The sequence below is a fragment of the Cavia porcellus genome, unplaced genomic scaffold (genome assembly GCF_034190915.1).
Source record: "Cavia porcellus strain 051 isolate PalLab524CR breed Dunkin Hartley unplaced genomic scaffold, mCavPor4.1 scaffold_16, whole genome shotgun sequence".
NCBI lineage: Eukaryota > Metazoa > Chordata > Mammalia > Rodentia > Caviidae > Cavia > Cavia porcellus.
The window spans coordinates 32,255,631-33,322,855 of NW_026947499.1; the positions used below are offsets into that span (position 1 = coordinate 32,255,631).

Here is a 1,067,225-nt window from a genome sequence, read left to right on the forward strand (position 1 = left end):
CACAGCAGTACCAGAGACAAGGAAGCCTGAGCCTGATTCCTGAGCAGAATCAGGACCAAGCCATCCCAAGAGAAGGCCCTGTCCTGCACCTGTTGTGTGCCTGGAAGGCATACTATATCCTTTGGAAGGGGATTCTGAAGCCTCGGACTGTCCTGCTATCACCTGCGCTGCTGGGCTCCCCAGTCAGCTTGCCTGTTTAAATATTTAATTCAGTTAAATATTAAGCTTCTTCCAAGCCCCAATTACAGCCTGATCAGTACCCCCAGGTGGTTGTGTGGCTGTCATTCCATCTCTTCTTTCCCAACCAGAGCACTGCAGGGTAGGGGTGGGAAGGGAGGAGTGGGGCTCAGAGGAGAGAGGGAAAAAAGAGTAGTCTGGGTGGGGAGGGATTTGGGGAATGTGTAGAAAATGAGGTGCCTGGTGGAGGGTTTCTGCACCCCTCAAAAGGTGACCTTGTTCTGGGGGCTACCTATCCCTCAGCTCTGCCATCCCAAGAAATCTGCCCATAGGAATACAAGAAGACATTGGTTCTGCCCCCATAGGATAGGCCCATCATAATTCTATTTTCCTGGCCCCTTTGGAAGTGACTGAAACTTTCCCTCAGGACTATGTGAGGCCAGAAGGGGACCCGAGAACTGCACCTATTTCTGTTTAAAACTGGATGGAAACTATGAGACGCTTTACACATCCCAAGAAGCAGAGGAAATTGTCCTTTCCTGCCTTCCTCAGTTAGCACTGTTAACATATGTCCTGTGGCTGCAGGTGCTGCAAATTGACACAAATCCCTTTCTCCGCCATAGGCTTTGAGGTGCTGGTTTCACTGCTCAGGGGTGTCAGTCACCCACCAATGCAGGCATGTGCTGATGCTCACAGTGCTTATCAGTGCTACTGCTAAGATAAAAAGCATGCCTTACCAACAGAAAGCAATAAACTATATGACGCTCTTGATTCTAAGTCCCATGTGGACAAATGAGTCTCATGGCCACTGTCCTTGACTTTGGCCCAATTCTAGAAGCCACTGCAGTGACAGTGATTTGAGGGCAGGGCTGTGTACGAACTTCTACTCTTCCATCCTGCCCTCTTGCTGTACTGTGACCCATGGCTTACCTTTCCCCACCTGCTACAGCAGATATCCATCAAACTGGGGATATGCTCCCCTTCCAATACCAACTATAGGTTTACAATTTTAATATTTAGCAATGTGTGTAATAAGTGGGTCACTGATTCCTTGGACATCTGTCTTCTGGTTCCCAGGGGCCACTGTCACCTACTCAGGCACCTACTGCAACTCACTTCATTCCCCTGACCTCTCAGATGTTTCTCAACTCCATCCTGATTCTGCTTTCTAACCCCTGGTGTTTCTGTGAATTCAACCTGACTTTGAGTCTTGGAATCTGGCTGAGGGACCTCCCTTGTTATTCTTTCTTAAAACTGTCCGGGGTACTCTTGGCTCTTTAGTCATCCACATAAACTTTAGTGTCATCTTGTCATGATCCACGAAATACCTATTTGGAGTGTGATGGAAATTGCATTGAATGTGCAAGTTAATTTGCGGAGGATTGCCATCTCACAATGTCAGAGCTCAGCAGTGAATATCACAGTTCCTCAAGCCTTTAGTCTTCTTTGATGTCTTTGAAGAGTGTGTTTATCATTTTCTCTGTAAATGTCATGTGCACTTCCTTCTCACTGAACTACTTTTTGTAACAGGAATTGGAGTGGAAACATCTTGGGTTGTCTGATGCCCCCGTGATGTGTGCAATCTATTGCTAAGCATAGGTCCTGGAGGGCAGCCACTTCCAGTAAGCTTTTTGGTGTTCTGCTGTTTTTTGGCCTGTCTCTGCTATAAAAGAGTCCATTGCAAAAATAAAACAAACAAACAAACAAACAAACAAAAACAAACAAAAAAGAGTCCACTGCATGTACACCTGCCACTATTTGAAGCCCTTGGATTTTCCTTCCCCCATGGTATTGAGATCCAGTTTTCGCTTGGGTTCTGCAGGTCTCTTTGCTGAGCTTGAATGTGAATCAAATTTATTTTTTGTATCTGAGGATTCATATCATTCATCAATTAAAAATTTTTTCAGCTGTAAGACTTGCTTTTCCCTGACCTCCTTCTTTTTATACCTTCTGGAACTTCTCCTAGAGCAGAGCTTACTAAGTTTTCTTGGAAAGGGCCACATAGGAAACTTGGTAGATTTTGTGGGACTGAGGATCTCTGTGTGAAACTGTCCTTGGATTGAGCATCAACAGCTGGTCAGTTCTGTGCCAGTAGTCTGCTCACCTCTCACCTGGATGTGGTTTGATGTCCCTATTGTGAACATGTTTCCCACATGTCTCCATCCTCAAGTCTCCTAAGCTCTTTCTTCCATCTCTCAACTGTGCTATAGGCATTGAGGTGATTTTTCACAACTTTATCTTCTAATTCACTAATTCTCTTATCAGCTGTGTCCAAATTTTATCTCCCTCCCCCATGATATTTTTCCTTAAGGTTCTGATTTCTTTTGTGTTTTTCCTAATCATCAGCATATTTTTTTCCCATGTTTTTTGTTTGGCATAGTATCCACTCAAAATCTGGGATTCATAGCTTAGTTACCTTTTAGTTATAGTGAATGCCTTCCTTGTAAGTTTGGCTCAAACAGAAGAATTCTGGTGGCATGGGCTGCATGATATCCCTCTGAGGAGCTGTGACATCACATCTGCCATGGTCTTGCTGTTTGGCTGGCTTAGGGCCAATTTTTCTATGGATGCCCAGCCAGATGATTTCTAGCCCTACAAGTGAGTCCTAATCTGTGTGAGGTCTAGGCTGACAGCTTTCCAGGGACTCCCTTTCTTCTCACCCATCCCCAGCGGCCAAGTGAAAGGAACCTTTCAGGCTGCTCTACTGTTGAGACTCAGTCTCCGGGGACCTCAATCCAAGCCTTTGACCCCCGTCCTTATGTTTATCCCCCAACCCATCCCCCACTCCTACCATGAGGCAGACTCAGTCACAGACACCAAGTTCTCTGCCCAGATTTGTGCCCCTTTCTTTTCACCTATTAAAGGTTTTTCTTTCCTGTTTGGTGAACACAGCCAAGCATCTAAAGTAGCATTTGAATAGTTTACTCAACATTTCTGGGTATTACTGGAGTTGTATTTTTAAGTTAACCATTTTTGGTGATGGTTGTGGCACTGGGAATTCCTGGGTAGATTCTCATATGTCATTGTAAAAACTCTGTGCCTGACCCAGGTACTTACTGAAGACCTGCAAGGATGAGGACTCTACTGCTACACAGGAGAGCAGGGCCCCCTAGTCAGAATCAAGTATGACCCAGGGACTCAGAAAAGCTTTTCCCTGTGAAGATGTGTCTTGATTACCTTTCTTTTGTTGCTGAGACAAAATACCCAATTGCTCAAAATTAAGGAAGAAAAGGTTTATTTAGCTCATGATTTGTGGAGGTTTCAATTCATAATCTGCTGGGTCCAAAGCAGGGTGGCTCATGGCAGAGGGCAAAACATCAAAAGCAACAAGAGCAAAAAGGGAGAAGTGAAATCTCTTTCCTTTCCTTGTAGTATATGCAAGCTACCTTCTCCAGGGCAGGTGTAGCACTCACACCCATAATCCCAGCATTAGACTATGACTCAAGCACAAACTCGAGACTTAGTAACCTCCAAAAAGCACCCCTTTATGCATGAGGCTTTGAGGAGATTTCCAGATACAAACCATGGCAAAATGTTAAAAACAGGGAGCCTCTGTCTGTGTTCAGGCTAAGGTACAGTCAGAGAGGGAGGGAGAAGATGCCAGTACTGGACATACCAAGAGGTCACTTTTCAGGTGGTTACGGTGGTGGCTTGACACAGCTTTAAGGAAGTGACAACAGAGAAAATCTATACATTGGTGATATCTATACAATTCCAGGTCACAGTGGAGGCCATGTGCTGGGGTTTGTCAGCCACATTGAATCAGGGCTCGATCTCTGTGGAGGATGTTGGCAAAGGAAAGAGGCATCAGGCTGGACACAAAGTTGTTTCCCAACAATTGGAGAGGTGAATAGCCATTTATTTGGGGGCAGGGACCAGAATCCTGGTCTGGGCCTGCAGAACAATATACACACAATTTAATGGGTTTAATGCCACTTTGACACGGGTATATACATCACCTTGTTGAATAAAAGGTCGTAGCAGATGTAATAAAGTTAGAGATCTAGGGGTGGAATCATCCTGGGTCATCTGGAGATTAGAGTCTTTATGAAAGAAGTGAGATAGAGAAAACAGACCCACAGAAGGCGGACCTGGTGAGAAGGAAGGTGGAGGCTGGAGCATGTAGCTCCAGGCTGGGAGACGGTGAGGATACCTGGCCCTATTGGAAGTTGGGAGAATCAGGAAAGGCCCTCACTCTAGAACTGTGAGAGAATAGGTTTTAGTTGTGTTAAGCCACCAAGTTGGTGCACTTTGCTGTGGTAACTGCAGGATGCAGGATGAGCTCTAAAGCTGGTAGGGATTTGGACTCTTGCTTTATGTCCTTTTCCACAAGCCAGAGATCTTTGATGATCACACTACCCCAAGGGTTGAGAGTGGTTCTTGTCTCTATTTCTCCGAAGGGAAAACTGAGGGCTAGAGGCTTGAACCTTACCCCTGGTCACTTGAACCAAGTTAAGGTTTGAACCTGGGCCTTTTTTTTAAAAAACAGAGTCTTGCTATGTAGTTCAGGCTGGCCATGCATCTGTGGTGATCTTCTGTCTCAGCCTCCTGACTCCTGGAATTACAGGAATGCATCATCACATCTGGCTTGAATGTGGGCCTCTTGCTCATCATTATGTATATATCTTACAGTCAGGAGAGGGGACGTGTACCTATAATTTCAGATTATAGTAATGTCTGGCTGCTACGTTATAGTCATCTCACTGGCATGGACACAGGGTCTCTGCTGGCTGAGTGAGGTAAGAGGGTGCAGGAGGGACCTCCGCTCCTGCCCTTAGACAGCATTGCTTTGAGGTCTTCCCCAAATGTAGAAAGAGGAGATCCATGGGCTGTGAATGAAGCCCCTTAGCAAAGAGGGGTCTGCCCAGGTCTCCCTTGGTCATGCTCCCATTGCCCACCACTATCTCACCTGGGCTAGAGGCTTGGGTAAACCAAGTTCTGCCCATACCCTGCTTCCATAGATTCCAGCTGGGCCTGGTGTGTGTGTGTGTGTGTGTGTGTGTGTGTGTGTGTGTGTGTGTAGTGCTGATTTTCATTCTGGTGATAGCTAACAAGGTGACTTTGGTCAGCTCCTTGCTTTCATTAGCCTCAGTGTCCGCATCAGGGAATGTGAGGTTGGTTTAGCACCAAGGGTTGAGCAGGCTGGATAGGCATCAGGGAGGGAGGGAGCCTGCAGGTCAAAGGGCTGGGCTGTTCTAGCAGCAGAGCTGCCCCCTCTGCCTGTGGCCGCCTTGCTAGGATGAACCAGTGGTGGAGCACCCTATGGGGCTCAGACTACCCCGCATATTTGCAGGCACTACATGAACCCAGAGCACACACTAGGGCTACAGGATCCTGTGGGCCAAAAGGCCTCAGAGGTCCTGGTCCAGGAGTCATGGATTCAGAGTTCTGGATTCCACGTGTCTCTTACCTACACTGCTTGCTGCCTAACGCAGGCTGAGACTTTGCTTTCTCCACCTGCAAGAGGAGGATCAAGTCTGGAAAGAAAGACAGATACAGTGTTGTGAGAGGATGTGTGTGGTCTGAAATCAAAGCATCTCTGAGAACTCGCTGTGCTGACTCTGAATCCCTGGCCAAGACAGCCTCAGAACAGGCCCAGGACCAGGCAGGGCAGGTGGATGGGGCCGTCAGGGACTCATTGCTGACTGGAGGCAAGGAATCTGTCAGCTCTCTGAACCTCTATGGGCTGCCAGTATCTGGCACATTCAGATTTATCCCTTTAGGTTCTCTTCATTTATCTAATTATTTTTCTGTTTTCTTTTCTTTTTTTTCCTTTCTTTTCCTTTTCTTTTCAAAGACCTGAACTAGGGTCTTCATACTGAGCTATATTCCCTAGCCATATATATATAATTTGTTTTTTGAGACAGAGTCTCACTAAGTGGCTAAGCTGCCTAGGCTGGACTCAAGCTATCAATCCTCCTGCCTCAGCCCCCAAGGGTGCTGGGATAGACTCTTTAGTATTGAGGACAATTTATAAACACTGAAATGTATAACTATACAATGTCTGATTCACTGAATTTGGGGAGTTATTTTTCAGGATATGTATTTTTAAATAGATTTATTGAGGTATAAGTACTAATCCAGTAAACTGTATACATTTAAATCATAGAAGCATATGCCTTTAAAACCATCACCACAATGAAGACAGTGGAAATATCCCTCCCCCACCTCCTCTCCTCCCAGATAACAGCTCACCTGCATCCCACATTATGGGTTGATTTGCATTCCCTAGAATTGTTATGAGTGGAAGCATACAGTCTATACCCTTTTAGGTCTGGATTCTTTCAATCAGCATAATTGCCTTGCAAGTCACCTGTATTTTGAATCAGTGGTTTGCGCATCCACATGTACAACTGTTGGGTTGAATCCTGTACTGTGTGGTGCAGCCTGTTGGACCACCAGTGGAGGACCAAGGTGCTTTTCTGGTTTGGGGCAGTGGTGAACACTTATGCAAGTCTTTGTGTGACCCATGGTTCTAATTCTCCTGGGGGGAAAAAAACACCCAGTAGAAAAGGGCTGGATCTTATACCTTTAGTGTATTTAACATTTTAAGAACTGCCAAATTGTTTTCCAAACTGGTCACACCATTTTGCAGCCCCATAAATAGTGTATGAGTTCTAGATCCTCCACCTCCTTGCCAATACTCAGTGCCATTAATCTTTTTAATGTTTGCCAGGCAGATAGGTATGAAACGGTGGCTCCTCCTGGGTTTGTTTTTGTTTTTGCAGTAGGATGGATGGAACTCAGGGCTGCTTCATGCATACTAGCCATGGATGGCACTACTGAGCTACATCCCAGCCCTTTTCATTTTATTTTGAAACAGGATTTGCTAAGTTGCCTGTTCTGGCCTCAGATTTTCTAGCCCCTTGCGTAGCTAGTAGAACAGGAATGTGCCACTGAATCCTGGTCTTCCTTGTAGGTTTTTTTTTTTTTTTTTGTCTTTTTCCTTTTTATCAGTACCAGGGATCGAACTCATGACTGCCTGCTTTCAAGGCAGGCACTTATGCCGCTGAGCTAAACCCCCAGCCCCTCCTTGTAGTTTTAATGCACAGTCCCCTAATGACTATCGAAGTTGATCATTTTTTTCTACTTACCATGTGTAGAATCCTTTTTTTTTTTTTTTGGTGCCAGAAATCAAACTCAGTACTTGCACTTGCCAAGCAGGGACTTATACCACTGAGCTCTAACCCCAGTCTTAGACTCCTTGGTGATATTTTCTATTCTGATCTTTTGATCATTTTCAAATTGGTTTTTTTTTTAATATTAATTGTAGCAGTTCTTTAAACTCTCTGAGTGTCCCTGGAGTCAGATTCTCCTTGCTATCTGTTGAAGGTTAACCCTCTAAAAACTGACCAGTCCATTATTTGCTATCCAGGGAAGGATGCAGTCCCCGGCAGGGATTTTTGGCCACCCTGGGTGTGATTGCAGGTTTCCTGCATTAGCTGAAGCATAGATGGCCAATACATGCCCTGCTGGCCATGGCTCCTCATACAATGATCATATGAGTCGACCCTGTTGTATGCTGTTCTCCTGTGTACAAACTGTCTCAGGCAACCCTGGCAAGCCATGCAGAAACCAATACTAAATGGAATCAGCAGAATGATAAACAAAGCATATTATGTAAATGCTGTCTGAGTGGAGGCCCAGGAGCAGGCTTAGTGGTGACCCACCAGGCACACACATTTTCTACCACCATCCACTGAGGCTACAGCTGGAGTGGCCTCTCAGCACTGACCTGTGTTGCAGCTGGGAGGGAGCATCCTGTTGGAAAAGGCACTGTTCAAATATTTGGCAGTTAATGACTTAACGCAGCTAACTGTAAAGATAAAACCATCGTTCTGGGGGTGAATGTATGAAAGGAACATGAGTCAGAGGGGAGACCTTACCTCCCAATGCATACTTGGTCTTTGTAGTCCTGTATCCCTGCTACCACCAACTGCTGATTGCAGCCCCAGTGTCCACTTATTGCGAGGAGCTCAGTCACTTATTGCATGTTTCCCATCAGTCTCCATAATAAAAAAACCAAGTCATAATGCAGAGGCCACCCTAACGGAAGCAGCAAGGCCCATGCTGGGCTCCCACCCCCACTTAGCACCCCTAGTGTCTTTGCACAGCTGTTTCCTGTGATGCTGTCCCCACTTCTGTGTCAGTTGTCCCTCAGATGTTACCAGGCTAGTGGCTGCACCTCTAGGTCAAGTCTCCCTACCGTTTACCCCATGTGGCCATCTGCTGGTCCCTGACCAAACAGCTGAGGTAGGAGGATATAATCTGGGGTCATATTTCAGGGATGCAACTACATGGCCTCTGACAGGCTGGAGAGAGGGAGAACTCCCTCTCTGGCTCTGAGGGCCAGGGGTCCTGGTATTTGCAAGCATCTGACGTGTGACCTGGGGGACTTTCCATGTTGGCCTTTTGGGGATCCCTTTCTAAGAAAGAACTTCTCAAATACCAAAAGGAGCTTCCAAAATGGATCTGACAAGGCTTAGTCTTTTCTGCCAATAGAAGGTGCTGAGTAGAGCTGGGATGAGGACACAAGAAGCCTGGTGTCTGCCTACTGCTTTCTCACGGCCCCTCGCCCTGAGCTCAAGTCTCATGGGTCTGCTCCCTGCCTAGCCTGTCCAGATGTTGCTGCAAAGCAGTCACCACCCCTAGGGCCTCTATGACCCTGAGGCCCCTGAGACAGGCTGAAGGCTCTAGAGTTGTCCAGCTCTGGCTATGTCTCAGAGGTGAAGAGGCCTATTTAAAAAGGCCTCTCTTTTTTTTTTTTGTTTTTTTTTGTTTGTTTTTTTTGTCTTTTTCATTTTTATCGGTACCGGGGATCGAACTCACGACTGCCTGCTTGCAAGGCAGACGCTTATGCCACTGAGCTAAATCCCCAGCCCTTAAAAAGGCCTCTCTGAGCACAGGTCCAACTGGCCCAATCTTGTAGGCGATAGGAATCATTTAGAGAATATAGCTGTAGTTCTGAGAATGGCCAGATTTCCCGTCCACCTCATCGCATACTCTTACAACCTCACAAGAACCTCCTTACCCATCAGCTGTGCCCTTTCAACTATCTCCAAGGTTTCCTATCCTCTAGGGCTTCCACACAAGAAAAATCTCACAGCATTTGTGTTTGTCTCCCTTCTTCCTAGAGGCAGAATGTCTTTAGGTTTATATACACACATGTTGAGCTCCATTCCTCTCTATGGCTGAGTAATAGCCTACTGTGTGCAAAGACCACATTTGTATATCTCCTGGTCTTTTGGACATATGGATCATTTTTACCCTTTGGCTACTGTGACTAGTACCATATTAATGTTTGTGTACACTTTTCTGTGCAGACACACAAGCTCACTTCTCTTGGACTCAGCCCTGTGGTAATTTCTTGTTCAGTTGTTTGAGGAACTGCCAGTTCATCATCACCTTTCATTTACACAAAATTTTTTTCCACAGGAAATTTAATTCTGAGAGAGGTCAAGACAGTTGCCCAAAGCTACATAGCCAGGAAGTGCAAGTTTTGAATTCAGGAATTAGAATTTGAGCCCAGGCCATGGTCTCCTCCTCTTGCTGCCTCCCAGTGACCCAAATACATAGCCTCCGCTGCATGTCTTGGTCAGGGAAGGGCCACCCTTGATGTCAGGGCCAGACTGAGGCCAGAGGGGTATCTATTAAGATGACATCAAAGTGAGGGCTGGGGATTTAGCTCAGTGGCATAAGCGCCTTGCCTGGCAAGCTCAAGGTTGTAAATTTGAGCCTCAGTACCAGAAAAAAAAAAAAAAAAAAAAAGAAAGAAAGAAAGAAAGAAAAAGTGACATCAAAGTGGAAAAAAAAACCCCACATTCCCACAAAGTGATTTTTCAATGTCACTGAAAACCAGTCTTCTCACCTGGCTGTGGTAAGTCAGGTGCTCCTTATTCAGTACTCTTTAATCATTGAATCGTAATTTTAAAAATTGTCATTGCTAGCTTGGGACTCTAGGCAATGAACTGTCATGAGTGCTGGACAAAGTTCCCTGGGAGGAATCAGATCACCCACCAGCTGGCCAGTCACTAGGACCCCTGCTCCCTCCCAGCACAGGTTGGGAGTCATAGGTCCTCCCATTCCTTCAGAATCCCTCCTGTCATATGGGTGGCATGCATTTACCAAGCACCTCCTGTATGCCAGATGCCAAGCAAGGCAATCCTTCCATATCCCGACCCCACTGTGGCATAACAATGTTGCTAAATGCAGGTCTACAGCCTTCTCTGCTTCAGATGGCCTTCGATGTTTCCTCAGGCTCTGTCAAGACTACACTTGCATGCCTGATACACCCTCTCCACAGTGACTGAGGTGGTTAGAGCAGTCAGCCCAGGGTGACACAAACTCACATGCTTCCCCAGGTATTGTCTCCCCAGATAAGTGTCTGCTGAAATCTGCATGTGACTCCTGATAGTTGGTGTTGTGAGGTGCTTTGGTACTGAGGGTGGGCTTCTGTGGCAAGTGAGGAGTCTTTTTTTTTTTTGGAGGCAGGATCTTGCTATGCAATTCAAGCTGGTTTTGAGTTCATTATGTAGCGCAAGGTGGCCCTGAACTTACCATGATCCTCCTGCCTTAGCCTCCCGAGTGCTAGGATTACAAATATGCACCACTATGCCAAGCAAGTGAGGGGGTCTTATAGGAAGAGACCACATGGGGTCACAGTAAAAAGTGTAGACTATGAGGGCCTGTTCTTGCCAGGCACAAGAATGCCAATGCTTTGATGTGGGACTTCTGGACCATGGGAAATTGATGTCTTTTTTCATAAGAGGCTAGTTATGGTACTATGCTGCAGATGGGAAGGTTGGGCACACACTTAACTGGGTACCAGCTTACACTTCACCTCTCCCAGAGATGGCTCGCCTTGAATCTCTGTACCACTGGGGGCCCATGGGGTACTCCTGGACACCTAGTTCATCTGAGACAGCCCTTCCCTGCTCCCCTACTCTCAGTCTCACATAAATCTTTCCTTCCTATTAACCCTTCATAGGTCACCAGGTAAAATATAGGATTCCTGATTAAATTTGTATTTCAGATATAAACAAATTTTTTTAAGTTTAGGTATGTCCCAAATTATCCACGAAATATACTTATACTACAAACTATTCATTGTCTGAAATTTCAGGTTAACTGGACCTATATTTTCATCTACCAAATGGACAGCTCCACTCTAAGGTTTCTGGGGGACAGAGAGTACTGTGTCCATCCTGCAGCTGGAGACTCAGGATGGCTGAGGCTGGCTTAGTCTCTTCCTCTCTCTGGTCCTGCCTTCCCCTGTGGGGACAGGAGGCAAAGAACCAGTCACAGTGGGGGATGGACAGGGATGCAGAAGGGCTGGGCTCAGGGTATCAGGACAGAGAAGACTGATCTTGCAGGATGGCATTAAAGGCAAGCACAGAACTCTTGGGACACCCAGGAGGTGACACAGAGCCTGTTCCCCATGACTGTGTAGAAGAGGCCCTGTAAATTTAAGGAAGAGTAAGCCTGCTGATGAAGTCACTTCTTTCAGCTTCTTGCTTTGTCCTAGGTCTGAAGTCTGGGGAAAGAGAGACAGAAGAGTTCCACTGTCCAATATTATCAGTGGGGTGGTCTTTAGTCTCAGGTGGCCCTTGAGTCGGGTGGTTCCAGACAACATCTGGGTGGAAAGGGGTTTGTGGGCTGAGAGTGAAGCACATGTCACTACCAGGCACAGGTCCAGACTGTGCACAAGGAATACCCCTTTGGGCCTGGCTTCCAGGTGGTAGTGGGATGGTGTGGTCCCTTGGTGACAGAGCTGACCAAGAGATGAGGCCCTTCTGGGTCCAGATGGGAACACCCATGCAGATCTCTGGCATGTGTTTGGAAAAGGGTGTGTCATCCAGCCTGAAGTCCAGTGCATGGCAGTCTAGGTACTGACCAGTGAACCAGCCGTAGCAGGTAGTGGGACCAGCTCAGGGTCATCCAAAACATGCTCTCCCCTTGATGCTATGTTTAAACCTGTTGTTCTGGACATTGTCCTTCATAAGAGGTGCCAGAAAGGCTGGACTACATGGAAATCCATAATGAACTGGGACCTCACCTCATCTTGTGCTCCTTAAAGAAGTCATCAGGGACAGGGCTGGGCTGGGGCCCAGACCTACAACTCCACTCTTGCTCCAAGGGGTACCTGCCTGGAGATGTTCACCTACTAGGCTCCGATGTCACTGTGTTATTGAATTTCCTGACCACCTATATGCAGATAGGCTTTTTCTTTTCTTTTTTTTATTGGTACCTGGGATCAACTGCCTGCTTGCAAGGCAGGTGCTTATGCCACTGAGCTAAATCTCCAGACCCCAGATAGGCTTTTTTATGGGGTCATGGGTATAACACATAGGATAAGGTGGTCACTGCAGAAAACATATGGGGCCTGAGGAGAGAACTGTCCCAGTGAATAATGAGGAGAGAAATGCAGGGCCAGGAAGACAGGCTGAGGTATGGGATCTGAGAAGGACTAAGTACTAGGCCTGCTGAGTTGGGGGATCTGGTCAAATGTTGAGTGGGGCTTGGCAGGGTTGTTTGGGTGGAGGAGGGGGTGGATATGTTGTCCAAAGGGAATAGCTGGGGAGGACAGGCTGGAGATGATGCCAGAGAGGGAGCTGCGGGCTCAGTGAGAAACTCAGATGGACTCACAGAGCATGGTGATCTGTGAGTCCTAGGAAGCACATGAGTATGAGGAGGTGAGGCCTCAGAAGGTCCATGGGGACCACATCCAGCTCAAGATAGGGTGCCCTAAACACAGACCAATGTGCCTGAGTGGGGGTGGGTGCTAGAGGTACCCTCCAAAATGAACAGGTATCATAGGCCTCATGGGGAATGCTGTGATACCCACTGCCCCTTGCTCAGCCTGCCAAGGTGCAGAGGCCCTAGGCCTCTAGCTAACTGCTGACCGTTGCTGACTACTGACACCCAGATCATAGCCTTATGCCTGAGTCTTTCTGCTTCTGGCTGGCTGTACTCCTGCACCCCTCCAAATCTGACAAGCAAAAACTCTACCCTTAGAAGAAAAAAAGAAAAAAGAAAAGCAGAACCAAATTTTCCAGAGGCCTGGAGGATTTAAAAAACACATCTGAACACTCTGTACAGTTTAATTAAACAATTTTAATGCCAATTTCCAAATTGTGCTAATGCTTCATCTCCTAGCATTCTTTGTAGTGACAAGAATGTATGGCACCATTGTTTTTAATGCAATGCTCTCATCTCTTATTTGTCTGCTTCTTATTTTCTTTCCCAGTGGTGTGCCTGTGTCACTGTGGTAGGGGGCTTCCTCCTCTGCAGCGTGAATTCATCCTCCCTACCAGGGCTCAGGTGTAGCCAGTGTGAGATGCCTAGCATAAAGTGAGAGTATTGGCTCAGAGAAATAGGAGCCTGCAAGTATACTTCCAGCTGGCCCTCCCAGGCTTGACTGAGCCAGAAGTGAGGAAGGGAAGGGTAGGATAGGTGGAACCTTCCTCCCCCAGGTGTCTGAGTGGTTGGTGCCCTTGGTGTGTAAATGGGTGATGGGACACCTGCTGTTGTGGATACTGGCAGATTGAGATTCTCTTTAAAACATAATGTTTTAAAACTTTGCGACCCTTTCTGTGAGCACCTGGTGAGCAGAGCATGATGGAAGGTCATGACTGGTCACTGCATTATGAATGTCATGCAGCTCCCTTCCAGGCCCTCTAGGAACCCAGCCGTGTCTTTCCCTCTCTTGTCACTCTACTTTGTGGCCGGATTGCATATGGTTGCCCTGGCTCTCTCTGGGGTATTGCATTCCCCAGCTCTTCTCACCCACCACAGGGCTTTTGCATAAATCCTCTCTGCTGGAGAGCCCAGAAGGGGAGAGCTCCTTCTGGCTGTTTCATTGTCCTCATGGAGGTCTATCCAAGGCCTGTAGCAGGGTGGTAAATGTTTTCTTTCTTTGTCCACCCACTATAGTCTTCCTGCCCACTATGACAAAGCTACTGGGGATAAGGAAAGCATCCTTGGTGTTCATCACAGAAGTCCCACCAACTGCAACGGGAGCCTGGCATACCATCTACCCCCAACCCAGTCATCCAGTAAATCACTCAGGACTCCAGCCAAGATCTTGAGCTTTACCACAGGTTTTTTTTTTTTTTTTTGTCTTTTTCCTTTTTACCGGTACCAGGGATCGAACTCACGACTGCCTGCTTGCAAGGCAGGAGCTTATGCCGCTGAGCTAAATCCCCAGCCCCTACCACAGGTTTTAATGAGAGACTGTTGAGGAAAGGGTGCAGGGTTCTAAGCAACCCCTGCCAGGACCGTGGTTTGGTTCTATGTCTGCCCCACCTGTCTGGGCTTGCCTGGGTCTTTTACTTCTGTGAATTTTAATCTAGTAGTAGTAGCATTAAAATAGTTAATGTTTTCCTTTTCTTGAATAGTTCACCCATGCAAGAGAAGGTGTTACTGAGCTGTACCACAGTTAGCCTGGACCTGTGCTGGTCTTCCAGGACCTTACTGGCAGAATGGGACCCTCTTGGTTGATGTGAGTGGATAAGCCCTGGCAGCCCTGGCAGGACCTCTTCAGGTCTTTGGTCCCCTGGTGCCCCAGGTCTGGGTGCAGACCTGGCCCCTGTAGTGGGGCTCCTTATCTATAGAGTGGAGTCTTCTCCAAAACCGGGGCCCAGGGCTGCAAAAGGAGCCTCTCCTTAGCAGGTATATGGAGGATGCCACGGGGGAGCCGAAGTTTAGCGACTCAAAGTGGTAGTGGGGAAGCACTCAAGTCTGGGCACCAAATTCCCCTTCTGCTCTACTAAGTCCCTCTTGCTCTGCCAGCGTCTGATAGCCGGCCCACCCTTCTCAACTCAGCCAGAGCTTCGGCTCCTCAAGCACGGGCCATCTGCCCACCCCTAGCTCCGGCTAGGGGGGTGGTGCTGCGGTCAGGTACACCAGGGCGCTCCCATCACGCTCGAGGACGCTCGCACTCCTCGACACCCGAACGCACTTAGCACATGCAGGCCCCACGCAGCGGGGGGAAGGGCACTCATCAGGCTCTCACGTCAAGGCGCGCCCCTAACGCCGGCCGGGCCCCACCCCCTCGGCCGACCTTAGCTATGGGGGAAGGGGAGGCGCTCGAGGGGAGCAGGGCTGGGTAGAAGAAGGCTCAGTACCCCCGCAGTTGAGGGCGGGGCGGACACTCCCGCCACTCCCCGCCCGCCCAGCGCCTTCTGCTAGCGCCCCCTGGTGCCAAGAGGGTTGGAGGTGGAGAGAGATCCAGAGGGACAGGCGGGGTCCACCCATCGGGACCTGGGGCCGGCGGTGTGCCGCGTGCCCGGGGTTGGGGCTTTGGCAGAACACGCGCATCCCGGATGGGGGGGCGTGCCTTCCCTTCCTGGTGTCCACAGCCCCTATCCACGGTCGGGGGGCATCGGCCCCGCCCCCATGCTAGTCCTGCCTCCCGCCCCGCCCCCCTATCCCCCACCTCCCCCCGCGCGGCTCACTCCGAAGTTTCCTGCGCTGAGCACGGACGGGCTTGGGCTCTCTGGTCCCCTGGCCCGTCCGGCCGCGCCCCTGGCCCGCCTCAGCTCCCAGCAGTCCCCCGCGCCGGGCTGCCGTCGCCGCTGCTAGGCGAGCCGGAGCCAGAGCCACGGTGGGAGCCGGTGCTGGGTGGGCCGGGGGCGCGGACTGGCACTGGGCTGGGTTTGTGGTGACCGTGCCGCCTGTGCGATGCCCGCGGGGACGTCGCTGGCCGCCAGAGCGAGGTGAGACGCGGCGGAGAGCCGCTCCCGTTGCACGCCGGGACCCTCGCAACTTGGGTTCTGAGAGTCCCGCCGCCCCCCGCCCGGGCGGTGGGGGTGGGGCTACCAGTCCTTGCGGGGGCGGAGGCGGGGGGGGGGCCGCGGGGGGCGCGCTCGCCTCTAATGAGGGAAGACAAAGACATCCTGGCGGCCGCCGCTACACTCGCGGCTCCGCTCCGCTAAGGCGGGGCGGGGGCGTTGTTCCCGACCCGGTCACCGCCCGCTCTCCTTCCGCAGGTGCTGCTCGCTGCCACCATGACCGAGGACGCGCCGGCCGCCGACGAGGTTCGGGTGCCCCTGGGCGCGCCGCCCTCTGGCCTTGCTGCGGGAACGTCCTCCTCAAGCCCTGGGGCGCCGGGGAGCTCTGCAGAGCGGGGTTCCAGGCTCAGCGCGTCGCCCCCCGAGAGCCCGGCTGCGGAGCGCGGCGTGGTGCTGGGCGCCGGCGAGGAACAGCCCGTCCCGTACCCGGCGCTGGCGGCCACCGTCTTCTTCTGTCTCGGGCAGACCACGCGGCCGCGCAGCTGGTGCCTGCGCTTAGTCTGCAGCCCATATCCTTCCTGGTTGGGGGATCTTGGGTTCGGGGCGCAAGCCCCTCCGCGTGCGCTGTCTTGCGCTCTGATTTCTTGCTCTGGGTGCTTGGGGACGTGAGACGGGGGCGCGAGGCAATGCTCCTTCGGGAGAGGTGGGTGGGGGCGCCTCTCGGGACCCGCGCGGGGTGTCCTGGTTCTAAACCCGCTGGGTACTGGAGAGACAGTTGGCCGCGGGCGGGGCGAGGCGGCCACAACTCCTGTGCCTGCGGGTCTGCGGGTGGAGATCAGGGTGGGACCCTAACTCCCCGTTTTGGGACCAGGCTGGGACAGGCTTCTCGCTGTGGACAGGAGGTCAGAAGGGACAGAGTGAGGAAACAAAGTTTTTCCTGCGCTGTGCTCTACTGTGCCAAAGGACCCCCTCCGGGCTGTGCGCCACAGGCTCTTGTAGGCCCTGTTCCTTGGCCACAGTAGACACAGGACACAGTCGGTGATGATGGTGACTGAGAACTTGGTCTTCCTGGCAGAACTCAAGAGCTGGGGCTGATTTAAGTCAGGCAGCTGCGGTTGGGGGCAGGGAGGCCACAGGCACTGCTGGAGAGCCCCTCAACCCCTTCTTTCTTGGCTTGAGAAGAAGGGGCTGCTGCTTTTGGCTAGGAGGGCACAGGCCTCTGAGAAGGTTCCAGAACAGAGTTGAGTCAGGACCAGATGTGTCTTTGGGGTGCAATTTAGAGGTCTTCCTTTTCCCACTATCTGTGAAGGTAGCTTTTGGAGACTGTCTCAGTAGATTCTGAGAGCCTGACCAGCATCTAATGCTAGTTAACTCTCACAGAGCCCTTGGGAGCTGGGCATCAGGGTGGTTGGTGGTCTTTGGGTGCTGAGCTGGGTGAACCACCTTAGGAGAGGGGTTCACTTGGCGCGTATAAACTTTCCCTGTCAGAGTTGAGGCTAGCGAAATGAGCAATGTGTGTATATATTTCCCTACCTTGTGTGTTTAACTGTATAAATATTAAATACAAAAGAGGAATCTGTACCAAAAAAAGTAATAAAGCCCATGTTTCTTTTCTCTCAAATCCAAACACCGAGTGAGTCAGATTTGTCTCTTGCTTGTAAAGGACAGCTCGGTGGTCCCAGGCACAGCGGATTATGGCCAGTGCCTGCCTCCACTCTCTGTAGCCTGAAGGTGGTGTCTGGGGGCTCTAGGGTGCATCCTCTGGTGTTGGGGGTTCAGGCAGGCACAAGAGTGGGTGGGTGTAGGAGATAAGCAGACACCTTTGGTTGGAAGGTGGTATGGGTAGATTTGTGATATGCGACTGAGCAGTGCTGGTGACCTTGGGTGGGGGCAAGTCCAGCCCTATGTGGGTTGTGTGTGAAGACCAGATTGGAGAAGAGCCAGGTGGGCCTTGAGTAGTCTCCTCCTAGCAGTCCTGAAGTGCGGCTTCTCTGTTCCCTTGTAACTGAGGAGCTTTTTGAGCCTGATCCTGGTGTTCTGGGTTGGCTGTGTCCCTGAGAACTTCATCAAGGTTGTTTGTGTTACCTTGTCTCTGAGAAAGGGGCCTGAGACCTTGCAAGTTGAGGGCTTTGAGGCTGGCTGTGCTGCTGTAGGATCTGAGCCTCCTTTGTGGCTTGTGAAGGAAAATACTCTTCTGATCCCAAGAGGGACTCAGGCAATGCCAACCTTCCTAGAGAGGGTTGGAAGGTTCCAGTGAGTTGTCAGCCAGGGAAAAGAGAACAGGCTTATCCCTAAGGGTGAGGCTCCTGGCAGGGAGAGGTGGGTGCTCTGCCTGCTTCCTTTGGTAGTATCCGTGACTTGGAACAACTAGGCTTTCCTCAAAGAGCCCTGCTACACTACTCCCTGCCTTTTTTTTGCTTTAGGTACCTTTCGGCAACTTGATTGACTCTCCCACTTGTAATAATGTGACTCAGATGTCCCCAGTCCCAGGAATACTTCTGAAGAGGAGTGTAGCCCTGAGGTAGTTTTGCTTTTGCCAGACCTTTAGCTACTTTGCATCTGTCTTTTGGGGTGGGCTCATTTGACAGGCTGTGCAGGGACAGGGCTGACCTCCAGCAGATGCCAGTCCCTGGTGGTGTGGGGGGCGGTGTGCCTGGGCCTCAGGGAGATCCTAAAATAAGCCAAAGCGTTGGACAGGTGGGGTATCGGCTTACTTGGGGAAACCCGTGTGGGCTAAAGCTTTCCAAGCCTCTTCAGATTCCTGATAGTTGAGAGGAGGTGGCTTTGTGTGAGGTGGGGGTGGGAGTAGGAGGATGGCTAAGTTTTTCCTTGGACTGTGGTGTGATTTGCAGCCAGAGGGTACTTCCTGGGGCCTCTGTCTCCCTGCAGGTGGATATGGAGTTGGCAGGGCCATTTATGTTTCCAGGGAGGGTGAACTCAAGAGTGGAAAACAGTCTGATTTGCTCAGGGCACACTGTGAAGCGGCTTGTGGCTCTTGGACTGGTGTTCCCAGCAGATGCCCATTGTCTGAGGCTTTGACAGCTGCTGGAACTTGGGAAAGGACCTTCTCTAATTCTCAGTCCTCTCTGGAAGCCCCATTCAGGTGACCTTAGCACCAAGGTCTACGTCTGTTCTGGTCCTACACTGTGAGAGTGACCCAGAGGTGATTTTTAGGATGGTCTGTGTCTATTGATTTACTTTGCTGTGTAAAAATACAATCATGCAAGAACTTTTGGGGCGAGTGCTGTTTCTCCTACACAGACTTATTTATAGAGGAAGGTGGGTGGGCCCCGTGTGTTGGGTTATGTTCTGCCCTGGCTCCCCAGTGCTCCTGACTCCCAGCTCATCTGCAATACAGCTGCTGGTGTCCCAGTGCCTGGTGGGCAGGATCTCCAGGGGATGCTTGGAAACTATGAAGTGGGACCTGAAGTGTGGTGTAAGGTTTAAGTATAGGAGTTAGAAGGTAACCAGGAAGCACCTGGAGCATGGGATCCTTTAGCAGGACTCTCTTTAAGAACCCCCTTAGGGCAAGGCACTAAATGCTCCAGATCACTGGACTCTGAGGAGTAAAGGACACACCAAGGTCACCAGCAGCAGAAAGGCAGAGCTGAGTTTAGCTCATCCTGGCTTGAAAATCCCTGCTTTGACATGTTCCTGGGTAGGCAAGTGTGAGACATCTTTTAAAAGTCAGTATTTTGAATTGTCACAATGTTACTTAGTGACTGCCAGGCCCAGCGCATAGTGGGCATGGCATTCCCAGTGAGACTTGTGGGCACTGGTCTGGAGAAAGTTGGTGCTGTCCTGGTCTCACCTGTTGCCTATGATGTGAGAGCTGTCTGTCTCAGTTGTTGGAAGTCACCTGCCTGGGGTTTCAGAGCTTTCCCAGACCCCTTGGTGTGAGCTGGAAACTTGACACTCAGAAGAGTAGAAAAGCCCAGTTTGGAGTGCTTTTTGCCTCTGGAAACTTAGTTGTCCTTCAGGGATCTCATTGGTTTATTCCGGGATCCCAGGGCTGGAGCTCCTCCCTTCTCAAACCCTTGGGGACCCACTCACTGCAGGGCTGTTTCCCACTGTGCCAAGAGTGTCTGTTGCCCTGGATGCCGGGCCATAGATTGATCCTATGGGGCAGCTACTATGTCCTTTATAGTCCTCCTCTGAGCATAGGCTTTGCCACATAGAAGAAGCCAGGCTGGCCTGAGGAGAGTGATATGGGATGTCAGCAGCTTAGCTTGGCTTCTCTCCCAGGCATATATGCCCAGGGAACCTGGGGGTCCTCCATTGTGGAGGCTGGCCTTCCATAGACCTTGGGCTAATGCTGTACTGAGTGCTGGGTATCTGTCAGGAGGGGACAGGGAGGCCATGTGTCCTTGCACTTCCCAAGCTGCTAGCTGGTATCTTGGTTTTCTAAGGGCCAGTTACCAAGCAGGGAGGGACTCAGATGAATTTTGGTTTTGTGGGTACCTACTGTGCTTGATGAGGCCCAGATGTGTTCCCTGCCTGCTGGGTTCACCTCCCCCTTAAGGGAGAAAGGACACAGTTGGAGGAGGAGGTGGAGGCCTTTGTGGGCATCTCCTGGGCATTCACCTCAGAGCCAGTAGAGCCATTTGCTCTGTGATGTCAGCTTTTCTGGCTGACCCTATCCTTGATACAGATTTGAAGCCACCAAGGCTGAGTGTGCCTTGAAGAGGGGCTTGTGATGCATATGGGCCTCAGAGGCCATGGGAAGGGAGGCCCCAGCGGACACTGTATGCCTCCCAGATCTGTTTCTGCAGCTCAGTGCTGGTCAAGTGACCTTGGCATATTTGGGGAGAATCCGCTGAGGGTCATTGTGCCAGTGTGTGCCATATGGTATTGAGTTACTGCTTTTGGGTAAGGCCTCACTCGGCCTAGGCCCTTGAGGAATGCGTGTAGATGGCCCTCGGAGTCACCACTCATTATGACAGTGGCTAATTTGGCCTCATTCCTGCCTGTTCCTAATTATCCCTTTCTGCTGGTCTGGGACATCCTAGGGGTGGACAGATTCCCTGAGTCTGGGCATTAGCTACATTGGAGCCATGTTAACCCCCACCCCACATGTGTCTTGTCTGTGTGGGCAAGAGACTGTGATATCGAGAGGCCTTCTGTAAAAACCAGACCTTGATGACTTTCTTTAGTAAAGATCTGGCCAGCACCTTGTGGCTCCTTGATACTGCACCCTTCCAGAACTCAACAAACCCTACAGTTGTGGCAGGTAGGGACCTTTTGGGAGGTGGAATGGTTTGAACCCGGAGTCACTGGGTCTGGCAGACAAAGATTTTTATCTGCTTGATGAACACTGAGGCTTGTGTGTGGGGGGACTGGCAAAATGGGAACATCCAGCAGAAGAACACTGTGTGCCATGGTCTTGTGATGGGTGGGAAGTGTAGCTGAGGTGGGGTAGGTGGGCTATGGGGAAAGGGCCAGGAGAGCCTGCGTGCCTGGAGAATGGGGCACAGCCAGCTGGGTGGCTGTGGACCTAGAGCCTGCTTTAGGAGTGTTAGGGGCTGTGTAGAGGTGAGGTAAAGAATTGGGGAGTGCTTGATAGGATGATGGGCTAGCTTAGGGGCTCAGGCTGTGCAGGGTCAGGGCTGATCTCCAGCAGATGCCAAACCCTGGTGGGTGTGGGTGTTGGGGCAATTTCTCAGGGAATAGAAAGCATGGGAATCAGGTGGGGTAGGTGGAATATAGGCACCCAGTAGTACAGTTGGGGAGGTGCAGGTGTTCCGTACTCTCAAAGCCGTGAGGAGCTGATAGGTGACAATCTTTGGCTCTGGGACTCAATACGTGTCCCATTTGGAGCACCTGAACCACATACTGGTAAGGGAGTTACTATAGCAGAGAGTGGGAAGTCAGGCTGATCCAGAATGAGGATGTGGAGAAGCACAGGGGATGGACCAGGTCCAGAGCAGCAAGTCAGGTCTAAACTTGGTCCTGAGCCATCAAAGTCAGGCAAGACGTCTGTTACCTCTGTTTATGCAGATGTGGGCTTTGTATGAAGGGAGCTGAAGCTCTTGAGAATGTCATTCTTCCTCTTGGCAAGAGGGACTAGCACACACTCCTTGGGTTAATTAACCCTCTCCAAGGGTTAATTTTGGCATAGCTTGCAGTAACCCTGAGTCATGGGGATAGAGGTAGGATTTTCAGACCAAAAATTCGAGACCAGGTCTGTGGTCAGAGATTGGGGGAATGAGAGTGCAGATGAGATGCACTAGGGGATGGGACATAGAAAAGCAACCCTGCTGGCGCTCGGACCCTGCCTAACTAGAGAATTGGCAATAGGTCCGGGCACCATCCCCAGAGCACTCTGCCTGCTTAGGATGACAGATGGGCCGCTTGCTCCCTGTGTTGCTCAGTGAGGTCTCCACAGAATAGACTTGAAGGGTGTGTCACTTTTGCCCACCTTGTGAGTGCCCTAGGGCTGATGTCCGCATCCTGTAGGCTCTGAAGTGGGGCAGAGGTAGAGGTGGGCCTTGGGCTGGCAGGAGATGCGGCATGTTGGTGGCACTGTCAGAGCCTGGAAGGGTGATTAGTAGGATAGCTAATGAATGTGCTGAATTAGCGCTGGGTGGCAAGTGCCAGGCCTTCAGATCTCACTGCTGCTTCTGTATCTGCTAGGAACAGTGGGCAGAGGGAGAGCTCTGCTCTCACATATGGCCCCACACAAATTGCTCTCATCTATAGGAGGATTTGGGTTCTCAGAAGATCTTTTTTTCATGTGTGATGCTGACCAGGACTGAGGCAGTGCCCTGAAATGGCCACATGCCAGCCTTTTCTCCCATAGCAGTGAAGTGGCCCCTCTGACCACCCAAGGGATATGGCCTGGACATGGGGTGTTCACAGGCTTCACAATCTTATTCAGCCAGCTCCACCTGAATCCATGTTGTTGCCATGTGGCATGTCTCTGGCCCTTGTTTGGGGCCACCATGTGGGAGCAGCCTGCAGCCTGTGGGTGAGCCATCTAGGTGAAGCAGGGGTCAGTCTCCCATAATCATACCTGGAGTGCAGAGGAGAGGCAGGCCTAGTATGCATGCAGGCCGTATAAAAGGGAGAGGCTGACAGCCAGGTTGAACCCCTGGGTCAGCTTCAAATTGGGGACAGGCCATTCTGAGCAGGCATAGCTCTGGGAGCTGAGCAAATGCTGGCCGGCAGTAGATGGTGTTTGGCAGGTACTCAGCTTGCCTGGTCACTCTGTCCTCTTCCCTCCTGGCTCAGCCAGCTCTGTGCCCCCAGGCTGGGCTGCAGGTACGGTTAGAGGATTGGTACAGAGGGGACACTGGCCCAGGGGTAGGGTTTAAGGCCTATTGTTACTCTCCACGTTTTTGTTCTGGTTCCTTGGCTTTCTGCTACTTACAGAGGGGCTCCTCTCTGAGACTGCTGACGTGAGGATTGAGGGGAAACACCTTGACACCTTGTCAGGGGACAGTGTCCATTAGGACAGACTCAACCTTAGAAGGCCTGGGGACTCCTGGCATTCTGGGGTCTCCATGGCTGCAAGAAGAGGAGCTGACAGTCCCTGTCTGCCAGGTAGTACCTCTATGTGCTTTGTGTTTTACATTGTATCACCTTTAATTGTCCTTCCTGATTATTGGCAGAGTGGGTTCCTGGAGGGGCCTGGGCTCAGAAGACATGGTGCCATCCAGGGACAGGTACTGTTGGCTAGTCAGCAAGGACTCCAGCTGACTGGGCACAGATCCCTCTTGGTCCTACGCAGTGCTCTGACCTGCACTCGGGTATGCAGCATCAGAAGGGACAGGGTAGAGGGTAACATTTCGGGGTAGGTTTCCCAGAAAATGGTAAAGACTTTGGGCTGAGCAGAATTCACTCAAAACTCATGATGTCACCCTGAAGTCAAGGTGGCCTGGAAGGCTGAGGTGGTGCTGAATCTATACTGAGGCCCCCCTGTGCCCAGGACCTGGGGCCTGTTAGGCCCCTGCCCAGGAAGTACAGTGTCTGTGGACAGGTCACCTCCAGGGCTTTCGTTTTCTTACAGCTCTCGTGGTCTCTTGCTGTGTGGCAAGTGGAAGCTGTACATCACTCATACATATGTTAGTTTGCTATTCCAGACTAAGTGCTGTCCCTTTTGAGACTGATGACCATTGTTAACTGTACAGTGTGACCTTGTGTGGAAATGGGGTCTATGTAAGTGTAATCCAGCTGGGCTGAGAATATGTTGGAGTGCGGTTTGCCCTGAATCTAACAACAGGCATCCTTATGAGAAGAGGAGACAGACACACAGAGGAGTGGCCATGGTGATGACAATTGCAGAGACTGGAGCAGTGCTGCCACAGGCCGTTGGCTGGCAAGGATTGCCTCAGATACCAGAAAGTGGGAGAGGCTGGGGACAGGTTCTCTCAGTGTTTTGGGAGGAGTATCTTGTGGATATCTGGATGTGTGCTCCTGTTCTCCAGGTCTGGAAGAGTAATTTTCTGTTGTTTGGAGCCCCTGGGTATGCTTTCTTGTTTTGTGTTTTGAGATAGGTCTTGCTGTACAGATCAGGCTGGTCTTGAACTCACTTAATGTAGTCCAGGCTGGCCTTGAACTTGCAGCGAACTGCCTCAGTGTCTGAACTGCTAGCTAGAATTATAGGCATACACTACCACACCTGGCCCATTTTTTTTGTTACAGCAGCTCCAGGATATCCTGTGATGCAGCTGTGAGTATGGGGCGCTGTTCTATGGCAGCCCCCCCCCACCTTGTGAGCCCCTTCCCCTATGACCTTACCCAGAGAAATCTGTGGCTTGGAGCAGGAGGTGCCTGAGATGCTAATAGAGGCAGGCAGTCTTCTGCGAATAAATCATGATTAGACATGCAGTGTCAGACTCTGAGATGAGGAGTGGGACCACCCATGGAGAGGGGAAAATCAACCATGAAATTGGTCATCTTGAGCATCTCATAAGCATGGGAGGCCCATACAAGTCTCTGTGTCCTTGTCCTGGTTAGAGGCCTCCCTGGGTGTCTTGAAGGTGCCTGGAGTGTGGTGATCAGGAGGGGCTGAGCTCTTCCCAGCACAGAGGCTCCTAAGGGGAGGTATCTACCATGTCAATCTGTGAAGGCAGGTCTCCAGACAAGGTTGAACACCACTTCCCTTTAACTTCTGATCCCAGAAAGAATCATGGAAACCTTACTCAGAAAGGTGTCTACTTTGTGCTGTTGACCTGGGCTGCCAGGGGTTTTTCTGCTGCCTCTGAAGGAGTATAGTATGGGTGCAGAAGCCACAAACAAGAAGCCCTGGCTTTGAAAGCCTGTTCAGCTCTGTCCAGTTGTCACTACCTGAGCCTGAATTTTGTTGGAGGCTTTGTAGGTGTCTACTCCAGCTGCTGTTTGTATATCCAGAGGATTGTCTCCTTTGTAGTTGGAGACTTCAGCTTGAGTCTGAAATCATGCTCCACCCCCAGCCTCAGGCAGGCCTGGGGTTATTTCTTGTGAACCCTAGGTTTCTGAGATACCACTGAGGGGTCTGGGAGCTGTGCTGGGCAAGGATGGGACATTCAGACCCTGGTACTGCCATGGATGACTATCAAAGTTCTATTGAAGCTGGAGGCTGGTCTGCCAGGCAGTGGTGTGCAGGCCAGGAGAGGTGGACATCAGTATGTGGCTGGAAGCTACATGGGCACTGACCCAAGGTCCCTAGAATGTTTTTACATCACCCAGTGGGTGTCTTACCTCACGTAGAGTTGGCCAGAGGCTTCTGCCTGTCCAGGTCTTCAGTGGGCATCTAGTTTTTGAGATTGCTGTGCGTTCCTGGGGTTTTGCCCAGTTTCTTTGTTCTCTACTCTGAGCAGATGAATCAGCCTGCCCTCAGGCCCCCTACCTTGAATCCTGAGAATTTGTGGCCCCCTCTGCCTTGTGACAGGATCTTGGGGTATTTTTCTGAAGGCAGTGTGTGTGAGGGGATATCCCTGCTTAGCCTTCCCCAGCAGGGCCTGATGAGAGCAGTGACCTTGTGTAGGGTGTGGGGAAAAGTAATGTGAGGAGTTTCCACACAGGCCCAGATCCTTTGTGGACTGCACTGCTGTCTACACAGGACAGGGAGGTTTAGCTTGGCTTGGCCAGCATCCTTGGAATAGCCAACCTGAGTCCCAGCTGTGCACAGCCTAGTCTGCTGTGGAGATGGAGAACCTGTGCCCAGGTGCCCAGGGAGTGGCCAGATGGGAAATACAAGAGGATGAGGGTTCTCTGGGCCACCCAAGGGGCATGTGGCTCTGTCCCCACCATGTCCCTTTGTCTCTGGAAGCAGACACTACTCCAGCCATGGCCACTGTCTGGTGAGTCAGCCTGCATTAGCACTTCATTGAAATGGATGGAGCTTTTCCTGGCTGGGGCAAAGCCAAGCAGCCTCCTGCTCTGGCCACAGCCTCATGTCCCTGAGGATGGAGGGTATCCTAGTCTGTCTGGTGACGGCAGCATGGTGCTTACCTTGCCCCAACCCAAGCCTGCTATGGACTTGGCATGCCAAATGCTGTCACAGTCCCTCAGTGGGTAGCAGGGCAAGCAGCCTGGTTGGATATGCCACTTCCCTTCTCTCCCTTCCCTAGCAGGCAAGTATTGTCCCACTATGTCACTGTAGTAACTAGATGGGACCTGTGACTGTCAGTAGCCCATGCCACATTGGGAGTCACAGCTGCTCAGCATCTTCAGGTTTAGGAGAGGGTGAGAACTACGTTTGGTTCACAGTGCCTGTCAGGGACCAAGTTGGGACTGAGATCATGTGGGTCCACTGGGCAGTGTCCAGGATGGGCACAGATGCCGGGCTCCTCCCTCCCATGGAAGCTGACGTGCCTGCTGATGCCATCTGTATGACAGATCCTAGTCCTGGGCCCACAGGACGAGACACCCAATGAAGTTAAGAGTTTATGGTAAACAATAGTGAAGAATATTTTAGCAGTATAGTGATTTATGTGATGTTTGGGACATATAGATAAATCATAAAGATGATTTGTTTTTTCTTCAGATTCATGTGTTTTGTATCATTAAGTGGGCAGTTATACTCCAAGAACAGTAGACATCATTGGAATCCACCCTACTCTGGCTTCTTGCTGGTCTGGACATGGGTTGGCCACTATCCCTGGACATCTTCCTGTGAAATGAAGCCCCTTGACCTTTGTGGGTGTCTTGGACTGGCCCTCCAGGTCTCTAGCCTGGATCATGTGAGAGGTGCTATCATGAGGTTCCCAGCTCTGGGAAGTACTGCTCCCATAGGGTATTGTAGCTCCTCACCAGCATAATAAAAATTCCATAGAGGGCTGCAGCCCTGCCCAGGGTATGTGAATGTAGCCATTCTGCTTGCCCAAGCCTTGGTCCTCCTAACCTTGGGCCTGCTGGTGGACCCTTATCCTACGTGCATTCTCCTTTCCCATCTCTGCAGGAGCCTCAGGAAAGGAAAGTAGGGAGAGGCATTAGAGCCAGGTGCTCTGTGGAACTTCTGTGCCAGTGGGCCCACAGGTCCTAGGTTTTCAGTGGCCACATGATACCATCTCACCTCTGCCCATGAGATTTAGGCTCAGATCTCCTAATAGGACCTTGATTTTGTGTTGAGGTTTGCTTTGGCCACCTATCCTTGTTGGCTGAGACCTAGCATATTGGACCAGGGGAGGCCTTTGGGACCTCGTGTTCACTGGAAGCAAAGAGCAGCCACAAACCCTGTGGGCATTCCTCATGGTGAGCCCATTCACTGGTCCACTCCATCACTTGGTCAGCAACGTCTAGGTATTTAGCATGACACACTAGTTCCCAGATCTGTGGCTCCCAGAGGTAATGCCCTTGGGGGTACTGATCCCAAGGTCATTGGCTTCTGTGGAGGCTGTGGGATGGGAAAGAACCCATATGGGGCAGGGATGGTGTCATTGTCCTGATCAGCAAGGAGGGGCTCACAAAGGCTCCCTTTTGGACAGATGGTACCTGGTGGCAGGCTGGAGATACCAAGAGATGGGCTTCTTCCCAGGAACATCCCCACCTCTGCTAACTGCCATCCAGAGGAATGTTTTGAAAGCCAGACAGTGTCGCAGGAAGAACTTACAGGGCTGGGAACAGCAGCTCACAGATGGCCTAGACCAGATTTTATGTTTCAGAAGCTGGGCCTGCTGATGCTTGGCTCATTCTTCCTGCATGACCTGAAGCCTTGTATTCTTACCTTTTCATTAATCTGGATTGCTGAGAGAGGGGGTAAAGGCTGGATTAGCTGCAACCATGAAGAGAGGCTGGATGAGCATGGGAATGGGTCAGGCCTCCCTCATCAAAGCTGGGTTCAGTGGTGCCGGGCAAAGGGGGTGGCTGGCATTGGGACCTCAATCCTGGGATTCAGAGAACTAGAAGGAAAGATCTGACCTCAGGACCTCATCCCCACTCTTCCAGAGTCCATGTCACCTGAGGTAGCCTCTCTCTCCATCGCCATTTCAAGAGTGCATAGTAAGATGCCTCACCCCATTCCTATACCTGGCCAGTCTCCACTTCTACAGGTCTCCCTCCAGGGCTTACCCCTGCCTATATTTCTTTTCTCTCCAAAAGTTTTAGAACTGGAAGCTGGTCTTTTTTTTCACTATGAAGGGCACACCATGCACTAGTGAGTTTATAGCTCCTAATTGGGAAATTGGCTGTGTCTGCCGCCTGGCCCAGCAGGGCTGCTGTTACCATGCGTGGTGAGGATGGTGGCACACAAGCACTGACTGCAAACAAGCCTGTTTTGTCTACTCACAAATTGTCATGTTGCTGTGACCCACTCCCCTGTCCTATATGCCTATAAGGGACCCATTCTGTGTGTGAATTTGAGGTAATCAGTGGCTGGTGGCTTGGGAGTGGAGAGTGCTTCGTTCTCTGCAAGGTGGATAGGCTCCTGGTGGGAACTATGTGAAGTTGCTGTCCATGTCCCCAAAAGCCATGTTTTTGTTCTTCCTGTGAGGGAGCTGTCTATGGCCCCTGAAGGCTCCTTGGCTTTGGGTCACATTCCTTTCCAAAGTAGAATCTGGGAGTCTACTCCCAGGACAGAGCCCAGGAATTGAGTCCACTCATCTTCCAAGTCACATGCATTCTGTTTGCGAGGACACAGAGGCTCAGAGCAGGCTCCTGCCACATACAGGATCTCGAGCCAGGCAGACGACTCCAGCAATGCCTGCGCCTATTCTTTTCCAAACATCCTTACTGGGATGTGGGCCACATGCCACACAGCACGCTCATAAAGTGTACAATTCAGTCGTTTTTACTGCAGTCAGACTTACAGAGCTATCGCCACAGTAAACATCAGGGCACTGTCATGGTGGGTGGAAGTGCTGTACTCAATACAGTCACACCCCTGTGCTGGTCTATTGTCACCTCTGTGCTTAACTTCTTGAGATGCTTGGAGGATGTGGCTTCACATGCAGTATATGCCTGCTTGTGACGACTGGCTGAGTGTTGTGTTTTCAAGGTTCTTCCATTTGCTAGCATGTCCCCTGCTTTGCTCATACTTAAGAGCAGCACCCATCTGTGAATGAAGCACATTCTGTTCATCCACCAGTCTTTTGGAATGCATGTGTTTCTCACTGTTACTGAAAGTGCTGGTGAGAGAGCTATATGTGTGTTCTAGGTGGAGTTCTGATTTCCGTTCCTTTGAATACATGGGAGGAGGGTTGCTGGGTCAGGTGGAATACTGTTTTGAGTGTTCCAGAGGATTTAGGTGTCTGAGCCACTGGTTCCACTGTGACTCTGCAGGCCGCACCTCCCTGTATGAACAGGACCCAACCCTCCTTTTAGATAATTCATGGCATCTCGCAGGGTTGGCAGCCCCTTCTTGGGGGAGCTCAGTAGACAGTCTTGACTGTAGTAACTGGGTCTGGGTTGTCGTTGGACTCTGCATCTCATTGATGATGTCTGGACAGGCAGGGTGGCTCCTGTACCTTCTGCCCTGGAGAAGCTCAGTGACTTGTACACAGGTTGGGTGAGGACAGGTGTCCTGTATAGTGCTGGCAGGGGTGGAAGTAGCTGGTGTGTGTTCTTGCTCAACATCCGTCTCTCCGTCAGCTCTTGGGAGATTTTCAACACCCACACTTGGAATAAAAAAAAAATTATTAATGAGCTTGGTGCAGTTGCCATGGGAATCTGTTGCTAATGAATCTCTGGGGTTTCCTCTTACCTTTGCTGAGCTGAGAAGGCCAGAGCTCACTCCTGACCAGGACGTATTTCCCACTCATTGTGTTGCTGTGGCAACGCCTGTCACTAATCCCTAGCCAGCTCCTGGTTTACCTGCCAGGCCCCAAGAGCCTGCTGCCCTTGTTACATAAAGCCATTTAGTGTGTTCCAGGCTGCTCTTGGCTACTCAGTGCCCTGGGAGGTTTACCTGTCCTCCAGAGCTACTTGTGGGGTCCTCTAGATGCGAAGAGCAAAAGCAGTGTTTGGGGGCTTTCTGGAGAGAGGACCCTGGGCCACAGCTTTACCTTGAGACCTTTTCCCATAGCAGGCAGTCAGTAAATGCTCAACAGATGAGTGAGCATTCCCTCTGACTTACCTTGGTCAGTAAGCATCTAAGACAGGGCCTGAATTAAGGCTGACCAAGGCAGTGCTCACACCTGCAGTTGCCACCTGCCAAATATGCTGCTTTCTGCTTTCCTTGGCTGCTGAGCTTGATAGGTCCCTAGGCCTTGGGGATGGGCAGGCTGCCCTGTATCCCTAGTGCCTCTGCCTTCCTACTGGATAATATGTGGGGTGGGTTGGGATCTTGAGCTCTGCAGTCCCTTCTACCCTTTAGGAGGGTGCCTGCTCATGGCAAAGTCTTGGGCAGTGCTGTGGGACCTGAGTGCAAGGGTCCTGTGCTCAGTAAACAACTGTGTAGAAAAATGGGGTTGTGGTGGGGAGAAGGAATGTTCTGGATTGCTGCAAGTAGTAGAGCACTCCATCTACACCCTAGGTAGTGACCTTGCAGCCAAGTCTTCCTGGAATCTGGTACCCTCCTTCCTGGACAAGTGTATAGCTGAGTGCAACTTAGGAATCAGGTTGACCATTGTACCTGCCAATCCTTGAAGTTCTTGAGGTCCTTGAGGTCCCCAGCTTGTGGATAATATCTCCCTCCTGCTCTGGGCCCCAACCCAAGCCTTTATCCTGTACCCTACGCTGGCTGAGGTGGTTTTTGGGCCTGTGACTATGGAGAGCTGAGTGGATGGGTGCAGTGGGCCAGGCCAGTCCTGAACTTCGAGTTGACCAGGAGCCCTGCCCGGAGCCAGCAGATATGGGTGTCAGACTGGAGGCATGTGCTTAACCATTCCCATGTGATGTTGCAGGCCTTGTCTAGGCTTAATAGTGCTGTCCTGTTCCCTTCTAGGAGCAGTGGGAGCTTGACCCCATAGATAAGGCAGTTCCACAAGGGGTTTTTCCAGCCTGTGTGTGTATTGGTGGGACTCAGAGTTGAGGGTTTGGGACTATTGATGGTATTCGGGGCCAAGTCCCATGTCCACTCAGTATGTAGATTTTGTAGGTCAGCAGCGCATGCCCAAAACCTCTATGACCAGGCTGTGTGGCCTAATATATGGCCAAGCTTGTGTCTGGAGACTTTTGCTTGGTGTGGGCTTGGATTTGTGGCTAAGGGTGTGTGCATTGGGGGGATGACAGAGAGAAATAGACTCAAAGTACTCCAGATCTGCCAGTGGCTTCTGTGCCCCTACCTTCTCTATGTATTCTCAGAGATGGCTTGTCTGTGGGGACAAGTCCTGGGACACAGTCAAGAATCTCTATGAAATGTCAGCATAGACTGGAATAGTGGCTCTCCACGGTGGCCCAGGTAAAGCAGATCCCCTGACCTAGGAAATATCTTTTTTTGTTTGTTTTTGAGACAGGGTCTCGCTGTATAGTTCAGGTTGGCCTGTATTCACTGTGTAGCCCAGGCCGGCCTCAAACTTGTAGTGACCTCCTGTCCGAACCTCCTCCTGTCCAAACCTCCTGAGTGCTGAGGTTACAGTATTACACCTGGCTAGGAAGCGTGTCTTTGTCCCTCTGGCCTTGGGTGACCCAGAGGGGTCCAGCTTGGGACTTGATGCAGGGGTATTGGGGACTGTTCCCAGCTCTCACTGTGATGAGGACACTGCCCCTGCTTGCCCTCTCAGCCTGCAGGCAACCCTTGGTGGAACTCTTGTGTCTGGCCCGGATCCTTTGTCTCTGATGCCTGTTTTTCACTGTGGTACATCTACCTCTGGGTCCTACTGGAAGAGCATCAGAGACTTTTTGGCTACCTTCTAAAAGTGTAGCCAGGCCACCCCTGGATTTATGTTGGGTGGACATGTACTTGAGGCTGTCTTGTTGCAGAGGCCCTTCCTGCCCTTGGCCTTTTTGTCGCTCTGAGGGCCCACCAGGGCTGCCCTGCAGTAGGACACAGCCCTGTCAGAAAGGTACTCTGTTCCCAGGGCTATATAAAGTGTGGGGAGCTCAGGGAAGCCCTGCGCAGCCTGTGCCAAGAGAGCCTCTGTCTGCCTTGCCCGCGGGCTGCCTCCTGCATGGGGTACACAGCTATCCTTGGTCAGGGTGCTGCCATCACAGCAGAAAGTTTGGGTCTCACAGCTGGTGTTTTCCTGCACATTTGAAATATTGCTGTATGGATGGCTGGGATTGCAGGATGTTTTAATTCCTAATTTAGACTCTTTATGCGTGGAACTGAACCCCTACTCACCTCTCGCAGTGCCTCCCTCCTTGCTGTCTAATCCCAGCTTCCCACGGGTACCCAAGGAGTGTGCTGGAGGTGGAGCTGCCTTGGACCCCTCCCCAGCCATGGGGCATCTTCAGTGGCTGTTCAGGGCCCTGAAGGAGTTGGGCTCTACTCATCTTTGGCATCCACTATAGGACCTCTTGTGAAGGCAGCTTCCATCCTTGTGCACCTCAGTGCCTGCTCTGGGACCAGGTCCTGAGGCCATGTGGCCAGGCCGGCCTTCCCTGGGCGGGGGTTGGGAGCCTAAGGAATCTGTGGCAGCCTGGGCAGGCTCAGCTGTCTGCCTGGGGAAGCAGAGACAAGCGGGAGGGACACCCCAACCCCAGTGGTGCCACCCTTGGCCTTTTCATGAGTTTCAGTGATCCTCTGAGGGCCACTTACTCTTTATCTTTTCACTTTAATTAGAAAGTATATATTTTTTCCTCTTGCAAGGGTTTGAAGCTTCCTGGTCACCATGCACATTAAGCTAGTCTCTCTCCACGTTCCGTCCTTGAGAGGAGTTCTGGGCTTGGAGGAGCTGAACTGTCTTCTCCAGCTTGTTGGGCTACCACAGTGAGAGGGCAGGAGCTGCTTAGAGCCAGGACCCATTCTGCGTGGGGCATATGACCTGATATTGCAGATAAGGGCTGCATCAGGGCCTGGACCATACCATCTGCCACCTGTCATTTGGGGCTGGCTCTTGTCTTTGGTTTATTCTGTCCCAGCTTCTCAGCTTTGCAGCTTTCTGGATGTTTTGAAGAGCCTGGGGAGACCTTGCTGTTGTCAGCTGAGGTGTCCCCAGTCTGGAGCAGACAGGGTGTAGGGTGTAGGAGGCTGTACCCAGTCCCTGAAGCTTCACTTGGTCCACAACCCTCACACAGCACAGGACTGCTCAGTCTCCAGCCTGGGAGGGTGAGTCTCCCTTCTGGGCCTTTACCCCAGTGTATCCTCATCCTAGCCCCTCCTATATATATGCATAACACCTCTCCCTCACATGCTCTGGGGAGTCCCCAAACCCCCCTGTCAAGGGGTGTGCTCCACCCAGCATGTCCCAGACACTTTGTAGAATGGTCCTTCCATAGCCCCATTGGGAATGGGTGCTGGGACAGCTGCCTGCTTATGTCCTTCCTGTGCTACCCCGGGCTTAGCACCAGGGTGGAATGAATCCCCAGAGAGCTTGTTACCTCCAACCCTAGAAGTCCCCACAGGAAGGACATCGGCAGGCAGCTACCCCAAAACTCACAGTACCAGGCCCACCTCCATTCCAAGGCTGTGGGGTCCTACCTGCACTTGAGTGCTGAACCCTAGGGTGTACCTTCTGTGTGGTAGTGGGGGAATCCTGAGACCAGGAACAGCAGGTAATCTTCAACTTTCACCATAGTACTTCAGTTTCTGAGGGGAACCTGGTGATTTCCTGATTAAACAATTGTTAAAGCTTCAACTTCTTGGAGCTGGATTCCTGTAGCCACAGGACAGAATAAAGGCCCCTCTACCTAACAGACAACCCTGCACAAGGGCAGCCAGTGGGTGACATGTGGCCCAACTTCCATGTAGAGCATTCAGTAGTGTAGTGCTCCATTGGCCCAGCATGATCATCTTGGGGCTCATTGGATACCTCAGTGGATAGCAGCTTAGTTCTGAGGTTAGGCAGGTTGGAGTCAGCCTGGCCTGTTTTGAGTTGATCTGCTCAGCATTTAGGTCCAGCCCTGTGGTGGGTCAGACCCAGGGACATTGGGGACATCCTGATGGGCAGGTAACAAGGGGAGGAGCAGCAACTGCCAGGAGGGCTGCTACCTTGCTTGAGCCCAGGGGGACATAGATATGGGGCTGGTGGCCAGCAGGAATCTTGTGAGAACCTCTAGTGTGACAGGTGTGCCCTGGCCTGAGGCTTGGCTCCTGGATGGGGTTGCTGTCATGCCATGGGGTCTCAGGAGCTATCATGTTTGTGCACATAGACACAGGAGCTGCTGTGACATAGTCTTGTCTTACTTACCTTTTTAGTGTTTAAAACTGGGAAATTAAAAAATCCTTGTTTACTGATGCACTTAGAAACACTAATGATGAACATAGTGTTAGCATAATACATTCTGTTATGAAAAATGGCTGTGTTTTCTAAAGTGCAAAGATTGGGAGTGGGTGTTGCTTTGGTCATGTAGGGAGTGTGAGAGAGGGCTCCTTTCTCTATCCTGAGAGCAGCTACCCTTAACCCCAGCCCAAACCCCACTCCCCAGGCTCTTTACAAAGCACCTTACAGGGAATCATGACACCTGGAGCCCTTGCTTCTGAGGTCCCAGTAGGGAATGGGGCAGGGTCTCCACCTATGTTGTCTCTGTGACAGTGGCTGGGCTGCCAGGTGTGGCTGGGTCACGTAGGCCCTGAGGTCACCAGAAGGGTCAAGGGCTGAGCATAGCATCTCCTTCTATCCCTCCTAGAGGTACCACACCTCCTGTGAGGAGCCCAGAACCGTGCAAATGCAAGTAACAGTCCCCAGCAGCCAAATACAAACTTAGCTCACACATGGAGATGTGGGCTCTCTGCCTATACTATCTGGGGATTGGAGGTGGATAGGCAACCCCAGGATTTGTCAACTGTGGGCTCCCAGAGCTATGGCCAGCAAGGTTTGAAAGGGCGAGAGTGGGAGCTGGTCCCATCTGCTCTCACTCTAAAAGAAGGGGTGCTCGTGAATGAAAGACTACACTCTGTGCAGGGCTGTTACCCCGCCCCCACCAGGGCACCCAGCAATTTCTGCAACTGTAGCAGCTGTGTGTGGACAGCCTGGCATGCTGAGAGGGGAGAGGAGTCCCATTAGCTAAAAGAATGACTCAGACATTCATAGAGCCTTCTCCTTTTTGGCGATTTCCAAGAATTCTGCTTCAACATAATGGATGGAGTTATTAGGGGATTAATTGAGACTTTGGAGGGAAGCCAGGGTGGACCACTTGATGTAGCACTTGCCAGGAGACTCCCCAGGGTCCTGGTCTGTGGCCAGCTCCTGTGGCCAACAGGAGGCACCCCCTCACTGGCCTGACCCCAACTCAGCTGTGTATGCATGATCTGTTGAGACTGAGGTCCTACTGTGTGCCTTTGTAACCCCACATCATATAAGGTCATACTCCGTATGGTCATCTCAGTGTCCACCCTCCTCTGTGGGACATCTGCTGTGGGATTAGGTTAGCACAGGATATGGGGCGGTTGGCCCCAACGGTCCCTCCTGCTGTGTCAGTGTCCCATGTTCCCCCTGCACAGCCCTGGCATGGACTGTGCAATGGCTTCAGTGAGTCTCTGTTACGAAAAATAGTGGGACCCTACTCCCACTCTGAGTCTCCCTTTCTCTACTGGTCACTCAGTCCTTCACTCTATGTTCACTTGCTTCCTACAGAATGTGTCACTTGTTCTTCATTGTCCTCCTGTGCCCATCTCAGTGATGGCCAGTTTCCAACACATTGTAGGTATTTACTAATCAACTGGAGGCTGACGGGTGGCCTCCGGCTACTGTTAGGGTGAGTTTTGAAGGTTGAGTAGGATGTTCTAAATGCAGAAAGGTAGTTGAAGTGTTGCAGGTGGTAGGTGAATAAGGGGTGGGCGCAGAGAGGGTACATGAGTGTGCTGTGGCCTATGAAGTCTCCCAAGCATGCCATCCCAAAGCCTAGACTCTGTTCTGGCCTCCTCCTTCCTGGTCCGGAGCTTTTGTACTTCCAGGAAGAGGGAAGGTCACCCTGCTGTGGCTGGGAGAGGCCCAGCGTACCTCTATTCTGCGCATGTGGGGACTTACATGTCTTGGGCTCAATGCACAGTGCTTTCCCCTTTTTCTACAAATGGCCTCGCATAATGGCTCAGCAGGGTTCTGGGCTTAGAGAGTTTCAATCCATTAAACACAAATACCGTGACTCGAAATATTTGTGCTGGAGCCACCTGATTGTTCGTGCTGAGTGGGCTGCCACACAGAGCTCTAATTAGTGCCTGACAAGGAGCCTGCCTTGTCTTGGGGTACATGGCTCTGGGGCACAGCTGTGATGCTTTGGCATCACCCCGCCCACTGTGAAACCTACTCTACCTCGGTCCAGACAAGGCACGGGCCTGCAGGTTAGGAGGATGCCTGTCCTATGTGTGACTCCATTCTGTGGGGTAGTGGGGAGGAGGTGGCTGATAGAGGTTACAGATTCTCAGTGACCTGGCAGACGACGTGCCTCAAACCTTATTTTACCCACCAGGAAAATGGCAGTGCTGGGAGGGGGTGGAACAACATCTCAGCCACCAGATCTCCCCCCTACACACCCACCACTCCCTTAGGTCTCTTGGCCAGCCTGGCTTGGGAACTTGGACTTGGTGGATGTCATGGCCATACCCCCAGGGACGGGTCGAGAGGGAACAGAGAGTTGGGCAGGTCAAACGTTCATCTACCAGGACTGTTCTCCTAAACCTACAGACAGCAATTTCAAAAATAAATTCATTGTCTCACAGTCCTAGGAGTCTGAGGTCAAAGTGTATTTGGTGTGGTTTCTCTTGGACTTGCAGACACTGCCTCCTCCAAGTCCTTACACAGTTATCTCTGCATGTTGGTGCCCTGATCTCTTCTGTAGAGATGCCCATCAGCTTTAGGACCAACTTGGAGGCCTCATTTATCTTGATCACTTCTGTAAAGACACTACAGCTATGAGCAGTCACTTTCTGGGGTCCCTGGGGTTCAATATATGGGTTTTGGGGAGACAACTTAGCATATAACGGAAGGAATAAAGGAATCTGCAAGAGAGGGAGTCCCTCTTTGAGGTGACACCCTGAGCAGCGTGAGCCTGCCACACAAGGACTGAATGCTTGTGTTTCTTAAGTTCAAATGCTGGAGAACCCTCCTGCAGTGGGATGATACTAGGACGTGGAACTTGGGGTAATTTGGATTAAATGAGTTTATGAGGGCAGGACCCTCATGAATGGGCTTTGTCTGCTGAGAAAAGCAATCCTGCGGCTTTTATACCATATGTGGATGCAGGAGAAGTTGGCCATCTACAGCCAGGCATGGACCCTACCCTAGTCCTGGACCTCTGCCTCCAGATTAGGAAACATACACAGCTTCTACCCCTAGGGTGCTGGATTTCTCCAGATCACTTTTTCCCCACAACTGTCTGGTCAGGACAGACTTTTGTCCCTGAGATGGACATGTAGCACACTGAACTGCTGGCCAGACAACCATGTCCAGTAGAATCAGTGCGTGCACAATACCTTTAGCAGCCTTCATCATGGCTTTAGCAGAGCATGGCTGAAGCAAGACCTGAGGCCTTGAACTTTAGACAGTCTTTAAGGATGTAGCAGCCGCAGTGTGTAAATGTCAGGCTAGGGCTGAGGCCCCAGCAGTAGAGGACCTGGCCTTGAAAGGGCAGTGGCCTTGGGGAACCCAAGTCCAGCTAGTTTCAACTTGAAATGGGTTTTCTGAAGGTATAGTCCAGTCTTTGAAAATGTCACCACTATTAATAACATAGCTGGCAGAGCGGGGTTTGGGTCAAGGTTGGACAACATCAAATTCAACCTCCACAGCCAGAGTAGCCTTTGGGATCCAGAGAGAGGGGCAGAGGGAGGCTGCCTAGGATTTGGGGTGCTGGGTCAGAGTCAGCACAGATTTCCCCTAAGTTCTAAGAAGAGGTGCCCAGGAAGACAGATTTGGCCTGGTTCTCAACTTCCACAGGACCGAGAGCTTTCTCCTCGGGACTCTGCATGTCACTCTAGGAGGGACCATCCAGCAGTCCTGTGACAATCCATTCAGGCAGACGAGGGTTTTAGTGGCTGATCTGAACCCAAGAGTGGCAGACATAGAGGGCAAGGGATTCCTTGGCCCCATAGAGGCTTCTGTGGCTTGACACTGGATAGAGGACTCATAGGAAGATAAGTCTAGTTAATGTTTTGTGGCAGCCAGTGGAGTCTGGGGCTGTTAAAGAAGTCAAGCTACAGCCTCATTCCCAGTGCCTGGGATTTATTCTAGTAAGTTTTAGATGCTGCCCATTAGGTGGGAATCTTCCACTGGGCCTGTGATTCTGTGGAGGGGCCCCTTGGCCCTTTAAATGCTACCTAGGCCTGTGGAACTCTCCAGGTAGTGGGGAACAGCCCAGGAGGGATTGGCCTGGTTCTCAGGGTCACTGTTACAATCTAGTCTGCCATGAGGGTTCTGTGGGTAATAGTGAGTGCTCTTAACCTCGCTCTTAACCTCACTCCAAATCTGTGCCTTTACTGTGAGATCATGGCAGGGGTGGGGTATGTGAGGGCCCTGTGTGTGGGAGCTGGACAGCTCACAGTTGGAAGGGTTAGCTGGTGAGGGCTTCCACAAGATTGCTTTCCTTCTAAAACAAAGTTTTTAGGCAGTGCCAGTGGGGAGCAGGCTTTGTGGGGACGTGGGCCCTTGTCAGGGGACAGGGACACTGTCAGGTACCTGACATGTACCTGTGTTAAGCATGAGCTGGGTTTGTGTGCAGAGACTTAAGACCAGAGGTCACCAGCAGTGTGTGGAGAGTTGGGTGCTCAGGGTGCCAGGTGAGGAAGGGCTGGGCCATACTTGTAAGTGCTCTCTGACCCTCAGTGCGCAAGGGGTCAGCAATAGAATGCTAAATGACCAGGCAGGACATGAGAGGGCTGTGGTGGCCACTCTTGACCTTTGCTTGCTTGGATACAAGATTTTCTATGACTGCTACTGTACGGTGTGGGATGGGAAAGTCAGGACAAGGATCAAGTTAGGGACCTGGGCCAGAGTGGGCCAGGCTGTAGGCTGGAAAAGGCTGAGAACTGGAGCAGTGAGAGACCACATGGGCCCTGTGATTTTTCCAATACATCTTGACTGGACTTCTTGGGGCTCTGGCTCAACCTCCAGTCTCAGACACTCCTGGACAGATGCATCTAGATGGCTTACCCAGCTGTCTTGTCAGTTTCCTGGCCAGATTGGAGGGTGAGGCTGGCAGGGGTGCTCCAGGTCCCATTCCCATGGAATGAGCGCCTTGTCCCCTAGGGGCGCTAATTTGGGTGACGGGCAGCTGTGCAGTGGTGCTCAGGCAGTTATTTCTGGCAGCTCCAGCCCCCAGGGCATTTCTATGGGCAAGCAGCCACCTTCCCTAGGGTTCTGCTCTGTTCCATCTGCCCCTATCTTTCCCTCCCAGGACCCTCTGGGGCCTGGGGGTTTGTAGAGCCCACTATGGGCAGGGATGTGGCTGGGAAGGAGATCCTGCCTTCTGCTGCCAAGACAAGCCTGCTGGGAGGGAGCCTTCACTGCACCCTGCAGGCCCTGGGCCAGAGCTGTGACAGAGAGATCAACAACAAGTATCTGGAAATTTGGGAGAGCAACAGGATGGGGACAGGCTCTGCTTTCACGTAGAACATTCCTGGGGAGCTGTGCCCCCCCCCCCCCCGCTGGCATTGCTGCATGCTGCCACCAAGTGGCTGGTGGGGTGTCAGTGCTGCTTCTCCGCCTGTACAGCCTGCCTGCCTGCAGGCATATAACTGGGCATCAGGCACTTTTCCACTCAGTTATGCCTTGAAAAAAATCCCAAATCAAGCACTTTATTAAGAGCTAAGACGAGGCATTAGCACTCTTCTTAATTAGCCTGATTTTAAAAATTGAGCCCAGTTAGAGGAAACCATGGGCATGTGCTGCAGGGTGTTGTTGAGCAAGCCTTGCCTGTCTCCCTGAGGATGGGGTCTACCTTGTGAGAAGATCCCAGATACTGCCATTGTTCCAAGACCGGAACGTGTGTGTATGCACACAGGAACAAAGAGGACACTTGAGGGCTTATCTGGCTGGAGTCTGGGGGCTCCTTACCCTCCCTGCAAACTGCAGCCAGGATGAAGAGTAACTCCAGGCTGGATCAGCATGATGACTTCCCAGGCAGGGCAGGACATTTCTCATATGCTGCTCCAGGTTGAGGTTAGGGTTATAGGTGGCTACACCCCTCAGGAATGCCAGCCTGAGGTGAAGGGAGAAGGACGTGGAGAACAAGTCTCTAGAGGCAGCTGGCATAGGAAAAGCTAGGAAAGAGAATGTTCTGGCAGCTGTGACCAGTCATTGGTGGGGTGATCCTCTGTCCCTCGGCTGGAGGCACTTTCCCACAGCAGCCCAGCCCTTCTTTTTCCTGTGACCCAAGCCTCTGGAGAACAAACAGCTCCATGTTTGGCTGGCTCCCCTCATTCCCCACCCCCACACCCAGCCCTGAGAGCTGAGCATGAGTCATGCAGGCTGGGTGCTGGCTTACAGATCATACTCCCTGGGCCAGGCACAGTATGGGGTGTAGGGTCAGGGACTCCAGAAATGAAGCTCTGAGCAAGGAGCAAGTTTGGCTTAGGGTGGCAGGAGGAGGCAGAGGATGGGACAGGTTATGAGTGCCCCAAACCCCCAGAGCGTGGGGTACTGGCAAGAAAACCGCTAGGGTAAATCCTGGGCTTCATGGAGCATTTCCTTAATGGGCACAGGTAACTGCTGGCATTGCTGAGCCACCAGCCTTAGACCAAGCCTGAAGAGCACTATGTGGGGAACTTGATCATAGGATCCTCATTCAATCAGGCCTGAGTTTGAGCCTTGTATACTTGGACTTCCTGGGTTGATAAAGGCATATGTCATCTTGGGTAGCTGCTAGGCTCTGAGATAGGAGTGATGGGTGAGGCACTGCTGAGCCCCTCAGAGTTAGGTGGGTCTGTACCTTGGTGCCAAGTGATTGGCTTACAGGAAGTTTTGGACTTGTCCAGCTGGCCCAGGGCAGGGTAGGAATGGCACAGTAGAGCAGTGCTGTCCCCAACGTGGGGACAACTAGGGGAACATATAGTTGTCACCCCAGCCAGAGTTCAATGTGCAGAGGTTTCTAGTAAAACGGGGCATGTCTCTTGATGACTCCCACAGAGCCACGTAATTCTGTCCCTCCCAACAACCCATCCCTTTTCAAACATGGGCTGTTCCTCTGCATGCACCTTCCCCCAGTTAAAACCCAGGCATTCTGGCTATGACCCAGCGTGTGTGGGGAATCCCTTCCATCCATCCTCAGCATCCAGGTTCCTCCTCACCTTGTCGCAGATTGTTGTCATGGAAGCAGCCTCCGAATGGAAGAGAAGCTCTTTTCATCTTCACATTCCAATAGGGTGGCCTGCTGTAGGCCTCACAGAGACCAGGACAGATACCCATAGGGCTTTGTGGTCTCAGTGATGGAAGTTCCCTGGGCACTGCCACGTCTTTCAGGTCTGGAGTTTTGGTTACCTCCCCCAAAGCTGGGGCCCACCTTGGATTATGGTAGGACATGGAGGTGGGCCTGGGCCCTTTGACCAGGCCCTGAGATCAGAATGGGCTAGGCCTGGACTAAGGCCAAGACCTGGTCCCAGTCTTGCCCCAATGGCTCAGGCATCTAGAGGGAGAATGTATGGGGCAGGGAGCTGAAGGGACAAGTGGGCATGCTTGGAGCTCCTTCTAGGAGTCCTGATGGACCTGAACCCTCACCCTTTGGAGCCCCTTGTTTCAAGCTAATCTCAGCCATGCTTCTCCATCCTGTCCATATTAAAGGACCCTGTGGCAATGTACACTTAGTCCTCCTGAAAAGATGTCCACTGTTCCCAGGCCAGTTCCTACCCAGCATCCCCTCCTATCCCACTCCACTTAGGAACAACTTGCTTCCCTTTAGGACTACACATCTCCAGGGTCTTCCTGACTGATGTAGTTACTAGGGGCTCCAGTGTTGGCATAGTGGGCCTGTGCCCTGATAGAGGCATGCATGGTTACTTACATGGCCTCAGGCTGCTGGAGTACTGGCAAGAAAACCACTAGGCTTTCCCCTTTTGGCTGCACAGACCACTCTAGGGAAAAGTAGAATCAAGGCTGGATGAGTTTGGACCACAGAGTTTGGCACTTTGGTGTTCAGGTCACTAAGGAGCCATAGAGGGTTTGGGGCAGGAGAGTACCTTAGCTCTTTTATTACAGAGGTGGATGCTGTGGGCAGCTCTTTGACAAGAGTCCTGAGGGACATCATTGCTGGCCTCTGGGTCCTGGCTTTCTTCAAAGTGCTGCTACACCCTTGGCAGGGGCAGGGGCAGGGGCAGGACCTGGTATTATTATCATGGGGCTGCAAGGAGGATCTGAGCGGGTATGTGTTGAGGGAGCCCTACAGGCAGCTTGCCTGAGTTGAGGGAGTGCTGCAGCCTCTGGAGAGCCACATTACAAATGGGAGGGCCCCCATCCCCTGCACCTATCTGAGTGCTGGGTATCTCATTCTTGATCCTCATGGAGCTTGGAGAATGGTGAGTGGCTAGGGCTGCAGCCAAGCAAAGCTATTGTTCAAAAGAAGAAGCTTGATACATAGACTCCAGTACTTGTTAAAGTGTGGTTCACATACCATGAAATTAGCCATTTTAAAGTCAGTGATTCAGTGGTGGTTAGTGTTTGCGGTGTTGTGTAACCCCTATCTCCTCCACATCCACAGTGTTGCTGGCTTCCCAAAGGGAACTCTTCCCAATTAGCACTCACTTGACATCTCTTCAGTCTCTGTGAACCTTCCCCTTCTAAATGGCTCACAGAGGCAGGGTCACAGAATATGACGCCTTTCATGTCTGGTTTCTCATGCAGCTTTATATTCTCGGAGATAGAGAAGGTCAAAGATCTCTTCCTTTTCAAGGCTGAGTAATATTTCATCACATAATGGACCATAAGTCTGTTGATGAACATTTGAACTATCTGAACCTGTGGCTGTTGTGATCAGTGCCACCATGGACATGTGTGGACTATACCAGTTTCCTATTGACTATGACACATTCCTCCACCCGAAACCCTCCACTCACATCTTTATGGATGTGTAGCATCCTTATTTGTCTGTGCCCTGATGTACATGTGTGAGAAGGCACATCCTCAGGAAAGGTTTTGTCTTGTTCTGCATAAAAGGGACTGCACACCTTCCTCAACTTGTCAGCATGCTCCATGTGTTCCGGATATGTCCTTATCTGACCTACTTTAAGTGGCATCATGTGTTCCTGAACAACAGTGTCACACACCATGCTCTGTGGCCACCCATAGGTATCTTGGGAATGACTGCCATTTCAGCTTTTCTCTGTACACTTTGTTCTAGTGCTTGATCATCCCACCAAGCCTCCCTGGCCCCCATGGCTGGGCAGACCTCAAGGGGATCAGTGCCCTTGGTCCCATGGGCTCAGTGACACTTGGGGACTGTCCTAGTCCTAGGTAGGTGGTGGAAAGCTGTGCCAGGAAAGCTGCCAGTAATACCCTGGATAGGTTGACAGGATCCAAAGCTGTCATCCTCTACAGAAGGCATGAGGGTCTGTTCAGGTGTGCTTGGGATGACAGGTTTCCTGGCTTCATGCTGGACAGCTGTCCTCTCTGCAGAATGGAGTTCCCCATGAATAAACATATGCCTTTCTTCTTAAGCAAATTAAAATAGTAAGGTTGAGTGCTCCTGAGAAGGATGGGAGCAAGCACAGTGTGTGGGTGGCATGCAGGATCCAGGCTGCAGAGCAAGCAGGGAGGGACAGCCCCTCCATCCCCCAGGGCAGGCAAGAGTTGGCCTAACCAGGGGCCCATAAGGACAGGGGAGCTACAGAGCTGGGCATGTGACCCTTGTGATGGACAGTATGAGTGTGGGTGTGGTGCGTGATGCATTTGCTGTGGACGCTCCAGCTCTCCCCTACCCTGGCTTTGGTCTCATACACCAAACTGTTGTGGATTTGGCCTAATGGAGTTCAGTTGATGGAGCAGATTGCTCTGGGGCCAGTGGGCAGGAATGAGGTGGCTTGGAACCTTGTGATCCTTAACAGCAGGGCTTTGTGGCATCTGCCCTGATTTCACGATGCAGACTGGCAGGGAGCCCTACCCAGAGTCCCTGGGGCCCACTTTAATCTCAAGGGGCAGAGAATCAGCCACCTTGGGGTTCCCCAACTCTAACCCTCTGGCATTACTGTACTTCCTATTGGCCTGAGGATCTGCAGCTAGCAATGTGGCAGTGTGCTTCCAACCATTTAAGTGAGAGACAGCAGCACCCCCTATTCTGACCTGTGGAGATATCCTTCCTCTGCAAACAATGGCTTAGTGTGAAGGAGTGATAACCTGAACCCATGACAGGAAAATTCAAAGCCCTGTGGGTTGTTGTCTAAAGGGATCTACATGAGCCCCCTCAATGCCTTGGAGAGAAAGTGTCATGACCCTCACTGCATATGGGGAGACTGAGGCTCAGAGAGGCAAAGAGTCTGGTACTGTAGACTCAGAGTTAGACTTCTGTTCCCCAACACCACCATAGAACGTCACTGTCTGCAGCTTGGGAGCTATCGTGAGCTGCGTGTAGATAAGAGACACTGAAGGTCTTAGAGCCATGCAGGCCTGTTCAAGGACTTATGCCCCACTCCATGGGACAGCATGGCCTCTGGGGCCCTTCTGGCTCTGCTACATAGTAAAAGTCCCAACCCACCAGGCCTTAGGTGACCTTGGTATGGGGATGCTGACACCCAGCAGAGGGACATGCAGCTTCTGGGCGCTGGCGCCTGGGCCTAAGACAAGGTATAAATGCCAAGTTCTATCAACAGGCAGGTCTTCTGGAACAACCTGTTGTGGCCTTGTGGGTTATCCTTTAGACTCCCCAAGTGAGAGAGTATAGATGAATGCAGTGTTTTCCTAAAAAGCTACCCTGCTGTACTCAGTGAGAGTAGAGGCCACTGTGGTCCCCAGACACCCATCCCGCTCCACCTCTGCCCCTCCTGCTCCACCCTCCCCCACCCAGACTTGCCTTCATCCCACCCCTGAACTCCAGCAGGACGGCTGCTTCAGCACCACGGACAGCACCCACACGGGGTGCTTCCTGTGGCCTTTGTGAGGCTTTGTGATTCTGGGTTTGGTTTTGCAGTACTGGGAATTAAACCCATGTGAAATCCCCTACTGAGCTACATTCCCAACGCTATCTATCTATCTATCTATCTATCTATCTATCTATCCATCCATCCATCCATCCATAGAATGGGTCTTCCTAAGTTACCCAGGTGGGACTTAAACTCAAGAATTTGCAGTTTTGTTTTGTTTTGTTTTGTTTTTTTTACCTCAGCTTCAGCCTCAGCTTCAGCCTCTGTCAATTCCCTCTGTGTTAGGATTACAGGTGTGTGTTGCTATGCCCAAGTGGGGAGCCACATTTGGACTTTATTTGGGGTACACTGGAGCCGAGCCCCTTGGAAAGTGCCCTGTAATGAACTGAGAGGCCTGCGGACGCTTCCATGGACTTCAGCATAGGCATTTACGGATGATAGGTGGGCTCCCTTCCTGTCAAGAAAGAAAGCTGGGGTATATGTCTGTCTTTCAGCACACCTGAGTTCTGAGAAAAGGTCCCTGCCCCCAGAGAGACTAAAGAGCCAAAGTCGGGGGGGGGGGCGCCTTGGTAGTATGAGGGGGTGTGGATCCCACAGATGAAAGGGAAGCAGAGTAGGGAGGAGGCTCTCCAAGATAACGGGATTTCCTATGAGTTGTGTGGAATATGGGCCAACAAAGTGGGCATTGTACCTAATGGGTTTCCTTACCACAGGGCTATCTGGAACCCCTTTCCAGCCTCTCTCTGGGCTTGTTTCTCAGTTTTTTGCTGCTCATCAGCTTTAAGCCCTAGGGGATTCCATAGAGAAGCCACCTTAGTCTTCCAAAAGGGACCCATGCCTGCAACCCCACTTGACTGAGTACCCTGGCTGTTCCTCTAACACTGTCTCCTGTCTGCACATCAGCCTGGCTTCCACTGACCCATGACTCTGTAATTTGTAAATTTTGGTTTAAAACCTAAAGGAATTTTAATTAAAACCCAGAAATCCCATCTATGTAATTAAACCTTTGAGTGTTGTCAGGCTTTGTGTGATGGGGCTGGTTGGCAGCCCTTGTCCTCAGCTGTCCACAGAACATGAGCAGGACAGTCTCAGGAATAGTTGGGCTGTTCCTTCTAGGTGGATGCTAGGCCCCAAAGCACATGCGTGTTGTAAACTTTGAGGGAGCTTCTTTGAACCCCTAGTCACTCCCAATGACCCTGTCCCTGCTGGACTCCCATTGGTAGGCATAGGAATAAGAGGATGTTCTCTGAAGCAGCTGCTTCTGGTGGGAGTCTCGACTGTAGGATGCTTGGGAAGAGGAGGCTGAGGATTTGCTTTGTAGGCCAACTCTACATTCAGGACTTAGGTAGGCATCCTGACTGACCTTGGGGAGAATATTAATTTCTCTGTGCACTGGTGGCTTCTGGTATCCAGCCAGGGTGGGCTGGAGTCTGAAGCATCATGGGCTACAGATGACTTTTTGTTGCTACCACAGTGGGATGTACCTGCTTGTGAGATGCCTGTGCCTGGGAGTCTGCTGGCAGTGTGCATGTGGAGTGATTCTCAGCTCAAGAACTTGCTGGAGTCTTTAGCCCCTCAGAAGATGCCTGGTCAGGGATACCCCCATCCTCTTGGAACTAGCTGCCAAGGCTGAGGTTTCAGGTGGCATAGCAGAGAAGACTGGAGTGAAGAGCTAGGACTTGGCCCTGGAATCTTGAGCCAGGCTATTTTTGATAGCACTAGCTGGGGAGTGGCCCCAGCCTTGCCATCCATTTTTCACCTGTGGGGAAGATGTAGTCATCTGTCAAGGCACTGGCACAGAGGTGGTTTGCTCCACTGTTAGAGCCAAGGTCCTAGGAAGGTTCCCTCCAAAATTCCCCCAAGACAGGCATACCTATGCCTTTCCTTTCATGCCCCCTACTCAGTCCCTTTCAGCACCAGGGGATGCTACATTGTAGCCTTAGTAATGTCTGGAGGTTGGCAGGTGGCTGATAGCCTTGTGTTGGAGACCCTCATAGCAGGCCAGCCAGGTGAGAGAGAGGACATATACCCATATGTCTCTTAATGGGCGTGGGGCAGGCCTGGGAGAAACAAAGCAGCAGACTGGAGACTTGAGACTAGCCAGTCAGGGTGGGCTGGAGGCCACTGCTGAAGCAGTGTTTGCTGACATGAGAGTTGAGGGAGAGCTTGTTAGGAAGAAGAGGGTCTCAGTCCCCACCCTAAGGAACAGGTAATAACCCTCGGACCCCTCTCTGTGCCTCCCCAAGACCAGAAATGCCTATACTGTCCATTTCTATCTCTCTCTGGTCCTGGACCCACTCAAAATCTCCCTTGCAGGTAGAGCAGTGTCCTGCAAGAATAAGAGTTCAGGCAGCTAGAGCATGGGCTTAGACCAGGGGCAGCTCTCCAGCCCTGTCTTGATTGTTTACCCTGTTGGTTATTGCCCAGGCCTATCCCATACTGCCCCTTTGCCAGTGCTGTCCTTGCCAACAGTCCATGCTCTCACCTCAGCCTGCTGTGTTTAACCCAGAACAGCTCTGGGAGGTGATAGTCCTCATCTTGAGCTACAGAGGGCATGCATAGCAGTTACAGGACAAAGGTGCCCAAGGAGGAGAGCAGAGCCACAGCTTGGCTGCTTGGGGCTGCAATGAGCAAAGAATGGGGAGGCCAAGATGCTGGGGATCCAGCAGGCACAACTGAGCTCTCCATCATGTTGTGAGTGAGCCCAGGCACAGATTGGCATCCTGAGTGGTACTGTCTGGAGCTATAGCCTCCCCTGGATGGGGTGGGAGCAGGTACAGGCAGGAGGGCTCTGCAGTCCAGGGATGAAGATGTGAGCTGCCCTAGTGGGAGGCTGATTTCTGTTTTCTGCAGCCCATTATGGCAGAGGCACTTGTTACTGTTGAACCCATTAAGTATAATTACGATGCACTCGGCAGGAACATGTAATTACAGTGGTGGCTCAGAGCCACCATGCAAAGTGCCACCATGGGCTAGGGGCTTGGCTCCAAAGAATTGAAGGTAAGTTAAGGACTGGCCAGTGGTCCCTTGGAAGAGGGGCATACAGGAGGGTGACCTTGTTTCCTTCCCCCGGTTGGCTCCAGGCCCAGTCTGATGGCCAAGAGGTAGAGAAAGCCTTCTACTTCTTGGAACCTGAACCTCTTGAGACTGAGGGCTGGGATCACAGCCTTGACAATCCACACAGCCCCCATCTTCCTACATGCCTTCTCCAAGCATCACTGGCCTGTGACCCTGTGCAGGATAGGGCTTTGTGTGACTGCTAACCACCATTACCTTGTTGCCCAGAGCAATCTCTGAGGAGAGTGGGGCCTTCAGGGCACTGAGGATCAGAGGTAGGTGACCTTGAACTGAGGATTGAAACCCTGGGCCACAGTCTAGAGCCTGGCTTGGTGTGAGGATGAACCACCCATCTCTGTCACTGCTAGTCCTTATGGCATGGGGTCAGGGTGCGTCAGTCAGGCCTGGACTTCCCATGGCTGGTTCCAAAGGTTTAATTCTCCTTCCTCCTGTAACCCCGTTTTACCCTTTCCCTGCTTCCTTTGTGCACAGATGCATGTGCATGAGAACGTTTTACTAGGGATTTAACTCAGGATCTCCATAGTAAGCTACATCCCCAACCCTTTTTTTTGTGACAAGGTCTTGCTAAGTCATTGTTGCCTAAGTTAGACTTGAATTTGGAATCATCCTGCCTCAGTCTCCCAGAGTGTTGGGATTATCAATGTACACTACCAGAATCTCCTTAAGAAAGGTCACTCTTGGTGGCCAGTGGTCTCTACCCTCTTTTCTCACTCTTGGATACAGGCCAGAGTAGGGTGGTTCTGTGTGGGTTATTGGGTAGGGTGCATGAGTGAGGCCCTAAGTGGTCCCCACTGGGCCTCAGACGTAACAGCCAGGCTGTGGGGTACCGTACCCCCATTCTTGATGGACCACTGGGGTGATCAAGGCAGGCGAGCTCCCCTTTGCCAGCCTTCAGACTGCAAGTAAGCCTGGTGAGAAGGGGGGGGCATGCCATGGTACCACCTGATAGTCACCTTCTGAAGGATGGCATCCTTGCCCTGAGGCCTCCCAGGCATGCCTGGGTAAATGTGCGCCTGGTAGCCTAATAGATACTGGAGTCCAGCCAAGAGGTGGGGCGTTTACTGAATGTGGTCCTTAACATGTACACATGGTTCGAGCACGTCAGCATGCTGGTCATCATGCTCAACTGCGTGACCCTGGGCATGTTCCGGCCCTGTGAGGACGTCGCCTGCCGCTCTGAGCGCTGCAGCATCTTGGAGGTGGGAGGAGACAGGCGGGGTGAGGCTTAGATCTGGTTGAGGCCCTAGGGTAGGGCTGGATGAATCTCTGGTGGGTAGGGTCTTGGGTGGAATGAGGGGCTCCCTTCTACTCTAATTTATGCCCCCCACCTCCCCCTCCCACCAGGCTTTTGACGACTTCATCTTTGCCTTCTTTGCTGTGGAGATGGTTATCAAGATGGTGGCCCTTGGGCTGTTTGGGCAGAAGTGCTACCTAGGTGATACCTGGAACAGGCTGGACTTCTTCATTGTCATGGCAGGGTATGGTGGGGTGCCTAGTTGCACTCAGGAGAGCCCTCCTCCCCCGCCAGTCCCCTCAGAGAGAGAGGAGGCATAGATCTGAGACATAGCTATAAAGAGAGCCAAGGTGCCCAGCTTGGTGTTTGGTGGGCAGGAGGGTGGGAGGAAGGTGTGTGCTGAGTCTGCAAGTGTAGAACATGACAGGAGAGGGATGGGTAATCGGTGGATCAGTATTCATGGGACCCTGAGGTGCGAGCCACGTGGGGGCATAGCCCCTCCTGCGTGCACCTTCCTTGAGCCTCCCCTTTCCCAGCATGATGGAGTACTCCCTGGACGGGCACAATGTGAGCCTCTCAGCCATCCGCACTGTGCGTGTGCTGCGGCCGCTCCGCGCCATCAACCGTGTGCCGAGTAAGTGTCTACCACCCTTGATAGAGGCCAGACATGTGTATCCTTTGGATCCTTGTGTGAGACCCTGGGAGGTGATAGCTCCAGGTTCCTCTGCCCAGTTCAGACCTTGGTACCAGGGGAGAAGCGGACAGGAGATCACATACGCTGTTGGGGCTGGGTCCTGGAGGACTTGGCTCCTTTCCAGGGAGATCGAAACTGAGGGGTGATTGACAAAGTGTAAAAGGTCCAGTGCTGAGTGACAGGAATCATTCTTAATCTCAAGTTTCTCTACACAGCATCTGGGGCAAGGCTGGAAACTGAGCAGGTCACAGGTGGCTTCATTGATTGACAATCCCAGTGTGGTGTGAGTGGAATAAAAACTTGTGTGGGAGTGGCTCACCTGTCATCTGTGCAACCTACCCCTTCTGCAGGCAATGTGAGACAATGAGACTTCTGTCCCAGGACAGGACCCAGTCTGGGGAAGGGAGCTTGGCGTGGTGGCCCAGTAGATCACACCAGAATCACACCTAGTCCTTGTGGCTGAACCTGCCCAAACATCCACACCTGCAGAGAGAACTCCAGGCCTCTGCCAATAGCTATAAAGAGAGCCAAGGGCCGCTCTGCCTGTTGATGCCACATGGAGGACTCACGGGAATCATGTGACTGTGTGTGTGGGCACTGCCTGCCTGGACACTGGCTTTCCACTGAGAATGGTTTGGGGTTTCTCTTCAGAGTGCTCAGTGTTGGAGAGAGGATGACAGACCTCCAGGTAGTGCAGATGTGTGCATACCTGTGTAGGAATGGCTCTCTGGACCTACATGTAGTATGCTCATGCCTTTTGGCTGCCTGACCTAGATCCTGGAAGTCTTACCATCCAAGCTTGTCCATAGCCCCCCAGTTGTCAGGTATACCCAGACCAGATGCCAGCCTTCCATCTTCCTGCCTGGCTCTAATCTCCAGGATCAAGTTGGGCTCAAATGCTGTATGACCTCTGGCAAGTTACTGAACCCCTCAGAGACTCAGTTTCCTGCTTTAACAGTGAACAGCAGTGGTTCTCCCAGGGATGGCAGTAAAGGGATGCACATGTGACTCTTGGCACTGCCGGGTACCCTCTTTATGTTCACTCTTGTCAGCATAGCCAGTGGCGCTTCCATATGCTCCTGTCCATGAGAGCAATGAGGTGACAGATTGAATATATGTGCTTATGCCCCAAACAGGGGACTCCACCAGGCTAGACCCTGGCTCCTATGAGAAGCCTTAGGATAGTTCAAGGCTGCATCCGGCTGTCTGTTGGGTTCACTCTGACTCCTAGAACTGTGGGTTTGGAGTCAGTTGCTCTCAGGCTAGGATAGAGCTTGCTCATTGTTCGTCTCTTGTGACTGGCTTTTGTTCTCTGTGTCTGAGACTTCAATGTTCTTTCTTACTTGTAGCCTGTCAGTCCAGTCTGCCATCACCACTCTCAGGGGCCCTATAAGGCCTTGGAACCTGCTTGTTCCTGGTGCCCTGGTCCTGCCTGAGTTTCAAAGAACAGAGCTTTATCCATCCTGAAACGGGACAGGCAGACCCAGGACAGAGCTAGGGGCACTTGACCATGGCCAACTTGCTTCCTGAATTTGTTCAAGTGTATACATCCCACTGCACAGAGCACAGGCATCAAAACCACCTCAAGAAGCCATAGCCTGCTCTTATATTCCCTTGGCATGGGACCAAGGTTTTGCTCAGCAGAGTTCCCCCTGGGTCTGAGACAGAAAGCCTCATTCCTGCTTCAGAGCCCCACTTGCCGGGGACCTCGAGGCTGCTGCTCCCATTAAGGCCTCAGAGTTGGGAGCCAGTGGTTTCTCGGCTGGTCACACAAGGACCCAGGGATGCTGTGTGGTCAGCCTTGCCCCTCTCTTTCTACTTGTCACCACTCTAGCAGAAGCAGGTGCTTCTCTGCCTTCACTTACTAGGGATATGGCATGTTCCCCTCTAGGTACAGCTCCGACCCAGGAGCATCTCTTGGGCATGTACAGCATCAAGTTGGGGAACATGGTGCAGCCAACCAGAAGGCTCACCTGACCCATGTCCACATGCTGACTGCCTCTCCTCCCTCCACAGGCATGCGGATCCTGGTTACCCTGCTGCTGGACACACTGCCCATGCTCGGGAACGTCCTTCTGCTCTGCTTTTTTGTCTTCTTCATCTTCGGCATTGTGGGTGTGCAGCTCTGGGCCGGCCTGCTGAGGAACCGCTGCTTCCTGGATAGCACTTTTGTCAGGTGTGCGGCCCTACCCCTTTGTGTGGGCCACGCTCCCAGTCACCTCCCTTTAGGATACCATCTGCCAGGCTCCTTCAGGCCAAGCCCACCGTGTAAGGCTTCTGCCCTGCAGACCATACCACCAGAGGCTTTTTGTCAGATGACTAGTCCATAGCGGGAATTGGGTTTGCCTGCTTGGATCTCCTTCCCTATTTCTGTGTCTCTTTTCTCTTTGCATGTATATTTTTATGGACTTCAGCATCAGGGACTGACTTCACAGCATGCACTAGACTGGGCCGCCCCCATCTATTTTCTTGTGGACCTCAGAGGTCTAGGGTGTGCCAAGGGACATGACCAGGAGGGCTTTCTGGGGCTTCTATGTTGGAGTAATCATCCCTGCTGAGGACAAAGCTATAGCAGTGGGGAGTACCTGGAGCCTGTGTGCAATAGTAGGATGGTCCCCAGGAAGGCAGGAGGATGGAAATGTGCATGCAAAGTCAGGACAGGTGCTGGTAGAGCCAGGGCTGGAGGCTGCACCTCCCCGGGGCAGTTTGGTCTATGTGTTGCTCCTACTTTAACTCTAAGAGTTGATGGTTCTGGAAGCCTGCTTAGAGCGGAAGCTGGGGTTTGTCCTACTGTTTCCTTTTATTCCTAAGGAATAATGGACCACAGATACCTATTTCCTGTCTGTCCTTGCTTCCTCACAGCTCTCAGGGTGGGCAACTGGGTTGCACATTGCACTCCTACTTGCTGTTACAGGGAGGAGCTCTTATCCCTTTCATCCTGGATTCATGTGACCTGGGCCTGGTGGCCTGCCAGGGTTACCCTGGAAAGTGACTGCAGTGCTGTTAGCTACCTGCTTCTACCAGATCCTACAGATGATCCATGCTGCCAGGGCCCAGCACTCAGTCAAAGACTTTCATTTGTATTCTGGCTGCCCACTGAGGTGGCATCCGTTCTTTTTGTCCATCGGTTTCAGGGCTTCAGGGGAGTTTGTGGAGGGAGGGTGGGTTGGTGGAGACTGGAAAGGAGGAGCCAGGAGGAGGTGTCAGTGGACCTGAAGCTGTAGAGATCCCCTGGTCCACTCACCAGGCTGTGCTGACTCGGGAGTGGAACTGTCAGGGAGGAGGGTGGGAACCATAAGAGGGCATCAGGACAGGCCCAGGGCTCCTAGGGTTGAAGGAGCTAGGTAGGTCTGCTTCGTGGTTATCCTCATGGGCTCTTTACCCATATCATCTTGTTTTGTTTGCCTGTCCCTGGCAGCCAGGGCTCAGCATGGTGGTCCACTAGGGCGGTCACTTTTAAAGACCTATGTGACAGGGCAGAATCAGACCTATAGGCCCTGAGCCAGTGAAGCTGGGCAGAGGAGGAGTGTGTGGCACCTCACCTGAGCCTCTGCCTTGATGTTCCAGAAATAACAACCTGACCTTCCTGAGACCATACTATCAGCCAGAAGAGGGCGAAGAGAACCCTTTCATCTGCTCCTCGCGTCGTGACAATGGCATGCAGAAGTGCTCACATATCCCTAGCCGCCGTGAACTGCGTATGCAGTGTACACTAGGCTGGGAGGCATATGGGCAGTCACCCACTGAGGCCGCAGGCATTGGCCGCAATGGTTGCATCAACTGGAACCAGTACTACAACGTCTGCCGCTCAGGGGACTCCAACCCCCACAATGGCGCTATCAGCTTTGACAACATCGGCTATGCTTGGATTGCCATCTTCCAGGTAGGCACCAAGCCACTGGGTCCCTGTCACAGTGGGGTACTGAAGACTCGGAACAGGGTCTTGTGAGAGAGGCATCCTAGAGGGCATGGTATCTGCTTCTTTCCTGGAGTCACTGCTTTCCTCTGCAGGTGATCACACTGGAGGGCTGGGTAGACATCATGTACTATGTCATGGACGCCCACTCGTTTTATAACTTCATCTACTTCATCCTGCTCATCATTGTGAGTGTGGGCTAGGCGACAGGCATTCAGCTCCAGGGATACAGTGTGTAACTGGGGAGGATGGGACACTGCATGAGGATCCCTGTGTGCATTGGGGCAGAGGCCGCAGGGACTTAAGGCTGCCTAGGCTGCTGGGCTAGAGGCCAGGGTAGTCAGGGCCTTCTGTCAAGCCTCCAGTGGATGGGGGTGGGGGTGGGGAGAAGCTGGGGAGGGAAAAGCCCATTTTCAAGCTCCAACTGTGACTTTTGTGGTCCTCTCTGTGGCTCTGTGGTGCTCAGGCAGGAATAAGTCATTTTATCAGGCAGCAGAGCTTTGCAGGTCCCTGAGTGCATGGCAGCCACCCGTGGGGACCCAACAGTGGGAGAGACAGATGGATGCATTGTGTGTTCTCAACAGGAGGAATGCTAGAGGGGAGTTGATGGTAGCCTCACCAGAGGACATCAACCCTTAGGGATTGGGAGAGAACAGTAGGGTGTCATGTCATGATGGACCTGAAGAGGTGGGCAGGCTACATGGTGACCTTGAGCAAGGTACTAGGCTGTTCCCTGTCCCACAGGCAACTATGAAGTATCTGCTCTGTATCCCTTGGGGGCCATTCCCACCATAGTGTTGGGGCTGGATCCCAGCCCCCTAGAATGCAGCTAGGGCTCAGTGTGGAGCCAGGCTGGTGGTCATGCCCACTCTGCCACAGGTGGGGTCCTTCTTCATGATCAACCTGTGCCTGGTGGTGATCGCCACTCAATTCTCGGAGACCAAGCAGCGAGAGAACCAGCTGATGCGTGAGCAGCGTGCCCGCTACCTGTCCAATGACAGCACGCTGGCCAGCTTCTCGGAGCCAGGCAGTTGCTACGAGGAGCTGCTCAAGTACATGGGCCATGTCTTCCGCAAGGTCAAGCGCCGTAGCCTGCGCCTCTATGCCCGCTGGCAGAGCCGCTGGCATAAAAAGGCAGACCCCAGTGCCACTCTGCATGGCCAGGGTCCCGGGCAGCGGCAGCGACAGGCAGGCAGGCGTGCAACCTCTGTGCACCATCTGGTCTACCACCACCACCACCACCACCACCACCATTACCACTTCAGCCATGGAGGCCCTCGCAGGCCCAACCCTGACCCCAGTGACACCAGGCTGGTCCCAGCCGGTATGCCTTCCTGCCCACCCTCCCCAGGGCAGGGGCCACCCAACTCTGAATCTGTGCACAGTATCTATCATGCAGACTGCCACGTGGAGGGGCCCCAGGAGAGGGCACGGGTGGCCCATGCTGCAGCCACAGCCAGCCTGAAGCTAGCCTCGGGACTGAGCACCATGAACTACCCCACCATCTTGCCCTCGGGCATGGGCAACAGCAAAAGCAGCTCCAGGCCCAAGGGGAAGCGGAATGCTGGAAACGCTGGGGCCACAGGGCACAGTCCCCTGAGCCTGGGCAGCCCTGATCCCTATGAGAAGATCCAGCATGCAGTGGGGGAACACGGTGAGGACTCTGGCACTACCCTCAGAAGAAGAGGGAAGCCAGGGGAGGGCAAGACTGAGTGTCACCCCTGCCCCAACTCTGTGACCATCAGAAGGGAAAGTGAACGCCACCTCTACTTCCCAACCCCTAACAGTAGACCTAGGCAGGCAACAGCCCAGTGAAGCAGAGTGTGACCAGGCAGATAGCATTCTTGGTCTGTTGAGGACAACCTGTCAAGGTGCCTGGCCCATTTCCCATGGCTAGAGAGGGACCATGTGTCCATGTTTTTGTCCCATCCATACTCCTAAGGACTTGCATAGGCCTTAGCAGCTGCAGAAGGTGGTCCCCTTCTAAGTGTGGAAGAAGAGGCTGGGATGGTATAGTAGAGAAAGTCAATGTCACAGAGTCCTCTGAGGATTGGGAGAGCACTGCCACCCCAGTGCAATGGAGTCCCAGAATCAGTCTTCTTGGGACAGGCAATAGAGGGGAGATGCCAGGATCCTCAGGTAGTGAGATTCTATGCCAACTTGGAGGTGAGGGCCTTCTAGGTCCTGTGCCAGATGCTGGACTGAGGTGTGTGTCCACTGTGGTGGGGATGTATTAGCCCTACCTGCACCAGTACAAGAGGTTATGGGAGTGCCAGAATACTCTGGGCACACGTGCCTCCAGCAAGCACTTCTTATGAGGGTGGTCTCAGAGCCCACAACACAGCATGATGTTGGTGTGAAGCAGGCTGGGGCTCCAGAGTTTCAGTAGGTTCTTGGGGAACAATAGCAGTGTGGCTGTGGCAGGCTAACTTGTTTCCTACAGCTCCCACCAGCAGTCTGTGTTGTTATGTCCTCATAACAGCCCCACAGCAGGCTTCTCTGACTCTGTAGTGTCCATACACACTATGGTAGGAGTGTATAGGGGATGAATGTGTGTGTTTCCACTGTATATGAGACAGTGCAAAGATGTACATATATGTGCTTGGGTGTGAGAGGCAGTGTGCAGGTATGTGTATGTGTAGCCAGGCATGTATGCAAGACTGCTTAGGTAAGAGTGCATGTGTGCATGTCTGAGTGTGTGTGGGACAGTCTGCACGTAAGTATGTGACAGTGTACAAGTGCACACTGTATGCTTGGAAGTGTGAGCCCATGGGTATCCACATTTGCCTGATGAGATATACACAGATGCACATGTATGTGCCCAAGTATGAAACAATGCATGGGTGCATTTATATGTCTGGGTGTGTGACACTACAGGTGGACATGCATGCATCCAGGTATATGAGAGTGCACACAGGTGGGCACATGTGTGCCTGAGTATGTGACAGAACACAGGTATGTGTATGCATGTGTCAATATTTAGACAAACAAGTTGTATGAGACAGTGCACAGATACACTCATGCACCCAGATATGTGCTGGCAAATGTGTCTGTTCCCAAGTTGTCTGGCTGCTGTACAAAGTACCCCAGATTGAGTGGTCTAGAGCAACAGGGATTGACTCAGTTCTGGAGGCAGAAAGTCCAAAGTGGAGGTATTGTAGGGCCCATTCTTTCTGGAGGCTCAGAGAGGGACCCTTCTTCCCCTCAGTCCCGATGGTCGTCATTCTCCTCTCCCTATGTCTTTCCTCCTGGAGAGATACCCATTTAGTTAAGATCCTCCTTGCTCTAGGGTGACATCATCCTAACTGATGGCCTTTGTGAAGGACTTATTTCTGCATGAGGTCCCACTTAAAAGTTCTGGGCTTAGGGTGTGAGTGGGTCGTTCCTTGGGACAGGGTACCCTCACCTATGTGGGCATGGGTTTCTGGGCATTCTGGCTGTGGTATCAGTGTGCAAGCCTGACCCATCTCTGCTCTCCTGCAGGCCTGGGCAGGGCCCCCAGTCACCTGTCAGGCCTGAATGTGCCCTGCTCTCTGCCCAGCCCCCCTGCGGGCACACTCACCTGTGCACTGAAGAGCTGCCCATACTGTGCCAATGCCTTGGAGGACCCTGAGTTCGAATTCAGTGGCTCAGAAAGTGGAGACTCAGATGTCCATGGGGTCTATGAATTCACACAAGATGTGCGTCGTGATGACTGCCGGGACTCCATGCAGCTGCCCTCAGCAGCGGATATGCCTAGTCAGGGCAGTGTGCGGAGATCACAGGGGCAGGCAGCATCTGGTGAGCCAGGTGGGCTGGGTCACCTCTGGGCCTCCTTCAGTGGCAAGCTGCGCCGCATTGTGGACAGCAAGTACTTCAACCGTGGCATCATGGTGGCCATCCTCGTCAACACACTGAGCATGGGTGTCGAGTACCATGAGCAGGTGGGGATTGTTGGGGACTGCTGACCTTGCACACCAGGCCCTCTTCAGCCCTGGAAGCAGGGCCTTGCCAATGCCGGGAGCAGCTAGATCCAGTAGCTGATCAAAGGTTTTTCCTTCACTTTGAAACCCTGTTGTCACAGTCCACTCTTGGCTCCTGGGGCAGTACCTCACCCTGGTCCTCAAGCCCTGTGCCTATGGGGCTTATGGAGAAAGGGTGTTTCTGGAAACCTCCAGCAGCCACTGTGCCTAGTCATGATAGTAGGAGTCAGGCAGGGGGTCAGGATTTGGGGAACCTAGAATGGTAGTCATATCCTGGGACCCTGGTTTCTTCCGCAGGTTTCTGATTCATTGTGTAGGCCTTCTGTCCCCAAGGGCCCTTGATGGCCAGACCTGTTGTAGGTCAGAGTCCAGATGTGGAAGCCATGGGCGGGGCCCTGACCTCTTCTCTCTCCCCTGCAGCCTGATGAGCTGACCAATGCACTGGAGATCAGCAACATCGTGTTCACCAGCATGTTTGCCCTGGAAATGCTGCTGAAGCTGCTGGCCTGTGGCCCACTAGGCTACATCCGGAACCCTTACAACATCTTCGATGGCATCATTGTGGTCATCAGGTGGGTCCCATCCTTGGCTAGCCTTGAAGAAACCACAGAGGACAAAAACCTGTCCTCACAAGGGAGCATTGGTGACAGTGTACAGCAGCCCAGGGGAAGGGGGCACTGGTGGTCTCATTCCTCCCACAGGCACAGTAGGGTATGCACAGGTCACTTATACCCAAGTCAGGTATAAAATGCCACTCCATGCAGGAGCAGAGGTATGGTCATCAGTCTTACGACTTGAGGCCCAACTGTTCAGGGCTCAGTCCTTTGAGAGGCCAGCTTAGATGCCGAGTCATACTGCATCCTGGGGACATGTGCTGCTCAAAAGCACCTCTGTGTAGATGGAAGAATTTGAGAATGACTTTTTCTCCAGAGGAACAACTTTACTAGGGGAGGCCTGGCATCTAGCAGTAAGGGGGTTGAGCACAAGCAGATGAGGTAGGAGTATGCAGGTTGGGACTCAAGAATTTCTCAGTGAAGAAGCATCTCTGATCTGACCAGAGATAGGGTTTCCTGAGGGTCCAGGGAAACTGAGAAACCACCAGTGGTCTTTAAAACTGCTGTTGGGGGGCCAGGGATTTAGCTCAGTGGCGTAAGTGCCTGCATGGCAAATGCAGAGTCTTGAGTTCCATCCCTAGTACACCCCCCAAATAAAAGAAACTGAGAGCATCTATAGCTCCTAGAGCATCTTGATACAGCTGAACCTGCTCCCTACTGCAGATTTTAGCAGAGCCCACTGTGGCTCCAAGCCAGCAATCCCACATCTAGGAAGAGGAAAGTGGGGTCACAAGTCAGGCTGCCCTGACCTTTGCCCTGATGCTGACGTGCAGTGTCTGGGAGATCGTGGGGCAGGCAGACGGTGGGCTGTCGGTGCTGCGTACCTTCCGGCTGCTGAGGGTGCTGAAGCTGGTGCGCTTCCTGCCGGCCCTAAGGCGGCAGCTCGTGGTCCTCATGAAGACCATGGACAATGTGGCCACTTTCTGCATGCTGCTCATGCTGTTCATCTTCATCTTTAGGTGAGTACCACCCATACAGAAGATGTGGAATTGTGTAGACAGCAAAGTGGTGCCTGTCCTGGATGTGAGCCCTGAGGAGGACCTCCCCACTGGGCCTGAGTGCAGTGTCCACAGAAATAGTCACTGCTTCCTGCTTAGACATAGTCAGGAAGCTCCTACTGTGTACTGAAACTGGGAATTGGGGCTCAGGCTGGCTGTGCTCTGCTGGGGCCCCTAGAAAGATGAGGCAGGGGCTGAGAAAGGGCTAGGCTTCTGGCAAGTTGGGCATTCCAGGCAGGGGGTCTCTGCCCCAAAGGGCTCAACGTGGTATCCAGGTCTTGGCCACTTCCCAGAGCCAGAGTAGCCATCCTGCTTCCAGCCTTAGTCTTCTCACTTGCAAAGTAGAGAACTCAGCTCTGGGTTAGGAGGGAACTCCAGGCACTACGCAGGGGACCCCTCCAGCTCAGCTGCCTGCCCTGCCCTAGTATCCTGGGTATGCACCTCTTTGGCTGCAAGTTCAGCCTGAAGACAGACACAGGGGACACCGTACCTGACAGGAAGAATTTCGACTCCCTGCTGTGGGCCATTGTCACCGTGTTTCAGGTACCACAGGGCTAGAGTCCTGAGCAGTGGGGATAGTGGGAGCAGTGAACCATGTCCCCAGGGAGGTTGTGGGTGTCCTTGGGTCCTGAGCCCCCTCAGTGAGAGGACACCCCCCAGATCCTAACGCAGGAGGACTGGAACGTGGTCCTGTACAACGGCATGGCCTCTACCTCCTCCTGGGCTGCCCTCTACTTTGTGGCCCTGATGACCTTCGGGAACTATGTCCTCTTCAACCTGCTGGTGGCCATCCTGGTGGAGGGCTTTCAGGCAGAGGTGAGGAACACGGAGAAGGATGGGAGCCTGGGCAGGTGGCTGGACCCTCTGCACACCGTGCTGGCCCTGGTGGTAACTGCCATCCTGGTCCAGGCACACATGGTCATCCCACAGGGCCTCACATTCACCTTGTGCTTTATGGATGCAGGGAGATGCCAACAGATCAGACACAGATGAGGACAAGACGTCTACTCGCTTTGAGGAAGATTTTGACAAGCTGAGAGACCTGCAAGCCACAGGTATGTGTGTGTGTAAAGTGGGTGGGACTTACTGGGTGGCACTTGAGGAGCAGTTTCCCATTCCTGAGACCCCAGAGGCTCATGGGACTCCTGCTAGCAGAGATGAAGATGTACTCACTGGCAGTGACACCCAATGGGCATCTGGAAGGCAGGGGCAGCCTACCCCCTCCGCTCATCATGCACACGGCTGCCACACCCATGCCCACTCCCCGGAACTCACCACACCTGGATGCAGCCCATGGCCTCCTGGACTCAAGGCGCAGCAGCAGTGGCTCCATGGACCCTCAGTTGGGAGACCAGAAGTCACTGGTAAGGATTGTCTCCTGCCCATAGCTATATAGCTTCCTCCCTACATAGCTTCTTCCCCTGAAGGAAGTGAGAATCCCACTTCTCCTGTGCATAACAGGAAAGGTGCTGTGCTCTCTAGATAGGCTTGGGCCATTACTCACCCTAGCCACATGTGAGACAAGATAATAGCTGGCCCAGCACAGACACATCAGAGGGCAAAACAGAAAAAGGCCAGCAAAAAACTATGCCAAACAGGGCCTGTAGGACAGGATGACAGTGGTTTGGAGGGCCATGGATCCCACTCATAAGCACAGCAGCTCAAGTGTGTTGAAAATAAATTCTAAGGACACCGACCCCATGGATGCTCCTGGATTTTGCTGCTAAGACCCCCCAAGGAGGATTTTGGGAGGGAAAGGCAAAGGGTGGTTAGCTAGGCAAGCTGAGGGACAGCCAGGGGCAGATACACAGTAGGGAGAGGGAGAGGGGAGGTGCCTGTGACCATGCAAACAACACAGGGAGCCCCTAGGAGCCAAGCCACTGCACATTTTATAACAACCAAAGTCAGGGTCCCCAAAAGGTGAGAAGAGACAGGTTTGTGAAAAGCAAAACTTGGCTCCTGCTGGACCCAGGAGTCCAGGATGGTCATAACAGAAGGTCTAAACAGAAACGCTCAGGAAAGAGCCCTGGGTGGATCTGACTTTACTCCTTGAGACAATAGCCAGATTTCTTCCCTGCATGTGTAGAGATAACTGATAAGAAACTGGGCAGCAACCAGCTCTTGCTAGATTCACTCATATCACCCACTGAGCAAGTGCCCAGCATTGTCAGGTGTCTTTTGAAGGTGCAACCTAGACATTGTGTCCTGTAGTGTACTTGCTAGGTGATGGCTATGTACAACGAGTACTCTGTAAACAACCAGCTATGGCTGCTGGCAGGGACCTGTGGGAAAGGGCTTTCTAGCCTCGAAGTGGTTGTCTGGGGAGTCCCAGACCTATAGCTATCCTGTTCACATACTCTTACCCTTTAGGCCAGCCTGCGCAGCTCACCCTGTACCCATTGGGGCCCCAACAGCGCCTGGAGCAGCCGGCGCTCAAGCTGGAACAGCCTGGGCCGTGCACCCAGCCTTAAGCGCCGCAGCCAGTGTGGGGAGCGTGAGTCACTGCTATCTGGTGAGGGCAAGGGCAGCACAGATGATGAGGCCGAGGACAGCAGGCTGGGCATGGTGACCCGCCCACTGAGGCGTGCTGAATCGTTGGACCACCACAGCACTCTGGACCTGCAGTCCCCACGGCTGGCCACTGTCTTGCCTGCCAAGCTCCATGACTGCCCTGGGCAATCAGTGGCCCTGCCCAACGAGTTCTTCCTACGCATTGACAGCCATAGGGAGGAGGCAGCTGACTTCGATGATGATGTGGAGGACGTGAGTGTATGGGTAGTATGGGCCTGACTCCTCTTACCTTGGGACTGGTTCCCCACAGCACAGCCTGGGGCACCATTGATGGGATTTGAAGGAGCAAGAGTGGATTGGGCAGGGAGAGAGTCCAGCATCAGCTGTCATGACCTATGTATCCTACCCTGGGGTCAACCAGGTAGTGGGGGTACCTAAAGGTAGCCAGGTAGTGGTAGGAGAGGCCCGTGGGAACATCCCTGCAGCCTTGTGAACATCCAGCATGGCTCCACATCACCTGGTCGAGAAGGACAAGGCTCATGAAGTAGAGATGGTGAGGATGTGGGTGGAGTGCCCTGAGAAGGAGATGCAGACTCTGAGGACCTCTCTTCCCCCAGAGCTGCTGCTTCCGCCTACACAAGGTGCTGGAGCCCTATACGCCCCAGTGGTGTCGCAATCGAGAGTCCTGGGCCCTATACCTCTTCTCCCCACAGAACAGGTGAGGCATGCCCCCCCACTAGCCTACCTTCACCCTGCCTCCCATGTTTAGCCACAGAGGCCTTGTGAGGCAGCAGCTCGGCAAGGGCTGTCCAGGGACTCCACCTAGGTGTGCTGACTCAGTCATTTCCCCAGGCTGCGCGCCTTCTGCCAGAAGGTCATTGCACACAAGATGTTTGACCATGTGGTCCTCCTCTTCATCTTCCTCAACTGCATCACCATAGCCCTGGAGAGGCCGGACATCGACCCCAACAGCACTGTGAGTTTCTGGGACAGCTGGCCAGGTGGGGAGCAGGTGGTACTGGTGCAGCCTTCCTATCAGCTTCTCCCTACAGGAGCGAGCCTTCCTCAGCGTTTCCAACTACATCTTCACAGCTATCTTCGTGGCCGAGATGATGGTGAAGGTACCAGAGTATCCCTGTTGCCTTCTCTTTTGAGGTTCCCCATCTTGCCCTATGGCCCCTGGCTATATAGACCCTGGACCCTTCTTTGCAGGTGGTGGCCCTGGGTCTGTTGTGGGGAGAGCGTGCCTACCTGCAGAGCAGCTGGAATGTGCTGGATGGGCTGCTGGTCCTGGTGTCCCTGGTTGATATCATAGTGGCCATGGCCTCAGCTGGTGGTGCTAAGATTTTAGGCATCTTGCGTGTGTTGCGCCTGCTTCGGACCCTGCGTCCTCTGAGGTGGGTGGAGCAAAGAGGAACACCGTAGGATCCAGAGAGAACCTGCAGGGCAGTCCTTCTCTGCTACCCATTCAGTTACACCTTGAGGTCATTGCACTTGCCATATTTCTTCTTGAGTGGGACCAACAGCACATCCTCTGTTGGCTCCAGGGTCATCAGCAGGGCTCCAGGCCTCAAACTGGTGGTGGAGACTCTCATATCATCTCTCAGGCCCATCGGGAACATTGTCCTCATTTGCTGTGCCTTCTTCATCATCTTTGGCATCCTGGGCGTGCAGGTGGGCATGATCAGCAGGACTGGGAGAGCTAGCTGGATCTGGCTCAGCCCATGGGTAAGGAAGGGCAGGATGCCTCAGCCTGGGACCTGGGTGACAGCCTTGTTCTCCCAGCTTTTCAAGGGGAAATTCTACTTCTGTGAGGGCGCTGACACCAGGAATATCTCCACCAAGGCCGAGTGCCGGGCTGCCCACTACCGCTGGGTGCGGCGCAAATACAACTTTGATAACCTGGGCCAGGTAGGTAGGGCAGTCATGGGGGGCAGGCAGGTGGTGGTGATGGTGGGGCTTTTGGACCAGGTGGTGACCTCAGTCCTACCAGTGATGTCTGTCCATCCCACAGGCATTGATGTCCCTATTCGTGCTGTCATCTAAGGATGGCTGGGTGAACATCATGTATGATGGGCTGGATGCTGTGGGCATTGACCAACAGGTACGTGGCTGGGGCCCATCATGGTTGACCTTGAACAAAGGCCCAGAGTCTCTGGCTTTGAGATGGGTTACCTCGGAGAGCATCCTCAGAGGCTATATCTAGCCTGAACACTTGGGTGAGGTTCTCTGTGAGCCAGGCCTGGAGGAGGTCCCAGACAGGCAAATAAGCAGGCCAGTGGCCAGATACCTACCACTTTTAATGCTACAGCCTGTGCAGAACCATAACCCCTGGATGCTGCTGTACTTCATCTCCTTCCTGCTCATCGTCAGCTTCTTTGTGCTCAACATGTTCGTGGGTGTCGTGGTAGAGAACTTCCACAAGTGCCGGCAGCATCAGGAGGCTGAGGAGGCTCGGAGACGGGAGGAGAAGCGACTGCGGAGGATGGAGAAGAAGCGCAGGAGTAAGGCGCCTGGGGTGGCAGTGGCGGGTCGGTACCTATGTGCCGGGCCTGAAGTACCTCCTTGAATGGCTCTGCACAGGCACCTTGCATGGGCCAGCCTCACAGAGGGGCTAGCAGGAGGGACAGCAGGGGCCTAAGAGGTAGGCGGGGCATCTCAAGATGCCTCCTGCCTGCCAAGTTTGGTCTGTCCATATCATCTGTGGAGCTAGAGCAGGCTGTGGCTCAGGGGCAGGGGGCTTCCCGCACAGGCCTGAGAGTCCCCTCTGCCTCTCACTGTGGCCACTCAGACATCTCCTTGTCTTTCCAGGCACCTTCCCCAGCCCAGGTACCTGCTGCCTGCATGCCCCGCACACAGGCTCAGCCCGCTTCTGCCAGCCACCGCACGGGGAGGGGCGTGCCACCAGGGGCGCTGGGGTCCACCACAGGGTGGGCACAGTGCTGGGGTGACGGGCACCAGTTGGGGTGGTGGGAGGAATGGCTGAGGCTGTTGGTGTCCTTACTGCTGACTTCGCTCCTGTGTGACCCTCTGCAGCCTGCATGTATGCATGCTCAGGGGAAAAGGGTGGGGACAGGGAAGAATCACCTTCCTGCTGGCTGTGGCTGCTTTGTCTTCTTGCATTGGCCACCAGCTCCTACGGCTGCCCAAGCTGAGCCAAGCTCTAGTGATGCATGCTGGACCGAGGAGCATGAGGGTCCGGGGTGGTGGGTCATTTCCCATTGGCACTGGCTCTCCCTGGTCCTGGGCCTTCAGCCCCTGAGTGCCTGGTTCTGTCTCTTGCCCTAGGGATGGGCAGCCCACATCATCCTCTGCAGGCCTCCCTAGTGGATACTGGGAGCTACCACAGGCAGTGTCTAGTGCAGAAAAACCTAGAGGAGGGGTACACAGTGTCCCAGGAAAGCTCCTGTTTTACTGTCCTGTTGTGACATCAGCTTTGGATGGGCTGGGAGTTGTGGCTCATACACTCATCTCTGTTGAAGTGGGTTCTGCAGGGCCCAGATGAATAAGAAGGCCACCCTGCCTTGTCTCACAGATCTGGGATACAGCATAGACACAGGCCAAGCCCTCCTGCTGTCCATCACAGGCCCCAGGAGGGTAGAGTCTGGGTGGGGATTAGGGGGATATAGGGAGGCTACAGAAGCTTCTGTAATCCTCTTGGGGCCATGTAGACTGTTGGTCTGGGAACTTGACCTGCCTCAGGCACCAGGCATTTTCTGGCCCATAGCCTCACAGGGAACTTACTCTTGGCTAGAGTGAGATCCCATCCTAAAAGACCCCCCTCCTTCAGCTTCACGTGCTGCTGGGCTCCAATCAGGTCCTCCCTGAGCCACCCCGCCCTTGGCCTCCTAGGAGGAATTGGAGACTTCCTGGTGCCATCAGAGCACTGACCCACCCTCTCCCTGCAGAGGCTCAGCGCCGACCCTACTACGCCGACTACTCTCATACACGTCGCTCCATCCACACACTGTGCACCAGCCACTACCTGGACCTCTTCATCACCTTTATCATCGGCCTGAATGTCATCACTATGTCCATGGAGCACTACAACCAGCCCAAGGTGCTGGCAGCCAGGGAGGGGCACTGGAGGGCTGTGGCAACATAGGGGCCCCACTGAGCCCCCATGCTGCGACGGGGGGGTGTGGAGGCACAGTTGGTCTTTTGTAAACGGGGTGGAAACTGCAGTGACCTCCAGCCTAGGGGATCGGGGAGGGATTCTACCCCAGCCTGCACGTCTTACCTCTGGGAACACTGGCTCTGATGTCCAGAGTAAGCTTGGGGTTGCCACAAACCATTTCAGTTTGCTAAATCTGCATCTCCATCCTTCAGTAAGTGTATGTCCTTACCTAGATGAAGGCTGAGGCTGTGGAAGAGCAGAGTTTTTTATTGGGAATATGCTTACCCTTTAAAAAAAAAAAAAAAAAAAAAACACTTTGTGCGAAGCTGGGGGATAGTAGGTCTCCTAGAGTCCTTTCCCAGACTGGAGACACCAGGAGCCTGGGTTCTTCCTGTTCTTGAGGGTTCCCTCTGCAGCCATTAGCCACAGGATGACACTTCCAAGGCCCTGCACCAGCTCCAGATAGTAAGTGCTTAGTGGCAGACCTTGCAAGGCCCACTAGTCAGCAGGGCAGGAGTCTGAAGTGGCCAAGCAGCTGCTGGACTGTGGACCTGGCAGGTACCTTTTCCCAGTTTCACTGCAGCATGGGCTGTGTGTTCCCAGCTGGAGACTGGGACCTGGCTGCCAGCACCCAGGGAGACAGCTGCCAACTAGGCCACTGCTGTGTGACTACAGGAGACCATATGGGGAGGTGACAGGCATGAGGGAAGGGTAGCCTGGCTGAGGCCCTGCCACCAACCTTCCCCTCTGCCCTTAGTCGCTGGATGAAGCCCTCAAATACTGCAACTACGTGTTCACCATCGTCTTTGTCTTTGAGGCTGCGTTAAAGCTGGTGGCCTTTGGGTTCCGGAGGTTCTTCAAGGACAGGTATGGGTGGGCCCCCTGGCAATCAGAGACTCCTGTTCTACCTCCAAGATGGGTTCTGGGGTGGGGCCTAAGGTAATAGTCACGTTGAGGTGTGCTTTTCACTGGCCAGGTGGAACCAGCTGGACCTGGCCATTGTCCTGTTGTCTATCATGGGCATTGCCCTGGAGGAGATCGAGATGAACGCAGCACTTCCCATCAACCCCACCATCATCCGTATCATGCGTGTGCTTCGCATTGCCCGTGGTAAGTGACCTCTGTGCCTGTCACCTCAGGAACCTGTAGGCCAGTGATCACAAACCTTTTAGAGCTTTCAGTGATAACAAGTATCCCACTGTGGCATGCATGCTATAGATTTGCTGCCACTCCCCTAGGCTTTTGGTTGAATCCAGTGGTGGCCTTGAGTCTCAGGCCCAGCAGGACAGATGGGAGATAGACCAGAGAATTTTGCCATCCTCATCTGTGTCTAAGACCTCTGTAGTCTGGAGCTGGGTTGTAGGGGAGGTCCTAGCTACAGTCCAGGTAGGAAGAGAGGATGTGTCCCTGAACAATCAGGGATCAGCCAGGCCTACTAACACTCAGCTCCTGGCCCTAGTGCTGAAGCTACTCAAGATGGCCACGGGCATGCGGGCCCTGCTGGACACCGTGGTGCAAGCCCTGCCCCAGGTAGGTTTGGACCCAGGTACTGCTCAAGGGTGGGTACTACATACGTGTCCTCAAGGATAAGGCCATGGGAAGGGCCTAGCTCATGTTTCTGACTCCTTCCCTTGTGAGCCTGGTCCCACAGCCAACATCATGGTCCATGTGTTCTTCAGCAGAGCTGGAAGAGGTAGATAGGCCATTGACTTGGCTCCAGCCTTTGGGCAAGAACAGTGACCATGATCTGCCCCAGCTTCTGGAGGCAAGGGGCTGCAGAAAGGGGTCAAGGCAGGGGCTGAGGCAGGCTTCCTGTAATAGGGCAGAGGACTGCAGCCTTGCATTTCTGGGGCTCGCGTCCTCATTGTTTGTTTCCTTGGCCCCACCATGGTCTTTCCTGGCCTCAAGTGAAAGACTCTTACTGTGGAGCTTAGTCCCTAAGCAGCCACTTGCCACTGCCCAACCTGCAGTTCATCTACCCTGTCATTTTGCACTCTGCTCTTCAGCTGACAGTCCCCAGCTACCTCTCCAACAGCTGACTTATCACCCACCTCCTTTCTAGCAGCCTGTCCACTGGCACTGGTTTATCTATGCACTCACCCACTGGCCCTCAGTTCCTATCCACATGCGTGCTCCTTAGCAATATGTGGAGTTTCTCCTGAGTGACACTCTCAAGTGCTTCTCAGAGTTTCACTGAGTTCAGATATCCATGAGATGGGAGCAGGGAGAACTGGGGCTAGGTTGCTTTGGGGGCAGCAGGCAGGGCCCCTAGATGATCTTCCTGTCCACTGATCACTGGTGAGGGTCTGTATTCTGAGGTCAAGATGGAGTCGGCTCACACAGGATGGGCCAGGGAATAGCACACTCCAGGCCTGGGAAGTAGCACCTGCTGGACAGAGGTAGAGTGGCTGTGGGGGCAGTGTCTCAGAGGCAGGATGAGGAGGGGCCAGTAGAAAATGACGAAGGCCACAGGTTGGCTGGGACTGGCCACTGGATGCTGGGCAAGGACAGGGAGCTCCAAGGGCCACAAGAGGCTGCAAAGCCTGGGTGGGGTCTGAGCCCATCTCTGGCCCTCTCCTAGCCTCCCTGAGCAGTGGGTGCTGGGCCTGTGCCGAGGGCTGGATGGCGGCCAGGCTGACCCCTTTCTGCTTCTTTTTCATGTAGGTAGGGAACCTTGGCCTTCTTTTCATGCTCCTGTTTTTTATCTATGCTGCCCTGGGAGTGGAGCTGTTCGGGAGGCTTGGTGAGTGTAGCACACAGACATGGAACTGGGGATGTGTGACTGTTGTGCTCAGTGATGAGCACCCAGACCTGTACCCTGGACAGCTCAGCACCCTGGCTCAGACCTGGCCAACCCACCAGCCTCTGGAGGTGCCCCCCACCTATCCAACCTTGTCAAACTTCCTGGAGTCCATTGCTTGCAGCAGGCATGCACAGGCTGCCACATGCAAGGAGGTGCACAGACCAGTGACACAGACATGCCTGCACACAGAGCCATGCCTCTGATGGGCAGGGAAGGCTACACTCAGGGCAGACAAGGTTGTACTTGGAAACATTCGCTCACACTCATGACACACATGCTCACTTAGTTATACACGGTCACACATGCATGCCTCATCCTGACCCCTACATTGTCCTCAGGAGACAGGTGCCAAAAATGTGTATTTTTTAATTTTTACTATTCATGTATTTATTTTTTACAGTACTGGGGGATTGAACCCAGAGGTTTTGCACTGAGCTGCATTCCTAGCTTTTTTTCTTTTTTGTGAGGCAGTGTTTCACTAAGTCACTGAGTTGCTGAGGCGGGACTCAAACTTGCAGTCCTTCTGCCTCAGCCTTCAAAGTGGCCCACAGACTTGCATTACCGTACCCTGCTCTACGTCCTTTTACATTGTCACCAGAGACACTTCTCATTCTGGGATGGGTTAGGTGGGGACCTCCACAGGTAGCCCAATCCCTGTTCACTCTTTTCCAGCTCCCAGGTCATCGTGGGGCCTATGGGCCCCAGATGGTAGGTAGCCACACTAGCTATCAGCCTGGGGTTTGTCTACCTAAAAGAGCTTGGTCCAGGCACAGATGTTTCAACTCCTTCCCAGGACTCTAGGTTCCCCCAGCTGAGTTTGATGACTCACGGACCAGGCCCCACAGCCAGGGCGCCCTGTCACTGCACAGAAGCCAAAAGCATACTGACCATCCACAGCTGTGAGCCAAGAGTCCAGGCCTGTGCAGGAGGGTGAAGCATAGGCAGTGCTGTCAGCTGAGAATGACTTAGGGCAGAGTGCCTGAAAATCTACTTCCCCATCCCCACCCCACAGAGTGCAGCGAGGACAACCCCTGTGAGGGCCTGAGCCGGCACGCCACCTTCTCCAACTTCGGCATGGCCTTCCTCACACTCTTCCGCGTGTCCACTGGTGACAACTGGAATGGGATCATGAAGGTACCAGTGGGACCTGCAGGGGTGGGCGCCTGCTGATGAGGACAGCCAAAGTGTAATCCTGCTGCCTGCTGGCCCAGGACACACTGCGTGAGTGCACCCGTGAGGACAAGCACTGCCTCAGCTACCTGCCAGCACTCTCGCCCATCTACTTTGTCACCTTTGTGCTGGTGGCCCAGTTTGTGCTTGTCAATGTTGTGGTGGCTGTGCTCATGAAACACCTGGAGGAAAGCAACAAGGAGGCCCGTGAAGATGCCGAGATGGATGCAGAGGTTGAGTTACAGCTGGCACAGGAGGCCCCAGCACATCCCCTGCCCAGGGCACCGGTGAGTCCAGCAAGGAAGAGGGGCTAGGGTATAGTATAGGAGTGGCCTTAGGCTGATGAGCATGGCTTCTTTATCCCCAGAACAGCCCAGGCTGTGGGCCAGATACCCCAAACCCGGTCATACGGAAGGTGTCCGTGTCCAGGATGCTGTCACTGCCCAGTGACAGCTACATGTTCCGGCCGGTGGCACCTGCTACAGCTCCCCATCCCCTGCAAGAAGTGGAGATGGAGACCTACTCAAGTGCCCCTTCAGGTATGAGCCCTGGATGGGTGTGGAGTGCAGGACCAGGCAAGGGGGAGAATGGGAGCCAGGAAAAGAGTGGACCAGGGAGAGATGGGGACTGGGTGGGGCGGCATACAGGGACTGAGCAAAACAGTGGATGGGAGTTGGGCTGGGCAGGCTACACTGGGCAGGGTCGGGTGGTGGGAGACAGGGTGGTGGGAGAGAGGGTAGTAGCCACTCAATTCAGATGTATCTCTGCCCCAGGCACAGCCACCTCTGCTCACTCTCCACCCCTGGAGCCCTGTGCCTCCCTCCAAGTTCCACCAGCGATGTCCTCCCCAGCCAAGGGCAGTGATCCCCAGTGTGCTCCACCCCCTCAGGGTGCACCCCGCTCCCCCAGCCTTGGCCGGCTGCTGTGCAGACAGGTAGGGGAGCTCTTGCCCCTCGGGCCTGGGAACTCTGCGCCTTTTCTTCTGTCCATTTGGAGGAGGCACAAGCCTGGGCTGTGTCCTGGGGACTCGGGGTTTCTTGGCTGTTACTTGCTGGTCTCAGAGCATTGTGGGCAGTCTACTATGCAGCTCAGGGAGTGACAGCAAACCTGGTCGCAAGGACCTGAGCCCCTGTCTATTTTAGGTGCCAGCCTCTTTTGGTGCCTGCCATGTAGCAGGCATAGTCTTGTCCCCTGGGCCTCACAAATGGGGCCCCTATCTCTGGCCTTCCAGATCCCAGGTGGGAAGGGGTCCCTGGCCCTGACTGCTGGCTGGGGTCCTTCCTCATTGTAATTCTGGGCTCTTGCAGGAGGCTTTGCATACCGAGTCTCTGGAAGGGCAGGTTGACAACCCTGAAAACAGCGGCCCGGACTCCACGGGGCCTGTAGAGAAGACCCCAGTGAGGCAGGCATCCCTGGGGGCCTCCCTGAAGTCCCCTCCCCGCTCCCCATGGCCTGCCAGTGTTCACACCCGCAAGCACACTTTTGGACAGCGCTGTATCTCCAGCCGGCTCCTGGCCTCAGGTGGAGATGAGGCTGAAGCTGCAGATCCAGCAGATGAGGAAGTCAGGCACATCACCAGCTCCGCCCACCCATGGCCTGCTACTGAGCCCCATAGCCCTGAGGCCTCCCCCATGGCCTCCCCTGCAGCCCGAGGGGTAGGCAGCAGGCGGGACCTGCACAGGCTCTGCAGTCTGGATGCCCAGGGCTTCCTGGACATGCCAGGTCGGGCAGACACACAGAGGTGGCCCTCGGTGGAGCTGAGTGGTGGTGATGGCCATCTGGAGCCTGAGGAAGTAAAGACCCGGGTTCCTGAGCTCGAACCAGCCCTGGGAGCACGCAGAAAGAAGAAGATGAGTCCCCCCTGCATCTCTGTGGAACCCCCAGCAGAGGATGAGGGCTCTACACGGCCCCCAGTGGCAGAGGGCAGCAGCACACTTCGGCGCAGAACCCCATCCTGTGAGGCAGCGCCCCACAAGGACTGCCTGGAGCCCATGGAAGGAACTGGAGGAGACCCTGCTGCCAAGGGCGATCGGTGGGGCCAGGGCCCCTGCCGGGCAGAGCACCTGACTGTCCCCAGCTTTGCCTTTGAGCCGCTGAACATGGGGGGCCCTAGTGAGATCCCTTTCTTGGACAGCAGTCAGAGTATAACCCCAGAACCCAGAGTTTCCTCCTCAGGGGCTACCGTGCCTCTGGATCCCCATGAAACAGAGCTTTCTGTATCCACTGTGGACCCTCCAGAGAGGGGGCGGGGATTGTACCTTATGGTTCCCCAGACCTCCATGAAGAAACTGGGCTCCCCTCCAGCCACCCCTGCCCCAGGTGACACTGCAGAAGAGCCCATGTAGTTCGGGCTCATAGCACCTGGCTTTGGCATGGGGTTAGGGACACCCTATAGGGCATTGGCCTCAGATAGGCCGAGAGTGGACCCTAGCTCAGGCCCCATGGTGGGTTAGAAGGGCCAGAAGGACAGCCCAGGAGAGGCAAGTGGATGCATCCTGTGCACCATGTTGTGGGAGTCATGGCCCAAGACCTCAGTCCGTCCTCTGGGTCAGTTCAGGTCTGAGTTTTACTGCTGCCACCATCTGATGTAGGGTCTATCAGCAGGCCTGTGATGAGATACTGTACCTGTGGGAAAGGGTACCACAGCACTGTCCCCACACTCCACTGTTATACGGAGCACACTTGAGCCTGGGGCCCTCAACAGTAGGCTCAGTCCCCAAGACCACCGTGGCCAGTGTCACCTCTGCTCACAGTCTTGAGTTCTCCATATATCACCCTCCACACTTCCCCCTCCCATGCTATCTTTGTGTCAGCTCGGGGGTTCCAGGCACATCCTGTGACTCTGGGAAGGCCACCTCACCAGGGTGTTGTGACCTGTGCAATAAGATGCCCCGGCCCCATTCTAATGGCACCTCCTATCTATCCATACTTGTGGCCTGGAGATTGAGTTGACATCCCTCCTGTTCTGTTCTGTTCTGTTCTGTTTTGTTCTGTTGTTCTGTTCTGTTCTGTTCTTCTGTTCTATACTGTCCTGTTCCCTTTGTCTTATAAATTCAGGTTACATGTTGCAATAATCTGATGCAGAAAACTCAGCTTCTTAAGAAAAAGGAGGGAAGGGGCAAAGCAGAATAAATACTAACTTATTTAAGAAATGCACTTTGGTTACACCTCAGAGTCAAGCGTCCGAGGTTGGACAAAAATGGGAGCTGAGCCCAGCCGGGTACAACTAGTACTTGGCCACAAGGATGCCCAAGACCAGCAGCAGGAGGCCAAGCAGAAAGAGGGCTCTAGGTGGGGAAGCCTCCACCCCCATGCTGGCGTGTGGTAATAGATCCAGTTTGAATGTGCAAGGGTGCGAGTGTAGACCCCAGGCCTTTGGAGGTAGCCACAGCCTGTTCCCCAGCTGAACACACCAGCTTGCGGCCAGGTCTTCATCCTTCTGGCAGACCACAAACCTCCAGAAGCATTCTGTGGGCACAAAAAAATGGTGAGAACAGGCCACAGAGAAGTCAGAAGACTTCACTGGCTCCCCACTCCCACCCTTACCTGATGGACATCCCCTGAGCCCTGTCCACACAGCATTTCCAGATGAATGGCATTATGTAGGCTGGAATAGTCCCTCTGCAGGTTCACCATGGAGATTTCTGTTCCCACAGGCTGTATGGAAGATACAGAAGCTGTAGGGGAGGTACAGGCTCTTGGGGTGGGGCTGCTGCTGTACTGCTGAGAGTAAGGCTGGGCCATTTCCCTCAGGTACAGACCTTGTGCCATGGTTACCAGTGCTATACTGGTTATGAGTCCTTAGTCTTGGTGGGAACAAATGTGTAGTGGGCTCTAAATGGAGCAACCATGGGGGATGGTGGTGGTCTTTCCCGAGGTGTCACTTGCTTTTTTCCATTCCCTCAGGGTGATGGAAGGGTCCCTTACCCCTCATATTGGTAGCTCCTGCCTGTCACTCAGCACTACATTCTAGAGTGGAAATGAGCCAAGGTCCACTGAGGCAGGCAAGTAGAACCTGTCTGGAGGGGGTCATCACCACTGACTGGCCAGTTGTAAGGCAAGAATCAACACCAGCCACCCAGAGCCTACCTTGGCTAGGCTCCAACTGTCCCTCATCCACTGAGGCCTGAGCCTGTGCTGCAGGACTGTGATGGTACCTTGGGGGATCCCTGCTCCTCCTGACAGGGAGGTCTCAAGCATAATGGAGACCAGTGACATTCTTGAGCCTGAGGGGCTGGTCGGGGCAGATTTCAGATTTTGGCAGTGTGTGTGTTGGGGGGAGAGCTGCCTGGCCTGGGAGGTATGCAAAGGTGCACAGAAGCAGTCTTGTGCCAGTTGGGCCAAGGCCAGCACCAAGCAGTCTAGCAGACAAATGTCTCTCAGCTCTGTAGCTGCACACTTCAGTATCAAGTGGGTAGATGGTAATGTAGTGCACCCTCTTTACTAAAGGGGAAGCTAAAGACCAGTTTCCCTTGCAGTGATGAACATCCACGGGGTGCTCCACATATATCACCCTTGAGAGGCAGAGGCTGGCCTGCCATGACCACACACTAGCTGGGGCTGTATGGTCCTCTGCATCTGAAACCTGGGGCTGGCCACACCCTGAGCAAGGGAGGGTGGTCCTCAGAGCCTGCTTCCCGCCCATGCTCTTTCTCCAGGAAGTCTCCCTCACCACCCCGCCCATCTTGGGGATCTTCTGTGTGTTGGGAGCACTCCAGAAGGAGATTCCCTAGAAGTAAGGAGCATCCTGGCTCCTTGGCCTTTTGATTTCTAATGTAGCAGGACCCTGGGAGATGGGGGACAGGGACAGGCTTCAGAGAGGTAGGCACCTGAAAGATCCCAGAGGCTAGGGGGCTGGGAGTAACTGCTGAGTAGGAATGGGGACTCCTTTTAGGGTGAGAATAGTGATTCTGTCTCAACTCTGCAGATGAGCTAAATGCCACCCCCAGTGAGCACTTTACTGTGGTTAATCTTTTCTAAATTTCAATAAAATTTTTAAAAAGTCAGAATCCAGTTTAAAGGGCTCCCACTGGCCAGATCTGGGTCACTGTGCTCATACAAAATGATAGTTAAATCTGTACAACTAAGTGAAATGAAAAACAGTCCACACAGATCAGTGGGTCTTTTTTTTTTTTTTTTTTAACCCAAAAATGCCAATTGGTACCCAAAACTTTGGCTTGGGGAAGTCACCAAAAGGTGAGAGAAATAGTATTGATTCAGCCAAGAGCCATCAGGTATGATGACAGGAAGAGAGACCACAAAGTTATTTGTGTGGCCTCAAAGTGTCTCCTGAAACTCACAAAGTAACTAAAAGTCAGAGGGACGACTTTCTAGGGGACCTAGCCTGCACCCTTAGCCAGGACTCCCGGGTAGTTTCCTATGATGAGCCAATGACCTCCCAGGGCCTCTAGCTAACCCCCAGAATGGAGAGTGTTCTTTCAGATACTCTTGTTAGGCCTTTACTCCAATTCTATACCCCTTTTCAGGACAGGGACACACCTGGCTGAAGAATCTCATAGAGAACACCTGAGGGATGGAGACAGGGTGGGCAAATGCCTCCAGAGGAACCTCCAACTCAAAGGTCTGGGTTTCAGGGTGACCCTAGGATGGTCCCCTGTCCTAAGCATCTGAACTCAGTATCTAGGCAGACAGGACTGCCACTCACCATTCCAGGCCCAGAGGAGTCATGACAATAAACATCAGCCATAGTGACCAGTCATAAAAAGCAGTTAGGAGGCACAGAGCTTGGCCTTGGCCACCCATACCCTCCGGTACCTGCCCCCTCAACAAGGCCTCACCATGTCTGCATTCTGGGACCCCCTGTCTCCCACCTGGTGCCTCTGTTCCCAGCACTTCACCCAGGGTTGTAGGCTATGCACAAGATATAACAGGTCATACCACAAAGATATTTAGTATTTCTCCCTCTCTTGACCAAGACCCCAGTGTCTGGTGTAGAAGTTCCAGCTCCATGGCTAAGTGGAAATACGGCACTTCATAGGTTGCAGGATTCATCCTACTCCAGCAGGACACAGATGGTCCCCTAGCAACACTCCCATCTCCATCCAGGCTGGTCATCTGCCAGGCACAGCCAGGAACCACAAGAAGTCATGAGCTCATGGACCATGTTATCTGTCCATTGTAGGGCCAGGAGAACAGTCCAACCCTGGGATGCTGGTGTGGCATGTTGTGGGTTGGATAGGGAAGGCTTCACACCTGGTATCTGGGACAAGGAGGGAAGAGCAGGAAAGGATGCTGCTGAGAGGCCCTATCTTGTTCCCTCTGTATACTGCAGCAGGAATTGTCATCTCTCTTTGTCCCTAAGTGGACATTGCAGCACAAGTAGCCAGTAGATGGCTCAGAGAGGATCAAACCACAGCAGGGACAGGATGAGACCCTAGCGTCACTGCAAACCTGGGCATTTCTTGTCCCCAGTGTAGGTCAGATTCAGTGCCCTGCCAGGAAGCCCTTCCTGGTTCCTGCAGGGCACATGGGGCTTCTCAAGGAAATTCCAAGCTGAAGCCCAGACAGCTTGGGGGAGTCAGTTTAGGCTTCCATGATCATATACCCTCTGCAATGCCCCTGTCTTCACATTTGTCCTCTGAAACAGAAATCAGATGGACAGAACCCTCCAGCTGCCCACGTCTTCCTGTATGGCTGAGCCCTGATGGCTAAACTGATTCGAAGTCCGAGGAAGAGTCAGGAACTTTCTCCATCTCCAAATCACAAGCCAGGCTTGGCGGGTCCCACTGAGACCACCCTCTAAGTCAAACATTCCCTTTTAAGTGCAAGGTACTGAGACATGGGGATAACCTGATAATTTATGGAATGCAGCTTCACAGGACACAAACTCCACAGCAGGACCTGTCTAGTGTTGTCTTGGCCGAAAAATATGTGATAAATGTCTGACATATTAAACCAGCTGCCCCCATCCTCCTCCAGATGGCTGCACCTGGGAGGTGCTGCATGGGGAAGGGAAACCTGCATGGTCAGCCAACCCAGGAGCAACAGGGTGGAAGAGCGGGTATCCCCACTTCTATGCTGTCTCTACCTGGGGACTTAAGAGCCCAATGTCACCCAGTGGGGTCAAAATAGGTAGGGAGAGCAGGGTTTTCATGGAATGAAATTCTGAGACCTTCCCCCAGGGTCATTCCAGGTCATCCCAAGAGGGGTCTTTGGGGCCCTCTCCTGTACCAACTTGATTCACCTCCAGCCGAGGAACTTATTACTCCACTTGAATACCATGACCCTGCTCCCTACAGTGCCCTCAACACCACCCAGATGCTAGGCTTGCTGTCAAGAAAGATACTCTGGACCATCCTGTTCTGTCCCCTGGGCAATGCTGTGACAGGTGCCAATTTGTCATCTGCCAGAGAGCATGTGAGGTGAAATGACCTGGCCCTAGTGGTGGCCTCTGGCAGGTCTAAGTTTTAGCACTTAGCAGAGATGGCCTGTCTGCCAAAAGTGAAAGCTAGTGAACGGGTTGGGATGAATGGGCAGGAAAATGAAGGAATGGATTTCCAGGTTTCTCTTGCTTTTTTTTGAATGGCAAATATGTTTGTCATTAAAAATAAAACCAAAGGGACCATGGAGCAGTTTAGCAGTCCTCCCCAATGAATTTCACTTTGGAGAGTGAGGGCACCAGGACTGTGGGGGAACTGTCACTGTGCAAAGCAGGGCCCCCAGAGATGCTCCTGGCATCCTCACCACCTCCCTTCTATGGGATGCAGGCTTGTGTAGAGAGAAGTGGCTCTGGGGATGAGGGGCCAGGCAGGAAGGCTCACATGGCAACAGGCCAACCTCAGGTGATGGGGGCTCCACAGCCACAAAGAAACACCTTGTTCCTATCCAGGACCTGTCTCCCCAGTGACACCCACAACTATAAACCCAAGGACAACCATGAATGTTTTTCATGTATTTTAATGAGACACAGATGCCAGGAGGATTAGCACCAGCTACTGGAACAGAAGAGAGGTAGTGGGGTAGGGAGTTCAAGTTAGAAGGACAGGGAAGGCTCAGGGGGTTCTACCTGGACATGGGCAGCATGCTGGGCACAAGAGTGGCTGCTTCTCTCCTGGTGCAGGGACAGCCCTGCAAACCCAGCTCAGGGGGGTATTCAGGCACATAGTAGTAGAGCCAATCCAGATAGCGTGTCACTCTGGTGTAGATGCCAGGCTGGTTAGGCTGAGCACAGTCGTCGCCCCAGCTGACCACACCTGCCTGCATCCAGGTTCCCCTCACTTTGCAGACCAGGGGCCCTCCGGAGTCACCCTGGGGAAAATAAGGGTCAGTGCTCAGGAGCAAGGCCAGGATGAATAGGAGGGCACAGTGAATGTGGTTGGAGTCTACCCGGCAGAAGTCTCTCTGGCTATTCCCAGCACACAGCATAGTGAGTTGGGGGGAGCGATGGGACCCTGTTCCAGCCTTGTGGACCGCCCTCTCTCACCTGAAGGCCACACCAAAGAGCTGAGCTGAGCTGAGGGTCCCCGTTCCAGCCTTTCGGACCACCCTGTCTCCCCCAAGGATCACACCGAAGTTGCCCACCGGGAAGAGGGAGCTGGGCCGAGGTGTGGGAAACTGCTCCAACCTTGCCTGCGACCTTCTTTTGGCCTGGAGAGCCCCAGCACTACTGCCACTGCCTGGAGGAGGGAGCAGCCCTGCTGAGGAGGTTTGAGGCCTACCTAGGCCATAGGGGGACCCTCTATCAGCCTGGGGAGCTTTGCCATCCAAGGAGCTGGATGGTTACACCACATCCAATCCCTAGGAGAGTATGAGATCCTTGCTTTAAGGGGTTGGGGGCCCTCTGGACTTGAAGCTACACTAGATTGGGCTTAGCGGGATTTGGGATTGCCTGGATCACACCAGGTGGCCTTCTTTCCCTCAGGGAAGCTTTGCTGCCAGAGAGGGGAGCAGTGTAGCTTGAGGAGGCTTTAGGTCTACCTGAGAGGAGCCTGGCAACCTTCTTTTAATCCGGGGGCTTCGCTGCCCAAGGAGAGAGCTACACTACCAGAGGAGTCCCAGGAGTCCAGGATATAAGAGACAATTTCCAACACGCCCAGGGGAAGCTTTGGAAAAGCACTTGAAGCACGGAAATGTAGGAAAATGACAAAATGAAAGACCAAAATGCAATCTCAAACATCCAGCCCATCCCAAGAAAGCCTAGGAGCCATGTACATAGAAAAAAAAATACATGCCATATGCCTGAAATATCTGAAATAATAGTAACTGAAATAAAGAAGCAACTTCGGGAAGCCTTAAAGGAATTCAAACTAGAAATAATCTCTCAGGTAAAAGAAGAAATGATAAAAGAAATGAAGGAGATGCTGAACATATCTAAAGAAGACACAGTTAAAAAATTGGAGGAACTAAACAAAAAGATAGAATCCCTGGATGAACAATATAAGAAACAAACAGAATATATAAAGCAGATGCAAAGAGATATACAGGGAATAAAAAATTCCATTGAAAGTTGTAAAAACCACCTCGATGAATGTGAAGATAGATTTCAGACCTCGAAGACAAAATTGCAGCCAGTGAACAGGAAAGGAAAGATCTTTTAAAAATAACAAGAAATCATGAAATAACAATTCAACACCTGCAAGATGACGCAAAGAAAAACAACATAAGGTTGATAGGGATAAATGAAAAAGAAGGAGACAACATAAAGGATGTCAAGAGGATATTTAGATAAATAATAGCTGAAAATTTCCCAAACACAAAATTGGAAATTGATATCAAGATCAATGAAGCATATAGAATCCAAATGTCCTCTCGAATAATGTGAATGTGATCCCCCGTGGAGAGGCCCATGTGGTACTTGGCATCACAAAGGTGATTCTCCACATGGGGACCTTCACTTGTCTTAGGGGAAATGGTGGAAGTGGCTCTGAGGTGAGAGAAGAAGTAGTCTCAGAGACCAACAGATCAAAGCCCACCTCTGTTCCTCAAAGGGAACCTTGCAGCTGGGGCCATGGCATAACCTAGCCCCACCTTGTCCAAGCCCTCACTGTCCCTGCCACTCACTGCCACTGTTCACATTGCCCAGCCTGTCACCCAGCATGGCATCTCTGAAGGGAAGGTCTCAGAGGCAGGAAGCAGGGATATGTCCAACAGGGCGATGTCCACACCGTCCTGGGCTTCGGAGAAGTCAAGGTGTGTAATGATCTGGCTAATGAGCAGCAAGTGGTCTTGGTAATAGAGGTGTTGCTCATGGAGCTATACCCGCAATAATTCAGGTTCCACAATGTGCCTGGGAAAGGCGAAGTCTTTCTCAGGGAGTCCTGTGATGGGCCAGGTATCCTTGCCCTCAGAGAACCCTTGGGGGAAACTGGCACCATGCCCCACCTACCAGCCCCGTGGTCACTCTCAGTCCCACACAGTGAGCTGCAGCCCCCACTGCGGGTGGATGAGTGATCTGCCACAGCCGTGTTCCCAGAAGTTGTTGCTGAACCTCAGACTCACCTGCCAGGGCCACTTGTTTCGAGAACCTCCTGGCCCCCACGATGCCTGCTTGCTCCAGGGCCAGACGTGGGGTTAGGGCCAGAGTAATCTTAAGACCAGGCCACAGTGCCACCCTGGCTCAACCCTGCCCAGTGCTGGGGAGTCCCTGGGCTTCTCTGAGCCCACCTGTCTCAGCCTGTGGGATGTGAGGCTGCAGGTAGAGAAAGGACCAGGCTGGGCAGGACTCACAAGGGATTGTGTTGACCACACTGACAGGAGGGGCAGTGCCAGCACCAGCAGGCTCAGCAGTGAGTTCAGCACCTTGAAGGAACCAGGAGGGTGAGTTCTCTGGTATAAGCCTGGCCAGAAGTCAGGGCTAGCTGGGGTCAGCAGAAGTTGGGATGGGAAGTTGGTCCACACTGGGGTCTCTGAATAAAGAGAACTTACCCTAGCTAGTATGGCTGCTCTCTACCCAGCCTGCTCTCAATTCTGCATTTATCTCTCCAGAGCAATTCAGATTGGAGGAGGGGTACCCCACCCTCCAATCCAGAAGAGGAGGAAATGATTCAGACCCAGGCCCCCATGTGACATATGCCCCTACTACTGGTATGTCCATCTGGTACCCACCGGTCCTAATGTTGGACAGCAAAGGCCCAGCCACCCTCTCTTTAGGGTCATGGAGTTTCAGGCCCTGGAATGCTGCAATCCCTATTTCAGCTGCAGTGAGTTACAGGAGTGAGAGGGGCTCCAGTCTGCACAGGATCCACTTGTCCCCTCTGTATATTAGGACTCCCAGGTGAGCTGATTGAATTCTAGATGTTTGAGAGTTCCTCTCTCAGCTGCTGGGTCTTTAGCACTGGACTACTACTGGCTTCCAGTTGTTGGGGTCGGAATGCTAGCTCATCAGGAGCAAAGATGACTCACCAGGAAACCTCAGGCACAGTGATAACTGGGGATTACATGTTTCCCACCACTATCAGATTTCTTATAAGACACTCTGAATTCACAGAGTGGGGCTCAGCTCTCTTCACCTTGCTTCAGGGGAAGAGTCATATGAGTTCTCCTTGTCAGAGGAACAGTACCAGGTGATCTGGCCAGGAAGGGGCCCTATTGGCCTCAAGAAACCAAGTTCTGCAGATAGATCTTGCAGCATAGTCTCTGGACCTTATCTGTGCAGCTCCCCTGCCCAGAGGGCAGCTGATTATCTCAGCTCCATCAACAGAGGGGAGGTGCATGGATGTCAGGCAGAGATAAAAAGCCCCCCCCCATCAGTTTCTTCTGGGTTCTCTATCCAAAAATCACCCCTGAGCCCTTCCACATCAGAACCATCCAACCACTATGCCCTTAGCTCTCCTCAGGGCCCCCTCCTCACCTCAGGCTGCTGGATTCCCACTTTGTGTACCTCCACTTGCCCTCTATTCACCATGGAGCATACTGCGCTGGGCTTTACCCAGGCAGCATTGGGCAGGCAAGTGGTATCCCACTCAATGAATCAGCTTCCCAATTGTTTCTCCAGCCTCGTAAGGCCACAGCTGATGAGATGGTCTCTACAGGAGCCCACATGTGGTGAGGGAGTGGTGGCACAGAGGGCTGGATCCTGCAGGAACCCCTGAGTCATAGGCTCCAGATTCCAAGGAATGTTCCAGTTGACTCAGGCCTAGAGGTGGGCCAATCAACAGCTATGAAGATGTAATTGATGTGATTGGTTGGCTCCTGACCAATCGGTGGTTGTGAGGATAAGATTGTTCTGATAAGACTGACATTGGACTAATCAGTGGCTATTTGGAGTGTTAGGATTGGCTGACTCCAGACCAATCAGTGTCTGTGAAAATAAGATTGCTATTATTGGCTTACTTTGAACCAATCAGTGACTATGGGAGGCAGAGCCTTTGCCTTATTGTTTTCCCCAAGTATCCTTCCTAACCTGGAGAAAGCAGGATCATTGTGCAGGGATGTCAAGCCCTTGGAGGTGACCTGAAGTGATGTCCTCTCACAGAGGGATTCTGGCACCCTACACCACCTAGGTTGCTGCTCTGCCCTTCTTTGGGGCCACATCTCCTCCACTTCAGGTGCTTCTCTCTCCTGGCCTCCCACATTTTGAAAAGTGACAAGAGGGTAGAAAGCAAGCAATAGTCTCCAGGACATGTATAAGGATGGGAAATGCAAATAGAAAATAGAGACCTTGCCAAGTGGAAGGGAATAGTCATGTGAACCAGGAGGGGCAGCAACAGCCAGGGGTTGGGAGGCAGAAAGCCCAAGGGAGAGGAAGAGGAATAAATAATATTTGAAGAGAGAATGGTCAAAACTCTTCATGTTTGATGAAACTCTAAGCGAATCTAACAATTCAGAAAAGGCTAGTAGAATAAAACTAAAGAAAAACTTACCAAAGTATGTCATAAATGGCTAACATTCAGTGAAAAGGAGTAACAGAAGAGTTCTCTTCAGAAACTAGAAACCAACAGCCAATGGAGAGCCATCAGTGAAGTACTAAGAAAGAAAGAAAAAAGAGGACTGCCTGTGTTTCAAAAGATACACAAACTTTCTCAGTCACACAAATGTGAATATGCTGCCAGCATCTCTGCTCTACCAGAATTGCCAAAGTTCATCCAGTGAAAAAGAAAATGATAAGAGATTAAGTAAATTTAAAAAGTGTGTAGCTCTACACCAAGGAAAGTTCTGGAAATGGAAGTATCTATAAGTGGAAATGTATGTAAATGCGAGAGACATTTTTCTCTTTCAAAAAACAAAGCCAGTCTTGGTGGTGCATGCCTGTAATTACAGCATTGTGAGAGGCTAAGGCAAGAAGGTGGCAAGTTTAAATCCAACCTGAATGACTTTAGGAGAATTGTCTCAAGTAAGAAAGAACTGTGGTTGTAAATCAGTGCAAAGGTCCTGGGCTTAATCCCCAGTACAGGGAAAGAAAAGATGTAATATAAAACAGCACAATAAATTGTCTTTATGCCTAGTGTTTGATCTTTTTATTCTATAGCCAGTGGTCTCGACTTCTAAGATTACTTTCCAGCCACTGGTACAACGTATCTCTGTGGGTTGGTCCCACAGCCTTGCTGGGCTCACACACCCCATGTCTGCGGAGCCCGCCAAGTGCTCTGTGCCCCTGATCCCATCAGGAAGCGTCTCCGTCCGGAGGCTGCAGTTCTGCACATCTCCACCAGAGGGTGCGGCGCGGCCGGCCACGCTGTGGGACCAGACTGGGCCATCCCACCCACCCCACTTGCCCAGCTTGTCGCCTGGCCGATGCCTGCCCTCCGGCCGGGTGGTACTGAGCATCTGCCAGGGCTACCGTAGACCCTGGGAGACTGGCGAGTGAGAATGAAAAGCACTGAGGTTGGCAGACCTTGATCCCGGTAGACCTTGACAGTAATTGCGTACTCTCGTTCTGTTTACCCCATGGAGAGTGGAGGCAGGAATGACCAGAGCGAGCTAGCGCAATGCAGGACTGTGGCAGGCCCTGAGCAGGTCTAGGATGTGTCCTTTGCCCTCTCTGCTCTGCAGGGAAGAGAGGGTAGGGGGCAAGTAGGTCAGGGTCAAAAGTCAGGCACAGCTTGCACTTGGCTACCAGGGCGCCCAAGACCAGCAGCCACAGGAGACTGGGCAGGAAAACACCTGCCAGAAGGGACAGCCAGGAGACCCCTGGGCTCACTGGAACCAGCACCTTTCACTCTGAGTTGTGGTGGTGGATTCAGTTCACATAGGTAGAGTCGTGAATATAGACCCCAGGCCAACTACAGATCCTCACCCCAGCTGAACACATGGCCAGGCCTATAGCCAGATCTCATCCCTCTGGCAGACCAGAGGCCCCAAAGTTGTTCTTCAGGCAGTGAAAGGTGAGAATAGTCTACCAAGCAATCTGGGTAGAAAGGAGCCTTTGCTGACTCCCCATTCCCTACTTCACCTGATTGATGTCCCCTGAGGCCCATACACAGCAATTCCAGGTGAATGGTGCCATCCGAGTTGGAGTAGTCCTGCATGCAGGTCCACTATGGAGACTTTCCCTCTTGCAGGCTGTAGGGGGACCTAGAAGCTCTAGGGGAGGTGCAGGCTCTTGAAAGGGTAAGGGCTCTGGCCTCTGCACTAGTAGGAGTGTATAAGAACCACAGGATACTATACTGGTCAGTGCAACCAACAGGCCAGGCAAGATGCACACACAAGCAGTCAGATAGGAAGGCTACCTTACAACAAATGTTGCTGAATATGTCTTTTCTGGAGTATCAGCTATCAACTGTTACTCTAGGCACACCCAGGAATTAATTCAAAATGGATCATACACCTGTGTGTAAAAACTAAAATTATATGATGCTTAGAGAGAAAACTACCACCTGTAAGATAGAGGGGACTGAAAAACATTATATAAGAGAAAAAAATCGGAGTAAATTGGACTTTACTAAAATAATGAACTCCTGCTCATTGAATGACACTGTTAGGAAAACAAAAGAGCTACCCAGAGCCCAGGAAAAACAGCTGCACTGTGTGTGTCTGGGCCCATAAGTAAAGAATGGGGGAAGCAGAAGGAGAGGGAATGAAAGGAGGAAGAACATTTACAATGTGACAATAAGAGTTTCCACCTAACCGAAAATACGGCCTGCAGGTCTATGTGGATGCATTCAAGAAGAGCAAAACAAAAACAAAAACAAAAACAAAAACAAAACAAACAAACAAACAAAAAAGAAGAGCACTTTTAATGACCAGACCACCCTGACTGGTCAGCAGGGGAGGGGTTAACCCTCACCCCCAAAGTGGTTGTAGTTGTTGAAACAGGTAAGTTATGCTCTTGTCTCTGCTCTTGTCTCTGCCTCTGTTCTGAGTCTCTGGTGGGCTGGGGCAGGGTGGGTAGCCACAGGGACAAGGGAAAGGTCAACCTGAATGGGGGGGGGTGCATACAGAAGGTTAAGTAAGTCAGAAGAAGAGGACTGGAGCTGGTGTGCCCACTGCTCACAGGGCACAACCCAAAACGGAGAGGGTCAGTCCTGATGAACCCCAGCAGGTAGGATTGCCAACCAGGAACAAGAGAGAGGGAGCTCATGGCTTCCCATGTAAATACACAAATGCACACCCACAGGAGTAAGTTGCTGTGCTCTGGTGCAAAAGTGTGAACGTGTATACACATGCATATACATATACATGTGATATAAGCACATGTGAATACATGTATTCCCTCACTCTGTCCTCTGAGATACCCAAGAGCAATGAGCAGCACCTCTCTCTCCCTCTTGGTTTCTAAACACATTATACCACTGAGAGGAGCTGGGCTTCCTGGAGAAATGTCTGGATCAGGGAAGTCAAAGTGTCTCCGAAATAATCCCAGACAAGGAAAAATTCTAAGAGAGATAGAGACAGAGAAGCTAGCTTCAGGACCCTTACTTAGAGTCCTGCCGGGGGCTAACTCATACATCAGGTAATAATTAGGGAAAATGAAACAAATTAAGTTTAAGTAAAATAGAGGAGCATGTGTCTATACAATTACAAATGAATTAACGAAAGAATTAAAATTTTAATAAGAGAGGCATGATGGCACATGACAGGCTGAGGCAGGAAGATTGCCATAAGGTCAAGCACAGCTTGGGATAAGTGAATGAGTTCAAGGCCAGCCTGCACTGTAGAGCAAGACCTTGTCTGAAAACATAACAAAACAAAACAGAACTCTTAGAATAGTCACATAGTCTCAAGAAAACACCCCACAAAAGGTATACTAATTATTGAAGGGAAAACAGTGCCTTCTCCCAGAGAAGCAGACACATACCCCTGTTCAAACCATGAGAGTGAACGCTAAGAATTAGGAAAGTTTCAGGCACTTGGTAAGAGTTAATCAGTAATACTCAGAGTCACATCTCTGATATTCTTGCCAAAGTTATATAGCCGCAGTCTAAGTATGAGAAAGTATCAGGCAATCAGCTGATGGCAACCAGAAAAATGACAGGCTGAAATCTTCAAAAGCCTCAGGGCCTATAAAAAAGTTCAGGAAAGACCAAAGATCCATTTCAAACTGAACAGGATTGAGAAGACACAATATATGCTGCGGGAATCCAGATTGGCTGCTTCTGTTCCAGAGATCGCACTGGGATGTGCATGGTTTTGGGTGGCATTTGAAAATCCTAGTCAGTCTATGGCTGTCTCAGCACTTGGTTGGTTTTGGGTGCTGCTGTAGGGAAGTATTTCTCCTTTAACAGGAGAGGCAGCTGGAACCCTTGGAGGTAGAGGGGTCTTGTGTTGGCAAAACTTCCAAATGATCCAGAAATGGTGAATGATGTTCTTTGCACTGGACTTGACTCTTCTCTCGAAGCTTGTGATCATACCAAAATTATATATATAAGTTTACATATAATAAATATTATGTATATATTACACCAGACTGACAAGACCAAGCAGCGACTGCTACATGAGAAGGTAATATGTAGAGGGCCAGTGACAGGGATGGTAAGAAGCATCCTTTGGTTAGAATAAGAGAAGAATTTATTTGGGGTGAGAGGTAGGGATTTTATAAGGATGAAGATGTGGGAAAAGGTCTCACTTAGTAAATGTCGCTATCTTGGAAATGTATTGTCCAGGGCATTCTATTCTTCATCGATATTCCAGGAATACCTGCATCATAACTAAAGTTGTATGTCAGAGCTATAAATTGACAAGATCTTTTACTTCAGTTCACAGAAGTCCCTTCTCCCTCGGAGAAGTATTTTTCTTTATCTCATGTTGGTTTTGGTCAGTGTTAGTACGTTATCTTATGACTGCCTAGCTGTTAAAGTCAGGCAGGATGTTTTAACGGAGGAGTCATGCTGCTGAGGGTTATATTCATCTTGTTGTCAGTAGATAATCACCACACAGATGAAATGTGCAACCAAAATGACGGGGGGTGGTGGTGAAATGGCTCAATCTCTAGAAACCGCTTGCCAGCTATTTTTGTACCTGAGTGACCGCTTCACATGTGACATATAATGGCAGGACTAAAATTACTGAAGTTATTTCTTATTTAGTGTTCATCTGAAACTTTTTATTGAGATCAAATTCACAGAGCATGAAATTCATCGTTTCAAAGTAAACAACATGGTAGCATTCAGTCCATTCGCGGCTACTGTCTGCTTCAACACTTTCACCTCAAAGGAGACCCTGAACCCTTAAACAGGCACCCCTGATTCTCTACCTCGCTCAGGCCCTGAAAACCTCCAGTCTGCTTCCTGTATTGTGGATTTGCTGATTCTGAACATTTCATATAAGTGGAATCATAAAATAAATATGTAGCCTTTTGTGCCCAGTTTCTTTGTCTTCCCATGATTCCCGGTTCCCATATGTTCTAGCACGTGGATCAGGGCTCCATTCCCCTGGGGGCTGATCAGCACGCCCTCTGTGGGTGCTCCAGTTTATTTATCTGTTCATCCACTCATGGACATTATTTTCATTATTTCTGACTTTGACTCTTATGAATGGTGCTGCTGTGAATACGTGTGTTCCTCTTTATAAATGCTTGTTTTCAACTCTTTTGAATGGGATTTCTGGGTCCTATGGCATTTCTAAAAACTTTACAAAGAACCACTGAACTGCTTTTCACAGGCACTGCACCATTTTACATTCCTACCAGCAGAGTATAAGGGCTCTAGCTCTGCCAAATTCTCAGCAATGCTTGCTGTTTTCCTTCTAAGTTAATGTCCATTCTAGTAAGGATAAAGTGGTCTTGGTGCTAAATTGCAATATAGCATGCAAGGAAGAGAAAAAGGAGGAAAGTGGGTCCCTTGGACCCAGGATCTGAAGTGAGAACTGAAGCACCTGGGAGAGCAAAGAGAAAAACTTTAATAAAGAGGGAGGTAGAAGTGGCCAAGGGCACCTTCTCTCTGAGTCAGAACTCACCGCATGGGACAAATAGTTCAAACCTGCAGACCCATGAGGACTGCTGACAACCACAGGGACCTCCACAGGGAGATGGAGCAGTACAACAAGGAATGGAGCCATGGACTGTACTGGCTGGTGAATGGAGCAGATTTGGCTGTCCACAAAAGACGATGATTGGCTAGGAGCCATCTTGGAGAGGGCAAACTGAACTTGGAACTCAGAACAACTGTTGGTTTCATTCAGTGGCTCCCAATTGAGGTAAAGCACACAGAAGATGTGCTGATTGCTGCAGGCTGATCCCAGCCTCGTGGCCAGAAACCGGCCTGAACAAAACTTGAAGTGGACTTTTATTCCCTCTCTCTCTCCTTTTTCTTCTTTGTTGTTTGATTTTCTTTTTATATGAGTGTGCATGTTGTTTCTAGTTTTTTATGTTGTTCTGTTCTGTTCTTTTATTTTTTTCCTTCTCTCTTGACCTCCTGTCTTCACCAGTTTCCCAAAGTTTGCACGATCCTCCTTTAGAAGCCTTGCTTTTAATCTCTTCCTTTTCTTCTATTTCTCTATCTTTTAGCCCTAGCCCTTTTTGAATTTTTTCACTTAGGGGTACAATCACTATATTGAGGTCTTACTTATTTATATAATTTTCTAATTTGTTTTAATCTAGTTCATATGATTAAAGGTGGCAAATTAAGTTAACCACAGTGTGTCATTTTCTAGGCTGTTTGATGCTACACTGCTAATTATATTACTTTAGCTCAGGTGACACAATTGTTCTAATCAGTTGTTCTTCCTGGTGGACCAAAACTGATATTGACTAACAATCATAAACAATATTATAGGTCAGTGCCAAAGAACCAGGGGCTGAGCCAAGTAGGCAGCAACTTCTCATCCCAATATATTGAAGAGGCTGGATCTTGGAAGAGAAGCAAAACCTAAAAGCCAGCTATGCCTGGCATTTCTTAAGAGTGCTAAATAGTAGCAATAAAATGCTCACCATAAGCAATTTACAAGCTAATGCTTTAACCCTGCTCTGCACATGCTGAAGATTAAAATTGGACCACATCTTTCATCATGCACTAAACAAAATTTGGAATAGATCAAAAGTCTAAATATTAAAACAAAAACATTAAATCTGCTGGAAGAAAGAATAGATAAAACTCTTAAAAACGTTGATGTAGGCAAAGACTTTATGAATAAAACCCCAGTCATACAGGAGCTATCATAAAGAATCAACAACTGGGATCTCATCTTATGAAAAAGCTTTTGCACAAAAAGAGAATCCATCAACAGAGTGAAAAGACAACCAAAGACTGAGAAAAAGTTTACCAGCTTTCCCTAAAAGGACTACTATCTAGACTATATAAAGAACTCAAAAAAATCAGACCCCCAAAATTTAAAGACCTAGTCCAAAATTGGCACCTGAAATGAATAGACACTTCTCAGATGAAAAAGAAATGGCAAATAAATATATGAAGAAATGTTTGAAATCACTAGTCATTTGAGATATCTAAATTAAAACAACACTGAGATTTCATCTCACTTCAGAAAGAATGGCTATTATTAAGAAATCAATCAGTAACAACCAATAACATGCTGGTAGGGCTGTGAAAAAAAAAGGAACCCTTCACTGCTGGTGGGAGTGTAGTCTGGTGCAACTGCTGTGGAAATCAATGTATTTCTCAAAAAAACTAAAACTAGAGGTTCCTTTTGTCCCAGCTATTCCTCTTCTTGGTATCTTCCCAAAGGAATTAAGAGCTTCATATCACAGCAATATATTCACACCCATGTTTATAGCAGCACTATTTGTCATAGCTAAATCTTGAGAAAAACCCAAATGCCCATCATCCAGTGAAGGGATATAGAATATGTGGCTTGTTTTTTTAAATTTTATTTAAAGAAAGACTAAACAAAACAGAAAATGGGTAGAAATGATACACATTTTCAAAGAAAAAATATAAAGTAAAAAATCATTGGTTGATGTTTACATATTGTTCTCTTACAAATAGTTGTTCAAGATACAAAAGTGGAACTTGTAAAGTAGGAATTCAAACAGCAAGACTGCAAACAGTTCTGTTCAGCTATCCAACAAAAACTTAGTAATATGGTTATCAATCCTATACACTTAAGCATACATGCAGTTATCCATATCTTCATTTATGTTAAGATTAAACAAACGAAAGCAAGCTAAAATCACCCTAAACAAAGAATAATAGTTTTGCTGGATTTCACATCAAGACACTCTGGGATCAGCACTGGGTACTCTGGTGTCTTTTTTCCTTCAAAGTATTTGTTCATTTCATTATGTGTTATAAGATCAGTTCTTGTAAATTGTTTATAGGTTCTACGCATGCATGAGTCTTAACATGTATTTCTATCCTTTCTATATTAGGATAGCAACAAAACATAGCAGGACAAAACAAAACATATTCCTATAAACACATAAAATGAAAAATACATATAAAATCACTATACAAGGAGTTCTACCATAGTTACTGTGTTGTCTCTTATTGTCTTCAATAGAATTGGCTATATCATCAAACATAAGATAATTGAATATATCAGTACATAATAGTATTAATAAAAACACAACTTTGTAGATAGTGTAAAACTACAAAAACAGGTAGCAATCAAACCAAGATGGGTATGGTAGTGAATCTTGTCATCTTCAGTGTAGTTGCCTATATTTTCACACTTAATACTATCAATCATAACAGTTTTGAATAAAATCTGTTGATACCAAACAGCAATCAAACAAACCAGATTTAACTAAGATCAGTCATGATAAAACAGTGTAATTTATACAGGGCTCCAGATTAAGTTAATGGGAAATTAAAGATGATTACTGTGCTATATCTTGTTATTTTTGAGATAGCTGTCTGTACCCTCAGATCTAGTACATGTAGACAAACTGGGACAGAATAAATTCTACCTAAGCAGAGTGAGTAATATGGGTTTTAATTCCTGACACACTATTAATATCTTCTGCAATCTTTTTAAAAGACTATTCCTCCCCTTTCACTCCCCCAGGGTACACTGTGCATTTTTGGGTTTCACCAATACCCTCCATTTTAAACTGTGGGGAAGGGGGCAAACTGCTATTTACCTAAGTGGTTCTGAACCTTCTCCCTCCTGGACTTGACTTCTAGTTGTATTCCTTTGCCTATTAAAGCCTGTCTTTCCAACCTATCCACAAATACTGATCTAGTTGCGCCTAGTACTCTTTGGTTCCCTGTCACATAGAGCATTGTTTTCTCATATTTGATTTTTGGTCCATATACCCTTTTTCAGGTTAATTATATTTCCTATAAAGAGCATCTCTGTGGACCCTACTTCCTGATCTACTCTGTCTATGATTCTCTGTTTTTTAAATTTAGTGTATCAAGATTATCTATATTAGAGATTATAGCCAACCTTCTCTGCCTCATTTCTGTTGTGTTCTTTTTCTGCCATTAGTTATCTGTTTGTCTTCTTCATTTCACTTTCTTCTCCATCCATTGAGGTGTCTCTGCCACTGTTCCTGGAATCCTGGTACTTTTTCCTCTCTCCAGAATGTCCTGCAGTATTCTCTGTAGAGTTGGATTGGTAGTTGTGAAATCCCCCAGTTCCTCTTTATCTTGGAAGCATCTTGGTTCTCCATTAATATCTAGAGACAGGGTGGCTCTGTTTTGGTTGTAGGTGGCTGGAGTTCTGTATGCCTCATACATCTGTGTATCATTTCCTTTTCCTATGTTTGGGAAGTTTTACTTATTTCTGTGAATAGCCTTTTAGTTCCTTTGTTTTTACCCCTGTTTCTTCATTTACATTCTTTATTCTTAAGTTATGGATCCTCTTGTCATCTTCTAGCCTTTGTATTGTTACTTTTTGTTTTCTTGTTATTTTTAAGAAATTTTTCCTTTCATGATCCCACATTGCAATCTGTCCTCTAGTTTGGATAATCTATCCTTAGTTTCTTTCAAGCAGTTTTGCCAGCTTTCAATGGAGTCTTTAATTTCGTGGTAATCTCTTTGAACCTGCTTCATGTATTCTATGTTTTCTTTATATTCTTCATCAAATGATTCTCTCCTTTTTTTAATGTTCCTCCATTCTTCTGTCTGTGTCTTATGAGGTGCTTAGCATTTCTTTTATTAATCTATTTATATCTTGCTTTACTTGGTTAAATATTTCACTTTTGAACTTGTCTATGAGGTCCCAAAGATATTTCATTATGTCCACTGGTAGCGTGTCTGATATTGCATAGTTGCTGTCCTCAATCTCCTTTGTATTTACCTTTCCCGGATCAATGTTCTCAGGGTTGGGGGCTGGGGACTTTTTCTTGTTACTTCCTCTTTTCGTATTTTTTGTTTCTTCCATACAGGCATATATAGGAGGCCCCAGTCTCTTTTTTTGTTGGCTATGGTTTTTCTGGAGCAGGTTGGCTAGGTGGTCCTGTCCCCTCCAGTGTATTATTGTGATGCAAACAGGGGCAACAAATGCTGGCCTCTCTCGTCCAGGTCAGTCAACCTGCTGAGGCCTTCACTGTGTTATTGTGTGTTGTGCATGTAAAGAACCACTTTGGAACAACTTATTGGGTCTCAGACAGGGGCGTGACCCAGGCCAAGTACACTCCACCAATCCCATCTGGGAAGGGAACTACTGACTGAAGCCACTGCTGTTTCTTGTTCTTGCCACTCCTGCCCGGTTCCAAGATGTGGAACCCTTTTCCACGACTTTATTTCCAGCACTCACCACAGGACGATGCAGGTCCCCTGTCAATTCAGCTCTTCATTGGGCCCACTGACCCCTGACCTTGGTACAACTGAGGTTCCAGTGAGTTGAAACGGCGGAAGTCGGGGAGCTTGGTCATGGCCTTGTGAGTTCAGGCACTGCACCGGGAGCACCAAACCTTAGCTGTTCCAATAGTAGCACCGGGATTGTATATTTTTTTAAATTTTTATTTATAAAGGGTAAGATTAAACAGAACAAAACAGATCAGAAGGAAACAATTTTAAGAAACATGGATTTCAAAGCAAGTTCACGGGAGATCTTCATTGTCTTATTGTCTCTAGTTTTCTTCCAAATAGTTGTCCTCATTTTCACACACATTGAATACATATTAACCATTATAGAACTAGTCAAATCATTACAGGATGATGAAGGCTTTTTAGGTCTTCAAGGCCTGACATTGGGGAAGTCAATAATTACCATAATGTCTCTCATTCTCTTTGTAGTAGCTGTCCTTATCTTTACATATGCTGAAATTGAACATAACAGACTAGACTAATATCACTCTGAATAGTGAATAATAGTATTGCTAGATTTTATATCATAATGCTACAGAATTAGCACTGGGTTTCTTACTGTCTCTTCTTCTTCAGAGCATCTGTTCATTATATTGTGCATTATATAATCTGTTCCCAAAAACAGTTTAGAAATTCTCCCCATGTCTGAATCTCTACATGTATATCTATCCTTTCTGTATTATAGGGAAAAACAGATCATAACAAGACAACAAAATAAATTCCTAGAAGAACATGAAATGAAAAAGACATATAAAACCACAACATTAGGTGATCTACAGTAGTTACTGTGCTTTCTCTTATGTTCAATAGAATTGTCCACATCATCAGGCATAATATAATTGAACATAATATTACATAGCTATATTAATAAAAACACAACTTTGGAGACATTGTAGGATTTTGAAAGCAGTTAGTAATCAAACTGGAATGGATATCTTATTATATCTTGTCATCTTCAGAGTAGTTGCGTCTACTCTCAGACTTGATACTATCAAGCATACCAAATTTGAATAAAATCAGTCAAGGCAAAACAGCGGACTAACAAACCAGCTTCAAATAAGATCAGTCATATAAGACAATGTAAGTGACACAGGGCTTCCGTTTAAGTTAATAGAAAATTAAGGATAGTTACCATGGTATAGCCTACTATTTTTGGGATAGCTGTCTGTGCCCTCAAATCTATTATGAGTAGACAGACAAGAACAAAATAAAATCACTAAACCAAGTGATAAGACTACTGTGGCTTTTAAATCCTGATACACTATTAACAATGTCCTCTGCCTTCCTTTTTAGGCAATTCCTCACCTTTCCCCTTCTCAGGATGCTTTGTATATTTTGGGTCCAATAACTCTTTTAATTTTTAGATTAGGGAGTCAACCCATTATCTATCTGAGTGGTGCGGAACCTTTTTACCCCTGAGCTTGATCTTCAGCTGTAATCCTTTACTTACTAAAGCCATAAGGTTTTCCTTCCTTCCAGTTGTGTAGTTCTATACTGCACAAAAGTGTCATAACTTTCCAACCTATATGCAGCTACTGGACGAGTTGTCCCTATTTCTATCTGGTTCCGTGTCACATAGAGCATCATTTTCTCATCTTTGACTTTCAGTTTATTAACCCTTTTTCAGGTTAAGTATATTTCCTATTCAGAGCATCTCAATGGATCCTGCCTCCTAATCTACTCTGCCTGTGTTTCTTTTTGGTAGTGCATTAAGGCTACCTATATTAAAGATTATAGCCTACATTCTCTGCCTCATCTCTGCTATTCTATTTTTTTGCTATTATTTGTCCACTTTTCTCCATTCCACTATCTGCCCCATTCATTGAGGCCTCTCTGCCACTGTTGCTGGAATCCTGGTATTTTTTTTCTCTCTCTCGAAGGTCCTTCAGTATTTTTTGTAGGGTTGGATTGGTGGCCATGAACTCCCACAATTCTTCCTTGTCTTGGAAACATCTTAATTCACCATTAATTTTGAAAGAGAGTTTTTCAGGGCACATCAATCTGGGTTGGAGGTTATTTTCTTTCAGGGCTTAGACTATTTCCCCCCAGGCTCTTATTGATTTGAGAGTTTGTGTTGATAAGTCTGTTGTTATTTTGATGATTTTTCCTTTGTAGGTGATCTGCTTCTTTTCTCTGGCCACTTTTAATATTCTGTCCTTGTGGATTTCTGGGATCTTGATTATTATATGTCTGGGTATAGAACTGTTTTGGTTGTAGTTGGTTGGAGTTCTGTATGCCTCATTTTCTGAATATCATTTCTTTTTCCTATGCTTGGGAAGTTTTCCTTAATTGTATCTGTGAATAGTCTTTGTAATTCATTTGTGGTTACTCCTGCTTCTTTGTTCACATTTTTTATTCTTAAATTATAGATCCTCTTGTTGTCTTCTAGCCTTTGAATTGTTTCTTCTTGGTTCCTTGTTATTTTAAGAGATCTTTTCTTTCAGAATCACACATTATAAATCTCTCTTCAAGTTTTGAAAGGCTAACTTTATGTTTCTGTCAATGTTATTGACAGCTTTCAATGGAGCTTTTAGTTTCCTGGTAATCTCTTTGGATCTGTTCCATGTATTCTAGATTCTGTTTATATTCTTCACCAAAGGTTTCTCTTCTTTTTCTGGGTTCCTCCATTCTTCAATCTATGTTTTTTTGGGAGGGGCTCAGCATTTTTTTAATTAATCTTTTTATATCTTGCCTCACTTGGATTAGAATTTCAGTTTTAAGTTCATCTATGAGGTCACAAAGGTATTTCTTTATGTCTGCTGATGTTATGGCTAATATTGTATGATTGCTATACTGGTTCTCTTCTGTATTTACCTCTCTTAGGCTTATTTTCCCAGGGTCAGTGGCTGGAGGTTTTTTTTTTTTTTCTTATTTCTATGCCTTGTCATGTTTCTGGTTTCTTTCACACAGGTGGTTACTGGAGGTCTCTGGCCCTCTCCATATTGCTTATGGTTTTTCTGAAGCGTGCTGACTGGGGTTTTGCTGCCCTTTCCAATTTGTTATTATCTGAGGTGCATGCAGGGACAATGCAGGCTAGCCCCTTGCCTCTGAGCCAGTCAACTGGCAAGTGCCTTCAGTAACTTAGGCTGTGCTGTGGTGGAGTCATAGGGTCGGAATAGTTTTGTCCCTGGCTATTGGGTCCCAACCAGGGGCATGCCTCAGCCCAAGCAGGTCCCACCAGTCCTCTCTGGGCCAGAGGCAGCTGACTAATGCCACTATGGTGCTGGGCTCTGGTTCACTCCAAGATGTCTCCCAGCTAGTGACATCTGTGGCGGGACCCAATTTCCAGCACTCACTGCGAACTATTACAGTTCTCCACCTTGGCTCCACTCCATGCTGCACTGCATCCTCCTGCCAAGGGCCTGGGACTCACCAATTCCCGTTATTGGGGCCGTGGCTTGAGTGCAACCTTGAATTGCTTGACTCCTCGGTGCTCCCAGCACAGCATGGACTGGTCTCAGTGAGCGCTTTGGGCTCCAGTGCTCCACTCGCGTTTTTCCTTCCTCTTCCTATTTTTCTTTTTCCTTCACTTTCCTCCTGGATTCGTGAGAGTCCCTCTCCACTCACCCGGTCCTCTCCATGTTGTCAAATCCCAGCGTCTGAGCTGGTTTTCCCAGAGAGGCTGTCCACCCAGCTAACTATAAAGTGACCATCTTCCAGGACTGCATGTTTGATTGGTTCTTATCACCTTAGTTTCTTCCTGGGTTGAGAGGATCCATCTCCCTCTTTCGAGGACTCCCCATGCAGTCTTATTTTGGCATCTAGGTTGACTATCTCTGGGAGTTTCTGTAATCTACTCTTATTTATTCACCATCTTTACTGGAACCATATGGCTTGTTTTTTATAAAATGAAGTACTAGTCTACCATAGATAAGGGTAAATTAGGGACATTTTAAGCTAAATTAATGCACCTTGAGACCATACTCTTAAGTGAAATAAACCAGACACACATGTAAATATCACATAGTATCTCTAGTGTGAGAAATCAAAAGTGTAAATAAGTAAATATGTGTAAAATGTATAATAGGTATCAGTAAATAGGAAGAAAATGGTCAAATGTGAGGGGGAACAAGGGATGGGGGAAGAAGAAAAGGGACAAAAAAAAAGAATAGAAAGAAAAAATGGAAATAAAGCTTTTGCAAATGGGGAGAGGCTAAAGGTAGGGGAGGGGAATAAAAAAGAAGCAAGATTTACCAAGTACAGGTACAAATTCCCTATGATGAATGCTGTTATTATATACAACTAAAATGTACCAATAAAGTAAAAAAAACTGCATCAAGTTAAAAAGCTTCTGCATAGTAAATAAAACAATTACTAGAGTGAAGAGACAGCTTATAGAATAAAAGAAAATCTTTGCCAACTATTCTTCCAGCAGATTACTATTCAGAATATATAAAGAACTTTTAAAAAACATAAAAAAATCACAAACAGCATTAAAAAATCAAAAAATGAGTAAATGAGCTGGAGACTTCTTAAGAGAAGATATGCATATGGCTAATAATAACACCACAAGAAAGTGTTCCAAATTTTTAACCATCAGGAAAATGCAAATCATAACTGCTTTGAGATTTTATGTCACCCCAGTTAGAATGGCTATCAACAAGAATGCAAAAAATAATAAAATTTTTCAGAGCTTTAGGAGAGTTTATTGAGAGCAGGTTGTGTGCACAAAAAATGCTGGTGTCCCAGAAGGTGGCCCCTTTAATGCTATTAGTTGGTTGGCCAGACTGCAATGGCCACAATAGCCACAAGCAGCAATAAAATCACCATTATCATCCCACATGAAGTTGACTTTCTGTCCACCAAGGTCATATGCCTGTTTTCTGTGTGAAACTTTTCATCTGTGTTCCCCACAAGATTGACAAGGTCATCAATTATCTTACTTTGTTCATCCAACTCATTTTCAATTTCCTGTCCCATTTGTCTTTGGCAACTTATGATAGGGGAAGGGGAACCAAGGCTTGCGTCTTGTTTTTGGATAATTTTCTGCTGCAATTTCCAGAGTTCATCAAATCCCAAGCCTCTGATCTCCTCCAGCTCCTCAAAGAGCCAAGGGTTGGGGGTTCCTCACTTAGCCTCTTTTCTCATCAGGCTGGGCCTGATTAGATCTGGCTCTGCACACTTGTTCTTGAAGGATGCTAGAAGCAGTCTCTCTTGAGTTACAAGATCATCTAGTAGGTTCTGTCTTTGATCTCCTTCCAGTTGTGTTATTTGATGTGTTGACACCACTCTTAGCAATAAATCCTCCAAAAGGGCAATCTTTTTCTTCAAGTTCAGCAGCAAAGTTCGAATTGCCATGGTAAGCTTGGATGTCTTTTTGCCTTTTCTTTCATACTGATTTCATTGTTGAATTTTCTCAGTAATTTCCTAGGCAATCTGACAGGTGGAATCGTATATGCTGAACCAGAGGTCTGGTGCCATACTGCAGTCTCCGCCAGTTGCTCAAAGCAAAATAATAAATTTTATCAAAGATGTATGGTTGGAGTGAAAAGAAGAAACTTTTTTACACTACTAGTGGGATCAAAAATTAGTAGAGTCACTATGGAAATCTATATAGTGGTTCCTCAAAAAACTAAAAATAGAGGTACTGTATGATGTAGATATACCATATATACTCTATATACTCAAAGGAGTCAGTCAGAGTAGTACCTACATTTATTGTAACACTATTCACAATAATTCAGCCTATGTGCACATCAGCATATGTGCACATCAACAGATGAATTACCAAAACCACTGCAGTGGGTATCAGTCTCCCACCCAGCAATATGGTACATGGATGAAAAAGAAGACAGAGAGAAAAATCTTAGTTGAAGATACTCTGGGATGATCCAGTGCTTGTAGTGGAACAAAGGGTCAAAAGCCAGGACACTTGTGGTTTTTATTAGTACCAATCAGGCAGGTGGTGGGGTCATGGCAGAGTGCATGGAAAGAGAAACTTCGTAGACGTGATATGTAAGGAGAAATAGAGAACTCTTGCCCCAGGCACAGAGGCATTTCCAATTAGTGGTTCAATGAATAACTTGATATATGAAGTGCTGGCACCTTCACTGCCAGAAAGGCATAATTTTTTTGTGTGTGTGTCATAGCCTCAGCTGGGATGTCATCTCATGTCTTAGCCCTGGAATTTCACAAGTTCTTGCTCAAGCCCCCATTTCAGCTGGGGAGGGAGTGGATTCTTACCTGTGTGCTACAATGCAACACATTGGCACCTCAACCAGACTCAATCGAATTCTTCTGACCAATGAAGGGATCGTCTGCTTCTATGTAGCCAGCTCTGTTACCTCAGTGAAGAAAGCTGAAGTACAAGTCAGGTAAAGGAAGCAAGCTTTATTTCTCATGGGAATGTGATTTGGTGGTCCCACACAATGAATGGATAAATAAAATGTGATATATATATATATATATATATATATATATATATATATATATCAATCACATCATGGTTTAGCCATAAAGAAAAATGAAATGAAATTATGTCATTTGCAGGAAAATGGATGGAATTGTATATAATTATATTTTTCTTATATGTGAAATCTAGTGGGATTGACATTAAAGTAAAGGGAAATTATTCAAAAGAGAAAGGAGTTTAGGAAAGAGGAAAGGAGAAGGAAGGTGAGAGTAATGGAAGGAAGATATGATTAAAGCACGTTGTATGTATGTGTGACACCTGGCTGATTGTGTCAGTTTGAGTAAGTATGCACAACTAAGTTGACTCAGCATTACTCTAGGTGTGGAAGACCATTATCAGCAGATTGTTATAGAAAGGGAAACAAAGAAAGGATGACCTCTGTTTTCCTCAGAGGAGATCTCATCCTCACCTTCACCTTGGGTTTCATCTCTTGGCTTCTAGCGCAGACCTTTTGACCTCCCAGCAGAGACTCTTTGGCCTCCTGATACAGAATTAAACAGGATACCACTCACAGCTCCAAGCCTTTGATGGGATCCTTCAGAGCCCCAGTGTGCAAACAGACCTTTTGCATTCTTCCATATCCAACTCTGTGGGCGGACACAGTAAACCAATCTTTTAAATTCTTAAATTTTTATATATTGTATTATAGCTGTTTTTCTAGTAAACACTGACTGATACAGTGTGTACAAGAATGTCACAATGAAATACATTATTTGGCATTGTAAATATGCACCAATAAAATTGTAACCAAAAAATGTGATGTTTAATTTCTACACTTAAAAAAATTCCTATTTCACTATTTGTTCTTACTCCATCCTACTGTAGTCAGAGAAAATATTTTATATGACACATGAGAGGCCCTTTCACTGGGCCCATTCCCATAAGAGGCAGCACAGAGCATAGCCCTACTTTCCCACTGTCCCCTTCAAGTGGCTGGCTCTAGCAGAATGAGGCTCTCCGGGCATCAGTTGGGTACCTTTCCTGAGCCCCAGGAGCTCCTGTCCCTATTTACCTGGGGTCTTTTCTCAGACCGTAGTGCCCATGAGGTCAGGATCTCAGTGTCTGGGCCTGTTTTGAACCTGGTATCTAGGCTCTGCCGTATCCTACCAGGACAACAGCCACCACAGAGCTGGACAAACACAAGGATCTCAAACATACTGGTTCTTCCTCCTGGATCCCTGGGGGCACCAGCCAGGAATCTCTACAGGGTCCACCCTGCATACTGAGAAAACTCCAGTGGCATGCATTCAGCATTCTTTTGTTCCACTTTTCATGACACTTGAACTCACAGTGAAATCAAAGAGGTCACTTTCTTAGTGCCCTTAGTTAATGTCCCTGCCTACAGCTGCTCTTCCCAAGCCTGTGGGTTTATCTATCCCTGAAATGCAGAGTACTGTCTCTCAGAATCTCTATAAATTTGAACCCTGGGCTGAGAATATAGCTCAGCAGCACAATTCGATTCCTGGTAGCAAATAAATAAATAAATAAATTTGAAGCCCAAGAGAATTTTCCAGTTTATTTTGCATTTTCATTAACTAGACTGAATCTTTATAAAATTTACATTAGAAAATAAAAATAAATTCATGTTTGATTAATTGTGAGGTTTTAATTTCATAACTTTGGTTATAGGCTGTGTATGAGAAATTTCAACTCTATTGATGCATGGCAAAAATTAGGACACTGGTTGAGTCTGGTTTCAGATTCCTATAATTCCAGCTACTTGGGAAGCCGAAGCAGGAGGATCACAAGTTCAAGGTCAGCCTGGGCAATTTAGTAAGAACTTGTTTCAAAAAATAAAGAAGTTCAGAGATACAGCTCAATAGTAGAGTGTCCCTGGGTTCAATCCCCAGTACTCCAAAAATCAAAACAAACAATGGAACATTGAAATGATGGAATAAGGGAATCCCCCTGAAAAAGTGTGCTGGGTGGACCCTGTTTGATTTAACTCCTTTCCCTCTTTTTTTTTTTTGGTCTTTTTCACTTTTATTGGTACCGGGGATCAAACTCACAACCGCCTGCTTGCAAGGCAGGCACTTATGCCACTGAGCTAAATCCCCAGCCCACTCCTTTCCCTCTTGACTCTTAGTTGGAATTCCTCTGAGTAAGGGGAGAGCATCCTCAGGCCAGTCCTGACGATCCAAAGTCAACCAATTGTAGCACTCACATCTTTAGAGTTGCTGATTGGTCTACTGCCCAGGCCTGAGCTAACTGTAACATTCCATAGAGGTCCAGAGGTCCTTAGTGACTCAGTGGTGCCTGCAGGATTCAGCCTTCTGTGCTCCACATCACCCCTCTACTACCTGAGGACTCTTGCCAGTCCCATCTCATCAGATTTGGACTTGGATTTGAGAATGAATGGAGAAAAAGGTTCACAGAAATGAGACATCACTTGTTCACCCCAGACTATCTGGGTGGAGCCCAGAAAAGTATGCTCTAGTGATACAGGGATGATATAATACAAATAATGTAAAGGAAATATTGTTATAGGCAGCTGAGTTAGTTAGAAATATTATAGGCAGACAGACAGGGCTAGGTCCTCAAAGGAGCCAGCACAAAGAACCAGATGTCTTGTGACCTCATTGTGGGCCAGATCTCAGGACAAAAGGCAAAACAAATGTAACCACACCCTAAGTATAAACATTAGGGATTGATATTCTAAATAGGTGTGGATCACCTTGTGGAAGCCAGGAACAAAAATCCCAACCTGCTACAGGAAGAGCCACTGCTCTGTAAGAATGCCTGCTTGATACATGACTCATTTCCCCATTTGTCCCTGATTTGGTCAATTTTACCTGAACAATAAAACTTATTGGTTGACCATAGTTCTGTCCCACCTCAAGCCTGTCTGCCTTGCGAGTTCTCAGTTTTTCCCATCTTGGACCCTTCTTACCTCATGGTTTTACTCTATAAAAATCCTTAGAAAAGACAGAGTCCTTGGCAACCCACTCAGGACTCCTGTCCCTTCCTCAGACAGAAGCTTTCTTTACCTCAATAAATATTGAAAGAGTTTTGCCCTAGAATAAATTACAGTACATTATGACAGTGGTCTAATATGGCAGAAGGCCAAATCAGGAATGCTTACCTTGCCACCCACTTCTTCCTTCTTTCCCAATTTTAGCTTCTTCCTTCCTTTCCTCGGTGTACACAAAGAAAATTCCAATCAACTCCTTGCATGTCATAAATGCCCACTCCAAGCACCACATCCAGTCAAAAGTCACATATACCCCCCACACCCACATCCAGTAGAAGGAGAAAACCAAACCCCAAACCACTGTGGGTTGTGGGTTCCTCTCCATGTCCTTTGAATAAAAAGGCCACTTTCACTTTTTCTTATATTCTCCTTCACTATTGGGCCAGAAAACTGTAACAAATATATTCTATGTTGTAGCCTAAAAATGAGACCCCAAAATGCTGTTCAAAAAATGGGGCAAAGTATCTTTAAAAGAAAAGGAAGCAGACATAGTAAATAAATTTGGCAATGTAGCTGAATACAAAATCAATACTCAAAAATCGATAGCATTCCTATACACTAACAACAAAATCACAGAGAGAGAGAAATAAGAGAAGCCACACCGTTCACACTAGCATCCAAAAAAATGAAATATAAAGGAATATATAGGGGAAATTATAATACCCTGAAAAAGAAATCAAAGAGGATATCAGAAAATGCAAAGGCATCCCTTGCTCATGGATAGCAAGAATAAATATTGTGAAAATGGCCATTCTCCCAAAACCCTTATACAGATTCAATGTAATCCCAAAAAAAAAAAAAAAAAAAACACCATCAACATGCCTCATAGATCTAGACAAATCACTCCTAAAATTCATCTGGAGCGAGAAGAGACCTAGAATAGCAAAGACAGTTCTAAGCAGCAAAGGCAAAGCAGGAGGCATCACAATCCCTGACTTGAAGTTATACTACAAAGCAACTATAGTAAAATCAACATGGTACTGGAACCAAAACAGAGCCGAAGATCAATGGAATAGATTAGAAGATACAACCACAACTACAAACATACTCAACCACCTTATCTTTGAAAAGGGGGCCAAACATGTTCACTGGAAGAACAACAGTCTCTTAGTAACTGGTGTTGGAAAAAATGGCTTTCCATATGCCAAAAACTAAAACTAGACCCATGCCTATTACCACGTACTAAATTAAAATCTAAATGGATCAAAGATCCGAACATTAAAACAGAAATACTAAATCTATTGGAAGACAAATTGGGTAAAAGACATAGGGGTAGGTAGAGAATTCATGAAGAGGAATCAAACTGCACAGGAAATACTTCCCAGAATCAATAACTGAAATCATATATTATTAAAAAGTTTCTGCACGTCAAAAGAAATCTCCAACATAGTGAAAAGAAAACTCACAAACTGGGAAAAAATCTTAGTGAACTGTTCCTCACACAAAGGACTTCTGTCTAAAACATAAAAAGAATTAAAAATTCAAAGATCCAATCCAAAAATGGACATCTGAGATGAATACACAGTTCTCAGATGAAGAAATACCAATGGCAAATAAATACAAGAAAAAATGTTCAGCATCATGGGTCATTGGAGAAATGCAAATTAAAACCACAATGAAATTCCATTTCACACCAGAAAGAAGGGCCAGGATAAAACTACCAACAACAAATGCTGGAGAGGATGTGGGGAAAAAGGAACTCTTCTGCACTCTTGGTGCGAGTGTAGACTGGTGCAACCACTGTGGAGGTCAGTCTGGAGGTTCCTCAAAAAGCTGGGATTGGAAGTCCCATTTGACCCACAGTCCCTGACTGTGACCTGGCTATTCCCAGAATTATTGAAAACATCATACCACAGTCATATATGTGCACTCATGTTTATAGCAGCACAATTTTTAATAGCCAGATCTTGGAAACAACCTAAGTGTCCATCAACTGAGGAATGGATAAAAAAGATGTGGTATTTTTATACAATGGAGTACTACTCAGCTATAAAGAATGATCACATTGAGCTATTTATAAATAAATGGACACAGCTTGAGACCATACTCATAAAGTGAAATAAATCAAACTCACATGTATAAATACCAAATAGTTCCCTAGTGTAAGAAATGGTAAGAATACATAAAAGTATGTGGTAATCATGATTCTCCAATATATGGCTTTGAAGCCTTATAATGTTTTCATTCATTAGTTGGAATGGTTTTATTCCGAGTTGTTTGATTTTATTGTCTGTGAGGGTATGAAAAGCTATTTTGAAGAAAACAAGACATTATAATAGCTAGTGCTGATTTAACATCATCTTGTTTTGAAGTACTTCCAAGCTTTGTTCTTCTGTCTCCATTGGTTTTATCATGTTGTGTCTTATTGGATTTTATTATATGTGATAGTATAAACAAAATTTTTTATCAACAAGGAGATAATATAGTAACCATTGTTCATTTTCTGTTAGTTGGTTCTGAATACCCTGTAATACTTTCATTCTCTTGAATGGTTGTATACTATTTTGTTATGTTTGATACAATAGTGTACAAAGGTATACTGAAATATTTCAAGGAAAGAGACACTATGGTAGCTACTGTTATGTCGGGTTGTCTTGTGATGAAACACTATGTTGCTTAAATTGTTCTGTTCTGACCTGTTTTGTTATGTCCTCTTTTATCTTAATTTTTTTTATTTAAAGAAAAGGAAACAAAAAAATACATGGAGATTTTAAAAAAGGGTAGAAATAATACAAAATTACAGAAAAACAAATGGTAAGAAATTGCTGATTGATAAGTTACATATTGTCATCTTAGAAATAGCTGTTCAGGTTATAGAATTAAAGTATTTAGAATGACATTCAAAAAGTGACACTACAAACAGTTCTGCTCAATGATCGAACAAAAGCTCAGTAATATGGTTATCAGTCCTACACATTTGTTTTACATCTCAAAGAGGGTAAGATTAAACATATCAAAACAGAACAAAACAGTTAAAAAAACAATTTAAAGAAATACAGATTTCAAAGCAAGTCCACTGGAGATCTTCACTGTCTATCTAACTATCTCTAGTTTCTTACAAATAGTTGTCCCCATCTTCACCCACTTTATATACTTATTGCATATTATAGAACTAATCAAATCATTACAGGATGATGAAGGCTTTTAAGGTCTTCAAGATCTAACATTAGGGAAGACAATAATAACTACCATCGCATCTCTCATTCTCTTTGTGATAGCTGTCCCCATCTCTACATATGCTGAAATTAACTCAAGAAACCAGTCCAACGTCATTCTAATCAGCAAACAATAGTATTGCTAGAATTTATATCATAATGCTACAAAATTAGCCTCGGGTTTCTTAGTGTCTCTTCTTCAGAGTATCTGTTCATTACATCTTGCATTATATAATCTGTTCCCATAAATAATTTTAAAAAAAACTCATGTGTGAATTTCTACATATATATCTATCCTCTCTGTATTATAGGGAAAACCAAGTCGTAGCAAGACAGCAAAACAAATTCCTAGAAAAACATGCAATGGATAAGACATATAAGACCACAATATAGATGACCTTCCGTAGTTACTATGTTTTCTCTTGTTATTTTCAATAGGTTTGTCCACAACACCGGCTTAATATAAAAACATAGTATTAACTATTTTTATAAAAACTCAACTTTGAAAGCATTGTAGGATTTGAGAGCTGTTAATAGTTAATACCAGTATGGATATCCTTTACATCTTGTCATCTTCAGAGTAGTTGCCTCTACTTTTAGGGTTGATACTAACAAGCATACCAAATTTAAATAAAATCAGCCAAGGCCAACCCATAGTCTTATGATTCAGATTCAATTAAGATCAGTCATAGTAAGACAATGTAAGTAATACAGGATTTCAGTTTAAGTTAATAAGAAAGTAAGGATAGTTACCATGGTATAACCTGCTATTTTTGGGTCAAGATGTCTGTGCCCTCAAATCTGACATGAGTGGGCAGACCTGAACAAATTAAATTCAAACTGAATATGGTGATAAGACTACTGTGTCTTTTAAATCCTTATACACCATTAACAATGACCTCTGTTTTTTTAAATATAGTTTCAGAGCTGTCTATACTAAAGACTATAGCTTACCGTCTCTGCCTCATGTCTGCTACTCCACTTTTCTGCTATAATTTGTCCACCTTATTCCCTCATTTCATTGTCTGCCCCATTCACTGAGGCCTCTCTGCCATGGTTGCTGGAATCCTGGTATCTCTTCCTCTCTTTCTCTGTAATGTCCTTCAGCGCTCTCTGTAGGGTTGGATTGGTGGCCACGAACTCCCACAGTTCCTCCTTGTCTTCAAAGTATCTTATTTCTTCATTAACTTTTAGAGAGAGTTTTGATGGGTATATGAACTTTGGTTGCATATTTTTTTCTTTCAGGACTTGGAATATTTCTCCCCACTCCCTTCTTGACTTAAGAGTTTGTGTTGATAAGTCTGCTGTTATTTTGATAGTTTTCCCGTTGTAGGTAATCTGCATCTTTTCTCTGGCTGCTTTTAATATTCTGTTCTTTTGGTGGATTTCTGGAATCTTGATTATTATATGTCTAGGCGTAGATCTGTTTTGGTTGTAGGTAGCTGGTGTTCTGTATGCCTTTTTTATCTGGATATCATTTCTTTTTTCTATACATGGGAAATTTTGCTTTAATATATCTGTGAATATTCTTTGTATTTCATTTTTGGTTGCTCCTGCTTCCTCACTCACAATCTTTATTCTTAAGTTATGTATCTTTTTGTCAACTTCTAGTCTTTGAATTGTTTCTTTCTGGTTCCTTGTTATTTTTAAGAGGCTTTTTCTTTCACGATCATATGCCCTAAATCTCTCTTGAAGTTTCAGAAGGCTGTCTTTAGTTTCTGTCAAGGCATTTTGCCAGTGTTCAATGGAGTTTTTAGTTTCCTGGTAATCTCTTTGGATCTGTTTCATGTATTCTTTTTTTTTTAATTGCTTTATTTTTTTTATTTTATTTAAGAGGAAAAAGAGAAAAACACAAAACAAAACAAAGCGGTGTAAGGGTACATGTAATACAGAACTACAAAAAAAAAACCATAACAGTAAGAAATCACCTGCTAATAGATTACATATTATCATCTTGAAAATAGTTGCTCAAATCACAGTATCAAAGAATACAAGGTGGACATTCAAACAGGGAGACTGCAAACAGCTGTGTTCAATGATCCAAAAACATTGATATAGTCAGCTATTTAACACCCCTAAATACACTTGCTGTTATATCCGTTAGATCTCTCTTTTTTTTTCCCCCTCTCTTTTTACAACAAAATTTACACATTTTGGATTTTATTACTCCTTAGTGCTTATTACTTTTTTGGGGGGAGAGAATACAGTCAAATATGGCAAGACAGAGCTGTCAGTCAAAACCAAGGATAGACATAGCACATGGTGTAGAACAGAGTACAAGGTTATCAACAATGGTTATCAACGTTGTCTCTTGTTTTCTTAAAAAAAATTGTCTATCTCATTAGATATTATAAAGTTGGACAAAACAGTAGAGAACAAGACCAATAAAACTTAGGCATTGTAAACATTACAGGACTTCCAAAGGAGACAATAGTCAAACCAGAATGGGCATCTTAGTGAATCTTATTGCCTTCAAAGTAGTTGCCTATATCCTCAAACTTGATACTATCATACAGAATGGAATAGAGTCTAATCAGTCAAAACAAGATCGTGGGAGTATTACAGGACTTCGAAACAAGTTAATAGGAAATCAAAAAGAGTTACTATTTATATATCCTAATTTTTTAAATTTTTTCCCTTAATTAAGACAAACATAAGAAATGACTAAATAATTTTTTTAAAAAGAATAAGGGGGAGATTGAGATAAAACAGGGCATAACAATATAACAATAGAGGTCAAAGCATGACTGTTTCAGCAACCTAGTACTTCACCACCATATAACCCAACTTAATAGTAGTTACCATAGTGTCTGTCTTTTTCCTTGAAATATTTGGATAAAACTTCATATACTCTAGCTTCAAATATTTCCATATCAAGAAGCCCAGAATAAAGCCTTTCCAATTAATAAGTGAAAACTTTATAAGGCTTCAAGGCCACCTAATGGGGAATCATGATTACCACATATTTTTATATATTTGAATCATTACTTACATTAGGGAAACTATTCGGTATTCACACATGCGAGACTGATTTATTTCACTTATGAGTATGGTCTCAAGCTGCGCCTATTTATTGATAAATATCTCAATGTGATCCTTCTTTATAGCTGAATAATACCCCATTGTATAGAAATACCACAACTTTTTTATCCATTGCTCAGTTGATGGACACTTGGGTTGTTTCCAAGATCTGGCGATTACAAATTGTGCTGCTATAAACATAGGTGCACATATATCACTGTGGTATGATGCTTTCAGTCCTTCTGGGAATATGCCTAGAAGTGGAATAGCTGGAATAAATGGGATTTCCAATCCCAACTTTTTGAGAAATCTCCAGACAGATCTCCACAAAGGCTGTACCAGTCTACACTCCCACCAGCAGTGCAGGAGAGTTCCTTTTTCCCCACAGCCTCTCCAGCATTTGTTATTGGTTTTCTTGATCCTGGCCATTCTTTCAGGAGTGAGATGGTATCTCAGTGTGGTTTTAATTTGCATTTCTCTAATGACCAATGATGATGAGCATTTTTTCATGTATTTATTTGCCATTTGCATTTCTTCATCTGAGAATTGCGTATTCATCTCAGATGCCCATTTTTGGATTGGATCTTTGAATTTTGGAGGTCTGAGTTTTTTTAATTCTTTATATGTTTTAGACAAGAGTCCCTTGTCTGAGAGAGAGTTCACGAAAATCTTTTCCCAGTTTGTGGGTTTTCTTTTCACTATGCTGGAGATTTCTTTTGACATGCAGGAACTTTTTAATAAGAAATGGTCCCAGTTATTGATTCTGGGAAGTATTTCCTGTACGGTTTGAGTCCTGTTCATGAATTCTTTACCTACTCCTATGTCTCCAAGGTTTCTACCTAATTTGTCTTCCAATAGATTTAGTGTTTCTGTTTTAATATTCAGATCTTTGACCCATTTAGATTTTAATTTAGTACATGGTGATACACATGGGTCTAGCTTTAGTTTTCGGCAAATGGAGAGCCAGTTTTTCCAGCACCATTTATTAAAGAGACTGTCGTTCTTCCAGTGAACCTGCTTGGCTCCTTTATCAAAGATAAGGTGGTTGAGTGTGTTTGTAGTTGTGGTTGTATCTTCTAATCTATTCCATTGATCTGCGGTTCTGTTTTGATTCCAATACCATGTTGATTTTACTACTGTTGCTTTGTAGTATAACTTCAAGTCAGGGATTGTGATGCCTCCTGCTTTGTCTTTGCTGCTTAGAATTGCCTTTGTGATTCTAGGTCTCTTCTGGTTCCAGATGAAATTTAGGAGTGATTTCTCTAGATCTATAAGGTATGTTGATGGTATTTCTATTGGGATTGCATTGAATCTGTATAACAGTTTTGGGAGAATGGCCATTTTCACAATGTTTGTTCTTCCTATCCATGAGCAAGGGATGTCTTTCCATTTTCTGAGATCATCTTCAATTTCCTTTTTCAGTGTATTATAATTTTCACTGTATAAGTCTTTTACTTCTTTCGTAAGAGTAATTCCTAAATATTTCATTTTTTTGGTTGCTACTGTGAATAGTCCAGGTTCTCTTATTTCCCTCTCTGTGATTTTGTTGTTCGTGTATAGGAATGCTATTGATTTCTGAGTACTGATTTTGTATACAGCCACATTACTGAATTTATTTATTGTATCTAAGAGTCTTTCAATGGAGTTTAGGGGGTCTTCTATGTAGAGTATCATGTCATCTGCAAACAATGATAATTTAACTTCTTCTTTTCCTATCTTTACCCCTTTTATTTCTCTTTCTTGCCTAATTGCTCTGGCTAGTACTTCCAGTACTATATTAAATAGGAGTGGTGATAAAGGACATCCTTGTCTTGTGCCCAATTTTAAAGTAAAGGCTTTCAAGTTTTGGCCATTTAGTATGATGATGGCTGTTGGTTTGTCATAAATGGCCTTTATTATATTGAGGTAAAGACCATTTATTCCAATTTTCTGTAAAGTTCTTATCATGAATAAGTGTTGGACCTTATCGAAGGCTTTTTCTGCATCTATACAAATGATCATGTGATTCTTATTTTTGGCTTATTGATATGGTGGATTACATTTATTGATTTGTGTATGTTGAAACATCCTTGCATTCCTGGGATGAATCCCACTTGGTCATGGTGTATAATCTTCTTGATGATTTGCTGCATCCTATTTGCTAATATTTTATTGAGGATTTATCTGTGTTCATTAGGGAATGGTCTATAGTTGTCTTTTATAGTTGGCTCTTTCTCAGGTTTTGGTACTAGAGTAATATTTGCTTCCAGGAATGACTTAGGAAGGATTGCTTCCCTTTCAATTTCATTGAATAGTTTGAGAAGTGTCGGCATTATGTCTTCTTTGTATTTCTTGTAGAATTCTGCAGTGAATCCATCTGGGCCTGGGCTCTTCTTGGTGGGTAAGGACTTAATTACATTTTCAATTTCATTAGCAGAGATTGGGTTATTCAACAGTTTTACATCCTCTTGATCTAGCTTTGGTACTTCATATGTTTCTAAGAATCTGTCTATTTCTTCTGTGTTATCAAACTTTTGAGAGTAGAGGTTTTCGAAATAGGTGTTGAAGATCCTCTGTATTTCTATTGGATCTGTAGTGATTTCACGCTTTTCATTTTATATTGCATGAATTTGAGCTTTTTCTTCCCTTTTTAAAATAAGGTTGGCTAGGGGCTTATCGATTTTATTTATTCTTTCAAAGAACCAACTCTTTGATTCGTTGATTCTTTGGATTGTTTTCTTAGTCTCTATTGCATTGATTTCTGCTCTGATTTTTATAATTTCCTCTCTTCTTTTGGCTTTGGGCTTGATTTGCTCTTCTTTTTCTAGCTGTTTGAGGTGTAGCATCAAGTTATTTATTTGTATTCGTTCTGTTTTCGTGATGTGGGAACTCAGTGCAATAAATTTTCCTCTCAGAACGGCTTTCATTGCATCCCACAGATTCCGGTAAGTTGTATCTGCATTTTCATTTTCTTTTAGGTATTGTTTAATTTCTTCTTTAATTTCTTCTGTTACCCACTGATTGCTCAAGAGTGTGTTATTCATTTTCCATGTGTTTGTGGAATTTTTGCAGTATCTTTTATCATTAATTTCTAATTTCAGAGCACTATGATCCGATAACATGCAAGGGATGATTTCAACTCTTTTGCATTTGCTTAAATATGTCCTGTGAGCTAATATATGGTCTATTTTAGAAAATGATCCATGTAATGCTGAGAAGAATGTGTATTCTGATGTTGTTGGGTGGAACATTCTGTATATGTCTATCAAACCCATTTGTTCACAGGTGTGATTCAGTTCCGTTATTTCTTTGCTCATTTTCTGTCTGGTTGATCTGTCCCTTGGTGTCAATGCCGTATTAAGGTCTCCTGTTACAATTGTGTTACTGATAATTTGAGTTTTCATTTCTGTTAATAATTGTTTTTTATAACTGGGTGCTCTGGAGTTTGGTGCGTATATATTTAAGATAGTTATCTCTTCCTCTTGGAGTTTTCCCCTTACGAGTATGTAGTGACCTTCTTTGTCCTTTATGGTCATTGTTGGTTTAAAGTTCACGTTGTCTGCAAACAGAATGGCTACTCCTGCCTTTTTTTGGATTCCTGCTGCATGAAGAATTGTTTTCCATTCTTTGACTTTCAGTCTGTGTGTATCCTTCTGGGTTAGATGGGTTTCCTGTAAACAGCATATGGTTGGATTTTGTTTCTTGATCCATTCTGCTAGTCTGTTTCTTTTGATTGGTGCATTGAGACCATTTACATTAATGGTTATTACTGTTAAATGCTGGTTAATTGTAGGAATGTTATCTCTCTGCTGTTGCATCTTTATCTTTCGGTTCTGTTTAATTATTTGCTTTGCTTAGTGGTTTTTTCCTTTGTGTATCTAAACTGTCTTTCAATATTTTTTGCAGGGTTGGTTTGGTGTTCATGAAGTTCTTTAGCTGTTCTTTGTCATGGAAGTATCGTATTTCACCATCAATTTTGAATGATAGTTTTGCAGGATACATCAGTCTAGGTTGGAAATCATTTTGCTTTAGGATCTGAAATACTTCACTCCATGGTCTTCTTGACTTTATCGTTTGTGCTGAGAAGTCTGCTGTGATTCTGATAGGTTTTCCTTTATAAGTGATCTGTCTTTTCTCTCTGACAGCTTTTAATAATCTATTCTTGTGTTGGATTTCTGGGATGGTGATTATTATATGTCTGGGTGTAGTTTTATTTTGGTTATGACTATTTGGAGTTCTATATGCTTCACTGATCCTGATGTCAGTTTCTGATCTCATGCTTGGGAAATTTTCAGCTATTACTTCTCTAAATATCCTCCTGACATCCTTCATGTTGTCTCCCTCTCTTTCATTAATCCCTATCATTTTTATGTTATTCTTCTTTGCATTGTCTTGCAGTTGTTGAATTGTTGTTTCCTGATTCCCTGTTATTTTTAAAAGATGTTTCCTTTCCTGTTCACTAGCTGCAATCCTGTCTTCAAGGTCTGAAATTCTATCCTCACTTTCATTAAGGCGGTTTTTACAACTTTCAGTGGAGTTTTTTATTTCCTGTATATCTCTGTGCATCTGCATTATGTATTCTGTTTGTTTCTTATATTGCTCGTCTAGGGATTCTATCTTTTTGTTTAGTTCCTCCAATTTTTTATCTGTGTTTTCTTTAGATATATTTAGAATATCTTTCATTTCTTTTATCATTTCTTCTTTTATCTGGGATATTATTTCGAGTTTGAATTTCTTTAAAGCTTCCTGGAGTTGCTTGTCAATTTCAGTTGCTATTGTGTCCGATATATGAGGTGGGTGGGATATATTTTCTTCTATATACATCGCTCCTAGGGTTTCTTGAGATGGGCTGGAGGTTTGAGGTTGTAATTTGGTCTTTCGTTTTGTCATTTTCCTATATTTCTGTGTTTCAAGTGTTATTTGAAAGCTTCCTCAGGATCTGTTGAAAATCCCCTTCTATTTTTGCAGCTACTGAGACTCTGGCACCACGCTACCCCAAGCCATTGGGTCTACAGAACCAGTGGCCCTCCTCTGCCTGCTCAAAACTCCGCAGTTCCAGACAAGCTGGGGCTTCAGGGACACTGTGTGCCCACCTGCCCCTTGGAAGCTCCACAGTTCTTCAATCGCAGCCGGGTTAGTCTACTCACCACAGGCCGCAGTGCTTCAGGAACCTGTGGTCCCTCCCTGCTTGCATAGATATCCACAATCCTCCAGACACACGGAGAGGCCGATGCAGGCACCCCAAATCTGCCCAGCTCCTCCTCTGTACACTGATGGCTAGGCGTGGCCGCAAAACAGGCTGGGCTTCGGCTGATAGTGTGGGCCTGCCCACCCGTTGGGAGCTCAGCAGTTCTCCAAGCGCAACCGGAATGGGGAGGCTGATGTGGAAGCCTCAAACCCACCTCTCCCCTTCACTGCACCTGGAAGCCTGGGGAGACTCCAACAGTCTGGGCGGAGATATCCAGAGTCCTCCAGACATGCAGAGAGGCCGATGAGGGCACCCCAGATCTGCCCAGCTCCTCCTCTGCACACTGATCACTGTGGACAAGCAAGCAAGGCTTACTTTTCCTTTTTGCTGTCCTCTGCTGTTCCCTTTGCAAACACAGGGCTGTAGAATAAGCTCAGTGACATGAATGCCTGCCTTGCAAGTGCACAGTCATGATTTTGATCCATTGCTCTTTGAATCCCCACCATCAGACGAGCTGAGGTCAACATTCCAGAAGACAGCCAGCTCCAGAAGCCTCCACCATCTTTCATTGGGGATGCACAGTTCCACGGTGGGTTTTATTTTCTGTAATTCTGTTTCATGTATTCTAAGTTATGTTTAAATTCTTCTTCAGAAGTTTCTCTTTCTTTTCTGATTTCCTCAGTTCTTCCATCTGTGTTCTCTTGGGTGAGACTTATCATTTCTTTAATTAATCTCTTTATATCTTGCCTCACTTGGATCAGGAGTACAGCTTTAAATTCATCTATGAGGTCATGAAGGTATTTTTTAATTTCGGCTGATGCTGTGTCGAATATTGGGTGGTTACTGTGCTTGTTCTCTTCAGTGTTTACTTCTCCTGGGCTTATTTTCTCATGTTGGGCAGCTGGAGATTTTTTTAAATTTTTATCTCTTGTCATGTTTCTGGTTTCTTTCAGACTGGAGTGTCCTGGGGGTCCTTGGCCCTCTCCATATTGCTTAGGGTCTTTCAGAAGTGTGCTGACTTGAGTTTTTGCCATCCTCCCCTATTTGCTGTTATCTGGGGTAGGCTGGGATGCAGGGGCGGTACAGGCTAGCCTCCAGCCTCTGTGCCAGTCAATCCGTAAATTAGGCTGTACTTTCTGGATGTCAGAGTTGTGACTATTTTGAATCTGCTTATTGGGCCCCAAGAAGAGGCTTGATTTAGCCTCAGTAGCTCCTGCCAGTTCTCTCTGTACCAGAAGCAGCTGACTAATGTCACTATGGCACAGGTTTCTGCCCAAATCCCAGCTGTTCTCTTCCAGACCTCTCTGTGAGAGGAGCACCAGGACAGCAGGTCTGCCCAAATCCAAGATGTCTTCCACTAGTTCTCTGTATGACGCTGAAGCCAGTACGGCATCAGGCTCTGCCCAATTTCAAGATGTCTTCCACCAGACCTCCCTACAGGGGGACTTGGTGATGTCACCGAGATGTAGGTTCTGCCCAACTCTAAGATGTCTTCCACCAGACTCTCTGTGTTATTGATGTCCCTGTGGTGGTGGGCTCTGCCCAGTTCCAAGATGTTCTCTGGCCAACCCCAGCAGCCGCAGGGTCCCCAGTACTCACCAGGGTTCGGTACAGGTCCTCCTCTTGGGTCTACTGCACACCACGCCGCTCGGCCTCCCTGCGCTCTTGGCACAGCGTGGAATGGTCAGAAAACTGCAAGGTGTTTGGCTTCAGAGCTCCAAAGCCTTTCACAATTTCCTCTGATGCAGTGGGGCAGTCCTGGCTGCTTCTTGGGGTCCCAGGTCTCAGTTTCCAGCAGTCACCCTATCTTAATTTTTTTAAAAATAAAAATTAAAAAAAAGAAAAGGCAGTGCTTTATTTAGGCTGGTACCCAGTGACAGTGTGGGATGGAATTTGCAAAGCCATGCAACTAGGCTAGATTTTTAGGAGGCTTATAAAGGAAAAAACCACAAAGCAAGAGTAGAAGGGGATAAGGATGAGGAAGGCTTTTGTTCCCTTATTTGGCCTGTGGACAGAGTTCCTTGCTTAATCAGTTGCCTTTATGGAAAGTTTTGTTGCTGGTGGTTAGCGAGTTGCTCCTTTACAGGAACTTTGCAACTTGTGGCTGGCGAATTCTAGGAACAACTGACCTTCACAAAGCGGGACAAAGGTTGACACAGAATACAGGGTTACCAGGGTAATGACGCATACAGAACAGAATGGTGTCATTTTTGTTAGAGCACAACATTCTGCTCTTAACCTCTGTTGTTCCTAAAATTCATCCTTCAATTTAGAGAGCATGAACCTGTACTGGACATATAGTAGGTCAGGAGTCTTATTTCCTTATATTGCTATAACTCCCAACCTGCTAGATATTTGATACACTGAGTTTGTGTTCTCTAAAATCAAAGAATGAATTCTAAGGGACAATGGAGATTAAGAACAGGAAATATTTATTGAGGGAAAGAAAGCTTCTGTCTAAGAGGGTCAGAAGGTGACCTGGAAAACAGGTTATCAAGGGGAAGCTTTGTAGAGCAAAACCAGGAGGCCAGGAGTTGAGCATAAGGTGGGACAAAATTATGAGCAACTAATAAGATTACAAATATAGTCACTTAGGTAATATTGATTGGATGGGGCAGCTCAACTCATGCACATAGTGAGTATGTATGGAAACGACAAGGACCCTGGAAAGGAAGGGTCAGGGACTCCCCTATCCCACCCCACCCCCACAGGTGACTGGTGCCTATTTAGAATATCAATAATTGTTATTTATCCTTAGGGAAAGTATGCAGGTAAAGTTATTCCATTTTTTGTCTTGAGGTCTGGTCCTCAACAATGTGCCTCCAACCACAGTTGTAAGGCATCTTTGTCTTCCTCACTACCTCCCTCAAGGGCCCAGCCATATTCAACTGCCCACTCCCACCAACCCAGTCTTCTACAATACTAGGGTGTACAGAGGGCAGAATAGAGAGGTCCTTGGGGAAAACTAGTAAGGTTGAACAAGCAGGCATTGGTTGACTCTGGATGTGAAAGGCTCAGGAAAGGTTTTTGGGGAAGAGTACCCAGAAGAGGCTAGTGTGGCCCTCTTTGCCACCTCACCCTGAAGTCCGTGCACTGTCCACTCAGATGATAGAGTACAGATGCCTAAGATAACCAAGGATGTTCCAGTCAGCAGGGCCACACAGATAAGGCTCAGAGGCCATAGTGTAGGATCTATCTGCAGTGTAGGATCTATCTGGGTCTCTCAGAAGAAGGGGAACTGATCTTATCTTACCTGGAAATCTGGGCTCTGGCTCTGTCATCCACTTCCTCTTCCTCTAGATTGAAGGATGCAGTATCTTTTCTCTGACCCTAGCTACTCTGGGGGGATAAATGGGGAAGGGAGAGTGGACTGGCTAGAGAAAAGCAAGCCTGGCCAGGGTAAATTCTCCTGACTCAGAGACTACAACATCTGAGTGTGTACTTGGAACAGAGTGGCCAAGCACCCCAGAGTTCAGTACGCACCAATCTCCAATCCTGATGGAGAACACCCTTTGCTAATCCCAGCCAGTTCTGGCCTCTGGCCAGGCTTGTACTGTTTCCTCCCGATTCCTCCCAGATGCTGAGCTTACTGGTGCTGGTGCTGTCCCTCTTGCCTGGCCTGGTCCACCTGGTCCCTGATGAGTCTTTCCCAGGTTGGCCTTGCTGCTGTCTATGGCCCTGTTACAGGCAACTGAGCTAGTTAGAAATATTATATTCAGACAGCAATAAGCCATCAAAGAAGCCAGTACAGAGGACCAGATGTCTGATGGACCTCTGTCTTAGAGACACACACCTCTTGCAGTGGGCCAGATCTCAAGACAGACAGCTAAACAAATGCAACCATGCCCTTAAGTGTAATCCTTCGGGATTAAATCTGGTTCACTTTGAGGAGTCAGGAGTCACCATTCCAATCCCTAGGGAGGAGTCACTGCTCTCTAAGAAAGCCTGCTTTCTATGTGATTTGTTTCCCTATTTATTCCCAATTTAATCAATTTTACCTGAACTATTAATCTAATTGACTAAACATAGTTCCCAGTTTTCCCCAATGTTAGATTCGCCTTACCTCATGATTTTACTCTATAAAAATCCAAAGAAAATACATAATCTTTGGGAACCCACTTTGGACCCCTTCTGTCTCTCAGATAGAAGCTTTGTTACTCTCAATAAATATTCCTACTCTTAACCTCCATTGTAAAATTCATTCTTTGATTTTAGAGAACATGAACTCATACCACACATATAATAGGAAGGGGGTTTCATTCCCCTATATTAGCCCCACACCTCACAGGCTGGGTTGGGTTGGCTCAGAGAGGCCCTGGGTTACCCTAACACAAGGCAGGGTTGAGCCAGGGTGGGGTTATTGCCTGGTCTTGAGGTTGCCCATGGCCTCAGCCCTAGGCCTGGACCTGAAACAATCAGGCATTGTGCAGGGCCAGAAGGACCCTAGCAGCAAGTGACTCTAGCAGGTGAGCCTCATGGTAAACACCCCACACTGGATGCATTTTTGTGGGAGCTCACTCATCCACTTCCAGAGGGTACTGACTGCAGCTCAATGTATAAGATCATGAGTGTCCATGGGGTTGGTTTCTCCCACAGAGCCAAGTGTCCTTAGGCTGCTCAAGACCCTGAGAAAGATCTTCCCTTTCCTAGGAATGTCATAGAGCTCACAAAAATCAGGATGTGGCACCTCTATTACCACGACCAGCTGCTGCCTATCAGCTGGATCATCCTGCATCCCCAGTTCTACACCATCCAAGTTTGAGCATACATAGTCCTGGAAGACCCTGTGAACATCTCCAGCTACCACTACCCCTTTTTCCTGGCCCCTTTCTCAGACTTACTCCTCCAGACACTGTGCTGAGTGACATTCTTGGGTGATGTAGACAGCAGTGTGTGGCAGGCATGCAGGAGTTTGGACAGGTGGAAACTAGGTCGTACCATGGCCTTAGCCTTGATTTTTCTTTAGAGTCAAAGGTTTACAAGTTGGCTCAGGGAGTGGGAATTTGGAGACCTGGGAAGGGGATATGGCCAAGGCACCAGGTACAGGAGCAGGGCCTTGGAGTACCCAGGCCTGGGATAAACTGAGTGCCTAAGTCACCTGGCACTTCTGGCCTCAGTCCCTCACTGCTTGAAGGAGACACACTCATGATTTGTGTTTCTTGGATTTGATGTAAGGAGAGAAGGAAATCATACCTGTCAGTGTGTCACATGAGTAAGGAGAGAGGGTTCACAGTCTTGGGTGGAGTGACTGTTATTGCTCTGAGCCATGACCCAGGAACAGAGATTCTGGTAATTTGAGTCTTAGCAGGGGACGTTGAATGAGGCTACACAACGCCCGTTTGACCCTTCAGTACCCACATTTTCACTTCTTCTGGTCTTGTCTTATTTCATCAACCCAGAGCAGAGCTTTGAGGATATTGCCATAAGCCACTCCCCTGGGCTATGACCTCTGATTCCTGTTCTTGGAATCCAACCCTTTGTCACTGGGCTGGTGGTGTCACAGTGCCCCACCAAACCTTCCTGGGGAGGAATAAGATTGGGGAAAAGGCTTCACTATGACTTAGGGGTCTAGATAAGGAAGATATGGGGCTTTGGCTCTACCCTCATGACCCACTGGTTCTCTAGTAACCCTTAGGAACTGCCTTCCTTCTCCAAATGGGCTCAGTAAGGTCAGGAATCCAAGTCCAGCCTTGAGAAAAGGGGCCTCATCAACAGCACTCACTACCTGAATTCCCCAGAGCCTAGCAGGTCTGGCTGATGCCTCTCAGATGACATGATTAGCTGAGTATGTTTCCTCATCTGACCCAATAGTGGACATGCCCCTGCCATTCCCCTGCAGTAGATGAAGGTCTCCATCATGGAAAACCACCTTTGTGACACTGAGTACACACTGGCCTCAACGTGAGGGACAATGTCCACATCATTAGCATCAAGATGCTGTGTGAAGGAAGTGAGGGGCATGACTCTTATCATGTGAGTCCCTCATCCCCAGAATCTACCCACTTTCCTGGGTCTTACCCCCCAGTGCTGATGCTTGTCCTCCCCACCTGGCTGCAGGCAGGTGCAATTAGCTATGATGACAGCTATGCTCAGCCCAACCAGCCTGCCATCTACCACTGCATAAATCACTGTCTGGACTGAATCTGCTCTCCATTCCCAATAACCTCTGAGCTGGGTTGGTAGGGCTTCCCCTTCACCAGGGGAGAAGAACCCCTTCTTGTCCCCAGCATGTTACCTCCTGGCCAGGTGGCACTCACTCCACCTTCCGTGTCCTGCCCTGAGCCACCTCCCCTGTCCTGTACTCCCACCTCTGCTATCTCTCCAACTCTTCCATCCCTCCACTGCCCAGGTAGCTTGTAGCAAGCACTAATCCTCCTGGTCACTGTGTCTCATTAAAGTACATGAAATGTAAGTATTTGTTTTTAGATTAAAATCTTAGTTAGTATGGAATTCTTACACTCTTTAATCACATTATCCTTCCAGAGCTGACTTTGGTGTCAGCCCAGACTCCTAAACAATGGACTTAAAATCTCGATGCTTTTCAAGTCCTTCACCTGCACCCCCTCCATGCTTTTGTTCTTACAACTAGCCCAAGGATGGGGACAGAGGAGCACCAGAAACCAAGCTGTACTCTGTACCAGCAGACCCCCACTCTGATTGGAGTCCAGTGAAAACCAACTCCTGACACATTTAGTACACAGATGTAAAACCTACAAATTCTCTCTCTTCCAACTTTAACCCACTTTCCAGAGGTTCTTACTGCCCACTGTTAGGGTAATGTCTTCCAGAACAGTCCCGTGCCTATTTAATGGTGTGATGGGTGGAGTAGAGGGATAGACACTCCATGGGAAAAGGATTGGACTCCAGAATCCCAGTGCTATAGGTCTAAGCCTCACAGCTGGGCTGGGCTAGGATGCACTGGGGATTCCCTGAAGCACCCAGCCTTTCTAGTCCCAGCTCCATTCACAGGAATAAATGAGTACCAGATTAGACCCTTAGTCCTGTTTGGGACCAAGGGGCACCAATCACAATGTTTCCCAGGGAGCTGAATGGGGTGGTTTTCAGTGTCTTTCTTGACAGCAATTCCTCCTAGGACCAGAAAGTGTCAAGGGCTTTGCAGGGAGCCAGGTAACTGTGCAAGTGGAAAGACAGGGTATCCAGTGCTGCAGGTAAGTAGCTTTGAGGTCCCCCTGCCCATGGGAATATGGGAATGCCCTTGGATGGTGGGATTTAGGATCTGCTCCCACCACTCTATTGGTGATATCATGCTTCTGGGTCCCAGGTAGGGGCAGAATGGGCTGGGGAAAACTGGGGTCTCTCCCCACTGGCTTTGTGCTGAGTAACTGGCTGAGTCCCTCCTTCTCTCAGCAGCACCTCCCAGGGACAATCATCTGAGGGAGGAAGGGCCCTGATTCATACATGTGGAGTCCAGGTCTCACATACGGGGAAAAAGTGTGTGGCATTGGGTGAAAATTTTAGCACATGTGTCTGAGCTACTGTCCAGGTGCTGGCAAGGAGACCAACTCAGTTCCCTGTAAGCTTATCCTGGTGGGTGATCAGGCAACTTTGCTCTGTGCCTTAGTTTCCTCACATATAAAGTAAATCTCTGACCTGAAGGTCGCAATGGGATTCTCCAAGCCCAGACTGTAATTTGAATTGGGGAAAAAACTCAGGCTCTTCCCAGGGCTTCTAATCAGCTTGATTAATAAAGACCCAGAAAACAGGAAGCCTTGACTGCTTAGGGGCCTCTGTCCATCTGACTTGTGTTACAAACCATGTACCCTGAAGACAGATGTGAAGCAGGGACAGTCTTAAAGTCTTAAGTCTTAAGCAGAACATGGGTCATAATGGACTTTTTTTTGGGTCTTTTTTGAGGCAGGGGTTCAATATGCAGTTCAGGCCGGGTTTGAACTCACTTTGTAGCCCAGGCTGACCTCAAACTCGCAGTGATCCTCCAGCCTCAGCCTCCCGAGTGCTGGGATGACAGGCATGTTCCACTATGCCTGGCCCATCACGAACTTTTGAGCTATCTCCTCTAAGCTGTCTGAATCTCACTTTAGGACCCTCCAGAGGAACCCCAAAACATGGGCTCCAGAAGGTGGAGGAGGATGTGCCTCCCTAGGAAACAATGGAAGGGATGGCATAGATCCCAACCTCACCTTGTAGGTAAAAAAGATTTGGGATTGTAGTCAGGGTCCCATGCTGCCTTGCTATGGTCTGTCTTCAAACCAGCCACTGGTCACTTGGGCCTGGTGTCCACAAGAACAAAAGAAGGTAATATTTCCCAGCTAATATGCAGGTGGGGCCCTGGCTTTGCCTCTCCCTCCTGCTCAGATAGTATATATGTGGGTGCCCCTGTACCTCCCAATCCCACCCAGCAGAACCAAGCTCAGAGCAGATAGTCCTGGCCCTACTGTGCAGGCAGACACCATGGCCAGGGGCCTCTTTGTCTCCTGCTGGAATGTTTCCTGAACTAAAAAAATCTGCCTTCTGTCCCATATTCTCCTCCTTCACCTACATCCGCATGTTCTGTGTGTGAGGTCTCAGTTCTTGATGGTACATTGAACTATTTAAAATAGTTTGGTTGGAAGTGCACATTACAGGCAACTTAGGAAGCAATTAAAAGAAAAGATGTGAGTGAAGGGATTTACACATACACCAATGATAATATACAAAGATAAAATACTAACTCATAGTAAGGTGCTCAATGCCGTTAGCCATTACAAAAAAGCAAATTACAAACACAGTGAAATGCTCACATTGCCACTAGAATTCCTGCACCAGGATGATGTGTGAAACCCCACAGGACAGGATCCGGATCTCACTCATCACTGAATCTGATAGTATCACCTTTCACTTTAGCACCGATTTGGAAACTTCTCCTCTACTTAAGCATACTGTAAGACTTTGCATTTCTATTGGTTGTTTATTGAAGAGAAATAAAAATATATGCTTACAAGAGGCTTTATTTATAAGAGTTCAAACTGGGAATGACCAAGGAGTCCATTGATTTGTGAGTGAGTCAGCAAATTGTAGATCCATTCTGTAGAATAATACTCAGCCATGCGTCGAAGAGCCACGGACAGGTGCATGTATGTGAGGTCAGAAGCACAGGGAAAGTCAGAAACGCGACAGAACAAAGAAGAGTGGTGGCCCAGGGCTGGCACTGGCAGAGGGCTGGCCACGAGGCGCCAGAGGCCCCTGCCTGGCCCTCCCTCTCCCCCTCCCCCTCCCCATCCCCTTCCTCCTTCCTCCGGGTCTCCCTGGTCCACGACTGCTGGAAGACTGGAAGGAAAGTGGTGGTGACAGCCCAGTGGGGGCCTGGGCTGCGACTTTGAACACCTAGCCCAAGGCCCTTCATTGTCTCAGGCCTTGACCTGGCAGCGCCACAGGCCACGCCCCTGTAATACCACGAGCCCCACTCTCTTCTCCGTTCCCACCAATCAGTAGTGGCCACCAATGCACATAGTGAGCTTCGAGGGATTAGTAGAGTGGACAGTGGGCTGGGCTGAGTGCTCTGGCTGACAGTGAGCCGCAGGCTTTAAAGTCCTGAGCTCTGAGCTTGCTTGTCAGCCACCTCCCACACTGTCGCGGAATTCTTGGTTTGCGTTTATATAAATGAAGGCCAGCTGACAGTGGGGATGGTACGCGTGGATCCTGGGCATGGATAGTTGCCTTCCTCGTCCACCTTTCTGAGGGAATGAGGGATTCGGGTTTCCCAGCCCAGCCTCTTCAGCCATCGTCCCTGATTCCTCCCCATTAAGCAGGTAATCAGAGCACTGGCTGGACCATTCGCTCTCACACCCAACATACCACTCCAAAGGAGCTAGGCAGGAAAATTGCAAAGAAAAGCTTTTGAAAAGAGCGACCCAAGAGCAATGGAGCACACTTGTAGTACCAATACTCTGGAAGGCTGAGGCAGGAGAATTGCCATTCCATACTACCTGGGCAACTTAGTGTCTTAGGGAGAACAGGTCTCAAATAAATGTTTGTTTGTTTGTTTAAAGGCTTGGGAATGTAGCTCATTGCAAATGATATGGGTGTCACTCCCAGTTTTTCTTATTTTAAAGCAACCACAAAAGAATATAAAGGTCTGCTTCCTGGGTTTTGAAAGAAGGTCTAAGATCCAATGAAATTGAACTTGGTTACTGTCAGCAATACCTGGCTCCCTGAACACCACTGGAAAAAAGGATAGTAAGCTTCATGATTAGAGGGATGTAAAGGAACTTGAGGTGAGAGACTAGAGTACCAGCTCCTGTATCCCAACTAGATAGAGAGGTTGCACTGTTTCACCTGAGGCCCTGGAGAACCCAGCAGATAGAATCTAAGGATTCAGTCCTTTTCTTCCAGGAAGTCAGAGAAGCCCCATCTGGAGGAAGAGAAAAGTCTGGGCACAGGTCAGCCAAAGTATGAAAGGCACACGAGACAGAGCTTATTCCAGTAACCTTAGGTCTTCCTTAACCTTGCCCATGACAGCCACAGCCATCTATCCATAGCCAGTGTAACCAGGGTTGCGAGCCACCTCAAGGCCCTGGCTTTTGATTTCCCATGTCGAGAAGCCCAGGAAGCTTAGAGCAGAAGCTGAAACACTGCCCTTCTAATGGGCTGGGCTGGAGAAGGAAGCCTTCCATGGGGAGGGAAGGTGGTTAAACTGGGGTCTCACTGAAGGTAATGTGCTTTCCTGAGTAACATAGCTAAGTTTGGGTCCAGGCTTTATGTAGGGTTCTCTGTCACTGAGGGAACAGACTGACAGGATCTAAAACTAGTAACTTTTCCTGAGTCTCAGGGTAGAGGACAGGATGTGGGACACAGAGACAAGAGTGGCATTTGCAGGCCTAGGGTTCATGTGAGCCCCAACTGTGAAGGGTAAAGGCCTTAATTCCTCATTTGGAAAGAGGCCTTGAAATGGCTTTTCTACCAAACAAAGCATGACTTTTACTCATACAAAACCATCAACAGAATGTTCATAGCATCTTTATTCAGAAGAGGCAGAAAGCAGAAACATCCCAGGCTTCTTCTGACAGCTGGGTGCTCAGCTAATGCAGGCATCAATGCCACGGAGTTGGAGGCCCTGCGGCACATACCTTGTGCCCTCCCATCAGGGACAGATAGCAAGAGTCAGGCACAAGCCTTCACACTGCCAGTGACTGAGAAAGTCCAGGGCTCTGAGGAGGCCAGAGGAGAAGGTGAGTCTTGGGTCAGGCAGGAGCAGAAGCTAGGAGGAGGGCAGCCAGCTTCTCCTTGGCTGACCAGTGAAGAACAGTAGCCTGGGCTCAGGAGGAACTGTGAATATGCTTCTGGATCCAGGGAACATAGGTATGAACACGAGCAAAGACACTGGGAACAATAGCCCAGCCACAGTGATAGCCCCAGCTGACCACTCCCACCAAGTTCCAGGAATCTGAGTCCTTGCAGACAAGTGGGCCACCGGAGTCACCCTGGGGATGAAAGAAGATGAAGAATCCTGGCCCTGAAGCAAGGATAATGAAGGTAGAAGGGAACAAGGCAGGATGGGACTCACATAGCAAGTCCCGCGGCCCACGTTGCCAGCACACAGCATGTCATCCAGGATCAACCTTCTATCCTTAAAGAAATGCCAAGTGGCATTGTGGTACAACTCCTCACAAACTGAGTTCTTCACCACCTGCACACTCACCTCCTGAAGACGGAAGGGTGGAGGCAGCCATTCTAGGAATAGGGGAGAATAAGAGGTACAGAGGTGTTAGTGCATAGATGTCACTTATCCTGGACCACGAATGGCCTCGTCTTGGGAGCTGTGCAGGTTATGGCCTGAGGACAGTTCCCACCTTAAGGTCACTTCCAGCCCTGACCATTAGCTTCCCCTTGGAAAACACAGTGTGGATGACCTAAAAATGCAATGGCCCATGTCCCCCTGTGATTCATGCCTACCCGTGAATCTCTCCACCTGCAGGTAGAAGGACTAGGGAAGGAAGAGGGGTGTATATCTTCTGGTGCTTCCCAAATGCTTTGTTTTTAATTACAAAAAAATGATAGGTAAGATGTCATCCTTCAAAGAATTGAGTTCTGAATCCAAACTTGCCTCAGCCTCAGCTTCTGAGGCTCTGGGGAGAGCACAATTAACACAATTAAGATGATAGAGAATTCATCAGTCTCTCCTTCTCTCTTTTTGGGACCTATTCTCCTTCATTCATAGTACTTTTCTTGTGGCAAATTTAGTCCCACAATTCATATGCTCCCCAAAACACACCAATACTTACGGTACCCAAGGACAGTGCCCCACCCTGTCACCCAGCACTGATCCTTCTCTGATTCCTCAAGATTTGAGGAGGGGAGCTTGATGGGCTTGACATTATCAGTGCAATCCACTGGTTCTGCCAATTTTAGCAATGCCACGTCCACACCCAGATGAAAAGAAACGTAGTCTGGGTGGACAATGATCTGCTTCACACTCAACAGCTTCTGGTCCCCGTAGAGGTATATGTCCCCAGCCAGGATCCGGTAGGATGACGGGTCATCATTTCTACTGTGGTCAGAAAGAAGCCAAATGACAGCTCATTATAGGGTCCCCACAGAGCACCACTGACAATGCTCAGGACTTCTGAGCAGAACCACGTGCAGTCAGAGCTTGGGTCACCCATACCCAAATTCCCACCCAGACTTCCTCCATTCATCCCATATTGTACCCAGAACTGTATAGTAGTACTCACTGATAAACGCAGTGGGCAGCAGTCAGCACCCACTGAGGGTGGATGAGGGAACCACCGCATATGTGTTCCCAGGCAGAAGAGTGGTAGTTGTACACCTTCAGGCTGACTTGCCAGGGCCACTTCCCCTTGGGGGCATTGTGTCCCCCCACAATGCCCACCAGCTCTTTCTGGGTGGTTGGTGCTAGAAGTAACATGTGGAGCATCAGGGAAGCTTGTCTGAGACAGGTTACCCTCAACCTGCTGCATACACCTAAGGAGCCTGAGGCCAGGGATTGCAGAGGCCTCTGCAATGGCGTAATGTGGGGTCAAGACTCACCTTGGGGCTTAGCAACAGAGCCTGCGACGAGGCAGAGAGTCAGAAACAGCAGGCTCAGCATCTGTGGAGGAGAGAGGCATGGAGGAGCTGTTGTCACATAAGGGATCGAGAAGGTCAGGGCCACCAGGGGAGCAGAAGTGATGGGACCTTACCATGGCAGGACTCCACACTCCTCCTACTTAAGCCTCTTGCTTGGCCTTTTTATCCTGCAGCCACAGGAAGTGGGCAACGGTTTGACCTGTCCTACCCTAGTAAAGAGGCAAGCAGGAAGTGGCACTAGGCCTCAGGTTGAGATGGGTAGTGCCTAGTGATGCAGACAAAAGGCCCTGTGTCATGTTCTGGGTTCCAGGTTAGTCAGACCCAACATCAACAGGCAAAATGTAGTGTCACTGGGAAGGTTGGGCTGTTTGTCCCAGGATGGTTCTCACAAAGTGTCAGCTGATGTCTAGTAGGACCTGCAATCAGAGTCTGGCGATTACAAGGTCAGTACCACCCCAACCCCCACCCAACTGTAGATGTCATCCTGTAAACCAGGGAAACAAACATTCCACTTGGGAACATATATTCAAAATATCCAGATCATGGAAGAGCATGTGTTCCAAAGGCCCCCTTCTGAGACCCATCATCCAGAACTGGGCTCCATGGAACCCCTGCAGACTGTGTCCAGGAACATTTCTCAGACTCATCCTCAAGATCTTACAACCATAGAGGTCATCAGGAAGCTGACAGCCCACCTCAATACAGAATTGGGAATGCAAAATTGGGAGTAGCCCACCACTGGGCACAAATGCACACTGTCTAAGACCCTGGACCACTGTGATTGACCCTGGTGAGAACCATGGCATATTTGATTAACACTTGGGCCCTGGGAGCTCCAAGATGCTCTCTCTCCCTCTCTCTCTCTCTCTCTCTCTCTCTCTCTCTCTCTCTCTCTCTCTGTCTCTGTGTGTGTGTGTGTGTGTGTGTGTGTGTGTGTGGTATGTCTGCTCAGGGCAGATAATTCTCTTCCAAACAGCAGCAGGCTTTGCCTAGGGACCTCCTAGAAGTTCCCATTTTCCTGTACCAGGTCTGAGGGATTTCCTACACAAACACTCAAGGACAGGGCAGAAGACAAGATTCCAGCAGCACTAGCACTGGAATTCAGAGGCATGAATCTTTTCCCTTGAGGGTCCCAGCTGTGATAGTGCTGTAATACTACATGGACACTGAACCCTGTGACCACCACAGACCACCTGACTCTCAGGCTGTAGGAAAACAGAAGGAAGACAAGGCTGTGTCTGAGGAAAAAAAAAGTCATGCCTGGGAGTACAGTTAGTACTTGCCAGACAAGAGAAAACAATTGTACTGGGGGGTCCAGGATGCATCCCCTCCTGGTTCAGCTGCCACAAAAGTAACTTGCAGATCATGTTTGTGAGAGAAACACTCTCCATAGCAATTGGTCACTTTTCTGAACAGGATCAACCTGAGGTTTTGAATGGGACTGCGAAACACCAGGGCCTGGAAACAGGAACCTGGTTGCCCTGATAGGATCTGACCTAGGTCACTATGGGAACTTTCAGTGATAAGATCAGAGAGATCACTCAGAGTAAGTGAGTAACCGTTAAGTTCATGCAACCCTTAAGATTGGAACCAGGGAACTAGCCAATGATAATGTGACAACTAGGATTGTAACAGAGACTCCTGGGTCATGGATATCATTATGCAAATGATGTGGTTGCCCAGGGCCAGTGTTACAGGACAACAGATTAGGAAAGACTAGGCAGAGGAACCAGTCAAAGACACCAGCATCTCAGGACAGAGACTGAGAGCACCCAGGATTGCTGGATCCTGGGGATGTATGGTCCATGATCTTGTTTCTCTCCCAATCACACTGAAATAGGTGGAGTAACATGAGTGATAATTACAGAATCCCTAGCCAGGTACAATGCTTCTACAAGGCCAGCAAAATCCTTCCTGTCTGTTGCTGAGAGTCCTGCAGAAGAATCATGAAGGATCATGAACGATCAAATAGGCTGACTGCCTGGTACCTGCTGTGTTGAAATGACAGTGAGTGAGTCTATGGAGATGGTGGAACACCTTGGGTTCCCCTACTCAAAATACCTGGGTTGCGCCTGGGGCAAGTGACATGTCCGCCTGAAAGACAGGCATCAGTGAGTGGGGTTGAAAGAGAAGCAAGGCTGGAAAGCGTGGCTTCTTGGTTGCCACTGTGCAGGGCTGCCTGGGGCCCATGGAGAGGTCAGTCTTGGCAATTGGTGCCATTTGTTCATGATGAGAACCTGAACTGACCCTCCTGTGTCTGCTTTCCCTAGAGTTGACCCTAATGGGGAAAGAGGAAAAGATGGAGAGTTGACAATTTGCTAACCCACAGCCTGTGTCTGCAAGTATGCAGCCTCAATGAAAATTATGCCCTTCAGTTTTGTCTTGGACAAAGCAGTGAAAGTAGTGCTGTCTCAGGGTAGGGAAGGGATCTACCTGCTGTACTTGGACTGAAACATGCCTCTAGGAAGTATCCAGGGACTGTTGGATATTACTTCCAGGAAGTAAATCTACAAAGAATATTCCAGAATTCATTGTGGTACCAGCAAAATTAAGAAAGATGTATCCACACCAAAATAATGAATATGACAAGTCCGTTGTGTACTCACTTTGCATCTCTTCAGGGGAAGCTATCATGGTAGCTCGGCGATGCTACGGCCATATTGATTGATACTAGTATATTTGTGTGGAAATCAGCATTGAATATGGTTTGGTGGATATCCCTTTTAATTTTCTCTTTAAACAACATGTGATATTTAAAACATTTCTACCCCAGACATAGGGTCCTTTCACACAGACAATAAATATGAACCAGGGCCACACATTTCAAGGGCACATGCTCCTGCCCAGTTAAGGGATTAGAGCTGTCTAGAATGAACAATTGCTTGAGAGAGTGACCTAGCTGATGTTCCCGGTACAAAAGAGAATATCAGATTCCTGTTGATATGCTGGGGTAAGTTGAAATCCAATTATTTCCACTGCCCAGCGGTAAGCTTCCAAAATGTGCTTCTTCTTGTGAAGGACTTGATATCCAAGTAGTCACAGTCAACTTATCTTAGTAGGTGTTTGTTGAATTTCCATCTGGTGTGGTCATCCCATGTAAAGCATCCCAGTTTTATACATGGAGGGCTAACAGGTGGTCAGTTTCATTCAGGAGCCAGTAGGTTGCTGTTTAGAATGATAGCCTCATCCTGAATAAATGTCCTGGCCTTGTGATAGGGTTGAAGGACTTTTAGCGCATGACCTGCTGAAAAAGCACAACCAGCTTTGATGGACAGTATGCCAAGCTGAACCTATATCATAGTCTCCAAAGAAATATTTCTGAATTGATCATCACATCTATGTTCAGAGCTGAGTAGAATCTGACTCAAGGATTAAGGCAGCAAAGGAGACAGAAAAGTATAATGACAGGGATGCCAGCCTGTTTACCCCATCTTAGTCATCCCTTAGATATCCTCAGGAACAAATGAAGACTCAGTGTTATGAGCAAAAGTGGTCTTCAGATTCGTAGGCCATCATTACTGTACTCTCTACATCAAGATGTTATCTACAGCAGTGTTGGGACACTAATATTATATCGCTTAGCTGTATGATCTCTAAAATTAGTGATTTTTAAATTGCTAAAGAGCAAGTGAGTCCAGAAGTACTCTATTAAAGTATTCTTAGTAACAATTCCCCATCCGATGCAAATATTCTGCTTCTGTGGTTTAATCAGGGTTGCATAGCAGGTTTATTGCAACATGGCATGCTACAAATAGTTCACTGTGCCCAGGTGCTTGTTTTATCATCCTCGCAGTTGGTCTAACACAAAGCCATCATGGTCCCTAACTGTCTCAAGCTGATTTAGTACATGGGCAGGGAGGACGGTTCTCCTTTAGGTTATACTAATTTTCCCAAACCCCAGTATCCTTCATAAAATACTTATTCAAAAATCTGCCCTTGTTCTGCTTACGATGTCTCCTGGACTTGGCAAGAGTTTTTTTGAAACACAAAATGGGCATTTCAGGAGCCTGATGCTCCTAACTAACTAACTACACTGATTTTTCTCAGGGGCAACTAACACCTCTTCCTTGGAGTCTATCTACTGAGGTCAACTTTCTGAACTTCAAGGCCAATGCTACTCATTGTAACACTCTATGGTGCCATAGATGCCCTGTGTTTGCCAAGAAGGCAGAGGAACTAGACATATGTAGCCACTAGGTGCTTATAATGTGGGACCAAGCAGCTAATTTTTTTTGTTTGTTTGAGCTTCCAAAGGTGAAAGCAGCTGCCTGTAGTCACTGGTACCTGGGCTGGAGACAGAGGGAGCATTTCTACCCCTTTGCTAGGTGCCAAAGTCATGTCCTTGGTTGCTGCTTTGAAAAGAAGGAGAAAGATTATCACGTGGTTTCAGACATGTAGCAGATAGCAGCAAGCCTTAGGCTCCTTTCTGGTCTGGGTTTCCCTGTGAGCCACACAGAAATATGCTCAAGGGGCAGGACACTGAATGCTATAGAAAGGCACAGAGTAGTCAATGGCCATACTGAGAGCCAAGTGGGCCAGGTTTTGTGCTGAAAGATCCAGCTGTACTGTATGTGATCATTTTCCTCCAGACCTTTCTCTTGGAGATAGTCCTGGAAAATATCCCAGAAAGTTAGGTAATTGTCAGGGCCCAGGAAAAATCTTGGATTCAAGATAATGGGGCCCCCAACCCCATATCCCAGACATGTAGAGGGTCTCCAGGCTCCTTCACTGGAATCCTGTGTGCTCCCTAGGGTTAGGGGCTGAGGACTCGCCCCTTTCTTTCAGGAATTAGAGTCTGAGGGCTGTCAGAAAGATCACCAACTTTGGGAGAAAAAGGGCAGGGGACTACTCAGCCTGACATTCAGGGGTCAGAGATGTGACTTCTACTTGAAACTTTGGGTTTTACATGTCCTTTGCTATGATAGCTGGTGTCACCTTACCCTGCTTCAAGATCAAGCATGTAACCTTGTTTAGAGACTACCGAGGCTCTCCCCCTTGGCTCCCCTATGCTCATCATGAGAGATCTGACGCAGGGGTGAGAAGGAAGGACTGCCCAAGGCCTTCTCATGGGAGGAGCAGTGTGACTGGAATGGGGTCACAGGAATACAGTTTTCAGGACCCTTTCCTATCTCCCTCAGTCCCCCTGCCATACCTCACTGCCATTCCCAGCCTCATACAAGAAAGACTACTCAGTCACTTTATTCTCATTACTGGGACAAAATACTCAACACCCAAAATTAAGAAAAGAAAAGTTTATTTAGCTCATAGTTTGTGGAAGTTTCAGTATGTAATCAGCTGGCTCCAAGATAGAGTGTCATAGCACAGAGGCAACACTTTAAGGACACAGAAGATAGCAAAAGCAAAATAAGAAAAAAAAGGGAAAGCTCAGTCCTCTTCTCCTCCCTTATACTGAAAGCAGGCTAACATTCCCCCGCCTCCACTCAGGGCAGATGAAGCACTCACACACCACCTCTATGCCCTCCTCTTGCACAGGCTGTTGAAGTTTACAAAGTAAGGACCCTGGCTCCTTACTGAATCACTTAGTTAAACTTATAAAGTGCTCAAGTTGACAAAAACCATTTTGCCACCCTTCCATGCCTCAAGTCTCTTAGGCCAGGTCTGCTTTGTGGCTTTTCACTCCCACTCTGCCCCTGTGTGGCACAATTGAGTCCGGGCTCCGGGACTCTTGTACAGTGCTCTGCCCTTGAGGGAACAGAGTAACCAGATCTAAACCTGATAACTGTCCTGTCATATTTGGGCAGGGAGTCAGAGGCAGACTTGGTGTGTTCAGACCTGGGGTTCACGCGAGTGCCCAAATATAGCAAGATCTCACCTTGGTTTCCCCTTTTGGAAATGGTTAATTGCAGAAGCCTGATAGAAAAAGACTAATGGTAGCTCAGGACTATTTGCGAGTACAGAGCTAACCAGAGAGGATGATGGGCACTGCCACCTATACCATCTTCCCTAGTATTCCCCTCAAAGGCTGGACTGGGGGAAGAGCGAAGGAGACAGCCCCGCAGGGAAACAGTCACATCTTGGATCCACAACCCACAGTACTAAGTACCCTAGTACAATGGCAAAGTGGGGGGGGGAGCATTGTGAGCCACACCTCAAGAAGACATTGGTGCCTCTGCTAATAGGGACTGTGACAATCTCAGGAGGCTGGCCAATCAGCAGTGGAGGCTAGTAAGCCTGATGGGCAGCAGGTAGCTGGGCTGAAAGTGCATGGGCATGAGGTGTCCTCTTTCTGGCTGGGCCAAGCATTAAAGGCTGAATTTGTGGAACTGTCTTGGGTCACAGGAGCTGGTAGTAAGTCCCCCCCCCCACTGTCATGGAATTCATGGTCTGTGTTTGTAAGCAGTGACCCTCCAGATCGTTGAGATAGAGTGTATGAATCTCTGGTGTGCGTAGTCATTTACCTCACCTTCCCAGGTGTCTGGGTCCCAAGTTTTACTTGACTCATCTCTGCATTCCTCTTTGCCTGTTCCCTGTCCTCAAAGGTTGGAAGCACAAACTACACATTTCAATTCCCAGTTCTTCCCCTGAGGTGCCCAGAAAGTCTGGAGTAAGGGCTAATGCATTGCTCTTCTGGTGGGCCGGGCTAGTAAACAGGCTTCCAGGGTATGGACAGGTAGATAAGTTGGGGCCTCACCGCAGGTTACCTACTTTCCTGGGCACATAGAGAAGTCTGAGTTCCATACATATGTAGGTTATCCATCATTGAGGGAACAGGATGACTTGATCTAAACCTGATAACAGTTCCTGAGTCCCAGGATAGAGGACAGGATGCGGGACACAGAGATAGGATTGGCATCTGCAGACCTAGGGCTCACATGAGCCCCACCCGTGGAGAGTTAAGACCTTGGTTCCTCATTAGGAAAGAAACATTGAAGTGGCACTCCTGCATTTTTCTACATGAGAAAGAGTGATTTCTGCTCACCCCAAAACATCAGGATTTTTTCATAGCGTCTTTATTCAGGATAGGCAGAAAGCACAAAGATCTCAGGTGTCCTCCGACAGCTGGGTGCTCAGCAAATGTGGGCATCAGTGCCGTGGAGCTCAAGACTCTGCCCCACACACCTTGTGCCCTCCCATGAGGGACAGACAGCAAGAGTCAGGCACAGGCTTTCATCCTGCAAATTTTCATGGAAGTGCTCAGAGGAGGCCACAGGAAAAGAGGAGTCTTGGGTCAGGCAGGGGCAGAAGCAGCAGGCCCAGGCACTGGTAGGAGGACAGCAGGCTCCTCCTTGGCTGACCAGTGGAGGCCAGTAGACTGGGCTCAGGAGGAACTCTGAATATGCTGCCTGATCCAGGACACATAGGACTGAACGCGAGCATAAACTGCAGGAAGCGCATGCGAGCCACAGCCGTAACCCCAGCTGACCACTCCCACCAAGGTCCAGGAACCTGAGTCATTGCAGACAAGTGGGCCACCGGAGTCACCCTGAGGATGAAAGGAGATGAGGAATACTGGTTTTCTGGTATGGATGTTAGCGGTGGGCAAAGATAAGGACAGATGGGACTCACCTGGCAGGAGTCATGTCTCTTACTGCCAGCACACAGCATGTCATCTAGGATGATCTTCCTGTCATTGTGGTGGTGCTTAGTAGCATTCTGGTACAGCTGTTCACAGACAGAGTTCTCAACCACCTGCACATTCACCTGCTGCAGGCGGAAGGGTGGTGGCAGCCATCCTGTGGAAAGGGAAAGCAGATGGTGGCAGAATTGCTGGTGGCACAGGCTCCCACCCAACCCCAAGTGACTATTCCTAGGAGGTACCATAGTCTGGTTTGATGACAGCTGCACCCTCTCCAGGTCACTTTAACTTGTCATCCCCAACTTTCCCTACTGCAAGACAGTGTGGGAGACCCAAAATGTACTGCTCCATGTCCTTTTAGATCCTGAGTTTCTACTCATTAATATCTTACCAACAGGTGAAAGGACCAGGGAAATAAGGGAGCTATGTGTCCTGTTGTGTCAAAAAATGCCTCCTTTTTGTGCAAATAATATGAAGTGTTTCTGCCCTCAGTCCTAAATTCATGTCCCAGTCTTGCCTAAACCTCAGCTGCTAAGGCTCATGGGGAACATATCAAGAGTGCCCTTTACACTTACCATAAAATCTTGTATCACCCCACCCTGTCACCCAGCACTCATCCTTCTGGGTGATCTCATGATTGAGGGAGTTTAGCTTGACAGGCTTCATGTTGGCAGAACTGTCCATGGGTTCTGCCAGTTGTAGCAGTGCTACATCTGCACCCAGTTCAGCACCAATGAAGTCTGGGTGGACAATGATCTGGTTCACACTCAAAAGGTTCTGGTCTCCATAGAGGTATTCGTCCCCAGTCAGGATGCCATAGGTTGACAGGTCGTCATTTCTACTGTGATCAGAAAGAAGTCCCAACAGCATCTCATTATAGGGTCCATGCTTAGCACCATAAGGAAGGCTCAGAACCACCTGGAGTCAGAGCTTGATTCTCCAGTATCAAAACCCTCACTGACACCTCCTTCATTCACACCACTTCCCACCCAGAACTGGACAGCAGAAATACTCACGGGTGAATGCAGTGGGCAGCAGTCAGCACCCACTGTGGGTGAATGAGGGAACCACCACATCTGTGCTCCCAGGAAGCCGATTGGTAACTGTACACCTCCAGACTGACCTGCCAAGGCCACTTCCCCAGGGGGATATTGTGTCCACCAACAATATCTACCAACTCTTTCTCGATGGCCAGCGCTAGAAGTAATATGTAAAGCATCAGGAAGGCTGCACTGACACAGCTAACCTGCACATTTTGGCACATATCTCAGCAGCCTGAATCAGGGCTTGCAGAGGCCTCCAGAGAAGGGATGCCTCCAGAGAAGGGTCAAGACTCACCTTGGGGCTTAGCAAAAGAGCCCCCCAGGAGGCAAAGTGTCCCAAAGAGCAGGCTCAGCATCTGTGGAGGAGAGAGGCATGCAGGGAATGGGATTGCCAGGAAAGGGATAGAGAAGGCCGGAGCCACCAGGAGCGCAGTAGCAATGGGCCCTTACCATGGCAGTCATCTACACTCCTACTCCTTAGGCCTCCACACCTCTTTATCCTGCAGTCACAGGAAGTGGGCAGGGGTTTGACCTTTTCTTGCTTGGAGGAGGGGACACTCAGGAAGTGGCATTAAATTGGCCCTTAAATTATAATAGGTGTTGGCTGTTGATGTTGACAAGAGGCCCTGTTTCATTATCTGGGTTCCAGGGTACCCAGACTCAACATCAACAAGTAAAATGGTTGGAGTGCTTGTACTAGAATGCTGCTCACAAAAGTGTCAGCTGATGTGTGGTAAGATCTGCAGCCAGAGACACAAGCAGGTCAGGACCACCCTAACCGCCACCTAGCTATAGATGTCACATTCAGAAGCAGGGAACATTCCACATGGCAGCATATATTTAAAGTATCCAGATCATGGAAAAGCATGTGCCCCAAGACCCCCTATCTTCCAGAACTTGAGTCCATGATGCCTCTGTAGATTGTGCCCAAGCACACTTCTGGGAGACTCATCCTCAAGGTCGTATAGACACAGAGATCGTTAGGAGCTGATAGCCCACCTCACTACAGAATTGGTAATCCAAAATGGTGGGAATTTCCCCACAAGGTATTGATACCACTGTCTAAGGCCCTGGACTGTTATGACTGAACCCAGTGAAAACCATGGCATATCTGAGTAACCCAGCAAACTCCAAGGTGCTCCAGCTGAGCTCTCTTCTCCTCTCCTCTCCTCTCCTCTCCTCTCCTCTCCTCTCCTCTCCTCTCCTCTCTTCTCTTCTTCTTTCTCTGTTTTGGCTCAGGGTACACAGTTCTCTTCCAAACATAATCACACTTTATCTGAGGACTACCCAGAAAGTCTGTTACCTGAGACAAGGTCTGAGGGGTTTCCCACACAGCCACTCAAGGACTGAGTGGGTGCCAAGATTCCAGGAGCATCAGTACTGGAATTCAGGAGCATGAATCTGTGCCTGCTAAGGCTCTTGCTGTGATAATGCTGTGATACTTCAGGACGGCTGAGCCCTGTGACCACTAGAGACTCCTTGACTCCCAGGCTAGAGGAAGACAGAGGGAGGACAAAGCTGTGTTTGAGAAAAAGCAGGCATGTCTAAAGTGACACCTAACATCTGCCAGACAGGAGTAAACAAATGTACTGGGGAGTCTGGGATGCATCCTGCATGCCCTCCTGGTATAGCTGCCACAGCATAGCTAGCGACATGAAGCCCATCTTTGTGAGAAGCACACTCTGTGTTCTGCTCTCTGTAGCAATCAGTCCCTTATCTTGGCGGGATCAACATAAGGACTCTCACTGGTAATCTTGGATGGAACTGTTAAGCAGCAGAGCCTGTCCACAGGAACCTGGTTGCCCTGATAGGGTCTGGACCAAGCCACCATGGGCATGTTCAGCGATAGTATCGAGAGCACTCAGACTGGGTGAGCAGGGTCATGTAACAGTTAAGATTGAGGACAAGGGACTAGCCAATGATAATGTGGCATCTAAGCCTACAGCACAGATGCCTGGGTAATGTACACCATTAGGTCAAGGATGTGGCTTCCCAGGGCCAGTGTTGCAAGCGAACAGGTTAAGAAAGTCTTTATAGAGGAACCAGTCAGGAACACCAGCATCTCAGGACAGAAGATGAGAGCACTTGAGTTTGCTGGAATCTGGGGATGTGTGATCCATGATCTTGTTTCTCTCTCATGCAAACTGTAACCCGTCCTGTGATATGGGTGGAATCCCATGAGTGATAATCCAGAATCCCTAGCTAGGTACAGTGTTCTTGAAAGACCAGAAAATCCTTCCTGCCTGTTGTGAGCATTCTGCAGAAGCATCTAGCCTTGATGAAAGATCAAATAGACTGGCTCTCTGGTGTCTGCTGTGACTGGGTCTACGGAGATGGTGAAGTATGTTGGTTCCCCCCACCACAGTATTTGAGAATGTCTGAGTTGAGTCTGGGCAAGGAACATATCAGCCTGAGAGACAGGGGTGAGTGAGAAGAGCTGGGAGAGAAGCAGGATTGGAAAGCCTGGAATTCTCGGCTGTCATTGTTCAGGGCAGTCTAGGGCCTATACAGTCTTGCCACACTGGCGCCCTGTGTTCATGGTGAGAGACTCAACTGACCCTGCATTATCTATTTTCATGATTTTTGGTCTAATGGGGAAACAGGAAAATATGGAGTGTTGGCAATTTTGCTGGTCCACAGCCTATATCTGTAAGCATTCAGCCTTGAGGGAAATTATGCCCTTCTCTGTACCTCAGTTTTCTCTTGAACAAACAAGAGAAAATAGTGTTGCCTGAAGGTAAGAAGGTGATCTACTTGCTGTACTTGCACTGAAGCATGACCCTTGGAAGTGTCCAGCAGGCTGTTGGTCATTTCTTCCAGGAAGTAAATTTACAAAGAATATTCCAGAATTCATGATGGTACCAACAAAATTGAAAAAGATATATCCACACCAAAATAACAAATATGACAAGCCAGTTGTACACTCACTCTGCACCACTTCAGGAACACTATTATGGTAGCTTGGCCAGATTATGACCATACTGATTGTAAATTGTTTGTATGGAACTCAGCATTCCATAGGGTTTGGTTGGTTTCTCTTTTAATTTTCTCTTTAAACAGCATGTGCTATTTAAAACATTTCTACCAGAACTATAACAAAGATAAAATACATCTTCTGTGTTTAAGGAAAATGGGCAAGGTGTGGGACATTCCAAAGGGAGAAGCAAGGTTGAAATCGGCCCAGCCTGCAGGCCAGGAAGTCAAGAACACCCCCAGAACTATGTGGTATATACAGTGTCAAATGCACACTGTCTCTCTTCCCCATGAGTCTAAAGTAGAGAGGCCTGCAGCATGGACTTTGCCACTGATGGGGACCACCTGGGGATACAGTGGCACCTGATGTGGCAGCTTCCAGAGGAATCTGGCCCTGTTCTCTGGAGATTCCCCACTGAATGTTCCCAAAGAGACAACCATTGGAGACAAAGCTACTGCCTAGTGGAATCAGGATGAAAACACTGAGTAGCATAGCAAGGCACCCCCAGCCACTTCTGTTTGTTTTGAAACCAGTGCTTCTGTAAGAATAAAAGATCTGGGGCCAGGGATTTGGCTCAGTGGTATAAGCACTTGCCTGGCAAGCACGAGGTCGTGAGTTCACTCCTTGGTGAAAAAAAAAGACCATCAGGCCTAATCCATGGCCCAGTTACAGTGGGCCAGTGGGCCATGATGGCAAAACTGAATTAAGCAGAGTAGGCTTGTAAACAATGAGACTTATTAGGATCTCTCATAATAAGTTAAGGGCAAGGAAGGCTAAGGTTAATTCTAATTTACCAGTGAGGAAGACCCACAATGAGCATGGAAAGGTCCACTGTTGCCATTTGGCAAAATCCCATGAGGGTCACATCCTTATCTATGTTGCTCAGCAAATTCAGGGTAGAGACGAGGAACAGCTCTTCTGATCAGGAGGATACTCAGGAACAGCACCTCTGATCAGGTTGTGTGGTAATGGGCTAGTAATGTGCTCACCACAAAATAGTGCGAGTGTCCAGTGGTGGCCAGCTGGGCCACACAGCCCTCCACAGTGCTCTGTTCCACAGTGCATTACTGCAGAGACGGAGGTTTGTAAAGAACATAGCAGTAACATCACAGGTTTTTTCCATTTCATTGCATGACCAGTCTTTCAAGGAACAGCTTGATATCAGAAAAAAGGGGAGACAATAAAAATGAACAGAAACACAGAAACAGTACAAGTGAGCCAGGGCCACACATTTCAAGTATACATTCTCCTGCTGAGTTAAAACCTTAAAGGGCTTAGGGTGTATTGGGTGAGCATTTACTTGAGAGAATGACCAAGCTGCCGCTCTCAGAACAAATGGGAAAATTAGACTGGGCTAAAGTTCAGTCATTCCCACTGGATAGGGAAAAGCTTCCAAAACATGCTTCTTCTTGTGAAGGACTTGACATCAAAGTGGTCACGGTCAACTTGTTTTAGAGAGTGTTCGTTGAATTTTCATATGTTAGATGTCATCATCCTGTGCAAAGCATCCCAGCTTTGTACTTTGAGGACTAACAGATTCACTCAGGAGACAGTAGGTTGCTCTTTACACTGATGTCCCCATCCTGCATAAATGGCCTGGCCTTGTGATAGGGCTGAAGGACCTTCAGCACATGAACTTCTGAAAAAACACAAGACTGGGCTGGAAGAAACACATACCAGCTTTGTAGGGCAATAGTCCAAGCTAATCCTATGTTAGTCTCAGAAGAAACATTTTTGAACTGATCATCACATGTATGTTCAGAGCAGAGTAGACTCTGATTCAAGGATTAAGGCAGCAAAGGGACAGAAACAGTTTAAAGATATCTGTAGGCACAAATGAAGATTCAGTGCTATGATCAAAAGTGGCCTTCAGGTTCCCAAAAGTAAACAAGACAAACATAACCATAACCTCCACATCAGAAATGCTCTCCACAGCAAAGCTATTGGGAAATTAATAATGTATTGCCCAGTTGTGTTTTGAATTGCCAAAGAACAAAAGAAACTAGATGAATTCTTTAAAGTTTTTTTGGTAACAATTTCCCATCCCATGCAAACATTCTGCTCCTGTGGTTTGAGCAGGATCTTGTGGTAGATTTATAGAGACATGGCATGCTACAAATAGTTTACTGTGCCGAGGGGCTTATTTTGTTATCCCAGCAGTCAGTCCCAGCACCGAGACACCATGGTCTCCAACTGTCTCAAGATGACTTAGTACATGGGCAGAGAGACATTTTCTCCTCTATGTTATTTAACTTTTCCTAAACTCTAGTATCCATCATGTAATACTTGTTCAAAATGTTTTCTCTTTGTTCTGTTTACAAGGTCCTCTGGATTTGGCAAGAGTTTTTAGAACACAAAATGTGTATTTCAGGGGCCTGGTGCTAACTACACTGACTTTTCTAATGCCTCCCCCTCTAGATTCTGTCTGCTGAGGTCAACTTTCTGAACCTCCAGGCCAGTGCAGTTCACTGGAACTTTCTGTGGTTCTGGAGGTGCCATGAGTTTGCCAAGAAGGCAGAGGGACTAGCCATATGTAGCTATTAGGTGCTTATAATGTGAGACCAAGCAGGTAATTTTTTGTTTGAGCTCCCAATGCATTTAGATGACTGTAGTCACTGGTTCCCGGACTGGAGACAGAGGGAGTCTTTCTACCCCCTCACTACGTACCAGAGTCATGTCCCTGTCTGCCATTATGCAGAGAAACATAAATGTTATCATATAGTTCCTGACACATAGTTGTTAGTTGCAAGACATAGACTTCTATCTGGTCTGGGTTTCTTTGTGAGCCACACAGAAGTATGCTCAAAAGGCAGGACTTTGAATGCTTTAGAAGGCACAGAGTAGTCAGTGGCCACCTAAGGACCAAGGGGGCACTGGTTTCATGATCAAAGTTTCAGTTGAACTGCTTGTGATCACTTTCCCCAGATCTGTCTCCTAGGAATAGTGCTTGCAAAGATCTTAGGTAATCTACTGATTATTAGGGCCAAGGAGTATATGGAAAGGGACACCCTATCCTGTATCCCAGATGGGTAGAGATGCTATATATCTTCTTTGCTGGAATTCTGTGTGGTCCAGTGTGCCAGGGACTGAGGACTCAGCACTTTCTTCCAGGAACAGGAGTGTAGGGGCTATCAGAGGGAGCATTGCTTTTGGGAGAATAGGAGCTGGGAACTACTCAGCTCAACATTCAGGGGTCACAGATGTTATTTCCTTCATAAACTCTGTGTTTTCCATATCCGTTGCTATGATATCTGGTGTCACCTAATGCTTCTCAACATACAATCATGTTGAGAGACCACTGAGGCCCTCCCCTTGTCTTTCTATCCTGTATCCTTAGAGAGCTGAAACATGAGACAGGAGAAATCAGCGCCAAGGGCTTTCCCTTGGGCTGAGCAGTGTGGTTGGAATGGTGGTCACAATAATGTAGGCTTTTTTCATGGCCCAGTGGGCAGCCAAGGTGAGTGGGTAATTCTCCATCTCCCTCAGTGCCCTCTACCTACATGCTGTTTCCAGCTACAGACAAGAAAGCCCTCCCTGAAGCAGGTGAGCACCACCGATACCAGAGGCCCGGCGTCCTAGGGTGGGTGTCCCATGTATTTTCCCCCGAGCCCAGCTTGTTCATGATCCTTGAGCCTTCCGGGTGCAGTGGAACAGCTAGGCGGGTCTGGGGCGCCTGCATCTGCCTCCCCATTCTGGCTGTGCTTGGAGAACTGCCACTGGTTCCAGAGGCCCAGCAGCCTGGGGCAACTGAGTGCCAGAGTCCCAGGAACTGCAAGCATAGAAGTGGATTTCCAACAGACCCTGAGGAAGCTTTCAAATAACACTTGAAACACAGAAATATAGGAAAATGACAAAACGAAAAATAAAATTACAATCTCAAACCTCCAACCAATCCCAAGAAGCCTTAGGAGCGATGTATATAGAAGAAAATATATGCCATACACCTCAAATATCAGACATAATAGCAACTAAAATAAACAAGCAACTCCGGGAAGCTTCCTTTAAAGGAATTCAAACTAGAAATAATCTCCCAGGTAAAAGAAGAAATGATAAAAGAAATGAAAGAGATGCTGAACATATCTAAAGAAAACACAGTTTAAAAATTGGAGGAACTAAACAAAAAGATAGAATCCCTAGATGAGCAATATAAGAAACAAACAGAATACATAAAGTAGATGCACAGAGATATACAGGAAATCAAAAATTCCACTGAAAGCTGTAAAAACCACCTCAATGAAAGTAGAGACAGAATTTCAGACCTTGAAGACAAGATTGCAGCCAGTGAACAGGAAAGGAAAGATCTTTTAAAAATAACAAAGAATCAGGAAATAACAATTCAACAACTGCAAAGAAAAAAAGCATAAGATTGATAAGGATTAATGAAAAAGAAGAGGATGACATAAAGGATGTCAAGAGGATATTTAGAGAAGTAATAGCTGAAAATTTCCCAAGCATGAGATTAGAAACTGACATCAGGTTCAATGAAGCACAGAGAACTCCAAATAGTCATAACCAAAATAAAACTACACCCAGACATATAATAATCACCATCCCAGAAATCTAACACAAGAATAGATTATTAAAAGCTGTCAGAGAGAAAAGACAGATCACTTATAAAGGAAAACCTATCACAATCACAGCAGACTTCTCAGCACAAACAATAGTCAAGAAGAGCATGGAGTGAAGTATTCCAGATTCTAAAGGAAAATGATTTCCAACTTAGACTGATGTACCCTGCAAAACTATCATTCAAAATCAATGGTGAAATAAGATACTTCCATGACAAAGAACAGCTGAAGAACTTCATGATCACCAAGCCAACCCTGAAAAAAATATTGAAAGACAGTTTAGATACACAAAGGGAAAAATCACTAAGAAAAGCAGATAATTAAACAGAACAGAAAGATAAAAATGCAACAGCAGAAAGATAACATGTCAACAATAAACCAACATATAACAGTTATAACCATTAATGTAAATGGTCTCAATGCACCAATTAAAAGAAACAGACTGGCAGAATGAATCAAGAAACAAAATCCAACCATATGCTATTTACAGGAAACCCATCTAACCCAGAAGGATACTCACAGACTGAAAGTCAAAGGATGGAAAACAATACTTCATGCAACAGGTATCCAAAAAAAGCAGAAATAGCCATTCTGTTTGCAGACAATGTGAACTTTAAACCAATAATGATCAGAAGAGACAAAGAAGATCACTACATACTCCTTAGGGGAAGAGATAACTACATACTTCCAAGAGGAAGAGATAACTATCTTAATTATATATGCAACAAATTCCAGAGCACCCAGTTATATAAAACAAGTATTAACAGAAATGAAAAATCAAATTATCAGTAACACAATTGTAACAGGAGATCTTAACACACCATTGACACCAAGAGACAGATCAACCAGACAGAAAATCAGCAAAGAAATAACAGAACTGAATCACACCTGTGAACAAATGGACTTGATAGACATATCAGAGTGTTCAATCCAACATAAGAATACACATTCTTCTCAGCAGTACATGGGTCATTCTCTAAAACAGGCTATATATTAGCTCACAGAACACATTTAAATAAATGCAAAAGAGTTGAAATCATCCCTTGCATGTTATTGGATCATAGTTCTTTGAAATTAGAAATTGATGATAGAAGATACTGCAAAAATCCCACAAACACATGGAAACTGAATAACACACTCTTGAGTAATCAGTGGGTCACAGGGGAAATTAAAGAAGAAATTAAACAATACCCACAAGAAAATGAAAACACAGATACAACTTACTGGAATTTGTGGGATGCAATGAAAGCCGTCCTCAGAGGAAAATTTATTGCACTGAGTTCCCACATCAGGAAAACAGAACAAATACAAATAAATAACCCAATGCTACACCTCAAACAGCTAGAAAAAGAAGAGCAAATCAAGCCCAAAGCCAAAAGAAGAGAGGAAATTATAAAAATCAGAGCAGAAATCAATGCAATAGAGACTAAGAAAACAATCCAAAGAATCAATGATTCAAAGAGTTGGTTCTTTGAAAGAATAAATAAAATTGATAAGCCCCTAGCCAACCTTATTTTAAAAAAGGGAAGAAAAAGCTCAAATTCATGCAATAAGAAGTGAAAAAGGTGAAATCACTACAGACTCTACAGAAATACAGAAGATCATTAACACCTATTTCGAAAACCTCTACTCTCAAAGGTTTGATAACACAGAAGAAATAGATCCTTAGAAACATATGAAGTACCAAAGCTAGGTCAAGAGGATGTAAAACTTCTGAATAACACAATCTCTATTAATGAAATTGAAAATGTAATTAAGTCCTTACCTACAAAGAAGATCCCAGGCCAAGATGGATTCACTGCAGAATTCTACAAGAAATACAAAGAAGACCTAATGTTGTGATTCTGGTAGGCTTTCCTTTATAGGTGATCTGTCTTTTCTCTTTTATTTATTTATTTATTTATTTGTCTTTTTTGTTTTTCTCTTTTAATAGTCTGTTTTTATGTTGGATTTCTGTGATGCTAATTATTATATGCTGGGTGTAGTTTTATTTTGGTTATGGCTTTTTGGAGTTCTATATGCTTCATTAATCTGTATGACAGTTTCCATTCTCATGTTTGGAAAAATTTCAGTTATTACTTCTGTAAATAGCATCTTGATATCATTTGTGCTGTCACCTTCTTTTTTGTTTATACCTATCAGTCTTATGTTGTTTGCATCATATTGCAGCTGTTGAATTGTTATTTCCTGATTCCTTGTTACTTTTAAAAGATCTTTCCTTTCCTGTTCACTAGCTGCAATCTTGTCTTTGAGGTCTGAAATTCTATCTTCACTTTCACTAAGGTGGTTTTGCCAACTTCGATGGTCTTTTTTTTTTTTTTTTTTTTTTTTTGGTCTTTTTGAGACAGAGTCTTGCTATGCAGTTCAGGCTGGCCTTGAGCACATTCTATAATCCAGGCTGGCCTCGAATTCACATTGATCCTCCTGCCTCAGTCTCCTGAATTCTGGGATTGCAGGCATTTGTTTCCATGCCCAGCTTGATGGAAGTTTTGATTTCCTATATATCTCTTTGGATCTGCTTCATGCATTCTGTTTGTTTCTTATATTGTTCATTCAAGGTTTCCATCTTTTTGCATTGTTCCTGTAATTTCTTAACTATGTCTTCTTTTTTTTTTTATTTAAGAGGAAAAAGAGAAAAACACAAAACAAACCAAAGCGGCGTAAGGGTACACGCAATACAGAACTACAAAACAAAACAAAACAAAACAAAACAAAAAACCATAACAGTAAGAAATTACCTGCTAGTAGATTACACACTATTTTCTTGAAAATAGTTCCTCAAATCACTTAACTATGTCTTCTTTAGATGTGTTCAGCATTTCTTTCATTGCATTTATCATTTCTTCTTTTTCCTTTTACCTTCTTATCTGAGTTCTTTTATAGCTTCCTAGAGTTTTTCTTTACTTCAGTTGCTATCATTTTAGGTATTTCAGGTGTATGGTGTACATTTTCTTATATGTCCGTATCTCTTAGGCTTTTTTGGGGTGGGCTGGAAGTTTGAGATTTCATTTTGCTCTTTTGCTTTGTCATTTTCCTACATCTAGGCTCTGAGCGATGTTCCAAGGCCTCCCCATGCACTGGAAATCACTTCATGCACTTCAGCTCTGGAGGCAGGATGCAGGCAGCTGTCTGTCCTCTGGGGGTCCCTGGGTATGGCCCAGTTAGGCCCACAGGGACTTCTGGTGTGGCCTCTGATGATTTGGGAGGCTGGGAGGCATCTTACTGGCTCGAATGATGTTCCAAAACTTCCCTGTGTGCTGTTAATCACCTCGCCTCTGTCATTTATATAGTAGGTGTCAAAACTAACTTGTCTCCAGCCTTGGTGCTTTGATTCTTCCATGTTTTGATCCCACAGCTGTGGTCTACTTAATGATACTTAGTTTACTTAGTGATAAAATGGGCATAAGAGCAAACATTCCTTTCATGGTAACATCCCCAAAACTGTTAAAAGGAACTAGGGCTTTCTCAATTTCTTTATAGCTCTAACACTTGATAATTGGATAATAAATGGCTTTGTAGTTCCATTGCTGTGTATTGCCTAAATGGATTTCTCTTTGAAATTATTTCTTAATTTGTTTGAAGGGATGTCTATTAAGTGGAAAGAATTAGGAGTTAGTTATGCTAATTATGTTCTGAAAGAGATTCAGAGCAACAGTCATCTAATGTCTTATTTTCTTTCTTGAGGGAAGAGGCAATATTTGGAATTGAAACTACACTCCCCAGCCTTTTTTTCTTCCTTGTTCATTTCTAATTCATTTAATATATATTCTCCTTGAAACTAAGTTGAACCAATTCCAACATGAAACACACTTCTCAGAGACATACCCAGTTTTAATAGTCTGCTTCTGCATTAAAGTACCAAGCAGAGACCACATCTTTTGTCTTTGCTATACTGTGATACATACTATGTTAACTTTTTTTTTTTTTGTAACTAGGGTTTGAACTCACAAGCTCATGCTTGCAAGGCAAGCACTTTCGCCCTGAGTTAAACCTCTGGCCCCTAATTTTTAAGAAATTAAAATATTATTGAAAGAAAGCTGGTTCAACACAAGTGAATTTTTCTTTTTTTTTATTTTTTATTTAAGGAGAAAAGGAAAAAAAATAGTGAAGGGATACAAGTTATACAGATTTACAGAGGAAAAAAATGCGCAGTAGGAAATCACTAGTTAATGGATTACATATTGCCATCTTAGAAATAATTGTTCAAGTCACAAAATTAAAGCTTGTAGAGTGGACATTCCAACAATGATACTGCAAACAGTTCTGTTCAATGATCCAATAAAACTCTGTGATATCATTTTCTATCTTATACACTTAAATATACATGCAGTTATATAGTTTAGAGCACTTTCTTTTCCTCTCTTTTGTACAATGACTATTACACATTTTGGGTTTCATTGCTTCCACGGTTCTTATTGCTTTTTTGGAAGAGAGTAAAACCAAATGTGACATAACAGAACAGAATTGGTCAAGTCAAAAGGGTGGACATAATAGATAATATAAAAACATAATACAAGGTGATCAACAATGGTTACCATAATGCCTCCCGCTATCTCTAATAGAATTGCCTATATCATTAGTTGTAATACAATTGAACAAAACAGTAAAGAACAAAACCAACAAAACCAAAACATTGGAGACATTGTAGGTCTTCAAAAGTAGATAAAAGTCAACGAGAAACAAGTGAATTTTTCTTTGTGGGAGAAAATATCAAGTGACATAGTTGTTTTTCTCCTGGTTGTCAACTTCCTGACCTGAGTACAAAGCTTGGAAGTCCAGATTTGTGGTCTTAATTCTGCCACTAATTGATAGAGTTCTATAGTAGTGTAAGTTCACTTTCTTGCCCTTAATTTCCTCATGTGTAATAAAGAAATTCTTTATGATAAGATGACAATTTTAAGACACCAGCAACTAGAATACAACCATGATGAGTTCCATTAAGTTTTGTTCTAAGTTAATTCTGTGAAACAGATTTCTAATAAAGTGCTTGGCTTTAAATTTAAAAAATATTGTGGCCAGAGGACTAACCAATGATTGTTATTGGTTAATCTAAGCTTTTCCAAAAAGACCCTGGGGACAAAGCTACTGCCTAGTGGAAACAAGGACCATGGAGCAGCTAAGTGAAGTTCTCCCACCCAGAACAGTTTCTGTGGAAACAGCTACCTTGCAAATGGAATAATGAGAAAAATAAGGAAGATACATGTGCTATTGTTTCCCCAAAAGCCTCTTTTTTGTACAAATGATACAAATTAAGTTTTCTACTCTCAGTTGTAAATTCATGTCTCAGTATTGCCAACACCTCAGCTGTGAGGTTCAAGATGGAATACATCAGGAGTGTCCCCCACATTTATCATAAGTGCTCAGATCACCCCACCTGCCACCCAGCACTTGTCCTAATGATCTCATGATTGAGGAAGGTCAGCTTGAAGGGCTTGACATTCTAGAGTTATACAAGTGTTCTACCAGGTGTAGCAGTGATATATATATATATATCCAGATGAACATAAACAAAGTCTGGAGGGACAATGATCTGATCATACTCAACAGCTTCTAGTTCCCATAGAGGTATAATCTCCAGCCAGGATGCAAGAGGTTGACAGGTCAGCATTACAACTGTCAGCAGAAGGAAACTCCAACAGCAGCTCATCATAGGGGTGCAACTGAGCACTATGAGGAAGGTTCAGAGCTTCTGAGCAGAGTCACCTGTAGTCAGAGCTTCGGTCCCAATCTCTAAATTCTCACTCCCTCCTCTACTCACCCTAAATCACACCAAGAACTGGACTGCAGAAGCAATACTCACTGGTGAATGCAGTGAACAGCAGTTAGTGCCACTGCAGATGGATGAGAGAGCCACCACATCTGTGGACATAAGCAGAGAAGTAGTAGCTGTATATCTTCAGGATGATCTGACAGGGCCAATTCCCTAGGGGAGCTATGACATCCAAAATCTCTTTTCTCAATGTCCAGTGCTAAAAAATAATATGCAAAGCATCAGGAAGACTGGCCTGAGACAGGTAACTCAAGTTGCTACACATATCACAAGAGCCTAAGGGCAGGGCTTGCAGAGGCCTCCAGAGAAGCGATGGCATGGTGTGGGATCAAGGCTCACTTTGGAGTTTAGCAGCTGAGACTCCACACAGCAGAGTGTCACAAACAGCAGGTTCAGCATCTGTGGAGGAGAGAGGCATGGAGGGCAGGGTTTTCCAGGTAGGGAATGAAGGGCCAGAGCCATCAGGAGTGAAGGATAGATAGAAACTTATCCTGGCAGGACTCCTCACTCCTGCTTCCACCCTCGGCCTCTTTATCCTACAAGCGCAAGAAGTGGGAAGGGTTTTAAATTTTCCTGCCCTGAGAAAGGAGGCAAGCAGATAGTGCCACTGGGCATCAGGTTGTGATGGGTAGTGAAAGGTGATGCAGACAAGAGGCCTTCTGTCATATTCTGGGTTCCAAGGAACTCAGAATCATCATTAATAGGTGAAATATACTGTCACAGTGGTGGTTGAGTTACTTGTTCTAGAGTGATGGTCAGCTGATGTGTGGCAGGTCCTGCAACCAGAGTCTGAAAGTACAAGTGGGTCAGCACCATCCCAATGCCCACCTAGTTTAAGGTTACCACCTTCATTAGGAGGAGAAACAAACATTCCAGATGGGAGTATATATACAAAGTATCCAGATCATGGAATGCATATGTCCCTTGCTGAGAGCCATCTTCCACAACTGGGCTCCATAGTGCCCCTGCAGACTGTGCTCAAGCATATTACTGGGAGACACATCTTCAAGGTCTAACGGACCACACAGGTCATCAGGGAGCTGGCAGCCCACTTCACTACAAGAGTAGCAATCTAAAACTGAGGATAACCCCCGCTAACAGGGCATAAATATCCACTGTCTGAGACCCTGGACCACTGTGACTGTCCCTGGTGAAAATCATGGCATATCTGAGTAACGCATGGGCCCAGAGAGCCCCAAGATGCCCCAGCTGACTCTCCCTCTCTCTTTCTGTTTCTTTTCAGAGCAGGCAATTCTCTTCTGAATAGCATCAGGCTCTCTTTGTCTGGGGACCTCCTAGACAGTTTGTTGGCTGGTACTCATTCTGAGGGATTTCTCTCAAAGATAGTGTGACGCCAAGTTTCCAGAAGCACCAGCACTGACATTCAGGGGCATGATCCTGTGTGTAAGAGGGCTCCATCTGTGATAATACTGATACTACAGGGAGGCTGAGCCCTGTGGCCCCGAGACACTTCCTGGCTCCCAAGCTGAAAGGAAAGAGAAGGGACAAGGGAATCTCTGAGAAAAACCAGGCTTTTGAGGAGACAGCCAACACCAACAGACAGGAGTAAACAATGGTACTGGGAGGTCAAGGGATTGTACACTCCATGTCTTTCTGGTATAGCCACCATAATCTTGTAAGTGACATGAAGAACGTCTTCATAAGATACATACTGTGTGCTGCTCTCCATAACAATGGGTCCTATGTCTGGGAAGGATCAACTAGAAGTCCCTCACTGTGGTCTTGGATGGGAGTGTTAAGCATCAGGACCTGGGCACAGGAACCTGGTTTCCTTGATAGAATCTGTACTACGCCACCATGGGCACATTCAGTGATAGAATCAGAGAGAGCACTCAAACTGTGTGAGCAAAGTCATGCCACTGTTAAGATTGGGGCTAGGGGATTATCCAAAGGTAATGTGGCATCTAAGCCTGTGGCAAACACACCTCAGTCATGGACACCTTTGGGCAAAGGACATGGCTGCCTAGAGCCAGTGTTACAAGACAGCAGGTTGGGAAAACTGGGCGGCAGAACCAGTCAGGAACACCAGAATGTCAGGACAGAGGCTGAGTGTGCCCAGGATTGCTGGAATCTGGAGATGCACAATACATTCTTCCCCATCCCCATGTAACCCAGCCTTGGATAATAATCCCAAAATCTGTAGCTGGATATCCAGCTCCTACAAACCTCAAAGTTCTTCCTTCCTGTTGCTGAGAGTCCTGAAGAAAAATCTAGTCTTGATGGAAGATCAAATAGACTGTCTCCCTGGTGTATCTTGTGTTGAGATGAAGGTGAGGGAATCTATGGAGATGGCGGAGCATCTTGAGTCCCTCTAACCTAGTATCTGAAGATGCCTGTGATGAGCCTAGGGCAAATGGCACATTGGACTGGGATACAAGGATGAGTGAATGGGGCTGGGAGAGAAGCAGAATTGGAAAACCTGTAATTCTCAGCTGCCATTGTTCAGGGCAGCCTGGGGCCCATATGAAGTCGGTCTTGCCACACTGGTGCTCTGTGTTCATTGTGAAAACCTGGACTGACCCTGCTCTGCCTTCTTTCATGGGATTTCACCTAACAGGTAATTAGGAAAATATGAAGGAAGATAGTGCTGCCTTGGGATAAGAAAGTGACCTACCTGCTGTACTTTCACCGAGCCATACCTTTAGGAAGTATCCAGGGACTGTGGGTCATTACTTCCAGGAAGTAAATATACAAAGGTTATCCAGAATTCATTGTGATATTGAGAGAGAGGAGGAGGAGGGAGAGAAGATAGTGGCTTGATAGGTAGCTGTGTAGAGAGCCTCTCTGGGAAAAACAGCTCAGACACTGGAATTGGACAACATGGAGAGGGCTGGACGAGTGGAGAGGGACTCTCATGAATCCAGGAAGAAACTGAAGGAAAAAGAAAAATAAAAAGAGGAAGGAAAAACGCGAGTGGAGGGCTGGAGCCTGACGCACTCACTGAGACTGGTCCATTCTGTGCTGGGAGCACCGAGGAGTTGGGCGATTCAAGGTCGCACTGAAGCCACGGCTGCCCATAACAGGGATTGGTGAGTCCTGGGCCCTTGGAAGGAGGACATGGCATAGGAGTGAAGCCAAGGTGGAGAACTGTAATAGTTCACAGTGAGTGCTGGAAATTGGGTCCCGCTGCAGATGTCACTAGCTGGAAGACATCTTGGAGTGAGACAGAGCCCAGCACTACAATGGCGTCAGTCAGCTGCCCCTGGCCCAGAGAGGACTGGTGGGATCTGCTTGGGCTGAGGCACGCTCCTGGTAGGGACCCAATAGCAGGGACAAAACTGTCTCGACCATGTAATGTCTGCAACAGCACAGCCTAAGTTGCTGAAGGTACTTGCCAGTTGACTGGCTCAGAGGCAAGGGGCTAGCCCGCATCATCCCTGCATGCACTTCAGATAATAGCAAATTGGAGAGGGCAGCAAAACCCCAGTCATCACGCTTCAAAGCAATATGGAAATAGCCAGAGACCTCCATTACACACCTGTCTGAAAGAAACCAGAAATGTGACAAGGGATAGAAATAAGAAAAAACCTCCAGCCACTGACCGCAGGAAAATAAGCCTAGGAGAGGTAAATACAGAAGAGAACCAGTGTAGCAATCATGCAATATTAGCCACAACATCAGCAGACATAAAGAAATACCTTCATGACCTCATAGAAGAACTTAAAACTGAAATTCTAATCCAAGTGAGGCAAGATATAAAAAGATTAATTAAAGAAATGCTAAGCCCCTCCCAAGAAAACACAGATGGAAGAATGGAGGAACCCAGAAAAAGAAGAGAAACCTTTGATGAAGAATATAAACAGAATCTAGAATACATGGAACAGATCCAAAGAGATTACCAGGAAACTAAAAACTCCACTGAAAAATGGCAAAATGCCTTGACAGAAACTAAAGTTAGCCTTTTGAAACTTTAAGAGAGATTTATAATATGTGATCATGAAAGAAAAGATCTCTTAAAAATAACAAGGAACCAGGAAGAAACAATTCAAAGGCTAGAACACAACAAGAGGATCTATAACTTGAGAATAAAAAATGTGAGTGAAGAAGCAGGAGTAACCACAAATGAATTACAAAGACTATTCACAGAAATAATTAAGGAAAACTTCCCAAGCATAAGAAAAAGACATGATATCCAGATAAGTGGGGCATACAGAACTCCAACCAACTACAACCAAAACAGATCTACACCCAGACATATAATAATCAATATCCCAGAAATCCACAAGGACAGAATATTAAAAGTGGCCAGAGAAAAGAAGCAGATCACCTACAAAGGAAAAATCATCAAAATAACGACAGACTTATCAATACAAACTCTCAAATCAAGAAGAGCCTGGGGGGAAATAGTCCAAGCCCTGAAAGAAAATAACCTCCAACCCAGATTGATGTACCCTGAAAAACTCTCTCTCAAAATTAATGGTGAAATAAGATGTTTCCAAGACAAGGAAAAACTGTGGGAGTTCATGGCCACCAATCCAGCCCAACAAAAAATACTGAAGGACATTCTAGAGAGAGAAAAAAATACCAGGATTCCAGCAACAGTGGCAGAGAGGCCTCAATGAATGGGGCAGATAGTGGAATGAAGGAGAAAAGTGGATAAATAATAGCAGAAAAATAGAATAGCAGAGATGAGGCAGAAGGTAGGTTATAATCTTCAATGTAGATAGCCTTGATACACTACCAAAAAGAAATGCAGGCAGAGTAGATTAGGAGGGAGGATCCATTGAGATGCGCTGAATAGGAAATATACCTAACCTGAAAGAGTGTTAATAAACTGAAATTCAAAGATGAGAAAATGATGCTCTATGTGACAGGGAACCAGAAAAAAATAGGGACAACTGGTCCAGCAGCCACAGATAGGTTGGAAAGTTATTACACTTATGTGCAGTGTAGAACTACGCAGCTGGAAGAAAGGAAAACCTTGTGGCTTTAGTCAGTAAAGGAATACAGCTCAGCAATAGGTTCAGGGGTAAAAAGGTTCAGCACCACTCAGATAGATAACGGGTTGACCCCCTAATCTAAAAACTAAAGGAGCTAGTCAGACCCAAAATATACAAAGCATCCTGAGAAGGGAAAAGTGAGGAAGTGCCTAAAAAGGAAGGCAGAGGACATTGTTAATAGTGTATCAGGATTTAAAAGCCACAGTAGTCTTATCGCTCGGTTTAGTTTGATTTTATTTTGTTCTGTTCTGTCTACTCATACTAGATTTGAGGGCACAGACAGCTATCCCAAAAATAGTAGACTATACCATGGTAACTATCCTTAATTTTCTATTAACTTAAACGGAAACCCTGTGTCACTTACATTGTCTTATATGACTGATCTTATTTGAAGCTGGTTTGTTAGACTGTTGTTTTGCCTTGACTGATTTTATTCGAGTTTGGTATGCTTGATAGTATCAAGTCTAATAGTAGAGGCAACTACTCTGAAGATGACAAGATACAATGAGATACCCATTTGGTTTGATTATTAACTGCTTTTGAAGTCCTACAATGTCTCTAAAGTTGTGTTTTTAATATAGCTATGTAATATTATGTTCAATTATATTCTGCCTGATGATGTGGACAATTCTATTGAAAATAACAAGAGAAAACATAGTAACTACTGTAGATCACCATATTGTGGTTTTTATATGTCTTTTTCATTTCATGTTTTTCTAGGAATTTGTTTTGTCTTTTTATGATCTGTTTTCCCCTATAATACAGGAAGGATAGATATACACATAGAGATTCACACATGGGAAGAATTTCTAAACTGTTTTCGGGAACAGATTATATGATGCACAATGTAATGAACAGATACTCTGAAGAAGAAGAGACACTAAGAAACCGAGTGCTAGTTCTGTAGCATTATGATATAAAATCTAACAATACTATTATTTGCTGTTCACAGTGATATTAGTCTAGTCTCATGTCAATTTCAGCATATGTAAAGATAAGGACAGCTACTATGAAGAGAATGAGAGACATTGTGGTAGTCATTATTGACTTTCCAATGTCATGCCTTGAAGACCTAAAAAGTCTTCATCATCCTGTAATGATTTGATTAGTTCTATATTGTTTAATGTGTATTCAATGTGTGTGAAGATGGAGACAAAAAAAGAAAACTAGATGGAAGAAAACTAGAGACAATAAGATAGACAGTGAAGATCTCCAGTAGACTCGCTTTGAAATCCTTGTTTCTTAAAATTGTTTCCTTATAATCTGTTTTGTTCTGTTTTGCTGTTTAATCTTACCCTTTTTTAAATAAGAGAGATAGAGAAGGAGAGAAAGAGAGACAGACAGACAGATAGACAGACAGACAGACAGACTTCAACTACGGTGGCAAAACTGAATTAAACAGAGCCAACTTGTGAATAATGAGACTTCTTATGATCTCTCAACAGGTAAGGATAGGGAAGTCTAGGGTTAATTGCAGCTTACTAGTGTGGGAGGCCCCATAATGAGCATAACAGTCCACTGGTGTCACTTGACAAACTCACACGTCACTCAGCAAATCCATAAAGGGGGTTGTGTGCATATTTAAAAAAACTCCTCAAAGCAGTTCATGTGGTGACAGGCTGGAAACGTGCTTTTGCACACAGTTCTCCAGAGTGGTCTGTTCAACACTGCATTCCTGCAGAGACTGAGGTTTTTAAAGTACATGGCAGTGGGGGCTGGGGATTTAGCTCAGCGGCATAAGCACCTGCCTTGCAAGTAGGCAGTCGTGAGTTCGATCCCTGGTACCGATAAAAAGGAAAAAGACAAAAAAATAAAAAATAAAATAAAGTACATGTCAGTGAAATCACAAGTTTTTTCCATTTCATTGCATGACCAGTCTTTCAAAGAACAGCTTGATACCAGACAAATGGGTCCTTTGACACAGAGATAATACAAATGCACCAGGACCACACATTTCAAGTACACACACTACAGTCCACTTAAGGCTTTAAGGGGCTGGGGGGGTCTGGTTGAGTAAATGCTTGAGAAAATGACCAAGCTTCTGCTCACAGAACAGAGGACAAAATCAAATTTCTATTAATATGTGTGGGGATCTAAAGTCCAGTCCTTTCCATTGGTATGGGGCAATCTTCCAAAAGATGCTTCTTCTTGTGAAAGATTTGACCACCAGGTGGTCACAGTCAAAGGGGTTTGTTGAATTTTCATGCATCTGATGTCATCATCCTGAACAAAACATCTCAGTTTTGTACCTGGAAAACTAAGAGGCAGTCCACTTCACTCATGAGCCACTAGGCTACTATTTTTTTTTAAAAAAAATTTTAATAGAGAATAAAACCAAACAAAATAAAACAGAATAGAGCCAATCAAAACAAAACAATGAATACAATACACCACTTCAAAACAAGTTAATAAGAAATCAATAATGGCTACCATAATGCTTCTTATTATCTTCAAAATAGCTGCCTATACTAGAAGACATATTAAAAGCAAACCAGTATAAAATCAATCAAAACAAAGCGATGAAAAAGATACATGGCTTCAAAACAAGATAATAGGAAATAAATAATGGCTACCTTAATGTATCTTGTTATCTTCAAAATATCTGTCCATACCACCAGATATAATAAAATCAAACAAAACAAAACAAAATAAAATCAAACCAAAAAGAAGAATGAAAATGATCCAGAACTTCAAAACAAGATAATTGGAAATTAACAATGGCTACCACCTTTCTTTTTAGACCTTTCCTCTGCTTTCACTTTCACAATATCTATTGTACATTTGAATCCCACTAACTCCTTCAGTTTTTTGTACTAGGGTTTGTGATGAGAAGTCTGTCATGATTCTGATGGGTTTTCCTTTATTGGTAATTTATTTCTTTTCTCTAACAGCTTTTAATATTTTGTTCTTGTGCTGAATTTCTGGGATCTTGTTTATTATATGTCTGGATACAGACTGATTTTGGTTATGCTAGTTGGAGTTCTATATGCTTCACTTGTTTATATGTCAGTTCCTTTTCCCATTCTAGGGAAGCTCTCTGCTATTACTTCTGTAGTCTCTTTATGTCATTTCTGTTGATCCCTGCTTTTTCACTGACACCTATACTCTTAAGTTATTTTTCTTTGTGTTGTCTTGCAGCCATTGAATTGTTATTTCCCTGTTTCTTGTTATTTTTAAGAGATCTTTCCTTTTACGATTGCTAGCTACAATCCTGTCGTCAGTGTCTAAGAGGCTATCTTCAGTTTCTTCCAAGTGGTTTTTCCAGCTTTCAATGGAGGTTTTAATTTCCTGGATATCTCCTTGAGTCTGTTTCATGCACTCCAATTCTTCTCTTTATTGTTCATTCAAGGATTCCCTCATTTTCCTACACTCCTCTTTTTTAAAATCTGTCTTCTTTAGATATACTCAGCAACCCTTTTGTTGTTTGTCATTTCTCCTTTTTGTTATACTAAGGTGCTAAAAATTAAAATACTTGATTAAAAGATAATTAACAAAAATAGTTACTTAAAAAGATGGTTATTAGTAATGTTGTCATTCTGTACTGAGCTCATTACCCTAGGAACCAAGCACAAACAACATAGTTATAAATTAACTGACCACCTCGTTCTGCTGTTCTGTAATGCGTCATCCCCCCCCATCTTAGTGACCTGTGTGCTATGTCAACTTTTGTTCCCCTTGTAAGAGACAAAGATGCTGTGTCAACCATTGTTCCCTTTATGAGAGACAAATGTTCCTGGAATTGGCAGACCAAGGGCTATGAATTGGCTAACCACCCACTGTGAAATGCCTCTTACCTCAAGCAAAGGGGAACAAAGGCCCACCTTATTTCTGTTTCTCATCACTATGTACTTAATGATCAATGAGCTAATCATAAATGAACTACAAAAATCAGTCAAAACTTTAACTCAGTTGCACAGCTTTGCAAATTCCATCTGCACTATGTGGCTGGGCCAGCTAAAATAAAAGCACTTCTTTTAAAAAGATGTCTTGCCCCATTTGTCATCTTGGGTCTTGCCCCGTTTTTCATCATGGGGCCTTGTTTTTTGAGTAGAGTACAACACTTTTACCTGAAATATTATTTCTGATCTGATTTCTTTTACAATCTCATGAAGTAGTTTCTTTACTTCAGTTGCCACCACCCCAGAAATTTCAAGTATACATCTTCTGCTTTCTTCCATGTCCATGTCTCCTGAACTTATTCTGTTTGGACTGGAGGCCAGAGATTGCCTTTTGTTCTTTTGTCTTGACATTTTCCTGGATTCCTCTGGGAAAGTGGGTTGTGAAGGTTCAAGAACTTCTCATGTTGATTACCCATCATCTATTGGGTAGAAGGATGGATCAGGTACCTGGGTTTCTGCTAACCCAGGGAGGTGGTGGGGTGCAGGGAGGGCTTCTCCAGACACTTACACCTTTTCCAAGGTGTGGCTGGCTGGATTTTCTGGTCCATGCTGGCTACAAATCCCTGAAGGCAAGGGTAGCCAGCAGGCTTATATGGGTGTGGTTGGCTTCTTTTTCTCCCCCCTCACGTAGGCCATCCACATGAGAGTCCCATGAAGTAGTTTCTTTACTTCAATTGGCATGATTCAAGGAATGTGAAGTGTGCAACTTCCAATTTCTTCCATGTGTATTTCTCCTGGGCTTGTTCTGTGTGGGATGGAAGTCAGAGATTTCCTTTTTCTCTTTTGTCTTGATATTTTCATGGTTTCCTCTGGGTGAGCCACTAGTGGGGTCCCAGGCACTTCCTGTGTTGGCTACCTGTCCTCAGTGTACAAGAATGGGTCACACACTGGGTTTTCTCCTAACCTAGGTTCCCAGGGAGGTGATGGATGTAGGGTTGGTTTCTCTACACACAAGTAACACCTCCACACACTAGCAGCTTCTCTGAGGTGCATCTGGCTGGTTCTTCCAACCCAAGTTGGCTACAGATCTACAATGCTGGCCATAGGGCTTACAAGCATAAGATGGCTGCTTCTTCTCCTGGCCCAAGCTGGTTAACCACAGGACATTCCAGTTGGTGGTCCACATGAGCACAGTGACAGGGTGGCTGCTGCTCTCCCAGCCTGTGTAGGTTACTTGCAGGTAGCTGGCCACATGCAGCTAGGTTACTCTTTACAATGAAATCATCATCCTGCATAAATGTCCTGGCATTGTGATAGGGCTGAAGGAACTTCAGTGCATGAACACTGAAAAAGCACAAGAGTAGGCTGGAGGTGAGAGGCTGTGAGCATGGCATGCTGTGGCGGCCCAGGATGGGAGCCACTCGCCTTTACTGGGACTCCCCTCCCTGGTGAGTGGCTGTGAGCCTGCTTGCACATGGGCTGAGAATCAAACATCACAAATTGCCCCCTCCCCGTTAGCAAGTGGGAGCCAGTGATCTGGATATCCCTTGAGAGATTGCCATACACAATGTAGCAAATAGGAGGACTTTCCTTCTACCATCTCTTTGAAGGCAAATACTTCTATCACTGTTTTGCTTTGTTCTAATTAATGGTGTTATTTTAGTCTGTTTTGTTTTGTTGAACTTCAATATACACGAAAGTATGGACAACTATTTTGACCAGCACGAGAGACTCTATGACAGCCATTAATGATTTCCCTATTGTCTGGTTTTGAAGACCTAAAATGCCTTTTTCATTTTGTTCAGATCAGTTTTATACTATGTTGTTTTGTATGAATTCTCTGTATGCGAAGACATGGACAACTATGTGGAAGAAAACAAGAGACAATATGATAGTGAAGATCTCTGGTTGTCTAGCTTTGAAATTTATATCTCTTACATTGCTTTCTTATGTCCTATTTTGTTCTGTTTTTTTGTTTAATTTTACCCCCTTTAAAATAAAAAAGAAAAAGAAACACCAGCTTTGATGGGCAATAGGCTAAGGTTAAGCTATGTCATAGACTCTGAAAAAATTTCTTAATTGATCATCACCTCTATGTTCAAAGCTGAGTAAAATCTGACTCAAAGATGAAAGCAGCAAGAGACTGAAACAGTGTGAATACAGGGATGACAATCCCATCTTAGTCATCCCTCATATATCTGTAGGCCCAAATGAAGACTCAGTGTTATTGGCCTCCAGGTTCCCAGAAGTAACCCAGGCCACCATGACTCTGCATCAGAGATGTATTCCACAGCAAAGCTATTGGGACAGTAATAATGAATTGCCTAGCTGTGTGATATCCAACATTAGTGATTTTTATATTATTAAAGAGCAAGTGAAGATGAAAAGATTTGTTAAAGATTGTTTAGTAACAATTTCCCATCCCATGAACACATTCTGTTTCCTATGTTTGATCAGGATTCATGGCAGGTTTCTGGAAACATGTTGTGCTATGAATTTACTGTGCTGGGGCTTATTTTATCAACCTAGCAGTTGATCCTAACACTGAGCCACCATGGCCCCTGTCTCAAGCTGATTTAGTAAACGGGAAGGGAAGCAATTTTTCCTCCAGGTTATAGTAGTTTTCCCAAACCCCACTGTTCCTCAGATGATAGTTCTTCAAATAATCTGCCCCCTGTTCTGCTTACAAGATCCCCTAGACTTGTCCACAGTGTTGGAAAATGAAATCAGCATTCCAAGGGCATGATGATAACTACTCTGATTTTTCTTGGTTACTAACACCTCTCCCTCCAGATTCTATCTGCTGAGATCAACTTTCTGACCTTCAAGGGAAGTGCTTCCCATTGGAACTTTTAATGATGCCAGAGATGCTGTGTATTTGACAAAAAAAACTGAGGCACTAGCCATATGTACCCATGGGGTGCTTATAATGTGGGACCAAACAGCTGAATTCTTTTGTTTGATCTGCCAGTGCATTTAGGTGAAGGGGTTGCCTGTAGTCACTGGTTCCTGCAATGGCTACAAAGGGAACATTTCTATCCCATTGCTAGATGCCAGAGTCCTGTACCAGGTTGCTGTTTGAACAAAAAGAGAAAGGCTTTAACACAATTTCTGTCATGTAACAGATAGTTGCAAGGCAGAGACCCCTTTCTGTTCTGGGATTCCTCTTGAGCCACATAGAAATATGTTCAAAGAGCAGGACTTTGAACACTATGGAAGGCACACAGAAGTCAATGGCACACTGAAGACTCAGTGGGCACAGGTTTCATGATCAAAGTTTCCACTGAAAATCACATGCTCACTTTATCCAGGAACTATGTGCTGGAGAGAGGAGTAGCTAAAATCCCAGGGAGCCTAATGGTTATCAGGACCCAGGAGGAACCTTGGAGTAAAGGAAATGGGGTGCCAAATCCTATATCCCAGGCAGGTAGAGAGGCTATAGCTTCTTCTATTGGAATCCTTTGTGGACCAGCATGTTAAGGGCTGAAGACACATGATTTTCTTCCAACAACAGCACATTATAGGGTCCATGCTGAGCACCATGGGGAAGCATCTAAAATTTTGAGCAGAACCACCTGGAGTCAGAGGTTGAATCTCCAGTCTCTAAACCCTAACTCACACCTCCTCCATTTATCCCATAAAGAACTTAGAAATACATAGTAGCAGCAGTCCTCACTGGTGAAGGCAGTGGGGAGCAGTCAACACCCACTGTGGATGGATGAGGGAGCCACCACATTAGTGCTCCCAGGAACCCAATTGGTAGCTGTCCAACTTCAGGATACCTTCCAGGATCATGTCCACTTTGGGGCATTGTGTTCTCATATGATGCCCACCATTTCTTTCTTGATGGTCAATGTGACAGGTAATATGTGGAACATCAGGGAGCCTGGGCTGAGATAGTTAACCCTCAACCTATTGCACATCTCCCAGGAGACTGAGGCCAGGGTTTGCAGGAGCGTCTGGGGAAGAGATGGTGTGATGTGGAATTGAGACTTGCCTTAGGGCTTAGCAGATGAGCTCCCCAGGAGGAACAGTCACAAACAGAAGTCTTCTCATCTGTGGAGGGGAAGGGCATGGAGAGGTTGGGTAATGGATGGAGAGGGTCAGAGAGACCAAGGGTGAAGGAAGGATGGGCCTTTAATGTGGCAGAACTCCACACTCCTCCTCTAGAGGCTTCTTGGCTTCTTTATCCTGCACTCACAGGAATTGGGCATGGGTTTGTCCTGCATATCTGATTCATTTAGGGGCATGAGTCTACGCCTCTGATGGCACCAGCTATGATAATACCAGGAAACTACAATGTGGCTGAGCCTTATGATGACAAGGGACTGCCTGGCTCCCGGTCTTGGAGATGGAATGTCTCCTGACACACATTCACCTTGTAGCTGGGTGCCAGAAAGAGCCTTAGGTTGTAATGGGTGCTGACTGGTGATACAGACAAAAGGCCCTGTGTTGTGTTCTGGGTTCCAGGGTACCCAAACTCAATATCACTGGGTGAAATATAGTGTCACCGGGGAGGTTGGACTACTCCTGACAGCATGGTGCATGAAAGAGTTACCAGCTGATGTTTGGCTGGACTTGCAACAAGAATATTGAGATACAAGCAGATCGGCACCACCCTGAACCCCGACCAGCTACAAGTGTCACCCTCAAAATCAGGAAGAAACATTACTAATGGGAGCATATATCCAAAATATCTAGATCATGGAAGAGAATTTGTATAAGCGCCCCAGCTAGCCCATCTTCCAGAATTAGGCTCCATAGAGCCACTGCAGACTGTCCCCAAGCACATTACCTGGAGACTCATCCTCAAGTTTTTATAGACCTACAAGTTTTTCTAGAGGTCATCTGGGAACTGACAGGAAACCTCACTACAGGTTTGGCAATCCAAAATTGAGGGAGGCGCAATCCCTACATCACAGATACCCACTGTCTGACAATGATAACTGAGTCTGGTGACACCGGTGGCACATCTGAGTAATACATGGCCTCTGAGATCCCAAGGTGCATTAATGACTCTCTCTCGCTCTCTTTCTCTCTGTTTCTGGAGAGACAATAATCTATTGAACAGCATCAGGCTCTGCCTGGGGACCTCCAAGAAGTCACACAGGATGGTGCCTCTTCTGAGGGATTTCCCTCAAGACACTCCAGGACAGGATGAGTGCCAAGATGCCAGAAGCACCAGCACTGGAATTCAGGACGAGGAGTCTACGTCTTCTAGGATACCAGCTGTGATGCTACAGGGAGGATGAGACTTGTGACCAACAGAGGCTGCCTAGTTCCCAGGCTGCAGGCAAAGAGAGGAGGACAAAGAATTATCTGAGAAATAGCAGGCATGCCTGAGGGGACAGAAAACACCTGAAGACAAGAATGAAAAATGGTACAGGCAGATTAGTGATACAGTCAGCATGCCCTTCTGGTACAGCCAACACAGCCTAGTAAGCAGCACAAAGGCCAGGTTTGTGAGAGACATAGTCTGTATGCTGCTCTCTGTAGCAATGGGTCCCTTATCCAGGTGGGATCAACCTGATTTCTGATCATGGATGGGACTGTTAAGCAGCAGGGCCTGAGCACAGCAAAATGATGGCCCTCACAGGGTCTGAACCAAGCCAACATGAGGATGCTCTGTAATAGGATCAGAGAGAGCACTCACACTGTAAGAGCAGAGTCACACAGCCATTAAGATTGGGACCAGGCCAATTTCTCTGAGGCTACTTCCTCCCTCTGTGCACACACACAGTACACGCATAGGACACGAACTGAAGAATATCTCGGGTCCTGGCTGGGACTGGGCCTGCTTAGGAATGTCTCCTGACACACCGTTGCTCACAATAAAACCCAGGAAGAGTCAGGTGTATGGAAAATAAAAGAAACAGGTGGAGAACACTTACCAGGATACAAATATACAATGTTAAACAGCAATTCAAGTTGGGCGTGTAGTGATTGTTTTGAGGACAAAGAGACAACATGGGCAGCCAAAAACTGAAATCTCCTGGAGACTGAAAGATGATTTACTTAAGGATAAATCCTGAAACAAGAAGTTATATGATTATGAAGCTATGGAGTTATATCCCAAAGAATGTGAAGCAGGCAGTAGTGATCAGCAAGATACTACCAACGGGGGCGGGCAGACTCAGAAAAAATCATCGATCTATGAAAGGCACAAACAAAAAAAGGGAAAGATGTCTCACAAAAAGAGCAGAAAAACATAAAAAAAGAAAGAAAAGAAAAGAAGAAACCACAGATCTAATACCTCTCCACTCACCCCACATTGCACCCAGAACATGACAGCAGCAGAAGTACTCACTTATGAATGCAGTGGGAAGCAGTCAGCACCCACAGCAAGCAGACCAGGGAGCCGCCACATCTGTGCTTCCAGACAGACTTGTGGAAACTGTACATCTTCAGGCTGACTTGCCAGGACTACTTCCCTAGAGGGCATTGTGTCCCCTCACAATGTCCACAAGCTCTACATCACTGACCTGTGCTACAAGTAATACGTAGAACATTAGGAGGCATGTCCTGAGACAGCTAACCCTCAGCATGCTGCACACATCCCAGGAGCCTGAGGTTAGAGTTTGCAGAGTCCTCCAGAGAAGGGCTGGCATCATATGAGATCAAGACTCACCTTGGGCCTTAGCAGCTGAGTCCCCACATGGACAGAGTCAAAGGCAGGAGGTCCATCCTCTGTGGAGGACAGAGGCATGCAAGGGCTAGAGTTGCCAGGTGAGGAATGGAGAGGGCCAGAGAAATCAGGGTGCAGTAGGGAAGGGAACTTGCCGTGATGGGACTCCACAGTCCTCCTCCCTAGGTCTCTTGTCCCTTTATCGTGCAGGAACAGGAAGTGCCCGAGGGCTTAACTTGCCTTGCCCTGGTGATGAGGACAAGCAGGAAATGGCATTGGGCCTCAAGTTGTGATGGGTGGTGACTGGTGATGCAGACAAAAGATCGTATGTCGTGTTCTTGATTCCAGGATACCGAGACTCAACATCAGTAGGCGAAATGTAGTGTCAGCAGGGAGCTTGGACTGCTTGCTCCAGGATGGTGCTCGCAAAAGGGTCAGCTGATGTCTGACAGGACCTGCAACTAGAGGCTGGAGATACAAGCAGGTCAGTACCTCCCCAACCTTGCCCTCACGGTAGAAGTCACACTCAGAACAAGGGAAACAAACATTCTACATGCGGAGCACACATACAAAGTATACAGACCATGGAAGAGCATGTGTCCCAAGGCCTCCAGCTGGACCTCTCTTCGAAAAATGGCCTCCATGCTGTCCCTGCAGACTGTTCCCAAGCACATTACTGGGAGACATATCCTCAAGGTCTTAAAGATCACAGAGTTGATCAGGGAGCTGACAGGCCATCTCAATACAGAACTGGGAATCCACAATTGGAGTGCCCAATCATAGAGAATACATACCCATTATCTGAGACTCTAGACCACTGTGACGGACCATGGTGAGCACCATGGCATATCTGAGTAACACATGGGCTGTAAGAGTTCCAAGGTGACCCAGCTGATTCACCTTTTTTTCCTCCTGTGTTCTGTCTCTGTCTCTCTATGTCTCTCTCTGTCTCTGTCTCTGTCACCGTGTCTCTCTCTTTGTCTCTCTCTGTCTCTCTATGTATGTGTGTCTGTGTGTGTATGTGTGTGTGTGTGTGTGTTGTGTGTGTGTGTGTGTGTGTGTGTGTGTGTGTGTGTGTGTTGTGTCTGTGTGTCCGTGTATGTGTTACCACTAAGGACAAACTATTCTCCTCCAAAGAGCATCAGGCTTTTGCTTTGGGATTTCCTAGAAGTTCCACTGCTGCTGCCGAATCTGAGGGACTTCCCACACAGACATTTAAAGACAGGGTGGGTTGCAAAACTCCAGAAGCACCAACACTGGAATTCAGGACATGAATGTTTTCCTTTGAGGGACACAGCTGTGAAAATGATGGGATACTGCAAGAAGGCTGAGCTCTGTCGTCCCCGGAGTCTTCCTGGCACACACACTGGAGGAAAAGAGAGGGAGCACAAGGCTGTGTCTGTGAAAAAAAAGGTGTGAGATGACAGCCAACATCTTTCAGACAGGGGTTAACAATAGTACTGGGAGGTCAGGCATGCACCTTGCATGCCCTTCTAGTATAGCCTACACAGCCTAGTAAGCCACATGAAGGTCACCTTTGTGGGAGTCACACTGTGTGCTATTCTTTATAGCAATGGGCCTCTTGTCTGAACAGGATCCACAGCTCTAGTGGTGGCCAGCTGGCCCACACAACCGCCCACAGTGCCCAGATGCTTATTGCATTGCTGCAGACCCCAACATTTGAAAAGTGCATAGCAGTGAAATCACAAGTTTTCTCCATTTTATTGCATGACCAGTCTTTCAAGGAATACCTTGATTGACACCTGACTCAAGGATTAAGGCAACAAATGTCCAATTTTTCATGCCATCTTAGTCATCCCTCAGATATGTGCAGGCACACATGCAGACTCAGTGTTGGCAAGCAAAGTAGCATTTGGGTTTCCAGAAGTAACCAAGATCATCACGATCATAACCTCCAAAAGAGAGATGTTCTCTGCAGTAGAGCTACTGCGACAATAGTAATGTATTGCACAGCCCTATAGTCTCCCAATTAGTGCTTCTTAACTTGTAAAGAGCAAGCCAAGCTGGAAAAATTCTTTAAAGAATTTCTGTAGCAGTTTCCCATCCCATGCAAATATTCTTCTTCTGTGCTTTGAGCAACGTCTCCTGGCAGGTTTATTGAACCATGGCTTGCTGCAAACAGTTTACTGTGCCCAATGGCTTATATTGTCATTCCAGCAGTCAGTGCCAACATAGGGTTATCATGACCCCTAACTGTCTCAAGCTGATTTAGTACATGGGCAGGGAGGTAGTTTCTCCTCTCTGTTGCACTACGTTTCCTAAATCACACTATCTTTCAGATAATACTTGTTACAAAGTCTGTACCCTGTTCTGCTTACAAGATCTCTGAATTTATCAAGACTTTTTGGAACACAAAATGTGTATTCCAGGCACCTGGTGCGAACTACACTACTTTTTCTCAGGGACAATTGTTTTGAAGAAATGAGAGGGGGTTCATGTAGTTTCTGACAGCAAATACTGACAAGGTAAACAACCTTTTTTCATCAGAGTTTGTCATGAGCTACACAGAAATATGCTGAAGGCACAGCGCTCTTAATGCTATAGAAGGCACACAGTACTCATTGGTCGCACTGAGGATCCAGTGGGCACAGGTTTCATGATTAAAGTTTCAATTGGAATTCAAGTGAGCACTGTCCCCCGCTGCTAATAGTCCTATCTCCTGGGAGCACTGTTGGCAAAATCCCAGGGAGCCTAGTCATTGTCAGAGCCTAAGAGGAAATTTGCAGTGAAAGGAATGGGGCACCAAATCCTATATCCCAGCCATGTAGAGGGGCTGGAGCCTCTTTCACCAGAATCATGTGTGGTCCAGCATATCAGGAGCTGAGGACTCACCCGTTTCTTTCTGGAGGAGTCGTGTAAGGGTTGTCAGGGGAGGGCATCAGCCATAGAAGAAAAGGGGCAAGGGTCTACTCAGTCAGACATTCAGTGGCCACAGATGTGGCCCTCCTGATGCTATATTTTCCAAGTCCTTTGAAATGATAACTGATGTCACCTGATCGTACTCCAATACTTTCTACTCACCCCTGTTGAGAGACCACTGAGACCCGCCCGTTGTCTATGCACCTCTGTATTCCTAGAGATCCTACAAAGGGGTAAGAAGGGAGCACTGCCCAGGGTTTTCCCATGGACCAAGCAATGTTGCTGAAATGGGGGTCAGCGGGGTAGAAATTTTTCAGAACTCAGTGGGAGGCCAGGATGAGTGGTAACTCCCCATCTCCCTCAATATCCTTCACACCTCCCCACCATTCTCAGCTTCACACAAGAATCACCACCTTCCCATGCCATAGATCACTTAGGCCAGGCCAGATTTGCAGCCTGTCAGCCCCACTCTGCACCTGTATGGCACAATGAGTCTGGGCTCCAGGAAGCTTGTGCAGTGCTCTGCCCTTGAGGGAACAGGGTAACCAGATCTAAACTTGATAATGGTCCTGGCATACCGGCCCTGGGGGACAGAGAGAGTATTATTGTGTGCATATCTCGGGCTCACAATAATACACACACTTAGAGTGACCTCACTTTGCTTTCCTCATTTCGAGACGTGAGTCAGAAAGTGCAGTGCAAAAAAGAAACTAAAGGTACCTGAGGACTGACCATGGGTAGAGAGATGACCAGAAAAGACAATGGGAACTGTTACCTTCTCCCAACTCTCCAGTGATTGCCCCTGGGGAGACTGCAAGAAGAGTGATACAGACAATGCAGCAAGGGAACAGAGCTGCATCTGAGATAAGTGACAATACTGTGTAACCTAGTGAAACTGCAGGCTGGGAGCACCATGCCACACTCCATGACAACACTGGGACTCAGTCTATAGGGAACATCCCCAGCTAGGGAAGCCAGTCAATCAGCAGTGGTGGCTCTTGAGCTTGCTGCATGCCAGCTCACTGGGTGGCATGTCTGGGTCATGAGTGTCCACTCTCTGATTGGGCCAGATGCAGGTATTTGAAAGTGCAGCTCTCTCTGGTCACTAAAGTGACAGCTGATAGTGAGGTGCCCTGTCAAGGATTTGTTGATCTGTGTGTGCAAGTGATGTCCCTCCAGATGGTAGAGACAGGGTATGTGGATTCTGGGCTCACATACTTCCATCCCTTGAATTCTCACCTCCCATTCTGGGAGACCTGGAAGATCTGGAGCAGGGACTGAAGCACGGCCCTTCTGGACTGGGCTGAAGGACTGCGCCTTTCAGGATATGGAAGGTGGTTAAATAGGACCCTCATTCCTGGTCACCTGCTTTCTTGTGCAAGATATTTAAATTCTAGTCCAGGACATAGGTGAGGTTCTCTGTCATTGAGAGAACACCTTGACAAGTGCTAAATCTGATAACTGTCCCTGAGTCCCAAGATACAAGATAGGGTGTGGGACACAGAATAAAGATTGTCATGTGCAGACCTAGGGCTCACATGAGCTCCAACTGTGGAGGTTTAAGGCCTTGGTGTCTCATCTGGAAAGAAGCAATCAAATGGCAATCTTGCTTTTTCAGTAAATGAAAGGACAATTGCTTCTCAGCATGAAATCTCATCATGATTTTTCATAGTATCTTTATTTAGCATAGGCAGAAAGCAGAAAAATTTGAGTTGTCCTCCAACAGCTGGGTGCTTAGCAAATTCCGGTGCCAGGAATTCGGGCCCTTGCCCTGCACACTTTGCAGCATCCCCTCAGGAACAGGCCACAAGAGCCAGGCACAGGCTCTCACCCTGGAGTATTCAGGAAATTCTAGGGCTCCAAGGAGTTTAGGGAAAAAGTTGAATCTGCATCATGTAAGAGAAGCTGCAGGCCCAGCCACTGGTACCAGGGCACCAGGCACCTCCTTTTTGACCAGTGGAGAGCAGTAGACTGGACTTAGGAGGAACTCTGAATATGCTGCTTGATCCAGGGCACATAGAACTCAACGCCAGCAAAGATGCCAGGAACATTACTCCAGCTACAGTCATGGCCCCAGCTGACCACTCCCACCAAGATCCAAGAATCTGAGTCCTTACAGACAAGTGGGCCACCGGAGTCACCCTGGAAATGAAAAGAGAGGATGAATACTGACCCTGAAGTTTAAATGATTGCAGTGGTCTTAGGGAAATCAGAAATGACTTACAAAGCATGGTCCATGTCCCTCAGTGCCAGCACACAGCATGTCATCGAGGATAATCCTCCTGTTATGGTGGCCATATCTATTAGTTTTCTGGTACAGCTGCTCACAGTCAGAGGTCTCAATCACCTGCACGTTCACCTGCTGCAGATGGTAAGGTGGTGGCAGCAAAACTGGGGGTACGGGAGAGCAGATGGAGACAGGATTGTTGCTAGCACAGCTCGGACCGATCCTCAACTAAAACATGACTATCCTGGTGAGCACCACAAACTGGCTTAAGATCACATACACGCAATCCAGTTCTCAAGAACAGTGATCCTGAACTGCCCTTCCCACAGAACATATGGAGAACTCAAAATGCACTGGCCTATGTCCCTCTAGATCCTCAGCTTTGACCTATGAGTATCTCCCCCTATTGATCGAAGAAGCAGAGAAATAAAGGAGTTGGGGTGCTGTTGTTTCGTAAAAGGCCTCTTATTTTGTGCAAATAATACGAAATGTTTCTGCCCTCAGGCCTAAATGCATGTTCTAGATTTGTCTAGGCTTCAGCTGCTGTGGCACTTGATGGAACATATCAGGACTGTTCCCAACACTTACCGTTCTTACTTGTTCGGCCCCACCCAGTCACCCAACACTCAGCATTCTGGGTGACTTCATGATTCAGAGAGGTCAGCTTGATAGGCTTGACATCTGCAGAGCTTTGCACGGGTTCGGCCAGTTGTACCAGTGCTACATCAGCACCCAGTGTAACATCAACAAAGTCCAAGTGAACAATGATCTGTTTCACGCTCAACAGCTTGTGGCCTCCATAGAGGTAAACATCCCCAGCCATGATGCGGTAGGTTGATGGATCCTCATTTTGACTGTGGTCAGAAAGAAGCCCCAAAAGCCCATTACATAGTACTCACTGAGCACGATGGGTTAAGGATCAAAAGTTCTGAGCAGAACCACCCAGAGTCAGGATTTGTGTCTCCAATTCCAATTCTGTCTCCCAAACCACCCTCCTTTACCCCACATTGTACCCAGAACTCAACAGCCCAAGAAATACTCACTTTTTAAAGCAGTGGGCAGCAGTCAGCACCCACTGCGGGTGGATGAGTGAGCCACCACATATGTGTTGCCAGGAAGCCAAGCGATAGTGGTACACCTGCAGGCTGACTTGCCAGGGCCACTTCCCCTTTGGAGCATTGTGTCCTCCGACAATGCCCACCAGCTCTCTTTCGATAGCTGGTGCTAGAAGTAATATGTAAAGCTTGAGGAAAGCTGAGCTGTAAGAGGCAATTCTCAACCTGTTGCACACATCCCAGGACCCAGAGGCCAGGGTTTCTGAGGCCTCCAGTGCACCATGGCATGCTATAGAATCAAGACCTACCTTGAGGCTTAGGAGCAGACCCACCTATGAGGCTTAAAATCACAAACAGCAGGCTCCACATCTGTGGAGAGACAGGCATGGAGGAGCTTCACTGGCCAGGTAAGGAACAGAAAGTGTCAGAGGAGTGCAGTAGGGATGGGAACTTACATTGGCAAGAATCCACACTCCTCCTCCTTAAGCATCTTGGCCTCTTTATCCTGCAGCCACAGGAAGTAGGCAGGGATTTGTCATAAGGGTTTGACTCATATGGGGGCATGACATTTGTCTTTGAGGTCCCCAATTCTGATAAGTTTGAGATACTATAAGGAGGCTGAGCCCTGCTTGAATCTGATCTTTGGAGGAGGGAGTCACACAGGAAGCGGGACTGAGCCTCAGGTTGTGATGGGTGGTGACTGGTGTTGCAGACAAAATGCCCTGTGTAATGTTTCGAGTTTCAGGGTGCCCAAAATCAACACCAAGAGGGGAAATGTAATGTCACCAGGATAATTGGTCTTCTTGATCAAGACTGGTGCTCATGAAAGTAGCAACTGATATGTGGTAGGACCAACAATCAGAGCCTGGAGATACAAACAGGTCAGTACCACTCCAACCTCACCCAGTTATAGATGTCACACTCAGAACCAGGGGAAAAAACGTTCCACATGGGAGCATATATCCAAAGAATCCAGATCATGGAAGAGCATGTGTCCTAAGGCCCCCTTCTGAGACTCATCTTGCAAAATGTGGCTCCAAGGTTCTTCTGCAGACCGTGCTCATGCCCATTTCTGGGAGACACATCCTGAAGGTCTTAAAAACGACAAACTTCATCAAGCAAATAACAGCTGACCCCATTACAGGATTGACAATCTGAATTTGGTGGTAGCCCTCCAATGTGCATGGATATTCACTAGGACACAAATCACTATAATTTACCTGGTAAAAATCACAGCATACATGAGTAACAACAGGCCATGGGAACCCAAGGTACCCCAGATATCTCTTTCTCTTTCTCTGTCTCTGTCTGTCTCTTTCTGTCTCTCTCTGTCTCTCTCTGTCTCTCTGTCTCTCTCTCTGTCTCTCTCTCTGTCTCTCTCGCTGTCTCTCTCGCTGTCTCTCTCTGTCTCTCTCTCTCTGTCTCTCTCTCTGTCTCTCTCTCTGTCTCTCTCGCTGTCTCTCTCGCTGTCTCTCTCTCTCTCTCTCTCTCTCTCTCTCTCTCTCTCTCTCTCTCTCTCTGCTCAGGACACGAAATCTCTTCTGAACAGCATCAGGATTTTCTTTGGGGTTTCCTAGAAACTCCATTTACTGGAGCTGGATCTGAGAGATTTCTCAGACACACACTCAAGGACTGGAGCACACCAACATTCTAAAAGCACAAGCCCTGGACTTCAGGGTTATGAGTCTGTGTTTTCTATGGCTGCAGTTGTGAGAATGAAGTGAGACTACAGGGAGGTTGAGCCTTGTAGCCACCAAAGGTGATTTGGCTCCCAGGCTGGAGTAACAGAGAAGAGGAAAACGCTGTGTCTGAGAGAAACCAGGCAAGTTGAAGTGACAGCCAACACCTGCCAGATAGTAGTGAATAATGGTACTGGATGGTCTGGGATGCAGCCAATGTACCTTCCTGGTGTAGTCATCGAAGTTTCCAAAGTGACACGAAGAACTTCCTTGTAAGTTAAGGGACTCAGTATGTTCTGCTCTCGGTAGCAATGGGCCCCTTATCTAAGCAGGACCACCATGAGGCCTCTCACTGGTGATTTTGAATGAACACAGGAATCTCTTTGCCCTGATAAGGATCTGAACCTAAACACCATAAGCATATTCACTGATAGGATGAGAGAGAGTGCTAGGACTGTGTGAGCAGAGACATAACAACAATTAAGACTGGGTCCAGTGCAGTTTCTCAAACATTGTTTCCTCCCTCCACACATGCATAGGACTGAAAATGTCTAGGGTTCAACTGGGGAGGATTCTCCTTAGCAACGTTACCCAGCAAACAAATACTCACAATATCATTCAGGAACAATCAGAAAAATAAGAGAAGTATAGAAACAGATGAAGGATACTTACCAGGAAACCAAAAGGAAAATGTTACCCAGCAGTTCAAGTCAGATGCATAGTGATGATTTTGAGGAAGAAAGTCAGAGAGAATATTGGAGGCCAAAATCTGAAATTTCCTGAACACTGGAAGAGGGTTTTCTTAAGGCTAAATCCTAGCACAAAAAGTCATATGATTATGAACCTATCATACCAGGCCAATGAGTTCACAGTGGTTATAAGGAGTTTGAAGAATTTGAAACAGACAGTAGTGAGCAGTCGGATATTTCCAATGGGGGAAAAAACATCTCCCCAGATACAATCATCCCACAAACAAAAGAAGTCAAAGTGGTTACACCGCAAAAAAAAAAAAAAAAAGAAGAAGAAGAAAAGATCACGCATAAAAACAGAAGAGAAGCAAGAAAGTAGCCACAGATGTAATAGCAGATTCCTCAAGCAAGTTCTCAGAAGAAACCAGTGCTTCTAGTACCAGGAAAAGGAAGCGACCACATGAGCCCTAGAAAAAAATCCAGGAAAAAGTCTCTCAAAAACCAGTTATATTTTTAGGGGCAGAAAGTCACACTTCCAAATCAGAGGGTTCAGCATGTAGTAGTTCCAAAAAAAGTGAGGAGAGAGACACTAAGAAATCCAAAAGGAAAAGAGAGAAGAAACAGCCCATGTCCCTGCTGTAGCTAACAGTAAAGCACTGAAAAGGAGAAACAAGCGCACAGATAGGAAAGTGGCTACAGATGAAAGATCTGCTGAGAGCTCAGAGGATGACTAAGTGGGAAAGAAACATTCTTGTTTCCCACTCGACTCAGAAAATTACAGCTCCTACAACACCTAGCAGTTTCTGCTAGTGACTCCTTCAACACAGGGGGTCTCAAGTCAGAACTGTTGTGCCATCTGTGCAAGTTTGGCCTATTAAATTTGTCCCCCTATTCTTGTTAACAGGGAATCTGTTATTTTGTTATAAAAGTTTCTTGAAGTGATTCTTTTTTGTAATTAATCACATTTAGTGTAGAGTATATATATAGCAAATTAAAGGACCCAGAAAACTGAGTCCAATATTGACCTGGGTACACGTATTGGAATATTGAAATTAAGGGCTGGCTCAAGAGGAAGCAGTGTTCCATGATGTAGTAGCATGAGGGAACACCGCACTGCTAACTGTCATTTACAGTAGATGTCAACACTAACTTGTCTGCAGCCTTGGTGCTTTGATCCTTCTGTGTTTCCATCCCACAGCTGTAGTCTAGTTTTCTTAGTGAGGGAATGGGCATAAGAACAAACATTTCTTCCATGGTAACATCCACAGACAGCAACAGAAAAGAGACTAGGGTGTTCTCATTTTCTTTGTAGCCCTCACATCTGCTAATTGGATAGTAAAGTGTTTGTAGTGCCAGTGTTGTGTGCTGCACAAATGCAGTTATATTTGAAATGATTTCTTTTTTATTTTGAAGGGAATAAACCCAAATGAAATAAAACAGAATAGAGTCGATCAAAACAAAATAATACACGTGGTACAGGGCCTCAAAACAAGATAAAAGGAAATCAATAATGCCCACCATAATGCCTCTTGTTTATGTTCAAAATAACTGCCTGTGGTGAGAAAAAATGTCGGCTTGCTAGGGGATCGAGGGAAGAGTCTCTCCGGAGAATTCATACTAGAAGCTAGAATATGACAACATGGAGAGGGCCAGACAAATCGATAGCAATTCTTATTAACCAAGACAGTGCAGCTGGAGGATTTAAAGTCGTGCTGAGACCGTGAACGCTGATAATGGGAGGCTGCAAATCCCGCGCCTTTAAATCAACAAACTGACCTGTGGACCCAGCAGGAAAAGCTGTGTTGCTGTTGGTGACTGCGGGAAACTGAGACCCGGGACTCCCAGTAGCAGCCAGGACTGCACCGCTGCACCAGAGGAGATGTACAAGGCTCTGGAGTTTCAAATCTAAAAGGTGTGTAGATATCTGACCATTCCACGCTGTGCGGGGAGCGCACGCTGTGCACCATTTCATGCTGTGCCTGGGAGTGCGGGAAAGGTGGGCCGCTTGGTGTGCGGTGGACCCAGAATGAGGACCTGCGCCGGACTCTGGTGAGTACTGGGAAACCTGCGGCTGCTGGGTTTGGCCAGAGAACAGCTGGCCTGCCACCACGGGGAAATCAATAACACAGAGTCTGGCGGCAGACATTTTAGCCTGGCAGCAGAAACTTCAGCTTGGTGACATCACCAGGTCCCCCTGTAGGGTGGGCTGGTGGAAGACATCTTGAAATCTGGCAGAGCCTGATTAAGTGCTGGCTTCAGCTCCACACAGAGAACTTAGTGGGAGACATCTTGGTTTTGGGCAGATCTGCTATTCTGGTGCTCCTGTCACAGAGAGGTTTGGAAGAGAACGGCTGGGATTTGGGCAGAACCCTGTGCCATAGTGACATTACTCAGCTGCTTCTGGTACAAAGAGAACTGGCAGGAGGTACTGGGGCTAAACCAAGCCTCTGCTTGGGGCCCAATAAGCGGATACAAAATAGTCAAAACTCAGTGACATCCAGAAAGTACAGCCTAATTTATGAATTAACTGGCACAGAGGCTAGAGACTAGCCTATACCACCCCTGCATCCCAGCCTACCCCAGATAACAGTAAATTGGAGAGGACAGCAAAAACTCAAGCCAGCATGCTTTTGAAAGGCCCTAAGCAATTCAGAGAGGGCCAGAGAACCCCAGGACAGTCTGAAAGAAACCAGAAACATGACAAGAGATAAAAATTAAAAAAAAAAATCTCCAGCTGCCCAACAGGGGAAAATAAGCCCAGGAGAACTAAACACTGAAGAGAACAAGCACAGTAACCATCCATTACTCGACACAGCATCAGCCAAAATTAAAAAGTACCTACATGATCTCATAGATGAATATAAAGGTGTACTCCTGATTCAAGTGAGGCAAGATATAAAGAGATTAATTAAAGAAATGACAAGCCCCGCCCAAGAGAACACAGATGGAAGAACTGAGGAAATCAGAAAAGAAAGAGAAACTTCTGAAGAAGAATTTAAACATAACTTAGAATACATGAAACAGATCCAAAGAGAATATCAGGAAACTAAAAACTCCATTGAACACTGGCAAAATGCCTTGACAGTAACTAAAGACAGCCTTCTGAAACTTGAAGAGAGATTTAGGGCATATGATCGTGAAAGAAAAAGCCTCTTAAAAATAATAAGGAACCAGAAAGAAGCAATTCAAAAACTGGAGGATGACAAAAAGATACATAACCTAAGAATAAAGAATGTGAGTGAGGAAGCAGGAGCAACCAAAAATGAAATACAAAAAATATTCACAGATATATTAAAGCAAAATTTCCCACGTATAGCAAAAAGAAATGATATCCAGATAAAAGAGGCATACAGAACACCAGCTACCTACAACCAAAACAGATCTACGCCTAGACATATAATAATCAAGATCCCAGAAATGCACCAAAAGAACAGAATATTAAAAGCAGCCAGAGAAAAGATGCAGATTACCTATAACAGGAAAACTATCAAAATAACAGCAGACTTATCAACACAAACTCTTAAGTCAAGAAAGGAGTGGGGAGAAATATTCCAAGTCCTGAAAGAAAAAAATATGCAACCAAAGTTCATATACCTATCAAAACTCTCTCTAAAAGTTAATGAAGAAATAAGATACTTTGAAGACAAGGAGGAACTGTGGGAGTTCGTGGCCACCAATCCAACCCTACAGAGAGCGCTGAAGGACATTACAGAGAAAGAGAGGAAGAGATACCAGGATTAAAGCAACAGTGGCAGAGAGGCCTCAGTGAATGGGGCAGACAATGGAATGAGGGAATAAGGTGGACAAATTATAGCAGAAAAGTGGAGTAGCAGACATGAGGCAGAGATGGTAAGCTATAGTCTTTAGTATAGACAGCTCTGAAACTATATTTTTAAAAAAAGAAGAGGTCATTGTTAATGGTGTATAACGATTTAAAAGACACAGTAGTCCTAGTGCCATATTTGGATTGAATTTAGTTTGTTCGGGTCTGTCCACTCATGTCAGATTTGAGGGCACAGACCTCTAGAACCAAAAATAGCAGGTTATACCATGGTAACTATCCTTACTTTCCTATTAACTTAAACTGAAATCCTGTATTACTTACATCGTCTTACTATGATGATCTTAATTGAATCTGAATCATAAGACTATTGGTTGGCCTTGGCTGATTCTATTTGAAATTGGTATGCTTGTTAGCATCAACCCTAAAAGTAGAGGCAATTACTCTGAGCATGACAAGATGTAAAGGATATCCATACTGGTATTAATTAGTAACAGCTCTCAAATCCTACAATGCTGTCAAAGTTAAGTTTTTATAAAAATAGGTGATACTATGTTTAACTATAATAAGCCAGTGTTGTGGACAAATCTATTGAAAATAACAAGAGAAAACATAGTAGTTATGGAAGATCATTTATATTGTAGTCTTATATGTCTTATCCATTGCATGTTGTTCTAGGAAATTGTTTTGCTGTCTTGCTATGACTTGGTTTTCCCTATAATACAGAGAGGATGGATATATAGGTAGAAATTCACACATGGGTTTTTTTTTATTTTTAAATTATTTACGGGAACAGATTATGTAATGCAAGATGTAAGGAACAGATACTCTGAGGAAGAGACGCTGAGAAACCCGAGGCTTATTTTGTAGCATTATAATATAAATTCTAGCAATCTATTGTTCGCTGATTAGAATGACATTGGACTGGTTTCTTGAGTTCAACTTCAGCATATGTAGCGATGGGGATGGCTATCACAAAGAGAATGAGAGATGCGATGGTAGTTACTATTGTCTTCCCTAATTTGGAACTTGAGGACCTAAAAAGACTTCATCATCCTGTAATGATTTGATTAGTTCTATAATATGCAATAAGTATATAAAGTGGGTGAAGATAGGGACAACTATTTATAAGAAACTAGAGATAGTTAGATAATGAAGATCTCCAGTGGACTTGCTTTGAAATCTGTATTTCTTTAAATTGTTTTTTTTTTAATGTTCTGTTCTGTTTTGATATGTTTAATCTTACCCTCTTTGAGATGTAAAACAAATGTGTAGGACTGATAATAATATTACTGAGCTTTTGTTCGATCATAGAGCAGAATGGTTTGTAGGGTCACTTTTTGAATGTCATTCTAAATACTTTAATTCTATAACCTGAACAGCTATTTCTAAGATGACAATGTGTAACTTATCAACCGGCAATTTCTTACCTTTTGTTTGTCTGTAATTTTGTATTATTTCTACCCTTTTTTTGTTTTATCTCCATGTATTTTTTTTGTTTCCTTTTCTTTAGATAAAAAAAAAATAACTGCCTGTGTGGTCAGGTATAATAAAAAGAAAAAAAACAGAACAGAACAGAACCGATCAAAAGAAGACAATGAAAGTCATACGGGGCTTCAAAACAAGATAATAGGAAAACAACAGTGACTAACATGATGCAACTTGTCATCTTCAAAGTAGTTGCCTAAGGAGGCATCACAATCCCTAACTTGAAGTTATACTGCAAAGCTACTGTGACAAAATCAGTATTGGAATCAAAGCAGACATGAAGATCAATGGAATAAATTAGAACACACAACTACAACTACAAACACACTCAACCACTTTGTCTTTGATAAAGGGGCCAAACACTTTCACTGGAAGCAAGAAAGTCTCTTTAATAAATGGGGCAGGAAAAACTCGCTCTCCACATGCCAAAAATAAAAACTAGACCTATGCCTATCAACATGTACTAAACCAATCAAAATGAATCAAAGACCTAAATATTAAAACAGAAACACCAAATCTGCTGGAAGTCAAAGTAGGTAGAAATCTTGAAGACATAGGAGTAGGTAGAGAATTCATGAACAAAAATCAAAAAGCACAGGAAATATTTTCCGGATTCAATAAATGGGATCTCATCTTATTAAAAATTTTTTGCATGTCGGAAGAAATCTACAACAGAATAAAAAGGAAACCCATAAATTTTGAAATACATTTTCACGAACTGTCCTTCAGACAAAAAGACTTCTGTCTAGACTATATAAAGAATTTTTAAAATTCAGACCCCTGAAATTCAAAACCCAATTTAAAATGGGCACCTGAGATGAATCCACAGTTCTCAGAGAAAGAAATACAAATGGCAAATAAAAACATGAAAAAATGTTCAGCATCATGGGTCATTAGAGAAATACAAATTAAAACCACAATGACATTCCATCTCACACCAGAAAGAAGGGCCAGGATAAAATTAGCAACAACAAATGCTGCACAGGCTGTGGGGAAAAAGGAACTCTTCTGCACTGTTGGTGCGAGTGTAGACTGGTACAAGCACTGTGGAGGTCAGTCAGAAGCTTCCTAAAAAGCTGGGATTGGATGTCCCATTTGACCCAGCTATTCCCAGAATTATTGAAAACATCATACCACACTGGTAGATGTGCACCCATGTTTATAGCAGCACAGTTTGTAATAGCCAGATCTTAGAAACAACCTAAATGCCCATCAAATGAAGAATGGATAAAAAAGATGTGGTACTTTTATACCATGAGGTACTACTCAGCTGTAAGGATTGATCACGTTGGGATTTTTATAAGTAAATAGATGCAACTGGAGACCATACTCATAAGTGAAATATATCAAACTCACAAGTGTAAATAACGTCTTGTCTCCCTAGTGTAGAAACTGGTAACACTATATATGCCTAATCACATTACTACGAGACTCACCCTCAAATTTTTACAGACCACAGAGGTCATCTGGGAACTGACAGGACATTTCACTACAAGAATGACAAGTCAAAATTGAGGGTAGCCTCACCCACGGCATAGATACCCATTCACTGAGACTGTAGACCATGACAATTGAGTCTGGTGAGAACCATGGCATATCTAAATAATAGATGGCCTCAGGGATTCCCAAGGTGCTCCAATGACTGTTTCTCTGTCTCTCTGTCACAGTTTCTCTGTCCCTGTCTGAGTCTGTGTCTGTGTCTGTGTCTGTCTGTCTGTCTGTGTGTCTGTCTGTCTGTCTGTCTCTCTCTCTCTCTCTCTCTCTCTCTTTCTCTCTCTGTCTCTGTCTCTCTTGCTCTCGCTCTCGCTCTCGCTCTCATTCACTCTGTTTCTGGACAGACAATTCTCTATTGAACAGCATCAGGCTCTGCCTGGGGACCTCCTAGAAGTCGCACAGGATGATGCCTATTCTGAAGGATTTCCCTCAAGACACTCAAGGACAGGATGAATGCCAAGATTCCAGCAACAACAGCACTGGAATTCAGGGCCATGACTCTGTGTCTTCGATTACACCAGCTGTGATAACGCTGTGATGCTACACGGAGGAAGAGCCTTGTGGTCAACAGAGGCTGTGTAGTTCCCAGGTTGGAGGACAACAGAGGAGAATAAAGAACTATCTGAGCAATAGCAGGCATACCTGAGGGGACAGACAACACCAGAAGACAGGAATGAACAATGGGACGGGCAGGTTAGTGATACAGTCAGCATGCCCTTCTGGTATAGCCAACACAGCCTAGTAACCAGCACTAAGCCCACTTTTGTGAGAGACACAGTCTGTATGCTGCTCTCTATAGCAATGGGTCCATTATCTAGGTGGTATCAACCTGACTACTGATCATGGATGGGACTGTTAAGCAGCAGGGCCTGAGCACAGAAAAATAATGGCCCTCACAGGGTCTGAACCAAGCCTTAGGGCCATGTTCCGTAATAGGATCAGAAAGAGCACTCACACTGTAAGAGCAGTCACACAACCATTAAGATTGGGACCAGGGCAATTTCTCTCAGACCACTTCTTCCTCCCATGCACACACAGCACAAGCTTAGGGCACAGAATTGAAGAATGTCCCAGGCCCTGCTGGGACTAGTCCTGCTTAGGAATGTCTCTTAACACACCGTTGCCAGCAATAAAACCCAGGAAGAGTCAGGTGTATGGAAAATAAAAGAAACAGGTGGAGAACACTTACCATGATACCAAATATAAAATGTTAAACAGCAATTCAAGTTGGGTGTGTAGTGATTGTTTTGAGGAACAAAGTCAGAGACAACATGGGCAGCCAAAAACTGAAATCTCCTGGAGACTGAAAGGTGATTTACTTAAGGCTAAATCCTGAAACAAGAAGTTATATGATTTTGAAGCTATGGAGTTATATCCCAAAGAATTTGAAGCAGACAGTTGTGAACAGCAAGGTACTACCAACGGGGGGTGGGGGGACTGAGAAAAAATCATCTACCCATGAACGGCACAAACAAAAAAAAAGGGAAAGTTGTCTCACAAAAATTAGCAGAACAAAAGTTAAAAAAAAAAAAGAAGAAACCGCAGATGTAATACCTCTCCATTCACCCCACATCACAGCCAGAACATGACAGCAGCAGAAGTACTCACTGTTGAATGCAGTCCACTACAGTCAGCACCCACAGAGAGCAGACCAGAGCCACAACATCTGTGCTTCCAGACAGACTTGTGGAAACTGTACATCTTCAGGATGACTTGCCAGGACCACTTCCATAGAGGGCATTGTGTCCCCTCACAATGTCCACAAGCTCTACCTCCATGACCTGTGCTACAAGTAATATGTGGAATATTAAGTGCCATTTCCGGAGACAGCTAACCCTCAACTGGCTCCACACATCCCAGGAGCCTGAGGTTAGAGTTTGCAGAGTCCTCCAGAGAAGGGCTGGCATCATATGGGATCAAGACTCACCTTGGGCGTTAGCAGCTGAGTCCCCGCATGGAACAGAGTCACAGGCAGGAAGTTCATCCTCTGTGGAGGACAGAGGCATGCAAGGGCTGGAGTTGCCAGGTAAGGAATTGACAGGGCCAGAGCAATCAGGGTGCAGTAAGGAAGGGAACTTGCCGTGATGGGACTCCACAGGCCTCCTCCCTATGTCTCTTGTCCCTTTATCGTGCAGGCACAGGAAGTGCCCAAGGGCTTAACTGGCCTTGCCTTGGTGATGAGGACAAACAGGAAATGGCACTGGGCCTCAAGTTGTGATGGGTGGTGACTGGTGATGCAGACAAAAGATCGTATGTCATGTTCTGGGTTCCAGATTACCCAGACTCAACATCAGTAGGCATAATGAAGTGTCAGCAGGGAGCTTGGACTGCTTGCTCCAGGGTGGTGCTCACAAAAGGGTCAGCTGATGTCTGACAGGACCTGCAACTAGAGTCTCAAGATACAAGCAGGTCAGTACCTCCCCAACCTTGCCCTCATGGTAGAAGTCACACTCAGAATAAGGGAAACAAACATTCTACATGCCAAACATACATACAAAGTATACAGACCATGAAAGAACATGGGTCCCAAGGCCTTCTGTTGGACCTCTCTTCGAGAAATGGCCTTCATGCTGTCCCTGCAGACTGTCCCCAAGTACATTACTGGGAGACATATCCTCAAGGTCCTAAAGATCACACAGTTCATCAGGGAGCTGACAGGCCATCTCAATACAGAATTGAGATTTCACAATTGGGGTGCCCACCCACAGGGAATAGATACCCACTATCTGAGACGCTAGACCACTGTGACGGACCCTGGTGAGCACCATGGCATATCTCAGTAACACATGGGCCATAAGAGTTCCAAGGTGACACAGCTGATTCACCTCTTTTTCCTCCTTGTTCTCTTTCTCTCTCTCTCTCTCTCTCTCTCTCTCTCTCTCTCTCTCTCTCTCTCTCTCTCTCTGTGTGTGTGTGTGTGTGTGTGTGAGTGTGTGTGTCTGTCTTCTCTTTGTCTCTGTCTCTATTTCTGTCTGTATGTGTGTGTCTGTCTGTGTGTCTGTCCGTCTATGTGTGTGTATGTGTGTGTCTGTGTACATAGCAGTGTAAATATGCGTTACCACTAAGGGCAAATTATTCCCTTTCAAGAGCATCAGGCTTTTGCTTTGGGATTTCCTAGACCTTCCCCTGCTGCTGTTGAATCTGAGGGACTTCCCACATACACATTCCAGGACAGGGTGAACGCCAAAATTCCAGAAGCACCAACATTGGAATCCAGGACCTGAAGCTTTTCCTTTGAGGGCCACATCTGTGAGAATGCTGGGATACTACAAGGAGGCTGAGCTCTGTCGTCCCCGGAGTCTTCCTGGCACCCATGCTGGAGGAAAAGAGAGGGAGCACAAGGCTGTGTGTGGGAAAAACAAGGTGTGAGATGACAGTCAACATCTGCAGACAGGGATAATCAATGGACCTGGGAGGTCAGGGATGCACCTTGCATGCCCTTCTGGTACAGCCACCACAGCCTAATAAGCGACATGAAAGCCACCTTTAGGACAGTCACACTGACTGTGCTACTCTTTATTACAAGGGAGCTCTTATCTGAGTGGAATCCACAACTCTAGTGGTGGCCAGCTGGCCCACACAACCGCCCACAGTGCCCAGTTGCTGATTGCATTGCTGCAGAGCCCAAGGTTTGAAAAGTGCATAGCAGTGAAATCACAAGTAATCTCCATATCATTGCATGATCAGTCTTTCAAGGAACAGCTTGATACCTGACTCAAGGATTGAGGCAACAAATGTGAAGTTTTATATGGCGTCTTAGTCATCCCTCAGATATGTCTGTGCAGGCACACATGCAGAATCAGTGTTGTCAAGGAAAGTGGCTTTTAGTTTTCCAGAAGCAACCAAGGTCATCATGATCATAAGCTTCAAAAAAGAGATGTTCTCTGTAATAGAGCTACTGAGACAATAATAATGTATTGCACAGCTGTATAATCTCCCCGAATCAGTGCTTTTTAATTTTTCAGGAGCAAGTCAAGTTGCAAAATTCTTCAAAGAATTTCTGTATCAATTTCCCATCCCATGCAAACATTCTGATTCTGTGGTTTGAGCAACGTCTCCTGGCAGTTTTATTGAACCATGGCATGCTGCAAACAGTTTACTGTGCCCAAGAGTTTATTTGGTCATTCCAGCAGTCAGTGCCAACATAGAGCAATCATGATCCCTAACTGTCTCAAGCTGATTTAGTACATGGACAAGGAGGTAGTTTCTCCTCTCGGTCACGCTACTTTTCCTAAATCGCACTATCCTTGACACAATACTTGTTGCAGTCTGTTCCCTGTTCTGCTTACAAGACCCCGGAATTTATAAAGAGTTTTGGACCACAAAATGTGTCTTCCAGTCACATGGTGCTAACTACACTAATTTTTCTCAGGGACAATAGTTTTGAAGAAATGAGAGGGGGTTCATGTAGTTTCTGACAGGAAATACTGGCAAGGTAAAGACCCTTTTCTCATCTGAGTTTGTCATGAGCTATACAGAAATATGTTGAAGGCCCAGCACTTTGAATGCTATAGAAGGCACACAGTACTCATTGGTCACATGAGGACCCAGTGGGCACAGGTTTCATGATTAAAGTTTCAATTGGAATTCAACTAAGCACTGTCCCCCAGTCTTAGCTCCGGGGAGTTCGGCTGGCAAAATCCCAGGGAGCCTTGAAGGAACTTTGCAGTGAAAGGAATGGGGTACCAAATCCTGTATCCCAGGCAGGTAGAGGGGCTGGAGCCTCTTTCAGTGGAATCCTGTGTGGTCCAGCACGTCAGGAGCTGAGGACTCACCCCTTTCTTCCTGGAGGAGTAGTGTAAGGGCTCAGAGGAGGGCATCAGCCATAGAAGAAAAGGAGAAAGTGTCTACTCAGTCAGACATTCAGTGGCCACAGATGTGGCCCTCCTGAAGCTACATTTTCCAAGTCCTTTGAAATGATAATCGGTGTCACGTGATCGTGCTCCAATACTTTCTACTCACCCCTGTTGAGAGACCACTGAGACCCGCCCATTGTCTATGCACCCCTGTATTCCTGGAGATCCTACAAAGGGGTAGGAAGGGAGCACTGCCCAGGGATTTACCATGGGCCAACCAGTGTTGCTGAAATGGGGGTCACCGTGTAGAAATTGTTCAGAACTCAGTGGGAGGCCAGGATGAGTGCTAATTCCCCATCTCCCTCAGTACCCTTCACACCTCCCCACCATTCTCAGCTTCACACAAGAATCACCACCTTCCCATGCCATAGATCACTTAGGCCAGGCCAGATTTGCAGCCTGTCAGCCCCACTCTGCACCTGTATGGCACAATGAGTCTGGGCTCCAGGAAGCTTGTACAGTGCTCTGCCCTTGAGGGAACAGGGTAACCAGATCGAAACCTGATAATAGTCCTGGCATACCCATGGCCGGGGGACAGAGACAGGCTTCTTGTGTGCATAGCTCAGGCTCACAATAGTATATACATTCAGAGTGATCTCACTTTGCTTTCCGCATTTCGAGAAGTCAGTCAATAAGTGCGATTGAAAAGAGACTAAAGGTACCTGAGGACTGACCATGGGTAGAGAGATGACCAAAAAAGACAATGGGAACTGTTACCTTCTCCCAACTCTCCAGTGATTGCCCCCTGGGGAGACTGCAAGAAGAGTGATACAGACAATGCAACAAGGGAACAGAGCTGCATCTGGGATAAGTGACAATACTGTGTAACCTAGTGAAACTGCAGGCTGGAGCACCATGCCACACTCCATGACAACACTGGGGCCTCAGTCTATAGGGAACATCCCCAGCTAGGGCAGCCAGTCAATCAGCAGTAGTGCCTCTTGAGCTTGCTGCATGCCAGCTGACTGGGTGGCAAGTCCTGGGTCATGAGTGTCCACTCTCTAATTGGTCCAGATTCGGAAATTTGAAGTGCAGCTCTCTCTGATCACAGAAGTGACAGCTGGTAGTGAGCTGCTCCCTGCCCTGTCATGGAATTGCTGATCTGTGTGTGCAAGTGATGTCCCTCCAGATGGTAGAGACAGGGTATGTGGATTCTGGGCTCACAAATATGAATTCTCACCTCCTTGAATTCTCACCTCCCATTCTGGGTGGCATGGAAGATCTGGAGCAGGGACTGAAGCACTGCCCTTCTGGACTGAGCTGAAGGACTGCGCCTTCCAGGATATGGGAGCTGGTTAAATAGGACCGTCATTCCCGGTCACCTGCTTTCTTGTGCAACATATTTAAATTCTAGTCCAAGACATAGGTGAGGCTCTCTGTCACTGAGGGAACAGCTTGACAAGTTCTCAATCTGATATCTATCCCTGACTCCCAAGATACAAGATAGGGTGTGGGACACAGAATAAAGATTGGCATGTGCAGACCTAAGGCACACATGAGCTCCAACTGTGGAGGTTTAAGGCCTTGGTGTCTCATCTGGAAAGAGGCATTCAAATGGCAATCTTGCTTTTTTAATAAATGAAAGACAATTGCTTCTCAGCATGAAATCTCATCAGGATTTTTCATAGTATCTTTATTTAGCATAGGCAGAAAGCAGAAATATCTCAGTTGTCCTCCAACAGCTGAGTGCTTAGCAAATTCGGGTGCCAGGAACTCAGGCCCTTGCCCTACACACCTTACAACCTCCGCTCAGGAACAGGCCACAGGAGCCAGGGACAGGCTCTCACCCAGGAGTATTCAGGAAATTCTAGGGCTCCAAGGAGTTTAGGAAAAAAGTTGAATCTGCATCATGCAAGAGAAGCTGCAGGCCCAGGCACTGGTAGGACGGCACCAGGCACCTCCTTGGTTGACCAGTGGAGAGCCGTATTCTGGACTTAGGAGGAACTCTGAATATGCTGCTTGATCCAGGGCACAAAGAACTCAACACGAGCAAAGATGGCAGGAACATTACTCCAGCTACAGTTACGGCCCCCGCTGACCACTCCCACCAAGATCCAAGAATCTGAGTCCTTGCAGACAAGTGGGCCACCAGAGTCACCCTGAAATTAAAGGAGATGATTAATCCTCACCCTGAAGCATAAATCATTGCGGTGAGTTTAGGGAAAACAAAAAGGACTTACGAAGCATGGTCCGTGGCCCTCAGTGCCAGCACACAACATGTCATCGAGAATAATCCTCCTGTTATGGTAGCCAAACCTATTAGTTTTCTGGTACAGCCGCTCACCGTCAGAGGTCTCAATCACCTGCACGTTCACCTGCTGCAGGTGGTAAGGTGGTGGCAGCAAATCTAGGGGTACGGGAGAGCAGATGGTGGCAGGATTGCTGCTAGCACAGCTCCCACGTATCCACAACTAAAACATGACTATTCCTGGCAGGCACCATAAACTGGCTTAAGATCACATACATGCAATCCAGTTCTCAAGAACCCTGATCCTCAACTTCCCTTTCCACAGAACATATGGAGAACTCAAAATGCACTGGGCTGTGTCCCTCTAGATCCTCAGCTTTGACCTATGAGTATCTCCCCCTGTTGTTGGAAGAACTAGAGAGATTAAAGAGCTTGGGTGCTGTTGTTTCTAAAAAAAAAAAAAAAAAAAAAAAAAAAAAAAAAACCTCTTTTCTGTGCAAATGTGAAATGTTTCTGCCCTCAGTCCTAAATGCATGATCTAAATTTGCCTAGGCTTCAGCTGCTGTGGCACCTGATGGAAAATATCAGGACTGTTCCCAACACTTACCATTCAAACTTGTTTGGCCCCACCCAGTCACCCAACACTCATCATTCTGGGTGACCTCATGATTCAGGGAGGTCAGCTTGATAGGCTTGACATCTGCAGAGCTTTGCACGGGTTCTGCCAGTTGTATCAATGCTACATCAGCACCCAGTGTAACATCAACAAAGTCCAAGTGAACAATGATCTGTTTCACGCTCAACAGCTTGTGGCCTCCATAGAGGTATACATCCCTAGTCATGATGCAGTAGGTTGATGGGATCCTCATTTTGACTGTGGTCAGAAAGAAGCCCCAAAGCCCATTAAAGAGTACTCACTGAGCATGATGGGTTAAGGATCAAAAGTTCTGAGCAAAACCACTCAGAGTCAGGATTTGTGTCTCCAATTCCAATGCCGTCTCCCAAACCACACTCCTTTACACCATATTGTACCCAGAACTCAATAGCCCAAGAAATACTCACTTTATAAAGCAGTGGGCAGCAGTCAGCACCCACTGCGGGTGGATGAGGGAGCCACCACATATGTGTTGCCAGGAAGCCAAGTGATAGCGGTATACCTGCAGGCTGACTTGCCAGGGCCACTTCCCCTTTGGAGCATTGTGCCCTCCGACAATGCCCACCAGCTCTCTTTTGATGGCTGGTGCTAAAATTAATATGTAAAGCTTGAGGAAAGCTGAGCTGTAAGAAGCAATTCTCAACCTGTTGCACACATCCCAGGACCCAGAGGCCAGGGTTTCTGAGGCCTCCAGGGCAGGATGGCATGGTATGGGATCAAGACCTATCTTGAGGATTAGGAGCAGACCCTCCTATGAGGCAGAGAGTTACAAACAGCAGGCTCCACATCTGTGGAGAAACAGGCATGGAGGAGCTTCACTGGCCAGGTAAGGAACAGAAAGTGTCAGAGGAGTGCAGTAGGGATGGGAACTTACATTGGCAAGAATCCACACTCCTCCTCCTTAAGCATCTTGGCCTCTTTATCCTGCAGCCACAGGAAGTAGGCAGGGATTTGTCATAAGGGTTTGACTCATATGGGGGCATGACATTTGTCTTTGAGGTCCCCAATTCTGATAAGTTTGTGATACTATAAGGAGGCTGAGCCCTACTTGAATCCGATCTTTGGAAGAGGGAGTCACACAGGAAGCGGCACTGAGCCTCAGGTTGTGATGGGTGGTGACTGGTGTTGCAGACAAAATGCCCTGTGTAATGTTCCGAGTTTTAGGGTACCCAGAATCAGCACCAACAGGTGAAATGTAATGTCACCAGCATAATCGGGCTTTTTGATCAAGATTGGTGCTCATGATAGTGGCAACTGATATGTGGCAGGACCAACAACCAGAACCGGGAGATACAAGCAGGTCAGTACCACTCCAACCTCACCCAGCTATAGATGTCACACTCAGAACCAGGGGAAAAAACGTTCCACATGGGAGCATATATCCAAAGAATCCAGATCATGGAAGAGCATGTGTCCTAAGGCCCCCTTCTGAGACTCATCTTGCAAAATGTGGCTCCAAGGTTCTTCTGTAGACCATGCTCATGCCCATTTCTGGGAGACACATCCTGAAGGTCTTATAAACCACAAACTTCATCAAGGAATGGACAGCTCACCCCATTACAGGATTGACAATCTGAATTTGGTGGTAGCCCCCCAATGTGCATGGATATTCACTAGGACACAAATCACTATAATTTACCTGGTAAAAATCACAGCATATATGAGTAACAATGGGCCATGGGAACTCAAGGTACCCCAGATATCTCTTTCTCTTTCTCTGTCTCTGTCTGTCTCTCTGTCTCTCTCTGTCTCTCTCTGTCTCTCTGTCTCTCTCTCTCTGTCTCTCTCTCTCTAGCTCTCTCTCTCTAGCTCTCTCTCTCTCTCTCTCTCTCTCTCTCTCTCTCTCTCTGTCTCTCTCTGCTCAGGACACGAAATCTCTTCTGAACAGCATCAGGATTTTCTTTGGGATTTCCTAGAAGCTCCATTTACTGGTGCTGGATCTGAGAGATTTCTGAGACACACACTCAACGACTGGATGCACACCAACATTGTAAAAGCACAAGCCCCGGACTTCAGGGTTGAGTCTGTGTTTTCTGTGGCTGCAGTTGTGAGAATGAAGTGAGACTACAGAGAGGTTGAGCCTTGTAGCTACTAAAGGTGACTTGGCTCCCAGGCTGCAGTAACAGAGAAGAGGAAAACGCTGTGTCTGAGAGAAACCAGGCAAGTTGAAGTGACAGCCAACACCTGCCAGATAGTAGTGAATAATGGTACTGGATGGTTAGGGATGCAGCCTATGAAGCTTCCTGGTGTAGTCATCGAAGTTTGCAAAGTGACATGAAGAACTTCCTTGTAAGGTAAGACACTCAGTATGTTCTGCTCTCTGTAGCAATGGGCCCCTTATCTAAGCAGGAACACCATGAGGCCTCTCACTGGTGATTTTCAATGAACACAGGAATCTCTTTGCCCTGATAAGGATCTGAACCTAAACACCATAAGCATATTCACTGATAGGATCAGAGAGAGTGCTAGGACTGTGTGAGCAGAGACATAACAACCATTAAGATTGGGTCCAGCGCAGTCTCTCTAACATTGTTTCCTCCCTCCACACGTGCAAGAATACTGCATAGGACTGAAAATGTCTAGGGTTCAACTGGGGAGGATTCTCCTTAGCAATGTTACCCAGCAAACAAATGCTCACAATATCATTCAGGAACAATCAGAAAAATAAGAGAAGTATAGAAACAGATGAAGGATACTTACCAGGAAACCAAAAGGAAAATGTTACCCAGCAGTTCAAATCAGATGCATAGTGATGATTTTGAGGAAGAAATTCAGAGAGAACATTGAAGGCCAAAATCTGAAATTTCCTGAACACTGGAAGAGGATTTACTTAAGGCTAAATCCTAGCACAAAAAACCATATGATTATGAACCTATCATACCACGCCAATGAGTTCACAGTGGTTATAAGGAGTTTGATGCTGTGCTTGAAACAGACAGTAATGAGCAGTCAGATATTTCCAATGGGGGAAAAAACATCTCCCCAGATACAATCATCCCACAAACAAAAGAAGTCAAAGAAATTATACCACAAAAAAAAAAAAAAGAAGAAGAAGCAAAGATCACGCAAAAACACAGAAGAGAAGCAAAAAAGTAGCCACAGATGTAATAGCAGATTCCTCAAGCAGGTTCTCAGAAGAAACCAGTGCTTCTAGTACCAGGAAAAGGAAGCGACCACATGAGCACTATAAAAAAAATCCAGGAAAAAGTCTCTCAAAAACCAGTTATATTTTTAGGGGCAGAAAGTCACACTTCCAAATCAGAGGGTTCAGCATGTAGTAGTTCTGAAGAAAGTCAGGAGAGAGACACTAAGAAATCCAAAAGGAAAGGAGAGAAGAAACAGCCCATGTCCCTGCTGTAGCTAACAGTAAAGCACCGAAAAGGAGAAATAAGCGCACAGATAGGAAAGTGGCTACAGATGAAAGATCTGCTGAGGGCTCAGAGGATGACTAATTGGGAAAGAAACATTCTTGTTTCCCACTCCACTCAGAAAATTACAGCTCCTACAACACCTAGCAGTTTCTGCTAGTGACTCCTTCAACACAGGGGGTCTCAAGTCAGAACTGTTGTGCCATCTGTGCAAGTTTGGGCTATTAAATTTGTCCTCCTACACTTGTTAATAGGGAATCTGTTATTTTGTTATGAAAGTTTCTTGAAGAGATTCTGTTTTGCAATTAATCACATTTAGTGTAGACTATATATATAGCAAAGTAAAGGACCCAGAAAACTGAGTCCAATATTGACCTGGGTACACGTATTGGAATGTTGAAATTAAGGGCTGGCTCAAGAGGAAGCAGTGTTCCATGATGTAGTAGCATAAGGGAACACCGCACTGCTGTCATTTACAGTAGATGTCAACACTAACTTGTCTGCAGCCTTGGTGCTTTGATCCTTCTGTGTTTCCACAGAAACACAGCTGTAGTCTAGTTTTCTTAGTGAGGGAATGGGCATAAGAACAAACATTTCTTCCATGGTAACATCCACAGACAACAACAGAAAAGAGACCAGGGTGTTCTCATTTTCTTTATAGCCCTCACATCTGCTAATTGGACAGTAAATTGTTTTGTAGTGCCAGTGTTGTATGCTGCACAAATGCCGTTATATTTAAAATTATTTCTTTTTTATTTTGAAGTGAATAAAACCAAATGGAATAAAACAGAATAGAGTCAATCAAAACAAAATAATACACGTGGTACAGGGCCTCAAAACAAGGTAAAAGGAAATCAATAATAGCTACCATAATGCCTCTTGTTATCTTCAAAATAACGGCCCATATGGTCAGGCATAATAAAATCAAACAAAACAGAACAGAACCGATCAAAAGAAGACAATGAAAGCCATACAGGGCTTCAAAACAAGGTAATAGGAAAACAATAGTGACTAACATAATGCATCTTGTCATCTTCAAAGTAGCTGCCTAAGGAGGCATCACAACCCCTAACTTGAAGATATACTACAAAGCTACTGTGATAAAATCAGCATGGTACTGGAATAAAAGTAGACATGAAGATCAATGGAAGAGATTAGATCATACAACTACAACTACAAAAACACTCAGCCACTTTATCTTTGATAAAGATGGCAAACGTGTTCACTGGAAGAAGATAGTCTCTTTAATAAATGGGGCTGGAAAAACTCGCTATCCACATGACAAAAATAAAAACTAGACCTATGCCTATCAACATGTACTAAGCTAATCAAAATAAATCAAAGACCTAAATATTAAAAGAGAAACACCAAATCTGCTGGAAGCCACAGTAAGAATAATCTTGAAGACATAGGATTAGGTAGAGAATTCATGAACAAAAATCAAACTGCCCAGGAAATACTTCCCAGATTCGATAAATGTGATGTCATCTTACTAAAATATTTTGCATGTCAGAAGAAATCTACAACAGAATAAAAAGGAAACCCATGAATTTTGAAAAAATCTTGGCTAACTGTTCCTCAGACCAAGACTTCTGTCTAGACCCTATAAAGAATTTTAAAATTCAGACCCCTGAAATTCAAAACCCAATCTAAATATGGGCATCTGAGATGAATACACAGTTCTCAGAGAAAGAAATACAAATGGCAAATAAATATATGAAAAAAAATGTTCAGCATCCTGTGTCATTAGAGAAATGCAAATCAAAACCACACTGAAATTACATCTCACTCAAGAAAGAAGGGCCCGGATAAAACTACCAACAACAAATGCTGGAGAGGCTGTGGAGTAAGGAACTCCTCTGTATTATTGGTGGGACTGGTGCAACCACTGTGGAGGTCAGTCTGGAGGTTCTTCAGAAAAGCTGGGATTGGAAGTCCTATTTGATCCAGCTATTCCCAAAAGAATTGAAAACATCATACCACAGTGATATATGTGCACCCATGTTTATAGCAGCACAGTATGTTATAGCCAGATCTGAGAAGCAAGCTAAATGCCCATCAAATGAAGAATGGATAAAAAGATGTGGTACTTTTATACAATGGAGTACTACTCAGCTATAAAGAATGATCACGAGTTTCGGGAGAACATGGTGGATAGATAACAGCAGGTACGGAGGCTCTCTGAGATAGTCAGCTTAATTCCTGGAATGGTGAGGTGTGGGGAGTCCTAAGCAGGGCCAGATATACTCTGCCGACCCAGGAAAAAACTAAGCTGAGAGAAACCAACTGGAAATGCAATCCCAGTGCTATGACTAGAACAGCTAAGGTCTCAGTGCCGAAGCTGGAACCTGCATCTCTGGAAACCGTGGCTTGAATTTCCTGCTGCCACTGTTGCATCTGAATCGTTACAGCAGGGATAAAGATGCAAAAGCTCTGAGAGTGGGAATTAGTGAACCAAATTGAGAGCAGAGCAGGCAGGGAGCCCTGCATTGACCTGTGGTGAGTGAGAGGAATGGGGGCTTTTCCATAGACTAGGAGGCTCCAACAGAGGACATTCTGGGACTGGCCAGACTAGCCGGAACAGGATGCTGCAGTGACTTCAGTCACATATTCCCCTCTCAAGCCGGATTGGTGGGGAGTGCTTGACCTGCATGACGCCACAGACTAAGACCCAGTAGGCTAGCCCAAACCAGGTCCCTGTGTCTGAAAGTGCACCCTAATACAGTAAAGCCTTCAGCAGGTTAACTGACCTGGAGGGGCAGGCCCAGCATAGGCTGCCCAGATCTGTATCTCCCTAGTATACTGCAGTGGGTGGGAACACCTAGCCAGCATGATTTGAACAAACTGTAACTGACAAAGAAAGAAACTGGGCCTCCTATACACGCTTGTATGGAAGGAACAAAAAGTATGGGAAGAGGGAGCAACAAGAAAGGGCCCTCAGGCCCCAATACTGAAAAAACAGATACAGGAAAGGTAAAAGCAAAGGAGAATGAGGACAGAAAGCATGCAGTATCAGGCACAGCACCAATAGACATAAAATGATATCTCCAGAACCTCATAGACAAGTTCAAAAGTGAAATATTTAACCAAGTAAAGCAAGATATAAGTAGAATAGTTAAAGAAATGCTAAGCACCTCCCAAGAAAAAACAGATGGAAATTGTTTGATGGAGAAAATAGAGAAAACGTAGAATACATGAAGCAGGTTCAAAGAGATTACCAGCAAACTAAAAACTCTATTGAAAGCTGGCATAACAGCTTGAAAGAAACTAAGGATAGATTATCTGAACTGGAGGGCAGATTTGTAATGTGGGAGCATGAAAGGAAAAACTTCTTTAAAATACCAAGGAAACAAGCAGTAATAATACAAAGGCTAGAAGATGATAAGAGGATCTATAACTTAAGAATTAAGAACATAAAAGAAGAAGTAGGGACTCAAACAAATGAACTACAAAAGCTATTCACAGAAATAATCCAGAGGAATTTCCCTAATTTAGCAAAAGGTAAAGATACTCAGATGTATGAGGCATACAGGACCCCAGCCACCTACAACCCAAACAGAACTACACCCAGGCATATAATAATCAAAATTCCAGAAATCCAATATAAGAACAGAATATTAAAAGCTGTCAGAGACAAGAAACAGATCACTTACAAGGGAACACCCATCAGAATTACAGATACTTCTTGGCACAAACCATCAAATCACCAAGAGCATGGGGCGAAATAATTCAAGTTGTGAAAAACAATAACCTCCAGCCAAGACTGATACAATCCTGCACAACTGTCCCTAGAAATTAATGGAGAAACAAGGTGCTTCCAGGATAAAGAGGAACTAGGGGAATTTGCAATCACCAATTCAAGTCTACAGAGAATACTGCAGGACATTCTAAAAGAGAAAAATACCAAGATTCCAGAAACAGTAGCAGAGAGGCTACAATGAATGGAGCAGAAAGTAAAATGAAGAAGACAAACTGACAACTAATAACAGAAAAAGAGCTCAACAGAAATGAGATGGAAAAGGTTGGATGGTATGAACGGCTATTTTGGAAAAAACAAGACATCATAATAGCTAGTGCTGATTTAATATCCTCTTGTTTTGAAGTCCCATCAAGCTTTTGTTCTTCTGTCTCCATCAGTCTTAACATGTTATATCATATTGGATTTTATTAAATGTGATAATATAAACAAAAACTTTTATAAACAAGAAGATAATACAGAAACCATTGTTCATTTTCTGTTAGTTGGTTCTAAATATCCTATAATATTGTAATTCTCTTGAATGGTTTTACATTGTCTTGATATGTTTGATGCTACACTATACGAAGTTATACTCAAATATTTCAAGGAAAGAGACACTATGGTGAACTACTTTTATGTCGGGATATCTTGTGGTGAAACACTATTTTGCTTAAATGGTTATGTTCTGACCTGTGCTGTTTTGTTGATATGTCCTCTTTTATCTCAATCTCCTTTTTTATTATTTATTTTTTATTTTTATCCTTTTAGTTAAGGGAAAAAATAAATAAAAAATAGCAGCATATATTATAGTAACCTACTTTGATTTCCTATTAACTTGATTTGAAACCCTGTATTGCTCTCACCATCTTGTTTTGACTGATTTTATTCTATTCTGTTTTGCTTGATAGTACAAAGTTTGAGAGTATAGGCAACAACTGTGAAGACAATAGGGTTCACTATGATGCCCATTCTGGTTTGATTATTATCTTCTTTGAAGTCCTGTAATGTCTCCAGTGTTTTGGTTTTACTGGTTTTGTTGTTTACTATTTTGTTCAATTTTATTATAACTGGTGATATAAGCAATTCTTTTTTAAGATACCAAGACGCATTATGGTAACCATTGTTTATCACCTTGATTTGACTGACTCTATTTTCTTATGTCACATTTGGTTTTATTCTCTTTTTTAAAAAAAAGTAATAAGAACTGTAGGAATAATAAAACCCAAAATGTGTAATTGCTATTGTAAAAAAGAAAGGAAAAGGAAGTGCTCTAAAGGATATAACTGCATGTATATTTAAGCGTGTAAGATATATAATCATATTACTGAGTTTTTGTTGGATCATTGAACAGAACTGTTTGCAGTCTCACTGTTTGAATGTCCACTTTACATGCTTTAATTTTGTAACTTGAACAACTATTTCTAAGACAACAATATGCAATCTATTAATTAGTAATTTCTTACTGTTTATTTTTTTGAAATTCTGTATTAGTTGTACCCTTCTTCTGTTTTTTTCTTTTTCTCCTTGAATAAAATTCAAAAAAAAAAAGAATGATCACATTGGGATTCCTATAAGTAAATAGGTGCAACTGGAGACCATACACATAAGTGAAATATATCAAACTCACAAGTGTAAATAATGTATTGTCCCCCTAGCGTAAGAACTAATAACACTCTATATGCCGAGTCACATTACTAGGAGGCTCACCCTGAAATTCTTACAGACCACAGAGGTCATCTGGGAACTGACAGGACATCTCACTAAAGACTGGCAAGCCAAAATTGAGGGTAGCCTCACCCCATGGAACAGATACCCATTGACTGAGACTGGACACCATTATAACTGAGTCTGGTGAGAACCATGGCATATCTGAATAATAGATGGCCTCTGGGATTCCCAAGGTGCTCCAATGACTCGCTGTTTCTCTGTCTCTCTGTCACAGTGTCACTGTCTTTGTCTCTGTCTCTGTCTCTGTCTCTGTCTCTCTCTCTCTCTCTCTCTCTCGCTCTCTTTGTTTCTGGACAGACATTCTCTACTGAACAGCATCAGGCTCTGCCTGGGGACCTCCTAGAAGTCACACAAGATGGTGCCTGTTCTGAGGGGTTTCCTTCAAGACACTCAAGGACAGGATGGATGCCAAGATTCCAGAAACAACAGCACTGGAATTCAGGGCCATGAGTCTATGTTTTCGAGGACACCAGTTGTGATAATGCTGTGATGCTACATGGAGGATGAGCCTTGTGGTCAACAGAAGTTGCCTAGTTCCTGGGTTGGAGGAAAAGAGAGGAGGATAAAGAACTATCTGAGAAATAACAAGAATGCCTGACGTGACAGACAACACCTGAAGACAGGAATAAACAACGGTACGGGCAGGTTAGTGATACAGTCTGCATGCTCTTCTGGTACAGCCAACACAGCCTAGTAAGCAGCACAAAAGCCACCTTTGTGAGAGACACAGTCTGCATGCTGCTCTCTGTAGTAATAGGTCCCTTTTGTAGGTGGTATCAACCTGACTAATGATCATGAGTGGGACTGAGCACAGGAAAATGATGGCCCTCATAGCGTCTGAATCAAACCAACATGGGCATATTCCGTAATAGGATCAGAGAGAGCACTCACGCTGTAAGAGCGGTGTCACACAACCATTAAGATTGGGACCAGGGCAATTTCTCTCAGACCACTTCCTCCCCCCACCCACACACACAGCACAAGCATGGGGCACAGAATTGAAGAATGTCCCAGGTGCTGCTAGGACTGGTCCTGCTTAGGAATGTCTCCTGACAGACAGTTGCTCACAATAAAACTCAGGAAGAATCAGGTGTGTGGAAAATAAAAGTAAATAGGTGGAGAACACTTACCAGAATACCAAATATAAAATGTTAAACAGCAATTCAAGTTGGGCATGTAGTGATTGTTTGAGGAACAAAGTCAAGGACAAAATTGGCAGCCAAAAGCTAAAATTTCCTGGACACTGAAAGATGATTTTCTTAAAGCTAAATCCTGAAACAAGAAGTTATATGATTAAGGGCCTGGGGATTTAGCTCAGCTTCATAAGCGCCTTCCTTGCAAGTATGCGGTCGTTGAGTTCGATCCCTGGCACCGATAAAAATGAAAAAGACAAAAAAAAAGAAGTTATATGACTATCAAGCTATGGAGTTATATCCCGAAGAATTTAAAGCGGACAGTAGTGATCAGCAAGATACTACCAATGGGGGTCGGGGGGGAGGGCTCAGAAAACATCATCTACCCATGAATGGCACAAACAAAAAAGGGAAAGAAGTCTCACAAAAAGAAGCAGAACAAAAGTTAAAAAAAAAGAAAAAAGAAAAGCAAAGAAGAAACTGCAGATGTAATACCTCTGCACTCACACTACATATCACCCAGAACGTGACAGCAGCAGAAGTACTCACTGTTGAATGCAGTGGGGAGCAGTCAGCATCCACTGCAAGCAGATGAGGGAGCCACAAGGTCTGTGCTTCCAGACAGACATGTGGAAACTACATCTTCAGGCTGACTTGCCAGGACAACTTCCCTAGAGGGCATTGCGTCCCCTCACAATGTCCACAAGCTCTATCTTGATGACCTGTGCTGCAATTAATACGTGGAACATTAGGAGGCATGTCCTGAGACAGCTAACCCTCAACCTGCTGCACACATCCCAGGAGCCTGAGGTTAGAGTTTGGAGAGTCCTCTAGAGAAGGGCTGGAATCATGCGGGATCAAGACTCGCCTTGGGCCTTAGCAGCTGAGTCCCCACATGGAACAGAGTCACAAACGGGAGGTTCATCCTCTGTGGAGGACAGAGGCATGCAAGGGCTGGAGTTGCCAGGTGAGAAATGGAGAGGGCCAGAGCAATCAGGGGTGCAGCAGGGAAGGGGACGTACCATGATGGGATGCCACAGTCCTTCTTTCTAGGTCTCTTGTTCCTTTATCCTGCAGCCATAGGAAGTGCCCAAGGGATTAACTTGCTTTGCCCTGGTGATGAGGACAAGCAGGAAGTGCATTGGGCATCAAGTTGTGACGGGTGGTGACTGATGATGCAGACAAAAGATCGTATGTCGTGTTCTTGATTCCAGGATACCGAGACTCAACATCAGTAGGCGAAATGTAGTGTCAGCAGGGAGCTTGGACTGCTTGCTCCAGGATGGTGCTCGCAAAAGGGTCAGCTGATGTCTGACAGGACCTGCAACTAGAGGCTGGAGATACAAGCAGGTCAGTACCTCCCCAACCTTGCCCTCACTGTAGAAGTCACACTCAGAACAAGGGGAACAAACATTCCACATGCGGAGCACACATACAAAGCATACAGACCATGGAAGAGCACGTGTCCCAAGGCCTCCTGCTGGACCTCTCTTTGAGAAATAGCCTCCATGCTGTCCCTGCATACTATTCCCAAGCACATTACTGGGAGACATATTCTCAAGGTCTTACATATCACAGAGCTCATCAGGGAGCTGACAGCTCATCTCAATACAGAATTGGGAATTCACAATTAGGGTGCCCAATCATAGAGAATACATACCCATTATCTGACACTCTAGAGCACTGTGACTGACCATGGTGAGCACCATGGCATATCTCAGTAACACATGGGCCTTAAGAGTTCCAAGGTGACACAGCTGATTCACGTCTTTTTCCTCCTGTGTTCTCTCTCTGTCTCTGTGTGTCTCTCTCCTTCTCTTTGTCTCTGTCTCTGTTTCTGTATCTGTGTATGTGTGTGTGTGTGTCTGTCTGTCTGTCTGTCTGTCTGTCTCTGTGTGTGTATGTGTGTGTCCATGTATGTGTTACCACTAATGGAAAACTATTCCCTTCCCTAGAGCATCAGGCTTTTGCTTTGGGATTTCCTAGAAGTTCCGTTGCTGCCGCCGATTCTGAGGGACTTCCCACATACACATTCCATTACAGGATGAACGCCAAAATTCCAGAAGCACCAACACTGGAATTCAGGACATGAATGTTTTCGTTTGAGAGACACAGCTGTGAGAATGCTGGGATACTACAAGGAGCCTGAGCTCTATAGTCACCAGAGTCTTCCTGGCACCCATGCTGGAGGAAAAGAGAGGGAGCACAAGGCTGTGTGTGGGAAAAACAAGGTGTGAGATGACAGTCAACATCTGCAGACAGGGATAATCAATGGACCTGGGAGTCAGGGATGCACCTTGCATGCCCTTCTGGTACAGCCACCACAGCCTGGTAAGTGACATGAAGACCACGTTTGTCAGAGACACATTCTGTGAGCTTCTCTCTATAGCAATGGGGCTCTTATCTGAGTGGGATCTACCACTCTAGTGGTGGCCCACACAACCACCCACAGTGTCCAGTTGCTTATTGCAGTGCTGCAGATCCCAAAATTTGAAAAGTGCATAGCCTTGAAATCACGTTTTCTCCATTTTATTGTATAACCAGTCTTTCAAGGAACACCTTGATATCTGATTCAAGAATTAAGGCAGCAAAGGGAGGAGAAACAGGGAAAAGACAGTCATGTCAAGTTTTTCATGCTTTCTTAGTCATCCCTCAAACATATGCAGGCACAAATGTAGACTCAGTGTTGTCAAGTAAAGTGGCTTTTAGGTTTCCAGGAGTAACCAAGGCCATCATGATCATAACCTCCAAAAAAGAGATGTTCTCTGCAGTAGAGCTACTGGGACAATAATAATGTATTGCCCAGCTGTATAATCTCCCCACTTAGTGCTTTTTAAGTTGTCAAAGAGCAAGTCAAGCTGGAAAAATTCTTTAAAGAATTTCTATGACAATTTCCCATTCCATTCAAACATTCTGCTTCTGTGGTTTGAACAGGGTATCCTGGCAGGTTTATTGAACCATGGCATACTGCAAACAGTTTACCGTGTTCAAGGTCATATTTTGTCATTCCAGCAATCAGTGCGAACATAGAGCTATCATGACCCCTAACTGTCTCAAGCTGATTTAGTGCATGAGCAGAGAGGTACTTTCTCATCTCGGTTATGCAACTTTTCCCAAACCACACTGTCCCTCAGATAATACTTGTTCTAAAAGTCTGTTCTCTCTTCTGCTTATAAGATCCCTGAATTTATCAAGAGTTTTTAGACCACAAAATGTGTATTCCATGTGCCTGGTGGTAACTACACTGATTTTTCTCGGGGTCAATTGTTTTGAAAGAAGGGAGAAAAGTTTTCATGCAGTTTCTGATACATAAGAAATACTGGCAAGCTAAAGACCCTTTCCTCATCTGAGTTTTATCACGAGCTACAGAAACATGCTGAAGGGACCGCACTTTGAATGCTGTAGAAGGCACACAGTACTCATTGGTCGCACTGAGGATCCAGTGGGCACAGGTTTCACGATTAAAGTTTCAATTGGAATTCAAGTGATCACTGCCCCCCAGTCCTATCTCCTGGGAGTACTACTGGCAAAATCCTGGGGAGCCTAGTCATTGTCAGAGCCTAAGAGGAAATTTGCAGTGAAAGGAATGGGGCACCAAATCCTATATCCCAGGCAGGTAGGGGGGCTGGAGCCTCTTTCACTAGAATCCTGTGTGGTCCAGCATGTGAGAAGCTGAGAACTCACCACTTTCTTCCTGGAGGAGTAGTGTAAGGGCTGTCAGGGGAGGGCATCAGCCATAGAAGAAAAAGGGCCTACTCAATCAGACATTCAGAAGCCACAGATATGGCCCCTCCTGAAACGATGTTTTCCATGTCCTTTGAAATGATAACTGGTGTCACCTGATCGTGCTCCAATATTTTCCACTCACTCCTGTCGAGAGACCACTGAGACCCGCCCACTGTCTATGCACCCCTGTATTCCTAGAGATCCTATAAATTGGTAGGAAGCAAGGGCTCCCCAGGGCTTTTGCCAAGCTGTGTTGCTGAAATGGGAGTAACAGGGGTAGAGATTTTTCAGAACTCAGTGGGAGGCCAGGCTGAGTGCTAATTCCCCATCTCCCTCAATACCCTTCACACCTCCCCAGCATTCTCAGCTTCACACAAGAATCACCACCTTACCATGCCACAGGTCACTTAGGCCAGACCAGCTTTGCTGCCTGTCAACCCCATTCTGCACCTGTGTGGCACAAATGAGTCTGGGCTCCAGGACACTTGTGCAGTGTTCTGCCCTTGAGGGAACAAGGTAACCAGATCTAAACCCGTTAATGGTTCTGGCATACTGGGGCTGGCAGACAGAGACAGGCTTGGTATATATCTACTCAGGCTAGTGCAGACATTCAGAGTAATCTCACCTTCGTTTCCTCATTTGGAGAAAGTCAGTCAGAGAAGTGCGACAGAAAAGAGACTAAAGGTACCTGAGGACTGACCATGGGTAGAGAGATGTCAGAAAAGACAACAGGAACTGTCACTTTCTCCCAACTCTCCAGTGATTGCTTCAGCGGAGACTGGAAAAAGAGCAGTGGACAGAAGCCAGCAAGGGAACAGAGCTGCACCTGAGATCCATAGGTGATAATACTCTGTAATCCAGTGAAACTTCAGTTGAGAGCACCATTCCACACCCCATGACAACACTGGTACCTCAGCGTATATGGACTGCCCCCTTCTAGGGAGGCTGGCCAATCAGCAGAAACAGCTCTTGATCCTGCTGGGTGGCAATTGACAGGGTGACAATTGCTGGGTGATAAGTGTCCATTCTCTGATTGGGGTGCTGAATCTGAAAGTGTGCACTGGCCACAGTGGTAGTGAGCTGCTTCTTGCCCTGTTGTGGAATTTCTGGTCTGTGTTTATAAGTGATGTTCCTTGAGATGGTAGGGGCAGGGTATGTAGATTCTGGACTCACATGTTCACATCCCTTGCCTACCTTCCCCCTACGGTCTGGTTCCTAAGCCCTAACTTCACTCATCACTGCATTTGTCTTTACCTTTTTACTCTGCTGCACTGCTTGAGAGCACAGGCCATCCCTTGAATTCTCATGTCCTCCTGTGGGTGGCCTGGAAAATCTGGAGCAGGGACTGAAGCACTGACCCTCTGGTGGACTAGTCTGGAGAACTGTGCCTTCCTGGGTACAAGGAGGTGGTTAAATAAGACCCTCATTGCTGTTCATCTGCTTTCTTGGGCAACATAGTTAAGTTCTGGTTCAGGACACAGGTGGGGCTCTCTGTCAATGAAGGAACAGCTACACAATATCTAAAGCTGATAACTGTCCCTGAGTTCCAAGATACAAGACAGGATGTGAGACACAGAAAAAGGATTAGCATGTGCAGACCTGGGACTCACATGAGCCCCAACTGAGGAGGGTTAACGCCTTGGTTCCTCACTGGGAAAGAAGCGATCAAATGTCAGTGCTGCTTTTGGTTATAAGAGAAAGGGCAATTTCAACTCAGCACAAAACTTCATCAACATTTTTCATACTATCTTTATTCAGAATAGACAGAAAGCAGAAATATTCCAGGTGTCCTCCAACAGCTGGGTTCTTAGCAAATTCAGATGCCAGTATATGGAACTCAGGCCCTTACCCTGCACACCTTGCAACCTCCCCTCAGGAACAGGCCACAAGAGCCAAGCACAGGCTCTCACCCTGGAGTATTCAGGAAATTCTAGGGCTCCAAGGAGGCTAGGGAAGAAGTTGAATCTTGCATCATGCAAGAGAAGCTGCAGGCCCAGGCACTGTTGGAGGGCAGCAGGCACCTCCTTGGCTGGCCAGTGGAAATCAGTAAACTGGACTTAGGAGGAACTCTGAATATACTGCTTGATCCAGGGTACATAGAACTCAACGCGTGCATATACACCAGGAAGCCAGCCACAGCTTTCCCCCCAGCTGACCACTCCCACCAAGATCCAAGAATCTGAGTCCTTGCAGACAAGTGGGCCTCCAGAGTCACCCTGGGGATGAAAAGAGTCAATGAATATTGGCTCTTAAGCATGGATGTTGTTGGTGGACAGAGATAAGTATAGACGGAACTCACTTGACAGGAATCACGACCCTCACCACCAGCACACAGCATGTCATCAAGGATGATCCTCCTGTTGTTTTGTTCATCCATACTATAATTCTGGTGTAGCTGCTCACAGGCATAGTTTTCAACAATGTGTACATTCACCTGTTGCAGGCGGAAAGGTGGTGGCAGCCAACCTGGGGTAGGAGAGAGCAGAAGGTGGCAATATTCCTGATGTCACAGACTCCCACCCATCCCCTACTGGAACATGACTATTCTTGTGGGGCATCAAAGACTGGCTTAAGAACAGATACACCTAATCCAGGTCTCAGCAACACTGATCCTCAACTTTCCTTCCACAAGACATGTGGAGGATCCAAAATGCACTCGCCTATGTTCCTCTAGATTCTCTGAGCTTTCACCCAAGGATATCTCCACCTGCCATTGAAAGAACCAAAGAAAAAAAAGAAGGTGTGTGTGCTGTTGTTTCCAAAAAAGCCTCTTATATTGTGCAAGTAATATGAAGTGTTTCTGCCCTCAGTCCTAAATTTATGTCCCAGACTTGCCTAGGCCTCAGCTTCTGAGGCTCCCAATGGAATATATCAGGAGTGCGCCCCACACTTACCATTAGAATTCTCGTGGCCCCACCCAGTCACCCAACACTTGTCCTTCTGGGTGACCTCATGATTCAGGGAGGTAAGCTTGATGGGCTTGACATTGGCGGAGCTATTCACAGGTTTGCCCAGTTGTATTAGTGCCACATCAGCACCCAGTTTAACATGAACAAAGTCTGAGTGAACAATGATCTGTTTCACTCTCAACAGCTTGTGGTCTCCATAGATGTATACATCCCCAGCCAGGATGCGGTAGGTTGATGGATCAGCATTTCGACTGTGGTCAGAAAGAAGCCCCAAAAGCCCATTACAGAGTACTCACTGAGCACCATGGGTTAAGGATCAAAAGTTCTGAGTAGAACCACTCAGAGTCAGGATTTGTGTCTCTAATTCCAAAACCACTCCCCAAACCTCGCCCATTCACCCCACATTGCACCCAGAACTCAACAGCAGGAGAAATACTCACTGTCCAATGCAGTGGGCAGCAGTCAGCACCCACTGCGGGTGGATGAGGGAGCCACCGCATGTGTGTTCCCAGAAAGCCAAGCTGTAGTTGTACACCTGCAGGCTGACTTGCCAGGGCCACTTCCCCTTTGGAGCATTGTGTCCCCCGACAATGCCCACCAGCTCTCTTTCGATGGCTGGTGCTAGAAGTAATATGTAAAGCTTCAGGAAAGCTGAGCTGTAAGAGGCAATCCTCAACCTGTTGCACACATCCCAGGACCCAGAGGCCAGGGTTTCTGAGGCCTCCAGGGCAGGATGGCCTCCAGGGAGCCTCCAGGGTAGGATCAAGACCTACCTTGAGGCTTAGGAGCAGACCCTCCTATGAGGCAGAGAGTCACAAACAGCAGGCTCAGCATCTGTGAAGGAGACAGGCATGGAGGAGCTTCAGTAGCCAGGTAAGGGACAGAAAGGGTCAGAGGAGTACAGTAGGAATGGGACCTTACATTGGCAAGACTCCACACTCCTCCTCCCTTAGCATTTTGGCCTCTTTATCCTGCAGCCACAGGAAGTAGGCAGGGGTTTGTCATGTGAGTTTGACTCATTCGGGGGCATGACTCTATGCTCTGATAATTTTGTGATACTATAGGGAGGCTGAGCCCTGCTTGAATCCGATCTTTGGAGGAGGGAGCACACAGGAAGGGGCACTGAAGCTCAGGTTGTGATGGGTGGTGACTGGTGTTGCAGACAAAATTCCCTGTGTCATGTTCTGAGTTTCAAGGTACCCAGAATCAACATCAACAGGTGAAATGTGGTGTCACCAGGAAAACTGAGCTTGTTAACCAAGAGTGGTGCTCATGAAAGTCTCAGTTGATGTGTGGCTGGACCAACAACCAGAGCCTGGAGATACAAGCAGGTCAGCACCACTCCAACCCCACCCAACTATAGATGTCACACTCAGAACCAGGGGAACAAACATTCCACATGGGAGCATATATCCAAAGTATCCAGATCATGGAAGAGCACGTGTCCTAAGTCTGTTTACCAAGACTCATCTTGCCTAATGTGGCTCCAAAGTTCTTCTGCATACTGTGCTCATGCCCATTTCTGGGAGACACATCCTGAAGTTCTTAAAAACCACAGAGGTCATCAAGGAACTGCCAGCTCACTCCATTACAGGATTGACAATCCAAAATTGGGGTAGCCCCCCCCCACAGTGCATGGATATACACTATAGCATTCCTCAGTAACTCATGGGCTATGGAGGCCCCAAGGTGCTCCAGATATTTCTTCTCTCTCTCTCTCTCTCTCTCTCTCTCTCTCTCTCTCTCTCTCTCTCTCTCTTTCTCTCTCCCTCTCTCTCTCTCTCTGTTTCTACTCAGGGAAGGTTTGCTTTGCGATTTCCTAGAAGTCCCATTGATTCATGCTAGGTCTGAGGGATTTCTCAGAAAGACACTGAAAGACAAGGTGCATGCCAAAATTCCAAAAGTATGAACTCTGAAATTCAGGGTTATGATTCTGTGTCTTCTGTGGCTTCAGCTGTGAGAATGCCATGAGACCATAGGGAGGTTGAGCCCTGTAGCCACCAGAGGTTGCCTCGCTCCCAGGCTGGAGGAAAACAGAGGGAAGACAAGGCTGTGTCTGAGAAAAAGCAGGCAAGTTGAGGTCACAGCCAACACCTGCCAGATAGTAGTAAATCATAGTACTGGTTGGTCAGGGATGCAACCTACATGGCCTCCTATTGTAGTCACTACAGTCTACAAAATGACACGAAGGTCTTCCTTGTAAGAAACACACTATATGTTCTGCTCTCTGTAGCAATGGATCCCTTATGTGGGCAGGATCAACATGAGGCCCCTCACTGGTGATTTTGGATGGGACTGTTAAGCACCAGGGCCTGGACACAGGAATCTCTTTGCCCTGATAAGGATCTGTACTAAACTTCCATGAGCATATTCACTAATAGGATCAGAGACAGCACTAAGACTGTGAGTAGAGATAAGCAACCATTAAGACTAGGGCCAGTGCAGTTTCTCTAACATTGTTTCCTCCTTCCACCCATGCAAGGCTACTGCGTAGGACTGAAAAATATCCTAGGTTCAGCTGGGGAAGATTCTCCTTAGCAATGCTATCCAGCACACATATGCTCACAATAAGATCCAGGAACAAACAGATACGTGAAAAATAAGAGAATACAGAAACAGATGAAGGATACTTACCAGGAAACCAAAAGGAAAATGTTACCCAGCTGTTCAAGTCAGATGCATAGTAATGATTTTGAGGAAGAAAGTCAGAGAGAATATTGGAGGCCAAAAACAGTTTTCCTGAACACTGGAAGAGGATTTTCTTAAGGCTAAATTCTGGCACAAAAAGACACATGGTTATGAACCTATCATACTAGGCCAATAAGTTCACAGTGGTTATGAGTTTGAAGACTTTGAAACGGACAGTAGTGATCAGTCAGATATTACCAATGGGGAAAAAAATCCCCCCAGATAAAATCATCCCACAAACATAAGAAGTTCCACCAAAAAAAAGTAAAAGATCACACAAAAAACCAGAAAAGAAGCAAGAAAGAAGCCACATAGAAGTAAAGAAGCCACAAAGAAGTAACAGCAGATTCCTCAAGCAAGTTCTCAGAAGAAACCAGTGCTTCTAGTACCAGGAAAAGGAAGCAACCGCATAAGCACAATAACAAATCCAGGAGCGAAATGCCGCCCTTGGAGAGGCCTTCCTTGTGCTAGGCATGCTTTTCTTGCCCACCCCACACACCAACCCCAATCACCACACTGCCAGCCCACTGCCCTCGAAGACCCTCCCCACCTCCTGGAACAAGTATTGCTGTTGATGTTTGGCTCCCACTTCCCCTCCCAGAACCTTGAACTTCAGAGGATTAACTGCAGTGCTGGGTTGATGGGAGACTCAGTAACCTCTCACCCAAACAGAAGACCTCAGCAGTCAGTGTGGCAAGACAAGATTGCAGCTAGTGAAGAAGAAAGGAAAGATCTTTTAAAAAAAACAAGGAATCAGGAAATAACAATTCAACAGCTGAAAAATGATGCAAAGAAAAACAAGAAGATTAATAGGGATAAATGAAAAAGAAGGGAACAACACAAGTGATATCAAAAAGTTACTCACAAAAGTCATAGCTGAAAATTTCCAAAACATGATATTGGAAACTGACATTAGGATTACTGAATCATATAGAACTCCAAATAGCCATAACCAAAATAAAACTACATCCAGAGATATAATAATCACCATCACAGAAATCCAACATAAGAATAGAATATTAAAAGCTGCCAGAGAGAAAAGACAGATCACCTATAAAGGAAAGCCTATCAAAATCACAGCAGACTTCTCAACACAAACAATGAAGTCAAGAAGAGCATGGAGTGAAGTATTTCAGATCCTAAAGGAAAACAATTTTCAATCTAGACTGATGTACTCTGAAAAACTGTCCTTCAAAATGGATGGAGAAATACTTCCATGACAAAGAACAGCTGAAGAATTTCATGAACACCAAGCCAACCTTGCAAAGAATACTGAAAGACAGTCTAGATACACATTGGAAAAACCACTAAGCAAAGTAGATAACTAAACAGATTGGAAAGATAAAGATGCAACAGAAGAAAGATAATATGTCAACAATAAGCCAATATATAGCAGTCATAACCATCAATGTAACCATCAATGTAAATGGTCTCAATTCACCAATTAAAAGAAACAGACTGGCAGAATGGATCAAGAAACGACAACCAACCATATGCTGTCTGCAAGAAACACATCTAACCCAAAAGGAAGCTCACAGACTGAAAGTCAAACGATGGAAAACAATATTTCATGCAACAGGAACTGAAAAAAAAGCAGGGGTAGCTATTTTGTTTGCAGATAATGTGAACTTCAAACCAAGAATGATCCTAAGAGATAAAGAATGTCACTACATACTGGTTAGGGGAAAACTTCAAGTGGAAGCGATAACTCTCTTAAACATATATGTATCAAATTCCAGAGCACCCAACTCTATTAATAGAAATGAAAATCAAATTAGCAATAACACAATTATAACAGGAGATCTTAACACACCACTGACACCAAGGAACCGATCAACCAGAGAGAAAATAAGCAAAGAAATAACAGAACATAATCACATCTGTGAACAAATGAACGTGGTAGACATACACAGAGTATTCCATCCAACAACATCCGAATATACATTCTTCTCAGCAGCACATGGGACATTCTCTAAAATAGGCCATTTACTAGCTCACAGAAGATATGTAAATCAATACAAAAGAATGGAAATTATCCCATCCATATTATCAGATCATAGTGCCATGAAACTAGATATTAATGATAAAAGAAACTGCAAAAACCCCCAAAACACATAGAAATTGAATAATACACTCTTGAGCAATCAGTGGGTCACAGAGGAAATTAAAGAAGAAATTAAACAATACTTACAAGCAAACAAAAATACAAATACAACCTACCTGAATCAGTGGGATGCAATGAAATCATTCCTCACAGGAAAATTTATTGCACTGAGTTCCCATATCAGGAAAACAGAATGAATACAAATAAACAACCTGTTGCTGCACCTCAAACATCTACAAAAACAAGAGCAAATCAAGCCCAAAGCCAAAAGAAGGGAGGAAATTATGAAAACCAGAGCAGAAATTAATATAATAGAGACTAAGAAAACAATTCAAAAAAAGCAATGAATCAAAGAGTTGGTTCTTTGAAAGAATAAATAAAATTCATAAGCCCCTAGCCAACCTTATTTTAAAAAGGAAAGAAAAAGCTCAAATTAATGCAATAAAGAATGAAAAAAGCAAAATCACTACAGACTCTGTGGAAATACAGAAGATCATCAACATCTATATCAAAAACATCTACTCTCATAGGTTCGATAACACAGAAGAAACGGACAGATTCCTAGAAACATATGAAGTACCCAAGCTGGGTCAACAAGATGTAAAACTGCTGAATAACTCAATTTCTATTAATGAAATCGATAATGTAATTAAATCCTTACCTACAAAGAAGAGGCCAGGCCCAAACAGATTCACTGCAGAATTCTACAAGAAATACAAAGAAGACTTACTGCTGCGACTCCTCACAAACTCTTCAATGAAATTGAAAGGGAAACAATTCTTCTTAAGTCATTCCTGGAAGCAAATATTACTCTAGTACCAAAACCTGAGAAAGACCCAACCAAAAAAGAACTACAGACCAATCTCCCTAATGAACACAGATGCAAAAATCCTCAATAAATTATTGGCAAACAAGATGCAGCAAATCATCAAGAAGATTATACAACACGACCAAGTGGGATTCATCCCAGGCATGCAGGGATGGTTCGATATACATAAGTCAATAAATGTAATCCACCAAAACAATAAAGCCAGAATTAAGAATCACATGATCATCTCTATAGATGCAAAAAAGCTTTTGATAAGGCCCAACATTCATTCATGATAAGAACCCTACAGAAAATTGGAATAGATGGTCTTTACCTCAATATAATAAAGGCCATCTATGATAAACCAACAGCCAGTACCATATTAAATGGCCAAAAACTGAAGGCCTTTACCTTAAAATCAGGCACAAAACAAGGATGTCCCTTATTACTGCTCCTATTTAACATAGTACTGAAAATACCAGCCAGAGCAATAGAACAAGAGAGAGAAATAAAATGGGTAAAGATAGGAAAAGAGGACGTTAAATTATCATTATTTGCAGGTGACATGATACTCTACATAAAAAAGCCCTCAAAACTCCATGAAAGACTCCTAGATATAATAAATAAATTCAGCAATGTAGCTGGATACAAAATCAATACTCAAAAATGAATAGCATTTCTATACACTAACAAAAAAATCACTGAGAAAAAAATAAAAGAAACCACACACTTCACACTAACATCCAAAAAAATGAAATACTTAGGAATTAATCTTATAAAAGTAGTAAAAGATTTACACAGGTAAAATTATAATACCTTGAAAAAAGAAATTGAAGAGGATCTCAGAAAATGAAAAGACATCCCTTGCTCATGGATAGGAAGAATAAATATTGTGAAAATGGCCATTCTCCCAAAACTGTTATACAGACTTGATGCAATCCCAATAAAAATACCATCAACATACCTCACAAATCTAGAGAAATCAATCCTAAAATTCATCTGGAACCAGAAGAGACCTAGAATAGCAAAAGTAATTCTAAGCAGCAAAGACAAGGAAGGAGGCATCACAATCCCTGACTTGAAGTTATACTACAAAGCAAGTGTAACAAAATCAACATGGTACTGGAAAAAAATAGAGCCGAAGATCAATGGAATAGATTAGAAGATACAACCACAACTACCAACACACTCAACCACCTTATCTTTGATAAAGGGGCCAAACATGTTCACTGGAAGAATGACAGTGTCCTTAATAAATGTTGCTTGAAAAACTGGCTCTCCACATGCCGAAAACTAAAACTAGACCCATGCCTATCACCATATACTAAACTAAAATCTAAATGGATCAAAAATTTTAATATTAACACAGAAACACTCAATCTGTTAGAAGACAAATTAGGTAAAAATCTTGAAGACATAGGGGTAGGTAAAGAGTCCATGAACAGGAATCAAACTGCCCAGGAAATACTTCCTAGAATCAATAGCTGGGATCACATCTTATTAAAAAGTTTCTGCATATCAAAACAAATCTCCAGCATAGTGAAAATAAAACCCACAAACTGGGAAAAAATCTTAGTGAACTGCCCCTCACACAAAGGACTTCTGTCTAAAACATATAAAGAATTTTTTAAAAAATCAGACCCCCAAAATTCAAAAATCCAATCAAAAATGGGCATCTGAGATGAATACACACTTCTCAGATGAAGAAATACAAATCGCAAATAAATACATGAAAAAATGTTCATCATCATTACTCATTAGAGAAATGCAAATTGAAACCACACTGAGATTCCATCTCACTGCTGAAAGAATGGCCAGATCAAGAAAACTACCAACAACAAATGCTGGAGAGGCTTTGGGGAAAAAGGAACTCTCTTGCACTGTTGGTGGGAGTGTAGACTGGTGTAGCCACTGTGGTGGTCAGTCTGGAGATTTCTCAGAAAGTTGGGATTGGAAGTCCCATTTGTTTAAGCTATTCCACTTCTAGGCATATTCCCAGAAGAACTGAAAACATCATACCACAGTGATATATGTGCACCCATGTTTATAGTAGTACAATTTGTATTAGCCAGATCTTGGAATCAACAATAGTGCCCATCAACTGAGGGATGAATAAAAAAATCTGTGGTTTTTAAAAATTTATTTAAATAAAGAATAAACAAAACAGAAAATATGTAGAAATAATACATATAATCAGAGAAAAAATAAACAGTAAGAAATCACTAGTTGATGTTTACATATTGCCATTTTACAAATACTTGTTCAAGATATAAAAATGGAACATGCAAAGTGGGAATTCAAACAGTGAGAATACAAACAGTTCTGTTCAACTATCCAACAAAACTTAGTAACATGGTTGTCAATCCAATACACTTAAATATACATGCAGTTATCCATATTTTCATTTATGTTTAAATTAAACAAACTCAAGCAGGTTAAAATCATTCTGAACAAAGAATAATAGTATTGCTGGGTTTCACATTATGACACTCCAGGATCAGCACTGGGTATTTTAGTGTCTCTTTTTATTCAAAGTATCTGTTCATTTCATCATGTGTCATAAGATCAGTTCTCATAAACTGTTTATAGATTTTACACATGCATGAGTCTTAACATGTATTTCTATCCTTTCTATATTAGAGGGAGAAATGAAACAAAGCAAGGCAAAACAAAACATATTCCTATAAACACATGAAATGAAACAAACATATAAGACCGTTGTACAAAGAGTTCTACCATGGTTCCTATGTTGTCTCTTGTTATCTCCAATAGAATTGACTATACCGTCAGACATAGTCATTGAATATATCAGTACTTAACAATATTAATAAAAACACAACTTTGTATATAGTATAGAACTTCAAAAACCGGCAGTTATCAAACCAGAATGTGTATCATAGAGTCTTGTCATCTTCAGTATAGTTGCCTATACTCTCAGACTTGATACTATCAATCATATCAGTTTTGAATAAAATCTTCTCTGCCTCATTTCTGTTATGCTCTTTTTCCCCATCAGTTGTCTGCTTATCTTCTTCATTCTGTTTTCTGCTCCATTCATTGAGGCCTCTCTGCCACTCTTCCTGGAATCCTAGTATTTTCTCTCTCTCTCTCTCTCTCTCTCTCTCTCTCTCTCTCTCTCTCTCTCTCTCTCTCTCTCTCTCTGCCCTGCAGTATTCTCTGTAAAGTTGGATTGGTGGCTGCGAATTTCCCAAGTTCCTCTTTGTCTTAGAAGCATCTTGTTTCTCCATTAATTTCTAGAGACAGTTTAGCAGGGTGTGTCAATCTGGAATGGATGTTATTTTCTTTCAGGACTTGGAATATTTCACTCCAGGCTCTTCTTGACTTGATAGTTTGTGTTGAGAAGTCTGCCATTATTCTGCTGGGCCTTCCTCTATAGGTTATCTGTTTCTTGTCTCTAACAGCTTTTAATATTCTGCTCTTATATTGAATTTCTGGGATTTTGATTATTATATGCCTGGGTGTAGCTCTGTTTTGGTTGTAGGTGACTGGAGTTCTGTATACCTCAGGATATCAGAATATCATTTCGTTTTCTTATATTTGGGAAGTTTTCCTTAATTATTTCTGTGAATAACCTTGTAGTTCCGTTGTTTGTACCCCAGCTTCTTCATTCACATTCTTTATTCTCAAATTATAGATCCTTTTGTCATCTTCTAGACTTTGTATTGCTACTGCTTGTTTCCTTGTTATTTTTAAAAAGCTTTCCCTTTCATATTCCCACGTAGCAAAATTGTTCTCCAGTTTGGATAATCTATCCTTAGTTTCTTTCACGCTGATTCGCCATCTTTCCATAGGTTTTTTAATTTCCTGATAATCTCTTTGAGCCTACTTCATGTATTCTATATTTTTTTATATTCTTCATCAAATGGTTCTCTCCTTTGTTTGAGTTCCTCTCTTCTTCCATCTGTGTCTGCTTGAGGGGTGCGTAGTATCTCTTTTATTAATCTTTTTATATCTTGCTTTATTTGGCTAAATATTTCACTTTTGATCTCATCTGAGGTCCCGGATACATTTCTGGCACTATGTCTGATATTACATGTTTGCTGTTCTCATTCTCCTTTGTATTTACCTGTCCTGGGTCAATGTCCTCAAGGTTGGGACCTGGTGCCTTTTTGTTGTTGCTTCTTCTTCCCATCTTTTTTGCTTCTTCTAGAAAGCTCCGGTTTCATTCTTTGTTGGTTACAATTCTTGTGAAGCATGCTAGCTAGATGACCCTTCCCACTGCAATGTGCTAGTGAGTTGCAGACAGGGACAGCATATGCTGTCCCCACCCCTCTGGATCACTCAAACTGCTGTGACCTGCACTATATTACTTCCCCTCTGGATCAGTCAAACTTCTGAGTCTTCACTGGGTTAGTGTGGTTAGTGTGTGGCACTGCTGTAGGGACTTGATTTCAGATAACCTATTGGGTGTCAGCCAGGTCATGTGATCCAGGCCTCACTCACTCCACCAATCCTGTTTGGGAAGGGAACAGCTGGCTGAAGTCACTGCTGCCCCTTGTACTTACCAGTCCTTCCTGGTCCCAGAATGTCCTCCACCAGAGTGCCCCTATTTATAGAATGGCTCCACTCCTGTCACTCATCACCGGTCAATGTATGTACCCTGCCAACTCAGCTCTCCTTTTGGCTTGCTGACCCCCAAACTCAATGTAACTGTGCCTCCAGTGAGTCAAAGCAGTGGGACCTCAGACAGCTTGGCAAGCCACGCCAGGACCATGGCAAGTCATGCTGGTTTCTTAGCAAGTCGCAGCGGGACCTCAGTTGATCGGCAAGTTGCCTCAATATGAGAGAATCTCCCTCTGTATGGGGCTCCCCACTCTGTATTATGTTGAATTCTAAGTTGACTATCTCAGGGAACCTCTCTAGCCAGTTGTTATCTATCTATCATCTTTGCTCCTCCCCAAAGCTGTGGTATTTTTATACAATGGGGTACTACTCAGCTATAAAGAATGATGACATTGAGGTATTTATAAATAATGGACACAACTTAAGACCATACTCATTAGTGAAATAAATCAAACTCACATGTATAAATACTGAATAGTCCCCCTAGTGTAAAAAATGGTAAGAGTACATAAGAGTTTATAGTAATCATGATTCCCCATTACATTGCTCTGAAGCCTTATAATGTCTGCATTCATTAGTTGGAATGGTTTTATACTAGTTTGTTTGACTGTATTCTTTGTGCTAGTATAAACAGCTATTTTAAAGAAAAGAAGACATTAGAATAACAAGAGCTGATTTAGTATCATCTTACTCTAAAGACCCACTATGCTTTTGGTTTTCTGTTGCCTTTGGTTCTATCCTGTTATATCTTATTGGATATTATTATTTGTGATAATATAAACAAATTTTCTATGGGAAATTAGATAATGCAGTAGCCATTGTTCATTCTCTGCATTTGGTTCTAAAAGCCCTGTAATGCTTTCATTCTCTTGAATGGTTTTATACTGTTTTGTTATGCTTGATACTATCATATATGAAGCTATGCTCAACTATTTAAAAGAAAGAGACACTGAGAGACAGGGGAGAACATGGTGGACAGATAGCAGCAGCTACGGAGGCTCTCTGAGAGACCCAGCTTTGAATCCAGGAATGGTGCAGAGTGAGGAATCCTAAGAAAGAGGAAATATACCCTGCTAACCCAAGAACAAACTGGGCTGAGAGAAACCAACTCGGAATGCAATCCTGGTACTATAACAGGAACAGATAAAGCCTCAGGGTGGAAGCTGGAGCCCATGCCATTAGAAGCTGCGATTTGGGCTTCCTGCTGCTGCTGTAGCATCTGAATCGGCTCGGCAGGGAGAGAGATGCACCAAAGCTCTGAGAACAGGAATCAGTGAAGAGAGTTGAGAGCAGGACAGGCAGGGAGCCGTGCATCGACCTGCGGTAAGTGAGGGAAACTGGGACTCTTCCATGATCTAGGAGGCTCCCACAGAGGACATTCTGGGACCGGGCAGACTTGCCAGAACAGGGCGCTGTAGTGACTTCAGTCACATATCCCCCTCTCAAGCAGGATTGGTGAGCAGTGCTTAACCTACGTGACACTGCTGGCTGAGACCCAGTAGGCTAGCACAGCCCAGGTCCCAGACCTGGAGGTGCACCCTAGTGGTGAAGCCTTCCGTAGATTGACCTGGAGGGGCGGGCCCCACAAGGCTGCCAGGTCCTTAACTCCCTGGTGCACTGCAGTGGGCAGGAACACCTACCCGGTGCAATTCAAACAGACTGTGGCAGATAAGGGAAGGAAGCTGGGCCTCCTATATATGCTTGTATATAAGGAACAAAGAATATGGGAAGAAGGAGTAAGGCTCCTCGGCCCCCAATCCTGAGAAACAGGCAATAGCAGACATGGCACCAATAGACATAAAGCGCTATCCCCAGAGCCTCATAGACGAGTTCAGGAATGAAGTTATTAATGACCTGAAGCAAGACATAAGCAGAATAGTTAGAGAAATGCTAAGCACCACCCAAGAAAAAACAGATGGTGGAATGGAAGAACAGAAAAAAGAGGAGAATTGTTTGATGGAGAAAATAGAGAAAACATAGAATACGTGAAGCAGGTTCAAAGAGATTACCAAAAAACTAAAAACTCTATCGAAAACTGGCATAACACCTTGAAAGAAACTAAGGATAGATTATCTGAACTGGAGGCCAGATTTGTAATATGGGAGCATGAAATGAAAAGCTTCTTAAAAATAAGAAACAAACAGCAATAATACAAAGACTAGAAGATGATAAGAGGATCTATAACTTAAGAATTAAGAATATAAAAGAAGAGGTAGGGACACAAACAAATGAACTACAAAAGCTACTCACAGAAATAATCCAGGAGAATTTTCCTAATTTAGCAAAAGGTAAAGATACTCAGATGTATGAAGCATACAGGACCCCAGCCACCTACAACCCAAACAGAGCTACACCCAGGCATATAATAATCAAAATTCCAGAAATCCAATATAAGAACAGAATATTAAAAGCCATCAGAGACAAGAAACAGATCACTTACAAGGGAACACCCATCAGAATTACAGCAGACTGCTCGGCACAAACCATCAAATCATGAAGAGCATGGGGGAAATAATTCAAGCTTTGAAAGATAATAACCTCCAGCCAAGACTGATATATCCTGCACAACTATCCCTGGAAATTGATGGAAAAACAAGGTGCTTCCAGGATAAAGAGGAACTAGGGGAATATGCAACCACCAATCCAACTCTACAGAGAATACTGCAGGATATTCTAAAAAAGAAAAATATGAAGAATCCAGAAATAGTGGCAGAGAGCCCACAATGAATGGAGCAGAAAACAAAATGAAGAAGACAAACTGACAACTAATGCCAGAAAAAGAGCTCAACAGAAATGAGGCAGAGAAGATTGGATTATAGGAACAGCTATTTTGGAGAAAACGACATCATAATAGGTAATGCTGGTTTAGTATCATCTTGTTTTGAAGTCTCATCAAGCTTTTGCTCTTCTGTCTCCATTGGTCTTAGCATGTTGTATCTTACTGGATTTTATTATATGTGATAGTGTAAACAAAAACTTTTATAGATAAGGAGATTATACAGAAACCATTGTTCATTTTCTGTTAGTTGATTCTAAATACACTGTAATACTGTCATTCTCTTGAATGGTTTTACATTGTTTTAATATATTTGATGCTACAGTATAGGAAGTTATACTCAAAGATTTCAAGGAAAGAGACAATATGGTAACTACTTTTATATTGGGATTATCTTGTGGTGAAACAATATTTTGGTTAAATGGTTACGTTTTGATCTGTGCTGTTTTGTTGTTATGCCCTCTTTTATCTCAATCTCCATTTTATTATTTACTTTTTATTTTTATCCTTTTAATTAAGGGAAAAATAAATAAAAGAAGCAGGATATATTATAGTAACCCACTTTGATTTTCTATTAACTTTATTTGAAGCCCTGTATTGCTCTCACCATCTTGTTTTGACTGATGTTCCTCTATTCTGTTTTGCTTGATAGTATCAGGTTCGAAAGTTTAGGCAACAGCTGTGAAGATAGTGGGATTCATTATGACGCCCATTCTGGTTGACTATTATCTACTTTTGAAGACCTGTAATGTTTCCAATGTTTTGGCTTTGTTGGTTTCGTTCTTTACTGTTTTGTTCAATTTTATTATAACTGATGATATAGGTAATTCTATTTGAGATAGTGGGAGGCATTATAGTAACCATTGTTGATCACCTTGTATTATGTTTTTACATTATCTGTTATGTCCACCCTTTTGATTTGATCAACTCTGTTCTGTTATGTCACATTTGGTTTTACTCTCTTCCAAAAAAGTAATAAGAACCGTGGGAGTAATAAACCCCAAAATATGTAATAGTCATTGTACAAAAGAGGAAAAGAAAGTGCTCTAAACGATATAACTGCATATATATTTAAGTGTATAAGATAGACAATGATATTACTGAGATTTGTTGGATCATTGAACAGAACTGTTTGCAGTCTCACTGTTTGAATGTCCACTTTATATGCTTTAATTTTGTAACTTGAACAAATATTTCTAAGATGTCAATATGTAATCCAGTAACTAGTGATTTTCTACTGTTTATTTTTTTACATATCTCGTAGTTGAACACCATGTTGTCTCCCTAGTATAAAAAACTGAAGGGGTTAGTGAAATACCAAATGTACAATAGGTATTGTGAAAGTGAAAATGAAGGAAATGTCCAACAGGGAAGGTGGTAACTATTTTTAATTCACTATTATTTTGTTTTAAAGTCCTGTATTATTTTCATTGTTTTCTTTTTATTGGTCTCAGTCTGCTTCATTTGATTCTATTTGGCTTGATTTTATTATATCTGATGGTGTGGGCAGCTATTTTGAAAATTACAAGATATTTTATGGTAGCCATTGTTGATTTCCTATTATCTCATTTTGAAATCCTGTATCAGTTTCACTGTTTGTTTTTGATTGCTTTTATTCTGTTCTGTTTTATTTGACCTTATTAGGTCTGATGGTATGAGCAGTTATTTTGAAGACAACAAGAGGCATTATGGTAGTCATTGTTGATTTCCTATTATTTTGTTTTGTATTGCTTTCACTGTTTTGGTTTGATTGGCTTTATTTGATCTGATTTTGTTTTATTTTATTCTCTTAAAAATAAAAAAATAAAAAAGAAGCAGAAAAAAAGTCAAACAAAAACAAGAAAAGCAATAAGGAAGTCACAGATCTAATACCTCCTCCATTCACTCCACCCAGAACTCCACAGCAGGAGCAGTACTCACAGGTGCCTGCAGTGGGCAGTAGGCAGCAATTGCTGCAGGTGGATGAGTGACCCACCACATCTGTGCTTCCAGGTAGTAGAGTGGTAGCTGTACACCTTCAGGCTGACCTGCCCAGGCTACTTTCCGGGGGGGGGGGCATTGTTTCCCCTCACGATGCCATTGGATCTTTCTTGATGGTCAGTGTTAAAAGTCATATGTGGAGCATTCCAATGGCTGACCTGAGACAGGTGTCCCTCAACCTGCTACACACCTCCCCACAGCCTGAGACCAGGGCTTGCACAGGACTCTGGGAAGGGATGGCATGATACAGGATCAAGACTCAATTTGAGACTTAGTTGCAGAGCTTCCTACAAGGCAGGAACAGCAGACTCACCATCTGTGGAGGAGAGAGGCATTCAGGAGCTAGAGTGGTCAGGTAATGGATGGAGAGGGTCAGGGACACCAGGAAAGCAGTAGGGATGGGAACTTACGATGGCAGGACTCCACACTCCTCCTCTTTAGGTCTCTTGGCCTCTTTAACCTGCAACCACAGGCAGGTTATAACTTGTGGGGAGGAAGTTGGGAGGTATATAACTTGTCCTGACCTGAGGAAAGGGGCAAGCAAGAAATGGCATTGTGCCTCATGCTATGATGAGTAGTGACTGGTGATGCATACAAAACACCCTGTGTCGTGTTATGGGCTCCAGGGTACCCAGACTCAACATCAGCAGGTGAAATGTGGTGTCACAGAAATGGATGGACTTCTTGCCCCAGGTTGGTGCTCACAAAAGTCTCAGTAGTTATATATGAGGACCTGCAACCAGAATCTGGGTTTACAAGAAAGTCAGCACCACCCCAACCCCACCAAACTGTAGATGTAACACTCAGAAGCAGAACAAACAATCTAGATGGGAGCATACATTCAAAGGATCCAGATAGAGGAAGAGCATGTTTCCAAGGCCCCCCAACTGGGCCCGTGTTCTACAACTGTGCTCCATAATGCCCCTGAAGACTGCTCAAACATGATTCTGGGAGACTCATTCTCAAGATATTATGACCACAGACATCATCAGGGAGCTGATGGCCCACATCAATGTAGAATTGGGACCCCAAAATTGGAGCAGTCCCCCACAAGGCATAGATACTCACTATCTGAGACCCTGGACAACTGTGACTAACCCAGATGACAACCATGGCATATCTGAGTAATATATGGGCCCTGAGAGCTCCAATTTGACCCTGCTGAGACTCTCTCTCTCTCTCTCTCTCTCTCTCTCTCTCTCTCTCTCTCTCTCTCTGTGTGTGTGTCTCTGTCTCTGTCTCTCTCCCTCTCTTCCTCATTCTTTCTCTCTCTCTCTTTCTCATTCTCTCTCTCTCTCTCTTTCTTTCTCTCTCTCAACTCAGGGCAGACAATTCTCTTAGAACCACATGGCGCTCTGCTTTAGGTGCTTCCTAGAAGTTTCATTGCCTGATGCTAGGTCTGAGGGACTCCCCACATGGACACTGAAGGACAGGGTTCACACCAGGATTCCAAAAGCACCAGCACTGAAATTTGGGGGTATGAATCTGTGACTTTGAGGGCCCCAGCTGTGATAATGCAATGATACTACAAGGAGGCTAAGCACTGTGGTCATCAGAGACTGCCTGACTCCCAGGCTGGAGGAAAAGAGAGCAAGGATAAGACTGTGTCTGAGACAAAGCAGGCGTGCCTGTGGTTATAAGCAACACCTGTCAGACAGGGGTAAACAATGGTACTGGGGGGTCAGGGATGCACTCTCCATGTCTTTCTGGTACAGTCTCATAAGCAACATGAAGACTATGTCTATGTACTGCTCTCTATAGCAGTGGGTCCCTTATCTGGATGGGATCAGCCTGAAGACTCTTACTAACGGTCTTGGATGAGACTTTTAAGCAGCAGGGCTTGTCCACATGAACTTGGTAGCCCTGATAGTGTCCAGACAAACCCACAATAGGCGCATTCACTTGCACTGTGTGAGCAAAGTCATGCAATCATGAAGATTGGGGTGTGGTGACTAGTCAACGCTAATGTGGCGTATAAGGTTGCAGCAAAGATTCCTAGGTGGTAGACACCCTTATTACAAAGATGTGACTACCCAAGGCTAATGATTCAAGAGAGAAGATTGGGAAAAGAGGAGCAGAGGAACCAGTCAGGGACACTAACATCCCAGGACAGAGATTGAGAGCACATAAGATTGCTGAAACATAGGGACGTGTGGCCCATGATCTTGTTTCTCCCCCATTCCCACCATAACCCAGCCTGGGATGCAAGTGGAATTACATGAGTCATAATTTCAGAATGTGTAGTTGAATACCCTACTCCTGCAGATCAGCAAAACTCTCCCTGACTGTTGCTGAGAGTCCTGAAGAAGAAATAGCCCTAGTTAAGGATCAAAAAGGTAGGTTTCCTGGTGTCTTTTGTGTTGAGATGAAGGTGACTTGGTCTATGGAGACGGTAGAGCACACTGAGTTCCCCCACCCCGTATCTAAAGATGCCTAGAGCAATGAGCCTGGAGCAAGTGCACATTGGCCTGGGAGACAAGGGTGAGTGTGTAGGTCTCAGAGAGAAACAGAGATAGAAAGCCTGGAATTCTCAGTTTCCATTGTTCAGGGCAGAATGGAGCCCTTGGGAAGGGTGGACTTGCCACGTCGGTGCCCTGTGTTCATGGTGAGGTCCTTAACTGACCCTGCTCTGTCTATTTTCATGGGATTTGATCCAATGGGAAGAGAAAAAGATGGAGGGGTGGCAATTTTGCTGACCCAGAGCCTGGATCTGCAAATTTGTGCAGGCTTAAGGGAAATTATGCAATTCTCTGTACCTTAATTTTCTCTTAAACAAAACAGGGAAGGTAGTGTTGCCTTGGGATAAGAAAGTGGTCTACCTGCTGTATGTGCACTAAAGAATGACCCCAGGAAGTGTCCAGGGACTGTTGGTCATTATTTCTAAAAGTAATTCTACAAAGAATATTCGAGAACTCATTGTGATACCAGCTAAATTGAAAAAGGTGCATCTACACCAAAATAACAAATATGAAAAACCAGTTGTGCATTCACTCTGCATCTCTTTGGGAAAGCTATTATGGTAGCTTGCCAGATTATGACAATATTGATATTAAATTATTTACATGAAACTCAGATTCAATAGAGTTTGGTGGATTTTGCTTTTAATGTTCTGTTTAAACAGTATGTGTTGTTTAAAACAATTGTACTAGAACAATAATAAGGATAAAAGATATCTTCTGTGTTTAAAGAAAATGGACAGGGTCTGGACCATTCCTAAAAGAGTGGAAAGGTTGAAATCAGCCTATCCTGCAGGTATCAACCTGTGCCAGGAAGTCAAGAATACCCCCAGGCCTGTGTGAAACTGACAGTGTCCCATAGACCCTGGTCATCTTCCTCATGATGCTGAGCTAGAGAGGCCCGCAGCCTGAGCCTCCCCTCAGATGAGGATCACCTGGGGACATGGTGGACAGTACCAATGGCATATAATGTGGCAGCTTTAACAGGAATCTGGCCCTGCTCTCTGCGGATGCCCCTAGATGATCCCAATGACACAAACCTTGGGAACACAGCTACTGCCTAGCAGAGACAGTATAAGGACCATGGAACAGCCAAAGAAGCACCCCCACGAAGTATGGTTTCTTTGGAAATTGGCACCCCTGTAAGAATAAGGTCCCACTTGATCTAATCCATGGCTGAGGTACAGTGGGACAGTGACTACAATGGCAAAACTGAAGTAAAGAGAGCCAGCTTAGCAGCAATGAGACTTAGTATGATCTCTCAGTGGTTAAGGGTAGGAAAGGCTATGGTTAATTGCAGCTTACTAGTGAAAAAGGCCCTCCTTGACCATGCAAATGACTATTGTTTCTACTTGTCAAAATCTCAGGAGGGTCACATCCTCACCTGTGCTGCTCAGCAAATCCATGGGAGTGAGGAGTATGCATACTTAAGAAGAACATCTCTGAGCAGGTCCCATGGTAACAGGCTGGAAATATCCATGCCACAAAGTAGCAAGAGTGTCCAGTGATTGCTTGCTGGCCCACACAATCCTCCAGAGACAGATGTTTGTAAAGTACATAGCAGTGACATCACAAGTTTCACTGCATGACAAGTCTTTCAAGGAACAGCTTGACACCAGACAAAGGGGTCCCTTGGCACAGAGCAGTAAAAATGAACCAGGACTACGCATTTCAAGCACATAAGCTCCTGCCAAGTTAAGGCTTTATGATGCTAGGGGTACCTTGGGAGAGCAATTGCTTGAGAGAATGATCAGCTTCTGCTCCTGGGACAAAACAGAAAGTCAGATTTGTATTGATCTGCTAGGGTGTGCTAACGTTCAGTCATTTCCACTGGCCGGGGCCAAGCTTCCAAAACATGCCACTTCTTGTGAAGGACTTGACCACCACCAGGTAGTAACAGTCAACTTGTCTTAGAGGATATTTTTGAATTTTCATTCATCTGGTGTCATCAACCTGTCAACATTTGTCTCAGGGACAATTGTTTTCAAAAGAAGGAGAAAAGTTTTCACACACAAAATTGAGGTGGCCAATTTTGTTCAGGAGCCACTAGGTTAGTCTTTACAATGATCTCATCATCCTGCATGAATGTCCTAGCCTTGTGATAGGACTGAAGAACCTTCAGTGCATGAACTATAGAAAAAGTACCACAGTGGGCTAGAAGAAACATACACCAGCTTTGACGGACAGCAGCCAAGCTAAAACCTATGTCATAGTACCAGAAGGAGCATTTCTGAGCTGATATCACCTGTATGTTCACAGCTGCATAGAACCTAACTGAAGGATTAAGTAGCATAGGGACAGAAAGAGTATAAAGACAGGGATGCCAAGCTTTTTATCCCATCTTAGTCATCCCTCAGATAAATGCAGGCAAAAGTGAAGCCTTAGTGTAGTCAACAAAGTGGCCTTCAGGTTCCCAGAAGTAACCCAGGCCACCATGACCATAACATCTAGAAAAGAGCTGTCCTCTACAGTAAAGCTATTGAGACACTAATAATGTATTGCCCAGATGTGTGACTTCCAAAATGAGTGATTTTTAAATTATCAAAGAGCAAGAGAAGCTAGAGGAATTCTTTTAAATACTTTTGTAACAATTTCCATTCCATGAAAACATTTTACTTCTGTGGTTTGATCAGAGTTTCACAGCTGGTTTATTGAGACATTGCATGTTATAAATTGTTTACTGTGCCCAGGGGCTTATTTTGTCATCCCAGCAGTCTGTCCAAACACTGAGCCATGATAGTTCCTAACTGATTCAAGATGATTTAGTACATGGACAGGGAGGCAGTTTCTCCTCTAGGTCATACTAATTTTCCCAAACCCCAGTATCCCTCAGATAATACTTGTTCAAAAATTCTGCTCCCTGGGGCTGGGGATTTAGCTCAGTGGCATAAGCACCTGCCTTATAAGTGTGCGGTCATGAGTTCGATCCCTGGTACCAATAAAAATGAAAAAGACAAAAAAATGACAAAAATTCTGCTCCCTACTCTGCTTACAAGGCCCCTGGCCTTGCCAAGTGATTTTGGAGCACAAATAGAGCATTTCAGGAACCTGGTAATAACTACACTGATTTTTCTCAGGGACAATTGTTTTCAAGAGAAAGAGAAAGATTTTCACACTGTGTCTTATACATAGTAGATAATGGCAAACCATCGACTCATTTCTGATCTGGGTTTCCTTGTGGACCACTCAGAAATATGCTCAAGGGGCAGAACTTTAAATGCTATAGAAGGTACAGAGTAGTCAATAACACTCGAGGGACCAAGTGGGCAGAGATTTCATGATCAAAGACTCAATTGGAATGCATGTGATGTCTTTCCCACAGACCTATCTGCTGGAGATAGTGGTGGGAAAAATCTCAGGGAGCCTAATGGTTATCAGGGCCCAGGAGGAATCTTGGTGTGAAGGGAATGGGGCACCAAATCCTGTATCTCAGGTAGGTAAAAGGACTACAGGCTGTTTCACTGGAATCCTGTGTGTTCCAGCATGTCAGGTGCTGAGGACTCACCCCTTTCTTCCTGAAAGAGGAGTGTGAGCGCTGTCAGAAGGAGCATCACCTATAGGAGAAAAGCGGCAGGGAGCTTCTGAGCCCAACATTTAGGGCCCACAGATGTGCCCCCTCTAAAACTCTGGGTTTTTCATGTCCTTTGCTATGACAGCCGGTGTCACTGATTCTGCTGAAATATTGTACTGTACTTCTGTTGAGAGACCACTAAAGCCCTTGCCCTGCCTATGCACCCCTCTATTGTGAGAAAGCCTAAGCATGGATGAGAAGGAAGTGCTGCCCAGGACTTTTTAAGGACCTAGCACTGTGACTGGAGTGGAGGACCACAGGGAAATAGATTTTTCACGATACAGTATGCAGCCAAGGTGGGGGGTAATTCCCCATCTTCGTCAGTGCCTCCCATACCTCACTGCCATTCCCAACAGCAGACAAGAAATGCCATACTTCCATACCTGAGGTCTCTTGGGCCAGGTCAGCTTTATGGCCTCTTAGCCTCACTCTGCCCCTGCATGGCACAATGAGTTTGTGCTGCAGGACTCTTGTTTGGTGCTCTGACTCTCAGGGCACAGGGTAACTAGATCTAAACCCGATAACTGTCCTGATGTACTGGGGCTGGGGGACTGAGACAGATTTGGTGTGTGCAGACCTGGAACTCAGGGGAGCTCCCAGAATTTATAGGAATTTCTCCTTGGTTTCCTCATTTGAAAAAAAGCCAGTCACAGAAATATGATTTAAAAAAAAGATTACTGGTAGTTCAGAACTGGCCACAGGTAGTAGGCTGACCAGACAAGACAATGGGGACAGCCACCTACTCTACTCTCGCCAGGGATTCCTTCCAGCAGAGACTGGAAGAAGTGCAATGGAGACAGCCCAACATAGAAGTGAAGCCTGACCCTAGATCCACAGCCCAAAGTACTCTGTAGCTCAGTGCAACCACAGGTTGTGGAACACTGGGCAACACCCCATGACAACATTGTGGACTCAGCCTATGTGGACGGTTCCCATTGTGGGAGACTGGCCAATCAGCAGCAGTGAAAAGTGAGCCTGCTGGATAGCTGATGACTGAGTGGCAAGTGCCTAGGTCTGTCGTGTCCTGTCCCTGGCCAGGTCAAATGCTGAAGGCTGAAAGTATGCAGCTCTGTTTGGTCACAGGAGCTGACAGGCTGGTAGTCCTCTGCTCCCAAACTGTTGCGGAATTTCTGGTCTGTGTTTGTAAGTGATGTCCCTCCAGATGGTAGAGACAGAGTATGTGATCCTGGACTCCCATGTTCACCTCCCTTGCCTACCTTGCAAGGGAGTCTGTTTCCAAAGCCCTACTTCACTCACTACTGTATTTGTCTTTACATCTTTGTTCAGTTCCACTGGTTGGGAACATAGGCCACCCCTTTGAATTATCAACTCCTCCTCTGAGGGAACTCGAAAATCTGGAGCAGGGACTAAAACACTGCTGCTCTGATGGGCTGGCCTGAAAAACTGAGCCTCTCCACCCAGGGTATGGGCATTTGATTAAATTGGGGCCTCGCTACAGGTCACCTGCTTTCCCTGGGCAACATACCTAAGTCTGGGTCCCAGACATATGTGGTGTTCTCTGTCATTGAGGGAACATGGTGGCAAAATCTAAACCTGAAAACTGTCCTTGAGACCCAAGATACAAGACAGGATGTGAGATACAAAAACAGAATTGACATGTGTAGACCAGGGGCTCACATGAGCCTCAACCATGGTGGGCTAAGGCCTTGGTTCCTCATTTGGAAAGAAGCTTTCAATGGCAGTCCTGCTTTTTATCAATAAGAGAAAGGGTGATTTCTGCTCAGCACAAAACCTCATCAGCATTTTTCATGACATGTTTATTCAGGATAGGTAGAAAGCAAAATATTCCAGGTGTTCTCCAACAGCTGGGTACTTAGCAAATTTGAACACCAGTATATATGGAACTCAGGCCCATGCCCCACACATCTCGTGATCTCCTATCAGGGACAGACAGCAAGAGCCAGGCACAGGCTCTCACCCTGGAGTTTTCATGAAATTCCAGGACCCTGAGGAGGACAGAGAAGAAGATAAGTCTTGGATCATGCAGGAGAAGAAGCCACAGGCCGAGGCACTGAAAGGAGGGCAGCAGACACCTCCTTGGCTGACCAGTGGAGGCCAGTAGACTGGGCTCAGGAGGAATTCTGAATACGTTTCTGGATCCAGGGAACATAGGACTGAACGCGAGCAAAGACTCCAGTAATATGCCAGCCACAGGCTCTGCCAAAGCTGACCACTCCCACCAAGGTCCAGGAATCTGAGACATTGCAGACAAGTGGGCCACCATCGTCAACCTAGGGATGAAAGAAAATGAAGAATACTGGCCCTTAAACATGGATATTGTTGGTGGACAGAGATAAGGGTAGATGGGACTCACCTGACAGAAGTCATGGCCCTCACTGCCAGCACACAGCATGTCACCCAGGATGATCCTCTCTTCATTGTAGGGGTACCGAATATTCTGGAATATCTCTTCACAGACAGAGCTCTCAACCACCTTTACTTTCATCTCCTGCAGGCGAAAAGGTGGCAACAGCAAACCTGGGAGAGTAGGAGATGGCAAAATTGCTGGTGGCACAAGCCCCCAACATCCCCAACTGAAACAGGACTATTCCTGGGGGGAACACAGTCTGGCTTAAGATCAAGTGCACACAATCAACAATGTTGATCCTCAACTTTCTCTCCTCCAAGACAGTATAGAGGACCCAAATTTTACTGGCCCCTGACCTGCAAGATCTTGAGCATCTACCTATCGATATATCCAACTGCAGGTAGAAAGACCAGAGATATAAGGGACCTATGTGTGCTATTCTTTCAAAAAAATAAAACCTTTTTTGTACAAATGATTTAAAGACTTCCTGTGCTCAGTCCTAAATTCATGTCTCAGTCTTGCCGTGGCCTCAGCTACTGAGGCTTCTGATGAAACATATAAGAAGTGTCCCCAATACTTACCATAAAAATTCATTTGACCCCATCCAGTCACCCAACACTCATCCTTCTGAGTGACCTCATGATTAAGGAAGGTCAGCTTGATGGGCTTGACATTGGTAGAGCTATTCACAGGTTTTACCAGTTGCAGGAGTGCTACATCTGCACCCAAATAAGCATTAACAAAGTCTGGATGGATAATGATCTTGTTCACACTCAACAGCTTCTGGTCCCCATAGAGGTATATTTCTCCAGCCAGGATGCGGTAGGTTGATGGGTCAGTATTTCGACTGTGGTCAGAGAGAAGCCCCAACAGCAACTCATTATAGGGTCCCCACTGAGCATCATGGGGGAACATTCAGAACATCAGAATGGAACAACTTGGAGTCAGAACTTGCATCTCCAATCCCCAAACCCTCACCCATATCTCTTCCATTCACCCCTCATTGCACCCAGAACTCCACAGCAGGGGAAGTACTCACTTGTCAATGCAGTGGGCAGCAGTCAGTACCCACTGTGGGTGAATGAGGGAGCCACCACATTTGTGCTCCCAGAAAGCCCACTGGTAGTTGTACACCTTCAGGCTGACCTGCCAGGGCCACTTCCCACTTGCAGCATTGTGTCCCCCCACAATGTCCACCAACTCTTTCTTGATGACTGGTGCTAAAAGTAATATGTGGAGCATTAGAAAGTCTGGACGGACAGATGCAATCCTCAACCTGCTGCACACACTCCAGTAGTCAGACACCAGGGATTGCAGAGGCTTACAGGGAAGGGCTTGTGTGGTGTGGGATCAAGACTCACCTTGGGGCTTAGAAGCAGAGCCTCCCACAAGGCAGAGAGTCACAAACAGCAGGCTCAGCATCTGTGGAGGTAAGAGGCATGCAGGTTCTGGGGCTGCCAGATAAGGGATGGAAGAGGACCAGGAGTGCAGTAGGGATAGGACCTTACCATGGCAAGACTCCGCACTCCTCCTCCCTAGGCTTCTTGGCTCTTTATCCAATGCAGCCACAGGAAGTGGGCAGGAGTTTGTCCTGTGTGCTTGACTCATTCAGGGGCATGAGTCTGTGCCATGAAGATCCCCAGCTCTGATAATTCTGCTTTACTACAAGGAGGCTGAACCCTGTGGCTACTCAAAACTGCTTGGATTCCAGTCTTGGACTAAGGGGCACCCAGAAAGTGGCCCTGAGCATCAGGTTGTGGTGGGTGGTGACTGGTGATGCAGACAAAATGTCCTGTGTCATATTCTGTTCCTGGGCACCTAGACCCAACATCATTGGGTGAATTTTAGTGCCATTGGGAAGTCCAAGATACTTGACCCGCAGTGGTGCTCATGAAAGTGTCAGCTGATGTCTGGTAGGACCTACAGCCAGAGTCTGGAGATAAAAGCAGGTCAGCACCACTTTAAGCCCCATCCAACTGTAGATGTCACATTCAGAACCAGCAGAACAAACATTCCACATGGCAGCATATATTCAAAGTATCCAGATCATGGAAGAGCATGTGTCCTCTCTCCCAGAAATGGACTTCTTGGTGCCCTTGAAGACTGCTTAAGCAAGTTTCTGGAAGACTTATCCTCAAGGTCTTGCAGACCACAGAGGTCATTAGGGAACTGACAACACACCTTACTACAGAATTGGCAATCCAAAATTGGGGATAGCCCCCACAGTGCACAGATACCTAGTGCAGACCACTATGACTAGACCACTATGACTGACCTTGGTGAGAACCATAGCATATCTGAGAAACACATGGGTCTTGACAGCCCCAAGGTGCCCCAGATGACTCTCTCTCTCTCTCTCTCTCTCTCTCTCTCTCTCTGTCTGTCTCTGTGTGTGTGTATGTGTGTGTGTGTCTTTCCTCTCTCCCTCTCTCTCTCCCCCTTCCTCTTTCTTTCTGTGCACCCCTGTGTGACCCCCCTTCTTCCCTCCTCCCCCTCCTCTGTAACCCCCTCTCCTCTCTCTCTCTCTCTCTCTCTCTCTCTCTCTCTCTCTCTCTCTCTTCCTCTGTCTTTTTCCATTTCTGCTCAGGGCAGACAATTCTCTTCTGAACAGCATCAGGCTTTCCTTGGGGAATTCCTAGAAGTTCCATTGGCTGGTACCAGTCCTGAGAGATTTCCCACAAGGACAGGGTGGATACCAAGATTCCAGAAGCACCAGTACTAAAATAATTCAGGAGTGTGATACAGCTGTTAGAATGATGTGATACAATGGGGCGGGGGGTTGAGCCCTGTAGCTACCAGTTACTGCTTGGCTCCGATGTTGGAGGAAAAGAGAAAGAGGGCAAGACTATGTCAAGAAAAAACAGGCATGCCTGAGGTGACAGCCAACACCTACAGACAGGAGTAAACAATGGTAAGGGGTAGGAAGGGGATTAGGGATGCACTCTGTATACTTTCATGGTACATCCAATACAGCCTGGTAAGCAACACGAAGGCCATCTTTATGAGACACACGTTCTGTGTGCAGCACTTTGCAGAAATGAATCCCTTATCTGGACAATATCAAGTTGAGGCCCCTCACTGATGATCTTGGATGAAACTGTTAAGCAGCAGTGCCTGTTCACAGGAACTTGGTAGCCCTGATAGGATCTGGACCAAGCCACAATGGGCACATCCAGTGATAGGATCAGAGAGAGCACTTGGACTCATATGCTGAACAGAGACATGCAACTGATAAGATTGGCATCAGCCCCTGATTGATGTGTTTTGATGTTTTTCACTTTGAAATAAAATGGATTTGGAGCCTGGGAACTAGCCAACAATAACATGGCATCTAAGACTTTAACAAAGATGCCTGGATCATGGACACCCTAGGGCAATGGATGTGGCTTCCCAGGGCCAGAGTTGCAATACAGCAAGTACGGAAAGGCTTGGCAGAGGAACTAGTCAAAGACACCAGCATCCCAGTACAGAGTCTGAGAACACCCAAGATTGCTGGAACATAGGGATATGTAGTCTATGGTCTTGTTTCTCCCCTGTCTCCACTGCACCAGAGCTTGTGATGCAGGTGGAACTACATGAGTTGATAATTCTAGACTCCCAAGCTGCTTGTAGTGCTCCTACAAGACCAGAAAAGTCCTTGCTGCCCATGTTGAGAGTCTTGAAGAAGAACCTAGCACTAGTGAAAGGTCAAATAGGCTTGCTCCCTGTTGTCCCTTGTGTTGTGTAGAGATGTCAGTGAATGAGTTTATGGAGATGATGGAGCACCTTCTGTTCCCTCACCCTAGTATCTGAGCTTAGCCTGAGGCAAGTGGCACATAGGCCTGGGAGACAAGGATGAGTAAGTGGGCCTGAGAGAGAGTAGAGTTCCAAATCCTGGAATTCTCAGTTGCTATTGTCTAGGTACCCATTGTAGTGGGTAGGTCCATCTTGTATCATAGGATTTGGCCTAATGGGGAAACAGGAAAAGATGGAGGGTTGGCAATTTTGCTGGCCCCAGCAAAACTGTGCCCACTGCAAAACTGTGTCTGCAACTGTGTGCAGCCTTGAGGGAAATTATGCCCTTCTCTGTCCCTCAGTTTTGTCTTGGACAAAGCAGGGAAGGTAGTGCTGCCTTGGGATAAGAAAGTGATTTATTTGCTGTACTTGCACCGAACCATGCTCCCAGAAGGTGTCCAGGGATTGTTGGTCATTGCTTCCAAAAAGTAAATCTACAAACAATATTTCAAAACTCCTTGTGATACCACCAAAACTGAGAAAGGTGCATCCACACCAAAATAACAAATATGACAAACTAGTTGTGCACTCTGCTCTGCACCTCTTTGGATGAGTTATAATGGTAGATGTGCCTGATTATTAACAAATTTATTGTAAATTATTTGTGTGAAACTCAGCATTCAATAGAGTTTGGTGAATTTCCCTTTTAATTTCCTCTTTAAAAGCATGGGCTGTTTAAAACATTTCTACTAAAACTATAACAAAAACAAAATGCATCTTCTGTGTTTAAAGAAAACGGGCAGGATCTGGGCCTGCCTAAGGGAGAGGCAAGGTTGAAATCAGTCTAGCCTGTAGGCATCATCACCCTGTGCTAGGAAATCAAGGACACCCATAGAACTGTGTGGAGTGTACAGTGTTCTATAAACCCTTTTACTTTCCCCACAAGGCTGAACTGCAGACTGGGCCTCCCCACAGATGAGGATCACCTGGGGACATGGTGGACAGTACCAATGACATATAATGTGGCAGCTTTAACAGGAATCTGGCCCTGCTCTCTGCGGATGCCCCTAGATGATCCCAATGACACAAACCTTGGGAACAAAGCTACTGCCTAGCAGAGACAGTACAAGGACCATGGAACAGCCAAAGAAGCACCCCCACGAAGTATGGTTTCTTTGGAAATCGGCACCCCTGTAAGAATAAGGTCCCACTTGATCTAATCCATGGCTGAGGTACAGTGGGACAGTGACTACAATGGCAAAACTGACGTAAAGAGAGCCAGCTCAGCAGCAATGAGACTTAGTATGATCTCTCAATGGTTAAGGGTAGGAAAGGCTATGGTTAATTGCAGCTTACTAGTGAAAAAGGCCCACCTTGACCATGCAAATGACTATTGTTTCCACTTATCAAGATGTCACATCCTCTCCTGTGCCGCTCAGCAAATCCATGGGAGTGAGGAGTATGCATACTTAAGAACACCTCTGAGCAGGTCCCATGGTAACAGGCTGGAAATATCCATGCTACAAAGTAGCAAGAGTGTCCAGTGGTTGCCAGCTGGCCCACATAGTCCTCCACAGTGCTCTGTTCCACACTGCATTCCTGCAGAGACAAGGTTTGTAAATTGCCTACCAGTGACATTATAAGTTCTCTCCCTTTCGCTACATGACCAGCCTTTCAAGAAACAGCTTGATACTAGACAAAGGGATCCTTTGACATAGAGACAGTAAAAACGAACCAGGGCCACACATTTTAAGCACAGGATCTCCTGCCCAGTTACAGCCTTAAAGTGCTTGGAGTGCCTTGGAAAGGCAATTGCTTGAAGGAATGACCACGCTACTGTACCCAGAACAAAAGAGAAAATCACGTATCTACTGATATGCTAGGGTGGGCAAACATCCAGTCATTCCCACTGGCCAGGAGCAAAATTCCAAAAGATACCTCTTCTTGTGAAGAACTTGACCACCAGGTAGTCACAGTCAACTTGTATTAGAGGATATTTTGAATTTTTATTCATCTGGTGTCATCAACCTGTACAAAGCATCTCAACTTTATACTTGGAGGATTAAGAGGCAGTCAACTTCACTCAAGAGCCACTAGGATACTCTTTACAATGATCTCATCATCCTGCATAATTGTCCTACCTTCTGATAGGACTAAAGAACCGTTAGTGCATGAATTGTAAAAAAAGCACGAGGGTGGGTTAGAAGAAACATATAGGTGTTTGATGGGCAATAGGTCAAGCTAAACCTATATCATATTCTTCAAAGAAACATTTCTTAACTGATTATTTCATGTATGTTCACAGCTGAGTAGAACCTAACTCAAGGATTAACAAAGCAAAATTGGACAGAGAGAATAGGAAGACCGGGATGCCAAGCTCTTCATCTCATCTTAGTCATTCCTCAGATATATGAAAACACAAATGAAAACTCAGTGTTGTCAACAAAAGTGACCTTTAGGTTCTCAGAAATAATCCAGGCCACCATGACCATAACATCTACAAAAGAGCTATTCTCTTCAGCAATTCTATTGAGACACTAATAATATATTGCCCAACTATGTGATCTCCAAAATTAGTGATTTTTAAACTGATGAACAGCAAGTGAAGCTAGACGAATAATTTAAAGGGTTTTTTTTTGTAACGATTTTCCATCCCATGCAAACATGGTTTGAGTAGGGCCTCATGGGAGATTTATTAAAACATGGCATTATGCATAGTTTACTGTGCTCAGGGGCTCATTTTGTCATCCTAGAAGTCAGTCCCAACCCTTAACCACTATAAACCCTAACTGTCTCAAGTTGATTTAGTAAATGGACAGGGAGGCAGTTTCTCCTCTAGGTTATACTAGTTTTCCCATACCCCAGTATCCCTCAGATAATACTTGTTCAAAAAGTCTCCTCCCTGTTCTGCTTATAAGGCCCCCGGCCTTATAAAGAGATTTTGAAGCACAAAATGGGCATTTCAAGGACCTGGTGATAACTATGCTGATTTTTCTCAGGGACAATTGTTTTCTTTTTTTTTTCAATTTTATTTAAGGAGAAAAAAGAAAAAAAAACAGAAAAAGGGTACAAGTTATACAGAATTTCAGAAAAAGGGGACAATTGTTTTCAAGAAGAGAAAGGTTTTCGTACAGTTTCTGACACATAGCAAGACATAGACCTCTTTCTGATCTGGGTTTCCTCATGAGCAACACAGAAATATGCTCAAGGGACAGGACTTTAAATGCTATAGAAAGCACAGAGTAGTCAATGACCACTCTGAGGACCAAGTGGGCAGAGATTTCATGACCAAAGACTCAATTGGAATGCATGTGATCACTTTTCAGCAGATCTATCTCCTGAAGATAGTGGTGGCAAAAATTCCTAGGGAGCCTAGTGGTTATCAGGGCCCGGGTGGAACCTTGGAATGGGAAGGGAATGGGGCAGCAAACCCTGTATCACAGGCAGGTAGAGGAACTGTAGCCTTTTTTGCTGGAATCCGGGGTGGTCCAGCGTGTCAGGGCCCTCTAATATCCTCTAATACAAGTTGACTGTGACTACCTGGTAGTCAAGTTCTTCACAAGAAGAGGTATCTTTTGGAATTTTGCCCCTGGCCAATGGGAAGACTTATCCCTTTCTTCCTGAAAGAAGAGTGAGAGGGCTGTCAGAAGGAGCGTTACCTATAGAAGAAAAAGGGCAGGGGGCTGCTGAGTCCAACATTCAGGGGCCACAGATGTGGCCCTCTCTGAAACTCTGGGTTTTTCATGTCCTTTGCTATAATAGCTGGTGTCACTGACTCTGCTGTAATATCAACCGTGTACCTCTGATGAGACCACCAAGTGCCTTCTCTTGCCCATGCACCCATGTATTGTGAGAGATTCTAAGCATGAATGGGAAGGGAGCACTGTTCATGGCTTTCAAATGGACCTAGCAGTGTGGTGCCACAGGGAAATAGATTTTTCATGGCCCAGTGGGAAGCCAAGTTGAGAGGGTAATTCCCCATCTCCCTCAATGCTTCCCATACCTTGTTGCTGTTCCTAGCAGCAGACAAGAAAGACCACCTTTCATACCTGAGGTCTCTTAGGCCAGGCTGGCTTTGTAGCCTCTTAGCCCCATTCTGCCCCTGTGTGGCACAACTGACTGTGGGCTGCAGGATTCTTGTGCAGTGCTCTTACCCTGTGCAGAGAACAGGGTAACTAGATGTAAACCTGATAATTGTCCTGATATACTGGGGCTAGAGACAGAGACAGACTTAGTGCAGACCTGGTTCTCTAGCAAGCACCAAATTTAGAGTGATCTTGTCTTAGCTTCTTTATTTGGAAAAGGTCAGTCACAGAAGTGCGATTAAAAAAAAACTACTAGTAGCTCAGGACTAGCCATGGGTAGAGGGCTGATCAAAGAGGAAAATGGGGACTGCTGCCTACTCCCAAATTCTCCAGGGATTCCTCCAGGGGAGACTGGAAGAAGAGTGATAAAGACAGCCCAACATGGAAAGGGAGCCATACCTTAGATCCACACAGCCAGAGTACTCTGTAGCTTAGTGCAGCTGCAGGCTGTGGAGTACCGAGCCACACCCTGTGAACCCTGTAGGCCACACCTACACAGGAGGCTCAGACTATAGAGACTCTATCTTGGGAGGCTGGCCAATCAGCAGCAGGGTAAGTGAGCCTGCTGGGTGGCAGGTGACTGGGTTGCAAGTGCATGGGCCCTTGGTGTCCAGTAGGGGCTAAGCGCTGAAAGTATGCACCTCTGTTTGACCATGGGAGCTGATATGCTGGTAGTTAGTGGCTCCCAAAGCTATCATGGAATTTCTGGTCTGTGTTTGTGAGTGATGTCCTATAGATGGTGGAAACAGGATGTGTGGATCCTGGGCTCACATGTTCACCTCATCTGCCTGCCTTCCAAAAGGGTCTGGTTCCCAAGCCCTACATCACCGATCACTGCATTTGTTTTTGCCTGTTTGCTCCCCTCAACTGGTTGGAAGCATAGGCAGCCTCCTTGAGTTCTTACTTCCTCGGAGGAGCCTTGAAAATCTGGAGCAGGTTCTGAAACACTCCTCATCAGGTGAACTGGGCTGGAGAGCTAATTCTGCCAGGGAATGGGCAGGTGGTTAAATTGGGATGTCACTGAAGGTCATCCACTTTCCTGAGCATCACAACTAAGTCTGGATGCAAGACCTATGTGAGGTTCTCTGTCGTTGAGAGATCAGGTTGCCAATACCTAAACCTGGTAACTGACCCTGAGTCCCCAGGACAGGATGTGAGACACAGAGACTGGATTTGCATGTACAGCACTAGAGCTCACATGAGCCCTAACCATAGAGGGTTAAGGCCTTGTTTCCTCTTTGGGAAGAGGCACTGGAAGGGCAAGACTGTATTTTCTAACAGAGAAAGGGCGATTTGTGCCCAACCCAAAATGTGATCAGGATTTTTCAAAGCATCTTTATTCAGGATAGGCAAAAAACAGAAATATCCTAGGTGTTTTTCAAGCACTGTGTGCTCAACAAACTTGGGCCAGTGCCACAGAGCTCAAGCCCTTGCCAAGAACATGTTGTGCCCTCCCATCAGGGAAAGACTATAGCAAGAGACAGGCACAAGCCATTAATCTTAACTTGTCATGGAATTCCAGGGCTTCAAGTAGGCCAGAATAGAAGGTGAGTCTTGGGTCAAGCAAGAGCAGAAGCAGTAGGCCAAGATGCTGGGAGGAGGATAACAGGCTCCTCCTTGACTGACCAGTGGGGGTCAGTAGATTGGGCTCAGGAGGAACTCTGAATATGCTGCTTGATCCAAGACACATAGGACTGAACCCGAGCAAATACATCAGGAACATCACTGACCACTCCCCCCAGGTTCAGGAATCTGAGTAATTGCAGACAAGTGAGCAACTCTCATCAATCTGGGGATGAAAGATGAAGAATACTGGCTGTGAAGCATAGATGTTGGTGGTGGACAAAGATAAGGACAGATGGGGGTCACCTGGCAGGAGTCGCATCCCTCACTGCTAGCACACAGCATGTCATTGAGAATGATCTTGCTGTCACTGAAGCGTACTCAGTAGCACTCTAGTAGAACTGCTCATAGACAGAGTTCTCAAAACCTGCACTTTCACCTCCTGCAGCCAGAATAATGGTGGCAGCCCTTCTGGGAGTGGGGGAGAGCAGGAGGTGGCAGAATGGCTGGTGACACAGGTTCCCACTCAACCCATCAGGCACATGCCTATTCGTAGGGGCACAATAGACTGGCTGAAAATCACCTACACTCAACTGAGGTTTCAACAATGCCTGCCCTCAACTTTATCTCCTGCAAGACAGGGTGGGAAACCCAAAAGGCAGAGGCCCATGTCCTTCTACATCCTGAGCTTCTACCAATAGATATCTCCACCTGTGTGCTGTTTCCAAGAAAGCCTCCTTTTTGAGCAAATGATAGGAAGAATTTCTGCCACTAGTCCTAATTTTGTGTCCAAGTCTTGCTAAGATCACCAGTCTTGAGGCTCCGATGGAACATCAGGAGTGTTCCCAGTACTTCCCATCAGAGCTTTGACCCACCCATTCACCCAATATGCATCCTTCTGAGTGACCTCATGATTGAGGGAGATCAACTCAATGGATTTCACATTGGCAAGAGCTATTTGCGGGTTCTGCCAGGTGTAGCAGCTACATATGCACACAGTTCAACACTTACACACTCTGGGTGGACAGTTATCTGGATGACACTCAACAGCTTCTGATCCCCTGAGGTGCATGTCCCCAGTCAGGATGCAGTAGGTTGATGGGTCAGCATTTCAACTGCGGTCAAAAAGCCCTAACAGCAACTAGTCATAGGGTCCCCACTGAGCACCATGAGAAAAGCTCAGAAGTTCTGAGCAGAACCACCTGGAGTCAGAGCTTGGGTCTCCAATCCCTAAACCCTCACCCATACCTCCTCCAAATTCACCCTACACTGTACTCAGAACTCAGCAGCAGGAGCAGTACTCACTGTTCAATGCAGTGAGAAGCAGTCAGCACCCCCTGCAGGTAGATGAGGGAACTACCACATCTGTACTTTCAGGAAGTCCAGCAGTGGTTGTACACCTTCAAGCTGACCCGCCGGGGCCACTTCCCTAGGGGCCACTGTGTACACCCACAATGCCCACCAGTTCTTTCTTGACAAAGTAACATATGCAGCATCAGAAAGTCTAGGGTAAAGAGGTAGCCCTTGGCCTGCTGAATACTTCCCCAGAACCTGAGATCAGGGCTTATAGAGCCCTCTGGAAAATGGATAATGTGATATGGAATCAAAACTCACCTTAGCATAAGAGCCCCCCACAAGACAGAGAGCCACAAACAGCAGGCTTAACATCTGTGAAAAACAGAAATACAAGGGCTGGGGTGCAGAGGTAGGGGGTGGAGAGAGACAGCACCACCAGAGGTGCAGTAGGTATGGAAGCTTAACATGGTGAGACTCTACACTCCTCCTCCCTAGGCTCCTTGTCCTCTTTATCCATGCACTCACAGGATATGAGCATGGGTTTGTCCTATGTATTTGACTCATTCAGGGGGGTGAGTCTTATATTCAACATCCCCAGCTCTGCTAATGCTATGATACTACAAGGAGGCTGATCCTGTGTCTGTGAGAGACTGCCTGGCTATCAGCCTTGGAGGAGGGGGCACCCAGGAAGTTGCACTGAGCCTTAGGTTGTGATGAGTGGTGACTGATGATGCACACAAAATGCCCCTTGTCATGTTCTGTGTTCTGAGGTACCCAGACTCAACAACGTGTGGAATGTAATGTCATTGGAAAGATTGGACTGCTTGTCCCAGCATGGTGCACACGAAAGTTGATATGTGGCTGGACCTGTAACCAAAGTCTGGAGGTACAAGCAAGACAGAGCCACCCCATAACCACCAAGGTAGAGATGTCTAGAACCAGGGGAACAAACATTCCAGAAGGGAACATACATCCAAAATGTCTGGATCATGCAAGAGAATTTATAACAAGGCCCTCTGCTGGCCTGTCTTCCAGAAATGGGCTCCATGAGACCCCTATAGACTGTCCCCAAGAATATTAGTGCGAGACATATCCTTGAGGACTTACAGACCATGAGGTCATAGGGGAGCTATCAGCCCAGCTCACTACAGGATTGACAATCCAAAATTGGGTGTAGCCCCCCACAAAGCACACATACTCACTGTCAAAGACACTAGACCACTCTGACACTGGTGAGAACTATAGGATAACTGAGTAACACATGTGTCCTAGCTCTCTGTTTCTTGTTTCTTCTCAGTGCAGACAATTCTCTTCTGAACAGCGTCAGGCTTTGCTTTGGGACATCCTAGAAGTTTCGCTGGCTGGTGCCAGGTCTGAGCGATTTCCCATACAGTCACTCAAGGACAGAATGGACGCCAAACACCAGCAGTGGAATTCAGGAGCATGAATCTGTGCCTTCAGATATGCCCTGGTTCTCACCAGGGTCAGTCACAATGTTGCAAATAGCAGATATATATTCCCTGTGGTGGGCTACTCCGATTTTGGATTGGCAATCCTGTAGCAAGGTGGCCTGTTAGGTCCTTGATGACCTCTGTAAGGTCTTGAGGCTGAATCTCTCAGAAACCTGCTTGGGCACAATCTGCAGAGGCATCATGGAGCCCAGTTCTGGAAGAAGGGCAAAGCATGGGTCCTTGGAGCACATGCTCTACCCATGATCTAGATGTCTTGTATATATGCTCCTATGAGGAATGTTTATTTCCCTGGTTCTGAGGGTGACATCTATAACTGGGTGGGGGTTGAAGTGGTACTGATCTGCTTATACTTCTAGACTCTGGTTGTACTCCTGCCATACATCAGCTGACACTCTGTGAGCACCACCCAGGAACAAGCAGCCCAACTACATTTCACTTGATGATGTTGTGTGGCATGGGTAGGGGGAGGAAGTCATCTAAGAGAAACAGCACTGGCCCCAATCTTAATGGTTGCATGACTCTGCTCACACAGTCTGAGGGCTCTCTCTGATACTATTGGTGAATGTGTCCATGGTGGCTTGGACAAGATCCTATCAGAGCATCCAGGTTCCTGTGCCCAGGCCCTGCTTCTTAACAGTCCCATCCAAAATCACCAGTGAGGGGTCTCAAGTTGATCCCCCCAAAATAAATAAAGGACCCACTGCTTCAGAGAGCAGCACCCAGAATGTGTCTTTCACAAAGATTAACTTTGTGTCACTTACAAGACTGCGGTGATGACTATATTATAAGGGCATGTAGGGTGCATCCTTGAATTGCCAATACCATTGTCTATGCCTTTGTGCAGGTGTTGGCTATCACCTGGGACATGCTTGCTTTTTTTCAGACACAGTGTTGTCCTCCCTCTCATTTTCTCCAGCGTTGGAGCCAGACAGTCTCTGGTGGCCTCAGGGTTCAGCCTCCCTGTAGTATCAGCATTATCATAGCTGGGTCCCTTGAAGGCATTTGGTGGATTTTCCTTTTAATTTTCTCCTTAAAAATATGTGCTATTTAAAACAATTCTGCTAGAACTATAACAAAAATAAAACACATCTTCTGTGTTTAAAGAAAATTGGCAGGATCTGGGCCATGCTTAAGGGAGAGGCAGGACTGAAACCAGATCAGCCTGCAGGTGTCACCACCTTGTGCCAGGAAGTCAAAAACATTCCCAGACCTGTATGAAGAAGACAATGTCCCATAGACCCTTATCCCCAGACCTGTATGAAGTGGACAATGTCCCATAGACTCTTATTCTCTTCCCTATGAGGCTGAGCTAGAGAGGGCTGAGCTGCAGCCTGGGCCTCCCCACAGATGAGAACCACCTGGGGACATGGTAGACTGTACAATATCACCTGATGAGGCAACTTCCAGAGGCATGTGACAGTACCTTCTGGGGATGCCCCACTCAATGTTTCCAAAGATATAAACCTTGGGGACAAAGCTACTGCCTGGTGGGGACTCTTTGAGGATCATGGAACAGCAAAGCAAGGCATCCCCAGCCATGACAGTTTCTTTGGAAAAGCCTATAAGACTATGGGCCAGGAGACTTCCGGGAGAACATGGCGGACAGATAACAGCAACTACCGGAGGCTCTCTGAAAGACTTGGCTCAGAAGCCAGGAGTGGTATGGACTAAGGAGACATAAGCAGGTGGAGATATGTTCTACTGACTCAGGAACGAACTGGGCTGAGAGAAACCAACTTGGAATACAGTCCTGGTGCTAAAACAGGAACAGAAAAGCCTCGGTGTGGAGGCTGGACCCCGCGCCATTGGAAGCCGTGATTTGGGTTTCCCGTCGCGCGGCGGCTGGCTGCCTCTACAGTGGCTCGGCAAGGAGATAGACGCGCGGAAGCTCTGAGAACGGCAATCTGTGAACTGAGTCGAAAACAGGATGGTCAGGGAGGCGTGCACTGACTTGAGGTGAGAGAAACTGACACTCTACCACAGTTTGACTCCAGCGGAGGACTTTCTGGGCCGGAGCAGTCCTGCGGGAGCAGGGCACGGTGGCGACTCCAGCCACACATCCCCCTCTTGGGCGGGATTGGTGAAAAGTGCCTGGCCTGCGTGACGCTGACGGCGAACCCGGTAGGCTGTCCCAACCCAAATCCCAGAGCCTGACGGTAGCTAGGAAGGGAAACGCATAGGCTGCCTGGTCCGTAACTCCCTGGTGCGCAGCGGTGAGCGGAAGCACCTAACTGGCGCAATTCGATCAGGCTGTGGCTGACTGGGAGAGAAGCTGGGCCTCTTATATAAGCTTGCAAATATAAGGAACAGAGAATATGGGAAGAGGCAGCAACAAGACAGGCTCCTCGGCTCCCAATTCTGAGAAACAGGCAATAGCAGACACCGTACCAATAGACATAAAGCACCATATAGAGAGCCTCATAGACCAATTCAGGAATGAAGTTATCAACGACCTGAAGCTAGAAGTATGCAGAATAGTTAGAGAAATGCTAAGCACCACCCAAGAAAAAACAGATGGTGGAATGGAAGAACAGAAAAAGAGGGGAAAATTGTTTGATGGAGAAAACAGAGAAAGCATAGAATACGTGAAGCAGGTTCAAAGGGACTACCAAGATACTAAGAAGTCTATCGAAGACTGGCATAACAGCTTGAAAGAAACTAAGGACAGACTATCTGAACTGGAGGGCAGACTTGTAATATGGGAGAAAGAAATGAAAAACTTCTTAAAAATAACAAAGAAACAAACAGCAATAATACAAAGACAAGAAGATGATAAGAGGAGACATAACTTAAGGATTAAGAACATAAAAGAAGAAGTAGGGACATAAACAAGTGAACTACAAAAGCTACTCACAGAAATAATCCAGGAGAATTTTCCTAATTTAGCAAAAGGTAAAGATACTCAGATGTATGAGGCATACAGGACCCCAGCTACCTACAACCCAAACAGAGCAACACCCAGGCATATAATAATCAAAATTCCAGAAATTCAATACAAGAACAGAATATTAAAAGCTGTCAGAGACAAGAAACAGACCACTTACAAGGGAACACCCATCAGAATTACAGCAGGTTTCTCTGCACAAACCATCAAATCATGAAGAGCGTGGGGGGAAATAATTCAAGCTTTGAAAGACAATAATCCCCAGCCAAGATTGAGATATCCTGCACAACTGTCCCTGGAAATTGATGGAAAAACAAGGTGCTTCCAGGATAAAGAGGAACTGGGGGAATTTGCAACCACCAATTCAACTCTACAGAGAGTATTGCAGGATATTCTAAAAAAAGAAAAATACAAAGAACCCAGAAATAGTGGTGGGGAGGCCACAACGAATGGAGCAGAGAACAAAATGAAGAAGACAGGCTTCCTGAGAACATGGCGGACAGACAGCAGCAGCTACTGAAGGCTCTCTAAAGGCTCGGCTCAGAGGCCAGGAATGATGCGGACTAAGGAGATACGAACCAGTAGAGATATGCTCTGCTGACTCAGGAACGAACTGGGCTGAGAGAATCTAACTTAGAATACAGTCCTGGTGCTAAAATAGGAACAGAAAAATCTCGGTGTGGAGGCTCGACCCCGCGCCATTGGAAACCGCGGTTTGGACTTCCCGCCGCCCAGCGGCTGGCTGCCTCCACAGCGGCTCGGCAAGGAGAGACGCGCCGAGCTCTGGGAACGGGAGTCTGCGAACAGAGTCCCCGCGCCATTGGAAACCGCGGTTTGGATTTCCCGCCGCCCAGCGGCTGGCTGCCTCCACAGCGGCTCGGCAAGGAGAGACGCGCCGAGCTCTGGGAACGGGAGTCTGCGAACGGAGTTGGAAACAGGACGGACAAGGAGGAAAACTGACTGGTGGCGAGGTGAGCAAGAAACTGATCCCCTACCACAGTTTGACTCCAGTGGAGGTTTTTCTGGGCTCGGGCAGTCCTGTAAGAGCAGGGCACGGTGACAACTCCAGCCGCACATTCCCCTCTCGGACGGGATTGGTGAAAGGTGCCTGGCCTGAGTGACGCTGCTGGCGGACTCCCTAGGCTGGCCTAACCCAGATCCCAGAGCCTGACGGTGGCCCGGAGGAGCGACCGACTCCCGCGTAGGCTGCCTCCTCCGCAACTCCCTGGGGCGCAGCGGTGGGTGGGAACAACTAGCCAGCGCAATTTGATCAGGCTGTGGCTGACAGGCAGGGAAGCCAGGCCTCCTATGTAAGATTGCATTTTATAAGGAACAGAAAATATGGGGAAGGGAAGCAACAAAAAAGGCTCCTCGGCCCCCAATCCTGAGAAACAGGCAATAGTGGACACCGCACCAATATACATTAAGCGCCATCTAGAGAGCCTCATAGACCAATTCAGGAATGAAGTTATCAATGACCTGAAGCTAGAAGTATGCAGAATAGTTAGAGAAATGCTAAGCACCACCCAGGAAAAAGCAGATGGTGGAATGGAAGAACAGAAAAAGAGGGGAGAATTGCTTGATGGAGAAAACAGAGAAAGCATTGAGTATGTGAAGCAGGTTCAAAGAGACTATCAAGAAATTAAGAAGTCTATCCAAGACTGGCATAACAGCTTGAAAGAAACTAAGGACAGACTATCTGAATTGGAGGGCAGACTTGAAACATGGGAGAATGAAATGAAAAACTTCTTAAAAATAACAAAGAAACAAACAGCAATAATACAAAGACAAGAAGATGATAAGAGGAGCCATAACTTAAGGATTAAGAACATAAAAGAAGAAGTAGGGACACAAACAAGTGAACTACAAAAGCTACTCACAGAAACAATCCAGGAGAATTTTCCTAATTTAGCAAAAGGTAAAGATACTCAGATGTATGAGGCATACAGGACCCCAGCTACCTACAACCCAAACAGGGCAACACCCAGGCATATAATAATCAAAATTCCAGAAATTCAATACAAGAACAGAATATTAAAAGCTGTCAGAGACAAGAAACAGACCACTTACAAGGGAACACCCATCAGAATTACAGCAGATTTCTCTGCACAAACCATCAAATCACGAAGAGCATGGGGAGAAATAATTCAAGCTTTGAAAGATAATAATCTCCAGCCAAGATTGAGATATCCTGCACAACTGTCCCTGGAAATTGATGGAAAAACGAGGTGCTTCCAGGATAAAGAGGAACTGGGGGAATTTGCAACCACCAATTCAACCCTACAGAAAGTATTGCAGGATATTCTAAAAAAAGAAAAATACAAAGAACCCAGAAATAGTGGCGGGGAGGCCACAACGAATGGAGCAGAGAACAAAATGAAGAAGACAAACTGACAGCTACTGACAGAAAAAGAGCTCAACAGAAATGAGACAGAGAAGATTGGATGATAGGAACAGTTTTTTTGGAGAAAATGACATCTTAATAGGTAATGCTGATTTAGTACCATCTTGTTTTGAAGTCTCATCTAGCTTTTGTTCTTCTGTCTCCAATGGTCTAAACAGGTTGTATCTTATTGGATTTTGTTATGTACGATAGTATAAGCAAAAACCTTTTAAGGACAAGGAGATTATACAGAGACCATTGTTCATTTTCTGTTAGTCGATTCTAAATACTCTATAATGCTGTCATTCTCTTAAATGGTTTTACATTGTTTTGATAAGCTACAGTATATGAAGTTGTACTCAAGGACTTCAGGGAGGGAGTCAATATGGTAACTATTTTTGGGTCAGGATTATCTGGTGGTGAAACACTATTCTGCTTAAATGGTTATGTTTTGATTTGCCCTGTTTCGCTGTTATGCCCTCTTTTTTCTCAATCTCCACTCCATTATTTACTTTTTCATTTTTATCCATTTAATTAAAGGGAAAAATATAGCAGGATATAATATAGTAACCCACTTTGACTTTCTATTATCTCGATTTGAAGCCCTGTATTACTCTCACCATCTTGTTTTTGACTGAGGTTCCTCTATTCTGTTTTGCTGGATAGTATCAGGTTCAAAAGTTTAGGCATCAGCTGTGAAGATAATGAGATTCATTATAACACCCATTCTCATTGACTTTTATCTACTTTTGAAGACCTACAATATCTCCAATGTTTTGGTTTTGTCGGTTTTATTCTTTACGGTTTTGTTCAATTGTATAACAACTAATGATATAGGCAATTCTATTAGAAATAGCGGGAGGCATTATGGTAACCATTGTTGATCACCTTGTATTATGTTTTTATATTATCTATTATGTCCACCCTTTTGACTTGACCGATTCTGTTCTGTTATGTCACATTTGGTTTTACTCTCTTCCAAAAAAGCAATAAGAACCGTGGGAGCAATGAAACCCAAAATGTGTAATAGTCATGGTACAAAAGAGAGGAAAAGAAAGTGCTCTAAACTATATAACTGCATGTATATTTAAATGTATAAGATAGAAAATGATATCACAGAGTTTTATTGGATCATTGAACAGAACTGTTTGCAGTATCATTGTTGGAATGTCCACTCTACAAGCTTTAATTTTGTGACTTGAACAATTATTTCTAAGATGGCAATATGTAATCCATTAACTAGTTATTGCCTACTGCGCATTTTTTTCTCCTGTAAATCTGTATAACTTGTACCCCTTCACTGTTTTTTTTTCTTTCTTTTCTTTTCTCCTTAAATAAAATTTTAAAAAAATGAAGAAGACAAACTGACAGCTACTGACAGAAAAAGAGCTCAACAGAAATGAGGCAGAGAAGATTGGATGACAGGAACAGCTATTTTGGAGAAAATGACATCTTAATAGGTAATACTGATTTAGTATCATCTTGTTTTGAAGTCTCATCTAGCTTTTGTCCTTCTGTCTCCAATGATCTAAATAGGTTGTATCTTATTGGATTTTATTATGTATGATAGTATAAGCAAAAACCTTTTAAAGACAAGGAGATTATACAGAAACCATTGTTCATTTTCTGTTAGTCAATTCTAAATACTCGGTAATGCTGTCATTCTCTTAAATGGTTTTACATTGTTTTGATATACTTAATGCTACAGTATACGAAGTTGTACTCAAGGATTTCAAGGAAAGAGACAATATGGTAACTACTTTTAGGTTAGGATTATCTGGTGGTGAAACACTATTCTGCTTAAATGGTTATGTTTTGATCTGCGGTGTTTTGCTGTTATGCCCTCTTTTATCTCAATCTCCACTCCATTATTTACTTTTTTATCTTTATCCTTTTAACTAAAGGAAAAAAATAGCAGGATATATTATAGTAATCCACTTTGACTTTCCATTACCTCCATTTAAAGCCCTGTATTACTCTCACCATCTGGTTTTTAACTGATGTTCCCCTATTCTGTTTTGCTGGACAGTATCAGGTTCAAAAGTTTAGGCATCAGCTGTGAAGATAATGAGATGCATTATAGCGCCCATTCTCGTTGACTTTTATCTACTTTTGAAGACCTACAATGTCTCCAGTGTTTTGGTTTTGTCGGTTTTGTTCTTTACTGTTTTGTTCAATTGTATTATAACTAATGATATAGGCAATTCTATTAGAGATAGCGGGAGGCATTATGGTAACCATTGTTGATCACCTTGTATTATGTTTTTACATTATCTGTTATGTCCACCCTTTTGACTTGACCAATTCTGTTCTGTTATGTCACATTTGGTTTTACTCTCTTCCAAGAAAGTAATAAGAACCGTGGGAGCAATGAAACCCAAAATGTGTAGTAGTCATGGTACAAAAGACAGGAAAAGAAAGTGCTCCAAACTATATAACTGCATGTATATTTAAGTGTATAAGATAGAAAATGATATCACAGAGTTTTATTGGATCAATGAACAGAACGGTTTGCAGTATCATTGATGGAATGTCCACTTTACAAGCTTTAATTTTGTGACTTGAACAATTATTTCTAAGATGACAATATGTAATCCATTAACTAGTGATTTCCTACTGTTCATTTTTTTTCTGTAAATCTGTATAACTTGTACCCTTTCTCTGCTTTTTTTTCTTTTCTCCTTAAATAAAATTAAAAAAAAAAAAAAAGACTATGGGCCAGGGGCTGGGGATTTAGCTCAGCGGCATAAGCACCTGCCTTGCAACCAGGCAGTCGTGAGTTCGATCCCTGGTACCGATAAAAAGGAAGAGGATCAAAAAAAAAGTCCAGCAGAGGCGTGGAACTCTCCTCTTCCCCTGGGGGGCCAGGCTCCGGCTCCCTGGTGGTCCAGTAAGACCAGCAGAGGCAGGGAACACCGCCCTAGGCCAGCCAACTGTTTTCTTTACCTGGGGCCCAGGATCCGGCTTCCAGTGGGTTGCATAAGTCCAGTGGAAGCGTGAAACTCTCTTCTTCGCTTGGGGCCAGGCTTTGGGTTCCTGTCGGTGGAGTAAGTCCAGCAGAGGCAGGGAACCCCACCCCAGCCCGGAGAAATGTTTTCTTCACCTGGGGCCCAGGATCCCACTTCCTGTCAAAATCAGTGTGTAAGGAGGGAGCAGGGACCTCTGTCCCAGCCTGGCTGACCTCTCTACCTCACTTGGAACAAAACTTGAAGCTCTAAAATATAGGAAAATGAAAAAATGAAAGACCAAAATGCAGTCTCAAACATCCAACCCATCCCAAGAAAGCCTAGGAGCCATGTGCATGGAAGAAAATATATGCCACATTCCTGAAATACCTGAAATAATAGTAACTGAAATAAAGAAGCAACTCTGGGAAGCCTTAAAGGAAATCAAAATAAAAATAATCTCTCAGGTAAAAGAAGAAATGATAAAAGAAATGAAGGAGATGCTGAACATATCTAAAGAAGGCACAGTTTAAAAATTTGAGGAGATAAACAAAAAGATAGAATCCCTGGATGAACAATATAAGAAACAAACAGAATATATAAAGCAGAATGCAAAGAGATATACAGGAAATCAAAAACTCCATTGAAAGTTATACAAACCGCCTCAATGAATGTGAAGATAGAATTTCAGACCTTGAAGACAAGATTGCAGCCAGTGAACAGGAAAGGAAAGATCTATTAAAAATAACAAGAAATCAGGAAATAACAATTCAACACCTGCAAGATGACGCAAAAAGGAACAACATAAGGTTAATAGGGATAAATGAAAAAGAAGGATAAAGGATGTCAAGAGGATATTTAGAGAAGTAATAGCTGAAAATTTCCCAAACATGAGACTGGAAACCGATATCAAGATCAGTGAAGCATATAGAACTCCAAATAGCCATAACCAAAATAAAACTACACCCAGACACATAGTAATGGCCATCCCAGAAATCGAACAAAAGAATAGAATGTTAAAAGCTGTAAGAGAGAAAAGACAGATCACTTATAAAGGAAAACCTATCAGAATCACAGCAGACTTCTCAGCACAAACAACAAAGTCAAGAAGAGCATGGAGTGAAGTATTTCAGATCCTAAAGGAAAATGATTTCCAGCCTAGGCTGATGTATCCTGCAAAACTGTCCTTCAAAATGGATGGAGAAATAAGATACTTCCATGACAAAGAACAACTGAAAAACTTCATGATCACCAAGCCAACCCTGCAAAGAATACTGAAAGACAGCCTGGATGCATCTAGGAAAAACCACTAAACAAAGCAGACAATTAAACAGAACCAAAAGACAAAGATGCAACAGCAGAAAGATAACATGTCAATAATAAACCAATATATAACAGTTATAACCATTAATGTCTCAAATGCACCAATTAAAAGAAACAGACTGGCAGAATGGATCAAGAAACAAAATCCAACCACATGTTGTCTACAAGAAACCCATCTAACCCAAAAGGATACCCACAGACTGAAAGTCAAAGGATAGAAAACAATACTTCATGCAACAGGACCCAAAAAAAAAGCGGTGGTGGCTATTCTGTTTGCAGACAATGTGAACTTCAAGCCGATAATGATCAGAGGGATAAAGAAGGTCACTACATACTGGTTAGGGGAAAACTCCAAGAAGAAGAGATAACTATCTTAAATATATATGCACCAAATTCCAGAGCACCCAATTATATAAAACAAGTACTAACAGAAATGAAAAACCAAATTAGCAGTAACACAATTCTAACAGGAGATCTTAACACACCATTGATACCAATGGACAGATCAACCAGACAGAAAATCAGCAAAGAAATAAAAGAACTGAATCACACCTGTGAACAAATGGACTTAATAGACATATACAGAGTATTCCACCCAACAACAACAGAATACACATTCTTCTCAGCAATACATGGGTCATTTTCTTTCTTTCTTTTTTTTTAATTTAAAGAAAAGGAAACAAAAAAATACATGGAGATAAAAAAGGGTAGAAATAGCACAAAATTACAGAAAAACAAATGGTAAGAAATCGCTGGTTGATAAGTTACATATTGTCATCTTAGAAATAGCTCAGGTTACAAAATTAAAGTATTTAAAATGACATTCAAAAAGTGACACTGCAAACAGTTTTGCTCAATGATAAAAAAAAAACTCAGTAATATGGTTATCAGTCCTACACACTTGTTTTACATCTCAAAGAGGGTAAGATTAAACATATCAAAACAGAACAAAACAGTTAAAAAAAACAATTTAAAGAAATACAGATTTCAAAGCAAGTCCACTGGAGATCTTCACTGTCTATCTAACTGTCTCTAGTTTCTTACAAATAGTTGTCCCCATCTTCACCCACTTTATATACTTATTGCATATTATAGAACTAATCAAATCATTACAGGATGATGAAGGCTTTTTAGGTCTTCAAGATCCAACATTAGAGAAGACAATAATAACTACCATCGCATCTCTCATTCTTTTCGTGGTAGCCATCCCCATCTCTACATATGCTGAAATTGAACTCAAGAAACCAGACCAATGTCATTCTAGTCAGCGAACAATAGTATTGCTAGAATTTATATCATAATGCTACAAAATTAGCATTGGGTTTCTTAGCATCTCTTCTTCAGAGTATCTGTTCATTACATCTTGCATTATATAATCTGTTCCTGTAAATAATTTTTTTAAAAAACTCCTGTGTGAATTTCTACATATATATCTATCCTCTCTGTATTATAGAGAAAAACAAGTCATAACAAGACAGCAAAACAAATTCCTAGAAAAACATGCAATGGATAAGACATACAAGACAACAATATGATGATCTTCCATAGTTACTATGTTACTATCTTCCAAGGTGATCTTCCATAGTTACTATGTTTTCTCTTGTTGTTTTCAATGGATTTGTCCACAACATCGGCTTAATATACTTAAACATAGTATTACCTATTTTTATAAAAACACAACTTTGAAAGCATTGTAGGATTTGAGAGCTGTAAATAATTAATACCAATATGGATATCCTTTACATCTTGTCATCTTCAGAGTAGTTGCCTCTACTTTTAGGGTTGATACTAACAAGCATACCAAATTCAAATAAAATCAGCCAAGGCTAACCCATGACCTTATGAATTAGATTCAATTAAGATCAATCATAGTAAGACAATGTAAGTAATACAGGATTTCAGTTTAAGTTAATAGAAAAGTAAGGATAGTTACCATGGTATAACCTGCTATTTTTTGGGTCAAGATGTTTGTGCCCTCAAATCTGACATGAGTGGACAGACCAGAACAAATTAAATTCAAACTAAATATGGCGATAAGACTACTGTGTCTTTTAAATCCTGATACACTATTAACAATGACCTCTGCCTTTTTTTATAGTGTTTCAGAGCTGTCTATACTAAAGACTATAGCTTACCATCTCTGCCTCATGTCTGCTACTCCACTTTTCTGCTATAATTTGTCCACCTTATTCCCTCATTCCACTGTCTGCCCCATTCATTGAGGCCTCTCTGCCACTGTTGCTGGAATCCTTGTATCCCTTCCTCTGTTTATCTGGAATGTCCTTCAGCACTCTCTGTGGGGTTGGATTGGTGGCCACGAACTCCCACAGTTCCTCCTTGTCTTGGGAGCATCTTATTTCTCCATTAATTTTGAGAGAGAGTTTTTATGGGTATATGAGTCTTGGTTGCATATTATTTTCTTTCAGGACTTGGAATATTTCTCCCCATTCCCTTCTTGACTTAAGAGTTTGTGTTGATAGGCCTGTTGTTATTTTGATAATTTTCCCATTGTAGGTAAATTGCTTCTTTTCTCTGGCTGCTTTTAATATTCTGTTCTTTTGGTGGATTTCTGGAATCTTGATTATTATATGTCTAGGCATAGATCTATTTTGGTTGTAGGTAGCTGGTGTTCTGTATGCCTCTTTTATCAGGATATCATTTATTTTTGGCAAACATGGGAAATTTTGCTTTAATATATCTGTGAATTTCATTTTTGGTTGCTCCTGCTTCCTCACTCACATTCTTTATTCTTAAGTTATGTATCTTTTTGTCATCTTCTAGCCTTTGAATTGTTTCTTTCTGGTTCCTTGTTATTTTTTAAGAGATTTTTTTCTTTCACGATTATATGTCATAAATCTCTCTTCAAGTTTCAGAAGGCTGGCTTTAGTTTCTGTCAGGATAGTTTACCAGTGTTCAATGGAGTTTTTAGTTTCCTGGTAATCTCTTTGGATCTGTTTCATGTATTCTAAGATATGTTTAAATTCTTCTTCAGAAGTTTCTCTTTCTTTTCTGATTTCCTCAGTTCTTCCATCTGTGTTCTCTTGGGTGGGGCTTGTCATTTCTTTAATTAACCTCTTTATATCTTGCCTCACTTGGATCAGGAGTACAGCTTTAAATTCATCTATGAGGTCATGGAGGTATTTTTTAATTTCGGCTGATGCTGTGTCAAGTATTGGATGGTTACTGTGCTTGTTCTCTTCAGTGTTTACTTCTCCTGGGCTTATTTTCTCATGTTGGGCAGCTGGAGATTTTTTTTTATTTTTATCTCTTGTCTGTTTCTGGTTTCTTTCAGACTGGAGTGTCCTGGGGGTCTCTGGCCCTCTCCATATTGCTTAGGGCCTTTCAGAAGCGTGCTGACTTGAGTTTTTGCTGTCCTCCCCAATTTGCTGTTATCTGGGGTAGGCTGCGATGCAGGGATGGTGCAGGCTAGCCTCCAGCCACTGTGCCAGTCAATCCTTAAATTAGGCTGTACTTTCTGGATGTCATAGAGTTACAACTATTTTATATCTGCTTATTGGGCCCCAAGCAGAGGCTTGGTTCAGCCCCAGCAGGTCCTGCCAGTTCTCTCTGTGTCAGAAGCAGCTGACTAATGTCACCATGGCACAGGGTTCTGCCCAAATCCCAGCTGTTCTCTTCCAGACATCTCTGTGCCTGGAGCACCAGGACAGTGGGTCTGCCCAATTCCAAGATGTCTTGCACTAGTTCTCTGTATGATGCTGAAGCCAAGACAGCATCAGGCTCTGCCCAATTTCAAGATGTCCTCCACCAGACCTCTCTACAGGGGTGACTTAGTGATGTCACCGAGCCGCAGGTTCTGCCCAACTCTAAGATGTCTTCCACCAGACTCTCTGTGTTATTGATGTCCCCATGGTGGTGGGCTCAGCCCAGTTCCAACCCCAGCAGCCACAGGACCCAGTCCCCAGTACTCACCAGGGCTTGGTGCAGGTCCTCCTCTTGAGTCAACTGCACACCACACTGCTTGCTCTCACTGTGCTCCCGGCACAGTGTGGAATGGTCAGAAAATTGCACAGCGTTCAGCTTTGGAGCTTCAGAGCCTTTCACAATCTCCTCTGGTGCAGTGGGGCAGTCCTGGCTGCTTCTCGGGGTCTCAGGTCTCAATTTCCAGCAGTCACCAAAAGCCAACACAGCTTTTCCTGTTGGGTCCACTGGTCAGTTTGCCACGTTAAAGGTGCGGGATTTGCAGCCTCCCGTTATCAGCCTTCGCAGTCTCAGCATGACTTTAAATCCTCCAGCCGTGCTGTCTTGGTTAATAAGAATCGTTATCCAGGCGTGCAGAGGAGGAGCGGGGTAGATCCGGAGTGCCCGCAGGAGGCCCTTCCTTTGTCTGGAGGTTTGTGGATATCTCTGCAAGCAGGGAGGGATCACAGGCTCCTGAGGCACTGCGGTCTGTGGTGAGTACCCTAACCCGGCTGCGATCCAAGAGCTGTGGATCTACCAAGAGGCAGGTGGGCGCACAGTGTCCCTGAGGCCCAGCTGGTCTGGAACCGCAGAGTTCTGAACAAGCAGAGAAGGGCCATTGGTTCTGCAGGCCCAATGGCCTGGGGTAGAGTGGTGCCAGAGTCTCAGTAGCTGCAAACATAGAAGGGGATTTTCAACAGATCCTGAGGAGGCTTTCAAATAACACTTGAAACACAGAAATATAGGAAAATGACAAAACGAAAGACCAAATTACAACCTCAAACCTCCAGCCCATCTCAGGAAACCCTAGGAGAAGTGTATTTAGAAGAAAATATATCCCATCCTCCTCATATATTAGACACAATAGCTACTGAAGTTGACAAGCAACTCCAGGAAGCTTTAAAGAAATTCAAACTCGAAATAATTTCCCAGATAAAAGAAGAAATGATAAAAGAAATGAAAGAGATTCTAAATATATCTAAAGAAAACACTGATAAAAAATTGGAGGAATTAAACAAAAAGATAGAATCCCTAGACGAGCAATATAAGAAACAAACAGAATACATAATGCAGATGCACAGAGATATACAGGAAATAAAAAACTCCACTGAAAGTTGTAAAAACCGCCTTAATGAAAGTGAAGATAGAATTTCAGACCTTGAAGACAGGATTGCAGCAAGTGAACAGGAAAGGAAAGATCTTTTAAAAATAACAAGGAATCAGGAAACAACAATTCAACAACTGCAAGATGATGCAAAGAAGAATAACATAAGAATGATAGGGATTAATGAAAAAGAAGGAGACAACATAAAGGATATCAAGAGGATATTTAGAGAAGCAATAGCTGAAAACTTCCCAAGCATGAGATCAGAAACTGACATCAGGATCAGTGAAGCATATAGAACTCCAAATAGTCATAACCAAAATAAAACTACACCCAGACATATAATAATCACCATCCCAGAAATCCAACACAAGAATAGATTATTAAAAGCTGTCAGAGAGAAAAGACAGATCACTTATAAAGGAAAACCTATCAGAATCACAGCAGACTTCTCATCACAAACAATAAAGTCAAGAAGAGCATGGAGTGAAGTATTCCAGATCCTAAAGCAAAATGATTTCCAACCTAGACTGATATATCCTGCAAAACTATCATTTAAAATAGATGGTGAAATACGATACTTCCATGACAAAGAACAGCTGAAAAACTTCATGAACACCAAACCAACCCTGCAAAAAATATTGAAAGACAGTTTAGATACACAAAGGAAAAAACCACTAAGCAAAGCAAATAATTAAACAGAACAGAAAGATAAAGATGCAACAGCAGAGAGATAAGAATCCTACAATTAAACAACATTTAACAGTAATAACCATTAATGTAAATGGTCTCAATGCACCAATCAAAAGAAACAGACTAGCAGAATGGATCAAGAAACAAAATCCAACCATATGCTGTTTACAGGAAACCCATCTAACCCAGAAGGATACTCACAGACTGAAAGTCAAAGGCTGGAAAACAATTCTTCATGCAGCAGGAATCCAAAAAAAGGCAGGAGTAGCCATTCTGTTTGCAGACAACGTGAACTTTAAACCAACAATGACCATAAAGGACAAAGAAGGTCACTACATACTCGTAAGGGGAAAACTCCAAGAGGAAGAGATAACTATCTTAAATATATACGCACCAAACTCCAGAGCGCCCAGTTATATAAAACAATTATTAACAGAAATGAAAACTCAAATTATCAGTAACACAATTGTAACGGGAGACCTTAATACGCCATTGACACCAAGGGACAGATAGACCAGACAGAAAATGAGTAAAGAAATAACAGAACTGAATCATACCTGTGAACAAATGGCTTTGATAGACATATACAGAATGTTCCACCCAACAACATCAGAATACACATTCTTCTCAGCAGTACATGGATCATTTTCTAAAATAGACCATATATTAGCTCATAGAACATATTTAAACAAGTGCAAAAGAGCTGAAATCATCCCTTGCATGTTATCGGATCACAGCGCTCTGAAATTAGAAATTAATGATAAAAGATACTGCAAAAATCCCACAAACACATGGAAACTGAATAACACACTCTTGAGTAATCAGTGGGTCACAGAAGAAATTAAAGAAGAAATCAAACAATACCTAAAAGAAAATGAAAATGCAGATACAACTTACCGGAATCTGTGGGATACAATGAAAGCCGTTCTGAGAGGAAAATTTATTGCACTGAGTTCCCACATCAGGAAAACAGAACGAATACAAATAAATAACTTGATGCTACACCTCAAACAGCTAGAAAAGGAAGAGCAAGTCAAGCCCAAAGCCAAAAGAAGGGAGGAAATTATAAAAATCAGAGCAGAAATCAATGCAATAGAGACTAAGAAAACAATCCAAAGGATCAACAAATCAAAGAGTTGGTTCTTTGAAAGAATAAATAAAATCGATAAGCCCCTAGCCAACCTTATTAAAAAAAGGGAAGAAAAAGCTCAAATTCATGCAATAAGAAGTGAAAAAGGAGAAGTCACTACAGACCCAATAGAAATACAGAAGATCATCAACACCTATTTTGAAAACCTCTACTCTCAAAAGTTTGATAACACAGAAGAAATAGACAGTTTCTTAGAAGCATATGAAGTGCCAAAGCTAGATCAAGAGGATGTAAAACTGTTGAATAACCCAATCTCGGTTACTGAAATTGAAAATGTAATTAAGTCCTTACCCACCAAGAAGAGCCCAGGCCCAGATGGATTCACTGCAGAATTCTACAAGAAATACAAAGAAGACCTAATGCCGACACTCCTCAAACTATTCAATGAAATTGAAAGGGAAGCAATCCTGCCTAAGTCATTCCTGGAAGCAAATATCACTCTAGTACCAAAACCTGAGAAAGACCCAACTAAAAAAGAGAACTATAGACCGATCTCCCTAATGAACACAGATGCAAAAATCCTCAATAAAATATTGGCAAATAGGATCCAGCAAATCATCAAGAAGATTATACACCATGACCAAGTGGGATTCATCCCAGGAATGCAAGGATGGTTCAATATACGCAAATCAATAAATGTAATTCACCATATCAATAAAGCCAAAAATAAGAATCACATGATCATTTCTATAGATGCAGAAAAAGCCTTCAATAAGGTCCAACATTTATTCATGATAAAAACTCTACAGAAAATTGGAATAGATGGTCTTTACCTCAATATAATAAAGGCCATTTATGACAAACCAACAGCCAGCATCATACTAAATGGCCAAAAATTGAAAGCCTTTACTTTAAAATCAGGCACAAGACAAGGATGTCCTTTATCACCACTCCTATTTAATATAGTACTGGAAGTACTAGCCAGAGCAATTAGGCAAGAAAGAGAAATAAAAGGGGTAAAGATAGGAAAAGAAGAAGTTAAGTTGTCATTGTTTGCAGATGACATGATACTCTACATAGAAGACCCCCTAAGCTCCATTGAAAGACTCTTAGATACAATAAATAAATTCAGTAATGTGGCTGGATACAAAATCAATACTCAGAAATCAATAGCATTCCTATACACAAACAACAAAACCACAGAGAGGGAAATAAGGGAAACTGGACTATTCACATTAGCAAGCAAAAAAATGAAATATTTAGGAATTACTCTTACGAAAGAAGTGAAAGACTTATACAGTGAAAACTATATTACACTGAAAAAGGAAATTGAAGATGATCTCAGAAAATGGAAAGACATCCCTTGCTCATGGATAGGAAGAACAAACATTGTGAAGATGGCCATTCTCCCAAAACTCTTATACAGATTCAATGCAATCCCAATAGAAATACCATCAACATACCTTATAGATCTAGAGAAATCACTCCTAAATTTCATCTGGAACCAGAAGAGACCTAGAATCGCAAAAGCAATTCTAAGCAGCAAAGACAAAGCAGGAGGCATCACAATCCCTGACTTGAAATTATACTACAAAGCAACAGTAGTAAAATCAACATGGTATTGGAATCAAAACAGAGCTGAAGATCAATGGAATAGATTAGAAGATACAACCACACTACAAACACACTCAACCACCTTATCTTCGATAAAGGAGCCAAGCAGGTTCACTGGAAGAACGACAGTCTCTTTAATAAATGGTGCTGGAAAAACTGGCTCTCCATTTGCCAAAAACTAAAGCTAGACCCATGTCTATCACCATGTACTAAATTAAAATCTAAATGGGTCAAAGATCTGAATATTAAAACAGAAACGCTAAATCTATTGGAAGACAAATTGGGTAGAAACCTTGGAGACATAGGAGTAGGTAGAGAATTCATGAATAAGACTCAAACTGCACGGGAAATACTTCCCAGAATCAATAACTGGGACCACTTCTTATTAAAAAGTTTTTGCATGTCAAAAGAAATCTCCAGCATAGTGAAAAGAAAACCCACAAACTGGGAAAAGATTTTAGTGAACTCTCTCTCAGACAAGGGACTCTTGTCTAAAACATATAAAGAATTAAAAAAACTCAGACCTTCAAAATTCAAAGATCCAATCCAAAAATGGGCATCTGAGATGAATACGCAATTCTCAGATGAAGAAATGCAAATGGCAAATAAATACATGAAAAAATGCTCATCATCATTGGTCATTAGAGAAATGCAAATTAAAACCACACTGAGATACCATCTCACTCCTGAAAGAATGGCCAGGATCAACAAAACCAACAACAACAAATGCTGGAGAGGCTGTGGGGAAAAAGGAACTCTCCTGCACTGTTGGTGGGAGTGTAGACTGGTACAGCCTTTGTGGAGATCTGTCTGGAGGTTTCTCAAAAAGTTGGGATTGGAAATCCCATTTATTCCAGCTATTCCACTTCTAGGCATATTCCCAGAAGAACTGAAAGCATCATACCACAGGGATATATGTGCACCTATGTTTATAGCAGCACAATTTGTAATCGCCAGATCTTGGAAACAACCCAAGTGTCCATCAACTGAGGAATGGATAAAAAAGTTGTGGTATTTCTATACAATGGAGTATTATTCAGCTATAAAGAAGGATCGCATTGAGATATTTATCAATAAATGGGCGCAGCTTGAGACCATACTCATAAGTGAAATAAATCAATCTCGCATGTATGAATACCGAATAGTTTCCCTAATGTAAGTAATGATTCAAATATATAAAAATATGTGATAATCATGATTCCCCATTATGTGGCCTTGAAGCCTTATAAAATTTTCACTTATTAATTAGAAAGGCTTTACTCTGGGCTTTTTGATATGGAAATATTTGAAGCTATAGTATATGAAGTTTTATCCAAATATTTTAAGGAAAAAGACAGACACTATGGTAACTACTATTCTTTAAAAAAAATTATTTAGCTATTTCTTATGTTTATTTTAATTAAGGGAAAAACTTAAAAAATTAGGATATATAGTAGTAACTCTTTTTGATCTCCTATTAACTTGTTTTGAAGTCCTGTAATACTCCCAAGATCTTGTTTTGACTGATTAGACTCTGTTCCATTCTGTGCGATAGTAGCAAGTTTGAAGGTATAGGCAACTAATTTGAAGGCAATAAGATTCACAAAGATGCCCATTCTGGTTTGACTATTGTCTCCTTTGGAAGTCCTGTAATGTTCACAATGCCTAAGTTTTATTGGTCTTGTTCTCCACTGTTTTGTCCGGCTTTATAATATCTAATGAGATGGACAATTCCTTTTAAGGAAACAAGAGACAATGTTGATAACCATTGTTGATGACCTTGTACTCTGTTCTACATCATGTGCTATGTCTATCCTTGGTTTGGACTTACAGCTTTGTTTTGCCACATTTGACTTTATTCTCTCCCCCCCAAGAGAGTAATGAGAACTGAGGAGTAATAAAATCCAAAATGTATAAATTTTGTTATAAAAAAGAGAGGGAGGGGAAAAAAAAAGAGCTCTAACGGATATAACAACAAGTGTGTTTAGGGATGTTAAATAGCTGACTATATTAATGTTTTTGGATCATTGAACACAGCTGTTTGCAGTCTCTCCGTTTGAATGTCTACTTTGTATTCTTTGATACTGTGATTTGAGCAACTATTTCCAAGATGATATTATGTAATCTATTAACAGGTGATTTCTTACTGTTATGTTTTTTTTTGTAGTTATGTATTATGTGTAACCTTACACTGCTTTGTTCTGTTTTGTGTTTTTCTCTTTTTCCTCTTAAATAAAAAAAAAAAAAAAAAAGAATCGTTATCCATTCATCTGGCCCTCTCCATGTTGTCATATTCTAGCATCTAACATGATTTCTCCGGAGAGACTCTCCACCCAATTCCCTAGCAAGCCGCCATTTTAGGATCTCCCATGGGTCATTTTCTAAAATAGACCATATATTAATTCACAAAACATATCTAAATAAATGCAAAAGGCTTGAAATCATCCCTTGCATGCTATCGGACCATAGCGCTATGAAATTAGAAATTAATGATAAAAGATAATACAAAATCCCAAAAACACATGGAAACTAACACACTTTTGAGTAATCAGTAGGTCACAGAGGAAATTAAAGAAGAAATTAAACACTACCTACAAGAAAATGAAAACACAAATACAACTGTGAGATGCATTTAAAGCTGTCCTCAGAGGAAAATTTATAGCACTGAGTTCACACATCAGGAAAACAGAATGAATACAAATAAATAACCTGATGTTACACCTCAAACATTTAGAAAAAGAAGAACAAGTCAAGCCCAAAGCCAAAAGAAGAGAAGAAATTATAAAAATCAGAACAGAAATAAATGCAATAGAGACTAAAAAAACAATCCAAAAACTCAATGAATCCAACAGTTGGTTCTTTTAAAGAATAAATACAATTGATAAGCCCCTAGCCAACCTTATTAAAAAAGGGAAGAAAAAGCTCAAATTCATGCAATAAGGAATGAAAGAGGAGAAATCACTACAGACCCTATAGAAATAGAGAAAATCATCAGCACCTATTTTGAAAACCTCTACTCTCAAAGATTTGATAACACAGAGGAAATGGACAGATTCCTAGAAGCATACAAAGTACCAAAGCTAGGTCATGAAGATGTAAAACTACTGAATAACCCAATTTCTATTAATGAAATCAAAAACGTAATTAAATCCTTACCTACAAAGAAGAGCCCAGGCCCAGATGGCTTCACTGCAGAATTCTACAAGAAATACAAAGAAGACCTAATGCCAACACTCCTCAAACTCTTCAATGAAACTAAAAGGGAAGCAATCCTTCCTAAGTCATTCCTGGAAGCAAATATTACTCTAGTACCAAAACCTGAGAAGACCCAACTTAAAAAGAGAATTACAGACCAATCTCCCTAATGAACACAGATGCAAAAATCCTCAATAAAATATTGGCAAATAGGATGCAGCAAATCATCAAGAAGATCATACACCATGATCAAGTGGGATTCATCCCAGGCATGCAGGGATGGTTCAATATATGTAAATCAATAAATATAATACACCATATCAATAGAGCCAAAAGTAAGAACCACATGATCATTTCTATAGATGCAGAAAAAGCTTTTGATAAGGTCCAACATTCATTCATGATAAGAACCCTGCAGAAAATCAGAATAGATGATCTTTACCTCAATATAATAAAGGCCATCTATGACAAACCAACAGCCAATATCATTCTAAATGACCAAAAATTGAAAGCCTTTACTTTAAAATCAGGCACAAGACAAGGATGTCCCTTATCACCGCTCCTATTTAATATAGTACTGGAAATACTAGCCAGAGCAATTAGACAAGAGAGAGAAATAAAAGGCGTAAAGATAGGAAAAGAAGAATTTAAGCTATCATTCTTTGCAGATGACATGATACTCTATATAGAAGATCCCCAAAACTCCATTGGAAGACTACTAGATATAATAAATAAATTTAGTAATGTAGCTGGCTACAAAATCAATACTCAAAAATCAATAGCATTCCTACACACTAACAAAGCCACAGAAAGAGAAATAAGAGAAGAGAAGCCACACCCTTCACACTAGCAACCAAAAAAATGAAATATCTAGGAATTACTCTCACGAAAGAAGTGAAAGACCTGTATAGGGAAAATTATATTACACTGAAAAATGAAATTGAAGATGATCTCAGAAAATGGAAAGACATTCTTTGCTCATGGATAGGAAGAATAAATATTGTGAAAATGGCCATTATCCCAAAACTTTTATACATATTCAATGCAATCCCGATAAAAATACCATCAACATACCTCATAGAACTCGAGAAGTCACTCCTAAAATTCATCTGGAGTGAAAAAAGACCTAGAATAACAAGGACAGTTCTAAGCAGCAAAGGCAAGGCAGGAGGTATCACAATCCCTGACTTGAAATTATACTACAAAGCAACTGTAGTAAAATCAACATGGTCCTGGAACCAAAACAGAGCTGAAGATCAATGGAATAGATTAGAAGATACAACCACAACTACAAACACACTCAACCACCTTATCTTCGATAAAGGAGCCAAGCAGGTTCACTGGAAGAACGACAGTCTCTTTAATAAATGGTGCTGGAAAAACTGGCTCTCCGTATTTCGAAAGCTAAAACTAGACCCATGCCTATCCCACCATGTACTAAAATAAAATCTAAATGGATCAAAAATCTAAATATTAAAACAGAAACACTAAATCTATTGGAAGACAAATTGGGTAAAAACCTTGAAGATATAGGAATAGGTAGAGAATTCATGAACAGGACTCAAACCGCATGGGAAATACTTCCCAGAGTCAATAACTGGGATCACCTCTTATTAAAAGTTTCTGCACGTCAAAAGAAGTCTCCAGCATGGTGAGAAGAAAACCCACAAACTGGGAAAAAATCTTAGTGAACTGCCCCTCAGACAAAGGACTTCTGCCTAAAACATATAAAGAATTAAAAAAAATCAGACCCCCAAAATTCAAAGACCCAATCCAAAAATGGGCATCGGAGATGAATAAACAATTCTCAGATGAAGAAATACAAATGGCAAATAAATATATGAAAAAATGTTCATCATCATTTGTCATTAGAGAAATGAAAATCAAAACCACACTGAGATTTCATCTCACTCCTGAAAGAATGGCCAAGATCAAGAAAACCAACAACAACAAATGCTAGAGAGGCTGTGGAGAAAAAGGAACTCTCCTGCACTGTTGGTGGGAGTGTAGACTAGTGCAACCATTGTGGAGGTCAGTCTGGAGATTTCTCAGAAAACTAGGACTGGAAGCCCCATATGACCCAGCAATAACCACTTCTAGACATATTCCCAGAAGAACTGAAAGCATCATACCACAGTGATATATGTGCACCCATGTTTATAGCAGCACAATTTGTAATAGCCAAATCTTGGAAACAACCTAAGTGTCCATAGACTGAAGAATGGACAAAAAAGTTGTGGTATTTTTATACAATGGAGTACTACTCGGCTATAAAGAATCACCGCATTGAGACATTTATAAATAAATGGACGCAGCTTGAGACCATACTCATAAGTGAAATAAATCAAACTCACATGTATAAATACCGAATAGTTTCCCTAGTGTAAGAAATGATAAGAATACATATAAGTATGTGGTAATCATGATTCCCAAACATATTGGTTTGAAGCCATATAATGTTTTCACTCATGAACCGCAATGGTTTTAACCTGGGTTATTCGATTTTAGTATCTATGATAGCACAAATAGCTATTTTGAAGAAAGCAACACAACATAAAAGCTAATGTTGATTTAATATCATCTTGTTTTGAAGTCCCATCAAGCTGTAGTACATCTGTTTCCACTGGTTTTAATATGTTGTATCTTACTATATTTTACTATATGCTATAGTATAAACAAAATTCTTTATAGGCAAAGAGATAATATAGAAACCATTGTTTGTTTTCTATTAGCAGGTTCTAAATACCCTGTAATTCTTGCATTCTCTTGAAAGGCTTCACACTGTCTAGATATGCTTGTTATTATAGCATGTGAAGTTACATTCAAATAATTTAAGGAAAGAGGCACTATGGCGACTACTATCATGTTAGATTATCTGGTGGTGAAACACAATGATGCTTGAATTGCTCGGTTCTGCCCTGCATTGTTCTATTGCAATGTCCTCTCATATCTCAATCTCCCCCTATTTTTAAATTAATCTATTTTCCCTCATTTTTTTAATTAAGAGAAAACTAAATTAAAAAATAACGGGACATAGTAACTTTTTTGTTGTCCCATTAAACTAACTTGAACCCCAGTATTGCTCTCCCCATCTTGTTCTGTCTGATTATTATATATTCTATTTTGTTTGATAGCATCAAGTTTGAGGGTATAGGCAATCACTTTGAAGGCAGTAAGATATACTATGATACCCAATATGGATTGACTATTATCCTTTTTTTTGAAGTCCTGTAAGGTCCTCAGTGTAGGTTTTATTGGTTTTGTTCTGTACTGTTTTGATCAATTCTATTATACCTGATGATATAGACAATGCAATTTAAAAATAGCAAGAGGCACAATGGTAACCACTTTTGATCACCTGGTATTCTATTTCTGCATCATGTGCTATGTCCACCCTTCTGTTCTAACTGACTCTGTTTTGCTTAGTCACATTTGGTTTTATTCTCTTCAAAAAAGTAATAAGAACCGTGAGAGTAATAAAACCCTAAAAGTCTAATTGTTGCTGTAAAAAAGAGAGGAAAGTAAGGTGGACTAAGGGATATAACCACAGGTATGTTCGAGTGTGTAGGATGGAAAACCATATAACTGAGCTTTTGTTGGATCATTGAATGGAACTGTCTCAAATTTCACTGTATGAATGTTCACTTTATATGCTTTAATTTAGTGATATGGACAACTCTTTCTGGGAAGATAATATGTAACTGGTGATTTTGTACTGTATATATTTTTTCTAGAAATACTGTATTATTTGTACCCTTTTACTGCCTTTTTTATGTCCTTTCTTTTTTTTCTTCTCTCTTTAAATAAGAAAAAGACTATGGGCCCACCTGGTCTTATCCACAGCACAGACGCAGCAAGACAATGGGCTACAATGGCGAAACTGAAGTAAACGGAGACAACTTGTGAGCAATGAGATTTATTATGATCTCTCAACAGGTAAGAGCAGGGAAGGCTATGGTTAATTGCAACTTACTAATGAGGAAGGCCTAAGATAAGCATGCAAAAGTCTACATGTGCCCCTTGTCAAAATCCCACAAGGGTCACATCTTCACCTGGTCACTCAGCAAGTCTGGGAAGGAGGAGTGTGCCTACTTAAGAACAGTACATCTAAGCAAGTCCTGTGGTAACAGACTAGAAATGTGCTCACCTCAAAATGACAAGAGTATCCAGTAGTGGCCAGGTGACTGACACACACAGCCCTCCACAGTGCACTGTTACACATTGCATTCCTGCAGAGACAAAGGTGTGCAAAGTACGTAGCAGGGACAACACAAGTTTTCTCCATTTCATTGCATGACCAATCTTTCAAGGTACAGCTTGATACCAGAAGAGTCCTTTGACACACAGACAGTAAAAAAGAAACAGGGCCACACATTTCGAGCACGTATGCTCCTGCCCAGTTAAGGCCTTAAGAAGCTAAGTCTGTGTTGGGTGAGCAATCTCTTGAGAGAGTAACCAAGCAAATAACCAGAACAAAAGAGGAAATCAGGTATCTATTGATGTTCTGGGATGGGCTAATGTCCAGTCATTCCCACTGGCCAGGGGTAAGCTTCCAAAGCATGCTTTTTCTTGTGAAGGACTCCACCACAAGGTGGTCACAATCAGTGTGTCTTAGAGAGAGTTCATGGACTCCATGCATCTGGTGTGATCATCCTGTGCAAAGCATCCCAGCTTCATACTTGGAGGAGTAGGTACTTGGAAGCAGTCAACTTCACTCAAGAGCTATTAGATTACTCTTTACAATGATGTCTTCATCCTGCATAAATGTCCTGTGACCTTGTTGTTGGGAGCTGTTGAAACTGGAAATTGAACACACGTGCAGGGGTGCTGCATGGCTGGGGCAAGATAAGATAATGGCTGAGGACACCTGGCCCCAATTCCAATTAACTAAATAAAGACTGTAGCCACAGGCATTTCACCCCTGTAGTGAAGTGCAACATGGAGATCCTATCCTCAGATACTTCTCCTTGTTAACATAATTTATTATTTAGAAAAGTCCTTGAACCACTCCCAAGGTCTATTCAATTTCTTGTGTTTTCCACTCTAACCCCCTAAATAAATATAGGCAGTCTAGAGACATCCCCTGTTTTAGCCACCAGAGTCCTTGAATTCTGCAGAGTGTTTTGATTCTCCCAGGGCCCTAAAATCATATCACTTATCACATTTATTTAAGCCTTCACCTGCACACTCTTTTGGGAGATTGGGGAATCTAGGCCAGGTCCCCAGTGCCACATAATAGGGGTAAAGAACCGTCAGTGCATGAACTGCTGAAAAAGCACAAGGGTCATCTAGAAGAAACACATACCAGCTTTGATGGGCAATAGTCCAAGATGAACTTATGTTATAGTCTCTGAAGTAACTTTGGGGGAGGGGGTGCTGAGGATTGAAATCATAGCCTTTCACTTGCCAGGTAAGCACTTTTGTCACTGAGCTAAATCCCCAGCCCTGAAGAAACATTTCTTAACTGATCATCATGTCTATGTTTAGAGCTGAGTAAAATCTGACTCAAAAATAAAAGCATTGCCTGGGTGTGGTGGTGTATGCCTGTAATTTCAGCACATGGGAGGCTGAGGCAGGAGGATTTTTTGCAAGTTCAAGACCAGCCTGGGCTACAAGGTGAGCTCAAGGGCACCTGAACTGCATAGTGAGACCCTGTTTCAAAAAGAATTAAAAAAAAAAGACTAGGGCAGCAAAGGGGACAGAAAGCTTTTCATCCCATCTTAGTCATCCCTCAGATATCTGAAGGCACAAATGAGGACTGTGTTATGAGCAAAAGTGACCTTCAGGTTCCCAGAAGTTACCCAAGTCACCATGACCATAACCTACACATCAGAGACGTTCTCTACAACAAAGCTATTGGGACACTAATAATATATTGTTAGAGACCACTATGAAGCAGCACTGAGCAGCATTTAAAATTAACTAATTGGCTTACTATGTTTATCTGTGAGCCCGTCCTAGGCCTAGGCCCCTTGCCTGGCAGCAGGGGCTGATTCATAGTAAGTGAATCTCTATGAATCACTGATCCTGGCTGAGGCCTGTAGTGGCCTGTGAGGCCAGAGATACCTCAAAAGGCAAAATAAGGCCAGAGCTGAGGACACCTTGACTCTAGCACTAATTAAGTAAATAGAAACTGCAGCCACAGGAATCTCACTCCTGCAGTCTAACTCCTACCATAAATGTCATCATGGAGATAAGATGGTTCTCCTAAATTGGCATAATTTACTACTTGGAGAAGTCTTTGAGATGATTCCCAAACTCCTGCTCATTTCCCACGCTTTCCTCAGTTTCCCCACTGTTTGTTTGGACCTAATAAATATGGGCAATCCAGAAAAGGCCTTTGTCTTAGCCCTCAGAGTCGTGAACTCATCTAAAGGGTTTTGTTCCTCCTGGAGCCATAAAATCATACCACTTGTCTCATTTATGTAAGCCTTCATCATATACTCATTTGGAAGATTGGGGATCTAGGTCAGGACCTGATAATATTGCCCACCTGTGTGATCTCCAGAATTAGTAATTTTTAAATTTCCAAAGAGCAAATGAAGCTGGATGAATTATTCAAAGTTTTGGCCCTCCTTCCTGGTAAGTGGTACAAGCCAGATGTGCCAGGGAGAGAACAAGTCAGCATCTGCCGAGAAACAGCTATGCTGGAACTTGGACCAAGATAGCAAAGAGCTGTGTTGATAAGTGGTGTGAGCTGTGGGTGGGCCAGGGAGAGGATAAGTCAGTGTCTCCTGTGAGCCTAATGGCCGACAGACTGAGAATCAAACATCCTGGGCCCCCCTCCCCTCCCCCATTAGCAACTGGATGGTTTCGAGGTAGCCAGAGTTGATAACAACTAAGGTACATAAAGCAACTGAATGCTTGTATTGTTTGGTTGATTATGCAGGCTGGGGCCAGAGGTCTGAACATCTCTTGGGAGGGTAATAGTATGCAATATAGCAAATATGGGGGATTTCCTTCTATCTTGTCTTTGTTTTTTTTTTAATTTTATTTAAGGAGAAAAAAAGCAGAGAAAGGGTACAAGTTATACAGATTTACAGAAAAAAATAAACAGTAGGAAATCACTAGTTAATGGATTACATATTGTCATCTTAGAAATAGTTGTTCAAGCTACAAAATTAAAGCTTATAAAGTGGACATTCCAACAATGAGACTGCAAACAGTTCTGTTCAATGATCCAACAAAACTCAGTAATATCATTATATACCTTATACACTTAAATACACATGCAGTTATATCATTTAGAGCACTTTCTTTTCCTCTCTTTTGTACAATGACAATTACACATTTTGGGTTTTGTTGCTCCCACAGTTCTTATTACTTTTTTTGGAAGAGAGTAGAACCAAATGTGACATAACAGAACAGAGTCAGTCAAATCAAAAGGATGGACATAATAGATAATGTAAAAGCATAATAAAAGGTGATCAACAATGGTTACCATAATGCCTCCCGCTATCTCTAATAGAATTGCTTATATCATCAGTTATAATAAAATTGAACAAAACAGTAAAGAACGAAACCGGCAAAACCAAAACACTGGAGACATTACAGGTCTTCAAAAGTAGATAATAGTCAACCAGAATGGGCGTCATAATGAATATGACTATCTTCACAGCTGTTGCCTAAAATTTTGAACCTGGTACTATCAAGCAAAACAGAACAGAGGGACATCAGTCAAAACAAGATGGTGAGAGCAATACAGGGCTTTAAATCAAGATAATGGAAAGTCAAAGTGGGTTACTATAATATATCCTGTTTTTTTTATTTATTTTTCCCTTAATCAAAAGGATAAAAATAAAAAAGTAAATAATAAAATGGAGATTGAGATAAAAGAGGGCATAACAGCAAAACACCGCAGATCAAAACATAACCACTTAAGCAAAATAGTGCTTCACCACAAGATAATCCCAACATAAAAGTAGTTACCATATTGTCTCTTTCCTTGAAATCATTGAGTATAACTTCATATACTGTAGCATCAAATATATCAAAACAATGTAAAACCATTTAAGAGAATGACCGTATTACAGGGTATTTAGAATCAACTAACAGAAAATGAACAATGGTTTCTGTATAATCTCCTTGTCTATAAAAGTTTTTGCTTATACTATCATACATAATAAAATCCATTAAGATACAACCTGTTTAGACCAATGGAGACAGAAGAACAAAAGCTTGATGAGACTTCAAAACAAGATGATGCTAAATCAGTATTACCTATTAAGATGTCATTTTCTCAAAAATAGCTGTTCCTATCATCCAATCTTCTCTGCCTCATTTCTGTTGAGCTCTTTTCTGTCATTAGTTGTCAGTTTGTCTTCTTCATTTTGTTTTCTGCTCAATTCACTGTGGCCTCACTGCCACTATTTCTGGATTCTTCATATTTTAATTTTTTAGAATATCCTGCAGTATTCTCTGTAGAGTTGAATTGGTGGTTGCATATTCTCCTAGTTCCTCTTTATCCTGGAAGCACCTTGTTTTTCCATCAGTTTCCAGGGATAGTTGTGCAGGATATATCAATCTTGGCTGGAGGTTATTATCTTTCAAAGCTTGAATTATTTCCCCCCACACTCTTCGTGATTTGATGGTTTGTGCCGAGAAATCTGCTGTAATTCTGATGGGTGTTCCCTTGTAAGTGATCTGTTTCTTGTCTCTGACAGCTTTTAATATTCTGTTCTAGTATTGGATTTCTGGAATTTTAATTATTATATGCCTGGGTGTAGGTCTGTTTGGGTTGTAGGTGGCTGGGGTCCTGTATGCTTCATACAACTGAGTATCTTTACCTTTTGCTAAATTAGGAAAATTCTCCTGGATTATTACTATGAGTAGCTTTTGTAGTTCATTTATTTGTGTCCCTACTTCTTTTATGTTCTTAATTCTTAAGTTTTAGATTCTCATATCATCTTCTTGTCTTTGTATTATTGCTGTATGTTTCTTTGTTATTTTTAAGAAGTTTTTCATTTCATGCTCCCATATTACAAATCTGCCCTCCAGTTCAGATAATCTGTCCTTAGTTTCTTTCAAGCTGTTATGCCAGTTTTCAATAGAGTTTTTAGTTTCCTGGTAATCTCTTTGAACCTGCTTCACGTATTCTATGTTTTCTCTATTTTCTCCATCAAATAATTCTCCCCTCTTTTTCTGTTCTTCCATTCCACTATCTGTTTTTTCTTGGGTGGTGCTTAGCATTTCTCTAATTATTCTGCTTATGTCTAGCTTCAGGTCATTAATAATTTCATTCCTGAACTTGTCTATGAGGCTCTCGAGATAGCGCTTTATATCTATTGGTGCTGTGTCTGCTATTGCCTCTTTCTCAGGATTGGAGGCCGAGGACACTTTCTTGTTGCTGCCTCTTCCCATATTCTTTATTCCTTATATATGCAAGTGTATATAGGAGGCCCAGCTTCCTTCCCTGTCAGCTACAGTCTGATTGAATTGTGCCAGCTAGGTGTTCCTGCCCACCACAGTGCACTATGAAGTTGCAGACCAGGCAGCCTATGAGGGGCCTGCCCCTCCAGGTCACCTTCAGGCCCTGGGATCTGGGTTGTGCTAGCCTACTGGGTCTCAGCCAGCAGCATCACATAGGCTAGGCACTGCTCACCAATCCCACTTGAGAGGAGGATACGTGAGTGAAGTCACTGCAGCGCCCTGTTCCCACAAGTCTGCCCAGTCCCAGAATGTCCTCTGTTGGAGTCTCCTAGACCATGGAAGAGTCCCAGTTTCTCTCACTCACCACAGGTCAATGCACAGCTCCCCGCCTGTCCTACTTTCAACTCTGTGCACCAATTCCCATTCTCAGAGCTTTCACTCATCTCTCTCCCTGCCAAGTGGATGTAGACAGAGCAGGGGTGGCAGGAAACCCAAATCACGGTTTCCAATGGCACGGGCTCCAGCTTCCACACTGAGGCTTTTCTGTTCCTGTTATAGCACCAGGATTGCATTCCCAGTTGGTTTCTCTCAGCCCAGTTCATTCTTGGGTCAGCAGGGCATATCTCCTCTCTTGCTTAGGATTCCTCACTCCACACCATTCCTGAATTCTAAGCTGGGTCTTTCAGAGAGCCTCCATAGCTGCTGCTATCTGTCCACCATGATTTCCTTCTATCTTGTCTTTGAAGGCCAATAGTGTTTTCACTGTTTTGCTTTGTTCTGATTAATTGTTTTGCTCTATTCAACATTCTGTTTTGATTGGCTTTATAGTGTTCTGTCTTTGCTTTGATCTTGCTATATCTATAGATTGAATGGACAGCTATTATGGAAATAAGATATATTAGGGTATCTATTATTGTTATCTCTGTGGTGGTCCACTTACCAAGGTATAAAGGAGCCAGAAAAAATAATTTGGAAAGAAAAAATTATTTTTTTAATTTTATTTAAGGAGAAAAAGAAAAAAAGGGTACGGGTTATACAGAATTTCAGAAAAAATAAACAGTAGGAAATCACTAGTTAATAGATTACATATTGTTATCTTAAAAATAGTTGTTCAAGTTACAAAATTAAAGCATATAAAGTGGACTTTCAAACAGTGAGACTGCAAACAGTTTTGTCAATGATCCAACAATACTCAGTAATATAGTTATCTATCTTATACACTTAAATATATATGCAGTTATAGCCTTTAGAGCATTTCTTTTCCTTTCTTTTGTACAATGACAATTAAACATTTTGGGTTTTATTACTCCCACAGTTCTTATTACTTTTTTTGAAGAGAGTAAAACCAAATGTGACATAACAGAACAGAGTCAGTCAAATCAAAAGGATGGACATAATAGATAATGTAAAAACAAAATACTAGGTGATCAACAATGGTTACCATATTGCCTCTTGCTATCTTAAAAAGAATTGCCTATATCATCAGTTATAGTAAAATTGAACAAAAGAGTAAAGAATAAAAGCAAAACATTGGAGACATTACAGGACTTTAAAAGAAGATAATAGTCAACCAGAATGGGCATCATAATGAATCTTACTGTCTTCACAGTTGTTGCCTATACTTTTGAACTTGGTACTATCAAGCAAAGCAGAATAAAGGAAAATCAGTCAAAACAAGATGGGGAGGGCAATACAGGGTTTCAAATCAAGTTAATAGGAAATCAAAGTGGGTGACTATAATGTATCCTACTATTTTTTATTTATTTTTCCCTTAATTAAAAGGATAAAAATAAAAAAGTAAATAATCTTTAAAAAGGAGATTGAGATAAAAGAGGGCATAACAACAAAACAGCACAGGTCAAAGCATAACCATTTAAGCAAAATAGTATTTCACCACAAGATATCCTGACATAAATGTAGTTACCATAGTGTCTCTTTCCTTGAAATCTTTGAGTATAACTTCGTATACTGTAGCACCAAACATATCAAGACAATGTAAAACCACTCAAGAGAATGACAGTATTACAGGGTATTTAGAACCAACTAACAGAAAATGAACAATGGTTTCTGTATAATCTCCTTGTCTATAAAAGTTTTTGCTTATATTATCACATATAATAGAATCTAATAAGATACAACCTTTTTAGACCGATAGAGACAGAAGAATAAAAGCTTGATGGGACTTCAAAACAAGATTATACTAAATCAGCACTAGCTATTATGATGTCTTGTTTTCTCCAAAATAGCTGTTCCTACCATCCAATCTTCTCTGCCTCATGTCTGTTGAGATCTTTTTCTGTCGTTTGTTGTCAGTTTGTCTTCTTCATTTCACTTTCTGCTCCATTCTTTGTGGCCTCTCTGCCACTGTTTCTGGAATCTTGGTATTTTCCTTTTGTAGAGTATCCTGCAGTATTCTCTATAGAGTTGAATTGGTGGTTGGAAATTCCTCTAGTTCCTCTTTATCCTGGAAGCACCTTGTTTTTCCATCAATTTCTAGGGACAGTTGTGCAGGATATATCAATCTTGCCTGGAGGTTGTTATCCTTCAAATCTTGAATTATTTCCCCCATGCTCTTCATGATTTGATGATTTGTGCTGCGAAGTCTGCTATAATTCTGATGGGTGTTCCCTTGTAAGTGATCTGTTTCTTGTCTCTGATGGCTTTTAATATTCTGTTCTTATATTGGATTTCTGGAATTTTGATTATTATATGCCTGGGTGTAGCTCTGTAGATGGCTGGGGTCCTGTATGTCTCATACGTCTGAGTATCTTTACCTTTTGCTAAATTAGGGAAATTCTCTTGGATTATTTCTGTGAATAGCTTTTGTAGTCCATTTGTTTGTGTCCCTATTTCTTCTTTTATGTTCTTAATTCTTAAATTATAAATCCTCTTATCATCTTCTAGCCTTTGTATTATTGCTGTTTGTTTTCTTGTTATTTTTAAAAAGTGTTTCCTTTCATGCTCCCACATTACAAATCTGTCCTCAAGTTCAGATAATCTATCCTTAGTTTCTTTCAAGCTGTTATGCCAGCTTTTGATAGAGTTTTTAGTTTCCTAGTAATCTCTTTGATCAAACAATTCTCCCCTCTTTTTTGTTCTTCCATTCTACCATCTGTTTTTTCTTGGACAGTGCTTAGCATTTCGCTAACTATTCTACTTATATCTTGCTTTATTTCATTAAATACTTCACTTTTAAACTCGTGTACAAGGCTCCAGAGATATCGCTTTATGTCTATTGGTTGGTGCCGTGTCTGATATTGCATGTTTTCTGTCCTCCCTTGCATTTCCCTTTCCTGGATCAGTGTTCTCAGGATTGGGGACTGAGGACCCTTTCTTGTTGCTTCCTCTTCCCATATTTTTTGTTCCTTCCAGAACAAGCGAATATAGGAGGCCCAGTTTTTTTCTCTTTGTCTGTTACAGTTTGTTTGAATTGTGCCAGCTAGGTGTTCCCACCCACTGCAATGTACTAGGGAGACACAGACCTGGGCAGCCTCTGCTGGGCCCACCCCTCCAGGTCAACCTACCGAAGGCTTCACTGCTAGGGTGCACCTCCAGGTGCTGGGACCTGGTTTGGGCTAGCCTACTGGGTCTTAGTCAGTGGCATCACCCAGGCCAGGTACTCCCCACCAATCCCGCTTGAGAGGGGAATATGTGACTAAAGTCACTGCAGCATCCTGTTCCGGCAAGTCTGCCCGGTCCCAGTATGTCCTTTGCTGGAGCCTCCTACTCTATGGAAGGGTCCCCGTTCTGCTCACTCATCGCAGTCGATGCAGAGCTCCCTGGCAGTCCCGCTCTCAACTCTGTTCGCAGATTCCTGCTCTCAGAGCTCTCACGCATCTCTCTCCCTGCCATGCCGATTTGGATGCAGCAGCGGCAGCAGGAAATTCAGATCATGGCTTCCAGTGGCACAGGTTCCAGCTTCTTCACTGAGATGTTATCTGTTCCTGTTATAGCACCAGGATTGCATTTCCAGTTGGTTTCTCTTAGCTTAGTTCATTCCTGGGTCAGCAGGGTATATCTCCCCTTGCTTAGGACTCCTTGTACTGCACCATTCCTGGATTCTAAGTGAAGTATCTCAGAGAGCCTCCGTAGCTGCTGCTATCTATCTGCGATGTTCTCCCAGAAGTCCCGAGATTACATTCTTTAAGAGTGATATCAATAATTGGATGATCTTCAAATAAGTAGAAATTTCCCTTCTGACAGGCGAGTCCTGGGAAGGAGCAGGCAGTGGTATCCAAGGTTGCAGTCTTCCAGAGGGGCCCTTGGAGGGCCACCCCCAAAAGGTCATGGTAGGACCACATGATGAGCCCCTGTCATCATGGGGGAGTTGCTGGGAGTTGCTGGTCCACTTCCGGAGTCAGAGGTGGAGCACCGGATTGGTACCCGGCTCCCCCACATGCTTCTGGAGGCCAAAAAAATTATTTATTAAAGCACAAGCCTGGCGACGCAACCTCCAGTAGCCAGTATGGAAGACTGCGCACCTAACAGCTAAAGGGTAGGGTTTTATCTTGTAAAACTGCAAACATCTTCTGGTTTTACAATGCAGGGGGGTTTTCACGGCGCACTACAGAACAGGAACCTGGGGGTTATATTCCTCAGAAAGAGCACGGTTCAAGTAAGTGTTGGGCTAACAAGCAAGTTTAGATTAGGCAAACATCCTCTGGGGAAGGCACATCCTGCAAACAAGCAAGTTTAGATTAGGAAGACATCCTGTTCTGCTCTTAGTGTTACTTTTGATCTTCCTCTTGCCTTGGGAGAGACTTATGAGGAGTTTTTTTTAACATATATATAGGTTACAACAATCTCGGTATCCTGCTCTGAAGTTCTATACCAATTTCACTGCATTGTCTTGAAAAAGTAAATAAATAAAAATAAAGATTTTTGTAACAATTCCCATCCCATGCAAACATACTTCTGTGGTTTGAGCAGGGTCTTATGGAAAGTTTATTAACACATGGCATGGTACAAATAGTTTACTGTGCCCAGGGGCTTATTTTGTCATCCCAGCAGTCAGTCCCAACACTGAACTATTGTACCCCAAAAATGAGACCCCAAAATGTTGTCCAAAAAATGGGGCAACATCTTTTTTAAAGAAAAAGGAGAGCTTTTTATTTATCCTGGCATCAGCAACACAGTGCAGTTGGAGTTTTGCAAGCTGTGTAACTGGCTTAAAATTTTGACAGACTTTTATAGAAAGAACAATTACAAAGTAAATGATTTATGGATGTGGATCAGGAATGAAGAAATCCTTTATTTCCCTTTGCTTGAAGACAGAGAAATTTTGCAGGAATTTACAATCCTTGGTCAGCTAAGGAATGAGGAAGACCTTTGTTTCCCTTTGCTTGAGGACAGAGAAGATTCCCAGGAATTTACAGTCCTTTGTCAGCTAATTTCAGCACTTAATTTTAGAAAACATCTGTTTTTTGCAGAGGGGAACAATAGTTAACATATCAATCAGGTCATCCAGGAAGATGGTGCATACAGGTGCTATTTTATAACAATGTGGTTGGTGCCCCAGAGTGTCCAGTTGTAGAAAATAGTTATGTTTGCAAAGGGAATTAGCAAGTAATTTGGTCATATAACTTGGACATTGGCAAACATAACACAGGATGACGAAGCTCTTTTTATGCTAGTGTACAGCAGAACCACCGTGGTCCTTAACTACCTCAAGCTGATTTAGTACATGGACTGAGAGTAAGTTTTTCCTCTAGGTAATATTAGTTTTCCCAAACCCCAGTATCTCTCAGATAATACGTGTTCAAAACTTCTGCTCTTTTGCCTGCTTACAAAGTCTGCTGGACTTGACAAGAATTTTAGAACACAAAACGGGCATTTCAGGAGCCTGGTGCTCACTGAAAGGATTTTGCCCCAGATGGCACTCTGTAGCCTCATGGGAGCTTGGGAGGCGGAACCAACGGGCTCTATCTTGAGGTCACCTTTCCCACCCCTAGGCAATTTACCTGTGGCGTGAAATGAATACCAGTGGGCTACCTGTGCATCACTAATGCCCCTTAGGCACCACCCCAAACCTAAGCTACATGTATGCCCCCACACCACATTCTGGTGGAGAGACTGCCAGACCCCAGAGGGTCATGCAGTCTTTCTCCACATTCTTAAAATAAGGCCACTTTTATTTCATACTTCTTATCTTTTTAGCCACACCAAAAATTCTATCAGATGGTTCCCTTCCACGCCAAAAATTCTATCACTAACTACACTGTTTTTTCTCAAGGACAATTAACACATCTCCCTATACCTGCTGAGGTGAATTTTCTGAACCTCAAAGCCAGTGCTGGCCCCTGGAAACTTCTATGGTGCCAGTCATGCCATGTATTTGCAACGAGCCTGAGACACAAGCCATTTGTAGCCACTGGGCGCCTCTAACATGGGATAAAGCAGCTTTATATTTTGTATGAACATTTAAGTGAGCATTTGATGCACTTAAATGAAAGGAGCTGCCTGTAGTCACTGGCTCCTGGGATGGAGACAGAGGGAGCCCTTCTATTCCTTAGCTAGATGCCAGAGTCATGTCCCTGGCTGCTGCTTTGAAAAGAAGCAAAAGAGTTTTCACATGGTTTCTGGTAAGATTTTGGTGCAACAGAGAGACAAAGAAAGTAAAATAAAGACCTTTATTGGAAGGAAGGGAGGGACACAGAAGAAATTCTGGCACTCTCAGGTAAAAACAAAGAAGTGGAAATATTTTTACCAGGTCTGTCTGAGGTAGGAGTTTGGGAGGTGGGCAAAATGACATATCAACAGCTGATTTGAAGGAGCATCTGCATGTGCAAAACAGAAAACAGAAAGATTTACTGGGGGCTGGGAGTGGAACACGTGGGTAGTAATGGAATCTTGGGATTGGAGTGGGCTCAGCTCATGAACAAAAAGGGAGTGAGAGGTTTATTTCTAGAACTAGAAGTAGAACATAGAAGTTACACTTAGAGAGATAAACTGCTTCTCTGGGCTGGGTACCAAGTCAAGTGCATGTCATGTTAGAGATAGCTAAGCCTCAGGCTGGCAGAATCTCAGTTTTTGACCTATAGCAAATAGTAGCAAGCCTTAGACTCCTTTCTGACCTGGGTTTCCTTGTGAACCACACAGAAATATGCCCAAGTGGCAGGACTTTGAATGCTTTAGAAGGCACAGAGTAGTGAGTGGCCACACTTAAGGACCAAAGGGGCACAGGTTTCATTCTCAAAGAGTCAATTGGAATGTACATGATCCCTTTTTCTCAGATCTATCTCCAAGGGATCATGGTGACACAAAGCACAGGGAGCCTAGTGATTATCAGAGCCTACTAGAAACCTTGGACTGAAGGACACGTGGCACCAAACCCTGTATCCTAGGCAGGTAGAGAGGCTGTAACCTCTTGCTGGAATCCTGTGCAGTCCAAAGTGCCAGGGGTTGAGGAGTCACCCCTTTCTTCAAGGAACAGGACTGTAAAGGCTGTCAGAAGGAGCACCACTTGTAAGACAAAAAGGGCAGAATACTGCTCAACCCAACGTTCAGGAGCCTCAGATATTGGCTCCTCCTGAAAATCTCAATTTTTCACGTCCTTTGTTATGATAGCTAGTGTCACCTGAACTTGCTTAAATATCAACATGTAATCCTGTTGAGAGACTACCGAGGCTGTCTCCTTCTCTTAACAACCCCCTATCCTGAGAGATACTAAGCATCCAAGGTGAGGAAGCAATTCCCAGGACCTTCTCATGGGATAGTCATTGTGGCTGGAATGGCAGTCACAGGAATAATTTTTTCAGAACCCACTAGGCAGCCAAAGTGAATGGGTAATGGGTAATTCCCTACCTGCCTCAATTCCCTCCACACCTCACTGCCATTCCCTCCTGCAGACAAGAAAGACCACCTTTCCGTGCCTCAGGTTGCTTTGGCTAGGTCATCTTTGTGTACTTTCACTGACACTCTGCTTCTGTGTGGCACAACTGAATCTAGACTCCAAGACTTTCGTGTGGCTCTTGTCCTTGAGGGAACAGGGTAACTAGGTCTAAACCTCATTACTGTCCTGGCACATGAGAGCTGGGGGACAAAGATAGGATTGGTATGTGCAGACCTGGGGCTCATGTGAGTTCCCAAATTTAGAGATTTCACCATGGTTTCCTCATTCACAAAAGGTCAGTCACAGAAGAGTGGTGGAAAAGAGCCTAATAGTAGTTCAGGACTGGCCATACATAGAGGGCTGACCAGAAAGGACAATAGGCACTGTTGTCTACTTCCATCTCCCCAAGATTCCTCCTGCCCCAACTCCACAGCAGAGTGATAGAAACTAGAAGCAGAGTGATGGAAACAGCCTGGCATGGGAACAAAGCTAACCAAAGTACTGGGTATTCTAGTGAAACCGTAGGCTGGGAAGCACTGAGCACAACACCCCATGATGACATTGGCACCACAGCCAACAGAGACTGCCTCCTTCTCAGAGGCTGGCCAATCCACGGTGTTGGGTAATGAGCCTGTTGGGAGGCAGGTGGATAGACCCTAAGTGCTTGGGCACACTGTGTCATGTCTCTAGGTGGGCCAGGTGCTGAAAGCTAAAAGTGTGCTCTTTTCTGACATTCTGGTGGTCCACTTCCCTCCTTGCTGTCATGCAGTTCCTGGTCTGTGTTTGTAAGTAATGTCCCTCTATCTGGTAAAGATAGGGTGTGTGGATCCTTGGCATCCATATTTATTTCCTTTGCCCACATTTCCCTGAAGGTCTGGTTCCCAAATCCTACTTCACTCATCCCTACATTTTCCTGTGTCTTCCCAGCCCTCCACAGGGTAGAAGCACAGACCACCCCCTTGAATTGTCACCTTCTCTGAAGAGCCCAGGAATCCAGGAGCAGGGGCTGAACCACTGCCCCTCTGGTGGTCTGGGTTGGAGAACTGAGCCTCCCAAGAAAAGGACAGGTGACTAAGTTGGGGAACACACTATTTCCTGGGGAACATAGGAAAGTCTACATCCGGGATATATGTGGGTTTCTCTGTTATTGAGGAAACAAGTTGACAACATCTAAACCTAATACTGTCCCTGAGCCCCACAGATGACAGAATATGAGACACAGATATAGGATTAGTATGTGCAGGCCTAGGGCTCACCTAAGCCCCACTGTGGAGGGGTAAGGCCTTGGTTTCTCATTTGGAAAGAGACATTGAAATGGCAGTCGTGGGTTTTACTACCAGAGAAAGGGCAATTTATACTCATACAAAATCCTCAGAGGGATGTTCAGAACAACTTTATTCAGGATAGGCAGAAAACGGAAATATCCCAGGTATCCTCCAACAGCTGGGTGCTCAGCAAACTCAGGGACCAGTGCTACGGAGCTTGAGCCCCTGTCTCACACACCTTGCACCCTCGCACCAGGGACAGACAGCAACAGCCAGGCACAAGCCCACAGGCTACCAGTGGTTGAGGAATTTTAGGTCTCCGAGGAAGCCAGAAGAGAAGGTAAGCCTTGTGTGAAGGAGGAGCAGAAGCATCAGGTACAGGCACTGAGAGGCAGGTAGCAGGCTCCTCCTTGGCTGACCAGTGGAAACCAGTAGACTGGGCTCAGGAGTAATTCTGAATATGTTGCTTAATCCAGGGCACATAGGACTGAACATGAGCAAAGACTCCAGGAATGTCACGCCAGCCACAGCCATGGCCCCAGCTGACCACTCCCACCAAGGTCCAAGAATCTGAGTGCTTGCAGACTAGGGGGCCAGCAGAGTCACCCTGAGAATGAAAGGAAATGATGAATACTGACCCTGCAGCATGAATGATAGTGGTGGGTTGGGTAAAAGAAAGAAGGGACTCACGAAGCAGGGTCCACGGCCCTCAGTGCCAGCACACACATTGTCATCCTGTATGATCTTCCTATCCTTATAGTGGTGCCTAGTAGCACTCTGGTACAGCTGGTCACAGACAGAGTTCTCAATCACTTGCGCATTCACCTGCTACAGGCAGAAAGGTGGTGGCAGCCAACCTGGGAGTGAGGGAGAGTAAAAGGTGGCAGAATTCCTGGTGGCACAGATTCCCACCCATCCCCAACTGAAACATGACTATTCCTGGGGGCACTATAGACAGAAGGTCAGCTTCACCTTATCCTGACCACTTCAACTGTAATCCTCACCTTCCCCTCCTGCAAGACAATGTGGAAGACTCAAAATGCACTAGCCCATGTCCCTCTAGATCCTGAATTTCTGCCCGTAGATATCTCCACCTGCAGGTGGAAGGGCCAGAGAAATTAGGAAGATGTGTGTGCTGTTGTTTCAAAAAAAATCCTCCTTTTTGGGCAAATGATAGAAAAAGTTTCTTCCCTTGATCCTAAGTTCATGTCTCAGTCTTGCCAAGCCCTCAGCTGTTGAGCCTCCTATCTAAGACCCTGGACGACTGTAAAACACTGATAAAACACATCAGGAGTGTCCCCAACACTTACCAAAAAAGCTCAGATCACCCCACCCGGTCACCCAACATTCATCCTTACAGATGACCTCATCCTTGAGGGAGGACAGCTTGATGGGTTGGACATTGCCAGAGCAATCCCGCTGGTTTTTCCCAGCTGTAGCAGTGCTACATTTGCACCCAGATGAGCATAAACAAAGTCTGGGGGGACAATGATCCGGCTCACAGTCAACAGCTTCTAGTCCCCATAGAGGTATATTTCTCTAACCAGGATGCAGTAAGTTGATGGGTCAGCATTTCTACTGTGGCAAAAAGAAGCCCCAACAACAGCTCATTACAGGGTCCCCACTGAACATCATGGGGAAAGTTCAGAAGTTCTGAGCAGAACCACCTAAACTAACTAGATCTCCAGTCCCTAAACCTTCACCTACACCTACATTCACCCCATATCATACCCAGAACTGGACAGCAGTACTCACTGGTGAATGCAGTGGGCAGCAGTCAGTACCCACTGTGGGTTGATGAGGGAGCCACCGCATGTGTACATCCAGGCAGCCGAGCCTTTAGACTGACCTGTCAGGGTCATTTCCCTTTGGGAGCCCTCCCACAATGTCCACCAGATCCTTCTTGATGGCCAGTGCTAGAAGTAACATGTGCAGCATCAGGGAGGCTGAGCTAAGACAGCTAACGTTCACCCACACACATCCCAAAAGCCTGAGGCCAGGGCTTCCAGAGACGTACAGGGAAAGGATGGCGTGATAGGAGACTCACCTTGGCACTTAGCAGCAGACCTCCCCACGAGGCAGAGTGTTACAAACAGCAGGCTCAGCATCTGTGAAGAAGAGAGGGGATGGGGTGGCCAGGTAAGGGATGGAGAGAGCCAGAGCCACCAGGGATGCAGTAGGGATGGGACCTCTACACTCCTGAAAGGAGTCTACACACCTCCTCTCTAGGATTCTTGGCCTCTTTATCTTGCAACCACAGGAAGTGGTGAGGGGTTTGACCTATCCTGACCTGGTGGAGTGGGAAAACAGGAAATGGCACTGGGCCTCAGGTTGTGATAGGTGGTGACTGGTGATGCAAATAAAAGGACCTATGTCACATTTAGGGTTCCAGGTTATCCAGACTCAACTTCAACAGGTTAAATGCACTATCACAGGAAAGGTTGGGCTACTTGGCTCAGGGTAGTACCCATGAAAGTGCCAGCTGATGTGTGGCAGGACCTGCAACCAACGACTGGAAGTACAAACAGGTCAGCACCACTCCAGTCCCCACCCAGACATACATGTCACCCTCACAACTAAAGGAACAAATATTCTAGATGGAAGCATATATCCAAGATATCCATGTCATGGAAGAGCATGTGTCCCAAGGCCCCAACATCCAGAACTGAGCTTCATGGTGCCCTTGAAGACTGTGGCCCAGCACATTTCTGGAAGACATATCGTCAAGGTATACAAAGGTCATCAGGGAGCTGACAGCGCACTCCACTCCAGGATTGTGAATCCAAAATTTAGTGTAGCCCTCCACAGGGCACGAAGACCCCCTGTCTAAAACCCTGGATCACTATAACTGACCCAGGTGAGAACCATGGCCCATGGCATATTTAGTAACACATGGGCCCTGGAGTCCCAAGATATCCCAGTTTGTTTGTTCTCTCTCAATCTCTCTCTCTCTCTCTCTCTCTCTCTCTCTCTCTCTCTCTCTCTCTCTCTCTGTGTGTGTGTGTGTCTCTCTCTCTGTCTCTCTGTCTCTCTCTCTGTCTGTCTCTGTCTCTCTCTCTCTCTCTCTCTCTCTCTCTCTCTCTCTCTCTCTCTCTCTCCATTTCCACTCAGGGCAGACAATTCTCTTCTGAACAGTATCAGTCTTTTCCTTGGGACCTCCTAGAAATTCCATTTGCTGGTACCAGTCCTGAGGGATTTCCCACACAGACACCCAAGTACAAGGTGAACACCAGGATTTCAAGAGCACCAGCACTGGACTTCAGGAGGATGAGTCTATGCCTTGCAGGGGTCCTGATGTGATGATGCCGTGGTAATACACAGAGGCTGACCCTGTGGCCACCAGAGACTGCCTTGTTCCCGGATTGGTGGAAAAGAGAGGGAGGACAAGGCTGTCTTTGTGAAAAAAGCAGGCATGCCTGAGGTGACAGCCAGTACCTACAGATAGGAGTAAACAATGGTACTGAGGGATAAAGGACGCATCCTGCATGCCTTCCTAGTACAGCCACCACGGTCTAGTAAATGATACGAAGACCATGTTTATGAAAGACTCACTCTGTATGTTGCTCTCTGTAATGTTAGTTCCCTTATCTGGGTGGGATCAACATCAGGCCCTTTGCTGGTGGTTCTTGAACAGGACTGTTAAACAGCAGAGCCTGGGAACGGGAACTTGGTTGCCCTGATAGGGTCTGGACCAACCCATCTTGGGCACATTCAGTGATAGGATCAGAGAGAGCACTTGGACTGTGTAAGCAGAGTCATGCTACCGTTAAGATTGGGGACAGGTGACTAATCAATGATAATGTGACATCTAAGCCTGCAGCAAAGATTCCTTGGTCATAGACACCATCAGGTGAAGGATGTGGCTGCCCAGGGCCAGTGTTGCAAGAGAGAAGATTGGGAAAGACTGGGCAGAGGAATCAGTCAAGGACACCAGCATCTCAGTAGAGAAGCTGAGAGAGTCCAGTGTGGCTGAAACCTGGAGGTGAATTGTCCATGATCTTATTTCCCCTCCTTCCTACTGTAACCCATCCTTGGATGCAGATGGAACCACAAGAGTGATAATCCAAGAATCCCTAGCTTGATATCCTGCTCCTTTAAGAGCAGCAAATCCCTTCTTGCCTGTTTCTGAGAGTCCTGCAAAATCTACCCCTGGGCAAAGATCACCAAGGCTGGCTCCTCAGTGTCTCTTGTGTTGAGATGACAGTGAGGGGATCTTTGGAGATGGTGGAGCACCTTGTGTCCTCCCCTCCAGTATCTAGAATATATGATCTGAGCATGGGAAAGTGGCACAACAGCCTGGGACACAGAAGAGTGAGTGGGGCTGGGAGCGAGGCAGAGTTGCAAAGCCTGGAATCCTTGGCTACTACTCTTCAGGGAAGTCTGGGGCCTATGAGAGATCTGTCTTGCCTTATTGATGCCCTGTGTTCATGGTGAGAGCTTGGATTGACTCTGCTCTGTCTATTTTCATGGGATTTGGCCTAACGGGGAAATAGGAAAAGATGGAAACTTGGTGATTTTGCCAGGCCACAGCAAAATTTTGCCCACAAGTGTGCGCAGCCTTGAGGGAAAGTATGCCCTTCTCTATATCTCAGTTTTGTCTTGGACAAAGCAGGGATGGTAATGTTGCCTCAGGTTAAAAAAAAGTGATATACCTGCTGCACTTGCACTGAACCATGGCCCTAGGACGTGTCCAGGGACTGTTGGTCATTACTTCCAGGAAGTAAGTCTACAAAGAATATTCCAGAACTCATTGTGGTATCAACAAAAATTGAGACAGGTGTATCCACACCAAAATAAAGAATATGACAAGCCAGTTGTGCACTCATTCTGCATCACTTTAGGAAAACTATCATGGTAGATAGGCCAGATTATGACTATACTTATTGTAAGTTACTTGTGTGGAACTCAATATTCAATAGAGTTGGTGGATTTACCTTTTAACTATTCTTTTTTAAAATGTGTGCTGTGGTGGGGGAAGAGAACAAGAAGGCAACAAGAAGCAAGCCCTCCCTGTGAGTTGGCACCATGCATGGGCCACTTGGGGAAGAACCAGATGCCAGAGGCTTCCCATGAGTCAGTGCCATTTGAAGACTGCATGGAAGTACAATAAGAAAAAAAAACCCCAAGCCCCCCGTGTGAGTCAGTGCCTGTGCAGGGCACTGGGGGAAGAACCAAATGCCAACCCCTTCCAGCACAGAGGGTGGGAGACAAAAAGAACCAGTCCACCCCACCCCTGTCCCTTAAGTGATCAGCTGATCTGGAGAAACACGGGCTGTGATGATAGCTACTGAGGTAAAATACAACTTAATGCTTGTAGTGTTTAGTGTTTTACTGACTTTGCAGGTCTAAAGCCGATAGTCTGATCATCTATTCAGAGGATAAACAATATGCAATGTGGCATCTATTGGAGAATCTACTTCTGGGGTGGCGGCCATTGTTAATTTCCTATTATCTTGTTTTGAAGTCCTGTATGATTTTCATTGCTTTGTTGAGTTGAGTTTTATTCTGTTTTGTTTTGTTTGATTTTATCATATCCAATGGCAAGGGTAACTATTTCAAAGATTACAAGATATATTATGGTAGCCATTTTGGATTTACTATTATCTTGTTTTGAAGTTCTTTATTTCACTCATTGTTTTGTTTTTATTGGTTCTTTTCTGCTCTATTTTGTTTGATTTTTACTATGTTTGAAGTTATAGGAGCTATTTTGAAGACAACAAAAGGCATTATGGTAATCATTGTTGATTTATTTTGCTTTGAAGTCCTATATCACATTGTTTTGATTGGTTTTGTTCTGTTTTATTTTGCTTGTTTTTATTCTCTTTAAAATAAAAATTACCAAAAAATCATGTGCTGTTTAAAATATTTCTACTAGAATTATAGCAAAGATAAAATGTACCTTCCCTGTTTAAAGAAAATGGGAGCAAGCCTTTCTGACAAGATGCACAAGCTGCGCAGGTTCCAGAAAGAGAAGTCAGCATCTCCCAAGAATCAGCCATGCTGGGACTTGGGAGACCAACCAAGAAATCAGCTAGCCAGCCTTTCTGGTAAACCGCTCAAGCCACACCGGTTCCAGAGAGAGAAAAGTCAGATAGTACATCCCTTGAGCACATGGGCTGAGAATCAAACACCATCCATGTGTCTCCCTCTAGTCCCCTGGCCAGAAGCAACTGGATGGATCAGAGGACAGGCTGAGTTGATAGCAACTATAATGCATAAAGCAACTAAATGCTTGTATTACTTGGTTGATTATGCAGCTGAGCATCTCTTGGGAGGATGACAATATGCAATGTAGCAAATACAGGGAATTTCTTTCTATCTTATCTTTGAAGTCAAGTATTGTTTTCACTGTTTTGCTTTGTTCTGATTGTTTTTGCTTTATTCAACATTCTGTTTTGATTGGTTTTATTGTGTTTTGCTTTTGGTTTGATTTTGCTATACCTGATGGAATGGACAACTATTGTGAAGATAACAAGATATACTATGGCAGCTATTGTTTTTCCCTGGTATCCTGCTTTGAAATTCTGTACCAATTTTGCTGCTTTGTTTTGATTGAAATTTTCTATCTTATTTTGTTGGATTTTACAATCTTTAAAATAAAAAATAAAGAAAATGAGCAGGATCTGGGCCATGCCTAAGGGAGAAGCAAGGTTGAAACCAGACTAGCCTGTGGGTAACACCACCCTGTGCCAGGAAGTCAAGAACAGCCCCAGAATGTGTGGCATATACAATGTCCCATATACCTTTTTACTTTTTCCCATGAGGTTGAACTAAAGAGGCCTGCATCCTGGGCCTCACCACTGATGGGAACAACCTACAGTAGACTATACCAATGGCACCTTATGAAGCATCTAGACCTTCTCTCTGAGGATACCCCATTAGATGTTCCCAAAGATACAAAACTTGGAGACAAAGCTACTACCTAGTGGACACAGTTCGAGGACCATGGAGCAGCCAAAGGATCCAGTTCCATCCAGAACCATTTCTTTGGAAACCAGCACCCCTGTAAGAATAAGTACCCACCTGGTCTAATCCATGGCTCAGGTCTAGTGGGACAGTGGGCTACAGTGTCAAAACTAAAGTGAATAGAGCCAGCATGTGAGCAATGAGACTTTATTATGGTCTCACAACAGATAAAGTCAACATTAAGGCTGGTTGCAACTTACTACTATAAAGGCCCAAAATGAGCATGCAAATGTCCACCGGTATGACTTCGCAAAATCCCATGAGGATCACATCCTCACCTATGTCACTCAGCAAATCCATGGGAGAGGGGAGTACACATATTTAAGAAGAACGCCTCTGAGAAGATCCCAAGGTAACAACTGGAAATGTGATCACCACAAAGTAGCAAGAGTACAGCAGTGGCCAGCTGGCACACGGAGTTCTCCACAGTGCCCTGTTCCACACTGCATTCCTGCAGAGATGAAGGTGTTAAAGTAAGTAGCAATGATGTCACAAGATTTGTCCATTTCATTGCATGACCAATCTTTCAAGGTACAGCTGGATGCCAGGCAAAGGGGTCCTGTGACACAAGACCATAAAAATGAACCAGGACCACACATTTCAAGCACACAAACTCCTGCCCAGTTAAGGCCTAAAGGGGCTAAGTCTGTCAAAGGTGAGCAATCGCTTGAGAGAGTAACCAAGCAAGTAATCAGAACAAAAGAGAAAATCAGATATCTATTGACATTCTGGGGTGGACTAATGTCTACTCAGTCCCACTGGCCAGGGGCAAGCTTCCAAAGCATGCTTTTTCTTGTAAAGGACTTGACCACCACGTTGTCCCAGTCAACTTGTCTTAAAGGAAGTTTGTTGAATTTCCATGCATCTGGTGTCATTATCCTGTGCCAAGCATCCCAGTTTTGTACTTGGAGGACTAAGAGGCAGTCAGCTTCACTCAGGAGCCACTAGATTACTCTTTACAACGATGCCATCATCCTGCATAAAGTCCTGTAACACTGTGATAGGGTTGAAGGACCTTCAGTGCATGAACTGCTGGAAAAGCACAAGGGTGGGCTAGGAAAAACACATGCCAGCTTTGATGGGCAATAGTCCAAGCTAAACCTATATCATACTCTCCGAAGAAACACTTCTTAACTGATCATCACATCTATGTTCAGAACTGACTCTGACTCAAAGATAAAGGCAGCAAAGGTATGAAGTATGAAGATAGGGATGTCAAGATTTTCATCCCATTTAGTCATCCCTCAGATATCTGCAGGCAAAAATAAAGATTCAGTGTTATAAGCAGAAGTGGCCTTCAGGTTCCCAGAACTAACCCAGGCCACCATGACCATAATCGCCACATCAGAGATGTTCTCTACAACAAATTCATTGGTACACTAATAATACATTGTCCATCTGTGTGATCTCCAAAATTAGTGATTTTTGATGGAGTACATCTTTAATCACAGCACTCAGGAGGCTGAGGCAGGAGAACTGCCATGAATTTGAGGCTAGCCTGGGCTACAAAATGAATTCAAGGTCATCTAGAACTCCATAGCAAGATCCTGTTTCAGAAAAAAATTAATGATTTTTAAATTGCCAAAGAGCAAATGAAACTATGTATTTTAAAAGTTTTTTTGTAACAGTTTCCCATCCCATGTAAACATTCTGTAAACATTCCATGGTTTGAGCAGAGTCTCATGACAAGTTTATTAAAACATGGCATGGTACAAATAGCTTACTGTGCCTAAGTGCTTATTTTGTCATCCCAGCAGTCAGTTCCAACATGGAAACACTATGATCCCTAACTACCTAAAGATGATTTATTTAGTACATGAGCAGGGAGTCAGTTTCTCCTGTAGGTTATACTAGTTTTCCCAAATCCTAGTGTCGCTCAGATAATACTTATTCAAAATATCTGCTCCCTGTTCTGCTTCAAGGTTCCTTGGACTTCCTCACAGTTTTGGGATCACAAAATGGGCATCTCAGGGGCCTGGTGCTAACTTACACTGATTTTTCTTTCTTTTTTTACAAGTCAATTAATTTATTGTCTTACACTGTATCCAATGCTCAAAATTGTACCACATTTTAGATTATTTTACATTTTTTAATTTTATTTTGAACGTAGTAAAAATACAACAGAATAAGATAGAACAAAGACAATGGAGACAGTGCAGTGAAATACAGAACAGTATTTCTGTTCTGACAGACAGTACAGAACTTCACAGCAGGATACTGGAATGGTAGTAACAGGTACTATAGTATAGCTCATTATCTTCACAATAGTTGTCCACTCAATTAGGCATAGTGAAATCAAACCCAAAACAGAAACCAATTGAGAGTATTGAATAGAGCAAAACAAACATAACAAAACAAAACAGTGAAAACAACCTTTGCTTTCAGACAGAAGATAGGAGGAAATCCCCCATATTGGCTATATTGCATATGGTCATCCTCCCAAGAGATGCTAAAACATCTGTCCCCAGTTGCTGGGGGAGAGGGCGGTGTTGATTCTCAGCCTGCACGCTGGTAGGTAGGCTCATGGGAGTCTTTGGTTCTCCTCCTGGCCTCACGGTGGGGTGCTTACCAAGAGGGCAAGAGAACACCATGACCAGATCTCAGGAGTGCTGGTTCTACACTGATTTTTCTTACTGACAACTATCACCTCTCCATCCAGATTCTACCTTCTGAGGTCAATTTTCTGAACCTCAGGGGTAGTGCTGCCCACTGGAAATTTCTATGGTGCCAGATATGTCATTTATTTGCCAACAAAGCTCAAGCACTAGCCATATGTAGCCACTGGTTGCTTATAATATGGGACCAAGCAGCTGAATGTTTTGTTTCAGTTCTCAATGCATTTAGGTGACAGGAGTTGCTTGTAGTAACCAGTTCTTGAGATGGAAATAGAAGGAGTCTTTCTAGTCATGCACTATGTGGCAGAGTCCTGTCCCTGACTGCTGTCTCGAAGAGAAGCCCAAAAATAAAAATATCTACATTGGCCCTGGATATAGCTCAATGGCATAAGTGTCTGCCAGGTAAGCAAAAGGTCCTGAGTTCAATTTCTGGTACAAAAAAAGAAAGAAGAAAGGAAGAACCACAAAGCTTTCCACATGGTTTCTGATCTGTAGCAGATAGTCACAAGCCATGAACCCATTTCTGGTCTAGATTTCTTCAAAAGCTACACAACAATGTCCTCAAGAAGCGGGACTTTGAATATTGTTGAAGGCACAAAGTAGTCAATGGTTACACTCAAGACCAAATGGGCACAGGTTTAATTCTCAAAGTTTCAAGTGGACTGCTCATGGACTGCTCACTTTTCACTGGACCTATCTGCTGGAGATGGTGGTGGCTAAAATCCCAGAGAGCCTAGTGATTATCAGAGTCTCAGAGGAACCTTGGAGTGGAGGGAATGGGGCACCAAACTCTGTATCCCAGGCAGATGGAGTAGCTATAGCCTCTTTTTCTGGGACCCTATGTGGTTCAGCATGTCAGGGGCTGAGAACTCGTCCCTTTTTTCCAGAAACAAGAGTGTGAGGGCTGTCAGAGTGACCATTGCCTTTGGGTGAAAAGGGCAAGGGTCCACTCAACCCAACATTCAGGGGCAACAGATGTGTCCTCCTGAAACTCTAGATTTTTCATGCCCTTTGCTATGACAAGTGGTGTCTCCTGACCCTGCTCCAAAATCAACCTTGTAACCCTTTGAGAGACCAGAAAGGCCCTCCCCTTATCTACCCACCCCCCAACCTAGGCAAGGGAGGGAAGGAAACACTGTCTAGTGCCTTCCCATGGGCCAGGCTGGAATGAGAGTCACAAGGATACATTTTTTTCAGGGTCCAGTGACACACAAGGTAATTGTCCATCTCCCTCCATGCCCTCCGTACCTAGCTGCCTTTCTCAGCTGCAGACAAGAAAGACCACTCTTCCATGCCTCAGGTCTCTTAGGCAAGGTCAGCTTTGTGGCCTCTCACTCTCACTCAGCTCCTCTGTGGCATAACTGAGTCTGGGCTCCATAACTCTTGTGCAGTGCTCTGCCCTTGAGGAAATAGGTAGCTAGATCTAAACCTGAGAATTGCCGTGGCGTAATGGAAGTAGGAAACCAAAAGAGGTTTGGTGTGCACAGACATGGCCCTGAGGCCAGCACTCAAATTTTAGAGTGATCTCACCTTGGTTTCCTCCTGTGCAAAAGGCCAGTCACTGAAGCATGATGGAAAAGAGACTAATGGTACTCAGGACTTGTGGGTAGGGGGCTGACCAGAAAGGACAATGGGCACTGTCACCTACCGCCATCTCCCTATGATTCTCCCCATAAAGAGCCCCATATAGATAGCCCAGCATAAAAACAGAGCCAGATCCTGGATTCACAGCCCACAGTAATCTGTATCCTCCTGCAACCACAGACAGGAGACCACTGTGTATCACATATCCTGTGATGGCATTGTAACCTCAGCCAATATGGACTGTCTCTGTCTCCAGAGGCTGACCAATCAGCAGCAGTGGCTAGTGAGCCTGGTGGCTGGCAGGTGGCTGGGCCACAAGTACATGTGCACACTATGTCTGGTCTTTGGCTGGGCCAGGTGAAGAAGGTTGAAGGAGGTTGAAGGTGTTCAGCTGTTTGGCCATTGGAGTTGACAGGTTGGTGTTCACCAACTCCCACACTACAGTGGAATTCTTGGTCTGCATTTGCAAGTGATGTCCCTCCAGATGGTGGAGATGGAGATAACATGCCAAGATCCTGGGCACCTGTAGTTGCCTCCCTCACCCACCATCCCAGAGGTCTGGTTCCCAAACTTTACTTCACTCACCCCTGCATTCATGTTAGACCATTTCAGGCTCTCCACAAGGTGGGAACACAGGCAGCACTTTGGAATTGCGACCTCCTCCTCTGAGGGGCCCAGAATGCCTGCAGCAGGGGTTGAAGCACTGCCCCTCCGGTCAGCTGGGCTGGAGAACTGAGCTTTCCAAGGTATAGGAAGACAGTTAAGCTGGGCCCTCACTGCAGGTCACCCACTTTCCTGGGAAACAGAGCTAAGGCTGAGTTCAAGGCCTATGTGGGGTTCTCTGTCATTGAGGGATCAGGTTGACAAGAAATAAACCTGGTAACTGTTCATGAGTCCCAGGTTAGAAGACAGATTGTGGGACAGACAGACAGGATTGACATCCTATCTGTCAGATTTGCCCTTACATGAGCCCAACTGTGGAGGGTTAAGACCTTGATTCCTCATTTGGAAAGAAGCATTGAAATGGCAGTCGTGGGTTTTTTACCAGAGAAGGCACGATTTTTACTTTCACAAAACCTGAAGCAAGACTGTTCATAGGGTCTTTATTCAGAATAAGCAGAAAGAAGAAATATCTCTCAGGTATTGTCCAACAGTTGGGTACTTAGCAAACTTGGGCACTAATGCCATGGAGCCCGGGCCCTTGCACCACACACCTTGCAACCTCCCATCAGGGACAGACTGCAGGAGCCAGGCACAGCCACACCCTGCAGTTTTCATGGAATTCCAGGTCTCAGAAGAGGCCAGAGGAAAAGGTGAGTCTTGTGTGAGGCAGAAGCAGAAGCCACAGGCTCGGGAACTAGGAGGAGGGCAGCAGGCACCTCCTTGGCTGGCCAGTGGAGGCCAATAGATTGAACTCAGGAGGAACTCTGTATATACTGCTTGATCCAGGGCACATAGGACTCAGTGTGAGCATATATGCCAGGAAGGTCATGCCAGCCACAGCCTTCCACACCCCCAGCTGACCGCTCCCACCAAGGTCCAGGAATATGAGTCCTTGCAGACTAGTGGGCCACTGGAATTACCCTGGGGAAGAAAATAGGTGATGAATGCTAGCCATGAGGCATGGATATTGGTGGTGGACAGAGATAAGAATAGATGGGACTCACCTGGCAGGAATCGTGGCCCTCACTGCCAGCACACAATATGTCATCCAGGATGATCCTCCTACCATTGTGGAGATCGCTAGAAATGTTCTGATACAGCTGTTCACAGAGCATCTTCTCAACCACCTCCACATTTTCTCCTGTAGGTAGAGGGGTGATGGCACCTATCCTGGAGGTGGGGGAGATCAGGAGGTGTTAGAATTCCTGGTGACACAGGCTCCCATCCAACCCCAAAAAGAACATGGCTACTGCTGGGGAACACCATAGGCTGGCTTACGGTCAGCTACACATTGTCCATGTCACAACAACCCTAAGTCTCAACTTCCTCTCCTGCTACACAGTGTGGGAGACCCAAAATGCAGAAGATGGGATCCTTCTAGATCCTGAGCTTCAACTCATGGATATCTCTACCTGTAGGTGGAAGGACCAGAGAAATAAGGAAACTATGTGTGATTCTGTTTCCAGAAAAAAAAAAAAAACTATTTTTTGTACAAACGATTTGAAGAGTGCCTGCACTCAGTTATAAGTTCATCTCTCTGTTTTGCCTAGGCCTTGGGTACTGAGGTTAATGGTGGAACGTATCAGGAGTGTCCCCAACACTTACCAGAAGAGCTTGTTTTACCCCACCCAGTCACCCAACACTTGTCCTTCTGAGTGACCTCATGATTGAGGGAAGTCAGCTTGATGGGCGTGACACTGGCAGACCATGTACTGGTTCTACCAATTGCAGCATTGCTACATCTGCACCCAGTTCTTCATCAGAAAAGTCAGAGTGGAAAGTAATCTGGTTCTCACTCAAAATCTTCTGGTCATCATAGAGATATATGTTCTCAGCAAGGATGCACAAGGTCAGCATTTTGACTGTGGTCAGAAAAAAGCCACATTGACAGCTCGTTATAGGGTCCCCATGGAGCACCATGGGAAATACTATGAAGTTCTTGGCAGAATCACCTGGACTCAAAGGTTGGTTCTCCAGGCCCAAAATCTTCAAACACACCTCTTCCATTTGCCCCACATTGCTCCCAGGACTGCATAGCTGCAACAGTGCTCACTGATGAATGCAGAGTGCCACAGTCGGCACCCACTGCAAGTAGATAATGGAGCCCCCCCATGTGTGCTCCCAGAAGTCCAACTGCTACATGTACACTTTCAGGCTGAGCTGTCAGGCCACTTTCCTCCCTAGCATAATGTTCCCCCACAATGCTCGCCAGCTCTTTCTTGATGGCTGGTGCTAGAAGTATTATGTGGAGCATCAAGGAGTCTGAACTGAGACAGCTAACCCTTGACCTGCAGCACACATCCCAGGAGTCTGAGGCCAGAGCTTGAAGAGGCCTCTGGGAAAGGGATTGTGCAATGTTGCATCAAGACTCACTTTGGAAATTAGTAGAGCTCCACATGAGGCAAAGAGTTATAAACAGCAGCCTCAGCATCTGTGGAGGACAGAGGCATGGAGGGGCTGGGATGGCCAGGTAAGGTTTGGAGATGGCCATAGCCACCATGGGTACAGTAGGGACTGGCCCCTACCGTGACAGAACTCCACACTCCACCTCTCTAGGCGTCTTGGCCTCTTTATCTTGGCCTCTTTAACCATAGAAAGTAGGCATGGGTTTGTCCTATGTGTTTGACTCATTTAGAGGCGTGATTCTGTGCTTTCCAAAGCCCCAGAAGTGATACTGTTGTTATACTACGGGGTGACTGAGCCTTGTGGTGACCAGAGACTATCTGGTTCCCAGTTTTGGAGACAGAGACAGCAGGAAGTGGCATCAAGCTTCAGATTGTGATAGTGGTGACTGGTGATGCAGACCAAAGGCCCTATGTTATGTTCTGTGTTCCAGGTACTCAGACTCAATATCAACGGATGAAATCTAGCGTCACTCAGAAGGTTAGGCTATTTGTCCCAGGATGGTGCTCAGGAAAGTGTCAGCTGATGTGTGGCAAGCCTTCAACCAGAGTTTGGAGGTACAAGCTGGCAGTACCACTTCAAATCTACACCCAGGTGTAGATGTCACACTCAAATCCAGAGGAACAAACATTCCACATGTGAGCGTATATTCAAAATAGCCAGATCATGGAAGAGAAAATGTCCCAAGGGCTCCATGGCACCACTGCAGACTGTGCCCAAGTGCTTTTCTCAGAGACTCATCCTCAAGGTCTTACAGACCACAGAGGTCATCAGGGAGGTAACAGCCCATCTCATTACAGAACTAGGAAGCCTAAATTGGGGATAGCCCCTGATAGGGTATAGATATCCACTACCCGAGACCCTGGACCACTGTGCCTAAACCAGGTGAGAACCATGGCATATCTGAGTAACACATGGACCCTGGAATTCCCAAAGTATCCCAGTTGACTCTCCTGAACAGCATCAGGCTTTGCTTTGGGTCTTCCTAGAAGTTTCTTTGGTTGTTGTCAGGTCTGAGGGACTTCCCACACAGACAATCAAGGACAAGGTGGATACAAAGATTCCAGAAGCACAACCACTGGAATTCAGGAGAATGAGTCTGTGCCTTTGAGGGCCCCAGCTGTAATAATGCTGTGATACTACAGGGAGGCTAAGCACTGTGTCTCCCAGAGCCTGCCTGGCTCTCAGAATGGAGGAAAAGAGAGGCAGAACAAGGCTGTGTCTGAGAAAAAATAGGCATGCCTGAGGTGACAGGCAACACCTGCCAGACAGGGATAGACAATAGTATTGGGAGGTCAAGGTTGCATCTTCCATGTCCTTCTAGTACAGCCACCACAGCCTAGTAACACACATGAAGGCCATGTTTGTGAGAGACACACTCTGTAGGCTGCTCTTAATAGCAATGGGTGGGATCTTTTCTGGGTGGGATCAACCTGAAGACCCTCACTGGTGGACTTTGATGGAACTGTTAAGCAGTAGGACCTGGGTACAAAAACCTGGTAGCCCTGATAAGTCTGGATCAAACCACAATGGGCATATTCAGGGATAGGATCAGAGAGAGCACTTGAACTGTGTAAGCAGAGTCTTGCAATAGTTAAGATTGTGGCCTGCAGACTGGTCAAGGATAAATGTGACATCTATGCCTGTGGAAAATATGCCTGGGTCAAGAACACCCTTCGACAAAAAATGTGACTGCCCAAAGTCAGTATTCAAAGAGATCTGGTGGCAAAGGCTGGGTAGAGGAAGCAGTCAGGGACACCAGCATCTCAGGACAGAAGTTGAGAGCACCCAGGATTCTTGGAACCTACAGATGTGTAGTTCATGATCTTGTTTTTCCCTTTTCCCCACTGTAACTCAGCCAGGGATGCAGGTGGAACCATGAGTGATAATTCCAGAATCCCTTGCTCCTGGAAGACCAGGAAAGTCCTTGCCACCTGTTGCTGAGAATCCTGAAGAATCTAGCCCCAGTGAAGGATCAAATAGCCTGACTCCCTGGTGTCTCTTGTGCTGAGATGCAATGAATGGGTCTATGGAGATGGTGGAGCACCTTGGGTTCCACTGTCCCAGTATCTGAGCATACATGGGCTAAGCTTGGGGCAAGTGGCACGTCGGACTGAAATACAAGGATGAATGAGTGGACTTAAGAGACAGAGTTGGAAAGCCTGGAATTCTCAGCTGCCATTGCTCAGGATATCCTGGGGCATGTGGGGAAGTCAGTCTTACCATATTGGTGCCCTGTGCTCACGGTGTGAGCCTGAAATGATCCTGTTCTCTCTGTTTTCATGGGATTTGGCCTAATGGGGACACAGGAAAAAATGGAAGATTGGCAATTTTGCTGGCCCACAGCCTAGGTCTGCAAGAATATGCACCCTTGAGGGAAATTATGCCCTTATCTGTCCCTCAGTTTGGTCTTGGACAAAGCAGGGAAGTAGTGGTGCCTCTGGGTAAGAAAGTGATTTATTTACTGTACTGGCACTGAACCATGCTCCCAGGAAGTGTCTGTGGATGATTAATCATTACTTCCAGGAAGTATCTACAAAGAATATTCCAAAATTCACTGTAGTATAAACAAAATTGAGAAAGATATATCCATGCCAAAATAACAAATATGACAAGCCAGTTGTGCACTCACTCCGCATCTCTTTGGGAAAGCTATCATGGTAGCTGGCTCAGATTATAACCATATTGATTGTAAATTATTTGTGTGGAGCTTGGCATTCAATAAAGTTTGATGAATTTCACTTTTAATGTTCTCTTTAAAAGCATGCACTGTTTAAAACATTTCTACTAGAATTATATCTTCTGGATATAAAGAAAATGGGCAGGATTGGGCCATTCCTAAGAGAGAGGCAAGATTAAAACCAGACCAACCTACAGGCATTACCACCCCGTTCCAGGAAGTCAAGAGCAACCCAATGCCTATGTGGAGCAGACAATGTCCCTTAGATACTTTTCTCTTCTCCATGAGACTGATCTATAGATGCCTCCACCCCAGGCCTCCACACATATGAGAACCACCTTGGAACACAGAACACTGTACCAATGCCTCCTGATGGGCTTCCCAAGCCACCATGGCCATAAACTCCACATCAGAGATGTTCTTTACAGCAAAGATATTGGGACACTAATAATATATTGCCCAGTCTTTTGACCTCCAACACTAGTGATTTTCAAATTGCCAAAGAGCAAGAAAAACTAAAGGAATTTTTTAAAATTAGTTTCCCATCCCATGCAAACATTCATTTTCTATGGTTTGATCAGGGTCTCATAGAAGGTTTATTGAAACGTGGCTGTTGTAGTCCAGGGTTATTACACAGAGAACAACTCAGGTCAGGACATGGAGTTTATAAATTTTTATAATGGTCACTGAAAGTTAACACAGGAGAATGCAGGAAATCTATCCGCAACACCAACGACATAGATTATTTAGTCAAGAGTCTAAACCCCACGGCAATGTCCCACATGAGTCCAGATAAAAACCCAGAGCTCAGGACAGTGCCTCCACGAGTCCAACTGGAAGTCCAGAGCCCACAAGGGCTCACGCCAGTCTCTTTTACGGATTCATGCCGGGAAGACCCAAGGGTCAGTGGTGGAAGTCGGAAAGTCCATGCCAGCAGGATGAAGGAGCTGTGCTAGTGGGATGAGGGTTCTACACTGGAGCCGAGAAGTCACACTCACAACAAAGAGCGGGGCTGTCTTGAAAGGAACCACAGCTGTCCTCAGCGACACGGAGGCCCCGAGCTCCGACGACGACAAGCACAGTCGGGAACATGCCAGGAAGCAGCGTGAGGAGTTCACCCTGGAGACCAGGCAGGACCTGTCTTCCCCTCCGGAGCCAGGAAGCAATGCTCGATGTGAAGACCAAAGCTTCTCCAGGAGAACCAACAGCTCAAACAGCAACTCGTAGGAGAACCAACAGTACCTCCATAACGCCTCAATCCCTCTCCAAACCTCTCTTCTTCTCCACCTATTTATCCTGGCAACCCTCCTCAGGTGGAGCATCTTCTCTCAATACATGCTGATGTAATCCAGCTGGCATTAAGTTGACCACTAGTTATCGAACCATAACAGTGGCATTTTGGAAATAGCTTACCTTGCCCTTATTTTGTCATCCCAGCAGTCAGTCCAAAAATCAGAAACAACATAGTCCCTAACTATCTGAAGATGATTTTGTACATTTAGAGTAGGAAGGTAGTTTCTCCTCTACGTTACACTAGTTTTCCCACATCCCAGAATTTCTCAGATAACACTTGTTCAAAAAGCCTGTTCCTTGTTCTGCTTACAAGGTCCACTGGACTTGGTTTTTGGAATACCAAATGGGTATTTCAAGGGCCTAGTGCTCATTGTAATGATTTTTCTCAGAGACAACTAACACCTTTTCTTTTCTTTTTTTTTTTTTTTTTTATTTTAACGCAGCCGCGCTAAGAATGAGCCCCGTTTGGTTGGTGCGCACCTACGTGCGCACTGCCTGCGTCACTATGACAGCTGACGGATGATGTCCTGCAACAAGCCGCTCAGCATTCCCGTCCCAAAGAGCGCGTTTGCTTCTTAGCGGGCTAAGTGTGAAGGGCGGGGAGGGTCTACATGTGTGAGCACGTGGCACTTTCTGCCCAAGGTCCGGGGACTTTCCTCTAGGCAACCAGATGAGGAACACGTGCCCCGTGTGTAGCCAACACCTCTTCTTTTAGATTCTATCTATTGAGGTCAACTTTCTGAACATTAAGGCCAGTGCTGCCCACTGAAACTTTCTATGGATGCCATGAATTTGCCAACAAGACTGAGGCACTAGCCATATGTAACCATTGGGTGCTTATAACATGGGAAGTAGCTGAATTTTTTGTTTGAGCTTCCAATGCGTTTAGGCAAAACAGGCTGCCTATAGTCACTGGTTCCTGGGATGGAGACAGAGGCAGACTTTCTACCCCTTTCTTATATGTCAGAGTCTGTGCCCGGCTGCTGTTTTGAAGAGAAGGAGAAAGGTTTTCACATGATTTCTGACACACAATAGATAGTAGAAACCTTTCTGATCTGGGTTTCCTTTCCTTGTGAGCCATACAGAAAGATGCTCAAGAGTCAGGACTCTGAACCCTATAGAAGGTACAGAGTAGTCTGTGGCCACACTGAGGACCAAGGAAGCACAGATTTCATTCTCAGAGTCAATTGGAATGCACGTGACCACTCGCCCCCAGACATATCTCCAGAGGATAGTGGTGGCCAAAAGCCCAGGGAACCTAGTGATATCAGGGTCCAGGAGAAACTTTGGAGTGAATGGAAACAGGCACCAAACCCTGTATCCCAGGCAGGTAGAGGGACTGTAGCTTCTTACACTGGAATTCTATGTGGTCCAGCACGTCAAGGGCTGAGGACTCACCCCTTCTTTTCATAAAAGGAGTGTGAGGGCTGTCAGGGGGAGCACCACCTTCAGAGGAAAAACTGTAGAGGGCTGCTCAGCCCAACATCAAGGTCCCACAGATGTGGCCTCCTCTTGAAACTGGGTTTTTCATGTCCTTTGCTATATGATAGCTGGTATTACCTGACCTTAATCCAATATCAACCATGTAATCATGTTGAGAAACTTCCAAGGTCCTCCCCTGACATATTCATGTCCCTATCCTGAGAGATACTAAGCTTGAGAGGAAAACAAGCACTGCCCAGGGCCATCCCAAGGGCCAGACTATGGGACTGGAACAGGGGTCCCAGGAGTACAGACTTTTTAGGACCCAATTGGCAGCCAAGGTGAATGTGCAATTGCTCATCTCCCTCAATACTTTCCACACCTCACTGCTGTGGCCAGCTGCAGATCAGAAACGCCACCCTTCCATGTCTCAGGTCTCTTAAGTCAGGTCAGCTTTATGGCCTCTCAGCCCCACTCTGCCCCTGTGTGGCACAACTAAGTCTGAGCTCCAGAACTCTTGTGCATTGTGCTACCCTTGGGTGAACAGGGTAACCAGATCTCAGCCTGATAACTGTCCTGTCCTGACACTGGATCCGGCAGACAGACAAGCTTACTGTGTGCACACCTGGGGCTCATGCTAGCATCCAAATTTAGAGTGATATCACTTTGGTTTCCTCTTTTGGAAAAAGCCAATCACAGAAGCATGATGGAGAAGATTAATGTTAGCTCAGGACTGGTCATGCATAGAGGGCTGACCAGAGAAGCACTGACCAGGGAAGGCTGACAATGGGCACTGTGGCCTACTCTCATCTCCCCAAGGATTTCTCCGAATGGTAAGACTGGAAGAAGAGCGATGGAGACAGCCCACCAAAGCAATAGAACCAGATCCTAGATTATTGCCTAGAGTACCTATAGCCCAGTGCAACCACAGGCAGGGGAGTACTGTGTCCCACACTCCATGATGACGTTGGGACCTCAGCCAATAGGAACTGCCACAGTTTCTGGAGGCCAGCCAATCAGCAGCAGTGGGTAATGTACCTGGTAAGAGGCAGGTGGTTGGGTGGCAGGTAGATGGGCAACAGGTGTTTGGTCAAAATGTGTCCAGTCCCTTGGTGGGCCAAGTGCTGAAGGCTGTAAGTGTGCGGCTCTCTTTGGCCACAGGAGCCAACAGGCTAGTGTCAGCCTCCACCCAACACTCACTGTCATGGAATTCCTGATCTGTATTTGTAAGTGATGTTCCTCCAGGTAGTGGACTTTCGGTGCACAGATCTCAGTGTGCATACTGGCCCCCCTTGTCCACCGTCCTGGGCATCTGGTTTCCAAGCCCCACCTGACTCAACCCTTAAATTAGTCTTTGCCCATTTCCAGCCCTCTAAAGGATGAGAGCAGGGGACAAAGCGTTGCATTCCCACCTCCTCCTCTGAGGGTCCCAAGGACTGAAATACCTCCTCTCTGGGATGCTGGGCTGGAGAACTAAGCCTTCTAAGGGAAGGGCAGATGGCTAAGTTGTGGCCACATTGCAGGTCATATGCTTGCCTTGGCATCATAGCTAAGTGTGGGTCCAGTACATGTGGGGGTTTCTCTGTTGTTGAGGGAACAGGTTGGCAAAGATCTAAACCTAATAACTTCCCCTGAGCCCCAGGGTGGAGGACAGGATGTGGGGCATAGAAACAGGATTGGTATGTGCAGACCTCACATGAGCCCTAACTGTGGAGGGTTAAGGCCTTGGTTCCTCATTTGGAAAGAAGTATTGAAATGGCAGTCATTGGTTTTTCTACTAGAGAAAACATGATTTTTACCCATACAAAAGAATTGTTCCTAGCATCTTTATTCAGAATAAGCAGAAAGCAGAAATATTCCAGGCATTCTCCAACACCTGGGTGCTCAGCAAACTCGGGCACCAGTGCCACAAATCTCAAGCCTTTGCCCCACACACCTTGTGCCTTCCCATCAGGGACAGACAGCGAAAGCCAGGCACAGGCCCATAGCCTCCAAGTTTTCATGAAATTCCAGGGCTCCAAGGAGACCAGAGGAAAAGGTGAATCCTGGGTCAGGCAGGAGCAGAAGCAGGAGGCCCAGGCACTGGTAGGAGGACAGCAGGCTCCTCCTTGGCTGACCAGTGGAGGCCAGTAGACTAGACTCAGGAGGAACTCTGAATATGCTGCTTGATCCAGGGCACATAGGACTGAACGCGAGTAAAGACTGCAGGAACATTACTCCAACTACAGTCACGACCCCAGCTGACCACTCCCACCAAGGTCCAAGAATCTGAGTTCTTGCAAGCTAGGGGGCCACCGGAGTCACCCTGGGAATGAAAGGAAATGATAAATACTGGCCCTGAAGCATAAATGATTGTAGGGGGTTGAGGAAAAAAAAGAAGTGACTCACAAAGCAGGGTCCACGGCCCTCAGTGCCAGCACACACATTGCCATCCTGTATGATCTTCCTATCCTTATAGCGGTGCCTAGTAGCATTCTGGTAGAACTGCTCACAGACAGAGTTCTCAATCACTTGCACATTCACCTGCTGTAGGCGGAAGGGTGGTGGCAGCCAACCTGGGATCAGGGGAGAGCAGGAGGTGGCAGAATTGCTGGTGGTACAGGCTCCCACCCAAGCCATCAGGCACATGACTGTTCCTGGGAGGCACCACAGACTGGTTGATGGTCTGTTGCATCCTATGCAAGTCACTGCAGCCCTTTTATTCAACTTCCCCTCCTGCAAGACAGTGTGGGGAACCCAAAATGCACAGACCTATGTTCCTCTAGATCCTGAGTTTCTGACTATGGAGATCTCCACCTGCAGGTGAAGGACCAGAGGAAAAAGGATCTATGTGTGCTGCTGTTTCTAAAATGCCTTTTTGCGTGTGTGCAAATGAAATGAACTGTTTCTGCCCTCAGTCCTAAATTCATGTTCCAATCTCTCCCAGACCTCAGCTGCTGAGGCTCATGATGGAATACATGAGCTGTAACCAACACTTACCATAATATTTCAGAGCACCCCACCCAGTCACCCAACATTCATCCTTCTGGGTGACTCCATTATTGAGAGGGGACAGCTTGATGGGTTGGACATTGCCAGAGCAATCCGCTGGTTCTGCCAGCTGTAGCAGTGCTACATCTGCACCCAGATGAGCATAAACAAAGTCTGGGTGGACGATGATCTGGCTCACAGTTAACAGCTTCTGGTCCCCATAGAGGTATATTTCTCCAGCCAGGATGCGGTAGGTTGATGGGTCAGCATTTCGACTGTGGCAAAAAGAAACCCCAGAAACAGCTCATTACAGGGTCCCCACTAAGCAAAATGGGAAAGGCTCAGAAGTTCTGAGCAGAACTACCTCAATTCAGAGATTGGGTCTCCATTCCCTAAACACTCACCCATACCTCCTCCATTCACCCCACATCACACTCAAATCAGAAGTAGACAGCAGGAGCAGTACTCACTGATGAATGCAGTGGGCAGCAGTCAGTACCCACTTTGGGTGAATGAGGGAGCCACCACATATGTGCACCCAGGCAGAAGAGTAATAACTGTATATCTTCAGGCTGACCTGCCAGGGCCACTTCCCCTTGGGGGCATTGTGTCCTCCAACGATGCCAACCAGGTCTTTTTCAATGACCAGTGCTAGAAGTAGTATGTACAGTGTCAGGAGGCTAGACTAAGTCAGGTAACCTTCACCCTCCTGCATGCATTCCAGGAACCTGAGGCCAGGGTTTGCAGAAGTCTCCAGGGAAGGAATGGCAGATGCAGGATCAAGACTCACCTTGGGAATTAGGAGCAGAGCTTCCCACAAGGCAGAGAGTCAGAAACAGCAGGCTTAGCATCTGTGGAGGAGAGAGACATGCAGGGGCTGGGGTTCCCAGGTAAGGGATGAAGAGGGCCAGGGCCACCAGGGGTGCAGTAAGGATGGGGCCTTACCATGACGACTCCACTCTCCTCCTCCCTAGGGCTCTTGGCCTCTTTATCCTGCAGCCACAGGAAGTGGGGAGGGGTTTGTCCTGTCCTGGTGAAGGGGGCAAACAGGAAGTGCCAAGGGGCCTCAGACCATGATGGATGGTGACTGGTGATACAGACAAAAGGCCCTGTACTGTGTTCTGGGTTCCAGGGAACCCAGACTCAACATCACCAGGTGAAATGTAGTGTCACCAGAATAATTGGGTTACTTGTCCCGTGGTGGTGCTCATGAAAGTGTCAGCTGATGTGCAGCAGGACCTGCAACCAGAGCCTAGATGTATAAGCAGCTCAGTGCCACCTTAACTCCCACCAAGCTGTAGATGTCACACTCAGAACCAGGGGAACAAACATTCCAAATTGGAGCAGATATCCAAGATAACTAGATCATAGATAGAGCATGTGTTCCAAAGCTCCCTGCTGAGACCAATCTTCCAGACCTGGGCTCCAGGGTACCTTGCAGACTGCGCCCAAGCACATTTTTATGAGACTCATCCTCAAGGTCATACAGAGTTCAAAGGGGAGCTGATAGTCCAGCTCACTACAGGATTGGCAATCCAAAGCTGAGGGTATCCCCCCCTCACAGGGCATGGATACCCACTGTATAAGACCCTGGACAATAGTGATTGACCCTGGTGAGACCATGGCATATCTGAGTAACACATGGGCCCTGAAGCCCCAAGATGACTCTCTCTCTCTCTCTCTCTCTCTCTCTCTCTCTCTCTCTCTCTCTCTCTCTCTGTGTGTGTGTGTGTGTGTGTGTGTGTGTGTGTGTGTGTGTGTGTGTGTCTTTCTCTCTCTTTCCATTCAGGGCAGACAGTTCTCTTCTGAACAGCATCAGGCTTTACCAGGGAACCTCTCAGAAGTTTTGTTAGCTGTGCAGGTCTGAGGAACTTTTCACACAGAAAATCAAGGACAGGTTGGGTGCCAAGATTCCAGATGCACAAGCACTGGAATTTAGAGGTGTGTGCCTGTGCCCTCAAGGGCCCCAGCTATGACAATACTGTGACACTACAGAAAGGCTGAGCCCAGAGACTGCCTGGCTCCCAGAATGGAGAAAAAGAGAGGGAGAACAGGCTGTATCTGAGAAAAAGCAGGCATGCCTGAGGTGACAGGCAACATCTGCCAGGCAGGGGTAAACCGTGGTACTTGGGGATCAGGGATGCACCCTCCATGCCTTTCTGGTACAGCCACCACAAGCTAGTAAGTGACACAAAGCCCATCTTTGTAGAGACACACTCTGTGTGCTGTTTCTGTAGCAATGGGTCCCTTATCTGGGCGGGATCAACCTGAGGCCCTCACCGGTATTCTTGGTGGGACCGTTAAGTAGCAGGGTTTGGGCACAGGAACCCGGTTTCCCTAATAGGGTCTGGACCAACCCACCATGGGCACATTCAGTGATAGGATCAGAGAGAGCACTTGGACTGTGTGAGCAGAGTCATGCTACAGTTAAGACTGAGGACAGGTGACTAGCCAACGATAATGTGGCATCTAAGTCTGTGGCAAAGATTCCTTGGTCACAGACACCGTCAGGTGAAGGATGTGGCTGCCCAGGGCCAGTGTTGCAAGACAGCAGATTGGGAAAGACTGGGCAGAGGAACCAGTCAGGGACACCAGCATCTCAGTAGAGAAGCTGACAGAGCCCAGTGTGGCTGAAACATGGAGATAAATGGCCCATGATCTTGTTTCCTTCACCCCTTCCTACTGTAACCCATCCTTGGATGCAGGTGGAACCACATGAGTGGTAATCCCAGAATCCCTAGCTGAGTACTCTGCTCCTACAAGACCAGCAAAGTCTAATCCATGGCTCAGGTACAGTGGGACAGTGGGCTATGGTGGCAAAACTGAAATAAACAGAACCTGCTTGAAGCAAGGTTCATGATCTCTCATAGTATGGTAAGGGCAGGGAAGGCTAGGGTTATTCACAACTTACTAGTGATGGAGGCCTACAGTGATCATGCAGAAGTACACCAGTGCCATTTGGCAAAATCCCACAAGGGTTACATCAATGAGAGGGGAGAGTGTGCATGTTCAAGAACAGCACCTCTACACAGGTCCCAAGGTAACAGACTGGAAATGTACTTGCCACAAAGTAAAGGGAATGGCCAGTGGTGGTCAGCTGACACATACAGCCCTCCACAGTGCCCTGTTCCATACTGCATTCCTGCAGAGGAGGAGGTGTGTAAAATACACAGCAATGACATCACAAATTTTCTCTGTTTCATTGTGTAACCAGTCATTCAAGGAACAGCTTGATACGAAATGAAAGTGTTCTTTGATATGGAGACATGAACCAAAGATACACATTTCAAGCATGCTCCTACTCAGTTAAGATGCTAGGAGAGCCTTGGATGGGCAATTAATTGCTTGACAGAGTGACCAAGCTGCTGCTTCCAAAACAAAGAAGAGAATCAGATTTCTATTGATGTGCTGGGGTAGGCTAATGTTCAGTCATTCCCACTAGTCAAGGGCAAGCTTGTAAAACGTGCTTCTTCTTGCAGTTACAGTCAAATTGACCACCAGGAGCTTAAAGTCACCTTGTCTCAGAGGGTATTTATTGAATTTTCAATCATCTGGTGTCATTATCCTGTCAACTTTGCTCAGGAGCCACTATGGTACTCTTTACAATGATGGCACCATCTTGTGTAAATGTTCTGTACTTGTAATAGGGCTTTAAGACCTTCAGTGCATGAACTGCTGAAAAAGCACAAGGGTGTGCTGGAAGTAACACATACCAGGAGATGGGCAATAGGACAAAGTAAACTTGTGTCATAGTCTTGGAATAAACATTGCTATATTCCAGGTTCTGGTTAGTAACTCTCAGAGAGGCTGAGAGTTTGTTGAGTGCTTACCACACTACCATCTTGAAGCTCCCTCTTGGAAGCATCATTAACTTAACATTTCTTAGCTGATCATCAGGTATACATTCAGAGTTGAGTAGAATCTGAATCAAGGATTAAGGCAGCCTATACAGGAACAACAAAATCACAGAGAGGGAAATAAGAGAAACCACACTCTTCACATTAGCAAGCCAAAAAATGAAATATTTAGGAATTACTTTTATGAAAGAAGTGAAAGACCTATACAAGGAAAATTATAATGCACTGAAAAAAGAAATTGAAGATGATCGCAGAAAATGGAAAAACATCCCTTGCTCATGGATAGGAAGAACAAACATTGTGAAAATGGCCATTCTCCCAAAACTGTTATACAGATTCAATGCAATCCCAATAAAAATACCATCAACATACCTTATAGATCTAGAGAAATCACTCCTAAATTTCATCTGGAACCAGAAGAGACCTAGAATAGCAAAGGCAATTCTAAGCAGCAAAGGCAAGGCAGGAGGCATCACAATCCCTGACTTGAAGTTATACTACAAAGCAACAGTAGTAAAATCAACATGGTATTGGAATCAAAACAGAGCCGAAGATCAATGGAATAGATTAGAAGATACAACCACAACTACAAACACACTCAACCACCTTATCTTTGAGGTTCACTGGAAGAACGACAGTCTCTTTAATAAATGGTGCTGGAAAAACTGGCTCTCCATTTGCCAAAAACTAAAGCTAGACCCATGTCTATCACTAAATTAAAAGCTAAGTGGGTCAAAGATCTGAATATTAAAACAGAAACACTAAATCTATTGGAAGACAAATTGGGTAGAAACCTTCAAGACATAGGAGTAGGCAGAGAATTCATGAACAGGACTCAAACCGCACAGGAAATACTTCCCAGAATCAATAACTGGGACCACTTCTTATTAAAAAGTTTCTGCATGTCAAAAGAAATCTCCAGCATAGTGAGAAAAGAAAACCCACAAACTGGGAAAAGATTTTAGTGAACTCTCTCTCAGACAAGGGACTCTTGTCTAAAACATATAAAGAATTTAAAAAAACTCAGACCCCCAAAATTCAAAGATCCAATCCAAAAATGGGCATCTGAGATGAATATGCACTTCTCAGATGAAGAAATACAAATGGCAAATAAATACATGAAAAAATGTTCATCATCATTGGTCATTAGAGAAATGCAAATTAAAACCACACTGAGATACCATCTCACTCCTGAAAAAATGGCCAGGATCAACAAAACCGACAACAACAAATGCTGGAGAGGCTGTGGGGAAAAAGGAACTCTCCTGCACTGCTGGTGGGAGTGTAGACTGGTACAACTTTGTGGAGGTCAGTCTGGAGATTTCTCAAAAAGCTGGGATTGGAAGTCCCATTTATTCCAGCTATTCCACTTCTAAGCATATTCCCAGAAGAACTGAAAGCATCATACCACAGTGATATATGTGCACCTATGTTTATAGCAGCACAATTTGTAATTGCCAGATCTTGGAAACAACCCAAGTGTCCATCAACTGAGCAATGGATAAAAAAGTTGTGGTATTTCTATACAATGGAGTATTACTCAGCTATAAAGAAGGGTCACATTGAGATATTTATCAATAAAAGGGCGTAGCTTGAGACCATACTCATGAGTGAAATAAATCAATCTCGTATGTGTGAATAGCGAATAGTTTCCCTAATGTAAGTAATGATTCAAATATATAAAAATATGGGGTAATCATGATTCCCCATTATGTGGCCTTGAAGCCTTATAAAGTTTTCACTTATTAATTGGAAAGGCTTTATTCTGGGCTTCTTGATATGGAAATATTTGAAGCTATAGTATATGAAGCTTTAGTCAAATATTTCAAGGAAAAAGACAGACACTATGGTAACTACTATTAAGTCGGGTTATTTGGTGGTGAAGCTCTAGGTTGCTGAAACAGTCATGCTTTGACCTGTATTGTTATATTGTTATGTCCTCTTTTATCTCAATCTCTCCCTTATTTATTAAAAAAAATTATTTAGTTATTTTTTATGGTTTTTTTTAATTAAGGGGAAAAATTAAAAAATTAGCAGGATATATAATAGTAACTCGTTTTGATTTCCTATTAACTTGTTTTGAAGTCCTGTAATACTCCCACGATCTTGTTTTGACTGATTAGACTCTGTTCCATTCTGTATGATAGTATCAAGTTTGAGGGTATACGCAACTACTTTGAAGGCAATAAGATTCACTAAGATGCCCATTCTGGTTTGACTATTGTCTCCTTTGGAAGTCCTGTAATGTTTACAATGCTTAAGTTTTATTGGTCTTGTTCTCTACTGTTTTGTTCAACTTTATAATACCTAATGAGATAGACAATTCTTTTTAAGGAAACAAGAGACATTATGGTAACCATTGTTGATAACCTTGTACTCTGTTTTTACATCATGTGCTATGTCTATCCTTGGTTTTGGCTGACAGCTTTGTTTTTCCATATTTGACTTTATTCACTCCCCCCCAAAAAAAAGTAATAAGAACTAAGGAGTAATAAAACCCAAAATGTGTAAATTTTGTTGTAAAAAAGAGAAGGAAAAAAGTGCTCTAAAAGATACAACAGCAAGGGTGTTTAGGGGTGTTAAGTAGCTGACCATATTAATGTTTTTGGTTGGATCATTGAACACAACTGTTTGCAGTCTCACTGTTTGAATGTCCACTTTGTATGCTTTGATACTGTGACTTGAGCAACTATCTCTAAGATGATAATATGTAATCTATTAACTGGTGATTTCTTACTGTTTTTTTTTTTTTTTGTAGTTCTGTATTACTTGTACCCTTACACCACTTTGTTTTGTTTTGTTTTTTCTCTTTTTCCTTTTAAATAAAATTTTTTTAAAAGGATTAAGGCAGCAAAGGGGACAGAAACAGTGAACACAGGGATGCCAAGGTTATTGTTCCATCTTAGTTATCCCTCAAATATCTGCAGGCCAAAATGAAGACACAGTGTTATAAGCAAAAATAATCAAGGCCACCATAACCTTAGCCTCCACATAACAGATATTCTCTTTAGCAAAGCGAAATGCACTGCCTAGCTGTGTGATCTCCAAAATTAGTGATTGTTAAATTGCTGAAGAGCAAGTGAAGCTAGATGAATTCTTTAGTTTTTTGAGTAACAATTTTCCACCCCATGCAAACATTCTACTGTGGTTTGATCAGAGTCTTATGTTAGGTTTGTTGAATTATCCCACGCTATAAATAGTTTACTGGGCCCAGGAGCTTATTTTGTCATTCCAGCAGTCAGTTCCAACATGGAGACATCATGATCCTTAACTGTCTCAAGCTGATTTAGTACATGGGCAGGGAGGCAGTTTCTCCTCCAGGTCATACTAGTTTTCTCAAACTCCAGTATCCCTCAGATAATGTTTGTTCAAAAAATCTGCCCCCTGTTCTGCTTACAAGGTCCCTTGGCCTTGCCAAGAGATTTTGGATCATAAAATGGACATTTCAGGGACTTAGTAATAACTACATTGATTTTTCTCAGATTCAGATAACACCTCTCCCTCCCAGTTCTATCTGCTAAGGTTAACTTTCTGAACCTCAAGGGTAATGCAGCCCATTGGAACTTTCTATGGTGCCATATATGCCATGTATTTGCCAACAAGGCTCAGGCACAGGCCATATGTAGTCACTGCATGCTTGTAATGTGGGACCAAGCAATGAAATTTTGCTTCAGCTTTCAATGCTGTCTTGACTACTTTTCTCGCACTGCTGAAACAAAATACTAGTCATTCAAAATGAAGGTAGAAAAGGTTTATTTAGCTTACTTTTTGTGGAGGTTTCAGTCCACAATCAGCTGCTCCATGGCACAGGGGCAACAGTTCAAGGCAGCAGCCAGCAAAAGCAGCCAGAACAAAAGGGGCAAGAGCAAGTCTCTTTTCTTCCTTTATATTATCCATAGGCTACACCCCACCCCACCCACCCTACCCTTACCTCAACAAACCCCTATCACCCCCCACCCCTCCCACTTGACCTCCAGGACGGCATAGCACTCACAAAATCTCCATGCCTTCCCCTTGCACAGGATGAGGGTATATACAAAATAAGGATCCTGACTCCCTGCTGACTCTCTTAGTTAAACGTCTAAACTTCTCAAGGCGACACAATGTATCAACCATAACAAATGCATTTAGGTGAAAAGGATTGTCTGTAGTCACTGGTTCCTAGGATGAAGACAGAAGGAGCATTATTACCCCTTCATTATATACCAAAGTCATGTCCCTGACTGCTGTTTTGAAGAAAAGCAGAAAGGTTTTCACAGAGCTTCTGACACAGTATATTGTGGCAAGATGCAGATCCTTTTCTGATCTGAGTTTCCTTGTGAGCCACATAAAAATACGCTCACGGGGAAGGACTTTGAATGCTATAGTAGACAGAGTAGTCACACTGAGGACCAAGTGGGCACCTGCCCACTCAAAGAGTCAATTGGAATGCACATGATCACTTTTCCTCAAACCCATCTCAGGGAATAGTGGTGGCTAAAAGCCCAGGAAACCTAATGATTATCAGGGTTGAGGAGGAACCCTGGAGTGTGGGGAATGGGCACCAAACCCTATATCAGAGGCAGGTAAAGGGGCGGTAGCCTCTTTCACTGCAATCCTGCATGTTACAGCATATCAGGAACTGAAGGCTAATCCTTTTCTTCCAGGAGCAAGAGTGTGAGGGTTGTCAGAGTGAGTACCACTTTCAGGAGAAAGAAGGGGACTCTTAAGCCCAACATCAAGGTGACACAGATCTGGCCTCCTCTTGAAACTCTGGGGTTTTTGTTTGGTTTTGGTTTTGGTATTTTTCTGTTTTGGTACAGGAATCTAACTCACAACCTCATGCTTGCCAGGCAGGCGCTTATGCCACTGAGCAAATTCCCTGGCCCCAAAACTCTGGGTTTTTCATATCCTTTGTTATGATAGCTGATGTATTGACCTTACTCCACTATCAACCTTATAACCACCAAGAGACCACCAAGGCCCTTTCCTTATCTCCCCACTCCCTTATGCTGAAAGATACTAAGCGTGGGTGGAAAGAAAGGATAGCTCAGGGCCCATGTCCCATGGACAGTGGGTGGAAAGAAAGGATAGCTCAGGGCCCACACTGTCCCATGGACAGTGTGGCTGGATGAAGGTCACTGGAATACAGTTTTTTCAGGACTCATTTGGCTGCCAAGGTGAATGGCTAATTCCCCATCTCCCTCACTGCCCCCCACACCTCACTGCCAATCCCAGCTGCAGCCAAGAAACATCACCCTTCCATACCTCAGATCTCTTAGGCCAGGTTGATTTTGCGGCCTCTCAACCCCACTCTGCCCCTGTGTGGCACATCTGAGTCTGGGTTCCTGTTTCTTGAGGAAACGGGATAACAAATCTAAAGCTGATACTGTCCTAGCACCCTGGAGCTAAGAAACAGACACAGGTTTGATGTTTGCAGACCTAGGGTTCACATGCGTGTCCAAATTTAGAGTGATCTCGCTTGGTTTCCTCATTTGTAAAAGGCCAGTCACAGAAGCGCAACAGAAAAAAAGACTAATGGTAGCTCAGGACTGGAGGCGCAAGAGGGCTGACCATAGAAGACACCAGGTACCGCTGTCCACTGTCATCTTCTCAGGAATTCCCCCAAGTGGCAAATTGGAAAAAAAAAAAAAAGAGAGAGACAGCCCAGCCTGACAATAGAGTCAGATCCAGGATCCACAGCCCACAAGACTCAGTCACCTAGCTCAACCGTTGCCAGGGGAACACTGCAGGCATCACTTACTGTGACATGACAACACTGGGGCCTCAGCCAATGTCCAACCACCTTGGAGGCCGGACAATCAGCAGCGGTGGGAGTGAGGCTGGTGAGTGGCAGGTGACTGACTGAAAGGTGTGGGTGTACTGTCTCTGGCTGGACCAAGTGCTGAAGGCTGAAAGCTGAGGCTCTCTGGCTATGGCAGCTGACAGGTGATGATCCCCCCCCAGCTGTCATGAAATTACTGTATGTGTTTGTAAGTGGTATCCCCCCAGATGGTGGAGATAATGTGCATGGAAACTGGGGGCATGCAGTCAGCTCCTTCGCCCACCTTCCCAAGGGTCTGGTTCCCAAGGCCCGCCTCACTCATCCTCTGCATTAGTCTTTGTCCTTTTGCTGCCCTCCACAGGGTAGGAGCAGAGGCCTCAGCTTTGCATTCCCACCTCCTTCTCGAGAGGCTCAGGGAGCAGGGGCTGAAGCACTGCCCCTCTCGGGCTGGAGGACCCAGCTTTCCAGCGGAAAGGCAGATGGGTAAGTTGGGCCCTCACTGCAGGTAACCCACTTTCCTGGGCAACATAGCTAAGTCTGGGTCTAGGACATATATGGGATTCTCTGTCATTGAGGAAACAGGTTGATGAGAAACAAACCTGATAACTGTCCCTGAGTCCCAGGGTAGAGGACACACGTGGAGCACAGAAAAATATTGGTATGTGCAGACCTCACATGAGCCCTAACTATGGAGGATTAAAGCCTTGGCTCCTCATTTGGAAAAAAGTATTGAAATGGCAGTCGTTGGTTTTTCTACTAGAGAAAACACGATTTTCACTCATAAAAACCTCAGCAGAATTACTCCTAGCATCTTTATTGAGAATAAGCAGAAAGTGGAAATATGCCAGGTGTCCTCCAACACCTAGGTGCTCATCAAACTCGGGCACCAGTGCCATGAATCTCAAGCCTCTGCCCCACACACCTTGTGCCTTCCCACCAGGGGCAGACAGCAAGAGCCAGGCACAGGCCCATAGCCTCCAAGTTTTCATGGAACTCCAGCACTCCAAGGAGGCTTGAGGAAAAGGTGAATCCTGGGTCAGGCAGAAGCAGAAGCAGCAGGCCCAGGCACTGGTAGGAGGACAGCAGGCTCCTCCTTGGCGACCAGTGCAGGCCTGTAGACTGGGCTCAGGAGGAACTCTGAATATGCTGCTTGATCCAGGGCACATAGGACTGAACGCGAGCATATATGCCAGGAAGGTCACGCCAGCCACAGCCATAACCCCAGCTGACCACTCCCACCAAGGTCCAAGAATCTGAGTTCTTGCAGACAAGTGGCCCACCAGAATCACCCTAGGAACAAAAAGATATGAAGAATACTGGCCTTCAAACATGGATGTTAGTGATGGGCAGAGATAAAGACAGATGAGACTCACCTGGCAGGAGTCACGGCCCTCACTGCCAGCACACAACATGTCATCAAAAATGATCCGTCTGTCATCGTGGTGGTACCAAGTAGCTTTCTGGTACAGCTGTTCACAGACAGAGTTCTCAACCACCTGCACTTTTACCTCCTGCAGGCGGAAAGGTGGTGGCAGCCAACCTGAGGGTGGGAGAGAGCAGGAAGTGGCAGAATTGTTTGTGGCACAGGCTCCCATCCAAGCCCACTGGGAACATGACTATTGCTGGGGGCACCACAGACTAACTGAAGGTCAGCTGCACCCTATGCAGGTCACTGAAGTCCTCTTCCTCAGCTTCCCCTCTTGCAAGACAGTGGAGGGAACCCAAAATGCACTAGTTCGTGTCCCTCTAGATCCTGACTTTCTACCTGTGGTTATCTCCACCTGAAGTTGGAAGAAGAGAAATAAGGGAGCTATGTGTGCTGTTGTTTTTTTTTAAGAAAAGTCTCTTTTTTGTGCAAATGATATGAAGTGTTACTACCCTCGGTCCTAAATTCATGCCCCAGTCTTGCCCAGGCCTCAGCTGTTGAGGCTCATGATGGAACATATCAGCAGTGTCCCCAACACTTACCATAATATCTCAGAGCACCCCACCCAGTCACCCAACACTCGTCCTTCTGGGTGACCTCATTATTGAGGGAGGACAGCCTGATGGGTTGGACATTGCCAGAGCAATCCGCTGGTTCTGCCAGCTGTAGCAGTGCTACATCTGCACCCCGACTAGCATAAACGAAATCTGGGTGGACAATGATCCGGCTCACAGTCAACAGCTTCTGGTCCCCATAGAGGTAAATTTCTCCGGCCAGGACGCGGTAAGTTGATGGGTCAGTATTTCGACTGTGGGGGGAAAGAAGTCCCAACAACAGCTCATTATAGGGTTCCCACTGAGCATCATGGGGGAAGACTCAGAAGTTCTGAGCAGAATCACCTAAATTCAGAGATTGAATTTAACCTAAACCTAAACCTTCACCAATACCTCCATTTACCCCATATTGCACCCAGTGCTGGACAACAGTACTCACTGGTGAATGCAGTGGGCAGCAGTCAGCACCCACTTTGGGTGAATGAGGGAACCACCACATATGTGCACCCAGGCAGAGGAGTAGTAGCTGTACATCTTCAGGCTGACCTGCCAGGGCCACTTCCCCTTGGCAGCATTTTGTCCTCCCACAATGCCCACCAGGTCCTTCTTGATGGCTGGTGCTAGAAGAAATATGTGGAGCGTCAGTGAGGCTGGATTAAGACAACTAACCTGAAGCCTGCTGCACACATCCCAGGATCCTGAGGCCAGGGTTTGCAGAGGCCTCCAGGGAAGGCATGGTGTGATGTGGGATCAAGACTCACCTGGAGGCTTAGCAACAGAGCCTCCCACGAGGCAGAGAGTCAGAAACAGCAGGCTCAGCATCTGTGGAGGAGAGAGGCATGCAAGGGCTGGGTGTGCTAGGTAAGGGATGAAGAGGATCAGTGCTACCAGAGGTTCAGGTCCTTACCATGGAAGGACTCCACACTCCTCCTCCCTAGGGCTCTTAGGCCCTTTATCTTGCAGCCACAGGAAATGGGCAGGGGTTTGACCTGTCTTGTCTTGGAGGAAGGGCAAGCAGGAAGTGGCACTGGACCTCATGTTGTGATGGATGATGCAGGAGGCCTTGTTGTTTTCTGAGTTCCAGGGTGCCCACATATGCTATGAATGGGTCAAAGCTTATGTTATGGGAATGACTGGAATGAGAGCAGGGATGGTCAGCCAAGGGCATTGATCACAGAAGTTTCATCCGATCCATGGCAGGTGCGTGAACCCAATGTTTTGGGATACACAAAGTGAGCACCATCCTCCCCACAACACATGGAGAGGGAGAAGTGGCATTTAGTACCAGGGGATATAATATCCCAGTTTAGGAGCATGTGGCTGCAGTATCCACATCATGGTGAACTATGTCACCCAGGATCCCCTTCTGGGCCTCCACTTTCCAGAACCGCACCCCATACAACCCCTGAACACTGTGCCTAAGCATGTCCCCTGGAGAGACATATTTGAGGTCACAAGGACTGCAGCAGGCTTCAGGGAACCAACAGCCAACCTCACTACTGGTGTGAGAAGTGGTCTTGGGACAGAGCATAGGATAGGGCAGGGTTACCCCACTGCCCAGGGCCCGTGGCCACTGTTAGTAACCCTGTTGTGTCCCATGTCATATCTGTATAACACTTGGGCCCTGAGAATTCCAAAGTACCCCAGTTGACATTCCTCCTCTTCCTGCCCAGGACACACTTTTTTTTGGTACGAGGGATCAAACTCAGGATCTCACATTTGCCAGGAAAGCGCTTATGCCACTGAACTAAATCCCCAGCCCTACACACACTTTTCTTTTCTCCTCAGCAGCAAGCTGGCCCTGCAGACCTCATAGCAGGTTGGGTGGCTGAGGAATTCTAAGGGATTTCTCACACAGTCATGCAGGGACAGGGTTCCCTGATTGGGACAGGGTTCCCAAGATTCCAGGGGCACCAGCACTGGAATTCGAGGGCATTAGTCTGAACCTGGGAGGACCCCAGGTTGTGATACTGCAGGAAGACAGAGCCCTGTGGCCATGAGAGACAGCCTACCTCCCAGCCTGGAGGAAAAGAAAGACAGGAGGAGGCTGTGTTAGAGAAGCGGCAGAATCTTCAGGGATGTCCAAGCCTTTCCAGACAGGAGCAGACAAAGGAAGTGAGAGGTCAGGGATGTACCCTTCTTTGCCTCCCAAGTTAGCTGCCACAGCCTAATGAGTGGCAGGAAGAGTATCTTTGTGAGAACACATTCTGCATATAGCTCTCTGTGGCAGTGGTGGAGCCTTGAGTCCGTTATCTGGGCAGGATCAACCTGAGGCTCCTCCTTGGTGGTCCTGGCTGGAGCTGTTAAGCAATGAGGCCTGGCAACAGGATACCTTATCACCCTGATAGGGTCTGGACCAGGCCACCATGAGCACCTTCAGTGATAGGATCACAGAGAACCCAGACTGTGAGCAGATCATACAATCATTAAGATTGGAACAAGGAGACTGGCCAGTGATAACAGGATAACCGTTAGGTTGTGAAGGTTGTGGCTGCCCAGGACCAGTGTTGCCAAGAAGTCAGGTTAAGAAAGGCTGTGCAGAGGAACCAGTCATGTACCAACATCTCAGAATGGAGGCTGAGAGAGCATGCGGTTTCTGGAAGCTGGGAGGCCTCATCCATGGTCTTGTTTCTCCTGCATCTGCTATAACCCAGCCTGGCTTCAGATGGAACCATATGAGTGATAATACCAGAGTCTCTGGTTGGATACAAGACTCCTGCAGTGCCACAAAGTTCTTCCTCCACATTCTCAGAATTCTAGGGAAGAATCAAGCCTTAGACACCACATCAAATCTGCTCAGCCTCACTGTCTATCTCCAGCACTTATGTACTCTTCCCCACCAGATGTCACCACTGCCCCCTCCTGGACAGAGAATTGGTTTTCCAAGAGTATTTTGATGGATACGTTGAGTTCCTGCCAGATACAATGAATGCAGCTATTCTGTGATGTGAATGAAATTCACATTTTTTATTACTGGAAAGAAAACACAATAGCATTGCACCACTGAGCTGCATCCCCAGCCTTTTTATTTTTTATTTTGTGATAAAGTTTCACTGTTTCCCAGGCTTGCCTTGAACTTGTGATCGCCTACCTCAACATCACAGGTAGCTGAGATTACTAGTGTTCACCTGTATACCTAACTGAAACACACTTTTAACAGTGCACTCTATTTGGCTGTATTATTCTGGGGCTCACTTAACCCAATCTCTGTGGGCAGACATTTATTGGTTTCCAAATTTCTGTAGTGATGAAAGGATATGAACAAATATTCCTGCATATACATGTACATTTGCCCTACTAATTACTGTCAATCATGAGTCAAGTATATCTGGGTCCAAAATGATTCTCATGCTGAGACTGAGTCATTCTAATATGCCCAGCCACACACCAATATTTATCCATTCATTATCCATCATCTGTTCATCCAATCTCTATCCCTCCACTCACCCGTCAGTCCATCTACGCACTGCTTTAACATCTTCCCTCCTCCAACCAGTCATCATTTACCTGACTCATCCACATATTCTTCCATCCTTGCAGTTTTTACTCATTCACCATTTCACTCAACTGCTCGATTCACTTAAGTAAAGCCAATGTACAATACTGAACATACTTTCAACCTGAGTTGTTGGACAGTGGAAGAATTATGATGATTACTGGGACTTGGAACTTATACCCATAGAATTTTACACCACCAAGAGTGAACTTCACTGCACATGGTAGTCCATACCTAAAATCCTGATTGTTCAGGAGGCTGAGGCAAAAGGATCACAAGTTCTGAGCTGGTTTGGGCTGTACAGTGAGACTCTGTCTCAAAATAAAAAAGGATACGGGGTAACTCAGGGTAAAGCACTTACCTAGCAAACACAAGGCCCTTGGTCCAATCTCTAGTATCCCCCTAAAAAAGTGAATTTTACCATATGTAAATTTAGCAATTACATAAGAGAAAAGTACAGTACATTGATAGGTTATCGGTGAAGATCTGCAGAACTGATAATGAGAACATAGCCCTGAGTGGTATTGGGTGATCTGGAACATGTGCATTGTGGGGATGTATATGGCATGTGTGTATGTGTGTGTGAGAACCAAAACATTATATACATCTATGCTCATGTATGTGCCTAGTTGAACACTGTGTGCATATATATTTTTGTTCTGTGTACACAAATGTGTGTATGAGCCAGTGTGTGCATGTCACACTGAGTCTGTCAGTGCCTAGAAGAAGGAGGTCAGTTCTGTCTTCTCTGCTCCTGCAGGAGTCTGCTCTCTAGACTTATTTTACTGAAGGTGTTTCAGGGGAAATAGTTCATGTTGGAAAGATCACTTAGTTTGGTGTCTAGGTCAAGCCATGGGTGTTGAATCAAGATGGGCCCTTGTACCCTGGGCTAAAGCTTGGAAGCGGGCATCCCATAGCTGCAGGTGTAACCTGTGTATCCTTCCATAGCTGTGCTGGGCCCCCAGGATTCAGGCACAGTATTCGGCAGGAGATGGTCTGGGTTGACCAGGGCATTCTGTTGGGCTCCTAAGAGTCACTCCAGAGTCCAAGGTACCTGATGATATCAGGATTTGGCTGGCTCTGTGCTGCAGGCACAGACAAAGCCAGGGAGCCAGCCTTTTCACCATTTACACATGTTCTTTTCTACCTGCATGTAGAGACGCCTGAGGGGCTGGTGTTAGAGTCAGGGGCCTAGATAAGGGACACTGAGACTGCACCTCTTTATTCATTGCTTATTACTTAACAAAAATCACTACATCAAGATGCTAATATTTTATAGGATTAATTAAATTAGTATGAGTTTGTACATGTTTCATCATTCAGGTGGGCCTGAATTGAGGCCAACAGGGAACCAGAGCATCCCTGCTGGGCTCCTGCTAGTGCTTGATGTCCCCAGGCAGCTGGATGTGGCCAGAGCCTCTGGGAGGAAATGGCCAATACAGGAATGGGAAGAGCTCTTCCTGTCACTTATTGAACTGAGAGACAAGGACAACAGCTACTCTGTGAGTCTCAGTGTCCTTTGGGTGGAGAGGCACCACTTCTGCCCATGTCCAGCTCTCTGAGAATACCTGTTTTAGCTTAACTTCCTAACCAGCCTTCATATTCTAGAATCCCATCACCACCTTATTCTTCCTATTCAACAATTCCTGTCATTCGTGGCCATTAGTTCTTCTCTATATGTGTTAGAATCAGTGTTTCTATCTCTGTAGGAAACCTTGATAAGATACTGATTGAAATCAAATTGGATTTCTAAATTAATGGGGAAGAACAGAAGCCTTTCTAACATCATAGTCTCATCTATTTCTCCATTTCTCTGTACAACTGTTGATGCCTATCATCACGCTTTCATAATTTCTTGCTATACAACTCAGTGCACTGGGACAGCCCCACCATTCTCCTGTGAAGCTTCTCCAAGGAGGGGACACAGGGAGGGTGTTATGGTTTGTGCCTAGATGTCCCCCCAAAGCCTCATGCAGTTTTAGATGGGGCTTTTTGGAAGTGGCTGAACCTAAAGTATGTGATTGATTCATAGCACAATGCTGAGATTAAGGGATTAAGGGTGCTGGGATTAAGGGTGTGAATGCTACACCCCTCCCCCCTAGGGTGGATAGCCTACATACAATATAAGGGACAGAAAAAGTCTTCTCTCCTCTCTTTCCTCTCTCGTGTTGCTTTTGCTGTCTTCTACCACCATGAACTGTTGCCCCTCTGCCATGTGGCACCTTGCCTTGGAGACAGTCGACTATGGACTAAAATCTCTACAAACTGAGCTAAATAAATCTTTCCCTCTTTAACTTTGAATGTTAGGCATTTTGTTTCAGCAACAGGAAAAGTAACTAAGGAGAGGGGTAGAGTCAGAAATGTGGAGAAAAATTCTTACTCATCTCTGTTTTACTGAGCCCTGAGTGGGAAAAGACAGAGTGTGGCTGAGCAGATTCACTCAGCATCTGCCACAGACAATACCAGTCATGCAAAGAAGGACCCTGAGTTGCTAAGTCAGGCTCTTGCCCTGATCCTGTCACAGAAGTTCAGAACCACTTGTAGACTCAATTTTCCCATTTACCCTAGGTGGGACTGTGATCTCAGGCCAGGTATAGATCCTTCCTGGTATAATGAACGTACTCACATTCTATAAATGGGATTGAATAGATGACCCCTCAAATTCCTGCCCACTTAAAAATTCAGAATATGATCTTTGCCATTATCAAAGTTGAAGTCAACCTGAATCAGGATGGCCCTAAATCCAATGTCAAGTGTCCATATAAAAGATAGAAGAGGAGAAGACACAGACACAGAGAAGCCACCGAGGATGGCAGAGGTTAAGCAATTGACCATAAGCCAGAGAGCACCTGGAGTCCCAGGGAGCTAGAAGGAACAACCCTCCCAGAGCCTGTGAAGGAAGCCTGCTCTGCTGACATTTTGCTTCAGACTCTGGCCTCCAGCACAGACAGAGACAGAACCACTGCTGCCCTGTGCCCATCCATGAGGTGGTGACATACACCAAAGCACCTGACACCTTCATCCTCAGATCCAAGAAAATAGGAAAAAATGTCATTTCTCCAAGAGAGAAATAGAACTGTATTCTACTCAAAAAAATTGAATGAGCAAGTTTGAGAAGGTTGGTTCCATGTTGTCCACATAGGACAGGCTGGGCACTCACCTTCCCCTATGTAGGAGCATCAGGGAGTGTCAGAGCCAGGCACAAGGACTCTTGGCATATGAGAACCAGCCACAAGTGTCAAGCAACAAAGAAAGAGGGGGACAGGACCAGATGAAAACTACCTGATATAGTATGTGTCATCAGCAGCAGACAAAAGAACCCAGGCTCCCCAAACTAATAGAGTAGGGCTTGTTTTTTAGATTTTTTTGTTTGGTGTGGTTTTGGTATTGATTTTGGTTTGTTTGGTTGGTTGGTTGAGAACAGGGTTTATATTTGAAACTGCACAAAGGTAACCCACAGTCAGCTAGAATCTACTTGGGCTTTCTCAAAAACTAATGATATATCCAACATCAGTGGAGAGATAATCCAGGTCTCAGAGCCTGCCAGGAAACACTAGGCTAACAATGAGAATGAACTTGTCCTATATTCTTGAGGCTTGGGATGTGAACCAGGGTTATCCACAAAGACAAGAAAGCAAGAAGGATCAAGATTGCCACAGTTGTGTCAAGTTGAAACTCCTCCTAAGCACCACCTCAGTCCCCAGAACTAAGGGACCAACAATGCCGTGGCAACCACTTGAGCAGAGCTCTGTGGACAACTCCAAGAACAACTTCAGTCATATTTCAGACTGTATGGGGGGGAGATGTGCACATTGAGAGAAAGAGTCCAGCTGGTGGGATTCTCGGAGGGCCAGGAGCTATGTTCTCAGGGAAGAGCCCAGGTCTCAGTTACACTGTTGCCCTGCATGCACATGCACTTGGCTCTTCTTCTGAAAAGGTGACTGCTGTCCCCAATGATGATGGGGTACCAGGCAGCTTGTGTATGATTATGTGTGTGTGCATGTATCATGTGATTGTGAGATGCATGCATGTGTGTGTACAAGTAGAGACCTTTGGGCACTTCCCAGCTGGAACAGATTCAGCCCTTGCCAAGGCTCAGACAGATTCCTATGGATAACAGGATTTCCTGGGGTGAGGAAGGAGGTGGATTCTTAGAAATCCTGGTTTGTAGCAAGCCTCACCTTAGTGCTAGATATTCAGCCCCACACAAAGAGAGAGAAGCCCTGGAAAATGTCCCCTCCTCCTTTTATTACTGCCCTGGGTGACCCAGCATCTCTGGGCTTTGTGCCTTAGGGGAAACCTTCCTTTTACCGCTCAAGCCCAGTCCACTTTTGCTTCAAGCTGTCTTCTCAGACCTAGGGACAGGGAGGCTCCATGTAGAAGAAAAAGAATAGCTAGAAGCCAGGAGGTCTAGCAACAAGGATGGGTGATCAGCCAGGGGTCTAATTCTGAGAGATCCTTGTCTGGCTGAGACACAAAAAAAATTGGCTCTGAACACAATGTCTATGTAGAAAACTACGGTGTAAGATATACCCAGCCTCTGCCTGCTGCCTGAACCATGTGTCCAGAATGGCCAAGTAGAGATGTCGAGCCTACTGAGCAGGAGGGAAGAGGCCAGGCATCCTCTATGACTTGTCTCCTGGGAAGAGGTCTTGGCCTAGTATGTTCTAAGCTGGGTATCCAAATCCTATGACCTACACAGAGCTGGGGACCCAGGTCCTGCTTGGTAAAGGCAGATTACAGTGGAATTGTGAAAGCACCAAAGCAGGGCCTTTGTGTAGGGGAAAGACTTGAGAAGCTGCCATATTGTCTGTGCTGGAGACTCCTCAAAAGGGCTGGGTGCTGTGATGAAGTGCAAAATTCCCCCTGAAGATCTATCTAAACCCTAACCAGACCTTATTTGGATATGTAATTAAAGGTTAGGATGGCCCTAAATCCAGTGACAAGATCGTTTTAAGAGAAACTAGAGGGGCATTGCCCTTGGCCCCACAATGTGCCAACCACACATCACCAAATCACAACCCTGGCCCTAGCATATTCCTCAAGGATCTATGCCACAGGTGCTGTTTGGGGTCTGCCATCATCACACAACCCCCTGGAGCCTGGCTCAAGGAGCAGTGGCTTAGAGGGATGCCAAGAATCACAGATCAAAGTTTGGTTGACACATACGAGTGTAAACAAGGTGTCTAGAGAAAGAAACTCCTAAAGTTAATATGGTAAGAGGGACATCCAGGAAAATGGCAGACTGATAAGCAGCAGATAAAGAGCCTCTCTGAGATTTGCTGTCCAGACACTGGAATATAGCAATGGGAGGAAGAGAAGAAAGAGAGAGTGGGTCCCCTAGACCCAGCAAAGACCTGAAATGAGAATTAAAGACCCCAGGGAGAGCAAAGAGAGAGATTTCAATGTAGAAGGTAAAAGGTGGCACTTTTTCCCTAAATTGGGGCTCACTGCGTGGGAAAAGCAGTTCAAACCTCTGGACACGCAGGGACTGCTGGCAACCCCAGAGGCCTCCACAGAGAGATGCAGCAGTGGACATGGATGACTGCACTGGCAAATGGTGAGTGCTGCCAGAATGGATACCCACTAAAGAAGGCAACTGGCCAAGAGCCATCTTGGAGAGGGACCAAGTGAGCTTTGAACTCAGAACAACTTGCAGCTCCATCCAGCAGCTCCCAGCTGAATTTGAGCCCACAGAAGATAGGCTGACTGCTGCAAGGTGAATGGGTCTGGCCTCAGCCTCATGGCCAGAAACCAGCCTGAATTTCACAAGAAATAAAGGTGCAGACTCACTGATATTATCCACTGCAGCCAGGATTGAAGCAAGAGGGAGAAGGAGGTGGGGCCTTAAGTCCCGAGGGAGATGTTCATTGAGAACATGGTGCTTCGTGTGTCCAAACTAGGAGGCCATGGGCTGTGCTTCTGAGTGAGGATCTATCCACTAGAAGAGCTGGGATCAGGGGTGGCTGTCAGATCTAGGTAGAGAGGAGCCATGTCACAGGATTTCTCTTGGGAGTTGATGAAGTGTTCAGAAACTAGCTAGTGGTGATAGTCATACTTGTGAATGTATAACACCCACCAAAGTGTGCCTGGACAAGAGTGAATTTCATTGTGTATACATTATGACTCAGGAAAAGATTTGGAATTGTTGCCCATACAGGCTGAGTGATTGGGTGAAGGGGTTCCCTCTAGAAACCTTTCTTCATTTCTGTATCTTTGAAGGTTTTCACTGTAAAACAGGAGAAACTGAATAAGGAACACAGCCAGGTGTCTGTGGGATTAGACAGATTTCTTTTTACCCATTACCTTGGGGTTTCCTGCTGAGATTGCCTGTTCTGTGGCACTAGGCTAGGCTCAGGCAAAATTGACTGGCTGTCTGAGCATCAAGGAATCTAAGAGCAGGAATTGGGTTTGTTAAAACATCACTGAAAACTCAGAATGAGTTGGAAGCAGAACCCCCAGGAACTACACCAGAACCATACTGCCCAGTCAGCTTGGGGAGGGCCTGCCACCAGTCAGGATGCAAGGTGTGAGTGTACATGTGCGTGCATGTGTGTGCAGGTAAAGCAGTATGTGTAAACATGTGTATGAGTGTGTGTGAGTGTGTCAGTTTTAGCTGGTGCACATCTTCCTGCTCAGCAGTCTCAACCATGGCTTGGCCATGCAGCCACAGGCACCTCTTCTCCCACCAGAGATCCCAAAGGACAGCAACCACATCACCTTGCCAGCAGCCACATAGAACCACAGGAAGACGACATGCCTCAGTCAACCCCCAAACTTCATGACGTGGTGGGTCCTGATTCTCTGGACCCCTGAATGGAAAGGAGCCTGGAAAGCAAGATTCTGACCCTCCTGCTGTTCAGGTCGAGAGCACCCCTGGCTGACTGTTCCTCAGCTGTCACAAGAAATTGTTAAATACCTGTTTCTATATATTCTTGGCTCTACATTGTTTCCTCCTATCTGCAGCTTATCCCATGGGGTCTTCATCATTTAGTTTTAGGTTTAAGTGCAATTAACACCAATCTTTTCCTTTATCACCTTTATGATTTACTTTATTAAGAACATAATCTTGGGTCGAACCACCCGGGCCAGAGCAGGTGATCGGTGGGCCAAGCCGCCATGGACCACAAGCAGCTGCTGCAGGAGCAGCCGCCCACCTACATCCCGGAGGCTGGCCAGGGGACTATGTGTGCAGCGCGCCGGGCTATGAAGGCATCCCGAGCCTAGGAGGCATCCCAAGCGCGCCCCGCCACCACCCTACCCCTACCTCGTCACAGGGTGTACAGCATCTACGGTCACTCGGTCACTCGGTACTGGGCAAGCTTCATCATGGTTGTCAGACGCTGCCTGGGGTGCAGAGTCAGCGTTTTGGAGGGCTGCTTCAGCTTCCAGGGCACCTTCCTGGCCATCATGTTTCCCTTTAGGTTTATCTGCTGCTTTGCCTTGAGGAAGCGAAGATGTCCCAACTATGGAGCAACCTTCACCTGAGAGAACACACCTGGCTTCCTGAGAGTCAGCTGTCTTTTCTAATGTAAATGTGTACAGCAAGTTTCTAAAGTGTTTTGTAAAGTGAGGTGAGATAGCACTGGCATGTGCCAGTTTAGGTCTCACAGAGGATGGGAGACAACACCCCTCTCCAGGCTAACAACAGCTCAAACAACATTGCTTTTATTCTGTTTTTGTTTTTGTTTTTGTTTTGTTTTTGTTTTTGCAATCTTCAATTTGAGAAAGATGAGAAATACTGTTTTAAATAAATGAGATTCATTTATTTTTAAAAAATAGAAAAAAAACGAAAAAAAAAAGAAAGAAAGAACATAATCTTGTGCTAGGGGTACAGCTCAGTGGTACCCCTGGTCTAGCATACATGAGGCCTTGGTTCCATCCACAGATAAGAAAAAATCTTGCCTGCTTTGAGGACTTGGAGATGTTTCACAGTATTCTTCTATAAATATGGCCAAGTTTTCCTTTCTCTTGGTAATGTAGATGGAATTTATGGATTTATGAGGTTTGTGATGTACTTTTGCTTTTTCCAGTCAGCCACCCATCCGAGTTCTCTCCTCAGAAATAGAATACATTTTCATGCAGCCCTAGAATTGGTCTTAATGCCCTCCTGAGCTACTGGGGTATTTTCCAGTCCCTGAACCAAGATCACAATGACCCACACCTGAGGGCTGAGGCACCCTTCCTGATATTTTTCCTCCAGATGATCTTGTTGGCCCTTTGCCTTCAGAGACAATAACACTTTGCACTGTGGTTTCCACTTAAATTAGACAGAATTGCTGCATTTCCTTCCCTTCCACTGATGACACGAAAGGCAAAATAGACCAGTTACTCCAGGTTTTCTGACAGCATGAGAACTCAGACATGACTTCCCTGCTGCAGAGGTTGGAACACTCCATCGCTAAGGAGAAAAGGTTAATTTCATAAATCAACAGATAAATTCCATTTCTGATGACAAATATTATTTATATCTCTGAGTAAACAAAATTAGAACAAATATTGAAGCAAATGCAATTTTTAGCAGCATTTCAATGAGATTCATAAAACCCAGAGATTAGAGTTGATAACCTCTATCGTTAAAATGTACACCCAGATGCTCCCTGCTCTCAATTCATTAACATGTAAGGTGATTTATTTTTTCTAATTTTTTTTTTATTTAAAGAAAAGGAAACAAAAAAATACATGGAGATAAAAAAGGGTAGAAATAGTACAAAATGACAGAAAAACAAATGGTAAGAAATCCCTGGTTGATAAGTTACATATTGTCATCTTAGAAATAGCTGTTCAGACTTCCGGGAGAACATGGCGGACAGATAGCAGATACTACGGAGGCTCTCTGAAAGGCTTGGTTCAGAAGTCAGGAATGGTGTGGACTAAGGAGACATAAGCCGGTAGAGATATGCTCTGCTGACTCAGGAACGAACTGGGCTGAGAGAAACCAACTTGGAATGCAGTCCTGGTGCTAAAACAGGAACAGAAAAGCCTTGGTGTGGAGGCTGGACCCCGCGCCATTGGAAGCCGCGATTTGGGTTTCCCACCGCGCCACGGCTGGCTGCCTCTACATCGGCTCAGCAAGGAGAGAGACGCGCAGAAGCTCTGAGAACGGGAGTCTGCGAACGGAGTCAAAAACAGGACGGACAGGGAGGCGTACACTGACTTGTGGTGAGGTGAGTGAGAGAAACTGACACTCTACCACAGTTTGACTCCAGCGGAGGACTTTCTGGATTCGGGAAGTCCTGCGGGAGCAGGGCGCGGTGGTGACTCCAGCCACACATTCCCCTCTCGGATGGGATTGGTGAAAAGTGCCTGGCCTGCGTGACGCTGCTGGCGGACTCGGTAGGCTAGCCCAACCCAGATCCCAGAGCCTGACGGTGGCCCGGAGGGGTGACTCCCGCATAGGCTGCCTAGTCTGTAACTCCCTGGTGCGCTGTGGTGGGTGGGAACACCTAGCCAGTGCAATTCGATCAGGCTGTGGCTGGCAGGGAGGGAAGCTGGGCTTCCTATGTAAGCTTGCATATATCAGGAACAGAGAATATGGGAAAAGGCAGCAACAAGAAAGGCTCCTCGGCCCCCAATTCTGAGAAACAGGCAATAGCGGACACCGCACCAATAGACATAAAGCACCATATAGAGAGCCTCATAGACCAATTCAGGAATGAAGTTATCAACGACCTGAAGCTAGAAGTATGCAGAATAGTTAGAGAAATGCTAAGCACCACCCAGGAAAAAACAGATGGTGGAATGGAAGAACAGAAAAAGAGGGGAGAATTGTTTGATGGAGAAAACAGAGAAAGCATAGAGTACGTGAAGCAGGTTCAAAGGGATTATCAAGAAACTAAGAAGTCTATCCAAGACTGGCATAACAGCTTGAAAGAAACTAAGGACAGACTATCTGAACTGGAGGGCAGACTTGTAATATGGGAGAATGAAATGAAAAACTTCTTAAAAATAACAAAGAAACAAACAGCAATAATACAAAGACAAGAAGATGATAAGAGGAGCCATAACTTAAGGATTAAGAACATAAAAGAAGAAGTAGGGACACAAACAAGTGAACTACAAAAGCTACTCACAGAAATAATCCAGGAGAATTTTCCTATTTTAGCAAAAGGTAAAGATACTCAGATGTATGAGGCATACAGGACCCCAGCTACCTACAACCCAAACAGGGCAACACCCAGGCATATAATAATAAAAATTCCAGAAATTCAATACAAGAACAGAATATTAAAAGCTGTCAGAGACAAGAAACAGACCACTTACAAGGGAACACCCATCAGAATTACAGCAGATTTCTCTGCACAAACCATCAAATCATGAAGAGCGTGGGGGGAAATAATTCAAGCTTTGAAAGATAATAATCTCCAGCCAAGATTGAGATATCCTGCACAACTGTCCCTGGAAATTGATGGAAAAACAAGGTGCTTCCAGGATAAAGAGGAACTGGGGGAATTTGCAACCACCAACTCAACTCTACAGAAAGTATCACAGGATATTCTAAAAAAAGAAAAATACAAAGAACCCAGAAATAGTGGCGGGGAGGCCACAACGAATGGAGCAGAGAACAAAATGAAGAAGACAAACTGACAGCTACTGACAGAAAAAGAGCTCAACAGAAATGAGACAGAGAAGATTGGATGATAGGAACAGCTATTTTGGAGAAAATGACATCTTAATAGGTAATACTGATTTAGTATCATCTTGTTTTGAAGTCTCATCTAGCTTTTGTTCTTCTGTCTCCAATGGTCTAAATAGGTTGTATCTTATTGGATTTTATTATGTACGATAGTATAAGCAAAAACCTTTTGAAGACAAGGAGATTATACAGAAACCATTGTTCATTTTCTGTTAGTTGATTCTAAATACTCTGTAATGCTGTCATTCTCTTAAATGGTTTTACATTGTTTTGATATACTTAATGCTACAGTATATGAAGTTGTACTCAAGGACTTCAAGGAAAGAGTCAATATGGTAACTACTTTTGGGTCGGAATTATCTGGTGGTGAAACACTATTCTGCTTAAATGGTTATGTTTTGATCTGCGCTGTTTCGCTGTTATGCCCTCTTTTATCCCAATCTCCACTCCATTATTTACTTTTTTATTTCTATCCATTTAATTAAAGGGAAAAAATAGCAGGATATATTATAGTAACCCACTTTGATTTTCTATTATCTCGATTTGAAGCCCTGTATTACTCTCACCATCTTGTTTTTGACTGATGTTCCCCTATTCTGTTTTGCTGGATAGTATCAGGTTTGAAAGTTTAGGCATCAGCTGTGAAGATAATGAGATTCATTATAACGCCCATTCTCGTTGACTTTTATCTACTTTTGAAGACCTACAATGTCTCCAATGGTTTGGTTTTGTTGGTTTTGTTCTTTACTGTTTTGTTCAATTGTATTATAACTAATGATATAGGCAATTCTATTAGAGATAGCGGGAGGCATTATGGTAACCACTGTTGATCACCTTGTATTATGTTTTTACATTATCTATTATGTCCACCCTTTTGACTTGACCGATTCTGTTCTGTTATGTCACATTTGGTTTTACTCTCTTCCAAAAAAGCAATAAGAACCGTGGGAGCAATGAAACCCAAAATGTGTAATAGTCATTGTACAAAAGAGAGGAAAAGAAAGTGCTCTAAACTATATAACTGCATGTATATTTAAGTGTATAAGATAGAAAATGATATCACAGAGTTTTATTGGATCATTGAACAGAACTGTTTGCAGTATCATTGTTGGAATGTCCACTCTACAAGCTTTAATTTTGTGACTTGAACAATTATTTCTAAGATGGCAATTTGTAATCCATTAACTAGTGATTTCCTACTGTTCATTTTTTTTTCTGTAAATCTGTATAACTTGTACCCTTTCACTGTTTTTTTTTTTCTTTTCTCCTTAAATAAAATTTTTTTTAAAAAGACTGAAAAAAAAAAGAAATAACTGTTCAGGTTACAAAATTAAAGTATTTAAAATGACATTCAAAAAGTGACACTGCAAACAGTTCTGCTCAATGATCAAACAAAAACTCAGTAATATGGTTATCAGTCCTACACACTTGTTTTACATTTCAAAGAGGGTAAGATTAAACATATCAAAACAGAACAAAACAGTTAAAAAAACAATTTAAAGAAATACAGATTTCAAAGCAAGTGCATTGGAGATCTTCACTATCTAACTGTCTCTAGTTTCTTACAAATAGTTGTCCCCATCTTCACCCACATTATATACATATTGCATATTATAGAACTAATCAAATCATTACAGGATGATGAAGGCTTTTTAGGTCTTCAAGATCTAACATTGGGGACGACAATAATAACTACCATCGCATCTCTCATTCTCTTCGTGGTAGCGTCCCCATCTTTACATATGCTGAAACTGAACTTAAGAGACTAGACTAATATCATTCTGATCAGTGAATAATAGTATTGCTAAAATTTATATCATAAAGCTACAAAATTAGCATTGGGTTTCTTAGTGTCTCTTCTTCAGAGTATCTGTTCATTACATCTTGCATTATATAATCTGTTCCCATAAATAATTTTTTTAAAAAACTCATGTGTGAATTTCTACATATATATCTATCTTCTCTGTATTATAGGAAAAAACAAATCATAACAAGACAGCAAAACAAAATCCTAGAAAAACATGCAATGGATAAGACATATAAGACCACAATATAGGTGATCTTCCGTAGTTACTATGTTTTCTCTTGTTATTTTCAATAGATTTGTCCACATCACCAGCTTAATATAGTTAAACATAGTATTACCTATTTTTATAGAAACACAACTTTGAAAGCATTGTAGGATTTGAGAGCTGTTAATAATTAATACCAGTATGGATATCCTTTACATCTTGAGGTGACTTATTTTTTACAATAACTGCACATATAAACTTTCAAAAGAATTTTACTTTTTAGCTCATGACCAAAACATGTTTTGTCCATAAAGTAGCTCAGTTTTCTTCATCTGAAAGTGAGGTGTTACAAAGAAAGCTCCATGAGAGCCAAGCATGGTAGCACACATACCTGTAACTCCAGCTACTTGGGAAGCTGAGCTAGGAGGATCACAATTTCAAGCCCAGCCTGGGCAATTGAATGACTCAGCATATGCCTATTTCTAAATAAAAAATAAGGCTAGGTGTGGTAGCACATGCCTGTAATCCCAGCACTTGGGAGATTGAGGCAGGAGTATCACCAGGACTTCAAGGCCAAACTGAGCTACATAGTAAGCTCAAGGTCAGCCTGAACTATAGTACATAGTACACACAGAGAGACATACAGACAGACAGACCGACAGACGGACAAACGAAAGAAAGAAAGTAAGAAAGAAAGAAAGAAAGAAAGAAAGAAAGAAAGAAAGAAAGAAAAGAAAAGAAAAAAAGAAAGAAAGAAAGAAAAAGACGAAGGAAGGGAGGAAGGGAGGAAGGGAAGGCTGGGAAGTAGCTCAGTGGTGCAACACTTGCCTAGTGTGTGTAAAGCCCCTGGTTCAATCACAGCACTAAAAAAATGAAAAATAAAGGAAAATATGTTGAGAAAACAAAAAAGAACAACAAAGAAACACTGAACAGGAGTAGTCTAACACTGAATTCCCAAAATTTTTGTGCCAACAAACTATATTTTACCCAAAGATTTTCTTGTCAAATAATAATGTGTCTTATAACATAGGATTAACTGTCTTTTGATCCACAGTTTGATGGTAACTACACCTTCACACATCTACGGTTAAAACCTAAAATCTAAACTGCCATGCTTCCAGAAAACTCTTGCAATTGTTCAGCTGAGGCTGCTGTGCACCTGGGCAGTGATCTCATCTCTCCGTTCTAACTTCACACCCTGTATTCTTCACATGGCCCGCTCCCTGGGTGGGCTGCTGCAAGTCAGGTGCCCCCACCTGACTAGTGAGGTGGCCCCCATTAGTCCCCTGATTCTGATGAGCACCTACCTCCAGCATTCTGCTAGTTAAGTGTTAAGCAGGATGCTTGCTGTGGGCTTTGGTGAGATTCCCCCAAATTTCTCAATAATTTTGTCATTACTGGTGGTTAAATTTATCAACCAAAAGAATCAGATTATTTTTCCTTATCTGTTGTGACAAGAGGTAGTTGTTCACCTCTATTCTGCTGATATAGTAAATCATACCACAGTTTTCCCAGTGTTACACAGTCCTAGTTTAGACCTTAGTAGATGTTATAGTAATTTATGAAAAATAATCAGAATCAATGTACTACCCTTTTTAAAAATTCATTTGCCCCTCTCTTCCAGTGCTGTAGATTAAACTTGTGATAGGTAAGAGACCATCCACTGAGCTAAGTCCCAGGAGCTTTTGTTTTTTGTTTGTTTGTTTGTTTGTTTGGTTTGTTTTTTTTACTTTGAGGCAGGGCCTTACTAAATTGCTCCAGCTGACCTTGAACTTATAATCTTCCTGCCTCAGCCTCCTAAGTAACTGGGATTCCAGGTATGTGTGCACCCTGACTACAGAACACCCAGTTCTTTCTTCTTCTTGAGTCTTCTTGATTTTGTGAGTTCTACTTTCTGAAAAATTGCCTAATTCAGTTAGGCCTGGTGGCATACACCTAAAATCCCACACTTGGGAGCCTGAGGCAGGAGGATTCTGAATTTGAACCCAGACAGGACTACATAGTGAAAATCTATCTCAAAAGAGATAGTTTATGAGTCCATTAGGAGTCCAATATGACTCTGGGGAGATTAGCTCAGGAGCATAAGTGCCTGTGTGGCAAGTGCAAGGTTGTGAATTTGATCCCCATACCAAAAAAAAAAAAAAAGAAAGTCCATTTCATCCAATGGCAGTCTTGTCAAAGACTGTTTATAGTGATCATCATTTTTTTTGTTTTGTTTTGTTTTTTGAGGTAAGTCTTGCTATGTAGTTCCAGCTGGCTTCAAATTGAAGCAATCTTCCTGCCTCAGCATCCTGAGTGCTGGAATTATAGGCATATGCCACCACATCCAGCTGCCACCATTTTTAAATCTACCCTTCTTCTGTCCTCTCTCTGGCTGCTGACATGATTTGTACACCTCACCCCCGGCGTTCTGCAGAGCTTTCCTGGAATCAGTAGAGACAAGGACCAGCATTTGGCTGGTAACCCTTTGCCACCTTTGTTTTATTCCTTTGATGTCTTAGGGTTTTTTCTAATGTTATTTTCTCACTTCTGGATTGAAATTTGAGTTCATGGTCCCTGTTGTCTTCTTTTTTACAAGTTCCATATCTTTATTGAAGTTTGATTGGTTGATGGATTGATTGATATGTGGTACTAGAAATTGAAGCCAGGGCCTCATGCATGCTAGGCAAGCACACTAACACGGAGCTACACACCACTCTGTCCTCTACTTTTATAAAACCCTGTAAATCCTTGCTCTTTCCCTGAGGAAGGTCACTGCATGTGACCCACATGACCAACAAATGGAGTTATCACTATTGTTAGTTCTAAACACCTTTTGTTTCCATCATATTTTTTGATCCAAAAATTTTTTTAGAAGTAGGGTGTGTGTGCATGCGTGTGTGTGTTACTGGGTATTGAACTCAGGGCCTTCACATCTCAGCCCTTTTTTAATTTTTTTATTTTGATACAGTGTCCCTCTAGTTCACTAAGTTGCCCATGATGGGCTGGAACTTGGCAATCCTCCTGCCTCAGCCTCTCAGAGTGCTAGGATTACAGGTGTGCACCTCTGTGCCCAACAGAATTGTATGTTTTAATTGTCAAATATAGGAGGGCTTGTACCTAAGTTTGATATATAAACCAATAAAAAATGATGGTTTTGAGCCAGGCATGGTGGCTCATGCCTGTAATCCCAGCACTCGGGAGGCTGAGGTGGGAGGATCATTGCGAGTTCGAGACCAGCCTGGGCTACAAAGTGAGCTCAAGGCCAGCCTGAACTGCATAGCAAGACCCCATCTCAAAAAAATACAAAAAAAAAAAAAAAACAATGGCTTTGGCCAGGGGTTTAGTGCAGCAACATAAGCACTTGCCTATCCCTGGTACCAAAAAAAAAAAGGGGGGGGGACTTTGCCTATCATTTTATTATTATTATTATTTATGTGTATTAACTACACAAATTAATGCAATTCATTTTTATTTTCACATGTATATATGTCATATGGTGACAATTTGTCCTACTCCCCCCTGCCCAGTCCCTTTCCCAGTCCCTAATAGTTCCTCTTCTACTTTCAAGTAATTTTATTTCAGTTTCCACATATGAGAGAAAACATTTCTACTTTTCTTTTGTGTCCTGTTTTTTTCACTTAACACAGTGCCTCCCAGTTCTACCCACTTTCCCATAAATGACAGATCTCATTCATCTGTATGGCTGAGTAGTACTGTGCTCCTTTGTGGTTGTGTACTACATTTTCTTTACCCACTCATCCACTATCAGATACCTGGGCTGGTTCCATATCGTGGCCATTGGTACACAGTAAACATGGCCATGCAGGTGTCTCTTTCATGTGAAGTCTTCACTTTCCCTGGGTGCACTCTCAAGAGTGGGGTGTATGGTTGAATGTATGGCTGTTGTTTTTGTTTTTTACTATAAGCAACTGGGAACTCAGTGGAAAGAAGACCAGACTCAGTAACTGTTGGGGGCTGCAAATGGAGGTAATGAAATCAATACTTCATAACTGTACCTACAGATATACCTACAGGACCTTCTTTGGTAAATTAAGACAATTGCGATTGGCAAGAAAATGTTGCACATTGCATGTTTAGTTGTGATTGGATCCCATTCATACATATGAGAGTTACATGTGATATTTATTTTATCTTTACTTATGTTAGGACTGATTCAGTTTGTGCAACTGAATGACTACATGCATGCACATGTGCACAAAGCCACACAGACACACATGCACATTCATGCACATTCTTGCCCACACTCTTGCACTCATGTACACAGATACACTGCACACATGCATGCACAGGTACATACACACACACCTGAGCCCAGCTGTGGAAGGATACACATACATACATCCATACAGATCCATACACTCTTGTACAGATGTACACACATGCACACTAATACTGTATAAATATACACACACACAGGCACCCAGTATTTAGAGGCTGCCTGTGCATATGCATGCATGCACGCACACATGCATACACAGATACACAGGCATGGCTACATAAGTGCACACATACATATGTGAATAGTGTACCTAGATTGTATAGATACACACATGCACATGCATGCACACACACACACACACACACACACACACACACACGACAGCGTTCAGAAGCTGCCTGCACCAGGAGGTCTGAGACTAAAAACATAACTGAGGTATACATCTACATCTACGTGGGTTCACACCCTCTTTCCCAGCCTTGTTCCTGGAGCTTGACAAAGGCACCTGAGAGTCTAATGAGCTAAGGCCCAGAAGTTCCAGAATGTTGACAAGGTAGAAATGTAGATTAGGTAGGTTCCAAGGGTCCCCTGCAGAGCCCTGAGCAGAACGTGGTATCCATGTCCAGAATCTTTACCTTCTGGGTTCAAGAGGCCACCTCAGAAGGGGTGTGTGTGTGCATGCGTGCGTGCGTGCGTGTGTGTGTGTGTGTGTGTGTGTGTGTGATACTAAGGATTGAACCCAGGGCCTTCACACCAAGCTATAGCCCAAGCCCTTTTTTATTTTTTATTTTGAGATAGGATCTCACTAAGTTGCTCAAACTGAGTTTAAAATTGTAGTCTTCTTGCCTCTGCCCCCACAGTGCTGAGATTACAGGTATATGCCACATGCCCACCTTTTGGGATATGTTCTAATGTGAGCAGGAGAGAGTAAAGCAAGTGATATTTGTCTCACTGTCTTATGATCCCCTGGGTCCCTGTAGCTTCTTCAAGTTTAGGAATGGCCAGGGATAAAGACCTCTATGAGTAAATTTGGCTCTGCCTTAGGACCTCAGTCCTCCTGGTTCCTTCTGTTGTAACACATGGGGACCTTGAGGGCACTCTCAAGCTATTGGCCACCAAGGTATCTCCACCCAGCACCCAGTTGGGTCTAGCCTCAACTGCAATGTTGCAAGACATCTTTAGGTTCCTGTACCTATGCTGTCACCAACCTGTGTCACAAATTCAAGCATCCTCTCTTGGTTCTCCCCAGCAGGAGTCCAGACTCCCTCAGCTCATCTTAGGCCAAGTGAACCCTGAACCTTTCCTCCTTCCCCGGTCTCTACTTCTATGGCTTGGATCCACAGAGTCCCCTGACCCTTAGGATTCTGGGGATCCAAGATTCTCTTTGGATGTGGGCAGAATCTCCTGCATCACTTGAGAGTGGGAAATGAGTCAGGACCTGACCCCAAAGTTCCCTCCAGATAGGTTACTAGTGTCCGCTTCTGATAATTCAGGTGACACACCTAGGCAACTTAGCTAAAAGTTGGAAGAGGCAGCAATAGAAGAAATACACACTCTGACCCTGTGGGTGGCTTCTAAAAGCCTCCCTTCTACCCAGACCTGGGTCTGGGAAGCTATTTATCTCAGGACTGGGGAGGTCACCTAGAATTTCAGAAGTACTTGAAGGTCAGAGAGGCGGACTAAGGACTGGTATGGAAGCCCTCCTACTCTTGGAGACCAGTAGGTCAACCGTGGCATGATGGCAGGGATGAGTAGGGCAGCCATTCAGTGGCAGAAATGGTAGGGGATAGGAGGTTCTTGGATCTCATCTTATCTCTGCTCAGCTGCAGAAGGGGAGTCAGACCTTGTGATAGTGGCATGAGCTCCCATATCCAGGCCAAAGCAGGATCACCTACACCCCATTCCCCCAAGCTGGGCTCATACAACCTGGAACCTGGGTCTCCTGCCCAACCCAAGACACTGCCCCTCCACACAACTGCCTCTACTTTCTCCTCACCTTCACACCTCCCCCCAGGGGGCAGCCAGCACCCACAAGGTCCCCAAATTTGTGTTCCCACTGGACATGTTCTTTGTAGAGTATCTTTAGGCCAACCTGCCAGAGCCCCTCCCTAGCAGTCATCACACCCCATGGTGCCTACAAGCTCAGTCCCTGGGTCAGGGTCTGGTAAGCAGAGTGAGGAGCCATCAAGGGCCCAAGAGACCTTGCCCAGAGCTCAGATTGGGCACCATTCTCAACCCCGTCCTAGGGACCAGGGTGAGCCTGATCATTCTTATGTGAGGGTCAGCTTGTACCCAACTCTGGGTCCCAGGACAGCAAGTGGGAACACTGGGTGAGGGTCAGGACTCAAGTCACAGGCACAGAACCCCTCAGACAGGGCAGAATCAGGAACCAGAATGGAGGTGGGGCCTTGAGTCTAGTCCTGGATGTATAGACAGCTGCTGTGTCCCCATGAGTCTCTACTGCCGAGGAGAGGCCCAAAACCTGTGCCCTTCTTTATCATTGTTCTTCATACAGCCATGCTTCTTTATGAGCAAAGTCTCCTCCCTGGGTGTGAGAGCCCCCAAAACTAGCTGAACCACATTGGGGGCCAAGAAAACTGGGGGTACAAGAGACATGGGAACAAGGTACTCCAGTGGGAGAGCCAGTGCCTAGTGACCAGGAACCAACAGGGGCAGTATGTCCCACCTTCTTCCTGTGGCTCTAGGGTACTGGAGAGGGCTTCTTGGTTCCCAGAGGAGGCTTGTGGTTTGGGAGGTGAGGACTTCCCTAAATCAAGGAAAGCAAGGGAAAGTCCAGCCATTGTGGCACCAGTGGGTTCCAGGGTACTGAGAACAAGTCTTGGTGGGCTCTGAACTGGGCAGCAAGGGGCAGGAGGTTTCAGTGAGCACCAGGGGCTTCCTCACAGTCAGGGTCTCACAGTTCTGGTGGGTTGTGGCAGGGTGGACACTTATGATGATTCTGAGCAGATTTGAATGACATGGGAAGGAAATTAACATTTGAGCCTTAAAATTGAATGGCCATGTGGGCTCAAAAAGGGTCATCTTGGTACCCTTGAGTGAGGACAGAAATATTGTGGTGAGACATGCCCCCCCTCAAAAGCCTGAGACCTGAACAAACCAGTGGGGTCAGCCCTGGAACATCCAGGCTGTGTGTCTGATCCCCTTTGATGGCCACAATGTAGAGTGGTAGAGGATCTTAGAGCACTGGCCAGGGATGCCCCCATTCCTCCAGCCCAGCTTTCCTGTCACTTTTAGGCTCTGAGTTCAAACAGAGATCAATTAGAAAATCCACAGTTTAATGAGAAACTGGGTAAGCAAGTGGTCTGGTCACACATCTCACAACTACCCCACTTCCCAGAGACACTGCCTTCCAGCCCTCGCTTCCAGAATTCAGAGAGGCCCAGGAAACTCAGCATAGGTGGACAGGAATAACCCCACTGAAGGATAAGGACATTTAAGAGGTGAGAGGAAGAACAGGAAGCATCAAAAGGAAGACTGGGGGTTTTCTCCACCAACCAGACCCCATCTAGGGCCCAGGGAAGAAGGGAACATAGTGATGGATCCAGGACACATAGCTCATCACACGGGTATACACTCCAGGGAAGTCATGATGGCCACAGTTGATACCCCAGCTCACCACGCCTACTTGCACCCAGGTACAGTTCCATGTGCAGACAAGGGGACCTCCAGAATCACCCTAAAGAAATATGAGACACAGTACATCTTCCAGTGCCCTCCCCACATACACACCTTGACCCTAGGATCTTTGCTGGGAAGAACAACGGGGGAGGCTGGGCAGGGCTCACCTGGCAGGAATCACGGTCCTTTCGTCCAGCACACAGCATATCATCCTTGATGACCTTGCTGGCACTGTCCAAGGAGGAGTTCTGGTACTTCTGGTTACAGGCCTCGTTCTCCACAATGGGCACTGCCACTGCCCGTAGGTGGTAAGGTGGGGGCAGGGACACTGTGGGAGGGGTCAGATGAAAATCATGAGGGGGGCACACCTGTTCCCAACAGTGGACACAGAATGGCCATGAAGTCTCCCCAATCCTTACCTTTAAACCTGATGTCACCCCAGCCGGTCACCCAGCAGGTCTTCCCCGAGGAAACATTCTGGGAGGCTTCAGGGAGGGAGACAGGGTAGATGTCCTCTGACAGTGTCACAGGGGCATTCAGTCTCAGCAGGGCGATGTCCCCACCTCCCTCAGCAGACAGGCTCTCATTGTATTTGGGGTGGCGAATGATCTGAGCCACCTTCAACAGTCGGTCATCTTCATAGAGCCTCAGCTGCCCAACTTGGACCCTGAAGGCACAAGCCTCCAGCTCCTCCCTGGGGAGGGGACACCACAAGTCCTTCAGAAGGAGGCCTGTAGGCCAGGGAGATTAAGCTCAGCTCAGTTGCAGGGACTGGGCCAGACACGCGGGACAAGGCTGGCCCTGTAGCCTGGGTACAGCCCAGAAATTCTGCCTCCCTCCTGATGGCTCTATACCCAGCCAAGAGCATGGATGGCCCCACTTACGGCTCAAGACAGTGGGCAGCAGTCAGCACCCACTGTGGGTGGATGAGCGAGCCCCCGCAGAAGTGCTTCCACCGGAGGCTGTCCTGGCTGTAGAACTGAAGGCTGACCTGCCATGGGAACCTCCTGGCTGAGACAGGGCAGCCCCCAACGATGCCCACCAGCTCCTGACCTGGCTGGAGGTCTGAGGAAGTAGGTGGAGTGGTTGTCAGAGCATGGAGGGAGGTGCTCGGGACTCAGAGTCAGCAAGGCTTCTGGCAAATGGACAGCCCCAGCACTTGTCCTGTGAGCCCTGAGGGCAGGGATGAGGTCAGAGCAGCTAGGGCATGGAATAGGGTCAGGACTCACCAGGAGTCGTGGGAATGGAGCCCCCCAAGCAGGGGAGGGTCAAGAGCAGCAGCCATAACATCCTGTGGCAACCTGAATACAGAAAACTCAGACCCCAAACACAAGCTATGGAGCCAGAAAACCAGAGGGCAGGGGCTCCGTGAGCTGAATAACCTCACTCTGCCACTCTTCCCTTTCTTGTGTCTTCCTTGAGCCCCATTTATCCTCCACAACAGGATGTGGCCATGTGGTGTACCAGCCCTGCTGAAGGAAGAGGGGGCATGTGCTATATGCAGTCACATCTTCTCCTGTCTTTGGACCAGGGAGAATAAATGGTCAATGTAAGTTCATTGCTCCTAGGGCAGGTTGAGGTGGGGGGTGCCCTATGGAAGGATATAGACCATGAATATAATGCTCAGAAAGGGACAGAACTATGATAAAGGAGTGACAGGCCAAGTGGGTGCCTCTATAAACCAAGTTGAAACAGGCGCCCACCACCACATCTTCATCTACAGCTATAGCCCTGTATCCCATAGGAGCTCAGTACCTGAGACTGGTGATATCCTAATCACCATGCAGGCCAGTCTCAGAGTTCTGGTGGGTATCAGGGAGTTTGCCAAACAGGGCAGGATGGTTGGGTCAGTGCACTAAGCAGGTCTCAGGGCATATCCATCTTTTGCAGTGACAGTGACCTCCCATATGTAGTGAGGGGTGAAGGCAAGCTGTTGCTATACCTCCTTGAGCCCCCTGAGAGGACCCAGAAATGTTCTTACCCCAACCACCCCATTGCAGCAATTACCTGGATACCACTGACCCTGGCCTTCCTGGCTCCCACAATAGCCAGGTCAAAATAGACCCAGGGGCTCAGGGGTCCTGGTACTTATATAGCAATAGATATCCAATACCCACCATTCCTGGCTATGCACCTGTCATGCTGTCCTGTGCCCCCAGCAGGTCTCTGGGGCCAGGAGATGGCTTCTGGCCATGCATGGCTCCATGCATTGGGTGGGTCATTAGAGACTATGCCATGTCATGATTCTGAATGTGAGAGATCAGAGAACAAGAGTTGTAGACTCCCTGTGTCTTCCTTTCCTGCAGTCTGCAGTGATCCCATATCCCTTTTCCCATGGTCGAAGGCTATAGCCTGCTTACAGAAGAGTCTGAAAAGATTTTTTTGTTATTGTTATTTGTTTTGCAGTACTAAGAAATGACCCAAGGTCTTTGCCCTGAGTCCTTTTAATTTTTATTTTGAAACTGGGCCTTCCCAAGCTGCTAAATTGTTTGGGATGCCTTCAAACTTGGGATCCTGCGGTGTCAGCCTCTCAGAGTGCTGAGATTACAGACATGTGCCACTATAACAGGCAAGTCTGGGAGTTTGAGGACATTTTGCTAAGTGTACACAAAGAATATGATCTAACCAAACCCAAGAGTGAAGGAGGAGACATTTCTGCTAATTCTATAGGAAACAAAGCGGTCTGTGTGTTCAGCAAGGAGTAGACCCCAGACATGGGCAACTTGGGTTCTCCAAATTCTTACACTGAAATCTAAAACTCAGAACCTCAGAATGTGATTGTGTTTGCACATCAGGTCTTAAAGAGGTGTTCAAGGTCAAATGAGATCACATGTGTGGGCCATAGTTCAATCTGACTGGTATCCTCATAGGAGGCACACAGGGAATGAGGACACAGGGAGAAAGCAGCATCGACAATCCTAGAAGAGAGGTCTTGAGAGGAGCTAATTCTGCCTAGCTTGACTTTCAGCCTCCAGGGAATAAACTCCTACATGTGAGCTGGGGATTTGGCTCAGCAGCACCTGCATGGCATGCACAAGTTTGTGAGTTTGATCCCCAGTACCATTTAAAAAAAAAAGTTCCTATATGTGGGCCAGGTCTGTGCACCTCAAACTGGTAAGACAGACTCTTGCCCATCCCTATCTGCCCAGGTAAAAGGCCCTCAGGGAGCATGTGGCCAACTGGGCCACTCAGAACAAGGAAGACCTTGGGCATTTTTAAAATGTTTTTCCTCTGCCCAAGATTCATGTGCAGTGCCCTGTTAGGAGTGTAACCTCCAAAGTAAGTAACTTGGTTTTCATTTCATGTGCTATATCTCCATCACTCAGGGGAAGAACACTCAGGACTCCTCATGCAGACAGCTTCAGGGTCCACCTGTGCCACAAATCCTTTGGGTCTGAGGTTCTGGATTCTCCCTCAGAGACCCACTGTCTCCACTGGCCTCAGGCCCACCAGCTCTTGTCCTGCCCCACACACATTGCTGCAAGAGATTAGACAGTGGGCAACAGCGGATGTGAGCAACTTCTACCTCAGAGCTCAGGCCAGCCTGAGTCAAGCCTGGGTTATATCATGGCTGAGCCCAGGAACTGTTTCTCCCAGACAATTGTGGGCAAGAGATGCTGTACTGTGGTCTCTTGGACAAGAACCTGCTCTGTCCTTAGCTTCCATGCTGTTGCCTGGTCTGCAGACTTGGGTTTGGGCTTGGAGCTGGGGTCACTTAGAGACCCATCAGGAATGACAGAGGTGCTGTCTGACTGCCAGGATTCCCTGGAGACCCCTCCCACGTGTTGATAGCCTGCCTTGGAGACCCCTAGCACTGCAGCTGAGGAATATGTGCGCCCTGCCACTCACGACACCATGATAGCAGGCCACAGGTTCCTGCAAAAACACTGAACTCTACACTCCAGCAGCATCCACCAGGGGCTTCAGGCTGAGCACCTTATCTCCACCTTGGCCACCCTATCAGCCATTCTTTTTTCTGGATTTGTAGACAATAAAGGGCCTCCAGGGAAGGGATACTGTCACCTGCTGCCCACAGATTTCCATGCTTGCCAGGGACCTGGGTTGGCAAGAGGGCTCAGGCTGTCATCATGGTCATAAGATCCCCCAGTCCATTAGCACTCAGGTGTCTGCACTGATCCTTACGTGCTACAGGGCAGATCATGATGGGGATTATCTACTCAAACCAGAGGTTTTAGGTTGTTTCTAGATTCTTGCCACCACACACAAAAGTGGAACATTTTAGTTCAAATCAGGCAGGGTTTCCCATTAGCCTGACGTGGCACACACACTACATTCTCACAGCTCAAGCTCAGTCACCAGCCCCTCACACTGGTAGACCATTGTCCATTCCACCGTGGGCACTGAGAGTGTCATCTCTTTCTCTGGGCCCTTCCCACATTAGGGATAATCACACTGTTTAGTTTGTCCCTCTGAGGAGTACATAATAGCCTCTTGTGGTGTTTCAAATGGCACCACCTGGTAACCAAGAAGGCCACCAGTTTTATTTTGACTGGCTGCTACTTTTATGAACCAAACATGTTCATTTGTACAAAGGCTTCCTTGATATTTCTGATACATCACTGAAGTTGGGAAGTGACAGAAATCACTGGTTAACAGGACAAAGCTCAACTCTTCATGCAGATCCGGGGCTGCGCTCCCCCTCAACTACTGTTCTGATCTTGTTCACTTCATACCCTGTCCTCTAGCCTTCATCCCACTCCCTCTAGAGTACCCAGCTTCATCTCCACACCCAACATTCCCTTGCACAAGGCTAGCCTGATTCCTTCCTGAAACCAAGCACAAAGCAGGTTCTTGTCAAGTAAGCCATAAGGCATAAGGAGCACAGCCTTACTACCACAGTGCCACCAAGCAGGCTCCCACTCTGACCCCAGCAAGACAGGATGGTATTTCCTGTAGCTCTACTGACCAACGAGAGCTGGGAGATTAATGTCCAACCTCCTGGTCCCTTAGGAGGAAGACACTGGAGCTCTCCTGGCTTCCTAGAGTCCCTGGGACCCACAATGGATGCAGGCTTCCAAATGTGCACATTGCTAGCTATTCACACACACACACACACACACACACACACACACACACACACACACACCTTTTGACACCGTGCCTCCCAAACACCCCACTTCCCCCAAGTCCTTGTCTCCGAGTCTTCTCCTCAGCAGAACCTCAAATAGTAAAGTGTGTAATATTCTAGAGGCAAGCAGAGAGAGTGGGGAGAAGGCCTAATTCTATCTCAGTTTCACATTTTGAAAAAACAATCATCTGAATAAAAATAAATCAAGTTGTGTCTTCCAACTCCAACAGTGGATACAGATTGATGACAAAGTAAAGTTTTTAAATGGTGAAGAAATAAGTTAGAACCAGGAATGTTTATCCAAGCAAACTGCTATTCAAGGATGCAACAATATGAACAGCTTTGCAGGCAAAGCACATCCTACTCCAGTGACCACCTTAGAGGCAGTTTAGATAAAACTCAAATACAAGGAAACACAATTGCAGAAAATGTTGCAAGGATACAGTCAGCAAAGGAAATCAAATATCATGGTAATGTTACTGTTATCTTTAGAAAACAGTTAAAACTGAGAAAAGGCACCCACTGTACCCCAGAATTAACAGTCTAACAGGAATCAGTATGATAAATTTGAGGAAGAAGAGATTAGAAGAAGTGAGACTTGATAAACTTCTTAACTTATTGGGGTTGAGGTAGATCTCTATCTACAGTAAAGTTTAAGCAAGAAGAAAGAGAAATTAACATAGAAGATAATTGAATTATATAAAATATAATTCAGATAGTAGGAACTAGTCTGAATATATTAATTCTAATAAGTACAGAGGGAATAAACTTACCAGTTAAAGTATAAATATTGAAGGTAGACATAAGAAACTAATTCATATATACTGTATATAAGAAAAAGTTGCCAGCAAAATGATGATAAAAGATATTAGAGCAAGTATTAATCAAAATATAGCATATTTAATTTTTTTAAAAATTTTCATGATTGGATTTCATCAGAATTTTAAGCTTATCCTCATCAAAAACTACTCTTAAAAAGTAGAAACAAAACTACACATAAGGAGACTCTTGCAAAACATGAAGTGTTTGTGTCCAGCTGAAGTGTAGTGATACAAGCTGTAATCCCAGCACTGAGGGAGACTAAGGCAAGTGGATCACAAGTTTGAGCTGAGCCTGAGCAATTTAACAATTCAGCAAGATCCTGTCTCAAAATGAAAGAAGAGCTCGATACAGATCACTACAAAGGCCTTAGCTTCAATCCCCAGTACCAAAAAAGGGTTTTTTTAACCTGTAAAGGAGTGCAATATAAATAAAACCCAACCTTTCCTCTGCACACTCAGCATGAGCAGAGAGAAGCAGAAGAGCTGCCTCTGCCTGCCAGATGCCGCCACTGGAAGGCCCTTTCCTCTGCGCGCCCATTTTAGGTCAAAGGAGACAGACAGATCCACCTCTGCCTGCTGTGCGCCACCACCAAAAGGCCATGTCCTACAGGTGGCCAGCATGCGCAGAGAGAACCAACAGATCTGCCTTCACCCTCAGGGAGCTGCCACCAGAAGGCTCCTTCCTGCAGGCAGCCAGCAGGAGCAGGGACACACAGCCAGATAAGCCCTGTGTGTCCATAGGCCATCATTTGAGGCCCTTGGTTCCCTCAGGCAGCCATCACCCACTAGCAGAATCAGACAAACACACTCCTATGTGTCTGCCACAATCGTGGGAGTCCCAGTGTAGATACACAGGCTGAGAGAAGCAGCCTCACCTCCATGCACCTCCGATCATCAGTGAAGCTATAATATAGCTGCATTGGTCTGAAGAAGCCCACTCCATACCCTGCTACCTCCCTGTAAATCTGGAATTAGAGGAACCCAGGTGCATGTCGCATCCCCCTATACAAGATAGGGGCAGCTGACTCAGGAAATGCCTGGGGCCTCACAACCAGCTTGTTGGGGGGAACCCAGGAGAATGTCAAAATGAAGGAGCAAAAGGCAAACTGAAACCTCTGCCCACACAGAATAAGTATGGGAGATACAGTCATGAAAGAAAACAGAAGTCACACACCTGAAATCTCTGAAAGGTTAGCAACTGAAGTAAGGAAACAACTTCATGAAATTGTGAAAGCAGTCAAACCAGAAATAATGTCTCAGGTAAAAGAAGTAATCACAAACATACTGAAAGAATTGTTCAGCAAGTCTGAAGAATATGCAGACATAAAAGAGGAGCATAGGAAAATGATGGAAACCTTGAATGAATGTAAAAAGGAATTACAATGCATGAAACAGATTCAAAGAGAGATCCAGGAAATTTAAAAATATCAATCGAAAGCTGGCAAAATCATCTGAAAGAGACTGAAGATAGACTTTCAAACCTTGAAGATAGGATTGCAGCTAGTGATCATGAAAAGAAAGATCTCTTAAAAATAACACGGAGTCAGGAAATAACTCAGTGGCTGCAAGATGATGCAAAGAAGCATAACTTAAGAGTGAGAGGTGTCAGTGAAGAAGCAGAGTTCAACACAAATGAAATTAAAAGGATATTCACAGAAGTAATAGAAGAAAACTTCCCAAACATAGGAAATGGATCTGGCATGCAGATATATGAGGCATGTAGGACTCCAAGTAGCCATAACCAAAGTAAATCTACACCCAGACATGTAATAATTCAGATCCCAGAAATTCAGCACAAGAACAGAATATTAAAAGCTGTTAGAGAAAAGAGACAGGTCACCTACAAAGGAAAATGAATTAGAATCACAGCAGACTTATCAACAGAAACCCATCAAGTCAAGAAGAGTTTGGAGTAAAGTGTTTCAAACCCTGAAAGGAAACAACCTCCAACCCAGATTGATCTATCCAGCAAAACTATCTTTCAAAATTGATGGAAAGGGCTGGAGATTTAGCTCAGCAGCATAAGTGCCTGCCTTGTAAGCACCTGGTTGCAAGTTCGATCCCCGGTACCAATAAAAAAATTGATGGAAAAATAAGATACTTCCATGATAAAGAATAAATCAACCCTACAGAGAATGCTAAAGGATATTCTAGAGAGAGATAAAGATGACCATGGTTCCAGGATCAGCAGCAGAGGAGGATCACCAAACAAGACAGGCAACTGAATGAAGGGGAAAAGTGGAGGGCCAACAACTGGAGGACAGCAGGGCAGAGACAAACCAATGTATGTCAGTTGTAACCATTAATGTAGATGGCCTCAGGTCAGCGATAAAAAGAAACACAAAGTAGATCAAGAAACAAGCTCCATCAGTATACTGTATACAAGAAACACATTTAACTGGAAAGGAAATTCATAGACTGAAAATCAAAGGAGAGAAAACAATTGTTCCCTGTGAAAGAAGACCAAAAAAAAAAAAAGGAACAATAACTTGCCCATCAACCACAGAATGTATAAGAAAGATATGGTATTTTCATGCAGTGGAAAGCTACCCAGCTAGAAAGTAAAATAATCTCAAGGCTCCTGTAGGTAAATGGATGCAACTGGAGATGATGTTCATGGCTGAAATAGTTCAAACTCATTCGCGAGAACCCTAGCATAAGAAACAGGAGTTAAAGGGATCCAAAATGCAAAATAGTTGGGGCTGGGATTTAGTTCAGCGGCATAAGCACCTGCCTTGCAAGCAGGCAGTCATGATTCAATCCCCGGTACCGAAAAAAAGTTAAAAAGAAAAAAAAAATCAAAATAGTTAATGTAAGAGCAAAGGGGAGGAAATACCCAGGAAGGAAAGGTGTAAACTACTGTCAATTTCTTAGTGTCCTATCTTGAACTCTCTTGCATTATTTACACAATTTTATTAGGTTTGGCTTTGTTCTGTCTGGTTTTGTTAGATTTTATGCTGTCAGATGGTAGGGGCAGCTATTTTGAATATAATGGGATATTTCATGGTAATCATGGTTTCCTATTATATTGCTTTGAAGTCTTATATGCTTTCATTTATTTTTGACTCGTTTTATTCTGTTTTGTTTGATTTTATTATGTGTGATGATATGAACAGCTATTTTGAACAAAACAAGACATTATGGTAGCCATTGCTGATTTACTATCATCTTGTTTTGAAGTCCTACCATGCTTTTGTTCTTCTGCTTTGATTGGTTCTATCCTATTGTGGTTTATTTGATTTTATTATGTGTGATGATATAGACAAATTTTTTGAGGAAAATGAGATATTATAGTAGTCATTGTTCATTTCCCATTATTTGCCTTTGAAGTCCTGTAATGCTTTCATTCTTTTGAACGGTTTTATACTATATTTTTATGTTTGGTATTATTGTGTGTGAAGGTATGCTCAACTATTTTGAAGAAAAGAGACATTATGGCAGCTACTGTTCATGTCTGGTTGTCTTGTTGTGAAGTGCTGTGTTCCTTGCATTGTTCTGTTCTGAATTGCTTTGTTCTGTTCCCTTCTATTTTATTCTCTTTAAAATAAAAAAGCAAAAAATAAAACTCAGAGCTGGTAATATGGCTCAGTAGCCTAATGCTTGCTTAAAATGGACAAGACTTGTTGGAGATATGGTTCAGCGGGACAGCGCCTGCCTGGCAAGAGAAAGGTCTTGAATTCAATTCCCAGAACCCAAAAAAAAATAAAAAGAAAGAAAGGACAAGACCTTAGGTTCAGCCCCCAGCATTATAAAATTAAAATAAAATAACTATAAATATATAAACAAAACCTTGAGGAATCATAATCCTGGACAGATCATTAAAAAGCATCCCTTACTTTTAAAAATCATTAAAGAGTACTGTCTTCACTTCTGTTAGATGTGCTATTAGAAGTCCTAACAAGGATCATGAAAAAAAGAAAAACTGAAGTGCCTGCCTGGCAAGTGAGAGGTTCCTGAGTTCGATTCCCAGTACCAAAAAAAAAAGAAAGAAAGAAAGCAAAGAGAAGAAAATGAAAAACTGAAAGGATAACTGTTATGGTTTGATAACTAGTGGTCAACTTAACGCCAGCTGGATTACATCAGCACGCATTGAGAGAAGATGCTCCACCTGAGGAGGGTTGCCAGGATAAATAGGTGGAGAAGAAGAGAGGTGTGGAGAGGGATTGAGGTGTTATGGAGGCATTGTTGATTCTCCTACGAGTTGCTGTCTGAGCTGTTGGTTCTCCTGGAGAAGCTTTGGTCTTCACATCGAGCATTGCTTCCTGGCTCCGGAGGGGAAGACATGTGCTGCCTGGTCTCCAGGATGAACTCTCACGCTGCTTCCTGGCATGTACCCAACTGTGCTTGTCATCGGAGGACCTTGGGGCCTCCGTGTCGCTGAGGACAGCTGTGGTGCCTTTAGGACAGCCCCGCTCTTTGTTGTGAGTGTGACTTCTCGGCTCCAGTGTAGAACCCTCATCCCACTAGCACAGCTCCTTCATCCTGCTGGCATAGACTTTCTGGCTTCCACCGCTGACCCTTGGGTCTTCCCGGCAAGAATCCGTAAAAGAGACTGGCGTGAGTCCTTGTGGGCCCTGGACTTCCAGTTGGACTCGTGGAGGCATTGCTCTGAGCTCTGGGTTTTTATCTGGACTCATGTGGGACATTGCCATGGGGTTTAGACTCGACTAAATAATCTATGTCGTTGGTGTTGCGGATGAATTTCCTGCATTCTCCTGTGTTAACTTCCGGTGACCATTATAAAAATATTATAAACTCCATGTCCTGATCTGAATTGTTCTCTGTGTACAACCCCTGACTACAACAATAACATATGAAAAGGAATGGGCTGGGGATAAGCATAAGTGCCTGCCTGGCAAACAAAGGGTCATGAGTTCAATCCCTAGTACAACAACAACAACAAAAAGATATAGAAAGGAAGTCAGGTATGGTGGTGCACACTTGTAATCCCAGCACTTTGGGAGGGTCAGGCAGAAGAATCACTGCAGGTTTGGGAGCAGACTGGGCTATTAAGTGGGGTTCAGGGTCAGCCTGAACTTCAGAGTAAGACCTTGTCCCAAAACAATTTTATTTTTAGAAAGGTAGCTAGGCGTGCTGGACCACAGCTGTAATCCTAGCATTCTGGAAGGCTGAAACAGGCAGATTGTGAGTTCGAGCTCATTCTGGGCACCTTAGTGACTTAGCAAGAACCTGTCTCAAAATAAAACAGAGCTGCATATGCAGCTCAGTGGGAAGGCCCTGGGTTTAATTCCCAGTACCATAAAGGAAAAAAAAAGATTTGGAAAAAACATTTTAAAAAGATTTTTTAACCTGTCATTGCTTGAGTATGTGATTATTTACTTAGAAATATTATTTTTTTTTGTCTTTTTCATTTTTATCAGTACCAGGGATTGAACTCACGACCGCCTGCTTTCAAGGCAGGTGCTTATGCCGCAGAGCTAAATCCCCAGCCCCTAGAAATATTATTTACATAGAAATTATTTATATAGAAATAACTACATGCTACATAAAATAAGGGTTTACCAAGGTTGCTAGGCCAAATCTATTATATTTTTATATATCATTATCTACAACTAGAAAATCTGATGAAAAGGTACCATTTTCATAGTTTATAGGAATAAATCTATCAAAAGATGTGCAAGGGTTCTGAAAAAGGGAATTATATTCTTATTATTTTCTCAAATTTTTATTATAATGATAAATATATACAAGAAAAAAATTAACATCTTTTATCTATATTTTTTTTTCTTTTAGTACTGGGCATTGAGCAACATCCCAGCCCTTTTTATTTTTATTTTTATTTGTTTTGTTTTGTTTAGACATTGTCTAACTGAATTATCTAGGCTGACCTCAAACTCAAGATCCTTTTGCCTCAGGCTCCCAAGTAGCTAGAGTGATGCATGTATCTCTCTGTACCTGGCAGTTTCCTTCCTTTCGAGGCTGAATAATATTCTGTTGTGTGTACATACCACATTCTGCCTATCTACATATCTATCAGTGGACACATGGGTTCTTCCAGCTATTATGAATAATGCTGTCATAAACATGACAGCCCTATTAGGATATAGTTTTCAGAGACCTAAATAACTGAAGGATTGTGCACAGTCTTGAGCAGAACACTGTATTAAGAGAATATTGATGCAGATATTTGATTTGAACATAAATCCCAACACGACTTTTCTTATTGACTTCGGTGAGATTTCCTAAAAGGAGGACAGAATAAGGAAAAGTCAACAACAGAGGGTCATTTCTGAGGAACAGAGGATTCTCCCTGCCTGAGTTAGGACTTCTGATGCTGGGGAGCCCTAGGTCCATGCTTCCTCCCACTCAATCTGCTGGATTAATTGAACTCGGGCAATATCTACACTGTTTTAAGCCTCACTGGGATTTTTTGTTTGGTTCTATGTTAGTGCCGCAGTCCCCGACACTGGGCATATCATTTCCTTCCTCGGAGCCTCAAATTTCCCATGGGAATCTTGGCAGGTCTTCTGAGATAAAGCTGATAGAGGACATGGAGCTTCTCCTATGCTAGAACCAATTATTATCCTTCACCCAATCAACAGAAATTTATTGAAATCAGTCTTTAAAAGACCTGGTTGTAACTGGGAGTGGTGGTGAATGCCTGTAATCACAGCACTTGGGAGGTTTGAGGTAGGAGGATCACCATGAGTTCAAGGCCAGCCTGGGCTACATGTTGACTTCAAAGCCACCCTGAACTATACACAATGAGATCCTGCCTCCAAAATAAACAGACATGGCCAGGTATACAGCTCAATAGCGCAAATGCCTACCTGGCAACAAAAGGTCCTGAGTTCAATACTCGGCATAAAGAAAAAAAAACACCTGGTTGTTTTAAAGACCACTCCACCATGTCTGAATCCCAGAACATGGAGATTCCATCCTTTGTAAAGTCACCAGTTGTCCATAGAATGGAAAGACACACTTGTCAGGACAAGAGCCTCACATCTGTGGATGGCCACACTTGTCTTCTCTCCAAGAGCCATGAGCTATCCTGTGATGCCTGATTAAAGGTGGATGGAACCAATCTTGGGAGAGTCTCATGATCCCAGAGAACGGAAACAACACATTCAAGATGTTCCCGGAGGCTGAATACTGGGCACATTAGAGCCGCCAGGTAACCTGCAGACTCCAAGGATATTCTCAAATGTTTCACTTTCTGAGGATTCCATTTAAGAATGATGGGGTTGAATTTTGCCCCAGACTGCAGCCTGATTTTTATATAATGTGAAAAATATACAGTAGTGTGACATAAATATGTGGGTACTTGTGTGTCCCCACAAGAAAACCCTGAGGCCTTAAAATGAAAAAAGCCCCAGACCCCATGCTTTGTCCCCTTGTGAAGACCTACCCTCATCAGCCACCAGCTACCTCATACCCTCCCTGGCCCTGCTGGACATGGTGTTGCAAGCAATTAATTAGACATTGGACAATCATGGCATTACCCAACCTGAGCCCCAGGCCCCAGCCTACCCCACATAACATTTTAGTGGAGTGAGGATCCCATAGCCCCAGGGAAGGAGTAGTGGGGTGCATGAAGTCTGAGATACAGAACAGGATAAGGACCCCAGGGCTCCACTAAGGTCCAAGAGTGGGAGAAGGTCTTTCTCTTCCTAGGTGAGTCTTCAAGACCTTTCTATTAAGATAGAAAGTTTGGATCTGCTTTGGGAAAGCAGAGATAGAGTAAACACCCCTGGCAGGCACCCCCGGCAGCCACCCCTGGCAGCCACCCCTGGCAGCCTCCCTTGTCTCCTGTAGCCCAGCAATTTGGCCTGGCTCACCACTTCCTGTCATGTAGGCCATCCCTAGACCCAGGCTTCCAAGCAGGAGACATTGGAGGGAGCTTGGGGCCAAGCATTTTGATGACCAGTGAGCAAGGCCCAGTGCAACAGGACACAGAGGCCAGGGAAAAGGGGTGGGTCTCATCTCTGACAGAAGAATCACCCTATCCAGGAATGTAGGACCTGGCAGACCGTATGGCTGGACATCTTCAGTTTGGGGCCCTGGACACACTGGGTTAGAAGGGTAGCCCACAGGTAGACTGTGGCTTACAGGTGATGCCTGGCCTGCCTAGCAGCCTGGCCAGTGCTGTCCTTTTCTAATGGGAAGGGACCTGTCTTTGAAAGACCTGAGTCACTACTCCCCATAAGAGGCTTCATCGGGTCTCAAGGACACCTGTCCTTACTATCCTGCCCTGTAGGAGCTAGGGGCTCATGACACCCCAGGAGCATTCTTGTCACCATTCTGGGGTACACAGGTCTCCATCACTGATGCCAAGGCCAGGACCAAGATCAGAAGAGCTCCCCAGTGAGCATCATACCTGAATAAGAGGCTGCAGGGAAAGGAACCCTAGGCCAAGTTCTAGATTGGTGGTGATGGCAAAATCACCACCATGGGCAAAGTATCCCCATCCCCAGAGACTTTGCTTTCTCAAAAGTCAAGAACCAGTGCAGACAGGGTATAAGATGGGAGCCTGCAAATGGAGTCAGGGCCCCTCTCACCTGGAAATGGTCACCTCTAGTGGTTGATTGATTGTGTCAACTTGAGACAGTTAGAAGCTAACTAAATGGGTTTAGCAATTCTACACCCAAGGATGTAGAAGAAGACCCACCCTAGGGTGAGTTATCACCTCGAGGTATAAAAGGAGAGGAGGAAGGACAAATCTATGCCCTTCTTGGGAGAAGCTCCAGTCTTCGCCTTTAGTTTGGACCTCGCCTCCTGGCTTCCAGTACAGACTCTTCAGCTTCCCAGCGTAGACTCTTCAGCTTTTCATCACAGAGCCTTCGGCCTTCTGTCGCAGACCCATCAGCCTGCTGTTGTGGACTTGCACAAGACACTAGGGTGAACTCCAGAGATCTTCGATTGAACCCTTTGGCCTCCAGTGCATAGACACCCTCTGTACGCTTCATCATCGGACTCTGTGACTGACTATCGTAAGCCAATCTTGTTTCTGTATATTCCGGGTTGTATCTGTTCTCTCTAGTAAAACCCTGACCAATACATCACCCCACCAAAGAATCCATGTGACCCCCATCATCACTCTGCCCTATAGGAACCTGACTTGCTGTCACAGTCTAGGCCAACTGGGTTAGTCTCTGACAAGCCCAGAATCACATAGAGCTCCACTCCTGGGTTGCCCATTAGCCTGTGCAGATGTCTCCACCACAGGCCACACTTTGCCCAAGCAGTCTGTGAACACAGTCCCCAACCACCAGGTCTGGAAGCCATCATCTTATACCTGGGCCAAAGTAGACCCTTGATAATGAGGTAGGGGAGGACAAGCCAAACTGTGCTCCCTGCAGCAGCCCCCCACAAGGAATATCCTGTACATAGGGCCCGAGCACCCCCCATCCATACCCAGCCCAGTTCTGCTCTGCCCAAAGGCTATAGCTGAGACCCTAAGGGAGTGTCCTGTAGCGACAAAGTAACTTAGTCACACAGAAGATGCTTTGTAAGATTTAATGAGCTCCAAAGAGTGAGCAGAAGGAGTGGATCCTGGCTCTCCACACCCATTCAATGCACACCCCCTTTCAGGGTGATGAGAACCTTTAGGATCTTCCCTGCCTCTTCCTGAAGGGATGAGGCAACAGGCTGGGGGCTGGGGGGTAGGGAAAATTGCAGGGCTTTGAGCAGTGAGGTTAGGATGTGGAAGGCCCTGAAGAGGTACCAAGGAAGATTGGGGGTCTCTCCCACTAGGAGGATTCCACCTTAGCCCCACATAGGGCCCAGGAATTTGGGAACATAGTGGTAGATCCAGGACACGTAGCTCATCACAGAAGTGTATACGCCAGGGAGGGCACAATGACCACAGATGTCACCCCAGCTCACCACACCCACCTGCACCCAAGTGCAGTTCCACATGCAGACCAGGGGGCCTCCGGAGTCACCCTGTGCAAAATGGAAGACACAGTTGGCCCTCCTTGCACTCTGGCACTGGGGCCAGGAGGAACAGAGGAGAGAGTACAGGTCTGGAGTCTCACCGAGCAAGGACCATAGTTCTGGTTCCCAGCACACAGCATGTCATCCTTAATGAACTGGCCAGTGTGTCCCGAGAAATTATGGCGATAGAGCTGCTCACAGTTCCTTCTACTCTTGACCTTTACCTCCACCTCCTGCAAGTTGAAGGGCTGGGGAAGGGGCTCTGCAGAAGCAAGCAGAGTCAGGCTGGGGGCTAGGATACCAGGATTCCTGCTTCTTGCCCATACTGGGTCTCCCTGGCCTTTGGTTTGGAGCAGGAAAAGGATTCAGCAGGCACTGTGAGCCTACGTCCCTAGGCCTGGGGGCTTCAGGATCTGCTAGTAGGAGAAGCAGATACCCAGGACCCTCAAGACTGTACCATGATAAGGCTGGAGTAAAGAAACAAAATTTGCCTACATATCCTGCTTCAAGAACTGGCCAACAGGGAACCTGGGCCAGCTGGTAAGCACCCTTATTCTGGGGTTTCTTTTCTACAAAGGAAGGGACTGCTTTCATCTGAAGAGAGTGATTAGGATTCAGTAAAAAGTACATCAGTTTAGGGGGTGAATGGTGTATCCCCAAAAGGATGATTCATCCATATCCTGAGCCCTGGTGCTAAGGTCATAACTCCTTTACAGGGTCTCTACAGGGTCTTTACAGAGTCTTTATAGATACCACCAAGTTACGACAAGTAATATTGGGTTAATATGGGTCCTAAGTCCAGTGACTCATATCCTCAGGGAAGATGGGCAGAGGAAATTGGGACACGGGCACAGGGGACCATGTGAGGTAGGGCATGGAGGGACACAGTTATATGACTGGAAACCCCTGGATAGCCACCAACACCAGGAAAGGGATAAGAATAGTCCCAAAAGGCATCAAAGGAGCCAGTCCTGCCAACTCCTGGACATGGCCTTCTAGCTCCCAGAGCAATAACGTTATTCTAAGCTGCCTGCATATACCATCCATATTGACAGTCCCAGGACAGCCATAGGGGACTTCAAATCCCCAGTGAAAGATTTCCACTACAGCACTACCACATTCCTGGACACCTCCCTTAAGTTCCCGATCCAAGTATTCCTAATACTTACCTCTAAATCTGATGTCACCCCAGCCGGTCACCCAGCAGGTCTTTCTCATGGAGACCCTCAGGGAGGCATCAGGGAGGGAGACAGGGTAGATGTCCTCTGACAGTGCCACAGGGGCATTCAGTCTCAGCAGGGCGATGTCCCCACCTCCCTCAGCAGACAGGCTCTCATTGTATTTGGGGTGGCGAATGATCTGAGTCACCTTCACCAGTCGGTCATCTTCATAGAGCCTCAGCTGCCCAACCTGGACCCTGAAGGCACAGGCCTCCAGCTCCTCCCTGGAGAGAGATCACCACAAATCCCTCAGGAGAAGGCCTGCAGGCCAGGGAGGCTGAGCTCAGCTCAGTTACCAGGATTGGGCCAGACACGCGGGACAAGGCTGGCCCTGTAGCCTGGGTACAGCCCAGAAATTCTGCCTCCCTCCTGATGGCTCTATACCCAGCCAAGAGCATGGATGGCCCCACTTACGGCTCAAGACAGTGGGCAGCAGTCAGCACCCACTGTGGGTGGATGAGCGAGCCCCCGCAGAAGTGCTCCCACCGGAGGCTGTTCTGGCTGTAGAACCGCAGGCTGACTTGCCATGGGAACCTCCTGGCTGAGACAGGGCAGCCCCCAACGATGCCCACCAGCTCCTGACCTGGCTGGAGGTCTGAGGGAGTAGGTGGAGTAGTTGTCAAGGCATGGATAGAGGTACTTGGGACTCAGAGTCAGCAAGGCTCCTGGCAAGTGAACAGCCCCAGCACTTGTCCTGTGAGCCCTGAGAACAAGGATGGGGTCAGGGCAGATAGGGTATGAAATAGGGTCGGGACTCACCAGGGGTCATGGGAATGGAGCTCCCCAGGCAAGGGAGAGCCAAGAGAAGCAGCCACAGCATCTGTAGGGAAGGTCAGGCCTCGGTGAAAGTCCAGAGGCTGGATCCTGGGGTCTAGGCAGAGGCTCGGAGTGGGGTAGGAAACTCACCATTGGTCCCTCTGCCCTGTGCTTCTGGCCACTTTGTGAGCCCCTTATCTCTCAGATAGAGGAAGTGGGTGGGTAGGGAGCAACCCACCTCCTGGGGACTTCTGCAGAAAAGAGCGCTTCTGGATGGAGACCAGTGGAGTGAATGTTAGCAAGTGGTTCCAAGGTATCGGAATGACCAGGTCTCACCCAGTAAGTGAGCCTGAAACCTGAGCATCAGTGCAAGGGGCTGAGGGTGAAGAGGAACTTTAAGAACTATGACACAGTGAGGGGACTAGGATGCATAGCTGGGAGAATATGGTTGAAGGCAGTGTCTTCCTGATCCCCAGGCCAGGCCTCCTCCCAGCCTCATCCACTATCTTCGGAACCAATGGATTTGATTCTGGGACTACAGAGCATGATTCTCTCTTGGACCCAACCACCACACACACACTGCTTGCAAAATAACCCAGTGTGCTCTCAACCTGTGAGAAGCTAAGGCTAGAAACAAGGCCCACAAGACAGGCTTTCAGCAATTAGGGGCCAGTAGGAGACACTCAGAGTGGGGAGCAAAAGGCACCATGTCCCCTCTCGGGGACATTTCCCTGGGGGCTGGGGTACAGATAATAAAAATTACTGAGTCTGAACTTGTCAACAGCTCTCAGCAAAGAAGGATCTAAATCCAAATTCATTCTTTCACTGGACATGGTAAAATAGGCACACATGCCTGTTATTCCAGAACTCAGGAAGCTGAGGCAAGAGGATTACCAAGAGTTTGAGTCAGACAAGGTTACATAAGTGAGTTCAAGTCCATCCCGAACTTCGAGAGACTTTGTTGCAAAACAAACAAACAAACAAGTTCATGTTTCTAAGTAGTGCCTGTGCTCACCACTAGAGGAGACCTGAGTGCCCAGTGGCCCTTCTTTCTGGATAGGGTCCTCGGAGTGTCAGCATGCCACTGGAAGTGATGTGACCATGGAGACCTATGCTGTGTAGTCTTCAGCCCATCTCATTCCCTGCTTGGCCCTGCTGGACACAGCATTGCAAAGAGATTAGACCACAGGCCACCAGGGCATTACTCAACCTGAGCCCCAGCACCAGGCCCCTGGCCCACCCCACATTGCAACACAGCAAGACAAGGAGCCCACAGTCCCCAGGGAAGCAATATGGGGCCCAGGAAGGCTGAAATAGGGCCAAAATAAGAGGAGGAATGGAGGGGGTCAATCAGAGACCAGACTCTGGAAAGCAAGAACAGCCCCTCCTTTGCCCTCTCTCTAACCCCCAACACAACCAGGTCAGCCAACATGTTGTCTGACTCCTCTGTATCCAGTGATGTCCTACAAGTCCATCAAGCATGAGTGATCAGCAAGACATGGCCTTCTGTTCAATGACCATGACCCAAGTAATTTTTTTAAAAGATGGGGTCTTGCTACATAGCCCAGGCTAATCTAAAATTCATGATTCTCCTCTCTCAACCTTCCAAGTTCTGGGATTACATGTGTGTGCCACTATGCCTAGCTTCCAGGTAAATTTATTTCCTACCTGAGATCTTCCTTTCTTAGAGCCCCTGGTCAGTACTGCTTGGAACACTTGGTCTGAGTGTCTCCTTTAAAAACCCAGGGACAGTCTTGCTGTTTGGATTTGCAAATGAGAAAAAGATGTACCTATAAGAGGTGGGGCAGAGGGCAGAGGAGCCAGTGAGCACCCTGAGCATACCTGGAATAGGGTTTAGGTGAGCCCTTCTCTGACCCTATAAAATGTCAAGAGAGTAGTGAGTGCTGGTCCCATTAGGGAGCTAACAATCACCAATCACCACCCTCACATCCACATACAGATAGGCTCAGTTCACAACAATGAATATCTCATTTTCAGGAACTTTTTTTGAGACAGGATCTCACTCACTATATAGTTCACGTTCACCTTGAACTCACAATATAGCCCAGACTGGCCTCAAACCCACAGAGATACTCTTGCATCAGTCTACTACATACTGAGATTACAGATAGGCACTATCATGCCTGGGTCATTCTCAGGAACTTTGAGTCATTAAAGATGGTCAATTGATTGATTGTGTCAACTTGAGACATTTAGAAGCTTAACTAAATGGGTTTAGTAGCTCTACATCCAAGGGTGTAGAAGACTCCCCTAGAGTGGCTCATCACCTGGACAGTATAAAGGGAAGGAGGAAGGACAAATGAATTCCATTCTTTGGAGGAGCTCCAGCCTTTGCCTTTGGTTTGGACATTGTCTCCTGGCTTCCAGTGTAGACTCTTCAGCTTTCCAGCATAGACTCCAGCCTTCCAGCATACCTTTCGGCTTTCTTTCACAGACCCATCAGCCTGCTGGTACAGACTTGCATAAGACACTGGGGTGAACTCCATACCTTGGATTGAATCCTTCAGCCTCCAGCATGCAGGCACCCTCTGCATAGTTCCTCATCTGACTCTGTGACTTACTGTCATAAGCCAATCTTGCAATTTCTTATACAATTGTATATCTTGTGATATACCTGTTTTCTTTAATAAAACCCTGACTAATACAGATTTTGGTACCAGGAGTGGGGCATGTAGAGATATCCCTTCTAAGGTAAAAGATAAATTGCTACATCTGGCTTCCCCTATGGCTAAAAAGGAGGCACAACACTTAGTGGGCCTATTTGAACTTTGGAGGCAACATATTCCTCATTTAGGTGTCTTAATCTGTCCCATTTACTGAGTGACTCAGAAAGCTACTAATTTTGAGTGGGGCTCAGAACAGAAGGCTCTAAAACAGGTCAAGGCTGCTGTATAGGCTACTCTTCCATTGGAGCCACATGATCCAGCAGATCCAATGATACTAGAAGTGTCAGTAACAAATAAAGATGCTGTTTGGAGTCTCTGGCAGGCCCCCATAGGTGAATTACAGCAGAGGCCTTTAGGATTTTGGAATAAGGCTCTGGCATCACCTGCAGACAACTACTCTCCCTTTGAGAAATAGTTCTTGGCCTGCTACTGGGCCTTTGTAGAAACTGAACACTTGACTATGGAACACCAGGTCACCATGCAACCTGAGTTGCCTATCATGGCCTGGGTATTATCTGACCCACCAAGTCATAAGGTTGGACGTGTACGGTAACAGTCTACCATTAAATGGAAGTGGTATATTCATGATGGAGCCAGAGCAGGTCCAGAAGGTACATGTAAATTCCATGAGGAAGTTGCTATGCCTGCTATATTGCCGTCTGTTTCCCAGCATGCACCTAAGGCCTTGTGATGTGTATCATACAATCAGCTGTCAGAGGATGAGAAGTCTAGGGCCTGGCTTACGGATGGCTCCGCATGTTATGCAGGCACCACCTGCAAGTGGACAGCTGCAGCATTACAGCCCCTTTCTGGGATATCCCTGAAGGACAGTGGTGAGGGGAAATCATCACAGTGGGCAGAACTTCGAGCAGTGCACTTGATAGTACATTTTACCTGAAAGAAGAAATTGCCAGATGTGAGATTATATACTGATTCATGGTCTATAGTCAATAGTCTAGCCGGATGGTCAGGAACTTGGAAGGAACATAATTAGAAAATTGGAAAACATAATTGGTGACAAATTTGGGAAGAGGTATATGGATAGATCTCTCCATAGGGGCAAAGAATGTAAAAATATTTGTTTCCCATGTAAACACTCATCAAAGGTAACAGCAGCAGAAGAGGACTTTAGTAATCAAGTGGATAAGATGACTCATTCTGCAGACAGTGGTCAACCCCTTTCTTCAGTCACCCCGGTCACTGCTCAATAGGCCCATGAACAGAGTGGCCATGGTGGCAGGGATAGAGGTTATGCATGATCTCCCACTCACCAAGGTTGATCTGGTGACAGCCACTGCTGAATGCTCAGTATGCCATCAGCAGAGACCAACAGTGAGTCCCCTGCTATGGCATCATTTTCTGGGGTGATCAACTTGCAGCCTGGTGGCAGGTTGATTATATTGGACCACTTCCATCATAGAAGGGACTGCACTTTATCCTCACTGGTATAGACATGTATTCTGGATATGGATTTGCCTTCGCTGTACGTAATGCTTCTGCCAAAACTGCCATCCATGGACTCACAGAATGTCTTTTCCACCATCATGAAATTCCACATAGCATTGCCTTTGACCAAGAAACACATTGTACAGCTAAAGAAGTGAGGCAATGGGCTCATGATTATGGAATTCACTGGCCCTACCATGTCCCTCATTATCCAGAAGCATCTGGATTAATAGAAAGATAGAATAGCCTTTTGACGAATCAGTTACAAAGCCAGTTAGATGGTTACAGTTTGCAAGGCTGAGGTAAGGTACTTCAAAAGGCTGTATATGCTTTGAATCAACGTCCACTATGTGGTACTGTGTCTCCCATAGCCAGGATTCCTGGGTCCAGGAATCAAGGGGTAGAAGGAGGAATGGTACCATTCACCATTACCCCCTCATGATCCACTAGCAAAATTTTTGCTTCCTGTCCCTATGACCTTATGTTCTGCTGGCTTAGAAGTCTTAGCTCCAGAGGGAGGAAGGCTTGTACCAGGAAGCACAACAATGGTACCACTGAACTGGAAGCTAAGGCTTTCTCCTGCTCATTTTGGTCTCCTCATGCCTCTGAGGAAACAAGCTAAAAAGGGAGTCATAGTGTTGTCAGGAGTGATTGACCCAGACTATCAAGGGTAAATTGGACTACTACTACTCCACAATAGAAGAAAGGAAAAATATACATGGAGTACGTAAGATTCCTTAGGGTGCCTTTTAGTATTACCATGCCCTGTCATTAAGGTCAATGGAAAACTATAGCAACCTAATCCAGACAGAGTAACAAGTGGTCCAGGATCTTCAGGAATGAAAGTATGAATCACTCCACCAGGGAAGTAACCAAGACCTGCTGAGGTGCTTGCTGAAGGCCAAAAGAATACAGAATGGGTAGTAGAAGGAGGAAGTTCTAGTATCAGCTATGACCCCATGATCCATTACAGAAAAGAGAATTGTAATTATTATTTCTCCCCAAATATGGTTCTAATGTAGCATAATGTTGATAAACTTAATGCTAGTTCTTGGGAATTGTTAAACTTGTGTTATAATATTAAAGTTATAAACTGATAGGAGTAAGCATCAATCAAAGAAAATGTATACTCTATTCTGGTAAGGGAATCAGTATGTTTCTGTTTGTACAAAGGATAGTTATAACATGTTAGGTGCAATCATACGCATGTCTTTGAATCCAGAACTAGTTTAAAGAAATGTGTCTGGTTGCCAAGTTGACAATCAATATCAATTTGTAATTTAAAACAATGGGTCAAAAAAGATGAAAGAAGGCAAATTCAGGGAGCGATGAGGTGGGACAATGCAAAAGCCCCTCACCAGGCCTCTTTGAAGTGGTAATAATAAAGCAATTGAATGAGGCTCTGGAAAAAATGAAATCAGAAATAATTTCTCAGATAACTACAGAGATTACTGAAATACATACCATGTTGAGCAACATTAGAGCAGACACAAACAAAAATATAGATGTTTTTAAAAATTATGGAAGATCAGCATAGGAAAGAACTAGAATCCATAAAGCAGGTTCAAGAAGATATCCAGCAGAATAAAAACTCCACTGAAAGCGTTCAAAGCAGATTAGGTCAATGTGAGGACAGGATCTCAGATATTGAAGACAGGCTTGCAGTTAACGACCAGGAAAAGAAAGATTTCTCAAAAATACAAGAGTCCATGAGAAATGCAATTCAGTAGCTGCTAAATGACACAAAGAAAAATAATTTAAGATTGATTGGGGTCAAGAACAAGCAGAATATACTATAAATGACATTACAAAATATTCACAGACATCATGACAGAAAACTTTCCTGGTAGAGAAAAGGAGTTTGACATACAAATAAACAAGGCATACAGAACTCCATTAGCAATGATCAAAAAAAATCTACAGCCAGACATACTATAGTCAAGATTCCAGAAATTTAACACAAGAATAAAATCCTAAAATCTGTTAAAGAAACAAATCACCTATAAAGGAAATCCCATCAGAATTACAGCTGACTTCTCAGCATAAACTCTCAAGTCAGAGCTTGGAGTGAAATACTCCGGGTTCTAAAGGAAAATGAACTTTTAACCCAGATTAATGTACCTTGCAAAATTATCTTTCAAAATTAATGAAGAAAAGATGGAAGCAAAGCCTCCACCTCTGAGTCATTTGGAGCATGGATCTGGGAGAGCAAGAAAGGAAGCAAAACTCTGCCTGTGAACTAGCTAGCACAGGAGGAGAACATCCCCCCACCATGAGCAACCAGCTGATTCCAAGATACTGTATTGTTCATATTGTTTGATTGACTTTGTAAGCCTAAAGCTGAGCAACTATTTGAAGGACAACAATATGCAATGCAGTAACTGTGGTGGCTTTCCCACTGTCTTCTCACTGTTTCAATTCATTTTATTGCTCTGTTTTCTTCCCTTTAGAATTAAAGAGAAAAAAACTAAAGCAATTAGTGGGATCCAAAATGTACAATAGGGCCTTGGGATTTAGCTCAATGGCTCAAGCACTTAACTGGTAAGTGCAAGATCCTGAGTTTGGTCCCCTGTACAAAAAAAAATGTAAATAGATATTGTGAAGCTCAAAGGGGAGGAAATGTCTAAAAAGGGAAGGTGGTAACCACTGTTAATTTCCTATTATCTTTTTTGAAGTCCTGTATCATTTTCATTATTTCATTTGGCTTGGTTTTATTCTATTTTGTTTTGTTAGATTCTATTATGTCTGATGGTATGGGGTATGGGAAGCTATTTCAAAGAAAACAAGACATATTATGGCAGCCACTGTTGATCTCCTATTGATTTGATGTGCTGTATCACTTTTATAGTTTTGTTTTGATTGGTTTTATTCTGTTCTGTTTTGCTTGATTTTATTATGTCTGATGGTATGGGCAGTTATTTTAAAGAAAACATGAGGCAGCCGGGCGTGGTGGTGCATGCCTATAATCCCAGCATTTGGGAGGCTGAGGCAGGAAGATCAATGTGAGTTTGAGATCAGCCTAGGCCACAAAGTGAGCTCAAGGCCAGCCAGAATTGCATAGAGAGACCCTGTCTCAAAAAGAAAAAAGATAGGGGCTGGGGATTTAGCTCAGCGGCATAAGCGCCTGCCTTCCAAGCAGGCAGTCGTGAGTTTGATTCCTGGTACCAATGAATAGGAAAAAGACCACATTGTTGATAACCTTGTACTCTGTTTTACATCATGTGCTATGTCTATCCTTGGTTTTGACTAACAGCTTTGTTTTGCCATATTTGACTTTATTCTCTCCCCCCAAAAAATGTAATAAGAACTAAGGAGTAACAAAACCCAAAATGTGTAAATTTTGTTGTAAAAAAGAGAGGGAAAAAAAGTGCTCTAAAGGATACAACAGCAAGTGTGTTTAGGGGTGTTAAATAGCTGAGCATATTAATGTTTTTGGTTGGATCATTGAACACAACTGTTTGCAGTCTCACTGTTTGAGTGTCCACTTTGTATGCTTTGATACTGTGACTTGAGCAACTATCTCTAAGATGATAATATGTAATCTATTAACTGGCGGTTTCTTACTGTTTTTTTTTTTTTTGTAGTTCTGTATTACTTGTACCCTTACACCACTTTGTTTTGTTTTGTTTTTTCTCTTTTTCCTTTTAAATAAAATTTTTTGAAAAAACGAAAAAGACCAAAAAAAAAGAAAAAGAAAAAGAAAAAAGATAACATGAGACATTATGGTAGCCATTGTTGATTTTCTATTATGTTGTTTTGAAGTCCTCATTGTTTTGTTTTGATTGGCTTTATTCAGTTTCATTTTGTTTTGTTCTCTTTAAAATAAAATTGAGGGGCTGGGGATTTAGCTCAGCGGCATAAGCGCCTGCCTTGCAAGCAGGCAGTCGTGAGTTCGATCCCTGGTACCGATAAAAATGAAAAAGACAAAAAAAACAAAAATAAATAAATAAATAAAATTGAAAAAAAAACTGATCGCAAAATAAGAACATCTGAGGAAATTTATGAACACCAAACAAGCACTCATAACTGTTCTGAAGAACATTGTAGAAAGAGATAGTAGGAACTGCAGCTCCATGAACCCCAACAGAAGGAATCCACCAGGGAAGACAAACAATTAGAGGGAGGGGAAAAAAGAGGACCCAACAACAGGAAAATAACATGATAAGTCAATACATATCAATTATAACCATCAATATTTTTTTTTAATTTAAAGAAAAGGAAACAAAAAAAATACATGGAGATTAAAAAAAAGGGGTAGAAATAATACTAAATTACAGACAAACAAAAGGTAAGAAATTGCCGGTTGATAAGTTACAAATTGTCATCTTCGAAATGGCTGTTCAGGTTATAGAATTAAAGTATTTAGAATGACATTCAAAAAAGTGACCCTACAAACCATTCTGCTCTATGGTCGAACAAAAGCTCCGTAATATGATTATCAGTCCCACCTATTTGTTTTACATCTCTAAGAGGGTAAGGTTAACCATATCAAAACAGAACAGAACATTTAAAAAAAAATAAAAAACAATTTAAAGAAATACAGATTTCAAAGCAAGTCCACAGGAGATCTACCTTATCTAACTGTCTCTAGCTTCTTACAAATAGTTGTCTCTAACTTCACCCACTTTATATACTTATTGCATATTATAGAACTAATCAAATCATTACAGGATGATGGAGTCTTTTTAGGTCCTCAAGTTCCAAATTAGGGAAGACAATAGCAACTACCATTGCATCTCTCATTCTCTTTGTGATAGCCGTCCCCATCTCTGCATATGCTGAAGTTGAGCTGAAAAAACCAGTCCAATGTCATTCTAATCAGCAAGCAATAGATTGCTAGAATTTATATTATAATGCTACAAAATAAGCCTCGGGTTTTTCAGGTCTCTTCCTCAGAGTATTTGTTCCTATCCTCTCTGTATTATAGGGAAAACCAAGTCATAACAAGACAGCGAAACAATTTCCTAGAAAAACATGCAATGGATAAGACTTATAAAACTATAATATAAATGATCTTCCGTAGCTACTATGTTTTCTCTTGTTATTTTCAATAGATTTGTCCACAACACTGGCTTATTATAGTTAAACATACTATCACCTATTTTTATAAAAACTTATCTTAGACTGCATTGTAGTATTTGAGAGCTGTTACTGATTCATACCAGTATGGATATCCTTTACATCTTGTCATGCTCAGAGTAGTTTCCTCTACTTTTAGGGTTGATTCTAACACGCATACCGATTTCAAATAGGATCAGTCAAGGCCAACCAATAGTCTTATGATTCAGATACAATTAAGATCAGTCATAGTAAGACAATGTAAGTAATACAGGATTTCAGCCTAAGTCAATAGGAAAGTAAGGATAGTTACCCTGGTATAACCTGCTATTTTTGATAACCATCAATGTTAATGGTCTCCATTCACCAGTCAAAAGACATAGACTGGCAGAATGGATCAAGAAGCAAGATCCAACAATATGCCCCATATAATAAACGCATTTAATTCAAAAAGAAATTCATAGATTGAAAATCAGAAGATGGAAAACAATAAACCATGGGACAGGAACCCAGAAAAAAAGTAGGGGTAGCTATTCCATTTGCAGACAAAGTGAATTTCAAGCCAAGACTGATTAACAGAGATAGAGAAGGTCACTACATCCTCATAAAGGGAACAATCCAAGAGGAAGAGATAACAATCATAAATATATATGTAACATACCAGTGCACCCAACTATACAAAACAATTACTAATGGACATGAGAAATCAAATAAGCCCTAATACAATTATACTGGGAGGGCTGGGGATTTAGCTCAGCGGCATAAGCACCTGCCTTGCAGGCAGTCGTGAGTTCGATCCCCGGTACCGATAAAAAAAAAAAAAATGTACTGGGAGACCTCAGTACCCCACTGTAACAAAAAGACAGATAAAAAGACAAAAAATCAATAATGAAATATTACAACTAAATCAAACTTCTGAACAACTTGACTTAGTGGATGTATATATTGTGTTCCACCCCACAACATAATACATATTCTTCTCAGCTGCACACAGGACATTCTCTAAAATAGACCATATGTTGGCTCATAGAACACGCTTAAGTAAATACAAAGGAATTGAAATTATCCCATCCATACCATCAGACCACAGTGCAATGAATTTGGAAATCCATGCAAAATATACCACAAGAAGTTCATAAACACATGTAAATTAAATAGCATCATCCTAAACAACCAATGGGTCACAGATGAAATTAAAGAAGAAACTAGACAGTTTTCACAGTTGAATGATAATGACAATATAATATACTGGAACTTGTGGGACACAAGGAAAGCTGTTCTAAAAGGGAAATTTATAGCAGTAAATACCTATATTAGGAAAACAGAGCAAGGACATATAAACAACTTAATGGTAAACCTCAAACTTCTAGAAAAAGAAGAGCAGGCTAAGCCAAAAGCTCATACAAGGGAAGAAATTACAAAGATAAGAGAAGAAATTAATGCAACAGAGACTAAGGAAATAGTACAAAGAATCAATAAATTGAAGGGGTGGTTCTTTGAAAAATTAAATAAAATTGACAAACCCTTAGCCAACTTTATCCAAAAAAAGAAAGAAACTACTCAAACCACACAATTAGGAATAAAAAGTGTGAAATCACAACAGACTGCAGAAATTCAGACGATCATCTATGCCTACATTGAAAACTTGTATTCTAATAAGATGGAAAACACAGAAGAAATGGACAGATTCCTAGATACATATGAATTACCAAAGCTGAATCAAGAAGATATAAAAATCCTAAGTAAACCAATATCAATCAATTAAATTGAAGATGTAATTAAAAACCTACCAACAAAGAAAAGCACAGGCCTGATGCATTCACTGCTGGATTCTACAAGAAATTTAGAGAAGATCTAACACCACTACTTCTGAAACTCTTTAATGAAATTGAAAAGGAAGCAATATTTCCAAATTCATTCTTGGAAGCAAGCATTACCCTGATACCAAAACCAGAGATAGACCTAACTAAGAAAGAGAATTAAAGGTCAATTCCCCTAATGACCACTGATGCAAAAATCCTCAGTAAGACACTGGCAAACAGAATGAAGTAAATCGTCAAGAAGATTATACACCATGATCAAGTGGGATTCATCCCAGGGATGCAGGGATGGTTCAACAGACATAAATAACATACCATGTTAATGGAGCCAAGGACAAAAATCATACGATCATCTCAATACATGCAGAAAAAGCATTGGACAAAGTCCAGCACCTACAAATAAAAACCCTACAGAAAATTGCAATAGATAGTCTTTATCTCAATCTGATAAACGCCATCTATGAAAAACCGACAGCCAACAAACCAATAACCAACCTCATACTAAAATGGATAAAACCTGTAAGCTTTGCCTCTAAAATCAGGAACAAGAAGGCAAGGATGTTCACTGTCTTCATTCTTATTCAACATAGTCCTGGAAACTTTAGTCAGAGTAATTAGACAAGGAAAAGAAATAAAAGGAATAAAGACAGAAAAAGAAGTTAAACCATCATTATCTGCAGATGACATGATACCCTACATAGAAGACCCCAAAAGCACCAACAAAAGACTACTAAATTTAACAAGCAAATTTAGTAACATAGTTGGATACAAAGTCAACACTCAAAAACCAGTAGCCTTCCTGTACACAAATAAACTCACTGAGAAATCAGGGAAACAACACTTCTCACAATATCATCCAAAAAAAATGAAAGTGCAAGCAAATTGCATGTGTCCGGCAGGAAAACCTCTGTCCTCTGGGGGTGCCGGGGCCAGCCCTGTGCCCTGAGGACACCAGGGGGCGTAGAGACACTGGTGTAGGCAAATACTTTAGGAACAAAATCCTGATCACACAGGATACCACAAAGAGTCAACCACTGGGATCTCATCTTATTAAAAGCTTTTGTTCAGCAAAAAAAACCACCAACAGAGTGAAGAAACAAACAGACTGGGGAAAAAATTGCCAGCTACACCTTAAAGGACTAATATCTAGAATGTATAAAGAGCTCAGAAAACTCAGACCTCCTGCCCCAAATTAAAAGACCCAGATGAAAAATGGTTATCTAAAATGATACACATTTCTCAGAAGAAGAAGTAGAAATGGCAAATAAATGTATGAAAAAAATGTTCAACATCATTAGTCACGTGAGAGATGTAAATTAAAACAATACTGGGGCCAGGAATTTAGCTCAGCGGCATAGTCACCTGCCTTGCAAGCATGCAGTCATTAGTTCAATCCCCAGTAATCAAAAAAAAAAAAAAAAAGTAAACCAATACTGAGATTCCATCTCACCCCAAAAAGAATGGCTAGTATCAAAAAATCAACCAATAACAAATACTGACAGGTCTGTGAAGAAAAAAGAACTCTTCTCCATTGTTGGTGAGAGTGTAGACTGGTGGAACCACTGTGGAAATCAGTATGAAGAGTCATCAAAAATTTAAAACTAGAGTTGCCATTCAATCTAGTTGCTGCCGTTCTTGGTATCTCCCCAAGAGAATTAAAGTTATCATACCATTATACACACATCCATGTTTATAGTGGCACAGTTTGTAATAGCGAAATCTTGGAAACAAATCAAACATCCATCAACCCATGAGTGGATAAGAAGATTTGAGTTTTTTATACAGTGGAGTACTTCTGCCATAAAGAAGAAGCTTGAGACATTGATAGCTAAATGGATGTACCTTGAGACCATATTCTTAAGCAAATCAGACACACACGTGTAAATACTGAATTGTCTCCCTGCTGTGAGAAACTGTAAAGTGTAAATAAGGATCACATGTATAATAGATACTGGAAAATGGAAAGAAAATATTCAAGTGAGAATTGGGAAAGGGGAATGGGGAGGGAGAAAGGAAAAAAGGAATAAGGGAAAAAGAAGAAAAAATGAAAACTAAGCTTTTGTAAATAAAGGGGAAGTAGGGTTGAAGGGAGGGAATGCAAATGGGAAAAAAAGAAATAAGATATACCATGTACAGATACAAACTCCCTATGATAAAACGTACCAATAAAATAAAAACTTTAAAAAGAAAAAATTTTTCTTTTTTTTGTCTTTTTCCTTTTTATCGGTACCAGGGATCAAACTCACGACTGCCTGCTTGCAGGGCAGGCGCTTATGCCGCTGAGCTAAATCTCCAGCCCCAAAAGAAAAAATTTTTAAAGGGGAGGAAGTAACTCAGTGTAAAAGCCCTGGATTCAATTCCCAGTAATACACACACACACACACACACACACACACACACACACAATGTAAGCCACTTCTGCAGATCCTAAAGCCACCTAGGAGCTTCAGTTTAGAAGATCTGGCGGAGTCTGCAGCTCCTGCCAATCAGGATCCCAGAACTACTTGCGACACTCAGGAACAAGGCACGTGGTTGTTGCGGCCCTGATTCTCCCCAGACTGTCTGCAGACCATGGGCCCTCACCGGACATCTCCTGCACAAATCAGCACCCACTTAGTCCTCTGAGTCACAGTCTCCTGAAACTACGCCCTGTGCTCAGGCCCCGGTGTCCTACGAGGGCTCTCCGGTAGCAAGTCAGCTCCCACCCACAGCCCCCCTTCCCGGTTGTTTTCCCCAAAGTGCGAGTGACCCCGGAGCGACCACCAGGGGGTAGCAGAGAACCACAGCCGCTGCCCCTGAATCGTGCCTGTGCCGATTCAGCGTCCTCTGATACCCGACTAGTTGGCCTCCTGGCAGCCCTTGCCTCGCTGGCTTCTTAGTTCTCCCTGACACTGCTGAGGGGCACTCCCTGGGTTGAAGTTAGGATTAATGTCCACTCCTTTTCAGGGTCTTCAAACTATCCGTAAATCCAGTAGCCTTCCTCCCTGACTGGCCTCCAGCTGAGGGACATATGCACAGTGAGGATGCCCAGGCCTATGCTCCCAGTGGTCGCCAGCATTCCAGCATGTCCCAACCAAATTTCTCTCCATCCTGCACTGAAGTCACCAGCTGGCTGGCACCCAGGTGGGTAGGACTTAAAGGAAGTGGCACGGAGCCACTATGCTGCCTTGAGTGAGGGATATTCACATGAAGATGTGACTGCACAGAAGGGGTAGACAAATGTGTAGAGAACCTGGGGCTATGTGAGAGTCCCAGGGACAGTGTGCCAGCCAAGGCTCCCATACCAAGGGCTCTGGAGGTGACGTGAACATCTATCTGCCTAACAGGGTGGCAACCTTCTCAATTTGTGCAGCTCTTTCTTGCTCTCTTGGAGAAGCCTAGGGCACCAGATGTGCTCGCTATCCTAAAATAAACACAAATCTGTGACTGGAGGGAGCTCAACACACAGGAGTATATTGTCCCTGATTGAAAGGTCACAACCCACGCATCCTGGTCTGTGGGCCCCTCTGCCCATTTGAGAAGTTCAGACCAAAGGCTGTCAGCTGGCTACATGTCCAACTCTCAATTAGTGCCCCAGCCCATTCCTCAGAGAGTGGTGCACATCAGTTCCACCACTTGTCCTCTGCAGCCCTTATGCTAGTCAGCTACTTCTCATTCCAATCTCCCAGCTCTCTGCTGGCCAGAGCAGAACTAGAGACTCAGTCCTCATGATCCTTACATCCTAACAGGGTGGTAGAGAGACCAAGCTGGAGGCAATGGTCCTGGCCTTTCTCTTTGATGGTAGTGAAAATTTGGTGGTTGACAGTAGACACACTTGGGGGCCAGAGAAAAGCAAAGTCCAAGTCACTGTGCAAATAGGGACAGCTCTGGACTTTGTGCCTGATCCCAGCTCATCAACTGAGCTGGACAGAGCTAGCCTAGTCACCACTTGACTAAGTTACCTGCCTCCACATGGAAGAAAGGGGATATTATATCTTGGGGGGGGGGTATTTGGGCTGCTAGAAAGACAGGATATATTGGCCCAGGACAGAGGTAGACACCCACAAACAGGGTATTGAAGAGTTATTAGCCCTCAAGGACTAGAGGACTCCCTCCAGGACCCTGGCAGGGGAGGAAGCCCCAGGACAACCAAGGCCCAGCCACATAGTGTGTCTCCTGAAGTTTCCACTGGGCTAAGCTGGACTGCAGAGCAGGAGAGACCCTCAGGGTCAGGGGTGTGGCCTCCAGGAAACTGGAGGCAGAGGGTTCTGAACCTGAGATCAGACAGTGAAGGCTTGTTTTTGTTGAGTTATAGGAATTCTTTCTATATTATGGGTATTAACGCCTTATCAACTATAAACAAAACTAACCCTTCTCCCATTCTGTGAGTTGCCTTCCCACTGTTTCAACAGTATCACTGATGCGTGATTCCATTGTATCTAATTTTGCTCTTCTTGTCTATACATTTTGTATCATATCCAAAAAATCATTAACTAAACTCAGTCTCAAGCTTTCTTGTTTTCCACCAAGAGTTTCATAGTTTTGGCTCTTTTGTGTAGGTCTCTGATCATTTTGAACTAGTTTTTATATATGGCATGAGGTAAGGATCCAACTTCTTTCTTTGACATGTGGATCTTCTTCCTTTGTAGAAATCCACCCAAGAGCAGCGGGCTCTTGCTCACAGTGATATGTGTTGAGTCTGGCCCCTAGCAGGCCAAGAAAAGGCATAGAGGGCTGCACACACAGGGTCCACACACCCAATGGCATGAAGCCCAGGGCAGGCACATCTGCCATAAGCATTCCCAGGATTTTATATTGATTAATTCTCCACTAACCTCAACTCGCTGAAGCCTCGGTTTCTCTTCTGGCCCCAGGGAACTGGCTACAATCAAGTCTCCTGTCCTCGGAAAATGTGGGCTGGGGTGCAAGCTGCTCACAGGCTTCTAGGCTGAACTCCTCAGATGTGAAGTGGCCTTCTGCCTCATGCCCTGCTCTCCTCCATCTCACCAGGTCCCACATTCCTCCAGCATGAAGACTTTGGGCCTCATACCACCACAATAAGAGTTCACTACACTACAATAAGAGTTCTCTGTGCAGGGTGGAACTCAAAAACCTGGCTGTAGGCAGTGTCTTTTCACCATCCCCTCAATATGGAGCACAGGCCCTTGTCTTGTTTCTCCTCTTCCACAACCTTTACTTTCACTCAGAAAACTCTGCAGCCCTGAACTCAGGATTAACAGTGACACTTATTAGAAATATAGATTCCCAGAACTCGCAGAGCTGGGAGCCCAGTGAGAACAGGTGTTGCTAATGAATTCCGTCACCTCAGAGCCTAGGAATAACAGCCCCTTGGAATTCAATGTGGGAGACTTGGAGTGCTGGCTTCTGCTTCAGAGGCCAGACCGTCTAGGGCCCAGTTACGGTCATAGGGCCCAGTTATGGCCACTTCCACTTCGTTTGCTGACCAAATCAAAGGAGGCCATTTATGTGCAAATGAACCTGAGCCTATGGGGACCTACGTGACCAGCCACACTGGCACTAGAACCAGCCCTCCACCTGGCCCTTGCTGACAGGGACCCTGCCCAGCCCAGTAGAGACCTACAAGATCTTGGCAAGTCTGCACCCTTCTGATTTTATCCTTCCTGCCCCTTCTGATTTTATCCCTCCTGCTAACGTGGGAGCTAAGAGTACACAGATTCCACATTGCACACCCACTGAGCCCTGGGCCAGTGTGGGCTAAGGGGCGAGGAACCCGTGACCTCAGACAGGATAGCTGAAGAACCCAGGGAAGGGAGAGAGAAAGAGGGAGCGGTGAGGTGAAGGAAGAAGGACGGGAAAAGGGAGAGAAAGAACGGAAAGAGAGAATGAGGGGATGAGGGGATCGACGGATGGATGAATGGATGACAGCAGATCACTCCGGCGTCCCCTGGCACACCTCTTCACAGACTACCCACATCCCCGTCGTCCGGCCCTCCTGGGACCCTTGTACTCCGGAGCTGTCCCTGGCGGGGCTCGGTTACCTGTCGGCCCAACCGACAGGTGTCCAGGTACCGCTAACCACCACGGCTGTAAGCAGGAAGCTGCTCCCAAGAACCAGGACTGACCCGGCGGCGGGGGTTCCCGCCGCGCCCCGCCCCCATAATTCTCGGAACTTCCCTACCAGTCCTCCCTCCCACTCCACCACCCTGGCAATGGCCTCACTCCCCTCCCCCACCCAGGGCCAGCCGGCGGGTTAGGGAGCGTCCACATATTCCCCTCCCGTCTGTGAGCGTGCGTCCGGCCGTTTGTGCGGGCTCAGCACATTGGGCTGATTCGAGGGAAACCCCGCCCATGGCTCCCAGCTGACCAATCGCAGAGGGTGTCACAAGGCGCTGTGCTCCGGGGGCCATCACCATCCTGCGACGATTGGGGGATCCTTAGGCCTCAGTGGTTGTTGCTCCCCAGACCCAGGCCCTGACCACAAGGAAACCTCCGGGTCCTCTGCCTTGGGAGGTGCACGCTGGCCATCCAGGGAGCCCTTGAGGGTCTCGGTCTCTTTAACCACCCCTACCGCTCGCTGGCGTGTCCTCGAGCGGAGGCATGCAGCCCGAAGGGTAGTTTGCAGACGCTCCCTAACTTCGAGGACGCGGCTCCTTTAAGGATGTGGGTATCCGAGGCACCGCCTGCCTGGAGAGGCGCCCCGAGCCCAGGCTTCCCCGGCGGACCCAAGCGGCAGGTGCGCGACAGCGGGACACAGGAAGTGAGGCGAGCACGGCAACACGGACAACACCGCTCGCGGGGTGACGGCTGCGGCTCGAGAGTCAGGCACACAGGGGACAGCCCGGTTCAGGCCCCGCCCCGCCCCGCCCGCTGGGGTCCTGCGCTCGGGGCTGCGCGCGGCGGGCGCGGAGGGAAGTCCCGAGACAAAGGGAGCGCCGCTGCCTCTGCCGCCCCGACGCGCCGGGCCGCGGCCGCCAGGTGAGCCGTCGACGCCAGGGTTCGACGCTCCACTCCCCGCTCCGTACTCAGGTCGGGCCGCAAGGCCACCCCGGTGTGGCCGGACCTGGATTGCAGGCCTCCCATCTCCCGGCCTCCCTCCCGCGGCCTCTTGCCGCCCGCTCGCTGTCGCCGTCTTCCTGTTCGCGGCCCTCGCCTGCCGCCGCTTCGGTAACGGCCCGCAGCCTCTCTCCCTGCCCACAGCCTTCTGCTTTCCCTCCCGCAGTTCTCGGAGCGACCTGGCCCAGCCACGGTCTTCTGGCCAAGTCAGGTGTGGAGCTGGGTTGCGGCCCGCCTCCGATAACTTGGCATCAGATGAGTTTCCCGACGCACCGGGACGCCCTGCCGTAGGTTCTGCTTCGCCCGCAAGATTGCTGAACGGTGATGGGAGCTGGTGGCCGGGAGGCCGGTGAGGCCGCGTTGAGCGGGCCGTGTCACTGTTAGCGTACTTGCTCTCCCTGACTTTGGGTTTTGCCGATCTCCCAGCATAGACTGGTCTGCCAGTTTCTTATTCTTAAGGAAATGTTGGCTTCGTGAGTGGATGTGTTAACTGCCATTTAGAAAATGAATGTAGACCCTAAGTTTATACTCATTTGTTTACGGAAACATCCACTCCCTGGGCTTTTAGGATGGTTGCTTTTGGGCCCTCATCTTCAGGCTTTGAACTTTGGGACTTTGCTTCAGAAATGGCCAGGGAACCAGAGACAGATCCTGTGTTCCCTGGTCTCCAGAGTTAGGGGCGCTTGGGGCATGTGGAAGGACATTTGAATGGAGAGGTGCGCCCAAAGACTTGTGCAGGTGTGTCATGAAGTTAAGATTGGGGGAAATGAGTACCTACAGCTGCTTAAGTAACCAGTAAGTAGCCCGAAGTTCTTACCTCCATCTGTGTCGGGTGCAGCCACACTTGGGCGCCAACCCTGTACAGTGTTTGTGCCTTGCTTGTCTCTGATAATTTAAGAGTTTTTGTCTTTCCTATGTTGAGACATCTAGTAACGCGTTAAAAGTGGCTCTGTTTTGACTTGGGGAAGGCAAATTCGATTTTAAGTGAGACTTGGAGTACCTTTTTCTGTATTGTGATCAGCTGCGTGCTTCTAAGACAACAGAAGCAGGAGCACCTGTCTTGGAAAGCAGAAGGTTGCCAGAAGGGTGCAGGTATGCCCCTGGGGCATTTTGCCTGTTGGTGTGGGTCTCCTGTGCACCCAGTGTAATTTGGCATGCTATGGGACAGAAGATGTAAGCGGCAACCAAGACTTGGGAAGAAGCACTGGCAGATGTCTTTTAGGACCATCCACAGTGTTGTTCACACCTGGGTGACTATAGTTGTCCCTGTAACAGGGACATCTGTGGGCAGCTTGCTTTGTCCTCGAGTGGGAGAGGTGGCCTGTGTTTCTGCCCAGGTTTGTTGGGTACAGTACCAATGGCTTCTCAGTGTCCACAGTGCTGGTCCAGGGTTTCAGGAAGTTTGGATGTCTGATCCTGCCCAGACTTGTTAGGGACCTCCTGGCACTCAAATGGCCCATCTAACCTGAATGTGGCAGCCTGCTTGGCCACCTGCTTCTGCTGGCTGCTCTTGCTGAGAAGAAATAGGGCCATAATAGTGCCCTCTCTGACATGTGCTCAGGGAGCCCACCCCCAGTTTCTGAGGACCCTAAGGATGGAGTTGGGCTTGTCCGTTGAGAACAACAGGCTGAGTGAAAGGTTTGAGAAACTAGCTTATGGAAATAAAGCTGTGACATCTGCTCTCCACTCCAACACCCAAGATCCTCAGGGCCTTCTGCCATTCTGACAAGGCATTGATCCTTCCCTGCCTAGAGCAGTTTTCTTCAGATTTCTCTTGGCTTTGCTCAGTGTTTACTTAACTACCCATAGGATACATCTCAATTGAGAGTGGGCTTCCTGAGCACAGATCACATTGAGTGGCCACTATAGTTGGCCTGTTTGTCGCCAGCAAGAGCAGCCAGCCAAGCCAGCCAAGCCAGCCACAGTGGTACCTGTAACCCCAGTACTCAGTAGGCTGAGGCAGGATGATTGCCTTAAATTCAAGGCTAGCCTGGGCTACATGAGTTAAAAGACAACCTGAAGTACATAAGACCCTATATCTGGAAGCAGAAAAAAAGACTAAACAGCTAGGTATGGTGGCATATACGTATAATCCCAGCACTTGGGAGGCTGAGGCAGGAGGATTGTCACGAGTTCAAGATCAGCCTAAATGTATTACAAAGAGAGACTGTCTCAAAAAAAAAAAAAAAAAAAAAACTTTTTTTAATTTAAAATAAATAGAAGCAGACTGCTGTCCTATGTATGGTAGTGTCTGGCTCTTCCTATCTTACAAGCCACCAGGGGCAGTAACTTGTATCTTCTACTTGGAAAAATTGTGCCCTGATCCTAGCTTCCTGAAAGAGTAAATATTCCAGACAAGTGGCTTGGTGTGAGGGCCTTTGTGGCCATACTTATTCTGGGTCAGTGATCTTGAACCTTCTGGAGCTTTCAATAACAAACAGCCAACTGTGCCACACATACCAAAGGATTGCCACCATTGTCCTAGGTAGTCTTGTTTCATTGTTTGGAGAGGTGTGGACCCATCAGGGCGCTGGACTCCTATGGTGGTTAAGGACAGTTCTGCTTTAGGTCTGAGCCCAGTGTGTATATGTTGGACTTACTCTTGAAGCTAGATAAGGTAGTAGCCATCACTTAGCTCCAGGCTCAGGTGCTAGAGTTGTATGGGCTCTTATGTCCCAGCCTTGCCCTGATAGCCCATGCTGTTGACTTACATTCTCTTTCTTACGAGGACCTGAATACACGTGACTGCTGAAAAAGTCTGTGCTCATTTGGTGATTTGTAGTGGCTTCTGATAGCAATCCCATCCACCCTCTTCCACTTTAATTATTTGGTAAAAGATTTGTCAGAAGACCCCAGTGCATGACCCTACTCATATTCTTAATACAGTAGGACAAAGGAGTCCCAGCACTGTGAGCCACCCTTGTTCCCTTGTGGAGCACACTGAGAGCAGCTGTGCTCCAAGATAAGAAGGTCTACCCGGCTTGTCACCTAGCCTGGCAAATGAAGTTTATGGTTGGTGCTTTTTGGTTGGAGAGGTAGGAAAATTTAGTGGGGTTTGTGAAGGGTGTGGTTTGGTTGGTATGGTAGTTATGGCTCTAGGAGGGGAAGGAGGCCAGCCAAAGGTTTCAGCAAGAACACGGCCTTTCCTTTCAGAGTCAGAGAGCTGGAAGGTTCTTAGTTGAGGCTCTGCCTCAGGATGGAAGATTCGGTAATCCTTCTTGCATGGAAGTGTGCCATCCCACGGAAAAAGAGGGATTCTGGGGCAAGGCCCCATGGATGTGTTGAAACTGGACCTGTGGACAGGATATACCTTTGAGCTGGAGAATGAACCAGGCTAGTGCTGGTCTTCTAAGAGATTAGTGCCACCAAACTCATCACAGCCCCATATTTATGTTATCAGAGGCATTAAGTTCTGCTCCCATGTCGGACCTTTTCCCACAGGAAATGTGTCACCTACAACCCTCAGTGTGAGCCACCTCAAAGAAATGTCCCTCTTCTTGTGAGAGCCTATCTTGATGTTTAGGTATTTGTCTGCAAATGACTGGTACCTAGTGGGTTATAGTCAGGGTACCATTGAGTTGTGGGCACAGTGCTGGCATCATGGCCTTGGGTGAAACTGCTCCTTTACCCACAGCAGTAGGGGTCTTGAGGGTCTCATCCAGGTCTGTTGAGATGGCCCTGACCAGAAGCTTGAGCAGCCTCTTGCCAGATACAGTGCAGACCTGGACATGAGCTTTACCCATTCTCTTTTTTTTTTTTTTCCTCTGTTGTCCTCAAGAATAATAGTTGTCTTCCTGGCTAGGCACAAATCTTTAAGGGAAGGGCTCTGCTACCTATACACACACATTCCAGATGCACCAGGAAAGTTATAACCCATCTTTGCACTCGAGCTCTCAGGCTTCCTTCCCTGAAACTCTTGAGGGTAGGGTGCTGTCCCTGTCACACTGCCTCACTATGTTTCTCAGGAAATGCAGTCTGGCCTCCAGTCTGTCTCCTTAATGTGAAATGCAGGGCACAGTCTACTGGATTGATTGAACCTGGCTCACCTGCTTTTTGGAAATAACTACATACCCTAGCCATTATGTGCAGGACAGTAGAACAGAGATTTACTTTTTTAACCCACACTGTGCTCTTGTCTGTTCCAGGGACTTTGAATATGTCGGGGATCGCCCTCAGCAGACTTGCCCAGGAGAGAAAAGCTTGGAGGAAAGATCACCCATTTGTAAGGAGACCTCTCTTTCTTTGCCACTGAGGGGGTAGCTCACAACCAGCTCCGTGGTCCCTGCTGTGGCCTGTAGCCATTGGGCAGAGGTTTGCAGACCCATTCTCTGAGCTTCTTTCAGGTCCACAGTGCTAATAACGCTTCTGTGACTTTTCTTTCAGGGCTTTGTGGCTGTCCCTACCAAGAATCCCGACGGCACAATGAACCTGATGAACTGGGAGTGCGCCATCCCAGGGAAAAAGGGGGTAAGCCGGCTCTGCTGCACCTGCATAGCACTCCAGCAGGATGAGGCTCAGGTTTAGATGTTGTGGTGGCTGTGATCATACCATCAGGCTTACCATTTGCCAGGTCACGTTCTAGACTTAGATCAGAAGGAAGCAACTACAGCCAGATAGGACTGAGCTATAGCAGGTGGCACGGGCTACATTCTGGTGGGTTTTGGGCATTGAGTTGGAGCACAGGACTGGGGTCCTTGGGAGGAGCTCCTGCTGTTCTCACTGGAGCCTGGGGTTCTGCCCTGTACTTCTGGATGTGGTAAGGTATAGAAACCCTAGTGACACAGTGAGCCAGTCAGTGTTTTTGGGAAGCCAGGGACATGTGTGAAGCCTCAGTATTTCCCTTTTAGCCCATCTGAGTGCTGAACCAGTTGTGTGCGCTTATTGTCCAGCACACGAGGCAAGTGAGGGTCTCCAGAGATTCTGAGGTGTTGGGACTATTCCTGGAGCCTCATTGCATCCATTTCATCCCATTTTGAGGGTAATGAGCCCAATCTTGGTTCTTCTTCCTCTGAGCAAAGCATCCTCTTAGTAGGCCTTTGACCTTGGCTGAGCAGGTGGAGGTTGGGTTTGTACACACATGTATGGGGCTCTGTTGAACACAGTGCAGATCTCCAGCCATTGCCTTTTCAGATGGGCGGATGCTCTCTGAGGGGTAAAGGGGGTGGGATGAGGTGTCAGGATGTGGAATAGCACTAGTCCCTGTCCAGGTGGGCTCTAAGGTAGAATGGAATGAGCAGTTTTCTGAATCTGAATGACAGGTTATGGATCATGGCCATTTGAGAGTCTTGGAGCCCCACATCTTCTCTGAAATCCAGCTCTTGCCTCTATTCCTTTCCAAGGAGAGTGCTCTTTCTAGCTCTCCATGGATCCAACAAAGTCCCCTTGGTAGCTACAGTACAGATTTTGGAGCAAGTCCGTATCTGTTGAGCTTCTGGCCCCAGGGGCGGGCAGTCTTGTGTATTATGGAGACCAGCCTCTCCCTTCTGGGCCTGCCTATGGTAGGCAAGCCACACCTAACCACAATTTACCTCCCCCACAGACTCCCTGGGAAGGAGGCTTATTCAAGCTGCGGATGCTTTTCAAAGATGATTATCCATCCTCACCACCAAAATGTAAGTTCCTACAGGGACCCACAGTCCTCTTCAGAGAGTTCCAGAGCCTTGGGTGGTACAGTGGTATTGGTATGGAGATAAAGGCAGCTCTGGTTGGATGTGGCTCTGATTAGTGTGCAGGCTGTAGATAGGCATCTGTTTCCATTCATGGGGTTGGGAAGGGTATATATTTGGTTTAATCTCTGATCCTAGTTAATGGTGGGAAGGTCCTGGGCCCAGAGCACCTGAACCCTTCATGGCTAACTTTGAGGATCTGCATGTGGTGCCCATGAGTGTCTCAGTCCTAGTGGGGACAGGCTTGCAGAAAAAGCAGACTCATACTCTCTTCCTGATGGTTGCATGTGTATAGCAAGAGCAGGTTCAATCTCCCGCAACAACCAGCCCTGCTGCTACTTACTTGTTGTCTCTTACCATTCATACCCAGCTGTGGCTATGCTTGTAGCTGGAGGGATGCACATTCAATCTACAGGTCAGGGAAAGGCTGATCCATGTTTAAAACGGGCTATAGCAAAATTATCTCAGTGCAGTTTAGCACATCTCAGGAGCAAAGGGCTCCTCAGCTCCCCAACTCAGTGGCTGGAAACCAAAACACTATCCTCAGTCACTCACAAAATCATGTCCACCATACGAAGAAGAACGTTACACAGTGGAGTAAATATTGAGTATGAACTTTCCCTGGGCTAATCTGTAATTCAAGTAGTATTTTCTATTGTAACGGTTCTGTCAATGCTTAAAATTAACAGGTACTCTAAGCACAGATTTGTTTCATTGTGCATTGTTGGCTGCCTTAAATCTTTGTGGTGCTTATTATTTCTTAATGATCTCTTAATTAGAAAAATTTATGAACAAGGTAGATATAACTGTTTTAATCACTTCCCTTCAACATTGTGATGCAGCCATGCAAGAAAAAGAAATTACCTAGGTCAGTAGACATGGTTGCACTCTAGGAAGCCAAGGCAGGAGGATTACACATTTGAGCCTAGCCTGGGCGAAATAGCAAAACCTTGTCTAGAATAAAAAGTAAAAAGAGCTGGGGATGTCATAACTATGTGAAAACCATAAGTTCAGTCTCCAGCACCGCAAAAAAGAAAAAAGTCCTAAGAGACCCTGAAAGGGGGGCCAAACTTCTGACTGCTTGTAAAGGTCACTACAGAAAAGGTTAATGTGTAGAGTAGAAGGCAACAAATGAGAAGTTTAAGCCATTTATTTATTTGGGTTTAGTTTTCGTGTGTTGTTGTGGTTTTTGTTTTTTAAGACAGGGTCTAAGTATGTAGTCCACAGTGATCCTGAACTTAACTATGAACAGGCTGGCTTCTAGGGAAATCCTCCTGCCTTAGTTTCCCCAATCTGGGGTTACAGGCACGTGCCACCATGCCCAGCTATGTGTTTTTTGGTTTTGTGTTTTGTTTTGTTTTTAATAGTCTCATTAGATATTTGAAGCTGGCCTTGAACTCACTGGGTAGCTCAGGCTAGCCTTGAATTTGTAGGGTTCTTCCTGCCTCAGCCTAGATGCCACGGTTACAGACATGTGTTACCATGCCTGGCTCTAATTAAACTACTTAGATGCACTGAAATGTATCCCATAAAAGATAATACTGGACCTCTACACTGGGAACTAGTATTTGTTTCTGAGGTAAACCAGGAGGACACAGACGGGTGGCAGACTGGAGGGCATAACATGGGGAAGACATTCCTCCCTGAAGTGGTCTGTACCAGTCATTGGATCCCAGTCAGAGTCCAGCAGGCTCTAAAATACATGTAGATAGCAAAGGACAAGAACATTTGGCATCCTTGGAGCCCTTGAGGGTTTTAACACAGGCTGAAGCTCAATGTAAGGAGTGTCCACGCTCATTGGTGGTGTGGCTCAGTGTCACACATCAGATATCAAGACCTGTCCTGTGCACAGAGCTTGAGATACTGGAATTGGATGGGAGAGCAGACTCACAGAGGACAGTGGACAGTCCAGAAAGACCACATGTGCATGAGCTTGGTGTGTGACAGGGCCTGCCCCACAAGGAAGGCAAGTGGAAGGAGCGGGTGCTGCACTTCATGATGGGCAAAGCTACAAGTACATGTGGCACCCGTCGGGAGGGAGATGTAGGGTCTGCAGAGGAAGGGGCAGGGAGTATTCAGGAATTGGAGCCAGCATGGACTCGCCAGGAAAGCAGAAGTGCTGGCCATGCAGGAACTATCCACTGGATCCTTTAAAGTTAAGGCTGTCCTCATCAAAAGACACCAGTGCAGACAGAATGAGTCATGGAGACAAGAGGAGTGTATATCTCTTGCTGCTTCCAGTATGTCAAGGGTTCCTGGGTGTCACAAAGAAGAAAGCAAACAACCATGCGATTGTTAATAGGCCCTCACAAAGGAAGCTGTCCAGCTGTCAGCCCACACCAGGGAGGACAGCTGACTCTATCACCAGAGTAGAGGATGTACCTGTATGGAATGCCAGTGTCCTCAACAGGACAGATGTGGCCCAAATGCCAGACATGGGAGCACTCAGGCAGTCACTCACTGGAGAGCATAAGTCCTTTTGAAAGACTTATCTGCCCTGAGTAAGGAAGCTTAACTTCCACAGTTCCACTCTGGGAAACACCCAGTTGAAACATATGTTTGTATGTATCTACCAAGTGAGGACAAGAAAACCATAGCAGCCCCATTGATAACTGTCAAAATAGTCCATATATGCATTAATAATAGCACATGGTAGAGCTGCAGTGATAGCGAAGGGTCTGCAAGGATATAGCACAAGCAAATCTCTCATGTTTGACCCTAAGTGTGCAGACTGAGGATATTGGTGCCCTTTGTGTTCCTTTTGTGCAGTTTACAACAGGCCTTGCTGAGGAGTGAAGTCAAGAGGTCAGGCAGCACCTGCTGCATTTGAAGGGAAGCCAGCAAATCACCCAAAGCAGGCTGGCATCTGTGATGTGTACTTTTTTTTATGTACATTCTTTTTTTTTTTTTTTTTTTTTTTTGTCTTTTTCCTTTTTATCGGTACCGGGGATCGAACTCACAACTGCCTGCTTGCAAGGCAAGTGCTTATGCCGCTGAGCTAAATCCCCAGCCCCTGTACATTCTTTTCTTATTGGCCTAAGAAACAAAATTGGCAGATCAGATTAAAATTAGGCACTTGCATTCACCAAAAGACACTGAAAAGCAATGTGGTAGGAAAGGATGTTTACAAGACACAACCAAGGAGGATTTGAGATATGAAGAGCTTTTACTAGCCACAAGAGATGTGAAAAAGAATGAATGGCAGTGGAGGGACTGTCCACCTTGGTGGTCCCCAGAGAGATGCAAATGAGGACTCAAGAGACCAGGTTCAGCAGTGTGTGGGGCAGCATGAGAAACACAGCCACATCTACTGGGCTTTGTATGATGCCCTCAGCCCATCACACACAGACACATAAGAGTTTGTATCTAGGAGCCTTCACTGCAGCCCTGCCTAGAGTTACGCCACAGTGCTCTTGTCTGTGGCCTCAAGACCTTGTGCAAAACAAGGAATGCTCTGTTACAGCACTAGAATTCAGCTTCAGGTGTCAAAAGTTGGGATGGTGAACAATGGCAAGAGGGCATCTTCTTCATTGACACTAATGGCATGTCCTATTAATGTAGCAAGGTGGGCTACACTTGTACTTTTCTAAGTATTTGAACAACATTTGGAAATAAAGAGGAAGAAGTTACCCAGATAAAAGATGAGGCATACCATGAAGTATCAGCTGGAGGAAAGTCCTGAATGGGACTGTGATAGCAGAGTTTTTTGTTTGTTTGTTTGGTTGGTTTTTGTTTTTGTTTTTGCTGTTTTATAAAGAAGAGACATGGGTCTCTGGAAGCCCACATTGTTATGAAACAAAAGCCAGGCAGTGAAGGCCTTCAGGATGTCCACCCTGATGTGTTCCTTGAACCTGTCCTACTGTACTATGGCTCTTCCCTCACATCTTCCTTGAATCCAGCCAGCTAGAGAAGCACATAGGGAAAGCCATAAGCTAAGTTGACCTGGATATTATTCTGACAGTGATGCTGATTTGACCCTGGTCTTCTGTGTCCTTTGGAAGAAGTATGCTTGCTCTTCTGGTCCCCCCAGGCATAGTTGCTTCTGAAGGAACCTTGCTGTGAGTAGGAAGCAGCATAGAAGTGGGGGTTAGCCTCCAACCACATCCTTCCTTCCTGGTCCTTCAGGTAAATTTGAGCCACCACTCTTCCACCCGAATGTGTACCCCTCAGGCACAGTGTGCCTGTCCATCCTGGAGGAGGACAAAGACTGGAGGCCAGCCATTACGATCAAACAGGTAAGAGGAGCTGGCCCCTCCCTGCCTGTGGTCCATCCACTACCCTGGCCTTTCCTCAAGGCTGAGGCCATGTGACCAGCCACTGAGTCCCACACGTGTTGTGCTATGTTTGTTTCTGATTTTTTTTACGCAGATCTTATTAGGAATACAGGAACTTCTAAATGAACCAAATATCCAAGACCCAGCTCAAGCAGAGGCCTACACGATCTACTGGTTAGTATTGTATTGACTCTGTCCTGCTGGGCACAACCCCCTCCTTGGAAGTGCAGATAGGTACCCATCAGAGGCCACCTGGAGTGTAGTAGCCCAGGAGAGGAGATCCAAGTCAAACAGTGGAGGAAGATTTGGGGAAGCCATGTGAAGTGCCTAGAGAGGCATAGAGGACAGCATCATATCGGGTCCAAAGCCTGTGGTAAGCAAGAATGGGTGACGAGATAGAGATCAGTGACCTGGCTCTCCAGGGCTGCTTTCCCACTGGTGAGGTACAACCAGCTCAGAAGGAAAGCCCCTAGGTCCAGATGCTATAGTGGGCTTGTCCCAGGGCCTCGAGAAAAGCTGCGTCGAGGTCGTGGCTTAGGTCCTGGAGGAGTACAGCATAGGGTTTCTGAGAACAAAGCCTCCAGGTGCCCAAAGGGATTAAAAGGATCTGGTGAGGACCTTGAGAGAGGGTTGTCAAAGGAGTGTTCCTCCCTCTACTTACCCAGCCCAGACACTGCAAGGGTGACCACACTCAGCCAGTCCAGTTTCTGGGACCCCTGGAGTGTGGCTTCCATCCACCTTGCTGTCCTGTGGCTGCACAAGCTCAGCCCGCCCTAGCCCATCATGCAGGATGCTAGGGTTTTCACCAAGTTGCCACAGCTGTGGCCTGCACACTGAGGGCAGAAAATACCATGCTGCACAGACCAAGTGGCCTTGAAGCAAGTGTACCCTGTGCATCCTTGGAGCCTTGTTGCTGTACAGCTCATGTGATGGATTTGGCCTCCCCCAGTCACACGAAAGCCTGTTCTCAGCCCAGACTTGGCATTCCCACATTACCTGGGCTTGTTGCTACTGCCTTGCTTACCTTTTTTGTTTGCTTTTGGGGGTTTTTTTGTGGGGTGAGGTGTCTGTATTTTGTTTGTTTTGGTTGGTTGTTTGTTGGGGGTTTTCATTTTTTGTCAGTAGTAGGAATTAAACCCAGTGCCTTTACACAGGGCTACAGTCCCTCCCACTCTACCCCATTGTTTAGGCAGGGTATCACTAAGTTGCCTAGGTTAGGCTCAAATTGGTGATCCTCCTGCCTCAGCCTTTCAGAGTGTAGGGGATTACAGGCACTACCACATTTGACTTGTGTATTTTTTTTCCCCTGAGCAGTCATTGTCTCTGACAAACATCCATTTCAGAAGCACCTTTTATAAAGTGTATTTGGAAGTCTCAGGTCCCTTTCTCCTTAGTTTCCAGGCCTGCCTTGGCAGGCATCTTGTCGTGGGGACCCTTATGTGGTAAACAGCAAGGTTTGGGTGAGGCCCTGGGTCAGTACTGCCCATGCACATTAACACATCCAGCCCGTCAGTCCTTGGTTGATGGGCACTGGGCCCTGCCAGCTTGACCCAGACAACAGACCCATCATCTGCATAGTGATCCCTTTTTTCCCCATCCCTGGGAGTTTCTGCAAATCCTGGAGCATGAGCAGCATGTACTCTGGTAGGCATAGCACTGAGGCAAAAACACAGGGCTTGGAGAGCCCAGCCTGTCTCTCAATATAGTGAAAGCTCACAGACAAGCTGCAGCTGGCACAACACAGCATCACCCTGCATAAGTGGTCTCTAGGACCTTTGCCCCAAGAAGAATAGTTCTGTAAAACATCATTGTGTTCCCTGGTCCTTGAGGCCCCACTGTTCACTGGTGAGAGTCTGTTGTTCTCAGATACAGCATCAGTTGGCCAGTGTCACCCAAGTCTGGCCAGTGCAGGCTGAGTTCTAAGCCCTAGCTTCTTCCCAGGTCCTGGCCAAAAGTTCATGTCTGTTTGTGGAAATGGGAAGCAAAAACTTAAACACTGAAGCTGGGCATGGTAGTAGACACCTATAACCTCAGCACTTGAAAGACTGATGACAGGTTTAAGCCCAGAATGGGCAACATAGCAACACCCTATCTCAAAATGTAAAAACTCCAGAAAGCAAACTCCTTGGCACTAGGTTTTTCCTGGTTGGGTGGTTTATGTGTGTTTGTTTTGTTTTGTTGGGGGGTGGTTTATTTGGATTTTGAAACAAGGTCTTGGTCTATAACCCAGCCTAGCATCAAAACTGCAGTCTTCCTGCCTCTTCCTCAAGTAATAGAATTACAGGTGTGCAGCACCACAGGCTTCTCCACAACTTTTAATGCTGCCTGAATCTCTGTGGTTAATCTAGACCCATTGGACCACTCAGGAAGCCAAGGCAGGGGGTACTTGAGCCCGGGAGCTCACTGTTATGCCAATCCAGTGTCCATCCTAAGCCCCTGTGAATAGCCATTGTGGTTCAGTCTGGGCAGCAAGCCAGACCCCATTGCCTTAGTAAGAAAAAAGACTGGAAATGGACTTTGTATATGACTGCCATGAGCAGCCTGGGTCCACATGCACAGTTGTCAGGGTGACCATGAAACCTCCCACTTGCTGTCATAGTGGCCATCCTGGGCTTCTGGCATGTGCCTTACTGCTTCTGGCTTTCTGGCTTATCCCTGTGGTTTAGGCTTTGCTCTGCACCTTCCTGGACCCCTCAGCTCTCAGCCCCAGGTGACTTTCTAGGCATGGGCCTCTCCAGGGACTCAGTACATATCCCTGCAGCCCTTTCTAACCTCTTTTTTTTCTTTTGACCTCCTCAGCCAAAACAGAGTGGAATATGAGAAAAGGGTTCGAGCACAAGCCAAGAAGTTTGCACCCTCGTAAGCAGCGGCCCTGTGGCTCTGCAGAAAGGAAGGGATTGGTTTGGCAAGAACTCGTTTACACCTTTTGCAAATCTAGAGTCGCTCATACGGTCACTAGTCGCCTGGGAGGGCTGGGCGGGCGCCATCTCCATTCCCGCCACTGGCATACAGTTTTCATCCGCTGAATCACCCCGTTTTCATACAGGGTCTCTTCCTTCAGTCTTTTGTATTTTTGATTGTTATGTAAAACTTGCTTTTATTTTAATATTGATGTCAGTATTTCAACTGCTGTAAAATTATAAACTTTTATACTTGGGTAAGTCCCCTAGGAGCTAGTCCTATGCTCTCGGAGGCAGGCATGCTTCCCACCGCTCAGAGCTGTCTGTAGCCTCTAGCTGGCTGTACGAGAAGAAAATCACTTGCCCCTCCTGCCCCTCATACAGTCTCCTCAAAACCTGGGCTGTGTTGCTTATGAGCCTCAGATCCAAAGTCAGCTAGTGTCTCAATTCTGCATCACTTCCTTTGTGTTTATATGGCGTTTTGTCTGTGTTGCTGTTTAGAGTAAATAAACTGTTTATATAAAGGTTTTGGTTGCATTATCGTCATTAAAGTGTGAGGAAAGGTGCCTCAGTGAGCCCGACTTTCCTGGTGGGCCACAGCCCAGGACTCAGGACCAGTGGCTATGAGCTCTTTTAGTCTCCATTCTGGGATGCACCAGGTCCCACATGGTTGTATCTTGTGCTGGTTCTTTGTAAATAGGACTGTGTACAAAAGTGTGTATCCAAGGTGTTGCTCTTCCTACCTCTGGATTCCTGGCATATAGAGGACTAGGCAGAGTACAACCCTAGTGAGTCACAGTTGGAATCCAGACCATAAAACATGGAGGTCACCCAGCGCCTGTGAATGGGTATTCATTGACACCAGAGAAAACACAGCAACTAAGACTGACAAGGCTGAGGCCAAAAGAGATCCACAGACAGCAGCAGATGTCAGCCCTCCTTCCGGGTGGCTGCACTATGGATGCTGCAGTTACTTGCTTTCCCAGGAAGTGACTGTCTTCAGCTCTTTGTGTGCCCCACCTAGGCAGCAAGCTTTTTGCCAGGGTGGCAAAAAGCAGTTGCCTTCTTCAGCTGCCAGACTTCGAGGCAGCTATCGGACAGGGTCAGACAGCCTGAGGGGCTCTTGACCTGGGTGATGATGTGATACAGATGCCTTGAGGCACCACTGTCCATGCACTTCTTACCATCCGGTGTGGCTGGGTCTCTAGTGGTGTTGCCTTGAGCCTATGCAGGCCAGCTGGATAGCTGTCCTCTCTGGGCTGAGTGGCCCCTGTCCCTCATCTATGAGCACAGTTCCCACCAGGTTGTTCCTAAGACCAAATTCCTGCTGTAGGAATTGGTTACTTGTGGCTGCAGGAGTGAGCTGCTGCAATTGGGGACCTGTCTGACTCTGGGAGGTTGGGGCCACACACCTAGTTGGCAGCAATGGGCAGAGTCATGTTCATACTTAACTCTGTCCTGGCAGATGGCTGGGCTTTTCAGTGGACAGTTGCAATTTGTTTATCCACAGAGCGGCCTTTCTTGAGGAATTCGGCCAGCTTGTGTATTTGTGTATTCGGCCAGCCTGCGCCCAGAATGTCTTCTTTTATAATGATTGACTACATTTAGTAATAGTTACACATGTATATGGTTACTATATGGAAATTCAATATATTTTATAGTTAAAATATTCTAAAGTAATTGATGTTTCTAGCAAATTGTAGTGACTGTTCATCAGCTATGAACTCCTGTACCACAGTCCTGGGCTTAACAAAGATGTGAATCGTGTAACCTGAGACATGAAATGTGATCATCTTGTGTTTAACCTGAGGGAGGAGGGTGCTCCCAGCATGAGGCCTCATAACAATAAGAAACTGTGGGCAACAGATTAACCACTGTATCTAAAAATCCTCAAATTAAAACATTTCCGCAAATGTCAGCCCTTGGGTTGTGTCCTTTCCTCTCCTATCCCCTCTCTTTCCCCTGCGGTGAAGAATAGGGAGCCCACTCAATACCAAGGAGGCGTCTTACCTGGCTTCCCTCATAGTTCTGTTCTGAACCTGTGGCTCCTGCCCAGGGGATCCTCTATAGTACCCAGCTTCAAGCATGAGCCCTTACTGGAAGTGGGAATGCTGTCTGCCAGCCAAGGTGGGATCCCCCAGTCTCCAGGTCTTAGCACCCAGGATTTGGGACCTGCCTGGAGGAAGCTGACTACAGGCAGTACAGAAGTGGGCCTGTTCTCCCATCTCCCTAGGCACCTGCTTCTTGGGGCTAACAAGACCATGAGAAGCAAGACTTGGCCACAGCACAGAGTTGTTGTCCAAGGCCTGACTGACTGGAACCTGCTGTTGGGCCCCCTCACCTCACCTTCCTGAACTGTCTAGAGGCCAGCCCAGGCTACCTGGGCACCATCAGCCTGAGGCTCTCCAGTCACCCCTGGATCTGCTAATAGCAAGCCACCAGCCTGTTGCCAGGGTGGTGAATTGCCAGATTGGAGGGCTTAGCACTGACTTGGACCTACTGGAGCCTATCTGAGTCAGTTCAGCAGAGGGGCCCAACGAGCCCTAGGCTTGGGGACAGCTCACCTAATACCAACCCTGTTGACCCAAATTAGGGGTGAGGGCTGGCTTTCCACTTCAGCAATACATGAGATTTCTGGAGGCCTCAGATAACTCCCCACCTCTATGGGGAAGCCAGTTTCCTGGCTTAGGCAGTAGTGTACCATCATCCTACCCGTTTCTTGGCCTGACCCAGTCTTGGATTTGCCCTGAGGCCACCATGTCCGAGCTCTTAGGAGGAGGTGAGTATAAGCAAGTAGCACAAAAACTAAGGGTGCATGGCTGGGTTTGTCTTCCCTGGGCCTCAGCACTTTCAGGCCAAACCTATGTTCTTTCTCCAGGAAAGGGAGGAAGACAAATTGCCAACCCCAAGGGAATCCTGCCTGTGAGGAAAAAATCAGGCCCCAGATCCAAGACAAGGGCACTTCCATCCCCAGAATCTGCACAAAAAGGTGGGGATAGAGGGGCTGGATACATAAACCATATCCAACCCATGGGTCTAGGGATCTTCTGATGGATCACTTGACCTCTTACCCCACAGACCTCTGATAAAGGGGTGACTTGAGTGTGTACTTTTGCTAGAAAGGGGCTCTGGTACACCCATTTAGCAGAGCTGATGGGGAGGCCAGAGAGATCAGGGGTCTCTGCACTCACAGGGGTTCTCTGCTTCCCCAAGCTCCTAGATGGGCTTTGTCCCACCAGTGGCCTCTCTCTTGCCCTTCACAGGCCCTATCCTGGGCCTCCTATACATCCCTATACCTAGGGCCCCTCAGAACCAACAACAGACTCAAAATAGCACCAAGATTGAGCTGATACACCCATCAGTGTGGTGGCAAGAGGTTCCCAAACTGCAGGTGGACACTCAGGTGATTACAACCCAGAATCTAGTGTCTCAAGCAAGAAGCCATTCCCAGAACAGACCCTTCCTCTTGAAGCCACTTTGTGCTGGCAGGCATATAGGTTCTTACAATACTCAGAGTCCTCATTGGCCACAGAGTGGAGCTTGCCCCTAAAGGCTGTGCCTGCAATTGCGCAGGCAGCCACGAGGGGCTTGGTGCTTTGCACAGAACAAGCACATGTCGGCTGCCATGGAGCTTGGCGTCCAGAGCCTGGTGCTTCTAGGCCCTAATGAGAAAGTCACAATCCCCGCCTGCCAGACCCTTTCCAGCTTGGAGTCCTTGAGTATGCACACAGTTGGCCCTGAAAAGTGTTTTTTCTCCATGTTCACAGTTAGTCCTGGCCTTCCTGTGGTCCCTGTACATTCACTCCATCTAGGAAGATTGCCCTATGTTACAGATACCTGCTGAGAAATGTCCTGGCCCTATGCTGGTCCCTTACTCCAAATGACAGCAGCTGTCCATTGGTTCAGGCCAGTGAGATCAAGAACCTCCTCTGAGCAAGGTCTGGGGCCCAGGTACCATGAAGAGGTAGCCTGCCCTCTTGGCCACTGCCAGGATCACAAACAATATGAGCTTCCACCCCAAAAAAGAGGGCAGGAAACTACCTCTTGGAAAAGCCAGAGGTCTCACCCCACTAATGGGGAGGACTTCAGTGGACACTGACTTGCTACAAACTGAGACTGGCTTACTTAGTCTCCCCAAGAGCCCAAGGGATGCAACTATTATCTTCCCTTTACAGACAAGAGAAACTGAGGCACCAGGCACCAGAGTAATGTGTTTGGCAGAAGCAAATGGTGCTGGGTTTTCACCCAGGTCAGCCTGACTTCAGTCTCAGAACAAGCAGGGAAGAATGAAGAAAGGGATTAACCACCCTCAAACATCTGTTGGGGGAAGAGCCCTATGAATTATCCTATCCCAGGAAAACTCAACCACAGGACTGGCTTTGGGTTGCAGCCTGTTGCTGTGTTGCTTCAGACAGGTCTGGATCAGTTTTCCCACCTGTTAAATAGCAGTGAGGGTCTCCAAGGGGCCAATCAGTCCCAAAGTCACAGAGTTAGTCTTGGGGGCTGGAGCACCACCCCGTGAAAGCCTGGCAACTGCCCCCCCCATTTCCTGTTTACAACAGCTGCAGACTCATCTCTTCACCCCAAAGCCATTACGATCACCATGGCAACCAGACTGCGTTTGTTCCAACAGGTTGTCAGAACCTGATGCAAGACTGCTGAGTTGGGGGCTCAGCTCAGATCCCAGGAGAGAGGTCAGCTGCCCCTGTGCCAGCTCCCATTGCCTTCAGTGAGACAGGTGGAGACAGAGGGTCCAGGCCCACTCCCCTGCTTATCTGACATACCTGTCCTAAGCAGAATACATTTCCTGAGCTTTCCCCACAAGGCCCCCATTTTCCTGGCTAAATTGGGTCAGGATGGAGGTACGCAAGGAGAACACATCCCATGGTCCTACCTCCCTCACTCTGCCATCCTGTGCAGTCTCCTATCCCCTGCAGACAGGCTCGGGATAGATAGGAGTTGGAATCCACAGCTCTAGACAGGTGGCAATGTCATCTATCCTGGGGCAAGGGGAGAAGCCCTGTGTCCCAAGCTTGGGAACAGTGTCTAGGCTGTTCCCTCCTGGGCTCCCTCTCAGTACCCAGCAATAAAGACGGGGACAGCTGTACACAGTGATCTTCAGACAGGCCTTTGTTCTGGAAGCTGGCAACAGCCTTCCAGAGGGAACTGTCCTTGCCTCTCAGCTAAACTGAGAGGGCACCTGCCCTTCCTCTGCCTCTCTGCTCATTACAGGGCTGAGGTCCCACTGTTTAGGACCCACCCTCTGGAATAAAACCTTCTCCAAATCTAAGTTACAGTATCCAGCAGAAGCAGAGCTGCACCTAGGCGCCTACTGTGCCTCTCCAACAACCCCCAGCATCCCAGCAGCTCCGAGACAGGCATCTTTTCAGAGACCAGAAGACCAACAGATGTTGTTTAACAAACCTTCCAAATTGCCTAGAATGGTGGAGAACATCTATACTGTAATCCCATCACTTGGAAGGCTGAAGCAGAAGGATTGCAAAGGCCGGGGGTGTAGTTCAGTGTGATGAAGGTCCTGAGTTCAACCCTAATACCGCAAAAACAAAAACAAAAAAGTCTTCCAGGTGACTATGGTACAGCTTATTTGAGAGCAGATGCGAAGAAAGCTGAGGATGGGATGGGAGGGCAGGGTTTAGCTGTCTGTGACCTGATAAGGGACAGTGGTCAGCTTGGGCCTCCCATCGTCCCAGGCTCCTGGGTGCAGCTCTGCTTCTCCTGGATACTGTAACTTAGATTTGGAGGTTTTATTCCAGAGGGTGGGTTGTCGTGGGGCGCCCCGATTTGGTTCTGCGAGCTCCTTTCTTCCCTGTGACGCACTGACTGTTAGTGTAGGCGAAGCTGGCTTCCCTGGGGCCTCTGGACCACGACCCCACTGAAGACTACTCGCCCTACACAGCCTGACAGCCCCGCCCTTCTCAGACCTCTTTCCTCCACCTAGCTGTGAGGCCCAGAGTGGCGAGGAGGCCCCGCCCCCGCCCCAAGTCCGGCGCCCACCGCCTGAACGCAAGGCTGTCTCCAGCGACTGCGGCTGCGAACGGTCTCAGGGTCCAGCAGTTCCCAGCACGAGCGACAGTGGCGTCTGCAGGAGCCCCCTTCCCCTGCGCCTCCGGTGAGTGCCGCAGGCTTCAACCGGGTACCGTCGGGGTCCTACCTGGCGCCCACCCAGACGGACCGACAGACTGACAGACCCTCACCCAAGCTGGAACACCGGCGTCTGCGCTTTGCTCGTTGAGGGACTGGGGTGGCGGACAGGTCGCAAAGACGCACCTGCGTCGGGGGAAACTGAGGCCCACATATTCGGAGGGGCGGGGCCGCGGGCAGGATTTCTCCTGTTGCTCTCTCCTGGGCGCAGCGACAGGGTCCGCACTGCGGGACGCGGGGGAGGGGAGCAGGGCCACACCTGAGAGCCGCGGCTGTGGAAAAAGCGACCACCAGCTCCCGCCCACCAGCATCCCGAGGGAGCTCCCAAAGTGGAGCAAGGACCCCAGAGATGCTCCACAGGACTCCTCTGCGACCTTCTGGCAGGACCCCCTGAACCTCTGCCCTCGAGGGACCCCAATCCCACCCCCACGCCACCCAAGAATTTCTCTCCCACAGCTGAGGGTACAACACCGTGCGCCAGTCCAGTCCCAAATACGCTTGTATCTCCCCTTTTCAGGGGAAGCAAGACCCTGGGCATCTGAGGGGTAGGGAGGGAAGGGCATCTCAGCAGGCAGAGGCAGGTGAGTGAGACAGGTAAGAAGGGACCTCAGCAGGAGCACCCCAGTTCCATCCCACGGGTCGTCCTGGGAGACGCAGTTCTGCCTGCAGGCAGCACATACACACACACACACACACACACACACACACACACTGTAGACTGGAGTTCTTTCCTGCAAAACCAGGTAAGCTGCCCTTGGGCATTGCCCTGCCTCCCCAAAGAACACTAAGGCCAGGGGGAGGCCTGCAAAAGGGAAAAACCCAAAAAAGAAACTACCAAAGGGTTAGAGTGTGAGAAACCCAGTGGGGAAGGTAGACATCCTGTCCTACTAGGGAGCACCCCTGTCCAGTGTCAGGAATCCAAATGCCCTAAGAAGGGAATTCCCAAACCCCAGGGCTCTGGAGATGTTTTTAATGATCTGGGAACCAACAAGGGCTTTCAGGCTCTCCTGTGCAGCTGCCTCTAGATCCTTCTGCATCAGCACCCTAAACAGCCTAGCAGGGGACAGCTTGGCTTGCCAGCTTTGGGTTCAAATCTTTGGACAAGGTGCCCGCCTCTGGGCTTGGGACATGGGCCAGTGCTACCACTTTTTGCCCATCGGCCAGGGTAGGAGCCTCAGAGATGGATGGCAAAACCTCCTTGGTCAGCCGTTTACCTTATTCACTGGACAAAAGCAGTGAATTCTGGCCCTGGTGCCCGAAGCCAAGCACACATAGGATGTGAGTATTTCCTTTTCTGTGCTGCTGTCCCTGGATATTCTAATGGTGAGGCGGGAGAGAGAGTCACATCTGGGCCACAAACAGATGGGATCCCCTATGCCTGACCGCTTGTACAGGTTGTTGTCTGGGGCACAGTTAGAGCATCCTAGACAGGTAGCTCCCAGGACCCTGGTTGTTAGATGAGCAAGATTATTTGCTGCCCAGGCAGCCTCCGGGGTTTCCTGAGAGCCAGGGACAAAGTGGCAATTCTATGCATCAGGATGAGCCACCTCTTATGGACACCAGCTGCTGCTGGCTCCATCCTAGAAATGGGCTGAGATGTCCGGAGCAGCTGGATCTGATCCTCAGGCTGTCCCAGTTTAATGCTGGGACACCAGAATCTCAATCCCAGGCTGCCACCTGCTGGCTGTGTGACCTAGGGCTGGTTCATCTGATATCAGGTAGCTGAGCAGCATCGTTGTCTCAGACTGGCCACAGGTGTAACAGGTGAGATGCTGAGTGGAAAATGCAGATGGGGCATCTGGCCCCCTTCTGACTAGACATTTTGTTCTCAGTGAGACACCCCAGCCCTGTAGCTCAGGCTGCTGAGCTTCTGCGTCATATTTGTCTCTGGCATGCAGAGCCCCCGTGGTCCATAGCACTCAGATGTGCTGCTGGCGGTTGCCCTGGCAACAGCTCAGCGGCTGCTCTGCAGTCTTGGGGCACAGAGGGTGCAGCCTCACTGCTCTTATTTCAGCTAGGGAGAAGGAGGGCCTATGATTCCCAGGCTCTTGTGGACCTCAGGACTGTTATATGGTAACAGCTTTGGCTGGGGGGTGGTGTTTGTTTTTGTTTTAGTCATTTGCTTGGTTTTTTATACTGAGGATTGAAACCAGTACCTTCACCACACAGCCCTTATTTTTTGTATCCCCAGGCATTATTTTGAGACATGGTGTTGGTAAGTCACTAAGTCACCTACACTGGGCTCAAATTTACACTCCCAGAGTCCTGCGATTACAGGTGTGCATCACTATGCCTGACTGGGAAAACAGCTTCTGAAACACTCTGCCCAGCCTGATGGCCCTCTAGATTTGAGGGAAAGGTGGTGGAGAGTACACAAAGATGAAAAGGCAGCAAGGCTTCATTTCTGGACTTGAGTGGCACCTCCTCAAGAGTGAACCCTCTTCCTTGTTCTCTACTCTTAGGTCTGGTCAGACAACAACAGCCTTCTGAGCCTAGTACCTTTCCAGGCTCACCAGAACTCTGGTTGGTGTGCCAGCGAACAGGATGAGGTTTTGAACTTGTACAGACCATAGACCAGGGGTGGGGACTCTCCCCCATGCCAGGTGCAGCAGGCAGTGTGCTCAGCATGTCTGGGGCCATCTGGTGCCAGATGTGTCCATCCAGGATGTCTTGGTTGAGCTCAAAGTTCTAAGGAGGAGGTAATGGCAAGTCTGCTAACTTCTCCTGAGATCCTGGGCAAGGAATGGAATCTGCTGAGTCTAGTTCCTTTTGTAAAGCAGAAATAACAGTCCCTTTACAAGAGCTAACATGCCTAGGTAGATGAGTAAGCATCAGTGAGGGAGAGAGATCCAGACAAAAGTTCAGAGAGCTTGTGGCAGGTGTGGTGGTCTGGAGGATACAGTGTATCCTATAAACCAGAGACAGATGAGGTGGAGAAGAGAAGCTGAGGAATGGGCCTGTGTGGCAGAGGTGGCCTCAGCCTCGCTGGGAGGATACTTTTTCACAGATGATGAAGGGTGAGTTATGTGAGGAAGGCACAAGGCTCAAGATTTTTGCATGACCCAGGGCAGAGGTAGGTGTCTGGACAGAGTAGCGTGGTGGAAGAGGGGGCTCAGGAAGCGTTGGTACCCTGGCTGTCATCCTCCACTCTAACATGGGGCTACAAGGGATACTCAGGCCCCACTTAAGGGACTGACCCAGCATGAACACTGAGTTGTGCCTCCCTCCACGATGTAGGTGGGTGGGGCATGGGGACTCAGAAAAAAATGTAAGCAGCCTAACTTTTCAGGGAAAGTCCAGGGCCTGCCACCTGGTAAAGGAAAGTATCATCTCCAGTATTCAGGGGCAAGACTGCTGCTTTGTCCATTCTGTGTCCTAGCCCTCACCCAAATCTGCTCATTTCAAGCCCTGCTCTGCCCAAGTTAATAGCAAGAATAACAGAGCAAGCTGAGCAGGCTCCTCCTCTGGGCAGAAGACTGTTCTCAATCCTAGTAGTGGTGACATCTGGGTAGCTTCTGATACTCCAAGAAGGATATCACAGGCTGGCTCAGTTGCTACAGCAACAGGAGAGTAATTGACAAGATGGACTAAGGAAGAAGGGCTGGCCTTTCCCAGCTGGGTCACACACTTGGGTTCCATTTGTACCAGCTATAGGGAGCAAGTGCTGCTTTAGGGAGTGATTTCCCCACTAATTTTTGGTTTCTTCTTTGAGCCAGCATCTTGATACATAGTTCAGGCTGGCCTTGAACTTGATGTGGAGCCCAGCCTGGCCCTCCTGCCTCAGCTGGAGCTGAAGATTACAAGTGTGCACTATCATTCATGGCTCTATCCTCACCCAACTGTTTATTTCTGACCAGCCCCAGGGCAAAGAGATTTGCTTATTGGGTGAAGACCCCAAAAAACTTCCTCCTAGGCATTCTGCCCATGTGAGCAGCTGGTCATTCCCCAGGACACTGTCCCACCTATGCTGCTCTGTGGCCCCACATAGTGTTTCAGATTCCTGCAGAAAAGGCCCAGGTGACTGTTGGACTAGGGAAACTGGACACTGCTCTCCCAAATCTTGGCCCTTTTGGTGAGGTTCCAGAAGGCACAAGTGCTTCCTGCACACTGTCATAGGTACCATAGGCACAGATGGAGCCCCAGCCTGAACAGGGAGTGACACAACAATCCCTCCCCAGTAAGATCTCAGAAGCTCCACATGGAGCTCTGGTCCTAAGACATGAATTACCACTATTTTCATGGCATCTGCTGCCACATCCCCAATGCCATTCTGCAGGGGATATGGAGGTTCAATAGGTCACCTGGCAGGTGTAGTGACTGGAGTCCTTGAAGGCCCCGATCCAGCCCAGCACCATATTTTTCCTGTCAGCCTCGTGTCCGCTACCTGCCACTATGGGCTTAGTGATAGCTGGCCCAAAGTCATAGGCATGCTTTGCTCAGGTCACCACCATGTCCACTTTGCTGGAAATCAAGAGCAGCGTGCTGAGGCAGGTACAAGTGTGCCCATCCTTCCGCCGCAAGACAGAGCCGGAGCCTGGGAGCACCAGTGCTGACTCACAAGAGCCTACAACAGGGATCTGGTAGGTACCTGCACAGAATGGGAAGCAGAAGTGTGAAGGAGATAGGTGTCAACAAAAGTTCTGTGCTCAAGGCCATGAGTGTGCTGAGCATTACACTGCCCCTGTCCTATGCATGACTCCTGCATCCTGTAGCCCAAGTGCTGACTAGACTCTTTCCAGGAAACCCGAGGATGGCATGGAGTTCTTTGCGCACATGCGCCTCATCCTGAAGAAAGAGGAAGGCAGACAAGGCCTGCCTTGTCCAGAGGTGAGATGCCCCTGCAGAGTTTGGGGTTGCAACCCACCACCTGGATTATCCACCTCAGCCTCCACCCATGCTTCTCTCACTCTTTTCTCCGTGGAGCACCTTTGTCTGTCTTAACCATAGTGTCACAGTGAGGCAGCTACAGGCTGCCCCAAGAACCTCACCACAACACCTGTTGTAGGTCCTCTTACGGAGTGGCTCACCAGCCCCTGCTGAACCTGTGGACCCCAATCGTGGCCTGAGAGCCTTGACCCAGGAGGAAGTAAGAGTTGGGGAGGGCCTGTGACTTTTGTTCCTGGGATTGTGGGACCTAGGGTCTGGTGACAGGTGGACAGCAAAAGTGGGCACACTGGTTGAGTGGAGATAGCAGTGAAAGCACTGGGAAGGGACTGGGCTCCACTAGGGAGGTACCACTTTAGGCTGGACATAGTCTGTGGGCAGCAGGGGCTTGAGGACCTCCTCAAGTTGTCCAGGGACTTAGAACCTGGATCCCACAGGTAGAGATGCTCTATGAGGAAGCCTTGTATACAGTCCTGCACCGGGCTGGCACCATGGGCCCTGACCAGGTGGAGGATGAGGAGATCCTTCTTGGCTACCTGCAGCAGGTGAGTTGGCAGCCTCACACTACTCCCCCCACCGTGAGGACAAGAACCTTCCACTGGTGTCCCTGTCAAATGAACAGCACATAGAACACACACCAAATGTGCACACCAAAGCACCCGCACAGACACATACACGCACAGATAGACAGGCCAACACGCCTGGAAGAATGGGGAGATGGTTAGATGTATGGACACACCTGAAGAGGACACAAGGAGGCACAGAGAAGTTTGGAGAGGACAGACAGATGTTCAGATAGGGGTAGACTGTGGGAAGATATTTTCCCTCCTATATGTGCACTCTAAACTCCTCTTCCTGGCTAGCCCTCCACAACTGTTTCTGCATGTCCCTGCACCTGCTCACACTGCACCTGGCAGCACAAGTGTGCATCACTTGGCTGCAGCCTACTCCAAGCTTTCCTAGGGCAAAGGGGGGGCTCCACTCCCCTATGTTGCCTTCCTCTGAGGTGGGCACTGGGTCATTCCCTTCTGGGACAGAACATCTGGGGCTCCAGGAAAGTGGCCAGCTTTTCTCTGGAGCTCATGTGGGTCCTGGCCACTACCCATGGTCCACAGGTGTTTGGTACCAGCCCTGAGGAACACACTGAGGCCATTGAGCGTGTGAAGAAAGCCAAGGTAAGGGCATTGCCCACCTAGGTGGGGATGGCAAGAGAGGTGTGGCCATACTCACACTGACACTACCCAGTGCCATAAGTTCCACAGTGCTCCTCTGTCTGCAGGCCCCCACATACACCCTGAAAGTCTCCGTCATGCGTGCCAAGAACCTTCTGGCTAAAGACCCAAATGGTAAGTGGGGCCCCAGCAGACCCTGGTTTTTCCCAGGTCTGGCAGCTCTGGAAGACAGAGGGCCAGGTTTGGGCTGATGCAGCTTCCCTGTCTCAGGCTTCAGTGACCCGTACTGCATGCTGAGCATCCTGCCAGCCTCGGCCACCCCTCAGGAGCAGAGTGGGCAGAAGGAACAACGCTTCAGTTTCCGCAAGAGCAGCAAGCACAGCAGTCCACTGCCAGCCAAGTGCATTCGGGTCACAGAGGTCAAGAGCAGCACCCTGAACCCTGTTTGGAAGGAGCACTTTCTGTTGTAAGGCTCCCCACTCCACTGGTGACCAAGTGTTCGAAGGGTAACACTCACAGATTCCCAGTCTCTGCTCCCCCAGAAACTCTGAGGGAGGATAGTCACGTGGGAAACTGACACCAAGCAAGTGTCCTGCCCCCGAGGCCACACAATTGGCAATAGGTGGCAGAGTCAGGATTTGGAAACTTCAGCCTATCTGGATAACTGGAACTCATGGGTTCCCGCTCCAGGCAGAGGCTTTTCCAGTACTCTCATGGCATCTCTGTCTTCCCTACAGTGAGATCGAAGATGTTAACACGGACCAGCTGCATCTGGACATCTGGTACAGGACCCTAAGCCCTGCAGGGTGGGGGAGTGAGTACCTTCAATCTGGGAAGTAGGGGTGATCTAAGCCAGTAGGAGTTCCAAACAAGCCAACTCCTTTCCAGGGATCATGACGATGATGTGTCCCTGGCAGAAGCATGCAGGAAGCTGAATGAAGTCATCGGCTTCAAGGGCATGAGCAGGTACAGTGTGTGGCATCCTTGTGCCCTACCCAAGCCTTCAGCTTGACCACAGGTACCCAGTAGATGGTGGGTCCCCGGTGATCCCCACCATGATGCTGCCTTGCTTTTTGCCCAGGTACTTCAAACAGATTGTCAAGTCAGCTCGGGCAAATGGGACAGCAGGACCCACAGAGGACCACACTGATGACTTCCTGGGTTGCCTCAACATCCCTGTCCGGGTATGTGTAGTAGAGATGGGGTGGTTACAACTAGGGAGCAGTGGTTGTATCTTGGGTTCCCCCCAAGCCTCCTACCTTCCCTGGGCTTCAGGAAAAGAGGCGACCCCCAGTTACCTCTTGTGTTTGGGTCCCATGAATGCTCTGTCTCTTCCCCCTGAATGCACTGGCATGTGTATGGAAGGGGAGGTAGGGAATCCCCTAGGTCTGACTCTTCTCCACCTGACCCTCCCTCAGGAGGTGCCAGTGGCTGGTGCTGACCGTTGGTTCAAGCTGGAACCACGCTCTAGTGCCTCTCGTGTGCAAGGAGACTGTCACCTAGTCCTCAAGCTCATCACCACCCAGGTGGGGAGCCTGCTCTGAGTCCTGGGCCCCAAGCCCTGGGCTCCAGGCAGAGCAGTGACCACAGGCCCTGTGTTCCAGAGGGACACAGTCATGAGCCACCGTGGCCGCTCTGGCTTCCAGTCCTACCTGCTGCTCTTGAGCCGCATACTGCAGTTTGAGCACCATGCACAAGAGGTAGTGGGAACCCTGGGAAGTGGGGCAGCTGGGTAGAGGCTTGAGGACAGCTTGGAGGCATCTTCCACCTCCATCCATCCTGGCCTACTCCCCCAGTCCAGTTCAAGAAGCTGGCATGGTGAGTTCAGCAGGCCTGGGTCCACAATCCTCTGCCTGCATGGAGCCCAGAGTAACCTGTCACCCTTGCAGCTGGCCATCCTGTGAGTAGGCAGGATGATGATATGGGCTGGGTTCTGTGGTACAGCAGGACTGGGTGCTACCTGACCTTGGACTGGGCCCCCATAGGCACTGGCAAGTCAGCAGCCACCACCATCAGACCTGCACGCTGGACTATAGCTACTTGCTGGGGCTGCTGGAAGATATGCAGGCACATTGGGAAGAAGCAGCCTCACTGCCCCAGGATCAGGTGAGTATTTGCACTGCTACAGGCCTGCCTGGTATTGGTGAAGGGTATGCTGGGGTCACCCCTGCTCTGGGTGAGAGGGAGGGGCAGATTCCCGCCCTCAGGTTGAACACAAATGACTGGAGAGAGCACACATGTTATGCTGTATGGAGAGTAGGCTACGTTGGAGTAACCTGGGGAAGGAGGCCATGGATATCAGCACTGAGGTAGTGAGGGTCTGAGCAGGAGGGAAGGAGTGGCACTGGGAGGATGGGACAGGGGAACAGCAGGTGCAAAGTTACTGAGAGGGGAGTTGGGCAGAGCAAGGCAGGGAAGTCATGGAAGCCAAGACTGACTCACACTAGCAGGGAGGCCACCAGAGAGGAATTGGTGGAGGGGCTTCAGCAGAACAAAGCTAGGCAGGCCTGGGATGGCCATGTAGTGGGGAGGGAACTGCTGGAAGGAGGATCAAAGGTGTTTCTCAGCATCTGTGAGCAGGGCTGGCAGGTAGCTGTGAAGAGCCCTCCCCCTACCTACAGGAGGAGAGTCTGGCTGACAGCTTCTCTGCCTTCTCTGAGTATGGGCTGCAACTACTGCACCAGCTCCGAGACTACTTCCCTGCCACCAACAGCACGGCTATCTACCGTCTGGAGCTGCTACTAAAGTGGGTGTCACGAGTTGGGGGTGGTAGCAAAGTGTTGCCCAGGGCAGATCCTGGAGGAAGATCTTCAGGAGGCCTGCACCATGACCACACACCTGACCTCCAGGTGCCTGGACAAGCTGCAGCTCTTCCAGCCCTCCTTTGAGATTTGCCCCTTTGAAACAGAGCTGAACGTGGACGTCACTGCTGCCCTGAAGGTGCATTTGGACCCCTCTGGTCCTACCCAACCTGTGACTCATGACCCCTCCCCTAATCTCCCTCTTTCCCGTCTTTCTCCCCTACCATGCTGCCTGGTGGCTTCCGATGCAGAGAGGCAACCGTGAGTGGTACAACAGGCTCCTGAACTCCAAGAGTCCCCGAGAACAGGTACAGATTGGCAGGGCTTGCCTATGGCGGGTACCGGGGCCCAAGCAGTGAATACAAGCCAGGTCTCCTTGCAGTCAGGGCCGCAACGCCTCCCAGGGCTTGTGGAACTAGCAGACATCATCTATGAGGACCTGCAAGCCTGCTATGGCATCTATGCCAGCCTCTTCCATGGGTAGGTCCTGCTGCTCAGCACCCATGTGGAGCAGGTGGGGATGATGGGGTCTGCAGCAGGGGTAGGTGGCTGAGGCATGTCCTTTGCAGCATCCTCAAGGTGGACTTCTTCACCCTTACCTTCCGGCAGTTAGAGCGTCTGGTGAGGAGGATCCCAACTGGGTGGGCCGGCTGGGCATGGGGCAGCAGGGAGAGCCCCCAGCTAAGAAGGACCCTGGTTCTTTTGTTGGTCTGACACCACCTCACTCCCAAAATCTGGGCAGTTGGCTGAGGAGGCATGGGTGCTGACTGAGGAACTGAGCCCCAAGATGACTGTCCAGGTGGCCTCAGGGCTCTTGGAACTGTACCTGACCCTGGCTGACACCCAGCGCTTTTGGAGTTGTATCCCTGGCCGGTAGGTACCCCCAAATCCTTGCCTCTTCCAGATAAGCTCTGAGACCGAAGCCCCAGGGCCCTGTGCTAGAGGCTGCCCTGGCTATCTGAGTTGGGACATGCTCTGACCCTATTCCCACCACAGGGATGGCCGTTCCCTGGCTCTGGCTGGCATCCATACCCCATTCTTGCCTGCTGTGAAGATATGGCTACAGATGCTTCGAGACCAAGTCAAGTGGCGCCTCCAAGGAGCAGTAGATGTGGACACGGTGAGTCCGTGCTTGGGCCTAATCACACTAGGGCTCGTCCTGTGCCACCTATGATGCAGGTTACCTCCTGCCTTCCAGCTGGAACCTGTGGATGCCTCCTCCAAGCACAGCAGCTCCGCAGCCACTGCCAGCCTCTGCTTCAGCCACATCCAGGAGCTCTGGGTCCACCTTGCATGGCCTGACCCTGCTCAGGCTCAGGGGTTGGGGACTCAGCTCAGCCAGGTATGGCACCTGGGGAATAGGGAAGCAGGTTGGGAGGACTCTGGGACCTGGGAGGAGCCCCAGGTCCAAGCCCTCTGTCCCACCTCCACCCCAGGACATGTGTGGGGCAGCCCTCTTCTACACAGAGCTGCTGAGGAAGAAAGTGGATACACAGCCCAGGGCTGTTGACGAGGCAGTGAGCGAGCCGGTGGGTGGCTGGCCAGGCAGGTGAGGCTTCAGGTGGCTGGGTGAGGCTGCCTCCTGAATGCACCCACCTGCCTTTGCCTGCTCTCTGCAGCTTTGTGTGGTGCTCAACAATGTAGAGCTGGTGCGCAGGGCTTCAGGGCAGGCACTGCGGGGCCTGGCTTGGCCTGAGGGTATTGGGGGAGTAGAGACCACGCTTCCCCGAGCCCTCCTCAGCTGCACACAGGCTTTGGAGGAGGACCTGGAGCATGAGGCCCACACAGTGACTGCACACCTGACTTCCAAGGTGGGCAGTGGGCCAGGGCCTGGTGTGGGAGTCGTCCCTGGTATCCCCTACCTGATGCTGAGCATCACTCCTGCAGATGGTGGCTGACATCAGGAAGTACATGCAGCACATCAGCCTCTCCCCAGACTCCATTCAGAATGATGAGGTGTGTCGGGGATGAGAAGTATAGATGTAAGCATGTAGTACATGTAGGGACAGCTGGGTTCGAGGTTCTGGCTGGCCCTGAGGATCTCTGCTCACAGGCAATAGCTCCACTCATGAAATACCTGGATGAGAAACTGGCCCTGCTGAATGCCTCCTTGGTAAAGGAGAACCTAAGCAGGTATGGGCCGTGCAAGTATGAGCTGAGCAGGTGGAGAGTGTGTGGCCTGGCTGTGTGTCACCCATGCTGTGCCCCTGCAGGGTGTTGGAGGCCCTCTGGGAGCTGCTCCTCCAGGCTATTTTGCAGGCACTGGGTGGCAACAGTGACGTCTCTGCAGACTTCTATGGACGCTTCCACTTCACATTGGAGGTAGGCCATGCAGAGCTCAAGGGACCTGTCCTGTCATTTGCCCCCAGCCTCCCTACCATCTCCTCCAGGACTGAACAGGCACCACTTCCTTCCCATAGCCCAAACACACCTGGGCCACTTGGGTTGACACTTTTAAGGGCTCATTCCTGGGACCTCATGCACTTAGTTGTGAGAAGTGGTTTGCTGTGGCTCCCAAGACCCACAGCTGCTCCTGCTCAGCTTCCTGACATCTTTTTCCTCTTTCCCTGCCCTAGGCTCTGGTTAGTTTTTTCCATGCTGAGGGCCAGGGACTGCCCCTGGAGAGCCTCAAGGATGGAAGCTACAAGGTAAGGCCTGGCCCTCTGGGGACCCAGCTCCACCAGCTGCCTTGCAACAGATTAGGAAGGCTGAGGCAGGGTAGATGCGGCTTCAAAGGGCACCTGGCTGGCTGCGGGCAATATCACTAGGTCTCTTTCCCTGCAGAGGCTGGAGGAGGAGCTGCGGCTGCATAAATGCTCTACACGTGAGTGCATCGAGCAGTTTTATCTGGATAAGCTCAAGCAGGTAAGATGGGTGTTGTCTGCTGTCTATGCCTCACAGCACCCAGAGCCCCAGCTCTGCTCACTCATCTTTCCCACAGAGGTCCCTCGAGCAGAATCGCTTTGGGCGCCTGAGTGTCCGCTGCTATTATGAGGCAGCAGAGCAGCGGCTGGCAGTGGAGGTCCTACATGCTGCAGATCTGCTCCCCCTGGATACCAATGGTGAGGCATGGTGGTGGTGTAGGGGGCCTGATGGGAATGACTTACTCATGGCCATGTGCCCTCCAGGCTTGAGTGACCCTTTTGTGATCGTGGAACTTGGACCTCCACATCTCTTCCCACTGGTCCGCAGCCAGAGGACCCAGGTCAAGGCCCGGACATTGCACCCCGTGTATGATGAGCTCTTCCATTTGTGAGTGCTCCTGGCTATGCCCCCCTACCCTACAAGGTCACAAGTGATTCCTGGCTATTCCCTAACTGTCCTATGCACAGTTCTGTGTCTGCAGAAGCATGTCGCCGCCGTGGGGCCTGTGTGTTATTCACTGTTATGGACCATGACTGGCTATCTACCAATGACTTTGCTGGGGAGGCAGCCCTTGGCTTGAGTGGGGTCAGCGGCATCTTGAGGCCCCAAGTAGGTGGGGGAATGAGAGCAGGGCAGCCCATCATCCTGCATCTGCGCCGGCCAAGAGCCCAGGGTGAGTGAGAGTGAGGAGGTGATGGGGTCAAGGGAGGGAGGTGTGGCCCACACATACCAGCTCATCTGCCCACATGCCTGCAGTGAGGTCAGCACTGAGGATGCTCGAGGGCCGCACCAACAAGGAGGCACAGGAATTTGTCAAGAAGCTCAAGGAGCTGGAGAAATACATGGAGGCAGACCCCTGAGCAACCTCATCCATCAAGCTGTCCAGCTTTGTGCTCCCTTTATCTGCTGCTCAATCTGAACCCTGTGGCACCATTACCCTTGCTGTGTTCCTTTGGTGTATTCTATGAACTCCTTGCACTGCAGTATGGCCCACCCCACAAATGGAGGCCAGCTAGGAAGAAGCTGCCCAGCAGTGCCCTGGACTCACAGCAGAACAGAATAGACCTAGTCAGGTGACACTCCTCCTTTGGGCCCACAGGCAGTGGAACAGTGAGCAGCTGGTTTCAGTGGTCTCCTCTTCCCTAAGAGTCATGAAGCAATGTCTGAAGACTGTGATATGAAGGTGTACTAGTTCCAGAGGGTGGTGACAAGGGATATGCCTCAGGATCCTGCAATGCATCAGTCAGCCCCCTAAAAATGGTCCATCATCAGTATGAGCAGTGCCTCCACGGAAAAGCCATTCTTGGAAGAAAGTACCCAGTCTCCTTGGTTAGGGCAAGGCCCCAGTAGTCAGGAGGTAGAGAGGCTGGGGGTCAGATTTAGAGGACTCAAGAATTAGAGGGAAGCAATGACCAGGGCCCCAGGTGGAGGTCAAGAGCAAGAAAGTTTGACATGCTCAGTTTGCCTCTCCTGGCTCTGGACCCCTCCACAGCGGGATGAACAGGAGAGACTTGCTAAGAATCACAGCTCACAACTAGGTTACTAAGCCTGGGAGAGGTTCCCCCATGGTTACTGTGAGGTGAGGGATGTCCACCCACAGCTCTGTCAACCAGTCTTCCTTTCATGCAAATGTGTGACCTCATAGCCCAAACCCACCCAAGTAGGAAACCAAAGTCCAAGCCAAGTGCACACAGACACTGGAGGCTCCTTCTCAATCCACAGCTTCATTGAGATCTCCAAAGTAACTCCAACCCACAAGCCCCACCCTGTCCACAACTACAGAGGCTACCACTGCCAGGCCTGTCCACCTGTGTTTTATGCTATCTCTGGAGTCCTTATTACCCTGCTTCAACAATGTATCTGCAACCTTCAGACTGCAGTTTCTTGATTCTTTTCTAAATCTCACTGGAGGTCCTGGCCTCATCCCCTTGTTCCAGAGTCTCTTTCTGGGAGCAGCTGTTGGTTTCTCCATTATTGTTTTCAGGTCCTTGTTCTTCAGATTCATCACTATCATCTGTGTCCACAGGTAGCCTAGGGGGAGAGGGTATGTTCTTTCATGGTGTCATCCCTGGTCACTCCAAAGCAACCTTTGTGTCCTTACTCACAAAGCCTCCAAGTCAGACACCTCTCTCACTCTCTGCTAAGCCAAACCTCCCTGGTGGATGTCAGCTTTACATTCTCAGTCACCACTCAGGTGTCACTTAGGACACCCCCATGAACAGGAGCGAGGGCTAGGGGTCAAGGGAAGTCAGTACCTACCGGATGGTAGTCACAGGCCTATTGGGATTTGCAAACTCTCGCCCTGAATCCACATCGAATGGGTCTGAACCAAGGGAGGAAAGAGGAAGATGAGCTCTAAGCCCAGGCCAGATGAAATCCTACCCCAGACTTTTCAGGAGGTGTAGGCCTAGAGGGGTTCCCATTCATGCAGGCCTCACCAATTTCCTCCTCTTCAGGGGCCTCCTTGGCAGTAGCTAAGTACTCCTGCTCTGCTTGTAGCACTTCTTCAGGTCCACTGCAGGCAGCATACTTGTCCAGGAGCTGGTGGTTCAGGTTCAAGAAGCCTTTGCCCCACTTAAATTTCCTCAGCAAAGTGACAGCAAGATCTGAAAAGCCTGAAGGCACAGAAAACCTGAAAATCTCAACAATCCCTCTAGTGTAGTGGTGGCAAAACTATAGCACATGTTTGTATCACTTAAAGCTCTAACTTCTTCACCATTACAGCTCTAAAGAGAATGTCTTTGTAACCCTGACTGGTGGGCAGTGCTACTGTGCCAGAAGTCTGGGCGTCCCCACTAGACAACTTAAGAGTCATGTCACTTCATGCTTGCTCTCCTGCCTCTATCTTGGTACAACCCCCATCTTTGCCACCCCTAGGTCTCTCCCCTTTAGTGAAAAACACAAGATTCCCACCAGGCCTGACCTCACATCTAATGGGCCTCTCTCTAGTTCTCTCTTTGGACCTTAAATTCCATGGATTCTCAGGGCAGTGCTGCCTGGACATACGTCCCTGCCTACCTGGCAGGCAGCTGTCTCATTATGCCTCCACTCCAACTCTGAAGGCCCAGGCTCTAAGTGGGAGTTGGGATTGAAGGGCTGCCCTGATGTCTAGGGGTTTACTCTAAGCAACCACAGTCATGGAAGCACAGTATGATCATCAGACCAGACTGCCAGGTTGGGTAGATGGTAGGCCTAAAACTCACCCACAATATAGAAGGCAGCAGCAAAAGCTTCCACGCAGGAAAGTCTGCAGGGCCTGCCATAGTTTACAGGGTTCGCAGCCACCAGATAGGGTAGCAGTCGCAAGTGGTTCCCTCGCATCTTCCCAAAGGGCGTCTCATCCAGTCTGGCCCAAGAGCAGTCTATGACAGCAACCCCAGCCTGTGCCACCAGCTGTCTGCAAGGACAAGACAGGGTAAATTCTAGGTGCTAGAAGCACTTAGATGATGGCCTTAAGTGACACATGCTCCTGGAGACATTTCACTAGGGATACGGGACATCATTTCCTTATCCCCAAATATCTACAAAAGCCCCTTGTGGGTAAACTTTTGAGGCAGTTGCTGATAGTATCTGAAGAATGCTTATTCACTTATAAAACGTTTATCTTAGGCTCTCCTATATCTTAGGAAAGGGGGCAAATTAAGACAGACATGCGCATGCTCATGTAAAGAGTATGCATACATGGCACACAAGAATAATTATATGGGGGCTGGGGATTTAGCTCAGCGGCATAAGTGCCTGCCTGGCAAACGTGAGGTCTTAAGTTCGATCCCCGGTACCACAAAAATAAATAAAAATTTAAAAATATCAAAGACTTCTCCAAGTAGTAAAAAAAAATTTTAAAAATAGGAGCTGGGGATTTAGCTCAGCGGCATTAAGCACCTGCTTGGCAAGTGCAAGGTTGTGAGTTCGATCTTCGGTACCGCCACAAAAAAAGAAAAAAAGTATATATATATGAACCCTGAAAGGAATGGATGGAGACAGAGTAGCTTATAAAAGACTAGAAAGTCGAGGTAGGCACCCCTTTCCCCGCCCCAACCACCCTGGCCTCCCACACGTACCTGTCCGCCGGGGAGACATACAGGGAGCCCACGGGGCTGAGTACCAGCCCGCCGAACCTGTGACCGAGTCGCAGGCAGCGCACCAGGCCCAAGCGGGCCAGCTTGCGGCCTGTACAGCGCCGGGGGTCGCAGTGGCCCAGATCCCACATGGCCAGCGCGAAAGGGAGCGTGGCTGGACTCTGGCCGCCCTCGTCCTTGGCAGCCTCTGGCTCCACAGACGCTGCACCGGGAGAGAGAAGGGTCTCCGCCTCAGCGCGGGCTCCCAGGCACGACCCCGATCTGCACTCCTAATCACTCTCCACTCACCGCGCAACGCGGTGCCCACCTCTTCGGGGAAAGTATCCATGGAGCGGCCCTGGGGACGCCGAAGGCGGCTGCCCTCCGCCCCTGACCCGCGCGTTGCCCGCCGACGGCCCATCGCAATGAGCACAGGTCCTGAAGCCCCAGAACACTCCTCAGCCACCGCGCGAGTGCGTCGCACAAACCAGGGCGCCACTTCTGGTTTGCGTCGCTTGAGTGACGCCACTTCCTGCTCCCGGCTTCACGTGACCGCGCAGCGGCGCGATGGCGGCGTGGCTTTCCATGTTCCTGTTACAGCTCGGGCTTGCTGTGAAAGGTTAGTGTCGCCGACTGCTCCTTCTGGTTCAGTCCCCCCTTCCGCCCTCCGGTCCCCGAGCTTCCCCGTGCGCTTCCTCACCACCTCCCTACCTGTAGGGCCGACGCCAACCGGTGCTGCGAAGATGAAGATAGTGGAGGAGCCCAACGCGTTCGGGTGAGCCCATCTCTTGTTGACGGCTCCGGGCGGAGGCCTCCAGGGCAGTCCCCTGATTTGTCGTGTCCTTAGGCTGAACAACCCGTTCCTGCCCCAAACCAATCGCCTGCAGCCCAAAAGAGATCCTTCGCCCTTGACAGGTGAGCCCATGCACCAACAGGCGGGCAGCTGGCTTGGGTGCCGACAAGGCGGACCAGGTTTCCCTCTTCAGGGCGTTGGGGAGAGCCCTCTGTTCGAGAGGGAAGGGTGGCCTTTGATGAGAGGCCCTGAGTTACTGCCTGGAGGCTCATGTATTTGTCAACCTGTGAATGTCTTTAAGTGTGGGAGAATATATGTGAACGTTCTTGTACCGAGTTAGGTTGGCTCCAGACCTAGTCTTGCGTTCAGTCTTTAGAGTTAGGCGCTGTTAACTGTCTCTTTTCATAGGTGCTTTGGTGTTTAAACAGAAAACGTTCTAAATGTTTGTGGAATGAATTTATTTAGAGACAGGATCTCGCAATGTGGTTCAAGCCGGTCTTGAACTTTGTAACCCAGGCTGATCTCAAGCTTGCTGTGATACTCCTGCCTCAGCCTCCCAAAGTGCTGGGATTATAGGCATTTGCCACTACACTGGAAACTTTTTCTTTTCAAATTAGTAGTACTATGTAGGTGACTGGCTACTTGTCTTTGTGTTACTTTGTCGTTTATCACTGTCAGGGAGCTCTTCATGGTCCTACACAGAGATCATCATTCTTTTTGCTTAGAATTCTGCAAGATGGCTTTATTATATTCCTTTCTTAGCAAGTATTTAGGTTATTTACATTTTGGGATGTAAATATTATATTCCTTTCTTAGCAAGTATTTAGGTTATTTACATTTTGGGATGTTAGAAATAATGCCATGAAGAATATCCTTGTAGATGACTGTCTACCCTTGTACAAATAGATTCCTAAGGCAGAATCAAAGAAGTTGAAGCTTGAGTCATAGAATATACATTTTGTTTTAGTTTATTTGTTAGTTTTGTTTGAGATAGGTTCTTGGTATTCAGTCCAGACTGGCCTCAAACTTATGATCCTCCTGTCTTGGCCTAGTGCTGAGATTTCGGGTGGGTGCCTGTGTGCCCCCACCTGAGCATGTACATTTTAAGCATTAAGACACAAAAACCCCAAAATTTTCTTATTGAGTACCTCTATGTGTTAGCATCGGGCTGGATTTGAAGAAGTAAAACATCCTGGGACACAGGTCACAAGGCAGTGCTGGATCAGAGTGTTTCCACTCTGTTGGGTGTACTGCTCATTTCTCCAACACCGTGGATTGGTCTTTGCATCTTCTTATGCTCCTGAGTCATGGGTCTCTTTAGCACTCTGGCTATCACTGGAGAAAGCAGCTGTGCTCCCCTGCTCCGCCCTTCCTACCTGAGCTATTAGCTTCAGGGGCCTTCTTCAGCCCTCAGCCTTGTTCTCTCCTCAGCTTTGTTACATGTTACCACAATTTAAAAAAAAAAAATCCTACCCCGGAGTTGTGGCATACACCTATAATCCCAACATTAGGGAGGCTGAGACAGGAGGATCATTGTGAGTTTAAGGCCAGCCTGGGTTATACAGTGAATTCCAGGCCAGCGTGAACTACACAGTGAGACCTTGTCTCAACAACTCCCTTACCACCACCACCCCAAAAAACAACCCAAAAGTAAATCGTAGGGCTGGGGTTGGGGCTCAGTGCAGAGCTTTTGCCTTGCCTGCAAAATCTTCTGGTTCTATCACTAGCAGCAAAAGACCAAAAATCTAAAACAGTTTGTCGTTTGACCACCTTAAAGTGTACAATACTGTGGCACAACTTTTCACACCCTAGGTTTAAACTGCTCTGTTAAGTAGTTCTTGGCTTCTTCCCCAGCCCTAGCTGCCATTACCCTACTTTGACTACTCTATAGATCTTAAAAGTGAATCAATCGGAGGCTATTTGTCCTTTTGTGTGTGATGTATTCTGCTCACCATATTGTGTCTCAAAGTCTATCCACACTGTTGCAGGTATCAGAGTACTTTTTTTATGGTTGAGTAACATCCCACTGTGTAGCCAGAGCACATATTTGTCTGCTGTTCTCACCTCTTGTCTGTTGGGACTAATGCAGATGTGAACGTGGTTTTCCACTATTTGTTGCACTCCTGCTTCCAATTCCCCGGAGTAAGATGGGTTCAATCATAACTGAGTGTCTTACTTTCCTCATGGCTAAAACATAATACATGACATCCATGACTTGAAGGAAGAGAGGTTTATTTTGGCTCACAGTGATAGTCCAAGGTCATGTGGCTCCAAAGTACAATGGCATGACACAGAAGCATTAACAGAGAAAGAGCTGCTTACATTATGTTGTCCCCGGAGGAGCCAGGAAGGAAAATATAAACCTTCCTAGTTACTCACCTCTTCTGACCAGGCCCCACCTAACAGCAAGACAGCTGTAATGTTCTATAATCCAATCACATTTCAGAGATCTTCACTATGCATGAGGCTTTGTAGGGACATCTAGATATCATTTTTAGGATGGTCTTTTTAAAAATATTTATTTTTGGTACTGGCAATCAAACTCATAACCTTATGCTTCTTGCCAGGCAGGCCACTGAGCCAAATCCCCAGCCTCAGGATGGTCTTTTTCATTTTAGTGACCAGTTCTTGGAATGATGAAGCCAGCCTGGGCCTACAACAGTGAGTTCAAGGCCAGCCTGAACTCTACATAGTGAGATCCTGTCTCAAAAAGAAAAAAAAAATAATTTGCAATCCAGTTTGTCTATTTTTGATGCCTGTGCTTTAGTTATAATCCAAGCAATCACTTCAAAATTCAGAGCTCAGCAACTTCCTCATTTTCAAGAGTTTTAGCTCAGTATTTGACCCATTTTGTATATGTCTTGAGGTTAGGGTGCAGCTTTCTTAGCACTGTTGAGATTGACCTTTCATCATTGAATGGTTTTGGCACTCACATCAAGTCATTTGTATATCTGAAGATTCATGCCTGGGCTTCTTATTCTCCTCCATTAGTCTATATGCCTGTCTTTATGAAAACATAGTGTCTTCCAACTGTATTCTTTTTCAAGACTGATTTCATTACTTGGGGCACTTTGAGATACCATGAACTTAAGAATGGGTGTTTATTTTATTAAAAAAAATTTTAAAGCAAGGATGAGAGGGGGCTGAGTTTTAGCAGCTTGGGCACCTTCCTGGTATGTGTAAGGTCATGAGTTCGAGTTCCAGTACCCAAAAAAAAAATTAAAGCAAGGATGGGTATTTCTGTTCCTACAGTGTCATTAGAATTTCAATGAGGATTGCACCGTATCTCTACTTCAAGTATTGACGTTCTAAAATATTAAACCTTAAACAGGTATTTTCCCATGTAATTTTGTTTTTCAGCAATATTTTAGTTTTCAACATATAAGATTTTTTCCTTCTTGGTTAAAGAAGGAAAAAATTTGTGTATTATTTATTTGTGTATTATTCTTTACGATGCTATTGCAAATGGAATTACTGTTTTTAGATTATTTTCTTTGGTTGTTATGGTTCAGATCTAAAATGTCCCCCAAAATCCTCAATAGTTCATCCACTGATGGAGTTCAGTAGCATCATGCTGTTAGAAAGTGAGTATCTCAGCTCCTCTCTCATTCCTAGCTTCCATGATTTTAGCACCTTTCCCTCACCATGCCCCTCTGCCAGCCTTGCAGCCAGCCAATCTTAAGACTGAAACTGAACCCACATGAACCTTTCCTCCTTTAAGTCACTGGGGGTGAGTACTGTGTATCAGTGATAGAAAACTAAGACATTGGTATCTAGAAATGCAACTTTTTGTTTTTCTTACACAGGGCTTCGCTGTGTAGTCCACACTAGCCTTGTACTTGTGATGACCTTCTTGCTTTAGCTTCCTAAATGCTACGATTACAGGTGTGCTACTTTGCTGGTTTTGATGAGGTTGAGGTCTATTTAACATCAATGGTATCAGGATGTTGGGCTCCTGTGGTATCTCTTTTTGGCCTTGGTATCAGAGTAATGTTGGTCTCTTAATTGTTTGAGACCGTTAGTTCTTTAAAATGTGTGGTAGAAATTACTAGTGAAGCTGTCTACTCAGGCTCATCTTCTATCTGGAGATTTTGGACAATACCAGCTCTTTACCCTCTGCGGTACATTTTAGATGACCTGTTTGCATGATTCAGTCTGGGAAGCTGTGTTTTCTGATACATCATCACTTTCATTTAGGTCATCAGTTTGTTGGTGCATAATTGTTTCTTGGGTTTTTTTTTTTTTTTTTTGGTCTTTCTGAGACAGCCTCACTATGCAGTTCAGGCTGACCTTGAGCTCACTTTGTAGCACAGGCTGGTCTCAAACTCACAGTGATCCTCCTGCTTCAGCCCCTTGAGCATGGAATTATAGGCATGTGCCACCATGCCCAGCACCATTTTTGATTTTAATGATTTCAGTCTTCCTTTTAGTCTTAGTCTACTTTTATCTTTTCAAAGAACCAACTTTTGGTTTTACTTTTTTTCCTAATTTATGAATCTCCTTTGTGATCAGAAAAACATGTTCTGTTATGATCTCAGTCCCACTACCCACGTTTGGCAGTATTAGGAATTGAACCCAGGACCTTCACACTCAACTGTATCCCCAGCCCTTTCTTATTTAAGACAAAGTCTCACTAAATCATTACATTGTCCAGGCTGAGCCTGTGGGCTTTGTTTTTTGAGACAGGTTCTTTTTTGTGCATGTGTGCATGTTTGTTTTTGAGTCAGGCTCTCACTATGCAGTTCAGGCTGTCCTGGAGCTCACTTTGTAGCTGAGATTAGTCTAGAACTTGCACTGACCCTCTTGTATCAGCTTCCCAAGTGCTGGGATTACAGAAATGCGCCTTGAAAAAAATGCATATCGTGTTGCTGAATGCAGTGTTTGTATATGGCTGTTAAGTCCAGTTGGTTTATAGTGTTGCTCACCACCAGTTTTCTTTCCCCTTGATCTTCCGTGTAATGGTTCTATATTATTAAAGGTGGAATACTGATGTCTCCAAATGTTACAGTACTACTGTTTTCTCCTTTAATCTATCAACATTTGCTTCATATATTTTGGAGCTCTTCTGTACATAAAATTGTTGTACTTTGGTGAACTGTTCGTTTTATCAACATAGTGTGCTTTCTTGAATGGTTTGTTACAGTCTGTTTGGTCTGATGTTAGTATAGCCATTTCTGCTCAGTGGTGATGCATGGCCTGTCTTTTCAGCCTTTTTAGAGCAAAGTGATTCTCTAGCATCTAGTTGAATCTTTTATTTTTTATACCAACTTCAGTTGCATACAAAAACTGTCACGGCTCCATCTGTAATTTGTCACAAATTGCATCTTTAACATTGTGTGACTGACAGATTTATATTAGTTTTTCTACTTTAGTTTAACCACAGATTTACAAATCAGAGATACGACAGTCTGGGTTTTCTTGTTGGCCCAAGTATTTGTCTGCAGTGGAAAGTTTGGTTCACTTTTCTTATCCAGGCTCCAGCTGACATTTCTTTTTTTTTGTCTGTTTGTTTTTGGTACCAGGGATTGAACTCATAACCTCCCACTTGTAGGGCAGACACTTATGGTGCTGAGCTAAACATCTGGCCCTCGTCTGACATTTTGGCTAAGGTAGCTCTACCTATATGAAGAAAATCTAATTTATCATGTCTTGTTACCTAAGAATGTCCCTACTTTTTTTTTTTTTTTTTTTTTTTTTTGGTGGGGAGGCACTTGTTAAGAGATTGAGCCTAGGACCTTCAGCATTTATATTGCAGCTCTAATGTTGTGTAGCTGCTCCTAAGAGACTCACTTGAGCTCCAAAAATAAACAAATGGAAAGTGAAGGGATAGAAAAGATTTACCAAACAAATACATATGCATGCTCTTGTCCATTGAGCTACATAGCCCCCTCATTCTGGAAGAACATTTTCCTGGATGTACCGTTTTCCATTGGATTGCTGGATTTTATGGTTTTTTGTTTTTTCTCCTTTGAACAAACTGTTTCTTTGTAGTCTTGTGGTTATGTTGAAAACCGGTCTCTTTCAGAAACAACTCTGCCAGTCTGCATGCTGGCTCCAAGCTCCAGCATAAGCCCTTCTGAGCCTAATCCTGCACATAGTATCCTTTGTCTTAAATGTTCCAGCCTTACTCCTGGATGGGCTTCTCTTGGTCCTCATCATCTATGGTATGCCCTGCCAAGAGCTAAGTCAGGCATAGCCCTGTGCCTGAAGTAGCCTCAGACAGATTGTCTGAGGGTCTGTGTGCCTTTGGAGAGATGGCTACAGAATACATGACTAGTCCTTCAAGCTTAAAGGTACAGTGGTACTTTGGTTCACCAATTTAATTGTTCTATGATTTTGGAAAATGGCCACATTTGTGTATGTGTGGGAAAGATGACCACAGTCATAGTTGTCACCTGACCCACTGTTCACAAACAAAAATAAAACTCTTCCAAATGTTTCTGTTTGCAAAACAAACTGTTTGCAAACAAAAGTACTCATGAATCAAGGTACCACTGTAGTTTTGTTGACTAGAAACCTTGGCCTGTATCCCAGTTCCCTAAAGATTAGCTCAGCTAATGTTTGGTGATTTTTGAGTCTGGGAAATGAGTTTGGCACTACCTGGTTAGGCTTTCTCTCCCAGCTTGGCTTCTTTGTGACCAGGCAGCTTTATGGGATATGGGGTTTCTGCCTTGTCCAGACCCCCAGCATGCAAGAGACTAACCTCACACTTTGCTGTCTTCTTCCAGGACCAGCACATCTCTTCAGACTCTCTGGCAAGTGCTTCAGCTTGGTGGAGTCCATGTGAGTGTGAGTGGGGTGGGTGGCAGATGGGGTCTGGGGCCTTCCTGACAGCCCTGTTCCCCCAGGTACAAGTACGAGTTCTGCCCATTCCACAATGTGACCCAGCATGAGCAGACCTTTCGCTGGAATGCCTACAGTGGGGTCCTTGGGTGAGTGTGGATAGGCTCATAGATGGCAGGGTGGCCCACCCCCCAGTCCAGTTTTACATGTTGGTGCCTCCCCAGCATTTGGCATGAATGGGAGATCGCCAACAATACCTTCGTGGGTATGTGGATGAGGGATGGCGACTCCTGCCGTGCCCGAAGCAGGCAGAGCAAGGTGAGGCCTAGGGCTGGGGCTGGGGGCAGGCCTAGGTCTTACCCATCTACTCACCATGCTGCTCTCCCCAGGTGGAGCTTACCTGTGGGAAGAACAACCGACTGGCCCATGTGTCTGAGCCAAGCACCTGTGTCTATGCACTGACATTTGAGACTCCTCTTGTCTGCCATCCCCACTCTTTATTAGGTAGGACTGGTTTTGGGGGCTCTGCTGGGGCCAAGGGCTCTGCTGAGTCTGGCTCCCTGTGGATTTAGTATATCCAACCCTGCCGGAGGCCCTACAGCGGAGGTGGGATCAGGTGGAGCAGGACCTTGCTGATGAACTCATCACTCTGCAGGTAAGTGCTGGGAGGGCTATATACCAACCTATGCCTCTTCCAACACCACCACCCTAGTAGTCTCTTGGCTTCCTTAACCTTCAGGGATATGAGAAGTTGCTGAGGGAGCTTTTTGAGGATGCTGGCTATTTAAAGGCTCCAAGAGAAAATGAGCCTACACAGCAGGAAGGAACAGCTAGGGGTCTGGGGACTGAGACTCTGGAAAACTGCAACAAGGTAAGTGCAGGATAGGAGGCAGATTGGTCCCTGGTCATGAATTCTCCGTGTCCTCCAGCAACTTGACCTATCATTAGCACTCTTGCTCTAGGCACGTTCAGAGTTGACAGAGGAGATACAAAGGCTCACCAGTCTGCTAAACCTGCATGGCATTCCCCACGAGAGGCCCACAGGTGCGTTGGCCAGACTGGGGTGGGACTTGTCACCCCAGAAACCAAGATCTGACCTGCTGCCTGGTGTCTCAGCAGAAACCTCCCACACTGAGCACTTAGCCCAGCAGTCCCCGACAGATGTGACTTCAGAGCAGCTTCGAGGGGATCCAGGACTTCGTGGGAACATATTATGATAGAGAGTAGACACAAAGAGTGAAGAATGTCCATCTAAACTTGAGTAGAAAACAGTACTCTGGACCTGCTGGGCCAGGTGGAGACACAGAGGGACTCTCTATCTCTAGCCTGACTTTGTTATACTTAATAGAGACAAACAAAGATTCAAAGTTTTAATTAATTCCCATACTGATAAAAATAATTCCATGAATTCTGTAAACCATTGCATAAATGCTATAGTGTAAAAAAATTTAAACAAGTGTTAACAATTTTAAACAATTCACTACAAGTAAATGATTATGTATTTTAAATATGACTTTCTGAGTTAAGAAAAATCCATTCACATAACATTCTGATCTAAATGCTCAAAATAAAAACACACAGGGCTTCCATAAATTAATTCACATGAAGTGTCTAAACTGGGTGCATAAACATTGCAATACTATCATTTACTAATATTTCACACTAGACTCAAAAGACAACAGGCAGTAAGAACAGCATTGCTGGTTACTCCACAGCTTCAACTCCCACACCGAGACCACACCTTCATCACCTACATCTGGACTGGGAGCCTGTGTATCCCCCCCTGTACTCCTGGGTCATGTAGGATAATCAACTGCAGAGACCACAGGCAGAGTAGGAAGAACCCACAGTGAGCAGCCCCCGTGGTCCTGCCACACTATTGACTCACTCCCGAGTAGTTCTTTGGGCTCCCTGGCACACCTGTCCTCAGCCTGTCCTGATCCCAGGAGAATGGATGTTTAGGGCTAGGCACACCACTGTGGGACCCAGTTGCCAGCTCCCAGCTTTTGCTCTCACCCTAGAATTTTAGCCCTGGAGAGAAGCTCCAGAGCACTGGCCATATTCCATAGGAAGAACTGACCAGAGTAGCTTATAGACAGATCTAAAGCTTAATGGTTCTTATTTGTTTATAATTTGAAAATGTCTAGGCTATATACCAATAATAAACATTGTCCTGTTATCCCAAAGGCCAACGGCCAGAAATGGGAAACAAGTGCATAAATATTAATAAAAATAAACAATCTTAAACAGTGATAACAGTAGCACAAAATATACATAATTTCTAGATACTGAGCTAATAAATCACTATAATTAAAAACAAGATTCACTAAAACCAGGTCAACAGTTACCATTAGTAGCGTAATAGCTGCGGAATGTCATGGATCCACTGCCTTTAAAATGATAGAACCTTTCTATCAGTTTGTCTTATATTTAAAAATGCTTTTAAATCTCCTATATTAAATACATTCTAATTTGGTCACTGATAAAAATGTTTACCTAGTCACTTTGCACTTTAAAAAATGCTAGTAAAAGTCTTTGGCAAAGCCACAAGAGAGGAGACACGAGATGACCCTTCCAGCCAGAGCCAAGTCCACCCCCTCCAGCTGCCTGAAAAGGACAGCTGTCCAGCTCTGCTGGCTGAGGGCAAGGTCTCCATAGACAACACACAGCTCTTTTCCCTAGATTTCCAGGAATAGTCCCAGTCCTGACCAGAGAGGACTCCTATTATCATGCTGCATACATTCTCAGCAACACTGCTGTCACAAGCCTGAGGCCAGTTGTCAGAGACCTGCAGTCACTCAGGATCTGATGAGCAAAAGGAGATGCCACACAGCCAGGGTCCTAGGCCATGGAGGCACCTCACTGGTCATATAGAGGAACTCTGATTAAGGATGCACAGGTCAGGTCAAGGTGTGGCTAATGCTGTAACCCGGGGTTCCACATGGCCTTTATAGAATCTCTTGAGGCAGAAGTTTCAGGCAGTGACAGATGCAGGAGAGGGAAGGCTCCCAATTCACAGCCCACACACTCGGCACAGCTAGGATGCTCCGGACATATTAGAGGTTACAAAGCACCATTGCCCATTACAGATCTAAGTTGTAAGAACACAAGCTTCTTCCAAAGTGAACTTCAAAATCTGTTAGTACCTGGTCCCTTCGGTTGCATTTTTCATTAGCATCAAATTCTGAGTTTCAAGTGAAAAAACCAAATGGACCGTTTCTTTCACTTTTGCAAGGCATAGGCACTTAGAAAAAGTGGCCACGGATCGGTAAGTACAGGGTAGAGCTCTCGGTATCATCTCACAATACTGGAATATAAAACTCCAACAACATGTGAAAGTTCACATGTTTAGGAAAATTAGCTCCTCATAAAATTCAAAACATCTAAATGTATATGTGTCTTTTAATAATCACTCTGCTTATAAATACTATTTGTTTGCATTCAATCTGAAAATGTAAAAATGCTAGGTCTTCCTCACTAGATAAACGCTCATTTCTTAAGTAGTTTCAGAATATGAAATCTATCTGCCAGACTATGAATTAACAGTAAACGAATAGGAAACTTCAAGTTCACAGCACACATATAAAGCTTCATGTTATCGCATATTAAAAAACACAGACCTAGAAAGCAGCTTATACAATTCATAACATCTAACTAAATTCCTTGGTTGACAAAGTGCTTTGATGAGACCCCGCCCCTGGTGGCCTGGCCACCGCAGCATCAGGTCCTTGGCCCCAACCATACTCCACCTGTCCAGCCCTTGGAGGCATTAGAACCCCTTGGCAATGGGCAGATGGGTTCTGGGTGCTGTTAAAAGTTTTTGAGAATACTTTGAAACCATTGGCGGGCCATAGTAGGTAAGAAAAATACAAAAGGCTGTCAGGTGGACAGGGCGCAAACTCACGTCCTGACATGGTGGCACCAGGAATGATGACACTGCTGTGGAAGGCAAGGGCTGGCTCTGGTCACCATGGAAGAGGCTGGCCTTTGCAGTAGGGGCATTCAGGTGCATTGGCTGCACACGGCTCACACAGGACACGGTGCTGGCAGGGCTGCAGGGTAGTGCCACAGGCCTGCTCCCGACAGGCCACACACTGCTTGGCACGGAGCTGGAAGATCACCTGTGGAGAAGATACTATTGGTGGAGCCAGCAGGTAACAGGCTACTGGCTACGGTGGCAGAGTCAGGGAGACTCCTGCAGCATCAAAGCTGAGATGCAAGCTGGGCCACCACATGAGGGAGAGTGGCTAGTTATGTGGGGATACTTGCCTTTCAGACCTCAAGGGCAGAGAACTAGCTCAAAGGCCAGTTATCTCAGTCACAGGGAAGAGGCCAGCCCCAGGACAGGATGAGGACTATGGAAGCTGGATACCTAGCACATGAAGCAAGTGGGATCCTCCAGGAACTGCACCTTGGAGGCAAAGCCAGGGAGGTACATATGGCAGCTTGCCTGGTCACAGGACCTTCCAGAGCTCAGAATGGAAGGAGTGTCTAGCCACCAGCACAGCCAGTTTTGTGCTATACCCGTCAGGATGCCGACCTCCAAAAAGTGCCGCAGACTCAGGAAGGACAGAGCCCTTCTATGTGGAGGACACAGCCTCATGCTCACTAGAAATGGCAAGACAAGAGGAAGTGCCCAACAGGCACTGGGCTAATATGGGGAAGGGGAGGCCATGCAGAGGCCTCCCTCTTCTCTAAGGGGACAGACGCCAAATTACCACTACGTATTAAGACTCACCCCATCAACAGCCTCAAGGTCCAGGCGCAGCTGGCTTTGTAAGGAGTGCAGCTTGGAGAGAGGGATGGAACCAATATCACCGCAGCTCCGTAGCCCAGGCAGTGAGGATAACAAGCCCAGGCCCTCAAGCTCCTCTTGCAGCTGTTTCACTTGAGCCTCAACCTCCTCCTTTTTCTGTAGGGCCAGCAGCCGGTCACTGTCTGCCACACGGGCCCGCTCCTTGGCCTCCTGAGCCTCTCGTTGCCATGCATCACAGGCCTGAAACCCAAGAGATAATCAGGAGCAGCCGGCCAGAGCCAGCCTCCACACACCCATTCATCTACCCCCCCACCTCTGCACATATCTGGACCCTACCCACATGCTTACCTGCTTCACCTGCTGCCAAGACTCTTCCCACTGTCTAATCTTCCTCTTGGCTTCATCCAGCTGTCGCCTGACCCGGGCCAGCTCAGCACCATTTGGACTTGAGGCAGGGGGGCCAGTGTTTAGGATGGGGGAGGGGCTGGGCGAGAAGCTGCCAGAAACAAAGTCCCAGATGCTCCCAGGGACGCCATTCAAACCTGAGTGTGGGGAGTGGGTAAGACAGGAGTAACCAGGGCCACACTTTGACCACACCCTGCCCCTTCTGCCTGCCACTCCCCAGCGGATCTGTGATTCCCTTGCCTTGCCCCTGATCACAGGAGCCCTAACCCTTAGCTGGCTCCTGCAGGTGAGGTCAGACGGTTGTAACAGGCTGACATCAATGGCACCAGATCTAAGCAAAGAAGGAAATTAAATCCAAACTACCCATGGCCGCACAAGGGAGAATAAGAATTCTCAGGTGCTTTAAGTATAGATCCTAGAGGCCCCGAGTTTGTTTTCCTGGTGTATACCTGCTGCCATGCATGCAGCATTAGAGATTGCCACTGAGGTACATAAAAAACAGGAGGCACTAATACTGTTTCCAGTCACTACTGTCATATACACTTTTGCATGGGAACTTAGGACTCATACCCTGTACCCCTGTACAGCACCATGAAGCCACTTGGGCTGTGGTGGCATGAGGATCCAGAGAGGTTTCAGGTGAGCCACTCTTTGGTCCCAGGCAAGGAAGAAACCAATGCCGTGGTGGGGGCTCCCATGCTGTAGTAGCCACAAGCAACACAGCCCTAGTAGGCCACTGCTCTGGATCTGCTGATTTAGCTGTACAGTGTGGGTCTGGGTCAAGGAGGTGAGCGCCTGTGCAAGGCCAAGCCGGGACTCACCTAAAGAGCTGTAGGATGAGGCTGTGGAGCCTAAGGCGGCAGGCTCTGACCTGAGGGGTGGCGGCTGCTGGGGGGGCGTCATGGCTGAGGCGGTGAGTGGTCCCGACAGGGACTGGGACAGCGAGCTGAGCGGGGACGTGGACAGGGAGGAGGACGAGTGCAGGGACGGCGAGCGGGGCAGGGAGCCCGGGATGGCGACAGGGGCCGAGCCTGCCAGCGACCGGGGGCCTGGACGGAGGAGGAGCTGAGTGAGTAAGGTGGCTATAGGGACACCTTCCCATAAGTACATGGAGTCTGCAGCTAAAGCAAATGGATGCTCAGGACAGAACCAAATAAGCCAAAGGGCCTTGAGCAAGAGGGCATCTCAGCAAGGGGCCCAGCCCAGGCCAGACATCCACAGCACAGTGTGCCCAGGACTTGCAAGGCCCCTCCTGAGATGGTTTCTTTTAAAATCGGGACAATAAGCTTTCAAAATGAAAAACATGATTTTTTATATACCACTAGTACTTTCAGTTTTACAGCAGTGGTTAAGATGCATTTTTCCTATTTCCTAAGGAAGGGCCCTACCTGCCCCTACAGGGGCTGCTTGGCTAAGATACAGGTAAACTGAGGAAACAGCAGGAAGCTGACCCACATAGGTGGCAGAGGTGGGAAGGAGATGTGAAGAAGAGGTTGCAGTAGGGGTCGCCCACCCACAAAGCCCAGTTCAGCACATGGTGCTCAAGAAGTAGCTGGCTCATCACTTACCTGTCAGCCCAAGGTCATGGGCGTCATGCTCTTCCAGATCTTTATCCAGGGATGCAATGTTTATGTCGCTGAGATGAAGATCCAATGCAGAACCTATGAGACCAAACCTCAGCTTACTCACCAGGCCTCTGCTAAACCCTAACACCCTACCCAGCAAGAAGTGAGACCTACAGCCCAAGGACATTCAGCTGCCAAGGGCTGGGAACAAATATCCCTATCCCCTGGCTGGGTCCTGAAGTGCCTACGCAGCTAGCAGGCTCCTTTGTCCTGCAAAGCAAGGGCATTTTGACCCTACAGCCCTCTTGCAGCCCCAGCAAGACAACCCCATTCCAGAGGTTCTGCAGTTTCTTTAGCTTCTAGTTATTTGTTAAAACATGGGCTAAGGTGTAGGAAAAAGCACAGTGCATAAGGCCTAACATGCCTAAGGCCTCCATTCAATCCCTAGTGCCACACCAAAATAAAGCAACTTCACAAAGTACATTATGTTCAGCTATTAAAAATTTCCCAGATAGGGGATTTTGATTAGCAAGTGGTTCCAAAGTCTGACTCTACTGGCTGGACAGGACCCAGGGGCTCCTTGCACAGCAAACATGGAGCCAACTCCATCGAAGGGTGGAGACACATCCTGTCTTCTTTCAGGAGCCCTCAAACAAGGATGTTACCACCCCCCTGGGGGGAACCCTGGTGCTTGTAGGATCCACCTATTAAATGAACAAGGGGAATGAATGATGCCAGAGCCCCATTCAGGATGCTGACCCAAGGAGTCCCCACCTGACATCCCCTTTGAGGGCCTTGACCATGCAAAGCTGCCTGCCCTGTGCCAGAGCACAGGCTCTTCCCTCCAAACAACAAGCAGGGACTCTGAGGTCTTGTCCTGGGAAATTCCTAGGATGCTGATAGCAGGCAGCTGTTGGATCCCTTCTGGAACTCCCATGGCCATATCAGGGTACTCAGCTCAGGGAAGACACAAGCAGGAGTCAGGCCTTGGGTGTGACAACACGCACCACTATACAAGAGGGGCCACAGATAGGACGAGTCATCTTCCCAGCAGTCCTGGCCAAGTTTGTAAGCAGCAGCTTCCCTGGCCCATCCTAGGCTCCTGGTTCTTCACTGTGTGTCTCATGTGGTCTCTGGTATGTGATATCCTGTTCACTAGGTCCCCTCCATTCCCACCGCTGAATCTCACAACAAGAAGCCACAGGCCCTGCTGCCTATCCCCCAGCTATGCTTTCTCTCACCCCACATAGGAAAGATGTGGTCCATGATACAGTGATGAACTCCAGAGATCCTAGTTACCTGCCTGTGTGAGTTGCACACGGCTCTTGTCTATCTTTCCTGCTGCCTAACAGTGTCCCTAATCCCTTACCCCCAGGGAAGTGTGAAAGTGATATCACACATCAAAGCTGACAAAGTAAGTTCACTTGGAGGAGAGGAGGCAGCCATAACCACCCACCCCTAGGCTGAGTCTCACCATGGCACAATATACAGCAAGACAAACCTAAGGCTCCCCATGAAGCATGTCCACTAATGAGCCAGCAGCACATCATGGTGATGCCTATTCATAGCACAGAGTTACATCAAGTGACAGTGTAAAGGCAAGGATTGAGCAGTGGAGACTGTGGACTGGATTAGTCAGACCTGGGACCTTGAGAAAGGATGGACTCAGTACAACGAGGTAAAGGCAGATCCAATGGCTCACACATGTAATCCTAGTGCCTCAGGAAGCTAAGGTGGGAGGATGATGAGTTCAAAGCCTAGGACAGCTGTCCTTTTCCTCTATACCACCATGAGACTTAGAAGCAGAGCTATGCCTGCTGCAGAGGCCTCTTGTCCCTTTTGGAAATCCAAGCTTAGTGGGCACAGAGACAGTGCAGCAAACCCTGTGTGCCCACGGGAAAGGCAAGGTAGCTGCCCAAACTACAGTCCCACTGGTCCCAGTTTCCATCTCGCTACCTCAAGAGACAGTGCCAGGACTGGGCACCATGAACACCAAACTTCTATGGGTGGTTCTTGAGTAAGAAACACAGGGCGGAACAAAAAAAAAAAAAAAAAAAGAAACACAGGGTGGCTCTGGCTGCAGACCCATGCTATCCCTGGGATGTCTTCACTTGCTCAACGTAAGGTGGGGAATACCAACTAGGGAGGATGGAGGTGTCCCAAATACAGCTGCCCAGGCTGGGGATTTAGCTCAGTGGCACAGCATCTACCTGACAAGCACAAGGTTGTGACTTCAATTCCCAGTACCAAAAAACAAAACAAAACAAAAAAACAAGGGGGTGGGTTACCAAGTACAGCTGCCCTCAAGGACCTGCTCCTATAATCTATCTGATGTTCTTGTGCCACAGCAAAGGACAGCCAACAACGTGACAGCTGATGGAAGAAATAGGTATGGCAAAAAAAACGATACAGAACCATGTCCCTTGGGGGAGATCCAGCCATCTGGCACCAAATGTAGAGGACATGGCTGCCAAGTGGCACTCACTGAGGCCAGCTCCAGCTGATCCATGCCCCTGGATGTCTTCCTATGGTGGGCAGTCCTCTCCACTGTCCTCTAGGGTCCTTCCTACATCAAGTGCCTCCTGTTCTTTAGCTACCTCATCACTGGCTACCATGTACCAATTCTGCAGCTATGAACATCACAAAAACTTATCCAGAGCACAAAAAATTATCGTTGAAGGCCTCAAGTTCAACATTAAGGTGTACACAAGGCAGTGTTCTCTCCCTCCAGAATCTCCAGGGTCTTGGAGTTCCTGGACTTGGCCAAATCACTCTAGTCTCTGCCTCAATTGTCACAGGTCTGTTCTATGTCTGTAATCACCTTTATATATGGTACAGTACAAGGGAATAAACCCAGGGCCTTTACAATGAATTATATACCCAGAAAAAAAAATTTTTTTTGGTCTTTTTGAGACAAGGTCTCACTATGCAGTTCAGGGTGACCTTGAGCTCACTTTATAGTCCAGGCTGATCTCAAACTTGCAACAATCCTCTTGCCTTACCTCCCAAGTGCTAGGGTTACAGGCATGCACCACACTCCTGGCTCTCCAGGACTTTTTGAGACACATTTCACCAAGCTGCTAAATTCCCCAGGCTGGGCTTAAATTTACAATTCTCCTGCCTCAGCCTTCCAGAGTGATGGGATTTTAGGTGTACACCACCATGCCCTGCTACAACTATTTTTATTATAAAAAGATCATTGCCTGATCACTGTCTCTAGGCTCTTTCTATCAACCTCATCATAACTTAATGGCATTCACAAAGACTCTTATTTCCAAATAAAACCTTGTTCATAGGGATTGGATCTCATATGTATCTTTTAGGGGAATGAAATTCAGCCTTCAACATGGGGTACATTCTTCCCCACTGACCCTGGGTCCAGGCCTCTCAAGGCCTCCCTCTACCCACAATTTGCCCTTTGCTCCCTGTTGTGAGCCTCTGCCAGGAATGGTCCCCTATACCCCAATGCCCTTACTGCCTTACCTCATCTGGACCCTCCCATCCTCTCCTAGGCACCCCCTACATTTCTGTCCAACCTCCCACTCCCATGCCTGAAGGCTGTAGATTCTTTTTGTTTTGTTTTGGTGCCAGGGATCAAACTCACAACCTTATGTTTGCCAAGCAGGGCCGTTGAGCTAAACCCCTGGCAAGCTGCAGATTCTTCTCTGGCCTCCTCTGGTATCATTTTTTTGTTGTTGCTCATTCTTTCTTTCTTTCTTTTTGTAACAAGGACTCACTATATAACTCAGGCCTACCTCAAACTCATGATCCTTATGCCTCAGCCTTCTCAGTGCTGGCATTATAGACCTGACACCATGCTCAGCTTGGACTCAATTCTCTACACTTCCAACCAGTCTTTCCCTCTAACTCTCTCTCTGGGCCATCTCTCTGTATGCCCACCCTGCCCTCCTTAGAGTCTGACAGCTTCTCCTGAGACCTAGCCCCTGCCTGATACAGTGGCTTCTGTAGCCCTGGAGGATATTCTGGAAGTTTCCCAGCAGGAGCCACATTCCTCCCTCCTACCAGGGAGAGGCTGCACTGCAGAGCTGCACATGATCTAAGCAACTCTTCCCTTCATCTGGCCATCCTGTGCAATTACCCCAGCTGTGCAGTTACCCTAGAACCCACAGCCTGCAGGGAAGACTTTTCTGTCATAACAACCCAGTTACATCGTGACCCCCTACTTCCTAGAAAGAACAGGGTCATGATGCTGGTCAGGTCAGGCTACCCTGCTTCAGCCACTTTTCACCCAGCACTGGTGAGGGAAGCATCTCACAGAGATCCCACTCTCCAAGAGCAGCCCCTAATCCTTGGCCCACTCAGTCCACAGTGTACAGGTATACTCAGACAGTGCCAGCTATAATAAGAAAGCTAAAACCAAGCCCCTGATCCACCTCCTGTTCTTGGAGGCCTGGCCTGGAGCACATGTGGGTTCCCATTCAGACCATGCTGATCAGCTAGACTTACACTCTGAATTTAGCCCTCTGTACCAATGTTCACAATGGCTACCCATGGCAGAGCCCTAGAAATGGCTTCTGAAGAACAAAGGAATGCACAGGTATAAACTTCCTTTTGACAAATAGTTTAATCTGTCCTGGCTTTGACTCAGCAGAGTTGCCTTCAGGTGCAGAGGCCCCCAGCACATTCTGCTTGCAACACACCAGCCAGACCTGGTCCAACTATAGTGCAACCAGCCTCAGCTGCTGCCTAACTCAGAATGAGTCATACCAATACCAGTCTGACCTTGAAGCCTCAAGGCTAGGAAAGGCAAGGTGGACTGGGGACTGCATGTGGTCCCTTCCCTATACCAGCTCTGGCCTGGCCCTAGTCCCTCTTCTCTATCTTCCCCTCTTACCATTGCTTCCAAAATCAAATCCCAATCTTCTGAAACATGCTTGGAGTAAGAAGCCACTGCTAACAAGCAGCTGGGAATTGAGGTGAACTTCCTTAGGTAAACTATGTGTGACACCTTATCTATGTGACCCAGAACCAACCTGGTCACACTACCAGGAGCTGCCTGTATGTCACAGAAATCAACAAAGCTGCTGAGGAACAACTCTGGCTCAGTCAGCTCCAGGCGTGACACAGCACATTCACAAGGCACTGCAGTCCCCTGGGCTCAGAAACATAGACAAGCTGCACAGGATTCTCTGGACTTGGCCCTTAAAGGCAAGATGAGGAACCTCTCAGGTGCAAGACTGCTCCCCCAGGTTAAGAGGAGGTGGCAGAACTTTCCCTAACTATGGGAGGAGGAACGATGTGCGTCCACTTACCTGCTCAGCTTCACAGTAGAGCCAGGAGCAGGACAAGAGTGCAGGGGAGAGGAGATGTGGCTGGGCAAGTCCACCAGGGGGCCCAGGGCCCTGTAGAAGTGTCTTTTACTGACGTGCCCCAATAGAGTCAGATTCTTAAAGAGGATCCATGAAGGCACCTCATTTTGCAGTTCAGGAGAAATCTGGTACTGACCTCAGCTCACAACTGGCTCAGGAATGTGCATCCTAGGAGGTACATCTGGGGGCAGACGTTCCTAAGAGGTCAGCGTGCAAGGGGAGGGAGCCATTGCAAAGCGTGGAGTAACGAAGACCCGCAGCCAGATGCGTGGTGGATGGGGGAGGCCTGGGGCCGTCGCCAATGCTGACTCGGTGCTGACTCACGGTTAAGGTTGCTGTTCCACCGAGCAGCCCATTCAAAGTGGACCCGCGTCCCAGCACACAGGGCGAGGCCCCGCCCACATCGTGACACCACCAGCGCCGCCCCACGGCGCCAGCGCAGGACGCAAGACCGTTTCTTCAGAGACTGGCCCCGCCCCACACTGGAGGAGGAGCTCCTGTTCTGACCTGGAAGGGTCGCTCACGCTGAGACACCAAAAGCCCGCCCTAGCTGGCTGCTGCCCACTCGCACTCGCTGGGCCAAGGCGAGAGGGTCACCCCTCCATCTGGTCTCTGCGCCCTGCCTCGCTATCTCAGGCCATTCGTGTGACGTGGGCAGCAAAGGAAGGCCGAATCCGTCAAATGGCTGAAAGAGGTCTGCTGACCTGGGAAATACTGAAACTGTGGAACATCCTGTGGTGCCACAACTGGCTCATCTTTCAGCACCTAGCCAATCACTGTACACAAGGAAACACTTAACAGCCCACACCGACTTAGCTCCAAAACCTCAGAAACAGCTAACAAAATGAAAACAGGCATGATGGTACAAGCCTGTAATCCCAGCAGTCTGAAAGGTTGAGACTAGATAACTGCAAATTCAAGTCCAGTCTGGGCAAAGTAGGCCACTCTATCTCAAAATTTAAAGAAAAAAAAAAAAAAAAAAAGGCTGGAGATGTAGCTCAGCACAAAGGCTTTGAGTTCAATCCACAGCGCAGGAAAAAAACAAAAACCACCACCCATTTGAACACAGTAATCAGGGACACAGCAGGTTTAGGGTAGAGGCACACTATGGGTCACATTGGTGGTAGGGTTGTGGGCAGCAGCCCAAAATACACTGTCTGTTTCGATCCCTGGTACCAATAAAAAGGAAAAAGACAAAATACACTGTCTGCATGCTAAGGCAATGCTGACCGTGAAAAATCACCCTGTACACCTCCTTACCTTTGGGTAGCTGGTTCAGGAAATACTTACGTCAAAGAAAAAATACATGACAATATAGCTGGGAATGGACCAGAACAGACTAGGCCACACGTTATTAGATATGGTTGGAGACTACCACATGTATGTTTCCCTCCTCCTAAACTGGGTCTCAATAAATCACTAAGTTGCCCAGATTGGTCTGCAACTTGTCCTCCTGCCTCAGCCCCTCTAATACCTAGGCTTGTGGGTGAGTGACTGGAAGTACAAGTGAGTAGCTAGGATCACAGGTGTATGACACAAGCCTGTCCTTACTTTGCCACTTGTAAAGCACTTTGACCATGGGTGTAGTGCTACATGCCTGTAATCTCAGCATTCAGGAAGCTGAGGCAGGAGGACTGATCAAGTTTGAGGCCAGTCTGGGCTACACAGTGAATTCAAGACTGGCCTGAACTATGTAAGACCCTATCTCAAAAAGCCAATAATAAATAAATTAATAAAAATAAATAAAGCACACTGACATCTGATCCTGTTTTCCACGCAGGTGAGCAGACTCTCAAGTATGGTCTCATTTGTCTGGGGATAGAAATATGTTTTTGTCATGCTTGATTTTTACCATTACCAATTTTATACTGGGAAACTTAAACTTTATTTGAAAAAAAGAATTTGTGTCTTTTTTTTTTTTTTTTTTGGCCTTTTTGAGAAAGCGTCTCAATATGCCATCACTATGCTACTCAGGCTAGCCTTGAGCTCACTTTGTGGCCCAGACTGGTTTTGAATTTGTAACATCTTCCTGCCTCAGCCACCACATCCGGCTGAATTTGTGTCTATTCACGGCAGTGGCTTTTTATTTTCAGTTCAGTGCCACCACATGCCTAGTCTTACTTTACCATTCTTTAAGCACACAGACATCTAATCTTATTCTCCACAAAGAAAAACAGACTTCCATATGGTTTCATTTGTTTGGTATTACAGCTTGTATCTAGATGTTGCCCCAAAGCCTCATGTACTCATAGGTAAGGGTTTTGAGAGGTGACTGGATCATGGGTGTGTGACACTGGATCAGTCTACTGATTGGTTTAGCATAGTTGTGGGTGTAAATGATAGGTTTAATGAAGAAGGAAGACCCATTCTGGGTGTGGATGGCAACAACCAATAAGCTTGTAGCAGATGGAATAAAAATGGAAAGAAGAAAGATGCTTCTTTCTACTTGCCATGGTATGAACTGTTTCTCCTCTGCCACATACACTTTGCACTAGAGCCAGCCAACTATGGACTGAAACTTGTACACACTGTAAGTTAAAATAAGCTTTTTCCTCTTTTAAGTTGTGGGTGTTTAGTGTTTTGTCCCAGCAACAAGAAAATAACTGGAGACAGAGATTTAATACTTAAATGCTTTTTTGTTATGCTTGATTTTTTGACATTACTACTTTTATATGGGGGAACTTAAACTTGCATCAATCCTCCTGCCTCAGTCTCCCAAGTGCTGGGATCACAGGTGTGCACTACCACACCTGATTTTCATCTACCTTTTACATCATCCAGAGTCTATCTGCACTAGAACCCTGTTCTCCAGAGGATCCAAATGAAGAATATCCCACCCTGAATGTGGGTTTTTAATAATTACCACTGCTGTAAGTTGGACAAGACCCTCATAGGATATTAGCCTCTGTTTTCTTCTAACCTTTGTGACAATCTGACCTCCTACCTCATTCCGGACCTCTGGATTTCTGACGGGCAAGCAGTCCAGTGCTCAGACATATGAGGGCAAAAAAAATACAATCATTGCATGAAATTAGATATGAAATTAGAACTGCAGCCAGGCCTTTCTGGAGTAATTCCAGGTCCTACCACCTACTGATCTGGTGCCTCAGGGTTTCCATAGGCCACCTTTGTCCTGGAAGGTGGCGGTGTCCTTAGATACACCTGCTTCCCATGACCTTGGGAGCCTGAAAGAAGCCATGAATTATAAAGAGTTCTCTAGCAAATGGGACAGAACGAACAAAACCCACACAGGAACAGTAGGGCTACAAGGGAGATTTTAAGCCCTGAAGATTTCAAAAAGTGACCCTTGGAAGGAGGGAAAGATGACAATATACGCAAATATGGGGCAGAAGCTTGACATACAGCTCAAAGCTTAAGTGCTTATCTGGCATGGGTGAGATTCTGGGTTCAATTCTCAGTACCATGAAAATAAATAAATGAACAAACTGGTTTTTTAAATGCAGGACAGGGGGCTGGGGATTTAGCTCAGCGGCATAAGCGCCTGCCTTGCAAGTGCTCGTGAGTTTGATCCCTGGTACTGATAAAAAGTAAAAAGACAAATAAATAAATAAATATGGGCTGGGGATTTAGCTCAGCAGCATAAGCGCCTGCCTTGCAAGCAGGCAGTCGTGAGTTTGATCCCCGGTACCGATAAAAAGGAAAAAGACCAATAAATAAATAAATAAATAGATAGATAGATAAATAGACAAATAAATAAATAAATAAATACAGGACAGAAGACCCAGCCACATCAAGTATGTCAAAGGCCACAACAAGGCAACAGTTGTGTGTGCAGGCCATGGAGCCACAAAGACTTGAGAACTATTAGGATGTTAGAGCCTCAGCAGTACACTTGCCAGTTCCTGGCTTCCATCATGTTCAAGATAGAGAACAAGAAAGTCTCTTATGTCCCTCTGAGATACAAAAATTATGTAATGACAGGTGGGAAGACTGGGGCCTGGGGGGGGCAGCATGTTTAAGCTGCATTCCAGTGGGCTGTTAAGAGGCCTGTGTGGCTGTGTTTATAGCAGTCTTATGGGACAGTACATGTCAATTCTGTTCCTGCACAAGGCTGGCTGCTTGACTGGCTCATGCATCAACATGGGTTACTGATACCAGCGTGCACGGCCTGTCCTCTCTTTGTCCCCAGCTGGCATATGCTATGCCATGCTCCAGGTCCCATATGCCCAGCTCCACACTGAGTTTCTCTCTGACCCCACAGGACTAGATATAGAAAGTGTTATGGTTGAGGATTTAGCTCAGTGGCATGAGCGCCTGCCTGGCAAGCACGAGGTCATGAGTTCGATCCCCAGTACAAAAAAAAAGCCGGGCACAGTGGTGTACTTCTGTAATTCCAGTCAGTACTCAGGAGGCTGAGGCAGGAGGATAGTTGGGAATTCAAGACCAATCTGGACAAAGTGAACTTAACTCAAGGCTAGCCTGAATTGCACAGTAAGACCCTGACTCAAAAAGACCAAAACAAGGAAGTATTATGGTGGATACACTGTGTCAATTTGAGAAGTATAAAAGTTTAACTAAGAGACTTAGCAGGGAGCCAGGGTTCTTACTTTGTAAGCATTCTCATCCTTTGCAAGAAGGCCAAGATTTGGGGAGTATTACATTCCCTCAGTGGTGGTGGTGAGGTTGGGGGTAGCCTGCTTACAATATAAGGGAGAAGAGACTTGTCTCTCACCTTTTACTCTGGCTGCTGCCATGAAGTGTTGCCCAGTGCCACTGTCACCCTGCCTTGGAGCCAACTGATTATGGACTGAAACCTCCATGAACAGTGAGCTAAATAAACCTTTCTTTCCTTCATTTTGGGTGCTGGGTATTTTGTCCCAGCAATTCAAGGGAAGTAACCAAGACAAGAAAGGAAGGTATGTTCCAGGACACAGCAGGCCAGGACCATGCCAGAAATGACCAACAACAAAGAATTTTGGGGGTCACCACAATGCCAGTCTTTTCTATGTCCCTCTTTAGAACATGCTGGAGTTAGCTGGATGCTGGACCTCAAAGTGTCTTCACCTATTACTCAAGAAAGCATTCCATGTGGTCCTGTGACCCTAGCTACTCAGAAGGCTAAAAGAGACTCACTGCACATTCAAAGCCAGTTTAGACAATTTAGTAAGACCCTGTCTCAAAATCTAGAAAGGGGCTCGGGATGGTGGTACATGCCTATAATTCTAGCACTTGAGAGGTTTAAGGCAGGAGGGTCATATATAGATCAGTGGCACAGTACCTGCCTGGCAAGTGCAAGGTCATGAGTTCGATCCCCAGTAGCGGGGAGGGGGGAAAAAAAAAAAGAGTTGGGTTACAAAGTGAGCTAACGGCCAGCCTGAACTGCACAGCAAGACCCTGTCTCAAAAAGACAAAAAAAAAAAAAAGGGCTGGGAGTATACCCTAGCTTGAAAAGCCCCTCGATTCCAATCTCAGTGCTGCCCAGATAAAGGCATCTCCAGGTGGGCCAGGTATCTATCTCCTCTTCTGGGCTGGGCTTTTGTATACTCACTCTGCCACCTGACCTTCACAAAGTTCCTGCATAGGCTCTGGGCTGCCAGTCTAGCTCCCATCACATCAGCAACTGCCCCCCACCTGCCAAACCCTCAATGTCTCTGGGCAGCCAAAGGGCCCAACAGCCACAGGCGCTGACAATTGTATCTGCCTCTCCAGGCCTCACCCTGCCCCTACCCACTCTGATTTTCATTCTCATTAGCTTCCCCATTCTGCAGTGCCCTCTGGGCATAAGGCATGCCCTCTCTAATTCTAGGGTAGCCTAGATGGCTATGATTCTTATCCCCCTGTGTCCACCATACTCAGGGCCACAGCATGACACAAGCAGACTGACAAGAGGACCATTAAAAATGCACATCTGGTTTCTTAGAAAAACCATTCCTGAATACTCCTGCGTAGGTACAGGTGCAGAGGTGGCCAGTAGAAGAGAAGAAAAGAGTGGGACTTACCTAGGACAGCCTCCACGGTGTTGCCAGCTGGGTCAGGCACAGGGCCACGGGCAGGGAGGGCAGGCAGAGCAGTGGGGGAGGAGCTACCTGAGCCAGCACTGGATGCCAGGCTGGACGCCACACTGGAGTTTATGCTGGGGGCCAGTGGATGAACCACTGTGAACACAGCGAGATGGTTCTGTTCAAAAACATACAAACAACATGAGCAAGTGCCCTGCCCAAGGAACAGCAGTATCACATAAGCACAGCCTTCTAGTATCACAAGAGGACATGAACTGTGCACTGAAGCATGCTGACCATGATGAACTGCCACCTTGCGTCAATGTTCTCTGAGTTTATCTATAGGAGACGAGCCTCAAATCAACCCAGCAGAGGCAGAAATGGGTCAAGCTGAATACCAGCTATTCTTGAGTCTGTCCAGATACCCTAGAACAGGGGTGGAAGGTCATGAATGCCACTCCCTATGCTTCCTTTTATTAATTTTATTACAGCCTTTTGACAGGGTCCCACTATGGAGATCACGCTGGCCTCAAATTTGTAGGAATCTTCCTGTCTCAGTCTCCCGAGTGCTGAGATTACAGGCATGCACCACCATGTATATCCCTCAAAGAAAGTGAAACAATGGAGTAATTCCTATCATTTCTAATTCATATGTAACAGACAAAAATCAGCAATACAATACTAAGTACTGGTCACATGGAAGTCACGTCCAAGGGAAAAACAACAGAAATGAATCATGAAGTAGTGAAGTCGTATCCCCCATGGCAGCTCAGCTAGGAAAGGTCAACTGCAAGAGCCAAGTCATGAGTCAAAGCCACATTAGAATGAGTTTCACACAGACATCTTTGCAGTTGAAACAGTCTGAGGTCCAGCTTTATTTCAAAATGTAGAAAGTATCCCCAGGCAGTAAGTAGGGGAGATACAACGAAGTAGATCACAGAGTGGGTAGCTTCACTAGTTTGAGTTAAAAAATAACTGTCCATAATATAAAAACTCAATGTAGATCTCACAAGGGACAGAGTCCAACACAGAGTAAATTCCTTCAGATACTCCTTTGGCCCTAGGCTTCTGACTCCTCTTGGGACAGGAAGCAGGGTGCCTCCTGCAGGCATGGCCCCACAAAGGTGTCTGTGACCCCACACCAGGAGTGATGCAGAAACCTGATCAGAGAGAAAACATGTTTTCTGCCAGCAACAACCACAATAACAGATCAGATCACAGCATCATGGATGATAATGCCCCCAGTGTCTGGCCTCCTCTTATACCCCTTTCAAAGTAAGCCTAGCCAAAGTCCATAGTCCATAAAATGAACCAAACCCACTCGGGCTCAGATCCATATAAGACAGCTAGGACCTCAAGTCCTGCTAACTCAGAGGCTACCATCCTGGGTCATGATCATGTCCAAGGGTACTCTGTACCCTTCAACCTGCCATATGGAATCTCAGCCTTCACTTGAATCCAATTCTGGAGCATTCCTGGAGTCCTGGGCATTTCTTCTCAAATGACAGAGAAAATGTCTCCCTTAAAAGGCTGGAAAGGAGTTACCTACTCTTTTCAGCTTAATGTGGTATGAATCCTACCTGTGATGGATGGGGGAGCCAGTAGCCTGTCATCTCTGTGACTTCAGACCACAACCCAAGAGCACAGAGCATATGGGAGCCACAGCATGATGCTCCTGCTAAGTCCACCCCCAAAGCAGCTCTAGTGGGAGGACTGCTAGGGAATAGGCCAAATTAGACTGCCCCCCACCCCCATCAGGTGAGCTCAGGTCTCCTAAAGTACGAATAGCAGCCTGAGAAACTGTGTTTCCAAGTGGGCCCCAGTATACTGCAGCATGTCCCCACCTCTGCCTGGAGACACTGCAGGTTCCCCTTAAAGCAGTCCTTCTTCCACAAAATATGCATTGGAATGCTCCATGTTCAGCTCTCCCCATAAACCCGCCTGGGACTACAACCTAAAAGGACCCAGGAGGAGGCTCAACTTTGACTGATCCCCAAAGCCCACAGTGATCCTGCCTCAGAACAGAAGGAGGGGGAGGCACATAGTGACTTCTCTAAAAATACCACATCAGAGGAGGACACTGTCCAAGGACATTGGCAAACCACTTTACTTTCAAAATTACTGACATCCACATTGGTCCTTTTTCTCCAGGCCACAACAGCTACAGATGTGCCACCACAATGGGTCCAGCATAAGGATCCCCATCAGCTGGAGTCAAACATACCAGGCTGGGGCAAGAAAAGAGCCATGGAGGACACATGCCTCTACCCAACACCAGCTGCCTGCCTGCATCTGTTTTCATTTCTGTTGTTTCCATGGTAAAATATACATAGCATAGAGCATAAAATTTACCATCTTAACTACTTTTAAATGTGCACTTCAGTGCCAGAACTCTTCCCATCTTCCCCACTATAACTGTTGAACATTATTCCCTCATTCCCTGTCCTGGCATTCCTCTTCTGTCTCGGTGAATGTGACTTCACTAAGGACCTCATACATGGAACCCTGAGGTATCTGTATTTTTGTAACTGGCTTATATCACTTGATGCGATGCCCAATGCCCATGTCTCAGACTAACCTCTTTCCCCTTCCCAGATTCCTATACTGAAGCCCTAACCCTAAGGGAAAATAGGCCTGTGGGAGGGAACTGAGGTGAACCAAGGTCAGAAGTGTGGGCCCTACATGACAGTCATCCTTATGAGAAGAGGAACAAGCCAGGAAAATGTATGCACAAAAGGATGACTTGTGAGGTCCCAGCACCTGGGAGGATGAAGCAGGAGGATCTCCATGAGTCTGAGACCAGCCTGGGCTACACAGCAAGATCCTGTCTCAAAAAACAAAAACAAAAACAAGATCCTGTCTCAAAAAAAAAAAAAAAAAAAAAAAAAAAGACCTGTGAGGATATGGGAAAAGATGGTACCTGTGAGCCCATGTGATGTTCACAAGAAGCAAGTCTGCCAATATCCCAAGGTGGGGTTTCAGCTCCAGAAATATAAGGAAATGCAAGTCTGTTGTTTAAAACTGCCTAGTCTGTAGATTTTTTGTTGTTTTGTTTTGTTTTGAGACAGAATCTCATGATATAGTGCAGGTTGGCCTTGAACTCATGCTGATCCTCCTGCCTCAGCCTCCTGAGTTGGGATTACCTGAGTGCTGGGATTACAGGCTTGTACCACCATGCCTGGCTAGTTTGTGGAATTTAATGACAACCCTATTTGACTAGTACACATATTGGAGCATGCATCCTTCCTTTTGAAGACTAATAGTCCACTGTCTAGACAAAACACATTTTATCTATTCATCAACAATGAACACTAAAGTTGTTTATACCTTTTAGTTGTGACAAATAATGCTGCTGTGAATGAGTCCTCATTTTCAACTCTTTTGGGGACAGACCCACAAGTGAAATTTCTGGCTCATACAGTAATCCTCTGTAACTATGACCTTTACAGTATTGCCAAGGGGCGACACTATCTTACACTCCCATCAGCAGTACACACAAGTTCCAGTCTCTCCGTGTCTTCACTGTCTTGACAGTGGTTGCCCATATGACTGTGCGGGACCCCACTGCAACCTTGCCTGCATTCCTCAGCATGATACCAACTATCTCTCTGGGGGCTTATTGGCCACGGGACTATCTTCTTCAGAGAAACGTCTAGTAGGCCTTTTGCCTGTGTTTTAGTCAGACTTGCCACTGCCATTGTGCGGTTGTTCGTGTTCTCTGTACATTCTAGATGTAAATATCACATTGAGGGCCTGCTGACTCTTTCTTTCACCCTGTGGGCTGCTTTACTCTGATCTCCTCTGAGGCATACAGTGCTCTTGGCACTGCATCTAACAAACCACCATGGGACCAGGGATTTAGCCCAGTAGCGTAAGTGCCTGCCTGGCGGGCACAAGGTCATGAGTTCAATCCTCAGTACCAAAAGAAACCACCATGGAACCCCAAGTTAGGCAGCTTTCCATCCTCTCAAATGCACTGTGATCCTCCTACCTCTGTCTTCTGAATGCCGGGATTACAAGGATATACTATCATGTCCAGCACATTTCATAGTCTTGTTGTTGTATGTTTTTTTAAGACAGGGTCTATGTAATTCAGGCTGGCCTCAAACTACAGCAATCCTTTCCTCAGCTTCCTAAGCGCTCAGGTTACAAGTGTATATCACCATGCCCAGCACATTCACATTGTTGTTTTTTTTTTTTTTTTTTTTATACTGGGGATCGAACTCATGACCTCACGCTTGTCAGGCAGGCACTTATGCTGCTGAGCTAAATCCCTAGCCCACATTTCACATTCTTAATGTTACATTTGTGTGTGTGCATGTTTTGTTTTTTTAATTTTTTGTGCGTGTGTGATACATTCATTTTGTTTTACACTTGGTCTCACTACATGGCCCAGGCTAAAATCAATCTCTTGATTCTCCTGCTTTGGCCTCAGAATGCTGGGATTACAGGTATGTATCACTGTGCCTGGTTCCAAATTTTTTTTCTCTCTCTCTCTTTTGAAACAGTGCTTTGCTTTGTTGTTCACGTTGGCCTTAAACCTGCATCTATCCTGTCTCAGCCTCCAAAGTGCTAGCATTACAGATGTGTGCCACCATGCCTGGCTGGGTTTTTGTTTGTATATATGTATATTATGTATGTATGTATGCATGCATGTACTTTTGGCTTTTTTGAGAAAGGGTCTTGCTATATGTAGTTCAGGCCATAAACTCTCATTTTTCCTGCTTCAAGCTACCAAGTACTGAGATTTTATTTCAGGCACATGCCACCACACCAGGTTTCCTGTTGCTGGTTCCTGTTTAAAAGGTTCTTTGGAAATTCTTAGTAGTAAGTAAAAACAGGAATCCTCAGACACTGAAGATTTGATTCCAAACTACCATACTAAAGTGAATATCCCAATATAAAATGAGTTACATGAATTTCTGTTTTCTCAAAGGGCATAAGTTATAATCACACATGTTATCATCTAGTAAGTGTGCAATGTCTTAAAAAAAAACAATTTAAAACTGGGCATGGTGGCACATGCCTATAATCCCAGGACTCAGGAGGCTGAGGCAGGAGGATTATTCCAAGTTTGAGGCCAGCCTGGGCTTCAAAGTAGTTCAAGGCCAGCCTGTACTGTATTATATAGCAAAACCCTGTCTCAAAAAGTTAAAAAAGAAAAAGAAAGAAAATAATGTAAGTACCTTCATTAAAAAATACTTGACCCAGGGGCTGGGGGTTTAGCTCAGCGGCATAAGCACCTGCCTTGCAAGCAGGCGGTCTTGAGTTCGATCCCCGGTACCGATAAAAATGAAAAAGACAAAAAAAAAAATACTTGACTGCTCAAAACTGTGCAGGGTCACCTGAGCTGTTGGAAATAAGGCAGATGGTAAGAGACAGGTGCTGGAGAACTCTGCGGTGGAAAAGCTGATGCTGCAGGGGCAACAAGGCCCCAAGCGCCCGAGGCTGCTCTGCAGCTCCTTGATGAGACAGCTATGGGTGGGGCAGCAAGAACATGAAGAGGAAGAGGAAAACAGTGACTGAAATACAAAGCTCTCAGGCAGGAGAGGAAGTGACAATGTCTGTCCCCAGCTCACTTCTAGGTCATGCCTGCCATGGAAGTTTCAAAGCCTACAAAGCACTCAACTGTTCTTTCAGAGGGCAAAACAAAACAAAACATGTTCCCATGAATGCTCAGGGCAACGGTATTGAGAAAAAAAGCTGTTTCGCAAAACAACCAACCTGGTTTTAACCAACAGATGGAAGTTACTAGGAAGAAGTCTCAGGCTGGGGATCTGCAAAGCCCCTGCCACACATGTGAGGAAGGAAAACGGGACCTGAAGGGACAAGAATAGGCACCACAGATGAGAAACTCCTGAGGCAGGGGAATGTCAGCTGGAAAGCCAGGCCAGACTCTTGAGGGCAGATGTAAGGGCTGAATGGTGTCCCCAAATGCATATGGCAGAGTCTTAACCTTCAGAATCTAACAATATGACCTTATTGTGTCTTTATGAACACAATTAGGCTAAGATAAGGTCACTGGGAAGACCTTAATTCAATCAGGCTGGTGTCTCTTATGAAGAGTTTAGGTAGCAACCGCAAGGTCCTGAGTTTGATCCCTGATACCAAAAAAAAACAAAAAGAGTTTACAGCTAGATATGGTGACACGTGCTTGTAATCCTGGCACTCAAGGCTGAGGCAGGAGGATTACTGTAAATTTGAGGCCAGCCTGGGCTACACAGTGAGTTCAAGGCCAGCTTGAACTACACAGTGAAACCCTGCCTCAAAAAAACCAAAATAAAAAAAAAGTTAAAAAATAAAGATGATGGGGGCTGAGGATTTAGCTCAGCGGCGTAAGCGCCTGCCTTGCAAGCAGGCAGTCGTGAGTTCGATCCCCGGTACCGATAAAAAGGAAAAAGACAATAAATAAATAAATAAAAATAAAGATGACACAGACACACAAGAGGGATAACCATGTGAAGATATAGCAAGAAGACAGTGTCTGTGAACCTGGGAGAGAGGTGCCAGGAGAAACAAGACCTCATTCCAACTTGATCTTGGATTTCTAAGCCCCGCCTCCGTCCCCCCCCCCCACTGTGAGAAACAATTATTTCCACTATTTAAGCCATCCTCTTGGTGAGGCTTTGTTATGGTAGCTGTACTAACATATCAGGCTTAAAGCAGCATCCTACATTGCCCCTACACAGACAGTGTTGTGTTTTTTCCAAGATATGTTACAAATATTTTTGAACAATAAAACAGAGGACACATGGAAACAAAATATAATTACTGAACAGATATCAGCCACATGAGTCAAGAGCAGGTAGGACCAACTACATAGAAAAACCCTAATTAGGGACTGTGCATGCAGCCAACAAGGTTCCCAGCAGCCCTTCCTCAGGGCCCTACCTGCTTGCTATCAGGCTCACTGGCTTTCTGGCTGCCATCTGCAGGTGAGTCTCTCCGCTTTGCCTGAAACAGAAAATCCACTCATGCTGGGAAAAAGCAGGGGGGAAACGCCAAAAGAAAACAGACACAAGAAAAAAAATAAGACACAGACCTAAGCTTTGTTAGTAATTTAGAAAATGTAAATTCTTCAAGGCTCATGAAGCAGAAAAGGCATTCAAACCTGCTTGTTGCTAGTTCTCAAGGTCGTGTCTCATGCCTTGCTATCTGGGTCTCAACTGGGCACATGATCCATATACCCTGAAACAACTGTTTTGGCCCACTCCAAGCAAGACTATGTTCATAGTGAAGGCTCAAGTTGAAACTGTAAGGAGCACAGGCTATAGATCACAGCATGCTACTGTCAATGCAGCAAGCTGCAAGGGGACTTCTGAGTCAACGAAATGGTGGAGAGCAGAGGCAGGGAAACCTCCTGCTCTGCCCTGCTATCTGTTTTTGTTTTGTTTTGTTTTGTTTTGTTTTTATCATTACCGGGGATCGAACTCACAATCCCATGCTTGCAAGGTAGGCACTTACGCTGCTGAGCTAAATCCCCAGCCTCATGCCCTGCTATCTTGAGGTTCTATACACCATCCTTTTGTGAAGGCCACCTTTCCTCACCCTGGAAGGGGAGAGACTCTTTATGACTAGATCCTGAAATCAAGTCTGTGTAACAAACCTTTTTTTTTTTTCTTTGTATGGGTAATTGAACTCAGGACCTTGTGCTTGCCAGGCAGGCACTGTACCACTGAACTATATCCCCAGCGCAACAAACCAGATTAAAATCATCCTTCTCTTCCAGTTTTCCATAGTTTATTGTCCTGCAGACCCAAACCCTTTCTCATTGGTCTCTTCTAGTTCTTTTTATATTTGTTTTGTTGTTCTTTTGAGACTCGGTCTTGCTATATAGTTCAGGATAGCCTTAAAACTCAAAAAGTAGCCTAGGCTGGCCTGAATCTCCTGGTAATTCTCCTGCCTCACTTTCCTGAGTGCTGGGCCACCACCCTTCCATCTTGTCTCCTCTGCTTCGTTATTGTTCTTTGTTAAAGTGGCCTTAGCTGGGAATGGTGCTGCACACCTGTAAATCTAGCAATTGGGAGACTGAGAGGCAGATCACTGGTGTTCAAGGCCAGCCTGGGATGCATAGTGAGTTCAAGGATAGCCTAAACCATAGCAAGACCCTGTCTCAAAAAACAAACAAACAAATAAATAAATTTTAAAAAATGGTTTAAGCTCCAGGTCTTTAGGCTTTCACTTTCCTTTCTATGAAGGTCTAATTGGCACAAGCATGTATAATAAAGCTTTCCTCCTGATAATACTTTCTTATTTTCTTTTTGGTATTACTAAAGCTTGAACCCAAGGCATTATACAGACTAGGCAAGTGCTCTAGGCCCATTTATTTTTCGTTTAGAGATAGGGTCTCCCTAAGCTATCCAGGTTGGCCTTAAATTTGCAATTCTCCTGCCTCAGCCTCCTAGGTAGCTGGGATTATAGGCATATGCAACCATCCCTGGCTCCAACAAAGGTTCGGGGTCACAGCTCAAGCCCTTCAAACCAAAAGTAAACATAAAAACTGCCTCAGATCTAAGCAATCTTTTATTTACACCTGTTTTATGACAGATGAATTTGCAACAGTGGCTCAGGCCACCCTCAGCTTCCTTTCTTTCTTGGTTTGTAATAGTACCTAGAGGGATCACCAAGGCACTTTGTCAAGAAGGCACAGGTGCCCTCCGGTAGTAATCAGACAGGACAAGGCCTGAGGGCTAATCCTGCCCTTTTTTTCACCTGACACTGAGTACAGAAAGACTCATCTGCCCTATCCCTCCTTGCTTCCCTTTGGATAGAGGCCTTCAAATTCACAGAATACCAGGCTAGCTCTGAGCAGGTCTACAGGGAGGAACCTGTAGCCTGGCCCTTCCTAGTGTCCCCTCCTGTACGCAAGAGGTTTAGCAGTCATGGGCTATGGACAACACCGTGCTGTTGCTGCACAGAAGCTTTCACCAGCAGTGTCTCTGCTCTCACTTTCCTCTCACTTACACACAGGACTTCTGCAGTGCCACTGGGCCCCAGGCACAAGTACTATATTCTCTGTCACATGCAGGTCTGCAATCAGAAGTGGAGATTTGAAAGAGCATGGGCAGTGTCCCATTCTACCATTCTCTTGCCTCCATTTTCAATGGAAACTTCTGGTTTCACACAGGGAGAGCTATGCTGAAGTCATTACATTCTACAGTCTGATGTTTCCCAATGATCCTGTAGGATCAAAACCTAATCAAAAAAAAAAAAAAAAAAACCCTAATCCAAACAGCCTCAGCAGTCCTGTCAGTGCAGTTCAGCTTCCTGTTCTTCTGGTTCTGCTTCAAGGAACAGCCCAGCAACACAGCCCTACTGCTGCTCCAGCAAAAGAGCCAAGAGTGCAGTGGGCGCCACTGAATTGCTCACTTTATTTTACTTTATTTTTTTGAGACAGGCTCTTACTATGTAGTTCGGGTTTGACCTGAATTCACTACATAGCCTACACTTGCCTCAAATGAACAGTGACTCTCCTATCTCAGCCTCTCGAATTCTGGGATTACAGGTGTGTGCTACCACGCCTGGCTGACCTGCTCATTTCAAAAGGATAAACTCTGAAGTGTAAACTGAAAACCCTTGAAGTGGCCAAACTCAGAAAGAGCCCAGCCCACGTCACTTGATCCTGGATACCTTCACGGTCCAAATGGCCCTGGACACAGACTCTGACGGGAGCAAATAATAGCTTTTGCAAACGGACTAAAGTCCTGTGCTATGGCTAATCACCCAGGGCCCACACCTGCACAGTATATGATGTCCTTCTATGTAGCAGAGCAAATAGCAGCCTTGTCTGTCATCCCTTGTCATGTCCATTGGATAGACAATCCTGCTTCCAAAATTTGACATGTTGGGATGACAATGGAATCATACTGTTTACTAATGTCCTCCACCAATCCAGGGTCCTGAAAGCACCCATATGGGGCTCTGCAAAGATGAGCAGAGAGAAGGAATCTGCATTTTCCAAGGAAGGCACAACAGTCAGCACATCAGCAACTTGCCCTGCTCCAGTCCAGACAAGCCTACGGCCAGGATTTTTCTAGCTCCTTCTAGAAGGAACTTTTACCTCCAGCTGCAAATTGCCTTCAACTACAACATCCAGACACATATCCATTTCTCCCCAACAGTGACATCCACCCTCCTCCCCATGCTGTCCACTTACATTTCCAGGCTGGCCACTATGGGCTGAGGCACTGCTGGCAGAGCTCAGATCACGGCAGCCCCAGTCACTCACTGTCCCAAGGGTCTCTGCCAAGAAAGATGGGCAGCAGGCACTGAGGGGCCATTGGTGAAATAACATACACCTGGGGGCTTTAAAACTTCTAGAACTAAGGGCTTAGAGCATGTACAGTATCCTAACAACAACCCTTCTCCAGGGCCAGCAAAGGACAATTAGGATAGGTCAGGGAACCATGGGGTTCCTCACAGTCTTTAGATTTAAGTCTTGGTGTCTAAATTGTGAATGGGAATACCAGCCATGCACAGATAGAAAGTAAAGTTTGAGTTTTCAACTACATTCATAAAACCTACATGGCAAATTCGTAAGCTGGGAGGAACCCTCAGGGTGCAGGGTCCTCTGAATTTACCTCCTCCTCAGGCATCTCTCAGGACCACAGGCCCAAGACAAACACAGGTTTTGAGGCCAGCAGCTGCACCTATTCTAGTTTCTGGTGTCTCTCGTCTCCATATGGACAGTGCCATTTAGCCCCTAGTGGTACTGTAGGTCTGCCAGGTTTGAGTAAACAGGTACATGGCAGAAGGACACAGATCGCCAAGAGGAGATGGTCCAGCCAGACATGCTGGAGCTGGACTCAGGGCCCCAGAAGTCCTGTAGGCAGGGGTCCCTCTGACCTCTGGATGCCAAAACTTGGGGCCCAGCCTAATGTGGCACTGATCCCTCTCACCCTGGAAGCCTAAATGGGCATTTAGGTCTCCCATCCCTACGTTCTTCATGTGAGCTCCCACTCACTTTCTCCATCCCACTCCAGATAACCCAGAACTTTAGCCAGAATCTGTAGCGCCACTAAAAGCAACACACTCCAAATGGCAACAGAGAATAGCCATACAGGGTCTACTTACTTTCAACATGTGCAAAGGCGCAGAAAGGACCCCGAGGGCAATAGCCAGTTTGTCGCATGTCATTGCATTTTGTAGATTTGTAGATCTAGGAAGTAAAAATAAAATATCAAGCCTGGGTTTCAGAGCTGACTTTACCGTATTACAGAAAAGAAAGCTCCAAAGCATGAATCTCAGCTAGACATGGTCACATGCCTGTAACCCCAGCCCTTGGGAGGATGAGGCAGGAGGACTGGTGTGAATTCAAGGCCAGCTCAAACTACATCAGGAAGACCCTGTTTCTAAACAAGCAAACAAACCAAAATGAGCCTCTTGAAAAATGTATGTAGGGGGCTGGGGATTTAGCTCAGCGGCATAAGCGTCTGCCTTGCAAGCAGGCAGTCGTGAGTTCAATCCCTGGTACCGATAAAAAAGAAAAAGACCAAAAAAATAAAAAAGAAAAATGTATGTAAAACCATATGCAACTGTTAGGATCTGCGGTGTCCTCAAAGCTCCTAACATAGGGCTCTGGTATACAGCAAGGTGCTATCGTGAGGTGATGGAACCTTTCCGGTGTTGGGACAAGAGGAGGTTCTTAGGTCACTGAGGGCATCCCCTTAGAAGGAACTGTGGGACACTAGTTCCCTCCTCTTCCTCCAACTATAAAGTAAGAAGTTCTGCCTTGCCACAGCACCTATCACAATGCACTGCCTTGCCACAGCCTGAAAATAATAGGGTCAACTGACTAGACTAAAACCTCTCAAACTGTAGGCTAAATAAACCTTTTCTTTTTAAGTGAAGGAAGGTTGAACAACACACTGCTCCTCCACTATGTGCCACTGGTCCTGAAATCCCTCTTCTCTGTAGAACTTGTTGGCTAGCCAGGGGTTCCCATGTCACTGTTTGTCAAATTGCAGGCAAAGTCATTCCCCCACTTCATACTTTCTAAAAAAAGAGGCAACTCACTCAGTGCTGAGTATATAGCTGGTGCTCAACTATTTGTTAAATGTACACATGCATCCATTGCATCCATTCCATGACCAGTTGCACTGCCATGTCACTTTGGGTGACTGCTATTCACGTTCCAGTTTTCCCTCCCCACCCCACCTCCTCCCACAGCCTTGGAGCCCTGCAAGGAGTCCCACACTTGTTATATTTCAACAACAAAAACCTCAACAGGCAGGCAGATGCACTTGCCCAAGGAAGAGAAAAAGAGTCACTGCCCACCTCTTAGGGAGTCTCTAACCCCAGAACATCCTGCCCAGAAATGATCTCTGGGGCTAGGTCGTGCCAGACTACTCATCTTGCCACAGCAACCTGGTAAGGCTGTGGGGTCACAAGATGTCACTGGATCTCTGTAGATACTGGAGACAGCCATGACCACACCCAATAAAAACTCTGGACACAAAGGATGGGACAGCATTCCTGCTGACAGCAACATGCCATGTGCTCTGGTATATCTCTTGGGACAGGCAGATATTCTTCACTACAGTGAGAAGGTGGCTCACACTTCCTCCCTGGCCAACTCTGACTTGCTCTTTCTTATGTGAACCAAGGGCCTCACTGAGTCCTGGGATCCTGTCAGTGAGTTAGTGAGCTAAGGGAAGCCTTGGGGACCTCAGACACTGCAAAGAGTCATCAACTGGCTCCTGATCACCTGGCCAGCCCTGCCCAGTGCCTACCTCGGGATGGAACTGCTGCTCCGTGCGGGAATGGCAGTACTGGCAGCTGTCCCCACTGTCACAGCGTGAAGGTTCACCCCACTCGTCACCGTGTTTCACACTGGGGCAGGGGGTAGATCTGGGGACAAGAAGAGGCACCAGAAGGTGTTCAAGGTCATATCCCTCTGTGTACCTTGGCCTTTCTAAACATGGCCACTGTGCTGAAAGCAAAGTACCCCTGACACGACCATTTTCCTTCTGGGGGAACAGGAGAGCAGAGGAAACACCCAACTGCAAGCTGCATGGAGGTCAGGAGTCCAGTGTCCCCTATTCACAGAGCTTCACAGAGCTGAGTCAGAGCCACCCAAGGTGACACAAAAGTACCAAGGGCTCTGTCCTGGCTGCTATTGCAAAGTGCAGAATCTATGACTTAGTCTCATAATTCAAAAACCTTAACCAAATCTGAATTACCAGAATCTTCACTCTTCATGTATTTTCTGGCAGTTGTACTGTTACTTATTTGGATTTATAGGAAAACTTTCTCACCTATTAGACCTTTCTTTAAAAACACAATTTTCCATCCCAAGTGGGGTCCTCAGGAGGACTGGTGGTGGCCAGGGTTAAATCTCCCCACTTGTATCATCAAGTGTAGACTTCAAACCCAAAGAGAGCTAGCCAAGCAAAAAGAGAAGAGCAACAGATAGAGGAAAAACTGGCTTTGGAAAAGAATAGGACCACATGGTACATACATTCAAGTGAGGTCCAAACCCAGACCAGGCCTCAGCCTCAAGAACCCAGCACCCTAGCCACCAGTCATCCCAGGAAAGCCAGAGGTACACCAACTTTGGGGGCAACAGAGATGGCCAAACAACCTTTCTGTTGGGGATCATCAATATGACCTGGAAAAAAAAAAAACATGACCTGGGGTACCAATCGAAGCACACAGGGGACCACAGCAGTCTTGGGCACCCCTCCAACCATGGTCTCCACTGTCTGACAGGGGGCTCTCAATTGGATGACATGTAGGAGCACTGTGCAGAGGAGGCCTGGGCCCTACCTCTGATCCACACCTATCCCTGGGACAGATGTTTGGGTATTCACCTTGCTTCCAACAAGCTCTGTCCTTTAAAACAATAATGACAGTGCTGCCAGGGAGCCTTCACTGTGAGAAACCCAAGATGGGGCAGTACCAGGACAACAGGCTTGGAAAGGCACCCCAACCCTCAATATATGTGCACAGGTCACAGGAGGGACTTGGAGGCAGGAGCCATACACCCCACATCTGACCAAAGGGAAGGCAGATTCAAGCCTGAAAACAGCAAGACTACAGACTACAACAAAAACTCACGGCACATAGGGGCTGGGGATTTAGCTCAGCGGCATAAGTGCCTGCCTTGCAAGCAGGCAGTCGTGAGTTCGATCCCTGGTACCGATAAAAACGAAAAAGACAAAAAAAAAAAAAAAAAAAAAAACTCAGGGCACATGAACCAAGGAGAATTGGCTCATGGCCCCGGTCCCAGCTCACCTGTATGGGAACCTCCTGGGGTCCCGCCGGCGGTCTCTGCCATTGTGGTAGTGTGGACATGCATATCCCTGGCGGCACAGGCGTGGAGGTTTTGGGCACGGTTCTGTCTTGTAGCTGCCCAGCACAAAGTTGGTGTCTGAAAAAAATAGGTTGACAGACATGGGTCATGATGGGCACAACAGCCAGGGGTCAAAAAGCCTGCTTGTTGGCCTATAGAAGAGTGTGAAAACCAAAATGTCCCATCTATATAATACACTACACAGCCATGGGCTGAGGGTGACACCTGCTACCACGTGGATGAACCCCAAGGACACCAACATGCAGTGGAAGAGACCATTCTTATAAGGGCACACGTGACTTCACGCATATGGATGCACAGAGAAACCCAGAGATGGAAAATGGAAAATGGAGCAGACGTACCAGGGCCTGAAGGACAGAAGCTCTTTCCAGAATGATAAAAATATTCAAGCTAGACAGAAATAATTACTGAACAACTCTCAAATATGTTAAAACCCACAGAATAGCTGGGTGCAGCCCTGCACACTTATAATGCCAACAATGAGGGAGCCTACAGCAAGAGGATCAAAAATTCAAAGTCCTACCTGTGCGAGACCCTATCTTAAGGGGTAAAGTATCCTCGGTTCAAACCTCTCAGTAGCACAAAACAAATAAATGTCCTCTGAAGTGTGTATTTTTAAGTAGCTGTTTTTTAACCCTAACATAAACTGATGATAGGACATGCAAGTCCCCTGACTATAGCAGACATCCCACTCTGTGGCAGGTTGCCAACAGTGTGGAGGCTGGGCACAGAGCACATAGAAAAGCTCTGGAGCTTTTGCACAGTTTTGCCGTAATCTGAAACTGTTCTAAAAACACTAACATTTCTTTCTTTCTTTTTTTTTTTTTTTTTTTTTTGTACCAGCAATAGAACTCAGGACCTTGCACTTAACAGGCAGGTGCTTGTGCTGCTGAGCTATGTCTCAACCCTAAAAACTTTTTTTTCTTTTCTTTTGGATGGTTCTGGGGACTAAATCCACTTCATGATTGTCTATATCCCCAGCTCTTTCCTTCTTTCTTTTTTTTTTTTTTTTTTGTTTGACAGGGTCTTGTCAAATTGCCTAGGTGGGCCTCTAATTTACAATCCACCTGCCTCACCCTTCTAAGTAGCTGGAATTAGTCATGTACCACCTGACCCAGAATAACACATATTGTTAAAAAAAAAAAGACAGTGACTACTTCAAAGCAGTCATTGATGGGGAAAGATTCCCAAGTGCCCCATCCTTCTTTTCCTCCCTCTTGCTCAGCTGATCTCTCTCATTGGCACTGAGCCACTGAGTCTTGAGGGTCTTCAAAGACAGCCAACTCTTCCTCTGGCACTGGACTGGGCACTCACTTGTAGGTGGAGGGGAACCTCACATAGGGCAGCTGATACAAGAATGCTGAAGCCAGTAGCTTCTCAAAACTGCCATCCCACAACCTGTCCCAAATGCTGAAAGTCCTCTTCCACCTCACTGACCCAGGGACAGGCTTTTTCAGGTTCCCATTCTGGATTTGGAGGAGCGATCCCTGGCAGGCAATGTTCATACTCCCTGCCCAAAACCTACAGGGTCACCAGAGGCCACAGCCTGTCAGCACTGTCCAGCACTGGGGCTGGGAAGAGGGCTGGCCTGAGTCTCAAGAGGGCAAGGTCAGGAGTACAGGTCCAGGACAGTACAGGTGGGGAATGAGGAAAAACTCCCAGAGTCATGCTTATTAACTCATCCCTGGATCATGGACCTCATACACTTCACTCAGGTAAAGGAGAAAAAACACAGGAAGAGAACACACTGCTACCAAGATACCTGTTTATCTGTGGGAAAGCCTTCTGTAGAGAAAGCTGGAGGAGACACACCACAACTTAAGAGTTTTCCTTAAAACTTTACTGCCCGGGGGGGCTGGGGATTTAGCTCAGCGGCATAAGCACCTGCCTTGCAAGCAGGCGGTCGTGAGTTCGATCCCCGGTACCGATAAAAAGAAAAAAAAAAGTGTAAAAAAAAAAAAAAAAAAAAAACTTTACTGCCCGGGCTGGGGATTTAGCTCAGTGGTGTAAGTGCCTGCCTGGCAAGTGCAAGGCTATGAGTTCAATACCCAATACCTAAAAAAAAAAAAATTACTGCCTCATTATATGTGGGTCAAGCAATGCACAGACGGGTACAGACTAAAGGTGCAGAGAATATTCTGGAACTAGACAGAAGTAGCAGTTTAATCACACTGTGAATGCACTAAATGCCACTGAATGGCTCACTTTCAAAATGGTAAACCCAATAGTTATTTTTATCACTACTAAAAAAGAGCCAGGTATGGTAGCTCATTCTTATAATCCCAGGACTCAGGAGGCTCAGGCAGGAGATCAAGGGTTCAAGACCCCCTGGTCTATACAGAGAATTCAAGACCACCCTGAACTATACAGCAAGATCTTTTCTCAAATAAAGAAAGAAAGCTGGGGGTTTAGCTCAGCAGCATAAGTGCCTGCTTGGCAAACATTAAGTGGTGAGTTCAATCCCTCAATACCAGAAAAAAAAAGAGAGAGAGAAAGGGAGGGGGATTGGGAGTTGGTTACATGACATGCCTACAGTCCCAGCTGCCTGGAAGACTGAAACAGGATCAAAAGTTTGAGGGCAGCCTGATCAATTTAGTAAGACCCTGTCTCAAAATAACCAGCGAGGATGTAAGTCTGCGGACAGCACTGTGTAGCACATGAAACAGCTAGGATTCAGTTTTAATACTACCAACAAACATGCAAATACCTCTTTGCTGCTCTAATCACCATGTGTGGAGCATGCCAAGAACATGGGTCCAATAGCTACAACTCAGGGCTGAGGATCTCTTTTCTAGACAATTACCGAAAGCTGCTGACATAAGCAATGAGTAGAGAGCCCCAGGGCTGGAGTCAGGAAGAACCTCCTGACAGGAGGGGGCAGACGCATATAGTGAATAACAGCCAGCATTGAAACAGGATGTCTGAATGCTTCTGTGGGCTAGATCTGCACTCTCAGCCCAAAGGGCAATCAAAGCTGACGTCAATGACACACTAGAGCAGACTGGTGTAAGACTGAGCTTGCCATGTTTGGTGGCACACACACCAGCACTTAAGAGACTGAGGCAGAAAGACCACACAAGTTCAAGACCAGCCTGGATTACAGTGAGAACCTGTCTCAATTAAAACACACACACACACACACACACACACCCCTGAGCTTAATCCTACTTAGCTACCTGCTACCCGAAGGACCAGGTTTAGTATTAGGCTGAGGAGCCTCATTTTCCCCATCTGATCTGGGTTGTGTTAAAGACAGAAATGACTCACACAGTTCTCATGTGAAAAGCTACAACTCCGTCATGCACCATGACTACCACCAGCCTCAGGGAAAACAGAGCACTTACCCTGCCATCTGGGGTCCTCACTCAGGATCTTTTCGATCATGGCCTGACTGGCCAAGACCCCCGGCTGGAGATCGGGCACGCCATCCCCACCACAAAGCTGGCTGTTCTGCAAGGCTTCCTGGGCCTGTAGCTCCCTGCAACCAAGAACACAGCATTATCTCCACATGGTCTCAAGTCTTCTGGAGATGAGAAGTCAGTCAGATCCAGAGTCTAAAACCACTTGGCTTGATCAGTTCACAGAGTACACTTCCTGGAAGATTCAAAATGGGAGTCTCTGCAGCAATGGGCAGAGCCTTGGTCTGGAATGATAGTTCTAACCCAATCCCACCATTGCAAGAGTTGAGTTTTGCTTAGGATGGATTCACATTCCTGCACCACTGAGTGGATACTGAGTTTATCTGCCTTTAAGGGATAATTTAATCACTCATCTGGGAGCACCAACAGGACAGGAACAAGAAGGAAACACCCAATTAGAACAGATGAGCAGTTTCCTCATTAGAAATAAAGTTGGGGCTCAAACAAAGGCTTTGGACAAGTGGAAGCAGTAGGGAGATAAGCTGGTCCCCCAGACAACCTGCTCACCTAATGTCGCAAACAGGTGGCCGCAGGTCCAGGGGCCCATGTGCAAAGGCACAGTGCAGCCCATTCTTCACACAGTGGCCACGCGCATCTGTCTCGTGAATGCATGTGCCTGTCTTGTAGTAGCGCAGATGATACTTGCGCTCCGTGTCTCCAGTCGTTCGGTGTAGGTAGGGACATCTGGGAAGCAGAGGGACAAACATGCTCCACCTGATTCTTGGGCACCTGAGTTCATGCCAAGCTTGCACCTATGAGCACCTACAAGCACCTGGGAGCAGATAATTCCCCTTCATATCAATTCAGTCTGACTGGAGAGACGGATGTTAATAAAGGCACACCTGTGTCCTAATTTGGGACCCATCCTAAAGTAAAGAACCCATAATAAACCCCTCAGTTATACACAGCAGACAGCACACACATCTCTATGAAAATCAACCTTCCAGGTTTATTGAATAAATTTTTTTATTTGTCTTTTGGAGGCAAGGTCTCACTATGCAATTTAGGCTGACCTTGAGCTCACTTTGTAGCCCAGGCTGGTTTTGAACTCACAACCATCCTCCTGCCTCAGCCTCCCAAGCACTGGGATTACAGGCCTGTACTGCCACACCCAGCTGAATAAAATTTTTAAACTTGTGTCTGTGCCATGCAAATAGCCTGTGCTGTTTTCCTGATAAGACATCACCAGGGAAAGGGTGGGTGGCCTCTCCATCCAGCATGCTGGTACATTTTGGGTGTTAGAAGAAACAGGCTTGGACAAAGTAGTAAAGGGGTATGGCAGAGCAAAGCCACATGGCAGGTGGCACAGATGGGGCACCATCGCAGCATACAGCAGACCCAGGGCCACGTACTCTCAGGATGAGGGAACCAGTAGAGATGATGTGGAAGGCTCCAACATTGCTAGGGCACAGAGACTGAGGTTCTTCTGGGTGGCATCCAAATCCCAGAAAGGGGAAGGGCATATGCAAAAGACTCCAGGCTGGTGACAATCACCTTGAGTGGCCCAAGGGGCAAAGCAGAGAGAGGAGTCACCAAATTCTCAAATCTAAGGACATGAAGCTACCCTTTCAGCTATGTCCCAACCCCTGTCATAGGCAGGATATGCAGCCCTTTATATAAGTGCTTGCTAGGGATGTTGAGGCTCACAAAAAAGTCAGCAATCACTTGGTCTAGACCCCCATCCTATAAAGTGAGGAGACAGAGACCTGAGTTCAGAGAACAGTGCAGTACTTAAAACTACTAATAAGTCTTGTGGGCCACTAACAACTCAGCTCTTTTTACATATTATTTTGCTTTGCGTTTTTGGGTTTTTTTGGTACTGGGGATCAAACTCATGACCTCATACTTGCCAGGCAAGTGCATATGTCACTGAGATAAATTCCCATCTCTTGTTTTGGTTTCTGAAACAGGGTCTCTTTATGTAGTTTCCACTATGAAGAACTCACTATGTAATCTAGGCTGGCCTTGAACTGGCAGCTATCCACCTCCTGAGCTTCCCAGTAATGGGATTTCAGAAGTGAGTTACTGTGCCTGGCCTTTTTTTTTTTTTCTTTTCTTTTCTTTAAGACAAGGTCTAAGTCACTATCTTCCTCAGACTGGGATCAGACTTGAGATCCTCTTGCCTCACTCACTTCTGCAGTTGCCCCTCCCCCCCCAATTTTTTTTTTTTTTTTTTTTTTTTTTTGTCTGTTTCTTTTTCACCAGTACCGGGGATCGAACTCAGGACCACACACTTGCAAGGCAGGTGTTTATGTGGCTGAGCTAAATCCCCAGCCCCTCCCCCAATTTTTTTGAGACAAAGGCTCACTAAAGTGATTAAATTGGCCAGGTCAGGCTCAAACTTGTGATCTTCTCCCATCTGTCGCAGTGCACAGCCCCTCTAAAATACCATTCCAATGATGGGGCTTCCACCTGCTCACCTAGGCTTAAACAGCCACCCTGCAGGGGGCAGAGCACTCATCCCATCTTAGGTCCTGGACCTTTTCACATGAAGCACAGCAAAAGATTTCTCCACAGAGATGGCAGATGCCAGTCATAACCATAAGGCTTCCTTAGAAATGCGAAGCCAGCAGGGATGCAAACCCAGTCTCTTAGAGCTGAAGCCCACCCAAGAAAGGCAAGTAGAAAAAAGAGGTGTGGCAGTCATTACAGGGAGCCCTAAAAAAAGCAAGAAAGACCTACGTGACAGCTGGGAAAGTTACACTGCACTAGTGGGGTCAGCCCATTTTTTACTGAAAACAAGAAACCAAGAATAGACTGGATGGCGAGATATAGCTCAGTGGCACAGCAGCTACCTGGCAAGCACAAGGTCCTGAATTTGATTCCAAGTACAAAAAAAAAAAAAAAAAAAGAGTGGCCTGGGGGGAAAGTGCCTACAACAGGAGGGTTAAAAGTGAGGACAGTTACTTTGTATGCTGCAGAGCTGGGACCACTAGAATTTTCCCAGGAAAACCCAGAAACCTCTGCAAAAGGGTCAATTTTTCCTTCAAGTCAGAAACAGCACCTAGGCAGACGCACAGACCACCTCAGCACAGGACACTGCTCAGGCTAGTGCCTAGGGGGCGGTTCCCACTGAGGGGGGCACACATGACCCAGGGAGACCAACCACAGTCCGAGTTGGGGAAGGGGTGTGTCCACCAGAACAAAGGCAGTTCACTAAGGAGGCATGCAAGAAGAGGCAAGCCACAACGCAGGTAGCTGCAGAAGAGGTGACAGCGGGAGGATGACTGCCCATTCAGGAAAGGGGATAACAGTGGAGTGCCCACAAGGGTGCCACAGGGTTGATAGGTTGCCCACAAGGGGCAAGTAAGGTACTTGGGACCCCATGGGAGGAATAAAAAGCCAGAGGGTAGCCACTGAAGAAAAGGAGTGTCAATGAGGGTCTCCATAGGAGTGGGATGACAGCAAGAGGCAAATGACAAGTGGCAGGAGTGGTGCTCATCAAGAAGTAACAGCCAACCCTCCCTGGGTCCCCACCAGCTGTAAGTCTTTGCTCTTTGATACATACTCATGTTTAAAAATAATAGGGTGGAGCCAGGCCAGGTGGCACATGCCTGTAAACCCAAGACTCAGAGGGACTGCAAGTTCAAGTCCTGCTTGAAAACTTGGTGAGATTTTGTTTAAAAATAATTAAAGATGGGGTGGCTGGGGATATAGCTGCAGCATACTAATAGTAATAATAATAGGTTGGTAATAAATATGCCTAAATTAAGTTTCAAGAACTAGAGAACTGAAATGTAGTTATCTATTTACAATTTCCACAGCAACCATGCATGAACCAGAGTATGTAACTCTGTAGGACATACCCAATATTCCATGTTTGCACTGATGGGGAAGTCCCTTTCAAGAAAGGTACAGAAACAGCCAAGGAGGGGCCAGAGATTTAGCTCAGTGGCATAAGCGCCTGCCTGGCAAGCACGAGGTCATGAGTTCAATCCCCAATACCAAAAAAAAAAAAGAAAGAAAGAAAGAAAGAGCCAAAGAGAGATTCCTGGGAAGGCATCCTGCCAAACACTTATTGAAGGGTTGAATCAAATCCTTTCATGTGCACGATAAAAATTACAAACAACATCTTTGAAGCTTAAAAAAATACAGACTTGGGCTGGGGATGTAACTCAACAGTGTAAGTGCCTGCCTGGCAAAAACAAGGTCGTGAGTTCAATCCCCAGTACCAAAAAAAAAAGACTTTTTACTAGCTGTAGATATACACAGGATGCCTTCAAGTAGAAAACATCAAACAAGCATCCTAATCCTGTTTGTTTCTCAATGATAAGCTGCAAGCCATGTAGGCTGCATGTTAATATGTCTCTAATAACTGCATATTACCTGATTATTTCTTGAGTAAGCTGAAGATGACTACTTATAGGTAGGTGTTCATTACAGCACTATCTACCAAAGGAAGATCTGGAAACCACCTGAATGCTCAGAAGTGGGCTGAATCATTAACAGGACATCCAAGTTCTGGAATCTAAAACAGCTTCTGAACAGGTAAGGTACAGCTGGGCATGATGATGCAGACCTACAGTCCCAGCTATAGAATAGGCTGAATTGGGAGGATGTCTTAAAAGCCTAGTTTAAGACCAGCCTGGGCAACATAGCAAGATCTTGTCTCAAGAAAACGAAGGAAGGGAAAAAAAGCAAGCTAATGGGCACCATTAGCTGAAATCTCATTACTTGGGACAGGTTGCGGGAGAAGAATCATGAGTCTGAGGCCAACCAGCCTGAGCAATTTAGTGAGCTCAAGGCCAGCCCCAACTACAAAGCAAGACCCTGTCTCAAAAACCAGCAGCTGGGCATCGTGGCACATGCCTGTGATCCCAGTACTTGGGAGACTGAGGCAGGAGGAACACTGTGAGTTTCAGGGCAACCTGGACTACTTAATGAGTTCAAGGTCAGCCTGAACTATATAGTAAGACAGTCTCCAACCACCCAAAAACCAACCAGGCATAACAGCATACACCTGTAATCCCAGCACTCATAGAGGCTGTGGCACAAGGATCACTGTGAGTTCGAGGCCTGCCTGAACTTCACAGTGAGACCCTGTCTCAAAAAAAAAAAAAAGAAAAACACAAAAATGAGCATAGTGATGCATGTCTGTAAAACCAGCATTTGAGGAGACTGCAAATCAATCACAAGTTCAAGCCTAACCTAGACAATTTAAGAAGTTTTTGTCTCAAAACTTTAAAAAATGGGGATGACTCGAGATGTAGCTCAGTGTGAAGGTCCTGGGTTCACTCCCTAGTATTAAAAAAAAAAAAAAACAGAAGGAAAAAAAAAAAAGGAGGAGGAGGAGAACACAAAAAGTAACAAAGAAGAGCCAGGCATAGTAGCACAGGCCTATATCCCCAGCATTTTGGAAGCTGGAGGATCACAGAGAACTCCAGGCTTGCCTGGGCTGCACAGGGAGTTCAAGGCCAGTCTGAACTACATAGTCAGACCCTGTCTGAAAACAAAAAGGGAGAGTTTCTGGTGATTCAAAGCATTACCAGAGCCAGGCATGGTGGTCATGCCTATAATCCCACTACTCAGGAGGCAGAAGCAGGAGGATTACTGCAAGTTCAAATCTAGCCTGAGATACACAGTGAGACTGTCTTTAAAAAAAAAGCATCACCAAAGAATACTGCTGAAAAGTCCTCACACTGAAAAGTCCTCGGACAGGGTCAGACAACCCAGGGACTAGTCTTCACACTCCCATGGGCAGCAGCAGTCTCAAGGCGACCAAGAGACCATGGGAAATTGGGAACCAAGACCAGGCCTTAGCTAGACAGTCACCTGTCTTTGAAGAAGTGTTTCCAGGGGCTGGGGATTTAGCTCAGCGGCATAAGTGCCTGCCTTGCAAGCAGGCAGTCGTGAGTTCAATCCCTGGTACCGATAAAAACGAAAAAGACCAAAAAAAAAAAAGAAGTGTTTCCAGAAAGCAGTAGCTCAAACCAGGCATGGTGGCACATCCCTATTATTCCAGCACTCAAAAGGGTAAGCCAGGACAATTGCCAAGAGTTCAAGGCCAGCCTAAACTACATAATGAGACCCTGTCTCAAAACCAAACCAAACCAAACAACACACACACACAAAAGAAAGCAATAGGTCAAAAAGCAATTAAATAACAGAGTTCTAACAGAATGCAATCTTTTTTCAGAATACAATCTTAATCAAAATGGAGCTGGCTATATATATATATATATATATATATTTTTTTTTTTTTTTTTTTTTTTTGGTGGCATTGGGGATTAGGTCTGAGCTGCATCTCAATCCCTCTTTTATTTAAATTTTAAAATAGGGTCTTGCTAAATCACTAAACTGCCCAGGCTGGATCTGAATTTATGATCCTCCTGCTTTGTACAATGTGGATTATAAGGGTGCACCACCATGTGGCTTGGCTACATTATTTTTTTAATTTAGTCCTCAAAATGTGTTAATGGTAACTATATAATCATTTGGTATACACTAAAAACTTTGCTAACCAGTGTTAGAATTTTTTCTTTTTTTTTTAAATCGGTACCGGGGATTGAACTCACCACCAGCTGCTTGCAAGGCAGGTGCTTATGCCACTGAGCTAAATCCCCAGCTCCCAGTGTTAGAATTTTTTTTTTTCAGTGTTAGAATTTTTAAGATGATAGCCATCTATCAGAAGTTTAGTCCTTGGTCTAAGCTTTTTTTTTTTTTTTTTTAAATAACAGAAAACAAGGCTAGGGATTTAGCTCAGCAACATAAGCGCTTGCCTGCCAAGAGTGAGGTCGTGGGTTCGATCCCCGGTACCAAAAAAAAAAAAAAACAGAAAACAGACTTAGATTTTCATGAGCAGCAGGATGACAAATGTCTTCAAAAGGGAGGATACTGGAACCAAGCATACACACAGCTACTCAGGAAGCTGAGACAGAAGCAACTGCAAATTCAAGGCCAACTTAGTTGCCTTAGAATGAAAAATAAAATAGGCTGGTAGTGATCTCAGTGGTTTAAATGGCCAGTATGATTTTTAAAAAGGTGGAGGGGGACTTGAAAATCAGATCCCTTCTAAGAGTGCTTACCACATCTTTTTTTTTTTTTGTCCTTTTCATTTTTATCGGTACCGGGGATCAAACTCACAACTGCCTGCTTGCAAGGCAGGTGCTTATGCCGCTGAGCTAAATCCCCAGCCCCCACCACCTCATTTCTAGGTACATTTGAGCCACCTTTCTCCTCCCCAAAACAGCCCACATGAAGAAGTTAAAACCTCCTGATAACAAGTACCATCATTCTAAGAATACAGTCTGACTTGGATTTTCCCTGTGTTTGTACTTCAAAATAAAGACATCTGTTGATAACACCTTCAAGAAACTTGTTAAAAAAAATTAACAATTTGATTTCTTAAACTTTGAATGTGTTATATAAGCGACAGTCTGAAAATAAAATAACTTGCCTATCAAATTTCTTAAAAATTAAAATATATAAACAGAAAGAAAGGAAACGCTAAGGACCACTTCTATAATGTGAGCACATGGTCTGACCACTGCAAAGTGGCCCTAAACCTGAGAGCTTAACTCCTAAGGGGTGGTTCTGAGAAAGGAAATTTGAAGGATTGGGTAGAAATCAAGATAGGAAATGAAGTCAAGATGCCTTTAACAATAAAAGAGATATCACCACAACACATATAACCCTCCCAAACTGGCCTATGCTGGGTGTGATGGCACATATCAACAATCCTAGCACTCAGGAGGCTGAGGCAGGGGGATCTCAGCAAGTTAATGATCGGCCCAGGCTACATACAATAGTAAGTGCAAGGCCAACCTAAACTAAATAGTGAGATCAGGTCTCAAAAAAAGTAAAAACAAGGGCAGTTTAGTGGTGCACGCCTGTAACCCCAGCACACGGGAAGCTGAGGCAGAAGTTCAAGGTCAGCCTGAACTAAAAAGCGAAACCCTGCTTTAAAAAGACATTACCCGAGGGAAAGACTGAAAAATTAGCCTAAAACTTGGTAACTGACCCCCCCATCACTGGAGAAGGAGCAATAAATACATTCCCTCCAGAGATGCCACCTGAGCCACTGACACTGAGGTTCAAAACTGCATCCAGAGAGAGGTGCTCTCTAGTGGCCCACAGGAGCCCCACTTACTCGTCACCGTCGGGGCACAGGCCGGTGGCCTCGTCGTACTTGGAGCAGTACACGTCGGGACTGTAGTTGAAGGTGCCATCGCGCCTACGGAGCGGTCTGCGGCGGCGCTGGTTTAGGAAATGCCAATGGAAACAGGTAAATGGCCTGTGCTGGCTGCACTTGTGCTGCACAAACAGGGGGCACTGCTCTGTCCTAAACTCCTTTAGATACCTAAAACGACAAACAGCGTTGCGGGTCGCCTCCGCCGTCGGGCGGCCCGAGACTTGTGGGCTGGGCGGGGTCCCAAGGCGTAACACCCCACCCTCTTGGAGACCAAATAACCCGAGACGGCGGTACCCACCCCCACCCGGGCTCCTTCCCCGGAAGCTACACACGGTCTCCTACCCCAAGCGCAACCTCCCAAACCCCAGCGCAACCTCCCAAACCCCAGCACAACCCCTCTACCCGGGAAGCGACCTCTCAGACCCCAGACACAAACCCCACACCCCTGACCACAGTGTCGATCTCTCAGACCCCAGACACCATCTCCCTAAGCCGGCCCGACTTTCCAGCCCCCGGACTCGCGGTTCCCTGACCACAGACGCAGCCCTCCACCCAGACACAACGCCCCCCACTCAAAGCCCAGATGATTTCAGAGGCCGAACCCGTCGGGGCGCGTTCCCAGGATCCTAGGTACGGTTTCTCGCCCCAGGCGCGACCTTTCCCGACTCCAGGCGCGGTTCATCGACCCCAAGTGCGAGCCTCCCTCCCATTCCAGATGGGTCCCAGGCGCAGCCTTCATCCCCACCGCAGACGCGACCCCCAATCTCAGGCGCGGCCCTGAGACCCACAATCGCAAACGTCGACCCCAAGACCGCGCGGCCTCCGGCCCCCAGCCCTGGAACCACCCCAGATCTGGGCGCCGCCTCCAGGATTCAGGTGGCAGCAACCTGAGTTGCAGGGTCGCACGCCTATCCCAAAACCAGGTGCTGCTCGTACCCCAAACCCAGGGCCCGCTTCCCGATCCCAGCCAGAGGCGCGCCGACTCGTGCCCCCAGGCGCGCGCCCAGCCCCCGACCCCGGGTCCACCTCGCGAGCCTGGCAATGCAGCTGGCGTCTCGACGGCGCGGCCCACCGAGGCCGAGACCCGGACTCCGGGCCGGACGGCTGGGGGCGAGGGCGGGAGGGGGCACCTTTTACCGTGACACCCTAGCCCCGGGTCGGGCGCGCGCAGGCCGCCACCCAGCCACTGGGCGGCGCGGGTGGCGGGCGGGCACTGACCTGTAGTGGGTCGGCTTCTCTGTCTGCGGGGGGGACCCGCTTAACGCCGCCGCTGCCGCCGCTTTCGAAACCGACGGCATTTTCAGTCAAAACAATGCAGCGCGCATGCGCAGCGCCAGCGCCCCCGCCTCCGGATCTCCCCCCCCCGCGCTGAGCCCCCCGCGCCCCCCACCGCGCCAGCCACGCCCCGGTCCGCCACGCCCACGCTCCGCGCACAGCAGCCAGACGCCTGGACATTAGCGCGCGACTCGCACCCGGTGCAGGCTCCGGCTCCAGCTCAGACACACTGGTCGGTGCCCAGCTCCGGAATGGACGAAGGCGGGACTATTTCGTGACACCCTCGCTTTTAACACGTAAAGGCCTAAAACTAGATAGTAGCAATGGTCACTTAAATACTTAACTTGCGTTTTAGGTGGATACATTCTACCTCAATAGAGATACTTTTTAAAAACGGCGCAGTGGGCAGGGATGCACAGTGGTACGACTCAGCCTGAGAGGGGTTTAGGAGAGAACCCAGGGTTAGAGTGTATTAATTTGTAAATATGTAGCATGCGACATCTTAGATACAGAATCAATGCAACATCCACAGAGTTGTCAGGGGAATATTTCCAGGGTTTCCTCTCTTGAGCTCCAATTTGTAATGTCTGCCAGAGATCTGTCTTGAAAAAAGTACAGCTGGATGGCAAGGTCCTAACTTTCACGGAAAATAATTTGTTGCATTGCTTGGGAACACCATCCTGAAGAATATCAGATTCAATAATTTATGTTCAAAGATCATTTGGTCCAAGCATATATTGTTTTAAATAATATAGTAAATAAAAATTACCACTTGCTCGTAGGATATGTCCGCATTTTCTCAGTGAATCATTACCTCTACAAACATACTTAAATCTTGAAATTGATTTTTAAAAATCAAGAATATGTTTTCAAAGTAAATCAAGCAGTAAAATGAAACAAAGAAGGGCCAGTCCATGAGTTCTTCAGAATTGAGTACCTCAAAAAGACTGGTGTTAGGTTCAGGGAATGATAAAGTTTAGTACTCAGGAGCATGGTGATGCACATCTGTAATTCCAGCTAATGAAAAGTATAACCCAGCAGTTTAGCCAGGTCAGTTCTCAACAGTGAATAGGGAGTAGGATAGTGATGTAGGGAGAGTAGTCCTTGGCTCAACCCACATGTGTGTGGGGGCCTCTAGTATACCCCAAGCCCTGTAGCTTGAAGGGATACAGAACAAGTAAAAATCACTTGAATCTGTGACAGTAGAGCTAGCTAGAAAGCCTCACAACTCAAACAAGGAAGTAACAAACTAAGAATAAAGAAATTTAGGAATTTATGCTGTTGAGAAGCCATCTCAATTTTCTTCTTGCCTGAAACATTTTCCTTAAGACAGCAAAGAAAAGTATGATAGGGGGCTGGGGATTTAGCTCAGCGGCATAGGCGCCTGCCTTGCAAGCAGGCAGTCGTGAGTTCGATCCCTGGTACCGATAAAAATGAAAAAAGACAAAAAAAAAAAAAAAAGTATGATAGGCTGAGAAGACTAAAAATACAGTGTTTCACACTGTCAATATTCTTCAAAGGCTGGGGTAGTATTAGCTTGGATCCGGGTTTCCACTGAGTGTATTAGTTCACCTTTTTGGAGCAGAAAAAAAAATCCCAGTACTTAGAAAGCTGATACAAAATTCAAGCCCAGCCAAAACTACATAGCAAGACCCTTTCTCAAAAAAAAAAAAAAAAAAAAAGGCATCCAGTTAACCTCCACTTCCTTGACATTTTAATTTTTCGCAGTTTCTTCTTCGTTGTCTCCATAGCATCACTGCTCAAGTCCCTATGTTCTACTGTGCTTGCAATGGTCCTCTACCATGCTTAAGATTTACTGGGAGTTTATATGGAGAAGTCAAGCACCCTGGGAAAAACACAAGCTATGGCTCAGTGGGGGAAATAAGTACTCTACAAAAATAGATAAAAGACTTAACTGTTCACATATCAACCTGCTCTGTTGTAAAATCAGGTAAAAACTCCACATGAAGTCACCAGCCAAGGCTCTCAGTATCTGCTGCATGTTGAAGAGTGTTTGTCTAGCTTGCACAGGCCCTGAATTCAGTATACAGCACCCTAAAATAATGTTTTTTAAAATCCTCTATGTTCTTGAAAAATAGTATTTATGCATGAAAACAATTTACAAAGGTAACATAGTATTCACAGTGGTTACCTCTGTGGTAAGATTATTGGTGTTTCTAATACTCTTGCTTAGCGTAATAACTTCTAGAAAAAAAAAATAGGCATGATGCTTCTGTCACAAGTCTCTAGATTCAATCCCCAGAACGACAAAAAACAAAGAATAAAGGAGAAAATTACTTTAACACAGTTCTAGTTCTAACTACACACACACACACAGTATGTGTACACATACATGCATGAGCTAATGAGAGTAAAAGTTTGGATTTGAATAACTGTTACTCAAACAAAATAGTTTACAACTAAACAGATTACAACCTCACCAGACCAAAAAGAAAACATCTTAGTTCTTTTTTCCCACTGGCACCAAGTAATGGAGCTAAATTTGTCAATGTTTCAAAAACTCAGCTTAGGGCTGGAGATTTAGCTCAGTGGCAAGTGCCTGCCTGGCAAGCACAACGTCGTTTGATCCCTGGTACCAAAAAAAAAAACTGTTTCATCATTTTTTAAAAAATGAACTTGCTTTGTTTGCTTCCTGTGGGGAAGTATGGCTTAGTAGCTTGCACTCAGCCAGCCCTTGGGTCTTGATCTTCATAGGTCAACCTCTTTTCAGCCTTCCCAGTGTAGCCAAGTGCTGGTTACATTGCTGTGATTCATTACCTCCTAAAGAAAAATTCTGACTTATCCCTACACTCATGGAAAAATCCAGTATCTTAAGCAATGTCACAAAAATCTGAAAGTTCAGAAAAATGACCTATAAAACAAATGAAAAGCATACATCACTGATGTTTGTAACCACGCTACTTTTCTCATAACTTAGAGCACTTTGTGTGGAGAGACTCCTGTGAGAGGGTACTGAGTAGCTAAAAACCTTTGTTCAAACATCTGCATTAGAGAAATCCCTCATTACCTACAGCAACATAAACATAGTAACTTCCACTAGCAGTTTAAGTAAATAAAGGTCTCCTTTCATGTATCTTGCACTTAATTCAGAATTAAGGAATATTTTTTCAGTAATATTTGAGAAAAGGTATCATTCAGGGCAACCCAAAATGGTGGTGGGGGTACTGGGGATTCAACATAGGAACCACCCCCAACCCCAGGTGCTTTTTTTTTTTTTCAATGTTTTACTAAAGTTGCCTAGACAGGTGACCTCAAATTTGTCATCCCACCTGTCTCTGCCTCCAGAATAGCTGAGATTACAGATTACCATCACATCTCACACCTGGGTCCAAACTAATGCCCTGAAAAGAAATACTTCTGTAAGTATATTCTATTCAGCACGTTGCTGCCTTTCTAAGGCTTTGCAGAAAACTGAAAAAGTTCCTTATTTCTAGTACTATTTCGATGATCTATTCCACAAACATGTTTAGGTTTCTTAAATTCCCATTTGGAAGGCAAAAGAGGGAGGAAAATGGAAGTTGAGGTTGCTGGCCGACTACAGTACTTTTTTTCTTTTTGAGACAGGGTCTCATTATGCAGTTCAGACTCGTTCTGAACTCTAGGCCCAGGCTGCCTCAAACTCACAACAATCCTTCTGCCTCAGCCATCTGGGTGCTGGGACTACAGGCATAAAAGTTTTGTTTTTTTAAACAAAATGCAAAAGAAAAAAAAATCACCGTACTTCAACCTTATCAAAATGTATTTTCAGTTAATAAACTAACATCAATTGTTATTTATACCCAATACAACACATTATAAAGTTTAACACATCTGCCAGTTATTCTATCTTGAAAACTGACATCAACTGTTACTTATACCCAACATGGTATATTATAAAGTTTAATTCATCTGCCCAGTTATTGTCTTGGAAAGCAAATGATCTGCAAATTAACACGATTACAAGTGTCACCAGAACAGCTTTGGAAACATGATTAGGCTGTACAAAGATATCACAAAAAACAACGTACAGTGCAACCAGAACCTATTTTATGGTTCTAAAAAGTCTTTTCGGCACTGGTGTCAAGCAAGATTACCAGCTGCTGCCTTTCTGCTCTGCTTTCAGGCATATAAGTGCCAAGTGCATCAACTAAGTCCTTTAGGGCGGAAGTTACACGCACAACCAGGACAAAAACCGTCAAACGCGAAGTCAAATAACTTCGAAGGGCAGTCGGTTGTTTCCTTCCTGCTGGCCGCATAGGCCGTCTTGTTAAGTTCTTGCCCCAAAGGCAGCAGTTGTTCCAGGCTCCTCAGGATGATCACTGGGCTCTGGCTCTTCTCCCAAAACTTGTTTCAACCACTGGTCCGCTTCGCTCTCCTCTCTGAGGTAGCACCACATGATTACAGCCATAAGAGAAACGCTTAGGGGCAGCACTTTCCACCAGGGCCGCTGCTGCACCTTTCCAAGGGAATCCTCCACCGTCCAACGAGACGGGTTGGCTTTGCTGGAGGAAAAGTGAATGGGACGGTTGGGTTCTTCCTCCTGCTCAGCCGAAGACTGGCCGCGAGCCGGGCCACTAGGCGGTACATGCAGGCTTCGCGAAGCCCAGCCCACAAGCCTGAACGCCCGGGCAGCCCTGGAAGAGGGAACGTAGTGAGCGTTCTCCCCGCTCGCTTTCTTCCACCCCCTTTTTCCCGCCCGCTGTCTCCCACCCTCAGCCTGCCTAGATCTCACGTGGCTCACCCAGCCGCGGGTGGACACAAGACGAAAAACATCTTGCCCTCAGCTCTGCGCTTGGCGTGCTGCAGCGCGTCACTTCCGTCGCACAGAATCGGAAGCTGGACGCCACACCAGCGCTGGGCTCACGACTACAAAACGTGAACCCAGTCGCGCAACGGAAATTACGTAATGCTTCTAACTCGCTTCCGTCGCATGCCCCGTCCTGGCACCCTCAAGAGCATGCCGGGAAGTGTAGTTTTGCATCCTACCCTGGACAACCAAGCAGCGCAGCCAGCGGCCATAGATAAGAGAGTGGTTGTGGTGCTCTGACGAGGTCGACCGGGAGCGACCTGCACCAGGGTAAAGGCCTCCGGGGTGAGAACCTGACCCTCCTGTAGCATTGGGAATGGATGCCCTTCTATATCCTCTTTCAGGACCATCAGCCTCTGTAGGATCTTCTCTGGATCTCCAAGGAGCGTGAATTTTCCATTCGATGGGTGAAAGGTCTCCGCACGTGGCCTCCTGCCCAGTGCGTGTCTTAGTAATGCCACTTTCCCTGAATACCGGGCCAGGCTTCTCTGATCCTTGAAACCGTCCCTTCTGGGCCAAGGCCGCTGCACACTAAAAGGACTTCACGCCCACCTGCGCTGTTCGAGGTCCCAGAAGCCATATATGGCCTTGGGGCTCATAGGCGCACTCTTCCTACAGACTACTTGGGCCATCCAGATATGTGACAGCCTCTGGGAGGTGCAGCACGGAAGTTCATTTGCCTGGGGGTTCTATTATGAACTGCGGGAGCTGTGACTTGGCGACATTTCATCTTTAGAATCAGCCATACTGAATATGAACTTACTGTCGTGGCCATTTATCGGCAGTGAAATAGATTAAAACCCTTAATGGCTGAACTCCAGTAAAATCCCTTAACAAAGGAATTTCGGTTAAAGGCATCACACTTTCAGTAGGCGATCATAAAGCAGCAACCGACCTTTTGATATAGGGCCCATTCCTTCCTCCAAGAGTCCTGACCCATCTTATTTAAAAGATAGGTATAACCGGATAGGGTGGTGCATGCCTGTAATCCCAGCACGTGGGAGCTGAGGCAGGAGGATCACCATGAGTTAAAAGGCCAGTTTGAACTACATAGTGAGACCCTATCTCAAAACAAAACAGATATAGACCTCCTTATCACCTTATTTAAAGCTAACGACCTGAGGAATCGTCAAAATTGCAACTGTAAACAGTTCAATACTGTACCTTAGTACAGGTGTTCCCTGAAGATCTGTGAGGTGATAAATGATCCAGAAAAAGGCATTCTTTAGATAATCACATTTGCTATCTAGAACCCCCTTTAAAAAAAAAAAATCCTGAAACCCTCATGAAAACTCTAGTCTGTCACCCTTATTACAGAATTCATCTCTTGAAAAATTGAAACTGCACCATCTCCTTTGGTAGCATATCTTGATCTAAATAAATTTTCCTCTTTTCTGCATTCTTTGTCTATTGCTAAATTCTTTCATAAGCTGGTCCTCTGAACGCCATCTTATATGGCACTGTCACATGAAAACTATCGTTCATCATGTCATACACACTAGACACACAGTACTTTAAACAAAATACAAAATACAAAGAGACCCCTATTACTGGAGTTCTGGGATGCAATGGACTCTTAGAAATGCTTTTAGGTTCTTGTCATCCTGAACAAAGAATTGGTCAAGACAACTGCAAGATGTATTGTAGTGAGATTTTGCATTTATTAAATATAGGAAAAGAAGTACAGGGGCTGGGGATTTAGCTCAGCGGCATAAGCACCTGCCTTGAAAGCAGGCAGTCGTGAGTTCGATCCCTGGTACCGATAAAAATGAAAAAAAGCCAAAAAAAAAAAAAAAAAAAAAGTACACTCTGTAGAGAGTGCACCACTTAGTGAGAACAGTGGCCTAGAGCTTAAAGACCACCTCTTTTGGCATAAGCGCCTGCCTTGTAAAGCAGGCAGTCATGAGTTTGATCCCCGGTACCGCTAAAAAGGAAAAAGACAAAAAAAAAAAAAAAAAGATCACCTCTTTTGTATCCCCCATCCCTCAGGCTGCTTTCAGATTTAGACCATCCTATCACAAACTTGCTTGATTTCTGGAGAGAATAATAGAAGATAGCACTTTCTGCCACAGGTTAAGGTTCTTGAAACTATTTTTCTATCTACATCCTCAATCTCAGTGACTGACAGGTAATGCACACTTGTTAGCCAGTTTGCCACACCCTAATATCATTTCTCATCCCTTCTTTTTTACATGGGGCAGTCAACTATAGGACTCAGAAACCTTGAACTCCTTTCTCCCCAAATGAAATCTGGTGCTTTTCTTTGTTTTGTTCTAAGTAGCGAATAGTGTCTAATAAGAGTCCCAGAGAACGGACAAGGAGAGATCTAGCTTACAAGGTGACCCTTTAGAGAGGCCTCATGGTGATACAGGTGTTTTTGCTCACAACCAAGACCCTACCTCCACCCTGCCATTCCCAGTGTGATATTGCTATTGGTTTTGAGTATTGACTTTGTATCCAGCTATGTTAATGAATTTGGTTACTAAATCTAGAAGTGGAGTTTTGGGGCCTTCTATGTAACATATTATTATGTCATTCACAAATGATACTTTAAATGCTTTCTTTCCTTATTCCTTTTATTTCTTTCTTTTCTCTAATTGCTCTAGTTAATATTTCCACAACTGTAGTGAAGAAGAATGGTGACAGTGAACATCCTTATCTTGTTCCTGATTTAACAGTAAAAGCTTGCACTTGGGTATTTGGTGCATATGTATTTATGATTATTATCTCTTCCTTGTGGATTATTCCCTTTACAAGGATGTAGTAACTGTCTTTGTCTCTCTTGATCAATCTTGGCTTGAAACCCACTTTATCTGCAGATAGAATAACTGTCTCTGTTTTTTTTTTTTTATGTGTCACATGGAGTATTGTTTTCCATCCTTTGACTTTCAGTCTTTGAATTTTTTTTAATTAAATGTGTTTCTTGTGTACAGCACATTGTTGGATTTTGTTGCCTGATCCATTGTGCCAGTCTGTTTCTTTTGAGTGCTGAATTGGTAAACATTAACATTGATGGTTATAATTGTTATGCACTTATCCTTGTCATGTCATTTCCCTGTTGTTAGTTCCCTTTTTGCTCTCTGTTTAAATTATTTACCTTGCTTGTTGGATTCATTCCATTGGGATTCATGGAGGTATAGTCCTTGTTATCTCTTTCTAGAATGTCTTTCAGAATATTTTGGACTGCTAGTTTGGTGGTCAAGGAATTCCTGCAGGTTTTCTTTTTCATGGAAGTATCTTATTTCTCTATCAATTTTGAAAGATAGTTTTGTGCAGTACATCAGTCTTCCCTGGTTAAAATACTTCACTCCAAGCTCTCTTTGACTTGTTTGTGTTGAGAAGTCTGTTGTGATTTTGATGGACTTTTCTTTATTGGTGATTCATTTTTTTTCTCCAACAGCATTTAATATTCTCTTCTTGTGTTGAATTTCTAGAGTCTTGACTATCATGTCTTGATGTAATTTTTTTTATCATGACTATGACTTAAGTATGTTTCACTTATCTGTATGTTAAGTTCTTTTTCCCTGCTTGGGAGTTTTTCTGCCATTGATTCTGTGGAGATTTTTTTATGTTATTTGTGCTATTTTCTGCTTTTTCATTGATGCTGATCAATCTTATGTTAGTCTTTGCATAATCTAGTACCTGTTGGAGTGATTTTTTTGTGGTCCCTTGCTATTTTTAAGAAGTTTTTCTTTAAAAAAAAGAAGTTTTTCTTTTCATGATCACTAACCACAACTCTGTCTTCTAGACATTCTGTTTTATATACTTACTGTGGAAGTTTTAATCTCCTGGACATCTGTTTGAATGTATTTCATGGATTCCATTTCTTTCATTTAATGGGCATTCATGATTTCCATCATTTTTCCAAACTTTACTATTTTTTAAAATCTGTATCTGCTTTGAGGTCATTATGTCTTTCATTATGGTTGTCATTGTAAGTGTCTTTTCTTTTCTTTTTTGAGTCAGGGTCTCACTATGTATTTCAGGCTGTCCTTGAACACATGGCAATCCTCCTATTTCAGCCTCCTGAGTGCTGGGATTATAGGCAGGTAGCACAATGTAAAGCATATCCATTTCTTATATCCAGAGTCTCAAATATGAATTCAACCCATTCCAACTGCAAGATTTGTTGGAGGCCAGAAAACATTGACTTTTGTCCTTCCTACTTAGTGTTTGGAGAGGCTGGTTTCTTTCCCTTCAAGTTGGTCCCCTGTCACCCAATTCTGCCCTGATGTTTCTTTGGGTCTCCTTCCTAGGCCCAGGTCAGTGGACTTGACATTCTTGAGGTGACTGTTACCTGTAGCCATCCAGCGCTGCATGTGTGGTCAGGTGGTCCTGAAAGGCCCCTTTCCAAGAGACATAATGTGCTCTAGGGACACACAAAATTAGATCACAGGCTGAGTGGGGTTACATACCTGTAATCCCAGAATTCTGGGAGGCTGAGGCAGGATGCCCAAGTTGGACAACTCAGTGAGTTAGTGAGATCCTGTCTGAAAAATAAGCAAAAATGAAAAAACTGGGGATATAGTTTAATGGACTTAATCCCTAGTACCGAGTGGATTCAATCCCTAGTACCAAAAAATAAAACAGGACAAAAAAATCACAACCTACCTGTGATCTGAAGCCCACTGTCTCACGTGCCCATTTCTTGGTGAGGAAAGCCCCAGACTCATCATGGTCCTCACCCCCAGGCACTTTCACAGGCACTAGACAGAACTAGCAAGGGCTGGAGGTTTTTGGAGCTTAGGATACCTCAGAGTCTGGGAGCCCAGGCCTGGAGGACATTCACAGCTGCTGTGTCAACAATGGCACCTGTTTTCCCAGCCCTTCCCGGGCCCCATCCTACCTGCTCTACCTTAAAACAATCATTGCCACACCAACCTTCCCTGCAGGGACCTGGGTCCTTATTATGCCTGGATGAAGGGGACTCAAGTGTGTGTGGTGTACATTCTAGATGGCTTTCCTAGCGATAGCTGAGGGCCTGTGACTAAGATTGGACTGTAGTAGGGGCTGCTAAAAGGGTGAGACAGCTGCTTAGTTGGGATGCTTTGGAAAAGAAGAGCACAAGCTGCCCAAGAAAGTCATGCAGGTCCAGAAACACAAGTTGGATAGAGGCTTGAGCTTCACCCTGGGGCAGTTCAGTGTGTTCATCTCAGTCTTTATTAATGTCCTGGATGAAGGACAGAAATAGACATGTCTGAACGTGATTTGATCCCTCGGGCCTCAGCTTATTCAGCTCAATGGTCTTTGGTTTTGATAGCCCCAGAAGAGTGTTACTGCTATCCCACCATGGTATTGCCTGGCTTCTGACAGCAGCTAGTCTAGACAAGGTCCTGCCTTCTTGGGCCCCTCAGCTCAGGACTGCCCAGTTCTGCTGTCCTTCCTGACATCCTTTCACTGAAGTGCCCCATTCCTGTGTCTGTCCTCAGGTACCTTGCTAAGAAGCTCTGTGCTAAGCCAGCTAGGTCACCTCGCTGCTTAACCCTGGGATACACACAGACACCTCAGCTTTCATTATCTCAAAGCTCACAGAGAAATTTCATGGGAGGCCTAATGTCCCACTAATGGGAGTTGGAGGCTACAACTCTGTGTGCTTATTGGTAGGGTAATTTATTGTAAGGCCACTTGAGAGGTGACATATTGGAGCTATTGATTTTCCTGGGGAGATCAATATGGGGTGCCCCAGGACAGGCAGGGCTATACCTCTGGAAGGACAGAGCCTCTTCCCAGGGACTGAGACCTGAAGATGGGATGTGAGCTTATGGGGGCAGAGGACAGGTGTGCTGGGCCAAGCACTGCCCACAGACAGTGAAACATATGCTTGGGCCTCAGCTCACTAAAGAGCCCAGATGGACCGGTGCAGGGGGAGCACACCTGTCCAACACCTCTAGACATAAACAGACAATGACTCTGAGAAAATGACAGCAACCCCTCAGGCTGCTGTGCTCTAGTCCAGCCTCACCAGAAATAAAAACCAGAGCCCTCATGCCTGTCTGACAAACTAGTCTATCTTGAATGGGTAGAAAACTCAGAAGGGAAAAGAAAGGGATGATTTATTGGCCTCCCCAGCAGGTCCTCAGCTTTATTCCTTAAGATACTTAGGCCTGTTGTCTATCATCACCCTTCAGTGCACCCCATAGAACTCCTTCATGACTTGGACTGGTGCAGGCTCCTACCTCAGGCTGTCCCTATTCCCAAGTTTGCAATGCCAGCACCACAGGCCCTGCCCAACCTTGTCTTCCCCATCTGGTCTGCTCTCTTTCCACACTACAATTTTCCATCCCAGGCTATGATTTTATTCCTGGCCGCTTGTCAGCCAAAGAAAATCATCAGGATTACTCCAGGACAAGGACAAGAGTCTGGCGTCAGTAGATGGCCTTCTTCATCTGGTACTAATGGGCCCCTCTGTCCTTGGTCATTGCAGATTCCTAAATCATACCACAGACCCACTGTCCAGATGGCTGAGCCAGAGGACAGAGGAAAGAAAGTGTACAGGTGTGGGGTTTAAAGACCAGGCTCTCATGGAAGAAGCTGGCAGTCCCAGGGAAATGACTGTCTCCTGTCCTTGCCTCACAGGAGCAGCATCGAAAGCCTCATATATTATCTCTCCAACTCATCAGTGTTAGAGGGGCAAGCAGAGGCTCAGATGTTCAAGGTGTCATCTAGGTTGTGGGGTCAGATGCTTCCTGTGGCTGAGGAAAATGTCCTAATTTCACAGCCACTCAGTCCCTCTTGTGAGTCTCCTGTTGTTCCTGTGCTAAAACTAATGGCCACACCTGAGTGACTTAAATGACATTTGGTGTTCTAGAAGTTAGGGGGTCCCAAGCAGGTTTCACTGGGTTGAAATTAAGGTGTCCGTAGGTTACACTTGAGATGAATAGAGATATTTGCTTCCCTTAGGTTTCCCAGCTCCTGGAAGCTCCTTCTACTTTCAGCAGCTTCTAATCTTCTAGTCGTTCTCTAACTCTGACCTCCTGCCTTGTCTTGAAAGAACCCTAGCCACCTTGGAAGAACTTTGGCCATCTGGAAAGCCCAGAGCTCCCAGCATCCACGGCATCATCTGAAGTCCTTTCAAATTCTTCCCTATGTAGGAACACACTGCCTCCTTGCAGCTGGCCCCCACACTGAATCCTCAAAGCCCCTCCTCTGCTCAGAATCTCCTTGAAGGTAGTGCTGTGTTTCCTTTCCCCAACTGCAGTGCCCAGCCCAGGGATGAATGGAGTAATCTGGTATTTGTGGGTGCACACAGCATGTCATGTCCTTTCTGTCTTATCCGAGTCAGGTTAGGACCTTATGGACATGGTCCACATTCCCTGCAGGGACCTCTACCTTGTTCCTAAGGCATCCAGCTGACTCCTTCCTTGCGTACCTGGTAGATGGAGGCAAGCAGCATACAGACCCAGGCCCATGGCCAGAGCGGCCTTGGACTTCTTTCTAGACACTTCCTTGTGCTGTTCTTCCTTCCCATGTCCAGTAGCAGAGGGCCCTATGGCTTTGGCCAAAGAGGGTGTGACCTCTGCCCCTCTGGGGTCCAGCTGTAGGGTCCTGAGCACATCAAGATAGGAGTACCATAGGCCCAAGTTTGAAGCACCTTAAGCTGGCAGGAGCGTAGAGTAGCAGAGGGGATATAGTGCTCCACGAGCCTAGGCAGTCACCAAAAATACTAACTCTAGGTCCCTACAGGTCTGAACTAACAGTTTCACAGTGCTGGGCCAGAGGGGAGATCACTGAGGCTGAGACAGAGCTATTCCACAGTCAGTACTGCACAAGTGTCTTTGGATGCTAGAGCCTTGGACTCAGACAAGCCTAAGGTCACTCTGTGGGGACAGAGGTCCCCAAGCAAACAGGACAATAAGAACTGAGCCTGGACAGATGGATCTCATTCCAGGATAATGACTCAACTAGGACACAGGCTCACCTGGGACATGGCCTCACTGGGGCACAGACAGAGATTCCTGCCTGGGAAGAGGCAGTAATATGGCCTGATAGGCTGTGATAATGGTGTCACCTTCCCTCTGCCCTGAAGTCTTGCCCAGGGACCTGAAGGCGACCTGTCCTTGCCAATCTCAGGATCAAACACCAAGCATACAATTTCATACTGAGATGTGGGCAACCTGTCAGAGTTGGCAATTGGAGGTCTTCATCCTTGGGGCCAGGGTGCTGACTAGCACCAAGCACAAAGTGGCTAGAGGGTCACTGAAATCTGCCTTCCTGATGCCAGGAAATAACTGCAGTCATTAGCAAGGCCCAGACCCCAGTGCACTGGAATCTCCTGGGATACGAGGAGGCTGTCTCCCACCTGAGGAGGGTGGGACTAGAGACAAGGGGCAAGGACCCAGGGAGAAGTGGTGTGGTGTTCACAACCCTTCCAGCCTCCTGGACAGGTGAAGATCCAGGAGCTGGAGATTTTGGACATTAAGTGTCACAGGGCTCTTGGGCACAAGTCAAGCTGGGAGGGAACTGTTGTCCTATTCTTGGAATGAATCCCAACAGCAATGGGAGTCGCAGCAGGCAGTATCTAAATCCTCCTGGCCAGTGGCAGTGGGTTGCTGCAAGGAGTAAAGTGCCCTGTAGAGCCACATGTGGTAATAATGGGGTAGCAACCATGACCTATATGGAAGGTAGCTGGACTGCAAATACCTGTGTACTTGGAAACCACTAAATGTGAACTTTTTTTTAGAAAGAGGGTCTTTGCAGATGTTATCAGTTAAGCTAATGTCATGGTGAGTTTGTGTGGGTCCTAAAGCCAATAATGAGTAACATTAGAAGGACACACACACACACACACACACACACACACACACACACACACGAACCGGCTATAAAGATGAGGCCAGATTCATGGATTGCAAGGGAGGAGAACAAGAAGTCAACAAGAAGCTTAGAGCTCCTGTGAGTTGGTGCCATGCGCAGGCTGACTGGGGGAAGAGCTAGATGCCAGCTCCTTCTGGTGTTCAGGCAAGGAGACAGGAACAGCCAACATCTCACCTACTCCCACCCCCCAGTAAGCAACAGGCTGATCTGCAGAAACACAGGCTGTGATGATAGCTAATGAGGTAAAATACAACTTAATGTTTGTAGTGTTTAGTGTTTCAGTGGCTTTGGAGGCCTAAAGCCTGTAGTCTGATCATCTATACATGTAGCATATATAGGGGAGCTCCTTCTGAAGGTAGTGGTCATTGTTAATTCCCTATTATCTTGTTTTGAAATCCTGTATCATTCTCATTGTTTTGTTTGGTTACATTTTATCATTTTATCTCGTTTGATTTTGTTGTATCTGATAGCATGGGCTGCTATTTCAATGGTAACATTATGGTAGCGAGTTTGGATTTACTATTTTGTTTTGAAATTTTGCATTGCATTCATTGTTTTGTTTTTATTGGTTGTATTCTGCTTCTGTTTTGTTTTACTATGTCTGAAGGTATGGGCAGCTATTTTGAAGACAATAAGAGGCATTATGATAACCACTGTTGATTTCCTATTATCTTGTTTTGAAATCCTGTGTTACACTGTCTTGTTTGGATTGGCTTTATTCCATTTTATTTTGCTTTGCTTTATTCTAAAATAGAATTAATTTTTAAATTTTAATTAATTAAATATAGCCATAGATAGCTTCACAATAGGGATATATTCTGAGCAATATGGCATTAGGCAATTTTATCATTGAACCAATGTTATCAAGTATAGTTATACTGACCTCGGGCTACAGGGTCTAAAACAAAAATTTTTAAAAAATGATGAGGGCAAAAACTGGAGCAAAGTGGCCATGGTCAGGAGCACCAAAGATTGCCAAGAACCTAAGGAGCAGAGGCCCAGGCAGGTTCCCCCTGGAGTCTTTGGAAGGAATCACCCTTGTTGTGACACCTTGATTTGAGCTCCAGCCCCCAAAACTATTTGTTTGTGGTCATTGATTACAGTGGCTCCAAGAAGCTAACCACTACATGGCAAAAAGTCTGAAAACCCCCGAAGTATTTGAGGGAGTTGGCAAGAGGCGAAGTCCCCGAGTTTCACTGTGGGTCGCAGCAGCCAGAGGAAAGCTTGGACATAGGAAAAGGAAGTCCCACCTCCATCCATCCCATGGAAGCCTAGAGCAACAGGAGCTTCAATCAAGTGAACTGAAAACTTCCCTGCATTCCTGCCAGTCAAGGCTTTCATCACAGTCCTATATGGGCTGGCTTCCACAGACCACAGCTTCCCAGAAAGGCCTCCTGTCACTGGAAGGGGCTTGGCAGGGGCTCCAGAGACCACATACATCAGTTCATCCTCAGGCCCGCTAGTGGTCCTATTGCTTCTGTCCCATCTCCTTCTCCAGAGTTTGGTTGCTGGCAGCAGCCTGTGTATGTAGCATAGAGACAAGCAGGATGTCCTCTAGAGAGGACTACTCCAGAACTCAAAATAGCATGAAATTTAATTTTCCACCTATTTGACAAGGCTTGGACTGGGCCCCAATCAGCAGCTGAGATAAGGGTCCTCGGGTTCAGGGTGTGGGCCAGCTGGACCCGAGGCAAACACTCCATGGTCCCCCAGCAGGCTGTGTGCAGGTGAGGCTGATCTGCAGTGCTCCCCCCGTGGGGCCCTGGTTGCTGGGTGCTAAAGCAAACGGGGTCTGTTTGCCCAGTCTGTGATGACAATGCCGTCGCCAAATATTTGCCAGCCTGGGGTGGTTGCAGAGCCCAGCTATAAATGCTTGGGCCCAGGTGGAAAGAGGCCTGCTGAATGAAGAGGTACAGCCTGGCCAGGTAGGAGGAGGGCCTGGGGTGGGCTGGGAGGCTGCTGGGGTATGGCTGGGAAGTTTTTGCTTAGAAAATTTCCCCAGGTCCTGTCTTTGTGTATCCCCACTAGATACTTCCTATAGCAGGGCACCCAGGTCAGCAGGGGAGGTCAGGTCAGAGTGATCAGCCAAGTGGGGAGGTCCCAAGTAGCTCCCCTCCTCCTCATCACTCAGCAGCCTCAGGACACCAGGGAATGGCAGGTGCCTCAATTACCTGACCCTGAGGTGCACCTGTCCCAGGGTTTGGCCACTCATTCCCAGTTCCCCTTCACAAGCTTAGCACCTTTACTCCCTCCTACTGGGGGGCATTCACCTTCCTCTGTGTTGTGGAGGGGCCTGGTAGCATCTGTCCTTGGGGTGAAGTTCAAGGATCCAGAAACTGTCAGCTAGACAATAGGAGATGGCAACCTAGCCATCTCCCAGCCCCTACCCATTTTATTTGGGGCTCACTCCTTCCACCATGAAGGTGCCTTGGTACCTTCTCCTATTGTGTTAAGTTAAAACCTAGGGCTGGGACTGGATGAGATGGGCTGAGTTAGCACGGCCTCATAGGCTCCAGTGCTCCCAACAGCAGCCACACAGGGTCGAAGTGGTCACCAGGCTACTGCTTTTGACATCACAGCAACTGAGGCAAGGAGGAACCTAGTAGCCTCCCCACTTCTCTGGGCAGCCCAGCCTGGGAAGAGCCAGGCCATTGCAGTTTCTCTCTTCCCTTTACTACATCTGGACTGAGTGACCACTATTTTAATGATTCTAGTGGTACAGTCCCTTCCAACCGACCCCACAAGTCAGGGACTGGCTGCTCCTGCAAGAGACTGGACCCCCTCCAGAAAGCCACACCTGTGCCTTGCATATTTTTCCCCCACCATCTACATCTACCTATTCCTCCTCCCTGAGATGATCAGCAGCATCCCAAGGAGAGTCAAGCAAATCTTGAGTCTATCAAGATGCTTCCAGTCCTAACTGCTAATCTGCTCCTCTACCTCCCTCCTCAGCTGGTGTTTGCTACCCCAAAGTCCCCAGGAGTTCAGGGACAGCAAGGATATGGCTGCTGGTGTGATCCAGCCACTCTGTGACTTCCAGCTGAAGCTGCAGTCCCATAAGCCCTTCTTGACCTCTGAACCAGAGCTCCCAGAAACTTCTGAGGAGGAAGAGGAAGAGGAGGTGGTGGAGCAAGAGCTGGAGCTGCAGGCTAAAGGACCAAGGAGTTGCAGCCTGGCTCCCCAGAGCCCAGACGTGTCCCCTGAGAGCCCCGACAGTCCTGAGACCCCACAGCAATTGCTCCGCTTTTCACAGCTCATCAGTGGTGACATCCAGCGGTACTTTGGCCCTAAGGACAAGAGGCAGGACCCAGACTCCTGTGATATCTATGCTGACAGCCACCCAGCCAGTTGCTCTGCCCGGGAACTATACTATGCCGACCTGATGTGCCTGGCCCAGGGTGGGTCCTCAGAGGACAAAGAGGCCACTGACTCTGGGGTCTGCTCAACTTGGGGGCTAGAAGGGCCAGCTTGTAGGTCTGCAGGTGGGGTGCCACCTCTGGGACCCTTGGCCGAGCTCTTTGACTTTGGGTTGCGGCAGTTCCCAGGGCCTAGTACATCTGTTGGTCGCAGGCTCAGACTAGAGCAGAAATATGGTCACATCACACCCATGACCCAGAGAAAGCTGCCCCCATCCTTCTGGAAGGAGCCAGCACCTAGTGCCTTGGGCCTGCTCCACCCAGGTACGCCAGACTTTAGTGACCTTCTAGCCAGTTGGTCAGCTGAGACTGGCCCTGAGCTGCCAGGTGGAGGCACCCAGGCCCTGGAGGGAGCACAGTTGGCTGAGGCCTAACAAGTAAGCAAGGGTCAGGAGAGCACTGGGTGCATCAAGAGTTGTCCAAACTTTCCTTCCTTTCCCCAAGACCCTTTCCCACCAGGCAACTTCATAGCTGGCTCACTAGCTCAGGCAAGGTCTGTCTAGACCCAGGGCAGGGTCTGGGCTTTTGTTGAGGTTTGGACCTACAAGTATCATGGTAAGAAGTCAGGATCAGTGGGGGCATCCAGATGCAGGCCTGAGTTCTTAGCCCCAGAGACTCCCTCAGCACAGGGTCTTCAGCGTTGTGCCCACAGGAGGAGAGGGCACAGGCAGAACTACAGCTCCCTCAGGCTATGGGCCTACATGCTTATGCCTCCTTTCAAAGAGGTTTATACCCTGCCAATCAAGCTCACCCCAAGATTCAGGTCAGTAGCAAGGACCAGGAAGGGGTCCATACCAGGCCAGCCCTCACCATTGCCCTGCATACCATGAGGCTCGAGTCTACAGTCCCTGGGCAGGTGGCAGGGCCAGACTAGGGATAAACCATGTTTTCTTCAAGGAGAGGCAAGAAGAGAGGGAAATGCCTGATTATGTGAGCAAACATAGCTGTTTACCCCCCAGATTACTGCCAAGAAGCTGCTTCTGCCAGTGCTGGATCAGGTAATGGCCCCAGGAAGGGGATGCAGAGGCCTGAGCCTCAGGCATGCAGCTTCTAGGCATCCTTCCTCCCCATATCCCTGCCAGGGATTTATGTGCATCCAGGAGTACTCTGTGAAAACACAGATGGGGTACTTTTTTCCTGGTACAATGGGGTTCCCAGACTGCCATGGAAAGTAACAGGCCAGGGACTAGGCTAAGAGGACAAGAAGGCCTGAAGGAGTAGGCCTTTTGATCTTGCTCCCTCCCACTGCTCCATCCTGGTCAGCCCCACAGGCCCCTGAGAGGACATCACCAGCAGGCAGCAGTGGACTATGGCTTCCACAGGTATAAGAGCTAGCATGTTTATTTTTGGGTAAAGCCCACAGGATCCCTATGGGAAGTCTCTGACATTGCTTCTGGCCTCTGCTGAGTCACTCGATTCAAGAGGATGGCCTTCCACTGAAGCCACCTGCCAGAGATACCACTCAGGGCCAAGGCCCCCTTCTAACAACCTCCCCATTGCTGGCCACTGCCCTCAGGGAATCCCTATCCCCTCTACTGGACCCGGAAAAGGCTGTCAAGCTCCTGCTGCCCACCTCATAGCCTGATAGATGCCCCAACAGTTCACAGGAACCTGCTCGCCAGGGGCCACATCCTTGATGAAAAACCGCTGCCTCACCAGGGACATGAACACCCTTCTGCTGCCCAGTGTTAGTGGCCACGGGCCCTTCTCACTCCACAGGCGCAGCATGCTCTCCCGCAGGGCTGCTATCTCCTCTGAACGCTGCAGGATGGACACAGGGGCGCCAAGCGGGGGTGGGACGGCTGCTGGAATGTGGAAGTTGATGACAGGGCAGGGTGGGAGAGAGAAGATGGTAAACAGAGGCTTATCTCCCCCTTATCTTCAAGGAAAGGCTCAGCATCAGCCAGACACAGTTAATTTGTGGGTTCCTCTGGACCCCTTGGGAGATTATATAGCTGGAAGACTCGGCTAGGCTGGGGCAGGATGGGGTTAGGGCTGTGGGCTCCATCTCACCAGCTTGGTCTCTGTATTAAACTTCAAGTTCTGGATGGTCTTGTTGGCCTGGATGCTGGTTTCTAACTTTATCATTTGCTTCTGAAACTAAATATAGCCCAATTTGTGACACAGACTGAGGCTCCTGCTAGTTTCCAGCTGCCTTGAGTCCTCAACCCAGAATCACTGAGCAACTCAGAGCTTAGGCAAGTGGTGGGCCCAGTGGTTTCCCTGGGCCCAAGGGTACCGTGGCCAGCTTGCCCTGGATTTCTGCAATCTTCCGCCCAGGGCTGTCCTCTTTGAGCAGTTGCACAGATGACAGCAGAGTGGCCAGCTCCTGCCTCATAACCTTGACCTCGAACTCTCTGTGGGCATGGAGGACTAGCATTGGTACAGGGCAAGACCAGCAGGGAGGAGGCTTGGACCTCCGTGAATGGCAGAAGGGGAGCTTGATGGACTATGGGAGGCTGCACCACAGGAAGATGAGCCCAGAGTGGGGCTGGATGGTTAGGGACGGGATGGAGCTGCCACAGCAGCTAGGCACTTGGGGAGCACTGTGGGGACCAGTGTAGCCCAGAGACAGTCAGTACAGATCCTGACTTTCTCTCAGGAGTATTGGAGGTGAGCTGATATCCTTACCTGGCTTTGCCCTCTGCCAAGATTTTCAGGTCTGCATCACTCTTGTGAAGGATACACTTATCTGAGACACCTTCTATCTGAAATGTGGAGCACACCCAGCTGGTGGAGCTCCAGGCCAGTTCAGGCCCAGCAAAGGCAACACAGGGAGGGGTGAAGGGAAAGGGGAGAAGTCTCTGTCTCTGAGGCTAATTGTGCCCACCCAGACACATACCTTGCCTCCAACCTTTACCCACCTGTTGGGGGAGGCGGTCTACCTTCTCTTGAACTTCCTGCAGGTGGGCTGCAACCTCTTTTTGCCTCTGGGCCAGGTCCTCAAGGGACTTCCTCTCTACACCTTCCCACTGAGTCTTTGTCTTGGATTCAGACAAAGGTGGGAGGCCAAAGAAGGAGGGTGGATAGAAGATGGATGGGGCTAAGTAGAACCCAGCCACAAGGAGATTGTGGGAGGAGGAGTGGTGCACCCCTCAAGGGTAGTACCTCCATGTCCACTTCTGATTTCGAGCATACTGATGCACAGACTCACACAGCCCAGGATGGCCTGGCCAAGCATCTTGGGGGATAGACACACCAGACAGGGGAAGAAAGTCCTAGATCCTCTCAGACAAGGCCACTAGGCTGAGTATAGCCACACCCCCAAGAAGGCCAGCTGCTGCCCACCAAAAGCTGATAGATACAGGGATAGAGAGAAGGCTGGCCATCCTATAGGAAAAGCACTGAAGCTAGGGTCTGGGGCCCTTCTGGAAGCTGTTCAGATCACACATGCCTTGAAGGGCTGTAGGGCTGGTCAGGGATCCAGCTCCCAGACCAAAGGGTGACAACCATGATTATGACAGCACTAGTCACAACAGCCCAAAAAGAGAAACAATTTGTGTGTATATTAACAGACAAGTGGGTAGCAAAATATGGACTTTCCACAGTGGAAATGTCATAGCCATCAAGGGAATGAGACACTGGTAGACATTGAAGCAAGGGACCATGAGGACATCATGCCCCATGATAGGGGACAGAAACCAAAGGCCACACACTGCATGACTTCATGATGTGATGTGTCCAAAATAGGGAAACCATAGAGACAGAAAGTAGCTTAGGGGTCTGAAGAGAACAACAGGGGCTGAAGAGAATGTAGGGAGATCCTGATAGATCTGATGACAAAGTTCTACACTGCAGCAGTGGCTACACATTGCAAGAACATGCTAAAACCACTGAGCCTCACTCTTGAGTGTGAGTTGACTGGGGTGTGAACCAGATCTGAATAAAGCTGTGTCAAAAAACAAGGGAAACAACTCCTGGGCAGAGGCTGCCTCATTGCCCCTATATGGGATCCAGGGCTATCTAAAGGCCATGAGCAATGGCTGCAGGCCCTCAGAGGCCTGTGTAGCAAGAGCTGGGTAGAGGCTGTGGCAGGAGCCACCCTTCTTTGAACAGGAGGCCATGGATGAGGGTCACCCAGGACTGAGAAGAGTCACTGAGTTGAAAGCTCAGGACTGGTTGGGGTTACCTGAACCTGGGGAAAGTCACTGTGGGCATAGTCCTGAGTTGGAGTCACCTGGCCTGGGGACAGCTACCCAGTGGCTCAGGGTAGCTCAGGCCATCCTTCCAGAGTGCTCGTCCTGCCAAGCTGTCGGCACTCACCTCAGACAGCCTCAAGCCTAGTGTCTGCTCCTGCAGGTCTAGTCTCCAGCTCAGGGCCAAACAGTGGTCATCTAGGTCCTTCAACTGCTGCGCCAGCTTGGCTACTGATTTTTCCAGGACCTGGCTCTTTTCTTGGAGCTACAGCAGACAGGGAGTGAGTCAGAGAGGGCTTGGTTAGGGGTTTATGTGTTATGCATGGGGATCTCTATCAAACACAAACACACACACACACACACATACACACACACACACACACACACACACACACACACACACCTGCCAGGCTCCCTTACCAGCTCCACTGCATCTTGTGTCTCCTTCTGGGCCAGCTTGCTTTCCAGCTGTACAGCCTCTAGGTTCTCCTGCATGTAGGAGGCCAACTCCTCAGCCTGACTTTCTTCCAAGCCCACCTTGGAGACCCTGGGGTTGATGCAACAGAGACTTCATCAGTGGAGGCTGGTCAACCCCTCAGTGCTGGGCTCAGGAAGGGGAGCCAAGTTATCAACTCTAGATTCTTCTAGAACTCCACAAATCAGAGGACTTGGTATTGTCACTGGTATCACTAAGATGGGTGGAGGGACAGGAGCCCCCTGCCAGAGGGGCTACTACTCTGTCTTGATGTGTCCAGAGGTACCTAGTACTCTACTTGGAACCACTGGGGCTGGAAGGAGGCAGGATTATTGATTGCTGAGCTGGGCCTCTGTGGTCAGATGAGAGATAGGGTGTCCCACCCTGGCCCACAGCTCCCTATGATCTGAGGATACACACCGGGCCTTTTGCTCCATCAGCAGGATATGGCTCAGTGACATCTGGTTTTGCCGCACAAACTTGGTGAGTCGAACCACAGCTGCATCCAGCCCCCGGCACTGCTCCCGAAGGCAGCCCTCTTCCTCTTGCTGCAGAGAACCATCCCTGAGCCTCAGTGCCCACCCTGGCTCCACCCAGCACCTAGAAACCAGGGCACACCTCATGCTGTCCCCACAGGGCCTGGACACGTTCCTCAGTCAGCTCCTGCAGCTTCTGCCAATGGCCCTCTAGCTCCTCTCGCAAGCTTCTCTCTGTCTCAAGCCGTGTGCCTTCCAAGGCCTTCATTCTCTGTGGAGATATGACCATTGGTTGTGAGTCTATACCCTAGCCAGCTATACCAGCACCATAAATAGCAAGGTTGAACATGCTATGAGCCCTACCTGCTCCAGAGCCAAGAAGCTCTTCTGCAGGAAGCTGCACAGCTTGGCCTCCCTCTTCAGGAAGCGGAGGCTCATCTCTTCCCCAAGTTTGGTGAGCTGGGCCTAGTGAGGGGCCACACAGTCACTGCCAGGCTGCCCACTTGACACTTTGCCTGCCCCTCTTCTTGGTGTCCTAGAAATTGAGTCATGTCTCCTCTATGGTCCCTTAGCCGAGATGAGCTGGGCTTGCCTCTGGGCAGGAAGGTACAGAGGGTGGACGGGAGCCACTGTCCCCCAGAAGACCAGACTCCTGGGTCATGAAGGGCCTGAAGGCCAAACGCACATGGGTCCAGACATGCTCAGTACCATCAAGACGCTGCCAGGGGGCTGCAAAGTGGTCACCACATCCAACACAGGTTGGAGAGTCAGGCAGGGAAGTGTATGTGACTGTGTGAAAACACCCCTGTGCATGTGCTCTATTGTGTGTGTGGTGGTGGTGGGGCTCTGCTTCCTCCCATGTGTGCTCTCCTTCTGCCTGCAATATCTGAAGGTTCTAGAGGGGACAGTCAGCTCTCTGGCCATCTGTTTCACAGGGTCTAGGCACCAGACACCTTGTCCATACCACAGGGCTCTTCTGCCATCAGCCCCAGTGAACAGGCCCTAGCTGGGGCTGGGAGACCTACAACAGCCTATGGCAGATGGCAAAGGACAGCCCTCATCCTGATCAAAAGCAGCCAAAGCTCCCACATGGAGCAGCTTCCCCCATATGCGGGATGTTAGGAATCTTTAGCCTAATACCTCTGCCCTTCCCACAGAGCCAATTCATTAACTTCTCACCTGGCAGTGAGACAGGAGCTGGCTAACTCCAGCCTGCAGAACTATGGGGGAAGCTGGGCAACCACCTGCATCCTGCCCTTTGAGGAGCAGCAGATGTGCAGCAGAATGTCAGGCTATTTACAGAACTGAGGACCTGGGTCATGGAGGTATGTGGCAGTTCTGTTTCCCACCTTACTCCACAGAAAGGCTCCTGTTGTGGTGGGGGTCAGGGGATTGGGCCCTGGGAATTTACAATTCTCACTTCCTGTAGATGGATACATTGAGGCTGAAAATGGCCATTGGAGGTGCTCTTATGCTCTTACATGCTGTCCTCTGAACCTGGAGGAAGGAGCGGCAGCAGCAACCAAGATACCTGGCCACAGCTTTCTGTGATGAAGAACCACCCCCCAAAACCATGTTGCCACCAGCCAAGTTGCTGCTGAGCACTGAAATGTGGATATGTCCAAGAAACTACCTAAAATTGTAGGTAATGTCAATGGGCAGTGCCATTATGGTGAGAGGCCACTACACAGAGCAGGGCAAGACCAGAGTCCTCCTCATGTCCCACCCATAGGGAAACCCAGCTGCAGGGAGCTGCATTGATAGCAAAGGCACAGACTAGAGACATTAGGGTCTCCTTTCACACTCTGTTGGTGGCCCTTGTCTGGGCTAGCCATATCTGCCAAAAGGTACCTGCATCTTGGCCACCTCATGGTCCACCTTCTGGCTGGTGTCCTCCTGGCTCTTCTGCAGAGAGCTGTAGGCTGCCTCCCGGGCCTGCTCTTCCTGCCTCAACCACCCAGACAGCTTGGTTAGCCTAAGGGCAGGCAGGTGGGGTGACATCAGGTCAGCTGCCTGGATGCCTAAACTAAGTAGCCACAAGGAAGTCGGCCAGGCCATGGGATACAGTCCTCTCCAGGCCAGGGAAAACAACCCACTCAGGAGGAACACAGACAGACCTCGGAGTCCTCAGTGAAAGGGACTGTAGCGGATCCGAAACCCTCCCTCCCCTGGGAGCCGACAGCTCAGCACTGAGTGTAGGGAATGTCCTGTTCATATTGCTGCACCACAGAGCTGGTGAGCTGTGACCCCTAGGCACATGCAGGTGGGTGCAGAATCAACCCACCTGAGGTTGGCCTCCTGCCCAGAGCCCTTCCGTTCCGCATCCTGCAGTGCCTGCCTCCTCCTGATCTGAGTCAAGGATTCACGGACCTCCACCAGCCTGGCACACAAAAAATGTTAAGCTAGCTAGTGCAGGCTATGCAGTCTTTAGGGCTGTGTGTGTGGCCCTACAGCCAGTGCCCTGCCACCTCCCAGACTCAGCCTTCTGGAGTTGGACCATGCATAGATACTGCACACAGAGCCAATGTCTAGGCTCCAGCATGGCCCCATTCCTTTTGCTTTCTCTGAAGCCTGGGCCCATAGTGTGTGTGGAGATACCTTTTGTCCAGGATCTGTATCTGGTTCTGGTTCTGGGCCCCAGAAAACTGTAAAGAGGAAGGTGTGGGGCTAGCCAGGCTGCATCTGCCATCCAACCTGCATTTCTCCAGCACAGACTCAGGTGGGGACATAGAAGGCAGGCTCAGGGTCCAGAAGGCAATGGCTCCAACCCCCAGGAAAGGAAGACTGGTCTGTGGGGGAGGGAGCTCACCACCTGCACCTCCTTCTCCGGGACGTGGGCCACACGTTTAATCTCTTGCCACAGCTGCTGGAGCTCTGAGGATTGCTGCTGCATGTGCCCATGAACTTGCAGCAGCTCCCTCTGCAGGCTCAGAGAAGCCTGCTCACAGTGCACCTTGTGTCCCCGCAGTGACACCACCTCAGCTTGCAACTTGGCCACACTGGTCAGGGCCAGAGTGAGCTACTCAGGGTGGGCTCACTCTGGAGGTAAGGCGATATCGCCCCCACAGCCCTTCTGCCCTGTACCCTTCAGGCTTACCACTCATTCAAGTGCTTGGAGATATCCTGCTCAGGGGGAGGGGAGCTGGACACCAGGGGGCTGGACTCATTCCTCTCGGAGTTCTCTTCTACACTCAGGGGCTCAGGGCTGGCCAGATCTCCTACCATGAGCAGATCTAAGTCCTCCAGGGTGACAGTGCTGGGTTGTGAAGGGGGCGACATCCCTGACAAGGGACTGTCAGCGAGCTCTGCAAGAAGAATGCCTTGAGAACTCAGCCCTCAGGGCAGTTTCTCCAACTTAAGACTTGTAGTAAGGACCCAAAGCATGGCAGTGACCTTTGTTAACCACCCTGAGTCACAAACCATGGATCTGGTAGGGTCTCAGATCTAGAGCACTGCCTGAGGACATTCAGCACCAGGGAGTAGAAACAGCTCAGTGCTCTTACCTAGCCAGTTTCAGCAGATATTTATGGGGGTTGATTAGTAGTTGTCCCCCATAGCACCAGGGCCTGTGGGCTTCCAGCTCACCTGACATGGCTTCACCAGCAGCCCTTATTTCTGGATTTAGCCTGGGGCCAGTGCTCCAATAACCAAAGCCGGACACTGGACGAGGGTGGCTGGGGGTTGTGCTGTAAAGTGATGAAGAAGTTGGGATCAAAGGTTGTAGAGCCTGGGAAAGTGGGTTTCTGCCCTTACATCTTGTCTCCTCCTCAGAGGATCCCTGGGAGGTAGGCACAGTTGGGCAGAAGAGCAATTCTGAACCATCCTTTCCTTACCAGAACCTTGTGACTTCACAGCCCAACTGCCAGTGAAACCTGAGTCCTCACCTGCCCTGAACAGTCTCCCTAACTGTCATTCCTGGGGGCTGGGGATTTAGCTCAGCGGCATAAGCGCCTGCCTTGCAAGCAGGCAGTTGTGAGTTCAATCCACGGTACCGATAAAAAGGAAAAAGACAAACAAAAACAAAAACAAAAAACTGTCATTCCTGGAAAGGCCTCGGGTACAGAGCAGGGCCCTTCTACAAAGAGTTTCCTTCATGGCAGGAGACTGGCCCAGGCAAGAGCCCAGGACAGAAAACCACAGGTGACCCTGAGAAGATCCTGAGGGGCCAAGGTCAGCAGCCATCTGAAAGGAGGCGCTGCCAGAAGACTTCCCATTCCCAGCAGCCATACTCACGAAGTCAGGAGAGATGGGAAGTGAATTCTGATTGTTTTATTTAACCTAATATATCGAAAATATCATTTTAACATGTAATCAATACAAAACAACTGTGAAACAGAGATTGTACATGCTTTTTTGGTACCGCATCTTTGAGGCCTGGTGGTCTTTCATAGCCTTTGGTCCAACTCTGATACAACCCTTCCCCACCTAGGAAAAACAGTAGTAAGACAACTGAGATCTGGTCATATAAAAGAGGGACCTATGCCTAACCAGGGCTTCCCCAGACTCTACCTGTCCCTCATCCCAGTTCTCCCCATGAATACCAGGTCAGGCAGTGAGGTACCCTCTTCAGTCCTGATAACTGATTGCACTAGTAGTAGGGAAGCCTTTTCCCTACAATGACATCTGTTAACACCCAATCTATTGGGAGTGGTTGAATTGTTAGTGGAAACTAGAAAATAGGGAAGGAGAAAGAGGGGCCAGGCAGAAGAGCAGGGCTATGATGGACAGGGACAGGGGAGGGGAGCCAGACAGGTGGCTGAGGTGAATCAGGTATGAGATGAGACTATGCAGAGCCTGGATGGACTAAGGATACTGGCATGCTGAGGGCACATGTGACCTAGAAACCAGAGGCAGCAGATACTGGGGGAAGGGTGAAGTGTAGGGATGGAGACTGGGATGGGGACGGACTTGGGGGCTCAGGTGAGGGTGGCAGGCCTGTCCTCAACTTCGATCCTGCAGGGTGTGAGAGTGGCATGGTGTTCTTTTTCTGTTTGGTACTGGCACTTGAACTCGCGACTTTGCGCTTGCCAGGCAGGCACTGTGCAACTGAGTTACACCCTGTTTGGCAGTGTTCTTTGAGGTACCGCCGAAGGCAGTTAAGTTCACAGAAGGCCCCAGTCTCACACCCACTACCATCAAGCCCCACGTCTCAGGCCCACATCCCAGGCGAGATGGAACCAAGAGGCTGTACTGGTAGGCTGTGCCCAAGTTCTTTATTTCTCATACCCAGGATCCAGGATATTCAGTCCTATATCCCATGACAGCATAGTACAGGGAGTGTCTCGCAGGATGAGACTGCTGGTCACATCTGCCAGCCTCCACACATCTGCCAGTCTTGTGTAGGTGCATGACAGAAGCGTCCCAGAAAGTGTTCCATAGGAAGGGGCTTGCAGTGACCAAGATACACCAGATCCAGCTTGGCCCAAGCAGGAGGATCTCTGACAAACTGTGGAGTGGCTAGGCATGGCTTTCTAGGTCCGGTGCTCACCAGATTGTCCAGTTACCCAGAGGTAGGCCCAGGCTTCCTTTGAGGCCAACAGGCACTCCCAGTGAGGTCTGTATTTTATGGCTGCTGCAGTCATAACTGATGCCAGGGTCCTCAGGTGTGAAGAACCCCACTTTCCCAACTGCTGAATAATGAGCCCAGCTCTGGAAGGCTCAAGTTGTGGCAGAATCAGGTGTCAGGTACTTAGGTTACTCTCAGCTCTTGAGACTCTGGCAGAGAGCACATTTCACATGTCTTCTGGGCATGGGGTTGCTCAAGTGGGGCTTTATGGAGTCCCACAGCTGAGGCCCAGGAACCTCAGGCTATTGACGCCCAGAGAAATGAGATGGGGCCTGTGGCTGAGAAGGGCAAGCCAGTTTCTGTGTGGCCTGAGCCACCAGCTGGTGTTTCAGGCTGGCTTGGCCTGACAGGGTAGGTACTCATGGGAAACAACAAAGAAGTGGTGACAGGGTGCAGGGCACAGCTTACCTGTCACAAATACTGGCCCCTCTTGCTGGTTCTGGGGAGCATGGGGACAGGGGGGCTGTTGCTGCACACACGCTTAATCAAATCCCTAAAGGGCAGGGGGTGAGGCCTGAGGGCCAGAGGGAGCACAGAGAATGCAAACCAGCTGTCCATGATGAGGGTCAGATCCACGCCACCAGGCCCATGCTGGAGGACATTTGCTCTAGGCACCACACCGCTCAGGGAGCAAGCCTCTTTGGCTGAGACCAAGGAGCCTGGGAGGAGGTGCGAAGGGGCCAGGGGTATCGCTGCCCACCAAGGAAAGGCTGGACCTCATGTCTGGGCCAGTGAGAGCTCCTCCAGGCCTCCCTTTCCCAGACGGTACCTGGCCAGGTCCTTCCTGGTCACCAGCCCAACCACCTGCAGGGCAACACTGGGTCAGAGCCTCCTCAGGGTCAGTGCCCCACCTGCCAATGAGAGTTCCTGCCCCCTCCCATTGCTGGGGGAAAGGGAGACCCTAAGGGAGTTAGTAGAGGGTTTCCCATGAAGGATATGGATCAGTGGCTTCACCTGATTGCAGTTGTCCACCACCACCAGATGCCGTAGACCCAGAGCGCGGAACAGTTTGAACACCCGTGGGAGGGAGGCCTCCTGCAAGATGGGCACGGCCTCAGCCACAACTCGGTGACCAGATCCCAGACTCTGGCACATTTCCTGGCTTCGGGATACCAATATGTATCCTGGGCTATCCCTCCCCCTCCATGTTTATCCAGTCCTGCCTGCTTGGGCCCCACTGTGCTGTCACAGAGCTTTAATGGCAATCAACACCCAGCCCATTGGGCCCATTGGATAGCCCCATCCCAAGCTACCCACTGATATTCTGGCCACACAGCCCTGTCTGGTGGCCTTGCCTGATGGTACTGCCTACACACCTGGGGGACAGTGTAGGGGGAAGGGTTCATGAACTCAGACAGGTCCATGGTGCACTCGCGCTCATCCTGTGACACATGGATGGACTGGATTGGGGGGAAGCGTGGGTAGGCATCACGAAAGTCCTTCAGTCTCAGCCGCCGCTGAACCAGGCCCATGTTAGATCTCTCCACAAACACCTGAAGGGGCCAATGATTAGGCTCCAGGGGGCATACTCTGTTCTTCCCCACCTCTCCACCCACTGCTGGCTGGCCCTGTACCTTGTGCTTCAGGAGCACGATGAGTTGGGAGCGCAAGATCAAACCCTGGAGCTGGGCTGGCTGTAAGAGAAGTAGGGGTTAGAGGCAGCCTTCAGGGAGCAGCCCCAGCCATGGCCACTGACAGCCACCTTGGAGCGCCGACCTGGCTGTAGACACCTGAAGTGCACAATCCCATTAATTCCTGGAGGACCTGAGCTGGGGCAGTGCGGTGCCAGGATGGGGCATCTGTTGGTGAGATACAGCCCTGGGTGCAGTCCCCAAATTAAGTCCAAATCACCTGTGATAATGCCTTAATAGTCCAAGCAAGATAGGACCTGGGCAAGGGGACACAGGAGTAAGCTGGGCTCACATTCTGCTAGCATCTGCTGACAGAGCTCATAGCTACAATGGAGACAGCTGACCTGCCTAGTTTGTTTGGAAGTACAGGGTGTGTGTAGTTTGTGGGAGCACTCCCATGGCCAGCCTGGGTGCATAGCTGTGGGTACAGCTGTTTCTCCAGTGGGATTTCACTCTGCACCTAAACATGGGGCTGCCACATTCACACAACTGCACAACATGCTTCCAATCACAGACCACAGAGGAAGGGACCTCAAGTCTGCAGGGAGGGAGGGCTGCTGGTACCTGGGTGTTGTCTGAATCTTCCACCACAGGGAAGCCATTGTGATTGGATGCTGTGTTGCTGAGGACATCCACAATGACACCCACCTTCTCTCTTCTCCTTAGGCACGTCACTGGTGTGCTCATCACCTCCCTGATGAGAAACCAGTACATAGTCACCAACCAGGCAGTTGCTCACCAGACACAGCAAGGTTCTTCCTCAATATCCCGTTTTTGTACCAGGATCACATTCAACAGGTACAAAGCTGCAGCACTAGAAAACTGGGAACTGAGGACTCTCTAATACCAGAAGCCAGCTCTGAACTGACCATGGGGGCCTGAAGGCCTGGCAGTTAACCCTTTCCCTGTGGTCCACCCCTCACCTCCCACCCAGTGGTCATGGGGCAGAGTGGCCATACCTGGCAGTGAGCGAGTGTGAAGTGACTGGCGCCTCCCAGTGCAGGAAGGGCACACTCTGCAGTTGGATGTGCATGTCGTACAGACCCTGGGAGAAGGTACCATGAGGCACAGTGCCAAGGATGGCCCAAGATGCACTGTGCCTGCCCCACCCAGGGAAACCTTTAGGGCTGGCTCTGCAGGGACTCCCACCCCTCTGCAGGTGCTGCGGGCCCCACAAACCAGTGTTAGGATCAAGGAAGGCCAGGGCGTGGGGTGGGAAGGGTAAGTAGGCCTTCCACTCTATGCACCTCAATGAAGACATCGCCCACAATCTTGGCAGTCATCAGCACCAGCATGATGGGGAAGCCGTAGGTCACGTTGCTTGTGGCCTCCATCATGATGACTGTCAGGCTCAGGGTCATCCTCACAATGCCACCTGTGGGAGTGGTTGTGAACCCCATCTCTTCCAAATAGTGTGTCCACATTTTCTGTGCAGTGCCATGGCTGCCCACTTACTCCCTCAAGTCCCAGCTGTGGGGACAGTGATTGCAGAACCCGACTGCTGTCATATGGCCAGGCCATCAGGAGTGTGGACCATACCTATCTCAAGCCCACTGTCTGTGTTGCCTTTGTTTCCTTCCCAGCACTGGGAATTGATCCCAGGGACTTAGTATTGAGCCATGTTCCTAGCTTGCTTTTTTTAAAATTTTGAGACAGATGTTAAGTTCCCATGATGGGCTCAAACTTGGACCCTTCCTGCCTTGGCCTCCCAGATGACTGTCATTAGAGGAATGTACCACTATGCTTGGTTCCATCTTGTCCATTTAAATGGAGAGCTCACTCCCCCATGCAAGGCCAGCCTTGGCTGCACCCACTAGAGGGATGATGAGACTTGCAAAGTCCACTCACTAGAGTCCAGAGCGAGCACTCACCAAGCTGGGCAGCAGCTCCCATCAGGGCATACTTGCCAGGGTCTGCCCAGATCTGCAGGAACAATGTGGGGAGACATCAGTAAGATGCAGGCCCCAGTCAAACCCACCAAGATATATCAGGCAGAATGGTCAGGCCCAGGCCAACCAATCCCACACAGGCTTGAATTCTCTGACTTATGTATACATATGCAAAAACTTCTACACTTCACTATGTGCTACAATCAAAATATGGAAACAGTGCAGGTGTATCTCCCTTGGAGAGAGTAAATGAACCATGGCCCACTGTGTACATCACGGAACTCACCACACAAGGCTATACTCTCTGTATCAAGGAGGTACAGTGACAGGTGCTGCACGCTGTGAGGAAAGCTGGGCCCAAGTGTACACATAGAACCACTATCTGTATGGACATAGCCAGACTTTTGACTGTGAAGTTTCTTACACATGCCAGGACAGAAATAAGCCTTGTAGACACCCTGCTACGGAAAACAGAGGGCCTGTGGGCCAGCAAAGGGCAGGGCAAAATGGAGAGGAGGGCAACTAGGACACCATTGATGTGTACATGGGTCCTTTCTGGACTAAAACTGTTTCTGGAAGGAAACATGGCACACATGCCCATGTGGGGTGTGTGTGTGTGTGCTTCCTGCTATGTGTCTTTTCCTGGTCATGTTAGGAATTGAACCTTGGGCCTCAGGCATACTAGCTGAGTGCTTTTCCACTGAGTTACATCCCCAGGCCCTCTGCCCAAATTTTCCAGTCCTGTTTGAAGACAGAAGTAAAAAGAAAGGAAAATAGACAAGATAAAAACAAATCCTCAAAGAGAAAGGAAAGACAGGGAGGCTGCCCACCTGGGTAGGCCTGGTGTTGTGGGCAGCCCATGCCAGGACACAGGCCCCTGGACAACTGGCGCTGGACACTCTAAATGGCCCCTAGTGCTTCCTCACATTGTTTTGTTTTTTTACTATATTCTCTTACTAAAAACAAACACCATCATCTCCACATTTTTGACACCCTGTCTCATGAGCATGACCACTGGATGGAAGATCATAAGAGATCAACAGACCATGGGGCTCCAGCCCCCTCCCACCATCTCCCCACTTACTGCCGCTCCTGTGAGGTAGGACAGGGAGATGCCAAAAAGCCGGCCCCAGGCGGCCCCAATGAGTAGAGATGGGATGAAGACACCAGCAGACACAGTGAGCCCATAGGTCCAACAGGCCAGGAAGAAGTAGACCAGGGTGAATAGGCCCAGGGTCATGGGGTTGTAGGAGCCTAGGAAAAAGCAGGCCTGGACTCACATCCATGCAGGGCTGTCTCATCTGGCCCAGATCACATCCTGGGAGCCAGGTTACCTAAGCCCTGATTGCACAGTGGCCCCATCACCTCAGCCACTCAGTGAAAGGAAAGGGCAGTTGTGGAGAGGGCAATCTTGTGTGGCAGTGCAGATGTTCTGGGTCGGTGTCGAGTGGTCCAGGTCCAAGGCAACTGACACATCTAGACTCACTAGACGGTCTCTGTGTAAGTTCATCTCAATTGTCCGTTTGACTGGATTGAAACTCCTGAAGAGATGACTGGATCACTAATCCACTGAGAGTCACACCCAACTGTGCTACTCGGAAATGGGGCCAGTTGGAGGAGGTGGGTCACTGGGGTGTGCCTTTGGAGGGCATCTCTCTTATACTTTCTCTCCTCTGCTTCCTACCACCACGGATTAAGCAGCTTCACTTCCCCACACCCTTCTGCCACAATGTTTCCCATCATTCCTGATTCTCAGAAATGGAACCAGGTAACCATGAGCTGAAAACATCAACCAAATGAATCCTTTCCTCCTTTAAATTGTGTATGCAAGGCATTTCATTCCCCTAATGGGAAAGCTGACCAATACAGGCACTGCCACCTTAGAGCCTTGCCTGGAATACCACCTGGGAATTGCGATGCATACTCTTAAAGACAGTAGCCAGGCTCTTGGCTCTGTAGGACTTGATAGCCTAACTTTAGGTCAACCAACTGAACAGGGACAGGCCTTTCCTCAAACTGGAGCTTCCCAGGTTGGTTCCTATGGTCCAAGGTGGTTAGTAGCCCATGGAAAATGCCCTCTGGTGGCAGTGGGCAGCTGAGACTTTTTCTGCTGGGTTGAGGTCACACAATATGAAGAGGACACATCTAGGTAAGGTGCAGCGCCCAGGAGACCTATTCTTGGCCACTATGGGATCTCCAGCAAAAAACCAGGGAAATGAGACCATGTGGAGAGAAAAGGTCCATGGTGGCCAGAGTGTGAAGGCCTGGATGGGTATTGGTTTTGTGCTAAGAGCAATGTGGCATAGATCTCAAGGTCAGGAAGAAGAGAGGTCACATGTGGAAGGCCACTCACTCACTGCATGCTAAGTGACGACAGCCAGGAGGCATGTCCTGAGGCAGGAGCTGCATACACATGCAGGCTACGTGGGGCCTGCCAGGTGTTAGTCACTTCAAACAGTGACTAACATCTATGCCATCTTATCTCATCCTTAAAGATTTCTTTTAAATCTCATGAACCAACCTGTTTTACACACACAGAACTAAAGACAGGGAAGTCCTCAGCAATCTCATGACAGGAAACGAAAACAAGGGTCAAGGTGGGTTTGATGGCCATTACACTGGGAAGCCAAGGCAGGAGGTTATAAGTTTGAGCTGAGCTTGGGCAACTTAGAAGCTGTCTCAAAATAAAATATAACGAGTACAGGATGGGGCACAGTGGTACATAGCTGTAATCCTAGCACTCAGGAGGCTGAGGCAAGATGATCACTGTGAGTTCAAAGTCAGCTTAGGCTACACAGTGAATTTAAGGCTAGCCAGAACTACATAGTGACACCCTGTCAGAAGACAAGAAGAAGAAAAAGAAGAAGAAAGAGGACAAGGATGAGGAGAAGAAGCGGAGAAGGGGAAGGGGTAGGAAAAAAGACAAGACAGGATGGAGGGAGAGAAAGGAAGAAAAGAAAGAGAAAAGAAAGTCCCCAGGGGACAGAAGCTTCAAGGTCAGTATGACTACATGGCATGAGAAGAGGAGGCTTTATAGCCAGGCACATACTGTTTTCATACCAGAGCAATGGCTAGAAAAAGCTGTGGCACTGCATTAGCAGGCTATGTTTTCTGACAGTACAGCCTCTGTTGGGAGACAAGATGGAGGCAGCCCCAGAAAGGACGGAGGTGGTAGTGCTATAGGGAACTGGACAGCTCTACTCTACGTCACCATTTGTATGTAGGACCACAGCATTCCTGCTATACCCCTCCAGCTGACACCAAGGCTGCCAGCCTCTGTGTTCTAACATACCCCTTGATGCCAAAGATGCCCTTCCAGCCTGAGACAGCAACCTCTGGACCAAGAACCTGCCCCAGCATCACCACATGGGCCAGTAGTGCTCCCCGGTACACACCTGGGGGGTCATGGAAGAGTCTCACCACACTCTTCTCTGGGGTGTTGAAAAAGGCTGCAGCCATAGAGTTGTACTCGCCATCTGCACAGAAGAGCTGCAAGGTTGGGAGGGAAGACACAGTCCCATGGGTTATAGACATAGACCTTGTGTTGCCATCAGGGAGAGCTAAGTCCTATCATCTGGACCAGCATAGTACATGCCAGGACTTAGAGCAGGGAAAAGACAAAGTCTGGGTCCAAGTCCAGACAAGGCTGCAGAGGTATGCCCATCCCTACTGGGGCTGGTTAATAGGATGCTTGGCTGGACAAATGATCTGTCCCCACTGTCTGCAAGAAATGAGCAAACCCCTAGAGCCAGTATCAGATGCCAGCCCCTGTGGGCCAGCAGGCCCCGCCATCCCAGACACCGGCAGTTCTGGGGTTTCCAGAGTGCTGGTTCACTGTAAAGCTGGCCTCATCAATCACAGCACCAGCCAATCCTGGGTGCTGATGAGCTCTAACAATCTGTTCATATCTGTTCCTACCAGTCCTTGCTCCCTACTTTGCACTCTGGGTCCTGGTCACCACTCCCTGCTTTCTGTCTCCATAGAGGCCTACTCTGAACAACCCATCATTGGAATTATGGACAATGCCATCCTTTGTGACTAGCTTTTCTCACTGAGTATCATGCTTCTAATACCCATTCATGATATGGTAAGGTCACTGTGTCCTTACTATGGCTGAATGCCATCCTCTATACAAGTGGACCCAAGGGCAGTTCCCAGTTTGAATGACTATGAATGAGCTGCCACAAATATCAAGTAAGGTTTTGTGTGAGCCCAAGTCCGTACCCATGAGCATCCTTCTAGGAAGATGGTAGTCCCTGCTCTGCTGAGCCCCAAGCCTACCTGAAGGGGGTAGGACATGGAGTTCCCCTGCAGAGGCTGACAGTCTCGGGAGGAGTAAATCAACACGAAGGCAACAGTGGCTGTGACCGCGGCCACCAGTATGGCCTCGATCACTTGCAGGCAGGGCCGGTGGATATATCTAGAGCCAAAACCAGGAGAGACTTTGTTATAGGAATGAAAAGGCAGACCCCTCTTCCTGAGGTAGTTGCATGGCAACCTGAATCATAGGCTACTTGATGGAATGACACAGCATGTTTAATGATTAAACTGCTCAGACTGCAGAATATGCTAGGGTTATCTTCCCTGGGTGAAAAAGATTTCCCAGTAGCAATTGTCTCCCTGACTATTCTGCTACTGGACAAGATTTCCGCTGCTTCCTACCCACCTTGCACTAACCCACACAATAGTGCAAGATCAGGAAGTTCTGCATCCCAGGATCCTCTCCCAGTTCCAGCATAGTTCAGACGGTAGGTCTAACAAAGGGACAGGCAGACAGTGGTGTTCCTCGGCAGGCCCCAGCAGAGGCTAGGTGATATCTAAGCCAGGCCAAACCTGAACACACCAACCCCTTTGCTCTCCTGCCTAGGGCAGTGTCCTTTAGGTATGAAGTTCTCACACTCTCTTTCTGAAGTGTCCTCCAGCCTAGGAATTGCTTGTCCCCTACCCTAGGTACCACAGGTCCTGCCTCATCTGCTTGGGGTACCTCAGTCAGGTATGAACCATCAAGCAAGAACAGTCAATGCAAAGCCTCCTAGTCTGGCCACAGTGTGGAGCCCACCGCACAGCATTCATTTCAGAGGGCTTGTGGGATTAACATGAAACACTAAACAGAGGCCCTTACTTACCTGATTCGAAACATTGTCAGCCAGTAATTCAAGGCATTAAATACGGCTCCAAGAATGCCACCTATGACCACAAAGCAATCTCAGTTACAAGGGGTAGGTAGAAACCCCAACTCTGCTGGCTCTCTAGAAGCAGGAAGTCCCAATGGAGGGCCCTGCTGAGACACTTCTGCCTCTCTCACTCTACTGCTGCAGCCTTCCTTTTAGGGAAAAAAGTTTTTACAGAGTAACACAGGCTGTGCATTCCTAACCAGAAAACCCAAAACCTCTGAAAACTGATTTAACTCACAAATGGAAAATTCTATACCTGATCTCATGTGATTGGTCACAGTCAAAATGCAGGTACACTAAAAATATACAAAGTTATGGCTAGATGTGGTGGCACACAGCCATAATTTTAGCACTCTTAAGAGGCTGAAGCAGGAGGATCATAAGTTTAAACATAGTCTGGGTAATTTAAAAAGATGCTGCCTCTGCTAGAGGTAATGGCACACCTGCAATCTCAGCACTGAGCAGGCTGAGGCAGAAGAATCGCTGCCAGTTCAAGGCCAGCCTGAGCTATATAGTGAGTTCAAAGCCAGCCCTGAAATACATAGGAAGACCCTGACTCATAAAATAAAAACAAAAACAAAAACAAAAACAAAAAGGGTATGGTTCACACACCTATAATCCCAGTTCTTGGGATTATGTAACTCACAGTTTAAGCAGGGGATCTCATGAGTTCAAAGCCAGCCTGGGCTACAAAACTGAGTTCGATATCAACCTGCACTACACAGTGACACAAAACCCTGTCTCAAAAACAAAAACAAACCAGCCACACATGATGGGTATGCCTGTAATTCCAGCACTCAGGAGGCTGAGTCAAAGGATCACCATCAAGTTAGAGGCCAGCCTAGGCTACATGGTAGGTTCAAGGCCAGCCTAAGCTACATAGTGAGACCTTGTCTTAAAAAATAGAAAACAAAACAAAACCCCCCCCCAAAACCAAGAGCCCCCCTCAAAAAACCACCTTCAGCCCAGGTGTAAATGATACATATGAATTTTGTAATTAGATATACATCCCTTCACCAAAATATTTAACTATTTATATGCAATTGTTTCAAAATATAGAAAAATCCAAAACACTGAATAACTTCTATTGCTGAGTATTTCAGGTCAAAGACCCTTACCCTGTAGAAGCTCTGCTCTGCTCCAGCCCCTGGGAGCCCACCTGTGTACACTTAGAGCTGTGCCAGTGGAAAAACTCCTCCCCAACCCAAGTTTACACTCTGGTCCATCCTGCAGGGAGGGCCCTTACCCACCACACCCATGGCGATGAAGACAGGAATCTCATGGATGGTGTAGGCCATTTTCTGTATAGGGGGGGAAAAGTGAAGGCTGTGAGGGACTTTGTGCATGGCTCTCCATGATCTGACTTGTCCACAAGGAATCCTCTAGCACTTTCACCCAGAGCTGTAGAAGTCCCATGGATAGCAGAAATGGGCACTTTAAGTAGCCTTCAATCCACTCTCAGCATGGCTGGATTCACCAGCAGCTCATACAGCCCAACTAGCACTCAGTAAGTGGCCAGTTCTGGGTCACCCTGGCCCTAAAAGGCAGGCCCCTTTGTATTCCTGAAGTACTTCAGCCCTGTAGCTTGTAAGTAAAAGCTAAATTCCATAGCCAAGAGCTGGAATTTCCCCAAGACCAAACTAAAATCTGACTTCAATAAAAAAGGATCCAATCCTGGGACCAAAAGGGGAAAGGTGGAATAGAAGAGCTGATTACCTCAGAGTCAAATCTTCCAAAGTTGATAAGGCCTGGACTGGACAAGTCCCACACATTTCCATGGTAAATACTCAGCACAAAATTCAGTGTGAAGGTAGAAATCATGGAAGCAAAGAACTGCAGCAGAGAGAGAGACAGCCTCAGAAAGAAGTTATGTGTGAGGCCACCCAGCATCCTAACCACCCAAAGCCAAGCCTGGGGCTCCTGTCACTGAAGTCTGGACACCTTACCCAAGACAGGAAGGGGGGGAGCCAAGCAGGCTGGGTTCCCTGCATGGCTGGGCAAAGGTGGGGTCATGGACCTATAGAGAGGCAAACACTGGGACAAGACAATAGAGGACACAGGAGAAGGTTGTGGGCCTTGGGCCCCTAAAAGCCACCAGAAGCTGTTAAGGACACCCAGAACTGAGTGGAGAGCTAATGAACCCATGAGAGACATGGCTCTACAATGTGAACAGGTGGGCTGAGTTTGAAGCATCCACTCTGACCAAAAGATGGCTCCAGTGCTGCTTGACCTCGGGACTGGGCATGCAGAAGCTCTGGCTGGAGGCTGTTAGCAGGCACTTACAATCCTCCACGTCAGAAACTGGTTCCAGAAAGAGGCACCTTCTTCCAGGCTGAAAAGCACTCCACCTGGAAGACATCAGGATGCCCAAAGTGCCAACCAGCCACAGGGCCTCTGCATCCACAGTCCCCTCCCACACTACATTCCTGAGACGAGACCACCTCTTGGGAGTGTGAGGGCCAGGCTTGGGCATGCTGACCAATCCTGCTGGCCCACACCCTGACAAGTACTTAGTCTGCGAACACTAAGCCTGTCAGACATGAAGTTCCCAAAAGCAAAGCCCAGCCCAGGCGAGTTGGCCCCTCCTCACCCACAGGGGCTCCAAATGCAGCAGACACTCCAGCTGCAGCTCCTGCTGAAACAAAGTCTCGTTTCTCTGTGTCTCTGCGGAAGTATTCAAAGATCTGAAACAGAAGAGACAGATTCTCTGGGGGCACTCCTCACAGGGAAAGAGGTCAAGGACAGGCTAGCAAAAGGACAGGAAGGCTAAGGATGTGCTCCCTTTGGCAGCACACATACTAAAATAGGAGGGCAAGGAAGTGGTCTTCTCCATGATTATCATGTCACTGGCTACAGATGTTTGGAACTTGCCCAGTCCAGGTCCCATGAAGATGATGCTACAGGTGGCTACAGTAGGTCACAGGCTGAGAATACATATGTGCCCACAACCAAGAAAATAACCAGAAGATTCCATTCACCAGAGTAGCTCAACTTCACAGGTCACAGAGATCTGAAGAAAAACTAAGTAACTGAAAAATCTATACTGTTTTTTTTTGAGATAGGGTCTTGGTATGTAGCTTAGACTGGCTTTGAACTCACTATGTAGCACAGGTTGGCCCTGAACTCATGGCAATCTGGCCTCAGCCTCCAAAGGGCTGGGATTAACAGAGGTGCGCCACTATACCTGGCTCTCTACACTTACTTTTGATTTTGAAAAAGTACTGTGTACTGTAGAAATGGTAATTTTCTCCAAATTCAAATAGAAATTCATCAAAATGCTGGTGACTTCGTGGGGAAACAAAACTGTTTCAAGCATACCCAGAAAATCAGTAGGTGTATAGTGGCACCTATAATTCCAACCTTCTTCAGATGAATGACAAGTTGGTCAGAGGCATAGACCCTTTGACAGAAATGTTTAACACATATGAAACCAGAATCAAGGACAAGCCATGGAAAGGCCATGTGGTACTGAAGTAAAGGACCCATGGCCATGGGTCAGGGGGCTGGCTAGGTTCCCACTGGGTAGGTGATGGGCTCACCCTGGCTACACCTGGAGAGACAGCACAACAGGTCCTGGCAAGAGCTGTGCCCAGGTTAGGAACCCAGCTCTAGGGGATGCTCAGGTAGACTGATTAGTCTACCTCCTGGGGAAGGCTCACCTTGAAATCTCGCTTCAGTGATGTCGATCTTCCCTGGGAGATCCCAGCAGCAATCACTGATCCGGAGTGGATCATTGGCCCTTCCTGAAAGTACAGAGTAACCAGCACTCAGAGACCAGGGATGGGGACTCAGGCTGGGACAGCATCACAGGCACTCTGTTACCTTTCCAACTGCCAGTCCTCCTACCACAGACAGAATCACGCCAGACACTTTGATCACTAGCGTCTGGAAAACAATGGAAAAGGTGAGTAAAGACCACATGTTCTCCATGCATTCAAATGACAAAGTTTTGTTCAGTGGCATGATGCAAGGACACAAGAACCACAAAGCTCGAAGGCCCATGCCACAGCAAATCCTTGGCAGAGGCTTCCAGCTGGCTTTCTTCCATACCCTAATATCAGGATAGCAGCCACAGCCCCAACACACACTCAGGACATGTCCTGGTAGGCCCTGGACATTCTGCTGGTGACTGTTAGGTCTTTCCTTCATCATACCAATGATGAGCTGCACCCTGTGCCACAGCCTGTGTTTCTGCCTTTTTCCCCAGCTGAGACCAGTGCATGCCCTCTACTCTCTCAGCAAAAGGTGTGCTGCCACCTGGGGCCTTGACCTACACATCCACTGGTATCCTACCCTGCTGCATCCTCTCTGTGTGACCCCACCTGAGCATGTGTTCAGCATCAGCACCCCTGCACAAGGCCAGTGACCAAAAAGATGAGGGCTGGTGGCTTCAATTTCCCTCACTTGCTGGGGGTTCATGGCACTTATGGGCAGAAGGCTGACTCTGTCACTGGGCCTAGCAAGGGTGACACCCATGCCATTCACACATCCACCTGCCCTCCCATGGAGTGCACAGGCCCTGAACAATTGAGGGTGGTATTGGGGAACAGAGCTTCATGTTCAATTAAGACACTGAGGGAAGCCTCCCAAACCCAGCCAGTCAAGCAGTCAGTAAAAAGTATTTAGCAAAATTTTGTAGAATGTGCTAGCTTGCCTATATGATATGTAGGTAACAGATCATGTTATTCCCAGCAGCACTAGGTCAACCCTATTCAAAAGTAGAGCCAAGCATAGGCTCTGCTGCATGTGGTGGTACATACTTATAATCCTAGCACTCTGGGAAGCTAAGGGAGGAAGACTGGAAAGTTTGCGCCTAACCTCAACTTAATGAGACTCTATTTCAAAATAAATGAAAAAGAGCTAGAAATATAGTTCAGTGCAAAGGCCCTACGTTCAATCCCCTTTACTGCTTCCTTCCCTAAGACCAGGGAGGTGAGGGAGGCAAGCAAACACAAAGTTCTCCAGCTGCCCATAGTATGATCCCTCCTTGGCTACAGAGCACTGGATACAGAAGCGCCCAGGGGATATAGCAGAACACCAAGCCTGGGAGCATTCAGGAGGCTTAGGCCTACCCATCCTCCTGCGATAGAGAGAGGAAGCAGTTTCTGCCATTCTGGTTCAGATGACAGAAATGGCTGTGAGCAGAGTATGTCATAACTGCCCAGTCCTCATGAAATCTGGATGCTGCCAATGACCTTAAGTATAATGAGTATTAAAGAAAAATTTGAAAATAGGGGAAAGCATGGCATGATGATACATGCCTATAATTGAGTGAGATTTTGTCTCAAAATAAAAAAGGGCTAGGAAGCTAATTCAATGCAAAGACCCTGGGCTCAAGGCAAAGAAAACAAACAAAAAACAAAAACAATTTATTACTATATAAATCTGTCAGTCATCTGTGTACAACCCTGCCAGCACACAAAGGACCGAGGACAGAAATGGAAGAGCCAATGGGCAGAAGATGTGCCCCAGAAACAGCAAACACTCAGCAGAGCACCTTGTGTCTGACTTGGAGTTGTTTTATATCTCACCTTGAGCCGTACCACATGGGGGATCTTCACCCCGTTGAGGAAGCACTTGATCTGGGGGATCCCACTGCCAGCAGCAACTGGCTGGAAGAATAGGGAAACACCACTAAGCAGGCAGAACTCTCCCTTCCTCCCACAGCCACAGTCCCAGAAAGACCTGGAGAGCCTGGCCTGGGGATGAGGGCTTGGTGGCTGGCAGATATTCTCATGTCTTCCACAGAACCTCTGAGAGTTAATACAGATACAGAATCTCTGAGAGTTAATTGTGTAGGATGTGGTCAAGGCTACAGGTAAAAACACGTGTCTCCCAGGCAACAGGGGGACATTCCAGGATGGACGTGCCACTCATTATATACCAGCAAAAGGAACAAAAACTTCCTGTGCCATGGGGCCCTGCTCTGCACCCAACAGAAGGTTCTTGATGCTGCCTCTTCCTTATTCTATCTTCCCATGACAAGGACAAGGAGCAAAGAGGGGCCTATGGAAAGAGAGACCCCAGGGAAAAGCCACGGGATGCAAAGTGCCCCACAGGGTCCACCCCCCCTCAAGTGGGGATACAAGGTTCCACCGGGGAGGGGTGGTCCTGATTCTCTGGCTTGGGTGAGTCAACCTCACTCCTGGGGCCTGGTAAGCAGTATCAATGTCTAGGGTACATTCTGCTACATGTAAGCACAGCACAGGCACAGTGTACCTGTGTGGCAGCGGGAGAAAGGTAGGGGTGGGCACAGGCCTGTGTAGCTGGTGGGGGAGTGACACCATCTAGGGTTTACAGAGAGGCAACCCTACCTTTTTAGCTTTTACTGAAGTTTCTTGTCTGTGCCACACAATTCAACACAAAACTACAATGTGATTTTCACCCAGCAGCCCAGGACACTTGTGAGGGATGAGCTAGAGGGCTCTCCATCTATTTTTGCTGAGATCCCATGACCACCCTGAGCTTAAAACACTGGCCTCTGCCATAGCTGCTTTACCTCTATAAAGGCCACAATCACGGAGCCGACGAGCACAAATGCAGAGTTCAGTGTGGCCCATAGAAGGAGGGAGAAAGACAGTCCACCCTTCTCTGTAAACTTGTCGATATCTGCAGGCTTGTCAAGGACAGGCAGTGGCACCACTCAGGCTCAGGCCTATGCCCAAGCCCATATCAGCCTACTTCCCCTCTGCAGTGGCTGAGCCAGCACAGACTAGTATTGACCCAGTTGCCCAGCATAGCATAGCACTACTCAATAGCTCAGAGACATCTCAATCACTTAAGACAGGGATACAGCCCTCCCCTGGGTTACTGTTTCACCAAGCTCAGTGAGCAGGATGTGTCCCAGCAGAACTAGGCCTACCCACAAGGGCAGGCACTTGGGCTCTCCTGCAGGTCCCCATTTCCCACCCACCAGGCTGGGCAGCTATAAAGGATACTGTCCTTGATGAGCCTGTACTTCAGGCCGGCCAAGTTCTCTACCACGATGTCAATGAAGCAGGCCACAAGGCCTGTGAGGATCCCGATGAGGGCACATATGACCCAGCGTTTAATCTCCACTGTTCGGAAGGCCTATAGGAAGAGATATAATTAGAAAATACACAATTACCCACCCTGGGACCACCAAGAGTGGCTCCTTGGATTCCCAAGGCTGCTACCTTACAGTACTTTCCAATGAGGACCTGAGTCCTGCCAATTGCTGCCAATGGCCAACAGCTTAGCCCTCAACTAATGTCTAAAGGGCTAAGAAGCACCTTGGGGTTTAAGCGGGCAATTCAGAGGAAGACAAGTGACCTTCCCAAATTCATAATCAGCTGTTGGTATTTTGGGTACTATGCCTGACATCTATAAGAATAGCCTTTAACTACAATGTCCATGAAAGATTCTCCCAATGTTTCTAGTATCTGGATTCAACTGTTACATGCTTAAGGTCCCAAAGACAATCTAAGGAACCAAAAGTACCTCTAGTAGCCGGAGGTTTGGGGACAGGTAGGGAGGCAGATGGAGACAGCAGGACAAAAGCCCAGACCCATCTCACTCACCATGTGGTTGATCCGCCTTTCTTCCTCTAAAAACAGTTGGTTCTCACTGTTGTCATAGTCTAAGCTCTGTGGACCAGAAAAACAGGACCACAATTACTGGCTGAGGACAGGTGGAGGGAGGCTGGAAAAGGCAGGGGCAGGAAAATGAGGGCCTACCTCATACTTTAGAGACAGGAGCTTCTCGTTATGAGGGATCTCCTTGGGAAAGGGATGGGAAGGGTCCATTTCCTGTGGAAGAAAAGGCCAGAGTCCCACACTTTACACATGAGGGAAGAGAATAAGGACCTCTTGCCAACCCATCATCCTGGATGCCAACATTATCCCGATACCAAAGTCTGTCTGTCTGTCTGTCACACACACACACACACACACACACAGAGTAGACTAATGCCTCACATGATTAGAGACAAAAAAGTCCTCAAAAGGAGGTGAGCAGAGAGGATCCAGCAACACCAGAACCAAGGGAGACTCTAGGAGTACAAGGTTAGTTTATACTCTAGACTCAACTGATGTAACATATAGCATCAACAGAACAAAGGACAAAATGCACAGGATTGTCCAGGCAGATACACATCAAGATGTAACAAAATTCAACATCTCTTTACAATAAAAACACTCAACAAAATAAAACAGAAAAGAGTTTGCCTCTCTGGGCACATTGGCAGATGTCTATAATCCTTAGCTAGTCAAGAGGCTGAAGCAAGAGGATGGCAAGTTTGAGCCCAGTCTGGGCAACTTAAAAGACCCTGTCTCAGAATAAAAAGTAAAAAGGGCTGGGGATATAGCTCAGTGGTAAAACACTGGCCTACCACACCTGACCCTGAGTGCTGCTAAGCTATATCTCTGGCTGCAAAACTCTTGAAGACACAGGTATAGGCAAAGATTTCACGAACAAAACCCTGATCACAGAGGAACTACTACAAGTAATCAACAACTGGGATTTCATCCTATTAAAAAGCTTTGAACAGCAAAATAAATCACCAACAGAGTGAAAAGACAAACCACAGGGTAGGGAAAAAATTTTGCCAGTTGTTTCTCAGACAAAAGACTAATATCTAGAACATATAAAGAACTGAAAAATCAGACCTGCCAAGTTTTTTTTTTTTTTTTTGGTCTTTTTGAGACAGAGTCTCACTATGCAGTTCAGGCAGGACTTGGGCCCACTTTGTAGGGTAGGCTGGTCTCGAACTTGCAAAGATCCTCCTGCCTCAGCCTTCCATGCTGGGATTACAGGCGTGAGCCACCATGCCCGGCTCAAGACCTGCCAAGTTTAAAAACACAATCCAAAAATGCACATCTGAGATGAATACATACTTCTTAGATGAAGAAATATAAATGGCAAATAAATATATGAAAAAATGTTTGTCGTTCAAGAGATGCAAATTTAAATAACAGAGACTCCATCTCACTCCAGAAAGAGTGTCTATCATCAAGAAATCAACCAATAACAAATGCTAGAGGGTCTGTGGGGAAAAAGGAACCATTTTTCACTGTTGGTGTGTAGACCAGTGCTACCACTGTAGAAATCAGGGTGGAGAGTCCTCAAAAAACTAGGACTAGAGGTTCTATTTGACCCACAGAATCATACCAAAGATATATATAGGCATCTGTGTTTAGAGCAACATAGTTTTAGTATCTAAATCTTGGAAACAATTCAAATGCACCTCAATCAAGGAATGGATAAAACACAGTTTTTTAAAGTACTACTTAGCCATAAAGAAGGATAAGCTTGAGACATATCTAGGTAAATGGTTGCATCTTGAAACCACACTCGTAAGTGAAATAAATTGAACACACATGTAAATATTGTATTGTCTCCCTGGTGTGAGAAAGTAAAGAATAAATAAGGACCAAAATTATAACAGTAATTGTGAAACAGGAAAAATTTGTTCAAAAGAAAAAAGGAACTGGGAGGGGGAGGGGAGAGAAAAAGAGGGAAAAGAAAAAAAAATGATAGCTTGGCATGGCAGCACATGCCTATAATCCTAGCACTCGAGGAGACAGAGGCAGGAGGATCACTGGAAGTCTGAGACCAGCCTGGGCTACAAAGTGCACCCAAGGCTAGCCTAAACTATATATTGGAGAGACCCTATCTCAAATGACACACATTATCCCCCCCCCCAAAAAAAAGAAAGGTAAAATAGAATCAAAGCTTTGCTAATGAGGAGGGGAAAAGGTAAAGGGGAGGAGATTGGGAAAAAAGAGACATCAATATATACACAGGTCCAAATTCCTTAGATGAATATACTTATGTACATTTAAACTGTACCAATACGCAATAAAAAAAAGAATAAAAAGCATTCAGAATGGAAAGGAGGAAGTGAGACTGTCTCTACATGGAGATATCATGATCTTTTTTTTTGGCACCAGTGATCAAACTCATGACCTTGCGCTTGCCAGGCAGGCACTTATGCTACTGTGTGCCCTGGCTAGATGTCATGATCTTGTGTACAGAAAATTTTAACAAACATACCAAAAAAACTACTAGAATAAACATACTTAGGAAGACTGTAGGACACAAAAATCAACTGTACTTCTATATACTTTCAGCAAACAAACTGAAAATGAAAATAAGAAAAAAATCTGTAGTAATGAAAAAATAAAGCATGAGCAGGGCGCAGTGGTCTCTCATTACAGCTACTGGGCCTTGTCTCAAAAAAAAAATTTTTTTTTTAAAAGAAAGACAGCAAAATTAAATCTCAGCACTCTGGGAGGTTGAGACAGGTTCATTAACAGATTTGAATCTAGCCTGGGACTTAGTAACTTAGACCTTGTCTCAAAATAAAAAAATATATTAAAAAAAAAGTTAAAAAGGGCTGGGATATACCTCAGGGCAAAGGCTCTGGGTTCAATCCCTAAAATTTACTTCTAAAATAAATTTAATAAAAAAGTCTAATTTTTATACAATGAAAACTACTTAACACTGTTGAAAGTAATTGAAGACTTAAATAAATGGAAAGAGATCCTGTGTCCAAAGATCAAAAAAATTACTACTGTTCAGATTTTTCATCTAATTTCAATCTCTATCTAAATTTCCACTGGCTTTTTTCTTTTTTTTTTCTTTGTCTTTTTGAGACAGGGTCTCTCTATGCAGTTCAGGCTGACCTTGAGCTCATTTTGTAGCCTTGACTGGTCTCAAATTTGCAATGATACTCCTGCCTCAGCCTCCTGAGCACTGGGATTATAGGCACGAGCCACCACGCCCAGCCTCCACTGGCTTTTTTCAAAGAAACTAACAAGTTGATCCTAAAGTTTATGGACAGAGTCAGTCTTGAAAAAGAACAACAAAGTTGGAAAATTCACATTTCCCAGTTTTACAATTCACTACATAGCTACAGTAACCAAGAGAGTCAGGTGCTGGCACAAAGAGAAACTTTTAGATGAATGGAACTGAGTTTAGAAATAAATTCCAAAAAATTATGGGTAATTGATTTTGAACAATGGAGTCAAGACAGTTCAATAGGGAAACAGTCTTTCTAACAAATGGTGTCAGTAGAATGACAACCACAAGAAAGAAAATGAAGTTGGACCCTTGCCTCATACTATATGAAAAAAATTAATATGAAATGGATCAGAGATCTAATACTCTTAGAAAAAATGGATGTCATGATGAGCTTGGATTAGACAATAGCTTAATTATGATATCAAAAGTATAAGCAACAACAACAAAAGGAAAATAGTACTTCATCAAAACAAAAAATGTTAGCCAGGTATGGTGGTGCACACCTGTAATTCCAGCAATTGGAAGACTGAGATAGGAAGATCACAAATTTGGCGCAGCCTGGGCTACCTAGTGAGTTTAAATTCAGCCTGAGAGCAAGACCCTATTTTATAAGACAAAACAACAGTTGTGCATCAAAGGAGGACATCACCAAAAAACAAAAAGAAAATCCACTGAGGGGAGAAAGTTTTTGCAAATCATGTATCTGACGACGTACTTGCGTGAAGAATATATATAAAGAACTCCTGAAACTCACTTATTAAAAAACAACCTAGTGGTACTTGTGGTACATGTCTGTAACCCCAGCATTCAGGGAGTGGTGAAGCAAAAGGACTGTAATATCCAACCTAGTCTTACCAACTCTGAAACTTACTGAGAGTCTGCCTAAAAATACAAAAATAAAAACGGGCTAGAGATGTAGCCCAGTGGTAGCACATTTGCCTAGTACGTGGTAGGCCTTGGGTTCAATCCCTTGCAATGCAAAAGGAAGGGGGAGGGGGAGGAGAATGCAAGGGCCTAAACACGTGGTTCTGCAAAAACAATATACCAATGGCAATAGCACAGGAGGACCTTAGCATCACTGCTATCAGGAACAAATCAAGTCAGACAGATCCCACTAGGAAGGGATAAAATGCTGTTTGAGGAAAGGGCTCAGAAAACATTCCCATGGCAACTGCTGGTCAGAAGAAGGCCCACTCAGCACAAGAGCTAAACAAGTCATCTTTTGGAAGAAACCAGTATCCATCCTGGAGCCAGAAGACATGGCCACCCTTCATACTCTCTGAGGATTTCTCACCGCTGAGATTCTACCCTCATCTTCCCCTCATATCATACTTAGTCCAGCCTGGTACTATTGTGTTGCACGATTGTCCTCCCAACAGAGCTTTCACTCATCTCTGCTCATCTGGCAACAGCTCATCTACCTAGCCTCAGGGGCCATGTCCCCTTGAAAGCAGTGTCTTCAGTCTTTAGAGCCTGCTATCTACTGGCCACACTACCTGAAGCACCTGCACAGCACCTCCTATTCCCACTGTCTTCTGGCTAGGCATTCACCATCTGCTTTCTGTGAGGACACAGCTCTGCGGAAGCAGGGATAGCAGCAGGGAATACACTGCCACTCACCGGATCCAGGAGCTCCTCATCCACCTCCATACCACTCATCTGACCGACTTGGAAAGATGCCGAATGACGCAACTAAAAGCAGAAGAAAGGTCACGATGGCACGTAGATGTAGGAATGGGATGTGCTGCCCAATCTCATCCCCCCATCCTGTGCTGACTTCCCTGGGCGCCAGAATCCAGGTTTGACCCTGGGCCTCCACAGTCATCACTGATCAGTCCCATATGGACAAGGCGCAGGCCTTTCTCATCCCAGCTCTCTATTCACCTATTCAAACATGACATGCAAGATGAAGGGCTGGAGCATGCCAAACAAGCCATGATTGCCTGTCACTGAGCTTGCCCTTTCCTTAACTACCACTGGTTCTCTACAAGATAATGTCCAGCACAGCTCTCCTGTGCCTCCCCTGGCTTCTATCCTATCTGTAGCCACATAAAAGGTGGAAGATCACACAAGTTACTGCTACCCACAACACTCCCAACAGGACAGTCAGCCCCAGGGTACATAGCAGCTAGCACCCTTTGTTGTGACACTTCCTGACTTTGTGAGCCCCTACTCCACTCAAAAGCCCCTCCTGGCTGGACTACACCTGCAGGGAGGGGGCTGTACAAAGGGATGAGGACTTCTGTGCATAATGTTCTCTACACAAAGAGATCATCTTACTAGTTCTACTCAACTATAACTACTTGCTGAGTCTTTACAAAATGGTGGTTAGGACAGGGCAGAGAAGGGTCTGTTCTCAGCTGAGGGCGACACCCACCACAGGCAACCTGTGGTCTGTGTTAGAAAGTAAGTAGTCTCAATCAAGGAAACAAAGCATCCAGAAATGGAGGGTGCTCAGGGGCTATGCCTAGCAATTGGTGGATCAACACCACAGCTATCTCCTCCACTCTATCCTGGCCACTGACATACCTTCATCTAGTCTCTGATATCTTTACTGCTTCCAGGACTAGCCCTCCCTCACAAAGGTTCATCCAGAAGCCTTATGCTTTTTGGTAACACAAAATCCAGCAGACACCAGGGCCCAATAAGCTGTAGTGGGGACAGAAAAAAGACCAAGGTCTGTGGGCAGCACAGAGCTCAATTCATTTTCAACCTTTGCCCATTCCAGGTGGTAATCTCAACATAGCCAACAGGTAAGGAAATGAGAGTGGCAGGAGAGGAGACTTCTGGACCTGAGGTCTGTCCGAGCCCCAGGGGAGAGAGGGGTATTTCCTGCCTTCTCTGGAGAGCTTGCCCCTTAAACTACATTATCAATGAGCTGGAGACCTTGATCATTCCAGCCCACTGCCCTCTAAGGGATACACTCCCCCTACCATATTCCAGGGGCTTCTGAACCCTGGTCACCAAGACCCACATAGGCACAATGACTGGTACTGTAGATTGATAGGTGGCTTCCAACTCCTCGAGACCACGGTCAAGGGACTCTCCATCTGCAGGTAAGCTGAAGAGAGACTGAGAGACTTCAGGTGTCTCCTCAGCCTCCACAGGCTTGTACACATGGCTGTCAACTGCTACATACCCGGCGTCCTCTCACTGCCCTGTCAGAGATGAAATCCAAGGTGCTGACTGGATTTATTATATGGGGTAACATAGGGCCAGGGCACAGTGGGCAGGGTGCTCAGGTGGTTTGTCCTTCCTCTTCTTGCGCATATATGGATACAGGTTCACACTCATATGTATGCCTAATGCACAGGCTTCAACCTTCACCAGAACATAAGCTTGTGGGCTGGTTCTGTAGCCTCGGTCCCAAGTCTCAGGTGGAAGGCAACCAGAGGAGGCAAGAGAACTGATGCAAACTATTTCTCAGAGGAGGAGGGTCACCTGGCCGGACACATCCCGGCCTTCCCACACTTTAAAGAAAAAAAAAGTACTTGTTTTTCTGCAACACAAACCTAACAGGGGTCCTCTATCCTATCTGTAGCCACATAAAAGGTGGAAGATCACACAAGTTACTGCTACCCACAACACTCCAGGGGCACATGAGCCACAGAAGCCACTCACAGGACAGTGTGAGTGCACTGTATGACCCCACTTGTGCAAAGCTTTGTCAAATTAACTTAGTCATTTACTATGAGGAGTGACTCATGGGACAAGGTGGGGTACAGAGGGCCTTGGGGACACTGGCCAATTCTGTTGGAGTGCACTAGTCTCTTGCGGCTGCCCTAACCAATTATAAGATAGGTGTTAAAAACAACAGGATGTACTCCTCTCAGTGTTAGAGATGTTCAAAATCTAGTTATACAAAACTACACTCCCTCTCATGGTTCTGGGAAAGGGTCCTCTTGCCTCTTCCGGGTCCTGATGTCTTTGGTTTGTGGCCACATAACTCAAGTCTCTGCTTCTTTCCTCACAGAGCCTCTCCTGTGTATATCATTCTATCCAAATTTTCAGCTTCGGAGGACACCAGCTGTAGTAAGGAAGCCTCTCTGATCCAGGAAGATTTCATTTATGTATTTACTTTTGAGACAGGTCTCTTACCAGGTAGTTCAGGCTGGCCTTGAACTCACAATTAGCCCAGGCTGACTTGAATTTGCAGATATCCTGTTGCTTCTACTTCTCAAGTAGAAGGATTACAGGTGGGACCACCACACTTGCACTTGGTTTGATCTCATTTTTAACTATTGTGAAAGGTGGTGTTTCCCTGATTTCTTTCTCAGTGAGTTTATTTGTGTACAGGAAGGCTACTGATTTTTGAGTGTTGACTTTGTATCCCATTATGTTACTAAATTTGCTTATTAAATCTACCAAGTTTTTAGTGGTATTTTGGGGATCTTCTATGTACAGTACCATGTCATCTGAAAATAACGAGTTTAACTTCTTCTTTCCCTACCTTTATTCTTTTTATTTCTCTTATCTAACTGATCTGGCTAAAGTTTCCAGAACTATATTGAATAGGAGTGGTGATAGTACATATCCTTGTCTTGTTTTTGATTTTAGAGTGAAAGCTTTCAGTTTTTGTCCATTTAGTATGATGGTGGCTGTTGGTTTGTCATAGATGTCTTTTATCAGATTGAGATAAAGACCATTTACTCCCATTTCCTGTAGGGTTTTTTTAAAATCATGAATGGGTACTGGACTTTGTTAAAAGCTTTTTCTGCATCTCTTGAGATGATCATATGATTTTTGACCTTGGCTCTGTTAATATGGTATATTACATTTATTGATTTACTTATGTTGAATCATCCCTGCATCCCTGGGATGAATCCCACTTCATCATGGTGCATAATCTTGATGACTTGCTGTATTTTATTTGCCAGTATCTTATTGAGGATTTCTGCATCTATGTTCATCACAGAAATTGGTCTGCAATTCTCTTTCCTAGTTGGGTCTTTCCTGGTTTTATTATCCAGGTAATGCTTGCTTTCAGGAATGAATTTGGGAGTATTCTTCCCTTTTAATTTCATTAAAGAGCTTGAGCAAAGTAATGGTGTTAGATCGTCTTTAAATTTTTGTACAGTTTAACAGTGAATCCATCAGGGGCTTTTCTTTGTTGATAGGTTTTCAATTTCATTGATTGATATGATCTCATTTTAACTAATAATATCTATGAAACCCAGCTTCTGCATACATGGCCACTGGGCAGCACAGACACAGGCAGGCTAGCTGCAGGATCCACCCACTACTGTTGTTAGCTGGACATACCAGGGGCTGTCAGCACCAGCCCAAAGCACCATGGGCACCAACTCAGAAGACACTTTTCTGGAAGGTTTCAGTAGTTTCCAGAAGAGGTGTGGGTGCTAGGCAGGCAGGGTTAGGTGAGAGTACTCACTCTCAGGAAGATATGTCCTAAGCCCCAGGCCTGGGAGGGCACCAGGTGTGCAGTAGTCCCCACCTGTGAGAGCACTGTCTCCCAGCATGGGCAGACCCAGAAATATACCATCAAACAAAAGCTGACAGGATTTGCAACAGCGTGACAATCCAGGAGGCCAGCCCCACTCTTACTGCTGCCACTTTCTCAGCAGACTGAGGAGCATAGGTGTTTCCTTCCTTAGCAAGGAATGGACTGCAGTGGGCTTAGGAATGGACTTGACTATGAAAAGATGGGACCTGGGTGATCTTCAGGGAGACACACCTATGATGGAGGACTTACTCGGATCTGTAAGCCCAGTGGCATATGGCTGGCAAACTCCTAGATCAGCATTGAGCTACAATTATACAAGATACCACTGCTGGGGAAACTGGATGAGGGGTTCATAGAACTGCTCTATACCAGTTTTACAACGTCCTGGAATCCACAATTATTTGAAACTAGTATCAAAAACTCCTGCATGTTAAAAGAAACATCAGGGCTAGGGATTTAACTCAAGGTTCTGAGTTGATTCCTAATACCAAAAACAAACATCAATTTCCAAAACGGGAAAAGCTACCTGCAAATCACAGTATCCAATGAGGGACTAACAGGCAAACTATATAAAGAATTTCCATGACTCAATCAAAAACCAAACCTCCCCAGTTAAAACAAGAGCAAAAAGGGCTGGAGATTTAGCTCAGCAACATAAGCACCTACCTTGCAGGCACAAGGTCGACAGTTCAACCCCTGGTACAGATTTAAAAAAAAAAAAAAAAGGAAAAAACAAGAGCAAAGGACTGAAACAGATTTGTATCAAAAATAGACATACAAATGGCCAATAGACACGCACATGAATGAGACCCTCAAGACCACCTTGCTTTCATTGGAATGGGCATTACAAGAGAAAAAAGATAAGCGTGGGCAAGGAAGCAACAAAACTGGAACACTGAATACTGTTGGTGGGAATGTAAAATGGTGCAGCCACCATGGAAGACAATCTGGTGGCTCCTTTAAAACTGTAAACCCAGAACTACCATATAATCCAATTTTTTAAAAAAGAGATCTGGCAATTGTACATCTGGGTACATATTCAAAAGAAATGAAAGCAAAATCTCAAAAGCATTTTGTACCCATATTTGCATCAGTATAATGCCTTTAATGTGGAAGAAAGAAGGGTATCCTGGGGCTGGGGTTTAGCTCAGTGGTGTAAGTGCCTGCTTGGCAAAAATGGGGTTGTGAGTTTGATCTCCAGCACAAAAAAAAAAAAAAAAAAAAAGGGGGTATCCAACCACGGATGAATAAACAAAATGTGGTTTATTGCACAACAGATTTTATTCAGGTTTTATTTATGAAGCACCAACACTTACTACAACAAGGATAGATATTGTAGACGTTTCTCTAAATGAAATAAGCCTACTGCAAAAGAACAAATACTTCACAATGGTTTCTCTTATTTGAGAAACTAAAACATATACTAACTAAAGTTTGGGAACTAAAACATATAAAAAATAAAGAGCAAATCAGAAAAAGATAAATAGGAAATAGGGAGAACTTTTTCAAACTGATGAGGGAACAAGGGACGCAGAGAGAAGAAAACAAAAAAAGGGGAAAAGAGACAAGGAAAAAAAAACTGAGGGGGGAAAATAAAGCTTTTGCAAATGAGATGGGAACTAAGAGTTGGAAGGAGGAGTAAGGGAGGGAAGGAGCAGAAAATAACAAGACAAACTGTATGATGTGTATGTACCAACTCCCCACAATAAATGTAATCATTATGTACTGCAAACATGCACTAATAAAAAAATTAACTTACATTAGATAGGTAGTATAGTACTATAAAAACAGAAAGTAGAGTCATGATGGCCTGGGGCTGGGGGATAGGGAAGTAGAGTGTTACTTAGTAGGAACAGTTTCAGTTTTGCAAAATGAAAAAGTTCTGGAGATTACACAATAATAATGTATTTATTTTTTGCATACTGGGAACTGAACCAATGGCCTTATTACTGAACTTTATCTCCAGGCCCTATGCTTTCTATTTTAAGAAAGGGTCTATGTTGGGCTTGAATCTGTGATACTCCTGCCTTAGTCTCCCAAGTATCTGGACTTAAAAGCATGTATCACATACCCAGCTCAATAAGAATATACTTCACACTACTGAAGGATGCACATAAAAATGGTTAAGATGCTAAGATGTTACATGAGTTTTACCAAACACATTTTTTTTATTGGTGCAGTACTGAGGATGGAACCCAAGGGTGCTCTACCACTGAGCTACATCCGCAGCCCTTTTTATTTTTTGAGATAGCGTCTTGATAAAATTGTCCAGGCGGGAGTGAAACTCTCAATCTTCCCGTCTCAGCCTCCCTTAGTCCTAGGATTCCAAGCATGCACCACCACTCCTGGCTCTTACAATTTTTAAAATGACTTTTGAAAACTGTAAAGACTGTCTGCTGTTCCACACTGCCTGTTCTGCATTCTAACATTCACTGAGCAACTGCCAAATAGGAGGTTCTATGCAAAGCACTGAGGACAGACAGGCTACCCCACCAGTGGCTTATGGTCAAAGGAAACAAGGTCACATACAAAAGGTAACCATAATCTCTGACAAAGGCAATGGAGAATAAGAGGGAGAGACTACAGCTTTTGGGCCACGAGGGGAGAGATCCTCCAATAAGCAGATTAGCTAAGAGCAAGGAGGGGCAAGTAGCAGTGGAGCAGTCTTGGGTATGCAACAGACAATCCATACATCTCATTCTGTGCATTATGGTCTCTGCTAAGGAGGCCTCCCAGAATACTCTGATCAGGTCTAGGCCCAGCTGTTTCCCTCAGTCCTCTGCATTCTGTTGGGCACATCCTTGGCTGACCTCATCTTACTCACGTTTTGGGTAAGAGATACTGAGGGAGGTGGCTGGGGACCAGAAGGGCATGTCCTGGAAAAAAGCAGAGCTCGAGGACCTCTAGAGATAACTAGAGGACCTTCCCCCACAGCTTCACTGTACCCTCAGATACCCAGCACCCTCAAGCTGTGGTCAGTGACTCCAGGTTACCAGGGAAAGACAAAGTTAGACACTAACCTGCGGTCCCTCCTCAATTGGAAGTACATGATGCTGCTTCCCAAAGTGGGCACAACCTTGTCTTGCACTTAAGAATACTACAAATATACTCAGCCCCCTATTCCACCTAGCAGTCTGTTCCTGGTGCTAACACATATCTTTTGACCAATTCTGGAAAGGTTCCATGATGCCTGCACACATGACCATGACTTGCTAGCTGATCTCACCCTGTCCCATGGTCCTCCATGCTTAGCCCAGGGACCTAAGAACAGGAATGGGATCCACAGAGAGCTCTAAAGAGCCTGAGCTACAATTAAGTTACTGCCCAGCCTGGTACTACCACATGGTGCTGAGTCTCTCTGTCCCTGCTGAAATGGCACCAATGCCACTGTCCAAATCCAGAAATTGTGCAACAACCCCAAAGGGTCAGGAAAGAGCCAGAACAAGCCCTCACACTCAGTTCACCAAAATGTTCCCAAAGATGCTGTAACCCAGGTTGGTGTTTTAGTTCCAATGGGCTCTGGCCTTGTCTAATATAGCAAGAGAGAACCCTGAGCCTGAGCTGGCCCACCACCACAGATTCTAAAAAACCCAGAACCAAGAAATTTAGTCAGCTTCTAAAGGAGTTATGCATAAATACAAATGCAAAGACATTACCAAGAAGGGTGGCTCAGCTATAATCCCAGCACTGGGGACGGAAAGTGGCTGAAGCAGGAAGATAAACACAAGTTCAAAGCCAGCCTGGGCTACATAGTGAGTTCAAAGCCAGCATTAACTACAAAGTGAACAGGCCTAGGATCCCTAAGGGCTCAAGTTTTCAGCTTCTACTGTGCTAGTCTGGAGCTGAACTAAACTCAAAACCAGCTCATGTGCTCACATACCCTAGACTGCATTCCAAATACTGCAGAATCCCACATACAAACACTCCCGTGGCCTCTGCTGTCACTCCACCTGCCTGAGGATCTTGCACTCTTCAAACTGCGTAACAGACCAGACATGGTGGTGCATGCGTGTAATCCTAGTACTTGGAAACTGAGGTAGGAGGACCATTGCAAGTTTGTGGACAGGCTAGGCTACATAGTAAATTCAAGTCCATTCTGAACTACATAGTGAGATCCTGTCTCAAAAAGACCAAAAAAAAAAAAAAAAAAACCCCCAAACCCCCCTGCATAACAGTGAAACTTCTCATGCTCTTTAGGCCCCTCAAATAGTCCTCAAAGGATGCTGGTTCTGTGTCTAGACAGAGGCTATGTGCACCTCAGAGTCCTAGGCAAACTACATGGAACTGGCCACATGGTAGGTACACAATCAATTATTTTTTCAGAGCCACTAATAAATTGTCATTAATTTCAAACAAGCAAAAAAAGTTGTAGTGATATTTAAAGGACTAAATCAACACATTCTTAAAAAAAAAAAGCCAACTCCTGTATCTATTTGCAAAGAAAAGCAACAAAGCCCATGCCCATTTCCTTCTGAGATAAACTCAATCTCTGTCAAGGTTTGTAATCTTTTTGCACGCCCTTAAACCACTTTTCTGTTTCATGAACTTCAGATTTCTTTGAAAACAGGGGGGAAAAAAACAGAAGTACTCCATGGAGAAAAGATCTAACGACACAGCCCCACCACTCTAGATTACCCACTTCAGACCACTTTTGCAGATCATGGGATGCAACCGGATGTCACTTCAAAGAGAACTGAGCTGCTTCCTAACAGCAAAGGCAGACAAATGCTTTTCATTGTCAAATGCATCTTTAAGGGACCGGAAATTTCTCAAAAATTAGACGGTTCTACAGACAGTCTGATGGAGGTGGGTACAGGAAATTGAACCGAGGGCCTCTGCACTGAACAATATCCCAATCCTTTTTTATATTTTGAAACAGGGATTTACTAAATCGCTTAACTTCCTAGGTTGGCTGGAACTTTTGATTCTCATTCTTCAACCTCCCAGCGTGCTGGGATTACTAGCATGCAACTCCACACTGACGTAGAAAACCGCCTAATTTTTCAGTCTTTCCTAACCTCTAAACGTACAAGTGCTAAATACACAAATCTAAAACGTAGAAAAGTTAAAAGATAGTTACAAGGTAAATCAAGACCAGTCAACCTGAATAATTCGCTGATTCACAATTAAGAGTACACAAGTCAGATTTAGGGGAAAATAAAAGAAACTGTAAATTCTTCTCCGAATCTTAATGTCTTTAATGACCCAAACTGCATTTTGCCTGATGAGCACATTCCAACCTATCAGATTTGTTACTTACAGTGTTGCACATTTCAAATTCAATTATGTGCTAAAAGAAACGGAGTCCCCAACACTTGCCAGAGCTATCATCGCTCTCAGTGTCAGACTGTTCCCACAGAGAAAGGTGGGGCATGGACATCCTCAATGACCTCACTAAAACAGCAACAGAAAGAGTAACTCTGCCAACAACTTTAAAACATCCCGGCATTCAAAACACAAAAACAGTTGCTGGTGCGTTTATTACAATTTAAAGAGAGAAATGGCTATCAGCCTCCACTTTGAAGTCATTCTTCAGAATACCGCAAGGAAATAAACTGCAGTCGCGGCTATCCAGGGCAGGGAGCAGCGTACCCGTTTCCCACCCTGCCGGCCACCTAGCCGCCGCTGACCCAGCAGATGGCCCTCCCCAACCTAGGTTCTCAGCGTGACTGGAAGCCATCCCGCGCCAGGGCCCCTAGACGGCCTCACCTGGCGCGCGGCGGGCCCAGCCCCGTTCAGGAGCGGCGTCCCGTCGTCCGGCCGACCCGTCCTCCGCAGGAGCGGTGCCGCCTCCTCGTCGTCGCGGTCGCGCCCGGACCACGACACTTTCTTGGAGACGTTGGCCATGGCCCGCAGCGAACTGACTCCGCGGGAACCCACCACCGCCCCCAAGTGCGTTCTCGTGACCCGCGCCGGCGATCACATGACGTCGCGCCGGCAGGCACATGACTTGAGGCGGCTGTCACGTGACCAGAGACTGTAGCCACCGAGGGCGGTGCGCGCGGGGCCTCTTGGGAGCTGTGGTTCGGATGGCCGAATTCCGGCAAGTGGGCCAGGTTCCATCATCAAGGGCCTCGTTCTTGCTTCATTGTAGAGTCGAGCGCGGCCTGTGGCTCGTGTAAGTTTAGCTAACTAGTGGTGACTGACAGGGACGGCATGCACCCCAGTCTCTGAAGAGTACTCTCATTATGAAGGAAAGGGAAACTTGCTGTGCGAAATCTGGTGAACTTCACCTGAACCACTGGACGAGCTGGCATCTTATCCGTACTGGTGCATGGCCCAAGAAGGTCCCTATATCACTCTGCCACGTACTTATACTTACACATATACTTAGCTGTGTCCCACCATAAAGGAAAAGTCAGATAAACCAAATCCAAGCAGTCCTCATCCCTAAGGCCAATGTCAAGAACAAAGAAAGGTTCAAAGCAGAACCAAACAACCAGGGTTAGGGTTAGGGTTAGGGTAGGGTTCCTACCTCATGGAGGTTGAGATAGGAAGATCGCAAGTTCAAACTCAGCCTGGGCAATTTAACAAGACCCTGTCTCAAAATACCAAAAAAAAAAAAAAAAAAAAAAGACTTAGAATAAACCAGCCATGGTGGCACTCAGCTGTAATTCCAACATTGGAGCAACCAAGGCAGGAAGATTGCTTTGAGTTTGAAGCCAACTTGGAACTACATAGTGAGTTCAAGGTCAGCCTGAACTACAGTGAGACCTCGGCTCAAAAAAGAGGCGGGGGGGGGGGGGCTGGAGATTTAGCTCAGCACATAAGCATCTGCCTTGCAAGCAGGCAGTCGTGAGTTCGATCCCCGGTACTGATAAAAAGAAAAAGACAAAAAAAAAAAAAAAAAAAAGAAAAAGAAAGAAAGAAAAAAAGAGGGGGTGTAGAACAATGCAAAGGTCCTGGGTTCAACCTCCAGAACTACATGGGACTGATAGATAGATTTAACATTTGATAACTCTAGGATATATATATATATATATATATAGAGAGAGAGAGAGAGAGAGAGAGAGACAAACACACACATACATAATATACAATTTACTTGTCTTGCAATCTCTTTTAAATTTGAAATTTTTCCAAATCAAAGGTTTTCATTTTTCTGAGTGCCTAAGATTTGGGGGAAGCTGCTTGGTGGGCAGAAGAGCTAAGTGATATAGGTGGCATGAGACATAGCAGGACATGTGGGAAGGAACATGAAAAGAGTCTTCAGAGGCCAGGGATTTAGCTCAGCAGGCATAAGCCTGCCTTGCAAGTGCATGGTCATGAGTTCGATCCCTGGTACAAAAAAAAAGAAAAGAAGAGTCCTCAGGATAAAGGGTCATGCTTGCGTGCATGGCTGATTTTTATGGCTGTCCAAGCAAGGTGGAAACATTTCCCAAAGGCAGTCCCGGACAGAGTAGGGGATTCAACTAACTTGTGCTCTCTTTTTTTGTGTGCAGTGTAGGAATGGCCCCCAAGGACTTGACATATAGTAGCCAAATGTCAATGAGCTGCCTATCCAGTCGTATGTATGTATTTTTAAATTTTAAGGCAAAGACTAAGTTCAGAAGTTGCCCAGGCTAAGCTCGAACTTGAGATCTTCCTGCCTCAACTACTGAGTACTGAGGATTATAGGCAGGTGTCACTGTGCCTGATTTCAACTTGTCCTCTTAAGGAACAGTGTCTGTATATAAAGATGAGTGGGCTGGGTTGAGTGGGTGCAGAAAGAGAAACCAGCCTATGGCTCCTTGCCAGGACTCTTTCACTTGGAGGGTACTCAAGGTCATTGTGTTTTACTTAACTGGGGAACACAGCAGATATGAGTTAAAGGAAGAATTTGGTAGCTTTAGAGGGATATGGTTTATGCTTCGAAATGGACATATGACTTTGCTGCTGACTGCAGTGGGGATGGTGATTCATGTCTGATGCATGTTCAGACTTCTTAGTTCCAAAACTAGATAGGCTTCCCACATCTGCGTCTCTCAAATCCCCACTGCTCCCTGGGCCCTCTCATGCCATCTGGGCACTGCCTCCTGACACTGGTAATTTACCACAACTCTACACCCTTAGTCTAGCGTCTGCCCATGTGGAGTGTCTCCCCACAACCCATGAAACTTCCTGAACACAGCTGCCCACTGTAATGCCTGCTTCTGCCAAGCTCCTAATGCTTTTTAGTGGGGACACGAAGCTAAATATTGCTGTGAACACCTTGACAGTGTGGCCCCAGGGCATTATAAGCACCTGAAAGCTGGGACAAGTTGAAATAACAACTTGCGGACTTTTCTCTGGCATGTGGAGGCTTGAGAAAGCCTACTGTTACCTTTATCTCAAAGCTGAATCTGAGAGCAAGAGTTCTCAAATCTATCAAAGTTCATCACCTCTCTGCTCAAGACAACTGAGCTCAGCTGGGGGCCTATCTGTACCTCTACAAGTATTTATTAATCAGATTACTAGTCTTTCCAAAAGGAAGATGTCAGATGACTCCTTCCTCAAATGGAAAATGAGGCTGAGCATGCTGGCACATAACTATGACCCCACCACTTGGGAGGCAGAAACAGGAAGAGTGCTGCAAATTCTAGGCCATCCTGGGCTACATAGTGACTTCAAGGCCAGTCTGAACTACATAGTGAGACCCTGTCTCCAAAAAAATTGCAAAATGAAATGGAGCAAGAGAGTTCTAAAAAGCTAAGCATGCTTATAATCCCAGCATTATATTAGGGAGGCTGAGGCAGGAGGATCACCATGAGTTCGAGGCCAGCCTGGGCTACATAGTGAATTTAAGGCCAGCCTGGACTACACAGAAAGGACCTGTGTCAAAAAAAAAAAACAGAGAGAGAGAGAGAGAGAGAGAAAGAGAGAGAGAGAGAGAGAGAGAGAGAAATGAGAGAGAGAGAGAGAGAGAGAGAGAGAGAGAGAGAGAGTTCTAGAAAATATCAGAAGAGGCAGAAAAGGCTCCCAACCAGGTGAAGTAGGGAATACCTGTGGTCTAAATTACTTAGGAGGCTGAGGCATGAGGATCACTTGAGTCTAGGATTTCCAGGGCAGCCTCAGGCAATGAGCAAGGAGCCACCTAAAAAAATGCTGAGTGGGATATGCACACTTGTAATCTCAGTACTTTGGGAGACTGAGGCAGGAGGACAGCAAGTCTGAATCCCACCTGGGCTGCCCAGTGAGACCTTGCCTCAAAATAAAAAACAAAAAAGGGCCTGGGAATGTAGTTCAGTGCAAAGGCACAAGGTTCAATAAACAATGTCTTTCTAAAAAGGTGAAACGGGCCCTCTAACAAGTCAGACAGTCCTAAGGAAGCAGAAGCCAGTGATTCAAGCGTGCCCTACATAGTGCCCACAGGGATTTCAAGTTCTAAAATTTATCCCTGACCTTGACTCATGAAGAGGTGGTATTGGGAGAGGCCAGCTAGGCTGATATGAGCCAAAGGTCCAGAGCATTGATCCACTGAGATCTGAGATATGCTGCTAAGAGATTCAGGGGACTAATACAGAACACCACCAGAGCAGCTGGGCAGTTCTGTACCCCTGGCTGGCTACCTACTTATGGGTGAAGGGTGGTGCTCAGGCCTCCACAGAGTTGAAACTGTCCACGCCTGGAGTCAGGGTGAAGGAGGATAGAAAGTTTTAGGACCCCCGTAGTTAGCTCTGAGCATGGGTTTACTCTAGTCTACTTTCTGATTTTTTTTTTGGACACAATGTCTCACTATGTAGTTCAGGCTGGCCTTAAACTCACTCTGTAGCCCAGACTGGGTTTGAACTCACAACAACCCCCTACCTCACTTTCCTGAGTGCTGGGATTACAGGCATGTGCCACGACACCCAGTTTACTTTCTGATTTTTAAAATGGGTGGAGGACACTCTTACATGCCTGTTATCCTACCACTCTGCGAAGCAGAGGCAGGAGTTTGAGCACTACCTGAGCAACTTAGCAACTTAGTGAGACTTTGTCTCAAAATAAGAAATAGAAAGGGCTGAGGATGTAGTTTAGTATGAAGACCCTGGTTCAATCCCAGCACCACAAAGAGAAATGGAATGGAATGGGATGATAAGAGTGACATGTAGAGTAGATGTTCCCAGGCTTGGCAGGGTCCTCCTCTCCATGCTTCATCCAACATCATCCTGTCTTCCAGTATGTACCAGTTGATTCTAATTTTGTGATCTTTAGTTTAAGTCTTCTTTAAGGATCACTACCATTATAAGGGTCAATTTATATCACACCAAAACTTATAGTAAAAATGCCTGTAGTCAAAGTTAACATGTGTTTCATTTTTTTACCTGCTTAAATCTTGAATTCTACAAAAAAATCATCAAATGACACAAAACCAGCCTAGTGTGTTGGCACATGTCTGTAATCCCAGCATTTGGGAGGCTGAGTTAGGAGGATTGCTGTGAGTTTGAGCCAGTCTGTGCTACAAAGTGAGTTAAAGGCTTGCCTGATCTGCATGGTGAGACTCTGTTTCAAAAAGACAAACACAGACACACACACAAAGCCAAGCATTGGCAAGGAGATTAAAAATAGAATCATTCATATATTTCTGGTAGTAATGTATGGCAGTTTCTGCAAAAGCCTAGCCATGAATTTATCGTATGATCCATCCACTGTTGGGCATCTGCCCAAGACAGATAGAACACATCCACTCAAAGACTTGTACAAGAATACTTAGCAGCTTTATTCACAATAATCAAAAACTTGAAATAACCTAAATTTCCATCAGATAATGAGTGGATAAAGAAAATGTGGCCCACTCATACAATGGAATATTATTCACTCACAAAAAGGAGTGATGTGCTGACATCAGGTTTAGATGAACCTAGAAAATGTGATGCTGAAAGACAGAAGGTTGACACAGGTTACAGGCTGGATTTCATCTATATGAAATACCTAGAATTGGCCAATCCATAGGCAGAAAGCAGATGAAGTTGCGGGGGCTAGAAGCAAGAGTGATCATTAACAAGAAGCATTTAGAGGCAACTGAAATACTCAAAAACTAGATTATGGTGATGATTGTATAACTCAACATATTTACTATAATCTTTGAATGGTACACTTAAAGGGTATGGTTTATAATATGAAAATTATACCTTATAAATTGGTTTAAAGGCATCATTCATCATCTTCATAGACTCAGAGGAGAGCCTACCAAAGTTTTCTTGAGAGAAGTTGGTGATGATACATACGGCCATCTGCACAGTTGGAAAGAATGAGGGCATCTCCTGGGAACTGGCCTTGACCAGCTGGCCCTTTATCACTAAAAGGGCACACTGAGAGGAGACACCTGCTGGAATCTAGCACTCCTGCTGGGCTGGAACAAGCCAAGGTAAAATAATGTCATCTGCAAAGAATGAAGTGACCCACGAAGGTGCAACATGTAAGAATAAGAATGCTGCAGAGATGGGGGGATGCAGCGTATGGACCCTGAACTTGCCTGGGGTCCCCCCTCTCACTGTAGATATTTCGTTGGCCACTCCCACCTCCTACATTAGAGCCCAGGTATGCATACATAGCTGAGGACAATGCAGATGGGAAAGGTGAGGGGCTCCTCTCACTGGCCTGCATGGTGTGGCTTTATGGACAATGCTCCAGGCAAGGGCAGTTGATTCTCTGTACAAATCCCCGTACCAATGTGACATTGGCTAGAGTCAGAATGGCACCTGTAGGGATCTCTTTCCCAATTGCAAGGTTTGCAACTTCTCTAGGAAACAGGGTCCTGTCCCAGAGGGCCAAGCCAGACATGCTCCCCACAAAGGCCTCAGCACTGTCAAAACCACCCCCGACATTGTCTTGATCCTGGCCCAGCACAAGGGATCCCCCAGGAGGGATCTCATAATCCTCCCTGAAGTGAGAGCCAGCGGCAACTAGCCTGCGGTCCACATAGAGCCAGTACCTGCCTTGGGTGGAAGTCCAGCTAACACAGATGTGGTGCCACTGACTGTCCAGCAGCAGCTGCAGGGGCAACTCCCTGAAGGCTGGGTCTCCAATTACAAAGTGCATGGAGCCAGGAACCAGAGAATCTCGGCCATGCAGTACCAGCTTGTTGTCATTGTCTTCGGTGGCATAGGAGAAGAGGGTGCCCAGGTAACCAGAGGTCATGCGGATCCAGGTGCAGAAGGACAGGGCGCGTAGACCCTTGAGGAACCCAGGGCTGAGGAAGACCACGTTTTCAGCGGAGGCATTCGGAAAGACAAACACAGGGCCTATGTTGCAAACTAGAAACAGAGGGAGGGAGAGTGAGCCTTGAAATGTGAGGTAATCCCAAAGCATCCAGGAGTATCAGCGCTGTAGATATGCTCCTTACTCTAGGAGGGGATGATCTGAAGTTTTAGCCACCATGTTGCCAGGAGTTCTAACTCTGTGCTGGCTCTCGTGAGCATACCTGGCAGGGTCTCATTTACCCTTCTGAAATGAACCCCACTCCATCAGGGACAGAGAATGAGAGCATCTCCAAAGGGAGTGGCTGAGCCCCATGTAAGCAGGAGCTGTCTGTCTATCTCCTTGCCGCTATGAGAACCTCTATCTACATTTCTTGTGACTGCTGTAACAAGTTGCCATAAATTTATTTACTTATTTATTTGTGGTACTGAACACAAGGCCTTTGCTTTGGGCTACATTCCCAGGTCTTTTTATTATGGGACTGGGTCTTGCTAAGTCGCTAAATTGTCCAGGCTGATCTCAAACTTGCAGTTCTACCTCAGGCTCCAAGAGTGCTGGGATTACAGGAATATGCCTCCATGCCTAGATAAATTAATTTAATAATTTAAAGCATTTCTGGTGCTAGTCAAGGCAATATACATCTCTCTCAAAATAAGGCTGTATGGTAGATAATGCCTGAGTTGAATACCGGGTACTGTAAAAACAAATAAAGAAAAGCTACCCAACCCAAGTTTATTTCCATTTCTGGAGGTAAAAATGTCTTACAGGTTCAAATCAAGGTATTGGCAGGCCTAGCTTCTTCTGGAGGCTCCATGGGACAAGTTGCCTTATCCAGCCCTTCCCATATTCTAGAGCTGTGGATGGTCCTTGACTGGTGTTCAGAATGCATTCCTGAAGCCTGTGCTTCTGTCCCCACATCCCCTCCACCTCTGATCCTTCTGCCTCCCTGTCTGAGCCCCATGACCACACTGGACCCATCAAATAATCCAGAATTATTGTCATCTCAAAGTCCTGACTCAACCACCTCTGAAGAAGTCCTTCTGCCATGAAGAACATGGCCTGCTGGTGACCTGCCTTCAGATGGTCACTTGGATGATTGCAGATTCACGTCATCTCCTCTTCTAGGGAGCAGGGTATGTGGAGTGTGAACCCAGTGTCCTCTCCTTATGACCCCCGGGAGAAAATTTACGGGGAATTTGGTGGGGGGTAGCATACTGTGCTTTTAGGAGGAACCATTGGGAAACCTGGAGGGAGATTTGTGGGGAGGCCAGGCCTGAAACACTTACTTTTTCCTGTTCCCTGGGGAGGCCATGCCAGCTGAGGAGGGCCCCTTGGAGCTGCTGTAGATGTCCAATGGTTGCTTGAGGATGGGGGCTTCTGTGTCCCCTGGAGAGTAGCGGTGAGATCCTGGGGTGAATTCCTGTGTCTGAGTGCCTGCTTTTCGTGATAGAGCTTCGGGGAGTTCAGACCTGGCTGCATAGGCTGGTTTGGGGCCAGGATCAGCCCCTGGGCTGCAGTGTCAGAGTTGGCCATCTGTAGCTGCCCTTCAAGAGCAGCTAGTCTGGTGCTCTGCCTATTGACCTGATGTTCCAGATGGGCCAGTGTGTTCTGCAGAGTAGACACATTCAGGGCCAGGCGTGAGATAGCATCCTGCTGTGCCTTCTGATTCTTCCCTTCCCAAGCCTGGTGCTTGCTCTTCTCACTCAGAGCAAGGTCCAAGGCCTGCAGCCTTGTATCTACCTTCCGGCCTCGACGTTTGGTCTTCTTCATCCAAGTCTTTAGGTGGGCCAGATCCTCCTGCACAGCAGCCTGTGACCTGTTGATTGTCAGAACCAAAGCCTGACTCTCTTCTGTGAGCCTTTGGAATTGGGTGTCAATATTGTAGGACACATTGTAGTTGTTTGCGATGCCCTGCAGGTGTGTCAGGGTGACCTCTTGGAATCTTTGAAACTGTGAAGAGGACAGAGTGGTTATAGGGAGTGGCAGGAAGTAAAATGCCTTCCTGTTTACCCTTCAGAAAGTCCTCACTGCATGCAGGGTTCATGACCAGCACTGCATTTATTTGTTTATTTAGGGTTTTTTTTTTTGAGACAGGTCTTCCTATATATCCCAGGATGTCCTCTATCTTGCCGTGATCTTCCTTCCTTAACCTCCAGAGTGCTGGGATTTAAACGCAGGTGCCATCAAGCCTGGCCTCATCCAGCCCTTTTTTTATATTTTATTTTGAGACAGGGTCTTGATAAATAGTTACATTGCCCAATTTGGGCTCAAACTTGCAATCCCCCTGTCTCAGTTTCCCAGAGTGTTGGGATTATGACTAGCTGGAATGACATGTTGATGGACCAATTTGATCTATGCCACAATGCCAAAAGACTCAGGTCAGTTACCATGAACAGTCCCAGAAGGCAGACCACAAAGGGAATACAGGTCCTACAGCAGTACAGTGTAGGGTGTGGACTGCAGTACCACAGCTCAGGCTGCTATCTTCCTCCAAACACCTTCTCTGGATGATTGCAGCCAGTTGATTCACTGCTGTGGCCTTCAAAGTCTCCCCTGTGAGTGAAGGAGCCTGTGGGATGACCTGTGTGAGTACTTCACCAGACTGAAAATAGAAGTACTCAGAGCTGGAAATAGTCTAAAAACTCCAGGAAAGAGTCTCAAGAACATCCATGCCCTCTGTTTCTAGGTGAGCTTATGAGATCACAGCTCCCACACCCAGTGGCATTGCCCAGTACCATCAGACCCCCAAATCCCCCTTGTTGTGCTCTTTGGACCCTGAGAGGCTCCTCAAATCCCCCAGCTCCCCATTCACATATCATCTTGCTTGATTTTAGGGTGTGGCTCAGGTTTCTAATTACTGGTGGGAATACTGTTAGCTGCTAACAAGGCCCATAAACTGTACAATCAGGTCCAGAGTGCCAGCACTTACAGCTCTGTGTCTGGTATGGCCATCCTTCATCTGCCCAAGTACGGTACACTTACCTGCTCTTCTAATCTACGGAGTCTCTCAAAAAATGGTTTCCTTTGCTGTACTAGCTTGCCTTCCTGTGATGAAGCTCCATGTAAATATATGGGCACAAAAGCAAGGAAGAAAAGTAGGGTTCTCCTCCCGGGGTGATCCATGCTGAGAGAACAGGGCACCAGTGTCTCTGCTGGACGAATATAGGAGGTGGTGTCGGGCTCATGTAATGGCCTCATCCCTCACAGCTCTCCGATTGAGTGGTTTTCCTTCTTCAGTCCTGGCTAGGTGTCAGGAACTTCCTGCATCTGCCTTCAGTCCTGAGTCCAGGATTCCCAAGGAAACAGCCTTAAAAGAAACACAGTTTCTTTGGAAAAGCATTGTACTGAGTACAAAGCCTTGTCAAATTGGCTTAGAGGCAGACTGGAACTAATGCCTTTAACAGGAGCATATGGATTCATGTTTCAGAAGTCAAAGCAGGACAGGGGACCTGACTGGAGTTTAGAACTCATTAGAACCAAGACTGCCCTGGTGTCCAGCATTCTAACCATGCTCAGCCACCTTCTGTGAGGTCTTGCCTCCCTTCTTTGGAAAATTAACTGAAACATGGTTGGAGTCACATTGACTCTTTTCCCCCTCAGGATTAGATAACTCTAATTAAATTGTATTTGTTTACTGTTTCTTGCTTGTTTTTGTCTCAGGTGAGGGGTCTTGCGCAGGCTGGTCCTGAACTGTTGGGTTTAACTGATCCTCTTGCATTAGCCTGTCTAGAAACTGGGACTACAGGCATAAGTCAACATATAGGGCTAAATTTATTTTTAACTTGATAGGCAAAAACATAAAAATTGTTCATGGCAATGGGGTAATGTGCTACTTCAATACATGTGTGGCTCATGTTATAAATCAGGAAAACAGCTCTGTCTTATTCTAACTTATTTTGGATACAGGCTGTGTAGTGGATTAAACAATATCTTAGTTACTTTCTCATTGTTGGATTGAAATACCCAAAACTTACAAGTTAAAGGAGGAAACTTTTAGCTCGAAGTTTATAGAGGTTTCAGTTTACAGTTGGGCTGGTTTTTAGATCAGCGCTCTGATAGAGAAGAAACATTTTGTAGTGTGTGACATGCAGGGGGCAGTGCAGCTTCCTTCTTTACAGTTTTTATTCCATCCAGGCTACAAAACCCATACCACAGTGGGTCTTCCCTCTTCAATAAATCCATTATCCATACCCAGAACTTTGCAAAACCACAATGGACTAATCCAGTATCACATGCTCATAATATATCATTCCTAAAAGCTCCACCTATGTGTGCATGAGGCTTTGAGGGGACATCTAGATATAAGCCATAACAAATAAACCTCCTGAAAAGTCATATCTAAGAGCTGACCCTGGGGCTGTGAATATGACCTTATGTGGATGGAGGGTCTTTGCAGATCCTGAGATGAGGTTATCTTGAATATCCTGGTGGGCCTTGAGTCCAGTGGGCCATTGTCCTCATACAAGACGAAGACAGAGGGCCCAGGTGACAGCCATTTGAAGACAGCAGCAGAGAAGCATTGAGGCCATAAAAGCATCTGGAGCCCAGAAGTTGAAAGAGACAAAGGGTCCCCCTCCCTTAATCTCTAGGGGGAGCTTAGCATCTTAGTTTCAGATGTGTGGTCTCTATAGCTGTGACAGGATAACTTTCTGTTGTTTGAAGCTTCCAGTTTATGATAAGAGAAAAATGTCCCGCATAAGGGTATCCACTGATACTAATTCTCTGTGAGCTCAGAGTATAGGCCAGAGAACAAGCCATTGACCTTAAGGCTCACCTTGGCAAACATTAGAAAATACTGGAAAGGACCAAGACTGTCTCCGGAGAACCACTGATCACAGAGTGATACCATTGCCAAAGGCAAAAGAGTAAGCCTTACACTTTCTGAGTGAGGATGATTTCCACTTAAAATTGTGCACCTCCCCAAAATTTCTGCATCTAGTTCGTGTACCAGGAGCAAGAAGTAAAGATGCTTTCCCATATACTCAAGCTGGGAAGTTTACTTTCCATGGGTTTTTGCTGGAAAGTTACTGGATGTTGGGTAACTGGAAAAAGAATAAAGGGGAAGCAAAGCCACTGTGGGAACTAAAGAGGCCTGGGCTCCCAGTGGATGTGGGGTTTGGGATAGAGTCCCAGAGGAAGGTGTTATCTTGGGTCCAGTCACACCCTGCCAAGATCCACACCCTGCTCTGCCCCTAGACACTCCTCCCCTTGCCCCTGCTCCCCCTACTCAGTCTCATGTAGGTACCCAAAGCTGCCCCCTGCAGGGTGCATTCCTGACTGTACCCATTGGGGGCCAAAATGAAGAATAGATCCAGAGGCCCATTCTTTCCTGCTCCAGGAAGTCACCACCCCTGAACAACTCTGCAGCCCATGCCACGGCTCCCACCTTATTCCCTCAGGCCTATGCCTACCCTCTATCTTGTCTCCCTCAGCTCCCCTCAACCACCACCTATGGCCCTGGGTATGCACTGCCTGTCTCTGCTCCCCAAGGTGGTCACTATATTCAGGGCTCTGCTCGATCTGGGATGCCAATCCACAGTAATCCTGACTAGAGATGGCACCACTCAAGTCCCCTCCCAGCACAACTGTACCTAATGACTTATTATTATCAGCTTGTAGTATATGGACAGGGGAATCAAAGGCAGAAAAAAAAAGACAAAATAAGGTCTCATTAAGTTTTATTTAAAAATTAATAGGAAATCTTACTAAATGCAGCTTTTCCCTCTGCAGTTAGACTCCAGCAATTAAGAAGATAAAGGTAAAGAAAGAGAGAGAAACCAGATCTTAGAAGATGCTAAGTAATACAAAATGAGAATTTAGCAGGAAGAGTCTACAGGCAAATTAGGTATGTAGCCAGGAACATGAAAGACTAGAGCAGCTGGATGTGGTGGCACATGCCTGTAATCTCAGTACTCGGGAGCCTGACAGAAGACGATTGCTGTGAATTTGAAGACGGCTTGAACTATACAGTGAGTTCAGTCTGGACTACATAGTGAAGTTCTTTCACAAAAAAGGGAAAAGGCCAGAGTAACCAGCTCTCTGTCCCTTATAAAATACAAAAGACACAAGGGTCAGCCACCTAAGGACTCTTATTTACTTATTTACTTATTTATTTTTGAGACAAAGTCTCACTCTGTAATTTAAGGTGACTTTGAACTCACTATGTACCCCAGCTGACCTCAAAATCACAGTGATCCTCCTGCCTCAGCCTCCTAAATACTGCGATTACAGATGTGTGCACTATGCCCAGCTAGGATTTATATTTAATATATATTTAATATATATTTATATTTAACATATAAAAGGCACATGCTTATATGTCTATGCGTATATATTGTTATATAATGTGTCTTGAAGCCTCTGAGGCCTCATATAGTCATAGGTGGGGCTTTTTTAGACTCTGACTCACTGCATGGGAGGGGATGATTCAAAACTACAGACTCAGTGACTACTGGCAACCCCAGAGGCCTCAGTGGAGAAAAGAACCAGTGGAATGGAGCACTGGATCCAAAAAAACTGCAGTGGCTGGTAAATTATTTGGATTCAGACATCCCCCAGGGTGGGAGGTGTAATTGGCTGGTAGCTATCTTGGAGAGGGGCCAACTGAACTCAGAACTCAGAACTCAGAACTACAGGCTTGATCCATGTAGCAGCTGCTAGTGTCAGGGTGAAGCTTCCATGTTGAAGTTGGCAGGAGTTAAAGGAACCAAGTTTCAGCCAGCAGCAGACACATGAAATGTTGCAAGCTGAACAAATTGAGTTTGAACCTGAGAACCAGCTTGGATTTCAGTGGCACTAAAGGTGCAGACTTGCTGGGGTTACTCACTACCCTGCTGTAAAGTTATGACTGGCTTGCTAGGATTAATCAGTTTGGATCTGGACTCTGTATGCCAACTTCATCTACCAGTGACAGTACAGATATGTCTTTAAGTGGATATTTGTTTCTTTTTTTGTTTTGTTCCTGATTGTTCTTGTTTTATATAAGTGTGAACATTGTTTCCAGGTTTTTGTTTTTGTTGTTCTATTCTATTCTTGGTTTTATTTCTTTCCTCTCTCTCCTGTCTTCTTCCAAAGTTTACATAATCTTCCTTTGTCCTCCAGTCTTGGTTCTAATCTCTATTTTTTTATTTTTCTCCCTAACCATTTTAAATTTTCTCCCAGAGGTTAAAATTGCCATACTGAGGGTTTATGTACTGTATATAATTTTTGGATTGTTTTTAGGTTTTGTTTTATAACCACAATCTAGCTCATACAGTCAAAAGTGGCACATTAATAGTTATCATTTTTTGTCATTTTCTAGACTGTTTGATGCTGTTCTTATTGCTGATTGTACTACTTTAGCCAAGGTAACATAGTTGGACTTCCTGGTCTGCCAAGACTGATATTGCCCAAGAGGCATAAAAAGTAATTAGGCTAGTGCCAAAGAACCAGGGGCAGTGGGAAAATAGGAAGAAATTTCTCATTACCATTAAATTGAAGAGGTAGAATCTTGCAACAGATGTCACACCCAAAAGTCACGATACCTGGAAGACATCTCTGAGAAGCAGTCATTTTCTAAGGGTTCTAAACACTAGCAATAAAGCTATTCAACACAAGAAATTTACAAGCATCAACTCAGGAGTGAAACTGAGAAAAAGAAAAGAAAGAAAGAAAATGAGAAGACACTTAAGCAAGATAAAACCCTATATTTCTAGCTCATCAAAGACAAACCTGAGGGACAATACAGTAAAACAATTCTAAAGGTACCCATGGTAACAGTGGAAGTAACAAAGGAGGTGCATGAGACTCTAGAAAAAAATCAATCAACATATATTGAGGCCTTACCTAACTATACCAAGCAGGCCTTAAACGACACACAAGTGGTCTGTCTCTCCTAAATAAAAAAAGTAAAATTAATGAAACAGGCCATCCTCCAAAATTGGATGGCATTAGACATTCTAACAGCAGTACAGGGTGGGTACTTGTGCAATTATAAAAAACTAAATGTGTGTACATTCCTGATCCTTCTACTATCTCAATAGCTGATCAAGATATTAGATGACGAATCAATGACATAGCAATAGGCAGAGTTGGGAAAGGGGAAGCAGAGGAGGTGAAGGCAGAGTGGGAGCCAGGTGGCAGATTGAGTGGCATGCCAGTGAGGTGTGCCACGCAGAGCCAGCCTAGTGAGGGCTCCCTTGACATTTGTTGGGGAGGAGAAGAGGCAGTGGCTACTTGTCTGTAACCCTGACAGCCTGTGTCCGGATAGGCCTGGTAGCCAGAGGCCTGAGAGCAGATCCTTCCAAAGATGCCTGAACCTTTGGAAAGTGCCTTCAGTAGCAGGACCAGGAAGGCTACCAGGACTGAAAATTCCATTTCCACTCCTATGGCCAAGCTCAAGTGGGCCAAACACTCCAAGAAGTCCACAAACCATTCTAAGTATTCCGACATGATCATGGCTGCCAGATAGGCTAAGACGAACAGTGCTGGCTCCTCACAATAATCCATCCAGAAGTACATCAAGAACCACTACAAGGTGAGGGGGAACACTGACTCCCAGATCAAGTTGTCTTTCAAGTGTCTGGTGATGACCTGTGTCCTCAAGTAAACCAATGGTGTAGGTGCCTTGGGGATCCTTCTGGCTGGCCAAGAGCAACAAACCCAAGAAGCCAATGGCCTTCAAGACTAAGAAGGAGGCGAGAAAGTGCCCATGTCAAAGAAGGGAGCTAAGCCCAAGAAGGCTGCCTCCAAAGTCCCAAGCAAGAAACCTAAAGCCACCCCTGTCAACCTGTCAAGAAGACTAAGAAGAAACTGACTGCCATGCCCAAGAAAGACAGAAAAAAAAATCCAGGGTTGTCAAAGTTAAGCCAATCAAGGCATCCAAGCCCAAAAAGGCCAAACCAGTGAAGCCAAAAGCCAAGTCCAGTGCCAAAGGGACTGGCAAGAAGTAACAAGGAAGCCTTTTTCTTTTTTACATAAGGAAGTGTTTTCTTATAGTCTGTAAATATTGTTCTTTCTTCTTTCTTGATTCTTTGCAACCTTTTGCCCCATTTATTCTGACTTTATAAGAGACAGTCTTTGGTTTCCTCAGAAATTGTGTAGCAATTGCTCTTTCCTTCACCAGCTGTGCAAGTATTACAAGAACAAATCTCACCTCTACATATATTTAGTTTTGTTGATTGGCTTCATGGGTTTCAGGATTTGGATGGGTTGTATGTTGTGTTGGGGGGATTGCTATGAAGGTAGATGGGGAAAGAAAGAACAGGCAGAGTAGTTTGTTCTTGTTAGAGGGGAGAGGACCCAGGAATTGTAAAGGTTTGTAGGAGCATCTTTAAGGTCTTCTTTAAGTTGGGCACCCCTGTGAGAATTTCTGAACTTTTGGAGGGGAAGATAGCAGTAGCAAACAGCAGGGGGTTCAAGGTCTATTTCTTCTCTTCTAGGTCAGCACCACTTCTGGCCTCCCTGTTGTCTTAGGAAAGGGAAAGGGGACCAAGTGACAGCTGGTTACAGAAACTGTAGCTTCTCTCCATGCAGGGGACACATCTGTGGCTTCAACAAAGTTCCATAATGGAAGCTGAAACTTTGGGGGAAGGGTAAGGAGCCAGTCAGCCAAGTGCCTCAGTGCATCCTGCTGAAACTTGGGTTTTCCACACAACTTGCTGGATGTGTCTTTGGAGGACTTTTTTCTTTCCTCAGTATTTTGTTCCTCCTCTAAAGATGTGGATTTTCTTTGTCTGTAGGGCTCCAGCCCCACCACCAGCTGGTTAGCCCACTCCCCCACCTCTTTTTACCTCTGAATCTTTTATTAAGTAGTTGTAGATGGGGAGGGAGAGAGACAGGGAATGGCGGGTAAGATCTACTGCAGTTGATTTGGAATTTGCTACATAGAGCATGTGTGTGTGTTTGTGTATATGCATACCTAGGACTACTACTTAGGTTTAATGTTGCGAGCTGGGAGGAAAAAACCTGTACAGCTGTCTTTTATTTTTAATAGAAAAATTATGCACTTGTGCCACACACACACACACACACACACACACACACACACACACACACCCTTTTTAAACAAATGTTATGTGTGCTAGGAGAAAATTGCTATTATTGTAATTTTAAAGCTTTTTTAAAAAATATAAAAATTCTGTTTTTGGGAGGGGTACCAGGGATCGAACTTGAGACCTCGCACTTGCCAAGCAGGTGCTTATACCACTGAGCTACACTCCCAGCTTAAAATAAAATCTGGAAAAGGAAAAAATAATCAATAGCATTCCTATACACAGATAGCAAACTCACTGAGAGAAATTAGGGAAAGAACACCTTTAACAATGCCAAAAAAATGAAATATCTAGGAATCAATCTGATGGCAGAAGTAAAAGGTCTTTATATTGAAAAGTACAGTACTTTGAAAGGAGAGATTGAAGAGGATATCAGAAAATGGAAAGATATCCCTTGTTCCTGGATAGGAAAAGCCAATATAGTGGTAATGGCAATTCTTCCAAAATTGTTATATAGATTTATTGCAATCCGGATCAAAACTCCAACAGAGTATCTTACAGAAACACAAAACAGTCCTAAAGTTCATTTGGAACAAGAAGAGACATAGAATACCAAAAGAAATTTTGGGCAACAAAGGCAAAGCAGGGGTGACTTGAAATTATATTTCAGGGGCTGGGGATTTAGCTTAGTGGCATAAGCGCCTGCCTTGAAGAGGCAGTCGTGAGTTCGATCCCTGGTACCGATAAAAACGAAAAAGACCACAAAAAAAAAGAGATTATATTTCAAAATTTCTGTGATAAACACAGCATGGTACTAAACAAACAAACAAAAAAAGAATATCAACTGGGAATGGTGGTACACTCCAGGAATCCCAGCATTTGGGAGGCTGAGGCTGGAGGATTATTGCAAATTCAAGACCAGCCTGGGCTACAAAGTGAACACATGGCCAGTCTGAACTGCATAAGGATACCATGTCTCACAAAAACAAAAAACAAAAAACAAAACAGCATGTTACTGGCATAAAACAGACCTGAGGATCAATGAAACAGATTAGATGTAGAAACAACTCCACATACACTCAGTTGCTTATCTTTGACAAAGGAGCCAAGCACAGATTAACACTAGACCCATGTCTATCACCATGCACTAAACTAAAATCAAAATGGATCAAAGATCTAAATATTAAAACAGAAACACTAGACCTGCTAGAAGATAGAATGGGTAGAACTCTTGAAGACACTGATGTAGGAAAAGACTTTATAAACAAGTTCAGACTGCAGGAGAAATATTACACAGGATCATCAACTGGGGTCTCGTCTTATTAAAAAGATCTTGCACAGCAAGAAAAACTACCAACAGAGTGAAGAGACAACCATAGCATGAGAAAAAATTTTGCCAGCTATTCCTCAGACAAAGGACTACTAGCTAGAATATATAAAGAACTAAAAAAAAAATCAGGCTTCCAAATTTAAAGTTTCAATCCAAAAATGGTCATCTGAAATGAACAGATACTTCTTAGATGCAGAATTAGAAATGAAAAATATATGAAGAAATGTTCGACATCACTTGTCATTTGAGAGAAACAAATTTAAACGACACTGAGACTCCATCTCCAGAAAAAATAGTTATCATCAAGAAATCAATCAATAACAAATACTGGAAGGGCCGTGGGGAAAAAAGAACCTTTCTCCACTGTTGGTGGGAGTGTAGACTGGTGCAACTACTGTGGAAATCAGTGTGGAGATAAAAAAAACTAGGGTTCCATTCACCCAGGTATTTTTCTCCTTGGTACCTTCCCGAAAGAATTAAAAGCATCATACTACAACGATATATGCACTTATGTGCATAGTGGCACAATTTTGAATAACTAAATCTTAGAAACAGCACAAATATCCATTTACCAAGGAATGGATAAAGAAGATGTGGTTTGGGGCTGGGGATTTAGCTCAGCAGTATAAGCACCTGCCTTGCAAGCACGTGGTCGTGAGTTTGATCCCCGGTACCGAGAAAAAAAAAAAAAGAAGATGTGATTTTTAAAAAAATTTAATGAAGTACTACTCTGCCATAAATAGAGATAAACCTGAGACATGGATAGCTAAATGGATGGACCTTGAGACCATTCTCTTTAAGTGAAATAAATTGGACGCTCATGTGTAAATACTGCATTGTTTCTCTGTTGTGAAAAACTGAAAGTGTAAATAGATATCGGGAAATGGGAAAATATTGGGAAATGGGAAGAAAATGTTCAAATGAGAAGAGAAACAAGGCAGGGAGGGGGAAAAGGAAGGAAGGAAGAAGGTAAAAAAAGGAAAAATGAAACAAAGCTTTTGTAAATAAGGAGAGGAATAGCAGTTAAAAAGGGTAGGAGAATGGGAAAAAAACCAAGTTATATCATATACAGCTATAAATTTCCTATGATGAATGTTATGTATATCTAAAATGTACCAATAAAAATTAGAAAAAATCACTATACCTGCCTCAGATCCACACATGTCCTGTTTTTAAAATTTCTTTTTTTTTATTTTTTTATTTAAGAGGAAAAAGAGAAAAACACAAAACAAACCAAAGCGGTGTAAGGGTACACGCAATACAGAACTACAAAACAAAACAAAACAAAACAAAACAAAAAAACATAACAGTAAGAAATCACCTGCTAGTAGATTACACACTATCTTCTTGAAAATAGTTCCTCAAATCACAGTATCAAAGAACACAAGGTGGACATTCAAACAGGGAGACTGCAAACAGCTGTGTTCAATGTTCCAAAAACGTTGATAAAGTCAGCTATTTAACACCCCCAAATACACTTGCTGTTATATCCGTTAGAGCTCTTTTTCTTTTTTTTTTTTCCCTCTCTTTTTTACAACAAAATTTACACATCTTGGATTTTATTACTCCTTAGTGCTTATTACTTTCTTTGGGGGGGGGGAAGAATACAGTCAAATATGGCAAAACAAAGCTGTCAGTCAATACCAAGGATAGACATAGCACATGGTGTAGAACAGAGTACAAGTTTATCAACAATGGTTATCAACGTTGTCCCTTGTTTCCTTAAAAAGAATTGTCTATCTTATTAGATATTATAAAGTTGAACAAAACAGTAGAGAACAAGACCAATAAAACTTAGGCATTCTAAACATTACAGGACTTCCAAAGAAGACAATAGTCAAACCAGAATGGGTATCTTAGTGAATCTTATTGTCTTCAAAGTAGTTGCCTATTTCTTCAAACTTGATACTATCATATAGAATGGAACAGAGTCTAATCAGTCAAAACAAGATCATGGGAGTACTACAGGACTTCAAAACAAGTTAATAGGAAATCGAAAAGAGTTACTATTTATATATCCTAATTTTTTTGAATTTTTTCTTTAATTAAGACAAACATAAGAAATGACTAATTTTTTTTTGAAACAATAAGGGGGAGATTGAGATAAAACAGGACATAACAATATAACAATAGAGGTCACAGCATGACTGTTTCAACAACCTAGTACTTCACCACCTTATAACCTGACTTAATAGTAGTTACCATAGTGTCTTTTTCCTTGAAATATTTGGATAAAACTTCATATACTCTAGCTTCAAATATTTTCATATCAAGAAGCCCAGAATAAAGCCTTTCTAATGAATGAGTGAAAACTTTACAAGGCTTCAAGGCCACCTAATGGGGAATCATGATTACCACATATTTTTATATATTTGAATCATTATTTACATTAGGGAAACTATTCGGTATTCACACATGCGAGATTGATTTATTTCACTAATGAGTATGGTCTCAAGCTGCGCCCATTTATTGATAAATATCTCAATGTGATCCTTCTTTATAGCTGAATAATACTCCATTGTATAGAAATACCACAACTTTTTTATCCATTCCTCAGTTGATGGGCACTTGGGTTGTTTCCAAGATCTGGCGATTACAAATTGTGCTGCTATAAACATAGGTGCACATATATCACTGTGGTATGATGCTTTCAGTTCTTCTGGGAATATGCCTAGAAGTGGAATAGCTGGAATAAATGGGATTTCCAGTCCCAACTTTTTGAGAAATCTCCAGACAGATCTCCACAAAGGCTGTACCAGTCTACACTCCCACCAGCAGTGCAGGAGAGTTCCTTTTTCCCCACAGCCTCTCCAGCATTTGTTGTCGGTTTTCTTGATCCTGGCCATTCTTTCAGGAGTGAGATGGTATCTCAGTGTGGTTTTAATTTGCATTTCTCTAATGACCAATGATGATGAGCATTTTTTTCATGTATTTATTTGCCATTTGCATTTCTTCATCTGAGAATTGCATATTCATCTCAGATGCCCATTTTTGGATTGGATCTTTGAATTTCGGAGGTCTGAGTTTCTTTAATTCTTTATATGTTTTAGACAAGAGGCCCTTGTCTGAGAGAGAGTTCACTAAAATCTTTTCCCAGTTTGTGGGTTTTCTTTTCACTATGCTGGAGATTTCTTTTGACATGCAGAAACTTTTTAATAAGAAGTGGTCCCAGTTATTGATTCGGGGAAGTATTTCCCGTGCGGTTTGAGTCCTGTTCATGAATTCTTTACCTACTCCTATGTCTCCAAGGTTTCTATCTATTTTGTCTTCCAATAGATTTAGTGTTTCTGTTTTAATATTCAGATCTTTGACCCATTTAGATTTTAATTTAGTACATGGTGATAGACATGGGTCTAGCTTTAGTTTTCGGCAAATGGAGAGCCAATTTTTCCAGCACCATTTATTAAAGAGACTGTCGTTCTTCCAGTGAACCTGCTTGGCTCCTTTATCAAAAATAAGGTGGTTGAGTGTGTTCGTAGTTGTGGTTGTATCTTCTAATCTATTCCACTGATCTTCAGCTCTGTTTTGATTCCAATGCCATGTTGATTTTACTACTGTTGCTTTGTAGTATAACTTCAAGTCAAGGATTGTGATGCCTCCTGCTTTGTCTTTGCTGTTTAGAATTGCCTTTGCGATTCTAGGTCTCTTCTGGTTCCAGATGAAATTTAGGAGTGATTTCTCTAGATCTATAAGGTATGTTGATGGTATTTCTATTGGGATTGCATTGAATCTGTATAACAGTTTTGGGAGAATGGCCATTTTCACAATGTTTGTTTTTCCTATCCATGAGCAAGGGATGTCTTTCCATTTTCTGAGATCATCTTCAATTTCCTTTTTCAGTATATTATAATTTTCACTGTATAAGTCTTTCACTTCTTTTGTAAGAGTAATTCCTAAATATTTCATTTTTTTGCTTGCTAATGTGAATAGTCCAGTTTCTCTTATTTCCCTCTCTGTAATTTTGTTGTTCGTGTATAGGAATGCTATTGATTTCTGAGTATTGATTTTGTATCCAGCCACATTACTGAATTTATTTATTGTATCTAAGAGTATTTCAATGGAGTTTAGGGGGTCTTCTATGTAGAGTATCATGTCATCTGCAAACAATGATAATTTAACTTCTTCTTTTCCTATCTTTACCCCTTTTATTTCTCTTTCTTGCCTAATTGCTCTGGCTAGTACTTCCAGTACTATATTAAATAGGAGTGGTGATAAAGGACATCCTTGTCTTGTACCCGATTTTAAAGTAAAGGCTTTCAATTTTTGGCCATTTAGTATGATGCTGGCTGTTGGTTTGTCATAAATGGCCTTTATTATATTGAGGTAAAGACCATTTATTCCAATTTTCTGTAAAGTTCTTATCATGAATAAGTGTTGGACCTTATCGAAGGCTTTTTCTGCATCTATAGAGATGATCATGTGATTCTTATTTTTGGCTTTATTGATATGGTGGATTACATTTATTGATTTGCGTATGTTGAACCATCCTTGCATTCCTGGGATGAATCCCACTTGGTCATGGTGTATAATCTTCTTGATGATTTGCTGGATCCTATTTGCCAATATTTTATTGAGGATTTTTAATTTTTTTTTGTCTTTTTCGTTTTTATCGGTACCAGGGATCAAACCCATGACTGCCTGCTTGCAAGGCAGGCACTTATGCCGCTGAGCTAAATCCCCAGCCCCTTTATTGAGGATTTTTGCATCTGTGTTCATTAGGGAGATCGGTCTATAGTTCTCTTTTATAGTTGGGTCTTTCTCAGGTTTTGGTACTAGAGTAATATTTGCTTCCAGGAATGACTTAGGAAGGATTGCTTCCCTTTCAATTTCATTGAATAGTTTGAGGAGTGTCGGCATTAGGTCTTCTTTATATTTCTTGTAGAATTCTGCAGTGAATCCATCTGGGCCTGGGCTCTTCTTGGTGGGCAAGGACCCAATTACATTCTCAATTTCATTAGCAGAGATTGGGTTATTCAACAGTTTTATATCCTCTTGATCTAGCTTTGGTACTTCATATGCTTCTAAGAATCTGTCTATTTCTTCTGCGTTATCAAACTTTTGAGAGTAGAGGTTTTCGAAATAGGTGTTGATGATCCTCTGTATTTCTATTGGGTCTGTAGTGATTTCTCCTTTTTCATTTCTTATTGCATGAATTTGAGCTTTTTCTTTCCTTTTTTTAATAAGGTTGGCTAGGGGCTTATCGATTTTATTTATTCTTTCAAAGAACCAACTCTTTGATTCGTTGATTCTTTGGATTGTTTTCTTAGTCTCTATTGCATTGATTTCTGCTCTGATTTTTATAATTTCCTCTCTTCTTTTGGCTTTGGGCTTGACTTGCTCTTCTTTTTCTAGCTGTTTGAGGTGTAGCATCAAGTTATTTATTTGTATTCGTTCTGCTTTCCTGATGTGGGAACTCAGTGCAATAAATTTTCCTCTCAGAACGGCTTTCATTGCATCCCACAGATTCCAGTAAGTTGTATCTGCATTTTCATTTTCTTTTAGGTATTGTTTAATTTCTTCTTTAATTTCTTCTGTGACCCACTGATTACTCAAGAGTGTGTTATTTAGTTTCCATGTGTTTGCGGAATTTTTGCAGTATCCTTTGTCATTAATTTCTAATTTCAGAGCGCTATGATCCGATAATATGCAAGGGATGATTTCAACTCTTTTGCATTTGCTTAAATATGTTCTGTGAGCTAATATATGGTCTATTTTAGAAAATGATCCATGTACTGCTGAGAAGAATGTGTATTCTGATGTTGTTGGGTGGAACATTCTGTATATGTCTATCAAACCCATTTGTTCACAGGTGTGATTCAGTTCTGTTATTTCTTTGCTCATTTTCTGTCTGGTTGATCTGTCCCTTGGTGTCAGTGGTATATTAAGGTCTCCTGTTACAATTGTGTTACTGATAATTTGAGTTTTCATTTCTGTTAATAATTGTTTTATATAACTGGGTGCTCTGGAGTTTGGTGCGTATATATTTAAGATAGTTATCTCTTCCTCTTGGAGTTTTCCCCTTACGAGTATGTAGTGACCTTCTTTGTCCTTTATGGTCATTGTTGGTTTAAAGTTCACGTTGTCTGCAAACAGAATGGCTACTCCTGCCTTTTTTTGGATTCCTGCTGCATGAAGAATTGTTTTCCATCCTTTGACTTTCAGTCTGTGAGTATCTTTCTGGGTTAGATGGGTTTCCTGTAAACAGCATATGGTTGGATTTTGTTTCTTGATCCATTCTGCTAGTCTGTTTCTTTTGATTGGTGCATTGAGACCATTTACATTAATGGTTATTACTGTTAAATGCTGGTTAATTGTAGGAATGTTATCTCTCTGCTGTTGCATCTTTATCTTTCTGTTCTGTTTAATTATTTGCTTTGCTTAGTGCTTTTTTCCTTTGTGTATCTAAACTGTCTTTCAATATTTTTTGCAGGTTTGGTTTGGTGTTCATGAAGTTCTTCAGCTGTTCTTTGTCATGGAAGTATCGTATTGCACCATCTATTTTGAATGATAGTTTTGCAGGATATATCAGTCTTGGTTGGAAATCATTTTGCTTTAGGATCTGGAATACTTCACTCCATGCTCTTCTTGACTTTATCGTTTGTGCTGAGAAGTCTGCTGTGTGTTTTTAAATTTCTAACTGTAAGCTGCCCTTCTATGAGGCTCCCTGCTTCTCACACTTTTCCATCACAAAAGGGTAAGAAAGAAATCAAACCAGCCAGAAAGAATGTAGACAGAGGTACCTAGCATAGGATCAAACACAGCTAGAGAGCCAACCAGATGGTGAAAACTTCCAATTGTCCATATAGGGGCAGGCATAAATCACTAATCCTAAATAAGAAGGAGCTGAGGACAAAACCTATGGATATTCGATTCTGATGCTCCCTACTCTTCCAGAGTAGCTATGTTCCCTTTTTTCCATCCTTTTCCAAATAAACTACCTTTATTTATTTATTTATTTATTTATTTATTTATTTTACAGTACTAGGGATTGAACTCATGACCTCTGCTTGCCAGGCAGACACTTACGCCACTGAGCTAAATCCCCAGTCCCTGTATTTTTAAACTTTCTCTCTTTAATTCCTTACTGATGCCCAGAGTTTATGATCCTGGTAGTTGTGCTTTACAGCAGAGCAAAGGTGAGGTGTGGTGTACACCCTGAGATGTGATGTACACTGGGAAAGGTGACAAGTCCTGCTACTGATATCAACTCAGATCATTATTCAATTCTGCTACTCACAATATTATAGGCATCTAAGATAGAATTTATTATTCAGAGAGGGACCGGGCTATCAAGGAAGTCACACACAAATAAAAAGGTGTTATAATTGTGGCTGGAGTTGCATCTGTTGAAGACTAGGCCTAAAGATAAAGGATGGACTGACCAGGCCTGTATGTCTGCCTAAGGGATAGGCACTAACTTGGAATTATACTATAATTGGTGTCACCTGTTCCAGTAAAGTCCATATAGACATCAGTCACACGGGTGTTGACCAGAATGTTAGGATAAAAAGTAAAAGAAGCAAGAGTATCAGCTCAACAGCACAGGTTTATTTCAGAACAAATCTGAGAGGGATCCCTCTGGCACTAGAGACCAGGCTAATGACCCTTATACAGGCTACAAGGTCTTTATAGGATCATAAGCATAAAGGAGAACAGTGGATGGAAAAAACTACAATGGGACTTTCCGTGGGGAGGGGAGTACAGTAGAAAGGAGTTGTGACTAGACTGGGTTTGAGACATGTAAGAAGTTAGTTCTGTGTTGTTTGTCAAGAGCAGGGTCAAATAATGTTTGGGAATTATAGGGCACAACTGGGCTTATGTCGTGATTCTGGACTACATCAAGCCATGACTCTACACCTCCTACAGGTGTAAAAGCATAGCAGGGGTAAGTTTAAAGTGGTCTTTGCTTAGTGTCAGTGGTCAGATTTCTTCACAGACCACCTAGATCCATCTCTTTCCAAAAATGCCTCTGTTCTTTCCATGTACCCTTGCTATGTGACTGCTTCTCTATTGGATCAATATTAGCTAAGTGGATATACTTGTAATCCTATAGATTGGTGCCAGTTTGACCTACTTTGTGACTGCACCATAAATTATTCCTGACAAATGGGCTCAGTGGTAACTCACTTCTAGAACCCTTCCTGTCTCTCAGGAGCTATCTCTCAATAAACCTTTCTTGGTCTTTATCTATTTATTTATTTATTTTTTGTGGGGAGGCTGAGACAGAGTCTCACTCGCTATGTAGTTCAGACTGACCTGGAACTCAGTATATAGCCCAGGCTGGTCTCAAATTTTCAAAAATCCTCCTGCCTCAGCCTCCCAAATGCTGGGATTACAGGTGTGCACCACCATACCCAGCTAAATCTTTCCTGTTCTTAACCTTTGTCCTTCATCCTTCCATTTCAGAGGATACAAATTTGGCATATCTGACATCTACCAGGTTGGGAGTTACATTTTTCTCTGTATCAATACCACTGCACTCTGCAAGTTCATGATTCTTGTCCTCTGGCAAGCATCCTTGGCAGGTAGCCACAGCCCCCTTTCACTGACTCCTGACACTTGCCCCCACCCCCGTGACCCTCGACCCTATGAAAGGCCCCATAGCCTATGGAAGTTACTGCTCTGGTGTGTAGTGTGAGTGGTCCCTCTCAGGTTGTTCTAAAATAAACCTGTCCTGTTGAGCTGTTTCTTTTCCTAACAATGCCACTAGTTGTAAGTGTATGCCTAGGATGCTCTGGGTTCATCCCCAGTGGTGAAGGAAAAAAAATCTCCATGTAGGGCTCTGAGCAATTCTGTGCCTTCACTTAAAATAACACATCACCTGTCTTCTCTGTTTCTTCAGGCCTTTACACTGAGTTACATCCCACCCACGGTCTCCTTTTAAATTTTTGTTTTTTGGTCTTTTTGAGACAGGGTCTCGCTATGCATTTCAGGCTGGCCATGAGCTCATTTTGTAGTCCAGGCTGGTCTCGAATTTGCAACGATCCTTCAGCCTCAGCCTCCCGAGTGCTGGGATTATAGGAGGTGGGCCACCACACCTGGCTCTACACGTTTTTTCATACATGGTCTCATTAAATAGCCGAATTGCCCTGGATGGGTTCAAATTTGCGATCCTCCTTCCTAAACCTACCCACAGGACTGGGATTACAGGCAGACACCACCATGCCCTATCCACTTCTCTTCAGCTGCCTGATTTGCCTTCTGAAGCACGGTATCTGTACTTTATTTGTCCAAAAGTGAAGCCCATCCACTGTCCACGACGGCCATCCGAACTTTCCGCCACAGTATGGTTTATATCGCACTCTTCAGAGGAGCAGCCATAGGTCCCAGGGGCCACCGAGCCCTGGACCTCCGCACGTGCAGCTCAGGCACAGATTCCTGAGGTTCCATTTCGGATTGTTTACAGAGCCCAGGACACGGTCCTCCCTCGCCCGACTTCCTTTGCCCACCTCATTCGCTAATATTTGAGTTTAGCTCCGTGGCTCCTCGTCTGTCTTAACTCTTTCCCAGCTCCCACTTTAGAGCTGGTCTTCGCCCCGAGGAGCCAAGCGAACTTGCAACGTGCGTAAACGTTGGGGAAGGTGGTGCAGACCTCTTGTGAAGGGCGCTTAGCAGACAGCAGGCGAGGGCCGCGGGCTGGATCCAAACAGCCGCCTTTTGGGAAGCCGAACCCCACCCCCCCTCAAGACAGGACGGCCAAGGCTTCACTCACCACATTCCCCAAAAACTTGGCTACGTGAATCCTCCGACCACGCCCCCACTGGCCCCCACAACCCGAGGCGCAAAACCCTCGCTACCCTTAACACCCAGCCCAAAGCAAAACTCTAACCACACTCCTACCCACCAAGGGCCCGGTAGAGCCCGCCCATACCAAACCCTCTGACTTCTCGTATTAGCTCCTCCCCGTCCATCCCGTCCCGCGCAGCCGCAGATGCGGCCGCCTGCACCCTCGCAGATTCGTAGCTGAGGGCCGGCGGGAATGGCTCCCTAGGCTCGAAAATTCTGCGGCAGCTCCACCTGCACGTGGGGACTGGCGCTCGCAGATTTCCATAGGCTGGGACCGAGCTAGACCGGAGCTGGGGCGCCTACACGAATCAGCGGTGGCGAATCGGCGGCGCGCGTAATTAAGCTGGTGGCGGGTACGTCTGCTCCGGCTCTGGATACAGGCTGAGTTGAGCTCAGTCAGACGGCTTACGGCCGGGATCCCCTGGGCGTCCAGCACTTGCATCGCAGGTTGTCTCCCGACCCTGCTCCCGCTCCCCGCTCCCCGCTCCCCGCTGGCCTGGGGCACCCTCTGGGTCGATGGAAGTGGCCTCTGGGCAGCGTGGACACGTCCTGCTTGCCTGGAGGTCACCTATAGGAGTGGACGCGAGTCGGACCCCGGAAGGAGGGAGGAATGAATGAGACTAGAGAAGCGCGGTCGGGGCCACGGACGGGTTTCCAAGAAGGCTGGAGAAAGACCTCGACGCCCACACCACGAGCGACTGACTAAGCATCTTGATCTTCTCATGCATTCTTTCCTTTGACTCTCAGGCCTGCCACAGAATGGACCCTGTGCTGTCTGCTGTTCGCCTGACCGTAAGAGAAGCCATTCATACCCTCTCGTCTTCCGAGGATATTGACCTCATTCTTTCCACTCTTGGATTCCTGAAGCGGTATTTGGGAGAAACAGAGGATCCAGCACTCCCCGAGGAACAGGAGGAATTTGCAACTGTTCACTTCTCTGCTTTTCTCAGATGTCTGGTCAACAAGCTGAGCCCAGTCTGGCTGGAGCTGTCGCCTGATGGCCAGTTGGAGGAGCTCTGGGACAGCTTTTTTCTGAAGGGCCCAGCTGACCAAGCCTTCCTAGTACTAATGGAGGCTTTTGAGGGCACTGTTGGGTGAGCAGGGCTGGTCTGGTTATGGGGTTGTTCGTGACATGGGAAGCATGGAATGGTCAGAGTGTTGTGAACAACGGGTCTCTAAATTCTGTGTGTAGGAGAGAACAGAACTTTTACACAGCTGACAACTAAGAGTGGGTGTGTCCTCTGCAACTCTTAGGAAGGCCCTTGCTCTGTGGCTCCCCTCCCTGCAGTAGTACTCCCTAGGTGCTGTTGCCAGTTCTTAAGGGGATCTTGAGACATTTTGGGCCTTCGAGAGAAGCTGGGGCTGTGGGACATGTGACTGCCATGGAATTCTAGTTCCAGGCAGATCCCAGATTTCACATGAGATTATTTGACAATGCTTTGAAGAATGCTGTTTCTTTGAGAAGCTGGGATTTTAGAGGTTACTGTGCTAAAAAGCAAGCACTGCATTAACATTAGCATAGATAAGCAGGAGTTGGCTATTCCAGTGTGACTATGAGCTGGGGGAGTTGTGCAGGACCCATTGTCACTCACATTACCACTTGTAAATGGTTATTCAGGAGTGGAAATCAAAGTATTTTCCTTCAATTTATGTGTTAGGACGTGAAGGATAATAAAGTTGTTGGGTCAGTCTGTTTAATAACGGGCTGTGAGAATTGCTTGTGGCTAGAAGGAAGTGCAGAGGTAGAAGGGGCTCCAGGATTCCTCTCAATATCCTTGCTATTGTTCAGCCCTAGCTTCTGTCTGATGAAGATGGCACAGCTCCTGGCAAATTTTCTGAGCCAGAGCAGGATGGCAGCTTTAATGGAGGAGCAGTGTCGGCCACAGAAGAAGCCCGGCTTCCCCCTGTTGCAGGAGACACTGCTCAACAAGGTGGTGGGCTTGCCTGATCACTTGGGCAACTGCCTGCAGCAGGACAACCTGGCCCTGTTCTTCCCCCAAAACTATTTTCGTTTGCTTGGCGAGGAAGTGGTTCGGGTACTACAAGGCATCGTGGATGCTCTACGAGGTGAGCAGGTGCTCCTGCCTCAGTGTACCTCTTCTCAGGCTATCACCCCCTCTTTGTCCTCTCCCATTCTAGTGAAAAATCTCATGATCTCTGAGCACTTTGGAGTGATATCACACAGGTTAGGTGTGACATCCACTCTTTCAGACAATAGCAACCTATGTGTTTAAGTTTTATCCTGGTTTTGGCTTTTGACTCTGGGAGTTGGCTGGCCATAGATTCTGGATGTTCTTGGTTGGACGTTGGGCAGAATCATCAAGATAGGGCCAAGTCACTCCCTGCTGAACACTCAGTTGAAGCAGGAGAGTCCTTTGTGCTGGGGTACCCTGCACAAAGGGCTCATTGTCATTGGTGATGTTTAATTCCTCTATTGATTTGGAGTTGTCTTGTGTGTCTTTGGTGACAATGTTTTGGGTGCTCACATTGTTGAGACAGAGGAAGTCAAGGGTCTTTGGGTCTGGAGTCAGATGCTCTTGGCTCACTTGGGGTACAGTGCATGTGGGTGGAATTCTGTGGGAACTGCCTGTTGCTTACAGATTGATAGGTCTAGCCCTATGTGGTGTTTGAGGTGAGCTCTCTGTCCTAGACATCATAAGGGTGGCTTTTATAGCTGTGTGTTTCAGCTGACTGGAGATTTAGCTTAGCAGCATAAGCACCTGCCTTGCAAGCACAGGTTGTGAGTTTGATCCCTAATACAAACAAACAAAAACACCCAAAAAGAGAGTAGAGAGAGGATATCTGGAGCATTGTGAATTCTATGAGGCAGTGGCCTTTAGCTAAAAACCAGCAGGGTAGTGGGCTAGTCTTTGTCTCTTCCTGCAGTACTTTCCTCTTGCACCTGTTCTGGTATCCTGCAAGTCTGAGCCACACCCCAGCTTAGGCCTGTAGCCTTGATTGTCTGCCCTTAGTCTGTTTCAGTATTCAGTCCCACCAAGGCTCACCAGCTTTCTTGTGCCCAGGCCCAATACCCCAAGGAACCTGTGACCTATTTTTCTCAGGCCTAGGAGAAAGCTGGTCTCCTCTAGTCCCTCATGGTTTCTACCCACCCCATGCTACCTTTCTTCCCGAGATCTCTATAGCAACCATCCCAGCTCACTCTAGTCTTTTCTGCACCTTGTTATAGGCTTCGTTTGCTGCTCTAGGCTAGCTGATGCCTCATGGAAGTTCTGAGTATGAATTCTGCCATGGCTGCCAACCATGCTAATTCATTTATATATCAGTCTAGGGCTGTTCTCAGCCATGATTACAAGTTGTATAGTTGCCAGGGACTGGTGTCTCAGCCTAAAGCAGGTACCCTCTGACCCTTTACAGCAAAGTATGTGTGTGCCACCTGGAGTCTTCCATCTTATCCTTCTAGTAGTATACTAGATTCTGTCTTTGCAGAGTGTGTGTGTGTGTGTGTGTGTGTGTGTGTGTGTCTGTGTGTCTGTGTGTGTTAGAAGGTGTCTCGTGTAGTTTGGGCTCATCTTGACCTTACTATGTAGCCAGACTGGTCTTGAACTCATAGCAGTTCTCCTGCCTTGGCTTCCCTAGTGCTGGAATTACAGGCATATGCTACCATGCATGACTTGGTTTTTGCAATTTTTAAGTACCCATCCTTAGGTCACATGTGCCCTGGGTCCCTCCAACACCCAGTACTTGGCCCACGGCCCAGTATTGCCCCACATAGCCAGCCCCTTGGCTGGGACCCCTCTCAATGCCTCCATGTCTTTGATAGCACCAAGCTTGTCCCATTAAGCAGATATGTGTGAGATTCTTGAATCATCATTGGCTTTTCATATTAAACAATCCCATTTTGATTTTGATTGGGAAGAGACTGCTTTGTACTGATATATCATTCAGAGTCAACTGGTGTTTCCACATTCAGATTTGGCCCCCAAACACTTTTCCCCGCCAAGGCAGGTATTCCCTGTATCTTTCCCAATGACCAGCTGTACAGTGGGTCTTTTTTTTTTTTTTTTTTTTTTTTTGTCTTTTTGAGACAGTGTCTTGCTATGCAGTTCAGGCTGGCTTTAACTTCAACTCACTTTGTAGTTCAGGCTGACCTTAAACTCAGAGCAGTTCTCCTGCCTCAGCCTCCTGAGTGCTGGGATTATAGGCATGTGCCACCATGCCCAGCTGTACAGTCAGTTTTATCTTCTGTCACAGGTGGTTTGGACTGCTCCGTTTCCTTCCTGTCTCAGGTCCTGGGGAAGATCTGTATCCAGGGGAGACAGAGTGAGTACTGCTTGTTTTAGGAAGAGTACAGCGCCTGCTGACCTTTCCACTGATCCCTCCTGCAAGGTCCCCTTTGTTGCTGCATGTTCCATAGCAGTGGCAGGAAAAGCTGATTCCAACCTTTAGTGGGGTCCCCTCTCTTGGACCTGGTCCTGGATCTACTAGTGTTGCCACTGGGCCTTGACTCTGCCAATAGTGAGTCCATAGTGCTTTATACATTATCGGTTCCTGAGGCTCAGGTCTCTTGTGTGTCCCCTCAGAAGAGATCTTGGGTGTGTTGGTGCCCCGGCTGACAGTGCTCACCCAGGAGAGCTGCCTGTGGCAGCGGGTCTGCTGGCGCCTGATGGAGCAAGTACCTGATCGTACCATGGAGGCCGTGCTGACAGGACTTGTGGTGGCTGCTCCAGGGTAAGTAGCAGGATCAGAGTTGGGAGGCAGATTCTGCCATGGCTGCCAACCATGCTAATTCATTTATATATCAGTCTAGGGCTGTTCTCAGCCATGATTACAAGTTGAATAGTTTCCAGGGACTGGTGTATCAGCCTAAAGCAGGTACTCTCTGACCCTTTACAGCAAAGTTCTGAGCCCTGTTCTGGGTGAAGCATGTGACCTTAGACTTGGTTGTTCATGGTGGAGTTGTTATCCTGTGTTAATGTGCTTAGCTCAGTGTAGGGTTTGGGCTCTCCCTGGGAAGAAGGGCTGAGAATCTGCTCAGGTTGTCAAGGGGCTTGCCTAAAGGTCTACAGCAAGCAGGTGGCACAACTTGGGCCTGTGAATGTTGTGTGCATGTTTTTCCCAGCACCTCTACCTCCATATCCATAGCCACCTTGCAACCCTGTCCCCTCCTGATCTTGCTTCTGCAGGCCAGAAGTTCTGTCGCGTTTACTGGGAAACCTGGTGGTAAAGAGCAAGAAAGCCCAGTTTGTGATGACCCAGAAGCTTCTGTTCTTGAAGTACCAACACACAGTGAGTGTGATAAAAGCATGGGTTGCAGGCTGCCTAGCAAAGGAAGAACCATTGTGAAAAGAGAGTTAGAGGGGCTGTGGGTGTAGCTCAAAGAAAACATTCAGGGTCAGCAGGTACAAGGTCCTGCACTCCACCCCCAGCCACAAGGAAACAAAAAACCAGAGTTCAGTTAGAGCAATTGAGTGGGAAATGTCATTGAAGTGTTAGGCATGTCCCTGTTATGGCCTGGGTACCAGGCGAGAACTTCCTAAGTCCTTCCATCGTCCTGACCACCCAAGAGGATCCCTTTACTGACTGCATTCTGTTTGTGAGGGGGTAAACATGTCCTGGCATGGAGGCTGTTGGTCTGTGTTTGTACAATCTCACAGACATGATTGCTGTGTTCCTGGGGCCTGGAGCTGTCTCTGACTGGAGCATGGACAGCAGATCAGAGCCTGGGAGAGCCAGTAGCAGAAAATTGCAGGCTGCAGAGTGGCGAAGGGTGGCATGGCCCTACTGCATTCTTATAGCTTGCTTTTTTTAATTCAACAAATGTTTGACAGATACTCACTGTGTGCCAAGGTCTTTTGTGGGTGCTGAGTGTTCAGCTAGGTGCTGAAGAACCATGGTCCTTCCTCATGGAGTTCATATTACAAGCAGGGAGGCAGATACTATATGCCACCTATTAATACACAGTATGGTGTATCTTACGCTGACAAGGCCCAATAGGCCAGCAATTACTGCAGGATTCTACAGAGACCTTTCTGATGAGACAAGTCCTGAGCAGGGGTGTGATCAAGAGTGGGTGTAGTCCTCTGAGTACTATGGTTGCTGGGAAGAAAGCCAGCTGGCCTGAGGTGGCAGTAGACCCTTGGTGGCATGAGCAGGAGAGCAGGACTTGTGGTAAGAGCAGGATAGATTGGGTTGAGGTAGGCAGCTAGAGGTTCTGAGCAAAGGTGACCAGACTGAGCCATGTTAGCAAGACTCACTGTGGCCGTTGTGTGGAGATCAAAGGTGTAGTGGCCAATTTGGAAATGTAACTGACTCTCACCTGGGAGCAAGGCAATGAACCTGGGATAGAAGCCTGGAGAGCCCTGGGAATTTGAGAGCCTAGCAGGTAGCTGCACAGGAGTAGGTAGAAGTTGCTTAACTGAACTTAAGCACTCTCAGTCCTTGTTCAAGGGACAAGTGGACAATGTAGCTTCAGGTGAGCCAGAGACATCTCATAGCCTCCTGAGAGAACAGTCATGGTTGTGTAGGCCCCTGAACCTCACAGTTCACTGTCAGAATGTAAGCAAATCAATGGGACAATGCTGCAAAACAAGAACTGCAGGTACCAGAGGGAGTATCCAGTGGTCATTTTTTGACAAGGCTGTTAAATTAGAAATCAGTAGTAAAAAGTAATAATTTAGTAATTATAACATTACTGTTAAATGCAGTCATTCAGGGACCAAGTAAGAGCACATTAAAAATGGCAGAACCTAGAACTGAATGTAATAAAGTAACTGTGCAGAAAAGCATGTGGAATCAGCTAATGTGGGGATGAGGAGAGAAATTTATCACCTTGTGTACTGTTTGAATAAAGAAGGGAAAGGTAAAGAGAAATGTGAGTTGAGAATAACATCTTGGAGTTTTACCAAAAGGAAGAAACTCAGAGAAAAATAGAAGCTGATGCCAGGCTGGCTGTGCTGGCATTGAGGTTTGTAGGGGATAGGAACTGTACGCAAGAGGTGTAGTGCAAAAGTGGCCGAGGAGCACAAACCTACAGTGCAGAGGATGACCTCCACCCTGAGCGAAAGCCAGGAAATCTGATAGTACAAAACTAAATGGCAGTCAGATTTCAAACTTGGAGGAAATGGAAAATTTCTTTAGAAAAGTTAAGTGCATGAACTGATCAGTGCAGAAGTGGAGCCCCTGAGAACCTTATGCTTCCAGTTTTGTGGAAGAGAGGAGCTTCCTGGTGGGTCCCTCTTACTGGGACGTAAAGGGTTGCCTCTGCACTCCCTGTTCCCTGCCCTTGGACCAGCCCTGTTTGTCATCCTGGGCTTATGGACCTCTGAAAGTTCCTGTGCTAGTGGCATCTGGCCAGATGGCCATCTCCATCTGGTAGACAGGATGCCAGCTTTTATTGTAGACATCCATGCTGCAGAGCCTGCTGGGGTATTTGGCCTTGGACAGCCAGCGGCGGCCGCTCCTTATACAGGTGAGTGGTATCTGTCTTTCTGGTGCCTATGCTGTCCATGTGGAAAGGATGAGCAGGAGTCTTGGATGGGTTGGCCTGGGTACTGATGAGGATGGTCTGGGTTATGGCAAAACTGCTGCCTGACCAAGTGGGCTATGCTGCCTGCAGGCACTGAAAGAACTGCTGGAGACGTGGGGCAGCAGTAGTGCTGTCCGACATGCACCCTTGGCACAGCAGCACTACCTCAGTGCAGCCATCCTTGTCTGCCTAGCGCACGTAGGGGAGCCAGAGCTGCGGGACAGCCGGGATGGTGAGTAGGCTGTGTGAACATACCCCTCTCCTGGGCACCCCAAGGAGCCCTTAGGATGTATGTCTGGTGCTTCTAGAATTGCTGGCCAGCATGATGGCAGGTGTGAAGTGCCACCTTGACAGCAGTCTTCACACTGTACGCCGCCTGGGCATGATTGTAGCAGAAGTCGTCAGTTCCCGGATACACTGTGAAGGGCCACATCTCAAATTCCAGGTGAGCAGGGTCACCTCATTGATGTCCCCTTTGGGTGGCAGAACCCAGGGGTACTCTGGCTGTCATGCAGTCCGAGGGCTTCCTGGTGTCCAGGTGCCTCCCATATTGGCCACACTGAGGGCTAGGGATTAAGGGGTAGTAGTGGGACCATGTGGGGTCAGGGTAAAGCATGAGCATGTGTGCTCAAAAGTAGAGTCCCTGGATACCTTTCCAGATTTTGTCTACACAGGAATCCAAGGGAAGTGGGATGAAGTGAGCCATTGCTCTAAGGTTGGTTTACCGCTGAGTAGTATAGGTACCATCTTGGCATATCCAGCACAGGTTCCTCACTTGCCTGGCCTTTTATGTGCTGGTAGACATTCTTCTATTTCTTGAGCTCCTGGGAAGTCCTTATGGGTGTCCAGCCCTTGGGGATCCCTATTTCCTCAGGATCAAGTTGCCTTCTGGCTTTAGCTCAAGGTGAATATTTGAAGGTACTTTAAAAGAGCAAAGATGATTGGCTGCAGGGAAGGCTGCTGAATGAGATATGGTTGGTTGGAGAGGAGGACCTGGTGCTGTAGCTTCTGTCAGTGATGAAGTGGCAGCTGTTAGCTTCCAAGTGTCACTCATTCCAGTGATTGTACTTCTAGTATGAAGATGATGAGCTGAGCCGTGAGTTGCTGGCCTTGGCCACCCCCTGGACTGCAGGCAGCAGCACCTTAGAGGCAGAGTAAGGATCTCCATATCCCCATCTCTTATGTACCTTGTCATTCTGGATTCTAGTCCCTCAGGCAAAAGTTAGAGAAGACCTGGGTGGAGGTATAGGGGTATCTCTGGAAAGTAATAAGCAAGAGGCTCACCTGGGTGACTCCTGAAGGCTCTATTCCTTTTTATTTCTTAGAGGCTCATCACCAGCACCTGGTGCTGCAGAGATGCTTGCAAAGACCATGGATGGTGGCGTAGAGTCTGCCAATGGCAGTGTTGCCAAAGTTGGGCCACAGGGCTCTGACTCAGACCTAGACAGGTAGGGCAGGGCTTTTCTGGTCTCTTCTGAGTTCAAATGGTGACTGAGGGGTGGCTCTTATGTCCTGCATGGTAGGGGATTCTGGACAAGTCAGCACAATAGGAGGTTTTGCACTGCCCATGTGCTCACACACTGTTCTCTGCTACCCCCAGAAAGTGTTCCCTTAAGCTTGGGGCTGTGGGAATATCAGTGTCTGGCATTATTAGGATGTGCTCTCGAGGATGGACAAGTTGAAGGGGCATGGAGGCTGAGCTTTCTTCCACTAAGACAGTGCCTGTCTTCTTTTGTTACAGTGATGATGAATTTATCCCCTATGACATGTCAGGGGACAAAGAGTTGAAGAGCAGTAAGGCACCGCTGTATATCCGGGATTGCATAGAAGGTAGGCCTCACTGGGATGACATGGCAGATCTCTAAAGGTGCCTGAGCCCTGTCTTCACCTTGTCCTGGAGCCATCTGCCAGTCCTTGTCCTTACATCCTGGGCTTCCCAGTTTCTCCTGCTCAGGCTCAGGGCTGATTCTGACAGGAGCCTGTGTGGGTTCTGTACAGTGTTGACATCATCTGAGGATATGGAGCGTTGGGAGGCAGCCCTGCAGGCCCTCGAGAACCTGGTGTGCAGGAGCCCTGAGGCCACTCGAGAGGTGAGCAGTATGGGGTTGTCAAGGAACACGGAAGGTTAGACACTTCTGTGGTGGAGAGGCCCCTGTGCCATCCTGGGTCATGGAAGGGTGGAGCACTTTTTTGGCTGCTGTGTCCCTTGAGAGGCTTGTGACCTAGAGTTTCTGCTGGTGTGGGCTGGCAAGCGTGCAAGTTGACAGCAGCAGTGGGGCCTCTCAGTTGTGTGGCCAGAGCCTGAGGGTACTCTGATCCTTGACTCCTGAGTACAGGTAAGTGTGGAGCTGGCCAAGGTACTGCTGCACCTGGAGGAGAGGACCTGTGTGTCAGGATTTGAGGGACTGCGCCAAAGAGCCTTGGTGGCCGTCACAGTCATGGACCCAGCCCACGTGAGTCCCAGTGCAGATGTCCTACTTTTGTGCCTGGGTTGGCTGTGTGGTACCTGGAGGACATCTGGGGTCCAGGTCCAAGTAGCCTCTCCTTTGCTGTGCTCAGGTGGCGGAGTATTTGACCTCACAGTTCTATGCTCTGAACTACAGTCTGCGGCAGCGCATGGATATCTTGGATGTAAGTGCCCTGGGCCCCTGTCAGGCCCAAGCTACCTTAGCAAATCCTGGAGTTCTGTGGGTCTGTTGGACCCTGATGCTCAGGTAAACATTTAAAAATTGTTCCACAGAGGATAATATAGGTGTAAATCTTGGTTTGACACTTTTGCACACATGCACACACTTTGCCTTTCTTCATATCAAGTGGGTAAACACAAAGATTGCTTCCTGTGTCCCTTGGGGAAAGGTAGTAAGATGCACAGCTCGCTACTATTATGCTGAAGTAAAAAATTACTGTAGAAAGTAAAGGATGTGGATGTGGTACCCTCAGTTATGGTTGGAGGCTTAAGTGGTGGTGGTCAAGAATCTCCATGGAGAGCCAGGCATTTAGCTCGGTGGAAAAGCACCTGCCTAGGCAAGCACAGGTCCTGAGTGATTCCCAGCACCAAAAATAAATAAGTAAGTAAATAAATAAATTTAAAACCTCACTGCCTTAAAAAAAAAAAAAAAAAAAAAAGAATCTTCAGGGACAGTAACTAAAGCCCTTCTCATGCTTCTTTGTTGTGGAGTTGGAGTCCTCAGCAGCTTGAGAGCAGAGCTCATGTTCTCCAGTGCAGGGACTAGGTCTCCAGTTACTGAGTTCTTCATTTTAAATGTTTTATTAATGTATTTTATTCACTGTAAAATTCACCATTTAAAGATATGCAAGCCAGGTGTGGTGGCATATACCTGTAATCCCAGCATTTCAAGTTTGAGGGTAGCCTGGGTTACATAGTGAGATCTTGTCTCAAAAACAAAAAACAAAAAGATCTCCATATAGATGTCCATACCTGAACATTATCCAGTTATAAAAATGAGTAAAAGTCTGACACGTTACATGGATGAACCTCAACATGTTAAAAGCTAGTGCGTCAGGACATGGTGTGATGCACATTTGTGAACTATCCAGGGTTGCCAGGCAGAAGGATGGTTTCGAGGGCCTGGGGTCAGTGTTTAGTGAGTTTCCACATGAGAAGACAGAAAAGTTCTATAGATAGATGGTGATAAATGCTCTTGAATGTGCTTAATGCCACTGAGCAGTATACTGAAGAATGATTCAAATGGCTGTGCATGGTTATGCATGCCTGTAATCCCAGCATGTAGGAAGATGGTCATGAATTCAAGGCCAGCCTGAGCTACGTAGCGAGACCCTGTCTTCAAAAAAAAAAGTTGTAAATTTTATGTTTTACTACTTAAGAAAACGCCAAGAATGTACCACCTCACAGTAAACAATCCAGTGATGGTCAGCACATTGACAATGTTGTGTACCACTTCTCTGTCTAGTTTGTTTTTGGGCTTTTAAGACATGGTCCTGTTTTGTAGTTCAAGCTAGTCTTGTAGCCTAGTCTGGCCTTGAACTCATGATCCTCTTGCCTCAGCCTCCCAGATGTTGGGATCATAAGCATGTGCCACCACTCCTGAGGCTACCCTAGTTTTGCAGTATTGCCATCCTTCCAGCAATATCTCAATACCCTCATTCTCTTGTCTCCCTAGTCTGTCACCCACCATGCTGTTTTGTGTTTATGGACTTGACTGTTCTGAATATTCCATATAACTGAAGTCCTATGCTATGTGACTCTTTGTGACTGGCTTCCTTTGCTGTCTTTGTGTGTCTTTTTGAGACAGGATCTCACTATGCAGTTCAAGCTGGTCTTGAGCTTACTTTGTAGCACAGTCTGGTCTTGAACTTGCTGCTCTCAGGTATTTAAGTTCTTCCACATGGAGCATGTGCCTCATTTGTTTTTATGTGAAGCTGAGTTCTTGGGAGGAGGAGCTGAGTTTTTGGGAGGTTCTGGTTTTCAGAACTGGGTGAGCTTTAGGAAAAATGGTGCACTATTCTTGAAGAAGCTCCTAGCCTACCTGCTCAGTAGAATACAGAGCTTCAGGGACACTTGGCAGTGTTTTAGGATGCTGGGCACTGCTGTTGATGTGGGGGTTCTGTGATCACTTGGCTGATAACTTTTCAGATAATTCTCAGAGATGTGGCACTGCCCTGGGTCCTTCCTCTCCTCTAGGTCCTGACACTGGCAGCCCAGGAGCTATCTCGGCCAGGGCATCTTAAAAGGGATCCTCAGCAGGTGTCCTGTGGTTCTGGAAGCCAGCGCTTGCCAGCCCTGGCTTCCTGTCAGCCTGACCACAGTACAGGTTCTGGCTGGCGAGCAGTTGTGGAAGAGAGAATCAGAAGCAAGACCCGGCGGTTTTCCAAGGTCAGCTGGGAGTCTGTTCACATTACTGCAGGTGTCAGGACATGGGGTGGTAGACATCCTACAGGCGATGTCTACACTGAGATGGTGGCTGGATTGAAATTTAGGGATGGTGGGGCTGGGGGTTTAGCTCAGCAGCATAAGCCATGCCTTGAAAGCAGGCAGTCGTGAGTTCGATCCCCGGTACGGATAAAAAGGAAAAAGACAAAAAAAAAAAAAAAAAAAAAAGAAAAAAAAGAAATTTAGGGATGGTGCCATTGTTGGTTCTTTGAGCGTTTATGGTGCAAACAGACTAGTTAGACTATTGTGGTTTAAAATGAGCACGGAAGGGAAAAGGTCCCAGGAGTGATAGGTCAGAAACTGATGAGCTGGTGGGTAGCCAAAGGTGCTCAATCATAGTAGTCTTTTTTTTTTTTTTTTTTTTTTGAGACAGGGTCTTGCTGTGTAGTTGGGCTGGCCTTCAACTCACTTTGGAGCCCAGGCTGGCTTCAAACTTGTGGCAAACCTCCTGCCTCAGCCTCCCTAGTGCTAGAGTTACAGGCTTGTACCACCATACCTGGAAATTATGGTGGTCTTGCCCTATCCTGTGATGTCAGGAAGTATCTGGAGACTGTTTGGCCGTGGGAATGGGGCAGAGCCCAAGAGGCTGCTCAGCATCCCACAGCACCCAGGACAGCCTACCATGAGGACTGTCCATACTGAATGTTACATGAACAGGATCTGGAGTCCCTGTTCCAGGCCCAAAGCAGCTTTCTGGTTGCAGCAGCCTGAGTCCTAATACCCTTAGCTTAGGGCCATGGAGCACAAGATTGGGGAGCCTGCATAAGTTCTGTCCTATGCAGCTTTGACCTGCAAAGGGTATGTGGGGCCTCAAACCTTTGAGTGCATGTATATGTGTGTTTGGCAGGGCTTTCCCCGGCAGGAGCTGGCAAGTGGCCCCAATGAATTCAACTCTGTGGCTGGCTACTTTTTCTTCCCCCTCATTCAACACTTCGACAGGTAAGAGTATTTCTGGAATTTCAGGATGAGTTGAGTCCATAACTATGGATAGGTGGAATTGCAGGATGTGAGGTGGGATTCTGGGCAGAAATGTATTATTTATAAAGCTTAAGTTAAATGATATAAACTTTTCTGGAATTTTCCCTTTGTCATTGAGCTTTGTGGAGGGGCCTTAGTCTGTCTGCATTCCTAGATTTTGGGTTTGCCATGAGTGGCAGTCAGTGCTGCGACCCGTGTGCTCCCAGTGGTTCACCTCCCTCCTACCTGGGAAGGCAGAGCTGGGTTCTCCTGCTGGCAGGCCATGGTGGAGAAAGGTCCAAAAGCCTACTCTTTGTGGCCCTCCTGGTGCAGTTTGGGGCCAAGGTAGTGACTACAGGAGGGCTTCCAGAGCCCTAGGGTCTCCCTTGGAAGCTTGAGAGGTTAGGTAGCCAGCCCTGAGGTACCAGGGCTACAGTGTTTCCTTATTCTGTATTGTAGGCCTCTAGTGACCTTTGATCTCTTGGGAGAGGACCAGTTGGTTCTTGGAAGACTGATTCATACTTTGGGAGCTTTGATGTACCTGGCTGTTAATACCACAGTGAGTTGGGATGTGGGAGCTGAAGGCCTGCCATGTTGCATTCACAGAAGTGAAGTTCTAGAATTTTCTTAAGGCCCTTCCTTGAGTGTTCATACAATAGGGCTTGAGCTTGGTGTGGCCAGTTTTAGTGGGGGGTGAGGTGGGGAATGACCAAGGTCATAGGCATAAAGCACTACATACCCAGAGCTTGTCCTCCTCTTACCTGGGCCCTAATGACAGACTTGTGGGATTCCCCACAGGACATCAAACACTACCCTTACCTCAGATAAGCCCAAGCCCTATGGCAACCAAGCCTCAGAAGCCTAACTGTTGGGTGCCAGGTGTGGGTAACAAGCATGGTGGACATGTTGCCTACCTATCTGCTGATTTTCAGGTGGCTGTGTCCATGGGCAAGGCCTTGCTGGAGTTTGTGTGGGCCCTGAGGTTCCATGTTGACATGTGAGTGGCCTGCAGGGGTAAGGGTGGGATCTCCAGGGCAGCTTGGCCTCGTCCTTTCTAAAGCGGGCTCAGTGGCCAGGGGTACACACATTCCTATGCTGGTCGGTCTGCTGGACTTTGAGGGGTGGTGGGTCTTTTTGATCTATGGTGCTGTTCCTGTGGCTCCAACAGTGCTAGTTTGCAGCTCCATCCCCAAAGCTGCACCTCACTTTTCCCATTTCTTGCTTGGTAGCTATGTGCGCAGGGGCCTGCTGTCTGCAGTATCTTCCATCCTCCTCAGTGTACCTGCCGATCGACTGCTGGCAGACCTCTCTGATGAGCTGCTGGAAGCCAGATCCTGGCTGGCAGGTGAGTGTTGCCCCAGGCTGTGTCAGCAGGTGCAGGTCATCAGGGTATGTGAAGTGGCTAGAGCAGCCCAGGTGTGGGCCAACTAGTCTGAATGGGTGTGCCTCTCTTGCTTGTGCTGAGGAGTATGATGGCCTGTATAGTGTGTTTGTGTGGTGGCATCACTGTCTTGGGTGCTTTGGGGAATCCTTCAGGGGTCTCACAGGTGAATCTCACACCCAGAAAAGTGATGTGGATAGAATGCCAGGAACTTAATTCACCAGTACAGTGTTTTGCCATGTCTTGTCCCTTGCCCAAAGACAAGGGACTTTTTTAAAGTCAGTTGTAGACACTATAACCCTTCCCTCTTAAGTTCTTGACTTAGGCCTATGGATGGCCCACTTTTCACCCCCATGATTAATGTGGGAACCCCATGGATAGGATTTTAGACCTGAAGACCCAGGGTCAGGGCACCACCTGGGTACAAATGATCATTCTGAAAAGGTCTTGCTTTAACTGCAGTTTCATTCTGATTTTGGGAAGTAATTGTCCCAGTGGAGCTTCCTGGTGGCTCTCCAGGATTCCAGGACTGAGACCATGATGAGGGCCCTTGAATGGCAGTTCCATCCCAAGAGCCATGGGGCAGATTGTGATTCTGAACCCCAAGACCTCTTTTCATCTGGCCTTTGGAAGCCAGGTGGTTAATGTATGACTGCTGGGTGGTATGTGGGCCCTTGTGAGATCCTTAGGGCTTTGCCTCTGTGACCACAGCCTGCAGAGGAGGTGCTAGAGGGAGAGTTCCAAGCTCTTGCATGGCCCTGGCCCCTCTTTCATGTGCTTATCTGAGGCTTGATTGGTGGAGTCACCAGCACCAACTTCACCAGCAGACTTGTAGGTTGGCCATGTGACCTGCCCATTGCTGGGTTCCTCCCTCCGGATGGAGGCATCTATATCACCTGGCCAAACACAAGACCCATGTAGGGACACAGTAGAGCCCTTTGCTAGGTGTGAGTGAAAAACCACATCGGCCATAGTGAAAGGATAGGTGACACAGAATACCTGCAGCACTACTCTTTTGCTTCTTATTCTTACCTTGGCAGATGTTGCTGAGAAGGATGTGGATGAGGACTGCAGGAAGCAGGCAGTGAGGACTCTGCTGCTTCTGGAGAGACTCAAGGACAAGTTTCTTCCCCTCACTCATTAGCCCTCAGGGTTTCCCACTATCCAAGATCCAGATGGATCACTGCCATGAGAAAGATAGAGGGTCCAAAGAGTGGAACTGGGGTAGCCTTTGGGCTATGCAACATAGCCAGCTCTGGAGAGTGATGGGGTACTGTGTGCACATGCAGAAAGACCTGTACTCTACTCCTAGAGCTGCCCATAGCCTGGCAAGGCCTCACACTGCCTGCCACAGGATGGGGTAGCCAGAATGCTGAACTGGAGCTGGGCTAGGGGTACCAGGCTGAGAAAACCTCCTCCCAAGAGTAGAGCCAGTGGGAGCTCCAGAATGGAGAGGAGGGGCAAGTTGTTCAGAGCCCTCAATACCCTCATACATTGGTGCCAGACCAGCAGAGCAGGCTTGGCCTTCTTGTGGGCTTCTCATCATTGGGTCCCTAGGAGAATAAATAGGACAGAAGTGTCATGTAGCCCTGCTTTGTGGTTCTCACTGGGTGGAGGGCTCAGCTTTTACATGGACTCAGGTGTGGTGGGGAAGGACACAGGTCTCAGAAAATAGGCTTTATTGGAATTACACAGGAGTGTCAGCAGCCAATAGGTGGGACTTGGTGTCCTTGTTCCCCATTCTCGTGACCAAAGGCCACAGCTGTCAAGGTTTGGGCCTGGCTATAGTGGTCCCTGCTAGGAACTGTCAAGTAGCCTCATATTTAATTAGCAGTAATAGGTGTCACCAAGCCCCTGGGTACAACATCGTTTGTGAAGTTCTAGAATTTTCTTAAGGCCCTATAGTCTGTAACTGGGGAAAATGTGGGAAAGATGAATCCAAGGCCCCTCAAAAGAACTGAAATAGAAATCCATGGAAGCCACTCAGCTGCCAGAGGCAGGAGTACTGGAGGGATGGTTTATAATACAGGGTAGTCTTCTTTTGTAGATGGTGATGTGGAGACAGTACTCCCTTCTGTTTCTCTAGTCCTGTTTAAATGTAACAATACAGAAATGGAGGTTTTTAACAAAATGACTGCCTCTGCTACTACTGGTGCTCGGAACACTCTAGACGCAGCTTTCCCAGCAGCAACAGGACACAGAGCAGGTAGCCAGAGCTCAAGTCGCTCAGGGGTCATTGTCTACCTCTTCCACCACCTCGTCCTGGTCCTCTGTGCTGTTGTGGCAGGTCTGCTCAGGCAACATGCGTGTCAGAGGGAGGCCCAGGGCCCGGTACACGGTGTCCATGGTCCGCTGATCCATGTAATATGACATGTTGGCAGAAGGGAGTTTCTTCCGCATCTCTTCTAGGTACCGGTAGGCCTAGGGCAGAGGTGACAATGGTTACTTGTGTGTGTGGGGGGGTCCAGCAGACATGACAACCACATGGTGCCATCATTTTTGTTCATCTTAACCTAGTTTCCTAAACGTGAAGTACCCAGCTCTCCACTTCAGGAAAGCAAGAAATATGCTTTCCTTCTAAAGGGCTCATGGGTTCAGTGGTCTGAGGTCTTGGTATTTATAAGGGGACTGGTATCCCAGGATAGCATGTTTCAGATTCTGAATGGTTAACACTAAGCTGAGATCAATATGAGCGCCTAACACTGGATCCCTTGAGAATCTTTTGGCAGCCAGTAGCCAAGCCCCTGGCTTGAGTCCTAGGGCCATGTTCTTTCTAGAACCTGCTCACCTTTGACTTGCACAGAGATCTACTAAGGGAAAAGTGAGTTTTGTGTTTTTCTCTGGTCTGAGCATGGGCTTGTTAGAATGGAGCGCAAGCAATGGTAGTAATGGTTTGTCTTGGTTATTTTAATCAAGCATCAAGTTTATGAATGGCTCTTTTTTTTTTTTTTTTTGTCTTTTTCATTTTTATTGGTACCAGGGATCGAACTCACGACGCCGCTTATGCCGCTGAGCTAAATCCCCAGCCCCTATGAATGGCTCTTGATCTGAGGCCAGTAAACTATGGAACCATAAATGGTTATACTGTGAGATTTTCTCTTTTTGCCAGTGGGACTACATGGGAGGGCTCAGGGGTGATGTTCAGAGCAGCTCAAAGAGGGTCCTGAGGCAGGATGGGACTGGTTTCCATCCTCAAGGAGGATCACACACAAATGGGACCTAAAAATTTAGAATGTGACCTATTTTTTTTTTTTTTTTTTTTTTTGGTCTTTTTGATCTCATTATGCGGTTCAGGCTCGCCTTGAGCTCACTTTGTTGCCCAGGCTGGTCATGAACTCGCAACGATTCTCCTGCCTCAGCGTCTCAACTGCTGGGTTTACGGGAATGTGCCACCACACCCAGCAGAATGTGACCTAAATTTTAAGCATCTTAAAAAAATTTTTTTTTAGGAATAATTGTTGGATCTTAGTATTTCTTAAGGATGGTAAAACTCTTAGAACAATTTTGTTTTGGACAGGTATCACTAAAGATGGCAGATATTTGACAATATTGAGCCATCAAACCATCTTCAGAGATTTTTGCCAGGGTTGGTAAGACAGCTAAGTGAGCCTGCACAAATCTCACACTGTTCCCTGGACCTTTTATAGGCTGCTAACACTGCCAGGTGTCAAAGGAGACACAGGTCAAAGGAGCTCAGGATAGGGTGGGCCAAGTGCAGCAGAAGCTGGGGAGGGCCTGAGGTCTTTCTGGCCGCAGAACTCAAGGAGGCCCAACACTAGGAAGGGGAGAAGAGTGAACTGACTGAGAGAAAAACACTTCTGGTTGGAAAGGCCTGTACACATTTGAACACAGCTGGGTCCAGCTTGTGTATCTCCTCAATTGGAAAAATCCCAAATCAGATGAGAGATGAAAATTATAAAGTCTGAAGTGAAGAATTGGGTGGGATTAACATCAGCATAAACAGTGTGGAAGAAAAGAGTGCAAATTTGAAAAAATGGAATATGAAACTACCCAACATGAAAAATAAAATAGTGGGTGAAAGGGAAGTTGAGCTAGGGGACACCAGATACAAAGTAGCTGTGATTCCTGGAGAAACAGAAGGAACAGAAGCAGACTTCCCCATAGTCTAGGAAAATATGTTTACAATCATGTATTTGGTAAAAGAAATGCATCTACAATGTAAAAAAAACCCAAAATGATGGAAAGGTTTGAATACTTCACAAAAGAAGATATGGATGTTAAGCACATCAGAAGATGCTCAAGTAAGTCATCAATTAAGTAGAAATTTAAACCACAATGAGGTGTTGCACACCTGTAATCTCAGCTACATGGGAAACTGAGGCAAGTCTGAGATCAGCTTGGACATCTTAGAAAATTCTGTCTTATGTTAAAGGGCTATAGGTATAGCTCAGTGGGAGAACATTGCCTAGAATGCATGAGGCCTCAAAATACCACAGTGTGATACCACTACACTCTCACTAGGATGGCTAAGAAAAAACCATCACATAAATGTATGTGGCACACCAGTGATGAACACTGGTGCAGCTTTCATGTGGAATATTTTTTTTGTAAAAATGATTACAGGATAAACTAGTCACGTGGAAGACACTCAAGAACAAAGTGAATCTGTAACATCAAAGAAAACAGTAGCTGATTATCTTTGATGACACCCAAGTTTGAGCCTTCAGGCACAGGGACTGAGGCTCCAGGACAGTAGTGTTCTCACCATCTGGTACTCCTCCATCTGCACATAGCGCTCCACTAAGAAGCCGTAGACATCCCCAATGCGGATGGTGCTGTCCAGGTCTGTCTCCTCCAGGAGCAGCTCACATTGCCTGATGGATTCCTTGGGGTCCTCTGTGTAGGTCCTGAAGGGGGAAAAGAACAGGCCTGAGCCTGACCCCAAAACATGCCAGAGGCAAACACCACTGTCCTGCAACAGCAGCTCTAGGGAGTGACTGAAGATTTTTGTGAAAGTAATGCCTGTGTGGGGCTGGGGATTTAGCTCAGCGGCATAAGCGCCTGCCTTGCAAGTGTGCGGCCGTGAGTTCGATCCCCGGTACCGATAAAAAAGACAAAAAATAAGAGAAAGTAATGCCTGTGAATTATTAACTAGTTAATTCATTAATTCAGTTAATTTGTTCATTCATTTAACAAATACACAGAACACAGACCAGCACACATAAGGCTCAGCATCTATGACTGAGCTCTTATGTAGGGTTCAGGTGCCATTTAGCCATGCTGCCTCAGCTACTCCAAGCAGGAGCCTGGCCTGACCACTGACCACTGACAAACTTCTCACTCTGACCCTCAACATCTCCTTTCCATCCATTGGACTGCTTCCTGCAGCCCAGGCTGGGCAAAGATCTATTGGATGCAGATGACCAGATTCTCCTCCAGGCAGACTTTCCTCCAGGGAGCCTGCTCAGGTGGGTGCAGTGATACAAACCTATTATTTTTAGCACACTTAGAGGCTGAGGCAGGAGGACCACAAATTCATACCTAGCTTGGGCAATTTAATGCCTTAATGAAATCCTGTCTCTAAAAAACAAAAAATAGGCTCAGCATGTAGCTCAGTGCAAAGGGCCTTGGATTAATCTCAAGTATTGTTTAAAAAAAAAAAAAAAAGTGTGGTGGTATATACCTGTAATCCTTGAACTCTGGGAGACTGTGGCAGGATGATTACAAATTCAAGCCTATGAGGCAACTTAGTGACTTAATGAAACCCTGTCTGTAAGGAAAAAAATTAAAACCAAAAACAGGGTTTTGCACTTAAGTGCAGGCTGGCCTTGAACTCACAGTGATCCTGCTGCCTTAGCCTCTTGAGTGCTAGGACAACAGGTGTGTGCCACCATGCCCAGCAGTTTTGGAACTCTTTCAGAAAGCTACATAAAAAATACTCCTGGTTTGGGCAAAAGCTGAGTTTAGGTGGCCCATAGATGCAGCTGTTTGCTTATTTCATGGTGATCACATGCTGGGTTCTTTGAAAAGTTCAGTTACCAGTTAGCAAAAAATGAGAGTATCGGGCTGGGCATGGTGGCACACTCCTTTAATCCTAACATTTGGGAAGCTAAGGCAGAAAGGTCACCATGATTTTGAGGCCAACCTGGACAGCATAGTAAGTTTCAAGGCCAGCCTCACTTACATAGGGAGACCCTGTCTCAAAAAAACAAAAACAAAAACAAAAAACAAGCAGCAAAATAACAATAACAACAACAACAAAAAAAACCCCACAACAGTGTCCCATTAAAAACAGGTGGAGACAATGTGTGGCCTGCCTGGGCCCCTCCTTTCCATATGCAGCCAGGCAGTTGCTAGAGAGGTCCCTAGGGTCTGTACCACACGGCTACATAATGGCCCCTCTCTTGAGATGATCCACACTGCTACATAATGGCCCCTCTCTTGAGATGATCTTGTCTGACCCCTGCATGCCTGACAAGGTCCAAGGCGCCTCTCAGACACACCTGTCCCAAGTCTTCCTCCTCACCTCCTATACTACATCTCAGTTATCTCGGCATTTGTGAAAGTCTTCACAAGATTGTGCCCAAGTTCCAAGGGAGCATCTCCCAGGATCTCAGATATGTCTCAGGCTACAGTGAAGGCCCTATGCTCCAATATTCCTCTAAAAATATCTTCTAGGAACAAAAACTTGATCTGGCCTCTTACAGTCAACACAAAAATTCCTGATGGAGAATGGAGAATCGTAGGGCGAACACAGAGGGTCCTTGAGCAAGTCTGCCACTGCCTTCCACCCTGCAATGTGGGCACACACCTTCGGGCCTGGATGAACCGTTTCACCAGTGTCATCTTGTTCTGCAGCTGGGCCAGCTTCGTTTCCTGATCCAGGGGACTCTTGGCCTTGGCCTTGGACAGGCACTTGTAGGCCTCAGTCAGTGCCCCGTGGGCCTTGTCGTAATTCTGGTATTCATCAATCTCCACCTGTGCCGAGGAGACCCATCAGGCCAGGGTGGGTAGAGGAGGCACCATTTTCCCCACCTAAGACCCTGACAGAATCCCTACAAGGGTCCATACCTGGGCACAGGCATCATAGAAACCAGCCAAGAGGTCCAAGGCCCGCCCCTTGGTATAGAAGCTGATTATGTTCTTCATGATTTCTGGCTCCTTCCGCCAATCCAGGGACTGTAGGTAGTTGGCAGCCATGATGTAGATTTCCTTCTGCCTTGAGACACCCGCAAAAAATACAATTTTCTCTGTGTCTCCAGACTTAAGCAGTGCTCTCATGGCCTAGGCAGAGAAACAGCCATGTCAGGAGAGTAGGGTGGACCTAGAAGAGCTCCAGCAGAATGGAAGTTCAACTGGCTGCTGCAAACAAGATGATTGCTACACATGGTGCTGCGTGCTTTGCTTTGCCAAAAGAGTAGACAAGAGAGATCTGTATATCACACTCCCCATGGGCTCCCTCCAAAGCCCTGATAGAAGGCTGACTCCTGCCTGGGTTCACCATAGAGGCCAAGGGAGAAGCATATGAGGTCTGGATGCCCTCACCTTTAGCTTGTTCCCAGCCTGCGTGTACTTCTTGGTGGCCAGATGGTAGTTGCCCTGGTGCATGCAGCAGTTGGCAATCTGTTCCAGCAACTCACGCCGGGACTCCTCAGACAGAACCTTAGAGTCCTTGGGCACAGTCATCTTCTCTGCCATCTCCTCAGTGATGGTCATATTCTGCTCCAGGCACAGCTGCAGAGCCTCATGATACTGCAAGAGTGCCAGATAACACAGGAGTATGTTAATGTAGGCTGAGGCGGTCAAGGTCCCATCTGCTACCCTTTGGAGAAAGTCAAATTCTAGGACTATACAGGGTCCACAGTCTGCAGCTGGGGCAGCTGTGTGAGGGACAAGGATATTTCATGTTCACTAGCATAAAGGACAGTCTCACTCATGGGCCCCTCCCTCATGCTACTGACACTGTAGATCTCAAAAGAATATATGAGGATGACAATGTGCAATGTTTGTACCACTGTTGCCCCCTGATTGATATTGTGAAACTTCAGTTTTTTTCTCCTTGAAATAAAATGTATTTGGGAAAAAATGTTTTTTTGAAGACTCTAGGAAAGAATGGCAAATAAAAAAAATATATTTTTTTTTCAAAAGGAAACTGGCAATTTTTTATAACCCCTTTTAAGAATATATATCTTAAAGCCTTAATGAGGTCCTGTCTCTATAATTAAAAACAAACAAAAAATAGCCTGGCATATAGCTCAGTGCAAAGGCTCTAGGTTTAATCCAAAGTACTGTAAAAAAATTTATCTAATTTTATTTTGTTTTTAGGTATTGGAAATTGAACCCAGAGTCTCAAATATGCTGGGCAAGTGGTCTATCACTGATCTATAATCCCTTTCCCCTTCTAAATTTTGAGACAAGATCCTGCTAACTTGCCCAAGCTGGCCTTTAATTTGTAGACCTTCTGTCTCAGCATTCTGAATAGCTGAGATTACAGGGCATGTACCTCCATGCCTAGAAAAATTTATGTTCTTAGGGCTGTCTTGGTAAAGGCTTCTGACTTAGAGGTCACTCCCTTGTTAGTACATGGACCTTCTGACTGCTCCATAGTTATTCCATGATACTGAAGAACCACTGAGTATTTAACTCCTATTAATGAATAGAGAGGCTGTCATCTTTTGCTGTTATAAACATTTATGCAGAGCATGCCATGTGTGCACCTAAATCACATGTCAGTGGAGAGGCATTTTGGGACTGGGAAGTACACAATGTTCCTACCATGGGGCCCTTGTGATGCTAGGTCCTTAGCATGACAAAACAAAATGGGAAAGATGTATTTCTAAGAAAAGAGACTGTTAGGTAAAAGAGGGAGGTATCAAAAGACATCACTTATGGTGGGTGCTACCTGTTATATCCTGCAGCAGTGCTGGGATATGTGTTTCCCCAGACTCTCATGGAATTCCTCAACTAGTCACCTACTAGAACAATTCCTAAAAATGTTTATTTCAGTATTAGGGATTAAACCTAGGGCTTTCACACTGAGCTGTAGCACCACTCCTTTTTAAATTTTTTATTTTGAAACACAGTTTTGCTAAGTTGCCCAAGCTGGCCTCAAACTTGTTATCCTCCTCCTTCATCCTCCTGTTTGCTGGGATGACAAGCATGTGGCATCATACCTGGCTTCTCCTTGACTTTTGATCTGTATTTTTATTATGAATAAAGCTAAATATTTTATATTCAAGAACCATCAGCATTTCCTTTTAGAGTTCTCTACCCTTTTAACTTGTTGGCAAATTTTATCTTAGTAAGTATGTAAGAAATATGAAGTTTACCTTTTGGGATTTAGGTTAAAAAAATTTGCCCCATTTTACAATTTATCTTTGCTCTATTTATGGTGTTTTTATTTCCGTGAGTTATTTTCACTTTTTTGTTTTACATAGGGTTTTTGCTATGTAGCTGAGGGTGACCTAAAATTCACAATCTTCCTGCCTCAGTCTCCTGAGTGCTATTTGCACATTTGTGTTTTGTTGAATCAGTAAGCCTTTCCTACTACGGCCTGTGGGTTTTAAATCACACTTAGAAAAATCTTTTGCTCCCTCAAGACTATCCAAGATGCTGTATGAGGAACTTTTGCTTTGCTGCTGCACTTCACTTCCGACTATCTAGATTTGCTGTGGTGCAGGAGGTGAGCAGAAAATTAACTCTGCTTTTCCCAACTGGCTACATGGGGGTACCAACTATGCATGCGTGGCCTGCCTTCCCCCAGTGCAGTGCAGTTCCCTTCATCACATGAGGAATCATCTGTTTTGACAGTTTTGGATTCCTAACATTCCTCATGACCTAGATATTTGTTTCTGTACCAGAATCCAGCTGTCTTAGGTTTTATGTATCTTTCATTGTTTGGGAGCTTCTGCAAATCTCTTATTGCTTACCAGGGTTTGTTTTTTTTTTTTTGCTTATTTTGAGTTACCCAAGTTTTCTCAGTGAACCAAAAGAGTCTGTGTACCCATTTAGCGAGCCCCTTCGATCTTCTTCCTAGGACTGGATGAAGTTAGCAGGCTACCTGGGGAAGGACCTTGATGTGTGTTTGATGGGTCTTCCTAACCAGAAACATGGTGCATGACTTCTCACCAATGCAAAGATTATTTTGTCAGTAATAAAGAACAAAACTGCCCACCTACCATTGGCTGCAGAGGCTAATCTTGAATGGTTTTTAACACTTTCCATGTGTCCACCAGATTTCTATCAAGGAGAAATTTTATGTAAAAAAATGAGCAAATGTGCACATCCATTGGGTTGGCTACTTTTAAAATAAGATAGACTATGTGTTGGTGAGCCTCTGGAGAAACTGGAAGCTTTGTATACTGCTGGTAGCAATGTGAAACAGTACACTTCTGGGGAAAGTCTGGCAGTTCCTTAAAAAATTAAACACAGAATTACCATTTTATCCAATGAATCCACCCCTGGGTAAATATCACAGGAATAAAAGGCAAGGCCCTGAGGACAGTGTGTTCACAGTGGCAGTGCTCACACAAGAGGTGTGATTAAGTGGGCAAGCACAACATGGTATATCCAGCTAGTGGAACGACATCTAGCCTCAGAAGACATGAAGTTCTCACACCTGCTCCATGCAGAGGGACCTGGAGAACATGAGTTGAGAGAATGCAGCCAGACAAAATGCCAAATTCTACTTAACACAAATTTCCTACAGGATTCAAATCTATAGACAGAGAGAAAGGGATGGGGATTGTTAGGAGCTAGGAGGAAGAGGAATGTGTAGTTGTTAAATGTTTAGTTTCATTTTGCAATGTGAAAAAATTATGAATAATAATGTGAATGTATTTAACACTACTGAATTATATACCTAAAAAATGTTTACACTGGATGTGGTAGTGTATACCTACAGTTCTAGCTACTTGGGAGATTGAGGCAGGAGAATCTCTTGAGCCTAAGAGTTTGAAGCCAACCAAGGTGATAAACCCTGTTTCAAAGATGAAAATAAAAAAGCTAAGATGGGAAATTTTACGTTATGTGTATTTCATTGTGCATACAGAAGTGTGCATAGATCACCTTCTTAGTTAGATTGGAAGGTCTGTAAGGTTGGTGGCAAGGCTGCCCTCACTCAACTAGTGTTGGTATGCTATACACACAGAAATTGTTCTCAGATGCCCTACTCCTCTAGTATAGGAGAGAGGCACAGCCATTCTCAAAAACTATAAGAGACAGACAGTGTCCCTACTGGGAAGCCTGGGTGCCTGAGTGTGTGCCTTGCATCTGCCAGCCCTGCACCTTCTTGGCAGCCAACAGCAGCTCCATAGCCTTCTCAAACTGCTTGTGCTCGATGCAGAAGTCTGAGCAGCGAGAGAGGAGGGCAGGGTCTGACTTCTCATCAAGGTCTTCTGCTATGAGCTGTAGGGCAGCAAACTGCTGGGTGGCAAAGGCCAACTCCAGGGCCTTGGAGAAGTGACCAGCCTGTAGACAATATAAAGCTCTCAGTAGCTGTTCAAGCCCCAGGGGCCCAAGAATCCACCCTGCTGGGTTTCCTAATCCTGGCAAAGGCAAGTGTCCCTTGTCTCTGCTAGGCCTGTTGTCCTCCCCCTACTTACATGCCAGGGCCACGGACAGGGACTGCCTGTAGGTCTCATTACCTTGTGATACAGCATGACCGCTCTATCCATCTGGTCACCCTTTTCCTCATAATATCTGGCGGCCTCTATCATATCTTCAGGGGAGCTCAGCAGGGCCAAGTTCATTAGCTGATCGTCTAAGCCATTCTCCTGTAGGGGAAAAGGCAGGGCTCTATGGGCAGTTCCTAGAGCCTACTTTTGTGGGTGAATATGTGAATGTACTTGGGTGAGAGTTCAGCTTCCTTTACTTTGGTGTGTTGCCAGGTGATATGTGCTACTGTGGTTCTGAATGAGCACTTTGTCTTACTGACTGTAACCAGATGTACAGATGCTTTTAGCCTTGTGAGTACTATAAGAAATACGTAACACGGGGAATATTTCTAGAAATAAAAGATGTTTTGGATGTGTTAGAAGTTTTATGATGGATCTGCCTATTTACAAGCTCATGAGCAATGAGCCACCTTACTACTGTCTCAGGAGCCCTGAACAGTGGACATATCCAGTGATGATTCAGTGCTTTGCAAACAATGTCAGATGGAAAAAGCAGGGATGGGAGGAGGATAGATAGGGTGAGGAATAAGCGTGGAAACCAGTGGTGATGCCCGAGTGTTTGCAGTATGATTCCTTCAACCTTGTGTTTGAAATGCTGTTAATAAAACCTTAAAAATGGCCTGCAAGTACCATCTGCCCCAGTGGCACTGCCAGGGGCTGCCCTGAAATACCTTGCACAGGCGGATGGCATTGTTGAAGGCCTGTGCCCGTGTATAGAAGAGCACTGCCTGCTTCACATCCTCCTGGCTCTCGTATTGTCGTGCAAGGTGATAGGATGCTGCCCAGTTTCCGGTCTCGTTGGCTATTTCAGAAGCCTGGAAAGACTCAAAGAACTCAGGAGGCCTGGTCTCCACTCATCAACCTCACTTTATTGGGTGGCTGGTCCTGCAGGATGTGCTTACCTTTGAAATGTTGCCTTGGAAGCAGTGAATACGAACCAAGGAGAAGTAGTCCTGAGCCAGTTCATAGTAGTGTAGTGCAGCATCCATCTCTGCCTGACTTTCCAAGTACTGGGCCCACCACCTCCACAGTGTCCTGTGGGATGATCTCTTTCAGGATATCTCTTCCACTGGAAATGATGCCCTTTCTAACCCTCAGATTGGGAAGGGAGATGCAAGAGACTGGCAGAGAAAAGCCTAGGGCCAGAATGGGTCTGTGTCCAAGTACCAGTTCTGGAAACCAAGAAGACCCCCACTCCACGACAATTCTCACACAGGAAGCATACAGCAGCACCCTGCTGGGCACCATGGCATGCCAGTGGAGTGCTCCCCACTTGGGGATACTTACTTGTCCTTCATCTTATTGATGTAGAATTCCAGGGACTGAAGGTCCTCTGCAAGCATCCTGGGTACCTCAAAGTGGTGGGTATCTGACTTCTCATAGCTGTAGACAAAGACCAGAGAACCTCGTTCCTACCCATCTTGGAAAAATCAAGGTCACAGAAGCTGGTCAGGGCAGTGGCCTTCAGTGACTGCTCCTGGCCAGTGGCTCTGGAGCCTGTATGCTGTGGTCAGGGACAACATGGAAATCCAAATTATAGGAATAGATCTAAGCACAGTCTCTGCAAAGTAGCCCTTTGCAGAGGCCTTCAATTCAATCTGCCATAGCAACTGATATGACAGCAGAATGGTTGTTATCTTCTCTGGCTCTGCTTTATCCTGGAATCCATGGTCCCCTACACAGCTCCCCATTGAGGAAGATGCTGGCCACTCTGAGAACCACAAAGACCACCTCAGTGAGGCACAGGTGGCCAGGCCCACCCAACAGCCCCTGCATGGCCACTCACTAGCTAAGGGCCAGGTTGCAGTCACCATTGGCCTCTAGGTGCCTGGCATAGTTGTAGTAGGTGGTGCGCAGGTGCACACGGTCATACTGCTCAGCCACCTCCACAGCTTTCTGCCATTGGCCAGAGGCCTGGAAGAACTTGTTCAGGAGGTCATAACGCTTACATTTCTTGTACAGTTGCTCTGCATCTTCCTAAAAAGAGAAGGGTACATTATGGTAACACAGGCATGGGGCTTTGGAGAAAGACTGTTCTAGTAGGGAAGGGGACAGGCACTAGGTACTCCATCATGGGTGCCCCTGTGCTTCAAAGCTCATGGTACTTGCGAAGGTACTACCACGAACTCCTAAGAAAGATACACAGTATACACCAAGGATATATAGACATTTCAGGGGCATGTGGACATCACGTATAAGGTTGAGATGTTCAAGACAAGGGCCACACAGCTACATGACATTCCTGTTGCCTGGCTGGAGAGAGACCTATGAAATGGAGGTCTGACTCTGTTAGAACCTGGATCTATCTCTCATGAGAGTCCCTGTCCCCTGCCATGTCTTCAAGGAACACCTGTGCTTCCCCCACAGATGAGGCCATCTGGGGAGTGTCCACATTGGATGTGGAGGTGGCAGACTGCTCCATCCTCCTTGGGGTGGGAGTATTTGTCCCTCACTGCCCACATGGACAAGAAGCCAGATCATGCTGTGGCCGCCAGCCTATGCCTCCTGGAGGTGTGTCACCCTCTATGGATCTCATTAAAAAAGACATATGCAGTGATCTCTGACAAATCAGTGGAGAGAGATCAATGGCTCAGGATTTCCTCAGGGCCCTATCCCCTCTGGCTTAGAGTTTAAGAGGTCTCTGTTTGAAATCCTTGGTCTGAGAGGCACAGTCCCCTCTCCTTGCCCCCCTCCACCCTTGTGGCTGCACAGAGCACTGAGAAGCCCAGAAACCACTTCTACCCACCATTTGCCAGCCTCTGCCCCCATATTCTGGCCCCCAAGTTCTCTTAGCCTCTGTCCCAAACCCTAGCAGAAGGTCTGTGCCATTTTTTTCCTTCAGGATCAGCTTCAGGGTGTGGTAGGAACATGCACCTTCCTTCATCCACCTACTGGGGCAGTGTCTGTCCCACTCACCAGCATGCCCAGCTGTGTAGCCAGCATGGCCACTCTGGCCTCTGGCTGTGGCTCCTGCTCAGCCTCCCGCAGTGCTCGAGCCCCACGGGCATGACCCATGTTCCCTAGGCACACTTTCGCAACGTCCAGCCGTTGGGTCTTCACACACATGCGTGCCATGTTCTCCCAGACATGCTCACTGCAGAGAGAGGAGACAGGGTCCTGTAAGGGTTCAGTCTAGCACTCCAGTCCTCCACCCTCTTGTCCCTCAACAATCTGTCAATGCACAGGGCTACCAAGATGCTTAAGGCATAAAATCCTGGTCTTAGCATTTAAACACTTTTCTTTAAAAAAGCAGAAATCCAAAGTTAGTTTTTCTCTTCCATCCTGAGATGCTAGCTGAATGCATGAGGAAAGGCTGCCAATGGTCTCTTACTGGCCCAGACAAAGCCATGCCCCCAGCCAAGATCTCATGAGACATGTGTCAACCGAAGGCATAAGCGTTCTCTAAGACATCATTGGTCCTAGAGATCTCAGCTAGTAACAGCAAATGGGATCTAGTATTAAGTTCAGAATCTCAAGTGAAATTCTCAGTTTCATGTATAGCTTTGGTGGGCTCTATAAAACGCGTGTTCATGTACAGAACAGAGTCTCTGTGAGTAGCTTAGGTTTGTCAGTATGCTGGAGTTCATAGCTACCCTCCCAGGCTTGCTGCGCAAGCTGAGCATGTGGGGCATGTGCATTTATTTTACGAATAGCACCATTTTGGTTTTTTGAGACAAGGTCTTGCTATGTACTGTAGTTCAGGCTGGCTTTTATGCTCACTATGTGACCCAGGCTAGACTCAGACTCACTGAAATCCTCCTGCTTCAGTCTCCCAAGTGCTGATATTAGTGCTCAGCTAAGACTTATTATTAACTGTCTCCTGAAGATCCATTGTGAGGGTGACAGACAGGGAATCAAGCGTAGCCTGCTCACTGCCTCTCTGTATGTCTGCTTTCCTTTGCCTTGTGTGACAGTGAAGGCTTGTTTGTGTCCAATCACAGAAAAAGACCTAAGTAAGCAAAGTGACCAGGGAACTGAGTAGGCAGAGCTGGCTGGTATTTGCCTGCTCTCTTACTGGCAAGCTGTGGTTTTCACGAGTATTTGAGAGACAAGAGGCCTGGACATCTGGCTTGGTGTCACTTTATGCCCCCGGCCTTGTGTGTGTGACAAAGATCCATCAATGTCACTGAGATGCTTTGCTATTTGGACACACTGATCTCCACTAGGAATGAAAGTCTCCATCAAGTCAGGGTTCTGAAAAGCTTGCAGTGGAAGTGCAGCCCCCAGACAGGCAGACTGAGTTGGGAAGGACTCTCAAATTCCAGGGCAGCCTTGTGCATAAACTACAGGGAAGGAAATGCCCCTCTTTCAGCTGGAAGGGTCTAGACTCAAACAGATAGCTTCAAACTTCCTCCACAAAACTATGCTGTACTCTCAGCAACTGCCTTCTCCTGACCCAGGATGGTCTCAGCCCACAATGTAATTCCTGGCATTCTTTTCCCACACAATTTGCTGAGAATGGGAACAGCTCTAACTCCAGTGTGAAGTTCTGGGCTTTGTGCATCTGACATGCATTCCAAGAAGCAGATCCCCTCCCCAGTTCTGTCCAAATCTTGAGAATTTCCTGTTGTCTAAGCCAGTCTGTGGAAAGCAATCACATCTGCATTTCATCAGCTCCCAGGCGCCTAAAATGAGAAGCAGATGCTGTGGAGGAGGAGGGAACAGCTTCAAGATGGTCCTGATTTCTGGAAGAACTTGAGTTCTGCAGAAGCTTGGTTGGTCATGTCCTGAGTCAGGACAGCAGGAAAGTAGGGAACTGGTACCTATGTACTGTCTACAGTATACTTGCCACTGCTCAATGTTCTTGTTGTTTCTCTATTCTGGCTGATACTCCTTGTTTGTCCAGATGGGCAAAGACACACATGGAGTAGTCACAGTCAAACCACATGTACAACCAAAGCAAGCAAACAACAGGAAGGTTAGGAAGGCAACTTCATGGAGGACTGGAGGTCCCTAGCCTGGCTTCAGGTCTGCTGAGTGTGTGCCTGTACCAAGTGGTCACATGAGAGTCTCAGATACTCTTGAGGACAGAATTATACCCCAAGAAGAGCCCTTCCTAACTTAAATTCTGCTCTTTCGTTCACTGCTCTCCTGTACCCAGCCTCCCATACTAAAAGCATAGGGACGTGGAGGACTGATGGAGCCCTTAAAGTGCAGGGAGGCCAACATGGGTCCTGCCACCTAGGATGCATGAGGATACCTCTGGCTACTCTATGAATAGAAGGAAGGCCTTGCCCTCTCCTGCCTCATCTCTCCCTCAGGTGCAAAAAGGATGAGTGGATTAGCTCAAGGGCTATATCTGGGACAGTCTTATATCCTCTGGGTTTAAAAACTCTGTGCTTGTTCCTTACTATAAATTAGCCATACAAGACTAAAGAGGACCTGGGGATATAGCTCAGCAGCATAAGTGCTTGCCTGGCAAGTAGGAGGTTGATCCCTAGTACCAAAATAAATAAATAGCCAGGTGTGGTGATGCATGTCTGCAATCCTAGCACTCAGGAGGCTGAGGCAGAAAGGTTACTGAAAGTTCAAGGCCAGTCTGGGTTACAAAGTGCGTTCAAAGCTAGCCTAAACTGCATAGCAAAAACCCTCTATTAAAAAAAAAAGACTAAATAAAGAATGATTTAATTAGGGAGGAAACTGATCTCTCCTAATAGAAACTTAAGGGAAAACTGGTGTCTGCTGCTCTGTGTGCTTAGGGATGTTGAGTGTTGGAGATGCTGAATTCTAAATACGTTTGGTGTGTGTGTGTCAGAATGACTACAGATGTCCTCCCCAAGGGTCTTCTGAGCCATGGGGTAAGCAGGAGGACAATAGCACCATGGTACTCTTCACTCTTTGGCAAATTTCTAGTACCAAACTTGATTACAAAGAGGCTGGAACAAAATAACATGACAGAACACCAACTTTCTTGAAGAAGGGAAAGTAGAAAGAAGTGTGCCAGATATCCATTATAATCTCCAGCAGGAAAGACCCTAACATATGTACATAAATCCCCTCAGGGAATTGATAGACAATGTTTCTCACAATCAAAGACTGGTCCAGTGCTGGTCAGAGACAGAGTTCCGGTCTTTCAGGAACATCAATTTGTACATGTAGAGCCACATCTGAACAAGATAGTGACCCCAGGAAATGGGAGGGGGTGTGAGATTCAGGGCAGCCACCTGACTAGGGCTCAGCATGGCAGTGCACAAAGACAGGAAGAGATCAGAAGGTTGTTCTGTAACTACCCAGGACCCAGCTGACAACAGAACTCTTTGTATCTGAATAATATCTTGGGTGCCTGAACTTGAGAACAGTGTAGATGGAATATGGCACCTGTGTCTCTAATAAGCCCTGGTAGGGTGGTAACCCTATACTGGGTCAGCATTTCAGGAGATGGACATGGAGCATCAAACCTTCCTGCAATGTCTATCCTACTGAAAGGTTCTTAGAATGGAGTTGTTCTAGTTTTTGGTAGCTTCATCTTTGCCTAGCAGCACAACAGCACACTGAGTTACAGCCCTAGTTTCTTGTCTGGACTCAAAGGAGTGACTGTCATAGCAGTAGGAACTATGGCTGGCCAGAAACCACATATGCTCTATCTCAGGGCCTGCAAGATGCCACACCCTAAATTGTCCAGAATCCCACTCCTTTTTGCTACTCCAAGGTCAACCCCAGCCATTTTTTCAAAGGAGCCCCTGCCCTGTTGGGTCTGGGCACACTTGTTCCCTTGAGGCCTGTGACTTTCCATTGGCAAGCAATAGCCTGCCTAAGCAGAGCTACTCGACTATGCTCCACCCTCTCCCAGCACTCAAGTCACCACTTGAAGGCAGAATCCCTGTAAGGAAGGGCTCTGATACAACAACAGGCTCATGGTACCTACTGCATAGAAGGAATGCCTGGATGGCTGGTTACCTAGTTCCTCAGGATCCTGACTGGCTATTGTATCTGTGGCATCCGCAGCTCCCTAGCCCAGCAACTGATCAAGCTTAGAAGTTGACAGGTGAGCCAAGTGTCCCAGCTGGCATACCTGGCTTCTCCTCTGGGACAGGAAGGCAGGAAGGGGGTTTGGTGGGGGGTGGAGCAGGCCTGAGAAGTCTCCCCAGGCCTTTCCCATCAGGAAACACATCCTGTTAGTGTCTGGCTCTGTGGCAGGACTGCTATTTGTTGCAGTTGGCTACGCCCTCCCCCTCACCAAAAACAGCCTCAAAAACAACCATTTCCTCTGGCTGAGAGACAGAGGGAAACTCGAGCTTACACACACACACACACACACGCATGCACGCACACACACAAACTTCCTTGCAGCAGGCGCTCTGCTTTCCAGGACCTGCTGCTTGTGGTGGAAGCTCCAGGACAGGGCCCAGACAGCAGAGAGGTGGCTGAACCTGCACTGCTCTGGTGGCTCTGCTTAGAGCACCTCCCTCAACAGGTTCTAAGGAGTGTGACTGGTCCAACTTCTACACTGTGCTTGCCTCTTGAATTAGTTTCTGTTTTCCACTGCTGCAGGCAGAAGAGGTGCATGTTCGTGGTCTCCTTAGCTTCTGTTTCCCAGAAAGACGGCATACTCACAACTCTGGATTTTCGCTGGTGCCTCCGTTTCTTCCCCAAGATGGGCCTCGCAGCGACTGGCTTCAGCACAGGCCTGGCCTTACTCCAGGTGCAGGAGGGAGGATAAGGCAGGGCCGTGAACGGCTCACCTGGATCAGTCCCATGGGCCTGTCCCTACATAGCTGCTGTCTTTGTGTGCCTGGTGATAACTGTTATACTGCCTTTGAGAATGAGCGGTGATGTTCTCTAGCTGCCTCTAGTAACATCGTGGCTCTCCCTGGATGCAAAGCAGCTGACTGGGACTTGGAATTCTCTCCGAGATAAATGGACAGCACTGGCAGTCAGCTATGACTGTCCAGAAACTTGTGGCCATAGCTGTGCTGGTGGCCTTGGCTTCCCTCATCCTCAATAATGCGGCTGCCTTCACTCCCAACTGGGTGTACCAGACACTGGAGGATGGGCGCAAGCGCAGTGTGGGACTGTGGAGGTCCTGCTGGCTGGTGGACAGGGGCCGGGGTAGCCCTAGTTCTGGGACCAGAACTGGGCAGGTGGATACACAGGACTGCGAGGTGCTGGGCTGGGGCTCGGAGTCAGCAGGTTTCCAGGAGTCTCGAGGCACTGTCAAACGTGAGTCTGCTTATGTTTCTATCACCTTCTGAGAGGATGGGTAAGGGGAGGCTCTGCCCAGGTCAGCAGGGGACAGGGAATCTAAGCCCACACCCACCCTTACACTTGTAAGCAAGGCTGCATGTTTTTTTCTGCTCAGCCCAGACTGCCTCTGTATACTCTTGCAGGAAAGTCACCTTATGTTGTGGGGGCTTTCTGATGTTACACACAGCTTAAGAATGAACAAATAAGCAAATCAAGAGAAGATTCTCCTTGGCTAAAAATAAATGTTAAATAAGCAAAATAAACACAAAAGAGTAAGAATACGTGACTGAGTCTAACTTCATACCCATGGTGGCCAGAGCCCTTTAGGGATCTGAGCAGGGAGACTTCTGTGGACTAACAGTGGCTGGGATGTACAGAAAGGGACCACGGAAGGCTGGTTGATGGCAATGGGCAAAGTGTCCCCTTTACTGTCCTAAGGTCTGTTTATACTCTTGGAAGCTGGACATTTGACTTTAAGTTAGGTTTGAAGGTGCAAATACGAAGACATATAACCTAATATATAACCTGAGACAGTCACATTTACTGACATGAAGCTCTCCCTAGATGATGGCTCTTTAAAACTGCTTATGGCAGCCTGACTTACAGGCACCCTAGTTACAGAACACAAGTCTCAGGTCAGGGTGCTCCTGTGATGAAGGCAACACTGCTCTTTAAGAAACATGAGGCACAGGAGAGGTATCTTTTCTGTGCTCATAGGGAATCTAGGGAATCTGGGCTACCCTGGAGTAATGTGCAGTATATGATGGACACCTGGCAGCCCTGCCCTTGTCCTTAGAGCTTGGGTTGGGGAACATCATTCCTATTTCACAGGCAAAGAAATAAAGGTGAGCAAAAGGCCTGGAAGGCCTCCTCCCTTGTCCTCCATAGACAGGGAGCAATAACCTTCTGAGAAAGATATAAGCATATGAACATTTCCACAAGCTATCAGAACTCAGGGTATTGTGGGAAGCTGGATAAACAGAGCTGAACTTGGGTCTCTATGTGATGAGTCAGCAGAGTCCTTTCTCTGAATTTTATTATTTTGACTGAGAAGGAAGCCAGGAACCCCATGGCTCTCTGCCGAAGCCTCCCATATGGGCTTAGGCTTTGCACTGCCCTGAAGGCCTTGGTGATCAGGAGGCTAGGACACAGCCCCAGGAATTTCTCTGTGCTCTGGGTCCAGCAATGGCCTGCCCACCTTGGGGGAGAGTCCCAGTCAGGCTTAGCTCTGTCCTGGGCCTCAAAGCCTCCTGATGGCCCGTATGTTTCCTAGCAGCTGAAAATATGTACTACTTCCCTTTCCCTAATTCTTGCATCTGAGTAGTCCTAGGGGAAGCAGTGTAGCCCTAGAGCATCTTATGTAGCTGTATTCCCTTTTTGGTAGTCTGTCACTACAGGACAAAGGGATACATAGGGCCCCTCATGGCTTCTTCCAGCCTGTGACCCTGTGATCATATGGTGGCTGTTTCATGTATCCTGCTCACCCGCCTGCCTGAAGCTCTTAAAGCTCCCCCTGCCCTAAATCTGCTGCCCTGCTCCAAACATCTCATAAGCTCCTAGGGTAATTCTTTAAGTAGCCCTCTGCAGTTAATAGACATTTGCAGGTAACAGACCCTCAATGAACTTAAGCTACAACTATTTGTTCAAACAGTGAAAATGACAATGAAAGCTTCTTGGGAATGACAGATGGGACAGAGCTTAGGGAAACAAGAAGCTAAATAGACAATTTTGGTTGCTAACAAAACTAACAAACAGTGAGCCTGAAACACGATACAAACAGGTAGCTAGCTATAAGTCAGCATTTCCTGAGGGGAAACTGCAGATCCTAATCCATGGGCTTGGGTCATGAGCCATGTAGTTCTTTGTCAGTGGTCTCAAGGGGGAAGCAACCATATTGATATTTCCTATATTCTTCCCTCAATGAAGTTTGTTCTTTAGAGCCGGGGATTTAGCTCAGTGGCACAAGCCCCTGCCTGGCAAGCTCAAGGTCATGAGTTCAATCCCCGGTACAAAAAAAAAAAAAAAGTTTGTTCCCTCTGGTGCCAAATACTCCAAAGCAGACTTATGTGTTGCTCTCAGCATTGAAGCCTCCTCCCCACTTAGTGATAAACCCACTGTTCTAATCCACATGCTCCCATGTGCCCAGTCTGACAGATGGCCAGTCACCTACTGCTGCCTTAAATCATGTCTGTGGTCAGCAATAAGAGCACTCATGCAACAGCTCCCCTGTAGAGTCCACGTGGGTCTTGAAATCAGCTCTCCAAGAAGGGACAAAATGCTTGAAAATACTTTCTGGACAGGGAGGCAGCTCAGGGTTAACATCTTCCTTCACATGGAGCTGTGGTTCTTTATGAAATCCTCCAACACACAAGGTTTAGCACGTTAGCCAGTGTTGCAGGGCTGTGTTTCCTCAAGGTTGTGTTGGGTACTCAGGTTCCATCCTGAGAACCAATCTAGGGCACAGTGGGAGTATACACCAGGTCATGCAATGCATAGTGTGTATTTCATGGGCATGAGGATATCCTTAAGAGTCTCTAGACATCACCATAGACCACCTGGAAGGGACATTTGTTGCTCTCTGTGACCTAAGGCCCTTCTTAAGGGCCAGGGGACATTCATGTGGGCCATATCATGACTCTCTGAACTCTGATTGGGTGCTCTGTGCTATTAGATATTCTGAGTGTGCTGGGTCAAGGGTCATGGGCTAAGTTCAACATTTGTCTGGGTCCAGGCTCCGTACTACTGTGTCATTACCCTGACTATGGCCTGAGAGGGTGGGACAGTTTTCCACCAGCTGGCCATTTTGCACCCTGTGGTCATCCAGGCTTTTATCACTGTCCAGGGGCTCTCTTCACTATGAGAAGTGGGGAATTAGAAATGTGGGGTCCACCTGAATACCTGAGTCCAGGGTTAGTCTCAACTCTCTGGTCCTCATTTTCTGTCATCTTTCACATTCATTTTGTGACCTACAGTTCACACATTCTGCCAGACATCCAAAGTCCCAGGCCTAGCTAGCAACAACAGATGAACACATAATCAAACCTTGGGGGCAGATGAGCTTCCCTCCAGCACTGTCTCAGAGGGAGACACTCCTGCTCTCAGAAGACCTGAGCATCTTCATATATCCTTGTGCCATGCAAGACATCAAATACTCTTGACCAGACAGGCTGGTTGGGTGGGCATTTGGCTTGACCCTCTGCTTGGCCAGATATTTTGCCACATTCTCAAAGGGACCATCTAGGGTACACAGGAATAGATGACAGTCCCAGTGGCCCTCTGGGCTAGATGGGATTGGGGCTGAGAGGGAGATTCCATGCAGAGCATGGAATAGTCCCTGTACTGGTCCATAGGCAGTGGACCACATGGAGGGCCTATGAGGTGGCTTAGTTCTCAGAGTATCTGCCAAGCCTATAGCACAGTACTGCATGCTTGAAGCAGCCAGGAAAGCAGGAGATAAAGATAAAGAGGAGGATAGGATATCAGGACAAGGGCAGAACTGGCCAGGGGTTGGTCTGAGCTGCTTTCCTGGCTCTGGAAGCATAGTCTTCTGGCATCTCTGAACCACACACCATACACGGAGGTGCTCATGCCACATTCTTCCTGACAAGCCCAGTTCCTTCTTATTTATTCAGGATTCTCTTGGCCTTTTAGAATGAGCCTGAAATGCCAGCTTGGCTGTTCTATACTGTCAACACTCCACATTTTAACACCTCTCCAATTCCACCATCTTTTAAAGTAGCAGTATCTCTGGAGGGTCATATACATGGCAAAAGTGACTATAAAAAATGTTAAGTGTACAGATTATGCAGCATCATAAAGAACACCAACCTTCATGTTATGGTCACATATTACTTTCCAGGTTGTCTTTGGGGCAAACAGTCTTAACATGTGGACAAAGCCACCTACAGATTTGACAGCCTGGATTGGGCCTCATGCATGTAGCATGTGATTACTGGTCAGAGCTGGCTGGGAAGCAGTGTAAGCAGCCAAGAAAGATCTGACAAAATGACCTAAGCCCCAGCTGCCCTGGTTTCCTCAGTCTTGCAGATGAGGACTTTTTAGCCTCAGTTCCCTATGTCCTGTGCCTCAGTGAGACATACAGTGCTGCATGTGAGTCCCATGCCACAAGACTATCACATCACAGCTCAAGAAACACTCCTACTATCCTTTACATTTCTAGCCCTTTGCCCTCCACTTTCTCCACACCATTCTGGATCCCAGTGCCATACTTATCTGTTGGTAGGTGTGATCTGATCAGGGAGGATAGGTTCACCTGACAGCTCTGTGCTAAAAGCTTCTTGACAATCAGACCAGTCTCTTCTCAGCCTGTCTGTGTCCCTTCTTTTTCTAAAGTATCATACAGGTATGTGAGGGTCTCTAGCAAACTTGAGTCATGTTTTGTGTTTACTCTGAGGAATGAAGCCTACTTTACTAAAGTTGAGGAGAGAGGCAATGCCATGGTCCTCCAGCAAAGCAAAAGGGTCCAATAAGTGGTGACTGTTGTCCTATCCAGAAGCTCCCATCTTTATCTGGTGGCATATCTGTTGGGTCACTGTGTGTGGACTGTTGTCTAACAGTATAAGGTCCTCATGTGGCTCTTCTGTTTGCTTATTTGTTTTCTTGATAGGGTCTCTATATAGTCCAAACTCAGGCTGCCTTCAATTTTCAGATTCTCTTGCCTCAGCTTCCAGTATGTTGAGGTTATAGGCATGTCACCATAACTAACTCACACAGCTCTTATATGTGCAGTGTATACATAAGGTCTACTGGCCTCATAGCTGGTTACATCAAAACCAGATTGGAATGGGAATGCTGGAAAATCTTAGGATATGGGAATGGCCCCTCCAGATCCAAATGACAGAAGAAGACAGCATAGAAGAAGCATCTCAAAACACAATGGGCAGAACAGGCAAATTCCTGGTGGTGGGAAGTAGCACAAAACTCATGAAAGAGTGGCACTTCACAGCCTAAATACAGACAAGATGGTGAGAAGCATGAACCACAGACCCAAACTTGACTGAAGACAGGTGACTGAAGACCTACAGAGCCTTGGCCAGAAACAAACAATGATTCTATGGTACAGTGCCCCATGAGCATGTCCCTGCTTTATTCATGTAGGGTAATTTTCCTACTGCTACTTTAGGGGTCTAAGAAAGACCTGAAGGAAAGGAGGCCACACTTCATGCATGGGGCTTTAAATAAATGTTCAATGCTCATGCCCCTGCAGTTTCTCCTGCAGTTTCTCTCAGTGATTTGAGTAGTGAGGAAGGCCTTGGACATGGCTGCTTCCAAGAGCAAAGTGGAAGCCAGGAAGTGAACAGGTATCTCTGGCCAGCTGGAAGACAATCCTGAGGCCTGGGGGCTCTTACCTTAAGGTCTGCATATCTTCTTCTTCTTTTTAATTTTTATTTAAAAAATTTATTTATCTATTTATTTCTTTAGAGACAAGGTCTTACTATGTAGTGCAGTTGGCCTTAAATTCAGTATGTAGCTCAGGTTGGCCTAAAATTCACAACATTCTTCCTGCTACAGCCTTCTGAGTTCTGGGATTAAGGCATGTGCTATCACACCTGGGAAGGCCTGCATACCTTCTTGAAGCTCTATCCTATTTTAGGTGGTAATCCATCAGCCTGAAGGTCTGCCTTTGGTGTGCAGGTGAGGGGAGCCAAAGGCTTGGCCATAGCAGAGACAGTTAGATGAACGAAGACAGTAAGTGAGTAGAGTTACCTGTTGTGTGCATAGGGTACAGGGCCTAGCATAAGATGGGAAGAGATGCTAATGCTGAGCTGAGAGCTCTGAGCCATTGTCAACCTATACTGCATGTCAATAAACATTTAGGCAGAACCCTATAGAACTGCTGATACTAGCAAAAGCAGTTCAAAATAACACCTCAAACCAGGCAAAATGGCACATCCCTGTAATAACCAGCTACTCAGGAGGTTGAAGCAAGAGGATCACAAATTTGAAGCCAGCCTGGCAACTCAATGAAACCCTATCTCAAAATCAAAAAATAAAAAGCACCGGGATGTAGTTCAGTGGGAATGACTCTGGGCTCCGTCTCTAGCAACACACACACACACACACACACACACACACACACACACGCACGCGCGCGCGCACACACACACGCACACAAGTAAACCTCTCAACCACTTAGGAGCTCACAGTGGTAAAATAACCAACCTCCTCCATTCACTGAAAACTATCACTTATGGCCAAGGTTGACACACACATCCACCCATGTGTGAGTAGACCACTGTCAACTTGCTCCCACCACTCTGACTTTCCATCAATGATCTGTGAGGAGCAGGTTGAGTACCTAACAAGTCTCTGCAAGCTGGGCCTTTCTTGCTGGCCCTATTCAGGTACGAAAACTGCACGAGCCTTGGGTACCCTCCTGCCCCAATTTCAGCCAAAATGACAATCAGTAATCATCCAAGAGAAAAGTCCTTTAGGACTCTAAGATTTGCTAGTTCTTGCTTGGCTCTTACACATGTGATGATGACATTTTCAGTTATCTAATTTTAAAGATCAACTGTTTCTCTTTCAAACTTTTGGTGGACTTTTGTTTTTTTCTGGTACCAGGGATAAAACTCACGACCTCATGCTTGCCAGGCAGGCGCTTATACCACTGAGCTAAATCCCCCTTTCAAACTTTTGAAAGAATACCTAGAAACTTCAAGGTTAGCACTGTTTTCTTTTTTGGTGCCAGGGATCGAACTCATAATCTCGTGCTTGCCAAGCAGGCACTTATGCCGCTGAGCTACCCCCAACCCCCCAGCCAACACCAGCATTTTTTTTTTTTTATTTTATGGGTAATGAGGATTGAACTCTTGACTGTGCGCTTGCAAGGCAGGCGCTTATGCCGCTGAGCTAAATCCCCAGCCCCAGCATTAGCATTTTTTTTTTCTTTTTATTGGTACCGGGGATTGAACCCATGACCACCTGCTTGCAAGGCAGGTGCTTATGCCGCTGAGCTAAATCTCTAGCCCCAACACTAGCATTTTTAAAGAGTCACTATTTTCAACAATTTAACTTTCAGAACCTCTTAATCAGAACCTCTTAATGACTGTTCAATCACAAGAAATACAAACATTTGAGTTGTTCAAAACTGTACATCTCCTATTGTTCCTCTGTGCACAAAGGACTTGATATATATTTAGGAAGAAACTGGAGCCTGAAAAAGCCAGGAGGGCTTTGTGCAGGCTTCTGCACAGGGTATTGGTGGCAGAGAGCAAGTTTGTCAGCCAGTCCAGCAACCAGCAAGCTCTGAAGGCATTGCCCTCTCACTTTAGCTCACCTACACTCGGCTCATTGTCCTATTGCTGGGAGGCTACGGTGAGGGTGAAGAGTAAAGGAAAAGATAGAGTGAATTTAGTCACCAATCTGGTTGCAGGAGGTTAAGAGGGGATGGGTGCTGGTTTTAGCAGACCTGGGTTTGGCCTCTGCTCAGTCCCTTGCTGATGCCAAGAGGCCCAGACAAGTCATTTAATGTTGAAGGTCCAAGTCCTTAGCCTGTAAGGAAGGAGGAGAAACAGTATGGAATTCTCAGGACTCAGAAAGGCTAGCTTGGGAGACAGCCAAGGCAGGACCCCTGAGGGACACATGGAGCAGGGAACCCTATTCTGTCGGCATTAACTCCTTTTCCCATTTTCAATCCACTCTGTAGTGCTTTTGTGGAACAGTTGTTCCAACAAGAAATCATAGAGAAGGCCCAGGCCCCAGTGGGATGCAGCCAAGTTGGAGTTGTGAGGAGTCCCTACACACCAGGGAAGTACACAGGCAGTACGAGGCTGAGGGGAATGAAGTGCTCCCAGAAGGTTCTGTCCAGAGAAAGCCTAGCAGAGACCCAGACGGGGAGTGGGCTATCTTGGAGGGTGGAGATTGGGCCTGCCCTCACTCACCACCTGCTTCCCTCTCTTTCTCACCTTACAGTACAGTTTGACATGATGCGTGCCTGCAACCTGGTAGCCACAGCAGCGCTGGCTGTGGGTCAGCTCACTTTCGTCCTGGGTCTGATGGGTCTGACTCTGATGTCACCTGAGTCCCAGTGCTGGGAGGAGGCCATGGCTGCTGCATTCCAGTTGGCAAGTAAGTACTCTGGGTGGTCACAGTGGCTGGAAGACCTGTTGAGACCTCCTGGTGTTATAGGGTGGCTTGAAGGGAGTCTAGTGGCTGTCCCTCTAAACCATGCCACAGACAGGTTCCATGTGTCATATCCACTGCTAAAGGTAAATCAAGGGAGAAACAGGTATCCAAGGCCTACAGAATGTGACCACCTGGCTTTGGATCTGCCCTACCCCTTTCCATTTGAAAAGAAGCTCTAGCCACTAGGGTGACCTGCTTTGCTTTTCCAAGCCTTTTGGGATCATCCTAATTTGTCCTTCTACTGCCCCCATAGGGAAGCTGGCAGAGTCAGTCTGTGCTGGGCAGAGGTGGGAGAGCCCAGCCTCCTGCTTTCCCCCAGCCAAGGCATGGCAGTGAAGTCAGTGTGGGCTCTGCTGTAAACATAGTTTCTAGGGGTTCTAGCTGGGGTCAGTACAGGCCCCTTTTAGGAGTAGTACAAGACAAAGTGAGGAGAATATACTGCCCAAGAGTAGAGAAGGTATGGGTATCTACCCATTCTTCTATCCTAGCTGTTAACACCGATACAACCCTAACACGGCCTCTCTGAGTCCAGTGAGTAAGGGCTCTGGTTAAGTCCAGGAAGCCCAACTTTGATCAGCATTTGGTCACCAAGAGCAGAGCCTCCTCTAAACACTGGGGTGCAACACCTTCCCCACTGCTGAGGTGGGACCTCCTGTGGGCAAAATGGGACAGAGCAGAACACTGTGCTGTTTTTAAATGGAGAAAGTGGTAGAACTGTTAGAAATGATCCATGTTTGTTCTGGGAAGATCTGGACAAGTGTTGAAAACCATGGCAGCTATCCACCTGTGACCCCCAATGAGACAGGGTCTCTGTCTATCCTGTGGGCTCAAAGGATCATGATCAACTGGGAGAAGTGGCAAGTTTGTGCTGCTTACTGGGGGCAAGCCAGCTGTTGGTCTGTGGACCAGTTCTTGGTCTGGTCACTGGGGCTAGATTGCAGGAAGCCTTTTCTTCATGGCATACAACAGGAATCTATCCCAGTGTCAAATGCATGGTTCCAACAGAGGAAATGGCAGGAAGTCTGAAGTGAATCATTCTAGGAATAATAAGTTCTGGGCACTTATATTTCTTGGGAAATGCAATTTTCAGAATGGGGCTGACAAGTAATCATGTGCTGGGAAGTGCCCTGATGGGAGTCAGGAAATTGGCCTCCTGAGTACTATGAATAGAACACAGTGTTGTCCTGGGCAAGTCACTTCCCGAAGCCTGTCAGAGGAGGGAGGAGCATCGTTAAGTTCTGGTGGAAGAGCAGTGCTTGGTGGCAAGAGATGTGGAACCACATCTTAGTGGAAGTGAACTTGGGCAAATTCCTAAAGCAAATGCAGAATGGAGTCGTTTTCTGCCTGCTTTGACTGGCTCTGAGAAACAGTGAAATATATGAAATGTGAGAGAGGATTAATTCTGTCTTCTTTCCTCCACAACTGAAGGTAAAAACACAAATGTTCCAAAAGACAGGACATGTTTAGGAAAGCTACCACTTTGCCTTCCACCGACTTAGGGCCATAAAACAGAGAAACAGTTTTCCTTATTCTTTTTTTTTGTACGAGAAATTGAATTCAGGACCTTGTGTTTTCCAGGCAGGTACTGTGCCATTGAGCCATATCTTTGGCTCAATGAAGCCAATGAAGCTCAATGAAGCCATATCTTTGGCTCAATGCTAGGCCAATGAAGCCTAGCATTAAGCCTTTTTCTCATTTTGCCATTTAAAAACAGTATGTGAAACTACCTGAAATTCCATCCTTTCAAGAAGGAAATCGAAGATTGAAAAAACATGAGTGGAGCTGGCTGTGGTGGCACAGCATGTGTAATTCCAGCACTCAGGAGGCTGAGGCAGAGGACTGCTGTGAATTTGAGATCAGCCTGGGCTATATACTGAGTTCAAAGCCAGCTTAAATTATACAGTGGGACAGTATCTCAAAAAAACAAAATAAAAAAATGTCACTGGAAAAGTTATTATTTTTGTAGACGGGTCTCCTTATGTATTTTAGGCTGGCTTTGGATTCACTATGTAGTTTAATGCTGACCTTGAACTTGTGATTCTCCTGGCTCAGCCTCTTGAGTGCTGGGATTACAAGCGTGTATCACTGTACCTGGCAAAAGTTATGTTTAAAAAGACATTTAAATGGTATTTAAAAAAAAAAGGTAACAGTTCTAGACTGTGAAAATAACTCTGTCTAGCTGGGGATTTAGCTCAGTGGCATAAGCATCTGCCTGGCAAGCCTGAGGTCGTGAGTTCAATCCCCAGTACAAACAAAACAAAACAAAACTCTGTCTAGCAGGATAATTAAATTGATTCCTTTAGTTCTTAGTATGTCTCCCTGAGACTCTAGAACTATTTGAAGTGTTATGGGTCTGGCATGTCAGGATGGACAGCCTGCTTCCAGGCAATTTGTTTCAGGAGAATAGCATATTACTCTCAAATAATATCATTTTAAAAAATCAACAATGAGAAAAAGTACTCCATGAACAAAGACTGACTTGTTTTTTTAGTAGGTCTGGGTTGGAAGCACTAAAGGCCTCTTAGGGCCCTATCCTGGTATGTGTATGGGGGGAGTCCAGGGGTATCAGACTCCATCTCTGAGTATTTCAAGGACAGCATGACTTCTGAAAAGCTTAGATTAGTTTGTGTTCTAAAATCCTTAGACAGGTGGAGGCCAGTGGAAAAATCCAGAGTGCTCAGCAGTGGGCTTGGGTGGTTCAGCTAGCTTCTTTTGCCTTCTTGTGCTGCCTTGCTTCTCAGTGTCTGACCATCACCCACAGGTCTGTTTTGCCCAAAAAGGAAATGCATTTGGCCTGTTTAGACTCATTTCATTGACAAACAGTACAGAGAGCGGCTATGTGCCTTTCTTCTATCACACTGCTAATTTTAGAACTGGGTTTTTTCCTGTACTTGGGTCTGTTTTAAAGCCAGAGAGAGACTATGGGGCGCCAGGATGTCCTGTCACAGGACGAGGAAACGCCTGCTATTACCTGTTGTCAAGCAAACCTCCAGTCCTAGTGCTGGGGTGAGATGGGTGGGCAGGGGAAGAAAGGATGCTAATGAAAAGTGGAAGGGAAAGTACAGGGAATGAATGGAGAAGGCTCAAAAAACCTGGAGGCTATTAAGAGGAGAAATAAACTGAGAGCCTCTTTGCTTGCACTAGGAGTGCTGGGGGTGTCTGTGCTTGTTCATTTCTTCATTCCATTACCATTTCTGTGCACTAGTGCCATGCTCAGGAGGCTCTCGGCTTAGTAAAAGATGCATTCTTCCACCCTGAAGCTAATCAGCTCCAAGAGACCATAGGAAACTACTATTGGCATCAACATGAACATCAGGTGTCACCTGGTTTATCAGACACATTCAACTAGCATGTGCAGTGGTATTTCCAAATCTACTTTTATTTTACCTTTTGGAAAAATTCCTTTCTGTCACTTACCTACCTGCCTCTCACACTGGACACCTCTGTGAAAACCTTCACTTTTCCTGGGAAGAAGACACAATGTGTGTGAAGGCCTGAGATGTGCAAGCTCAATGTAGCCACAGGAGCACTGCTACAATCCTCAGGAGACAGAAGCTGTGACTTCTGACAGTATTTCAGTTGTCATGTAGTAATGCCATACCAGTCTCCTTGCTCTCTTCCCACCCTTTTCCTCTCTCCTCCTCTCTTGGTTTTGGTACCATAGCAGACACACAATGCCTGATTTCTTATTCTCTCCTTCCTGAGGCCCTTTTGAGGTTTGATCGGTCTATCAATCAATCCCTTGGCCCATGCGGATGCAGTACACAGAGCCCAATAGTGATATCACCACCTGTATGACCACCACCCAAGTGGGAGGATCTGATATGAGTGAATGGACCTGCCAGTATGGGCAACTAAGGGGGCTGGCTCCCCGCTTGCTGCCTCCGAGCCCTCAGTATGAGCAGCTGAGCATGCAGGCCCTGCCATCTAGGCCTCTGTGCAATCTCCTGGCCTCTTCACATAGAGATGTTGTATAGTGCAGGCCTTGTACGTATTTCACACTGGGGTTTCTCTGTGAGATTTTTTCTATCATTTCTGTTCTCTTCCTTTCTCTTTCTCAAGGCCTCTTTTCTCTGCTGTATTCTGCCATTTTTTCTTTTTTCTTTTTTTTTTTTGAGACAAGATCTTGCTCTGTAGTTCAGGCTTGTCTTGAACTTGCAGTGATCCTCCTGCCTCAGCCTCTGAAGTTCTGGGATTACTGGCATATACCACTGGCTGCTCTATTCTTTTTTTTTTGTCTTTTTCATTTTTATCGGTACCGGGGATCAAACTCACGACAGCCTGCTTGCAAGACAGGTGCTTATGCCGCTGAGCTAAACCCCCAGCCTCTGGCTGCTCTATTCTTTCATGGTCTCTGGTTTTGCTGATTTGTGCACAAGGCATAGAGAGGAAAGGACTGCTGAATGGGTCAAGATGAATGGCTTATAAAAACAGCATGTGGGTTCTAGTCTCTGTTCTTGCACCACCACCACATAGAACCTAGAACAAGGAAGGGAGCTAGGTTATATTCCCATCAGGTTGGATCAGAAGTTACTCTGCTTTTCATGGCTCCTGGGGACACTCAGCTCTCTCAGGTATGTCTAGGCTATAGCACTGCTCAGGAGCAGGTGACCTGGGTTCTGTACCTGATGTTTTCCTTGTGTGCCACAAGTCCCTGATGTCTTCTGCCTCTCATGCCATCTGCATGTGCAATAGAGTATGTGACCATAACTTACATGTGCACTATCTTATAATTCTTGCTGGTGCTTTCACTCTGACCTTTCCTTGCAGTCCTACTAGGTGATGCCTATAGTGGGGAACTAGTGCCCCAATGCAGAACCCAGGTTCTTCTTCTACTATGTATCCTGGGTGGGCAAGCTGTTCCTCTTGGAAGAACTCTGGGCTTCATATGTCCTTGGACTATCCCTCCTGCCTGCTCCTCTAGTCCTCATACAAAAGTGCTGACCGTGCTGCATACTACCCAGGACTGACCCATAGATAAGTCTTGGATAGTACAATCTAGTGACTATGCAGACTCTGTACTTGGCTCAAGTCACATCTTTAATGGAATCCAGTAGAAAAGTGTGCACTGGGGTTAAGTTGGTGAGACCATCCCTGTCCTTTTGGTCAGTGCCAGCATGGCATCCTTCATTAGTCTCTGGGAAGGCATCTTCCTGATGAAGCACAGGGCTTAGCACCGTCCCTTTTTTCCTGGAAGCCTTAGATTTGGGAGCTGGAGTCCAGGCAGAAGAGAGCAACTATGTGACTCTGAAAGTCAGTTTCTAACCTGCTTTCTTGTCTAAAAAAAAAAAAATCCCTCTCCCTTTAAAATCCCCATTACCATTATAATTCATATAACTCACTCCTACACCTTTTTGGAACATAGTAGTAAATAGCTTAAAAAAAATCCTGAGCATAAAGCAAAGCACCAACCCATCTCTCTAATGTCTAGAGACATCCTGAAGACTGTTGGTATATAATAGTTGACTATTTCATGTTTTATCTTGAGCTGCTTTTGTGGTGGCATCTAGATCTTCCTCTCCTCTTATAGCAGGTATCCTTTTATGGAAGCTAACCAACAGACCCAGGCCTCGCTCTCAAACTCATGCACTTAAACTTTTCCATTTCTGATTACTCATGCCTCCATTTCTGTAACTTGGTCCCTGCAGAAGCCCATTCTAAGGTGTAATGTTCACTGCACATGCTCAGCAGTTGATGGACATAAATGGTTACCAAGCCTGCTCTGACACTGGATGCTAAGTTGCTATCCCTGGATTCATTCCTCATGGAAACTGTTCAAAAGTTGCTATAAGCCTAACCCAAATTCATGCTCACCAGCCTTCTTCCTTCTCCTTTGGAATCATTTCTTATGATACCAAAACTTACTTAGTTTATACTCCTAAAGATGCTGATATTATTAGTACTCAAAAGGTCAATAGGGTCAGTAAGCACCTATTGACTCAGCATCTTAGGTGCTGGTAGGGTTGTTTTTTGTTGTTGTTGTTTCTTTTTGTACTAGGCATTGAATCTAAGGCCTTTATTTAGCTTTATTTCCTAGTTCCTCTTCTAAAAAAAACTTTTAAAAAAATTTGAGACAGGGTCTTGCTAGGTTGCTAAATTGTCTAGAGTAGGAGGCCTCAAACTTAACAGTTCTCTTGTTTCAATTTCCCCCAGAGTGCTGGAATTACAGTGTGTACCATCATGTCTGGTGCTGGAAGGGAGTTGTCTACTGTTTTCTCAGACTTGGGGATCTTGTCAGGGAAAAATGTAATTTTAATGGGTCTGGAAAATTCAATTTTCTATTTTTTTTTACTTGATTTTCAAGCATCACTGTACATCCCAGCCACACTTGCTCATCCCTTCTTCCCTTCTTCCTTCTCTAACTGATATCAGTTGGGAGCTTCTAGCTCTGGTGGAAGCATAAGACCCTCTCACCCCAAATCTCGCTTTACAGAGAACCATCTGGGTCATGACCATCCTGCTGTAGACAAATGCCACAGTGGTGTCTGAGATAGTATTCTTTTTAAAATCCATACAGGCCTAACGTACAGACACCTGCTTGCTGGTCTGCACCCATATGAGAGGACCAGAGTCAGCCACAGGTCTTTCATCTAGTTCCACTGCATGTACGTTTCAGTCATTCTAAAAGGAAGGCCTTGTGACAGAAGCCACAGCCCCGGGAAACAGGCAGGAAGGAAAAGAGAGAGGAAAGGGACATGCTCTGGCTGTGCTGTAACTCACACCGCCCGCGGCTGGCCAGCTCACAGGAAGAGGCTGTTTGCTTTGGCAACACAACTTTATAAAGATGGAATCAATCCCATGCACAAACTTTAGTGTTTGCTGAAGCTCTTCTCTTAGATTTGTTTCTGGACAAACTGATTATATCACTGAAACGTTTTGGAAAAAAAGCCTTCAGGAGAAAGGACACTGAGGGAAAAGAGAATCTTCCACTGGAGGCAGTATGAAAGTTGGAAATTCTGAGTTGAGGGCCAGTTTCAGCCCCCTGATCTATCTCCTTCCAGCCCTTCCTGTTTCTCCCAAGTAGGGATGGTCCTGAAAGTCAATGAAAACTTCATTTCAGGATGACGTTCAAAGTATAGCTTGATCAGTGTTATGAGATCCAGATTAGTGACATTGGAAGTATGTGTAGCCATACACATCTATTTTCCTGTGCTTTTTTACTCCTGACACGTGGCATACAGGGAGGATCCTTTGATACCACATATCTATTCAGTCCATAAGGCCTCCTCCGTTGACTCAGGGCAGGATTTGTATGAGGACTAACCACAGGGGCCTCATGATGCTCTCTAATGGTTATGTCCCAGGCCTCTTCTGTATGCCAGAGTGAAGGCAGGGTCTCATCTTTGCTGGACATAGGTCCCTGAGTCAAACTTGCCATCCCCCGATATGTGCTCATGTTTCCCTGGGAGTTCAGGGCCTAGTACAATGTTTGGAAAGTCCTTTGTGTCCCTCTGGGGTAGAACCCCTATTCCTGTTCATGTGTGTTCTAAGTTGAATGAAATAAAACTGAATTTGACAATGGTTACTCATACAGATGAGTAATGCGTGTGTGAAACTACCCTTCCACAAAGCACAGATGGAGACTTTCTATTGTTCTGAGAGAAAAGCAAATGAAGTGCAGCCTCTGAATTGCAATCCGATTAGAGAGACAAGACATCCAGAACTCTGCAAAACCAGAAGCAGCCATAAGCTGCTAAATTCCATTCTGTAGTTTTCAAGACTAAGGATAAATTGATATTTTTCCTTTGTGAACTGAGTTCATCTGTCAGACTCTGCATTCATGCCTCAGCTACTATCTTTATACTTTTCACTTAGATTTGCAGAAAGTAGATGGTTATGCCGAGGTCATTTGTGCATATGTGAATTTGCATTTAATCAATATATCCATGTATAAAAGACTGTTGGAAGTAGATATGTGTTGCAACCTAAGTTTGCAGATGCAGTAAGAAATGCAGCTCGGGTAGCAATACATAAATTAAATAGTTGAAGTAGTCTTCCCATTTTAAAAAACATACATATCTTAAGAAAGTCGGGGCTGGGGATTTAGCTCAGTAGCATAAGTGCCTGCTTTGCAAGCAGGCTGTCATGAGTTCGATCCCTAGTACCGATAAAAATGAAAAAGACAAAAAAAAAAATAGAAAGAAAGAAAGTGAGCCAAGAGATAGGGGAACAGCTTAGTAGTAGAGCACTTGGTGGGCCCTCTACCCCACTATGGGGCTAAGGGATGCAGCCTGTCAGGGCTGGGAAATGCCACATTCTCATGCTGCCAAGGGCAGCAGCCCTGCAGAAAGCTGCTATAGGGCTGCTAACCTGCCCACATCTACTCCAGTTTGTTTAGAGTTAAGTGCCTGCAACTTTTGGTTAAGTCAGACACTCTATCAAAATCATTCTAGCTTCCACAGGCACAGCAGTTAATTCCATCTTCATTCTAGAGATGCCAGCTCCTCAAGGACAAATCATCAGGCTGTAGTCATCTATGAGTGCTAGTGCTAAGAGCCAACATGGTCCCTGGCATGTGAGTAGGTCTTGACAGGTCAGGTGAATATAGGCACACATAGCTAATGCGAATTGGTCCTTGGGATTGACATGCCCTTCTATGGAACTTGAAAGGCACCAACTTCAGTTGGGCCTCAACTAGAAAGCCTACAATGGCATTTCCTTTCTTTTTTCATTGGCCCATGCTGTATTTGATTCTGTTCCATGCCTGCTATCATTTGTTTTGAATCATTTAATCAGCAAGTAACTACGGATAGTCACTGGGGAGCCACAGTCAAAGAGTCACATAAGCTTCAGCCCCTGAAGTCTGCCCTCTAAACAGGAGGTGCCAGGGCCACTGAAGAGTAAATATACAAAGGAAGAAGTAACAGCAGGAGGAGGCCAGGAAAGGATGTGCACAACTAAGCCAGGACAGAGTCAGGTTTCCCTCCTCCCAGAGCATGTCTAGGGCAGGTGGATGCAGCACGTTGGAAGAAGAACAGTCAAAGAAGCTGCTGGTGGTAATGGAGGAGATACGATGCTGGACAGGACCACCAGAATGAGGTTTGGAGTCATATTCTAGGGCAAGGGGAAGCCATAGGGGTGCTTTAAGCATAAAAAGGACACAATGCATGTTTTATGAAGGTCACAGTAGGCTGTGGAAGCAGCATGTTAAAATGCTGGGTGCATTCACAACCTTAAGAAAAACAGTCAGCAAAAGCAGCCTTAGAAACATAGATGTAAATTGCCTGCTGCGCATCAGCTTTTGTAAGTGCTTGTTGACTGCAGAATCTGAATAGCTGTACCTGGAACTACTGGCCAGCACCACTGGGACATACCCATATAAAGAGTCAGCAAAGCATATATGAGTCCTGCAAACATGATGAGATGATCCTAGCCCATCATCTCCTGAGCTCAGCTATGCCCAGATTTTTCTGGTTTTTTTTTAGTTCCCATGAGTTTTCCTCAGAGGTATTTTACAGAGCTGAGCCTGTGTTTGAACAGTGTACAGAGTGACTGTCCTGTGTCTCACATGATTCCCTAATGCCAACAGTCGCTTTTCCCCATCCCACTGCAGTCCACTGCTGGATTGTCCACTGCAAATACATGTTCTGGAGGCAGCTAATCTGAGGCTGCTACTGTACCAGTTCCACTTGGTGACACTCCTGGGTATGGAACTACAGGCAGCAAAGCCATACCATCACATCATAGCACATTACATCACATTGCATCACATCCATCACATTCCTCACAGCACTGTCCACAAGGGTATAGTCTCTCTGCTTTGCATGTGCCAGTACAAGCACACTGGTGGTTTGTTTCCCTGCTAACTTCTCCAGTCTCATAAGGATATCTGTTTTTTCCAGAAGATTCAAAGTCAGCTATTTTAATCAAATTCTGGTAGATCGTGTTTAGTCTTGCCTCTCTCTACACATCAGTGTTACAGACCAATCCCAGGTCAGATGGGGCTGGGAGGGAAGGGCTGCACCTGCTCAATAATTACCACAGCATGTGGGAAATCAATTTCTCCACAATGTTCTGATTTTTGGTTCTTTCTTCCTCTCTTTTGTACTAGGGATTAAACCCAGGGCTTCCACACTGAACTACATTCCTAGCCCTTTTTTATTTTTTGAGACAAAGTCTTGCTAAATTGCCCAAGTTGGGCTTAAATTTGTGATCCTCCTGCTTTTAGTCTCCCAGATTGCTGGGATTACAGGTGTGTGCCTGGCATGATAATACCTGGATAAAGTGTTCTGTTTTAATGAGAGACAATGGGGAATTGGACATAGGGCCACATAACAAAGTTTAAGAATGTTTCTGTGCCACACATAAACAAAGAATCTTGGGAAAAAGGAAAACAGGTTTTGTCATGTAGAGTGGGTGAACAGGTGGTAACACCCAGCAACTACTATTTGGGTAAAATCCTTCCAAGTCACTTACTCTACTGATGACTTTCTTTGTGCCTTGGCTCTCTAGCCCTCCTACCCTGTCTTGCTTATTACCACTCCTCTCAGACACAAAGTGGTACTGTGTAACAGTCTGCCTCTGTTCACTCTTTTGGGTTTGGAAACAAGCATAATGAACTCCTTTGGTGCCCAAAGATGTCAGCAAAATGAGGAGATGCATTCTGAAAATATTTTCTTTTCATTATACAGAATACTCGTTATAACTGCTTTACTCCACTAATGCCAAGGAAGTCATAATAACAGCTTTTTTTTTTTTTGCAGTAGAAAAATGCCAGAAGTTTCCTTTGGTTAGCATGCATTACAGGGAAAAGCTATTTTTACTAGAAAGGAAGTGTGCAGAAGCTCTCCATATATAAAAAGCTTCAAAATATACTAGAGAATTCACAGAGATTAGTCACTGTCACTGTTTAGGACAAAATAGAGCCAGGCAAATGTTCAAGTCATATTTTCTGGAAAGTATGGTAATGATGAGATGACAATGCTTGTATTTTAGAAAAGTTAATCCTGTTATCTCCTCCTTTCTTCTCTGCTTCCCTCTCTGCCCCTGTCTCATTTCTATTTGTCCCCATCTTTTTTTGCCCCTTGTTCTGGGACTATGCATGATTTGGTTTTCAGAGAAAAGCAAGGGAGGCCACTGCAAGTGCAGGGACCATCATAAATAGACAAGTGATTGTCAACATGTAGGCTGATGGTGGGACAGTTGTGAGTGCAGTATGGCCAGAGCCTCCAAGATGGAGTCTGATCCTTTTGGTACATGGAATAACTTCATCCAAGTCACCAGAACAGATGGAGGGTGCTTGGTGGAAAGAAGTTGGCTGGCATTTGGCAAGGGCAGCTTAGGACTTGCTGGACTGCCCAGGACACTGCTTCTAGCTGCCTTCCTCCCTCTTGCTTTAGCTGGAGTCCACAGCCATTTCTGGTGAGTCCTTGTAACTGTAGGGGATAGGAAATAGAGCCACTTGGCTCAGAACCTAGGCAGAAACATGGAGAAGTCTTTCCTTCATTCTTGCTTTTATGCCTTACATCTAGATGTTTCCCCAAAGCCTCATGTGGTCATAGGTGAGGTTTTCTAGAGGTGGCTGGATCATGCTGGGACTGACTCATGATGTAATGCTAGGATTAAGGGTGTGAGTGTTACCCTAACTGTGGGCAGTTTGGACAAAATATAAAAGACAGAAAAAGTGTTGCTGTTGTTGGTTGCTTGTCACTTGCTCCTTGTTGCTTTTGCTGCCTTCTGACTATTATGGACTGTTTCTTCTCTGTGAAGGCCCTCTGCTATGCTGCCCTCCCTTGAAGCCAGCCAATTATGGACTGAAATATCTACAAACTGTGAGCCAAAATAAACATTTTCTCCTTTAACTTTGGTGTCAGGTATTTTGGCTCAGCAATGAGAAAAATAAGTAAGACACTTGCCATCTAGGTTTTCAGCCTGATTGAGACCTGAAACTCTCCTAGTACTGCCTTCTCAATAAAATAGCAGGGTCTTATTACCCAAGCTGACATTTTGGGCAGAAAATGTTGGTTTTCCTTTTCACAGAAATAATGAAATCAAGAAATTGTCATTCCTTAACGAAAGCCATAAAAGTAAATGAGAAGGGCAGGGTGGTCAATGCCTGTAATTCCAGTACTTAGGAGGCTGAGGCAGGAGGTTTGCCATGAGTTCATGGCCATCCTGGGTTATATAGTGAGTTCAAGGCCATCATGAGCTACATAGTGCGAGCTTGCCTAAAAAAAAGTAAATGAAACAGTGATATTAACTCCTAGCTAAAAGAGTACATAACTGTATTGGTGAAGACAACCCATGACATATGTATGCCCTCTTTCCCTGGGGTCAAAAGACTAGGAAAGAGAGAGAAGGCAGGGAAGGAAGAACACCAGAGGGAAGAAATGGGGATGGGGCACAAAGGCCAGAGGAGATTTGAAACCAGACATTTCAGTTTGGAAGGAGAGGAAACCAGGCACCCCAAAGAGATACTTGGGGTGTCTAGCCTTGCCCCTGCCCTCTTTTCATGCATGCAGGTTCCAGGCCATTTTGAATTCAACAAGAAAACCTCTACTTCTAAAATCAAAGCCATGAAGAAGAAAACTCTTAAGAATAAGAATATGGACTAAATAAAATAGCATTCTGTTTTGAGATAAGACTTAGGAAATATCGTTCTTGTTTGGGCTTTGAACTAACTGAGCACCTGTAGAAGTCAGAGGTGGATTTGGAACAATTTAATACAAGATTGCTGCTGGATCTGTCTGGGGATCAGGGAATGAGGTTGTTGCAAGGGGAAGTGGCTTGACACTTGGCGGTTCCCTAAGATAGTTCCTTGGATCTCGCTTCTTTCTGCAGTCCCCCATTGCTCCTAGGTCCAAAGGCCATAAGGGCACACAGAAAGCTCACTAACTAGCAGCTTAGCTTCCATTCCAAAGGGCTCTGGCTCAGAGTATGTGTTCCTGAACATTCTTTTTCACCAACAGGCTTTGTGCTGGTCATTGGGCTGGTGACATTCTACAGAATTGGTCCCTACACCAACCTGTCCTGGTCCTGCTACCTGAACATTGGTGCCTGCCTCCTGGCCACTTTGGCAGCTGCCATGCTCATCTGGAACATTCTTCACCGCAGGGAGGACTGCATGGCACCCCGGGTGATTGTCATCAGCCGTTCCCTCACAGCTCGATTCCGCCGGGGGCTGGACAATGACTATGTGGAGTCTCCATGCTAGTCACCCTTCTTAGGATGTCACAAGTGAATATCCACTCTAATGGAATATTCTAGAAACAAATGGGCTTTCCCAGGCAGAGGCATAGGATAAATCTGGGTTATCTACATACAACATGTACGATACTCATGTACATTTAGTATGTTACATAAGAATATATCATGTCTATGTATTATGTGCATCACTCTACTCCTGATAGTATCTTCCTTGGCTACCACAATGCGGCTTCATATCATGCACATTTCCAGAGTGGAGACGAGAGCCTGAGATGGGCAGGAGGTGATGTGAGAGCCTTGGTCTCTACCTTTGTTTAGAATTAATTTATTCTGCATCTGCTGAGGTAGTGCCCGGTTACATTTTACTTTCATAAAGCAGAACACTAAGCTTTTCATGAAATGTCCATGATATTCCTTGAGTGAATCAGAATTTATAACCAGGCAGCAATGGTTTTATGCCAGAATTGGGTTAGTAGTGTACGTTGTGTTCTGATCATTTTTCTAAATTAAAATAAATGCAAACATCTTAACTCTGTCTAAAATTTGTGTTTTATTCATTCGTACTGTCACATGGGGGAAAAGAATTTGATCAGTTTTCCTATGATTTTTGTAGGCTGATGCTAAGGGAAGGGCTAAAAGGATCCTATGGGTAACATACACTCATATCCATGGTACTAGGCAACTGAGTAGACCATAGACCCTGAAAATGGAGAATGGTAGATCAATAAGCAGAGTAGAAGGGATGAAGTCTGCTGGCTCTTCCCTGAGGAAAAACTCAGCCTCTTTTCAGTGGAGTGTTTAAGGGGCTGCCAAATGCCTTTCGGGCTCCACTGTCTCCTGATAAGTCCCTTTTCTCAGTCTGCAACTTGCAGGGTTGGGTAGAAGTCATCTAATATCTGTACCCTAGGGGTCAAAACTGGCCCACAGAACCCTATACTTCCTACCAGGTTCTAGTGGGACAGTTGCTCTGATCTGGCTTTGTATTGCTTCACCATAGCCACCATGAAGTGAAGTTCACAGAAGGTATCTGCCAGAAGAGGAAATCAGCACTGGAACTGACACTGGTGGGGAACAAGAGAAATGCTGTGAATCCTCCAGGTATCTGGCCACCACTCTTTTTAACTGAAGGTGATCAGTTTGGCTTCTGAAACCCATGTTGTGCCAGGAATTTGTCTTTAATCAGAACCAACAGTGAAATGGATTAGTGCTTTAAAATGTATAAAGTGACTGAAAATGACTAAAATGCACTATGGACTATATATGACATAGCATGTGGTATAGAAATATCTATAATACAGCACACTGGTGCAAGCAGTTAGCTCTTACCTTCTTCCTATTGACTTTTTTCCTACAAGGGATATTTATTTCCAAATCATATGTTAAAAGTAGTTCTTAGTATTATAGATACTACTATGTAATAGTACACTAAAGTTTTAAAATTGGCCATGTGGTCGGTTTTGAGTTTGATAGATTTGTAGTACATAAGGGTGATCCAAAAGACACTGGTCTATACCATTCAGCCTCTTTGGTTCACCTTTTTGTCTATATGGCTAGTATGGGAAAAGATCCTTTTTTTTTTTAATTTAAGGAGAAAAAGAAAAAAACAGAAAAAGGGTACAAGTAATATAAAATTTAAAAAATAAACAGTAAGAAATCACTAGTTAATAGATTACATATTCTCATCTTAGAAATAGTTGTTCAAGTTACAAAATTAAAGCATATAAAGTGGACTTTCAAATAGTGAGAGTGCAAACAGTTTTGTTCAATGACCCAAAAAAACTCAGTAATACGGTTATCTATCTTATACACTTCAACATATATGCAGTAATAACCTTTAGAGCACTTTCTTTTCTTTTGTACAATAACAATTACACCTTTTGGGTTTTATTACTCCTACAGTTCTTATTACTTTTTTTGAAGAGAGTAAAACCAAATTGTGACATATCAGAACAGAGTCAGTCAAATCAAAAGGATGGACATAATAGATAAGGTAAAAACAAAATATAAGGTGATCAACAATGGTTACCATACTGCCTCTTGCTAATTTAAGAATTGCCAGTTATAATAAAATTGAACAAAACAGTAAAGAATAAAACCAAAGCATTGGAGACATTACAAGACTTTAAAAGAAGGTAATAGTCAAACAGAATGGGTGTCATAATGAATTTTATTGTCTTCACAGTTGTTGCCTATACTTTCGAACTTGGTACTATCAAGCAAAGCAGAATAGGGGAAAATCAGTCAAAACAAAATGGTGAGGGCAGTATAGGATTTCAAATCAAGTTAATAGGAAATCGAAGTAGGATACTATAATGTATCCTGCTATTTTTTATTTATTTTTCCCTTAATTAAAAAGATAAAAATAAAAAAGTAAATAATTTTTTTAAAAAAAGGGGGATTAAGAGGGAAAAGATCCTTTTAACCGCAATAAAGGCCTGGTCCTGCTATTTAGAAAGACCAGCAGACTAGCTGGTTTAGAAAGACCAGGATGAGGGTCCTACATTAGATTGGTGTTGTGAGGGAAGTACCTTATGCATTACAAAATAATTATTGCAGATGATGGCTGCTTTAAGAAACTGAATTTTTAAAATCTTTTCTCCAAGTATCACTCTTGCATGATTTTCCTACCCTTTCAAAGTTAAAATTTATCAACTGCCCTTGTGTTAAGTATCTGAATTCTTTCAAGAATGCAAGAAGATATTTGTTAATGGTCTTTGATTGACAGCTTTTTTGTGTATTGCTAGAGAGAAAACCCAGAGCATTATACACAGTAAGCAAGTACTCTATCACTGAGCTACATCCTCAATCTACCAGATACACTCTTTTCTTCTTTGTTTTGGTATACTTGGGATGGATCTCATGATCTCACTCATGCCAGCTTGTGCTGCTGAGCTAAATCCCCAGCCCCTGCCAGTTACATTCTTTTATGGCAATTTAATTGGATTTTTCACCTTTCTGTTTTTGTTTACTTATGAGAACCTTTGAACAATATTTAGTAACTATGAACTTTTTTTTTTGGTCTTTTTCATCGGTACCAGGGATCTAACTCACGACTCCTGCTTGCAAGGCAGGCACTTTTGCCACTGAGCTAAATCCCCAGCCCCTGTAACTATGAACTTTTGATTAGGAAGTATCCTAAACACTTTTAAATAAGTGAAAACAAATTATATCCTGTAGGCTCACAGTACCAGATGCTAACAGCCAAGTTCACCAGCCTCACCAAATACATCTGCTGGACAGCACAGTGCCTGGCATCCTTGAGTTCAGTCAGCAGAATTTCGTGGAGTGAAAAGACCACTAAATACATTATAAAAAATCACAAAAGCATTAACGATTTTGAAATCTAAGTGAAAAGAAAGACAGACAAAGTCTCTAAGATGTATGCATGTCACCTTTTCATACCTCAATGAACAGAATCCTTACCTTTTGATGAGTTTGATAGATTTGAAAGCTTCATCCATATCTCCCACAGTGATGAAGAAGCTGAAGTTGAGCATAGCTTCCTGAGTGGGCTTGTCACAGTCCTCCAGCCCCACAAAGTCTCGTAAAGGTCTCCTGGCCACCATTTCGGGGATGTCATGGTGCTCAGAATGCTCCCTGTCTTCTCCATCTGCTTCTCCAGGCTGAAGACAAAGGTTCCATTTGTTTGTCAGGGCATGTGTCAAGGTAAGGGATGCACTTAAGTCCCTTTCTCTAGATACATGTCATTGCTGGGAAAAATCCATTTGCAGATGGACACAGGTATTCAAGTGATCTGTTTAGGGTCTTGGAAAACGTTTAGGGTCTGTGGAAATTATCAAAGCTTTGGGCCTTATCTTCAGGTATAAACAGGTCCAGATGTAAACTTGTTTTTCAATCTCTAACTCCCTAATGTCAATAGTTAAAAATGGCTGTAATTCTTTCCATTTCTGAAGTGTTTTATTTATTTTTTTTGAGACAGGATCTTGCTATATCGTTCAGGCTGGCCTTGAACTCACTACGTAGCTTAGGTTGGCCTTAAACTGGGTGCAATCCTCCTGCCTCAGCCTCCCAAGTACTAAGATTACAGATGTGTGCCACGATACCTGGCCGGGGTATGTTTTTCTTAGTCATAAAGACTTTTTACCAGCTTGAAATAATTAAATAATCAAGTCAGACATGCGTACATATCTGTCAGGTTTCTTAGAATTAAAGAACACTGATCTGACTTCATGAAGAATTTTCCAAAAATCATAACCTGGATGAATTTTGTACTCTTCACTGGTGTTTTTTCGTCTTTTTCTTTTATCGGTACTGGGGATCAAACTCACGACTATACACTGGCAAGGCAGGCACTTATGCCGCTGAGCTAAATCCTGAGCCCCCTTCACTGGTGTTTCTCAGAAGAGTTGTCAATCTAGTACAGCAACCACCCCCTGCTCCCAAACAGGCACCCTAAGAAAGAGACATATTCCTGCAGGTAATGATAAATACAGCATGCTAGGCCTCCCTCCTGGAGCAATCTGCTATGGTTACCTATACCAGACACTGGGGACCAAGAGCTGTCAGACTTTCTACTCTACTATCCTCAAAAATGTATGAGCAATGGAAATCTGGAACCAATGAGGCTGAAAAATTTGCATATACACAAACAATGAGAATAAGGGAAGGTTTTGTTTTTGTTTTAGACAGGGTTCTGCTGTGTATTCCAGACAGACTTTGAACACTGGATGTAGCCAGGCTGGCCTCAAACTTGTGATCTTTCTCTCTCAGCCTCTGAGATTATTGGTATGCACTGCTTCACAGATACTAATACTATTATACTTCACACTAATACTATTCCCCACACTGCAAATAAGGGTCCACCATGCTTTTCCTGGCAACATACATCAGGTGAGATAGCTGTAAAATCACAGGTCAAGACCAGGCCCACAGTCCACTCTTGTCCAGCTTAGCTCAGCAACATGGCACCCCACTCAAAGAGCTAGATCTGAGCAAGATGTGGTGATGCATTCCTATAACCACCCTGGGAGACTGAAGTAGGAGGATGGCAAGTTTGAGCCTAGCCTGAATAACTTAGCAACCTGGCATGACCCTGTCTCAAAAAAAAAAAAATTTAGTAGTATGAAAGCCCTGATATATTTCTGAATAATTCATCTCCCAAAAAGCTGGCTCTGGTGCCTCTGCCACCTAGAAAAGCTCTTCACATGGATAAGAAGGCTAAATACAAAATGTTGGGGTACACACATATACATAAGCTGGGCAAGAAATGTCAGACTACACGTGGATACATATGCTAGGGGGCAATTGTTGGTGACATCAGAGGACACAGGCTGGGGGTGGGAGTGTTAGCACAGGTAAGGGTACACAGGTTGGTGGGGAATGTCAGTGCACACACAACACTGCATAAAATGCAGAAGAGAAGCGTCTTAGGAAATGACAAAGCCAAGGTGACAAACCATAACTGAGGCTCTCTACTTACAATGGTGTCATACATGCCTCTTTTCTGGAACAACAACTATGAGTGAAGTGCATAGGAGACGTGGGACAGAGAGAGACAAAGAAAAGATACATAAATAGGTGAATGAAATAAAATCTACCATGTTAAATGAACTCAAAAGAAACTAACTAGAAGTAACTCAATAAAAAGAATTTAAAATTAGAAATAACTCGGGGCTGGGGATTTAGCTCAGTGGCGTAAGTACCTGCCTTGCAAGCAGGCGGTCGTGAGTTAGATCCCCGGTACCGATAAAAAGAAAAAAGAAAAAAAAATAATTAAAAAAAATTAGAAATAACTCATTGAAAGAATTTACAAGATTGTCTCCAAATTTTTAAGTTCTCAAATCATAGAGCAATTAATAACCATAAAGAACACAGAGTAAGAATGAAATTAAGAAAAGGCCAGTTTGATGTTAGTAATCTATTTAAAACAAGGCAATTAAGGCAACTGGCGCTGACAGAACTTGGCAAATCACACCAACATTTTCTCCATCTTTCCCAAGACCAACTCTATTTTAATGCACATAAAAGCCAGCTATAGGGTCACATGCCTGCAGTCTCATCTTCTTGGGAAGTTAAAGTGAAAAGAGCATTTGTATCTATGAGTCCAAGACCACTTTGGGCAACATAACATGATTATATCTCAAAAAAAAACAACTGGGCATGTTGGCACATGCCTGCAATCCCAGCACTCTGGAGGCTTTAGAAGGAGAATCACCAGGAGTTTAAGGCCAACCTGGGCTACACAGAGGGTTCAGGGTCAGCCTGGACTATATGGCAAGACCATGTCTCAAGAAACCAAAACATAGGGGCTGGGAATTTAGCTCAGCGGCATAAGTGCCTGCCTTGCAAGTGCGCAGTCATGAATTCAATCACCAGTATTGATAAAAAAACAAAACAAAAACAAGTTAATTTACGTTAATGTGTTCACATGCCAATCGTAATGCTTGATCATGTAATACAGTGACATGGAACAATGGAATCAATTATATCCTGACTCACCTTTTTTTTTTTTTTTTTTTTTTAAATAAAAGATGGCATTTTGCTTAGTTGCTCAGGCTGGTCTTGAACTTGTAATTCTTCTTGTCAGTCCCATTTGAAGCTGGGATTACAGATGTGTGCTTTCATGATCTGTTCTCTGACTCATACTTGTTCTAAGTACATGCAGCACTATACTGGGAGTCTAGCAGAGCCCAGAACCAGACTCCCATATTCCTGGTCATGTGACTGTTACAAACTAATGGGCAATGTCCTTCCTGTCCATTATGTCACCTCCTTTAAAAGCAAACCTGGACCCTGGAAGAGCTTGGGTGGTGCCTATTTACTTGCTGGGAACTGTGTGGCCTAACAGTTTGGTTACTTTACATGGCCATGTGGAAGGGAACACATAAAAGATGTGGGTCCTTCTGTTCTAAATGTCTATTTGTGGTCTATTCCCTTGCTGTCTTGCAACTCTGGCTAAAAAAGTAATATATATTAATTATACAAAATTAGAAAGTTTAGGGCTCACTTTGTTTCCATAAACCATTTTTTTTTTTTTTGATACTGGGAATCACACTCAAGCACTCACAATTTCAAGGAATGGGCTTGTTTCTAAGACTGATTTTTAAGTCATCTTATGTGAAAAACCAGAAACACCAAATAAAGTGACACTGTTTAATCCTACTGAAATAACAATAGCACACAGAAGGCTGCTTACATGTTCATGATATGTCCAGAAAGGGCAGCATCCCCATTTCATGGGATCAAAGCCTCACAGTAGCTACTGCAGTGCAGGTAGAAGCAGTGAGACCAGCCTCAGAATACCATGTTTGGCTCACTGACTATACCAGTCAGGCAGCAACTAAGCCTACAGGCCCATCAGGCCCCTGGATAAGAAGGCCATTAAAAATAATTTAAGAAAAAAAATGATTTAAGAGCTTCCAGAGCTTGAGAACAACTGGTGAAACAAAGGGAAATAAATCATGCATAGCCTAAGGATGTATACCTGCATGCAGGATACTCTTGGGATAGATATGCCACTTTTCTGTAGACCTGCCATAAAACCTTTCATCATTATGTCACTTCAGAATCACACAGATTTGACTTCAGAAATAAAAAGGACCTTTGCACATAAGAAAACTATATCTAGGATAAGAAAATAACTTGTTCAGAGTAAACTGGTGAGGGTATGTGCTCTTGTATGCAGAAAATGAGGCTATTCTATCAAAAATTTTAAAAATTACTATAGACAGGTGACTTATTCACACCAGCCTTCTCAGTAACTGCCTCTGGATCTAGATCATGGAGATTTGAATTGTCCCTGGTTTTCACTACTTTATTTGTTGTTCCAAATTTCATACGGTGAATATAGGAATGTGTAATTTTCATTTGTTTGTTTTTGAGACAGGGTCTTGCTTTGAGTTTAGGTTGGCCTTAAACAAACTTTGTAGCCTAGGCTGGCTTTGAACTTCTGGAGATCACCTTGTATGTGCCATTGTGTCTGGAAGAATGTATAATCTTTTTGATTGCTGTTCGTTTAGGGGAGCAGGGGATCAAACCCAGGGCCTTATACATGCAAGGCAAGAGCTCTACCACTAAGCCATATCTCCAGCCCACAGGATGTATAATTTTTTTAAAAAACAGCTAGGATAAGGAAGAAAAGACAGGCAGGCTGAAAGACATCATGCCTTAGGAGGAAAAGCAAGAGGGCCTTCCCTTGCACAGGATCCTCACTATGCTATATTGCTCATCAGTATACCTTATTCACCCAGAAAGCAAAGCAACTTCTCAAATTTTTCCCAGTTCAGGAGACCTTGGTGTTCACTGCATTGCTGGTGACAAATGATAACAAATGCTGACCCAGCTCAATGAGAGATGAGCTGGGAAACCTGGGGGGCTATTCACCTCCGAACCTTAGAGATGCTTGAAGAACAGCTGCTAGGCAAGGAGAACAAAAATACTGAGCATATTTCATGTATTCACACCTTTTTTGTGAAGTAATAATGGGGCACTTCCATTCCCAGCAGGGTCTGGTAAGCAGGAGGACAAGGGAAGCTGTCATGGAGCAAGAAGCCATGATCTTCAGAAACGAAGAATGACAAGATCAAAACATCCTCCTAGAAGAGAAAGGACAAAGTTGTTCTGTTTTAAATTAGCCAGCAAAATTTTCTATTTTCCTTCTGATTACTGTTTTCACTGCCAGCATATTTATATAATCCAGAAAAAACAAAGAGGAGTGCCAGTATGCAGTCTTTTTTTCCCCCTCAAGATGTGTGGCTGCCACATCCATTGCTATCAGTATTTCTCAGCTCTTATTACCCACTTTGGAAGAAGCCAGCATCTTCCAGAAGAACATAACCCACACAGACAGTGACCACCAGACTCTGAGTGACCACCATTCCCACCTGAGTTGGTGATGGCAACTCCTTAGAGGGAGGGGGAAAGGGAATAAAGAACTAAGATATGTTAAGTACATGTACTTATTATCCCATAAGATGAACGTAAACTATAATGTACTACAAACATGTACTAATAAGATGGTTTCTATACTTTGATTCATATGTGAACAATGGTAGCAATAACAGAAAGACACATGACTTTGCTTTCAAGGAATAGTGAGTATTCAACAAAGAAACTTCATGCTCTATTGGGTTTTTTCAAATGACTCAAAGTAATACCAGGGAAGCAATGCCTTCTCTCATCTGCAAGACCTCCTGACAAAAAACAAACTGGAGTGAAGGAAATATAGAACCTTTCCTTGCTACTATACCAGAGTTCTCACAGCTGCATTCACTATCACAGAAGTCATATGCAAGATATTTGACCAAATGGCCAGGAAATATCCTTGCCACTGGTATACAAGTTTTCACCATTCACTAATTATCATTTAGTGTTCTGATTTTCTCTGGATTGACACAGTGCCACACACACACACACACACACACATATATATACATACATACATACATACATGTATATGTATATATATATTTATGTATATATGCACATATACATATATATAAAATTTTTTTTGGAGACAGTCTTGCTATGTAGTTCGGCTATCCTTGAACTCACTATGTAGCACAAGCTGGCCTCAATCTTGCAGCAGTGCTCTTGCCTCAGCCTCATAAGTGCTGGGATTACAGACGTGTGCTACTATACCCAGTGCTGCCCTCTATTCTGAACACAATTCCTCTGGCAATTCTTTGTTCCTTCATTTCAGTGACAGAGAAGCTACTCCACTACTGTTTTAGGATCAAGAAACAGATTTGATTCTGAAAATATTAGGTAATGATATTGGCTACAGATAATCTCAGAGGAACAAGATTCCTACCATTTTTGGTGAAGGGAATGCCTCTGGCTACGAGACATGTCCTGAAGTTTTAAGGTGGGATGTGCTTTGCTGACTTGAGAACCCTACATAGAGATTCCTGTGAGGATGAAATAGTTAGAGAGGTCCTGTGGGCTAGATTGTTTCCCAGGCATGTCTGATAATCTACCATGTCTGATAAGACTTAAGACCTGGGAAGAGCCAGCAAGTTCCATCCCTTAGTAGGATACAGTGACCAGGGTCCTGGGAGTGCATCTGCTCGGAACAGTGAGGCCCTATAAAGGATGGTAATGAGGACAGAGGCAGTGACTGAGAAGAAGAAGCTGTCTGAGTGGGAGTCTGCATTGTTTCATGCTATGTGATGAACTGAGTGTGGCATGCTGCTTCAGATTCATTCATGGCATGTGCTTTCATTGAGGGGTTGTTTCTTATCATCTGTTTCTAACATCTGTAGCTAAGGTAACAAGAGAAGAAACAAAAAATATTTGGAGGGGCTGGGGATTTAGCTCAGCGGCATAAGTGCCTGCCTTGCAAGCAGGCAGTCGTGAGTTCGATCCCTGGTACTGATAAAAACGAAAGACAAAAAAATATATATATTTGGAGCCAGACCAGACAGAAAAGGTGTACCCAGACCACAGTGTAGTATTTTCAATGAGTGGTGTGACGGGGACACTATTGTGTGTGAATGGATATTCCTAGTAACTCTCCCATAAGCCATGTTATGAAGACTTTGTGTCTAGTAAACAGTTACCATGTGCACAGTGGTAGGAACTGTGGTGGTGTCCTCAGTATATGGCTGCTTATCTCCCATAGCCTGAGTTCCCAGTGCCTCTTGCATGGCCTCACACACGAAGAGCCTGGGTTCACTCTGATCCCAGTAATGTCTCGCGGGAATGTAGTTTTTCAGTCTCTCATCTGTGAAGATATGGTTCCTAAAAGAGAAGGGAAGATTCGCCAACTCTGAAGACAGCAGTCATGCCTTCATATCCTCACACCCACTCTGGAGGGTCTTGCTCACTGTACCCAGGCTGAGGCCTCCCTCTGCAGGCACCCTGCTCCTGAAGCACCTATAAAGGTGCTCACCTCACACTGCCATACATCCTGTTGGAAGATAAGGAATTGGTTGAAAGGGTCCAGGTGAAGTCTAATTTGAGAAATCTAGCGTGTGATGCTTGGGCTGCGGAGGCTCTTGAAGGGTACTAGGACTTTTCCTAAAGGGATCTTTTCCAAGACTACCAGCAGAGGGCAACCCATGTGGGACCCTTCCTGTTTCTCAGGAGCTAATCATTTTCTCCAATAAATGTTCCTACTTTTAAACCAATCAACCAACCAACAAATCCAAAATAATAAATGTACAAAGAAAAGACTAGCAGGATGGTGCCCCCTGCTGGGCAGCATCACTTTGTCTCAGTAAGTCAGGAGCTGGTTTCTTTTTCTAGAGGTCACCCTTTAATACTGCCCATTTTTATCCTGGACTCTCTCCACTCTAAAATTTCATGTTCTATGGTCCAGAACTTCCTAAAGTATAGTAGGGGAACTAAGTGAACTGGATGGCAACGAATGAATAAGACCTCAAAAGATGACATGTGCCTGGATACAGGAGTCAGGAATGTAGTAAGCCTGGGTGGAGGTACTGCTATGCTTAATGGCCTGTGGAGGCTGCAGAGGGCCTTGTCCTATAGAAAATTAACATCTCTTGAAGATGTTACCCAAACCAACACCAGAGATGTGCCATGGGCACATCCTTCTTGAGTACTGAGCAGAAAGCAGGGGAGATTTAATACTGTTTTGGTTTGAATATTTGTTGAGTATCCACAGAATGCCAAACACACACTGGACCAGATTGGTCTGGTATAGGACACGGAGCAGACAGAAGGGCAGAACAGAAAAGCATGAGTTAAAAGTAATTTTATAAAACAAAATAAAACACCAAAACCAAAAGCTGGAGACTTAAGACAGAAGGGATTAAAGGAAAGTTTAGTTGCTGGATTTTAAAACTGGGTGACTAAGAAGATGGGGCACTGTGGTGAAAAATGGAACACTGGAAAATGAGCTGTATCCAAGATACTCAACGGCACATGTTCTGAAGGATGAGGATGGGGAGCCAGTTGAGAGGGAAGTGAAGATGGTAGTGTTCATCTGGGGATGCCATCAGAGGTGGGAGGCAGTCTGCCAGGTGAAAAAAGACTCCTGAGAAGGTCTGATGAGGCAACTGTGTGGTCAAGAGAGGTAAGGAGGATTTTATGTTGGCTGGACAAGAGGAGATACACTGGAGAGGAGGGACATGTTAGATCTAGCAAAGTAGAGCTGAGGGTATAGTTCAGTGGTAGAGCACTGGCCTAGCACTTTCAATCCCCTGGGTTGCATCCCTAGCACTGCCAAAACAAACTAACAAACAACAACAAAGACCTAGCAGAAATGACAAAGCAATATATAACATGGCAGAACTAACAAAGCTGCTGAATCCAACACTCTTGATTCCTCTATTTTTCTGCGAAATACTCATTCAAGCCTGAAAGTTCTACTTGTGCTTCTCTGCTCTCCATGTACCACCCCCCTCAAACACACATACACGTGCATGCACACACACACACACACACACACACACACACACACACACACACAAACCTATACCCATCCTGGCTGTCATCCTGCCCCTCTATCTTGAAGATAATTTCTCTATGTTGCTTCTCCACTGACAAGGACACAGACTCAAACTCAGCATTATGCATGTTGTTGCTTTATGCTGTCTTTATGCAGAATTAAACTTAAACAGCAGTGAAATACAGTATTATAAGATCTTGAAGTCTTGTATGCCTGTGATGCCAGCACTCAGGAGGCCAAGGCAGGAGGATCTCTGCAAGGTCCAGGCAAGCCAGGCAAGCCCGGTTTCCAAAGTGAGTTCAAGGACAGCCTGAATTGCATAGCCAGATCTTGTCTCAAAAAAAAATCTTGAAGTCTATGACTGTGCTCTCAACAGTAGAAGGAACTACGAATATATGCCAAGTCCAGTTCTTGAAGAAAAACAGATTTTTTAAAAAAACAAACATTCTCTACACAGACAACAGTCCCAGACTTTGGGTATGGCTTGTCGAACGTGTGTGAGGCCCTGGCTTTGACCTCTGGCAATGCAAAAACAAAGACAAGTATCCTCCCTCCTATTGGGTTCCAGGGTTTCAGGGCTTTTCTACTGCCCTCTGACCTGTGACTCTTGGGATGTTTTTATAGATACTATTGCTAGAAGCCTTCTGAAGTTCACATTCTACTCAACCAATTGCAGAATTTTAACTCTGGAGGACAGAGACCAAGACTCAAATCTATTTCAACTGCCCAAGGGGGTTTCCATTTTTTTTTTTCTTTTTAAATTTTTGTGGTAATGGGGATAAAACTCAGGGGAACTCTACTACTGAGCTATATTCCCAGTACTTTTTATTTTGAGACAGGGTCTTGCTAAACTGCTCAGATTGGCCTCAAACTCCTGCCTTAGATTCCCAAGTAACTGGGATTCTAGGTATGTACTACCATACTCAGCCTATTTTTTTATTTTTGTTTTGGCATGACTGGGGATTGAACCTAGGACCTTCAAACTGAGCTACATCCATAGACCTTTTTAAAATTTCTGAAATAGGGTCTTGCTAAATTGTTAAATTGCCCAGAATGGGCTTAAACTTATAATACTTCTGTGAAGTTTTGGTGCTGTTTTTGCTACTAGCAACTGATGTGAAGTCTTCTGAAGTTTGAAACAATCATGGACTGTCCAGATGATTGTTTTCACTGTTTTCAATATCTTTTCTATGAAAACCTCCCAAACACGTCTTACTTGTTAGTTTCTTGTCCATTAAAGAGTAGTATGTCTCTCTGATCAATCTGTCCAGTCTTGAGGTCAAAGACAGTCACTGTGTCCATTTCAACATTATAGAAGCAGATTCTGGAATCAGGAGTGTTGTCAGCCTGAGGAAGAAAACATGGGACAGTTCTCAGAGCAACTTGGACCCTTTTTGTATGGGGTTTACCCCATGGGCTATACAACATTTGCTAAGGGGAACATACCTGTAAATCACATCCACAACCATGCCAGCTTCTAGAGAGTGGCACACTTTCAAGATATATAATTTGAACATAAACTTTCTTTTATCCTACTGAAACAATTTTTAAGTTCTTTCCTCCTCCCTCCTTTCTTTCCTCCTCCAACTTCCTCTTTTTCTTTTGGCAGAATCTCACTATGTAGTTTAGGCTAGCCTTCTGAACTCACTAGTGGCCCAGGTTGGCCTTGAACTCAAGTTGATACTCCTGCCTCAGCCTCACAAGTGCGAGAATTATAGGTATGTGTTATTAAGTCTAGCTCATATTATTACTTTATAATTACAGAGAAATAAATCTAAAAAACTGCCCAATGTTCTCTTAGCTGACATAGATTAATCTAGATTCTGATGAAACAACTGTCACAAAGCTGAGCAAAAATAAACTTCATGAAGATGGAGGAGGGCTAGCTGTTCCCACTCTGGGGCTAGCACATGAGGTAGTATGTATGATTCACAGTAAGGACTAGAGGCAGGGGCATCCTGAAGGCTGGGTGCACCTGCCATGTTGGGAAAAACATTCTTCCCACTGCTCAGGATATGCTGCCCAGTAGGACCTTTGGAGTTTTCCAGTGATGGTTACACTTGCAAATTGGCAGCAGTACCACTCATAAGAGCAAGACAGAATGTATAGTAATACAGTCCACTATATAAAGGAAAAGCATTTAGCCACAAAACTGAGTAAAGCCTTGGCACCTACTACAACACAGAGGAACCTGGAAAATATGATGTTCAACAACAGAAGTCATCACTAAAGGATAGCTACCATGTGAAATGTCCAGAATTGGTAAGGTCATAGAGACAGTAAGCAGACTAGTGGTTGTCAGGGGTTGAAGGGGGACCTGGGAGTGACTTTAATGGGTATGGAATTTTATTTGGCAATGATGAAAATGTTTTGGAACTAGATGGAGGCATAACACTAACGATAGTACCATTGTTCAATTTGAATAGTTAATTTTATGGTACACAAACTTTATGTTACTCAACTTATTAGAGACACTATTTTAAGAAATAGATACGATAGCACCTCTGAAGGGTTCTTCAGGGATGTAGTACCAAAGTCAGTGTTTTGGTAATGGATGAAGAAGGTGAAAGAACCTGTGCCACAGCATTGAGAGTGGCCTCTTGAGGGCCCCTCAGGACTCATCTCTGAGAATGGCACCTGCATAGTGTCCTGCATACTGGAAATGCTTAATAACTGCTAAGGGTGGTGGGGGTAAGGAAGCAATAGAATCAAAGTAGGTCCATCCTGTGTTCTAACTCAGTTGCCCAGAGGCACCACTAAAGAGTGGCTCTGCCACACCTTTGCAACAATGCATCTCTTTTGAGGCCTCAGGCCCTCAACTGCCTGCTTCCTGGAAATCTCTCCATAATGGCTCATATCTCTAATTCCTCCTGCCCTCCCTCAGAAGGTCTCTCTTTACCTAGCTTCCTGGGCTGCTCCCTGTAATTTCATACTAGCCTCCACCTCCTGCACTCATTCTCTTCTGTATTCCATGTTATCACTGTGGTTTTCCTCACTCCTTCCTCCCTTGGTCAAAGATTATTGACCAGTGCTCTAATGAGGAAATTATACCAGAATCCTTGAATAACAGGATCAAGGAAATGGTAGGTGCAAGATGTGGTTGAGCTGATTTTGCCACTGTCACTATAGCTCATCATTTCTTCCTTTAATTTCATTGTGACTGAAAAATATTCTATATATGCACATAGAATAGAAACAGAGAGAAGCAGCTCAGTTCTCATACTCCACCCTACCTGTCCTTCTGTGCCCACTGGAGTCAGTTCAGTGTTATTCTCTGTAATGGTTTGTGTTTGGAAGGCCCCTCAAGTCTCACACGGTCATGGAAGTGGCTGAGTCTAGTGTTTGGGATTGGTAGAGTGACTGCTACACTTGTCAGGCAGCCGATACGCATACAATATAAGGGAAGGAAGTAAGTATGTGCTTTGCCCTCTTTTTGCCTTTTTTTGCTCTTGTCACTTCCAGCTGCCATTAACACTTGTCCTTCAGCCAAGCCACCTGGCCTTGGAGACAGCTGAATATGGACTGAAATCTCACAAACTGTAAGCTAAATAAACCTTTCCTTCCTTTATTTTGGGTGTCAGGTTTTTTGCCTCAGTAGCAAGAGAAAAAGTAACCAAGACAGTCTCAGACAGCTTGCCAGCAGCAGGCACGACTCAGATGTCAACTCTGGGTTTTACACACCTGTGCAGTGCAAAGGGTCATACATACACCCAGAACTTAAAGAGACTATGGGAAACTTTATCCTAAGTAGATACAGGAATCATAAGTGAGATGGGGGTACTATAAAAGAGAAAAGCAAGAAAATGAAATTTATCAAATGTTTAAACAAAAAATACTGTAATAGTGGGCATAACAGCCATAGAAGAGGCTGGGGATTTAGCTCAACGGCATAAGCACCTGCCTTGCAAGCAGGCGGTCCTGAGTTCGATCCCTGGTACCAATAAAAATGAAAAAGACCAAAAAAAAAAAAAAAAGGCCATAGAAAAACCTCACAAATTGGAATCATCAATAGCACTGACTACATAAAAGGATCAGTTTTCTGCAATCTTTACAAATTCCATAAGGAGAATAAACAACAAACAAGTACTTGGGAAAATACCTGCAGCAAGTAAGAGGCCAGTAATTCCTTCATCCTGTTTAACACTCAGGTACCCTGAGCTCCCTTAGCAAGGGGTGCCATCTGTTCTGCCTCCTCCTCTCCAGAATCACGAAGGACATGGCCTTCTCTTGGCCACTTGTGGCTGCCATGGGCAGTGGGGTTTGAGGTAAATCATTTTCACTGCACACTCTATTATTCTAGCTGAGAATTTCTTTTTTTTTTTTTTAAGGAGAAAAAGGAAAAAAGCAGAAAAAGGGTACAAGTAATACAAAATTTTAAAAATAAACAGTAAGAAATCACTAGTTAATAGATTACATATTTTCATCTTAGAAACAGTTGTTCAAGTTACAAAATTGAAGCATATAAAGTGGACCTTCAAACAGTGAGAGTGCAAACAGTTTTGTTCAATGACCCAAAAAACACTCAGTAATATGGTTATCTATCTTATACACTTAAACATATATGCAGTTATAACCTTTAGAGCACTTTCTTTTCTTTTCTTTTGTACAATGACAATTACACATTTTGGGTTTTATTACTCCCACAGTTTTTATTACTTTTTTTGAAGAGAGTAAAACCAAATGCGACATATCAGAAGAGTCAGTCAAATCAAAAGGATGGACATAATAGATAATGTAAAAACAAAATATAAGGTGATCAACAATGGTTACCATACTGCCTCTTGCTATTTTAAGAAGAATTGGCAGTTATAATGAAATTGAACTAAACAGTAAAGAATAAAACCAAAGCATTGGAGACATTACAGGATTTTAAAAGAAAATAATAGTCAACAGGAATGGGCGTCATAATGATTCTTATTGTCTTCACAGTTATGCCTAAACTTTTGAACTTGGTACTATCAAGCAAAGCAGAATAGGGAAAAATCAATCAAAACAAGATGGTGAGGGCAGTATAGGATTTCAAATCAAGTTAATAGGAAATCGAAGTAGGGTACTATAATGTATCCTGCTATTTTTTATTTATTTTTCCCTTAATTAAAAAAATAAAAAGAAAAAAGTAAGTAATTTAAAAAAAGGGGATTGAGATAAAAGAGGACATAACAACAGAACAGTACAGGTCAAAACATAACCATTTAAGCAAAATAGTGTTTCACCACAAGATATCCTGACATAAAACTAGTTACCACAGTGTCTCTTTCCTTGAAATCTTTGAGTATAACTTCTTATACTGTAGTACCAAACATATCAAGACACTATAAAACCATTCAAGAGAATGACATTACGGGTATTAACCAATTAACAGAAAATGAACCATGATTTCTATATAAATTCCTTGTCTATAAAAGTTTTTGCTTATATTATCATATACAATAAAATCCAGTAAGATACAACCTTTTAAGACCAATGGAGACAGAAGAATATAAGTTTGATGGGACTTCAAAACAAGATGATACTAAATCAGCACTAGCTATTATGATGTCGTTTTCTCCAAAATAGTTGTTCCTACCTTCCGATCTTCTCTGCCTCATTTCTGTTGAGCTCTTTTTCTGTTGTTTGTTGTCAGTTTGTCTTCTTCATTTCGCTTTCTGCTCTATTCATTGTGGCCTCTTTGCCACTATTTCTGGAATCTTGGTATTTTCCTTTTTTAGAATATCCTGCAGTATTCTCTGTAGAGTTGAATTGGTGGTTGCAAATTCCCCTACTTCCTCTTTATCCTGGAAGCACCTTGTTTTTCCATCAATTTCTAGGGACAGTTGTGCAGGATATATCAATCTTGGCTGGAGGCTATTATCTTTCAAAGCTTGAATTATTTCTCCCCACACTCTTCGTGATTTGATGGTTTGTGCAGAGAAGTCTGCTGTAATTCTGATGGGTGTTCCCTTGTAAGTGATCTGTTTCTTGTCTCTGACGGCTTTTAATATTCTGTTCTTATATTGGATTTCTGGAATTTTGATTATTATATGCCTGGGTGTAGCTCTGTTTGGGTGGTAGGTGGCTGGGGTCCTATATGCCTCATACATCTGAGCATCTTTACCTTCTGCTAAATTAGGGAAATTCTCCTGGATTATTTCTGTGAATAGCTTTTGTAGTACATTTGTTTGTGTCCTCACTTCTTCTCTTATGTTCTTAATTTTTTTTTGTTTTGTTTTTATCAGTACCAGGGATTGTATGTTCTTAAGTTATAGATCCTCTTATCATCATCTAGTTTTTGTATTGTTGCTGTTTTCTTGTTATTTTTAAGAAGTTTTTCATTTCATGTTCCCATATTACAAATCTGCCCTCCAGTTCAGATAATCTATCCTTAGTTTCTTTCAAGCTGTTATGCTAGTTTTTGATAAGCGTTTTTAGTTTCCTGGTAATCTCTTTGACCTGCTTTACGTATTCTATGTTTTCTCTATCTTCTCCATCAAACAATTCTCCCCTTTTTTCTGTTCTTCCATTCTACCATCTCTTTTTTCTTGGGTGGTGCTTAGCATTTCTCTAACTATTCTGCTTATGTCTTGCTTCAGGTCATTAATAACTTCGTTCCTGAACTCATCTGTGAGGCTCTGGAGATAGCACTTTATGTCTATTGGTGCCGTGTCTGCCATGTCTGCTATTGCATGATTCTCAGGATTGGGGGCCGAGGGGGATTGTTACTCCCTCTTCCCATATTCTTTGTTCCTTATACTAAAGCGATTATAGGAGGCCCAGCTTCCTTCCCTGTCAGCCACAGTCTGTTTGAATTGCGCCGGCTAGGTGTTCCCGTCTACCGCAATGTACCAGGGAGACACAGACCTGGGCAGTCTATGGTGGGCCCGCCCCTCCAGGTCAACCTACCAAAGGCTTCACCGCTAGGGTGCACCTTCAGGCGCTGGAACCTGAGTTGGGCTAGCCTATTGGATCTCAGCTAGCAGCGTCTCGCAGGCCAGGCACTCCCCACCAATCCCGCTTGAGAGGGGGATATGTGACTGAAGTCACTGCAGCATCTCATTCTGGGAAGTCTGCCTGGTCCGAGTATGTCCTCCGCTGAAGCCTTCTTCTCTATGGAAGGGTCCTGATTCACTCACTCACCGCAGGTTGATGCAGAGCACCCCCGGCCAGTCCCACTTCCAACTCCTTCCAACGCTTCCCACTCTCCGAGCTTTTGCGCCTCTCTCCTCGCTGTGCCAACTGGGACACAACAGCGGCTGCAGGTAATTCAAATCGCAGTTTCCAGTAGCGTGGGGTCCGGCTTCTGTGGTGAGACCTTATCTGTTCCTGCTGTATCACCAGAATTGTGTTTCCAGTTGGTTTCTCTTAATTTAGTTCATTCCTGGGTTGGCAAAGAATATCCCCCCTTGCCTAGGACTTCCTGCCCGGCACCATTCCTGGATTCCAAGTGCGGTTTCTCAGAGAGCCTCCGAGGCTGTTGCTATCTATCCGCTAAGTTCTTCCCCTCTCCTAGCTGAGCATTTCTTTTACCCATTTTCTGTCTTGTTTTGTTTGCATGGACAAGAGTTACTAATGTGCTGCAAGGAGACTCCTTTTAGGGAACAAGGTGTCTCTGTATGTGATCCTCATTCACTTTCACTCCTTACCCAGCACCATGGGCCTCCCTGGTACTTGAGGACCTCCTGGATCTCAAGTCAGCCTACCAACCATATGATACCAGACTGGTGCACATGGTTCCTGGCCTGTTTAGATTTTCAACATGCACATCTGAGCACTGCCAGGCTGCTGACAGGATGAAGTAGATACCTCCTTCAGGCTCCTAGATCTCTGGATGTACCTTGGTTTCCTCAGGGCCTAGTTGGGTCTGTGGGACTAGTAGCAGTCATTTCTCTTCCTGCTAAAGCAGGCTATGCTGTGGGAATACTTCTCAAACCCAGTCCTTTTATTCAATCAGCCTTCCTTTCTGAGATCTAGCCTGGATGTCAGCAGGTATGAAACTGTCCATCTGATACACCCACCTTTCGCGCCTGCACTCCATCTCAGAATGTTCACTTGCCTTATGTATACCTCCAATGCAACACACCTACCTTCCTCACCTGCACACCCAGCAGTGAGAGTTGGAAACAGAGAAGGTATCCCAAAGCAACAGGTCTTCAAGTCCCATGACTGCTACTCTCACCCATATGGCCAATCCCTCCACTTGAAGGTACTAAAGGAGGCCCCTGTACATATCCTATCCTCTCTCAATCTTGTAGGAACCACTCTCTGGAAAAGAGAATTTTGAGATTATGCTCCTTTCCTCTGTGCCAAGTTTGAAATCAGCCTGCCAACCATGACAGTCTTGTTCTTCCTTTCTAGAACTGAAACTGACCCTTGTTGAGGTAATGTTCTGCCCATCATGGCCTCTCCTCTGCCTAGTATCTTGTATCACATTTCCACTGTCACTACCTCAAGAGGCTTCCCATAACTCACTGCACGACCCATGCTGCTTCACACTTGCCTCATGTACCCTTCACGGTTCTCATCATGGCTGTGGAAATTCAGTGGGCTGGCTGCCTTGGTGACTGATGTCTACTCTTACAAGGGTGACAGCAGTCCTTTCATTTAACTGATCACCTCTGTATCTGTGGTGTCTGGTTCACTGAGGGTAACCAGTATCATCCCATGAATGAATGAGCCAATAAATGAGTAAAAACTGCAGGGTGAAAGAAAAAGGCAAGTCTAGAACAAAGCCACCAGCTACCCTACTTTCAGGCCCTCTCCAGGTGGCTGCCAAGAGTCCACCTTCACACATGTCATTCTATCTTTCTCATCAAGATGTTTAAAGGCACACAGTCAGCTGGGTACACCTATGATTTTAGCAGTCTGGGTGGCTAAGGCAAGAAGATCACAAGATTGAGCCTAGGCTAGGCAACCCCCATCTTAAAACAAAAATATAAAAGGACTAGAGATGTAGCTCAAAGGCACTGGTACGAGGGGGAAAAAAAAAAGGTATACCCCAATAGTCCTTGTCATTCCTTCTCGTACCAAGGAAAATTCAGGTGGGTGATGAGGAAAACAGATGGAAAAGGGAAGGGGTGGGCACACGCTGAAAAAAAAAAAAACCCAGTAAGAAATAAAGAAAGGCATCAAAAGATGAAAGGTATACCAGTGGGGTTAGAGGTACAGCAATGGGTCAGGCCCTCAACTAGGAATAGTGGCAGGAAGGCCCTCACCTTGCTGAGGAGGATGCTGATCTTGTTCCCACTGGCATTGCATTTGAGAGAAACGATGGATCCCACATCAGGGATCAGTTCAGCCAGGTTCCTGCAGCTGCAATGTACCTTTGCCTCTCTGTAGGACAGAGGAAAGAACCTTCGTATGTCAAGAGTTCTCTTTCTTGTATAGATGCCATCCATTGTCCCAGGCATGTCACAGAAAAGAGCTGATTCTCTGACTCACAGTGAATTCTGCTGGACAACTTGGTGCTTCTCAGTTTAGTGTCAGGTGTACTCAAGACCTGGGCCATGCTCAGACTGCAGGCCAGTTTCTAAATGACAGGTTGTTATAAGGAAGTATACAAGTATGTATTCTTAGTGCTCCTCCTATTCTTACAGAAATGCAGCTAACAAGGATGCTGTTCTGCACCTTGTGATTCTCCTTTACATCATGGCTCTGTAACTTCACATGGCAGAATGAGAAGACAGCTTCCTTACACTCTTACAATCATACTGCTTCCCACTCTGTGTGAACCAGTTCCCTGCCAGCAACTAGTTGTTTCTAGCTTGCTGCCAGTATCAACAGTATGTACTGTGTCTCATGCTTTTCTTTATTTATTCACATTTCCTCAGTTCCTCCAATGCCCCTTATTTTTGTCCTAGGAGGTCATGTCACATTCAGGCATTGCATCTCATAGCTCCTTTTGGTTATGACAATTTCTCAAACTTGCCTGCTTTTTTTGAGAGCTTTGACACTTTTGAGTTCTGCTTGGGCATGATATAGACTCCCTTGCTACTGGGATTGATGTGATAATTTTCTTGTAATTAGACTGGGGAACAGCACAAAGATGAGGCACATTTTCCCCACATCATGTCAAGGACACGTCTACTTGCTCATCTGGCAGTAAAAATGTGTTATGTTTCTCTACTGGGAAATGACCCCCCTACTTCCCACCCCCTATCAACACTGTGCTCTCTGGAAAGAACTCAATAAGCACAACCCATGCTGGGATCATCGTGCTCCATCTGCCCTCAGAACCAGCGTCTGTACTTACATCTCCAGGGCAGCACCTTCCCTAACACCCTTGGCTGAGGCTGTTCAAAACATTTCAATATAGATGGATTATTTTGTCAACTTCTGTTTTCTATCCTGGGACCCCCCAATACTCTAAAAGATTTAAAAGGTTTTTTCATATAATAAAATTTTTATTATGCATTCAGGTTCATATTTTGTGCATAAAATCCTACAGGTTTTGGCAAATGCAACGTTACGCTCCTATCACACAGAATTCTTTGCACCAAAAATATCCCCATGCTCCACTTCCCTCGCACTGCACCACCTTTGGGTGACAATGTAAGAGGCATATCAAAAAATGAAAATGAAGTTGGTGTTGAAATAAGAACTTAAGCCTCCATTTTATTTTCTACCCACAACTTCGTGTCTTTTTTCTGAGGCAGGGTATCACTATGCAGTTCAAGCTGGTCTCAAAGTTGTAGCAATCTCTTGCCTCAGCCTTCCAAGTTCTGGGATTACAGACATGGGCCACCATGCCTGGCTATTTGTGTCTTAATTTAAAAAATACAATACTTTTATTCAGGTAAAAGTCGTACCTTCGAGAGAGGTCAAAACTTTTAAAATGAGCTAAATCTGTTCCTACAACCAGGAAATTTCCACAGATGTCCAGGATGCACGGGTTTCCCTCAGTCTCAGAGAACAGCAGGAGCTGTTTGACAGTCCCCTGGGGAGTAGAAAAGAGTGAGAAATTCAGAAATGTGGCTTCTTCAGCACACTGGCTTCCACAGAACTACACTGTTGTTACTGAACACAAGGTGATCTCTACCTCATTTGCTCAACTAAGAACTACATACTGATGACTCATGTACACAGTACTTAAGCCTGCACTAGACTTCCTGCTGCAGGGGTTGATGGTGTCCTGACCTCAGGAAAGGCCTGTGTCTAGATCCTAGAGAGGAAACATCAGCCCGGCAAATATGCACAACATCTTAGCTGAGATGTATTCTGTGGGCACACACAGGGGACTGGAAAAGCATCAGGGACACAGGAGTAGCTCCATTCTATGAGTTCCTCCCTCCAGGGGAGGCATGGTATTAAAGTGCTTTGATGATGCTTCTTGTGCCCTTAGTGTCACAATTGTGGTTACCCTAGGTAGAGATGCTAGGAGAAAATGGGACCACCAGGGTGCTGGTTGCTGATATGTTGAGTGTGTTCTATTCATGAAAATTCATGGAGTTGCACACTAACACACAACACATCTACATTTTCTGAATGTATCTTAAATTTCTGTATTTTTTTTATCAGTACCAGGGGATCAAACGCATGACTACATGCTTGCAAAGCAGGTGCTTATGCCACTGAACTAAATCCCCAGCAGTGCATCTTAAATTTCAATAAAATACTTAAGAAATAAGTCTTAGCAGAAAGGGAAGTAAAAAAAATTATGATGTGTTATGTATATATACCACAATAAGTATAATCATTATATACTGCAAATGTACCAATAAAATTTTTTTTAAAAATTTTATTTAAGGAGAAAAAGAAAACAGAAAAAGGGTACAAGTTATACAGAATTTCAGAAAGAATAAACAGTAGGGAATCACTAGTTAATAGATTACATATTGTTATCTTAGAAATAGTTGTTCAAGTTATAAAATTAAAGCACACAAAGGGGACTTTCAAACAGCGAGACTACAAACAGTCCTGTTCAACGATCCAACAAAACTCAGTAACATGGTTATCTATCCTATACATTTAAATTTACATGCAGGTATATCCTTTAGAGCACCCTCCTTTCCTCTCTCCTGTACAATGACAATTACACACCTTGGGCTTTACCACTCTCACAGTTCTTGTTACTCTTTTTTGAAGAGAGTAAAACCAAATGTGACATAACAGAACAGTCAGTCAAATCAAAAGGATGGACATAATAGATAATGTAAAAACAAAATATAAGGTGATCAACAATGGTTACCATACTGCCTCTTGCTATCTTAAAAAGAATTGCCTATATCATCAGTTATAATAAAATTGAACAAAACAGTAAAGAATAAAACCAAAGCATTGGAGACATTACAGGACTTTAAAAGAAGATAACAGTCAACCAGAATGGGCGTCATAATGAGTCTTACTGTCTTCACAGTTGTTGCCTATATTTTCGAACTTGGTACTATCAAGCAAAGCAGAATAGGGGAAAATCAGTCAAAACAAAATGGCAGTATAGGATTTCAAATCAAGTTAATAGGAAATCAAAGTAGGGAACTATAATGTATCCTGCTATTTTTTAATTTATTTTCCCTTAACTAAAAAGATAAAAATATAAAAAAGTAAATAATTGAAAAAAAGGAGATTGAGATAAAAGAGGGCATAACAACACAACAGCGCAGGTCAAAGCATAACCATTTAAGCAAAATAATGTTTTGCCACAAGATATGCTTACATAAAAGTAATTACCATAGTGTCTCTTTCCTTGAAATCTTTGAGTATAACTTCGTATACTGTAGCACCAAACATATCAAGACAATGTAAAACCATTCAAGAGAATGACAGTATTACAGGGTATTTAGAACCAACTATCAGAAAATGAACAATCTCCTTGTATAATGGAGATTGGATGTATAATCTCCTTGTCTATAAAAGTTTTTGCTTTTTTTATCACATATAATAAATTCCAATAAGATACAACACATTAAAACCAATGGAGACAGAAGAATAAAAGCTTGATGGGACTTCAAAACAAGAGGATATTAAATCAGCACTAGCTATTATGATGTCTTGTTTTCTCCAAAATAGCTGTTCCTACCATCCAATCTTCTCTGCCTCATTTCTGTTGAGCTCTTTTTCTGTCATTTGTTGTCAGTTTGTCTTCTTCATTTCGTTTTCTGCTCCATTCATTGTGGCCGCTCTGCCACTGTTTCTGGGATGTTGGTATTTTCCTTTTTTAGAATATCCTGCAGTATTCTCTGTAGAGTTGAATTGGTGGTTGCAAATTCCCCTACTTCCTCTTTATCCTGGAAGCACCTTGTTTTTCCATCAATTTCTAGGGACAGTTGTGCAGGATATATCAATCTTGGCTGGAGGCTATTATCTTTCAAAGCTTCAATTCCCGCCCCCCCACTCTTCATGATTTGATGGTTTGTGCAGAGAAGTCTGCTGTAATTCTGATGGGTGTTCCCTTGTAAGTGATCTGTTTCTTGTCTCTGACGGCTTTTAATATTCTGTTCTTATATTGGATTTCTGGAATTTTGATTATTATATGCCTGGGTGTAGCTCTGTTCGGGTTGTAGGTGGCTGGGGTCCTGTATGCCTCATACATCTGAGTATCTTTACCTTTTGCTAAATTAGGGAAATTCTCCTGGATTATTTCTGTGAATAGCTTTTGTAGTCCATTTCTTTGTATCCCTACTTCTTCTTTTATGTTCTTAATTCTTAAGTTATAGATCCTCTTATCATCTTCTAGCCTTTGTGTTATTGCTGTTTGTTTTCTTGTTATTTTTAAGAAGTTTTTCATTTCATGCTCCCACCTTACAAATCTGCCCTCCAGTTCAGATAATCTATTCTTAGTTTCTTTCAAGCTGTTATGCCAGTTTTCAATAGAGTTTTTAGTTTCCTTGTAATCTCTGAACCTGCTTCATGTATTCTATGTTTTCTCTATTTTTTTCATCAAACAATTTTCTCCTTTTTTTCTTTTTTTTTCCCCCCCTTTTTTTCTGTTCTTCCATTCCACCATCTCTTTTTCCTTGGGCAGTGCTTAGCATTTCTCTAACTATTCTACTTATAACTTGCTTTATTTCGTTAAATACTTTGCTTTTGAACTCGCCTATGAGGCTCCGGAGATATCACTTTATGTCTATTGGTGCCGTGTCTGATACTGCATGTTTTCTTTCCTCATTCTCCTTTGCATTCACCTTTCCTGGATCAGTGTTCTCAGGATTGGGGACTGAGGACCCTTTCTTGTTGCTTCCTCTTCCCATACTTTTTGTTCCTTCCATACAAGCGAGTATAGGAGGCCAGTTTTTTTTCTCTTTGTCTGTTACAGTTTGTTTGAATTGCGCTGGCTAGGTGTTCCCACCCACTGCAGTGGACTAGGGAGACACAGACCTGGCCAGCCTCTGCTGGGCCCACCCCTCCAGGTCAACCTACTGAATGCTTCACTGCTAGGGTGCACCTCCAGGCACTGGGACCTGGTTTGGGCTAGCTTACTGGGTCTTAGTCAGCAGCGTCATCCAGGCTGGGCACTCCCCACCAATCCTGCTTGAGAGGGAAATACGCGAGTAAAGTCACTGCAGCGTCCTGTTCCGGCAAGTCTGCCTGGTCCCAGTATGTCCTTTGCTGAGGCCTCTTACTCTATGGAAGGGTGCCTGTTCTGCTCACTCACTACAGGTCAATGCAGGGCTCCCTGCCAGTCCCGTTCTCAACTCCGTTTGCCGATTCCCACTGTCAGAGTTTTTGTGCGTCTCTCTTCCTGCCGTGCAGATTTGGATGCAGCAGCGGCAGCAGGAAATTCAAATCTCGGCTTCCAGTGGCTCGGGCTCCAGCTTCCATGCTGAGACCTTATCTGCTCCTGTATAGCACCGGGATTGCGTTTCCAGTTGGTTTCTCTTAGCTTAGTTCATTCCTGGGTCGGCAGGGTATATCTCCCCCTGCTTAGAACTCCTCCAACTGCACCATTCCTGGCTCTATGTGGAGTATCTCAGAGAGCCTCCATAGTTGGTGCTATCTGCCATGTTCTCCCGGAAGCTCACCAATAAAAATTTTAAAAAGAAAAAAAAGTCTTGACTGGGGCAATATTTAAACTGAGGCAAGGACAGGAAAAAGTCAGCTGTCTACAGAACCCCAGCTGACATTCCATAGGGAGGAGAGAACAGATATTCAGCAGGGAAGGATCTTCACTTCTAAAATTCTTGTGGCCAGTGTGGTGGACTACAGTGAGCCATATGAGAGCAGCATGCTGCAGGTGAGCAGAGAGCTGCAATACTGCAAGCTGAGGGATCCAAACTTTAAATGAAAATAAAGACTACTGGATTTTGAGCTGGGAAGTAACTTTGCATCATTTATATTTTAAGAAGTCATGTTTACACCTCCAGTGTTTCCTCCCTTTTCATTGCCTTGTGTATTCAAGGGCCAGCAAAGAGGTCCTCTTTCTTATAAAAAGTCCTTGTCTTATCTCCTGATTTCAGTTACAATAGACACTCATGGAGCAGGTATCTCAGCATCAATATTTACTATCAGCCATCTGCTGAAAGGAATCTGATCTAGCTAAGGAAGGCCAACAAAAGGAGGCAGTATTTTAAACTGCTCTAATTTCCTTCCCTCCTTTCTTTTCTTTCATTGTCTTTCTACATTTTTTTTCATTCTAGTAATAGAGATTGAACCTGGAGGCAATCTTCCACTGAACTATATTCTGAGGCCTTTTTTACTTTTTAAAACAAGGTATTTCAAAGTTACCAAGGCTGGTCCTCCTGCCTTAGCTTCCTGAGGTGCTAGGGTTATAAGTGTGCACTATCACACTCTGCATCTAATTTTCTTTTCTTTTTTTTTTTTTTTTTAATCGGTACTAGGGATTGCATGCTTGCAAGGCAGGCGCTTATGCTGCTGAGTTAAGTCTCCACCCAGCATCTAACTGTCTTTATCATCATAGTTTATTAACTTTATAGCAGCCACTCACCTGCCAGGTGCGAACTTGAACTCGGTTTGGTTCCACCGTATACACGTTTTCCTCATGCATTGCTAACACTGGGGACTCACACAGGAAGGTACCTGAAATGGAAAATGAGCATCAAAACAGCAGTGACTGCTTCCTGAAGACTTCTACAGAGTTGAGGATATGTCTCAAGTGGAGTTCCTAATCATCTCAGTCCTTACAAGGTGAGGGCTGTATGATCTGGATCTTACAAATGAGCGGAATTAGGCTCCCATATAAAAAAGCAAAAAGCTAAACAATTCATCTCCTTCCCAAAAAAACCCTAAAAATAAAAAGCAGTAAAATACATGAAAAACCCAACCCAAAACAACAAAAAAGGAAGTGGGGTCAGTGGCCCACACCTATAACCTCAGCTACTGGGGAGACTGAAGAGGAGGGCCACAAGTTTAAGGCTAGTCTGGGCAACTTAATGAGACTTTGTCTCAAAATAAAAAATACAAAGGGCTGAGATGTGCTCAGTGGTAGATCATTTGCTTAGGATTGGCTTTAATCCCCAGCACTGAAGAAAAAGAGATTAAAAAAGAAAAAAGAAAAAAAGAAGGAAGTTCTGAGCACAGAGGACTATGATACCAACTCACAAAGCCCTGGGCCTGATAAAGGACTCCATTGGGCTTCTTATTCACCCACTCATTAGTGGTGTCTTCTCTTTTCTCCCACGTGGGGAACTGGTGTTCCCAGCAGTACAACACACTGCCAAGCATCTGCTCATGCCAGGTAGAATTGTGGAGGCTACCTGCCTTGTTTCTGGTGCTAATGAGGTTCCAAGTTAGGGAGGTGATGGCAAACTCAAAACAGAAAATATCTCAGCACCCACAACCCTGTTCTATTGCAGTATAAAGAGTTCATTTCTGTCCCCATCTGTGCTACACAGGGGAGTAGGCATATGAACGACCCTAGAATAAAGGTTACATCATGAAAAATGTTACTAGAAAACTTTCAGCAAAAGTTTTAGGGGTTTACTGAAGTGAATACAATAAAAAGAAAACCTAGGCCATGTTCTTTTTTTTATTTTTTTGTTGTATTTTGTATTTTTACTGGTACCAGGGATCGAACTCACAACTACAGGCTTGCGAGGCAGGCACTTATGCTGCTGAACTAAATCCCCAGCCCCTAGGCTGTGTTCTTTGGTTACACATGTTTAGGTTATTAACCAATATATTTGTCAGTTGTGGTTTTTATTCACAATTGCACTTATGTATGTGTTTTAATAAACTACTTTTTTAGTTTAGGGTATCTAAAGACTGCTACTTAAAGATCTGAATTGTAGGGGCTGGTGAGTTAGCTCAGTGGTGTAAGTGCCTTCCCGGCGAGCACATGGTTGAGTCTGATCCCAGGTACCAAAAAAAAAAAAAAAAATTGTAAGCTTTATGGTGCTCGTGGATTTCTTGTTCTTGTTACATAATTATAAATGATATTATGCATGGTTTTGTAGAACTCTGTGAGTTTAAAATGCTAAACATTAAGAAATAAAAAGTGTATGTTTAGACAATGCTCATGATTTTAACAATAAAACCAGAAATAATTAGAGTAGCACGAATTAGTTCTGCCAGTCTTTCAAAAAAAAAGAAATGTTAGGGAAGCTGGGTGTGGGGTTTTATGGCTATAATCCTAGCACTAAGGAGGCTGATGTAGGAGGATTGCTGAGTTTGAGCCTGGTCTAGACTATATAGTGAGTTCAAGGCCAGACTGAACTACATAGAAGACCCTATTTCCAGAAAAAAACATGTTATGGGAGAAAAAAAAAAAAAATCAGTGTGGCAAAAGTAGGGAGCAATCTGATAGCCAGATAATGAGGGCTTGCCATTAGAATAGCACAATGACAAATCTGTGACTTAAGAGAGCCTAGAGGTTAGGATGGGTGAAGGCAAGAATAATGTAGGAGAGCAAAAGAAGTTGAGTCACTGTAGAAAACTGTAAAATGTCCCAAGATATTTTCTCAGAAGCCTGTGAATATTAACGTTATATGGCAACAGATGATAAGGTTTCAAAATAGGAAGCCTGTCTAGATAGGCCCTCAGTGCAATCCCAAAAGTACCTGTAAGAGGACCATAGATTTCAAAGGGATGGTGATGTAACTAGAGAGAGACAAAAGGCTGAGGTCCTGTAACCACAATCCAAGGACTGTCAGCAGCTACCTTAACTTCAGCTGGAGAAACCAAGGAACGGATTTTCTCCTTGATGATCTGGAGAGGATGTGTGGCCCTGCCGATTCCCTGATTTTAGCCCAGTAAAAGCGATAGTAGTCTCTAGAACTGTAAGAGAATAAATTTTTGTTGTTCTAAGCCACTGAGTTGTGGTAATTTGTTATAGAAGCCCCTGGAAACTCATAAAGGTATGTGCTGAAGAACACAGGATAAAGCCAGTCAAATTAACAAGGAATGTTAGCTAAATTGCCATACAGGGAATCTGACATTTGATGGAAGGTCTCTGAAAATCCATCCTAAGATTGTCATGGGCTGGTCTTGGGCACTATGGTGCTCACTGCTATACCTGGCTATGCAGCAATCTCTTCCCTGGAAGAACCCAAGAAAGTGATATGGTTGCTTAAGCTCACATACTTTTACTTCCAAGCCATTTAGGAGTCTGGGAGCACAGGACTTGCTGTCTAGGGCTCACTGCATTTCTGTTATCTTGACAGGCTTCAGTATGATGTGACTCCAGACACACTGAGTAGGTGCACAGGTAAAAGGCACGAAAACTGACACAAGGACCCCCCAGACTACAACCTTCTCAGTAACTGGGGAGACAATGGAGTGGCCTGGAACCCTCTCTGTGAATAAAAAGAGAGGCCCACCTGCATTCCTTAATGTAGCTCCAAAAGGCTCAAAGATTGCTACATGTTTTCCATTCCAGACAGCCACAGCATCCTAAAGAGAACAATCAAAGCACAGATCAGGGAAAGCAAGGTGCACACTCTAGATTCCACTATACACTTCTAAAGCTCAACCTCTTCTCTAACTACCTCTGAATGCTGCCAGTCAGTCTGACACTAGGTTCACAGATGCAGCAGAGGGCTGGTTTTCATGTTCTGTAAAATGTCCTTGGGTGTTTATTATTTTCTTTATGAATATGATATATATGAAGATTCAGAAAATAAGATAATTCAGAAGGGAATTGAAAGTTGCCCAACCTGTCATCCAGGCCCCATGCTATCCTGAATTCCCAACAATTGAGCAGTTCTTTAATCTATGCTGACCCTTGTCTGACCCATGAGATGTCTTCTGCAGTCACCTTCGTGGCGAATACTCCGCCGATGTGCATATCTGTGCGCAGACTGTACACTCCTCCAGTAGACAGGAAGGATACATTGAGTAAGTTTGGGGAGACCTGCACAGATGCCACCTGCTGGTGGAAATGCGATGACATGGCCTGCTCTCTGAGGATCACTACAGAGCTGATGTTATTTACTGCCAAGAGGTTCTTCCTGGAGCCCCACTGTATTCCAGGTTGGGAGAAACAGAAACAAATGTGTGAATGAAGTACAGATACCATCAGGGGAAAAATATGACCATTTCATGTGAAGATCCATAAACTACAGTATAAATACCATTCTTTGTTATTAAAAAATAATAAAATATTTACTTACTTGTTTATTTTGGTACCGGGAAATGAACTCAGGATGTTGCACATGCCAAGCAGGTGCTGTGCCACTGAGCTATATCCCTGGCTCCAATAAAATATTTTAAAATAAAGATAAAATATGTACTTGGTACAAAAATTTTAAAATACTTATATATTGCATTGTGAATCAGCAGGTAGATATCTGTGTGGCTATTCCACCTTTTCTGACTGATAAAGTGTTTTCCAGAAATTAGCTTTTCTGAATCTGATATAGGGATATTTATTCTCTCTGAACCAAAAGGAACTTTATATAAATTATCCTGCCTTACTATGTTGATGTGACTTAACTTCACATTAAACTTTCAAATTAATATTAATACTAATATAAAACGTTCAGTTTTCAACAAAATATTAGTCATGAAAAAGAGAATATGACTCATGCAGTTAAAAAAAACCATCAGATATTGTGTGACAGCCTAGATGCTGGACTTAGCGAAGAAACTGCTATAAAATGTTTATTCTTTTTTTTTGTCTTTTTCCTTTTTATTGGTACCGGGGATTGAACTCACGACTGCCTGCTTTCAAGGCAGGCGCTTATGCCGCTGAGCTAAACTCCCAGCCCCAAAATGTTTATTCTTATAAGGTACAATTAAGTACTATAGGAAGATGTGATGACTATATTTGATCAGATAGAGAACACCAAGGGACAGAGATGACAAAAAAGAAAAAAAGAAAAATACTCATGAGAAACGAAAGCATATGTCCACACCAACACTTGCAGCTGAGTATATGGCACACAGGGTGAGAAAGAAGGATTCCAAGTTCAAGCCCAGCCTGACTGACTTGATGAAATCCTGTCTCAAAAATAAAAAAGGTTGAGGATGTAGCTCAACACAAAAACTTTGGATTTAACCCCAAATACTGAGGGGCGGGGGGCCCATAAAACTTCTGTGTAAATGTTCACAGAAGCATTATTTAGAATGGCCTAAAAGTAGAAAAATGGATGAATTAACAAACTGTGGTCCACCCACACACAAAAAAGAGTACTACTCAGCCATAAAAAGCAAGTACTGATACCTGTCATAATGAAAATGGACCTGGAAAAATTATGCTCAGAGATAAGTCAGTCAAAAGAGACCTCATCTTGACTCTGTTTTTATGAAATGTCTAAAACAGGCAAATTCATAGACAAAGAAAACAGATTACTAACTGCCTAGGATTCTGAGAAGAGGATTTCAGGAATGGGTATGGATTTCTTTTTGGAATGATTAAAATGTTCTAAGATTTATTGTGGAAAATAATTTAATGGCTGTAGAACTACTACAAGTTATTTGCTATATAAATTATATCTCTGTAAGTTGTTTTTAATATATACACATGTACCTATTAGGTATAGGTAGAGATACAGAAAAATGGATCCCTAAAGGATAGATACAAATACAGATCTATAATATATTATCTGCAACTCTAAAATCCAAAGACCTTTAATATTTTCTCATTACTATTATTTTTATATAGTCTTAGTCTTAACAACAAGTTTAGAATCAACCACTTCTTAAGACTTCTTGCAATGAAAGTGAAGGACTGGCTAACCCCTGAAGAGGAGCACCTTTATTTGTGTGATGTTTCCTTCAAGCTCGGTGAGAGTCTGAGGAGTCCATGTGTCCTTGCCCTCCACCTCTCTGGTGCTTACAGAGCCTGCCACTCTTTTCCACATGGCTATTCGCCCTTTATCAGTACCAGCTGCCAGAAGACCTGAAGCAGAAACAAAGTTATGTTAACTGAGATGAGAAAGGGACCATAGCAGCAGCAAGTATCCCTGTGACCCCTTTCTCCAATGTGTCAGCCTCTCTTGGGTCCAAGAATCCCACTGTCACAAGGGCTTATCTCCCTTCACAGACACTGCCCATCCCAAGCAACACTTTTCAGTGCAGGCAGCAGTAGTGGATATTCTTTTCTGCTTTCCAAGACCTTAGTTGGCTCCAACAGTGCCAAGCACTCAGCAAACACTGCTATAATGTCACTGTTACTCCTTTCCTGTCCTTTCTGTCCTTTGGGTGTATGTGCGTGCACACAAACATATTCATGTTTTTTTTGTTTGTTTTTTTATTCACATGTTTTTATGTCTGTTCACATGTCCCACACTGTTTCATGGGATTTTAGGAGAAAACAGGCAGCAATATGCAGATAGTCAGTTTGTTTCTTTTTGATTAAACACTTTGCCCATTATGCCTAACAAAGCTTTAATGTCGGCTGGGGATTTAGCTCAGTGGCTTAAGCACCTGCCTGGCAAGCACAAGGTCATGAGTTTGATCCCCAGCACCAAAACAAAACAAAACAAGCTTTAATGTCATTTGCTCACCTGTGACTGTATTCAAATGAGTGATTAGCTATAACTGACTTGCCTTTCTTTAATCCCTAAATTTCACTGTATTTATTTGCAGCCTGAGCACAATGCTGGAAGTCAGTTCCATTTCTTTTATGCCAGGCCAGGAAGTGTTACCTTTGGCTTTACAGTAGCAAACACAGTTTATATTTTCTCCTTTTTCAAAGCCAAACTTCTCTGATAGACTCAGTATGTAATTCTCTCCTCGTTCCAAGTTCCAGAATCTATAATGGAAGAAGAAATTCCCATTAAGGGGCTGTTAGTGGCTTCTTCCTCTGCTCTGAGGGTTGTACTAAATTTGTGCAGCAAACTTAAAATCATAAAAGAGGTATGCTCTCCAGATTCTCTGGTATGAAAAGAAAACTGATGTCATAGGATTGTTTTATGCCTTATTTATGATCAAAGAGAGCAATTGTTAAAAGATGGTTTATATATGGCCTGATACGACAGTACAAGTCTGTAGTCTCAGAACTTAGGAGGCTAAAGCAAGGAGCTGGGGACAAACCTAGATGACAGAGACACAAACCACTTCAAAACAATTGGGTAGACATCAGGTCTTGTTACTTGCTGGGTGAAGAATCAAACAGAGAACACTGGGGATCCTGGGATCTCTAAGGCTTTGTTCTTCCATTGGATATGTCTAATTTGTGAAGACTCATCGTAATATGTGCACTTTTTTGTATATATGCTATACGCTAATAAGTCCACTTAACAGAACCTGTTTCTAGCTAAGCATGGTAGTACACATGTATAATTCCAGCACTGAGGGGGCTGAGACAGGAGCATCACAAGTTTGAGCCCAGCTTGGACAACTTAGCAAGATTCTGCCTCAAATTTAAAAATAAAAAGGAGTAGGGATGTAGCTCAGTGCAAAGGCTCTGGGTTCAATGCCCACTACTGGGTACAGGGGTATGGGAGAATCTGGGTGGGGTGGGTGGAGTGAATCCTGATAGAATGTTTCAGGTATGCATGATGGAAAGACAAATTCTCACCTGAGGACAGATTCCCCTATGGCCATCACAAGAAGACTGCCTTCAATCAAAGTGATGTCTGCTCGGACACCTGTTTTACCACTCAGCTTTACCTATATAGAAAAAAAAATCTGAAAGAAGCATATGGCTCCTGCTGAGACCACCACCCCTGAGTTTGTGAGCCCTGAATCTGATTTCCAGTAACTTTACAGGGACTTACTCAATGGAGGAAACTGGGTGTGAGCAGAAACTGAAAGACATCCTTGTTTTTTTTTAAAATGTACAGGGCACAGAAAACAATGATGTACATAAAAAATTAAGGACATCTAGTGTATAGTACCAGGTGGGAATCTCTAGAGTGATTATTAGGTTGAATTAGGTATTCCCTGCTGTATTCTCCAAACAGGTCTTCTCATTACCACTTTGTGGTGTGAAAATGTTCTTCCAGGCATAACAAGCATCAAGTAGCTGAGCAAGGAACTTGAAGCCAGGTGCTTATAGACTGAATTATCCCCCCTCCCCACGTTGACTATGTCTGTGCATAGGGCCTTTAGGTGGTAATATGGTTGAATGAGGTCCTAAGGGTGAGTGGAATAGCATGATGGCACACAGCTGTAATTTCGTTATATATATATATATATATATATATTTTTTTTTTTTTTTTGTCTTTTTCCTTTTTATCGGTACCAGGGATCGAACTCACGACTGTCTGCTTGCAAGGCAGGCGCTTATGCCGCTGAGCTAAATCTCCAGCCATATATATATATATATATATATATATATATATATATATTTTTTTTTTTCTTTTTCCTTTTTATCGGTACCGGGGATCGAACTCAGGACTGCCTGCTTGCAAGGCAGGCACTTATGCCGCTGAGCTAAATCCCCAGCCCCCACAGCTGTAATTTCAAGATACTCAGGAGGCTGAGGCAGGAGGATGGGATTTTGAGGCCAGACTGGGAAATCTGGCAAGACTGTCTCAAAATATTCTTTGTCATACATCAAGTCCATAGGCTCTGAGTTAACTGAGAGGGGCTGCGGCCCAGGAAAAAGCCTAGGCTCCTGTGACATCATCCATCTTTGCCCAGAGATACTGGGAAACCACCTTTCATTTTACTTACCTATACACTAGCAGTTCTAGAGTAAAAAAATTGTACTGAAGAGCAGTACTTGAACCACAATGATTTTTTCAGTCTTAATAACAAGGAGAGAAAGGGCATTCAAAGTAGGTAAGAGATCTGGCCCCCAGCTCTTTACCATAGCACTGCACTGGGTTGGCCAAACTGCTCTTTCACCCACCTTCATCACTTCTTCAGCTTTACCCTCAGGCATCACCGTATAAAGGGACAGCTGGAGGTTCTCTGTGACCACCACCAGTGCCTCTCTCTTCTCAATGTAAAATAGTGTCTGGATGGAGCTGTCCATGGATGCCACACAGGTTGTCTTGCCTTTCTCATCCACATAGTGTACCGACCCTGAGAAAAGAGGCAGGTCCGTGTGCAGTCGCTCACAAGCAGGTATTTCTATCTACTTAAGGATATTTTAAAAATCGTCAGTATAAAAATTTAGAAATAAAGCACTTGCATAATCCCACAGGTTACCATCTCTAAAACAATGTCCACTTCACTAACTTAGGGCTGCCTTGATTTTGGTGGTTTCCAATAGTTCTTTCTTTACCATTCTCATGGAGAGTTTTAGCATCTACACTGTTGACTCTTCTGATTCTTCAGCTTCTTCTTTTTCATTTCTGCCCACTAATTTTTGGTAACCTTGTATCCTTCCTTTACTGAGACCCTAAATGATGAGGACCTTTTCCCCTGTTCCTTTGCTTCTGAGTCATTTGTGTGACATCTACCATTTTACTAGGTGCTTTCTGACCCTTTCTCTCTCATCCTACATAGCTACAATTGGCTGTATAGTAGTTCTTTCTGTCTGCTTGGAGGCACCTTACTTTAGCCCTGCCTGAGTAGCTGCTCCAAAACTGGACAGACACCAGTTGCCTCCTTTGATCCCTTCTAGGTAGCTGAGATTGTTAATGACCCCTTGCTTTTCATGGTTCTCTGGTTCACTGCTGCTCTCTGCAGGAGTCTTTTCACTATCCTACCCTTTCACTTTGTTCCCATTGGAAAGCCTGAGGTTTTTTTTTTTTATTTAGTTTTTTGAGACAGGGTCTCCCTATGTGGTTTGGGCTGTCCTTGAACTTATTATGTAACCCAGGCGGGCCTTGAACTTGTGGCAATCCTCCTGCCTTGGCCTCCCAACTGCTGTAATCAAAGGTGTATGCCACCAGGCCCAGAATAACTTGAGTTCTTATCAAAATGGAAACTTCAATGTCACCTAGGCTAAATTTAACAATAAATAGTATTTAGTAGGCAAATATCAGATGGCAGATTAGTGTTAAATACTTTTACAGGTTACAACAAGGTAGAAATTAGTAAAATCCTCATCTTTCATTCAAGAAGTTGAGGCACATGAAATAGCAGTTCTTGGGCAATGGGTAGGGGTCCTCCATGGCTCTTCCCATTCCCACCTTCTGGCATCTTTCTCTTGACATGTTTTTTCTACTCTACATCTTGACTCTCCTTCCTAAGGGGCCCTGGCCCTCTCATGCCTTCTTCTTGCCATTTCTACTTAGACAGTCTTCTGGGACTTTCTCAATTTCCCCTGTTCATCAGCTTTATTTCCTTTCTTTCTAAAATAAAAGGTTTCGAGAACTGATCTTATGACACATGATGAAATGAACAAATGCTTTGAAGGAAAAAAAGACACTACAGTACCCAGTGCTGATTCTGGAATGTCGTGATATGAAATCCAGCAATACTACTAATCTTTGTTCAGAGCGATTTTAGTCTGCTTTAGTTTAATCTCAATATAAATGAAGATATGGATAAATGTGTACATGTTTAAGTGTGTAGAATTGACAGCCATATTACTAAGTTTTTATTAGACAGTTGAACAGAACTATTTGCAGTCTCCCTGTTTGAATTCCCATTTATATTCCCACTTTTGTATCTTGAACAATTATATGTAAGAGGACAATATGTAAACATCAGCAAGCGACTTATTATAGTCTTTTTTCTTTGAAAGTATGTACTATCTTGGGCTGGGGATTTAGCTCAGTGGCATAAGCGCCTGCCTTGCGAGCAGGCAGTCGTGAGTTCAATCCCCGGTACTGATAAAAAGGAAAAAGACAAAAAAAAAGAAAGTATGTACTATCTCTACCGTTTTCCGTTCTTTCTTTAAATAAGAAAAATAAAATAAAATGAAAGGTTTTACCTACTTCAAATAAAAATCACAATCTTTATTGCCCTGTCCACTGTCATCTGCTCTTATTTTCACATTAAGGTCAGACTGTTTGGTGAAACCAGTAACAGCAGCCTCCCTCCTCTTCCAATGCAGTCATTCCCATGTGGCTTTCATCTCTGAGCCTCTCCAAGTGACAGACATACTGCAGGTTGCTTCCTGTGACTGTCAAAGTCCCTTTCACTTTTAGCACCATAGTCCATTTATTTTGGCCTTAGTTGGGTTGGCTGTTTCCCTCCTTACCCTGCGGGGAGACTGCATTAAAATCAATAGATGTTACTCAAGTGCTATTTGTGAGAGCTGGCTGCTAGCTGAACTTGAAAACTACTCCATCCTGTTCATGCTTTTTCCTAGCTCTAGCACGTACTTAGTACACAGTAAGTGCTGATAATTATGCAGATTGAAAAACAGGGGTATTACAAAAGAATCTTTCACAGCCTGAGAATGCAGCTTGATGGCTGAGCCCTTGCCCAGCATGGGCAAGGCCCTCCCTGGTTTCATTCTCCAGCACAAGAAAAAACAGAAACAAAACAAAAAACTTTCCCAAATCATCTTCACTGTCTTGGGTGTTGTGTAGTCTGTGGAATTACTTGTTCACGCTGGGTGTAGTGGTATATGCTTGTATTCTCAGCATTCCTAGAGGCTGAGGCAGGAGGATTACAAATTCTAGCCTCATCTGGGCAACTTAGTGAAACCCTATCACAAAAATGTAAAATAAAATTAAACAAAAATTTTATTTATTTATTTTTGTCTTTCTCACCATTTTAATTTTTTTTTATTTTAAAAAAAGGGTAAAACTAAACATAACAAAACAGAACAAAGCAGATCAGAAGCAAAACAATATAAGTGACACAGATTTCAAAGCAAGACAACAGGAGATCTACAGTGGCTACCATAATGTCTTTTGTTTTCTTTTAATAGTTTTCTGTATCTTCACATACAACAAATTCATACAAAAATAGTATAAAACTGATTAGAGTAATGAAGGTATTACAGGCCTTCAAAAGCAGACAATACAAAAATTAACAATGGCTGCCATAATGTCTCTTGTTTTCTTTAAAATAGCTGTCTAGGGGCTGGGGATTTAGCTCAGTGGCATAAGCGCCTGCCTTGCAAGCAGGCAGTCGTGAGTTCGATCCCTGGTACTGATAAAAAGGAAAAAGACAAAAAAAAAAAAAAATAGCTGTCTAAACCTTCATGTATGCTGAAATTAAACAACCTAAAACAGACTAAAACCACTCTGAACAAAGAATAGAAGCATTACTGGATTTCACAGCATGATGATACACAATCAGCAATGGATACCATAATGTCTGTTTTCTTCAAAGCAGTTGTTCATTTCATCACACACAATACAATCAATTCTCATAAACTGTTTAGGAGAATTTCTAGGTATGGATAAGCCTCTTAGTTCTGTTCCTACCACTGTGTTTTGGAAGCCTATATTGTCACTGTTTTAGGCTCTTTGCTATTATTTATTTGTCTTTTTTGTTTCTTATTTTTCTAGTAATCTGTTTTGTTTTTCCTTTTAATACAGAAAAGATAGGTACAAATGTAAATAAAAATTTTAAAAAGGGCAGGGGGCGCTTGCCTATGAAAATCCTTCAACACAAATATGGCTCAGTAAATTTCCGTCAGAGCCAAACACAGCACTTGAGTGCTGGCAAATACTTTTGTGCAGAAAGTTAGCTGGCACAATATTGTACATGAGACAGGTGTGCCTAGCCTATCATTACTGTATTTTATACAGAAGCACTACTCATCAATTTAAAATCTTTGCCAGACATCCCTGAAATGCTGTGATTCCTAAATTCCAAACCCAAGTTCCTCACCATCCATGAGACTGATGAAGAATGACAGCCCCTCTTGAGATCCCATCTTCAGGAAACCTCCAAGGCTACTTTTCTTCCAGTTAAACATGTCCAGGGCCTTCTCATCACCACTGACTGCTGCCCTTGCCAACTGAACCAGGTCCCTGACAAGATAAAGGTGACAAGGCAATCAGGATTTCTGGAGGGGGGCACACAGCCTGCCCTGGTCCTAGAAAGCCTCATACTTACTCGCCAGGAGGCGGGAGCCGGAAGATGCAATGAGTAAGGTGCTTTTCATATTCATGCTTCAGCAAGGGTGTCCCCTGCACACGACCCCGCTGGTCCAACCTCCACAGGAGCAGGACTCCGAGCTACAAGAAGCCAAGAATATATGCACAGAAAATGCTTCCTTACTGAATGACTGGCAGGTAAACATACAGTGTAACATGGCTGATTCCTTCCCTAAGAAAATCACTGAACTATCACATCTGCACCTAGAAATGCCAAATTACTCAAAAGTGTTCCAAAGAAGAGCCAGAAACTTTTCTCTGTCCTTTCTCCCCATCTTCACTCCCTACTGACTATAACTGTCACATGTTCAGTTATGAAAATAAACTTTCTTTTGGAGTAGTTTCAGATTCACAAAAAGACAATAAAGGTACTACAGTGTCCATGTCTGACAATCAGTCTTCTTTACAGTCATAATGTCAGTATGACATGTTTCTTACAGTTAATAAACTATTTACTGGGGGCTGGAGATTTAGCTCAGCGGCATAAGCGCCTGTCATGCAAGCAGGCAGTCGTGAGTTCAATTCCCGGTACCAATAAAAAGGAAAAAGACAAAATAAATAAATAAATAAGAATAAACTATTTACTAAATTCTCTGCTTTATTTAGATTCCCTGTTTCTCATGTCCTTCTCCTGTCCCACAGGCTCACCCAGGATCTCATATAACATTTAGTTGTCACATCTCCTAGGCTCCTCGGGGTGGCAGTTTCTTACTTTCCTTGACGGCTGATAACCCTGAAAGTTTGGAGGTGATGCTCAATGTGGTATAGGGTTTTCCTCCATTGGGATTTGTTTGATGGTTTCCCTATAATTAGACTAGGGTTATTGGATTTTGGGAGGATCCACAGTGGTAACATCCCCTCTCACCATATCCTATCAAGGGTCCATAGAATCTACATGGCTCATCACTGTGGAAGGGGATCTTGATCATCTGGTGGCCTTGATATAGGTGGTGTTTGTCCACTATAAAGTGACTCTTCCTTGCCATTCTGTGCTATAGGGCTTCAAAGGAAGTCACTTAAGGGCTATGGAGTCACATTCTATCTCCTCAGAGGTGGAACATCCATGTAAATTATTTAGGATCTTCAACATGAGGGATTTGTCTTTTCCCTACCATTTATGTATGTATGTATGTATGTATGTATGTATTTATTTATTTGCATTGTTTCCTGCATGGTTTATCTCCTCAGTCACTGCCCAAAGGACTCTGAGGAATATGCAGGTACAGACACAAGGCCCAGCTTCTTCTCCAACATCGTGGAAAGGGACTGTACATCACGGGGCAGAGCCCTATGCTCCCCTATGCCACCTGGACAGAGCCTGGGGAGAGTGACCTCCTAGGGTATCCACGTTGGATATTTATTTATTTATTTATTTACTCAATAATATATTTATATCACTATGGACACACAGCTATTTATTTTCTATTTTGGGTTATAACATGATGCTGCTTTATTTGTTGGCCAAATTATTCTAGCTCTGACCATTAGGAACTTTTCCAGTAGGCACATGTCACTTTTATGTGTGCCTATCATGGAGGGTTCTGTAGATGTCTCCTGACTCTGGGGCTCCAAGGTTCTCTGGGCTCATTTTCTTAATCTGGCCCTAGAATCAGCCATTTCTTCAGCAGTTCCAGTTCCTTTTGTTAAAGAATGGCATTAGAAATGAGGACCTAGGTGCTAGTTATACTGTAGATTCAATTTTAAAGTGATCAAAGTCTCAGATCGATTGCATAGACAAACAATAGAGAAAGTCTAAGAGCAAGAGATGACACGAGAACTAGCTGAGAAAGGCTTCATGAATGGGAGATACCATTCAAGATTTGCTGAAAAGCAGTCTTTTAATCTGAATTCCTTTGTTTTGATGTCCAAGTGCTCCCCAAAGGATGATTAATGGATCAAGGCAAGTACACATTCCAGCACGTATGTGGGTATTCTTCTTCTCATCCTCCATTCAATTAGCATTGATTCCAACACCTCTAAATGCTGGATGACATTGCTTTTATTGTATACAGGAATAAGACTTTCAAATTATGTCTGCTTTAAAAGCAACTTATACAATGAACCTCCATGAAAGATTCTGCAAGATCTAAAACAGAATGTAACATGAGTACACATATAATATGAATAATACATCTTATCTAACTTCTTGATTTCCAGTTTTGTGAAGACAAGAAAAACACTACTAACTTGTATTTAGTCTTTTTTTAAGAGGATAAAAACATAATGCTTGCATGCATACTGAGAACACACACATACACAAACACAGATAAAAACAAGAATATCTCTTTCCCCATACCTTCTTCCCCAGTTCCAAACAGTGCCTATTTGTTTTCACAGTGCTTCTCATGCAATACTCTTTGAGAGGCTTATCTATTTTCCCTTCATGCAATTTTTTCCATACTTGATTTTAGAGATTTGTCTTAGTAGCACATTAAGTTTCTCACTGACAACTTCACCAAGTTCTTAAACATAATCAGACAAACAGCACATCCAGGTTTCTGGACTGCTGCTTTAAGAAAGATCTTGGATGTAAACGTTTAGAGCACCTATACTACAGAAGCAACGATTTATGGTCGAACAAACTGATGTGCACCCCTTACCTGACAGAAGGACAGATGCAGGCAACTGGGATCAGAGGTTAAACCCTCTCTGTCTCACAGAAAGGACAAGCAGTGAGTCAAATGTTCACCTACTCAGATTTCTACCTAGCAAGATGGAATCGTGAATACAAAGTACATGACTTAGAAACTAACTCTGAGAGGTCTCTACTTTTTTTGCTACACCTCCCTGCTCCTTGTCTCCAAATCTTAAACATGAACACAAAACAGTCCAATCCTGGTAAAATTAGTTCTATTTGTAAAGATCAAGAGTTTGATGCACTAAGTATGCTATGCAGTTATTCTTGGTAAGCTTTTATATGTTGGGTACCCTAATAAAGCTTTGTTAAAGACTGGTTTGTAATATGTTGGGAACAGGTCTACTTGACCCTCACACTGGACTCCATGAAAGATACTTAAAGGAAGCCAAAGGGCTAGCCTGTTCTCTATTGGTGGGGCATGTAATGGACAATTATCTCCTTCCACCCAAAATAAGACTTAGCTGGAAAATAATCAGCCTTGAAAACTGGATATAAAAAGTGCTGCAAGGGGTGAAGGAAATAAGGGCAAGGGGCGAAGAGGGGAAGAGGAAATAAGCAGAATAAAGGATATGCCATGTACAGGAACCTAATAACCTTAATGAGTTTAACATTATATGCCATAATATGAGCTAAGCTTAATAACAGCAATAAGAATGTAAATCAGGATAGGGGAATAAGAGGAAGGAGGAAAGAGGGAGGAGGAAGGAAAGGAAAGGGAATTTTAAAAGAAACAAGCTGTAGTATGTACATATATCCATTCCCCAAGGTGACTGGAAACTACATGTATTGAAAACATGTACTAATTTTTTTTAAAGTTAAAAAAAATGCTGGCATTTAATCAACCTATCCTTGCCTTGCCTTGGTGATGTCTGCCACCACCTTTCTCTTGCTTGGTGCTTACTCTATAAGGCAAGATCTTCTAGATTTTTGATCTCTAGTTTTCAAAGCTAATTATTTTCTGGCTAAGTCTTATTTTCAAGGGCAACATGGTAGTGGGAAGCCTAGTGTTCCTTTTCCAGGCATGGTCTACCTTTTGGGCACAGGGGGCACTTGGGGTGTGCTTGGCTGCAGTGTTCCCGAGTCAGGTCTTAAAACAGAAGATGATGAACAGGTCATCCTGAGACTGTGGCACAGCCTCTGATTAAGTGTACCTTCTTGCTTTAGCTGGTCTGGATTGGTTCTCCTAGTGAGTCCAATGGGGCCTCTGGTAAAAGAGTAGAGAAGCCCCTGGCACCAAGCCTGGGGAGAGATGTCTGTTCAATATCTGTACTTGTCTTTCTACCTGGGCTCATTATTAAATCAGTTCCAGCACAACATTAGATTCTTCTCAGAAGGATTAAGCATTTCTTTTCTAAAATATTCTGACTCACAGGACTTGACAGCTCACCACTTGGCTTTCATTTTATGCCTGAGTACTCTGTTTAGCTGATTGCTTTCGAATATTGTTAAGAAAAGAAGGATCAAGTGCAATGGTCTTGAATTACTCTATTCCAGTAGAGGACTGGCAGCTGCTCCATAGCAGAGAGGTAGGAAAGATCACCAGAGAATTGGGAAGCTGGGGGAAGGCCAATGCCATTAGGTGGGAAATAAACAGCAAAACAGAAGAAAAATCACCCAGAAGAAAAGAAACAAGTTGAGAGAAAAATGGGTTAATGATATGAATGGAAAAGGAAATACAGATGGCTCCTGGAGGTGAAACTCACCAACAATAAGAGAAATAAATTATAGTACCATTGAGATACTACATTTTTAAGCTAAGCTCTAGTATTTGGATATTCTGTTGGTGGGGAAACACATACCGTGTGTTGGGGTGAGTTGTTACCAGCTAATAGAGGGTGACTTGGGAACCATGATGGGGTATATACTAGGTCTAGTTGGCACTATGTATGCAGTTCTCTAAATGGACACCCGTGCAAAATGACAAAAGCACAAGTGCCACTGTCCTGTTAGCAGAAGACTGGAAACCTCTATGTGTTTATCAAAATAGGCTAGTTAAATAAATAAATTATAGTGGAGTCACACAATGAAAAGCCAATTAAAAGGAAAGGAAAAGCTGGGCATGGTAGTTCATGTCTATAATCCCAGCACTGGGGAGCTGAGGCAGGAGGATCACTATGAGTTTGAGGCCAGCCTGGGCTACAAAGTGAGTTCAAGGCTAGCCTAAACATCATAGTGAAATCCTGTCTCAAAAAGACCAAAAAAAAGCAACAGTATCTGAAGCATATGCCCTACCTATAGAAATTAAATTTTCTAGCAAAGTTTACTTTTAAAATTACAAATATACCTTTGTCCTATAATGGGGTCTTAGAATAAAATTTCAATCCTTGATTGAAACACATAACAAAATCTACAGTTATATCAGACCAGAATAGTTGAATTTGAGAATCATACATTTCAAATAATTTGGCTTTAAGATCATTTGTCACATGTATTTGTTAGAGCATGGTGGGGGATGGAGAGACCAAGTATGCACTTACCTTGTCCCCAGATACCAGGCAGTTCCCACTGGTGCTCCAAGTGAGGATGGTGATGTCAGAGATGTGTGTTGGGGGCATGGTGTGCTGCTCCTTGTCCTGCTTATTGAACACTATCACTTCTCCGGTCTCCCAGCCAACAGCAAGTAGCAGCCGCGTCGGATGCCAGCACAAGCAAGTGACCCGGAAGGACCTTTCAATATGAGTTTCAGGTACATGCTCGCCCTAGTGCAGAAAAGAGGAAAAATCCTGTATTACAAATAGTGGCAGCTACTTTAAGCTACTAATACATGGATTTGACTTCAGCAGAAGATCTAAAGAGCTGTTTACTAAAGTAGCTCTTCATTTTTTATAAAAACACACTAACCTTTCCCTTAGCCAAACTATCCCAACAGAAGGTAACCAACATTTAAGAATACACTGATTAACTTACCAAAGAGTATGGCCTCATAGTCACATTTGCTGCTTGACGACTAGCAACCATTTTAATGGGTAAGGCTGTAAAACATAATTTATAAAAACAGGCAGCAGGCCAGTGGGCAGTTTGTTGCTCCAAAGTTCTCAAAGTGAAGGTCAGAAACCCTAGCCCTTTTAGGTATGTGAAAGGCCAAAATTATTTTTGGGATGATAGTAAAGAGTTATTTACACATTTACTCTTATGCTTGACAAATACATATTGGAGTTTTCCAAATGCTTATATGACATGTATGTCATCTTTCTGACAACCAATGGACCATGTATTTGTAAAGTCCTGTATTTTCCAGAATTTTCTAAGAAATCAGATTTGGGGCACAAGCATGTATGCATTCAGATATACTTCACTGACTTGTTTTATAATAGTATGCTTTTAAGTTTTCTAAACTTCATATAAAATTGTTATAATAATTTTGGGATTTATTTATTTTCTTGTCTTTTTGAGACAGGGTCTCATTATGCAGTTTAGGCTGGCCTTGTATGCACTGTAGCCCAGGCTGATCTCAAACTTGAACGATCCTCCTGCCTCAGCCTCCCAAGTGCTGGTATTAGATGTGCGCCACCATGCCCAGTCTTTTTTTTTTTTTTTTAAGACAGAGTCTTGCTATATAATTCACCCACTATATAGTCGAAGCTGGCCTTAAATTATCAGTGATCGTCCTACCTCTGTCTCCCAAATGCTGGGATCATAGGCATGTACCATCACACTCAGTTTATGTCTATACTTTTAAAGAAAATACAATACATATTTTGTGCTGGGGAGGTATAGCCTATAACACAGTTGTAGTTCTTTCTGAGCTTCTTAAAAAGAAGCCCAGGAAAGATTAACATGAGATACAGATGAGCTGGGAAAGTGTATGTATATTTCTTGAGAAATGGGTCATTGAGCCACTATTGTCTAAGGAAATTAATGTATTCATAAAAAGGACAAGGGAGATTCTGCAGTGCAGAAAGAATAACATGTGTAGCACTAGAAAGCTACAGAACATCTTGATAGATCTTGGGGTACCTGCAGCAAGAAGGGAACATGGAATAAGATTCAGGTTGGGCAGGTCTAGGTGTGTGTGTGTGTGGGTGGTTTCCATGTCCACCTAAGGAGCAATCTGAGACAGAGAGGTGGAAGGAAAGAGTGGTGGCTCTACGATTCTGAAAGATGGCCTTGGCTTTTATGGGGGGCATGCAATAGGGGAAGTCAACCAGGACTCAGTTCCTTCAGCAGGGCAATTGTGGTGGTGTCAGGAAAGAAAGGATGAGAGATTAGACAAGAGTCAATAGAGTAAAAAACAGCACATTTTCCAGAGAATCCAGAATTAAAACTAGATTCTGATAATAGATGAAAGAATTTGGTAATAGACAACAAGGCAGCGGAGTAGGAAACAGCAAGTTATTCCTAAGTCCCTAATCCGGGTTTGAGGGACCTCAGGTGTCAACAGGTAACCTTTGTAGGTAGATGGAAGGCAAGGGAAAGATGGGGGATAATTTCAGTTTAATTTTGGAGTCGTGGAGTATAAGATATCTTTGAAATAACCCAGAGATGCAGGAAGGCAGCTGGATTCCAAGTTTGTGTCTCCAGGAGGACTTCTGGGTGGGAAATGTATGTTTGTAAGTCATCCACTGATGGCCACTTGGGAAGCCAAATCACAGGAGGAAGGAGAGAGAGGAGGCTGTTACAAATTCTGAGGAATGCCACAGTTTAGAAAAGCAAAAAGAACCAGCAAAGCCCCCACACTCTCTGGCCTATTTCCTAAAAGACTTCAGAGAAATGTGGAGCTGTGTGGATGATCACCCAGACACTTACGTTACACAGAAATTGCTAATGGTTGTAGCTGCTTAGACAAAGTTAAAGTAGCAACAGAGAAACTGCAGAGTGCTGGGGAGCATGAGAAAGGGAAATTAACTTTTCCTTGTGAATGAATCATGAGGTCGTTGTACACTAAGTGTAGTGATGGTGGTGGTAGATCTGGAAATTTGAGGAGCATAGAGAAAGTGTCTTTATAGGTTCAACTGTGTACCCTAAGAAGATACGTTAAATGGGTAATATGGGTACCTGTGATGTGACCTTTTTTGGAAACAGGATCTTTGCAGATTATGGCAAGCTAAGATATAGTCATTAGATGGGCATTAACAAATAATGACTAATGTCCTTTTAAGAAGAGGAGAAAAGGAGCTGAGGTAATTGAATGTTGAGAGTGCTTACCCAGTATAAAAGTGAGGAACTGGGCTTGACTTCTATTGCTGAAGAAAAAAGGAAAGAGAGAGACAGGAGGAAGAAATGGGGGAAGGAGTAGACAGAAAAAGGTAGCGGAAGGAGGAGGAGGAGGAGAAAAGGAAGAGGAAGAAAAGGAGGAGGAAGACTTAGAAGAAGAAGAGATATGACACAAGGACTAGGATGTTATCTGACATACTAGCAGGAGAAAATGAACTGATATGTCTACAAGCCAAGGAGCACCAGGAATGCTTGCCAGAAAAGAGGCTAAGATAAGGACATGAGACTTCCAGGAGAACATGGCGGACAAATAACAGCACCCACGAAGGCTCTTTGAGATTACCAGCTTAGAATCCAGGAGCGGTGCCGTGTGAGGAGTCCTACGCGAGGGGAGATGTAACCTGCCGATCCAGGAACAAAGTAAGCTGAGAGAAACCAACTGGAAATGCAATCCTGATGCTATAACAGGAACAGATAAAATCTCAGTGCGGAAGCTGGATCCTGCGCCATTGGAAGCCGGGATTTGAATTTCCTGCTGCCGATACTGTGTGCCAATCCGCACGGTAGGGAGAGAGATGCACAAAAGCTCTGAGAGCTGGAATCAGCGAACCAAACAGCGTTGAGAGCGGGACTGGCAGGGAGCCCTGTATCAGCGTGCCGTGAGTGAGAGAAATGGGGACCCTTTCACAGACTAGGAGGCTCCAACAGAGGACATTCTGGGAACGGGCAGACTAGCCGGAAAGGGCCCTGCAGTGACTTTAGTTGCATATTCCCCTCTCAAGCGGGAGTGGTGGGGAGCGGTTGGCCTGGTGATGCCGTGGACTAAGATCCAGTAGGGTAGCCCAAATCAGGTTCCTGCGCCTGGCATTGCACCCTAGCAGTGAAGCATTCAGTAGGTTGACCTGGAGGGGCGGGCCCAGCAGAGGCTACCCAGGTCTGTGTCTCCCTAGTACACTGCAGTGGGTGGGAACACCTAGCTGGCGGATTCAAACAAACTGCAACACACAAAGAGGAAAAAAAAAAAAAAAAAACAACTGAGCCTCCTACATACGCTTGTATGGAAGGAACAAAAACTATGGGAAAAGGGAGCAACAAGAAAGGGTCCTCAGTCCCCAATCCTGAGAACACTGATCCAGGAAGGTAAAAGCAAAAGAGACTGAAGACAGAAAACATGCAATATCCGACACGGCACCTATAGATATAAAGTGGTATCTCCAGAGCCTCATAGACGAGTTCAAAAATGAAGTATTTAATGAAATAAAGCAAGAAATAAGTAGAATAGTTAGAGAAATGCTAAGCACCACCCCCCCAAAAAAAAAAAAAAAAACAAACAGATGGTGGAATGGAAGAACAGAAAAAAAGGGGAGAATTGTTTGATGAAAAAAATAGAGAAAACATAGAATACTTAAAGCAGGTTCACAGAGATTACCAGGAAACTAAAAACTCTATTGAAAACTGGCATAACAGCTTGAAAGAAACTAAGGATAGATTATCAGAACTGGAGGGCAGATTTGTAAGGTGGGAGCATGAAATGAAAAACTTCTTAAAAATAACAAGAAAACAAACACAATAATACAAAGACTAGAAGATGACAAGAGGATCTATAACTTAAGAATTAAGAACATAAAAGAAGTAGGGACTCAAACAAATAAACTACAAAAGCTATTCACAGAAATAATCCAGGAGAATTTCCCTAATTTAGCAAAAGGTAAAGATACTCAGATGTATGAGGCATACAGGACCCCAGCCACCTACCACCCAAACAGAGCTACACCCAGGCATATAATAATCAAAATTCCAGAAATCCAATATAAGAACAGAATATTAAAAGCCATCAGAGACAAGAAACAGATCACTTACAAGGGAACACCCATCAGAATTACAGCAGACTTCTCTGCACAAACCATCAAATCACGAAGAGCGTGGGGGGAAATAATTCAAGCTTTGAAAGATAATAGCCTCCAGCCAAGATTGATATATCCTGCACAACTGTCCCTAGAAATTGATGGAAAAACAAGGTGCTTCCAGGATAAAGAGGAAGTAGGGGAATTTGCAACCACCAATTCAACTCTACATAGATTACTGCAGGATATTCTAAAAATGAAAAATATCAAGATTCCAGAAACAGTGGCAGAGCGGCCACAATGAATGGAGCAGAAAGCGAAATGAAGAGGACAAACTGACAACTAATGACAGAAAAAGAGCTCAACAGAAATGAGGCAGAGAAGGTTGGATGGTAAGAACAGCCATTTTGGAGAAAACAAGACATCATAATATCTAGTGCTGATTTAATATCCTCTTGTTTTGAAGTCCCATCAAGCTTTTGTTCTTCTGTCTCCATTGGTTTTAATGTGTTGTATCTTATTGGATTTTATTATATGTGATAATATAAACAAAAACTTTTATAGACAAGGAGATTATACAAAAATCATTGTTCATTTTCTGTTAGTTGATTCTAAATACCCTGAAATACTCATTCTCTTGAATGGTTTTACATTGTCTTGATATGTTTGATGCTACAGTATCTGAAGTTATACCCAAAGATTTTAAGGAAGAGACAATATGGTAACTACTATTATGTTGAGACTATCTTGTAGTGAAACACTATTTTGCTTAAATGGCTATGTTTTGACCTGCACTGTTTTTTTGTTATGCCCTCTTTTTTATCTCAATCTCCTTTTTATTATCTACTTTTTCATTTTTATCCTTTTAATTAAGGAAAAAATAAATAAAAAATAGCAGGATATATTATAGTAACCCACTTTGATTTCCTATTAACTTGATTTGAAACTCTGTATTGCTCTCACCATCTTGTTTTGACTGATTTTCCTCTATTCTGTTATGCTAGATAGTACCGAGTTTGAAAGTATAGGCAACACCTATGAAGACAATAAGATTCATTATGACGCCCATTCTGGTTGACAATTATCTTCTTTTGAAGTCCTATAATGTCTCCAGTGTTTTGGTTTTATTTTTTACTGTTTTGTTCAATTTTATTATAACTGATGATATAGGCAATTCTTTTTAAGATAACAAGAGGCATTATGGTAACCATTGTTTATCACCTTGTATTTTGTTTTTACATTATGTATTATGTCCATCCTTTTCATTTGACTGATTCTGTCCTGGTATGTCACATTTGGTTTTACTTTCTTCAAAAAAAAAAAAGTAATAAGAACTGTGGGAGTAATAAAACCCAAAATGTGTAATTATCATTGTACAAAAGAAAGGAAAAGAAAGTTCTCTAAAAGATATAACTGCATATATATTTAAGTGTATAAGATAGATAACCATATTACTGAGTTTTGTTGGATTATTGAACAAAATTGTTTGCAGTCTCACTGTTTGAAAGTCCCTTCTAAATGCTTTAATTTTGTAACTTGAACAACTATTTCTAAGATGACAATATGTAATTAACTAGTGATTTCCTACTGTTTATTTTTTCTGAAATTCTGTATAACTTGTACCCTTTTTCTGTTTTTTCTCCTTAAATAAAATTAAAAAAAAAAAGATAAGGGCATGATACATATTTCCGAGAGATTGTCTCTGTCAGCACCTTGACCGTACACTTCTAGCTGTAAGAGAATAAATTCCTATTGCTTAAATCATCCAGTTTGTGGTTGTTACAGTAGCTACAGGAAACTACTACAGTTCAAATGATCAAACTGAAGAGTCAAAGAAGGAGGCAATATGACAAGGGGTCAGAATCCTCAAATGACATGAGGGCTCATGGACATGGACTGTGAAATATGCCTTAAGCATTTCTAGATATGTCCCCAAGTCTTAATGGCAGGAGCAAAAGAACTGGCCACATATTAGGGTTTCTATAATATTGGAAATCTGGATCCAGTGGGAATTAGTGAGGAAAAATCCAGAGCAGAGCTAATTTTACCCCTGCTCCAAGAACAAAAGAAAACCAAGAGCCAGAAACCAGCAGAGTCAGAATCATTACTTCTAGTACTCACTTGTTCCAGATAGATATCCACATTGCCTCCTGAGGCTGCACTCATGGAGGCGACTGCCAGGAATGGGTGAACAGTGTGCCAACTGATGTGGAAGGGAGGCCCAACAGAATTTGGTGCTTTGATTCGGTGGTCAAAATAGAGAGCCATGATGAAACAAAGAACTGGTTAGGGCTGAAATCTGCAAAAGAAAAAAAAAAAATCAACCAAAACAACTCTATATAAAATTATGAAAGGATAACCAACTTATAATTACAAGAGTTTTGGCACCTTAAACATGCTCCTTTGGACTGATGCTGGTAACATTACTGAGAGAGCTAATGGGAAAAATATATAAAATTAGAAGAAAAGAAATGGACCTAGGGCCAGGGGTTTAGCTCAGTGGCGTAAGTACCTGCTTGGCAAACGTAAGGCTGTGAGTTCAATCCCCAGCACACACACAAAAGAAATGGACCTGCAATGATCAGGGGCCTGATGAAAGCTCATTTCATAAAAAAGAAGGAAAATGAAAGCAAACAAGCAAGCAAGCTAGCCCTGAAAGTCCAGACTATTCACACAATTCTCTACCATTTTTATTCTAGTCATCGTAAGGGTAACTTTTATTTTGATAGCTGCTTTTTAAGGAAAAATTTCTAACAACGTAAAAGCAAACTGCCCTACAAGAGAATATATGCACAGTAAAAAATAGTAGTCTATTTCAAAAAAGGGGATTACAAGTCAAGAATATCTCTTAGATTTGACTTCCAGGTGGTAGAGATCAGAGAAATTCCTGCATTGAGAAGAGAGAACACAAAACTACTGCACTTGTGGAGAAGATGGACATGTGTTACAAGAATTTAATTAACCAACTTGATGTCTTTCCTTTTTCCTTTCAGACTTGGAAGTGACACACATTAATCCTTTTCAGGAGGGTAGGGCAGTGAATGAAATGACAATCTGACTACTGTCCACCTTTTCATACCTATGCCAGTTGCTGGGGGCTAAATGGTCTGTGAGCTGGTTTGTCATCATTTAGAATTATTCACCCATTACAACAGCGACTATCAGCAACAAAGTCACACAAAACAAAACTAATCCCTCCCCCAATGTATTGGTGAGAATGTAGATAAACTGAAATCCTTGTGCACTGCTGATGGGAATAGAAAATGGTGAAGCTGCTGTGAAAAATAATCTATGAGTTGTTCAAAATATTAGAAACAGAATTATCATATGATTAAATCCATTTCTGAGTATATACCCAAAGAATTGAAAGCAGGGACTTAAATTACACATACATATATACATCCCCATACCCCCATGTTCAGATAACATTGTTTACAATATTTAAGAGCTAGAAATGGATAAACACAATGCAATGTATTCCATATCAAGAAATATTATTCAGTCACAAAAAGGAAGGAAATTCTGGTACATGCTGAAGGATGCCTTGAAGACATTAAGCCAGGTGATATATAACTGTGACAACAAAGGACAAATACTGTATGATTCACTAATAAAAGTCAACCAGTACAGTCAAAAATCACAAACAGAAAGTAGTATGTTGGATGCCAAGAAATGAGAGGAGGGCAAATGGATAAAGAATTTGAGATTATGAGGAAGTTCTGGAGATAAATGTGGTGATAGTTGCACAGAACTATCAATGTGCGTAATCCCACTGAACTGCACCATATTGGTGAAGATAGTTAAAATGATCAACTTTCGAACGATTAGAATGATAAACTTGTTTACCCCTTCAGTGCTGGGGAACAAATTCAGGACAAGTGGACAAGTGGGCAAGTGGGCAAGTGCTTTACCATTGAGCTACACTCCCAGTGTAAAACAGTAAACTTTATTTATATGTATATTTTTCTTTTGTTTTGTATAGGCTGGCCTTTAATTCCTATGATCCTCCTGCTTCTGCCTCCTGAGTGCTGCGATTACAGATGTGCATCACCACCCCTGGTTTTACGTTATGTGCATTTAATCACATTAAGAATTACTCAAAAAATTAAAAACCTGTTTATAAACTATATATACATATACATATACATATCTCAAGTGAGTAGGAACTGGAGTATGCTGTTTGCTTTTAGCAATCAATAGTGGAAGGAAAGGACACTAAGAAAGAGCTTAGTTTCCATGTGGAGGAAGAAATATTCTTTGACAGGAAGTTAGAGGTAACACAGATACTAGTAAATGGTCACAAATCAAAAGTGGCCCATAAAAGTAGTAAGAACTGTGGGAGTGATAAAACCCAAAATGTGTAATTGTCATTGTACAAAAGAGAGGAAAAGAAAGTGCTCTAAAGGACATAACTGCATGTATATTTAAGTGTATAAGATAGATAACCATATTACTGAGTTTTGTTGGATCATTGAACAGAACTGTTTGCGGTCTCACTGTTTGAATGTCTACTTTATATGCTTTAATTTTGTAACTTGAACAACTATTTCTAAGATGACAATATGTAATCTATTAACTAGTGATTTCCTACTGTTTATGTTTTCTGAAATTCTGTATAACTTGTACCCTTTTTGTTTTTTTTTCTTTTTCTCCTTAAATAAAACTTAAAAAAAAAATATGGCCCTTTTCCTAGGAATATTTGCCCTAAATATTTAAGAAACTCACAAACTTAATTTATTTTTTTTGTCTTTTTCCTTTTTATCAGTACCAGGGATGGAATTCACGACTGCCTGCTTTCAAGGCAGGCGCTTATGCCACTGAGCTAAATCCCCAGCCCCTATTTTATTTTTTGACACAGAGTCTTGCTTTGTAGCTCAGGTTGGTCTCAAATTTGTGGTCCTGTCACAGCCTCTGGGAGTATTGGAATTACAGGTATATGTCACCACATTCAATTTAAAGTCACGAGTTTTGAAGTTATGATTTCATTTCTATCAAAAGCACAAATCCAAATTTCCTGGTAAGGTGGCCAGATATGATCTCTAAATTATCACTGGTCAGGGCCAGACCTGCTTCCTTGAGTAATGTCCTTATAAGGAAATTTTCAATTAAAAATGAAAATATGCCAGATCAAAACCTGGGTGATTTAAAATAGCAATTAAAACCTTATAGTATCAGTTTTAATGTGTTATAACCATTCACTGGTTCAAATTCCAGGCTACAAACAATTTATATTTAACAAGATTTCTCTAAAAAATAAGCAATATAAGGGGCTGGGGATTTAGCTCAGCAGCATAAGCACCTACCTTGCAAGCAGGCGGTCATGAGTTCGATGCCCGGTACTGATAAAAAGACAAAAAAAAAAAAAAAAAAAAAAAGCAATATGCTAGTTTGACTGTAATGACTTAGGACACAAAATTAAACCAGATTTTCCATTTTTAATCTTCAGTATCACTTTTTAAGAACTGAATACTTTTTTTGAGACAGGGTCTCACTGTGTAGGTCAGGATGGCCTCAAACTCACAGTGATCCTTCGGCCTCAGCTTCCAGAGTGATAGGATTACAGGCATGCACCACCATATCCGGCCAACTATGAATATTTATGTTGTTGTTGTTTTGAGACAGGGTTTCTCTATGTGTTCTGGCTGGCCTTAAATTCACTTTGTAGCCCAGGCAGGTTTTGAACTCGAAAAGATCCTCTGGCCTCCCAAATGCTGAGATTACAGGCATGTGTCACCACACCCAGCTTATGAGAAGAGATCTTAAAGTATTTTCATTCTTGCCTGTGGCTGTGCTACAGCCCCTTGTCTCCATACCAGTATTATTTGTTTGTTTTGAGATAAGAGATTTGCTTCCCAAGGTTCATCTTGGAAGTCCGGGGCTCAAGTGATCCTCTTGCCTGAACCTTTTGTGTGCGTGCCTGGCTTCATGGATTGTTTTGACTCATCATATTATCTGTCCCAAAGTGGAGATACTGGAGCACTGCAGCCCCAAAGAACAGTGCCTCTACACAGAATAGGTCTCAAAGCTGGGCAATGCAGAACAGAGCTGTAACTCCAGCTACTGAGGAGACTAAGACAGAAAGGATTCCTTGAAGCCAAGAGTTCTGAGGCAACAGACTGGACAACATAGCAAGATGCTGCTGAAACAAAACAAAACCACCCCAATGTGGGAATCCCAGATGAAAATATTTAGGAAGAAAGAAGAATTCTCTCTGTCTCTCTCTCTCTCTTTTCTCTCTTCTTTTTATGAGATATTTGGTATGTAGTCCTGCCTTGGCCTCTGGAGAGGCAGTTTTATGCTTCGCTTCCCAGGGGAGGCATATTCTTCACACTTTATTACTTTTAAGAAGAGAGTTACAGGACAGTGCTGAATGAGCCATTTTAGTTTTATACAATGTATAATTATCCATTATTCTTTTTACCTGCATCTTAACAAGTTTTACCTATGTATTATCTGTATAATAAAAAGTTACCGAATTACAACCAAGAAAGCAGCTAACAGATACGACTGGCAATCTATTAATGGCCTCAGTTCAGAAATGATTATATTTCCGAACAACCTCCTAGGATTAAGACATAAAACTGACAAATGCATAACTTTGAAGAAAAGGAAAAACATTTCACTTTTCTAACACATTGACTCCCCTCACCTAAAAGTGTCCAACGTCTTCAAGGCCTAAAGTCCTCCATTAACTTTTGAGAAAATTTCTTAAGCTCATTCAGCAAAGGGAACACGGTATTAAAGCTTTAAGAAGCGTTAAGCCTTGGTGACAGCCTAAGAACATAAGGATGGACTTCATCGAGGACTTTCAGAGGCGATTTCCAGTGACCAGCCAACAAAGTCTCACTTTCCAAGCCAGTGCAAGCTCACTGGCTGGATCTAGTGGACATGACTGAAAAGTCATGTATAGTGGCTGGTACACTGCTGTCTACTCTGGCTCACGGTATCCTTTAAGCAACCCACGTATGACAGGCAAAGCACAGGATGTTTTATTGTTGTTGTCTTCTAGATCTTGTGGGTAGCTCTGCAACTCCTACTCCACTACATCCACTCAGAGGGACTCGCACCACAAACAGGTGTCAGTCTGGACCTTGCAGCTGTGTCCGGTGGTGACAGGCCTGTGCCAAGGGCGCCCCTCCGTGTTTACAGGGCCGAGAGGGGAGGGAGGGTGGGACCTGGCAGATCTACCCCGCCCTCGCCCAGTCCAAACGCCGCAGGGCTCTTCAGCATTCCCCAAGCCTCCCAGCCCTCTCTCCGGGAAGACACTCACCACCGCCGGGCAGTAGCGCAGTCCCTGTTGCCGAGACAACGCCGCGCAGAAAGTCGGGAACAGCCGAAGGGCGGCGACGCACAGCCGAGGCTACCCGAAGCTCCGGGCTTCGGAAAGAGCCGAGGGCCGTCGGCACTGCTCGGCTCACCTCCTGGCCGCAGCCCGGTCCAGAGAGAGCTGCTGGGCTGGAGAGCAGCCGGGCAAAGGAGAGTTCTCGCTGGGTGCTGGGGACAATTGTGGTCCAGGACTGGCAGCGTCTCTCGACTTGTCTCCCTTAACTCCTCGTGGGACAGCGGCCGTTATCTTGAGACTACCTCCTGCGTTGTCTCAAGGAGAAGGCACGACTGAGCGCTTTCCTGACGTCAAGAGGAGTCGGCGGGGGTAGGCCTTCGAGGCAGGCTTTAGGGCCGGCCGGTCCAGCCTGAAAATTGCCTTTCCGTCAGCAGACAGCACTGTGCAGCTCTTGAAAGGCGGACTAACAAGAGTCGCGAACCTCATGTGCATGTGGGACCCTGTTTTAGAAACATTACAGTTTCAGAAACACACCATCACCAGGATGAGGAAAAGTGACCACTGGCTACATTAGCTGGGGTATGTTTCTATTCAGTTGTACTCCCATACGAACTTGTCCCCCACCTGGGTTTGTGCGCGATTCCAGAAGCGGCGCTGAGGCGGCGTTTTCTTCTCACGCATCCGTCAACAAGGACGCAGCCAATCACAGCGCTCCTACTGACTCTATTGGCTATCGGTTCACCAATCCAAAGAGACGCACGGATCGCACGGACGCGAGGCCGACGTCACAACACGCCTTGCGACGCAAGCCCGCCTCCGAACCGGTGCGTGCGAGCACGCGCGGCAACCTCTGGCCAATGGCAGCGCCGCTGGGGGGGCGCGTTCTAAGGCTAGCTCAGGCGTGCTCGCTCCCGCGAGTGACGCCTGTCCCGCCCCGTCCCGCCCCGGCGTCGACTCCGTGTCCCCAGCGGCCGCCGTAGCCGGAACTGTGTTGAGAGCGGCGGGCTGGGGCTCCAAAGAGGAGCGGCGGCAGCAGCGGCGCCCGCAGTCCCGCGAGCCCCGCGCCGGCCTGCGGAACGGACCTGCCGGGCGAACGTCACTTGGCGACCGCGTCTCACGCCCTAACACCCGCCCGGCGGCGCAGCTTCGTGCAGGCGGCACTGCCTGACCCGGCCGGTTCTGCCGGCGCCTGTAGGGACCCGGGGATCCGGGGAGCCAGGCAGCTGCGAAGCGTGGATGAAAAAGGTGACGCCAGGCTGACTGATAGACGCAGGGTGCGCGGAGGTTGGTTCCGTGGGCGGGCACACAGCAATCAGTCTTTTCGGGAGTTGTAAGCTCGCCACCCGAGACAGGACAAAGGGTGTGGGGCCAGATCGAGACCCGCTGAGCCGGCGCCTCCCACCGTCAGGAAGTGACGGGGCTCGGTGCTGACTCCTGCCCAGGTCCCTGCCGCAGGGAATGGCCGGGCGCCATGGTCCCAGCGTATGTCGAGCATACTTTGTTGTGTCTGGGGGCTCTGCGTAGCTGTTGGGGTAGAATTGGCCCTGAGGGTGTACTTTACTACTCAGAAGCCACCGAGAGGCCTTGGACGACCTACGGCTTGAGCTGGGGATATGGAAATGGCTTGATAGGTGAGGAGTGAGAAGTCCTGTGCCTACAGAGGCCATTGGTGTGGTTGTGTGTTGGAATAGTTATGTTCTGTGGCCGCGCTTTATGAAACCAGCGTGGTGTTCCAACAGAGAAAAACTGCACACCATTTTGTGGCCTGCACATCAATCTTGATGTTCCTTTGGGTTTTGCCCACGTTCACGGTTTTCTGAGTGGTCTTTGACAGTGCTGCTGCTTTTAGGCGTCAGTGTTGTGCCTTCCCTTTTTCTTTTTAGTGGGAACGTTCCTCTTCCCAAGGTGTGGTAAACTTAATGTCCAAAGCCTATGAGAAATGGAATGTTTCTCAGTTTTTGCACTGTTCTGTCTGTGCTGGAAATGTCGGCATGTACCTGATTCTTAAGTTTATTTTGGGTGGCCATGCCCTCTGGGCTGCCAACGTTTTTGGCCAATGCATTTAATGGGACAGCGGGTAGCCGTTAATGCAACAGTTTTATTAATTGTTACCAAGAGCGTTTACACAATTTACTTTTTTCCACTGTTGCTATTGGACCAGGACAAAACTGTGCTGTCACTTTCCTGGTGTCTCCAACCTGTTTCACGCTACGACCTCCTTTGTTGCACTGGTGTTTGGCCAGCAAATCCCCGCAACGGCGTTAATACCTCTCTGGGGCAAAGACTCCCGGTAACGGTGCCTCTCACTGCAGGGCAGCCCTGGGGCAGGCAGCGCCCTGGCTATGGGTGGTGAAGACCTCGCGCAGGCTAGCGGGCGCGCCCTGGTCCTATGGGTGGGCCGGGCTTGGAGCGCCGTTGCTGGGCAGGTGCGCGGCTGGAGGCTCTTGTGTTGGGCGAAACCAGGCAGCGGAGGAAGGCCGGGAATTGGAAAAGGCACAAGCCAGGCCCTGAGCTAGGCCCAGTGGAGTGAGTGATGGGGGCGGTGAGACCCCATGGGACCAAGATTGGGCCTGGCCGGTTAGCCCGGGTTGGCGGGCCTGGGCAAGGAGCGTCCCGGCCGCGAGGCAGGGTGGACCAAGGTGCAGGCAGTTGCGGGTGGTCTGGGTCCGGTGTGGAGTGGGCCGAGGCAGGAGGGTTCTAGTCCAGCGCGGTGCGGGCCTGGCGGGCAGGCAGGCGGGCGGCGCTGGAACAAACAACGGCCGCCATGTTGAGGCCCGGCGGTAAACTTCTGCCTGGTGCCGCCTCACCGCCCCTCGCCCTCTCTCTGCTGCAGGATGACAGTGAAGTTGGGGGACACCGGCAGCGGGGAGGAAGGGCTTAAGAAACTGGGCAAGAGATCAGCCGATGAGGAGTCCCTGGAAGGAGAGGGGGCCGGCGGCACAGACGCGGCCGAGGACGGCAGTGGCACAAAGAGGGACGAACCGACCTCTCGGGCCGAGGGCGCCCCCGCAGCCCCCGGAGGGCCACAAGCGCCATCCCCACCACAGGGCAGCCCCCAGGACCAGCACCACTTTCTCAGGTCCAGCGTGCGGCCACAGAGCAAGAGGCCCAGAAAGGACGTGTCCTGCGTGGTGGGCAGTGGCCCCAGTAGCTCTGGACCTCGAGTAAAAGGTAGGTGATTTAGTTGCCCAAATGTGGCCCACTGCAGGGAGCCCCCTTTCTCCCAGCCCACCTACCCACCTGCCAGTGGTGGGATTCCTTTATTATACTTTGGAGGAGCATGTGTCTCCCCTTTCCTCCCAGAAGCTTGTTAACTTTTATACTATGCGAAGGGGTGGTGAGTACCTTTTGGGCAAGTGAAACATTTCCAAAGAACTATTGACCATTTTCTTTGGTGTTTGAAAATGCAAACAGTAGTTGAGAAATGGGAAAAGAAAAACTGTGTGCTGTATCTCCTTTCCAGATGCCAAGTGGTGGGAATGCAACAAAGAAACTGGCTTTTCACACTCATTGGGGGAAGACTGATAAGATGCCCAAAGTGAATGATGCCAGGGCTGATTTTGGCTTATTGTCTTCTTCTCAAGTGTACCTGGCTTGAAAATATGAATGGTAAAGAGATGGTACCCTTAAGACATTGAGTTGAGGTTTAGTCAGTACTGCAGAAAGGATTTTCCCTTGGTTGGTAGATGGTGAAAAGAACTGTGGTCTGGTATCAACCAGCAATACTCTGTGGGCTTTGTCCTTGGGTTCTGATGGTGTTGAGACTATTACTGCCTCACTGGGGCCCTTACTGAAGTAGTAAAGCAAATGTCCTTTTTGTTCTCCATGTGCTCATACTTCCTTCTTGTTTGCTTTTATCTATGTATATTTCAGCATTGTACTTTTTCTTACCTTTGCAGGTGATTGGCCTAACATTCTTGTTTCAGACAAAGTTTGCAACATTTTTATACATATCAAACATAACAAGACTTTCCAGTGAACTTTGCATGAAAAAAATGACTTTCAGTTCTTTTAGAAATATTAGTTTAAATTTATTAAATGGTCCTGGTAGGTTTTTTTTTGTTGTTGTTGTTTTTTTTTTTTTTTTTTTTTTTTTTTTTTTTTTGCGGTACCAGGGATTGAACTCAGGACCTTGTGCTTGCCAGGCAGGCGCTTATGCCTCTGAGCTAAATCCCCTGCCCTGTTTATGTATTTTTGAGACAGGGTCTCACAATGTAGTTTAGGTTGGTTTTGAACTCACTATGTTATCCAGGTTAGCCTTGAACTCAAGGCAACCCTTATGCTTTAGCTTTCCAAATGCTGGGATTACAGATGTGTGTCTCATGCCTGACTGTTTTTAAAAGAAAATATTTTAAGAGCTAACAGAGAACCAGTTTTGTAGCTCTGCTCCACGTATGTCCCATTAAATTTATTTCTCCTGCCTCATTCTCAACTGAAGAGGGCCAGCCTCTGGACTTACGGTGCTACTAATTAATAAATTTTGTTTAAGTATATGTAAACATAAGTATAAGGAAATGCATGTTTCAGAAATTGAAACTTGCTGGGACTACATAGCAAGACTCTATCTCAAAAAAAAAAAAGAAACAATATTTGCTCATGCAAATTATTTTGCATGCAAGTTAATTTTGGTGTGAAAATTGCTCATTGGTTAGGAAAACATTAGTTAGCTTTACTGGCCTTGGTTATTTTCTAAAAAGTACCTTTTCACTGCTAGTTACAGGTGGGCCCAAGTTCTCTAGGTATGTGTTTTGCTTTTGAAAGCTTTTTGGGGCCTTTGTTAGTTGTTGCTACTTTCAGAAGTTCTGGGCTTGGAGTCTCATTGGCATCTATAGTCCCATTTCCCTGGCCCACTGACCTCACTCTACTCATTTGACCTTGCAAATTTGTTTTTTTTTTTTTTTCAGTGAGATGTTTCCAACTATGAAAAAGGAAGAGTAGCAGGTGTTGTGCACTCTTGAAGTATGGCTGCTGGGATGGAATGAAGTGTACTTGTACAGGACTCCCTGTGTGTAAAGTGAAGGACTGAAACCTTAGTGTCTAGATGGATTGGTGCAATACAGCAATGCAGTGATGAGGAGAGGTTTGCTCTTGTTCTTGGAGTTGAGTGGTTCACCCCAGAGAGGCTTGCTAGTTAACCTTTTGCTTGACTCATTGGTGCTTCTGTTTCAGGTTTTTTTCCCCAGTGTGTGACTTAGAGCAGAGATTAACTTAATTCTGTTTTTATATTAGCAAATGAAAAATTTATTAGAAGTTGTGTTTCTTGGGATTTTTTCATTTTGCTATTTTAGTGAGCAAATACTTCTTAAGTTAGTAACAAATCTTAAGTTGTCACCATGCTTATAAGAGTGGGAAATATATCTCCTTTGCATTCAGAACTTCTCAACCAGTGTCAGTATTAAGTTTTGTGCTAAGGTCTCCTTTTGGTTGTTCTTAGTTCACAAGTTCCTTAAACTGTACAAATTTTCACCATGCCCTAAATGTGCCACATCAAGCTTCAGGGAGTTCATTGCTTGGTTACCATTTTCATCAGCCATTAAATGGCCAGGTATAAAAGTGTCCTTCATGCACACTGTCCAGCCAACCTTTGGAAAACGTTCTTTGGAGAAACATTTCCTTAAGGACTGGAAATCTCCACCTAGGGTAGTGACCAGGGGTCGACAGGAAATGAGCAATACTTGGATTTTTAACTTTTTCACATGGAAAAAAATGTAACTTCCATGTATGCAAGGAAAGGTCACAGTTAAGCAGTTGGCAGCTTTGGTTGCTTACTTCCTGTCCTGCCAATTTCAGTCCTAATGAGCATTTGGAATAAAGGACTTGTGGAGAAGATGAAGGTTCCCCTTGTTGAGCTTTCTTCACACAACTCTGGTTTCTTTTTCTAGGTCTGTAAGAATAAGGTTTTCCATTGACTTCAATGAAAAACTTTTTTTTTTTTTTTTTTTGGTAGCTTGATTCTAGATATTTTCTGAATTGATAAAGTGACTGTAGTTAAGACTTAGTGTCAGTATGCCAGGCATTTTTACATCCTTATAACTGCTTTTGAATGGAGAAGAAAGTAAAAGTTTGTGTTTAAATTTCATGCTCAACCTAAACAGGGTAAGCTGCAAACCAGAAGTCAGTTGATCAGTTTGATTCTTCTAACAATCCTACACTGCCAAAGGATGCATTTGAGATCAAGCTTGAAATTTCAGAGACTGTAACTTAGAATTTCAAAGCCCAAGAACCTTGGTCCAGAGCTGGAAGTTCTTTGGCTTCCCTCCTGGTCTGGCTGACCATGGGCAAACTGATCTCTTTTTTCAGAGCCTTAATTTCTTTGCCTATAAGTAGTGATAAGTAGGATATGAGCTTCTGTGTAATATTTGGCTTTGTAGCATCTACTTTTTTTTTTTTTTTTTTTTTTTTTTTTGGTACTGGGAATCACACTCAGAACCTTGTACTTGCCAGGCAGGCATTTGTGCTGCTGAACTATGTCCCTCGCTGCTTCTACATGTTTGTAAAAGATACTCTTCAGTCAGTTTTGGGAACACTGGTACTATACTGAAAAGAGGTTTGCATCAGGAGTCAGGGGATCTGGCTTTTATCCTAGAACTGCCACATAGCTGGTTCACTTGTGTGGCAAAGGGAAAGTTGTTAAATATGCCTGAACTCTAGGTTATTTATTTTTAAAATGAGTCAGGAAATCTTATCGCTGAGAGCTGCACTTACCTTAACATTCAAGGATTAATGGTACAGGAGCCTTGGATTCCATGTGTTCTTAAGACAACATCCCAGAAGGTAGATTTGCTAAAATGTTTTGATGTGTGACAGGCAGTCTGCCTACCCTTGGCCCAGGCAAGGAGGCTGCCCTCCTCTGTCCAGATGGGTGATTGTACATGGCTTCTCCTTCTTTTCCAACGCTTGCTTTTATTGGCTCTTTATCAGGTGCTTGTGCGAGGCGGGGCTGGCTGGGGAGGTACTAAAGTACATGCAGCTTTGTCCTTTGAAGGAAAGACCTATCAAATCGCAGGATCACTATAGATCATCACGAGAGCATTGTGATTCCTCTGCCCAGTTTAATCTGGTAAATGATGTTTACTGAATTTAGACATAGTGAGGTCCCAGTAGAGTCTGCTATGGCCTTACTCCTGGGCAGTGACACCAAGCTGGGATGAAAGCTCTCAGATCTGTATCAGAAAGGGAATGAAGAAATGGGGACTCTGCCTTACTCATATTTACTCCTTGTGATGCTGAGGACTTTAGAGGACATAGCCACTGAAGCATATGATCCTGTTCTAGGACACAGACCACCTGTGTTCAGGCTACTTCCCCAGGTGATCATGATGTCACTGCGCAGAATGAAGAGGAAAATATCTGTATAAAAACTTTTTGATAAATTATGAAGCTCAAAATAATAAAAGTTGCATTTGCTTACATTTATTAATTTGAAAACTTAGCTAATTTTCAAATACAATTTTTTAAAAGTTAAAATGAATGCAGTTTCTATGGTGGCTTACTGTGACTGTGGAATTGTCTTTTGGCAATGAAGTATACTTTAGGATTCTAATTTTTGTTTCATTTTGGGTCGTATAGAGACATAAACAATAAATGATTTCTATAGTAAAGCCATAAACTGAAATTTAGTGTTGTCCTATATAGTGGTACATAGAAGCATTTTGTCATATCGGGGAACCACAGTGTTTCTAGCACTAAAGAACTGTGAAAGATATCAAGGGAAGAAACCAAGTTCCTAAGAGCTTTTGGTTTCAAAGAGATAACAAAGCTTTCCTGTAGAAAACAATCAGAATATTTTCATAATACTACATAGGTGTTTTTAGACAAATATTTTAGCTGTGTTTTTCTTAAATATTTGGTGAGTTGGGAGGATCTTCGAGGGAGGCTGGTCTTGGTCTGAACTTGTCAGAGGATGCTGAGCCTTGCAGGTGCCAAGGACAGGAGGTCCAATGGAAAGAAGTCATTCTCATTGAGACAATGTGAATGGCCCTGGAATGAGAACCTGGGACTCTGGGTTCTCTTCAGACAATGGGGAGAACGTCTTTTAGGCACACTGGAGAATATGAATAGCATCTCCAAGGACAAGTTGATCAGTGAACATTGGGAGGGATCCGTGTTCATTTACTGAGCACCTGCCATGGGAAACAAGCAGCAGTGCTGTGAGTGAATGACAGTGGAGTTGGGCCAGTGGCGGGCGTTTACATTCTTGCATTAGGAAAACTTTGGGATTGGCTTGCTTGAAGCCTTCTCCCTGATAGGGATTCCCATAGTCATGCCTGGGGCTCTGAAAGCAGAGCTGCTGCAATTGGCTGACATGAATGTTTTGCATAAGACAAGGCATCTAGCCCTAGGGAAACCTTCTCAAAGGTTTGCCCCTGTGCCTTGACCCTGGTTTGTGTAAACTAAAGTGTCCTTGTTAATCCTTAGTGGTTTTTATTATCCTTGAACTCTGTGAAAGACACTTCCCTGTACCAAATTGGGGAGCAAGTGAGCCTATAGGCACTTCTATCACAGAGTGAACTAAGGGAATGGGAGACTTCTGGGTCACTGTGACAGTCACTGCATTCCTTGCACTTAGTTGGCCTTCTGTTCTGGATTGTACTGTTCCTTGCCCTTGTGAGAAAGTTTACAAGACGCAGAAAGGAAACCCAAGTGCAATGAGTTAATCTTATAAAATATGGTAGATTATAATGATGTTCTCTATATCTTACCTAAATTAAGTGACAAAATTTTTAAATTTTGTTATAATTTTTAAGAGGTAGAATACCAGCTGGGCACAGTGGGGGCATCCCCTAATTCTAGCACTGTGTCAGGCTAAGGCAGGAGAATTTCAAATTTGAGCTCAGTCTGACATTTAGTAGCTTAGTAAGCCCTTGTCTCAAAATTTTAAAAAAGGTCTGGTGATGTATCTCTCAATGTGCAAGGCCTGGGTTTATGTGACCAAAAAGAAAAGAAAAGAAAAGAAAAAGCAAATTCAGAGTCGAATCTCTTTGTCATTCATTATCCATGTGGAATTGGATGGTCTTTGGTTTTTGTCTGTTTTGTTTTTACTTTTTTTGTTTGTTTTTACTTTTTTGAGAACTACTTGCTATGTATTTCAGGCTGCCCTTGAACTCACTATGTAGCTGCGGCTGGCCTTGAACTTGCAGCAATCTTCCTGCTTCAACCTCCTGAATGTAGGATTACATGTGTGTACCACTATATCTATCAGGATGAGTCATTTAACCTCTTGATTTTTCTTAACTTTTGCAAATAGAGGGAGGGACCTCAAGATCATGTCTCCTATACTCTGAAAGCTTGAATCCTGTAGCCTTGTGTGTAATGAAGCAGCAGCCACCATGATGTATTGTCCCAGGAAGAACAGGGTAGCACATGCAGCCCAATGTGGAAGGTGTGTGGAATGAGATATAGGGAAACCTGGGCTTCTAGTGTGAGGACTGGACTCAGGTTTGGTTCTTGCTGTGTGGATGACTTTGTGGCTTTCATGGTTCATCAGTTTTAATTTCTCTGTTTCTAAAATGGAACTGTATTTATGCATTGTGAGGATGAGATGAAATTGTACAGTTGAATGTGTTTTGAAAATGCTGCTGAACTATGCATTCTGTTATTCCAAGGCCTGCTGGATACTGAAGAGATTGTGTAGCTTTGTGAACAAGCTACTTCATCTGTGCCATTTGGAAGCTGGGATGATTTTGTCTTTCTAAGGTGGTTTGAGGGCATAGATGATGTGTGCTAAATGTACAGAAGAGGCCAGGTGGTCTTCCTTATCTGGAAGTGGGGCAGGAGGATTGCCAGTGAGTAAAGCAGTCTAGACTATGTGACTGCATCTCTCAGATGTGAGCTTTAGTTGGATAATGGTGTGGGATACCAGAGAGGAAGCTGCTAGAATTGATGGGAGAAACTGACCGGGGAGAAGCACAGTGGCAATGGGGCAACTGGAAGACTATGGTTCCAGTGTTGGCCAGGAAGGAAGTAGGGGTTCAGTGGTAAAGGCCTCGAGTCCCAGAGACCTGAGATGTTCTTTGGAGCTGGTGAAAGGCAGAAGGAGCCCAGGGGACTACTACAGCCAGGGACCCAGGAACCTTTTTATTTATCTTGCCTGGTCCCTAAGTTGTCCTTGGGTATCTGCTGGGTGAGGCTGGTGGTAAGCTTGGGCATGGGAGAGTAAGACACTGTCCTTGCTCTCACAGGGATTGTTGTTGGGGAGCCTGTTCTGGTATACCATTTCTTGAGTGTTGACTTCTCATCATGCAAACTATTTTTAAACATCTTGTGGTCTCAGAAACATAGTCACCCATAGAATGTTTTTCTTGGCCCTTTGCTTCTTGTTGAGCTTTTTGCACACACACACACACCCCTACCTACCTACACTCCAACTCCAGAGAAAACCACCTTGCTCACCCGGTCTTGTTCAAAATTGTCTTATCTCCTGTATTTCTACGTCTCTCATTCTCTTTGATTGCTTCTTCCTCTTTTCCTTTAATTACCACCCTCTGTTTATCCTTTGGATTTTCTGAACTAAGAGTTGTCTCTTCCAGGTGATTTGTCCTACTCTCCCAGAGTGTCTGTGGCCCCATTTCTCATTTCTGTTCTGTTTGAGCTAAGCAAGAAAGCTACATTCTCATCTGAAATTTTGAGGTGAACTGGATGTCACATTCCTTTTCTTTTTTAAAGCTTGGAATTCTGTTGTACTTTAATAAAGCTTTTGAGATGTAGGATTATAGACACTAAATGTTAGGAATGGTTACTTGTAGTGATTTGCTTTCTTATTTGAATGTTCATATTGCTTTGGTTTCCTCTACTGAGGACTCTCACACCACTTTTAGAACATGAGAGGGAGTGGCTGAGCACCTTGCAGCTACTACAGTGCGTAGGAAAGTGGCTTGTATTCACAGGAGTGGCTTGCTGTTCAGAGCCTTATCAGAGTCACTTCACTTGGTACAGCTTAGCTTCATGCCCATCAGTGTGATTTGTCTCATTCTCCATCTCTGAGATCTTGTCCCATTCAGGAAAACTTCTGTACTGTTTTTCTTTGCTGTTCACCCTTTTTATCTTGCTGTGATCCAGGTAAAATTCATAAAATTTAAGAAGGTTTCTGTGTTGTGGGATTTTAGAAAACTAGAGTTCTGTTAATTTGAGGCATGCCTAATGGCAGCATGAGGTGGCAGAAGTTAACCTGAGTAGTAATGGAAGGGTTGGTTGGCAAGCTGTTGTTGGGAAAAGAGTTCGGTAAGTGCTTTTTGAGAGACTAGAAATGGCTTTGAAAACTTCCAATGTGGGTGGTACAGGAGGACAGGCATATTTTCCTCAAATGGTCACCTGTGAGGGATCATGGGGTACCATGTCTTACATTTGAGAAATGTTTTAAGTGGTACTTGTGACTTGCTCTCTTTGGGAAGGGCACTTGCTGCCTTTCATGGTGAAAGCATCTTGGGAATTGCCGTGTTCCTCAGCATTGATTTGGTGAGGAACGAGCAATATCAGAGGTTGTGTCCAGAACTTCTTTGGCCTACCTCATAGCATGGAGATACCTCAACCATTTGTGATGATGGTGTGGGGTAGAGACTGGGTGGCATTGCATGCATGTGTGCATTCATTCATTCATATGTTGTTTCATTCATTATTAGCAGATGTTTGTAGAACATCATGGGGAAATACATACAAGTAATACATCCCAATTATTTTTTTCCTTTTTATCTATCTTCTTTGTCTTAGTTGTTTTCTTACCACTGGGACAAAAATACCTGACATTCACAAATTAAAGAAGGAAAGATTTATTTTAACTTACAGTTTGTAGAAGTTTCAGTCCATAGTTGGCTGGTTCTAAGGCAGGATGGTATGGCAAAGATGCATGGCAAAGAAGAAGCAGTCCATGGCAGGGCAGGCAGAAAGCAGTTAAACACTGAGTCTTCCTTTCCCTTTTTATTCCAGTTAGACTACAACTCTGCTGGTTAGTGTCAACTTTATCCAGGGTGGACAGTCTATCTAAATCCATTCAACCACATGCAGAACTATGGTAATCAGATGATTGATCTAGTTACCACATACCCATGATCCAGTCACTTCTGAAAGCACCATCTGGGAGTAGGTAAAGCTTTGGAGGACATTTTGGATATAAAAACTCATCCTCCCTCTGATTCCCCTTGGAAACCAGGCTTTTAGTATATTTTTCATCCTATTATCATTGTGCTCAGGATGGTAAATGTTAAATATTCATATACAGCACTATTTGGTAGCACTTTCTACAATAACACAAATGTTCTAAACTGTCCAGTACACATGAGCCACATGTGACCATTGATTACTGGAAATATGCCTAGTGTGACCAAAGAACTGAATTTCCATTTATTTATTTATTTATTTTTGGTATTGGGGAGTGAACTCACGACCTGGTGCTTGCCAGGTAGGTGCTTACGCCAGTGAGCTAAATCCCCAACCCCTCATTTTCCTTTCTTTCCCTTTCCTCTTTGGCACTATTGGGGCTTCACACATGATAGGCAGGTACTCTAGTGCTGAGTTATTCCCTACCCCAAACCCTTTTTGGTATGATTCCATTTATACAAAGTTCACAAATAAGCAAAACCAGCCTATTGTGGTAGAAAGCCAATCAGTGTTTTTCTGAGACTGGGAAATGACTAGAGAGGGGAGACTGAAAGTAGGTAAGGAAGAACTTTTTATAGAGTGACGTACATGTCCCATACCTTGCTTACGTTGATTCATAATTTGTCAAAACATAAAATCCCTATCCTTAACATGTATGCATTTTATTGTGAATGAATTATATCTCTGTTAATTTGATGAAAAAGCTGGTTTTTTTTTTTTTGTTGTTGTTTAAAAATCAATATTGAGTGCTTCGGCAACACGTACACTAAAAATGTTGATGGCTTTTAGAAAGCCATGTAATTCTCTACATTTGGTATTTAATGCTAGGATAAACACATGTAACCAACTCTATATAGCTCAGCATATGACAAAAAGAAAGCTCATTCTCTAAATATAATTAGATAATAAGAGAAAGAGAGCTCAAATAGGCTACTTGAAAGAACTCTCTTTACCAGACCTGGATTTTATGAATACTGAAGTAAGAGAGATTGAAAATTAATACTACAGCAAAAATGGATAGTATATGTAGTTTCTTGATTAATAATTTATGTTTTCTTTATGATATGCCAATGCTTTTTATTACTAATTTTTTAACTTTTGATGCAGGAGCTTGCTAATTGCCCAGACTATCCTAAAACTTGAGTTTACCTGCCTCAGACTTTTGAGGTGTAGCTAGTGTTATAGGTGTGTGTCACCATGATCAAGCCTGGGTTGGATTTCTTACATTTTTAATTTTAGTTCATCAGTATTTTAAATTTAACTAATCTGTAGTGATAGAATTTTTTTAATAGGACAGAGCAGCTCTGATAAACCAGTGAATTCTTTGTACCTGGTCCTGTTGCCTTATGAAGTTAGTCTGTCTCTGAAGTGTCACACCATTCCATATAAGAGCATCAGTATTTTCTGTAAGTGTGAAAACTCTTGTTAGCTGAGTGATGTGATGTTTTCATATACTCTGATATGAAGTATGGGTATTCCTTGATTGCCAACAGGGTTATATCAGGGTTATAAGCTCATCATTAAATTGAAAATGTCATTTTGAAAGTGTGGTTAATAAGCCTAACCTGTAAGCCATACTGTCTTAGCAACCCAGTCTACTGTAGAATTGTTTTCCTTCCCAGTGATTAGCCAGTTAGAAGCTGGGTTTTGTGCTGCTGCTGCCCACCATCATGAGAGAGGATTATTTTGTGTATTGTTGGCCTGGAAAAATGTCAAAATTCAAAATTTAAAGAACAGTTTTATACCATTGCAAAGTTGAAAAATTAGGCCAGGTATGATGACTCATGCCTGTACTCCCAGCACTCAGGAGGCTGAGATAGGATCATTTGAACCCAGCAGCTTGAGAACAGCCTGGGAAACATAGTGAGAACCCCATCTCAAAAACATTTGCAAAACTGTTCATTAAAAACACTGGTTTTAGTTTAGTGTTCTGTGCCTGTTTGGCATGCACAAGACCTGAGTTTGATTCCTAGTACTGCAAACAAAATGATTGAAAAGTAAGAAACATCCTAATTGAGCCATTATAAGTCAGTAACCCTCTGAAGTGACAAGAGTACAGCACAGACTTTGGCAGGTAGGACAGATGCTACAGAGCAGTTTGAATCTGTACCTTCTCTGCACTTACACAGTGCTTATACTGCTTTTTTGTGCTTTCAAAATTTATATGGATTAATCAACTTAGTTTTTCATGACATGTAAAGTTCCTTTTTTTTTGTTTTGTTTTGAGGTTATCATGATGGAGGGGAAAACCTTGGAGAGGGTGAGAAAGGTGTCTCTGAAACCCTAGCTCTGTGACCCATCCCTGTCTGACTAGGAAGTGGAACTCAGATTTAAAAAAAAAAAAAAAAAAAAAAAAAAAAAACCCTGTGATTATCTTACTAGGAAAACATTTTGGTAATTACCTACATCTATTTGGCTTTTGATTTTTTTTTTGGTACCAGGGATTGAACTCACAACCTCACGCTTGCCAGGCAGGCGCTTAAACTGCTGAGCTAAATCCCTAGCCCTTTTGATTTTTTTTAATCTTTTTTTTTTTTTGTCTTTTTTTTTTTTTTTTTATCAGTACCGGGGATCGAACTCACGACTGCCTGCTTGCAAGGCAGGCGCTTATGCCGCTGAGCTAAATCCCCAGCCCCCCCCCTTTTGAGATAGGATCTCCCTATGCAGTTCAGGCTGTCTTGAGCTCACCCTGTAGCCGAGGCTAGTCTTGAACTCACAAGGATCCTCCTACTTCAACCTCCCCAGTGCTGGGATTATAGGTATGCACCACCATGCCCAGTTCTTGGCTTTTGATTTTTAAAGTAGTTTTACTTCCGTGATCTTTATCTTTGTAAAGTTGTTTTAGAATTGGGAGGTTTCTTAGAAACTTATGGTCCCAGGGGCTGGGGATTTGATTTAGTTCAGCGGCATAAGCACCTGCCTTGCAAGCAGGCGGTTGCGAGTTCGATCACTGGTACCGATAAAAAAAAAAAAAAAAGTGAGGGAAACTTATGGTCTCTAGCATATGAAAAGAGGTATCATAGGGGTATGCTGTGAATTTCTGTTATCTCTTAGAGGAGGGAACGTAGATGAGCGAGGAGGATGGGGTCAGATCATAGAGTCTTTGGTGACCTCTCATTCAAGCCCCCTTGCTATATATTTCATTATATTGCTGTCTCCACGAGGCGTCATTCTGCTGGAGGTGAAGCCTGATGCTCTAGAGAGCTTGTAGGATTAGCTGTATTCAAGACCCCAGAGCTGGGCATGGTGGTGCCCTGTGAATCACAAATTGAGCCCCATTTGGCACTGGGCAGTTTGGCAATTTAGCAAGATCCTGTTTCAAAATTTATAATATAAAAAGAGCTGGGGATATAGCACAGTATGAAGGCTCTGGGTTCAATTTCAAGTAACTCTTGCAAAAACAAAACAAAAACAAAAAAACAAAGCCCTTAGTGTGAGGGCTCTTGAAATATGTCAAGGATAAGAAGTCTTAAAACTAATACTTTTAGTTAATAGTTCTCAGGCATCAAATGGTTAATATTCTGAAGTTCCAGTTGTATCTAAAAGGAGACAGTATTTGACATTATAAATGCTTTCTTGCTTTTTAAGCTCAACTTATTTGAAAAGATGGTATGAGTATTTGAGCCAAAGTCTTGTTTGAATGAAAAACACTAATCATATGCAGCTTTGGTGAGGGGATAGGTCTCTGTGCCTTCAGTGTGCACAGAATGTCAAATGTAGCAGTGTTACTGTGGACAACACAAACTCCCTTTTCAAACTGTAAAAACATTTAAAAACCATGTGGTCAACTTAAGCTTCTGATGTTCTGTTCTGGACATGGGTCTCGGTTGCTATCCTCCTGGCCTCACTGGTTCAGTAGGAAGGGTCAGACACTGGGTTGGTGGCCTCCTGTTCTCACTACTTATCTGTCCTTTGTGCCCCCACCCACCCCGGTTTCTGGAACAGGTCACTGTATAGTCCTTTCTCTTTAAGGAACCGACAGTGGTGGGCCATCGTCTGGAAATGTGTCTGGGGTTGCCCCTGCAGGGGGCTCGCGCTCTTCCTCCCGAAACATAGGGTCTTCAGGGGCTGAGAAGGAAGAAGGCAAAAAGGTCCGGCGGCAGTGGGAGTCATGGAGCACAGAGGACAAAAATACCTTCTTCGAGGGACTGTATGAGGTGAGTGAGTTGTGGAGGTGAGAAAGTATGTACAGAAGGTTCTCTCTTCACTCTGTATGCCTTGCTTCCCTTTGCCATTTGGCTTAAAGATGAGCAGCAAGCCTTAAGGTGGCTAAAGCAGGTGTAGTTCCCTTGGTACATCTTAGCCTTTTGTTTCCTCAGGGCTGTCTGAAGCATTTTATGCTGTTTTCACTTTTTTCTATGATTCTTAGCCATTGTCTTACCCACAATGTATGTGTGTTACCGGGATTGATCTCAGGGTCGTCACCCTGAGGTTGTTACCCTTTTTATGTTTTATTTTGAGACAGGATGTTGCTAAGTCACCCACACCAGGTTTTAGCTTAAATCCTTTTGTCTTAGTTTTTCAAGTAGCTGAAATTATGGTGTGTGCCACCATACCTTCATAGTGTTTCATAGTTCCTTTGCTCATTTTGTGCCGATAAATATTGCCCTTTGATATAGATGAACTAGCCTATGTGTACACTGCCTGTCTTTGTAAATAAAGTTTTACTGGAGCACAGCCATGCCCATTCCTTTGTGGGCTGTCTATAGCTGGTTTTGGTCCTATGACAGTTTAGTAGTTACAGCAGATACTGAGTGTCCTTCAAGTCTGGCCATTCCTGTAGTATTTACCCATTCTTAAATTTGGATAACTAAGGTTCCTTTCAGATTCTGTTGTTACAAATAATGCTACAGTGAACATTTGTGTACATTTCTTACTTTAGATGATTTTTTTGGCATTTAAGATTAGGAATAGGTTACTAGAACAACAGACAACAGCCTTGTCATTTTAGTAGCTCATTTCAGTGGAGTGATAAGAAAGTCTTGGCAAGCATGAGAAACAAAAATATCTATAAAGGAATGAGGTTTTGGAATTTAAATCATGAAATGTTTACAGAGGATTAGAAAAGGGGACACTTCTAAATGTGAGCACCAGATTTGATTTTGCCGTATTCCCATGACGGATATTACTTGTTTCTGGGTCCAGGTGGCTAAGATTTGCCTATCCCAGTTGAACAGGACTGGTATTTCAGCATGGTCTGACTCTTGTCATCCTTAGAAAGAATGAAATGTGCACACGAGGCTTGTTTTGATAGATGCAAAATCAGTCAAGTAAATACAAAAGTGGAGGTTTTTTTAGTTTAAGTTACTTTTATGGTATTTCCATATCCAGTAGTCATAAAATGCAATGTTACTTTTTTTTTTGGAATCAGGGATCGAACTCAACCTTGTGCTTGCCAGGCAGGCACTTATGCAGCTGTGCTAAATCTCCAGCCCGTAAAGTTACATTTAAAAAAACAAGTACCTTTTTTTCTCATTGCAGATTTTTTCAAATTCCAGCACTCAGTTCAGTATTTATAGTGTTAATGCTACAATGTTAATGTACAGGCCTTCAAAAGTGTTTTCTTTGAATTTTACAATAGGGCTGGGAATTTAGCTCAGTGGCACAAGTCCCACCTGGCAAGCAGGACGTCGTGAGTCTGATACCCAGCCCCCCCCCCCCAAAAAAAGAGTTCTATAGTAAAGTATAGCAGTTGCCTTCAGATAGGCTTATCCCCACTTACATATTTGATAAACTGCTTGTTGGGCATAGAAGACTTGTGATTCCTGCCTTGTTGTCAAAACCTGCAGTTATTTATTTATTTAGACAGCTTTAGTATGTAGTCCAGGCTAGCCCTAAACTTTCTTTGTAGCCTAGGTTAACCTCAAACTTGTAGTGATTGTGCCTCGGCTTCCTAAGTGCTGGGATAACAGACCTGGGCAAAAGCCAGTTACTGCCTAATCTCATCTGAACTCATCACTACTGTAGTGTGGCCCTTTCTTTCTAGGAGGACTGTGAGCTCTGTGAGGTCTACCAGCCTGAATGCAGAAAGTAGAGAGTGTAAGATGTGGTTGACTAAAAGTAGGAAAAGGATTCCTTCTTGCAAGCTGCCCTTTGTCTTTCTTCATGTGAATTCATGCATCTTGTGTGTGTGCGTGTTAGTGGGAATGAACTCCAGGCCCTTTTACTGAGCTACTCTCTCAGCCCTTTGTAAAATTTTTAGTTTGACTGGGTGTGGTGGCTCATGCCCGTAATCCCAGCACTTGGAAGGCTGAGGCAGGAAGATCACTGCAAGTTTGAGGCCAGCCTGGGCTACAAAATGAGTTCAAGGCCAGCCTGAACTGCATAGTAGTAAGACCTTTCTCAAAAAGACAAAAATTAAATTTTTATTTTAAGATAGAGTTTTGCTAAATTGCCCAGGGCTGGTCTTGAATTTATGATTCTCCTGTCTGACCCTCTCAGAGTACTTAGCATGTACTTGATTTCCTTTTTCTACAAGGCAGAAATATGATATTAGATCTCTTGAAATCCTTAACTAGTAATAATTAGTCTGTTTTGTTCTCTTTATACCTTCTGCTTCTGGGACTGTGTATCTCAAATAGTGTGTTTTTGTGTAAGTTTGAGCATTAAGAGAGCAAAAGCAAACATATATCCCCTATATGTCATTTTATGTGTCTGGCAAAGGCTAGGTGGGACTCTATTGGGGCTTTGATATGTAGCAGATCAGTGAGGGCAAGAATGGGACCTCATTTCTAGCTGTGGGATGATAGTGGTCAGTCTGAGGAGCACTATTTCTATAATGTTTGGTAAGATTTTCCTCCTCCCCGTCTTTTTGATGCTGGAGACAAACTGAGGGCCTTTGTAGGCTAAGCAGATGCTTTACCTCTGAACTGCTTTCTAAACCCCTTTGCTGTCTTGTTGATAGCACATGTGGGATCTACTTTTGCTGTCAGTGTTTGAGACTAGCTCAGAGCAGCACCAAGGGTAAAAGAAACTGAGTAACTGTTCTAAGCAAGAGGGGGGTGATACAAAGTTAAGACTGTATGGCTGTTCATCTTGGCCTTAGTCTATTGCTTGTCTCCTGCCTCAAACCCCTCAGAGAGTCCAGTGCTGCCCCAACCTTGCTCTCATAACAACCCTGGGCCCCAGCTCAGATTGGTCTTTTCAGTGAATGCCTGTCCAGGCTCCTTTTCTGTTGCCAGGAATGAGTCGTAATTCCATTATTGGCAGGGAATAGGATAGACAGGTGAGTTAAATGCTTAGGGGGAAGTTGTCCTAGATCTGCTTCTACCTTTTGTCTCTTAGTGCCCTTGTGTTTCAACCTGGTTCTGTAGAGTCTACCACTAAGTATCTGTTTCATTTCCCTTGTTAATATCTGTTCATCTGACTACCTGTATGTGTTTTTCACCATGTGATTCTTGTTTACTTACCTTATAACCTCTTGGACAGCTTCTTGTTCTTATTTCTCACCTTACTGAGAGTTGCTAATGGCCTCATCTCTCCTGTGCTTTGTAATAGGCTCCCTTTCTCTGCTTCTGCCTGTGTCTGCCCAGTGTTCTGCAAAATGCCATGCAGGGATATCTTTGGCTTTTTTGTTGCCAATATACATACTGCAAGTCTTTTTTTTTTTCAGACAGGGTCTCACTATGCAATTCATGCTGACCTTGAACTCACTTTGTAGCCCAGGCTGGTTTCAAATTTGCAAGGATCCTCTTGTATCAGCAAGAGTCATGGGCTACCATGCCTGATTTCATACTGTGAGTCTTTGTCTGACTTTGGATAGTGTTCTCTTACTTTAAACTTGGGCTATTTTTTGTTGCTGTTTCCAACATCATTGATTGAATTCATAACTAGTCAGAGGACAACATAGTATCTTAGTTACTTTTTTCTCTTTGTTGAGACAAAATTCCTGATTCCTAGAATTCAGGAAAGAAAAGTTTTTTCAGCTCACAGTTTGTGGAGGTTTCAGTCCGTGAACAGCTAGCCCAAGGCAGGATAGCATGGTTGAGTAGCAAGAGTTAAAGGCAGCAGAAGACAGCAAAAGCAGAGTGGGAGTGCATAGGGAGAAGCCTCTTTCCCTCCTTTATTTTGTAAGTAGGTACCTGCCCCAGGGCTCTGTGGCACTCACCATCCTCTCCCTACCCTCCTCTTCCACAAGCTCAGAATGTTTACAAAGTGAGGACCCTGGCCTTCTGCCTGGTCACTTAATTAAACTTCTAAACTTCTCAAGTTGACACAATGGGGAATCACCCATTAAAACGTTCTGGACCTTAATCAGGTACTCTAGGGCATGTCCTTTACACCTCTGTATGTAAAACTGCTAAATTACTTAGTTTAGCTTATAAACTTCTCACTGTTGACCCAATGTATCAATCATTACCAGTAGTTACTTTGGGAATGTGGAGAAGGTAGAGAAGGACTTGCCCATCAGAGGTTTACATTGTGTTGGTGCAACATAACACCACAAGGCTGACTGAGAAGGCATTTGTTAAATGCTGCAGACTCCAGAGACAGTATAGTTTGAAAACACAGGTACAGGAGTCAATTTGCTTACATTATGACCTCCACCCAAAGGAAAGGACAGTCAGGAAGGGAGTGACTTCTAAAGTTGGACACAGAAGGGAGATGTTTCAGAATCAGATTTGGCTCTTCAAGGTTTATTTCTAGAATTTGTATTTGCCTCCCAAATAGCTATAATCTACACTGCCCTAATATTTTTGAAACAGCAAACAACCTCTTAATTTTTTTAAAGTTTTTTTTTTCCACTTTTCATTTTAGAACAGTTTCAAACTTCAGAAACATTATTTTTTAAAAAAATACAGAGAACTCCCACATGTCCTTCACCTTGCCTCCCCAGTGTTAAGGTACCCACAGTGTGACAAGCAAAACAAGGAAAGGAAACATGGAGGGCTCTGTTCACTCACCTGCAGGCCTTTTGCAGTTAGTAGGGCTTGAGTTTTCTGCTACTTGGAATGCCTCCTCAGTCTTTTGTTTTATGTGACCAATACTTTTCAAGATTCCCTGCTTGTTAGTAGAATGTTTTTCAGTTTGGATTTGTCTGAAGGGTCCTCATGATTAAATCAGTGTCAAAAATTACATAACAGTGAGAGGTGCTTAATGAGGTCTGTCTCAGTCCTGGTGATGCCTCTGGGTTCAGGTGTTGAGTGCAGGTCTATCCAGTGCCAGCTCATTCTGTATGTCTTTGAGACTGTAATTACTCAGCTTTTCAACATACATTAACTGGTTTTAGCACCCATGGCTGCTGCTTACTTGAAGTAATGATCTCTGTGGCATTTGCCAGTGATGATCTTATTTCTATTTTTTTTTAATCCATATCTACTGATTAGAAATGCTGTACAAGTACCCTTCTCCCACATGACCTACTTATCAATTACTTGTTTAAGACAGATACAAACTCAGTGTTTAGCTTTTTCTTCAGATGATTGTCTGTTCATGTCATTGTTGATTTTGTGGCCCATGTGGTTCCAGGTTTGGCCACAGGTCCTCTTGTGACTGTGTCTTATCACTCAATAAGGATTCTCTACCTTTGGCACCTCAAGGTGTTCTGTACTTACCTAGAGTCTCCCTGTCCCACTCTGGAATCAGGCATTTCTCCAAGGAGCCATTTTTTTTCCTCTTTGGAAAGTGATGTTTAGAAACCAAGATATGGAGGGTGGGGTGGCTGTTGCCCCTGGGATCTTCTCACTACTTCTTTTTTTGAGGGGGACGGTACTGGGGATTGAACTCACAACCCTGGATGCTTGCCAGATAGGACTTAGGCCACTGAGCTAAATCCTCAGCCCTCCCAGTACTTCTTTTTTTTTGGGGGGGGGGGTCTTTTTTGTTTTTATCGGTACCAGGGATCGAACTCACGACTGCTATAGCCCTGGCCCACTTAATATTAGATGGTTTTGATGGGATTGTCATATAGTTGATTTTCCTTATGGAAGTCCTGAAACAGCATTAGGACCCAAGTTTCATTCTTAAAATCTTGGTTGTACTCAACTGTTCCATGGAGACATTCCAAAAATATCATCAGATCATATTCTTTCAGATTCTTTTTCTAAGTACTCATATTGGCTATCCTTGTTTGAATGTTGAATACACTTTTTATGATAGAAAAAATGAGATGTTTGTGCAGAATAGCTTTCTATTTTCTTTTAAGACACCGGGTGGCAGCACTCGGAGCTCTTGGTTTGCATTGCTTTCTATTAGCCAGCGCTCGTTTTTTTTGTTTTTGTTTTTTTTGATACTGGGAATCAAACTCAGGGTCTTGCACTTGCCAGGCAGGTGCTATGACCCTGAGCTATATTCCTGGTAAAGTCTAGTGATCTCTAAAAGAGCTCTATAAGAGTTTTATGTTTCTACAACCACAACTATAAACACATTCAACCACCTTATCTTTGATAAAGGGGCCAAACATGTTCACTGGGAGAATGACAGTCTCTTTAACAAATGGTGTTGGAAAAACTGGCTCTCCATTTGCTGAAAACTAAAACTAGACCCATGGCTATCACCATGTACTAAATTAAAATCTAAATGGATCAAAGATCTGAATATTAAAACAGAAACACTAAATCTATTGGGAAGACAAAGTGGGTAAAAACCTTGAAGACATAGGGATTGGTAGAGAATTCATGAACAGGAATCAAACTACATGGGAAATACTTCCCAGAATCAATAACTGGAATCACCTCTTACTAAAAAGCTTTTGCACATCAAAAGAAATCTCTAGCATAGTGAAAAGAAAACCCATAAACTGGGAAAAAATCTTAGTGAACTGTTCCTCAGACAAAGGACTTCTGTCTAAAATATATAAAGAATTAAAAAAAAATCAGACCCCCCAAAATTGAAAGATCCAATCCAAAAATGGGCATCTGAGATGAATACACAGTTCTCAGATGAAGAAATACTAATGGCAAATAAATTCATGAAAAAATGTTCATCATCATTACTCATTAGAGAAATGCAAATTAAAACCACACTGAGATTCCATTTCACTCCTGAGAGAATGGCCAGGATCAAGAAAACTACTAACAGCAAATGCTGGAGAGGCTGTGGGGATAAAGGAACTCTCCTGCACTGTTGGTGGGAGTGTAGACTGATGCAACCGTTGTGGAGGTCAGTCTGGAGATTTCTCAAAAAGCTGGGATTGGAAGTTCCATTTGTTCCAGCTATTCCACTTCTAGGCATATTCCCAGAAGAACTGAAAACATCATACCACAGTGATACATGTGCACCCATGTTTATAGGAGCACAGTTTGTAATAGCCAGATCTTGGAAACAACCTAAGTGTCCATCAACTGAGGAATGGATAAAAAAGATGTGGTATTTTTATACAATGGAGTACTACTCAGCTATAAAGAATGGTCACATTGAGATATTTATAAATAAATGGACACAGCTTGAGACCATACTCATAAGCGAAATAAATCAAACTCGCATGTATAAATACCGAATAGTCTCCCTAGTATAAGAAAGGGTAAGAATAAAAGTAGTAATCATGATTCCCCCTTATATGGGTTTGAAGTTTTACAATGTTTTCGTTCATTAGTTGGAATGGTTTTATTCCGGGTTGTTTGATTTTATTGTCTGTGATGGTATGAACAGCTATTTTGAAGAAAACAAGACATAATAGCTAGTGCTGATTTAATATCATCTTGTTTTGAAGTCCTACCAAGCTTCTGTTCTTCTGTCTCCATCAATTTTATCATGTTGTATGTTACTGGATTTTGTTCATTTTTTGTTAGTTGGTTCTGAATACCCTGTAATACTTTTATTCTCTTGAATGGTTTTACACTGTTTTTGTTACGTTTGATACTATAGTATGTGAAGGTACACTCAGATATTTCAAGGAAAGAGACACTATAGTAGCTACTGTTATGTCAGGTTGTCTGGTGGTGAAATACTATGTTGCTTAAATCGTTCTGTTCTGACTTGTGTCCTCTTTTATCTTAATCTTTTTTTAAAATAAAAAGAATTTTATGTTTCTCCTCTTCTGAGTCTCTTTTAGTGTCTTGTGTACTGTTAAACAAAAATACTTGACATGGGCCAGAAACAGATTTGTTTCTTACATCTGGAGGCCAGGGAGTCCAAGGTGCTATAGCTTGATATCCAGTGAGGGCTGGCATTCTGCATACAAAGTAGTGCCTTTTTTTTTTTTTTTTTTTTTTTTAAAGCATCTTTCTGAAGAGAGGAGCACTGTGCCTCCCATGTCAGAAAGAAGGGCAAGATTGATGAAAACTTTTAGAAGACAAGAGCCACAATGGCATTCATGAAAGAGGAGTCTCCTCTTAATATCATCACAGTGACATCACCTGAGTTTGGAGGGCTTAGACTCAAACAATAGCAGGGCCTTTGCCTCTTTGGCACCCATAGTCTGTGATGTTCTATCCTTTAGTTTCTTTGCAAATTCCAACAAAGATCATGCACAAGTAAGAGCAGTAAGGGATAGCCCACAGCCCACCTGTCACCTTTCTCCTTTCTCTACTGTGTACATATCATAGACCAGTGATGGCAAACTTTTTAGAGTTTTTAGTGATAACAAACAGCTGTGAGTGCCATATTTACCACCACTGTCATAGAGAAAGCCACTTTTTTTTTAACCACTGCACTTTTTTTGTGGTCTTTATTTTCCAGCATGGAAAAGACTTTGAAGCAATTCAGAACAACATTGCTCTGAAATACAAGAAGAAGGGCAAGCCTGCAAGCATGGTAAAGAACAAAGAGCAAGTCCGGCACTTCTACTACCGTACCTGGCACAAGATCACCAAGTACATTGACTTTGACAATGGTGAGTGTGTCACAGGCTGGGTCTCTGCTCAGGAGCATGCTTTCTGGCATGGCCTTTTATGTAGCAGCTCACCTGGGAATTGGCCTGCAGTATTTCAGTTGGTGGCATGTCCAGTGCCTTTTGATCAAACTTACTTGCAAGTAAGCTGCTTGCATCCATGCTCTAATGATCTTACTGACACTTTTTTGAGTTTTGTATGTTTCCAGTGGCCCTGAGTGCCTGTGGATTCTATATGCCCTGTGAGTGAGGATGCTGAGGTCCATTGAAAGGAAGTTGAGTTGCAGGTGTACTGACAGGCTGAGATTGGACCCGTTTTTTTGACCCTTTCTTTTCATGTGGGAACACATTGAGGGTGACAGTTGAGCAGCCTTGTGTCATTCTGACCCAGGAGAACAATCTTTGTCACAACTCTGACCATTTGTATTTGAATATAAATTTATGTGGTCCATCTCTAGTTAAATGACTATATCACCTTTAGGTGCATTGGTTTCTCCAGGGTCACTTGGCCCATGTTCTGTTGTACTGCCTTTGTCTTTGTAATATATTGCTATCGCCTGTCTCCACGTTTGGAGAAAAGCCTTTGCCATACTCCCTGATTCCTGCCTGCTTGGCCTGCTATATATTTCTATAGTTTTACAACAGTGGGCCCATGGTGGTTGCTTTGTCCTATTAACACCTATGCTTACTGTTAATCTTTCTCTCCAAATATACGTTCTGTGCCAGAATAACTGGTTAAACTGTGACCATATTGCCCCACCTTTCAAACTTTGCCTGTGTCCTTGTGTTGGCTTTCATCTTCCCTTGACATTCCTGTGGCATCTTAGTCTGCTGTATCGGGTCACTGTATCTTGACCATCATGTGTGCACCACATTATAGTTTTAGAAGAAGCTAATGCTCAATACCCTATTTGCCCATGGAGCTGAACCCTGTGGGCTCACGCACCTGTCTCTTGTGGACTGTTTTGTTATGACCCAGGGAATTGAATTGTCACCCTCTAATCTTTGGAAACATTCCTTGGTTGACTTGATGGGGGTTTTCTTTTTTTTCTTTTTTGGTACTGGGGATTGAACTCAGGACTGGGCTTGCAAGGCAGGTGCTTATGCCGCTGAGCTAAATCCCTGACCCGCTGGGTGTTTTCTTAATGCTGAGTTGTTTGTTTTTGGTACCCATATGACTATCAACATAAGTTTTTGTGCTGACTTCAAGTCAACACCATTTTATTGTTTTCCAGTTGTCAACACTGCTGCTGTGTACTCAGATGGTTTATTTGCATATCTCTGTACTAGTTAGGTCCCCTGGGGTCCAAGGTTATCATGATTTGTCTGATTGCAGTGAACACTTCTACCTTCCAGGGGGGCCTCTGGCTATATGCTTTGTCTTTTTATTTTCCTTGTCAGATATCTTTCTTATTTATTTATTTGTATCAGGGATTGAATTCATGACCTTGAGTTGCCTTGTAGTTGCTTATGCCACTTAGCTAAATCCCCATGAGTATGGGTCTATTTTGGCTCGTCTTGCAAAGCTCTTTTCAAATGAGGTGGTGGCCAGTGGGTTGCAGTAAGCGTTGGAAGGCTATTGTGGATGAACAGTGGAGAGGCCATATTCCAGTTCAACAATCATTGTGCTTAGTTGTTTTACTGAGGCTTGTCCATGTAAAGTATAGATGATATAGACTCCGGCCAGGCCACATTCACAGCTCTATGGCCAAAATGCTCATCTCTGTGTTCTGGAGCTTTTTCTCTCTGTTTATCAAAAAGTACAAAGCAGCTTTTTTTCCCCTCTTCTTTTCTTTTTTTACTTTGCTTTTTTCTTTTGCAACACTGGGGTTTTCACCCAAGGTCTTTGCATTGAGCTATATCCTTTGCCCATTTTATTGAGACAGGTTTTTGCTGAGTCACTAGGTTACTCAGGCTTGCCTCAAACTTCGGGTCCTCCTTCCTCAGCTCCCAGAATTCTGAGATTACAGATGTGCACCATCATATCTGGCTTCCTTTCTTTTTTTGCCACATTTTGTGCTGAACAATCTCCTAGCCCTACCTCCCCAGCGCTTGGAGGCTCCTGTGGGATTTGGGATCTGACCCAGCCTGTCCTTTACCTTTTCTATATGGTGGCCTTCTTTCTCTTCCAACCCCCCACTTCATCTTTTTCACTCACACACTATCACTATAGCCTTGTCTCTTGTGTGTCTTGCTCTTAATGTCTTGTTGGCCCCACTTGAAAGGACCTACCTTCCTTTTTGGTCATAGCTCCCCGGCAATTCTTTAATGGGCCTGTCTCTTAGCTGTGTTCATCAGGCATTCTGATGCAATCCAGACTTTTCAGCAGATTTTTACTCTGGAGGTTGTCTAGTCTAGCTAAAGAGCCTCATGAGGGTGGAAGATCACCAGGACATTCTGAAATGCCTGTGATTCCTTGGATGTTATCATACTACGTCATGCAGTGTTCTTCATGTATCATATGTATTTTTGGTGGGTTTTTTTTTATGGTGTTCTTAAGAATCAAAGCAAGAGTAAGAAGATCTTGTCCAGGATTTGGGGTGGCTAGGCCAAGTCCATCCTGTAAGGGCACATGTTGTCCCTCGGAGCATAAGTCATTCATTCACTGCTCTGGAGCTGTGACTGCTGTGTACTTCATCAGGAATTCAGTAGTTTTACCAGTCCTAATTCATCTCCATACAGAGTCACATCACTGATGACTGTGTGGTGTGTGGTACCATGAAAAGTAATTCCTTGGTTGGTGTCTGCTGTTGGGTACAGATTTTGTTTTATAGACCTGAAGTTTTCAAAAGGCAAACTCTGGTTTCTGTCCTTGTCTTAATGGGAAGGAACTAAAAATCACAGAGCAGCATAAGGCTGCCTTGCCCCTTGGAGCCTGTGTTCTAAGCTTGCTCCCTTTCCTTGCCCTTTGCTACATATGCCTGTTGGCCATTTCTCTGTACTGTCTTGGTCTTGATGCTGTTTTTATTTTTCTGGGTTGTGAGCATTTTTCTTTTTGCCATTTAGTATGTTGAGCTCTTTAAAAAATATATATTGAAATATGTCAAATACCATAAAATTTGCCTTTTTAAATTACAATTCAATGGCATTTGATATATTCGTGATGTCCTCTTTTACTTTTGTCTAGCTCTAAAATATTTTTACAACTCCGCAGGAGACCCCCATCCCCTAATTCCTATTTCCTCTTCCTAGCCCTTGCAGCTATCTGCTTTCTCTCTGTGGATTAGCTATGGATTAGTGTAGAGTATGTCCGTCAGGGCTCACTAGATAACAGATTGAAAAATGTATGTATAATTTGCTAGATAGGCTTACATGGCAGAGTCAGGTGTGAAAGTATGTAATAGAGCTTTCTGCATATTGGAGAGCCAAATAATCCAGTCAGATGTGAAAGATGTGGAGCTTACTGTACAATCCTGTTGGAAGCTGAAGTTCTATATTGGAGGACTGGAGTCTGAGCTAGAAAGCTTAAGGATCTGTGTCAGAAGCCTGGAAACAGACATCCCAAGGCAATGACAAAGATTGAAGAAACCAAAAGCGAGACTTTCTTGTTTTTTTCTTTATTCCATTCAGGCCACAAGCCTCTTGTCTGGTGCTAAACACACTCAGGATGGGTCATTTGCCATCAGCAAATCCATTCAGCCATACCCAGAACTGTCAATAAAATCAGATGGACATTTATTCAAGTTGACAAAATAGTTTACTATCACAGACATTTCCTGTAGATTGGTTTATATAATATTCAGTCTTTTGTGTTTGGCTTTTGTCAGTAAGTACGTTTCAGGGTTTAATTGTTATTGAATTATAAGGATTCCCATCCCACCTCATACCGGGGATCGAACTCATGACCGGCTGCTTGCAAGGCAGTGGCTTATGCCGCTAAGCTAAATCCCCAGCCCCAGCCCACCTTTTTGTTATCTTATTTTGTTATATTTTGTTTTGTTTCGGAAACAGCATCTCACTCTGTAGTCCAGGCTGACCTTGAACTCACTGTGTAGCCCAGGCCGGCCTCAAACTCAAGGTGAGCCTCTTGACTCAGCTTCCCTGGTGCTGGGATTACAGGTGTGCACCACCACACTGGCTGTCCTTTGTTATTATTCAGTAGTTGGTTTTAGAGTTTCCTTATTACTCATGTCTTTTGAGCTCGACGGATATACTGAATTTTTCTCTAAGGAAAAACTTCTGGAGCAGTTAGCATACAGTGTCAGCAGAGTCAGATTCTTTGTGCTAATCCAGAGGCCAGAATCCTTATTTTTGATTGAATCTTTCAAAACATTGTTTGCCATTTACTAATACATTTTTCTTCCATTTCTAATTATGAACACTTATATCTGACTATTAGGTCTTCGCAAATACATGTCTGCTATAGAAATCAGAATGGAGATTCCTCAAAAACCTAAAAGTAGAAATTTTATATTATCCAGCTATTCTCCTTCATGGTAGCTTCCTAAAAGACTTTAAGATACCATGCTATAGTGATAAATGCATACCCTTGTTTGTGGCAGCACAACTCATAATAGCTAAATCTTGAAAGTAATGTATATATCTATTAACAGATGAATTAAAAATGTATTTGTATGCAGTAGAGTTCTATTCTGCTCTAAAGAAGAATAAACTTCAGTCATTGGTAGGAAAATGAATGTACTATGAGACAAAAATGTCAAGTAAAATAAATTGGACATACAGGCTTAAATACTGCATGATTTCTCTTGGATGAGAATTTCAAAATATATAGTAAATTAAAGAGCCAAATAAATGATAATGAGAAACATATAAATTCATTGCATAAGGGAAGGGGACCAAAATATGGAGGTGAGAAGGAAAAGGAAAGAGATAAAAAAAGAATTACGATGTGTTATGTGTAGGTACCAACTTTTGATAAAAAATGTAATCATTTATGTACTGCAAATTTATAGTAACAAACATAAACATTTTTAAATAGTAAAATGACAATGTGAAAATAAAGTCCATGTACTTTCTACTCACTACCTGGTCTGGAAAAAAAAAGTGTTCCGAGGAGAGAACCAGATCAGACAGTTGAGAGAGTGTGATATTTGTCCCCATTCCATGAGACAGTCTGAAGGTGCCTAGACTCATTTTGTATGCAGCGTGGCTCTGATGGCAACATGGGACTCTACTTTGTACAATTGAAAACATTCAAGAGAACAGTGGCTAGCATGGAAGGTTTCTCTCTCTCACCTGGTACTTGGAAATAGCTATTTAGGAAAGTAGGGATCAGGTGCCTCCTGTCTGCTTTTCTGTTTTTAGTATGCTGTTAGTGTCTAGGACGGAACCACCTGTCAGCATCTGAAGGAAGGGGTAAGCAAAGGGGAGATACCTGCCCCAATTTAGCCTTTTGAAGGAGCCTTCCAGAGTCTCCACAACCTCCTTCCTTGAAGCCCAGAACTTAGTACCATGTCAAGTTGCTTATGTCTGTCCTGTTTGCTTCTTGCATAAAGCACATCCTATTATTGAAGATAGAGAGGCGAATACCAGCAAGGGGCTTGGTGGGATCCATGGCCAGTTGCCTTGTTTGCCAAAGAGGGTTCAGAGAGGTAGGAGCCTCTGTGTGTTGAGGTTGTCTTATGGTTTAGGGAAACTCTGCATGGGCAGAGCTAGAGAATAAGCATGATTATGTTTATGTCTGTACCCTTCTCTTGCTCTGCAAGAACCTACTGTGCTGAATGACTCATTTTCTGAGGACATTTGCTTTGCCCATCAGGAGTAACTTGAAAACCATACCTGTCATTTTTGTTTAGATTTGCATTTTGAGAATTGCAAAATATAGCACTGTATTCCTCTGTGTTCTTAACAGTTTATCTCAGGTTTTGTATCATACATGACCAAAGTGTCATAATCAACCCAAGAAATCTGCCTGAGTCTTCTTGAAATGATACCCTGTGTGCCCTTTAGGCTATCCTAAGTTCTACCTTCTCTCATCTTCCAGTGTTCTCACGAGGGCTTAAGAAGTCATCCCAGGAGCTATATGGTCTCATCTGCTATGGCGAACTGCGCAAGAAGATTGGGGGCTGTGAGTATCCTACCTATCCTCAGACTCCCCTCGTCCTTGTCACCACTGACCCTTCATGGCCAGGATCACTTATTTTGCCTTCTGACTTTTATTTTGAAAACATTTTATGACAGAAAAGTTGAAGAAGCATACGATGAACATGCCTTCCTTTAGGTTTATCATTGCTTAATGTTGGTTACGTTTGTTTACCCACGTTCACACACATGTGCCACTTCTTTGTTGCTCTCCTGTTAAGACCACCTAGAGATTGCACTTTAGAGATTGCAGCCTGCATTACCTAACAATACAGATACACTGTACAACTACATCCCATGGTCCGACTGAGAGATTTTACACCTGTCAGGCATGTGCAGCAATCTGCCTAAATTCCTAACCATTTTCAGACTTAGGTTCCTAGTGTCAAGCAGGGCTTCTGTTGAGGGCTGTTTCCTCACATGTGACTCATATCTCCTTTAGTCCTTTGGATCAAAAATCATTCTGATTTTTCATCTTTGGAGTGTTGGTATTTAAGAAAATCTGAGACTTCCTTTACCAAGGACCTCTCACTTACTTTGCACTGTCATGATTTCCCAGTAACCAAATTTCTTCTAGAATAACTGTGTACGGCTGCTTGGTAGGGATGCTCTGGACTTTTCAGGGCATCTGTGTGCTATGCATGTCACCCTGCCTGTGCTTTTTCTCTGTGATTCTAGGCCTCTGTGAGGTGGTTGTTATACGATCATCTGATGTGTCACAGCACAAAGTAAGCTGTAGCACTGGGGAGGACAGGTGCTGGATGCACCTTGTGTCTTCTCTGACCATAACCTGAGCACTTACTCTTCATGTCTCATCATCTGGCTGGTACTTTCTATGGGCCAGCCTAATCTTTGTGTTTAGTAGGGGCCGTGCTCATGCTTCCTCCCTCCTCCACCCTGTGTCACTGTCAGCCCTCTCCGCTGTTCTGCCTGTTTGAGGTGAAGACTTGGGGCCTGGCTTGTAGGTCCCAGTCTTTGCAATCACCTGCCTTTAAGCACCACACCCTCTGCCTCCAGATTCTCTGTGGTTTTCGTGCCTTATAATCTCTTTCTGTTGCATGTACTAATATTCCCTTCCTTATTTCTGAACCTCATTTTACCTGTAGCTGTCCACACCAGGCCCTTCACATATTATATTGAGCAGTCCCATCATCTTTTGCCCTGCTAGAGTCAGAATAGATATTTGCTCCCTCCCTTCCCCTCTATTTTGGGGCCACTTGTCCTCATCATAGTTGATGGCACCAGCATAGAGGCAGCTGCTGTAGATGATGCTTTGGGCTGCTTCACCTACCCTTCTACCTGCTCCTCTTGCCACCTTGAGTGAGTCCACTTTTTTCATCTTGGCTTCCCTGTGGACCTGCCATGTACTGTCTGATGGCCCTCTTCCTGTTTGTTGTCCCTCTGTGAGTCTCTTTCCTAGAAGCCAAAGGGCTTCTTTCCCAACCCTTGGCCTCCTCCTTTGTATGGTCCTCACCCTTGACTGTGGCTGGGGCACAGCCTGTGTCCCTCTAATCTGTTTACTCTGTCCTCACTTTTCTCTCACTCTGAAACCCTTCTGGTCCAGAAAGCACACTGAGCACCAACCTTTCTTGAGTAGGCTGCTTTGATCCTCTTCAGGCATTCTACCATATCTTATCTGTTCTTGCTCTTCAACCTTGAATGGCTTTCTGTTGACCACAGTAACACTGGTTTCCCTGACCAAAGGCCTCTGTACTTAAACCTGAGACTTGTTTTCCTGGTTATACTCATTCCTCTGCCACTTGGTCAGAGTGGGATTCTCCTTATCCCTGTGGCTTAGCTTGTGCTTTTTCCACTTCTTCTGGGTTTACTGGTTGACCCTCCCAGTTCAATTGTACTTTATACTCAAAGATATACTCACATGCTTGCACACATCTGGAGCCCGCACAGGGCTCTTGGAGTGTAGAACTGTCCAGAATCCTTTATTCTGTAGGATTATTTCTATCCAGATCTCTCTGAACCCCCCCAATACTTATCATTTTTAACTTGTCACATTTGGGCTTCTAACTCTTCTTCCTTTATTGTGTTCTTTTGTATCTCTTTCTAGGAATGTGCACTCAAGAGCTAGCATTTCTGAGTCTTGTGCATGAGCTGTTCTTTCTGGGCTTTGTGATTAAAAGCTGGTAACATTATAGCAAGATTTTCCTTGACATGGCTTGTTCTACTTGGAGTCTCCAGACAAATATGAGTCCTAGCAAGGCTGACTTATGTCTGCCCTGTCCTGGTATATTTACCTGCTGACTGTGGCAATGGCCAGTTGCAAAAGGACTTGTCAGAGTGTTCAGGATTGAAGGAAATGACTGATGTACTCAGCCCTCAATAATCAAGTGATTAGCATTACTATTTTGCCCTAGAATGGAGTGAGCTAGACACAGCTGCTAGATGGCATGATTCATGTGCCACATAGCTGGCTCTTTAGCCCTCGTCATCTTGAGCAAATAGGTCTTGTGTATAGTCCCCTTACTTGGTACATGGATGGGGCCTCTTAGGTGCTAGATTGGTGGCATTTGTATCTTCTGAGAGATCACTTGACCAGCTCTGGGTCAATGTTGAATAGCCTCCCCTCACAGTCCCAGAATAACAGAAAGTCCCGTGATGTCTACTGGGGCCTGTGTGATCCAGTTCAGTCACTTTCTCTTAGGCTTTATCTTCAGGCCTTTTTCTGTACAGACACAGGACTGTGGGGCCTTCTGCCTGCCCTGCTGTCCCTCTTCACTGACAAGACACTTCCTTCAGATCTTGCTCCAGTGTCCCTGAACCCCTGACCAGGCTGGGCTTGCTCGCCTAAAGTCTTATCCATAGGAAAGGTGGCTAATGTGCTCCTATCAGGGCACAAGACCATCTGGTTCCTTTAGTGTGATAGCATCTACATTTACCCTTTGCAGTGTTCTTTTTTTCTGAAGTACTGTTTCCAGTTAGGGTCCTTTTCCTTTGATTGAAAAACTTAGTTGACTTCTTTTTACACAATTGCACCAGCCATGAATTCTTTGTTATTGTTTATCTGAAAAGTCTTTGTTTTATTTTCACTCTTAAATTTTTGATGGGTACAGAATTTTGATTTAACAGGTTTTTTTTTTTTTTTTTTTTAAAAACTACACTAAAGTTGCTGTCTGGTCTCTGGCCTATACTGTTTCTGATGGAGAGATCAGTGGTCATCTGGGTCCTTTATTCCTCATGTGAGTTCAGTCTAGCTAGTTGCTTATATGATTTCATCTTTGTTTTTGGCTGTGTGTTTGTCAACTCCATACCCTAAGAAAGCAGAGACTTCAAGGAAATGAAGGATTTTGCAGTGAGCAAATAAATGGCTTCGGGTGGATTCTTTTACTAGCTTAGTTTTCTTCTCCTATTCCACTTCTCCCTCCTCCTCTTCTTCCTCTGCTTTTGTTTTTGCTTCTCCCACTAACTTCTTACTACCTTGCTTTCCTGCACATTTTCCTTGACAGTAGTGAGGTCAGAAGAAGTGGGGTGTCTGCTCTAATCAACTATTACGGTGGTGGACACATTATTCTGCAGGCTCTGGGGTAGTGTGGATTCCAACCTATACACCCGAGAGTTCACATGTGGACACCATTGAATGTAGAGCCCAGCAGGAAAATTGTGCACAAATTTGGTGTGGTACCTATAGAAAACAATCACTAAAAACACCATTCCAGACCAAATCACAACTTAGTAGTATCAGGGGATTAGGAAAAACTGGGAGAGGTCATCAGATGGACCTTTGAGAAAGTGGCAAAAGGGAGATCTTCAGGCAGGCTGAGATATGTGGGCTAGTGAAGTTCTTCTTGGGTAGTGGACTTTCTGAATGGCCTCTCAGAAATAGATGCAGCTACTACAGAGGTTTTATTCTGGAAAACCTCAAGTATTCAGTTGCAGGATTTGAGTCTTGAAGATAATGTTTGAGAATCAAATAGTTTTGATCCTGACTACCCCATGATCTCATTTATGTATTTTCCATTTAAAGGTATGGATGACAAGAATGCTACGAAGTTGAATGAGCTCATTCAGGTTGGGTAAGTACTAGTATTATCAGATTGTATTTGTTCGTTTTGAACACTCACATTGATTCACTGAAATCTGGAAATTAAAAATATGTTCTGGAAGTTAAAAATATTTTCTCAGTGAGGACCCTCAGAACTCAAAACTTGCTTTCCTCTCAGGTGTCCATTTTGTTCACACAGAAGATGTTCAGCCCGGGTGTGGAAATATCCCCAGTCTTGTTTCCTTCTTCCCTTCTCTCTGTGCTTGCATGTGCTGGTTTCCTGGCTACTTGAAAGCCTTTCCTTCCCATTGTGTTTTCGCTGGTTTTCTGGCCCACTTCCAATGACTTTTTCCAGTCCGTTTTGCTCACTGATTATGACTCCTGTCCCAAAGCCCATGCTCCGTCTGATTTTCTGTTCCTCTTCATTCATGCTGCTCTACTCCATAGCTTAAATGTCTTCAGAGCATCATAAGCTGCCAGGCTCCTGCTTGCTCAGTTGTCACCTGCTCAGCCTCAGTTGCTATTGACTGTTTCTACTCCAGGAGATGCCACATGTACCAGTACTTGCTGTATGAAAGGTAGTTTACCCGGCCCTTCACCAAGTGTCTCCTGTGCACTGTCATGGACTGCTGGCCTAGACTGTACTTGGCCTTCTACTTGTCCTCATTCTGATAGTATCCTGAGTTGGTCCCCAGGGCAGTGAGTTGTTGGTATCCTGAGCTTCTTTCCAGTTCTTTAACCACCCATAGTTTACTCTGAGGTCACCCTAGTGGTATTTGTTAACTTTTTTGTCTCTAAAGGAGCACAGTCAACCATGGTGGCCAACACCAGCTAGTAACTCAGCCACTTGAGGGACTATGTGTGAGATGTCTGCCTCTTTTGTGACTAGTCAACTCCTTCTGGGACCTCTGTCACTTTTCCTGGGTGAAGGACTCCAGTTCTACTCATCCCTTGTGTCTGCATCTTTGTTGCAAGTCTCACCATCTGGGAGCTTCTAATTTTGTGCCCCTAGTGTATTTTGCTCTGCCACCTGGCTTGGTCAGAAGGTTGGAAGTTTTGGAAGTGGCTTAGCCATTCTGGCCGTGTCTCCCACTGCAGGCCTCTCAAATTTCCCCTTGTTCAGGCCAAGGGACTATGTAAGATGCAGCCCAGCCACACAGTCCTGAATTCTGTATGTGTGGGGTATTAACCTAGTGTGATGTACCCTCAGTGGTAGCTGCCATGTCCCTCAGCCATCTTCCAACACTAACCCACCAGGGCTCTGTCCCTGTTCCTTGAACCCCAAGTGTTTGGTCATAATCATTTGTGCTGTCATGGACTTATTAGGCAGTCTGTCTGCTGGACATGGCCTTGCCACACCTGTGGCCACCTCAGCATCTCCCACAAGCTTAGAGTATAACTCCCTGGAACCATGCATCATGGGGCAAATGGCTGATTTTCAACTCTACACCTGTCCCAGCGTCGAGTTTCCGAGGCTTTATTTGTGCAAACTGCCCTGTTAGGAATCAGACCTGGCAGGAATGAGGTTATATCATTGCTATGTGAAAGAGCCATGACTGGATACCATGCCAGGTAGCTTTAAAAATGAATGGAGGACCCCAAAATAGAACTGGTCTCAGAAATAGGGCCCATCAGATTTTGGAATGCTAGCCTAGCCATGCTTGTGGGAGATTATTGGATGGGATTGCCTTGCCCCTTGCCCCCACCTTGGCTCAGAACCCACCTTTTTCCTTTACACCTTCTCCTTCTGCGAGATTGAGCAGCATTTGCACATGTGAGGAATCTTCTCTAAAAGGTGGAAACTCTCAGGCATTGAGGGCTGTGATGTTACCTTCTCACTAGCAAACTATATTGCAATTTGCTGGCAAATCTTGACCTTTTGTATCAAAATTCATGGAATGAAGCCAGCTCTTTGTCTCCAGGACTAGACATGTGCAGCATGTAGAAAGCCAGGACTGGGACTGGGCCAGGTGAAGTACCTTTCCTGCTATGCAGACATCTGACACATAGTCCCTCAAGTGGCTGAGTTACTAGCTGGTGTTGGCCACCATGGTTGACTGTGCTCTTCATAGTGTAGTGATATAAGAGAAGTCCTAAAAGGTAGTACATTGGTTGAATGAAGGGATTGAGTGCCCTTTTTCTTAGGCCATTATTAGTGAGGCTCACCTGACTTGTGTATAGCACCTGTTTGAAAAGACAGAGAAGATAGCCTTTATTTTTTTGTTTTTTAACAGTCATAGGTGCAACTAAGGAACTTGGTAATGTAAGGATGTGTGCAGCAAGTGGCAGGACAAGTCAGCCCTGATTCCTGGCCATGTTGAAAGCTTGGTTATGGCTGAGAAATGTGTCTGTTGCCACTAAAAAATCTTTTAGGATTTTCTACTTTTACTTAGGGCCTTTAACTGGCTTTTCAGGCTCCAACAACTAACCTTACCCTTGCTGTTCCTCAGAAAGGTACTGATGACCCAGTCCAACATGCCACCGTCCATGGAGAGATTTCTGCTTGTAGCCATAGAGGTGAAGAGGCAGAAAGCTTACATAGTATGTCCTTGTGTCCTGAAATATCTTGACTGCTAAGCATAAGGATAGATGCTGGTTATGCAGTTGAGTGGTTCTGGCATGATGATAAGCACAGACAGGTCTGACCCTGGGACAGGGATCTTACCTTGCCTTCTTGGATGGTGGTGTTTAAGCTAAGGACTTGAGAAGGTGAAAAGAAAGAAGAACCTGAGGGGATACATGAGGTACAGAGCCTAGGCTAGAGTGCAAGCAGCTCCACTCTGCACCTCACACAGCGCTTCAGTGGTCTCCTTGCTACCTCAGCAAGCTGGTGAGGTGGTGAAATGAGAGAGATTTGCACTGGGTGAAACTGTTACTGGTTTCCTGTGGAGAATAGGTTTTGGGGTACGTTGGAAGGATTGTGTATAGATATTCATTGTTTAATACTTCAGCATATATCTTTCACTATTTGGTAGAGAGTACAGTATTCAACACCCTCCCCACTACCATCTTATGTTAGTATGGTTACAGCTTGTGCACTTCCACTGATACATTGCCATCATCCAAATAGACCTTAGGGCTCCCTTCTCACGTGTTGAACATGTTAAAAGTTTGGACAAATGCATGATACATTTCCATCATTATGTACTTTTTTTGCTCTAGAAATCCCCCGTGTTCTTTGTATTCATCGCTGCCTCTCCTCAACCCTTGATTACCTCTGATCTTTCATTGTCTCCATCATATTGGCCTCTTTATAACATAGCTTTAAATTTAATAAATGTATGGAGTTTTGGAGCTACTGTCACAGTCAGTGCACAGAGCAGAGCTGAGTGTGGTGGTACATAGCTGTAATCTCAGTACTGAGAGAGGCTGCAAGGAGGACTGTACGTTCAAGTCTTACCTGGGCAACTCAAATGAGACCTTGAGTCCAAAAAAAAAGTGGCTGGCAGTATAGCTTAGTAGAGCATTTATGATGGTTTAGATCTAGGATTTCCCTTTTTGTTGTTGTTTCTGAGACAAAATACCTTAAACCCAAAGTTAAAGGAGAAAAGGTTTATTTTACCTCAGTTTCTAGAAATTTTAGTCTATAGTTGACTGGCTCCGTGGTAGGGGGGTGTTACAGAGGAGAAACAGTCCATGGTGTGACAGGGCAGACAAAAGGGAGCAAGCAGCAACCAACAGCAGCAGTGGCAGCAGAAGTAGCAGCAGCAGTAGACCCTACCTCTCTTATCTCATCCAGCCTTGTGGGTGATGCCAAGGAAGGGCACCTTAATCCCAGAATCATACACCCTAGATCTAGCCACCTCTGAAAAAGTACCACCTATGATTGCCTAAGGATTTGGGAGGCCGTCTACATATAAGCCATAATAAATGCCCTCTCGAATTTTCATGTGGAGGGCTCTGGGAGGTGATTGGATGATAGGGTGCTCTTTTCTTGCACGGATTGACACATAATGATGGATATACTATTAGAAGGTAGGGTCTGGTTTGAAGAGGTGTGTCACTGGGATGTGCCTTTTAAGGGTATATCTCCCTCCCCAAGCTATTCTTCTTTCTCTGCTTCCTACCTGCCATGATATAAGCAGCTTTCCTCTCCAGTGCCCTTCCACCATTCTACTTTGCCTTAGAGCCAGCCAGTTATAGTGCTAATCCCCTAAACCATGAGCCATTAAACCTTCTCCTCTTTTTAGTTGTAGATATCAGATATTTTGTCCTAGTGATGAGAAAATAATTATTAGAGTGCTATCTAGGCGCAAAACAGGTAATGCGCCCCATGCCACCCTGTTGCTGCCTTCCATATCCTATAGTTTGCCTTTTTCAGAAAGCTGTCTGAATGGAATCATTACTTAACCTCATGGCTTCAGCCATCAAGCCATTTCTGCTTGAGATTCTCAGGTGTTCTCTGCAGAGCCACACACATTACTGTCTCATACCAAGTGGGTTCCATGGTGTGGATATGCCTATTCGTCTGTACAGCTTAGAGAGACACTGGGTTCTTTATAAGTAAGTGACCAATCCTTCATTACCTCCCACCTTTACTCTCATACTTGGGATTGAACCTAGGGCTTTTACACTGAGCTGCCTCTCTAGCTCCTCATCCCAGCTTTTATTTTGAAATGGATGTGTTATTAAGTTAGTAAATTGCCCAGGCTGCTCCTGAATTTGCAGTTCTGCTTCAGCCTCCTAGAGTGCTTGGATTACATGTGTGTAATCCACCATAGCTGGCTTCTACCAGGCTTTTTGTGAATGTAGGTTTTCATTTCATCTGGGTAACTCACATAGGGAAGAGATGGACAGCATAAGGACCTACCAAATTGTTTGCCACAACCTATTGTAGTTGTTCTCACATTCTCCAGCACTTGGTATTTTTACTTTATGATTTTTTTCTAGTAGGTGGATAGTAGCATCTCAGAGAGATGCATTTCACAGAGCAGGGGTCTTTAGCTTGTGATGTCTTATTTGTTAGCTCTTCCTATGGTTTGTGCTCTCAGTGCAGTGTCTTAAGTACTCTCTCTAATCCATGGACAAAGACATTCACCTGTGTATCCTTATATCCATTTAGTGCATGCTTGTAATCCCCACACTCTTAAGAGGCTAAGGCAGGAGGATTCCAGGTTTGAGTCTAGCCTGCCAGCCTTAGCAATTTAGGGGCTTAGTAAGATAAATACTTGCAAGATAAATACTGGACATGTAGCTCAATGAGAAGGTCTTAGGTTCAGTTCCCAGCATCCCCTACTCCTTCTCCAAGTTGCTGTATAGTTTTACAGTTAAGTATGTGATCCACTTTGACTTAACTTTTCTTCATGACAGGAAGTTTAGGCAAGGACTTGTTTTTTGCCTGTGGATGTAGTTTGTTCCAGTGCGATCTGAAGGGATAACCTTTATGTACTGGGATACTGTTCCCCCATTGTCAAAGATCAGCTGACAATACTGTATGACTATGCTGCTGGACCCTCTATGCCATCCCATCAACTTATGCGTCTGTTCTTTCCTCAGTGGATTTCAGGTTTTTCCTTTTCTTTGGTATTATGGATTGAACCCAGGACTTCATGCATGCTAGGCAAGTGCTGTACCTCTATGCTGCATCCCCAGTCTTTTATTTTATTTTGAGACAGTCTCAGTACACATCACCCAGGCTGTTTTCAAATACTCAGTCATCCTGCCTCTACCCCCAGAGTAGTTGCTGGGCCTGGTTCATACTTTAGTGTTTAACTATGGACAAAAAATGCTCTAAGTGTAGAATAGAAAGAGGAAAATACTAGTAAGATGTGTCTTAAAACTTTTTCTTGATTTAAGACCAAAAGCAACTGGAGTTCCTCCTGTCCATGCTTCTCATGCAGAACCTTATGTTAACTGTGAATCTTCTTTCAGTTATAAAATTAAATTCAGAAGTAAGTGAGTTGAGAAATGCTCTAAACTAAAATGAAATCCCATTACATTGTTCATAAACTCAGGCATACATAGAATGTAGCATTATTGATTAGATTTATCCAGTAGCTGTGCAGGGAAGAAAATAATCTCATACCCAAAAAAGAAACCCAGGTTCTACTATGCAGAGAAGTCTATTATTTGTTGTTACTGATCCCCTGGAGACATGCACACTCTGACCTTGTGTTTCCTGTGTTTTCTACCTCCAAGGAGAATGCAAGTTGTCCTTGACAGACAGTCCCTCTTTAATCTCTGTGGCCCAGGGCATCCTAGCCTATTTGTCTTTCAGTTTCTAGGGGTCAGAAGAGCTTGAGTGTGGCCGTTGACCTTGTGTAGTGCCCCAGCCTCAGTCTGATCATGGAATTCCTATTTAGGAGAAAAGGACAAGAATTGTAAATCTAAGAGTGGTTATCAGATATTAAAAGTAAGTGTACTCAGTTGCTGAAGGAAGTAAAGGAAGTCACAGGGTAGCAGGTTAGGAGAAACTGATGATTGTAAACACTGCTGGCACATGATGGAATACCTCCCATTGTTAAAGTCTTGTGTGTCTGGGCCGCACAAAAGAATGAGCAAAAAAGCCCTTTTTTTCCCAAAACCTTTTATTAGAGGACATTGTTGGGGAATTGACTCCACACTTCATAACTATTCTTTAAAAATGTTCTGCCTGTGACCCTACTCCAACATCATTTGTAGAACAGCTCTGATACATCATCTGGGACTTTCACCTGTACTAAGGTGGTTTAGGAATTTGACTATATAGAATATGTTGTTACTTTGAGACTCATTTTCTTTAAATTACTCCTTCTTGGAGTTGGGGCTACAGTTTAGTGGCACAGTGTCTGTCTGACAAATGTGAGGTCCTGAATTCTGATACTCCTCCTCACCAAAAGTGAATAGGGGCTGGAAGCTCTCCGGCTAGCGTGAATTGATAGGTGGTCAGATGTGTGAATGGATGGATAGAAGGTGAATGGATGAGAGGTATGGATAGAATAATGAAGTAGAGGGTATGTTTGAACAGATGAGAGGATGGATGGATGGATAGATAGGTAGGTGAGTAAGTGGATAGAAGGGTATGTGGATGAAATGGATAGATGGATAGATAAGTAGATTGCTGGATAGATGATGACTCGATGGATAAATGAATACAAAAGTGAGAAGGATGGGTAAATAAAAGAGTGGCTAGATAAATGCGTAGATGCATGGGTAGGTAAATAGATGGAGAGATGAGTGTATGGACAGATAGAAAAGAAGATGAATGAATGGATAGATGGAATTGTAGCTCCCGTGGCATAAGGAATCATTAAACTTGCTGTGTCACATGCCTGTACTCAGATGTTGTCTCCCTTGTTGCACTCACTGTTTGCGTAAAGCCTTAAAGGTTTTGAAAGCAGTGATGAAATGCACTGTGTACAGTATTGACATTCTATGTTGCTGAAATTAAAGCTGTATTCATTTTCAGAGAAGAGGCAGCAGTTGTGGTGTCATCCTTTCCACCTGTCTGAGGCTGCTAGAGCTAACTGTCTTGTCCTATACATGTGTATGATTGGGCTGCTTTTTCAGTTAGTCTGTGGGAAGTCAACAGAGAGAGGCACTCTTGTGTTTGTTGTGTTTTAAGTCATACTTTGCATCCCCCCACCCCTCCTACCAGGGATCAAACTCACGACCACGCGCTTGCAAGACAGGCACTTATGCCACTGAGCTAAATCCCCAGCCCGTAGTTCGCATTCTAATCTCCAATTTTAAACTGTATTTTCTTAGAATATAGTCTTTCGTAAATACATTCTCTTAAGATTTTCAAATAGTGCAAACACTTCTCATTACCTTTGCCAGAAAAATTCATGTGTATCCTAATAAATTTTTTTCCTTAGGAAATTTACATTTACATGTTTATATATTGAATGGTTTCTCTTATATGAGAAACCCAAAGTATAAAATAATATAAAGAGCAAAATAAAAGATAGGTGATAGGAAAAAGGGTTATAGATCTTTCTGAGATGGGAAGGGCAACTAAGAATGGAGTGGGAGGGTATAAGGGGAGAGATGGAGCCATCCTGCGCTACACAGTGAATTAAGACCAGCTTGAACTACATAGGGAAACCCTGCCCGCCCACAATACAATATATATACCAATTCCCCATGGTGAATGTATTCACTATGTATCACAAAATGTACTATACTAATGAAAAATAAATTTACATTTATAAAGGTACAGATATAAATAATAAATTTGTAGAGATGTAATACGAAGTTTTTGCATGTCTTTAGAATGACATTCTACCTGTGTATGTGCCATAGTTTATTTTTTTATTTTTTTGGTACCAAGGTTTGCACGACCTTGCACTTGCCAGGCAGGTGCTTATGCTGCTAAGCTAAATCCCTCAGCCCCATCAGTTTTTTTTTGTTTGTTTGTTTGTTTGTTTTTTTAAGCAGAGTTCTTACAGAAATTGAACAAATAAAGAAGGATCTGTTTTAAAAGACATAATCACAACTGGGAATGGATCAGTCAAAAATGTTGGCTGAAGCATAAAATAATACACACACACCTGAAGCACTGTGTAAAATATAAACGCACATTGCTCCATCACTCTGGGCATCTCGAGCTACGGACTTTGTGTGGGATCCACACCTTGGGGTTTTGTGTTCTACTCAAGTCAGAAACTCCAGTCAAGGTGACTTCATTTTTTATTTCTCAATTTTAAAGCAAGCAAAAAATCACAGGGCACAGAGCAAAAGCAACAAGACATCAGAGTCTGGTCAGGCCCAGTCTTAGTTATCTTTCCCATTCCTCATTTGGCTGTTACTGTTAAAAAGACCTTGTTTAACAGCCAACATCATACTAAATGGACAAAAACTTAAACAGCTTTCACTCTAAAATCAGAAACAAGACAAGGATATCCACTGTCTCTCTTATTCAATATAGTTCTGGAAATATTAGCTAGAGTGATTAGACAAGAGAATGAAATAAAAGGAGTAAGAATAATGTCTTGGTTACTTTTCTCTTGTTGCAGAAACAAAATACCGGGCAAAATAAAAGGAATGTAAGGTTTATTTAGCTTACAGTTTGTGAGATTTCAGTTCATACTCACCTGGCCACAAGGCAAGGTGGCATGGCTAAGGGGCAACTGTTTATGGTGGCTGCAAGGAACAAGAGTAAAAAGGTCATTTGGGGAAAACACGCCTCCTCTTCTCCCTTATATTATATGCCAGCTACCCACCCCTGCACTTACATCATCAATCCCAGAGCTAGACAATGAACCAATAACAAATACTAGATTCATCCACGTCCGTGACTACACGAATCTTGGGATGTGCATCAAATCATAACAGATAGGAAAGGCTGAAGTCAAATTATTATTTGCATATGACATGTTACTCTACATAGAGGACCCCAGAAACTCTACCAAAAGACTTCTAGATAATAACGAAATTCAGTAGCATATCTGAATATAAAGACAACACTCAAAAATCAATTGCCTTCCTGTACACAAATAACAAACTCACTGAGAGAGAAATTACGGAAGCAACACTTTTCACAACAGCATCCAAAAAAATGAAATACCTAGGAATCAATCTAACAAAGGCAGTAAAAGACCTCTACATTAAAAACCAATAGTACTGTGAACGAGGAGATTAAAGAGAATATTAGAAATGGAAACATCACTTGTTTTTGGGTAAGAAGAACTAATATAGTGAAAATGGCCATACTTCCAAAATTGTTTTACAGATGTAATGCAATCCCACTCAAAATACTAAAAATATATTTAATAGAAATACTGAAAACAATTCTAAAATTCATTTGGAACCAGAAGAGACCTAGAAAACCAAAAGAAATTCTGGGCAATCAAGGCAAGGCAGGGGTCCTCATAATCCCTGACTTGAAATTATACTTCAAAGCTACTGTGATAAAAACAGCATGGTACTGGCATAAAACAAACCTGAGGATCAGTGGAACAGATTGAAAATGTAGAAACAACTCCATACACACTCAGTTGCCTTATCTTTGACAAAGGAGCCAAGCACCTTCAGCGGAAGAAAGTCTCAACAAACAGTGCTGTAAAAACTGGCTTTCTACATGCTATAAACTAACACTAGACCCATATCTATCACCATGCACTAAACTAAAATCAGAATGGATCAAAAATCTAAATATTAAAACAGAAACACCAAGCCTGCTGGAAGATAGAATGGGTAGAACTCTTGAAGACTTTGGTGTAGGAAGACTTTATAAACAAGTCCAGACTGCAGGAGAAATATTACACAGAATCATCAACTGGAATCTCATCTTATTAAAAAGATTTTGCAGTTAGAGAAATCACCAACGTACTAAAGAGACAACTCACAGTGTGGGAAAATTCTCATATAAAGGACTGCTATCTGGAATATATAAAGAACTCAAAAAACTCAGACACCCCCCCCCCAGATTTAAAGACCAAATCCAAAATTGGGCATCTGAAATGTATAGACACTTATTAAATGAAAAAATAGAAAATAAGCATGTGAAAAAATGTTAAATATCTTTGGTAATTTGAGAAATGCAAATTAAAACAATGCTGACATCCTATCTCACTCCAGAAAGAATGGCTATTAACAAATGAATAGGGGCTGGGGATTTACCCCAGTGGCATAAGCACCTGCCTTGCAAGCAGGCAGTCCTGAGTTAGATCTTGGTACCAATTTAAAAAAACCCAAAAAACAAATGAATAACAAGTGTTGGACCTGTTGTAGGAAAACCCTTCTGCACTGTTGGTGAGAATATAAACTGGTGCAACCACTGTGGAAATCAATGTAGAGATTCCTCAAAAAGCTAGGAGTAGAGGTTCCATTTGACCCTACTATTCCTCTTCTTGGTATCTTCCTAAGAGAATTAACAGCATCATGCCACAGTGATGTATGCACACCCATATTTTTAGAGGCACAGTTTGTAATAGCTAAATCTTGAAAATAGTGCAGCCCAGATGCCTATCAATTAATGATAGGATGAACAAGATGAGGTTTTTTTCATGCAGTGGAGTACTACTCTTCCATAAAAAAGGATAAGCTTGAAGCAGTTTTCGGTAAATACATGCTCCTTGAGACTATACTCTTAAGTGGATACACATGTAAATACTGCATTGTTTTTCTGTTGCAAGAAACTTAAAGTGTAAATAAAAACCAAAATATATAATAGATATTGTGAAATAGGAAAAAAATGTTCAAGTGGGAATGGGGAACTAGGGAAAGGGGTGGGGAAAAGAAAGGAAATGATAAAAGAAGGAAAAAGCGAAAGAGGGGTTGAAGGTAGGGAGGAGGATGGGGATTAAAAAAAGAATCAAGCAGAGCGTGGTGGCTCATGCCTGTAATTCCAGCACTTGGGAGGCTGAAGCAGGAGGATTGTTGCAAGTTTAATACCAGCCTGGGATACAAAATGAGCTCAGGGCCAGCCTGAACTGCATAGTGAGACCCTGTCCCAAAAAGACAAAAAAAAAAAAAAAGAATCAAGTTATATCATGTACAGGTACAAATTTCCTATAATAAATGTAGTCATTATATACCTAAATGTACCACTGATGTAATCCAAAAGAAAAAAGACCTTGCTTATTTGTGAAAGGTCTCACTTTGTAGGTCAGCCTGGCTTTGAACTTACTAAGTGTCCCAGGCCTACTTCAAACTTGTAGTTCTGCCTCAGCCACCTGAGTGCTGAGGCATTTGGCACCACATCTAACTAAAAAGATCTATGTTTATTGAGTCTCCCATGTCCTCTGTGTTGAGCATTTATGAAGCATTTCAGCTGTGTTTTTTAGAAGAAACCATTTTAATCTTTAATTCATGCTCTTGTAATCCCCCGCAGGTTGGGCAGACAGATTTGGGGCCAGCCTGAGGACTCAGCATGAGCCTGTGACATCCTTCTCTGGCTGCTAGTACACAGTCCTTGCCAGAGGAATGGAGTACAACATTGATGTGGCGGGTTGATCATAAAGAGATCACATAGAGGTTATGTAGAGGCAGATGGAAGAGCTCACATGGAGATCACATAGGGTTAGTTTGATAGCTTCTGTTCTGAGGCCCCAAGTAGGAGGAGTACATGGAAATGGAATAGGTGGAAAGAAGAGCAGCTGTCTGCAGCTTCATAGTGGTAGATGTAAGAGGTATGATACATTTCCTGTAAACAGAAGTCTTCCACTAGTCAGGGAGTGTTAGATGTCTAGAGGCACAGTGCTGCTTGTTGCCTCTACATACCATCCTGGGTAGTTACATGGGGACAGTGTGAAAACTTGCTTAGGGCTGGCCCTCGCCTGGGGCCCTCTTGCTCCCACTTGATGTATCTCAGACACATTGGTCTTCCCTCACTTCCACTCATTCAGAGATCTCAGCATCTTTTCCAAACTGTTTTCAGGGCTACTACAGTACGATACAAAGGAAGAAACCTGCGGATCAAAGCACCCATGTGCCGAGCCCTGAAGAAGCTTTGTGATCCTGATGGTGGGTAACTAAAGGAAAGGCTGACTTGTAGCTCACTTGGCATTTTTGTCCCGTTTCATGGTGGACAGGCTGAGTTGTTGGCAGGTGTTTTTTGCCTACCCTTACTCCATCCCAGTTCTATCAGTTGACAGTCTTTCAATTTGAAAACTCATTTTCACTCACTGAGTCCAGTTTAACTCAAAAGTCATGGCTATATTCTGATAAATGAATCAGCCTTGTGGGAGTGAGTCTATTATAGCCTCTTTGTGGCTGGTCCATGGCTTTGCCTTGGCAAAGATGCAGGTGACCATATTGAGTTTCTTCTCTAATTTCCTTGTGTCTAATCACAAGACAGTCTGCCCACACTGCTTTCATTGTATTGGTTTTCAATGAAACACTTTGCTTTCTGCCTCAAGCTTAATCTGTGCTAGACTTTCATGGTCTCTCCTTTTGCAGGCCTGAGTGATGAAGAGGACCAGAAGCCAGTGCGCCTACCCTTAAAAGTCCCTGTAGAGCTACAACCACGGAACAACCATGCCTGGGCCCGCGTGCAGAGCCTTGCCCAGAACCCACGCCTCAGGTGATGCAGGCTTCTGGGGTCAGAATAGGGGGATGAGTTGGATGACACATGCACCACAGTATTTGTGTTTGGGTTACTGAGGGAAATTCTGGTAAATAGTCTCAACACAGTCCTCTTTCATCACCTGAGGACAGAGTCTGTTTTGCATTTTATTTTGTTATGGTGTTTTTTGCTGTGCTGAAAAAACGTAGCATTGTATATGCTGAAAAGCAGCGTAGCATAGCACAGCATAGCATAGCAGCAGTTCAGACTGGCCTTGAGCTTATTATATAGCTCAGAGTGGCCTTGAACTTTTGGTGACTTTCTTGCCTCAGCCTCCTGAATGCTTGAATTACAGTCATGCACCATGCCTGATGAGGACAGTATCTGGATGTGGCATTGTCATAGGTGTTGTAATCAAACCACCTGTAAGACCTTAAGATATTGTATTGGTTCTGTCCCTAAGCAGGGTTTTAGATAACAGATGGGAGCTATAAGATGATGTCTTGGTATAAAGATTGAGTGGTTATAGAGCCCCTGTGAACCCTCCACATTCCCCTTTCTCCGACTTTCCAAACATTTGTCTAATTTATGCATGAAGCATTATCGTTTCCATTTATACTTTTTTTAGGGGGGTTTGGGGAAAGGAACTGAGAATTGAAGTTAGGACCTTGTGCTTGCCAGGTCCCTGAGCGATATGGCTGGCCCTACATTTTTTTTTAATTGAGGAAAAGCTATATCCCTGGCCCTACATTTTTTTTTTAATTGAGCAAAAGCTGTATCCTGGGCCCCATATTTTTTTTTTAATTGAGGAAAACGTTCCACAGCCTAAAATGTATTATAGCCACTTGAAAATTTGAACAGTTTAGCAGTGTTTAGAGCATTCACAATATTGTGCCACCTCCACCACTATGTACTTTACACTGTGTTGTCAGCAATCACTCCCTGATGCTTGCCTCTCCCTAAGTCCTGGTAGTCTGTTTTTTGTTTTGGTAATTTGCTTCTTCTAGACTTTCCATATCAGTGGAATCACAGGCAGACATCAACTGTATCTGGTTACTCTCAACAGATACCCTGTTATTGAGTTCCTTCCACATTGTAGTATGCGTCAGTGCTTCATCCCACCTTGTTTGCATTTGATTTTCTTAGGGTTAATTGACTACCCTACCCTTGAACTCATAAGACATTAAGAGAACAGCTAGTAATAGAATCAGCATTTACATCCTGTATGAGTTCTCACGCTGGTGAATGATATATGGATCTCTCCATACTACTTTTTTTTTTTTTTTTTTTTGAGATGAGATGTCACTGTGTACTTCAGGCTAGTCTTGGACTTGCTCAAGCTGGCCTGGAATTTGGTAATCATCTTGCTTCAGCCTCCCAAATGGTGGAATTACAGGCATGTACCACCAGGCCCTGCCCTCTCCGTGTTATTTCTTGTAGCTTCATGTGAATGTATTGTGATTTTAATAGACAGGGATATTTTTTAGGAAAAGCAGCTGAGGTCCTGCTGGTGGTTCTTCCTTGCTACTCCTTCTGTGGCCCCACTTCTCTTTGCCACATGGCCTTGGGATGGACAGTCACAGGTGAAAGCAACTGCAGCCACAGGTAGTTGAGGGCTCCTACCCCTTTATAACAGCCTTCTCTGTCTTTCTGTAGGATGATTGTGGAGCTGCATAGAAAGGTCTCCAGCCTCATTGAGTTCTTGAAGCAGAAGTGGGCACTCCATGAAGTGCGAATTGTATCTTTTTCTAACTAAAGCAAACCTTCCAAACTCTGTAATTGCACCCTTTTTAGAATAGAACCTCACTTCTTGTCATTGCCATGGAGTCCTATGGGAGCTCTTTGTCCCCTGGATTTTGACCAACCTTTGACCTTGCAGTGGAGTACAAACCATAGGCAGCTCTCCGTAGTTCATGTTGTGCTGCCACATCACCCTGCCAGGAGACGGTGTAACATGACCTAGGAATAACCTAGACTCACTTGTTTTTTTGGTAGGCTTTTGGGCCAGCATTGTTTGTTAGTAGTGTAAGAAAAGCCCCTTGGTCAGGCATTGGGACAGATCTGAGCCCCATTGGATGCCAAAAATGGGTGTTGGTGCCATCAATACCACCATGTAGAACGAGTCTATAATCCATTGCCTCTGACTAGTTTGACCAAGGTATAGATGTATGGTGGAGATTGTTCCTTGACAGTACACCCAGCGGAAGACCCTTGAAGAGGGGCAGCTGCAGGGCATGAACCCTGCGCAGATGCAAGAGAAGGTTACACTTCACCTATTCCCAGGCGAGAACTGCACACTAACACCGCTGCCTGGTGTGGCTCGCGTGGTGCACTCCAAGGCCTTCTGCACAGTGCACTGGCAGGAGGGTGGCCGCTGCAAGCAGAGTGCCAAGGACAACCATTCGCTGCCCCCAGCCCAAATCCTGGGCATCCAAAGTGGGCAGGGTACAGCCCGGGGCCAGGTGAAGTGCCCAAGGGGCAGCACTGAAGGCAAGGGTGGGGGGCGGCCCCCTCCCACCACTGATACTTCACAGAGCTCTGGAGAGAGTTCCCCTGAGAGTGCCCTTGGGGAGGGGGCCACCCCTAGTCTGAGCAGCCCGGATGCTCCCGACAGGCCTCTCCTAGGGCACCAGGACTCCCTGCTGCATCTTGAGAAAACTCCTGCAGTGCCTCCTCCAGAGGGTGGGGATGGTCTTGCTGGAGATCCAGGGTCCCTGCTGTGTGCCTACAGCCAGCTCCCAGACCTGGAGGACGAACTGTCACTCCTCGACCCCTTGCCCCGCTATCTGAAGTCCTGTCAGGACCTCATCATCCCTGAGCAGTGCCGCTGTGCAGATGCTCGGCCCAGGAGTGAGCAGCCTCCACTGGGCAGGGCCACCTCCCCAGAGACTCTTGTCCTCAATGGCAGAGAAGCTGCCAACCTTGCTATCTCTGGCCCAGACCCTCAGTCTGGTCCTGGCCCTGGATTCCTGCTGGATGTTTGCACTAAAGAACCGGCAGACACATCTACAGAGGAGCCCCAGGAGAAAGGGAGCCCCTCAGAGCCTCTGTTGCCTCAGGGACAGTCTACTTCCAGGCCCCCAAAGGAAGTCCCTGCAAGCCGGTTGGCCCAGCAGCTACGTGAGGAGGGCTGGAGCCTGCAGACCTCTGAAAGCCTTACACTGGCCGAAGTCTACCTCATGATGGGCAAGCCAAGCAAGCTGCAGCTGGAATATGACTGGCTGGCTGTGTTAGGTCCTGAGGGCCAAGCCTCTGGAGGGCAGGGCCGGGCCACCCGTCCAGGCTCCCCACCTACCACCCTCCATGAGCAGCGCCTGCTGAGCTGCCTCTTGAAGCTCATCTCAACAGAAGTCAACCCCAAGCTGGTGAGTGAGCCAGACTCTGCCCCACAGGAATATCAAGAAAAGTATGACCAGGTCCAAAAGAAAAGGAGCCCCTAAGGCTAGGCATTTTGATGGTAACCCCTAAACTAGCCAAGTTGTAGGGCTGTTGAGATGAGTGAGCTATGAGTTTTTTAAGTATGGCTTTTTATGGAGAGATGTCGCCTGGTTGAAGTGCACTGGGGGAGGCAGTGGAAGATGTGGAACACTTGAGTATTCCTGGCAGGATATGTTAGCACAATATTGTGGAGAAGGGTGAGCAGCAAGCTCAGCAGAGTACTCAGAAGAATCAGCAGCCTCATTGTCAACTGGAACTGGTTAGAAATGCAGAGTCTAGGGTGGGGCTCAAAGACTATGTTAATGAGCCCCTAGGAGATCTGTGAGCTGCACATACAGAGTACTAAGGTAAGATGATTCAAAAAAGGACCTTGGTGTTGAGTGCTATGGACAGAGGAGTGAAGAGCTGAGGGTTCAGTCTTCTAATTAGTGTAGTGATGGTTTCCCCAGGGTAGTGATGGTTCCAGAACAAGAACAGAGATGGAATTGCAGGGTAAGGCATCTCTGCAGCGTCCTACAACTCAGCAAAAGTCTCTGCCAGGATCTCTGACAGTTGAGTCTTTGACCTAACAGGGTGCTCTTGGGCTCTATATTTTTCTCTGGAGTAAATCTGTTTCTCCTCCCTCTTGACAGAAGAGGCTAATACACTGGATTCTTACTGTGGTCTCTTTTTAAAATTTTTTTTAATACGGAAGATTGAACTCACGACCTCGTGCTTGCCAGGCAGGTGTTTATGCCACTGAGCTAAATCCTTGGCTGATTGTGGCTTTTTTTAAAAAACAGACTGTGGTCTGTACATTATTCAGAATCTGCTCCTTACATTTTGAGCCCTGTTCCCTTCCTGTGTGTATAGGACTGCTCACTGATATCATGCCCATGCCTATGTTCAAGCAGTAGAGATAATGTAGGGCTCTCCTGAGAAAAATACAAGTTGCTTTCATTATTGACAGACTGCTGATTTGTACTTCCTTTGTCTAGTGAGTTTTAAAAGTGGCAAATTGCTGAGTAACTTTGAGCAATGCCAAGGTCAGACATTATTGACCCCTGATGTTTAATATCAGGAAAATTAGGCCATGATGGCTTCAAAATTCTCAAGATCATTCTCACACTTCCTCCTTGGGGTGCTTGTTTCAAAGCTGGTTTTTGAGTGCTAATACACCCCTCCTCCTGCCCAGGAACTGCAGAAGGAACCAGCACTTTGTACTGAATTACATCCCCAGATCTTTTTAATTTTTTTGTTTTTTGTTTTTAATTTTGAAGCAGGGTTTCACTAAGTCATTGTTTTATCAGGCTGGATTGAACTTGTGATCCTCGTGCCTCAGCCTCCCACATTGCAAGGATTATAGGTAGACACCACTATGCCTCGTAAGTTTATGCACTTTTTTTTTTTCTTTTTGACTCATTTCTATTTAGGCTCCAGAAACAAATGCCTCAGTGAGGCCTTCCCAGGAGGAACAGTCAGCAACTCCCCCAGGGAAAGTGGTATCCATCAGCTCCCGGAGCCCTCGTTGTCCTCGAAACCAGTCTGCCCTCCGCAGCAGCAAGACCTTCCCACCTAGTTCCACATCTTGCACCCCAGGTGAGGTTTGGGACATCCTGATAGCTTTGGGGACTGTGCAAAAGTTGAAGACACACATGTTTTGGGGCTGACCCTACCATCCAGTCATCTGTGGCCCAGTGGCCTGGGTAAATCACCACCTTGGAGAGAGGGTGAGCTCAAGGGGCTCGTGACAAAGGACTTAATCTTAGGGTACAGCAGCCATTGAGAAGTAGAGGACTGTGCCTTTAGCTGGTTTGGTCACTTCTCATGGGGTCAGGAGAAACCTCCATATTGTGCTTCATGACTTATAGCCCCTAAAGAAGGCTGGTTCTTTCTAAATCCATGGCAGCTGTGTTTCTTTGCATCTAAAACGTGAGAATAAAGCAGCATTCCTACAGTTTACTACAGTCTGGGAAAGAAAGATCGAGTAACCTGCCAATCACAGTGTAGCTTACCCTACTTATATCTAGGAAATGATTTGTTTGTGTGGTGTTAGAGATTGAACTCATAACCTTGTACACGCTAGACAGGCACTCTACCCCTGAGCTTCACTCCCAGCTCCTAGGAAGTAGTTTAACTTCACAGTTCATTAATTTTGTCACTGGAGACATGAAACCCCCAGATAAGCATGCCCATTTTCCTGAGCATCAGTTTTACTGTATTTAAACCATTAATGTTTGTATAGTCAAAGAGATTATTGTGCTAGAGTGGTGATTCTTCTTGCATTCAGTGGTGGATGAAAAGTATGAATACTGTCTGTGTTGCCCATGTATCCCTAGGATCTCTACCATCTGCCACTGTGTAGCTGGCTTACTAAGTGATTAAGGGTAGGCTATCGTCTTGCTCCTGTATCTTAGGAAAAGTCATACAGCTCTTCCTTAGACTGATGCAGTGGGATAGGGATGGTCTGGGAGGTAGAAACAGACTTGAAACACTCTTGTCCTGTGCCTCTAAGGCCTCCACACACTTTAATATTAAGGATATTGTTCCAGATACTATGGGAGCCACCAGGAGCAGCATCTATGCATCTCAAGAGTCAGCCCCACCTCTATCCTCAGGGAGATCACATCCTAGGGTAGGCAAAACTCAGGTGCAGACAGGTACAAAAAATGCAATAACTTTTTAACTAACAGACGTACAGTCCTGGTGTGTTAATAGTCTCCAAGATTCTTGTCTATTCAGAGAATGTAATTGTCCTTGTGACTTCTCTCTCTTAGTGTATTGCAAATGACCTGCTCATTAAGGACTTTTATTTCCTTTAGAAGTCCTCGCTGGTGGCCTTTGAGAGAATCTAGACTACTGCCTAGTTGGGGTTGCATCCTCCTCTAGGGACTTGTTTTCTGTTTCCTCTTTCCTTTTCTCCTTGTTTTCTTCCCGCGGCTGCCTGAGACACTGGCCCTTGCAGGCAAAGGTACATTCACTGATGGGAACTAGCTGGTATCTCTTCTGGCCTTTCGTGCCTCGTGTTCTCTCTTTTTTTTGAGACAGGGATTTTTTTTTTTTTTTTTTTTTTTTTTAGTTAGGGCTTTGCTGTGTAGTTCAGGCTGGCTTGAACTCAAAGCAATTCTCCTACCTCATGTTCTACCTTTAAATTTCCTACTTCTGTGCTGTGTTTAATTTCCTTTTCCTAATGGAGGATACTTATATACAAAGGAACCTATAGTTCTAGTAGTCTGTATTGATCCTTGGAGTACTTGGCCTGCATGTTTTGCTTGTCAGTTCAGAGTACCCCACCTATCCTTGAACTCTGAAGGTGCTTTTTGCAGGAAAAAAAAGTAATTGTGAAATACTTGGTGTTTTTATGTCTGCATTCATTTTGCATAAAATTAAGAGATATAGACCAGGTTCTTCAAATGTCAGTACTTAGCCCAAGTGTATAATCATGTTGGCACATGACTGTGCTCACCTGCAGATATATGGTGACTGCCTGCCTAGCCCATATTGCTCTCTTTGCAGAGGCCTAGTGGCTTTGGTTCTACATGAGATTTCCAGGCCCTGCTCACTTTGGAAATTTTAGTGATGGAAAGAACCAATGTTTTAGAGGAATAAGATACCATAGCTGAAGAGCTGTCCAGAGAATACTTTCCTGATTTTCTTCTCAGCAGAATTCCCTTCACCATGGACATGTTGTCGGTACATACTGTTGTGTGACTCTCCTTTCTGCTTTTTCAGGTTTAAGAAACCCCCCAAGACTCTTGGTGGCTGGTCCCTCCAGCACCGGAAGCAGTGACTCAGATGGTGGCCTCTTTGCCGTCCCTACAACATTACCGCCAAACAGCCGACATGGAAAGCTCTTTTCACCCAGTAAAGAAGCCGAGCTGACTTTCCGGCAGCACTTGAACTCAATTAGTGTGAGTGCCAGGTCATATTTGTATGCCAGACCAGGCAGCCAGCACCTTGCAGTATGAGTACTTAGGGCTCACATGCTGTTTGCCTTGCAGATGCAGTCAGACTTCTTCTTGCCAAAGCCTAGGAAACTGCGAAACCGGCATTTGCGGAAGCCATTGGTGGTCCAGGTGAGGGATCCTTGCTCAAGTTCCATGTGTTGCTTGGCTGTCTTACTGGTCTTCTGGCCATGGCACACTGGCTTCTGTATCTCAGATTTTTAGAGTATAAAATAGGAATATTCCTGGCCCTTCCTTTCTTTTTTATGAATAAGAAAAAAATAGAAGTAACAGCAGTGAGCTTAAATGATACCTCTAAGAAGAAAAGACAGTCTTTGAACAGCATTGAAAATTTGTTTGGCAGAAAAGACAGGAAGTTACACACATTCAGGTCCCAATAATGTCCAGACTGTGGTCTTTTGAAGGACTGTCAGAACAAGTGTTAAGGGGCTGAGCCTGGTGGCACATGCTTGTAATCTTAGCACTTGAGAGACTGAGGCAGGATGATTGCAGAGAGTTCAGTGAAAACCCGAGCTACACAGTTGTATTGAAGCCAGCCTGAACTAGATAGTGAGACCATGTCTCCAAAAAAAAAAAACGCCAAAAAGAAAACAAACGTATTGGTGCACATTTAGTCAGTGGAAGCACTTGGCCAGAGTTTGGGTCATCAAAGGCTTGGACTCTGTGAAATGCATGTTGGGGCGGGGGCGCGCAAGACTCACACATCCTATATACAGCTACAGGAAAGATGGTGCATCTGAGGGGGAAGAGCAGTGGCATTTCAAGAGGAAGAGAAAAGGAAGTGATTGCAAGTCTCAAATAATTATGGCCTTATAAATTTATGAATATAGGCTTTAGTTGTAGCTCAATGGTGGTGCACTTGGCTAGCATTCATGAGGCCTGGCTTTGTTCTCCAGTACTGAAGAAAAAGAAAAATTTATGAATATGTATTTTTGGCAAGCATTAATGGATAGGTTTGCTTTTGTTAGACTCTCTCAAGTGTTTTTCTCTATTGAGATTAGTTTTAGTAAAAATAAGAATGAAAAATCTTAGGATGAGATGCATTTCAAATACAGGTAATTTTTGCTGAGACTAACTTAGTACATTTAACTTTAGTATATTTAATTCTTTGCCCCAGAAATGGAAAATCATTGTTGGTTGGTCATGATCTAGGTAACTTTTTTCTTTTTTTTTTTTTTTTTTTTTTTGGTATCAGGAATTGATCTCATGATCTTGTGCTTGCCAGGCAGGCACTTATGCCACTGAGCTAAATCTCCAGCCCCCACTCTTTTTTTTTTTTAGAGACGAGTGTCTTACTATGTAGTGCAGGCTGGCCTCAAACTCAAGGTGATCCTCTTCCCTCTGCCTCCCAAGTGCTGATATATGTAACTCTGGAGTCAGGAATCCAAAACTGTTTACCATGGACTGAATCCAACCTGATCATTCTTCTTTTTTTAAATATTTAAAATAGTTTCTGGATATATAGTTGGCATACTCAAAAGTGTACGCATTTAAAGTGTACAGTTTGATAGCTCGTAACATTTATGGGAGGCTGAACCATCACTACTCCCAGAATATTTTCACCTTCCAAAATAAACCATGTACCTGTGGACTGTGACTGCCTTGTTTCTAGTGTTTGACAGCCCCTAATCTATTTTCAGGTTTTGTTTTCTTTTGTTTTTCAAGACATGATCTCACTGTGCAATCCAAGCTGATCTAGAACTCACAATGATCTTTCCTTAGCCTCCCAGCTGCTAGATTTATACATATGCACCTATATAGTCAGCCTGTTTTCTGTCTCTAGATTTGCCTGTCCTGAGTATTTCCTAATATGGGGTCATATGGTATATGGTCTTTCCCTTTTAATATTTTTATAAATAACAGCCATGTTCATTTCTTTTGCATTGTCTATGACTCCTTTTCTATGGCTGGTCAGATATAACCCAAAGCCTACAATGCTTCCTGCCTGGCCTTTTATAGAAAAAGTTTACTGATCCATGCCTCAGACTTTGGAGCAAGGCAGGCAAAGAGCATACAGAGCTATTAATGGATCCTCCCCGATGGCATCTCCAACAAGATCTGTCCTCTGAGCTGTGCCAGTACCACTGCTGCAGTGCTGCGGAGAGGGGCTCAGGTCTGAATGTACTTTGAGTCCTTCATACATGAGCAGCTGTGTTCCAGACTGCTGTGTTCCATAATGTTACTGGATTGCCAGATATTTTTTTGTGAGTTTTATTGTGACTATACCAGTTTTGGTGGCTGATACAATTTTTTTTTTTTTTTTGTCTTTTTCCTTTTTACTGGTACCAGGGATCGAACTCACGACTGCCTGCAAGGCAGGTGCTTATGTCGCTGAGCTAAATCCCCAGCCCCAATACAATTTTTTTCTCAGCTGGTAGTGATCACTCAGAAGGTACACAGCACCCTGAAATCTCATTGTTCATATGTGGGAACCTTGGGAAAGGGCCTTTCTTGTCCCAAGTAGTCACCTTGTTGTCTTCATCTCACCAATAAGGAAGCCCAGGACAGGATTCTGTGTCTTTCCTTTCTATGACTGTAAACAGATGTGTATATCTAGTATTGCCTCAGCCAAATCAGGATGACATTCTGGATTTAAGGGGATCGCTTTGACATTCCTCTAGTTTTCCTTGGGAAGTCTTAATTCCCTGGGTGTCACAGAGAATCCAGTATTCTGGATTTGGGACCCATAAGACATAACAGCCTGCAACTACCCTTGACATCCTTTATGTCTTCAAATCTAAAGCAAGCTGCTTATCCACTGATACTTGCCTCCCTTTTATTTAGAATACTCCTTTTAAACCAGTTTCTGGAGAGTTTGTTTTATTTTGTTTTGGTTTTTGTTTTGGCATTAGAGTCTTCTCATTACCTTGACTATTTGCATTTTTTGTTTTGTTTTGTTTTGTTTTCACAGAGAACACTGCTCCCTAGACCATCTGAAAACCAGTCCCACAATGTGTGTTCCTTCTCCATCCTGTCTAACTCTCCCATAGCTGGTAAGGACCTGGGCTTCTCTGGGCTAGCTATTTTCCCCTCTGCTTACCTGACAGTAGCCTCATCTTGGGACAGTGGGTGTTGGCTTGTTGAGCATTGCTCCTAGAATTCCTGCTTGCAATCTACCAGCAAATACCATGTGTACCTCTGTATTTTGGCTGGATGCAGCTGAGCTAGGGCAGAGGACTCTGATAGGTGGGTTACAGGGCACTTCTAGAAATGGTCTCAGCAGGCGCTATTGGCTGAATTGTTCAGTTCAGCACATCTGTTGTCCATCTTATTGTTTGGTACCGGGAATCAAACTCATGACCTCGCATTGTCTCGGTCCTCCGTGTTCTTTATTCAGAGATAATCAAGCGTCTCATGGAATAGATATGTTCTTGGGGTATATTAATCAGGCCCCTGCACTTTGAAGTACATCTCACACAAGGAGCATGTAAGTGGGACATGTACTGTGTGATTTATCTTTTTTCACCTGTCTTCCTGATTGTAATCTGTTAGTGATTGCTTTCTCTCATGCTTTTTTTGTTGTTGTTGTTTATTTTTTTGAAATAGGATCTCACTATGCAGTTCAGAATGGCCTTGAACTCACTATGTAGCCTAGGCTATCCTCAAACTTGCATTGATCTCCTATCTCATTCTGTGGAGTGCTAGGATTACAGGTGTGTGCCACCGCACCCAGCTCTCATGCTTACTTTTCAGTTATAGAAGATAACATTATGAGGGGCTGGGGATTTAGCTCAGCGGCATAAGCGCCTGCCTTGCAAGCAGGCAGTCGTGAGTTCGATCCCTGGTACCGATAAAAAACGAAAAAGACCAAAAATAAAAAATAAAAAAATAAAAAAGAAGATAACATTATGTTGCAGTGGCAGAGTCTTAGTCCAAGGTCAGATGCACTGATTGGCTGTAAAGAGCCTGCATTTCATTGCAGGGACTTTTCACAAAGGGCCATTCTCAGGAAATGACAGTGGTTATTATAGACTTTCAGCAGCTCCTAGGAGGGACAGTGGTACCACTAAGGCAGGTCCCAGACATGCACTCCCTGTTGGGTACCTTGCCTCCCCAAGTTAGCAAATATTTGGAAAGTTGTATGGATTCTCTGATCCCAGCTCTATCTATGAAGAAAACGTTCTATAGCTCCTTTATGGGCTCTTAAGACATAGTAAGGCCAAGGTGATGTTTCTGCCTTTGTCTTTCCCTCACAGGAAGAGGCTCGTTCCGGCCCATCCAGTCTTCTCTGACCAAAGCAGCCCTGTCTCGGCCAATTGTGCCCAAGGTCCTTCCATCCCAGGCCACAAGTCACCTGGCTAGTGAGTCTATAACTTCATGGTGATAGCTGCTTTGTAGTATTTTTTTTTTCTCCAAATTATGTCTCTTTAACCTTTAAAGAGAACATCAAACCTACTGACTCTTGCATTGATGTGAGGAGTGAAGGGGAAGCTCTCATGGGTTCTCTCCACACATATCATAAGGTGTCATGGAGCAGAGGTTTGAAATGTTGCTTCTGTTGCCAGGTGCAATTGACCTAGCAGCTCAAAGTGCTGGCATTATCCCTGGAAGCCCCTTACCAGTCTTGGAGACTGAGAGTTTATCTGGCATATCTCCACTGTCCTCAGATGAGGTGACAGCTACCATCTCAGGTCAGGACTCCACCGGACCCCACCAGAATGGAGACACTGTCCCCACCGCGGGGGTGAGTGTGTTCAGAAGGGCTGTTTGATATCTCACCAGCTTCTGAAGTGGGAGCCAGGCTAAGGAGCTTGTGTTACGTTAGATCCAGCTCTGTCTATAGAGGGGTTAGGCCGTATGGGTTAGAAGAGCCACCAACTCAGGGAAACTATGGGGTTTATGAGTGCTGTGCTATCCAGAGCAAAGAGGTAAAAAGACAGCCTTCCTTTGTGACTGGAGAATCGAGGAGCCATGACACGTAAGACAGTGTTGCTCTGAACCACAATCAAATTGGCCACCAGTTCAGCCCAAATGGCTCTCTGCCTAGAGTCACGACTTCAGGCATCTGGGTAAAGAATTTCTTCATGACCCTAACAACCCCTTTGTCATGATTCTCTTAAGTGCTCAGGTTTATTAGCCTGTTTAGTAATTACCTGGGAAGGGTTGGTGAATTGACCCCATAGGGTACCAGGGAGCCTTGTGTCTGAAATTATAATACTGGCTTCTTAATGGAACTTGAATTCTCTCTTAGAAACAACAAAAAAATTTTAATTGAAAGTGATTCCACTGCTTTTTCAGCTGAGAGTATTACCTGTTTCCTGTACTTCTGGCTGGTGGGAGCGCAGGGTGATTGAATAGCTCTTTCTCTGGATCTATTAGATAAACACTTGTTGCACAGTTCTGGCACATCACATGTAGCCTGCTCACTGGTATTCTTGGTGTTTTCTTAGGATTCAAGCGACCCATTCATCAGCCTCCCCCCAAGGCCAGAGCAGGAGCCCGTGGCAGACAATTTCCAGGTAGAGTGTGCTTTTGGGCTGCAGAGTAAAATAGCTATCTCAGGACCCCTTCCAGTGCTAAATTCTTACTCTTCCTGATTGCAGACAGACCTTAGTGCTCATCAATTCAGTTCTTTCCACCTATTTTTTATACGTCCTGGTGAATGAATGAATTTAGCTGTCTTGCAGCTCCCACTTCTTTTCTTCAGACTCTGTTCTGTGTGTGGGACCAGGAGTTGAACTCATGACTTCACACTTACCAGGCAGGCCCTGTGCCACTGAACTATATCCATGGCAAAACTCGGTTCTGGGCCAGGAAAAAAGAGGTTATCAGCTGGTGGCTCCCCAGTACTTGCTCTCTGCCTTAATTTCTCTAGTTGAATCACTAGTAGCAGTGGAAGCAGTCCCAGTGCATGTTAGTCTGACCTTTTGACTCTGCATTTGCAAGCAGTTTTGGGAATAGATTCTCTGATTGCATTCTCATTGAAAAAATGAGACCCCTGTACCCATTGTAGCCACAAATTGTGAGTCCCTGAGTCAGAGCTATGAGAGTGAGATTATTGGAGGCTAATTTGGCTTCTGAGTGACCACTTGTATCTGAACAATACCTGTTTCTTGGCAGGGTTCATCTGTTCTCTCCTTGTCTGAGCTGCCTAAAACTCCTCTCCAGAATGGTCTGTGTACACCTTTATCCTCATCAGAGCGCTCCAGCACCCGGCTATCCCCACCTAATGTTTCTGCACTGCTGGACATCTCTCTGCCTGGCCCACCTGAGGATGTGCTTTCACAAGGAGAGCCTGCAACACAGATCAGCGACTCCATCATTGAGATTGCAATTAGTTCTGGCCAGTTTGGTAAGACCAGGTGGTCTTGTATACCCTTTCTGGCACCAGGTTTTAGGACATGGTGATCAGACATGCTTTGAGGGATTCTGACCAGCTGAATATTTGCCAAATGTACTAGAAATCTAGTTTGGCTCTTATTTATGAGCATTGACTATTGGACACTGACAAGATGTTGTTGCTGTCTGGCTGCCCTAGGGCTTGTACATATGGCATCTGAGGCTACTAATGGTTTTGTAGGATTGCTTTTAACCTTGAGATTAGAGCAGGATGGCCCACAGAGTGCTCTGTAGCCCAATGATCAGCAGACATACCTTCCTGGTTGATTGTGAGTGTAGCAAACAGCCTGTGTGGATTTTGTAGTGCTCGGCAAGTAACTCACCTTGGAGCTGTCAAGTTTTTTTTATCCTCTCACTCTCTGTGGTATTTGTCGCAATATAGTGTGGCTGTTGCTCACTAATGTGAGTCAGCTCATTGGTTCAGACATGTAAGTCTGCAGTGATTAGCACATGCTCTTGGTCAGTCTACCATTACATTTGAGCCTAAGTTTCTGGGCAACCAGTTGTAAACAGCATATATCTGATGGTGCTATGGTAGACACTGTGGAGATGCTCATGATGGAGGTCTGGGACAAGGCCTGGCTCCATCTGTGGAGCTCGCTATCATTGCAGTATATTTGCATCATGTCCTTCCTGTAGCACAAAGCCATCCTGGAAGCTCCATTGTCCTTTCTGTAGACCACACCAGGAAGAAGTTGGGGCCCAGCAAACCCTCGTTAGCAATACACAGCATCCCTATTACTGCCTCTTCCTTGTTGACTGGGGAAGCATCGTTTGTGTGTGTGTGTTTGGGACAGTTTCACTATGCAGTTCAGGCCTTGAGTTCACTTTGTAGCCCAGGCTGGCCTTGAACTCACAGTGATCCTCCTGCCTCAGCCTCCTGAGTGCTGGGATTATATGCCTGTGCCTCCACACCTGGCTTGGATAAGTATCTCTGACCCAGGGTTTTGGTTGGCAGGTGAAGGAGTACCTCTTTCTCCGGCAAAGCTGAATGGCAGCGACAGTTCCAAGAGCCTTCCCTCCCCATCTAGCAGTCCCCAGCCCAACTGGATTGCCTCTCCCACACATGACCCCCAGTGGTACCCCAGTGACTCCACGGATTCCTCACTTAGCAGCTTATTTGGTGAGTTTCTATAGTCACTAAGATATTGAGGTGGATATTGCAGCAACATATTCCACATTCTCAGCCACGCATGGGAGAACATAGGATGATGTGCCTGTCTTCCTCTACCTGTTTGCTCCCAGGTGTTAGTGTGAGGGAAAGGAGATGCCAAAAAAGCCCCACATGGCTATTATTGCCTACATAGAATTACTCCTATTTACACAGCTGAAGTTTTACAGAGTGGTAAATATTTAGAGATGGTTATAGGACAGACAGCCCCAGAGAAGGGCATGCTGTATACACAACGAATTGATCAACTGCAACTGTGGAGCTTGTATGTGGTGATTCAGGAGAACTGGGGGGTTCTGAGTCTGGAGTGTGGGAGGGAACCAGCCCACCATGAATGTTCCTATGGTCAAATATAGCAGTGCTGCAGACATGAGCAAAGTCACATGGAAATCATGAAAAGTTGGAAACAACCTTAGTGTTTGTCAGTGAGGAAGTGGCACAGAGAATTAAATTTTTGGGTGTGGCAGAATAGCAACCAGAAAATGTATCTCTTTGTAGCTTCTGGAAGATGATAAATAGTCAAATCATATGAGAGAAGTCAATATGATGGTATCATCTAATCCTTTCAGGCAAGCATGAGGGTAGAGGCCTGAAGGTGGCTTAGCCTGGCTACCTCCAGCCCTCTGGACCTTCACTGGACTCAGGGTATTGTCCTTGGCATTCTCTGCAGCCAGCTTCATCTCACCAGAGAAGAGCCGAAAGATGCTCCCAACTCCGGTTGGATCTAACAGTGGCACATCCTTGCTTGGCCCCAGCTTATTGGATGGAAATTCACGGGATTCTTTTGTGTCCAGGTCCTTGGCTGATGTTGCAGAGGTAAGTATACTACATGACCCTGAATTTGAAGGCCCATTCTGTCCCAGAGTACTTGGTCCATCCTAAGAACTATTTGCCAGGAGGTGACATCAGGAAACAACATGTACAAATCTGGGTCTGTGACCTCTTAAGATCTGCCAACTGTAAAGTCAACAGCAGACCTTAAGTAATAGCTGGCCCCAGTGGCATCAGAATCTGGGAAACCCTGGAGTCAGGGTGGAAAGTAGATCTCTGAAGGTAAGTGGAGCTGAGTTAGATCACATCCTGTCCTTGTTCAGCTCTGTGACCTCAGGCTGCTTTAGTTTACAGATATGTGAGGTACAGTGCCATTGTGAAAGAGGAAGGGGTAGCTGTAAAAGATTGTGTCATCACCATCCCATCCTGGCAACAGGAGACCTTAAAGCAGCATTTTTATGGTCCTGTATCACAGCCATGGCCCAGAATAGTTTAAAGCGAGTTCTGCAGAAGAACCCTATCCAGTTTCCACTGACACCTCTCCCACATTCAGGCAATATGGTAGGAGTCACATTGTGGCAGGTGCTTGATATAAAGGCACGATTTGGGAGGGCAGAGCTTTGTTCTTGTTCTCAGCTGGGTTAGCTGTTCTTGTAGTCACTCAGATGTCCCTCATATTGTTTGTGTATATCTGTGGCCAGTCTCCCCTACAGGAGCACTGCCGGCGGGTGAAGTCAAGACAGATGCTTTTAACTGTGCTTTAAGAGGTAGAGCCTTGGTTGCAATAGAGAGACTTGGAATAAAGCACGTAGCTAGAAGACGAAGGATCCTAAATCTAGAGTGTTGCTTGTATTGATTTAGGGCTGTTGTCAAGTTTCTGGAGCAACATTTCCCAAACTGGTCCCCAGGACTCCCAAGACCTTGTCAAGTATTCTGCAAGGTTCTCTAGTCAGGCACGTAAGAGAAACCTTGGGTCACCCACAGTTCAGAAAAGCTCTTTCTTATGGGCTCCATTGCTTCTCATGTCCTATTATGAATCTGGAAATGATAAACTTATGGGAAAGCTTTGGAGAGTTCTGAGCAAGCCATGATATGATTGAAAATTTCAGCTGGTATAAATATAGACACAATAACATAATGCCTTTCCCTCACACAGTACATACCATTTCTCAAACCTGTTTAGCCACAGCAAAACAGCTGTCACAGGAATATTCCACAGTGCCTTTCATTTTCCACTGAACACTGTTAGTCTTCAGCAACTCTAGAAATGAACCCTACGGAAACACCTTGTTGTTAGGAACACACTCGGTCCTATGTATGTGACAGTGAGCTATGTGGAACACTGTCCATAGCAAGTAATGTAAACATAGATTTATCTGCAGATTCAGTAAGTGTCTAGCAAAAGGTTTTCCTGGGAATTTTATAATTAAAATGCCACTGGAAGAGTTTTTAAGGGTGTTTGGAGCCGGGCATGGTGGCACTTGCCTGTAATCCTAGTACTTGGGAAGATCGTTGAGAGTTTTAGACCAGCCTGGGTTACAAAGTGAACTCAAGGCCAGTGTGAACTGTATAGCGAGACCCTGTCTCAAGAAGACAAAAATAAAAAACAACAAAAAGAGTGTTTGAAAGAGTCTTCTTTATCTACAAGAGTGATCTGAAAACACTTAATGGGTGAGAGACTTACTCCCTCGTCAGATTCTGGAGCCATAGAGAGCCCTCTTCTGACCCAATTCCATGGCAAAGTCTGCTTTTGTCTCCTTCAGGCTTTTAATGAGTTTTTACTTTCATTGTATACTGTTTGTTTTTCTGTAGAATGTTGTCCCCCAACACCAAGTTTCAGGGGAGGCTGCCAACACCCTTAATTCCAGTCATCAGACTTGTCAAGTTCCCAGTGAGCAGTTCATGAGTACTTGCAAAAACAGTGCATGTTCAAATCACAGAGGAGATTTCAAAATTTTCCACTGAAGACTCGTTTCCTCCACTAATGTTTCCACCTAGTGCAGTGGTATACCAAACTAGCTGCTAGCTTACTTAGTCTTCCTTTTTCTTTCTGTTTTGCAGGTGGTGGATTCCCAGCTGGCATGCATGATGAACGAGAACAGCATTGATTATATATCTCGGTTCAATGACCTGGCCCAAGAGTTGTCTATCACTGAGCCTGGCCGCCGAGAGGCTCTGTTTGATAGTGGTGGAAGCGGCCCTTCTGTTGGTGACCTCTCACAGTGACTGCATCTTGTAGGGAGAGTACCATGAATTTTAGAGAGAAAGCTTAGTGGACTGGCTATCCTCACCTGTGGCAGATGAAATCCTCTTCAATTTAGAGGAAGAAGGCAAGCTCAGAATCCCCAGAAGACTGCCTCTCTGACCCTGAACTTGCAACATCCAGGAGCAGCCATCCCAGAACCCCCCCCCTCCCAGCAAGCAGGGACCATAATGAACTGAGCCAGTATGACCTTTGAGAAGGGCCAGTATCAGGAACTGCCCTATCTTTGTCCTGGGACCTATCCTGAGGTCTGCTAGGCTATCTTACACTGCCTTCACTGTGGCGTTGGGTACCCCACCAGGCTTCGTTCTGAGAGAATGAGTGTAATCTGCCCTAGTTGTTACATCCTGAAAGTTGTGACCTAAGGAAGATACCAGGATATTGCTTTCTGACATTCTTTTGCTCCACTTAGCCATTCATTTATAATGGTGAAGGGGACAATGGGTATAACCTGGGCTCCCATGTGGTCCACACCCTGAGATTGCAGACACTTCAAGAGATTCCCTGATCATGGCCCAGAGAAGGACCCAAGGCAGTATAAGCAGTGCTATCTCCTCAGAATACTGCTTCTACCTTAGTGATTCCCCCACTAGAAGTTCTGTCCCGACTGATACAACAGGAAGGGGAAAGGAAATCATGTCTTATGCAGGTTGCATGGATGTTTTCTGGATCATATTAAGCTGGTTGAAAATGTATTGTTTTTAAGAACTAGGAGATATAGATAAGAACAGGATTTTGTTTTCTCTGGGTCCCTATGCGGGTTCATTCTAGGTAATTTTTATTTGTTTCTACTAGGCTTGCCCCAAAGCACTAATATGACCACAGACAAGATTGTCTTGTTTAGCCTTTTATGTGTTGCTGTTTGCCATTTGAGACAGATCTACTTCTATAGGGAAGGTTTTGTGTTCAGTGCTTTCCTTCTGTTGGTGTTGCATTGGTTGTCCTTCACACGTTTAATTAATCCCTTGCACATGCCTTTGCCTCCCAAGTCTCAATGATCTTAGGAATTAGATATTCAAGTATAGTCAGAGTTCACCAATCCATGGATTCTGATGACTCCCACCTGGAACCCAATGGTGGCCAGTTAGAAATGAAGTTGGTCCATATTCAGTCTTTCTCTAGAAGGGCCCAGTATGGTATCCTTTTTCTCTTCAACCTCAGGAGTTTCTAAGTGTGCAAATCACCAGTTGCATCTTATGTGGCAGTGTTACGGATAGATAATGTTCATGTTGCCTTCTCATTTGTTTACCATCTATTCAGCAGTCAGAATTGTTATTTCTTGCCCACCTGGACCTGATATTTCCTTTGCTTCCTTCTTCTACTATCCCTTCACTTGCATGGTTCCCCTTAAAACCAGACCTACCTCCTTGCTTTCTGTCTCCATCTGTAATGATAAAAGGAACCAGTATACAAGGAGGGGGAAAGGTGAGTGATGTAAATCTCCATCTTGTTATCTCACTGTCCCTCCTTGAGACTATAGACATCAGTTAGAGGAAATACAGCAACATTTCTAGAAAGTAGCTTCCTCCTTTGCCTCACATTCTTCCTGGTGCTTTTCTCCTCCAATTCTTCCCTCCACCCTTTTTGAAGTACTAGGGATTAAACATAGGACCTCCACATTGAGCTATTTCTCCAAGCATTTCATTCCACATTTCATTTTATAGACAGGGTCTCACTAAATTGCCCACGTTGGGCTTGAACTTGTGATCCTATCTCAGCCTCCCAGAGTGCTGGAATTACAGGTATGTACCACCACACTCTGTTCTTTCAAATCTTGAAAGTCTGTGCTTCAGCCCTCTGACACTCGGTAGTCCCTACGAAAAGAAGAAATAAGAACAGGAATATGACACCACTTTATTAGCTGTATTTAAACTAGAGTATCTTGTGTTTTGTGCCTAATGTCAGCTTCCTGAAGTTAGTACCATATTGAGCTGAAGATCGCCACAGCTCTCTGGTCTGCAGTAGGTTAGGATTCCAGGTTGAGTTTGAGCCACTGCTAACTTCCTTATAGTCTCAGTCTGGGGCCTGAAATGCTGGCGTTGTGCCCAATGGCCACATGCACTGTGCCAGGCAGTTCTGGTCCTAAGCTACTTCCCATCAGGCAACCATTATTCTATGATCTCTAAAAAGAGCATAATTCTGGAGATCAGAAACAGCTTTCACAGGCCTTTTATTTGGCAGGACCACCTACCCTGGCAAACAGTGAGCTTGGTAGCTGCCAATTACAGTTGTTGTCATTCAGTGACATGCAGATAAGAGGAACAAGTAAGCTCATCATCTCTCTTGCATTCAAGTCTGATGGATTCCAGAGATTTTTGCAGTTTCTCTAGCAGCCAAACAGGTATTGTCATTTGCTTGCTATATTGAGGGAAAAACGCTGTCTTTGTAGCAGAGAAAACAGTAGATGTCTTTTTCTCCCAGCTTAAGTGAATATTTATTTATAAAACACAGAACTGTTAAAGGATGGAATTTTCAAAAGACCGAGATGCAGAAGCTTCCCAGGTTAACAAGTTCTGCCATTCCAGCAGAGTTGTGGTGGTAATCCAGTGTGAAGAACTGATAGCCTTTGTGCATTTGAGCACATGTGGTTGATACAAGATCAATTTCTTAGAAAAATCTTTCCCTAATCTAATTTTTCTGCAACCTTTTTGCTGATTCATCTTTTTGAACGATTGAAACCTAGTGTTTCTGGTGTCAGAGAAGTTGGTGTTTAACCTTTATTGTGAATACATAGTAGTGAGCATTCCATCCTCAAGAAGTCACAGAGCCATGTTGAAGTTCATTTTTCCATATCCTGTAAGTTAGGCTGTTGGTCACAGAATAGGCATTTTTGGAGAGATTTCATCAGTTTCTCAAGCCTGGTTTTCCACACCTCCATGTCTTAGTTTTGGACCCCTGTTCATTTTCATTCTGTATGGTGGCCTCACTGCTGGAGGAGGTCCTTTTCAACTTACTAGTATCTGTAATTATACTACACAATTGAGTCCAGATTTATCCTGCAGGAGCCTGAAACGTGAGGAGGGACACAGTTATATCTCCTTTTTAGATACTAATGTCTGCCGTGCACAATCGCCTGTGTGGCAAGTGTGAGGTTGTGAGTTCGATCCCTGGTACCAAAAAGTAAAAAAAAAAAAGTATCTAGATACTGAGGCTGTGAGGCGATACAGCACTTTCTCTTCAAGGGGAAACAAAAAGAAAAAATTCAAAAAGGAATTGTACACAGTACACTTTTCTGAGCTTACAGAACTCTCCCAATCTCCCAGTAACTCCTTGGTCCTGATAGGTTAATCCAGTTCTAGAAGCACTACACCAATCCACCCCTGGACTGTCAGATGGGATTCCTGGTTGTAGCCTGCAGTGTGGGCCACAGAACCCCAGTGCTGTTTGCTTTAATAATCGTTAAGCCATATCATCTAAGGTTTCTGGCTTGTTTGAGATGTGAATTTGTTTTATAGATTATAAATATACATATACAGTGTATGTATAAAGCAGAATGCCTGTCCTGATTATTTTTTGTACCATATTGTAAATTATATTATTTATTCTTTACCAATTTTGGGAATAAAAGGTGTTTTGGTTATTTAATATAATAAAAGCTGGTAAACTGTAAATTTCCAGTGCAACTTGTAAATGTTTTTATTGTGCATAAATACATACTAATACTTGATTTAACAACTGTCTTGTGCTTCTGTTTTTTATGACAGAGTGTCCTGGTGAGCCCGGCCCAGGCAAGTGTAGCAGAGGTGCAACCCACGTGTTACGTTTGCTCCCATTTAGGGAGTTGTGGCTCGGACACCTGCTTGTTCTGGGAGCTCTAGGTGTGGGCAGGTGTGAGTTTGCCAAGGGGAAGCGCCACATTGAGTGCTAGTTTGCTTCTGAGAGGACCGCGGGGCGCTTAAGCGCCCCCTGCTGCCGCGGTCCGGAACTCATGAGGCTCCAGTTGGCCTGTGTAGGTGGAACTAAGTTCCTAACTGGGCCTCGCATTAAGCGCCCAGTGAAAGAGGGCGAGCCGTGAGCCAATACGGGCGCTCGTCGTTTGAGCGGCGTTTGCCATGGCCAATGGGCTACGATCACAACGCCAACCTGTCCCGGCCTTCTCTCGTTGGGCGCGGGTGGGGGCTGGGCCTGCATTACGATTGGCGAGGGCTGCGAAATTGGCGTGTGTCCTCTCCAACGGGCGTGGGCGGGCCGGGATACCTGCGCGGTCCCGGGCGGGAACCGTAGCAGGGTTGCTGGAGAGGCTTGGGCAGCAGTCGACATGTTCCAGGGTGTGGATGGCGAGGCTGGCCGGGCAGGTTCCAGGTTCGCGGGCGCGGGGCTGCAGCTATGTGGTGGGCAGGGGCCGGGAGACTTCCGAAACTTGCTGGACGGGTCATTATCAGGTCTCATGGTGCGCGAGCGCGCCCAGGCGACGACGGAGGCCCAACCTCCCTGGAGGCTACGTACAGGGCGGGGTCGGTGAGGCCTTCCCGCGTCTCTGGGTCCTCTGTAGCTCCCGCCCCGTTGATCTTTAAGGGTGGCCGATTTAGGGTAGGTTCTGCCCGTGTTCCTGACGCGGCCAAAGGGTCCATGTAAAGGGTACTGACTGCTGGGCCTCTGGCCCCTTCCGCTTTACGCGGGATAGGGCGAAATGGGTCGTTTCTGGTGACCAATAGCTGGACCCTGGCCTCAGCATCCTGAGTATCATCCACTTTCTACGTCCTGCGTCTGAGCTACCCGAACTGCTGCCCACAAAGTGGTGGTCGAAGTGGGTAGCCACGTGAGGGACCCTGGTGTAAGACTTTCTGAGCTGGAGTGGTCGTTCCTTTGTGGAGAATATGGGAGAAAAATTAAACGTGGATGACGGAGAGCGAAACGCAGCCGTTTTTCATTGGATGATGGAATGTTAAGGAAACCTTTGTCTGTAACCCGTGAGAAGCTGTGTTTTTACGGGAGTCCTACCTGGTCCTGCAGGATAGGTACCGAGGCCTAAATCACACTTGGTTTTGCTGTAAAAGGAATCAATCTGCCTCTGTAGGATTTACCTTTGCAGGTTTTCCGGGCCTCTGACACATCTGTTTGATGTTGGAGGGACAGTTTTGTGCTAACGAATTTTGAACTGTAAATGCATTGTTTTAGCCATCTTCTAAACTCTTTTAAAGTGTAAAACTTTATTCCAAGTCTGTTTCATAAAGTTTCTCCTCAGACCTAACCAATCCCCTAAAACTTTTCTGAAACTGGGGACATGATATTGGAGGGGAGATCGGGGCCTTCAAGTTGAGATCTGTGCATGAATGTCAGTGTAGAGTACTTGTGTGTAATGCTGGAGCCCCTGGATTAAATGGGGGAGGAGGTTGCAGGTGAGTTTTTCTGTGTTTTTTCCTCCCTAGTACCACACTGCTCTAGGGCCTCGTGGGCTTTTCCTTTTTTTTTTTTTTTTTTTTTTTTTGCACTTCCGCCTTGCGCCTTGCATTCTTTTGTATTTTGAATATCTTTAAGAACTATTACGAAAGGAAAAATTGGGATGTAGCCACATTGTGAATTTGTCCTCAAGTATCTTAAGCTGGTTTATGTTCCCCCTCCCCCTTAGAATCCTGGTGATAACTGCTACTTGGAACTTCCAGAAGGCCACACTACACCATTGTTGTGGCCCTATTTTCATTGAAAGGCCTATTGAACTCTTGGTCCCATTTATGTGCGACCCTGCTGGGGCAGCCTTGCCACTTGCTGGACTTTTGCAGGCTGTGAAACCTGTTGTGCTGGCTTCATTGCCTTTTGTGATGGAGACGGCCACTGTTGCTTCCTTAGCGGCCTGGCCTCTACATAGCATAATCTCTGCTGCTGTTCCTTTTATATACTTGTTTGCTCATAAAATTTGTAATATACAGAACAGTGTTAAATATATTTAATATATGTCCACTGTCCCCATATTAACATTTCATTTCAAGTAACTACCACATCCCTCCTGTGCCTGACCACTGACTTTGGGCCTCACTGCTTATTTTGGACCTTACCTCTTCCAAAAGTGGATCTAGAGTTCAAAAAATACTCGTGCTTCTGTCATGTTACCCTTGTGATACATTTAAACCACCAGTAGCCAGATCTGGCTTTCCCGTTAGCCCTGAAGCATGGGGCAGAGGACTTGCTCTTATCTTTTTTTTCCCTATGGGATCCGGTTCAGGGTCGCCAGGGATTGGTGCTCAGATAATGTGAGAGCCAGAGGAGACTTGGAAGAAACTAAGAGTGTAAAGCACTAAGTGTGCAGAGCTGTTCTGACTGGATCCTGTGTGTCAGGTAGATGGCCATCTTCCAAATAAATCAGTAAGATAAGGATTAGAAGTCATGCTAGCATGAATCATGAAACTAAATTCAGCTTAATTCTAAAGATTACAGATCTCTGGCTGTTTTTCTAGAGATGAATGGAGACTATGCTTGAAGACCTTTGTATCTTAAGCCTAAATATTGGTGGGGTTTTTTATTTTTTAAATTTCAAGTTGGGTGATAGCACTGTTCAATATTCTCAGCTGCTTGAAAGGCTAAAACAGGAGGATCAAATGTTTGAGCTAGCCTGGTGACTTAGTGAGACCCTGTCCCAGAATTTTTAGATAAACAATAAGGATTCAGCTCAATGGTAGTAGAGTACTTGCCCAGCATACACAAAGCCCTGGGTTCAGTCCCTTGTACCTCCAAGAAAAGGAAGAACAAAACTTAACAGAAACACTTTTCTTCCCTTCACCAGAGCCTTTTTCAGACAAAAACAGGGTAGCAGTTCAGATGCCTGCCTGTGTATCTTAAAGGAGATTCTCATTCTGTATGCCTTGACCTAAAATGAACAGCGGTGCTAGTAGGTTGTTGTTTTCCCCACTGTCCTGGAATTGAACCCAGGGCTTTATACTTGCTAGGCAAGTTTTCTGCCACTGATCTACATCCCTAGCCCTACAAATGGTTCTTTATCTGTCTAATCTGGGCATTTGGGTGTTCATATTAGACCTTAGCACCATTGACAGTCACCCAGGGTAGATGCCCAGGACTCCTTGGATTGGTACTGGTAGCCCTGTTAATGGTCTAGGCCGTAACAGAGCTTTCAGTGATAGAAACAGCCCACTGCTACACATGTACCGTAAGTTTGCCATAACTAGTTTAGGCCAACATCACACAGTAGAGGATTTCTACATTTTCCAGAAGCAACATTTTAAAAGTGGGCATAGTGGTGCATTCTTGTATTCTTAGCTACTTGGGAGGCTAAAGCAGGATGGCAAGTTTAGGTCAGCATGGAACAAAGCAAGATTCTGTCTCCAAAAATCAAGTGAAACCTAAAAGTATTAAAAACAGTAATTTTTTTTTTTTTGTCTTTTTCATTTTTATCAGTACCAGGGATCGAACTCATGACTACCTGCTTGCAAGGCAGGCGCTTATGCTGCTGAGCTAAATCCCTCGCCCCCCAGAAGGTAATTTTAGGGGCTGGGAATTTAGCTTAGTGGCATAAGTGCCTGCCTGGCAAGCATGAGGTCGTGAGTTCAATCCCCAGTAAAAAAAAAAATAATAATAATAGATAATTTTAATAGGTTTAAATCAACCTAATATGTGTAAAACTGTTTTAGAGTGTAATCACCATACAAGATATAGTTACTGACATCAGATTTGTGAAAGTAATCCCTGCCTTACAGGATTATAATAAGGTTCTAAGTGTAGCATGCTCAAAATATCAGGAATATAATAAGCACTTAACAACTGTAAGTTACAATATCGAGCACTACTAAATGTGTTTATAGTACTAAACACTTGTGCTGTAAAATTAACTTTACTGACAATGTAATTCAAATTGCCTATCTTGGGGAAACTTTACTTAAGAGAGTTTATAGGAGTAATTTCTAAACATATGAATTTTTAGAGGGTTTTTTGTTTGGCATAACTGATATAAAGAAAACTTTCAAGAGAACCTTAGTGGCAGTAAATGAAGTGGACTTTTCATGCCAGCTTTAAAATAATTGTACTGTGTGATGTGTCCAGAGATGTTGAGGAAATAACTCCTGCCTTGTGTAGCTATACCATACCCTGCATAGTGCCAAGTTTCTAGGCCAGCTTTCAGTAACTCATGTTCTGTGTGTGTAGGGCCATGAAACCCCCAGGAGGAGAATCTAGCAATCTTTTTGGAAGTCTGGAAGAAGCTGTTCCTTCAAATAGGCCTAACAGGATGGCATCTAATATTTTTGGACCAACTGAAGAACCTCAGAACATACCCAAGAGGACAAATCCCCCAGGTATGGACCTTTGTAAATTCTAGATCGATTGACCTCTACCTTTCTGTTACTTTTTCCACTGAAGGTGGCTCATGCACTGGTGGTTTGTTTTTGGTTTTCGTTTTTTTGTTGTTATGATTCTTTTGTTTTGCAGTATTGGGAATAGAGCCCACAGCTTTCAAACAGAGCTACATTTCTAGCCCTTTTAAAAATTTTTTTATTTTGAGATATGGTCTGGCTAAGTTGCTAGACTGGATTTGAACTTGTGATCTTCCTACCTTAGCCTCCCAGTACTCAGCTCAAGTGCTGTTGAATGCTTGACAGGGTTGAGTGAAGTTACTAAGGGTACCAAGATGGTGGGTGGGATTGTGGTTCCTGAACCTCTTGAGATTCCTTAAATTGCATGTAAATTGTTATGCATTCAAACATTTTTTTCTTAGAGATGGAGATTACTTTTTTTCAGTAGAATTGCAGCTCTAGACAAAATTGGTGTAGTGCACATCAATACAGTTTTTCAATACTAATTCTGTTTTCTAGTAGTTACAAAAGGAGAGAATCTTTGAAAGGCTTCTCTTAGATGATAGATTGTTCTTATGCACACAGTGACAGTTACCAAATACCTTTACCTAGTTTGTTTATGAGGAGAAAGCATGGTTGGTTCTATCCTTAAGACATTTGAGAGCCACACATGGGAATGTACCCACACCTGCTGGAACTGCTTCCTCATAACAATTTTGAGTACAGACATTTCTTGAGCAGTATAGAGGCACAGAAGCAGTAATCTGCCAGGCATGATGGCATGTGTCCATAATCACAACACTCAAAATCTGAGGCGGGAGGATCACTATAAATTCAGAGGCAGCCTAGACTACAAAGTGAGACTGTGGCTCAAAAAAATGAAACAGTAAATTCAAAGATGGGTGTTTTTTATTTGGTGGTTGGGGGTAGGGGCTAATATTGCTGTTTGCGGGGGAGTGTTTGTTATGTTTTGAAAGTTTTGCTATATAGTTCAGGCTGGCCTCACACTAACTATGTGGCCCAGGCTGCCTTTGAACTTGAAGTAATCCTCCTGCCTCAGCCTCCCAAATGCTGGGATTATAGGCATGTGCCATCACACCCAGCTGATGTTGCTTTTAAATGTAGTTTATAGAAGGGAAGCCAGTGGTTCCTACTAAGTGAATAATATTCTCACTGTGCCATTTTGCTCTGTGCCCTCCTAGGTGCTCTGTTTTGCAGTGGGAAGCTGGGGGGTCTTGACTGCCCTGACTTTCTGAGAAGTAGTTTTCGGGTTTTCCATCCTGCCAAGTACTCTCTAAAGCCTGATGCATACAACTGCTAGTTGTGTCTTATCACCTGCTGTCAAGTTAACATTCTAGTTAGCTTTCCACTTGATTAAGAAAATACACAAAGACAAAGAATATAGGTGATTTACTGTGTGACTCTGTGGAAGTGTTATTGGAGATTGCTTTTCAGTGTCTCATTTTACCTTTGTTAGAGTATGTGTTCTTTGCTGGTTGCCTTTTCTAGAACTTTTGCAAATTGTTTTCCTGCTTAGCTGACAGTGATGATTCATAATTTATTATGGCTTGTTTATATATGCCAGTGCTTCAGTTATGTATCTTCACTTGGTCTTTCTTTACCACAATGCTAGGAGGTAGTTAGTGCCAGACTTTTTATAATGGCAGAAACTAAGTGGGGATGTTCACTGGTGTGCTTGAGCCCCACGATTAGTTACTGGCAGAATTGGCTTTTGAATGTAGGTTTTCCTGCCTTCAGAGCTAATGCTGTAATTTTATTTCCTGAATACATCCATTGGGATAAATTTCTCAAAATGGAATTGTGGGGTCAGTGTGTTTTATGGATTTAAAAAACACAGTTACGGGGCTGGAAATTTAGCTCAGCGGCATAAGCGCCTGCCTTGCAAGCAGGCAGTCGTGAGTTTGATCCCTGGTACCGATAAAAACGAAAAAAAAAAAAAAACCACAGTTACTTGGAGAAAGTCTCTTAAAGAACGTCCCCACTGTGTACCCATAATGTGTGTGTTTCCCCCAGTGCGGGGTTTATCTTTTGAAATTTGACTTCTAAAAACATATATTCTGAATTTTATTTTAGTTATGAATGAATTGGTCATCTTTTCTTGCTTCAAAACTTAGTTTTTCAAGAAAAATACTCAGAAATAGACATTTGGGGTGATTGCTTCTGTATTTTGTTTTGTTTTGTTTTGTTTTGTTTTGTTTTGTGGATGGAACCAGGGGTGCTCTACCACTGAACTATATCCCCAGTCCTTTATTTTTTATTTTGAGACTAGATCTTGCTATGTTACCCAAGTTAGGCTAGAATTTGATTTTCTTGACTCAGCCTCCTGAGAAGCTGGGTATACATGGGATAAAATTGCGGGTTTATGATTTTCAGAAAATTGAGGAATATGATGACCTTGGATGAGAGGGAAGGTTTACACACAGGATTTCTAACAGCTGGCACTATATTCTGTTTGCTCTGGCTATTGCCGACTTGTGTTTACATAGTAATCTTTTTCGGTAGATATGTCCTAAGAACTTTTCTGTGTTCTATTTCACAATCAGTGTTGTTGTTGTTGTTTTTTAATTTAAGAGAAAAAAAAGAAAAGAAAAACAAAAAGCAAAAGAGACAACAATAAACCCAAAGCAATAATAGTATAGGCTTTCAAAACAAAAAAAACCCAATTTTTTAAAAAAATTCACAATGTTGCCCGGTGTGGTGGCTCATACCTATAATCCCAGCACTCTGGAGAATGAGGCAGGAGGATTGTTGCAAGTTGGAGACCAGCCTGGGCTACCAAGTGAGCTCAAGGCCAGCCTGAACTGCATAATGAGACCCTGTCTCAAAAAGACAAAAAAAAAAAAAAAAAAAAAAAAAATCACAATGTCTTTGACCAAAATTTTCAAATTGTGGGGTTTTTTTCCATTTAAATAAAAATAAAAATACTAAATAGACATTTTTAAAAATATCCTGCATTCAATTCCTGGTTTAATATATATATATATATATATGAGAGAGAGAGCACCTGTATTCCCAGCCACTAGGGAGTGTGAGGCAGAAGGATTCAAGACTAGCTTAGGCAAGTTAGGAAACTGTCTCAAAATAAACAATTTTAAAAATGGCTGGGGGTGTATCTTGGTGGTAGTACCCTTGGGTTTGATCTCCAGTACTGCAGAGACAAAAAAAAAAATTTTACTGTGTAAGCTTTTGAGGTCTACTAGGATTAACACAACAGGGAGAAGGTCCCTTTCTCCACCATGGTCCAGACATTTGCTGGCAGGCCATGATATAAGACTGAACAGCTGGTATAGCCTGACTTGGCAGTCGTTCATAAGTGTTGTCATTATAGTTTTAAAGTTGATGTGGGACACAAGAAGGTGAACTCACAATGATCCTCTTGCCTCAGCCCCTGAGTGCTGGGATTACTGGCGTGTGTGGTACCACGCCTGGCGAGATACACATTTTCTTCACAGCTTGTTAACTCACTCAGCAGCAAGAATGTTACGTGTCTGAATTGCTGACATATTTAGCTGTCACTAGAAGTTCCAGTCAGAACAATGTCAGAATGGGTAATGTTATTTTCTGTATTAGAGGTTTAACTTCAGAATTCTGAACTAAACATTTAGCTCTTATAACCTACTAAAAAACTTTATTTAATGAAGAAGACTTAACTGTGCCAGTTTAAAGAAACTTTCCAGGGAAATTGTACTGTTTTATTTCCTCTCCTTTCTAGAGACCAGTTAAAGTCTAGACCTGAAGGTTGCAGCAGGCCTCAGGTAAAGGATCTTTGTGGAGACGTTTTAGAACTAGATCATCCTAATTTGTTTACCTGGAACTTGGGACTGGTGCTAGGATAGTAAGAGAAGAGGGCTTTGCTGGGTGACTCGATGATGAATGTGACAGGGAGAGTCAGATGAATGTTCCGGTGCTCATTGTTCTGTGATTATTTCTGCAGGTGGTAAAGGAAGTGGAATCTTTGATGAATCAACTCCTGTGCAGACCCGACAACGTCTGAATCCACCTGGTGGAAAGGCCAGTGACATTTTTGGTTCCCCAGTCACTGCAGCTTCACCGTTGGCACACCCAAACAAACCCAAGGTATGGGCCCTATTCAGATGGCAGACATGAAAGGAGAAAAAAATGAGCCAAGTCCTTTCTTAAAAAGGCTCCAAGGCAGGTGGAACTCCTTATTAGACAGAGAAAATGTGGGTGACATTGGTTTTTCATTGGGTTTGGAATTTTTCATTTGTCACTGGGTTTGGAATCTCCCGAGTCACCCAGGAAAATGGTTGGACCTCATGATTACTGCACCGTTGGTGGGGAGCCATAGGTGTCCACAGTAACAGACTCTACTGTAGGCTGTTCACCGTGCTGCCTAAGGGTGTAGTGATTGAGCACCCAACATAGGAGTTTGTCCCTCATACATTTTCACTATCCTTAATTTTGGAAAAGAAAAATGATGGCTCTTCTTTTTATTTGCTTTTGTCTTTTTGAGAACAGGATCTTACTCTGTATCCCAGGCAGACTTGAACTCATAATTTTATAGTCTTGCCTGCCTGTAGGCTAGGATTATAGGAGTGTGCCACCACACCTGACTAAGACTAAGATGATGGCTTTTATATATGTGTTGCTGAAGTGAGCACAAGATGATGGCTTTTATTGGGTATTTCCCTACATGAGGTCAAGGTACTTGTATTTGTTATCTCTGTGAATCTGTGGTGTTTGGCTAAAGCATAGTTAGCATTTCTGATGCAATAAAGATACCCTTTGAATAAGACACACATAGTCTTCTCACAGTGCCAACTCAGAGGCTGCTAGAACATAGAAGTCCTAACCAATGTGACTTTGAATGTTACCTTAGAAATTATTGATGAGATCTGTGAACTTCCTGGTCTGAGATAGAGGCTTGACCAGTGCCAGTCATGGTTCCCAGCGTCCCAAGAATCTGCACAGCCATATACTGAAGGTTTATTGGTTTGAATGGTGGCAGAACTTTCCCAGAGCTTCTTTTGTCTAGAACTCATCAGTCATGAAGGTCAGGACGTTATTATTACCAAAATAATTAGTAGTCTTCTAAAGTGTTTGCTTTTCTACCTTGCTTGTAGTGAAAAGTTAGGATCTGACTGTCTTGTGAGAAAACATTCATTTGTGTATGGATTATTGCTGCAGTCTTCTTGTTTTACATGCCAGAAGATGACATATTGCAGAATTAAAATAGGAATGTGTGAGAGAGCATGGCTAGGGCTAGCTCATGCATTGGACTGTGTACAATGACATTTGTTTCCAAGCTGGAGTGGACCTTAAATGGTACCAGTTTGTGGTGCTAATTTCAGAGACCACTTGTGTAGCTCTGCCACCCATTGGCTAGCACTAAAATGCCCTAAAGGTCAGCAGTTCACTAAGGAAGGAGCCCAAATAGCTGAACAAGAAGGAGCTTTGGATTCATGCAGTCTAGTGAATGGATTGGGTGGAAGAGTATGAACTGTTGGTGTAACTGGGTACAGAACAAGAGAAATCAGATAGAACTTCCTGAGTATATTAAATATAAAGGCCTTTAGACTGAGGAGTATCACACAACCCCAGCCTCTTTGGAGAAATTTCTATTTCCAAGCTGAGGTCAAGGAACATAGAAGATGAGCCTAGTGTTATACAATACCAGAAAGCTCGGAAGCATCACAGATGCTGGGATCTCCGGAGCCAGTGTGAAAAGGAACCATGGGCTGCTGAGAAACCACTCAATCATCATTAAATATAATAATTGCAACAGATTCAATTCCAACTATTTTGAGTTCATGGGTTCAAAAAATCTAATTCGAGATTCTGGAAAATTCTAGAGTCGACTCATTGTTTTAAAATCTAGAAGAGGATAAAATGGGGTATTTAATCAGCATTTTCTGCATGCAATGTCTGTCAGAATAACAGCTGTACTCCAGGAAGGCACACTGTATGTTTCTGTGATTACAACTACTTAAGAGGCTGAGGCAGAAAAATCTCGTTTGAGACCAGAGTGGGTAATATATTGAAACCTCAGAGGAAAAAAAGTACTTCAAAGTAGGGATAATAGTTTCGATGACAAACATGATAAAATTGTGGTGATCATCAATGGCTACTAATAGCTAACAGTCCATAATAGAAATTTACCATGGACTGCATTTATTGTCAGTGCAAAATTGGACATGGTAGTACAAATTTGTAAGCTAATAAGAAGGGTGAGGCATGACAATTGCAAGTTTAAGGTCAGCCTATACAATTTAGGGAGACCTTGTCTCAAAATATAAAAGGGTTGGGGATGTAGCTCAGTGGTATAATGATTATTTAGCTTATGTAAGGTCCTAGATACAGTCCCTAATACTAAAAAAAAAAATAATCATCAAGCTGGAATCATTAAAATCAAGTATTGACACTACACTGATGCACTCAACATAATGCAATATGTAAGAAACTCGATGACAAATAATACAGGGAGGTCTTAAAGATTACTTAGAGAAAGGGGGGCTGGAGGTATAGGTCTGTGGTTTAGTGCTTACTTAGCATGTGTGAGACCCTGATATGGATTTCAAACATTGCAGGAGAAAAAAAGGAAGGGGAAGTGAAGAAAGGGCAGAAGAGATTTTGTAGTCCTTAACAAAGTCTCAATATACTTTTCTTAGAAATGTAAAAACTACTAAAAAATTTATATGGAATCTCAAGGTACACCCCTCTCCGCCGATAGCCAAAATAGTTCTGAAAAGGCAAACATTAGATGCTCATGCTTCCCAATTCCACATTTTACTGCAAAGCACAAGAATGAAAACAGCATTTTACTGACTTAAGGACAGTCGTTTTGACTAGAAGAATAGAATTTGGAACTGAAAAACCTTCAGCAAGACACATGCCTGTAACTCTAGTGCTCTGGGTTCCTGAGCCACAAGGATCAAAAGTTCATACTCAACCTGGACAACTTAGTGAGACCCTATCCCAGAATTAAAAGGAAGAAAGAAATGAACAAACTTTCATATCTGTGCTCAATTATGTTGTTATGAAAGGAGAGAAGATTAGCATTCCCCTTGACAAAGATGGAAGAGGCCCTCAGGCCTGAAAATGTGATAGTTGAGGCATTACCACCTATTTCATGGAATTTAACCATATCTATTCTCGGTTGTGTAGCTACTAGAATTCCAAGATCATATAATGAGAGAACAGTTACTTCAACAAATAGTGTTGGGAAAATTGGATATGCACATGAACAAAAAAGTTAAATCTTGGGCCAGGGATATAGTTCAGTGGCACAGCACCTGACTGGCAAGTGTGAGATTGTGAGTTCAATTCCTGGTACCAAAAATAAAACAAAATAAAGTTGAATCTTTACCATATACCATATTAAAAAGGGAACTCAAAAGGCTTCATTTAAGAACTAAAATCTAGGGCCAGGGGTTTAGCTCAGCAGGGTAAGTGCCTACTGGACAAATGCAAGATTGTGAGTTTGATCCCCAGTACCAAAAAAGAAAAAGAAAAAAGAGTTAAAAACTATAAAATTCTTAAGAGTCCTGTGTGGTGGTACATGCCTGTAATACCAGCATTTGGGAGGCTGAGGCAGGAGAATTGCCACAAGTTCAAGGGCCTAAACTACATGATGAGACCCTGTCTCAAAAAAACAAAAAATTCTTATGAGAAAACGTAGGAATATGCCAGGCACCGTGGTTCATATCTGTGATCCCAGCACTCGGGAGACTAAGGCAGGAGGATCATTGCAAGTTCAAGATGTGGGCTACAAAGTGAGCTTAAGGACAGCCTAAACTGCATAGCTAGACCCTGAAAAGAAAAGGGGGGCAGAGAATAAATCTTTATGACCTTGGATTTGGCAATGATTTCTTAAATAGGACTTCAAAAACATAAGCAATAAAACAAAATAAATAAATTGGACTTCATTAAAATTAAAACCTTGGTTATCATATCACAAGGACACTTCCAGGACCAAAAGAAACCAATAGGTGGTGGAAGTATTTGCAAGTTACATACTTGATTAGGGTTAAAAAAGACAATCCTTTTAAAAATGAGTGATGAAGTTGAATAGACGTTTTTCCAAAAAAGCTATACATACAAAAAAAAAGCTATACAAGTGGCAATAAGCACAAAACAATGCACAACTTCTGCAGTCATTGGGGAAGGGCAAATCAGAAACCACATTAAAACACCATGTTATCATGCCTACTAGGATTCATGGAAAATAATGTGTTGGTGATGTTGTAGAGAAACTCAAACCCTCATGCATTGCTGGCCTTGAACTTGGGGGATCCTCTTGCCTCAGCCTCCCAAGTGCTGAGATTACTGGCATGTGCCACCATGCCTGGCTATAGGAATGACATTTTGACATGTGCTACCAATGTGGTTGAACCTTAACTATAGTGTTTTAAAATATGACTAAGAAATTACTGTCTGTGCATGGTGGTACATACTTATAATCTTAGCACTCTGGGAACTTGAGGCAAAAACATAAGTTCAAAGCCAGCCTGGCCAATTTAGCAAGCCCCTTTCTCAAAACAAAGGGAGGAGGTAATATAAAGTTCAGTGGTAGAACATTTCATTTGCCTAGGATGGGGAAGGCCCTGGGTTCAGCCTCCAGTATTAACACAAATTTTTATTTTTAAATAATGTTAAAATTTTAAGCTGTTTATGATGAGATTTTTGTTACCCACCAGAATGAAAATAGAAAGTTTCTGAATTGGGCTGTGACATGATGGTTTGTCCCGTTACAGGACCACATTCTTTTGTGTGAAGGAGAGGACCCAAAATCAGACCTTAAAGGTGAGTAAACTCTCCCCTTCTTTATTGCTTTGTTCTGTAAGAAGAGTTGTTGGTGTGCCTCAAAGAATAGAACCGAGTATTTCTTGGCACCTCCCAAGCCCACTGACCAAAACCAGCCTGCATAGATGTACTGCTGAGAGGATTTTGTGTTTGAAGACAGGTATAGGGGAAATGAGTGTAGCTATTATAAAACCTTAGGCTTTCTGCTTTCCTTGTCTTTGCTAATCAGCTTAGATCTAGACCAAGGTATTATCTTAACAGAAACCCACCTCTACCCTAAAGGACAGAAATCCAAAACTCCTAAGGAACTCCTTGCCCAGGGGTAGAGCAGGCTGAGTGAGGACAACAGAGAAGAGTATAAAGAGAAGATAAGGCAAGCAGCCTTTGTATGGGAAGGCCCCAGCCTTTGTCTTACTCAGGAGCAAGTGGTTGGGCCTCAGTCTGTAACTCAGACTTGAATTTGTCCCGTGGTTGTCTAAGCTAAGGTTCAAATCTTTCCAGTATAGGCACTGATCTCTGCCTTTGGGTCACTGTTTTATCTAGTGACAGATACTGATAGCTGGGAATTAATTTATTCTTCCCCTTTGCTCAACAAAATCTAGATAAAATAGTCACTAGAAACGTTGCCTTGGCCTTGTTAAATCCCCAGATAACGTGTGATCTCCTTTCTGTGCCTTCAGAAAATTTTGCTTTTTACATTTCAAATAGGCGAAATGGGAACAGAGTATTAAAAATGACAGAAATAACTAATAGAAGAAATCAAAGATCTTTTTCCCCTTTTGGTATGGGGATTGCACCTACCCTCATGCTGGGCTGCATCCCCAACTCCCGCCCCTTTTTTTTTAAACTGTGAAACAGGGCTTCACTTGGTAACTTACGTTGCTCTAGCTGGGCTTGAATTTAGGCTCTTCCAGCCTTAATCTCCCAGAGTACTCCAATTACAGGTGTGCATGCCTGACTTTAAGCAATGTTTGTATTAGCCCTAATTGCTCAATTCTAGAACTGTGTCTGTACACTGAGTTGCCCTGGTGCAGGATGGAGAGCCTGACATTGTTTTCTCTTTTCCTTGTCACCTTCTGAATTTCTTGCTAGCTCTTCTGTGACCCTGCTTTCTGTTAGCACAGCTCGCCTGGCAGGAGAGTGGCTGCCTTTAACGGACATTGTGCTGACTTTATGTCCTACAGCTGCAACAAGCACCTCACCACAAGACGAGCTGGGGACAAAGGGCAGCTCGAGAGAAGTGGACCATACCAAGGAGTTGGAGCCCATGCCTACAGTCGACAACCATGAGCCCAGGCTGGGGCCACGGCCTCGCTCTCATAACAAGGTCCTGAACCCACCCGGAGGCAAATCCAGCATCTCCTTCTACTGAGAGGCTCCTTATAGCCAGACCAGAAACTCAAGATAGGGTATCAGATGTTACCATCTTCTTTAGGCCAAAAGAATGGGGTGGGAGGGTTTGTGTGTGTGTGAGGCTGGCTGCCCAGGGCTCTCCTGTGCTCCTGAGAGCTGCACTGAGGTCCATGCCTTCCTGACTGTTGGGAAACAGTTGGACTCCCTTGGGGTCTACTCATTTGTTGTTGCTGACGGAGCAGAACTCTAGGATGGGTGAGGGTAAGAAGACTGTGCAGCACAACAGGAGGCTTGTCAGATTTTCCCTGTTGTTGCATCAGTGTTCTCACTAGGCATTTTAAAAGCTTTTGAAAGAAAACCCTGACAACCTGTACGTTTCTGTGGGACAGGGGAAGTAAGCATGAGCAGAAACACTAAGAAGGTAGTGAATTCTCTGTACATCCCCTTTAGATCCCAATGCTAGTTACCTGTCACCAATATGGCTTTCACTCCAGAGATTACTGTTGAACCCCAATGTCTCCTTTTCATTTTATACCCATTATATTGTCCTGCAATCTTGGTTGCTCATCCTCAGCAGCAGTTATCTTCAGGTTCTCTGCAGAATATATTTGTGCCCTGATCCTCGGAGTTGCCATGTTCTTGCATCTAATTCCCTGGCTAGCTTTCATGCAGCTGTACACCTTTCTCTACAGGGACTTACTATGGTCCTTGACATGCCAGGTTTGCTTTTGTTCCTTTTCTTTCCTTTCATCGGCCTTAAGACTAGGCCTTTGTTCCTCATTGATGATATAGAGAGTTTCCTTGCCAAGCCACAGCTCTTCCTTACATATCAGGTCTGCTGGCCTCTGTAGGACTTAAAATCTCCGTGGTTACATCTGAGTACTGGGGCTTATTTGGACCTTTCCTGTATCTCACTTTGTTCCTGTGTTTGGTTGGAAGAAGACATACATGAGAAGTTTGGGTTCTTTGGTTGATTTCTTTAATACTTCTTTTTAAAAAGCTGTTTTTTAAGAATCGGTATCACATAAATGCCTGTGGACTGCATTTCTGACACCTTGCAGAAAAAAGTCCCCTGCTTAGGCACACCAAAGAGGAAGAGCTAGGGGCTTAGAATTTAGCTCAGCTGGGACTGGAGATTTAGCTCAGCGGCATAAAAACCTGCCTTGCAAGTGGGTGGTCTTGAGTTCAATTCTCAGTATCGATTAAAAAAAAAAAAAAGAAAGAAAAAAGAACTTAGCTCAGTGGCCTAATCACCAGCCTACCAAGTACGAGGTCCTTAGCTTGATCCCCAGTACCAAAAAAAAAAAAAGAGGAAGAGCTGCTTGAGCCACTTTTTAAAAGCTTTGCAGAACCTCCAGGCCATATTCACAAACATGGTGCTTTCCCAGGATGTTTAGTTTGACCTCAGAGTCACAACTGTCATTCACTTGTGAAAATACAGAGCTGGCAGAAATCATTGCTCCATTTGTCAAGCAGACGTAACCCTGGAAAGACTACAGCCCCAGTTCCCTGCTTTCAAATGACAGGAGAGGGTCAGATGGTATAGCTACTTCTCTGAGTGCCTACAAAGCTCACACTAGGTATTAGAAACTTCATCATTATTAAATTTTGGAAAAGTCACAGCTCTATGCAGTCACACTCACATTGGCCTGTTTTTAAGTGCCTGCAGTAACTATATGAAGCTCTACTTCTTGTTTCTGGCACATCAAGGAGTCTGTACATGGCCAACCAAAGAGTTTCTCCCTTCGCTCGCCCTGCAGACTTTAGAGCTAAGAAACAAGTTCCATGGATGTCATAAATCAAATGGGTTGTGGTTCAAAGTCACGAGAATGTCATTTGGAATTAAGGTATTAGTGTTTCCCAATTAAAAAAGTCTTAAATGATTGCTTGCATTTTAAGCACAAACTAACTTGTTTAACTTATAAAGATGTATTCTAATAGTAAAAATGTACATCATTTGTGACTGTGTTTTCTTAACAAGAAAATGATCTGTGAATTCCAAATTTGATTGCCAAGAAGAAATGTGGACATTATAGAATACTAGCCTCTGTTATCAGTCCACTGTAAGGGAGGCTTCTATTTCTACCCACTGCCAGGGATTTCTGGGTGGAAATGCAACTTAACAGCAGTGGCCTTGAGGCAGCAGAACATCCTGCCTTGTTCCTGTATCCACCCTGCCTTATCTTCCTCTAAGCTTAGGGCCTTGGCAGTGCCTTCACTGCCAGGAGCAGAGATGGCCTAGGTGAGCCCGGTGGTGTGTTGTCACTTGGATTAGAAAGATGCCCTCTGCAGCAAAGAGACATTGAGAAATTATTAATCTCTGTATGTTTATTAAGCCTTAAAACTTTTTAAGTGCATTTGTTGCCAACATTTTTCTAGAGCTGTATCAAAGCAAGAAATCCGTCCTCACATCACAACATAATTTTGATAGGAACCATTTTTTAATTTTTACAAGGTGTAAACAACGGGTGTAACAGTTTAATTAAATCTAGTAACTGTGAACTCTGTTTGCCTGTTTTGTGTGTGTGCATGGTTTTCTTAGTGCTTGATTCTACAAATAATGCTTGAACTCTGCAACTTCCCTTACAGCTTTTCATTGGTGAAGGACCCACCATCCTGATCTGCCTTCCCTTTGTTAGAATACAAATCAGTTTTTTCAAAGCTTTTGGCAGACTGAGGGGGGTATGCCAAAAATTACTAATAATTTTCTCACACCTCTTTTCCTAAAGAACTTTAGATATGTAACCACTTAGTTCAATTATTTAACTACAGGATAACTAAAAAGTGTATATTAATTTTTGGTAACAGCAAATACAAGAACAATTTTATCAAATGTATTCACTACAAGAATTGATTGGTTAAATGACAAGGGAAAGCGCAGTTTGGATGTCTTTTTTTTGTGTATGTACTGGCTGTTTTCATGTGTCCCACAATTAGATGTAATACTTGTAAGCACTGTGTGGGTTCAGGCAGATGAAACTCTTCAGTTGCCTGCCTGAAGAGCCTCCCTATAGGCGGTTCCACATTGCCCTGCCTATTGAATTGGTGCTTCAGTGAAAACCAAGATTTCACCAAGGAAGCTGACTTGGATTACCTGAAACACCATCTTCTTTGTTCATTGACATATGATTAAAAATGTAGAGTAAGTTCCAAGACCTGGGTTAGGCACTGAAGGTATTATATTACCTATTAATAGCAGCTGCTCAAGCCCTGTGCAAACACTTGAAGTCTTAGAGGTGTTGGGCCCCTTTTGGCTCCACCTGTGTTAAGAGCAAGGTAGTTGCCCATGAACTTGAAATCTGGGGCCCCATGAAAACATGCACTGGCCCTTTTAATGTGGCATTATTTGTTTTATTGTCTTTGTGATACACCTTAGTAAGACATGGCAAGCACACACAAATCTGCAGGTGTTGTCCGGTTCATTTATGGGCTTTTATTGCCTTAATCCTTGGCATTTTTGGAGAATATTAGTGAAATTTACCTGTTTTACATGTGACCATAAAGTGCTATCTGAAATTCAACTCGGGAAGAAATGAGAGACACTTAGGCATTAGGGCAGATGCTTTGAAAAAGTAGTACAAACCTGAAAGAGCTTAGCCTAACTTTGAGAAGCAAAATAGTTGTGCCATTCAATAAGCACCAATAATTCTCCAGCATTGTCATGTTTATAATTTTTAAAAAGATACCTGAGTCTGTCAACCACTCCTGTAGTAAGCTGCCCTGTTGTGTGCTACTGAGGAGTTTTCAAGGGTTAGATTTCTAAAAAAGGCCTAAAGCAGAAACCAAACATCTTCAAATATACAAGATTACTCTTGTTTTTTTTACTCTTAATTTTTTCACTAGGAAGGATTATATTCTTGCATCTGCCCTGTTTCATAATTTTGACAATGTAAAACTTAATAGCTGAGGTAACATTAATTTCAAGTACTACTTTGTGTGGATGGTCCATATTCCACACCTTAAGCCACTTTCCCAATAGTCTCAAAAGTGGAGTTGGAAGATTAAATGGCTTAGAGTCAAAACTCAGGCAACCTAAAACTGACATTTAAGTCCAGTGACCTTAGTGGTATGAGTGAACATCTTTACACAGCTAATTATGTTTCAGGGGAAAAGCTACAGGAGACTTCATTGGTTTGAGACAAGATAAGGACCTGAATCAACTTGGAAGCATTTAAAATGGGGACAAGCAGGGGAAAAAACCAACTGTTAGCATCAATCAGTCAGGATGTGATGGTAATTCACAATGTCTGCAAGGCCCCCAAAGTTAATGGTGTCCCTGACGAATGTCCCTTGAACATTTGGGCCCCAAATTACATAAGTTTCAATTGGGGAAGCCTATTGCAGAGTTAGCGCTTGAGCAAAGCAGGCCTGTCAATACAGCTGTTTGGGGGTCATGTAAGCCACTGATCACTTAGGAAACAGGCAAAATGGGCCAAGTGTGGGGGGCAAATGCCCATGAACATCGAAGTTTAATTCTGTGGGCAGTTTGAATAAATTACACTGGCCTAAAAATAGCGCATGGGGTAAAGGCGGCAAAGTGCGGTGCAGAAGCGCGCGGGGTTCCACGCTGATTAGGCGTCCACGTGATCCCAGTGGTCTGTCTATCCACCTAGAGAACTACCTCAGAGTGACCGCCAGGCCTGGAAGAACGCGGCCGGAAGCGTAACTGCCCTGCTTCCTGTGACATCACCGCACAGGGCGGGGCGCGATGCGGCTCAGTCCCCTTTGCCTGGCGGGCGCAACTTCCGGCGAGCGAGTGACGGGTGCGGCCAGGCCAGCAGCTGCTGCGGCGGCAAGCTGCGGCCTGAGGTGACGCCGGCAGGCCTGAGGCGACAGCAGCCTGCGAACCCGGGCAACCGGAGCGAGCCGCGCTGGCGGCCGCAGTGGCCGCCGCGATGATGGAGATCCAGATGGACGAGAACGGCGGTGTGGTGGTGTATCAGGATGACTATTGCTCGGGCTCAGTGATGTCGGAGCGCGTGTCGGGCCTGGCGGGCTCTATCTACCGCGAGTTCGAGCGCCTCATCCACTGCTACGATGAGGAGGTGGTCAAGGAACTCATGCCCCTGGTGGTGAATGTGCTGGAGAACCTGGACTCAGTGCTGAGTGAGAACCAGGAGCACGAGGTGGAGCTGGAGCTGCTGCGCGAGGACAACGAGCAGCTGCTCACGCAGTACGAGCGAGAGAAGGCGCTGCGCAAGCAGGCGGAGGAGGTGTGCAGGCCTGGGTGGGGGAACAAACCGGGGCTGCCCCTCCCCATACGCTTGGGACCCTTGGTCTTGCGCCCGCCCTCTTGAAGTTTGATATTTTGTAGGTCAGACAAGCGAGTTGCCCTAGATGATCTCCAAGCCCAGAAATTCTGTTTTTGTCAGTGAGCGATTCTCTTCTTTACAATAGGAAAAATGACTGAAGTTGTCTTGAACACAGCCTTAGTGTCTTTGGTATTGAAATTAAAAACTGTTTTTGGTATTTCGTTCTTTCTTAAACTACCGTAGTCGGTGCCCTCGTTTGGTTAAAAGTGTGTTTATCTTGGATCATTCCTGCTTACTGTGATTTGCGTTTGGCTTTTGTATCTGTGAAGAGGTGGGTCTGTTGAGTTATCTGAGAACTGGGGGAGGCGAATTAGGAAGTTAGGGCAGAAACCCTGACAGAATCCGTGCAGTGTTAGATGGTAAGCCCTGGGCATCACTGCTGCAGATTCGGTGGGTTTAGACCCTGCCACACAGGCTCTACACTCTCAATCTAAAAGGCCACAAGAGCTCCCAGGATTTGAGGCTTCAGGGTGACTAGAGGCATTTCAGTGGGGAGGCAGCTGGATCAGAGAGAAAAGGAAAGGTTGGACCAAGAGCATATACTCTAAAAGCACTAGGCCAGCATGCAGAGCTGACCCTCCTGCCTGACTTGGGCACTTCCCTACTAGTCACGTTGCCGCAGGGAGTTAGAACACTAACTCCCATAAGTCAAGTACTGGGGTTTCTATTGGCCAGTCATGTGACTGTTGCTCTTGTGCTGGGTAACACCCTCTGCTGCTCTGACTGCTTGCTCTCTGAGGCCTCTTGGGACATTTTAATGCCCATTAGAGGTTCCAGGTGGATTTTTCTTTTACATGTACCCATGTAGTCATAATAGTAGATGAGGAGGAACTGAAAGGAGAAAATCAAGATGGACAGCTTTACCGCTGAGTTGTAACCTTGTAGTTCTACCTCCATTAAGCATCTTGCTCTGTACAGTGCTAGTAGAGCCTCTGCCCTCCCGCTTACTTAAGGCAGGACTAAGAATGGTGCTGGTGTATCGTGATTTGCAGAAAATTGTAGATGGGTATGGTGGCACATGCCTAGAATTCTAGCACTTAGGAGCCTGAGGCAGGAGGATTGCTGTGAGTTTGAGGCCAGCCTAGGCTGCATAGTGAGTTCAAGGGCAACCTAAACTACATAGTGAGACCCTGTCTCAAAAGAACAAAAATAAAATAAGATTGTAGCAGTGTCAAGACCTACCATTGTGCAGAGAGCTTTGTGAGCAGGGTAAGAAATATACTGAGCTGACTAGGAGAAGCTGAGGCTAAATGCTAATAGCATACCCTTGGAAAGACTTAGGTGATGTTACAACTGAAGAAAAGGGCTAAATACTGTAAATAATGGCCATTCTGACTCCATTATGGAATCAGGTAAACATTTCACTTTGTTTTGTGGAAGCACTGAGGACTAGCTGCTGTTTCTAGGTAAAGACTCATCATCACAGATGTGTGTGATGCTCATGGACATCACAGGCTGCAGGCATTTGGTGGTGCAGAGCCCTGGGTTGAGCTGTCAGTATGGCCCAGCCATTCTGCTTGATTAGGCTTAGTCAGAAATGGGTAACTTGAGCCGCCTGCAGCCTTCTGAGCTGGCAGAATCTGCAAAGCTATTGTCTTTTCTTTCTTTCTTTCTTTCTTTTTTTTTTTTTTTTTTTTTTTTTTTTTTTTTTTTGCCTTGAGCAGAGCAAAAATCTCTATCTTCTCTTTATCCTCTGCCCAGTAGTAACCACAATGAAAGAGATTCCTGAGGTTCAAAACTGGGTGTCTAGTTCTTTTGAACTGGAGTCTACAGACCATCTTGAACACTAGCCCTGTCTTCGGGAGCTGCATCCAGCTTTTTTCAGCTCTAGATCATGGTGACCATGTTTGTGAAGTAAATGAGTTGTCATATGAGGCAGATCAGTTTTCTCTCAAGTGCCAAGAGTCATAGTTTTGGCAGTTGGTTGCCTGGAAAATTGGGCTGCTAGGGCAGAATCCCTGGTAGAATCAGGGTAAACTAGGATGACAAGCCCTGGGCATCACTGCCTGCAGGTTCAGTTGTTTCAGATTGAGCACATTTTGATATAAAGTACTTTAAAACCCTCTGTTCTTTCCCATTGGAAGAGAAGAGGATTGGAAAGGGGCAGTTGGCTGGCTGAGCTGGGAACTTGTGTGGTCTCCAGAGAGGCCAGTTAGAATGATTACATGTGTTGTGCTTGTTTAGGCAGCAGAGTCCTTTGCCTTGTAATAATCAGCATGTAGCTTAAAAGAACAAAAAAAAAAAAAAATGTTTGAGAGATGACAAATAGCAGTGGTTATTATTTGCCTTAAAATCTCCTAAATCCCAAAGATGCCCCTAGTAGCCTCCGTCAGCTTATCTCAAGCAACATAGATAGGCACTCTGTCCCCAGGAATGTTCATGTGGATATTTGCTGATGATTCAGCATTTGATGATACTTAAGGAAAGTATCCAAATGCAGGAGAGTTTGATTCAAGACTTATTTTTTTCCAGATTGGACAAAAGTAATTGTAGAAGAATATTTGAACAGGATTAAACTGGAAACAAAAAGAAAAAATGCCCAAATACTGTAATCCTACTCTGTAGAAATACTCTTTTATAAATGAATTAATCACTGGATCAGAAGTTTTTGCTCTTGTTTCCTATATTACAAATAGTAAGTTCACCACTGCATAAAGCCTGAATTTTCTTCTCCTGCCTTGTAACACGAAGAGCAGGAATATTAGGGAAAAAACCCAGGACCCTGTCCATGCTAGCCAAGCGTTCTTCAACCGACCTACACCCTCAGCCCCTAATGAGCAGTTTTTAAACATTAATTTTTCTAGATGAAGCTATTAACATGTGGTGGCAAGAGGTGTCTTTCCTCATTGCCTCCAAAAGTTGTTTCACTGTAGCAATACCAGTCACTCCAGTATTTTTCTCCCAGTGCTGGGAATTGAGCACAGGGCCTTGTACATACAATGAGCTATATCCCTAGCCTCAAACAGTCACTCTTAAAAATGGAAGCCAATAAGTTTAGACATCATGAGCAAAAGGAGGTGCTTTCCAGCCAGAAAGAATATGGGAGAGGCCTCTGGTCTGGGACTGAGTACTTACTGTGAAATATTGGTGTGACTGGAACCCTCCTGGGCCAGTGTGGTAGCAGATAGATACTGAAGCCAAAAACTGATGAAAGCAGTTTCTCTACAATCAGGATTTCTAAATTAAGTATCTTTTTTTTAATTTAAATTTTTAAAACTATTGAGTTTTTGTGTGTGGGATGGTGTTTGCAGTGCTGCAGGTAAAACCCGGTTTTCTTTGCACATATTAATCACATACTTTTGACCACGAGCTGTCCCCCCAATTTTAAAATAATGTACAGAAAAGTTGCATAAATAGTACTCTTTACTTGGATTCCTAAATATGAGTCTTTCTGTGTTGCTTTTCTTACTCTGGTAAGGCCTCGGATCCTGTGTGTCCCTATAGTCTCCAGTACTATGGTTCGCATTCTCTGCTTTTCTTAACCTTAAAGTGTGACAACTGAGGTTAGTCATTCTGCAGGATATACCCTAATGTGGCATTTGTGAAACCTGGTGATAAGATTTCTCTTCCACAGAAGACCCATAGCTGCTCACTGAGCCTGTGACATCCTGACTGTGTATAAAACATAGGATGTTGCTGGGGATTTAGCTCAGCGGCATAAGCGCCTGCCTTGCAAGCAGGCAGTCATGAGTTCGATCCCTGGTACCGATAAAAAGGAAAAAAAAAAAAAAAAACATAGGCTGTCTCCTTTTCATCAAGTTCACATGTCCTCTTAGGAATACAAAGGGATCTGGTCTTTAATTCCTCTCCCATGTGCTCCTTCAGGGGCTTTACCCTGCCAGTGCCTGTGTTCAGACTCCCTAGCCCAACTGTACACTGAAGAGTGTAAATGGCCCTCATTATTTTCCTGCTGCTCCTCCTCATATAGCTTCCCCAAGTTAAGTTACAAGGGGATCGTACTTCTGGTTAGTCCAGCCCCAGGCTATTCTCTTGTTCCTTGCTGCCCACATGGAGAAGCTATCCATGTTCCCACCTCCATGCACATCTCACTGCATTAACGCTTGACTTCCTAAAAGTTACGGATGATCTCTTTAGAGAAGTTCTTGTGTCCAGCAAAGTCTGTGGTGATGGACATTCCCTATTTTGCATTGTTAAATTTAGTTGTCACTGCCCACTGGGAACCTTTAAGTATGTACAGCTGTGATTCATAGAACTGAAAAACTGGTTTTTCAATTGTTTAGATTTTTTCCCCCCTCAGTAATAGGGACAGATCAAGACTTTATGCACATAAAGCAAACATTCTACCCCTGAGCCACACGGCCAACACTGGTTTTCCTTTTAATTAATTCATGTTGAAATAGCTGCATGAAGGGGCTGGGGATTTAGCTCAGCGGCATAAGCACCTGCCTTGCAAGCAGGTAGTTGCGAGTTCGATCCCTGGTACCAATAAAAACGAAAAAAAAAAAAGAAATAGCTGCATGAAGCTAGGGAGACAGTTCTAGACAGTGTACCTGTGGACTTCATATGAGACAGTAATGAACTTCTAAGTTAGTGTTAGGCAAGAAAGGAAATGCTTAAATGATGGGTTTGGAGTATTTTCACTGAGTATGTTCCAACAAGAGTGAAGAAGCAGTAGGTTTCTGAAACAAGAAACCAAGCAGAAGAAAATAGTATGAGATAGGAAAGGAGGTGCTAGCTGTCTAGGAAACAACAGGAAGGTGATGAAATTCTCACAGGGCTGAGAAGAGGTCAGCTGGGAAATCCTTGGCACCAAGAAATAACCTGTACGGATGGGCAAGAATTGACTTTCAGCCTGGGCTGTGTTTTGTCTTATTCTTTCCTTTTGGAAATTTTATAGAGGTGTCATTGACATATACTATACTACGTTACATAGGTTTAGTGTACAGTTTGATGTAAAATTACAAACCTACCAGGGCAGGCATACCCTGGAACTTCTGACTTATGTTGTCTTCTTGATTTTACTTTGACACAAAAAATCAATTGATTGCTTTGCTTCAAGAATGGTCTCATTCCATGTTATACTAAGAAAAACGTACTCAGCTTCAAGATTTTGGAAGAGTCTATGCTGTCTGGTTATTTTAATATGTATTGTGAAATTTATCAAACAGCCAATTTTAAAAACAAAAACTGAATTTAATTTTTTTTTTTTTTTTTTTTTTGCCTTTTTGAGACAGAGTATCACTATGCAGTTCAGGTATGCACCCACCACCCCCAGGTAAAAGACAGGTGGTGTGATGAAACATAGATGAAATAGTTCTAGTGAATGACACTGTTCTTTGTATGGAACTTTAGTAGTGCAACTCAAAGAGGACAGTGGCTTTTTTTTTTTTTTTCTTTTTTCTTTTTTGAGAGAGGGTCTTGCTATGCAGTTCAGGCTGGCCTTGAGCTCACTTTGTAGCCCAGGCTGGTCTCGAACTCACAACAATCCTCGCACCTCAGCCTCCCGAGTGCTGGGATTATAGGCGTGAACCACCACGCCCGGCTCAGACAGTGGCTTAAAGAAGGAAAAATTACTCACCTGAGCTCCAGATACCCATCATGTACTCCCCTCTTGCTCAGGACAAGTTTTCTCTTCATCATAAACTTCACTGGGGAAAAGTTCTGGGCTTCTACCCCATCCCAAGGATTAGGGCCTGGTGCTGTTCAACAGGCAGATACATGGTCCCCATGTGAGTTTTCAGGGTGATTCCCACATCCATCTGGAATAATCAAAGTGGTGTTGAAAAGGAAGATTTAAGAGGGAATGCATCTGTCAGGTACTGAAGGATATTGTAAGTAACTATAGTGCCCGCTATAAAACCTTTCTTTGAATACTGGGGATATAGCTCAGTGTAAAGTACTTGTCTGGTATGTGTAAGGTCTTGGGCTTTTAAGCTCCAGCACTCCCCCTCAAAAAAATAAAAACATAAATGAAACAATTATTGGAAAAGAATACAATAAATGATAAAGTATTAATATATTTAAATAAACTTTTTAAGAAAAACTTGTCTTAGGTATATGGTGCACTCCTACAATCCTAGCACACCAGCAGGTTGAGACAGAAAGATCTCAAATTTAGTGTCAAGGCCTTGAGATCAATCCCCAGTACCACAATCAAAATCCCAAAAACTTATGTTGGTCTAGTTCAGAAGAACACTGAAATGTATAATAAAATTTAGCACATGAAAAGGACAATATTCTAGAGCTGTGAAGTTCATTTTGGGGGGTTTGGTGTTTGTTCATCTTTTAGAGATAAAGTTTCACTGTGCACTTTAGGTTGGCCTTGAACTTGCAGCAATTCTCTTGCCTCAGCCTCCCAAGTGCTGGGATTACAGTCATGTGCCACCATGTCCGGCCTGTTTTGTTTTTGGGTTTTGGGTTTTGGTGCTGAGAAATTAAACCCAGAGCTGTATGCATACTAGACAAACACTCTACTACCAAGCTGTTCTCCCAGTCTGAAAGAATCAGTTATTAAGTAAATGGAACTGAGACTGCTTCACATACAAGGCCCACCTTGGGAAAAACACTTGACATGTGTAAGACAAGTTCTTAATTAGTCCTTATAAATCAATAAGAAATATATGAATAGAAAGAATGGCTACCAAAGAGGTAGTATTTATGATCAGTAAGTTTATGAAAAAGTGTTTAGTGTCACTACGAATGAAGGAACTGTAATTGTAAACAGTTATCCATGTCATCTTCCACCTGTCAGACTGGCAGATACATTGTTCAGCTGTACAGAAATAGAAAATATTCTGGGAAAGGCACTGACACACCTAATTGAGGGAGCCCAGGTTGGGACCCTAAAGAACCTTGGTAGCACATGGCAACAGCTAGAGGTAGCAGAAGCTAGCAGGCAGATGAACAAAGGTACATAAGGCTCTGCTGTAATAATGGCATTTTAGAGCAACCTGAAAGCGCTAACAGATGACATATATCCAGAGGGAGACACACACCTGTGAGAAATGGAAGTGGTAGGGCATGTCACAGATGTAGAAAGGTGTCCCAAGATGAATGAATAAACAGGATGATAAAACCTGCCTGCCCACGACATGCTCATACACACACATCCTACACACAATCACATCCACATTCACATACATACACTAACACATATAAATTTGGCAGAGTGTCAGTGTCACACCTTTAACTGACTCTAGATAGTAAGATCATGGTTGTTAAATAACCCTCTTTTTAAAAATTTTTTTAAATAAAGGACTTAAAATATATTTGGACTAGGGTTGTAGAGCAAGGCCTTGGATCCAATCCCTAGTGCAACAAAATAAAACACTTGGCAATTAGTAGCATTCATTTTTTTCTTCACAAAGTAATCATGTCCACAGTTAATTCACAGCCACTTATTTCCAGTTTTGTAAAGCTACACTAAAATTGTATTTTGAGCCTGGTGTGCTGGCATGTGCCTGTATCCAGCACTTGGGAGGCTGAGACAAGAGAATTGCAAGTTTGAAACCAGCCTGGGCTACATACTAAAATGCTTTAAAAAAAAAGAAGAAGAAGAAGATAAGGACAATGACAAAGAATCTGGATTTTCCTGTCTGTGGAATGTTTATTTTATTTTGGTTTTCCTCATTTTACTTGAGCTACATGCAGTGTCCTTGATCTTGATCTTGTATCTTTCTCCCTGCTTTGGCCTCTTTCCAGTCTGCCCTCCACTGGGTTTTCCACTCAGATTCATGGCACAGAATGAGTCATTCTTCAGCAGGAGCCCATAATTTCAGCACAAAAACCTTATAGAAGCTGCTGTTGCAGGAGGGGCCTTTGGCATCTACTGCCACTGAAAGGCAGGGAAAGAGGGTGTATTTATTACAGGAAACACAGCCCTGGCCTGCAAGAGTGAGTCTCCTCTTCTAGATAAACAAACCTGAAGTCATTATTATTTTCCTGTCTTTCTTTTTTTTGTACCAGGAATCGAACTGATGATCTTGCACTTCCCAGGCAAGTGCTTATGCTGCTGAGCTAAATCCCCAGCCCCTTATCTTCCTGTTTTCTGAGAAGCTCTTTATGCCTTAAAAGGCTGACTGGTATTTTTATTTCCTGCAAATGAAATTTACTGACATGTACTGTATTCCTATTTCCTGCTCAGTAAAACGGAGGTTTTGCCATCCCCATCCCAGCCACTAGAAGAGTTATACCTGGTGGTGCAGTGCTGCCTGCCTGGCCTGGTGTCTCTGTAAAGACTGAGTCTACACTGGAGCCTGTAAGGCCACTGTTCCTCAACCTATCAATTTCTTTCATTTTGTAGAGTGCTTTCTTTTCACTTGTTTATGCATTATTTTGCTTGGAAACTCTCCACGTGACTTACCGTGCCAACTCTAAAACCAGTCTCCATGCCTCTTCCAAGGACTGAGGTGAAGCTTGGTGCGATTTGTTAGTCCAGTAATGATGGATCCTCAGCTGAGTGGCAACTGAAATGCACATCAAGAAATGTAGCCTTTACCTTGTTTCAAGGCTGAGTATCAATAGGTGTAATTCTGCTCTGTTGCAGACAGGACCAGCTGCATCATTTATGGAGCCTGTGTTCAATTAACTAAACATTTCAAAATGACAGCAGACCCTTAACCAAACATAGGTCCTCCTACAGGCAGGGCCCTGTGTGATGGCTCAGGTAACACAAGTGCATAAAGACAGCCTGACTGGAATTCATAGTCCTCGATGATTGCTCTTAACTGGGGAGAAAGTTCCATGTTGCTCTGTTTTGAAGTATTCCTCTTCCTTGCTCTCAGGGCTTGTATATATTGAGGTTTGCCTAAAGAGGGGAAGCACCATGTAGGGTTGAGAAACCAAGTCTAGAATGGAAATACCCTCCTCTGGCCCTACAGCTGGCCAGCTTTTAGCCTCAGAAGTGTATCTAACCTTTTGGTCTTTGTTTTTGTTTTTTGTTGTTGTTATTGTTTCTTTTTCTTTTGGTACCGGAATTCAAACTCAGAGCCTTGTGCTTGCCAGGCATGTGCCATGCCACTGAGCTACATCCCCAGCCCACCTCTTGGTTTTTGAAGCCCAAGGCCATGAAGGACTGCTGTCACCTGGCTAGCTCCCACCACGACACCTGCTCTTTTTTCTCTTTTCCATGCATAGAAATTCATTGAGTTTGAAGATGCCTTGGAACAAGAGAAGAAAGAACTCCAAATCCAGGTGGAACACTATGAGTTTCAGACACGCCAACTGGAACTGAAGGCCAAGAACTATGCGGATCAGAGTAAGTGGCTGACAGAGATGAATCACCATCAAATGTGTGTTGTTCTAAGACTAATCCAGCTGAGAAGGATATAAAAGCTTTTGACAAAAAGAGATTTGAGGAAGCCCAAGAATGGCCTTACTTTCTTCTCACTATTTCTTATTTTATCTTTTCACACTACAGTGTGTTTCTGTAACAGATCTTTTGTGGAAATAAGAACAAGACCTTTTTGATCACATGACCCTTTTACCTATTGGTATAATATGACCAGAAAATAGCAAATCCATGATTCTATAGATATTCCCATGATCCTGTAAACAGAACTCCCTTTGCTGTGGGGTCCACATAGCCTGACCTGGCTGAGGCGTGACTGGTCTTTGTAGAGCTGAAGGTCAGGTTGATAAATGGAGCCATCGTTATAGGGATCCCAGAAGGGGTTCATGTTTGGTCAAGGATGTTCATAGGAAAATTCTGACCCCACAAGGCAAGTAGACAAGGTATTACTTTAGAATCATTACTATAAGACTAGGTATTTTAAACTGGGCATGATGGCACACTCCTGTAATCACAGCACTTGGGAGGCTGAGGTAGGAGGATAGCTGTGAGTTTATGGCCAGCCTGGGCTACAAAATGAGTTCAAAGCCAGCCTGAACTACATAGCAAGACCCTATATCAAAAAGCCCCCCCCCAAAAAAGGAATATGTATTTTAGTATTTAAAAACTCTTTTGAAGGGCTGGGGATTTAGCTTAGCAGCATAAGCGTTTGCCTTGCAAGTATGTGGTCATGAGTTCAATCCCCAGTACTGACAAAAAAGAAAAAGACAAAAAAAAAAAACTCTTCTGATGTATTAATGTTATAATCACCTATTAATCTCAGTTTTCTGTGATGAGATGTTTCGATAATTAAAGCATTTTACTGCTTTGCCTAGTTACTTTGGATAGCAGGCACTTAAAATCAGATTGGAGAAAAAAGTTGATTTCATATGTTGAACATGTTCCTATCCTCAATCAAGACACTGACAAGTTTGAGCCCACTGATAAGTTTTAGCACTGATATGTGACCAGCAGACTGGTAGTAACCTCCTAAATGGTGGTGTTTACGAGGACAGAGGGCCAAATAGTGAGCTGCAGAGAAAGGTATCCAAGGCTGGTGGTGGGAGACAGGGACAGATTATTTCTGATCACTGCTGCCAGTTACCATACTAGATAGTTACATTGCTTTAGCAGGCACATGTGGACCAGAGGGGACCATCGTAAGTGTCACCACTCGTCCCCAATTTAGAGAAACCTGGTTGTTAACCTGAATTGGGCACAGGTATCATTTGATTTCTTGGTCTTCTATAATTTTAAGGGGTGCTACTATAGCTTCTATATACACTTCCCATGTTCTGTCACTTCTTACATGTCTCAGGATACTCACTTTGAATTTTGTCCCTTTTCACAAGTTTTCTATTTTTTTTTTGTTTGTTTGTTTTGTTTTCATTGCTGGGGATAGAACCTAGGGTCTTATACATACTAAGCAAGTATTCCTCCTACCATTGAGTCACATACCCAGCCCTCACTCACTTCTTTTCTGTGTTTGCCACATGCAAGGAGTTTCACCTAAGTCATGAACTTATGGCTACCTGGGCAGAGATTATTATGTGACCACATCTGGGTCCTGGTTTTTCTTTACATGAGCGTCTTCACGTGTACACACACACACACACTATACGCCGTCTAGCACTCCAAAGTAATGACTCCTCTAAGCATGAGGTCTTAGACTAGGTTCTTGTTTGCAACCCAGAGCAGAGGCACAAGCCACTCTGAGGAAGCTGTACAGCTAATTCACAATGATTGTGTTTTGTAGTCTCCCGGTTGGAGGAGCGGGAATCAGAGATGAAGAAGGAATACAACGCCCTCCACCAGCGGCACACAGAGGTAGGCACTGGTGGGCACAGGCAGCCATGCTGGACACTTGCCATTTGCTAGTGACCTTTGATCAACCTTTCTTTATCCAGAAGGCTGTCCACCTCATGCTGGTGAGATTTTCCTCAACTGTGTCTTCACCTTGTCTGTTTCTCTCTGAGCATGGCACTTGTGGATTATAATAGAGGAGCTTGGCTGGCTACACTAATGAGAAACTCTTCTTGGCAGATGATTCAGACCTATGTGGAACACATCGAGAGGTCCAAGATGCAGCAGGTTGGGGGAACCAGCCAGACGGAGAGCAGTCTGCCAGGGCGGAGGTAGGTGATCTCATGAAGACAGGGCTCCTGATAGGAAGGGGAGAGTGGAGGATGGCTAGGCAGGAGTGTCTGTAGAGATCATTGTGGCCTTGACAGATGTAGGTGGAATGCTGCCTATGCCTTCTGCTCAGCCCCAGATCATTCTTGAAGGCCCAGAAAAATTATACATGGTCAATTCTCACTATTTGCAGGCTTCATGTTTGTAAATTTACTTGCTAACCAAAACATATTTGAATCCTCAGAAGTAATACTTACGGTGCTAGGGCCAGAAATTTAGCTTAATAGCTCAAGTACTTGCCTGGTAAACATGAGGTCGTGAGTTTGATCCCCAGTGCCAAGCAAACAAACAAACAAAAAATAGTTATGGTGCTTTTGAGTAATTAGTAGACACAGGAGGGAATTAATCTAACATGTAGGCTATCAAATCCTAAGAAAGGTAGAAGCTGCACTCTACTCTGTTCCCTGAGACGCCAGAGGGAGGAACCAGGAGGGACCAGGAAGATTCCAAAAGCATCTAGAGACTTTAGCATGATGAGATGTGCCTTCAAGCCAGGAAACCTAATAGTAGGGGCCTTGACCTGTCACCCAATACTTCTGACCTTCTTTTCTCATCTGAAAAGATAGATTTCAGTATGGATGAGTTGTTACAGGACCTGAGAACAGGATCTGTATGTACATTTTCCTTCTGGGCCGTGGTTTAATATATGCTAATACATAGTTAAAGTTTAGCTAATCATGGTTTTAGAGAAGACCAGGCTACCTTGCATAGCAGGCTACCTTGCTTAGGCATCTCTGAGCCTCCTTTACTCTGCAAGTAGGATGGTGACAGATCCCCAGGCCCTTCTTTTTTTTTTAATGGTTAGGGATAGTTATAGTTTATTTATTTATTTTTGAGTTACTAATTTTTTTTTTCTTTTGTCTTTTTGAGACAGGGTCTCGCTATGCAGTTCAGGTTGGCTTTGAGCTCACTTTGTAGCCCAGGCTGGTCTCGAACTCTCAATGATCCTCCTGCCTCAGTCTCCCAAGTGCTGGGATTATAGGCATGAGCCACCACACCCGGGTTAATTTTTGTTTTTCTAAATCCATTTTATTTCAAGGATAAAAAGGGGAAAAAAAATGCAACACAATTTCAAAACATGTCAATCAAGGGTCAACAATGGTACATGTGGTGCTCATTGCCATCCCCAAATCATTTACCCAGACCACAAGACATCTGCATTCAATTGTCCAAATAGCACAAATCTTTCTCTTTCTGAACTCAGAGAAATCAGTAGGATAACTATCTTAACAATTTTTAGTATACATATACATGTACATATACATGTTTTTTCTTTCAGTTGCTCATACTAATGAAACAACATAGTGTTAACACGTGTGTCTTACTTATTGCACTAATGTATGTTCTCAAGTTGTATCTATTTACCTATAAAAGTCTCCAGTTTATCTTCCTTTATGACTGAGTAATACTCCATTGTTTAAAAATACCACATCTTTTTTTATCCATTCCTGTCATTGGGCATTTAGATTTTTTCCAAGATCTGGCTATTACAAATTGTGTTCCTATAAACACAGGTACACAAATATCACTGTGGTGTGATGTTTTTAATTCTTTTGGGAAGATACCCAGAAGGGGAATAGCTGGATCAAGTGAGACTTCTAGGTCTAGTTTTTTTGAGGAATCTCTACACTAATTTCCCCAGTGGTTGCACCAGTCTGCATTCCCATCAATAATGGAAAAGGGCTCCTTTTCCCCGACTACCCCTCCAGCATTTAGTATTGCCTGACTTCTTGATAGTAGCCATTTTTTCTGGGAGGAGATGGACTCTCAGTATTATTTTAATTTGCATATCTTGAATGACCAGTGATGTTGAACATTTTTTCACTCTTTATTTGCTGTTCATATTTCTTCATCTGAGAAGTATGTATTCCTCTCAGATGATCATTTTTGGATTGGACCTTTAAACCTTGGAGGACTTTTTTTTTTTTTGAGTTCTTCATATGTTCTCAGTAGTAATCCTTTGAGGTACAACTGGCAAACATTTTTTCCCATGTTGTGTGTTGTCTTTTAACTCTGTTGTTGGTTTCTCTTGCTGTGCAAAAGCTTTTCAGCAGGGTGAGTCCCAGTTGTTGATTCTTTGTGATAGTTCCTGGGCAATTGGAGTTTTGTTCATAAAATTTTGCCTACATGCAATGTTTTACCTATTCTGTCTTCCAGCAGATTTGATGTTTCTGTTTTAATATTAAGATCTTTGATCTGTTCCAATTTTAGCTTAGTACATGATGAAAGATATGGGTCCAGTTTTAATCCTCAGCAAGTGTAGAGCCAGTTTTTCCAGCACCATTTATTAAAGAAGCTATCTTTCTTCCAGTGAATGTGTTTGGCACGTTTATCAAAGAAAGATGCCTTAGTGTGCCACCTTATCTACATCTTCTAATCTGTTCTATGGATCTTTGGGTCTGGTTTTTTTTTTTCCCCCAGTACCACACTTTTTTTTTTTTTTCATGATAGCTTTATAGTATAATTTCAAGTCAGGAATTGTGATACCGCCTATCTTATCTTTTTTTTCCCAGGATTACTTCTGCTATTCTAGGTCTTTTCTGATTCCAAATGAATTTTAGGATTGTTTTCTCTAATTCTGTGAGGTATACTAATTGGAATTTTGATTGGGATTGCATTGAATCTGTATAGCAGTTTTCAAAATACACCCAGGCCCCTTCTTGGCACAAATTCAGGACTTGATGCTGATTTTGCTTAGGCAGCAGGGAAAAGCTTCCTGAGACTGGGCATCTCCTATTATGTGCCTCTTGAGTCAGGACAGACCTGGACCATAGGTCTTAGAAAACACAGCATCAAAGATCTCATCCATAGAAGCTGAAGGAGGTAGGTGGATGACTCATGATGATAGCCTAGACCATGGGTTCCAAATCTTTGTTCAGTGAGGGGAAGGGCCTGAAGCCAGAATCCCCAGAATCACAGATTGAACCCCATGACACTGTTACTTGTTGTCCCTGGTTCCTGCAGCAAAGCTTTCTGAAGTCAACTGGGCAAGAGAAAGCCCTCGTCAGTCTGCATAAAGGACTTTTGCCTGTGTTTTCTGTGCCTGGTCTGTGGATTGTACCTACAAACAAGAAGCTTTAGGATCTAGCTCTGGCCTTTATCAGCTACTTTCTGTGTAACTAGAGCAAAGCTCTCTGTTTCTATGCCCCAGAGTCTTTAACCTAAAAAAAAAAGTAATGTATGTGTGCATCCAAAGGCCTCTTAGAACCATGCCTGTGTCTTTAGACATGGTGTTGCTGCCTCTAACATAGAGTGGCATCTGTACCACATATGGCAGGGCTGAAGCATGGTAGAAGCTTTGTTAGTAGACCTTGACTGCTGCAGGAATTATCAAGGTAACAAGGGTGAAAGAGTTTGAAGAATTGTAATCTTTACAGTTATTTATTATATCTAACATAGGAATGCTGAATCCCAAGTTACCAGTTCATGGCTTAGGAAACTTTCTCTTCTATAATTCTTGAATTCTAATCTGGAATGAAGAATCCACATGTTTCTATGGGGAGCTGAAGAGAGCAGTTTAAACTGAAGCAGAAGTTGGGCAGGTGGGGCATCTTCCTAGGACAGCTACACCATTCTACAACCTTCCAGCTGTCTGCTGCCAGTGCCCTGCTAGACAGCGACACTTGAAGGCCATGTGGTAGAGAATACAGGGAGTGTGGCTCAGTGTATCTCTGGCCTCTGGGCAATTTCACCTCAACCTAGGACTGTAGGCAGTGAATACCCAAACTCCTATGTCATATTGATCAGCACCCCAGGCACTGTAGATGCTATTTAAATAGATGCCCAAGGATTCTGTGTGCTGAGCAAAAAGTCAGATTTAGCCAAGTTTGAAGCTACCCAGATCCCAAAGCCAGTGTAAAACATTCTAGCTGGTACTTTCTCCTCTGCTATAAAAGATATACTTCCGGGAAGGATGTGGTATGTTGTAGACATCTCTGTGCGGAATCCTGCTGCCGAGGTGTCCTTGAGGAACCCGCTTTCCTGAGCAGTCTGCCCTGAGCCCTGTACTTCCTTTCCCTCTATAGTTTCTCTATGGTACCAGAGTTTAGCTATATCTCCATGGCAAATTATCTTTGGGAAGTTCCTGCACACCTTGAAGGGGCCCATGGTCTAGAGCTGGACACACAAGGTCTCATTCATAGGCTCCTTCTCTTCCTTTGTGGAAACAGAATGTACCTGTTATGTGAAGCCCTGTGACCTATTTTATAAGGTCTGGGTCTATGAGTCTGCTCTGTGCTGCCATCATCAGGTCCTGGTCACTACCATTTGCCCTCTGGAAAACAGAGGCCTTCAGTGCCCAGCAGTATAGTGATATCTGCAGTGAAAGGCCAACAGGAGGGGTTTTTTCCATGCCTTGTACAAGCCCCAGGAGCCCCTTCCTTTAACAAATGAGACCTTCTAGCCTGTCTGAGAGAGGGAGGGGCATCTTGTTCATACTGACACTTAATTAGGCCTTGGTGGCCCCCATCCTTTCTGCCAGCAGGGATTCTGTAAGGCCAAAGTTTGAGTAGCTATGCCACCACAGTCTCCACATCTCAAGAACTCTGTTGCTAGACTACCCCACACTAGTCTCTATGGCACATAAAAAAGATGCCTGCAGCTGAGTTGAATACTGGACTAGTGGCTGCTGTCTATGCAAACCTTGGCTGTGAGGGGACATATGCACCCATAGTAGGAAAAACAGGAAGTAGAAGGCCCAGTGCCATGGGTCCAGGCTGTCCTTATCATCCTGCCCAGTAATCTAGTGGCACTGAATTTTTTTCCCTAGCCCACAGAATGTTCCCCAAAGCAGATGTAAAAAGCTTCCTCTGGCTTCTGCCTTCCTGCTATAGTTCTGTTGCTGAAGGTCCCACTGAAAACAAAATCAGCTGCAGCCCCTGGGTGTGGACAGCAGCCTCTGCCTGACACATCCAAGGAAATAACAGGTTTCAGTGAAGAAAGCACACCCCACTTTCACCCTGCAGGGCATGTGCCTTTTAGGGCTCAAGTGTGAGGACTGTCCTTCATTACCTCGGCTGCTGCTTTGTCAGATGGGTGAGGTAAACACTCCCTCCCCACACATTTCTATATCAGCCAAACTCTGCACACTCTTCCTTAGTCTAGACTTTCCCATCACAGCCTTTGTCCTTAAGTCTGTCCCTCCTTGAGCTCAGATTCTTCCAGTGCAGTCTCTATAAGGCTCTTACTCCTCCTCAGTTTGAGCTGCTGATCACTCCAGAAGGCCTTTTCCTGCACTCCCTGCATGGTTTTCAGAGTCTGTATAATTCTGGGATGAACTGAGTGGGAACTCAAACACTGACGTGCTTGGCCATCACCGAAGATGAGTGTGAGCTGCAACACATGCGTCTGTCTGTGTGCTATCACTCCATGTGCCCTGGACATGTGTGCCAGGAGCTCTGTGGCAGGTTGTGTGCCCACTGCTTGCTGATCTGCTCACAGGCCACATTTCAACCTCTTGTTGGAGCCAAGAAGGCTTGTGTGCCATGTGTCTGTCCTTGTAGGTATGTGTGTAATCACTGTTGTTTGTGTAGAGGGCAGCACAGGATGTGCCACTGGATGCCCACTGTCGTCGTCATGCACTTCTCCCTTGGAGTGCATGCACAGGCGGGAGCTGGCCTGACCTTCACTCTCTAATATAGTCTTCTTGTCCTGCTCTTGTGCTGTCGCTGCTGTGTGCTGCCATTGTGTCTGTCGCTGCCCTGCAGTCCTCGCCAGTCATGGAGGAAAAGGTAAAACCTGTGGGTCTTTGTCCACTGTGGTGCTGGGTTTGACCAAGGGCAGAGTGAATACAGCCCACTGCCTTAATCACAGGACCCTAAAATGCCTTAGTTACAGTATAATGATTTCTGCAGCTGATGTAAATCAGAAGTACTTCCAGGTGCATTCACATGTTACAGAAATTTACAAGCTGGTCAGAAAGTCCCTGGTACAGGCACAAAGCATGTAGTGGGATGGAATTCCCTGAGTTGTCCAGGCCTGACTCAGATTCTGTCTGTATTCAGCAGACATCTCCCTTGTTACAATTAAAATTATGGCAGCAACTCACACCATTGAATAGCAGGCAGCCAGAGCAGTAGTTGTTACCAGAGGCAGTGGCAAGTAAAGGCGTTTTGTCTGCTCTGGCATCTAGTGCTTCCATACTCAGATATAGCCCAGTGTGGGCACTTAAACCAGCTCAACTTTTTTGGGAGGCCAGGAAAAAGAGTGGTCTTTTTGAGACCAGATCTCACTATGTAGCCCGGGCTAACCTTAAATTCATGGTGATCCTCTTGCCTCAGCCTCCCAAGTGCTAGGATTATAGGTATGTTCCAACATACCTGGCTCCAGCTCAGTTTTGCTGGACTGTGATGACCCCTGTCAGCAGTGTGGTCTCTACAGGTCTCACAAGATGTGAAAGTGAAAGGAGAAGACAGGAAAGACAAGCTTTGAACATTCCTCAGTTGGCAGTGCTACCGAATGCTCACAGGGATGAGCTGGAAAAGATGTGTTTCTAGGTACAGATAGATTTCTAATGGACCCAGAAAGCTAGCTAGACAGTAGAAGTCTGTGGTCTGTAGTGTATTCATTGCCCCATCCTGTGGGGTAGGAGCCTCCCTCATCCTCCCAGCTGTCTTTGTAGCATCTAGTAATAACCACAATTTGTTGGCTTGAGGTTATGAGTAGAAGTACTTAATGGGTTCAGAACTGGGCCTCAGAGTGTTTTTCTACCAGAATTGGGAGCCCAAGAGAGGCAAAATGTAGCCAAATTGGTCCAGAGTCTGCAAGGACAGCCCAAGGTATAGTCCTGCTCCTCTCATGGACAGGTCATATCTTCATGGTGGCTTACGGGCTATTGCATGAACAGTTCTAGTGGAGTTGGGTCAGAGAGGTCTGGTGGATTAGCAGGTACAGAACTTTCCAACTCTGATATCCTACTCTGGATATGAGTTTCTCTTACTCTTACAGAGATAGGCCCAGACATACCCTCTGCAAAGGGGCCCTGAGAGCCAACCACAAGAGAGTGCTTTCTCTCTCAGAATTCCTCCTCTGCCCCAGACCCTTATGGAACACATGATCTCTCTGGTTCTCTCTTTGCTGCAGACCAGCAGCCCAGAGAGCCAGCCAAAAACCACTAAGCTTTGGAGATCCTCTTGCTACAGGAGACACTACTGTCTTAAACAGGACAGACCAGCTGGCTGGTTTCTGGGATGGCTCAGGTATTCCCAATTAAGAGAACCCTTCCTAGGATCTTGCTTCATGCTTCCTCTTCCCACCTGCAGAGAGTTCAATCATTGCCCTACTACTCTATTGCCCACTTTGTTGTTTGAATCCTTGAAGCACCAGTGAGAGAACCCCATCTCCTTCCTTTCGAGCAGGCTAGTCTGTACCATACTCCCTTGGATGCCGAGGAAGTCCCCTCAACAATCTCTAGGGCTGTGTTAGACACTGTGGGGTGAGCAGGTACTAGTTCTTAACCTGAATAGCTCTAAGCAGTGTGAACACTATCTGTCTCAGGAGGGTGGTGTTGCACAGGCCTCTGTCCCCACTGCTATTTACAGCCCACTGCAGGTCTTCCCTGAACTCAGCCAACACTGGTACAGTGAGCTTTGCTCTTGTCACTCCATTGTACTTGATGTTCTTGGTTTGTAAGCAGAACCTCAAAGGGACCCATGTTTCTCTCAGTGCTCCTAAGACAGCTGGGAAAGCTGTATTAGAAGAGGAGATGCTCCTCCCTCATGGGCTTCAATAGATAGGACAGAGATGTTTTTAATTCTTGTAGGTGTGGACACAACTATTCAAACTGTTACAAACTGTTCAAACTAATACAGTGAAAAGGCTTCGGGAAAAACCACTGGATTGATAGGGAAGAATTGAGCAGAGAATCAGGAAAAGATTGATTCCTTTGCTGGCCCCAGGAGGCAAAAACAGAACTGATGGTCCTGGTTATGGGAAGGCAAGTCTAGGCTTTGTCATTGTAAAATTCACTCAAGGCTACAAGTTAGTGCTGGTCATGATGCCAAAGGTCCTACACTGGTACTGCTGTGGGATTTCTAGTGATGATACCTAGGTATCCATTTAAAATTGAGCTAATTAAAATGATAATTCATGTGTTAGAAGGAAAAGATTGTATGTGTAGGATCCTGGGCTGCCAACTAGTTGCATCCCCCTGAGCAGGCTGCTGGGCAGCATTTGAACAATGCTGTGCACTGGATAGGTGTCTATGTAACAATAAAGGAATTTTGTTTCTCCTGCATCTCTGCTAACCGTCTACTTCCTCTTCCTGTCTCCTTTCATATTCCAGCAGGAAAGAGCGCCCTACCTCTCTGAATGTCTTTCCCCTGGCTGACGGCATGGTACGTGCACAGATGGGGGGCAAGCTCATGCCTGCGGGAGACCACTGGCACCTGAATGACCTCGGCCAGCTGCAGTCCAGCTCCAGCTACCAGGTTTTGTAGCCGTGCGTGGAGTGAGGGTTCCTTTACTGGTATCCTACATCTATGTAGAGGAGCCCAGTCTTTGCATGCAGCTATCTGCCCTGCCTGTTATGGGATGAGAAACCAAGCTGGGATGTCACGAAAGACAAGCCTTAAAGTAGACCCTCTGTTCTCACAGCTTCTCTATGCAGCTTTGTATTAGTGCCTGCTAGTCCAGGTTAGACCTCTGCTAGTGGAATAGACCACTCTGCAGTTGGAACCACCATGTCTGTTAGGGCTGAGTTTAGCAACCCTCTGCCAGACCATACCCCAAAATATATGCCTTCCCCTCAGATAACACTAACCAGGATGCATGTTGCTCCTGAGAGCTGCCTTTACTTCTATGCTTGACCTCAGCTGGGAGGAGGCAAAGACAAGGGGATGGCTCCTTTTACAAGCCCTTATCTTCTTGTTACGGTAATGAATCTTGGCTATGAAGTGAAACCCAGCGCCCACTCCCCCACCAGTGTACACAGCCATCCAGTGAGTGCACCCCTAGCGTGGAGTCCAGGGAAAGCCAGGTCACTCATTCAGGGCCCTGGGTCACTTACTACTATTGGGTCTGTGTGATCAGACTGTCTGGAATGCAGCTGTAGCAAGGTAGTGTGCTGGCCACATTGCAAGGGTGGCCACCTTCCTGGAGTGAAAGAGTTGACCTTAGGTTGGTGAATTTTTCACAGGCCACTGGAAGATTCCTGTAGAAGCCAAGCCCTAGGCTTCCATACTTGCTGGGACTGCTAGCTGTGGGTCCCAGGGCTTCTTAGGTATCCTTCCTACTGCTGCTCTTGGCAAACTGTCCTTCTACCTTTGTCAGGTTATCTGCAGGGGCTGCTGTATGCTGCTGGTTCTGTTGGAAAGTGACTCCACAACTTCTACTTTTGTTCCAGGAAATGAGTGTGTTTTTGAGATGTAGAGATACTCACACCCAGTTCTCACTGCTTTGGCAGTATTTGTGCTCTGGGAAGAAGCAGTGAGGCCCAATGGGGACCCTGCTATCCTCTGGGTGTCTAGGCGAGGCTCTGCCTTTTACACTGACTGCTTTCTCTCTGTCTCTCTCTTGTTCATACTGGGCCTGTGGTGGGGGCTTGCCCCATAAGCATTTGCCAAAGCCATAGAGAGCCAGTACTTCCACTTGACCTTCTGACTCCTGGATGCCCTGCTCATGCCTGTGTCTGGACCCGTCTTTCTTACTGTGTCTGTCTTTTCACTACTATACTGTCTGAAATAGTCTTTTCTGTCCATAAATCACAGCATTGTATGTTTTAGTTCATAGTGTGTTATGATTTTTATTTTTTTTAAACAATTACATTTTAAGTTTTTTTATTTCATTCTCCAAGTTTTAAGGTTTTTCTAATTTCTTAATTTTTTTGTTTTTTGTTTTGTTTTTTTGTTTTTATGTACTGTAGTGTTTTAACCAAACAGTTGTGACTACTCATGGTGAGGAATGACCGCTAAGAGTGTGGGTTCTTTGCAATACATTTGGAGGTCACTGCTTCACGTTGATGTTTAGGATGTTGAGAGGTTTGGCCTAGGTAAGTGGTGGCCAGGGGGTATCCCCTGGGTAAGTGGTAGCCCTATAGAATAACAGACCTGGGGTTCTGGGAGCGGTGCAGCCAAAGAGCAGAATACCCCCACAGTGACCACAAGAGTCACAACAGGTGAGAAACCTGACCATGGAAGAGGAAGTCTGGAAATGTGCGTCTGATTCATACCCCTGGCTTCTGCCTAGACTTCATGGAGTAACACTGTGCCCTGTGTAGGGCAGCCAGTACCTCTGCTGTATTAGAGGTTTATCCTCAGAGACCTGGAGGCCACTGTTGCCTCTCCCAGCCCTTGTCAAGGCTCTCTTTGAATTGAGCCTAAGTCTCAATGCCAAGTATAAATTTCCATCCTAAGATATTAATGCAGAGAAACTTGAAGAGAGCTGGAATATATGCTGGCATGTGGTTTTTCCCCTCAGTACTACTGGTGTTTGAAGCAGGATTGTACATGACTCTGGGACCTTGCTGGATGCCGTAGGATGTTGGTCAGCATCCCTGGCTTCCATCCACTCCTTGTCAGAAGCACCTAATCTTCATTTATGACAATGAAACTGTTCACTGTCTTTGCCAAGCATCACTGGGATGGGAGGATAATTGTGCAGTTTAGAGCTACAGCTGTAGAGAATGATATGGTATTTATGGAACTTTTTTTATTGTTTCTAAAAATAATGTTTAAGAACAGCATACATAAAAAAATTATTAAATTAAACCAAATGCAGAAAAGCTTTTAAAGTATAACAAAATGTGCAAAAATGTTGGTTATTAAATTATAGCAAAATGTCCAAAAAGGTTGTATATTAAATTATAACAAAATGTGCAAAAAAAAAAAGAACACCATACAGTTCACAAATGGTATGGTAGTTCCAAATGTATTGCTACCTGAATTTAACATTAATTTATGAAATATCGATGCATATAATTATATACAGTGAAATGTATATAATAGAATATTAATAACATTAATAGAACATTAATAATATTCAGCTCTCTATTTTCAAGCCAGCTCTCTATTCATAAGACTATACAGGCCTAAAACAAAGGATCTTTTTAGAAGAAATGAAGTTTTTGGAAAGGGCCTAAATGGCTAAACTGTAAAAGTTAGAGGAAGGAGAATATTCATGCATGGGGAAATCAGTCCCTTATGAAAGTCTAGAAAAATAAATACATTAGCTTTTCCTTTTCTGGACAAAATACCTGACAGATTTCGAGACTCCTTTTGTAGAAATTCAGGAGCATAGTAGATGAAACCAGAAGTCTGTCTTCTGAACAAGTAGTGGTGTCCAGTATGAAGAGACCTTGCCATACCCTGGTGGGCACTCAGTGGGTCAGGCAAAGGCAAATCGAAGAATCAGCTATGATTCTGGGACCCAGGTATATACTTCTTAGTTCAGGTGCTACATTCATCTGGCTCTAGACAGAGCTGCACATTTCCCTCCTTTATTCTCTCCTTCCTTGGATGACCACACTTGCTGGTTCTAGGAACCCTAAGAACACAGGTCACCCGTCTGCCTGTGACAAGCTCAAAATGCAGTCGTGTTTATTACGTGTCCCATACTAATCAAATAGAATGTCTTTCCCCCTAATGAGATTTATAAGGTAAGTAGCTGATTGTAGTTTGTGATAGCTGGGGCTTTCCTCACAGAATGTCTGGCAGTGTCCCATTCTCTCAGAATGAAATTTCAGGCCTTTTGAATTTGTGCTGATATTTAGGACTAAACTTTGGCACAGTTGAGCTATGAGATACAGTTCCATGCATCAAGGGCACAGAATTGGTAAAAAGTTATGGTCCCTTATTACCTCTGACTTCTGCCAAAAGCAGGAAGAGTATGAGCCAATCCTGTGTATAGCATGGCCTTGTCAGCCCTTCTTAGACAACTCCTTCTGGTCCCCAGGCAGCTAGTACCTGACCAACACTGACTGCAAAGGTTACCCGGCTGTCCTCCTACTTGTCTTCTGTGTAGCACCACACCCATTACTAATGTTTTTCTAGACCTTCCTGAGGAGGGTACAAGCTAGAAGCACTATTCCTAACCATTTAGTAAGATCCTTAGGCAGGGCTCCATATTCCCCTGAGTTGCTGCCTATACTGTCTCCCACAGTGAGTGCCAGAAGCAGTTGGTAGAGGAGCAAGACTGCTCAGGGGTGAAAGTTAGCCTAATGTTAGGTCAGCAAAGGGAACAGGGTACGGAACTATTGGATTACAGCAGGGTGGCAAAGGAATGGAGCAGTGAGGCCTTGGTGGCCACCCCTGGAGCTAATGCACTGTGGCTCATGATAACGTGTGTCCTTAATCCCTATGTTCGGCCCTAGTGTCCACACGATGAGATGTCCGAGTCAGGTCAGTCCTCAGCAGCTGCCACACCCAGCACTACGGGCACCAAGTCCAACACACCCACATCCTCTGTGCCCTCGGCTGCAGTCACACCACTCAACGAGAGCCTACAGCCCTTGGGGGATTATGGTAGTGGCACAAAGAACAGCAAGCGGGCCCGGGAGAAGCGCAACAGCCGCAATATGGAGGTCCAGGTCACCCAGGAGGTGCGGAATGTCAGCATAGGTATGTGCTAGCTCTGCGCCCTAGCCCTACTGAGTCCTACAAGGACTGCTGACCTCCTGCTGCCCCCCACACCAGGGAGGGTTGCCTTTTTTTTGTTTTTAGTCACCTCATGTATTAGTCACCTCAAGCTTCTGTAACATATGCCACAGATGGGTAGTTGAACAACAAAAGCTTATCTCCTCATTGTCCTGGAGGCTAAAGTATAACAGAGCTGGCTTTTCCTGAGGCTGCCCTCCTGACTTGCAATGGGCTATCTTCTTACTGTGCCCTCACAGGGTCATCTACCTGTGTGTGTTTGTGTCCTCATCTCTTCTCAGAAGGACCCCTATCAAGTTGGATTAAGACTTACCCTAGTGACCTCATTTTACTTTGATCATCCCATTAAAGACTGTGTCTCATCCATATATGGTCATTCTGGTAACATAAAAATTTGTGATGATGACACATCAGCATAGAACAATCTAACTGCATATAACTAGAGAGAACATAAGAACATTTGGCCTATTACAATTTGACCATGAAAAGGAGGTGCCATTTATGACTTGCTGAGATCTAGTAATGCAGTGGGGTGGGCCCAGAGCTGATCTGTCCTGTGCAGATAGGCCTCAGTGGCCCTTCCCCCCGCAGGACTCTCAAGTGCTGTGCTGGTGAGGACAAGGGAAACTACAGGTAGGGTGAAGGTAAGCTGGCTGGCCCTTGGCCCCAGGTTTCCTTTGTTCTGCCCTAGGCATGGGTAGCAGTGATGAGTGGTCTGATGTTCAGGACATTATCGACTCTACCCCGGAGCTGGATATGTGCCCAGAGACACGCCTGGACCGCACAGGAAACAGGTACTCATTCAGCATGGTCCTTAGGCAGGGCTCCATGTTCCCCTGAGTTGCTGCCTATACTGTCTCCCACCATATTTGCACCCTTGGTATAGTGTTGACTTTGAACATGAGTTAATTTTCTGTTGCCATGACAGAGTATGTGAGATAATCAGCTTAAAGGAAGAAAGATTTACTTTTGGCTCACAAGTTTCAGTGCATAGTCGCTCAGCCACTTCTTTGGGCCTCTTGGTAAAGCAGCATATCATGGGACTGAGGTCTGCACAGGAACACCCCCATGACCTCACTTCCTTCTACCAAGTCCACCTCTTAAAGGTTGCACCAACTCCTGGTAGCACTATGGGCTGGGGACCAAGCCGTAAGAATGGGATTTTAGAGGGACATTTCAAATCCAAACCATAACAACATCTGTATTGGAAGATTTGGAAGGGTCCAAATGGACGGCTGTATATGCTGTCTACTGACTGTGCTTTCCTGGTCTTTATACTTACAGCCCAACCCAGGGGATTGTCAACAAAGCTTTTGGCATCAATACTGACTCCCTATACCATGAGCTGTCAACAGCTGGCTCTGAAGTCATCGGGGATGTGGATGAAGGGGCTGACCTCCTAGGTAAACACAAGCAATCTTGCCTGCAGCTCTGAGATGATGGGGCTTTCTATTGGCCATTTTATTGTGAAGAAAAATTCAATGTCCTCGAGGGCTAGAAACTTTTTTCAATACTGGGAATTGAACTGAGGGCCTTGTGCATGCTAAGCAAGTGCTTTACTGCTGAGCTATACTTCCACCCCATTTTATTTATTTTATAGTACTGGTGATTGAACCCAGGGCATGCGACCACTGAACTACATCCTTAGTCCTTTTTATTTTTAATTTTGAGACATGATCTTACTAAGTTGCCCAAGCTGGCTTGAACTTGTGATCCTCCTACCCTGCCTCAGCTTCCTGAGTAGCTTACTGACATGTGCCATCTTGCCTACTGCAGGCACTTGCTTGCTTGCTTGGTTTTTTTTTTAAATAACAGCTTTATGAAAGTAGATTCTTGATACTATTAACTTCATCCCCTTACATTATACCAGTTCATGGGTTTCAGTCTACTCACAGGTCGTACAAATAACCACAAATTACCACTAAGTTTATGAAATCTCCTCACCCTACAAAGAAGCCCCATGCCCTCAGCACTCATCCCAGTCCTGTTCCATACCCCCCAACCCCTGACAGTCTAATACTTTCTAGGATTTTTTTCTCTCTCTCTTTGGGTGGTCCTAGGGATTGAACCTGAAACACTACTACTGAACTTTTTATTTTTTACTTGAAGTCTCTATGTTGCCAAGGTGAGATTTGAATTTACAAGTGTCTTGCCTCAGCCTTCCTTGGTACTGGATTATAGCTGTGCACCACTATGTTTGGCGCTAAGAACATCTTTAGAGTGATCATTTGCCAGCAGCTCTGCTTCACATTACAGATGTACAGACGGTCCTTTGCAGTGCCAACATGGAGTTGAGCTCCCAGGCACTGTCCTCCTGCTGCCTGGCCCCCTGAATTTCCAGTGCATCTGAGTGCTACCTAGAAAGCTGTGAGTCACCTTTCTGCCTACGGCCCTGCTCTGAGGTCCCATGCAGCCTAAGTACCTCCTACTCTCAGCAGCCATGGTGGGGAGAGGCTACAGTGTCAATGGCACCTGCTTGCTGGGAAGAGAAAACAGGTCTACCTGATGCCTCTGTCTGTACCCAGTCTCAGATAAATCCCTCAGAACTGATGCTTCTTCCTTCTCATGCTCTGGAGGGAGCCATAGTTTTGCAAGGGCAGCTACCTCATGCATATAGGATGAGTCTGAGGTAGTAGTTCTGTTCCTAGAACCTTCAGCATTGCTACCAGTGTCTTATTCTCTCCTGTCCAAGAAAAGCTATCTTGCATCTTAGAGTGGTTATTTCCAGGTTTCCTGCCACTGTCACTTCCCCCTGGTGTAAGCCAATGATGCTTTGCCATCAAGAACTTACAGGTGTTTCCCTGACAGCCAGGAGGCTTTCTAGCTGCAGACACCCCTGTGACTGAGTGTGGTAGGAAGCTCCTGGCTAGCCTTGTTAGTCTGGAATCCTGTGGCAGCTCTCTGGTCCATATCTGAGCTCTCCATTGGTTGGATGGCTTTTCTGGAGCCACTAGGGAGCAACACTAGCTCAGGTGTTCAGCATTAGCACTGCTTCTTGCTCAAAGCCCAATTTGAATAAAGGGCCCCTTATAATGTTTTCTTCATTGTGGTAAAATATTCATAGCAGAATGTACCCTTTTAACCATTCAGTAGAGTGAATACATTCATATCCACTGTTAAGACTGAAATCTCTCCCCCAAAGATCAGGGAGCAGCTAGGCATAGTAGTATTTATCTGTAATTTCAGTTACTCAGGGGGTTGAGGCAAGAGGATCTTAAGTTTAAGGCAAACCTGGGCAAGTTAGTGATACTCTATCTCAAAATAAAAATAAAAATATAGGGCCAGGTTATAGATCAGTAGTATAGTGCTTGCCTAGCATGCTCAAGGCCTAATACCTGAGAAAGTTGGGGACAGGACAAGGATGCCTACCTTTGGGCCATGCTTCCAGTGGAATTTTGCTCAGAAGTATTTAAAAATAAATGTTCAGATATAAAAACTATTTAGAAAGATTCTACTAAGTAGGGCAGTCACTTTTAATAATTTATACATTTCCATTGTTCTTTACATAGCCTAGATAGGGCTATAGATTTCACTTTTAGGTTTTGGGGGCCTTTTTTTTTTTTTTAGAAAAATGATAAATCTTTATAATAATATTTAAAATATATCAGAAAGGCCAGGTGTGGTGGCACACACCGGTAATCCCAGCACTCAAGAGGCTGAAGCAGGAGGATCACTGTGAGTTTAAAGCCAGCCTGGGCTACAAAGTGAGTTCAAGGTAAACCTGAACTGCATAGTGAAACCTTATCTCAAAAAGATTTAAAAAAAAAATAGTATCAGGAAATACCAAGAAGGAAGTAAAAATTAAAGGGACCTCCTAACTGCCATGATGATTATTCCAGTATCTTAGTGACGCCTCAGGCCACTCAGTGCTGTTACATCGTTTGTCAAGGATAATACTGATGTTTCCATGAACAATTAAAATTGGTCCCATACAATTCTCTTTTCTTTATGCAACTGTAAATTTATTTGTATTGAAAAATTATGCAATCAACTTGATCGGCCTTCTCTTGTTTCTAGTTTTTGCTACTGTCCTTAGGGGCCTTTTCTACTTTTCTTTTCAATTTTTATTTCTTATTAGTACAAGTTTGCAGTACATAATGATTACAAACCTAGTGAAAGTGACATCATGAATGTAACACATCTTAATTCTTTTTTCATTCCTTTCCCCTCCCTCCACTCTGCCTCCTCTCCTTATCCTAGGAACCTTTGGTATAAACATTTGCCTACCTTTCTGATGCTTGTTGTTGGGTAGATTTCCAGAAATAGAAGCACCCAGGTAAAGGTGCAGGACACTCCCTAGGAGCAGCTTCCAGGTGGCTGCATCTGTCTCCTCTCATACCTGCCAGGGACAGAACCATCCCGTCTCAGGGTATTTGATGCCCTAAGTCTGTGTGGGGAAATGTGTCATCCATGACATCCATGACACATTTACTAGATAGTGAGTCCCATGGAACACTCCATTTCTGCCCAGCCCAGACACTAAAGACTATGACAGCTCTACACTAGACCTTACCAGATGAGAGCCAGACTGGAGACAGAATAGCACAGAAACTTGTCAGTGAGCTTCCCATGGTGCCTGAGACGTAGGCTATGCACAGCTGGTGCCAAGGCTGTTGACAGGCAGAACTGGGGTCTTGAAGGCTTCATATGGACACTGCGGCACTCCACAGTAACTCAGTGAGCTCTAGAGTTTTTGCTTTAAAAAAAAAAAGTCTTTTCCTTAGAAAAATGATATGCATGTAAAGTTTTTATTTTCATGTTGAAGGTTGTAGCCACACTGAGCATCCTGTTCTTGACTTCTGGCTGCGAGTAGAGAATTTGGAGAGATTCAGTGTCTCTGGGCCTGTAGGGGGTGACAAAATAGGACGTAGAGAAGAGGGTGGAACAGGACCCCACTCTTGTATCTTTGCAATCTGATATCCTGGGGCAAGGGTTAAAGAAAGGGGAGGAACTCAGGTCCAGATCTAACTCCAAACAGCACCCCTTACAATAACCATCCTCTCCACTGCCCTTAACAACTGTATAGAGGTATAATTCCCACATCATACAATTCACCCACTGAAAATGTACAGTTCAGTGGTTCTTAGTGTGTTCAGACCTATGCAGCCATCACTACATAACTTCAGAATGGTGTTACCTCCCAAAAGGAAGCCTGTATCTAGCAAGCAACCTACCTTGATTCCCCCAGTCTTTGGCAGCACTGACCTGCTTTCTATCTGTGGATTTGCCTATCTCACAACTTTCTTGTCGGTAGAGTCTTCTGTGTGGTACATCCACACCCCTGCTTTCATTATCCTTATATCTGATTGATCTGCCATCACCTGCTGGTACACACATACTTGAGCCTACCCACCTGATCACTTAGCAAGTATAGTGCTGTTCCAGCCTTTACTTGAAATTTCAGGTTTTGTGGGAATTTCACACATTAACCTAAAGGAATTGTTTTCCCTACTTACAGTGAGGAAACTGAAGCTAAGAGAAGCTGAGCAGTTTGCCCAGCATCACTCAGTTGGAATCTGAAATTCTGACATGGGCTGACCTGACTTTGATACCTCCACTGCTTGATTGGTCAGCTGGCTGTCCTTCAGGGACTGAGAGTTGGCATGACCAACTCTCAATGTCTGGTCATAATCCTGAGAAGTAGACACATCTGCTTAAAAATAATTAGAAAGCATAACAGAAGAAAATAAAATCCTTAAATATACAGAAAAATAGGACCAATCCAGGGCCTAACAGTTGATCACATAAGCTGTCAGGTGACATCACAGATGAGCCTACAGTGGGCATATCAGTTCAGGAAAATCATCCAAAGTTGGGTGTTTTCCTGGAATTTTCTGAATGGATTCTGACATTCAGCCAGAAAAGTAAGCCCAAACTTTTTAAAAAATTTTCTTATATTGGTACATTTTAGATATACATAATGATAACATTCATCATATGGAATTTGTATCTGTACATGATCTATCTTGTTTTATTTCTTCTTCTTTTTTCCCCTCCCCTTCCTTCAACCCTGCCCCACAAGTTTTTGAGGTAGCATCAGGTCACAGGATTACCAACCCAGGTGTCCATTAGTACTCTGAAGCTGCAAGTTGATGGAAAAGTCACATGGCAGAGAGGAGAGTATAAATCTGAGCTGTGTGAGGCTCTCATGTTATATATAATCTCCAGCCATAGAGAGTGGGTAGGTTCTCCAGTAAAAGTGTGGGTCCCAGCTGCTCCAAATAAGATGAAGTTGACCCCATACTGTAACATGGTGTGAATATGATCACCCCAAACACAAGTAATTTCTAGATGGATTAAAAATGTAAACATAAAAATACAAGTAGGACAAGTAGTAGCACTCACCTATATTCCCAGCACTCTGGAAAGCTGAGGTAAAAGGCTCACCAGTTTGGAACCAGCCTGGGTAACTTAATAATGTAGTGAGAGCCTGTCTCAAAAATAAATGAAAAATAGTACTTAAGGACATAGCTTGATTTAGAGGCCCTGGGTTGGGGCTGGGGATTTAGCTCAGCAGCATAAGCACCTGCCTTGTAAGCAGGCAGTCGTGAGTTCGACCCCTGGTACCGATAAAAACAAAAAAGACAAAAAAAAACCAAAAAACAGATAAAGGCCCTGGATTTGGGGCTGGGGATTTAGCTCAGCGGCATAAGCACCTGCCTTGCAAGCAGCGGCCATGAGTTCGATCCCCGGTACCGATAAAAATGAAAAAGACAAAAAATAAAGAAAAAAAGAAAGAAAGGCAGGCCCTGGGTTCAATCCCAAGTATCTGAAGAAAAAAAAAAAAAGGACACCAGATGTTCATAGCAAGTGCCCTTGGGTAACCAGGGAGGTAGTTTGTAAGAAGATACTGCTTTTGAATTGGTGCACTACTTAAATTCCTATAACAAATTGCATGTCTTATTCCTTAATTTAACTCGGTTTTTAATATTCTTTTCCTTCGTTGTGAAGTACATTAACGACACAGTGCTTTCATCAGTTCTGTGTAGAAGAAAAGCATCTTCCCACCCACATTCATTTTTCCCAGCCGCCCGCTCTATACAGCAGAGGTCTGCACCCAGAGGGGATGTGCCACCTCTTGCTCCCCACCTCACTCCTCTCTGCTTTTTGACTAATTTGTTTCCCTGCTCCACAGTGGAGTCCTAGGTCCCTTATTCTCAGGTCATCTGTCACCTGAGGTCATGCTTTCCCATGAGATCTGAGCTGACCAGAGGAGCCAGCTTGCTCACCTGGGAAGCTGTACCCCCTTGGCATGCAGCGGATTCTCAACCCATACACACACTGCTCTTATATAGGCTTTTACTGTCAGGTTCTGCAGAGGGCTGATCTTCTGCTAGGTGGGTAACAAAAACAAAGAAGTAGGTTCCTGGCAAATCCAGGATTGTAGTGCTCTGGGCTCCTTGGAAACTGAAGATTGCCTCCTGGCCTCTTCACCTCAGGGCTCCTGCCCCATGGAATATGCCCTGGGCCTGCTGGAATATGTTGTCTTCCATGCCCTTCAGCATGAGAATGGCTGAGTCATTGTTGCTTTTTCTTTAATGAGAATTCTTTTATTTGTTGGTTTCATTCACCAATTGATCTTTGTTGCTTCCTTCCCCATCTTTCTCTGCCTCGCTGGACGTGGCCCAGGGGAGTTCTCAGGTGTGTATCTCTCCCATCTGTCTCCTGTGGCACCCCCTTCCCACTGTGGAGAGCAGCTGGAGCAGGGTGCATACACATGGGTGCTCCCCTGCTGCTGACCATCGCCAAGGGCTCGGCACTGATTCCCGATTGCTGTTCAACTGCACTGGGCTGCCCAGCCACTAAAGCCCCATACTTTGCTCACCAGCCTACTACTGCCTGAAAGCTGATTTGGGTTTGCTCCCCTGGCCACTGGCAGGCCCTTGGTATCTGATGCTCTTTTTTGGAGCCTGAGAAGGTCTCTAGGACACCACTGAGAATGTAAGACAGTTGACCCTGTTGGGTGTACCTCAGACGTCAAAGGTTCCTGGGATACCTGCTAATCATATCCTAGGACCCTATCCCACATGGGTAGCCTGGCTGAATTGTTGCTTTGCTTTGTGGCAGGAGTCCCTAAAGTCTACCTGTCTCTCTAAGTTCATCCCCTGGTCCCAGTCCCTTTCCCATTGTGTATTTCTCTACCCTGTCCCCTCTAGCCAGCATTTAGGGACAAAATATACTACATTCCCCACAGGTGGTTCTGGCTTGGCAGTCTGGTGTGCAGCCCAAGGATAAACTTTCTGGAAGGGGTAGCTGGCTCCATCCCGGTTCCTGTCCTACTGTTCTCTCCTATCACCATGCTAACTCAGCCAGAAGTGACCCTGAAATACCTTCCACCCTGCAGTCTACATGGGCTTAACGCGCTTCTTTTCTTTCCCTCCTCCCCGCCCTGCCCTGTTGCCCATCTCCTATGGGACTGGGACGCTCCCGCAGTGCGTGATGATTTTTTTGGTAAGGCTAAGGCCCTGCTTCTTTGTGTGTTTCTCCTGTCTTTGGCTTCCTTTCTCCAACCCACACCTTCTCATGCTTCATGAGCATCTGCTTTGTTCTGCATGGCAGGGGTGGTGGGTCAGCAGGAGCTGTGGGTTGTCATGGGAGGCAACACCTCCCTCTGAGCTGCTGTAGACAGACACTGTGAGCCTCCACAGGCCCAAGGCAGACCCCTAAACCAGAGAGCCCATTTCTGCTGTCCTGTCCACAGGAGGCAGGCCCATGTTTGAGGCAAGTGAAGTCAGAATGGACAGTAGGTAAATCCCTAGCTCAAGTGCCCTGTATTTTTGTTATTTCATGACTACACAAATATGGGACTATTTTTGAAAGATCAGAGTTGGTACTTGTGGGATTTATGGGACATGTCTGCAGGGAACTCAGTCTGTGGAGTCCACTTTGAGGCCAGTAGCAAGAGGACCTGGTCACCTCATCCACAGAAAGGCACCATGGAGTCCTATCCTTGTGCCCAGGTCCCTCCTTACCTCCTGCTACCCTACTTTGCCAGGCCTGCATGTATCCCTGGTAGAGGGTCACACCTGCCATGGGCCATCCCATCTTTATGGCTGGTTGTTTTCTCTGAGTCCTATGCTGTCATCTGTTCCCTTCATTATGACTCCAACATCTGTTCACCTGGGAGATAGCTCTGAAAGGCACCACATCAGGAAAAAGGGTGATGCTGGGAGCAGGAGCAAAGCAGCCACACATAGGTAGGTCATCCCAGACACTTCCTATACAGATTGACCTGTGAGAACCACTTCGAGGGCCTGGTTCTAAGCTCTAAGGTGCCACTAAGGGGAGCCTGCTCTATGTATGTAGGTCATAGGCCTGGCAAAAAGCAAGGCCTTCCACTAGTTGTGGAACACAGGGCCAGGACCCCTCTCCAGACCCAGCTTTACCACCTTCTGCAGCCTGGCTTCTGCAAATGGAGGTGAGAGTTGCAGGGACTTTTGCTCCTTGAGGAAGGTACAATAGCATCAGAGTGGCCTCGAGTGCTCAGGGAAACCTTTACACTTTTCATTGCAGGAATGGGCAAAGAAGTGGGGAACCTGCTGCTGGAGAACTCGCAGCTTCTAGAAACCAAGTAAGAAGTCCTCTGTGCTAGACTAAGCAACCTCCCTTGACGGACCATAGAGGAAGGACCATAGTGGCTCCCCCTGCCCAGGGTTACAGGGGTAACTAGACAGGAACTTTGTAATAAGGGGGACTCAACAGGACTCCTGGGTAGTTTCCTGGACAACTTATTTTAAGGACCCTTTGGCTAAGATGACCATTTTGGTGTCCTGGTCAAACAGATAGTCCCAATACCCTCAGCCACATTCTTGACTGAGGTGAACCCTCTTAGATAGGAACATGTAGGCCCCTCTAAAGTCCCTATGCCATGTACACAGGGGCTCTCAAAACACCACCCAACCCATGTCTCTGTCTTTTAAAGAAATGCTTTGAATGTGGTGAAGAATGACCTTATTGCAAAGGTTGACCAGCTGTCAGGAGAACAGGAGGTGCTGAAGGGGGAACTGGAAGCAGCCAAGCAGGCCAAGGTCAAACTGGAGAACCGAATCAAAGAGCTGGAAGAAGAGCTAAAAAGGTGAGGACTTTGGGAGAAAGCAAGACTTAGGTTCCCAGGTAGAGTTTTTTGAGCAGCCTACCTCTTTGTCCCCCCATGAATCTATTCTTCTAAGTCCTGCACTATCCTGAGAGGCCCCTCCTGCCCCAGGTGGCTTTTTATGTTTATTGTTTGGCCCTCTGGGCTCCAGCTCCAGCCACTGGCCTGGGTCCATTGTCTGGACAGTGCCTGTCTATCTTCATCTTCTCCTGAACCTGCTATGCAGGATCGTGTTGCATGAATTTTCTGTAGGTGAGAGTAGCAGCCTTGGCTGCAGCTCTCACACTATTCCTTCATTAGCCAGCGGGAGGTTCTGGCTGTCCTGGTACCCTAAATCCCCTCAGTTTGCCAGTCTTCAGATCAGCCAAGGTCTAACCTGCCAGCCCCTGGAATCCTATGTCCTGGCTCTAGACCTGTTGTGATGAGAGGGGTAATGTTGAAGAGAGCCAGTGGGAGCCAAGTCTGCTCAGGACTTGTCTAATCTACCCTGCCCAGAAGTGTCCTTGGCTCTTTGTGCCCCCACCATTTTATTAATTTATTTATTTAGACACTTTTGCTATGTAATCCAGGCTGGCCTCTATTCACTGTTGTAGCCCAGGCTGACCTTGCCTTCTGACAGTCCTGCCTCTCAGGTGCTAGAATTACAGGTGTGCACAGCCATGCCTGGCCCCTTCCCAACTTTCACTACCTCTTCCTTGGTCAGAACACCCAGAAGTCTGGGCTTTATGGACATATGAGGCAAGGGTGTAGGGCCTCCTTGACCACAGGTAACTGACCAGATCATTTAGAGCCATCATTGGGGTCCCTGTGGGGCAAACCCTGAGCCTAGGCATTTGTGAAGGCATTGCAGGGCCCTTACTCAGTATGTTTCCTCTTTTGTCCTACAGAGTGAAGTCTGAGGCTGTCGTTGCTCGCCGCGAGCCCAGAGAAGAGGTGGAGGATGTAAGCAGCTATCTCTGTACAGAATTGGTATATTTCACTATTAACCTGTGGGCATGGGTGTGGGTGGGCAAGGGTGTGGGGTGGATTTCCTGGGGCTTATCAGTTCTCTTGGGCCCTCTCCATCTGTCCTGTGTGACCTCTGAACCTGGTGCATTATTTGCCACCTCTTCTCTGTGGCTTTGTGGTGTTACAGCCACCGTCTTAGAAGGTCCCACTGTAGAGTGAGCCATAGTTCCTTTCCAGCCCTAATCCTGGTGAAGTAAGTCTGCAGTGAGTCTCTCAAGTGAGTCTGCAGAGTCAGTGCCAGCACTTGCTGTGCCTTCCCAGGTACTCTGCCCGGGAACTGCAGTATTCTGAGGAAAGCCACCTACAATCTAGGTGAGACAGGCCCCTAGTTTGGAGCCTCAGCCTCCAGTAGAACCTGAATGAGCACCCTGCACTCCTATGACAGACCATCTGCCTTAAAGCAGGCTGTGGTCTTGGAGTCACACCAAACCTTGATCTTAGCACTTTATAGCTCAGTCCATGGGGGTGTGAAGATAAAGGTCCTATGTCAAGGGTTCAAGAAATGGCAGCCACTATTTTCTGCCCATGCTATACAGCCCCCACTTCCAATAGTCCAAGAGAAACAAAACCTAAGGTGAATTGTGGTTCCCTAGACCCCCAGTGTCCCTTCCATATCTAAAGTTAGATGTATAGCCAAGAGGGGGCAGGGCACCTCCCCATGGGTGCCCTACTCCCTGCAGCTCTATTGGGTCTTCCAGTATTGTCCAGCACAGACCAGGGCTATGGGGACTCCGCTCAAGTCACTCAAACCTAAAGCACTCTGCTGGCAAGTTCTTCCCCAGAACTTTCCTTCTTGTATTTCACATGGACCAGTCCTTCCTGTTCTTTGCTTGAGGGATCAGGAACCTGTAGAAAGGGCCACCTCTTTTACCCTCAAGGATCATAGGGCTTTCTAGAAACAGGCAGCTCTGAGGAGACAAATATACCCACCACATCTACCCACATCCCCTACCCACATCCATTCCACTGTCACTTGCCTGAGCTCTGCAGGATGTTGTTTTAGATCCCACATTTGGAGGTCATGTCCTTACCTAGGACATCTAGCTGCCCCAGGAGGACGTGAGGTGTCTGGACTGACCTGAGCTCTCCTTACTCAGCTGAGCCATGGCACCCTCTTCCCTTTGCAGGACAAAATCCCTATGGCCCAGCGCCGCCGCTTTACAAGGGTAGAGATGGCGCGTGTGCTCATGGAGCGTAACCAATACAAGGAACGGTTGATGGAGCTACAGGAGGCCGTGAGGTGGACCGAGATGATTAGGTAGGTCTTGCTCCCCTGCACTCCACAGACCCCAGAGATGAGTTCATGTCTCCAGTTAAGGTTGTGGTTCCTGAGTGAGGGGCTGTGCATTATCTCAAATGACTGAGTGGAGCCTGACCTTCACTGCCTTCTGGAGGGGGTTGTAAAGATGCCAGCTTTGTCTGATAGAGTCCCAGGCAAGGGATGCCAGAAGGCTAACAAGTTCCTTCTCCTGCCTCCCCTGTAGAGCATCCCGAGAGCACCCATCTGTCCAGGAGAAAAAGAAGTCCACCATCTGGCAGTTGTGAGTGGGGCACCCTGGGGGACAGGTGGGCTCCCCAAAGCTACTGCCACTCACTCCCTGTGCCTCCACTGTCAGCTTCAGCCGCCTCTTCAGCTCCTCCTCCAGCCCTCCTCCAGCCAAACGGTCCTACCCCTCAGTGAACATCCACTACAAGTCACCCACCGCTGCCAGCTTCAGCCAGCGCCGCAGCCATGCCCTGTGCCAGATCTCAGCAGGCAGCCGGCCCTTGGAGTTCTTCCCTGATGAGTGAGTGTTCCATAGCCTCCACCTCTCTTTGACCTGCAAGGAGAGGGTGTGATGAATGGCAGAGCCCTTCTCTGCTAGGCCCAAAAGCAAGATGTGGAAGGCAGGCCTTCACCTTGCTGTGCGGTGAGACAGGGCATTCCCCTTGTCAGAGACTGCATTTTCTTTTTCTTTCTTTGTTGTGTTGTGTTGTATGTTTTTGAGACAGGGTCTTGCTATGTTGTTCAGCCTGCCTTGAATTCACTATGTAGCCCTGGCTGGCCTCGAACTCACAACAATCCTCGTGCCTCAACAATCTTTGTGAATTAGCCTTTTGCCCAGAACTGGGATTACAGCCTGCATCACTATGTATGGCAAAGGCTGCACTTTCTGACAGCCCATCTCCTTAGTTCCCAAGGGCTGTGCTAAGTTCTGTGGCCCCTAGACTGGCCCTGAGCCTTGTGTATCACTGGGCACTTGAACATCTGACTGCCTCAAGGAACTGTTTCAGACACACCTTGAAGTGAGGAAGCACTGACTGGATCCTGCGCCAGCTGCAGTAGAGTCTCTGCCAGCTAAGCCCTGGGGCCCAGGCAACATAGCAGGCTCCTGACAGTGGCAGATGTTAGATTGGCCTCTCAATCCAGGGTCAAATCCTGTGCTGGAGAAATCCACCCTCTGTCAGATAGGGTTCAGTAGCCAGTAAAAGGCAAAGACCTACAAAAGACAGACTCTAGGCAGGGCAGATGCCCTACAGGGGAGCCCCATGAGCCCTGTGTATCCTGGGCTTGCACAGGCCCTTGATCAAGGATGTAGCCTTTCATTCCTCCCCACCCAGTGACTGTACATCTTCTGCCCGGAGGGAGCAGAAGCGAGAGCAGTACCGCCAGGTGCGCGAACATGTACGCAACGATGATGGGAGGTTGCAGGCCTGTGGTTGGAGCCTGCCCGCCAAGTATAAGCAGGTGTGTGTAGGGGCACTAATGGAAGAAGGGTGTAGGAGAAAGATGCACATGGCCAGGGATGATAGGGCTGACATGGGTGCAGGGTTGGGAGGCATAATGAGGGTTTGGAAGGCCAGACTGGCATTCAACCTTTAGCCTGGCCAGGGCAGACCCTAACCCTGAAGGAGGGAGGATGGTAGAGCTCTGCAGCCCTTGCTGCTCACTGCTCAGGCCTGGAAAACCAGGCTCCAAACCAGAAGCCAGCAGGCTTGCTTGACCTGGGGTTCTGAAGGATGGGTGTCCGCACCTGGCCTTGTGCCCACAGTGCCTTCCTGCTTTGTACAGCTGAGTCCAAATGGGGGCCAGGAAGACACACGGATGAAAAACGTGCCTGTGCCTGTATACTGCCGCCCTCTGGTAGAGAAGGACCCTACCATGAAGGTGAGTCCAGAGGACCCACACGATCACTCCCAGAAGCTGAGCAGCAGATCTGGGAAGTGGGCACAGAAGCCATATGTCAGACCCTACAGGCTTAATTTAATTTTACAGCTGTGGTGTGCTGCTGGTGTCAATCTGAGTGGATGGAAGCCAAGTGAGGAGGATTCTGGAAATGGAATCAAGCCTATACCAGGCCGTGACCCTCTGACTTGTGACCGAGAAGTAGAAGATGAACCCAAGAGCAACCACACGTCTCCAGAAAGGAAGAAGGTTAGTGTGCCAAGGCCCTACTGCCACCTGTCTTGTGCCTTGTCTGGACAGCTTGCTACAGGATGGGCTGACAGAGCTACAACATTCTGGGATAGTGCCCCCTGTGAGGCTGAGTAGAGGAGGCAGGCACTTCCAAAGTCAGGCTCATTTTCTTTTCTATAGGATAGGCCTGGGCAGAGCTGTATCTGGCTCTCACCAGGAACCCAGGAACTAGGAGTACAGTGAAGGAGGCTGTGCCTGGAGCTGTAATGGCTGCTACTCCCTCCTCAGTGCCCACTGTGGGTCAAGAACATACAAGGTGCTTCTTGATTCATACAGAGGAGTAGACAGTGGAATGAGCTGAATGTGAAAGGAGGCAGAAGACTTCATGGTTGGAGCCAAGGGGTAATTTTATATCCCAGCTTAATTTGGGGACCAGGTCTTTCTCTTGGAAGTGAACCATCTAGATGGGGTTTGAGTTTTCTGGACTACTCCAAAGATAGTCATGTCCTCTAAAGCCATGGTCAATGAGAGATCCTATGAGATCCCAGGAGACTTCTAGGCACCAGCCCTAATCTGGTGTGCTCTGAAATAGGCAAAGGAGCTACCTGAGACAGATGCCACCTCTAGCCGAGTTTGGATCCTCACCAGCACCCTGACCACCAGCAAGGTGGTGATTATCGATGCCAACCAGCCAGGCACCGTTGTGGACCAGTTCACAGTCTGCAATGCCCATGTCCTGTGTATTTCCAGCATTCCTGGTGAGTCCTAGGCTCTGAGCACAGCCCTTTAAAGCTGGTGTTCAAGGAGGGTGGTTCTTCATTTCTACCATGGGATGACTAGGATGTACAGTAAAGGGGACAGTAGGCCTGCCAGGAATGTGAATGGACAGTAGGAAGTGGTCTAGCCAAGTCCAGTGAGACCCTGGACCACAAGTCCAGGAGGAACCTTGCTGGTGGTCTTGTTCTGCCCATTGCTGGTGCTGACTCAGAGGAGAGCCTGATGTTACACCCAGCTGATTAGAAGTGACAGGTAGAGCACAGTATAGACCAAACTGAAACATCGCGTATAAGCAATAAGAAAACTTCTGTATGGCAAATGTAAATCTCCATTGGGCCCAAATTCTACTCCTTTACTGAGGACTGGAGAGCTGGGCATAAGCAGAGTCTGGTTCCACCTCTTTGAGAAGCATCATCTGTAATTTCCTTGGTGAAGAAAAATGAGTGATGAGGGCCAGTAGGTCTCAGGCATAAAACCTCAGCTCCTTAAAGTTCTTCAGGGTTTGTCACGTGATCACGTACTGTTTGTTCCAAGGACCACACCCTCACTTCTCAGTTCCCTTTGGTCTGGTGGCCTTACCCAGCAGAATGAGCTTGCTGGTCTCCCAGGTCTCTATGTGATTATCCCAAAGGAGCCAGAGAACTGCCAGCTGTGGAAGCTGCACGGCTCAGCATAGAACCTGGACATACTAGCCCTTTCGGATAGTACCCATCTCTCCCACTGCCTCCAAGAGACTGAGCTCTGGTGTGGCTTTGAAGTATTAGGCTCTTTGGCATGGCTGACAGGCTATGACTCTTCTCCCAGCGGCCAGCGACAGTGACTACCCCCCAGGGGAGATGTTCCTAGACAGTGACATGAACCCTGAGGACTCCAGCACTGATGGTGTGTTGGCTGGTATTACACTGGTGGGCTGTGCCACTCGCTGCAATGTGCCACGTAGCAACTGCTCCTCTAGAGGGGACACCCCAGTACTGGACAAGGGACAAGGTGAGTCTTGGGCAGCCTTCTCTCCATCCACTTTGTTCCTCCCATCTCTGCCCAGCTGATCTCAACCCTCCTTTCACAGGAGAGATGGCTGCCGCTGCCAATGGGAAGGTGAACCCATCCCAGTCCACAGAGGAAGCCACAGAAGCTACAGAGGTGCCAGACTCTGGGTCCAGCGAGCCAGTAGCAGCTGCAGTGCGGCCTGGGCCCCTCACAGAACATGTCTTCACAGACCCTGCTCCTGCCCCACCCTCTAGTACTCAACCTGGCAGGTAGGCTTTCTTACATCCAGCAAGACAGAAATAGAGGGGAGATTGGCAGGGGTCTCAGGGCAAGGGTCACAGATAATCTTTGAGCCACCTTGAATCCACCATCCTTCTTGCAGTGAGAATGGGCCAGAAGTCGGTGGCAACAGTGTACAGCCCCAGCCGGAGCCCGCTGGAGACCCATCAGCACCAAGTAGCAGTGCTGCGCCTACCATGTGGCTAGGAGCCCAGAATGGCTGGTAGGCGGCCTAGGGCAAGGGTTGGAGGGCTCCCTGGCTCTACCTGTACTTGTGTCCATGCCCACCTCAATCTGCTTCCACAGGCTGTATGTGCACTCAGCTGTGAACAACTGGAAGAAGTGTCTGCACTCCATCAAGCTGAAGGATTCTGTGCTGAGCCTTGTGTATGTGACCTCTCACCAAGGGCTGGGGGTCACATGGGGACCCAAGTGGCCTGGCCAGCTCACTGCCTTCCCATTTTAGGCATGTCAAAGGCCGTGTGCTGGTGGCTCTTGCAGATGGGACTCTGGCCATCTTCCACCGTGGTGAGGGTAAGGATTGGTGGCCTTACCACAATTGGCAGGGGTGCTCCCCTGGGTCTCCTGGGGCTGTCAGTCTCACGGTGAGTTCTCCACCCCTACCTATGAGTAATAGGACCCTGGCCCGCCTGAGCAAGTGTCATGGGCTCTCTCTAGATGGCCAATGGGACCTAAGCAATTACCACCTGATGGACCTGGGCCACCCACACCACTCCATCCGCTGCATGGCTGTTGTGTATGACCGCGTCTGGTGTGGCTACAAGAACAAAGTGCACGTCATCCAGCCCAAGACAATGCAGATTGAGGCAAGTGCTGACCAGCAGTGGATACCAGCAGTGTGGCTCCCAAGTGGAGAGGGAGGCTAAGTGGACAACCACTTAGAGAAATTGCTCCTTTGTTTAAAGGCATGGGCAAGGAAAGGGCACCTAGGCTATAGTTGTTAGTCTGTCTGGATCCTGCCATGTGCTGTGTTCCCTTAAAACAAATCAAGGACACACATCTCTCCTGTGGCTTGGTTTTCACCCAGGGCCTAGACCCCTGGGAGCAATGCAGATGCTGGATCAGAGGCTAGAGTGTGCTAAATAGGTATTGGGGTGGCCCCTGGGGCTGTGGCAGGTTCAGGGTCCCCTCCCCATTCTCTCCTTCCCCAGCCCCGCTGATTGGCTGCCATGACCCCACAGAAGTCATTTGATGCCCATCCAAGGCGGGAGAGCCAGGTTCGGCAGCTGGCATGGATTGGTGATGGGGTGTGGGTGTCTATCCGCTTGGACTCTACTCTCCGGCTCTACCATGCCCACACCCATCAGCACCTGCAGGATGTGGACATTGAGCCTTACGTCAGCAAGATGCTGGGTGAGTGGCAGCACTAGGGGGAGCAAGGTGGGGATACTGACATGGGCCACGCTGACCTAGCACCTCCTGCCCTCACCCAGGCACTGGCAAGCTGGGCTTCTCCTTTGTGCGCATCACAGCTTTGCTCATCGCAGGCAACCGCCTCTGGGTGGGCACTGGCAATGGGGTTGTTATCTCCATCCCGCTGACTGAGAGTAAGTGACTCCTATCCTGAGGATACCTGCACAGATAGTGATGGCTATTCCTAAAGGGCACACATTGGGATGGAGTGGGGGGACCCTACACAAAGCTATCCACACCCTGGTGGGCCCAGCCACCCTGGCTATAGCCGTACTCATCTCCACCTCTCCTCACCAGCTGTGGTTCTGCATCGAGGCCAGCTCCTAGGGCTCCGGGGTAAGTACACACCACTGCCTCTGCCCCAGACACAGCCCAAGGTGGTCACTCTGTTCCTCTCCTATCCTTTCTCTCCCATCCTTTACCTTCCCTCTTCTCCTGCTGAAAATGAGATGGCTCAGTGTCCTCTTCATCTCCAGCCAATAAGACATCTCCCACATCTGGGGAGGGCACCCGCCCTGGGGGCGTCATCCACGTATACGGGGATGACAGCAGTGACAAATCAGCCAGCAGCTTCATCCCTTACTGCTCCATGGCTCAGGCCCAGCTCTGCTTCCATGGGCACCGTGATGCTGTCAAATTCTTTGTCTCAGTGCCAGGTGAGGGGTTACCCCTGCTCTCCCCTGCATGCCATGACTCTACAGGGGTACAATGGTACCCCTCTAGGAGGCTGCCATACTGAGCCCTTTTGCCCCCATGACAGGGAATGTGCTGGCCACCCTCAATGGCAGTGTGCTAGACAGCCCATCTGAGGGTCCTGGGCCTGCTGCACCTGCTGTGGACACTGAGGGCCAGAAGCTGAAGAATGCACTAGTGCTGAGTGGTGGTGAAGGCTACATTGACTTCCGCATTGGTGAGGGGGCACTGCCCAGGGCAGGGTTGTAGGTCTTGGCAGCCAGGAGCTGCTCCTGACTGCTGTGACCCTCTAGGGGACGGAGAGGACGATGAGACAGAGGAAGGTACAGGAGACATCAGCCAGGTGAAGCCCGTGCTATCCAAGGCGGAGCGCAGTCACATCATCGTGTGGCAGGTGTCCTACACCCCAGAGTGAGGCCACTGCCCCAACTCCCTACCCTGCCTGATGCCAATGTGTACATAGGATCCCTGCCTGCCTGCCCTTTGTCTCCTCCCCTGGGGCAGCCAGGAACCTGACCACCCCCTTCTAACCTCTCAACTTGCAGCTTTGACCTGAAGTCCAGCCCCCTCCCCCCAGCTGGCAGGGAGAGGGGTGATACAGGTAACAGGGAGGGAAGCAGGGAGCAGGCTGCATCCCCAGCAGAGAGGGGAGAATCTCTGGGAACACCTTCTCAATAGTACCTGGCTGGCACCCAGCCCAGTGTCATCTAGTCTTAAAGGGTAAGGGTAAGGCTGAGGTGGCTGTGGCCCACTATGGGCTTGCCACTCGTAGGACCCCCATGGCAGGACCAGAGGCTTTGAGCCACCAAGTCTTCCTGTCCTGAGTTGACCTGCTTTGCATGTTACCCATGAAAGTGGGGTCCCTTGGCCTCCAAGCTCTTACTCTTAAGAGGAGGCTCAGGCTGCCTGGACCCTAGCCAGCCTTCTATGGGTATTCCCTGTCCACAAACATCCAGTCCCTCAGCCCAGTCCAGGCTCCCTAGGGCAGCTTCTTCAGAAGACAAACCAGGTGCCATCCAGCCCAGCCCTTGCTGACTTGTGTCCTTCCAGGCTCTCCTTGGGCCCAGGCTCACCTCCTAAGAACAAGATCTTAAGAGTCACACCCCTCCCTGAGGCCCCTAGGGTAGAATTTCGCGGCCTACCAGGTCTCTGGTTTCTTCTGGGGGATGAGGATTGATCCAAACCAGGCATGGTGGTGCACACCTGTGATCCTAGCACTTGGGAGGCTGAGGCAGGAAGATTGTAAGTTCAAGATGTCTGGGCTACAGACTGAGCTCAAGGCCATCCTGAATGACATAGCCAGGCCAGCCTGTCTCAAAAAAAAAAAAAAGTTGGTCCATAGGCCTCTCTTTTGCGATAAAATAGGGTGGGGAAGGGGGTTGTTCCAGAGTGCAGGCTCCAGCCTCAGGTTGATGGGGGTGGTGTGCTCTTGGAGTCTGTCTGCTGCACAGGGCTCCAAGGAGCCCAGCTCCCAGACACGAACTAAGTGCCTAGGGTTGCCCGCTGTGGCCTGCTCCCATGAAGAGCAAATGGTGAGGGGCTGCCCAGCAGAGGACAAAGACAGGGCTACTGCACCAGGCCCTGGGCTGCCCTCCTTACCCACCTTCCCCGCCCAGGCCTTACTCCAACTCCAAGGCACTGATAGGGCAGCATGGCCCCTGCTGCCCATCACCCCCTAGAGAAGCACAGATCTTAGGGTGTTATGCCATGAGCCCAGCTGGCCACCATAGGCTGCAGTTATGTGCAGCTGCAGGCTTCTCCCCACTACCCACCCTGCCACCTCTCCACTGTGATGTATGTCCCTGTCTGTCCCCACAGGAGCTGAAAGTGACGGGTTTAGAGGGTGGGTGGAGCTGGAAAAAGGGGCCGGTGCAATTTTCCTCAGGCTTTATTTGGTCCTGCTAGTGAACCCACATATCTGCTCTGTATGTAATAAACGTCTTGACACCATGCCTCTGCTTCCCCAGGATCAGACCAGTGAGCATGTGGGTTTTTCTCAATTTATTATGAAAACAAGTGTGGGTGAGATGAGTGTGGTGAGTCCAGGTGCTATGGGTCTGGGTGGTGGCTCTGCTGCAAAGTAGCTGTGATGCGTGGCCTGCACCCACTGCCTAGAGAAGCTCTGCAGGCTGAGTGGTCTTCCGCCAGGCTAGCTCCTCCTTACACAGCCAATGCGAGGCCACTGTCCTCCCAGCTTAGGATCTCTTCCTTGTGGAACCAGAGTTCCATCTTCTGGCCGGCCACGCTCTCCTGGGAGTCGCTGCCATGGCTCAAATTCCTGAGGTGCAGAGCAGGAGCCAGCTGAGCAGTGCTAATGGTAGGGTGTGATCAGGCAGTACAAAAGTAATTGTGTGGGCCTTACTTTCCAGCCTCTGCAGAAATCCCCACGGATGGTGCCAGGTTTGGCATCCACTGGGTCTGTGGCCCAGTAAGGGCCTGTGCCAGGTGCGCACCACTTCCAGTCCCTGCCACACCTGCACAGGAGGTGGGGAGGTAGCGTGGGCAAAGTTTTGAGACCAGGGCACCAGCCTATCCACTATTGAGAACTCACCATGGCCACCACGGGCCCCGAGCCCATGTATTTGACCAGCTGACCATAGAAGGGGCATCCGTGCAGATCAGCATAGTGCTCCCTCAGCAGTTCCTCAGAGGCCTGGGGAAGGGACATCCGCGTGCGCGCCTGGGCCATGTTCCTAGCCCAGTCTGCCCAGCAGCGCGCCCCTGCACCGCCCACTGCCACACCTCGCCTGCACCAGCTTCAGTGCCACTAGCTAGAAGCGCCGCACTCTTATCTCTCCCACCAGCCGCCGCTGCACCACATCGGGCTTCACAGCCAAAAAGGTGCGCTCAGGCAGGCCTCCACTGGCTGAGGAGAGCAGGTCATTAGGCCTGCTCCATAGCACACCTCACTGCACGCCCCTGCCAGACCCACGGCTCAGCCGCTGGGAAGAGCTGAACCAAGATGGTAAGCACCAGGCAGATCATGGTGACAGCAGGCGCGGGGCGGGGCCAATAGGGCCAGCAGGCGCAGGGTCAACAGGCTGCGCCGCGCCGCACCTTACCACGCCCAACCCGCATTGGCAGGCTCAAAAGAAACTACGACCCAGGCCTTTTACAGTGTTTATTCCCGGGCCCAGGAGCGAGGAAGAAGCTTCTTGTGGTCTGACTGCCAGCCCGCTGCGCCCTGCAGCCCACCCTCGGGGTCCTGTACTCAGGTCCTTGTATCAAAGTCCCCCCAACCTCCCCCCATCAAAAGGCAAGATTTTCAGCGTCTATTTCGGTCCTTGTTTGTTAAACTGGGGTGCCCTTGGCCTTGCCTTTGGCTTCCAGTTTCTCAGGATAGTCCCAAGGATCCGCGTGCGTCCTCTCCAGGCTCAACAAGGGTTCCTCTGCGCTAAGATTCCCAGTTTTCTGCCGATCCGCGAGGATCATGGCGCGGAGCAGTGGCGGGTAGGGCACGGAGCGCAGGTCGTCTTCGGGCCCCGGCGTGAATGATGTGAAGGCCTCCTCCTCGTGCTTGGGCACCACCCGCCAGTCGTGGTGCATAACATGCTGGATCTCCCGGGCCTCACTCTCTGTCTTACCTGAGGAAAGGAACAGAGCTGTTCACGCGCTCCAGCTTCCGCCCACCCAGCTCCTGAGTCCCGGCCTCACCTTTGAAGGTCAGGACACCCCAGGCCTTCCCGTGGTCCAAATTCTGCGGAGCAAAAGGGGCGGGTAAGTTCTGAAAACAGCTCAACCCGGGGCTCGAGCGGAACAGGGGTCTGGACTGGGATCGCGCACCTGCGCTGTATGGTCGGGCAGTACTCGTGTGAGGCGCCAGTAGCACGGTTCGTCGTGCTGCCACAGCCAGGACTTGCGCGTAACCAGACGACCCAGGCCGAAGCGAGGCAAGCGGCTGAGCAACTGCAAGAGGCGGCTCTCGCGGCGCACGTCGACCCAGGCGCGTACTGGGAGCCGGTAGCCTGTGTACGGCCGCGTCAGAGTCTCGTAGTCCAGGGCGTAGCGCTGTGAGTCGTGCGGCTGGTCCCGCTGCTCACGCAGAGCGCGCACTCGGCGGGCCAGCTCGGCGATCAGCCGCGGCCTCACCTTCTTCCTTGCCATCGTTGCTGCCCGGCCGGCGCCCACCGGAAACTAGCGTGCTCTGATCCCTCCCACACCGGAAGCGGTTGGTGTCCAAGACAAATGCGTCGGAGTCCGGCCGGAAGCGGAGAGGAGGCTGTCCCATGACAGAGGCTGGCCGTAGGAGGGCCGCGAGCTCGCGAAGGGCTCGGGTCCGGAGCCAGCGACTGCCCCCGACTTGGGAGATTTCGGATTCGGACTTTGAGGGTGACACTACGGCAGAAGAGGGTGCTGGGCCCCGGAACGCTGCAGAGGAGCACAAGGTAGCACCTGAGACATGGCGGCCAGAGAAGGCTTTGCAGCGCTTGACGGTGCGCGTGGACCCAGGTGCAGGGATATGGGCCCTGGGGCGGGAGACGTGGGCCCAGGCTCGGTGACATTCTTTAGAGCAGAGCCCAGCTGACTCAGTTGCTGGCTGGGCGTGTCCTTCCTGCATCCTGGGGTGGGGGTCCCCAGCCATTCCAAAGGACCAGCTGTGTGGGATGTTAACTCTAGGGAAGAGTAACACGAGGCGGGGGATGGGAAGTATTTAAGCTTTCTGTGGGGCTGCACCCGCACCCCGCAAGTTCTGCGTGGGAGCGTATAGTGACCGAACTATACCCTGCGGCCCAGCTGTCCTGGAAGATGCCGGCTCAGATATCCTGATGGAAGCACTGAGTGCCCTGGGCTGTGAGTGCTACATCGAGCCGCAGAGTCCAGCCCGCAGCCTGCAGTGGAGTGGAGTGAGGCCTAACCCCCAGCCCCCAGGCGTGAGTGCCCCCTGAGAGTGCAGCTTGGGTCCCAGACAAGCCTGGCAAAGGGGTGGACTGAGTGAGACATTCTGGGTTCCTTATCACTCTGCCAGAAAGAAGCCATCTCTCAGTTGCTGTCAGAGAATGTTCCCCCTCAGAGAGCCACGGGTTAGGGCCAGTTGGAACCTGACATGAGATTTTTAGAAAGCAGACCTGGGTGTGACTGGGGGAGGTGCTAGGGTGACTGTAATGGCCCTGGGGACCCAGGATGAGATTGATCATTAGCATTCAATGTCCCCACAGGTGTTTCCTGAGGTGTGGGCTGCACAGGACCAGGAGCTACTGCTGCTGTTGAAGCCAGAAGAATTTCTGCAGGGTGTGACTCAGCTTATCCAGGTGCTGTCCTTTGCATCCTGGTAGTGGGGATCCCCAGCCAGGCAACAAAGCTTCTCTAGTTATCACTCTAAGGGCTAGGGGCATGGGTGAGCTAGGGGTTCTCTGGTCAAAACTGCAGAGGTGTTGAGAGTAAGGTTTGCCTATGACAGGCAAAAGCCCATCCCTTATCCGGGTGCTCAGTAGCCTGTGTTGGAGGAGAATCAGAATGCCTACCTCATGACTACCTGGGCATACCTGTTACAGTATCTGCTGGGCCCAGCATCCAAAGGTCAGCGTTTGTTGAGTTCTTGATGTATGTCAGGTGTAAGCCCACTAGGATACAGAAGTGGCCAAAAACAAGATTCCTACTCTCGTAGAATCTGGGATGTTCCCAGCAGTTTTCCTCAGTCTCCTTGACTTTAAAATGATACAGGGTTTATATTCTTGAGACTCTGCTCCTCTCCTGCAAACTGGCTGTGGGTGGTGGCCTGTGACTCTGGTGCCACAAACTTCCTGTCAGTAAGTGTGAACAGGTGTGCTGTATGTCTTGTCTCAGACCTTAGGTTCACCCTGCTCTGTGCCCTGGATTTCTGCTGAGAGCCCTGTCCACCCCCATGTGGCTGTCATTGGGCTGGATGCTTACCTTTGGTACTGTTTACCCTAATGCCTTTAGCAAACCTGGCTGAGTTCCTGGGGTATGTGGGGGTGGTTCTACAGAGTGCTGTGTGAGTCCCCTTGCCCAGGATAGGCTCTGGTGGAAGCAGAACCCATGAAGGGTAGGACTGAGGGTGTGTGAGGATTGGCAGGACGGTTACCTCTGTTTAGGTCTCACCAGCCGAGTACCCAGGGGACACAGCAGCCACAGAGTCCAGAGATGGTTGAGACTCACCTGACCATTGGCTGGCCTGAGGTTGAAGAGGTAAGAGTCAGCCTGGATTGTGTGGCACAGTTGGCTTTGTCCAAGTACAGGGGCTATTCTCATGAATAGACCCTCACCCATACCCATGGCTTGCCCCCTCTTAGGCCTTGGTGCTCCTGCAGCTCCTTAGAGACCTGGATGTGCTTTTGGTGGCCTCATGGCAGGAGCTGAGCCAGCATGTATGCTCCTTCACCAAAGCCCTTGCCCAACGTCCTTCCAAGTATGTGCCCCTGCCCAGGGCTGAGGTGGACTACCTACAAGGGGTGGAAGAAATACCTGCTGAGAGCAGGAAGGCTTTGCTAAGCTCAAGAGATAGAGGGCCAACCTCTGAAAAGCCAACCTCTGAATGAAATACCTGTCATTCCTGTCATAGGCAGTACCGGGACTCCAAGGCCTTTTCGTTCTGCACAACAGGACGCTGGGCCTCAGGCCAAAGAGTGGCCAGAAATGGCTCTGGGCTACAGGGGGTGTGGTGGAGGCAGATTCAGCAGTTTAACAGGGTCAGCCCAGCTGTAGCTGACGCTGTGGTTGCTGCCTTCCCCTCCCCCCGCCTTCTGCAGCAGGTGAGTCCCCCTAAGTATTTCCTTCTCAAGAATGGAAACCAGGTCCCTAAGGAACACTCTGCTCATGTCAGTTCCTGTCCTAGGCACTCCTGGCCTGCAGCACAGAACAAGAGCGCCTGGGCCTCTTGGCTGACCTTCCTGTGAAGCCCCACAAAGGCAAGCAACACCGCAGGGTGGGGCCTGACCTCTCCCGCAGAATCTGCCTCTTCCTGACCACTACCAACCCTGACCTCCTGCTGGACCTGGGCTCCTGAGCACACCCATTGGGCTTCCTCCCACATCCATCAACAGGACAGTATATAGCCCAACACACTAAAGGGCAGGACCTAAACCTACCGAAGGTAGACTAGGGTGGACTCAGTTGGTCAGGTCTGAGCTTATGGGTGGGTGAAGGGGAGGGAAGTTATGAAATGAGCAGAAATGAAGTGAGCGCTTCCCCAGTCCAGAGGTGACATTTAGCAAAAAGACCTGGAGAAAACGGGGACTTTTGGCTATAGATCTGGCTTCAGGGTAGCCAAGCAGCAGGGCAATGTGTCCAGAAGAGGTGTCAGACAGCTTCCAGGTCCACAGCTACCAGAGGCTTCAAGGGTGGCTTCCTTGGGAGGAGTATGAGATCTTAGGGAGAGGCGAACCAGGCCTGACCCTTTCAGACTGTTGGACAGCCAGACCTGACAGGAAGAAAACTGGACACAAAGGAGGCCAAGGCCTTGAGATGGACTCTTTAATCTTACAGCTGTGTGGGCATTTGTGACAATTAAAGTCTCTGTGACAGGCGCAGCAGCTGACAACATGCAAAGCAAGCTAAGAAAAAATCCAGGTCTGGCAGGAACAGAAAGAACTAAGCTCCAGCAGAACCCTTCTCTTTCTGGGGCAGCAGACACCTGTGCCCCTGGCTCCCAGTCTGGGTCCAGAGGTACTCAGGCTGCTCCTCCCAAGACACTCAAGAGGGAGACACAAGGGCACAGGTATGGCTTGTGCCCTGCCCAGCTCAGGCAGCTGGGTGGACTGGCAGCCTGGGGCCCTGGGGCCCCTGAAGAAAAGACTGTCTTGGCCCTGGGAGAGATGATTTCAGCCCAGCTCTCCTCTCTCCTGCTGGATGGAAAGAAGCCAGGGAGGGAGAGAATGCTAGTCACAGGCTGAGAAGGCAGTCTTCATCAAGAAATAAAATCAGGTCCGTCGGCAGCGTTTTCTCTGGCAGGGCCTGGTCTCTGGGCTGCTGGGGCTGGTCAGATCTGCTGCCCTAGGTGAGGACACAGCAGGCTTGTGGCTGCAGTTCATGCTCAGTACCCAGCCCAACTTGTTGTATAGGGCCTGCTTAAGGCCAGGTGGCAGGGGCAGGCCCTCAAGGGTGTCTCCTGAGTTTGGTCGCAGCTGCCGCAGGCGGTAGCAGCATAGGTACTGCAAGGAGGTCATGCTAGCGCAAGAACGGATCACCTTCATGCTACTCTTTGCTGCTGTGGAGCACACCATTGGGTAAAACTTCTTGTTCTGTAGCCGAGTGGCCGCCACCCCTGGAAGTAAGACACGGGGAAGGGAGGCCTGCTTGCCAGGCTCAGCCCTCCCATAACCCATGCTGGGGTGGCTGAGGGAAGCAGCTTGTGCAGCTGTGAGAGAGGATGCTGGTCGAGGGGACTCCATCATGGCCCCTGAGGTACATGCACATACACACCCCCACCCACCCACCCTGGGGCCTTGGGTTTCTGAGTTTCCACTAAGGGTTAGGCCAAGTGGTGCCCTCACCTATGCACTTCCTGTTCTTAAAGAAGGTCAGTGTCCCGTGCCAGGTATCCAGGTGCACACCAATGATGGAGCCCTGGCCAAACCTCGAGGAAAAACTTGTCTTGTCGCCCTTATGATGAAGAAGCCCTAAGGACAACTGAGTATGTAAGCCCAGAATCTGTAATGCTGCCCTTCCCACCAGCCTACCCCACTTAAGCCACACGCACCTGTATAGGACAGGCCCCAGCTGTCCTCATCCCTACCAAGAAGGCTGCAGAATGTGTGCTGATACTTGTCCAGGTCCACATCTGATGTTCCAATGCCCACCATCTGGGGACAGTGGGGTTGACCAGGGGCTATTGGGCCTGGGGCCTATGGTAGCTGCCCTCAAGCCAATGGCCACTTACCATATCAGTGCCATAGACAGGTGAGGTCATCTTAATCTCCCAGAAGTGTTGGCCATCTCCCAGCTCCTTGGTACCCCGAATAGCTGCAGTACCACAACTGTACTCCATGTGGAAGCTGACCTTGCGGTTATCACAGCTAAGCAGGGTGGCTGATGACTTATTTAGGTCATCCCAGACCCAATCAAAATCTGCAAAATCAAAACAAGAGACCTAGGCTGAGGAGGGCCCCAAAACCACAAGGTCTCCCTGTACATCCAGGAGGGCCTGACCCAGGTGCTCACATTCATCCTCCTCTCCACAGCGGCAGTCCTTGCCACGGTGGGCCATGTGCAGACTGCTGCAGAAGGCAGCCTCACTCTGTCCCTCGCAGTCACAGAACGACTCCCCTGTCACAGGTACAGCACTGGGAATGGATGGTGGCAGAGATGAGTACTCTGGTTCGGAATCCGAGTCACTGTGCTAGAAGAGAGAAGGAAGCTATTCCTACTGGTCATTCACCCTCTACTTACCACTCACCTCTACCACCACAAGCCAGACTGTTAAATTCCACCTGAAGGGGGATAGGTACCAAGGACTCCTTGGCGTCATAGGTGCACACAGCTCAGTACTAACACCTGACACAGTGGCCCAGCCACCCCCATTTCCACACGTGGGGGCCCTGGATACCCAGCCACCATGAAGCATCAAAGGCAGGGCCTATCAGTTCTGCCCTCTAGTATTCAACAGCTTCTTGATGACCTAGCCCTGCCAGACCATGTGGGGCTTAAGCCTGTATGGGGCTGAGGTCATCTTGTCACCAAAGCCAATGGAGTGTTCTCTTAAAGCCCAGCGGGCTTATACTGCTGCTGCTATAAGAAACATCAGAACTGTCACTACCTCCAAGGGGACACAGTTTTGTGGTTCAAGTTCCAAGTCCTAGGGCTGATGTTGGCCCAGTGGTTAGACACCACAGCTGAACTGGTCAGGTTCTAGCAATGAGCCAGCCCATAGGCTCTTGCAGGAGAGCAGTTGAGAAGGGGTTCTCCACAGGCTTTCCTACTTCAATATGCAGATCTTTGAAATACCTGCCTCAGCTCTAGACCCCAGGCCAACCTGCTCAGGGGCCAGGGAAGTTACAAATACTCCATGCCAGTCTGCTCCATCAGCCCTATGATCCCTAGGCCCTGCTCCAGCCTTCCTGCCACATACCTGCACACCAGCACAGGTGACCTAAAATCTGGGCACTGTCATACCACAGGGTCCTGCTGACACAAAGCCAGCCCCAATCCATATCCAAAGTCCTGCCCTCTGCCATATCAATTCACACCAGCTTTGCTCCATAGCACTATAGTCACTGGCTTTGCCATGGATAGATGGTTGAGGTATCACTCCAGCCCTTTTTAAACTCTGAGACCAGGTCTTACTGAGTTGTCCAGATTAAGCTCTAACTTGTGTTGGCATTTGTGTGTATGTGCACCTGTGGTGCTGGGGCTCAAACCTAGAGTCTTGTGCCTACAACTTGAGTCACATCCCTAGCCTTTAGGCTTTTTTTTTTTTTTTTTTTTTTTTGGTACTGGGGATTGAACTCACAACTGTGCTTACAAAGCAGGTGCTTATGCTACTGAGCTAAGTCCCCAGCCCACCCTTTAGGCTTTAACTTGAGATCTTCCTGTTTCAGCCTCCTAGACTGCTAGGATTATAGACATGTGCCACTGTTCCCAAGGACCCTTTCCCAGATTCTTTTTATTACATTTCACTTTCTGCTAGTGTCCTGTTTTCCGCCTCCTCCCACTAAACCCTGAACTCTTCCTAGTGGGATCTGTTCCTCCAAGTTTTCTGTGAATGAAGCCACATGGTATCTTAAATGGATGAGAAGGTCTGCTGCATTTGAGGAGAAACTGCCCAAAGACTTCTAAGTATATACTCAAGTGGACTCTGCCTCAGGAAACTACCACACGGGAAGCTCAGGCAGCCCCAAAGTGAACATAGGCCAAGCCACCTGCCTCCAGACAAGGCAGGCCCAGGGGGACTGTACCCAGCTGGCATAGGAAGGCCTTGCAACACCAAGGTAAATCCACTGAGTCAGGAGCCAGAGCACTAGGTCAAACTGACCTGGAGAGGAGGCAGACTTGACCCTTAACAAGCCTTAAGGAGAACACTGGAGCAGAGGGAAGAGAGAAACACCCAGGATGACTAGCTAACACCCGCCCACACACAGGTACCGTGGGCCCATTAGGTGACAGGACAAACAGCATGCATGTGTCACACTGCCCAGCCCAGACACCACCTGTACCCCACAGCCATGAGGCTGTGAGGCAGGGATGCAAGCAATAGACTGCTTCAGGCTTCGTGGTCAGAGCTAGAGGCATGGAAGGAATATAGGCCAGCCTCTCAAGCTCAGCCCCAAAATGCTATCAGCCAGACCAGTAAACCTATGCCTCCCACCTCTACAAAGCCAAAGAAGGGACCATTTCTGGCCAGGACATCTGTCTAGACCAGGCTACATGTACAGAGCTATAACTGTCCAGCCTCAAGAAGTCAAATGAAAAGCCATCCCAATTGCCTGCCCCATCCCCACCAAACTGTACTGCCTCAGGGATAAAGGCCATTCAGCCAGCCTCCCAGGTCTGGCCACAGATGACATGGGCACAGAGCTGAGCATCTTCTGGCCACTTTACTTTTTGGAGGGCCTACCTGAGCTCAGTCATGCTGGTATCCAGCTGTATCCCAGCACTTTGGGAAGCTGAGACAGAGAATAACAAGTTCAAGCCCAGCCTGGGGAACTTAATGAAACACAATGCAAACAACAGGCTTGGGAACATAGTTCAGAGTGAAGATCTTAAGTCAATCCCAGTACTGCCAGAAAAAAATAATAGTCCCCTTTTACGCATGTAGCTGAATACAGAGAACACATCTGCACTCCAGAAAAAAACACCTGGAAAGACACACACAGCAACTTAACAACAGTTACCTCTGGAAATTGGCTGGGCAGACAAAATAGAAAATTTCTGTTGTACAATCTGACCAAAGCCAGCAGTCAGCCTCTCTCATACCAGAATCATCACAGAAGAGAATGGGAAAGAACCCATGCTTAGCCAGGCGCAATGTCACATACATATAATCTCAGCACTTGGAAGGCTGAGGCAGAAAGAGGATTACTCTGAGTTCAAGGCCATCCTGGGCCACATAGTGAGTTCAAGCCCAGCCTGAACTACACAGCAAGGCCCTGTCTCAAAAGCAAAGAAAGAAAACAAATTCATGTTTGTCCTAAGATCGTGCTACCCCCAAGCTGTATGACCTTTACTAGATCAGAACCTGGCTGGACATAGCACACCCAGTAATCACCTATCCTCTGGCTCAGGAACATTTCTCTTTGAATCCTTATGCTTTAGCCTACAATAACCACCTTGCTACTGGGACCTACCTGCCCATCAGAGTCGTAGCCCCAGTTAGGGGTGCTTGCCAGGCTTACAGCCCTGGCATCCGCGTCTCGGCGGGCTGCGCTGAGGACGAAATGCCATGCCCTGCTGCTCCGGGGTCGCCTCGCCATGGTGAACAGGACCTGAAGGGAAACAGGCCCAGAGCCAGATGGACACACAGCCCACAGCTGTATGACCTACAGACCCCATCCCAGTGCTCTGCCCTTGGAACTTGGCCTCTACTTGGCAGGTTGGCCCACAGACCCACCCAAGGGTGGGGGCTCCATGGCACTGGATGCTGACCTGGGGCTCTGGAACTTTTCACAAGTCCCTACCTGGCTCCAGTATCTGAGCACCTTGATCAAACCGAAGAAGATGGTGTGAAACACCACCCAAACGCCCATGACTGGAAGACACCACTCAGCCCACCCTGGAGTTCCACTCTGGAGCCCAGCTGCCCCTCGGACATCTCACACCCGATTCACTCCTCCTCTGCTGTCCAGTTTGACAAATGGCATCTCCAGCCTCCAGTTCCTCATGCCAGAAGCACCGCAGTCATCATCCCTGACTCGACCTCTTCCTTCCCGCCACACCTGCAGCCATCCTCGCTCTCGCTAGAGCCCAAACATCATCTCCCGAACCGCAGAACACTTCCGCTCGACTTCTCCAGCCTCCCACCCTACAACCGAGCTCTCTTTTTGAAATAAATTTAGGATCTGTTCAAAGCTTGCCAGTTTCCGGGGTAAGATGCGAGGGGCTGACTCTAATTCACCTTCTCGGTCCACTAGCTGGAGCTGTCCTGCCTTTTACCCGAATACCTCCTATCCCCTGCAGACCCCAATTTGTAGACCCCTTCATTAGCCGTACCAAGTGAATGCCCGGGCAGGCTGCTCCAGGCCGCGGCCGGCCCCCTTGCCACCCTTAGGGCCTAGGGCTGCTGTTCACCGACCTCGGCTTCCGGCAACGCTGCAGGTAGTGCCCGACCCTTAAGCCGCAACCCGGCCGGCCCGCGCCGATCCCACAAAGACAAAGAGAGGCTGGCCTCCTATTCCGCAAGGTTAGCGCTGCGCCGGCCGGCCAAGCCGGACCGGGCGCCGTTCACCTGCTGCCGCTGCTGGGGTCCGCGGGCCCTGACCCACTTTCCGCTCCGCCCGAGACGTAAACAATCCCCGCCCCCGCGCCGCATTGGCCCGGAGGCCGGAGGCGGGCCCGCCATGTCAGGACTTCTCGTAGGGATGGGTTTCCGATGATCACAGCTGCTACTGAAAGGTTGCAAAATCTGTCAGTCTGGTCCAGACCTCCTCATTGGCTACAGTTGGGGACGACCCCCGCACGCCCATTGGACGTCGGAGCGAACACGAAAGTAGTTCTTGCTCCCCTACGTGCTTTGCGCCGGAACCAGAGGGCCCAGTTTGGCAAGGCCTCGGACTACTTGATTGGCTGGGGGAGCGTCAAAAGAAACCAGGGGCGGGCTTTTCACGCTGTCCGTCTGCTGGAGGTGCGCAGGGCTGGCGGAAGGAGCTGCTTTCACAGGTGGCGGCCAGATGGAGGGAGACACTGGTGAGCTTCTGGATCGGGGGACGTTTCTGTGGACCCGAGGGAGTCGTTGCCTAAGGGGGAAATCTTTGCCTGCCGGGGCGTGCGGGAACGAGGGGAATCTGTGCGAGTCTGGCAGGCTCTGTGCGGCCGGCTTGCAGTCTGCTGGGGGTGACCAGTGCGGAACACCAGTTCCCCTTGGGTACCCCGCGGCCTATCCCTGGTCTTAAACATGCCTCCGGGCGCGCGGGAACGCTATCTCGAGCTAGCTAGGTGGTGCGGAGACACGCTGGCGTGATTATGACTGTGCCAGGTCTTCAGCTTCATCAGCCTCCTCCTGACATCTGTGGGCCCAGGAGTACCTTTGCTTGGGAGTTTGAGATTTTTTGCCTTCTGTGACCCCCCTCTTCAGACAGGTGCAGGGATAGGTCAATCTGGAGCTGCTAGACCTTCCTTCTGTCTGAATGCCTTAGCTTTTATGGGTCAGAAGGGATAAGTGTCCCATTAGCTTTTATCCTCAGAGTTTGGTACGTGACACTGCTCAAATAAATGAGTAATGAGGGCCTGTGGTCTCTGGAAAACACCGAACTTCCCAACTTCTGCTTCTCACCAGAACCTGGGAACCTGGCTGGTGTGCGACACATCATCCTTGTCCTTTCTGGAAAGGGAGGTGTGGGGAAGAGCACTATCTCTACCGAGCTGGCCCTGGCGCTGCACCATGAGGGCAAAAAGGTGAGGCCCCTCCCTGAGCACTGCAGCTTAGCGCCAATTGCTTGACTCCTTGCACTTCGCGAACCTTTGCCATCTGGCCTGCTGCAGGTGGGGATCCTCGACGTAGACCTGTGTGGCCCCAGCATCCCGCGCATGCTTCAAGCACAGGGCAAGGCTGTACACCAGTGTGACCGTGGCTGGGTGCCTGTCTTTGTGGATCGGGAGCAGAGCATCTCCCTAATGTCTGTGGGCTTCCTGCTGGAGAATCCAGATGAGGCAGTGGTGTGGAGAGGTCCCAAGAAGAATGGTAATGACACTGCTGCATGCAAGCAGGCACAGATGGCCTTCCAGCCTCTCCCAGATGTCTTCTTAGAGCTTAGAATTAAAAAGTTTGAAGGGGCCGGGTGTTGTAGCACAGACCTGCACTCCCAACGTGCTGGGAGGCTGAGGCAAGAGGATCCATTAATTAAAATAAAAAAGGCTGAAGATGTAGCTCAGTGTGAAGGCCCTGAATTTTGTCCCCAGTTCAGGGGGAAAAAAAAGGCCAGAGGTGGAGGGCTGCCCTCCTTCCTTTCAAATAGGGGTGAGGGTTTCGTGAGGTCAAGGTCCGGTTCCCTGGAGTAGCAAATGACAATAAACTGTCCTAATTGCAGTGAGAGGCTGCTGGGATGATTAACTAGTACAGGGCAGGTCCTGGATACACCTGCAAGAATTTTCACAGCAGGCTCTCGCACAGGCTTGAGAGTTTGGTACAGACAACCCTAGGAGGTTGTGGCTCTCTCCTGAACTGAGGCCTTAGCGAGAATCAACGCCAATCACTGTTGCATTATCATGTGGAGACAGGGCTGGGTGCTGGGGGCCACAGAGCACAGGAGAGAAAGTATGCTTGTGAGGACAGGGATAGGCTCTACCATCTCACTGTTTTGCTCCTCTACCCTTACTAAGAACCCCCAGCAGGGTTCTCACTGCCTCAGTCTAATGCTGTAAGTGGTCCCAGAGCCTCCAGGCTGGTGAGGTGCCTCCTGAATAAGATACCTTTCTTCAGATTGCTGGTCCACATAGCACAGACCAATTCACCTCTTTCTCTGGGTCTTTACAGCACTGATAAAGCAGTTTGTGTCCGACGTGGCCTGGGGGGAGCTGGACTGCCTGGTGGTGGACACACCCCCAGGGACTTCTGATGAACATATGGCCGTAGTGGAAGCACTTCGACCCTATAGGCCCTTAAGGGCCCTTGTGATCACCACACCACAGGTATCATCCACAGCTGCACTCATCCCCTGAATGTATGATCTCTCCACTAGGCTCAGGTGTGGGGACCAGGTCTCCCTATTCATTATGCAATTTTAGGCTGAATTTGTAGCTGACTGGCCCATCCCTGTCTCTTGCTGTCTAGGCAGTGTCTGTGGGGGATGTGAGGCGAGAGCTGACCTTCTGTAAGAAGATTGGTCTACAAGTGATGGGGGTCGTGGAGAACATGAGTGGCTTCGTTTGTCCACACTGTGCGGTGAGTCCTGAGAAACAGCTAGGACTGTGACAGAGTTGACAAACACAGTACAAGCCAGGTCAGGCAGTATCTTCAGACCAGTCACTGTCGGCCCCTGGCCCTTAACATGATGAGCTTGGTCCTCATTACCCCTATCTCCTAGGAGTGTACCAGTATCTTCTCCAGGGGTGGTGGGGAAGAGCTGGCCCGGCTCGCCGGAGTTCCCTTCTTAGGTGAGTGTAGAAAATGGGCCCAGGGGCATCTCACTGGGGTCTCAGCTCTCATCCTGCCTCTGCTTTGGGTGGATCCAACTATACCCATGTAAGAATGGGAAACCCTGTGCCACCAGTGTGAAGTGTCGCCAGCATCAGCCTGGTTACCAGCAATGTTGGAGACTAATACTTACAGAGGAGCTAAATACAGGATGCTACCCAGCACTCGTGTGAGGTTCTGGGATCTTCTCTGGGGACACTGGTGCCCATTCTTCTCTTCCAGGTGGGTGATGAGGAGAGGCACAAGCTCTGGTAGCAAGTGGTGCTTGGACATAGGGCCTCACAGTACCAGCTTCTCCCAGACTCCTCTTTGTCTTTTCAGGCTCTGTTCCCCTGGACCCCGAGCTCACCAGGAGCTTAGAGGAGGGCCACGACCTCACCCAGGAGTTGCCTAAGAGCCCTGCATTTCCTGCACTCACCTCCATAGCTCGGAAAATTCTGGATAGTTTGCCCACTATGCTGTCCTGACAGCCTCTCCACAAGGGGCTCCACAGACAGCCTCCAAGACTTTCCACAGCAGAGATCCTAGGTGCATTCTGGGATCTACAGCACTGGCCAAGCAGTATCGCTGTGAGTGTCACCTCGCAGGCCCTGTCCTTGGAGAGGTTTTGTCACAAGTGGTGCACACTGACAGTAGTTCTCTCTGGCCAGCCTGTGGCTGAAGGACAGCTCAGGCCTGGTACCTTTTTTTGTTATGTGTTTTGTTTGTTTTTTGGTACCAGGGATCGAACTGATGACCTCATGCCTGCCAGGCAGGGGCTTACTCCATTGAGCTAAATCCCCAGCCACTTGATGTTTTTTAAGACAGTGCCTCACTAGTAATTTAGGTTGATCTTAAGCTCACAGAGTAGCCCAGGCTGGCCTAAAGCTCCTAGCAATCCTTTTCCCTCAGCCTCACAAGTGTTGGAGTTGTAGGTGTGCACCATCGCCCCTTAGCCTGATACCTTAAGATAGTAATGGTCTTAGCCAACAACTCAGACTTTCAGTCTAGTGGCCCAGATGGGCTAACCATTCCTGACAGCTGGCCATCCACACCATCTCCAAGCTGGCCCAGGCCTCCTGCTGTCATCTGGTGGCCTGAGCCCTGTGAATTGGGTTGTCAGGGCAGCATTCCTTGATGTGGTGAACTGGCCTCAGGCACTAGATGAAGCTGCCATTAAATGTATCCCACCACCTTGATCATGAGTCTGATGTTTGAGATCTCTTCCTAGTGATGACAGCATTTGCTTCTAAGCATTCCACAACTAGACCAGCCACTGTTCGTTTCATTGTTTTAGGCTTCTGATGACTGGGAATGTTTCTCCCGTCTCATCTGGGAGAGCTTGACAATATTTTGGTATTAGAAACCTGTGGGTGGCCATTCTTAGTGTTGATAGAACTGCCCTCTGCAGGCACAGGAGAGTGCTGAGGCTTTGGCTCAAATTTGGTCAAATTTAAACAAGCCAAGCATCCTAGGGGCCCTTTCCTCACGTTTCTGGGTAGGGCCAGGGAGGAAATATAATTCAAAAAACAGAATGGTGGCATCCTTCCAAGGGAAGAGCTCAGGCCTCCCAGAGAATGATTGGGATAGGATCCAGGGACCACATAGGCAGTGTTTCCTACAACCTGTGGAGAAGTGATGAGCTGTGCCTCAGTCTGCTCCCACTGGCTTAGTGGCAGTGCTACTGTGACTCACGTCTTGCCCCAGCACAAGCCAGTCTGCCAACAGTGGGCAGCATCAGGATGAGGTGCAGACCCTGACCACTGCCACTGCGAAAACACTGGTCTCTGTGCAGCACCCCCAAGTGGAGGGACATGATGTCAAGGTTTCAGGAGACACTGAGTAAGTCCCTGTAGTTCCTTGGGTTACATGTGTAGGAATGAGGTGGTGGCTTCTGAGACCTGTCTGGCAATAGGCGTGGGAACAGACAGCCAGGACAGCACAGGGAATGATCAAGGGAAATGAGAACACAGGTGACATCACCCCACTTTCCTTCAGCTTAATTTTCAAGGCCACACTCTTTTAATTGTGGACGCTGGAAAGGGCTGCTAGGCCCCCACCCTATTGGTCAGGTTTTTGGGCACCCACCAGTGCCCACGTCTTCAGAGCCTGGGTCACTCAGCTGCCAAGACTCTGTTCCCCAGGGAGTAAACAGCCCGGGGTTGGTCCCCATAGCTTGGTACAGTGAAGACCCATCCTAAAGGCCAGGGCCAGTCCAGCAGGAGCACTGAGGCCAGCAAACCTGGCTCAACAGTACATGAAATGAGTCTCACTAACATCCCGCAGGTCGAGGCCTGAGATGTTGACCGGGCTGGTGCAGGTGATATTGTTGTAAGTGTACACAGGCTGGCAATCATCTCCTTCACACATAGCCTGCACAAAACGGGGCACAACGCTGGGACACTGCAAGGCAAAGTCCCGCAGTGCCTTCAGGGGGCAACGGCAGTTCCATGGGTTGCCCTCAAGCCACAGGCGTTCCAGGTTGGCAAGAGGTGGCACAAAGGTCTGTAGGGAGTTGTTTCTGAGGTTGAGGTAGCGCAGCTGCCCCAGTGGTGAGAAGAGGTCCTCGGCCAGCACCTCTAAGTGGTTGTGTGAAAGGTCCAGCCAGAATGTTTGCTGTAGGGGCCCCAAGATGTCTGAGGGAAGTGCCGACAGCTGGTTGCGAGCAAGAAGCAGATACTCCAGCTGGCCCAGGCCTTGGAAGAGCCTGCGGGGCAGGTGTGTGAGCTGGTTGGAGGTGAGGTCGAGCTCTAAGAGCTCGGGCAGTCCACCCAGGCTCTGCTCATCAATGCTGGAGATGCTGTTGTCCCTGAGGAAAAGCCGGCGCAGCCCTGAGAGGCCAGCAAAGGTATGCAGGCGGATGTGCCCCAAGCAGCTGCCCTCTAGGTGCAGGCTGTGCAGCTTGCCTAGGCCCTGGAACACCTGCTCTGGGAGGTTCTGGAGACAGTTGCCGGAGAGGTTCATGACAGCCACATTGGAGAGGCCAAGGAAAGCACCCACCTTGATCTCCTGGATCTGGTTGTCATTGAGCGTAAGCACCTCCAGCTGCCCCAGGCCCTCGAATGTCTTCTCCACCAACTGCTGGATACGGTTGTGGCCAAGCTGCAGCTCCTCCAGGAAGTGGAGGTCTTTGAAAGTACGGGGCCTCAGGCTAGTAATGGCATTGTGTGCCAAGCGTAGGACATGCAGGCCCAGCAGCCCAGGGAAAGTGTCCTCCAGGAGGCCGGCCATGCGGTTGTGAGACAGGTCCAGCCAGCGCAGAGCCTTCATACCCAGGAAGGAGCCAGAGGCTACCGCTGTGATGAGGTTACGGTCTAGGTAAAGCTTCTGGAGTCTCGGTAGCTGCACAAAGACATTGGCCTTGATGCTTCGCAGTGTGTTCCTGCTCAGGTCCAGCTCCCGTAACTCACCCAGGCCACAGAAGAGCGCCGGCTGCAGGTAGGCCAGCTTGTTGCCTGCCAGTACCAGCTCACGGAGGTTGCCTAGGCCCTGAAACACAGCATCAGGCAGCACTACCAGGCTGTTCCAGCTGAGGTTGAGAATCCAGAGGTGGGTGAGGCCTCGAAAAATGCCCTCCTCCAGCCTGCCCAGCAGGTTGTTGCTGAGGCTTAATGAAGCAAGGCCTGGTGTGTGCACAAGTGAGCCAGCCAGCAGGCTCCGTAGCCGGTTCTGCTCCAGGTGCAGGTGGTACAAGTTCTGCAGGCCCAGCAATGCCTGTGGCTCCAGGGTGCCAAGCAGGTTGCCCTGCAGATTAAGGAAGTCAAGGCCTGAGAGATTCCGGAAGGCTGCTGGGGGGATGGAGGACAGGTTGTTGCCATCGAGCCACAGGGCCCTGGTGCCATCTGGGATGCCATCAGGCACCCTCGTGAGGTTCCTTGCACTGCAGAAGACATGAAGCTCACCCACATAGTCATGGCTGCAGGCACATGTGGCCGGACACTGTGGGCCCTCAACCTCTGCCAGGGTTCCGGGCTCTGCTCCCTCCAGGCTGCCATGGGGCCCCAGTGCTACCCAGACTAGCAGCACCAACAGGGCCAGGCCTCCTGTGGAGAGAGGGGTTTGGCAGGTACCAGGATGTGAGCAGACTTTAGACTTCCCAGGCCTCAGCTATAGCAAGAGGAATGTCTCATTTGTGAGCTGAGACTTGTGGTCAGCAGTTAAACCACAGGCAGAAAATGGAGGACAGTGGAAACTGGCTACATGAGGACTAGCAGGTAGCCATCCCTGCCCACAGCCATCCCTGGTTCCCCACTTCACCCAGGCTGTGAGAGCACAAGCATTCTACTCCCTTGGCCATTGGTCCTTAGACCAATGTAGCCATCCATGTTCCATGAGACAAATGGTCAAGCCAGGTCAGGCTCCACCCTGGCCTGGAAGAAGGGAGAAATGGAGCCATTGGCTAAGGTCTGGCCATTTTCAGAATATTCTGGAAAAGACTGAATGGGTTATCTGCTTGTTCTCAGTAGCTGAGAGCAGGGAGTCAGGCTGTCCTTATCCCTGAAGCCCATGGACTGGGGGCACTATCAACCTGCTATCTGGTCTGCATTCAGTGCTGCTACTAGTGTGGGGCACAGATTTCAGGACAGATGTGAGACCTAGACCATCTATTCAGCTGACGTCGGGCCCCACTGACCTGCCTGGCAGCCCCCCAACAGTGCCCAGAACGCCTTGGTAAAGGCCTGCCCCTTCCCCAAGGGCTCCCAGAGTCCCAGGGGGAGTGCTGCACCCACCCTCTGCGCCTCCTCACTCCTAGAGTGCCAGTGTGCTGGTGGCCAGCCCAGGCATCAAGATGGCGCCCAAGAGGCGGGCGAGGAGCAAGGGTGCCAGGGCCACAGGAACAGAAGCAGAGAGGGCAGCAAGCTCCGGCCTGGTGGACTGTCCCAGGCAAGATCTGTGCTGTGGAATATAAGGAGCCCCTTGTCCATCCCTGCACCCCATACTTCCCAGGAGCTGAGCATTTGTCTTATGTGCCCTGCCATACCCGCCCTCTGTGCCACCGCCAGGACCCTCTGGTGCCAACCTACCCATGTCCCCCAGACTAGCCCACCCAGATCCAATCCCTCCCCAACTCCCCTGGCCTGCCCCAGCCATTGTCAAGTGGCTGGCTGACCCCGAGGTAAGTGGCAGGGGACACCTGGGTGCCTCACCTTTCCTCAGGGCCATCCCGCATGCAGAGTGTGCAAAGGCGGTCTGGTGGGCTGGCTGCTCCTGCCCTCTGGCTTCCCTGCTGTTGGGCAGCTGTCGGCTGGCCCTGCCCCAAGGTCTCAGCTCCATTAACTCCCTCGTGCCGGGTGGCCAGTGTCAGCACAAGTCCCCTGGGTGCAGATGGTACATTGAAATGACTAGGGTCCCTTGACCACCCCAAAGCCTCCTTTGGGATCTGAGGTGGGCTGAGGCATGGCTCTGGGGGCTATGGACCCCTCTGCCATGTCTCTGTAGGTGACCTGAGTGGGTGGGGGCAGAGCCCTACCTTCTCTGAGTAACCTTCAAGGAGCCAGTGCTCATAGCAGATTTGGAGGACCCACTGTCCCAACAGCTCCAACCCCAAGAAGAGGGGTCCTTGGGTAGCACCTGAGGTCTTAGAAATCCCACCACTCACCCCCAGACTGAGCTGATGGCTGTTTTGGGGTTAAGCAGGTGCCACTTTAGTTCCCTGATGCCCCGCCTGTCTGTGCAGCACGCTGCCCGCCCGCACTGGGGTTTCCTAACAGCCCAAGTAAGGATCTGCCGCCAGCTGCCGGGCCTAGGTCCAGCCTCAGCCCCTCCTGTGACCTCAAGGTCAGCTGATGTCTATTCATGGCCCCTCCCCTGAGGCCTCTTCTAGGAACACCTGGCAGGGCCACTGGCCATCTCATGTTTGCTTTTCCTGCCCTGTCCTCTTGGGGGAGAGGCTTCAAGGCCAGCACTAGGGCCCCCAGCTACTTTGCGCTGGCCTCCAAGGCTCCAGCATGGGCCTGACCACCCCTCAGTCACCCTCTTTTGTGTGCAGAGACCACAGGGACCTGGCTGATAAGTACAAGGTCTGGTTGGAGGCCTCCAAGGAGTCGGGTCAGAAAAACTTCTGCTGTAGGGGTTCCCCCATGCCTACCCATAGCACACTTTTGGGACCTGGCCGCCATCCTGGACCCCAGTGGATGCTTCAGCTCTGTCTGTCCTGCTTTGGGTGGTAAGGACACACATGTGCAGTACGGGCTGTCAGAGGCACAACCAGATCTGAGGAGAGGCAGGCACATAGAGGTCTGGGGGATTCTTGAACAGCCCCTGGTGAAGCAGAGGGAGTGGGACCTGAAGCCCATCATGCTGGCCCATCTCTGGGCTATTTTCCAGGTCATTCCTCAACCTCTGTTCTGAGAAATTATAGATCCACAGGGAGAAAGTCCACACCCAGAGCCACAGAGCAGTTTACTCAGCAAAGTGCGGCCTCAGCAGGCTCTGAGGCCATGGCCACAGCCTCTTCTGGGAACCAACAAGGCTGGAGTGAGGATGCACCCCCTCGTGTCCCAGAAGGACTGGGAAAGGAGACATGGTGCCGCTGTCATTTTATACCCCGAGTCCAGCTTTGTGGAGTTAGATGCGGGTAAGCCCCGCAATGCTGCAGCTTTTCCCTGTCTCTTGCTTGTTTCCCTCGGCTACCCTTTAGTGTGATCCAGGAGATGTCAAAAGTGCTTGGACAGGACCCATCAGCTGAGCTATGTCTCTTGCACTTTGGGCCTTTTCATCTTCCTGATTCAGGTAAGTTTCTAGTTTTATCAGATACATTCATTCCCACCAACCCCCATGGCAAAAGTGCCAAATTTTATAATTTATTACATAGTCCAGCTGGCTAGACTCTTGGTTCTGAGTCCTATTTGCATGTAGACTCAGGTGTGTTGTCTCGAGGTGTCCCACAAACACTCTTTTACTTGTCATCAGCAGCCCACTGTCTCACCCACTCATGGAGGGTTTGGTTCTCCCATTTAAATTGCAGCTGCCTCTGCCCTGCTTAGTCATGTGGCCATCATAACTCCTCCTGGCTCAAGGGTCCACTTGTGACCAGCACCCTCTGGCCTCCAGTCACTCCCGCGGGCCTACGTCTTAAGCAGTGGCACACTACCTGTTGTGGGGACTTTAAGTTTGATGGCTGGTGGGGCAGGTCATCAGCTTCCTCGGAGAGCAGACTGGTTCCTGGTTGCTTGTATTTCCATATACTTTGGAGGCAGCTATTTTTTTGTTGCTGTTGTTAATTAGTATAGTATGTGTTGGTGATATGTAGTAATTACATTCACCTTGGGGGACTGGTACGTATACATACCCCAGCGTGATCATTTTTACTCTCCCTGCCTTCGCCTTTCCTTCCTTCTACAGATGCCCTTCATGTGTCCACAGAGCTTGTCTCCTGGTTCTTATTTTGTTCTTTAAATTATTTATATTTTTGGTTTCTCATATTAGAGAAACCATGTGATTTTTAACCTGTGTTTGATTTATCTCAACATTATGGTCTCAATATCCATCCATTTTCCTATAGATAGATCTATAAGGAAGCTTATCCTTCTTTATTACTAAGTAGTACTCCATTGAGTGTGAGAGTAAGTGTGTGTGTGTTTTTCTTTAGAGTCCTTAGTTTGTAAAACAAGGCAAGGAGCCTGCATCCTGACCACTCCCTCAGGATTGGTCTGTGACTCTCAGACACATTCATTGAATCCTACTTTTTTTTTTTTTTTTTTTTTTTTTAGTACCAGGGATTGAACTCATGATCTCCTACTCGCCAGGCAAGTGCTTATGCTGCTGAGCTGAATCCCCAGCCCTACAGACACATTCATTCGCTCTTTTCTGTAGGTTGTCCGTTTCTCTCAATAGTATTTTGTAGATATCTATTTTTTATAGAGTTGCTATTTTTAATGCTGTTCTGTTACCTTTTATTCCTCAACTTCATTTCTGTGTCTTGGCTAGAGTCATTTTTTGAGATAAGGATAAGTGGGATAAGTGGATAACAAATTATTAACAGTACTTTGCCACCTTACCCTGCGCTCTTCCCCAAACAGCTGTATCGGTGATTTCTGTCCATGAAGCACAGCCAGAGCCTTGCTCACACCCCAGGTCAGCTGCGTGTGTCTCTGCCCCACTGTGACTACCGCTCAGTACCGGCTGCTCAGTCTATCTGTTTCTCTCTGTCCCTGAGTGCGATGCTGTTGTGCTCATCCACGCTGCATCCTGTCAGTGCCTCATTCTGTGTCGTGGCTGAGTGATCCCCTGCGCCTTGTCCACCTGAACGACACTGATCACCTCCATCCTAGGGTCACTGAACAGTGTCACTGTCCATACACAGGTCCTTATGCAGACACGTTTCATTGTCTTGGAGAGATTGTTTGTTTTTGGAGGCAGGCAACCTTTCACAGAGTATGTGAGTTGCAGTTATTCCACAGCTACTGTTTTTATATTTTGTGGTGATGGTGTTTTTTTTTTTTTTTTACCTATTCTGGTAATTTGCTTTTCCATGAAAATTCTTTTCATGTATTTATTGACCATTCTTATACCTTCTTTGTTGAAACAGTGTATTCAAGACTTGCACTTTTTGGGAGTCTATGCATGTGTGTGTATGGTATTGGGGATTAAACCTAGAGCCTTCACATTAAGATACATCCCCAGCCCTTTTTTCATTTTATTTTTATTTATTACATTTCTTTCTTTTCAGGTTTTGTTTTGTTTTGTTTTGAGACAGGATCTTGCTGTGTAGCTCAGGCTAGTACTGGAATGACAAGCATGCATCATGCCTGCTTTTTTTTTTTTTTTTTTTTTTTGGAGAGAGGGTCTCACTAAGTCACCAGATTGTCCAGGGCTGGCCTCAAATTGGGGCTCTGTTCCTGCCTCAGTCTCTCAGAGTGCTGGGATTACAGGTATGTGTCACGATAACTAGCTTTGTTACTAGATACATATTTTGGGGGGATAGTTATTGATTTTTGAGACAGCATCTTGCTGTGAGGTTTAGGCTGGCCTTGAAATCACTGTGTATGGAACCCTACTGGCCTCACAGCAATCCTTCTGCCTCAGACTCACACGTGTACCTCCTCTAGATTTTTTTTTTTTTTTTTTGCAGTACTGGGGTTTGAACTCATGACCTTGTGCTTGGCACTTATGCCACTGAGCTAAATCCCTGGCCCCTACCTCTAGATTTCTAAGACTTGAAAATATTTTTCCCACTCTTTGTCTGTCTGTTTTTTAAAAACATCACCCTTTGAATTGAAGAAGTACCAATTTTTCTTCTTATGCCACGTAATTGGGGTGTCATGTCTAGGAAATCTGCCTAACCTAAGATCCCACATTTTCTAGTACATCTTCCTCTGAAAGTTTGACAGTTTTAGCCAACTTTGTTTAGGTTATTTTTGGTTTGGGGTTTTCTTGTGTTTTTTGTTTTTTTTTTTAAGACAGGTTCTCACTGAGTTGCCTAGGCTGGGCACAATCTTAGAAATCTCCTGCCTTATCCTTCCAAGTAGTGAGGATCACAGATGTGCACCACCATGCCAAACTTGTGTTTAGTTCTCTGATCTGCTTTGAGTCTACCTACACATGTGCTGTGAAGGGAGTCTTAACTATGTTTTGCATGCACATGTCTGAGTCTTCTGACTCCATTTGCCAGGAAGAGTTGCCTTTTCCCCACGGGAATGTCATGGCATCTTTCATAGGAAGTGCTGGCTGTGAGTGTAGGGTTCCAGACTCTCAAGACATTCAGAACCTGCCCTACAAAATGGAAAAGTGTCTACTTCCACATTTTCTTAGTATGACTTTATAGTGAATTATAAAATCAAGTAGTCTGAGGTCCTACAAATTTGTTCTTTTTCAAAACTTTTTTGGGTCTTACAGTCTTTCTATGTTACTTTCTTTTTAAAAAACCTGCTGGAATTTTGAAGCAACTGCACAGGGCCTGCTAAGAAATGGTACCTCAGTAATACTCAGTGGACCCAGAACATTTTTCCATTTACTTGTTAATTTCTCTTAAGTATCCTCAGTTTGTTTATTTTTTGGTATCACAGAGCCCTGAGGGATGGAGCCCCAGAACTTTGCACATGCTAGGCAAGTACTTGGCCACTGAACTCTGTCCTGTGTTTTCAGTATATAAATCTTAGACTTCTAGCTAGGTATGGTAGTATATGCCTGTAATCCCAGCATTTTGGGTGACTGAGGTAGGAGGATTGCAAGTTCAAGCCTAGCTTATACAATTTAGTGAAAGCGTGTCTCAAAAATAAGAGGTTGGAGCCGGGTATGATGGTGTGAGCCTGTAATCCCAACACTCTGAAGGATGAAGCAGGATGATTGCTGTGAGTTCAAGGCCAGCCTGGAGTACACAGCGAATTCAAGGTCCCCTAAACTACAAAGTGAGACCCTGTCTCAAAAAAAAAAAGAGAGAGAGAGAGAATATAGCTGAATACCAAGGCCCTTGAGCTCAATCCCTGTTACTGCTGAGGATAAAGAAGTAGGAAGGGAAGGGGAGGGTTGGAAGGGAGGTAAAAGAAAACAAAACTCTCATATTTCTTTTGTTAAACAGTTGTTAAATATTTTACTAGTTTTAGTGATATTGTGAATGGATTTTTCTTAATTTCATTTCTGGATTAGTATATAGAAATACACTGAATTTATGATCTTGTATCCAGGATTCTGTGAGACATTCCCATTTCAGATGCCTGTGAATTTGTATTCCTTAGGATTTGCTACATTTAGAGTCATTTCATCTGCAGACAAGGACACTTCTAATTTTTTCCTTTTTATAGATTTACTGTCTTGTCTTACTGTGTCCCTTACTGCATGCCCATGGCTGTCTGTACCTTGTGGAATTTTAGAAGGAAGAGTTCAGTCATTCGCCATTGATTATGGTGCTGGCTGTATGCTTTGCATAAATTCTGTGACAGCTAATCCACCCCCCCCCACAGGTGCCTATGCCCTAATCCCTGGAAGCTGTGACTGGGTTAGAAGAGGGAACCGATGTTGCTGATCAGCTGATCTGAAGACTACCAGGTGAACCCGGTGTCACATGAGTGTCTTGCTATTTTGCCCAGAAGTCCCAGGCTCAGGGACTCCTTGGCCCAGATATGCTATATTCTGAAGAATGTTCTTTGAGCATCTGAAAAAATACTGGTGACACGTTCTGTAAGTAGCAGATTCGGCTGAATGATGGCTTTCTCTTTTATCCTTACTAATGCTCTGTCAAGTTATCTAAGTTTACTGAGTGGCTAGGATTACAGGTGCACACCACCATGCAGGTTGTGTTTCTCTTTTTGAGTCAATTTAACTGATTTCTGGTTTTCTAGGAATTTGTCCATTGAATTTATCTGTTTACTACAGGGTTTTCCTACTATTCTAAGTCCTATTAACTTCTGCAGTATCAGTAGAGATTTCCTTTTTTGCAATTTATGTGTTCTCTAATTTTTTGTCAATTTTTCAGTTTTGTTAATCTTTCAAATAACTTATGTTTGAGTTTTCTATTTCACTGATTTCCTCTCTCATCTTTTCTTTTCATTACTTGAGTTTCATTTAGTTTCAGGTTTAAGGGAAAGTCTACAATCTTTATTTGACACCGTTCTCATCTCAAATAGTATTTAAAACTTTAAATTTCAGCCAGATAGGCTGTACATGCCTGTAATCCCCGCACTTGGGAAGCTGAGGCAAAAGGATCCCTGAGTTAAAGGCCAAACTGGACTACATAAGGTGACCTTGTCTCAAAAACACAACCAAAGTTTCCACCTGAGCCCTGCTTTAGCTGCATCCCACAAGTTTTGACACAGTGTATTTCTTCTTTAGCATATCTTCTATTTGCAAATGTTTTTGTTTGTTTGTTTTGTCTTTTTGAGAAAGGGTTTCACTGTACAGTTCAGGCTGGCCTTGAACTCAGTTTGTAGCCCAAGCTGGCCTCAAACTCCCAGCAATCTTCCTGCCTCAGCCTTTATTTACAAATGTTTTAATTGTGAAACATTTGAGATTTTCCTAGATTTGTTTTGTGAATCTCTGACTTTGTTACAGTTAAAAAAACATACTTTGTATAATTTAAACCCTTTTAATTTTGTGACTTTTCTTGTGGTCTAACATATGATGTATTCTTTTGTTTTCATGCTTTCCAGGCAGGTGTTTGTGCCGCCCAGCTAAATCCTTGGCCCAGATATGCTGTATTCTGAAGAATGTTCTTTGAGCATCTGAAAAAACATTAGTGACATGTTCTGTAAATAGCAGATTCGGTTGAGTGACGGCTTTCTTTTATATCCTTGCTAATGCTCTGTCAAGTTGTTTTACTGGTTATTGAGTAGGGTGTTGAAGTTGCCAGTTTTACAGATAAATGACATCAAATGACCAGTTCTCTTCCTGCCTGCCCTACTTCTGCCCATTCAGAGTAGTGAGACATGTCCTGCAATCCACAAACGACTGTCAGGAGGAAAATTAATTACTGGTTGGTAAAATATAGTATGGTAGAGCTTTAAAAATTAAGGATTTTGCTGAAAAACAATAGACAGTCTTTGGGCTGGGTTGCTTACACTCAGGGCATCAAAAACTCAGGTGGACCTGTGGACAGTGCTGGCTTTCTCCCATCCATGAGCCTCAGCAGCCCCTCTATGGGGCCTCCCCACTGTGTGTGGCAGAAACATATCCATGGCAGTGGGTGGCCCAGGAGAAGACAGTTGCCAACATCCTAAATGCTTTTATTGCTGGAGAGAAACACTCCTCTGAGACTCATAACAACACAGCAGGCAGCAGCTGAGGAACATGCAAGGACCTGGTGGCATCCTACTGAAAAAGGCTCAGGATCCATTAGCTGGCCTATAGGAACAGCTAACCTGAGGATGAGCATGTCCCAGAGGCATCAGCAAAGGGCCAAAAGAAATGCACATGGATGTGGCCTGAGTTGACACAGAACCCACAACGCATCATAGAAACCAGGAAAAAGGTGGTACAATAATGCTTTAAACATGAGAATTCTCAGAAAGGAAGCACTGTAGTCAGGTCAGAACAGGTCATGCAGGCACCTCCGATGTATGTGATGCAGTGACTTCAGCCACCTGGGACACCTGTACATGTGGCAGGGAAAATAATGAAGCAAGCTCTCTGGTGCTGACCCTGGACCACATGAAGAGAAACTTGCTTCACATTTGCTTTGGAAAGGAAGTGAGAGGCCCAAGAGGACCCAGAAGCAAGAAGACAAAGGACAGTAGTTCCCCTATTGAACAAGAGAGGCGAGGATGCCCAGGTTAGGCAGTACAGACCCACCTGATTTTAAAATGTAAGACCAGAAACAAAAATCTTTATAACTCATAGCCCTATTACCACTGAAAAAAACAATTTCTGGTTTTAAAAAACAGCTGTGAGCTGGGGTAGATCTCAGTGGTGAGCACTGGCCCACTACACAGGAGGTCTAGGTTCCAACCCCAGAACTGCAACAAACCAGCTAACAGTAACAGGCTCAGAGGCTCTCAGAGCAGAACAGACTACAATTACTTTCTACAAACCCCCAAGGAAAGGAGAAACACAACACATAAAAGCCAGATGGGAACTGTACAAAAGAGGAATCAAATTGAATCCATCAACTGAAATTATGATGAGTGGGTTTAGCCCAAAAAATATATAACAGTATCAGAAAATCTGTTCAGGTAACCTGTCAGATCAAAGGCAATCGTTAAGAGGTGTTCAGCCTTAACCCAGCTCATGATACCTGCAGCAGGCTGCTCCTGCAGACTTTCCAGTTTTCTCTGTGCCTGGCTGGCTCCTCCTCATCTCCCTGACCTTTGATCTCTGGACCCAGCCTCCCTGCAATTCTCTGGGTGTGGGACTTTGCCCTGAACTGCTTCTCTCACTCAGTTCACAAGATACTACCATCTTACTGCTGGCCAGTCCCACAGAGCTCCCAAGTCCTCTCCCAGCCAGCACTGTTCCCAGCATGGGATCCCCTGGGGCTCCCCACTGTCTTCCCTAGGTAAAGCCTGGCTGAGAGGGTGCCCCTGAGTTTCACATATCTGCACCCTGGTAGGAAACTAATGTTTTTTTTGTGCCCCTCAGGCATCAGAAATCCTGGAAAAGGCCTGGAATTGGTTCCCTGGCCAACCATGGCATACTCTGCTCAGAGTAGACACCAGTGTCCACATGACCCAGATAACCCCACTTGTCCCTGCTCTCCCTTCACACTTGCAGCCTATTTGCTCTACTGTCCCAGGGCCTTTGCATTTCTCGCTCACCATCTCCTCAATTCTTATTCCAATATTACCTTCTGTGAAAGGCCTCCTCTGCTACCCTGAGAGTGACAATCTGAGAGTGCTCCATGGTGCTCATTCCTCCTCCATAACCACTAAATTTCTCAGAGCATCTTGGTACCCACCAAAGTAAGCCTTCAGTTTCCACTAACCCATCTGCAAGGCTCCAGCTGGGGGTTCTGTTCAGGGCCACTGTACCTCTGCTGTCTTCCAGGCCCACAGCATTAGAGCACCCCTGTTCACAGCAGCAGCAAAAGCCAGGATGACAAGACCTTGTAATCTCAACTATTGGGAGGCCATTAGGGAGGAAATGATAATCCTCAAAGCCCTCAAAATTTCCATTTGCCACCGTGGAGCCTCTAGCTCATTCCCTAGCTGGTGCTAACAAGACACCCAAGACAGAAAAGGTCACCAAACAGACCAAACTTGTGACTCCAGGCAGGGGAGACAGCTGAAGCCTGGATCCACCCCTGCAGCCAGTGACACCATCAGCAATGCTGCTCTGGTGACCTGGCAGGCACAGGACACTGCAGCAGTAAGCATGCTGGTGTGGACACGAGTGGGAGGGCACAGAGGTTCAGGAAAGGACCCAAGCCCTGCTCTGGGAGTGTTTCCCCTGGGCCACTGCCTGTGTGTCTGTAATAAAGCCATGATCCCAAGCACAGCACTCCTGAGCTCTGTGTGTCATTGTAGGAGTGAATGCTAGTGGTTGGCATCTGAGGTGAGGGCAGAGCAGTGGGGACCAAGCCCTTACCCTGGGGTCGGGACTGTACCGCAGTACCAAGTAGCAAAGAGCTAAGCAAATAATGGGCATGTTTTATAACTTGGACTGCACATTGCAAAAACTCACTTCTAGCATGAGCTAGCACTATTCTGGTCCTCATCTGAGGAAAACATCCTAACATCTGTTCATGAGAGCAAAGAGCTGGGATGCCCCAGACTGGTGCAGACGAGGTAGGCCAACATCCCTTCCTTGGATAAAGAATTATTCTAAAGCTGTAGCCACTAAGAACATGGGGCCAGCACAAAAAAAACATTAGTTTCCTACCAGGGTGCAGATATGTGAAACTCAGAAACCATCAATGTAGCCAAATGTGGCTACCTGGGTATCTATCCTCTATAGGAATAAAACCCAGATTCCAGAACTGGTTGTGGTGTCCTATGATCTCAGCTATTTATGAGGATGAGGCAGGAGGATCACAGGTGGAGGCAACTTAGGAGACCCTGTCTGGAGGTGCAGTTCATATTAGAACTTACTTGGTGTGTGCAAGGCTCTGTGTTCTATCCCCAGGGCCACTAAAAAAAAAAAAAAACAGGATAGGCATAAAAAGTAGTTTCGTATGAACTAGAAACCTAAATGTAAAAAGCAAAAAACTAAAGGAATTTGGACTTTGGTCACAGGAGGCACCACAGGAGTGGAAAAGAGCTGTTAAGCAGGACACAAAAGCAGTCGTGCCAGGCAGGATAGGTGCACTGACTAGATGAAATAAGAGCTTCTCAACAAGACAGTGGAAAGACAGCCATAAACAATTAACTATAAACTGTAACCAAAGAACACAAGTCACCTAAAACAAAACAATGAACAGCAGACGACAGCAGAGAAGGAGCTCAAAGATCAGCAAGGACATCAATCCATATGCAAAACTGGGGCTCCCCACTTCCATACAGTGGCTGCTCATGGGGAGGGAACCCTACTACCCAAGCACAGTGAACATGTGAGAAAGTGCTTGGCTGCCCAGTGACCAGGGGGACAGACTCAAACCTGTATGGATTACCATTTCATATGCACACTGTCAGAGACACCAACAAACAGGCTCAGATGGTAGGGATGGAGAACAACAGCCCTACAAGCAGAAGCAGAACTCATTCAGAATTTCAACAGATGAGCTGAAGCATTTTCAAGAACTGAAAATATCTCCCTAAGACCAGCAATGAGCTCTGATCATGAATCCCATAGAGACCCTCAATGGGCAAGGAAGCCACGGTTTACAGTGGCAACAGATGGGAAACTACACTGGTGCCTGCCGGTGAGTAAACAACAGCTCCTAAGCCCTGCCAGACTGTCATGACAGCCACATTGAAAGCAAAGTCAAGTCCCAGAAGGACCTGCAAAACCACCCTTTATTTAGGAATAGTATGGCAGGGGTAGAGGGAGCAGTACACAGGTGGTTGCTGGAATGGCTGCCTTGTGCTAGGCTGAGGCACATTTAAAGGTACTGCTCCTACCTGGGAGAGGAGCTCAGGATTGTGGCCACCTGTGAAGTACTGTGGCAGCTGCTGAACAAAGGTAACACTCACCTCAAAGGCAGCCATTCAGGGGCAGCCGGCTAGGAGGTGCCCCAGGGCAACCAGGACTCAGCCTGGACAGCAGCATCACACTGGCTACTCAGGAGCTCAGAGTCCACGTAAATACATGCCTGGACACTGGTACAATCTCTAAGGCAGAGTGCCGGGCTAGGGACATGCAAACCCTATTCTATGACACCTCTGGGTACAGGTGTGGCTGGGGACTCCCTCTATCATCACTAAATGACAAGGAATTGTGAAGTTCTTGTGCAACTGTAAAATATCCTGGATTCCAACCCCACAGCGGTGTGGTCCCCAGCAGAGCCAGATAAGGAACAAGCCCCTGTGGCCCCTAGAGAGAGAGAATAGTATAGACATGGGGGAGGTGGGAATGAGTGGGTGACACACATGTCCACACAAACAGGGGCCTGACCTCACTGTCAAACACAGATGACCCTTTTTCCTCACTGGGAGGCCCCATGTGCTTGGGTCCTGAGCCATGCACTCACCCTCATCCCATACCTCCTCCACACTGAGTACCATCAGCATCTGGGGCTGCCACTCTGCTTCCTACCACTGGGACCCGCCCCCCTATTATCCTGCAGACTGTGACTTGCTGCTGTGACCAGAGTCCAGTGGCTGCCCACAGTTCTGTCAGGCCCCAGGATCAGAGATGGCAGGCAGAGCAATACGTAGGAGAGTGGCTTCTGAGGACAGCCAGGATGAGTTTTTCTAAGCAAAGGCACATGGATGCTCACCTGAAGTTTCAGAATCCAGCCTGCTGGAGCAGCGAGTCAGTCACACCATAAGCAGGAACCACAGAGGTGGAGTGTCCTGCCTGGATCTGACAACATGTTGGCACTCAGCCAAGGCTATATCCAAATGTCCCCTCTTCAGGACAAGGCAGTGCACCACTCAGGACCAGCCTGTAGCGAGCCTCACCAGGCACAGGGACAGAATGCAACAAGCACTGACTTCTGAGGGGTTGTGGGGAAAACGTGATGCTGCTCCATATCAGAGACTCTGGGCAGCTTGGGCAGGGTGTCCTTCAGCTGGTGCTTGGCACTTGTTGAGATTCAGGTCAGGTGTCCCACAATGAGGTAGGCATGTGGCTACAGTGCCCAAACTAGGAGCTCACCCAGGCAGAGTTATACTGAGCCAGAGACTTCCCAACCCAGGAGCAGCTTGATCTAGGAAAGGGCCTGAGACCCAGCCCAGGCTGGGCTGGGTTCTCCCCTCAAAGGGCTCATGTCAGTTCACTTAATGTCAACAAAACCATAAAAATGACCACACAGACCCACAAAGATCCAGATCCTCCGAAAAAAAGGTGCAAGCAGGGCAATGCCAACTGCCTCCTCCTCCCTGCAGAGCCAGACCAGGGAAGGGGACTGTCCAGCCCCTCCTTGAGTGCTGTTCTGAGCAGTTTGGCTGTCACTGGCCATCATATGACTGCCAGCAGGAAGAGGCAGTGGGTAAAGTGGGTTAAGGCAAGAGACAACACTGAGTCAGCAAGCAGCAGTTATGGGAATAAATACTTTTAAACTTTTTCTCATAAATATGCATTAGAACATTTGATAACACAGGTAAGAGCTCTGAAATTAATTTTAAATTAAACCAAGACTGGATTTTTGCATGACCAGTAGGGCAGTCCTTTACTAAAACTCCCACTCCCTAAATGTGCCAGTGGTAGTAGGTTTGTGTGCAGCCACCTCAGTCCCGAGGCACCTTGAACTGGTCCTTTTCCCTGCGGATGACACGCATGGTGGTCACAGGGTCTATCTCACCTGCATGCTGCTGCACTGTCTTCTCCCTGAGGAGGCAAGAAAGAAGGCAAGTTGCAGGCTATATGCAGCACGCATGGCCGAAGAAGCCAGGACACTGTCACAGAGGATGCCGGCTAGGTGTTGTCTCCACTGTCAGAGACTTGAAAGCCTGAGCCAGGTCCTTCCAGCAGGGCAGAAAAAGAGAAGCCATGGACTTCATACGATCCTGCACTGCCCAGCACCCAGAGCCTCAGGATCCTGATAGCAGCTCCCTGCTTATAGGGCCTAGAGGCCCTGAACAGAGGGACCCTAAAACCCTGCTAAGGCACCAAAAGTGTCCCTCCCATTTAGAGATGTAGGTCAGGGCCACCTACTTGGGAGCCTGGACATGGTTTAGCCCTTTGCTTGAGGTGAAACCAGCACGAGTGTCATAGGGGCTCCTCACCTCACACGCATGAAGGGGTTGTAGGTGAACTCCTCTGCAAGCGTGGATGGCACCGTGGGCTCCCCATTGGCATACTTCTCCTGAAAGACACACTACTGTCACATGGAGACCTCATTTCAGATACCTTTTAGTGATCTTCAAATTCCAACTGAAGATGGAACAAGCAGAGGGGCAGCGTGGTAGGTCCCCAACTCGTACTCCCCTGATGAAGCCTGCTCTCTCCCACTTATGGAGGACTGGATGGGCAGGAAGTCACCCCCAGAGGGTCGGCTGCTGCTTTCACTGCACCTCCCCACTGCCAGTGCTAGAGGGGAGGGGAGAAGAAGGGGAGCTTCTTCTTCATGACTATTATGTTTGAGTTTCACAGGCTAGAAGTAATGATGCACAGAAAGAAAGAAAGCACGTGGGTGACAGCCCATCTGGAGGGAGGCAGGCTCCCTCCCTGCCAGCTCTCCAGGAACCAGGACTCAGGAGATGCCCCAGGAAGGCTTGCAGAACCTTAGGACACTTTCCTGTCATCTCTCCAGATGCCTTACTCCTGAGAAGCACTGACCAGGGAGAGAGGAGGACTCAGCCTGGTCAAAGCAGGGAGTAATTTACTTTAAAAGTTTACTTTAAAAGTTTACTTTAAAAGTTTAAAAGTATCCTCCCCATTTACAAAAGCTTCCTTTCCAAACCTTATGAAGAGAAAAATCAGTTGACAAAATTCAACACCCACTTATGATTAAAAACTCTCAGAAAATCAGGAATAGAATTAAATTTCTTCAATCCAGTAAAGAGGTCCATGCAGCCCCAGCCTTTCTATAGTCAGTCTAGTAGGAGGGCAGAAGGACAAGCTGTGACAGTGCTGCTGACACCCACACAGCTCCTGACCCCTTCCCTCAGTGCTGAGGTTCCCCATGTCACATCTCCTTCCCCCAGATGTGCTACCAACTAGTGTCCCTTCAGCCACTAGAAGTACGCCAAGGAGGGGAGCTGAAAGACTAGTGATCACTACTCTTTGCTCCATCCCTTCTGGGAAAAGCAATCCTAGAGTGTTTTGTGACATACCCTGTGCTTCATGCAATTTTCTCCCTCTTCCTACAACATCTCCCTCCACCTCTGAGAGAAGAGAACTGACTTCTCCAAGAAGGACTGCCTCAAATTTGAGGCCAGCGTGGGCTATCTAGTGAGTTCAAGACCAGCATGCGAGACTTAGCAAGACCCTGTCTCAAAAAACAAAACAAAACAAAAACTCTTACCAAAAGTGGAGGAAACACTTTTGAGCTCTTGAGGTCAGCACTATGCCAACATCAAAAGTAACAAAGACACTTAAGAAAATAAAACTACAGAACAGTATCTCTTATGAATAAAGACACAAAAATACAAAGTAGTAATATGTAAAAAGGTAATAGGCTGACCAAGATTTAACTAGGAAGATTTAACATTTGAAAACTGATCCATATGACTCAGCATATTAAAAGAATTTGTAACTATACATGATATGATACTTTTTTAACCTATTCAAACCCTCTTCCCCATTTACAAACCATGTATCTATTCAAACCCTCTTCCCCATTTACAAAAGCTTCCTTTCCAAACCTTATGATTATGTAAGAGAAAAATCAGTTGACAAAATTCAACACCCACTTATGATAAAAACTCTCAAAAAATCAGGAATAGAATTAAATTTCTTCAACCCAGTAAAGAGGTACAAAAACTCCACAGCAGGCCAGGGATTTAGCTCAGTGGTGTAAGTGTCTGCCTGGCAAGCACAAGGTCATGAGTTCGATCCCGAGTTTAAAAAAAAAAAAAAAAAAAAAAAAAACAGCAGCCAGATGTGGCAGTGCGCACCTGTAATCTCAGCACTTGGGAGGCTGAGGCAGGAGGATCACAAGTTTGAGCCCATCTGGGGACATTCTACACAAGTTCAAGCCCACCCTGGGCAATTTAGCAAAACCCTGTCTGGTGGGGGAAAAAAAGAGCTGGGGATATATCTCATTGTGAAGGTCCTGAGTTCAATCCCAATAGCATGTGAAAAAGAAAAAAAGAAAATGCCATAGGTTCTCATATTAAGGGATAAAAAGACTGAACAAGCGCAGGATATATACATGCTATTCCTTAACATGCCCTGAAGATCCTCACCAGTGAAGCAAGGCATGAAAAATAAAAGACACACGCTGGGGAAGGAAGCAATGAAATATACTAAAACAGAAGCTACAACTGAGCCCCCAAACAGTCTTTGTGACCTTGAGTATGCACAGGTTTCTAAGGACACAAAAAGTGTAAGAAAACATGGATGAAGCATATTTCACCAAGAGTATAAACTCTTGTCCTTCAAAGGAAACTTAAAAAAAAAAAAAAAACAGAAAGGAAACCATTAACTGGGAGAAAATATTTGAGGTATATATTTATATTTAACAAAGATGCATTTCCAGATGTTATATGGCACTCTTATAACTCAATAAAAGACAACCCAATATTTAAAATGGACAAAAATTCCAGCACTAAGGAGGCTGAGGCAGTGGGATTGCTGTGACTTTGAGACCAGCCTGGGCTACATAGTGAGTTCAAGGCTAGGCTAAGCCACATAATGAGACAGTGTCTCAAAAAAAAAAAAATACACTTCACAAAAGTCAGCATATAAAAGGTCAGTAGCACAGATGGTCACTTTCATTATCAGTAATGAAATGCAACTTTCAAAGTACATGATACCAAAAAAAAATCATTAAAAAAGGGGGCCAGGGATATAGCTCAGTAGCATAACATCTGCTTGGCAAGCCCAAGGTCGTAAGTTCAATTCCTGGTTATCCCTCTCAAATCACAAAGCATATGATACCAGGCTAGGTGTTTAGCTCAGCAGCACAAGTACCTGCCTGGAAAGGGCAAGGTCATATATATGACCATCATATATATACATATATGATATCACTACAGACCTATCATAATGACAAAATTTAAGACCAACAGGAGTGATAGTTGGTAAGCACGTGGGGTAACTGGTGCTCCCAACACTTTGAGAATGGTGTGCGGCACAGCATGACCTCTCTGTAATGTAGTTTGGTAGTTTCTTAAGTGTTAAATGTAGCTGTACAGCCCAGCAATTCCACTCTCAGGAATGTACCCAAGAGCAGTAAAAACATGGGCCCACAAAGGAATTTTTACACAAATATTCACAACTTTGTTCATAAGCAAAAACTGGAAACCACCCAGATGTTCCCAGCAGATATTAGATAAACATGCAATGGGCTACTGCTCAGCAACAACACCAAAGGCTGAGGAGCCAGAGGGCCAGGCAGAGGAGGGTAGGGTTACTGCCTGATTTCCATAAAGCTCTAGACCAGAGTGATCTATAGTGATGGGAAAGGACATCAGTACCTGGGGGAGGGAAGGGGTGAGGGGCCTTGAAGAGCAGCAGCACCGTGTATCTCCACAGCAGCACATACTGTCAAAGTTCTACCAGATTTCAGATGGAGGGATGGAGTGGGACAGTAAGGGAGGTGGACGAACCAATTTCCCACAAAGAAAGTAATCATTACATACTGAAACATGCACTAATAAAAATAAAAAATTTTTTTAAAAAGAAAAACAGGCTGTTCACTCAAAACAATACACTCTACAAGATATACCTGAGCCTCAAAATTCAGTTATGGAAAAGCTGACATTTACCCAGCATGTGTGAGGCCCTGAGTTTGAACTCTAGTGTAAAGAAAAACAAAAGATAACTATGCAAAGGAAGTTACCAAGTGGTAATACATTGATATACACACACTGTCAGCTAACTGAAGTAGTGTTTAAATTTTTGAATATTGTTTTGTAAGGACCTATGGAAAAGATGCTAGACAGAAACAGGTTGTTTAAAAAGTATACAAAGCTGCAGGAGGAAGCATCACTCACTGGACTCAGAAGAGAGCCATGGCTGAGACCTGACCTCTCTCACATTGTGGGCTGCATGTTTGTTACTGTTTCTCAGTGAGTTTAGGGACACAGCCCATGCATCCTGGAGAAGTCTTAGCAGGCCTGTGGCCCAGTGGAACCCCTGGGCCAAGATGGAAATAAATGCCTTTCAGACAAGGAGACTGAGGGCCCCACCTGTCTAGGAACAGCAGAGATGCTTCCCCATACAGGTCCCAACTCCACTGCTCAGAGTGTGGGAAACCAGCCAGAACCTACAGTCGGCCTTGGTACTTGTAAGAAATACAGAAGCAGAGTCCCCTAAGGGACCTATCCAGTCAGACTAGCTAGGTGGCTTCAGGCTGGTGGTAACATGGTTCCACTCACTCTTCAGACCTATGGGCAGCAGCACCCAGACCCTTGTACAACAGACACTTGGGAGGTCACAGTGCTGTGACATGTCCTATCTGTGAGTCCTACTCACCTTAGCCCAGGCAAGTTTCTCCTGAATGGCCTTGTTACTGGGCTCCACATGGCGTGCAAATTTGAGGTTGTTGATGGTGTACTCATGGCCACAGTAGACTCTCTGGGGAAAAAGCCAGGACATGAGCTTCACGGAGCTGGCAATTCCTAGGGAAGCCCTGAGGGTTCTGGGCTGGCTCATATCCTTGACCTGACCTGGGTACCATATGGAATATAGCTAGTGGACACCCACAGGGGCAGCTCTTAGGACTGGACATGTGCAAATATATGTTAAACATCAATAAAAAGCATATTAAAGAGCCACCTCGGCCTGCTTGCTCTCGATCCAGGTGAGGCCTGTACCAGGGGCCTAGGGTATATGCAGCTGTGCAGTTCTCCTGGCCTCCCAAGGTGGGGCCCAAGGTGTGGGGATGCTCCACAGAGTGGGATCCTACAGACCAGGGGGTGCAACCCACCGTGTCTGGAGGGAGCCGACCTAAGACCTGGAGCAGTGCCTTGTACATCTCATCCGCAGTCCCTTCGAAGAACTTCCCACAGCCAGCCACAAACAGGGTGTCACCTGGAAAACACCAGCAGCCATGCAGTGGAGTCACCTGAGCAGCTGGCTAAGGCTCGAAAGAGGCCAGGGAACTGGCCACAGCCTCTGGCATTGTAGGCTGAAGCAATGAGTTCACTGACCACTGGCTACATCCACCTAGACACCCAATAGGCACTCCCAAATGCTGTGCCTCGGGTCTCATATGGTGCCATGGACAACAACCAGCTGTTCAGGTCTGAAACTAAAGTCACCTTGACCCCATTCGCACAACCCCCAGGCCCACCTCACAAATCTTCCTGCTCCCTACTAACCTGGCAGCCTGTCCGAGCCCTTTCCTTGGTACTTAGGTTTTGGTAGGGCCTGCCCTTTGCAGCTGAGAGCACCTGAGGTGGCCACCCCCTGCAGACCTCCCACTGCCCCAGTCTCCACCCCAGCATTCTTAGGCCATCCCTGCATTAGGGCTTCCCTGGGCCCTCCCTGAGGTCTTGAGGCCCTAAACTGGGTCTTCCCCACATGCAGACTCCACCCAAGTTGCTCCTGTCCCTCAGGCCCCACCCTGCCTGTTCACATCTCATCCTGAATGCCTTATCCTCCACTGCAGCTACAGAGACACCAGTCCCTCCCACCGTGTCCTTCTCTGGTCTGTTGCTTCCTCCACCTCTGCCCTCCTTCAGCTCAACTGGGGGCCCTAGGTTATGTTGGCTGGACCCTGCTGAACATTGGACCGAACTGTCAATACCAGACAACTGCACTTTTCCCTGGAGGACACTGTCTATTTGCACAGGGTCATTATGCAAGTCACGCTGCCAGCCACTGTAAAACATGTGACAGTAACAAGCACAAAACAATCAAGTCAGTGTCCCGCAGCAGTCACCCTTCATGGCACCTCCAAATTCCACAATTTTCTACTGTGGTTCCCTGAAACAGTGACAAACCTGGGTTTTCTGACAGGACAGGCAAGAGCCTTGAGGGGCACCCAGCCATGTAAGCTGGATGGCTGAGCTGACTCCACACCTGCTTACCTAACCCTGAGGGCCATGTGGTACGGGCCACGCAGGTCTCACCATTTTGCCACAGCAACAACTTCAGTTCACAGAGATCCCACCCAATTCACTAGCCACAGTGAAAATGTAAGCACTGGCCAAGTTCTGTTCCAGGCCACCATTTGATAAGGTAGAACCTCTACTCTGAGTAAGGAAAAGCAGATCCAGAACCTGACATGGACTCCTGCAGGGTCCCCAGCCTACATTATATGCTACTGCCCTGAAGAAAAAGCAAGTTCCTATAGCTGTATTTAAAAATAAGCATAGGCTGTGGAACAATTTCAGTTTTATTATTGTTATTATTATTTTTAAAATAATTTCAGTTTTACAGAAAAGCTATAGACTTCATCCAGGAGTAGTAGCACATGCCTATAGTCCCAGCACTTGAGAGGCTAAGGCAGAAGGATCACCGTGAGTTTGGGGCCAGCCTGGTCTCTGTAGTGGGTTTAAGGCAAGCCTGAACTGCACAGTAAGACCCTGTCTCAAAAAAGAAAAAAGAGGTACAGGGTGTGGTGGTTCGCACCTACAATCCCAGCACTCAGGAGACTGAGGCAGGAGGATCGTTGCAAGTACGAGACCAGCCTGGGCTACAAAGTGAGCTCAAGGCCTGCCTGAACTGCATAGCAAGACCCTGTCTCAAAAAGACAAAAACAAAGAAAAAAGAAAAAAGTAACAGACCCCCACTCTCACTCCAAGAATTCCATCAAGGCTCTCATCATTCTAGATATCCAGCCACATCCATGCCCTACACTACGTGACCTGTACTCTAGCCTAGCTGTCTCCCATTTCCCAGGAGAATCCTAGGCGCCCTCAGCCAGTCTCTTTAAACCAACATGTGACCCAAAGCTCTGCAAAACTCCAGTTAGCACCACAAAGCTGAAGAGCAGGTTGGCACTCAGCCCCTGTTCTGGTGCCTGCTTGGCCACCTTTACATCAGCATCAATATTACTTTGATTTCTCTCAAAAAATTCCTGAGATTTCTGGATATACCTGTTTGTGTCCTGAGTAATTATAGCACACACACCATCTGGGAAGCTGGCTCAGGGCCCCACAAAGCTCAGTGATGGTCACAGCCACCCAAGCAGCTCCTAGAACTCTCTCAACCATTAACTGGTCCATGGTGCTGCTGGGTCTGCAGATCACTACCAGTAGGATATAGGGATTGGGCCTGGGGTCCTGTCTTATACATCACCCAGCCTGGCTCACAGAGCTCTCTGGGAGGGGGGGGTATATGGAAAGACCACATGGCACCTAAGGGTCTCCCATGGCCAGGCCCCTGCTTAGGCCAGGCTACCTGTCTGTTGCTGGAGGGGCGGGAGGCTGTCCCCCTCCCAGTCATATGGCAGCAGTATGGCATGGTGAGGGGTCAGAAGGTGCCCCAACTCTCCAGCACTACCTGATGATATACTATGTGTCTGAAGCTGAGACTCGGGGTTAGTGTGTGGTTCACCACATGGGTTTTAGGGCAGAGGACAGCATCCCTGTGAGTCCATCTGGTAGGAAAAGTTGCTTCTCTATGCAGGTGATCGAGACCATAAGCCTTGATGACGTCACAAGGACCACCTGGCCCCCATACCCTCGTACACTCACCTGTGAACACAGCAGGGGGCTCTGAACCACCAGGCTTCGTCACAAAGTAACAAATGTGTCCTGAAGTGTGGCATGGTGTTGACAGGCATTTGATGTTGAGAGACCCCACCTGAAGTGAAATGAAAGAGAGGTTGACATGAACCCTGACAACTGGGGGCCTTTCTCTGGACTCACAAACAAGTGGCACTGCTGGTCCCATACAAATGTTCCCTATCCAGAGTGTTTAGTCTTCCCAATTTTGCAGATGCCTCTAGAAATACCCAGGACGAGGAGGAGCTCTGGGTTGGGTAAAGGTGGCTATGGGACTTCCTCCTTGGGTGCAGCCCCAGATACAGACACCACTCCAGAAGGGCAGAGCCAAGGGATCTTCTTTGGTTCACTGTTCAAAACAGCCAAATCTAAACCAGGCATTTTGCCTGGGAAGTCATCGCTCTCTCCCTGTGTGCGTGCATGCGCATGTGTGTGTGTGTGTGATCGCCACTCTGTAATTTCTCACTTTAGAAATCTACAGAGGTCAGGTGTTTATCTCAGTGGTGCAGTGCCTGCCTGGCAAGTGTGAGTTCCTAAGTTTAACTCCTGGTACCCCAAAATAAAATAAAACTTTAAAAATAAAATGAAAAAGAGTCCAAACCTATGACAGAGCAGATACTGCAAGAGAGACACTCTGGTAGTTCTCACTGGGATGCCAAAATTGTACACACTTTCTATACAAACACAGGGGCATGTCCTCATCCTGACAAATGTTACCAAATAATCTTGCTACATCTCTTATATGTACATCTCAGCATAATCCCACCACTACTGCATCCAGAAAATAAACATCACTCCACAATTCCTTTTTAAATTTCCTATTTCAGCTAGGCATGGTTGAACAGCTTGTATCCCACCACCCTGAGAGGCTGAGGCAGGAGTTTGAGGCTAGCCTGGGCAACTTAGCATTCTGTCTCAAAATAAAAAAAAATTTTAAAGGGCTAGACACGTACCTCAGTGTAAGGGCCCTGGGCTCTATACCCAGTACTGAGGGAAAAAAATTTTCCCACTCCACTCAGAGCAAGTATCATGGCCTCCCCACACCCAGGCACATTTTGCACACAGATTTTCTTGCTATGAACTAGACAGAAAAAACTGTCAAGCTGCCATTCAGGCAGGCACAGGGAACACCTGTGCTGGACACTGAAGTGAAGGGCTCTCACTGTGCCCCCTTCCCAAACTGTGCCCTGGGCCTAGCGTCCAGGCAGGGCCACCCTGAATCCTTTCTGTTGGCTCACTCCCTACCTGCAGTGTAGACAGGTGTGTGACTTTGTCAGTCAAGGCCCCAATTCGGTCATCGCCACCATACACCTTTAGCCCTGGCTCCAGCTTGACCAGCTTCTCATTCCCACCAGCATGGTCCCTGGAAGTCAAACAGGAGACATGGGGTAACCCACTGGATGAAGAGGGTCTGCTCACTTGCCTACCATGTTCCTCACGAATAGAAACACATCTTCTAATACAGGAAAGGCTTCCTATCTGTCATTTAGCTCAAGTGAAAACAATAGTTTTGATGCCCAGTTTTAAGTGAGGCACTGCCATACTGTGCTATTGCTGTTTTCTGGAGCAGAGGAAGCAAATTACCCTTAGATCATCCAGACTTCTGGGAATCACCTGGAGCCCTTTGAATGGCATTCCTCTTTCAGCCTGGCCAGGCTGAGTGTCCCCACTCTTCCAAGCTCCATTTCACAGAATCAGCTCAGGCTTTTCCAGTACTAAGGAACATTGCTTCCTGTCAGTATAGCACTCAGTGTGCCCATATTGATTCTTGTATGTATGAAACTACACCCCAGGAGGAGTCCAGAGAATAAACAAGACACCTGTCTCTACTCATCAGGGCCCCAGGGAGGCAAGATGAGCTTGATGCCCTATCCTCTGCCCCAAGGAAGAGGGTTATCACACATAGGCCAGGGAGGCACCATCACCCTGCTTGCATTCATCACTGATTTTGTTGTTGTTGTTGCTTTTTTGTTAGTATTTTGTCTTTTTGCTTTGTTTTGACATCACTGATCTTTAAAACACTATTACAGGGCTGGAGATTTAGCTCAGCAGTTCAAGGGCTTGCCTGCTAAGTGGGAGGTCGAGAGTTCAGTCCCAGGTACACACATACACACAAACACTATCATCCAAACAAAAAATAACACAACACACTATGGGAAACATAGGCTCAACGCAGGAACTCAGTTCAGGACTTGGTTTCTTAAAAACATCAGATACTACTAGAAAAAACAAACAAACAAAACTAAACTCTCACCAAAGTATCAGGAAAGAGGCACTTGGACTAGGGCTACTTAGCATGGAGACAGAATCCAAGAGAAGTGTGAAAAATTGCCATCAGGAGCCCCAGAGCCAGGCTACCACAGCAGGTGGGCCTTAGCAGATTTTCCAAAAGACAGAATAGCTATATTAAGTAACCAACAAGGAAGTTATTGGTGCTGTATTCCTAGCGTTGGGAGGACATGGCTCAGAACCTCAGAGGCCTGGCCACAAGGCCCAACCAACACCAAAGACCATCTGAGCTACATCATCTGTGCTTCACTTTTGTCCACAAAAGCACTGGCAGCTCAAGCTCTGTGCTGGGCCATCTAGGGTAAACAGTCAAAGGCTGCCCTCACTGGTCATTTGAGAAAGACTATTAAGAGCCAGATAATCATTGCTACCTTTGACGAGCCTCAAAAGTTTCAAAAAGCCAAAAGGAGGGCTTTGGAAAGACAATTCCTTACAAAACACAGGAGCTTTTTTCTCATCCTTCAGTTTTCAAATATTTTTTCTCTTCCTTTAGTTTCGAAAAACTTTTTTAAAACATGGGGAAAAAAACGCTTGAAAGATAGCTGCTTATTTAAAAAGAAAAAACCAAAAGCTGATGTTTAGGATTCTTTTGCCCAACATGGAGGCTAATGTACCATTTCACAAGCCCAGGGGATGTGAGAGGCAACTGTGGGGGGGGAGGGGAGGTCCCTCTTGTGGCTCAAAGAAGTCAGGCTCCAAGGGACAGCAGGGGAAGCAGACTGAAGACACTGCCCTGCCCTTTTCTCTCCTTGCAGGCTGCATGTATCTCTCCAAGTAGTGGCTACATTAGCAGACCCCATACTTATGGCCCTGGGACCAGCACCTCAGAAACCCATAAGCCTATGGGGAAGGAAGAAGGGGCCCTGGTGCTCAGAATCTTCCCAGGGGCCTCCCTCACCCACACTACAAGCCAGCCCCTTGCCCACACAGGTGAAAGACAGACCCTTGCTTATCCCTGTGATCCTCCAGAGCCAGAGGCCAGCCTGGGACCCCACACTTACCAGTGGTGGTGGGTGGTGAGCACAGTGGTTAGCTTCACGCCATGTTTCTTCACTGTTTCTACAACCTGTGGCCACAGGGGAAGTCAGATAAAGGTCTGTCACACTCCTGGCCCTTAACTTGCCCTTGATACTTGGCCCCACTGTGGGACAGAAGAGAGAAGATAGCCTTTTTCCCTCTTGTTCAACTTGGTGATTCTCAGTTCCACTGGACCCTCTCTATGCCCACTCAGCTCTGAGGTCAGCACTGAAGCAAAAGCGTGTAGGAAAGCTAAGTCTTAAGGGCTCATAAGAGTCCAAAGACCAGTATTATGGGGCCTGTGATCTCCTCTACTCCCTTAACAGAATGGCTGGAAAGTAGCAGAAGGACACTGGTTTGTTTTCCAAAAACTAAATAAACTTGTCTCCACTTAGGTTTGACAGAGCTGCAAAGACAATACAAATGTTATCTATGGAGAAGAAGACATGGTGCTAGGTGACAAAGCACGGGGGTCCAGGCAAAACCTCACACCTTCTGGGGCTGCACAGGGTCCACAATGGCGGCTTCCTGGGTATCCTCATCGATGAGCAGGTACATGTAGTTGTCAGTAAGGGCAGGTAGTAGTTCAATCTTCATGGCGCCTTGCTCCACAGTCACACTTTTCCTTAAATCTGTGTGATGCAGGAGGATTCCCAGCAGAGGTGGACTTGTGGATCCAGGACCTGTGGACACAGGACACAGCTCCAAGTCAGTCACCAGAAATGAAAATTCAAAGGAGCCACACTCCTTCCAGCACCAAGCCTGATTTTTCTAAATTCCTCTGACAGAGAATGTCTCAGTTTCACTACATCCATAAAGAAAGGTATAGAAAATGACTCATGGTCCCATTTGTGGAAACCAGCTGTCTCAGATTTAAATTTTTATCTCTCAAAGGTCCTGAAAGGACAGAACTCCCAGCTTCAGCATGATGCACACCACTGCTGAGGGGACTGTTGTGGTCCTGGGAGGTGACAAAGCTGGATTGTTTACCCCCCAGCACAGTAAGTTGCCTCTGTTTTCTCCTGTAGTTAGAGGCTAAGAGACCTGAGTCCTATATGATTATTCACAGCCCTTCTCGCCCTCCAGTTACAGGAGAAAACAGTATTTCCTCCTGTAAATGGGAGACACTTGATATGGGTCAAACACAGAGGTTCTAAGTTGGCCACCACTGCTTACTTTTCTACAGTGGAGGGTACAAGATCACCACCCAGGTGAGTGAAAGGCCTCTGTCTTTGTGGCTAGGAGGTAGGGAGAAGTGAGTGGCTAAGGAACAAAAGTATCCAACATCCAGTGGGCACATGCCAAAATAGTCTACCAATGAAACTCCTAGTCAGTCTAAAAATTCATGGAGCCCCCCAACAACACAAGTCTGAGCTGTAAAGGGGAAAAAAAACCCAAGGTGGTGATGAACACCTGTAATCCTAGAACTGTAGGAGGCTGAGGTAGAAGTATCACAAGTAACTTAGGAAGACTCTGTCTCAAATTTTTTAAAAAGGTCTGGGGATATAGCTCAGTAAGAAGGCCCAGGGTTCAATCACACAAGGTGGCAAGATAGTGGTAGATGCCAGGCTGAGGGTGTTTCCCAAAAGGGATCCAGAAAGTGATCCCTTGACCCTCTGGAACATAACGCCTCCAGGACCTGTCTAAATGTGGGATCAATACCCACATGGCTAGGAAAACAGCCCAAATTGTGTTTGTGCTTTCTTTTGTGAGTGAGTGTGTGTGTGTGTGTTGCTGAGGATTGAACTCAAGTTCTTATGGGTGCTGGGCAAGTACTCTACCACTAAGCCATGTCACCATCCTACCCCAATTCTTCTTGACAAACTAGCTGAACATTTTCTAGGTCCTTCTCAAAGACAGTATAATAAACATTTCTGTATGATCAGGTTCCTGTGATAGTTTACCACTCCTAAACCCCAGAAGTATCCAGCCTATAGAAGACCGAGGGTGAAAGTAAGACTCAATGAGTGTGAAAATGCCTTTCTTAACAAGGTGCTCTGTGGTGTTTTCTAGTAGGACATTACAGCGCCCAGGTAGAGGAAAAGATTTATAACCCATGCTGCAACCTGGAGAAGATGCCTTTATTTCTAAGGAAGGAATTGATCTCATACCCCAGAAACCTTATTCCTTTTCCACACACAACCTACCTGAGCACTCCTGGAAAACCCAGCTCACTGGTTTGGTACCTGGGTATTTCGCATAAGCAGAAATCACAGACCTGTAGCCTGCAGTAGGCCAAGCCCTTAGACATGTTTTGCTTAGCCCACAATACACTTTAAAAATCAAGACGTTTCATGGCCCTACCTCTCAAGGCAGACTATGGCACCAAACACAGCCGAGGGCTCGCTGGAATGGAAGCCAGGCCTGCATGGACTCTGCCTGGAGAGAGATGGAAAAGCTCTCGGCCGCCACACCGGGAACTGTCTCTAATGCAAAGGCCTGTAATTCTGGGGACCTCAACAAGCCGGCTTTTTCCTTAGCAAGAGAGTGTCACACACTCCAGAACCGTGATTGTTTTCTGCGAAAGTCGAAAAAGGGCCGGGCTAAGGCTTTCCAGCTCTGGGGAGCGGTGACTCGATGTCACTCCAAAGGTTGCGAGCCACAAGAGAAGAGATCAGGTGCCCGCCCGCCTGCCGACCTCTTTGCAGCCCCGCTCCTTGTCCGGTCGGAAGGTGATCGGCTCCTACGCCCGGAGACAGCGTGGGCGCGCCCAACCGACGTCCGGGAGTGCCCTGGCACACCTACCCAGGCCGCGGCTCGCACAGGCAGCTCCCAGCGCGGCGAGGCTCCGAAGGGACAGTGGCCCACGGCCGAACACCATGACCCGCAGGGCGGCACTGTCAGGCGCCCGGTCGCGACGGGGGCGTCGGTGGCCACAACCTATCAGTGCCCGCCTAGACCACCCCCTATCAACCAGTGCCCGCCCAGCACCGCCCCCAGTCAGTCGGCGCCCGCCCATCACCACCTCCAGCCAACCAGCGCTCCAGTGCCCTCTCGCCCCGCCCAGAGCCAGCCCCAGCCAGTCACCTTGTTCGGATCCGACTAATTCCTTTCTATGTCGGGGGATAGCAGGCCGCGGCCCAAGCGTGGGACAGTTGGGCAGAGTTGAGGGAGAGGTGCTCTCGAACCTCAGTATCTCTCCGGGCCAGTAGTGGCGTTCTGAGGCAGCCAGCGAATACCTGGGAATCTCGCAAGGTAAAGCGAGCAATAAGCTGACGAGACAGCAGTCCGAGGTGGCACGTCCCCTACGGCTTCCCGTAGGCGCACGAGTTCGCGAGCAGAGCACGTGATCTAGGATTGCTCCATGGCAGGCCCTAGGCCGTGGACCCTCTTCTGGGAATGGGGTAAGAACATCATCTGCGTGGGGAGGAACTATGCAGACCACGTCCGTGAGATGGGCAGCACGGTACTCCGCGAGCCGGTTCTCTTCCTGAAGCCATCCACCGCGTATGCACCTGAGGGCTCGCCTGTGCTGATTCCCTCCTACTGCCGCGTTCTGCACCATGAGCTGGAGCTCGGCGTGCTTATGGGCAGGCGCGCCCGCGCTGTCCCCGAGGCCGCCGCCATGGACTACGTTGCCGGGTATGCCCTCTGTCTGGACATGACCGCCAGGGACGTGCAGGACGAATGCAAGAAGAAAGGGCTGCCCTGGACCCTGGCCAAAAGCTTCACCTCCTCCTGCCCGGTCAGTGCTTTTGTGCCCAAAGAGAAAATCCCTGACCCTCACGCCTTGAGACTGTGGCTCAAGGTCAATAGTGAACTCAGGCAGGAGGGTGAAACATCCTCTATGATCTTTACCATCCCCTACATCATCAGCTATGTTTCTAAGATAATAACCTTGGAAGAAGGAGACCTTATCTTGACGGGGTCGCCAAAGGGAGTTGGACCAGTTAAAGAAAATGATGAGTTGGAGGCTGGCATAGATGGGGTGGTCACTATGAAGTTTAAGGTGAAAAAGTGGGAATATTGAGTCTTTATAAGGTGCCCTAACTTCTCAGGTGTCAAGAGAGAAGAGTCCAAGACTTAGAAGCACGCAAACATTGTTAAATATGACAATCTTTTAGTAGAAACCCTTTGTACAAAATGATTGATTGACTCCTTAGCCGAAATCACAGAAAATAGACCCTTCTAGAAAAACACAATCTGGAAAAGCTGGGACAGAAGCAGGAACAACTAAAACAAAGCATTTGTGATGCATCCTAGGAAGAGTATATGTAAAACCAGGCCTTCATAAGTCTTAATTTTTTTTTTTTCTAAAACTGAACTGAGTAAGACTTCAATGTATCACTCTGGAATCTGTTCAAGACAAATCTGCAAAGGCAACTAAGTGTTATGTTCCGTTCATTGTTTTCCAAACTTCCTTGGAATTGATAGTCATCAAGAAGTCTTTATAAAAATAAAAAATTCCAAATTACTGGCTCACCTTGGACCCATTGAAAACTGTTTACAGAGGATCCCAGGTGATTTTTAACCAGGGAAATAATGGAAAACACTACTCTATATAATCAGTGAGTTTTATTTGTTAAATGAACAATTGTTTGAAGACCTCTCCTGATTATTTAGATTATCCTGCCCTATATATTGAATTTGGGAAAGGATTTGGAATATATTTTTTTCCAAATAAATAATTTTCTTTTGTGTGTCTTAAAAGTATGCAGTACTTTCTTTTCCCTAGGGTTGATACTTAACTTCATGTGGATTGTCAGACCTTGGTCTTTGACCTTTGGGTTCCTGAGCTTTGTGCTCTTCAATAGGAATTCACCACCTCCTTCACCTCCACCTCCCTACTGGAGAGGGAGGTTCTAGCAAGTTGAATGGGCTGGAAGTGCTGCTTTTGCTCTTGTTTGCACCCTTCTTCAGAGGGGTGCAGTATGCCCAGCATGGCTATCATAGGGCCCAGTGGAGTCCTGTAGGCTTAGGCTGGATCTACGTGTAGTCAGTGTATACAGAAAACATCTAATCCTTTGCAGAAAGCCTAGGACATCAGCCTTAATAATAACCTATTGATCACTCTGCTGCTAGGCATTGTGCCTAGCATAGTTTTTTGTATTTCCATATATTATGTGACCCTCAACAAAACTATAAGATAGTATCTCCCATATTACATAGCTGAAGACAGTCAGTCTAGGAAGCCTGGCCAGGGTCAGTCACTGAGACAGAGCTAAGATGTAGACTGGCTGTCTTAAGTTTTTTTTAATCAGTACCGGGGATCAAACTCACGACTCCCTGCTTGCAGGCAGGTGCTTATGCCACTGAGCTAAATCCCCAGCTCTCATGCAAGTTGTATCTTGTAAATAGATATGTAAGATGATTTGACTGTTTAGGTGTTGAATAATCCCATGTTTAAGTTTTAACTTATGTAAGGAAGTCTTATAAGTAGGTTTGTGTGTTTTATCTTTTAATGAATTTTTAAAAGACAATATCTCACTGTGTAGCTCAGCCTGGCCTCAAACTTGTAGGTATCCTGCCTCAACCTCCTGAGTTTTGGGATTACAGGCATGCTCCACCACACTTAGCCTTTTAATGATTTTTTTCTTGGCAAGACATTTATTACAGATGAGTCAGGAAATACAAATAAGCATAAAGGACAAAAACCTAAAATTCCACTTACTTAGTCAAAGTTAAGCATTTATATATTATTCCAAGTCTGTGGATGTAATTTTTTAGATAGAATTTGCTCATATCATACAATTTTCTAACTTGCTTTTTACACTGAATATTGTGACTTTTTCATACCTGTCAACACATTCCTGCAGTGTTGTTTTTCATTGATTATGTAAGATCCTGAGTTCAGTCCAGCTTTGGACATTGGAATTGTCTAGTTATTTCCAGTAGAATCAGCATATTTATTCTTTTGGCTAGTTTCCCGTAAGTGGAAAAGTTGGATCACACTGAAAGTATACTGTTAATCTAGCTAACCAGGTACAAAGTTCAAATGAGATCTGTCCAAACTGATTAAATTTAATTAAGCAAGCTGAAGGTACAAGGTAAGAGCAGTGCTCATAGGTAGTCCCAGGAGAAGGCATATGTCAGCCCCCAGAATGTACAGTGTCAAGATTCACCAGGTGGTAGAGCAAGCTTTGTCAGAAACATTTGATACCAGCATTGGAAGTATAGCACACAAAGTCCTTGAATACAAAACTCAAGCCAACTGGCACAATTCCCAAGGTTGTTAAAGTAATCCTAGTTCCCAGAAGATGTATTTTTTCTCCAGTTTACTTTGAATAAATTGAAACTTATAGAAAAGTTGAGAGATTAATACAATGAAGCCCAAATACTTTTCACTAGATTCAACAATTGCCATTTGCTGATCACACTTAATAACTTCATAATATATTAGTTGCTTGTGAGTTTTGTGTGTGTGTGTGTGTGTGTATGTGTTGGGCATTTATCTTAAAATGACCCCCACCACCACCACCACCAAAAAACTGACCAGCCACATAGTGGCATGTGTCCCTAATTCCAGAACTCTTTGAGTCTGAGAAAGATCATAAGGTCAGACCCAGCCTAGGCAACTTAGTGAGACCTTGTCTCAAAATAAAAGATCAAGGTGAGGGTGGGGTTATGGTGGCATATAACTATAATCCTAGCACTTGGGAGGCTGAGGTGGAAGGATTGCTATGAGTTAGAGGCCAGCCTGGGCTCCACAGTGAGTTCAAGGCCAGCATGAACTACATAACAAGACTGTCTCAAAAAAACAAACAAAAAGCTGGGGCTGTAGCCTGGTGCAAAGGCCTTGAGTTTACTCCACAGTACCACAATACATACATACATACATACATACATACAACAAACATTATTTGTCTACTCAGTGTATTATGAACATCTCTTCAGGTCAATTAATATGGGTGCACATATATTTTTTAATGGCTGTATCTTAGATATGTGCCCCAGAAGCAGAGCCTAAGATAGCAACTTTTGTTGAAGGAGCGCTCGCAGAATAAGGGTAGTGAAGAAGACAAAAATGGCAAGGAGCTAAGAAAGAAGAGGAGTCAATGTGAGAATGGTGTTTGGCCTTCTGGGGATCCCCCAGAGAGCACTAGAACAGTATCCCCACACTGTACTTCCCATCATCTACACAAGCAACACTTACACCCTTGCAGAAGCTGGGGGAATCCATGTGAACCTCAGGGGTGCCTGAGTGGAACCCAGCATCTCCCACAGGGTGTGCAGTTTCCAAATGCTTCATTCTTAGTAATAAGGAGGCAATAATCAGCCAATGTAACAGGATTAGGCATTTGTTCCTTTCCTTAGGAAGTCAGTGGAGTGAGATTGATCAACTGCTTTGTTCTTTAAATTTTTGATACATTTTGCCAAATTTCTGAACAAAAAAGAATATACATTACCATTACCAAATTTGTATGTAAGTATGTTTAATAATGCTCCTCCAGTGTAATAAGGTACATCACTTATTACATATAAACTAGTTGGTAGAGGCTGGAGGTAGGAGGATCACCATGAGTTTTTCTATCCTAGAAACCATAGGGATGGGCTTCCAGCACATTACAAGTCAATAAATATTTAGTGAATTAAAAAAAAATAATGCCTCCCCAGCCTAGCCATAAGCTGGATACCAAGGCTAGGGTCATTTTAATTTGCATCTCTTTAGTAATGAGATTGACATTAGTCTGTTTCTGTTTTGTTTCTTTTGAGACAGGGTCTCACTATGCAGTTCAGGCTGGCCTTAAACTCACTATGTAGCCAAGACTGCCTGAAACTCACAGTGACTCTCCTGCTTCAGCACTTGGAAGAGTGCTGGAATTACAGGTGTGGGACACCACACCTGGCTAAGAAAAGTAATTATGATACACTAGAAAAAATTCAAACTACAGAATTCTGACAAAAAAATTACCAAACATGGCCAACAAAAGGGCTAAGCTTCAACATTTATAATAACTGATATTTATAGAAGGAAAAAGCTGGGAATAAAGCTTTTGTAAATAAGGAAGAGAAGGAGGATTAAAGGGAGGAGAGGAGATTGGGGAAAAAAGAATCAAGATATATATAGGTACAAATTCCCTATGATGAATGTAATCATTATGTATATCAAGAGAGTATCAATAAAATTAATTTTTTAAAAGCCCAATGTTTTTTGATTATGGACTAAGTGTATTAGGCTAACTAAGCTCGTTAGAGAAAATAACCTGGATTTTAACAATTGCCATGAGAATTTGATTTTGCTATGAATCCCAAATGGAGACAATCAGGGCTGAAGGAGAGCCTGGGAATAGCAGATGAACCTGGCAACTCAGAAACCTCTAGTTCTAACTTTAGCTGGGCCTTCATATCCCATCTGTGAAGTGAGAAAAAAATACTTGTAACAAAAGTGCTTATCATAATGCCACATAAAAATACTCACCACTCTTAGCTATTAATACGATTGTAGCAATTTAACATCTCAAAACTTATCCCAAAGACAAAATTTAGCTTTTTATAATTAGCCAAAGAAGAAAAAGAAGAAGAGGAAGATAAAGAGGAAGAAGAGGAAGAGGAGGAAGAGGAAGAGAAAGAAGAGGACGACGAGGAAGCAGCAGCAGCAGCAGCGGCGGCAGCGGCAGCAACAGCATGGTAGTACACACCTATAATCCCAGTACTTCAGAGGCTGAAGTAGGAGGATCACCATGAGTTTGAGACCAGGCAGGTCTACATAATGAGGTCAAGGACAGCTTCAACTACATAATAAGACCCTGTCTTAAAAAAACAAAAACAAGTACACTTATTAAATGCCCAAGGGTATTACATTATATTCACTATTTTATATTCATATAATGAAATGATGTGTAGTCACTAAATATGTAAAATTTTAATGATATTGAAAAACGCTATGTGTAAAATATTATAATGTTACCTATTTGTAAGTTATGTTTCTAATTTGTGAATTATGTTTCAAAGTATTTGAACCGAGGATCAAACTCAGGACCTCATGCTTGCCAAGCAATCACTGTAGTGCAGAGCTGTGTCCCCAGTCCCAAATTCTTGTCTAGCCATGCTACTCATGCTGGGCAAATTCCTGGGCTCAAGCAACCCTTCTGCCTTAGTCGCCCAAGTAGCTGTGACTACAGGTGCATGCCACTGCACCCCAGATCACAGTACCATTACTCATATTAGCCAGAAAGCCTGGAAAAAACCCTCGATGTTATCTGGAAATGAGTAAATAAAATGTGATCCATCCATTTAAAGCACTGACACCTACAAGATGGATGAATCTCAAAAACATTATGTTACTGAAAGAAGCCAGTTACAAAAGGGCAAATATTGTCCTTAGATACCTGAAATAATTCAGTTTATAGAGACAGAAAAGTATATTAGACACTACCTGAGGCTGAGAGGAAGGGAAAATAGGGAATTATTGTGTAATGGGTACAGAGTTTCAGTATGCAATGAAGCAAAAGTTTGAAAACAGTAGTGGTAGATGTGAGTAATGTTATAGAATTAGATACTTTACAATAATTAGAATAGTAGTTTTGTGTTATGTATATTTTATAATAAATGTATTACCTATCAACCTATCAGTTTTAAAATGTGGGGTGAGATACTATGGATTTTCTTTTTTTGCTATGATTTTCTCATTTTTCTTTTCTTTTTTTTTAATTTTGAGGCAGAGTCTTTAAATTACCCAGGCTTGCCTGGGATTGTTCTGCCTCAGTTTCCTTGAATACTGTGCATGTGCCACTATGCCCAAGCTTGGGTCCAGAACCTTTTATAAAGAAACTGATACTATATTCTTAGCCAGCAGTTTTTTGTTTTTGTTTTTGTTTTTTGTGGTGCCAGGGATCAAACTGATGACCTTGCACTTGCCAGGGAGGCACTTACACCACTGAGCTAAATCCCTAGCCCCTCATTTTTCTATAATGTAAAACTTTATAATAAAAATATTTAAAAGCAAAAAAAACCCCATAGGATTCCTCAAGATAATAGAAAAATGTAGATACTGTACTGTGTTTCTGCCATGTACAGAATATTGATTCAATAAATTTACCAAAGTGGAATTTGGAAAGGAACATCTTATGGACATGAAAGATAACAGATTAGGAAAAATCATAGTCACTCAATTTTTTATAAAAATAATATGAATTATAGTTAAAAAGAGGGTGATATTGCCATATTTGACTTTATTCTCTTCAAAAAAAAAGTAATAAGAACTAAGGAGTGATAAAACCCAAAATGTGTAAATTTTGTTGTAAAAAAGAGAGGGAAAAAAAGTGCTCTAAAGGATACAACTGCAAGTGTGTTTAGGGGTGTTAAGTAGCTGACCATATTAATGTTTTTGGTTGGATCATTGAACACAACTGTTTGCAGTCTCTCTGTTTGAATGTTCACTTTGTATGCTTTGATACTGTGACTTGAGCAACTATCTCTAAGATGATAATGTGTAATCTATTAACTGGTGATTTCTTACTGTTTTTTATTTTTGTAGTTCTGTATTACTTGTACCCTTGCACCGTTTTGTTTTGTTTTTTCTCTTTTTCCTTTTAAATAAAATTTTTTAAAAAAAGAGGGTGATATGAGGAAAGACATTCCTGGAGAGTAGAAGGGAAATGGTGATTGGACAGAGGTGTATACATTGTGTTGATGTGGAGATGCTTATTACTTCTTGAGTACTTCCACTCTGGCCAATTTACAACTAAAATTCAAATGACTACTTTATAATCTTCATTTCCAAAAATGTATAAGTTAAGCTTTATGAAGTACCTTTGATTCAGTATGGTTTGACACCTAGCTCTGCAGATTGGTATATCATCAGATGAAATAAGCAATCAGGCTGTCTTTTGAGTGACAGGGACAAAGAAGTTTCATAGTTCATTGCCAATAGACTGAGATAAGGTCACTATGGCAGTGAGATGATATTTAGAGCCCTCTGCTGATCCCACTGAGTCTTAGCCTGTGCATATACCATGAGAGCACCTTTATTTTGCAGTGGAAGCAACAGAAAACAGCTTGAGGCCTGGAGGCCAGGGAGCCCACACTGGTGCTTTCAGGCCTACTTCTGGATTTTAGGGCATCAAGGCCTGGCTCAGCAGCCCCTGATACCATCTGGGAAGTAGTACCCTTCCTCATTTCCTGAGCTCCGTAAATGGGTTCCTGTCCAGGGTGGTGGTGCCATATCTGCTCTTGCTCAACCAACAGTGGGTATAAATCTCACCCCAAACTTTCACTTCTCCTCTGCCTGATCCTTTTATCACCACTCTTTGTCCTTTTTTACCTGTCCCCTCTCCCATGTCTCCTCCCCAAAGGAAACAGGACAAAGCTCTTTATCAGACCACATTTTGCACAGTTAGGTCCCTCACTTCTTTTTTTTTTTTTTTTTTTTTGTCTGTTTCCTTTTTATTGGTACCAGGGATCGAACTCACGACTGCCTGCTTGCAAGGCAGGCGCTTATGCCGCTGAGCTAAATCCCCAGCCCCGGTCCCTGACTTCTTACCTTCATTTGAATATGGTAGGGATCAATCCACATACTTCCTCCATGACTGTACAGTAAAAGCCAGAAAAAATATTACAGACAAGTTTATCTCTCAATGCCAGCTTTGTAAGACTTTCATATACTCACTTTTTTTCCTTTTTTCAGTCTTGTACTAGATGATGTGTCACCTCAGAAAATGATAGCCCAACCTAGGTAGATGGAACTTAACAGCTGGTGGGCAAAGCTGAGCAGTGTGCTCTAGGCTGCTGTAATAAAGACTGAGGAGAAAGCTGGCTGTTGCCCTAATATCCTGAATGGGTACCCTTCAAATTTCCTGGGACTTGGGCATTGTCCACATAGCCTTTGAAGCTGGTCTCCTCCCAGCTGATTCAGCCTCATAAATGGCAACTCTGAGTGAGTGAGCTTTTACAGGCATCTGTGGCTCCCATGTGTCATCACAAAGGTAAAGGATTTAAAAAGCTTGGTGAAGTTCAAAGCAGTTGCCCAATCTTGCCCATGACTGCTGCTATTCCCACCAGCTCTGGGAGATCCTCACTATGTCTTCTAAGGTAACATGGCACTGCCACACTCCAGGAAAGATATCCTCAGACATCTTTTTCCACAGAACCAAGACAAAGAAAGGCAGCTTAAGAAATCATTCACATTTGTGGAGATTAAACTTTTTTATTAATCCATACAAGAATTTTCAGGTTGGAAGGAAACAGCAAAACCAGCAGAAATGCCCTTCCAAGTAATGAGCTCATACAAGTGTTCAGAGAGGCCCCAAATCAACTCCAGGAGGAAACATAGTTATAATTTATAGAACATTTTACCACATTATAAACAAAGTACAATTTAATGTATAATTCTCAAAGTAGCATTCCATTTGAAAGGAGTTAAAATCCCACAGTTTCCAGAGTTTAGAATGATACTCGGTTTTAAGCATGTCCTTGTCCAGACAAGCTTCTACTTGCCTCAGTAGGATCTGCAAGCCTACAGGACAGTATGCTAATTCTCAGTCCACCCCTTGTTCTGGGTGATAAAACAAACTAAAGAGAAAAAAGAAAGTCAGAGGGTTAGTTTTAAGTAGTCTTACGCGTAAAATTAAATACTAATGACGTTCAATAAAAAATTGCAATGGAAGTTTTGTTTACAGAGTTAACATGAATGTCAATTAGAGTTGCCAGATATTAGGAAGAGTACCAGTCCAGGTAAGAGTTTGGCAGAAAAATTACAGGTCTGGTTTCTGCTGTAATTTTTTAAAACTCCAGGTCATTTTTCATGACATTTCCCTCAGGTCTGAAGATTAGAATTACAGATCACACACACAGAAAAAATGGCTTAATGTGTATCAAAGTGTCAACTGTGACAGGTATTAATCTGTTGCCCTGATAGCTTGTTAGGCCACAGGGAAATAAGCACCTTATTAATAATAATGTCTTATCCACTAAGTACTTTGATCAATATCTTTTAAAATATAGAATGGAAGAACAGAAAGACTTATCAATCACTTTAATTTCAAAGACTAAGAAAGAATAATGTGCTGATATCAAGAAAAACTTGAAAGATTGTAAATGGGCTACAGACACTACTGGGCACCTTTTTGGAAGAGCTCCACCAAAGAGCTCTTCTGGGGGAAGAGCACCCCCAGAACTGCCTGTGGGGTCAGTGCCTGTCACTGCATTGGCTGAGCTATTTCATAACTAGAGACCCTGGGAGCTGGTAGTGACAGTATGGCCCTGCCTGTGGGGATCCAAGTAAGCCTTGTGTGGGGGAAAATGAGTGATTCTGCCTGTGGAAAACAGTCTGCATCTATAAACCTATTTCAGTATTTCTGCCTGCCTGCCTCTGTGTTTTTTTTTTTTTTTTTTTTTTTTTTTTTTTTTTTTTTGAGACAGGGTCTTGCTATGTAGGTTAGGATGGCCTTGAACTTGCAGAAATCCTCCTGCCTCACTCCTGAGTACTGGGATTACAGGTATATGCCACCTTGCCTGGCATGTTCTTTTGATTTTACTTTGAAATTTTTTTTTAAATTTTACTGGTTCCTTCATTAACTAATGGGTTAAATCTTTAATGCATGTTCATTACTTTCGCAATAGGAACCATGGCTTTACCTTTTTGAAAATTATTCTTTCATGGCAATATTAGACAAAAGGATTTCAAATAATAATGCTATATGTTTTAAAATTAAAATATTCAGTAACATAGCTGGTTACAAAGTCAACAATCAAAAACTGACAGCCTTTGAGTTCATGAATAACAAACTTATTGAAAAAGTAATCAGGGAAACAATATCTTTTACAATAGTATCCTAGAAAAATGAAATACCTAGGAGTCGATCTAACACAACATATAAAAGACTTCTACATGGAAAAGTACAGTACTCTGAAAAAGGTGGTTGAAGATATTAGAAAATGGAGAGATATCCCATGTTCTTGTGTAGAAAGAACCAATATAAAGAAAATGGCCATATTTCCAAAACTGTTATACAGATTCAATGCAATCTCAATCAAAATTCTAATAGTATATCTCACAGAATTAGAGAAAACAATCCTAAAATACATCTGGAACCAGAAGAGATCTAGAATAGCAAAGGCAATCATGGGAAACAAAGACAAGATAGTGGGGCATCATAATCCCTGACTTGAAATTATACTATAAAGCTAATGTGATAAAAACAGTATGGTACTGGCCAAAAAGCAGACTGAAAATCAGTGGAACAGATTAGAAGATACAGAAACAACTATAGACACACTAAACCACCTTCTCTTTGACAAAGGTGCCAAACACATTCACTGGAAGAAAGGTAGTCTTTTTAATAAATGGTGCTGGAAAAGCTGGCTCTACACAAGCCAAAGATTGAAACTGTATCTGTAACTGGATCTGGTATCTTTCACTATGTACTAAGCTAAAATCAGAATGTATCAAAGATTTTTTTTTTTGTACCAGGGATTGAACTCATGACCTCGTACTTGCCAGGCAGGCACTTGTGCCATGAATCAAAGATCTTAATATTAAAACAGATACATTAAATCTGTTGGAATATAGAGTGAGTAAAACTTTTGAAGACATTGGTGTAAGCAGAGACTTTATGAACAAAATCCTGATTGCATAGAAACTATCACAAAGAATCAACAAGTGAGACCTCACCGTACTGAAAAGCTTCTGTACAGCAAGAGAAATCACCAGCAGAGTGAAGCAATACAACATAGGAGAAAATGTTTGCCAGCTGTACCTCACACAGGATTACTATTGAGAACATATAAAGAAATTTTTTAAAAAATCAGTCCTTTAAGATTTAAAGACATAATCCAAAAATGGGTATCTGAGATAAATACAAACTTCTCAGATGAAGAAATATGAACAGCAAATAAATAGTGAAAAATGTTCAACATTACTAGTCATTCAAGACATGCAAATTAAAACACTGAGATTCCATCTCACCCCAGAAAGAATGGCTACTATCAAGAAATCAAGCAATACCAAATGCAGAAAGGTTGTGGGGAAAAAGGAGCCTTTCTCCACTGTTGGTAGGAATGCAGACTGGTGCAGCCACTGTGGAAATCAGTGTGGAGATTCCTCAAAAAACTAGGACTTAGAGGTCCCATTTGACCCAGATATTCCCTTTTTGAGTATCTTCCCAAAATGAATGAAAAAGAATTAAAAACATCAAGCCACAGTGATATATGTGTACCTAAGTTTACATAGTATCACAGTTTGTAACAGCCAGATCTTGGAAACAATCTAAATGCCCATTGACAGCGATGGATAAAAATGATGTATTTTTATACAATAGAATACTATTACTCATCCATAAAGGAGGATAAACTGGAGATTTTTATAGGCGAATGGATGCAACTTGAGATTATACTTATTAAATAAGACACACAAGTATAAACATAATATTGTCTCATTAGTGTCAGAACCTGAAACGTGTATGAATGTGTGTATATATATCTATATCTATATCTATATCTATAGTTAAGCTAGTTATACTATTGATTTCTCTCAGTTCAGAAAGAGAAAGATTTGCACTGGTATTGTTCGGACAATTGAATGCAGATGTCTTGAGATTTGGGAGTGACAATGTGCAATGTATGTACCATTGTTGCCCGATTGATGTGTTCTGAAATTTTTATGTATTTTTTCTTTTTTTCTCTTTGAAATAAAATGGAATTCGAAAAAAAATTAAAATATTACTTTCTTTGAAATTCCTCCAATGGAAATAATTTGTGTTTTTTACAACAATGTAGTCTAGGTTAGCCTTGAACTCATTATGTAACCCAAATGGGCCTCAAACTTATAACGTCCTATCTCTCTCTGGCTCAATTTCTTACTTTTTTTTTTTTTTTAAATATTTTGAATCTCATAAGTAACTCATGTATTTGGGGGGCCAAATCTCACCCTGTGAACAAAGGAATTAGCATACTTTTATGAAACTGCCCTTGGGCTGTTTATTAGTTAGCTTTGTATTACTACAATGACATGCCTGAGACAACTAACTTAAAAAAAGGAGTGATTTATTTAAAAAAAATCACATATTTTGTACTGACTAGAACCATTGAAACTGTGTTTGATTTTCATGATTTTATAACATTTTGTGATATAATGTAATTATGTGCTTAATATCTGTTAAATACAATTTTTTTGGTCTGTTTGCTTGTTTGAGGCAGGGTCTTGCTATGTAGTTCAGCCAGGCCTTGAACTCACTTTGTAGCCCACGCTGACCTTGAACTCTTGGCAATCCTCCTGCCTCAGCCTCCTGTGTGTTGAGATTACAGGCACCATCACACATGGCTGTTAAATACAATTTAAATGCTTTTTTTAGGGGATGGGGATATAGTACAGGAGTACTGCACTTGTTTAACATGGAAAAGGCCCTGGTCTCAATTTCCAGAATCTATTGATCTATATCTGTATCTATATTTGTATATCTACCTAAATCTAATCTTTTAAACATTTTTGGAAAGATACAATGTCCCTTTACTTGAGGGCAAATTGTTTTATGAGTCAAATTTAGAAAACTATAAGTAAGTTTCCATTTAAAGTGATCAAATTGGGGCTGGGGATTTAGCTCAGCGGCATAAGCGCCTGCCTTGGAAGCAGGCAGTCGTGAGTTCGATCCCCGGTACCAATAAAAAGACAAAAAAAAAAAAAAAAGAAATCTAAAGTGATCAAATTTATTAGCAAGAACCCAAGAATGTTTTTTATCTTATTTTAAAGAGAATAAAACCAAACAAAATAAAACAGAATAAAGCCAATCAAAACAAAACAGTGAAAGTGATTCAGAACTTCAAGACAAAATAACAGGAAATCAACAATGGCTATCTTGTTATCTTTAGAATAGCTGCCCATACGATAAGACACAATGAAATCAAATAAAACAGAACAAAATAAAACAATTAAAACAGAACGATGAAAATGATATAGGATTTCAAAGGGCTGAGGGTTTAGCTCAGTAGCTAGCATAAGTGCCTGCCTAGAAAGTGCAGTCATGAGTTGAATCTGCGGTACCAAAAAAAAGATATAGGACTTTAAAACAATAATAGGAACATTAACAGGAAATCAATAATGACTATCACAATGCCTCTTGTTATCTTCAAAAATAGCTACCCATACCATCACAGATATAATAAAATCAAACAAAACAGAACAAAATAAAATGAATCAAAACAGAACAATGAAATTGATACAGGATTTCAAAACAAGATAATTGGAAAGCAACAATGACTACCATAATATATCTTGTTATCTTTGAAACAGCTGTACATGCCATCAGATATAATAAAATCAAACAAAACAAAACAATGAAAACAATATAAGACTTTAAAACAAGATCATAAGGAATTAACAATGGCTACCACCTTCAGAAGGAGATTCCCCATAGTTGCTATATTGCATATTGTTATCCTCTAAAGAGATGCTCAGATTACCGACATTAGGCCTGAAAAGTTAATCAAATACTAAACACTACAAGTATTAAGTTTTTTTTTTTTTTTTACTTCAGTAGCTGTCATCTCAGCCTGTGTTTCTCTGAATCAGCCATTTGTTTATGAGTGGGGGGAAGGGGAAGAAGGGGCTTGGTTTTCCTTGTCTCAGAGCCCGCATGCCAGCTGGCTCATCTGCATGTCTTGATTGAAAAACAGAAAGTATTTTGTGGGTCCATGCAAATATAGAATAGACTTAATGTGTAACTGTAGCTTTTCCTTCTGTGGTCTGTAGGCCTCAAACGTAGGTCCTAGAAATGTTATTTGTGCCACTGGCCATGTCTGCAACTGACTTAGAAAAGCTTGAGTCTACAAGGAAAGGAACCACTGGAAAATGGTAAAATTCTTTTATGAAGATAAAGTAGGTACAGCACACTTGTCTGCTTTATAGTCTGTGTAGGATCAAAAGTATTTTAAAATAATACCAAAATGTTTTATTCTTCTGTTCCCATTCCCTCACCACACACAGTTGTTTTCCAGAGGCCACATGACAAGAGATGATATCAGTGCTCTATTGACATGTGTGCTCATGAATATATATTCTTTTTTTGAGACAGGGTCTTTCTATGTAGTTCAGGCTGGGCTTGAACTCACTGTGTAGCCCAGGCTGACCTCAAACTCACAGCAATCCTCCTGACTTAGCCTGAGTGCTGGGATTACAGGTATGTGCCACCATATTCAGCTTCATGAGTATATTTTAAAATTTTCTCAATATTAAGTTTTAGTACAGTAAGAATCAGGAAATAAAATTTGCATAAGCTAGAGCACAACTTTTAGTAGTATAAGGGAACACACTGAGAACCATGCAACGAAAGAACACCAACTGTAGTCCTCTCATTTGTGATAAGCAGTAACATTTCTTGACCTCACTTTCCTCATTTGCAGCACAAGAAATTTGTCTCACGCCCTTCTCCACTTTCCACACCTTTTACACTATGATTCTATGACCCTCCAACACTGAATTACTGCCAGTGCCTTAGAAGCCAGCTCCGGCCCTTCAGAATGGTGGGATCATAAAATGTTATAGACTTAGAAAGGGAAGAAAATGTCTAAAAAGGAAAAGTGATGGCCATTGTTAATTTTCTAAACTCTTGTTTCAAAGTCCTGTATCATTTTCATTGCTTTACTTTGGTTTTATTCTGTTTTGTTTTGTTTGATTTTATTATATCTGATGGTATGGGCAGCTGTTTTGAAGATAAGATATATTATGGTATCTTTCATTGATTTCCTATTATATTGTTTTGAAGCCTTGTATCACTTTCATTGTTTTGTTTTGATTTTATTATATCTAATGGTATAGGTAGCTGCTTTGAAGATAGCAAGAGGCATTATGGTAGCCATTGTTGATTTCCTGTTTTCACGTTTTGAAGCCCTGTACTGCATTCACTGTTTTGTTTTGACTGACTCTATTCTGATTTATTTCATTTGGTTTTATTCTCCTCAAAATAAAAAATAAAAATGTTACAAACTTAGAGAAGTTCACTAACCTCTCAGGATCACTCAGGCTAAGAAATGGTGGAACTGGACTTTACAGCAAGCATGTGCCACCCCAGAAGCTAAGCAGCCAACTGTGCCATTTCATACCACCTCACCATGCAAAGAGCATGGCATGTAACACTGGAGATCATCCCATTTTCACACTAAGGTCTGTTGCCTGGTTTGAGAGTTAACATTAAAGGGCATCTTGTTTGCCTGGTTTTTTTGGTGTAATTTGTAAGTCTTTTTATACTATCTGATTAAAAAACTATCATTTTCATTGTTTCTAGAGTCCCCCTGCACATTCGAAAATTGGGCATAATTAAACATAATATATACTAAAAATTATATATACTATGTTGGGGGTATAGCTCAGTGGTGGAGTGCTTGCTTAGGGTGTGCAAGGCCCTGAGTTCAATCCTGAGTACCAGAAAAGAAGTCTCTAATGCAGTCAAACATGATGGCACACAGCTGTAATCCTAGCACTCTGGGAAACTGAGGCGAAAGAATTTCAAGTTTGAGCTCATCATGGACAATTTGTCTCAGAATACAAAGAACTGGGGATACAGCTCAGAAAAAAGACTCTAAGTTCAATCCTTAATATTACAAAAAAGTCCCTAATTCATTACATTGTCTTGCAGATCTTTCTTAGTTGAATATCTCTTAGTTGTATATATACAGGTTGAATATATAGAATAATGGAGTACTGTAAGATACACTAACTTTTAAATAAATTTTGCTTCTTTCCAAAAGAAATCTCCATTTCAGTGCTGTTTTTTCTTCATCCGTCATTGTAAGAAATCCATCTACCTGATTAAAAACAAATAACATACATACTTTGAAATATACATAGATAACTCATTTTTACAACATTGTAAAACAGAGTTGCTCACTAGCAACTGAATTTTATTTATAATAATTGTAGTTCAATTTTTTGATACAGGAGATAAGGCAAGAAAAGCTATAAACAGAATCTCTAAAGGCAGTCAGGGGTTCAGCAAAGAAAATTCCTATAGCAAAGTGGAAACATAATTTGGAACAAAAGTTTATCTTTTTTCTTTTCTTTTTTTTTTTTTTTTGAGACAGTTTCTTTATGCAGTTCAGGCTGCCTTGAACTCACTTGGTAGCCCAGTCTGGCCTCAAACTCTCAGCCTCCCCAGTGCTGTGATTCTAGGCATGCACTACCATGCCCAGCCTTGGGGCAAAAGTTTAATGGAAATTTTATGATCTGGGTTTAACAGTAAAAACAAAAAAACAATACAAAACACCTGCCTATTAGTTGAATGTGGTGGCACAACATTCTGAGAAGCTGAGGCAGGAGTATCATAAGTGCAAGCCCAGTCTGGACAATTTCACAACTTAGTAAGAACAAGCTCAAAAAATAAAATGGGCTGGTGATATAGTTCAGTGCAAAGGCCCTGAGGTCAGTTCAATCCCTAGTACTAGAGAGAAAAAATTCAAATCAAAGAAACAAAAAGCCCATCTGCCTATTACATGAATTTGCTAACTCAGCTTCCAAACATCTAAGGTTGCACAGCAGAGAGAAAATAGGTATATAGCTGAGTGGACTAGTGCCAAGCCCTCCCAGAACAGCACAGCATGTTGTTTTATCCATTATTTATTTGATTGTGTAAAAGGCATATATATTTCTCCAATTTACTAAAGGCCTTAGCCATTACTCATAATAGTCAATATTAGCGGGGGTGTTTGATTTGTTTTGTTTTGTCTTTTTGAGACAGGGTCTCGCTGTGTAGTTCAGACTGGCCTTAAACTCACTTTGTAGCCCAAGCTAGCCTCAAACTCCCAACGATCCTCCTCCTCAACCTCCTGAGAAAGAGTGCTGGGAATACAGATCTGTGCCATCGCACCTGGTCTAAATTATGTGTTCATTAAAGCAAAGTGTGCTGTAAACCAAAATGGTTTTTCCTCAGATCTCTTTATTAATGAATTAATTTTTAGCAAATGTTCACCAAAAATCAGGCATATAATTCTAGTACGTGGGAAGCCAAAACAGGAAGATATCATTTTTTCCAAAACATCATTTCCAAAACAGGAACTCAGGAATTTGAACTCAGGAATTTGAGACGAGCCCTGGCAGCACAGCCAAGCCCCATCTCAAAACAAAACAAAATTAAAAAATCACCAGAATAATCTATAGTTTTGAAGAAGAGACTTCATCTTGGAAATACTTCTAAACATTTCTTCATTTTATGCTATTTACCGTGCAGCCCAAAGTCTCTTCAGCAACATTTCCTGAGAGACTACAGGAAGGGAGGGTTCCTGTGTGATCAGTAATATCGACCAACATATGGAAGCTGAGAAAAACAGATTTAAATCCTGAAGAATCTTTGTTGCAAGTTGTACAAGTGTTAGACACTTCATTTATAATATAACCACAGCTGGAGCTGAGAAGAAACAAAGATGATGATAAAGTGTTACCATCCTGAGTGATAAATTTCTTTTTTTTTTTTTTTTGTCTTTTTCATTTTTATCGGTACCAGTGATCGAACTCATGACCGCCTGCTTGCAAGGCAGGTGCTTATGCCACTGAGCTAAATCCCCAGCCCCGTGAGTGATAAATTTCATCTCTAGCAGATCTCTAAAAAGTCGAAGTCAGCAATGGGATGACCCACTGAGTGCTCAATGATGTACAGACATAGGAATAACTGAAAGGAGGAAGGGGAAAGTAAAAAAAAATGTTATATACATGCATCAACACTCCATAATTATGCACTGCAAACATGTGCCAATAAAATTTGTTAATTTAAAAAAGGAAACAGCCTCAATAAGAAATACTAGGGAAAAAAACACACTTTGTATACAGTCTTATTTCCCCCACTTGTGATTCATCTGGCTCTGGACAGTGTCCTCCCTCATTTCTTTCCCTGTTGGGTTCCTGCCCAGCTCCAGGAGTCCACATCTCACTTCCCAGGAAAAGCCTTCCTTTCCTTTCCTGCCCTAGCCTATCACCTTGCCCTTACTGGAACAGCTGCAGACTTGGGCTTCAGTATGCAAACTGGGGGCCACACCTGTTTTCTTCTTGCTGCTACAGGTGTGTCCCTCCTGTCTGGTTGGGGATCATCCTCACCCCACAGCCTGTGCTTGGGTTTCTATATATGTACAACAAAGCCCACGGGGCTGGTCAGGGTCATCTTAATGCTGTTAGTGACACAGCCTAGACAGGGACACTACCAGGTTGAATGAGGTCACCTGCCATCTCAGAGAAACTTGGGTTTCATTTTACTTAGGTCACAGGGTACATGTTCAGCAGGTTATAAGGACACACTAACCTGCTATTTCTCCTACTCACTGTTTCAAAAGCCCACCAAAAAACATTATTTATGAAGCCTGTTAGCCTGTAAGAGATACTTTCTCGGTCTCATACAGAGAGGTCTCTCTTAGGCTTCGCAAATAGCCTGGAGTATTGAGTTTGCATTTTCCTCCCTCTTTTCAGCTCAGTTAGTATTGCTAGTGATATATTATTCTCACTTTAGTGACTTTTTTTGAAACAGGGTCTCACTATATAGTTAGGGCTGACCATCAGCTAACTAGGTAGCCCAGGATTGCCTAGAACTTGTTCTGATCCTCCTGCCTCAGCTCCCAAGTGCTGGGATTACAGGTATGCACTACCACACTCAACTGTGAGAATTTCATGCTAGTCTATCTTCATGCAGCAGGCTTCCTTTAGCAACTTTGAATAAGAAAATTCGATATAAGTGTGCATTTTTTTGTACCAGGAATCAAACTTAGGACCTTGCTCTTGCCAGATAGACACTATACCATTGAGCTAAATCTGTGGCCCAGCAATTTTGAATGAGGAGGCACTACATTTCTCAAATAGAGGGACAGCTCAGAAGATAATAGTTTTTTGTCTAGATGTAGACTTTTTTCAGTATTCTTTCATAAGAAATTTCAAATGCTTTTCCTAAGATATTAATATTTAAGATGTAGAAAATGTGAGGGAAATAATTTGAAGACTATCTATCAGTACTGGGAATAGAACCAAGCACCTCCAGCAGGATAAGGGCTCTATCACTGAGCTAGAACCCTAATCCCTGAAAACCAGTTTTCAAAAACTAAATACATTTTGAGCCCACCCAGGGACTCAAAAAAAAAAAAAACTAAATACATGCCTTACACATTAGGGTTTTGTTTTTTCAGCTTTAACGTCATATTATAACGTGTCTTAAAAATCCAGAAGACAGTATCTTCATTGTGTCTTACAGTTTTAACTGTTGATAAAATTATAGAATACACATTGTATGAAAATCTAGGCTAATTTGAATAAGATGACAGCAGCAGAGCTAGGGGAATGAGAGCAGAGAGGATAGTCCTCCCCTGGTGACACATTTTTTGGGTGGCATTATTGGTCAAAAGGAAAATTACATTGTAACAATTTACTCCATTTTCAAACAGCCAGAATACATCAAATTTGAATGTTACATCTGAAATTTATTATGCTCTTAAACTGTTATCTCATTTTTTTATGGAATGCACTCTTTGCAGTGTTTACAATATTTTGTAAATAAGTCTTTTTAAAGTTGGAGGTGGATGCATATGAGTGTAATTCCAGCATTCGAGAAGCTGAGACAGGCTGATCTCAGAGAGTTCAAAGCCGGCCTCAGCTACATAGTGAGTTCAGGACCAGCCTGAGACCTTGTCTCAAAAAACAAAATTTTTAAAATATTGTTACTAATGTGGTTATTAGTATTTTCTTTACTTACATCAGAACTATTATCACAATTTACTATCCATATTATTGTAGATAATAAACATAATTATCATTCAGTCACTGCTTGACCAGTGAAACTGCCTAGACTACATAGCACTTACTTGTACACTGTTACAGGTTCCTACACATATTTTTCTTTTCTTTTTTGTCTTTTTCCTTTTAATCGGTACCAGGGATCGAACTCACAACTGCCTGCTTGCAAGGCAGGTGCTTATGCCGCTGAGCTAAATCCCCAGCCCCTATACATATTTTTTCTAGTCATAATATGTTGCAGAAATTTCACAGCATAATTAAACTGATAATCAGAACATGGCTTGTTAGTACATCTATGCTACATTCTTATCTGGTTGATGCTTATAAATAATTATATGTGAAATGTTAAAACAAGTAATACAGAAAAGGAAGTATTTTATCTTGTTACTGTCTGTGTTTAATTCTATATATATAGTTTTTATGTATAATTTAGTTTTTCAAATTTGCAGTAATATTCATTAAAAATGAAGTGAGTAAAGATGATTTTTTAAAGAAAAAGTCAAGAAAAGTAACATTCCAGATTAATTGCAGTTTTTCTATATAATGAATAAATCTATGCAAATTTTCTTAAGTTTTCTTTTGTAGGTAATTTAATTTTCAACTTTATAGATTATTGTATTTTATTTAATGAATAAATTATTCTTAAAAATTACCTGTATTTTTGTTTATATGTCAATTTAATTTTCTATTTAAGTTGACTATTAAGGGTAGAGATTTAGCTCAGTGGCACAGTGCTTGCCTGGCGTGAGGTCCTGAGTTTGATTCCTGGTACCATCCCCAGCTAAAAAATTAAATAAATAAATAAATAAATAAGTTAACATGTTTGGAAATGCTGGGAGATAGCAAATTGAAGGACCACCCAGAGCAGCACAAACTCTAGCTACACAACTGTAAGATCAGTGGTTTAATTAATTCAATGTCTTGAGTGTGGTGAGGTAAAAAATGTTATCATTGGAGTAATATGGGACAAATGCCACCAGAGCCCTCTCTGTGTTACTGTGTATAGCTTCATGTGAATCTAGAATTATTTCCATAAAAATTCCAAGTACAAAAATCCATAGAGAAGCTTTAATAGTAACATTTAGGCATCAATTGACTAAGATCATTAAATCTACTGGGGTTTACTTTACATACAAGTAGACTTTGAACCAGGAGGGGTTGTAAATCATATGCATCATGTAATTAAAAAAAATTTTTGTGGTACTGGGGATTACATCATAGCCTTCACACTGAACTACAACTCCAATCCTTTAATTTTGTGTGTGTGGTGGGGGGAGACAAGTTATCATTAACTTTCCCAGGCTGGAATTGAACTTTGATACTCTTGCATCAGTCTTCTAGGGTGCTGGAATTATTGCTTTGAACTACTGTCGCCACTGGAGCTTTAACTTTTATAAAATCTAAAATTTATTAACAATAATTATTTCTTATAATGACTTTGCTAAAAATAATTTGACTCCTTACCATTTATTTCGAATCACTTTCCCAGTTTCATCATCAATATTCAGTGCAGAAATGTAAGCGTAGAGAATGCCATAGAAAGGTTCAGCTTTTCCTTCACTCTTCAAAGCCTTTACCTTTAACTGCTCAACTGTATAGACATCAACTATTGTATTTACTAAAAATAAAAAGAATATCAGTCTCTTTTATATTCTAAGAACTGTAAAGCATTATATCCAAATAGAAAAGTTATACAGTTCAAATAAGAACATATAAATGGCCTAAGCAACAGAAACATATTATATTTACTATATTAAAACTGATTAAAGGGCTGAAGATGAACTTTGTCAGTAGAGAGCTTGCCAAGTATTCACAAGGTCCTGTTCAATCTCCAGTACCACTAAAACGTAACCAAAAATATCCTGATCATATAAATGGCTTTAAAACCTATATAAGATAAGGAAAAATGAAGTAATGTGATATTAGCCTTTATTAAATAAAAAATTCTGGTCATCAGAGGATATTATTTAAAAGGTGAGAAGAAGAGACACAGAGTAGGGGATGCCAGTAATCCACCAGGGAATAAAGGACTCACCCAAAATACCTGAAGAAATTTATTTTGGTTAATGTTCTAAGAACTAAATGCAACAAAATGACATTTTATGCCACATTCTATGTATGAGTATAGTATTTTTCTGGAGAGAAAATCAGTAGCTCTCATTAGAGTGGCTAGAGGTTATAAGCCCTCAATTTTTTTAAGCCTTCATAATTTTATTTTTTTAAAAATTTTTTTACGATTTTTAAAATTTTATTTTAAAGATAATAAAACCCAACAAAACAAACGGAATAAAGGCAATCAAACAAAGCAATGAAATTGGTACAGAACTTCAAAGCAGGATAATAAGAAATATTATGGCTACCATAATATTTCTTGTTATCTTCACAATAGTTGGACAACTATTCCATCAGACATACCAGAAGCAAAACAAACAAATAGAATAAAAATAAGAACACTGAATAAAGCAAAACAATAAATCAGAACAAAACAAAGCAGAACAATATTGGGTTTCAAAAACAAAATGAAGGAAATTCCCCATATTTGCTACACTGCATACTGTTATCCTCCCAAAAGACGCTCTAAACCACTGGTCCCAGGCCTGCAAAGTCAATCAACCAATACAAGCTTTCAGTTGCTTTTTGTACCTCAGTTGTTATCAACCCAGCCTGTGCTCTGAACCAGCCACTTGCTTACCAGAGGTGTGCATGTGTGCATAGGCACACAGAAGGTGCTTTCTGCCTTCTCTCTTCCTGGACCCCACATGTTTTGTTTGCCAGGCTTACTGGAAGATCTAATTGGCTTCTTCTTATTGATGGGCTCCTTCCAGAGCCAGCATGTCCTCTGCCAATTCACAGGGGCCACTTTCTGGCTTACTCTTCCTGGGCCTCATGTAGCTTGTTTGTGTGACTTACTGGAAGATCTCAAGCCCTCAAAATTTTAAACAAGCTTTGTGTGTATGTGTGGTCCTGGAGATTGAACCCAGGGCCCTCCCACTGAGCTACTTCCCCAACAATTTTTAAAATTTTGAGACAGAGTCTTACTAATTTGCTAAATTGGCCAGCTTAGAATCAAACTTGAGATCTTCCTCCTCAGCCTTCTATAGTACTGAGATCACGGGCATGCATCACCACAACCCACTTTAAACTAGCTTTTTAAAACCAGAAATAGCTGGACATGGTGGTGCATGCCTGTAATCCCAGCACTAAGGAGGCTGAGCCAGGAGGACTGCTGTAAATTGGGCTACACAGCAAGTTCAAGACCAGTTTGAACTACATATCAGGACCCCCATCTCAAAGAAAGGAAGAAAGAAAGAAAAAAGAAAGAAAGAAAGAAAGAAAGAAAGAAAGAAAGAAAGAAAGAAAGAAAGAGAAAGAAAGAAAAGGGGAGAAAAAGGGAGGGAGGGAAGGAAGGAAAGAAAGAAAGCCAAAAATATAGTAGTAACAGAATATTGTATCTTTTACTATATTTATCAAACTTCACAAGCTCAATATTGGCCTTTCTAAAAATCAAACTTAATTTAAATGTTCACTTACGATTTATGGATTCTTTCAAATAACTGGCGTTTTCATCAGTCAGAATATTTGTTTCTTTATTTTCTCTTATAAAATTCAGTAGGATGTTAGCTTCTGGTGTATCTAAATTTAAAAGTGCATAATAAGAAAAAAGAAAACTGATTATTTTAAAAATCATTATGAAGGATCCAAAATTACTGTTAATATTAAAAAGTGATGACATTTGTCATCACTATTTACACAAAATTATTGTGCAACAAAATAGAATATTGCTCAACCATTAATAATGTGACATTGAAGTCTATCAACATGAAGAGATATATCCCAGTTTGTTGTTAGTGAAAAGAGCAGCTTACAAAATTGTGTGGTACAATACCCTTTGAATTGTAAAAATATATGTGTATGCAAAATTATCTGGAAGAATATATGTATATAGAAAACTATGGGTTATCTTTGTATTCCTTTTTAGTTCTTTTATAAATTTTCTGATTTGTTTGCATATGTGTGATTCTGGTGATTTTGGTTCACACATATGCAAACATACTGAGGGCCTTCATACTGAGCTACATTCCCATCTTATTTTTTATTTTGAGACAGGGACTTGCTAAGTTGACCAGGCAGTACTGTTGCCTCAGCCTCTCAAGAAGTACAGGGATGGCCTATTATGGGCAGCTGCATTTTCTAGATTTTATATGTATTTCCTTTGCAATAAAAATATTTTAAAAGGTTATTTTAAAGTCTCGTTCTTCAAGTTTGAGTTTTCTCAGGAATAGTTGGATGGTATGCTAGTAGTCAATAATGGGATTTTGAGCCAGGTGTGGTGGTTCATGCCTACACCAGCACTCTGGGAAGCTAAGGAGGGAGGATGATAAGCTTAAGACCACCCTGGGAAACTTAACAACTTAGTGAGATCCTATGTCAAAATTAAAATACATACTTAAAAATGATAATAATGTAGCATAGTGCAAAGGTCCTGAGTTTAATACTCAGTACTGGGGAGAAAAAAGAATGTGATTTTGGAAAGAGCTTTTCACATTTAACCTCAAGACCTTAGCCTCCAACCTATGATTGTCTAAGTCCTCCATCTCACTTTCCCACTTGAACATTCTACAACCTGTTCTGACAGTGCTTAGACTTCTCTAGTTCCTTTGAGCAGAAATAGGCATTTCTTCTTCTTTCCTTAAATTACACACCAGTCTTATTACTGATCTTTCTCAGAACAAGACTATAAATTCGTTATGGGTAGGTGCTGTGCCTTTTCATCCTCGTATTTCCAATATCCAACACAGTGATGATCCTTCCATCTAACCATCAACTGTCCCAATGTCTTGTCTTGTTTCAACATTTTGCTAATAAAAGGCATTCAGCAGGTACTGATAAATTAATGGGTGAATTAATAAATGTTTTTGAAGCACTAACAGAATTGCTAAACATTACACAGGAGTAGCTGCTGAGTGGGCCATAGTAATCTGACCAGTGAACATTCTTTTGGGAAAGATGCTGGTAGGGAGAACAGGAGGCAGACACTGTTGCAAGGGCCCCTACTGGCAACAGGGTGATCCAAATCATCTGTGGAAAAAAATTTAATTCCCACTGTGGTAAACACTTTCAGGATAGAGAAAGCACAAGGAAAACAACATCCTTGCTAGGGTAAATGTTTAAGCCATTTAGACCTTAACTTCTGCAAGGCAGGTCTATAGCCCAAAAAATTTGAAATAAGACTGATTTAAAGAAGCATACAAATTTACACCCTTATGGGTACCATTATGAGTACTCCCTTTAAATGTGTCTTAACAGAATAGATGCACAAGATCTATTGTACAAGATAGTGACTGTAGTTAACAATGTATTCTATTCTTGAAGACTACTAAAAGACTGCCTGGCAAGTGTGAGGTTGTGAGTTTGATCCCTGGTACCAAAACAAAACAAAAACTACTAAAAGAGATTTTATGCATCCTTGCCACAAAAAAGATAAATATGTGAAATGTTGCATAGGTTGATTAGCTTACTTTAACCATTGTGTATACATAAATATTTAAATAAAAAATTTCAGATGTGCATAGTGATACACACCTGTAATACCAGCACTGGATGAGGATCACCACAAGTTTGAGGCCAGCTTGGGCTACATAGTAAGTTCAAAGCTATCCTGAATTGCTTAGCAAGACCTTGTCTCAAAAAACTAAAAAAATTAAAAATTATTACAGTAAAAGATAAATTGTCATTAATCTCTTTTCACTTTTTCTCCTTTAGTTTTTTTCAGACAGGGTCTTGCTATGAAGTTCATTCTGCCTTGAACTCACCAGGTAGGCCTCAAACTCACAGTGATCCTCCTGCCTCAGCCTTCAAAGTGCCCAGTTTTCCCTTTCACTCTTTATATATTTATCTCATAAATCCATTTTATTTCAAAGAGAAAAAAAATTTTTTTTAAAACAAAATTTGAAAACACATCAGGGGTCTTGCCACTTTATGAAGCAGTTCTACAAGTCTTTTTTGTGTCTTTACAAAGTGTTATTTAAAAAAAAATTATGATGAATACTGCGGCTGAGTGCCATCTAAAGGAAAGGCAGGCTCATAAAAATGTGCATCCTCATCCACCTAATTCACTGAACCTGACATGGTGTTACCTCTGGCTCTTTCACAACTTCAAAATGACCATGAGTGGTAAATGTTTTGAATCAATTTGCGACAAGGCAGTTCCCGCATCCTTTCTCCCCACAGAAAAATCAAACTACCCCAACTCAAAAAGACAAAAAACAGTAACAAAAAAGACAAGGCAGCTATAATGACACAATTAAAGATCCAGAGCTGCTTCAGAAAGTGGCAAGAATGATGGGATAAGTGAGAGGGAGTATTTTGAGGGGAAATAATGATAATATATCTTGAAAAGAACAAGAAATCACCAAGAAGCAAGCCCTCCTTGCTAATCAGCATGATGTGTAGTCCACTGGAGGGAGAGCCAGACCCTAGCCTTTTGCCATGAGTCAGTGCCATTCATGGACTCTGGGGAAAGAGAAGAAGTCACCAAGAAGCAAATCCTCCCTGAAAATCAGCACCATGTGTGGGCCACTTGAGGGACAGCCAGACCCGAGCTTTTTCCTGTGAGTCACAGCCATTTGTGGGCTGTGGGGGAAGAGAACAAGAAGTCACCAAGAAGCAAGCCCTCCCTGTGAATCGACACCATGTGCGAGTTGCTGAGGGGAGAGCCAGATTTCAGCTCCTTCCTGCATACGGGCTGGGAAACAAGAAGAGTCAACCCCCAACCCCCTACCCCACCCTACCTTAAGTGACCAGCTGATCCAGAGAAACAGAAGCTGCAATGATAGCTATTGAGGTGAAATACAATTTAATGCTTGTCGTGTTTAGTGTTTCACTGACTTAGCAGGTCTAAAGCCAGTAGTCTGATCATCTATTCAGAGGATAACAATACGCAATGTAGCATCTATGGGGGATCCCCTTTGGAAGGTGGTAGCCATTGTTAATTTCCTATCATCTTGTTTTGAAGTCCTGTATCATTTTCATTGTTGTGTTAGGTTGGGTTTATTCTGTTTCATTTTATTATATCTGATGGCATGGGCAGCTATTTCAAAGATAACAAGATATACTGTGGTAGCCATTTTGGGTTTACTCGTCTTAGAGTCCTTTATTGCATTCATTTTTTTAAATTAGTTCTATTCTCCTCTGCTTTGTTTGATTTTTACTATGTCTGCACAAATCTCAGCTATTTTGAAAATAAGAGGCATTATGGTAACCATTGTTGATTTCCTGTTGTTTTGAAGTCCTGTGTCACTTACACTGGCCTGTGTTGATTGGATTTACTGTTTTATTTTGGTTTTATTCTCTTTAAAATAAAATTTTAAAAATCATAATGTCTTTTATTGTAATTGTTTTTTTTTTTTTTTGTACCAGGGATCAAACTCACTACCTCGTGCTTACCAAGAAGGTACTATGCTGCTTAGCTATATCCCCAGCCCTATTGTATTTTTAAAATTTTTTACACATTCATTATATTTTTCAGTCATACCTTGTATATAATACAAAATACGTTGAAGACAATATACAATTTTGTCAATTAAAAAACTGAAAGCACCAGACATGGTGGCACATGCCTATAATTCCAGGACTCAGGAGGTTGAGGCAGAAGGATCCCCTGAGTTTGAGGTTAGTCTGAGCTATGTAGTGAACTCAAGACTAGCCTGAACAAACAGTGAGATTCTGTCTCAAAAAACAAACAAAAAATTTGAAAACACTCTGGGAATCTGAGGTAGAAGAATCTCAAGTTTGACCCCCAACTGGGCAACTTAGTGATTTAACAAAACCCTGTCTCAAAATAAAAATATGAAAAAGGCTGAGGATGTAGTTCAATGGTAAGGCCCTAAGTGAAATTCCAGCACATCACCACTCACACACCTACACACACACACACGCACATGCATACACTTCCACAAATATTTTTTTTTTTTTTGTCTTTTTCCTTTTTATCGGTACCGGGGATTGAACTCATGACTGCCTGCTTTCAAGGCAGGCGCTTATGCCGCTGAGCTAAACCCCCAGCCCCCAAATATTTTAAAAAATTTGTCTCCTTAAGAAAGATGTTTGTTGGGCTGGGGATTTAGCTCAGTGGCATAAGCACCTGCCTTGCAAGCAGGCAGTCATGAGTTCGATCCCCAGTACCGATAAAAATGAAAAAGACCAAAAAAAAAAAAAAAAAAAAAAAAAGAAAGATGTTTGTTCCAAAGATGTTAGCATTGCTTAAAATTCTTGGATATTTTTTTTTACCTTGAATCTGTTATCAGAACCACATGTACAATATTCTAGAATATGTCTCATTAACTTAGTCTTGAGTTTTTTGCATGATTAGTACTGTCAAACTTGATTATCTTTTCTAACACACAAATCCAAGTTTTAGAAAATTTCTCAGATCACACATCAGACTTACTCTTTTCTTTTTTTTTTTTTTTTTGTTCCGGGGATTGAACTCACGATCTTGCCAGGCAGATGCTTATGCCGCTGAACTAAATCCACGGCCCAGATTTATTCTTTTTTTTTTTTTTTTTTTCTTTTTCATTTTTACGGGTACCGGGGATCAAACTCATGACTGCCTGCTTGCAAGGCAAGCATTTATGCCGCTGAGCTAAATCCCCAGCCCCTGGCCCAGACTTATTCTTAACAGCAAAGATTTTCTTTCTTCTCCTCTGTCTGTCTGTCTGTCTGTCTGTCTCTCTCTCTCTCTCTCTCTTTTTCTCTTGTCTCTTCTCTTCTCTCATGTGTTTGTGAAACTGGGGTTTCAAACTCAGGGCCTCCTCCCACATTTTAGACAAGAGCTCTACCACTGAGCTACACTCCTAGCCCAGGGCAGTGACTTTCTGTCACTGATATTGCTAAATATAATAATAAATTTAATATTAATAATCTTCATCGTAACCCCATCAAAAAAGGGGAACTTATGAAGCTGTTTAGTCGTAGAGCATTTGCCTTGCATATACAAGGCCTTGGTTTCAATCCTCAGCACCAAAAAATCTTTTAAAACTTGGGAACTGAAGAGTACCATTATTGTCCCAAGTATTGCCATCAGTGTCAATAAAACAGTCTGAGCAATCTTTTCAGCATTAGTCAGATAGATTCTATCACTGGTGCCTTCCAAACCCTAGCCTTCAACAGCAGTCCCCTAAAGTGACAGACACTGTATTGATTACACAGACTCTTCTCTCCCTCCTCTTCCCTTAAGGACTTTGCCTTGGCTACTCCTTCACCCCTACACTAGCTTTTCTTCAGATGTCACCCCCCACATCCCTAAGCATACATAGTGCACTGTTTTCTGGATCCTCCTGACAGTGTTCCTCTTTTCTTCAAAATTCATCATGTATGAATGTATCATCTGTTTTCCTCTTTTAGAATCTGCTTTGTTGTTGGACCCCAGACATCACTCAGTGCACAGTACATACTGAGGACAAGAGTGTCCAGAGGCGAATAAATCAATATGGTGGCATCACTTGCCATAGTACTGCTTTCAAGGAGAGCCAGTGTCATGGGGTAGATATGTAAGATTCAGTGGGCTCAGACAAACCAGAGCTATTACATTCTATCCTATCACAGTTATCTCATATTTTATGTCTTTTTAAAAATCTGATAATGGTTTAGTCAAAAACATAAAATTGCTTTGTAGTTGTCATTGGTGATACTTTGTTATAAACCAATAAAGTAAGTTTATATTTAAAATGATACACTGCTATATTTGTATCTTCTTGAGCTTAAATTATTCCTTTTTGAGGTCTCACTATGGAGCTCAGGTTGCTCTTAAATTTGCAATCCTCTTTTCTCAGCTTCTTGAGTGCTGGGCTATTTCTGGTAATTCTGTACTCCTTGACAGTACTGGGACTATCCCTATATCTGTACTGTGAAGCTCCCTGAGCACATTCACAGGGCTAACCCTCTGACCACTCCAGGTCCAGTTCCCCTGACTCATGCTATAGAGTAAACTATGACTCCGTTAGCAACCACTGTGTGTTTAAGTTATAAACCACTGATCCAATGATATAGTATATGCATATATTTTCCAGTGCCCTAGCAGTAAAAGTCATTTCAATGTGGTGAAACTGAACTTACTTTTTGTTTGTGTATGTGGTACTGGGGATTGAATCCTGGGTCCTGCACTGAGAAATATCCCCAGTCTTTATTTTATTTTTTAAAATTTTGAGACAGGAGTCTTGCTAAGACACTGAGTTGCTCACATTGGTTATTCAACTGCCTCAGCCTCCAGAGTGCTAGGATTATAGGCATGAGCCACCATACCTGGCTTCATTTTGAGTTTTAAATAAGTCATATAAAATGATTTTCCCTGTTCCAATTAAAATTAAATCCAAGCCACATTTTTATTCACAAAGCACTTCAAAAATATTGTAATATATTCATAGTCATTTCCAAATGAATGGAAACCTCAGAAAGATTTTTTTTACCTGGATTAGTTGTAATAATAGTTTTTGAAATTACAGTTGCTGTCATGCAGTTCCGAAATTTGTCAAAATTTATTCTTACATCTGAGGCAAATATTACTGTTTGGAGAAAAAAATTTAAAATTATTACATGGGGACACAAAAAAAGACAAATATTGAGCCTAATTATAAAAGTATGATACCTGTTTCTTGTGGCATCCAGCTCTGTGCAAGTAGAATGAATTCATTATCCCAACTGCATTTGTTTAAAAAGAAGTGACACAAAATAAGTGCACTAACCAAATAATAGTGAGACATTGTTTACCACAAAAGACAAAAAACTCTGCCTCAGTGGCTAAGGTTAACGATCCATGTGGTCAAAGATAGAATTTACAGATATTTGCTTTTACTTTGGTAGCTCACTGAATACTTAACAATGTGCTAAATCATCCATCCAACACACATACACTCAACTCTAACAACTCTCTGCTCCACTAATACTTTATTTTCCCAGATCTTGGACACTTCAGACTAGCTGATATGGAATGACTAAAAGTCTAAAGACTTTAAAGACAACTTTTTGGTCCATTAAATTAGGACTGCCAAAACAGATCAACTACTCAAGGGACTTGATGAGTGGAAGGCAATTGTCCCCAGATCAATCTCCCCAGGTACCCAAACACCAGAAGTCTAACAGCACCCTGTTTTACTGTGAAGTATTTTGGGATGTAACTCCTCACCTTCGCTCCCCCCCCACCCCCACCCAGGGTACTTCAAAGAACTGCAGAAAGTATGGCTTATGCTTTGTACACAGGACATAATGAAACACCATTTGTTATAAAACAGAATGGAAGTGATCACAGTGGAGTTCATCTAAACAATTTTTGGTACTGAGAATTGAATGTATAACCTTGCACTTGCCAGACAGGTGCTGCACCACTAAGCTAAATTTCCAGTCCCATCTAAACAATTTTATATCACTTAAATATTTCATTTTAGGGCCAGACGTGGTGGTGCACACCTGTAATCCCAGCATTCGGGAAGCTGAGGCAGAAGGATCATTGCAAGTTTGAGGCCAGCCTGAGCTACAAAGTGAGTTCAAGGTCAGCCTGAATAGCATAGCAAGACCCTGTCTCAAAAAGACATAAAGAAAGATATCACTTTAAGACGATATCCATAAGAATGTAACTTATATGAGAGGTTTACTTTTTCATGTCTTTTATCTCCTATTATTCTTCTCTTGATATGAAATTTACTGTCTCTTTGATAAAATGAAAATGCTCTTAGTGACAACAGCAGGATATCAGTTTAGAATATATGTAGGTTACCATGTCATTGCAAAAGAAGACTCTGTTTCATCATAGAGTTTAACTTCACACCTCTGGCCTTTTCTTCGGTCTGAAGTTGTAAAGTATTTTGGCTCTCCCACCTTAGAAATACAAGGAAATCATTATTCTTTATCTATATATGTACAGGTCCTTAAATGTTTGCTGATAGAAATATTCAAATATTTACCTCTTACACATAAAATTAGAAATATTAAAATTGCAAGAAATATTAACACATATTTGGCTATTCTAAGAAGCCTTCTGTTTGAATTAGGTATATTCAGCTGAAGTTGTAAACTACACTTGGAAGAGAATACCAAAACATAATCTAAGAGTAAATTACAGTTTAAAGTTCAGACTTTGTGTCTTTTCAATATGCCAGAACAAATGCTACATGTCAGGCCTCCTGAGGGCACCTATGTGGACATTTTGAGGGTGAAGAGTGAACTTAGGGATATAAAGGTTTAGCACAGACTCTGGCATGGAGTTCACACCACTGAATACAACCAGTCTATCTGGGCCTGAGCAACCTAAATATTGATACCTTCTTTGCCTTCATCAAAAGATTAAGGTGTTGAAGACCAAATAAGGGAACATATAAAAAAGCACTTTGACATGCTGTTCCATTGTGTCTACATTACTATGGTAAGAAGATTAAAGTAGAAGTGAACCTGGACCCATTTCTCCTACCAATGGACCCTTGTTTCCAATCAGTGGGCTCTCATATAGGAAAAGCAGATACCTCTGGTAATCTCACAGTAAAAGCCCCTCCTCTAGCCAGTTGCCTGGGTTGGAGTGGGGTTCTTTTTGTCTCTGGATGGCCTGGGGGAAGGGTGAATTGGCTTCTTGTTTCTCTTTCCAGCTCTGAATGGCAGCTCAAATATGATTTTGTTACTCATTTATAGACAAAATGCTACTTCCCCTTTAATGAGAAGTGTTATGCTTTTCTGAGCTCAACTTACTACTTGTCTTAGTAGCAAAAACTACCCAAGTTGGTCCTAACCACTCCATTCCAAATTAGCTGACAAATTAAATTAACTAACAAGGAAACTTCCCTGCTAAGCTCTAGTTGGCTTTGTTGTGGTTTTAACTTACAGATCTCACAGCAGCAAGGACGTTAACAATGCTCCCATCAAGACTGTGTCCATTTGCAACAATGTCGCCCAATGAATAATAATCTCGAGACTCTTTAACAGGTAAATGTATCAAAGAGAGTAACCTGGTGTCCACTTCATAACTGGAACAAACTTTTACCATTGAGTGATTCTCACTGAGCAATAGTTTACAGTTGCTAAATAGCAAAAAACACATTAAAAAGTTAGTATCAAGTGATTTTAATAGAAAAATACTTTCAACTTTACCGACCTATTTAATTTTTATGTTGTTGTAATTTAGGCTATATCAAGAAATTTATGCTTTTACTCCTAGAAACACTGAACAATGTTGTGAAATATTTTTGTCTAAAATGTACTTGTTTTTCATCTCAGTCTTTAATTCTACAAAGAAATAAAATATACTTCCAACTAAGAAATTGTTTTGAGTATCAAGTCATTCCTGAATTCTAGGCATAGTAGCTGCCTGATTTTGTCTAATATTCCTTTAAAAAAAAAAACAGGGTCTCATTTGAGTAGTTTAGGGTGGTCTTGAACTCACTATGTAGCCCAGGCTGGCCTCAATCAAACTCATGGTGATCCTCCTACCTCAGCCTCTGGAGAGCTGTGACTACAGATGAACATCACCACACCCAGCCTTTGTTCAAAACTCAGCTTCAGTCTCTTTTTCTATAAAAATAGGGGTATAATAGCACTTTAAATTGGATATGGTGACATATTCTGGGTAATCCCAGCATTCTAGAGGCCAAGGCAAGTAGTATCACAAGTTCAAGCCCAACCTGAGCAATTTAGCAGCACCCTGTCTAAAAGTTTTAAAAAACTAGGGATAAGCTAGGTGTAGTGGTGCATACCTGTAATCCCAGCATTTGATAGGCTGAGACAAGATGACTGCTGTGAATTTGAGCCTGCGCTACAAAGTGAGTTCAAGATCACCTTGAACTGCATAGTGAAGTCCTGCCTCAAAAAGACAAAACCAACCAAACAAACAAACAAAATTGAGGATATAGCTTGGTGCAAAGAACCTGGATTCAATATCCCCTACCACAAAAAGAACACTCTAAAACTTTAGGGAGTTATAAAAATCCAAGAATTTATTATTTCTCTCTCTCTTACGACCCCTAGGTCAAGGTCAAGGATAGTGTTTTACTTGTTTAAGTTGTGCTGTGAATGGAGTAGACACAATACCATAATACACTTGAATTGAAGTGCTTTTCTCCTTACATGTGATCAGTTCCCAAATTCTTTTGGGGCATCCTTCACAGCAGTGCTTGTTTGTTTGTTTGTTTGTTTGTTTGTTCTTGAGGCTGGTCTTGGACTCCTGAGCTCAATCTTCTGCATCAGCTTTCTGAGTATCTGGGACTACAGGCACATATCATGGTGCCCAGCTTCCACATCTCTCTAACCCAGCCTTGCCATTTTTCTTCCTACTGCTATTGCCATGGTTATCCACCTCATCATTTTTCTTCCAAACTACTGCCTTGGTTTCCTAACTAAGCTTCCCCTACAATCCATCCTCCACATGCAGCCACATTGATCTCCCTAAATCATAAATGTGAAAATACTATTTTTCAGCTCAAAGATCTTCCGTGGCTATCCATCAACAAGAAATGAACTTGGATGACAGGCAATGTTGCCTACAAATGTCTCTGCTTTTCCTGCAAGATTATTTTTCTGTTGGTCCTTGCACTTGGCCTGCATTCCACCTATAAATATGAAATCAACATTTTTGGATGCAAAATAGTTGAACATCAGTAATTTTATATGGCTCAACCTGATATCAACTGAAAATGTCAGGAGGCTTCACATTTATTTCTTCTGCCAGTTCCAAGTTCCAAAGGGAACTTTCTTCCCTTCCTCCTTTCACTCATTCATTTCATATTTATTGAGAAACTGTTATGTGTCAGACCTTAGGCAGGGGAAAACAATGTGAAGATGACATATAAGACCTCTGCTTTCATGAAGCTCACATGTTTGAGGGGAAGTCACAAGAAAAATTAGTCAAGGTGGACTAAGAGAAGAAACAAGATACACTCTTCCTATATGCCAGTGGTGACTATGGACCAGGAGAAAAAACAAGATGTGTCCTTCCCATGAGCCAGTTGATGCTCAGGCTGGGAGACAAGAAGAGCCAAACTTCCCCAAGCAACCGGCTGAGAGGAACAGACTGAGTTGACAGCAACAGAAGTACAAAAACAACTTAATGTTTATATTGTTATATTGACTTTACAGGCCTAAAGCCAGTAGTGTGAGCTTTCAGACTACTATTCAGAGGATAACAATATGCAATATGGCAACTATGATAGATTTCCTTCTCTCTTGTTTTTGAAATCCAATAATGTTCTGTTTAGTTTTATTTCATTTTACTGTATTGTTTTATTCAATGTTTTGTTTTGATTGGTTTCATTCTGTTCTGTTTTGATTATATTATGTATGATAGTATGGGTAGCAATTTTGAAAATAACAAGAGGCATTATGCCAGTAAGCTCCACAAACTATCGGGGCGCTGAAGAGAGAAGCTAGCTCATCCTCCCTGTGAGCTCACTGGCACGTGGGCTGAGAATCAAGAACTCCCACACCCCACCCATAAGCCACTGGTTGTTTCAGAGGTCAGGCCAAGTTGATAGTAATTAAGGTACAAGGACAACTACATGAAATAGGTATTATGGTAGCAATGATTGATTTCCTATTATCCTGTTTTGAAGTCCTGTATCATTTTCACTGTTTTGCTTTGGATGGCTTTATTCTGTTTTATTTTGTTTGGTTTTATTCTCTTTAAAACAAAAACTAGTCAGATAATTGGATTGTGATACTACAAGCATGAGGATTCAAGTCCTAGTGAATAACTAGAAAAACTCTGAAAGACTGAGTAAATGGGAGAATCAAAGAAGCTAACAGTTAAACTGAACGACTGACAATAAGAACCAGCAAGTATTCAGATGGGAAAAAAATGTTCTACCCAAAGGGAATAAAAAGTACAAGAGTTCTTAGTTCAGAATAACTCCAGAATGTTCATGAAAAGGAAAAAAGTTCATTGTGGCTGCTGAGAGATAGGACTGAGAGTCTGGTATAAGACAAGTCAAAAAAGCCGATTGGAGAAGGCATGATGATGCAGGTGTTCATACAGCAGACTGCTGTGCTCACCTAGAGGCCTACAGGTGGCACCTGGTCAGTTGCACCCTCCTCTCCAGAGCTTCTCTTGGTCCAAACTGCCTTGCAGATTATGCTCTCCCCACCAAGATGTTGGAGAGATGGATGAACTACAATTTATAAGTAATTCAGGGCACAAAAGTCAGCTCCTCCCCTCAAGGTATGGCTCCAGGAGCCACTGATACTCCAGAGTTCCCTACTGGTCTCCAGCTGAACCCCTGACCTGCTTTGGTCTGCTTCTTTCCACCCTTCTTCTCATCTAGTCTAGCAGCCTTTTCCTGGGTTCTCCCTCAAGGAACCATTTTCATAAGAAGCATCAAGTTCTGCTTCAAGGGAACCTGACCTAAGATGGTAAGGCATGTGAAGAGAATGAAACCTTGAAATGAAAAAGGGATATGTATCACTTCCAAGACTGAGCTCTTCTCCTCTTCCTCCTCCTCCTTTCAGACAAGGTCTCGCTATTAGGCTAGCTTTGAATTCACTATGTAGCCCAGACAAACTCCTGACAATTCTCCTGCCTCAGTCTCTTGAGTGCCAGGATGCCTAGCTTGAGCCTTTTTTCTAATTATTCAGTTTTAATGTGACTGGAACCAAATTTTTATAAATCTAAGACTGAGAATCAAATATGATGGGCTCTCCATATCTGTGAGTTCTGAATCCAGAAACTCAACCAATCATAGGTCAAAAATATTTAGAAAAAAACAAAAATAGCAGTATAACAATAAAAATAATAGTTATAACAACTATTTTATAGCACTTACATTGTATTAGGTATTATAAGAATACAGGGGGGAATGTATATAGGTTATATGCAAATATTATGTCATTTTATATAATGGACTTAAATATTATGTGGAATTTGTTACTTGTGGGGTTCCTGGAACCAGTCCTCCACACACATTGGGGACAATTATACTAAATACACAGCTACTTTTTCTTGTGACTCTATATCAAAGTAAATTATCTCATAAATCACCTCATGTATCTCAAAATAAATATTAAGAAGAAATTAAACTCCAGATTTTCAAATTGAAGTATAATACCCTTAGTAAGCACTTTGTTAATCTGATCCAAAGTTATTAGTAATGATCCTTCTAACACAAAAGTTATTGGACTTTGTGCTAGACAGGTATTTACCTAGGAGTTGTAGGGCTGAACTTTTCTTCTCTTTCTATTTCTTTTCTTTGGACCAGAGGATTTTCAATTATCACTGAAACAGAGGGCAAAATATGATGTTAAACACAATGGTGAGAGAATTAATCAAAAACAAGTGTGCAAAGCCGGATGTGGTGGCTCATGCCTGTAATCCTAGCACTCAGAAGGCTGAGGCAGGAGGATCGTTGTGAGTTCAAGACCAGCCTAGGCTACAAAGTGAGCTCAAGGCCAGCCTGAACTGATTAGCGAGACCCTGTCTCAAAAAGACAAAAAAAAAAAAAAAAAAGCAAAACTGTGCAAACAATGAATCTAGGAAGATAATTCTATCTTTAAGCTGGTGTCATGAATCTTTCACAGGTACATTGTGTGAGAATTGGTCTCCCGAAGTGCATCAGTTTGATTCCAGATAACTTTTCCAATGCTTTAATGTTTAAGTCTCAACACGTGGCTTATATTAGCAATTTAGTTGCACTCAACATTTTTATTTGCATATAATATTCTCTTCAATAATACTAATTTACTGAGAAGGATGAAGTAGCCTGAGGAGCCGAAAGTACAAGTGCCTGAACAGGAGTGCCTCAAGGGCAGGGAGTGCCTGAGAAACGCTCTGAGGGAATGGAGTGCTGGAAGTGAACAGGTGTTCTAGCCCTGAGAACAAGGGAGAATGGGGCATAAAAAGCAAGCTAGTTAAGCAAAGGGGCACGGTATGACAAGTGTATAAGTAAACGCATTGCAGTGGTTAAGCAGTCTTCCTTCAATTTGGAGAAGGGCTCCACCTGACCCCAGCTTTCTGTCTCTATCTTTATTTTCTTCACCTTCATTGTTCTTCCACCGACTTAGAGAGCTCTCCCAGCCACCAACAATTGACCTCCACTACACACTTACCTTTTGAAACAATAGTGAAGTGTGAAACAGCAATGCAAAAGTGAACAGAATTCATCAATTTCAGCTCTGGCACTTCCTAGCTGTGTGAACTCAACATTTTGGGGTTTCGATTTCTCCGTGGCCTATATTGGATCTTTTTTGCTCTGTTTCATTCGTTCCTTACACAACCATCCCATGACCACCCCTATCTTGCAAATAAGGAAACTATAGTTCAGTGTTTAATAACTTTTCTGAGGTTTTATATCTAGAAAGTAGTAGAGCTAGAATTAGAATTCTTCTGATTAAAAAATCTATACTTTTCTCACTGTACCATGCTAACATTTTATTTATATGTATAATCATCTCAGACTTTAGGCTTTTTAAAATCTCTACTATCTTGATCCTCACCAACATCAACATACATTTTAATACTGAAATATATCTTTATCTTGTTACATAATTGATGTTTTAACATTCATTCAAGGAATGTTTATAACTGTCCTGGGCCCTAGGAAGTTTGTAAAGTTTTCTACCTTCATAGTTCACGTTTCATAACCTTTTTCAATTACAGAGATATTGTACATATCCCTGAAAATAGTACAAAGAAAAATATGATTAGGTACCAAAGAAATGACATGAATAAATGGCTGCTTGACTCTACAGTATTGGAGAAGAGTGATTCATACTCTCTGTTCTTTCCCTAACATAAAGGAGGGCTAGTCTACACATTTTCCTATTTCTGTTTTGTTTAGAGATGTTATCTGGTGATTAAGTTGTGTACTTTATACTGTATATGCTACCTTATCAAATAGTCACAATAACCCAATGGGTTATTGGTTCACATAATGTAAACAAATGTTGGGCTGGAATTCAAATCCAGATCTGTGCTTTCAAAGTCCTTGTTTTTAGTTTTGTTTTGAGAGAAGGTCTCACTATATAGCCCAGGCTGATTTTGAACTCATAGCAATCCTCGTCTCAGTCACTTGAATGCTAGGATTACAGGCATGCACCGCCACATCTGGCTGAAAGTCACCATTTTGTGCTGTCAGAAAGATACTGTTATGAGGTGAAGATGCAAAAATTTTGGTATTTCAACTAAAAGTAAAGTTTCTTAAAGAAAACAAGTATTGTGGAGCATACCTGTAATCCCTGCCCTCTGGGCGACTGTAGGATTGCTAGTTTGAGCCTAGGCTGGGCAACATAGTGACTTAGTGAGACACTGTAAGAAAGAGAGAGAGAGAGAGAGAGAGAGAGAGAGGCTGGGGATATAGTCTAAAGCAAACACTCAATTCCCAAAAAATGTTTTACTATTTTTATGTGTTTGCAATATAGCCTTGACATTTGATTTTTTTCTAATAAGGTTCTGGAGAATTATAAAGTCTGTCTTTGAAAAAGATATAAAGTGTGTCTTCTTTGTGACTCCTTCAGTATAGCTGCCACAAATAGCACAGTAGTAGAAACACTTTAGGGACCAGTGCTAACTTACCACATTCGCCAACCCTAAAGCTGTCAGAAAGTGACTTGATGTAATTTTCGTTGCCCCAGGATGTTGCATTTACAAAACAGGCTGGTGAGTCACGAACGGTGAAACTGAAAGTGTATCTTTCTGATCCAATGTCTAGGAGAAAACCAAAGCTTTTATTTTCTAAATTAAAAGTTTCATTTTGACTTTGAACAAATGGTTACATGTTTAATCAAATGATTTTTTTCAAGACAGAGTCTTGCTATGTAGTTTAGGATAGCCTTGAACTCACTATGTACCCCACCCTAGCTTTAAACTTCTGGGAATTCTCCTGTCTCAGTCTCCCGTGCTGGGATTACAGGAGTGCACCAACACGGTCAACTAAATGATCACTTAATAAGCACTAAAATGGTAAAAATAGTTCAACATCTGGTAGAAAGCATTGTTTTAGGTGTATATTCTTATGAAAGCTTATGAAAGCATAAGTTATGCTTTCATGAGTTTCAAAGTAAGTTGCCAATGCAGTTAGTTCACCTCACTATTGGCTCGTTTGCTTCTTTCTCCAGTTATCTGTCTATTTGGAGGGAAAAGACAGGTAGACTTCAACTGTCCATTTATAAGCTTAGAGTCTCCATTTTTGTGTTACTGTTACTGTTTAACCTAAATCAAAATTCAGGTCGTTACTTCAAAACAAATTGTGTGATACTAAATAATCACCACTAGGGGGCAGCAAGTATATTTTTATTTTTAAAAAAGCAACAATACATTTTTGTACAAAAAAGTTATTATTTTTGGTAATGAAAAAAGTAATATAGTGGTTATGCACACCTGTAGTTGCAGCACACAGCAAAATCATGAGTTCAAGATCAGCCTGAACTATAAAGCAAAACCTTCTGCCAAAACAAAACAAAAAAGTAATACAACCTAACTTACATACTAACATATCTTGAACAAAGATTAATGTCTACCTTTGGAAAGAGGACTAGAATGGGTTGAAAAAAATTTGTTCATCAATGTTACATTTTTTTCTACTGACAAATTTTTCATGAAAAAATAATGTTATCTGTGAAATGTTTTTAAGTTAGTGAGCATACCTCCCCCCAAAGGTACTACAAATAACATAAAAATAAGTCAAACAATAATGAATTACTCCTTCTCTTCCTTCACACAATCTGATGTTGCAAAATTGTATGTCACTATTATAATTTTAGCATATATTTTAATAATTACTTTTTTCACAATTAATGTATTTGAAATTTTGCCTTCTAGACGATAGTATAAACAGTAAGACACATAGATTTTCTCAAACTATTCAAATAGTTATGTTGATCAAATTATGATAAAATACAGTGCATACATAAACATGCCTAAGAACCAGACTGTAACTTTGTTACATAATCTCAAAAATAAAAATCTCATATGAATATAAAATAAAACAAAAATGGGGCCAGGGATATAGCTCAGCAGCATAGTGCCTGCCTGGCAAGCATGAAGTCCTGAGTTTGATTCCTAGCACCAAAAAAATAAAGTAAAACAAAGGTAGCTATCACTACACTGTAAGTCAAAGTAACAGAGACACAATTACTTAAGATGATTTTAGTAAAATTAATGTCTTTTTTGCCAAAACCATTGACTGGCTAGAGCTCTGATTCACTTAAATTATACACTGGCCCTATATCTTAATTTTTGATAAAAAGCAGTGACACTCTTAAAGCAATTGTAATGAATTGCTAGTTTTGGCATGCCATATTTTATCTCTCATATAAACTATGAAAATTTAAAGATAATTTTTCTTTTTTAAAAAATATGGAATGCTTCACAAATTTGCATGTTATCCTTGCACAGAGGCCATGCTAATCTTCTCTGTATTGTTACAACTGTAGTATAGGTGCTGCCGAAGCAAGCACAAATTACCTTTTTGTTTTTTTGAACCAGGGATTGAACTCACAACCTTCCACATGACAGGCAGGCACTGTGCCACTGAACTATATCCCTGACCTTAAAGGTGATTTTTTTTTCTTTTTAAAAAGAGGTTCTTGCTATGTAGTTCAGGCTGGCCTCCAACTTGCAGCAATCCTCCTGCTTTGGCCTCCTGAGTACTGGGATTATAGGCCAGGGATTGAACTCATGACCTCACGCAGGCGCTTAAGTCACTGAGCTAAATCCCAAGCTCCCAAGCTCCCAATCCCAAAACTCTTTTCCAGGGCAAATAACATCAAAAACTGCTAAGGCCAAAGTTGACTATTTTTTCCACACATTAAGGATGAATTTTTTTCAACATTTTTCTGGTTATTTCAGTAAATGTATAGATATCATTGCCAAACTTTTCTCTCCCTCAGGCACTACTCACTCTACCATGACATCTCCCTGCTCAAAAACTTCATCCTATATCTTCTCTCTTGTTTGATATTTATGTATTTTTCACTTCTTAGGCTGACAGTGATAGGTAATTTGGAGTTCTTACTATGGGTGACACATGTGCTGACCCTTACCCATATGAACTCCTTTGCTTCTTACATCAGTTTTATGTGTCTCCATTTCACAGGTACTGTATATACAGGAGTAATCTTAAATCACCTAGCAAGTAATCGAAGCCAGTCAATCTAGCTCCCCAAGTCCATATTCTTAAGACACTATTGTATCTGAAGATACAAGATTACAATTTCTATTTTGCCTTTACACAAGTAGAGGTACTAAATAAACTCTTGTTGAGAAAAATCAATAAGTGGGCAAATTTTAATTGCTTAAGGCATTGCATACTAAAGTCCTGTATGTTTGAAAAACATCACACAAAATCATTAAAATTGTGACCTGTTCTCACATATATGCCATTGAATTGAGTACAATAGAATATATGGCCATTGCCTGTAAGGAGTTAAACAGGCATGGAAAATTTAATCAGTAAAATACACTTCATTGTAGTTATAAGCCACAGTGGATGAAACAAAGCAAAGTTTAACAGAACTCAGCTTTTTCTGTCTGGAAAGCCTTTGACATCTGTTTTCCCAATAACTACACCGATTATTTTCTGAAAAACAAAAGAGTATAGAAGACCAGTATTAGACACAGATGTAGATGGTAAATTTAATTTCATGGACTTGTTATATTTTATTGGCTCTAACAAACATTTTTCTTGAGGAGCCATTTAAATGTATTTCAGACAAACATCTAAAAGAATTTCATAAATGTTCAGTTCCACAAGGAATAGTACATAGTAAACAGTAAACTGCTTTTGAAAATATAATCATTTAATATTTAGTATGCTTCTACTTTATTTTCAATCACTAGATGGAGCACAGTACTGCCCTATGCTATCAGCCTTTACTGAATTCATCCAAAGCACATGTACAATGCAATTTAATTTGCCGCAGTCTTCAAAGCTTGCTTTTACTTAGGATTTTCTAACAAAATTGCTTAATCACTTAATTCAAACATGCTTGATAGTAATACAAATTAGACTGTAACAAAATTTATATATTGCTGCTAATAAGTCTAAATTCTAAGGTCCTAGATCTTAAAACTTTGAGACAGTAAAATCACCTTAAAACTTTGATGTTCTCTTTAATGATTAACGAAGAAAAATAAAATATTAAAATGTGCTTTAATAGATAAAAGTAGTGTAATCAAAACACTCCGAAGGCTGATGCAGGACGATCATGAGTTCAAAATGATCCTGGCTACATAGTTCTTGTCTAAAAATTTTTTTATTTAAATATAGAAATAAAAACTATCTTTTTCTGAAAGTAAAAACATAAACTTGTATTATTAATTCTAACAACTGATTTTAACTGTGTAGTAATCTGTGACATTTCAAATACAATCAAGCTTTCTAGCTGAGCTATTACCTAATATTATTGTGTTTAGACATTGTCTTTATTTCTTAAATTTCATATACATTCAGTGAACATTAACTGAATTTTGTTGGATAAACTCAACTAAAGGAAATGTTGAGTAACACTTTCTAACTGAAGAGACAATTAGCAGTTTACTTTTTAAGGAAAGCTAACAGCAATAACATTTTAACATTAATAAAGTTTGCACTGCAAATTCCTAAAGTTACATGCAAACTTAAGAAATCTGTTTTTGCAAGGCCAGATAGGTCATGGACTAGGAAGGTGGAGAATGTGAAAATCCCTCATGGTTCTACCTAAGTTCCTTTAAATAAGTAACAGTTTCCATATGACAGAAATCATTCTTCCACAACTCCTCCTAAAAATTCATAAAAGCAGCATAATGACAAGTATTTAAGACAATAACTCTGATAACTTGATTAGGGATTTGCTGCTACTGAATGAAAATTATTTTATAATGTAAATTTGAGCATTTATTATAGTTGTCACTTTATTAACTATTTATTACACTTATTTATTACATTTATGGTTAAGTATTTATGTCACTTTATTAAGTATTTATTATTTGGAACAATCACTGTTCATACCTATAATCATATGTCTCCTCTACAGATGAAAGATTAATTTAAATTTAATTGGTATAGATATAAAGAAGTTTAGGGATACTTCTACTACATCATTGAAACCTACCAGATTAGCCATATTTGGATGCAGGTCTGAAAGTGTGGTGAAGGTCTTTGATGCAAATGAGTTTGCCATTTTTTAATCTGCATTTTAGAAGATAAAATTTAGATTTATAAAATTCTAAAACTATGAAAAATTTCAAAAAATTAAATACTATGAAGGCACAGAATATTTTACTCATTCTTTGACAAATTACTTACTGTAATAGTGAAATGTAAATTAATGCAGATTTAGCCCTGTAGGAAACATGTTTAAAGTGCACATGTCTATAATTTCAGCACTTGGGAGGCTGAGGCAGGAGGATCACCAGGAATTCGAAACCAGCCTCAGCGATGTAGCGAATTCAAGGCCAATCTGAACTACACAGTGAGACCCTGTCTCAAAAAAAAAAGTATCCTTTACAGTCCCAGGTAATCTAGATGCTGAAATGGGAGTTGTAGGCCAATCTAATATGACCCATCTCAAAATACAAAAACTCAAAGTGGATAACATTTTTCATTCTCTTTTTCTTGTTTGTGTGTGTGTGTGTCTGTGTGTGTTTCTTGTTTTTTGACAGATCTTGCTATGTAGTTCAGGCCGGCCTTGAATTTACTATGTAACCTGGCTGACCTCAAACTCTGGGTGATCCTCCTGCCTCAACCTCCCAAAGGTTGGAATTACAGGTGTGTGCCACCACATTCATCTCCAGCATTGACTTTAAATAAAATAGCTGACCATGGTGGCACCCACCACAGTGATTGATTGTGGACTAGGCTATTATTTAACAAAGGTGTTTTATTTTTTCTTTTTAAGGGAGAAATTCACCAATTTAAATAATGTTACACGTGGACTGTAGTTGATAAAATTGAATGCATTTAGTTGTGGGATCTTCTGTCCCCCAATGAATACTGACAAAAACTAGTTTAATAAGTCATTTCTGCGTACACAAATGCAAATTTGTGTAGTCATTTCTAGGAAGTCTTTTCTACGTCCTCATCTCACTTACAGGGAAGTCTCCAAATTCCCATCATAAACCACAAATTTTGTAACAAACTTTTAATAAAACTAGTCATTTTCTCTTATAGAGGAAAATAATATTGTTCAATTTTTTTCCCTCCTGCTGCTTCAATGGGAACTTGGACAAGTTTTGTACTATGAAATTCTAGCTAATTTCTAAACATCAGGTATCCATTAGTAAATTAGCTGACTGCCCATCATCTGGAGAATTCTCCAGTGTGGAGACAGAAGAAAATGTGGTAGTAACTTTCAAAGTAGTTTCAAATTTTCTTGTTTTTTCAAGAAAGAAAAGAACAATGCATGGTTTGCATACAAATATTTCCAAAAGTTCCTTATTTTATATTCTCCTCATACATATGCATCTAGTAACTGACAAGCCCAGGGCTGAGAAATTCTAACACAAGGGTCTAAAACATCATTTTGCTTTAATCCCTGTGGTGATGTGCAAGGCTCTCTGTTCATTCAGGTTTTTGTTTGTTTGGTTTGGTTTGGTTTTTTGGAGCAGGAATCAAACTCAGGATCTTTCACTTGCCAGCCAGGCACTTGTGCCGGCACTGAGTTATATCCCGGCCCTTCATTCAGTGTTTTAACATTGTATTTTTTTGTAAATGTTTAAATTTTTATCGGTACCAAGGATTGAATTCACGACTGCCTGCTTGCAAGGCAGGCGCTTATGCCGCTGAACTAAATCCCCAGCCCCTAACATTGTATTTTTAATTATAATCCATAACAATCTGGAAAAAACTAAACTCTGAAGAGAGTAAAAAGTTGTATTGCGGAGGAGGTTAGAAAGGAAAGGGGGTGAATTTTTAGGGCACTGAAACTGGTCTGTAGGATCCATAATGGCAGTTTACTGGTGTGAAATTATGTCGAAAATTGTCGAAAACTCACAGGGTACAACACTAAGAGGACGTCTAAAGCAAATTATTTGGTAAGGAAGCTACTTTGAAACAGTATGATACACACGACACACATGCTCTTTATGACTACATTCAACAGGAGCTCCACAGCACGTTCTCTTCCCAAAAACCCAAAGGCCTGTGGCCAGTGGGGTTGGCCCTGTCGCTGGGACCTGACATGCACAGATCTGACCGGGGGTCGGGATAAGGTGGAGGGCGAAGTGGGGGACGAGGACCTAAAGGCAGGAACAAGACTCGGGACCGGAGGGACCAAGCACTGAGAGGAAGACTTGAGGGCCGGAACCTGAGGGACCCCAGAAGGGTCTTTTTAAACGATAGTTTTCAAAGATTTTTTGGGATTGTTTTTGTTTTCTGTTACCAGGAATTGAATTTAGTAGGACCTTGCACTTGTCAGCAGGCGCTTATGCCACTGAGCTAAATCCCTGATCCCCTAGGAGGGTCTTGGCGGGAAAACTGAGGTGGGAAGCGTCAGGAGGGGACCCAACAGGAAAGAGAAGAGTTCCTGGGGGTGGGGAACCTGGCAGGGGCCTGAGGAGTGGGAGATTTGAAGGGGTTCATTATCTGCAGGAATCCGAGAGTCACAGAGCCTCGTGCCAATCGGAGAACTCTCAAGGACCTGCCGGTCACGATTCCCCGTCCCACCCGGTTCCCACAGCGCACGTGGCAGCCGGAAACGAAAAGAGGCCGTTGCCACTGTTCACCAGATGCGTGCCCGGCTGGCTGGTCTTCTGGCCCGCCCCGAAGTCGCCGACTTCCCACAGCTTCTCCACAGAGCGCTCTGAGAGCTGCCCCAGAGTCCACCTGACAGCCGCACGCGACCGTTGGCACGAGGCCCCGCCCAGCCGCGTGCTGACGTGAGCCGTCAGGAACCGGACTACCACTAATAGCTCACCACGCCTAGTCCCGCTCTGACCACGCCCACAGAGTGCTGCCCCGCCCCGCCGCCTATTGGTCCCGCCCCTGGTCCCGCCCCCAGAATGATCATACAGTCTGGTCTTTTCCCTAGCAGCGGCCCCTCCCCCGCAGCGCTTCGTCAGACTCCAGCGGCGAATGGCGGGGCAGGAATGAGAGTCGCTGAAGCTCGGTGAGCAGCTCGCATCAGCAGAGGACCCGTAGGTAAATAGGACCCGAGCAGGCATCCATCGCGGTCACCTGTTTACTGATATGTCCTGCACTTGTAGGGTGACTCACAGGGGAAACGTTGAGGAAACGGAGTAATCGCTGTACAATGTGCTGTAATAATTCACTTGACTCTGAGCAAACATTAAATTACCTTACTTATTGAACTTAATCTCAACTTAAAGCAGAAAGCGCACCAAGGAAAGCCGAGAGAGTGTTCACAGAACTGTGAAGGATTGGTGCTGCCCGCAGACCCAGCCGCTCACTTGCTGGTGATGCAGGGTAGGGCGGCTGCCTAAAGTAAAGGATTCCCTTAGTGGCACTGAATGCCGTCTAAATCATGAGTTGCATGTGTAGTATTATGTGAAAATAAGCAATATCACTTAAAATACATTATACTTGATATACATGATACATAGTTTCACTCAGAAAATATATGTGTGTAAATGTTCACGTGTGTGTGTGTGTGTGTGTGTGTGTGTAGTGCCAAGGAGTGTACCCTAGGTGAACATGATCCCCCCCCCAAAATTGCCGCCTTGTGTTTTAAATTACTATCATATAGAAATTACTTTTAATCTAATGACTTATTAAACTAGTTTTTGTCAGTATTCATTGAGGGAAAGAAGATCCCACAACTAAATGCATTCAATTTATCAACTACAGTCCACGTGTAACATTATTTAAATTGGTGAATTTCTCCCTTAAAAAGAAAAAATAAAATGCTTTGTTAAATATTATGCAGCCACGTTACAAAAGAAAAATACATTAAAGGAAAGTTTTTTGTTATCAAAATACGGTTTTAAGTTTTTCTCATTTAAAAAAATCCCCTCAGCAGCATAAGCACCTGCCTGGCAAGCGCAAGGTTGAGAATTCAATCTCCATTACCAAAAAAAAATCCCCGAATATCATGGAATACAAAATAAAATGCTGCATTGCCACTGTTTCAAATTTAATGGAAAAAGCTTTAATATTCCATATTCTTTTCTAGTCTGTTTTTTTTGTTTGTTTGTTTTTTTGTTTTTGTAATGGGAATTGAACTCAGAACTTTGTGCTTACCCAGCAGGCGCTGTGCCACTCCAGTCTGTCTTTTTTTAAAAAAGATATTTTGATTTATCTAAAAGAAGGAACTGAGCCAGGCATGCTGGTACACTCTTATAATCCCAGCATTCGGGAGGTTGAGGCAGGAGGATCACTGCAAGTTCAAGACCAGCCTGGGCTACAAAGTAAGCTCAAGGCTAGCCTGAACTGCATAGCAAGACTCTGTCTCGAAAAGACAAAATAAGAGAGAAAAAACTGGCACTTATGTCAATTTGAGATGAAAAGAAGAAAAGTTGTAAAAAATTAATTTTCATGCATTTTTGAGTCTCAGTGGGAGAATAATATTTCAAATTTTTGTTCATATTTTATTCAGTTTTTGCTGAAGCTCCATGAGGTTAAGCAAGCAGAATCGGCCTGTCTAGTAAAAGCATGAACTTCTCATAGACTTGATGCTTCAAAATACAAGTCCAGAAGAGTGGAATTGTTTTAGGCTTATGGTGAAACTAGGACTCCTCATTTATGTAAAGCATTTGTTTTTTCCACTTTATATTGCTTTCTAATTGCTTTGTTCTTAACAATAGAATTGACTTGCCAAGATATTTTGGATATATATATGTACCAAAATAGGAATGCTCAACTCTTATTGTTTGATGTAAAAGTCAAGGGTGAGTGAATGGAGATCTTTGAAGAAATAGCTTGCATGTCTGGTTATAGAGTGATAGGTGGCTCTGTTGTTAGAGCATCTAGGGGCCATCAGACCATCTAGGAACATGTCACAAAGGATGACAAGGAAAAATATATACAATAAAATTTAAAGGGCTGGGGATTTAGCTCAGCGGTATAAGCGCCTGCCTTGCAAGCAGACAATCATGAGTTCGATCCCCAGTACTGATAAAAAGACAAAAGACAAAAAAAAATTTTTTAAATATACTAATAATAGGGGAAACAAAATTATTATAATGAATTATAAGACAATCTTCCATTTATTTGACATTGTAATTACAAAAATAAGTCTCCTAACATTGATCCTGTGATTATATTATTCCCAGAAGCTGAAATGCTAATTAGTCTCACTATTCTGTCCTTGATCCTTCTAAAGATTAACTAACCTTTAAATAGATTGTAGGTATGCTAACAGACTTTTTTCAATTTTTGCAAAAGTTTGTCAAGAGAATATCCAGGCATTATGTATATACTGTAATCCTAGCCATTCAAAAGGCTGAGATAGAAAGATGGCAAATTTTAACTCAGTGTGGACCACTTAGCTATACCCTGTCTTAAAATTCAATTTAAGAAAAGATTTGGGTAGACAAGGACTTCCTGAATAGAATTTCAATAGTACAAAAAATACCAAGAATAAAAGTTGGGATTATATTAATTTTTTTAAAAACTGCTGCATACCAAAGGAAACAATCAACAGGATGAAGAGACAGCCTACAGAATGGGAAAAAAAATTTTTGTCCATTACTCTTCTGATAGAAGACTACTACCTGAATGTATAAAGAACTGGGAAAAAAATAAAGAACTCTTTTAAAAAATAAAAACAAATGACCTAATAAAAAATGGGAAAATAAAACTAATAGACACATTTGAACAGAAGTATGAGTGACCCATAAGAATATGAAAAATGTTAACATTTGATGGAATCTCATTGTTTTGATTTACATTTCCCTAATGGCTAAATATATTAATATTTTAATATATCTATGGCCCACTCAAATGTCTTTTGTTCAAAAAATGTCTATTAAAAAGGGCTGAAGATACAGCTCATGGTTAACCCTTGTTGAGAATACATGAGGCCCTGCATTTAATCTCCAGTACCTAAAAAAAAAAAGTTATAAAGAAGAGGAACAGGGTAACTGTGAGACAGATTGGAAGAACTATGTATGGAGATCAGGTTTAGGGGCAAAAGGAAGTAATTTAAGACCTATTGAAGTGAGTAAGTAGGGGAAATAGAAGAAAATGAAAAGCATATTTTGGAGTACTGGTTTCCTGGAGTTCTGAAGAAGCTTGGAAGGAAGAGAGTTTGTGAGAAATAAGGCAGGAGCAACTCGAGCACCCTGAAGACTGAAGACCCAGGAACATTCCTGAAAATTCTGCAAAATCCATGCAGACCCCTGAGGTGGGTTTTTGGGGTACTGTGGGAAGCAGTTTTTCTCACATTCATGTGGCACTAGCAAAAAAAAAAAGAGAACTTGAGTTTTTTTTCTGACAAGTAAAAGAACAGAGAAGAGGAATACAGTGGCTGACATTTTATCAGGCACCATAAGGAGAGATTCATATGGAGTTAGGAAGTGAGATCAGAAGACTGAAATGGAGCCGCGGGTCAGACTTGGAGCAGTATTAGTATCCAAGGACCATGTTCAGGGACTGCTAGATACTGGGATGGGCTGTTTTTGCCAGAACAAACCTGATGCTTCTGTCTCTGAGAGAACATGTGTGAGGCAGGGACAGCTGGAGAAAAAGCCCTGACCACTAAATCCCATGACTGATCTTTGGACAGGAGACTAGCACCCAGCCTGACTCCCCTGGAAAGTTACTCTTGTGACAACAGAGAACACAGGCCATCTCTTGGAAGGACTCTCAAGTGTCAGATTCATCATCATTCATATTAAGTACATATAGTTTTAAAAATCAAAACTAAGCTTGAGAACATACTTTTACCACTTCTGCTGCTGTGTGCCATGCCCCTGATCCTTCTCCCTCCCACTGCATGTCACCAGTCACTTTTGTCCAGACTTAGCACCATGTCTCCAAGCTCAGTACATCTAACTTACTTAGGTCCCGGGTTTACCCCAAGTCAGTCCTTTCACATGTATCTAGCACCTCAAAATCACAGCTTCAGAGGTGGCCTTGAATCTTGAATCTGTCTTTGCCGCTTGTATCTCATGTTTCTTTTTCTCTCTTTGACTTCTCTCCTGCTCATATCCTGTCTCTCCATAACTGTTGCCCCTGCCTTCATATAGAAGATTGTGGCATTAGGTTGGATGGCTGAAGTAGCAGACAATGAGGACTTTTATCTTCTCTGCTCCAGCCATTCCCCACCTTGCCAGTCAAGTCAGTCTCCCATCAAGCTTTTCAAGTCTCCATCACAACACTCCCTGCATGGATATCCTTCAATACTGTATACAGGACAATTTTTTCAATAAGGAGAAAGAACTTTGCAGGCCATACAGTCTCTTTAGCTACAACCCTACCGTACCCTTTTATCTGAACAAATCGATGTAGCTATATTCCAATAAAACTTCATTGACAAAGCTGGCAAGTGTCCAGGTTTGCCCTATGAAGCCATAGTTGGCAGACCTCTGGATTGAAATAATTCCTTAGTTCCACGTGAGATACTTGGCCAGAAATGAATGATTAAACTGTAAGACAAAAGCATACAGGCTCTATTAGGAGTAAATGGTTAAAATGCAGGGGAAAGGCACATAAGTAAACTGCTGGGAAAGGCATGTCAGCTCTGTGAGAAGTAAATAATTAAACTGTGGGGCAAAAAAAAAAATACAGGCTCTATGAGGAGTGAATAGTTAAATTACGGGGCAAAAGCACTACGTGAGAATTGAATGGTTAAACAACAAAAAAGTTTAGATTGGTAAAGTATGTTATGTCTGCCCACTGTCCTGGCCCTTTCTCCAAGAAAAACTCCTGTTTTGAGACAGCTCCTTGCCCAAGCTGCTTTTCTCCTGTTTTTTTCTCTTACACCGAGATTCTAAATAAAAGCCAGAGTGTTCTTGGTTTGATGGCCTTTTTCCTGTCCCAGAGTCTCCCTAATGCCTGGGCACTCTCAGATGATAAATAACCCCTCTGGTCCTCTCAATGATTCAACCAAGTCTCCTCTCTTGAGTACTCATTTTCAATCCTCCAGGCCGTTCGTGATCACTCACTGCAGCAGTTCTATACACAGCCCTTTCTATGATTTGGACACAGTTAAAAGTTTAATTCTTATGCCCAGTACCGATAAAAAGGAAAAAGACAAAAAAAAAAGTTTAACTCTTTCCTACCATTTTCCCAAATCCGTGTGTGTGTGTGTGTGTGTGTGTGTGTGATGCTGGAGATTGAACCCTGCATCATGTGTGCTAGGTAAGCTATCATGAGCCACAATATCCAGCCTTTTCTAAGAATTTTATATACTTAATGAACTTATGTGTAGTAATGACTTTCCTACACTGCAAATGTACACATATTTCTAAAGATACTTCATAGCTACTGACCTATGGTAGCAATGTCTTTATTTCCACTTTCTCTCTACTTCACTGTCCACATGGTTGGTACTTTTTATTCATATGTACTTCTAGAATACATTTTTAAGAGCCACTTAGAATGAAGCCACTATTTTACTTCAAATGATAATTGCTTCCCTGTTTGGTGATTGGAAGGTCCTAGATTACTTTAAGGAGAAGAATACTTGTGTTTGGGAAAAGCAGACATTTTTACATGCAGAGCTGTCCTTTCCCTCTGGGACCAAATCTTAGGCTTTATTCTTTGTTAGGCTTATTTACGTGGTTGGGAATTTACTCAGAGTCTGATAACCTATCTTTATTGTTCATGAGCACAAAAGACTTATTTTGAGCTTTTAAACTATCACACTGAGAAAAAGGCAACAGATATTTCTCAATGTACTTAATTTCAATGTGCATTAACCAGGGTTCTCTTATCTTAGCAGTTTTATTGGTAGAAACTAAAAGTCAGGTAGTCTGGTTGAAATTTCAGCTTTGCTGCTAATTAGCCGTGACACTCAAACATGAACTTCATTTTCCTTATCCGTCAAAAGATTTTGGACAGATCCAATGGGAAGAAGATAGTACATATTCTCTGGGAAAAGATGATAGATGTATTTCCTCCAAGACAGAAGCTTTGGGAAGCCTGTTCATTTCAGAATTCCCCATTCTGAGTATGGTGCTGTACCTTGTGCCTATCTGGTGTTAGATGGATGAATCATTCAATAACTGTCACTATTACTGAACTCTGTAAGTGGCAAAGCTTCCTAGGATCACCCTGTACTCTGATGGAAAGATCAGCAGTCTGTGTCATAGAATTTGTGTCTAGTTCTATAACGTAATCCCAATAATGTAATCCCTTACAATATTAATTACAATTATAATGTTATAATAGATTAATCCCTAATCTAATTACTGTGATGCCTCTTTTGTCATCCTCAAGGTCTGGAAGTTTTATATTTGTAATCCCACTGAAGCATTATTGAAACTCCAGTGAGTTAATTGCAATCTATTACCTCCAATGTAACCCATGGAAAGAATAAAGACACTAAGACATTCATAGTTACAGGCTGCCAAGGGGTCCTGAGTCTGGTCCAGATGAGGATACAGAGAACAAAGGCCCTGATCCAAGGCTTCACCCAGAATTTATTATCTTATGAAGAAGGGAGTGGCTCGAGGATGAGTGATGGTGAGAACAGCACAAATTATGTGAGCTGAGCTGCCCAGGTAGTGACAAAGCACTTCTGTCATATGCAGGGAGAAGAATATGCAGAAAGAAAAATCTGCATAAGTCAGGAGAGGTAGCATTTGAATGATTTAGGAGGCTGGTGCTTTAGTTTCTGGTATGTCAACTTTTGTGTCCTAGGAAGTCATAGCCTCTTATCTTGAGGCTGGAACCCAGTTGACATTTCTGGAGCTATGTGGCTCTGCCATCCCACTATGCTCAACTGTTTACAGGAACAAGATGCAAGAAAACAGAAAACTCTGAGCTGGCTTCAAGGATGACATATCAGTACCTCAGTTAGCCTTATTTGCATCGCTTTGAGCCAATTAAAAGGAGAAGAAAATTGTTTAACCAGCTCTGAACATATCAGTACATGTAAACAGGCCTTAGTTTAACTAATGCAGAGGTGATTGTTCCGCATTCAAGGAAAGCCATCTGCGTGGTCTTCTACAGTTCTAACCCTTCACTTAATTTGCTTATGATTTTACCATAGTTACTTACCTTCTCCAGAACCTTAACATGACCTGTTAAGTGTTAATGAGCAGGACACTGGCTAATGTATTGGGTACTGTGAAATAATGGGAGAGAAAGCACAAAACATATTCTGTTGACAGTTGTTCCTGAAAGAGGCTGCCCAACTCACGACTGCTAAAGATTCTGTCACATCCCTGGAGGCTCATTTATGCATCTGCCCTCCTATTTAATGTCCAAGTGGAGACACCAGCAAGGCTTCCAGGCTGAATAGTATTTTATAGAAGTCATCAAGTTTACTTAAGAAGTGCTTTTGTTTTGTACTCACCTACTTGCTATTATTTAGTATTTATTCTCACCTACTTCCAAAATACTCTGAAGCAGTATATTAAACTGAATAGTGTCCCCAAAACTCATGTTTACTAGAGCCTCAGAGAGTGATCTCTTTTGGAAATAGGGTCTTTACAGATGCATTTGAGTTAGGATAAGGATATACTGGATTAGGGCGGCCCTAATAATGACAGGTATCCTTACAAGAAGTGAAGAGACAGACATACAGGGAAGAGAAATGTAAAGAAAATAATGAATACCAAGAAATCTGACAGTCATTAGAGCATAAACAGAGGCAAGGAACAAATTCATCCACAGAGTCTCCAGAGAGCATCTCTGCTGATATGTATGTTTTGGACTTCCAGCCCCCTAGAGCTATGAGAGAATAGATTTCTGTGGTTTTAGGGATCCCAGCTGATGGTAATTTTTGTAAGAGTCCTAGAAAACTAACACACGTCTTATAAGTTAAACAATTAGTGATTGGAAAAACAACAGAAGAGCTGCCTTATGCAAACAGAATAAAGGTTTCTAGTTTCCAAGATAAGCTGATTCAGTGATTTTGCTGAAAAAAAGGAAAAAACATTATATTACCTAATTTTTGTCATTCAACAAATGTCAGTGGATGGGACCACTATTGTTATTTTCCCCTAGGATAAAAAGAAGAATTCATCATACTCTTTGCACAGGGATAAGAACATGATAAACAGCATCTTTGAAACAAGTTTCACCTTTAGGCTGGGAAGTCCCTACCTGTAATCCCAGCACTCTGGGAGGCTGAAGCAAGAAGTTTCCAAGTTCAAACCTTGCCTGAGAAGCTTAGTGATTTAGTAAGAATTTGTCTCAAAATAAAAAATAGGAATAGGGATATAGCTAGGGATATAGCTCAGTCTGAATGTACTGGGTACAATCCACAGTACCACAAAACAAAAACAAAAAAATTTCTGGTAAATTATCATCAATATGCTAAGTGCTTTATATACTTTATAGAAATATGCTTCTCAGTATACACTTAAAATTCAAGATTAAATTGCTTAAATGATATGGGAGACACAAAAGTATAATTGAAGAATAAATATTTCAATTTGGCGCTTCAGTATTAGGGAGAGTCCTGAAGGAATGCTTTCCAATTGGTTCAGGAATCAGAGACTGGTGAGGGAAGTAGGACTGTATGAAGTATAAAATGTGTGGAATTAAGATTATCAATGAGCAACATGGGAAGGGTCAAGAGTGAGGAATCGAGGGGGTAGTTAGTGCAAAGGATGCAGAGAAATTCAGATCAGATGAACTGAAAAGAAGACATGCCACACAATAAGATCACATAATAAGGCTGCAATTTAAAAAAAAAAAGACATACGTGCTGGTGAAATTGTAGAGAAACTGAAACCCTTATGTGCTGCTGATGGGATGTAAAGGGCCATAGCTCTGTTGAAAACAGAGTTGGTGACTCCTCAGACTGTCACACAGATGGAGGAGACTAACACACAGAGTTAGTTATTGAGGGCCAGCCACTCCACTCTCAGGTCTCTCTCTCCAAGGGAACTGAAATCCTACGTCCACACAGACACTTGTACGAAGATGTCCATAATTCTCAGTAACCAAAAAGTGGAAACAACTCAGATGTCCCTAAATTGATGGAAAGCTAAACAAAATGTAGCCCATCTACCCAATAAGAATATTATTCATTCCTAAAAGGAAGGATGCTCTGACACAGTGAACCTTGGAAACTTTATACTCAGTGAGAGAAACCAGACACAAAAAGATCACATATTATATGACTGCATTTATAGGAAATTCCCAGAATAGGCAAATCCAGAAACAAAATATAGGTCATTGGTTGCTTACGGCTGGAGAGGCATGACTGAACTGGAGACTAGAGACTGAACTTAATTTGGGTGTAGAATTTCTTTTGGGATGAAAACGTTCTGGAACTAGACAATGATGATGGTTTCACAGTGAGTATAGTAACAACCACTCAATTACATAATTTAAAAGGTTGATTTATATTTCAGTAAAACTGTTATTTATTTTTAAAAGTGGGCCTCAAATGTCTTCATCATTCCTGTTGAACCTATGAGCTATGCAACTGTAAGTCTTTTAGTATCAGAAAACCCAAATTCTCTAGAGAGAATTGCCAGGAATTTTCACAGCACTTTTTTTTGTGTGTGTGGTACCAGGGATCAAACTCACGACCTCAAACTTGCCAGGCAGGTGCTTATGCCCCTGTGCTAAATCCCCAACCTTCCACAGCACACTTAAAGTACTTGTTTATGGAGGATTATAAAGGTACATGTATATAACACATTTTGTTGTCTTTGTTTAAATTTCCAATATTCATTATCTTTACAGACATACAGAAACCATATATAATTTAATCTGTGCTCATTTGGCCCATCCAAAATGGTAAGTTTATTTTTCAAAAGATCCTTAGAATTTGTATGGCCATTTCATATTTTGCCCCTAGATTAAATGTTATTTTCTTATTTACACCTTGGGTCATTCCAGAAAAAATCTCTTGGGACATGGCTTTATTTACTGTTTGCAAGAAAATCGACAATGTTTGTTCCTCACATGTTAGTGTTTATACATTTTTACACTATTTAAAAAGGCTAAAGTATAGAATTTCATGACCCTTAACTTTTTCTCAGGGCCTTAAAAATGAAAGTCCAAAGAAAGTTTAACATATTTTATGATTTAATCATAGCTTATGATTTTAGAAAATATTTATATTGATTTGCCCACTGAATCACTTGGCTTTGGAAGAAAGAACAGGAAAAAACAGTTTATTCTGTCAGCATTAGAACTAAGAATAAAATAAGTCAATATAGTCACTTTTATTGCATAACATTTTTTTCCTCTTCATTGGTCATTTTATGACCCAAGGTCACAGCAATCACAAAATTTATTGTTGCTTGACAAGCTTTCCTTGTCAACTTCATATCACAAGGCCTTTCATTTCTTCAATTAAGCAACTGGATATGGAAGCCATATGGGTTCTCATATTTATTATGTCAATAAAGCCCATTGTAATTACATGATGCTGTTGAAAAATGGCATGCCAGGAAACTGACAGATGTTTTAGGTCACATCTTATGCAATATCAACTACCGATGAAGTGATTTCAAAGGCTTTGCACACTGGTTAATAGAGAGAGCAACCTTACTATGTCATATCTCTTTATTCATGTTTTTTCCATGTTCTGAAATAAGCAAGATATCTTTATTATTCTTCCTATATGTATAAGCCAGTGGACAAACTTGATAGTTTGGTGGGGGGCGGTTTCTTTCTATAGGGAACAGATACAAATATATTACAACAGGGATTCCACACAAATTCACTTTTAAATGATTATTTTATGATAGGAAATATTGATATAGGGTATATTACTTAAAAGTCTTAATATAATTTTAATGTATTAATCCACTGGGCAAGACAGTAAAATGTTAAAAGAAATGAGAGGTCAGAAACAATAGATTCAAGCTCTAACTCCAAGGTTCACTACAGGTCATTAACCTCTAAAAATCCTTTATGTACCTAAATGGATGCCTACAGAACTCTGCAGGGATTATGTTTCATAGTGCAGTGTTTAGGAAGGAGTCAGTCTGTCAGACTTCCGCAGTTTATCTTAGTATTCTTTGCTGTAATTTTAAAACATTAGACTGTTAAAGAATAAATTTGTTGTTTAAAAAAAGATTGAATTCTGTTTGGGATGATAAAAAACTTTTGGAAATAGATAATAGTGATGATTGTACAATCTTGGGCATGTATATAGTGACATTGAGATGAACCTGTAAAGATGGTTAAAATGATAAATATGTTTATTTTTCCCCAATCTTTAAAAGTTGAAGTGTATTGTCCCTATGAGTTACACTGACTTCCAACCCCCACAGGTGCACAACTCCAAGAGTAAATGCTGACATAATCATGGATTTAGGATGGCAGAGATACAGGTTCACCAAGGGCAAAAATGTACCACCCTTAACGGTGTTTGCAATGTGGATAGCTATGCATATGAAGGCACAGGGGAGGGTGGGGTGTATGGGAAAGTTCTGTACGTTTTATTTAATTTTGCTGGACAATTCTAAAACTAAAGCTTATGAAAACAAAAAATTAAACTAAATACACAGATACCATAAGATCTGACAGTTGTAGTTCTGATAATTTCTCCCAGAGGAGTAAAAACTTATGTTTACACAAAAACCTAAATAAAACAGCCAAGGATCATTAACAGGCCAAAACAACCGAAGTCTGCTGTATTACAGACACAATTGTTGGAATTCAAACGGATAACTCCAAGAAGCTCTGGGAGGAAATGGGGCCAGAGCAGGAGAGAGGGCTTTGCAGTCAAACATTACTTACAAGTAAGCCCAGCTGTAAAGCAGTTTTCAGGGCTTTGTCTAACTAAAGTGAAAATGCACAGTCCCTTATTGAACCAAAGGCCTTGCACTGAACATCCCTAGTCCTTTATGTATTTTTTAAATTTTGAGACCAGGTAAGTGGCTGTAGTGTGGCAGGCTGCAGCCGCCCCAGGAGGAGAACCACCAGCAACTCCTGAAATCCACGCCATGTTGGAACTTAGGGTCCTGGGAAGCCAAGGAACCAGCTTACCTCCCTGGTAAGCAGCTGTGGTGTGGCAGGCTGCAGCACCCCCAGGGGGAGAACCACCAGCGTCTCCTGTTATCCGCACCATGTTGGAACTTGGGGCACTGGGAAACCAAGCAACCAGCTCACTTCACTGCTAAGCGGTAGTGAGCCTACTGGTGCACAGACTGAGTGCACCTCCCCACCACCACACCCCATTAGCAAACAAGAGCCAGAGATCTGAGCATCTCTTGGGAGGCTGACCCTATGCAATATAGCAAGTAAGGGGGATTTCTTCTACCATCTCTTTGAAGGCAAATATTTTTACCAGTTTTGCTTTATTCTGATTAATGGTATTGCTCTATTCAATATTCTGTTTTGATAAGTTCTACAATGTTCTGTATTTTGTTTTATTTTGCTATATCTGATTGAAAGAACAACTATTGTGAAGATATTGAGATATACTGTGGGACCTATTACTGTTATCCCAGTAACCTGCTGTGAAGTTCTATGCCAATTTCACTACACTGTCTAAATTGGCTTTGTTCCATCTTGTTCTGTTGTATTTTACTACCTTCAAAATAAAATTTTAAAAAAATTTTGAGACCAGGTCTTGCTAAATTGCCCACGCTGGGCTTGAACATGTAATCCTCCTCCCTTTGCTTCCCACTGTGCTGAGATTACAGGTATTACAAGCAGCACCATGTTCAGCTTCAGATGTTGTTAATAATACTCTTATTATTAGTATTGCTGGGGATTGAATCCAGACCTTCATACATGCTAGACAAACTGAGCTACTGTGCCACTGAGCCACATGCCCAGCTACTTTTACTATTCTAATTGTAGTTCATATAGTCTACAACTGCAGTTGTAAGTGTAGCTCAGTGATAAGAGTGCTTGAATGTTTGAGACCCAGGTTCAATTCCTAGTATTAGGGAAGAAAAAAACACTTATTACCAATAATAATTATATACTGTATATTTTTAAAACTTAGAAGAAAAGATTCCAAATGTTCTCAACATGAAGAAGTGAAAAATGTTTGTGGTCATACATGTTTAATCCAATTTAAACATTATATGTCGATGTCACTCCCGGCCGGCAGGAAGGACACACGACAAAGTCTGGCAGTGGACAACCTTTTCTTTTATTTTCTCTCCGTACAGCCTGCCCTGGGATCGCTCCCAGCCGAAGCCTCCTCTGGTCCGCTCCCCGCGGCTCCTTCCGTGCTTCGCTCCGAAGCCTCTACCGGTCCGCTCTCCGCGGCTCCTTCCGGGCTTCTACTTCCCCCCAGGGGTGGCACCAGTATATATACGGATACAGTGTCCAATCATATTAAAGTAAGCAAGGCAAGCTGATTGGCTAACATATTATTGAGCGGGTTGTTTACGCGGTAAGCAGGAAACTAACGTGCTCGATGGGAGGGGTAATCTAACTCAGGCTTTGCTCTTTACCACAGGCCGCATGATCGCTATATGCGGCGGCTCGGCAATGTGGTGGCTCCCAACATCTCCCCCTTTTTTATTTTAAATAAGTCTACGCATCGCAGCCCGTCCTGAATTGAGTGTAGAGGCCTGTGCCCTGATAGGAGGCCCACCAAGGGCTCTCGGCGTCGGCCCGGGTCGGCCGTCCCCGAGTCTGCCGAGGCCCCGAGGCCCTCGTCCTTTTTCCAGGGCCAGGAAGGAACCGGACGGAACCTGGATGCACACAGGCATACACTCATGTCGCTCCGCATGATCCCCCCGGGGCGACATTTGGTTTGAGCGAAACCTAGTAATTCAGCGGCTTTCGTGCGGTATGGGGTAGGGCCTGTCTTAGGTTGAGTCATGCTGGGGAGGCATGCTCTTACCCGTCATTGACTCATCTACCCTGCTATATCATAATTTTTTAGAGGAGGAGTGTGGGAAGCTCACCGTCCCTAGACTCGGTCGTAGGCTAGGCGAGCGAGCCATGCATATGCCTGAGGATCTTCTTGTCCATTTCGGGCTACCGCTATTTCTATTCATCTTGTTGGTTGGTCTGTGATGGATCTCCGGTAGGGCAGGTCTGGTCTTCAGTTGAGGGCTTTGTCGCCCGTGTCAGTCTCTCCGGTACCCACAGTGGTTCTCGTCCCGGTTCCTGTGGGAAGACACAAACCGCACCTCGGTTCCAGCTGACCACTGGATCCGGGCCCATCCATTGTCCTGTCAGGACATCTTTCCACTTCACCCACCCTTTATGGTTGGGGGAAGGGTTGCAGTGCTCCACAGCTGGGGAGCAATTATCATTATTTAAATTTAAAAATTGTGTGTGAATAGTGCCATGGATAATCGTGCCTTTGGGGCCAGGCCTTGGCCTACTCCCCCTTTTTGTTTAGCTAGAATTGCTTTGAGACTTCTATGGGCTCTTTCGATGATTCCTTGACCTTGGGGATTGTATGGGATACCATGTTTTAATTGAACCTCCATCATTTTGCAGAACTCATTGAAGGCTTTGCCTATATAGGCTGGTCCATTATCAGTCTTTAATATTTTTGGTTTGCCCCATGCGGCCCAAGCCGCCAGGCAATGATTGATCACATTAGACACTTTTTCACCTGTTTCTGCTGTTGCAAATATGACGTGAGAACAGGTGTCTGTGGAAACATGAACATATTTAAGAGTCCCAAACTCCTGTATATGTGTGATGTCCATCTGCCAAACATCACCAGGGGTCAAACCTCGAGGGTTTACTCCCATCGGTATGGCAGGTTTGTATGTGGCACAGGAGCCACATAGTCGCACGATATCTCGTGCATCTGCTCTGGAAACATGGAAATGGTTTGCTAGTGTCCTGGCATTGACATGAAACTTATCATGGAAGGCACGGGCTCGCTCGATTGGTGTTAGTAAGGTAAAAATCCATAACGGGCGAGTGGCAGTGTCAGCAGCCGCATTCCCCTGTGCCATAGGCCCTGGCAGGGATGTATGTGCTCTTATGTGGGTGGTGAAGACCTTATGGTGTCTGTTCTGGAGCAATGTCTGGATAGACAGGAACGGCCCAGCCACTGTGGAAGTGGATCTAATTAAACCGGCAGTCTCAAGCACTTGCATAGCATTGACCACATACCTAGAATCGGAGACAATGTTAATGGCTCCTGAGAACCGTTCAAGAATCATTTTAACGATCTGCAGTTCCACCACCTGAGGCTGATCAGGTTCAAATTGTATGGTAACCGGGGGCTTGCCTAGGATCACATAGGCGCCTATCCCCGTCTTGGAGCCATCTGTATATATTGTAGTTGCTGGGACTAATGGCTCAGAGGCAGTAACCTTTGGAAAAATTACAGGGTGCTGAGTAACAAATGACAAGATAGGGTCTTTAGGGTATTGATTGTTTATATCCCCATGGAAAACACATCTCAAAATGGCCCAAGTATCTATGCAGGCAGCCAGGGTCTTGATCTGGCTGGCAGTATAGGGTACTCGGATGGCTTGTGGTCCTGAGCCAAAATGTTGGACAGCTCTATCATGCGCTTCAAGGGCCAATGAAGCGACTGCCTCCGGGTAATGCTCTATGACTTTTGCAGGTGAGACCTTAGGGTGTATCCACAGTAGTGGTCCTTTCTGCCAAATCACCGCTGTGGGCTGTAGACTAGTCTGTAGCAAACAGACATCAAAGGGTCGCCCTGGTTCAATTCTGTGTAAGGTAGCCCCACCTAAGGCTTCCTCCACTCTCTGTAAGGCAGCTCTTGCCTCAGGAGTGAGCCTCCTGTGGGAGGCTATATCTGGGTCTCCCTTCAGAAGGTCGAACAGGGGTTTGAGATCTGAATTTGGTATATGTAAATATGGCCTAATCCAATTAATGTCTCCCAATAGCTTTTGCATGTCATTTAGGGTCCTAACGCCATCCGTCCTAATGGTGACCTTCTGCGGAGAGACTAGCATAGGGGAGATTCTCGCGCCTAAGTAGGTCACCATTTCTCCTCCCTGCATCTTGTCGGGGGCAACATGCAGATTGGCTTGTCTCAGGGTCTCGACCAACTGGCCGAGCATATTATTTAGCATGTCTGGGTCCCTGCCGCTGAGCAAAAGGTCGTCCATGTAATGCACACATCTTATCTTGGGAAAGGATTTCCGTAGGGGGGCCAGTAGGGAATCAAGGTAAATCTGACACATAGTGGGACTGTTGGCCATACCTTGGGGCAGCGTTATCCACTCGTATCTGAGATCAGGGCTTTCTTGGTTAATGGTGGGTAAAGTAAAGGCGAACCTATGGGTGTCCTCTGGATGCAGGGGGATTGAGAAGAAACAGTCTCTAAGATCTATAACATAAATCGGCCAAGACTGAGGGATGGCTGAGAGAGCTGGCAGTCCCCTCTGGACCGCCCCCAGGGACTGCATCTGCGCGTTGACCGCCCTTAGATCATGGAGCAGCCTCCACTTGCCAGACTTTTTCTTAATTATAAAAATGGGGGTGTTCCATGGGGAGGTCGACGGCTTAATGTGTCCTAATCTAAGTTGTGCACTGACTATTTCTGACAAGGCTAATAGCTTCTCCTTAGGCAGGGGCCACTGAGGTACCCAGACCGGATCATTTGATTTCCAGGTGATTTTGATCGAAGTGGGTAGGAGAGCTTCTTCAGCGGCCCCTAAGAAAAACCCAGCCCTTGCCTACCTTTTTTGTTCTCTACTGGTATTGGGGATGTCCGACCCTGTAGGGCATTGCCCAAGCCTTTGCCGGGGGTATATCCCTGGTTCCTGAGTATATCCTTAGCCTGGGGGGAGCAGTTTGACGTAAGCATGACATCCATCTGAGTGAGGATGTCCCTTCCCCATAGAGACACTGGCAACTGCAACACAAACGGTTGGAAATGGCCCTGATGACCCTCCTCATCGCACCAGAGCAGGGTTGAAGCACTAACCTGAGGAGCTGACACCATCCCCAGGCCCTGCAGCGTGTTATCTGCAGTGTTGGTGGGCCAGTTGGAAGGCCAATCCTTTTTGGAGATAATGGAACGGTCAGCTCCTGTATCTAGGAGCCCTGTTATATTCTTGCCATTGACCTTAAGTGAGAGCATGGGCCTTTTATCAAGTGTCATATGGAGTCCCTCGAAGACTTCCCCTGAGGAACCGAAACCTTGACTTTCTCTAATTTTCTGCTTTGAGGGAAATCTCTTGTGGAGACTGGGGAGCAGCAAGAGCTGCGCTATCTTGTCTCCTTTATTGATTACCATAGTACCCACAAGAGATTGAACCATAATTTTAATATGTCCTGTGTAGTCTGAGTCTATGACCCCCGGGACTACTGTGAGACCCCGAAGGGCCGTGGAGGATCTCCCGATCACCAGACCCACGGAATTTTCGGGTAACGGTCCCTTAAAGGTGGTTTCAACCACTTGAACACCCATGTCAGGCACTAATATAAGTCTGGAGGCGACACTGAGGTCCACACCTGCTGACCCAGGGGTGGCCCTTGTTGAAGGCTGCCATCCTGAGCTGTCCTGTCTCTGGGGCGGGGGCCCGCCTGTGAGGGGGGCCCCCTCTGGCCGTTTTTTGGCTCTCTAGCATCTCGTCCACAAATACGGTTGCCCTGAGCATCAAAGACCGACCTACACTCCTCAGCTTTGTGTGATCCCTTCTTGCATCGCCCACAAACATATGGTTCTTCATTCCTAGGACGGGGCCTAGCATCTGCATTGTTTGGGCAGTGACGTTTAATGTGTCCTGGCTCCCCGCAGGCAAAACACCCTCTGGCCTTACATTCCCCTCCTGACCCGCGAGGTCCCCTCTGCTGTACAGCCGCGGCCAGGAGAGCAGCCACTCCCGAGTTGGAGAGCGGCCCCCCTATCTCTCTGCATATCCTAATCCAGGTGTTGAGGTCCTTGTTCTTATGAGGGGCTATCGCTGCCTTGCACTCCTTTGTACATTGCTCGAAAATCAGCTGCCTTACCAGCGGTCGAGCCACTCCCGGATCAGAAAATATTTTATCGGCAGCATCTTGCATTCGGGCCACAAAGTCAACAAATGGCTCTGTGGTACCCTGAATTATTTTTGAAAGACACAAGGAGGCTGTTCCGGCACCACTTACCTGCTTCCAGGCGCGGAGCCCTATGGCATTGATTTGTTCATAGACAGCGCCGGGGAACTGAGTCTGATCATCAGCGTGCCGACCTTCTCCCATAAGCATTTCCTTGTTCCACCCCCGGTTTCCCCGACTGGCGTTTCTCTCAGCCTGCTCTGCAGAGAACTCTGCGTACCAGGCTCGCCAATCCAGGTAACTACCCGAGGGCAGACACGCCTTTGCCAGCTGAATCCAGTCCGCGGGGGTGAGGGGCCCAGAAGACAGGTTCTCCAGCATGGCAATGGTGTAAGGCGCAGTCGGCCCAAAGGTTGTAACTGCATTTTTAAGTTCTCTAATCTGCTTTATCTCAAAAGGCTCCCATGCATTACGTCCCTGGCCCATAGCTACTTGTACAGGAAATATCCCGTAGGGGCCACTATCTATCCCAGGTGGTGGATGTACCTCATGAGACAAACGTCCCCCCTGCCAAAGCCGCCTGTAAAAATACTGACCCGCCGGCGGCGGAGCATAAGACGGCGGCCGTGATTGGGCGGAAAATGGGGGCCCGTGCATCACTTCCTGTTCTGGCAAAAGGGGAGGGAGCTCCCACGCGGCCGCCTCGTGGCGAGGGATCGCTTCCGGGAACAGCCCCCAAGGTGGGGCGGAAGGCTTCGCCTCCCTCTCGCGCCAGGGGGCGCTCAGGAGCTCTCTACTCCTCCGCAGACCAAGTTGAGCGGAGCGCAATTCGCGGCGCAATGCTGGGAAAGAACCCTGCGACTCCTTATCGGGCGGCCTATCCTCTTGGCATCTAGGCTCCTTGGTCTCATCGTTGTCTAAGCCTTCCTCGTTCTCGGAGTCAGACGACTCCGAGGCCTGAGCCCCGTCTTCCTCCTTTATATCTTTGTCTCCTTTGACGGACCCCTCCCGGGAGCTCCCTGACTGGGCCTGTTCGAATGCCCTACGCACTTTAATGAGCTCTTGAGAACCTTCCCTGCAACCACCCTCGCTCTTCAAGCATGCATATATCATTTCCCACAGTGGCCGGGCGAAGACCGAAGCCCCGCCCTCCCTTTCCGCTAGAGAAAGATCCCTGCCCAACTTCTCCCACGAGGGCAGGTTTAAGTGCCCTGTGGGCAAGAACCAGGGAGCGAAACTATCAATCTCCTCAAAAAAGCTCTCCAGCGTTTTGCGTCCCACCTTGAGGTCTCTGGACTTTAAGAGCTTCCGGAGGACCTGTACCAAGGGCTGGGTGTCGTTACTCGGTACGTTACCCATATTTAATATGTTACTCACCGTGTGAGGCCCAAAAATCCGCCACTTACGCGTGAGCCTGAGGGGAGTCTAAAAACCCTGTAGGTGCGCGCCACCCAGGGCCCAGGTTTATCCCCTGCTCACCTGTCTCGCAGTGCTGTATCAAGGAACGTTGTCCACTACCACGTCTCGGGGGTGATCAGTTGTTCCCCGTACGGGCCACCAAATGTCGATGTCGCTCCCGGCTGGCAGGAAGGACACACGACAAAGTCTGGCAGTGGACAACCTTTTCTTTTATTTTCTCTCCGTACAGCCTGCCCTGGGATCGCTCCCAGCCGAAGCCTCCTCTGGTCCGCTCCCCGCGGCTCCTTCCGTGCTTCGCTCCGAAGCCTCTACCGGTCCGCTCTCCGCGGCTCCTTCCGGGCTTCTACTTCCCCCCAGGGGTGGCACCAGTATATATATGGATACAGTGTCCAATCATATTAAAGTAAGCAAGGCAAGCTGATTGGCTAACATATTATTGAGCGGGTTGTTTACGCGGTAAGCAGGAAACTAACGTGCTCGATGGGAGGGGTAATCTAACTCAGGCTTTGCTCTTTACCACAGGCCGCATGATCGCTATATGCGGCGGCTCGGCAATGTGGTGGCTCCCAACAATTATACAGTGCATACATGTATCAAAGTATTACATGGTACCCCATAAATATGCAAAAAAGTACAATTCACTCTATTGGAGGGTCTTTTCCTAGAAACACTTTCAAACTGTGACCATAGATACCAATGATTTTTCACTAGGAACTGCCTGATAGTCAACATGGCTGAGGTGCATCTGTTATAAAGAGTGGAAAATCACTAGATTTAACAGGACTAACTGGTACCTAATACAGTGGTGCTTCAGCTCCTGAACTCAATTTTCTCCATGATCGTGGTCACAAACTGAACTGGATGAGAATTGAATCAGATTTCCACATAAGGCCAACACTGAACCTAACCGTTGAATTTGATTTGGTTTTTGCCCAAACTGGTTTGTGACCAAAATCTTGTAAAGAATCAAGTTCAGCACCAGGAACAGAACAAGTCAGCATTTCCCAAGATCCAGCCAAGTTGGAATTTTGGAGGCCAACAAGAAAGCAACCAGCCCTCCTTCCTAGTAAGTGGTGGCACAAGAGAGCAGTGGGCATGTCAGGGAAAGAACAAGTCAACATCTCCCATGAGGCTACCAGCGTGCTGGCTGAGAATCAAACATCGCATGCCCGCTTTGTCTTAGCAACTGGATGGTGCCACGGACAGCCAGAATTGTTAGCAACTAAGGCACATAAAGCCACTAAATGCTTGTGTTGATTATGCTGACCTGGGGCCAGAAGGTCTGAGCATCTCTTGGGAGGATGGCCATATGCAATATAGCAAATAGGGGGATTTCTTTCTATCTTCTCTTTGAAGGCAAATATTGTTTTCACTGTTTTGCTTTGTTCTGATTAATTGTTTTGCTCTATTCAATATTCTGTTTTGATAGGTTTTATAACATTCTGTTTTTGGTTTGATTTTGCTATACCTGATTGAATGGACTATTGTGAAGATAACAGGATATACTATGGTACCTATTACTGCTATCCTGGTATTCTGTTCTGAAGTTCTGTACTAATTTCACTGCTTTGTATCAGTTAGCTTTGTTCTGTCTTGTTTTGTTGTATTTTATTATCTTCAAAATAAAAAAATATTAAAAAATTAATAAAAAGAATCAAGTTCATGCACTGAGGTACCACTGTGTTTCAGAAAAAAACACATTCAGCTATAAGATACAGGGAGCTTTGTCTTTTGATTTTTGTAAATGAAGGCTCTGTATTATTAGACAAATATGCTCATGACAAAAAGCCTGGTTCTGTGGTCATTTGAGAAGCACCATGGAAGTGCTCATTAAAAATTTTGAAAGCATCATATATTTTTAAAATCTATAGTAGAATTGTCAAAAAATAGAAATTATTCCACATCAAAAATTAACAATACCTAGGAATCGTCCATGTTTCAACTTACCTGTATAATATGACTTCAAGTTCTAGTCACAGTAAATAACATTACTATAAAAATTGTTAACAACTGCCCTGAACTGAGTGAAGTTCACAAGGTCATCATTTCCAGGCTTGACTCAGTGCCCACAGGTCTCACTTGGGATTGTGATTGGTCTTTTCCCACCTCCCCTGAGATATGAAGTTCAACCTGCATTGGTTGTATTTCTTCCGATACCTTCACAGCAACAAGTTATCTTCCATTAAAAATCTGGCTCAGCTCCACTTGGGAGTTGAAAAGCCAGTAATTTACTCTCCATGTTTCCTGCTCAGTGCTTCTCCTGTAGACCAGTTTTATGGTTCCTAACATTTTGGAGCCCTCAAAATAGCACATAGCGTTTGACTCCAAGTGAGGAATAGGGAGGCATACTAGTTGTCCATTTTGCTGTGTGACTAACTCTATAACACCCAGAAACTCAGGTTACAGCTTTGGTGGATCCCACAGCTTTGGTGGATCTAGAGGTGTGGGTGTTGCTTAACTAGGGTCTCTGCTTCAGGGATTGTCATAAAGCTGCAGCCAGCATGTGGTACAGTGCTGAGGTCTCAGATGAAGGTTTGATTTCATGTTTGCTGGTGCAATTCCATTCCTTTGGGGTGTTGACCAGAGAACCCTGGCTCCTTATCATGGGACAGCACCATCATAGTCACCACTTCCACAAAACTCTAAAGATCAAAAAGAAGAACAAGTCTCAGCCTTTTGTGATTAAATCATGGAAATAATGATTCTCTGATTTTGCTGCATCTATTTATTAGTCAGAAGCAAATCACTAGTGCTACCCATGCAAGGGGGCAGATTGCACAAGACAAGTACACCAGGACTCAGGAGTCCCTCAGAGCCACCCCCAAGGCTGCTTACCATGGAAGGATTTGATTTGCTTGATTATGCTTGGAAATTGTCTGGTAGAACATGAACTATTTTATTAAAAATTATAAGGCATGGGCAACCCATTTGTGACTCTTCCTGTCTCTCAGGAGCTAATGCTATTCCCCAGTAAATTTTCATACTCTTACCTCTGTTGTTCCTTAGAATTCGTTTTTCAACTTGGGGGAACACCACCTCAGCATATGGGATATCTAATATGTTGGGAGTTCCATTTCCCCTACATCATTTGAAGGTCCTATTTGGAGGCCCCAACAAGATAAGTGGAAGAAAAAAAACAATACACCTACCTAAAATGAGAATACCTGGCATCTATCACAGATAGATCAAAACTATGGCTGGAGGTACATCTGAAGAAGGTTAAATTCACAATGGCCAGATTTACATAGCTTCCTATGGGATAAACTGAAATTTGAGATTATTGATACCACCTTTTGGGTGGGGTACCTTGGGTTGAACTCATGACCTCATGCTTGCCAGGCAGACGCTTATGCTGCTGAGCTAAATCCCCAGACAGATACCAACCTTTCGAGAATTCCAATAAACAATTATCTCATTAGGGATAGGCCATCCTTCCCTACCCACTAAGACTAAAGCTAAAACTACTAAACTAAAACTAAAAGATAAGACTAAAACTATTACTACTAGATCAATATTACCTAAGCAACTATACTTTTAATCTTATTGGTTGATCGTAATTTTGTCCCACATTATATCCACCTCATGATTTTGCCGTATCAAATGTCCTTTGCTCATTGGTAAGCCTTTGGGGACCTTTCCTGGCTCTCAGGAGCTATTCCTATTCTTCACTCCTTTTCCCCAATAAATTTTCCTACTCTTAAAAATGTTGTAAGTCATGATTACCTCTGGAAATTAGACTAGGAGATTAGAGATGGAAGGAAAAGGGATTTTCAGCTTTTATTTTATATTCTTCTGTTTACTTTTTTACAGATAATAAACGACATTTTTATCCTAAAAGAGGGGAGGGACACTTCAAGTTATTTTAAAATAACTGCAGTCTTTTACAAAATAGCTTGGGCTCAAAGAATAAACACCAGTGAATATAATTTACTTTGGTACATCAATTAGCTAAAAGTATAGAAATTCAGGTAGTTTAGCAGTAGTGATTTTATGTGATCATGAAATTGAATTATCTTTTCAAATCACGAAAAAAGGGGAGGGTGTCTTCAGTTCTGCTTCCTTTTTTCATTTTATTATGATCCAGCCATAACATAGAGGCTCAGAGCCAACTCTGAGCTAAATTACCCTACTGGAAATCATTTCTGGTTCTTAGATAGTTTTTTAATTACAAGCTGCTTTGGTTCCACAAGGGATCTCATTTCAGGGTTTTATCTCTCCTGAAGTTATAGACTTTCAACAGTGATCACAGTGCTGCCAGATAAAATGCAAGGTGCTCAGTATGTCCCATGTAATATTTGGGATATACTTATGCTTATTTATTATTTATATGAAATTCAATTTTAATACAGCATCATGTATTTTCATTCACTAAATCTGGCACCTACCCCCAACAATGGCCAGTGCATTCTTCCAGATGATAAAATTGCCACAGAGGTTCTCAAAGTTGGGGGAAATCCTTCCTGCCTCCAGGAAATATTGGACTGTTTAAAGCCTACAATGGCTTGAATATGTTCCCAAAACTTCATGTGTTGGAAACAATCCCCAAAGTCATATGTCAATGGTTTGGAAGTAGGACCTTTGAGAGGTATTTAGGATAAATGAGGTCATGAGGGCTAGCATTATTATAGACATCTAAATTAGGTAGAAATATAGTAGGTCAGACAGGACTGAGCCCTTGAAGGAATCAGTGCAGAATTGTGGCTGGAGGCACATCTGAAGATTAAAGTCACAATGGCTAATTTTATATACTTCCCTAAATGATGGAAGATTTGGGATTATTGGCATCATCCTTTTGAGGCTGAGGCAGGAGGACCATTGCAAGTTTGAGGCTAGCCTGGGACACATTCTTTTATGAAGCAAGGGGAAAGAAGTTTGGATAATCATTGACTGGTATAAACCAAAACGTCATTGATAACAAGTATTGTAGGAACAAGGATATAGCTCAGTGGCCCAGCATCTGCCTAGCAAGTGCAAGGTCCTGAGTTCAATTTCTAGAACAAAAAAAAAATTATAGTAAAAGTATCCCCAAATATAGGGGAACCCCCAAAATCTAGCCAGTCTCTCTCTCTCTCTCTCTCTCTCTCTCTCTCTCTCTCTCTCTCTCTCTCTCTCTCTCTCTCTCTGTCTGTCTCTGTCTCTGTCTCTCTCTCTTTTTCTCTCTCAGGACTCCTTCTTTCTATAAAACACAGCCTGTATTCAAACAGTACTAGGGATAGTAAACATTTATTTCATAATATTGCCCCTCCATCCCAGCAGTCTTTAAAAAAGTGGATTTTTATCTAAAAGAGAAAATTATGAACAAACACAAAAACATTTGGTAGAAATTGAACTGCGTTATTTATGTTATTTATGTTAAGGATGGAACAGTTTCCTAAGAGGATATTGTTTTAAGTTTTGTGTTTGTTTTACATAAATATTTATTCAAATTTAAGATCGGCTAAACAGTAACACAAAGCAATTCAACTGTTGGTTAAAAAAGAAAAAAAAGAATCAAGGGCTAATGCAAGGAAACAGATGATAAATAAACTTGGTGATATTTATTCTAAAACTTCACTCTGACACTTTAGTAAAATACCATTCACTTTAATGACTTTCTGATTTAGGATTCACAGGTGAGGCACTGATTTATAAGAAGGGGAGGAGAATTTTTTAAAGAAGCCAAGCAAATAAGAAAATGACCAATCATTTACTAATCCAGGACTCTGCCAATTGAAGTTCAGTTATCTCTACTTGAACACCAAAAACTTCTCAAACCAAAGTGGCTTTTATTTTATGAATTTGTTTGTTTGTTTTGGTACCAGGAATTGAACTCATAACTTTGCACTTGTCAGGCAGGCACTTACACCACTGAGCTAAATCCCCAGCCCTATGTTATGAATTTGGCTATGGCTTTATTTGCATGAGGAAGTGAGACACTGAAGTTTTAAGCCTATCTTGATCAGATTTACATTTCAGAAGGAGTTGCAGTAGACCGGGAGGATAGGATGACTGTATGCCCAAAGGTCAATTGCTTAACTTCTCTGTGCCTTACTTTTTTAACTGTAGAATGAAGATAAAAATGAAACCTACTTTATGTACTTTTTTTTCTCTTTTTGAGACAGTTCTAGCAATGCAGTTCCGGCTGGCTTTGAGTTCACTTTGTAGCTCAGGCTAGTCTCAGTTCAATGATCCTCCTTCCTCAGCCTCCCAAGTGCTGGGATTACAGGTGTGTGCCACCACATTGGTTTAGGGTCCTGAAGAAGCATAAACAAACTATTACCTGAAAGTGCAGGTGGCCCAGTATCTAAAAGTAATTAGTTGTTCACTAATACTTTTATTATCATTACTGAGAGACAAAGAAAGCAAAAATGGAGCCAGAGAAAATAGGATATGCCTGAGGGAGGGTTGGAGTAGTGGAGGAGAGCCAGAGCGGGAGATTGGTGGAGCTGGGAAACAGGATAATCTTGCTGCTGGTATTAATTTATTCATAGACTTCTTTCTCCTCTAATACTCATTGCCAAAAATGGCTAGTTTGTGCATGTGTGTGTGTTAAATAAGATTTATTGTTAACTTTATTGCCCATAGTCTATAAGATTCAACTTTATTGTGGCTTTGCAAACAAGATACATCTTTTAAAATACTTATCAAAATTTTTCATACAGATATCTCTATGAGGGAAAGGTTAGCTTTATGTGATAAGAATTTCACCTCTATTAGAAATTTTTACCGCTGGGCACAGTGGTGGATGCCTATAATCCCACCTACATGGAAGACTGAAACAAGAGTATTACACATTTGAGTCCATCCAGACAATTTATGGAGAGCCTGTCTCAGAAAATGTTCTAAAACAATTTTAAGGGGCTAGGGATATAGCTCAGTAATGGATTGTCCTTGGGTTCAATCCCCAGTACAACAAGAAAACAAAACAAAAACATAGAATTTGGAATGTGTCTCTGCTATTTAAAATGTTCTAGGCACTCCCTAAACAAAATTCAAACTCCCTAAGCCTACCACACCCAACAAGCAGAGGACATAACCCTCCACTCCTACTGGAACATCAGCCTCACAGAAAATAAGGGGGGAACTTTACAAGAGAAACTGAGATGGAAAACTATTCTAACTGAATAGTATGAGGGGAAAACTACACTGTACTGGAGTCTGCTACATTTAAAATACCATTCAGCATTTTTAAAGTTTTGAGTCATAGAGAGGGAAAAAACATAATTCTTTTAGTTTCTAAGACTACAGATAGAGCACATAAAAATACAGGATCCCCAGTTAAATGTGAATTTAAAGTAAACAATTAGGATGTGTGTGTGCACACACACACACGGGTGTGTACCCCCAGGCCTTTTTATATTTTATTTTGAGACAGGTTCTCACTAATTTGCTAAATGTCCCAGGCTTGCATGAAACTTGTAATCCTCCTGGCTCAGCATTCCAGGGTGCAGAGTTATAGGCACGAGCCTCCAGTCCTGGGTTGAAGTTTTGTAACTACTAGGGCCAATAGCTATGTCTTCCTAGAACAATTGACACTAAATCTGGCCAAGGGTTTAGCTCAGGCTGGCAAGTGCGAGGATGTGAGTTCGATTCCCAGTACAAAAACAAAACAAAACAAAAACAATAAATTTCCACCTCTGTCAGCTCACTAGAGTTTCAAACCAACCTATGATGCCAGATATGGTGGTATGTGCCTGTAATCCCAGCACTAGGGAGGCTGAGGCAGGAGGATTGCCACAAATTCAAGGCCAGCCTGGGCTATAGAGTGAGTTTAAAAATAGCATGAACTACAGAGTGAGACCTTGTCTCCAAAAAGCAGAAACAAAAACAAACAAGCTGTGACACAAACCCACATTATCATCCTCATTCATGAGCACAGAGCAGAGGTTCAGATATTAAAGCAAGGTACACGTCCAGGACTATAGATGCCAATCCTTGGTCTTCCTCTGTGTGCTGCCTCCTCTGGGCAGTACCTTGGCCTGGGCCCTGCACCCTGGTCAGTGCTTTGCTCCCCTGGGCTGGGTTCTTAGTGGATAAGGCCTGGCAGAGGCTCTCATCTTTCCAAGCCCTGACTGAATCTGGCCACTGGCATCTTTGCTGTGCTGCCACTATCATCATCTCTTAGTGTCATTATATTGTTGCACTGTAAGGACCTTGTCAGAGCTGCTTCCCAAAGTCAAGATCAAAGCCCTCTTTGTCTAATTTTGTTTAGTTTTATTCTCTTTAAAATAAATTTTTAAAAAGTGATAAAGTATTCAGATTTAACTGCAGTGTTGGCACTTTGTGATAAGTAAGTGGGTTTGGAGTTAAAGTTTAGGCACTTTGTCTCTAAAATGTTTGGCATCATTATTAGTATACTTCTCTCTTGATGAATATGCAGAAAAATACGGATAGAGACCAGAGTGAGAACAGGAGGAAACTAGAAGTAATATCAAAAAAGATCTCACACACACCAGACTCTGAATAAGTTCCAAGATCAAAATACATCTCTGACCTGCTCTGATCTGCTTTGCAGTGCCTGGGAATGGTACCATATATGGGAAGTTTGTTGGTCTATTTTTCAAGAATATTTTAATGGATACTGCTACTGTTTGACTTCACAAGTAATACCAGTATCTGCTGTCATTTAACAACCCTGATTTTGCAGGTTTTTGTAGAAAGAAATCCTGCTGACTTAAGTTCAGATTCTGTGTAGACAGAGCCAAATTCCTGGAGAAAAGCTTAGCCCAACATAAATGGATTTTGCTCTTCTTTGTTAGAGTGTAACTGATCAGAAAGCAGAACTTTCTCTTGGGGTGCTGGATCTCGTTGGGATCCAGTGATGCTGGTGGAGAGCTTACATCTATTCACAGTCTCAATGCTGATGCTTTTAAGAGGACTAGGGAATGATTGAGATGGAATGATTATAAACATTCAAATGACAGAAAACTGTCATCAATCTTACCCATCACTCTTCAAAAACATTAGTGTCTCGTCTACATAATGAAATAATTTCAGTTTATCTTGAGAGCATCTGGCTTGTGTCTTCATTCGAGGCTATGCACATAACTGCGCAGGTTTGAATGTTAGACTTTTATCTGATGTTAGGATAACCAATCTTCTGCTCCCTCACAAACCTTGGGTTTCATAGAAAAGGCTCATGAATCTCAGTGTACTACATTCTCTACATTCTATTCTGGGGACACAGTCAATGAGTCAAGCAACCTGGGAGAAGTTTGTCCTTTTTGCTCCTTGTCTTTTAAAAAAATTCTTTTGTCAGAATTTCCCCACTGCTTGGAAAACTGACACCCCTGTAGACAGGATACTCACACTCATTCATAAACTCATCTATGCGTCTCCTGATCCTTGGAGCCAGCTTGTCCTGATCTTGGAGGAACTGGTGAATGGATGAGAAGTCCCTGAGCTGAGCTGACCTTCTTGTTTCTGTTTAGGAAAGAGCAACAGTGATAAAGCAAAACCAGGACTGGTTCTAGCAGTCTACTCCCAGTCTGCTGAGATTTATTTTCAGAGTTACCCCTTATAAAAAAGAAGAATCATGTTATGTTAAGTGAAATAAGCCAGGCACGGAAAGACAAATACCACAAGTTCTACTCATGGAAACTAAAAAGAAAAACATATCTCATGGAAATAATAGGATGGTGATCATCAGGGTTGAAAGGGGTGGGAGGAAAGATGGAGAGAAGTTGGATAATAGGTACCAAAAGACGGTTAGGAGAAACTGATTCTACCGTTCTGTATACATCAGTGTGGTGACTACATTTTAAAACAATTTATTATACATTTCAAAATAACCAGAAAAGTTCAAAGTTCCTAATACAAATGATAAATGCTTGAGATGTAAATCCTAATTACCCTGATTTGATCCTTACACATTGTATGCACATGTGAAATCTCCCTACTGCATTCCATAAATTCATACGTTTATTGTCAATTTTAAAAAACCAACATTCTAGAATTATTCAGTAGTCAAATTTCAGACTTCCTCTCTGGTGAAATTCACAACGGTGAAAGTATTTTTTCCTAAAGTATATAGAGTCGATTTTTAACATTAATGAAATGCAAATTTGTCTACTTACTAAAGTTTATTTGTGAGCTCAAGTAGGTACCTCCCTCAGCCACTCAGACACACACAGACCAGTGAAAAATTTGCACTCAACCCACTCTCATACTGTAAGCAAATATGCATTTCAAGGTCGACTTGGTATTATTGTTTTAAACAAAATTTTGCCAATTTTTTTAGTGATTTCACCATTTAAAATTGCCTCCAGCTGGGCACAATGGCACATGCATATAATCCCAGCTACTTGGGAGACAAAGGCAGGAGGATCACAAGTTCAAGCCCAACCTGGGCAATTTAATAAGACTCTGTCTCAAAATAAAAAATAAAAAAGGGTTGTGGATGCAGCCCAAGATGATAAACCATTTGCTTAGTATCATTTATGAGTTCCTAAATTCAGTCTCTAATACCAAAAAAAAAAAAGCCAGGCATGGTGGCACATGTATATAATCTTGTACTTGGAAGCTAAGACAGAAGGATTATTGCAAATTTAAGGCCAGCCTAGGCTACATAGTGAGTTTGAGGATAATTTGAACTACATAGCAAGACCCTGTCTTAAAAACACAAAAAAAGGGCCCTGAATGTGGAAGTGTTTTCTGGTGTCTTGATGAGAAGGTTGTGATGTACTTTCACTGTAACATAAGTGTGTAAGAAAAGCCTCACTCAAGGATATGTCAGCGCTGCCTGCAGCCAGCTCAATATCGATAAATCAACAATATATATTTTAAATATTATCTTTAAACAACTTTTCACATATATAATCAAGCTTATATATTGATAAGGAAAGTACACTCTGCATTTCATTTCCCAGGAGCACTGCTAATTTAGTGTTCCCAGTGACTCCAAAGGCCTAAGTCAGAATTCTATCACTGTAACAAATATCTGACATAAAAAATCTATGAGAAGGCAAGGTTTACTTTAGCTTGGGTTTCAGAGGTTTCAGTCCATGGTCAGCTGGACCTGCTGCTTTGGACCTGTGCTAAGGAAGTACATGGAAGCAGGCAGTCATCTAGCAGTAAAGCAGTTCACTCAGGGCCTTTGGGAAGCAAGGAAAAGAAACAAGAAGGAGCTGTCTTCAAGGACACGCACCCAAGTGACTTTACTTTGCACTACATTCCACCTCTTTGAGGTTCCACCACTGCCCAAAAACTTTTGTTTTTGTTATTTTATTTTGTTTTGTTTTTTGAAACAGGACCTTACTATGTAGTTCAGGCTGGCCTTGAGCTCACGGAAATAATCATATCTCAGCTTTGACAGTGCTGGGATTATAGTTATGTACCACCATGCCTGGCCAAGTCTGTACTATTTGGGCCTTCAGAGAACATTCCAGATCCGCTGCAGCACCAACTCTGAATAATGAGAATCAGCTCTACCTTTGTATGTTTATGTGTAGTACTGGGGATTGACTCCAAGGCCTTTGTACTAAGCTACATCCACAGCATCCTCAGATTTTCTTAAACAGGGTTTCACTAAATTGCTGAAGTTGAGGTTGAATTTGTGATCCTTCTGCCTCAACCTCCCAGAGTGCTTAGCTTAGCTGTATATTTAATGTATAGAGAATGCCCAGAGTGCTGGCTTAGCTGTATCTTTCATGTATACAGAATGACTAGATCATTAAAAGGAGCACAGAGGAATGTATTGGAGCTTGGTACAAAAAAATAATTCTGAATGATGAACTGTAAATTAATTTTCTTTTTGTACTAATTATCCCAACTCATCTTGGGTGTCAAACACTTCCACAACACATTATGGAGAACTAGAAAAATGAGTGAGACATTGTGCCTGAAATCCTTTGGGAAGCAAAGAAGAGAAATAGGAAGGGGTCATCTTCAAAGGCACCCACGCAAGTGACTTTACTTCTTGCACTAGATTACTAGGAATGTGAAATCCAGGTGGTTGACTCCTTTTCTTGTTAACAGGGCCACTCAGCAGTGATGAGCAGCATCCAGCAACAAAGTAGCCTTTCTGGGATGAAGAGCAGACTTGAAGGTCAGGAAAATGCAATCTGCAGATGCAATTGTTATGCCAACTTTAGAAGAATCTCCATTAGCAGGAATACTCTGAACTATTATTAAATTGCTCAGTTTCTAAAGTCGTGCTTCAGGTGGTTGTTGTGGCACACACCTGTAATCCTAGCACTCTGGGAGGCTGAAGCAAGAAGATTGCAAATCTGAGCCCAGCCTGGGTAACTCAGTTACTCCAAAAACCCTTTCTCAAATTAAAAAATAAAAAGAGCTCAAGAAGTAGCTCAGCGTGAAAGTCCCGAGTTCAATCCCCAGTACCACCAGAAAATAAATAAATAAACAAACAAAGCAAACCATAGTTCTCAGATATTAATGTGCAGAATCTCCTTAAAAGATTCTGATTAAGGGGCCTGGAAGGAGCCTGAGGTCTCATGCCACCACCAAGCTCCCAGGTAGGGCCCATCTGATATTACTGGACTAGTTTTACCTGTGAGCCTTTGTGAACAAGGTTTTCTCGAATTTGAACCCAATATGATACCTAGGAACAGTAAGCTTGCTCTTTCCTGTCCCTCAATGCTGCTTTTTCTTCTGTGCTTCTCTTGAGTTCTTTCTTCTGCTTGAAATAAGCCTTCTTTGACTACCTGCTTATTGCCCTCCAAGACTCTTAAGAGCAGGCCCTCAACCATGGCCACAAATCAGAATTCTGTGAAATCTTTAAACTACTGGTCTCTACTTTGACTAAACAGTGTTGAAAGTTTGGCTATGACATTGTGGTTCCCATCTGCAGGTATTAATTTGACTAAGCAGAAGCTTCCTCAATGTCCCACCTCATCTATTGAAATATTGCAAAAAATATAAATCATTCTCTACACCTCTCAGGCCCCACCCTCCAACTCCTTAATCTGAACCAATTGCTCCTGACCAGCAATTTCAGTAACTATTAATTGATGATTGAATTTGATTTTTGAAAATTGGATCCTAAATGTACAAAAACAAAAATAAAATAAAACTAGGGATTTTTTTTTTCTTGCACAAGGAATCAAACTCAGGACCTTGCATTTGCCAGGCAAGTGCTCATGCCACTATCTTTTACATCTCAAACTATCTATACAATTTCCCAGCAGGTCTCCTCAAAAATCACAGATTCATTCTTTAATATTAAAATAATCAGCCAGGCATGATGGTGCATACCTGTAATCCCAGCACTTGAAAGACTGAGGCAGTAGGTTGCTACAAGTTCAAGACCAGCCTGGGCTACAGAATGAGCTCAAAGGCCAGCCTAAACTATATAGCAAGACTCTTTCTCAAAAAAACAAAATAAAATAAAATAATCACTAGAAATAATTTTTTGTGTGTTGCATTATTATGCTGAGAGGTGCATGTGAAGAGAAACCAAAGCAGAAGAGGCACTCACTTTAGCCTACCTGATGTTACATGTATAAGACAAATGTTCACACAGTATTTCTGAAATAGAGTGGTGTACCAAAAGTCTTCTCTGAATATGTTAGTGCCCTTGTTCTCCATAATAGTGTCTAACAGTAAGGATAAAAATATCATGGATGGTCCCATGAGAGAATTCTTTCAACTTTCATATACTTACTGGCATCCTGAAGTACTTTGCAGGAGATTTCTCAAAGCTGAATCAAGTTTATTGGTCATAATTTCAGTTACTACTTAGGATGCTCTTGGCCACAAGATTATTTCTATAAATTAAGTCCAGCATCTAGGCCACAGGTTCTTAGCTGAGGTTCATCAGAGCAACTCATAAAGATTTATAAAAATATTGATGTCTACTCCAGCCTTCCTGAATCTATTTGATATTGTTGGTTGAAAAATATATGTCTCAGAGTAATTACATGTCCTATCTCGAGATTTTTTTCTCTTTACAAAACATATGTCTGCCCACTTTTATAAATCAGATGAACATTTCCATGACTCCTTTAAAAATAGGTTTAATCATTATCTTAGAGACATTTTGTCTAAAAATTTTGGGGGGATTGGCTTTATTAATTGTGGCTTGCATGCCATGGGAACAGCTACATTTCCTTGTTGATTACATTATTCTTATTATAAACTCTCATCAGATCTTTCAGACTTGAAAATTACCAATAATAAATTAACCAGAGCCAGTAAGTCTCTGTATCTACAGATACTTTCTGCTTACTCTAACTGCTGCCTGGTGCCCTGACATAAGCTACAGGCCAGAGTTAGTGTTTTCAACTCTGGCCCCTGGAAAAGGACCAAATTGAGGGACTAACAAATGCAACAATATGGATGAACTTTAAAACCATTACATCAGACCAAGAAGCCCGACATGGAAGGCCATGTTCTATGGTACATAATTATATGACATTATCATGTATATGATTCTGTTCATATGGGATATCAAGGCTAGAGGCAGAAGGCATGTTGATGGGAGTGCCAGGCACTTGTGGAGAGGAATGAGGAATGATTGTTAATGGGCTTAGGGATTTTGAGGGGGTTGATGAAAATGTCCTAGAACTAAATAGTGATAGTGGTTACATAACAATGCAAAAATAGTGTAAAACACTATAATATGAACTTGAAAATGTATCATTTGTGGATTGTAAACTTATATCTTGTCCCTTCTCACCATGTTCTTTTTTTAAAGACAGAATCTCACTAAATCTCTAAGTTGCACAAGCTGGGCTCAAAATTGCAATCCTCCTGTCTTAGCCTCCCAAAGTACTGTACTGTAAGTGTATGCCACCGTGTTCACTTTAAGATAATATTTTTAGGCTAGGGGAAGAGAACAAGAAGTCACCAAGAAGTAAACCCTCCCTGCAAATCAGCACCATGCACAGGCCCCTGGGAGGACAGCCAGATGCCAGCCTTTTCCCACGACTCACTGCCATTTGCAGTCTGTGGGGGAAAAGAACAAAAGTCACCAAGAAGCAAGCCCTCTCTGTAAATCAGTGCCATGCACAGGCTGCTTTAGGAAGAGCCAGATGCCAGTCCCTTCTGGGGAGTAGGCTGGGAAACAAGAAGAGCCAACCCCCACCCCCACCATAAGTGACCCACTGATCCAGAGGAACACAGGCTAGAATGATAGCTATTGAGGTAAAATACAATTTAATGCTTGTAGTGTTTAGTGTTTCTCTGACTTTTCAGATCTAAAGCCAGTGTCTGATCATCTGTTCAGAGGATAACTATATGCTATGTAGCATCTATGGGGGATCTCCTTCTGAAGGTGGCAGCCATTGTTAACTCCTTGTCATCTTGTTTTGAAATCCTGTATCATTTTCATTGTTTTGTTGGGTTGGGTTTTATTCTGTTTTGTTCTATTTGATTTAATTATATCTGATGACATGGGCAGTTATTGAAAAGATAATGGAGCATATTATGGTAGCCATTTTGGATCTACTATTGTCTTGTTTTGAAGTCCTGTATCGCTTTCATTGTTTTGTTTGTGTTGGTTCTATTCTGTTCTGTTTTGTTTGACTTTTACTATATCTGAGGGTATCTGCATTGTAGTGGAGCACTGTTGATTTCCTATTGTTTTGAAGTCCTGTGTCATTACATTACACATTACATTGCATTTGTTTTGACTGGCTTTATTCTGTTTTATTTTGTTTGGTCTTATTTCTTTAAATTAAAAATAAAAAATAAAATAAAATAAAAATAATTTTTTTAAAAAAAATTGTTTGAGGAACCAGAGATGTAGCTCAGCAGCATAAGCGCCTGCCTGGCAAGCGCAAGGTCATGAGTTCGATACCTGGTACAAAAAAAAAAAAAAAAAGAAAGAAAGAAAGGAAAAGAAATGAAAAGAAAATTGTTTGTAAAGTCCACCACTGAGCAACAGCACCTTCCCCTGTCATGCTGGCCTGTTTCTATCAGGACATCACTCACAGAAAATCATAGAGAATCAAAAGCCACCTGCATAGGCCTTCAGAGACTTAGTACTTCTAATCATATACTAAGAGTGTTTCCCTTTGCATCAGTCCTAGAGATGGAGGCAACTCTGGAGTTCTGGTTACACGGGCCATATTAACTCCACAGACACCAGGATGCTCCAGAATTTTCCTGGGTTGCTCAAACCTTAAGGCCTACAGATAAATACGTCTGTCATCTTTATTTTTTTAAAGCAAATGACAAAGACCCAGTTTACCAGCTTTTATAAACCTAAGCTTAACATTACATATCTAATCAATTGTCAAAACTTTACTAAGTTGCCAGCATCCACGCACAACTAGAAAACATCCTTAAATTTGTATTGAACCTGAAATGTATTATCATTACTGCATTAATAACTTTTATTACTAAATACTGAAAAATGGAAATTATTTCTGTGGAGGACTTGTCCTGACAATGTTAGCTTTACAGCAGGCACACACTACTTGGCTAATGTTTCAAACACAATGGAAAGCAGATCCATGCTGATGTTAGACTACAATCTTGTCCTAGCACTGCTGAACAGTCAAGGCTTACCTTGAATCATGTTTAATAAAAAAGCAGACTCCTCCGAGTAGATGGCAGAGCAGTAAGCAGCATAGAAAACAGCCTCTCTGAGAGTCACTGTCCAGACACTGGAATACAGCATTGTGAGGAAGACAAAAAGGAAGGAAGTGGGTCCCCTAAACTCAGGAAAAATCTGAGGTGTGAATTGAAGCCCACAGAGAGTAAAAAGAAAAAGTTCAACAAACAAGAAGGTGGTAGCTGGCTGTGCCTTCTCCCTGAGATGGGACTAACTGAGCGAGAGGAGCTGTTTGAACCTGGGGCTGCACAGTCACAGTGACAGTGACGGCTGGCGATCCCAGAGGCCACCGCACAGAGATGCTGTGGTGGAGGGGAGAAGCAGATATGGAGGACTACACTGGCTAGCAGTGAGGGCAGAGGATTTAGTCCTCCCATGGGGAAAGAATGATTAGCCAAGAGCCATTTCATAGACGGGTCAGCTGAATTCAGAACCCAGAACTGCTGCCAGCTTCCTCCAGCAGTTTCCAGCTGGGCACAGACCTGGGGCAATTGCTTGAACTGTGGCAAGCCCATTGAGTCTGGTCTCAGGGAAGGTCTGCTGAGGTTGTCCACTACTCCACCATAATGCAACTGCTGACTGAATCGGCATGATTCAGGACTCTGTCTCTTCAGGTTGTCTTCTAGTGAAACCAGAGAGAATCCTGGAAGTGGGCTATTTGTCTTTCTTTTTTCCTTGTTTGCTTGTTTTTGTTTTCTTTTCTCTTTCTTCTTCATTGTTTATATGTGAGTGTGAAAATGGCTCCAAACCTCTTTGTAGGTGCGGTTCTACTCTGTTATCACTTCCATCTCTTTTCCTTCAGTCTTCTGTACCAGTTTCCCCAAGTTGGCATGATCCCCCTTTGTCCTCCAACCTACTTTTAATCTCTTTCTCTTCTTCTACTTCTCTATTTTCTCCTTAACCCATTTTTTGGTACCAGGCATCAAGCTCAGGACTTTGCGCTTGTCAGGTAGGTGCTTATGCCCCTGAACTATATCCTGGCCCCTTAATCCATTTTAAATTTTAATCTCAAGAGCAAAATTTACACATTGCAGGCTTATATATTGTATGTAACTATGTGTTGTGTTTTATGTTTTTTAATGTAATCACAAATCTAGTTCATATGTTTAAAAGTTGCAAATTAAGAGTTAGCTCAGGTTGGGCCTGGGGATTTAGCTCAGCGGCATAAGCGCCTGCCTTGCAAGCAGGCAGTCGTGAGTTCGATCCCTGACCGATAAAAACGAAAAAAGACCAAAAAAAAAAAAAACTTAAAAATGAAAAAGACAAAAAAAAAAAAAAGTTAGCTCAGGTTGTTGGTTTCTAGGCTATATTTGGTGCTATTGGTGCCACTATAACCAAAATTGACATAATTATTTTAAACAGCTCAGCTGTTTCTCCTGATAATCCATGGCTAAGATTAACTAAGAGTCACAGAAAATATGGTGGTACAGTGTCAAAGAACTGGGGACTAAGCCAAACAAGCAACTACTTCTCATCTCCAATAAATTGAAGAGGTAAAATCTTCCAACAGAATCAAAAGCCAAACACCAGGTACATCTGGAAGATACCTCAGAGAGGTAATCATCACATGAGGGTTCTAAATACTAACAGTAAAGGAACCCACCATAGGCAACTTACAAGTATCACTCCAGGAACCAAACTAAAAAAAATGAGAAGACACTTAAGCAAAATGCAACCTCAGACATCCAGGTCACCAAAGGCAAATCCAGGGAGCAATGAGATGGGACAACGCAAAAACCCCACAACTGTTCTCTCTGAAGTGAAAACAATAAAGCAATTGAATGAGGCTCTGGAAAAAATGAAGTCAGAAATAATCTCTCAGACAACTACAGAAATTACTAAAATACACACCATGCTTAGCGATGTTAGAGCAGACACAGACTGAAAAACAGACAAGCTTAAGCAAATTAGGGAAGCTCAACATAGGAAAGAAATGGGATCCATAAAGCTGATTCAAGCAGATATCCAAGAGAATAAAAACTCCACTGAAAATATTCAAAGAAGATTAGGTCAGTGTAAGGACAGGATCTCAGATATTGAAGACAGGCTTGCAGTTTGTGACCAGCAAAAGAAAGATTTCTCAAAAACAGCAAGAGAAGGGCCAGGGATTAGCTTAGTGTCTCAGGTGTTTGCCTGGTAAGCGCAAGATCATGAGTTTGATCCCTGGTACCTAATTTAAAAATAGCAAGGGAACATGAGAAATCAATCCAGCAGATGCTATATGAGACAAAGAAGAATTTAAGATTAATTGGAGTCAATGGACAAGCAAGAAGTACCACAAATGACATTAAAAAATGTTCACAGACATCATGACACAAAACTTTCCTGGTAGGGGCTGGAGATTTAGCTCAGCGGCATAAGCACCTGCCTTACAAGCAGGCAGTCGTGAGTTCAATCCCTGGTACCAATAAAAATGAAAAAGACAAAAAAAAAAAAAACTTTCCTGGTAGAGAAAAAGAATTTGACACACAGATAAACACGGCACATAGCATTCCATTAGAAATGATCAAGAAAAAAATCTATAGGCATGCATATCATAGTCAAGATTCCAGAAATTCAACCTAAGAATGGAATCCTAAAAGCTGTTAGAGGAAAAATAAAAAAACAAATCACCTATAAAGAAAAGCCCATCCGAATCACAGCTGACTTTTCAGCACAAACTCTCAAGTCAAGGAGACCTTAGCATAAAGTACTCTAAGTTCTAAAGGAAAAGAGCTTACAACCTGGGTTGATGTATGCAGCAAAACTGTCTTTCAAAATTGATGGAGAAATAAGATACTTTCATGAAAAAGAACATCTGAAGAAATTTATGACCACTAAGCCAGCACTCCAAAGTGTTTTCAAGGACATTATAGAGAGAGATAACAAAGACTACAGCTCCATAAACACCAACAGAAGAAATCCACCAGGGAAGACAAACAATTACAGGAAGGGGAAAAAAGAGGGGAGGACCATAAACAGGAAAATAACATGATAAGAATAAGTCAATATATATCAGTTATAACCCCCAATGTTAATGGACTTAATTCACCAGTCAGACTGGCAGAATGGATCAAGAAGCAAGATCCAACAATATGTAGTTTATAAGAAACACGGGGCTGGGGGTTTAGCTCAGCGGCATAAGCGCCTGCCTTGCAAGCAGGTAGTCATGAGTTCGATCCCTGGTACCGATAAAAAGGAAAAAGACAAAAAAAAAAAAAAAAGAAAGAAAAGAAACACATTTAATTCAAAATAGAAATTCATAGACTGAAAGTCAAAGGATGGAAAACAATACTCCATGTGACAGGAACCCAGAAAAAAGTAGGGGTAGCTATTCTATTTGCAGACAAAGTGAATTTAAAGCCAAGACTAATTAAGAGACATAAAGGTCACTATACCCCTATAAAGGGAACAATCCAAGATGAGAAGTAACAATCATAAATATATATGCAACCAATACCTGTGCACTCAACCATATAAAACAATTACTGACAAACATGAACAAACAAATAAGCCCTAATATAATTGTATTAAGAGACCTCAATATCCCATCACAAAAAGACAGATCAACTAGACAAAAAATCAATAATGAAATAGTAGAATTAAATCAAACTTTTGAACAACTGGACCTAATAGATGTCTACAAAGTGTTCAACCCCACAACATCAGAATATACATTCTTCTCAGCTGCACATGGGACATTCTCCAAAATAGATCATATACTGGCTCATAGAATAATAGGCTTAAATAAATGAAAGACATTGAAATTATCCCGTGCCTTCTATCAGGCCACAGTGCAATGAAATTAGAAATCCATGCCAAGGGGAACCACAAGAACTTCATCAACAAATGGAAATTAAACAGCACCTTACTGAACGGCCAATGGGTCACAGATGAAATTAAAGAAGAAATTAGACAGTTTTTACAGTTGGATGATAATGACAATACAACATACTAGAACTTGTGAAACACAATGAAAGCAGTCTTAAGAGGAAAATTTATAGCAGTGAATACTCATATCAGGAAAACAGAGCAAGCACGTATATAAACAACTTAATATTGAACCTCAAACTTCTAGAAAAAGAATCTTGTATGAGGGAGGAAGTTATAAAGATCAGAGCAGAAATTAAAGCATTGGAGACTAAAAAAATACAAAGAATCAATGAATCAAACAGTTGGTTCTTTCAAAAATTAAATAAAACTGACAAATCTTTAGCCAACATTATCAAAAGAAAGAGTCAAATACATACAATTAGGAATGAAAAGGGTGAAATCACAACAGATCTTGTAGAAATTCAGAAGATCATATACACCTACTTTGAAAACTTTTATTCTAATAAAGTGGAAAATAAGAAATGGACAGTTGTCCGGGAGAACATGGCGGACAGATAACAGCAACTACCGGAGGCTCTCTGAAAGACTCGGCTCAGAAGCCAGGAATGGTGCGGACTAAGGAGACATAAGCAGGTGGAGATATGCTCTGCTGACTCAGGAACGAACTGGGCTGAGAGAAACCAACTTGGAATGCAGTCCTGGTGCTAAAACAGGAACAGAAAAGCCTCGGTGTGGAGGCTGGAACCGCGCCATTGTAAGCTGCGATTTGGGTTTCCCGCTGCGCGGCGGCTGGCTGCCTCTACAGTGGCTCGGCAAGGAGAGACGCGCAGAAGCTCTGAGAACGGCAATCTGCGAACGGCAGGGAGGCGTGCACTGACTTGTGGTGAGGTGAGTGAGAGAAACTGACACTCTACCACAGTTTGACTCCAGCAGAGGACTTTCTGGGCCCGAGCAGTCCTGCGGGAGCAGGGCACAGTGGCGACTCCAGCCACACATCCCCCTCTCGGGCTGGATTGGTGAAAAGTGCCTGGCCTGCGTGACGCTGCCGGCGGACCTGGTAGGCTGTCCCAACCCAGATCCCAGAGCCTGACAGTGGCCGGGAGGGGAGACGCATAGGCTGCCTGGTCCGTAACTCCCTGGTGCGCAGCGGTGAGCGGGAACAACTAACTGGCGCAATTCGATCAGGCTGTGGCTGACTGGGAGAGAAGCTGGGCCTCTTATAGGCAGCATGGGAAGAGGCAGCAACAAGAAAGGCTCCTCGGCCCCCAATTCTGAGAAACAGGCAATAGCAGACACCGCACCAATACACATAAGGCACCATATAGAGAGCCTCATAGACCAATTCAGGAATGAAGTTATCAATGACCTGAAGCTAGAAGTATGCAGAATAGTTAGAGAAATGCTAAGTACCACCCAAGAAAAAACAGGTGGTGGAATGGAAGAACAGAAAAAAAGGGGGGAATTGTTTGATGGAGAAAACAGAGAAAGCATAGAATACGTGAAGCAGGTTCAAAGGGACTACCAAGATACTAAGAAGTCTATAGAAGACTGGCATAACAGCTTGAAAGAAACTAAGGACAGACTATCTGAACTGGAGGGCAGACTTGTAATATGGGAGAATGAAATGAAAAACTTCTTAAAAATAACAAAGAAACAAACAGCAATAATACAAAGACAAGAAGATGATAAGAGGATCCATAACTTAAGGATTAAGAACATAAAAGAAGAAGTAGGGACACAAACAAGTGAACTACAAAAGCTACTCACAGAAATAATCCAGGAGAATTTTCCTAATTTAGCAAAAGGTAAAGATACTCAGATGTATGAGGCATACAGGACCCCAGCTACCTACAACCCAAACAGAGCAACACCCAGGCATATAATAATAAAAATTCCAGAAATTCAATACAAGAACAGAATATTAAAAGCTGTAAGAGACAAGAAACAGACCACTTACAAGGGAACACCCATCAGAATTACAGCAGATTTCTCTGCACAAACCATCAAATCACGAAGAGCGTGGGGGGAAATAATTCAAGCATTGAAAGATAATAATCTCCAGCCAAGATTGAGATATCCTGCACAACTGTCCCTGGAAATTGATGGAAAAACAAGGTGCTTCCAGGATAAAGACGAACTGGGGGAATTTGCAACCACCAATTCAACTCTACAGAGAGTATTGCAGGATATTCTAAAAAAAGAAAAATACAAAGAATCCAGAAATAATGGCAGAGAGGCCACAACAAATGGAGCAGAGAACAAAATGAAGAAGACAAACTGACAGCTACTGACAGAAAAAGAGCTTAACAGAAATGAGGCAGAGAAGATTGGATGATAGGAACAGCTATTTTGGAGAAAATGACATCTTAATAGGTAATTCTGATTTAGTATCATCTTGTTTTGAAGTCTCATCTAGCTTTTGTCCTCCTGTCTCCAATGGTCTAAATAGGCTGTATCTTATTGGATTTTATTATGTACGATAGTATAAGCAAAAACCTTTTAAAGACAAGGAGATTATACAGAAACCATTGTTCATATTCTGTTAGTCGATTCTAAATACTCTGTAATGCTGTCATTCTCTTGAATGGTTTTACATTGTTTTGATATACTTAATGCTACAGTATACGAAGTTGTACTCAAGGATTTCAAAGAAAGAAACAATATGGTAACTACTTTTAGGTTAGGATTATCTGGTGGTGAAACACTATTCTGCTTAAATGGTTATGTTTTGATCTGCGCTGTTTCGTTGTTATGCCCTCTTTTATCTCAATCTCCACTCCATTATTTACTTTTTTATCTTTATCCTTTTAATTAAAGGAAAAAATAGCAGGATATATTATAGTAACCCACTTTGACTTTTCATTACCTTGATTTAAAGCCCTGTATTACTCTCACCATCTGGTTTTTAACTGATGTTCCCCTATTCTGTTTTGCTGGATAGTATCAGGTTCGAAAGTTTAGGCATCAGCTGTGAAGATAATGAGATTCATTATGACGCCCATTCTTGTTGACTTTTATCTACTTTTGAAGACCTACAATGTCTCCAATGTTTTGGTTTTGTCGGTTTTATTCTTTACTGTTTTGTTCAATTGTATTATAACTAATGATATAGGCAATTCTATTAGAGATAGCGGGAGGCATTATGGTAACCATTGTTGATCACCTTGTATTATGTTTTTACATTATTATGTCCACCCTTTTGACTTGACCGATTCTGTTCTGTTATGTCACATTTGGTTTTACTCTCTTCCAAAAAAGTAATAAGAACCGTGGGAGCAATGAAACCCAAAATGTGTAATAGTCATGGTACAAAAGAGAGGAAAAGAAAGTGCTCCAAACTATATAACTGCATGTATATTTAAGTGTATAAGATAGAAAATGATATCACAGAGTTTTATTGGATCAATGAACAGAACTGTTTGCAGTATCATTGATGGAATGTCCACTTTACAAGCTTTAATTTTGTGACTTGAACAATTATTTCTAAGATGACAATATGTAATTCATTAACTAGTGATTTCCTACTGTTCATTTTTTTTTCTGTAAATCTGTATAACTTGTACCCTTTCCCTGCTTTTTTTTTTCTTTTCTCCTTAAATAAAATTAAAAAAAAAAAAAAAGAAATGGACAGTTTCCTAATTACATATGAATTATTAAAGCTGAACCAAGAAGATATAAAAATCTTAAATAGCCCAATATCAATAAATGAAACTGAAGATATAATTACAATCCTATCAACAAAGAAAAGCCCAAGCCCTGACAGACTCACTGCTGAACTCTATAAGAAATTTAGCGAACACCTAACACCACTACTTCTCAAACTCTTTAATGAAATTGAAAGAGAAGCGATACTCCCAAATTCATTCCTGGAAGCAAGCATTACCCTGATACCAAAACCAGAGAAGGACCCAACTAAAAAAGAGAACTACAGGCCAATCTCCTTAATGAACATTGATGCAAAAATCCTCCATAAGATACTAGCAAACTAAGTGCAGCAAATCATCAAAAAGATTGTACACCATGATCTAGTGGAATTCATCCAAGGGGTGCAGGGATGGCTCAAACATATGTTTCCCAAAAATGTAATATACCATATTAACAGAGCCAAGGACAAAAATCATATGATCATCTCAATAGATGCAGAAAAAGCTTTTAACAAAAGTCCAGCACCCATTCATGATAAAAAAAAAAAACCTACAAAAAATTGTAATTAATGGTCTTTATCTCAATCTAATAAAAATCATCTATGACAAATCAACAGCCAACAATAATAAATGAACAAAAACTGAAAACTTTCCATGACAAAGATGTTCACTGTCTCCATTCTTTTCTTTTCTTTTTTTGATCTTTTTCATTTTTATCGGTACCAGGGATCGAACTCACAACTGCCTGCTTGCAAGGCAGGCTCTTATGCCGCTGAGCTAAATCCCCAGCCCCACTGTCTCCATTCTTATTCAACAATTCAACATAGTCTTGGAAACTTTAGCGAGAGTAATTAGACAAGAGAAAAAAATAAAAGGAATAAAGATAGGAAAGGAAGAATTTAAACTATCATTATTTGCAAATGACATTATACTGTACTTAGAAGACCCCCGTAACTCCACCAAAAGACTTCTAGATTTAATAAGAAAATTCAGTAATGTAACTAGTTACAAAATCAACACTCAAAAATTGATAGCCTTCCTGTAGATGAATAACAAACTGAAAATGAAATCAGAGAAAACAATACCTTTCACAATAGCATCCAAAAAGTGAAATACCTAAGAATCAATATCTAGGAATCAATCTAACGAAGGATATAAAAGACCTCTACATTGAAAACTACAATACTCTGAAAAAGGAGATTGAAGAGGATATTAGAAAATAGAGAGATATCCTGTGCCCTTGGGTAGAAAGAACCAATATTGTGACAACAGTCATATTCCCAAAACTGTTATACAGATTCAATGCAATTCCAATGAAAATTCCAATAATATATCTCACAGAATTAGAGAAAACAATCCTAAAATTCATCTGGAACCAGAAGAGACCTAGAATAGCAAAGGCAATCCTGGGCATCAAAGACAAGACAAGGGTCATAAAAATCCCTGACTTGAAATTATACTATAAAGCTACTATGGTAAAAACAGTGTGGTACTGTCAAAAGTTTTAAAAATGGACTGAAAGATCAATGGAACACGTTAGAAGATATAGAAACAACTCCAGACAGACTAAGCCACCTTATCTTTGACAAAGGTGCCAACACGTTCACTGGAAGAATGACAGCCTCTTTTATAAATGGCTCTGGAAAAACTGACTCTGCACATGCTGAAGATTATCTTTCTTTTTTTTTTTTTTTTTTTTGTCTTTTTCGTTTTTACCAGTACCAGGGATCGAACTCACAACTGCCTGCTTGCAAGGCAGGCACTTATGCCGCTGAGCTAAATCCCCAGCCCCTGGACCCTATCTTTCACCGTGTACTAAAGCTAAAATCAGAATGGCTCAAAGATCTTAATATTAAAACAGGAATATTAAATCTGCTGGAAGATAGAGTAGATAAAACTCTTGAAGACTATTGTGTAGACAAAGACTTTATGAACAAAAACCAGATTGCACAGAAACTATCACTAAAAATCAACAACTGGGATCTCATCTACTGAAAAGCTTTTACACAGCAAGAGGAACCACCAACAGAATAAAGACAACCCACAACATAGGAGAAAACATTTGCCAGAAGTACCTCAGACAAAAGTTTACTATCAAGAACATACAAAGAACTAAAAAAAAAAAATCAGTCCTCCCAGATTTAAAGATTCAATCCAAAAATGGACATCAAATAAATATATGGAAAATGTTCAACATCACTGGTCATTTAAGAGATGCAAATTAAAACAACACTGAGATTCCACCTCACCCCAGAAAGAATGGCTACTATCAATAAATCAAGCAATACCAAATGCTAGTGGGGGTGTGGGGGAAAAGGAACCCTTCTCCTACTGTGTGGTCCCAACAATAAACTTGAAAGTCTATGACAAGAGCGGCCACAATGAGCTCTTTATAAATATTTTAGATTAAGTAGAGTTATACTAAAAGTTGAGTTCATATAAAATCTTCAAAAAATGTTCCTGTATAATCTTGCTTGTTATAGTTTACCATTTCTGTTAAATGCATGCATTGAATTACTTCATACATTACAGCATAGCAGCTGCTCCTTACCATTTATTGTTAAGGATTTTAACTGTCCAACTTCTTCACCTCCTACTCTTTCTTGACCATTCTCGACAATCCTCTTTGTAGTGATTATTCTACTATTAATGATTTTAATAGAAGTTGATATAGATTTGAAGTTACTCATTCCACTGCCATCAAATGATGTGGATGAAAATGAAGTGAGGCCCCCGTGAGCTAGGGACCCAAATGAAGTAAAGCCTGTACCAAATGAAAACATTCACCTCCAAAGGATGGAAGTCCACTGAAGGCAGAGAAAAAAGAGCCTTCACTATGGCTTCTGCTTCCTCACGGACCCTTTCAGTTCCCAAAAATGTCTCAAATGGGTCTTCAAAGAAGTCAAGTGAAAATGGGTCCCTGCAACCCAAAAATTCCCTGAAGACACCATCTGGGTTTCAGAATGTGAATCCAAACTCAAATGGACTGTCAAAGTGGCTTATTCTTCCTCCACCACTATTTAAGCCTTCTTTTCTGTATTTGTCCCAGATGTGCCATTTTTTAGCATTTGATAACACATAACACCTCATATGCCTCAGTCACTTGTTTGAATGTTCCACACTGCTTGGTTTTTTTTTGTTTTTTTGGTTTTTTTGTACCGGGAATCAAACTGAGGAGCTCACACTTGCCAGGCAGGTGCTTGTGCCCATCTGCTTCTTTATTCTCAGGATTTTTACCTGGGTGCCCCTGTCATACCAGTTTCCAGTATGCTTTCTTGATGTCCTCATGAAAGGCACATCTCTGTATGCCTAGAATTTCATAGTAATCCACCATGTTTTACTGATTTGCTAGAACAAGTCCCAGGATAAAGACAACCGGTGTAAAAAGGAGGGAGGTGTGAGCCTATCCCCTTGTGACTCCAGGACTGTACACTGGGGATTTCTCTCTGCGTTCTCCTTTCATCTTTCCACATACTTATGTATCCTTATGAATCTAAACCCAAATTCAGAATTTTTTTTCTCTCAGTGCTGGAGATTGAACCCAAGGCCTCGTATATGCTAGTCAAGTGCTCCCCCACTGATCTACATTCCCAGCCCCAAGTTATTATTATTTTGCAGCGCTAGCAATTGAGCCCACAGTCTCACATGCACTTGGCAAATGCTTTGCCAACTGCTACAACTCCAACCCTTCAGAACAGTTTTTGATTGATTTCCATTTATTTCATGCCCACAAGGATGCATTTCCTAACGATAGGCTGCCTCATAATTTGTTTTACTTTCCATTGTGTCCTTTCCCATCCCATGGTGAGCCACAGGGTGGAGTTGAGGGTTCCCATGGCCATTGCCTTTCAGAAAAGCTACACAGCCCTCTCCAACCAATTAATCCCAGGCATTCAAAAACCCTTTATCAGCTAGCACAAAAGCACCAGCATTGAGTGTCCTTGTGGGTTATAATAAGCCCAATGTCATCTATAATGCCTGTCACTATCCTGTAGGGAATGTCACATTGTCAAAACAAGGTGAGGGGTCTCATGGACGCACACCAGGATGCCTCTACTTATCCTTGTAACCTGCTGACCCTCTCTGAGGACTTCACTCTGCCCCAGTTTCTCCTGGAGAGTAAGTCAGACCTTTGGGGATACACAGTGACTCATGGAGGAACTCAAAGTCATTCACTTTGTTGTGACAGAAAAGGAGAAATAGCCACAGGCCCTGTGCTGGGTCAGATGTTTGAGCAGGAGATGTTGTCCAGCTCCAAGGAAACCTGAGCACAGATGACCCTGTGCAAGTCTCCCCCTCCTTCCCATCATTGTACTGCAATTCTAACTTTAGCCCACTAAGGCTTTAGCACTGGCCCGCCACTATTTTCTAGATTTTATAATACCTTTTCTCCTCCTGCCTCTCCAACTGGAGAGAAGCTCCTGATACCATGGACTCTCTCTTCCACTACTGAATTTGGTTAAAAGAATGTCTCAGAAGGACCGAGGGTGACTGCAGAGTCCACAGTGACATTCACTAGAGGATACCAGTGCCAGGAACTGCTTTTGGGCCTTAGAACAATCCAGGACAGTAAAAATTACTTACTCCATTTTACACATATATAAACTGAAGCTTAAAAAAGCTAAGTGATGGCGTCAGGCCCTAATGCCATAAAGTGAAGAACAGAGATTAAGCTCACAGCTGAAGAACCCAAAAGAATGAAGGAGAAATAAGGGAAAGAAGGAAAAAGAGGAGAGAGAGAAGAGGGAGGGAAGGATGGAGGAGGGGAAAAAGATTACAATGACTATAATTTACAAGATACCCTGAAATAGCTTCTTCTGAATTGCAAACACTTTCTCCATGAGTTCCTAGTTACTTCAGATGGCAGCTCAGGACGCCAGCCACCAGTTACACATGGCTCTGAGGCTCTTGAAAGGGCACAAGTGTGAGCTGAGATGTGCTGTGAATGTAAAATGCACACATAACTTCAAACACTTCAAATGAAGGAGAATATATACTATATCACTGAACCCTGCACATGCTAGATAGCCCTCTATTGCTGACTTCTACCTCCAGCCCTAAAACTATTTGTTAAACACTACTGATCAGTGGTAATATTCTGGATATGTTAGGTTAAACAAAATTTAACCTATTAACTGTAATCAGATTCTTTTGGTACCTGAGATTGAACTTATAACCTCACACTTGCCAGGCAGGTGTTTATGCTCCTGAGTTCCTTCACTTTTTTTATTTTTTGGTGGTTTTTTTTTTTTTTTTTTTTTGGTACTGGGGATCAAACTCATGACTGCGCTTGCCAGGCAGGCATTTATGCCACTGTATGCTATCCCCCAGCTCTACTCTTTTTTTCTTTATGTTGTTTCAGAAATATTTTACTCCTTAAAAAATTTTATTAGCATAGGGAGTATACAATGAGCTACATCCCTAGCTACATTTTCTTTTTTTATTTTTATTTTTACTAGCACATATTTCCAGCACACAATGATTGTAGTCATTGTGGGAAATTGGTATATACATATGACACATCTCAGTTCTTTGTTTTTTTTTTTTCTTTGTACCAGGAATCAAACTCAGGACCTTGCACTTGCCAGGCATGTGCCTATGCCACTGAGCTATATCCCCAGCCCTCAATTCATCTTTTTCCCTTCCTTTCCACCTCACAGGTTTTATTTTATTTATTTGTTTATTTATTTATTTACTGGAACTGGGGATCAAACTCACAACCTCACACTTGCCAGGCAGACACTTGTGCCACCATGCTGTATCCCAGTTCCCTAGTTTTACTTTAAATGCCTTTATCTAGTTAATTATCATAAACACAGATTCACAAACTAACACACCAACATCCCCAGCTTTTTTCAAATTTTTTGAGACTGTCTCACTAAATTGCTTAGGCAGAGCTTGAACCTGTGACCCTGCCACCTTGGCCTCCCAGAGCACAGGGATTAGAGATGGGCCACCATGCTCAGTTTCCTCTTCTAAGTTTTCCTTCCTCCTCCACCTCCTCCTTATATTTTCCTGCAGCTATATGATATTTTTAATTATGCTCATGGCTCTCATCACATTTCTAACCAGCAGTTGCTCAAGAGACCTAAATGATGCTTTCATTGCAGTGATTTACAAACTCTGGGAATGAGGTCTTTCAGCCTTCTTCTCCAGGTCCCAGTGAATTTCTGGCCTCCTCAGAGACATCAATCATCCATTCACCAGCCAGCAGCAAGTATGCACAGAACCCCTCTGATTGGCAGACCCTGAGCTGGATATCTGAGGACACAGAGAGGAGCAGGACTCACCCAGGAGCTCAAAACCTTGTGTGATAGGCCTTGTCACTAGTGCAATCAAGGCCTCCCAAGACATCCACATCCTAACCCTCAACTTCATACTGTGCTCTGATTCTGTATCTCAGATAACTCATATGTTAATCTTAATCTCCAAGTTGATGCCATTTCCCCAAAAATAAGACCTCACTGGAAAATAATCAGTTTTGCCTGCCTTGCAAGCAGGCAGTCGTGAGTTCGATCTCCGGTACCGATAAAAAAGGAAAAAGACAAAAAAAAAAAAAAAAAAAAAAAAAGAAAGAAAGAAAAAGAAAAAGAAAAGAAAAGAATCAGCTTTGAAAACTAGAAATCAAAAATTCTAGTTCAAATCACCTTATCTTAGCTGCCATTACAGAGTAGCCACCACACGAGAGAATCATGAGGTGTAATCTTTTATGTGACACTGGCCATCACCATGGTGATAACCAGAGTTTATTTTCCAGTTAGGTCTTATTTTCAGGGAAACACAGTGGTATTAGGAGGCAGAGGTTTTGGGAGCTGATTAAGTAGTCTTATAAAAAAAAGACCCCAGCTAGGGATTTAGCTCAGCAGCAAAAGCGCTTGCCTGGCAAATGCAAGGTCATGAGTTTTTTTGTTTTTTATTTTTTTTATTTAAGGAAGGAATGAGTTTAATTCTTGGTACCAAAGAAAAGACCCAAGAGATTCCTTCACCCTTCCACTGAATGAGGCTAGGGTGACAACAAAGCTATCTAAGCTGCAATCATCATCATCACCACAGAATCCACCAGCATCTTGATCTTGGACTTCCAGCTTCCATAATTGTGAGATAAATTTCTGCTGATTATATGCCACTCAGACTGTGGTGTTTTTCTATAGTAGCCTAAGCCATTAGACAAAGAGGAAAAAAGGATGTTAATCAGTTGCCCCTAAAATAAGAAAATATGTAGTTTAATTAATGTGTTAACCAGGGGGCCTCGTGAGTGGAAAGGGAGGCAGAAGTGTCAGGGTCTCAGGAGATGTGACGACAGAAGCAGGCTCTACTCTCCCAGCCCTGAACTCGGCCCATGAGCTCCAGCCAGCACCACAATTTGCTCAGCTGCAGAAGGTGGCCCCACCCCAGCCAGGTGGTCCTCCCACATGGCAGTGGGCTCTGGTATCTTCCCCTTCCCATGGCCACCTAGCTGTCACCTCATGCCTGCTCTGCCCTCATGCTCTCTGCTGTCCCTCCACTTGCAACCCAACAACAACTAATGCAAAAACACATTCTGGCCTGTTACTTAAAGGCCCCTTGGAAAAGACTGTTTGCATTTTGCTATATGACATGAATACCTCATCCCTGAAATAACATCTTTGAGCTCTCCTTTGAAGTTTTCTGGGAACAAATCCACACTGTTGTGTTTAGTCAGTCACTTGCCAGAGGTTCCCATACCCAAGAGGCTTGTGTGTGTGTAGCTGCTGGGATCACAGAGGCACCCACCCTCCCAAGGCTGTGCAGAGCCGAATGCTTTGCTGACCCGGAACACAATGAAGTGGCTTCAAATGCCTCACACTTGACATCAGAAACGGAGCAAGGAGCATATTTCACAGGTGCCAGAGTCTGCACAGTCTGAGTCTAAGTATGGGAACATGAGTGTGTTTCTCTGCTAAAAGTTTCTCCCACTCCACCAACAAGCTAAGCATACTGGAAAGTGTGCTTAGAAACAAAGTGTAGCTTAAACCAAAGCACCTCCAGCGAGATCAAAAAAGGTTGTGTTTAAGTTTCAATCTGTGAGATCAAAAAAGGTTGTGTTTAAGTTTCAATCTGTGAGTAGTATTATAATGCCACAAACATCTGCCATGATTCAATCTGGAGTGTTCCTGAGTACCAGCTCTGTATCAGACGGGGTGATGGCTCTGGAGATGAATAACATACATAATCCTTGATTTAGGTAAATGCCACAGGGTACAAAATGGACAAGGTTGTAGGGGGCTGAACCAGGATGCTGGAGAAAGTCTGTCCAGCCATGAAATGGGAAACACTAGAAATTTTGGGGTGAGAGATCTATCTCTGAGGGTATGATGGCAGCTAGCCAACAGTCACTCACCAGGCCACCTGGCCCGTAAATGAGATTCAGCGACCCTGTGCTGCCTCAGGCAAGAATAAACCTCAGCCTTGCAGGTTCTGTCTCCCTGGATGGAGCTGAGCACAGCCAATCAAAGATACAATTGCTTAATCTCAGGGCTCTGCTTTCAGGGTTTGAATTCCGTACACACTGTTTTTCTTTTCTTTTTCTTTCCTTAAATCTTATGTTATATAACAGCAAAGAGAACAAAGCAAATATTAGCGGCAGAAGATACACCCTGAGTTCTCTGTACACAGGACCCAGGTGTATGGTGAAGCAAATGCTGTGAGGCAAAGACCCAGAGACTGACATTTTACAAAGGTTCCCAAAGGTATAGAAAACAGGGCCTAAAGGCCCAGATGCCAAAGTGATGGGCACCAATCAATGAAGAATGCTTGTGCTAGCTATTGATATCTGATGTGTTTGTTATAATTGGTTTCCCAACCAGACCTGCCTCCTCTATTAATTGCACATCTTTCTCTTGACGAAAGTGACATGTGGGTGGCAGCAACATGGACCTAAACATGAGGGTGCCTCTCCATATAAAGGCATATGTGTGAACAGTGCCCAAGACAGGGAGCAAGGCCCAAAGGTCATTTCTACTTTAGGACTGTCTGGACAGCTAGCTTGTTGGAATTGCTTACATTAGTGTATCACCTTGACATGCCACTTAATGACAATTTTCCTGGGTTCCCTAAATCACAATACTCCCAGAAAGACTATTCCTGAAAAGTCCTCTGCAGCTTAAGTTCGATTGTACAGATGAGTCCTTTTCAGAAGCTTCTGGAATTCAAACACAATACTCAATCCATTGGCAAACTAAGATTATCAGGAGAAAGTTAAGGGAGAAACACAATGGGTGCATAATTATGAAGCATCTCTTCCCGAGTATTATTAATTACAAAGGGAAACATCATGACTTTAGGTGGTGACACTGCCTAGGCTGAGGAGTGAAGGTGACTATCACCCGGTATATGACACCTCCACCTGACCTTTGTGGGATTTTTCCCCCCAAAGTCCATATCTCATCTAATCATAAGAAAGCCTCAAGGACTGGGGATGGGGGTACACACCTGTAATCCCAGCTCCTTGGGAGACTGAAGCAGGAGGATCCTAAGTTTGAAGACAGCCTGGGCAATTTAGCAAGACTCTGTCTCAATATAAAAATTAAAATGGGCAGTGGCTGAGGCAGGAGGATTGTTGAGAGTTCGAGACCAGCCTGGGCTACAAAGTGAGCTCAAGGCCAGCCTGAACTACATAGTGAGACCCTGTCAGAATCTTGTCTCAAAAAGACAAAATAATAGTTATAATAATTAATAAATAAATCAAATGAACTGAGGATGTAGCTTGGTGGTAAAGTGCTTGTCTAGTGGCAAAGTGCTTGCCTAGCATGTACTAGGTCTAGGTTCAATCATCAGTACTACAAAAAGATAGTAAGAAAGAATTGCTTTGGGTAAGCTGAAATTGAGGGACTTTCTACCAAACTCCTGACCAGTGTTCTTCAAAAGATTAAAGCCTAGACTAAAAATTGTCACCAGCCCAAAGAGACTAAGGAAACATGATGATTAAAATGGGATCCTGGAACACAGAAAGGACATTAGAGGAAAAACTGGTTGGTCTGAATTGGGCTAATAGCTTTGTGGCAGTGATCCTTCATCTTTGTTGTGGATGTATGTGGACCTGCACAACTTTCTTTGAATAAGGAGCAATTATCTCCATTTTGGCTAACCCTGGCCCTATCTCCATGTACTGATATGAGCTGGCTAAGCCATTTCTTTATCCCTATAATCAGCTTTAAGCCATATAAATAGGGCTGTCTGAGGTTACTAAGTGTAATCTTTGAAGCTATGCAACAGTCACTGTTTCCCAGCTCATGACTCCCAAAAAATATGGGGTGAAGAGGCATGCTCCATGCTGCCAACGAGGGTCAGTCTTGAGATAACAGGCTATGACTTCCCAGGGCAGAAAAGTTTATGCATCAGAAATGAAGCACCACCCCAAAGCATTAGATGCTACCTCAATTGTGTTATGCAGATTATTCTTTCTGCATATGCTGCCCTCTGCCTATAAAGTGATCTCCTCTGGCCATCTATCTAGCCCTGCTCATTGCACTCATGTGCTTCCCCACTTTCTCACAGTCACTGATCCTCAAGCCACTCCTTTGTTCACAAGTTAATAAAATCCGGGTTGGGCCTTGGGTCAAGGCCTTTGTTCCAGTGAACCACTATCTTGGCTGGACTTAGCACCTCCTTGGCTCTCCATAACTGTAAATATGTCTTAGTGTCTTTACTCTAGCTATGGGTTACACTGAAAGCAGTAGACTGGAATTAATTCGCTAGAATTCCAATAACTTTTCCATGGGATTACAAATACAAATTTCTCAGACTGTGACAAGGACCAGGAAGAGCTCTCTATAGATGTGGAATGCTAATATTCTAAGAAGTCAAGTGGTTCTATAGGAACTTTCTGAGTTATCTTTGTAATTCTTCCCTTAAGTCTAAAATTCCTTCATAATAAAGTTTTTAAAATGTAAAAAATCACCAGTCATGGAGGCACATGCCTATAATCTCAGTACTCAGTACTCAGTAATCTCAGGGAGTCTGAGGCAGGAGGGTCACTATGAGTTTGAGGATAGACTGGACTACACAGTGAGACCCTTTCTCAAAAAAATTTTTAAATAAATAAACAAGGGGCTGGGGATTTAGCTCACCGGCATAAGCGCCTGCCTTGCAAGCAGGCAGTCGTGAGTTCGATCCCTGGTACCAATAAAAAGGAAAAAGACAATAAATAAATAAATAAATAAAATAAACAAAATACAAAATATAAATAAATAAAAATCTCAGTTCTTTCCCATCTGGCTGAGCCCCACTCCAGAGAAAGCCAACTACCCTCAGCTGTCACTCGCCTTCCTGCATTTTGTCCTTATAAGGTTAAATCAATAGCTACATCTTCATAGTAAATAATTGTGTCCATGGTGTTTTAATGGTCTCCTGCATTGGAGCTGTCAGGAGTATTTTTGTCAACAGAGTAAAACCATTGATTTTCTGCCTGTCTGTCCAGGGTACAAACAGAAGAGTTATTTGAAGCCTTGGATCAGGGATCAGAGCTGGAGAGCCAGAGCCCACTCCCAGCACCAGCCCCTGCAAGGGTGGGTAAAAATTCCCTCTCCACTCTACTCTATCTCGCTGCAGTTTAGCTTCTAAATGAGAAAGTGTGAAACAGTTTCAGTATACAAAGGATCTTCAGGAGCTACCACAGGAATCTAAAGCCGGGGGCTGGGGATTTAGCTCAGCGGCAGACAGTCAAGAGTTCGATCCCTGGTACCAATAAAAAAAAAAAAAAAAGGAATCTAAAGCCACTTTTCTGAGAGTCTCAGTGTGGGCAGTAGATGAACGTGCCTGTTACAGCAGGTGATCGGTCACAGGACTTGGCGGCAGGAGGCTCACCCAAGGTCATGTCCCCATGTGTGTCCCACAGCACTGAGCTGGTGGCTACAAGCCTTCCCAGGCCTAACTGTGAACTGTACCTGTTCCTATCCTTGTTGAGTGATGTTCTTAATCACTCTTAAGCTAGAACCTGCACATATGCTTGAGTCAAATGAACATAAATGGTGCCTGTGTCCGAAGGGAAAAAGAAGTGAACAATAGGATTTAGTGAGGCACTCTCACCTCCAAACGCAGCTCAGCGCCAGCACCTACAGACTACAAGGGACCTGGCAGCAGCTGGCTGGGCTGTCACAAATATTTTCACAGGTAAACACAATCTAGAGGAGGCAGTTGGGCCAGTGATATGGTTCAGTGGCATAGAACCTGCCTGAGAAGTGCAAAGTCCAGTTCGATTCTTGGTCCAGAAAAAAAAAGAGAGAGAAATAAAAGAGCCTCAGGCCCTGGCAGTTGGACAAAGTAGACTGCTCTGGAAGTGCCTCCAGGCATCCCAAGAGCCAACCATACACAGGTTTCAATACAGCTCTTGCTGAGGTCATCAATGGTCTTGTGATGTAAGGCCTGAAAGGGGGACCCATACCATGTTCTTCTTTGATATGCAGACCAGGAGAGCCTCTAACAACCTCATGGCAACCTTCCTTCCCCACTGAGTCAGAGATGGAGCATCAACCAAACAATGCTCCATATCAATGAGGCCTAGCTCCTGTATTCCTTTGTTTTTTGTTTTGTTTTGTTTGTGACAAGGCCCCACCATGTAGTTCAGCTTGGCCTTGAACTCATTACATAGCTTAGGCTGGTCTTTAACTCTCTGTAATCCTTTGTCCTTATCCTCCCAAGGAATTGCAGGTGTGTGCCCCCTGGTCAGTAGTTTCTATATTCCTGAGCAGGCCCTCCATGGAGTCATGCAATCAAGCCTACCCAAGCTCCCACAGGAACCAGGAGACTCCACCACCCTCTTGATGCTATATAGTCTACTGCCCTGAGGTCCTGTTGGTTCCTTCTACTCCTGAGGACAACCTCTGGTCCTGATGTGGCTTGCAATGTCCTCCTCACATAGATGTGAGTCCATGTAACTAATAACTGCAGTCCATCTCACGTTCCCAGGGTCAGGTGCTAGACTGTCCTCTAACTCCCGCACAGGAGTGAATGAAGGCCATGGAAACAGATCTGCATGTCGCTAACTCCATCTAACTCTAGGTTCTCTACCAGAAGTGTTTTGTCCCATTCCACAGACACTTTGTCTGAAGACATTGTTTATGATCATTTTTTGTGTTTGTCTGTTTTTGAGACAAGGTCTCATTATGTATCCCAGACTAGCCTTGAACTCAAGGCAATCCCCTGCCTCAGCCTCCTAAGTGCTGGGATTACAGGTAAGTGCCACCACGCTTGGCTGTATTATCTGGAGACATTTTTAGTAGTCATGATTTCAGGTGCTATTGACCTCTTCTAGGTACTGACCAGAGGTGCTAAAAACCCTGTACTGCACAGGACAGCCACACACCTAAAAACCATGGGGACCCAAATGTCAGCAGTGCTGAGGGTGATACCCTGTACTGATGCTAACAAAAGTGCTTCATACCTGTCAGCCCACCCTGGAAAGACCCCTGACAGGGACTCCAGAAAGCAATTTCCTGCTTGTCTTCCTATGCCAGTCTGTGGTTTGCTATCCCCCATGTCCTGACTCTAAATATTGGGGACCCAAAGGATTCAGTCCTCTTCCCTTCTCTGTCCCTTAACAACATCACTCCTAGATTACAGCCAACAGTTTCACAGTTCAGAACATCTGGCATACATGCTGGCTCCACATTAATTCAGTACCTCCAACCTAAGTATCTTGGTTTCTGACAGGTTCTTTCTTTTCTTTCTTTCTTTCATTTTTTCTTTCTTTCTTTCTTTCTTTCTTTCTTTCTTTCTTTCTTTCTTTCTTCCTTCCTTCCTTCCTTCCTTCCTTCCTTCCTTCCTTTTCTCTCTTCCTTTCTTTCTTTCTTTCTTTCTTTCTTTCTTTTTTTCTTTCTCTCTCTCTTTCTTTCTCTCTCTCTCTCTTTCTTTCTTTCTTTCTTTCTTTCTGTAGTGGAGCTTGAACCCAGGCCCTTTGCAATGAGTTGTATCCCCAGCCCATTATTTATTTTTTATTTTGAGACAGTCTTACTAAGTTACTAGCTTTCCTAGACCAAGCTCAAATTTGAAATCCTCCTGTCTCAGCCTCCCAGAGTGCTGAGATTACAGATTTTACCAGCATACATAATTCTCTTGCATTATTTGAAGTATATGTATCCAATTTCTACGTGAATGTTTCCTCTTAGAAGTCTGAGCACGGCCTCAAATTTAACATATTAGAAGAGGACTACGCCCTATCTCAATCCCTCAAACCTGTTCCTTTTACAGCCACATCCTCCCAGGTACTCATGCTGAAAGCCTTAGCATCCTCCCTAGCGCCTGCTGGCACAATGCTAATCAGTCTACACACACACACACACATACACACACACACACACACACACACACACACACACGCACAGGCACACAGTTTTCTTTGTGCCTTCACTGCCTCCTGTTTGTCAATCCCACATAAACACTTCTGTGTTCCCTGATTTACAACCCCCCTTCTTTCTATAACAACAAGGCCCATCACAGCTTCAGCACCCCTATTGCATAGAGAGTAACAGTCCTAGTCCTCCACAGACCTTTACACCTCCCTCCTATCTTTTCCTATTCTCTTTCCATCTCCATGACTGAACTCCATGACTCTAGCTTTAGGCTTTTGTACTGGACATGCTGTCTGGAATGCTCTTTATCAACATGGATTGATTCCTTCAAGATGTTGCTACATGAATCCTTTCCTGGTTACTTCTTTTTTTTTAATGCAATTAGTTAATTAAGAATTTATTTTTTGAAACAAAGTTTTACCGTTCCCAGGGCTGGCTTCAAACTCCTGGACTCAGGTGACCTTCCTGCCTCAATCTCTCTGCACCTGGCTCCTAGTGACTCCTTTTTTAAAATGTATCTGGGGGCTGGAGATTTAGCTCAGCGGTATAAGCGCCTGCCTTGCAAGCAGGCAGTCGTGAGTTCGATCCCCGGTACCAAAAATAATTTAAATTTAAATTTAAAAAAGAGGGGCTGGGGATTTAGCTCAGCGGCATAAGCGCCTGCCTTGCAAGCAGGCAGTCGTGAGTTCGATCCCTGGTACCGATAAAAACCAAAAAAAAAAAAAAATTTAAAAAAGAGAGAGAATAGTTCCATTTATAGTTCAGCAGCACAGCCCCCACCTGGCAAGTGCAAGGTCATGAGTTTAATTCCCAGGGCCAAACAAACAAAATAAAGTCAACCTGTGTGGCATACCAAGATCTTGTTTCAAAAACTAAATTAAAAGTAAATAAAAAGTTGGCACTGAATCAAGGTCGGTAGCTTCCTGACGCTGTTGGTTTCTAGCAGGAGCCTAAAGAGATGTCTTTCTATGGCCATTTCAGAACTTGGGCAGTGAAATAGTCAATTCACTAGAAAGAAACAGCTTGAAACAACCCTTTCTATCCCAGGTGAGTGGCTATGAGAGTGGTAGGCTGCAGCAGCCCAGGACAGGAGCTACGGGCATTTACTGGGACCCACACCATGCCGGGACCTGGAGCTCCCAGAAACCAAGCAACCCTCCCTCCCTGGTGAACAGCTGTGAGCCTGCCGGTCTCAGGGGCTGAGAATCAAACATCACATCCCCCTCTCCCTGCATTAGCAAGTGGGAGCCAGTGATCTGAACAACCCTTGAAAGGTTGACCATAGGCAATGTAGCAAATAGGGGGGATTTCCTTCTACCATCTCTTTGAAGGCAAATACTTTTATGCTTTGTTCTAATTAATGGTGTTATTTTAACCTGTCTTGTTTTGGTGAACTTCAATATACATGAAAATATGGACAGCTAGACAGCCATTAGTGAATTCCCTATTGTCTGGTTTTGAAGACCTAAAATGCCTTCCTCATTCTGTTTGGATCAGTTTCATACTATGTTATTTTGTATGAATTCTCTGTATGCGAAGACATGGACAACAATTTGGAAGAAAATAAGAGACAATCTGATGGATAGTGAAGATCTCAGGTTGTCTTGCTGAGAAATTTATAACTCTTACATTGCTTTCTTATGTCCTATTTTCTGTTTTGTTGTGTTTAATTTTACCCCCTTTAAAATAAAAATTAAAAATAAATAAATAAATAAATAAAAAGGAATCATCAGAAAAGTTTTCATGGTAGTTTTTCATATGATAGTTTATGATTTTTCATCTTTACAGTGGTATGAAAGTGACAATCAGTAAAATCAAATTAGAATTTTAAACTTTGGTCTTTTCCAGGTCTAGCAACAATTGATATTCTCTCACAATACCCAGCTGTACATTAATATTCATGTTCTGAACATTTTTAAAGTAGATTAGTTGTAAGCTATGATGTTTGGTGGACAGCATGAAGCATTTCCAGCTTACAGTATTATCAACATATGATGAGTTTTTTGGGACATAACTCAGTCTTTTCTTTTTTCCTTTTGTGGTACTAGGGATTGAAATGAGGACCTTGTCCATGTTAGGCAAATTATCTACCAATGAGCTCTATCCGTAGTCCTTTATACTTTGAGACAGGATCTCACTAATTTCCCCAGACTTAAAATTCTCAGACCTCCTGTCCAGCCTCTCAAGTAGCTGGGACTAGAGGCAGAGATACTCTCTGCCTAGCTATCACCCCTTCTTAAGGCAGGGAGCATCCCTGTATTCTGAAAGCTGAAAAACATTGTTGAAAGAAATTAAAGGCTTAAAGAAATTAAAAGACATCACACATTCATGAATTAAAAGATTTAACATTGCTAGGAGAACAATACCTCCTCAGTTGATCTACAGAGTCAATGACATAATTCATTCCAAAATCCTCCCTGGATTTTTGTTTTATTTTTTTGTGATACTGGGGAGTTGGACATCCCAGGCATGTCAGCAAGGTTCTATACCACTGAACTCACTCTAGCTCCCCAGCAGGGTCCTATGGCAATCAACAGACTGACAGTAAAATTTGCATAGAAATGTAACAGACTCAGAATAGCTAAAACAGTCCTGAAAAAAAACAAAGTTAAGGACCCATACTTCCATATTTCAAAATTTACTACAGAGTTACAGTAATCAATACAGTGCTGTACTGGCATAAAAACAGACATAGAGCCCAATAGAACAGAACTGAAGGTTAGGGTTCCAGAAGTGAATATGTAATGGATCCGTGCATACACACAAAACACCGAATTGTACACTTTAAGTGGGTAGATCACACAGTATGTGAGTTATATCTCTATGAGGTTGTTATAATGAGTACAGCCCCAACCCTACCCTCTTTGTCTATCTTGTGCCCCCTGCCTTTCACTTGTTTCCCTGGTGCTTTCTGTGTCTCTCCTGGCTGACCACAGCATCTCCATATTCTGCTGTGTGGAGCTATGCACCCATCACCTTCATCAATTTTAGGACATTTCCATCAAGGGGATCCCCATGCAGGTCCCTGAATGGAGGTGGCAAGAGGCTTGCCCTGCCAGAATGTGCCTCATTCCATAGCCTATAGAGAGTGGGATAGGCAGAGCCCACCCTGCAATGACACTATCAGTGCCACTGCTATCATTACTGTTATGTGAATCAACTCTCCCCCAAGCACTCTTACCCAACAGGGCTAGAGCAGAAGTCCCCTGGCCAAAGAAACACAAATGTGCAGAACCACAAGAGCAGAAATGCACCTGAAATGACGCAGCCTCAGCACAGGCCAGGTGAGCCTGATACCCTGAAGTTTCTCATGAATAGGAACCAGCTTCAATCTCAAGGCTCATCTTCCCTGGAAACTAGACACACACTGCTAAAAGACTGCAGGTGAAGATCTGTAGATGATGGGGCTGGGGATTTAGCTCAACGGCATAAGTGCCCGCCTTGCAAGCAGGCAGTCGTGAGTTCGATCCCTGGTACCGATAAAAAATGAAAAAGACAAAAAAAAAAGTAATAAAAAAAAAAAAAAGATCTGTGGATGAGAAGTGGGGCTGGGGGTGGAGAGGAAAATAAAGTAGGTTTCTCTGTGCCAGCTAGGGGGCCCAGTTGAGTGAGGCAGCTTTAGGCCAGCATCATAATCATTTGAAAGTCTTTTTTTGGGGAGGGATGGGGGGGTACCAGGGATCAAACTCACGACTGCACACTTGCAACTAAGGCACTTACACCACTAAACTAAATCCCCGGCCCTGTCTGACAGTTCTTAAACAGAACCCCAGCCAGATATAGTAGTACATGCCTATAATCTCAGCACTCTGGGAAGTTGAAGCAGGATGATCATCAATTCAAGCCAGCCCAGACTACTTAGTGACTTAGCAAGACCCCATGTCAAAATTAAAAAATAAAAAATCTGGAGATGTAGCTCAATGCAAAATCCCTGGGTTCGATTCCCAATAAGAAAGAAAGAGAAGGAGAGGGAGGGGGAGGAGAAGAGGAGGAAGAAAAGGAAGGGGTGGGGAGGGGGAGGGGAGGGGAGGGAGAGAAGGGAGAAGAAGGGGGAAGGGGAAGGGGGAAGGAGAAGGAGGCAGAGAGAGAAAGAAATAAAGGCAGACTCTAGGGGCCTGGAGACCTGTTCAACCTCAGAGGACAGAAGGCCTGAAATCCTCAGGTGTGCAACGAAGCCAGACAATCCTGACAGTAACTAGGGTCAGCCCCTGGGAAAAAAGTCTCGAAGTAGAAAATGGGGCAAGCCAGTGGAAAGAAACTGCTTGTGCTTGTGCTTGTGCCTCAAGGCCTACAAACATAGACAGATGGAGGGGTCATTGCTTTGGGGTCTGGAGGAGGCAGAATTGTGACCCCCAAATAAATCCCCACAGATACAATATCTCAAAGCAACACTAGCATGTTCCCTTACTGCTCTGTGGTCAGAAGTTTTCTGAATGCAATTTTCTGAGCTAAAATCCAGGTGTCCCAGGAACTTTTCCTTCTGGAGGATCTGCTTTCCTTCTCACTTGGTAGGATTAGGACATTGTCCTAGGTCTGGTATTGCTTCCTTATCCATCCCATCACCACCAGCTGCACCCTACCCTACCCCACCTTGCCTTTCCACTTTGAGGTTCCTCTTACAGATGGGGCTCTGAGAAACCTTCAGGTCCCCCTCTGGCTCTCAGACCTTTGTCTTAAAGCATTTGTGTTTCCACAGGACAGCAACTAGACATTTGTTTCTGGTAGGAATACTGAGCTTATGGTATTTAATGAAAGCCAGACTCTACCCTGTAGACCTTGCCTGGAGGGGTACCAGCTCCCCTATCTTTTAGAGAAGAGTATTGAGGTCTGTGGTCCAGTTCAGCCGCCTGGACCCATGGGTGTGAACTCTGGTGTGAACAGATTTACCATCCCAGATTCTTCTCTGCACCTTGTCCTGAAGGTACTGGTCCCATGGGCCTTGTCTGAACCCTGCCCCTCTTCCTGGCTTGCTTGCCCTGCCTTATTAATTTTCTATGCTGTATAACAAACGTCTACAATCTTAGTCCCTCAAGATAATACCCATTTATATCAAGGGTTCTGTAGGCTGGGATCCTGAGAAGGGTCCTCTGCCCACAGTCTCACAAGGTAGTGATTTAGGTATTGGCCAGGACTGTGGGCTCGTCTGAGGTCTGGGTCCTCTCCCAAGCTCATGCAATCATGAACAGGACTCACTGCCCTGTGTCTGAAGGCCTGGGGGTCCCTGTTTAGTGCTGGATGATGCCACTCAGTTTATTAAGGCTACATACTGTTCTTGTCTATGTAGCCCACAGACGTCACTGCACAGCCGTTTTCTTACAATTAGAGGACTCTGCCTTCTGCAGCTTCTGACCCCTAGAACCCCGTTTACTTATTTCTTATACTGGTGATATTCTTATCACATAAAATAAGCCATTTGACAGCAAGCAACTCTTTATCATCTAGTGCAATCACAGTAGTGCACAATCCCCTTAATCTATTCCAGAACATTTTCATCACCCTAAGAGATGTCCTTTTAAGAGCCTGCCTCAGCCAGGTATGGTGGCACACACTTATAATCCCTGCACTTTGGTAAACTGAGGCAGGAGAGTTGAATATTCAAGTCCAGTGGTGGCATATGCCTGTAACTCCAGCACTTGAGAGGCTGAGGCAGGAGGATTATTGCAAGTTCGAGGCCAGCAGAAAGAAAGAAAGTAAGTTCAAGAACAAACTGAGCAATCTGATAAATTAGTAGACCTTGTCTCAAAATAAAAAAGGGCTCAGAGTTGGGGATTTAGCTCAACAGTGTAAGCCCCTGCCTGGCAAAAAAAAAAAGGGAGGGCTGAGGATGTAATTCAGTATGAAGGGCAAAGACCCTGGGTTCAATCCCCAGGACCCCCCCAAACACACACTCAGGCTCTTCTCATTAGTCAGGCCTTCCCAGAAGACCTTCCCTTACAATGAACTCACAGTCAGTTGATTAGCACCACAATCACAGCGATGACATCCATCAAATTCACAAGTCCCCCACACTCAGGGCTAGGGGATCTTCAGGACATGCACACTAGGCACTGAAGGTCCTGAGTGTTCTGCCTCCTGTGCTTGTCCCCCTTTATGCTTTCCCTAAAAGGCACTCTTTCTCTGCTCCATGTGAGTACACACACACACACACACACACACACACACACACACAGTTTCTCACTCAGGCCATAGGCAGATGAATGGGTGTACTGGTTCCTGGTAACATGGCTCCTTCTCAATCTTAGTTTACTCATCCACAAATGAGGATAATAACATAGTTGCTTGACAAATACCTGAAAAAACATAGATTATCCCCCTATAGATCAACCCCGAGTGGCTGGTTTGATTATTTTAAACACATTCTGTATATACCTCCCTGGCAGAACACAAACCAAGTGCCTAGAGAATGCCAGCTGTCATCATCACCATTGTCATCTGTAGCTGTCTCCTCCTCCCTCCTTTCTAACTCCCAGGACTTCAGGGCTCTTCCTTGAGTACACCATAAGAGTCCAGTGAACTCACTAGTGACCAGAGCCCAATTGTTTCTTTAGGATCCCTGTCTTGCCTGTCACACCCTTTCCTAGCCTGCATACGTTCCCACAGCTGGCCCCCCACAACAGGACTGGCCATCAGTGAAGCATGAGAGTCCCTCCCCACCCCGCATGCACCAGGGCCTCCCTCCCAACCAGAGCCTAGACAGTGAAACCAGGGGCCAGACAATCTCCAGATACTTCTCCCCAGCATTGGCATGTTTAGCAAGAGTTCCCCTTGCTGTGATCTGTAGGAGACAGGCCTTCCCTGCGGCAGTCACAGCATTTGTCACTGGATCAGCTTCCCATCAGATATCCAGGCCTCCCTTGTGGGAGACGGAAGGGAGAAGATAGGATCTGGCCAGCTCCCCATAGCGAGGGGCCCAGGGAGGCATTCAGGGAGCAAAGAGATGGCGAGAACAAGATCTCCAATTGTTCTCGATTGCCCAACTGTAGATCTCATTTTCCCCTTAATCAGAAGACTCATGTATGAAATCCTCCTGGCAACAGTTTTGCATTAACTGTTTTGGTTCACTGACTGTTTTTGTACAGCTCTTCCAGCAAAAAGCACATATAATGTGGCTCAGATTAAGCAGTATGAAAGGAATTCTCAGCCTGGAGCTTGGCTTTGAGTTGAAGAAGACCCTTGGTCTTAGGTCCCAAAAGCCTTGGCAAGGCCTGTTTCCAGGGTCATATTCCACAGGTTCCATTGTTACCAGAATGCCAGAGTTGTGTCCCAGGGTGATGAAGAATGAAACTACAGATGCAGGAGGTATGGTGCAAGCAAATTTATTTAAAAGATACAAAGGCAAGGAAGTAGAGCTCCCACTAACTGGGAGGTCCTGAGTAGGATACCTAAAAGGGCTCTTTGTCTAGGAGTTTTTAGGGACCTAGAAGGGAGCTCAGGTCATTGTGTAATCTCTACCCAATAGGACACTACGTACTTTTCAAGATCCAGCCTATGCAGTAGGCTGTGTTCATGAAGTACCTGTGTAGGTCCAAAGTACCCATGAGCCAGTGGCCCACTTGATCATGGTTTGAGGAGGTCCTAGACAGCCAAACTTCTACCTGATAGAAGTTTCCATATGATTTCTGGAGGATCATAACTCAGCAAATTCCATTTTGGAATTCCTGGCTCCATTTGGGGGCTGCTGTCCTCACTGGCTAATAAAATCCTAACTCCTGTCTTACTAATTCCTGCTATACTATCATTTCTGAAAAGATGGGGCTGGACAACCTGGAAGCAGGTTCAGGGGCTAGAATATCACCCAAGGATGATATCTAGATACACACGTATCTACAAGTTTTGGTGGCCTTTGTAGACCTTATCATAGTCTCATTGGTGGCTATAAGAGTCTATAAGAGCAGGCCTTCAAATGCAATCCCAGCCAGACCCGGCCCACAGCCCATGGTGGAGACAACAGATGGGAGCCCTTCCTTTAGACCCAGCAGACTGGCAGCCTCCAAGAACCAGCAAAGGCCTTGCCTTGCCTGCTTACCCTTAGCCTATCAGGGATTTTGAGCAAACCTTTTACCCAGACCAACTAAACCTGCACACACTGTGCCACCAGTTGCCCTATACTCATTGTCCTGTCCCAGGAGGAGGCCAGAGTGTCTCCTAGGTGATCTGTGACAAGACTAGCTGCTGCTTTGGGAAAGACTGTGGTACTCAGGCCCTATGTCACCAACAGGGCACAGTAGCCTGGGACTAGAATGAATTAGAACACAGCACTGTAGTCCATGGCTCGGCAACAGTCCAGGGCATGAGCCCTCATGGGAGGTGGAGGCTCTGTGCTTCCCTAGGCTCTGCATTTGTCTATTTGATTCTTTTTTTTTTTTTTTTTTTTTTTTTTTTTTGGTACCAGGAATCTAAACTCATGACCTTGCACTTTCCAGGCAAGCAATGCCACTGAGCTATATCCCTGGCTCCTCGTTTGTCTATGTGGAATCCTCTAATTATAGGCCAAACCACCAGCCATCTTTTTTCCATCTTTCCTGTAACCCAAGGCCCTACTTCAGAACTGCTTCCTTATCCACCCTCACAATGCAAGCCACGACACTGTGCCCTGAATCACACGGAACCAAGTACCAAGCAACCAGGAAGACTGTCTGTGCCCAAAACCCTTCAGTGGCCTTCATTCTGCCAGTGCTGAGCTTGCCTTTCCCATGGAGAACCCAAGAAAGGCCCTGGCCTTAGCTTTCCCCTCACTTACTCCTTTGGTTTCCTGCCTGATCCTGGAGCCATCCACTGTAGCTCTGGATGGTAAGCTCTGTCCCTTCCACTCCAGAAGTGGCAAAGGCCTCTTTCAATGGTAAGGCCTCTGTGTATAATTACTCAGTAAACTCCATAAATTAATAATCACCAGAGTACATTTTGGAGCTAGTTTGTGACCTGGATGTCTGGCAGCCAAAACAGGCTCAGGACCTTCACAGGAATCCGGTAGGCAGTGGGTCTTTAGGCACTTTCTGGGAAAAAAATCTAAGCCAGGAAATACTGTAAAAGTCTTGCTCCAGTCAGATGCAGTGGCATGTGCCTGTAATTCCAACTACTCAGGAGGCTGAAGCAGGATAATTACAGATTGAAGGGATTTAGAGAGATCCTGTCTCAAAATGAAAAGAGCTAAGGGTACAGCTCAGTGGTACAGCAAGCCTGGGTTCAGTGACCAATATCCGGATACATGGACTCACCAACAGCATCAGTTCAGCAATCCCCCTGCCTGAGGCTCCCAAGAGCTGGGATTTCAGGTATATACCATCATACCTAGCTACAAAATCAACCATTTTAAAATGAACAGTACAACCGGGCATGATGATGCATGCTTGTATTTCCAGCACTCAAGAGGCTGAAGCAGAAGGATTTGGGGGCCAACCTGGGCCTCATATTGAACTCAAGGCCAGCCTAAACTATACACTGAGACGTTATCTAAAAAAAATAAACAATTTGCAATGGCATTTAATGCATTCACAACATTGGGCACCCACTACCTCTTTCTTGTTCAGGAACATTCTCATCATTTCAAAAGAAAATCCTGTAGCCATTAAACAATCACTTCCCAGTCCCTCCTACCTCCATCTCTAGACAACTACTAACTTGTTTTAATCTTCATGAATTTGCCTATTCTGGACATTTCATATGAGCAGAATCACATAATATATAATTTTTCATAATAGGCTTATCTCACCTAGAGTAATATTTTTTGAGATTCATCCACACAGTAGCATATGTCAGGACACCATTTGTTTCAGGGGCTGAGTTAATAAAAACCCCACTGTATGGATACATCACAATTTTGTTTATCAACTTGTCCACTGGAGGACATTTGGGTTATTTCTACCTTTTGGCTATTCTGAACAGCTGCCAAGAACATAGGTGTACAATATGTTTTATGAGGAAGGCCTATTTTATGGTCAGAACTTTTTTTTCCTTTATTTTTGGGGTACTGGGAATGGAATTAGGGCCTCAGGCATGCTAGGCAAGTGTTCTGTCACTGAGCCACATCTCCAGCCCTCATAGTCTCCATTTTTCTTAAACAACCTATTCCATAGCATCTGCTGTCCTTCCTGCCTTGTCACAGCTGGGTCCCCTTCAAGGTGCAGGTAAGTGGACTCTCATCTCAGGGACTCTCCTTCCAGGGCAGCTCTTCCCCCATCATGCTCCATATTTTCTAGTGCTTCTACCCTTCAGTGAGTGATCTGTTTTCTTAGTTGCTTGATGGTTGGCTCAGATTCCCCAACTACATAGGGATTCCATGCGGTTAAAGACAGCCTACTCATCCACCATGATGTCCTTGGGGCCAGTACCTTTGATAACTTCTGGCTGAAAGAGTGCACAAACTTGTGGGGCCCTTCCAGCCACTGTCCCAATATATCAAGAATCTCCCCCCGCAAAAAAAAAAAAAAAAATACAAAAAAAACATGGTAGGTGGCTTCCCAAACTAAAGTATCAGGAGGCCTTTCCACTGTCCCTACCACACCCTGGGTCATGGCTGAGGCAACACAGAAGGGTCTCTTGAAATTTGTAACCTGGCTGCTTTCAGTGGGAAAAGGACCACCTGGACAGGCAGGCAAAGTAAAAGGGGCTTGGGCCTAGAGGAGGGCCTCTACATGGGGACCTAATTAATTTGAAGTTACTCAGGCTCCTCTCTCACCTGGGTTCTGACCCCCTCCTACACCCCAGAACATCCTTAAACCTGGCTAGGGTGACAGGTCCCACCCCTATCCACTCTGGGGCATATGGACTAGGAGAATAAAACATTTCCCCAAAGCACCCATCCTCAGGTGAAGTCACTAATAGGTGCTACAGACTTCACCCTGGGAGGCAGTTTCTCCTTTCCTGCCCTGCACAGCCTCCTTAGGAGCCTCAACCTGGCCCTCCAGTCTCATCCACTCTGACATAGAAAGCCAGCCCAGTTTTGGGCAGAAGGACCACCCAAAACCAGGGGCTCATGCTGGCCTCCGTGACCCATTTCCAAGGCCAATGAGGCAGGCAGCATGACCCAGGACCCCCTCTGCAGAAGCAGACTCCTACCCCAGGATGAGGATTCACAGTTTAAGACACTGAGACATTTGGTATTTGGGGGAGACTGAAGCACTTAGAGCCATCTGCAAGTGGAAGCCCCAGAGCAAGAACACTGTGTTCACCCCACCCCATCCTCACCATCCTGTAGGCCCTCAACCCAGACTTAGAATCTGGGGCTTAGTGAGTCCCCAAAAGTAGAAGCAGCCTCCTCCCCAGGATTCTCCAACCCCTTTCCTGTCTCCAGGGCTATGAGGACTCCCAGGTCCCCCTGAGGGGTGAAGGGGACCCAGCCCCCTTTCCTCTAATGGTCAGGACAGGAAGAAGATAATTGAATCAGTACTTCGCACCCCATCTAAAACATTCCAACATGGAAAACCCATAGAGCAGCTGGGGAAGCAATTTAGAGATTTTAATTAAAGGCTGATGACTCCCCCAGGGAGCCCTACCCCCCAATGCAGCCCCAGGACCCAGTACATCTGCCTGCAGTATGTTCTCAGGCACAGCTGGGAACCTCACGCAGGGTGGTGCCCTCAGGGATGAGCTTCTACTGGGTGGAGCAGACAGAACAAACCAGTCCACCCTTCCTCCCTGCTGCCTCCAGAGTGGGCCCCATGAAGCCTGGGCCCAGGGACAGCAAAATCCCCAAAGCTCTGCACCCAAGGGTTCTAGAAGAGGGAAAATGGGTCACTTCAAAGGGTTGAAAACGGAACTCTAGGGCCGAAGATATAGCTCAGTAGCATAGTGCCTGCCTGGTAGCACAAGGTCCTGAGTTCAATTTCCAGTGCCAAAGAAGAAAAAAGGAACTTTAAATGCAGAAGCACAGCTGCCCTGCTCAAGAGTGCTGCCACCTCCATCTGTGCCTTCTGTAGGGAAAGGCACTACACACTGTGTGAAGAGTCTGTGAGGCTGGAAAGGGTATAGTAGGTAGAGGAGCTGGTGGGAATGTGGGGTTGAAGGGACCATGCAGGATTGGACAAGGTCTGGAGGCCCTTAACAGCTGCAGGAGGGCATCTGGTTTTTATCCTAGAAACAATGAGGTGGAGCTGGGATCTGTCCTATCCTGAAGATACTCCTCTAGCTGTCATTTGAAGAGTACTGTAGAACAAAAGAGGGGCCAGGTGACAGTGGGGGCCCTGAGACTGTCCAGATACAAGTAGGGTATGTCCAGGGAGAAAGAGATAAGCATGGACTGAGTTAGGAACTGGGCCAGGTATCAGGGCTGTCCTGTTTCTCTACTGCCCTTGGTGCAGAGTACAGGGACAGAGTCATCAAGTCCTATACTCACCACCCAGCAGAGTCCTCAAGGGGAACCTGTCTCCTCCTCACTTGGGAACTGTAAATTAGGCCAGCCCTTTGCCCCTACCCATGACAGAGGTCAGAGTCAGGGGAGAGGCTGTGTATTCTGGGGGCCACAGTCACCCACTATGTCGAAACTGCACTATTCAGTGAGTACAGGGAGAGGCATCCATGATCAGTTCCCAGCCATGCCACTAGCCTGGCCTGGGATAAAGAGGCCTAAGGACAATGCCAGCCCCTACAAGCAGCTCCAGGCAAGTGTCTGCTGGGCAGAGAAACTAGCAGGAGTGGAGATGAGGCACTGACAGCCAGAAACAAACAACCCCATATGTGCCTTTTCCTTCCATTAGCCTCTTCCATGACACTGACATTAACTGACCCAGATGGGATCATATGACAAAGAGAGGATGGGGTATCTGGTGGGGGCACTGGCTCCAATGGAGCTTGATGGTCAGATGAAGCAGCCGAGGCTGACAGGATTCCTCCATCCCCTGCAAATCCTTCCTCACTGCCTGTGTTCCTGTGAACCAGGACATGGAGTAGCCCTAAGAGGCTCAGAGGTAAAAAGGGCAATATCAGGGCATGAAAGCCAAGGAGTTTCTCAGGGTGCACAGACCATGGCCAGGCCCAGTGGTACGCCTGAGACAGGGCAGGTGTATGGGGCTGACCTAACTAGCCTCAGAGATCATTATCAGACAGCTAGTGGGCACTGTTAGACAACTGTGGCCAGGAGCAGGTGAGAGCCATTACTGATAGGGCCCCCATGTTTAGAGGAGAGAGGTGGAGGGGTTCCCCAACCTTCCCAAGTAAGGTCTGACTTGGCTAAGAATGGACAGCTGGGCTATACATGGGACTGTTCCTGCCCCCACCTGGTAAAGGATGCAAGGAAAGGCAGCAGACCTGGCTCAAAGTGAGGTCAGGAGGGGGTGTGTCAGTGGGCTGGCCTGGGAGTGAGGTCAGGTGCAGGTGGAGAAAGCTTGTCCTGAGCAGGCAGAGGGTCAGGCTGTTCAGGAACAGCTTGAAGGCTGTTGGAAGCACTGTCCCACACACCAAGTCACCTGCCAAACACTACTGCCCAGGAGCTCCACAAGGCCTGTAGTAAACAATGTCCACTGGGTACCAGGACATGGAATTAACTGAGGTCCCAAGGTGTGCCACATAACAACTGGCCAGATCCGACTTTTTTTCTTCTTTTGTCTTTTTCCTTTTTATCGGTACCGGGGATCGAACTCACGACTGCCTATTTGCAAGGCAGGTGCTTATGCCGCTGAGCTAAATCCCCAGCTTAATCCTGTTCCACCACTCAGGAACAACCTCCAGCCTCATTTTCCTTGTCCGGATATGCAGATAACCATGCTAACCTTCCAGGACTGAGAAGAGGTGGAAGACAGGCCCCAGAGACACCAGGACTAGGCTACATCCACCAGGCAGGCCCTAAGTCTCTCTGAGTTTCTCATGCTCATCTGTGCCATGTGATGAAGTGCATGGCCCACCTCCGAGGACATGTAAGGAATGGTTTTGGCATGACACCTGGCCCATAGAGTTAACTGGCACAGTATCACTTCCCCCAAACTCAAGGTCAAGTGAAAGAATTTGGATCCAGACTTTATTTCTTAAATATTCTCTCCCCAGAGCATGTGTAGGGAAGCTGCTCTGGCCAGTGGGCAGACATAAATTAAGGTTCCAAGCATCCAAGGCAGGGATAGCTGAGCCTTGCTTAGTCCCAGCCAAAGTCCTGGCCAGTCATCTGGTAGAACTTTCGATTGAAAGGCCTGTAGAAGTCCTGAAGACGCTGGACCACGGCCTGAGGCACGTGGGGGTGGGGCCTGCCCTTGGACTTGCCCAGGCAGCGGGGACGGCTGCTTCCCTGAGCCTTCTTGAGGCAGGGGAAGCCCTTGGTGGCATTGAAGTAGAAGTGCTTGTCCGTGACAACCCGTTTGAGGCCCAGAAAGTCCTGCACCCGTCCGACCTCTCCAGCTGGGTCACTCACCAGCCGCTCTCCACTGACAAAAAGGAAGTGGGACAGAGGAAAGTAATGCAGCCAGTTGTCCAGGTGCTGGGCATAGAGACCAATACGCACAGCACTCCAGGCTGTGTCCACAGGGCCAAGGCCATGGCGGAAGGCCAGGGCACGGAAGCTGGGCAGGCCTGGGGTCTTGGAAAGTGTCTGAGCATAGTCAGAGATGGCCCGGGTCACTGGGTTCCGTACCACCACAATCAGCTTCGTGTCTGGGGACATGCTATGAATTCGATGAGGGGCTTCCCGCGTCACAAAGTAGCTGGGTGTCTTCTCCATGGTGATCTGCCCATCCAGGGTACGTGGCATCAGGCTCCTGGGGGCAATGGGAGGAGTAGACTGAGTGGCCGCTGCTCTTGAGTAAGTACTTCTATGGAGTGACCCCTCTCACCCTAGACCTGGAACTAGACCCTCCTCTCCTAGAAAGCCCCAAGTCCTAAAGTGTATCACTTTCCTCCCCTTCAAGTCCTTCTTCCCAAGTACGGGATGAACACCCTCAGAGGTAGGAAGCCTGAGAGATAAGCTAGGAAATGCCAGCCTAGCGCAGGCCTGCAGAGGGCCCTACTAACCAGGCTGCCCCTATTTGTGCTATCCATGGGAAAATGGGGTGACAGAGGTGACCAAGGCACTTTTCACCAGTCACTTGTGTTCCCTGTACAAGCCCTATGTCCCCTTTCCCCAAAGGCCCTCTCCTTTGAGTCCCAGCAACTTCTGCCCACTTCTACCCCTCCTGGAGCTGCTTGCTGAGCCCCCAACCTTGACCTTGCTGTCTCTCCCCAGACCAAATATTCCAAGGTCAGCTAGCTTGGACTTGTTACCCCACAGGCCTCTGCACTATAGATCACTCTAGGTCACCCTTTCACTCAGTGACTGACAGCGTCTCCTGAACTAGGTCATCAATTATTGACAAATGTTGCCAGCAAAGAGTATGATTCTCCTCTGCTTCTCTCCCCTTAATTTAATTACATCTCTTTTCCCACCGTCAACTGTAGCCCTGCTAATTCTCATTCACCTGGGCCCAATTCAGACCAACAAGACCCACCCCTTGAGCCCAGCACATTTGAGAAAATTAGTGAAATAGCTCTAATCTGCCTGGTGATAGGTCCCAAGGCCCTGTGCTTCCTCAGTCCCAAGATGCCAGGTGGAGGACACAACATTGCTAAAATTGCCCTCATTCTTACATGGGGGAGGAAGAGGGCTCTGGCCTACCTAAGGTCCAGAAAGAGTTGGCTGACCACAGCCCCCTGACTGCTCCTAACCTGAGGAAGCCCATCCCAAGTGCCCAGCTGGACAGGCCCAGGCATGACTCATGCTGTCTTGAGGCAGCACCTGCCAGCCAGGTAGTACAGGGTGAGGTCGGGCAGGGTAAGACAGCTGAGCAAACAGCTCCAAGGGATGGCTGGGAAGTAGGTCAACAGAGACAGAGACTCTGTGGCCTGTTCTAGGGAGGAGATGTCCCTGCTCAGCCATGCCCAGCCCTCCCCAGCCTTGCTCCCATCATCTGAGGAGGGTACTCCCTGACCCTGCTTACAGGCCCAGGACTGACCCAGCTGAGAGATGACAAGCCCAGTCTCAGCCAGCCTAACTGACTCGCTCCCTGATCAGATTCCCCAAGGAAATTCAGGCCAGACATAGGTGCACAGTCTGCCATGCTGGCATCAGACTGGGGGCTGCTGGTGGTGAGGCAGGAAGATGTATGCACGTGCCCCTACTAGGCAAAAGGGAAAATTGGGAATGTCAGAATCCCCAATATCACCCATGGTGACAGCAGGATGGTGGCATGGAATGGAATCTCCCCACCTCTTAGATCAAAGCCTGGGGCAGAGCTGATCTTCAGAAATCAAAGACAAGAATTCAGTTTTCTCCATCTTGGTGACACTGTGAGCCAGAACCACTCTCTACCCCAACCCACTGTCCCATTTGATAGGCAAGTATACTGAGGCTCAGAAAAAGAACAGGAGGGACTGAAGATGGGCATTGACTCTTCTTGGCCTTCTTTCCTGTCATCTTGACAGTAGGTACCTGTGTGGTTTATGCTCCCAGAATCCCTCTCCTCCATGCCCTACCTTATGTATTGGAAATCCAATGGGGACAACACCCAACTGTCTGTGGGGAAAGTTCAAAAAGACCTTAGACTGTCATGGGCCAGGGCTGTAAGTTGGCAGGGCCAGCCAGCTCAGGAGGCCTCCCTTTCCCTGAGGGAAGTCATAAGAAGGAGTCTCCCCACACTGGACCCTATCACTGAGACCTACATAAGAAGCTGATGCTGGTGTTGGAAGAGGTGTATGCACCCCAGGATTCACCAGAATGTATCACTCCTTCCTTCATCTTCCCAGGGAAGTAAGGAGCCCCAGGTCTCCCAGACACCTCCCTCCAAGGTTTGACTTGCCTGGAAACCCAATCTCTTTCTTTCCCTGACTGAAAGCCTGATTCTGACTGTCCCCAACACCACCCTTTTTCTGGGAGCCCTGATGTTATCCCTATCTTCAGCCTTTCTCTCTAGGAAGTCAGAAGAGCAGAGCAACCCCAAAGAGGGAGGCCTCTCCTGACATGCCTGCCAAGGAACAGGATGGAATACAGAGAGGGCACAGGACTTCCTAGGCTCTCAGTTGCCACAAGCCTGCTCTGAGATCTTTGGGATCAATTACTTAACCTCCTCAGTCTTCAGGAGCCTGTCCCAACTGAGTTTGGAAAGTGAGAACAGGCACCTTTGGGGGTGGCAGAGACTAGGGAGAGGATAAGCAGAATGAAACTCTGACCCCACGCAACAAACATCTGACAAGTTGTTCCAAAGACCCTCCCTCCCCCCTGAACCACCTCATCTGGTCTGCATTTCCCTGCGGTTTCCAGCCAGCCTTGGGCTACTCTTCCCTCCTGCATCTCAGGACCCCCATCCATGTGCTATATACCCTGCCTGGGCCTGGCCCAACAAGGCCTTGGACCTGCAGAAAATCAGTTATCATTTTTATTCCACTGCTAGAAAGTGCTGGAGGAGCCTGTCCCTAGCCACAAGAGAAGATATGGTCCACAAAAGCCCAAGTCCTGACCTACATGCATGAACCTATTCCCTGCTCTGACACTGGGGATTAAGACGGCTTCCATACCCACACTTCCTAAATCTCATCTTTCTTTCTTTCTTTTCTTTTCTTTTCTTTTTTTCTTGTAGTCAGGGTCTCACTATATAGTTCAGACTAGCCTTGAACTCACAGCCTTCCTCTTGCCTCGGTCTCTCAAGCTCTGGGATTACAGGCCTGTGCCACCACATCTGGTTTCCTCTTGCTTTTCTAGGGTATTATGGTCAAAGTTGAGTCCCCACCTGACCCAAAATGGAGCACCTCTTCCAGATTAAGACACTGGTGTTTTTGTGTAACCATAGTACCTAGCAAATAGTGGGTGCTCAGTGATGAGTGAACAGGTAAGCAGGTACTGAGCTGGATGGTACTCAAGGCCATAGTCTCTAAAATGAAGTACCTTCGAGAGCTTGAAAGATAAACAGTCTAGGAAGGGGGAATAATTGGGCTAAAGGCAACAGAGGACCTAGATAGGGCAGAAGATGGCCATCGTCATGGTCACTCTCTGGAATGAGCTGGGTCACAACCCAGTGAGTTGTGGAACAGTGTTCCAGAAACTCACCTGGAGACCTGGCTACTCTCTCCATCTGCCTCCCCAATTCCCCAACTCCCCAACTCATACCTAGGCTCTCTTCTAGGTGCTATGGGCTCACACCAGGTCCTGCAACTAGAAGAAATGAGGCTGAGGTGAGCATTTTTCAGGTGCTCAGGACATGCTCATGGTAGTTAAAAAGATAGCAGGCATGTGAGCAGAGCAGCCTCACATTCGCATATATCAGCACATGGCCACGCCCTCTGAAGACACCAGGACACACAGACCAGAAGCTCTGTCATCACACTCAATATGTTGTATACTGGATGAATGGGACAGAGGCCACAGAACCTGATCCCTCCACAAGCATCCTCTGCATCCCTCCACTGGAGACAGATTCTACAGATGAGGAAATTAAGTCTCTTCTCAGCAGGGTTGCACTGTCTGGAACACCTTCACTCCTGTCCTTGGCATGTCAGTGTTTCCAAGATCCCCTACCCAGGGTTGAGGATCTGCCCCAGTATGGGCCTCACCTACCCTAGAGTCTTTCCCAGAAAAGCAATGGCCCAGAGTGGGCCTGGAGAGTCTTGGAACCTTGATGTGTTGAGAAACTTTGCGGACCAAACTCATCCTCATTTCCCTCAGCCACTCTACTCAGCACAGATCACACTCAGCAAGTTTTGAAGTTTGCATTCCATAAAGCATTCTTCTTTGACTCTCTCCTCTCTCTCTTTTTCTGCCTCCCTCTCATCACCCAGGTGGCCAGTGGTTTCTGCCAGAAGCCTGAGCTGAAGACTGCCCCACAATGGAGTCAATTTCCCCCACCATGCTCCGTTTCTCTAGCACCCACACAACACTAACCCTTCAGAGTTCAGGCATCAGATCCCCTATTCTCCCTCTGGAGGCCCAGTCTTCTTAATGCAAAAGACAAAGTTAACAACTAGACAAGGGATGGATCTGGGAATAGAGAAAATGATGCATTGGCAGGAAGGGGTTCAAGGGCCTAGGTCTTAGCAGGTGAGGTGGTGCTCACCTGCAATCCTAGCTTAGAGGCAGGGAGCAGAGCCTGGCTGAGCCTCAGTGCCCAGTTCATCAGAGAGGGGCTGGTATTTGACTAGCCATCAAAGCAGATTGCTTATTGGGGTAGGATGCTCTTCGCATTCCACTGCCACACCCTTGGTCCCTCCTGGGTGGAGCACAAGGCAGCCACAGAGCCTGTGCTGGATAGATCTAGCCTGGCTAGATCCCATTCCCATGCCTGAGCATGCACTAAAGAGCAAAGCTACTTTCTACAGCCCAGACCAAACTTTCTCCAGACTCCAGCAGTCAAAAAGTCCTCTCAGGAGGGAGGCAGGGATTATGGGGTGAGAAGAGACACTTTTCAGGATCCTGCAGGGAACCTGGACACTCCTTCCTAATGTAACTAGCCACAAGTCAGATGACCAACCATACAAGCCCAAAGTGAGGATGCAGGGCGAGACCCCCAACAGAACCTGCCTGAAGTGATTCTAACACTACCAAAAGTAATGTCACTATTTCCCCGTTGGGGTCACACCTTTCCCTCAATCTTGCCAAGTCCCTTGGTAGACCGAAACAGGCATTCCTCGGAGTTTCCAAAGTTGCTGAGGCTCCCCACCCCCACCTTGCCAGTACCTTTGCTTTGGGGGCCCAGTGCCTGGGAGCAAGCCTAACTCCCTACACAGTCTGGCCTCAATCCCAGAGCCCAGGACTCTTCCCCCACTAGATCCCACCACCGAATTTCCGTGGAAGCCCAAAAGGGGAAGATGGGCAGGGCATTTACCTGTACCAGGCGAGGCCGCGCTCATAACACCTGTCGAAGAAATGGGGCTCGGAGCCAAGCGCACGGACGTCGGGGTGCAGCCGCAGGAACTCCAGCAGCGCTCGCGTGCCGCCCTTCTTCACTCCCACGATAAGTGCCTGCGGGAAGCGCTGGCGGCCTGGGTCGCTGGCCAAGGTCAGACGGTGTGCACCCGGCGGCTGGGTCGGAGCGGGGGCCGGCGTGGGAACGCGGGCGACTGGCGGGCAGCGTCCGGAAAGGGCGCAAAGACAGTAAGCGCCAAGCCCTAGCGCCAGGAGCGCGAGGGGCGCACGGAGCGCCCCCAGGACGGCCCCGGGTCCAGCCCCGGCGCCCGGGCTGCCGCTATCTGCCATGGAGTTGCGCCGCGCCCAGATCCGGGGATGAGAGCTGAACAAGAGCGCACATCCCTGCCGGCGCCCTACTCAGCCCGCGGACGCCGGGCTTCTGTTCAGCGCCCTCCAACCCGCCGCTAGGCAGCGGGCGGGCGGGGGCGGGGCGGGCTCCGAGGCGGGGGAGGGGCGTCCCGGCCCAGTCTGGGATTCTCGGGCACCGGCGGACAGCCCGCGCTCCTGCTGCGAGACCTGGGCTGCTGTTCCACATCGGAGATGCGGAAGCCAGCAGGGACTCGAGGTGGAGAGAAGGCTGCGCGCTCACCCACAACCTCCCCGTAGAAGGCTCACCCCGCATGCCTTCGAGATAGGGGCGCCTTGCCGAACCTGGCCTCGCTCGAGGGGGGGCCTCAGCGCTGAGCCAAGTAAGCCAGCAAAGCTCGCAGACCCAGGAGAATGAGGCCAGGCCAGCAGCCTAGTGCGTACAGTGCTTGCTCCCTATCTGTCGGGCGACTGCGATAGGCACCTTGGACTCCAGCAGACAGTCAGCCTAGCCATCCTGCAGGGTCCGGGTTCTGCCTCTGGGAGAAAGCTAGTGATGTCCGGTTAGCACTTTACAGCTCCAAGACTCTCTGGTCAGAGAGCCCTCCATCACGGCCTCCCTAGCGCCCAGGGACCAGTCAGACTTATCTTCTGACCAGCTCCACACCACACATGCCTAGCCGAGCTGACCTGGTGATACCTTGGAATGCAGTGGGCTCTGCAGTAAGTTGGCAAAGAGGCTCCACCTGGACTTGTGAAGGATTCAGGAAGGCGTGTGCCTCAGGGCAGAGACTGAGGAGTCTCTCATGGCCATGGCACCGACACCGCAGGGGCTTCCCACCTCACCCTGCATAGCCAGCAAAGAAAGTGGAGGAGTGGACTGAGGCTTAGAGAAGGTGAGCTGCTTGTCCATCCCAAGGGAAAGGTGGATTTGTGCTTGGAATCTCTCTCTCTCTGCCTTTTCTCAACCTTCCTGGCAGCAGGCTTGATGGTAACCCTGCGCAGACACCAAGTCTCTTTCTGTCCTGGGTTCTTCTCACTAATGAGCCATTCTTGGGACTAATGGCCTCTGGACAAATCCCAGCAGCCCCGGTGACTGAGAAACAGAGGACCTTCATGGCCCAAACATTTCCAGGGCTCCCACTAGAGGCATCTCTGGCTGGAGGGGGCCACACAGGATCAATGAAGTGAAGACCACTGCACGGTCCCCCAGATCCCAGATGCCAGAGCTGCACCTGCTTGCTAGGGCAAGCCTCAACCAGCACCTATGTGGGCGAGTTGTTGGCACAGCACTGTGTGGTGAGCATGCTGGCACATGCAGAGTCCCAGGAAGTTCTTATTTGGGTCTAGCTTAACCTGGAATTTGTTCCAGACAGGCTAGTTCTCCTCAAAGCCCTGCTGGGCAAGTCCCGCCCCAAACAGCCTGAGCAGTCATTGCTCAGGACTCCAGATTCCTGCATTCATTCCCTGGTGACCCTCCACCCACTATCCCAGAGCGGACTAGTATTTCCATTGCCTGGCCTTGGTTCTGCCCTTCACCCTGCCCTTTACCTCAGCTGCTGAGGGTCAAACACTGTCCAGGAGGCACTGACCAGAAGGTAGGTGGGTAGAGGTCCAGATGGGAGTCAGTCTGGAAAGGCTAGGAAGTTGATCTTCCCCCATCTGTCTGGCTCTCTGGTGAGGATGGGTGCAAATCTGTGAATGCCTAGAATGATAACCTGGAGTCTGTTTCACCAAGGTATTTCCAGCACTTAACCCAGAGCCTGGCACCCATTAGGCACTCAATAAATGCAGGTCAGAGGAAGGATATGAAAGAGGGAGAGGTAAACCATGGAGGAAACCATGGAGGTTTCCTGAAGGTGCTAGTCAGGTGAGAAGAGCATTCCAGACAGAGGAAATGTCAGGGTAAAATCTTTGCTGCAGGAGGGGTCACCTCAAGCTCATCCCTGGGTAGCAGGTAGAGTCCAGCCTGAAGCTGGCTGCAGCCCATTTTCCTCTAGCCATATGGCTTCAGTCTCTAGCCAATTCTGAGTCTAGTTCTTTCTTTGTAGAAGGGAGCATTCGATCCTGACTGAAGAGCCATTTTGACAACAGCTTTATTGAAGTGCAATCCAGGCTGGGGATTTAGCTTAGTGGCATAAGTGCCTGCCTTGCAAGCAGGCAGTCGTGAGTTCGATCCCTGGTACCGATAAAAAGGAAAAAAGACAAAAAAAAAAAAAAAAGTGCAATCCACGTGCCATACAATTTAGAACTCTGGTTCCTGATACAATATTTGTAATGTGGTACAATAATGGCTACATCTACTTTTAGAACATGTAAGTCACCCCCAAAACAAACCAGACACCCATTAGCAGTCACTCCATATTCTCTTTCCCCTCAAAGGCCTTGGCAATATTGATACCTGCTTTCTGCAAGTTCTGGAAATGTCCATACTATGCTTAGTGACTGAAGTTCCTCTGTGTTGCAGCTGATGTCAAGGCTTTGCTCCTTGTTGTGGCTCAGTGCCATTCCTTTGTGTGATGGACCACACTTTGTTTATCCATTTCTCCACTGAAGACCATTTGGGTCAGTCCTATTTTTCAGCTATAATGATTAATACTGCTGAATGGTCACATACAGTGCTGAGTGTTTGGTTCTTGGTTGGGAGAGACTGGTTTTTTGTTTGTGATTTTTTTTTTTTTTTCTTTTTGAGACAGGGTCTCATTCTGCAGTTCAGGCTGACTTCATAATGATCCTCCTGCCTCAGCCTCCCGAGAAGATTTGTGATTTTTTTTAGTCAGACTTGCCTTGTAGTTCTGGCCAGCATTCAACTTCCTAAGTTGCCCAGGATAGTCTCAAATTTGAAATCTTCCTGCCTCAGCCTCTAAGTGCCGGGATTATTGGTGTATTCCACCATCCCCAGCCATGCACAAGGTTTTGTGTATACTTGTTTCATTTCCTTTTAGGTATATGCCTTAGAGTAGAATTCCAAGGTTTTACCAACACTGTGTTTAATCTAAAGAGTTTCTTTAAAGGTGAGATTTTGGTAATTTCAAAAACTTCCATTTATTCCATGTTCCTCACATACATGGTTACTTTCCTCCCTTCACCCCAGGACATCTGAACAGCTCCTCCACTCTGCTTTTGCCTTGTCTTGCTGTCCAAGCTAGCCCCCCCCCGCCCCAACACACTGGTGGTTCCTTCCTCAGTCACCTAAGGTCAGTGAACTCCTCTCTGTAAGGCACACAACCCTTGGAAGGTCACTTGCCTCTACTCTCTGGTTTGTACCTCCACTAGCCAAAAATGGACATTGACAAATTCTTTCTACCAGCCATCTCCCTTAAATACCCTTTAGGACCCAAGGCCCCTCGTGGAGCTCTCCTAACCCCCCAATTAAAGCAAGACTGCCAGGCAAAGCATGGATCTGTCTACCTTTCTTGGCCTGGCCCTCAGACACCAAGATAGCCAGCATTAGGGGAGTTTGACATCGAGGAGGGGAGACCTGGGAAAGAAGAAAAGGTGAGCTTCTCAGGCTGTCAGGCCAGATAGAGAGATGGGAGAAGTCTGAGGAGGGAGTTCTGGAGAGTGAGAGCATGGTGGAAGGGAGGACCAGGACGGCTTGAGCTATTCTTGGGACTAATGGCCTCTGCTGGGACAAATCCCAGCAGCTCTGGTGACCACTGAGGAACAGAGGACCTTCATGACCCAAATATTTCCAGGGCTCCCACTAGAGGCATCTCTGGCTGAAGGGGGCCACACAGAGTCAATGAAGTGAAGACCACTGCATGGTGCCCCAGATCCCAGATGCCAGAGCCTGCCCTAGGTGCAGAACCCAGGACAGAAAGAGGCTTGGTGTCTGCCGTAGGGTTGCCACAGGATGGCGTTACCTCTTGACAATGGTAATCATTTTTTTTTTCTTTCTTTCTTCCTTCCTTCCTTTCTTTCTTTTTTTTTTTTTTTTTTTTTTAACCAGGGATCAAACTCACAACCTTACACTTGCCAGGCAGGAGCTTATGCCACTGAGCTAAATCTCCAGCCTTTGCAATCATTCCTTTGATAGTGATTTTTTTTTTCTTTTGATACTGGCTTTCACACTGGGCTACATCCCTCGCCCTTTTTCTTTTTTCTTTCTTTGAGACAGGGTCCTACTAAGTTGCCCAGGCTGAGCTTGAACTTGTATTCCTCTGCCTTAGCTTCTGAGTTCTGGGACTACAGGCCTATGCCACTATGCTGGGTTCAAAGGTGATTTTCATTCCTATCAGTTTCCATCTCCCCATGGAGCTGGCCAAAGGTAGAAATGGGCTTAGTCTCAACCCCTACAGTGCATATACTTCTATATGCACTGTCTGTCTGTCTGAGTCTGTCCCCATCCCAGGTTGGGCCACCCAGTCAAGGCTCACACACCACTCCAGAAAGTGATTACCAATACTGTGCAGATCTTCCCACCTTGGGGTGATGGGTAGGGTGATCACACACACAGGAGCTCCAGAAACTCCGTCCTTCAGAACCATACCCTTCTTTACCCCCGAGACCCACCCCTATATGTCTGCAGAACCAGAGGGGTGGGGGCTATGGCTGGAGGGCTAGCCCAGCTGTCCTTGATTTATGTGGGGTTTTTCCACTTTGGATGCCAGATTTGCCCAAGCACATAGATGATGTGGTTCCCAACCAGAGAGGGGCCCCTAAAAGAGGCTTATCCCCATTGCACTTACTTCCAGAGCCTACAGCCCTCAGTTCACCTCAGTGGGGAATGAAGAGGAACAGGAGCTATCACTGGGGAGAAGATAATGCAAACAGCTAGGGCTCTAGAGGCTACCTTTGCCCTCTTTTAGTAAGTGACCTGTGCAGGGATCCAGCCTTCTGGCTCTCTCTCTCTCCCACTTTTTTAAACAAAATTAATACCAGCCCTTACCTCCCTGAGTGCCTGCCCCCTACAGACAAGGAAGCAGAGGACATATGGCAGCGAAAACAGCATAAGAACATGTGCCCCAGAGCTGTGCTCACCCTGAGGAACCTGCCTTCCTTGGAGACAAGACTAGAGGAAAAAGTTTTCCATGCCTTTCTCCTGGTGACTCAGGGACACAGGCAGAGTAAAGAAGCATCATGAGGCTGGTCAGAGTTTGTAAGGCCAACAAGAATCCCTGGCAGATTCTTGTCAGAGGGAGAAGGGAAACAGTTCTCATGTACAGGAGAAGGGAGACATGATTATCTTCCCCTTCTCAGCAGCCAGGCCCACTCACATACTTACAGGGAGCCAGTCTGCAGCTACAAGGGTGCAGAAGGAACCAGACCTTCTCTGCAGAGGCATAGCCTGGCCCACTTCTGTCCCCCAATACATCACACACACACACACACACACACACACACACACACACACACACACACACCTTCTGCTTTCCCATGGTCTCCCGGAAGAAACAGCACAGAGGGAGGCAGGCTCCCAGGACACATAACCAGCCCTGCACACTGCTTCTTGTGCACTGACTGACCTGGGCCAGCTCATTTATAACAGTTGTGAATCTTCTTCTAGACTGGTAGCCCGGCTCTGAGGACAAAAGGGCCGATAACAGCCTATATTCCAGAGTGGGGAGGTCCAAAGGAGAACTAGAGGAGGGGCCCAGAAGCAATCTTCTTTTGCCTTACCCCATACCCACCTCCCCCAGTTTCAGGGCCCCAAGCCCTAAATCTCTGGGCATAGACATATGTCAGCACCATGCTAAAGGATGGGCATTATCCATGGGGCCCCACATCAAGATCTGGGGCTCTGCAGCCAGGTCTGTGCAACCATGCCCTGGTAAGGATCCTCATGGCCTGCAAGGTGGCCAAGAACATGTTACCAACATCAGGATCCCATGCTCTAAAGACAACACAGGAGCACATGTTCCTGTGAACGTGGGGGCAGAGATAGAGGGGTCTAGAGGCCTGCAACCAGGTCCCTGTCACCTTCCACCAATGTAGAAAGCCCACAGCTTGTATTTCCATACATACCAGCATTGGGGCCAGTGAGCTCATTCTGAAGAGTAAGTCCAACCTGTTCAGTGAACAGATCCCCACAGAAGGCCACTCCACCCACAACAGACAACCATGTGGCCAATTGTGTTTGGCTCGATGCTCAGAAAGACCCCAAGCCCAGAGCTCAATGCAGAGCCTTGTGGCATAAGGACTTCAAAATTTTCAGCTGGGCATGATGGTATATACCTATAATCCCAGCACTCAGGAGGCTGAGGCAGGATTCCTGCAGTTTTGAGGCCAGTTTAGGATATATAGTAAATTAAAGGCCAGTCTGGAAAGGGAGACTTTGTCCAAAAAAAAAAAAAAGAAAAGAAAGAAAACCTGTCAATAGGCCCCATCCCTCCTGGCACCTCTTGAGCTGCTGAACTGACTCCATCCCCTTAACCTACACAGTGCTACCCTCAGGCAAACAGTAGGGGCTCCTTGCCCTGAGTTCCAGGATCTAATTAAAAAACTGCGTTCCTGGACTGAGTATGGAGGCCAACGGCTGACCCCACAGGCCCCTAGCAGCCAGCCTGCCAGCTCTGGCACTCTCTCCTCTTGGTGTCTCTGGCCCCCTCCTACAATGCAGCTACCAGGTTCTTTGAAGCCCAAGGCAGCTTGTAAACATCTTTGTTAGAGATGAGACATGATAAGATAGGAAGTCTGGGGTTGAACTATGAATGCTCTGCCTGTTTTATGTCACAGACATGAGAAGAGGTAAAGACTTATCCACAGGTAACCCTCATCCTATCCCAGTAGCCTTCTCTTGCATTGGCACTGAGGCCTTACCTGTGATTCTTTTCCCAGAGCTAGGGTGGCGTGATGGGCTCTGGGGCCCTATGTCCCCTGGATTGTGGACACTCATGCAGATGTATGGTGTCTGGGGTTTCCAGGCAGGGGGTGTGGGTAATAAAAACGTCATTATGGGTCAGTACAGTGGTACTTACCTGTAATCCCAGCACTCTTGAGAGGTTGAAGAAAGAGGACCCCAAATTGAGGCCCAGCCTGGGAAATTTAAGGACTTAGGAAAACCTGGTCTCTAAAATCGGGGGTGAGGGTAACTGACAATGTAACTTGGGTGTGAAGGCCCCGAGTTCAGTACCCGTGCTCTGACTATTGTTGGCAAATATGGCTGAATGAATGGTCGGCAAAGCATCCTCTCGGCTGTAAGAGCTGGGCAGAAGAAGGGCAAGCCAGGTGGCAGTGGAAGGGCCTTAGGCTGTTAGCAGAAGAGGGCACAGGTACACGTAGTCTCACTCAGTCAGCTGGCCAGGGGCTGGGGTGTCCTGCATGCACTCATGCCCCGCACCTCAACAACTGTTTCTACTATCTTTTTCTCTCGCCCTCAAGTCTGTTCCACTCAGCTGACTCAAGAAGCAGCATCAGGGCTTCGACTGCTCACCTTTGCATAAGTCACTTCATGAAGCCCCTAGCAGGCCTGCACTCACAAATGCCAGCAGGCCTCAGAACTGGCATATTGGCAGATGCTTTGAACACTCAGAATTCCCAGGGTGGAGCTGGGCACAGCCACCGGCCTTGTCAGAACCATAGCCACAGTGCCCCTGTTGGTATCTTGTGGAACTGCAGCCTATCCCGAACTCTGTCAAGCGAAGCTACCACACCCCCTGCTGGTCACTCTGCTCTGGTCTCCTGAGGCGGGCCTTCTTACGTTTGGGGGTGGAGAACACATCTTCCCTGAACCTTCAAGACATTCTCTCCCACCTGTCCACTCTGGGACCTGAGTCCCCTGCTACAACCCAGCAAGATCAGGGCTCTCTCCCACTTGTACCCAGGGAAAGAAAAATCGGAAAGGACCGAAAATTCCACCCATCGTCAGCTCACATTCTGCATTTACTGGTACGCCTCTGAGCTGGCCTGGTCCCTAATAGACAGCTCTTCTTTCGCTGTTCTGCCCCCAGCCCCCGATCACCCATCAACCTGGCCCTGAGTATTCTAAACAACTGAGGTGTTTAAAATACCCAATCCTGACCTCCAAGGATGTCCCCAGATGCTCCACACCGCAAAGACTAGAGTACAAGCAGGGAGAGAGGGGCGCTGAGCTGTCAAAGGGCCTTTTGTTTCTCCAAGAGCAACTGACTCCAGGCTAGGCTGGAAGTTGTGGTGCAACTCAGCAGGAGGAAGAAATGGTGTATGAGTAGTTTGATTTCACATGAGATGTTAAAGCCAAAATGCTGTTTTTTCTTCCAGCTGCCTGGCAGGTGGACCTTGCCCACAGCCATCCATTTCCTGGTGCCCTATGTGAGAGGCTCCTGGCCTCATCTGGCCTCCCATATTCTCTAAGGACACTGCTTGCCAGCCCCCACTGAACTTCCCTTTCTAAACATCCCACTTCCACACCCTCCGTGGCTCCTTAACATGGATGTGTAAATCAGTATGGAACAACTGGAATACAGGTAAAACTTTCCCCCATCATTATCCAGGTTCCAGTGACTCCTACTGCATTCAGTTCTTCCCAGTCATGGCTGTGGGTCCCACTAAAGTAGAACAACCGTGGAGCCCTTCAAGGATGCTGGGGATCCCATCATAAACATTTCTCACGTGCCTCAAGATGTGTTTTCAGGTCTGTCTTCTGGGCCCTTCCAAGCAGGTTTTGTTGTTTTTTAAGACAGCACCGGGCCTCACTAAGTTGCTTATCTGCCCAGGCTGGGCTCAAATTTGGAAACTTCCTGCTTCTGTATCCCTGAGTTCTGGGATTACAGGGATGTACTACCAGGCCTTGCTACCAAACTGGTCACGGATGACACATCTATACTAACTTTATAGGCCTCTAACTCCCACTCTACATTAAACCATGGCAAATCTGACATTTCAGTTGCATTTTGTGTAGGTTGCTTATCAATCTGTTGTAGCCAACCAACTATTAGGACTCTTTCTAACCCAGGAACTCCTTCCCTTCTGTCTGGCTCTCTGGCAAGGGTGGATACAAATCTGGGAATGTCCAGGATAACCTGGAGTCTGCTTCACCAAGGTAGTCTCAGAACTGGGCAGCAAAATATTTGCAAAGCAAATTTTAAAAACTGCACAAAGGCCTAATATTCATGCCCATATCCCTGATGTTAATAAAGGTAGTGGGCTGTTCTGGGGATACATATAGCTCAGTGACAGAGTGTTTGTCTGGCTTGTGCACATGCCTGGGTTCAATCCTTATCACTGAAGGAGAAAAGGGTTGCAGATTTTGCCTGTTTATTGATTTCCACAAAGCAGGGGAGGATGACAGGAGCTTCTGGACACTGACACAAGGCACAGTGGCCAAATCTTGGGGAGATATATCTCTGCAAGTGTGAACTAGAGGCAGTGGCCCTATAACCCCTACTGAGTTCATTTCATAATGGCACAACAGCAGCTTTCCCAGCCTGAGTGAAGCAAGCTACATCTGCAGATTGTGAAACATCATCTTCTTCCTCTGCAGATTGCTACAGGATGATGGTTTAGGGTGTGGCTCATTGGCCTGCTCCCCAGCAGGTCACAGATCATCACCACCCTGACTGGCCTAGAAGGATTTAGCCAGAGTAGATCATGCATTGACCAGGGCTGAAGCAGCTGGTCATGGCAGTCCTCTAAAGTTCTGTGTCACAACACACACAGCTTGGAGAAGATGGACATAAGCTTTGGGTCCCACAAGGGGAGGTTCAGATAGCCAGGGAAGGGGCAACAAACTGAAAAAAAAGAGAAGGTAGAAGCATAACATCATTCAAGGTAAGCTGGGCTCAGAGCCCACCTTCTGGAGACTGTGAACCAGAGGCTAAGACAGCCGGCAGTGTGCATCCCACCCAAGGCCTAACCTGGCAAAAAGCTATGGGAGGGCCGGGAAGTTAGCTCAGGCATGAGCATCTGCCTGGAAAGTGTGAGGTCATGAGTTCTGATCCCCAGTACCGCAAAAAAAAAAAAAAAAAAAGGCTATGGGATATCACAAACAAGTGCTTTGCCAAGGAGACCCTGTTCAGAAGCTGGCTGAGTGTCCAGGGTTCCAGTGTCAAAATGTGATGGCCAGATGTAGTCAGAGAGCATATCTGTTTGGAGTGGGTGTGGGCTGCTCATCTAGTGCCCCTGGGAGGCAGAAGTTTCTTTATCTGAAAGAAAGGAGGGAGAAGAAATAAAGCAAAGGACCATTAAATCATGTTTCGGCCTAGATTGACATGTTTTAAAATTTTGTTGTATTTTTTTCTTCTTCTTTGTCCTTTTTTCCTCGAATAAAATGGATTTTTAAAAAATAATAATATGCTGGGCATGGTGGCTCATGCCTGTAATCCCAGCACTTAGAAGGCTGAGGTGAGAGGATCATTGTGAGTTCAAGACCACCCTGGGCTACAAAGTGAGCTCAAGGCCAGCCTGAGTGAGACCCTGTCTCAAAAAAGACAAATAATAATAATAATAATAATACAATTAAATATTTTTTTTAAAAAATCATATTTTGGATACCAAGTGAGTCAGCAAGTCCAGAGGCCCAGCTCCTGTACGTTCCCTGAGATTTATAGGACTTGAAGCCCTTTCTCTGCCCAATGACAAAAGGACAAAAACTTCATTGCAGACTAACCCACTCATTCAACCTCACAGCAGTCAGTGGCATGTGTCACTGACAGCCCCATTTTACAGAGTGTAAAACTGAGATTGAAGGGACTGGCCAAAATCCTGGGACTAGCCAAAAATGAGCTGGGATTCACACTACAAAGTGTAAAGAGGAGCCAGGGTGGTGCCTATGTCTCCCCATGTTCACAAGCAGACTTGACGAGGCATGAGGCTGTATGTGAGCAGGAGAGCAGTGGGCAGAGGAGGCTAGGTGATAAGAGTACACAGAAATAGCAAACACCGCCCCAATGCCAACTGCTAAGAAGCTGGGCATGGTAGTGCACACAAATAACCAGAGCACCCTGGAAAGCAGGAAGATTGCAAGTTTGACCCCAGGCTGGGCAACTCAGTGACTTAGCAAGACCCTGTCTCAAAATTAAAAATTCAAAAAGGGCCAGGGATGTAGCTCACAGCAAAGGCCATGGATTTAATCCTCAGGACTGCAAAACACAAAAAACTGCTAAGAATGTTGTCAATAACAGTGCAGGTTTACTGAGGTGTTATTATGAGGCAAGTCCAGGGGTCCTGCAATATATGCAACTGTCCTCAACAGCCCCGTGAAGAAGACTGTTACCATGGGCACTGTGCAGATCAGAAAGTAGACTCGGAGACTGAGAAGCAAGCCCAAGGTTGCAGCCAGTGGGATACATAGTCTCATGGTCCAGGTCCTCAGGCTCTGCCCACTCCTGCCACTAATTCCAGTTTCAGGGTAAAAAAATCACCAGAGAAAACTCTTTGCCATACCCTCCCTCAAATCCCTCTCTCTGGGGCATACAGGATCAACCAGGAAAAGGAAGCAAGACATTTGCTCCCTTGTCCCCACCTAGCAGCCACTGTTTCAAATGACCCTGGCTGGGCAGGCCCTGGGCAGCATGATCTGGGTGCCCCAGTACTTTGCAATGGTATGTAGATGAGCATAACAGGATCCTCTTCTCTACCCCAGACCAACTCAGTGTACACTAAGCTGTCCACTAGCAACAAAAGTCAAACTCACCTTTAGGGATAAACTTCAGCGAGCTGCTAAATATTCAGAATCGAGATTGCCCCCGCTTAGGGCCATCATTCAGGAACTCATGGCCCAACCCATTGCCACACTTGCCACAAGACACCTAGAGAGATCAAAAGATCATCATAAGATAACCACATGAGTACCTGGTCCCACAAAACAGCCAAGGTGATGGCCTTCTTCTGTATGAGGTTGATCACTGACCTAGAGCCCGGAAGGGATACTGTCCTGCTGCCTATGTTCCATCAGGATGCCAGGCTGTCCCCAAGACTAGGGTGGCAGCTCCTACAGCTAAGGCTAGAAGCCTCAAAACCCTGACAGCAGAGGGGGAACAGAGAAAGGAAGGGATGACTGGCTGCCTGGCATTCCCTGAAGAGCCTGGCCCCAGCCACTGTCACCCACCTTCAAGGCTCCAGGTCGGTTGTGCTCAGGACATTTGGCCACACTATCAGCATGGATGGTATCTGTGAATGCTGGCCATGGAGATGAGTGTGCATACTTCGAGCGGCTAGAGAACAGCTCATAGCCACACTTGGCACACACATAGATACCTGAAGCAGGGAAGGACAAAAGCAGAGACATCAGCTCCATACTATGTGGGGTGAGCTCCTCAATCCCTTGACCTAGACGAGGGCAGCACTGTCCCCATTCTGAAGATGGCCTACATATCCTTGCCATGCACTTGCTAATCATAGGTCACAGATTGTCCTGTGGAGACACAACTCCAAGCTCATACTCAGGGGATGTGCCAAGGGCCAGGGTCACCGTTCACACACATCTCACGGACTCAATGGCCTTTGATGAGGAATCATTAGCATTTTCACTTTACAGATGAGCAAGTGAGGCTAGATGTTGTAGGTACCAAGGGAGAAAGTATGTGGCCAGGACAAAAATAAACAAAAAATTAAAACCTAGGCTCCTGCCTATAATCCTAGCACATGGGGGGCTGGGGATTTAGCTCAGCGGCATAAGCACCTGCCTTGCAAGCAGGCGGTTGTGAGTTCAATCCCCAGTACCGATAAAAATGAAAAAGACAAAAAAAAAAAAAAAAAAAAAAAAAAATCCTAGCACATGGGAAACTGAGGCAGGTGGATCACCATGAGTTCCAGGTCAGCATGGGCTACGCAATGAGTTCAAGGCTAGGCAACCCACTCGGACCCCTTCTTTGTCTCTCAGATGGAAGCGTTCTTTCTCTCAATAAATATATTCTGCTTTTAACCTCAAAAAAAAAAAAAAATGAGTTCAAAGCTAGCTTGAACTACATGGCAATACTCTGTCAAAAGAAAGAAGGAAGGAAGGAAGGAGAGAAACAGAAAAAAAAGAAAAGAAAAGAAAAAAGGTGTGACCAGGGAAGAACCCAGTCAATCTGCTGAGGCCACAGGACCCACTCCTTACATAGGAACACACACAGAGCCTTGACATGGTCAGTGTTAAACACCTGGCCCCTCCTCTCTCTTCAGGTGACCAACCCTGCTATCCAGAAAAGCCCTAATCTAAAACACTCTTGCACTGGCCTCTTTAGGCAGGAAGAAAATAGTCCCAGAGATGGAGCCTCTGGACTAACAAGGAACCAAGGAGACAAGGACTAGGATGTCAGCTTCCAACCTATCCCCAAAAGATCACTTTGGAGTAGAAAGGGAGGGGAAGGTCACAAACCTTATTTGCAGAACTATCTGAAAAACTTAAAAACAAGAACCTCCAAAGGTACTGAGTCACCTCTCAACCTCAACCAGGACAGCCTTCTTGAAATGTGTGAACTGCTCAGTCTTTGCCAGGAATTCAAAAATGAAGCATAAACTAGGTGTGGTGGTACACACCTGTGATCCCAGCACTGTAGGCAGGAGGATCTCTGCGAGTTCAAGGCCAGCCTGAAATACATAAGAAGACCCTGTTCCACCCTCCTCAAAAAAAAAAAAAAAAAAAAAAACAGCACGAAGCTACCTCAATAGTGGAGTTCCACCTCAGGCAGACAGCCTCAGGAGAACTAGGGTCCCACAATTAAAGGGCCTCGGGGGTGGGTTCTTGCCTTTGTAGTGCTGCATCACAGCTAGTGTCACTGATGCCTAGTTTCACAGCCTACTCCCAACAGATCTTGCCCCAGGGAAATCAATGACCTAGTCTTTTCTATAGGGATCTATTTTTATCAGATTAGCCCAAATTATTTGGAGAGCCCAGCCACAACTCAGCAAGGCCTCACACAGCCTTGAAGTCAGGGCTGAAAGGTGGCCAAGTTCCAAACCACCACACACATCAGCAAGTTGTACAGGTCAAAATTTCACTTGCTAGGGACCCAGTGGCATTCCTGGTTACCCAACCAGAAGGCCCAGGGCAGGTGGGGAGGCATCCAGGCAGGCATATTTCCATCTGAATAGGATATTCAGTGTTTGCTCGCTCACCCCGCAGATCCTAGAAACCAGATCAGCTGGGGTAACACCTGGCACTGCTCCTGGACCAGATTGCTACTGTGCCCTCCCAAAGTCCGGACCCTGACCCAGTTACCCCAGGAATAGTCACGATGATGCTCAAGGCCTGTCCTTTTTCGAATCGGCGACTCCTCCCATGCCCCGTCCCGAGAGTCTCCCCACTCGCCCCGGCCCTCCAGACTACCACTTCTTCCATGACCACCTTGCCCCACATTTACTCCTCCGGATGGCCACAATCGTCCCATTCCAGGGTCCTGAGCTCCACCCGCTCCGAAACGTAGTGACACCCTCGGTAATACAAGAAAGAGGTCGTAGGATGGACCTGATTCAAAGTGGTTTTGGAAAACCTCGCCCCCAAAGAAGCTGCAGAACGACATGGCGCCGGCTCGACAGACTCAAAGCCCCTAATTCCGAAGCCAGTACAAACGCCAATAGCTCCTTCCCAAGGACCAATCACGCCGTACGCCTGACCACACCGCGCCCCGGAAAAGAACCAATCACTCGGAGGCGCCAGTAGTGCCCTCTGCCCACTTCCCAGAGGCCCCGCTGCCTCCCTAGGACCAATCTCTGCTCGGGTAGCAGATTCCGGCGTCCGCCTCCAGTAGGTCCCGCCCCCTTGCGAGAACCTGTTGAATCCCGTCTTTTCACTAAGCCCCGCCCATCGACAGAAGTCCCGCCCCGGCTGCCAGAAGCTTGATCCAGATCCCAGCTTCTTAGGCACCGCAAGGTGGCAGTGGCTGTTTGGGCCACCTTAAATAGTGCCCTCACGCTTCGACTCCACGTCAACGGTAAACGCGACCCCAACCCACTGAGACGCTGAATTGCCTCCAACATTTATTGAACAGGTGCACGCTACAGGTCCTCCTCCCACAGTCCCTATAAATCTCCTGAGGCCTCTGGCTTCTCCTTCTCCAGATGTTTCTTCTGGGGGCCCTGAGGAGGACAGAAGTGTTAGTTACAAGTCTATCTGGGGCCACCACCCCTAGCCAGCGCCAAGCCACCCAGACCTGTCCTACTGGACCCCTAAAAGCACCTCCTGTGTGTGTGGGGATGGCCCAGCCAGCTCTGGGTCTAACTTCCCCATGCTGAAGCATGCCAGAGGTGGAGTTTGAACCCCAGAGAAGGGCTGGCTTACCATGAAGGCCCTTTTCTCTTGGGCTGTTTGGAAGCGGCCATGGCCAAACTTGGAGGTGGTGTCAATGAACTTGAGCTCAATGTTCTCCAGGGCTCGGCGGCTGTGGTGCACCAGGAGGGACTGGGGATCCATCCGAGGGACAAGCATTATTAAGGTAGGTGGGCCCTTGGCCCTCTTATCACCACCTCTGGTTACAACTCTCCCCCACCCACCTCCTGCTGGACTCCTTCCTTTTTGTTCCCACAACCCACTCCACACTGGAGCAGGCTGCAGGATAAGACAGGCCCAATGGGGCAGCCCATAGGGGACCCACCTCCTGACTCAGTGTGCTGCACTGACCTTCCTCAGCGTAATGACCCGCTTCTTGGTACCTGCGATGCAACCCTTCAGCATGATATAGTCATTGTTAACTTCCCCATAGTGGGGGAAGCCACCCTGTGAGGGAGACAAACCAGAGGGCATACCAGATAAAGGGCTGCTGAGCTGGGCAAGACAGAGGGAGGGCACCAAATAGGAGCCCTAGGAAAATTTTCCACCTAGGGGTCTGACTGGAAGGGGCCCTGTGCTCAGCCCCCAGGAGAGAGATCCACTAATCAGGGCAGCATCTCAGTCCATGTGCTAAATCCATCTATCTCACTCAACATCTGTTTTTCTTTGTTTCAGACAGGGCCTCACTATATAGTTCAGGCTGGTTTGGAACTTAACTATGCATCCTAGACTGGCCTCAAACTTGCAGTGATCTTCCTGCCTCGGTCTCTTGAGCTCTGAGATTATAGGCCTGAGCCATTATACCTGGCAACATCAGTATTTTTATGGGGGAAAACTAAAGCTCAGAAGTTTGGCATCACTTGCTGCAGGCTTCACTGGGCTGGGGTTTGGCTCCCAGACCATGGTAGGAGTTGGGGCATCCCTCACTCTCCTGACAGTAGCTGGAATGTGAGCTCCTCAGAGGAGCTTAGAGGATATAGGAGATGGCAGAGGTTGAGGCCACCAGGTGGCTGATTACTGCTGCACCAAGCCCATCACTGCCTACCTAGTAGGGTCTTGTGCCCCAGTTTGTCTGTGGGGCACACATCTTGAGTTCCTGGAGCAAATACCAGTCATCTGGAACTGAACCCTACCACCCCATACTTTCCAGGCACCCTCAGCCAGCCTAGCCATTCACTCTCACCAATGGCGTAATAGACTTGTCCGTCACATCATAGCTGGTGGACGCATTATTCTTGACCAACTTTCCATCTTCCATATGGAGCCCCCGGCCAATGCGGTAGATCTGCCAGGAAAAGAAGGCACACTAGGTTGTCAGAGTGGGCTCTGGGGCCCAAAGACATGTCTGTACCCATCAGTATACATGCTCAAACCCAAGTGCTGCTGGCATTTCATGAACCCTGGAAAGTGTCTGTATCATGCATACTACCCACTGTGTTCCCCCACCCCAGCACCATGGACACACCTTCTTGTTGAGCTCAGTGCGGTGGTGGTAACCTTTCTGCCCAGCCCGGGCAATGGAGCAGCCCACACGGGCAGGGTGCCAAGCGCCGATGCAGGCTACCTTGCGCAGCCCCTTGTGGGTTTTCCGTGGCAGCTTCTTGGTATGCCAACGGCTGGTAACCCCTGCAGTGGGAAGGGCTGGTGTCTGAGCAGTCTGGCTCCCACTGCCTCCAGCAGCTTTCGACAGAGCTGACATCCCCATCAAGCCCTACCTTTGACGCCCCGGCCCTTGGTGACAGCGATGACATCAATGACCTCACTCTGGCTGAAAACACTATGTACTGGCACCTGCTTCTCCAGCCGGGCTTGAGCCCAGGCCACCTTCTCAGCTACTGTGCCACCATTTAGTTGGATCTCCATAATATGGGCCTTCTTCTGCCGGAAGGGCAGCAGCTTCATCTGCAGGACATGGTACCATGGTCAGTCCCAGAAGGTCACATGCAGACATAACATGGCCAGCTGGTGACTTGAAGTCTTTTATGCATTTATTTATTCACAGATGTTCCTGTGCCCCAGCTCCATACTGTGTGCTATGCTAGGCACTGTGGGTATAGGATGGAATGAGTAGACATGGTCCCTTTCCTCAGACTAGGGGACAGACAGAAGCCAAGTTAACTCTGGGAGAGGGCTAAGTGCTCTGAGAGACTATTGAAGGTGTACTTCAGAGAGCAGTCAGGGAAGCGCCTGAGTAGGTGACACCAGTAACAAAGAAGACACGAAGTAAAGATCTGAAAAAAGCTTTGAGCAGAAGGAACAGCATGTACAAAGACTGGCTGGGAAGATCTTGAAGAGTTGGTGGGACAGAAAAAAGGCCACACTGGGTGTGGTGTCACATGCTTGTGATCCTAGAATTTGAGAAGCTGAGGCAGGAAGATCAAAAGTTCGAGTTCGAGCCCGAGCCAGACGTGGTAGCTCACACCTATAATCCCAGCACTGGGGAGGCTGAGGTGGGAGGATCATTGCAAGTTCAAGACCAGTTTGGGCTACAACGTGAGCTCAAGGCCAGCCTGAATTGTCCAGCAAGACCCCATCTCAAAAAAAAAATAAAATAAAATAAAATAAAAAAGTTTGAGCCCAATCTGGGCAATTTAGTGAGACTCTGTCTTAATAAAAAAAAAAAAAAGAAAAAGAAAAAGAAGAAGAAGAAGAAGTAGACCAATGTGGTCAAATGGTGGTGAGCAAAGAGGGTGGCAAGGCCAGGCAGGTTATGGGGAGGACCAGGTGTGATATGATCAGCCAGTAGGTCTCTGACTGATGCTACATGAGGCACAGAATGTGCAGATGTACAGGTGGAAGCAGGACAGTTAGATCACAGCATAGTGTCCAAAAAATACTTATGAAGTGCCTACTGCATACTAGGCTTGGTTAGGTACTGGGCCCCCACAGTGAACATGGTAGGAGTGGCACTGTACCCATGGATCAAGGTCAAGACAGCAGAGGGAGATGAACGTTAATCATGACTCATTGTCCGTGAACTGCAAGTGTGAGAGTAACTTGGTTGAGAGATATAGAGAGCTGGGAGGCAACAGAGAGAGATCAGCCTCCTCTGAAGACAAATGCCAAGGAGTGTTGCTGAAGGAGGAGGGTACTGATTACATGTCACCCACATGAAGCCAGACCTTAGGTACCAAATCACATACACTCCTGGGCCAGGGAGGTAACAACCCTGCATACTGGACTGGCAGGAGCCCCAAGCCCTGATGGCCATTTTAGAGCTTTGGGTGACTACTACAAGATGCCAATGTCCTGCAGCCCCTTGGCAGGCACTGGCAACATCCTGTCTCTGGGGCTGTGGTGGCCAGCAAGGCAGTTAGCCAGTCATTAGTCTTATGCCCAAGACTTGTGGTATTTTTAGGCTGACATTTGTCAGGGCTCCTGGAAGCTAGAGGGAGAGGAAATCTAGGGCAGACAGACTGAGACAGGGGGCAGGGCTGACCTGTGTGTGGACAATGACCCGAATGACTTTGCAATACTTCTTCATAGCAGCAAAGTCCTTTTGGAGCTGCTTTTTGCCATCGGTGTCCCGCCACCTCTTGCAGGCTTTGGTGAAGGCTTTCTTCTTGCTCTTGTGCCTGAGCCATGCACAGGAGATACTCAGGGGCCCAGCCAGGGCAGATCCCCAGGCCATCCTGCCCCCACCCTGCCTACAGTCTACTAAGAAGGGCTCTTCCCTGAGGCCCTGGCTGGATCCAATATCATTTTTGAACACAGATTCCTCTTCTCTAGGCCCCTGTGTCTCCCCTCCCTATCAAGTGGGCACCCTCCCTGTCTCCTTGGGGTCCACACCTAGAGACCACCCCACTACCATGTTGCTACACTGAAGCCGGCAAAAGGCACAGTGAGTAGACACCAGGCCTCAGACTTGAGGGATAGTATTTATACCCTCATCAGAGTTCTGCAAGGTAGAAATGATGTCTGCATTCTGGATGAAGAAACTAGGTTCTGGGGGTTAAAACCTCCAGATGAGGGGCAAATTCATGATAGAAACAGAAAAAGCAGGACACCTGGCATTTGCTGGTCACTTGCTCTAAGCTGAGCACTGGATACACTTCAGTAATGCAGTCCCCACAACACTGGGCCACTCCTAGCTTCATTTCACATCACAGGAACCTGAGAGATTGACCAGCTTACCTTGGTCACACAAGCTGCTCTAACTCTGGAGCCCAGCTCATCACCTCTCACAGGGGTCAGGGCTGGGCTGTGCCTCTGTCTCCATGAGGTATGTGTGTGGAGAAGTGCCTGTGAGGTTCACCAAACAGGTGGGCCCTCCTTATCAGAATTAAGTGCCAAAGAAGATTTAAGACCTGAGGGCATCTTCCTTTCTATATACAAGAGCTTCTCAATTGGCTGTTTCTCTTTTCACCTTGGCTACTAAGCAGCACAAACAACTCTGAAATTCCATCAAATTAGCCTAGGGGATAATAACATTTACTTTTTCCTTCCTCTATCCTAATTTCCTCCTCCACCCTTTAATATACATTCATCTCTTACTGAAGGGAAAGCACTCACCTGCACAAGCACAAGCACACACACACACTTTCCTACCTACCATACAATGTTGACCCCAGTTCTACCTACCAGCCCTCTGGTTCCAGCACAGAGCTGGGGCATGCCCCTCACCAGTCCTTGTAGAAGCGACGGCGGCACTCATCACTAAGGTGTTCTGCAAAGATGGTCTTGAAACTCCTCAGGCCTCGAGGGGTGGTCACATAGCCCACCACGCCCACCACCACTAGGGGTGGTGTCTCCACAATCGTCACTGCCTCCACCTCTTCTCGCTTGGAAATTTCTAAATGAGAGCCAGAGTCAGGGATATAGAGGGAGCTTCCTGAGGTCCATGGGAAAGAGCTGGCCACAGAGGGTGGGCCAGGAAGGTGTGAGACCAGCAATCAGAGCAGCTCCTGTGCAAGATGGGGTTGAATTGGGCACCTTTACTTTTTCTTCCTCTCGCTCTTCTTTCTCTCTGTGCCACCACACCTGGCTGAGCCTCCTTTTAATAATTATAAATACATATTTTATATAAATGTATTTTTGTAATATCTAGCAAAACCTCAGGAAAAAAATGGTTGTATGGGTATTATTGATTAGGCTACCATGAAGCAAAATTCAAGTTTTTAAAATATTTTAAGGAGCCAAGTGCAGTGGCACACATCTATAATTGCAGTATTCTGTGAGGCTGAGGCAAGTTCAAGCCCAGTCTGGGCAACTTAGTTATTTGGTAAAACGCTGTCTCAAAATAAAAATGAGGTTAGCAATAAATGAAGTAGCTAAGTAAGTGAGAAGGTCCTGGGTTCAATCCCCAGTACTACAAGATAAATAAAAAACTGGGGAGAAATATATGAATCAATTCTTAATATCATTGACTACTTAAAAGGATTAAGGAAATGTTTTGTTTTTGTAACTCTAGAGATTCAACCCCAGGCCTTATGCACATACTAGACAAATGATGTACAACTGAACTACATTCCAATCTTTACCCTTTTTAAATGTGATACTGGGGATTAAATTCAGGGCCTTCATACTGAGCTACATTCCCAGTTCTTTTTTTTTTTTTTTGTACTGGGAGTCCTACACACAACCTCATGTTTGTCAGGTAGGTGCTGTGCTGCTGAGCTACATGCCTGCCCAAATTGCCCATGTTGGCTTTAAGTTTACAATCCACCAGCCAGCTGTGGTGGTGCATGCCTGTAATCTCAACACTTGGGAGGCTGAGGCAGGAGAATCATTGCGAATTCAAAACCAGCCTGGGCTCAAAGTGAGTTCAATACCAGCCTGAACTGCATATTGAGACCCTACCTCAAAAAGACAAAAATAAATATATAAATACATAAATTTACAATCTTCTTGCCTCAGCCTCCCTAAATGCTGGGATTATAGACATGCACCACCATGCCCTGTTTATCCCAAACTTTTTTTAAAATTTCAGCCTGTTTAAAATAAAATTTTATTTTGATTCATGCACCTGGGACAAAAAAAATTTATTTTATTGGTCTTTTTGAGAAGGGTTTCACTATGCAATTCAGACTGGCCTTGAGTTCACTTTGTAGCCCAGGTTGGTCTTGAACTCACAATGATCCTCCTGCCTCAGCCTCCCAAGTACTGGGATTACAGGCATGTACCACCATGTCCAGCTATTAAAATTTTTATTTTAATGTATTTATTTTTTGGTGCTGGGGATAAGATTTTTTTTTTTTTTTTTGAGACAGGGTCTCACTGTATAATTCAGGTAAGTTTTGAACTCAGTGCAGGGATTACAGACATGTGCTACCATCCCTGTTCCCCAGCTCTTTAAAATTTTATTTCAGACAGGATACCACTAAGTCACTAAAGTGCCCAAGCTAAGTTTGAACTCACCGCCTTAACCTCCTAGAGTAATGGGATTTTAGGCACCATACCTGACTTTAAATTTTAAGAAAAAGTCTCACTATGATGCCCAGTCTGACCTCAAAATTGCCATCCTTGGGGCTGGGGATTTAGCTCAGCAGCATAAGCACCTGCCTTGCAAGCAGGCATTCGTGAGTTCGATCCCGGGTACCGACAAAAAAAAGAAAAAGACAAAAATTGCCATCCATCTGACTCAGTCTCCTGAGTAGCTGCAATTACAAGCATACGTGCCACTGTGCATGGCAAAGGCATTTTATGTTATGCATACTTAACCACATTTTTAAAAAAAGAAGCAAGGGAGAGAGAGAGAGAGAACAGTTGAGTATGGCCAGGAGGGGCTGGCAGAGCATGGGATACAAGGTAACCTAGGGACTCTGCAGGGAGAGAGTGTTATGGATTTAGACTGAGGTAGCAGTGAACAGACTGACATAGGTGACAAAGTGCATACAACTCACACACAATGAACACACAAATGAGCAAAGGGAGTGGACTATCCATGCCAGTGTCTGGTTATTTCTTACAACTACTTATGAATCTATAATTATTTGAAAATAAAACAAAATGGGGCTGGGGATTTAGCTCAGTGGCATAAGCACCTGCCTTGCAAGCAGGTGGTTGTGAGTTCAATCCCTGGTACCCATAAAAAGTAAAAAAAAAAAAAAAAAAAAAAAAAAACTATGAAAATAAAACAAAAGCAGCTGGGTGTGGAAGTGCTTGTCTATAATCCTAGAACTCAAGCAGCCAAGGCAGGAAGACTTCAGCCTAGGCTATACAATGAATTCAAGGCCAGCCTGAACTCTATAGCAAGACCCTGTCGTTGAAACACAAAAGAATATGAATATATATATATATATCCCCCAAATGGCCAAAAGATACAAGTATCCTGTCTGGTGGGTGAGGGCTGGTATCCACCTTTGAATTCCAGTTCCTCTACTGACTGACTAGTTTCTTAGCTACTGTGTGCCACTTCATCTGTAAAATGAAGACAGTGACAAAACCCACCTGGGTTGTTGCCATTTTGATCTGTCACTGTCCTGAGTCCCTTGGGCAGGGACCTTTCCAAGACCATGCCCCATCCTGGATCAGAGAGCAGTTCTGGCTCCTAGCACCTGGAAGTCCCTCTACCACCCACCATGTGTCCCACAGTGACTCACTGAGCCCTGGGCGATGCACCTCCCTCAAGGTGTGGGTCATCCCCGCCTTGTAGCCCAGGAAGGCTGTGAGATGCACAGGCTGACTAGGGTCGTCCCTTGGCCATGTTTTCACCTTGCCCCGGTGCCGGCGGCTCCTCTTGTGGGGCAGGAAGCCCAGGTGTCCATGTCGCGGGGCAGAGAACTTCCGATGGGACTGGGGCACAGGAAGAAGGGAGGTCAGAACTGGGGTCTCCTGGTAATAGCATCAGGCAGGTCCCAGAACCCAGACAAGGAAAATACACTGGAGACCCTAAGCAGAGGGCCAGGTGGCCCCCAGGGCTGCCCAGTCTGTCTATAGGAAGGTGGGGGGTCAAAATAGGTACAGATTTAGAATTGGGGCCTCCACATCAGTGGCTTCCTGCCTCCATGGGCTCAGCATGGTGAGACCCAAAGGACTGAGAGGCACTGAGCAGAATGGCTGCTGTCATCTGTCCATCTTTTGTTCTTTTTAGGCCTAGAAGCTCAGCTGTAGCCCCTTGCTGTCTCTTCCAACTTCCCAACCCTTACAGTCAGGACTGTCTCTACCTGGAGGATAGCTGAGTGATACCCACCGACCCACGCCCCAGGAATGCCGGTTTGTTCCAGATCTACCCCCAGCCCACTGACCATGACAGCCAGCCGATCACTGCAGGTCAGGAAGGGGCCTTCCCACCAGGCAACAGAGGTCGAGTGGCAGAGCCAGGACACACAGCAGCCAGGTCCCAGATTTAGACCCTGGCAGAGGAACTCAGTCATCTCATGTGGCCAGCATAATCTACAGTGCCAGCGCAGCCCAGGGAGGGGCATAACCCTCCCAGGAGCAACTCAGCCTGATAGTGGTGAGGTACCCCAGTTAGGGGCTTTTGTAAGACAGTAGCCAAGAGGAGAATCTGAGTGAGTCCCATTTGCTGAAAACTTCTAGCATCCTGAGAGCTGTGAGACTAAGCTGGACATACGGGGTAAAAGAGGTGGTTAGGGATGTGGGGCAAGGATGGTGACCATATATCCCATCATGATGCCTAGCTGGGCACCTTTGTAATCTCAGCACTCTGGGAAGCTGAGGCAGAAAGATAACAAGTTCAAACCCAGCCTTGGCAATTCAGTGACTTAGTGAGGCTGTCAATAACTAAATAAGCCAATGTGGTGGTATATGCTGTAATCCCAGCACTCAGAAGACTGAGACAGAATTGCTGTGAATTTAAGGCCAGCCTGGACTACATAGAGAGTTCAAAGCTAAACTGAACTACATAGTGCAACCCTGTCTCAAAAAGCAAAAATAAATAAATAATAATAACAATAAATAGGCTGGGTGTGATGGCACATCCCTGTAATCTCAGTGAGAGGCTGAGACAGGAGAATTGCTGTGAGTTCAAGGCCAACCTGGCCTACAAAGTGAGTTCAAGGCTAGCCTAAAATGCATAGTGAGACCTTGTCTCAAAAAGACAATAAATAAATGGCCCAGGATGAAGTTCAGTAGAAAGGCTCTAGGTTCAGTTTTTCTGGTGGGGAGGCTGCTGAGAATTGAACTTGCCTCAGGACCTTGTGCTTGCCAGGCAGGTGCTGCCCACAGAGCTATATTCCCGGCCCTGGATTCAATATTTAGTACTGTCAAAAAACAAAAATATCAAGACAGTCTATGATGCCAAATGTGGTGGCCCACACCTATAATCCCAGCACTTGAGAGGCTGAGGCAGGAGGATTGCTAAATTTGAGACCAGCTGGGCTACAAAGTGACTTCAAGGCCAGCCTGAACATTATAGTGAAACTCTGTCTCAAAAAACAACATAAAATTATTACAGTTAATGGCCTATGGCTCATGAACATTTACTTTATGAATTTAAAACTTAAAGATAAATTTTGAATGAAAAAGTTAAAATTTCTGGGACCATAGTAGCTTTCCAGAATCACATAATCTGTAGCCCTAACATATCCTAGAATTTGTGGATTTTCTATCCCTAGATGCTAAGATTTTATGCTACCAAAATGTTAAAATTCTTGTTTCTGACAATTCAAAATTTGCAGATCTGATGTATTTCTCGACTCTGCGGTGTCCTAGAGGTGGCTTGGCCAGTCTATGTGCTCTACTAGGCTTTTTTCTGTAAGAGCTGGGCCATGTTTATCTCGCTTCCTACTCCCCTTGGCACAGGACCTGACATACAGCGGCTCCTGGATAAATTGTTTTTTCATTTATGGTTTTTTCCATGTAGCCCAGGATGGCCTCAAACTCTTGGTGATCCTCCTGCTACAGGCTCTCAAAAGCTGGAATTACAAGCAGGCACCTAACTGTTTATTTTATTTTTAAAAAACAGGGTCTCATTATGTAGTTCAGGCTGGACTTAAAACTCACTAAAGTAGCCCAGGCTGGTCCCCAAGTCTCAGATGCTCTTGCCTTAGCTTCTGAGTGCTGGGGTTATAAAAGTGGACTCAGCGGCATAAGTGCCTGATTGGCAAACGCGAGGTCGTGAGTTCGATTCCCAACATCACAAAAAAAAAAGAAAGAAAGAAAGAAAAAAAGAACTGTCCCACCACTCCGAACTCACAGTCTTCTTTATTCCTGCTGCTCACTGGACGCGGGAGCAACGCCGCCAGGTTCCACATGGGGGCGCCTGCAGAAAGCCACAAGACCCCTGGTGCCCTGCAGCCTCCCCGAAGCCAAACACCCATTGCGCAGGCGCAGTGTCTGGCCCACTGCGCAGGCGCAGCGGCCGGGCGTCCTCTGTAGGGCGAATAGTCTCAGCAGGCTAGACGCGGGCCAGCGGAGACCGGTAGTGCGTCCTCCTTACACCGCTGCCATGCCGGACCCTTACGACAAGGATGTGTACCCTGAACCCCCACGCCGCACGCCAGCGTCCTCGCCGCAGACGTCGCTCCCTAACCCCATCACGTACTTGACCAAGGCCTTCGACCTCCTCGTGGATCGGCCTGTGACCCTCATTAGAGGTACAGGCCTAAGATTCCACCCGCCCAGCGTTCCTTAGTACCCCACTGTCCCGGCGTTCAGGCGCCTCGCGGCCGCCATCCAAAAACCCGAGCTGCGTTGTCTCTTTTGACCTTACCTTGGGCCTTGCTCCCCCCGCCGCCTCCCACCAGGAAATCCTGAAGGTCCGTTGACTTGTTTGACTTCCCCACTGCACCCTTCCAGTGGCTTTTCCTGCCCTCTGCCGGGCCGAGGAGAAACCCTTGGCCTGCATTCTCTGCTTTCTTACGCATCTGACCCCCTGAGCTTGCTAGACTAGACCATCTCCCTACCCCCCAGCACACTTCGTTCAGTTTGCAAAGAAGCCTGTTTTGAACGTTCTCGCTGGCCACCTGCATGTTCTTGGGGTGGACATCAGCCCCCTCAGAATACGTGTCTTCGCCATGTAGTGTGATCGCTCCAATTTTTTATCTCTGGTCCAGGTACTGCTCCCTTCACCTCTTTGTGATCCTGTTTGCCAACCTCGTGGGCAGCAGCAAGACCACACTATGCCACCTGTCACAAGTGCCAAGCACTTAATCTGTTCAGTAAAGCAATTCATTTGTTCAACAACAAATAGGATGTAGGGCTTACTGGTCGGTGATGGTATTTTTTGTTGTTTGGACAGGATTTCAATATATAGTGCAAACTGGTCTTGATCTTGCCATGATCTTCCTGCCTCTGCCTCCTGAGTGCACCACATCTGGCATATTTTTGCTTTATTTATTTATTTATTTGTTTGTTTGTTACTCAGGACCTAGCACTTGCCAAGCAGGACACTGAGGTATATCGCTGGCCATTGTTTTTGCTTTTTTTGAGCAGAGGTTTGTTACCCAAGCTGACCCAGAATTTCTGGGCTCAAGTCATGCTATTTCATCTTCCCAGAGCTGGGACTATGGGCCTGACCTGCAGCAGCATGCCAGGCAGGTCAGGAGAATATGGAGCTAGTTTTCTTTCTTAGGGTTATCTTGGGGTATTTGAATACGTGAGTTTAGTCAAAGGTTTTAGAGTGGGATTTCTGCTAATTGCTTCCTGTCAGGCCTCTTTGGTGTACACAATGGGATCCCTGTGCTGGGGATGTGGCTTGCAGAACTGAGTTCTGAATCCTGCTTTGTAATTCTCCAGCTGCTTCTTGAGTTGTGGTCCAAGCTATGAATGAGGACCAAGACTATCAGGTTGTTGTGCAAATGACATGGGATTCTGCAGCCGAAACTCTCAGGATAATGGGCGTCATTTGTACCTCTTTCACAGGGGCACACTGGCCCACATCTGTTGAGTCCAACTGTGTAAAAGCTCAGAACATTGAGAGACAAGTCCCCATCCTAGTTGTGGTCCGTCCAAATCGATCACACAACTGAACCTGGGATTTCTTCTTTAGATTTTATAGAGCAGCAGCATGCCAAGAACAGATACTATTACTATCACCGGGAGTACCGCCGTGTACCAGACATTACAGAATGCCAGGAGAATGATGTCCCGTGCATGTTTGAAGCTGAAATGCAATGGAGACGCGACTAGTAAGTAAACAGCAAGGAATGCTAAGAATGGGCCTTTCCTAGGAATGCCACAGGATGGCCTCATCCAATGTACTTTCTTGAGGTGAGGCAGACTGTAGGGCCCCAGAGGTCCGTCTTTTATTCTATCCCTTAGGCACAGCCTTTTTCTTCCAGCCTAGTTGACCAACAAATTCTCAGTATCATCCAAGAGAGGCTTAAGGCCTGTCAGCAGAGAGAAGGAGAGAACTACCAGCAGAATTGCGCCAAGGAGCTTCAACAGTTAGCCCAAGTGTCCAAGGCCTACCAGGACCGCTGTGAGTGAGCCCCCTTCCTGACAACCCTAGTCCCTTACCCAGACTTGCAACCAGCCTTTGCAATCTCACAACTATGGTTACTGTGACTTTACCTACTAGCTTTTCTTCGGCATGTAGCAAACACCCTGGTTCTGAGTTTTGATTGCCAACTGCCCCCTCCATGTCTCCTAGATAATGACCTGGGAGCCTATTATTCTGCCAGAAAATGCCTAGCAAAGCAGAAACAGAGGATGCTGGCAGAAAGAAAAGCTGCCAAGGAAGCTGGTACTGCCTGAAGCCTACCTTGAGGGCACCCCTTTACTGACCCTTGTTATGTTGCTGAAAATAAAGTGGTACACCCTATCTGTGTTTCTGGTGTCCCCTCTGGGCCCCAATCCAATTAATCCTTCCCCATTAAGCTATCAGTAAGTATATGACAAGCCAAAAAAAAAAAGAGAACCATTGACAGACTTCATTCATTTTTATTTCTCTTGTGTAAAAACCCTTATGTTGTAGCTACTGCTGGAGCTTGAGTTCTCTGGACAGAGACTCTAGTGTGGGTTTTCACAAGATGGTCGGTGAACTCCTAAGAGAGAAAAATTTCATGTTAACACACAACCTCTAGGCTTGTATGACAAAAAAATCCCCAACCTTGTGACAAGGCAAGCCACTGTCAGGTCAACAGCAATACCTGATAAGGAGACTTTGTGAACACAGTCTCTTTCCAGAGATCAGGGGTCAGGTAGCTGTAGGTCTTTGAGATGGCATCAAAGGTGGCCTTAGCTGAGAGAAACAGTAACATTAGAGAATGAGGATAGTTGGCCTGATTTGACACACTGCCCACCCCCAGACCAGAAGCTATGTTGCACTCCTAGGAACAGAGAGGCCACTTGGGGCAGGTCTGTCGTGCATTAGGAGGGCCTTCCTCTCTCTCCCTTGAAATACGCCACCACACACACTGCATTTGTGTGATCCAGCGGAGCTGAGAGAGGTCACTGTCAACACCGTGAGGCCACCTACCGAAGTTGCCCAAAGTAGCAGTACAGCCCCTGGCAGAGGTGTAGCAGTCATCAATACCAGCCATCATCAGCAGCTTCTTGGGCACAGGGGCTGAGACAATGCCAGTGCCTCTGGGGGCAGGGATCAAACGCACTAACACAGAGCCACAGCGGCCTGTCACCTGAGAAAGACAGGAATCAGGGTTAAGAATCAAAGCATGGGGCTGGGGATTTAGCTCAGCGGCATAAGCGCCTGCCTTGCAAGCAGGCAGTCGTGAGTTCAATCCCCGGTACCAATAAAAAAAAAAGGACAAAAAAAAAAGAATCAAAGCATGTCTCCACTGCACACTCATCGCTCACCACCACCACCCAGCCTACCTTGCAAGGGACTGTGTGGGGCTTGCCAATCTTGTTCCCCCAGTAGCCTCTCCGCACAGGAACAATAGAGAGCTTGGCCAGGATGATGGCCCCACGAATGGCAGTAGCTACTTCCTTAGAACACTTTACACCCAGACCAACGTGACCGTTGTAGTCCCCAATGGCGACAAATGCCTGTGAAGAGACTGTAAGGTAGCTGTGGTTCTCCACAGGATAGATACCCTTCACCATCCAAGGCCTGTTGTGCCCCTCAAGGAAAGAAAGGCCATTATGAGGCCAGTCCAAGGTCCTGAAGAGCTCTTTTCTCTCTCTCCCCGGTACGAAAGTCACACTATAAGTAGTGTAACCGTGCAGAGTAGAGAGAGTTACCCACCCCGTTTTGGTACAAACAGCCTTGACAAAACACAAAATGGTCCTGATACCTTGAACCGGGTCCGCTGGCCAGCACGAGTTTGCTTCTGCACAGGCATGATCTTCAGGACTTCATCCTTGAGGGATGTGCCCAGGAAAAAGTCAATAATCTCAGACTCCTGCAACAAATGAGGGTTTTTTTTGGCAAAAATACTAAAAACTTTTAAGTTAAAACACTCACCCAGGAACCGCAGTGGTGAGGCCAGGCTTCCTAGCACAAGATATGACAACTTTTTCCAAGTTAAATCTCCTTAATCCCAGCCGAATCACACTCTTACGACTGACACCTTTCCAAAAAGTCCTCCTGATGCTGATTACAGTAGATCTCAACCCTCCAACCCCCGTCTAAATGACGCTTCTGGACAGAACCTAGCCGGTCACAGCAGTACCTTGATAGGTAAGGAGAAGAGATAAATTTCTTCCAGGGACTTGATCTTCATGTCCTTGACCAGCCGGCCCAGCTTGGTGACAGGAATCCACTGTGAATAAAGACGTCAGTCAACAGGCGCTTCTGAGGCGCTCGACCCCAGGATCAGACCCGCACAGTGGCATACCTACCTCCTTGTCCTCGGCCTTCCCGCCGCGAGCTCCGCGGCCTCGGCCTCGGCCCCTGCCGCGCCCGCGTCCGCGGCCTCGAAGGCCACTTCCGAAGCCTCCGCGGAAGCCGCCGCGGCCTCCCATACCTGGGCCCCCAGGGCCTCCAGGCCCTCCCGCTGCACCGGCGTCATCCGCCATTTGCTGTAAAAAGGCACAGTAACAATCAATGGGGCTCGGATCTCTACAGCAGCCCCAGACACCCTAGCGGCCCTTACCCAGTCCCCCAGGCCCAAGCGTGGCCCGATGTCCGGGGATCCCCACTGCATAGGTCCTGAGCGGCCATAACACAGAAATAACTCACGTGTTTCCTCGAGGAAGAAGAACGAGCCGCTTAGACAAGGAACTTTTATATGCCACAAAACGCCGCGAGATCTCGGTTGCCCCGCCCCGAGCGCCCATAGGCGGCTATGATTAGCTCTACGTACGCTTCTGGCTGCCTAGGTTTGCGCCTGCGCAGATAAAGAGCTGCTATAATTTGGAGCGCTCGGGCAATTTGGTTCTTTCGACTTCTTGGCGCCTCGTGGTTTCATCTTTTCCTGGTAAGTTCAACCAGATGAACCGCCGCGCTTACATACGGATGGCTTGGAGTCCGGCGTTTGTTGAAAATCACCCCCGGCTTTGGCCGTAGTCGCGGGTGAGATTCGGCGCCCAGAACGTCCAGGGTCCTCAGCTCACCGCCCACTGCCGGTGTGGGTGGGTGAAACCCAGGCCCCGACATCCCCAGAGGCTGCACGCACGGCCTCAGACCCCTGAACCTTGCCTTTCTTTCCAGAGGTTTCCAGGTTGCCCCTTGGCTGACGACACTAGGACCGCGTGGGCAGGAAAGCTCCATTGGCCCCATACTTCAAATAAAACTGCCTCAATTTCCCGTATGTGACTGGTCTTGGAGTTTTTCCTACTACTTGTCCATGTGAAAGATCCATTCGACCCATTATGGCTTGGACAAGCTCTAGTGAGGTGTTCTCACCCACATCAAGTCATCACCACCTTTGACACCAGAAAGGTAATGACTGGGAGACTGGCAGGTGACATCCATCCACGTGTCAGCTAGTCTGAAAACCAGGTCTATCCATGCTTCAAAAATAACCTGTACGCTGATAGGCGAAGTACTCAGGGCTAAAATGATGGAATCTGGGCCATCAAACCACAATGATGGGAAAGTATAGTTTTCAATGGGTGCCTGTCCTTATAACCCCTGAAAGAATTGGTTCAAAGAATTTTCATTCCAACGGTGCTGACATACAACGGTGCTGACCACAGGGACATACAATGCACAGGTCTGCCCAAGCAGTCAGCCTGCCTTGGTGGAGAAAAGAGGCTACGTACAGGTTGCACCAGGATGTAGCCCTCCTTCATGAAGCTTTCTCCCGAGTCGTGAATGTTAGTGAAGAGAACCCTTAAACTCTTGAAGATCTGGTTTCCTGGGCAGGACTATGGGGGGCAGTAGTTCCTGTGATTTTGCTAACCTTGGTTCTTTGCTCAGTGCTGCTGGGATATCAGCCATCAGCTGCAACCAAGTCAAGGAGAAAGGTTCATAAACCTGCCCTCCTGCTCATATTCAGAGAAGGCAGCAAGGGCTTGTGGTACAGGGTCCTAATGAATCCTGGGCCATGATTATGATTGGCTTAAGCTGTCACAGTGGACAATGCCACTGTGATGTCAGTCTGCACCTGCTATGAAATGGGAGGCTCCTGAGGCCTGGGTGTCAGTGGAGCTGCCATCCAGACACAGATCATGGTAAGCCTAGCACCCACTTTATGCCCAAATCTGGACAGATGCTCAGCAGTCCAGGGATGGAAGTCACAACTCTGAGAAAGGATGGACAGTGGATTACAATCCCTGTATGCAAGGAGGACTTGTGGGGTGCCTTTAGCTGGGTCTCCCCTTCTCTAACCCACAATTACACTTGGTAGGATTGTAATACTTGGGAGTTGATTTCCACAACTGGCCCCTTCAAGTACTGCTAACCCCTACATGGGACTCTTCCCACCCAAAGGTTGCCAAGATCTGTCCCTGGACACATGGAGTGGGGAGCTCTGAACCTGGTCCCAGTGAGGCCTAATGTTATTGTGATCTTTGCAGAGTGGTGGGTATGATCTCAACCTTTTTGCCAGCCCTCCTGACTGCAAGTTCCTATGCTCCATCTGCCATGCGGTTCTCAAGAGGCCAGTGAGGTTGCCATGCAGCCACATCTTCTGCAAAAAATGCATCCTTCAGTGGCTAGCCAGGTGCCACAGGGTACCCAGGGGGCTGGGAGGGTTGGGGAAGCCATTGATGTGGCCCAGAATGGGAAGTGTGCCAAACTGAGTCCCAGTGACTGTTAAGACTCATCTCCAAAACCTGGGACACTATAAAGTTCCTATGGTGTCTATACACCCTGGCTTTAGCCCTGGAACTAAAAGCTATAATACCCCCTCATGCCTTCAGCTGGAGAAGGGACCACCTGGATCAGCCAGTGAAGGTGGAGTTGACCCAGCAGCCATGTCTCTTCTAACTGTCCCCTTCCACTCAGTCCATTCCTGCCTCATTCCAGACAAAACACCTGTCCATGCTGCAGGAAGGAGGTGAAAAGAAGAAAGATGGTCTATGTGAATAAACTCCAGAAAACCATTGGCCATCTAAAAGTCAAGGTAGCTCAGCACATCCCTCTTACCACCTTTGTGGGGGTGCAGTAGAACCAAGAAAGGGGAAAGGAGAACCCATCTTCAAAAAGAACCCAGGGCAAGCCAGACATGGTGCATGCCTGTAATAGAAGTGCTCAGGCTGAAGCAGAATGATGCAAGTTCAAGGCAAGCCTGGACTACAAAGTGAGACTCTTGTCTTTAAAAAAAAAAAAAACAGTGCAGCCCAGGGGTCAGTAGACCTGGCTAAGTTTGAATGACATTATCATTTACCCTATAATTTAGAACAAGTTACTTAACCTTTCTGAGATGCTGGTATTCTGCCATAAATGGGACTATAGAGGACATTTTGTAGGGGTGATACTGGGAATCAAACTCATGACCTTGCACTTGCCAGGCAGGCACTGTGCCACTGAGCTCTATAAGAGGCTTTTGCTATTTATTTATTTTTATAGAAGACTAAAAAGATGAAATGCCTGGTGTGCTGGCCATTACTCTTCAGACCCATAACTTTACAGATGATAAAACTAAGATCTTTTTGTTTTGTTTTTGAGAAAGGGCCTCACTAGGTTTTGTTTTGTTTTGGTTTTTTTTTTTTGGTACTGGGGATTGAACTCACAACCATGCGCTTGCAAGGCAGGCGCTTATGCCATTGGGCTAAATTCCCAGCCCTAGCTCAGAGTCATAAGTGGACTTGTCTGGCAAGTGCTACGTCATGAGTTTGATCCCCAGTACCACACACACAAAAAGAGAGAAAGGGCTTCACTGTGTAGCTAGCCTTGATTCCACTATGTAGTCTTGGCTGGCCTCAAACTCTTGGCAGTCTCCTACCTCAGCCTCCTCTGTGCTGCTGTACACCACTACACCTGGCTGGAAACTTAAAGGTTTTAAAACACAAAGCAGCTAGATATGGTGACAGACACACCTGTAATCCCAGCATTCAGGAAGTAAAAGCAGATGGATCACCACAAGTTTGAGGTCAGTCTGAACTACATAGCCAGCTTCCATCTCAAAAATGAACAATAAAAACTTTACTGTTCTTCAAGATTTAGGCTTATGCCTTCCTGTGTAACATCTAAGATCTCCCTGCCTCTCAGGCATTTCCCAATTGTTCTCTCTGGAGTTAAAGCTCAGGCAGCTTCCAGTTACTGATTGTTGGTTCAGTAAATGAGATTCTGTGGGAGGCCCAGCTGGCAAAATACCCTACCTGGTTTGGCTCACACACAGCTCTCTTTCACCTCCAGTGCAAGAATGCTGAAGCTGGCTGCTTGGTGACATGCCCCCTGGCCCACCGCAAGGGGCATCAAGACTCATGCCCATTTGAGCCAATAGCCTGCCCCAACGAAGGCTGCTCTGCCCAGGTGTCGCGTGGTACCCTTGCTGAGCATAGGCAGCACTGCCAGCAGGGTGGCCAGCAGCACTGCCCTTTGGGCTGTGGGGCCACCTTGGGCATGACAGAGCTTGCTCATTATAACTGCTACCTCAAGCTGCGGGAGTCCTGGAGTGAGCGACAGGAGCGCAGCCAGAGGCTGCTGCAGGGACTACTGCGACGTGTACGCCGAGTGCACCGTACTTCCAGTCTCATACGCAAACAACTGGCCCAGCTCAGCCACCTCCTGGAAGACAATGCCATGCGTGAAGCTAACACACCCACAGAGGGCAGTGTTGGAGCTGAGGCATGGGGAGTGCAGGGCCAAGGTTCCTTGGAAATAGAGGGGTAAATAAATGTGGGGTCCAGGCCTGACCTACCTTGCCTTTCTGTACCACACTTTTTTTTTTTCCTTCTTGGTACCAGGAATCAAACTCAGGACCCTACACTTGCCAAGCAGGCGCTGTGACACTGAGCTATGTCCCTGGCACTGTGCCATACTCTTCTTTCACCCTTCTGACCTCCCCAGGCCTTTCTTCCCATAAACACACCCTAAGGCACTCTTTTTGAAATGAGCTTATATGTTGGCTTTAGACTAGCAATGGTCTTCCTCCTCAGCCTCCATAGAGCTGGGATTACATTTATGTACCACCACATCTGGCTACCCTGGGGCACGCTGACCTTTTTCCCTTGTTTTTGTTGTTTGGTTGGTTTTTTGTTGTTTTATTTTGCTTTTTTGGGGTACCAGGAATTGAACCCAAGACCTTGTACTTGCCAGGGGGGTAGTGTGCCACTCAGCTTTTTCTCTGGCCCTCCTTGTTTTTAAGATCTATCCCTGATACTAGGTCTTGGTGAAGCAGGAAACTGCATGGGCTCCCTAATAGGGCTGACACACAGAATTTTAGGGACAGAGCAGTTTATTTGCTGGTGTCTCTACAAGGGACTTGACTCCTCCTGAGAACTGAAAACAAAAACCTGTTTACACTTTTATATTCTTTCTTACAGGGCAGTTTTTCTTTGGGAATCAGCACAAAGTAAAGCAAAGTAGTGATGGGGGGTGGCAAATAGTGGTCACAAGCAGTGCTGTGCTACACTGACATTACCTCATAACTGTACTTAGAGGTCATCAATTTTCCTCAGGGAGCTTAGCTGTACAGTTAACCCATGGTTGCCCAGCTTCATCCCAGGAGAGGGTGTCCTCTCATTGGCATTGGCTAGTCCCTCTCCTGGAAGTTCTTCCTCTCATTCTCTACTTGCCTGCTTCTGTCTTTTCCCTCAGTGTCTTTCCTTGTACATATTTTCCTTGTCTCCTCTCCCAGTCTTCTTCCTACCCATCTGTTTTAGCATTATGATAAATGGTAGTAAAGGCTCAAATCTCTTAAGTCAGAATAAAAACAGCTCTCACTGTGGCTCAGAATTATCCTCTCTTCTTTCCCTTGCCCTTAAAGTACCTCTGGGAAGATTGCAGTCACTGGCTTGTTTTTTTGTGGGTGTTTTGTTGTGAGACAGCATCTCACTACAGTGGAGGCTGGCCTCAAACTCAAAGCAATCCTGCTTCAGCTTCCTGAGTGCTGAGATTACAGGTGTGCTCCACTATACCTAGCTGGGGTGCATATCTTTTAAATACAAAAACCTGATTTATCTTTATTCTCCCTATTCCACCATAATCCAGGCACACTTTTTCCCCCTCTTCATGTCATCCTTTTGTTTCTGCTGGCAAGAATCTGTACACCCTAAGCACACCTTTCTTGTTAAACTTCAACATGTATAGCTGCCTTTTCTTTTACCATCGAGTGTATTCTTGCAATTCTTTGTTCAATATACATTAAAAATCTGTACTCTAGGGCCAATGATATATATCAGCGGCATAGCACCTGCTTGCCCTGGCAAGGCCCTGAATTCAAGTCCTAGTACCCTCCCTAAAATATTTGGACTATCTCAATGAACCATCATACACTATATCAGCACAACTGCCAGAAACTACAGGGCTCCCTGCTTCATTGCGGTTGGCTCAGTTCAGGCAATGTATGCTTGTAATCTCAGCGTTCTCCAAGGCTGAGGCAAGAGGATTACAGGTTCAAACCACCTTAGGCAATTCAAGACAGTTTCTTTTTTTAAAAAAATATTTTAACATGCATATAATGTGTATATGCCTTTTTTTTTTTTTTTTTTTTTTTTGGTACCAGGGGTCAAACTCATGACCTTGCACTTCAGACGGTTTCAAAAACCATAAAATTGTCAGGCATAGTGGCGCACACCTGTAATCCCGTCACTTGGGAGGCTGAGGCAGGAGAGGATCATCTGAGCTTGAGGCCAGCCTGAACTACCTAGGGAAATCCTATCTCAAAAAACTAAAAGCCCCACAAAGGATGTAGGTCAATGTAAGAGCCTGAATTCAACCTTCGATTTTAAGAAAGAAAAGCAAACTGCATCCCCATCTGCTGTGCTCGCTTCGGCAGCTACATGTACCAAGTTGCATCTCTGCCTTATCTTGCGAAATCATATCCACAGTCCTAGTCATTTAGTGTAGTATTCCCTGCCTGCTCTGCCCACCCTCCCTTCTGCCCAATGGAAAGTGAGCTAGCTATAGAAGGGCAGGGATTAGTGTTACCCGAAGTCTTCCAAGCGACTAAGCAGCGTTCAGCACTCAGAAGATAATAAATATTTGAATAACTTTGAAACTACCCGATTTGATTTATTCGTTTCTTTGAATCTATTCATTCACTGACTGGCCAACCTCAGGCAGCCCCCAAACCCGAGTGCTGAGCAGCAAAAGTAAATACTAATATTGGCCCTTTTAAACTTCTATTAAATTGCCACATCACCGGTGACGTCCGTCCCTCCACACACATCTCACGCTCCAGGTACAAAACGTCTCCACCAAATTCTGCTTCAGGGCGCAGCAGTCACTGCCCACAATAAAGATGGCGCCTACGGCGCAGCGCTGATGACATCAAATGACTGCCTACTCTCAATGTCATCTCCAAGCGCCTAAGTTTGCAGCTGCACGCTATCCTCACGCGGCTGCAGTGTAGGATCGCCAGGACGTCGGCAACAATATGGCTGAAACAGTTGCCGGAGTGGGCCGCTTTAAAGCTAAGTAAGCTTGGGGCTGCGGGGACCACCTGGTGAGGGCCACGGATTTGCTGCTGGAGTAACAAGCCCCTGCAGCGCGCGTGAAGTAGTGCGGACGGTGGACTGGGGACCCTTTCAGGCCTGGGAAAGCACCTGGCCTGCAAGGTCTGGAAAAGATAGTGCCAATAGGAAGCTGGAGGGCCGCCACTAACTCAAGCGCCGGTCTTTGGTTAAGCGGCAGACTAGGTGCACCAGATGTCACGTACTTGCTTAGACGGGGAGCCCGTTTTAGTCCCGCAAAGTAGGAACAAGAAATCACAGAAGGGAAAGCCTGAGCGGAGCACAAGTCGGAGCTAGAACTGAATGGTCGCAGGATGCGAAGACCTGTCTGTGGGCAGGCGACCTGAAGAGATCTCTCTCATTGACCTGCTTCTAGGGAGAGCAAGTTCAGGAGGTGGGTGGGTCCGAAGGGAGGCATGAGAATAAACAGCCCTGACCCTAACTGTAGGTTGTCTTTTGGGATAAATCATCTCCATCAACGACTGTGCACCTTGGGTTGTGACAAGCACTAGCAAAGAAAGACTTAGTGATGCCAGCATCCCTGTTGGAGAGTTATCTGGCATGTAGTGTGTGGCAGGCAGGCTTCCTGGGAAGTGGAGTTGGCCCAGTTGGAATCTGAAGAGAGGACCAAAGTATACACAGGGCACAGGCAGAGGACAGACTTGTCACAGGGGCCAGGGCAGGAGAAAGGGGCTGCTGTGTGGGCTCAGAAAGCAAAGAAAGGTGAGCAGAGACTCTTCTAGGCAAAGTCTTAGAGATGTGTTAGGAAAAGGGAGTCTTTTAAGCAAGCTGGTGAGACAGTCAGTTGTTCTCCAGATAACTTGCAGCAGGGTTGAGAGAATAGGTAGCAGTGAAAAGGTTGGAGTGACTATCTGGAGGAGATTGCAATGGCTTGAACCAGGGAAGAGAGAAGAGGGCAACAGACAGTATGAGTGAGGTCACAGAAATGACAGCTGCTTGGGAAGAAGCATCAGGTGAAGCTAGTATTAGAGGGATCTAAGATGAGATGGAGTGGTGCTGGCCCCCAAGGGAGAAGATGCTGTCTGTCGAAGTAGTATGTTACCCTAGATTCAATTACTGGGGGATGGCCTCCCATAGCCAGCAGGGGGCACCCAAGGCCCTTTGATTTGAAGACTGCTATTGGGTTGATTTGCGTGACTCAGGCCCACCTCTTACTGCTGATAGACCCCATAAAGATCACCCACCAGCCCACAGTGTCAACTTTTTTATAACACAAGAGAACTGTAGTGCTACCTACCCATGAAGTTTGTTATTTGTCCTTCTGGGTTACTTACTGGTACCCTGGAACCCTGCAAGGGCAAGGGCTTACTGGATTTACCTCTAAGAAAGCACTCACCTCAGGAACTAGGATGTAGTAGGTAAGATAGTGGGTGATCACTTACTCCTTTGTTGTCTTCCCAGCTATGCTGTGGAGCGCAAGATTGAGCCTTTCTACAAGGGCGGGAAAGTACAGGTACCATCCCTGAAGGTGACCAGGGTAGAAGGGAAGGGAGGGTCTGCATAGGGCTGCCTTAGCTGAGACTTTGTGTCCCCAGCTCGACCAGACAGGCCATCACCTCTTCTGCATCTGTGGTAACAGAGTCAATGTCCTAGATGTGGCCTCAGGGAGTGTGCTACAGAGCCTGGAGCAGGTAAGAATAGGGTGGGCAAGGGTGAGAGGATTAGTAGAAAGGGCAGCCTGTTGTCACGGCACTCTCTTCCTGTTCTTTCCTTTAGGAGGACCAAGAAGATATCACTGCCTTTGACCTCAGCCCCGATAATGAGGTATGTGAGACAGGGGTAGAAGTCGAGCTCTGGTACTTCTGTCCTACATTGAGACATGAGGGTACCTCACCCTCAGGCTGAACTACATCTTCCATCAGGTGTTGGTGACAGCCAGTCGGGCGCTGCTCTTGGCTCAGTGGGTATGGCGAGAAGGTAGCGTTACTCGTCTGTGGAAAGCAATACACACAGCCCCTGTGGCCACCATGGCCTTCGATCCCACGTCCACACTGCTAGCCACAGGTAGGGCCCCAGCTGAACAGGGGAGCTGGAAGGAATGGGGCAGTGGCTTTGGACATATCGGCTCCCTCACCTCAAGCATATTCCTACAGGGGGCTGTGACGGGGCTGTACGTGTCTGGGATGTTGTGCAGCACTATGGAACACACCACTTTCGGGGCTCGCCTGGTGTCGTGCAGTAAGTGGGGGCAGTAGAGGGTGGGAAACAGAGGCACCATCCTTGGATGGCACAGCTCATGCATTCCCTGCCTACCTGCAGTTTGGTGGCCTTCCACCCGGACCCCACTCGCCTGCTGCTCTTCTCTTCAGCTGTGGATGCTGCCATTCGTGTGTGGTCACTGCAGGACCGCTCGTGTCTGGCCATGTTGACTGCTCACTATAGTGCCGTCACCTCCCTGACCTTCAGTGCTGATGGACACAGTATGTTGAGGTGGGTGATAAGCAAGAGCATGCAGGCCTTGGGAGGGAAAAATCAGTGGGTACCAAGGCTGAGACTCCAAAACCGAAGTGACTGTTTCTCCCTAGCTCTGGCCGTGACAAGATCTGCATTGTCTGGGACCTTCAGAGCCACCAGGCCACAAAAACTGTGCCAGTATTTGAGGTATGGGTGAATTTAGGGTAGGGCCACTGAGGGGGGCTAGGGTTGGCATAGGGAATAGCTGCAGCCTCTAAATTAGTGCATCCCCAGAGTGTGGAGTCTGCTGTGCTGCTGCCCGAGGAGCCAGCTCCTGCGCTGGGTGTGAAGAACTCAGGCCTGCATTTCCTGACAGCTGGTGACCAAGGTATGTGGGGTTGACCACAGGCTGGCCACTGGATTTGGGGTAGGCCTGTGAATCTGTGAGTCCCAGCAGCCATGTCCCTACACAGGCATACTACGTGTGTGGGAAGCAGCTTCTGGGCAGTGTGTGTATACACAGACACAGCTACCAGGCCCAGGGCTAGAGCTGACCCATTGCTCCCTGGTCCGAGCTGCTGGCCTGCTCCTCAGTGTCACTGCTGATCACAACCTGCTACTCTATGAAGCGTGCTCCCTACAGCTGCAGAAACAGGTGACCATATGTCCCTGCCCAGCCCAAGTTGAAGGGGTCAGCAGACTACTCATAAAAGACCTGGCTTATGTCATTCTTTTTTTTCTTTTCTTTTTTTCATGTCATTCTCGACCCTCCCAGTTTGCCGGGTATAGTGAGGAGGTTTTGGATGTCCGGTTTCTTGGGCCCAAGGACTCCCATATCATTGTGGCCTCCAACAGCCCCTGCCTGAAAGTTTTTGAGCTACAGACATCAGCTTGCCAGATCCTCCATGGCCATACAGGCAAGTAGAGCCCACTGATACCTCTGAAACTCCATTCTCATTTAATTATTGCCCACCTCCTGTCACCTTACCATACTGACCTCTGACTACTCCCTTCTCTTTTATAGATATTGTCCTGGCCCTGGATGTGTTTCGGAAGGGGCGGCTCTTTGCCAGCTGTGCCAAGGTCAGTCTCCTAAAAGGTGTGACCATATAGGCCCTCCAGGAAAAAAAAAAAAATGAAGGCAAAAGGACCACAGCCCAAACTCTCTCCTCAACTCCTCTTATCCCCAGGATCAGAGCATTCGCATCTGGAGAATGAACAAGGCTGGCCAGGTGTCCTGTGTGGCTCAGGGTTCTGGTCACACACACAGTGTGGGCACCATCTACTGCTCCAGGTAGTAGGGCCACAGCTGGATTCAGAGGTGTAGAAAAGGTGGAGACCTACAATTCACGGTGGGGTTCCAGCTCACAGGTTGAATGAAGAGATAGCAGCTTTGGCCTTTTTTGTTTGAAGCTGTAGCCCAGGGATATGGAACAGAAAATGAGCCTAGGTGCCATGAGAGGAGGTGCCATGAGAGGATTCTTTGGAAGTGGCCTTAGGTGGAAAAAGTGGGGAGAGCAGCATAATGGAGAGGATGGCACTAAAAAAGGTCCACTGGGAAAAGGCTACCCCTGCTAGGGCTTGGGCCCCCTAAGGGCACCAAGTTGCTGGGTATGGGACACCGAGAGTGGGTGGACATGCAGAGGACCAGAGCCAATTTGCATCCTTGGGCAGGAATGATGCCATTCCTATGATATACTGACTGTGCTTTCCTACTGGAGTGTAGGCTGAAAGAATCCTTTTTGGTGACGGGCAGCCAGGACTGCACTGTAAAATTATGGCCTCTCCCTGAAGCTCTGCTGTCCAAGAGCACAACCCCAGACAGTGATCCCATCCTTCTGCAGGCCCAGACCACCCAGCGCTGTCATGAAAAGGTAATCATTCATGGCCACTGGGGTGGGCCAAGACCTTGCTGGGGTGATGATCTGAATTACTACCTTTTCCCACCACCAGGACATCAACAGTGTGGCTATTTCTCCCAACGACAAGCTGTTGGCCACAGGCTCCCAGGACCGTACAGCCAAACTCTGGACCCTGCCACAATGCCAACTGGTGGGTGTTTTCTCAGGCCACCGACGTGGCCTCTGGTGTGTACAGTTCTCACCCATGGATCAGGTGCTAGCCACAGCCTCAGCTGATGGCACCATCAAGCTCTGGTCACTGCAGGATTTAAGCTGCCTCAAGGTAAGCAGCATCCCTTGTGGTCCAGACTCTCCTGGTGACATTTCACCAGGTGACATCTGATGTCCCCACCCCCACAGACATTTGAGGGGCATGATGCCTCTGTGCTAAAGGTGGCCTTTGTGAGCCGTGGCACACAGCTACTGTCCAGGTGAGTGGGCTAGAGGGTTTGGTGGGGGTGAGGTGGGGTGGAGAACAAGCCCTTCTCTCTGAGGCCCCGACAATCCCAAACCCAGTGGCTCAGATGGGCTCCTGAAGCTTTGGACCATCAAGAACAATGAATGTGTGCGGACACTCGATGCCCATGAGGACAAGGTCTGGGGACTACACTGCAACCAGCTAGACGACCACGCCCTCACGGGTGCCAGCGACTCCCGAGTCATTCTCTGGAAGGTTGTAGGCCCTGAGGAGAGGGGTGGCCAGGACAAGGAATTGGGATAGCTGTCTAACCCCATTCTAATCCTAGGATGTGACTGAGGCAGAACAGGCAGAGGAGCAGGCCAAGCGTGAGGAACAGGTGGTCAAGTAAGCACATGCTCTGCAGCAGCACCCCGCGCACTAAGGAGTGTCTGCATATTCCTGCTTTATGCCACAGGGACACTGAGGCTCAGGGCTGGGTTCACACCAATGGGTGCCAGGTGTAGTAGACGTCCTGACTACTCAGCCCCAGTCAGAGTTCAAGTATCCTCTATCCTTTCCTTCCCACTGCCAGGCAGCAAGAACTGGACAACCTGCTGCATGAAAAGCGGTACCTGCGGGCACTGGGCCTGGCCATCTCCCTGGATCGGCCCCATACAGTGCTGACAGTTATCCAGGGTCAGTGCTTGCCACAGGGGCAGGTTAGGGTTGGGCAAGACTCAGAACCATTGAATCCCTTCCCGGGGCTCAGACTTGCCTCTTCCCTTAGCCATTCGGAGGGATGCAGAGGCCTGTGAGAAGCTAGAAGCCACTGTGCTCAGACTGCGGCGAGACCAGAAAGGTCCTGGGCATGTGGGCAGGGGGAGGCCTGGTGGGCAGGGGAGGGTGGGAGAGCCTGGCAGGCAGGCAGGTTGACTGTCTCTACTGCCCACAGAGGCCCTGCTGCGTTTCTGTGTCACATGGAACACCAATGCCCGGCACTGCCACGAAGCACAGGCAGTACTGAGTGTGCTACTCCAACACGAGGCCCCTGAGGAGCTTCTGGCCTATGAGGGTGTGCGGGCCACACTTGAAGCCCTGCTGCCTTACACTGGTAGGTAGGCACAGCCTGGGTAGAGGAGCAGCCTGGTGGGCAGATGCACTACCTGACTTTCCTCTGTCCTCTCCAGAACGACATTTTCAGAGGCTCAGCCGAACACTGCAAGCAGCCACCTTCTTGGACTTCCTGTGGCACAACATGAAGCTGTCCCCTCTCCCTGCTGCCCCACCAGCTCTTTGATATACATAAAGTCATACTTTTCCTATCCACAGTGCTATCTTCCCCCAGATCCCTACCCACAGCCTTCATCAACCAGGATGTACCTTGACCCTTGATGATCTCAGTGTAGCAGATCACCCCACCCTGGCTGAGTTCCACAAGTGAGACCAAGTGGAGTCTTCCAGAAGTTTTACTCAAAGGAAATAGCAATTCTCTTTCCCACCATCATCCATTCCTGTCCCAGCCCTGGGGATGATACAGCTGTCTGCCATCCCAGGGATCTAGATCCTGAGCATTCTGCTTGGTGTGGGGTTGGGGTGCGCAGCCAACTTCTCTGCAGAATGAGTCCATATCTTCACTGAGAGTTCTGAGGCCCTGAGTTGCACGCCAGCGCCCTTCGTGTGATGGTACAGCAGCGACTCTGGATGACACTCAGTGGAGGGCGGGCAGGGATAGGAGGTGGACCAGTGGTAGCCTTGTTCTTCTCCCTATCAGGGATTGGTGGCCCACTCAAGAATGTACCCAGCCCTTCAGGTTGCAGCAGCACTGAAGGCAGCAGACCATCCTGGTCACAGTACCTGAAGAGTAAGGGGCATAGTCAGAGATGGCTCCTCCCCTACTCCTACACCATAGGCTGGGTCTACAAGCCTCACCCTCACGTACCTGCACAGCCACCATCCACGGTCTGAAGTTTCCAGGACCTGCACTCGTGCTCCCGCTGGCACTGACAGTTCATCAGCACGGCTGCCCTTGTAGGCTCGGGAAGCACAGAACACAGTCCCTGAAAGTGTGGGTCACAATGGCAGCAAGAGGCTAGGGGCTCTAACCTTTTCTGAGCTATCCTTCCCTGTTACCCAGGACCATTCTATAACCTACTCAGCTTCACTGCAGCTGTAGGCATCAAGCATATGCCAGTGCCTCCATCCCTATTTGGGGGCTGCCCACAGGGACCTGGGAGTAGGGGCTAGAATCATACCACTGTTTTGCAGCATCAAGCCCACCTCTGGGGCCACCTCCAGATAGGGAGCTGGAAACCAGGCCTTCTGCTGGCCTTCATTCTCCACCAGCCACCAGCCTATGCATGAGATAAAGGAGGGGTTTGGGTCCTGAGGCCAGCTCCAATCTAGGGGACAAAAAGTCCTCAGGTCCCTGTCAGCTCTACCTGAGGGGTGTCGTAGCAGTACATCCAGGCTTTCTTGGGCCTTCACATGGAAGGGCCTTCCCTGTGTGTCCTGGGTGTGGAAAGGATGCACGCAACAGAGGCTCTGAATCTCTAGGCTGTGGATATCAAGGCTGTTCACAGGGCGAGGTGAGGGCTTCTCTGGGACAGGCAGGATCACCATGCTGAGGACAGCCAGCACAAACAATATGTAGGTTGGGAGGGTGAGAATGGGCCCATCACCCCCATGAGTTGGCCTTAATCATAGCCTCTGTGTCTGTAGGCTGGGAAAGGGTGCTAAGGCACCTGCTGGGAGGCAGTGCAGATTCCAGGTCCTGGTTTCGAGGCTCAAAGAAGCTTGTAAGCACTGGGCTCCATGACACTTGGTTCACATTGGCTAGCAGTTCCTGCACATAGGTGTTCAGCAGCCTCAGACGCACCAGACCACGACCTGTGCGCCCTCCACGGGAAAGCAAGGGTGCATCTGTGGGCCCAACAAAGACGCCTTGTGAGAGCCCGCAAACCCTGATCCAGGCTTTGCCTCTCCTGCACCTCCTGGGACCCTGCCAGTCTGACCTGGAAGCTTGGGGAGAAGGCGATCAGATCTCCTCAGCAGACCTGCCTCCACTGGAAAGTTCTCCTTGAGGGTTTTCTGATGGACAGAGTAAGGTGTTAGTCTCTGAGAGCCCAGTGTACACCCAGTGAGAGTGAAGGTTACAGGGGCTGGAAGTCCACACATGGAAAAAGGGAAGCTCGTTGTCTGGGATTAACAGCCACCCTATTTGTGTGGTCCCAGGGTCACTTGCCTGGAGCTGCCTGAACTCATCCCAGCTTCTGCAAACAAAGGTATCACTGCCATCCGACCAGTGCACAGAGAAGGCAAACATCTGCATGAGGAAAGGTTGGGGGTTCCTGGAGAGGCTGAATAGGACTCATTCTTGGGGCCTGCAGAGACCCTGTCCCATCATACCTGAAGCCGCTCCATCTGCACCAGGGCTACAGCTCCGACTGACACCGGGTTCCTGGAACTTGACAACGCTGCATCTTCCATTGCTGGTGGTTCTGGAGTGTTTAAGTGGCTGAGGTTTTGCCACCTCCTTGTCCTCAAGCAGCCTCTGAGAAACTACCCGGAAAACTCTTGAGTGGAATTCCCCGCCCACGCCCTAACCTGAGTGCTGGCAGCGTTACCACTCCCCCTGGTCCTTCAAAGTTTCCCAGGAGTCTCCTCCCAAAATCCAGGGGATTCAGTCACAGGAACCCCAGGCTATAAGGGAGAGCCTAAAGTAGAGATGTGGAAGGAGGGATGAGATACTGACGTTGGAAGTGTGGAGGCAGCCTTGGATCTAGAAGGGCTTTAAAGGGATTGGAGCTGCCATCTGGGTCCCTCCACCCAGAGTATGACCTTAGGAAGGGGGAAAAGGAAGGCTCTTCAGAGCACTGCCTCACCCCTTCCCATAGGGCTCCACCACCCTTCTGGTGCAGTCTCCTGCCAAGATACACCCAATATAATATGTATCTCCTATTCCTTTCTCACTCCCTCTCCCTCTCTCTCTTTCCTTTCCGTTTCCACCACAAGCCCTGTGGTTTTTTAGTCCCAACTGCTCTATCTCTGAATTCTGTAGACCACTATCCCCTCATCATCTGAAACCAATGACTCAGTGCTCAAAGCACATGCTTTCTCCAGTTTTATCCTAATGTGAGAGGGTCTCTTAATGCCCCCCATAAGGAGAAATTTGTGTTAGATAGATACTTTGAAAGGGCTGGGAGGAAATAAATAAATAAATAAATAAATAAATAAAAAGGGCTGGGGATATATGGTTCAGTGGCACAGCACCTGCCTGGCAAGCTCAAGGTCCTGAGTTCAATTCTTAGGACATAAATACTTTTGAGATTTTATTTTTGTTTTTTTACTGTCCTAAGGATTGACCCCTCTATACTCACACAAAAGCAAATGTACTACTGATCTACTTGCCCAGCTGCTTTTTAATTTTGAGACAGACTCTCAATAAATTGCCCAGACCACCACAAATTTGCATCCTTTTGCCTCAACCTCCCAAATCGGTAGGATTATAAGTGTGTGCCACCTTGCTTGCCTAGATTTTTTTTAGTTTTTTCTGACTACATTGGGGAAAGAGTGGACCACACAGGACCACCGCCACCCCCTGGGGTCCCTTGGACTGGTGAGATTTGGGGCTTGAGTAACAGAGTCTTTTTATTTATTTATTTATTTTTATCGGTACTAGGGATCAAACTCACGACTGCCTGCTTGCAAGGCAGGTGCTTATGCCGCTGAGCTAAATCCCCAGCCCCCAACAGAGTCTATCTTTTGGCCACTTACACTTGGAGTTTCAAGAGATGGGTCACTAGGACTATTCTACGACTACTGTGAACCCATGATGTATCACAATTTACTGCATTACCTTCTCAGACCAGACCCATTATCCCATCTCTGGAATGGAGAAGGCCTTGAAATTCCTGGGCAGAGGCCTCATCTCTGGGTGCCCCACTCTATAGGCTACTTCCTTATAGTGAAGATTCCCACCTCCAACCAACCCTGGTGTGCAGTGATTCTTCCTGGTACTGAGACTACCACGTTCAGGGTGTGGCAAGTCTGTCTGTGGCATAATCTCAGTGGTAGAGCATTTGCCTTGAATGTGTGAGTATGTGAGTGTATAGGGTTTGATAATCCTTAAGACAGTTTTTTTTTTAAAAAAAAGCTCAAAATAGGGGCTGGGGATTTAGCTCAGTGGTATAAGCACCTGCCTTGCAAGCAGGCAGTCATGAGTTCTGTTTAACACAATTTCCTCTTCCTTGATTTAGGGACATTAATAAACCTTGCCAGCCAGGTATGGTGGAGCACACCTGTAATCCCAGCACTTGGGAGGCTGTTAGTTTGAGGCCAGCCTCAGCTACTTATCAAAGAGAAAGGAATTTCACTGAGCACTGAGTTATTGGTTCCTGATGAAAAGCATGGAGCCCCACAGAATTCAGAAACAGAGGTATTGACCCTAAAAAAATGGCCAAGGGAATTCCCCTACTCCACACCCTCTGGAGTGGTCAGCCCCTGGGGCATCACTCCAGGAAACTGTCTTGGCCTCAATAAAGGGCCTTTGTGTGCCCTACTGGTTGCTCCTTCTGAAGTCCTGAATGCCTCCCTGTTCTTGGCCCAGGCCACAAACACCTGCTGACAGGTGAATGCCAAGGTGCCTTCAGCACAACTGTTACCCTCCCCTCCCAACATCAAATGAGGACCCTGCTGGCCTGTTGGAGTCTAGAGAGGGACAGACCCTGTTCCTCTACATAAGGATCTAGTTTGAAGTAACTGCAGCCTTTGACCTCATTCCTCATCTGGCATACCAGGAAATACTGGTAGAAACTTAAACCCTAGAATGATGGTCAGCCAAACATTTCCTGCCAGGTAGTGACGCCAGAATGCCTCAGAACTGATACTTTACATAGTTTTTGAGAAAGTCCCTGTACATTCTAATTAGCTTGGGTGACCTTTGTGTAGCTTAGCATATAAACCTCTTTATTTTGCCTCAGAGTGTGATAATCCTGTCTGCAGCATCCAAAATGCTTTAGTCAGTAGATACTGCACTTTGGGCAATCTTGGAACTGTCTGCTTCTTCCATATTTCAGTACCTTCTATCTTTTTTTTTTTTTAGTACCGTCTATCTTTAGCAAGTGGTTCTTTTTTTTTTTTTAAGACGGGCAGAGGCTTGGTATGTAGTTCAGTCTAGCAATCTTCCTGTCTCAGCCTCCCAAATGCTGGGACTATAGATTTATGCCACCATGCCCAGCATGTCAGCATGATTTTCTTCTTGTTGTGTGGATGGATACCAGGAATCGAACTCAGACTATTGCACTTGCTAGGCAGGTGCTGCTCTGCTGAGCTAAAACTTTCTTCTCGTGATTTGTTCTTATACACATATTTTTCACAGACAACTTGGAAGATAGGAGGAGGTAAAAAGCAGTTGGAAGGCCAGATACAGCCAGAGAGCTAGAAGGATTTTGAGACTCTCTCCAACTGACAATCCTCACCAAACCTGGATTTTTCTACATTTTCCTCTCCATCACCCTTACCTTCTCTCATACAAAAATCTACAGTAGGGGCCAGGGACATAGCTCAGTGGCACCACAAGCGCCTGCCTGGCAAACACAAAATTATGAGTGTGGTCCCCAGTACAAAAAAAAAAAAAAAAAAAAAAAAACAGGCTACGCATGATGGCACATGCCTGCAATCTCAGAACTTGGCAAGGAGGCTGAGATGGGAGGATCACTGTGAGTTCAAGGCAAACCTGATCTACATAATGGCTTCAAGACTAGCCTAAACTACAAAGTGAGACCCTGTCTCAAAAATCTACAACAAAGATCCAGGTGTGGTGACTTACTTCTGTAATCCCAGCACTCAGGAGGCTGAAAGGAGGATCACTGCCAATTCGAGACCAGCCTAGGCTACAAAATGAGCTCAAATTCAGCCTGAACTGCATAGTGAGACTGTCTCAAAAAGACAAAAAAGAAAATAAAAACTACAATAACTGCCTCATCCCTGTGGAAGCAAGGGGTTCCTTGTCCCTAAGAAAGCCAGTGTGCATTTAATAACTAGAGAATCTTTGCAAAATAGAGATTAGATTAGGTCAGCCATGTGCAATGGCTCATGCTTGTAATCCTGGCAGTCAGATAGACTTGAGGCAGGAGGAGCAAAGTTTGAGTCCTACCTGGGCAACTCATTGAGACTCTGGCTCAATTTTTTTTTTTTTTTTTTTTTTAGTTTTATTTAAAGAAAGACTAAACAGGGCCAGGGATTTAGCTCAGTAGCATAAGTGCTTACTTAGCAAGCACAAGGTCATGAGTTTGATCCCTGGCACAAAAAAAAAAAAGACTAAACAAAACAGAAAATGGGTAGAAATAATACATACTTTCTTTCCTTTTTTTTTTCTTTTTTGTCTTTTTCCTTTTTATCTGTATCGGGGATCAAACTCACAACTGCCTGCTTGCAAGACAGGCACTTATGCCGCTGAGCTAAATCCCCAGCCCTAAATAATACATACTTTCAAAGAAAAAATAAACAGTAAGAAATCACTAGTTGATATTTACATATTGTCCTCTTATAAATAGTTGTTCGGGGCTGGGGATTTAGCTCAGCGGCATAAGCACCTGCCTTCAAGCAGGCAGTTGTGAGTTCGATCCCTGGTACCGATAAAAATGAAAAAAAGACAATAAATAAATAAATAGTTGTTCAAGATACAAAAGTGAAACATACAAAATGGGGATTCAAACAGTGAAACTGCAAACAGTTCTGTTCAACTATCCAATAAAAATTTAGTATTATGGTTATCAATCCTATACGCTTAAACATGCATGCAGTTATCCATATCTTCATTCATATTGGGATTAAACAAACCAAAGCAGGCTAAAATCACTCTGAACAAAGAATAATAGTATAATAGTATTGCTGGATTTCACATCATGACACCACTGGGTACTGTGGTGTCTCTTTTTCTTCAAAGTATTTGTTCATTTTGGGCTGGGGTTTTAGTTCAGCAGCATAAGCACTTGCCTTGTAAGCGCACAGTCGTGAGTTCGATCCCTGGTACCAATAAAAAAAAAAAGTATTTGTTCATTTCATCGTGCGTTATAAGATCAGTTCTCGTAAACTTTATACTACAATAGCTGCCTCATCCCTGTGGAGGCCAGTGTGCATTTAATAACTAGAGAATCTTTGCATTATACATGCATAAGTCTTAACATGTATTTCTATCCTCCTTTCTATATTAGAGGGAGAAACAAAACAAAACAAGACAAAACAAAACATATTCCTGGGGCCAGGGATTTAGCTCAGTGGCATAAGTGCCTGCCTGGCAAGTGCAAGGTTGTGAGTTTGATCTCCAGTACCACAAAAAAAAAAAAAAAAAAATCCTATAAACACATGAAATGAAAAAGACATATAAAACCATTGTACAAGAAGTTCTACCATGTCTCTTGTTATCTTCAATAGAATTGTCTATATCATCAGACATAGTATAATTGAATATAGCAGTACATAACAATATTAATAAAAACAACTTTGTTAATAGTGTAAAACTTCAAAAACAGGGCTGGGGATTTAGCTCAGGGCATAAGCACCTGCCTTGCAAGCAGGCAGTCGTGAGTTCTATCCCCGGTACCGATAAAAAAAAAAAAAACTTCAAAAACAGGTAGTGATGAAACCAGAATAGGTATCGTAGTGAACTTGTCATCTTCAGTGTAGTTGCCTATACTCTCAGACTTGATACTATCAATCGTAACAATTTTGAATAAAATCTGTCAATTCCAAACAGCAATCAAACAAGCCAGATTTAACTAAGGTCAGTCATGATAAAACAATATAAGTTAAACAGGGCTCCAGATTAAGTTAATAGGATATTAAAGATGATTACTGTTCTATTTCCTGTTATTTTTGGGATAGCTGTCTGTGCCTTCAGATCTAATGCAAGTAGACAAACTGGGACAGAATAAAATCTATCTAAACAGACCGGTGTGAATAACGGGGGTTTTAAATCCTGATACACTGTTAATAATATCTTCTGTCTGGCTCAAAATTTAAAAAAAAGTAAAAGGGCTGGGGATGTAGCTCAGGCATAAAACACTCCTAAATTCATTCCCTCAGTGCACCCTCCCCCGCCCAAAGGCATCAGGTCAAACTAGTCCTGCCCAAAACTGTACTGTACCTTCCCGCTGTTTTTAGAACAAATCCTCATTTCTATGGCTGCTGAACAAGGTCCTTGGTGGGACCTTGGCCAACTCTGGATCTCTCCCTCCTATTTCCTCCCCCAAATCCTGGCCTATTGGCCTTTTTGCTCCTGCAAAATGCCAACACCTTCTCATTTTAGAGTTGGTCTTGAAAGGGTTTCTTAGCTGATCCCCATAGTTTCACGCCTCTGCTTAATGGGTTCCTTTGCCCTGTACACAGCGCCACCTAAGTTTGTAAGTGAACATTTATTAGAGTGACTATTAGAGTGACTCTCTAGTCTTTCTTTTTTGTTGGTTTGATTTTACTTTTGGTTTTCTTTGAGACAGGCTCTTGTTTTGTAGTACAGGCTGGTTTTGAATTCAATATGTAGTGCAGGCTAGCCTCTAACAATCCTCCTGCCTCAACCTTCAGAGTGCTGGGATTTTTTTTTTCCTTATCTTGATCAATGATTGAACTATAAGCTAAGGACATAATAGATGCATATTTGTTCCTTGTGCTTCCCAGTACCTGGAGTAGTACTTGGGACAGAGTTATGTATTACACCTTTTTTTTTTTTTTTTTGTCTTTTTCATTCTTATTGGTATCAGCGATCAAACTCACAACCGCCTGCTGGCAAGGCAGGTACTTATGCCGCTGAGCTAAATCCCCTTTGTGAAACAAATGAATACGTGGGGGTAGATGAATCTTGAAGGCCGATCTCTAGTTAGATTTAATAATCCTTTATCCCTGAGAGGGACGTGGTGCTGCATGTCTGTAATCCCCTCAAATGGGTGACTAAGGCAGGAAGATGCTATAAGTGAGGCCAGCCTGGGATACATTGTTTAAGGCCAGGCTGAACTGAATAGGAAGACCTTTCTCAAAAATAAATAAATATCTTTTATCCAGCCAGGCATGATGGTGGGTACCGTAATCCCACTATTATGGAAGGCTGAGGTAGCCTTCTATAATATAAGGATATAAGGGAACAAAATTCCCAATCTACTATGTGTCTGGTATGAGTTCGTGTTCTCTAAAATCAAAGAATGACTTTTAGGAACAACAGAGGTTAAGAGCAGAAATATTTATTGAAAGCTTCTGTTTGAGAGAGACAGACAGACAGACAGAAGGGGTCCCAAGTGGGTTGCCAAAGATTATGTATTTTTTAGAGATTTTTAGAGTAAAACCATGAAGTGAGACGGGTCTAAAGTGAGGAAAATTGGAAACTTGCAAGGTAGATTGGCATGAGGTGGGACAGAGCTATGGTCAACCAATAAGTTTAATTGTTCAGGTAAAACTGACCAAATCAGGGTCAAGTGGGGAAGCAAGTCACGTAGCAAGGGAGCATTCTTATGAATCAGTGACTCCCAGCTTCTCCAGGTGATCCATATCTAATCTAAGGTTTATACTTAAGAGTGTGGTTGCATTTCTCTCGCCTTCTGTCTTGAGATCAGACCCACAGCAAGAGGTGTGCCTCTCCTCCAAGGTCACAAGACCTCTGTGCAGGCTTCCTTGAGGACCTAGCCCTGTCTGACTACCTGTAATATTTCTAATTAGCTCAGCTGCCTGTAACAGCAGAATTACAAATTGGAGCCCAGCACAGGCAATTTAGCGATTTATTGAGCCCATGTCTCAAAAAATAAAAAACAGGTTGAGGAGGCCCTGGGTTCAATCCCCAGTACTGCCAAAGCAACAATAAAAATAATAGTATGGGCCAGCTATGGTGGCCCACTAAACCCAGTGTTTGGGAAGCAGAGACAAGAGGATCGCTGAGAGTTGAAGCCAGCTTGGACTATGCAACTAGTTCAGGCCAGTCTGAACTAAATGGGGAGAGCTTGTCTTAAAAAACAAACAGAAAAGTAATATTTTGTCCAAGATAGGAGACAGCTGTGAAAGCTTGCCTCTTGAGCAACTGCTGGCCGGTCGGCATTCCCAAAGTGCCCGACCCACAGCTCCTGGGTCCTAGCGACTTCCGACCTCTGTACTGTAATACTGCACCCCGCGTTGCTATAGCGCCAACAGCAGCCAGGTGGGTGTGCTATCCAGCTCAGGGCACAGAGCTCCACCGTGGGAGAGGAGCGATGGGGAAGTCGCGAACTGCATCCCGGACCTGGCCTGGGCCTCCACCCTGGAGCTCAACGCGGCCGCGGCACTATTTACACAACAAGCTGATCTTTTACAGGAGGAAAAACGAGCGCCGCAATGGACCGCGAACGCCAAACCCGGTCAGGGAAACGAGGTTCAGAGGCCCTACTTGGGCCCGGGGTTCCGGGCCCAGCATCGCCTCGGCTGGGTCCCCCGGCCGGACAACCAGCTTAACCCAGGCTTCCAACCCTGCCTAGCGCAGCGCCCCAGCCTCAGGCTCCGCCTCGCCCCCTGGCCCCGCCGCAGGCCTGGGTTCTTGTGGGCGCGCACTAGCCCTGGCGCGCGCGCTGGTCTGGAGGCCGACCTGGCTGCCCAGGTGGAGGTTGGCCTGGCCCAGCAGGCTGTGCGCGGGCAAGATGGCGGCGCCCGGCGAGGAGGCTCGCTTTTTCCGCAGTAGTCTCTTTTCCTTCCTCCCGAATGGCACGCGGTCTGAGGTGACAGACGATCTGGCAACAGATGCGCGGGGCCGCGGCGCGGGGCGCAAGGACGCCACCGCTGTGCCCCCCACTCCAGGCCAGGCGGCGGCCCCGGAGTCGCCGGGCATCCAGGACGCCTCGCGTAGGCGACCTTGCCGGGCCTGCGTAGACTTCAAAACGTGGATGAGGACTCAGCAGAAGGTGCAGGTGCCCCGTGCGACCTCTGAGCCCTAGCTCTTGCCTTTCGCCTGTTTCGGGAGCCCAGGGCAAGCATCTTATGGGCCCATGCCCCGGGGGGTGGCTATGTCTAAACTCTGTCCCCTCCTTCATGTCTGAATTTTGTGTTTTTGGCTGCACACAGGCCCGATTCTCTTAGCACTTGTGTCTGTAGTCAGTGTGGTTCCTGCTAGGGTTGAAAAAAGGGAAACTTTAGTGTGTGAAATGATGGGGTTGGAACCAGTGCGAGGGCTACATCGAAGGGGGAATATTTGTGGGTCTCCGGTTGGCAGAATGGACTGACCCTCAGTCGGCCTACTTCCGCAGCAGGACAGAAGGTTTAGAGAAGATTGTCCACAGGATCGTGAAGAACTGGGCCGCCACACCTGGGCTGTGCTTCACACCTTGGCTGCCTACTACCCGGACCATCCCACTCCAGAACAGCAGCAAGACATGGCCCAGTTCATACATTTATTTTCCAAGTTTTACCCGTGTGAGGAGTGTGCCGAAGACTTAAGGGAGAGGTAAGCTGTGACCACTGTCTGCAGGCAACAGAACCTTAATGGGAGGGCTCTTGGCTGATGTCACAGAGCCTAGCAAAATGAATACAGAGGTGGCAGAGGACTGCCAAGGAGCAGGGACTGTCATCTGTGAGAGGATAGGTTATATAAGCTTTCTGGCTTCCCCTCAGGAGGCTGAGCTGCCTGGATTTACCCCTTGGTGCCGCTGGGTTTTGGCAGTAGTCATACTTTCAGGAAGGGCTTCCCTGATTAGTGCCTTGCTTTGCACTTATGGTGGCCTTAGGTTAGCTAGGATTACACTTTGCCTAATTTATGGAGCTGGATTGCTGGTTTAAGACCTCAGGAACATATTGCTTTGCTCCCCAGGGCCATGACATCTTCACTGAGACACCCAAGTCAAGCATGTTCCCTCATAAGTGCTTTTGGTGTTGAATGTGCAGTAGAGCTGCCAATGTAGTTTAAAGCCGGGCAACTAGAATGAGGTTTTTTGCTGAACTGGGGCACTGTTTACAGTTATGTGGTTAAGCGTGGCCTTCCCCTCTACATTCTGCCTTTCAGAGACACTAGGTTAAGGCTTCCTGATTGTTACAAGGTCGTAAAGTTAATGTCTGTTATTTAATGTCTTGCCCTGGGCATTTGTCTGGGTTTGCCAAGCTCCCTAAGTGGATGTGTGGAGCAGCCCATGAAACCATAGGGTCAGCTCTGTTTGTGGAATTCCTGTACCTTAGAGGATGAGGACATAGCCAGGTATGGCTCACTGCAGCACCCAGCTCCCTTCCCAGGAGCTGGCAGGGACAACATGACCACTGCTTTCTTCCATCATCTTTCTTGTGCTTCCTACACAGGATAGGCAGGAACCAGCCAGACACTCGAACTCGGACATCCTTCACCCAGTGGCTATGCCATCTGCACAATGAGGTGAACCGCAAGCTGGGCAAACCTGACTTTGACTGCTCACAGGTGGATGAACGCTGGCGTGATGGCTGGAAAGACGGTTCCTGTGACTAAAAGGACCACCTTGTTTGGAGAGGGATGGGACAGTAATTAAAGTGCATCTGAACTACAGCCTGTTGTGTCTCAGCAGAACAGTCCCCTGGATACTGCTCACAGGGTCACTTCCCTCAGGTAGAATACAGTAGAAACGGAGGTGCCTACTGAAAGCATTCGGTGGCCTCTGCCTTAGATGAGACTCCATGAGACTACAGGTGATGAAGACAGGACCAGTCATGCTGCCACTTGCCACTCAGCATGTGGCCACCTGCCTCAACTCCATAACATGGACTTAGTGCCCCCAAAGAAGATGGAGAGCACAATTGGGGTTCCCTGTGCCTACCTGGGATCAGGCCAGTGTGTAGCTGTGGATGCCTGCAGTGCTGTGGCCTCAATGGCCTGTGCTGTTGTAGCTTCTGGGTTTTATTATTACCAAGAATTGAATTCATGACCTCACACTTGCCAGGCAGGTGTTTGTGCCACTGAGCTAAATTCCCTGGCCTTCACGTTGCTGTTTCTGGAATGAGGCCTACCCTGTGTTTAGTGTCGTTAGGGAAAGCTCAGGCAGAGATTTTTTTCTGAGGATCCCGCTCATGCTACTGACACCCTGGCAGGTACATGGCCTTTCATAGCAATGGCAAGGCTTGTCTGAAGATCATCCTTGGGGCAGCTTCCTTAGAGTTTTGAGACCAAAATAAAATGCTGGGGAAATGACTGAAATCCTGTTTTCAGTGTGTTTTGTTCTGGAACTTGCAGTGATGGGTAGGGTCTGCTCTTGTCCCCCTAACCCCTGATTTTTTTTGAGAGAGGGTCTTACTATGTAATTCAGTCCTATGGATTTGTGGCAGTCCTCCTGCTTCAGCCTTTTGAATGCTAGGATTATAAGCCTGTGCCACGATGCCTGGCTCTTGTCCTTTTCGGCTTGGTTGTGTTCTATCTGGGATTCTGGCTTCTGAAAGATACAGGCCAGTATTATCCCAGGAATAGCATATGGGAGTTGTTCTTTACACCAGTGAAACAGAAAAGGTGATGAATTAAGTTTGGGGGACCACCAGGTATGATAGCACACACCTTTAATTCCAGCACTCAGGAGGCTGGGACAGGAGGATCATTGCTAGTTGGAGACCAGCTTGGGCTACAAAGTAAGCTCAAGGCCAGTCTGAACATAGCATAGCAAGACCCTGTCTGAAAAAAGACAAATTTGGGGTGACCTAGACCCTAAATTTTCTCAGCACCATGTTTCCCCAGGCCTTGGCTCCCAACCAGAGTAGCAAAGTAGCACTGTGTGCCCCTGTCCTGTGATTGTAAAACCCAGGGTGCTTTTATCCCTGTGATGTCAGCCTTTCCTAAAAGAAGACTCAACTTTGTTTTTTGTACTAGAGAGCGAACTCACGACCTTGAGCTTACCAGACAGGCTCTTATGCCGCTGAGCTAAATCCCCTGCTGAGACTCAACTTTGGCATAGCTGCCTGTTCCTTAAGCAAAAGAGTTAAAGTACCTCTGTCTGAGGAGCCCCATTGCAGGTGCTGCCCAGAAGAGGTAGGTGACACAAATGAGATAGGAGATGCCAACAGAGAAGTTGCTCATCCTTCCTCCCCTCTTCTCTGTGACTTTTCTCAAGGCCTAATGCAGCTTATTGCACATTTGCTGAGGATTCATCAGGTGCCCTCTGGAAGCTGTGAAGCTGTGTTCAGTTGCAGATGCGACACCTGCGTTTTTTCTTTTTCTTTTTTTGTACTGGGCATCAAACTTCTCAACCTGGCACTTGCTAGGCAGGCACTTTGTGCCACTGAGCTAAGTCCCCAGCCAGAACCTTCATTTTTTTCCTAACTGGTTTCCCCAGAGTCAGTGCCTGTCTGTGTCTTATACATACACACACACTTCACCTTGGACTTTTCCCTGGGTTTCTAGGCTAACACAGTGCAAGAGAAGGTTCTGGGTCAAGTTGGCATTTGAGGGCTGCCAGCATCTAGAGTTAAGGGAGCCATGACCTGGGCCACTGAGGCTCAACAGGTCTGGCAGGAGAAGGCACCTGAAAAGGGCTGCCAAGAAAGGGTACAAGAAAGATGGGGATGAAGCTTAGTGGTAAAGTACTTGCCTGCATGCAAGAGAGTGACATCTATAAGTGTACTCTGGAGAGAAGGGGCCCACAGGATCAGACATACCCTTTTGACTGGCAGGGGGAAGTTATTGGGGTTTCAGGGAGACGGAGGAGAGGTGTTGAAAGCAGAGGATGATAACTCCAATGTGCTGCTAAAGGAAGCAGAAGTGGCATCAAGAGCTGTTTGTTTTTTCAAGTGCAACATGTTGGGATGCTAGTACAAATGACATGAGGGAAAGGGAGAACTGGCGAACAGGAAGCTTACAACTGACAGGTAAGGGGGATGAGACCAGGTATGAAGTATACCTGACATGACAAAATGGTAGTGGGCAGCCCCTGTGGCCACATCTGTCCTGCCTACTAACCTATTTCTAGGCCGAGGAAGTTTGAGACAAGAACTAGTGGGTCAGACATTGCTTCATGTCCAAGCTTACCTCTGAATGCATTAACATTCCTTCCTATACCCCTTCAGTAAACCACTCAGTCTGGTGGTCAACTAGTGCAGCCTGCTTATCCCTGCACTGATCCCAGAAAACCAGAGATGCAAGATGGGGGGGCCCTTCCCATGACAAATACAACACCCCCACCCCGTCCCTGCCTTCTACCTTCTCCAGAAAGGTCAGACAGGAAAATGACCTGTTGCCAGAGGCATTTCTTGGGAAAAGGGGTCCTGTCACCAGGCTCAGGGATTATAGGTGACTCAGTAAAAAGTTCCTTATCTATCTGCTTTTCTTTTTTTTGGCACTGGGGATCCAACAATTACCTGGCAAGCGCTTGAGCTGCTGAGCTAAATCCCAGGATGCTTCTTCCCTCTTAATTCCAGTACTTCAGTCATAAATGAATCCTTACAGGATATGAACGAATGAGAAGGACTTTTGGAAACCACAACCTGGTCCAGAAGAAGTGTAGAAATACCCAACACGCAACCATTTTGGCCCCTTTGGTCTCTGCCTCCCACACAAATGTCCCTGTGAGCAGAGGCCATTCTTCCACCTGACCAAATCTAGACCCTTTTGAGAGAAACTGGGGTGCAGAGGGATTATAGAAAAGTCACCTACCTCTGTCTTTTGGGGCCAAGAACAGAGAGTCAGCTGTCTCTCCCTACAGACAGCGGGAAAGATGCTGGGGTCTCAGTTTCCCCTTCTGCACTCACTTGCCTTTCTGTCCCTGCTTCCCCTCCCCTGCCCCAATGGGGACCTGGTGGTTAGCCACCAGAGCTTCACCACCACGCCGGGGACCGCAGGCGAGGTGGGCAGGGTGGACGAAGGGCAGGGCCCAGCTCCGCGCGTGGACCCGCGGGGGGCGCTGGTTTGGCCCGGCCCCGCCCCGCGCGCCCCCGCCGCGCGCTCCCGGGAGGCGGCGGCGGCGGCGGCGGCAGTATCCAGAGCATCAGCGGTCTTGGCAGCAGCCCGGCAGCCTCGGGCGGGGCCGGCCATCGGGACGACCCACGGACAGAGGTCGTCGGGGGCGAGTGGCCCCCCAGGCCGGCCATGGAGGGCTCCTCATTTGGCGCGGGCCGCGCAGGGGCTGCCCTGGACCCCGTGAGCTTCGCGCGGCGGCCACAGACCCTGCTGAGGGTCGCATCCTGGGTGAGTGGCCCTGCCAGGCCCCCTCCCCAACTCCTTCGTTCCCCCACCCGACTCCCAGCCCCTTGCCCCAGCCCTGACCCTCGTCTTCCCCTCCGCCAGCCCCTCCCCCGCCGGCCCCAGGTTGAGGTGACGTCACTGGGCTGGGCGCGCCCACCTGCGGGCGGGGGAGGGGCTGGCAGCAACCCGGAGACCTTGAGAGGTCACCGCCGGTCGCCCCCTTCCCCCGATTCCGTCTTAGGTCTAACTCCAACCCCTTTCCTCAGCCTTCTCTCCGTTTTTCCTGCTCTCACGACCTGGAAGCGGGCACCGGGGTGGGGACGCTCTGCCTCAGCACGATGAAGGCGCTAAAGGAGCCGAGAGAGATCAGGAAAGGCGCCCCTCTTTCCCGCACACACAACTGCCAGGCTCCTTTGAAGGCAGTCGGCCCTCCTCAAGTCCCCCAGATCTGGGTGAGATTTAAAGGAGGGGTCTCCGCACTGAGAGGGCTTCCTGAAGGAGGTGCCAGGTTTGAGGCAGTCTGGACCCAGGCACTTGCCTTGCTCCTCCTCTTCACCCTTCTAGGAAGGAGAGACCGAGTAGAGTGCCTAGTTCTGGGTTTTAGATGAGGGCGGTGCCCAAAGAGGGGCAGGGCCCCGGCCTTCCCTGTGAAGTGACTGACTAGACCAGCAAGCAGGAATCCTGCGTTCTGCCCCAGCTCTAGTCCCGACTTGTGGACTCCGTAGGGGGACATCTCCATGCCCTACTTGCCCCCTTTACTGGGTCTCTCAGAGATGGGGGAGGAAAAGAGCAAAATGATGAAGTTGAGGCAGGGGTCAGTTCTTGGAAACACAGAGCTGTGCAGAGTTAAAGAACAACATCAGTTTTAAAAGAACCGTGACCCACCTGATACCTGCCTCCCCAAACTGTGTGCAGAAATTACTGAGATTGGGCTGAACTCTAAAGGTCAGTGATGTCACCTTTTGTACACACTCTGCTGATATTAATCAATTCCATGGGAAACATCATTCCTCAGGTACCCACCACTTTGGAAGATGTAGAGGTTCTCTCACCCAGCCCTCTGAACACTGGGCTGTTTACCAAGGCACACATATCTGCCAGATGCTGAGGGCACGTTCAATCCTGGGCCTGGCCTACACTTTTGTACGGCCTCCCTTCCCCACACCCTCCAATCTGCAATCCTGAACTCACGACTGATGTGAAGACTCCTGTTCCACACTCTGGAGTATGCCCTGAATGGACGTTATAGTCCCTAGGTGGTATAGAGGAGCTGATTTGAATCTCTTCCCTGACTCTGATAAGCCAGATGACCCTGGACAATCCTTTCAACTGTTGGAACTCTGTACCCCCACTGCAGAGGGGATAAGAACATTGTAGCTGCTTTGTAGCTAGCTCAGGAAGAAATTTCTGACCATAAAACAGTGGCATTCCATGGGTTTTCGGAGGGTTGCATTTAAAAGTAGTGGTGTTAGCACAGTACGTGGACCAGGCAGATGCTCACTAATTGGTTCATGTTGTCCATAATTACTAAATACAGGAAGGATGGGAAAGATAGGTCCGGTACTGCAGAGGAACGCGGGCGCACGCCCGGACACCTGGGTGCTAAAGGGAGGAGGGCCTCTGCAGGCCTTGAGCAGCACCGCCCCTGCCCGCAGGTGTTCTCCATCGCCGTTTTTGGGCCTATAATCAACGAGGGCTACGTAAACGCCGACAGCGGCCCGGAACTGCGCTGCGTCTTCAACGGGAACGCGGGCGCCTGCCGCTTTGGCATCGTGCTGGGACTTGGGGCTTTCCTAGCCTGCGCCGCCTTCTTGCTGCTGGACGTGCGCTTCCAGCAGATCAGCAGCGTCCGGGACCGTCGCCGCGCTGTGCTTCTAGATCTAGGCTTCTCAGGTAGGCCGGGCCAAGAGGGGCGGGGCAAAGAGGAGGGCTGGGCCAGGAGGGGCGCAGCCTGGCCCCCGTGTGCCCGCGGGCTTCAGGGGCGGCGGACCCAGCTCTTGCCTTGGAGGGATCAGCGGTAGGCGATGGCTGCGATGAGCCGGCAGGTTAAGTGTGCCTCGCTGGACCCTATGGCCTCTGCCTGCGGAGTCTGGCATCCTGGGGTCGACTCCAGACCCGGCAAAGCGAGGTGCACCGTGGACCCTCGGTGTCTGCGGGTGACAGATCACCCCTGGCTGCGGCTGCCACCCTTAGGTCTCTGGTCCTTCCTGTGGTTCGTGGGCTTCTGCTTCCTCACCAATCAGTGGCAACGCACTGCGCCAGGGCCCGGCACTACACAGGCTGGGGACGCTGCGCGAGCTGCCATCACTTTCAGTTTCTTCTCCATCCTCAGCTGGGTAAGTATGGGCCCAGGGGGCAGCAGGGGACAGGGACACTTCAGCTGGCCCGACTGATCTGTGCCAACCCCCACAGGTGGCGCTTACCGTGAAGGCCCTGCAGCGATTCCGACTGGGCACGGACATGTCACTCTTCGCCACAGAGCAGCTGGGCACTGGGGCAGGCCAGGCCTACCCTGGCTACCCAGTGGGCAGTGGTGTGGAGGGCACCGAGACCTACCAGAGCCCACCCTTTACCGAGACCCTGGACACCAGCCCCAAAGGGTACCAGGTGCCCGCATATTAGCGGCTGGCAGGTGCAGGCAAGGGCTCAAAAGCCACCCCGGCAGTTCAGGCCCCAAGACCTCCTGGAGCCTCCCTCAGGTCCTACCCACCCAGCACCAGGGATCCAGGGGATGGCTACTGTGGGCTTCCATGCACCAAGTGAATGGAGCCCCTCTGGGGCTCCTGGGCTGTCCCCACCAAGCTCCCTTAGCAGAAGGGTACAGACCTGATGTCCTGAAAGAGGGCATCACAGCCTGGGGTGGGCTGCAGAAAAAGAGGCAGTCCCTTCATGGGCCAGGCAACCTGGGGCTTACCTGTCTATTCCAAGGTCAGAGGTACCACTGCTCTACACTGCCTGGTGCTGGGCTTCCCAGGATCAGGGGTAAGGACACTGACCTCACCCTGAGGCCAGAGATTGTGACCACTGGTCCCCATCCCCGGTCCTTATGGATAGTGACTACTTTTGCTGCTGTCTTGGTTTGCCCTCTCTGGAGCCACCCTCAGTTTCGACTCATAGACTCTAGAGCAGCCTGGCCTGTTAGTGTTGTTGTGATTGTGGTCAAGTCTTACAGTTTTATCTTATAATACCCCATAAGTTGCCCCTCTCTGTGGGCCATTCTGACCAGGAAGGCATAAGACAGCTGTGGGCCTGGGCAACAGCCCTTAGGTAAGACCTTGCCAAAGTGAAGAGTAGAACCTGGGTGCCAGGCAAGACATGCTTCTGTATAGGAAAGAGTCCTGGAGCTTCCACCTGCCAACAGTGGCCTTGGAGACAGCCATTCCTGCAAACTGTCTTACCTTGGCTTCCTGGACCAATTTGTCCTTCCCTACCCTGTACCCTGTTTTAAGGCCCAGCCTCATGGGGGTTCCCGTGCGTAGCTGACTATTCATGCATTGCACAAAGCTGGCTTTTCACATAAAGTTAAATCAGACATGTTGCCATATTTCATTCTTACAGACAGATGCCTCCCTCTGGAGTTGCAGTTGAGTGGTATCTATACATTGTAGCATAGAACAATTATTTAAGTGATATTTAAGTGAATATGTTTACAGTTTTTGTATATATGGATCTCTCTTCTGAAAGAACAATCCATGATTGTGTATTTTTAGTGACCCATATTCTGACTGCAACTTCTTTACAATAAAGATTGTAAATGCATTGACTGTGATCCGGATCCTCCTGGAATAATTTCTAATTCTACCCTTTCTGGTTCCAGGGGCAGGAACCTTCAGGCCCAGAATACAGGAGTGGGTAGGGAGGTGGAGGCTGGCCTGACCTCCAGGTTTTGAGAACTCCAGATCCAGAGTGAATCACTCTGGTCTGGATAAAAACTCTCCAACTCAGAGCAGGCTTTCTGTGATGCTGACGATGAGACAAAGACCACCATGAAGACAAGGGGCTAGTGAACTTCTGCACCTTAACTCAAGGCTTACTGTTATTCTTTAAAAGTATGATATGTGTGGGGCTGGGGATTTAGCTCAGCAGCATAAGCACCTGCCTTGCAAGCAGGCAGTCTTGAGTTCGATCCCCGGTACTGATAAAAAGGAAAAAGACAAAAAAAAAAAAAAAAAAAAAAAAAAAGTATGATATGTGTTCTTCTGTGCCCCTTACTCTCCTTCAAAAACCAAGTGTATAGAGCTAGGCATGGTGGCTCATGCCTGTAATCCCAGTACTCGGAAGGCTGAGGCAGGATGGCCCTTGCAAGTTCAAGACCAGTCTGGGCTGCAAAGTGAGCTTAATGCCTGCCTGAATTGCATAGAGAGACCCTGTCTCAAAAAGACCAAAAATAAATAAATAAATAAATAACAGCAACCAAAAAAACCCCAGGTGTATCATTAAAGCCAGGATGTCCTGACTGCAGTGTCTCTCCAGGAGTAAACCAAGTGAGAAAATAATATTCTTTCTTTCTTTTCTTTTCTTTTTCTTGAGACAGGATCTCATACTGTAGGGTAGGTGTGTGCCACCATGCCTGGTTGAGAGAATACATTTTTTTTTTTTTTTTTGGTACTAGAGATTGAACTCACAACCTCACACTTGCCAGGCAGGCACTTATGCACTGAGTTAAATCCACAGCTGAGAGAATAAAATTATTAGGGATTATCACAGAGAGATAGGGAATAGAAAAACCTCCCAGGTTCTTAACTCATTAAAAGTGTGGTTTATACCAGGCATGGTGATGTATACCTATAATCCCAAACTCTCAAAATTGAGACAGGAGGATCACTGTGGGGTTTTTTTTTTTGTTTGTTTGTTTGTTTTTTGTTTAGTACCAGGGATCAAACTCACAACCTTGTGCGTGTCAGGCAGGCACTTAAGCCACTGAGTTAAATCTTCAGCCCTGATCACTATACTTTTAAGGCCAGCCTGAAGTGTATAGCAAGAACCTGTCTCAAAAATGCAAAATAAACCAGGTGTAGTGGTGCATACCTATAATCCCAGCGCTTGGGAGGCTGAGGCAGGAGGCTTGTTGCAAGTTCAAGAGCAGCCTGGGCTACAAAAGTGAAGTTCAAGGCCAGCCTGAACTGCATAGTGAGACCTTGTCTCAAAATACAAAACAAGGGGCTGGGGATTTAGCTCAGCAGCATAAGCGCCTGCCTTGCAAGCAGGCAGTCGTGAGTTTGATCCCTGGTACCGATAAAAACGAAAAAGACCAAAAAAAAAAACCTCCAAAAACCAAACAAAACTCCACAAAATGAACACAGCTCATGGTTTGTTTTCTTCTGAGACAGAACTTTGCAAACTGCTTTTTCTAAAGCAGCCAGATCTGGTAACAGCAGATCCTTGTAATCCCAGTACTATGGAAGCTGAGGCCAGAGGATCCCAAGTCTGCACCCAGTCTGTGTAACTTAGCAGGACCCTGTTTTATTTTGTTTTGTTTAAAAAGAAGGACTGGGGATATAGCTCAGTGTGAAAATCCCAAGTTCACAATACTGCAAATAAACCAAATACTAGCAGTTATTATTCGCATTATTGAAGATTACACCCAGGCATCACAAGCTGTTTGTTTGTTTGTTTGTTTGAGACAGGGTCCCGCTATTTAATTCGGATTGGCCTTGAACTCACTATGTAGCCTAGGTTGGCCTCAGACTGACAACAGTCCTCCTGCCTCAGCCAGTCAGGTGTTGGGATCACAGGTGTGCGCCACCATGCCTAGCCACCAAGCTTGCTTGCTTATTTATTTGTTTGTTTGTTTGTTTATTTTAGTACTGGGGATTGAAGTACTAGGGCCTAGTACTAGTATTTAGTACTAGGGCTTTCATATAGAGCTACATCCCATATGCCTTGTTTTTGTTACTTCCTTTATAGCTAGGACACAATAATTGACACAACTAAAAAAGGAGAAGATTATTTTGGCTCACAGTTTCTGCAGGAGTCCATGGTTGGCTGGCTCCAAGGCAAGACAACTCACCAGAGGCTCAGGGAAGTGGCTTGTGGGATGGTAGACAGGAAGCAGAGAGCAAGGAAGAGCAGAACCAGGGAGGGAGACAAATACTTCCTGACCACAGCCCTAGTGAACCAACTCCGATGACCAGGCCCCATCTCCTAACAGCAAGTCAGTTACTATAAACCCCATAGTCCAATTACCTTCCCCAATCCCCACCTATGGCCATATGAGGTTTTGGGGAGATATCTACATATAGACCTTAACACTCCCATTTTATTCATTTTCAGAGCCCTACTAAGCCACTAGGTTGTCAGCCTGGGCTCAAATCCCAGGCCTTTTGAAATTTTTGTGAGCCAGACATGGTAGTACATAGCCATAATCCCAGCACTCAGGAGGCTGAGACAGGAGGTTTGCCAATTCTGAGGCCAACCTGGGGATTTAGTGAAACACTGTCCCAAAATAATTTTCTTGGAGACAAGATCTCACTGTGTAGTTCAGGCAGGCTTTGAAATTGCTACAATTCTCCTGCCTCAGCCTCCTAAATGCTGGAATTACAGATGTACACCATCACATCTAGCCATCCATTTCATTATTTTTTGATCTTTTATGGATTTATAAACATTTTTCATGTATCTTGAAATACATGATTAAACTCTGAAAAATCACGTGATCTCTCACTTGGCCTAGCTTTGTCTGCCATCCTTGCCATATAAGAAATTTTTTTTTGTCTTTTTTGAGATAGGATCTTGCTATACAGTTCAGGCTGGCCTTGAACTTACTATGTATCCAAAGTTGGCCTCAAACTCACAGTGATCATCCTGCCTCAGCCTCCCAAGTGGTAGGACTATAGGCATGTGCCACCACACTTAGCTCCTAGGTTTTTTAAATCTTGCTTTTTCCTCTTTTTTTTTTTTTTTTTTTTTTTTTTTTGTGGGGTACTGGGGATCAAACTCATGACCTCACACTTGCCAGGCAGGCACTTGTGCCACTGAGCTAAACCCCTGGCACACCACCTCCTTTCTGCCTTTTTCTTTGGACAGGGTTTGGTTAAATTGCCCAGACTAGGGGCTGGGGATTTAGCTCAGTGGCATAAGTGCCTGCCTTGCAAGCAGGCAGTCGTGAGTACGATCCCTGGTACCGATAAAAAGGGAAAAGACAAAAAATATAAAATAAAAATAAATTGCCCAGACCGGGTTCAAATTTACAACCACCCTGCTTCAGCCTCCCAGAGTACTGGAATTATAGACATGCGCCACCATGCCTAGCACAGCTATGCTTTTTTTTTTTTTTTTTTTTTTTTTTTGGTCTTTTTCCTTTTTATCGGTACCAGGGATCGAACTCAAGACTGCCTGCTTGCAAGGCAGGCGCTTATGCTGCTGAGCTAAATCCCCAGCCCCACAGCTGTGCTTTTTATTTAAAAAAAAATGGGCGGGGTATCAGGAATTAAATTCATGACCTCATACTTGCCAGGTAGATGTTGTGCCATTGAGCTATAGCCCCAGCATTTTTTGTTTGTTTGTTTGTTTTTAGTACTGGGGATTAAACTCGCAACCTTGCACTTGCCAGGCAGGTGCTTATGCCGCTGAACTAAATTCCTGGCCCTCTGCTATACTTTTCAATCCTGTACTAGGAATATTTTCTTCTGAATGCCAAATGTGTCATGACATATGTCTGAAATCCCAGTTCAAGGCCGGTTTGGGCGATATATAGCAAGACCCTATCTCAAAAAACAACAACAACAACAAAAAGAAAGAAAGAAAGAAAGAAAGAAAGAAAGAAAGAAAGAAAGAAAGAAAGAAAGAAAGAAAGAAAGAAAGGAAGGAAGAAAGAAGGAAAGCAAAGCAAAGCAAAGCAAAAGCAAAAGCAAGAAAGAAAAAGAAATATTTTTTCTGGAGTTCCCTGTGCTCCTCCTGTTCAGTCTCAGGTTTTGGAAATCAGAACAGAATGTATACAGGTTTAGTAGCACTGTGAAATTTGGTTTTCAGTATTACATGTTAAGTCCATTTTGAACTCTGAAGCTATTTTTTGTACTGTTCTAGAATTCTATTTTGTTTTTGGTGTTTTTTTGTTTTGTTTTGTTTTTTGTCTTTTTATCGGTGCCAGGGATCAAACTTACGACTGCCTGCTTGCAAGGCAGGCGCTTATGACCCTAAGCTAAATCCCCAGCTCCTAGTTTTTTTTTTGAGATAAAAAACAATGGCCTTGAGAGTGGGGTGTGGTGGCTCATGCCTGTAATCCCAGCACTTGGGAGGCTGAGGCAGGAGGATTGTTGCGAGTTCGAGACCAGTCTGGGCTACAAAGTGAGCTCAAGGCCAGCCAGAACTGCATAGCTAGACCCTGTCTCAAAATGGCCTTGAACTATGTAGCCCAGACTGACCTCCGTCTTGTAGTGATCCTCTTGCTTTAGCCTCCCAAATGCTGGGATTACAAGCATGCTACACTATGCCCAGCTGTCCTACGATTTTACATTTCTGAGAATGATAATAGACAGATTTCAATTCCTTTATTTTTTTAACTTTTTTTTTTTTTTTTGTCTTTTTTCCTTTTTATTGGTACTAGGGATCGAACTCACGACTGCGTTTGCAAGGCAGGCGCTTATGCCGCTGAGCTAAATCCCCAGCCCCAACTTTTTGTTTTTTTAAGACAGAGTCTTAGTATATAGTGCAGGCTGGTCTTGAACTGGTAGCAATCCTCCTGCCTCAGCCTCCCAAGGTGCTGGGACTAGAGGTATTTACTACCTTGCCTGGGTTTTTTTTTTGTACCAGGAGTTGAACTCACAACCTTGAGCTTGCCAGGCAGGCACTGTGTCGCTCTCTGATCTATATCTGTGCCCCACCCCCCGCTTTTTTTTTTTTTTTTTTTTGAGACAGAATATTGCTATGTAGTTAGGCTGGCCTTGAAATGGTGGCAATCCTCCTGCCTCAGCAGCCTCCCAAGTGCTGGAATTACAGGTGTGCAGCACCAACCTTAGCTATTGTTTTAAAATCCATTTTATTTCAAAGAGAGAAGAAAAAATAAAAACAAAATTTCAAAACATGTCAAACAGGCAACAATGGTACATACCTTGTACACTATCATCCTCAAATCATTCACCTAGAGCACAAGACATCTGCATTCAATTGTCTGAACAATATTAACACAAATCTTCCTCAACAGTGAACTCAGAGAAATCAGTAGTAAGACTTTTTATATACATATACATACATTGTTTCTTTCAGCTTCTCACTAGTGAGACAATATGATGTTTACACATATGTGTCTTATTTAGTTCACTTATGAATATAGTCTCACATTGCATTCATTAACCTATAGGAGTTTCCAGCTGGGCTGGGGATTTAGTTCAGTGGCATAAGCATCTGCTTTGCAAGCATGAGGTCGTGAGTTCCATCCCTGGTGCAAAAAAAAAAAAAAAAAAGACAAAATGAAAAAGTCTCTAGTTTATCCTTCTTTATGACTGAAAAGTGCTGCGTCGTATAAAAATACCACATCTTTTTTATCCATTTGTCAGTGGATGAGCATTTAGGTTGTTTCCAAGATCTAGTTATTACAAACTGTGCTGCTATAAACATGGGCACACATATATCACTGTAGTGTGATGTTTTTAATTCTTTTAGGAAGATAGCCAGAAGGGAAATAGCTGGGTCAAATGGGACCTCTAGTCCTAGTTTTTTGAGGAATCTCCACACTGATTTCCACAGTGGCTACACCAATCTACACTCCCACAAACAGTGGAGAAGGTTCCTTTTCCTCACTGCTCTTCCAGCATTTGGTATTGCTTAATTTCTTGATAATAGCCATTCTTTCCAGAATGAGGTGGAATATCAGTGTTGTTTTAATTTGCATTTCTTGAATGCATCAGCGAAGTTGAACATTTTTTCGCATATTGATCTGCTGTTCATATTTTTTCATCTGAGAAGTATGTATTAATTTTGAATGAGCATTTTTGGATTGGGTCTTTAAATCTGGGAAGGCTGATTTTTTAAAGTTCTTTATATGTTCTCGACAATCTGAGGTACACCGGACAAACATTTTCTCCCACATTGTGAGTAGTCTCTTCACTTTGTTGCTGATTTCTCTTGCTGTGCAAAAGTTTTTCAATAGGATGAGATCTCAGTTGTTGATTCTTTGTGATAGTTCACAAAGAATCGGAGTTTTGCCATGAAATTTTTGCCTACACCAACGTCTTCAAGAGGAGTTTTACCTACTCTATCTTCCAGCAGATTTAATGTTTCTGTGTTAATATAAAGATCTTTGATCCATTCCAATTTTAGCTTAATGCATGGTGAAAGAGATGAGATCATTTTTAATCTTCAGCTTGTGTAGAGCCAATTTTTCCAGCACCATTTAATTTAAGAGATTTAGTAAAGAGATTGTCTTTCTTCCATTGTTTGTGTTTGGCACCTCTGTCAAAAATAAAGTGGTTTACTGCGTCTTGAGTACTTTCTGCATCTTCTAATCTGTTCCACTGATCTTTGGGTCTATTTTTGTTTGTTTGGTTGGTTTTGGTTTTGGTTTTTTGCTAGTACATGCTGTTTTTATCATAGTAGCTTTTTTTTTGTACTGGGGATTGAAGTCACGCGGTTGCAAGGCAGGCGCTTTAATAGTAGCTTTATGGTATAATTTCAAGTCAGAGATTGTGATGCGCCCAGTCTTGTCTTTGTTGCCCAGGGTTGCCTTTGTTATTCTAGGTCTTTTTCACAATTGAGTTTTAAAACTGTTTTCTCTAATTCTGGAGATATACTATTGGAATTTTGATTGTTGATTGGGATTGCATTGAATCTGGTTAACAGTTTGGAAGTATGGCCATTTTCACTATATTGGTTCTTCCTACTCTAGAATATGGTTAATTTCTCCATTTTCAATATCTTCTTTAATCTCCTTTTTCAGAGTACTGTAGTTTTCAGTGTAGAGGTCTTTTACACCCTTTGCTAGATTGAGTCCTAGGTATTTCATTGTTTTGTGTTCTATTATAAAAGGAATTGTTTTTCTGATGTCTTTCTCAGTGAGTTATTCGTGTACAGAAAGGCTATTGGTTTTTGAGCGTTGGTTTTCTTTTCTTTTTTCTTTCTTTCTTTTTGTTTGTGTGATACTGGGGATTGAATTCCCAACCTCACACTTGTCAGGCAGGCATGATTTTCTATCCAGCTACATGAGTAAATTTGCTTATTAAATCTATCAGTTTTTTTTAATTTTTTGGTACCGGGGATCGAACTCATGACCATGCGCTTGCAAGGCAGGCGCTTATGCCACTGAGCTAAATCCCCAGCCCCAAAATCTATCAGTTTTTTAGTGGAATTTTTGGGGCCTTCTATGTAAAATATCATGTCATCTGCAAATAACAATATTTTATTTTATCTTATTAAGCAATAAGGATATTTATTGGCTCATTTTGTTTGTTTGGTGAACCCCACAGTCTCTGTAAAGCTTTTTCCTTGGCTGCCCACCATTAAACAGTCAGATACTTATTTTTCCCAGATTCTTATTTTTGACCAGTGAAACATATAATGTTCATTTGGGAGGTTTTGGTAGAAGTTTTCATTTTTTTGTTTTTAACTAAAAGAGCTGAGTGAAGGCAGGGAGTCTTTTTCTGCCTTGAAGGTATTATGTGGAGAAATAACAATATTTTAACTTTTTCCCTTCCTAACTTTATTTTTTTTTTTTATTTCTTTCTCCTGTCTACTTGATTTGGCTAAAGTTTCCAGGACTATGTTGAGTCAGAGTAGAGACAATGAACATGCTTGTCATGTTCCTGATTTTAGAGAGAAAACTTTCCTTTTTGTCCATTTAGTATGACAATGGCTGTTAGTTTCTCATAGATTGGCTTTTATCCAATTGAGATAAAGACCGTCTATTCTAATTTCTTGTAGCTTTTTTTTTTTTTTTATCATGAACAAGTGCTGGACTTTGTCAAAAGCTTTTTCTTCATCTATTGAGATGATCATATGATTTTTGTCCTTATTTGTGTCAATATGGTGTATTACATTTATGGATTTATATATGTGGAACCACCCACTTGATCATGGTGTTATAATCTTCTTGATGATTTGTTGCATTCTGTTTGCCAGTACCTTACTGAGGATTTTTGTATCTGTGTTCATTAGCGAAATTGGCCTGTAATTTTCCTTCTTCATTGGTCCTTCTCTGGTTTTGGTATCAGGGTAATGCTTGCTTCCAGGACTGAATTTGGGAGTATTGCTTCTCTTTAATTTCATTAATGAGTTTGAGAAGTAGTGGTGTTAGGTCTTCTCTAATTTTTTTTTTGTCTTTTTCCTTTTTATTGGTACTGGGGATCGAACTCACGACTGCCTGCTTGCAAGGCAGGCGCTTATGCCGTTGAGCTAAACCTCCAGCCCCCATTCTCTAAATTTTTTGTAGAATTCAGCAGTGAAGTTGTCAGGGCCTGAACTTTTCTTTGTTGATAGGTTTTTGGGATTTTTTTTTTTTTATACCGGGGATCAAACTCATGACTGCACGCTTGCAAGGCAGGCGATTATGCCACTAAACTATATGTCAGCCCTGTCAATAGGTTTTTAATTGCATCTTTGATTTCAATTATTGATATTGGGTTATTTAGGATTTTTATGTCTTCTTGGTTCAGCTTTGGTAGTTCATATGCATTTAGGAATCTATCCATTTCTTCTGTATTTTCCATCTTTTTTTTTTTTTTTTTTGTCTTTTTGAAACGGGGTCTTGCTATGCAGTGTAGGCTGGTCTTGAGCTCACTTTGTAGCCCAGGCTGAACTTGAACTCACAATGATCCTCCTGCCTCAGCCTCCCGAGTGCTAGGATTACAGGCATGAGCCACCACGCCCAGACTATTTTCCATCTTTTTTTTTTTTTGTCTTTTTCCTTTTTATCGGTACCGGGGATGGAACTCATGACTGCCTGCTTGCAAGGCAAGCGCTTATGCCGCTGAGCTAAATCTCCAGCCCCTCTTTTCCATCTTTTTAGGATACAAGTTTTCAAAGTAGTATAGATGATCTGAATTTCTACAAGGTCTGTTGTGATTTCACCCTTTTCATTCCTAATTGCATGTACTTGAGTCTTTTCTTTCTTTCTTTCTTTCTTTCTTTCTTTCTGTCTGTCTTTCTTTTTTGATAAGGTTGACTAAGGGTTTGTTAGTTTTATTTAATGTTTTTTTTTTGTCTTTTTCCTTTTTATTGGTACCAGGAATCAAACTCACGACTGCCTGCTTGCAAGAGCTAAATCCCCAGCCCCCTGTTTTTTTTTTTTTTTTTTTTAAACCGGGGATCGAACTCACGATCTAGCGCTTACCAGGCAGGCACTTATGCCACTAAGTTAAATCCCCAGCCCTGTCAGTTGTATCTAATCTTTCAAAGAACCAATTCTTTGATTCATTGATTCTTTGTATTTCTTTTTTTCAGTCTCTAATACTTTAATTTCTGCTCTGATCTGTGTGTATGTGCTTGTGGTTTTTTGAGACAGGGTTTCACTTTGCAGTTTGGGCTTGCTTTGAATTCACTTTATAGCTCAGGCTGATTTTGAACTCTCACAGTCTCCCTGCCTCAGCTTCCTGAGTGATGGGATTACAAATGTGAGCCACCACACCCTGCTTCTGTTCTGATCTTTATACTTTCCTCTATCATACAAGATTCTTTTTCTAGAAGTTTGCGTCTCAACATTAAATTGTTCATATAGGGGATGGGGATTTAGCTCAGTGGCATAAGCGCTTGCCTTGCAAGCAGGCAGTCATGAGTTCCATCCCCGGTACCGATAAAAAGGAAAAAGACAAAAAATAAAATAAATTGTTCATATGTTCTTGCTCTGTTTTTCTGAGATAGGTATTTGCTGTTATAAATTTCCCTTTTAAAACTGCTTTCATTGGGCCAGGGATTTATTTCAGCAGCATAAGCGCCTGCCTGGCAAGTGTGCAGTCATGAGTTCAATCTCTGGTACAAAAAACAAAAACAACAACAAAAAAACCTGCTTTCGTTGTGTCCCATAAGTTTCAGTATGTTGTATTGTTATTATTTCACTATAAACATTGTCTAATTTCTTTTTTTCCTGTACCAAGTATCAAACTCATGACCTTGTACTTGTCAGGCAGGTGCTTATGCCACTGAGCTAAACCCCCTGCCCTCTTCTTTAATTTCATCTATGACTCATTAGTTGTTCAGTAGGGTGGTATTTAATTTTCATATGTTTATGAAGTTCTTGTGGTTTCTTTTGCCATGTATTTCCAATTTCATTGCAATGTGGTTTTTTTTTTTTTTGCAATGTGGTTTTATAATATACACAAGATAATTTGTATTCCTTTGCATTTACTTAAGCATGTCAGTATGTGGTCTATTTTGGAGACTGTCCTGTGTACAACTGCAAAGGATGTGTATTCTGATGTCATGAGGTGGAACACTCTATAAATATCTACTAAGTCCATTTGTTTAAAAGTTTGATTTAATTCTAACATTTCATTATTGATTTTCTTGTCTAGTTGGTCTTTTTGTGATAGTGGTGTATTGCGATCTCCCAATACAATTGTACTAGCACTTACTTGATTTTTCATGTCCATTAGTATTTGTGTTATATAGTTGGGTGCACTGGTATTTGTTGCACATATATTTATAATTGTTATCTCTTCCTCTTGGATTGTTCCCTTTATGAGGATGTAGTGACCTTCTTTATCTCTCTTAATCAGTCTTGGCTTGAAATTTACTTTGTCTGCAAATAGAATAGCTACCCCTGCTTTTTTCTGAGTTCTTGTCACATGGAGTATTTTTTTCCATCCTTTGAGTTTCAGACATTTTATTTTGAATTAAATGTGTTTCTTGTAAGCCATATATTGTTGGATCTTGCTTCTTGATCCATTCTGCCAATCTGCGTCCTTTGATTGGTGAACTAAAATTCCCTTTTGTTTTATTTTAGGATCAAACTCACGACTTTGTGCTTGCCAGGGAGGCACTTGTGCTGCTGAGTTAAGTCCCCGGCTGACTGGTGAATTGAAACCATTAAATTGATGGTTATAACTGATATGTATTGATTTATATTTGTCATGTTGTTTTCCTGTTGTTGGCTCCCCCATTTTCCCCCTCCTTTTAATAAAGTCTTGCCTGGTGGATTCCTTCTATTTGGATTCATGGAGCTGTATTCCTTATTATCTCTTTCTAGAATGTCCTTCAGAACATTTTGGAGTGCTTGTTGGTGGTCATAAATTTCCTCAGATGTTCTTTGTTATGCAAGTATCTTATTTCTTCATCAATTTTGAAACAGTTTTGTGGGATACATCAATCTGAGTTGTAAGTTGTTTTCATATATATATATATATATATATATATATATATATGTTGTTTTCTTTTAGAACCTGGAGTACTTCATTCCAATCTCTCCTTGAGAGTTTGTCCTGAGAAGTCAGCTGTGATTCTGATGGTCTTTCCTTTGGTGATTTGTGTCTTTTCCTTACAGCTTTTTTTTTTTTTTTTTTTGAGATGGGTCTCACTATGCAATTCAGGCTGGCCTTAAGCTCACTTTGTAGCTCAGGCTGGTCTCGAACTTGCAATGATCCTCCCACCTCAGCCTCCTAGTGCTGAGATTACAGGCATGAGCCACCATGCCTGGCTTCCTTACATTTTTAAGATTCTATTCTTACAGGTTGGGGATTTAGCTCAGTGGTATAAGCACCTGTCTGGCCAAGTGTGAGGTCATGAGTTTGATCTCTGGTACCACATTAAAAAAAAAAAAAAAAAAAAAAAGAAGAAGAAGAAGATTCTATTCTTGTGTTCAATTTCTGGAAACTTGACTATAATATTCCTGGCTGTAGAAATTTTTTGATCATGGCTAATTGGGGTTCCATATGCCTCACTTATCTGTATGTCAGATTCTTTTTCTCTATCAGGAAAGTTTTCTGCCATGATGTCTGTGAACATTTTTAAAATATCATCTGTGGTATCTCCTGCTTATTCGTTGACTGCAGTTAATCTTAAATTGTTTTTTGTTTTTTTTTTTTTGTCTCATCTAGCAGCTGCTAGATTGATTTTTCATGGTACTTTGCTTTTTTTTTTTTGGTAACAGGGATCAAACTCATGACATTGTATTTGCCAGGCAAGCGCTTGTGCTGCTGAGCTAAATCCCTGGCTCTGCTTTGCTGTTTCGAGAAATCATTCTTTTCCTAGTCACTAACTGTAAGCCTGTCTTCAGTATCTGAGATCTTGTCCTCACATTGGCCTAATCTGCTTCAAATAATTTCTGTGGAATTTTTATTCTCATGGATATGTTTGAATCTACTTTATGGATTCCATTTCTTTCCTATGCTGAGTTTCCATATTTTTCTTATGCCACCTATTTTTTTGTCTCTATCTGCTCTAGTGTCACTAAGCATGATCTTTTTTGAGACGGAGTCTCGCTATGCAGTTCAGGCTGGACTTGGGCTCACTTTGTAGCCCAGCTGGTCTCAAACTCGCAACGCTCCTCCTGCCTCAGCCTCCTGAGTGCTGGGATTATGAGCATGAGCCACCACGCCCAACTCTCTAAGCATGATCTTTTTTTTTTTTTTTTTTTTTTGTCTTTTTCCTTTTTATCGGTACCAGGGATCTAACTTACAACTGCCTGCTCCCAAGGCAGGTGCTTATCCCGCTGAGTTAAATCCCCAGCCCCTCTAACCATGATCTTTACCTGAGAGATTATTTCTGATTTCATTTTTTCTAGAGCCTCATTCGATTGCCTTGTGGTTAACACTTGAGGGAGGCCAGGTGGGAGGCTTTTGGATTGTCCCATCTCATTGCTTCCTGGATTTGCCTTTGGTGAACTTGATGTCTGGGGTTGCATTTTAAGTGTTTTTTCATTTTTTTCTTCCTTTTTTTAGTTTAATTTCTGGGGTGATGCTTGTAAATTGCCTCTGGTGAGTTGCCTTATTGCTAGTATTTAGAATTTCTAGATTATAGCTATTTCTGTGAGGTATCTTCCAGGTGTAGCTGGTTTTTGGTTTTGAGTCTGTTGGAAGATCTCACCTCTTCAGTTTGTTGGAGATGAGAAGTTGTTACTTGTTTGGCCTAATTCCTGGTTCTTTGGTACTGTGGGACAGGATTTTCTGTGATCTTTAGTCAATCTCAGTTATAGAATACCAGGATCAACAGCTGTTTAGAACAATTATGTCATAGGGCCAAGGGATTTAGCTCAGTGGTATAAGTGCCTGCCTGGCAAGTACAAGGTTGTGAGTTTGATCCCTGGTACAAAAAACAAAACAAAACAACCAATTATGTCAGTTTGGCTACAGTGGTACCAGTAAAGCATCAAATAGATCGAGCAAAGCACAAAATGAGCTAACCCTTAATTTGCTACTTTTACCTATATGAACTAGATTTGTGGTTATGTAACAAACTCTAAAACAAGCCAGAAAATTATATGCAGTATTACAAGTCAATTTTTCCCTCAGTGGTTAGAATTTAAAATGAATTGGGAGCTGGAGGTTTAGCTCAGCGGCATAAGCACCTGCCTTGTAAGCAGGTGGTCGTGAGGAGTTTGATCTCCGGTACCGATAAAAATGAAAAAGACAAAAAAAAAAGGAGAAAATAGAGATGTGAAAGAAGACTTGTGTGTGAGATTTGAAGGTCGTAGGACAAAGGGGGACCACACCAGCTTTAGAAACTGGTGCAGAAGACAGGGAAATAGAGATGGAAGACATAAAAGGAAGAACAGAATGGAACCACAACCACAAAGAGGCCAGGAACCACATTCACACTCATACAAAAACAAGATCAAACAATGAAGGAGAAAGAGAAAAGAAGAAAGAAGAAAGAACAAAAAGCAAAAGCCCACTTTCAGGATTCTCTCTGGTTTTAGTAGTAGACAGCCTGTGGAGACAGAGTCCCAATTTGTGTGGATCTCTCCCAGCAAGCCAGCAGTAGCTTTTTGTTGGGGTAATGGATCATCTCAGCAGGCCTGCCCCAAGCCCAGACTCAGGCGCACTGCTGTCCAAGCAATATCCGGGGGACTGAGCCCAGCTGGGAGCTGCTAGATGTTGTTGGCAGCAGTTCTAGGATCTGAGCTCAGGCCTATCTCCAAGATGGCTCCTGGCTAATTGCTCTCCTGCAAGAGGACTAAATCCTCTGCACTCACTGCCAGCCAGCACATTCCCTCACATCTACAGTTCCCTCCATTACTGCATCCTTTTGCAGAGGCCTCTGGGTCACCAGCCATCCCTGTTACTCTGGGTTCACATATGTATTTTTGTTTCTAATTTTTTTTTTTTTTTTGGTCTTTTTCGTTTTTTTTATTGGTACCAGGGATCGAACTCACGACTGCCTGCTTGCAAGGCAGGCGCTTATGCCACTGAGCTAAACCCCCAGCCCCTGGGTTCACATATGTAAACTGCTCCTCTCATGCAGGGAGCCCTGTCTTCGGGAGAAGGTGCTGCCAGTTTCTCTTTAAATTTCTCTCCATGGGCTTCAGTTCACATTTTATATTCATCCTGGTTTTGGTGGGCTCACTTCCCTCATCTTCCTCACAATGCTATATTCCAGGTAACTCAGAGAGGCTGTTGTCTCTGCTGTTTACTCCTCTGCCATCTTTGGTTTTTTGAGAAAAGGTTTCCATATGTAGTTCAGGCTAGCCTTGAGCTCACTTTGTAGTCCAGGCTGGTCCTAAACTTGTGGCAATCCTCCTGCTTAGCCTGCCAAGTTTTGGGATTATAGGGGTGTACCACCATGCCTGGCATGTTGAGGTTACTTTTTATTTCTGATTCTAACTAGTTCTTTTTCTTTTTATACTCGAAATCGAACTCACAACCTTATGTTAACCAGGCAGGCATGTATGCCACTGAGCTAAATCCCTGGCTATTTTTATTTTTGGCACTGGAAATCAAACCTAGGACCTTGCACTTGCCAGGCAGGTGCTTATGCTGCTGGGCTATATCCCTGGCTGAAGCAGTTAAGAGCCATCTTGGGCTAGCTTTGGCACTTCACAGCTTCGCTAAGAAGTCCTGGCCAGGTCTCTCAACCTGTCTGTGGCCAAGTTCCCGTCCTGTGAAATAAGGCATCCTAGTGTGGAGGATAAGTGATACAGTGCACTTAGGGTGAGCAGGGGATGGGTAGTTTATGTTGTCCAGTGTCATTACAGACCTTGCTCCTTAACAGGTCACTCAAGTATCCTTAATGAAACCCATTCTGATTGCACTACTCCTGCTCTAGGACCTCATGACCCTCTGCAGAGCATCACTAGCAGAGGCTGTGCTTGTGTGGGTAGCGGGTGCTCATGCTCTTGACCTCCAAACACCCAGGTTGGGGGTGTGAAAGCTGGTGTATCTTCCCAGGCCTAAGCAGAGCTACCCTAGGGACAGGACTGCCACTGTCCTCAGTTAAGTTCTGCCAGTGCAGCCATCATGTACCTATGGCCCTTGGTCACCATGATGTCCCTTTCTGGTTATTTAGAAATTCACCTGATTTTTTTGATCTAAGGTTTTCCTTGCCTAATTTGAATGTGGCTAGGAGTAAACTTTTTCCCTACAGTTTGTCTGTATTCAGAGCAGGATAAGGTGGGTGCTTCAGTGGTTGCTATCCCTCTAAAATACTAGACACTAATAATTAGGCACCCATTATTTTTTGAACTACTTCAGCTATGCACCTAGTGTTTCTAAATGAGTCTTGATGTTAGAGATGGTCCTTCATAGTTGTTTCACTGGCCTATCATGTAATCTTTGTTTTATGGCCAAATTATTGGAGATCAGTTTCTCTAGGTCAGTGATGGCAAACATTTTCGAGCTTTCAATAATGTAAATAGCCTGCTACAGCACCCATGCTATAGGTTTACCATCATGGCTGCAGGTATTCCACTGTTCTGCCAAACATGACAGGATTTGTTCCTGGAAGGCATGGGCAATGCCAGACCCACCACACCAGACAAGCTGCAAGCTGGGACTCAATCCGCTGAGCAGACCCCAGCTGCCAGCAGCCCTCCTCCATACAGGTACTTACAGGCTGACCCTGAGCTGCAGATATGGAAAGTCTGATCTGAGTGCCTTGACTCTGGGTTATACTGGAAAGCACAAGATGCTCAGGACACCAGCTAGATGCAATACTGCAAAATAAATTTATTTGAAGATAAACTGTCTTATAAAATGTCAGAGACAATTTAAGATTCCAGATTCAACTTGTCTTGTAAAAAGATTCAACTTCAATAGCACAATTTGTGTCTGCTTTTAATCTGCAACATTCTTGAGTTATGAAATAGCCAACTCCTTACACAACACACTCAACATCTGACCCAGCACCAGTGGACTCACAGCTTTTGGCTCTGGGGGCTATAGGTCCCAGACTCAGGAGACCCATTCTGGGCTACTATGGTCTCTGGCTGTGACAACAGGCACAGTTCCCAGCATCTCAGCCCTTCTTTCCCTTGGCACCTTCCAAAAGCACAGAACAGAAACCAAGACTGGCCTACTAATGAGCAGGGAATGAGATGTCTGCAAGACACCGTGCTGTCAGCCCATGGTGGCCATTTCTGGTGACTCCCAGCAGGCCTGGCCAACTGCCAAGCTCTGTGCAGTGGCGTGCCCAGAACCTTACCTGGCTGCCTGGCAGCCAAGAGGAAGAAAAAAAGGGAAAAGAACTGCACAGGTATGACAGCTCCTGCCCACTCTGGCAGGAGCTACGTGATGATCCTGGCAATGGCTTGCAGGGAGGGGAAATCATCGTCCCGGGCAGCATGTAATGCCTGGTGGCTGCTGACATCTCCATGTGCAAGCACCTGCTGACAGGTAGGGCACACACAACAGTCCAGGCCCACATTCTGAGTACTGGCTTGCCATGCGTTCTTTTTATTCTTCTTGGATTTGGCAACAGGAGGCTTTTCACGGCTGCAGAAGTCCGTGTGTGCAGACAGCAGTTCCTGCTGCTTGGCTGTGTCTGGCAACAGCACCAGCAACTCACTAAAGATCTTCTGGAAGTTCTCCCCAAGCAGGTCCCGACAGCTCCTATAGTACTGGGCTGCAGATATCATTCCCTGCCACCCAGAGAATACAATGTTATACTGGCCCCAGGCCAGGGCCTGGTAAACACAGGATGGCCTCCCTGTACCCCTTCCCCACTACCTGTCTGAACTCCCCCGAATGGCTCTTGAACTTGCTGAAGCGGGCCTCATCACTCTGCAGGAAGTCCTTGATGGACTGGATCAGCTGGAGGTTCCTCTCCCGGAAGTTCTCAGGGACCAAGTAGGACCGTGGTGTGGGTGTCAGCCTGGGTCTGGGGTGAGGATAAGAGGAGGGAGTGTCACCTTTGAGGTACCAGTGGAGAGAATCCTTCTGCTGGTCCTGAGTGGCAAGGAGGCTGGGGAGTCCAGCCTACTTACGCTTTCACTGTGGTAGTAGTGGGGGGGCTGGGGACGCAAGCTGTGTGGGGACCAGGCAGAAAGCTGGAGAAGCCAGGGGGTGGCTTGTTGATGGGAGGCATCAGGCCTGGTGGGGGTGGGGTACCCTTGAGGAGCACCACAGTGTTGAAGCCTGCAGGACAGCACAAGACCCAAACACAGTCCTTGGTGACTAGCTTCTTTCAAGTCACCCAGCCCACTGGTGAGACTTCTGTTTGCAGACCATAGCTCCAACACAAGCCCAGGGCCAGTCCCTACTACATTGGCAACTCTGACTTGTAACAGCTCATGCACCTCTAGGCCCGGCACTGTTCTGACATCCATTCACAGAAAGGAAAGGAACACAAGTTAAATGGTAGGACTAAGTCACAAGGCTCAGGGTTGATAAGGCAAATTGAGTAGCAGTGCACTGGCTCCCACCCGAAGTTGGGAATGAACCTGAACCTCATACTTCTGGCCATGAGCCTGTCTGTGCCCCTAGGCCCCTTCCCAGATACATACATTGGGGGAGTTAGTCACTCCTACCTGGGGGAGGAGGCATCCTGGGTGGGCAGGGTCCTCCCAGCACAGGGAAGTCTTCCTGGGGTGCAGGGTAGGGGAGAGGCCCCAGGGGCCTTGGGAGCCCAGGGGGTTCCTTGGGGGCACTCCGCCCTGGCACTGGCCCGTCAGTGTGTCCATTGATGACTGGCCCCTCAGCTCGGCTCACAGAGATGTCGAGGGGCTGCTCAACCCCAGGGGGGTTTGGTGTATGTTCGGAGGGCACAGAAGGGGATACCGTAAGACCGGGCTTCTCAGAGCCCACCTTCTTCTTCTTGCTGACCTTGGTGGAGGTATGGCTGGAGGCCGACCCCAGCAGGGTAGAGACAGCTACTGTGGTAGGTGTGGTCCGCAGCTCCTGCACAGTGAGGCCACCTCCCTCTTCTTCCACGGGGGCTGAGCCAGCCTTCCGGCAGCCCTTGATGCCTTTTCCTGGCTTCTTTGGGGGCTGGGCACCCCCACTGGCAGCCTGAGTCCCGGGGGTAGACAGGGCCCCCTTCTTGCCACAGCTGCTATTCCAGGCAGAGATGAGGCTGGGGGCAGCAGTGCTGGGCTTGGACACTGAGGACACCAAGGCAGGGAAATCCTCTTCCTGGAAAGTATTCCTGCCCCTGGTGGCCCCAGGGTATACCAACGCCAACCCTACAGGGCCTGGGGTCGTCACTGGGCAACAGGAGGAAGTGGAAGCATGGAGGCTGGGGAAGTCTTCATCCTTGAGCTTTGGGGTAAGTGGGAGGGGGGTGCTGGGTCCAGGGAGGAGAGAGCTAGTCAGCAGCTCACCAGGTCCTGGCCCACCGCCCACCTACCCACTTCAGGCACTGTCCCCTCATGCCATTCCCTCACACACACCTTGGAGGGGCAGCTGCTGGGCCCGGGCCTGGGGCAGGGAAGGCTTCTTGGCTTAGTGGACCATTTCCTGAGGCTTCCTTGGGGCCTACAAGATGGGAAAGGACCCTTAGGTCAGAGCATGGGAGTGGCTTTGGTGGAATCAGCAAAGGTATGTTTTTACTTCCCAGAGAAGGTACTGGTCACACCCTGCCTGGGCAACTGCCAGTAAGTAGGCCCATCTCACCTGGGCCTTCCCCCTGAGCACGGGGCAGGCGCCGAGGACAATGGGGCTCCTCAGGACCCCGGGCAGCTGCTTCCTCTTTCTTGGGCCTGGTGCCTTCTTCACGGTCCTCGCTCCTACGAGTCTCATCCTGTTGCTGAGTAGCCACTGATGCCCGGATGGCAGCTGCTACTTCTCGTTCTTCTTCTTCCCTAGGGTTGGGAGGGCACTCTCAGGCTGAGCAAGCCCAAGGACACAGTCTTGCCAACTGTACTAACCTCCAAAGTAACAAGAGTTTTTCCACCCCACCACTGGTCCTTGTGTTTCTGGCTAGCATTAGAGGGAAGGAGGAAGAACCTGCTCATGGAAGACACTACACTGAGCAGACCTTGTTGCCACACTCAGGGCCCTAGGAATTAGGCTGAGGTCCCCTAACTGATGTCTATTCTTATTTCAGTTGCTAGCCACTACCCGGGTAGTACCAGAAAATGTCAGTAGCACACAAATCCTCCCACCTCTTGTACCTCCAGCTTCCTCGGCGGCTCTGCTGGGCTCCACGCCCACTGGCCCGGCCTGCTCGGCCCTGTCGGCTGTACCTGTCCACTTCTTCATAGTCCTCACCGCTAACGACCCCTGTGGTCAACACATAGCCTGTTATGGTTCTGTCCCCTAACAGGGCAGAAGGAATAATGGGCCTGCCATCCAAGTCATACTGAGGGAAAGGTTCCCCAGCCCCCAGCCATGAGCTGGGGGACAAGCCCAGACATCTTGCTGAATCCATATGAACCAAGTCACAGCAAGCACTGTGACGGGCAGAGTCTACACAGAACTGTGCTCAGTAACAGCCCCCTGAAACAGGAAGAGATCCAGGGATCTCAGAACAGCAGATGCAGGACACTGCAGAAGATAGGGCGAGTGAGGAGCTACTGGTTGTTGCCACCGTGAGTGCTCAGAGCACAGCCCATGGGTGAGGAAACAGCTCAGCAGCTACTGCCTTTCACCTCAGGTAAGCTGCAGGGAGGTGGATCCCAACCCAAAGTTGAGGCCTCAGGAGCAGGTATAGGACCCCGCCGCCTACCCTAGGTGACCCAGCCCAGGCCACAGCCCTCAGATGCCTAGCTTACCCTCACTCCGACGTGAGTGCCTCGGTGGGAAGCTAAACTGCAGGTCAATCTGGCGGTTCTGGCGTGCCTCTGCACGGCTGCGGCTATGGCAGGCTGTCCTATGTGCCTTGAGATCAATCTCAGTGCGGAAGGCGTGAGTGAACTGCTCTGTGCTGCAGCGGCCCTCCTCACAGAGGAAGTGCTTCTCCCGGAAGTGCTCGCGCAAATACGAGTAATCACTGGTAGGATGAGACATCAGGATTTAGCAGGAGCCTCACTGGTCACCAGACTGCCAGTAAGGCCACCTCTTGTGCCACAGGCAGCAGCCCCAATCCACCCACCTATAGTAGTCTTGGGCCCCATCTGAGTCACAGAAGTGGCAGAAGTAGTGGTCGCGGCGCAGGTGCTTGAGCAGTTCATCATTGTCCAGGTACCGCTCATCACAGAACTTGCAAAGTGGATGTCCCCGGTGTGATGTGTCATCAGGGTCTCCCTGCATACGGTGCCGGGCCAGGTCCTTTCGTGAGTACCACTTGCGTTCATATGTGAAGATCTGCAGAGAATGGGGGGCTGGGCACAGGGTGGGAGTTACCAGGCTTCCTACTTTTCTTACCATCTGGCAATGGGATGGCAAGGACAACAGGGCCCTGCTTGGTATCAGCTCTGCCCCAAGGCCCTGAGTGGCAAGTGCCAGAAGTCTGACAGACTCAAGCACCTACCAGAAACCCCTCCCTGCCACAGCTACCAGCAGCCTGATGCTCTGTGGGAACCAGATGGGTTTTGGGGGCCAAGACATGTGCAGTCAGAGGCATAGGCTAAACTCAAGTAGCTACCTGGCTGCTGCCCAGGACTACAGCCCACCCATCTTCCCCACTCCATTCCCAGGGCAGACGCACCTTGAGGTGCTTCAGGCACAACTTGCAGCAGAAGAGCTCATGCTGCTTCCGCATGTGCTGCTCCAGGTCCCCGAAGAGGCCGAAGGGCGGCAATTGGGGGCACTGTGGGCACTCATGCTGCAGCAGCTGCCTGGGGAAACATTAGAACCTTGCTGACCAGACTCTTATCCAGGAGTCTGACATCAAGTTAGGCAAATAATGACTTTTTTTTATGTGGCACTGGGGATTGAACCCAGGGCCTTCATACTGAACTATATCCCCAAATCTTTATAAAAAAAATTAAGACAGAGTGCCACTGAGTTGCTAAGTTGTCCAGGTCTGGCTCAAACTTGAATTTCTCCTGCTTCACTCTCCCAGGGTGCTGAAATTATAGGTGAGTGCCATAATGCATAGGGAGAAAATAGTGCTCAGGGGCTGGGGTCCAAGGCTGGAAACTGTCCATAATAGCTGCACCTTTTACTGAGTTTTACAGTCATAGCTAAGAATCTACCTGCATATGCTCTCATGCCCCTCAAAGACAGAAGAGGCTGTCTATCTCTGTCTTCTCCACTGCCACCCTAGACAGGGGGACTGGAAGCTTCCCACCACAAGGAACCTAGGTCCAGGAAGAGAGGTAACTGGCTTAATATCAGATAGCTGATCCTCAAGGGAATGGGCTCTGACACTAGCCACACCCTGAAGGTCCCCCTGTCCCCTCAGGGGTGTGAAGGGTATGGGAGGTAACAGGGACATCCCCCCCACATCCTATAAAGGACCCCACAGACATAGAACAGCTGAGATCCTCCAGACTAAGGCTCCCTCACCTGTACAATGCAAACACCTTTCCATCTGCAAAGTAGATGTCATACTTCTTCTCATGCTGCAGCTGATGGATGGGTATAGTGGCAAAGGCAGGAAGCTTTTTCCCGAAGACCACCTGGATCCAAAAGCAAGACTCAGTAGTGAGCAGGACCTGTGTGTCCATCCAAGAGTGCAGCAGAGACGGAGAAGCGGGGGACACTCAAGGTAAGCAGCAGCCACAGTTCCTGGGCTGTTCTACGCTGCCTCTCCTCATCCCAAGCTACCCACTGGAGCTGCAGGGACAGACACGATACGCACACTCTCCACTAGGGGGCAGCCGTGCATACCACCAGGCTCTTAGCAGTCACCTTTGGCTGTCACCCAGCACCACCCTAGAGGGACAGGGACCAAACTGAAGGTAGGAATATAGATTGCTCACAGAAGAGTTTTCACAGGAAGCAGGGAAGGACATGTTAATAAGCAACAGCTAAAGAAATAACAAATGCTGCCAGGCTCAGATGCATGAGGTGATCTATTGTCAAGACCTGACCATCTATTATCCAGTACTCCCCCCACCATTTCCATAATGCCATGGAAGACAGGGCTCCAACAGCTCCTGCATGCTACTATGGGTTGTATGGGACCCAGAGATGAACTGTGCAGGCCCACAGGCACCACGATGAAACCTCTGTAGTAGAGCCATGCCTCAAGGGTCAAAGGACCCTTCTCTCTGTTCCTTCCTTTAAGGGCGTGGGCATGGGTGTCAGCCTATTCTGTCCTTTCACAGAATCTGAGCAGCAGACTACGATCAGATGATGAAACCCCTGCACCAATTCCCTCATAGCAGCCTGGGTCTTTACAAATTCAGGACTCTTCTCTCTCCAAGGTTCCTTTCTCTTTCCATGAGGATTCTCAGCATTTCACTTCACAGTGACTCCGGCCTCCACACCCCTCCCCAGATCAAGCCTACCCCTCACTCCCTCCTCTCTGTCCCTGCCCCCAAAGTCTAGCACTAGTCATACATGGCAGCTCAGCTCTGAAAGCTGCTCTACGGCCTTCACAACACATACAGAAAAGCATTCCTTGGGAAAGATCACATTGTCACCTTTGTAAAGTCTACGCTTAGCCAAGGATTTTTGGGACAAGTATGGATTTGAACTTGGGCAAGCTAAGGACTAGCCAGAGAGAAAAAATGAGCCCTAGACATGCTCATGGCCACACATGTCCCCAACAGCAGAGTGACTAAAGCTGGTTCCTTTTCAGGATATGGGGCAAGTCAGAAGAAATCAGCTTTGCTTCTGCCATGAAGAGAGGACACCAAGACTGTGTTTAACCCCACCCATATCAGGAGCTGCTGTGGTCCAGCTATACCCATGGTGGTGGGGGGTGGGTAGGAGATGACCAGTGGCCCAGCAGTCTTTTCTCTCCCTTGTCACATCTGGGAAGGCTGGGCAGGATAACTTTATAACCTGACTTTGTCCTCTGCTACACAATGAATGACAAACTTATTGGCAATGTACTCCCAACACTCTTTAAGTAAAGGTGCAACTCTACTTCAGAGATCCAAATCACAAAAGCTGTGATCATGGCAGGGTCTCATTCTGTGGGACTCTGGCTTCCTCCCTAGCAGCTTCTCCTCATGCCCCCCCACATAAGCAGAGTCTTTGGGCTTGTGATGGCCTTTTCTTGTATGACCTGCCCTTCTGTGGCTCATACCCAGCTCTGCTTTCCAGGAGCTGCTAGGGTACCTCTCTAGCTCAGCCCCAGGCAGGTACATGAGGCCATAAACCACTTTGGATGCTGTCAGAACACAGAGCACAAGATCCATGAAATGCCAGCAAGGACTCTGCATTAAGCAGGACCACACCCTATTTAGCTTCTCTGAAGCAACACAGGCAACAGATCAAGGAGCCCAGTGTTGCTGACAAGGCAGCCAGAAGAGCAGTGCAAGGAAACTCCACAAGGCTGCCAAAAAAGCATCCAAGCCCAACAGACGCAGCAGAGGAACAACTTCCTTCCTCAGAGGAAACCTGCGCCAGGGACGCCCCCATCACTGCCACAACTCCAGCACCCTCCTCAGCTGTGCACTCAGATCCACCCTGGGTGGCATCTTAGGACGCCACACAAGAGGCCCATCTGTTCCCAGGCTGTGGGCACCTCTCCTGGGTAGCTAGTCTCCACTGCTGTCTCTCCAGGATGCTGCTTCTGTTCAGATCGTGCCAAGCCAAGTTGAAGGCCAGTCTGTCCTTGCCATACTGGGTCCTGCCGCATCCATGCCCCAACCACAACAGCATACTGCATGCTCACAAAACATCTCTGTGCATAGCCTGAGGTCAGAAACAGCTATGGGAGAAGAAGAAGCAGGCAGGTAACACAGTAGCCTGTGATGAGGTGGGATCAGGAGCCAAAAGTGTCTCACATGAGTGCCTTGTGCCATCAGGGCCTCAGCATCATGAAGCACAGGCAGTGGAGGTAGGGGCAGGTGTCAAGGGGCCACTGATTTGAGACTAGACAAAGAGTCTATCTGAACAGCAGGAAGAGGCATGTACCCTAAAGGACAAAGGCTCAAGCACATTCATCTTCTGAGCAACCCAGTAGGAATGGCCCAGGTGGGGCACACCTAAGCCAGCGTGAGAAATAGGAAGGACGGCCTGGATGAGCTCATGAAGGGATCAGAACTATGGGAAAAGGCTTAGGAAAGGGCAGAGACAATGCAGGTCCAAGGGGAAATGGGTTCTCCTACGTGAGCCATAGAGACATCCAGGTCAGTTTCCAAGAGACCGAGAGACAGAGAGGAGTGCGGCCTACCCAGGAAGCAAAGCGCCCCCCCCCATCAGCCTCTATAAAGACTAATGTGGGTGTTTCTGGGGGCCTTGGTGCTCCCTACTTTCAACATGTAGTGGGCATTCAATAAAGAGTAAACACTTTGTAGCCAGCCTGGGCTACAAAGTGAGCTCAAGACCAGTGTGAACCATATAGTGAAACCCTGCCTAAAAAAAAAAAAAAAAAAAAAAAAGAGTACAGAGTGACAGGTAAAACAAGCACCAGCAAGAAAGAAAGGCTGAAGGTCAGGCCTGGGGAAAGGAAGGTCCCAGGTGTGGAGAAGGACGTACTGTGTAGGTGCATCTCTAGGACTCATTCTCACCACACAGATGGGAGCGAAAACAAAGATAACCTTCAGAGACTGAGGCAAGTCGCATGGTGACATGGTAGAATATTAACGATAGAAATATAACTTGAATCATCAGGTCCAGCCCACTGACCTGGGCCTTGGGGTAACTCTAGGCTGTCATTTCTTCCCTCCTACTTTCTTCTGCCCATGAGACAGGAGTGTGGCTGCACTGGGTGCCCTGCAGTCCCCTTGGGACTCTTGCAACAAACCAAGGACATGTCAAGATCAGCAAGACCCGAACAGGAGAAAAAATGGTCCATGAGATGCATCTAGAGGAAAATGGAGGAGGGTGTAACACTCCAGGGTCTGATGGGCCATGTCTAGGAAATGCAGTGCATCTGTTACCCTCCCATCAGATGGAGCCATTTCAGCTTCTGCCCTGTGCACCTGCTGCAAAGTCCAACTTCACCTGGTTCTCAGCCTAACCAGCAGCTGCAGAGTTGTACTGTGCTCACTCCCTGCCAGTCCTAGCCCCAACCCTGGGCTGGCACAAGGAAGGTCAAGGTATACAGAATTAACCAGAAAATGAAGTCTGCCCGTTCCACACAGCATGCTGGCACTCTTTTCTCTTAATTTTCACAGACTCAGTCCTGTAAGGAAAGACAAAGCAGGAGCAGAGTTCAGGGGCTGAGGGCCACTGTGGGATTCCTGGGTGTTTATGAGACACAAGGCATATTCAGAATGTAACACAGGGCTCAGCAAAGGAAAAGAAGGGCTAAGATGAACCTACAAATACAGGTTAGAAGAAGACCAAGCTGAGCATGGTGGTGCATGTCTATCATCCCAGCACTTAGGAGGAAGGCATAGGATCGCTGCGAGTTTGAGGTCAGCTTGGGCAACATAGTGAGTTCAAGGCCAGCCTGAACTACATAGCAAGACTCTGTCTCACACAAAAACAAAAACACAAAACAAAACCACAAAGCTGATCTGGCAGCAGCATCTTACCCAACAGCAAATTTCCCAGGACCCCTGCTACTACTGCTGCCTAGCATTGCAGAGCAAGCCAAAAAGGAAGTCCTGGCTTACTGAGGGCCATCCAGTGCCAAACAACAAAGCAGCTAGGGTCTGTTGACAGCTTACGTCAGCGCTCCAGACACAGAAGTTCTGAAAGTTGTGGGTCCCACAACGAATTGGTAGATGCTGGCTACAGTAAGAATGCATGAGTATTCACTCACTTCCTGAGCGAAACTGAAAGCCAGGAGTAGGACCTCCAATTCAAAGACCTCCACAGTGCCTTTCTGCTTCAAAGAAGCTACAGTTGTGCTAGAAAATCTGCCCATTACACACTTGCATCACTGGCCTGCAAAGCAGGTTCCTACAAGTCCAGGAGGTGCCCTCTGAGTAAGCAGAGGGCAAAACATTTCCCCAACTGTTCCTACACCCCAGAACTCTCCCAGTGTAGGTCCACCTCCTTCCACATTATAGACTAACACCATCTCCAAATGTTTTTTTCCAATAGGGCACAGAGCAGATAGATGCCCAGGTAACACTCTAGGATTCCAATCAGGATACTTTGGACCCTTTCACATGTCTTCTCAAAAATTTAAAAGAACCTATTTCTCAATTGCTGTCTCTGCTTCACTTCTAAAGAGAGGAAATTCAGACTCCCTGACAGATGCCATCAGTAGAAACCTTCCATGGTGCGAAAAACAAAAAACTCACCACCAAAAAACATTTTTAAAAATCGGGGATTTCACAATTTGGGAAGTAAATAATCTCTAAGGGCAGTAAACCAAAGGACGTCCAGCAGGATGCCCCAGGCTAGCTGGTGGCATGGCTGGGAATGTGGAGGAAAGCTCTATATGCCCTCTGACCTCTCCAGGGCCTCTAAATCTACAGGGTCAGAAACGTGCCCTCTCCACTCTGGAAGAAAGAAACCCAAAGCTGGAACTAGAAAGGAAGAGAAAAACTTCCTAACACTTCTGTCCTCACCGGGCAAGCACCCAGAAGAGTCAGGTCCGAGTGCCACCTCCACTCTACAAAGGAACACGCCTGTTTTAGGAGTTATTTCAGTCCACAGAGGCACCCAGAAACCCAGCTACTGTGGACACACACACATTTAACCCTCTCCAGAGCAGCCGGCCTCTGGTGGTTACCGTCTGTCTCCTCCATCCCAGTGGGGACCTGGAGGAATGAGCCATCACTTCTAGAGAGGTAGGTCTGAGAGTCCCCGATTTGACTCTGTCCCATTCTGTGACCGGGCCGCCGGGGAAAGTCCCCAAGCTCGGTCCTTTTCGGCCAGCCTGGCCGCCTCCGGCCTCCCCCGACTCCACCCAGGCGGTCCCCGGGCGTCTTCTCGGCGCCGATGGCAGCAAGGCCAAACCTCAGCGCCAGCCGCACCCGAGCCCAGCGTCCCGCCGCCGGCGCACCTGGCGCAGTTCCTCGCGGCACACGGCGCAGTAGCGCTGCTCACACAGCACCCGCATCTTGGTCGAGCAGCGGTAGCACACCGGGTGGTCGCAGCGGCCCAGAGCCGTGGCCTCCAGATCTCCGCAGCACAGCACGCAGCTCCCACCGCCCCGCTCCGGAGGCGCCACCACCATCGCCTCCAGGGTCGCGCGCCGCCCCTCGGCGCCCACCGCCGCCGCCATGGCACCGCTCCGGCCCCCACCCGGGCGGCGCGGTGCGGCCTAGCTCCCCACGTGCCCGCCCCTTCCGGGTGACGTCAGGGCCCCGCCCGGCAACCGCTCCGCCCGGCGGAAATGCGTGTGGCGACTTCCGCCCGGCTGGGCACTCTTTCTCTGGCTGCTTGCAGGGTCGTACGGTCTCTGGGAGGAGGTCGTCCTGGAACCACATCTGAGTGGCAGTTGTCTCCTTGGGTGCTTATGTCTAGGTATGCTAGAGGAAATACTGGGAGCCTACTGTATTTCCAATGAACCGTGAAAGTATCACTCAAAAGCCGGGGATTTAGCTCAGCAGCCTAAACGCCTGCCTGGCAAGTGCGAGGTCGCGAGTTCAATCCCCGGTACAAAAAAAAAAAAAAGAAAGAAAGTATCACTCTAAAACACACTAAATTTTTATTCTTTACCAGAAATACAAATTTAACTGCATCTCGGGTCTTTGTGTGAGAGTGTGTGTGTGTGTTTCCGGGAGTGGGAATTGAATTCAGAGTGTTTGCATGGCGCTGCATACCCAGACCTTTTAAAGTTTTGAACCCGAATCTTGCTGTATCGCTAAATTGCCCAGGCTGGGCCCAAGCTTGCAGTCCTCCTGTATCAACCTTGCAGAATGCAGGGTTGATCACTATGCCCAGCTGTCATTCTCCCTGCTCCCAGCTTTCAAACCAGGGCCAGATCTCTACTGAAAAGTTTATGACAGCCTTGATTACTCCTTGTGGAAAAAGGAACCGCATGTCATGGCCTGGTAGCACAACCCAGCCAGCTCTTTGGCACGGAGGAGCACAAGTGCTGATTCAGAGTACAAAGGCATGTGAATGGAATGGATGGTGTTAAGTCCTAGGGCTTCAAGTCTCTGCAGTTGTTAGGAACTCTCTTCACCTTTGCCATGAAGGGAGGATAGTTCCAACCTGAAGCTTCTAGAAAAAAGGCAAAGTATTGAGGGCAAGCTGAACCAATACTTCACTACAGACTTGGTACTCCATTTCTGCCATTTATTTGCTGATAACCTTGGTCGGCTTACTGAAGCCCTTAACATACTCATCTGTGAAACAGATCACCACAAATTAAACCAGGTGGGCTGCCTGCATGTAGATGTCATCTCATTTTCACAAAAACGCACTAAAAGGATAGCAAAGCAGCTTAAATAGCTATTAAAAAATCCAGCAGCACAAAGAATGGAAAGGGAGAGCAGCTAATGAAAGAAATAAATTTTAGACTGACAGGAAATGAAGGATGGTGACTCATTTTACTGAGCATCCTACAGTCCTCTGGGGAACCTGATGAAAAGTTTCAGAACGAACACAGCGTGGGCTGAAGTGGTTGTACCTTAGTGTGTGGAAGCTTATGCACTGAACTGAGGTCTGGGCTCTCCTCCCAGCCTGGTTCCTATACCCATTCCACCTACCTTCAGCCAAAGATTGGAGGATTTTTCACTGGAGAAACTGGTTCCATCCTGTTAGAGAATGGAAAACTGCCTGCTGTCCACTTCTTTTTTTTTTTTTTTTTTGTCTTTTTCCTTTTCATTGATACCAGGGATCAAACTCATGACTGCCTGCTTGCAAGGCAGGCGCTTATGCCTGCTGAGCTAAATCCTCAGCCCCTCTGCTGTCCACTTCTACAGCGATGCCTACCGTTCTGCAAATCTTGCACCAACAAAACTTCCACTGTACTCTGTGAGGAGTCTTGTTATAAATACAGACAGGCCACCTAGGCCTTGCAAACTCATGAGGAATGCAAACTGGAAAACAGACCCAGAGAGCCAAAAGAAACCTTATAGAGAACTATTGTAGGGCTGATGATGTAGCTCAATGGTAGAGTACTTGCCTAGGATGTCCCTTGGTTTGATCCCAAGCAGTGTGTGTGTGTGTGTTCTAAAAAAAAAAAAAAAAAAAAAAAGTTGTAGTGGATTTATAATGCTGAAACACTGGAAACAGTTTCCTGAATCCAGGGCCAGGGGTTTAGCTCACTGACATAATTGCCTGCGAGGCAAGCGCAGGGTTGCAAGTTCAATCCCTGATACCAGAAAAAAAAAAAAAAAACCAAAATTTCCTGAATCCACAGAGTGTTTGCTTCTCCAAAATTAGAGGGGATCTGGGTTCTAGTAAACCAACTCCAACCCAGATGCTATCAGTAAGTATGGGATGATGCCTGTGGAGAGGCTGAGAATGGAGGTCCAGACTAGGGCAGGAGGCTGCCAACTGACAGGGTTTTATCTCCAGAGTAGATATAGAACTGATCCTCATGCTTGGAAATGCAAAATTACTGCAAAATATACACAAAAAGAACCTATAGAGCTGTACTTCAGTGGCAGAGTAATTGCCTGGCATGAATGAGGCCTGGGTTTAACCTCGAGTATCTCAAAAATAAATAAATAAAATAATTTTTAAGGGCTGGGGATTTAGCTCAGTGGTATAAGCACCTGCCTTGAAAGCAGACAGTACTGAGTTTGATCCCTGGTACCAGTAAAAACGAAAAAGCCAAAAAAAAAAAAATAATAATAATAATAAAAAATAATTTTTAAAAAGGAAAGCCTGGGTCGGGAATTTAGCTCAGCAGTACAAATGCCTGCCTGGCAAGATCAAGGTCATGAGTTGATCCCCAGTATCAAAAAATAAATAAATAATAAAGAAAGCCTGAAATATACATTTATACATGTATGTATATATCAAGAAAAATAATTAGGAAATTCTCAGAAAGGAAATGCAAACAGTACCCAGATTGGCTCACCAGGGAATATTTACATAGAATGTATTTATTGTTTCTGGGTTTTTTTTGTTTTGTTTTGTTTTTTGAGATAGGGTCTTGTTATGTAGTTCAGGCTGACCTTAAATGCAGTATGTAGTCTAGGCTGGCCTTGAACTCAGGGCAATCCCCCTGCCCCAGCTTCCTGAGTACTGGAATTACAGTTGTATGCCACCATACCTAGCTGTTTCTCTTTTTTTGAGACAGTATCTCACTATGTAGTCCTGGCTGCCCTTAACTTTCCCAGGTAGTCTAACCTGGCTTTGAATATGGCAATCCTCCTGCCTTAGCCTTCCTAGTGGTAGGACTACAACCACCATGAACCACCATGCCCTGCCCTGCATCATAATATTAATAGTGTTACTAAATAATATGTAGATACTAATTATTTAATTAAAAATTATGATAAAATCATATTAGGAAGATGGGAGAGGAAGAGGGAGGGGAAGCACAGCGATTGAGTTGGGAGAGAAAAATATCATCCTAGTAGGAAGTCATTTGATGTTGCCTAAAACAAATAAAAAACAGTTTATAACCTAGGTCAGTGGTTCTCAAGCAAGACTAATATTGCCTCAGCTCCTCAGGAGACTTCCAGAAATCTCTGAACAGGTTTTTGGTCACAGAGGAGAGGGAGTTAATGACATCTAATGGTGTATTAGTTTCCTATGGCTGCTGTAAAAAATTACCACAAATTTAGTGATTTAAAATAACGCAGATTTGTTTCTTATACTTCTAGATCTCAGAAGTCCCATAGGGTAAAAATGTCAGTGTCCAGAGCACTGTGTTGCCTTTGGGAGAGTCTTGGGATGCTAGGCAGAACCTGCTCCTACTTTGCCTTTCAAGCTGCTACAGGCCCCCCATATTCAGTGGCTTTCAGTCTCTGCTTCCGTTTCCATCACATTTCTTCCCCAGCCTTCTGCCACCCTTATGAACCTTTGTGAGCACATTGGGTCTACCTGGGTAATTGTGGCACTTCTGTTGATATTAAGATCAGCTGATTAGCAATGCATTTTGTAACTGGTTGTGGTGGTACATGCCTGTAATTCCAGCACGCAGGAGACTGAAGCAGGAGGTATCACTACAAAGTGAAGTAAGCTCAAGCCCAAACTGAACTGCAGAGTAAGACGCTGTCTCAAAAAGACAAAAAAAAAAAAAAAAAGCTATGCTTTTTGTTTTGGTTTGGCCTTATTTTCTTGTTTGTTTATTTACTTTTTTTTTTCTTTTTGAGACAGAGTCTCACTGTGCAGTTCAGGCTGGCCTTGAACTCACTATGTAGCCCAGGTGTGACTTCAGACTCAAGGCAAGTCGTCTTGTCTCAGCCTCCCAAGTGCTGGGATTATAGGCGTGCACCACCATGCCCACAAAACAATGTCATATGTAGTCTTAGTTCCCTCTTACTATGCTGCATAAATATACAGAGTTGCAGGAAATGGGATGAACATTGTGATGGGGAGTGTCATTCTGCCCACACACATGGGTGGAGCCCAAGAATGCTGTAAACATTCTGCATTGCCAGGAAAGACCCTGCCATAGTTAATTGTGATGTCAATTTGAATAAGAAATGCCTCACAGATTAGTTTTAGTACAGTTGGGAGTCTGCATGATGGATTTACTGAAGAAGGAAGACCCACTATGTATGTGGGTGGCACCAACCAACAAGCTTGTACTCTGGATGAAATAAAACGGGAAAAGAAGTAAGTCTCACTTTGTCTTCAGAAGAGCTCCAGTTTTTATCACCGTTGGATATCTATCTATGCTTTCAGTGAAGGCTGTTCAGCTTTCCAGTACATATTCTTACATTCTCCAGGGTTTTTTTGTTTTTTGTTTTTTTTGTACCTGGGGTCAAACTCATGACCTTGAACTTGCCAAGAAGGCACTTATGCCGATGAGCTAAACCTCTGGTCCCTATTCTTTAGTTTTCCAACACAGACACTTGAGCTTCCCAATACTGACTTTTGCACAGGACTCTGCAAGGAGCCCCAGGTCTTCAACTTTTGACCAGATTCTCCAGTTCTCTAGCCTCAGATGACCCTTTTGCATTCTTCTACCTCTGACTCTGCAGACCATTGTAGGTCTACCTTGTAAACCTTTTATATATCATATATACATTATATTAAATCTGTTATTCTAGTGAACTCTGATACAGACCCTCAGATGCCAACAGTGCTGAGCTCAAGGGTTTCTGACCTAAGGTGTTAATGAGTTATGCTGGGTTCTGGTTGGAGGTGGCAATGGGAGATGGGAATTTTTTCTATCTTGTTCTGGGTTTTGAGCACACAGGTGTACACATATATAACATGCAAATTGTTTTTTGTTTTAGGAATTGAACTCAGGGCCACATGCTTGCCATGCAGGTACTTTACCACTGTACTACATCCTTGGCCCTTGTAACGTGCACGTGTTAAGATGTGGTGGCCTCTTTGGACAACCATTTAAAAAATAGCATTTAATTTATGATTTGAAAATATGGAAATAAGTACTAGAAGAGACAGGTGAAAGTGTTAGAGTCAGTGTCTTTTGGAGAGAAGACTGTACAAGGCTGACACAGAGAAAGCTTTTCCCCTGTATAGTGGCATGAGATTTACAAAGTATCATACCTATATAAAAATAATTAAGGGCCAGTGATATAGCTCAGTGATACAGTGTCTGCTTGACAAGAACAAAATCCTGAGCTTTATTCCTGGTAGAAAAAAAATTAAGACGGATATGGTGGTATATCCCTGTAATCCCTACTACTCTGGAGGCTAAGGCAGGAGAGTCACAAGTTGTAGGTCAATCTGGGCAATTTAGCAAGACCTTGTCTTAAAATGTAAAAATAAAGGGGGCTGGGTATGTAGCTCAGTAATAGAGTACATGCCTAGCATGCACGAGCCCTGGATTCAGTCCTCAGCACCACAAAAATAAATAAGAACAAAAATGACAAAGAAATGTATACATTTACTGCATGCTTACTATAGAGATCCTGTTCAAGGTCAGGGCCTATGCAAAGCCCTATCCATGACTAACTGGTTTCTAAAGAGGAGCTGTTGGAAAAATGAGAGATGAGCCCCAGGAAGAAGGGACAGCTTCCATGGGTTACTAGGCCTATCTTTGGAGCCTCCTACTTACCCCAATGGAGCTTTGGCTCCTGCCCCCTAAGGCTTTGTCACTACGCACCCTGAACTCCAGAAGAGACAGGGCACAAAGCCCTTCTCAAACTGGAGGCACGATCCTATGCTTTGTTTTCCTGATCCAGCCCTCCTTTCCACACCCCCAGCTGATGGGCATTCCCTTCCTCTCTGCCAATTCAGCCTATACCCTTGCCCTGTACCCTGATATCTTCATTTCCTGAGGCCATATAGTCATAAACAAGATATGGGAACCTGCCGCCATTAATTAAGCCTCAAGAAGTGGTAGCTTCTCCCTTTCTGAACCACTATGTTTTTGAAATTTATCCATCCTCTACTTCAATTTTCCAATTGCCAATGGACCCCAGCATAAACAATTATTGTCACATTGTTTTGTATTCCCCAGGCTACCTCTAAGAGACACCTGAGGTCCTCCCCAGCAGAACTGCAGTCCCCTGGCAGTCCTTGATCCAGAGTGGGCGATACCACTAGAGAACCCTGACAGTCTGGCTCTGGTCTGCACCACTCGCCCACCACGTACTCTACATGATTCTTAAGGCCTTGGAGCCTCAGGGGAGCAGTGTGGGGGCAGCTTGTGGTAACCCAGTCCCAGTGGTCCTCCGGGTTCCACAGTGGCAGGCAGATTTTTCTACATTCCCTGCTTGTACCTCCATTTTAGTTTTTCTCCTGACATTTTGGGGGTTGGTCAGCCTCTGCAACAGCAACAGTCCTAGCTACAAGCATTTATTGAACATCTACTGGGTACCAAGCCCCATGAGTGGATTATTAATGAAACAAGGTGACTAGGTAAACCGGGCGTGGTGGCTCATGCCTGTAATCGCAGCACTTGGGAGGCTGAGGCAGGAGGATCATTGCGAGTTCGAGACCAGCCTGGGCTACAAAGTGAGCTCAAGTCCAGCCTGAACTGCATAGCCAGAACCTGTCTCAAAAAGACAAAAGAAAAAAAGAGATGACAAGGTAGCCACTATTACTATTCCCAGTTTCAAAGGAGTAAACTGTGGCAGGAAGGTTGTGGCACTTTACCCTCCCCATGCAAACACACAATCAAGCCTGAGATAGACTTGAATCCAGCCACCAGCCTCCAGGGCCAGATTCTAGCTGCTATTCAAGAACTGCTTGTTGCTGGTTGTAATCTTCAGAGGCTTGCCAGGCCCCCAGTACCTCTCTGGCTCCAAGAGTAGGTCTTTTTTGTCCTCTCTACCCTTTGTGCCCCCAGAGACAGGCATGTCTCATTCCCCAACCTGAGGCTTTCTGATAGGGATCTGATTGCACCTCATTCCCAAACTGTGGTGTAGCAGGGATCCACGGTCAAGAGAAAGGTAATTAGGGAGTTGTCAGAGCTGGGTAGGGGCTGAGGGTGCTCTTTATATGCTGGAGGCCTTAGGAGAACCACTGATCCTTTCAGGGAGTGCTCAAGGTGGCCAAACCTGGGGTTTCCAAGCATCCATTCTGCTACAACTGAGAAATCGGTTGGTGGGACAGTTCTTGAGGATGAACCACACTGCGTTCTTGAATGGTATCCAGGGTTCCAATTAAAACTCACTGTAACTGGGCCAGCCTCCTCCTCTTGGCTCTGCTGGTGTTCCACTTGCAGAACCTTAGGACAAGGGGGTACCCCCTCCCATCCTGGGCCCTAAGGTCAGTGGTCCTAGGTCCTGGCAGCTCCACTGGAAAAGCAGGGGAAGCAGGGATGGTCCCAGTGGGGCCACAAAAGCAGTTCTAGCCAGCCGCTATTCCACAAGATTCTCCTAGCGGCTCCCGCCCCTAGCCCAGTAGGTACTGTGGGGGCGGGCTAGGGCGGGGCCACCGAGCAAGCAGTTATAGTCGGACCGCGGAAGACCAACTACTGACCTCCATCCTGAGCTCGCTTCTGGACGACCAGATCGACCAGGTCCGCCGCCTTGCGTGCAGATCAAAAGGAACCAGTTGGTGACCCGCCCCGCCGGGCGGCCGTGGACGTGAGCGCCCTGGCGCGGAGCCGGGTGGTGCGGGCCCCGGGCCGGGGGGTTCCTGGGGACCGGTGGCTGCTTGGGATGCTGCTCTTTCTGCTCCTGCTGCCGCCGCCCGCGGACGCCTGGTACAAGCACGTGGCGAGTCCCCGCTATCACACGGTGGGCCGCGCCGCCGGTCTGCTCATGGGGCTGCGCCGCTCGCCCTACCTGTGGCGCCGCGCGCTACGCCCGGCCTCCAGTCCCCTGGCCTGGGACACCCTGGCTCCTGGGTCTGCAGATCGCAACGCCCTCCTCCTGCTTCCCTCGGGGATACGGGAGCTGCGGGAGGCGCGTCGCCGGAGCCCGGGAGCAGGGCTCATGGCCCGTGCCCCTCGGAGTCTGCGTGCCTCGGAGCTCGAGCCGAGGCTGGGCATCCAACCCTGGACCTCAGCGGTGACTGCCAGGTAAGTGGGGTATGTGTGTGGAGGAGAAGCATCCACGACGGCAGGAGGCAAGAGGGTCTTGGAAATCTGATAGAAATGTGATCTGGCATCCCCACCCCCTAGCCTGCTGCGTCTGTGTTCCCCTACTGGGCTTTGAGGAAAGCTTTCCATGGCAGTACTCTGCTCTTAAAGCCTGGGGGGCAGCGATCAGCCCCCTTTCCAGAGTCCTGATGTGTTTTCTAGAGCCTTTGGAGAGACGTCTTCTACTTCGACCCAGCCACGGTCCCTGGAGCAAATGACCTTCGCCAGCCCCACTTGGCTCCAGGACCTCCCTGAGAACATTCACTATCCGCGTCGGCCCTGCATGTGAACCAGGAGCTGACTCAGGAGTGGTCGCTGTTTGTAGGACGCACAGCTCCGGGTTCCTGCCAGATTCGGTGTTCTGGTCAATAAAACCAGCTTGATTTCTGCGCCTCCGCGTATGACCCTTTTCCTCTCCGATGTGTACTTAGCATCTTCCTTCAGGGCCAACACAGCGCGCCCACGCCCTGGCAAATGTCAAGAGCCCCTTTACCAGTCAAAGTTAGCAGTGGTAGTGGCAGATACAGCAATCTTTGTCCTTGTTGAGCAGATTGGGGAGCAAGGCAAAGACGCTGCTGGGGTCTAGTTTCCTTCCTCTACCAGAGATTCCCCTTCTGTTTAGGAGTGGGCCATTGGACTAGATACTAGGGACTGCTGACCTATCCTATGAACACCTTCGGGGAAAGGGGCAAGACAAATCCCATGTCCCTCCCTATCTGCCGAAGTATAGGAGAAGGTGAACCTAGATTGAGGGCTCAGTTTCCAACATAGGCAAGAGATCCAAGTTTTAGTCTACCTCCCAGCATCAATTTTAACCTTGAAACCCCTTGCTTCCCTCAGCCAAAGGCTTCTGGAGTTAGTAAGATCATTTCTTACCTCTGTGCTCGCCTCTAGGAAAGAAGGCCCCTCACCTGAGTACCTCATGCCTCAAGGAAACCTGCCACCATTTAGGGCCTTTGCATTTGCAGTCATTGGTCAAGCCTCAACATAAATGTGCTCTGCCATCTTGAATTAAGGATTTCACTGCCCAAGTGTCTGGGTCCTTCTAGTCTCCTGCTTATGCTTCATGGATGCAGGGTTTTGTTTTTGTTGTTGTTTTGCTTTGTTTTTGTGGTAGTGGTGATGGTAGGAGTTGGACCCAGGGCCTCATACATGCTGGACAAGAGATTTACCCCTGACTTGTACCCCTGCATTTCAACCGAATCAGTCTGACCTCTGATTTCCACAATGGCCCAGGTTCCTCAAGCTTCGTGGATCACTGTACCCTGGTGCTATCTGCCCTCAGAGCCTTCTTTTGGATGTGTTGTGGGGTTTTCCTTGGGACCACCCGGCAAGGGCTGGCTTCAGCTGTAGCACCCCATTCTGACAGTTTATTCTTCTTTTTTTTTTTTAATCGGTATCAGGGATTGAACTCACGACTGCCTGCTTGCAAGGCGTAGGCGTTTATGCCGCTGAGTTAAATCCCCAGCCCCTCTGACAGTTTATTCTGACCCTGGATACATCTCCCTTCTCCCATCTTGGACCTTAAGTGTAGTTGCTACTTTTTATTCCATCCCCCTCAATTCTTATGATTTCCTAAATTTATTCCCTTGATTTTACCCAGCTCTTTTTCAGGTTCTAAACTGGGAGAAAAGGAGTTCATGAACTGCTCAAGTGGATCCATTCTCCCTCCAAGATCACTCCATTCCTGCCCCTTCTCCTCATCAAACCTGACCTTTTTTTTTTTTTTTTTTTTTTTTTTTTTTGTCTTTTTCCTTTTTATTGGTACCGGGGATCGAACTCATGACTGCCTGCTTTCAAGGCAGGCACTTATGCCGCTGAGCTAAACTCCCAGCCCCCAAACCTGACTTTTTAACACAGGTATCACCAGGCATGTTAGTACACACCTATAATCCCAGGACTCTGGAGGGTGAGGCAGGAGGCTCATCAAAACTTTGAGGCCATTTTGTTGTTACATAGTTCAAAACCAGGCTAAACTACATAGCAGAGACCTTGTTCAAAAAACAAAACAGCCTGGGCATGGTGATAGATACCTATAATCCCAGGACTCTGGAGGCTGCAGCAGGAGGACTGCTGAGAGTTTGAGGGTAGCTGGGCTACAGTAAGTTCAAGGCCAGTCTGAACTGCATAGTGAAACCCTAAAAAAAAAAAAAGGAGGAGGAGAAGAAGCAAAAACTCCAACAACGTTCAAAGTAAGAAACAGAAAAAAAAAAAAAAACTCAAACAACAAGTGAATTTTCTGACCTTGTCACTTCCAGTGCACAATATGATCATAGCCCCCTGCTACATATGGGCCTCCAATGCTTGTCCTCTACCCAGACTCATGGCTCCCTCTTCTTTCCTACCTTTTGCTCTCACTTGCAGGACCTCTGTGCTAAAATTTTTTTTTCTGTGGTACTGGGGATTGAACTCAGAGCTTGCATATGCTAGGCACTCACTCTACCACTGAGCTATACCACCCAGCCCACAAGATTCTTTTT

The 1,067,225-nt window shown here is 45.4% G+C and overlaps 47 protein-coding genes, 2 long non-coding RNA genes, 6 other non-coding genes and 9 pseudogenes across 123 annotated transcripts; 29 read left to right on the forward strand and 35 right to left on the reverse strand.

The window, feature by feature from the left end:
• The first annotated feature begins 15,214 nt into the window (after positions 1-15,214).
• Positions 15,215-73,616, forward strand: Cacna1h (calcium voltage-gated channel subunit alpha1 H). Of its 5 annotated transcripts, none has more exons than XM_063226255.1 (36): positions 15,215-15,893; positions 16,167-16,476; positions 49,528-49,640; positions 49,786-49,919; positions 50,212-50,309; positions 52,386-52,545; positions 53,937-54,252; positions 54,381-54,473; positions 55,165-55,939; positions 57,769-58,208; positions 58,668-58,819; positions 59,635-59,820; positions 60,285-60,402; positions 60,520-60,675; positions 60,824-60,914; positions 61,012-61,223; positions 62,230-62,622; positions 62,988-63,088; positions 63,223-63,346; positions 63,423-63,491; positions 63,583-63,767; positions 63,918-64,044; positions 64,156-64,281; positions 64,385-64,474; positions 64,682-64,874; positions 65,182-65,199; positions 66,279-66,430; positions 67,245-67,354; positions 67,464-67,597; positions 67,947-68,017; positions 69,152-69,230; positions 70,303-70,424; positions 70,502-70,747; positions 70,828-70,999; positions 71,234-71,394; positions 71,768-73,616. In XM_063226255.1, exons 2-36 carry the CDS (start codon positions 16,185-16,187, stop codon positions 72,803-72,805), a joined length of 7,047 nt encoding a protein of 2,348 aa, XP_063082325.1. In that variant the 5' UTR covers positions 15,215-15,893; positions 16,167-16,184; the 3' UTR covers positions 72,806-73,616. The 5 variants fall into 5 exon arrangements, 4 of the variants coding, with proteins under 4 accessions (XP_063082325.1, XP_063082326.1, XP_063082327.1 ...); XM_063226256.1 differs by having other exon boundaries at positions 61,015-61,223; XM_063226257.1 differs by having other exon boundaries at positions 60,532-60,675.
• A 4,829-nt stretch (positions 73,617-78,445) lies between these two features.
• LOC100723772 (tryptase-like) lies at positions 78,446-82,323 on the reverse strand (annotated as a pseudogene).
• A 15,895-nt stretch (positions 82,324-98,218) lies between these two features.
• On the reverse strand, positions 98,219-98,929 carry LOC100720565 (syntaxin-8-like; annotated as a pseudogene).
• A 26,277-nt stretch (positions 98,930-125,206) lies between these two features.
• LOC100724332 (serine protease 29-like) lies at positions 125,207-127,304 on the reverse strand. The gene is made up of 5 exons (XM_023560676.2): positions 127,240-127,304; positions 126,924-127,104; positions 126,474-126,739; positions 125,756-125,922; positions 125,207-125,672 (listed from the first exon to the last, which is right to left on the reverse strand). Exons 1-5 carry the CDS (start codon positions 127,298-127,300, stop codon positions 125,508-125,510), a joined length of 840 nt encoding a protein of 279 aa, XP_023416444.2. The 5' UTR covers positions 127,301-127,304; the 3' UTR covers positions 125,207-125,507.
• Positions 127,305-132,515: 5,211 nt separating this feature from the next.
• Positions 132,516-136,346, reverse strand: LOC100724610 (serine protease 29-like). Of its 2 annotated transcripts, none has more exons than XM_063226259.1 (6): positions 136,309-136,346; positions 136,154-136,214; positions 135,832-136,012; positions 135,391-135,653; positions 134,806-134,972; positions 132,516-134,722 (listed from the first exon to the last, which is right to left on the reverse strand). In XM_063226259.1, the coding sequence occupies exons 1-6, from the start codon at positions 136,318-136,320 to the stop codon at positions 134,558-134,560; spliced, it is 849 nt and encodes a 282-aa protein (XP_063082329.1). In that variant the 5' UTR covers positions 136,321-136,346; the 3' UTR covers positions 132,516-134,557. The 2 variants fall into 2 exon arrangements, with proteins under 2 accessions (XP_063082329.1, XP_023416445.1); XM_023560677.2 differs by having other exon boundaries at positions 135,391-135,656.
• Positions 136,347-169,134: 32,788 nt separating this feature from the next.
• Positions 169,135-176,635, reverse strand: LOC100724884 (serine protease 29-like). Its single transcript, XM_023560886.2, has 5 exons — positions 171,066-176,635; positions 170,746-170,926; positions 170,291-170,556; positions 169,700-169,866; positions 169,135-169,617 (listed from the first exon to the last, which is right to left on the reverse strand). Exons 1-5 carry the CDS (start codon positions 171,142-171,144, stop codon positions 169,453-169,455), a joined length of 858 nt encoding a protein of 285 aa, XP_023416654.1. The 5' UTR covers positions 171,145-176,635; the 3' UTR covers positions 169,135-169,452.
• Positions 172,984-173,859, forward strand: LOC106025362 (uncharacterized protein NKAPD1-like; annotated as a pseudogene).
• A 9,728-nt stretch (positions 176,636-186,363) lies between the features above and the next one.
• LOC100725156 (serine protease 29-like) lies at positions 186,364-188,496 on the reverse strand. Its single transcript, XM_063227081.1, has 5 exons — positions 188,462-188,496; positions 187,995-188,231; positions 187,540-187,796; positions 186,925-187,091; positions 186,364-186,843 (listed from the first exon to the last, which is right to left on the reverse strand). The coding sequence occupies exons 1-5, from the start codon at positions 188,494-188,496 to the stop codon at positions 186,679-186,681; spliced, it is 861 nt and encodes a 286-aa protein (XP_063083151.1). The 3' UTR covers positions 186,364-186,678.
• A 1,666-nt stretch (positions 188,497-190,162) lies between these two features.
• Positions 190,163-191,039, forward strand: LOC100721373 (uncharacterized protein NKAPD1-like; annotated as a pseudogene).
• Positions 191,040-203,012: 11,973 nt separating this feature from the next.
• LOC106024995 (serine protease 29-like) lies at positions 203,013-205,152 on the reverse strand. Its single transcript, XM_023560816.2, has 6 exons — positions 205,112-205,152; positions 204,964-205,024; positions 204,631-204,811; positions 204,176-204,441; positions 203,581-203,747; positions 203,013-203,497 (listed from the first exon to the last, which is right to left on the reverse strand). The coding sequence occupies exons 2-6, from the start codon at positions 205,022-205,024 to the stop codon at positions 203,339-203,341; spliced, it is 834 nt and encodes a 277-aa protein (XP_023416584.1). The 5' UTR covers positions 205,112-205,152; the 3' UTR covers positions 203,013-203,338.
• Positions 205,153-206,699: 1,547 nt separating this feature from the next.
• On the forward strand, positions 206,700-207,349 carry LOC106025274 (uncharacterized protein NKAPD1-like; annotated as a pseudogene).
• A 19,571-nt stretch (positions 207,350-226,920) lies between these two features.
• On the reverse strand, positions 226,921-229,066 carry LOC100726238 (serine protease 29-like). The gene is made up of 6 exons (XM_013141630.2): positions 228,995-229,066; positions 228,848-228,908; positions 228,526-228,706; positions 228,068-228,333; positions 227,493-227,656; positions 226,921-227,409 (listed from the first exon to the last, which is right to left on the reverse strand). Exons 1-6 carry the CDS (start codon positions 228,995-228,997, stop codon positions 227,248-227,250), a joined length of 837 nt encoding a protein of 278 aa, XP_012997084.1. The 5' UTR covers positions 228,998-229,066; the 3' UTR covers positions 226,921-227,247.
• An 83,169-nt stretch (positions 229,067-312,235) lies between these two features.
• On the reverse strand, positions 312,236-314,255 carry LOC100726792 (serine protease 29-like). The gene is made up of 5 exons (XM_063226260.1): positions 314,169-314,255; positions 313,847-314,027; positions 313,396-313,661; positions 312,801-312,967; positions 312,236-312,717 (listed from the first exon to the last, which is right to left on the reverse strand). The coding sequence occupies exons 1-5, from the start codon at positions 314,227-314,229 to the stop codon at positions 312,553-312,555; spliced, it is 840 nt and encodes a 279-aa protein (XP_063082330.1). The 5' UTR covers positions 314,230-314,255; the 3' UTR covers positions 312,236-312,552.
• Positions 314,256-324,022: 9,767 nt separating this feature from the next.
• LOC100721937 (membrane protein BRI3-like) lies at positions 324,023-324,391 on the forward strand (annotated as a pseudogene).
• A 12,657-nt stretch (positions 324,392-337,048) lies between these two features.
• On the reverse strand, positions 337,049-339,217 carry LOC100727068 (mastin-like). Its single transcript, XM_003478095.3, has 5 exons — positions 338,642-339,217; positions 338,297-338,477; positions 337,832-338,106; positions 337,580-337,740; positions 337,049-337,470 (listed from the first exon to the last, which is right to left on the reverse strand). The coding sequence occupies exons 1-5, from the start codon at positions 338,700-338,702 to the stop codon at positions 337,300-337,302; spliced, it is 849 nt and encodes a 282-aa protein (XP_003478143.1). The 5' UTR covers positions 338,703-339,217; the 3' UTR covers positions 337,049-337,299.
• A 13,568-nt stretch (positions 339,218-352,785) lies between these two features.
• Positions 352,786-355,208, reverse strand: LOC100727344 (mastin-like). The gene is made up of 5 exons (XM_063227082.1): positions 355,199-355,208; positions 354,854-355,085; positions 354,389-354,663; positions 353,321-353,481; positions 352,786-353,228 (listed from the first exon to the last, which is right to left on the reverse strand). Exons 1-5 carry the CDS (start codon positions 355,206-355,208, stop codon positions 353,049-353,051), a joined length of 858 nt encoding a protein of 285 aa, XP_063083152.1. The 3' UTR covers positions 352,786-353,048.
• A 17,777-nt stretch (positions 355,209-372,985) lies between these two features.
• Ube2i (ubiquitin conjugating enzyme E2 I) lies at positions 372,986-386,584 on the forward strand. 2 transcript variants are annotated; one of them, XM_003478438.5, is made up of 7 exons: positions 372,986-373,142; positions 377,366-377,442; positions 377,604-377,687; positions 378,760-378,832; positions 383,012-383,121; positions 383,255-383,334; positions 385,960-386,584. In XM_003478438.5, exons 2-7 carry the CDS (start codon positions 377,377-377,379, stop codon positions 386,021-386,023), a joined length of 477 nt encoding a protein of 158 aa, XP_003478486.1. In that variant the 5' UTR covers positions 372,986-373,142; positions 377,366-377,376; the 3' UTR covers positions 386,024-386,584. The 2 variants fall into 2 exon arrangements, with proteins under 2 accessions (XP_003478486.1, XP_005007427.1); XM_005007370.3 differs by lacking the exon at positions 372,986-373,142 and adding an exon at positions 373,149-373,331.
• A 5,141-nt stretch (positions 386,585-391,725) lies between these two features.
• Positions 391,726-405,816, forward strand: Baiap3 (BAI1 associated protein 3). 2 transcript variants are annotated; one of them, XM_003478439.5, is made up of 34 exons: positions 391,726-392,190; positions 396,663-396,802; positions 396,962-397,049; positions 397,228-397,308; positions 397,544-397,651; positions 398,222-398,281; positions 398,386-398,452; positions 398,549-398,744; positions 399,016-399,060; positions 399,167-399,244; positions 399,360-399,462; positions 399,697-399,804; positions 399,883-399,978; positions 400,075-400,178; positions 400,264-400,384; positions 400,900-401,024; positions 401,128-401,218; positions 401,331-401,387; positions 401,462-401,559; positions 401,649-401,700; positions 401,822-401,952; positions 402,076-402,199; positions 402,278-402,421; positions 402,516-402,608; positions 402,699-402,890; positions 402,967-403,035; positions 403,133-403,212; positions 403,293-403,401; positions 403,656-403,727; positions 403,864-403,944; positions 404,021-404,141; positions 404,208-404,331; positions 404,412-404,617; positions 404,701-405,816. In XM_003478439.5, exons 2-34 carry the CDS (start codon positions 396,672-396,674, stop codon positions 404,802-404,804), a joined length of 3,459 nt encoding a protein of 1,152 aa, XP_003478487.1. In that variant the 5' UTR covers positions 391,726-392,190; positions 396,663-396,671; the 3' UTR covers positions 404,805-405,816. The 2 variants fall into 2 exon arrangements, with proteins under 2 accessions (XP_003478487.1, XP_023416474.1); XM_023560706.2 differs by lacking the exon at positions 396,663-396,802.
• Tsr3 (TSR3 ribosome maturation factor) lies at positions 405,650-408,512 on the reverse strand. Its single transcript, XM_003478097.4, has 6 exons — positions 408,312-408,512; positions 408,006-408,225; positions 407,148-407,341; positions 406,383-406,559; positions 406,204-406,267; positions 405,650-405,975 (listed from the first exon to the last, which is right to left on the reverse strand). The coding sequence occupies exons 1-6, from the start codon at positions 408,421-408,423 to the stop codon at positions 405,840-405,842; spliced, it is 903 nt and encodes a 300-aa protein (XP_003478145.2). The 5' UTR covers positions 408,424-408,512; the 3' UTR covers positions 405,650-405,839.
• Positions 408,499-417,091, forward strand: Gnptg (N-acetylglucosamine-1-phosphate transferase subunit gamma). Of its 2 annotated transcripts, none has more exons than XM_005007371.4 (11): positions 408,499-408,621; positions 408,720-408,777; positions 408,850-408,917; positions 415,524-415,578; positions 415,644-415,727; positions 415,803-415,896; positions 415,968-416,082; positions 416,151-416,233; positions 416,318-416,449; positions 416,541-416,622; positions 416,695-417,091. In XM_005007371.4, exons 1-11 carry the CDS (start codon positions 408,570-408,572, stop codon positions 416,793-416,795), a joined length of 924 nt encoding a protein of 307 aa, XP_005007428.1. In that variant the 5' UTR covers positions 408,499-408,569; the 3' UTR covers positions 416,796-417,091. The 2 variants fall into 2 exon arrangements, with proteins under 2 accessions (XP_005007428.1, XP_003478490.1); XM_003478442.5 differs by having other exon boundaries at positions 416,698-417,091.
• On the reverse strand, positions 416,935-460,811 carry Unkl (unk like zinc finger). 4 transcript variants are annotated; one of them, XM_003478443.5, is made up of 15 exons: positions 460,677-460,811; positions 459,417-459,626; positions 451,835-452,011; positions 451,253-451,386; positions 447,830-447,965; positions 446,326-446,443; positions 444,668-444,752; positions 443,751-443,836; positions 440,486-440,548; positions 433,595-433,772; positions 422,308-422,400; positions 421,561-421,788; positions 420,683-420,876; positions 420,317-420,574; positions 416,935-419,699 (listed from the first exon to the last, which is right to left on the reverse strand). In XM_003478443.5, the coding sequence occupies exons 1-15, from the start codon at positions 460,754-460,756 to the stop codon at positions 419,544-419,546; spliced, it is 2,196 nt and encodes a 731-aa protein (XP_003478491.1). In that variant the 5' UTR covers positions 460,757-460,811; the 3' UTR covers positions 416,935-419,543. The 4 variants fall into 4 exon arrangements, with proteins under 4 accessions (XP_003478491.1, XP_012997175.1, XP_063082337.1 ...); XM_013141721.2 differs by having other exon boundaries at positions 459,417-459,523; positions 460,677-460,804; XM_063226267.1 differs by lacking the exon at positions 440,486-440,548.
• A 3,664-nt stretch (positions 460,812-464,475) lies between these two features.
• LOC101789308 (ubiquinol-cytochrome c reductase complex assembly factor 4) lies at positions 464,476-465,629 on the reverse strand. The gene is made up of 2 exons (XM_005007373.4): positions 465,475-465,629; positions 464,476-465,367 (listed from the first exon to the last, which is right to left on the reverse strand). Exons 1-2 carry the CDS (start codon positions 465,504-465,506, stop codon positions 465,001-465,003), a joined length of 399 nt encoding a protein of 132 aa, XP_005007430.1. The 5' UTR covers positions 465,507-465,629; the 3' UTR covers positions 464,476-465,000.
• Positions 465,630-467,179: 1,550 nt separating this feature from the next.
• Positions 467,180-486,933, reverse strand: Ccdc154 (coiled-coil domain containing 154). Of its 6 annotated transcripts, XM_063226262.1 has the most exons (18): positions 486,691-486,933; positions 486,443-486,543; positions 485,955-486,162; positions 485,667-485,856; positions 485,456-485,502; positions 485,142-485,237; positions 484,709-484,832; positions 483,221-483,322; positions 483,000-483,128; positions 482,802-482,929; positions 482,327-482,453; positions 482,034-482,171; positions 480,635-480,754; positions 480,402-480,478; positions 480,010-480,127; positions 479,784-479,870; positions 479,344-479,531; positions 467,180-475,873 (listed from the first exon to the last, which is right to left on the reverse strand). In XM_063226262.1, exons 2-18 carry the CDS (start codon positions 486,447-486,449, stop codon positions 475,471-475,473), a joined length of 2,289 nt encoding a protein of 762 aa, XP_063082332.1. In that variant the 5' UTR covers positions 486,450-486,543; positions 486,691-486,933; the 3' UTR covers positions 467,180-475,470. The 6 variants fall into 6 exon arrangements, with proteins under 6 accessions (XP_063082332.1, XP_063082333.1, XP_063082331.1 ...); XM_063226263.1 differs by having other exon boundaries at positions 485,670-485,856; positions 486,443-486,933; XM_063226261.1 differs by having other exon boundaries at positions 486,443-486,933.
• Percc1 (proline and glutamate rich with coiled coil 1) lies at positions 477,356-478,144 on the forward strand. Its single transcript, XM_063226268.1, has one exon. It carries the CDS (start codon positions 477,356-477,358, stop codon positions 478,142-478,144), a length of 789 nt encoding a protein of 262 aa, XP_063082338.1.
• Positions 486,934-488,051: 1,118 nt separating the features above from the next.
• Clcn7 (chloride voltage-gated channel 7) lies at positions 488,052-519,275 on the reverse strand. Of its 3 annotated transcripts, XM_003478445.5 has the most exons (25): positions 519,052-519,275; positions 509,502-509,573; positions 504,815-504,886; positions 504,659-504,724; positions 504,056-504,188; positions 503,617-503,726; positions 502,649-502,729; positions 500,940-501,002; positions 500,777-500,860; positions 499,708-499,801; positions 499,401-499,465; positions 498,834-498,950; positions 498,364-498,418; positions 497,070-497,130; positions 496,225-496,363; positions 495,339-495,432; positions 493,028-493,197; positions 491,926-491,977; positions 491,302-491,429; positions 491,014-491,099; positions 490,619-490,748; positions 489,998-490,057; positions 489,740-489,916; positions 489,378-489,458; positions 488,052-489,227 (listed from the first exon to the last, which is right to left on the reverse strand). In XM_003478445.5, exons 1-25 carry the CDS (start codon positions 519,187-519,189, stop codon positions 489,141-489,143), a joined length of 2,415 nt encoding a protein of 804 aa, XP_003478493.1. In that variant the 5' UTR covers positions 519,190-519,275; the 3' UTR covers positions 488,052-489,140. The 3 variants fall into 3 exon arrangements, with proteins under 3 accessions (XP_003478493.1, XP_003478494.1, XP_023416539.1); XM_003478446.5 differs by lacking the exon at positions 509,502-509,573; XM_023560771.2 differs by lacking the exon at positions 499,401-499,465 and having other exon boundaries at positions 499,712-499,801.
• Positions 519,276-523,984: 4,709 nt separating this feature from the next.
• On the reverse strand, positions 523,985-528,685 carry Ptx4 (pentraxin 4). The gene is made up of 3 exons (XM_003478099.3): positions 528,466-528,685; positions 526,770-527,433; positions 523,985-525,539 (listed from the first exon to the last, which is right to left on the reverse strand). Exons 1-3 carry the CDS (start codon positions 528,679-528,681, stop codon positions 524,899-524,901), a joined length of 1,521 nt encoding a protein of 506 aa, XP_003478147.2. The 5' UTR covers positions 528,682-528,685; the 3' UTR covers positions 523,985-524,898.
• A 5,085-nt stretch (positions 528,686-533,770) lies between these two features.
• On the forward strand, positions 533,771-534,413 carry LOC100728469 (histone H1.0-like; annotated as a pseudogene).
• Positions 534,414-546,738: 12,325 nt separating this feature from the next.
• On the forward strand, positions 546,739-562,892 carry Telo2 (telomere maintenance 2). Of its 4 annotated transcripts, none has more exons than XM_005007375.4 (21): positions 546,739-546,923; positions 547,318-547,664; positions 548,360-548,637; positions 550,783-550,851; positions 551,112-551,259; positions 551,715-551,817; positions 553,931-553,999; positions 554,147-554,288; positions 554,365-554,501; positions 555,131-555,210; positions 555,382-555,504; positions 555,798-555,886; positions 556,055-556,146; positions 556,393-556,509; positions 556,616-556,687; positions 558,720-558,911; positions 559,816-559,907; positions 560,385-560,484; positions 560,858-560,922; positions 561,155-561,270; positions 562,347-562,892. In XM_005007375.4, exons 2-21 carry the CDS (start codon positions 547,330-547,332, stop codon positions 562,448-562,450), a joined length of 2,523 nt encoding a protein of 840 aa, XP_005007432.1. In that variant the 5' UTR covers positions 546,739-546,923; positions 547,318-547,329; the 3' UTR covers positions 562,451-562,892. The 4 variants fall into 4 exon arrangements, with proteins under 4 accessions (XP_005007432.1, XP_005007431.1, XP_012997121.1 ...); XM_005007374.4 differs by having other exon boundaries at positions 546,740-547,017; XM_013141667.2 differs by lacking the exon at positions 546,739-546,923 and having other exon boundaries at positions 546,930-547,362; positions 547,521-547,664.
• Positions 562,893-562,970: 78 nt separating this feature from the next.
• On the reverse strand, positions 562,971-660,636 carry Ift140 (intraflagellar transport 140). Of its 4 annotated transcripts, none has more exons than XM_023560715.2 (31): positions 660,547-660,636; positions 659,911-660,422; positions 654,762-654,939; positions 648,120-648,341; positions 642,964-643,085; positions 642,736-642,878; positions 638,900-639,075; positions 637,622-637,713; positions 636,747-636,853; positions 635,853-635,998; positions 633,914-634,117; positions 633,477-633,549; positions 630,647-630,738; positions 625,575-625,702; positions 623,982-624,099; positions 616,010-616,140; positions 612,941-613,121; positions 610,844-610,975; positions 605,844-606,043; positions 575,859-576,036; positions 574,729-574,919; positions 574,230-574,325; positions 573,845-573,977; positions 573,614-573,757; positions 572,913-573,041; positions 572,554-572,736; positions 568,813-569,019; positions 568,339-568,551; positions 568,079-568,245; positions 566,033-566,174; positions 562,971-563,727 (listed from the first exon to the last, which is right to left on the reverse strand). In XM_023560715.2, exons 3-31 carry the CDS (start codon positions 654,906-654,908, stop codon positions 563,533-563,535), a joined length of 4,392 nt encoding a protein of 1,463 aa, XP_023416483.2. In that variant the 5' UTR covers positions 654,909-654,939; positions 659,911-660,422; positions 660,547-660,636; the 3' UTR covers positions 562,971-563,532. The 4 variants fall into 4 exon arrangements, 3 of the variants coding, with proteins under 3 accessions (XP_023416483.2, XP_023416484.2, XP_063082340.1); XM_023560716.2 differs by adding an exon at positions 657,944-657,979 and having other exon boundaries at positions 659,911-660,616; XM_063226270.1 differs by having other exon boundaries at positions 659,911-660,616.
• On the forward strand, positions 579,785-602,950 carry Tmem204 (transmembrane protein 204). Its single transcript, XM_003478450.4, has 4 exons — positions 579,785-579,927; positions 580,434-581,102; positions 589,062-589,217; positions 602,183-602,950. The coding sequence occupies exons 2-4, from the start codon at positions 580,823-580,825 to the stop codon at positions 602,425-602,427; spliced, it is 681 nt and encodes a 226-aa protein (XP_003478498.1). The 5' UTR covers positions 579,785-579,927; positions 580,434-580,822; the 3' UTR covers positions 602,428-602,950.
• LOC111754077 (small nucleolar RNA SNORA73 family) lies at positions 644,163-644,357 on the reverse strand. Its single transcript, XR_002788803.1, has one exon. It is a non-coding gene; the product is annotated as a small nucleolar RNA SNORA73 family (small nucleolar RNA).
• Positions 660,637-660,871: 235 nt separating the features above from the next.
• On the forward strand, positions 660,872-729,352 carry Cramp1 (cramped chromatin regulator homolog 1). Of its 5 annotated transcripts, none has more exons than XM_013141839.3 (21): positions 660,872-661,206; positions 662,756-663,093; positions 675,988-676,172; positions 684,634-684,787; positions 690,729-690,812; positions 694,806-694,854; positions 707,125-707,210; positions 707,646-707,769; positions 709,408-709,489; positions 709,953-711,116; positions 712,602-712,767; positions 714,901-715,079; positions 715,170-715,244; positions 718,045-718,126; positions 719,330-719,434; positions 719,639-719,817; positions 720,524-720,592; positions 721,194-721,425; positions 722,431-722,595; positions 723,314-723,459; positions 725,476-729,352. In XM_013141839.3, exons 2-21 carry the CDS (start codon positions 662,757-662,759, stop codon positions 725,638-725,640), a joined length of 3,828 nt encoding a protein of 1,275 aa, XP_012997293.1. In that variant the 5' UTR covers positions 660,872-661,206; position 662,756; the 3' UTR covers positions 725,641-729,352. The 5 variants fall into 5 exon arrangements, with proteins under 5 accessions (XP_012997293.1, XP_012997290.1, XP_003478499.1 ...); XM_013141836.3 differs by having other exon boundaries at positions 660,872-661,196; XM_003478451.5 differs by having other exon boundaries at positions 660,872-661,167.
• A 486-nt stretch (positions 729,353-729,838) lies between these two features.
• Jpt2 (Jupiter microtubule associated homolog 2) lies at positions 729,839-746,553 on the forward strand. Of its 2 annotated transcripts, XM_063226290.1 has the most exons (6): positions 729,892-729,979; positions 733,025-733,104; positions 733,769-733,917; positions 737,870-738,012; positions 742,650-742,698; positions 743,883-746,553. In XM_063226290.1, exons 3-6 carry the CDS (start codon positions 733,773-733,775, stop codon positions 744,068-744,070), a joined length of 525 nt encoding a protein of 174 aa, XP_063082360.1. In that variant the 5' UTR covers positions 729,892-729,979; positions 733,025-733,104; positions 733,769-733,772; the 3' UTR covers positions 744,071-746,553. The 2 variants fall into 2 exon arrangements, with proteins under 2 accessions (XP_003478500.1, XP_063082360.1); XM_003478452.5 differs by lacking the exon at positions 733,025-733,104 and having other exon boundaries at positions 729,839-729,979.
• On the forward strand, positions 740,925-741,048 carry LOC111754038 (U6atac minor spliceosomal RNA). Its single transcript, XR_002788771.1, has one exon. It is a non-coding gene; the product is annotated as a U6atac minor spliceosomal RNA (small nuclear RNA).
• Positions 746,554-748,769: 2,216 nt separating the features above from the next.
• Mapk8ip3 (mitogen-activated protein kinase 8 interacting protein 3) lies at positions 748,770-794,050 on the forward strand. 14 transcript variants are annotated; one of them, XM_013141610.3, is made up of 32 exons: positions 748,770-749,264; positions 758,460-758,580; positions 760,409-760,479; positions 760,696-760,787; positions 766,551-766,574; positions 769,127-769,271; positions 773,150-773,396; positions 774,124-774,226; positions 774,717-774,835; positions 781,062-781,073; positions 782,946-783,003; positions 783,355-783,507; positions 784,413-784,494; positions 785,661-785,791; positions 786,018-786,074; positions 786,150-786,320; positions 787,135-787,261; positions 787,586-787,681; positions 787,790-787,948; positions 788,523-788,688; positions 789,512-789,694; positions 789,774-789,963; positions 790,077-790,196; positions 790,280-790,360; positions 790,440-790,507; positions 790,652-790,800; positions 791,176-791,347; positions 791,428-791,541; positions 791,705-791,743; positions 791,884-792,063; positions 792,168-792,317; positions 792,394-794,050. In XM_013141610.3, the coding sequence occupies exons 1-32, from the start codon at positions 748,947-748,949 to the stop codon at positions 792,513-792,515; spliced, it is 4,020 nt and encodes a 1,339-aa protein (XP_012997064.1). In that variant the 5' UTR covers positions 748,770-748,946; the 3' UTR covers positions 792,516-794,050. The 14 variants fall into 14 exon arrangements, with proteins under 14 accessions (XP_012997064.1, XP_063082344.1, XP_063082345.1 ...); XM_063226274.1 differs by having other exon boundaries at positions 787,159-787,261; XM_063226275.1 differs by having other exon boundaries at positions 784,413-784,467.
• A 36-nt stretch (positions 794,051-794,086) lies between these two features.
• Nme3 (NME/NM23 nucleoside diphosphate kinase 3) lies at positions 794,087-795,006 on the reverse strand (the record flags this gene model as incomplete). The annotated part of the gene is given in 7 exon segments (XM_013141563.3): positions 794,087-794,280; positions 794,282-794,378; positions 794,463-794,474; positions 794,476-794,523; positions 794,525-794,574; positions 794,652-794,753; positions 794,848-795,006. Coding segments are annotated over 7 exon segments (537 nt in total), but the record flags the coding sequence as incomplete, so codon positions are not given.
• A 201-nt stretch (positions 795,007-795,207) lies between these two features.
• On the reverse strand, positions 795,208-796,204 carry Mrps34 (mitochondrial ribosomal protein S34). Of its 2 annotated transcripts, none has more exons than XM_003478460.4 (3): positions 795,884-796,204; positions 795,755-795,797; positions 795,208-795,684 (listed from the first exon to the last, which is right to left on the reverse strand). In XM_003478460.4, exons 1-3 carry the CDS (start codon positions 796,202-796,204, stop codon positions 795,392-795,394), a joined length of 657 nt encoding a protein of 218 aa, XP_003478508.1. In that variant the 3' UTR covers positions 795,208-795,391. The 2 variants fall into 2 exon arrangements, with proteins under 2 accessions (XP_003478508.1, XP_003478509.1); XM_003478461.4 differs by having other exon boundaries at positions 795,208-795,702.
• Positions 796,205-796,303: 99 nt separating this feature from the next.
• Eme2 (essential meiotic structure-specific endonuclease subunit 2) lies at positions 796,304-799,992 on the forward strand. 4 transcript variants are annotated; one of them, XM_005007386.4, is made up of 8 exons: positions 796,304-796,533; positions 796,835-796,971; positions 797,257-797,349; positions 797,885-797,976; positions 798,154-798,247; positions 798,352-798,467; positions 798,621-798,810; positions 798,894-799,992. In XM_005007386.4, exons 1-8 carry the CDS (start codon positions 796,500-796,502, stop codon positions 799,062-799,064), a joined length of 927 nt encoding a protein of 308 aa, XP_005007443.1. In that variant the 5' UTR covers positions 796,304-796,499; the 3' UTR covers positions 799,065-799,992. The 4 variants fall into 4 exon arrangements, with proteins under 4 accessions (XP_005007443.1, XP_003478150.2, XP_005007442.1 ...); XM_003478102.5 differs by having other exon boundaries at positions 796,327-796,549; XM_005007385.4 differs by lacking the exon at positions 796,835-796,971 and having other exon boundaries at positions 796,327-796,533.
• Positions 799,515-805,506, reverse strand: Spsb3 (splA/ryanodine receptor domain and SOCS box containing 3). Of its 4 annotated transcripts, XM_063226286.1 has the most exons (8): positions 805,202-805,506; positions 804,340-804,477; positions 801,218-801,395; positions 800,937-801,124; positions 800,757-800,859; positions 800,551-800,676; positions 800,245-800,321; positions 799,515-800,050 (listed from the first exon to the last, which is right to left on the reverse strand). In XM_063226286.1, the coding sequence occupies exons 2-8, from the start codon at positions 804,463-804,465 to the stop codon at positions 799,940-799,942; spliced, it is 909 nt and encodes a 302-aa protein (XP_063082356.1). In that variant the 5' UTR covers positions 804,466-804,477; positions 805,202-805,506; the 3' UTR covers positions 799,515-799,939. The 4 variants fall into 4 exon arrangements, with proteins under 4 accessions (XP_063082356.1, XP_005007441.1, XP_005007439.1 ...); XM_005007384.4 differs by having other exon boundaries at positions 799,515-800,321; positions 805,284-805,505; XM_005007382.4 differs by having other exon boundaries at positions 799,515-800,321; positions 805,202-805,505.
• Positions 805,507-805,690: 184 nt separating this feature from the next.
• Positions 805,691-809,518, forward strand: Nubp2 (NUBP iron-sulfur cluster assembly factor 2, cytosolic). Of its 3 annotated transcripts, XR_010039786.1 has the most exons (8): positions 805,691-805,894; positions 806,484-806,602; positions 806,690-806,888; positions 807,681-807,835; positions 807,978-808,088; positions 808,231-808,300; positions 808,417-808,562; positions 808,662-808,795. XR_010039786.1 is itself a non-coding variant. In XM_003478103.5 (7 exons), the coding sequence occupies exons 1-7, from the start codon at positions 805,879-805,881 to the stop codon at positions 808,805-808,807; spliced, it is 816 nt and encodes a 271-aa protein (XP_003478151.2). In that variant the 5' UTR covers positions 805,691-805,878; the 3' UTR covers positions 808,808-809,518. The 3 variants fall into 3 exon arrangements, 2 of the variants coding, with proteins under 2 accessions (XP_003478151.2, XP_063082359.1); XM_003478103.5 differs by lacking the exon at positions 808,417-808,562 and having other exon boundaries at positions 808,662-809,518; XM_063226289.1 differs by lacking the exons at positions 808,231-808,300; positions 808,417-808,562 and having other exon boundaries at positions 808,662-809,518.
• A 789-nt stretch (positions 809,519-810,307) lies between these two features.
• Igfals (insulin like growth factor binding protein acid labile subunit) lies at positions 810,308-905,175 on the reverse strand. 5 transcript variants are annotated; one of them, XM_063226282.1, is made up of 3 exons: positions 902,356-902,656; positions 813,467-813,634; positions 810,308-812,362 (listed from the first exon to the last, which is right to left on the reverse strand). In XM_063226282.1, the coding sequence occupies exons 2-3, from the start codon at positions 813,591-813,593 to the stop codon at positions 810,567-810,569; spliced, it is 1,923 nt and encodes a 640-aa protein (XP_063082352.1). In that variant the 5' UTR covers positions 813,594-813,634; positions 902,356-902,656; the 3' UTR covers positions 810,308-810,566. The 5 variants fall into 5 exon arrangements, 4 of the variants coding, with proteins under 4 accessions (XP_063082352.1, XP_012997069.1, XP_012997068.1 ...); XM_013141615.3 differs by lacking the exon at positions 902,356-902,656 and adding an exon at positions 814,408-820,123; XM_013141614.3 differs by lacking the exon at positions 902,356-902,656 and adding an exon at positions 813,919-820,123.
• Hagh (hydroxyacylglutathione hydrolase) lies at positions 820,322-840,810 on the reverse strand. Of its 5 annotated transcripts, none has more exons than XM_063226283.1 (11): positions 840,623-840,810; positions 838,370-838,560; positions 837,862-837,926; positions 835,817-835,934; positions 834,542-834,650; positions 831,826-831,929; positions 831,372-831,473; positions 827,015-827,094; positions 826,532-826,616; positions 825,565-825,650; positions 820,322-820,477 (listed from the first exon to the last, which is right to left on the reverse strand). In XM_063226283.1, exons 1-10 carry the CDS (start codon positions 840,696-840,698, stop codon positions 825,573-825,575), a joined length of 1,008 nt encoding a protein of 335 aa, XP_063082353.1. In that variant the 5' UTR covers positions 840,699-840,810; the 3' UTR covers positions 820,322-820,477; positions 825,565-825,572. The 5 variants fall into 5 exon arrangements, with proteins under 5 accessions (XP_063082353.1, XP_063082354.1, XP_012997071.2 ...); XM_063226284.1 differs by having other exon boundaries at positions 840,516-840,677; XM_013141617.3 differs by lacking the exon at positions 840,623-840,810 and adding an exon at positions 840,182-840,395.
• Fahd1 (fumarylacetoacetate hydrolase domain containing 1) lies at positions 840,887-842,527 on the forward strand. The gene has a single exon (XM_023561002.2). The coding sequence runs from the start codon at positions 841,182-841,184 to the stop codon at positions 841,845-841,847; it is 666 nt and encodes a 221-aa protein (XP_023416770.1). The 5' UTR covers positions 840,887-841,181; the 3' UTR covers positions 841,848-842,527.
• On the reverse strand, positions 849,954-888,289 carry Meiob (meiosis specific with OB-fold). Its single transcript, XM_023560873.2, has 14 exons — positions 888,169-888,289; positions 885,558-885,634; positions 883,987-884,044; positions 881,041-881,172; positions 878,673-878,745; positions 874,372-874,567; positions 873,277-873,377; positions 872,152-872,204; positions 871,973-872,068; positions 865,038-865,139; positions 862,971-863,124; positions 858,963-859,146; positions 857,465-857,551; positions 849,954-850,327 (listed from the first exon to the last, which is right to left on the reverse strand). The coding sequence occupies exons 2-14, from the start codon at positions 885,624-885,626 to the stop codon at positions 850,217-850,219; spliced, it is 1,416 nt and encodes a 471-aa protein (XP_023416641.1). The 5' UTR covers positions 885,627-885,634; positions 888,169-888,289; the 3' UTR covers positions 849,954-850,216.
• LOC111754060 (U6 spliceosomal RNA) lies at positions 882,817-882,923 on the reverse strand. The gene has a single exon (XR_002788789.1). It is a non-coding gene; the product is annotated as a U6 spliceosomal RNA (small nuclear RNA).
• LOC134470705 (uncharacterized) lies at positions 888,494-902,198 on the forward strand. The gene is made up of 3 exons (XR_010039787.1): positions 888,494-888,583; positions 898,214-898,267; positions 901,609-902,198. It is a non-coding gene; the product is annotated as an uncharacterized LOC134470705 (long non-coding RNA).
• Positions 905,176-934,269: 29,094 nt separating the features above from the next.
• On the reverse strand, positions 934,270-935,084 carry LOC100730127 (dnaJ homolog subfamily B member 6-like; annotated as a pseudogene).
• Positions 935,085-946,951: 11,867 nt separating this feature from the next.
• On the forward strand, positions 946,952-947,080 carry LOC111754024 (small nucleolar RNA SNORA2/SNORA34 family; annotated as a pseudogene).
• Positions 947,081-959,987: 12,907 nt separating this feature from the next.
• On the reverse strand, positions 959,988-967,430 carry Hs3st6 (heparan sulfate-glucosamine 3-sulfotransferase 6). Its single transcript, XM_003478105.4, has 2 exons — positions 965,820-967,430; positions 959,988-960,731 (listed from the first exon to the last, which is right to left on the reverse strand). The coding sequence occupies exons 1-2, from the start codon at positions 966,188-966,190 to the stop codon at positions 960,116-960,118; spliced, it is 987 nt and encodes a 328-aa protein (XP_003478153.1). The 5' UTR covers positions 966,191-967,430; the 3' UTR covers positions 959,988-960,115.
• Positions 967,431-975,368: 7,938 nt separating this feature from the next.
• Positions 975,369-980,714, reverse strand: Msrb1 (methionine sulfoxide reductase B1). Of its 2 annotated transcripts, none has more exons than XM_003478467.5 (4): positions 980,520-980,714; positions 978,177-978,325; positions 977,763-977,877; positions 975,369-976,272 (listed from the first exon to the last, which is right to left on the reverse strand). In XM_003478467.5, exons 1-4 carry the CDS (start codon positions 980,572-980,574, stop codon positions 976,241-976,243), a joined length of 351 nt encoding a protein of 116 aa, XP_003478515.2. In that variant the 5' UTR covers positions 980,575-980,714; the 3' UTR covers positions 975,369-976,240. The 2 variants fall into 2 exon arrangements, with proteins under 2 accessions (XP_003478515.2, XP_063082362.1); XM_063226292.1 differs by having other exon boundaries at positions 980,400-980,696.
• Positions 980,715-981,018: 304 nt separating this feature from the next.
• Rpl3l (ribosomal protein L3 like) lies at positions 981,019-989,659 on the reverse strand. Of its 2 annotated transcripts, XM_003478106.5 has the most exons (10): positions 989,507-989,659; positions 988,862-989,054; positions 985,944-986,112; positions 984,760-984,895; positions 983,036-983,222; positions 982,786-982,946; positions 982,504-982,605; positions 981,672-981,767; positions 981,333-981,452; positions 981,019-981,130 (listed from the first exon to the last, which is right to left on the reverse strand). In XM_003478106.5, the coding sequence occupies exons 1-10, from the start codon at positions 989,633-989,635 to the stop codon at positions 981,074-981,076; spliced, it is 1,350 nt and encodes a 449-aa protein (XP_003478154.3). In that variant the 5' UTR covers positions 989,636-989,659; the 3' UTR covers positions 981,019-981,073. The 2 variants fall into 2 exon arrangements, with proteins under 2 accessions (XP_003478154.3, XP_012997394.1); XM_013141940.3 differs by lacking the exon at positions 981,672-981,767.
• On the forward strand, positions 981,374-983,901 carry LOC134470706 (uncharacterized). The gene is made up of 2 exons (XR_010039788.1): positions 981,374-981,486; positions 981,996-983,901. It is a non-coding gene; the product is annotated as an uncharacterized LOC134470706 (long non-coding RNA).
• A 1,909-nt stretch (positions 989,660-991,568) lies between the features above and the next one.
• Positions 991,569-993,987, forward strand: Ndufb10 (NADH:ubiquinone oxidoreductase subunit B10). The gene is made up of 4 exons (XM_003478108.5): positions 991,569-991,819; positions 993,214-993,352; positions 993,506-993,645; positions 993,817-993,987. The coding sequence occupies exons 1-4, from the start codon at positions 991,672-991,674 to the stop codon at positions 993,918-993,920; spliced, it is 531 nt and encodes a 176-aa protein (XP_003478156.1). The 5' UTR covers positions 991,569-991,671; the 3' UTR covers positions 993,921-993,987.
• A 99-nt stretch (positions 993,988-994,086) lies between these two features.
• Positions 994,087-996,149, reverse strand: Rps2 (ribosomal protein S2). Its single transcript, XM_013141941.1, has 7 exons — positions 995,970-996,149; positions 995,801-995,890; positions 995,423-995,530; positions 995,001-995,174; positions 994,645-994,804; positions 994,316-994,407; positions 994,087-994,210 (listed from the first exon to the last, which is right to left on the reverse strand). Exons 1-7 carry the CDS (start codon positions 996,144-996,146, stop codon positions 994,130-994,132), a joined length of 882 nt encoding a protein of 293 aa, XP_012997395.1. The 5' UTR covers positions 996,147-996,149; the 3' UTR covers positions 994,087-994,129.
• Positions 994,483-994,616, reverse strand: LOC111754082 (small nucleolar RNA SNORA64/SNORA10 family). The gene has a single exon (XR_002788808.1). It is a non-coding gene; the product is annotated as a small nucleolar RNA SNORA64/SNORA10 family (small nucleolar RNA).
• Positions 995,237-995,366, reverse strand: LOC111754081 (small nucleolar RNA SNORA64/SNORA10 family). The gene has a single exon (XR_002788807.1). It is a non-coding gene; the product is annotated as a small nucleolar RNA SNORA64/SNORA10 family (small nucleolar RNA).
• Positions 996,150-996,602: 453 nt separating the features above from the next.
• LOC111754046 (small nucleolar RNA ACA64) lies at positions 996,603-996,728 on the forward strand. The gene has a single exon (XR_002788778.1). It is a non-coding gene; the product is annotated as a small nucleolar RNA ACA64 (small nucleolar RNA).
• Positions 996,729-996,885: 157 nt separating this feature from the next.
• Positions 996,886-1,000,382, forward strand: Rnf151 (ring finger protein 151; the record flags this gene model as incomplete). The annotated part of the gene is made up of 4 exons (XM_013141566.2): positions 996,886-997,011; positions 998,091-998,236; positions 998,542-998,638; positions 999,874-1,000,382. Coding segments are annotated over 4 exons (846 nt in total), but the record flags the coding sequence as incomplete, so codon positions are not given.
• A 2,594-nt stretch (positions 1,000,383-1,002,976) lies between these two features.
• Positions 1,002,977-1,009,171, forward strand: Tbl3 (transducin beta like 3). Its single transcript, XM_003478469.5, has 22 exons — positions 1,002,977-1,003,098; positions 1,004,556-1,004,607; positions 1,004,690-1,004,785; positions 1,004,871-1,004,918; positions 1,005,017-1,005,158; positions 1,005,248-1,005,332; positions 1,005,414-1,005,584; positions 1,005,680-1,005,755; positions 1,005,843-1,005,936; positions 1,006,022-1,006,203; positions 1,006,324-1,006,465; positions 1,006,573-1,006,631; positions 1,006,739-1,006,842; positions 1,007,275-1,007,422; positions 1,007,502-1,007,732; positions 1,007,810-1,007,880; positions 1,007,966-1,008,122; positions 1,008,196-1,008,254; positions 1,008,442-1,008,545; positions 1,008,637-1,008,708; positions 1,008,802-1,008,960; positions 1,009,037-1,009,171. The coding sequence occupies exons 1-22, from the start codon at positions 1,003,058-1,003,060 to the stop codon at positions 1,009,144-1,009,146; spliced, it is 2,403 nt and encodes an 800-aa protein (XP_003478517.1). The 5' UTR covers positions 1,002,977-1,003,057; the 3' UTR covers positions 1,009,147-1,009,171.
• Positions 1,009,172-1,009,297: 126 nt separating this feature from the next.
• On the reverse strand, positions 1,009,298-1,011,533 carry Noxo1 (NADPH oxidase organizer 1). Its single transcript, XM_003478110.5, has 8 exons — positions 1,011,255-1,011,533; positions 1,011,091-1,011,171; positions 1,010,861-1,010,936; positions 1,010,591-1,010,768; positions 1,010,288-1,010,469; positions 1,010,102-1,010,200; positions 1,009,789-1,009,906; positions 1,009,298-1,009,703 (listed from the first exon to the last, which is right to left on the reverse strand). Exons 1-8 carry the CDS (start codon positions 1,011,333-1,011,335, stop codon positions 1,009,481-1,009,483), a joined length of 1,038 nt encoding a protein of 345 aa, XP_003478158.1. The 5' UTR covers positions 1,011,336-1,011,533; the 3' UTR covers positions 1,009,298-1,009,480.
• A 7,502-nt stretch (positions 1,011,534-1,019,035) lies between these two features.
• Gfer (growth factor, augmenter of liver regeneration) lies at positions 1,019,036-1,022,001 on the forward strand. Of its 6 annotated transcripts, none has more exons than XM_005007392.3 (3): positions 1,019,036-1,019,218; positions 1,020,098-1,020,294; positions 1,021,137-1,022,001. In XM_005007392.3, exons 1-3 carry the CDS (start codon positions 1,019,075-1,019,077, stop codon positions 1,021,297-1,021,299), a joined length of 504 nt encoding a protein of 167 aa, XP_005007449.1. In that variant the 5' UTR covers positions 1,019,036-1,019,074; the 3' UTR covers positions 1,021,300-1,022,001. The 6 variants fall into 6 exon arrangements, with proteins under 6 accessions (XP_005007449.1, XP_063082364.1, XP_063082365.1 ...); XM_063226294.1 differs by lacking the exon at positions 1,019,036-1,019,218 and adding an exon at positions 1,019,225-1,019,761; XM_063226295.1 differs by lacking the exon at positions 1,019,036-1,019,218 and adding an exon at positions 1,019,225-1,019,761 and having other exon boundaries at positions 1,020,101-1,020,294.
• A 2,711-nt stretch (positions 1,022,002-1,024,712) lies between these two features.
• Syngr3 (synaptogyrin 3) lies at positions 1,024,713-1,028,737 on the forward strand. Its single transcript, XM_003478471.5, has 4 exons — positions 1,024,713-1,024,971; positions 1,026,624-1,026,861; positions 1,027,162-1,027,304; positions 1,027,381-1,028,737. The coding sequence occupies exons 1-4, from the start codon at positions 1,024,873-1,024,875 to the stop codon at positions 1,027,588-1,027,590; spliced, it is 690 nt and encodes a 229-aa protein (XP_003478519.1). The 5' UTR covers positions 1,024,713-1,024,872; the 3' UTR covers positions 1,027,591-1,028,737.
• Positions 1,028,738-1,044,968: 16,231 nt separating this feature from the next.
• Positions 1,044,969-1,056,448, reverse strand: Znf598 (zinc finger protein 598, E3 ubiquitin ligase). 3 transcript variants are annotated; one of them, XM_013142088.3, is made up of 12 exons: positions 1,056,172-1,056,448; positions 1,050,654-1,050,766; positions 1,049,851-1,049,980; positions 1,049,296-1,049,507; positions 1,048,976-1,049,193; positions 1,048,376-1,048,484; positions 1,047,876-1,048,063; positions 1,047,653-1,047,737; positions 1,046,792-1,047,546; positions 1,046,249-1,046,399; positions 1,045,992-1,046,142; positions 1,044,969-1,045,903 (listed from the first exon to the last, which is right to left on the reverse strand). In XM_013142088.3, the coding sequence occupies exons 1-12, from the start codon at positions 1,056,391-1,056,393 to the stop codon at positions 1,045,550-1,045,552; spliced, it is 2,688 nt and encodes an 895-aa protein (XP_012997542.1). In that variant the 5' UTR covers positions 1,056,394-1,056,448; the 3' UTR covers positions 1,044,969-1,045,549. The 3 variants fall into 3 exon arrangements, with proteins under 3 accessions (XP_012997542.1, XP_012997541.1, XP_063082369.1); XM_013142087.3 differs by having other exon boundaries at positions 1,048,367-1,048,484; XM_063226299.1 differs by lacking the exons at positions 1,050,654-1,050,766; positions 1,056,172-1,056,448 and having other exon boundaries at positions 1,048,367-1,048,484; positions 1,049,296-1,049,524; positions 1,049,851-1,049,977.
• Positions 1,056,392-1,065,135, forward strand: Npw (neuropeptide W). Its single transcript, XM_013141567.3, has 3 exons — positions 1,056,392-1,056,425; positions 1,064,154-1,064,685; positions 1,064,908-1,065,135. The coding sequence occupies exons 1-3, from the start codon at positions 1,056,392-1,056,394 to the stop codon at positions 1,065,032-1,065,034; spliced, it is 693 nt and encodes a 230-aa protein (XP_012997021.1). The 3' UTR covers positions 1,065,035-1,065,135.
• The last annotated feature ends 2,090 nt before the right edge of the window (positions 1,065,136-1,067,225 follow it).

Coding starts and splice junctions, on each gene's coding strand:
- Cacna1h (XM_063226255.1), top strand. CDS start 16,185: ATGACCGAGGACGCGCCGGCCGCCGACGAGGTTCGGGTGCCCCTGGGC. Junction 63,347..63,422: donor ACATCGACCCCAACAGCACT/GTGAGTTTCTGG, acceptor TTCTCCCTACAG/GAGCGAGCCTTCCTCAGCGT. Junction 66,431..67,244: donor AGCACTACAACCAGCCCAAG/GTGCTGGCAGCC, acceptor CTCTGCCCTTAG/TCGCTGGATGAAGCCCTCAA.
- LOC100724332 (XM_023560676.2), bottom strand. CDS start 127,300: ATGCTGAGCCTGCTGTTTCTGACTCTCTGCCTCGTCGCAGGCTCTGTT. Junction 125,923..126,473: donor GGGCACTGTCCTTGGGTACC/GTAAGTATTGGT, acceptor CCCTATTCCTAG/AATGGCTGCCTCCACCCTTC. Junction 125,673..125,755: donor TGGGCCGCGGGACTTGCTAT/GTGAGTCCCATC, acceptor TTTCATCCCCAG/GGTGACTCCGGTGGCCCACT.
- LOC100724610 (XM_023560677.2), bottom strand. Junction 135,657..135,831: donor GCTGCCCACTGCATTCACCC/GTGAGTATTTCT, acceptor TTCTGATCACAG/TAGAAATGACGACCTGTCAA. Junction 134,723..134,805: donor AGAGACATGACTCCTGCCAG/GTGAGTCCCATC, acceptor TTTCATCCTCAG/GGTGACTCCGGTGGCCCACT.
- LOC100724884 (XM_023560886.2), bottom strand. CDS start 171,144: ATGCCTGTCTCTCCACAGATGTGGAGCCTGCTGTTTGTGATTTTAAGC. Junction 170,927..171,065: donor GTCTGCTCCTAAGCCTCAAG/GTAGGTCTTGAT, acceptor TATTACTTCTAG/CACCAGCTATCGAAAGAGAG. Junction 170,557..170,745: donor GCTGCCCACTGCTTTAAAAA/GTGAGTATTTCT, acceptor TTCTGACCACAG/TCAAAATGAGGATCCATCAA.
- LOC100725156 (XM_063227081.1), bottom strand. CDS start 188,496: ATGCTTAAGGAGGAGGAGTGTGGATTCTTGCCAAT. Junction 187,797..187,994: donor GCTGCCCACTGCTTTATAAA/GTGAGTATTTCT, acceptor AGTCAAAATGAG/GATCCCATCAACCTACTGCA. Junction 187,092..187,539: donor GGGCCAAACAAGTTTGAATG/GTAAGTGTTGGG, acceptor CCGTACCCCTAG/ATTTGCTGCCACCACCTTAC.
- LOC106024995 (XM_023560816.2), bottom strand. CDS start 205,024: ATGCTGAGCCTGCTGTTTGTGACTCTCTGCCTCATAGGAGGGTCTGCT. Junction 204,812..204,963: donor GTCTGCTCCTAAGCCTCAAG/GTAGGTCTTGAT, acceptor TATTACTTCTAG/CACCAGCCATCGAAAGAGAG. Junction 203,748..204,175: donor GGGCCACGAGAATTCTAATG/GTAAGTGTGGGG, acceptor CTCCTACCCCAG/GTTGGCTGCCACCACCTTTC.
- LOC100726238 (XM_013141630.2), bottom strand. Junction 228,334..228,525: donor GCTGCCCACTGCATTGACAA/GTGAGTACTTCC, acceptor CTCTGACCACAG/TCGAAATACTGACCCATCAA. Junction 227,657..228,067: donor GGGTCAAATGAATTTTTATG/GTAAGTATTGGG, acceptor CTACTCTCCCAG/GTTTGCTGTTGCCACCTTTT.
- LOC100726792 (XM_063226260.1), bottom strand. CDS start 314,229: ATGCTGAGCCTGCTGTTTCTGACTCTCTGCCTCGTGGGAGGCTCTGTT. Junction 313,662..313,846: donor GCTGCCCACTGCATTCACCA/GTGAGTACTGTT, acceptor TTCCCCCCACAG/TCGAAATACTGACCCATCAA. Junction 312,968..313,395: donor GGGTGCTCTGAGATATTATG/GTAAGTGTTGGG, acceptor TCCCACCCTCAG/GTTGGCTGCCACCACCTTTC.
- LOC100727068 (XM_003478095.3), bottom strand. CDS start 338,702: ATGTTATGGCTGCTGCTCTTGACCCTCCCCTGCTTGGGGGGCTCCATT. Junction 338,478..338,641: donor CTCCATTCCCACGACTCCTG/GTGAGTCCTGAC, acceptor CTACTTCCTCAG/ACCTCCAGCCAGGTCAGGAG. Junction 337,741..337,831: donor GGGTGACATCAGGTTTAAAG/GTAAGGATTGGG, acceptor CCCCTCCCACAG/TGTCCCTGCCCCCACCTTAC.
- LOC100727344 (XM_063227082.1), bottom strand. Junction 354,664..354,853: donor GCTGCCCACTGTCTTGAGCC/GTAAGTGGGGCC, acceptor ATCTCTCTCCAG/GGAGGAGCTGGAGGCCTGTG. Junction 353,229..353,320: donor AGAACTATGGTCCTTGCTCG/GTGAGACTCCAG, acceptor CATTTTGCACAG/GGTGACTCCGGAGGCCCCCT.
- Ube2i (XM_003478438.5), top strand. CDS start 377,377: ATGTCGGGGATCGCCCTCAGCAGACTTGCCCAGGAGAGAAAAGCTTGG. Junction 378,833..383,011: donor TCCATCCTCACCACCAAAAT/GTAAGTTCCTAC, acceptor CTGGTCCTTCAG/GTAAATTTGAGCCACCACTC. Junction 383,335..385,959: donor GAGGCCTACACGATCTACTG/GTTAGTATTGTA, acceptor TGACCTCCTCAG/CCAAAACAGAGTGGAATATG.
- Baiap3 (XM_003478439.5), top strand. CDS start 396,672: ATGTCCACTTTGCTGGAAATCAAGAGCAGCGTGCTGAGGCAGGTACAA. Junction 396,803..396,961: donor GAGCCTACAACAGGGATCTG/GTAGGTACCTGC, acceptor GACTCTTTCCAG/GAAACCCGAGGATGGCATGG. Junction 398,453..398,548: donor TCTGGCTAAAGACCCAAATG/GTAAGTGGGGCC, acceptor TCCCTGTCTCAG/GCTTCAGTGACCCGTACTGC.
- Tsr3 (XM_003478097.4), bottom strand. CDS start 408,423: ATGGGCCGTCGGCGGGCAACGCGCGGGTCAGGGGCGGAGGGCAGCCGC. Junction 406,560..407,147: donor TGCTGCCTTCTATATTGTGG/GTGAGTTTTAGG, acceptor CTGTGCCTTCAG/GCTTTTCAGATCTTGCTGTC. Junction 405,976..406,203: donor AGGCCTGTGACTACCATCCG/GTAGGTACTGAC, acceptor CTCTCCCCCTAG/GCTACCTGTGGACACAGATG.
- Gnptg (XM_005007371.4), top strand. CDS start 408,570: ATGGCGGCGTGGCTTTCCATGTTCCTGTTACAGCTCGGGCTTGCTGTG. Junction 415,579..415,643: donor TTCAGCTTGGTGGAGTCCAT/GTGAGTGTGAGT, acceptor CTGTTCCCCCAG/GTACAAGTACGAGTTCTGCC. Junction 416,623..416,694: donor TCCCCACGAGAGGCCCACAG/GTGCGTTGGCCA, acceptor CTGGTGTCTCAG/CAGAAACCTCCCACACTGAG.
- Unkl (XM_003478443.5), bottom strand. CDS start 460,756: ATGCCGTCGGTTTCGAAAGCGGCGGCAGCGGCGGCGTTAAGCGGGTCC. Junction 459,627..460,676: donor GAGAAGCCGACCCACTACAG/GTCAGTGCCCGC, acceptor TTGTCGTTTTAG/GTATCTAAAGGAGTTTAGGA. Junction 419,700..420,316: donor ACCTTGAGGCTGTTGATGGG/GTGAGTCTTAAT, acceptor TCTTCTCCACAG/GTGATCTTCCAGCTCCGTGC.
- LOC101789308 (XM_005007373.4), bottom strand. CDS start 465,506: ATGTTTTTCGTCTTGTGTCCACCCGCGGCTGG. Junction 465,368..465,474: donor TTGTGTCCACCCGCGGCTGG/GTGAGCCACGTG, acceptor TCCCTCTTCCAG/GGCTGCCCGGGCGTTCAGGC.
- Percc1 (XM_063226268.1), top strand. CDS start 477,356: ATGGCTGCTGGTGTGATCCAGCCACTCTGTGACTTCCAGCTGAAGCTG.
- Ccdc154 (XM_063226262.1), bottom strand. Junction 482,930..482,999: donor CCCTGTGGGGACAGCATGAG/GTGTGCCCTGGT, acceptor GGTTCTCTGCAG/CAAGAGGAAGAGGGCTGCCT. Junction 482,454..482,801: donor CTGATGGAGCAAAAGGCCCG/GTGTGTATCCTC, acceptor CATCAACCCCAG/GGTCTCCAAGGTGGGCTTGG.
- Clcn7 (XM_003478445.5), bottom strand. CDS start 519,189: ATGGCCAACGTCTCCAAGAAAGTGTCGTGGTCCGGGCGCGACCGCGAC. Junction 497,131..498,363: donor CATCGCCATGGGTGTGGTGG/GTAAGGGCCCTC, acceptor TTGTGGTCATAG/GTGGCATTCTTGGAGCCGTA. Junction 491,978..493,027: donor CCTACCTCACAGGAGCGGCA/GTAAGTGGGGAG, acceptor TTGTTCCTGCAG/ATCTGGGCAGACCCTGGCAA.
- Ptx4 (XM_003478099.3), bottom strand. CDS start 528,681: ATGAGGCCATTACATGAGCCCGACACCACCTCCTATATTCGTCCAGCA. Junction 527,434..528,465: donor TCCGTAGATTAGAAGAGCAG/GTAAGTGTACCG, acceptor TCCTCTTCACAG/TTTCAAAGATTCCAAGAGGT. Junction 525,540..526,769: donor TCCCCAGGGAACAGGAAAAA/GTAAGTGTTTCA, acceptor CTCTGTTTCTAG/TTTGCAACATAGGCCCTGTG.
- Telo2 (XM_005007375.4), top strand. CDS start 547,330: ATGGACCCTGTGCTGTCTGCTGTTCGCCTGACCGTAAGAGAAGCCATT. Junction 551,818..553,930: donor TCTTGAAGTACCAACACACA/GTGAGTGTGATA, acceptor CTTTTATTGTAG/ACATCCATGCTGCAGAGCCT. Junction 558,912..559,815: donor AGACCCGGCGGTTTTCCAAG/GTCAGCTGGGAG, acceptor TGTGTTTGGCAG/GGCTTTCCCCGGCAGGAGCT.
- Tmem204 (XM_003478450.4), top strand. CDS start 580,823: ATGACTGTCCAGAAACTTGTGGCCATAGCTGTGCTGGTGGCCTTGGCT. Junction 581,103..589,061: donor GTCTCGAGGCACTGTCAAAC/GTGAGTCTGCTT, acceptor CTCACCTTACAG/TACAGTTTGACATGATGCGT. Junction 589,218..602,182: donor TGCTGCATTCCAGTTGGCAA/GTAAGTACTCTG, acceptor TTTCACCAACAG/GCTTTGTGCTGGTCATTGGG.
- Ift140 (XM_023560715.2), bottom strand. CDS start 654,908: ATGGCTCTCTATTTTGACCACCGAATCAAAGCACCAAATTCTGTTGGG. Junction 630,739..633,476: donor AGCTACATTAAGGAATGCAG/GTGGGCCTCTCT, acceptor TTTCCATTTCAG/GTACCTTCCTGTGTGAGTCC. Junction 624,100..625,574: donor AGTTTTGACCTCTCTCGAAG/GTACGACTTTTA, acceptor TCTGTCCTACAG/AGAGGCAAAGGTACATTGCA.
- Cramp1 (XM_013141837.3), top strand. CDS start 662,312: ATGGGTGGGCCGGGCTTGGAGCGCCGTTGCTGGGCAGGTGCGCGGCTG. Junction 694,855..707,124: donor AATGAGCTCATTCAGGTTGG/GTAAGTACTAGT, acceptor AACTGTTTTCAG/GGCTACTACAGTACGATACA. Junction 719,435..719,638: donor GGCCACAAGTCACCTGGCTA/GTGAGTCTATAA, acceptor TTCTGTTGCCAG/GTGCAATTGACCTAGCAGCT.
- Jpt2 (XM_003478452.5), top strand. CDS start 729,936: ATGTTCCAGGGTGTGGATGGCGAGGCTGGCCGGGCAGGTTCCAG. Junction 738,013..742,649: donor CACACCCAAACAAACCCAAG/GTATGGGCCCTA, acceptor GTCCCGTTACAG/GACCACATTCTTTTGTGTGA. Junction 742,699..743,882: donor CCCAAAATCAGACCTTAAAG/GTGAGTAAACTC, acceptor TATGTCCTACAG/CTGCAACAAGCACCTCACCA.
- Mapk8ip3 (XM_013141610.3), top strand. CDS start 748,947: ATGATGGAGATCCAGATGGACGAGAACGGCGGTGTGGTGGTGTATCAG. Junction 783,004..783,354: donor TCGCAGCTTCTAGAAACCAA/GTAAGAAGTCCT, acceptor TGTCTTTTAAAG/AAATGCTTTGAATGTGGTGA. Junction 788,689..789,511: donor GTGTATTTCCAGCATTCCTG/GTGAGTCCTAGG, acceptor CTCTTCTCCCAG/CGGCCAGCGACAGTGACTAC.
- Mrps34 (XM_003478461.4), bottom strand. CDS start 796,204: ATGGCAAGGAAGAAGGTGAGGCCGCGGCTGATCGCCGAGCTGGCCCGC. Junction 795,798..795,883: donor TGCCCGACCATACAGCGCAG/GTGCGCGATCCC, acceptor TTTGCTCCGCAG/AATTTGGACCACGGGAAGGC. Junction 795,703..795,754: donor GGGTGTCCTGACCTTCAAAG/GTGAGGCCGGGA, acceptor GCGCGTGAACAG/CTCTGTTCCTTTCCTCAGGT.
- Eme2 (XM_003478102.5), top strand. CDS start 796,327: ATGACAGAGGCTGGCCGTAGGAGGGCCGCGAGCTCGCGAAGGGCTCGG. Junction 796,972..797,256: donor CTAACCCCCAGCCCCCAGGC/GTGAGTGCCCCC, acceptor ATGTCCCCACAG/GTGTTTCCTGAGGTGTGGGC. Junction 798,248..798,351: donor GCTGGCCTGAGGTTGAAGAG/GTAAGAGTCAGC, acceptor GCCCCCTCTTAG/GCCTTGGTGCTCCTGCAGCT.
- Spsb3 (XM_005007384.4), bottom strand. CDS start 804,465: ATGGCGAGGCGACCCCGGAGCAGCAGGGCATGGCATTTCGTCCTCAGC. Junction 801,396..804,339: donor GCTACGACTCTGATGGGCAG/GTAGGTCCCAGT, acceptor TCTCTCTTCTAG/CACAGTGACTCGGATTCCGA. Junction 800,860..800,936: donor CTGTCTATGGCACTGATATG/GTAAGTGGCCAT, acceptor CACTGTCCCCAG/ATGGTGGGCATTGGAACATC.
- Nubp2 (XM_003478103.5), top strand. Junction 806,889..807,680: donor GAGAGGTCCCAAGAAGAATG/GTAATGACACTG, acceptor GGGTCTTTACAG/CACTGATAAAGCAGTTTGTG. Junction 808,089..808,230: donor TCGTTTGTCCACACTGTGCG/GTGAGTCCTGAG, acceptor CCTATCTCCTAG/GAGTGTACCAGTATCTTCTC.
- Igfals (XM_063226282.1), bottom strand. CDS start 813,593: ATGGAGCTGAGACCTTGGGGCAGGGCCAGCCGACAGCTGCCCAACAGC. Junction 812,363..813,466: donor CGGGATGGCCCTGAGGAAAG/GTGAGGCACCCA, acceptor CTCTCTCCACAG/GAGGCCTGGCCCTGTTGGTG.
- Hagh (XM_063226283.1), bottom strand. CDS start 840,698: ATGGTGTTCGGCCGTGGGCCACTGTCCCTTCGGAGCCTCGCCGCGCTG. Junction 837,927..838,369: donor ACCCTGTGCAGCCCCAGAAG/GTGTGAGGTTTT, acceptor CTGTGGCCACAG/GTTGTAGAAACAGTGAAGAA. Junction 827,095..831,371: donor AGAAACTTGCCTGGGCTAAG/GTGAGTAGGACT, acceptor TGTGTCTTTCAG/GAGAAGTATGCCAATGGGGA.
- Fahd1 (XM_023561002.2), top strand. CDS start 841,182: ATGGCAGGCCCTAGGCCGTGGACCCTCTTCTGGGAATGGGGTAAGAAC.
- Meiob (XM_023560873.2), bottom strand. CDS start 885,626: ATGGCAAACTCATTTGCATCAAAGACCTTCACCACACTTTCAGACCTG. Junction 872,069..872,151: donor CTGGATGCCACAAGAAACAG/GTATCATACTTT, acceptor TTCTCCAAACAG/TAATATTTGCCTCAGATGTA. Junction 865,140..871,972: donor TATTATTACAACTAATCCAG/GTAAAAAAAATC, acceptor TTTTAAATTTAG/ATACACCAGAAGCTAACATC.
- Hs3st6 (XM_003478105.4), bottom strand. CDS start 966,190: ATGGCAGATAGCGGCAGCCCGGGCGCCGGGGCTGGACCCGGGGCCGTC. Junction 960,732..965,819: donor CGCGGCCTCGCCTGGTACAG/GTAAATGCCCTG, acceptor CATTGCCCCCAG/GAGCCTGATGCCACGTACCC.
- Rpl3l (XM_003478106.5), bottom strand. CDS start 989,635: ATGACTGAGTTCCTCTGCCAGGGTCTAAATCTGGGACCTGGCTGCTGT. Junction 984,896..985,943: donor CGTCGCTTCTACAAGGACTG/GTGAGGGGCATG, acceptor TGCATGGCTCAG/GCACAAGAGCAAGAAGAAAG. Junction 982,606..982,785: donor GCACTGAGCTCAACAAGAAG/GTGTGTCCATGG, acceptor TTTTCCTGGCAG/ATCTACCGCATTGGCCGGGG.
- Ndufb10 (XM_003478108.5), top strand. CDS start 991,672: ATGCCGGACCCTTACGACAAGGATGTGTACCCTGAACCCCCACGCCGC. Junction 993,353..993,505: donor ATGCAATGGAGACGCGACTA/GTAAGTAAACAG, acceptor TTTTTCTTCCAG/CCTAGTTGACCAACAAATTC. Junction 993,646..993,816: donor CAAGGCCTACCAGGACCGCT/GTGAGTGAGCCC, acceptor CATGTCTCCTAG/ATAATGACCTGGGAGCCTAT.
- Rps2 (XM_013141941.1), bottom strand. CDS start 996,146: ATGGCGGATGACGCCGGTGCAGCGGGAGGGCCTGGAGGCCCTGGGGGC. Junction 995,891..995,969: donor GGAAGGCCGAGGACAAGGAG/GTAGGTATGCCA, acceptor CTTTATTCACAG/TGGATTCCTGTCACCAAGCT. Junction 994,211..994,315: donor TCACAAAGTCTCCTTATCAG/GTATTGCTGTTG, acceptor TTTCTCTCTTAG/GAGTTCACCGACCATCTTGT.
- Tbl3 (XM_003478469.5), top strand. CDS start 1,003,058: ATGGCTGAAACAGTTGCCGGAGTGGGCCGCTTTAAAGCTAA. Junction 1,004,608..1,004,689: donor ACAAGGGCGGGAAAGTACAG/GTACCATCCCTG, acceptor TTGTGTCCCCAG/CTCGACCAGACAGGCCATCA. Junction 1,004,786..1,004,870: donor TGCTACAGAGCCTGGAGCAG/GTAAGAATAGGG, acceptor TCTTTCCTTTAG/GAGGACCAAGAAGATATCAC.
- Noxo1 (XM_003478110.5), bottom strand. CDS start 1,011,335: ATGGAAGATGCAGCGTTGTCAAGTTCCAGGAACCCGGTGTCAGTCGGA. Junction 1,011,172..1,011,254: donor TGCAGATGGAGCGGCTTCAG/GTATGATGGGAC, acceptor TTCCTCATGCAG/ATGTTTGCCTTCTCTGTGCA. Junction 1,010,470..1,010,590: donor TCTGCACTGCCTCCCAGCAG/GTGCCTTAGCAC, acceptor GGCTGTCCTCAG/CATGGTGATCCTGCCTGTCC.
- Gfer (XM_063226294.1), top strand. CDS start 1,019,495: ATGGCGGCGCCCGGCGAGGAGGCTCGCTTTTTCCGCAGTAGTCTCTTT. Junction 1,019,762..1,020,097: donor GGACTCAGCAGAAGGTGCAG/GTGCCCCGTGCG, acceptor CTACTTCCGCAG/CAGGACAGAAGGTTTAGAGA. Junction 1,020,295..1,021,136: donor GCCGAAGACTTAAGGGAGAG/GTAAGCTGTGAC, acceptor CTTCCTACACAG/GATAGGCAGGAACCAGCCAG.
- Syngr3 (XM_003478471.5), top strand. CDS start 1,024,873: ATGGAGGGCTCCTCATTTGGCGCGGGCCGCGCAGGGGCTGCCCTGGAC. Junction 1,024,972..1,026,623: donor TGCTGAGGGTCGCATCCTGG/GTGAGTGGCCCT, acceptor CCCTGCCCGCAG/GTGTTCTCCATCGCCGTTTT. Junction 1,026,862..1,027,161: donor TCTAGATCTAGGCTTCTCAG/GTAGGCCGGGCC, acceptor TGCCACCCTTAG/GTCTCTGGTCCTTCCTGTGG.
- Npw (XM_013141567.3), top strand. CDS start 1,056,392: ATGGCACCGCTCCGGCCCCCACCCGGGCGGCGCG. Junction 1,056,426..1,064,153: donor GCCCCCACCCGGGCGGCGCG/GTGCGGCCTAGC, acceptor CTCCATCCTGAG/CTCGCTTCTGGACGACCAGA. Junction 1,064,686..1,064,907: donor ACCTCAGCGGTGACTGCCAG/GTAAGTGGGGTA, acceptor TGTGTTTTCTAG/AGCCTTTGGAGAGACGTCTT.
- Znf598 (XM_013142087.3), bottom strand. CDS start 1,056,393: ATGGCGGCGGCGGTGGGCGCCGAGGGGCGGCGCGCGACCCTGGAGGCG. Junction 1,047,547..1,047,652: donor CCAGCAGCTGCCCCTCCAAG/GTGTGTGTGAGG, acceptor CCCTGGACCCAG/CACCCCCCTCCCACTTACCC. Junction 1,045,904..1,045,991: donor ATTCGGGGGAGTTCAGACAG/GTAGTGGGGAAG, acceptor TCTGGGTGGCAG/GGAATGATATCTGCAGCCCA.